Genomic DNA, 1,151,000 nt, shown 5'->3' with positions numbered 1-1,151,000 from the left:
ATGGAAAGGTAGAGAGATTGATATATTGGCCAGCCGATGTATTGGTGAGGCCGATATTTGCGTTTTTGCTGGTATCGGCCGATACTTGTATTTTAGTTTTTTAAACGGTTACCAAAGATTTATTTACTTCATATAGCAGCACCTCTAACGCTTACTGTTGTTGTTAAGTATGAGTTAAATTGGTTAAATTGAGATTTGTAACATTTGTTCCTTTAATCTTGTAAATGGAGATAGGAATAGCAGTACTGCCTCCAAATATCAGCTCAAAATAAATTGGCGACATGTATCGGCTAATGCTGATGCAAAAGAAATCGGTATCGGCCCTAAAAAAAAACAAAAACATATCGGTTGATTTATAATTTGGACACACAAACATTTTTACGACCTGTCTTTGTTGAAATTTTGATGGAAGTTTCAGTCTCCATTGTTGAAGGTGAAGCAGGGAGTAGAAAAAAAATTAACAAAAATTAACCCCAAGTACTATAAAAGAGCCTTAAACGCAATTAAATCAGTGCGAACCCTAGTGGATAAATTCAGAAAAGTTACCTTTACTTTATATTATTTTTTTTAAATGAATTTAATGTCTTTGTCAGACTGGACGAAACAGTTCTCGCCCCTTGTTTCAAGTATCAACACACAAGTGTTGAACATAAACTAAGTTTTTATTTAAGCTTACGAAGAAAATGCGCAAGTGAGCCTAAAAGTATTTAGTATTATTTGAATTTTAGAGGAAGAGGAACATGTAAAAGTGTAGAACTGCTAATTATAGTTCGTTCATGACCTTCAGGGGGAAAAAATCAGGTCAAGAACTTTTAAAAAGTTGGAAAAATTTAAGGAAAAATCTGATGAGACCATGTGAGAACGAACTTAAATAATGCTTTTGTAGAAACGTCTGTAGAGGGTAAAAGTAAAGGAGGGTGAATGAGACAAAACCGTGTTATGTAACAGTGTTGAATGGGAGTGGGGGGGGGGGGTCTGCCTTCTGAAACAAAGAGTCTCACATCCACGAAACAAGAAACCAGAGTTCACTCAACGACAAATAGGTGAAATTATTCAGTTTAATACTAAACCAAGCAAGATTTCAACAGCTGGTCATTCAAGCTAGCGGCGTAACAAGAAAAAAAAAAAAAAAAAAAAAACTCCAGAAAACAGTAAAACATTTTTCATCCTCTAACGAATTCAGACAAAAAGAGAGATTTTCTTTTTTTTTTTTTTTTTTTTTGTCCTTGCAGAAGCAACACAAAACACTGCACACAGCGTCTTATCACAGCAGAGATGCAGAAAACAAGGATATCTTTCGCACCAAGTCAAGTAGTCGCGGGCCCCTCTTTTTAATCCCCTTTTCAAAAAAATTCACAATGTCACAACTGAGACGCAGGTCGGTAACGAAAAAGACAAAAAAAAAAAAAACAAAAAAAAAATCCTTGAGAAAGAAAAGGGAAAGAAAAAAGTATTTTTAAGACACAGTACTACAAAGCTTTTTATAGAACTAAGATACACTTCACATCTTCTTAGAAAAATATTCATCTCAAACTCAAACCCAGAACAGGACTGGACGGGGGGGGAGGGGATTAATGTGCCACTTTGAGGAGGAAAGAAAAAACAAAAAAAACATGGATGCATGCAAACTTCAATATATTAAATCCACTGAGAAGCTCAGGTTCAGGTCGATGAACAGTGATTAAAGTCGGAGCTGTTGAAACGGTTTTATTCTGTGCAACGAGGAACAACGTGAACGCACAGCGGAGGGTCGACGGCGTTTGTACGCACACGAGTAGATCTGCGTTAATACAAACTTTAAAAACAGGGGAAAAAAAAAAAAGGAACTAAAGTTACGCGACTTTACAAACTTGTACTAACAACACACCCTTTTTATTCCCCCACATCGTTTCAGAGATGTCTTCATAATATCAAGGATCAATAAAAAATAAAGCACTGGTTATATTCGTTCGTCTGTGTGCACACAGTTGTTCTTGTGTATATAACGTCAGTCTATTGTGTTGCATTAGTGACACTCTGTGTGTGTGTGTGTGTGTGTGTGTGTGTGTGTGTGTGTGTGTGTGAGGACGATTCTTCTGAGGCTGGGTTTAATTCTGGGGCGGAGGAGGTGGGGGGGCGGGGGGCATGCCGAAGGGGGGCATGCCCGGGACTCCCATCCCCATCATGGTGACAAAGTTAGAGGGGTCCATGGGAGGGGGGGGCGGCGGCGGCGCGTACATCATGCCGGTGGAGCCGGGGGGCGGCGGGGGAGGCGGAGGGGGGGCGCCGGGGGGCAGCGGCGGCTGGACCCCCGGGGGGGGCGGCACCATGGACGGGGTGCCCATCGGCGGCGGCGGCTGGGCCCCGGAGGCGGCCGGCTGCTGGGGCTGTTGCCACGGCGGCAGGGTGCCGGTGCCGGGGCTGGAGGTGGTGGTGGTGTCTGCGGAGGAGGAGGAGGAGGAGGAGGAGGGGGGGGAGGGGGGGGGCGAGAGGGAAGGTTTAACTCTTTGATGTTGGGAAACTTTCAAAAACTTTATTCAAAAAAAAGTTGGTTAGTTCAGAAGACAAGAGGAACAGTTGTGCGTTCTTACTCTGTTGCCATGGCAGCGGCGTGCTGGTTGCCATGCTGCTGGTCGGAGGCGGGGGCGGGGCCTGCTGTTGCCACGGCGGCAGGGGCCCGGAAGGAGGCGGGGGCGGCTGGCTGCTGGGGGGAGGCGGGGGAGGCGGCATCATGCCCATCGGAGGCGGCAGCAAACCTGGAAAAATTTAAATAAAAAAAAAATAAAAAATTTAATTTCTGCTGTAATTAATCTAGAAATAAATAAATTATCAGACTCCGTGAACATCGGCTCTGTCTGCTCTCACCCATGGGGTGTCCGTGGGGCCCGGGGGCCTGGCTCATGGGGGGAGGAGGGGGCTGCATCCAGGGAGGGGGCATGCCGTTGGGGTTGGGGGGCATCGGGGGCCCCCCCATGCTGGGCATGGGCGGGGGGAAGCTGTGGGGGCCCCCGGGGCCGGCGCCGTGCATCCCGTGGTAGCTCCTGCTCTCGGTGGGGCCGGAGCTCATCCAGGGGGGCCGGTTCTGGGGAACAGGAGCCACCCGTTTAGAAACCGAACCACTGATACCACAGAATACGTTGCTCTCTATGTGTGACACCGTCTCTTACTCACCTGTGGCGGCTGGTTGTTGTTGGGGCCCGATGCTCGCGGCGCCCCCCCCTGGCTGCTGGAGTGTCCCCCCCCGGACGTGGGCACGGGGGCCTCGCCCAGCTCCGCCATGAGGGACAGGTACTCCTTGTCCATGCGGGCCTTGTCCTGGGCGGACTGGGGGGGTTCGCCCCCGGTCGCTCTGTGAGCAGCGAACGTGCTTCAGGAAAGAAGAGAAACGTTAAATTTAGACGAAGCTGCGTGAAAACGAACCAAAACGAACCAAACGAACCGTTCGGAGGCTCCAGCTTCGTGTTACCTGGTGTATTTGCAGTCGGAGGAGATGTGTCCGGCTCCACCACACTTGGTGCAGAGGGTGGTGTTGGTGATGCTGCGCGGCTCAGAGTTCTGCCAGGGACGAAGGATCCTGCAAACACAAACAAACGTTTCTTCTTCAGTGGTGCTTGAAGGTTAAATACTGGACTTAAGTAACTTACAGCAGCAGGAAGGATTTATACTGCGTTTCCAACATAAAAGCAGTATTTTTGAAGTGTTGACAAGGTAAAGTTGTTTCCATTTAAATGTTTCCACGATTTCCCATAATTCTCTTAAATCCACAACTTCACTTTGAGGAAGATGTATTTAAGATGCATCGTCTCTGGTGACGGGGAAACGTGAAAAAAAGTGTTTTCTTTTCCACTTTTGTGATAAACTTTTATATTGATACGTCTGAAAAAAACATTTAGATATTTAAGATATTTTTTTATTTTATTTATTTATTTTATTTTTTCCTTCTTTTTTAATTTTATTTATTATTATATTATTTTATTTTATTTTTTTTTTATTTTATTTATTATATTATTTATTTATTTGTTTATTTATTTATTTTTTCTTCTTTTTTAATTTTATTTATTATTATATTATTTTTTTTATTATTTATTTATTTCTTTTATTTTTTTCTTCTTTTTATTTTATTTATTATTATATTATTTATTTATTTTTTATTTTCTTCTTCTTTTTTTATTTTATTTATTATTATATTATTTTATTTTTTTAATTTTATTTATTATTATATTATTTATTTATTTGTTTATTTATTTTTCTTTTTTTCTTCTTTTTTAATTTTATTTATTATTATATTATTTATTAATTTATTTTTTTTTAATTTTATTTATTATTATATTATTTATTTTATTTATTTATTTTTTAATTTTATTTATTATTATATTATTTTTATTTTATTTTTTTTATTTCTTTGTGTAACTACTCCTCCCAAACACTAGTTGGCGCTGTGTCCTTTTTACAAGTCACTTTTTTTTTTAAACTTTATGGTCATTTTTTCCTTTTTTTCACCACAGATATAATGTTACAAAGCTCATATATTGACATAAAGCTCATATTTTTGCGTACAGACCTGTTGTCGTCCTCCCTCAGGGTCCCGTTTAGTCTGGCCAGCTCCCTCAGCTGCATCTTCCTCAGGTCGTTCTGGTCCTCGGGCGTCTCGATTCCTTGCTTGAGGATGTTGCGGATCTGTGGAGCGTTTAAAAAACGGCGTTAAAACCACCGGCGTACGTCCGTGACGCGCAGACGGAGGGAGGGAGGGAGGCGAGCTGGTCCTACCTGCTCCACGGCCTTCTTCACGTTCTCCATGGTGTTGGCCGTGACCAGAGCGTGAAGAGGCTCGTCCTCCCCCGGGAGCATCTGTCCGTCCTTGCGTCCGACCTTCCCCTCCTTCACGGAGCCTTTGCCCCGGATCATGATCTTGGCGCAGCACTCCTTCTCGATGTTCTTCAGCGTGTTGCCGCTGCACAGACACGAGCAATCACGCGTGAGACGACAGAGACGGCGAGAGGGGAAAAAAAAAAACACATTTCCTCCGTAAAAAAACGGAGACTCACCGTGGACCGATGAGAAGACCCACGAAGTTGATCTCAGGGTATTCGTCCTGGGGGATCATGACTTTGTCGTTCACTCTGGTGGCTGGAGGTCTGAGGGAAACGAGGCATCACAGCGTTTACACGAGTTTCACTTCATGTCGTCGTTAAACATTTACGTTTGGCTGCTGTTCTCGTTTTTTTAGAAACTTTGAGTTTTAGAGCAGCTACTGTCGTTCTAGTCGCGATAGGACGTCGTGTCCAGTTTGGACATTTGCTGCAGCCTCATGTTTAATGTGAAGGAAACTGAAACACTGCAACAATCACAGCTACTTTACATTTAAAGTTCCCTTCACGAGGGCAACAGACGACTGGATTCTCCTCAGGATAAAGAAATAAATAAATAACGTATATTTTCTATGTGTCTATTTTGACTGAGTCTCCTTTGTCTTCGTGTTAAAATGATGCAGAGAGAGAGAGCGGATTTAAATATATATTTGCAAATGTAAACGCGTGAACACGTAGACATGTAAATGACCTGCTGCCATGTAAATGAGTTTCCTTTCCTCTACAGGAAACGACTTCTGTTCTGATCTGGTGCCGTATGAAAATTTAAACTAAACATCAAATGGAGGCTGAAAACCTGTCTCAGCTTTCAGCTTCGTATAAATTTGCATATGAGCACATGATCCATCTACATGAAGTTCTGCTGCTGTTCAGCACATGAATGGACAGAGACCATTAAAGATGGCCGCCCTATTTTGTCCAAGAAGTGCTGCCAGTTCCTGCTGTGGTACAGGTGAAGTATTTAAATAGTAAAATGAAATGTAAAACTGTTGTGGGCGACACAATAAGAGAAGCATCTGTACATAGACTGTATATAAATATGGATAAAGCGTTCCCACTTCCTCCCATCGACTAAACTGACGCCATTTTCCCGTGGATACAGGAGACGCCATCTTGCAAATTTAGAGCCAGAGTCTGATCGACGTGGTCAGAGGGCGGAGTCTCATCATCTAAGCCCCGCCCACTCCCCCCCTCCAGACTCACTTATGTTTTCATTTAATTATACTACGCTCTGCTTTGCCTCCACCATCAATTATAAGGAGATGTTGGATTACACACTCTACATATTATTTATTTATTTTTTACAACCCTCACGGTACCACCACTTCACAGAGCAGTCGGCATGGCAACTGGCAGTCGCCGTGATGTCACATCCTGTTCCCACAGCATCGAATAACGAACTAAAACTAAACTTTTTGACTTGAACATGCATTAACATCATATTAACTACCCAAAATGAAAGAAACCACCCTTAAAATAAAAATATCCGATGTGCATTTTAGCATTTTTAGCATTCGCTAACATGGAGGAGGTGGAGCTGCAGCCTGCCACCAGGGGGAGCTCTACTCGCTTTCATGATGGCGTCCACATTCATACAGTCTGTGGATTCTACGGCCATTTAAAAAAAAAAACATGGCCGTTAGTGGAAGAGGAACAAACGTACTTGTAGTCCGCGGGCGGCTTGAAGTCGGGGTTGAGTCCGACCATCTCGGTGATGAGCGAGTGCCGCTCCTCCTCGATCTTCTTCCTGGTGCGATACTCGCGGGTGTTCAGCCTCTTGCCCTCGCTGTTGTAGATGGGCTCTGGGGACGGGGACCTGGGAGACGTAGACAAAAGACATGAAAGACATCATTGAAACCCCCCGTGGAAGTGGAGCTGTGGTCCTTTAAAAAAAACACATTGACATGTAAAAGGTTCCCTACGTCTGGCTAATCATTAATCATTCAGATGTTCAGACAGGAGGTTTGAATCAACGGGTTCTTAGCAAAAAAAAAAAAAAACAACCTTTTTTTTTTTGGAAATTTGGATTTAATCCGATAAGACTAAACTTGTGATGGGCAGTGCAAGAGCAAAAATAAATAATAATAAATAAAAAAAAAGGAAATTATGTAGCACGTCTGCACTGACAATATTCTAATATAATTCAGGGTAAAAAAAAAAAACAAAAAGAAAAAGAGGGGGAACCAAAGCTATATAGTGGCAATTAACCCAGTAAACTGGAGGGGTTTTATACCACAAAGGTAAAAAAACAAAAAAAAACAAATACATGGCCATGACTACACCTGCATACAGGATTTGTTGGCCTACAGGAAAAGGAAAGTCGGATGTAGGAAAAAAAGAAAACCAAGGTCAAATTCTGAACGTAAAGCAGAAAGCGCTGGCTTTGGGAGTTGCTTGGTGCTGACGTGGCGGAAGAGGAAGAGGTCCGTGCCTCCCCTTGGATGCTGAGAAACCTGCGCTGCCGCTGCGTTAAGGAGGCTCTGTGCTTGAAAAAGGGGGGGTTAGCGTTGACGTGGGGTAATTTGGGTTAGAGGAAAGGAGTTAAGATTAGACGTCCACCTTTTCCTACGCTCTCTCCCAATCAGAGAGACACACTTTTCTGTCCATGTGATGTGAAGAGTGAGAATAAAAATAAAAAATAAATAAAAATAAATAAAAAAAAAAACTCAAAACTTTTCCACCGGTGAAAACCTGAAACGCCTCCCGGAGCTGGTTTGTGTCACATTAGAGAGTTTTTTGGGAGCGATTTCTGGCTTCAACCCTTTTGGTTGCTGTGGAAACGTCTGATTATGATGAGCAGCTACACAATGAACTTCCTGCGGAAACAACCTCGCGGAGGCTACGTTGTGCGCTGGCCACTGGCTTTTATCCCTTTTTATTTCCCAGAACATCGTAATAATAAATGTGAGAGTCCAGAGTGGAAAAACTGGAACCTCTCTCTCTCTCTCTTTCCCTCCTGGGTGGAAAAATTTAACGTTACGGGAAGAAAAAAAAAGCCAGAGATGACCAGCGACAAATCACTTCTCCGGTTTTTTTTTTTTGCTTTGACGCCGGGCGACGCGCCAAGAGTTCATGTCATAAAGATGAAATAAAACAGTTAGAACCAGCACGTTGTTGTTTAAAAAAAAAAAAAAGAAAAAGAGCCAATTGAACTTTAACTTGGTTCTTTTAAATAGATTTGAAGTCGTCCTGTAACTGTGTGTGTGTGTGTGTGTGTTCAAATCTTCAAACCGTTTGTTCATTTGACACAAAACCTTCATGAGAGAAAAAAAAACTAGATCTGAGTCTAAAGCAACAATCAAAAAAATCAAATATATCTAATCTAAGAGAAAAGGCGGCTATAGAAACATTTTAAACCAACGCTATCCTCAGATTTTTGTAAATTTTTTGTGTTTTTTTTTTACCCAAGACTGAAACACGGTGTTTAATTACATCACATTAAAGCAGAAATCCTAAAAATCTGAAAGTGTTTTCACGACTTAAACCGGTTCAGCTCCTTAAACCGGATCCAGAAATCGTTAAAAAAAAAAACGTCGCCACATTTATTCACTGACCGTTTATTTGAACCGTAATTACAAACACTGTCTCGCCGTCTTGGGTAAAAGTGTCACGTGCACCGTAAAAAGAAGTCAGACACACACACCTAACATCACCACGTAAATATCTAATGTATCTTCACCTACTTAGAGAAACGAGCCGCTACCGATTAATTAAAAACATCCAGAGCACAAACGCTGGTGAGTAGGAAGGAGTCCTGCACAAAGATCAATTAATGCAGATCACTTCTCCTCCATCAGCCTCAATATAAACTATAAATATATATAAATATATCTAGACTAACTCTACTCGGCCTAATATTTGTGCTAATCAACACACACATTATGTAAAAGCAACATTTTGTCTTCCAAAAAAACAAAAACAAAAAAACAAAACAAAAAAAAAAAAAGTCAAGAAGGTAGAGAAAGTGTTACTGTTCGAGGGTTTAATCTTTTTCCGACCTGTCCTCAGGGTTAACAGGGATTCCCAGGTCTCCTGTACGCAGTTTACGAGTCAGGTCTTCGATCTGCAGTTGGACTGGAAGAATTCAGGTTAGGAAAAAGAAAAACAAGGATGGAGAGAAATGTGGTTACCACAGCAACATCAGAGAGACAACGCTCTGCATCATTAGAGCGCGGCCTCGTTCATTTACTCAGGTTAAAAGACACAAGAAAAACACGGCGAGTCTGTTCAAATAAACAGGAACAAAAAAAGGGGGGAGATAAAGTAAACACCCGACACTTTTTATGTTTTTTTTTTTATGTAAACATCAAAAGGCACAAAATTAACCCAGTAAAAAAAATATCGTCTAACGCTCGTTTACATTAGCAGAGACGAGACTGAGCTTCTGGTTAAAACATGGCGACGTGTGAGTAAACGACGACACCGTCATGAACAAATCTATTCATACTCTTAAGGACACATTGGGTTAAATAATAATAATAATAATAATAATAATAATAATGATATAAAAAGTCACTGAGTTGTCGTTCTGTAGCTTTAACACTGAGACAAATCTCACATTTACGTGGAAATGAGGAGGAACATGAATAAATCAGTCATTCCATGCGCAGTATGAAACTGTAATGACTCCCCCTCCCTCCCTCCCTCCTTCCCTCCTCCCCCCCTCCATCCTCCCCCCCTCCCTCCCTCCCATCATCACACCGGCCCCTGAAACATTTACTGAGATGAATTCAGGGGCTCAAAGCAAAACTCTTTGTCTTTTTTTTTTGTTTTTTTAGGGGGGAATCTGGTGAATGAGCAGAGGAAGCAAATACATGTGTGACAAGGGGGGGGAGGCACAGATGAATGTTTACATACCAAGGAAGGACACCATTACCAACGAGTGATGTTAGTTAGTGAGGGAGGGAGGACGAGGTGTCGGTGCTACGCTGCTGCTCGAAAGGCGTCGGCTGCTTTTCGTTACGATCTGAGCTGTAAAAACTTTTTAGCTTCTCTTTGCCGTCGAAGCAGCACGTGGGTCAAATACAAACAGAGCAAACTGCAGCAGCGTCAGGACATTATGAGTAAACACGGCGTCATGCACAGGTACAGTAATCGATGATGTGTTGGGAGTCAGGCAGGACACGTGAGCAGTGACCGAGCGGCTAAACAGCGACGTGTGTTATGTGTTTGTTTACTTGTTTGTGTAGCGGCCACTCTTGCTAATGGTGCTAATGGTGCTAATGGTGCTAACGGTCCAGACTACAGTCGTCACCTTTATCAACACTTTCAACATAGAACAACTCATGAGCATCGTTCATCGTCGGCGGCGGCTTCGTCTCAACAGTTGGAGCGAGAAAAAACAAAAAATCAAGCGTCCAATTTATTTATTTATTTTTCCTCCAATGAGGCGTTTTTTTTTAAAAGTTATTAGTGAAGAAGTAACGGAGGCTCCAACTGTTGTGAATCCAGCAGAACAGGAGGACAACATGAAATACTGGTGTGAGACCGTGTGGGAGAACTAGAACCTCACACAGACAAACTAGAAGAGAAACAGCTTTTTCCACAGTCTCCCCTTTTATTTTGTTTTGTTGTTGTTTGTTTGAATGAGTAGAAGAGTGAACATTTACCTATATAAGCTCTCTCCTGGTCGCGGGTCAGGCCCGGCGGGATGACGGTGGGCATTCCCGGGATCACCGTCTTCTGGTCCGGAGTCTCGCTGCTCCAGCGGCTTTTCTTCCTCTGCTTCTTCTGACTGAAATCTAACAAAGAAATAAAAAAATAATAATGTGCTACGTCGTCTACTGACGAGACGTCACCTCGACCCACATATAAACTCAGTTAACCTGTTGTGTGCTTCATGTTTCAGAGTCGAGTAGCAGAAAAAGAGAAAACACAACATACTACATATAATACAAGTTCTTGGTAATACTTGTAGTATAGTAATAATATAGTATAACGCTTAGAAACTATATAAAGCCACTTAAACATGTCTCTTTCCAACTTCTCCACAGTATTTGTGGGTATTTTTATTTAATGAGCCGTTTAAATTGTCAACAAACAAGTGTAAATAACAGGAAATAATAATTTTTTAGGTTTAAATTCCTGAGGTTCAACATTAATATTATGCAGGTAACAGGAGGATTAAAGGTGTTTTTTATTATTAATGTGCAGATAAACTACAGGGACCAAGTCATTTCCCTTGTGGATGATTAATCTTTTTAACTGAGTCTGATTGTTCCTGGACGTGGAGTTTGACTCCACGCTACGTTGTAAATACTCAATAAATAAATAAATTTAAAAAAAAAATAACGTGACGCAGCAACTTAACGTGACGAGTGTGTTTTTTTTTAATCCAACTTCTGCTTCGATGTTTGTTTACGTGTAAAAAAAAACTTAAAAACATCCATTTTCCTAAACACGGGCTCAAGTCTCCATTTTGTACACGGCCCTGATGCTGGTATCGGCCCTTTATTAACACGTTTGAACCACAGACACCAGCATCAGCCCGATACTTATCAGCCATATAAACCGTTTTATTGCTTTTATTATTGATATTTTATCTTTTATTCTCTTTACATGTCACATAAACACTGACTCAATAGATAAATGCTCTGACACTTATGGGTTATTTCTTTAAAAAGTCCAGCATTACACTATTGTACTAAAATTATTACTATTATTGTGAAAGTATAATTATGTTATTGAGCTAAATATAATGTAATATATATATATATACGTATATTACTATACTTAGAGATTACTATACCACACTATACTATTATTATCATCACAATACACCGATTTCTTTTCATCTTCTCCCATCTTTGTTTGCCTGCATGTTATGTATTTATTTTTATTATTTAGTGTCTGTTTATTGTTGTTTTTGTCATTTAAACACATAACGTTGCTAACGTTTCCCTCCAGACTAAACATTCACACACACAACACACACACACAATCACTTTATATGTTGTTTAAGGTCCTGCACCAACTATTTGCCTCTGTCCAGGAAGTGCTTTGGTTGTTTATCTTTAATCAGTAAACAATAAAAACGGAAAATAGCTTTAGCTAGCGACGTTAGCTTTGGCTAGCGGCGTTAGCCTCGGCTAGCGGCGTTAGCCTCGGCTAGCGCATGTCCCCTCCGCTGCCGTTGAGGCTTTAGCTGACGCTCCGTTTACTTACCTTGCTTCACCATTCCTGCCCCCGCGCCTGGTTGTTGCTGCTGCTGCTGCTGCTGCTGGGGCGAAAAACTCGCACCGACCGGGTTGAATTGGTGCGGCTGCGGAAACGGCGCGCTGGGAATCGCGGGCTGGAAACCCTGCAGGGACGGGAAGGATCCGGGAGGCACCGGAGTCGGCATCAGCCCGTTCCCAGGGGCGCCAGGCCCGGCGTCAAATCCCCGTTTAGCGCCAATGCTGGGGTGCAACTTCCCTAAAGGAGTCGCGTTCGCTCCCGTAGCCATTTTCGGTTCGCTGAAATGGCCTAGTCCGTGTAAAAATCTGCGCCAACTCGAGGCTAAATTGGTTTAAACGTCAACAAAGTACTCCCGCGGCGCCTCTCACACGACACTTCTATCAAAATGGCGCCCAACGGAAAATCACAAAGGTTGATCCTGGGGACTCGGGATGGGTCCCCGCAGTACGACGCGTTCCTATTGGCTGAGACAATTCCACGGCTATATTCATTCTGACATCTGATTGGCTCTCGACACAGCCGTTCCGTCATGGTTATGGATCTTTTTTTTTCCTTTAAAACTTTATTAAACATATCACACATACACGTATCGTTAGACTTTTAGCATAACTACCTGGGTCATATTTGATCGTTTTCGGAAAACAAGAAAAAAACAAACACCGATTTTGTTACAGTAAATAAAAAATAATAATAATAAAAAAAAAACATTTAGGCAAGTATGATATTAAGCTAACGATAAATACGTTGTCTAAATACTGCACAAAACAGAGGTACAAGTAAATTAGGAGAATGTTTACATTTAATAAACTTAAAAACTAAGTTAAATTCCTAAAGAAAAATAAGTTGTTGACTTATTATTACAAAATTAATAAAAACTGCCAGTATTCTTGTTTTTCTTTTCCGAAAACGTTCAAATAGGACGAAGGCAATTATGCTATTAGGCTAACGACACATGTTTATATATATAGACTATATATACTTTGACTAAATCTTGCAATTACGTTTTTTTTTTTTTTGAGAAAACGTGTATGTTCACACTAATTATTAGTTTTAGTTTATAAAAAAACAATCATATGTCAAACATTGATCCCTCACAAACTCTCTTACTACACATATTGCATTTTTTTTGTTTTTTTACACATAACACCATCTAAAATGATCCATATTTCTCCATATTTTCCATATAAATATATGTGGGGAAGTGAGTGAACCCTTGTTTCCAGAATCTGCTGCAGAACCGGTTCAGTTGTGAGATGTTGGTGGTTTTCATCTACAACGTTTCTATTAAGGTCAGAACTTTGACTTGTTCCTAAAAATTCATCTGGTTCTTCTTTAAACGTTCTTTAAGAACCACTGATGTTCATGGACTCACTGTCTTCATCCATGACCCAGTTTCCTTCCTCCCTTCCTTCTTTCCTCCATTTCTTCCTCTCTTCCTTCCTTCCTTCCTTCCTTCTCTTTCTCCTCCTTCCTTCTCTTCTTCCATCCCTCCTTCCTCCTTCGTCCTTCCTTCCATCTTCTCCTTCCTTCCTTCTTTCTTCCTTCCTATCCTCCTCCTTCCATCTTTCTTCTTCCTTCTCTTCTTCCTCTTTCCTCTCTTCTTCCTTCCTTCCTTCTCTTCCTTCCTTCTCTCTTCCTCTCTTCCTCCCTTCCTTCCTTCCTCTTTCCTTCCTTCCTACCATCCTTCCTTCCTTCCATCTTTCTTTCCTTCCTTCCTTCTTTCATTCCTCTCTTCCTTCCTTCCTCCTTCCTTCCTCCCTCTTTTCCTTCCTTCCTTCCATCTTTCTTTCCTTCCTTCTTTCATTCCTTCCTTCTTTCATTCCTCTCTTCCTTCCTTCCTTCCTTCCTTCCTTCCTTCCTTCCTTCCTCTTTTCCTTCCTTCATACCATCCTTCCTTCCTTCCATCTTTCTTTCCTTCCTTCCTTCCTTCCTTCCTTCCTTCCTCTTTTCCTTCCTTCCTCCCATCCTTCCTTCCTTCCATCTTTCTTTCCTTCCTTCTTTCATTCCTCCCTTCTTTCATTCCTTCCCCCTTCCTTCCTTCTTTCATTCCTCTCTCTCTTCCTTCCTCTCTCTCTTCCTTCCTTCCTTCCTTCCTCCCTCTTTTCCTTCCTTCCTACCATCCTTCCTTCTTTCATACCTCCCTTCCTTACTCTCTTCCTCTTTTCCTTCCTTCCTTCCTCTTTCCTTCCTTCCTACCATCCTTCCTTCCTTCCATCTTTCTTTCCTTCCTTCCTTCTTTCATTCCTCTCTTCCTTCCTTCCTCCCTCTTTTCCTTCCTTCCTTCCATCTTTCTTTCCTTCCTTCTTTCATTCCTTCCTTCTTTCATTCCTCTCTTCCTTCCTTCCTTCCTTCCTTCCTTCCTTCTTCTTCTCTACACTTCTTCTTCACTTTCCTCCTCTTCTTCCTTCTTCCTCTTTTTCCTCTTCCTCCTCTCCTCTCATCTTTCTTTCTCTTTTCTTCCTCCTTTTTCATTCTCCCTCCTTCTTTTCTCTCTCTTCCTCTTTCTCTTCCTCCTCTTCCTCCCTTCTCTCTCCACTCTTTCAACCCCTTCTCTCTTCTCTTCTTCTTCCTCGTTCTCCATTCTCATTGATCATTCCTGTATATTTTTAGGTTCATTCATTCATTGTCTCATTTGTCACATGAATGCAGCAACAGACTCAGACCAGGACTCTAGCGCCCCCATGTTTCATGGAGGGATGAGGTTCTGATGCTGGAACATTTAAACCAAACTATCTGTTCACTGAACATCGTCCCAATAGTCTCTCGGTTTGTCCACAAGACGTTTTAAAAGCCAAGATGAGGGACGTCTTTATTGATTACAAGATTTAATTTAGACTTTTTATTAACTTTTACTTTCTTTTGTATCTGAAACAGTGTCGGTTTGTTTCCCTGTTGGTTTGGGACGTCTTTGTCTCCTTTTAGGATTTGTTCATTCATTTTTATGCAAAAACACTTCAGCACAACTACACAAATAAGCATTTTATTATTATTTTTATCCTATATAATACTCTTCTTCTGAATGGGGCAGAAACTGACTCCAATTTATTATTATTATTTTTTCTACAATTCCCCCAAATTCAATAATATTCATTCAATGCAAATTTCTTTTTATATTCTACTTTTCTAGTCAAATGAAGTGAGATCAGTATAAGATGCTACAACACAAACCAAGTCTGACTGTAACTTAAACTGAAAATCAAAGTCCAGACGTAAAGAGGCCGTTCAGGTTATTTTATTATGAAATGACAACATGATTAAGATGTGAAGGGTCATATTAGTCACAGCACTATGTCGCCTAAGTAATGCGTTTACTAACAACAGCAACGAAAATGATCACAACGCACCTTTATTTAAAAAAAAGAAAGAAAAAGAAAAGAAAAAGAAGAAGAAGAAAAAGTAAGTTCTTAAACTTTTGGTACAAGAGGATGAAGAAGAACTCACACTTGTTTTTTTTTTTTGTTTTACTGTCGGTATATTTATGCAGTAACGATGTGAAACTCCCACTAACGCAAATACACTAAAATAAAAAGCACAAGTTTTAATACAAGATACTGCTGAATATAATCCAAAGTTTTAATCAACGTAAGACTCACCTTTAAAACATGCACCATGCACAAAATTTCAACGCGTTCAGAGAACATTTATGTACTTTAGAGCAGAGCAGAGTCCTGACGGCGGCGGCGGCGTGACGTCCGAGCTCGGCGAAACGTCGGCGGTGACGGGTGCAGTCACTGAGTGTCCTCGTGTCCTGTGATAATGACCTGGAATGATATCTGAGTTGCTGGATGATTTGACGAACCCGCCCACGCGCGCGCGCGCACACACACACGCGCGTTACTTACACTGAGGCCGTGACTCGGGGCCCCGGAGAGAAACAGCAATGAGACACACTGGTGTTTTAAACTTCAGTGATTCCGATGGCACTTCGGCTACGTCCTACCTGCTAAACGGGGGAGGGAAAAGGGGGGGAGGGGGGTCAGCTGTGAAGGGGGGGGGGGGGGTTAGTATGTAAACCGTGGGCGCTCGGCGCCGGCTTCCCGCGTGTGGTCAAAGGTCGAGCTCCTTGGGAGGGCGGTGCCCGGGGAGAGGCGCGAGCGCTCGTATGCGTATCCATCCGCCTCGGCGGCGGCGGCGGCGGCGGCGACCCTCCGGATCGGGCTCCGGTCGCGTGCGTAGTATGAGGAGACGGGGGCCGGCGGCGGGGGGAGGGGGGGGCACTCGTATGGGTCGAGGCCCGACGGGGGCAGCCGCTCCCTCATTACCGGCGTGGAGGAGGACGTGGACGGGGCGGGCACGGGGACGCCGCGACGCTCCTCGAAATAACTGCCCCCGTACGAATTGGCCCTGTACTTCTCGTAGTAGTCCACGACCCCGTACGGATCCCGCTGGTCGTACGGCGACCGTCGCACCGGGTAGGCGGGCACGGCGCCGTAGAGCGAGCCGTTGCCCCTGTACGCGGCGGCGGCAGCGGCGGCGGCGGCGGCGTCGCTGCCGTACATCCGAGCCATGCTATGATCGGCGACGGCGCCGACGCCGTAGCCCGGGTGCGGCGCGTACCTCATCGCGCCCTCGTAGCCCGCGACTCTTCTGTACCCCGCCGCCGCCGCCGCCATACCGCCGCCGCCGCCGCCGCCGGGGGGAGGGTGGGGGGCGGCGCCCCGGGGGAAATCGGGCACGGGAGCGTAGCCCGCGCCGTAATCCGGTTCGCCGCTGAAGTCCGGATGATAAGCCCGGCTGCGGCCGCGCTCACCAAATCTCGAGGCATCGTATCCATCGAACTTAGGCTCTGAGCCGTTTCTGTGGAAGCCGTTCTGGTCTAGGGGGCACTCTTTGGACCAGTGGCCCTCCTGCCCGCAACGATAACAACCCGACCGGTCTCCCATTCCCGGCGCAGTGCGCAGGCGGCTAGTCGAAAGCTTCACGCTCATCAGTTTGCCTTGAAACAGAAAAGACTCAATGAGGACTCAGCGCCTGCATTCGTGTTTTCCTTTCTACTAAATCAGATCATTTTTTTTTTTTTTTTTATTTTTGACATTTTTCCTGCGTCAAGACACAGGGCATCAACTCGAGAGTCACAAGCATTGAAGCAGTTAAAGCTGAAATCCGTAACTTTGCGCGTGTTTTTATTTTATTTATTTTTTTTTTTTTGCTGATTTTCTGCCAGAGTTTTGCGACTGCGCAGAAACAGAATTGAGCTGCCGACGCAGATTTCGTGCAGAGACCGAATAATTCGGAGCAGAACCACATGCACCGACTTTTTTTTTCCAGCTAGATTTCTAAAAAAAAAATAAAAGTCTTATAACTACTCCCAAACAAGACCCGCCCGCCTGCGTCCACCACACAAACACACATTACGGATACCAGCTTTAAAACCATCCACCTCCCTCGTCCTCCTCTTTCTTCTTCCTCCTGCTCTTTTTTTTTTTACTCACCTGCTCCGCGCGTCGCTCACAAACAGAATTAAACATCATCTTGTTTTTTTTTTTTTAGCATTAAAATACCCACGAAGCCCAGCCCGTGAGTTCACCTTTGAAAGCCGTGTTGTCTAAATGATTAATGGCCTCCATGGCGTCCTCCATTCGCTCCATGTGAACGAAAGCATAGTTTTTTACGATGTCGCACTCCAACACGGCGCCGAACTCCTCGAACCGGGCCCTCAGCTCCTGGTTGGTGCAGGCGATGTTGCCGACGTGCAGCTTGGTGGAGCCGCGGGACTTGCCGCGGCTCAGCTCCACGTTCATGGGCTGCCCGTTCAGCTCGTACTGGTGCAGGTTGCGGATGGCCTCCTCCGCCTCCGCCTTGTCGTCCATGTGCACGAAGCCGAAGTTCTTGACGATGGAGCACTCGGCGATCTTGCCGTACTGCGAGAAGAGCGAGCGCAGCTCGTCCGACGTCGTGTCCGGCGACAGGTTCCCGATGAATATCTTCACCATCGTGCAGCTGCAGCGTCACTGTGGGGGGGGGGGGGGGAAACGAGACGGAGGCGGGTTTACGTCGCGGCTCTGGTGAAGTTAAAGTAAACGATAACAGATGATGCTGCTCTACAGGCTCATTTCAAGCTGCTCCAGGACCTAAACACTGTCGCCCACATACGCAGTCTACTCCGGTTCGAGCTATTTCTGCTTTCCTTTCTACTTCCTGTTTCATTTTTCAGCAGCGGCGACTGAAACTTTCGCGCCTATTTGCAGCTGAACACGGGCTCATGAAGACGTTTGCGTCTTAGAAAATGAAATGAAATGAAACCACTGCACTGCCGGACTCTTCTGCACACACACACACTTTAAACTTAGGGGGCCAAACATGGGGGTCGTGGCCCAAAACCGGTGCACCAGAGGGTTCAATCCGGCCCCAGGAAAGAATTTGTAAAGGAAGAATAGAAGGAAAAGATGAAGGGGGGTGTTACTTTAGACTTGTTTTAATCTACATGCATGAATTTACTTACTTCCCTTCTGGTTAGATGCTAAATTACACCTCGTTTCTCTGTAGCTGTACACGTGTAATGACAATAAAGTTTCATTTAACTTTATCCAAAACTCAAAAACACTCAACTCAAACAGAAACAAAGCTTTATAAGATCTGGATCAAACGGACTGAGTGTGTAAAAAACAATCAGACCTGAGTTAATCTGAGTTAATGTGACTCAACCAGAGCTCAACCTACTATTTACATTTATGACATTATTTCCATTATATGAGGCGATGGCGGAAGGACAGTATGAACATTATCACATTAACTGTTTGCATTCATCCCTCTTTATGTTCACGAATGATTAAGACTGTAATAAACGTGTGTGATTGGAAAATAAATAAATAAAATAAAAAACGGGACCTATTCATTCATCTCGCGTGAGATCTTCATTCAGTGACAACGTGCATCTCGCGGCTATTGTTGTTAGCTCGAAGCTAACTCAGAGCTAACGGTCGCCTAAAAAACAAACAAACAAAGACAGCACACTTATTAAACCCCACTTATAAACCGCACGTATCTAAATAAACGTCGCTATCTGTATTTATTTGGTTTTAGTCGGTAACTGTTATGTAACCTCCTCTTTCCTGACGCTCTCAGGTTCTGGCCTTTACCGCACAACTTACACCCGCGGAGCTTCAACGTTAGCTCGTTTAATTAATACATATCATAGATACTAACTACTTTACTCGTTATATGCTACGTTTCGTTACCGAACAAGACCTTATTTGGCCAAACGTCTAATTTGATGAAACTCATACCTTTTAAAAGCGTCAATCTGCGCCTCGATCCACCGAGAACAAAATGGCGACTAGCTCCACTTCTTCTGTGATTTTTTTTTTTGTAGTTTAGATCGTGTTGGCCCGTAGATGCTGGACACTGGATGGTTCTTCTTCTTCTGCGATGGTTAATGGCGGCCACAGTGTCTCATTAGCGCCACCTCTAGGTCTCCATGGTTAGTTAAACACTTTATGGTTTATTCAATAATAATATAAAATATATATTTTCTTCATTGTTTTATACGTATATATTTATTCCAATTGGTTTATTTATTTCTATTTCATTTATTTTGCTCGAGCCTTTTTTTTTTCTGAATCTGAATAATATTATAGTTTATATTTTAAGCTTGTAGTTTGGAGGATGAGACAGTTTTGTAAGCCTATATAAAATAAAATAAAATAAAAAAATATTTAAAAAGTTTTTAAATAATCTGGCGTATAGTAAAGTATATTTTTAAACAATATGTATAGAATTACTATGCATTTATTTTTCCAGTTCTAAATTAAATACAATACTCCTGGCTATATCTATTTATCTTTGCATTACTTCATTTTTCTTGTGTTCTCTTTTTTATTTTCCATTAAGTGTAATATCCATATAATTATAATATATTCATATGTTCAAGCTCCCCCACTTCAAACTTTTAACTTTTTTATTTAACTACTATTAGTTGTAGTTACTTATTTAATATCAGTCTTATACAGTTTTTATCTCTAACCTTATTCTATTCTGTATGTTTTGCTCTGTAACACCTACATTTCCTTAATAAAGTCTTATCCACTACAGAATCCCAAGGAATAATTCATGAATAATAATTAATAATAATTTATATGACTAACTCAGTCATGTGGACTGTGGTTCTGATTCCTCTCACACAACTTAATTCACTAAATAAATAAATAAATAATTGCTTCATCAAAAATAACATCGGCTTTATTAAAAATCATACACTTTTCAGATTTTTTTTTTAAATGTACGGTGCTGGTGTGTGTGTGTATATATATATATATGTGTGTGTGTTGTTTTTTTGTACAGCTAGTATGAAAAATACAAACTTCAAATCGACCTATATGCAAAACAAACAAGGCACCTTCAACAAAACAAAAGCGCCTCATGACCTGAGTCCTGCCTCACATTCGTGTATCTGCCCCCTCCCAGGACCGACGTTAAACACATGATCGTTATTATCTGCTGCTACAAAGCTCAGGAAAGTGGGACTTTTATGTGGATGTTGACTCGTGAAGGGTTAAAGAATATATTAGTTCATATTTCAGCTTATTGTGAGATTCACCTTCTAATGCAGTAAGGTTTGGTTTCAGCTACACAGAATATTCTTGGATGCAAATGGTGAACCTTTTCTCTTCTTCTTGTTTTTTGTTGTGTGATTTCTCCAGATGTGCAGCTTGTTTGAGAAAACAAACCCAGACGCAGCTTTTATAGCTTCAGTTATAAAACAGTGCAGTGGTTCAGCTGCGGAGAAGCGAGATCAGATTTTGCTACGAGCCGAGTTAACCCCATTAAAAAAATAATATATATATATATATAAAATAAGGTAAATGTTCTTACATTGCAGAAATAAGAACAGAAGAAGCCAAACAATTAACAGATTTTCAACAATTAGCTTCAAAGAAATTGGTAAGTAAACAAAGACGAGGCTAAAAAGTGATAAAAGAAAAGAAAACCCTGCGGAGGAAGTTAGAAAGTTGTTGTTTTTCTACACCATGAATGTTTAAACGGGGCATCCTTTCCCAAAACTCGCTGTGTGAACACGAAGGAAGGACGATTCGTCGGCAGGAAAAGTGGCTTCTCTCGTGGGGGCGACTGGAAGACGCCTCAAAATTTTCACATTTCTGGTTCTCACCCTTGGGAGAAATTACGGAAAAGGAAACGTCCTGCAGTTCACAAACAGACCTGGAAAAAAGAAAAGAGCAAAGTCCTTTCAGAAACGGGTATTTATTGTCTCAGTAAAACATTCAAAATGAAGCACAACTAGCTAGCAACAGTAACTATGGGAGGGAGGGGCTAGCAACAGTAACTATGGGAGGGAGGGGCTAGCAACAGTAACTATGGGAGGGAGGGGCTAACAACAGTAATAAAGGGAGGGGCTAGCAACAGTAACTAAGGGAGGGAGGGGCTGGCAACAGTAATGGAGGGAGGGAGGGGCTGGTAACAGTAACTAAGGGAGGGAGGGGCTAGCAACAGTAATTGAGAGAAGGGCTAGCAACAGTAACTATGGGGGAGGGGTTAGGAGCAGTAAATAAGGGAGGGAGGGGCTAGCAACAGCAACTAAGGGAGGGAGGGACTACCAACAGTAACTATGGGGGAGGGGCTAGCAACAGTAACTATGGGGGAGGGGCTAGCAACAGTAACTAAGGGAGGGAGGGGCTAGCAACAGTAATAACGGAAGGAACGGGCTAGCAACAGTAACTGGGATGAGGGAGGAGCTAGCAACAGTAACTGGGGCAGGGGAGGAGCTAGCAACAGTAACTAAGGGAGGGAGGGGCTAGCAACAGTAACTGGGGTAGGGGAGGAGCTAGCAACAGTAACTAAAGGAGGGAGGAGCTAGCAACAGTAACTAAGGGAGGGAGGGGTTAGCAACAGTAACTGATGGTGGGTGGGGCAAGCAACAGTAACTAAGGGAGGGAGGGGCTAGCAACAGTAATAACGGAAGGAACGGGCTAGCAACAGTAACTGGGATGAGGGAGGAGCTAGCAACAGTAACTGGGGCAGGGGAGGAGCTAGCAACAGTAACTAAGGGAGGGAGGGGCTAGCAACAGTAACTGGGGTAGGGGAGGAGCTAGCAACAGTAACTAAAGGAGGGAGGGGCTAGCAACAGTAATAACGGAAGGAACGGGCTAGCAACAGTAACTGGGATGAGGGAGGAGCTAGCAACAGTAACTGGGGCAGGGGAGGAGCTAGCAACAATAACTAAGGGAGGGAGGGGCTAGCAACAGTAACTGGGGTAGGGGAGGAGCTAGCAACAGTAACTAAAGGAGGGAGGGGCTAGCAACAGTAACTGATGGTGGGTGGGGCTAGCAACAGTAACTAAAAGAGGGAGGGGCTAGCAACAGTCACTAACGGAGGGAGGGGCTAGCAGCAGTAACTGGGGGCGGGGGGAGCTAGCAACAGTACCCGAGGGGGGAGGGGCTAACAACAGTTACTAAGGGAGAAAGGGAATAGCAACAGTAACTAAGGGAGGGAGCGAATAGCAACAGTAACTAAGAGGGGCGGGGCTTTTTCAAAAGGTCAATTGGAACTAGGCTCTGCACTAAATTAATGTTTTTGTTTTGATAGTTGTCGTTCTGTTGTGTGTTTTGGGTAATTGTTTACTGCAGTGTTAAGATAATCGGACTCCTGGAAGAACAGCTATGAAATGAAAAGCTTCAATGAGCTGTAGTTCTGATCTAGTGCGTTGCTCACCTCTGCGCCGCGGCCTCAGTAGGGGGCGTAGCGCGGCGCGTAGTGATCCTTGGGCCGTGCGACGCCGTAGGAGCCTCTGGAGGCCGACACCGGCGACAGGCGCGTTCGCTCGTAGCTGTGGCTCGATGAAGAGACCGGCACCCGTCTGGAAGGGCTGCGCTCCCGGGCGTAGTACGCGGCGGCGGCGGCGGCCGATGGCGGCATAGGCGGCTGCTGGCGGTCGTACGGATCCATTTTGGCCGAGAGCTGCGGGAGGGAAGAAGGGGGAGGCGGGGGAGGGGGGATGTAGGACATGCGGCGGTCCTCGAAGTAGCTCGAGCCGTAGGGGCGAGCCCTGAATTTGTCATAGTAGTCGACGCTGCTATAGAGGCGGTCGTACGGCGACGACGCGCCGTAGGCGCCCGCCGCCCTGGAGGGGTCGGAGCCGTAGCCGCTAACCCTATGAGGGGGCGGGGGCAGGTGGGGGAGCGGCGGCGGAGGCAACCCACCGACGTAACTACCCCGACTATACGCGGAGCCGCCCATGTAATCAGCCGCCGGAGGCGACGCCATCCCGTAGCTGCCCCGGCCGTAGCCCGGGGGCCCGTGTGGGGGGGCGCGACCGCCGCCAACGCCACCACCAACACCGCCGCCGCCGCTGCCGCTGCGACCTCTCATGCCATCGCCGCGGTTACCGTCGCGACTGACCGGACAGTCTTTCGACCAGTGGCCGTGTTTCCCGCAGACAAAGCAGCCGGTATGATCTCCCATTCCCGGGGCGGTGCGGAGACGGCTGGTGGACAGCTGTACGTTCATCAGCTTGCCTTGTGAGGAGAGAGAAGACACGCATGAGACCCGGCGGGGTTTTTTTTTTTCCAAATAACCGAAAAGGCTCTTACCGACTATCAAACACCTTATTAAGCGCCAAGGCATTCCCAAAAAACTTATCATTCCCAGTCCACTCGGTCACTTCCCATTCTCTCTACGCGGAGCTACATCAACTAGACGACTAAGGTCAAGACAACGGCCCGAGAGGTCACCTTTGAAGGCGGAGTTGTCCAGCTTACTGATGGCCTCCATGGCGTCCTCCATTCGCTCCATGTGAATAAAGGCGTAGTCCTTGACGATGTCGCACTCCACCACGGGGCCGAACTCCTCGAACTTGGCCCGCAGGAGGTCGCTGGTGACGCCCTCGCCGAGGTTCCTCACGTGCAGCTTGGTGGAGGACTTGGGCCTCCCTTTGCTGATCTCCACGTTCATGCGCCAGCCGTGCAGCTGGTGCTGGTTGAGGTTCTGGATGGCCTCCTCGGCCTCCGCCATGCTGCTCATGTGCACGAAGCCGTAGTTCTTGACGATGTCGCACTCCGTGACCTTGCCGTGCTTCTCGAAGAGCTCCCGCAGCTCCTCGGCCGTGGTGTTGCAGGCCAGGTTGCCGATGAATATTTTCACCATGGTGAAGCCCCCGTTACGCCCTGGAAGACGTCGGGAAAACAAATAAAATGTGAGAAATGTGCCAGTTAGGGGTTAGGGTTATGGTTAGGGTTAGGGTTAGGGTTAGGGGTTATGGTTAGGGGTTGGGGTTAGGGGTTAGGGGTTAGGGGTTGGGGTTGGGGTTAGGGGTTAGGGTTAGGGTTAGGGGGGTTAGGTGGGGGGATCATAATACAAATTTGTGTTTTTCTTTACAGGTTTTTTCTGGAAGGCGTAGGTATGTTGCACCAATCATTAATTTCCCCCAAAAAAACAATAATAAAAATCATAAAGGCCTTAAAAGGGATGCATACCCCGTTGCAACGTTTCGACTGGTTCTTTGTCTTCATCAGGCAGGTGTATGCATCGAACGAATTAAGTGAGACTGAACTTTCCTTTTTAAAACCCCCCCATGTGTCCGTTGCTAATTCCGTCTCTAATTTTCCCATTGTACTCAGTCCCTTCCTTTCGTCTGTTCCTCTACCCTTTCCGTTATCGTACTGTTTGTCTTCCCTGTTTCTGTTTCTTTACTTTAAATGACTGTGCCTCCTTGTGGGCAATTAGGGTACAGCTCAAACAGCGGATGGGGTTAGGGTTAGGGAATTTGGTTGGGGTTAGGGCTGTAGTAGGGGATGGTTAGGGTTAGGGTTATGGAATTGGTAAGGGGTATTAGGGTTAGGGTTGAAGCCAATAGTTAGGGTTAGGGTTAGGAATTTGGATTTGGGTTAGGGAATCAAAATAGTCCGAATTGGAATGGGGTTCCAGTCCAGCACATGATTAGGAGTGGGTACTGATACCCGGTACCACAATGGTGCCATTAGCTCTATTGCTAACGCTAAACGTCACGTCAGTTTTTCAACTGCATGGATGGAAGTGAACCTTCAAAATGTCAAAAGTTACATCAGATAAAAATCAGATAAAACCTCAACGATACCCATCCCAATAATGTCCGTTATATTTTTCTGGGGAAAGAAGCTGCTCAACACAACACACCAATGTTATACATGTGTAATCAGCTATGGAGTTAAATAAATGTTGCCGCTATTCCAAGAAAGGAATGAAGACGTCCGAGTATGTGCTTAAATCTGGGTTTATGTTGCTAAATCCTCAACATCACCATGTCTGACGACCAGTCACTTTATCTACTTGGATGGCAGCAACTTATAAAAGTAAATTTGTAACCAACCTCAACGAAAGGTGCTACAGTTAGCTTATTGGCCAAAGAGCAGTTCATGCTTTTACAGTCTGCAAAGGTCGACTCACGCGAGAGGACGCTTGTTTTGATGAAAGGCAACTTTATTCTCACCTTTGTAACTCTATAACCCCGGGAACAAGCCCTGGGTACGTGCTGTTATATGAACCTTAGCACACATTAAGACCAGTCACTCACTATCATGTCTAACTGAACTAGCTAGCTTCTACGTCAAATATCTACTGCGAATATCCCGCATATAATAACGCCTTTCACCAAAATGCTGCAAAGAAAGGAGAGCATGTGGCAGGCCTCATTAAAGCTAGCTTGTTTCCACTTTAGCATTTCATGTAAATTCAGTAGCTCAGGAGGATCTGAAATACAAACATTTGTACGATTCGTGTTCGCCAAAATTTCTACAGAACTTTTTAGTTGCCATGGTTGAAAGCGAAGTAGCAAACAGAAACAAAAATTAACCAACTAGCCAAAAAAAAAAGAAAAAAAAAGACACAGCGCCTACTAGTGTTTGGATGGCTTAAGTATAACTTACTCACAATGACGTGGGCTACGTAAGTTACGGCGTCTACATTCCTTAGTTTTCTAAAAACTAACAACCTTTTGTCATAATTTTGTTTCTATAGAGTTAAATTACTACTTCTAAAAAAAAATATGGAAACCCGAACATACATAAACATTAACTACGTGAAATGACAGAAACTATTCTTAAAAAAATAATATGTAACGTGTTTTCTACTGTATTAGTTTTAGGCTCTAGTCCCGCCCACTGACATAAAAGGGGTGGAGCTTATAACCTATACCGCAGCCAGTCACCAGAGGGAGCTCTACTAGTTTAGCTTCATTTTAGAGGATCTTGTTTGTTTTGTTTTTTTTATTAAGTCTATTATTTAGACTGTGAACTCACAAACATTACACGTAGATATGCGACGTGTCAACAAACCCGGCGCATCACGAACGGGCGCGTGTCCGCGTTCAAAGTGCACACGAGAACACGCACGACAAATCCACAAACAGGCCTCAGCTGCACCGTAATAAAAGTCTAATAAGCGCACATTATATCAGCGACGCGACCACAGAGCACATCTAATAGGACTCATGCTGTATGTTTATAGTTCATCCACGCTGAATAAATGCGTAACTTAGAAGTTAAGGAAGCTATGCGAGCTTAGCTTAGCCACTAACACACTTCAGTGGGTCAATCAGCTCATATTCGCAAGGAAAAAAACAACTTAACAAGGACAAAAAGCTTCACCGACCCCTTTAAAACGTGTAGTTATCTCGTATCATAGTCGAAATGAAGCAACTCACCGATAAAGGGATGTAGGCCTCAAGAGAAATGAATGAAAAGTGAAATGGCGCTGTTTCTGTTCTTCTTCTTCGTCGTGTTCTAGTGATGCCTCGGTCGATGCCGAAATGTCGATACCTCCGATACCAGCGCGCTAAAATTGATTCGCAAATCAAAATATCGATATTTTGTGATACTTCAGGTACTCAGGAAATAGGAACAGTGGAAGTTAATTTAATGAGTGAGTTGTGGCAACACAATAAACCTTGTGATCACATCGGTTTAAACCACATCACAGAATAGGAGACATTTTAAAATTAAGATGCAAATTTTCATTTTTATAGTTCTCATTAATTAAACAATAATTTATTATAATAGTCCTATTATTTCATTATTCTTTGTGGTAATGTTTGAAACACCCTATGTCTGTTTTTCTGTTGTTGTATTAGCTCGGCTATAAATGAATACCTCGATATACGTGCGAGTTTTAAATAAATTACACTGATTTCTTATATTCTTTATGAAGTTATGGTTTGAAATACACCACTTTCTTTTATTTATTTTAGATTTTCCAGACACATTATTTGCACAAAGTGTTTGTATCGGATCTGTATCGCCGATACCAGCCTGAAGTCTACTTAGTATCGGATCGGAAAGTTTAGTCAGTGGTATCGAACATCACTTTCATCTTCTTCTTCTTCTTCTTCTTGTTTTACGGTGGTTTTCATCCGTCTCTTCAGTGCATTACCTCCACCCTTTGTTGCGGAACTTTAGCACTGATAATAATTTCAGCTGCGGCTCCTAAATTAAAAAACTTAACTCTTAACAGTCCTAATAATTCACCATCTCCCTAAATCCTGTGATAAATTCCTTTAGATCAGATCTATTCAATAACAAATTCATTTGTAATTTTGAGATCAAGAGATATCGCCGTGTCAGACCAATACAGATCCACGTGATGAAAAATACGATCTTTTTCATTCATAAATTGAAGGATTATCTCATCTTTTAAATTTGTTAACATGATAAATGGATGCCAAAAAGTGTATGAAAACACGATAACAGAGCTGTAACTGAACAGAACTAGGTTTTTAAATCAGAATCAGTCAAAGATTTCAAATAAAACTTAGATAAATAGATTTAATCAGTGTTTTTCACACCTCTGCACGTTTTTATTAAAATACTGTGTCACAGACAACAAACACAACTTTTTTTTTTTGTTTGTATATCATGTTTATTTGATTTTCCAATGCCACAAAATATAACAATTTAATTCTAATTCCCATTTCTCCTTAATTTCCAAGGTGTCCGCTGTTAAAAAAAGATCGCAGGGATTGATACACTTTTAATACTATTTTCATATCATTCTTTTCTAAGAGAGAGCTAATTAATATTAGTGTATTAAGAGGGACAATAAAGCTTGAATCAAAGAGATTAGTTGGGAAGAACAATTTGACGTACTCGGGGGATTTATTTATCGTGACTGTAAAAGATTTAATGGGATCCACGATTAATTGTTTTTGACCTTTAGTAACATTTGTCAGGTGAATTATTTTTATTAGAGGTCTGTGATGACTCTGGATCTACAGTGGAAATCAGCCACTGTTTGTAATTCTTTGAAGGAGTCCCACAGGGAACTGTCCTGGATCCACTTCTCTTTTTTTTTACCATCTTCACTGCAAACTCCAGATGTCGCCCAACTCGGGCAGAAAGTACAAAGAGCGGATCTGCGTCTCAAATTCTTTCAACCACGGAGGTATTGCATGAAAAATAAAGTTCTCAAAGTCCTATTTGCCCCACATGCCCCGCCCACATCCAGCCGACTGACAGCTGTCCATCACACCAGGTCGCCTCCTTCATTCACGCCCACATATTAAAGGTCCATTCCCACTGATGTGATTATTTTACTCCACCTGATCCCTCAGTTCCACTCCAGGATGGACTGCGGCACGTACGGTAAGACGCACTCCTCCATCTCATTCATTTAAACTAAATTCTATAATAAACATCGTACGCGACAGAAGGTCGTGTTAAAATGCTAAACTCTAATTTACTCCTTTTACATTTATAAGCGGCTTATTGAGCCTAATAGGTTAATGTTTATAACTCAATTTAATGTCATAGATAAGAAGTATAAATTCTGTTTTTGGGGATTTGTAAGTGATCGACAAACTTATAAGTGTTTATATGTTTAAAAATAACAAAGAAAAGGCACAAACTAGAGAAAACACACATGATTACGATACCATATAATAACTTACTTGGCGACCTCACAGAGGATGCAGAGAGAGGGAACACTACCTGTATATACGATGATATATTGTTTATAGAATAAAGGGGGAAAGCATTTTTTTTTTTGTGATACTTTTGAAGAAATTGAAAAGTGCTAAAAAGAAATGTGAAATTGTGTCATAAATCCTCTGTGACTGTCTCCATAGAGTTTAATGTTTGCATTATTTAACTAACTATAGCTCATAGTCGTATCCAGTCAGTCATCATGGCTCCATTAAAACTGTTTAGCATGAACATGTACATGTTTATATTTTTCTAAAGCTGGGAAACTCCTTTAAACTATTCACACACATTTTAATAACGTGAACTGTGCACAAATTTATACCACAATGAAGTCACACCAGCAAATCCTTCACATCATTGAATATATTGACTCAATATTAACATGTATTGTCAGTTGTGCACCAATTAAACCGGTGGATTCAAAAATAACATGTAAAGTGTTTAGAGTTGCGTGATAATGGATAAATGTACATGAAATTATCTGAAATAGAGTTTTTTTGTTTTTTATTTGGCCTTCATATAATCAGGGGGTTTATTTTACGAGGGATAAATGTATAAATACAGGCAGAAAATAGTAAAGAATACAAGTATAGAAGTAGAATGTATAAAACATATATATAAAATACACAATATGAACATAGATAGAGTTAAGTTTTACAGTCATATAAAAGTGTATATATTGTTTTATCATAAGGATATGAAGATATGTGGTAATATAAAGATACTGTTTATTAGAAATAAATAATATAAGTATATAATGATGAATATATATATATATATATATAAATACATGTTTTTGTATGCAAACTTGCAAGTGACTAATCTAACTTGGTTTCTAACTTAGTTATTTTATTAAATCAAGTAATCAGTTGACTCTATTGATGCCATGTTTTCCTCCATTCGGTTTAAAACAAGACTTTTTAAAGGAGTAGTCAGTAATCTGATTACTTTTTCAATGTAACTGTGGCGACACTATTCAGGGACACTAAGCTTTGGAGTTATGAGGCTGTATTTATTCCACATCTCAAGCTTAAAAGAGAAGATAAATGTGCAGGAATCATCATAAAGGATGAATTTATGAATAAAATCAAACCAGTGACTAACGTCGACCTCTGACAGTAACACACAGCGTTGAGTAAGAGATCAACGGTTTCCTGTGATGCACCATAATTTTCCGAGGTTTGGAAGACAGAGTGTAAATGTTTGGTTGCAGCCGGTAACACCAGTGATTCTTCCTCGTGTCCCAGAGCTCGATAACCTGGAGGTTCCTCCTCTCACGCCGACCAGTAAGGAGGTGCTGAGCCAGGCGGTGAAGGCCAGCTTCTCCGGCTTCGTCCAGGAGAGAATCAACCAACACTTCCCACAGGGTGCGACCTCCATCACAGGAAAAAAACAGCTTACTGTTTGCATGTGTACACACAGATAGATTTCTACACACACACATATATATATATATGTTTGTACATGTGTCTAGATCCGACCCTGTGGTCTGAGTGGGAGGTGAACCACTGGCTGGACTGGTGTCAGGCGGAGTTCGGTTTCCACTGCCTGGCCTCGGACCTGAGGGGGCTGAGGGGCTGTGAGCTGTGCGGCCTGGACCGGGAGTCTTTCCTGGGCCTCGTCTCCGACTGCACGGCCGGGGAGATCCTGTGGGAGCACCTGGACACGATGAGGAGAGGTAACGCTGGTTCCTGATGCGGCCACTAGGGGCCGCGAGTGAGACCCGAGAGGTCCGGGAAATGTATTCAACATCTGTAAAGACCTGCTTTCAAATGGCCTTGTTGGTTTTTTTTTTTAAAAAAGGTTTCATTTATTTTCCTGTTAAATGGTTAATGTCCACTAATGAACCGATCAACCACAACATTATGACCACCAACATGTGAAGTAAATAACATTTAAATAACCATCTTGTGACCATTCAGAGTCCTTTCTGGGAAACTTTTGGACCTGGCATTCGTTCATTCATTCATGTGGATGTTGCTTAGACATTTAACACCCACCTAGACCAGATAAGACCAGACCAGGTACCCCCCAACCCCATAGCTATGCAGCAGGATGCAGCCTGACACAGACATAGACACAAAAAAGCTTCAGGAACACGAAGAAAAAACGTGAAGAACAGAACAGGGTAATCCAAAAAAGCGTTGAATAAGGTCAGCTGGACTTGTAGAATTTCTTGAAGACGTTTCGCCACTCATCCGAGTAGCTTCTTCAGTTGAAGAATGAGGATGAGTGGCGAAACGTCTTCAAGAAATTCTACAGGTCCAGCTGACCTTATTCATCGCTTTTTTGGATTACCATGACCTGGATGACTGAGAACCTTCACAGACAACAGAACAAGCTGTTGACCTGGCCTCCAAATTCACTAGATCCCAAACTGATCAAGTATCTGTGGGATGATCCTCCATAGAGGCCCCTCCCCTAAAAGCCGACAGCATCCTGTTACCAGACACCACCCCCTCAGAAGACCCATGTCCAAGTCAAAACTAAAAAATAAGTCAAGACCTACGCAGTATTAGGATGGTGGTCATAATGTTATGGCAGATACATGCAAATAACAGGTAAAAAACTGCTCTTGATTCCACAGAGAATGAGATCGACTTCATTTCTTCAATGCCCTCCTACTGCCAGCTCCCAGTCGTCAAAGGTAACAACGAAAAGAATTTCCTTCAGGAACGATCACGAGTCGTCATTTCACTGACTTTGACTTTTTGTTCTCTGTCAGAAAACTACCCGACGTACACTCAGGACCACTCGGACTCAGACGGACGTGACGTCCGCTATCATCCCACCGAGAGCCCCGACCTCCACCCTCTGGACACGGTGCAGCATCACAGCTACTACCTGGTCAAAGCAGAAGATCCCAACGGGAACGTCCTGCTGCAGGAGAGAGGAGGTGACACCAAAACCTTCAGAGAATCTTTAGTCTGGATCTGAACCTGATCTGAACTCTGTGGGTCATTTATATCCACAGAAATAAGAATAAGAGTAATAATATTCCTTTTTAATCAGTTTTAATTGCTGCTATGTGTTCAGAATCTGAAAAGTTCTCTAAGCTATTTGATAAAGACTGAATCTGTCAGAACCTCCTCCTTGAGCTCATCACCCCCGGTTTCTCTTGCCTCCTTCCCCCAGAGACGGACTCGGAGATGGAGGCCCGTCACAGCGACGACCCCCTGTCGTGGACCACCCCGGTCCAGGACACGGAGCCGGTGATAGAGGAGAGCATGTCTGAAGAGGCCTTCACTGTACCGCAGCAACACAAGAGCTTCAAAGAGTACGTGGGAGACAGGACGGATCTGGTCAGAGCTGTGATACCGGCCGCCATCCTCGCCGGCTACACAGGTGAGTAGAGGTGGAAGAAGAGGGGGTAAAGGGTTGTAAGGTTTGAGATGCATCCATAACACAGATCCTGTTGTGTCTAAACAGGTAGCGGTCCCATCCAGCTGTGGCAGTTTCTGCTGGAGCTTCTGACCGACCGAAGCTGTCAGTCGTATATCAGCTGGACGGGAGACGGGTGGGAGTTCAAGCTCACGGACCCCGACGAGGTTAGGTCGATATTTCTGGCACAGGCTTTGAAACATGGAAACATTAGCAGCTCCTCCTGGTTTAGTGTGATGAGTTTGTCACGGTGATGCAAGTTTAAGCCTAAAGCTTGTTGCATACTCCACAAGAAGTTCTGGACAGGTCACTATAGGGAAGTCCTCATAGGCCCCTCCCACTTCCAGCTTAGCATTGTGGGAAATATACAGGTGGTAGCCTGAGCTGACAGGTAGCGGAGAGTTGGGTGGGCGGGTCTCAAGTACCACATTGCTTAAGCTCCGCCCCATTACCACTCCCATGCCCATATTTGGAGTATCCGAGTTTGGGCTCATCCAACATGGCAACCACGGGCTCCGCCGATTTCACCCACAACAAAGGAAGTGGAGTCGCACACCAAACGTATCATTGGCGATCACTGGTGTTAGAATAACAGTAACTCATACTACTTTGCGATATTGACAAAATTCAAGCGTGTCTGAAGACACTGGAAAACCTTCGTGACATCTCAAGGGTGTAACTAACTTGTTTTTTTACCAACAAATTCCTCCAAACAACTCTTCCTGGATCTCTCCGCAGCGGTGTGTCATCATTACCATAACGGCAGCATTTTATTTTATTAAATATCGATAGTATCGATACCAGGGCCAGTATCGGTATTTGGTCGATACTCAAGCGATGAGATTGATACTTTCTCTTCCGTACGTCCAGTAAATCGCTCGTAGCTCACTGCCTTGCAGGAGCTTCTCTACATCACTACCTGTAGTAAAAATGTATTGGTATCGTTATTGGTATCGGCGATAGTAGCCCTGTATTTACTTGGTATCGGATCGATACCAAATTTCCCATTTTGCCCACCCCTACCAGAAAGCTACTTTGAATTTTGTCCATCGATGAGTTTCGATAATTCAAGTACCGCAAGCTTTACTTTTTTTATATAGATATATAAATATATACATTGGGGGATGTTTAGGTCTCAAGGGGTTAAATGACAAAATTGCAGCCATGGCTGACATTTCGAGGTCTTCTTTGTTGGGGTGCAAAAACAGAAGAAGAAAAAGGGTAACTTGTCTGAGTTCAAGACTCTTCTGAAAAATTCTGCATTAACCCCTCCCACTTCCTATTTCTGGCCAATCACAGAACAGTAACCAGACTTGTCAAGAACAAGCTGCAAGAACAAAATTCCGACATAGATTTCTCTTTTCTTGTGAAGTATGTACCAGCTTTAATCCAGAGTAACCACATCCTACAAATAACATGTCAGAATCAATCTAGGTTTTTCTCTGAACGTACGTTTGTGTCCGTTTTCAGGTCGCTCTGCTGTGGGGTCGCAGGAAGAACAAGCCCAAAATGAACTACGAGAAGCTGAGTCGCGGTCTCCGCTACTACTACGACAAGAACATCATCCGCAAGACGGCCGGCAAGCGCTACGTCTACCGCTTCGTCTGCAACCTGCAAGGCCTGCTGGGATACGAGCCCGGGGAGCTGCACGCCATGTTGGACGTCGGCAACAAGCGATAGTGAAAAGGAAAAAAAACAGCCGTTTCCACAACTCCTGTTTATTTAAAAGAGGTCGGCAGATGAAATGTAGCACTTTCTTCTTTTTTTTGTGTGTGTGTCTGAATTATTAAAACCATAGACTGTATATAAATATGGACAACGTGTCGGAGCCAGAGTCTGATCGGCACAGTCCGAGGGCGGAGCCATGATATCGATGCCCCGCCCACCCTTCCTCCAGACTCACTTATGTTTTCGTCTAGTTAATACTACTACTCCACCAGCTCTACCTCCACCGGTTACAAGGAAATGTTGGATTATAAACTGTACTTATTCTTTAATTTTTTTTTTTTTTTTACAATGCTTTACTGAGTGGGTTTCCATGGCAACTGGTAGTCGCTATCATGTCACATTGTGTTTCTATAGCATCCAAAAAACAAACTAAAACCAAAAAATGAAAGAATTTTTGAAAAGAATTATTGGACGTGTATTTAATTGGCATTTTAGTCCGTCTATGGTTAGTACGGAAGCCCAAAGTGGCCATGCATTCACATATTATTCATTTCTGTTTACCCATGATAATGAGTTAATTTTCTCTTTTATTTATTTATTTATTTATTTTGTTTATCTCGTTATCTTGAGAAAACGGAAAAACATAATATGCGTATGAATGGCCACTTCAGGCTTCCATACTTCCCTAAACTTGGTCCAAACTAAAACACTAGCAACACACATCATATATTTTTTTTATAATCTGTATAATCTGTTTTATTCATTTATTTTTTATTTATCTCGTTACTTTAAGAAAAACCGAGCAAATTAACTTGTTATTACGGGAAAATGAAAAAAAAAAAAAAAAGTAATATGTGAATGCATGGCTGCTTCGGGCTTCCGTACAAACCATAAACATGTCAAATAATTTTTTTCAAGGATGGTTTCTGTCATTTTAGGAACGAAATATCATAGACTTAGACTTTAATGATCCCTGAGGGAAATTACTTTGTCACCGTAGCTTCATTTCATATAAAACTAAACACAAGAAAGATAAAATAAAACTTCACAGAATTAGCATCATGAACAAATATAGAAAAATATTTGGCAAAACAGTGTCTAAGGTTATTTGGTCAGTTGCATAGCAACAGCGGCATTCAAGTCAATGGTCGTGGCATCGTGTCTCCTTGTCTTTGTCCACTGAGTCAACAGAGTGTGTCCACCCACAGAGTCTGAAAAAAAAAAAAAAAAATGCATGTTCAAGTTTCATTTGTTTGGTTTTGGTTCGTTTTTGGACGCTATAGAAACAGGACGTGACATGATAGCGACTATTGTGATAACAACTTAATTTCCTCTGCAGATAATGAGCGTTATCTCGGGTAATTAATTCGTTATCATGGGAAAATGGAAGAAAATAACACATGTGAATTCATGGCTGCTTAGTGATGCCGTAGAAAAACAGGCAGCAAAGTCACTTTAGTAGTAGCAGTATCTGATGTGCCACAGGAATTTATGAACAGTTTTATCCATAAGGTTTATAACTGAGTTTTTATTAAAAGAATCCATTGAGAAAACCAGCGTGTTTTATTTCACATACTTCAACGTATAATTAAATTTCTCACTCTGTGGAAATAATCCACTAGTGATGGAGCCAATAATACAGTGACATGTCAGTAATACAGTGAAACTACTACTGTGATACATCTGAAAAGACGTCATCTAACTCTGACAGAGGAAACGTCCAAATCCTAGACTTTCATCACGTAATAATAATAAAAAAAGTTTCTGCTCTGCTGATTCTACAAAGATCCACTCAATAAATCCCTGATTGTCTAATACATGCAACAAATACCTACAAGTAAAAGCAGGAAAGTGAGAGAAGAATCTGTAAAAAGTGGAACCAGGTTTGACAGAAATGGTTTAAAAACAGGAGATTTGAGTTTTTCTGGCTCAGTAAAGGAGAATTTTACCGTCAGTTCATGTCTAATAATATCATGTTCATCCTCAGACTGACAGCGTGAACACAAGAATCTGTTGTTTGTGACGAGAAGCGGCTCAGTGCTGATGTGATTTTATCCGTCAGAGATCAGGGGACAGATCCAGAGCCGGTGTGAGAGGATTATTTCCACCACTTACCCTCCTGAGGCCACTAATGGAAGAGGCAGAGAAACAGACAGTGGGTCCGTCTTTGTCTGAGATGAGTTTATTCCCAAGTCCCAAGACCTCGGAGCACGACATTAACCTGGTTATTTATACCCTGAGAGCTGTGAGCAACAAAACTGAATCATGGAAAAGGATCTAAAAACACTCCACTCGGTTTGACTTCGAATTCTGCTCTGAGTGTGAAGAGAATAACTTATCGGCTAAATTTGTGGGGAAAATTTCTCTTTAAATGTTTTATGGCTCACATGTATTAGGACAAACCACATTATTATTATTATTATTATTATTTTAGATATTAGACAGACTTTATTCATCCAGATGGGAAATTGCTTGGTCACAGGAGCTTAGTTACAAAAAAAAGTGAAAAAGGAGTAAAAGGAGCTAAAAGCAAAAATAAATGAATTAATAAAACACATTACATAAAACATTAACATGAAATGCAAAATTGAACATAATCAGAAAAAATAAACGTCAACAAAATAAAATAAAAAAATAATATAAATGAAAATATTTCCATATGTACAAATGTACAAAAATTGAAACAGAAGTAAAAGCACGCTATGTACAGGGAAAGAAATAATAAAATAAAAAATAGTATAAATAAAAATATACATATGAAGAAATCTACAAAAAAATTGAAACAGAAGAAATTATACACTAACTACATGGAATAAAAATAATCAAATAAAAATAAAATAATAAATAATAATAATAAAATAAATATTATATATAATAAAGATTTGCATGTGTACAAATCTACAAAAAAAATGTAGAAACAGAAATAAAAGTACACTATTGAGATGGGAAAAATTATTAAAATAAATAAAAGTAAAATATCTATAAATAAATATATACAGGCTTTGCATATGAAGAAATTTACAAAAAAAAATTAAACAAAGTAAATGTACATTATCTTCATGGGAAAAATAAAAATAGCATAAATAAAATATACAAGATTTGCATATGTACAAATTTACAAAAATCTGAAATAAATAGAACTAAAAATACATTATCTACAATGGGAAGATAAAGATGTGAGTAAACTGACCAAAATGTCACGTCACGTTTTCAGGACTTATTTTTGAGGTAAAAGTTATTTGGGCAAAAAAAAAAAACAAAGTCAAAGTCAAAATAATTGACTTATTAAACTGAGACTTGAATTAAACCGAGACTGGAATTAAACTGTGTGCATTAAACCAGGAGTTATTCTCAGAAACGAATCGCCTGCTGGACCCAGAATTAGAACAATAATAAATGAACAGACAAGGACCGCGGCCTCTGGATTTCTCTGCAGGAGCTCACGCTGCAGACTTCGCTTCACATGCATCGAGGTGAAAAGCAGAGAAAACGTCTGACTGAGCAACACTGGATGCATCAATTAGGTTCCATTAGTCCAGCCGCCACCAGCTGCTCTCTGTTAAAACGCCCCCTGATACACGAAGCCTCACTCCTCCACATGACTCATTTTACGTGGTTAGTTTCCCTGTGTGAGGGATATTATTTGGCCCCTTTGTCTGTGGTCAGCAGCGTGTCACATATTCACGACGGGGGGGTTGTTGAAAGAGGACCGACTGTTGCTCCACATCCAAACCAGCAATCTGCGAGTCATACCTCAAAAAAAAAAACATTGGTCCTCCAGAGGGACCAGTCTGAATACAAAATAAATAAATAAAAAAGACTTCAACTGCAGGTTTTTTAATAAAAGTAGCTGCTATTCTTGATTTATCCACTGCTTTAGTCAGAGTTGTGGACATAACGCAACACACAGACCCAGAATTAAACAGCAGGTGGCAGCAAAGTGCAGGAATTTTCTTTATAAAATTCAAGTTGTTAATAAAATGTTTTTGTGAAAAAGCTTTTCATCATTTACCTAAAGTGAAACACCTTTGAAATAGATTCAATAATAAGAAGAATAACAAGAAATATAAACCACATGTGTGTGCAATCAGCAGCTATACTTTTTAAAGTGAAAGTGTAAACGCTCAAGTACAGTTCCTTGAGGGACTCCACTGTTACTTATTACTTATTTGAGGTAAAATTGCTGTGAAGATACTTAAAAATAAAATAAAGTAAAAATAATAAAATTCCAAATAAATTAAAATAAGAATGTGGAAAAATACAGTAAAATGCACCATTGAAAACCACTAGAAAAAAATAAAAATAGCTGAAGAAAGCTAAAAAATAAAATAAAATAATAACAATGTGGTGAAATAGAATAAAATTCACTCTCGAGAAGCACCAGTAAAAAGAAAAATAGGTGGAGATAGTTTAAAAATAATACAATTAAAAAATCACTAAATAAAAATGGAGCAAGATAGAATAAAATAAAATAGTGTAAGGAAAAACTGGACAAAATTTGCATGTGAACAAATCTGCAAGAAATAGAGACAGAAGTTAATATATATTATATACACAGGTAAATAATGTGCAATAATGTGCATTTACATTAATATTTATAACATGGAGTCTAAGACTTTTCTGTAAATAACCATGAATTAATTGTGCAAAATATAGAAATGGATTATTCAGCTGCAAAAACAATAAAGAAACAAACATAGAGAGAAATTAATCATCATTTATGATTCATTATTCTAACACCTGAACATCCTAAAATAAATATAATAAAATATAAATATTTAGACTAGACTCCATTATTATGACCCTAATATCTGTGTAATATTAAAAGACGAACACTGTGATGCATCATCAGTGGATCATAAAACCCAGAGGAATAAATCTTTAGTCATAACACTGACTCTTTTTTCAGTTTCACAATTTACCACCAAGGAGTTATTAACACCTTCCGCCTCCTCCCCTCAGATCTTCATACATGTGCACTTAGGGAATAAACAGCGGTGGTCTGCAGCACGTTGTCACCGTATTCATCTCATTTATATTCAAGTTGTTCGCCTGATTGGAGCCCGTTCATGCTTCGTTGGCTGCGGAGCCCTTTAAAAAAAAACCAATGCACATGTTAATGGTCGTTCCTGCTTCGTCACGGTGTCACAGATACGCACCAGGACCCACGTTCAACGCTGATCACAAAAAAAAAAATCTTTCTGTAAATTTTATAAAGCTGGTGGAGAAATTTAACACGTGAAATGTGTAAAACACAAGTTGTTGTGAAAAAACATCTGGTTGTCGCCATTATGTAACATCCCGTTTCTATGGCGTCAAATGACGAACTAAAACGAACCTTATCAAAAATAAATAAATACTAAAAACGAACAAATGACACTTTATCATGTATCAACATTACATTAACTACATAAAACGACTGAAATTCGGGTTGAGCGTATCGAACTAAATATCGATGATCGAATCGAATCGATACCATGACAAGTATCGGTATCGATTCGATACTAGCGTGATAAGATCGAAACTTTTATTTCACGCCAGTGCAGTTTCTCTCCGAGTCTGTGTGCGGCAGGAGCTTCGTCAACCCCACCTGTGGTAAAAGGTGGATACGGACGGAGTTTGATACTCAAATTGTAGGATCACAGCAGCATCACACAACTGGTACCGATGTTGTTACTGAAATGCGGAAGAGAAGATAATTACACAGGATGCAGACCCACTTCTTTGGTGGAAAATGAATGAGCCAACATTTCCCGCAATTTTTATGTTTATTATTATATTGTTGCTTTTGTTTACTTATTTTGCTCAACTGACTGATACTGATTACATTGTCATATTTATATTTTTGTAACGTTGTTCCTTTTTCTTTTGTCTTCTTATTTCTTGTTTTGCACTAATGACTTTAATTCCTAAAACAATTGTGTGCAGTAAAAGGGGAATTGTTTTATTTCTAAGAACTATTTTTTTATTTATTTTTTCAGTGGCCCTAATCCTCTTCCATAGAAATGGGTTATTCGCCTAAAATATTTGTTCTGTGTTTTCTCATAATCATAAACAACGAACTAAAGGCCAAAATTACTCAACAAAAACAAAAGAAGTATCGGTATCTGCGATACCCGCCCTGTATTCACTTGGTATCCGATCGATACCAAAATTCCCAGTATCGCCTACACATGTAACTGAAGCCATCCTCGAAAATATTATTTGACGTGTATTTTAGTTTGTAAAAGCAAAACAAAACCTTTGAATAAGTAAAATTTTGTGTAACAGTAACGACACAACCAACAAAGACAGAAGTTGTCAATAAACCGTGTTTATTAACATGGAGGAATATCACTTGTCTGCTTTACGTCTGTCAGAGGAGTATGAAGGCCTGTTTTGTTTTTAATGTTTTTTAATTTCGAGCAGAGAGGAATGTGTTACGTTGTGTGTCATTGTGACTTCTGTTTTTCCCACTGTTCGGGTGTGAGCGTCTTCTGTTCAAAAGCGTGGATCTCTTTCAGCTCCTCGGCCAGACACGTGTTCACCATCCTGATGCAAGACACAGTGGAAGATGTCAGGGTTTTAATTAGTTCACATGTTTAAAATAAAAGCAGACGTTACACATTAGAAGGTATTTGAGTGAAGGGTTTTGTGCACAGATCACTTTGCATGCATGTATTTTCTATTATGTGTGTGTTATACCTGTGTCTCTGCAACAACGGTTTGCCCTCAAACTGCGTCGACACCACCAGGACTTTGAAGCTGGCGGCACATCTGTTGGGTGAGGTATCCTCCACATCCTGGAACGCACGAAAAGAGGAAAACAAAAGATACAAAAGACTTTTAATTCCAGCTAAATACAAGTGCCAGTACATAAGGTACACCAGTGAAAACAAATGCCTTCTAACTAACTAAATGTCAGCTCCATACAGGCTACAGCATCCAGCATTACTGTTAAAATGACTGAGAGAGCTGCTGATTTAACTGTGTTTTCATTTTGCAGGCTGTAATTTGAAGCGCAACCAAACTCCATGCAAAAATCGTTCAATTTAGTGGTGCTGAATGTAAACTAGGGGTTTATGAATGCCTTATGCCCGGAACCCGTCTAACTACTAATTCTTTATAAAACGTCCACGTTATATTCTGCTGCAATTGCATTTGAGTAGATGAGCAACTAAATGGAAAGGCTTTGAACTGCGTGCCTCTACTCTCTGCTGCACACATACAGAACAAACAGTAACCAGGAAACGGAAACCCACCACGTGCACTGCCGGGAGCTCCTTAATTAGTTTATTTCGGATGTGATCAGCTGTTATTGCCATTTTCTGTGGGAATAAAACAAATACAGAAACACTGTCACGTTAGTAAATCAGTAGTTACACTGGGTCTATCAGTCTAAGCAGCACGATATCGGTGTAAGTTTATAGTTTCAGTGTCTCTTAAACGGCTCAGTTGTTAAACATATTTTTGAATTATATTATTATTATTATTATTAATATTTACCGAAAGATGTTTGTTGGATCACAATTTCTCCGATCTTAGTCACGTCGCAAACCACACTACGGGTGCCGGTAAGGAGAGTCGCAGGCGTCACAATTGATGGATGAACTAGCCAATTAAAAAGCAGCAGCGAAAGCCTTGACCAATCAAAAGCGTTTATTTTGTAACGTAGGCGGGATATATTTTTTAAAGGAACGAATCATAATATTAGGGGTCCGTAGAGAACCCCGAAGTAAATGTTTAACATAATTACAATAGAAAATTAATAGATATTTCTTAATTTATCTATTAGATATTTTAATTGTATATATTATTTTTATGTACGATGTGAGACATCAAATAGATAGACGTAGAGTTTTTTTTCGAAAATATTTGAACAGGCATATTCGTGTGCTACTACCACGGCACTGTTTACATGCCCGTTACAAACTTAGCATGTTAGCTAACTAATTGAAGATGTCTGAAGAGTCCTCATTTGTGAGAATATTACAAAAGTAATATTGCCATAAAAATGACAGTATTGTCATCGTTTTACTGTATATTTTGCGTAGAACTTTACAGGATAATTTTCTAATAAATCAGCCAACGGTTTTGTTGTTTCCCTTTAACGCCGGTTGTTTTTAAACAATTATGCGTCTTCCTCGTTTACAATGGTCGTGGAAGTAGAGAGTTTCTTCGGTGTGTACATGTTGTACTGCACCAATCCCAAATTCAAAGGCCGCATCTACATCGGCTTCACCGTCAACCCGGAGCGGCGGATCGGACAACACAACGCCGGGCGGCACCGAGGGGGAGCGAAGAGGACGAGTGGGAGAGGACCGTGGTATGACGGTCCATGCATCATCACCACAGCTGTGTTTTTATCTAGTTTGTAGTATCAAACGAGGTCTGCTACACGATGTGCATTCTGTATACTAATACATATTCGTCCTTTTTCACCCCCAGGGACATGGTCCTCATTATACACGGGTTTCCCAGTGATATTGCTGCTTTGAGGGTACGTATCCAGGATATTTAAAATGTTCTCTAACCAAAATACTACCAAGCATCAGCCCAGTGCTTTGTTGATGTTTTTTTTATATAAAGAATTAGTTGTTAGAGTAATTCGGGGCATAGGTAAATCAAAAAAAAGCCCCAGGTTACATTCAGCATCACTAAATTGGATGTTTTTTAAATGGATTTTGGTTACGCTTCAAGCCACAGTTTAATGATCCACAAGGGAACTGGACTGCCTGGTCATAGTAGTAAAAAGTTGTTATATCTGGATAGACTGAGGAATAAAAGAAGTTCTGTAGCGTTCAAATGAGCTCCTCTGCCCCTCTAATAATGTTTGGTGTAGTGGATGGGATGGATTATCCATAATGGAGAATTCAATTAAAAGGTTTCCAATTAGTTGCTCATCTACTCAAATGCAATTGCAGCAGAATATAATTGGGACGTTTTATAAAGAACTGGTAGTGTGACGGATTCAGGGTATAAGTCATTCACAACCCCCCAGTTTACGTTCAGCACCACTAAATTGAACGATTTTTGAATGGACTTTGGTTACGCTTCAGACTTCGCAGTTAAACCAGCAGCTCTCTTAGAGCTAAGTTTTAGTGCAGCACTGTTGTGTGTGTGTTTATGCACTGTGTATAACAGCATAATAACCTCTAAACAACGACAACTCCATATGTTTCCCTTTGCTTTTGTGCATCAACATGAAAAACTTTTTACAAAATTTTTTGAAATTCCTTTGCAAAAAATTTTGCAGATTGGACCACGGGCCTTATATTTGACGCCTATGGATTAATAGCTAGTCAAAGCAACCTAAAACTAGTCTACAGAGAGGGAATGAATAAAAAACATGAGGGTTGATTATGTTCCAATGCAGAATTACCCAGTATTCAGACCTCTCTCTGTCCATTTATGACAATATTACAGTAAAAAATGAGAAAAGACCAGTGAGAACTTCTGAGTTTTTAGTTCTGTGGATAAAATTTTATTGGGCTTGTTATAGTAATAGAATTATAAAACAGTTATTGATGCCTAAAACAAAGTAAACACAGAAATTCATCACTCTGGTTTGTTTACATGTGTGAGGCTGAATCACACACTTAGCAAAAATGTCCCACGCAGCTGGTTTGTATAGTTTACGTCGATATCCAAGTATAAACAGAAATTCTAACGTCATCCTGCTGTTTCCCTGTCAAGTTCGAGTGGGCGTGGCAGCACCCCCACTCGTCCAGGCGTCTGTCCCACGTCCCCCGGAGGACCAGGAAGGAGTCCAGCCTGCAGTTCCACTGGCGCGTGGTCTCCAACATGCTGCGGGTGGCGCCGTGGAGTCGGCTGCCGCTCACGGCCCGCTGGCTCAAACAAGAGTACAGGATGGACTTTGAGCCCGGCCTGCAGCCTCCCCTGCACATCCCCATCGCCTTCGGCAGCGTGAGGGCCAAGAAGAAGCAGCTCCCCCTGCAGCCTCCAGGGGAGGACGAGGAGACGTCCTGGTGTTTCCTCTGTAAGGGACTGGTCAAGGTAGAGTCCCTTTGGACATTAAGCAAATATATTATTGGAATGCACCTCTTTATATCAAAGAACCAGTGTGGAGGTCTATGTTTCATATTTCCTTCTGTTGATTTGTCTGAATCATAGACTGTATATAAATATGGACACATCCCGTCTTCCTTGCGTTTGTTAAACTGACTACTACGCTCTGCTCTACCTCCACCAATTACAAGGAAACGTTGGATTATATGCTGAACTTGTTTTTTAAATTTCTTTTTACAGCTCTCACAGTCTCACTGGACTGCTTTATGGCAGCTGTTATGACACATCCTGTTTCTTTAACGCCAAAAAAAAAAGCTAAAAACAAAACTTATACAAAAAAATATGCTTGAACATGCTTCAACATTATATTAACTGCCTAAAACCACATAAACCATCTTTGAAAAAAAGTTATTTGACGTGTATTTTAGTCCCGCCCACTAACATGGAGGAGGTGGAGCTTATGACAGCCTCCAGCCACCAGGGGGAGCTCTGCTTGCTTTGACTTCATTTTAGAGAAGCAGTTCCACCAGCCAACAATCTGTGATCTGAACTAAAGTCAATCTAACCTCTGCTGTGACTCTGAGAGGCTCTCACAGCATTTGTACATTGTTTTTGTTTGCTTTTTTAAAAAAAAAAATAAAGTCGGATCCGATGGAGTGGAGATAAGTTCTGTCTTTAGTTAGTATTTTGCATTATAGAAACAGGATGTGACTTAATCAGTTAGATGTTTTTATTTAATCTCTTTATCACATTACTTGTGTAAAAGTAATCTGAATTTTCATTGTTAGGTTTATTTTAGTGTTTTAGTCCCGTCCACTAACATGGAGGGGGTGGAGCTTATGACCTATACTGCAGCCTCCAGCCACCAGGGGGAGCTCTACGTGCTTTGGCTTCATGTCCATATTTATATAGTCTATGGTTTGAGCACGCAGCAGCAAAAGGATGTATGACACAGTCGTCAATTTCTTATTTTTTATTTTCCAACCGTACAACTCAACCTGTACACACACACACATGTATATATATATATATATATATATATATATATATATATATATATATATATATATATAATATATTATATATACATGTATTTGTGCTCCTCAGGTGTCAGATAAGCTCAGCTGTTTCCACCCGTCCTGTGGGATGAGCAGTCACGTCACCTGCCTCGCCAGGCGTTTCCTGAAGTCGGAGCCGTCCCATTTGCTGCCGGTGGAGGGCGAGTGTCCGTCCTGTCGTCGCTCGGTGCTGTGGGGAAGCCTCGTCCGCTACAAACATGGCTGCTTTGGAGATCTGGAGGAGACTGCGCCGTCTGCGTCCCAGGTTAGTGTGTTTTCCATCGTTTTTCGTTCTTCGTTTAAGTCTTGGATTTAACCCATAATGGTCTCAAAAAGGTATTAAAAGGGTCTTAAATTTAACCTGTAATGGTCTTAAAAATGTCTTAAATTCAACTCATAATGGTTTTAAAAGATCTTAAAATTAACCCCATAGTGGGCTTAAAAGGTCTTAAAAAGGTCTTAAATTTAACTCATAATTGTCTTAAAAGGACTAAAAAAGGTTTTAAATTTAACCCACAATGGTCTTAAAAAAGGACTTAAATTAAACTGATAATCGTTTTAAAAGGTCTTAAATTCAACCCATAATGGGCTTAAAAGGACTTAAAAAGGTTTTAAATTTAAGCCATAATGGTCTTAAAAGGACTAAAAAAGGTTTTAAATTCAACTCATAATCGTTTTAAAAGATCTTAAATTTAACCCATAATGGTCTTAAAAAGGTTTTTAATTTAACTCATAATGGTCTTAAAAAGTACTTCAATTTAACCCACAATGATCTTAAAAAGGTCTTAAAAAAGGTTTTATATTTAACCCATAATGATCTTAAAAAGTTCTTAAATTTAACCCATAATGGTCTTAAAAAGGTTTTTAATTTAACCCATAACGGTCTTAAAAAGGTTTTTAATTTAACCCATAATGGTCTTAAAAAGGTTTTAAATTTAACCCATATGGTCTTGAAGCGTTTTACATTTCACTTGTTCAAAGTTGCAGAAACCCTGAAGCTTCTCTTAAACCCATTTATGACCTGATACCAGAAGCTGAATGTAGTTGCTGCTTGACTGACTCGTGTCTGATCTTCCACAGAGCCACTGGACAGATGAACTGCAGATATAAAGACATGAAGACGTCAAAGATCAAGTTCCTTTTTTAATGAACTACATTTTCAAAGCAATGAAAAGGAAAAGGAAAAGGAAGAGTACCCAACATCTCACATCATTTTTATCACGTCATCATGAATGGTGTCTCTTAATGTGTATTTATATATATGTTTGTAATGTATTAAATTATTTGATGAATTGTGACGAATAAGATGTTCTGCCCTGTTTTCTCATGATTTTCATTTACGGAACATACAAGTTTTACAGTAAGCTTTTCGTAAACTTACTGATATAGTAAATTTGTGGGTGCGTTTTCATGTCTTTTTTAAGTCTGTACACACTTTTGTGATGTAAAAATAAATATAACCCTGAAAATTCACATTTTTGCACAAGTGATGTAGTAAAGTGACCTATTGAAGACCTATGAGTTAATGAAAACAGAGTGGGTCTGGAGGAAGTGTGGGCGGGGCATCGATATCGTGGCTCCGCCCTCAGGCCGTACTGATCAGACTGTGGCTCCAAAGTCAGCCACCAGGGGGCAGAAGTGGGGACATGGCGTCCATATTTATGTCCAGGTCATGGTTCAGATCAATGTGCTCCACAAAAATAAAATAAACTGAACTAAAAGCTCTTGGCAACACACTAGAGGTGAACAGATTTATTATTGAGAAGGAAATAAAAAAGAAAAAACAGTATACAAATAGTGTTTATCAATGTTTTATTATCCAAACTTTTTAGTGACAGTAACAAAGAAACAATGAAGGATTAGTAACAGCTTTTGACTTTCTTTTTCTCATATGGTTTTCGTACGTACAAAAGGCAAATGTAAAAACCTTTCATTTATTAGTGTGCGCTAGCTAATCCCAACTTCTGGCTCAGTGTGGGTAGTTTAAAAGGATTGTTATATGTCATATTGTTATATATAATATAATACTGTCTTTCTGCGCAGTGCTGCCACCTGTGGTTTGATTTGTGTTATGTCCGCAACTTTCACTAAAACGTATCAACCCTTGGTGGACAAATTATGGCTATAGCTTTTAGGCAAAAATCTAAGCTAATTGTTCACTCTTCTTCTTCCTCTTCTTCCTCATGGTATCTAATAAAGTAGTTATGTTGTAGACAACATTCGACAAGGATTAGACCTGAGAATGTTTCCTTGATCTTTGCTAATATGGTTGAAGGATTAAAGCTTAAGTTATGTATAGACAGTTAGTACCTCACTTTTTTTGTGTGTGCTGTAGCGGATTAGCTGAAAAAAACAAACAAACAAAAAAAAACAACAACTGGTATTAGTGAGTATAAGGGTATATCTGACGGTGATCACTTCCATTCTAATTATGCAATTTTTGGATTATGGTGTTTTCATTAGTACCACCAGGATTTGCCTCGTCTCGCTGATTATTTTGATATGGTTTTGATCCCGATTCGACGACATGCAATATATTATCATCCACCTGGTGGCGCCTAAATTGAAATTTGGAATCTTCGAATTTTTGAAAAATGTTCGAAGTGTTAAAGTATGTACAAATTCACATTTAATTAGGGGTCTCTTGCTCTTAAAGAACGCCCACAAAGGGCCCTGACATATTTTGATTCCAACTTTAAAATTGGTCAAAATTTTTCAGTGTCCAAGTACGAGACTCAAAAAAATGTCATCCAAAATTTGTACCACTCAACTCCAAATGACCTGAAACATGGATGACTTTTCATTAGTGTTTTTACCCGCAGCACTTTGTTCCAGCTTCCAAATTGACCCATGTGTCAATGTATGGGACCTCATTAATTGGCAGGAGCATTTTGGAAATGCTTATTTTAACTCATGTTCGTTGACACTTTGCAGCAGAACGAGCTGTAAAGAGAGGCATGGCCCTACGTCACAGAATTAGTTAGCGAACATTAGACGTGAGCCTGGTTTAGTTTAATTTTACTCCTGAGACAACAATAATAATGAAATGAAGCAGGTGTAACTGGGGTTGACACAGTAAAGCACAGCAATAAGATAAAAGTCAACCCTAACCCCTAATCTAACCCTAAAAAGCTCAGTAGATACTAGAGAGTGTTATGGGTTCACCCTCTTTCACATTACATGTAGTAATTATTGGATCCATTGATAAAACAAACAAAAGGCAGATTGATTAATGCAGGTTTAACTTCGTAACCTTCGCTCGCAGAGGTTCATCATTCTTCTGTGCCGGACTGTTGGGGAGGGGGGGTCTGTATCATGATCACTGGCTGGAGGGGGGACAGAAGACAAGGAAAAGGACCAAGGTTGACCAAAGAGTAGTTGAACGATCAAATAGAAACAAGTGTCAAACTCTGGTAGGTTTGGACTTTTCTGAAGGACCTCTTCACTACGGTAGTGGAGAAGAGTCTGATGAAGAGAAGACCTGGACCTGATCCTAGACCTGATCCCGAAGCATGACCTGAAACCCTGATCGTGGACCTAGACGTGGACCTAGACAAAGACCTGACCTGGACGTGGACCTGGACCTGAACTTGATCCTAAATCTGACCCTGATCCTGAACCCAGATATAGACCTAAACCTGGATGTTTACCTGATCCTGGACCTAGACGTGGACCTAGACAAAGACATAGACCTGGACCTTTAACTGAAACTTGAACTGATCCTGGACCTAATCCAGGACCTGGACCTGGACATGGACCTGGACCAGGACCAGTAGAGTAGGTATTTATCCTGATCCTGATACTGAACCTAGACCCTACCGTAATCCTGGACCTGGACTTGGACCCGATCTTATACCTGGCCCTGGCCCTGAAAACTCTTCCTGACCCGAAACTTGATCCTAAACCTCTCCCCCCCTCAGGACATCTGGATCTGGATCTGGATCTGGATCCACTCACCACGTTAGGAGCTGGCCCACAACAGTTGATGACTTTGCAGCAGTAGGAAGCCAGAGTGATGGAGAGGGCCAGCAGGGTGACCTGGACCAGCATCCCCCCGGCATGAAAGTGGGACTGGGTGGCCTGTAAGTCAGAGAAGACTTTGAACCAAATATGTTAAAATACCCTAAAAGATTAAAAACAACAACAACGAACAAAAGTAATATTACTGAAGTGTGGTGCTTAAAGAATACTTCAATTTCAAAGAGTTGGTCACTCGCCTGAACCTCTTCGCAGATCCTCCGGTAATACTCGGTGTTGTTGCCAGTCTCGTAGTGCCAGCAGTAGTAGTACATGTCCCCCATTTTAACCACAGTGAAGGCAAAGTTGATGATAGAGGCGCCGCTCGCCAAGATCTCCATCCCCAAGCAGGCCCTGAGCTGAGACCAAGAACAGGGAGAAGACGTTTAACGGGACACAAATGGTGGACCTGGACCAGGACCAGGTCCAGGTGCTGGACTTAGACTTGGGGAGGACGATGTTATGATTTGACCCTGAAATGAAGATATTAGAGGCTCCAGTGGGTTTCACTTCTTCTTCTCTGTTCCTTTGTCTATTTTTCCATAACTACTTTCCTCCAAAGCCCCGCCCACTTCCTCCTACCTGTCCTCCTGTCCCACGTTGTCCTGTCCCCATCCTCCTGTCTCCCATCCTCTCCTGTCTTAGAGTCCCCCTGTCCTTCTGCACCCCCAATCTTCTTGTCCCTCTGTCCTCCTGTCCCCCATCTTCCTGTCCCTCTGTCCCCCTGCAACTATCTTTCACCGTCCTTTCGTCCTCCCTATCTTCCTACTGCCCCCTTGTCTTCCAGTCCCCCATCTTCCAGTCCCTCTGTCCTCCTGTCCCTTTGTCCTACTACATATTTTCCTTCCTTTTCCCTTTTTTGTAAAGTACAATATAATACAGCAGAATCTGGTACACGTGGACACTATTAACGTGGACAAGTCCATTCAGCCTTAGGCAGCCCTATGTTGGACGTCACAGAGGAAGTGGTCTCAGTTCTTTTGTGTTTTCCAGTAGTGCAACGTCAGCAATGTCTGAACTCAAGTCTCTAACAAAGCCTTTGTTTGTCTGACAGTGAAGATTTAAAAGGGGAAATGAAAATTTACTTGAGAAACGCTGCAAAACTGGACAAACAAAATCTACAAATTAGTTTCATATACCGAAAACACCGTTATACAAATATGCGTTAGCTTCCGGCTAACATCAATGGCAAAATTAATGTATATGCTAATGCTAATATTCGCTAACATCAGCGCTCAAAAGAGGAGATAATAAAACAGAAACTGACACGTGGTGTTAAACTTCGGGGCCATAATAACCTTGTTCTTTACTGATAAACCGAGCGTCGTCCAGCGGATCAAGACACTTGAGGAAGTTTACAAAGTGACTGTAACCTGTAGATCAAGGACCCCAAAGAGTAGATACTGAGTAAGATATTTATCTGTTGGAGGCCGCTACTCCTAAATGAATGTAGAGGAAACACTGAGTAGGTATTTATCTCAGTCACACTGGTTTAATTTTTGGCTAAAAAGTTACTGAATCGATTTCAAGTCACTGAATTGTTTCGTTCTAAATGAACTAAAACTGCCTTGAATCGTATCGGCAACGATGAATCGTGAATCGAATCGAATCGTTGTTAAAACGAATCGTTACACCCCCCACTCACCGTATTCCCCAGAGTTGGATAAGTGAGAAAAGGCGTTTTTAAATCTGTTCAGACATTGTCCTAATCCAGCAGTGCAGCTGTTAGGTTTAGCTTAGCATTGATGCTGTAATATAGTGTTGCCAATTAGCCAGAGGATCCTTAAACGGATCAAACACTAGATAAAACGCTACGCTAGCAAGACAAAACTGTATATCAAAAGCGTTAGCTTTAGCTTAGCATAGATGCTGTGACAGTGTTGCCAATAAGCCAGTCGTTCACAAAAGTGATAAATAAACTTTTCACACCTGAAAACCAGTCACACCAATGTGTTGACGGAAGTTGGGGGTTTTCAGGTGCTGCGTAGTGTCTCATAGTCCCAAGTCTAGGGACAATCTGTTCGTATTAATTGCACTGACATTTGTACTCTTGAGTTTATTTATCACTTTTGCAAACAACTGGCTAATTGGTAACTCTACATTACAGCGCCTATGCTAAGCTAAAGCTAACACTTGCACTGCTGGATTAGGGCTGTCAAGTAGGATGGGTGTTGGGGTGAGGACCCAGATGCAGGACTAATGATGAGACAGGGAGTTCCAAGGAAAAGGGGTATTTAATAATTGACAAACAAAAGGCGCTGCAAGCAAGGCAGGAAAATCCCAAAATCAAAAGAATCATGAATCATGGTATGGTAGCATGGAACAAGACGTGGAAACATGGCATGGAGACATTAAACAACACGACAAGGAACAAAGGGAAAGCAGGGCTATATGTACACAAGAGGGCTCAGGGCTAACAAGACACAGGTGAAACACATGATGACAATCAACACAGGTGAAACCAATGAACAATCAAGGGACAAATAAGGAACACAGACAGGAACACCAGAACTTAACAAAATAAAACAGGAAACACAACATGACATGGACAGACATGACAAAACCACAAGGAAACATGACCGACAGGAAACGAAGAAACTTGGCAAAATAAAACAATGTCTGGACACATTTGAAAAACGCTTTTTCTCACTTATCCAACTTTGGGGAATATGTTGAGTGACTAAATTTAACATGGGTGTGGTGTTTGCCTTTAAGAAGTTTACTAATCGAATACGTCACAGGGTCGACTGGATCCCTCTGAACATCCTGAGAAATGTACCAGGATGAAATGGAAAGAGTTCTTGCGCCCAGTATAAATCCCGTATTGATTATGGTTTTGAACTGAAACCGAGTAGTGGTCCCACTAAGAGTCGCTGTCTTTTACTGTATCCGTGTTTCACCATCTATGTTCACTGTCTTTATATTTGATAGACATATCTTTCACTACCTGACTAAAACGATCTACTTTCTAGCCTTCACCATCCGCCTTTCGCTAGCTCGTTCTTCTCCCTTTCACTGTCTATGGGAATCGCCATGCCAACCAACTCCATGACGTCAGAGGCCACAGTACCTATGCTAACAGAAACATTGTATTTTCTCTTAATATGCTAACATTTGAGCGTAACTACGTCTATAAAATGCGGTTTACTTGACTGAGGGCTTCATATTCCCTTTAAATGGCCTCCACTTTCAAAGGCAGTGATTTTAGCAATTTTATGCCAAACTCATACTTTATGTTACATAAAGAGACAAAATAAACTTTATATACTTTGGTCACTTTGGCAAATAATGTTGATATCATTGCCCTTTCAGGTGCCTTAACCTTTGGCCACATTGGCTCTGGAGGAAGACCTGATTGCTCCCGTTGGCATGCCATTGATGTGTCAGAAAAGGTAGAAGCAGAAAATGTTTTTTGATCAGCCCAGCATGAAGTCCTTGGTGGTTCAGCTAGACCTGGACGGTAATAGTTTGCAGTGCTTACAAGTCTACCATCCTTCAACATCCAATACATCTTCCGAACTAGGCCTTGATCATAGATCGTCTACAAGGGGATGGGGGATGTTTGATGCCTGCAGCCAGTGATAGATCCAGCTGCTTTCAAGAAGGCTCTGCAATCCTACACCATACATCTGTGAAGGTTCTCAAGTCACCCTGGTCACAATATGTCCAAATTCATTGGAGAAAGAGGACAGGGTCAAACAGTCTCCTCCAACAACAGGTTAGTATCTAGTCATTAAGGTTATGACAGGTAGCACCAAACTTTCTACTCATCCCTTAAAACTGAAGAAGTTACTTGGGTGAAAAAGTCCAGTTGGATATACCACACCATACAGCTTCCACGCCTTCAGGAGTCAGTGACCTTTCTAATCACACGGTGACCCACTTACCAGACAGCCAGAAAACAGACAGTATCTCCATTGTGACATCACACTCCCGTCTCCAATTATTGTTAACAAGGCCTCAATACTCTAATAAGGTTTAAACTAATAAGGTTGTGTGTTCACCTGCTGTGTCTAGAAGGGAACGCGGATTAACCAGCGGCAGTATCACCATCTGGCCAAACCAGAAACTGAACTCTGAATTGAGACACGGCCACAGAAAACTTATACCTGAAAAATATTCAGCTACTACTCAGACTAAAATATTATTTGATTTGATAAGATGTTGAGCTCATTGTCTTTCAAAATGTGCATCCCTATCCCGGTCATTGGATTGAACAAGGGGGCGTTTGCAGATTTAATCAAAACTCGAAGGCTGTCACAAGTAGGGCTGGGTATTGATACCCGACATCTGTTAGGTATCGACCGAAACAACCCAGTACTGAGTAGTATCAAAACTGCACCTGTCAAATAAGTACTTCAGTCTGTAGTTTTTGTACCAAGATTTAGAAAAAAAAAAAAAAAGACAGCTTTTAATATTCATTGTTTAGTAAATCGTTTTCGGCATGTTATAGTAGGCAGCTGTGTGTGCTAATGCTAATGCTAACTTGCTCGCTAATTTTTTATCGTATTACCCAGAATAAGATGAGGAGGTTCATGGTTGTGATGGTGGAAATTACACAGCCCAAATAATACTTTGTTGTACAGGTTTGTTGTTTGTATAATTGTCAATAATTTGAGCAAATTCAAAATATATTTGTGTAAAAATATATTTTGAATGGGGAGGAGTGCTCTCTATTCACATGATTGATATTGAATGAAGTGAAAAAAGAATCAGATGAAGTACTCAATTGGTATTGTTTTAAGGGTTGGTATCGGTACTGGTATTGGGAAAAAAAGGGTCAGTAAGTTAACTAAGATGTTAAATAAGTCTCATCTACGTACTTTAACTGTTTTGTGCTACATGAAGTTATAGCCTTCTGACTTTTTACGAAACATATTGAAACCATGCTCCCAGACGGCACTAGGGACGCAAAGCTTTACACGAGTTATACACGAATATCAGAATTTCCAAGAATTTTAATCCGTCGTCATGTATGGCTAGAGTTAATCAGAAAGGCCTTTGTTCAACAATGTTCATTGTTGTTTATCCATGAGTTCAGATAAGAGTTCTACAATAGCTTTTTAGTAATAGATTAGCATTTAGCAAACTAAAATCGTCCATAACCGTCCTGGAATTAATCCTTCTTGTCCATATGTCCAAATGCAAAGCAAACAATTCAAGGTGCAATGGTTTAGGATTCATGTTAATGTGCATTTAAAGAAATTTAACTTTGTGAGGAAAATTTACAAAATATATACATAAAAAATGTCCAATCAACCAAAGATATTTTTTTTCTAATTTGAATTAATAAGCTAGTTTAATAAATGTACACACAGAGTGTGTAATAGATTGTAAAAGTAGTTCCTGGAATGAATCCTTCTTGTGTTTAAGTCCAAATACAAAGTAAACCATTGAAGCTGCAAGCTAACAAGCTATCGTTTAAGATCGTTTAAGATTTGTCATGTTTGTACTTGTAAAGAATTGTGTATACTTAGTTCACTTAACTTATTTTGTCTAAAGACAAAATATAAAATAGCCGACAAATTACTTGTCGTTAGTTGCAGTTTGGCTAAAAGTAATAATTAAAAATTGAGAAAAATGCTGAGACATTTCCTCGACTGATGCTAGGAGCTATAAACGTGGTCCGTGTTAGCTTTAGCTTAATTATTTCTGTCTCGTCTGTCGTCTCGTCTGACTTACCGTTGATAGATGGAGGTTCTGCGCTGATATCGCCACGGCCCCGGCTATTAGCACCTGCAACGGGAACAAAGCCGTGCAATCAAAATAAACTCGATATCTGCCTCCTTACTATAGTAACACTATAGTAACAAGTCTAACATCTGAGTTCTCTGCATGCTCACCAACAGAGACAATATAAAGTAAGGTATGTCCAATGCTATGTGGCCCAGGCCTTTAGTCTGCAGCACAACGGCACCGGTGATGTTGTACAGACTCAGGCAGATCTGGGTGATCTGAAACAAACACAGGCAGAGACGATGACCCGGGTTAAGGCCATAGACCAAAGGAAAAGCAGAGATGTGAGACACACTTATTTCATACCCCCAGAGCTTTGGGCTCCGCCTCCAGGAACTTCTCTTTCCTGTGGGCGTTTTTCTGGAAGGTGACGGCGACCAGAGGACTCTGAGCCAGACTGGCGCCTACTTCTTCCACGACTGCTCCTTCGTCTGAAACCAGAAGTACGTTTAGTGGGTTTAGCAGCGGGTGAGAGGACGGATGCACGTCCAACAATGACGCCTCAGTTACGTTTAAGTTACTTGTGTATTTATGTCCATTTTATGCTTGTACTCTTGAACGTAGTGGAATTAAAAGCATTGCACTTTTAATTCCACTACGTTCACTTTACAGCACATACATTAGCAAATAGGTCTTCAACAGGGGGTCCGCGACCCCTAGGGGGTCTGCAGAGGAACTCGAGAGGGGTCACAAAACCTTTGGTTGATTGGACATTTTCAACATTAAACTATCCATCATCCCTTTAATAAGATATGTTAATGTGTACGTAAAGAAATTTAAATTTGTGGGGGAAATAAACTATACCATAGATTTTGCGACCCCTTCCTGCAGTACCTCCGGGACCCTCTAGGGGCCACGTGCCCCCTGTTGGAGACTATGCACTAAAAAAATTTGAAGCTAGTTTAGTTTTTTCTAATTTGAATTAATGAGGTTCTTTAATAAATGTAAATTTTGATCGAGGTAATGAACAACGTAAACTTTTCCGAAATATCCGTTGAAAGACTTTCAAAAAATAAAACACAAGTTAAAGTGTTTTACATGTTGTTGCTGCTGTGGATCATTAGAAATGTGTCCAAAAAATAAGGCAACGGCTATTTCTGATAACGGAGTGCAGTATTTTATAAAACATTTAGAAGTTCAGTTTTGGGCCTCAGTGTTGTGTCATGTCCACAACTCTTTACTTAAAGCGTGTGAAATCTAGGAACAGGAGTTATTCCCTTTTAGAACTAAAGTTAATGTTTTCAATGCATGTTTTATTTATTTATTTTTTGTTTTGTTTTTTGCAAATTCACCCCACGACAGGGCAGACTGGACACTCTGGTGGGCCACTTTTGGCCCACGGGCCTTATGTTTGGCACCTGTGCGTTAGAAGCTATCTCACTTTAAATATTTAGCCACTGGTGTATCAGTAACTACAGAACCATATGATCTGAAGAAGTTCTTACTGCACAAAGAGGCAAAGAGGGCTTTTAACCTTTTATCATTTCAGCATGTTTTCATAAAAACAAAAAAACTCATGACCAAAGTAAAACTGAATTCTGCTCATGAATGTTTTGGAGCTCGTGCATGGTCTCGGTCTCTTTTTAAAGCCCAAAACTCTGAAGTTTCTACCACAAAAGTCAGAATCACGCCAAGTGGTTTAGTTCTTGAGGAATCAAAGTTGGAACACAGTAAAATAAATAAATGAAGTTGTTGGGTTCGTCTGGTTTTCTTTGTTTGTTTTGAAAAACAAACATTTATATATGTTTTGGTTGAATATATGCAACATATCGCATGCAACATTTACCCAAATGCGGCTCCGGAGCTGTGATTGGTTCATAAAGAAGCTGCAGAGGAAAGTGAAAGAGCTTTTACCCGCATCCTGACTGTATGAAACTCACACGCTTTCACCTAAAACTCATTTTGTGTGGGAATTAAAAACAGAATCTGTAAAGTTTTCAAAGCGGAAGTAAGATTGGGCCACCGAGTAGGACAACATCTGTATTTCATCACCCACGAGCAAACAGCGCGGAGCTTCCTCTCGTTTTTTTTTTTTTTTTTTTTCCTCCAACCGACAACTATGAAACTGCGAATTCACGAAACAAAACGTATTTATTTGTGTTTTTACCTTCCATCATGACACGACGTCTCTCTCTTACTCCTTTTTATTTTGTTGTTGTTTGTTTGTCGTGTTGCTCCCAGGCTGCAGATGGGAAAGTGTGCGCAGTGTTGGGTGTAGCTCAGGTCCAGTTCCGCCTCCACTGGTCCGTCAGTGCAACACGACTCCTCTCAGACCCAGGATCAGCTGATTAAAGAGGGGCCACCAGATTGGCTCAGTAGAGCTGGACTTCTGCTTTCAGGCTGCATGGACACTGGCAATAACACTGTAGTTACTGAGACATAATATAGCGCAGGGTAAGTATTTATGGAGCACCAACTCTGCCATAATTAAAAATAAATAAATAAAAAAAAAATGAATGCTATTTATTTATTTATTTATTTATCCATTCATTTATTAATTAATTATTCAATTATGACACAGTTAATTCACAGTAGTATTTATGGAGCACCAACTATGCCATAATTAAAAATAAGTAAATAAAAAAAATGAATGCTATTTATTTATTTATTTAATTATTAATTAATTATTGAATTATGACACAGTTAATCCACAGTAGTATTTATGGAGCACCAACTATGCCATAATTACAGACATATGCCATAAATAATTAAAGAAATACCCAAATATATGATATAAATGCTACTGATTTATTTATTCATTCATTTATTCATTTTTAATTATGGCAGTCCACGCCATAATTAAAAATAAATAAATACATACACAAAAACACCTACAGATATATGCCATGAATAAATAAATGAATAAAAATAAATCACTTCATGCCTAAATATATATATATATATATATTTATGTCATAAATGCTATTTATTCTGGTCATCACTGATGGACCAATGAACTCTAAAAGAAAATGTCAGGACATGAGTCCATGAGATGAATGAGAGGAGAGAGATTGGAGGAGGGAAGGAAGGAAGGAAGGAAGGAAGGAAGGAAGGAAGGAAGGAAGGAAAAATAAGATTGGATGTGACTTGTGAGGCAGCAAATAAACACAGCAGATAGAAACACAATCATCTTTATTGGGACGAAACGTTAACAACAGGCAAAAGGGCTCACACGGTTAATTGTACATTTTAGCTCCTCCTCCTCCTCCTCCTCCTCCTCCTCCGCTGACTTCCATACTCAGCAGCGCCACCCGATGGAGGACAGTGTGAAGTGCAGTCACGAGCAGCATGCATGGCCTGCTCCTTCATCATCTCGGAGTCTAAATCCAGGGGTGTCAAACATGAAGCCCGGGGGCCAAAACCCGGCCTCAATAAAAGTGCTGTTCCTACTGTGTCCACTAGGGGTCAGCCTGTGTTTCAGAAGAGTCGAGGACATAAAATGAAACCCGGAAGTAAACCACAGGTGGCATGAATCGCACTTATTTTAAGGATCCAAGGCTGTAAACTAAAAATGAGTTTGACACCCCTGGTATAACAGCGTGGCGCTGACTCCGCCCACAAGCACACAGAGTAATATTAAAGCTAACGTACATCCCTATTTAACATGCAACAAGGGTCAGTTCCCACAAATAACAACAATGATCATTTTCTCCTCTGACGAGGGAGTCAGATTTCTGCTTCCGCCTCCGTACAGCAATATAGTTTAGCCCTTAAATATCAGGCACGTTTAAAAAGTTTCTTCTGAAAATAACGTGATCAGATGACATAAGAGGAACGGGGGAAACTTTATTGTGGTAAAAAAGAAAAAAAAAAAAAGGAGAAGCAGAAGTTACCTGAGCACAAACAGAAAAGAAAGTGCCACCTGCACGGCTGCGAGAAGAGGGGAAGGGGAACACGGGAATCACGTAGGTTTGCAATTAACTGACCCTGTGACATAAACGCTTCGTGTTAATTTGCGGGCGAGTGCATCCAGCGTTAACGTCGCGGACAAAAGCTACTTCCTGCAGACTAGTTCCACTTAGCAGCGGTCGTAATTAGTAACTGGTAACTTAGAAACTCGTACACTGACGCGGACGTGAGCATCAGCTGATTAGGATCCTGCCACGTGAAGGAAATCTTTTATCCGACACTGACAGTTGCGCATGATTAAACAACTGATTCTTGCGGAAAATAAACGGTGGCGTCTTAACTTTGGTCCAGAGACAGCTGCTCTCAGCTCAGCATGAAACCTTTAAAGAAACTCGAAAAAGAGCAAATGTTCTGCAAAAATGTGGACAAAAGGCATCTAGTTTAAACCAGGGGTCCAGACCATGTGTCCTATATGAAACTCAGTCTAATGCTATTTATAAATACACATTATTATTATTATCATTTTGCATTGAATATTAAGCTTTCCCTTATCCTTTTACTAAAAAATGTTGGATTCATGTTTATTTAAAGAATTTTTAATTTGTTGGGGGAGACTTTTTTAAAAAAAAATATATATATATATATATATATTAAAAAAAATGCCTAATCAACAAAAAATTTTGCGACCCTACTGCAGTGCCCCCGTTGAAAACCTACGGTTTAAAAAATCAGAAATCAGTGCAAATAATGATCCCTTATACACATTTGTCTGATTTTCCCTTTTTGTTCTGATTAATAATTCAAATACCTGCATATAGATCAGATAAATTCCCTTTTTAAAAAAAAAAAAAAAATTATAGAATAATGAAAAAAAATCTGAATATACACGGCTGACTATTAATAACACAGACCACCTCGTAAAAATTTGAAAAAGGGCGAAAGACTATGATGTTGTTCCTCAAAAATGACACCACAAAACTAAAACAATCAAACCAATTCTCGTCAGTATTTCTCTCTTCAGATGTCAGTTTGGTTCAGATTTAGTGTCCGGATAGAGAAATGCTTTTCCACATCGATGAGGAATACGAGGGTGTTACAACTTCTGTGTATTTGTACCAAAGGCATGGAAATAACTTCATGCCTGCATTAAATTCGTTTTTCTTACATATTCCTGCTGTAACGTTTATATTATTTCCCTTTTTTTTCAGTTTCGGTATTTTTCAGTTTTGGTATTAAATTCAGTCTGTCTAGAAGATACTAAATAAGAGTTGCGATTTTTAGATTTCTTAAGAGGAATAAATAGTTTGTGATGTAAAAGTTGTAATTTAAACTTTAAAACCTTGTGCAGATACCTCTGGATAAAAGAAAAAAAAAGATAACAGTAAAAATCTAGTAAACCAAAAAAAAAAAAAAAAGAAATAAAAAGACAGGAGAAGGTAGGTTTAGTGGAGGTGCCCTTTAGCCCACGCCTCACTGGCTGGATGACTTGTGGCCGACTCCTCACAGGCTCTGGTAGCCGTCGTTCCTCTTCTTACGGCCGAGCAGGTAAGCGACAATCACCACGATGATGAGCACCAGCAGCGTTATGCCCACGGCAATGGCCACACGGTAATTATCCTGGTCGGCTGGACAGTAGTCGGCTGGAGAAAAGATAAAAAAAACAAAACATACATGAATCAATTTGAAGGCCAGTTGAACCTCCAGAGACCCTTTGTCCTCATACGGGGACATTAAATTTTAGCTTTGTAGCAGCTTCTTATTCTGCTTCATTAAGACCCGTTGTCCTCATAAGTGGACGCTTCAGATTGCCACCTAGTGGTAGCAAAGGGCCAACACACTAGTCGGGTTAAGAACATGATAGCGGGCTGGGACAAAAGTGGACAAGGACCAAAAACGTATCAAAATTTATGATTAAAACTTGTTTATTTATACTTGTTAACGTTACTAGTCTGATATGACTCGTAAATTTAACTAATTATATCAATAGCAACGAACCACACGGCCACTAATTAGCAGATTTCATTGTTTGTGATTCCGTTTTTGTTCAGGATGTGTAATAAATACTTTTATAATTTGCTACACACTGGGAACTTTATTATTTCATATACTGAAATAAGCCCTGTGTCCACATATGAGGACATTGTTTTTTTTCTCAAAAAACTACTTCTTGTTCAAAGATGATTCTTAGTTTTTATACTTCTTACGTCCCAGTGATTTCAAATACCTTGGAGAAATTAAAAAAGTAAAGCAAACTAAAGCTCAGGCCTCAGGAGGTTAAGACACTGCAGGACATAGATATAGTAACCTACCTACGTACGTAACATACGTTGGTGTGAGTCATTTCTACATGTTCATTTTGCAACAACTCCTCCCAAACACTAGTGGGCGCTGTGTCTTTTTTGCCAGACGGGTTCATTTTTGTTTCTACTTCCTGCTTCACTTTCAACAACAGCGACTGAAACTTTGACCAAAATGTCCTCGAGGACGAGTCGTACGAATGTTTAAACCTCCCCCATTAACGTTTCCTTCATGTGGTCCATCTTTACTGATAAGAAACCTCGTATCTGGTGCTGCCAGACAACGTCACGTAGTCGTTAGAGATGGTGACGTCACATTTTACAAGTGGTTTGACAACAAGAGGAAGTGGAAGAGAGGTTAGCAGCTTTAGCGGTTAGCGGTTGTTATCGAAGCAGAGCGACTTGGTTTGGTTTTGTCCTTTTATCCTTTGTATAAATTGGTAAAAGCTGTATTATTATTTAATGTTTTTCAGGATAAAGCTTCTTAAATCTTTTCTCGCCTACTATACGAATGAAAGGGTTGAACATTTGGTCGTTTTATTACTTTATTTATTTATAATAAATAATGTGCTGTCATCGTATTTTCTGCCTTTCGTGGAAAATTCAAAATTATATATAAAAAACTTTATCGAGCTATGTCTTCCAAACTTATTGGGATAAATAAAAGAAACCTGTGTTGTCTAACCGAGCTGAACATAGCCAAACGATCTGCTACTACTAAATGGACCAATCACAGCTCTTGTGCTCTGCATTGCCTTGGCGCGTAGTACATTTACGTCATTTCTTATAGGTGGTTTATACTTCTGCATTAAATAGCCATAGCTGACGTCCACCTCCCCAGAAATGTGGTATTTGCTTTAGTATTTCCGGCTGCTTCTCCATCGACACAATAATAAGGAGTCGGTAACTGAGGAGGTTTGGAGATACAGACAAAATTTGACCTGTATTTCAGTGAAAGTTTCCGTCACTGTTGTGGAAAGTGAAGCAGGAAGTAGAGACAAAAATTTAACCCAACTAGTAATAAAAAAAAGATACAGCGCCCACTAGTGTTTGGGAGGAGTTGTTGCAGAGTGAACCAGACTGACGAGGTACAAGTAGAAATGAGCCTTCAAGTACAAGTTTCCGCTACTACTACTACTACTACTATAATTACCAAAACAGATTTTCCTTCTTCTTTCCTTCTTCAGGGGCATATAGATTAGACAGATAAATTAATAAAATGTCTACGACCAACACAGGATTGTAGAATGTGCCCTAGTCTGTTAAAGTTCACTGTGAGGCCATGTCGCTTCCCCGCAGCCGCTGTGGTTTCGTTTCATGCTGCTGTCAGTTGAGAAACCTAAAAAATGTCAAGTTTTTCACAATTGACTTCCTGTTTTGAGGCCACGAGGGGAGACCCGCATGATGTTAGGAAGGCGGTCAAAATGTTTGGCCTGTTTAAAACTCTGAAAGGCCCCAAAAAAAAGAAAAAAAAAAAAAAGAAAAGAAAAACTACACGGACCACTACTAAAGCTTCTGCGCTCGCAGTCGATACTAAAATTAACCAAACGAATCCGTTTTTCAGTGCAGATCATTGTGCAGCTTTGATTCATTGTTGTATTTTGTGCAACCTAATGGAAACATATCATGAGGGACAGGCAGCGGCTGCAGTCACACTGTGGTTAAACCTGTTTTTCCTGCGAGATGCTGTAAGTGATAAACGTTTGCTGTGCAACAGTTCACAGCAACCACAACAGATTATAAACCATTAATAATGGCCGTTGATGCAATATGCAAAACTAATACTTTAGCCTGAATGTGACACAGCTTTCATTAATACTACAATGCTGCACCGTTACATTAGTCATTGTCATAAAGTGTCTGCAGGGCAACCAGTCAGATCAGACATCTGTTTTTTTGTTTTTTGTGTTTTCCGTTGTTCCGTTGTTTTTCACACTGTGGTAGATCACACTTGATTTCGTGATTGACACTTACGAGGACCAAACTCGGCGCTCTTGGTCACGTTGAAAGCCTGCATCCTATCTTTGCTGACGTCCAGGTACAGCCCTTTCCCCATGTACAGCGACTCCGCCTTGCAGGAGTAGGAGTGTCCAACCTTGGTGGTGAACAGATGCAGCGACTTGTTGCTGGCGCTGTACTGTTGGTTACCTGCAACACAACACAAAGCTCGTCAGGACGGCGCCGTAAAACAAAGTCAACGAAGTTGAACGTGGATAAACTCGTTCGACTGCGTTTCTGCTGAAAGTAGGTTGATGCCAGCTACAGTAACTCAACAGGTTGTGTTTAAATGTAACTGGGCAGACAAGGAGGCTGTTGACCTTATTATTTTTTTTTTTTCCTTTTTAAGTCTGTGTTAATATTTGCCAGCTTGCACAACACCCACCCAGCAGTACTGGAATATCTGTGCACATGTGATGACCCAATTAGATGAGGGCTAAAGTTTAACCAATAAAACGACAGAAAAGTCTGGAAACAAACATCTGACTTACTTCCTTTGGTGAAGGAGTAGGAGAGGTTGAAAGCCAGCGTGTCGACATAGACGGAGTTGTCTGTGACGTTCTGGGGAAGAGTAAGAAAACAACAGCTTTAACATTTCTCTGGGTGGCAAAGGGGCGAGGGTTAGATTGAACCACTTTCTTCTGATTTCATTAATAAAAGTCATTACAGGATTCAAACAACACATTATTTTTTAACTATGTGCCAACTTTGATTAGTCAAGAACAAAACCACTTAGAGTGATTCTGGCTTGTGTGATAGAAACTTCACGGTCTTGACTTTGAATAGAGACCAAGATCATGCATGAGCTCCGAAATGTTCATGAACAGCATTCAGTTTACTTTGGGAATGTCCTGAATAGGCGTTTTTCTGTTTTTTTTGCAAAAAGCCTGCAACGATAACAGGTTAAGGGAGGTACATGCAGCTTTTTGGGTGTCAATCAGCACAGATGGCCTCTGTGGCATTTAAAGTGCAGTACGAGGTGGAAAAGTTGAAACGCAGCCGAAGTTCAAACACTTATCACTGTTTTGTTACTGGCCTATAAATTCGCCTCATAAATCCTGGGTTTACCTTTTATAATAAAACAAATAGGCTATAACTGCTGTTTGGCATTCACTTGAAAAAATAAACGAAGCTTGGAAGCCTGCGTTTTATGTAGGGATGAAATGTCTGGTGAGCTCATAAACTGTATATAAATATGGACAACGTGTCCCCACTTCCTTGTATTGGCCCAACTGACGCTATTTTCCCGGGGCGACGCCACTAAAATACATGTGAAGTCATTTTTGTGACTTTGGAGCCACAAAAATGTGTTTTTTTGTATTTTCCCTGTGTGTACATATATATATATATATATACATATATATATATACATATATATATATATATATACACACATATATATATACATATATATATACACATATATATATACACACATATATATATACATATATATATATATATATATGTATATAGAATGTCTAATCAACCAAAGATTTTGCGACCCCCCTGCAGTACCTCCGCGGACCCTTTAGACTTTTGCAGTCGTCATATGTTGCATTTTTATAAAAATTTTGCATTTGACTTAAATTACACAAAATTTTTTGGTCCATAATGCGCTAATTTTTTTATTGCGTGGAGGATAAGTTGGTGTCGACACCGTTAGGAACTGATCATGCTCCAGGAAATCAGTCAGAAGTCTTGGGCGTGGCTTTATGTGGCAATGGACTGAAAAGTAACAGCAGCGCATGTCATCCCGAGGACCGCAGAGTTGAGTTGACTTACGTCCAAAAAAGCTCAGATTGGTCAGAGGATTATCCTTTCGCATGCAGGTATTTAAAACGGTGCGTCGCCCGATAACATAACATGCTTCACTTTCTCAGAAGGGAAAACGAAAGAACAACCTCAACGAGAGTCTGCGCTGAGTAATCAAAGCTGGGTGGGGGGTGGGGAGGCAGCAGCTAGTCTAGACATGACAACAGACTCTTTCTAAAGTGTAAAACTAAACCTCCACAAGAGCGGAGGCTAAAACGCCGCCTTGTCGTTTCATGTGGAGACTCAAAAGCATTGATTTGCTTAATCTGCAAAGCTACAAAGCAATTTTCAGATATCTTTTGTCCAGATAGAATCTTAAACCATAGTAGGCACAAGCTTCAAATAGTCCGTTTTTGTGATAAAACACTTAGATACGATGTAATGAGCTAAAATGTAGCCAAACCAGGTGCAACCATGGTCAAACCTTCTGTTTCGTATGTTACCACGCAGGGCTAATAGGAATCTCCAGGATATATCTGAGACAAAACCAAAACCAAACGAAACTGGAAATTTGAAAAGGGTTTCAAGAAAACCAGCCAAGTTGTCTTTGTTGTGGAAATATGACACCGGTGAGGTTTAGGTTCGGAAAAACTCACACCATGGCACTTCTGGCCTTTGCACACTCATTTGGCTTAGCACCAAAAACCGCCGTATGAATCACAGAGGCTTCGAGTCACATGCTCTCAGAGCTGACTCATTGGACACACTTCCCCTATTTTTCTTCCCTTCTTCGCAAGTTGAGATGAGCTGTTAGACCAAGACTTCCAGATACAGACAAGTCCCAGAAGGAAAAATGAAACGTACCTTGTTAAATGAGAAGGTGATCGCGCCTTCGGTGAAGGAAAGAGTGAGGACGGCACTGGTTCCCTGGCAGCTTCCACTCGCTCGGGTCTTGCTCGGCTGAATAATGAAGGTCCCGTTTTCCTGTTGGACAATCAGAGACCAAAAAAAAAAAAGTTGTGTGAGGTACCGTGGCAAGAAATGGCATTTCCCTGTCACATGCAATTACCAGTTGTCCCATGACTTCTACTTGGAGATGACAAACATTCAACTTTCAACATTTACCAAAACGAGGAACTCCTACCTTTCCGTTCTTCAGTCGTATCTGCAACGCCATCTCAGCCATCACGCACACCTTCCCAGTTTCATTCACAAAGTATTTTCCCGTAGTCAGGTTGGTGGGGGGAGTAGGACCGGGAGGAGGTGGCGTCACGGTGGTCGTGTTGTGAGGGGCCACGGTGGTGGTCGTGTTGTGAGGGGCCACGGTGGTCGCGTTGTGAGGGGCCACGGTGGTGGTCGCGTTGTGAGGGGCCGGTGGTGGTCGTGTTGTGAGGGGCCGGGGTGGTCGTGTTGTGAGGGGCCGGGGTGGTCGTGTTGTGAGGGGCCGGGGTTGTGCTTTTGATGGTGGTGGAGGGTGCAGTTGGGGTAAACTCTTGTGCCGGGGAAACCGTCCCAGGAGGTTTGGAGTCCTTTTGCACATTTGCAGCCGAAACCAGCGCTTCAGGGAAAAATACGGAGAAAAGAAATTAGTTTCAGCGTTCCTACGCACCACTTCCTGTTTTAAGTATCTTCTACTGGAAGCTTAAAGGGACAAACCACCCCTATGTGAAATTTAGTCACCTATCGTACTCCCCAGAGTTGGATACGTGAAAAACAAAGCATTTTTAAATCGGTCCAGACATTGTCCCAATTTGACCTAGGGCACAGCTGTTAGCTTTAGCTTAGCACAGACGCTGTAATGTGGAGTTGCCAATTAGCCAGTCGTTCGCAAATGTGATAAAAAAACTCAGGAACTTTCCTGAAAACCAGCTGAAAGCACCTGAAAACAATTCACCAGTCACGCTGGTGTGTTGACGGAAGTTGAGGGTTTTCAGGTGCAGCGTCAAAAGGAGGAATTAGGAAAATCCTTGAGTTTTTTTCATCACTTTTGCAAACCACTGGCTAATTAGCAACTCTACATTACAGCACCCATGCTAAGCTAAAGCTAAACTGCTGCACTGCTGGATTAGGACCCCAACTCTGGGGAACACGGTGAGTGACTAGCCGTAGCTAACCTTTGGCTAACGTACAGAGCAGAATAACAAGTACAAGTCATATGAGGAGCAAAGCAAGCGATGGAAAGATAGAACTGGAATTTTTTTAGCCCACATCACCCATCCCTAGTCGCCGCTGTGTCTTTTGGGTAAATTTTTGTTTCTACTTCCTGCTTCACTTTCAACAATAACAACTGAGACTTTCACTGAAATTTCGCCAAAGAAGCAGCTGGAAAACACTAAAGCTAGGAGACGCTACAAGCAAGTGGACCAATCACAGCTCTTGAGGTTCTGGTTACATATCTGGGAACGTGCTACGGCGTTAGCATCATAGCAAATAGCAAATTAGCACGAAAGTCTAAACCACCTATTTATAAGTCGAAACTTAATTAGTAACTTTACGGTTGTTGAAGTCACAACGTAGGACGATTGTTGGCTTAAACAGCCGAGGGGTAAACAAACGATCACCTTCTTATGGCGCAATATTAGCTAGCTAGTGTCTAGCTCTCAAATACAGAGAGAGTAACACATCCATGCACCCACTGGATGGTTGTACAACCAATCAGAGTAGTGTTACTGTAATAAATCCACGGCACTTAGATCAGTGTATAGCTACTTCATACTGTTACTCTTGATGTGATTGTCCAGGGAGAATAATGATTTCCCACCTCAGATGGGCTAGCTTCCAGGCTACGCAAACATAGCTGATGACATAACTGTCAAAGTCCACAACATATTTATGGCATTTGTGGCAATTTGTCTTTTAGGCCACAGCTTCGCTTCGATTAGATTCAGACGTTATTGTCATTGTGTATTGTAGCAAGAAGTGAAACATGAACCCAATAGTAGGAAACATGCGCTGACTATTTGTATTAAGTATTTTACAACAATAGTACATATGTAAAATAAAATATGGTATACTAATATATATAAATATATATGTGCAGTATGTACTATTGTTATACTCACACATATATGCACATAAATACATATATACGGTACATAACCACATAAATGAACACTAATATACAACCTACATAGACATAAATATATACATACTAATACTATCTGGTGGCCTGGGACATTCAGGCATTGCTACACAATTGTTATGCAACTTGTGAAGGTTTTTAGTATCTGAGGTCACGATATGTCCAAAAATTGTGCAAAGCAAGTTGGTCTTGTTAAGTTTCTTAAAGATGGGATTTTAGATACACTTTTTAAAAAATATATTTCATATATACTTATTTATGTTTTATATACATTTTGTGTCTTTTATTCATAATCTATATATTTTAATGTACACCTTTGGATATTTTATATACATTTGGTATATGCTTTACATACTTATTTATGTTTTACATATACTTTGTATATTTGTGTATGACTTCTGGATATTTTATATATATTTTGTATATACTTTTTATATGTTTTGCATATACTTTTGTATGTTTTTGTATGCATTTTGCATCGTTTATGTATACTTTGTATACTTGTATGTATACATTTAGATATTTTATATATATTCAGTATGTTTTTCGGTACACCTTGGATATTTTATAAACATTTAGTATGTTTTCTACGTACGTTTCTCGTATTTTCGACCTTTTTTGCTGACTGTAACTCTTCCTGTCTCTGAGTAATGATGCGGTGCCTACAGCGGAGCCGAAGAAGCTACTTTTATTTATTTATTTTTGCATTATCATTACTGTTATTTCTTCGTAGTTGTATTTCATTTCAATCTGCGCATGAAACAAAAACAACAACACTAAAAAAAAAAAAAAAAAAAAATCCAGCAGCCGTCATCTGTCAGCAGACATGTGACTGAGACCTGTAAGGAAGGACTGCGGAAATTTCTGTTCCCCAAACAATCCAGGAAGTCACAAGTCTTCAATAAAAATGGCCTCATTTATTGCTCCAATAAATAAAACTTTAGCATTAACCCGGTTATAACAATCTCTCAGCATTAAATCATCAAGAACAGTTTCGCTGCTATATTAAGTAACACGACCCCGTGATGTTACCCAACACACACATACACAAATATACACATATACACATATAATATGTAAATCTTTGTTATCTCTGAAGTAATTGCATGGAAACGCCTCAGTTCTGCCCACGTTTGACAGTCGGCTCGAAATAAAAACACGCGTCTCACCTGCGACCGCGCAGCAGGTTACAAAGGTGAAAAGTCCGAGTCTCTGCATGGTGACAATCACTTTCTTCTTGTTCTTCTTCTTCTTCTTCTTCTTCTTGTTCTTCTGCCTCCTGACACAGAGAACCTGTCACCAGCTGAAGTTACTCTGCGCTACGCTGCGTCTCCGCTCATAAACGCGTTGGTCAAGTCTCTGCAGCTGCAACGCGACCGGAAGTCGTCGGAAGGGCGTCTGCGTTAGAAAAATACGTGGATAAATAAAAGCATGTGTTTGTTATTAGAAAATATGTTAAACAAAAAATGTATTTATATGTATGAAGGAAAAAAAGAAGCTTTGTTTTATTATAAGGAAACAGCGTTTAAGGGATTCGGCATTAATCCAGGTTTCCTGCATATTTTTGGTTCAAGAAATTTTAATTTAAATATTTATATATATATATATATAGAAAAGCCTTATTGCCACCGAAATTTTAATTTATTTTATTTTATTTATTTATTTTTTTTACAAATTCTTTCACGTTATTTAATTCAACTAATAAATAAATATTTAAAATTGGGTCAAGGTGAGGAGCTGCGATGCTGGATGGGTTAAATGCAGAACGGGAGTTTCCCTATGAGGGAACAATAAAGATAAATAAATATATCTATATAAATATAGATTAATATAACTTAAAGACTTTTTAAACCATAAAGTTTTAATTAAACTCATAGTTTCACTTCAAATGTAGACTTTTTTTTTTTTAGATAAGTTAATAATTAGTGTAATAATGGTCACGTTTCACATTAAATAGAGCGGAACACGTTTATTTCAGCTTAAATTCGTTGTTTTATTTATTAGGTTTTTAGTTTATTATTCATTTATTTACATGTGAGCCGCGTGCTTTTATTTTGAAACACCAAGTGGCAGCAGCACGAAACGAAACTAAAGTGAGAGAAGAGAAGGGCGCGGCCTGAAACTGAACCTTACAAACCTTTAATGGACGCGGACTAGAAACCCTCACTGGACTTTTAATAATGTGATTCGCTTCCTGTGTGAAGCTGTTGTTGTGTCCGTCTGATCTGCAGCATCTGTTCCTGGAGGAAAGAGGGAAAAAACCACGTGTGTTTCAGTCACTGTGTGAGTTGTGTTTGTGTCACGGTTCCAGTAACAGAAGAAAACTTAACCTTTGATCGTTCACAAGGGAAACTCCTCAGTCTCAGTGGGTCAGTGGCACATAAACAAAAACACGGCAGATAATGTCAATAAAATGAACTAACATCTGTTAAACTAGACTAATACTGGTAGAAGAGAAAAATGAGCATATGAACAAATGTACCAGAAAAGTCCACAGCATCACTGACATTGTCCCTCCAGTCCGGCCTGTTTTTAATGTGGACCCGGGTCCTTTTAGTGGTTCACTGCCTCCACCTCCAGGTCCTGGACGGTGGTGACGGCTCCTTAGTCATTCACACGTTCACACATCTCTAACATCTCTAACACAACCACATACACAAACTGGCACTCACCAGTAATAATGTATATATCTATATCTATATCTATATCTATATCTATATATATATATATATATATATATTAACAAATGTAAGTGTATGTATAAACCTCCCATGTTAAAGAGAGTGTACATGTTAACTGAGCCTTGATAATATATAAAATATCCCAAAACATACTCAAAAGTATATATAAAAATACACAAGTGTGTATAAAATATATGAAAATATATAAAGAAACTGCCAATATATATATGAAAACTATACAAGTATATATAAAATATCCCAAAAATATAACAAAGAAGAAATATATATATATAAAGAATATACACATATATAAAATATTCCAAAAATATAAATATAAAAAATATATATATATATAGAAAGAATATACACATATATAAAATATTCCAAAAATATATATATAAAAAAAAATATATATAGAAAGAATATACACATATATAAAATATTTAAAAGTATATCTAAGTATGTATAAGTATATATAAAATATCCAAAAATATATAGAGAAAATCCCAATATATATATATGACAAATATACAGTCACATATAAAATATTCAAAACTATATGAAACTATTCAGAAGTATGAATAAAAAATACAAGTATGTCTGAAATATTCAAAAGTATAAAAATATACAAGTATAGAAAATCCTAATATATATACGAAAAATATACAAACACATATAAAATATTAAAAAAATATATTTAAAAAATCTCCCAATGTATATATAAAAATATAGAAACATATTCAGAAGCATTAAAAAATAATAATAATGTGCGTATAAATGTGTGTTTATATCATGACTTCTGTGTGTGCAGCTCATACATTCATGTGGTGAATCTGCATCTTTACTCCTGACATGTTGTTTCTTTGCCATTTTCAGTCAAATGTTGAATTATAATCGTTCTCTTATTCAGGCCTAAATATATAAACACACACAGACACATAAACACACAGACACATAGACACAAAGACACACAGACACGTATACGACACAGAAAGAGGAAATGAGCTCCTGAGCAGGTGTTTGACGGTAACGTCGTTTCATTGCTCTGTTTGTTTTCACAGTCGGCTTCAGTTTGGCTGAGTTCACAGGTGAAACACCACGAGTCTGGTTCAACCTTCATCCAGTGTCTCTCAACACACCTGGTTCACATGAATGTGTCGTCATCAGGCTCCTGCGTTTGAATCAGGTGTGTTGGAGGCGAACATGGAAAACTTGCACTAATTAGACACAAACTTTTAATGACAATTCATTGAAAGGTGAAGCAGGAGACGGGACGGACGGAGACGAGACGAGCGTTGCTATGGACGATGATCTCAGCTCCATTTACCCCCGAAAACACTCCTGATGTTTTATTAATGTGGTTTTACTGCCATCGCTTTTCAGAAACCTGCCACGTCACCATCCCTCCCTCACACCAGATAGATAGATAGATAGATAGATAGATAGATAGATAGATAGATAGATAGATAGAATAAGAAACTAATAAACTGTTGAAGTTATTGTCTAAGTAACAGTGTTGTAGTACTTTAAACAGGTTTATTGTACACAATATTTATACATTTTGTATACAATTCCACATATATGTGACATACGTATATATATATATGTCACATATATTGTTTTTATATACCTTCTATATTTTATTTTATTTATTTTTTACATTTTATATATAATTTTGTATCTTTTATACAAACTTTGCATATTTTTATATATTGTTTTTTTATGTTTTCTATACATTTTGCACATTTTTTATACTTTTATACTAATTTTTTATATAACTTTGTATATATTGATACGTCATTTTGTGTAATTTGTATATTTCTACTTAACATTTTTACATGAAATTGATTATTTTAATATGTATTTTTATTATTTTTATTATTTATTTATATATACTTTGCACATCTTTTAAACTTTGTGTATATATAAATATATAATTAATATTTTATAAATACTTTTTTATGTTTTGATAAAATATTTTGTACTATTAGTATATTTATATTTAATCTTTGTATATTTATATATACTTTGTTTTTATAAAATATTAATTGTGTATAAACACAAAGCATAAATAGAACTAATATTTTATGAATACTTAATCATTTTTTATATACTTTTGTTTATTTTGACACATCATTTTGTATAATTCTGTCTATCAACATATCTGTCTCCTTTTGTCTTTTCCATTGGTTTAATTTCCCGGGAAAACGCTACGACAGCGACGCCCCCCGTCGTCCAATCCCGGAAGCGCCGGACCCGGGTGGCCCCGCCCCATGCCGCCCTTCACGGTGACGCCACACGCCACCGGAAACAGCAGGATACCATAAAAGGAAAATACTCCCGCATGCGCACTGGGCCCAGTTTTGTTTGAAGTGAACTGCTACTGCTGCTGCTTCTGGCCGGAGCCGCTCGGAGCTGCTCCTACAAAAGCTGCAAAGTGTCCAAAGCGTCAGATTTTAGCGACGTATTCTTCTCTCTCAGCGCCTCTATGCATCGCGGAGACGATGTTGGGCCACCACTACCCAAACAACGACAAGTCGCAGCAACTCGTCAACTATGTGGAGGATTATCTGGAATGTGTGGAGTCGCTGCCTTTGGATATACAAAGAAATGTTTCCCTGCTTCGGGAAATTGATGCAAAGTATCAAGGTACTGTGTTTTAACGCTTCTTCCGTTTAATTATCTATTAATTTATTCATCTGTGGGGAAGAGGAATTAGCAAAAAACACTGACGTTTGTCCAGCCCCTTGTACAGAAATGGTGGAGCCTTGTGTTCCCATTTTACAAGAAGAAGAAGAAGCAGAAAAAAAAAAAAAAAAGCCAGTAGCTCTTGTTCCTTCCTACTTCGATAAACACTAATGTGACTGTGCGATATGTGGCCGGTCACACGACTCTTCTCTTCTCTAATAAACCCGTCCTCCACTTAGCATAGCCCCGGATACGTTCCGCGTCCTGGTTCCGTCCTGTTGTGCGGACGCCTCCAAACTCCCTTAGAGAATCGTCCGATTTAACGCTTCTTCCTCTCCACAAACGCGCGTGTAAACGTTACAAACCCAAACTCGGTGCAGTGTGAATGATCCGAGTCCGGTGGTGAATTCGGCGTAAGTATAATTCAAATATCGCGGCTAGGTGTGGGTAAAACCCCAACTTTTGTTAGTAGGTGCACACTACCGCCCACCCCAGTGTTTTTTTTTTCTCCTCTCTCGCTGAGGATTAGTGTGAGAATCATTAACAAACAAGGGTTATGCGTTAAATGAGAAACGCATTAAGCCTCAGTAACATGGAATACGCTTGGTACTAGTGCTGATGCATGTGTGAACCTCTTGGTTCATGGTAAACATGCAGCGTCGCCTGTTTAGCTGTTGCAGGAATCTGCACAGGAGGAGAAGTGCACCGAAACCAGGATATACAAAAATATATACATGTTGTTTGTGAGATATTTAGCTCGGGGGTCCGTTGTTGATACGGCTGGGACCAGGGATGAGGGAAGGCAAGGCTGCAGAGACTGTTTGTTAACGAAACCCCTACACTTATAGGCACAGAAAATAAATAAATAAATAAATGCAAATAAAGCAAGTCTTCATTGTTGCTTCGTGTAGAAGTCCACCATCCGCAGCTGAGGGTTGAGACGCTGCCTGCCGACCCCTCTCTGCTCCATCGAGTGTGAACTGCAGAGCCAGATATCCCCTCTCTTGTAGGCAACCCCCTCTCACCATAGGACTGGCGTCATCTCCTGTAGGCAGGAATGTACTGCGGCCCAGCCTCCTCCTCCTCCTCCTCCTCCACTTCCACTCCTGACAACTCCAGTTTCACTTCAGCAGGATCTCAGTCAAGCAGCCTTGCACATACAGCTCATGCATTTATTTATTTTTTTATTTTATTTTATGCTTTTACATCAGCATTGGCCGATACGTGCTGCCGGTTTTTCCGATCCGATATTTTTGAGCCGATACGGTTTTTTTTTTCTCTCCCGTCATTTACATGATAAAAATTGCACAATGATAACAAATGTTGCAAGTATAAGTTGAACCGAAAACATAAACATTTTTTTTTTTTTTATGGATACGCGCAGTCTGTTAGTGGGGGAGGGGCGATGTATGGGCTGCATGGTCCGCAGCGACCATCAGCGAACGGACTTGCGTGTTGGCCGATACTGATACATCAGTTGATTTCTAGTCCAAGCCCCACCTGCAACCCGTGACCATCAACGGGGAGTGGGTAGAGGTGCTTCAGACCTAGAAGAACCTGGGTCCGCATCTAGATCACAAACTGGACTGATCGGCTAACATGGACTCAGTTTACAAAAAAAATGTTCTACCAGACTGTCGTCGCCAGTGGTGACCTGGGGATGAACCTCACGACTGGACAAACTGATACAGAAGGAAGGTGGACTCTGTGGTAGGGACAGAACTGGAGTCCCCGACATCAGTAGTAGATGGAAGGACTTCCGGTCCTTGCTGAACAATGTCCACCACCTTCTACACAAATCCATAGTCGGACAGAGAAGCTGACAGGTTGAGGAGGACGTTTGTCTGTCAGGACATAGGACGGTGAAACTGTGCTACTGGACACTGAAGTATCTGTCTGTATATTAAAACAGCCGGTAGTGACCATACTAGAGATCGACCAATACAGATTTTTTGGGGACTGGTATTAGTATCAGCCGATACTGAGGGGGGGTAAGCAGCTACGTATCGGCCGATACCAGTAAAAAACGCACATATCGGCCCCATATATCAGTCGATCTCTAGCCCATACATTTACATTGGTAAATGGATATAAAAGAAATTTGTGCAGGAACTATTAATGCACTACTGGTCCAAAGTTTTAGAACAGCACCAGGATCCTCTGTTATAGTTGGTCAGGGCTTCAACCTACAGCAAGATAATGACCCAAACCTTTAGCTACACCAGAACTACCTGAGGATAAAAACAAGATGGAAAGCTTGAAAACATGGAGTGGACCATGGCCCAGTCTCTAGACTTTAACCCAATGGAGCTGGTTTGTGATGATGAACTGGAAAGCTCCCTACAAATGCCACACATTTCTGTGAACTTCTGCAACAAAATTGAGAAAAACTCTCTGGAAAATATTTGATTTCCGTTTCAGAAAGAAAGAATTCCAACTCTTTGTCCGAAACTGTGCCTTCACTCACTAACCCCTATTCCCTATGTAGGGTGCTACCTTATATTGAACTCGATCCCAACACCGCACCAGACCATTGGATGGTCACTACTTTTCACAATGCTTTATGGGAAATTTTGAGACCCCTACGTAGGGCTTAGGATTTAATCACTAAGGTTTGGGCACACCTACCTACACAATGGCCTAACCCCTATATGGAGCCCTATATAGGGGTTAGGGGTTACATTTCAGAGTAAAATGAGACATTGAACTGCATACATTTCAATAAAACAAAGGAGTGTTTTTGACCGGTAGTGCTTATCTGTGTATTCTGCTCCTTTTCAGAGGTGCTAAAGGAGGTGGATGAAGTGTTTGAGAAGTACAAAGGCGAGCAGGATGCGGCCCAGAGGAAGCGCCTCCAGATCCAGCTGCAGAGGGCGCTCATCCTCAGCCAGGAGCTGGGCGACGAGAAGATCCACGTGGTGACCCAGATGACGGAGCTGGTGGAGAACCGCTCCCGGCAGATGGACTCCCACTCCCTGTGCCTGCAGGAGCCCAGCGAGGCCGAGCGCCTCCCCCCGGAGCGCCGCTCCAGCGTCCACCAGGAGCTCCCGGCGCCCGAGCGCGCCTCCACCCGGCGGCCGCGGCGCCAGCGCAACAGCGAGAGCCGCGACTCCAGCCACGCGTCCGCCAACGGCTCCCTGGTGGACGACGCCGTGGAGGAGCTGTCCCTGCCGCCGCCCCGGGAGAAGAAGTCGAAGTCGGCGAAGAAGAAGAAGCGCAAGGCCAAGCAGGAGCGGGACGCCTCGCCCGTCGACTTCGCCATCGACCCCAACGAGCCCACCTACTGCCTCTGCGAGCAGGTGTCCTACGGCGAGATGATCGGCTGCGACAACGACCAGTGCCCCATCGAGTGGTTCCACTTCTCCTGCGTGGGGCTCACCTACAAGCCCAAGGGCAAGTGGTACTGCCCCAAGTGTCGAGGAGACAACGAAAAGACCATGGACAAAAGCCTAGACAAGAACAGAAAAGAGCGCCGGTCCAGGTAGTGACCCTGGTCGGACTCGGGACTGGTCAGTGGTAGTTGATACGAGTACTTGTGATATTGTAAGAGCACAATCGAACACCATTAGCAGCAGCAGCAGCGCTTATTATTAATCAAGAATGAGTTGTGATTGAGCGTGTGCTGGTGGTTCCCACTGGTTCTAACTGTACCTCAGTCTGTCGGGAGTCCAGCTGCTCTAAAGGATCATCATCAGCCTGAAGCTGCCATTTCTTTTTCCTTCTTTCTTTCTTTCTTTTTTTTGTGAGACTTTTATTTGGACGTTTAACAGAAGAAAAAAAAAACAATGAAAGCATCTTTTTGTTTACTGTCTTTTTATCAATCACGGTCGTCAATTTCTTTTTTTTTTTTTTTTTTTAAATTTCAGTTTTACTTTATTGTACTAAACTCTTTAGTAAAAATCGGTGTCTCTCTTTCTACGATAATGGCTCATAGAGAATAACTCACACATGTAATATGTTTACAAGAAGATGAATGTTGACGGGACACTGGAAGAGGACGTCATGTTTGTGTTTTCACTGGTTCACTATTGTGTACATTTCTTTCTTTTTTTTATATATATATAAATATATATATGGATTAAAACTAATTATAGCCATTCATCCACCATTGAAGTGTCCTTTGGGGGTAAAAGCTGCATTTTCTAGCTAATTTCCTGAATTTTTTTATATTGTCTTTTAAGAGTCACCCTAAAAAGGTGTTTTAAAGCGAACTCCCTGGTGTCTAGAGACCCACAGTCTGAGAAAAGCCTGTCCCGCTCCTTTCTTCCCTTATTCCAATCAGATGCGTGTCTGAACGAGCTAAACGAGTTTGAAATCTGCTGTGGCGTTAAGTCCTGCCCCCCCCCCCCCCCCCCCCCCCCCCCCCAATCTTAAATCCAAAATAAACCACCAGCTAGAAGTCGTTCAACCGCCAAGACACCGGAGCAAAGAAAAACAGTTGTCACTCAAAACTTTATTTAAACAGTAAAGGTGCTACAATGCTAGCGTTGATAGCGTTAGCATTAGCATGGAAACGTGCCAAGTCAGGTAACGTCTAGTCCCTCAGTTTCTATTTGGACCAAAATGTTAGCAAATTATGTAGATTATGTGGCCCACACTGATCAGCCATAACATTATGACCCCCTTCTTCTCCCTACATGGACGTGGACCTTCTGAGAGGCTCCTGAATGGGTCCTATGTGTTGAGGGGAGGGGTCTCTAAGGTGGATCATCCCAAAGATACTGCTGCTATCAGGGAGTGTCACTGCTATGGAAGTTGCTACACAACAACAACGGCAGCGTCTAAGGGCTCACGTTGGGCGGAGGACGAGGGCGTGTACAAACAAACAGTCACTTTATGGTGATGTTGCACCACGTTTAAGTCGTACGTCAATGTGATGACACATGTTATTGCTATTTTACTGTGATGATGAGTTGATATTAGTAGAATAATCCAACACTAGTTGTAAACAGGCGTTAGCTCTGTCTGCTGATGTGGAAATCTGGGGACGTTTACAGCTTCAAGATTTAACGGTTTAAGTTAAGATTTACGGTTTAATTTATTTCGACATATTCATATTTAAACATATTTAAACTACTATGTCTGTAATGTCAATAGCAGCACGACCAGATACCGTAATAATTATAGTATGTGTGCATCATTTTTTCCCCCTCGTTCATAAAAAGCTAAAGTTGGGGATAATTCTGGGGACAACTTCAGCCGGGGGACAGGTCACCCAAAAGGGGCACTGTCCCTAAAAAAACAAAAACAAAAACGAACAAATTTTGGTGCAAGTCTTCTCTTGTAGTTACGGTAATTCAAATGCCACATGCTTTAACGTATCACCAGCGATGCGTTCAGGCTCTAAAGGGTTTAGAAGCGCCATAGTGAAAATGGTCCGGCCTGAAACAGTGTCTCGCTGCGTAGTGTCCCAAACGTGGTGTGTAATCAAGTACACCAGTATGTCGCTGTATTTAAAATGAAAAATGTTTCAGCATGTGACTGCACATCCACATGAATCAGCACTAGATCAGTACCAGGTTCAAACATTTCCACTGCTGACAATGAATTGACACAAGATGGTCATAATGTTATGGCTGATAGGTGTAGTTTAGATACTGAACAAGCTAAAGACATAAAACCCTATTAGAGACGCTATCACTAGACCTGGGCGTCTCCGTCTTCGTCCTCGCTGCTGCTGGACTCTCCAAACAGGTCCTCGGAGACGTTGTCCGTCCCGGACGTCGTGGACCCAACGGTGATGAGGGCCGGGCCGTGGCTGAGGCCGAGCAGGACGGGTCCCTCGCGTCCACCGAGCAGCTCAGAGCAGCGGACGTGCGCGTCCAGGGAGACCACGGAGAGGACGCTGCAGGCGTCCAGGTCCCAGAGGCTGATCTGACCCCGGCCATTAGAACAACCTGAGGACAGACACGGGCTCAGTCTAACGCCTGGAGTCTCCGCAACGTCTTCATGACGAGGTCCCACCTGACAGCAGGAAGGCTCTGGCTCCGCCCTCCGTCACGTGGACTTGAGAGGACACGTCCAGACTCAGCGTCCCGTAGCCGACGATGCAGATGCAGGTTGTGTTGAAAGGCTCCCACAGCTTCAGGCTTCAGGAGCAAACACAGGGAATGAACCCGAGGTAACAGTGGTAACTACTGCAGATGTTTTTACGATGTTCACCTGTTCCCCCCGACGACCCCGAAGACGACTCTGTCTGCGTCCTCCGTCACGTCCACGCAACAAAGTCCAGCCTCGTCCCTCAGCCTCCGCACAACCTGCCAGCAGATACACACACACACACACACACACACACACACACAAAAACAATAAGACTCAATAACAACAAACCACGGACAGAACAAAGGATAAAAGACAGAATGAAAGAGGAAAGAGGGAAGAAGTTAGAAAGATGGAACGAATGAATGATGGAGAAAAATGGATGGCGAATGAAGAAAAGGGAAGAAAGAAAAGAAGAAGAAGAAAGAAATGGAGGAACGAAGATTGAATGAAATGAGCGATTAAAAAAGAAAGAATTGTGGAAAGAATTAAAGAAAGAAAGAAAATGAAAGATAGAAAGAATGGATGGAAAAATGAAAGAATGGTGGATAAGGGAAAGAAAGAAAGAAAGAAAGAAAGAAAAGAAAGAAAGAAAATGAAAGGAAAAGAAAGAAGGATAAGGAAAGAAATGAAAAATGAAGGGATAAGAATGAAAAGAAAGAAAGAAGAATTGGAGAAGAATTAAAGAAACAAAGAAGAGAAATGGAAGTTAGAAAGAAACAAAGAATGGAAAGAATGATGAAAAAGAAGAAGGTATGGAAAGAACTGAGGAAAAGAAGAGAAAGAAAAGAAGAAGAAAGAAGAGAAGAAGGAAAGAATGATGGAAAAATAATGAATGATGGAAAAGAAAGAAAAAAGAAAGACACAGAGAAGATGGAAAATAATAATATGAAATAAAATAATGAAATCAGTTATATAGACATATATACTATGTTTATAATATAATCAGTTTATAGACATTATACTATGTTTATATTATATTTATATTATATTTACACTATATTTATACTGTATTTATATTTATACTGTGTGGCCCAGACTGAGGCCCAGGTAATAGTCCCGTCCCACCGTCCCTCCTCTCAGGTCCCACAGTGTGACCCAGGACGTCCTCTGGTCCTGGTCGTAGCTGCTCAGCACCAGGTGTCCACCGCTGTGGGTCAGAGCTGCAGGACGGAGGTCCAGCAGGGACGTCCCGTCCTCCAGGACGTGGACGTGTTCGCGGGACGCCAGGCTGAAGACGTGGAGGTGGTGGGCGAAGTAGGAGCAGACTACGACCTGGAACACAAGCAGAGCCAGAGGTCAACGCCGTGAACGTCCAGGACCAAGAAACGATGAAGGAGTTTCATCATCTCACCTGATGGTCTCCACTCAGAAGATACTGGTCTATAGAGTTAAACTCCTCTCTGGCCACACTCGCCTCCTCCTCCTCCTTCTCCTCCTCATCCTCCTTCTCCTCCTCCTCCTCCTCCTCCTCCTTCCTCCTCGTCTTTTTAGCAGAACTACTCTCAGCACGAACCTCCCACGGCATCACTGACACAATGATGAAGAACAAAGACAGAAACAATGAATGAAGAAAGAAATAAAGAAAATTAAGATAGACAGACAGATACAGAATGAATGAATGAATGAATGAATGAATAAATATAGAGAAACCTGTAAAATGAGCCTTTTTCAACAACAACAAATAAACTGAGGACCTTTAACTAATTAATAAGAACTAAACTGAGGACCTTTAATTAATAAGAACTAAACTGAGGACCTTTAATTAATTAATCAGAACTAAATTGAGGACCTTTAATTAATAAGAACGAAACTGAGGACCTTTAATTAACTAATTAGAACTAAACTGAGGACCTTTAACTAATTAGAACTAAACTGAGGACCTTTAATTAATTAGAACTAAACTGAGGACCTTTAACTAATTAATAAAAACTAAACTGAGGACCTTTAACTCATTAATAAGAACTCAACTGAGGACCTTTAATTAATAAGAACTAAACTGAGGACCTTTAACTAATAAGAACTAAACTGAGGACCTTTAATTAACTAATTAGAACTAAACTGAGGACCTTTAACTAATTAATTAGAACTAAACTGAGGACCTTTAATTAATAAGAACTAAACTGAGGACCTTTAATTAATTTAAACTAAACTGAGGACCTTTAATTAATTAATAAGAACTAAACTGAGGACCTTTAACTCATTAATAAGAACTAAACTGAGGACCTTTAACTAATTATTAGGAACTAAACTGAGGACCTTTAATTAATATGAACTAAACTGAGGACCTTTAATTAATTAATAGGAACTAAACTGAGGACCTTTAATTAATAAGAACTAAACTGAGGACCTTTAACTCATTAATAAGAACTAAACTGAGGACCTTTAACTAACTAATAAGAACTAAACTGAGGACCTTTAACTAACTAATTAGAACTAAACTGAGGACCTTTAATTAATAAAAACTAAACTGAGGACCTTTAATTAATTAATAAGAACTAAACTGAGGACCTTTAATTAATTAATAAGAACTAAACTGAGGACCTTTAACTAACTAATTAGAACTAAACTGAGGACCTTTAATTAATAAAAACTAAACTGAGGACCTTTAATTAATTAATAAGAACTAAACTGAGGACCTTTAACTCATTAATATGAACTAACTTGAGTTTCATATCGGTCTAAAAGTCTCCACGGGAACATGTTTAGAAACAGGAGTGTAAAGAAGAGGCCGTCACATGTTGTCAGGTCCTGGACGGGGCTCCTGCTCCTCCTCCTGCTCCTCCTCCTGCTCCTCCTCCTGCTCCTCCTCCTCTCTCTGGGGGGCGGCTTGATCTCATGTCTGATGGAGCCGGAGTCCAGATTCCACAGGATCAGACCATCTCTGCAACGGACCAAGTTCCACTGAGACGTTCTTCTGGGAGTGTGTTTGTTAAGGTCAGTGTGAAAACATCAAGGTAACCATGGTAACATGTCACCTGTTTCAGTTCACAAACTCTTCTACAATGTCGCTACAGTTTGAATAAATGTAAAGAAAAAATCACGCACAAAGTACTTCTAAACAATACTAATCTATTGTATATGCTATGCTATGCTATGCTATAGTATTCTATGTTATCCTATGTTGTGCCAAGTCGCATAGGAGAACAGTGTGTATGTTATCTGCAGCCTATTCTATTCTATTCTATTCTATCCTATGCTATTCTATGCTATGCTATGCTATGCTATCTTATGCTATGCTATGCTGTACTATTTTATTCTATTCTATTCTATGCTATGCTATTTTGTGCTATGCTATGCTATCCTATATTATGCCATCACTTAACACAGATAGCATAAGAGTGCATCCAGCTCTGTTATCTACAACCCAAGCTAAGCTATGCTTTTTTTCAGCATTCTATTCTATTCTATTCTATTCTATTCTATTCTATTCTATTCTATTCTATTCTATTCTATTCTATTCTATACTTAGCTATTCTATTCTATTCTATACTTAGCTATGTTAAGCTATTCAATTCAGTGCTATGCTATGCCATTCTATTCAAATCAATGCTATGCAATGCTATTACTTAACTCAGATAGTATAGTAGTGTGCCCAGCTATGCTATACTATGCTATGCTATGCTGTTTGTGTTATTGTATTCTACTTTATTCTGTACTTAGCTATGCTAAGATATTCGATTCAATGCTGTGCTGTGCCACGCCATTCTATTCAAATCAGTGCTAAGCTATGCTATGCTATGCTAACTCAGATAGTATAGCAGTATTGTATCATAGTAGTACCGTTCTATTCTAGTCTAATCTATTACTTATTACTTCTTTATTTTAAGAGGGTAAAGTGATAAAATCTGTCCAAAACTGTAAGTTCAGTATCAAATTAGCTTAACACTAGTTTAAGTCCTGGTTTAAACTTATTATACTATATATGTCGTATGCTCTAAAGATTCCTTGTGGCATGATTTACCATGTTTCCTATTTGGTCATCATATCACTTTAGGGGTTCGACCTGAGTGGTTCAAGGTTCTAGTCTTGAAATCCATCAGACCCCCTGAAAATCTACGCCAAGCGCCCCAATAGGTAAAGCTTCACCTGTCCTCCGACAGACCCAGAAGAGTCCGTCCGTCCTCCAGGAGACGGTATTCATGCTGTAGACAGGGCACGACTGCAATCCCTGTCCGTCTTCCCACATAGCTCCGCTTGATCAGATCGTACACCAGCAGAGTCTGGGGCAAAAACAACAGGCATAGTTAAATTTCAATCCTGTGCTTTGAAGAGAACAGATTAATCAGAAAACAAAAAAAATGTCTCACCTGGAACCGATAACCGACCGTGCCGCTGTTGTTGCTTCTGTCTGTGAGGATGTAAAGTTTGAAGCCGTGGGCGAGCGCTACGTCGGTGCTGCTGTAGAGGCCGTGCTCCACTCTGACCGGCCGGTGGAGGAAGCGACGTCTGGCCAGGTTCCACACGAACACCGTCCCAGGTCTGACGGAGAGGCACACGGCGTACCTGCCACCAGAGGGCGCCATCACTACATAAATATCCACCATAGGGGACCTCTTCCCCTCAGTTTGCCACAGAGTAGCGCACTGGGGGGAAGAATATTAATTAGAGCATGGGGCAAAGCTATATTTATGGAGCCAACATACACACAATAAAACCAGACTACTAGAGAATTAGAAATTATAGAAATATATGCTCCACTGAGTACTCTTAATATTGCAGATTCTAAGTTATAAAAGTCAAACAAGATCAGCAAAGTTGGACATTGTGAGGACAGGTCGCCCCACCCTGGAGCTAGCTAGCCTGACTCAGGGTTCCCATGTCTGTTAAAAGGGAGGTAGATGTGAGTCTCATCTGCGTAAAAATGGATTTAAAAAAGACACCATGCATATCACCCAGTAGGCCAACAAAAGCCAAACTTTATCAAAATCACTGACTTACTTCTGAATATTTTCCCATTAATCTTATTAAATTATTTCATATTCCTTCTTAGCCAAGCTAGCGGTTCATGTTCATCTGTTGTGAGCTGCACAACCAAATCATCCCCGCTAACGTTTTGACAGCTACTTGTTGAACCCACGTTGGTGGAAACCAGAAAGGCTATGGATTTGATTGCAGGTCTTCTTAGAAAGACATTTTACGGCATTGATCTATGAAGGAAAAGATGGATATTGTGAGGAAAGGCAGCCCAAGCCCAGAGCTAGCTAGCCTGACCAAGCTGGGGTAAAGGGTAAAACAAGTCGGCAACTATGATGGGAACTCATTGTTTCTGAAGTTCTGGTGAGTAAAATCTATGATATTTACATTGTTTATGTATATGTTTTGCCATTTTATTGGGCCGAAATTGTAGCTTCTGCTGGATTTGATGTATGTGCTGTGGGGTGCAGTGAGTCAGAGGAGACATTTTGAATTGTTTCTTGCTTTAGTAATGACATCAATCCCACTATATGAGATTCTATAACAGGCATCATAATAATGATGATCAGCTCTGTTATCTGCAACCCATGCTATGCTATGCTATGCTATGCTATGCTACTCTTTGGTATTCTATTCTATTTTATTCTATACTTAGCTACGCTAAGCTGTTCAATTCAATGCTATGCTATGCTATTACTTAACTCAGATGGCATGGTAGTGTATTCAGCTCATGTATCTGCAACCTATGCTATGCTATTGTTTGGTATTCTATTCTATTCTATTCTATTCTATTCTATTCTGTTCTATTCTATACTTGGTTATGCTAAGCTATTCTTTTCAATGCCATGCTATGCTATGCTATACCCTATGCTATGCTTGGCAATTGTTCACTATTCTATTCTGTTTTATTCTGTACTCAGCTATGCTAAGGTATCTATTCAATGCTATGCTATGCTATTACTTAGTTCAGTTGCATAGTAGGGTTTCCAGCTCTGTTATCTGCAATCTATGCTATGCTATTCTATGCTATGCTATGCTATGCTATTTTTGGTATTCAATTCAATTCTATTCTATTCTATTTTATTCTATACTTAGCTATGCTAAGCTATTCTATTCAATGACATGCTATGCTATGCTGTACCCTATTCTCTTCTATGAGATGAACGATAAGATGTGATCTTAGTCACTTCCCATCACAATGTTCACTCTGTAAGATAAGGCAGCTAAACCCTGTCTAATCTAATCTCTAACACATACATCTGTACATACCGTGGAGATTTCCCCACTGGTACGATCTCCCGTGTGCCGTCACGTCTGGGTTTATGTGTGTTATAGGTGAGAGACGGGTCGCTGATGCAGGAGGAAAGATCCCAGAGGTGGAGGTACTTCTCTCCGCTACTGATTCCCAGGCAGAAGCGCAGATCAAAACACAGCCCTGAAGCAGAAGGACATTTTAAAGGCTGCATTAATTCCTCAAAAGTAGACCGATGTGACAGGTGGATGTGTGATTGGGACCTTTTTAGACTGGCTACTGTAGTAGGAAAATTAATTGATTGATAGGTGTCAAACTCATTTTAGTTTAGGGGCCACATACAACGTAGTTTTAGAGCAAAGAAGTTAAATTACAGAAATGTTTACATTTAATGAAGTATACTTTTACAGAAACATTTGATGTACAATGCCCCCTAGTGGACGAAATAAGAATAGCAGTTAGTTTTATTGAGAAACTAATTAAGTTAATGTCTTCTGTGTAATTTTCACACTTCAACAGATTGGACCCTCTGGTTGGACGGTTTTGGCTAACGGGCCGTAATGGGTCGTTTACGTGGTCCGCTTGGTAGCAGCATGTTTCCACTTTAGTATTTCTATCTGCTTTTGAATTGTTTTTTTTGGATCAATAAAGATGGAGGAGGTTTGGAGACATAAACAGTTGCGCGACTTTGGTGAAATTTCTGGAAAAGTTTCGGTCGAAATTGTTGAAAGTGAATCAGGAAGTAGGAACAAAAATTAACCAGCGCCAACTAGTGCTTGGGTGGTGTTATTACAGAGTGAGCCAGACTGATGAGGTACAAGTATAAATGTCTCACACCGGCGTGTAGGCTACATATAAGAGCCTTAAATTTGACACCACTGCTCTAAATGCTCACACCACCTTGTAGCTCATAACCTAGAAAGCTAATGCTAATGCTAGCGACTTACACTAAACACAAACACACAGTCTATTCCTTACAAACTTTGCTGTTGTGTTTTTGGTTTTCCTCCAAACTATCAACTAGATGCCAGAACAACCTTGAGTGAGCACCGCGGGGAAGCGAGCGAGGTGCTTGTGGTCCTCGGTCTCCAGGTTCCAGGTGACCAGCTCGGTGAGGCCGGTGTGAAGGGAGGAGCAGAAGGCAACGGCGTGAGAGCCTTCGCGGTTGACGGTAACCCAGGTGATGGAGTCCTGACCGCAGCCCAGTACGGAGCGCAGGTACGCGAAGGTGGAGGCGCTGAAGAGCTCGATGTGGATGATTCCACCGCCTCCTTTGTGCGGGTATCTGGAACGAGGTATACACATACACGGATCAGCCACAACATTATGACCACTGACAAGAGAAGTAAATAACGTTTTAAACCATTGGTCTTCAACAGGGGGTCTGCGATCCCTAGAGGGTCCAGGGAGGTACTTCAGGGGGTTTTGCTAAATCTTTGGTTGATTAGCCATTTTTTATATATATATTTCAATTTTCCCCCACAAATTTACACATCAACATGAATCCAAAATGTTTTAGTAAAGGTACAGGGGATATTTAATGCATAATGATGATAATAATAATAATATATATTTATAAATATATAACCTACTTAATCTCTCCTTGGGTCCTTGGCCTTCTTTTAAACCATCTTGTGACAATTCAGTGTTCTCCTGGGAGACTTTTGGACCTGGCATTTATTCATGTTGATGTTACTTAGACATGTAGCCCCCACCTAGACCAGACCAGACCCCCCCACCCCATAGCAATGACCCTCCTTGATGGTTTGCAGCAGACATCCCCAGCAGAATGCACATAAAAACACTTTAGGAACAAGGAAGAATAGCACGAGGTGTTGACCTGACCTCCAAATTCACTAGAACTGATCAAGTATCTGTGGGATGATCCACCATAGAGACCCCTCCCCTCAACCCATAGGACCCAAAGACCCCCACTAACAACATTCAGGACACCTTCAGAAGATCCATGTCCATTCTCTGATGAGTCACAACTGTTTTGGAGGCACAAGGGAAGGTGGTCGAATGTTTTTAAATCCAAGAAGCCCGTAGCCTACAGTGTAATTGAGGTGTTACCTGCAGAAGAGCAGCAGGTAATCTTCAGTCATCTCCACAGCTTGGATGGAGGCCGCATCGCGCTGTGCAGACAGGACAGACAGCACAGCGCCCCCCCTGGCGCCGAATACTGCCGCCTCGCCACCAGACCTCAAAAGAAAAGAGAAGAAGAAATCTGATTTAAAAGTGATTCAACTGTGCAGATAGTCTCCATCATCCTGGACCTGTGCTGTCTTCTATTACCAGCAAACACCGCTGACCTAGTTTTCTGAGTATCTGACACCTCCCTGTCAGGTGTTTCTTTGACGCTAATTACTCTCAGGGCGTCCACGCCGCTGCTTTTAATTCAATCTCAAACGGGCAGTAAGAGAATACAGAAAATAGCTCCCATTATCCTGCCGTAATTCCAGCGCTAATCGTCTTGAGTGTCACTCATTACTTGTTGATGCGACAGGAGCATGGGCAGCGTTACGCCGGTGAGACACGGCAGTGGTGACCTGTCTCAATAATTCACAGTCGCTGGCCACGCTGTGTAGAAACCACGGAGGCTTGTAAACAGAAGGTGCGTGTGATATTATTTAAGAACGAGGACACTTGTGACTCGTGCATAATGGATGCGAGGCCGGTGAGGTCACTCAGGATTTCACATTGTACGACCTAAACCGGCCTCTGATGGAGATTCTAGTAACTGGGGATGAGGAGGGGGTGGGGGTGTTGTTCCAGTGTCCACTGTCTCCTCATGTAATCCCAGACCAACTACATGACATTGCGATCAGGATGCCATTAAGGATTCTGGCTGCATGTTTGGGCTCGTTGAATCTGAAACCAGTCACACATCCAGTTCGTGGGGCTTTGTGATGAATTAGAATCTGAAAAAAAGAACCTGCCTAACGTGTCAAATTTCAAATTTAATATTATCACAATGTATCCTTAAAACCTTAGGGTCCTATACATTGAGGGGAGGGGTCTTTGGGTGCTATGGGTTGAGGGGAGGGGCCTTTGGGTCGTATGAGTTGAGGGGAGTGGCCTTTGGGTCCTATGGGTTGAGGGGAGGTGCCTTTGGGTCGTATGAGTTGAGGGGAGTGGCCTTTGGGTCCTATGGGTTGAGGGGAGGGGCCTTTGGGTCATATGAGTTGAGGGGAGTGGCCTTTGGGTCCTTTGGGTTGATGGGAGGGGCCTTTGGGTCCTATATGTTGAAGGGAGGGGTCTTTTTTGGTCCTACGGGTTGAGGGGAGGGGCCTTTGGGTCGTATGAGTTGAGGGGAGGGGCCTTTGGGTCCTATATGTTGAAGGGAGGGGTCTTTTTTGGTCCTACGGGTTGAGGGGAGGGGCCTTTGGGTCCTATATGTTGAGGGGAGGGGTCTTTTTTGGTCCTATAGGTTGAGGGGAGGGGTCTTTTTGGGTCCCATGGGTTGAGGGGAGGGGCCTTTGGGTCCCATATGTTGAGGGGAGGGGCCTTTGGGTCCTATATGTTGAGGGGAGGGGTCTTTTTGGGTCGTATGAGTTGAGGGGAGGGGTCTTTATAGGTCCCATGGGCTGTTACATGCTCAACAAGAAGCAAGAAATTGGTTCTCATTTCTAGGGCAGTCCTCGTTTGGGAGTTTGACTAGCCAGGATGAACGTTTTTCTTGTGTGGCGTCCAGCAACTATTCTGTGATTGGTCAGAAAGTGGCTGTGGTTAATTCTGAAAAGTGGAATGCTAGCTGCTAGTGAAAATGCTCTGTGAGCTACCAGATGCTGATATTCACAGTGTGACAATCTCTCCTGGGTTGAGATCTTCATACTGTGTGTGGCTGCATCTCCTGTATCTCCCATAATGCTTAGGATATATTCTGCAGTGGGAGGGGCCTATGAGAAACCATTTTTTTTGGTTATATGGGGTGGGGACGACTAGTCTGGTGTAGGTGGGTGCTACATCCACGTGAATGAATCTCAGGTTCAAATGTTTCCCAGCAGAACACTGAATTGTCAAAAGATGGTTTAAATGATATTTACTTCTCCTGTCAGTGGAGAAGCTGATCAGTGTATATCCCAGCCATATTAGTGACTTTAACCTGGGTTTAAACTGATGCTGTCTGACCTGTAGGCAAACAGGACGTAGTCTCTGATGGAGCAGCTGGACAGCAGAATGGAGCGGTCTTCGTGGACGGCCTCAGGTTCCATGGAAACGTTAACACTGTGCAGCAGAGAGCAGGAGGTGTCCAGGTCAAAAACCTAGCAAACACGACAAAGATGCATATTCAGTAGTTGCAACCTATTTTTTTCCAAAAATGTAAAAGAAAACTTCTACAGTTCTAAAGCGAGTATTTAGTCGTTAACAGACACTAATATTGTGAGTTTCTGATGGGTAACTCCTCCACCTTTAATAGGTGGTTCTCAACCTTACTGGGGTCCAGGACCTACGCTGAGGAACCCCATCAGGGTTCTTAGATATCTGTGCTTATCATCTTCTTCTTTGTTTGTTTGTAGCATTAGCTTAATTTCGAGTGCTAACCTGAACAATGCAATTTAACACCTTCCTGCAGATGTTTCACAATAAGAGCATTACTAAGAAATGAATGGTGTATACCCACTGAAACAGTAGGGGCCTCATAATTTGAAACGGATGCATATTGTGTTAACTTTGTATTAACAGCGCCATGCAGTAACTTTGAACAACAACAGGGAGCTAGATCTCTTAATAGAACACAGTAAATTGCTCTTGGAAACAGATGTAATTAGAGTAAAAAAAATCCTGTCATATGATCTTTTTTCAAAGGATATTTTATTTTCCTGGACCCCTTTGCAATTACACCACCAATTATTCCACTTGGGATCCATAGACTCCCAGCTGAAAATCATTGCTTTAGCAGTATATTATATATTTATTATGTATACAACCTTGACTCGATGACTTCCATCGTAGAAGACGACCAGGAGTTGTCCTTCACAGGTTGTAGTGACAATAGGAACGTCCACGGAGTCGTTCTCTGAATACACAACTCGTCCAGATTCCCTCTCTCTCACCTGAAACACAGACACAAATCACGCTCTTTCACGCTAAGGTATTATGTCTCATTTTTCCCATAAAACAAACCTACGCCTACTTATATGTTGCTCAGAGAGGTCAGATTAGGAGTGAAATAAAATGAATCCAACCTGTAGACTCTGTCTCTGGCGGACTATGAGCATCCTGTCGTCCAGACCGAGGGTGAGGTAGTCTCCCACAATCCCCCCTTCTGCATTTAGGCTCATGATTATACGCCTCTGCTCCAGATCCCAGAACCTCAAACATCCATTTGCTTCACTGGTGACAGCCAAGGTACCTCTTTGGCCCCCTCCCAGAGCAGTCACATTGGTCAAGTGACCTAGTCAACAATAATAAATGTTTCATTATTTAGGTATAGGACATGCTTCCAGTAACTAACTAACTAGTGTGTGTATTCAGTACACGTGGGGATGGGTCACCTGCGAGAAGGGTGTGTTGGGGCCTTACTACTGGGGATAGTAAGCATGTGGAGGAGGGTAGCAACACCGGGAGGGACGACTGGGTACACTGAGCCAGAAGATCGTGCAGGTAGCTAAACTTTCGTGGGTCACCTGTGTCAGACACACGGCTTGTTAAAGAAGCAGATAATTATAGATCAAGTCATGTCTTGTTATAATATGTTCTGTTATGGTTATATTATTTAATGTCACATCTATAGACTGTATATAAATATGGACAATGTGCCCCCATTTTCTTGGCTGTACTGACAGTATTTTCACAGGGATATGGGCGGTACCGTCTTGTGACTTTGGAGCCAGAGTCTGATCAGTAGGGTCCAAAGGTGGAGTCATGTGCCATGATATCGATGCCCCGCCCACACTTCCTCCAGATTCACTCAGGTTTTAATTAAATTAATACTCTGTTCCACCTCCATTCTACCTCCGCCAGTTACAAGAAAATGTTTAATTATACCCTGAACTCTCATGGTCCCATGGGACCACTTTACAGACCTGTTGGCATGGTTTTGGTTCAGCGCAAGTCCCACCCACTAACATGGAGGGGGTGGAGCTTATGACCTATACTGCAGCCTCCAGCCACCAGGGGGAGCTCTATTTGCTTTGGTTTCACTTTTGAGGAGCAGTTCTGCCGTCCATATTTATACCATATACGGTCACGTCAGTATCATTTGATGTCATGTTACTACGTTATAATATGTTGTTTCAATTTACGTTAAGTCATGCTATGGAATTGTAATTTCGTAAGCGGAGAAAAAAATTATGAAAGAGAAGAAAAAAGGTTCTTGGTAGAACATCTAACAGACAAAGACCCAAAACAGACATCAGCTTGTCTTTTTGTACACTTTTTGTTTTTGTTCGGTCCTTCTCAAAGCGATTTCGATGCAGACTCTGTCAATACCTTTAGCAACTGGCCGGTCCTCAATAATCATTTGCCCCAGTCGACCCATGAGCTGGGAGGCCAGCTGGCAGGGGTCCTGTTGCAGCACTTGCTGGGACATTTCCAGAGCACCTGACAGAATCTCCACATCCACCAGTACCCTAGGAAGAGAAGGTACATTTGATAACGACGGACACGGCAGGTGAAGGCTCATAGCATGAACTGGCGCAACAGAGAGAACAAAGAACTACCTGATGGGTGTATGCAGTACAAGATAACACCTACTTTTCTGATAGCACGGCTTTCTTTAGGTCCTCCTTTATGTCCAGGACAGACAGACCCCAGGCTTTATGTAGCAGGAACTCGTAGTTAAAAACACAATCAGACAGGAAGGGCAGGATTTGGCCAGAGCGGACCAGGTGGTAGGGCAACCCATGGAGCTTCCTCAGATTGAACCTGAAACTTTTAGACGTACCTTCCCCTTCCCCTTTCTCATTCAATGTCCACGCAAGTGGCTGAAATATGTGTGCATGTTGTGATTTGTCACGGTAGTAGTCAGCGTAGTCGGCGTGCAGCGCCATCCGAGAGTCGTCCCTTTGTAAATAGTAATTCATGCACACGTGGCTCAGTTTAGAGTGTGTCCAGCGGTACACCCACGTCCCATCTGTCCTAACCTCGGTGAGGTGGTGACCTAGGTTAAGTTTCAGTCGAGCCCACAAGACGTAAGGCACCCTGGAGTGGCTAGAGAATGGATGAGAAGAGATCACTTCCTCGAGCACCTTCCCATCTTTGGCCAGGAGGTCCAGTAACTCCTGATGGTGGAGACAAACATGGACTGAACAAGTCTTTGAAACATAATTGCCCCTGTACCTAAAAGACTGATACCCTACTATGTATTGACTTGAAGTACCAATACTCCAAATATTATACTCACTACAAAAGAATGTAATTAGGGCTTGCTCAGGGAACTGTAGCTTTACCCACCTCTTCAGTGACACCCCAACGTGAAATGGATATCAGAGATGCAGCTCGTCTCACCAGATGTTTCCCCAGTTCTCTCTCCAGGCGAGCGAGCAGACTAAGGTATAGGTCCTCCAGGCTGGGAGGAAGACTCTGGAAGGAGTAGGACGTCCACAAGAGGCTCTCGGAATAAGCGGCTTCCAGGTAGAGAGGACAGGGACAAGAGATGCAAGCCTGGAACAGCGCCTGCCACTGAGGTTCCTGCAGATGCCGCCGGTCTGCCTTCAGCTTGGCCTTCAATGCTCTTTTGATGTCATCAGGGGTGAGAGGAGGTATGGACAGGAGCGTACAATGGGCTGATTGCTGGGGGAATGTAAGAGAAGAAGTTGTAATCAAATGCAATGTAGTGCAAGAAATATTGGCATATTTATAGGTCTAGGTTTTAGCATATTTATAATTCCATAGGACATTTTAGGGTATTAACTCCCTTTATAACTGCTTGCACTCTGCACAGGTAGTCCTGCCATTTGAGGCATCTGTTTATCGGTTCAACTCTATTGACCTGCAGAACTTGAGCACACGGGGAGTCAGTAGTTGTGGAAAGAATGAGATGGACATTTGGAGGTAGCGGTGTTGAGATCCAAGAGAGGTCAGGCCCATGTTCCTCAGACAGCTCATCTAATCCATCTAAAATGACCACTAGAGGCTTCTCTGCTGGCACAAGCTCCAACAGAGAGTAAAACTCATTGACCAGTTGAGGGAGGCCCTGAAACAGAAAAAACAACCATTTAAATCTCAACAGTACAAATTGTCCAAATACCTGTCAGTCAGGCGAGATGTTACAAAGTCTTGTTTTTTTTGTTTTTTTTATGAGGCACCTCTGACAGTTGTGTGTGAGGACAGTAGATTTCAACCAGCTGAACACAAAGGCTCTGCAGGACCAGACGGATGTTCCTACTCTCTCCCGTGAAGCCAATAAAGTGCAACAACACATTCGCAGCGCTGAATCAATGAGACCAAACAAAATAAATGTGTTTCATACATTACTACCTCTATTTAATTTATCTCAAAGCTACATGCTTTGAGCATCTCACCCAGGCAGCCAGGACGGTGCTAGCTGAGCTACTGCAGCCATGGTGGTGCTCTTCCCTGAGCCTGGTGGTCCCAACAGGAGGGTTGGTCTGGCTCTTGGCTGCTCCACTGCTCTTCGTACATCAGCTAAGAACGGCTGCCTCAAAGTATAGTTTTTCTCCCTGACAAAAGAAGAGAAACTTGAGCTGGAACTTTGGAGATACACTATAGAAGGAACTGCATTTACACTCAATACCAGACTGTTCGAACAATTTCCAATAGACTTTGTATTCACAATATGCCAGTCAAATTAAACAAATTCCATCAAAAACGTTTTAATGCTGCCATTCTGCACATAGTTTCTGATTCAGTTTTCGAAACTACTTGAAGCTGAAGCTGATTTAAAGTCACTGTACTCTATGCACACCAGATAATAAAGGCGATGATACTCACAGGTGGAGCCCATAGTTAACATGACGCTGTATCTCCTCCTGTATCTGTGCTCTGGCTTCGATTCTCCTCACCACATCATAGGGCCCTGGAGTATTGGGGATCTTCATCAAGCTGGGGAGGTAAAGGTGCACACAAAAATCTCTTAGTCGTCAATGAAACACAGAGATATTTGTTCACTTACTACTTCTACACTATGTGTCAATGCAGTACTTTTTGAAGGAGTTGATGACAGTCCGCTGGAAATGGGAGGAGATGCGCTCAGTATAGAAACGGTGGGACCGATTGTGTTTGGGGTTCAGGCCTTTCCGTCCCCAGCTCACGTTACGCTCATAGATGTTGGTGTGACGCAGCTTGTTGGTGCAGACACAAAAATTAAAGGAATAAACTTTAGTGGAAAACCATGGAGTAACAAACAAACACCTCACCGTGGGAGAGAATACTCTTTCTGCCAGTTTGCAGGCTAGATAACTAGAAATCAGTAGCCTTTTGAACAGCTTAAAATGTTATCAGGAACAAACACTCCATAGTGCAATGTATGTACTAATATGGAAACTACCTTTTTATGGAGACGGTCAACAAAACACTTGTGCGCTTTGCTGAGTACTGGATCAAGTCGCGCTTGTCCCTTCAGGAGGTCGACGTATCGAGCTGCGTGTTGGTTCTTCATGTTGTAATGAAGATCTGGGATCACTCTTTTGTAACAGTGGCAGTGCTCCTCTGGCGGTACAGACTGCAGAGCTGTCTCCACCTCCCAGTCAAGAACTAGGCATTAAAAAAAATAGTCATTTTGTTCCAAATCTACTGTTATAAACTTAAGTTCAAAAGCTGCCTTAAATACATGAGTTAACTCAACTTTAAACATGTCCCTGGCAGCAGAGCGAGCAAGTGAGTGGCTGTGGCTAAAGAGGAAACATGCTAGCTGAGGAGCATGCTAAAGGTAAGACTAGCTGAGTAGTCTTAGTCTTCTTGGTTGCTAGTTGCTAGCTAGTAGCTGACTGCTAGCCTGCTGATGGTTTGTTCAGTTGGACTCGACTTCTAAATGTGTTTCATCTGGGATTTTGGCACAAGGCATTGTAACATCCTTTCCTGTATAATAATGAATAATGTGTGATAAACTGAGTTAACTCAACTTTGAGAGATCCAGTTACCATTTTAAAACTCATATTCAAGTCAAGTTAGGTGGACACATTGATATTTAAATTTCATTGAACTGGATTAAGCCCTTAAGTTGGAATACCAAGAACCCGTTAAATTAAGCTGAAAAATTCTTAACTTGTTATGTTGATTTAAATGATAGAAACAAGCAAGAAACTTATTGAACTGGGGCCTTCATGTCTGTGAAGGTTCTTAGTTCTCCAGATCATGCCATATCCAAAAATGTGACAGAAAGGAAACTGGACTTTCTTGAAGAGTTCCTTGAAGACATTTTACCGCTCATCCGAGTAGCTTCTTCAGTTCTAAGGGTAGCTGAGGTTTAAATAAGGACATCTGTGGGTGTTGCCCATCAGAAATTTCCTTGACTATTTTATGTTAATGACCAGATATTTGCCTCCAGGTCTTTAGAAGCGAAGAAGCTACTTAGATTAAACGTTTTCAATAAACTCCACAAGTTGTTCCTAAAGCATCTGACTGAGTTTCCAGACCTTACCTGTCCTGAGTAACAGTGATGCCTCCTCTTGACCAAGTGCCTCAACAGCACTGCATTGCAGAACTCGCCACAACCTTTGGCAGGTGGTGCTCCAGTCCTTCCTGGCTTTCTTCTGGCCCTCCTTGTCCATGTTTGACATGTTAGGATAATGGGTACTGTAAATGGCAGCAAGACATACCAGGAAGGGGTTGTTAAAGTCATCTTCTGCAGACAGTGAACCCTTGTTATAGATGAGGTATTACTGGTCCTGGGAAATGTCAGAACAACAGAAAACTAAAATGTTGAACAGCAAGTTTTTCACCTGATGGGAAGTAGCCCATAGACAGGAGGAGAGAAGTTCTCATCCAACTTATACCACAACCGCAGTAGAGTTAAGTCTTTGTCCAAATCTTCTTGGTTCTTCACACCAAGTGGGCCAGGGTCATCTTCTTCTTCATCAGAAAATGAGCTGCGAGAGCTCTGGCTCAGCATTTCTGAACCTGTGGCGTTTTCTCCAATATTCAGATAATTCCCATAAATGGATTCTTGGACAAAACTGTTGGAGTCCCTGTGAGTAGTAGTGATGCTGGACCGTGAGCCTGAGGCAGAAAACTCTTCCTGAGGTTTCATCTTGGACATCTGTTCTCCTCTGTGTCTCTCCAGTGCTCTCACTATAGCCTCGAAAGCTTCTCTGGTGATAGTTGAGGGAAGACTCTGAACCTCATACTTCTGTCCTACAAACAACTGACCAACAGACCAGGACAACGAGGCATTATTTATCTCTTGAACTAGAGTATCTCCATGCTTCTTTTGCTAGGAGATCAATGAATTACTGTGCTCTCTTATGGTAAATCTCTTACAATAAAGTTTGGACCTGGAGTTTTCTGACACAGCTGGAGATTCTCCACATGCAGCTTTACAGTGTCGTGGCGTTCGGAAGCAGGATTTCCAACACCTGCCCGTAGGTCAACCATCCTGAAGTCGTAGCCACGCTGCTTACAGTACAGATACAGTCTGGGATAAATTTCCTCCACGAGTGCACTTCTCTCTGCAGTTGTGTCTGAATCACACACATACATACAAAACCAATGTTATACAGATGAGTTTCTGCCGCAATGTCAGTGGCAAGAATTGTTGCTGCTCATGATGTTGAAATCTTGCACCGAGCGCCTATCCTCTAATTTCTTCTCACGTATTACTCATGCATTTGTGCACTACTACTATATGGCATGATAATAGCTGCTAAAGCAATGTGTTAGCATTGGCAATTTCCATTTATTTATTTCTGATTTTTCATCAGAGAATGGACATGGACCTTCTGAGGGTCTAATGAATGTTGTTCATGGGGGTCTTTGGGTCCTATTCAGTCGGTTGTTTTTGTACCAAGATCTAGAAAAAAAAATGTATTACATTTATTTTTAAGAAAATTGTTTTTGGCATCTTGTAGTAGGCAGTTGTGTGTGGTAACGCTAACTTGCTCGCTAATTTCTACCTAATTAACAAGTAAAACATGTGGATGACTCACTGGTCAGTGGCTACATTCTCCATGTTTGATGAGGTTAGAAAATATTGGTCCATGGTTGTGATGTCGACAATTACACAGCCCAAATAATACTTATAATATTTGTTGTACAGGTTTGTGTAGTTATTAAAGAAAGTTTTCAGTAGTTTGAAGACTTTCAAAATGCATTTGGGCAACAATCTTTTAAATAGGGAGGAGTGGTGAAATTTAAACAACTGATTTCTTTCTATTCACATGATTAATATCGAATGTAGTACTCAATTGGTATCGGTATAATTTTAAGGTTACTGGTATCGGTACTGGTATCGGTACTGGCATCAAAATGTTTTAAATGACACCCAGCCCTAATTACTCCTGTCTGACACAAAGAAAACTCAAAGTTACATCTCACAGATACTTGATCAGTTTGGGATCTAGTGAATTTGGAGGCCAGATCAACACCTTGTGCTGCTCTTCTAGTTTTTTTAGTTGTTCCTGAACAGTTTTTGTGCTTGTGTCAGGCTACATCCTACTGCCATCAAGAAGTGTCATTGCTATGGAGTGGGGGTGTCTGGTCTCGTCTAGGTGGGTGCTACATGTCTAAATAACATCCCAATGAATGAATACCAGGTCCAAAAGTTTGTTTCCCAGCACAACACTGAACTGTCACAAGATGGTTTAAATGTTATTTTCTTACTCCTGTCAGTGGTCATAATGTTGTGGCTGACTGGTGTAACTCATATTCAGGTCAGACTTAAAGTGAAATTTAGATGATTTTTTCCCCCAGTGTTATTATAACTACTATGTCATGTTTGTTGATTCCTACCTTTATATCCACCACAAACGTAGATCATGAACCTTTTCTCTTCTAGTCCAGTACGAAGTTTGTCCTCGTTGTTGAATCCTAAATATGCATTAGAGGTTTTGTTGACGTGTCTCTCGTCCACCTCATTGCTCCTCAGTAACTTTGACGAGGACTCCTTCCTAGTTCCACGCTCACATGACTCCACCAAGGCCTTGTCAGACTTAACCTGTCGCCCACAGTAACAACATTAAGTCTGGGAGGTCAGTTGAGTTAAGCTTATTCTATAAAACAATAATAAAATAAACATACCTTGAAAAAGTCAACTTTGCCTGGTAAGAAAACATCATCTTGTCCACGAGGAAGAATTTTGGGCTTATTTTGTTTGAGTTGTGGTTGACACACGGGATAATCCAGCTGCAGAAATTGATAGATTGTTTAACTCATGAATAAATCGAAGAACTTCTGGGTCGTGCCTTGAGAGTGGTTTACCCTGAGGTGATTTCTGGTTCTGGATCCGTCTGTCGGTTTGTTGCTATGTCCCTTTGTCCTCTACAAAACAAGTCAATCATGTGTATTAATGGCACTTTTTATGAAGAGCTCGTCAGGTAGTTAATTAAACTGGTCTTGTTATCAGAGCACTGGATGATTATCGAAGGAGGATTCGTTTGTTAATAGTTGTTTAGATTAATTTATAGACAACTCTTCCGGTGCTTTTGTTTTTCCTCTTTTCAGACAATTTAATGAGTGAATGAGTGGATTCAGATTGTAAATATCACCTGACACTGTGAAGTGAGGCCGCTGGTTATCGCTGGGAGTATCAGAGTCTCTTTAGTTTGCTGCGAAACGAAATCAAAGGAAAACAGTTATTCGGTTTAGTGTCATAGCTTCCAGCTTTTACGCGTTTACATGGATTGATGGTTCTCTACACTTTCAGTCTCCAGACTTGAGTTACGGTTCGAGACAAATTAGACAATATACGTTTGTATTGTCGTTCTTTTTTTTAATTCTCTATAGCTTCCGACTATAAAAAACAGTTATTTGCTCCATTTTGTCAAATTTCTTTCATTAATGCTGATGAAACTGAACACTTACTTTCTTCTTTGCGGGTAAAAGCCCGTTTTGGTAGAAGCTCCACATCTCTGTCACCAGCTCGTCCCGACCTGAGCCATCCGTGCGTAAAGAGCGCAGGAGAAACGCACAACCCCCAACGCAGAATTTCAAAATAAAACACTTGGTCAACTAAATACACCAGTTAACAGTACTTAGTCACTATAAATTGGGTGCCAAGGCTTTTGTTTAAGTTCTCTGTGCCGTAGAATAAAAAATAAATAAATAAATAAAATAAATAATTAAACGCGTACACTTGATACAAACGGAAACATCGAGCTTAGGTCACTCCAGCTGGTCTTTACCGCCAGCAAGTAAACGTCACTATTTTTATTTATTTATTTGACTGGGAACATCTGTACACGTTCCTCTGAATACATGAGTCCCAGAGTAATGACAAATCCTGGACCAGACTGTATTTAAGTGGCCATTTGTCCCTTTATATCATTGAAATACTTACAAATTCTAAATGTCAACCCTCACAGAGCAAACACACAGAGTGTTATTGAACTGTATTGAAAAAATGGTGGTTCTTAAATCAAGTCTAATTTGTGTGGTACGGTTTCCTATTTTTTAATGCTTTTATTTTCATGCTTAGTCTCGTTCCATTGAGCGAAGTGACAGAAGTCAGATTCCTCGTATGTGCACACATGCTCGGACAATAAGGCTGATCCTGAAAAGTTCCTATGGTTCTAACAAGAACCAGCACCAGCTGAAGAACCTCTTTATTTGGGGAATGGTTCTTTGCATACTTTATGTAGTTCTTTAGTATTTGTATCTATATTGTACATAAAGAAATTCCAGTATCACTTTCTATGATGGTTGTATTTATAAAACCCCATGAATGCAAATTTTGTGAAATTTAGGTAGAAAAACAAGACACTTCTTCTTGTTCATGGTATATGAGCCCTGGTATATCCAGTCGATGGAAGGACCTTGTAGACCAGTTTTAGGTCATTTCAGTTCTGATAAATGTAGTTAAATAAAAGATGAGTTGGTCACACAATCCTGTAGCACTGACATCATAACATGATCCACTGCAGTTTTCATTCATAAAGGAAAAAGCCATAAATGAGAGTGGAACGTTTTAATTTAGTTTCTTTGACGTCGTTGCTTTTGCTCAACTTGAAATTTCATCTGCTTCAAATTGATGAACAGACACTGTCACACAAGCAGTAGATCAAATTTAGTTTTATTTGTTTATATATATATATATATATATATATATATAAAAAAGAAATTCAGCTTCTTTTTTATTATTACTAAGTCGTAGGGAAACATTTACCAGAATAAGAAATCGATGAAAGGAGTAACATTTGGTGGGCTATTAAAAACGTTCTCTGTGTTCACAAAGTCGCCTGGTGCCTGAACGTAACAGCAGGACGATGCTACTGCTTCGGGTAAAGGCTCCGGCGACAGGTGGTGGGGGGGGGCTGAAAACGTGGCAGTAAGTTCACCCGGAGCAAACTCCTGGGAAGAGTCGGCGCTGACTGGAGGAACAGAATCCAGTTCCCTTCCTTCCTCCGGCTGCAGCGCACAAACACCACAAACAATAAAATAAAAGATAGCGAGGGGCTGTGATGAAACTCCCAGCTGTAAAACATAAAAATAAATCACAGTAGAGCTGCGTCCACCGTCACCCCCCCCCACACACACACCACAACCACCTATGTCAGATGTAACATGTAGATGAAGTTGAAGCAGGTCCTAGTTGTCGTCTTTTCCTCCCGTTTTACTCAGCTGCAGCATGAAAACACACAAAAACATAAAACAAAAGAAACAGTAAGATGCAGAAAGGCCCAATTATATTTGCTTTTAATGTTTATTTAGTGTTTTTTCACTTACGTGCTGGAGGTTTTGGTGAAGAAGCGACGCCAGGGAAGAGAAAACGAGATAGAAAGTCAGCAAAAACAATGCAAAGTGCGCCATCTAGTGGAGAAAGGCTGGAATGCACCTACCTTGATAACGTCCACCCAGTTCCAGCCTCTTGGTAGATCTCCTTTGTGATCTGGAAGCAGAAATATTTGATCTTTAAAAAGTCATCTTTAAATATATTTTTAGTTTTATAACTTGGTCTATTTTCAGCCTGATTCCCTCCATAAAGTCTGACCAGAATGTCTCTGAAGACCAACTATAGTGGCAAATACTATTTATTTACTATGACGGGCAATACATGAGTCTACGAGTACATAGACTCCTGTATATAAAGATGGATGCTCCTCTAAAGTGAAGCCAAAGTGAGTAGAGCTCCCCCTGGTGGCTGGAGGCTGCAGCATACGTCACAAGCTCCACCTCCTCCATGTCAGGGGGAGGGACACTGAGCATTTAGGAGCCTAAAACTAATACAAAACAAAAATACTAACACATTTCAAATTATTTTTCCCCCCCAGGGGATGGTTTCGGTCCTTTTATGTAGTTAATATAAGTGTTTAAGTGTCAATTACTTGGATGAGTTTCGTTTTAGTTTGTTATTTGACGCCACAGCAACAGGATGTGACATAACAGCGAGCACCGGTTGCCCTGGTGACCGCTCTGTAAAGCAGCTGTATAGTCAGGGGAAGCGTCAACATCGTGGCTCCGCCCCTCGGAGCCAGTCGGGACGTGGTGTCCATATTTATATACAGTCTATGCTCCACACCAGACTGAGAGCGCTTTTCGCTTTCTTTAGATTATCGCCTTGTAACCAGGGATTGTTTTGAGATTTTACAGACTGGACGCGGTTTTTAACCGAGGCACCTGTTCTGTTGACGATCCTCCTCTTCTGGGCTTTGGTCAGCTGCTCCTTCTTCTCCTTCTTCTTCCCCGTCGAGGCCGGAGCCGTCGCGTCGCTGCTCGACGTCAGCGTCTGCAACAACAAGTATTCAAATGGTGTTCGCTTCAAGACTTCTCTGAATATTTAGCGCACAGGAGCATTTCCGTACTCACCACAGCGGTCACTACTGGTTTGTGGTTCTCCATCAGCGCCTCCTGGTTCTCCTTCGCCCACTCGAACAGGGTGTACATCATGGCTTCGCCCAGGCTGGCCTCCACCTGCTCGTCCAGCTTAGACAGGATCAGCTGCTTGGTGTCCGCGGAGCTGTCGTTGAAATAAAAGTCAAAGTAAATAGATGCCAAACTGTCTCTGTGAACTGTACGACTGGCGGGACTAGAGACGTCGGAGCCCTGTCCAGCCCGGTCCCGTGCACTCACATCCTGTTGTTGAAGAAGGCATCTAGGGAGATCTGAGGGGCCGTCTCAGGGTACGTCTCTGGCCATGTGACGTCCATGATAAATGCTTTGGTGTCCTCGAGGTCTCCCACCTGTTTCACACCGTGCAAATAGAAGGTGAGACCACAAACGGACTAAACGTCGCGGCTGGTGGAGTTTTAAAAGTATACTCGCAGACTCACCCTAAACTGGAAGGAGACCGGACTGATTTCCTTGAAACATTCATCCCCCTCGTAGATGGAGCGAAGCGCCTCCAGCTCCATCTGTGGTTTAAAGAGTCCAGCGACAACAGGTGTAGTCAGGTAAGAAGAGGTCCATTACATAAACAGCACTATATATAAACAGAGCCTGTCCTGTACCAGTCCGTTCATTTTGACCCAATTCAAAGCTTCTACAGGATAGAGATGATGTTTCATTTCATTCGGCTTATATAAAAATCCTAAAGGATTCAGCTCAATTTAGACTTTCACTTGCTAATGTCACTAGCTATCACATGCTAATGAATAACATCGACTTTAATCGATATAATGTTGATGTTTAATGGATAACACATACGCCGAAATGATTAATAGACTTTCTGAATTAACAAAACATGTTCCCCTGCCGCTCATGTTTTACAAATTTCTTTTTGTAACTAAAAAACTATAACTTCGAAAATTTCTGAATGGAGTTTGGCGTGACATTTTCTTCCTCAAGGAGCGATAACGGTCAGCTAAATACACTTGACACCAAGTACTGACTGCGGCGTTGGGCAAAATGAGCTGCTACACGCCGAATAAAAGCACAAACAGATTGTGGTTTAAGTCGCAGGAGGTTCTTCAAATGTCAACAGAGGCTAAATGCTAGCAGCCACGCTAGAGTCAAGCGGTTAGCAGTTAGCAGCAGTTAGCCTGCCAGGCTCATCATCGTTCATTCCTACCTCTTGATCCTCGTTGGCTGTCATGTTCTTCCGTCTGTTTCTGTGTTGTACTGTCTCCGAGTAGAGATCCAAAGTCGACACGTTTACACACTCAACAGCCCATTTTCTGTCATTAAAACTATGTTAATGATGCCATAACTTCTCCTGCCTGGAGTCGCGACCATGATAGTGTACGCATGCGCAGTTGTGTGGGCACCGTGGGTGAACTTTGACCCGTGAATAGTGGACGTGATTATTTCTTATTTTATTGAACCCCTTAGAAAGATAACTTTTAATAATAACTATTTTAATAATACATATTAGAATTTTTAATTTTTATTTGTTTTATTTATTTTATTGGATTACTCCCCTAAAATATAACACTTTAATATTACATATGCGTATTAGAAATATCAGTATATTTATGTTTTTATTTGTCTTATTTATTTTATTAGACTACTCCCCTAAATATGTAACGTTTTAATATTACCTATGCTTATAAGAGATATTAGAATATTTTTTTTATATGAACATTTTTTTTATATATATAATATTATATATTACAATATAAAATTGATTCTATAAAATTTCAGAATATCTGGAATATAATTTTCTTTTTTTATTTTATTCAGAAAGGGAAATAAAAGCAGTGATGCAATAAATTAAGTAAATTAAGATTGGTTTATTGGTACGTGGCTATAATAATAACAATTTTCGCACAAAATTCTGAAAGAAATTCTAAATAAATAAATAAAAAATGAACATATGTGATGGTGTTTTATTTGAACATGTCTAGATAATAAAAATATATCAAATTTCATAGCGATACAACTATAAGTCATTTTCATGCACATGGTGGTTATAAATACTATGCAGTGGTTTTGCAAAAAGTGCCAATTATACATAAAAAAAAAAAAGTGGATGGAGTTGTTAAATTGTTATTGGTATTTTGTCCTGAATAGGTCACAGTTTGAGAGTCATTTTACAAATATCGGTAGCATCCCTTACAGGTGAACACTTTTGTTGTTGGTTGCTTCAGAAAGTGTCCAGACCTCCTTTAATGTTACATAATAATCTTTGTATTTGACTGAATTCACCTTTCCATCAGTTTTGACCAGTCTGCTGCTGATGAGCTGCCCCACAGCATGATGCTACCACCTCCATGCTTCCAGTATTAACCCAGGAATGAGCAGCCAGGGAACAGCAGGAACCAATGCTTAGAATATGTCCAAATAATTTAGCTTCTATCTTATCATGACAGTATCTCAAAGATATTTATAGCAAAATTTAAAATAAAATAAAATATGCACAAAAGGTGAAGGGGCCTGACTACGTTCCAGAGAGAGGACATATTGTATGCAGATGCAGTTCTATTAATAAGCGAGGCCAAAATAAAGAACAAACAAACAAAAAAAAGTAATGATTGTCTTTATCTTCGGGACAACTTCCAAACATTCAGTTTTCTCGAAGTGCTTTCAAATCGCGAGGCGTCTAAAAATAGACACGTGCCTTATAAATACAGCAGAAAGCATCTGAGACGATTGAAGAGATCAGACGGGGGTGGATCAGAGAGATAAAACGTGGGCAGGTATTTGATCTGCTGCAAGTGAAGCTGAAGCCAGAACGAGAAAGTGAAATTGCACCACCGAGCAAATCTGTTTAATCCCTAATCTGTTTCTTCAAAAACCGACTCCATCTATAGTCTGAGTCGTCAGAGTGTCTCTGAAGACCAACGCCGCTAACTAATGCTATTTATTTATGGTCGGGCTCACAGGCAATTACACAGTAGCACGCCTGGGATTCAGGGGTCATGTTGAGGCACTTTACAGACGGCATCGGCACATTCACAAATTTCTGATTCTAGACCTTTAAATTCTCCAGATAGATTAATCCACTAAAGTGTTTCACATTAACCAAGTTGTCTTTAGCATTTCAAATAAGGAACTAAATCAATAAATATAGTATTTAACACCATTGGACACCCTCAGAAGGCTAAATGTCCATTTGAGACATTATCACCTTTCATCATATTTTATGGTAAGGGTCCTCAGAGACCTTCAGATAGATTAAGTAGAGACCCCCTACTTATTATACATGTTCTATATTGAACTCCCCTATCCCTTCACTAAAATATGTTGGATGCATGTAAATGTGTATGTAAAGAAATTTAAATTTGTGGGGGAGAATTTTAAAAACTATATGGATAAAGAAAACGTCTAATCAACCAAAGATTTTGCCAGACCCATCGTGACGTCAACCACTGGATTCTGAACGTTCAAAATGAAGCCCGAAGTGGGCGGTGCCTGCGGTCGCCATGTTGGATGAGCTTTACTCCGCCCACACGCGGACACTCCAAATATGGGCATGGGCGGGTCGTTCTCGGGCTTTGAGATCCGCCCACTCAACGCTTCACTACCTGTTAGCTCAGGCTACCATCGGTCACTCAAAGCGGAATTTTATGCAGAATTTTAAACAGTAATAAAAAATAAATGAATGAGATAGAAAAAAAAAGCACCCCCAGTACAATTGCCATGAATAGTGAAATACACTTTTTAGACTTAAATTGCTTTTTTGTACCAGGCTGTAAACATGTTTAATAATGCTGTGAAGTTGAGCTTTTTAACATGAGGGTCTATGGGGACTTGCTGCCTTTTGGAGCCTCTAGTGGCCACTTGATGAACTGCAGTTTTTTCCAATTCTGGAGGTGATTCAATCCGCTTGTTTGATTTGACTGAGTTTTATAGCAGAAACAGCGCCACACATAGACCAGGGATATGTACTACTACAGCCTGTGAACGTGGCTTATATGGCTTGCACCAGCGTAGGCTAGCTACGTAGGCTACGGCGTCCATGTCTCGCAGTACGTTCAAGGAGCCTTAATTCTTTGCACTGAATGGGCTGCACTTAGTTCCCATGTTACAGTGACAATAACGAGATTCTGTTTTATTCTAGGGGGTCAGACGATGCACCTGAAAGAATGAACCTTCAACAGAACGACCTCAAACTGAGAAATGACGTTAGAGAGCAGCTAGTTACACACACTCTGATCACTCTGATGACGAATACAGGTGAAATTAGAGCTGAAATTAAAGCTGTAAAAGCACCAGCAGTGCGCCGGGTGTAAAGGAGGGAAAGAAGTGATCGTTTCCACTGTGGGGCTGAAAGTGACACATGGTGTTTGAGTGGTGATTATGTTGATCCTCTGAGTTATTCCTCTCAGGTGATGAAGCTGTCGCGGTGGAGGAGGAGGAGGAGGAGGATCAAAAGGGATGGAGAGAAGTCATAGAGAAGGGTTTGGACGAACTGAAGGGAGAAGTGTATGTGGTTAAGTAAACCTGGAAAACTGAACATTCTTCTCATTTCTTTTTCTTTTTATTGTCCATATTATCTTATTATTTATAATTATTTCTACTGCTCTAGTGTGACTTTGCTTTCTGTCTCTCCCCCTGTGACTTTTTTTTTAGTAGTTCATGTTGTCACAAGATGGTTTAAATGCTATTTACTTCTCCTGTCGGTGGTCATAATGTAGTGGCGGATAAAGCAGAAGCACACAGATGTGTGGGTAGTAAACGAGAAGAGAAACAGCGCTGAAAAAAATTAATATGAGGAAGAAACGCGGCTGTTTAATGTTGGTGCACGATGAGCTGATGGGCCCAGACGCTCCTTTGTACCCGCTGCCATCGTCACTTTATTTACAACTTTTGTCACTTTGTTCTCGTGTAGCGGTTATTTTGTCGTCTCTGTCCTATTTAATGTCTTTCTGCTGCCTCCTCTCTCTGTTCTATTTAATTTCTCTTTGGTCTCTAGTTTTCTTGACTTGGGATCAATGAAGTATTATCTTATCTTATCTTATCTTATCTTATCTTATCTTATCTTATCTTATCTTATCTTAGCTTAGCTTAGCTTAGCTTAGCTTATCTTGTTAGCGATGAGCATCAAGTAGGGGTGGGTGATACTGGTAATCTGGGTATCGAGCCGATACCAAGTAAATACCGGGCTAGTATCGCCACTTTGTAACTTTGCCTTCAGTTAGTTGATTATTGACACAGGACAAATATTTTAGGCAAATGAGCCTGTTTCTATTACAATATAAATTAATTTAACAGTATAAAAATTAAACAATTCTCCTTGTTCTACACAGTCCTAGAAAAAAATGGCATCCGTGCAAAACAGGAAAAAGGAACAATGTCAAAAATATAAATATAATAATGTAAACAACACAACAACAGTGGAATGTAAATTCTGTACAGATCTCTTCACAGTTTATAAACAGTGTGACATTTTTTGAGGGGCGGGGCTTAGCTGGAGGCAAAACATCTCAAACACCATAGCATGTAAACGGCAGTTAGCATATTTTAATGGACTGTTTTGTTAAGGATAACGCATATTTTAGAGACTATGCTTGTTGATGATTGGCCATTAATGAGCCTATAGAAAACTGACTGTAACAAAAGTATCGATCTCATCACGCTAGTATCGATCCGATCCGATACTAGCCTTGGTATCGGTACTTTCGATACTTAGATCGACACGCCCGGGCCTAGCATCAAGTCAAAACTTTCCAGCCTTTATCCACAAAACAACAGGACTCACATAGGCCAGAAATATAGTATGTGGTGTATAGTTCTTCCTGGAACCAGAGTATATGTAGAAATGTCCAGTTTAAGATCTAATTTACGAAGTATTTTAGTCATTCTTTCAAAGTCAGGAAGAAATTCTCCCCATTTATTGGTAAATTATCTGACTGCAAATAATAATCCTAACAATCTAGACACACAGTAGGATTTTCAAGGATAATATAAAGTGAAGAAATCCTTTAAAGAGGCTTCAAAATATCTTGTTTTGCATCTAGGATGCGCTCATGTGCTTTCAATGTCATCATATGATGGGGTCAAAGTCACACATTAATGTTAAAAAAGATATTTCGAGGAGGAAAGACCCCCTGCACCAAATTTCTGTCTGGATTTCTGTGCAAATGAACTCTGATATAAACACAAATGTTTTCCTTTCCCTGGAGACATGGTTTCAGGATGTGACTTGACTCTGAGTGTAAATGCATTGTAGCAGCATCCTCTGCTCACAGGAACCGAACCTCCAGTCGACACTAGAGGGCACCGAGAGCCCGGCTCACATCCCTGACCTGGGTTTAAACTCTCCATCCTCCGATGGAAGGATTAATGTCCTAATGTGACTCCAGAGCAGGCGCCAAATGTTTCAGTAACTCGTTGTCTACGGATCATTTCTGAGCAGAAACACGTCCCCGGAGCGGAGCAGCCTCTCAGATGTGAATATTCGGCGGGTTCGCCCTTGTCTTTGAGACGGTAAAATCAAACATTAAGGGGAGTGTAGGTAGGTAACAAATGAAGCACTAAAAACATGTTAACCTGAGCTTCAGGGAACGATAATAGTGACGGGTGGATTTCAGAGTTTGGTGACATTTTAAACGCTGAACGATTTATTGATTTTTAAGCTTTGCCATTCTCCATCTTGCCTCAGGTTTTCTCTGCATCTTGATTACTGCCCAGAAAAAAATGGAAACAATTCAACTTTAAAAAAAAAAAAAAAAGGAGCTCAATACGGCCTAATGTGAAACTAATCAAATTATACAGCACTGCTTTAAGCAAAACCTGATTGAAACTATCATTGTTATTATTAATGGGATCTGAAGTTACAAATGGGTGCATTTTGTGCAATGAGCCCTACACTGATCAGCCACAACATTATGACCACTAACTGGAGAAATAAGTGTTATGTGCTAGTGGATTATAGATTTTTTTCTTGTAAATTCTGTAGCTCACAGGGGCACAACTACCCCAATGTTTACAAGTTTAAATCACATCTGAATGACATGAACTTTGCAAAGTCAAACCACATATAAAAAAACATGAAGTTTTAACTTTAAATGGTTTCCGTATTTAAATGATATCAGTTGGACGCTGTATCTGATCAGACTTATCAGATACAACAGTGAAACACATTTAAATTCAAGCGAATCCCTCCCAGGTTCTATAATTTATCTGTTTCATGATTAACCATCTAGTTTAAAAAGGTAATGTTTTATTTACTGTATATCTTATGTAAATTAGACTGTGTTGGGCCGTATGTTGTAGAGGAAATGCAAAATGTGATTTCTTTCTTGAGGGGGCGGGGCTTCTGAATGTAACTAATGAAGTCACTTTTAACTTTTAACAGGTAATTAGTGAAGAGTAAAGATTCCTTTTTTGAAGATAAGTGTGGCAACACCGTTTCTCAGTAAAGCTCTTAGCGTTAGCATCATTTATTTAGCTACATTTATCATAACTGAAACTAACTGAAACTGAGGCTAATCCACGTTAACACATAAGGGGGTCCTCTAGTACAAAGCTGTTGGAGCTGTGTTGTATTAAGTACCAAAGGTCATACTTTAGTATCAGTATAATTTCTTGGTGTTGAAATCAGGTCCATATAAATATCAGAAGAACTGATTTCTAGCCACATGTTAATATTTGTGGACCATTTGTTATTTGGTTGTTAGTATGGATCATTGTTGAGTTTGCCCCTCAGTGGGCGGGGCCACAGTGACGTCAATGTGTACTCTCTGTTGAAGAAAAAAAAAATTCTGCACGAAAAAAAAAAACAGCACTGACATTAATTCAGGTTTGTGTTCAAAGAGCCATGTTTAGATTTTGCTGCTAACTTTTTTTTTTTTTGGTAAAACTTTCTAACTGTGTCACCAAAAACAGATGCTAGTTGAAGTGGAGAATGCAGCCCCCCCCCCCCACACACACACACACACCCCACCCCACCCCACAAAAACACATAAACAATGTGCTAAAAGACTAAAAGATGCAAAAAAAAAAAAGAAAAATCCCAGAGTAACAGAGCGTAAAGCTGAGTTTGCAGTAATTCCCTCCACGTCCTCCATCGTTCTCTGAGCGAATGGTTTAAGTGAAACTTTTGAATTATGACATTAACCGTCTCTGTTTGTGACGCGTTCTCGTTCTAATGAAGCAGAGCCGTGGTAAACATGGATCTACGTATGATGCTGTCACGCTGCATCTTTCAGGGCTCCATTCTCCGTCTCTGATACCTCGGATCTGGCCGAGGACCCCCCCCCCCCCCAGCTAGGCCCAGATCGATTGCTTCGCTCAGACCAATTCAGCCTCCGCGAGCCTGAGTGCCTCGCTTTACTCCTCAGTATTAACATTTACATGAGAGAAGATGCGCGCCGAGCTTTAATGTCGATTTCATTCACAGCGGATCCGCTGGAAAAGGTAATTGAAGAGAAAGCCGTGTTTTATATTTTATTTTCCTGGAGCAGACAGTGAGAGCGACTCCATCCTCTCCATACTAATGGGTTTCACCATCACAGCCGATGAAGGAGCACATTTTCATAATAGAAACCGTCCTGCTGGAACAAGTGTTTTACTGCACAAAGTACAAGCATGTGTACTTTTCAATTTACTGTACTGCTTGACAGCCAAGAAGAGGCGACACATATACGCCCCGCGGGACAAAATCGGGCCCAGATCGTCCAATCTGGTCCGATGGAGGAATTTATTGAGGATGAAAGACTTAGAAGTTTATTTTTTTCCCATTTTCCTGTGATAACGAGTTCATTTCCTCTGTTTCCTCAAGATAACAAGCTATTTATCCCGTTAACTTCTCGAGATCATCATACGTGACCTGTCATTCTGACCCATGGATGCCCTCAGCGCTAACAATGCAGTAAAATAATAACCTGACGTAACTGGTCTACTGTAAGGTGAGCAGTTTATTTTGTGCTTCAGCGTTTGCTAGATAACGATTAAGTTTCTGGAGATCTCAGGATAAAAACAGAGGAAATGAATGAACTCATTGTCACAGGAAAACGTTTGAAATAATACGTATGAATGCGTGGCCCCTTAGGGCTTCCGTATTTAAGACGTAAAGCAATTTGTCAATAAAAGTGACTGATGTCCCTGATTTGTCCACTAGGGGTCGCACTGTTTTAATAGTAGTGGACACGTCATGACTCTGAGACCCAGAACTGAAAAGCAGGTGTCAGCAATGTGAAGAAATTGCACTTAATTTTCCTAAAATAGTTCGGGATAGTTAATTTAATGCAAACATTTTCATAACGATCTTCTTCGAAGTCAATAACTCTAGTGTCCAGGCTTCATTGTGCTTCTTACCGAGTTTGCATTCACTCACAAAAAACCCTCGACTTAATTTGTGAAAGAATTCGAGGTAAGGAGGGATGAAGAGATGCCACTTTATTAGGTACACCTGTTCAATTGCTTGTTAACACAAGTAGCTAATCAGCCAATCACATTGCTGCAGTTTAATGTGTTTAGTCATGTAGAGGTGATTATCATCATCAAAGAAGATGATTTAATGACTTTCAGGACCTGATGATCTACTGGGATTCTCCAGGGTTTACAGAGGATGGCGTGTTACACCTGAGCCACCACTGTCTTCCTCCTTCAAGTGTGTGCTCCCTGCTCCCTGCGACAGTTCGTCTTTGTCTGATGTCAAGCGTCGCAGCATTTGTATTCAGTTTGACTTTTTGTGCCTTTTTGACTTTTTGACCGGATTTTAGGATTAAGTCTGTGCCCTGTCTGCCTTCCCTACCTGCCGCCTGGGTACCAATGACCTCCAACTTTCACCGGATCCCAAACCGATCAAGCATCTTCTGTGGGGCCCACGTCCATTCTCTGATGAGTGAGGTGGTCGTAATGTTACGCCCGATCGTTGTTCACGGGTGTTGAATGCAAATACGGGAGGAGGACTCCTTCATCGTCTCACAATGTCCGACCCGTCTCCGTGGCAGCAGGCTTTTGACTCCACCTTGAAGTGCGACCAGTTCAAAAACACCAGTCTCACTCTGGTTCCTTTCAAACAAGCCATTTCATCTGAAGCACACTTCTGCCCGGGCCTCTCGCTGATTTGCAAGTCTGCTCGCAGGAGAAGAGAAATGCTGCAGCACACGTGGGTAAAGTGGGGAATTAAAAAAAAAGTGAAGTATGAGGCCGCTCGAAAGGTAATGCGTCGTATTTCTGGGTTGAAATCGGGGCAATTAAAATGTTGAAATATGCACTTAAATTCGGTAAACTCTTCAATCGCGGCTGGTTATGTGTTCAGAAGGCAGCGAGCGTTTTTGATTCCCGCGCTGCTCGGCCTTGTTAGCTTCTCTTGAGCCGTTTTCTTCAAAGCGAATCAAAGTCACAGTTGATAAATACATCGGGCCCATCTGTTTGAGATATTTTTGGAGATTTGTCAGCTGGCTTTGTTCCACCGCGGCCTCGTACGGCGGCAATGAGACGTTTTCATCTTCTCAGAGCCCAGTCCTCCAATACACAATGACCCCCCCCCCCCCCCCCCCCCCGCCACAAAAACAGAGTATGAAATGCAATTATTGTACAGCAGGAGCAGAACACAAGGCCGTTATCATCTCCTCACTGTTCTTAATTAACTTATTCACTTTGCTAAAAGATTTCGGGCCTATAGGGCAAATTCTAAATTGGCTGAGGGAGGCATGCTTCCTCTCGAGATGTGATAATTCAAATAAACACATCTCTCACCAGGATACCTCGGAATAACTCGGCATATCTGCGCTCTGCAGCGGCGGAGGGAAGAGTGTTCGCCGCCGAGCTTTGTTCTTGTGTTTTAGCTGAGGAGGGGTAAACTTTAGGCAGACTTTCTGTCATGTGGGGATCCAGCTAAGCCCTGATTGATAAAACTGGGCCTGTGTTGTGAGAAGTGTGTCACGCTCCCCTGACAGGTCTGTTAATAACATTAGCGGAGAGGAAGGAAACGTTTGACTCTATCTTCCGCGTACAGGGTGTCACTCTTCGGAGCTAATACACAGAACAGCTGAAACCATATGGCACGTATGAATAAGTGATCTGGAGAGGAGCGAGCGGCGGCTGCCGAGTGCGTTCCCGCTAACACCGTAGAGTTTGTGGTTTGGAGCTGGCACCTCTGTGTTGAGTCTGCCGCTTACATCTAATGTTGGTGTGTTTTCTTTCTGCTGACAACGACTGCTCAGAAAAAAATGCTTGTTAACAACTTTGTTCTAACCCTCATTTTGCAGTGAAACTGGAACAATTTGTCTTGTGATGTCAATTTGCAGAGACGCTGAATACTGGAAGCAGTAGGAAGGGGTTAGCCTGATAAAAATATACACCAACAAACATCAACCTGAATTTATTTTTTTTTTTTGGTAAAACCAGGTTGGTTTTTAAAGTTAGGCCGTCAACTTTCCTTTTTAAAAAGGCTTATAGTCGGAGTTGGCTCAGGGGACACTGACACTTAAGTTAAATCAAAGTCAGATCAAAATATCGATACTACCGATACCACGTGTATATGCTTAAAATCGATTCTCGAATCAAAAAATCGATACTTTTGTTACCAGGTGTATATCCTTAAAATTGATTCTTGAATCAAAATATCGCTACTTTTGATACCAGGTCTTTATGCTATAAAATAGATTCTCAAATGAAAATTTCAGTACTTCTGATACCAGGTCTATCTGTTCTAAAATCGATCCTTGAATCAAAATATCGATACTTCTGATATCAGGTCTATATGCTCTAAAACTGATCCTCGAATCAAAATATCGTTTCTACCGATACCAGGTGTATATGCTTAAAATCGATTCTTAAATCAAAATATCGATATTTCCGATACCAGGTCTTTAAAGTTGATTCTCAAATCAGAATTTCAGTACTTTTGATACCAGGTCTTCATGCTATAAAATAGATTCTCGAATGAACATTTTGATACTTCCGATACCAGGTCTTTATGCTTTAAAATCAATTCTGGAATCAAAATATCGATTCTTTTGATACCAGATCTTTATGCTCTAAAATCGATCCTCGCATATAAACTATCGATATTTTGACTTGAGAAGTATCGATATGTCAGTATCGATCCACATGTCATTAGTCTGTGGTTGTTGGATCAGTCACAACGTTTCCCAGCAGCAAAGAAAAATCTGGTTTTAAAAAGGGAAAGAGAGAAGGGAGTGAGAGGAGAGACAGCTCGTCCCTTCTTGGTCTCCTGTTTGCCACAAACAAGATGCAGCTGCTTCAAACCATTTTTGGAGAAGTCTGCATCGCTTGACTCATATTTTGTACGCTGCCTGTGACTGTTGCTGGTGGAGCGAGAGTTTCCACTGAGCTAAAACTGATAAGAGAAATAGCTGAGGTCCACAGCGTCCCAGGACAGACTTTGTCATGTTGTCCATTGAAATATGTGCAGTTTTTAAAAAAATCTACTGTTTTTGTTATTTTAAGAGGATTATCTTAATTTATTTTGAGTTTATTTGACTTTCTTTAATGTTGAGAGAGTTTTATTTTTTATGATGGGGGTCCCAGTGTGATTTTTCTTTCCATGGGACCCAGAATCCACGGCTGCGGCCCTGGGTGGGAGTAAAACCTCAGCTGCTGTAGCGCCTTAGCTCTAATTGCTCTCTAATGCAAACAGAAGCCGAAATCATCCCGCCGCCGCCACGAATTTGTGCGTTTTATGTCGGACGTTGTCGCTGTCGCCAGCCCCCGAGGGATCTCATGTGTTTGTGCGCCTTGAAATGCTCGAGTTTTCCTAAGCACCCCCCCTTATTTCCTCTTCCTCCTCTCGCTCCAGCTAACTGCCAAATGAGCATGAATGGAGTTCAGCGGGACTTCCTGATAAACAGCTTGAGGATTCCCACTGAAACAGATGCAGCTTATCGGCTATTTAACAAGCCGGCTCAAATCAGCGCTTTCTGCAAAGACGGCGTGTCTGTTCACACAACAGGCCTCCTGACAGCTTCATATTCTTCCCTAATGTGGCACTTCTTTGCAAAACTGGCTGCTCTCCATCCACCCAGAAGCTTTTTGACAAACACGAGAACGCACACAAACAGCCGCCCCCTGTTTTTTCTCGGGGCACTTTCCTTCCAGTTGTTTCTTTTTCACTCTGCAGACTGCTCCTGTAATATTCTGTCTGATGAAAAGTTTTTACAATTTCCTTTTGCGCCGTGTACTTTTAAAGAGCAAACTGTTCCGCTATATCACTTTCAAGTCGAAAGAAATGATGTGGGGGGTAAAAAAAACAAAAAAGGAAAACGCACATATCCTGCATATAACACAAGTTATAGTTTCATTTGAAGATTTAGATTTTTTATTTTTTTTGGGCAAATATTCGTAGACAAAGATGTGCTGTGGCTACAGTATCTCCCTGAACACGTTGCCACGGTGACACAGCCTTCATGTACATCAAATGCCAAATGTTAAGATCATCATTATTATTATTTTTTAAATGCATTAACTCATTAACCACTTGAGACGGAACGTACCAATCGACAACCACCCAGTTTCTTTTATAAGAAACGTAGCACAGCATCAGTGAGTACAAATTAAAGGCGCCATGAATGCTAATTAGCCTGAGGGAGAAAATAGCTACGATGTGACACCTGATGTTTTTTAAGGAAAATAAATTCAATTTTGTTGCATTGCTGCGATCTACAGTTTAGTTTTCGGAGTCAGTCAGTATGTTGACATGCACAAGCTCGATCGAGCTGTGGTCACAATTTAACTTTCTGAATTGTGTCCTCGTGCCATGTCCTTGAACATGTCCTCCTCCTATACACTAGGTGGCGATACGTGTCTTTTCAGCAGGATAAAACCACGTTAATGCGTCTGTTTTCCGGTTGACCTATTGCGTCACATAATAAACAACAGTCGTCCGTGCGTCAGAACAACATTTAAACCAACAACCAGACGGATACTAGCTTAGCTTTTTTAATCTTGTACGTAATGTGTGTGCTACTTGTATTGCAGATAAGGTGGCGCTATCCCTCAGGTGGTTCATCTACTGGCTCTGTTTATTTTCTTCTTCTTCTTCTGTGACCGGGAAAATCAGTTTCCAATCTCATTATCTTGGTGTCGGATAAAAGAGAACTATTAGTCGGATTAATGTGTTTACATGCACTTAAGTTGTCCAGTTAAAGTCAGATTAAGGCTATAATCCATTTTTTTGTTTGTTTGTTTGTTTTGTTTTTTACATGTAGACGTACTGAGTGTTGTGCCACATTTGCAACTCTTAGACTTAGACTAAAGGCCTCACGTTCCCCATGAGGGCAGACGTCACTGCCGACCCAAACCTCCTTCTCCGCTCCTCCACCTCCACCTCCACCTCCACCTCCACCTCCAGCCTGGCATCCCAGCACCACTTAAGCATGATTTATGACTCTACAGTACTAGACAGCGTAATTACGTTGGTGCGAGTCATTTATAATTGTGCGCTCGACAGTCTGGCTCGCTCTGTAACAACATCACCCAAACACTAGTTGTCGCCTTAACCTTTTTAGCAGTCAAGTTAATTATTGTTTCTACTTCCTGTTTCACTTTAACAACTGTTACTGCATTAAATTGATGCAGAAGCATAAACCAGGCATTAGTAAAATAAGTCATTGCTCTAGTCGAAAAATAAGGAATGTGCAGCTACTTTGTTTTATGATAAATTATAGGAATTGTTCATGTTTTTCTTGCATTTGGCAAAATCATCCCATGGGCCATATTGGACCTTTTGGCTTGGACGTATATGTTTGACTCGCCTGCTGTATATTGTCCAATACTGGGGAATAGGACAATATTTTGTTAGTCAGTGAACAGTTGGACATAGTTAGGAAAAAAAAAAAAAAAGGAATCAGCCAATGGTGCATTTACATCTTAAAAAAATTTGATTCATACTTGTGTGCACACAACTTGATAAAAGCCGACAGGCCTCAAACTCCTCACAGTGGGGGTTATTTTTAGTCATTTACCTCTCACCTCCTGATCAACTGGAAGCCAAGTGAAGCAGATATGACAGGAGTGGGACTCGCTGCCTCCTTTCGTGCACCCTTGATATTAACATTTGAAAAGCAGTAGAGGAGATCTTTTCATGCACCACCGGTCCCGACCCCCCCCCTAGAGCGATCAATTACATGAGCCACACGGCATTACGGTCAGCCGCTGAGATCGACCAAGAAACAAGCAGGGAATCACCTGAAGAAAGCGGGCGACAATGAAAAGACGGCTTCGCTTTGAGCCAACGAGGACATGGCCTGCAGAATAAAGAGGTGACTGTTTAACTAAGCAATTAGAGCATCTGCTGTGCTCCAGTGTGCCTGAGCAAAACCGCCTAGCATGACTAAGCAGCAAATTTAGCCTGATCTTTTTTTTTGCACTTTATTAAGTTGTATTCACCCAGAGATTTATGCAAATCTAAACGGCGACCCAAACAAGGCCATTAAAAGAACAAGCTGTAAACCAGATTACTTTTCGGCCTTGATGTACCTAAACAGTGGTCTGAGCGTCTTCGTTCCCGATCAATACCCAAGTGTGATCTCCCTGCGGCGCACTTTGACTGAAACGAAATGCAGAAATTAGCTTTTTTGGAAAGGCTGCTCTGATAACTGCATCCTAACACTGTATTAGAGCTGCTGAAAATCGTCCATAGTGGATCTGTGATCCAGCCCCCCTCTGTCATATGATCTGGTCTCCAAAACAGTCTAGGATGTGCATGGCAACGACTCCTGACTACTCACTGATCACAATAACAACATGGATGCCTTCTAGAAGACAAGTGAGGGGGACAGTAGGTTGTTGCAACAAACTAAGCCCTACACCCAGACTTAGCCCCAGCCCTAGCCCTAATGCTAACTCTAACCGTAGCCCTATCCCTAGCCATAGTCATAGCCGTAGAAATAGCCATAACCGTAGCCCTAGCCCTGACCCTAGCCCTAGCTGTAGGCCTAGCCCTAACCTTAAGTGTGTAGAAATGCTTCACTAAAGATGAAGCCCGTACTACCGTGACATGTCAGTCCTGAAATACAACTAAAGTTCAACTGCAAAGCATCTGAAAAGACGTCCGCTAACGCTAGCAGATGAATGTTTCCAACCCTCTGGACAGGAGTCAGTAACAACTTCACCAAATGAGAGAGAATGAAGCTGCACATCAACTATTTAATAAAGTTATTAGATGTTTAGCTTTAGTACACGGAGAAGGCTGCAGAGAAATAACTTGTTATGCAATCCCACTTTCCAACATAAAGTAGAAGAGTGTTTCTAAACCTTTGTTGAGCACATATTTTACAGCAGAAAAGTCCCACAGCTTAACACGGAAATATAAAATGTCACAAAAAGAATAAATGATGAAATAATGATCATCTATGTGTGTTTTGTTTAGAGGTGGTGTTTAAGATTTCTTGGAACCGTGGCTCTGTTAGACATCTTTTCCCCACCAAGCGTAATAGAATCAGCTTGGTCGGTTCCCCGGTAAAAGTAAATCCAAAGGAAAGAGAACTTTCATTGTATTGTCTTGAGCTCATCTTTTTTTTTTTTACATTCTGACCACTCTTCATCTTGGTTAGAACTTTCTCCAGCACTCAGTTCGGCTTGAGTATTTTTCTGTCTCACATTGACTGTTTATACTATGGACGTCACCCATTGGATTCTGAACATCGAAAATGAAGCCCAAAGTGGGCGGAGCCTGCAGTCGCCATGTTGGATGAGCTTTACACACTTAGATCTTCCAAATGCAGAATTTTAAACCTTAATAAAAAATAAATAAATAAAAATAAACGAATGAGTTAGAAAGAATTGTTGTCATTAATAGTGAAATAAAACAAAATCATTTTTTGTACCAGGCTGTAAACATGTTTAATAATGCTGTAAAGTTGGGCTTTTTAACATGGGGGTCTATGGGGATTTGCTCCATTTTGGAGCCTCAAGTGACCACTTGATGAACTGTAGTTTTTTGCACTTCATTGTTCAGACCTGGAGGTTCCCGCCTGCCGTCTTACTCCAAAGAAGCATCATGACGTATTGTGTTGTTGGAATCACAGCAGATAGACAGACAGGTTTATGATCTCTATTCTGCCATCTAGTGGATGAGGATTTAATTGTTCTGCCTGTCACTATACGTCGCTGGGATAGTTGGACCAGGACTAATTATTTGCAGTAAATACATAATCATTTTTCCTGCGGCACAGTACTTTTAAATGTTATTAATGGTGCTGAGTTGCTGCCTATTTTTATACAGGCTGTACATATCTGCACCTCACAGTAAGTAACACATGAGCTGTCTGATCTCAGCATGTACATACTCACGTCAAAAATATATAGATTTAATTGTTGCAATGCATCACTTTGTGCTTGGTTTTTGTTAGTGACGTCATCAGAGATGGTTGTGTAATCTGAGCTCGTGCAACCCCCCCCCGTATTTGGAGCTGTTGTAATTTTCCTTCAGTCACCGCGTATCAAATAAAATGTCTTTACTTGCTTTGACAAATTCAGACAATCCTTCGTACGTTACCTGCAGAAAACGCTTAGATGTCAGCTCAATGGAGCTTTTGTCATTTTTTATTTATTTATTTATTTATCTTTAAACCTTGAAGGAATTCAAATAGGACCGGATAATGCACAAGTGCAAATTTTGCTTGCACACCTCCCACCAGACGCTCTTCATCGCCCTGCAGTTACCAGTGCGCCCCTTTTCCAAAAAGCTCATTTCTTCGTATCGTCTGAGTCGGAGCAAAAAACAAGCTCTTTAGAATGAATCATGTAAAATAAGTTTGCTGCAGGGAGATCACACACTCGTCTCCTTTTACACTTATATGGTGTGCGACTCCTCGTTTCCTCTCAAATCTTTACAGTTCTGAGCCAGAGGCGGAAGAATATTAGAGATGTATTGAATGTGCTTTTTGTCTTTGGTAAAAAAATAAAAACTAAATGTGTAGCTTATTGTTTAAAGAGAGAAACAACCGCAGCCTGTGTGAGTAGATCCCGGAAGCTTTATGAACCTTATCTTCCCCCTTGACACGGCGCTTCTTGTCTCCGGGAGCAGTGTGAATGGGATGATGGATTTCAGACTGTCTGGGTTTAAGCTTTTTGACCTTTCAATGCGCCAAGTGGCCGTCACAATATCCCCCCAAACAGAGCCGAGCACCAGCACGACTGGAGCGATGCCCCGCGCTCTCCCACCGGCGCCGTGCGAACCAAAGTGGTCGAGTTAGCGGACCAGACATTTTTCCAGATGAGGTGAAATAAATCCGTCTTATCCAGCAAAACCCCCCCCCCCACCCACCCCCTCGTCTTCCTGCCAGCTAAAGTCTAAATCCTTGCCATAATTCCAAAGTCAAAGAGAAGAGTGAGCGTGAAGCCGGCACGCTGCTGTAGCGGGGAGGGCGGCTGGAGGGGATGGATAGACAATGGCTCTGGGCTTCATCCAGGCCTGCCAGCACTCCTCACATTATGGAGTAAGCAGCTTGCCAGCACATGATCTGAGTCCTCTGGAGGGGACAGATAGCTTTTTTTTTTTTTTTTTAACTCGACCAGGCTGTGGATGTCATTTTTTGTTGTTGTTGTTGTTGTTGTTCAGGGGCCAGATACAGCAGAGCAGAGGGCGAAGCACTCAATAAGCTCCTCAGACGGTTTGATTTCCCAGGAAGCTGAGAGATGGAAGGAGGAACAAAAAAATAAAAAAAAAGAGGACGGAAGAAAGAAAGATAATTCACCACAATTATTTTTTTCTTCTTTTTATTGATTGGAGACCAGCATTTCACAAGTATCGATACAAAATACAGAGTTACACAACAGCTGTTTTCTACCCTTTGGAAAAAGAACATCCCTTCCTTTCCAAACCGATACAGAGTGAAATTCAGGCCGATATCCGTGATACCGATCTATTACCGATACTTTGTGTAAATCCACCCTAATGTTTCTGGTAAAACCTAGAAAAAGTAGCGTATTTAAAATGATATTTTCATAAAGAATACAAGAGTAATTTATTTTTGTTTGTCTTAAACTATGAAGTATATTTAGGTAGAGGCCTCATTTACTATAAAGCCGAGCTGATGCAGGTGTTTCACAACGTTTGTTGTGCTGCCACAACTCAACAGTTTAGTTACTTTCCACTGTGTTCCTACATCACCTCCAATGACTTAAGTATCAAAAGTATCGACATTTTGATTTGATAATCTATTTTAAAGCATAAATTCCTGATATCGGAATTATCGACATTTCAGTATATACAACTCTGCTTGGCTTCACTTTTCAGGAGCAGTTTATCTTAATACAGAATATGGGACAAGCCTGAAGACTATTGGGAAATTACCCCTTAGAGATATGTAAATATCTGGACTAATGAAAATCCAAAGTTTTGAGTATTTTTTGTGCAGAAATGCAGAAATTCTGGCGCTGTGTGTTTATATATATATATATATATATATATATATACATATACACATGCATGTATGTATGTCCTGGAAGTTAGTATGCACACAGTATAATAATATTCTGCACACACGTTGTTGCCTTCTTCACATCAGATGCCATATTGTGGTAATGAGCCCCATGCTAATGTTCCGGGACCGTGCACATGCACAGGCTGTTGTTTTCCAGCACAAAAACCAAAAGAGGGACTCTGCCATTGGCCAAATTTTGATCAGCGCCTAGTTCTTCAATAAATTCCCTCCATCCAGTAACTTAATATTCAGCTTCATCTTTTGGTCATGAGCAAATGCTAACCAAATTGAAAACGGAGCTGCAAGAGGTGCCCCGAGATGAATTATTCATTGTGTCTCATTTTCATAACTTTATGCAAATTGATAAGCAATAATTCATACGCTTTATGACAGAGGGAGGCAGCACTGTGTTTCTGACACCGCAGCACTCACATTATCCCATCGCTGCCTCCAAACCAAACAACACAAACACGCAACCGAGGCAGAGCCGGGATCTCGCAGTGTATTCGAATGCGCGAAACATTTGCATATTTAGAAATTAAGATTAAGGCTCCGGGTGGTTTCTGTGTATCAAGCCGCAAATTAAGAGCTTGAAGTGGCAATTTGGCTGTTTTGAAAGATGAATCTGGTATTTTTTTTATTTTTTTTGTGTCTCTTTGCTATGTGTAACGCGACGCTACCTGGTAACCTCACTCTGATGAAAATTCGGAAGCTGCACGTGACCTGCTGAGGTCGGCTGCTGTTTGTTTCCGTCATGGGCTATTTTAACATTAGCGTGCAGTAATCACATTACTTTGGAGTAGAATTTATTTGAAGTGGATAAAAATAGAGTTGTACCTCATCGCTCTGCACTCACTGAATCACCGATAACATCTTCCAACTGTGGTCATGTGGGTTCAGTTTGCTTTGACTAGCCTTGAAACATGTTCTCACAAGGTTTATGAAAAGCTGCCTTCCGGGAGTCTAGCCTCGTAGACACACACCAGTCAGGCGTAACATTATGACCACCTTCCTAATACTGTGTAGGTCTCTCTTGTTGCCACCAAAACAGTTGTGACTCATCAGAGAATGGACATGGACCTTCTGAGGGTTGTGTCTGGTAACACAACATTGTTAGTTGCAGGGGTCTTTGGGTCCTATGGGCTGAGGGAAGGAGTCTCTATGGTGCATCATCCAACATAAACTCGACCAGGTTGGGATCTGGTCAATTTGGAGGCCAGGTCAACACCTCGTTCTGTTTTTAATTGTTTTATATTATTTATTTATTTATTTTGGAGGTGTTCCTAAGCTGTTTTTGTGTGTTTCATTGCTATGGGTGTGGGGGTTCTGGTGTGGTGAGTACTACATGTCTAAATAACATCCACATGAATGAATGAACGTCAGGTCCAAAAGTTTCCCAGCAGAACAAGGCTTTAATTTTATTTACTTCTCCTCTCAGTGGTCATAATGTTGTGGCTGATCCGTGTTTATACACTGCTGACCTGTCTGCAGTAAGTATATACGCTTCAAATTTAAACAGATGTACATTTTAGATCATAGGTCTTCAACAGGGGGTCCGTGGAGGCAGTGGGGGTCGCAAAATCTTTGGTTGATTAGACATTTTTTATATATTTTCTTCAATTTCTTCCACAAATTTAAATTTCTTTAAAAACACATTAATATAAATACAACATATTTTCGTAAAAGGATAAGGGGGTTATCTTAATACTGAATGCAAAATGCTAATAATGATGTATAATTATAAATAGGCAGAGTTTACTATAGAACACATCCCTATTTAATCTCTCCATCAGTTTTTTGGTCATTGGCCTGAAAGATGTTGAAGACGCCTTCTTTAGAATATACCTGATCAGTTGTGAGGCGTATTTTACTTCAGATTTAGCCTATAACATTCATGCTAAGCTAACAGCTGTTGAATTAAAAATAAATGTGCTCTATCAGTGCTACATTCAGAAAATGCCCACATTATGAACTTTCAGGCTTCAAGTAGTTAGGCAACTTTAAGTCAGATTTAATTTATTCATCACGGATTCTTTGGGGGCATTATTTCGCATCTGAATTTGAAGGCAGCTCACAAGTTAAAGTATCACTGCTCTCAGATCCATTCCTTGTTTTCTGAAGCACCGCTCTGTGTCAAGTCGAAGGCAGCCAGAGAGCGACCAGACGGAGGATAATTCCCACTTCAGAATAAAAGTCTCAGTGCAACGCTCATAATTATCTAGGGTCACACTTCACTTTAACCGCTATGAATAAAAGTGAAAACTCTATTTTCTTTAGTGGATACTAAAGCCTGTTAATGCTGCTCGTGGCATTTAGATCTCAACAGTGTGTCTGGTTGCAGCTGTGCCAGACTACAGCTACAGTAGTGACAGCAGAAAGCTTGACAGCTGCAGCTCTGGGGCCCAGACAGGTGTTTCCTTTCTTTAGCTTCAGGAGTGAGGTTACAAAATTAAAAGCGCTTTTAATTCATATTCCTGTTACATGAGAACTTCATACCTGAAGACATAAAGAATGATCTCGCATGCCTCAGTATTCATTCATTCATTTTCTGTAAACACTTGTCCTCTGGAGGGTCACAGGGGGGGACGGAGACTGTACCAACTGCCAGTGGGGCGGGGGGGTACATCCTGGCTCAGGACTAACACATAGAGACAGACAAAACCCTCAGGAACCATGACACAACTAAGATTTATCTTAAATCGGTGGCTTGTCTGGCACTTTTCAAAGCGTGCAGCGACAGGAGGTGATCTACTCACGGACCAAGATGAATCTTCATTTCATTTCCTGACTGAAAGGGAGAAAAAAGGTTTCCTGTCAACCTCTGCACGCAAAAAAATAGATGACTGTCAGGCCTCGGTGCAGAATGATTCAAACTGGTGTAGATTGGGACTTGAACTGGTTTGTGTCTGGATTTAACCTGGTTTCTATCTGGATTCACACTTGTTTCTATCTGGATTTACACTGGGTTCAAACCAGATTCAAATTCATTTCTGTCTGGATTTAAAAACTGGTTTCATCTGGATTTAAACTAGTTTCCGTCTAGATTTAAACTAGTTTCCGTCTAGATTTAAACTGGTTCCAGTCTAGATTTAAACTTGTTTCTTTCTGGATTTAAACTGGGTTCAAACTAGATTTAAACTAGTTTCAGTCTGGATTTAAACTGGTTCCAGTCTAGATTTAAACTTGCTTCTTTCTGGATTTAAACTGGGTTCAAACTAGATTTAAACTTGTTTCTGTCTAGATGTAAACCGGTTTCAGTCTTGATTTGAACCAGTTTCAGTCTTGATTTGAACCAGTTTCAGTCTATAATTGAATTAGTTCCAGTTCCGATTTAAACTGGGTTCAAACTAGATTTAAACTTGTATCAGTTTGGATTTAAACTCGATATATAAACCGGAGTTAAACTTGTTTCAATCTGAATCTGAAGTAGTTCTGTCTGGAGTTAAACTGGGTTCATACCAGATTTAAACTTGTTTCTATTTGTATTTAAACTGGTTTCAGGACTAACACAGAGAGACAGGGAACCATCAACCACTACCACTTACAGCCAATTTAGAATCACCAGTGAACCTAGTGTGAACCCACACTAACCACCACACCAGTTGTGCCGCTGAACTAAAAGCAAAAAACCAAAACCAGATTTTAACCTTTTTTTAGTAAAATATGGTTTTAAATATAAACACAACAAAGCCAAAACAGAGAAATGACTTAAAGGTTCTGCATGACACAAGGAAAACTGATCAGTGATGAAAAGAATGAATCCAGACAATGTGGTCATAGTTACTGTTAAGTAACAGAGAGTAGCAGAAAACTGTGTGAATGAATACGGGTCGATACAAAGACATTACTAAGCCTCTGGAAACGTGGGTCTGCAGCAGCTACACGGTTAAATTTAGGTCTACGGTAAGTTTGTGGTAAAAACCGTGGTTCATTGGGGTCAGCAGCAGGTTTATGATAAACCCGGGTTAAAATGATACGCTGCAGGCTTAGGGTAAACCTCAGGCTCAGTCTTAGTATGAGAGGTGAGAATTACGCCACAGACGAACAGAAATAATTATATCGTGCATTTCCTGCTGCTGCAGCTGCTGCAGCTGCTGCTGGAGGATTTGATTAGTTAAACAGTTTAGAAGTGGAAGAACATTACTGCTGTTCTTATGTGGAATTAGAAGAGTTAAGACACTTAAAAAAAAACAGGGCATCATATCAATTTAAGCTAAAAGCTCAGAAAATGTTACACAGCTAAGGTTTATCTGGCTGTTGGATACACGGTGGCTTGTCTGGCACTTTTCAAAGCGTGCAGCGACAGGAGGTGATCTACTCACGGCCCGAGATGAATCTTCATTTCATTTCCTGACTGAAAGGAAGAAAAAAGGTTACCTGTCAACCTCTGCACGCAAAAAAAAAAAAAAAAATAGATGACTGTCAGGCCTCGGTGCAGACGTATACGTAAACACGTAGCTCCTTAGCATTCGTGACGACGACCGTGATCTTGAAATGTGTTTGACAGAGTCGCTGACAGTGGAGGAGCAAACGTGTCATTCATGGACGAAGAATGGTAAACGTAAAGTTTTAACCAACACTGACTGACTAAACCATCCTGATTAAGACTATTTACTGTAAAGACAGACAGGACTTCACCTGTCTCATACCTTTCTCTGCTTCTGAAACATAATTAGCTCCAAAGCAAAATGGACGTAACGAAATAATTACATCTTAAACACAGAGGTGCAGAGTCAAGTTGATGTCAACTGTTCATGGAATCTCAAGTTTAGACTCGTGAAGCTGTTGCTACGGCATAGATGCATCAATCTATGTAAACCTACATTAGCCCAGCCTACGCCAGTGTGAGACATTTATGCTTGTGCGCTCCGCCTGTCACAACACCATGCAAACACTAGTGGGCGCTGTCTTTTTTTTCTTTGCCAGTGGGGTTCATATTTGTTTCCACTTCCTGCTGCACTTTCAACAGGCGACCGAAACCTTCGCCCAGTTCTCGCCGAGCGCGAGTCGTACAAATGCGTGTACCTTTTGAACCTCCTCGGTTGACCTTTCCTCCGTGTGTTCCATCTTTATTGATTGATTTGAACATTGCGGAGATGGAGAAGCGACCGCAAATACTAAAGAGGAAACATGCGACTGCCAAGAGGACCAATCGAAGCTCTTGTGATCTGCGTCACCACTGGGGAGGTGCAAACTGATGCAGAAATCCAAAATGCCTAATACACCAATCAGGCATATCATCATGGCCGCCTTCCTAGTATTGTGTAGGTCTTTCTTGCGCCTCCAAACCTGTTCAGAGAATGGACATGGGTCTTCTGAGGGTGTCCTATGGTGTCTGGAAACAGGAAGTTGTAAATGCGGGGGGTCTTTCGGTCCTTTGAATTGACGAGAGGGGTCTCTATGGTGGTATCTTCCACAGATAATTGATCAGTTTGGGATCTAGTGAATTTGGAGGCCAGGTCAACACCTTGAGATGTTTTTTTGAGTTGTTCCTAAAGCGTAGCTGTGTGTGTGTCAGGTTGCATCAAGGAGCGTCATTGCATTTGGGTGCCTGGTCTGGTCTAAGTGGGCATGTCTGTGTAACATCCACACCAATTAATGTCAGGTCCGAGCGTCGCGGCTCATCGGCGCGTCTTCCTCCTCTCTCACAGTGAGCTGTGTTTTATTGTGATGGGTCATACAGGAAGTGTTGCACGTCGCTGCGTCTCGGTTGACGGTGTGAGGAGCCAGAGAGGGAGGCAGAGGCGAACAACGGCGAGGAAAGGGGAAGACGGCCGGCGGCACCGAGGGTCACAGGGATGTACAGTAAACACAGGCAGAAAAATGCCCAAATATCAACGGCAAGATGTGGACACTGGCTCGTTTTCCTCGCTCTTCTGTTGCTGAACGGCACCCTGGAAAGAGCCCTCGGAGACACCGGGCAACAAGGTAAAGAAAAGAGCGGATGCTGCAAAAACTTCTTCCAGCATCTATCTACCAGTTGCGCATTGATCCTCAGCGAAAGAAAACGCGCACGGGTGGGTTTAAAGTGTGTCGGCCAACGCCGGGGGAGTCCAGGTGGAGCGAGGCGCGTTTTGCTGGGACACGACTCAAAACTTTTCCCGAATAAATCACGTTAGGCGAAGAAGGCGCCTGCGTGCGCCAAACTCCATTTAAAAACATGCTCGTTTTAATGCTGCGCGTCCTGACGAGGCAAAGGCGCAAGTCTCGCATAAACTACAAGGTATTTTCCGGATAGCGTGAACCCATGCATCAATCTGCTATGATTTGCAGCTGAAAAACATCTCTCCTTTTTTGTCATCTTTCCCAATAACATTTGGTTGTTCCCCACTGCTGCGCCCTCCTCCAATATACGGGGCATATAAGGTTAAACCGCTCTTAAACTCGAGCTTGACGAGTTATGACTTTGGTGCCGAAATCAGCGGGAGACGTGGTTTGTTTTAGAAATAGAAAGTCGTGCGTTTGTCTGCGGTTTCTGTTTTAACTGCGCGTAAATACGCGGTAAATTGCAAGAATCCCGAAGCGACTCCGGAGCCAAGCGCGTATCCGAGGCAAAAGAAGAAAGATTGAATTACAGAAGTCTGAGCACTTTTATTTTTGTGTGTGTGTGTGACAAGAAACGTTTGCAATCAGCTCCTGGTTTGAAGACTTCAATGTCTTCTAGTGTTGATGTTCTGGGTCTGGTTTCTCAACCGAACCAACGAATCAGACCCTGTCCCCGTCTTTGTGTGTCCATAAAAGGCAGAGTTTAGAGAAATGCACCAGTACAGTAGAGGAGCTCAGATTCCAGTCCACATTATGTCACAGAAAGTCCCGTTTACTAGTCATTCTTCAGTGCTCGGGGTCTGATTCAGATTGCAAGTGGCGTGAAGTCTGCATCCAACAGTTTTCCTCTCTCAGAGAAAGGTCAAACTGGTGGGATCACGCTGTCCGGTCATGTGGAGTGAACTACCCCCAGGGCAAATAAAAAAACAACTCGTCAGACAATAACCTCCATTCAAACTAGATGCACCGAGTTAAAGTAGTTAGCGACCCCGTGTGAGTGAGTGTATATGGCTTCTGCATAAACATCAGCGTATGTTTGTGCGTTTTCCTTTTGCACAAAACATGTTTTGTTAAAGGAAAACAGCAAGAACCCAGAACCAGAACCGAGGTGGTCCGGTATGGAAGAGACAGTGGAACGAAACCAGTCTGAAGGTTCATCGTTTAGACCTGAGATCAAAGTGAAATCATAACATGAGACAAAGAAAGAAGAAAATCTGCTTTCAATGAACATTTTGGGCTAAATTTAGACTTAGTCTTGATTTAGGTCAGACTGGATTTGAATCTTGTGAAAGTCGGGATTTAAACAGGTAGAAGTCTGGAGTTGAACTGGTTTCAAACTGGATTTAAACTGGTCTAAATTGGGACTTGAACTGGTTTGTGTCTGGATTTAAAATGGTTTCAGTCTGGATTTGAACTAGTTTCAGTATGGATTTAAACTGGGTTCAAACTAGATTTAAACTAATTTTTGTCTTGATTTAAACTGGTTTCAGTCTCAATTAAAACTTGATTCAGTCTGGATTTAAACTCATTTTTGTTGTTGTTTGAAACTTGATTTAATCTTGTTTTTTGTCTGGATTTAAACTTGGTTGAGTCGGGATTTGAACTAATTTCAAACTAGATTGTTTTTGTCTGTTTTTGTCTCGGTTTGAACTGGTTTCAGTCTGGATTTGAATGCTGCTCTACCTTTCCTCCCCTATTTGCCCCAACCACTCTACCCTCCTCCTCCTCTTTATTTTATATATCATATTACTTCTGTTACTCCATTACTTTGTGCCGTCGTCTGCATCGTGGTGTCAACCATTAATGCGCCAGTTAATTGGCCACAGATCCAGCGAAAAACAAAACAAAGAACTCTCTAAATAGAACAGTGATAATTGGCTGTTGCTCAGTTCTAACCGGCTGCTTTAAAAAAGAAAAAAGAAAAATATTCTCTAAAATAAACAAGGCAGACATCAAGAATGTGACGATCGCATGCCATTAAAATTGGGAGCTAATTTGCAGCAGTCAGCAGAACGGTCGGACGCGTTTCTCCATCTGCCGTCAGCACTTTGTTAATTTACATCCACTGATGCGCTCAAGAACAGACTCTTAATCATCATATAACTAAAACAAACTTTTTATTTCATCATTTAAAGCACCTAAGGCATAATCAGTAACATCCAGTTCATTTTACAGTAAAAAAAAAAAAAAACCCGACAGCACACATATATCATGTGATGCATTTGTAACAATTTTGGTTAGTGTACAGATAAATTAAATGAATGATTGTACTGAGTTTGCAACTCTTCTCTCTCACTTTCCACACATCCTGTCTGTACTCCCCCAATCAAACAAGATTAACACTGGTCTAATTCCTGATGTGAACTGGTTTCAATCTGGATTTGACTCTGGCTTCAAATCTACAGTGAAAAAGAAGAATAAAACAAAGAAAGTCCTTCAGAAAAAATCATTTCAGATGGTGTTTAAACCTGTTTCAGTCTGGATTTTAATCAGGCGTCAGTCTGGATTCGAAACAGGTTTCAAACCGGATTTAAACTAGTCAAATTCTGGATTTGGACTGGTTTCAGTCTGGATTTGGATTTAGTTTAAAAACAACAGTGAAAAAGAAGAACAAAACAAAGAAAATCCTCTCAAAAATCATCTCAGACTGGGTTTAAACCTGCTTCAGTCTGGATTTTAATCTGGTTTCAAACTGGATTGAAACATGTGGCATACAACCTATTTAGCAACTTATTTTTATATGTTGTCAAGCAAATCTAGTGACATTTTGGAAAAGACTATTGCTGGAAGGAGCGTATGCAGCACTGCCCACTGAGCTTTAGGACTCAGTCCATCTTAACCTAATGTCACAACCTTTAATGTAGAGGTGACTGATCAGGGTTGAGTTGCTTGTTCCCTTTTGAATCTGGTTTCCTCTCAGCAGAACACCCAGAGCGGTGTGGATTTAAGTGTCTGATGACGACTGCTGAGCTGAGTTTGCAGCTCTAATCTCTCAGATTCCACGCATCCTGTCTGTGCTCCCCCTATCAAACCTGGCGAGCAAAAAAATGCTTACAAGGTTCCCCCCATATGAAGCGATTTATTTTTTTACTTTTTGGAAAAAACCCGTCCCTGGTTTTTAGGGGAAACAGACTCTGCAACACTGCCCAGCAAGGCTGGAGGTCTACTCCGTTCAGATGCAGCAGTACTTTCAATCCTTTGTGTGACACAGTTATTCACTGATTGTGGTGATATTGTCAGACAACTTCGCAAGAATTTAGTGGCAGCAGCAGCTTGGAAACATGGAAACAGCCTTTTTTTAAAGAATTTGGCCGTGTTGAAATACAGTTTATGTAGGCAGAGAGTAGGAGAGAAACCAGCAGATGTGAATGGCTGACAGCAGCAGACACTAGGCAGAAGGCAAATATAACGCTGTAGCGTAACGAATATGCTAAGTGGCGTATAACACTTCTGCAGCATGCAGAGAGTCGTGCGTTAGGAAGGAAACCCAGTCTTTGCATTTTATTTTCATCACAGTCCATGTTAATAAAAGTGTGTGTGCGTGTTTGACGCCTCATATGTGGGCCTTGATTTAACGCTGATTATCTAGTCAGAAAATGCATAGCTATATATATATATCGTTTACCCCTATATAGCATAAAAATACAAAGGCTGCTGAAGTACTGCAACGTCCCTGTGTCAAGAAAATATCCTTTTTTGAGGTGAGCGGCTGAAATGAAAATGTATTAAAGGTCATTTTAACATACCATTGTGTAAAAGCAGCAAATAACAGGGTATAACTTTCTACATCGTCTTTGTATTTAGTGCATTTAGCTTGTATGTCAAAAACACACTCAGCCAAGCCTGTCGAGGGGATGGAGGAACAATATGTACCAGGAGTCCTGTTACTCGTGTCAGGCTGCGTCCTGCTGGGGATGGCTGCTGCCATCAAGGAGTGTCACTGCTACGGGGTGGGGGTGTCTGGCCTGGTCTAGGTGAATGAATACCAGGTCCAAAAGCTTCCCAGCATGAAAACTAGGTTTTATCGAGATGTTCAATGGTATTTACTTCTCCTGTCTGTGGTCATAATGTTGTGGCGGACCGGTGTATGCCTCAGTTTAGTTTAATTCTGGTGCCTTTTTACAGATGAGAGGATTTTTAATTTCTGCAAATGATCTGTTGTGGTGACATGTCCTCATATAAGGATTTTAGTGTTGGTTTCTAGTTTTTTTTTTTAATTAAGCGATTAAACTCTTCATTGATTTTTCTAGTAATCCACTGATTCGTTTCTGAGTAATCCATCAATCAGACACAGCTCACTGTAGCAGTAAAATCCCGACGCCGTTGTCTCGTTTTGCGGTCGGGAGGCTTGTGGACCTTCAGTGTTTCAGCTGATGTTCCCCGTCGAGGTGGTTGTGCATAGAGTGTGTGTTGCATTTATGCAAAGTGTGCATCTTATCGGGTTTTTAAGGTTTAAAGTTTATCGAATTTTCCAGAGATGCTGGGAGAGCTCAGAAATAGAAACTCTACGACCCTAAGAATCCTAGCTTGACATCATGTCGCCATGATCATTGTGACATCATACTATTATGATGACTATTGTTATGATGTTATGATATTGTTGAGGAGGCTGAAAAGGGTTGAGTTTCATGTTCCCCTATTGAATTGCGTTAGCATTTCCGGCTTCTTCTCCGTCTCCGCAATTTTAAACTTGATTGTTTTGGATTAATAAGGAACTGAAACTGTAACTAAGGAGATTTGGTGTGATAGAGTCACCTTTGTTGAAAGTGAAGCAGGAAGTAGAAACAAAAATCAACCAAAATGACAAAAAAGACGACTAGTGTTTTGGTGGCGTTGTTACAGAGCGAGACAGACTGACGAGTGCACAAGTTTTACCTCCCAAGACCCTGTGTCCTCATATGGGGACATTACGTTTTAGGATTGTTGCAGCTCATTCTGCTTCATTTAGACCTGTTGTCCTCATAAGGAGACACATTTAAGGGCGCTGGGATTTCATCATTTCCAATTTTGCTCTGCCATTAAAATAAACAGTTTTATATTTTGGTTTTGCACATCGGGGACTTAAATTCTTATATACAGTGAAATAATCCCTGTGTTCACATCTTTTTCAAAAACTGCTTCTAGTTCAAAGATGATGCTTATTATTTTTAATAGTTCCTAGGTCCTACTAATCCCAAATACTTAAAGATCTTAATCTTATCTTAAAGAAATTAAGATGCTTTCCAAACAAACGCTTGGATCTCAGGAGGATAAATGTCTGAGACTACGTGTGAAGGTTGCTGCGTCTAGATCGCACGTACTCTAAAAGCGCCTTTACACTAAAACAACCTCTTGCAGAATCTTTATATCTCCCGGTTATCTAGACCAACGCTGAAAGCATGCAGTCATATCAGCAGCTTGTCATTTATATTCAAGCGCTATTATGACTCCAAGCATATGGCAGATTAACCGCGCTGACACCGTACCTACTGTCATCTGCAGTCACCGCTCAGGTTAATGTGACTCCGCATAATTCGTCACTCTGTAGCACAAAAGATTGTGTCTTTACGTCTTGCGGTTTCCCGTCATCAGAAAACTCCTCATGCACCCTTCCTCATGGCTCTCCTTGTCAGTTTATTCTCTCTCTTAACCTCAGACATGTCATCAAAAGTTTACCCCCCTCCCCTCCCCTCCCATTCTCCCAAACTCCTCAAGCACTTTTGCTCTGCTGGGATTCAGATGTATTCGTGCTCAGCAGTTTTTCACCGACAGTATCTGCGCGCAACATGGCCCATTTACCAGGCAGCGAGCGCAGGCTGCCCGGCCCAGTCTGGGCTCCACATGCTATATATCTGTACGGGATAACTGAGAGCCCTTGAAAGCGCGGGCCGTCATTTCCTGGACGCTGGGGCAGGCAGTCGACAGAAATATTGTGGCCCGACCTCTAAACAGACAAACTTTCATTAGCGTTCCACGTCGTGCTCAGCTCACCTTATCGCACCACCTCATTTCCCCGACTGCGAGCGTCAGGTTGGCAGCGACTGCGAGGTTGCACCCTTGAAGAATATTTAGTTTGAAACCTAACAAGATTGCGTGGTAGTCATTTGGAACAGCCACAGGGGTAAAGGTCCTCTCTGGTCTGCTGTGTGGGCTTCTCTTTAGTCATTTCTCATTTTCCAAGTGTTATGTTTATATCTTGTGCAGTGTGTATAGGTGAAGGGGTTTCCAGGGAGCACAGTGTTCCCGAGAGTCGCCCTGGTTACTGTCAAATGTGCTCAGTCTAAGATTATAACTTTGAATCTCCTTTTGTGATGAACTACGACATTAGCCCCTTTTACCCAAAAGATAACTGGGCTTCTCTCAACCAAGTATTAGCTGCCTTTTGGGAATATCTGTACTTCAGAATTTTATATTGGGATGTCCCCATCATGTTTATGTGACCCCTGATCCCCTTTTAATATTCATATCGGCCGATATGAATCACAGTTTTGACGCTGGGAAGGGGAAGAACACGCTACAAGGGTGTGGTTTTGGTTTATGGCAATTCTAAAATGAGCAAGTGCAAAAGATTGGGCTTGGCTCAATTGTTTTTAAATTTTAAAAACAGCCCTGATACTGATCAGGACATCCGTAATTTTACACCAAAATTTACTATCTGTACTATCTATTTTTTTTAAGAGTGGCTTAATGCTGAGGGGAAAACAAGCATACACTTTTATCAACACTGACCAGTGATATTCAGTTATGAAAGTGTCTCAATTAGCAGCGCCCTAACCCCAACCCTAACCCTAATCCCAACCTTAATCCCAACCATAACCCTCCAACCCTGACCCCAACCCTAACCCTGAAATTGCACACATCCTCTTTGAGGTTACAAGTATCCGAAGTATCAGAAGACACAGAACTGAGGTCACATCTGTAACTTCTACCTGAAGCTGTGAAAACCTTCCAAAAACTTTTTTCACATTTCACATTTTCAATGTGATCAAATTATGGGACAACATCTGGGCATGACATTGGGTACTGATCTGTTGATAATAAAATATTATCTGAATTCCTATTGAAATTATGAATTGAAAGCTTTTTGAGCTGGAATTACACGTTGGACAGTTTGCTTTTATGAGTTTAAGATGAATTCCCTAAAGTTTCTTGAATAGAACGAAGAAAACAGGCTCATTTGCACATCAGGCGTAAACTCGCCCCTGAGCAGAGTGCATCCCCCTGAAGCTTCAGCGATCAGATCCCTCCCTCGTGCAGACATGAATGGTCCGATTATATATCCTCCCTGACGAAAGGCAGCCAGGACGAGACACACACTTGTGATGTAGCTCAGCTCAGAAGAATGTTGCGTGTATCCACATGCTGTGTCGTCACATGTGTCAGACGCTAATCTGCTAATTCCAGCCCTGGAAAGGCCTTTCCTTCCGTAGAGAGAGACAGTTGACAGGTGTTCTTGGGTAGAAATTTAGTCTCAGTGGAACTGCACAGTAAAAACCATGGTTTATTTGTTGTTTTCTCAATGCTGCTGCAGTTATATATGATAATAATAGACAGTTGGGCTGCAACAAACAAGTGTTTGTTCAATCGATGAATCTGTCACTTATTTTTTTGATTGGTTGACTAATCTATTGATTACTTTTTTAAATGAATGATTGTGGTACTGAAATGTAACTGATACTTTTCCTAATATATGTTAATGATGTTTAAACATGACATCTATGAATTTTAAACTTTCACCAAATGATGCTATTCCTTGAATATGTTTGGCCTTCAGTGACTCGACGTGTTGATTGTAATTGAAAATGCACCTGCATCTTATGTTGTTTAGGTGGTGGTTATATGACCAATTCGTTTGAAGTTCATCTTGATCAAAGTGAAGTTTCACGTGACAAGAATTTAAAAGTTACAGCTCATTCAAACATGTACAAAGAGCAATCATAGTTTATTTGAAGTTTCAGAAATATTGGTTCTGTCTAACCCCCTAACCCTAACCCTAACTCATAACGACACAACAATGATTCCCAGGCTCTGGCCATCAAGTAAAAATCTGCCTAAATTCAACTTACTGTTCAAAATATTCGTGCCTCAGCTGCAGTTGGGAGATGCTCAAATATCAGTGTGCAACCAGTTCATCTTCTTTTTCAAGGTTTGAACTACTAGTCACTCTACTCTACTGGATAAAAGTATTAACGATGAAAATCATCATTCAAGCGACTGGGTCTGGATTTCCTCACTTCAGGATTTAAGAAGCCGGCGCCATTGATTGCAGCCGTATTAGAGATTAGAGAACAGGGCTGCAACTGATTTCAAAGGATTTATTTTATCAATTCGGTAGTCCAATACTCCAAGGTACTATTATGGAAAACTGAGAAAAATCTGTAAGTCCTCACATTTTAAAAGTTATGTTTAGGTGTGTGTGTCAACAATATACATACAATACAACAGTTCAGTTAGGCCAGAGTATGTATGTTGAGGAGAATACTCAACAAACTCAGAGACTTGCATTCAGTTTTGAGTCCTCAAGACGATTCGACTCAACGACTGAGGCCAAGACCTTATTGACTGAGAGAAAATGATTCTCCTACGTGTTTGCAGATATATTCTTTGCAGTTTCTTAACAAAATTGTGCACGTTGGCTGTTATGTTCCCAGTTGAAGGGAAACCATTATTATTTTACAACACAAATGAAGAGTTTGCCGCTGTCGCTGTGTTGTGATCAAGTTGCCCAAAAGCTGCAGCTTTTAGGTACAGGCAAGAATAATTTGCGGCGTATCATTGCCATTTCGTCCCGTGCATGCGATCTGAAGGCGACTCTCGTTCTCCCAGGTGTGACGAACAATCATCGGCAGTGAGACAGGAAACCTCTTTCCCCTTCGAGAGCACTCTGGCTGATATGTCCCACCACTTCATTCTTGTGAAAAAGGCTAGGAAAGAAGAGAGACAGAGAGCGAAGGAGGGAGGAAGGAAACTCCTTCACTGAGCGCCTCATTAAGACTGGAACGAGCTCAGGAATACTTGAACCGAGAGATAGCGATAAAGAGCGAGGTGAAAAGATGAAGTCTGTGGGGATTTGTGGATGCAGGAAAAGTAAGAGTGAGCAGTTTATCGTGGGATTCGGTTGCTGAGGCACTCCAGCACCAAGGTGGAGAGCTTTATTTCATCACTGCTTGGTCCAGCCAGCTGAATCTCTGTCACACTGCCCTTTGGGATTAAAAGCAACAACAACAAAAAAAACAAGTAGTGTTGTTCTGTTTGGTTGAAATAAGCCATGCACTTGTTATTTTGCTGCATTTGTGCATTTGTTACGTTGGCTCGGGTTGAAATCCTTGTTCCCTTGTGTCCCTACACAACTCGTAGGTCCTGAGCTTCTCCTGGCTGGGAATAGCTCATGGGAGAGGCTCGTGACTTAAAAGTGGCAGTTTTTATGAGAAGCAGCGATGTTAACCAGACATTTAGATGCAAACACAACCACTTGTTCATTTCTCTTGACATCTTTACGTCTATGGGCGGGTGACACACGCGCCTCGAGGCATCATGTTTCTTAAGCTGTCCGTCCATTCGCCTGTGAAATCTCAGGAATGCATTGAAAGATTAATTCGTCACAGATGTCCCCTTGGATTCAAGAATGCTCAGATTAGGTTACTGTGACTTTGCAAAATGTGTTGTGACCTGTAACTCTACCCTAGAGTCCAAAATACACAACGCAGTACCATTGTGATGACATTTTACCTCCAACAGAACAAAGGTCAGCTTCGCTGTGACATCATAGTTTTCTGAAATTCACTTTTGTTAAATTCTTTGCCTATGTGAGTCTGGACCGACTGCAGCAACTCTGGTTGGTGCGGACATGCAGCCACGAGGCAGTCATACCTGCTGCTCCCCAAGAGACAAGAGACAAAAATCTCATCCTGGTGAGCCTTGGCCAAGTTTGTTATACATCAGCTTTGCTTTTCCTCACATTTGTTTAGCAAGTAGGTTATGGAGCGGAAATGGGAGAGGCTTTAAGATTTTTATCTTCTGACAAAAATAAAGAAGATTACATGATCTGCTAAACAAGCTTCACCACTGTTGAAGGGGATGTTACTCCCAAGTAGATCAAAAAAATACAAATTTGTGTAATTTTGCCAATACCTCTAGTTTTTAAAATAGCTATATTGGTGGATACCTGCCCAGTTGATCCAATAATATCCAAGAAACTGGCAGTCAGAGAGTCAGCCCTGCTTCTTGTGTTGCTTGTTGGACGATATTTTAAGGCATGCTGATTATATTACGAATTTACGGTTCCTCAAGCAAACCTTCCTGTTGAATGGCTGTACTATCCTATGGGTCGAGGGCAAATCTATGAAATCTAAGTTACATATCTGTTCTTAAAACACTGAATACAGAATCGGTGAATATGCATTGCATAAGGTTATGAAAGGCTGGGACAGTTGCAGATTGGACAGGGCGTGGAAGTAAGGCGACTGGTTCTTGGTGCGACTGTTTTCATTACGCTAGTGCTTTGGTTCACGTTTCAGAAGACGGAGATTGCGAAAATGAGACCTTACTTTTTGAGGGACTTATCTTTTATTAATGAGGCTACAGGCTGCGTTCGGAGTAAGTGTCCTCAATGCCCATCGAGATGGAAGCGACGACATCGGCGTACACCACCGCCAGCGTCTGGTGCTTCATGTTTGTGCTGCTGGAGACGTGAATACATCTAGAAAAGTCTCTCAGTGTTCAGTCTCGGTTTCAGAATAACCACTCCCCATCTCTGCATCAGACTTTATATTTCCACACTGCCATCCCTCAAACTTTAAAACACGATCCTGACTTTCACAAGAAGTCCCCGAAGTGTGTTAGGAAAAGAGCATTATCTATTCACATTCAAACTGGATTGCAGGGAAATCGTAGACAGTACCATCTCAGTTCTCTCTGGCTCCACACCTGGGCATTAACCCCAGGGGAAAGAACAAGGAGGGGCTTCCAGCTCTGGCTATGCGTGATATGAAGCACTAAAGCAAACAGGTCAGAGGTGTCATTACCAGCAGGCTGTTGTCTGAGTCGGCAGAAGCATAGATGGCAATAGGGCAAACAGAGGTGGGTTTGAGTCTGATAACGTAAAGAGGAGATGATTAGCCCCCTCCGTTGAAGTTCCCCACTTCATCCTTTCTTTCTCTTCCCCCCTCCCGTCAGAGCCCTCTCGACTCCCTTTTATAAAAATGAATCCACACAGTCATTTCTCAAGACGATAAAGTATTTGCCGTGTATTATGCCTCCTTTCTCTGCCTAACCCCTCTCCCTCTCTCTCCCTCTCTCTCTCTATCTATCTTTTAGCCGCTGGAGTAGCTGACAGATATGGATCATGCCTCTCATTGTTTTTCCTCCCCCCCAGCTCCCGCAGTGATAGCTTGCCGGGCAAGTGCCGGGCGTAAGCGCAAATCCTCCAGCTTTGTCTCTTGATGTATGCTGAGAATCCCTCAGGGTCTACAGAGGGAAGGGAGTCAATATAAATGTATAAAAACCCAAAGGAGATGAATGTGAGTGGTGTGTAGAAAGTACGGAGAAGGACGGAGTGTCGGACGGAGTGAGTCCTTAATGACGAAGAAGTGCAGATTGTTTGGACACAATGAATTGCAGCACTTGAACAATAGTGATGCTGACCAGCCACAACATCCTATGACCAACTTCCTGTGTTGGTCTCTGTTGTGCCTACAAAACAGTTGTGACTCATCAGAGAATGGATGTGGGACTTCTGAGGGTGTCCTGTGGTGTCGGGTGACACAGCTTGATCAGTTTGGGATCTAGTAAATTTGGAGGCCAGGTCAACACCTTGCGCTGTTCTTCATGTTTTTTCTTTTTAGTTGTTCCTAAGGTGTTTTTATGTGTGTGTCTGTGTCAGGCTGCATCCTGCTAGGGATGGCTGCTGACATCAAGGAGTGTCATTGCTATGGGGTGGGGGTGCCTGATCTGGTCTAGGTAGGTGGTAGGAATGCCAGGTCCAAACGTTTCCCAGCAGAACATTGCATAGTCACAAGATGGTCAGTGTTACTTTTCCTGTCCGTTGTTTTAAAGTTGCGGCTGATAGATGTGTATACTGTACTCATACATTAGTGGGGCTGTAGAAACAGGAGTTTTGCTTCCACTATTGGATGGATTGCTGTGACATTTTGTAAGGTTTAGGGACTTGACATAATAGGAGTTGGACTCCTGTGAGACCAGCCTCGAGGACAAAACACTGTTTTTGAATGACTAAGTTTGTGACTGGAGAGCAAATTGGATAAAGTGGCTCAACCTCACCTCCAGTGAACGGACAATGAACCCCCGATATTACAGGGTTAGATCAACCAGAGTGTATAAGATACCTAGCCTTGGTGGATTTTATTTGTGAAGCTTGTGAAATACCTTTTTCTGAGTTGTTTTTTTTTGACTGCCATTTTCAAAGACAGAAGCTGATATGTGGAAACCTTGGACAATAACACCGAGACTCTAAGTCGATTCATGTGTTCCAGACATGCTCGATGACAGAACACCCGTCCAGACTGCAGCATCTGCTTTGTCATTTCATGCTTTCCAGAATTTAACATTTACAGTCAGTCGTTCAGTCATCCACTAAAAAGACGGCAGGAAGTCCTTCCCTCTGGGATCTGGCTTATGTCTCCTTCCCAGACGTATGCACACCGTTTATGGTAATTTAGTTAATAATTTTTTTATTTTTTTTTTTAAATCCTAGCTCTGCAGGGAAACACCTCTGCTACGGGGAAACGCTACACGAGACCAAACCTCATTTGGATGACACAGTTCCAAGCACAGTTAATTTATTTGTCCCTTGCAGCACGCAGAACCATTAGCCTGCAGCTATAACGGGACTGTATTTAGCGTATTGAGGCCTTTTGAAATGTAAATGACTTCCACCTAATTTTGTTTTTCTAATCTTTGTTTACTGTTAAGCTTCCAACTCAACATGAAAAAAGAGCCTGGATGCAAACGATTTTGTGCTTAAGCGTCTTGAAATTAGGGACAATTACACAGAGCCTTGTTTATTTTATAGAATAAACAGCACACACAGCACTAGCCTGAAAAAAACAAAAAAACAAACAAAAACAAAAAAAGGTCTTGGTTTTTCTTCCTGGAAGTTTTACGTGTCGTCGTTAAAGATGAGCTCTCAGTAGTCGTACATTTCTTAGACGTCCTGGTCATGCAGCAACATTGACCATCTTGTGACAATTCAGCGTCCTGCTGGGAAACTTTTAGACCTGGCATTCATTCATGTGGATGTTACTTAGACATGTAGCACCTACCTAAACCAGACCAGACACCCCGACACAGGCACACACACATAAAAAGTTTTTAGGGTTTAGGAACAACTCAGAAAATCGTGAAGAACATCACAAGGTGTTGACCTGGCCTGTGGGATGATCCACCATAGAGGCCCCTCCCCTCAGCTCATAGGACCCAAAAACCGCCCACTAACAATATCCCGTTTTCAGACACCTCAGGACGCAACTAAGTAGGCCCACGTCTGTTCTCTGATGTGTCACAACTGGTTTGGAGACCTAAGGGAGACCTATACAATATTAGCTAGGTGGTCATAATGTTATGTCTAATCAGTGAGTGTATTCACTTCAGTGGATCCTTCTTTTAGAACTCAACCTTTAATACTCATCAGCGAGAAAGTCTGGTTTAGTGGCTTATTTTCTGCTCGCACAGAACAGACACAGCTCTGCAGGATATTGCTTCAAATTATTGGGCTTCCATTGAATTTGAATCATTTCATTACCGTTTTGTGTCTGAGCCTGGTTCTCTGGCACAGAAACCGTGAAAGCATCATGATCTGACCTTGAAACCGATGCTTTGCATTTGCCAAGCATTCGCTGCAGCCCACTAATCCAAGAGGATTTCTACAAACTAGTGATGAAAGCAAAAATTAAACTAAAAAGTAGGCCAGTGGAGCTGCCCCCTCAGAGCCATCTCTCTCAGAGCCATCAGTGTAACAGCCCTAACCTCTGCTCTTGTTTTTTGAATAGCTTTCCCCTTTTGAGCCATAGAAATAAATCTAAAACGCAGTTATATATATATATATAAAAAAATCAAACAAGTAGAAAATAAGTTACACATCCAGCAGGATTTGATTGTTGATAGTAAATATTAAGACCGACTCATAACAGTACAACAGGTTCTTCAATGTCACCATTTTCACTTTACAATGAATTCCTGAAACTAGAAGCTGCAACATATTGAGTTAGGTTTTTCTTTATTCATACAAGCTTTCTACTGTCGCTGCTATTATCTTCTTGTCAAAATACTGAATTTGACTTGTTGTTTTGATAAAAATCTCGTCCAGTCAGACAAGTTTTAACATAGTATGTATTTGATTGGCTTTTCTTCTGCTGAAGTGAAACTGAGGTGGAGAGTGACACCAAACCATCGCACTCCTTCCAGAGATGACGGAAAAATAATGACTTTGACCTTAACTCGCGTCTCAATTTATGTTTAGAACAGGTTTTAAATAGCGAAGAGATTCTTCTAATTGGTGGCTCTCCCACCGTTAAGGCTGTTAGACACTCAGCGAGGAGTGAGAACGTTGTTTTGTCCTCGCAGCTTCTTCTCGACACGTCAACCGGGCAGAATTTCTTTCTCTGCATCGCAGTGTCCGGCAACTGTCCTGTGATTGGTTGAAGCTGGAAGTGAGCGCGATTAATGCGTACAAGCAGAAACGCTAGCGTCCTCTCTGTGAGCTGCCAGATGTTAATATTCACAGTGTGACTGTTAATCTCTCTGAAAATTGAAAGAAAAGTGTCTGTTCATCTCCCACATCTCCTGCAATGTTTAGCTTCATTTAGCTTAGCATCTGCCGCAGTGGGAGGGCCTTATGAGGACTTCCCCGGAGTTCGGCACTTGACCTTCTTGTCGCATGTAAATGACCTGGCCAAAACGAACTTTGTCCTTGTTCTCGCAGTCCTCCCATGTATGTAACGAGATTTAGAAGTTCCCTAACGCGAGTCCATCCATCCAGCCATCCGGTTTGTCAGAGCAGTCCATTTTTGTCAGCGTCTTGAGATTTAAACTTGCTTCGGAGCACTGCTCCTTCTCCTTTTTGAAATGTGCATTTTAAATCCAGCAAAGTGGGCTGCCGTGCTTAGGGAGCTTTGAGAGGCTAAGCGTCACCTCTTCACCTCTTTTCAATTGTAAGAGTTTCAGTTTCTGGAGCTACCAACTTGCAGAGGAGTAGTAAAAAAAAAAATATAAATTGATTTTTCACCAGACCCGGTGTCGGCCGTTTTAGAGGACGTGCCGAACTGCCCTCTCTCAAACATCGTCCAACTCGTCATTCTTCTTCGCCCTGTGATAGGTTGTTGGGGTCTGAAAGCTGTGAAACTTTGAAGACACTCTGCAGCACAAACAGCCGTGGGGGAAAAAAAAAGAAGTATCCGTCAGTGCTAACAGAGCTGTAATAGGTGACATGTTGCAGAGGAGGCTGAGGACCAAGGCATGAAAGGAAGCATTTGCCACAGAGAGCTCTATCTCTGGTTCTGATCCGACCGCGGATGGATGCCTGGAGGTTGACGCTGCATCCATCCATCCATCCATCCATCCATCCATCCATCCATCCATCGGCTTACCCAGAACACATATATACCACATATCTCACACGCTGTCACCCAACGATTTTGTAACTGAAAAGCAAGACTCGAGACTCCGCGGAGGAGCTCTTACCAGGACAAGTGAAGCAGAGAACAGCGGTGATTTGTTGACTCCGAGGTTGGGTATCGCATCTGCCTGGTGTTTATTAAGCGGCCCAAAGCCTCGTCGGGCTGCGCTTCGATCATTCAGGGGGAACGGCGTGATGGAGAGCCTCATCCCCTCCAACCTCTAATGCCTCTGCTGAAGCTATTAGCCGGCCTTAATGTTTTCTGCTGAGAGGATGCCATAATGACAGAGACTCCAGACTAATGTGTCATTTGTTGATTTTGGCAGCGAGTTAATATTGAATACAGATGTTTTCACATCGAAAAAAACAACAAAAAAAACACATTCTCCTGGCCGTATTTTGAAAAGTTGGGCTAAGGATCGAGGTTGAAATGTTTAAAACATCTAAAAGCTTGGAAAATGTACATGATGTAGTAAACACATGGACTCTTTCACTGTAGGTCAACAGTCAGCACTGTAATAACCAGCAACTTGTGCAGCATTTGAACAAAGCTTCATTTTCCGAGCCTTGGATCGATACCATGTGTGTGCCATTAGAGTAGTTTTATAAGCTCAGAGGGAGCGCTGCGATAATCATCATTCTCCATATAAATCGAATGGAATGAGCGGGGGCTCGGGAAAGGACTGCATTGTGCGAGAAGTGCACCAATGTTACATTTCAGCCGGATTGTGAATTGCTGTGGTTTGCTTTGAGAAACTCTTGATTGGAGGGAGTAACGTGCACAACTGAAGTGTTTACACGGTAGAAGCAGCACGAGTTCAGGTTTAGTTTTTTAAGTGGCTGACCTCTGGTGACGTCACTGATAAAAACACAGCGGAACGCTGTACTGAAATCTGTGGAGAGCTCTTTGCAGCCCTTTAACGCCGCCATACAATGGAGAGCCTTTTTCCGTCGTAATAAAAATCTTTTTGTCACCTGCGTTACCCACAATGCAACTCAGCCTCACAAAAGTCTGGTTAGAGATTTCTTTGTGTTATGGTAATGGCTGAAGTTCTGATGGGTAGTGCCATTTTACAGAGCTACTATCACCTTTTTTTTCCCCAGTTTTAGTCAATGGGCAAAAACTATTTTTCTGTGCGGACCATTTTCTACGTCTCTCTGAATCTGACAAGCACATCCACTTAACTCTGCGATCGGCTTTTTTTTTTTTTGTGGTTTTAATATGAGCAATTAACTGTAATAGTTTTTTTTTTATTTTCTGAAAATGTGTTTCCTTTCGCACTTGAAATATAGTACTATGTTAGTTGGTGGGTTGTCAGCTTATACATTAGCGTTTCCCAGACTTCAAGGTGACACCTTCTTATCTACTTATGTGAACAGTTTACCTCTGCAAGCAGTCGTGTTCAGGTTGCAGTAACACAAGCACAGACAAGCAACACATCTTCTCTTGGGAGAAGACAAGACATTGCCGTATAATGTTATGCCGACGGAAAAATATTCAAATGAAGATGTAGAAGGAAATGTAATGAATGAGCAGGCGGCAGGTGCAGGCTAATCTCCCTAAGTCGACACCTTCTGTAGTCGCTTTATGATAAAAACCCTTCCAGGTTTTGTTTTGCTTTGCAAGTTGAAGGATTATTGTGAAGCAGTGCCAGGACTTGTTTAGTTTGCGTCAACAGTAGCAATGCCGCCTGCTGAATTCTCTGGAGATCCGTGAGCTCACAGGATGTCATCTTGCCAGACTTCAAGCTGCTCTTGTGAGCCTACGGAGTCACGGACCAATCGGCATCCTGAGAGGGAGCTACCGGCGGCGGTGGTTGTGACTTTCAAAGAATCATCTCTCAAAGAGTCATCGATATGTTAAAGACGTAGCGAGCTCCGCCGGCTTGCTTGCTTTGAAGCCCCCTGCAGCTTATTGGTTTTAGGCATTGATGGACAGATGGTTTGTTTCAATCTGAGCGTGGCATCGTAGGTTACAGTAAAACACTAGAGGTGAGACAATCCAGACCTACACCACAGCAACCACAGGCGTCCCTCTTTCCTCCCATTCCTCTCTGCTCCAGTCAGTATTTTTGCTTTCTCCCTTTTCTGAAGTGTTCTCAAATGTCACAGAAATGTCCCCTCCTCCCTTCGCTGTCTGCGGCAGTTCCAGCGCTGGTGACATTTTATGGATTCCTTTCAGTGTTATCAGCGATTAATGGTGACCTTTGCTTGGGAGGGGGCTAAATATTTGATCTGCACCAACTGGAAGAAACAAAACTATCACCGTTACGTTTTCAAAAGTCAAATTCGCCTCACGAGGCTTTTGTGTTTTGCATTGTATTGTAGCAATTACAGTGACATACCATTCCCTTTACTGCTACTTTTTTGGGGGGGTCTTTTAAAGCTATGTTTGTGGACCATACTTGGGGCTGCACGGACATGTCAACTAGTCTGTTTGTCGACTTTAAGCGTCTGATCGCATGCCAATAACAACAAAGACATGAAGACGACCACTGGGTTAGTTGATAGACGAATCCCATTTTCTACCACATATTTTCTCCTAAACTTCATCTTTTTCAATAGCGACCAAAGCAACTAACGCATCCGGTGACGTAGGGAGTGACGATCATATACTCTCTCTTTAACGAAGGACTAATGGAATTTCTTGCCTTAACACATTACTACGTTGGTGTCACAGTAATGTTTGCGTACGGCATTACAGAGTTAAACACAGAGAGAACACTAGTCCATCCATCTCAGTCCAGGAAATCTGTGCGGTGCACTCACGAACCCATCAAACACTCTGACGAAACTGAACCGCCCAAGGATAGGAAGCCCAAGCTTTCCCTTTGTTCGTTTGAGTTACCAGCCTCTAAGAAGACACTGATTTAAAGCAACTCCCAGCCCTGCAAGCCTATACCAAGCAAAGTATGACGGCGTAATCCCGTTAAATAGGATTTAGCTGAACATTGCAAGTGATATGTGGTCTGGATGTGAATCATTAGCCCTTGAACACCTAAAACTCATAATGTTTACCTGGACTTTTGCCATGGAACTTTAAAAATCTGGTGTTTTTTTGTAAAAGTGTAATAACCTGACACTATTGGCCGTAAAGTGCAACGTCTCATCTTATAGAAACCATTGGAATTTTGCCGATAGGTCAAACGTAATTGACCTGATTACGGTAATCCAAGGAGCGCTTGTGCAAAAGTTCTGCCGGGGGACACATTTAGGTTTTAAAGGACGAATGAGGTGTCTTTTAAAAATCCGTGCGACACTAGGGCCACAGTCTAATTATAAATAGAAAAACCACGGCCCGACAACCATTCCCGTTATCTCCAGGTGCATCTCCCCATCAGTGTCATCCGGAGAGGAGATTGCGTCCCTGTTTTCGTGCAGGGCTCCTCATTAGATGCTTGGGTCGAGTTTTATATGACAGAATATGGTATTAAAACATAACGCACGTCCAGGGAGGTGTAATTAAGATATATAATGCATGTGTTTCTTGTGGTGAGTGGTTAATAATCATGTTTGTATTCCCAGGCCAGTTATTGATCGTCTTCCCTTGAGAAAGCAAACCCAGACAATTTGTTCTTCTCATTTCCCAGAGGTTTCTTTATCGGCTGCTGATTTAAAAACCCTCTCCGTTATTCATTTGCTAAACATGGAAAAAGACGTCACTACTAGTCCTTGTCTCGTTGTCTTCTCTTGTGGTTGGCCAACTTTTGTGTTTGTGTGTGTGTGTGTGTGTGTGTGTGTGTGCTTGATTCATTGCTTGACACCCCGCACACCGAGTTCTTTCTAAGTCCATTACACTCCAGCTCTATATTGCACCTTGTTCTGTCTTCCAGATAGTATCAGCTAAATGTTCCCTGCAGTTGAAATGAAATGTCTGAAAGCGCCACTGTCTGCTCGGCTCAGTTTTTCTCTGCTAAAACACCACGGCGCTATCTGTGATAGAACGCGTATCCAGCGTTGCCCGACGCGAATGAATCACTCTCTTTCAAATTCGATGTCCAAAGAGCTGTTTTTGTCAATTTGAAGCGAGCTCATGATTCACACGAGCTAATCTGGCCATCCAATAGAGGATGGTGGAAATGGGAGCCATTATTCTACAGAACTGCACTGGTGCATCAAATCAAATCAGCCCAGTAAGATAAATGCTGAAATAGATTTGAGGGGGGAAAAAAAAAAATAGTTTTCCAATGACTATGCCATTACTTATTTTCCGAGTTTAATTAGCTTTTATGAAGATGGTGCTGGCTCTATCAGCAGGGGCCAGATTTTTTCTTTTCTTTTTACAAAGTAGAGGGAGATTATCTCCTACAAAAAGAAACCTGAACTTCTTCCAGATTTATCAGAAAAATAACGATGATGGCATTTCAGTTGTTGAGATGAATGATTTGCAGTTTCTGTCGTAGCCTTTGTTTTGTCTTATTCGCCTTTGCATAATTGGTGTCAGAGCGCCTCATTCACTTGGTCAGAAGAGGAAAATGATGATGATGAAATAAATTAGAATATTTGTCCATTGGTCTGTGCTATGTCTGTAATTTCTTTGTAATTAAGTAATTTGGATCATTTTTATAGTCAAAATCGCAGAATTTGAAAATTTCCTGTTAAAACTTGAGGTGAAGTTCAGTTTGTCGCCGTTTCTGGGTAATTTTTTTTTAAACTGGGCTGGTCTCGTGCCATTGGCTATTTCTCTGTTTGTCACTAATATAATCTTAGATAGACAGGATAAAGATGAATGTAAGAACTACTCCTCAAAAGTGAAGCCAAAGCAAGTAGAGTTCCCCCTGGTGGCTGGAGGCTGCAGTGCAGGTCATACACTCTGTCAAATATTTTTTTTTAAAGCGTAGTTTTGGTCATTTTAGGTAGTAAGTATAATGTGGATGCATACTAAAGTGTCAAATTTTTTGTTGGTTTCATTTTAGTTAGTTATAAAAATATGATGTAACCACCAGTTTCCATGCCAACCACTTCATAGAGCAGTCCGGTGGCCAATGAGAGGAAGTGAAGAGGAAGATGTCAAGAACTGTCGAAGCTTAGTTTTAAATTCAAATATTTGTTTCTCTATGTGTGAAACGAATTCTCATTTGAGATGTGAAACATAAGCACTTAGCGTGAAAGCAGCTAATCGGACGGTAAATTGAAGCTGTTTCCATTTGGCTCATATTTGTACATCTGACACTGAAAGAGACCAAACCACACGGCGCATCACAGGCAAAGGCTGCCCAATCACACGCCTTTTTGAACAAGGTTTCTCCTTCGCCGCTCACAATATCAAGACGCAGGGAACACCCTTTCATAGTGGCGGTGGTCCGTCTAATGACACAGTAATTACAAAAACAAGAAATAGTTGTCTGATTCACCTCATCAGTCAGCAATCTGATGTGGATGAATCGGGCTGATTGCGCTATCGTAATTACTGGATGATTTCTAAACAGCTGCCCTGATTCTAAAATACACGGTGTGGCGTGTTATTATCGCTGTTGCTTCTACCTGTGAATTGATACACCAAATATTGCAAAAAGTAATGAAAATGTAATATTGCCTCCACAGTAAAACACTGCGTATTCCTCCTGGAATTGCTGTTTTATCCAAACAGCAACCATTAAATGCCACGGAACTGAGAATTAATGGGTTTTGTCAGAGTGTAGTTCACAGTGCACTTTCATCTTCTTCTTTTTTTTCCCCTTTCTTCTCAATGACACAATAAGCTGTCTCCCATCACATTAATCTCCTTCCTGCTTTGTGTACCCCAGGGCATCGCAGGGGAAGGACAGTGACGGCGCAGTGGCTTTCTCAAGGCCGGATCAAGAGGGACGCTGAGACCACCGCACAGGTCAGATGCCTCATCAACCCTTCACTGACCTTCTCTGACTCTAACACGACTAGAAATTACATTGGTTCAGACTCTAAAATCATCCTGTTTTCCTAAGAGTCTGTCCTCTTTATTGGTGTATCTTTTCTGTAACCCTAGAACCTCAACGGTGGCTTCCTTCCTCTGAAAGATCTAAACCAGGATTTAAATTATGACTTCTCTTCTCTGGCCTTGGTAGCTTGAATATTTAATCACTGAGGGCAACCTCTGCTAAATCATATATATTTTTTTGTCTCGTTTCAAGGGCATCTGTTCTTCTATACTTGTGTTCTCTGGGGACGCTCGGCTCAGTTCTGTGATTATCGATGTGCAGTCATTTTCGACCCCACTCTCATTTTCAGCCCATGGACGTCCTTCATCCTGCAATAGCCCTTTCGCAGTGGTGTGCACATGGTTGCACATACAGTATACTGGTTCATACCCAATACCAGTATATTGTTTTATATATATATATACTGACATACCATTGCATTTGATTGCCCAGCATTCACAAGGCCGCACCATGAGATACTGTTTCAGACTGGACCATTTTCAGTGTAGCGCTTCTTAACATACAGTGCGACTGCAAAAGCATGGTGAGGCGTGGTGAAGATGGAAAGCTCCAAAAATTAATTGACAGAACAAAAAGATAATGAAGACACAGAAGAACTTGTGCCAAAAAAGTGCGATGTTGGTTTTGTGTTGAGTTTTGCTCGTTTAAAAAAAAAAAAACTTCTTTGCAAGTGTTGTCGGGCTAAAATTTGCTACTAGCTACTAGACCTTAGTCAGTCTACTGAATTTATTCCTCTCTCAAAAAAAGCATTATGATATACCGTGATACCGAAAAAATACCGCAATGTACATACACACAGGCGGGAGGACGAGAAAAACGATGCACAGTGAAGTAGTTCTTCAGCAGAATTCAGCAGCAGTCGAAAAAGCGGCATATTCCAAAAACAATGAACGACGTAACATTCACAACAGAAGTTTGTAAAACGCTCCATCAGGTGGGGGTGAATATGTCGTGTAGCTGCTTTTACGCGACATGTTCGTGCGGTCATGGTACTGTTTGCTTTGTAGACAGAGAAACATGATGATATTTATCTGTTTATTTTACATTTGATTGCTTTTACTATTGCAAGTACTGAGCATTTCTTCACTTTAAGTAGGTAGTTGTGTAACAGGACGAACGCCTTTTGAAACTGTTGTGTTCCCATAAAGGAATATTTAAATTATATTGAAGGTTTTTTTCTGAATTTGTGTTCATTCACAGATGACGGGCTGACTACTGTTATTAAATGTAATTTTTTGCGCCTGTTGCTGTACCTGCACCTGACACATATTGTCCAGTATTTCCAGCATCTGTGACATCAATCAGTGACATCAAGACTCATGTCTGTCTTCAAAAACAAAGAGAACAGTATCCCTTTGGTGCCTACACGCGAATTATATAACGACTACGGGCTGCAGGGATTCAGATTTTTTTAAAGTCGACTAGTCTCAGATGGAATCGCTATCAGAGCGTAATTGCTCTGTGATTTCTAAACAGCTGCCCTGATGCTAAAATACATGGTGTGATATGTTATTATCACTGTTGGTTCTCCCTGTGCATTGATAAGCCAAATATAATGAAGTATGGGCTTCATCTTTAGTGAAATATTCCCACAGACTTGATGAACCACTGCTTGTTTGCTCCAACGACCCACTGGACTCCTCACATGTCTTCTAGGAGGCGTCCATGTTGTTATTTTCAATGACTAGTTGATATGATGCTTAAAGAGCGATGTCGACAAACTGACTGGTCAATACAAGTGTTAATAACCACTGGCTGAAATTAGTATGACAATTAGAATCAGCTTTATTTGGCCAGGGTTAGGGTTATGATTATTGCTAGGGTTAGGGTTATGGTCAAGGCCAGGGCTAGGGTTATGGTCAGGGTTAGGGTTAAGATTAGGACTAGGGTTAGGGTTAGGCTTAAGTAATGGAGATAAGTACCTGTGCATATACAAGGAATTTGACCCCTGTGATTTTGCTCTTTTGTACAAAACTCCAAACTTAAACGTAAAACTGAAAGCATGAAAATATAAAACTGTACAGCATACTTTAGACTTAAGTAAATAACATAGAGTTAATGATCATCTGCATGATCTCACACTCTGGGACAGAGCAATATCTCGTGGGACAAAAGTGTCTTTGTGATTGCGGATGGTTTTGATGTACAGTGCTCTGTAACGAAGGCCTGATGGGAGGAGTCTAAACAGATTGTGTCTGGGGTGTGATGGGTCTGTGGACCTTGGACCTGTACAGGTCTTGGATGGAGGAAAGGTCAGTACCGGTAATCTTCTTTACAGATCTGATTGTTCTGCAGTCTGTCCCTGTCGTGCCAGATCCAAAGCCAGATCGTCACAGTCCATCACCGATGTAGTCAGGATACATTTTAACAAATCACATTGCATTGGGAACAATCATGCATGTGTACTTTATACGAAGCACGTGTGCTGATGAGTAACTGTGCTCGAACAGGTTACGTTCTCGGCTGAGCCACTGACAACTTGTTATGTCAGTGAAATGTGTTAGCGCTGACATGGAGTTGGCTGGCCGTGCCCGGCTAAGCATGGAAACGTGGCTCGGTGCCTTGCTGTACAGATGTCCCTGCTTGGCTGACGCTGTTGCCTTGGCAGGAAAGGAGATGTGAGGGGAAAAGAGAGATCGTAGCCAAAGCTTGAAGCTCGACACCCTGGAGCTGCCATTAGTCTTAAGCCGGCCCTCTCTTCAGCGACAATACAAGAAATGAAACTCATTCAGGGATTTTTTTTTTGGCTTTCATTCGAAAATGAACAAAGGCCAAGAGAGAGGCTTCAGCTGACAGAGCAGTGGCTTAAAATACAATTTAATGTAGCTGATTATGTAATAATAGTTAAGAATTAGTAGTTTAATTTTTCCCACAGTTCAAGGCTTGGACTGAAAAACAGGATGAGTGCTTCTTCATGATTTTTAGTTGCTCTTTATACATTTGTTTTTACTCAACTATGATGCATAATAAGCGTTTTCACAGACTAAATTTTATTTTATTTTTGGTTTATCTACTAAGTTATGAATTCCATACTAAAGTATGTTTAATTAACAGTTATCAAGTCAAAACGAGGAATCCTTTCTGTTCCGTTAACATCTCGTCTGCTTTTTAATTCTACATCATAATTGCTGGCCTCACACACGGGAAGCACCATGAAATGACTAGAGCTGTGGGCAGAAGCTGAAACTTGAAAGCGTCTGATTATAGCGGCACGTCGGGGCTCTTTGTAAGTTCACCGTGCCGTCGATGATTTGCCGACAGTTGAGGACCATCTTCCCAGAAGGGCACTGTGTAATTGACGGTGATCACCAGAGGCGTCTGACTGCCTCTTGTGCATCTTAATGCTTATGATAATAGGAAAGTGGTGTCCCGCTGAGGTACATAAACTACGCAGAATGATTCCGACCCACACATCAGTCTGCATCTACCAGAGTCCTCGTGCTAACCGGCGCGCTGACGCCCACGTATCGATGCGTTTTTTGGCCAAGGTTAGTGTTCGGGGAGAAGAAGAGGTACAGGGAAGATTAGTGGGATTAGAAAAGCAATGAGAAAGCACGGTGGGGGATTAAAGGTGGATGGTCGCACAATTCTTGGATTGGAAAAGATTTTTGCTTGGCTCAACATCACAACACACCCGCATCATGTTTTACCTTCTGACCCTCCTCTCTGTTTGAAAAGATGGTCTTATCGTCTTGGAAGTTTGTTTTAATGCACTGTATAATTAAGGCAAGGTAATAGCAGATTTTGCTTTATTAATTCATAGGTTTCATAGCTCACTGTAAGACTCTGCCTTTCCTTATGGGTTTTGAAGGTTTGGCTCTCCACCACACACAAGAACAAAAAAAGGGAGCAGGAGAATGACATTCAAACCCCTTCCTGCTTCCACTCCTTTTCACACCTGGCCAGTTGCTGCATAAAGTAGGTTTGCAGGTTAAGTGATTTGTCAAACATTCCTCAGGGCGTGCTTTGACTGACGTTAACACAGCATGACGAATAGCACCCCCACCCCTCATTTGAACCTGCCTTGAGCTAGTTTGGTTGCAGCGTAAAGGGTCATAGGGACTCGGGCGTGTCTGGTGATCAAATCCATCTCAGCTTTTGATGCAATTCTGCTTTCTATTCATTGAGGAGCCAATGGAGCTCCAGGCGTGCATGCATAACGTTAACCCGAAGAGTCAAAAATATGCAATATATTGGGATTTATTACCTGAAATTGTTGACCTGGAAAATCAATAAAGACCAAATTAGACAGTGGCATTGCTGTGGATCATCATGGAGGTTTTAGAGGCTGGTTGTCAGTTTGTTGACTTCACTGCTTCAACCCTCATGTTTTCTTCATTTGGACATATTTTTGCCCTTCATTTTGACTGTGTTAGTGCATATGGCACAATTTTGTCTAACATAGTCTATATCTACATAAATTTTGAAATTCAAAAAGTGAATTCTAAGGTCAACAAAACACTGGAAAAAAAATAATGTACCACCCTCTTGTAACCTTAGCCTTAAAATAGCCTGCTAAGCTCAGTAAAAAACAAATGAATTAGCAAACATTTTAGTTGTAGGCCGTATCACGAGGAAATAGCTGATCTTAGTGTTGAACACAAAAAAGACAAATTTGTCAATTTTTCTCATCAATAAAACTCTAATATTGCAGGATGAATGATGGCTGGGAAATCAAAAAATGTAGTTATAATGGAAGTCGATGGGACAAGAGGGTAGTAAATTTTAAATCTGATGCTTCATAAAAACTCATAATACAATCAGGTCAATATTTTAGATAATCTTGGTCTTACCCAAGACTGACTTAAAACAAATGCCGCAGCCTCCCAACATTAGTTTTATGGAAAATAGCTAATTTTTCAAAAAAAAATCGTAAAAAGCAACAGTGACTTCAACTAATCAAAGTGGCATTTAAAGGGTTAAAATCCTCAAAATTATTAAATTTTTAGTAGTTTGTAAAGTGCTGAAGTGGTTTAAGAGGTTTATGCAGAAAAAATTATCAATCAGTTGAGATTTGAGGAAGTTGAGGAAAGTGGAGGTCCAAAGTCTCTGAACTTCACCAGAATAGAGAGAAGTGGGCTGAACATCAACTGTTTGATAAAGTCATTTGTGCTTTAGACTTCAGAGATATTCCGCATTTTTGGTTGGTGATTTTGGTGCTGAGGTGCTGCCTGTTTTTATACAGGCTATACATATCTGCAGCTCACAGCACGTAGCACACTAGCTGTCTGTTCTCAGTGTCTGTATTCAGGTCAAGAACATAGATTTATTACTTTCTACTGGGTTTCTATTAGTGACGCTGTCAGAGACTAGTCGGTGTCCACTTGACTTTCATCAACGTTCATCATCAACATGCATCCCTACGCCTACGCAGAAATCCGTTTTAGTATAATAACCATGTCCTCATCTAAAGTCCCTGACCGTGCGGCGCTGAAGTGTCATAGATCAAGGACAATTTGACAGATATAGGAGAGCGAACCCCACATTTCTGGGACAGGGTTGATCTTGGTTAAGTGCATGTCCATAAAGAAATGCGGCAAAAAGGGTTATGACAAAGTAATGAGGACGGCATCTGTCTTGAACTCACCCACTTCTTCCACACTTCTCACCTTCTTTTGTTCTTTCATGCGTCACAGGATGCAGCGGATGAGGTTTCATCTATCACCATTTGTTTCTGTAGCTTTAGACTTTGTCTCATGTCCTTCAATTATTCGTCTGGGGAGTTCAAAGTCTTGCCGTGGCCCCTTCCCCTTCTTTTTTTTATATTATTTATTTATTTTTTGTTATCTTCCAGTCCTCTCAGAGGTCTGCATCTCTGCTTTCTGTCTGCCTAGTGATTAGATTATCTCTCACCTCGCGAGCGCCCCGGAGATGGAGATGACATTCACCCGGGCCAGATTAAGGAGTGCACGCGTGGATCCCAGCCCGGTGCTGCCGCACTGTGCAGAGGGGGGAGTGTACAGTAGTCTTCACGCATAGGCGCATTAGCATTCAGGTCACACAGTCACCGTGATGATACTCATTGGAATTCAGCTGTCATCGTTTTTCAGAAGCTGCTCTATGAAAATCAACAAATTTAAAAAAAAACAAAAAACTAATAAATGCAATGTGTCCTTTCAATCAATTGGAGCTAAAGTCTTCCATTAGGCAACTGGATTAGCAAAGATCTATCCGCGGTTGAAATATTTCACCGCGGATTATTTCGTATTTTACCCGCGTGGCCTGAGCACAAACAAGGCAGATTGACAAACTGAATGTGTGCAGTCAAACTACCCCGAAGAGTTCGTACTGCCTTAAACTGCCAGGAGTTATTACTTCATAGCTTTAAAAGAAAGAAACTAATTGCTGCTATTGACGGCGACTAAAAAAAAAAAAAAAAAAAAACTCTTTCTTTGACTTTTGTTGTGAAACTCTCGCCTTTCGAGTTGGTTGCTTCAAGGATACTTTGAGCTGTCAAACGGAGCCAAATGGATTTTCTAAGACCTCGGAGCACAGGCACGCTGAGAGTCCCAAGGCCACTTAAAGAGCAAAGTATCAGAGGAGATGGCAGATTTTCGGTGGGGAGCTTTGACGCATGTGTTAGGACTTCCAACCTTTATGTATTGAAGAACGCCAGCCGCCGTGCGCGCATTTATTACAGCTTCACATTCTGACACGGGAAAAGGAATGTGATTTGAATGTTTAGGTTTCAGTGTGGAGGATTCAGTGGCTTCTGTTAGCGAGGTTGCGGCTCGTAACCAAATAGGAGGACCTAGGATTGCTGCTACTTCAACGTAGACACTTCACTTAACGCTCTGGGTCACATAGAAACAGAGTGGGAGATCTTAATATGGCGACGTGAAGGCCTTATTTAAAGATTGTCGGTACATACAAGTGTAATCAAAAACTGTTTCTATGAAAATAAAAGAAAAGAAGATGTAAGGATGAAGGATGCCAATGTAGAGGATCGGATACAATGCATGGAAACTAAAATTAATGCTGCTGTCAAAGTGTTATATAGTGAGGAAATGAGTTATTTCACCTTGACTCATAACATCGCATGCCATTCTGTGGTGTGTTCGGGTTGAACGAGTCCACTGCTGAGGGTACTCCACATGTGGAGTGGATGGGAAGGAAGTTGTCCAGGTTGGTCTTCGCTTTTGCTGACGTCCTACTGGACTCTTTGACCCTATGACCCTCAGCTTTGTCGGGAGATGTTGAAGGCCTCCTCGTAAAACAGAGTTGACTCTGGCCCTTCCTGTAGAGTCTTTTTGTTGTAAACCCCCCCAGCATACACCGATCATCCATAACATTATGACCTAACGTTGTGTAGGTCTTCCGCATCCAAAACCGTTGTGACTCATCGTAAGTGGACTAGTGGAAGTTTGGGATCTAGTGAATGTAGAGGCCAGGTCAACACCTTGTGCTGCTCTTCGTGTTTTTTGAGTTGTTCCTGAAGCATTTTTGTGTGTTTGTTGGGGATTGGTGCTGCAAACCATCAAGGAGTGTCATTGCTATGGGGTGGGGAGGTGCCTGGTGCTGCATGTCTAAGTAACGTCAACACAAATGAACGCCAGGTCCAAACGTTTCCCAGCAGAACACTGAGTTGTCACAACGCCATTGGCGTAACTCAGGTCTCCTGCCGGTGGTTTTAATGTTGTGGCTGATCGATGTATTCCCCTCGTTCTCTCCTGGGAGGGGCCCTTCATGATGTACAACATGTGCAAGCAGAAATATCTCAGCTAATTTCCTGTCCAAGCCTCCACAGTTTCTTGTACTCTATGTGATGCGTAAGAACTGAGATCAAATGCATTAGTGTGGTGTTTGCATGCCTACCATATTGAACTGCCCCCCTCTCTCCCCTCCCCGAGTTCATAAAAGGGTTCATCCCAGCTGCAGTGTAGCGTAAACAGTTGCAGATCTCTGTTAGATGTTGTTTTACTTCAGGGCTGCTACCCTACATTTAGACCTGAGTGGACAGATGGTCACTGCTGCTGCCACCGGCCAGAGATGTCAGTGAGGGTAAAAGCTGAGGTGAGAGGAAGTTTTGTCCTAAATAACTCAAAGGACAAAAGAAAAAAAAAGGGGAACAGAAAAGCAGGCTAACATCAGGACATAGAGGGACGAAGGCTCATGACAGGTTTGCTTGACAGGAGCGCTGCTCATCACGTTGTCCCGCTGACGGGAAGGAGCCACCCTACAGCCTGTTCATTGTTGCCAAGTTCGCCCTTTTCCCTCTTCCTTTGTGTACATCTGGCATGTGTGTGCTCCCCTGCTTTTGTGCTTCGTGTCTGCGTGTGTGTGTGTGTGCGTGTTGAGCAAAGTCAGCATTAAGCCGCTATGTTCCTGCCAAGCCCACCTTCCCACTGCTGTTATGCCATATTTTAGATTTTAGCTGAGACGGGTGTTTTTGAATTGATGCTTGTGATTCTGATATTGGGTAATAATTCAGAACATGTTTGCTTTCTTTTATTGTGGTCAGATTGGACAATTCTAGAAGCAACAAGCAGTAAAAATGAGGTGAAAACATATGTTTTTAGTAGTATTTGCATGTGTTACGGCGTTGAGCTTCCTTGGGGACGTCTCATACAATAAGCCAGGGGTGTCACACATACGGCCCTGAATTTGCAAAGGATGAGCATAAGGAGAAGATGGATGAGGAGGAGGAAGACGAGGTCTACACTGAAGACATTAATGGCAATTTTTCAATAAAAGTACCTGCTATTCCTAATTTAACCACTAGGACTGGAATTGTTTTTGTCACAGACTGTTTCTGTGTGAAATTGACGCAAATCTCAAGAGCTGTGATTGGTTCACTTGGTAGCAACGTGTTTCCAGCTGCTTCTCCAACAAGTTTTTTAGAAGATTGTTTTGGATCAATGAAGATGGAACACATTGCGGAAAAGTCAACTGACCGGCAAAAAAGACGCAGCGCCGACTAGTGTTTGGGAGGAGTCATTTGCATCAACGTCTGTGGCTTCTACGTCCTGTGGAGCTATAAAAATAACACAATAACACAACACTGAGACTCAGAACTAAAGTGTAGATGGCAGCTGAAAGCTGAAATTGGACTTCTCAAAAAAAAAAAATGCAGATTGTCCAGAATACGTTTTGTAAAATGACATTTTCACAATGTGCTCGAATCATCGTTTGAGTTTTTGGTCGTTACTTACGGCATATTATGCTGTGAAGCTACCGGTCCGAGTCACTCGAGATCAAATTTGTGTCTGTGAACTAAAATGAATTTGACGTCCCTGCAGATTCTCTCGAGCTGTCTGTCTGCATGGGAAAGCATCTTCTAGTCTCTCCACAGATGTTCAGGGACTTCTGTACTTTGGTTGGATCACTCCAAGTCAGCAATTTGTCCTGATCCCCTCCAGTCTGTGCCGTATTGCTGCGTTGGAAGGTGAACCTTCACCTTCACTACGGTCGTCCTCCCATTAGTTCGGAAGTAGTTCCGTGCTTCACCGTTGAGCTGTGTTCGGTGTTTGTTAGACATAGCTCTCTGAGTTCTACCCAAATAGTTTTTTTCTAATTTCATTTTGAACTCATACTTAACCATTTAACACCCAGGAAAATGTCCATCTGGACGTTAGTTTTACTCATTTTGACAAAGAAAAAGTCAGAAAATGTCCTCTGAGCCAAGTGCTTTTGCCTATTTTCCGAAATACTCAGAACTTTGAACATCTGGCAGTTATTTATAATTTACTGCCTGTTGTAAGAGTGTATTAACCTTCCAGGAGGAGAGGCGCAAATGAAATGACCGTAGTGACACCGTACTGGCTGTAAAGTGCAACGTCAGGTTTTTTCTGAAACCGTGACGTAATTATGGTAATAGCTAAGTGCACTTGTCAAAACTTGTAGCATTTCCTGCGCTTAATAAAATGTAGATTGATGGATAAAAAGACACTTTTATCAAAGTTAGAGTTAAATATCTATGCTTTCTGAATCATTTGTGTCTTATGAAATTTTAACTCTGTTGTGGTGCTAAAGCCGTCCCACACCTGCCACCTCCCCCAGACGTTCAGGTATTTTTTACCTCAGGTGTTAATTGAATCAAGTTCTTTTCATACACTACGCAGCTTATACCTGTCTTATGTTCTTTCTGTTCTGTTTTCTATCATTACCAGATGAAATAGTTATTTTATTAAGAAAGTACTAAAGACGCATAACACAGTTTTCCAAAGATTTGTTAGTTAAGATGCTAGCAGTCATTATTAAATATTGCAATCAGCTCTTCCAGCTTAGAAATAAGTGCATGTAACAGGAAACGATAGTCAGGGACACTGGGACACGTCAAGTCACAGTAAGAATTGAGTCCAGTTGTGTTTCTGATTGTATAATGGCAGCTTTACTTTTTGTCTCAGTATATTGATGAGTGATTTAACCCAAAATATACAGTGGTGGAAAATGCATTTGACTCTTGTGTTGACTTGGATTGGTGAAATATTGCATTAAGAATCACTCTTAGGTCTTCAAGCGCAATTTCTCTTGGTTCAGTCGCAGACGAACTACTAAATTAATCATAAAACAGTCATTAAAAACTTAAAATTGATGGTTTCCATAAAAATACATAAGACCTTTTGAGTATTGGGTCATTTTAGTACCAGTGATCCACTAACGAAGGCCATGCTTTTTATCAGAAGACACATTTTTTCTCCTGCTGTGCTTCATGTTTACGTAAAGCCAGTACATTTGAAAGTTCTTCAGAGACAGAAATGGCTAAAACAAGGAACTTAACACAGGAAACACGCCTGAAGATACAGATTCTCAGCCAGGAAGGGCGCAGCTGCCGCCAGATCGCCAGGAAGTGCAGATGCAGTCCTTCAGCAGTTGGATCCACTCTGTAGAAATACGAGACGAACCAACAGCTTGGACGACAAACCAAGATCTGGGCCTCCAAGGGTTTCTTCAGCAAGAAATGTCTGCATCCGGATCCACATGTGCAGAGAAAACCCCCAAATGACATCACATGAGCTCCATCACCAAACTGCTGCCCTAGCTACAGTACATCCTTTTCTTGAAAATGTGTGCAGATTATTTGGAACTGCTTTAATCAACTACAGCACCTCTGCAGAAATTCCTGCTTCTGTCCATACGTTTAATTAGAAGACGAAATTTCAAAAGACAAAAACTGCTGCACAGTCACCACTGTGAGGACAACCAGGTGCTGCTGTGCATTTGTAGTTTGTAGAGGTAACTGGGTACAAAGGGTAGCTTTCATCACTTTCTGACCCACTCTTCCTCCCTCCCTGCCTGTCCAAGGTCAGGCTGCAGGGTGAGGAATATGAAAGCACTAGCATGTGTTTGTCCATCGAGTGTGGAAGTGTGTTTGCTTCTCTTCCCCCCCTCCACCAATCTGGACATTGTTCCGCTCTTTGCCTCTTCTGAAATCCAAACAAAACCCGACACAGCCATTTCTGCACGTTAATCCTGAGCTGTCAGTCTTAGTTTGAAACATCTCGCAGCACAGTGATGTAGGTTGCGTGGAAGAGCACTGGAAAGTATTCAGGGGGAGGAATTTCATATGTTGTAAAAAGTGCCGCATTTCAAAGCAAAGGATTGTGTTATACAAATCGGAATTCATTTACCTCTCGTGTCTGTGGCAGCGCACTGTTTGATTTTTCAGTGGCTTAACGTTTTGAATAACCTTGGACAGCAATTGAGGAGAAGGAGGAATTTTCAAAGGCGGACAGCAACTCCTCACTGCACAATTTGATAGAAATGATTCTCGCTTCTGGTTGAATAAGTGCAGATAATTGATTACTATCTGTTCATGCTATATCAGTGTATCCAGTATTGCTTGAAAAAATGTCAAGATTGTATTGGCGTGTTTTTATAAAAGCTGGTGTGGCGAATTTCAGTAGCAGACTGGTTTAAACATATATTTATTTGATATTGAATGTTTAAAAGGCACGCTGAGGGTGCGCTGAGCAACACATATCAACATAGTATTGACTTGGGGGAGGGAGGACATGAAGGGGATGTCTCTGATTTACACTGGGAGCTTGGGCACACAAATGCTCCAAAGTCTTCAGGGTTTTTCTTTCCATTTCTAGTGCAGAGCCACTATTAAGAAACCAAGTTGAGAATAAGATCTTTCAACATGATAATGTCTTTACACTCCAGCTGGCTGTGTTCCCATTATTCCATAAAAGCTGCATTGGTCAGTGTCTTTAAATGTGGCAAAGGAAACTGCAAAAAAAAAGTCTGCAACTGTCTGGACAGTGACAGTGAATTATAGAGCTACCTAGCATGTTTAGCTCTCTTGTACACTTCTGCCCCAAAGTAGCAAAACCTGGTTTGTGGTCTGGAAATAATAATTATGAAATTAACTTTAGTCCCAGCTACCGTAGGTTACAATAACAATACTAATTGTCTCTTTTTTTTTTTTTTTACAAAACCCGGCCTGAAATCTGGCCTCAGGCCGCAGAGCGAGCACTAAGGCAATGGTGGCAACATGCTAAACAGTAGTAGCACCCAGATGCATGAGTGGTGAGAAAGAAAGAATTAGAGGATAGGTACTCGGTACGAGACAGGAGAAATTAGAGGATGGGTGCTCAGTGCATGATTGGAAGTACCCTAGCAGTCTAGGTCTATAGCAGCTAAGGGATTGTTTAATGCTAACTGAAACAGACCGGTCTATAAGATTTGTTAAAAAGGAACGTCTTTAGTCTAACCTTAGTTAAATTGGGAGTCTACGTCCCGAATCCGATCTGGGAGCTGGTTCCATATAGACTCTACCTCTAATTTTACTTTTTGAAACTTGGTACCAAGCTTTGAAAGTGACGGGATCTATTGAGATGACAAAATACTAGGAGGTCCTTGGAGGCGCCAACCAGAAGTGCCTCGTTGCATTTGACAGTAGAAATAGTAGAAAGAGCAAACTAGATGAGAATAGCGACATCCGCCAAACAAATCAGAAATACTCATCAAAATGTCCTTCAGAAGAAGAGTCTATTTAAAAGTTGAGTGTGCCGCAACCAAACAAACTTCAACTGAACATCAAAAGGAAACTACATAACAATGCTCTGCACGTTCTTTGATAGACAGCAGATCAAAATGCAAATCCAGTGTAGCAGTGAGCTCTTTGCATGAAAGATGTAAATGAGATGACGAAGATTCTACCGATTATCACTTTCTCGTGCCGCTTTGTTGTTATTTCCTGAACACGGTGGGATTTCGTAGGCTATAATGGACATTTTCTCTGAACAAGTTTCAAGTCTGAAATTTGTATGGAACAGACACGAATGCATAAAACGAGCTGAAATGGAGTTGACCCCCAGCACGTCTGGTCGCCAACTGCTGGAGGCGCAGCTGTGCTGAAACTCTTTGCTTTCCTGGCTGATTGACAATGAGATGTTAAGCACTTTTGGAGCTGCTCATCTCCAGCGTGCATCTGCTTCCTTCCCCACATGACTATCGTTGAGCAATAAACTGGCAGACCACCTCCACTAAACCTCCATCTGGACACAGACACATGACACCGGCGGCCCAGATGCACAAATTACTCTGTGTTATTAAAACTGACAGTTTACTTTTCAACTTAATCTCTTTTTTTTCCTTTAGAATCACAATCAGATTGTTTTTTTTATTACACTCTACAATGGAAAATGTTTCTAGTTGGGCAGCCTAACCAGCACTAGCAAGTAGTTTAATGGGCTGTGTGACGTGTATGATTTGTCTGTTGGATGCTGATACAAGAGGAGGTATTGTTCTGAAAGTTGTATCACAGGAAAGAACTGGGATTTATTCCATGAGGTTGTTTTTGAAGGTTCTCATTCATCCAGGTTGTGGTAGATCATGAAACAAAGGCAACAGGGCTTGTACTTGGACGTAGAAGTCTCTGAACTGGGTAACTGGACCGAGATGTAATCTGTCGTCAGTTTTTAACACTGCCTTAACATTCAACCCTAAAAACTTTCACACCTTCAGACTTGAGTCTCTGGCGAATAATGGGTCATTAGAGCACCATTCATCGGGGAAGGAAAACAAGACAATGATGGTGGGCAACACCCAGAGATTTTCCTATTCAAACAGCAACTCCTCCCAGGCAGTTAGGGCTGATGTCTCCAAAGAACCCAACAGGTCCATTTGCCCTCGTGTCAGATGATGAATACCCGCAGCAGATTTCACAGAAATATATTCCATCAGCAGGAAGTGGCAGAGCCTTTTCTAAAAGCATGGTTGTGAAGAGGAATTGACAATATCTATAATGTTTTGAAACAAGTGCACCCACTTTACAAGAAAACGAGCAAGGCTAGGACCCTTTTTTTTTTTGCTCAAGGACCTTTTTGTGGGTTCAGTAGAATGTGGCGACATGAGTGCAAGCATGGAGACGCTTTTCAAAAGTGTGCATGATTAACCCACTTATGATTTGCAGGTATCGAGTCCGGATTCTGTCCAAATGCAGAGAAGATTTTAATGGACCCTTTCATGACATAGTGAAAGCCTTTGCTCAGTCTGCTCAGTAATTATTAGATGGTTAATATCTTTCTCGAGGCCAAAACGTTGGCAAGATGTAACACTGGCTCTTTTGTGTAATCTTAAATGGGTACAGAGACGACTATAATTTATAGTTTGTGGGAAGATGAACGCGGGCCACTGTCCTTGGGCTGAATAAAGACTCATCCATCTGCACCGTACTCATCAGTAAATGTGACAGCAGCAGATGCATTTATTTTTACATTGTCATCCTAGACCACACATTTGTCACCGGTTGTTTATCAGATTGACTAAAAATGAAATATTGTTGGCATACAAGAGATTTAATTCATTCCCATCACCCAGTGGTGTAATTATGAGTTGTACAACTGCACAGCTGTTTTCTTGCAGGCATCCAGTTGCAGCTGTTATTTCAGAAACCAAAAGTCCTTCCCTTACGTTTTTTTTTTTTTTTAAACTGAACAAAAAACACTGAGATCACTCTGGCTAAAACCCTGGTCGCTCCTCGTAGTGCTTGTTGATGTTGCTGGAGGTCAGTGCTCATGGGTTGGATTCTCAGAAGAGTTTTTGCACAATGGATATAAAATTCTCATAACTAGATCCAGGTCTCAAGCTACCAGACAAATATTTTCACAATGCTCTAATATAATGCTTGTGAAATGAGTTCTGTCATGCAAAATAGAACATCTGGTGTGATATAATCAAACTATTATGTTACTCCCTGCTGTTGTAGAGTCATGTGAAATCCTCACTTAAATTTCCAAGACTGTATTTCATCAAAATCCTTATTAGCTTGTTTACCGGCTTCACAAAATGATCTTAAATAAAGAAATTAATAGATTGATCACAATTTATAAAATTAAAGATGATGAAAGCTATAATTGAGGGCCGTTAAAACATTTTTAATTAAAATGTTCTCACCATATTGATAAAGTAATAACTTTCTCAGTCTCACATATAAGATAATATTTCCAGCTTCTGAGCTATAATCCTTATTTTTGTCCTTTTTTTTCTGATATTTTGTGGACATGACCACATATTAGTTCTTCAAATATAATCTGCATATTAATGGATAAAATCTTAAATGAAAAAAAGTATAGATTTGATTTATTTTCATCTTCCAAAAGATGAGGAAGTGCCCCAGTAATAGTGATTATGGAGTTCCTCAAGGATCAATCCTTGGGCCTCTCTCTCTTTCTCAGTTCTCAGTCTATTTTGCATTTTGTGGTTCTTGGTGGTGCAGCAGAATTATGGACAGGACTCCTGTCAAATCTGCAAGGTGAGCACACAGTAGCATTCAGCTCCATGGTGCTTACATGACATGTTGGACTATATCCCTGTTACTCCCCTTTCACCCACTTATAGGACATCTACAATGAGAAGTTCTAAAACAGCAGAAATTTTTAACTTGTTATGTTTTTTTGTTTGTTTTTTTTTTTTTCCTGAAACTTACTCAGCATTTCAAGCTGTTGCTTGTGTTTTACTTGTAGCTAAATATATAACATATCTAAAAACCCCTTTAAGCTCATACTGTAAATGTAGCTTTTAAAAGCAATCACAGCCACTTGTTTTTCAAATCAAATCTTGTTGTACTTGATGCCACCTGAAAGTATTTCCTGTAGTATATACTGTGTATGGAAAGGTAAGGGAAAGAGAGACATTAAACAGATGTACTGCTGCGGCATAAGAGAGCGTGGATGGATCCATCGGGAGTCTTGTTTTGATCGCAGCAGGGTCGGCTTTCTGAACGCCGTGGAGGAAAAGTCTACAGCTGTGCTGCTCCAATAGGAGGCTCCTTTGATCAGACTCTCTTTAGAATACAGAGACATCTTTCGACAATGAGCAGGGAGGTGTCAGTCTGCCGGGGGTTTAGGGATATTTCAAGGAGCACAAATGGGATATGACTTGTTTTCAAAAGAGATTTTTAGTTTGGATAGTGAACAGTGTTTTTTTTTTTTTTTGAAAGCAGACGCCACCACGTACAGTACGTACACAACCGTGACTCCATACGTAGAGAATGGTGCCACAATGCACCAGGCGACTCATTAGCAGCCACTTTAGACTTTTTTGTAAACTCCCTTCATGATAGACTATGCCATTATTTAGTCAGGTTACACATAACTTCAATACTTCTACCCAACTTTGACCACAGTGCTATTGGGATGAACTTTACTCCTCATGAGTAACCCTAGGGTTGATAGGGTACGCCTAACAAAAAAACACATTTCCATTTGGAGGCCTCATCTGGAACCTAAGAACACTCTAGCCCAGTCCAAGAAGATGATAATAGACCCAACCCTAGCCATAATGAGAATGAGCAGCCAGGTCATTTTCGACCAACAGGGAACCAATCTGGTTCTTGTTCCCAAGCAAAGTTTAGGAAATTTAACATTTGGCTGCTGAAATAGTTTGTTAGGCTTCTTCTTCTTTGGGTAGGACAGAGATTTCCCAGGACATGAAGGTAACAAAGTTCAACCGAAGAGACTTCTCTCATATCCATTTTCCAAGATGTTGAACCAGAATTTCTTTTTCCTGCTTCCAAAAAAAATCTCCTCTCCATCCACTTTTATATTTGGAAATACATTTGGAGCGCACATTGAGCCTTGCAGAAACTGAATTTGCAGATATCCCGCGCTGGCTCAGGCCTGATAATCCTGTCATGCCGCATTTGGACTCAGTTAACATTGACAAGGCCCTGGTTTTCTTCCAGTCCCCCAGCAAGGACCGGAAACAGTGATCAGCCCTTAACATATGTAAGAAAAGAAAAAAAGGATTGAGACTCTTTTAGGATGTTAACAGTTTATGCCCAGAAATGATGATTTACTACCGCGGCAGACAGACCAGAGTTACGTCTTAACTCGAGCCATATTGTTGGACTGTGTGTGAATGTGTAGTCCCCAAAGGTCTTTTCTGCGATAGACAATAAACTCCCATTGGTGTTGTGTGGCTGGTGGAGGAAAAAAGAAAAGGTAAGACAGGACTAGGAGGCCTCTCTTTCCACAGACTGGATTACATGAAGACTGATTCGGTAATGGTGCTTTCATTTGCATTCCCTTACGACAGTGTTTCTGTGTCGACTCTGGTTTGTTCGAGAGCGAATTTACGCTTAAATTGTCTAATGTTGCAGAATAAGCGCGTGTTTAAGAGAACAGTAACAGATCAGTAAGTGTGTGTGTTTAAAGCGAAGCGCGTCAACCGGTGAAATGAGGTGAGGAGAGAGATGGAACCGACACATTTGGCTCAGAGTCTGTGAGAAAAAACGAATAGTGCTGTGTTTCATTTTTTAATTTTTTTTTGGGGGGGGGGTTGTCAAAGTCTGAGTCAGCGCCTAAAAATTGGATGGCGGTGGATTCTTCTTCTTCTTGCTTAGAGATGAGGAAGGGTTAGAAGTCGCTGGGTTTAGGTCCCCCGATGGCCCAAACTTTTTCTCATGACGTGGGTTTAATTTGTTTTTGTCAATATTTTAGACTGTTAAGGTGGAATTTTACCCCAGAATAATGAATGTCTAGAAGTGATGTGTGGGATTACCAGTTGAGAGACAGCTCCATGTTTATCCAAGTCGACTCACAGTTAGTTTATCGATTACATCTTTGTGTTATCCCTCTCATGTGGCCGCGCAGCTTTTTCTGCAGTAATTTATTATGTGCATTTTCATTATGTTTTGAGACTTTGATATTTGCTGGGGATCCAGAGTAAATGGATGTCAGCAGACTGCACCGGCAGTGTGCGCCTGTCTACGTCCGCTGTGAATGCGGCCCAACATCAAGTGCGACGACTCGTCCGCCGATATTAAATTCAGACTTTGTTCTCAGTTTGCAACCGGGAATATTGAAATAGGCCGTCCAAGATGCTTAGCGGAGATACACTGAGTTCAGAAAAACAAGCAAACAAAGGGGAAAGAGAAGATGGTGTAAGACTGCAGCCGAAGCAGCGCAACAACTACAGGCAAATATCAGCCACCTGCAAGAACACACAAACTACTCTTTCATGGAGCATTCCTCCTAGGGTTAGGGTTGTACTTTTCAGAATTTCATGTTCTTTTGTGAAACCAGAAATGAAAACTGGGGAAAAACAACTTAGGGAAAAGAAAACTTATATTAGACTTCTTTCTACTAATAAGAGGAGCAGGAAGTAGTAGTCGTAGTACATCTGGAACATCTCTACACCGCCCTCACAGCCATAAATCAACCTGGTGCTGCTTCATATTCAGAAGAAAAATGCTTTGAGACAAATTTATGGACACGTCTTGCGTCATAAAGTGTTAATTACACCTGGATGTTGTTCCAAAGTCATGTCCATGCTCCGTTTTGATCAAAGTTTCATCTCCTTCTTCGAGGTTCCGGTTAAAGACGAAAGGTAGATTGTCGGTAGGTAGATTTTTCTCCCCTATTCAATTGAAAATCCCATAAACTATTGAGGCTAAAACCAAACTTGAAATACCTTAAAGTCCATGGACGCTAAAGTTTTAAGATGCTCACCTCCTGTGACCTGTGTCTCTCCTGGTAGTAATGTTGGTATTTACAAGCCTTGAGTGTCTGGACATAAATGCATCGTATGGGGCTCATTCTCTTTTATTTTCAATTACCTACAGTTCCCTAATTGCTTCCACATTTATGGATGGTTTACAACTGTACCTGCGGACTTTGCGTCGTTTCCGACACTTGTACAAAACAAATCCCCCTCCCACTGTTTTGCAAGATGAAGCCCCCCCTCCTCCCGAGCAGCCTAATGCCGGCCTGTGATTAATGCCCTGCCGCTGACTAAGGTAGGCTTGTAAATACTTGGTCGGCAATAAAACAACACAACTGTATTCTGGAGTGGGAGAGACAACCTTTCCCACAGCTCCTAATGTGTCTTCAGGGGATGGGGGGGGGAACACAGGGCTGCAATCAAAAGCTAAATTACCGCAAACAAACTCTGACTCAGTTCAGCCAGATGACAAATATGCTCAACATAAGGTTGGCTTACGCCCCGAGGAGCGCAAAACATGCTGTTTTAGTGTTTTTAATTTAATTGTGGGGAGATAGTTGGTTGTACGCTGCCCTGGAGCCAGTGAATAAATTAATAAGCAGTGGCGCCAGTGGAGTGTGTCTTTGGTTCAAAGCTGGTCGTACTTGACTTGATGCAAGGAAGGAACGATATGATCATTTTAAACACGTCTTTCGCCAAATTGTAATCGGATCCGGTTATTTTTGTTAGTCAGATGTGTGTTACCGCTAATTGATGGACACGTTTAAGGATTTAAGGAGGTTAGCTTGTGGCTAACGAGGGCGTCGTCTCATGATGCAACATTAGCTTTAACAGAATGTGCAACACCAGTTAACCCGAGGTGAACCTGGTATCTGGAGAACCACACACACACACATACATCCTACCGCCGCTGGTATAGAGAAGTGGGTAGTTATTTTGTGGCATCAGCATTTTAGAGGTATACACTGTTTTTGTTTATTTCTGCACTAACAATGTCCTGTGACTTCCGGTTGAGACACTCCCAATGCCTGGGTGCTAACAAAAAGCCTCTTGGTTAAATTAACAGTGCAAGACGTACGTACTAGATGTGCGATCAGCTAAGTTATAAAAATATAAAAAATTCATGCCGCATGCTGCACTCGTTTTAGTTCGCCTTGTGCAGCGTCGGATCAATAGAAAGAGGATCAACTGGGTAATAAAGTTTTTTTTTTTTTAAAAGCCAAAGGTCCAACCGTGCTCCACGTCATCAAAACATAAAGAGTGACTTCCAATGAAGCTGGCGAGCTCTCTCTAAATGCTCTGATTTAATAGAATATCTTATAAAACATTAAGCAGTTTAAATTTAATTTTGGAAACATTGCTCGCATGAATGTTTAAATGGATCTCACTCCCTGCGTCCGTACCTTCATTCCGTAGTGGCCGTAAAACAGTCACCCGCCCCCTTCCTTTCTCAGCTTGATCCCAGTTGAAGAGATTAGACCAGAACAAAGAAACCATCACAGAAACTGAAATCAATTTTTGAAAGTCCCAGAGGAGTCATCAAAACCAATTCAGTCCACGGGAGCATTGAGAAGAACATGATTCTGATCAAAGATGGCAAAAGCTCATTCAAAAAACCTACAACCTACGACAGTTTGGTTTTATCAGTTACTATGGTAACGCAGCTAGAACATGAAGACGTAAACAGTGCTAATGTAATATTAGTTAGTGGGTAAAGCCAGTGGGGACATGATTAGCGTCGTTGTGTGCTAATTAGCGCCGCTTCGCTCTGTTGTCGTCAACCATGTCCCAGCTGAAGGTTAATGAGGTGTTACATATTTAAGAGCCGCTACGATTAGCCACAACACATCGCTACATCCAAGTGACTTGAGAAATGGTTTTGACGACTCTATCGTCAATTCTGCTTTTCACTCATTCACCTACTGTTTCAAGGATATTGTTTTGCACATATCAAAAAAAAAAAAAAAAAGTTATCATAGCATGTTTGTCTTTAACGGTTATCGTAATGGACTCTGAAGTTGGTCCTAGCTTCAATCCTTGCACGTTTCCAATTGATGATTGTTTTGGACCAATGAAGATGGAAGACGTTGAGGAAAGGTTAACTGAGGAAGTTCAGAGACATAGACATTCGTACGACTTTATGACTCCTCAGCGAAATTTAGGCAAAAAGTGAAGCAGGAAGTAGAAAAAAGTGGGAATATCAAACCCATTCCTCACTGCTTCCTTGTAATTAGTTTGGATCTAGGACTAGGGCTTTCAGATTAACGTAACCACACAAAGTGGCCGGGTGGATCTCAACGGTACAACAGACAAACATTCATCTCTTATAGTGTTCACAAAGATAGAGATTGTCATGCGATTAGCTGGCTTCCCACAGCTAAGAATAACATCATGAAGACGACCATAACCGAACCCACATTCCTGTCGCACAGAACTAGGAAAAGGCCTTTTTTTATGAGGCCAAACACCTAGTCCGTGTCCCGTTTCCCCTCCAGTATATCGTCAAGAGGAGGATAATAATAACCTGAACAGAAACACTGTCTTTGTGGTTGAAAATAACACAGTAAGACGAACAAAATGCCTCGTTGGTCTTTCTTTGAATTAATGATCAACTTGTAGCTAGAATTAGGAATTAGAGTGTGAGAGTTCAAGTGAGGGATTAAGAGTTAATACCGAGTCTGGGGACGCCATGTTCACTTATTTATATCGAGTTGTTTTTCGACTTGGATGAAATGCAGAATGCAATGGAAGAAGGAAGTTTAAACAAAAATGAACCCAAGTGGCAAAAAAGACACAGCACCGACCAGTGGTTGGGTGGTGGTTTTACAGAGCGAAGTATAAATGGCTGCGACCGGTGTAGGCTACGTACGTAAGTTGAAACAAAGTAGAAACAAATGGACAATCCTAATGATCTGAGCAACAGTTGTGTCGGCCTTTATCATCTTAAAACCAGTTGTAAAATGAACACCAGTGTTTATACGTCTAGTCTAGTGCGATGCAAACAGAGGCTCCTAATAACTAATATCACATTTGTAGTGTTCAAGCAGCAGTGTAAATCTATTTGTTATATTATCAGAAAAAGCTTATTTTTATTAACCCTTCCAGAGGGTCAGAGCATTACAAGCTGTGATTAAATGGTTGTTATTACATTATCCATAGCTGCAGGCGCCCTCCTCTCCATGCTGCACCCCCTTCCTCACGCCTCTCCCTAAACTCTGGAGGTCTGTTTCGGGGATTAGTGGCTTTTTGGGAGCTCAGCGCTTGCAGCAAGGTAACAAATCACCATGCAATGTGTGGGGAACACACAGAGGACATGTTTTAATTTGTCACCTCACCAGCTCTCTCCGCCCGCCGTCAGCGCAGGGAGCAGCCAAAGCCACTTTGGGAGAATCTTCCTTTACTCTCTGTTCCATTTCACAGGCTTTTATGTTATAATCCACCGTCGGCTTCACTCATACATCTGATCTGGGCTCAGGGTTCAGGACTGTGTGTGGAAATCTGTGTGTGGTCTTTCTCGTGCATCTTTTTGTCAAAATGGCCAAATGTCTTCGTGAGTATGAGAAGATGGGGGGAAAAAAAGAAGAAAAAGTGAGAATATTTAGCCTGATCCTCGCTGCTTCGTCATAATTAGTTTGGGATTAGGTCTAGGGTTTTCAGATTAACGTTAGACTCAGGATATGGTGTAGGGGTTAAGTCTTGTCCTGAAGTAGCAGGAATTAGAGAGTGTGAGAGTTCAAGTGAGGGATCAAGAGTTAATACCATTGATTTTAGAGTCTGGAGACGCCATGTTCATTTATATCAAGTTGTTTTTCTATTTAGTTGCACTTTTATTTATCTATTCAAAGAGTTTAACTACCAACACACATGTAGTTATGGGTCACAATGGTGGTGTCATCGGTCCCTAGCTATGTAGCAGACAACAGGATGTCGTCCGTGTCCGTCATGTTTTAATAATGGAAGGCCTCCGAGTAGGGTGTGCAGGAGGCAGGACATGAAGTGCATCCAAAAAAATAAACAGCAGCTGGATTTCATTCTTCCAACGCCCAGCTGGACATTTCATCCAAATAGCATGTAGGAACATTCGGGCACAAGGTGTTGACCTGGCCTCCCAAAGAGGTCACAGCTATTTTGGAGGCACAAGGGAAACACCAGCACAATATTAGGAAGACTTCCAGATACTGAGCTGTAGCTGGATGAAGGTCTTTTGATTCTGTTCTCTTTGCCCATCGAGTGGTTCTCAAGTGATCCATTATTGGGAAGAACTTCAACACAAAATAATTCCCACCAGTCTATGCATAGGCTCCAGAGCGAAGGACGGTCTTCAAGAAACCCCACAGTTTTTGGTTGGTTGTACCTTGATCTGGATGACTGAGAAACATCATAGAGATGATGTACATCTGCATGCACTAGACTTAGCCCTAGGTAGCTGCTAGGTACATGCGTTCCTCCGATTAACAACGAGAGAAGACGTGTGTGTGCATTGATCTACTTGATGGTAGTGATTGATTTTCAACATTAAATGGAATGCTTCTCCATGAGTAACGACAACTTCATCAGTCAATAAATCCTTCCGTTTGATATGTTTTGTTTGTTTTATAGTCGGCACCAAAAAAGAGAAAGCTGAGTCTCAGCTTCTTTCATCCAAACAGCAACAACAGATCTCTGCAGCAGCAGGACCCTGCGGCCTGACATGAGTCTGACTGTGTCACTTTATTTCAGAGGAGGGATGCTACATAACTATATGCTGTGGAGAAAAAGAAACAGAGAATACTGGAAACTTTATTTTTTTTCTTAACTTAGTTTCAATTCAAAACAAAGTCCCAGTAGTCGGAAAAAACAAATATTGGAATTGTGAATCACCCATGACATTGTAAAAAGTCGGGGTTGTATTATTTTTGTGGTCCCACTGCTTAAATATGTGTCACTGTGTTAGAAAGCTGCGCAGCTTTCTCTTTGGCTTGACTTTGACCTATTTTTAGTTGTTATCGCTGAAGGACGACTAATTTAATTTCTTCCACCTACTGAGAAAAGTCGGAACTTGGAGAGTGAAGTGTCAGCTTCAAACTCCCTGCACTGTTTGATTTGTTTCATAAATCCTCTTAAATACCAATGAGTCACAAAACAAATATTGAATTATCAGCCCTATTCGCACATGACTAGATTTACCTGGTGACTTCTAGTCATTTCTGACAATGGTGGGTGTCCTCTGTGAACTACCTCAGTAGCCTAGGCAACATGGCTGCCAATCCAGCCTCTCCAACCACAACCAGTCATACACCAGTAGTTCACACTAGGAGGAAGGTGGGTTAAGTGTCTTGCCCAAGGACACAACAGACAGACTAGGGCGTAATCGAACTGCCAACCTTTCGGTTATTGGGCGTCCGCTCTAACTCCTGAGCTACACCGCTGCCCTATATCGCGAATCAGCATCCCTGTGATTGCCTCTGGCTCTTGGCCCCTGATGGGATCAATCAAATCAAAGTTTGGACAGATGTTAGGATGCAGAGTGGAGATGTTGCCGACCCATTCACCCGTTTAGACGGATTAAATCATTCAATCAAGCATTGATGGGTTCATCAGGAGAGGTAGGGCTGGTTTAAATGCTGCCAGGTCTGTTCGTAATTTCTACCCCGGGATCATTTTATTTGTTTCTAAAAAATATATTTTTTCATTACGAGTTAGAATGTGCAAAGTAACTAAACCTGTTCCAGAAACATTAATTAAAACCACCACTAAAGGAATTAATCAAACTCCTAACAAAAGCAAGAACAACAAAAAATAAAGAGTAAAGGGTGTTTTACGCATTTGTTATCGCAGCCCTTGTTCAGAAATGTTACATAACCTACTCTCTCGCCAGAAGCTGAGAGTAGTTTGTTCTTGGACCTAGGTCTCCAAAAAGAACATGGCGTCATTTTGTTTTCGCAGCTTGTTCTCAACACATCAACCAAGCAGAACTTTTTTTTTGTTGTGTGGTGTCCGCTTTCTATTCTGTGATTGGTCAGAAATTGGAAACTGGGCGTGGTTAATGCAGAAAAGCAGAAGTGCTAGCGTGAACTCCCAGATGCTATTATTCTGTCCTGGGTAGAGATCTTCATACTGTGTGTGTGGGTGCATGATTCTTATTAAAAAATAATAAGAGAATCTTCCACATCTCCCACAATGCTTAGCTTAGCGTGCTTTCGTGGGATGGCCTTATAAAGACTTATGAGGACTCTCCCGGAGTTTGACACCTTTCTCATAAAATATAAAGGACAGCATGCACTTTTCCCCCCCAAATCTGTTCTTTCTCCTAGGGCTGCGAGAACAAGCTTAACATGTCGTCATGGTTCTTACAAATATACCAGAGCCAACGAACACGCTCACACAAGGTTGTGACTCATCCCTTTTATCCGTCGTGTTAACACAGTCAAGCCTTTTTGACACATCCACGGCCCGAGCGCTGCAGCCAAACACCGATTAGACTTTGTCTCATTTAGCTGCTCATCAGAGGCCAGGCCTCTATGTATGAGTGTGTGTGTGTTTGTGTTGCTGGGTGCTCGTGTGTTGCCGAATTAGCCCACAACACCTGCTTCCATTACAGGCCAATTAGACTCTACATCACCGTTAAGCATTTCACTTGGATCTCTCTTTCCCCGTATTCCACGTAGCTTTGAAAGGGCTCTTCTTTGTTTACAACGCTTCACTCTGCGTATTTCTCTGGAATTCTTGTACTTTTCAACGTCCCTCCTTAACGTCTGTCTTCCTCGCCTCCCTCTCGACCCGCCGCCGTTGGATTCGTCGGTGTCTCCGGGTGGCCGCTTTGAAAACGGGGAACCTGCAGCAAATTGGCGTAATGCGTCAAACGGAAGCGTGCCGTATGATTTAATGGACGGAACAGAAAATGGAGGGGTTTCTGAAGACAATTCTGCCTTCAACCGGTGGTCCAGACGTTGTGTCTGTCTGTTCATAATGAGTAGGTACGTTTAGTACTGACAAAACAAGACTTGGGTGGAATTGTATTTCTGTATTTCCGGAGTGAACAAAATACAAATCTTTAGTGAAAGGATGTCAGAATAGTTTTTTCTTTATTTTTAAAACCAATTTTTGTAAAATTACTTACTTACTTACTTGTAAAACTTTTTTGCATTTTTTTTGCATAGATTGTGCAGGACAATCTGCTGCTGACACACAAACTCTTCCTTTGAAAAATTTAAACTTTAAAAACTCTATAACTAAGAGCATTTAGGAATGTTTTGAGGCTAAACCGACTGGTCATCCTTATTATTTTTGGATGTGGGCCAGTCGTTATGACGACCACGTCCGCCGGATCAAGCCGTTCATTCATCGTTCACCCACTCACAGTACGATCTCTACTTGGGAGAGATCAGTGGTCACTAGAGTGGACGCTAGCATTTCCACTTCACTGCATTGACCACACCCACTTCACATTTTTTAACCATTCACAGAATAGAGAAACCTCATGAGAAAGGGTTAGGGTTAATGCTCGGTTGATGCGCCGAGAACAAGCTGCACAAACAAAATGACGCCATGTTGTTCTTCCAGCCCGAGGTCCAAGAACAAACTACTCTCAGCTTCTGGAGACGGCTATGTAACATTTCCGAATGAGGGCTGCGACAACCTCCTTCAAAGGACAAATGACGACAACGTTGTCTCTGCAGACTGGGCTTCAAGAGAAACTCAAGTGCTGAACTCCGGGGAAGGCCTTTTAGGGCCCTCCCACTTTCCCATTCACCCGCACGCATTATGAAGATCTGAGTGGACGCTTTTCCGCATTAGCCACACCCATTTCCAATTTCCGTCCAATCACAGACTAGTACCCAGGCACCACATGAGAACAAGCTGCGAGAACAAAATGAGGTTGTGACGTTTTTTCAACCCAACGCTAGGTCCAAGAACAAACTTCTCGCTTCTGGCGGAGTTTGTAACGCTTCCATTTCTTAAATATGTCCACAGCTGTATTTATTGAATCCCTACATTAATGGTAAATGTATTTATAAAGCACTCTGAGCACTTTACAGTGACAGTGAAACATCTACCCATTAGCCATCCATTAGTTATTTTTGGGGGGGGTGTTGTTCCTTCGTTGGAGATAGTCAGGAATTTGTTGGTGGGGGTTTTGACATGAAGCAAAGGACGAGGCTATCGCCTTAATTTATGGAGCGGGAGATGAGCCTCTACAAAACATCTTTTTGAGTCCCATCAGGGGCCGTTGGGTTGCCATGACTCACCAATCCTGTGCGTCACTGCCTCCTTTCCACTTCAGGCAACTAAGAAAAAAAAATGTATCTGTTTAATATGTTATTAATCAGTTCTGCGTGCCCCTGTGAGGAAAGAGGTCGACGTTCGCAGTGAACGGCAGCGCAGGGCCTCCGAAGGCTCGCCGTGCTTCAAAAGCTCCAGACAAAGAAAACTGAAAACCTCCCCAAAAAAACATCCACTCCCTTCTTTCTTTCCGTACGAGCCGAGGGACTCCCTTCCAGTCATGCAGCCGCTGACAAAGCGCACTTCTCCAATCAGGAACCTCTCCGCATGCTCCCTTCCCGTCCGCGCTCGTCTATTATTGGCGCGACCTCAGCCGAGCGGTGGGATGGATGTACCCATTCTGCCCAGACTCGGCCCCCCCAGGGTACATCCATGGGCAAACATACCCATTTCCTCAGCTCATATGCTGTCGCTGCTTGCTTCTCTAGACAAAAAACAGCTGCGGAATATGTTTTCTTACCAATCCAGAGCAGCGGGACGAAGGAAAAAATGTGCTGTTTTTAAAAAACTAAAATAAAAATTTTTGCCTCGTATCTAGGCGGCGGTTTGCGGAGCCTTTCTTTCGTCCACCGGCTCGATAAGTGTACGTCGAGCATTTTCTCAAGTGTCTCGCTCAAGAGTGTCCTTTCTGTAGAGGGGGGAATGATAGTGATTTAAGACTCCCCACCTCCCCCTCTTCCTCCCCCATCTCCTGCAAACACACATCGCTGGCAGAAGCATTAAAACCCCAACCAACTACTCACAGCTGCACTCAAGAGCACCGCTTCTCTCTTTCTCTTTCTATTTTTTTTTGTTGTTTTTGTTCCTTCTTTCTTTTCAAATCACTGTAATCTCATAGCCAAACCACACTGGTGTTTTTTCTATTTATTTATTTATTTTTTTATCATCCTCTCAGGAGGTGGGGGTGGTGGGTTGGGGGCGGGAATGAGGAAGAAGAAGAGGAGAAAAGAAGAAGGAAGGAAAACACCAATCGCACATCGCTGACCTAAATGTGGCTCTCATTAAGATGGCCTGCACATGAGAGGAGCAGAAGTAGCAGCCAAGAAATGTCCTCTTACCCTCTTTTTCTTTTTACACCCTCCCTCCCTTCTTCTTCTTCTTCGTCTTCTGCCTCTACTTCTTCTTTTTCTCTCTCTTGACTCATGCACGTCTAAGTTTCTTCCCCTAAGTTCACTCTTTGTCCTCATCCCCTTTTTCTCTTTTCGTTAAGGTCTCCGGTTTCTCCCCCTCCTCCCCTTCCTCTCTCTCTCTCTCCTTTCTGTTTTTCTCTCGTTTCTCTTATTTCTCGGCTGAAGAGGCCCACTGTTTATGTATAACAGTTACAACAGGGAGAGGTTTTGGCTCTGGAACGAGAGAAAAAATATAAAATTAATAAATAAGAATTCCTCCGGAGCTGCAGCTGAAGATTGCTATACATCATGTTCTTTTTCTTTCTTTTTTTTGCGATTGTTTCTTTTTACCATTTTACCTCCTGCCTAATGTGACGTTCACCAGCCCAGCGGTGGAATGTAATTTACCGTTAACGGGAATGTTACAGTCGCCTGACCTAGTTTTTTTTTTTTTTTTTTTTTTTTTTCAGCCTCCGTAACAGAAAATCTATACAAAACAAGAGTAAAATAATGAAAGCGGCGACAGTGTGGTCCCCCGCCTCTCAGAGCCCAAATAATAAAGAAAGCCAGACGAGCGGAGGCAAATAAATAAAAAAAAAAAAAAAAGGGCCATTTCAAGCTGGGCTTGAAGTCTCATAAGGTCCTGGCAGACAGAGAATATCCAAACAGGCTATTAACGTTGGAGAATGATGCATGCAGCCTGCAGACACACAAAACCACAAAAACACGGATTTCTTTTGTCCGTCTGTCACACAGTGTAAAGTAAATAATGACTTCATGGACATCATCCAGAACATTATAACCACCGCCGTGAGAAGTGAATAACTTTTAAACCATCTTGTGACGACACAGTGTTCTGCCGGCAAACTTTAAAACCTGTCGATTTGCTTAGACATGTAGCACCAACCTGGACCAGACCTGCCCCCCCAACCCATAGCAATGACACTCTTTCATGCAGCCTGACACAGACACACAAAAACACTTTAGCAACGACTAAAAAGCAACATGAAGGACAGTGTAAGGTGTTGACCCACAGAGATCTGCACAGTCCGCCCAACTCATAGGACCTAAAGCCCCCACTAGCAACCCAAAAGGCATTTGAATGTGTGCAACTGGACTTGTAGAAATCCTTGAAGACGTTTCATCACTAATCCGAGTAGCTTCTTTAGTTCTTCAAGACACTGGGCAGGAAGTTGAGTTTTAAAAAGGGAAACTCCAGAAACTGGTGCCGCTAATATCCATTAACGGCTGGGTTCTTACCTGTCATTAGGGAGGGGGGGTCTGTGTGCCTAAGCTACTTACCCCATGAATGGAGCTCTAACGAAGCCATTATCAGTGGGAGCCTCCAGTGTCGAGGTGTGACTGGTGTTAACTAACAACATTGTGTTACCAGATCCATGTTTATTGTCCAATGAGTCGCAGCTGTTTTGGACGCACAAAGGAGACCTGCACAATATTAGGTCATAATGTTATGGCTGATCGGTGGATATGGATAGCACTTGCATGTAGACATAATATGGCAGTGTTTGCAAGCTCTCTTGATTCAGTCTTAATTATTGATTATTAACGTATCGTACCAAAGACGACGTCCAGCTGACGATTATTTTAATTATCACCTCATCTTTAAGTAATTCTCTCTTAATTTAATTGATTCATTATTCTGCAGTGAAACATCTTGTCAGAAATCCCCACCAAGCTTCATGGGCTCTAAGAGATGGCTTTGGGGGGAAAATCTAAACTACAGTTATTCAGTTTATTTTAACAGAAGACTAAACTCCCATTTGGACGGGATTAACATTCCAGGCGGAAATGGGAGATAAACTATTCCCTGTCGTCCTCTGTAATTAAATTTTACTCCACCAGACAGGATTTCAAACTTCACAGAATTACCGGAAATAATCAGTAATAGACGTGGATATTCAACATGACAAACCGGAACAGAAAGCGCAAAAAATGGGAACGCACGTCCATAAATCCAGTAAGAAATTCCAGAGAGGAGAAAGAAAAGGCTTCAAAACAGAACCGCACATATGTGGGTGCTTCACGAACAGGAGCCAGACACTTTTTAATGACACGAGCTGGATTTAAACAAATCTCATCTCACTCTGACAACATAAGAGCACATTAATGAGTTTACTGGGTTTAGTTGGTTTAGCTCTGTTCTCTAATTTCACACAAAAGTCAAGTAGGATTTGTCTTCTGTTGGCCGTGAATGTTTGTCCAAGTCTTCAGTCCGCACCATTTAATAGCTGCCGACAGACAAACACACACAGATTGCAATCCATGGAGTATTTTCTAATGACACTTGACAAATTGATTAATTAACTGTCCATTTCTGCAGCTGTCAACATTAATCCGCTTAAATCTGAACGCACAACCGTGGAAGCATGATAAAGCAGATCAAATTCTCAAGTCATTTTATAAAGCTCGTCAGCTGCACTGAAACAGGAAACCATTAGCTGTGTTGATTATCGTCCCCGTTCACTGGCATCCATCAGTTTGTGGCAGACATAGGCCTAGTTACATTAGTTATAAACGGAGGGAGGTAAAGTGGCCTAAAACAAGCAAGAGTTGTGTTGCTTCTAAATAATATTACTCAAGTAGAAGTAAAAAGTAGTCATCCAAAGGTAACTCAAGTAATGCACGATGTATTCACCGAAATGTAGCTACGTGTCGCAGCGACGCACACGTCAAGAGCTGTGATTGGTTCGCCTGTTCGACAAAATTTCAACAAAAGTTTCAGTCGCCGTTGTTGAAAGTGAAACTCGACTGGCGAAAAAACACAGCACCGACTAGTGTTTGGGTGGTGTTGTTACAGAGCATAGGCTTCGTACGTAGGTTACGTTTGATGTTTATGTCCCACATGGATATAAACTGAGTAAAAACGTATTTATTGAGTAACTGTTTCATCAAAATGTCTGATTTATACTTTAAAAATTACATAATCAGACAGACAGAAATATAAAACAATGTGCAAATTATGCTATTTCCAAATAATACAATGAAATAAACAAGTTAAAATAAATAATATCTCGTCTTGACAAAATAACAAATTAAGAATTAAGAACAAATTTCCAAATCTCACCTTTGGCTGCCAGGTGACCACATCTGATTGGTGAATACAGTCAGTACATTGACATGCATGTGGAAAAAAACCCTGTTGCTTATTGCCTGTATCCGACTTTAACTGGACAACTTATCTGACTAAGACTCCTTGATAATGCTATTGGAAATTTTGCGCGATTAAAAAAGCTGAACTATTATAAATCTTGTTGTTGTTTGAAATGCCGGTCTGACACATGAGCGACTCCAGTTGTTTATTGGAGGAGGAGGACATAGGTAGATGCACTGGCTCCATCTAGTAACGAATTGAGTGTGGTCCAATATCACGGAGTGACTTCCATCTATTAATTATGTTTTTATCTACTTTGTTTTTTTAAATTTGAATTTTTTATGTTGCTGTGAAGCACTTTGCAATCATTATTATTATTATTATTATCATTATTTAAAATTACAAGTGATAATTAAAGAGAAATTGCAGAGCTACTCTGTGCTTGTTTTTTTGAGTGTCACTAATCCAGCTCCGACGGCCGAACGGATCTCTATAAACCCAGGCCTATGTGTTTGTGTGTTTGTCGCGTGTCTTAACCGAAGCACTGAGTTCATTTCTATCCTCCTCCCGATCTTCAAAGTGTCTCTCACCCGTGTTGGCGAACCTGATGCTTGTTGGAGGGTATAATTGCCGACCAGTGCCTATTGGATGTCAAGTCCAATTAGTGAGCTGAGGGATGTGTTTACCGGACATGTGAACATGTTACAAAGTGACCGGGATGGAGCTGGAGATGGACTACCTCCTCGCCCCCCAGTAGCAATCTGCGAGCCGTATTCCTCGCCTCTACATGCCACAGTGTCAGCACCTGGGAATTTAAGCCTGCCAGTCTCTGATAAGGGCTCAGCCGACTCCTTAACTACGCCAATGCCCATTACCTCACACTAGATCTAATCCCCGAGGGGCTCCAGCTTCCCTCTGAATCCATCTATGCAGCCCTCGGCGACTCATTTAGAAATGAAAGTGGAAAGGCTCACCTGTGAACTGAGGCTGGAGGGACAGCAGGTGGAAGGAACAGATGGATAACCATACCAAAATTTTGGAGAACTTATTCAGTGTATTTTTCTATGCTTTCTTGCGGCATTCTTTCATGTCTTTCATCTCTTTTTTCCAACATTCAGAAACTCTATTTCTGTCTTTGCAAATCGCAAAGAGTATACAAATTTCATCTGGCAACTCATGCCTTGAGACCGTGACATCCTGGAGGTCATCTCTGTATTATAAACCCCCGGATAGACATCAAGAAAACTGTCAAAAAAAAAAAAGACGTCTCTCTCTCTCTCTCTCTCTGCTCTCTCTGCTTCTTCAATTTTTGCCGACCATATCAGTTTTGACACTTCGTGTGCCACTTGATCTTGAAAAATATGACAGTATAATTTCAGTGCTTGTTGTGAAAAACCCATTAGAGGCCTCAAGTATCCACGGCATACACCAATCAGGCATAACATTACGACCTCTTTCCTAATATTGTGTAGGTCTTCCTTGATCCTCCAAAACAGTTGTGACTCATCAGAAAATGGACATGGACCTTGTGAGGGTGTCCTGGGGCCTTTGGGTCCTGTGGGTTGAGAGGAGGACCCTCTGTGGATCATCCCACAGATACTTTGGGGATCTAGTAAATGTGGAGGCCAGGTCATCCTGCTGGGGATGGCTGCTGCCATCAAGGGGTGTCATTGCTATGGGGTGGGGGTGTCTTGTCCGGTCTAGGTCGGTGCTACATGTCTAAGTAACATCCACACGAAGGAATACCAGGTTCAAAAGTTTCCCAGTAGAACACTGAATTGTCAGAAGTTGGTCATAATGTTATTAACTTGCCCCGTCAGTGGTCATAATGTTGTGCCTGATCAGTGTATATTTCCAATAAAACTGCCATGTAAACCTCCTTGGACTTGGCCAACCCTGAAAGTTATTTGGCCTCTTATAAGTTATATCTGAGTATAAAGTGTTAAGGTTTAAAGCAAATGGCGATCCAGCTTCATATTTCCATCCTTGCTTTTCCCTGAGCTTCCTCGGCCCTCGCTTCATTCCAGTGTGTATTTCTCTTTGTGTTCTGATGTGGTATACCGTTGCCCGGGTGCATGATTGATCTGTAAATTGTTCAAGGCAAAAGTCTTGGCGCCAGAGATATTTTTCTATTAGACTGAATGTTGAAGGCTCTGTCAGTTGATTACGTCGGCTTTACCTAACAGGACCTTTATTTTCCTTTAAACGCCTTTAGAGGAGTATGGTTTGGAGTGACCTGGTCAGGGTGAGTATTAGACTGAAGGTAAACACAGGAGCTTTTCAGAAAAGGTAAAAATATTAATGTTAAGTACCGTGACAGACAATCAGCACATTTAAACTAAAGAGGTATTACACATTGTCTGTTTGCGGGACTTCTGGGACATGTCCCGGGTTCTAAAACACAGTCGCATGTACCGTATGTCTGTGAAGGTTCGCCTTCATATCATGGACTTGTAGAGTATCTAGAAGATGTTTACATCCAAGCAGCTTCTTCAGTTCTAAAGGACTAGTGAGAGTTTAAGTGGGAACATCTGTGGGAGTTATCCAAGAAGTTTGACCCCTGTACACCTCTTTAGACTGGAGCCTCTGGCTGGAGGACAGACTCGAGGACTGTCTTCTTCAGTGACAGGTAAGTATCTAGACAGAGACTAGTGTCTGATGGGTTACACCCACAGATGATCCCACTTAAACCCCAACTCCTCCACCAGTCCTTCAGAACCTTCAGAAAACTCAAGTTGCCCATGTTTCGGTGTGTTCTTGGATATGATGTGCAGTACATTTAGATTAATTTAGATGACTGATTGGAAGTAACTCCTTGGTTATTTGGTGTTTGGACTTTTGCTCTTAATTGGGAGCATTTGTTGCTGCTTTCGTTGTGGGATTGTTTTCTCTCAACCATTAGCGATACAACCACAGGTTTTCATTTTCCTTGGATTCCAATGGATTTGATTTCTAGGGTGTGATGTAGGGGTTATTTGTCCGTCTTCGGTTTTAGACAAATGATGGCATAATTGGGAAGCTTTTGTTGCCACTTCATAACAAGCGGCGGCGGAAACACGGCATCACAAATGTTGCGAAATAATTATACGTTTTCATTGAGAATAATTAAACTGGAAAAAGCACAGTGGTCGTCAGTGGCCTCAAAATTGAGCGAAAATCACTGCATCCTTTATGAGAGAGAGGATTTCTAGTCCTTTTTGTGTGACACAAATACCCAACTGTGTGATCACAATAACATGCATTTCTTAATTCTCTACTTAGATGCCGCTGAAAGCAATTAATCACGGTCATTAGTGTGCGTTGTCGTTACCCATATGCGATATTCTATGTTCTGAATTTCATGGTGTGGGTCTGGATTCTGTGATGTTTGCGTTTAGTCTGGATAGCACGCAGCATGAGGTGGCATCAGAGCCAAGAGATCCTGACAAACATCAACAGCCTCCCGAACGAGCTGGAATCAGAGCAAACCTCGCTGTTGACTCATAATGGAAGCAGATAGCTGATGGCTGTTTGTTGGCTTCTGAAGTGGAAATGTGTTTTGTTTTTTTTGTTTGTTTGTTTGTTTGAAGGAGCACAGTCACAGCTTTTTAAACATAACATCACAGGCGTATGTGTTTAACGCAAAAGCGACACATACTGTATTCATACCGTTGTCGTTTAAATGCCATGAAATAAATTAATTTCTGCAAATGTTCCTAAGTAGAATCCATTGCATGTAAAATACAACTGCAATTTCATTCATTTTCAGTTCAGGTACTGACATTCTGTCGACTACCAAACCTTACAATAATAAGCTAAACGTAAACCTTTAATATTAGGGATATTTTACTAACAAACCCAGTTCCCACGAAGAAAAAAAACAGTTTTCAACTGTTATTTTTCAGTTTAATTACTATTTTTTCAACTGTTCTATCAACTATTTTGAGATTGTCAATGAATCCTGTAACAGAAATCTTAAACTACTGTGTTGGGAAATGTGTTGTTTACCATATTTTACCTACAGCCAATTAAGAGCCATTAATGAACCTATCACGCATGTATATGAAATGTGACAGACAGAGGGGGAACATGCAAACTCTGCAGAAGTAGTCCCGTGTTGGAACCCAGAACCTGCTGGGAACACCAGCTGCACACTGCCACCTTCAGCTTATCATTATTTATCTGCTAAAGGCTGTTCATACCCACTTAGAGCATGGCTGTTTGTGAATGCACTTGAAAACAGCATTGTCATAGTATCCAGTAGCCCCGGTACTAGAGGTACTGACCACCAACCAAAAATAGGACAAAACTCACTGCAATAATCCAAATACAGATGCTGCTGTCTCGTTTGGAGGAAGGTAAACATTGCATTTCATGGCATAGGTACGCCGACCGCCCAGACCCTAACGCTGTAGCCTGACATGCCCACACTGGCTCACACTGGCATAAGCTACGTAAGTAGGTAATTTTGCATATTAAGCTTGGACCCACATGCCCACCTATGACCAAATTAGAATCCAGAACCATCCTGCTGTGAGTGCTAGGGTTAGGGTTAGGCTTTGTTAAGTGCCTTTAAATGCATTTAATGTGTTATTTGGAATGTCTACATAGTAGCACCCCTATTTTCTTTTAAAGCTGCACAGTTCCCAGTCTGACTCAGTGCTAAGACTCTCCTTTAGCTCATCTGATCTCCGATAAACTCATGGCTTTCTGTGCCTGTCTGCTGTGGACTGCAGTCGGGTTTTTAGACTCTACTTGCTCCTGGTGCAAACAACACAATGACACTGAGACTCGTACCAAAGCTCTGCAAAGACCGAGCTGATAATTCTCCGCACGCTCCCTGAACTACAAGTAACTGCTGATATTGTCACCTGCATTATTAATTGACACGCTGCTATTGTGATGTATCGTGCTTGGTAGACCCTCAGATTTCTTTCATCGTGCAAATTGAAGTGGTTTGGCTGAATAAGGCAAATTAACCTAAAAAAAAAAAAAAAAAAATCTGTGTTTTTTGGAGAGTGTAATCAGCAGTTGGCTCGTAGAGGCTGAAGGTTTTCTGCCACTACTTAAGTTACTTTGAAAAGGCATAAGACGAGAGGTTTAGATCCACACAGAAATTGCTTCAAATGTGTGAGAATGTTTTGTAGTTGTTACACAATCCACAGACAGAAAAGTGGAAGTGACGGCAGTCTGTTGAAATACCGATACCTTCCTCCTATTGCTTTCCTGGCCTGGCAGATCATTGGAAGCTGTCGACACCCCACTTAAGCTCAATGGGGGATTGAAGGGAACAGTAATAAGTACCTCGCTCTGTCCCATCCATCTCCTCACCTCCACCTCCCCGCTCTCCCTTTCCCCGCCTCCTAGAACAAGAACGAGATTTAATTTTAGCAGCTTTGACGCAGGTTTGACACGGATTAATTATAGTGGCTCACGTGTCATTAAGTCCGCACGTCACAAGAGGACGTGGTTATTCGGGACGCCCCTTTATTCTGCAACGACTCGGCCTCCGCTACCCCCACCTCCCCCGCCACTTAAAAGTCTCTCGCACGTCTTCCCCCGGCCTCGGTATCGGCCCGTCCTCCTCCGCCCCCTCGCTCAGAAAGCTCTCTCGGGTCTCAGACGTGATTGCCTCTTCCCGTAAAGCTCCATCCACTCGCACCTTTTCCTGGCCCTTCTCCACGCTTCTTGACAGATTGGGAGAAATTGCATCCAAGTCATCTGTAGCTCCTTCAACAATTTTATGGCCTAGTTTCACTCAGATAAGAAAACAGTCAAAAAAAAGGAAGGAAGGAACGAGTGAATGGTCCACAGACAGTCAGTCAGTCAGTCAGTCAGTCAGTCAATTCTGTGGAAGTGTCCATCCTGGGAGAGAGTTTATTACTATTATTTAGTTTTTGAGTTTGATTAAACCATTACTTTTTGTAGTAGCTTATTTGAGGGGTCAGGATTGAGGTAAAGTCAAGGACTGGGTTTAGAATCTTGTTGTTTTCACGAATCAAGAAAGTTACAGGGAAACCTAAAGAATTGCTTCAGTGCTTTTATTCTGGGGTTTACACCAGTCAACTGTTTCCAAGCGAGACAAATGTTGCCCTTCTCGCCCTCACACCTCTGCATCTGCAAATACAACACCGTCAAACGCCACTGCCCCTCCATCCGGTTTCAGCTGACACTTCAAGCCCCCTATCAGCATGGTGAATCAACCAACGTCTCGGTGGATGCTTGCATGTGGTTTGGGGCGGTCAGGGGTCATTGGTCTGTGCTACTAATATAATTTCTGTGACATTATGACCATTTTCATAGTCAAATTTTTGTTTATTCATTCATTCATTTTCTGCAGCCGTTGGAGCCTATTCCAGCTGTTAGTGGCCGAGAGTCGGAGTACACCCTGCACAGGTCACCAGTTCATTGCAGTGCTAACATAGAGATAAATAACCTGTGGCCACTTTAGAATCACCAGTTAACCTTACAAGCCTATCTCTTTGGTCGGGGGGAGGAAGCCGGAATATCCAGAAAGAAACCACACAGACACAGGGAGATCGTGCAAAGTCCACTGTGGAAAAATGTGGAGATTTAAACCCAGAACCTTCCCGCTTTGAGTGATCAGTGCTAACCACCACGAAACTGGGTTAAACTTTCCTCAGTGTAGTCCATTTTAATTGACGCAAAACAATCAATGGCACGGATATTGCAGAGAAACAGATGGAAATACTAAGACAAGTCACTACCAAATGGGTCAGTCATAGCTTTAGTGTTTAAACTAAGGTTTCACTAAGCTGTATTACCAACTTTCCTGGACTTCCATATTGTTCATATTGTTCGTTGTTCGTACAAACATGCCCGTCACATTATCACATGCCTTAACTTTACATAGGTTTGGTGATGTATTTGTTGTATGAGATTTAAACATATCTAGTCTTTTTCCACATTAAAGCTCGAGATGAGGCAGCCAGTACTCCTGCCTCATGGAAGAGGGCGCTACTGAGCCACGGGCTCACGCTTGGTCCGCCTTTGTTCCTCTTCTTCTAAGATGAGTGAAGGGCCACGGCCGTGGCCTGTTTGCTTTTAGTTTTCCTCTGCCAGATATGTTAGATTGTACATCTAAGCTTAAAAAATAATTTCAGTCAGAACAGGAAGCGGTGAATAATTGAAGAGCTTTAGTTCAACAGTCTGTATTAAAAATGGATCACATCATCAAACAACTATTTCTTTTAGCCTGGAATATGTTTCATATTTTTTATGTTATGTTGCACACTGGGTACTCTCACTGGTGTTGAATGAGCTTGAATTGTGGAATGCTCTCTCGTTCTCTCTCTGAACCTATTTAATGTTCATCCTTGGTCAAATATGTACCTCATCAATATGTGAGCAAAAAATATCTCATTTGGGATACGCAACATAACCAGTTGGCGTGGAAGCAGCCGACTGAGCGGTGAATTTATGCTACTCCATTCAGTTTATAAATCTGACTCACCACCCACAGACCTAACTGCACATCCCCGAACAGCTTATGTCCCGTTGGTTGTCACCTCAGTCGCATCACCTCCGGTTGTGATTACTTCAGTTTGGTACTCACCCACTCCATGATACCTTGTTGTCATCGCTTCCTGTGTGTATGCCCCTTTAAGTGCAGTTTATGCCTCTGCTAGACTAGATGCTGAAACCTACGTCTGTAGCCCACTCCAGTGCGAACCATTTATACTTAGTCTGGCACACTCTGTAAAAAAGCTACCCAAACGATAGTCGTTGCTCTGTCTTTTTTTGCCAGTAGGGTTAAATTTTTGTTTCTACTTCCTGCTTCACATTTTACAAATGCTTGTACCTTCGAACCTCCTCGGTCAACCTCGTCATCCATCTTTGTTGATCCAGAACAATCTGTTTGAAAATTGTGGCGATGGACAAGCATCCATACAGATATGACTTCAAGGTCTGTGGCCTTCATCATCCTCTCCAGACTCTGTCCAGGGAAAGCCCTGAGAAGGGGAAGGACACCTTTAAAGACACCTCCTTATCCAATTCATGGCCCTAACCTATGCATTTAACCTATGGACATATCTATATACTTGAGCTCGCATTAGTCTGGCTTGTCTGTAAAAACACCACCTAAGCACTGGTGGGCGCTGTGTCCTCTTTGTCAAGCTTAAATTTTCATGCTGAAGACAAGTCATACAAAATGTTTGTCTCTTCAAACCTCCTCAGTTGATCTTTCTTGAATGTGGTCCATTTTAATTGATCCAAAACAATCAATGGTGCGAATATTGCGAAGAAGAAGATGGAAAATACTAAAGCGGTGACACGTCACTACCAAAAGGACCAATCATAGCTTTAGCCTTTAAACTAAGGTTTCACTAATCTGGATAAACTAACTCCCTGTATTACCAACTTCCATATTACCTCTGTTCGTAGAACCATGCCCAACGGAAACAGTCTTTAAACAAGAAAGAACTGTTATGTTGAACCAAACCGTCATTATCCAAGGTGTTGTGGTGCAAAACTGCAGCTTTAAAGTGTGTGTTTGTGTCATTAAAATGAGCACACGCTGACTGACGCCCAGCGAGTGTCGTGCAGCACATTGTAATCCATGAGATTATCCTTCATAAAGTGAAGTTATTGTCACTGTGGCAACCTGCGGGCACATGAAAGGCCCCGGAGAGTGTGCGCATCGTCGCGTCATTGTATGTTTACTGTTCCCAACCCTGTATAATAACCGCTGCCTCTCAGGAGGAAGAGGAGATTGTCAGGGCCCTCTCCCCGTATTCTTAGCATGTAGATTAGACACGCTTTGATCCGTCTAATAAGCCCTCCTCTGGCACGGTGTGTGTTAGCGCCGCTTCACTAGAGCACACACAGAGGGCTTCGGCTCTATCTGATTCGCAGATGCCGCCTTCTTCGCCTCTCTCCTCGCGTCTTTTCTCAGACAGGCATTACTGGCACGACTGAGTTCGACAACTGTCCTCCTCTTATCCGGCGCCGCTTCTTTCGGCTTCATCGTTTTTCCTCTTCCTGTTGTTTCTCACCATCGATTTGTCTCTTCCTGTTTCTTTGTTGTCTCGTCTTCTGTTGTCTTCTTGCTGTCAGTTAGCGTCTCTCCAGATGCGCCTTTCCATCAAGTCAGCATCTACAGCAAGACTTTTCTTAATCCTTATCCTCAGACTATCCACTCTGTTCAGCGGCAACATTCATCTGCGTTCATCCTCTCTCTCACGCTAGGAGGATGTGGCGTGTTAAATAAAAAGAAAATTCCCACTGACTGACTCTGAAACATGATCTCCCATGTCACTGCATACTTCATTCAGCTTTAAGTTCTACATTTATTTGCTCTTAAAGCCAGCGGGGGTGCAGAATGGAGATTAAAGCCGTGCGTCTGTGACCTCCAGGAATCGACAGTCACGGCCCAAATCACTCAGAGCGCAAACACCGGTGGCTGCTGTGAAAGATTGACAAATGCAGCTGTGAGGATTTGGAAGCCGTTTGATCAGTAAATGTGCAGCCGCCCCAACAACAAACCCCGGTTAGCGGAGCCTCCGAACCAATCACGGTGAAGAGCGGAAACCTGCGATGTCGGCCCCGGAGATGTGAGGAAGACAAATATTTGGAAGCCGGCCAGGTCAGCGCCATCACGTCGCAGCAAGAAGGTTCTTGGCTCTTTCTGCGCGGTGTTTGCCTTTTCACTTCACCTGTGTGGCCATTTCACAGCGGGACATCGTTTCAGAGCGGATTTGGGGAAAGTTACAAATGCTACGAGTTTCATAAATCAGAAGGAGAAACTGTGAGAGTCCAACAAGTTATTTAAATAGTGCCAAGGATGTTGAAGCTTTGATGATTTAATTGGCCAACAGGGTGTTGGTTCTTCATATTCACCACCTTCCTAATATTGCGTAGGTCTCCCTTGTGCCTCAACCGCAGTAGAGACTCATCAGAGAATGGATATGGGTCTTCTGAGGGTGTCCCGTCGTGTCTGGAAACAGGATGCTTGGTCTGGAGTGAGGGTTGGTTCTACGGGCCAAGATGTCGTACTTTAGTGGTCATTCCTGATACAACTTTTGTGGTTTCTGAGATGGAACAGTAACACTACATCATATGATATGATGGTTTCTTCTCGACCCACTTTGATGTTCCTTTACCGACGAAATCCCTAGCGTTTTCAGTGTGTTGAGGAGTATTGCCCACCAATGAAGATAGGATGGTTGCCAGGTGCTTTGCAAAGGGAAAGAGGACAGGGACAAATAGTCACGTAAGTATGTAGCTGTTAATGGGCACTAGTCGTGCCAGTCGTTGACCATTGAGGAACAAGTCAAGCAAGTTCCTGTTGACAGATGTTCTCATTTAAACCTCAACTTCCCTCAAAGTCCCTTAGAACTGAAGAAGCTTCTTCACGCACGAAACATCTTCTCTAAACACTCTGCAAGTTCAGTTGCCTTTTTTTAGACTGATTCTGGTTTGGTTTCGTCTCATGCCGTGCATCCTGGAAATGTACTAGTTTAGGTTGACAGGGCGTTCATTCACATCTCAATGCAGTGGTTTATAGAAGTGTTATAAATGGCCACACTCCGCCAGCTGCAATGGACCAAAGTGCCACATCATTCAGATGTGACTAGAAACTTTCAGGCTATGGATACACTTCAGAAACTACTCTCCTCCAAATGAGCATTATTGTTCCCTGGTGTTTTCGGTGTCTGTGTAATTGCATTAAAACAAAGACTAATCACGCCGAAGGACACGCTGACTCTACCAAACCCAATCAATATTGTGTAAATATTGTTAAAGCAGACACTGGTAGATGATCAGAATGAGGCTTTGTTCGAAGGACACCGAGTGACACCTTTAAAGACACCTCCTAATCCAATTCAGGCCTTTTTTTTTTTTTTTTTTTTTTTGCATTTCACGCTTCCCTAACTTCCTCTTGCTTTATGTAAATTCTCACTCCTCTCCGCCGCTGAGCCCTGTCACCGGTGCACTCCTTGTCCCCGTTTTCACACTTCCCTATCTCCACCCGGAGTGACCCTGCTGTGACCAATCGCGGTCTTTCAGCTGCAGCTTGGGGAAGTTGCACAACAGAACAGCTGAAAATGAAGCCAGAGAGGAGGATATGGACTGAGCGTGTGTGGGTCCGAGCTAGGAATCCTGTCCGGATTGCTTTGTCGCTCAGAAATGTGAGATGGATGTGGGAAGACCTGGGGATGGAGTGGATGATCTCTCAATTAATCCCATATTGAGGTTAAATTGTCACATAGGAAATAACTTCTCTGTGCTCGGAGGGGTGACTTATTTTTTTTTCAATGACATTGCATTATAGTATATAGTTGTTTTTTATGTTTTTTCACCTTATTTCACCTTGCTGTTTTGGCTTTTTCTTCCCACTACACTAACAGTCGGGCCTCATTCATCACAGCGTGCGCAGGAGAACTCACTAAATCAGCACTTAAGAACAGCCCGTACAAACAATGAAGCCTGGTATTAAATATGCATGGCCACAAGGGTGCAAGATGAACAAGGATAAATCACACCTGTTCAGCATCAATCTTTGCACTGTTTTCTATTTTTCACCGCTCGTGCCTTCTAGAATATTAGGGCACAGCAAACTCGCGTTCATATTTTTCCGCCTGCATTATAGAGGAACTGACCATGTGATGCTAAAGATACGTTGGACCTTATGGAGTCATCCAGCGTGGCTGTAGTTTTTCTGTGCTGGTTCATGCATAAATGCACTGATTTGCATGAAGAAAGGTGCACTACAGACGTCCCCTTAGCAGAACTAGTTGCCCTCAATGCAGCGTGACAGTAATGTTCATTAAAATGCTAAACAGGGCTGAGACAAAGCAAAATGTTTTGACTCGAGTGGACACTTCACTATCGTTCTTGGAATCAGTGAGAAAAACAACATGATACACAGATCAGGCATAACATTATGACCGCCTTCCTAACACTGTGCAGGCCTCCAAAACAGTAGTGACTCATCAGCGAATGGACATGGACCTTCTGAGGGGGTCCTGTGGTGTCTAGTGGGGTTTTTTGAGTTGCTCCTAAAGGGCTTCAGGGAGCGTCATTGCTATGAGGTGGGAGTGTCTGGTCTAGGTGGGTGCTACATGTCTAAGTAAGATTACAAGGCTTCCCAGCAGAACATGAAACAGAATGAAAACACTGGACTGTCCAGTGTAGAGGACCTTTTTTGAAACAGTTATCAGTGTCCTCTAGTGATGCAAGACTCCTGCTATGCAAGAGTACTTCCACAAAACCCACAAAGAGGGTGATGCATCAAAAACCCTTAGCCAAGCGTCATCACTTTCCCAATCACAAGAAGACATGTATGAGTCCTTTCAGATAGAGTAATGAACTTTCTGGTTGTGCAATTGCAGTCCAACAAACATCTGAATTATTTTGAAACCTCTGTCTCTAGAAGTCCAATTAGAAACCAAGGCTGTTCTCTCAGAGCTCCCGGCATCGTTTAACACTTCATCATTTAGAAACCGTTCCTCTGCTAGTGCTGGAAGATCAGCAAGCACGCAGTCACTTCACATCGTTGCGACACAGGCCCATTTTTTTTCCCCCCACAGAAAGACAAGTGTAACGATTTCACGGTGCTTGTAAAACGTTTATGGCGTTTCATACTCTTGTCAGTCGTGGTGCAGGAGTCTCTCTTAAAGCAGAGCCTGAGTCTGCAGAGCCTAACTCTACCTTTTCCTGGGCGTATCTTTTTTTTTTTTTCGTCTTTGTTAATTTCATTGCCAACTGTTCTTATTGCACAATTTATTGTACATAGACACCAAAGCTTTTTTGGAACTAAGTCTTTCTTGCAAATGGGATTTCACAACTTTTTCTGGATCTGCATCATTGTACAGCGCCATTACACATTGCTTATCAGAGTTTATGAAATTAATATATTTTAACGCTACATTGGTCATTATAATCAATCCAATGATGATTTCTTCAGATTTACAGATTTCATTCAGTTCCTCACTAGTTACCACTAGGTTTCAGCTTTGGGAATAAGTGATATGAATGGAAAATCATTTTGCAGATGTTCAGGATTAACCACATGGGAAGCACATATAATTTTATTGTGTAAGTTTGGCAAATTACCCAATGTTTGGCATCGCAACAATCTTTTATTTTACTCTCTGGGACTGTAGTTGTTAAAATGAAATGAAGTGTCTTTCAAAAATGCTGCAGGTGCACTTAAAGCGAAGTATTTCTGAATCTGGATCTGATCTAGTGTCTCTTCTTACCCCAACAGGAAGAGCACCCAACCGAAGGGGAGATAGTGCTCTCGTCCAATGACCTCCAACTGGTGCTACAAGTGGAACGTAATAAGTAAGTTGACCTCGGTGTTCCTTACCTTTTATCCTCTTCTCCACCTGGATACATAGGATTAAATAGCAGGTGGAATCAAAAAGTCACAAACATTTCTTCTTCATTCACCACTGTCCTGGCTTTTTGAAATTTGTACATAAGCTCTCCAGATGGGTTTTGAGCCCTTATTTTTACAAAGAATGTGGTCTACTGATGGAAATGCAAAGCTCTGTGAAACACTGCTGCTAAAAATAATGTTCCTGGAACATTAGACATGTTATTTTTAACAGAAGTGTCCATTTTCAGCAGTTAATGGACACTTGGCTGCACAGTTCTGGTTCAGTCATTCCAAATTATGGACACTTCTAAGGTCAGATAATTTTCCACAAGCCTTCACTCAGCTTCCTTAGTAACACTTGAGACTTTGACTTATACCCGGAACCATCATTCCCATCCAGTGAGGTTCTAATGCAAAGGAAATGTCCCAAAAGGAAGCTAGAAACCCAATGTTGTGCAAGAATAGCTATCTATCTGTCAATGTTATAGCACTGAAATCATTATCAGTAATTCTGCAAACAATAATGGGTGGTGTGCACTTTATGTTGCAGTCCGAAATATCAAAAATGGCATGTACATTTATTGCTTTTGTGTCAAACTGTGTGTCAAAGCGAGGCAGCCAAGTCTACTTTTTGCATTTTAGCAGGTCAAACATCCACATCATGTGTGTAGTCCTGTACCCTGCTGCCAATTACAATCAAGCAATCACGTAAACCTGGTCTAATTGACAGTAATGGGCATCCATGAAAGTGTTGTCATGGTTTCAGACAATATCATTTAGAAATTTTGATAATTCCCACAAGCGAGATAATACAACGCGCTCCTAAATCCCAGCTTTAGACTTATTTGCTGCTTTGTGACGGGAAAAGGAGAATTTGTAAGCGGCACAGCTCGGGGCACAAAGAGAAGCGAGGCTAATCAGAGGGAGTCGGGTGTGCTCCACGGAGGGCATGCAGAACAGGGTTTGAGGCCAGCCGAGGTTAAGATCCCCCCCTGTGATAACATCAGTGGGAGCTGAGCCTGGTGCATGCTCATCAGCCGGGAACGTGCAGAGACTCTTTACGTGGACCACTTGGCATGCTCGTAATAAAGCTCAGGGGTGGAGGGAACATGTCTCAACACCACGTCTCTAATCACCAGAGCAATGGTTCCCGGACTAACGGATTCTCATTAGAAAATGTCTGTGAAGACTCTCAGTCATCCAGGTCATGGCATACCCAAAAACACTACAGAGATAAAAAAAAGGCAGCTGGACTTGTAGGATTTCTTGAAGACGTTTCAGGGTAGTGTAAAGGTGCGGTGGAGGAGTTGGGGTTTTATCTAAGAACATCTGTAGGTGTTACCAATCAGGAACTCACATGACTAGTGTCTGTTAACGATCACGTATTTACCTGTTCTTAAGGAGAAGGAGAAGAGTGTTTGACCCTGTCGTCTTTCTCCAATGGATGGCGCCACAACAACCCATTATCAGTCAAAGGCTCCAGGCTCCTGACTAAGAGTTTGACCTTATTGTCGTCAAACGGGAGTCCAATCCGGCGCTGGTCCCTTGTCAGTTGTAGTGGTTCATGTGTTCATTCTGAGTTGCGTTATAGCCTGTTACCATCGTACAGTCTGCATACAATAGACTTGATGGCAGTTTATTAAACATACTTTGCAAAACAGGCTCTTATTCTCCTGGCGTTATGCAAGCCAATAACACCCTTTCACTGCTGTTTCCTGCAGCTTGAAGTAGTAACTTCAGAATGAGAAAAGAACGCTTACATGATGATCAAACAGGCTTCTCGTTAAGGCTTTAATTGCAACATTATGACCACCTCCCTAATCTTGTGCAGGTCTCCATTGTGACTCATCAGAGAACGGATATGGGCCTTCTGAGGGGGTCATGAATGTTCTTAGTGGGGGGGCCTTCAGGTCCAGTGGGTTGAAGGGAGGGGCCCCTGTGAATTATGCCACAGACACCTGATTAGATTTTAATTAGATTTTTTTAATGGGATCCCTATTAGCTGATATGTTACATAGCAACTATTCTTCCTGGGGTCCCCTAAAAATATATAAAACACAATAACACAAAGAGACCTATAACGATAAGCTAGGGGTGTCATTGCTAAGGGGTGGGGGTGTCTGCTGTGGTCCAGGTGGATGGTATATATCTAAAAGGCAGCTTAGACCGCTTCGGGACAAAATGGAGTAACCTACGTATGTAGCCTACGCCAGTGCGAGCTATTTTTTACTTTGGCACTCATCAGATGGTAGTCGATGCTTTGTCTTTTGTGTCAGTCGGCTTAATTTTTGTTTCGACTTCCTGCTTCACCTTCAGCAATGCAACTGAAACGTTCGCCCAAATTTTGCCGAAGACGAACCACCTCGATGTGTCTTTATTGGTCCAAAGCAACCAAAACTAGTAAAGCTTCTACCAAATAGACCAATCACAGCTGTTGTGCTCTTTCTGGGGAGGTGAACGTCAAGCTACAGCGTTGGGATATATATGCCGAAGTGAAAAGTGTGCATTAGTAACATGCACATGAATGAAAAGTGCGAAAAGTTTGTACATTGTATTGTCGCAAGTTTGGTCAATGTTATTTAATGCCAGAGGTCACAATGTTGTGGCATTATGTTAGATTAGATTAGAAGTTATTGTTTAGATGTGTGGGACGTACTTAAACAGCTCGGTATGACAGTATTGAAATAGATGTTATTTTCCAAATTAGACGTTTTCAGGATAGTACACATCCCTCACAGCACTCAGTGGAATGGGTGTTTGTGGCAACAAATGGGATGTCATTGTGGCTGTAAAGTGCTTGGAGTACCGGTAGGCTAACCCGTCCAGACGTGAACGTGGCGTTAGAAAAGTGGCGGTTAGCTTGATGAAAAGGAGGCCCCGCGTGAGTGCTATCCGTCGAGCGAATGCAAAACGGTTCGGTGAGTGGCACGACGAGCCACGTTTCGGGCACCGTCATGGATGAGTAGGGTTTTAGCTGCTTGGCGAAGAGATTGACGAGTCGAGGAAAGAGGAGACAAATGGAGGAAGTGACACAGGCGGTTAAGCAGACTGGCAGGAAAACAAGAAGAGCAGAGGGTGGCGTACACCAGGCAGACAGGCAGGCAGGGATGAATGAGATGGAAATGAGCGTGGAGAGATGACTGGCGATACAACAGAGTCACAGCGAGTCACACAGGACAATGAGCTGGCGGAGTCCGTGTTTATTTTAAACCCGCCATTGGAGCCCCAGTGAAGCGCATGTGTTTGGTCTGGACCGGCGAATGTAGGTCAGTGAAACAAGGGCACAGTCTGGGGGGAAGCGGTTTCTCTGACTGGAGGAGGAGGAGGAGGAGGAGTTAACTGGTGGCGTAACTGGAAACTGATTTATTTTATCCACCGGGCCTCGTCCACTGGGACGGGAGGGGAACGCAGCCAGGGAGCGGCGCCATGTTTGGAGGATAAGATCATTAGTTGTGCTCCGTTCAAAAGAAGGAGAACATATTTAAATGTGGCATCACGAGACGTGTCTCATTAAATGATAACGGTATCTCCCCATCACCACTAAACGTCTTGTTTGGGAAAGATATCCCGGGCCCTGTTATCGTACCAGACATCTTATTGTAAATATGGCATCTCTCAACGTCTCATTATGAAGAATGTTGCATCATATGGCACAAACATGTTAACACAATGATAAAAACTTAGATAATCCATAATAATATAGGATGCATGTATATAGATATATGTCATAGTGATTAAAGTGTCATGTTCTTTTTAATATTCTCTGCATGTTTTATATATTTTGCACAATTTCTCGTTTCTTACAAAGTTAAATCAAGACAAAAATTCCTTGAATGTGAGCAAACGTAGCAATAAATACGATTCCGATTCATGCGCACATGCAATTAGAGTAGTTCCTAATGCTCAATTAAACTTTTATTTCATTGAGCACCTAAAGGCACCGCCTGCCCACGTTGCGCTTTTTTGACCTTTGTCTTTGTCTGTTTCTAAAGACAAAATCTTTAGGCATCACTCAAAAACGCACGACTGACCTTTTCACGCTCCTGTATGTTGGACCTGTGTTTTCTTTTATTGGGTCTAACAATGTTGTCAGACATCCCGAGGGTCAAATACCTCAGGCAGTCGACTAAAAACAAACCAGCAGTCATGACAACCACCGTGACTCACTGACAATTCCTCCTCGCGTTATCTGTCAGTTTCGGATGCCAGCGCGGGGCCCTGTCCAGTCTTGCGTCAGCCGGCATTCCAGGACCCACCACCCGCTCACAGAGATAGGCATCTCCACTCTCATGCTCAGTCTATTCCGGGATCTGTGTGTGTAGGTCAACGCCAACCCCCCCCCCCCCCCCCCCCCCCCCCACCCCGTGAGCTTTCTCAGCTCATTCTCATTCCACCCCTTACTCTGTCTCACACTCTCCTTCTCCTCCTAGTCTTGTTTTGTGAAGGAATCTTCGGTTGGTAAGGCATGGTCTCAAGCTTCATACACACTCCGTGAGACTAACCCTAACCCTAATGTGACGTCATTTTGTTCTTCCACGTTTGGGAGTTCTTGCAGCTTGTTCTCGACACATCGACCGGGCAGAACTTTTTTCTCGAGTGGTGCCCAGTTACTATTCTGTGATGTGGCCGTGGTTAATCCAGAAGGCGTTGAATAAAGGCAACTGGACTTGTAGAGTTTCTTGAAGACGTTTTATCCAAGTAGCCTCTTCAGTTCTGAGAGACTAGTGAAAAAGTTGAGGTTTAAATAGGAAAACTCTGCCACCAGGAACTTGCTTGACCTGAAACTGGTGCCACTAGTCTCTCAGATGGATTGGATTACCATGACCTGGACGACTGAGAACCTTCACAGACATGTTGCCGTGATTAATGAGGAAAAGTCTAAATGCTGGCAGTCACTCTGTGAGCTCCCAGATGCAAAAAAAAAATCAAGCTTAAAGCTCGTTGCCTACTCAAGGTTGTTCTCACTCCTAGGGTTGTGAGAACAAGAACATCAAGAGTTCGTCATGGCCAGGTCATTTTTACATACTTACAATTACATACTGATCTCCAAGGAAGTCCTCATAGGCTAAGCATTGTGGGAGATGTGGGATTCTTATTATTTTCGGATGTCCGTCAGTTGTTTTTTGACGACCGGTCCCTACCGAGGAGAGTTTAGTGGGTCACACTCTTTTTCTTATTAACTAGTCCAAGTTTGGACCAATCACAGAAAGTTCTGCCTGGTCGATGTGTCGAGAACAAGCTGCAAGAACAAAATGACGTCATTGTCTTTGTTCTCACAGCCTTAGGATCGAGAACAAATTTCTCACTTCTGGCTCAGAGCGTAACGAGCTTTAGTCTAACCAGCCACAGGTCTATGTTTTATAATATAACAGGATTTTTTTAAGTGTCAATATGAGCATCCCTGCTAACTTCCTGAATCGATTTGATTCCATTTTAATTCTATTTATTCAGATATATTGCAGTTTTGCTTAGTAAAAGCTGTGATTGGGTCCATAGATTTGTGGTATTTCCACATATACTTTACCTCTAGTCGACTCATCTTGCACATGGCTTTGATTTTTGTCGTTTCAAACTGGGTAAATCCAAACTGCTGCTGTGCACCACCTGTCAGACCTGCAGGAAGCTGGTCTGAGCTGGATCTTCTGTCAGAAAGTCTTCATCCCGAGAGATTAAAATAAAATAAAACATTTTAGTGCAACCCCTCCTGGAACTCATTCAGACTCCACCGCAGCGGCTGCAGTTATAAAAAAAAATACTGCTTTAATATCAGAGCCTAATGACCTGGGTGATTTGCAGCTATATTGAAATCAGCCAGCGCTGCTGCACACACACACTTTATTAGATGTTTAGTATTTGGATGTCGTTCGTCGTTTCCTTTCATCCATTTTGTCCCCCACCCCTCCGCTTATGTAGATATCAGCTACACATGCCCACACAGGACTAGATTCACATTCAGAATACGCGTTTGATCCTAAAGGGAAATTGTGTTGGTTGCATTCGCTCCTATGAAGTGACAGTTTGCAAGGATATAGAGTAAAACACAAATGTTATACATATATATAAAAAAAAGTAAGATGCCAATGTAGATAAAATGAAATAACAAATGTAAGATGCCAGTGTAGACACAAAAAATTGAAATAAAATAAAAGTAGATGAACTGGAATGAAACAAAATAAAGCATAATAATGAATAAACCAGATTTATTCATTATTACAGCAATATTTTTACTGATACTTTAGTCACTATGACATGTATAAAATATGTAATATGCTGATGCAGACACAAAAAATAAAATAAAAAAATATGAGGTGCCAGTTGCATGGATAATACTAGATAAACCAGATGTGTTCATGATTCATGACAGTGCAGATGTCCCAGTATTGAGTGTTAATAAAGTAACAGAGTATGTAGACTATAGGCCGGGAGGAGTGTGTTAATGTAAGGCGGTGGTTTTGTGCGTGGCTCTCTGCTAATGTTTTACATATAGGGCTTCATGGGGGTGGATAAGTGTCTGTGCATGTGTCATGAAAGACTTTGATATTCGTCCCCGAGTCACAATTAATCCAAGAGCTTTTATAAGTGGCATGCGAGACGCAGTAATACGTGGAAATCACAGACTCCCTCCGTCTCCTGTCAGGCTCTCGAAGCTCAGAATAATTTTCCCCGACAATAGCTGTTTGACAGATTTCTTTTTTCTACCTGCTTCATTTTCGCTAGTAAACACCCTGAGAGACGCTATGAACTTCTCAGGCGCCGTAGATTAGTCTCATTTTGTGACAGAGACTTGTGGTAGAGGAACTAAAGTACAGTTTATATCTCTGTTGGGCAATCGACGGCACATCTTACGTACATATTTTACACCGGTGCAGTCAACTAGGGTTATATAAGAAAAAACATACATAGAAAAGCTTTCATAAAAGTTCAGTGGAAACACTTTGCTTCACTTTTCCCCATCACCAGCGTCGCCAGAGATGACTCAGGTCATGTAACCAGTTAATTTAAAGTCCATCCATCTCAAAGTGAAGTTTCAAAGAATTCAAGAGATTTATGGGATATCACGAGACAAGACTTTACGAGAGTTACAGCTCATTTGCTTTTGAATGGAAACATGTACAAATTGCAATTGCAGTTTATCGAAATTTCAGAAATATCGCTTTTATTTTGCGAAAAACTGCAATCGAAACACAGCTACTGACGAGTAAAACTTTTGCCGAAATTCGCTGAGGACCAGTCCAACAGATTTTTGCATCTCTGAACTTTCTCAGTTAACTTTTCCTCGATGTGGTCCGTCTTTACTGATCTCAAACAATCAGGAGATGAAGAAGCAGCCAGAAATACTAAAGAGGAAACATGCCACTACAAAGCGAACCAGCCTCAGCTCTTGGGGTCTTTGTCGTCGTGATATATAGCTATAGTGTCGGCGTAGGGTGTGGGCTGTCACCGTAGCTACAGCGTCAACTTGACAATGAAGTATAAACCATTCATAAAAAAGCAGCAACATAAAGACTGCAAACAACCAACAATTGAACCTTTCTCTGCTGAGTCCTGCCTCTCCTTGGGTCGTGGACGCTCCAGCCCGTCCACGACCCTCTAGAGCAGGGTTGTCAAACTTATTTGAGTTCGGGGGTCACCTTCAGCCCTGATTGGATCTCAAGTGGGACCAGACCACTAACATAATGGCATAATGACCTAGAAATGACGACAGCTCAAAATGTCTCACGTCTACAGTTTAGCTCTGGCCCTCAGTGTTGTTGTTACATCCTCAACTCTGACAAACCATTGACGCCAAATTTATACCTTTATACCCAGATTGGAACCCTCTGGGGGGTCGTATTCTGCCCCCATAGTCAACAACTCCTATCAGCTTGTAACGCATATGTACAGTTAATATAACAAAAGACAAAATACCGTCTTTTAAGCTCCTTTTAAACATCTGACATCAAGCTGCTTCTAGAAATTGCTGCCAAACAAAAGTCCATTGTAACTTGTGTGGAATGACCATTCATTTTCTTCTTCTCATTATTATTATTATTATTACAAGTCCAAAGTAACACCTGCTCAATGCTTGATTTATTACAACCAGAAGCAGCAATTACACTCAGGAAGTAATCACTGAAGGAATGAAAAGAGAGAGCACCAATTTTGCTCCACACATAATTATTGTCAAGAAAGCAAGTGAAATGTTTTCCCTCAAGAATCAGATTAGAAAATCGTTAAAATCGCCAATCGGTGTCCAACCCTCGGTATCCAGCTATGTAGCTGGAAAATGATTTGACCGACAGTCGTATGTATACCATGGTGTGTGCTGCATTCACCCATAAATATGCATTTCATGGAAAGCCTTTCTCTGAAGAAAGTCGGCTCCTCGTGGAGCAGGACGTTTTACTCGAACTGGTGCAGTTTCTGAAGGAATGTCACCGGTGATACTTTGTACGTGGTTGCGTATCTGTGTTTGGGCAGGGCTTTAACAAGCGGGATAAAAATCCCAGCAAACATGTGCATTATTAAAGACGTGGCAGCGATGGGGGGTAATCATCCTACAGTGTGTTAAATATTAATTGCATCTGAACCTATTTGTCCATATCATTCAATTAGTTTGGTCCTCTGCAGCTTTATGTCCTCGCCTCAGTATATTGTAGACCGCATTAAATTTTAATTGCAGATTTTCTTTTGAGGGTTCCTAGATGAAGTGTAAGCTCCCTTTATATTAATGAAAGCCTTGATTACACTGCCACATTGAGATGATAGGTAATGAAATGGGCAATATGCGCCGTCTATTGTGCGTAATGACGAGGCGAACCCTTGCAAATGTGTCTAGCTGAGCTAAACGTGTCACCGTACTCCAGGCGGCAGACCTGACAAGGTGTTAATTAGGACCGGAGTCCTCCGAGAGGCTGACTTCACAAAGATAAGTTCAGACGGAGCGGCACTTTTTAAGCACTCTCCTGGCAACGGCTTCTATTATCCCACGTCCTCTATCGATTCCTCCCCGGGAACTCGTTTTGTTTGAACTTAGCAAAAAGCCCCGCGACGTCTCCATTTTACTACTGATTAAAATCAATAATGAGCTTTGTTCTGTTAATCTGCTCTAATCCAACTTGGGATGTCAGCTCAGATGATGACTGGCAGTTCTGAGACCAGCCAAGCCCGCCTCGATTTTTTTTTTTTTTTTTTTGTGCGACGGAAAATCCCAACGCACCACGATTTGGAGCTGCGTCAACTTGGTGGGATGAAGGGATGAAGGGGGTGGAGGGGGGGAGGTATGAGTCAGTACCAGCAAATAAACTGTCCTTCAAAGGCTGTGTGGAGTGTGGGAAAGACAAAGACACCACAGAGGAGCTAAAGAGGCTCACAGGAAACAGAATAAACCTTCAGTGAAAGTTTGTCTTGGAGGTCAGGGAGGGTAAGGAGTGCAGCAGAGAACAGGTGGGTTCTTGCCAGCTCTGTATACTCTGCAGACTGTGTAGTGTTTCCTGTTTGGCATGTGTAGAGGAAGTTCTGCTAGAGCAGCTGTGCAGCCTTGAAACTTTATATATTTACTCCACATTTCTGCCTGTACGCTCACACACACACACACACACACACACGCTGACATCTGATGTGTGCTGCCTGCTCTCCATTGTGTTCATATCCCCAAAGACGGCGTAGCCTCATCTGTCAAAGCGTGACCTTCTGAAACTGACTGTCTGAGACAGACCACAACCGAGGCTCAGTCCTGCTGGGCTTTGTTGCCATCACTGGTTTCCTTTCATGCCTTAAATACAGGATGACTGATGGCCAGCACGAATCCGATGTCGCACACCTTCCACGGGTCCTCACGGAGCAAAATCGCATCTTTCAAAACAACCGTCTCATTCCGATGTGTTTTTTTTTTCTTCTAAAACTTTTGAAAAGTTTGTGTTACAATAAAACAATTTGAACCTTTACATCATAGGTCATAACCTATGATGGGGTCGCAAAATCTTTGGTTGATTAAATTTTCAAAATCTTTTTTTAAATTTCCCCCCACAAATTTAAATTTCGTTAAATACACATTAACTTAAATCCAACATATTTTAGTAAAGGGATAAATGGAGTCAGAAGACGCCCTTCACTCATTCAGCGACACAACCTTAACCTGTTTCACATGGAGCGCCACACTAGCCGAGACCTGTCAATCTAAGCATTCTGTAGGGCATAAAAAATAATAATAATAATTTATATTTATAAATAGCACTAGGCCAAGTTTAATACAGAACCCATGTAATAGGTCGGGATGGAAACTTAATCTCTCCAGCAGTTTCGAGTCCTTGGCCTGAAAAACGTTGAAGACCTCTGCTCTGCTCTCCACCATCTTACATTTCTTTTGTGCATCTTCAGTGTTTCCCCTGACATTATATCAAGGGCGGCGCCTCCTCTTTCTAATGGCTCCATCCAAATGCGCGAAACATCGAAAAATTTGCCGTGTCAACCCACTGAAAACCAGACAAACAGACAAAAAATTTAGGATGACCTGAGAAGAAATGTTCAAATGTTAAGTTCAGTGTACAGGTCAACAGTTCAAACGAACAATTTCCTTGAAGGATCAATAAAAGATTCTGATTTATCTTCTAAATTTATCACATTCATGTTATTGGTTTGTGGTGTGCCAGTAAACTTCAACTTTCTAGCTAACGGCTACAATGAAAAGTTCTCTGTGTATTGCTGAAAGCTGAGCCACACTTTCTGCTTTGGCGACGTCCACGTCTGGCATTTCCTACAAGGAATTTCAACACAGAACTTAGTTAATAGATTTGGGGGAAAAATAGAAGAAATAATGCGGAGAGTTCAGCTGGCAGGCTGCTGGCCTTACTTTCCCATGTAATTATGTTCGAGTCCGTCCAGTTGAGATCATTTCTTCTGGGCTAATTTGAAACGATTCTGCCAAATGCTACAGGCTCCAAGACAGACGGGGAACAGAAAATGGAAGGAAAAGTCTCATTGTGTTACATTCTTTGTGGCAAGTAGCTCTAGACTAAAGCCAGAGTGCCAGATTATAGCGCTATTTTCGTGTGTGTGGATCTCAGGATGGCATTGACAGTTGGTGAACCACTTTGGCCCAAACTGAAGTACCGTAGACTAAAAGCTGTCGGACGGATTGAAAATTTGCACAGACATTGTCAGCTGTGGCTCAGTAGATAGAGCCAGTTGTCCATGAACCAGAGGGACAGACACTCAGTCTTGAGTTGATCCCGCTGGTGTATGAATGTGTCTGTGTGAATGAATGGGTAGATTTTTCATTCAGTGCGTTTACTTGCACAGCTTAATTGAGCTATGCTCCAAATTCAGCTTTCAGAATGTGGTCCTTAATAATTGACGGGGGCGTGTCTTCCTCCTCCTCCACACTAGGTGGCGATATGTGTCTTTCCAGTGGGTTAATACGGCCTCCATTTCTGGTTGACCGATTATGTCAAATGGTAAACAACTGGAGTCGTTCAAATAACAAAAAGATGGATAATAGTACAGCTTTTTTAATTTCGTAAAGTCTTTGTTTTGGGGTCATGCGCTAGCACAGTGATTGCGGAGCATGTGAACATGTCTAGTTAAACTCCAGTTAAGTCGTTTACATGCCAGGGAAAATCGATTTCCAATCACATTATCTTGGTGTTTGCATGCGCTTATGTTGTCAGTTTAGGGCAATAATTTTTTTTTTTTTTTTAACATGCATGCGAGCATACTCAGTGTGACTGTAAAGTGCTGTAGTTATGGCTACATATACCTACAAACTCACAGAGCACTGATGGCTCCTGACGAAATGCAGTTTCCATTACTATTGGTTATGTAATTTGATTTAATTTTTAGATTATTCCCACACACATGAATCACTGCTAGTTCACTGCAGCAACCCACTGGGCTCATCACCTGTCTTCTATGAGGTGTCTTTTCTCCTCCAGGATGAACTAAAATCCCCCATTCTGTCCTAGAGTCCAACTTTTACTAAGCTACATGCTGAACCTCCACACAGCCCCCACCCAGCGATTTATTATGTTCATAACCAAACCATGCATTTGGCCAGTTTTTCATTAAAACTAAAAAAAAAGACTCATGTGGAAGTCAGCTGTGATGATTGTACTCTGAGCCTTTGTGAACAGCCATCACAGGCTTTGTTTTCAACCGAAGCCATTAACCTTGCTCAGGGAGCTGACAGCGAACCTCACAGACGGGTTGATGGGCCATGAGCAAGCATCGGAGCCAATTAGAGCCGGTGTGACAAACACAGAGGTTCCCGGTTGTCCCGGCCAAATATCACAACGTGTTGACAGGTTGAGGTTAACTGTGAAGTGAGCCTGTCAGGTCACCGCTGCTGCCTGTTTCCACCGCGCTACGCTCAGCACACTCCTGCAGTTCAGCCACTAACAGCTCCACAACTGCAAGGTCAAAGTGAGCAAACCTTGACTCTGTTTTGAAACACTGCAGGAAAATCTGCTTTTTAATTTCCACCTAATCAAAACTGGTAATTATACGCATCAGGCAAAACATTATGACCAGATCCAGATACTTGATCAGTTTGGGAGCTAGTGAATTTGGAGGCCAGGTCAATGCCTTGTGCTGTTCTTCATGTTTGTTTGTTTTTAAATTGTTCCTAAACCGTTCTTCTGGGGATGTCTGGTGCCATCAAAGAGTGTCATTACTATGGGGTGGAGGTATCTAGTCTGGTTTAGGTAGGTTCCAGATCCCAGCAGAACATTGGATTGTCACAATATGGTTAAAATGGTGGTGCCGGTTGTCATAATGTCATGCTAGATGGGTGTATAACACGCTGATTAACACAGATCGTACCGAACTTGAAATTCCTAAAAGAAACGTAATAAAAGTAGTGAAACGTACAAGGTGACCCTTTCACTGAATGTGCCACACCTTCTTCAAGTGCGGCAGAAAATGGCTGCAACGTAGCCTGGACACCTCTGAGGTGGCGAAGGGCAAGAGAAAAGCTAGGTACATAACAACATTCCTGCTTCGTCGAGACAATAAATCTCCTTCTTTGAGCCATTCAGACACGGTACAAGGAAGGGCCACTGTAGGCACAATGTGTGACATTTAGCAGACGAGATTAGGCGTCGTGGGGACGTCCAGGTATTTACCCATGCCTCATGACAGAATGAACTGTCAATAAGCTGCTGTCATTCCAGTTGGGGTGATGGGATGATCGCGGTGAGCTCTGTTAAATGTGTTTTCGGAAAAAAGACAGAAGATAATCGAACCCATCATTGCTGTCGTCTTTCTGGTCCCAAAACCCACACAAAGCCACAATCTCTGACATATTATCCCTTTAAAAAGTTTAGTTTGAATCAGATTACAACCAGCACTGATCCACATTACCTTGGTATTTATTGCCTACACTCGTTTTAGTGACCTCGGTTGAGTTTGTCACTAGCAGCGTTACCTTTTTTTTTTTTCCATTATGTGCGCGTCATAAAAGCGCGGATTAGCGAAGCTTTAATAAACAGCAGCAGTGTGTCGAAGCGGTTAAGAATCCTTTTAGCTCCCCCTCCACCTCCATGCCTTTCCTCTTATATAACGTTCTTGTATCAGTCACGTGTCGTTCATTGAGTTAGGATATCTGCTGTAGTGTGTAATTGCAGCCCCTCATCGGCCCCCAGATGCTAGCTGTGTCTTTTTTTTTCCGGATGTCTCCTGGAGGACCAGGAAGGGACTCATAATTGCATTAACTGCAGCTTTGCAATTGATTTTTCCCTCCATTTTTTTTTTTTTTTCTCCTTCCCGAGCCCATTAACTCGGCTCAACTCCACCTTAAGGCCGTGCAAACTGTAATTATGATTAAAGTACTTATGGCTGTAGTACACTGCACAATAAAAGGGTTAGCGGTGGTTTTTTGTAGAGCTGTGGAAAACCTGAAACCTGGCTGCTGCCATGTCTTTGTTTCCTTATCGCCGCTGCTCCCGCTTCCAGCAGCCCTCAGCGCTTCCTCCCGATGTGATGAATGTCTCCTCTCTGCCCCTCGCGCGTTTGTGTCTTTGAAGCTCGGCGCAATCCTCCTCAATTCAGCAATGCACAGATCTTCAATTACACCTTCCGCCTTTTCTCTCTCAGCCTCGTTAAGCGCGGAGCCACTTTTCTCCCGATAAGAGTGTTTTGCATACCGCTCCTTTCATGCACCTGCAGCCGTACACATTTTATGGGTGGCCTTAATTTAATTTAGGTCGCTGTGGGTGTGGCTTGGGTTGCTAGAACTCATTGTGATGGGATTACGTGAGCCGACCGGGTTGTTCTGGGGCCGGTTCTGTGTTTGCGTTTTTCCGTTCATTGCTTCTCGTAAACAGGAGCGGAGCAAACAGAGGGCAGCTGTTCACCTCGCCACATGTTGCAGATGTTTCTCAGCCCATTGCAATGCCGCTGGGACTACGTATGCGGTCTTGTGGCCGGTAACAAGTAAAGACAGAAGGACTTCTTTGTGGACGTGGTCATCAGGGTTAAGCTACTTAAAGAGGATGTGAAGCAAACGCTGATATAGTCTACGTGCACATATTTTGAAGAAAAGCAGCTTTTTAAATGAAAAAAAAAACGTCGTCGGGTGTGTTAGTTGCTTTGGTCGCTGTTGAAGAAGACGCAGTTTAGGAGAAAATATATATAACTATTAATATAACTATTAATTAGACCTTATAAAAGTCATGTGGACATCCAGGAGCAATGCAGAACATGCCTCCTCTAATTGGTTTTGTAATCTTCTCCTCTCTCCCAGTCATTTTCTATGTATATGTAGTTGAGCCAACAGCACAACAGCAATGGAGCCGCCCTGTGTTTTAACGTTAAATGGCAGGATTTTGAAACTCCTTTCACCATCGGTGTAAAAACTTAAATAATCTTTTTAGTGTGAGAGACCTTCTTTAAATTGTCAGAACTGCATTTAATTTTTTATGTCCTCTTTAAGTGTGGGTATGATGGTTAAATAGGAGGAAGGGTTGGGGACAGAATGACAAAAAGTCATGTCTGCAATATTTTTTGCCCAGGTAAATTTTTTGAACTCAGTTTTTCGGTGCAGCCTTTGCCGTTTTTTTGTATCTTGATTGTGTGGTATTGAATAACACCAAACATCCGCATTGCGTGATGTAAAACTTTCCGTCGGACTGACATTTTCTAGGGTAAGGTTCTTGGCAGCTTTGATGCTAGCCAATCAGAACAAGAAGAAGAAGAAGTAGTCGTCTTCTTCTTTTTCTTTTTTTGGCAGCAACCACTGATATACTTTTAGGAGAATGAAGCTAGCTAGCTAGCTGGTTGTTCTCGGGTGTCACTAATCCAGGAGTGGGCTTGAAAGTTTGTTCTGTCTTTGCTTTGGTCAGAAGAAGCAAACACAACCAGATGCGGTCGGTCCATCACACAAAAACACACTGATTTGGTATTAGTGACATGTTTGAGATAGCTAATCACAATGTTTTGGTAAAAGACTTGAACATATTGTTGGGATTGAATCATAGTTGCCAGATTTATTTATTTTTTTTAAATGGCAGCAATGATTCAATCACATTTACAAACTCATGGAGTTGCACAGGATTCTACGATGGGACCAAACACATATTTCCCTTGACAATATTATTAGGAAACACTGCATGCATTTTCATTGCTATGGAGTCCTCTAGCCTGTCCTCAAAAGTGGAATTGGTAGTGGGTACAGAGTGACTGAGAACATATGAGAAAAAGAGATGGGTAGTGTAAGGGTGCAACCTGGGTGCAGTTCTGGTGACCTGAAAAAAACCCTGGTCAGCTTTCTGGTTTCTAAGCCATAATTACGCTCTTACCCTAAATAATCCCAATTCCGGTGGATTCAGTTGTTCGTTCCAAAATCGAAGTCAACGTTACAGGTGGCAGATTATAAAACTGTCTGATGACTGTTTCTGGGTACCATGTTAGAAAATGCTCATCATTTGCCAGAAAAGGGCCAAGCACGGTTGTGAATCATGACATCCTAAAATAAAACCACAGACCATGATGTATGGCTCACTGTTCCCCAAACTTTAGGAGAACAGAGAGGCTCTAAGTGAAGTGATTACCAACAAAAATGTCAAATTCAAAGAATCTGCTTGAGCGGCTCTTCTCGTAAGCCACCAAAGTGAAAAATTGTCCCGCAAGTAAAAAGAGAAGTGGTAAAGAATGCCTAAATAAGAAATAAATGACTCAGACGTCAAAGGAAATACATTAATCTGTTTAAAACATGCAAAGAAGTGAGCAGCATGTACGTGATTTGCTGGACTGCTACAAAGATAGTTTTAAAGCCTGCTTACGTTCTGTGGATACTCAACGAAAAAAAAGAAGGCAAAAAAAGTATAAATACTTAACACCACACCAGAAAACTGACAAAGGTAATATAATAAAAACAAGTCTGTTCTTCAGCCTGTTCAGACACAGCAAAACAATGAACAGAATGTGAACTAATGTTGTAGTGGAGGTTCAAAGCCCAGATGCCATTAGATCCACACGTAATCCATATCCCTCTATTGATTGACTTGGCAGCAACAACTCACGGCGGCTCCATGCTGGGTACCAAGAAACAAATGTCCTCTTCTGAGAGTTAATGCCTGACAGCGCCTGGATTTCCAGAAGATATTTTTGTTTGAACAATATTCAAAGCCACACAAATATAATGTACACTATATTTTACATTGAACATATCCATTAAACATGGGGCTCACAAATACAACCAATGAATTTTGAAAGTGTACAAAGAGATGAAGAAATTTGCAATTTTTCAAACGCTCAACTACTGTTCCTGATTTGTCCACTAGGAGATGCACTATTTTTACTAAGATGTCAGATTGTTCGTTTTTGCACGTTTTTCTTAAAGTGTAGTCCATTAAATATGAATATTTCCATAATGTACTTGTACTTCATTGCACTAAAACAAAGTAAAGCATCTGGAATTATCACTATTTGTAGGTTTATTATGCTATTATCTTACTTGTTCGGCCCACTTGAGATCAAACTGTAGTTGTAGTTTGATACCCCTGGTCTAGTATTTAAATTTTATTTTGGTATCTTCTATTAGCGGTATTAAACTACGTATTCTATCATTCCTAAGTTGAATATCACAGCTTCGTAACAGCAGACCAAAGAGTAGCTAAGTAAACTAAGATCCAACCTGCCAACAGTGTCTTATGGCAGGAAGTTGATCTGAAGTTGGTCCGTTGGGAACTGAATAGGCTTCTTTTGGGAAACATCTGCAACCAATCAAGGTATTTTTGATGTTTTTTGTCTGTATCGGTTGGCTATGCCAGGCTAGAGGAGGAAAACACCAGAGAGTTCTATGCATTTGGATAAAATCGGCGATGATGTAAGCGCCTGTGAGGTGTTCTTGTTTTGGAGCTTTCCAGCTTATCGAATGGAAGAACATTTATTTATTTGAGTCCAAGTTCACATCTTTGTCATTATCCCTCCTAACATTCATGGCCTGAGTGCTGTACACCACCACGAGAACATATAAATTGGACTAAATTATGCTGAAACTAATAGCTAATATGTCGGTGCTACCAGAATCTTGCCGAGGCGCTCCAGGGTGAGCGAGGTTTAATAACGTGCTGTCTGATGGGTCCACCTAATGGGCCTGAAAATTTGTTTTGGGTTATAATAAAAAATATATATGTGTACTTTTTAGAAAATATCCGTACCTCTAAATCCATCTGAAAAACCCATTGGTGTGTCTCTCCCTTTTCAGCAGCCCCTAGGGCCCAAACAATGAACACAGTCGGAGAAGACTAACTGTTCTCCCCACCGCTGTAATCTGCAGCTCCAAAGCGCACCCATAAAATCCTGTCAGCCGTCATCATGACTTAAAGTGTTCTGAAACCGCGGCAGCACTGAAGGACGGGATCGCTTCGGAAGTGGGTGAGGAAGAAACCCTCAACTGAAAGTGAGACGTTGAAATGAATAAAATGCGCGACTGCATTCGTCCTGAAGCTTCCATGTCACTTAAAGGCTTCAGGTGGCTATACAGCCAGCCGGACCAGTTTTATGACGGGTTTTTGTCATGGCTCTGAAAGAGACAACAATGGAACGCACATTGTCGCAACCAGTTTGCCTCAAATACATTGTTTTCTTATGGTTATTGATTGAGAGTAACATGTTGGGGTCGATTACTAACTGTCAAGTAACTATGTGGAGTTCCATAGCTGCATTAAAAGGTTTAATAACAGTCCATGACCTTGCAGAAAACACTAAGGGTGTTGTCCTAAGGTTTGTTTGGTGGTCAATGACACGTGTAGATAGAAACGTATAATTCTTTGAGAGTTCTTGCTAGCCTGTTTTATACCGGGGTAGCATGTGTATTTGGTTCCAGTCGTCCATGGCTTAGGTACCTTTAGCTTCTAGTCCCCAAATTGCTCCCCAGGTTCTACCCAAGTGGCAGCCCACTGCCCCCGAACGTACGTACCGTGTGAACGAATGGGTCAAATTTGGCATCAACAAGGGAATAATTCTACTCTGTTCATTTGGACCTTCAAGGTCCCTCACAGACCGAGCCCCATCGATCTTATGCTTTCAGTATTTCCTTAAGTGTCTTAGATTCATTGCCAGCTTTTGGGTGGACGGTCGTGGTGCCCAAAGGATGAATGGAAAGGACTCATCCGAATTTACCAAAGCACCAGATCAAAGGTTTAATATCATCAAACGTCTTCGTGTTAGGGGGTGTCCAAGTTCCGATTTTTCGACAGTTCTGTGATTAAAGTGAAGCCGACACAGACGTCACTGATAAAAACAGTAATGAAATGAAAGTAATGAAATCTATATTCTTGACCTGAATACATACGCTGAGAACAGACGGCTCATTTGCTACATACTGTGAGCTGCAGATATGTATAGCCTGTATAAAAACAGGTAGCACTATCAGTAGCATTTAATAGTACTCCACGGCATGTTTTTAGATGGGATAGTGTAGCCGGGGTATTTCTCTGAAGCCTTCCATGTGAACTGCAGCTGAAGGTCTAATAACGTTGACAGATTGTTGATGTGCAGCCTCTCTGCGAGCGTTAGCGGATGCCTTTTCAGATAAGTGTGCATTGCACTTTTGCCGTGTTTCAGTACAGTTTATACTTCATGTGTGTGCATGCAGTCTCACTACATCCTTCCAATGAGTTTCTTGAGTGTTATTTGTCATATTTTTTTCATCGATTATATAATTGCATTCCATCTTGCTGGAGTATGTAACCCACGCTGGCCTGCTTTTTACAAAAATTTTACAAATTTTTAAAATTTTAAAAATGAATGACCCTGAAGAGACATTGGTTTACAGTGACTGAATTTCAATCTGTAAAAGGTCAGATTCACAAAAACACATCACAAATCATTTTAAAATTTGTTCTGATTTAACGTTGGATTTATTTGTCACTCTGAAATCAACAGCTCTCTCAACACCTCCCCTGTATCAGCAGGTGTTTTCCCGATGGTGGCAGCTCTAGATGTGTGTCAGTCATCTCTGCAGGGTTTGCGGTGAACCTCATCCTTGCACAGATATGGTTACACCTAAACCAGACTTGACGGACGGATGTTGTGTTTCAGAGAAGTGAGAAACGAGATCGCGCTCCGAGTCAGAGGATATTTTAGATGTTCTTGTAACACAATCAGGTGAAATATATCGATGCTTCCTGCAACTCAAGCATCTCTACAAATATGAAAGACAACAGGAACTTAATAGCGGATCCTGTTTATGACTAGAAAAGGGGAACAACGGCTTTCGGGTTTCAGTTCTCGCTTCCTTTAGAACGTCTTATAGGCAGATGGAGAGGAAACTTCAGTTAGACCCCCCCGATAGGCAAATCATATCTTAGCCAAGAAATAACTGAAAAGTAACATAACATCCAAACATGGACATGGACACTGAGACAGTTTTTGGTAGTTTAGCTGTTTAACAATTCAAGTTGCCGTTTAACAGTAAATATGACTTTCATGTGCAGACTCTTTCAGACTTTAAATCAGGGGGGGTCATTTTAGTTCAGTCTTTAGTAAGTTGAGCCAAATTTAGTCTCAAGGGGGCCGGACTAGTATCATTAAAGCATGATAACCTATAAATAACTCTAAGTTTTTGAAGTCTTATATGTAATTTTTGCACAGATTCAGGTCATGGCCCAGATCGGACCCTGTGACGGTCCAGTTTTGACCCATGAATTAGTTCCATTCATCTGATATGTAGCCCCCCTTTTTCCAGGGGACCAGAGATAACTGGACAGGGCGCGGTGACGGGGATCAGATCTGATTGTAGGTGCAGTCCCTTGTCCTCTGGATAATATCTTAACCCTGATGTTCTGCTTGGGGTTAGAAGAAAGAAAGTTGAGATGGCACATTTGGATCTGTCCCATTTGAACTCTACAAATCAATTTTAAAGAGACAAAAGTTCCCCTTTGGTTCCTAAAAGCCTGTGTTAATTTACTTTGAATAATTCGTTCAATATATATATTTTTATGGAGTTCGCAGCGAACTATGAGTTCACTGAACCTGAGACTTTAATATGTTTAATTAAAGGAGCGTTGAGGTTACACTGAGATTTGCCATTGTTACTCATTTATTATTCAAAGTGAAAAACCTGAAGCTGGTAAAAAAATATATATATATATTTCAGGAGGCTAATAATGTCAGTTCATCTGGTTTTACTTCATCGTGGTTGTGATTGGTTTGAGTACTGATAAAATTGGCAATTGTGACTTAGAACAAACTTCTCCATTTTTACTATTTATTGTTGCACCGATCAGGCATATCATTATGACCGCAGATTTGCACCTTTTAAAAAACAGCCCAATGCTCAACGTCCTACAACCCACGACGTGAGAATAAATCGAAAAAAGGAAAAAGGCATCATTATTTATCTGAATGCACCTTATTCCTTATCACTCATTGTTGATACTCAAGGTTTTCACCCGACGGTGGTGATAATGAATGGTCCCTGCTGGCAGTGATCTCCGTTGTCAGGCGTGAGTGTCTCAGGTGCATTTATCGGCGAACCACAAAACACAGCCTGATCCCCGGGATATCACCATGGATACTATCAACCCAGCCTTCTCCGCGCTTTAAATCCATTCTTTTGTGGCGCTATAAAGAGCATCGCCGCGCAGACACAGAGATAAGAAGTTCTCTGCCTCTGTGAGTCTGTGGCCAAAGGAGGAAAAAGTCGTCTTCCCTCCAGGACGAAGCTTAAAGCTTGAGGAGTGTTTCCTCACAGTTAGCTAGCTGCTAGCTAACTAGCTAGAGTAGACTGCGTGACTGTGTTGTTGTCAACTCAGTAGAAAGCTTCGTTTGTGAACAGCTACACCCTTGGCACTTACTTTATTTAATATTCGGCGTGTGATAGCTCCATTCTGCTAGCTCACTAAAATAATGAAGAGTGTATTTCAATGGAGCCATTCACTGGTGTATAAGTCGCAGCAGCCCTAAGGCATGTCTGCTGAATAAGACCTCCTCACACAGTGCAATGTGCTTCTGGCGTGTTCGTCATTTCCATGTGATTCGTTTATTTTTGACAGCTCTAACACCGGTTACGTGATAAGATTCCTCTTCATATCAGATTTGGAAGCAGACAGAGTTGAGGTTTGTGACGTTGACGACACCGTTGCCATATTTGTGGCCTTCCACGCGTCCTACGCACCGAGCAAACACCCATGGAAAAAAATTTTTTAATAGTGACTTCTGTTTTGTTTTTAGCTTTAATACATTGACTGTTCCGTCCCCGAGAAGGTTCAGGTTGTACTTGAAGTACTCGCATTTAGACAGGAAGTCCTAGAGCAATCGACGAGTTCAACCAGTCGATGAGACACTGTATGGAGCAAGCGGTTCATACTGAATACCGGTATTTTTTTTTGTTTTTTTTTTGTATTTGTTGTTTCTGTATTTGATTAGACAGCGTTGGGAACATTGCACCGTGGGACACTGTTTCAGACAGGACCATTTTCAACATAGCGCTTCTAAACACGCATAGTGCGACTGTGTCACTGTGGTTGTTTGGGTTTTTTTAGGGTGACCAGAGGTCCATGATTTCTGGGGACAGTCCCTGTTTTGGATGACCTGTCCCCTGGCTAAAGCTGTCCCCAAAAATGTCCCCAATTTTAGCTTCTTATGAATGAGAGGGGGAAAAAAAATAAAAATGTTGCGCGTAGACTACAGTTATTACAGTAGCCGGTCGCGCTGCTATTGTCTTTACAGACATAGCAGTTTAAATATGTTTAAATATGAATAAATATGTCAAAATAAATGAAACCATAATTGTCCCTGTTTCTTCATATCATCTTAATAACATTTGATTCTTTTTTTAATATCCAATCTGTAAATTTCCACATCAGCAGTCAGTGCTAACACGGGACCATGCAAAAATGTTTCACTACCACTGTAGGATTATTCTACATTATTTACTCATCATCACAGTAAAATAGTCCATCCTTAGTCAACCGTTACGGTTAAAGTTAAACGACATGTACAGAAAGCGCACAATCCCAACACCAAAATCACACACGGGGTGTGGGGTACCTGGTCTGGTCTGGTCTGGTCTGGTTTGATCTGGTCTAGGTGGGGGCTACATGTTTAAGTAACAAGGTTCAAAAGTTTCTCAGCAGAACATTGAAGTGTCACAAGATGGTTATTTATGTTATTTACTTCTCCTTTCAGTGGTCATAATGTTGTGGCTGATCGGTGTATGTTTGAGGGTTACTTTACCAACCGTGGCCTCGAATCTCCATTAGCAGCCAACTGTCAGCTACAAAGTGATTGGTGACGTCTTGGTGGATGTGTCTGGAAATTGAAACGCTCCAACGATTACGTTGAGAATTATCGGCAGTGAGAAAGATACCGGTCGATACCGGTCGATACTGGTCGATCTATTGATTTTCACTACTACTATTTTATATCAGTGTCATAATAATGATCCTGATTTCCAGCTCGTTCTCAGAGGATAGCAGCAGAGATCCTGTTTAACCGAGACATGGGTGCTTTGCTAGTCAGAAAATCATGAGTACACACACACACACACACACACACACACACACACACACACACACACACACACGACTCTGTCCAGCTGTTTATCCTCTCGGCCTGCTCATTAGAGCAAATTATGTCAGCACACCAAAGCCAGTCAGCCTGTCTGCTTCCTTTTTTTTTTTCTGCAATGAAAAGAGCCCATTACTTTTATTCTTGGAAGCAGAACAGTGGTTTGACCCCAGCTACACTGTGTGGCTTTGCAAGTGATGCTCCGAGGAGAGAAGAGAGAAAGAGGGAGAGGAAGGGAAAAAAAATGAAGAAAAAAAGAAAGAAACTTAGTGTGTTTGTGTAATTATTTAGTATCAGGACTGCTGATGAGTCGTATCGCGTCCGCTGGCACTTTTTTAATGAGTATTCGTGGCAGGCGATAGTTCTCGGTGCACTATGTGGCAGAGCTCGTCCTCACGGAGGAAGGGGTTCGGATAAAACTTGAAACTACTGAAGCCTCGGCCCATTGGAGCTGCTTTGCACCATATTACCGGGAGATGTAAAGTTCTGGCTCATGATTTAGAAAACCTAACTCGCACGGCCCTTTTCCCCCGAACACATCACTCAAAAACATTCCTGCTCCGTTTTTTACTCCTAAGGCTGAATCGTTTCACTAAACAAGTCGTCCTTGCGGCGCAGCAACAGTGTCCTCCTCAGTTTACAGTGATTGAAAGCGTCAGGATGCTTCAGACTAAGCTGCTGTCAGGCTGTCGCTCGTTCGTTCCAAGCACTCTTTCTGACAATGCGATAATCAAGGCCCATGTTCTGCAGCCAAGACATGTGAAAAAAAAAAAAAAAAAGTGGGCAGTTTTCATACGTTTCTAAAGTTCTCTTATGTGTCACGTTTGTGTACAAGCAGACTCAGAAGATCTCGGCATGTGCTTTCACCCCCGTCTGAACCACTCCATTCGTTGCGCCGTCACTTCACACATGAAATGTTCTCCAGAACCAACCTTCCTGCCTTATTAGGGGGTTAGAAAGTCAAGTCAACACAGACCAATCTCCGATGACGTGTCTAATAAAAACACAGTAGTTAATAATGCTTTGCAACAAGGACGTCTACGTTCTGGGCCTGAATACATAAGCTGAGAAACATAGACTGTACATAAATATGGATGATGCATTCCCACTTCTTTAAATTAGCCTTAACTGATGCTGTTTTCTCGGGGATACGGGTGGCGCCACCTTGCAACTTTGGTGCCAGAATGCGATGAGCACGGTCCGAGGGTGGAGCCACGATATCGATGCCCCGCCCACTCTTCCTCCAGACTCACTGCTGTTGTTGTTTATTTAATACTGCGCTTTACTATACCTCCACCAGTTGCAAGGAAATGTTGGATTATACACTGTACTTATTTTTTAATTTTTCCTACTCTAACGTTCAGTAAGGGTGGCTGGCATGGCAACTAGTAGTCACCGTGATGTCACATCCTGTTTCGATAGCGTCACATAACCAACTAAAACTCATCAGAAAAAAACGACACTTGAGCCATATATATACATATACTTATATAATAAAAGCTAAGTTACATAAGAGTCCCATGCGCTAACATGCAGGGGGTGGAGCTTATGACCTACGCTGCAGCCTCCAGCCACCAGGGGGAGCTCTGCTTGCTTTAGCTTCACTTTTCAATAGGGTATGTGGCCTGTAATGGAGATTTAGCGCTTTCTTTTCAAATTTCATTAAACACTTCATGAATTTATGAAGGTGTAATGAAAGTAACCGCGAATATCTTGGAGGTTTTTGTGTCATTAAGAGTCGTCAATCAAAATCACTTGAATTCTGAACCATGAACTTTTTTAGCAACTATCTGTATTAGTGTAGACTATGTATATTAGTGTAGTGCAACACAATTGCGCATATCAGAATTTGAAGGTAGAACGCAATAAACCACTCTCACATGAAGAATACCTCCCAGTAATTGGGTCAGTACCGACACACTGATTGATTCTCTGTTGTACTGCGTTCAATCTGAAGGTCATTTTGTTATATACAGTACTGCGATCGCTGTAGGTGAGCGCTTCGTCCCGCCGAGTTTCCAGTGTTCTGCAGCGGAGTTAATCACGGTCTTTGCCGGGTTTTTTAATTAAGCCCTGGGAGATATTTGGCTGTGATCTTTGCCTGTACGCCGAGCCTGACAGCATGAAAGACGGTGACCTGCTATGAAAAGGAATCAACTCTTTCTCGCCTCTCGGTCTCGATGAAAACGCTGTGTAAATACCGCCGCCGAGTGAGACGGAGTTAAACGCACAGACCGTCTGTGCGGCAGTTTCAATCGCATTAACTCCAGGGCACTGCCACGTAAGACAGTCTTTTTATATAGCAGAGCAAATTGTCTGCAGTAAAAGGGGCGAGAAAGCTGGATTATGTTCCATTACGACCCCTACAACACACACCACCCCTCCTTCAATGAATAATACAATAGGGCCCCTGGGACCAAATGGAGATTGGACTCATCTTTTCATGTAGCTACTCCTTCCATTTGTCCATTTTTTTTCCCCGGGGTTGTGCGTCTCCTACCTGGTCAGTAATTCAGCCGCACACTCTCTCAGCCTGAATGAGGCCGGACGTCCTCGTGCTGCCACTGATCCATGCGTCCGCGGCAGCGACGCGTCCGTCCAGCGGCATCTTTGGCATTTGACAACTGACTCATTTGTTCTCAGACGTGACAAATGTCACCTTTTTTTTCCCCCTACTCGCTGCTTCAGGCCCAAATGGAGCCGTCGCATTTTTCCGTCGTGCGATGACCTTTGAGGAGCAATAATTTATTTTCTGCGTCTTTAGCAGTGCCGTGTTTTCCCCAGAGCAACGCGTGGATGAAAGTTGATGGCGGCCGATAGGAATTTGCATAAGATAAGTTGGGGAGCAGATGAATCACATTTGATAAAATCACAATAAAGGCATCCGGATGTGTTTTTTTTTTTTTTTTTTTTCTTTTTTATCTGCCTTTGTTATCATCAACCAACTCAATCAGCATGAAAGACTTCGGTCCTGCTGATCCAACATTCAATTTAAAGGAGATTATGGTTTTTGCAATCAGGCCCGGCAATGTCAGGGAGTGATACACGGGTTGTCAGCAAGCATATGAGGACGCTCTGAATATCTTTTAAAGCTTTGTCTGACTTTGCACTTTCTTCAAAGGCGATTCAGTAGTCAAGTGTAGTTTGAGATGGAACCGGGCTCACACATCAGGCAATTACTGTCATTACTCTGAGCTTGAATGGCTGTGGTGAAGGAGCTTACTTACCAGTCTCTGTCAGACATATTTATGGAGATTGCGTGTTTTGCGGCACTCGAGAGCTAAAATTCCTAAGCCGGAGGCACGCTGCAGAAGATTTTCAATCATGTAATCCATCAGGACAATTCACTGCGCACAAAGAGCCATCAAGGCAAGAAAAAATAATGAGTCTCACATTTGTGTTTCTAATCTATCTTTTCAGACGACTTGTAGCGTTTCAGAGTGCCTTCACCTCCGGCTGCGCCAACATCTCTGATTGCTAGTAAATTTAAAGTAAAAGCGAAAACTACTTGACATATATGGAATTCTGTTGTAAAACCTCCTGGTTGTTCTTTCTTTGCATTTCAACGTGTTCCAGTAATTTAATATTATACTTTTTATAATGTTGGGAACATTACGGCTCATTTAGGCGACACAGACGCGTTAAACCTACGTACGTAGCCTACGCCGGTGCGAATCATTTATATTCTGTAACAACTCCTCCCAAACACTAGTCGGGGCTGTGTCTTTTTTCCTGCCGACTTTGATTGTTTTAGTCTAGTTTAAGTCAATGAAAAGTCATTGCATTTTTCTCAACTTTCAATTATTACATTTAGTCAAACTGTAAATAACAACAGTAATTTTGGCAGCTGTAATATACGCCTTCTTTAGAACAATTTAATTAAGCTTATTTATGTAGCAGGAATTTGAATCCAGGTTTACACGCTGTTTCCGCTTTGCACTCTTAAGCAGTTTTTCATATCCCTTTCCAGAGTTGGATTTCAGCCTGTCTTTGCTAAATCATAAGGGTGGATCAGACATTTCTAATAGATAAAAGAGGTGGCATAGCTTAAATAAAAAATACAAAACCCCTTTTCTTTGGCTGATGTGAAAAATGAAGCAGCATTTATTTTCTGAAACTTTAACTTACAGCACAATGAACGCAGCGGTTCAAAAGCAGTACGATGGCTGAATGCGTTCCTGAGATAACTTATCTGTCAGTGCGTTCCAGAGGACAGTGCTGTTATGGTAATACCAGTACAAACATCATGAGGCAAAATAACATTTCCAGTCTAAAAATAAATGGCAGGCTTTCAGCTTGAATGGTTCACTGCATTACGTTCTGTTTGGAGGATTCAGTCAATTTTTGACCAGTTTAATTTGCTAATCCATCGTAGACGCTACTGTACACAAAAAAAGTCAGAAGGCAGTATCTTTACGTTGTGCAAAACAACAACTTTCAAAGTAGGTGAGATTTCCTACTTCATAGTTAACTTACCGTGATGGAGGCTGCATAAATATCAGGCTCCTTTAACCCTTGTACCCTCCTTCAGCATTTTGATGCAATCAAACCAATATTACTGTTAATCTTTGACATATTCAAGACTTCAATTACCACCAAAAAATAATGAAATGCTTCAACTCATTAGACTGGCATTTAAAGGGTTACAATCCTGAAAATTATTGAAGAGATTTAAGAGATTTATGAACAAAAAGTAGGAAAACAACAATGATGTATGAGGGGACGTAAAGGGAATAAGGGAATAAATGCTGTACTCTTTCCCTCCTCATCTGCAGCTACATGGATCGTGGAAACTTTTGGTACCATTAACTTTCACTTATCCAATCCATAGACACAGACGTGTGTTTTTAACCTGCTGTTGCTGATGCCTAAATTCCACCAGGATTGTCAAACCTTATCTAATCACCTGCCATCTTTTTGTCCCCTCTTCTCTTTCCTTTCCCAGCGAGCTTTTGAGTCCAGACTTTACAGAGACCTACTACACAGAAGACGGCCAACCGGTGACTGTGGCCAATCGCAGTTACACTGTAAGTTTAATTCCTTATTCCTAAGCTAGACCTTTGAAGCACTGCATCACATTCACCGCACAAACTCTTCCAAAACAGTCTTGTACTCTGATCTACCCCGTCTTCAGCTTAGTTCAGTTGTTTTTATTTGGCAACAAATAATTACGTATGTCATCATGGAAAATGTGCAGCAAGGACTAAGCCCTGGCCGTACACACTGATATCGATACCAAGACTGGTATCGATATCGGATCGATACTAGCGTGATGAGATCGATATTTTTTTACCGTTTCTCTGCTGTTATTGAAATGTGTCGCAAAAGAAGATAAATATATAATAAGCATAATCAACTAACTAATGGCAAAATTACACTTATTTAATGATCATGACCTTTCAAGTATCGGCGGTATCGGTGATACCAGCCCTGTATTTACTTGATATCGGATCAATACCAAAATTCCCAGTACTGCTCACCCCTAGTGTGCAGAGCTTGTCAGGTGAGGGGAAAGTTAGGGAAGTAATCTGCTATCATTTAAAACATAACACGTTTACAGTCAGTTTTCAGTCCTTATGGGGCCCCCTACTGGCCCCAGGCCTCCTAACCAGCTGCCCTGCTCTTCTCTGGACAAGCTGCACCTATGCACAAAATTTGTGACTGTTAGTAGCCATTGCAACATCCCAGTAGGTGTCTGTCTTGCATTTTTATTTATTTATTTTGTGCAATGAGAGCTATCTATGTTAACTAGAAAAATAGGCTACAGACCTAAATAACTGTGCGTGACAAAATCTCCCCAATGACTAACAGTTGTTCTCTGTGCTCTGCTGTTGGCCACGCTCATTACAGTGACATGCCACTAAAGTTGAACAAGTGTCTCACTTTAAATTAAGTAAATAAACACATTTTCATATCCAAACCAGATAAAGAGATGTACAGACACCCTGGAGGCGTATTTTGTTATTTTTTTAGCTGCTTAACTAAAGCGTGTGTTGTGAAGCTACACACACACACACACACACACTCGGCCCATTAAGTGTAGATGTTGTAACACTAATGATGTGTGTCGCGAAAACATGGCCACCTCTCTGCCACCTATTCCAAACTTATTGCTCATTAACAACCTCTTACAGGGCTGTGTGTGCGCCTCCAGTAAACAGCGTCTTGCATCCAATATGTTTACGGGCGAGTTTCACTGCTAATATATGCCAATCAGCCACAATATTATGACCACTGACAGGTGAAATTAAATAACACTGACCATCTTGTGACAATTAAGTGTCTTACTGGGAAACTTTTGGACCTGGCGTTCATTGTTCTGGCTGTTACTTAGACACTTAGCACCCACCTACACCAAAAGAGGCACCACCACCTCATAGCAATGACTGACACTCTCCAGAACAATGGGAACGGCAAAAAAGGTTTAGGAACAGCTCAAAAAAACATGAAGAACAGCACAAGGTTGGACCCTTTGGTCCAATTTGGCCTCCAAATTCACTAGATCCCAAACTGATGCCTCTGTTTGCTTAAGGATTACACATTTAAATGCATAACCTGTGATAACTTGTGTATGGATTTTTCCCCCTTCTTTTATTTGGTTAATTAGCCCTGTGTTGTTTCATTTTTCACAGTCATATTGATTGATGCGTGTTCTGGTGCGGTACCCCAGTTAAGATAAACTTAACAGGGGTAAAACTACAGTACCCTGATAGCAGTAAAGCATTTAATAGGCTTCTATGTTCACTGCTTTTCCTTGTGGGTGTATTTCATCCACGGACATATCCGTCACTGGCCTTGGATCTGTATTGACCCTGTTGCACAACAGTGGACAGCTCTGCACTAGGTGGCCATAAAAGAGCGACAGTAAATCTTGATTAAAAACATGTTTTCTCAAAGCATTTCAATTTCCTGAGGAAAAATAACAACCCAACTCAGTGCACTTCCTACCAACAGAGCAGCATTTTCTCACTAGTTGGGCTTCAAATCGCACCAACTGCTCATTGCCATTCCTCACTTTTATTATGAACTCATGTTAATATTCTAAACGGAGAAAGAAACAACAGCTTTGTAATTGCCTGTTTGATCTTTCATCAGCGAAGCCACAATCCTCTTGATGCGGAGTCAACCGAAGTAACCTGATTTCATCTTTAAAGACACGAGCTATCGGGATCTTTGCAGATGTATTACAGCTCGAGACGTTTTGATGATCAGAGGTGCTTTGACGGCCCTGATTGGACTCTTTGATCAGGTTTCGCCTCTTAAGTGCTGCATCTTAGCCACCACGTCGCTCTTTTGTCCTCGCAAGAGTTTTCGCCGCGCTGCCGCACGACCCATTGTGCGTTCATAAGCTTCCGTAAATGATTAGGAATTAATCGGACAAATGCAACTTGATTCACTTTAAGTTCAACTTTAGAGCTGCTGCACAAACTGCATAATTATGAGGGTACTGTAAGTGGATTCATTCACTCTTTATATCTCTAGATAGTGCATATAAATCTATATTTTTGGGCTAAATGTTACCCAAAGAGACATGGTTTTGATTAATTAAAATGGAGAAAATCGTGAATTAATGATAAACCTTAAAAGGAAGCATGACAGAGAAGCCATTGAGACTATTGGCTGTCATTGACACTGTAACCTACATATGTAGCCTACACTGGTGCAAGCCATTTATACTTGTGCGCTCGTCAGTTTAGCTCACTCTGCAACAACGACACCACCACCCTAACACTAGTTGGCGCTGTGTCTGTTTTTCCAGTTAATTTTTTCCACTTCCTGCTTCATTTGCTTCAACAATAGTGACTTGAACTTTGCCCAAAATTTGCGTCCTACAAATGTTTGTATCTCTGAACATCCTCAGGTAACCTTTCCCCGATGTGTTCCGTCTTTGATAATCCAAAACAAGCAACTCGAAAATTGCGGAGATGGAGAAGCAGCCAGAAATACTAAAGAGGAAACACACTACTACCTTACATTTCTGGGAAGGCTGTCGCCGTAACTACGGTGTCCAGTTGAAAGCAGACTTCTAAACCGCCTATCAGAGAGACTGCATATATTTATGCCCTTGCAGAATGTTTTATCGAAAAATCTCTGAAGTTGTTCACGGCCAGTCATCAGGGTTGTACATTTCAACATCGATTGTGAGCTATCACACCTGGGATTGCAGATGTTTACCATGTCTCTGCATAGAACAGCGGTTGCCCAGTCGGTTCCCATGGAACCGGAGTACTCTTCGGTGGGGGAGCGTCGGCGTGGAGAGCTCTCTCTGACATTTGATTGGTGTGTTGGCTCTGACAGAGCACTCACAAGGGCTGCTGCTGTTCAAATGAAAGAGCTCATTTCACGCTCTGATGAGCTGACAGAGAATTTTGACTACGCAGGAATCGACATGTGGGCATAATTTGGAAGCTGGTGGTGGTAAATCCTCTATCAGCTTTAACAGTGGGTGATTAGGCCCATGGGCAGCGTTGCTTTTAGAAATCATAAAAGGTGTGATGCCTTTGTACTTGAAAGATTGGCTTGAAAGTGTTAATTTTTTGGTCTTTTCCACTTGTTTTTTAAACTTTTTGTAAAAGTTGGAGCAGTGTACCACAGTGAACAGGACAAGGGAGTCATTCTAACAGCTTATTTTAATTTAAGGGTCAGGTCTAGGGTAAATCAGTATAAAGCAGTGACTATTAACATGTATTTTCATATTCTGAAATCCCCAGTGACTTGAGAGGAAACAGCCCCTGTCACAATGTGCAATCAATGGTTGAAATGCTAACAAAATGCCTCTAATTAACTAATAACATCAGATTTCACTCTGAAGAACTGGTTCTTTGCCCTGTTTATACCGGCTACCTGCGTTTTAGTTTAGTTTACACAGCTTTCTGACTTTCACACAAGTTAAATACCATCAGCATGCTTTAGCTTAACTCACAGAAATGTCATAGCCTAGAGTCGACATTTGGATGGTTTACTTAAGGGTGATAAAATGCTTGCTACACACGAAGCCGGCAGCCTGTCAGGGTCCCACAGTTTTCTCATTCTTCTTCTTGATACCTTATGTCTTATTGCCTGTATCCAATTTTCTACCCATAAAGGCTCAGTTCTTTGTTTTTGACAGCTTCTAAAAACTTAGTTCTGGCTTCTTTACCTCTTGGTAGTGCATCTTAACCAGAGATGGTATATAAATATATGGATGGCAGAACTGCTCCTTAAGCTAAAACAAGTAGAGCTCCCCCTGGTGGCTGGAGACTGCAGTATAGGGCATAAGCTCCACCCCCTCCATGTTAGTGGATGGGCACTAAAATACACGTCAAATAAATATTTTTTTCATGAATGATTCCTGTCATTTTAGGTAGATACTATAATGTTGATGCATGTTTCACTTTTTTGGGATAAGTTTCGGTTTCAGGATGTGACATTATACTAGTTGACATCATAGTTTCAGTTTGGCTAATGCAAGGAAGTGGCGACATGTTATCTATATTTATATACAGACTAGGATCTCACGACACAACAGAACTTGCAGTGTATAGAACAGCTTTACTGGACTCTGGGAACATCAAGAAACACACTGCAAAGGACATTCTAAGGCTTTTGCTTTTTTGTTTTACCTTCTTGTTTGGATCTGTGTAAGTGTATCCCTTCTTGTAGCCCTTCTCATCACCTACGATTTTGTCTTTGTTCAAGTTTTTAAGTTCAGCCATATGTCAGTGTCTTCCATCTCCATGCTTCATTTTGTAGGTTACTTTCTTCCTCATTGAGGTGTTGTATGGTGACGGCCATCAATGCAAAATAGCACATCCTCCCGAAATGACCCACTCTTCAGGGATCCATTATTCCACGATTACTTTCAAAAGAGGGGGAAAAAAAAAATAAAGCATAAGGGACAGAGTTTCTAAGAGGTGTCAACATTGAAAAGTCCCACATTGACTCGAATCTCTGAACACAGAAGAAGCGATCCATCCAGTCCTGTTTCCGAGATATTTTAATGAAAAACGACACCACATGTCTTCTTTATTTATTTAACAGACATAGAAGCTATTAAGCCCAGCGTTCGAGGTGGTAATGTCAATTTTATTGGGAAAAAAAAAGATAGACAAGCTTTTTGGGTTTTCTCTTTTCAAAGCTTATTTCCAGGGGGTATGAATAGAACTTTTCTATTAATGGGTTTTTATAATTCTTATAATTCTTTTGCAAGGTAGTTTTATATTATTTAGATGACATAGGTTTTCTATGTTATTTATATGATGTGTTTGATATTTTTTATATAGCTTTTATTCTGTTACATATTTTATGTCCGACAAAGTTGTGTCATTTACTTCAAGTGCTGTTTGAGTCCTGAACTTCCAGTTTCTTTTCCTCCTGCATGCACCTTGGAATTTGAAGCGTACGTGGGACTTAAAGAGTTGAGATTGGGAGATTAAAAATGGTTTACGTTATTTACACTGGAGAGGGGGAAAGTCCTGGATGGTTTGAGGTTGAGCTTATTTATACGGATTGGAATATAATGTGCACAATCATAATACAATGCACAGTACAACAGATTAGACATTTTGATATAATTTATGTTTCCTTGGCCACTCGGTTGAACAGCCTCCACTTGGCCACCTGGTTGAAAAGCTGCTTACAGTTCTACTTCATTCCAACACTCTAATTGACAAACATCTAATTAAAACCATTAAAGGCTGGGACTGGAGACATATACATGCATGACATGACACATGCAAGGTACCATCACGTACATAAGAGCTAGACAGTGCGTCGCTGGCCGTGACATTCATTCACGTTAGTGAATGAGTAGCTCTTCCAACTCTGGTTTGATGAGTAGTGAAATAAGGACTGGGTGCTTTCATGTGTCCTGCAGACTAACAGAAGAAAGTTTAATAAACTTACACAACATGTGCACTGCAAAGATGAGGCAGAATACATCTGACAAAAGAGCAGTCCGACTGAAGTAGGTCCAGTCCAAGAAAACGTGTAAAACACCAAAAGAAGAAAGTCCTTTGAAAAGCCAAATAGGAAAAAAAAACAAACACATATAGAGAGAGACACAAAACGAAGTAAGAATCACAGGGAACAGCTTGAAAGTACAAAATGACAAAGGACAAAATGAGACATAGGACTACATATTTACACACGGGCAGGGAGGAGCACACAAGGAGAAACCAATCACACAAACAAACACAGACCAGGAAAGGCCAGGGAAAATATGAACAAATAAAAATAAATTACAACAGGAAATAATACAAGGACACAGGATGTTTAAAACTCAAATCTCACAAGGAAACAGAACAGAACAGGTTCAAAAACATCACTCTGTCTTCCCAGCTTTCAGGGCTTATATCCCTACATTTTAGATATAACATTATGACCACCCTCCTAATATTGTGTAGGTTTCTCCTGTGCCTCTGTGACTCCTCAGAGAATGAACATGGGCTTTCTGAGAGGGTCCTGTATTGTTAGTGGGAGTCTTTGGGTCCTACAGGTGGAGGGGAGGAGTCTTTGTGGATCATTCCACAGATACCAGAGGAAATTTGGAGATTTTTGGAGGTTTTTGTGTCAGGTTGCATGGGGGTGGGGGTGCTTTTTATTGTTATTTTATCTTATTTGCATTTTTCTCTGTCACTTTATGAGAGCATCCGTAATCAAACTATTTTCTTGACAGATCTACAAAGTGAGTCTGAATCTGAATCTGAATTTTACACACATCCACATCACTGGGCGACCGGCCCCTTTTTTTTTTTTCTTGTGATAAATCTATTTCAAAACCTCATCAAGATGTTCCAGTGGTTGGGCTCTAACCTGTGAGGAGCTTTGCGTCGCTTTATCGATTTGTCATGGGCCTTGTTCAGATAGCGTGGGCAGTGCTTTGCGGTTGTTGTCACGAGACAGGACATGGTTTACGGACACTTAGCTCCGGCCAGCCGATCCATCAGCCTTGCTCCAGGCCCGCTCCAGAGTCCACATAAACATTATCATAAAAGCTCTCGGACCGATGAAATATGAAGTATTGATTCCAGCTCTTTTTCTCTCTTTCAGGATCACTGCTTCTACCACGGCCATGTCAGAGGACATCCAGATTCCTGGGTGGCTCTCAGCACATGCTCAGGAGTCAGGTACAGTCAGAAACTCTTCTACTGTCATGTGTGTCATGTTCAAGCTGTAATATTAACGGAACATATGAAAACCTTTGGCAATCTTAAGAGAAATGGGAACCACTCAGAGTTTTCTGTGGATGCAGCCAGGAAACAGTTGTTCTGCTTGCCCTGATCTTCTCTCATATACCCTGTGGCATTGGCGGCTGTGGCTGCCTCGACTCTTTCCTGTGCAAACAGACCTTAACAAACCCTCAGCATAAAACCGCCTTTTCTCCACAGTAGGAGAAACACCATCCTGTGAGCTTTGAGAATTTTAGATCACATTCAGATATGTACTTTTAACATTTTTAATGTTCTCGCCCCCCCACCTCCGTCACTTTTGCTCCTTGAATTTTTACTTTGTTTTGTTCAGAGCAAAAATACCCAGAATGAGCTGACGGGAGGATTTATTGCTTGTCCGTGTTTTACATGATGGTGAATCACATATTTTGGGTTTTGGTAGATTGTCGGTATGATTATTAATGTTGATGATTTTAGGTCGATGTGTTTCTGGTTAGACCAACATCATCATCGGCAGATTTATCAATATATAAACATATGTTAAATGGAATTGTTTTTTTCTGGTTTTGTTAGGCAGAATCAGGTATTTCTCAATTATTAGTATTTAATATTTAGACTGATCAGCCACAACATTATGACAGGAGAAGTTAATAACGCCGACCACCTTGTAACAATTTAATGTTCAGCTGTTTTTGGACCTGGCATTCATTCACGTGGATGTTACTTAGACATGTAGCACCCACCTAGACTAAACCAGACTAAACCAAGGTGTTGACCTGGCCTTCAAATTCACTAGATCCCAAACTGATCAAGTATCTGTCAATAGAGGCCCCTCCCCTCAACCCATAAGACCCAAAGACCACCCACTAACAACCTCCTGTTACCAGACACCACAGGACCCCCCCAGAAGGTCCATGTCCATTCTCTGATGAATCACATCTGTTTTGGAGGCTCAAATGAGACCTACACAATATTAGGAAGGTGGTCATAATGTTATGCCTGCTCGGTGCATATTGACGTGTCAGATTCCAGGGATTAGTCCAGGACACCAAGAATCGTGCCCGTGAGCATTTTTGGGCAATCCATTTGAACTTTCAATTCCCTCAACCGCTCAGGGTCAGGGCGCTGACCTTAACATATTGATCCCGTTCGTTAAATTCTAATAATGTGATCATAGCCATCTGGTCAAATGCTGCAGGCATCCGCAATTGATTAAATAGACTGACTAGATGAAGCAGATACTGGCTCAGCCATTAAAAGCTCCATTGTGTATGTTTTAATAATGTAGGTTTGTTGCCTCACCTGGCTCACTTGAATCAGAAAGTCTCACTGCAGAGCCTTTATGGCTACCACTATGCTAAACTCTGCCCCTACTCATGGATGCTACGAATTCATCATCCTCCCTCTTGAGATTTTCACCACAACGACACGTTTGATCGTCTTTGGGGATCCAGGCAGCAGTTTTAAAATTCTTGAATTTTCACAGCCTCAGACGGATTTTAATATGGAACACTTTAATATGGAACGCTGAAGGCTCAGGTTGAAGCTTTCTCCTGGCAAAGATGCTGCATGTCCCCAGGATACATGTCCCCAAAAAAAATAGATATATATTCATGAATGTGATGTGATCCAGCAAAAGAGACATCGAGTTACAGCTCAGTGTGGCCTTAATAAAATTAATTCATAAAGCTTGTTCAAAGCCAAGCAAGGAAAAAAAATAATAATATTGGGGGAAGTTTCGCATGACATTGTAAGAATCTCTTCATATTTTCCTGTCTGATAGAGGTGGGCTCAGTGCTGACACATCCGTCGGCACTCCCTGGTCCCTCTGTCCTGATCTGGGAAGGTAGCCAGATGCCGCTTGTTGACAGCAGCTTTGATGGGAACAGAGCAGACATGGGGGAGAATAGAGATCCGTGAGCCAGCAGAATGTAAATGGCCTTTTAAACATCCAGTCATCCACAGGGCTGCCCGAACGTAAACTCACCCGCACACGTTTGTTTCTTGGCTAAGGTCCATGTTCAGACCCAGAGACCTGGGCAATCCGATCACATAAAAGATGCCGTGAACGCACTCAGGACACCCAATCTGTGACCACATTTGGGGGCGGTCTGGGTCGCATGTGTCCGGATGTGGCGCCTTCCTTCGGTAATGTGAACGCAGTGTGTCTTAGGTCCCATTAAACACCACCTCAGGGTTCTTCTGAGTCAGCAGAGTTTGGGCTCACTCAGTTTGAAAAAAAAAAACAAAAAAACAAACACTAATACAAATGATCGTCTTAAGAAGAAAAAAGAAAAAAGCACCATAAGTAATGTTTTTTCATTAGCAATGAGAGCCTTTTAAAATATTCTGTGCTTGTAGCTATTAACCAAATCATAAATAAATCTAATCAGGAATTAATAAATGAAAGCAAGGCCGATGTCTTTATTTGCCTTTACTACTGGAGATAAACGTTTGCATTGCAGTTTTTTATAGCTCAACGTCAAGACGGACATTGATGAATAATAATGCTTGACGCGTGAAGCCAAAATCATGACGCACACACATGAAACAGCCCTGTTCTTGGTTCTGAAACAGCGGTAGAAGTCCGAACATTCAAACTACTGCACCTCAGATTATGTCAGTGTTTATTTGCATACAGAGCATGAAGCTGAGGTCAGGTCAAGGGTCTTGAGATGCATGTTAATGCCTGGTCTGAACACGCGTAGCTAAAGCTGGTCACTTGCCGTTGAATAGCCCAGATTGGACCTTAATGCAAGGTCTGAACAGCCCCTTGAACCCGAACCCTATTAACGATGCCCACACTTCCTCCAGACTCATTCGCTTTTTGGTTTAATTAATACTACGCTGTGCTCTAGCGAGACCAGAGACCAGATTATCAGATCAAATTAAGGACAAACCTGATTTCAACCCTGGGAAAATACACAATATACACATATGACTTTTTGGTACTTTATACAACACAGCTCCAACAGCTTTGTACTAGAGCACCCCCTTATTTGGAAAATTGTAGTTTTTTTTTTTTTTTTTTCAGTTTAGTTTTCGGTCATTTCAGTTATGATAAATGTAGCTAAATAAAGACGCTAACCCTAAGAACTTAACTGAGAAGTAAACCATACAATACGTAACTTAAGATATGACTTCTGTAAAAAAATACAGAGTAAATTAATATTGGCACAAAATGTGAACCACGACACCTCATTTCTGTGCCCGGATTCCAGTTGTTTCATGGTAAAGCTGCAAACCAAACCATTAGCTTCCCTTTTCTTTGGTTTCACACAAAGTGTAACTTCTATTCTTGGAGGCAGACCATTAACGCCCTGAACATAAAAATTATAACAAATCTATTGTGAAAGGATGAAAGATGTGGTGTGGGGCAGTGACATTTGTTCTTCCAGAGGAATGAAAGCAGGGGTCACTTCGAGCGCTCTGACATCCATAACCGTTTTCTCTGCCAGGCAACGGCGCTGTCATAAACTATGAATCAATGGCATATTTCACAAAGCTGCAGCACGGCTCCACTGTCCATACGCTCTGCTTTTGCTGTGAGGTCACAATTACTGCCCTGACAATGTCCTGGATTTTAACAAAGAGCTGCGGAACTGACGATGTTTCCTGATTTAATTCCCGGCGTATGCACGGGAAAACGTGCGCAAGCATAAAAAGCTTTAAAAACCTGACGAGACTGATTGTTCTGCAGCTCCATATGAAATGCCCTTCTAATTTTGTTGATGCGTTTCGTGGCTTCACTTTGGAATGAGCACCCCGCACAACCATTCACTCCTAGCCGGGAAATGAGGATTATGGGAACAAAAAGTCTAATCGTTTAACGAAAAAAGGGGATGGGAATAATAACGTTTAAGATCTGCCCTGACCCGAGTCCCGAGTTCATTTTTGCTGCGCCCCACAGCTCCAGTCACGTTGTCCCTGTCGGCAGCTTTCATCCCATAATGAGGTGTTTTGTATTGACTCAGGATGAATAACGTGATTTCAGGGGAAATTGTTACACAGCCTTGGACACATAATTACTTAGGGAACCTACTGTATTTTCTGAAAAGCTCCGGCTCTGGACTCAGCTGTGCCCATGTGGTCAGGCAGTGTGGATGAACACAATTGTCAGTCTTTCACACAAAAACAAATTGATTCCCTTTGTGCCCATTGTGTCTGTTGTGAAGCGAATAGCAACTCAAATGTTCACTGGCAAGGTGAAATAGTTTTCAGTCAGGCTTCAAATGCAGATTGAAGAGCACAGCCCACGTGAGTGATTATTTTTCAAGGTCGGTGCAGCAATTCAAGAAGTTCTCAGAACTCTTTTTACCTTTATGGTGACACTAAAATACAAATGAATGTATAACTGCTTCATGGCACTGTAAAGTTTCCTCAACATTTTCAAATTGATAAAAGACTTAAAATAGTCTTTAATATGCTGCTGTGGGTATACACACATCAGCCATATCATTATGACCACCTCCCTTGATGTTGTGTAGGTCTCCCTTGTGCCTCCAGATCATCAGAGAATGGACACGGGTCTTCTGTGGGTGTCCTGTGGTTTCTGGAAACAGGATGTGGGGGTCTTTGGGTCCTATGGGTGGAGGGGAGGGGCCTCTGTGGACCAGACTTGCTCCACAGATTATCAGTTTGGGATGTAATGAATTTGGAAGCCAGGTCAACAGGTCAAAATCTTGTGCCTTACCCATTTTTGTGGCTGCTGCCATCAAGGAGTGTCATTTCTATGGGGTACCTTGGGGTACCTTAATGTAATTTACCTCTCCTGTCAGTGGTCTTAATGTTGTGGCTGATCAGTTTACATATGATGTTATTCCAGATTCTACTACTGGGTGCAAAAATTATTAGTATTCTTTTAGCTTTAGTTTAAGACCCAAGTTCCAGTTCGTAGTAATTTCTACTGTATGTACTCCTATGGATATTTGAAGTTACATCTTTAAAGTTGCATGTTCTTCAATAACAGTGGAATATAAAGTACTACTCAATGTTTTATGCATTTCTCTAACCTTTTTTTTTTTTCTCTTTAAGACCCCAGCAACACTTCTCTCATTCTTCGTTTCTCTTTCACACAGGGGTCTGATATCCTTGAATTCTAGTGACACCTTCTACCTGGAACCAATAAGCAATGTGAATCCCGTCCTCCACTCTCTGTTGAGTGCCGAGGAGCTGCCAATTAAAGGTGGAGACTGTGGCCACGGCCATCACACCACACGCTCAGACCACATCATCTCCAACCTGCTCAGACCGTTTCATTCCAGGGTGAGTCAAAAAAACGGTCTTTCTTCAGAAACTAAATATGTCAATTAAAATGGGTTGTTTAAATAAACTATAATCCATCACCCAATACTGAAATACTTTATAAGGTTGGTTGGGATTTGCCAGAGTGGAATTTGATGAGGTAGTCACTGTACTACCTACAGTACATGGTGGTCAGCATTCCTTCAGCATTGATTACATGGAGGCCAAGCAATGAACTCCTATGGATGGGGTCAACAACAAAACATATTTTAGCCACCAAAAACAAAGCCACCAAAAAAGTCAGTTTTATTACGCTATATTTTGACCATTATTACATCTTTACATTTGCCGTCAAAGAAGGCTGCCGGACAAGGAAATGAAGATAATAAAATGAAGACTGCATATTAAAAAAATATATGCAGATAATTTCACTTGCTTTTAGTACCTTTACCCTCAGATTTAGTGTTTTTATCTTATTTTTAGACCCCCTCTTTTTTGCATTGTATTTAGTCACATGTTTTTGGTTCGCCTTTTATGTCCTTGACGATAGCTAATCACCGTTAAAACAGGAGAAAGAGCAGAGAGGAGATTTACATTTGGAGAGACCGTGTTGCATTAATCAATGCATCCAGTGGGACATGAATAAAATTATTTGCATCAGTTCCCCAACAGAAGATATAGTTTTGTCTTGTGTAAAAGGCCTGTACATACCTTTATGGGTTAATATCAGAACTGGAAATGAAGAGTTGGACATTATCGGCATATTGGACAATATCGTCAAAAAAGCCAATATCGAGCATCCCTGGTTGGTTATATATAATGCTGTCTGTAATTATGTTTCAGTCAAGGTATTGTCACATCTGACACCTGAACCAATTGGTGTGATTTGGGTAGATTATATTGAACGAAAAAAAAAACTAGTGAAACCTGCCTAACTGTGCCTTCAGGGGGCTGTTAAGACATTTATTATTCAGTGCTTTCAGTGAAGAGGTTTTCCGCCTCATGCTTTAAAACGATTTAATATATTTGAGTCTTTTGAAACAAGATACCAAAGATGTATTTTTCATTTTTTATTTTCTGAGTCATGTCCCAATTCCCTTTAGAGCAAACCTAAGTCAAGTCTTAAATCTCAGTGGGAAAGTTCAAGTCTCAATGAATACGACTCAAGGATGTTCCTATAGCCTTGAGAGATTTACCGTATCCGTGGTCATATTTCACTGTCTGATGATGCTACGCCTGCCCAAGAGAGCCAGGCAAGACAGCAGACCTTGACAGACAGACATCTATTAAATTTTCTAACCGGAAATGTCCTAACGAGAGATAAGCAAATGAGCAGTTCAAGTGAACACAAGAGATCAAATGTGAATAGTGCACACAATGAGTCAGCTTCCTGTGCCTTTATAGGCTGAAGTATTAAATTAGTCTAATTTGCTCATCTGCCGTTATCGATGACAAAAGGACTCCTCAGTGGGCTCTTCGGCCTTCATCATTTGAACTGCTGGGAAATCTATTTCCAGACTGCCTTTCTAGTCCCTCTCAGCTTTCATTCCCTCCCCCTGTTTCTTCATCTTTCTCCTTCTTCGACCACACCCTGTTGGCTCTCCTGGTCGCTCCGTAGCCAAACATTAATCCTGAGGTTTTATGCAGAAATGCCCACCTAGGGTCCCGAGGCCTTTGCCACTATTGGCAAGTGAGTATGTGTGTGTTGAACTCCGCATGCTGCAATCACAGCCCGACAGATTCTCTCCCAGTGAGTGCGTAGTATTGGTGTTAAGTCCAGAATGAGTCGTGGCAACAGCAATTCCCCTAGTGCACATAAATCAATGACTTCTAATTACAGCAGAGGCTTTTCCTAATGGTTGTAATCTTGTATAAGGAGCGTGGAAACTTCTATAGGCTATTTATTATATTGAGAGTATATGCAACTTTTTTTTTTTTTTTTTTTTAATTGCTTACACAAATAGCTCCAGGCTGTTTAAGTGAATGACCACTTACATCTCAAAGTGCGAAAATAACCCAAAATATGAGTAACTGAATGAGTTATACAACACAAATTGAAAGCGGCACTGTAGAAAGAAACGTGGGACCACACTGTGCAAGCCTGTATTCATATAGTGCCATTTGGTTCTCAAAGTGCTTCAATGACTCGTTTACCCATTCATTCCCACTCTACCCACTGGGAGCCGCTGGGGGTTCAGTGTCTTGCTTAAGGCAACATGTGGTCAATGTATCGTTGACCGGATCTGAATAGTCCTTCAAGGAGATAGTTTTGTTGGTCTCACGAATGCTTTTGGGTTGAATGAGTCTACTGCTGAGGGTTCTCCTCTAAACAGAAGACAAGTTTGGTTAGGAAATAATTTTAGACCTGTGACGGTGATGAAACGAGCGAAAAGGGGAGTAAAGTTGACAACTTTGAGCATCTGGAAAAGCCAATGAATTATAATTATTATTTTACAGTTTACAGTACAAAGCTTTTCTTTCTGATGTAAATTCATCTTTATTCATCATGTTTTAAGGCAGTATAAGGTAGTCTGGAAGGCCACTGTTCGAAGGTGTCCTGTTTCGCCTCTGTGGATCAGATTTCTATCCTAAAACATTAAAAGAAGGCAACTAGACTTGTATTCCTAGTAGATTCTGAACTGAAGAAGCTACCTGGATAACTGAGAACCATCACAGACACACAGATCAGATTTATTCCAACATAACGTTCGGAGATGCTCCGACCCAGATGTTCCGTCATAACCCTTCAGTCCTGTATGCCTTGCAATTTTCAAACTGGGTGCCCTGTTGACAATTATTTTCTCATCTTCCTTTTAATTCCAGGTGAAAAGGAATGCCTGGGGTACAACTAAGTACATGGAGCTGTACATTGTGGCCGACAGCACCTTGGTAAGATGACTTCTCTTTTTTCCCGCCTAACACAATTCACTCCACAGCAGAATGTTCCCGTGCGCGTTCAACCGCCGCATTTGTCCGCTGATGTCAGGCGGCCATCAAATGATGCACCGTAATGGAAACAGGGTCCGCATCTTAAACAATTATCTCGTTCGGTCTAATGGGGCACTTTCCCACTGACAGTTATGAGCTGACGCAATAGTCGCAGCGAGACAAAGGCGCGTGGAGATGAGCCAGAAGGATTAGGGCTGCCTAATGAGGGAGCAGGCCCATGTGGAGTCTAAAGGTGGAAGGGCTTTTAAATGGACAATACGCACCAGTGATGAGATGCTATGTCTTAATAAAAGTGTAGCTTGCCGTATCAGTGCTATGGTAACAGGACACGTTGACAAAAATGAAGAGCGTGGCCTTCCTCTTGTGTAATTTGTATAATTATAATAATTGCCTGCTGTAGGAACGGTAAAGCAGGACGAGTTGTATTGTTTTACGGGTCAGTACTTTCTGCAGGGAGCTTTAGAATGGACTGCTTCTATCGCTTCATTTATTTTCCTGACTGTCGACCTCATTCGTGCCTCTGATATCCCCATATCTTCAACGTCCCACAGTTTAAACGGCAGAATAAGGACTACGAAAAGACCAAGGCGAGGATAATGGAAATTGCCAATTATGTGGATAAGGTAAGGCTGATGGGTTTCTCCTGCTGCCATTCTCCAGAAAACAAACAGCTCCATTCCGCATGCTACGTACCTAGCTGTAAGTCATTTATCATCTGGGTCATCCATCACTAATCTACTTGGAGGTCTATTATCGTTTGTATTCCAAATACTACATCATCAGTGATTGAAACGTGTACACAAATATCTAGCGCCATATAGAGCCTTTTCAGGATTTAATCAATTCTGTCCTTCAACAACCTTTCGGGAGGAGATTGGGAAGAAATGGTGTGGTGTGACCAGACTGTATTATAAGAGTTTTTGTGTGTGTGTGTGTGTGTGTGTGTGTGTGTGTGTGTGTGTGTGTCTACAATCAGTTCTACAGGGCTCTGAACATCCGTGTGCCTCTGATTGGTCTGGAGGTTTGGACCGACAGAGATCAGTGCATCATCACCGAGGAGCCGAACGCCACCCTCTGGTCCTTCCTCCAGTGGAGGCAGAAGCTGAAATCACGCAAGAAACATGACAACGCTCAGCTGCTCACGTAAGATACTCACAACTAATCCCTAAGATGCACCGGCAGTGCAGCGAAAGAGGACATGAAAAGTTAGAGTTTACCCTTCACTGGAGTCAGTCTGGTTATTTTAGACATCATAGACCGAGCTGTACAGGGAAAATAAAGCATGGTTACAGATAAATGACTGATTAGGCCATTTGGATATGACCTGGTGTACACACTACGCATCCTGAGTTGGATAGACTATATGTGCATCTCAGGGCAAGCTCCTGTTGTAGAGGAATTCATTGAATGGTCAGATCTAGATGATGCCATGTCATACTCATAAGATTTTTTTTAACATGCTACATTTGCAACTTTTGCAAGGCTTCACCTGAAGTTTCAGTAGTAAATGCAACTGATCAAGACAATTCACTTGCACATGTCAAACAAGGCTAAAAGAAGGGCTTTACTTGAAGACGTTTTACCCGATGAATCTTCTTAGATGTACATTTTCACATGCGTCTCCAAACAACCTGACCCGACAGCTTCACTGTGCTCTGTGGAGGTTCCTTGTATGTAAAGAAAGTTCCATTTACGTCCATTAAAACACACTGTGTGCAAAGTGGCTGTGAATGACAGCTGGGATAGGCTCCAGCTTCCCAACAACTCTCCAGAGGACGAGCAGCTACAGACAGTGAATGAATGAATACCTACCAAAAATGTATGACATGCACTCCAAGTCATAAATAAATAAACCAGGGATGGTCAGCATCTGGAAGTGACAAATCAAAACTGTGCTAAACTGTGGCTAAAATAAAACAAATTATAAGCACACCTTGACCGGGATGTTAATAAGACACACATTGTCACAAGCAGCAAACTCAACAGAGTAAAGACAAAAGCTCTTCTGGATAAAAACGGCCCCATAAAGGGAGAGCGTTGGGTCCTTTGCTGCAGAGGGGAAGAACTCGCTGGAGTACGTAGCCTCAGCAATCAATAGTTAACAGCTGATCTTTTCACTATAAACTGTTCAGACTAGAGATTTGACTGCATTTCGGCAAGATTTACAGACAGGCGCATCCACAGGCAGCCCTGTGCTGCTGGAGGTGCTACAGACCCGTGCAGCCCATACATTGCCCCTCCCCTACTAACTATGCATAAGAGCGTTAAATATTCTATGAGTTCAATAAATGTTTACGTTTTGGTGAAATTGAGACTTGTAACATTTCTTATCTTCGTGTCATTTGTATCATGTAAATGGAGAGAGAAAAAGCAATATCGGCTCCAAACATTGACAAAAAAATTGGTATTGCCCCTAAAAAATTCATATCGGTCAATCTCTAGTTCAGACTTAAGGCTCTTTTAAGGTACAGCAGGACCTGGACCCCATAACCTGGCCATTTATACTTGTGCGCTTATTAGTCTGGCTCCCTCTGTAAAGTTGGATTAATTTTTGTTTCTATTTCCTGCTTCACTTTCGATAACGGCGACTTGCAGAACACGAGTCATACAAATGTATTTCCGAACCTCCTCAGTTGACCTTTCCTCCATGTGCTCCATCTTTATTCATCCAAAACAATCAGTTTGACAATTGCGTAGATGGTGAAGCAGCTGCAAATACTGAAGCAGGCACATGCTACTACCAAGTGGACCAATCACAGCTCTTGCGGTTACATTTCCTGTTAGTTAGCACCGTAGCTTCTGTGTCAATTTAACGTATAAATCTAAACCACCACCTATTAGACTGAACTCACTTTCTGCGGAACCTTCTTTTCTCGCTGTATTGATCCACTTGTCTTCCCACTGAATAGTCACCTCAGTGGGAGCTAATCAGTTAAATTAGCTCCTTTAGTTCTTGTTGGCAGTGAAAACCTGGAGACGTTAATAGTTGAGCATTGTGCCTCAGCTAATGCAGTAGCTGATTAATTCCACATCTTCCCACAGTCGCCCCCCATCTCCTGATGACGAGGCCACAGTTTCCGGCTTTGGGTCTCGGATCATTTCATATTTCTGTTAGCGTATAAACCGACGAATGATTAGTTAACCAGGGGTTTTGTTAAGCAAAAGATTTCAGGTGATCGTAATTGGGCCCAACAACACAACTCAGCATGAAAAAGAAGAAGTAGCAGCAGCACACACATACAGAGAGAGCTCATCCTCGTCCCTAAGCAGTAAATTGCTGGCCCCACGTGTTCTGTAATTAGCTTCTACCACAGGGCTGGTTTTGTTTTGATTCATCAGACAGGGCTTGGTTGTTATTTTTTATTTTTTTATTTTTTTTGAATTGCTAAGTGACAACTGCCAGGAGACCACATGGTGGATTGAGGTTCCTTGCACGCCCACTCCCACATCTGACAGGCTTATCGTGTCTGCCAGTGTGCAGTCCTGTTGCATCTGCAATCAGTCGGGGCCCGCTGTGGAGCCCTGTGAGTGAACAGGGTGGACATTAAGGTTAAGGGATTTTTCCTTGTGTGTCTCTGTGTGTATCTGTGTGTGTGTCTCTGTGTGTGTGTGATAGTGGTGTGATTTTCAAGGGGACAACTATTGGGATGGCACCGCTGGAGGGGATGTGCAGCCTGGAAAACTCTGGAGGCATCAACGTGGTACGTGGGAATAAATTCAATATAATGTCATATGGATATGATACACCGACCGATCAGCCACAATATTATGACCAATAACAGGTGAAGTGAATTCATTGTGACAATTCATTGTTCTGCTGGGAAACTTTTGGACCTGGAATTTATTCATGTGGATGTTACTTAGACATGTAGCACCCACCTAGACCAGACCAGACCAGACCAGTCCAGACCAGACCAGACCAGACCAGACCAGACGCCCCCACCCCATAACAATGACCCTCCTGACACAGGCATACACACAAAAATTGTTTAGGAACAACTAAACAACAAAAAAACATGACGAACAACACAAGGTTTTTTAACCTGGCCTCCGAATTCACTAGATCCCAAACTGATCAAGTATCTGTGCGACGATCCACCAACCCATAGGACCCAAAGACCCCCCATTAACAACATCCTGTTACCAGACACCACAGGACTCATTCTCTGGTGGGTCACAGCTGTTTTACAGGCACCGAGACCTACACAATATTAGGAAGGTGGTCCTAATGTTATGCCTGATCGATGTAATATATTACGGACCAAATAAAACTGGTTATAATAACTGCAGCGTCACTTTAGCATGTTAACTTATTTAAAATATCACTACAGATACTAAAGTGTCACTTTCCCCTAGACTAGACTAAAACATGTTGATTAAAATGAAACGCCAAAAAATTTAAAACATTTGAACTAAAACTAAAAGAAAATGTTTTCTTTTTTCATTTAACAAATAATAGATAAAAAGATAATGATGATTTGTAACTCAGAGAGTCCACTACTCAACAGCAAAAAGAAAAAGTAAAAGCAAGGATTTAGTTTTGCGGCTAAGATGGTTCAGCACAACGTAAAAAAAAAAAAAAGCTATTTTCCAAACATCTTGTTTTTAAATCATATCACATTGAACATGGGGCTGTTGGTCTCAGGAAAAAAATAAATCCCTTACCCCGATGTTGCATCCATCTCTGTGCTGAATGCGCAGAAGGAGAATGACGCTAATTGTCTCGCTCTCGGCAAGAAGGCAGATGTTCACATTTCTCAGACTACTCTTTCAGGGCTACATTGCAAAGCTTTTGTCTTCCTCTTCCACGCAGTGACAGTAATTACATAAACACTGTCACCTCATGTAATAATCCATTCATCGCCTTCTTCTAAAGAGCTAAAGTTTTTTCTTCCAGAGAGAGACGGTAATGGCAAATTCACGGAAACCATGGTTACATTTGTAACTTTGTTGCTCTACCGTACCGCTAGAAATGGAAAACACAATTATCTAAAGACACACAGAGCTACAGTATATGAAGTAAATCTGCAGGAGGCCTACTGGAAGGTCTCTGCTGCAGCACAGGTCGGTATTTTATGGAGTTTCCAGCCTGCATTCGGCTTCTTCAACTGTACGCCTCCCTACAAACAGCGGACTGAGCGGCCAGAGAGATCGATAGCTTTCCCAAGCTTGATTAGCTTCTAATAGGCTCCCAGCTGTCTTTTGGGTTGAGGTGGCTTGTAGAATCCAAATGTCCTGCGGCTGACGAGCTCAGACCCCAGCAGTTCACCTCACTCCAGTTACCTCTGTGGCTGAGCCCTCAGAATAATAAATATGAAGGATCCGAACAGGTTTTAAGAAAAATCCCTGTTTTATACAGTCTGCATAATTCAGAAGCAGAGACTGAATGACAGCTTTCAGCAGATCAAAGCTGAGCTAAGAAAAAAAAAAAGTAGAAGGAAAAAAAAAACATGTCGCTGCTGCATGTATTTACGCAGCTTTATCTTTCTGAATTTGACTCTTTTACCTTCGGAACTGGGACAGTGTAGCTGCTTCTTACTTCTGGGATTTAGCTCCTCGTCTAAACACTTCAAACGTACTCTGTGTTCTGATTACGCACCGTGTAGCATGTTTGAATCAGTCCTTTCTTTAAACGTTCAGCTCAACAGGACAGGGTTTTTTTAGACGTACCCAATTTTCCTTTCTTTCTTTTTTTTTACTGATACAGACAAGTGGTACAATATGTGCTGCTGTCGGGTTTTTTTTTTTTTTTGGTGTGTCCAGTGAAGTGAAGTGGTTTTATTTTCCTCCACTTGGATTGATTTCGGACCTTTGGGTTCACATTAATATCGGATAAATCGTTTTCACTGAGAAGCTATCTGTATTTTGTTTTGTTGTTGGTTACTGAAATAACCCTAGTTCACCGATTTTTTAACCTCAGCTATCTGCAAACATCTGTCCAGTTATTTCCAATTCATATTACATAAAGACTGATTTTTCTGCTATTTAACTGTATGTGGAGGATTTGTAAATTTGTTAACTTGTATTTATATGATGTTTTTCTACCTATTGGTTCTCAAAGCACTTAACACACAAGTGCACTCAAATTCAAGGGACTGGGAGCAACTCTGGGTTCAGTGTCTTTCTCAAGGACTGTTTCGGCACGAGGTCCGTGAACCACTCAGCCTTTGGTTCATGGACAACCCACTACTGAGTCACAACTGCCCCTAGGAGTTTTTCTTATGCTGTTGTTTAGACAACAGATGTTTTAAAGTGTCTAAGTAGTTTGTTTGCTGTAGACGTGTGGCCTTGTATAATATGAAAAGCATGTAATAGCTCAGAACAGGCTGCGTTTTATTACCTAAAAGTTGTTGTCGCTCGTATCTGAATCTGACCTACACTTTTCCTCTGTTTCACCCCTGAAGGACCACTCAGAGCTGTCCATTGGCGCCGCCGCCACCATGGCCCACGAGATCGGCCACAACTTCGGCATGAGCCACGATCACGACGGCTGCTGCGTGGAGGCCACCCCCGAGCAGGGGGGCTGTGTGATGGCTGCTGCCACTGGGTGAGCCCCGGGCGTTGCATCAGGCTGCGATCACTCAAGAGGCTGTCTCTAAGAGCTTGACACATAAATAACAATTCCATCACCTAAAAAGGGGGCGAAAACAAATCACGTATTAATGTGGCGCCTCAACAAATCATCTAGTCACTTGAGATTTTTTGATTTGTCACATGTAAGAACTGTCTTATTTTAGGCATCAATATTTCAAATCAAACAGTTTTGACTGAAATGTTATTTCCCATGATACCCGACGAGTATGAAGGCAAACAAATCCCTGTAGAGACGGCACTTCTATGTTGCCCTACAATACCTCAAAGCTCCACATGGAAGCACAAAGAGCTACTGTTAGGAAAGCAAGGGAAGAAAAGAATAGATATGCAGCCAAAACTGCTTTAAATATACTCATCAGCCACAACATTATGACCAGGAGTTTCTGCTGGGAAACTTTTGGATCTGCAATTCAATTCCTTGATGGTTTACAGCAGTTATCACCAGCAGGATGCAGCCTGACATAAACACACACACAAAAACACTTAAAGAACAACTTAAAAAAACATGAGGAACATCAACAATGTGTTGATCTGGCCTCCAAATTCACTAGATCCCAAACTGCTCAAGTATCTGTCACAACTGTTTTGGAGGCACAAGGGAAACCAACACAAAAGTAGGAAGGTGGTCATAATATTATGGCAGCTCAGATTTTGGGTGACAGTAGTATATAACCCAAAAATATCCAACAACAAGCTGCACATCCTTAAAAAATAACTCTTAAAGTTGGTCACCAAACAGCTCTCCTGTATGTTTTATATATGCCTGTGTTTTATGCCTTTTCCAGGCACCCATTCCCTCGAGTCTTCAGTCGCTGCAGCAAACGTGACCTTGACAATTACTTCCAGAAGGGAGGGGGCATGTGTCTCTTCAACATGCCCAACATGAAGGACCTGGTCGGGGGCAAGAAGTGTGGCAATGGCTTCGTGGAGGACGGAGAAGAGTGCGACTGCGGAGAGCCTGATGTGAGCAAATTTGTTCATTTTTTTCCTCATTTCTTGTGTCGTTTCAGATCCTCAAACATGTTCTTCTGCAGTCGGCTTGCAGAGTCTTCAGATATGTCAGCTGATTTTCACAGTGTACTAAAGTGAAAAAAAATAAAAAGGAGAGCATATGTCTACTGACAGAACAGACGGATTAGCAGATGCACCAGTGATGTTGTCATGGAAATATAGATATTCAAATTTTGGGTCCTATGATCAGAGTATTCTCTTTTTATGGCACGTAACACTTTAAAATATATTTCCCTCTAAAAGTATTAGCAAGTCTAGTGAGTATTAGTGTTAGTAGGTCATCTATGCAGACTAACGTCAAGTCGGTTGTTGATGATGGTAAGAGGTGTCAAACCCTTTCTTTGGGGGGCCACATACAGACCAATTTAACTTATAAATAACAACTGATTTTTCTCTTTGTTTTAACGCAAAGAAGAACATTATGACAATGTTTAAATTTAAGGATCTACCCTTTTACAAAACATGCTATTTATGAATGTAAAACTTTTAAAGAAAAACAAGTGCAATTTTGTCTCATTTCTATGTTCCCCCCTTTCAAGGACAGGTAAGTACCAGCCATTATGGTAATTAGTGACCCCAGTTTCTGGTCAAGCAAGTTTCTTGGTGGGTGTTACCCACAGAGTTTATTCCTATTTAAACCTCAATTTCCCACTAGTTTATCAGAACTGAAGAAGCTACTCGGATGAGTGGCCAAACGTCTTCAAGAAATTCTACAAGTCCAGGTGACCTTATTCAACGTGTTTTTGGATCTCATTTCTATGGTTAAGGATTATATAGTCCGTGAGAAATGAGCGTACCTAGGGTTAGGGTTAGGGTCGGGGTTAGAACAAAATTACGTCATTTAGTTCTCGCAGCTTGTTCTCGACACAACCACCGGGCAAACCTTTTTTTCTCTCATGCGGTGTCTGGTTCTGTTCTGTGGTTGGTCATAAATTGGAAGAGGGCGTGGTTAATACACAAAGTGGAAATGCTAGCATCCACTGTGTTAGCTCCCAGATGCTAATATTCGCAGTGTGCCCGCTAATCTCTCCTGGGTAGAGATCTTCATACTGTGTGTGGATGCATGATGAATGAACGGAGTGGTCGGACGGACACGATCCCAGATCGGAGAATAATGCGACAATCTCCCACAATGCTTAGCGCGTGTGACGTATAATTGCAGTGGGAGGGGCTTTCTCGTGAACTTGAGTTCCTCGCCAAGTATAAATGACCTGACCAGAAGGAACTTTTTTCATGTTCACGCTTCTTGTGGAGTATGTATCAAGCTTTATTCTCCGTGTTGCGCTACGTCCGCAATTATTCTGAAAACAGTGCCACCTAGTGGACATGTTAGGAATAGCAGATACTGTTATTGAGAAATCGCTATGTAGCAGATTGATGCTGTGGGCCAGATTGGACCAAACGACACTTCAGTTTTGGCCAGTAAAATTGACACCCATGGTTTAGAGTTATTAAAGGGATTTTAGGTTATAGTATGCATTCGATTTGACACTTTGGTGAACAAAAAACACAAATCTGTTTTACCAGGGTAACTAATTACAAAGCGCCGCCCAAAAAGCACACACACACACACCGTTCAGACACTTGTGAGTAACGGTTGTGAGGTGACAGGAGCCTGACAGCCGTGACTGACGTGTCACAATTTCATCAGAAGTCGGCAGCGACAAAAAAGAAAATAAATAAATAAAAAACCAGAGAGATGTGACTTTGCTGCTGCTCATGTCACACACAGTTTACACAAAGACAACATCTCCGTTGCCATGGTGCCCTGAGCAGAGGCACGGTTACGCTCAAAACAAATGTGGGAGTTGACTCAAAGCAAGAGAGAGGGTGAAAAAAAAAAAAGAAAAAAGCTAATTATACCAGCAGGAGAGAACGGGGCCGGGATTATGGGCGAGCATAACAACAACAACAGCAGCAGCAACTCGTTTGTAGTGTGATGTTCGTTTGACTGAGCTAGTGTTTTTCTACACTATTATACACTGTCATTCCAAAACTGAAATGTCTTATTCTCTTCCAGCGTACACCCCACTTTTTTAGAAACGTTACCGTAGATAGATCCACCCCCCATTTCGTTTACAATCTGGAACTCAACGCCCATATGTTTGTCAAGGTGAGACAATTAGGCGTAACTCTGTAGCTCGTCTCATTTGCAAACCTCTGAACAGGTGGTCTTGTCAGCAGCCTGAGCATCGGCTGTCAGCTCCACTCCGAGTGGGAGTCACCATAAACAAACCTCCACGTCTGCGAACGCCGCTGCCGTCAGCCACCAATTTACTGCCTCTGTTTCAATTTGCTGTGCTGCTCGAACCAAAGGAGGTTTACTTGACCTCTGACTTCACTCAGCGCAAACACTTCAGCCCGACTTCAGGAAACCTTGACCAGACGCAAAGAGAAGGAATGATGGAGCCACAAAAAACTAACTACATCCCAGAAGTGACATCTGAAATAGATAAATTATACAGCAAACAGTGATCATTGATAAAGGAGTAGGATTAGGACCATGAAACAAATTTATTTTTTTCAAATGGCAGAATTTTTCAGAATAAAGAGAAAAAAGTTAAGTTTCTGAGACTAAAGTCAGAATTTCAACCTTTAAAATCTGAGTATAAATTCAGAAATCCAAGAATAAAGTCAGGAGTCAGAGCAAGTCTTAAGAATTCTGCGATTAAAGAATTTCGAATAGAGTCAGAATTTGTAGATTGAAGTCAGAATTAGAAGATTTAGAATTTGAGAATAAAGTCAGAATTTCAAGATTTATGTCTGAGAATAAATTCAGAATTTCAAGATTAAAGTCAAAATTCAAAAAAAACAAAACAATAGCTTTCGTGACAACTTGATAAATTCATTGACCTCAGGTTTTCTGTACAAAATCTTGATACGTGAAGTATCAAAGAACCAGTATTTGAAGCCATAAATGACACATTTTATATTTCTGTTCGATGCTAAACAATAATCTGTAACATCACCAGACATGAGCTTTATCATTATTATTATTATTACATGAACAATCTGTTCATGTAATGTTTTAACATTTAAAACACCTGACTCCAGTGATCAGCCTTTGACACACAACATAAAGACGTTCAAGATAATGTATTAATCTTTCATGCTATGAATCGCATTTGCTTTATATTATTAATGACCCACAACATTTAAAACTGCTGAATCGAGAGCTTCTCAGCAGGAAATCCTTAATGACCGTTAATGAGTTTACCTTATTAATGATCCAATCCAAACACTGCTCTTACACAGAGCGGTTTCTGACTACTGCGATATGTAAAGCATGATTAAAGCCATTTATTAACATGAATATAGTCATTAATAGCAACCACAAACCCTTTGTAAAGTGAACTAGTTAGTGTCATCTGATGGATACAGAGCTGTACAGGTTTAGGGGTGAGCTAATGTGAACTGGGGTAATTCGGTAAATTTGTCGTGTTTCTGTCGCTGTGTTTTTTTTTTTAGGAATGCACAAACGACTGCTGCAACGCCAATAATTGCACGTTGAAGGAGGAGGCTCAGTGCGCCCATGGAGTGTGCTGTGAAGGCTGCAAAGTAAGAGACGCACACACAGACACACACATGTGCAGGGAGCGCGGCGTAGGAGGAAGCTCACCTCGTTTCTGTATCATTAGTTCACTGTCAGTCAGCGTGGCAGCCGTGTTGACATACTGTACACACAGCGCCCGCCGGCTTCCATCACAGCCGCGTCTCATCTCTCTCCGCTCTCGTCTCACCGTTCAAACGCTGCCATTTTTTATTGCAGCACGCAGGACTGGGAAGACAAAGTCTACTAACAGTCACTTTAAAAAGGACTGCGGAGAGCAATGGCTTAGGCAACGTCTCTGGGACAAGAGCAAATTCATAAATAGAAACTGTTTTTTTTTTATCATTATTCTTTAGCTGGAATTTGTGCTTTAACGAAAGCGGAGGAAATGACAAATAGCTCCAAGTTCCTGACATTTTTGCCGCAGAACTGTTGAGCTTCTCCTAGAAATCTGCACAACTGTCCAAACGTACAACCAGGAGACAGACGCCACTCACAGGAGACGTCCTCACATTGTGACAGACATGGACATGTTTGTGCAAAAGAGTGTGAAATTAAAAATGTACCGAGCTCATCCGAACTCCTGGAGTTCTGCGATAAAAGCATGGATGGATGGATGGATGGATGGATGGATGGATGGATGGTTAAGGTGGAATTCTGAGATTAAAGTTGGAATTTCAAGATATAAAATCTGAGAATAAAGTCAGAATTACGAGAATAAAGAAAGAATTCGTAGAATAATTTTGGAATTCAGTGAAAAAAGAATGAATTCAGAGATTAAAGTCAGAATTTCAAGAATAAAGTTATAATTTCGAGAATAATATCAGAAATCAGAGAAAAAAAGAATTCAGATTGAAGTTAAAAATTTGTGAAAGTTTCAAAATTTAAAATGAAGAATGAAGATAATGTCAGAATTTCAAGATTTAAAATCTGAGAATAAATTCAGAATTCTGAGAATTAAGAAAGAATTCCGAGGATAATGTTGGAATTCAGTTAAAAGATAATGAATTCATTATTAGATTTAAATTCGAATTTTGAGAATAACGTCAGAATTCAGAGGAAAAAAAATTCTGAATAAAGTCAGAATTTCAAGATTTAAAATCTGAGAATAAAGTGAGAATTTTGAGGATAAAAAAAGAATTCCAAGAATAATGTCGGAATTCATAGAAAAAGTAAGAATTCAGAGATTGAAGTCAGAATTTCAAAATTTAAAATCCGAGAATAAAATCGGAATTCGTAGAAAAAAGAAGGAATTCAGAATAAACTCAAAATTTTGAGGAAAAAAGTCAGAAGTCTGAGAATAAAGCCAAAATTTCAATAATTATCTCTTCAAACACTGCCTCTTTATGCTCAGTGTTAAATGCGTAGCCCAGTGGTCAAACCTGCAAACCCAAATCTAACAGAGCTGTTATTGACACACTTTCCTCCCAGTCTGTCTTTAAATTTTAATATGATTTTACAATTATATTAAATATGAGGCCCTCAGTTCCTGCAGATAGAAGATGAAACCTGCCCCAGACGTTCTTGTGCTTCCATTAGGTTACAATCATTAATCATCAGTTAAGTTAAGGAGTGAGATATTTACATGTGGGACATATAAATCCACATAAAGCCAGTGTTTCTCTGTGCCTTGTCCTCCCTGACCCCCTGCTCCTTCTCTGTCCGTGTCCAGTTGAAACAGGCGGGTACCATGTGCCGGGGGCCGGCTGGGGCGTGCGACCTGCCCGAGTACTGCACCGGGGCATCTCCTTACTGCCCCGCCAACGTCTACCTGCTGGACGGCTCGTCCTGCCAGTACGGACTGGCCTACTGCTACAACGGCATGTGCCTCACCCACGAACAGCAGTGCCTGCAGCTCTGGGGCTACGGTAATGGACTAAAATATATATATATATATATATATATATATATATATACGCCTCCTCACTTAATGGCACAAAGACACCCAATGCCCTCGGACCTGATCTAAGTCTTTGTTTATGCACATTTATACAGAGCAGGGATTTAAAAGGGGAGCGGTTCAGATTCGACGGCAGATACGCTTTCCCCGTACGCCACAGTTGATTAATACAATGAATAATAAGAGCTGAAGCCATTTCTTCTTTTTTTTTTCTTTCAAACAAACACCAATCAAAGTGTTTTTCTCCTCCTCTACCCTCTCAGATGTGACAGCTGCATTCACCAGTGTGACAGCGTTCGCGCAGCAGCACAATAGATCAGAAGAGAACATGTTGACTTTTAATCGGATATTTAATGCGCATCATCTTGTTTTATTGTTCTCTCTTTTCTATCTTTTTTCTCTATTTGAGTCTTTAGTGCTGCGCCGGAAAAATAGAGAAAATATTAGAGTATAAAAATACATTGTCATTGTCAACCGAAAGCCACTACATTATGACCACTGAGAAGGGAAGTAAATAACGTTGACCATCTGCTGAGACACTTTCAGACCTTAGACATATAGAAATTATGTTACATACTGTTTCTATAGTGTCAAATAATGAACTAAAAAGGAAAATTTACACTTGAGTAGGTATCAGTATTATATTAACTACTTAAAATGACATTAATTAATACTACTACTCTGCTCTGCCTCCACCAGTTACAAAGAAATGTTGGATTATACACTCACGGTTTCTCGGGATTGGTTGGCATGGCAACTGGTAGTCCTGATTACATCGCATCCTGTTTCAATGAAGTAAAAACTTAAATGATAATGATCTATCTAATGAGAGAAACCATCTTGAAAAAAAAAATAGATAAAATTTTACTTGTTCTTAGTTTGTCCCAAGTCCTGACCGCTAATATGGAGGGGGTGGAGCTTATTGCCTGTACTGCAGCCTCCAATCACCAGGGGGAGCTCTTCTTGCTTTGGCTTCACTTTTGAGGAGCAGTGCCGTCCATATATACGAAGTGTATGAGTCTGACACAGGCGCACACACACAGAAAGGGTTTAGGATTGACTTGGGAGAAGGTTTTTGTGGAGCACAGTTATTTCCCAGCGGAGACGTTCCAGACAAATCTTTCGTCACCAAAACATTCTGGTCTTTGGTCTAGCGATTAGGGCTCCTAACGAGAAACAGTGAAGTCACATATCAACAGTTGCAAATCTGTAGAGCCACGCACTCACTCTCCTCACCCACCACCTCCAGGATTGTAGCTTTGACGCCGCACATTATCTCTCAAAATGTCTCCCTGACCTTCCCTGCAGCAGACGTGAGCTGTTGGCATTTGTTGTCGGCAAAGTGCAGAGTGTATAACACCGTCCTCTAACGGGGTACGCTCTGTTTCCAGGAGCTCGACCGGCCCACGACGCCTGTTTTGAGGATGTCAACGCAGCGGGGAACGCTTTCGGGAACTGTGGCAAAGATGAGCACGGCACCTACATGAAGTGTGAGAAGAGGTGAGAGAGGCTTAGGACACATGATAACAACACGAGTTATCAAGCAGGAGCTACACCAGAAAGGATAATTAGACTAAAACCATTCACATTCTTTTTGTATTTCTGTCACAACTGAATAATTCTGTTAGATAATTGCTACAACTAGTTTAATCAAGTCGATGTGATATTAAATCTCTTGTTCTGATACTTTGTGTTAACTAATTATGGGGGGGGGGATATGCAGGATTGTTTTAAGCACACCCACGATGGACAGCCAGTGAATCGTGTGGTTTTTATTGTATTTGTTGAAGCTGACAAAAGGGAATTGGTTTAAAGTTGAAAGATTCTGACACTCATCTCAAATCTCATTATTTTCTTTACTGGTGTTACGACCCCCGCGCACAACAAGCTCTCACAGAGGAGAATAAAACAAATTGCATTAAAAACTTGGATATGAGCCAGGCAACAGAAGTGAACCTGCCGTGCCGGTCGAAAATAACCAAAACAAGGCATTCATGGGCACCGCAGAAAAGTCCGAAAACACCACAAATCAACATGTGAAGCCACAACAGAAAGCTCACAGCTGCTGTTACAGTGGCTGGAAGCAGGAAATGAGAGAGCTTGTCAAAGCTTCCTCTGTATGGGATTAAGTTGGTTGAGCTTCTCCTGAGGGAAAGAACACAAGACACCAGGAGCTATATACACAAAAAAAAGAAATGAAATGAAATGAGCACTTTTTGCTGAGAGTATAGTCAGTTAAACTTCTGGGATCCGGTCTATTCAGCAGCAGAAGGCGTTGGTAATCAGTTTAATTAGCATCGGGTGCTCTAGAGAGGCAACAATGAGACCAGAGGAATGGGTTTACAGGTGGAGGATCATGAATACTTGACAGTTTTTGGCTTGAGGGTAACTATTGGCATCATGAGGAGAAACCTGGACCCTACAGAAGGTAAACAGGAAGTCCAACTAGTCCAGGATGGAACATGACATCAACAGGTGCCTTCTCTAGAAAAGGGTCAAGTCTTAAGAGCGTGGAGGAGATTCCAGGAGACAGGGTGGTAGTCTAGGAGATCTAGACAGTAGAAGGTCTGCAACCCATCAGCAGTACCGATATCTGCAGGATTAGGACTGGCAGAGTCTTCCAGCTTGACCTCCAGCAGGACACTGGTGTGAATGTCCAAAAAATTGGACGCCATGCGCCCTCCAGGACCCCTTACAAGGGTTTAGTACCATTTGTGATTCCAGATGCCTTAGGAATTCATCCCATCTCATCTTTCTTACCATTTAATCCTGCACTAGGGTTGCGGTGGTTGCTGGAGTCTGTCCCAGCTGGCATCGGGCGAGAGTTGGGTTCCAACCTGGACAAGTCGCCAGCCTATCGCAGGGGCCATAGGAATTATTTGTTTTAAACTTTTCAAACCAAATACTAACCTAAAACACCTGTTTCATAGAAATAAAGCATTGTTTCATTTTACACAGAGTAATTTCATTCAAATTACATTTTGTCTTCACAACATTTATCACTTTCAAGTTCTAGATCTTGAAGCTTCTGGCACAGTCGAAATGAATCGGTTCATTTTCAAACTATATTAAAGCATACTTAACTTCTCCAGCTTTAACACAATTTATTGCCCTTTATTCAAATTATTGGCAGAAAACTGAACATTCATCACCCTTTCATGGGGAATAAAAATCTTCAGTTTTGTCTCCAACACTCTGGGTTCTTTGTAATGAGATGTTGTTTTAGCTTGGCTAGCTTCATGCGCTAGCCCCGAAGGCACACAACTCATTTTAGTCTTCCCTCGCTCTTCTCATAAAAACTCGTGATAACTGACGTCATATTTTCTCAGTTTAGCTGATGCTTGTGGGCTTAGCATCAATTGAAGTGGACGTACTGAAATATCTGTACACTGTCGCAAGCAAGAAATGCTAAGCAGCGAGAAAAGCGACAGCTACAGGAGAGTGATGCCTGACAGATTTACATTTAATGAAACAGCATAACTTTAAGAATTTATTACAACTTATTTTGCGAACTCCAAAGCTATGGCTCAGAGAAATGTTGCTCTACTGAACTGTTGCTCTACCGAACTGTTGCTCTACCGGACCCTATGATCACTGTCTGTCACCGTGGAGCTTGATTAGCATTCGCCTGGACTCTTATCCGCAGACTTTCCATCGTGCCTCCACCTGAATTAAAGACTCTTTCATTCGTCTGTTTAACATTTGCCAACTGACACTCTACAGAAATAGCACTCAATAGTGCTGTTAAAACACAGGAAACTATACAGAGAAACACAGGAAGTAGATGTGGTCTGTGATGCAGTTCCAGAATATTCTACTGTCCCCAAATGACCAAAAATAACGATTTCAGCTTTTAAGGAGATCATCTGAGAGTCATGTAGTCGTCAAAGTTTTGACGAACCGCCGCACTTCTGCCAGAGCTAATAAATGGAGCCGGACTAGCGCCCTAGATATGTAAATGAGTTGCCTTTGAAAAGATTAAAGCCTCGTATTAACATGCTTGCATTTGTTTTTGTCCAGTGACGCCAAGTGTGGTAAGATCCAGTGCCACAGTGCTGCAAAGAAACCTAAAGGCACCAACGCCGTGTCCATTGACACCACCATAAGGACGGGCGGCATAGAGGTGAAGTGCCGCGGCACCTATGTCTACAGCACCCAGGACGGCCAGGGCGACCTGCCCGACCCAGGCCTCGTCATGACGGGCACCAAGTGCGGAGAAGGAAAGGTTAGTCAAAGGTTGATTAGTGGGGTTACTGTGATGTATTAATGAGCTGTGACATCAGTAAGGGTTTCTATGTTAATACCAGCTCTCAAACTCAAAGGGACTTTGACGGTGCCGTGAAATATCATAACTGTTCTCGCAGACAACACTCTTCTGTAAGAGACTCAGAACATAGACTGTATATAAAGATGGATGGTGGAACTGCTCCTCAAAAGTGAAGCCAAAGCAAGTAGAGCTCCCCCTGATGGCTGGAGGCCGCAGTATGGGTCATTAAAAAAAATAAGGATGGCTTCTGTCATTTCAGTTAGTTAATATAATGTTGATGTATGTTCAAGTATAAATTTTTTGGCTAAGTTTCATTTTAGTTAGTTATTTGATGCTATAGAAACAGGATGTGACATTATGCCGACTACCAGTTGCCATGTCAAGTGCTCTGTAAATAGCAGCTAAAAAATAAGAAAAGTTAAAACTGATGGAGGCAGAGGAGAGTATAGTATTAATTAAGCAACAACGTGAGTGGGTCTGGAGGAAGTGTGGGCGGAGCATCGATATCGTGGCTCCGCCCTAAGACTCTGGCTCTGAAGTCCCAAGATGACGCTGCCTGTATCCCCAGGAAAATAGTGTCAGTTTGGCCAATGCAAGGAAGTCGGGACACGTCGTTCATATTTATATACAGTCTATACCAGGTGGCGACAGTGCAAGACACTGTTTATGTTCACTTCTGTTCAATGGGGCCCCATACAGACCAATCTGGGGGCCGAACTAGTAACATAACAACCTGTAACAGAAGTACAAGTCCATTATGAAAATGTTTGCAATCAATGAACGTTTACAAAACATTTCATGGAAAGTTTCTTAAGGATAAAAGTGTAATGTCTGCACATTACACACTGCACACCATCTGCTGCGACACCGATTTAACCTGGCCACTTACATCCTCAGTGAAGGCAGCAAAATATGAAATCAGATCTTTTCTTCTGTGGCTCTTGAACCTTTTCTCCAAATGCAAGAGCTGTATATCTAAAGACAGTAATCGTTTGTTGGTGCTCCCACTGTTATTAGTCGCCCATATTATCCTGCTGAATAAATGATCAGGGTTTTATAACAGCCTGTTACAAAACTAAATGTCACTGGGAGCTGGGAAATCAGCGTTCTGTGTCAGGTACTCATTTAAGGCACCTCCCCTGGCTCTCAGATTCAGAGTGGAATAAAAACTTCAGAGCAAGCACACCCACGGGCACAAAAAACACACAAAAATCATACAAAATAACAGCTGAATTATGCATGCGCAATGCATGCGTATGAAAATCCACATGCACGGAGCGACATCCGCGCTCCCTTCCATTCCACCGGCAATTTCAGTTTTTCTGTACGTCTATATTGCCTTTCCCTCTGCGCCGCGTTCCAGCCACTTTTCATTTTCATTCCTATTGTGCGGAGCGCTCTTAAAGGAAAAGATGGTGCCGCGTGAGAAATAAATTACAAAATAGGCGGCGGAGGGTATTGTCTACCGCCCAGGAAGACGAATCTTGAGTCATCGTTTTGAATGGGCGGTAAATGCGCACGTAGCACAAAGCATCTGCTCCTGTCACACAGGAACAGATTAAGCTCGGCTTCACTGATCAACCCGTTAGCAACGGGTGAAGCACAGAGGATGGAGCGCTAATACCAGGACTAGCATGAAGAAGACAGAAAGAAGCTTGAAGAAAAGTACTGGCTACTTCAGGTTGAAGGCTTGTACTTTAGTTGTGCACACACTGATCAGCCAAAACAACCACTGCCAGGAGCAGTAAATAACATTGACCGTCGTGTGACAATTCAATGTTCTGCTGGAAAAAGGTTTAGAAACAAGGTGTTGACTTGGCCTCCAGATTCAGTAGATCTCAAACTCATCAAAGTGTCTGTGGGATGATCCACCATAGAGGCCCCCTCCCCTCAACCCCCAGGTCCCAAAGACCCCCACAAACAACATCCTGTCACAAGGCACAAGGGCGACCTACACGGTCATAATGTTATGGCTGATCGGTGTGTATTAAAGCTAACACATGAACAGTTAAGTCGCTGTCATTGAACCATTGTTCTGGTTGCTTCGTTCAGTGTAGATTTTCTTCTCTACAAACCCGCTCGCTGCAGCTCTGACCTTTTCCCGGATACTTCGTCACTTTTGTTGACCACTGGAAACTTTTGTTGAGCTGAAATGCCGTTCTCTGTTGTTCTGTCACGCTGAGCTTTGTTACTCCTAAAAAGAAAAAAGAAAAATTCTCAGCATTTCACTCACACCCCGACTCCCGTTGGAGCTCCTCATCTCTTCTCCGTCTGATCCCTCCCCACGCTCACCTCTCACCGTCATGTCAGAGAAAGAGACGAGGAGAGGCCGGCTGATCACTTCCACCAATATCCTGAATTATTGAGGATGTAACGACGCACTCATCTCACAGTTTGACACAATTCCCGATACTGGGTTAAGATTTTTTAACAGAAATGAGCTTGCAGACAAATTATAGCTGGAAAAGATTCCTTTAATTATTTATCAGACAAACTAAACTAAACTAAACTATGCAATTAATGCATATTTAAAAAAACAAAAAAACATATATTTAGATATATAAAAACTACAAATTATATTTTCTCTTTAACAAATTTAAGAGAATCCCTTTATATTTTTTACTGAGGTTGCGCAAAATGTGCAATAGCAAAAAATAACTGAATGAACAATACAAAGAAACAAAATCTCTTCAAATAAACAAGCTAAGTCCTGCAGGTTTACCACCTAGTTTGGGATTTTTTTGTTTGTTTGTTTGTTTGTTTGTTTTGGAAGATCAGCAGCTTTTGTCTGAAAACTTGACAGTGATGTACAACACTGAATAAGTGAACTCAAAACTAGATTACGCCCTCTACTGTTTAAAAAGGACATCACGATTCATTTTCCATCAGCTGATTTGAATCTTCGCCCACTTGTATCGATTTTTAACTGTCTCCCTATGAACTATTATAATGAAAGTGCTGTTATAACAAAAACACTGGCAAATTGATGTTGCCCATGTTTTTTTCAGAATTCAAATTTTTTTTCCCTCAGAATTCTGGATTTTTTCTTAGAATTATGATTTTAATCTCAGAATTATGACTTTATTTCTCAGAATTCTGACTGGCTGCTACATATATATATATATGAATTAGTGGCTAAAATTCTGACTTTAAAAATAAGAATTCTGACATTAATCTGATTATTGTTATCATTATCATCATAACTGTAGAGAACAAGACGAGAGTAACTGATTGAATAAGTGAAAACAGAAAAAGAATAAATAACCTTCATTTAACCAGGAAATAATCCCATTGACAATCAGTATCCCTTTTGTGAGGGGGTCCTGGCCAAGACAGCAGCATAATGGGTCAATATATAGTACACAATAGGAAAAAACAACAACAAAACATAATAAACAGTTAAAACAGCAAAACACATCACTACATATTGATCACCAGCTGCGTTCACCATGTCCATTCAAATGGGCCTTAATCATAGCTTTTAGCTTTAAATTCTGCCGTACTAGAAGGTTTGATGTAAATCTGTAATTTACACCAGGACACGCATGCAAACACTTCAAAGGCACTTTCACCAAACACAGTCCACGCGTGACGAACGGCGTTCATTATCTGTCCATTGATGCCAAAGGCTCCAGCTTCTGGACGTGACTTTGGGAATCAAAAGAGTACGTAAATAAGGAGGCAAATCACACAGGGTGGAAACTGTAGCAGTGTTCTAATTAAAGATTGCGCAGAGAAGACCAACCAACACTCTCATATGAGCTGCAGTGATGAGAACGAAAACCAGAATATTACTTTAAAGACTCAGATTCAGCATGTTGTCCAGAAACGAGCTCCATATTTTCAGGGCTGCCGTTTAAGCCGGTGCAGCACTCGATGTTCGGCGTGCGACGCACCGTAGAGACAATGCGTTTTCGTCTTAATGAGCAGCTCAGACGTTACTACGAGGCGCGTGAACAGCCAGCGGTTGATTCCAGAAGTTGATACTCGACGCCGTTTTCCCCCGATCTCCTCAGGCAGCGAGATTGTTCCAGAGCCGGAGGACGCCAACACAAGTCCGATCAAAGTGTGCACATCGCTTGTGAGCATGCGTTGTAATCTTAACCACAGTATGTGATCTTTGTGCTTGTGTTGCCACAGGTGTGCAGAGAGCGCAGATGCCAAAACGCCTCTTTTACTGAGCTGGAGACTTGCATCGCACGCTGCCACAGCCATGGGGTATGTGCACACACGCACACACACAATCACACGCATTCACATGGACACACTGAGTTATGAAACACACTCAACTCACTTTGCTGCCGGGCACAGCTCCCTAATCTTATTGTCACACTGTGTCCTTGGGCTAAGGTAGCGCTTTGCAGGCCTGTCACCAAGCCTGTCGTAAAAAAAAAGGAAGGAAAATAGATGGTGGGAATACAACAGCAAGTGAAGTGATGAACTATTTATTGGAGCAGTACAAGCAAGCCGGAGGCAGATAAGGAGGAATCATGCATCGTTTATGAGCCAGTTACTCAGCTTTGGAGTGGAGTGTTTGGAGGATTAGACATTTGTTACTTTAAGAGGCGGAAGGGGTTGATTACTTGTTATAAAATTTGGGTTGGACGGTCTGAATCAGAGAATAAATGGACCTAACTTGCTGAGGGGAGGAATGCTTCACAAGCAATTCACCAAACATAAAAAAAATTGTGATTTTTTTTCAGATCCTGAGACTATAGAAAGAAAGAAAGAAAGAAAGAATCCCAAAAATGTTAAAAGAATTGGCTGCAACAAATGTATATATGGATTAGTTGCGTTAACCGTGGTGTAGCCACACTTACGTCAGGATACGACTTTGGTAACACGTCGTTTGCACAAAATAAGATCAGAGCCATTTTTTTTGCAAACCAATTAAAAAAAACTCACGAATCACGTGTCCACTACCGCTAGCTCATTGGCTAACTAGTTTCTGCAGCTCAGCGAAGGTAGTGCAGGTAGATCTCGTGTCATTGAAAAAACGCTTTAGATGCGAGGCTTTCTTTCATCTGTTGCACCTACAGAGCAAACAGCAATTCATCTTCTTCTTTTTCTTTTATTGCAACATGCCCTCAGTTCAGCGGCACACACCCACAGCCGAGCACAACATCAACAACAACTCAAGATTAGCGTCTTTCTAAAGGGACACGGCTATTTTTCTAACGATGCTGTGCAACCGTTTTTCTTCTTAGAGTAACAAAAACAAAGATGGATAGAGCTTTTAACACTGGAGCGACAATTAATATGACTTACAGTAGGGTGAATATATATATATATGTTTTATCCCTTTGAAAATATCAAAGGAAAAGTAGCCAGCAACCTAAAATAGCGTGGGCACCCCTGCTTTAGATATTACAGCTGACTATCTATCTATCTGTGCTCTGCATCTCTGCATCAATGAATAGTCAGCAACAACCTCCAGGGCTAAAATAAATAAATAAATAAATAAATGCTAATGCAGAAGTGTCTAAAGAAAAAACAGTCCCTCAAATGGCCACCTTAGGCTGTCTCTGAAAGAGGCGATCCCTGTAGACTAGTTAAAATGCCCAACTGTACAGCAGAAATAAACATGTTTACGACCTGATACAAAAATAAAGGGTTTGCCTCTGCAGCAAAATCTGCGATTCATCACAAATGAAGATGTATAAAAATATGTGGTATAAAACTGCATGTGAATGACCTGTTTCATTACACCAAAGCTTACAGTTATGCATAATTAGGCATTGCTTAGTGGGAAACATCATTTTGACCCAAGTAACTCAGCAGCAAACCTGTGATTAATGTAAATATCACACCGGACTATTATTTTGATCTTTGTTCTTGAAAGTAGTTCCCAGAAATATGAGAACAGAGATTTATTTCATCTTTTGTGTGTATAGTTCAAGTGGAAGGTACAGTTCTGGAAGGTACAGTGTACAGCAGTGTAGTGCAATATGGCAGTTGTCATTAATGTTGCACTGGTATGGTTTTTTGATAGCTTAGGGGCTTCATACTGGAGCTGCTGACATGCTGGCAGCTGATATTTTTTGTCGTCAGTGTATAATATTTCCAAAGCCACACGAAAATGAAACCTGTGTTGCTGTTTGTGCCCTTTTAGAAGTCAGTGTTTCAGTGTTCAGCTCTGTTCCCTTGCTTCTTTCTTTAGTTTTTTCACATACAAGTGAGTCTCACAAATGGAAACTATTGTGGTTGTGTTACAGCTAAATGCATAACTTTTGTCATTAGATTCTCATTTGAATTGTTTACTGGATAGAGTTACACTTAACTTTTGCTATCTCAGGTCATATATAACAACCGGCAAGTTTTTTTTTTTCACCAATCACTTTTTGGATATCCTTCAAAAATGCACATGGTTTATTGACTTGCTACCCACAGTCGCAGCCAAGCGTTGCTTCTACTTCCACAAATGAGTCGTTAGCAGATCCGAAACACACAACTCCAGACCAGAGACACTCGGGAGGAAATTGGCGAAGAGGCAAAGAGGGGAGGGGATGGAAAGAGAGATGAAGAAGGAGACACACATGCTGCAAACGTGCTATTATAGTAACACATAAATGTTAACACACGAGTAGTAAGAGAGAGGAAATTAGATATAAAGTAGAGGATAGGTGCTCAGTATGTGAGAGGAAAGTAGAGGATAGGTTCTCAGTTCGAGAGAATAAAGTAGAGGATAGGTGATCAGTATGAGAGAGGAAAGTAGAGGATAGGTGATCAGTATGAGAGAGGAAAGTAGAGGATAGGTGCTCAGTGCAGGAGAAGAAAGTAGGGCATAGGTGCTCAGTATGAGAGAGGAAAGTAGAGGATAGGTTCTCAGTTCGAGAGAATAAAGTAGAGGATAGGTGCTCAGTGTGAGAGAAGAAAGTAGAGGATAGGTGCTCAGTTCGAGAGAAGAAAGTAGAGGATAGGTGCTGAGTTCGAGAGAAGGAAGTAGAGGATAGGTGCTCACGTTTTCTCTGGGTAATATTAAAAAGCTTGCAAGCTTCAACTGAATAATTTTGCCAGTGACTGGTATTTCACAGGGTATCAACAGCTTAAGTGTTGGTAAGTGTGGTGTTAAGTATAAAAACAATAATAATTATATACATCAACTAAAAATATACTGTGAGACTGTGAGACTAACGTCAAAAAGCCAGGATCCATTTAAAAATGTGAGTTTTATTTAAGAGCAGACTCATACATACAGTGTGTGTCTAACATATGTCTCCCTAGCATGGCCTAGTTTAGGTTCTGAAGTGCTCAGAGGCTCATTTTGACCCTGAGCTTTTGAAGCAAACCCAGCCTCTGCTGAAATTTCACACCTCTGATGTCTCCACTCCGCAGTCTCTGTTAACCCCATGTACTGTATAAAGAATGAGCTGAACGCTCGCCAAGCATTGTTATTTGATAAGGATTCCGAATATCATAAACAAGTCGAATAACTCCGAAGATATCTTATCCTCCTTTAATGCCCTCTTCACTTTGTTGTTTTATGCGGTTGGTGCCCTTTCTCTACCCCCTTTTAAGATGATAAAAGAAACAGCTGTGAGTCAGGATTATTCTAAATAGATAGTTCTGTCTGCTGCCTCCCACCTTAAGGCCTCCTCTTGGTGGTGTTTTTTTTGTTTTTTTTTTAATTTAGCATTATTGTTTGTTTTGTTGATCTTCAGGTTTTTGGTGTCTTCATGCATATAAACAGGACTAATGTGCAGAGGGTGGGGGGTACCACTCACTTTTTGGACCACTGCTGGCTTTTGAGAAACTTGCACTGAGATTTTGATTAAAGAAGCGCAAAACATTTTAGAAGTGGTGGAGGCTTAACAGGCTGAAGGATATGGCATTTTGATTTCATGCAGATTTACCCTTCTTATCTTGATATTGCAATCCCTAAATATACTCTGAAGAACAACACGATAAGCAACAATAGGCCACGCAGAATCTGAAAGAAAAGGAGTGATAAAATTCAGCACAACTGGGCGCCCTTCATGACGGCCGAGTGCTAATGGAGTAAATAGGTATGTTAATCACTGATAGGATAATTAGATCTAAGTGTAATTGGAGCATGGCGGCATTTTCTCATTTATTTAGCGGTGGTGAATTAGTTGTCGGCTACGAGATGTCTGGAGATATTAATCAATTTGTTTTGTTTTTTTCTCCACAAGTTTAAGACAAGTCTACAAAAACTCTTAGAGGTAATTTATTGCCAAATGTAGTGATGTTGGTGGGGGTATGGCTCTGGTATGAGTCTCAGAGGTGGCTGATTACTGGTCGTTATCCACTGATCTGTTTTGGGCGTAATGACTTCAGTTATTATTCTCAGAGCAGAGACGGCATGAAACAGAATGATCCACCACACACAAAAAAATAAATAAACAGCATGTGTCAGGCTCTGTCCGTAATTTTGTAATGGTGAATGAGTCTAAATTGTGTGATATTCACGGGCCTCTGACGCTGTTGCTATGTGAATCACAGCGGTAGTGAATTAACAAATAAAAAATCTTTCCCAGTTTGAGACAAAACACAACAACATTCACGCACAAATGTGTCAGAATTTAGATGGTTTAGAAGTAATCATGGATGGGATGTAATTAGTGGTGCACAATTTTAAGCTTGATGGCTTGAGTGTTTCTTGGTACGTTGCACCTTGAGAGTGAGTTTATGTGCGCATCAAAAAACCTTATTTTTGTCATTTATTTCTAAATCATTTCAGTTTCATACTTCATGCATCGTTTTCTGTGAGAAAAAAAGAGACTTTTATTTACGCAACAAGTGAGTGGTGCCTAAAGTAATGTCTTACACTGTTTTTGATTTGATTTGATCTGGGGCATACTCAAAGACCATTCATTCATTTTGTTGTTTGGATAATTTTAATTAAGACTTGTTGCATTTTATAAATAGAGCCAAAGTCAACGACATCTGCTGCAAAGTGATGCTGTCTAAAATCAATGAGTGTTACAGCTAAAAGAGATGTGTCATGGTAATATTGCCTCATTTTCTGATAATTAAGCTGTGATGGTGTTATTAGCCTACTTTAATACTTGTCACTCTACTTGCTCTTACAACCGTAACCATAACCTTCCATAAAGTCCTAGTAGCATGTAAGCACTTAGCGAGACTCATACATACAGATTAAAGTGGCTGGAATGGTGAGAAATTAATACAGGTGTGCATACAGAGCATTTGAAACCTTGACACTGTAATAGCTATGCAGGGATGTGGATAACCAGGATCCTGAGAGAAAACTGAGACGCTAACGTGCGTTTCCTAGTGCGTCGTCCTTAAACATTCACGTCAAGGATTCCCTTGAAGGATTAATTAAGTATTCTGATTCTGGCTCTGGGAGTGTGAGCATCAGCTCCCATGAAGCACAATATGATGTTGACTAGGATCAAGGGCATGTTAAAGACCCACAATGAGAGCTGGTTATTAAACAGCTCTCAGAGTTGTAGTTAGTTATTAGAGGCAACCATCACATCCGTATCCTGCATCTGTATATCATAACAGTTGCTAATGTAACTAAGAGAAAATGACCCAAGTTTTCCCGCTTTGTGAAGTTGACTGAAGGGGTTACTCTTATTATTTTGACTGTAGCCTCATGTTGCATTTATGGTGCAAATGGTCATATCAGTAGTGACCGGTGGAAGTTGAAAGGGTGTTGTTGTTGGTCCGTTGTTCATATTAATTAGTTGTTCGTCAAGGTTATGACCTGATTACCCCACTAGGGGGCCCTGTGGCCGAAATGAGATGTGAAGATGAGCTGTGAGGTCGTCTGTGTACTTCTGCACGGCCGTCTTTCTGAGGACCATGTTGAGTTTTACACTAATTACGTTTTTTCAAAGTGAGGACATTTTGCCTGGTCCTCACTTCTCACAAAGATAGTTACACAAACGTGTGTTTGTGTGTGTGTTTGTGTTCTAGTATGGCTATCTTTCTGAGGACCAGTTTCAGTTTTACACCACCAGAGTAAGGACACGTCTGCAAAGTGAGGACATTTTGGCCGGTCCTCACTGTTTGAAGGTTAAGACTTGGTTTTAGGGTAAAAGTTACCATTTGGTTATGGTTATGATAACATTAAGGCACTTAGGGTAGAAGGCTAGGGAATGTATTATGTCAATGAATGTCCTTTCAAAGATAGTGATACAGCCTTGTGTGTTTTCCCTTTAAGAACTAGATGCATTGAGCGCCCACTGCAGCCTGCACATGACAGCTTCATTATACTGTAACTTGCCTTGAGCCAGTGAAATAAGTCAGTGTTCCTATATTGCCTTAATGTACACCCCAGGTTCGGTGTGTTTCTATTTTTTTCCCTCTTAACACATTTAATCAAATTAGGAACTATCTGCCATAACATGAACCTGGACCCCACGGGCCACCTTGATGACTCAGGGGCCTCAGTTACATATTTTCTTTAGAAATAAATTTAACCCTGGCGCAAGTTATTACCTCTGCACACAGATAATGGGAACACCTTTGCAAATGGGATGTGTCATTTATTATATTGTCGGCGTGCTGCAGTCTGTTCTATTTATATGGTGAATGTCTAAAGGTAAAAATGATCCCACTGAGAAAACAAATCCCATTAAATGCATGTAGTAAACAAGGCATTAGTGCTTTTAATTTGACAGGTACACCTCCAGGCACAACGCAAGATTATGAAGAGACCGAACAGCACATCACATTAACAAGTTGTCGATGTGTGTGTGTGTTTGTGTGTAGGTGTGTAACAGCAATGGGAACTGTCACTGTAATCGTGGCTGGGCACCACCCTTCTGTGAGAAACCAGGACTCGGTGGCAGCGTGGACAGTGGACCTGTCCAGTACAACAGTGAGTACATCCACTCACATCCATGCACTTCACATAACATTACAGTACGATGACCTTTTACTTACTTACACTTCCTAGAGTCTGACCTTATGCTTAACATAAACCACCAAGCCATTTATTCACATCTGGATCATAGACTGCACATAACTATGGACAACGCATCTCAACGCTATTTTCTCTGGGATACCGGGCGCACCATCTTGCGAGTTTGGAACCAGAGTCTGATCTTTACGGCCCAAGGGTCAATGACCCGACCACACTTCCTCCAGACTCACTCATGTCTTCGTTTAATTAATACTACGCTGTGCTCCACCTCCACCTTATACAACCAAATTACGCTCTTAACGGGAGTGCTTTACGGAGCAGTTGCCATGGCAACTTGCAGTCTTCACCATGTTTTGTCCTGTTTCTATAGAGTCGCATAACGAACTAAAATGAACCTCATCAGAAAAAGTTTGTTTTAGTTCGGCCCATCCACTAACATAGAGGGGGCGGAGCTTATGGCCTATACTGCAGCCTCCGGCCACCAGGGGGAGCTCTACTTGCTTCGGCTTCACTTTTGAGGAGCTGTTCCGCCATCCATCTTTATACTCTCTATGATCTGGATCAGGAGGGGGAAAATATGGAGGGAAACTAAGTTGAATGGATATGATATGATTAAAAAAAATAAATATATATTTAAAAATAAATAATTGATTTAAAAACAAAAGTGGTTTCAGGGTTCACGGCCTTTTTTGCCTTCTGAGTTTAACCCAAAACAAGAACAAGTATCACTCTGAGCCCAAATCTCAGCTCTAAAATGTAATAATTTATGTTATGGAGACTTTTATCCGCCAATAGTGAGTCCCCACAGTGTGTGTCAATAGATTTGTCTCCACGCAGCCAGTGTGACTGTCCCATTTAAGCCTGATCGGCTGGCAACGTGCCGGCCGCTAGAGCCAGCAGCATTTCTGTCATCCCTGCCAACCGGCTACGCTCTATTTGGAAAGTGCGTTGTTGCCACCAGGAAGGAGGGATTCCAGAAAAAAGAGATGAGAATGGAGATGCCACGGCAGTGACATATGAGCACACTTTCTTCCCTGTACGTGAATAATTAACGGGACATGATGAGAATGGCAATGTGAGAAAAGTAGAATACAAATTGTTAGTCAATCCGTTCCCGGTCTGTTACGATGATAGTGAAGAGGTTTTCAAAGGAACTGATTTTTTGACTCGTAGTAGTAGAGGTTTCACATAAAAAACACAAACGTCAATTTAACATACGTATTATAAGTAGTATTATACTGTTTTTCCAAAGAGGATGTGAGTAATTGTCCCCTATGATGGGACCCCTACAATGGCGCTTATCTAAATTGCCCTTAGGTTGGTCCTCACATACTTTAATAGAAACCCTGCTACCTCTAGGCCGATCGCACCCCTCAAATTTGATGCTAAAAAGAAAGAAGCCTCGGGAAGAGCAACAGGGGAGTCCGGGTCAGAGAGACAAATTTACAATATGGACAAATAACTTCCAGGACCTTTCACAGAAGAGGCTCTAGTGGCCTGATTACACCTAATAATACTGTCAATTCATTCTCCACGTAACTAGGCACCAAACTTGTCTCACGGCATCGAGTGCACCTGTTAACACGTTGTGTGTCTGTATGTGTGTCTCCACAGGTCAAGTGGGTCTGGTGGTGGGGTTGTTGTTTGCCTTCCTGGTGCTGCTGCCTGCGGTGCTGCTCGTCTTCTACTGCTACAGGATAAAGACCTCCTACTATCACAAGTGGCTGTCCCAGAGAGAGAAGAACAAGATCAACAAGTAATGATGCATCTGTCTAGATCCATTTCTTTCTTCTTAGACAACACACAGACACACACACACACACACTGGTAGTAGCAGTAGTTGTAGTAGTAGAGGGATTACTGTACAGTAGCACAGAACAAAAAGGGAAATCATAAGTTTATAATGTTTTCATACAGTTAAAATGAGAGGTGGCTAAGTATAAGGGAAACCCTGCAACACAATTTTTTCCAAAAATGCAAAAAAGTATCTGTTTGCTGGTAAAAAGTAATTATAATAGTAAAAAGATGTTCAGGGCGTCTAGTAAGTTCCCGTCTGTTCTTAACCCGAGACCTGAGCTTTTATTTGGTATGTGTTTTTAATTTCTCCAAGGTAATTTGGGATCAGTAGGACCTAAGACATATAAAAACTATGCATCAACTTTGTATAGGAAGTAGTATTTTTTGAATTTTTTTTTTTTTTTTTTAAAAGTCACCAATGTGAGCTGTGTAAAGACAGAACAATGTCCATTGTTGCTCCGTGAAACAGCCTCATAGAATAATGAGAGTTGTAAAATATAATTAAATAGATCAGTACAGTGTATAATGCAACATTTGTTTGTAACTGGTGGAGGTAGAGCAGAGGTCACTGGAGTCTGGAGGAAGTGTGGATGGGTCATCCATATTTATATACAGTCTATGCTCCAAACCCATAGAGGTTTTTTTATTATTATTACAACATAATTAAAAATGAATCACAGAATAAAACAAAAAAAGAAAAGTGTTTGCACAGTTTGGCCTTCAAAGTACAACAAGCTGTCTCAGCCTTAGAGTTTGTGCAGTAGATCATATGATTTAACAGTGAACATTATTTGCCGGTCAGCTGCTTGTCAACAGTTAGCTGCTTCGATACACAAAGCGTGTACTGTTCACAACATACAACAAAAATCCCCCACGTAGCCCGTCTTCGCCGCTTGATTCCTATTCCAGGCCTCACCGTACGTTTTTTAAAGAAATACGCAGCGGAGCGTTCACAGACCCATGACGGCACACGAAAAGTGGAAGAAAGAGGATATGAAGCATTCGGTGGAATAAAATAGTTCGGGAAATGAGAAAAAGGAGGAAAGTAAATGGTCAAATTGAGGGAAGCGATCCCTGCAGATCAACACATACGCTGGAACTTCCCGTGTCTTTGGAAGCATATTCTTGTGCAGCTCGACTCCCCCTCCCTCCGTCAGGGCCCAACAAAAGCCATGTCCTCATGAACCCCTTTCCTTTATGAGCTCTGCTTTGTTCCTCTCTCGCGGGGCTAGCTTTGTCGCTGGTTGTATTAGTGCTTTTGAACGTACTCGAGTCTTTTTACAGTGATTTACAGAACAGAAATGTGCCTGGACGTCATCCAGCTCCGTGGCAGCCTTTTAAAAGAGCTGACCTCTTCCAAATGAAGACGGAGCGAAAGGCTAAGTACAAGTGATATCGGGCCTCAGCAGGATTTTATGGTAACTGCTGCTAAAGGGAAACAGAGGGGAAACAACAGGATGAATGGCTGGTGATAGGGAAAATTGAGCCGCTTCAAAGAATGAGAGCCTGGACGGCACTGAATGAAAACCTCTGCTTTTTTTTATTTTTTTTTTTTTTTAAGGTTTTGTTCAGCAGCCAATAGTTTGGGTTCATTTACAGTTCAGCATTGGCACCGTGCGTGGTTCCAGCTGATTATGGGCCTCTCTAAGCAAATATACATTTACTATGCTGGAAAACGTCTAATCAGCTAAGAGCCTCCAGTATAGACTGTACTTCCCCCAAGTTATCAGTTATCTAAAGCTTAATTCAATCCAAAGCAACAGCGCTGCAGTAAATCCTTCCTCCGCGGGGAAGCTGCTGCTACAGAGACTCACTGATCAGGCATAACATTATGACCAATGTTGTGTAGGTCTCCATTGTGCCTCCAAACCAGTTGTGACTCATCAGAGAATGGACATGGACCTTCTGAGGTGGTGTCTGGTAACAGGATGTTGTTAGGGTCATTATGTTGGATCATCCCACAGGTTTGGGATCTAGTGAATCTGGAGGCCAGGTCTTGTGCTGCTCTTCATCTTTTGTTTAGTTGTTCCTTAAGCGGAGTCATTGCTATGGGGTGGAGGTGTCTGGTCTGGTCTAGGTGGGAGGTGCTAATATACTAATCTTAGAACTAACATGAAGGAGAAAGAAACGCTTGAAAATAGCCAAGAACACTTCAGTTTAAAGGTTTGTATCGTGGTTTGTTGGGAAGTTTAGCGATTATGCATGCACCGATCAAGCAGAACATTATGACCACTGACAGCAGAAGTAAATAACATTTGAACCATCTTGAGACAATTCATTGTTCTGCTGGGAAACTTTTAGACCTGACATTCATTCATGTAGATGTTGCTTAGACATGTAGCACCCACCTAGACCAGACCAGACACCCCCACCCCATAACAATGACTGTCGTCTAACCCTACGCAGCAGGATGCAGAAACCTGAACCAAACCAAGCATGTGGTAAATGTAAAACACGTGTTCCTCTTGGTTCTGACTCAGATGGAACCACTAATAGAGACATCTTGACCGTCTTGGGTCGTTCAGTGCTCACATCACCAGAGCCCATTAATGGCACAGCAACTAATTCCTGTTCATCTGCAGCCTCGGGTGCATCTTGATTTGCAGAGTCGATATCAAATGAATTACTGCCTTAAACCCGGAGCCCAGGTGACAATAAGCTAATAAAAGCAGACAGCAGTGTTCTTCTTCACTGTGTCTGTATTTAGTCATTGGACGCTAACCTGCACCCTTGTACTGAACCTTTTGACTCATTCTCAGGAATAAAATAAAAAAATCTATCCTTTAAAAACAATGAACTATTTATTATACAATAATGTTTTACTCAGAGTATCTCATTTACTAAAGAGCCGCTGAGGGACTCATCCCCTCCTTGGAAAACCTCATCAGAAAACATCTCTCCAGACTCCAGACAGGCTGAAACACTTGGTTTATCCTTCACCTCCACATTTCCTCTCACGCCATGCTGGAAGATAAACCTTTTGTTGACTTCTCCTCTGTCCCTCTCCCCTCCTGCGGCCATAAAATCAATGCCCAGATTGAGAGGAGTGATGGAGCAGGACAGTCTCCAGGCGTCATGGCTTCGGCTTATTATCTGTCTGTCCTCATTTCTCTGCTCAGGACGGAGGCATCTGCGGATAAGGGCAAGAACGGGCACCTGAATCCTGCCTTTCACCTGAAGGTGGTCGGACCAATCAACAAAGCTAGTGGCCTCAAGGGGGTGAGTGGAGTGTTTGCCTGTCGTGGTACTGAATGGACAAAAAGGGAAGAGAGGGAGCAAATAGGAGTGAGGAGATGATTTCTTTTATTATTTATTTATTTTATTTTCCTCTCACTACGGTTCAGTTAATAACAGGCTGTCCATGAAGTTGACCTTCACATTAAATGGGTTCATTTTACAGCAGCTTGTTATATTATAGTGCGACCACTTACAGTACGTCCCCTCTCCACAGTTTACTGCGCCTTAAGTACAACTTCATCATGCTGTTATTCCCTTGTTTTTCATGACATTTATTTAATTGGAAAGGTTAGGAAGTCGGGGTTAAAGTACATTTGTCACTGGTAAGTGGAGAAACAAGAAAGAAAGAAAGAAAGAAAGAAGGGTGATTGGATTTATGTACTGTGTTATCTTTTATGCACAGGATTTTCATGAATGTTTGTAAATTGATTTATAAATGAATTAACAATCACCTCCACGATACGATACGATGCCAAACGATATGATACGATACGACATGACAGGACACAATAGGAGCAAATGCGATATAACAGGACACAGTATGGTACGACAAGCCCACAATACGTTACGACAGGACACAATACAATTTGATATGAGAGGACATGATACAATATGATACAATACAATATGACAGGACACGATACAGTACGATAGGATACGTCAGGACACGATTATCCTTTATCTTTGCCACAAAGTGGGTAAGTTTACAGCATTGAAGCAGAGCACAGTTTAAAGGACAGTGCACATAGGAGATAGTAAACATTGAACAAGTACAGAATTAAATACAATAGAAGTTGTACCTATGGATATTGTACACAAAAGAGTTTAAGATTTGTAAATACAAGTTATTGCACAGATAATAGACATCTTCATCTAAATACCTATCAGAGAACCCTTTTTTTTTTTTTTAGAGCAAACTTGAGCAAAGATTCTCATCTTTAGTGTCCTTGGGTCGTCAGGACCAACACATACATAAGATCTGGTGTCATCTGCATAGCAACAAAAATCCATCCTGTGTTTATAGATAACGCACCAAACACAGACAGATTAGAAACACCAAATACTTAATGGATTATTAAATACTATTACCCAAAAGTAATTAATAAAACATAAAGGAATTTAAACAGTTGAATCTAGAGATCCAGTAGATCCTCTTTGAAGATCCAACTGCGAGAAAATGAAACGGAAAACTTTCTCTTCATAGACTAAATATCTTTGACGTATGTTTATCGTCTTTACTCTCATCGCAGCTTCCTCACACCAGCAAAGAGGTCCTGCCTCTCAGACCGGGCCCAGTGACAAATGGCACCCAGCCAGTCAACATTGTTAGACCTCTGAGACCCGCTTCGTCTCCCAAGGCTGGTCCCCGGGATATCAAGGTGGTACGACCGCCTCTGCCAGCTGGCAAGCCACCGGCAGCACCACACAAGTCCCCCCCGACCCCACAGAGGCTCACTCCACCCAAGAAACCTCTGCCCCTAAACCCGACGAGATCTCCACTGGTAAGGCATTATCTGCCCTTTGAAACCGATACCGTAGAATATTTAACCTCTCGCCTACAGGTGGTACGCAGGCCAGAAGAGACTTGACTAATGTGAAGCAACGTCTTGGCGGGAATCCACAAAGGAAACCTATAATTACCTCCTTTCAAACTGAGATTTGATGATGTTCAGAGTGGGGAGACTGATGACTGTGCTGCTCAATAGCCATCTCCATTAAGTGGCTAGCATCTCAATATAAATCACAACTCCTGTCTTATTCTAATATCTTCGTTCATTAATTTTGGTAACATCTGCTGCCAGGCTGCTGGTCTCAATCCCCGTTTCCTTGACCCCAATGCCTGATGGCTTCATTAAAACAGAGCTCGAGCTCTCACAGAGTTTCATCTCAAAGCTTTCCAGCGTTTCTGACGTTGGTGCAAACATTTTTCCGTAAAATTTGCAAAATCAGTCCCACAGTTCTTCTTCCATTCCCAGATCATGAGATTCTTGGAGATCTTGCCTTAGAATTGTCACTGTTTTTTGCAGTTTACTTTAGTGAAGAAGTACTTTACTTCAGTACACATGTAGCTCATTGTGTATAATCTCAATAGTGTCAGAGCTCAGCACAGCTAAATGCGAGGGTGTGTTAAAAAAAAACACAAGACATTTGTATGGCTTTCTGTGTAGGAGTATGTTGAATTAAATGAAATAAAACAAAAAAAGTAAAATTAATTAAATTCAAATAAAACACAATACAGTACACCATATATATATATACAATACAAGTAAATGTGAAATGCCTTTAAATAAGATCAGATGTTTAATGTATTTTTTATTGCTTGTTTTTTGTTGATTCTTTTAAGAAAACTAAAGCAGTTTAAGAGACAAACTGGATCTTGATCAGTCTGGTCTGGGGTTCTCCAGGATGTTCACAGATTTAGTGTTTGGCACCGCGTTTTTAACGCCCAGTCTGATCTCCGTCTTGTAGTTGGTGTCAGATCGGCGGCCCGGACCATCAGCCTTCCCGCCTCAGAGGCCCCTCCCCCTCAGCCCGGCGAGAGCAGCCTGTCTCGGGGCGAGTCCGGCTCGGACCCCGGTCTCCAAACCTTCTGCGGGCCTGCTGGTCATGATGCCCCCGGCAGTAGGGCCCAAACCTGTGGGCAAAGTCACAGCCATCCCCCCTCTCAGAGCTTTCAGGTGAGGAAACACACAGCGCTGACCTGCGCTGATCCTTTGTGCATGGACACATTTTTTGTTCTTTTAGCTGTTCATCAAAACATATTACAGTTATATAGTGAATTTGGGCTGGAAGTATTCACATTCAAATTGGAGAAGAGTCAAACAAAACAAATGCCCCAAAAGTAATCGGACACGTGGCTCAAAAATGGTTTTACTGAAAGATATAAGATATTCTTTCACTTGATAAAAGGAGTTGTTGAGCTCTCAGTACGTATGAAAGATGATTATGGATGATCCCAGAGAATGGACATGGACCTTTTGAGGGTGTCCTGTGGTGTCTAGCAACAAACTGCTGTTAGTGGGGAGTCTTTGGGTCCTTTCTTTATCTGGAGTTGTCCAGCAGTTTACAATAGCTTTGCGTTAATTTAAGCGGGAGCCGGCTGTAATAGTTTGTGTAGTATCTGTGTGTGCGTGGTAACGGCCATCTTCATCACTTAGAAATGAAAACTGGGAGTTGTTGAGATCGTTGATATTTGTTGCAAGAGGCAATCCGGTCCTTTTTCTGGAGTTAGCATAATTGAACCGTTGCCATTACTGCTGCTTCCTTACGAAGTGTCAGGGGACAAAACTAAACAGAACCTTTTTAATCCATCCATTTTTCACGTTGTCTACATTTAAACCAGAACTACTTAGGGTTACCAACCCTAACCCTAAGGTGACTAACCTTAGGGTTAAAACAACCCTAAGGTTAGGGTGACTAACCCTAAGTCTTGACCTCTGCAAACTCAATTCCTGTTGTTTTTGTTTGTTTGTTTTTTTAAACTGCAGTGGAAAGTTCACATGCTAAACAGCCTTAATGTTGTTTCTACTTTTTGTTGTCTCATTTTTGTCTTGATTGTTTTCATTTAAATGGATCTTCTGGTCTTAACTGAGTCATCATCCTCTCCTCCACCCACTCAGGGCCACTTCTTATTCTTTACAGTCTGCGTGCACAGCATGTATAAACCACATAAGAGTGTTTTCTGTCATTAAGTTGATCTTGGCTATATCGTACCCGTACTTAATAAGATCTAAAATACATTTAAAAACAAAACGTCATCAAGCAACCATTGTTTGAAAGGATTACTGGAACTATAACCCTGTTTGAAAGTTTTTTTTTTTTTTTTATGAAGCAACAATAAAAGCAGCAGGGATCATGTGTATCTGAGAGATATACTGCCTCACGATGTTCCATTTTCATTCCACGCTATTTTCTGCTCCGATCACATAAACGCTCCGAGTTTAAAAAAAAAAAAGAAACGCACAATCAATCGCCTCGGTTCTTCATCACCAATCAATTTTCATTTTCCTTTCACGTAAGCGACAGTCTAGAGGCTCGTCGTCATTTTCCTCAGATGCAGAGTCATCTTTGTTCCGTGCAGTTCATCTGAGAAAACGTAGTAAAAGTCAGGTGGGGGGGTGGAAACCCTCGAGGTGATTATTCTAAAGGTTTTACGGTTCCTCTACTCTTGCAATCTAGCAGATGGATCAAAACGTCTCCGCTCCCGGTTCTCACGCATCAGACCTTACGCTCAACAGCTGCTGGTGTACGTTCAGAGCTGTGACAAGGGAGAAGCCTCTAACAGACTTTACAGATCCCCTTCAAGAAAAAAAAAATATCCTTGTGTTCAGAAATGAAATAGAAATTCACGCATTTAAAGTAGTACAACAAGCAGTAGGAGTACAACAGCTGTTAGTTTGTGCGGATAATGCTCTGCTCTTATGGTGGCGACTACATTCCTACATGATTTACTCTCAGTAGATTGTTTTGGAGGCACAAGGGAGACATACACAATATTAGGAAGGTGGTCACAATGTTATGGCTGATCAGTGTGGAATGCCTTCCTTCCATTATTGCATTTGTTGAACCTCATGCTAGAATATCTTCTTTGTTCCCCTCCTCCTCCTCCTCCTCCTCCTCCTGCAGACCGGTACCAGGTGCCAAACCAAACACAGCCTCGCCTCCACCACGAAAATGACCCCCCTTCACCCCCACCTCTCCCCCCTCCATCCTCCCGAGGAGGCAGCGACTGGCGGCCAATTTGCACTAAAGAGACTCTGGCTGGAGAACCACGGGGCAGCCGCTCGTACCAGAGCAGGACGAACACAAAGTTCAAAACCAGAGACGCAGATAAAAAAACAAACGAGACTCGGACAAGTTCAGACTTCAGAAATAAACCTTACCCCACTTCTCTCCCTTCAATTTTGACTCACCTCCTCGTCCTCCTCCTCCTCCTCCTCCCAGCGTGCCAACATTAACCACGACGACGCGGTTTTGCACGGAGGCCTTGCAGACTGAGACAAGTGTTATCGCTGGGGGACGGTCACATTTGCCAAAATCTTAATTTGTTTTTTTAAGAATTATTATTATTATTTTTTTTGTTTTTATTTTTGTTTTTTAATCTGTTAATGCTGTCTGTGTATAAAAAAAAAATGCATTTTTGTAATGACTGGTATTTTGTTTACAATTTGTTTCACGTCATGTTTTTATGATTTGTGTTATGTGCCAAAGAAGTCTCTTCACAGCCGGGGTGTGTCCGGGCCGCTTGAAAAGAGCCACCTCCTTCACGTCTTTAGGTTTTTTTTTATAATTTATTCTGATAAATGAGGAATGTCTAAAAGTACAAAAACTAGAGCTACAGATGCAGGAGAGGGTGGAAGGGAGGGGAGGGGGGAGTCAGCCACGCAGCAGCTTCTCATCGACACTGTTTACACGGTGGAGGACTTGACGGACGCTTCGGGCTTGCAGGACACACCCCGGTCGCTCATGTTGATTTGAATGTCTTTTACTGTGCGCTATGACTTTTGAATGGGTACATAAAATATTTTTACAAAATTAACATCACGTTTCATTCATTTTGGGGTTGTGATAATGTGAGGACAGTCACTGGGTGAGTCTGGACTAGGATGTAATATTAGTAGCTGGGGTGTAATAGACTGTAAATAAAGATAGATGGCGGAACTGCTCCTCAAAAGTGACGCCAAAGCAAGTAGAGCTCCCCCTGGTGGCTGGAGGCTGCAGTATAGGTCATAAGCTCCACCTCCTCCATGTTAGTGGGTGGAGTTGGGCCAAACTCTCTCATTTTAGGTAATTAATATAATGATGCATCTTCAAATGTAATTTTTCAATATAAGTTTAATTTTAATTTGTTATTTAATGCCATGGTAACGGGATGTGACATAACGGCAGCCTCCAGTTGCCGTACCAATCCTAAAGTGGTCCCAAAGGACAGTGAGAGTTGTTAATTATTATTATTATTTTTTATTTTTAAATGTATAGTGTAAAATCCAACATTTCCTTGTAACCGGTGGAACAAAAACCAGAAGAAGGAGGAAGTGTGGGCGTGGCATCGATAATATAGCCTGCATGTGGCTCCACTCTCGGACCGAACTGATCAGACTGGGCTCCAAAGTTGCTAGATGGTCTGTATTATTGGTAAAGTAGGATCAGTTTGTCCAATCCAAGGAAGTGGAGACACGTTGTCCATATTTATATACAGTCTATGGGTGAAGCCAACAATTCAGAGTTTGTTTGCCAAGACAAGAAGTGGTGCTGCCGACTGTCTCCACTTCTGGAACACGCAGGAACAAAAAGGACTCCTGAAGAACAGCTTTAAAATGTAACGGCCATCACCACCCTGATATAAGCCTAGAAAAACTTTCAACCGCTATATGAACATTCAGCCCGCATACAGTTTTATTTATATGGCATCAATAACAATACAAATTGTCTCAAGACACAAATCCCAGTGTGAAACCTGGCCTGATGTGGAGGGACACATCTGCTTGAGGTCGGCCAGGTAGAGACAGAAAAGGAGTCAGAAGAGAGCAGCAGGAAGGAGATAAAACATACATGTCATAGATCCATCCATCTGAAAAAATCGAACCTGTAGAATGTGAAACAAATACGAGATACAGCTGATGGTTTTAATCAGTTTTGGAAGCTCTTATCGGATGGTTCATGCCTTCTGTCATTATTGATCATTTTTACTACTTCCCTGAAAAGTCAGGAAAAGAAATCACATGTCCGCTCATTGGTTGTTACTGGAGAATTATTAGCTGCATTTCCGTTACATTTTTTTGCACCTTTGCACATGTTTCCATTGAAAGGTGTTTAGCGAGTGAGCTGTAACTCTCGTAAAGTCTCGTCTAGTGATATCCTATAATTCTCTTAAATTCTCATCACGCGGGACTTCACTTTGAAGACGGACTTCATACGACCTGGTCACATGACCTCATGCGTCGTCATCGGTGATGCCGGTGACGGGAAATGCAAAATGTGTTTCCGTTGCACTTTTGCGATAAACTTTTGTATCGATACATCTGAAAAACCACCTCATAAGTAAAATTTTTTGACATTTGTTGTGATGTGTTTCCATTACTAGTTTTTTATTGCGATATTTAGGTTTTGTGCGTAAAAGTGAGTAATGGAAGTGCAGCGATAGTAGGTTTGAGTGCAGCTCATGTTTCCGTGCTCAGTGTTTGTTTGCTTGCACTGATTCACACTTATTCTGTCCCACAGCTGTGTCATGATGATCTTATAGTTCGTGACCTATGAGTTGGTGTGAAGGCTTTGCATAGTGGGTAGTCTCCACTCTTACCTGCTCTTAATGGATTCCTCTCCGTTGGAAATGAGGTGTCTGCGAGAGGCAGCCCTCCTCTCCCCGGAGACTAATGCATTTGGAGGGTCCACGGTTCGAGTGGAACGCCAGCGGACAGCGAAGGAGGAATGGCCTCGTGGGGAGATATATTGATGTCGACGTTTTCCCAGCCCATTACCGGGGAGCCCAGCGCCCAAACAAACCCGTGGGGTGGATTCTGCAGCAGACGGCAGACGTGATCTAAATGAAAAGGGCTGAGCTTTTCCAGGACCACTGTCTATAAATCAAATTCTGCACAGACAGGGCCTGAGGGGAGATGTATAAATACACCAATGACTTCCCTCAGGCTGGCCTTCAGTTGATGAGCCAAGTGAAGTGACGGAATTATAAAAACAGAAGTCGGCCACGTTCACGGCCATGGTGGGTCTTGACTTGATTGTGAGCTAGCCACTGTTCTTTTAGCATCTTCAGGCTAGATTAATGGGTAAACTACTCAATACAAAGTAATTGCTTCTGGAGATGTCAGGACTAGCACAACAGGCAAGAAAGCGCCGTCTAATAATTTTACCCAAATTAGCATGAAAGCTAATGTATGCAAACGTGACACAACCTCAGTGGGTTTGGTCAGTTTATCAAAAACCACTCAGGTCTTCGGGTCAGCATACATGACAGCAGCATGCAATGTTTTGAAATGATTGAAACCAGGGATTTAGCCTGGAGGCCAAAACCAGACCACCAGAGGTTCTTATCGGTCCAATTTGCAAAGTGTGAAAAATTAACTACATTTATTTAATTTTTTTTGAGAAAACTACCTACTATTCCTAATTTGTCCACTGTTTTTTTAGTAAGAGTACCAGATGCAACACAACATCCGCTATTTCCATATTTAGCCCCAAAATCTCCATAGATTAGTATCAGTCATATTTAGTCAACCTCCTCCTCCTTATTCAAGTTTTTCATGTGAGACATTTTCAATTAATGGAATAGTCTGCATCTAGTTAACACAGAGATATTTAATGTCTATATCCACTGACTCTCACACGTGTTTCTGTAATTACTGTGTATCATGTATGGATTCCAAATTACATTGGTAGTCCCTAAACGGAACATGCCGCAAGCTAGAGTCTTCATATCTATTGGAAATTTTGAAATTTCATCTCAACTTCTGTAACTTGATGAGTGAACTGGTGATAAGTTACTCATGTCCCATGGTAACTTGTTTCCAGAATCACCCAGAACTGACAAACCATAATAATACTGGTTATTGTTAGGACCTTTCTTACAACCACTGTAAGTGCTCACTTGAAAAGAGTGGGGGAGGCAACAGGGTACTCTACTGGTTGCAAACTTATGCACCACCGGTGGATGCCACTATTGCCTTCATACTGTACCTTAAATACAACCAAAGATACCAATAAATCTTTTTCTATTTACATACTTACATACTAAGTGACAGAGCTGCTAACCCTAACTCTAAGGGAAAGATTTGGGATGCTGGTCCGTGCTCAACTAACTGGTAAAATCAAATGTCCTGATGCTTCCCCTCGCTGCCCAAAATGAGCTTTGTGTTCAGAAACAAACTTCCTTCCATTCCCTAATAGTAAACAACCACGTAATGTGATGCAGGGTCCTTACAACAGGTTCTGAGACTCCCAGGCGTCACCCTACTTTGCAAGGCGGTGCTCAATTGGAAAATAATTTATGTGAAGCGAGATCGTATTGAAACAGAGGAAGAGCTGTCACATCTCTGATTGATTCGGCTTCCACATGAGCTGCACGCATCTCTGCAGACTGAAAGGAAACCCTGTATACTGCAGCAAGGAAAATGACACCGATCTCCTGGGAAGCATGTTCCGTAAGTTAACCGTGATGAAACAAGAATTTTGTTCGCCTGTCTGCCACTGATCATCCTGCTCCTCCAGTCATTTGTTTGGTGTGAATTTCATTAGAGTTGAGCCTTGTTCCGGCTCGATTGGAGCCGGAGGGAAGAGACGGCTGTATGATTAATTATGTCCAGAAGCTGAATGGAGTCACTCAAGCAGCTGCCACGGGGAGAAAAGTCAGCATTTCCCAGAGATGGAGAATATCAGGTTCAAATACAAATTTCTTAAACAGAGATTTCCCTCAACTGCCAAACAGGAGGAAAATCAACTCTCGGGTTTGTCAAGAACCAGATCAGAGCATTGCTGCGCTCTGCTGATAGACTAAAACTGAATGAAGGGAAAGAACACTCCCTTCATTCACACAGATTCAATCATGGACGCTTGTTTCTCATTTACCGCTCCTCTTGTCTAGAACTCCCTCCCTGACCGTCTGAGGAATACTCAAACTCTGGATGTTTTTTTTAAGAAAAGGCCTAAAGACGTTGGTTTTCACTCAGGCCTTTCCAAAATGTTCCTAATCTCCACAGTGAATTTATTCAAGTCGACAGATTGGACAGTTTTACAGTGGAAACAATTTTTCAATGACAATCACTCATGTCCAATTTCTCAGGCAGCTGATGATGGAAATATTTTAAACTTTGGCTTGACTCTACAATTAATCAGGAGTTGGCTTTGGCCCCAGCAACTTTAAATTTATTGATTTATCGAATGAGGATAAATCCAAAATGAAAATGTTTCTAGGCGCACACTTTACATGTATCTTTATTAAAGCTGTAGTCTGCTACAATGCTAATAGCACTGTCATGAATGAAGCTTCATCTGTTAAAGGCAATAATTTAGTCAACATCATGTCGACTAGTCACAGATCACATGACAATAACCACATGGACGCGTCCTGGAAGACATGGGAGGACTCCAGTGGGTCCTTGCAGCAAACTAACCCTAACCCCAACCCTAATACTTAACCCTAACCCTAGGGCCTAACCCTAAGTGTGTGGAAATACTCCACTAAAGATGACGCCCATACCACCATGACATGTCAGTCCTAGAATACAACTAAAGCACAACTGCAATGCATCTGAAAAGACAACACATCAACAGTTTAAGTCATTAAAACACTCGCTTATGGAGTACTAATAGAACTGAGTTGGACCCTTTTTGTATACAGACTATACATATCTGCAGCTCTCAGTCTGTAGCACATGAGTTGTCTGTTCTCGGCATGTATTGAGGTCAAGAATATAGATTTGATTACTTTCTACTGGGTTTTTTATCAGTGACCTCCTTAGGGACTGGTTGGTGTCGACTTTAAAGAACCTGAAGTTGTGCAACCCCTACTGAGCTCCAAATGAAATATCAAAACAGACTGGACATTTCATTTAAGTCAGGCTTTTTATGGTTCTGTCTGGGTTCTCAGATGATGTTGGTTGGAATTTACAATATAACAACAATATTATAGCACTTTACCTGTGCATCATAGCCTAAGGTTGTCCTAGAAATGCTGTGACTGATGTCATTAAATACCACTCGATTGTAACAACAGATGAAATCTGGAAGGAGGTCTGTCCCAGGCTAGAACAATATTTGAGTGGTGAACCTGTACAGCTTCTGTTCTTGGTGCTCAGGCTGGCAGGAGACACAGTAGGAGATATAAATGTTTGTAATTATGCTTCCGGGAGTCTTCACACCTCGGACTTCAGAGTCATGACCCCAGAAAACCATTTTGGTCCACCTTGTTGTAGATATATCCTTTGAGGAAATCTTTTACAGGGTGGTTACCCTCCATCATTGCGGTTCATTGATTGTTTATTGATTGGTCACCGCAGCTGATCTGGTGGGACTGCAGGAGACAGCCGAAACAACTTTTTACTGCACGGATGAATAATGTTGCCTTCTCCTCTGTGCTATAAAGCTATAAAAAACTGACCTAAGGGGATAGAAATAACAGCAACTGCTCAAAACTAACATTATATTGAGGAATGAACTCTCAAGAATTCGTTTTTTTCTTTCTCGATTGTTTCTTTTCTTGTGCTCCTCAGCTCATTCATGAAAAGACTCAGAATCAGAGTGGAATTACGTTGCTCCAGTTGCTATTATTCCTCTTTTATTTATTTATTTTTTTTAACTAGGGCTCAATCTACCACTGGACAGTCACACGTGGGTGCATACCTAGGCCAATATTAAATAAAAGCATGAACAAATATCAGAGGACATGAAAAGGGGTCAAAGGGGGATTGGATGAAAGGGGGTGACGTTTTTTTTTTTTTTTTGAAGCATTAACATTTGCATAATGGCAATGTCGAAGGTTGAACCACAGTAGTGTCCGTGACCAAGTCATTACTGTTTGAAGTCGCTAACACTAAAAACTGCTAGCAGAGAAGACTCCAAAGAGGAAAACATACTGAAAAGTATGAAAGAACTTCCTGTGACGTGCTTGCAGCATAGTTGCAGCATATTATAGATGAGAGTGACAACAACAGTATTTTGACGCTAAAACATAAAATATATATTCGCGAAACATGAGATCCTCGCCTGGTCAAAGGAGACAAGACAAACCGGATCCCACGCAAGGAAAAGAGGATAATAATCACCCGAGCTCAACTATCAAAAAGAAGGCTAGCAGCAACATGCGTCAGTCCGATGTTTCACTATAGAGGGTATGCATTGACATCACTGCCACCCCTGAGTGGCAAAAACATGGTGAAATGTAGCTGCAAATACAGAGAGACCGGGAAAAATGTGGATTATCAGATCAAATTAAGAATAATTGGTTAATGATCCATACGAACTAGCATGTATTTGGAAAAGTGGATTAGCCCCAGTTTCAGTTAGTTTACATTAATTTTAGTTCATTTCAGTTAATTCAGATTCATTCAGATAAAAGTAGCTAAATAAAAAATGCTAATGCTAAGAGCTTTACTGAGAAGTGATGTTGGTCATACAATACTGTAGCATCAGACCAGACGTTAAAAGGATGATGAGCAGTGATCACATATATTGAGTTTATTGTTTTATTGTTATTTATTGTTGGAACTGAAATACTTACTGTCGACATCCACAAACTTATCTGACAGCCTCCAGAACATAACTCAAGAAGTAACTTAAGGTATGACTTATATACATAAATTAATATTACCTGACACTAAATGTGAACCGCAACATCAGGTTTCTGTGTCTGGATTCAAGTTGTTTCTTCATAATGCAGCGATCCATTTACTTCTCTTTTCTTTGTCAGATATCTGTAAAAATATATCTCTGACTGCTTTTTAGATCTGTCAATTCAGCCAATCGCGCAACAGCTCTTCCCCATTTTTTTTTTTTAAATTAATTTTACAATTTAGTTGCTGTGAAAGTCTATGACTCAAACTAACGCTGCTTATCTCAATGTTCAACTGTAACTTTTGGACACTCAGTGGCCGTAACCATGGAGACTATAAACTATAGCAGTTGAGAAAACTCAGAAAGGAAAATCAAGACGGACATAACGACACTAAATTGGCCCTTGGTCATGTTGAACAAAGTGTTTCAGACGTAAAGGACCAACTGATGAAACACAAAGAGGGAATGGGAAGATTTGAGGAGAGAATTTGTGCAGCCGAGGATGCAAAGATGCACAACCTGCCGCCCTGTGATATAGACCTCTTGGCAAAATGTGACGAACCTCCAGAACAGATTGAGAAGAAACAATAAAAAACATGAAAGAAGAGAAAACGTACATGGCAGTGCTGTTGTTTGCATGTTAAGAAATCAATGTCACATTAACTGTAGGAAACAAGCAAATCAAAAATACCCATAAAGAGGCGGTAACACACCTTTAAATAGAACCTTTACGGCCTCTTTGGACAAACCAAATCTACTGTTTACCTTGCCCGTCTCTTCCTTCTGTTTGCGGCCGTGATCAATCAAAAGTAGAAACTTCCCGTCTGAAGTGAGTTTTCTCATTAACGGGCCGGCAGCTTTTCATCCCAGCCAAACACTACGGCGGCGGGAATTCATTCATTCGCCATCACAAGAAAATGAGCCGCAGCCTAGAACCGTGAGCTCTCCAAAGAGATGAAAAGATCAAACTCAGACACAGAGAGAGACACATTTTTGTTTTCAGAAATGTTTCAACTGTTCTGTCACATTCTCACATTGGGCTCAACAATCAGACTCTATGTCGCGTTTGTTGTCTTAGTTTATCACAGTTTTGAGTTTCTCTGGCTAATTTAATGCGTTTTAATGAGTTTTAAGCTGTAGAATGAGAGGCGTTTATTTAATCTTAAACGCCTGCAAGGCTTCTTTTTTTTATCCTCTGAGCTCTGTCGGTTCTTCAAAAAGTGCGCTTCATCAAACTGTCTCAGAATTTCTCTGAGATGCAGACACAACTTGATTGCGAGGAGCAGCTGTATGTCTGCCTCAGTGTACTCCCCACTGAAATGTAGACATGAAGTTGAAAGACACAATAACGAAAGAAAGAGCACTGACCCTTTTTCTCATTTAACTGGAGAAACTCTGATATTTTTATTTAAAATTGAAGACGAGAGATACAAGATTACGAGGAGTTGGATCAGTGCAATGAATGTGCACAGAAGAAGTTCTTAAATTGTAATTCAAGAGGTGCAACACACCGATATGTAATATTAGACTGACTAATGCAAACCCTAACCCTAAACCCAGGCCTAGCACTAACCCTAACCCTATCAATAACCCTAACCCTAACCCTAGCCCTAGCCCTAGCCCTAGCCCTAGAAATAGCCCTAGCCCTGAATAAACAAACACCAAAGCATTACCAAAGGGAGTTGAGTTTTGAGTCATTTTTATGTGTTTAAGCTGCACTGTATCTCCAAACATAAATGAAATAGCGTTACCTTTAAAAACACCCACCGCTAACTAATGTCTCTCTGCTATTTCATATTTCCTCTCGTTGTACTTGACTGTCCCACATGGCTGCCCACTCACCAGGGTCCATCGGCTGCATAAGTACACTAATCAAGCCAGTAATCAGAGGAGCACCTTCACCTATTGGCCCATTCACAATAGCTGATATAGAACCTTTGTGAAAGTTCGGGGGGGAAAAAAACTCCTGCACACCTCGAATGAATCGACCCGTGGTTGAGTAACCATCAAGCTATGCTCAGTTTTCTCACCTGCCGGTCTTGATATAACCTGAACTTTATTCTCACATGCATTGGTGGATTTACTATGTTCTCATATGACTCTTTTAAGTAAATCTACATCGTAGTGAAAGTGGGAAATATTAACCCCTCTTAAATCACTGAAACACATGTTCACTTTATTTGCTGTATTCTTATTATGTGTGTATATATATATACATATGTATGTATTAGATACTGACCAACAAAGACCACGCGTATTGTCTTTTAGATGAGCATAGCACTGAGGGAACCTACAGAGACACACATGGAATTGGGATGGTTCCCATGCACAAGCCATAAGTCTCAGACTAGATAAGAGGACTTGATTAACTGCTAGTAACACTGGTGACACTGTTAAACTTACGTACAATTAATTCTGCGTAAAAGCCAGAGACCCATCTCCCTTCCAGTGATAAAACCACAGAAGACACTCTTAGTTTCTCAGTAGAATCTACAGTATCTCTATACTGAAAGAAGACTTAAATTATCCACAAAAGTGTCTTCCTTACATTTTCTTTAAAAAGGTGCTTCACACAAGACAAGAAGTGTAAGTAAGTGTAATGTTCTTAAATTGCCTACGGTCTTAACCTACTATTGCACATTTTCCAGTGCTGGCAGAAGATGTTATCACTCAATTAGGAAGCTCCTTGTGCATAAAAGACAAACTTTGGTTCCATTGTGAGTCTATTGCACCACCTTTTTTCAGACCTTCCAGTCATTTTCACCCTCTGTCATTCGTGCATCGCCCTGGTCCAGGGGGCGATAGCTGCAGGAATCTCCCCTCTGACAGAGTATGTGCAACGGAACCATGAGAGTTCAGAGGATCTCTGTTACCGGCTGATTATAACACTCTACTCCCTAGACGACCCGTGTGGCTGTCTCAGCAAGTTCATCTCCAGCTCGGCGCCACGCAGGGTCCCAGGTGGCCTTCAAGGTTCAGTGCAGCAGCTATAGTGCTCTCTGTTATTAGGGCTTTCATCGGCTGTATATTTGCACTGAAGCGCTGCGGCTCTTGTTCATTCAGAGGAGATAAGACGGGGTCCTTGCATTATTCAGGCCTTTCTCCTTGTTCCTTCCTTCTGTCTAAGGATACACTGAGTACTGTATTTACTTAACAATGACAAACGGGACTCCTCTAGTGGAACACAAATACTTGAGATTAGATAGAGAATTTAACTCTCTAACAGACAAAACTGGCATTTTAATGCTGAAAAGACAAATAAATCAGATTAATCTCCTGGGACCCGGTGTCCTCATATGGGGACATAATGTTTCAGGTTTGTTGCAGCTTATTCTGCTTCACGTGGACACTTTTATCTGCCATGTACTGGTAGCGAAGAGTCAATACACTTGTTTATTTATGTTTGTATGTATGTATTTTGTTTATTAACATTTCTAGGTTGATATCACATGAAAATTTATTTTGCTTTCTGCTTTTAATTAAACAGTTTGATGTTTTGGTTCACGTCTGTCACTTAAATTGAAATATACATTGAAATAATCCCTACTTCCATTTCAAAGATGATGCTTATTTTTTAAACTTCTTAGGCCCTAGTAGTCACAAATATACCTAAAGATCTTAATCTGACCTTAAAGAAGTTCCAAACAAATGCTTGGGTTAGCCACATTACTAAATTAGCAAGTGCCAAACTACGGAAGCCCAAAGCGGTTATTCATTCATATATATTATTTCCTCCATTTTCCCGTGATAACTAGTTCATTTCCTCTGTTTTCCAAAGGTATTTATCTCAGGAAAATGAAGTTAAGGTTTCTTTCCAGAGACTTAAGTTATCTAGCAAACTTACACCTTACATTAAGCCTGTTACATTATTGTTATTACTACATTATTACCTACATTAGTGTTAAGGCTATCCATCCATCAGCATAGCAGGGCACATATGATAACTCTCTAAAATCAAATATATCGAGATTTCGAGAAAACAAACCTTGTTTTATGGAGATAATGAGATAAATGACTTGAGATTTCAAGAAAACGGAGGAAATAATATGTATGAATGCTTGACCACTTTGGGCTTCCGTACACGACAAAGCTTTATTCATCGTTCTATTCATCGTTTTATTAAAACAAATCACCACACTAAAATAAATTATTGCATTTAACTCACACAGCCAAACCAAATCAAATTTAAGAAAAATACTTTAAAAAACGTCGCTTTTGCCGGTCCCAAGCCGGGATAAAAGAGAACCCTTGAAAATACAATTAACAAATAATCAAGAATCAAAAAAAGCTAGTTAATTTGGTGTTCTAATTATTTACGCTTCTAAACACATGTGGTGCAGCTGTGTCGCTGTGAGACGTGGTGAAGATGGAAAGGTCTTAAAAATTAAGACATGGAAGAACTTAAGCCAATAAAGGTGGCGTATCGGTTGTTTGGGTTTTAAAAAATCCGACGTCAAATAAATTAAAAACACGTTTTTGTCAGTGTTGTTGCGCTAAAGCTGCAGTGCTAACATGTGGCCATGCAAACCTTTTACTACTAGTGTGGGATTATTCTACAATATTTACTCATCATCACAGTAAAATAGTCCATCGTCATCCATCAATTTACTGCATGAATTCCTCTCAACTGATTATGCTTGAAACAAAAATATCGTGATATACATTTTGGGTCGTACCGCGCAGCCCGACTTTGCAGTAATGCTGAGGACAAACCGCTCATGTGCTCCACACTGTGAGCTGCAGATATGTGGAGCCTGGATAGGAACAGGCGGTGGAGTGGGTTGTTCAGTCGGTGGCATACGGGCTGACCTGTAATCCCGAACAAAACCCGGTCCCTTTGCAGGTTTCGGCCCGAAGAGTTAGTTGCTATGGTAACTGAACTGAAAGTGAGCTTTGCTAAAAGTCTGAAAGGCAGCTTTAACCCTTCTGTGAGTCGATGACGTGACAATCAGGAGAAACATTGGGAGCAGACATCGGAAACTCCAGCGTCTTTGGTTTAATCCAGCGCAGGCAAAGACACAACACTGGCTTTATAACGGCAAACGAGTCAACCCCAAGGAAGAAGGCTACGATGATTACCTGAATTTCTGCAGTCTGAGCCGGAGTCGGAGCCAAGTTGATGCAAACCTCTCTGCTATAATTGCAACAGTGATGTTTTCATTTCTCCCTGATAGATCCTAGCGAACGTTTACCAGAGGAGAGAAATCTCCCAGAGAGGTGGAATAAAAAGACCAGAGCAGAGAGTCTTCCGCCCTACAAGATGTGGATCTGTGGAGTTTTTGTTTTTGCTTTGTTTTTTACCGGGGATTTAAAAGACACTTTAATTTTTTTGTTATTTTTTGATAATAAGCTTAAATGGCGCTTTACCTTGGGTTCATTAGCTTTCTCCATAAATCAACTTCTTTCTTTCCTTTTTTTAAAAAAAAAATTGTATTTTTTTTTTTATTTTTATTTTTTAGTAATGGCAGTGAGTAGCTGCAGATGAAGCAATTGTTTGGCCTCGATGTAGAAGTGACCGTGACAGCTGGAATCCAACAATCAGAAAAAGGAGCAATTGCTTCACGTCTCTTTGCAGAATTAGAAAAAAAAAAAAAAAAATCAGAAAAGCGGTGTGCATTTTATTATACATGTCATGCGTTATTATTTCACAAATTGTAGGCATTTTGTGAGACAATTATTTTTGTTTTGACTTTACATAATTAAAATAAAACTGAGTTCTTGAGAGAATAACGTTTGTACTTCTAATAGGGATTAATGCTAAAGCTTCTATTAAAGATTCATCAGATCAGTATCTGTATAATGTGAAAATGGTGAGTGGTGATAAATCTACAAGAACTGACAGCTACAGCTCAGCCCCTTTGGCTTTTCTTTTTTTTTTTAACTTCATTATTATGATTTTCTACAAACCGGCTCTGATTCTTATCCCAGCTTCGGCAATGAATGCGTAAAATAGAAGAAGACAGTGGAGGTTTTGCTCCTCATTTCGGAGCAGATCACCATCGTATGAGGAGGAGGAGGCCTGACTTCGGGCCTACCACCTTCACCCTCCCACGGGTGATTCGCGGACTCCCCTGTGTATAAAGTGATGAGCCGCAGGCAGACAAAGAAATCCATTACTAACCCGGTGATATATACAAAAAGAAATGAGTCACAGGCAATGAGTCACTGCCAGTGTTGAGAAAACTTTCTAGGACATAAAGCAGATAAGAGGGAAACAAGGTTGAGTGAACCAGAAGTCACCGGCTATTTCTGATGAGATTTGTAATTAAGGTGGTTGAAAGCACTGTACCGTCCCTGCATTAGGAGGCTCTGATCAGCCTTATTTTTTATTTCTCCTACAGGTTGAATCCAATCGAATTTACATATGAATGACATTACTTTCCATATCAGTGTTTCCTGACTGCTAAACCTTACAGAGAGACTCAACATTTCTCCATTTCGATCCGTTTTCCCACAAACTTTGAATCCCATCCTGTACAGAGGAGTCAGCCGAATGTAATCCACTGTTCTACTCGTCTAACGCCTTGATCTGCAGCCCCGAGGCAGGCAGACACCCACCGGTACGCCGCGTTCACGGTGTGACTAACGCAGACAGCCTTTCAGCGTTTGACCTAGAAAAGCAGACGACGAGCTCTTCACCCGACGAGAGGTGTGGACGTCGCCCGTCAGATCAAGGTGAGGAGTGCTGGGCGGCTGGAAGCTTTCGGATCAGACGGAAAAATTGACCCAGATTTACGCTGACCATCTTGTCACAATTCAATGTTCTGCTGGGAAACTTTTGGTATTCGTTCATTCATTCATTCATGTGGATGTTACATAGACATGTGGTACCCTCCTAAACCAGACCAGACCAGAGCAGTAGGTTGTGACCAATTACCTGTATCTGCCTATATGGGTATGTCTCACCTCTCTTTGCCCATTCGGTTCAGTTTTCAAACCTCCTGACCCTCTTTGTTCTTTTTTCTCCTCTCTCATTGCAGAAACCGGGGTGACACGGAGCTGAAGCTTCCAGAGATAAGTCCACACCCTGAATCTCTCTCCCTGTGTTTACATGGAGCCAAGTCTTCTATTTAGAATCGGTTTAGAAGCCCAAACCGAATGAAAAGGCTCCATATAAACAGCCAGGGATGGCTACTGGTATAAATGGGCTAACACAAAAAATATTTTTAAAATAATTTTTACAGCCACATTTGCAATCTCAACACAAGAGGACACACAGTTTAATAATTTTAAGTTTTTTTAAAAAAAACATTAAAAATACACTTGCTATTAACACATCATACTTATCATTAATTTTAAATATTTTATTCCGTTCATTTTATTTTGGGTTTCTTGGGTTTATTATTATCATTAAGACGGCGAGAGTAAATAAGAAAAGGATTAGAAACTACACTGTAAAACAAAAAAACCTAAAAGCAAAGCGTTAAAGCAGAGATTATAAAAGGGAAGGGCTCAGACGGCATCTCTCTCCATCCGTTCTTGCATTTCAGATTTTCACCCTTACTTTGTTACTTTGATTAATTTTTTTTGGAGAAATTTAAGTTAGGTTACAAAAAAGCAAAGCAGACAAACTAAAAATAAATTTAAAAAAAATGTCTAATCAACCAAAGATTTTCCAACCCCCAACTGCAGAACCTCCGCGGATCCCTAGGGGAAGACCTATGCCCTAAACTATACACCTAGATCTTTTTTTTTTTTTGCTCTTCTCCCCTGTGTCCACCATCCATGTCCACCATTTTCAATGTCTCATGTTGTAAGTCACATGTGTACAGTCAAGAGGAAACAAATCTCCCTTCTGGGACAAATAAAGTCTGATGTGTGGGAAAGTGCAGGTAATCCAAACAGAGGTCAAAAGGAGGTAATCCCAAGTAAAGCACTTCAGCAAATGTGATCCAGAAATCCAACAAAAAAACAAAAGTCTCGTTTCAAGGTTTTACCTGCAGGAAGGAGTTGATACATGCACTACAGCAAGAACAGAATCGATTGACGATAGTGAGGTTGCATTCATTATTATACAGGAGGTCCTGCCCTGGACACGGTTACACAGAGACGCCTTGTCGGATTTGAACCAGTCACAACAAAGGAGCTGCAGATTGGCTGCATCTGAGCCTTATCTGTGGGACCTTTCCCCGACGAGACAACATCTTTTTCAAGAGTTTGACCTTCCAGTGAGAAGGGAAACGACTAGAGACCGGGAGGAACACGAGCATGGAATCACGAGAAGAAAACAACACAATCAGAGCATCCAGGGAACTGGAGGACGAAGGAAGGGAAAGGCAGAAGTAACTGTCACTGCATGTCCTCTGGAGGCCTCCAGTCTGTCTCAGGGCTAAGAAAACTGCTCACACTCACACCTACGACCAATTTAGAATCACCAGTGAACCTAACGAGCACGTCTTTGGACGGTGGGAGGAAGTACCTGGAGAGAACCAACGCATCGGAAGGTAAATTTGCATGGACTCAGCACAGCCAAGTGTCCCAGGATGCATTTGGCAGATGTCTTTTATGCTGATCATCCTATGTCTTCTTCTTCTCCAGAGTCGGTTCTTCAGACTCAAACCCGTCAAGAGATTCTCGTACTTGGTATTGTTGAACATCCCGGGTCTCTTGGCTGTGGTTACACTTTCTCTAAATCCCTTTTAGTATAATGGATTATCCTGAAGAACATCTGGGCCTCAGGGGTCCACATTCAGCTCCGAGGTTAAAAGCATCCTTCTCCATGGTTCAGAGACGTGGAGAATGACATCCACCCACAGCTGTCTGGGGAGGCGCATCGTCAGAATCAGGTGGCCGGACAAAATCGGCAATGTGGAGATCTGGAGACGGACGCGAGGATGGATTGAACACGCCTCGCGTAATCAGGCAGCTACCATCACACGCTGCAGGCCCTGACTTGGAGCCCCCAGCCCAGAAACAGCTGAGGCGGAGATGAATACCGTATTTCCTCTAATAGCAGCCGGGGCCTTTATTTGCTCAGCCGCCCAGAACCATTACTGGAGGCAGGCTTTTACTAGACGGAGGCCTTTATTTCTAATTCCCTTTGTTTCATAACGGTATATTTGCTCAACGTTTACACGCAACAGCAGCCGGGCAGGATCAATAAACGCTTAAGCACAAGTGGTCAGAGCAGAATAAATGACGCCACTGAATCAGTTTGAACTCTCAAAAACAAGCAAGGTCCATTTATTGGGCAAATTGGCAAGACTTAAATGGTCATACAGACCAGAGGGTTGGTCAACTTATTCCTCTGCTGTATTTTTCTCCATATGTTTCAAAAAACCTTCTCCTTGAAGTTCGCATCAAGTTTTAGTCTTTGCATCCCACTGCCAAAGCTCTCTGTTGTTTTAACAGTGTTACGTTGAAAATCTGGGTTCATGATACTTCTATAATTTGCTGACTACAAGCGAACAAGCCCTGTATTTGAGACTGGCCTTTATTTGTTTGTGTAAACTACGCCCCCCAACCATTCGTTATAAGAGACCCGGCGATTCATTGAATACCGGATACTATTAGAGGAATCACGGTAGATATGGTAGCAGCTGGAGAGATGTGGAGAAGAAAAAGCTGGATGGAGAAGAGTCATCTGTGGCCTAAGCTCCACTGGGAGCTTCCTATTGATTGCTTACACTGTAAAACCAGTGGTGGTCACATCTGTTGCATGCTGACATGTGACAGATGTGAAGCCTTGTTGCTTTGCCCACAGTCATACGATACCGCGTTTAGATCAGCCCAGGGAAACAGCAGACGAGGCAGGGCAGGGGATCCGCCGCCGGCTGATATCTATCCATGATGGAGCGTGGAGGTTCATACCCATCTCCAATTACATCTTATAAATGTCAGGCCGCCTCTTCAGTAGCTGCTTCGGTTAGCTGCAGGCCTCACAGGACGTCCACTTGGACGTGAGAGGAATCGGCCCGGCGCCATTTCCATGCACGAGTGCAAGCATTCATTAAGTGTGTGTCTTATCAGCAGACGTTCCTCCGAGGCGGAGTGTGTGAGAGAGCAATTAAGATGATAGTCAATTAGGCCACGCTGCTAATTGACTCGTGATTAAAGCCGGAGCTGATTAATAAAGGGAAGACAGAAACTATTTTTCTCGGCCTCTAAAGGGAGGCGGTGTGATATCAGGGCCGTGTTTGCTGATGTATAGGAGTACACAGAGGAACAGCTGGGCCCTTGTTTCAATCTGGCTAGCTAAGCATCTAGCGGCGTTCGAGTGCAGCCATGAAACCACCTTTATTTATTTACCTTTCTTCTCAACTCTAGGTTCAACTGAGGTAAGCAAGGTTTTTAGAGCCCTGCAGCCCAGACCGACCATGATACACTGAGTCTGAGGCCTCAATAGACGTGGTGGCTATTAACAGTACTCAGACATAGTGGAAGAAAGAGAAACAACAAACAAAAAATATGATACATATACATTATTATTATCATTTTGCATTTAATACTAAGCTATTAGTACTAGGCAAATAATACACAGGTACTCATATATATATATATCCAATATTGCAGGTTCTGGATTTCATGGGGACCGGGTGTAATATGTGGCCTCCTGGTTGGCTCAGAAGCAAAAGGGGCGGGGCCTACTGTGTACAGGAAGCTTAGATTGACAGGTGGCGCTCTGTATGAAACTGTGCTGAATGAGTGAAAGGCTCAACTGAAATATGTCAGATTCATGCTAATGTGTATTTAAAAAACGATTTCAATTTATTTATATAAAAATGTCTAATCAACCAAAAATTTTGTGACGCCCTGTTGCTCTACAGCCTAACCATCACCCCTGGAGTCTATCTGCCAAACTATTAACCTTTCACATTCACGTTTCCTCAGTAAATGTCCGTTCTTCACCTTCTTGATCTCACCATGATCTCAGCCATTGGGAATTAATGCACGTTTTGTATATCGTTAGCTTAATAGCATGACAGCCTAAGTCATATTTGAGCGTTTTGAGAAAACAACAAAAAATGGCATTTTTTTTTTCGATATTGTAACATTCAGTCAAAAATTACTGACTGAATAAATGATGCTATTAGGCTAATGTTATGTACTGTAAATGTATAATAAATATCAGGGGTGATCTATGTGAGAAAACTTTCCATGGTGCAAATTTGTAACGTAGCATCTTGCAAAGTAGGTTTTACACATTCAGTTCTGTGCACAATTCTCCGGATAACACAGATGACATCTTCAACACCTTTAAAAAATATAGTCCCTCTATAGAAAATATTTCTCTGCAGATTCTCACCGTGAATCCCAGATTGCATGAAAAAAAAAAAGTACAACAAAAAGCTCAGGTTGTGTGTATCTGCTGCTACAGATCTGTTTACTCCTGTCGGATGAAGTCGGAGGTGAAAACAGTTTTTCTAACCAAACCGCCTTGGATTGGAGTGCTTCACACAGTTAATTAAACCTGTGACTGGAAGCGCCACCGCTTCACAACACCATGTTCACTTCAGCAGACTGTCTGTTTAGGACGTTTTGTTACACCTCGGCGACACGCGTTCAAGGCATGAAACACGTTTTCCTCCAAAATAAACCTGTCACAATCCCACCATGTCCACTAACCTGCCTTTTTCCTCTTTACTTTCATATATCACATATTTACAGTGATGTTTCTATCTCCTGTTGTGGTTATTTTATCTGTCCTTCTATTTATAGCCATGTCTGAAATGTCACTTTAGCAAAGAAAAATCACAAATCTGCACATATAAATGCAGAAACCGCAAGCATACTTCAGCTAATGGATTCATTTTTCTTCATTGTGCAAACCTGCCTGACTACAATTACATAAAAATTGCAATTAACCTCCAAACAGTCGGATCAGATGGACCCGACGACACTGAAAGTCACTCAGGAGCCCGGAGGTGACTATGAACCAGGCTTAAACGTGTTGTAACTTTAAATGAGTTCATCTCTTTACTCGATATTTATGTTGTGCCGTTGCAAACTTTATTACGACACGTGGAAAAAAAGACGCAACAAGGCTTTGAGTCATGTACAGATTTAATTAAACCGTGTAATTGATGTCTTGATGATGGACACAGTGTGGCTGTGGAAAGGGAATGTAATAAACCGGTCGAATATGAAGCGTGGTAGAAAAAATAAGGAAACACTGATTCGTCTTCGGTGTGGAGCTAGGACTGCGTTGAGCCGGCAGACTCGGGCGTTTCCTGCTTCGGCTGGGGCCGAAGCTGGGGGCCGTCGGCCTGGTCCACCAGCGTTTGGACGGTCTGGGCCAGCCGGCTCAGGCCCTCGTCCTCCATGATGAGCTGAGGGGAACACAGGGAATCCTGGGGGAGGACGGGGGGGAAGAGAGGTGGGTGAGCACATGCGAAGAAGAACAATGCAAACACATCATGCACCAGTCGCTTTTCAAGATCCACCACCCAAAATCTCCAAAACAATCAACATGCCCACTAAAAACAAAATTAACAAAGATGTCAGACGTAAAAATCCACTGATCTGATTAAGAATTTAATCATCAGAAACTCTGATAACGGGCTCCATTAGTACTTTTCAGTTACAAAATCACCTTGCATGCAGAGGTACTCCAGGAGGGGGCATCACAAAATCTTTGGTTGATTAGACATTTTTCATGAATATTTTTCTACTAAATTTTCCCCCAGAAATTTCTTTAAATGCACATTAACATGAATCCAATATATAGAATTTAGGTTAGCTGTGTTTGTTTAGAGGTGAACTACAGCCTGTTTAATATAACAGATGTTCTTCTGATGTGAGGAGTGTAAAGAGTTAACAGGTTTGCCACAAAGGCCGTCTGTAGCAAAGCATGTCATTTCAATCTCATATACAGCGGGCGGCCACCAGAAGCATCCGCGACACCCTGACAAATGTTGGAGCATTTATTGCCTCCAGGCCTGGAATGAAAACCCATTAAGTCAGACTTACTTCCACCTTCCTTTGGAGCAAGGAGCCGGATCAAAATAAAAAACAACCACGTACACGCTTGCATTGTGAAACAGAAGAAGCCGACGTCTCTGATCTGACTTTTATTAAAGTGTCTCTTTTTTTAAACTCCTACAACTTTGTGCATCGGTTACCCACAGACAGAAGGATGAGCTACTGTGGCTCGAGAGGCAGTGGGTTTACAAGCTTGTATTGCTTAATATCGTGAAATAGAGGCAGCGTAAGGTAATGAATTTAGTTTAACTCTGAGCTAAAAAAAAAAAAAAGTATTTTGGTAAACTATCTTTTTGATGGATTTATGACGTCAGTTTTGGCCAATGGACATCTAACTTTGCACAAACACTGAGAATTGGACTTAAAGTGATACTGAAGACGTCTTTAACCCAGGAGTTAATCTGTGAAATGAAAAATTAGTTTTACAGATGATGAATTTATCTCTGAGGGAGGTTAATGTAACCGAGATTTTATGCAGATGTTTTAACATGTTTGGATCCTGTGTTCGTGTTAAACGAGGGCATAGCAACACTGAAGTTGTTGCAAAGCAAAAACACCCATTAACAAAGAAAACCATTAGCATTCAACGCGCTAACATGTGCTTGTTTCATATATGGTTTTAAATATGTCAACGGTGGTTTATTGCATCACGAAAATGTTTAGATTGCCATGATTAGGGTTGGAGTAAAGCGGATGCCGTGGTTTTTTGTATGACCTCAGTAGCTAAGTTAGCTAAGTAAGTAGCTATGTTTTCCTTTAATCTCTTAAACATTTACCAAACAGTTTTCTGTGTCGTCAATAACTAGTATTTTTTAACCCCGTCTTTTCAATTTGACGCCAATAAACCAGTGTTAACATTTTTAAAGCCACATATCAACTGACCACGTGTTAGCATGTTGACTGCTAATGGTTTTCCTTGCTAATGGGTGGGTTTTTCTTTCCATCAACTTCAGTGTCACCATGTCCCTGCTTAACACAAATACAGGATCCAAAAAGGAAAACTTAGCTACGAAACCCATAAAGAAAAGCACGGTCTCCGCTCTACTCGAATGCTAATCATGGCTATCTACCCTATACTGGTGTTTCAAGTCATTTCAATTGTGAAAGAGTGGCCAATAATGTATCTACTGGAATTATAAGATAAACATATTTCTGATGATTAAATCTTAAAATCTTTAGATATGTTTTGTTGTATGATTTTTTTGAAAAAGCCTTTAATGCAGCTCGCCATCATGATTTTTCTTTGCTGCTATGATCTTACGTGATAAGCTGACTCCTGAACACACTTAAAATGTGTACAAACTAAAAGCCGCTTTCACAGCGAGCGAAAAACCCGCGTCGACCCGCGCCGTGTTCTATATTTAACTTGACCTAGTGCTATTTATAAATATACATTATTATCATTATTTTGTATTCAGTATTAAGCTATTCAAATAATATGCAGGTTCAAACATTAATTTTATTATTTCTCTTTTTATTATTTCAAACCTGACATAAACATACTTTTCGTGTGTATTTAAAGAAATTTAAATTTGTGGGGGAAGATTTAACAAATTGTCCTTTCAGACAAACATTTTTTGAACCTGAAATTTCTTAAGACAAACAAGGTTAATTTCTGCACAGCGCTGCCCCCTGCTGTTTACTTCTTGTGTTACGCATGCAACTCTTAATTAATAAAGTGCGACGCTTAGTGGCCAAGTTAGGAATCTCAGCTCTAGACTCTGGACGAGGTTAAATAAGGTGTTGGCAGTTCCAAATGAGCCCATTTTGTATTTTATGGAGGCTTCAAGCTGTGTTTACATCAACTTCAGTCACGATCATTGATTACCAGGTGGACTCGGAGCTTCCCAGAGCCTCAGTGCCGTGCGCGTTCACCGTGTACAAACCTAGAGGCAGACTTCTTCCTTCTCTCCGACCTTGGCTCAGTTGCACTCACCTGCTCCACCGCGGGCCCAGCTGGAATTTATGACGTTAACCTGCTGTTCGGAGAGCACACGGGAGCTTTTAAAGCACAGGGCAGGAAGAGAGGATTCACATCAGGGTATCTGCACCGGCCGCCCATTCGTCCACCTCGTTGCGCGTGATTGAACGTGGCGGGGAACTGACTTTTAAGACCAAATCCAAAAGAGGTGTTATTCTACATTTTGCTCACTGTCCAAAACTCTATCTGTGGTATTAAGAAGCAGACGTGGGGAACAAAAATACTAAAGCCCCATCCTGTATTTTTTTTTTTTTTTTAAATCAGTGCTCGGGTTGGGCGTATCGATATCAATATCGGTAGTATCGATACCAAGGTTAGTATCGATACCGGATTGATACTAGTGTGATGAGACCGTTACGTTTTAAATGTTATAATGTTGTGGGTGATCGGTGTATGGTGCATAAATTATAAAATCAATAGAAAATATAGGCTAACACCAGAAACGACCCAACAACAAGTGAGCCGTCTCCATGACAACAAAGCCAGTTCCACGATCCACGTTCAATACACTTGATTAAGCTTAATTTTTTTTTTTTTTAAAGTTATAAGGTAGAATTTGGGTCGAGGCAGTTGCAGATACCCAGAGCATGGTTATAATCTCTTGGCTGATTTAAGCAAAAAGCGCAAAAAAACGAAAACAAAATAAACAACAAAAAACAAAAAAAGCAACGCAAGCGGACAAACAGCACATGGTCAAAGTTTCCTTTTTAATAATTTCTTTACAGCTGGAAAAAAAAACCAACAACAACAAAACTGTCACATATAGATTCGTATAAACTCAAAAAAGACTCTCAATAATAATAATTAATAATAATAATAAAGGGGTATTATATAAATATAAAATATAACAGTATTTCTGTCCCGATAACGTAATTTTTTTTTTAAGAATATAGCTCGGTCTAAGCCAGTGAACGCATGTATTAGCTCGTGTGTCGCTTATCCAGTTTCTTTTATAAAATATACATTTGAATTTGAAACAGTATAAATCCCATCTTAACAGCAGGCTAGTAAAAAAAAAACAAAAACAAAAAAACTAAATATTTATTTATGCAGATGTTGGGACACAGAAACTGACGGTGGACGGTAAAAAAACAGTGTGCTATACGTCTTGTCTAAACGCACAATCTGGTGCCCAAAAGTGTTTAAATTAAATAAATAAAAATTTGTATTAAGAAATAATTATGAATACAGCAAGTGAAACACAAATAATTTGCGTTGCTGTTGTAGGGCAGGGGTTTCGTTTTAATTCGTACGGCCCCATTCTGGAGAAAAAGAACAAGAACGTCATGAAAATGTTACATTTAATTAATTGTACTTTTCCAAAACATTTTATGAACATCCTCAAAGAAAAGTTTTTGGCTCATTGCTGCCACCTGCAGTTTGGTTGTGGGTCTTAGTGTTGACGTTGTCTTGGCAACATTTACTAAAACTTACCCTAGTGGACAAATTAGGTATAGCATTTACTTTTATTGAAGAATTGTAGCTGGACGTCTTCTGTGTAGTTATTTGCTAATTCATCCCATTTCAGGCCAGTTTTTGGCCCACGGGCCGTATGTTTGACAGCCCCTTTTTATCACTTCCAGGAACTTATTATTTTCTATAATGTCACATTTTAAGTCGAAGATCTCTACCAGATTTAGCCACTTAATTTAAAGCTTCGCATGAAAAAAAATAAATAAAAATTTGAGGGTAAAATCATTTACCAAATTGAGACTTAACACTTGTTTTAAAATAACTGTTTTTGCTAATTATTGGAGCGAAGCAAAAGAACAAAAAAAAAAAAAAAAACATATTTTAGGAGATTAAATCCAAAAATTTCCCATTCCCAATTTCCCAATCCCAACATTTTTTAGTTTTTAATTTTCTGGTGGCCTGGATCTCCCGAATCTAACAGGTGAAGTCAGGGAGGGGATGTAAACTTTTAATTGAATATTGATTATTTAATTAAGTTGTGATTTAGCAACACTGATTTCACAAAAGCTTTTATGAGGCTCTAAAAAAAAAATAATAATAAAAATATCTGTTTGACCCAAATTAGTGTTAATAACATTTAACATAAAAAACCCAGAACAGAGTGCAAAATAAATATTAAAAAAAAAAAAAAAAAAACTAAAAATAAAAGCAATAATTTAATAAATTGTTTACATTTATACAAACATGAACGTGGTCAGGGCGGACCATTGACAACAACACCAAAAAAATTAAAAAAATAAAGAAAAAGAAAAGAGAGAAATCTCCTGGAGGAGATTCGTACCGTCTCTTTAAGGAACTGATGCAGCGACACCGCCCCCTGCTGTTCCCACTGAGCAACAACACACATAAAAAACAAAGTGGTCTCCAGCCAGTTGTTCAGTAACAGGCACTGTTTCAAGCTGTGTCCAACTCTGTGGTGTGACAAACTGCACCACTTTACATCCAGCTTCCTTCCACATTTAATGAACTTGCATTTATCTCATGGCTTTAAAAAATAAAATAAAATAAATCACATTCACAGTTCAGTCCTGGGGGGTTTCTCAAACAGATTCTCAGTACAAAAAGGGTCCGTCTACTTCTCTCAGAGGCACAGTTAGTGTCAGTGGTTGAGTGGGCGGAGCTAAAGAACCACAGCCTCTAAGGAACTCATCCACGTGAGCAAAGTGACCGACGTCCTAAGATTTACGCGAAGAATAAGAAGAAATCAAATGAGCTTTTTTGCACCGGTTTAGCTTATTGTTCTGGTTTTTACAGCCCCTCGACTTTAATGTTCTGTTCGCTCTAAGTGCTTCAACTTCAGGAGCAGGAAAGTGTTTTAGTGTAAAAGTTCCCCGCTCTGCATAAAACAGAACTCTCACCAAGTAGAAGGAACTTTTAGTTTTTTTTTTATTTATGTAGAAGTCGACGATCTAATATCCATAATCTCTCTGGGACTTTGGCAAACAAACATGCATCTTTTTTTCTGGAGGAACTTTGAACCCTAAATTCAAGTTCCTGGAGAATAGTTCCTGCAACATTTGGTGGTAGAAAAAGAAAATGTAATGTAGCTAAGGGGAGTTAGAAGCGTCCAGCTTTAGTCTGTAACAGAGATTCAACAGAGGACGTGGTTCCAGGAACTCTCACTGAGGAGCGGGAACTTTTAATGTATCTGTCAGCAGCCTAAGGTTATGATCTCTCTAGGACTTTGGCTCTACTGGGCGATATCACACATGCATCCTATTCTGGAGGAACTTTGAACCCTAAGTGTAAGTTCCTGTAATAAAGTTCCTGCAACATTTGCAGGTGGAAGAGCAAATGTAATGTAGCAAACAAGTAGAGTTATTAGTGTCTATGTTCACACAAAGAATGAAGCTTTAGTTTGTAACTGAGCTTCAACAGAACACATGGTTCCCGTAGTTCCACCACAGGAACTCTCACTGAGCAGCAGGAACTTTTTCACACACACACATATATATATATATATATATATATATACACATGTCAGCCACCTAATTTTATATCTCTGGGACTTTGTCTCTACTGTGAAATCGGGAGCTTCAACCCTAAACCTTTGCTCCTGGAAATAGTTCCTGCAGCTTTTGGTGGTGGAAAAGCAAATATAATGTAGCAAAAAGACTTAAGCGCCGCGCGCCGCCACGTTTGTGTCCATGTACGCAGAAAGTATGAAGCCTCAGTCTGTAACAGACATTCAACAGAGGACGTGGTTCCCTCGTTCCACCCGTTCACACCTCAACCAATGAGAGACTTTCTGCCTCTGAGCTGCTCTGCTTCGTGGCCGAGGACTCTTCTCCAAACATTTGTATTAGCGAAGGCTAAACTAGGCTAAGGCATTTCACCGTCTGCTCCATCTGCTCTCATCCCGTCCGTCGCTGCAGTGCTTCCCCTGTCGCTATAAACCACCAAATGAAGCGCTGTGGCTTCGCTGTGCTCTCTGTAGTGTGTTATTTAAAAAAAACAAACAAAAAAAAAAACTCTCGAGTCTGTAAAGTACGTTTGCGGCGGCGCTTTAAGTGAGCAGGTAGCAGTAGAGGACGTAGAGCAGCGCCATGGCTGCAGAGTAGAAGAGCAGGAAGTCTGTGGACAGCAGCGAGGAGAAGGAGGACGAGGACGAGGACGACGAAGAAACGGGCGAGGAGTGACGGTCCTCCGCCGTCTCCCCCCCGTCCACGTTTGCCTGCAGCAGGGCCGTCACACAACGCAGCACAGCGGGCAGCTTACACAGAAGCACATCAGAGCACGCACACACTTCAGTCTGCACAAACACACACACACACACACACACACACGGGAGGAAAATACAAGTAGTTAAATTGTTAAAACTAGGACGTAAAAGTAAGACGCAAACATGAAGTGCAGGAAGCAGAGTTAGGGTTGGACTGGCCGGGGGGGGAATTTGTGTCAGTCCAACTCTAACAAGGACGCATGTAGCAACACAACTCAGCTGACAGCACGCGTCCAAGTTCAACATTTCTTTTTGTTTGTTGTCTTGTTTGTCGAATGTGTAAAAGCTCATCCGGGAGTCGTAAAAAAAAAGGAAAAAGGCGGGAGAAGAGTCGTGAGAGGCGGGTTTTTTACCTCGGGGATGCCAAGCTTGCGACAGGCGGTGAGGAAGTTTTCCACGTTGAGTCGACACTTTGCTGAACTCAGTTTTGGCTGAAAAACATTTTAGAACATTTTAGATGCAGAATCAATCCCCCTGTTCAGTAATTACGTCAACTTTCCTGTAATTTAATGCTTTATTTGTTTGTTTCTCGTTGTGCGATTCTGTTTTCTATGGTTTTATTTATCTCCGTGTTTAGAATCTTCTTTTTTAAGGTTTAAAGTCGACAGCACCTTTCGAAATATATTTACCGTCATATTTAAAGTACTTTATTTGCATAACTGCTAATGCTGCAGATCATTCTTGCACTGACTGTGGTTTCATGCAGCATTAATAATACTGTGTGTTGTACTGTGTGTTGTACTGTACTCTGCATGCTGCCAAAATAACCGACGACTATTTGTAATCACCATATCTGCTTTTATACATAGACAATCGACTGCTGTATATTTTAGTCCATGTATTCGTTCTGTGTTCACTTGTTGTGTACCTGAATGACTAGAGAGTCTAAAGTGCAGTTTCTCCTGTTTCTGTTGAGCTTTTAAGGAGGAAACTATGTAAGAAATGTCCTGGAGGTGAGAAGAGAAGGTGAAGATGGAGGAGAATTCATGTAGCTTGAGTTAAAAGTTAAAACTTCGGTCCAGACCATAGACTGTATATAAATATGGACGGTGGAACAACTCCTCTAAAGTGGAGCCAAAGTAAGTAGAGCTCCCCCTGGTGGCTGGAGGCTGCAGTGTAGGTCATAAGCTCCACCCCCTTTATGTTAGTGGGCAGGAGATGGGAGTTAAGAGATGTAAAAAAAAAAAACAATTAAATAAGTAAGTACAGTCCATAATTCAACATTTCTTTGTAAATGGTGGAAGTAGAGAAGAACGGAAACGTGGAACTCTCACAGGAACTCTCACTTAGGAGCAGGAACTTTTTTATATATATTTAAATATACGGATCAGTGGCCGCCTGATTTGAATAATTTCTCTCAGAGTTTGGCTCTACTGGGCGTAATCAAACATTTATCCTGTTCTGGAGGAACTTTCAACCTGAAAAACTAAGTTCCTGGAAAATAGTTCCTGCAACTTTTGCTGCAAGTACAGTTAGAAGTGTCCATGTTCACACAAAGTATGAAGCTTTAGTCTGTAACAGAGCTTCAACAGAGGACAGGGGTTCCCTTGTTCCACCACAGGAACTCTCACTGAGGAGCAGGAACTTTTTCATATACAACATGTCAGCCGCCTAATTTATGATCCCTCTGGGACTTTGGCTCCGTTGGGGGATATAAAAGATACATCCTGTTCTGGAGGAACTTTGAGCCCTAAAGTCCCTGGAACTTTTGGTTGTGGAAAAGCAAATGTAATGCAGCAAACAAGAGCCAATGAGAGAAAGTGGAGACATGTGCTCCATATTTATATACAGTCTATGGTTCGAGCCTTTTATCTGACAGAATTAATCTTTAAGAAGTTAAAAGATAAAAGATAAAACCTCAAAACACAACCACTCAAGCAACACCTCAACCCACATCCACCAGGAAAACCAGACTTTTAAATTCCATCGAGCTCGCATCAAAAAAGAGCTTAATACCTGCAGCCTGAACAACAGACGCCGATGTGTGGAAACAAATAACCCTTCTCGGACAAATAAAGTCTAAAGTCTATTTATGAATCACAGTATTTAAATTCAGCTTAAATCTAAATAAGGCAGCATTAAACAGTCATTAAATTATTTATTATAATAAATTACCGTAAGCAGAACTCATTATATTAAATATATTATTATATTCTGTGGCTTCACTCCGCACAACAACCTTCAATCCAATCATGTCCAATCTAATGTAGTTGGCTTATTAGCTAAATTTGAAGCTTAGAGCATTAGCCTGAAGCAGATTTATGTCATAAACAAATGACAGGGACACCACCAGCAGCCTTCTGTGTACATGACATTCATTTACAGATAAAAAAAAAAGAAAATGGGACAGGGCTGGGACACTCACCACTGCTGGGGAGGGAATGTGGATGATTGACACGGAGCGAGGTCTGATTTGATTGACCAGCTGGCAGAGGACGGTGCCGTTGGACAAGGCCTCGCCCAGGTCCTCTGGGAGGTTGATTTTCAGCCGGGCCTCCAGAGTCTGAGGAGACGAGACAATATGTCAACATGGATTGTTAAATGTGATATTTAAGAGAAAGTGCGATGGGTTTCTGATCAGATATCTTGGACTTTTACTGAGAAAACCGTTGTATTTATAGTATAATGTGTCTTTATGGTGTGTGTTTGTACCTTGCGTAGCTGCATGATGTCCGGTCTCTCCTCTTTGGGCGAACGCAGCGTCATGCGGGACTCACTTCGGCCAGACTCCCCGAGACTGAAGACGGCTGCTGCCGAAGGAGAAGAAGAAGAAGAAGATGAAGAAAAATGTGTTGAATCCCACTGAGGGAAATGAACTAAGAGTGCGTCGTGTTGACGGAGAGTACCTGTGGGTTTGACGTTGCTGCGGGAGGACGTGCGAAACAGGAAACTGTTTGGTTTCTGAGCCTGACCGGGAGGAGGGGACGTCTTCGGAGAGGACGGGACGTCTGATGAAAACATCCACAAAGTAATTTATGTCACGGGACAAGAAGGAGACACCACTTGATCTCTGAACTCTGAACTCTTAAATCCAGGTCAACTGATCTTATTCTGTGTCTAACCTGACACCTCAAACCTGGGCCCCTGGTAGTCACATGACTCCATTATATGAATGGGAATGGATAAGGATGAATCTGATCAAATACAGTAAAAATGTCAAATATCACTAGTTTTCTTATAAATGAAACACTAACATTACATAATGTATGTTTTTATAGTGGAATCGCAGCCAGATTAAGAAATGTAGTTATAATGGAAGTCAATGGGGCAAAAAATACTAACGCAATCAAATCAATTGTATTGCTAAGCTTTGACATATCTAAGACTCTAATCACCACTCATACACCTACAGTTTATGGAAAATTGTTCAGTTTTTGTCTTTTTTTGTAAAAACCTTTTTTCAGACTTAAATTTAAAGGGTTAAAATCCTGAAAATTATTGAACTGTTGTCAAGTTTAAGTAAAAAAGTATTTAAAAAAATGGTAGTTTCTTTAAACGTGCATATTTTTTCCACAATGGTGTCCAGAGGGTGCAACATTTTAAATCTGTCACTATCTTTTATGAAAAAATAATGAATACGTTTTTGTCATTTTGTTTTTGTAAAAAACATTAAAAGTTCGTATTTTCAGACTGGAATTTAAAGGGTTAAAATCCTGAAAATTATTGAAATTGTGGTAGTTTTGAGCAGGTCTGAAGTTGTTGAAGTGATTTATGGAAAGAAAGCAGAAAAAATTATTGATGTATAAGGATTTTATGGCAGTTTTTTTTTGCATGCATACATTTTTGCCGCAAAGGTGTCCAGTGGACCAAAAATTTTAAATCTGCCACTGCAGTCAAATCAATTTAAGTCTCTAATTACCATCAAAGTACCATTCATCTACTGTTTATTTTATGGTAAATAGTTTAGTTTTTGTCTCTATTTGTCAAAAAAAACAAAACATTTACAACTTTGTATTTTCAGGCTGGAATTTAAAGGGGTAAACCCCTGAAAATTATTGAAATTGTGTTAGTTTTGAGCAGGTCTGAAGTTGTTTAAGTGTATATTTTATTGATATTTTTTTGATTTTAGGGTTTTTATGGCAGATGAAACCAAAGGAAAAAAAACAAAGAAGAGTCTTTAGTTTGAGTCTGACTGTCTGACAGTTCCTATGCAACAGATGATCACACACTAAACACAGCTGTGTCTGGGACCGTTTCCAGGGCCTGTACCTGTTCTGCTGCTGGATCGGTGTAGATACGTTGGATGAGACACTGCGGTCATCTGGTCGGCGCTCTACCACAGAGAAAATAGTTATAACTCATAACACACGATCAGACCGTGCACAGAACTATCTGTGAAGTCAGGAGGGAGGGGACTCACTGCACATCTGTGCCGCAGACCGGACTGGGCGTTGTTGTTTTCTGGCGACCCGCCACTAGGGGGAGACAGACACCACAGTTAATTCACTGAAGGAACGAGCACAACTTCAAAGCAGCTTTAGTTGATGTCTGATTCCACAAGGACTGAGAAAATGAAAGAAAAACTTAAAGCTTTAAAACAGAAAATGCATTTCTTGCTGCTGATCTGCTGGGTGGTGGTGGAGGGGGGGTGTCTGCTGTTCAGAAAGCCCTACTTACCAGGAGCTACTTCCTGTCTGTGGTGCCGTGGCCACATGACTTCCTGTTTTGGTGGATGACTTCAGCAAACTGCAAAATTACGAGTTTTGACATGGGAGAGCGTATAATTAGATATAGACAGTCAGGGAGTGGCCCCCCTCCCTGACAGACAGCGGATCCATAGCTGGTGAAACACATGACCAGGCGCTGTGCTCCGGTGATTGGAGGAAACACAGTCACATTCAAGGTGTTTATTGTCACGTTCCGGGTTCAGTTTGTGAAAGATGGCATCAAATTATTATTATTCTTATTATTTTTAAAAACTGCGGAGCCTACCTGGCCTTCTCCCTCTGCTGCTGAAGCCGTTCCCTCTCCTGCCAGATGAGCAAGGTGCCGGGCCTCCTCCGCTCCTCCAGGGTCGGGCTGGAGGGGGACACGGGAGACGACGAGGTGGACGAGGGGGGACCCAGCTCCACGTGGAGGCTGGTTCTGGGAAAAAGAAAGAGAATATGACTTTGCTCTGTGTTTAATATTTACACGGGACATCTATTGTAATGAAACGGTGTCTGGCGACAGGATGTTGTTAGCAGGGGGGGTGGCCTTGGGTCCTTGGGAGGCCAGGTCAACACCTTGTGCTGTTCTTCATGTTTTTTCCAGTTGTTCCTAAAGTGTCCTGCTGGGGGGCTGCTGTCATCAAGGAGTGTCATAGCTATGGGGTGGGGGTGTCTGGTCTGGTCTAGGTGGGGGCTACATGTCTAAGTAACATGAATGAATGCCAGGTCCAAAAGTTTCCCAGCAGAACATTATGGTCAGTGGTCATAATGTTGTGGCTGATCACTGTATTTATTCTCTTTTACTTATTTTAACTCAGTCTTTTATTTTTATTTTTTAAGCTCATTTACTGAAGTCTGCACAGATTTCTTTACAGATACTTCAGCTGGATTTAAGCCAAAATGAGAATAACTCTCAATCCGATGTGATTTGAAAGACGCTTCAAGCTCATAAAACCGTCAACGGACGAGTTTCCGCTCAGAAAACTTTGCATTGAGGTTCCATTTTAAGGCTCCCTTCTATTTTTGGAAACTCCCAGAGGAAGCGTTCGCGGGGCCAAGATGTGGAACATCCGTTTGCCGGAGCTGCAAACTGTGCTGGACCCTTCCTCGGTCCCAGGGAGCAGCAGACTGGACGTCCAGACGCTGAATCTGAATCATGTGCAGTATATGAGGTTTAATGAGGCGCTGGGAACCGAAAAGGATGGAAAGTAACGCAGCTAATGACGCTCCCAAAGATTAAGGACAATGGGGGTAATGTATGAGGCTGCTTTGTTGCACCAGAGGCAGATGAGATCTGCAGATGGGGGAATATATGGAGGGAATTATTAAATTATTCATCTTGGAATACGATTCAGACCAAAGAAATTAATCATAAAATTATACAAAGAAGAGGAAAGTTTTAAGGGCAACATATATAAAAGAAAAAAGGAAGAGCATTGGAAGACAGTGAGGTACGAGATGTTGGGTAAAATAAGGACAATCGTTTTCATGTTTGTTTGGGAAGCGTCTCTTCTCTCTTATACCTTATTGGCAGGAGCTAAAGAAGAGCATGGAAACAATTCTGAAAGTACAACTTCTGTTTACATTAGAAGTTTTATTTAAGAGAAGCGGGAGGCGCCAAGGTCAGGAGAGAAATCCATGTTTCAAATAACGCTGGTGGCCTTGGAGGAAACGTCTCAAAGCCGACGAACCAAACGCTCAATATTCATAGAATGGAGAAGCTGACATTCTCCATTAGACTAAAAACAGGTACTTTAAAAGAATTACTGGGAAAACTGGGTTGATTTTGTTGACTCCGTTGAGAGGTGATGTAGATTATTATAGTTTGTGCGCTTTATTTGATGTGCCAGGGAAAGGGCTAGGGTCAAGGCTAGAGCTAAGGCTAGGGCTAGGGTTAGGGCTAAGGCTAGGGTCAAGGCTAGGGCTAGGGTTAGGGCTAAGGCTAGGGTTAGGGTTAGGGCTAAGTCTAGGGTTAGGGCTAGGGCTACGGTTAGGGCTAAGGCTAGGGTTAGGGTTAGGGTTAGGGTTAGGGATAGGGCTAGGGTCAAGGCTAGGGCTAGGGCTAGGGTCAAGGCTAGGGCTAAGGCTAGGGCTAGGGCTAGGGTCAAGGTTAGGGTTAGGGCTAGGGCTAGGGCTAGGGTTAGGGCTAGGGTCAAGGTTAGGGTTAGGGATAGGGCTAGGGTCAAGGCTAGGGCTAGGGTCAAGGCTAGGGCTAGGGTCAAGGTTAGGGTTAGGGCTAGGGCTAAGGCTAAGGCTAAGGCTAAGGCTAGGGTTAGGGCTAGGGACTCTGCAAGAGAGGTGAGAGGCACTGTAGCCGTTTCAGACACAAAGATGCCGGGTCACGGGTATGTTCCACATTTTATATGTTTATGGAATTAATAAAAAAAGTTAATGTATATATATATATATATAAAGAAACAGACAGAAGATTAAAAAAAATACTGGAGCCTTGTAGCTAAAGCTGCAGTAACATATTGTCTGTATTTTCAGCCTCTTGTCCATTAGCTTCTATTAAGACACAGCGCCACAACGTAATAAAACATAAAGCTAAGGAGAGTCGGCGAGACGAAACTTTCCCGAGATGTCGGCGCCAGCCTGCATGAAGTTCACCGAAGGCCAGTTAGTGACTGAGTAATGAGAAGTGGCGTCTATTGACATTTCCCAGCTCGTCAAACAAGACCTTGAAATAAAAACAAGGAAGGAAGAGGGCGAGAAAAAGTGATAAAACCTCGACTGTATGTGTACATTTTAAGAGACTGAGCACACAGATTTGAAGCGGGAACCCTGAATGAAGAGTGGAAGAACCCTGACAGAGACTGATGTACAACCATCCGCCATAAGAATATGACCACCAGCAGGGAAACTGAATTGACCATCGTGTGACAGTTCAATGTTCTGCTGGGAAACGTTTGGACCTGGTATTCATTGGTGTGGATGTTATTTAGAAATGTAGCACCCTAGACCAGACCCCCACCCCATTATGGAAGCAGCCATCCTCCTAACACTAACCCCAAAAAAACATATGAAAAACAGCACATGGTGTTGACTTGGCCTCCAAAAACTGATCAGGTGTCTGTGGGATGGTCCACTGAGGTCCCTCTAATCAACCCACAGGACCCCCTCAGGAAGCCCAGGTCCATTCTCTGATGAGTCACAACTGTTTTAAAGAATCATTTTTTAATGATTTACTGGCAAAACTCTCAGAGGTGCAGAAAACTGAGACCAGATTTGTTTGATGCATCTGGTTCTTTGTTCCCTCCACCGACCAGAGCCGATGAATAAATTCACCTTCTGCTCCTTTGAACCTCTGATTTTATTAGAAACAGTCACATGTATCTGTGCCTTTTTCCAATTTTAGGCTAAGACTTGCCAGCCACCGACTCTGTACCAACAAAACAGTTGTGAGTTTTAAATGAATGTCTTTAGTTTGATGCTTTAAACTGAATCACTGGTTTGCACTTTTGCTCCATTGTGCACACAAATAAATATTCTTCTTTTGAACCAGTAATTACCTGCAGGTTGCTGAGTCCTGGGTTTGGGATGGTGACGTTTTCCCCTTCTGCTCCTGATAAACAACGGAAAAGAACAGTCAATAATAAGTTGCCTGGTTTAAGATGTATGATAGTGATATCAGCGTGATTGCTACTGGTACCAGAGAAGAGGCCGTGAAAGGAGGCGTGGGTGGATCTGTCCTGATCTCCTCCTCTTCCTCCCCCGTCACACTGCTGTCCATGTCAAAGTCCACCTGCTCAGCTCCTCCGTTCACTGCAAAGGCAACGCAAGCAGAACCTCGCTCAAACACTGCAGGACACGTCTCGGCCTTTTAACTGCACTATGGGTGTTACACATTCCAGATAAGCTTTATAACACACGCCTGGTTTGAATACGCACCCTGAGTGATTTGATTACAACTATCCACCTTTAGGAAGTTGAACAGACTGTGCACGAGTCCCAAACCAACATAGGCTTTTATTCTGTATTCAAATGAACACTAGGGACGTCCCCATCGGTATCAGGGAAACAAACTGTTGTGTAACAGTAGTGCAAACTGAAAATGATGCCGTCTTGTATGTCTGGACCTCCTGAGACCCTCATGTTGGGACGTTAAGTTCTAGGTTTATGGCACAAAGTACAAAACCTCAACAAATTCTATGGTTGAAACTTGTTTATTTGTGCTTATTTATTTTTCTGGATCGATATGACCTACAGATTTAACAAATTCTATCAATGGAAACGAGCTTCAACGTTAGTTAACATCGCTAATTATCAGGTACTCGTTGGAATTTCATTGTTTGCAATTTTCACATTGGTGACTTTATTACATTATATAGTGAAATAATCCCAGTGTCCACATATGAGGACATTATTTTTTTCCCCTTAAAAACTACTTCCTGTTCAAAGATGATGCTTTGTTTTTAACCGTCTTGGCTCCTACTGATCACAAATACCTTAAAATAATTAATAATTATTGGTAAACAAAAGCTCTTGTTTTTTTAACTCAATTTGTCCAATGAATTATCACTGATGTCATCTGATCTACATATATACAACTTGCATTTTAAGCTGCATTTAAAATTCCTCAGGGGACTATGTAGAATATTGCAATATATCGCAATATCATAATATCGCAGTAACATATCGTATCGTGACTCAAGTATCGTGATATGTATCGTATCGTGAAGTCCTTTTGCTAATATCCACCCCTAGCCATGATCATTACAGCATCGTTACATTACGATGATCGACTTCTGTAACCCTTGCTCTCTGGTTTATGACACAGACAAGACAAGGGATTTATAATTTCTAAACCCCTCGAATGTATAAGCACTTATGCCATAAACCAGATAGTTGGTGATGTCCAGGGAAGAAGTTGGAGGCAGCTACAGCTGTTTGCCCTCAGGTCGAACCAACTCGGCCAAATACCTGACCCTGCCATCTTTGGCTCGTTTTCCTTCTGTTTTTCCATTTTCCATCTACAGATGGACATGGAAATGATCTGTATCAGGCTTCAGCCAAGTCTGATTATTTTTGTAGTTTTTTAGTGTCGGGCTGCCATAAACCAAAACCACATCCCTGTAAACGTCAAAACATCTTATTCTTCTTTTCCTAGTGTCAAAGCTGCCAAAAATCCAAGTAGAAGAAGAAGAAGAACTAAAATCATGTGACTAAACTTGTGTGCTGTGTGGACAAACTTCAGTCTGGAAGATGTTTGTGAATGATGCAGGCGGTGGTACATTAATCAGTACCAGCACCTTGATTCAACAGCTACAAACAAAACAGAAAACTGAATACGTCAAATACACTCAGGCAATCTTCCTGGAAAATCTCCCGGAGAGGGTTAGGGTTAGTGAGATCAGAAGCTACCCTCTCCACGCTACATTAACTTCGACAGAAATATTTTGTAAGTAAGACCAGAAAAGCCTTTACGAATCTCCAAGGGAATGAATATTAAAAGATCTTGTATAAACACCACCATCGTTTGGGGCACAGAAAAATAATATGCAAACAGCTGCTGTCAGAATAAAAGATCTCTAGCTGCGTACTATTGTTTCAAAACCACAAACATCTCTGTTTGCCGTGGGTGCGTCCTGATAGGGTGACCTCATACAAACTGTGGACCATAATAAGCTGTAAAATATCTCTCTTAGCATCTGCGGCCATGAAAGCTAAAAATATATAATACTTCATATTAATAAACTCAGCTACTTAACATACTTCTTCATGAACACGTTGCTAATTTACCACATGCTAATACATTTACCATACATATATTCAGCAAATGTTCTTGTTATCAATGAGCCAGGCATCATTCAAGTTTTTTTTCCAGCCATGACGCCCTCAAATGGCTCTAATTACACATCATAGACACATCAACTTACAGCAGGTGTGCGCTTGTTCGCCTTTTCCAGCTTTGTACACCTCCTCCTCCTCCTCCAGGTTCCTGTGGTCTTTGCTGAGCTCAGCGATGCGGAGGGAGCGCTCGGAGAAGTCGTCTGCTGACTGAACACACGACACCAACATGCCGTCATTGATCTGCAGTCAATCGTTAACACTCCTACAGCCGTGGGTGCGGTGGACGTTGGCCTCGGTTTATGTTACGAAGTAAGACGTGTTTTCAGGCCGTCAGATTTTTTTGCATCATTTGCAAGTTTTATATTATGCACATCTGCTATATATGAAGTTATTAAAGCTCAGGGACTAGACCACACCCCATATAATTTGATTTCCAGCGCTTACCTATAAACATGTGTCCTAACTAGAGATCGACTGATATATCGGGCCGATATTTGCCCTTTTTTACTGGTATCAGCACCAGCCGATACATGGCTGCATTCACTGATACATTATGAGTTCAATAAATGTTTATGTTTAAATTGAGATTTGTAACATTTAATTGTCTATCGACAAATTTCGTCCCCTTCATCTCTTCCCTTCAAGCCGATTTCATCCCATCGACCAAACACTTTTCAACCCATCCTATTCAACCCTTTTCATCCCACCTCATTCGTTTCCCCTAAACCCCCTTTCATCCTATCCCTTCCTTTCCTTTCCCTCCACCCCGGGAACCTTTTTCAACCTTTTTCATCCCATTCCCTTCCACCCCATTTTATGGCACCTCATTTCATCCCTTCTACCCCTTTCATCTCTTTCCATCTCATCCTCTTGACCCCTTTTCATCCCGCCTCATTCGTTTCCCCTAAACCCCCTTTCATCCTATCCCTTCAACCTTTTTCATCCCATCCACGCCTTTTCATGGCACTCTTTTCATTTCATCCATTTGATTCTTTTCACCCCATCCCCTTGGCGCCTTTCATCTCTTTCCATCCCATCTCCTTCGACCCTTTGCATCCCACCTCATTCCATCCCCTTGACCCCTTTTCATCCCATCCCCGTCAACCCCTTTTTATGGCACCTCATTCCATCCCTTCAACCTTTTTCAACCCATCCCCTTGACCCCTTTCATCTCTTTCCATCCCATCCTCTTGACACCTTTTCATCCCACCTCATTCCATCCCCTCAACCCCCTTTTCAACCCATTCCTTGACCCCTTTCATTTGATGCCCTTCGACCCTTCTCACCCCTCCAACCATTTCTCTCATAACCCGTCTACGAATAAACTTATTTGCTTCAATGAAGCCGAGGTCTTTAGAAAATGAGTGCCCGGTAGTTTTACCTCGTTTCCAGACCACCGTTTGCTGCCACTGTCCACACTGTTGAAGCCAGAGTCCAAGCCCCCAAACTGGCCGGCAAACAGCTCCTGGTCTGACAGGCTGCAGGGGAAATATGTAGAGCATCCATTAGGACAAGCTAAACACACACATACATAACATACACACACACACACCAGTCCTGTGTGCTGGTCATTAGTCTAAAGGGCAGTGACTCGTGTTTTTCTTCTGAACTCCAGCTCAGTGTTACTTCCCCCACACGAGACTCAGGGCTACATCATCAGCCGTTCCCTTATCTCCGTCCTTGGTGGAAGGGGCCGCTCACGAGGCAGCCAGAGGGAAGTCCATTCAAGTTTATAAATATTTGATCAACCCTGCTTCCGTTTAGTTATAGTAGCCTTTCACTGTCATCAATTATCGGACCTTCGCTCATTTATCCTGTGAACTCACATTCTTCCTATTTTGGTGTGAGGCTGAATTTCAACAAGCTTAGGGTGTAGTTTCGAAAATCTATAAATAGAAGTGGTAAAAAATATTTCCTTTGGACCTGCCTATTTCTCAGTAACAGTGCCTTCTCTCTGAAATCATATTCTCTGACTCGTCACTTCAATTATGCATATTTAAATACACATTTAAACATTCTACCTCACTATACTTGATTTTTTTAGCCTTTTTACTAGTCATCTATCCATACTGTGTGAAGACCTAGAGGCAGGGTGTGGTTAGCCTAGCTTAGCATAAAGACTGGAAGCAGGAGGAACTACTATTCTGGCTCTCTTCAAATGTAGATCCAAATGTAGATGCTTCTCTACATATGGCCAGCAGGCCTGTGATGCATCTCCTGCCACATTTATGAAGATTGCCAAACCAGTTCTGGAGAGCACAGTTTTTGGTTTTGGTTTCTAAGCTAAATAAAAACATGTTTGCAAGTTTGCTCGTTCCTTCGTCACTTCCTGCTTTCCTCACCAGCTGTTGAATCCGGTGGGCCTCAGGTGTTTCTCCAGCTCCTCCTGGCTCCTCTTGCAGGCCTCCATGTTGAGGTACTTGAAAATGTGATATTTGCCCTTGGAGCAGATCTGCGCCGGCGGCATTTGCAGCGGGTTGTTGTCCAGCGAGATGGTCTGCAGGTGCCGGAGGTGGCGGTAGCACAGGGGCACGTGGGAAATCCGGTTGCAGGACACGTCGAGCCGAACGAGGGGAAGCTCGGATATTTCTGAAGGGGTAGCAGAACAGTGCAGCTTTAAATCTGTGAAGCGAAACCATTTCAACTAACGCGAGAGCTACTCTGATAAGTTAGAGGCTTTTAGGTTGTTTGCATGTTTGAAGGCCCAGTTTCAAACCAGTGACCCTACAGTTCCATATCTGCAAACCAAAAACCAGGCAAAAAAAAATCACTTCCAGGTCAGATGATACCAATAAATCTAATTTCTGTTTAAGAGCTTTTCGCTGGAAAGAGTAGAGCTTATATAAACTTATAGGGAAGTAGAAAGGGCTTGTAATCTCTCTGCTCTTATAATCATTTTCATTTCCTCCTAACGAGGTCAGAATCGAGGCTCTAACGAAGTACGATCCATTAGACATGCAGGAAGTCAGAAGCAGTTCAATACTTGTACATGTTAAACGATCAATAGCGCACATTAATGATGCAAACGGCCTCAGAGTGAGTGTCTCTCTTGGACGCTCCGAAGGGAAAGTTACAGGCTTTTAAAAAAAAAACTACTACGCCATCATCTTAATTAGCCACACAGCTGATAAACTGGACACAATAACCTCAGTCAGCCTGAACTAATATCTTAATGGATTCACATGAGCCGAGATGCGTCACACGGGTTGAAGGGTCAAAGATCAGGAAACCGTGTCTGCACCTTCAGGCAAAGTGGTGAGCTGGTTCCTCCTCAGGTTTAGGTCCCTCAGACTCTCCAGCTGACCGAGCTCCGCTGGCAAATGCTGCAGCTCGTTGCAGCTCACGTCCTGAGAGAGAGAAAGCAATTAAAAAAAACATTAAAATAAAGGCAACTAGACTTAAAGACATTTTGTCCAAGAGGATTCTTCAACTCTAAAGAACCTCTACACCGATTACGCAGAGTGTAGGAGTGCATTTCCCATTACCAGCTGTCGGAGGTGAGTGAGGGAGTATATGGAGGGGGGCAGTGTAGTCAGCTTGTTGTTGCTGACGACGAGCACCCGCAGGAGGGGAAGCTGAAACACCGACGGGGGTAAACTGGACAGGAGATTACGACTGCGGAGCAAACGAGAAGAAAAGGGAATGAGCGAACTCTTGCAGATGTCATTCAGTCGACCCATCTGAGGCACCCTTCGGTTTGGTTTACCTGAGGTTGAGGTAGGTGAGAGCCTGGAGGTTGCCCAGGCTGGAGGACAGCGAACGCATCCCATTGTGGTACAGGCTCAGCGTCTCCAGGGAGATGAACTGGCAGAGCTCCTCCGGCAGCTCACACAGGCGGTTCTTGGACAGATCTGAAAGCGAAGGACACGAAAACAAACATTAAACCGGTCCATCACACCCACATTAAGTTGACACAAGGAAGTGACGGGCAAACAATGCTGAGGTTGTACAGACTAATATTGGGATAATGGTGCGTAGACACCGTGACTAAGCCGGCGTGAGACATTTATACTTGTGCACTCGACAGTGCAAAGACGAGTCCTACGAATATTTGCACCTTCGAACGTCTGGAAATACTAAACACGCTACTACCAAGTGGACCAATCACAGCTCTTGCGGCGTGCGTTGCCGTGACACGTAGTTACATTTCTGAGAAGGTGCATGTCAGGTTGTGGCGTCTGAAGCCCCAAACTGGAACTGGTTATGCCCCAAAAAAAGATCTACCAAGCTTTACGTGGTGCGCCTCGTTAGACTCTGGACTTTTTTTTGGTTATTCTAACAATAGCAAGTTCAGAAAACATCCTGTGTGTAAGTACTTTTGCCCATTTGTTTCCAGAAACACCTCAGACGTTCGTTAACTGGCAGTTATTACCATCGTTTCGTTGTTCGTTCTGTCTGATCAAGAACAAACTGCAGTGAAGAAGGTAAGATACTTGGAACACATCATCAGAGATGAGGTGGCTTATAATGATGCTTTTAGGATAAACTTCCAAGCTGCACTTTGCATGCAGTGCTGAGGACTTTTTAGTTTTTTTATCTGACTCGGGTAACAAAGTCATCCAGATCTTGGTCGAGCCAACACTGAGTAATACCAGATACTTTTCTTGGTTCTGGAAACACTGCAGAATTTTTTTTTTGCATGTGTTTTAGCTTGTTTTCTTTTGGATTTTGTGTTTTATGGACCATACTGGTCTGGAATAAAGCTAAAGTAAATCCACTGAGAGTGTAATAAGCTTCCAGGAAGAGAGGCACAAGTGAAATTACTGTAATGTTTTTCAAATGCACAAACAAAGATTACGGTAATTATAGTAAAATTCACTTTCGGTTTTAAAGGGGGAACAACGACCCAAATGCAGAGGTGGACGTATCCTTTTCTCTCCTGACTGAAACATAACTGATCCCAAAGAAGAAGTTGATATAAAGTTAACATTTCCAAACTAAGACCAAAGAATTTAGTTTGGAAGGAAAAGCTAGGGAATAAACAAGATATATATATATAAAAAGAATGGTTGAAGTGAAAGCAGCTGAGGAGCCCTGACAGTTTAGTCCCATGAACAGTTAAAAAGCAAAATCCTACAATTCCCACGATGCCACTCAGTAGTATCCTCTGTCACCGTTCTCTGGCCTGTATTCTTTGTAATGCTGTAATTGCTTTCTGTCATAATTGGAGTCTCTAAACCAACGCTGAGATAACAGCCCCCAGGCGACATCAATCAACTCCGTACTCGCATTCTCGTGCCATCTGACAACATCCCCCAACAAATTCCAAAACCACCAAAGCCTAAAATTAACTCACCGGCTCTGAGCACAAGAAAAAACCCACGCTTGGACAGAAAGTTGGCGAGGCCGGTTCCCCGTTCACTTCTGACCAAACTGGGCGAGCGCATCCAAAAATAGCCGCTATTGGCAGCTTCCTGCTCTCTGTTTTCCAGAGTTACTGAATGTGGGCCATTCTCATCCACCTTGAAAGCGTCAATTCTCAGCTCCAGCTACATGTTAAAATGGACACTGACAAATATTTCTATCACTTCGTATGATTAGTCGGTGAAATGGCATCGATCAGACCGTATGTTTCTTTAAGTTATAGACATTTTTCTCAGGATAACGGGGAAATTTCCTCATTGTGAAATGACAATACAACATCTGCCAAGACATTATGACCCAATGTTGTGTAGGTCACTGTTGTGACTCATCAGAGAGTGGACATGGGGGGCCTGAATGTTGTTAGTGGGGGGCTTTTGGGTCCTATAGGTTGAGGGGAGGGGTCTCTATGGTGGATCAACCCACAGATACTTGATCAGTTTGGGATCTAGTGAATTTGGAGACCAGGTCAACACCTTGAGCTGTTCTTCCATGTTCCTTAAGTGTTTTTTATGCATCCTACTAGGGATGTCTGCTGCAAACCATCAAGGGGTGTCATTAATATGAGGTGGGGGTGTCTGGTCTGGTCTAGGTAGATGGTACATGTCTAAGTAACATCCGCAGCAAAGAATGAATGCCAGGTCCGAAAGATTCCCAGCAGAACATTGGCGTTTACTTCCCTGGTGGTCATAATGTTGTGGCTGATCGGTGTACACCTGATGTTTTAATGACATCTTGGTTATAGTAACTAGGAAGTTAGTGTCCATCTAAACACAAACGTCATGTCCCAACGGCGTCGCTTCCCTCCCAATCTGCACCGTTTGGCTTTTTGAGCCTCTTTCATTTTCTCTCGTCCACAGATATATAGATATTGTTGAAACGTTTAATCTACGAACGGGATCAAAAGAAAGTGAGAAAACGCAGCAGAACGCAGCAGAACGACGCAGCACGGAGCTGAGGCGATCATCCAAAAGGCATCATTAGCACCGTGAGCGTTCACTGGCAGCAGGAAGAGACAGACGCTCGTCAATGGCAGACAGCCCAATGGCTCTTTATTGATTGCTGTTGGAAGCAAACCCCCCCCCCCGACAATTCTTTGTTGGCTTCACGAGGGGAGGGGGTTATATTTAGGAATCTCAAGGAAATGTGAGGAAAAAAAGCTATAAATCTGGTCATTAAGCAGTTAAAATAAAATGTTTAAAAATGGAATATTCCACTGTTTAAATATTTACTGTATCACTAGATTTATGTTATTTTTTATATTATTAGTTCTTCTTTCTGTCTTTATATCACTTTGATTTAGAAACATACTTAAGATTTTTTTTTTCTAATATAAATTCTTAAACATTTTAATGAATAAAATACAACTAAAGAGTCTGACAACGGATACATGCTTTCCTCTGTCTTTCATTAGAGAATAATATAAGAAACTGGAATTAGTGTTTGATTATTAAGAATATTTATTAGTATAAAAAAAAAAGCCCTGTGGTGTGATGTGTTTTGTGTTTCCTCTCATGTGGAAACTGGGATATTCTACAGTAGCAGAGAAGCCTCGTCTCTCCTCGTCTTCACTGTCCCATGGCTGGAGGGGAGATGTCTGAACAATAGGTGGGGGTGGGAATACTAGTTTATGTGTGTGTGTGTGTGTGTGTGTGTGTGTGTGTGTGTGTGTGTGTGTGTGTGTGTGTGTGTGTGTGTGTGTGTGTGTGCTGGTTGAATGGTCGGACGCTCTGGGGGATGGAGAGGTTGTGTAGTCTTTGTAATATCCAAACAGTGGGAGCTAAACTGGAATTGATGGTTTTCAAATTTTTAATTTCATTACTGAAGAAATAAAAGGAAATTGCTTTAATTGAAGTTGTGCTTCAAAGTAGTAAATTTTAAATCTGATGCAACACAAAAGATAATAATGTCATCAAGTCAATATTTGTTATTATCTTGGTCATATTCAAGACTGATTTGAAAAGAAAAAATGTCCCTAACTCCTCAACATTTATGGAAAATTAAAAAAAATTGTATTTTTTTTTATACATAAAAAAATCTTCAAAATGGTTGAATTTTTTTGGTAGTTGTGTAAAGTGCTGAAGTGGCTTAAGAGATTTATGCAAAAAAAAAAAAAAAAATATATATATATATATATATTAAATATATATATATATAATATATATATATAAAATAAATATATATATATATATAATATTAATATTTATATATAAATTATATAATATATAAAATATATTATAATATATATCGGTAAAGTTTTATAGCAGTTTTTTGGGAGTGGACATTTTTGTCCGTAGCCTCCTAAGACCCTGCGTCCTCATATGGGGACATGAAGTTTTAGGTTTTATTATATTCATTTAAACCCGTTGTCCTCATTCGTGGACGCTTTAGTCTGCCATCTAGTGGTAGCAAAGGTTAAAACTTCTCATTTACGCTTATTAACGTTTCTAGTTTTAATACGATTCACAAACTTAACAAATTTTATAAATAGCAACGAGCTACAACGTGGCTAATTAGCAAGTACTCGTTTGAGGACATTGGGACTTCATTATACACAATTTGGTGTTTGCTCAGGTATTAAAATAAACAGTTTTTTTATATATTTTACATATTGGTGACATTATTATAATATAAATAATGAAATAACCCCAGTGTCCACATATGAGGACATTTGTTTTTCTCAAAAACGACTACTTCCTGTTCAAAAATAATAAGATAATATCTGATCCCAAATTAAAAATACATAGCAAATAAAAGCTCGGCTTTTAGGAGGTTAATGACTCCAATCAGTGTCCTGTCGACCTATTAGAATTTTTTAATTTCAAACTTTGAGTAAAGAGAGACTTTGTTGCAAAAAAATGAAAAATGTGCCTTATAAACTTAAATGACGGCCAGATGAAGAGAAACAAATCGCCCAAATGGACTAAAATGTCTTAAATGATGGATGAGGGTTAAGCAGGATTATTGCACCAGTCTATATTTGGTCTTATTAGTCAGAAAACATTAAACGGTCCCTATCAGCTTTCCAGGAGTCGTCGGTGCCCAAACAATCTGGTAACTGTTGTGATAAACATACTCTGACTCAACGTCAGATTCATGGGGAAAGCATGTGCTGTGGAATGAGAGCCGCTCTGCCACGGTGGACACAGCGGGACGTTGGCATTAAACGGACGTGGTCGGCAGCCAACTCGGCCAGCTCAACGAGGCTCAGTGAAAAAAGAAAAAAAAAGGAGGAGGAGGAGCAACGTGTCACAGTGACAAGAACCGAAACCTTTCAGTTGAAGCGGTGACTCATAGTGGACCAGCTGAAACTTTGCATTTTGTTTGCAGATTCTCCAGATACAGGTGAGGCCGTCCACGCCCGGGGTTAAAATTAAAAGCGTCCCGGCTGATCACTCCTGACATCTGGAGCATGACTCATAGAGACAAAGGTAGTTCTGAGATAAACCACAATTATCCTTTAAAACGTGGATTGGCCTGATTGTCCAGCTGAGTAAATAATGTCTTTACTGACGAGTAAAGACGCTTGTAAAACAACGCTGATATAATCATAGACTGGATGTAAACTAGTGCTGGCGACACGGACCAGAACTCATATCCTGATATATTTAGGTTTAATATCGATTTATTAGTGAGATAAATGTTCAAAGTCAAAGCCAAATACGATACAGTAGTATTACTGGAAATGGTTATTTAAAAGAAGAGTTGCAAAGACATAAATACAATAAATAATAGCTTATTTTGATCTACATACGTACATACTGTGTGCTTGTGCGGATAAGATGCGCGCTATTCCTCGTAACTTATCCAGAAGGATTACACTTAAACAAGCATCAACATTATATTAACCTAAAATGACACAAATCACCCTTAAAAAAACAAAAAACTGACATATATTTTTTAGTTTGTCCCAAGTCCCGCCCACTAACTTGGATCTTAAAACCTACACTGCAGCATAAATGCAACTTTCTTAGTTTTACATTTAACTTTTTGTTACATATGAATTAGTTAAGTGTATTTTTCTAATTGTTATATAATTTTTTTGTTTATTTTTTTGTGTTTTTGTGGTTATAATATTATCAATGTCTCGTGAAAACTACAAAATTTAAAATACATACATACATTGAACAAAATTTTATAAAAAATTTGGGGTGCGTAAGCTTAATGAAAAGAAAATATGTACAGACTAGTTTCATGCCACTGCAACACCTGCAACCCGACAAACAACTAACATAACAACTGCATCATTTCATTTAAATTAGAATTTAAAAAAATATATCTTTTTTTTTGTCCTACAGTGGGGAAATTGCAGAATTAAAGTTCAATTTGTTGAATTTGAGAAAATATTTCAAAGTTCCTACACACACACACGCACACACACACACACACTTCAGTACTGAGTCAACACAAACTTTACACAAATTAACACAGTAAGTCTATGAGCTGCACTTAAAACCACCACAAGTCGTCTTCTAACAGGATTAATCCACAGCAGCCACGTTAGGATCTCGGCTGCTGACCTGGATTGACCCCTGTTTAGTTGCCACGGTGACCACGTAGATTTTGTGGAAAGCTTAAAAACGAGGTCAGCTAACATTAGCCTGGAGAGACGAGCTCAGCTGAAACGTGTCATGAACATTTACCAGTTTAAATTTTTTTTGTTTTTTTTAAATTAAAAAAGGTCATAGAAAGTCCCTGCAAACCGCCTCGACTCCGCCCGTCCTGCACCGTTGTCTCGTTCTCCAGCTGTTATTGGCTGCGTGTTGATTTAGCCTTTATTTAAGCTATGACAGCGTTGACTCAGCTTCAGCTCAGGTCAGTTTCAGTTCATTCAGGCCGAATCCACGCGTTTACTCTCTGTGACAGCTAATAGAAAACACCTGCTATGAAATCACACATTGTGCAACGTGCTCCCCAAAGTTTTAACCCATAAAACACTTCGACAGCAGCTTCCACAAAAAATGCTACAATGTAACACAAACATAACACAAACACATACGTTAGCAGAAAATCACTTAGTCTCTTAACCAAAGACGTGTCCACTTCTTTCCAGATCAACCACATCACAGTTTCAGCAGCAGGTCTGTTCAGCTCTGTTTTCGATTATTAATAGAAGCAACAATTTATAGAAGCAAAGATTTAACTCAACAAACTACACTGTTTATGATTAAAGACTAGTATGAATAGAAATCCTGTGAATGAACCTTGGTTTAGTTTAATCAGAATAAAAAGATGAGTAGGAAAGTCCCAGGAGATTGGTTTTGGGGCGGAACCAGACATTTATAAAATATTCAGACGGTTATTGGGTTTCATCCAGGCCTGATGTTTTCTAGTACTTTAGCGTCAAAGCTGCCAAAAATCAAAAGTCATGTGACTAAACGTGACACCACCAACCTGATTCAAGCTACGAGCTGCTTTAGCTTTGGCTGATTTATTGGACCTGCTGCAGCTGCATGTCGCACACGTGTCGTTGGACAATACGAGTGAGATAAGATTCAGTTTATTTAAGATCCTGACGTCGGATGCTGAACATTAAAAGATCGGATCAAAAGGGGCTTTTCCGCAGATGAACCTGAAACATAAACTCACTACGTCGGCTTGCAGTGAGTCAAGTGTTGCATCCCGAACCCTCAGAAGCCTCTTAAAAGGAGGAGGGCACGGCGTGTTTACTGGAACAATGGCAGCAGATCATAATCCAGGACAGTGTCAGAGGATTTTCAAAGGATCAAATGAAAGAGGAGGATTTTCCAGCCAGGACTCAGCTCCAGGTCTAATTAGAGTTCGTGACGGAGGAGAATCTGCTTTGGCCTCTTACATCACTGCCGACCTGTTGACCTGGAGAAGCTGCCGCTCTTATAAACTCCAGAGCAAGAAAAGCCTAATCAAAAAAAAAAAAAACAACAAAGGCTTTGCAGACCGCAGTCTTCTTGTGTTACGGTCTATGTTGCATAACCCGGGGCCTCGGCGAGGCACGGCTCAGCACGCTGACATAATCAGCCAAGTCTTTGCTCCGCCGGTCCAAGTTCTCACTTCATTTTACAGCAGACCAGGCCAGGAGCGGCCATCTGGCAAATTTCTCAGCTGGCGGACATGACTTTTTGGGGCCAACGCAACTGCCCAGGCCGGTGCGTTGGACTGAGCAGATGGGATTGTGTTTCTCTCGGTTGACACGGGGTCGGGGTTGGATCCCATCTTTTTAAGCGGTACCCCCTCCGTGCCCGCTGGCTTCATTGACCTGGATGCCAACGCATGCAGCGTGAATAAAGAGACAAATGATGAACGGATGTTCCCAAAGTGGGAACGAACGCAACCGCAAACGAGCTGTAAAGACGGGTCGCGATATCATACGGCTGAGAAATATCGGAGAAATAAAAAGAAAATGTAGAAAAGAAATCGAGCGGAACTGACGTAACAAAACCAGAGACAGAGGAAAAAGATAAGAGGCAGGATGAACCGAGGTGGAGCTGATATATCCAACTATCAAGCACATTGGTAGATCAAGAAGATCTTTGCCTTCTATGTGGACGTGGTTTAACTCTACACCTCAACGATCCAATCTCAATTAGCTCATTCCCCAATGATTTTAAATGCGATAACCTGAAGCCTAAAGGCTAAAGGCGACCTGTGACCGGCAGAAATTCCTCGCCTTTGTTCGCCGCTTCAACAATAAAGCCCGTTTTGTCCGTCCCCTGCGTTTTCCTGTCTTGTCACGCTCGTCTCAGAAAGACCGTCAGAAATAAAGGGGATATCGCGTTTCTCAACGCCCACTGTTTTGTTGTCGCTGGGGAGAAAGTCGGTATTTTTCCATGAAAGAAAAAAGAGGTTAAAGGAAAACTTAAAGTAAATGCACCAACAACATCAGCAGCCTGTAACTGTGCCGAACGTCAACCAGCCACCAAACTTCAGCCCTCGGCTCGTCACCCAGATGGACGAAGGAGTGCGACCCAGGGGGGCCGTCCTAGCGCACAGAGGCGTCCTTGTGCTCGGCTCGTATCACGTTCTGAAGGAGGAAGGTGAGGTTCGTTTCAAGGTGCAGAGGGAGGAGCAGCCTGAATGGGCAGATCAAACGCCGGAGGGGCATCACGAAACAGAGATGAGGAGCTGGGAGACGACAGAGGAATAAGACAAAGGGGCCGACGTGAGCTTCGCAACAAAACCCCGGAGCGGAGTGACTCAACTAAAAAGTGGACTGACTCCACGGGGCTGAAGGAGCTGCTGGGAAAGACGTGTCTTTGCAAACACAGAAATCACTGACTCACAGGGTTACGACTATTAACACCTGGAACACTTTGAAAATGATGGGATCAGCGTAAGGCCTCAGCCGTAATCTACGGCCTTCGTCGCCCTTTGTGTGATCGGTGGTTGGCTAGACGGACAAAAACCCAAGTAGAAGAAGAAGAATCAAAACGTGACCAAACATGTCAGACATGTGGAAATTTTTTCCTCAGGAAAACGAATTCGGAAAGAAATTTGTAAATTATGCAAAAGGGAGGTTTGGTTGGGGGGTAGTTGATTGGTTGGTAGGTCAGTAGGTACTTTTTACATAGATGTATAGTACAATGTACAGGCACTCAAACACCACTCACACTATGTAACAGGAAAACACAACAAACCATACGCACAATATTTACAAGGATTATAAAAATAAGAGAATTGAAATAAGAGGATGCAAAAGGGACATCGTTACTCAATACTACCAACTTGATTCTCCACCAAAAACAACAACAAAACAAGACATAATAATCAAAAGGACACAAGTTTCCAGACACTACTGCAGTAGAGAGCACTGGTTTTCTGGAGCCAAGCTACAAGCTACCATGTCCTAGCTACATTAGCTATGAAGAGCCTGATGTATCAGACACAGTTACAGTAAGGTGTCCAGGAGAATACAGGTTTATAATCCTCCAGGGGAGGACATTTAGATGGAATCTGGACTTGCATTGGCCGATACTGAATATTAAAAGATCGGTATCACATTGGTGCACCCTTACGTCCAACAGCTTCCTCCTGCAACTTCCTGCGCTCCTCGGCTGCACTGCTGCATTCTGGGAATGGATGTTGATAATCATCTACAGTGCAGCTGTTCCATTCCTCAACAAGTACATGTTAGTCCAGCCCAGGCCTCTTAGAAAGTATCACATCTTGCAGAGCAGCATCCACTTCTGCCAAGTATAGCATTTTTTATATATTTTTATTATTTTTGTACCTGCCAGTCGCACCATACCCTCCCGTTCTTATCTAAAATGCCAGAAAAGGATGCAAGTCCAACTCTGACAATGTTTGGGTTTATAACGCAACGTTGCCAGTGACAACACAGCTCTGTGCTGTAAGACAGGATGTGGCTGCGCTGATTCCGGTTACAGTCTCAGTTATAGCGAGCAGATGAGCAGCACTTGCAGAGGCCACGAACCGAGCGCTCTGTTAGCGCTGGGGAGACGCTTTCTTGGTTGACTATGAAGAGGAGAGAAACTAAACTACATTAACCTAAACTAAAGGTTGTCTAGCTGCATGATGCAAGTGTGCTTTGGGTTAGCATTCAAATCTGGGCAATGCATTTGGGATATTCATTCAGAAAAAGGTAGTCCTTGCTTATTTACATCATTCATATGATATCCAGATTTGTTTTTCATTTCTTTCTACAGTTACAGTTGATATTTACATTTAATCTTGCCAACATTTGGCAAAAAAAGGACCAAGCGTCCCTTATGTGACCCTAACCCTAACCTAAACCTCCAAGGCACCGAGAGTTATTCGATCCCTGATGGTGCATCCCAAGGGCTATGGGAAAAAAAAAAAAAAATTCATACAAAAAGCTAGGGATGTCAAGTTTTCTTGCTAGTTTTGACAGTGAGATGCAGTTTTGGTTTATGGGAGACCTTAAATAAAGAACCAGGAAAGATCAGACTGGGCTGAAGACTGATACCGACCTAATCCGATCATTTCACAAACGCCCTGAAGTCGATCAGGACGTCCCAACTAAAACTGGTTTATGACGAGTGTTCACACGATCAGTGATGATGATCTGTTTGTACACGCTCCGTGATGTGAACGAGACATTCAGGACTTTTTTCTGGATCTATATAATAATTGCCCAGTGCGATGAATGAGTGACAGAACTTGGCTGGTTGTCATGTCCGCTGTCACAAACCAAAACCCAAGTGACTCAGCTCGACAGCATGACACAACATGTAAATGAGACTCGCCTTGACGCCTGATGAATCTGCACTACACTCTTTGCACAAACTGTTTTCATACTGCCTGTGGTTATGCCTTAGGATCCCTGTTGACATGTTTTACTTGTGATTACTCTAGTTTTGTCTAGTTACCTACAGAGGCAGTTTGAATGTGGGACGAAAAGAGACTAATAAGGGACGTTTAATCTACTTACATCAGGTCAAGTGCTTTAAGACGGGGGTGTTGGACACTTCCTTAGAGATTAATTTCCTGTCGACTAGTCACACTGTTTTTCTGATACATATTGTACTTGGCAAATCAAGTCGGACCTGATTCACATGCCCTCCTCCTCCTCCTCTTCCTACGACGCCTCCTCCCCTCCCACCATCGTTCACCCTTGCTTCTTTTCAACCACCTCTTCCCAGGCTGCGAGCTTTGCTTTAGCTCTGTATGCAAAGCCCACTGTCGTCATGCAAAAGGTTACAGCTCTGAGAGCACACCAAGTCCTGAATCCAGAACCCACACAACAACAACAACAACTACTACTACATGGCTAGAAATTAACAGCAACCTGGTCATTTAGGAATCAGAGCAATGAAATCTACACTGTGGTAAATATAGTTTTACTGTTTTTCATTTTCAAATTGCAATGAATGCAGACATTTCGAAACATCTCCAGCTCTGAGTGCAACAGATTAGAAATGCCAAACAGATGAAGCAGATGGCAGAAGTGTAAAATTGTTCCAAGCTCCATGGCAACGGTATGCATACTGCAAGAGTGTCAAAGACACTAATACCACAGAGAAAAACTACACTGAGTATGGCATCTCAGTATGTGCTATCCAACTATAAGGCCGACTGATTACAGGCACAAAACTGACACATTAGTTTAGGTAAGAATCTGAATTTTATTTCTAATTAGTTTCACTGTTTTGACCTTTATGAAAACCCGTCTGTCCCCTTAATGTCAAAGATTTACTGTGCAAGAAAACCCGAGGCATGTTAGACGTCCCAAACAGTGACTACATATCGAGATAAACAACATAATAAAAGATCTGCAACGAGAACTAAACTCATTAGACGCAGCGGACTTTCACCACCGTCTGTCGACACAGTCGTCGTTAGAGAAGTCATGTGCAACCTTCTGTCCTTGGGAAACTTCTTTTAGACACGACGTTCAGTGCGACCAAGGTGACAGTACGGAATAATAATCAGCTGCTACCACCTCACCAAGTGTCAAGCAGACATGTTAAGTCACGCGACGTCAGTTTATCTTCTTCGTCGACATATTGACGCTACCCAACTACCATCAAAACAGAAGAGGACGAAGAGGTTTTGACACTACAGGGACGTGGTTTTGGTTCACAGCAGACCTAAAATAATTAACTACGAAAGATCAGGCTTGGCTGAAGCTCGATGTCGATCCGATAAGATCACAGGATACTGATCAGGGCATCCCCGGTCCCCACACGATCAATGACACTTTTACTACAACAAGCGCTGCATTCATCTGTGATGCAAGTTCTCGTCTTTAACTTCATTAAAAACGTCTGTTTGGTCTCTTCATTCCAGGAAAAAAAAAGCTCTGAAATCCAAAAACTGTTATATCCCAAGTGCACATGTGTACACAGCAGTGAGTCGTGCCATTTCAGCCCCTCTGAGGCCCCATGCCTCCTCTATCATCTGGATGCTAAACACTGTGGGAGTAAATGGATCAGCGGGGTTACATAAGACGGTCCCTCGGCTTTCATTATTCACCAGGCGGTCCACTCCACACCATTAGATTATTTACACACGCTCTTACAGTGTTACACGGTGTTTGCGGGACAAACACAAAGCGAGGCGAAGGCAAAGAGACTGGGGCCCATTAACTAATGGCAGCCCGCTGAGCCCGGAGGAGCCGAGCGCCGCAACACGACAAACAACGGAAATAAAGGAAGCACAGGCCGCCGCGAACAACACCCAAGCGCTGGGTTCAAATTCAGCCTGAAAACGTCGGTGTGGGTCAGCTGTCACTCAGCCGCTCCGTTCGTCCGTGCTACGAATTGTCAGAAAAAAAGTTTGAGTGAAGAAAATCGAACTTTAGTTTCATAAATGCTTCGCTTTACGAGCAATACATCACAACGTTACGAATAGGGGTGGGAAACAACATCAATATGGCAATATATTGCGATACTTTGCACTTGTATTTTAAGCTGTGTTTAAAATTTCTCAATATATCACAATATCGCAATAATGTATCGTATCGTGACTCAAGTATTGCGATACGTATCGTGAAGTCCTTGCCAATACCCACCCCTAGTTACCAACGTCCCATAGACTGTAAATAAGATGGACATCACAACAGCCCCTCAAAAGTGAAGCCAGAGCGAGTAGAGCTCCCCCTGGTGGCTGAGCGCAGTAAGGTACTAGCCCCACCCCCTCCATGTTAGCCCTAAAACTAAAACACTAAAGTAGGCGTTTTTTAAGGATGTTTCCGTCATGTTTCTGGATCTTGTCGCTATAGAAACAGGATGCGACGCTCAGTGAAGCAGAGTAGGAACACGTACATAAAGTGTATAAGGCAACATTTCTTCAAAAAAGCGCAGTATTAATCAAACTAAAGTTAGTCCAGAGGAAGTGTAGGAGGCTGCTCGATAAGCTCCATGTGTGTCTAAATTAACCCGACTCTCGCTTCCAGACATGCCGGTAAAACGACCAAAACAACCTTGAACGCAACCATGAAAAATGTGGGAGTTCTTAAAACAGAGGCCCAATAAGATGTACACTTCCACAGCTGCACAACCTTTGTACAGATCAGCATCTCAACAGGGCTTTCTAACCTTGAAACGAGACGATAGTACCGGTATGTCGGCTATTACACTGAGTTTTGTCTAATTCCTGTTTGGGTTTGGTGGTCACAGCGTAGGAGTCACGACAATAAAAGATCTATATCTATATCTATATCTATATATATATATCTATATCTATATCTATATCTATATATATATATATATCTATATCTATATATATATATATATATATATATATATATATATATGCCAATCTGTTTAACACTCAAGCATCCTTCTAATTTACCTCCCTCTAGTTACCTTAGCGGACAAAAATGTACGTTTTTTTTGTTTGTTTTTTGTGCATAAATCTCTTAAACCACTTCAGCACTTTACGAAAAATCAACAAAATTAGTTTTATGGAAAAAATGTTCATTCTTTTCATAAAAACAACCATGACTTCAAGTAATCAAACTGGCATTTAAAGGGTTAAAATTCCTCAAAATGATTGAACTTTTGGTCGTTTTGTCAAGTGTTGAAGTGGTTTAAGAAATTTATGCAGAATTTTTAATTAAGTTTTTTTGAACATGGACGTTTTTGTACAGTAAAGTTACAAGAAGGTGGTAAATCTTTTTGACAGTGGCCTGTTGACCTATTAGAAATATTTCTTTTAAATTTCAAAACTTTTGTAGTGATAGACTTTGTTACAAGAAATGTGCCATATGCACTAACACAGTCGAAATGGCGCCAAATGAAGAGGAAAATTTTGCCCAAACGGACAAAAATGTCTCTAAGGTTACCTCAGGTTACCTAAAAAAAAAAAAGAAAATAATAATACTACTACTACAGACCACCACACAGCTCACTGCTTCATCTGTTTAGCGGTGTTATTTATAAAAACCCCAGCTGATCGCTGGTTACACAGGAAGGACCTTTGTGTGTTTTCACTGATGCTCAGTTGCCTGACAACGAGCGACGGGCCCTCCAGACTCCAGCACCTTAGAAACGACGGCTATGGCAACGATGGAGCCGACGAAGTTCAGACGCTTCACAAACAAACACGGGAGCCCAGGACCCCAGCACCACCACGTATGGTGTTTGTCGGCAGACGGGCAGCGTCCGTCCTACAGCCGCCTGATTTGTTTCTGGAGCCTTGTCTCTGGTTACCGCCCCTGGGACCGGGGAGGGATTCCCCCTCCCCACCAGCTGCTGCGCTCGGAGAGAGAAAACACACCAGCAGGTTTCAGGCAGACGGGGGCGAGGGAGGGACACGTGTAACTACGAATACAGTAAAATAAAAAGGCCTTGTTTAGTTCGGATTCTTTATATATATATATATGTATACACCGATCAGCCACAACATTAAAACCACCAACAGGAGAAGTGAGTAACATTATGACCATGTTGTGACTATTCACTGTTCTGCTGGGAAACTTTTGGACCTGGTATTCATTTGTGTGGATGTTACTTAAGACATGTAGCCCCCACCTAGACCAGACCAGACCAGACCAGACCCCCCCATAGCAATGACACTCCTTGATGGCTTAGAAACACCTAAAACAAAAAAAAAGATGAAAACCAGCACAAAGTGTTGGGGTGCGATGCACTGGAACGAACCTGATCCACGGAGGCCCCTCCCCTCAACACATAGGACCCAAAGCTCCCCCCCCATCTCCCCACTTCACACTAACAACATCCTGTTTCCAGACACCCCAGGACCCCCCCCCCCCCTCCCCAGAAGGCCCATGACCAATCTCTGATGAGTCACAGCTGTTCTGGGAGACACGGTATTAGGGAGGCGGTCATAATGTTACGGCTGATAGGCTTCTCTGCAGATGTTGCACCACCACGTCCCATATTTACCAGTTCATGAAACACTCCTTTCATTTCTCCCCATGAGCATCTTTTTCTTTTTTTTGGAGCGAGCTCACGGAAACTGATCCGCTTTATTTTTTGGTGACATTTACCGTAACAAAAAAATACGGGTAGAGGGGGTTTGTCCGGGGGCGCTGGCGCTGGACGGCGGCGTGGAAACAAGCTGGCCGACAGAACAAGTGTGAGGCAATCAAGAGTGAGCGCGCACTCGGAAGAGGACAAAGCAGAAGTGAAGAGACTGTTGCGAACAGGCAGAGCCCACATCCGCAGCACAGAGGAAACAAACCGCGGAGGGGTGACGCTCACAAGGCAGCGACACGCATGCACGGCCTCGTTTAATGACGCACAACAGATGTAAACAACCAGCGGAGAAAGAGGCGACCTCCATATGCCGAGCTCAAAACTACTGTACGGCAGCGTGACTTTCCAGTTTCAGGCAGATTAAGGCTCAAACCCGGGGTCGTTTGTTTAAAGGCGCTTTCAAAGTGTGTGTCACAAGACGATGACACTGCGGAACTTTGGTTAAGATGAAGTAATGGTCAGATACGATCCTTTCAAAACATGTGAACAGGAAGCCTCCCACGTATTTTCTCTCCAAACATTACAAATCATTCAAATATTCGAAAGATGAAAAGATGGAAAACAAGGGCGAGACTTGATAAGGTTCCGCGTTGATCAAACGTACCCGAGTGGTATTTGAACACAGCACCAATGTGTTGATATGTCGTTGGACGGGTTTGTTCGAGCATCTTCTCCGTCTTCCTCGCGCGGCGTGTTTGCATTACCCCCCTGAGGAGGACGTGATTGAGAACGAGTTTCGTGACATTAATTCAGAGGAAGGCGTCGAGTACATTAAGAACTACCTGGAACTGGCATGTGCTCGTGTGAAACGAAAGGGTTCATTTTTGTGTGTCAAAAGATAGAAAAGCAATGCCGATCTTTCTCCAGATGGACAAAACGTCCTCCCTTGGAGATGCATAACGACTCTTCCTGTCTTACTTGTGTTCTCCTACATCACAATGCATCATGCAAATGTATTAACTCCGAGTAATAAGGCTGTGAAAGCAGCAAGTAGTGAGGAAGAAGCTACGACAGTAGAAATGTTCTGGTCACCAAAGACCATAAACTCCCTAGATTTTTGTCTCAACCCTCGGAAACATCTCCAGGAAACTATTCACTTCTGTCAAACCTTCATTCGTTTAGTGTTTGGTGTCGTTTCAGGGCTGCGTTTGCCTGCGGGTACTCGGTGTGATCCGAATCAAGTCGGTAGCACCGACTGACGAACGCCTACTACCACCTACACCAAAAATCCACAATAGCACAATTTACAAATTTCTAACTGACTGACTTGAACATCCACCGTAAGTCACCAATGGACAAAATTTAAAGCGTGGCTGAACACTGGGAAGTTGCACTTTCTGGAAATAAATAAGTGGCCATTACGGTAATTATGACGCAAGACCGGGAAGATGCAGGAAGAGCGAGTTGTTTGGAGGAATTTGTTGGTAAAAACAAAGTTAGGTTGAGATGTCACGAAGGTCTTCCAGACAAAAGCACAACTTCCTATTGAATTTTGTCCACAGCGCCAACTACTATGAGTTCCGGTAATTCAAATACCACATATTTTAACGGGTCGTCTGCGATTCATTCAGGCTTTAAAGGGTAAATCTCCAAGAGTTTTTGAAGGCAGCAGACGGGTTCAGCCATGCGATTTAAGTTCCTCTTCTTCTTTCTTTGGTTAATGCTAGAGATTAAAACAGAAGACGTAGTTTAGACTCTACAGACGCAAAGTTTTGGCTAATGGCCGACCTACAATTGGACGGGTCCAGTCATCTCCCATACAAATACCTGACATTCCTAAGTATGGCCCAAAATGGTAAAATGGCACGACAACAACTACATAATCAAAACAGGATCGAATGACTTTTCAGATGGTATTCTGAGATAGCTTAACCTTATTAAGTCCCAAAGAGGGAGGAAGGAGGAAGTTGTGTATTATCTCCCAGCTATCTGTCTGAATCTGCTGCAGGTGCTCTGGTAATGACGTTCCTGGCCGACAGCTCGGCCCCCGGGGGCGTTTTTGCGAGGCTATTCCGGGAGTTGTCAAAAAAAAAATGTGCCGGCCGCATTCGGTGCCACGTTTCCGTTTTTTTTGCTCGTTCCTACCACGACATCCCGGTAAACTGTGTGTTGTTGTTGACGGGAACGAGACGAAGAGATCGACGGCACGGTCTGCGACAAATATTTAGGCGAAGCAGAACACTAGAGGGGTTGTTGCTTCCTCGCATCAAAGGGAAAGAAAGCCACAACAAACTGGCCTCTTCCAGGTATTTGTGCCTGAAAAGCTGCTCAATGGTGTCAGGATGTTGTAACAGCCCAAACTAAGCATGACCAAAGACAGACTGAAAATGTGTGGAACTGAAGCCCTAGGAATCAAATAGCACAATTTACAAAAAGTTATTAAGAGTTCATTGAAAGCTACAGGAACATGAGGATTTATCCTCCCCCTTATGCACATGCTCACCCCTCCTTCCTCCCTCCATTCATTCATTATTTCTGCAGGCAGCTGCTGGGCTTCTCTGTTGTGGTATGGAGTGCTGCCTGTCCAGATCCCCCTCCTGTTCCCAACAACGAGCCCTTGTCTCCCCCGAGGTCATACAAGACTGGAGAGCTGTTTATTAACTCTGTGGCCCACGCAACAGCATTTCCGTCGCTCCTGGTCCTGGACAAACTGCATTTGTCGCGTCTTTTCTTTTAATAAAGTCAGAAGCTGATATATATATCAGGTTTATTGCTCAGAGGGAGGCTTTAATATTGAGGATCTGATATGTTTATTTGCCGAGCGCTCACTTGCTTTGAAGCACGAGGAAATTGAAATTAGGAACTTAATCTAAAGGTTATAGGCAGGAAGGTCTGGAGAAACAAATGATAGTGAATCTTCTCCAAAAGTTCAATTAGACGTGTCAGTAATTGATTGTTTTTTGTTATAAGATAAGGTTATTAACACAACTATGAACCAAAAGCTGCTATCTTGAAGTTCGTCTTCACAATTAGAATCAGAATCGTCTTTGGATTTAATTTCTAACTTGTGTGTTAAAATATTTTATATCCCACTGACAGTTGCTGAGACCAACTAACCTACACACACTTTACAAGCCTTCAACTATCTGGTTGTCAGGACAAAATAACCTGATCTACAATATATAATCTGCTTCATTTCAGACTGCAATAGCTTCGCCTTGTACCCATTGGTTTAATCGGACATTTCAGCAGAAAGAATACCTGTACACCGACATAGAATACCTGTCCATGTCAACTGACCCTCCCAAACAGCCACTTTCCACCCTCTAAACGATCGTATAAGTGGCTCCATAACCCCAGAACCTCACGTCCTGTTTAAAGAAACGCAGGGTGTCATTCTTTAATTACTGTCATTTGCAGACATGACGACTTCAGTGCCTGTTTTTTCCCACCAGACTCGTGGATAATGCATGTCCTCTACAGTAGACTAGACACAAGTAATGTTGTGTATGTCTAGTCCCTAGGTCACCACTTCACTGTGCTAGGGATCAATCAAGGTTTTTTGCCCAGTGTTGGCAGATCTTTGGACATTCATGAAGGTTTTCCTGATCTTACAGTGTCTAAGTTAATGTAACAAGGAGATTTCCTTGTACCTTGTCTCCAGAAACCTGTGTTCTCTGCTCTACTAGAGAAATGTGTTGGTCTAAGTCCTTATTTCTCTCTGGAACATTGTTCTCTTTGACTTTACCTCAATAAACGTTTCCTTTAAAGGCCTGAGTGGAATTTGTTTTCTTCTTTGTTTGCTTCGGTGTTGAATCAAGGTGGTAGTATTGATTCTTACACACAGCAGAAACGTTCAGTCACATGAATTCAGTTCCTCTTCTTCCACTTTTGGGAGCTTTGACATGAGCCAACAAAGAGGAAGAAGGGGGACGTGGTTTTGGGTTAAGCCACACCTAAAATAAATAACTACAAAGTTTGGACATTTAGACTATTTTACTTTACCAAGATATTACAAAGTGAACGTTATGGACTTAAGAGTGCACACTCAGCTTTGATTCTTGTGGGTCATTCATTTCCAAACTGTTATTTAATATGTAAGTGAGTGTTTTCTAAGGAATTATAGGTAATAGTTCACCTGAACCGAAATCTGTTTCACTTCCTAATGTGGATGATCTTTCGTTGTGCATCACGAAGACGATAAAAGATCAAGAGTTCATCTTGACTCGACCGCTTCGACGTCCACCTAAAGCAAACTGAAAGCGATGAAAGCTGTTTGCCCCCGGTGTGTGAGCCCTGCACGCTCATCAAACACCACCCTGCAACAACACACAGGCCTGTGGGTCTACGAGGTGAACACAGCGCACAATAGCTGGGCTTTGTTCCCTTCCAGCGCTCTCAGCTACCGGGAAACACTCTGGAGGAGGAAAGCCAAGTCTCTGCCTTTGTGTGTGAGTGTGTGAACCTTTGACCTTCCTGAGGGAAGCTTGGGGGGGGGGGACGGGTGGAGGGGGGAGACGGGTGGGGAGGTGGAGTGATGTTAGGATAAACACTGGTGGGCCTCCACACAGTCCCATCCTATTCCCGTTCAGCCATCGCTAGCTGTAAAGACGCCACAGCTACGCCTATTTCTACAACCGGCTGACGACAATTTAAGAAAAGTAATGCATGTATACACCAATCTGCCATAACATTATGACCAGCCCAAAAACAGACTCATCAGAGAATGGACATGGGTCCTGTGTGATGTGGTTAGTGGAGGGTCTCTGTGTCCTGTGGGTTGATGGAGGGGTCTCTATGGTGGATCATCCCACTGACACTCGATCTGGTCTAGGTGGGGGCTACATGTCTAAGTAACATCCACACCAATGAATATCAGGTCTGAAAGTTTCCCAGCAGGACACTGAACTGTCAGAAGTTGCTTCAAATGTTCTTTACTTGTCCTGTGGGTGGTCTTAATGTTGTGGCTGATGGGTGTACATGATTTGGGACGTCACGTACATCACACAAACCATACGTCTGTCTATAGTTTCAGCACAAACTGCTGCAACTGCACAATTTTTTTCTTCGGCGACTTCAACTATTTGGCAACTTGTGTCACCTAACTCCTGCAAGTACGAACATGATGCAAGGCTCCTTATCCCCACCCTCCCCCCCCCAGTCCTCCAGCTCTGCATGACTAACACCACTCTGCTGAAATTTGAGCAAACAGAAATAAATTCCCTCTCAAATCCGTTTTTTTTCCAAAATACTTCATCGTGATTTTGCAGGAAGATGTTATCTGCGCTTGTAAGGAGCTTGTTAAATATGATTGTAAAGCACACGAGTCTGCGTACGTATCGAATCCAACCCCGTCCAGACTCTACCTGACAAACACCATGACATGTCTGGTGAATCAGCGCCGACCGTCTCCGCCCGCTCAGACTCGCACACACCGAGAAACTGACAAGGCTCCTGCAGGAGGATTCTCTGTTGATATAGCGTCTGTGGGAGTGGGAATAACTACCAGGTATGTCAGTGAAACTCACAGCACACATTACCCCCTTCAAATACAGCCTAGGTGCTGCTAAAAACCTGTGTTCAAGACTTGAGTGTCCACAATTGTCCCTATAGAAGAGCACGACCCTGCAATTAAGAGCTGAATCAATAACGAATGAGTCACCGGGAGCCGGCATGAATGACGAGGCTTGTCGAGGTGGACGCGAAGCCAAGGACGGATAAAATGTCCTTAAAAAGTCTAAAGTACGACAACTCCCCCAGTCGAGTATTTGTACCATGTTGCATATGCAGATGTATCTGTTGAGAGAAGCGCATGTTTCCTCTTAGTATTTGCGCCTCCGATTACCGTATTTCCTCGAATAAAGCCGCAGTCTGTTCTGAGCAGGCGTCGTCTGCGAAGGGGAACTGCACCGGTTTATAAAAATAGGAGCTTATCGTCGTCATAGAGGTCAAAACCGCAGCAAACATCAAACCTTGAACACACCAAGTTAATCCTGCTGACTAAGTAAAAAAAAATAAAAAATCAAAAACAGAAGCACACATGAACAGCCAGGGTTTGGGAGTCTACTGTCGTAGAAGGTAGTATCTTAAAAAGTATATCAGTGGGTCAATTAAACTTCTTACACTCGGTTACAAATCCTCTTTAATACAAATCTTTCTTGTAATCTAAATCTAAATCTCTAAAGTCGGGGGGTTGCTCACAATAAATAACATCTTACGCTACTAAAACACGCCCGTCTCCAGGAAACTTTCCTATTCTTTTCAGGGCAGTGTTCAGAGTGAGTCGTTGTTTCAGTGCAGTCCGGTAAAGACTAGGGATGGGAACCATAGCGGCACCAGTGCTGATGCTTACGGTAGTAACCAGGCCCGAAAAGCCCCCTTAGCTCTACTGCTAAAGCTACACGTCAGTTTTTCACCTGCATGGATAGAAGTGAACCTTCAAAAGGACACCTTCACCTGAAAACATGCAGACTGGGCCACCTAACCCTAACATAGCATAGGCACCGTTTTTGGACAAATTTGTATGTTTTCCATGTCCTCAGCACCGGCAGCGTCCCTACCGCAGACATCATTTTGGGTTCATCTTCTTTTTCTTTGGTTTACGGCAGATTTGATGGAAAGACAACATTTTGACACTACAAGAACGTGGTTTAGGGTCAAGGCAGATGTTACGTAAATAAAAAAAAGATCAGACTTGGCTGAAGGCCGAGACTGATTTAAAAATGTCTGGGACGATACCAATCAACATGCCTCCACCGAGAACCCAGGTGATATCACCATGCCGTCACCATCATGATGGTAATCTGTTAGTCATGGTGAACCGGAGCCGCTGCGTAACCTCCAAACCCATCGCCACTTTCATCTAGCGCCCGACTCTCGCCAGCTGAACCTCGGCGTGGCCGGACACATCCTAATGAAGCGGTATTACCATAGGTATGGGATATATTCATCACTTCCAAAGCCATTAGGGGTCGGGTTGCCGCGCTGGCAGGTGCCTGGGTGTGCGTTTATGTGTGCTCAAGGTCTTGCCGTCCCACGGGGTCCAGACCTGGGTTGTTATGAGCAGATGGTCATAATTACCAAAGCACAGAAAGAAGCAGCAGCAGTAGCAGCACAGCACTGGGGAGGAGGAGGAAGGGGGGGGCTGCTTTAAATCGCTGCATGGCCAGATTGATTTCAGCAACCTGGAAGGGGTAATCCTCTTTCCAGCATAGGCCAGGCCGAGGTAGTTCCCTTTAATCCACGCCCGTCAATCCACGTTTACTTACAGCTAAGTTTTACTCTCCGATGCCGTTACGGTGAAATCTACGAATGTCCTGATTGGATCAGATGAGCCAGATGACACATGGTCAGCAAGAAAAACCTGGTGAATGTGACTCACGATTTAAAGGAGAAAATATTTTAAGGCTGGTTTCTGTAAAGCGTCTTGAGACGATTTGTATTGTTATTGGCGCTATGTAAATAAATTTGAATTGAAGTGAATTAAAAATACTGTGAAAAACACACAAGGACAAAAAACTCTCTTTTCCTTTGACAGAAGCGCATTTAGAGAATCAATTAAGAGGCTAAAACTGCACCTAATAAGAAAAAACTAAACAGAAACCATGCAACATATTCACCTCTATGCTGCATGCTAACAGCAAAGCTAACGCACTGCACTTGTTAAAGACAGAAATCAGATCTATTAGAGGTGCAGTTTGTGGGATATACGGAAAGAAAAAGCAGATGTTGATGGTTTAAAGGAAGAATCTTAATTTTTTAACCAATTTTCTTAAGTTGTTGTAGACAAAATGATGAATATACACACACACACAATCACACACACATATATAAATATATATATATTTGCAGAAGTCTTGCGCAATGTGGCCAGGTTTAAGGAAGGATGTGCCTTCGCTTCCTTGTTACCCACAGTTTAGGCCTAATTCATAATAATTTATAGTGCTGTGCTGAACTACGTACGTAGCCTGCGTTGGCCTGAGTCGTCGTAAGTCTGGCTCGCTCTGCAACAACTCCACCCAAACACTAGTTGGCGCTGCCTCTTTTTTTTTTTTTTTTGCAAGTTGGGTTCATTTTTGTTTATACTTCCTGCTTCACTCTCAACAATGGTAGCTTTCGCCAAAATTTCGCGTAACACGACTTATACAAATATCTGTATCTCCTCAGTTAACCTCAGCAATTCTTTATTGATCCATCAAAACAATCAATCCGAAAACCGCGGAGACGGACAAGCAGCTGGAAATGCTAAAGCGGAAGCGCGCTACTACCAAGCGGACCAATCACAGCGCATCTCGTCTTCATAAATTGCGGGTTAGGCTTCTGCAAAAAGTGTTAACGCAGATACTAGGACAACTAGGGAAGGTTAACTGCGGCGGTTCGGGGATACACACATTTGTACGACTTGTGTTTTGGAGGAATTTGGGCAAAGTTTTAGCCAAAGTTAGTAGCCATTGATGAAAGTGAAGCAGAAATTAAACCGACAGGGAAAAAAAAGACACAGCGCCGACTAGCGCGTTACGTGTTATTGCAATGCTTGCACCATATCTATACAGCTGTACTTTTTATAGTCTTTATTCTATTGTTTTCATATTTGATCACTGCTTAAGTCCACAATCTCCCTTTGTTCTTACATAATGACAATAAAGGTTTCTTGGTTCTTGATAAAGAATGGCACCGGCTACGTAGGCTACGTACGTAGGTCTAGGTCCCGCAGTACTATAAAAGAGCCTTTAGAGATGCAGTTAGGTGGGTGGGATATACAGAAAGATAAAGTAAGATGCTGAAGGTTTAAGGGAGGAACCTTCATTTTTTTTTTTTTTTATTTTAAGTTGCTGTAGAGAAGATATATTTATTCGGAGCCGTCTGGCGCAACGCGGTCGGGTTTTTGAGGAAGGATGTGCCGTCGCTTCCCCGTTAGAAGAAAAGAAGCAGGTGGCGATAAAACAAAAGGCGATTCTCTCCGTCTCCCGTGATAATAGCAGCAGGAGCTGGGTTCATGCTCGGGTAAGTTAAGGAGGAGGAGGAGGAGGAGGAGAAGGAGGAGGTAATAAATGGCGAAAAAGCAAACCGACCTGCGTGCGTAATGTCGGACAGGTCGTAGTTCCTCGCGCTCCGGGGGAACTCCTTCAGTTTTCGGTTGGACAAGTTGAGAGCCCCGCTCGCGGCAGCCTCCTCGAGCGCCTTCTCCACGCTCCGGCTGGCCGCTACGGTGGCCGGTAGCTGGGCTCCATCCCCAGCAGCCATCAAACGCACAGGTCCTCCTTCCTCTACTACTTTATATGCTGTTTAATTTTGTTGTTTCTCCCTATAAAGCTCCACTTTCATGCCGCCCTCCGCCTCCGAATGATAAACTCCAAAGCGCGCGTTGCTCCTCTCGTGAACTTCTTCTTCTTCTTCTTCAAAAAAGAAAAAGAAGCAAAAAAGTTGGGAGGTGAAATCCGCTCACGGAGGACGTCGTGAGTTTGAAGCGTCTCTCCGGCTCCTTTCACACACACAACGGGGACCGTCGGCTTCTCTCCTCCCTCCTCATCACCTCCTCCTCCTCCTCCTCCTCCTCCTCCAGTAGATAGAGAGCGGCGCGGCCTGTCAATCTACCAGGAAGTCGCGTGAAGTTGGAGAAAATGCGCGGGAACTTTACGGAAATGAACGCGATGTTCTTTCAAAATTAAAGCAGCTAAAAAATAATAATTAATAAAAACGTGGCACATACTCGGGACCATAGCAGTGCACTGTACATAACTGTATATACGGAATACAGAGCATATATAATATAGTAGTAACATAAATAATAACGTTTCATTTATTTATTTTGATATTGAATTATTTTATTCTTCTGTTAGTACTCGTATATATTCATGATTATGTACGGTACCTGTAAAGCATCTGTGTCCATCCTGTTTATGCTAATTACGGTATTTTCAGACCACCACAATTTGCCCGTTTAACCCTTATTACCGTTATTTTTATTTGTTTTAAACAATATTTTAAAAAACTTTGGTTACAACCATTTAAATGACAACTAATGCAAAACAGTCAAGATGGACTTAAAGACAATATGTTTGTGGACATAACTCAAAAGCAATGTACGCGGTTGTACTAATCAAAAAACTTAAACAAAACAAAGACGGGGTGTACTATAGACTTTTATCATCCACATGGGGAATTGCTTGGTCACAGTAGCTCAGTTGTTTATAAAAAAACACGCTTGAGAACCACAAGTAAAAATAAAAATACAATAATAATAATACACACACTTAAGAATAATTGTTTTTGTTTTTGTTGCTTTATTGTGATGGTAAAAACCGGAAGCGGAGCTGCCTGTTTATTTTTTGTCTCTTTTTTCCTCACTTCTCGGAAGGGCGCAGTCAGCGCGAGGAGGTCTGGGCGTGGCCTCAGTATGAGTGCTCTTTGGGGGCGGGGCTTGTGGCTGCCTGCACATTGAAGGAAGATTAGCTTAAATTTTGGGGGGTTTCTGGGGTGGGAGAGGAACAAAGTTGTATTGTGGTGATGTTGTTGTTGTTGTTTTGTTAATCTTTACTCATCGCGTGCAGCTTTTGTGTAAAAACAGAAACACTGTCCAATCAGAAAGCTGCGTGCATGAAGAAGACACACATGATCCAATTATACTCCCACTTGCAGGAAATCTTATATAATTTTATTTACTTATTTTTTTTGTCTTGCTGTCTGAGAATCCACTTTTATTTACCCCACGGTGGGGATGTGAGTGCAGATGCAGCGTCAGCAGCAGGGCAGCATTGTTCTCCTCATGCCTCCCGTGAGGTTTATAAACCCTTATTCTTATTCTTCCAGGAACAGACGACTCCCCCTCCTACACACACAAACACAATTATGTTTCCATCCCTTCACGGGACGAAGACAAAAAAAAACTGGCATCAACGCAAAGACGAATTTTTATCCTTTTCCTTTTGTCCTTTGCCTTTAATCTCTTTTATAATTAATAACTTATGTTTTGGGGACATTTTGACCCAAAAAAGTCAAGACTCCACAATCTGCCCAAAACAGCTTTATGAATAATGCAGATACACATGCACACGTATGTACGTGCACACGCACTTTTACATCGCAAAAAAAAAACAAAAATTAAATAATTCATTGCACTTGAATTTTTGCTTTTTTAAGACACTGACGTCAGGTCGAGTCCCCCACGATGCCACTGTGTCAACGCTTTAAGAGCAATGCTAGCGCAATCGCACGTGCACATGCTTCTACGTCCATTAGCATACCCTCCACCCTCCACCCTTCCTCCCCCCCTCCCTCTCTGGGATCCCATTGGACCATCTGTCAAAGTCCTGTCAGACTAGACGTCCAGCTGAGACCAGGGCCATATAGTGTCTATGTGGTGGGGGGTGGGGGGGGGTAACTTTCACTATGCTGTTGTGAAATCCATTACCAGTCACTGTTAACTCATTCTGTCCACTGTAGTTCAACGAGATTATAATGAAACCATAAAAACCTCCCCCACCCGTGCGTTGTGGTGTTGCTTAGTCGGCTGTTCTCAGATTTCCTTTGTTTTCCTTCGTACGGGAGTAAAAAAATCTACAGATGAAACGATAAAATTTTATGTGTTTTATGTCTGTGATAAATGCTGTTGGATCATTTGGCAACTTAATAATTAAAATATCCATTAGGGCAACATTGAAGACGTTAGGTTTTACAGTAGATATCTTCTCCCTGTGCAGGTTAGTGGTGTTAAGAGCTGTATGTCATCAAACACTAAGCCTAAGAAAGTTTCTTTCCACAGTGTCTTTATATTGGCTAATTCACGGCACGTCATAAATCCAGAAGTCGCCATGTTGGAGGCGCTGGGCAATGTAAACAAAGCACACGGACTGAAATAAATGTTGAATTATTGCCGTGTTTTTGGCTGCACCAAACAAAAAAACTGTCCAAGAAACATTTGGACATGTATGGACTCCCAAAAGTTATCAAAGGAAAGGAGGTGCTCGCTGTTAGCGAAATTAAACCAGGACGTACGAGGCCGAATTAGTCTTTGTCAGGTACTTGAAATGTTGATAGCACGCTTTAAGCATCTTGTCAATCAGATCATGTGACAATGACGCCTCCTAGAAGACAGGTGAGGACCCCAGCGTTAGCAAACGAGCAGTAGTTCATTAAAGATGAAGCTCACACTATCGTACAACTAAAGTACAACTGCAATGAACACTCATCTGAAAAGGCTTCAGCTAATGCTAATTAGCTCATTTAAGGTACTGCGGGATCCTTGACGCCATAACCTACGTACGTAGCCTTCGCCGAGTCATTTAGTACGTGTGAACTTTTTGTTTCTAGCTACTTCCTGCTTCACTTTCCATTTCCTAGTGGTGGTATTCAGTGAAATTTCAGACACGAGTCACACAATTATCCTCTACCTCCTCAGATTAACCTGATTCTTTATTGATCCAACAAAACGATCAATCCAAAAATTGCGGAGATGAAGAAGCAGCTGGAAATACCAAAGAGGAAACACACTAGTACCAAGTGGACCAATCACAGCTCTTGTGTGTTGTGTCGCTGCAGCGCATTGTTACATTTCTTACATTTCTACATTTTCTAGCCTCTGCTGAAGCCCTGCAAAGGTTTATGTGTTGATATGGTATAAAAGTACCACTAATGGTGCTGAGGTGCTGCCTGTTTTTATACAGGCTATACACATCTGCAACTCACAGTGCAGCACGTGAGCTGTCTGTTCTCAGCAAGAAGAATATAAATTTATTACTTTCTACTGGGTTTTTATTGGAGACGTCATCAGAGACGACCTTCACCTTCCTGACTTCAATGCACCATTTACAGAGAACAACAAGTTTTTGTCCAGGTTCACACTCAAGATCAAGTTCAGTCCTTTGCTGTGATTGTATTCACCTTAGAAATGCACAAAACCCAAATACAGCAGTTAAAAACTGGGGATGGAAACACCTACGTCTGTTTTTTCAGACATGTTGATATATAAATGTTTATTGCAAAAGTGCAATGGAAACACTTTTCTCCATCACTGGAGATGATGCAGGGGGTCATGTGATCAGTTCATTTGAAGTCCTCAAAGTGAAGTGATGAGAATTATGAGATATCGTGAGACGTTACAGCTCATTCGCAAAACACCTTTCAATGGAAACACATACAAAGCAGAAATTAATGACTGTTATCTTGAGAATAAAAGTCCCCCGCCCCCTCGCAGTTGATTTTGATAGATGTTTTTGATATAACACTTATTAGTCATAGACAAAAAGTCAAAAACCGCAGAAGGATTTTAAATTTAGAGGCTTTACAGCTTCAGCCTTTTAGCTTTACATGTATCTTTTGTTGCTCAAACAGCCCAACTTTCCAAATGTGTCCATCACCTAATTTAATACGAACACACAAGGCCAGACAAAAGAAGAGAAAGGCATAAACATCAGCTTCTCGCTAATGAGCGTGAATATTCATGCTCATCACTGACCCACATGTTCCTGGGATGATGTCACCAATGTCCCACGTCGGTGGGTAGGAATTCATATCCACTCACATTCAGAGCAATAAATGAGTTTACTGTTCATGTTCTGTGCCGATTGTCACCTAATGGGGTTTTATTAATATGGGACCAGTGACCCAGTAATCTGGTTTCCAGTTAAACAATTCTGCAGAGTTTTCCCACCAAGCATTTTTTTTCACCCCTTCTTGTTTCTATTTATGTCCCAGCAGACACAATGACATCACAGCTTCTCACGCTCTTTGTGCATCTCTTCTTCCTCTGAGCTCTCCCATATCTTCACCTCCCATCCTCTTGGCTTCTTGTTTTGTTTTTTTTTTCTCCCCATGTGGTTTCCGGAAACATGTTCTAAATCCATTTGTCTCTCAAGTGCAGACAAAGACAATGTTTAACAATTTGTCTCTCAGCTTGAGGAGCTGAAGCTTCATAAACTGCACTGTGCACTTTTCTTTAGTCAGAGTCAGAATCAAGGCATTTGACTCCAGCATCTTTGCTCATTGAAACAAATCAAAGCACTTAAATGAGATACAACATAAATTACAGATTCAAAATAGAGAATTTAGAGAAAAAAATGAAGCAAATATATACAATGGGCTTGAACAGTAAGTTTATACAATTAATATATACAATTAATTTGTTGAAATCAAAAATGAATATCTCAAGCTGGACATCAAAATGGCCTCGTTGTTGTTTGTTTGTTTGCTTTTTCACTGCAATTTCACTTTCATTCTTAATACACTGTCATCAATCTCATAGACCAGTATGTTAAAAACAAAAGGTTCAGTTCAGTGACAAGTGAAAAATTTAAAATGTTACTCATCTTCATTATCTTCATTATCATCATTATTATTATTATTATTATTATTATTATTAATAATAATAATAATAGTAGTAGTAGTAGTATATGCAGGGACAGCCTTGCAGAAACTTATAGACATTAATTAAAACAGGACCCAGAACAGAGCCCTGTTGAACGCCACATAAAGTTTTTAAATATGTAGCCTTAAACTTTTATTTTCTTTAAAAAATAAAAAAATAGCAAATAAAATGTGCTCTAGAAGGAAACTTTAAAGGAAACTTAGCTGCAGTAAGATTTAATTGTCTAGTGGGATAAGGAGAAAGTTTTCATTAATGTATTGACCCAGGTGCTAATATGTTGAGACAATAATGCCGAACATGTTCAGTGACAAGTGAAAAATGTAAAATTGTTATTCACCTTTATCATCATTATTATTAGGTGTAGTATATCATTTAATTAAGTAACTAAGTAAGCAGAGACAGCCCTGGAGAAGCATGCACAGAGTAATTAAAACAGGACCCAGAACAGAGCCCTGTTGAACGCCACATAAAGTTTTTTAAATATGTAGCCTTAAACTCTTTCTTCTTCAAAGTTTCTACTTTATATGTAATTTAGAAACACTGTCTCCTACAATAAGAAGAAATTGTGCTCTGGAAGGAAATTTTTGAGGGAAAAATAATTTAATCATCTAGCAGCATAAGGAGAAAATGTTCATTAGTGTGTTGGCCAAGATGGTACATTTTCCACCACAAAATACACTTTGACCTGATTATGTTAAGTCTGTGACCCACTTGAGTTAAGAAACTGACCTCAGTGATTTGAGTCTAAACTCTTTTTCTAACGTTGATTAGCATGTTTTTGTTACCTAAACTAACCCGGGTTGGAGTCTGAATGCAGACGTGACCCAACCACCTCCTGCCGTCATAAATAAATACATGTGGTGCATGATCCTGACAATTCAGAGACAACGTTTTTGTTTGAAGTTGCACCCAAATGTACACAACTGAAACGGGACCCAGAACAGAACCCTGTTGAACCCCATGTATATATAGCACATTCATAATTTAATGTAAACTAAGTCGTCATTACACCAATGCTTTTTGTATTTCGCTCATTGTGTTATTTCTGTAACAGGTGAGACACTTCTGCTTCTTGTTTCCTGTGGTTCACGTCCAAAATTAAACTTTCAACCAACGAGTTCTGTGGAAGATTCTCACTTGTGAGTGAGTGAGTGAGTAAGTGAGAGAGTGAGAGAGTGAATAACCTTAAGAAAAGAAAGTGTTGAAAACTAACAGATGGAGTGATTGGCAAACATTCAGAAATAGAGCTCAGCACCCACAGAGGCACCGACTCTCCTTTTTGAAGGGGGGTAGATTTGAGGATGAATGAATGAGGCAGAGGTCGGGGGGGGGGGGGGGGTGACTGAGTGACTGACTGTTGAAAGGAGAGCATGCCTGAGAATGAATGGTATGTGATTTAGACGTGACCAGCCCACCACCAGCTGTGTGTGTTGTTTCAAACACACACACACATAGAAACAGATTGTCTTATCAAACCCTCGCACACTCTGACTGCAGCCTGTTACACATTAACTCTGCAGTAAAGCAGGGTGAAAAATGAAGACAGAAACCTCTTTCTTTGCCAGTCAGTGTTTCTCCAAGACCTCCAACCTCTGCAGTCTCTCTACAGTGTTATGCACCTCCCCAAAGTGTACAGGTCACAAAATCAACCCGGCTAACTTTAACTAAGGTTAGACGACCTTTAGTGTTACAATTAACGTTAACAAAAAGACGTTAAGAAACATAATTGGCCTTTGATTAGAAACTAGTCAAAGTCCAGTGCTTTGTTGATTCATCCATCCACCCCGACCTCCTCTCTGTATCTAAATTCATGGCTCCGTATCAACTAAGTCAATTGCTGCATTTCCATCCCCCCTAGAAATGTGCAAAACCTAAATATCACGGTAAAAACTGGTGATGGAAACGTCTACATTTCAGAAAAACCTCTCAAATATCTAAAGATAAAACATTTTTATGCTCTCGTGAGGTGTTTTTTTTTTTTTGCATTTCCCCATCACCGGCCTCGATGGAGATGACGCAGGAGTTCGTGTGGCCAGTTCATCGGAAGTCCACCTTCCTCAAAGTGAAGTCGAGAATTATGGCGTCTCATGAGATAAGACTTTACAAAAGTCACAGCTCATTTGTAAAAACAAACGAACAAAAAAACTTTCAGTGAAAACACATACAAAGAGCAACTACGCCTTATGAAAATTTCAGTAATATCTCTTTCGTTTTGTGAAAAACTGTAATGAGAACACAGCTGAAGACCTCAACAACTACAGGACCGGTTCTCAGTTTTGGGGGGGTCCTGGACCCTCTGCATATTTGTTGATCTACCCTGAGGAACCTCGCAGTAACGCGAATATATTGGATTTATGACACAAACTTCATGTACATGAATATTAAACATAAAACTGCTGAGACATGGTATTCGATGGACAAATGTATGTGTCTTTGCTAGCTAGCGCTTGTAAAGTTTAGCTAGCTCACGCTGCGTCTGGAGTCGTCTCCTTTGCCTTTTGAACAACCCTCTTTAAATAATTTTAAATCTACATGGTTTAGAAGTCAAGAGCACAAACATCGGGTGTTATGGTAACATTTCTTTGACCTAGCCATTTTCTCCATCAGGATAAAAACAACGCCAGCGCAACCTTGTTTGAAACGTACAAAGATATTTCTGGATTTGAGACCACGGCGGAGTACGTTAGACCCTAGTGGGCCGACATAGTATTAACATCATACGGTAAAACAGTGGTTCTCAACCTCAGATGTACGTAAATAAAGATCACAGTCACATATAGTAAAATAATCATGTTTCTATAAATGTCACATGATCTTTTTTTTTACCTCCTGAGACCCGGCGTCCTCATATGGGGACATTAGGTTTGTTGCAGTTTATTCTGCTTCATTTAGACCTGTTGACCTTTTATCTGCCATGTGCTGGTAGTGGACGGTCAATACACTTGTTTATTCGTGCTTATTAACTTTACTAGTTTGATATGACATGAAAATTTAACAAATTCGCAGGGACTCGTTCGAGGACGTTGGGATTTCATTGCTTCCAATTCTGCTTTTGCATTAAAATATTTTTGGTTTTACACATTGGTGACTTAAAGTGTGCTATGCAGTGAATTAATCCTTGTGTCCACACAATTTCTTGCTTATTTTTTTTATATTTCCTATAGGTCCTACTAATCCCAAGTACCAAAGTTGAGAAACACTGAACTAGAGAAGTGCATCATTTGGAGCAAGTCATGCAAACAGCAATAACCTGCTTTTATTTATCTATTTGAATTAATCTGGACTCTATAATTTAGCCGGACCCTGTAGAGTGATCACACCCAGCTTCAGCTTCGTCCTGTCCCCTGGACTCGGTGGAGCAGGTGGGTGAGAGGAGGATGTTGACCAAACTGCAAAACATCCTGAATCCTCCCCTTTCAGGACCTTAGGTGGCTCCTGCACCCGATGACTGCTGCACCCACGGCTCAGCGGCGAGACTCATTTAACATCAGCGTTTCTTAACAATGCGGCTGAGTTTCCTCCACAGCCAAAGGACACAGTTATCCTCAGGACAATGCATCTTTTTATATCTTTATCTGTGCATTACTTCATCCTGTGTGTTTGCTCTCATTCTCTAAAGTGCATGACACATATATCTCAGGTACTTTCACAACTTTCTCAGACTAATATCAATTTTTTTTTTCAGTTTTTCTTTCATTTTCTCACGGGCATAAATATAGTCTCATCTTATCTTGGACATCAGTCAGTTAACACCTTCACCAAACATCCTGCAGTAACAGAGAGAAGGAGGCTGCGCATCTAACACATTCATTTCCCTACGGGGTCAATTAAAGTCTCATCTCGTCTTATTAATGGATCAGTGGGAACAAGAATGGAACCGTTAAAAATCTGAGATCATTACACCTCTTGCACCAAAGTTTGTTCCTCATTAGCACAAGTAAGACAAAAGACATATTAAGTTAACACTTTTATCTTAAACAGGAGAGTAATTCAAGGTCATGTGCAGAGTGAGCGGCTGCATTTTGATTTATGAGCATCCACTGCCATCATGTGGTCACGGTGCAGAGCGACAAACAAAGAGCGAGCGGTTATAAAATTGTTGCAATAGGCAGAAACGTCTTTCCTGCTCGTCCTTAGTCAAGCGTTCAGTTTAATGAATGAATGAATGAATGAATGAATGAATCATAAATCCATAAAAGCCTCCGGGTTTTATGGATAAGACGTGAACAAGAAGAGTAAATATAAAAGTGTAAGTGGTTTACAGCACATGAAACTGACTCTCCCTGCAGACTGGACATGACAAAGTCAGTTTGGAGTGAAGGAAATGCCACAAAAAAACAACAACAACAAACAAAATAACAGCAACTCTCAGTCCCAACAGCAGCAGCAATAACACGACAGTGTTAATTTTTAATTTAGAAGTTACATTTTTATGTACATCTTTGCATTTTAAATAAGGAATATCAAATACAACATATTTCTGTCGCGGTTTATGTAATAATACACGGGAGATTATAAAAACAAACAAACAAATAATAATATTATTCTAACTTACATTTAACATATTCATTTTGCCTGCCGTAACTACTAGTATGTTTTTCGTTTTAAAATGAAAAATCTATGTGTCAAACAACTGCTAAAAATCATACCTTTTTTATTTATTTATTTTTATTATGAAAGGACAATGGAAACCGTCTGGCTAAGCGCCTTAACTACATTACCCACAAGCACTTTGCACGGAAATTCAACACTTTTCCCGCAAAGAGGGGGTTCTTCTCGTTCATTGGTCGAACGCCAGGCTCGAAAAAACACAAGACGAAGTGTGATTGGCCAGTGCGCGTCCCGGGGTTACCCGGATGAAGCTCGGCCTTATAAAAGGGACAATTGTAGGCGGGGAGACTGTAGTTCAAACAACAGTCGTTAGTCGGTGGTCGGACCGTCGAATTTTTATTTGTACGGAAATTGTCGGAAATTATTTGTACATTTTAAATATGGTGAGTGTTAGCGGTCGTACCGGCTGCGCACATCGGGACGGAGCGCTCGTGTGTAGCGAGTCGCTGTGCGTTCACGTTACGAGAGGCACCAACGTTGCAGACTAACCGTTAGTTAGCCGTTAGCTCGCGTGCTAACGCAGCGCTGCGGCTAACGCGGCTAACAGCGATAGCATGGCTAGATAATGCTAAAAAAGGGGCGGTAAATTTCCCCCCTCAACCGCTCCGCATCCAGTTAATATTTCAACGGCGTTACGCCGAGTCGGCGGCTCGGAACTCATCCTATAATATATATTATATATTTTTTTTTGTTTGTGTTTTTTCAGGCTGGTGGTAAAGCTGGGAAAGACTCCGGGAAGACCAAGACCAAGGCTATTTCACGCTCCCAGCGAGCGGGACTGCAGGTTCGTTCGCCCCCGGAATCCATTCATTTGCTAGAGGAGCCTTTTTTGTTTGTTTGTGTGTGTGTGTCCGTCCTCCCCCCACACTCACCCTCCGATTTCCGCGCGTTTCTCGCCGCAGTTCCCCGTGGGTCGTATCCACAGACACCTCAAGTCCAGAACCACCAGCCACGGCAGAGTGGGGGCCACTGCAGCGGTGTACAGCGCGGCTATCCTGGAGTACCTCACCGCCGAGGTATGAACCCCCACATCCACCCCCCCCCCCTCCTCAACACCTCTTATTTATATCACGTATTTATTCATGCACGGACCTGAAACGCGACTTCTTCCGTCATCGCAGGTGCTGGAGTTGGCAGGAAATGCGTCCAAGGACCTTAAGGTGAAGCGTATCACTCCGCGCCACTTGCAGCTGGCGATCAGAGGAGACGAGGAGCTGGATTCGCTCATCAAGGCCACTATTGCTGGCGGAGGTAAGATCTGCAATGTGGAAGTGGACGTGTTTAAGGTTAAATCACTCCCACGTATCCATAAAGCATCCACGAGTCCAGTGCATAGATTATATATAGAGGTTTGTGCATGTTACACCAGGACTCACCCATTATTTCTTTATATTTTTCCCTCCCTCAGGTGTGATTCCTCACATCCACAAGTCTCTGATCGGGAAGAAGGGGCAGCAGAAAACCGTATAACGCCGAGCGCCCCGGGAAAAAGTCGTGCCATCTCAGGACGAAGTCTGCATCATCATCATCATGTGGTTTAAATGTCTTTAGGTTTAGAAAAAAACACCTTTTAGGAGTTATTTTTATGGTTGAGCTTGCATTTACTCACCTGGGGGTATTTTTTAAAAGTGGCTTCAGAGAAGCTCATTTTTTTTTTTTTGGTTTTTTTTTGCCTCGTTTTTTTTTGTTTTTCTTTTATTGTTCCGGTGCTGCAGTTTGTGTTGAAACTTGCTTTTGTGGCGTTCCCATGTTTAAAAAGGAAAAAAAAAAAGTGGTGTTTTAATAAAGCTCTCTCGCAGTTTCTTTCAGTTCCTGCTTGTTCATGGGCTTTTTTTTTTTTTTTTTTTTTGTTGTCGTCGTCACTAGAGTTAATAGCTGTTCTCCTCCAGTGTGGATGGTGTTCGTGTAGTTTTGTTGACTGACGCCCCCCTAACACCACCACCACCTCCTCCTCCTCCTATACGAGACAAAGTCACGATCACATTATCTGCAAACATCCGCTCCAGTCGTGTGTAGTTGCATGTTTGAACTAATCGGTTTTGCCGCTGGACTGACGTGAGCTGGGAAACAGCCTGTAGTCGTTTATTTTATTATTTTTTTTTTATTCCTGAAATAAAGACTGGACTGGCACAGTCAACACGTTGCATGTTGTGGTGTTTGCAGATGGTGGGGCCGCACATCATGAGTTCATGTTTTCCCTTCAGCTATTTAAAAAAAATATATATGTACAGTCATGGAAAAAAAATAAAGTGGGTGTTTGAAAGGAAATATTTTCCAAAAAAAAGACTGGAAATTTTTCTAAAACCAAATTGTGTGAATTAAATTCTTTGCAGGGTTAAGAAGTGAAGTCACTGACTGATCTAAAGGCAATTAATATGGTGTACACTTATCAGCCACAACATTATGACCACTGACGGGAGACGTTGGTAACATTGAGCATCTTGTAACAGTTCATTGTTCTGCTGGGAAACTTTCGGACCTGGCGTTCGTTCATTCATTCGTGTGGATGTTACTCAGACATGTAGCACCCACCCAGACCAGACCTGACCAGACCAGACCAGACACCCCCCCACCTCCACCCCATAGCAATGATGACCGTTCAGGAACAAGTGAAAAAACATGAAAAACCGTGTTGACCTGGCCTCAAAATTCACTAGATCCCAAACTGATCAAGTATCTGTGGGATGATCCAACATAGACAACAACATTGTGTAGCCACACACCCAGGGTATCCAGGGGGTCTTAAAAACTATTACAAGTTGATCATTCATTCATTCATTCATTAAGACACTTAAAAACGTCATCACGACTTCATGAGGTCTTGGAATTTGAAGGTATTTTTGACGTAAATTTTGAGTTTGAGTCTAAAAACTTTTTTTTTTTTAAAGTGCATGAATCTATTTTATTAAAAAACAAAGATGAACCAGTAAAACAGAAACTGAACTACTATGGGTGCATTTGTTAATTTTCTCTGAGAGCGGCAGAAATTCAGAGGCACAAACGACGATTTAGTCTATTTGCACTCTGAGCTGAGGATGCCATCATCTTCCTGCTCAGCTGTGTCTACGCCCGTCTGGACTAGACGGCGAGAACTGCAAGAGTCATGTTCTTTGACTTCTCCAGGACTTTCAACACCATCCGTCCGGCTCTTCTGGGTGAGGACATGCAGGTTGTGTCTTGGATTGTTGACTACCTGACTGGCAGACATGTTGGACAGGCTGGTCAGCAACACTGGGGCCTCACAGGGGACTGTCCTCTGTCCTCTGTCGTCTCTTCACCCTCTACACCACAGACTTCAACCACTGCACAGAGACCTGTCATCTCCGTAAGTTTTCTGATGACTCTGCAGTGGTTGGATGAATCAGCGATGGTGACGAGGTGGAGCACAGGGCTGTCGTGGACGACTTCGTCACATGGTGCGAGCAGAAACATCTACAGCTCAATGTGACAAAGACGAAGGACCTGGTGGTGGACCTGAGGAGGACCAAGGTGCCGGAGACCCGTCTCCATCCAAGGCGTCAAAGTGGATCCTGACACCTACACAGAAAGTCGCCTCTATGTAATGAAAATAATTTCCCCCTGGGATCAATGAAGTAAATCTGATTCTGATTCTGTTTTATGACAGTGGTCTATTGTTTTTACCGTAAACTAAATCTGTTAAGTTAGAATTCAAAGTGGTGGTGAGGTATTAAGAAATGCTGAGATATACCCAGACACCACCTCCCTCAGAAGGACCACGTCCGGTTTGGAGGCACCTACACAACATTGAGGAAGGTGGTCATAATGTTATGCCTGGTCGGTGTATAAATACAGTTCAAACGAGATTAATTAATTCCAAGGTTATGAGTAATCATTCTTGATTTTCACCAAGAGGAAGACATAAGGGAATCATTAAATAACCTAAACCTAAATGATCAGATCTCCACTAGATGGCGCTAACCCACCACCATAACTCTCCTTCTGCACCAAGTCAAGACATGGACTCATCAAACATGAGGCCAGTCTTTGAGAATTAATGGAGCAACTATGACAACATACTGACAGTAGCAATCGACAACTTGAAGAAACCTGAAGAATTTGAGATTTAAAAAAAAAAATCCAAGAATCACAAACAAGTCCTGGTGAAAGGTTTCCACACAACTCAACACACACATCTCCACCAAATAAATCTAGGTCTTCCCAGGTGGAAACAAACCTTAATGTTGGGGTTTGAAATGACCTCCAGCTCACGCTCAGTTTGACTTTATTACGTAGGGTGGAGGGAAATGAGACCATGAATATTAGGTTTCCATTTGACACGGACATTTAGCACAAACAGAAAAAATGAATGTCTGCTCATGATTAAGACTTAACACATTCTGCACACTTGAATTTTGGGATTCAATCCATGGAAAGTGTGAACTAGCATCTAGAGTTAACCGTCAACACATTTTCTATGTGTCCTGACTAGGTCTCGTTTAGACTAGTCCCTGATCCAGTGTTGCCAGACGTACAGTTATTAATTATCCTATTTGTACGATAACTATCTTATTTGTACGATAATATCACCCTCTACGATCAAAAACTCCAAAAATCCCACAATGTACGACAATTAGCAAACACAAACAGTGCTTTTTTAAAGGTAAAACTGCATTAAAAGCTATACTATATGGTCTGTAGTAATGTTTTACTGTAGCGGTAAATGGTCCTGAGCAACGTTAAATCGGGTTTGTACGATATTATTCCTCAAAATGCGATAAATTTAAGCTTTTAGTACGATAATTTGTCATTTCCCCTCTAGCAACACTGTGCTGATCACGTGACAATAACAATATGGAGACCTCCTACACGACAGGTGAGGTATATAGTCTGGTCAAGGATGTAGATTTCATTACTTTCCACTTCATCACATAACAGTCGACTTGAAAAAATCTGAACTCCTACGAAGCCCCAGTGCCAACTTTTGCACCCTAAGACACTCGGAGACTCGTCCTGAAGACGCTCCGGTGTTGTCGCGTGTGCTTCCTTTGCACAGTTCTCTTCCAGGACCTCATATCCTACCAGTTCTCTCTAGCCTGCTGCTGCCACCGCCATGCTTCACTGTAGAGATGGTGGCAACGATGCTGTGCTAAGCGTGGTGGCTAGTTGAGCTAATGGTGCTAACCATTTGTACTCAGAAGTGGGAATTTCCGTGTTCCAAGTTTTTAGATTTTCTACTCAGAATCCTCACTATCACTGAGTTGAGTTTCCAAGATGGCCGCCTCGTGTGTAAACAGTCATTAGAAGCTCCTGTAATATTCCGTTTATTAGCACTTCTGATTAGGTTTTGTTGTATTAAATCTGTCGTACAGGCAATATTTTTCCACATACATACGTTTCAAGTGTAATTTAAGTTTTTCATGTGGCAACTACAAGCTAACAATGGCTAAAAACAATGGCCTAGTGAAACCAAAACAATGGCAAACACCATTGTGTTAAACTGTGATTAATATTGTATTTTTTATTTTTTTTTACATTTACATTGAACAATTAAAACCTTTGAATATTTTTATAAATTTCTGCCTCATGCGGTCTTGTAGATTTCATCACTGCAGATAAATGTAGTGAAAAACTTAAATACCCTAAATTTAGTTTAACATTATAGCAATTTTCTATTGTTGTTTTTTTAACAAAACATACTGAATACTGAACACACCAAGTTTCCACCAAGTTATATTGGAACAAGGCAAGAACTTTTATGGACGCGGCCATCTTGTTTTCTGACTTCTGTAACAGGAAGTAGATAACTCAGGTGTGATGTAACTCTCAGCTCCGACTTTAAGACCTCCGAGGTAAATGAGCTGCCAGTGACCTGCTTTCTGCACATTTCTCAATTCGCCCACAGTTCTCATTTTGCTAAACATTTGCCTTGACTTGATTCTGACTGTTAGGAAGGAGTTCCCCAAGGCCCAGAGCAGACGTACTGTGGTCACGATAAGTCTCTGTAATTCTCGGTCGAAAACAAAACGAGGGGGAAATCACAGATCCCTTGTGGAACATGAACGTCTTTTCACCCTTTGTGACGGTGAAATCAGATGTGACATTCGAAAAATAATGAAGGAAACTCTTCGGTGTGACACAATCTTGGCTTGCACGCAGCAACAGAGCTGGTCTCGCTGGCTTGTCCGGTCTAATCAAACACCCAGGAGAGACTGAGGTCTCTAACCGGACAAATGAGACCCAACGTTACCTGGGTGCACTGCCCATTCTTCTCCAGTGATGAGGAAATAATCAGAGGAATAATTATTGAAATGATCGTAATGGCCGTATTTAAGCATGAAAAGGTCCCTGTGATCAACTTTACCTACATCTTTAGCGAACAGCTAAAGCTATAGATGTGATTAGTTAAAGACTGGTTATGATTTCAAACAAAACACAACACATTCACAACACATTGGAAGTCCCCCTAAAATATCTTCAAAATCTTTTACATTGTTTGCAATTGTTTGCAATAAATTCAATATAAAATGGAGACAATATGAGTTTAAATAAATAATTATATGTGATCACTTAACCACCTGAGACCTGAGCTTTCAATTGGTCTGCATTTTTAATTTCTCTATGGTATTTGGGATCAGTAGAACCTAAGATGTATACAAACTAAGCATCATCCTCCAACAGGAAGTAATAGTTTGTGAAAAAGAAATGATGTCCTCATATGTGGTCGCTGGGATTATTTAATTATTTATATTATAACTTAACTAAAGCAGCACCGTAATTTCAACCAAGGGCGGCAACACCACCAACATGATGAAGCATTTGTCGACATCAGAGCTAGTGAGGATCCAGTGACCAGTTTACTATCTGTTTACTTCCACAAGCTCTTATCAATAAAATTGCGAACACCTATTTTTTCGAAACCAAAAATTCACAGGAGGAATTGATAAGCAGAATCGATAATGGCATCGGTATCAATAAAATCTAATCAATTCCCATCTCTATACAGGATCAAGCCGGCAAGATGCAAGATGCAAGATGAGGTCACTTCTGCAAAATGACAGCATGTGAACTGTTGAGTCGTTATTTAAAATTTGTGGTTCAGGAGTTTCAGTTTCATTGGGGTGTCTGGTCTAATCGTACCTAATGTGGATGCGTTTGTCTAGAAAGCTTCATCTTATGGTTGATTGATTGAATGGTAAATGGTCTTGTATTTATGTAGCGCCTTTCTACCCATTGGTACTTCACAACTCTGCCCAAGCATTCACACACCAGACGCTTTGGGTTGGGGTCTTGCACCGAACCAATAACCATCTGGTTCGTAGAAAGACTCTTGCAACCCCTTCCTCAACTTAGGAATTTTAAACCAGATGACTTTTGAAATAAAATATTTTGGTTGCGAATCAGGTGTGATTTCCCTCAGATGTACTCAGGTCAGAATAAGAAATGTATGCGCAGACCCAACCCCAACCCCAACCCCAACCCCAACCCTAACCCTAACGCTAACCCTAACCTAACCCTAACCCTAAGTCAAACACGAAACTGACGTGAAACTTTGACAAGGCACAAAGTGCATGTTATAGGCTGTAGAAAAAAAAAGTACTTTAAGTCCAGCTGCATGGTTTTCAAATTGTATCATTTTGATGTAGAATCTGAGAGTTTGCAGAATTATGCAAAAACCATCTGGCATCAGTCAGCAGATTCCCTTTTCTTTTACATTTCTGACCGTATCAGTGCTATAAAGCCGTGCTAGCAGCCATGTTTACAGTCAAGCAGAGGTCTTCTTCACAGACGGTCAATTCTGCATCTGACTCGTGATGACATGCTGTTATGAGTTCTGTAAAACCCAATGAATGCCGAATCCGTCCAGCGAGGCCAGATGTGCTAATGGCTTCCAGAGAGCACCGGGGAGGGAACGTCCAGCCTGAAGGTAGGTAGGTGAGCGCCGCCGCTGCTGCTTCACTTCCTGCACTTTAATTAGAACCAAATGAAAAGAGCCTTCCCCTCTCAGCAAACCCCCCCTCAGCCTCCCCCGTCCTCCCTCCCTCCTTCCCCCTCCTCAGTCTACTCTTAATTGACTTAATGGTTGAGTGGTGCCCTGCCTGGCTGGATGTGGTGGTGGTGGCGGAGGTGGCGGGGGTGGGTCTCATTAGCACTTCGCTTTTCACCAGGCCCACAAAACAAATCATCAATAGCCCAGCGGACATACGCGCTTGTTAAAGACTCCAGAGGTTAATTGTGGATCAGCTTGAGCATCACAGTTTGAAGTTCACTGCCTGCTTTCTTTCCCCTTTTTGACTTTTGAAAAGGCTTTTTGTTGATCGAGATCCTGACCCAGAACCTGAAACTGAGGTCTGAAAGGGGTGAAAGGGTGAAGAGTGAGTTCAATTTGGATAATTATTTGACAAAATGTTACTTGGAAGAAACAATTAACCTTCCTATTGTCCTCCAGGTCAAATTTGACCGATCTCGAATCACATAATTTGATGTAAATTTGTGGTTCACTGCCCATGGATTTGGAAAAGCGTACAATGCATAGTAATTAGTTAACTAAAAATGCGTGGTACATCACATTTTTGGGCTTCATAAATAGTCCGAGGTGCATAGAGAATTGTAGGAAGGTCAAGACTCCAGAAGCAGTTAGCAGTAATATATGGAACAACTTTGTCAGACCTATGAGTTTTGGGTTGTGGCCTTCATCAGGGTCATCAACAAACACAACGCAAGGAGTACTTCAAACAATGCATAAAGAAAAACTAATGGCAACAACCAATCGTATACATGTACACCCGCATCTAAAACTCCTTTGAAAGGGTTGTTGTGGCATTTCTTCCTGGGGCTAATGAACCTTCATGCAGCCCCGGAGATTTAGTCGCTAGGCTCGAGTGCAGTGTGAAATGCGCCCTGGGCCGTCTCGCCGGATTACCCCATGACGTTGACGTACCTGCCGGTCGGGTTCTGTCATTGTGTAGAGCTGCTCACTCCACTCAGATCTCAAAACAAAGCAAAATTTTGGTCCACTCCCGTAAGATCAGTCTTACAGGAAGTTTTGCTTTTGTCTGAAAAACCTTTGTGACATCTCAAGGGTATAACTAACTTGGTTTTTACCAAACTACTCTCTCTTCCTGGGACTCCTGGCCTTGCGTTGCCCCCCTACCTGCAGCTTTTTATTTTGTTTTTTAAGATTTTGTCCATCGGTGAGTTACGGTAATTCAAATACCACAAGTTTAGGGTTGGCGACCTGTCCAGGTTGTACCCCGCCTCTCGCCCAATGACAGCTGGGATAGGCTCCAGTAACCCCCGCGACCCTAGTGAGGATTAAGTGGTAGTAGGAGATGATATGAGATGAGAAGCAGTAGCCAACATCTAGGACACCTGCAAGGTGGGCTTGATCTAGATTTACTATACTATATTTACCCCTAAAGCCAAAAAGATTTAACACCGGAAACATTCAAGACAGACAACCTAAAGACGTTTCAACCAAGTAGTTTCTTCAGTTCTAAAGGACTGGTGAGGGGTTGGAGTTTAAATGGGAACCTCTGTAGGCCCATCACAAACTTGCTTGACTAGTGTCTGTTAACGTCCAGATACGTACTTACCTGTCGTACTGGGAGCAATCCAATTTAGCTACTTGGATGAGTGGCGAAACGTCTTCAAGAATCTTCACAGCCAAAGACATCCTCCACGGTGGCCTGCTCCTGCAGGAAACCTTCAGAGAACCACACATGAACACATTCAAACGAGGACACGACATAAGGGACAGCGTTGTCGAGATGCAAAAGTTCCAGCTGCAACCTCATCACTTGTTTGAAACTGCACATTTAAAATGAATATCCATGCATTTAATTATCTATTACTTTCATCCATTTGACCGTTATTTCTTTCACAGGTGGGAAAAAAAAGAGTCAATAGCTGCGTTTCCATTACAGTTAAAATAAAAAGCAATATTTCTGAAATTGCATTGAGAGATGTTTTGCGAATGACCTGTAACTCCTGTAAAGTCTCGCCTCGTGATATCCCATAATTCCCTTAAATTTTCATCACGCGAGACTTCACTTTGAAGAAAATGGACTTTAAATGAACATGGCTTGGCTTGGTCATTCAGTTTTCATTCACCCAAACTGGGTGGCATTGGCTATCCCTTTGTACGGCCGACAGGTCCTCAACCCCCCCTCCAAAAAAAGCCAATAATGTCAGATGGTGGACAATTACTAGAAATACTAACCAATATCTTCCGAGCTTTATTCCATCCGAACCAAATAACTGTTTTCTTATGAATAATACCTTAATGTGTTAGCCCAAGTCATGGCTCACACACATAGAACAACCTTGGTCTTGATTCTGAAACAGCAGTACACATCCATTAGAGACGGTAGCTGCATGCTCGCTACACAGCAGATATAAAACCAAGTTTGACGACACAGTTAACAGCGAAAATGTGGTTCCCCTCCCGTTTTTTTCTTTTTTTCCTCCTTCTTCCTTGTTCAAGTTCACACCCGGGTCGGTGGCAGGTGGTTCAGAGCGTCTGAATAGGCCGCGGTCCAGACGCCTCTCCCTCCTCAGCCATCACACATGGCTAACTTATCAGAACAGACACAATGAAAGCGGCAGCGACACTCACAACTGCGCCTGTAATCTCTGTCAGGGATGAGACTTTGATTCACAGACGTCTTTCAGCACATTTGTCCACATTTCTTCTTTTTTTTTTTTTTTTGGCTCAGTTTTTCTTCCTTTCCTGTTGGGTTCTGTGGCTGCTTGGCATTGTCTACATATATATATGTGTATGTGTGTGTGTGTTGCTTCATGCAGACGGGGTGGGCTGGCAGGGGTCACGGTTCACCGGCCCGCCTAGATCCATCAAGAGGAACAAAGCAGGGGGAGAAGGAGCAGTGCCAAGCCCCCTGAAATCAAAGACCAGGTTTGGGATTGGGATTCGCTCCAAAAGGCTGGACCCATTTTGGTGGTGTAGGGGGTCTCGGGAAGCCAGGAGGAGGAGGAGGAGGTGGGGGAGTTAAAATATAATCAAATCCACAACAGAGTCCGTGGACTGGGCCGACGACTGAGGGGAACTGGCTCCAGCCCCTGCGTGCAGAGCATCCCCCCTTTGAAGTCTACTTGCTTTTGTCCTTTACATAACTTGATCTGATTTTTTGAAAGGCTAATTTGTATGCATTTTGTGAGCAGGAGGGAGGCCAGAACCGCCCGCCACCCAGAATTCCTCGGGGGAGCTGACAGGAAGGTCAACACGATGGGCCGCTGGGAGGAAAGGGGGAAACGAGGGATGAGGGGTGGAGTGGTGGGGGGGGAGACACAAGCAAGCCAAATGCATACGATAAGTGTCTTTGAATTATTGCAGCTCTGTGCAAATTTGACGACAATGGCCGAGTGGTCAGGGGGGGCTGAAATCCCTTCGCAAATAAGAGCTGGACGCTTTGGTGGTCTTCATCTTGCTGTCAACTTCTCCACTGGAAGAGGCAGAAATGAGCTGCAGAGGCGAGACCTCAAAGAAGCTGATTTACATACGACGAACCCTGCCGTTTCAAATTCATACCTGATTTGAATGTTCCTCAAGTCATTGTCCACGCGGCAGACGCGCCTGATCTGAATTAAACTGGAAAAGCGAATGAAAACACATGTTTGCTCCTAAAGAATCCGCCTTAGACCTCTTAGAGTTTATTCAAGGAAAGGCAAACTATAATAGTTGGAAACCAGATCTGTCCTCCAGTTGTGTCCCAGATGGGAGCGTTACTGTCCATTTGTGCGATTTTAAAATGTATAGAGTGACAGGTTTCAATCACAAAAACTGACGATTTAAAGGGTCATGGTTGACACTGACCTCTCGGTAGCTCCCCAGACTCATCCTTTGAATCTCCATCCCGTTGAATGGCCGATGGTTTTAGTCATGTCAGGTGGTGGACAATTAGTAGGAATAATTTCAGAATAATAAGGGCAAAACCTCAAACTTTAGTGCATCTGAACAGAATAATTGCTGAACTTCTTTGCCCAAGAAAGTCATGACTCACACACATGGGACAGCGTTGTTCTTGGTTCTGAAACAACAGTAGAGATCAATCTGAGACAGCAGCTGTAGAAATATTATTCTACTGGGACTCAAATGATGTCGGAATTTATTTTACGTACGGAGCCCAAAACTGAGACTGAATCTGAAGACTAATTTGCTGAAGCCAGGTGTGAACACAGGTCGTAAAAGCTGGTCACTTGCGACAGGGTTGCTCGGATCATCCTGCAACAAACTGGCTATCTGAAGGCTAACGGTAACGCCATGTGGTTCACTGGTGGTGGGGGTCAGCCCACTAGGGTCTAACTTACTCTGTGGTCTCAAATCCGGAAATATTATTGTACGCTTCAATCAACGTTGCTTGCGTTGTTTTTTTCCTGACAGAGAAAATGGCTAGGTCAACTCACGTAGCATGTGAAGCACTAAAGAAAAGTTACCATAACACCACTTTTTAAAACCCTGTGTTTGTACTTTTGATTTCTAAACCATGGAGATTTAATTGATTTAAAGAAAGCTGTAGGAAATGACTACAGATGCAACATGAGCTAGCTTAACTTTGCAAGCGCTATCTAGCAAAGTTAGATTGAAAGCCAACTGTTAAACAAATTAGATTTATTCAATCTTACGTACATTAGTCCATTACATACCACGTCTCAGCAGTTTTGTGGGTATCGACCCCTTCATGGCCTACGGCACGGTCCACTGAAATATGCTAACTGCTGTTTACAGGCTATAGTGTTTGAGATGTTTTGCCTCCAGTTAAGCCCCTCCTCTCAAAAAACATCACACTGTTTAACTGTGAAGGGGTCTACTGTAAATCCAATATCCGCGTTATTACGGTAATTTAAAGACAGACTGATAATAAATGTATGCTCTTATTTTATGTGTCATATACTGCATAGATAGTTTTTAGTAGTTGGGATAGCATCATAAGACAGTAGAATACCCCACAAAAAAACAAAAAAAAAGATTGTTTCTTATGAAATTTTGGTTTGGTTTGGACTTGAAATGTAAAGATGCAGTGACTAGAGGTAAACCAGAGTACACCTTTTTCTACTGGATCTTGCTAACTCACAATGCTTCTTTTAGTACCCCTACACCCTGACCCCACTGGGACTGGACGCCTCTGATCTCTAAAGAGAAATTTCAACACCTCCACTTAAAGCCGACAGCTGGAGCTCACGGTCTCTGATGAACTTCTAGGTGTTTAAGACACACGGTCTAGAATTTGGCAACTAAATACAACATCGTGGGTCATTTTTTCAGATAGTAACGTCTCAAGGCGATGCATGCGTCCATCACGTCGCCCTGGCAACTACACCTGCTCCTGGGCAAATGACTCGAAGCGTAGAAGGCGTTCTTTGGTCTGAGGCGGCACACGGAGGCGAGACGAGGGAGGAAGGGGAGACTTTTCATCAACCTTGAGCTTTAATGACTTCCTCGAGGTGCTTTTTGACTGCCGTCCAGAGGCTCGGCGGGGGTGATGGGTGGAGGGTGTTGGGGGGGGGGTGGTCTTTCTCCACAGCCTTGGCCTCGTGCCAGGGTGACAATCAACGTCTCTGTGTCTCTTCTGTGGGAGATTATTTCGAAGGTCTCCCCCCTTTTTATTGGAGGAAATGGTATTTGGAAGCTCAAACAGGATGTCCTGCTGGTTTGCCTGGACTCTGAACCATACCCCCGCCCCCTCCCCACCCCCAACCCCTTCACCCTCCCCACAGCCACTGGCTCCATTATTCCCCTATACCACCCCCTAACCCACCCCCTTCCTCTTCCTCGGCTCCATTCTCTGAGGGAAATAGCTTAAATTAATCCTGGAATCTAAGCAGCCACTTTTTGCTTTTCTTGTCTCCGTTTTGGAATGGGAGTGAAATCATCCACATACTTTTCCGGCTTGCGCTAATGCCTTCAGTAGGTCCGCAGGAGACGTTGCCATTTAAACAAATTATTACAGTATGGCGGCATTAATGGCGCAATTAGTTGCACTATCCTGGGACACAATGCAGCTACAAGTTATAGAGCAGAGGTCTCCCTTCGTGCTGTATGGACCGGCTAAAACACCAGTTCAGAGTCAGCAAAATGGACCTTTTCAAACCTGAAAAATACTTCCTGAACAGCATAAAGGTTGTAAAACCAGAAAGTGATCAGAGTTCACTATTCTCCAAATGGAGAGGAGGAAAATCCCCCAATATAATCGGACACAGCCAGTAAGATTAGTACGGATTTAAAAGTGTTCACACCTTGAATGGAGATACTTTCAGACATTCTATGTAAACTACAAGACTTTAAAGCAAGTCTGTGCAAGCCTTGTTAGACATGCGCCCCTTGGATTACCGCAATTACTTCATGAGTTTGCACAAATGCTAAAATTCAGCCAATATGGTGAAATTACCAGGGATGGGTGCTGGCAAGGACTTGATACGAAACGTATAACGATACCATACGTATCGCGATACTTGAGCCACCAGGGGGAGCTCTACTTGTTTTGGCTTAACTTTTGAGGAGCTGCCATGACGTCCGTCTTTTTTTACAGCCTGGGAACTAGGGGTGGGTACTGGCAAGGACTTCACGACACGATACGTATCGCGATACATTAGTCGCGATACGGTACATTATTGTGATATATTGCAATATTCCACATAGTTCACTAAGAAATTTTAAGTGCAGCTTAAAATACAAGTTGTTTATATGTACATCAGATGACAGTGATAATTCATTGGACAAATTGGAGTCATTCAAAATCGACTGTATCGGAGGAAAATCGTGATATATTGCCATATCGATATTTATTCCAACTCATAGCCAGTACAGTAATTTCCCTTGTGCCTCTCCTCCCCAGAAAGGTTATTACACTCTTATAACATGCAATGAATTGTCAACGTGAACGTTTTGAGAAAACTCTCTGCTGTATGCTGCAGTGGGAGGTCTACGAAGACTTGAATGGATTTGGCACTTGAGTTTGTCGTGAAGTAGAAATTACCAGAATGAATTTTTTTCTTATTTTCGCAGCCCTAGGAAGAACAGAACAAGAAAAAATTCCTCACTTCCCGATGAGTTATAACGAGCTTAACGTCGTAGCCTCATGTGCACCTACCCATATATGTTTCTGTTTTAGTATTTTCGGCTCATTCTCCATCTCCTCAATTTTCTAATTGATTGTTTTGAAATGTTAACTAAGGAGGTTCGGAAATACAAACATTCGTACGACTCAGCGAAATTTCTGCAAAAGATTCAGGCGGCATTGTTGAAAGTGAAGCAGGAAGTAGAAACAAAAATTAACCCGACTGGCAAAATAAGACACCAACTTGTGTTTGGGTGGAGTTGTTACGGGGTGAGACAGACTAACAAGAGAACATTAATCTTTTTTTTGTTTGTTTGTTTTTGTACTTACACATTCCTGGAATTGTCTCTGTGTGTCAAGATATTTTGGAGTTTGGGGGTAAATGAGCAAAAGCAACTTTTTCACAGGACATTTTCTGACCCTTTTAGAGTCGGATTTAGCAAAAAAAAAAAAAAAAAAAAAAAAAAAAAAGTCCATAGGGGCGGCATTATCGAAGTTGGCCCGGGGCGCTAAACAGGCAAAGAGCCGCCTCCGACACGACTACTAAAAGAAAGGACGGGTGCACCGAAATAGACGGGAACAGCACATATTTGCACGGCGTCTAAATATAGGAGAAGCTCCTCCACGCAGGCATTACTCTAACATTTATCCTCCAGTCAGTCAGCATGCAAGCAGGAACAGGTTGTTCCAGCGCAGGGCCTGGCAAGATGCATGACATGGAGGTTTGATGAAAGCATGCAAGATTCTTCCTAAAAAAAAAACAAAAAAAACACACAAAACCCAAACACCCACAATAAATGGGGGAACTGGACAACTTCCAAGTTTTCTTTCTATCAGACCACCCACCGAGTGAAAAAGAACATACACGGCTCAGTTTTTTGAGGACGGAGAGCAACAACTATTTGACTCCTGAATCCAACAATTTATCCAAATGCCGACTTCACGACCTTTTAAACTGCAGCAGGTTTAAATTATGATGGAAACGTTTCATTTCTTTTTTTTTTTATTCTATACGTGGAGCACGTACAGCAGCAGCAGCAGCACCGTGTGTTTTCGATTAGGCAGCAGTTATTTCTGCACTCGGGTTTCATTTCACTTGGACAGCTGGAGACGTGTCAGTAAATAATGTGTTATTTTAAAGTGTCAATGTTTATCAGAGACAGAACTGGACCAGAGAAGAAAGGAGCTCTGATTTAACATCACACACTGTGAGGATTTAGTGTCTGAAAAAGGGGGTTTTGTTAAGTTTTATGGTCTAATATCTTTAAAAAACTACAAGATTAGAAATGGAAAGAAAAATGTGGTGCTAGCATCAGTACACGTTTAACACCTAGCGGTTTAGCTAGCAACATAACAATCTGTCCCTGTAGATTCATTTACGAAGTTGTTTAAAATGCAAATTTTTCATCATAACACTGTTTTTTTTTTTTTTTTTTTTTTGGTAAATCTGTTATGACCCTGTTTGGTTTCTTTGTGGAGTTTCTTGTCTTGTTTTGTTTTACTTCCCACGTTTCCCCTCTTCAAACGTTACTTCTTGTGGCTCCGCCCTCATTCGTCTCGCCTGTGTTTTGTTCCGTCTTTGGTTCAGTCCGTCATGATTCCTGTTTTTTTTTTTTTTATATTTTACCTGCCTATCCGGCAGCACTTTTTCTTTTTATTTAAGTCACTTCCTGTTTCCCGTTCCTGCCTTTAGGTCCAACCCAACAATCACTTCCTGAACAGAAGTCTCCACTTCTACTGAGACCAGGTGTCAATCATCAAAATACACACCACTCTATTGTGGCATTAGTCAAAAACAAACTAAAAACTCAAAAGTCTTCATCATATAAACTGATAAGAAACTGTATTTGGGGAAAAAAAATATTAAAAGTGTACTATAATTTTACACTTTAACAAATGACTTCTAACCTGGAGAGGGCGGGGTTAAATAGCTATACCATAACTAACCACCAGGGGGTGACCAAATTTAGTTTATTACCTCCAATAGTGGCTGATATTCGTTTACTAGCTGGGGGCGCAGTTTATACGAACAAATAAAGGCTGGGTCAAAGAAAAAATAACGGTATATTTCGGTGATTGCGGATGCGCTAGCGTGTGATAATATCTCATCCCATTATAGATGTAGTAACACACAGGTACCACAGGGGGCAGTAGCTACATTTGACACACGAATCCAGACGCTTTAGCAGCATGGTGCAAAGCTAACGTGAACTTCAAGGAGAAAGTGAGAAATGCTTTTTCCCCTCTGGTACGCTGCGGCCATTTAAGGTTTTTTCATTGTGTGTACGACACAATTTTTAAGAAATTTCAGGTTGTTCATAAAATGTTTCTTTAAAAAAAAAAAAAAAAGACTGTATCCTTGAGATAAAATTGGTGGAAATCAGAAAAGGAAAAAATAGAGTAGAGAGGTAAAAACAGGGGTCAACACATTATTAATATTAAATTAACGCTTGTGAAAACACATGTGGCTTTAACACTAGATCAGGAAAACGTATAGAATAAATAAAGAGTTCATCCACCAGCAGCTCGTCTGTACGTCATACAGAAGATTTATTCAATGTCCTCAAAATTACACAAGAAACCATAAGACAAAGCAGAGGGTAAGAAAAACCCTTTTTAAAAGGTAATTTGGAATTTGACTGGTAAATATGTCCCTCTGTGACAAATCTAACCAGGCTCCTCCTCCTCCTCCTCCTCCTACGATTGGAAAATTAATGCTTTGATCAAACTCCCACAAAATAAATAAAAGTTTTTCTTTTTACACCCCTACCCGAGCCCTTTTATTCACTTTTTGCCCCCAACACGTCCTCACGCAGCCTCTCTGTGGTTTCTGAAATGATTACGACAGATTCTTCTTCTTCACTGGAAAAACAATCATTCCTCTTTTAGTTATATTCAGTAGACAAACAAGATCCTGGAACAAATGAATCCGTTAACTTTTGGCAGAGTATGAGCTCCACACGAGAGAAAGCTTCATTCACTCAGCTGCAGCACATTGATCCTGAATTAAATGCATTAATTCACTTATTTATTTTTCTCATGAGATTTTTTTTTTTTTTTTTTAATTCAGTGAAGTCCAGCAGCCGCAAATTACTGAAATAAAATAAAAAGAAATTGGGAATGACAGGACTTCTGACCAATAGGAATCTTCTAACAGCTGCTTCTTTAAAAGTGAAATGTGTGTGTGAAGGAGTTGATTTAAAACTTAACTTAAAAATTTGCAGAAAACGACGAATCAGCAACGGTTTAGTTTCAAATTCAACCACTAGGGGGAGCCAAAGTGTGAGAATTGTGCAATTTTCCAGCAAGGTCGCACAAAAAAACAAACAAAAAAATCGATAAAAATAATAAAAATGAAAAAATAAGACTGGCTCCTATAATTATAATTACGTAAAGTCCTTGAGCGATTTCTGTCCGGCAATGTGGGGGCGTGACTGAGCGGCAGCTCCTCAGGACCAGGAAAATTCATTTTTTTAATTTCTTTTTTAAAAAAATTTTGAATCGACATGGAGCTGATTTGAATATCTGAATTTCCACGAACACTCACACAGCGTGGGAGTGTCTCTGCTCGGCTGCAGAAAGCTTTTTATTTTCTTTCTTTCTTTCTTTTTCTTTTTTGGTGAGAAGGAATCGTTGAGTTTTTTCGTTCCCACTGAACCGACTCCGCCTTTGATTCCCGTCCTCCTCAGTGTCAAAAAGCCGTCACACGGATGTGAAGTGCTTCAACAAAGTCTCATTTTCTCTTTTACTACTTCAAACACACACACACACGCACACACACACACACACACACACACACACACACACACCTGCAAATTAAATTCAATAAATAAGACTTACAATGTTGTAAGGCAATGTTGACCATGCATTTGTCACAACGAACAACAAATCCAGAAACGTACATGGTAACAAAATGCACATTCATTAAGAGCAACACAGTCGCTGCTCTTCACTAGTTTTTTTTTTTTAGTTTTTTTTTTTCTTCTTAAATCAAGTTTTCAAGGCTTTCCGGGTGACGTCCTGATCCACAGGGCTCATCCCTATGACACCTGGCACTGGTTTCTGCAGCGGGGACGACCCGGCCCACAGACCTCAGGAGGCTGGACGCGCGGCGTCTGGACCCGGACGCAGCGAAGGCGTTTTTGAATCGCATCCAGAGTCGGGGATTTAATTCAAGAAAAAGTGAGAGCGGAGGCAGAGATCCAGCAGCCAGCTGCTCAGTGCTTCAGGACAGACCAGAGGTTTCCAGGTAACTCTGGAGCTTCCTGACTGTGCTTCTGTCCAAGGAGCAAAGGTCGAAGTCAAAAGTAGTGTTTGTTATGTGAAAATGTCCAGTTTCTTCAATGAGGTTTACAATCTGGAAGACACAGGACAAGACAAAGAGTTAGCACCACTGACCACTAGGGGGCGTACAGACGGGTCGACTATAGTAGGGGTGGGAAAAAATATCAATATGATACTTTTTCTTCTAATACAATATCGATTTTAAACGTGTTAATATCGATTTTAAAACAAGAAAGTCACATTTTGAGCTGAACGACTTCCACACCAAAACCTTTTTCAATAAAATAATAATGAATCATTTGAATTATTCTTGTTGTTTTGACTCAATTTGTCCAATGAATTATCACTGATGTCATCTGATGTACATATATACAACTAAGCTGCATTTAAAATTTCTCAGTGAACGATACAGAATATTGCAATACATCATAATATCGCGATAATGTATCGTGACTCAAGTATTGCGATACGTATTGTGAAGTCCTTGCCAACACCCACCCCTGGTTCTGATACTCTGCCTTAATGAGTAAATAGTAGTAACTAGACTGAAAACCAACACAGATCTGTGTGCTTCATTTTGGGGCCACTGAAATATAGCCCTCATAGCTCTATTGCTAACGCTACACGTCAGTTTTTCATCTGCATGGATGTAAGTGAACTTTCAAAGCCAGTTTGGAATTTCATTGAACATCTGAAAACTAGCATTTTTTCAGAAGCGTAGCGTCTTTGATAGCCTGCTAGACCCCATGCCACAGTTTTCTTTATATTGATTCATTTATTTTTCATAAAAAGGCAGCGTTTTTGGACAAAGTTTGTATGTTTTCATTCTTTAATTGCTCCAGCACCAGTTTGGCACCAGTATCCGATAAAACTTTAACGACTACTCGACTATACTCTGATCATGTGAAAACAACAACATGGACGCCTCCTTCAAATTCACAAATATTTTTATTCTTGGGGTCAATTTGAATCCAGCAGTTTAAACCTCCAAAAAATGATTACAGGTGAAAAAAAATCCCTGAGTACGCGTTTGAGGTATTTTGTTTGTTGGCTAACTACATAGCTCATTAAATAAAACAAGAAAGAGACTTGGAACACCAAGCAGCACCTGAAAACCCCCCAAAACCCATCAACACACCGACATGACTTGTTTTCAGGTGCTGCGTGGTGTCTTTGCTAGAATATAGTCTCCAAATTAGGAAAATTCATGATTTTATTTATCACTTTTGTGGACAACTGGCTAATTGGCAACTCTACATCACAGTGACTATGCTAAGCTAAGGCTAACAGCTGCTTTGCCGGGTTAGGACAATGTCTGGACAGATTTAAAAACGCATTTTTTATTTATTTTATTGTTTTTTATTGCATTCTGTCCCTCTTCTTTTCTTTTAATATCTACAACACAGACATTTCAAAACTCAAGATTAGGTCGTTTTTCTTCTTGCTCCGTCCGATTTGACCTTTTCATTTCATTTTACGTTTTGTTCCGGTGTCTAAAGTCGACCATCTGCTTCAGAGCTGCGTTCGCGAGTCAATCTGTGGCAACTCAGGCCGCGGCTTAATCACTTCCATCTCTAGTAAGAGGAAGTGGAGCCACCGGGTGAACTCGGCTAGATTAGCTTGATTACTGTGAGAGTAAGAGCTGGGCGCGGGCGACGCCGTTAGGATGGGATTTCGTCTTTCCCTCGGAGAGGGTTTTCGTTGAGGGGAAGCGAGACAGAAGTTGGCAGCGAGCGGCGGGAAGATCCATTAATGGTGTCACATGATAGGCCTCGGGAATATAAGCAAGAAACGGAGGGAGGTTAACCAAATAATTCATTGCTTCCAGATGAAGCCACAGATTAGAGAGGATCTGTGACAGATCACAGCTTCTTTCCTAATCTAACACTACAGACTTCTAGTGCCGACATCAGTGAAAACTGTGGGAACCCACCAAGGACATATCTTCTTATGTATCTTCTTATATCCCACCCCCTCTCATCTACAGCAGGTCCAGTTTGATCCCGAGCTACATTCAGAGTTTTCTTACTGGCAGTATAATTTGATCCGTCTACATCGAAGAACACAGTCTGTACATTATACTCCCAGAAGGAAATCCCACAACAACGTAAAACTTTACTAGCGGCTCATGGAAAGATCATTTCAGCTCATGTCATCCTCTACTACTCATGTATTCGCTCTGTTACACTAGTGTCCACGCACATACGTAGATTTGTTTTGCACTCACACGAACACAAAACCCACAGACATGTGAACGTATGAGCTGGTTTTTGTATATATATATATATATATATATATATTAAAAGGTCAATAAAATACGTAAAAGTAAATATGCAAAATGAATTTCCTGATCACCTCGTAGTTAGGATGTAATAGTAATGTATCTCATCTACATAACTCAATGTCTATAGGCTACCTCTACACTGTCTAAGTTTAACAGCAATAAATAAATAAATGAAAATGTATCACACCCTTTAATAAAACCATTCAAAACCACCATATTCAAAATCTAGACCAGTGAGATTCATGTTTGAATGTGAGGTGAACTTTCTGATAATACTCTAGAAAGTAGTGATCGATACTCAAATATCGATACTTCTGATACCAGATCTTTATCTAATCAATTCTCAAATCAAAATGTCGATACTTTGGATACTTCCGTCATTGGAGGTAATGTAGGAACACGTAACAAACAACTAACGAACAAGATGTCTGCAAAAAAAAGTTCAGTCATACCAGTGTCTCTACTCAGGGAATCTCGATTCGATACCGATATCGGCCCAATTATCCGTCCGTTATCTGTTGCTGACCGTTGTTCTCTGTTTGAGTGACATCACTTGATTCAGCCTTTTCTAACATTCCACACTACAAAATAAGTAATAAATGCATGTATGATATCGTATCAGATCGATATCGGCCAATACTCAAGGCTGCAAGATTGGTATCGGTAGCTGTATCGCGACACCTCTAGACTCTACTGCAAAAAAAGACTCATACAGGTGCTGGCCAGTAAATTAGAATATCATCAAAAAGTTGAATTATTTCAGTAATTCCATTCAAAAGGTGAAATTTGTACATTATATTCATGCAATGCACACAGACCGATGTATTTCCAATATTTATTTCTTTTAATTTTGATATTTATAAGTGACAACTAATGAAAACTCCAAATTTGGCATCTCAAAAAATTAGAATATTGAAAAGGCCAATGAAAAAAATGTTTTTTTTAGAAATGTTGGCCAACTGAAAAGAATGAACATGAAAAGCATGCGCATGTATAGCACTCAATACTTAGTCGGGGCTCCTTTTGCCTCAATCACTGCATTAATGCGGCGTGGCATGGACTCGATCAGTCTGTGGCACTGCTCAGGTGTTATGAGAGCCCAGGTTGCTCTGATAGTCGTCTTCAGCTCCTCTGCATTGTTGGGTCTAGCGCATTGCATCTTCCGCTTCACAATACCCCATAGATTTTCTATGGGGTTAAGGTCAGGCGAGTTTGCTGGCCAATCAAGGACAGGGATACCATGGTCCTTGAACCAGGTACTGGTGGTTTTGGCACTGTGTGCAGGTGCCAAGTCCTGTTGAAAAGTGAAATCTGCATCTCCATAAAGTTGGTCAGCAGCAGGAAGCATGAAGTGCTCTAAAACTTCCTGGTAGACAGCTGCATTGACCTTGGACCTCAGGAAACAGAGTGGGCCAACACCGGCAGATGACATGGCACCCCACACCATCACTGACGGTGGAAACTTTACACTGGACCTCATGCAACGTGGATTCTGTGCTTCTCCGCTCTTCCTCCAGACTCTGGGTCCTTGATTTCCAAAGGAAATGCAAAATTTGCTTTCATCAGAAAACATAACTTTGGACCACTCAGCAGCAGTCCAGTCCTTTTTATCCTTGGCCCAGGCGAGACGCTTCTTACGCTGTTTCTTGTTCAAGAGTGGCTTGACACACGGAATGCGACAGCTGAATCCCATGTCTTTCATGCGTCTCTTCGTGGTGGTTCTTGAAGCACTGACTCCAGCTGCAGTCCACTCTTTGTGGATCTCCCCCACATTTTTGAATGGGTTTGTCGTCACAATTCTCTGCAGGGTGCGGTTATCCCTAGAGCTTGTACACTTTTTTCTACTACATTTTTTCCGTCCCTTCGCCTGTCTGTTAATGTGCTTGGACACAGAGCTCTGCGAACAGCCAGCTTCTTTAGCAATCAACTTTTGTGTCTTGCCCTCCTTGTACAAGGTGTCAATGGTCGTCTTTTGGACAACTGTTAAGTCAGAAGTCTTCCCCATGATTGTGGAGCCTTCAGAACAAGACTGAGGAACCTTTTAAAGGCCTTTGCAGGCGTTTTGAGTTAATCAGCTGATTAGTGTGGCACCAGGTGTCTTCTATATTGAGCCTTTTCAGAATATTCTAATTTTCTGAGATACTGAATTTGGTGTTTTCATTAGCTGTCAGTTGTAATAATAAAAATGAAAATGAATAAACACTTGAAATATATCACTATGTGTGGAAGGAAAGTGTACAGTATACAAGTTTCACCTTTTGAATGGAATTACTGAAATAATTCAACTTTTTGATGATATTCTAATTTACTGGCCAGCACCTGTAGATGCAAGAATCATATTAAAACTTACTATTTTCAGGATGATTTGAACTCTCTGGAGATGTAGATGTACAGATGCCCCGATTAAGTCCCCCCCCACCCCCCCTCGATCCGATACAGATTCATGTGAATATTCAGTATCAGCTGATCCAATTACTGATCTGATCTTCTATGAACAAAATGTCCTCCCCTTGGAGATCACGAGGGCACCGTGCACCTGGATTCAGTCCAATAAGTATTTCTCTCAAAGCTAATGTAGCGTAGCTCCAGGAAACCAGTGTCCTCTACTCAAATACAAATGCTCTGGTCGTCTTTGTAATATTTATTATTCTTTGTTTGAAATGCAGCGTTTTTTTTTTTTTTTGGCAGCTTAAGAGGACAAAGACATTTTGAAAGCTGATACACATCACATAAAAATATCGATACCGATCCCTCACTATAAGAATATACGTTGCATCGGTGGACGAGAAGGTGTGAGAACAAGGACCAGTTTCATTGGCCGTGTCTGATGTTAAACGTTAGCGAAGCTGAAGCTAGTCTCAGTTTCACCAGAAACAGAGAGCAACTTATTCCCTCTGGACCTGCATCTAACAACAGAAACCTTCACTGAGGAGCAGACTGTAGTACAGCTACTGGAAAGGTTAAATCCACCAAGTAGCACAAACACATCAGCACGTTCACACTAATCATTTGGCAGCTGCTAGTGATTAAATATCCACACACGTACATTTCTGGGTCTGGAGTTTGACTTTTTAAGGTTAAATTTAAGATCTAGATGAATTACTTTCAAAATAAAATGTATTTTCATTCAACTATGAACTCAGGACATCCCTGGGGTGGGCTCCACTAATGAGGAACAGAAACATAATAGGCCGGAGCCAGAAGGGGTCATACCGCAAATGGGCCGGTAATAAATGGACGTAAGGAATTTAAGAATGGGCTACATGTGATTTAAGACTTTCTAAGACTTAAACTGGGACTTTTTTAAGAAGCCCTGTGGCTGGTTGGTGTAGCTCACCTGTTGCAGTATGTGACCTTCTCTTAGTGTCATCAGTCTTTTGTGCAGCTCCACAAGCTCATCAAGGTAAGCCTGGAAAACACGCAGAAACAACGTGAGCTTCACAACGTAGCCATTATGAACGGTGACAATGTGTCAAACTTAGCTAAGAGTCACTGTTTATCCCTCAGGCATCTCTTTAATGTACCACCCTCTTATAACCTTAGCGGAGAAAAAAAACATCCATGTCTAATAACTGCTATAAAAACTTAACAGATTAAAATTAATTTCTTATTTTTTTGCATAAATCTCTTAAACCGCTTGAAAAAAATAAATAAATACTCCATTTTGAGGATTTTAACCCTTTCATGCCAGTTTGATTACTTGAAATCAGTGGTTTTACGAAAAAAAAAATTACTAGCCTCTTGTGACCTTAGCTATGTATAAAATGTTTGTTATTTGTTTATGTTTTTTTTGGTAAAAATTTCCAATTTTTTGTAGAGATAGACACAAAAAAATTAAGCCATATACACTAACACAGCCAAATAAACCTAACTATAAATAAAGTCAAATGGACAAAAATATTCGTGAGATTTAAGCGGTTAATAGTGTTTCGTGAGGACATGGCCACCAGGGGGATCTGTCATGGCATCCATTTTTTATACACTCTATGCACTTTATTTAGTATTAGTTTAGCTAGTTTAATTAGCTTATAGTTTTATGCCAAGTGCAAACCCTTAGTTCGATCGCTGTGTGAAAAGATGTAATATCTACGTACAAGAGTGTTGAGGGTAAACAATTAGCTAATGCTAACTGTTTAAGTGTTTTAGACCGGTAATGACATTTAACGTTATTCACAACCCAACTAAAGTATGTTATCCTATAATCCTATCCTATTAAACTTACCATTGCGTCAAAATAATAATAAAAAAAAAAAACGTCCAACTTTTGGATCCTACACAACCTGTGAGCGTTTTCTTAACCAGGCTCTGTTCTGTGCTCTTCTTGTGTGTGGTGCTGTTTGTGGGTGCGTATGTGTACATGAACTCGTAGGACGTTATGCGTGTTTGTACATGTACACAGTTTTATATAGAGGGCATTCATGCGATGTCACAGTTAGAGGAAGTCTCCGTGGTTACGGCCACTGAGTGGCAGAAAGCGACAGTTGCACATGGAGATTAGCAGCATTAGCTTGAATCACTGGCTTTTATTAATAATCTCCAACAAAGAACAGAGAAGTAAATGGATCGCTGCATTAGGAGAAACAACTGGAAATCAGGAACAGAAACCCGGTGTTGTGGTTCACATTTAGTGTCAGGTAATATTCATTTATGCTGTATTTTTTTGATAGAGTCTGCTTGTGATCACTCCTCGTCATCCTTTTAACGCTACAGTATTATATGGCTAACGTTACTTTTCAGTAAAGCTCTTAGCGTTAGCATCTTTTATTTAGCTACATTTATCATAACTGAAATGAACTAAAACTAACTGAAACTGAGGCTAATCCACTTTAACACATAAGGTGGTACTCTAGTACAAAGCTGTTGGAGCTGTGTTGTATAAAGTAAAGGTCATAGTGTAGTATCAGTGTAGTATTTCCTGGTGTTGAAATCAGGTCCATATAAATATCAGGAGAACTGATTTCTGGCCACATGTTAATGTTCGTGGATCATTTGTTATTTGGTTGTTAGTGGATCATTGTTGAGTCCAACTGTCCTCAATGTGATCTGATAATCCACATGTTTTTGCCACTCAGGGGGCGTGGCCACGGGTGGTCTTTAGTATCGTAGTAATGTCTGTATACTGGTTTATATTGGTTTTAAGTATCGTAGTAATGTCTGTATACTGGTTTCTATTGGTTTTAAGTATCGTAGTAATGTCTGTATACTGGTTTCTATTGGTCTTTAGTATCGTAGTAATGTCTGTATACTGGTTTATATTGGTCTTTTGTATTGTACTGTGTTGTTTGTTCTTCTTGTCTGGGGACTTGCGGATGAAGTTTAGCATGCAATGCTAACTCTGGCATATTTACAGTACATCATGAACGTACTGTCCCAACAAAATATACCAATAAATTTAGAGGAAAACTAAATAAAGCATCAGTGACTGGAATATTTAAACATTTGTTATTGCATATATTTCATTTAGGACATTTTCTTTGGAAATAACAGAAAAAAAGGCAGCAGTCTTATTCACCTTGTCACAATCTGTGTTTTTGTTCTTGTCCTGCTTGCTCTGCTTGGTGGGACTCTTCACTTCCAGTATCTGACAAGGAGGCAGAGTAAACACAATCACACACCTGGGCTCCGGTGTGGAACATTAAATTACACAGACACAACACATGATGTACACATGAAGTACCTGGTTATTAGTAGTCTTTAATAAGGGCGGGGCCTCGTTCCGGGGCGGGGGTGAGGGGGAGGAGCTGTCACTCTCGCTGCCGTCACTTAAACTGACCCTGTGTTGGTGGGAACAGGAGAAAACGGGAAAAGAATAAACACCAGGAGGCTTCTAACCACGTCACTGTGGTCAAGCACCAAACCGGCCTCTGTGTGGAACCCAAACCTGCGCTGGTGGTGCGTGAGATGCGTGTGCGCCGGTCGCTCTGCGTCCGAGTCCATGTCGTTGTCGTCGTCGTCCTCTGAATCGCCGTCGTTGTCGTCCGAGTGCAGATCCTGCATCACCGACTGCAGCGGGCCCAGCACTGAGGGGAGGGACGCAACACAGACAGGAACGCATTTCACAGGTTAGGAAAACACAAGGAGCTGCAACTGAGCGATGGTTAACGAATGCAGGAGACAGCAGGGCCATGCCGTGAGGTGGAGCGATGGGGAGCTGGTCCAGTGGATGAACTCTAGTGGCACTTCCTCACACCTGTCTCTTTAAGCCCCGCCCCCCATCTCAACCCGAGGAACCCAACCTGACTGGCAAATTTAAACGGAGGGCTACAAAAACCAACAGAGATCCATCAGTTTTACAGCTTTAAACGAACTGAACAAACATGTTTTATAGGTTGTGTAGTGCTGTCAAACTGGAGTTTTTAACCCTCTGGAGTCCAGAGTAGAATCAGTCATTTGATATATTTATGTTTCATTTTAAAAACTTTTCACCTCGTTTTGACAAACTGTATCAACACATTGGACCTAAAACCACAATAAAACCATCAAATCCCAGTAGGAAAAAAGTTACATTTTCATGTGTGAAAACCACAAATGTGTTTAACGAACCATTTTTATAACTTAGTGTTAAACTAAACTGTAAATTTCAAAAACTTATGAACAAATTTTGCAAAAAAACAAGTTATTTATAACTATTTACATTAAAATGCAGGACTGACACATCATTTCCTGATTGGTTGATGGGATGCATTTTTTTTATTTTATTTTGAGCTGGTGATCTCTCCTCACTAGCGTTTCGCTTTTCACCGTTTCTCCAAAATGACAGAAATATTCAGGAAAAAGTGTGATGTAAATTATTTCTCATAAGTCTAGTTTTACTTATCAACATGTTTAGAAAGTTGTATATAGTGTGAACTTAGCACTTTCTACAAACATTTAAGTGGAGACTCAGTGACGCTGCGTCTTGATGCTACGTCGTCTTAAAATGGACGTGTGATTTGGACACTAGTGATGTGCAGATCGATACTGAAATACCGATACTTTTGATATCAGATCTTTATGCTCTAAAATCGATTCTCAAATCAAAATATTGATACTTTCGATACGTCAGTTGTTTGAAGTAATGTAGGAACACAGTGGAAAGTAACTAAACCACTGAGTTGTAGCAACACAACAAACCCTGTGAAACACAAACTCAGGTTAAACCACAACACAGAATATGACACATTTATGACGAGGACAGAATTAAGATGGAAGGTTTCATTTTATAGTAGTTATTAATAGTTAAACAATAATTTATTTTAATGGTCTTAGCTCGGCGATATAGTAAATGAGGCCACTACCTCAATATACTTCAGAGTTTAAAGTAAGTAAATAAATAAATTACTCTGATGTCTTGTATTCTTTATGAAACTATGATTTGAAGTACTTTTTTTTAGGTTTACGAGACACATTAGGGTGCATTTACACAACGTATCGGATTGGTATCGCCGATATCAGCCTGAATTTTATTCAGTATCGGATTGGAAAGGAAATCGGTGGTATCAAACATCAGACTCCAGAGGGTTAAATAATCATTTTCCATTTTGGTGCAACAGTAGAATATTACTGCACAATTTCAGGGCGACAATGGAACTCCAAGAACCCAGACGTAGACACCATGAGAACATGATGTGCACATGTTGCTGTGATAAGCAGTGGTGGAGCCCTGGAGGTGTTACGTGGAGGCATCACATCCGTGATCTCAGACGACAAGCATGAACGTACTTTCATGCAAGTGTGAAAAATCAAGCGGGAAATCATTCTCTCCATGCAGATGTGACTGGGCTGACCACAGCTGGACTGTTACCTGTGTGGGTGGTGGCCGGTATAGCCACCCTTTTCCTGATGATGAAGTCCACCACTACATCCAGAGAAACAAATTACAAACACACAAGCACAGGTCATCCTCCAGGAAAGATTCATCCTGAACGCTGGACCAAACAGTACATCCAGCGCCCGTCTCTTCTCCTATGAGGCCACGGCTGACTTGGAAATATTTCTTAAAAATGGCAGGACTGGACTTAATGTTCATCTTTGCGTACTCTTAAATAAAACAAGGTTAAATACCTGTTTGGGTGCTACCTTATACAGATGATAGCTGAGTGTATTCGAGTGTGTTCCGGGTAAATTACCTTGTCGCTTGTGGTGTGTGGGAGCAAAGCCTGAACTGGAGCTGGAGCTGGCTGGACTGGGCTGTTCAGACTGGAAGAAATGAAACAATAAGAAAGAAAGGAGCCGTTACACAGGGCAAACAGCCACAACATTAAAACCACCGACAGGAGAACCTGGCATTCACTGATGTGGATGTTACTTAGACATGTAGCACCCACTCAGACCAGACCAGACCCCCGCCCCCCCTATAGTAATGACACTCCTTGTTGGCAGCAGGATGAAGCCTGACACACTCAGTGTGTTTACATGCACAGCTTAATCAAGCTATGCTCAAAATTTGACTTCATGACTGTGGTCTCGACCCAGTTTACATGCAACGGAGAAAATCCAATGACTCCTCCTTCACACTAGGTGGCAATGTGTGTCTTTTCAGTGGGTTAATACACTTAAACTAACTGTAACCGAGGCTAATCCTCTTTTCCAAATCCATGCTAGTTCATATGGATCATCGTCGAGTCTAATTGTCCTTAATTTGATCTGATAATCCACATTTTTCACATATTTACCGATACATTTCACCATGTTTTTGCCACTCAGGGGGCGTGGCCACGGGCTGTAGTGACGTCACGTGCATACCCTCAACACATGGCGGTTGTTTTAGTTGGATAAGGAGAGCTCCCCTTAAGCTGTCCAGTTAAAGTCGGACTAAGGCAACATGCATGCAAATGGTTTAGGAACAGGTCAAAGAAAACATGAAGAACAGCACAAGGTGTTGACCTGGACTCCAAATCCACTAGATCCAGAGGATAATGTTACGCCTGATCCGCCACATTAATTAAGAGGAATTCAATCTACAAAGATTTAACTAACGACACTCAATAACTTGCTGCCTGCCAAACTCCATGATGAGTCATAGAGCTGTAGAACTGAAGAGAAATGGTAATTTTTGTCCCATCTTCAGTCTTTATGGCATCAGACAAACTGTGGACGTAGAGATGAAAGCAGACAGGGAGCATGGACTCAAGAACAGCATTATTAAAGTGTGGGGATCCACCTCTACAGCTGGTTGGTTGTTCCAGGTGGACGGACGGTGAAAGACGACACAGTCTATGATTTCCAGACGTGGGACGACGTCTCACCAGCCAACCAGCAGCCAGAGACCATAAACTGGCCCTAAAGTGTAAGTGGCAGCTTCTAACGAGTCTCGAGGTGACACATTAGTCCGTGTTTGTGCTTTGAAGTCGCCGCCGTGTGTCGGGGACCTAATCCCACATCCATTCATCTCACGGCTTCATGTGAAAACAAGGCTCAGGTCCACGAGGAGCTTCGACAGGGACCCAGCAGTTAATGGAAGTTAGTGGCACCACATTCTGGTTCTAACAGAAACAAGTCCAGCTGCCTTTCTTTAAACGCCTTGTGGATATAAACCATGAGCTGGATGACTGACTACCGGCCCGTCGGCTGATTCTCCAGTCCCCCTTCACATTCTCGTTGGGTTTGAGTGGTTCTTTATAATTTGAAACTTGAGAAACTCAGGTTTACACTAAAAGGCCTGGTGACATCATTCCATGTCACTTGGGGATTTATTTATTTATTTTTTTGGAAATATATCTATTTTATAGACTTTTCTATTGAGCTGGTTATTAATGTGGGTAATTGTTTATTTAAATAATATTTAGTATTTTTTAATTTTTGCTTATTTTGTGTTTTATCTATTTAATTTAATTTTGTTTACTTGAATAGTCCATTTCTTTTTCTTATTTTATTCATTTATTTAATTTTTTTTTACTTGACTGGTCCATTTCTTTTTCTTATTTTATTTATTTATTTAATTTTTTTTACTTGACTGGTCCATTTCTTTTTCTTATTTTATTTATTTATTTAATTTTTTTTACTTGAATGGTCCATTTCTTTTTCTTGTTTTATTTATTCATTTATTTTTTGTCTATTTCTTTCTTTTTATTTATTTACTTTTAACTTAAATTGTCCATTTCTTTTTCGTGTTTTATTTATTCATTTATTTTTTGTCCATTTCTTTCTTTTTATTTATTTACTTTTTACTTGAATTGTGTATGTTTTTTTCTTATTTTATTCATTTGCTTAATCTATTTTTTTTTCTTTTTCTTGTTTTGGTTTTGAGTGACTGGCCTTGTAGTGGGTGGTTAGTGGCTGGTTGTCATATCTGTCCTGTCTCTTGTCTGTCCATAATGGTAAAAAGGTTCTATAAATAAAGCAGGAATAAATAAATAATTAATTTTTTTTTGGCGTTATTCTCCTTTTTTAATCGACACTTTCCTCTCCTGCTCCCACTGCCTGAACACATGTCTCCTTATGAGAAACGTCCTACACCCAGAATCTATACTCTGCTACAGACAAACAGTATCTTTAAAAAATTCATATATCATCCATTTTTGGGGGAATTTTTAGCTCCAAGTGCTCCACAAATGTTTCAACTCCACATTCCTGACTTGTGTACATGTTCCACAGTCTGTGTTCACTCCTCTATTTACTTCTGAGACAGTGTGTGTGACTGAAATGAAGACAAATTCTGAATAAAGCCAAACAATTTCATATAAAAACTGATTAAGTGTACCGATTGGGTAAACATCTTCCTGGCCTTAGTCACAGATTGCTAACAGTGGAGATGGTTCGCACTAAAAAGGTTCATAGGGTTGAAACTCGACTGAACAATAACTAAGCAACAATGACACTAACAAACAGGGAGGAACAGAGAGGGCTCGTTTACAAGTCTGTAAACATCAGTGTTATCTTGTGTGCTGAGGTGGTGGTGGTATTACTGGACAGTAAGTACACGGGAAAGCCTGAAAACTTAGAACCCGAACCCAAATAAATAAGGAGGAAGCTGTAAGTGCAACTTCAAAAGTCACCAGCAGGGACAAAAATTAACACCATTTTAAGTTTAGCAGGTAGATTTTACAAAATATTCACATGGGTAAATCTGGGTGTTTCGAGACCAGTCTGGACCATAGACTGTATATAAATATGGATCATGCGTCTCCACTTCCTCTCATCAGCCAAACTGATGATATTTTCCCAGGGATACGGACGACGGCATCTTGCAACTTTAGAGGCTAGTTTTAAAAAAAATGTTTTTTTTACAACTCTCACGGTCCCACGGACATGTCCATGTTTCATGGAGCGGTTGGCATGGCAACTGGTGGTCGGCATTATGTCACATCCTGTTTCTATGGCATCAAATAATGAACTAAAACGTAACTTGACCATATATTAACTACCTAGAATGACAGAAAAACTTATTATTTGACTTTTTTATTTTAGTTTTAGGCCCAGGTCCCACCCACTAACATGGGGGTGGAGCTTATGACTTATACTGCAGCCTCCAGCCACCAGGGGGAGCTCTACTTGCTTTGGCTTCACTTTAGAGGAGCGGTTCCGTCGTCCATATCTATAATATCTATGACGTGTACATGTGTGTGATGATACACACATATGATACCATGAGCAGTTAATCCAATTTACAAAAGTTTGGAGACAGGTTCTCATTCAATTCAATACGAAGGTGTCTCTAAACTTTTAAAAAACTGTATTTCTGACACAACTTCACCTAAACCCAAGGTGATTGGAGTAGAAAAGGACAAACAAAGAAATCCTGGTGGCCTTCATCAGGGTCGGGTCAAATACCACCACATGTGCCCACCATTACTTCCTGAAACTACGTCTATAGCAAGAACCAGCTTCCCTTCTCTAAAGGCCTTCCCCCGAAACAAGAAGATGTGATCTGTAGATGCGTCACTGCGGTAGCCTAAAAAGGGATTTAAAATAGACGTGGGTCTCCGTGTGCAAACCCAAATAAATAAGAGTCGGCCGCTGCTGCAAACCACAGCTGCCCGAGAAGACAAAGTGGTGAGAAGCGACTTCTAGAAGAAATATGAGAGAAAAAGAGAGGAGCGAGGACAAAGGGCTTCAATGGTTGTCACCTCCTGCCAACAAACAACACACAGCTGGTCTGTTGGTTTATGGCCCAGCTTCTTCAGACCGTCATAAATCTTACCACCACTCCTTTTTAGGGCTTTTGTCCCGCTTTACTCCAGGCCACCAAAGCAGCTCTCTTCAAAGACAATAAATAGTCTTTAGTCAAGAGTTTGCTGGCATCAATCTGGCTTCTTCTCGGCTCGTTTCTTGGCTCAGTTTGGACGGCGGAGAAAAAAAAGAGAAATGCCAGCGAGCTAACTAAGTGCCATTTGGTCTTCTTGTTCGGTTCAGCGGGGGCTGTCCAAACAAAATGATTTTAATGTCAATAAGCGCTGCCTTTCAGACACTGTACATTAATTCAGACAAAGGCAACTCGTTTAATTCAATGTTGTCGTTTCCAGCTCAATGTCGCTGTTGTTGCTGTTGCAGTTAACGGCGCGCTAAGATTCGTTTGGCCTTTCCAGGAAGTTAGGGGTAGATTTAAAACTCCTCTGGCACATTTACAGTAATTGTTGTTTGACGCATATTTAAAAAGCTGGTTGTTTTTCGTCGTTTGAACCAATCTGGAATATTTTAAGCACATGCATTAAAAATGATGCAAGAAATTCACAAATTCACATTTGCAAATACAGACATCATGACTACTATCACAATATGTTTTCTTAATATTGTCTTAATATGGATTTTAAAGGAAGAAGATAAATGTTTTGGGCCGATCATGAACAACTTCCACACCACCAACACTTTTTCTGTACAAGTGCAATAAACTGCAAATATGTCGTTTGGATTAATCTTGTTTTTTTGACTCAATTTGTCCTATGAATTATCACTGATGTCATCTGATCTACATATATACAACTTGTATTTTAAGCTGCATTTAAAATTTCTCAGTGAACTATGTAGAATATTGCAATATATCATAATATCGCAATAACGTATCGTATCGTGACAAGTATCGTGATACGTATCGTTAAGTCATTGATAACTGGGTTAAAGATTAAAAGAAAGTACTTGGTATTTTCTAGTTTTGTTGTTGCTTTAAAAACTGTTGTGCCAAACAAATAATCAAGTTACGTTTAGTTCCATACGTAGGAATCGACTTATTTTTATAAATTAAAGTCGCAAGGTTTAACTTAACTAACTTCAAACATTCCTCTAATGTGTTCAGGGGAAATATGTTATTCCTCAATTATTACACTTTGCAGTAAGAATGGATCACTTTTATTTTTTTTCCCCCTTAATCAGCATCAAGACAAAAAGAAATTCACTTTACTTGAATTCCTTTTTGCATTAATTAAGTTTTGACCATTTATTTTTATTTCACTTCCAGGAAACAAGTGTGTACAGATTATTAAAGATGAATTTTAATCAATCCAACCTGAGAAACTCCGCTTTTTAAAAGTTTTATTACGTCACAGGGCTTGGTTTTAAATAAATTTGGTTTATTACCAAAATTTTTGCGTTAATATTATTAACGATAGTTATTACTGTCATCTGATGTACATATTTACAACTTCATGTATTTTAAACTGCATTTAAAATTTCTCAGTGAACTATGTAGAATAATGCAATATATCGCAATATCATAATATCGCAATAAAGTATCGTATCGTGACTGAAGCATCGCGATATGTAGCACGAACGACCGCCCAAACCAAGGATTAAAAGAAAGCACTCATTTTATTCTTGTTTTTTTTGTTGCTTTAAAAACTATTGTGAAAGACAAATGATCTAATTTAGTTCCATGTGCAGGAACTGGCTTATTTTTATGCATTAAAGTCATACAGTTTAGTTTAGTAAGTTTATTTTTATTTCACCTCCAGGAAACTAGTGTGTACAGATTATTAAAGATGAATTTGAATCAATTCAACCTGAGAAACTTTGCTCTTTAAAAGTTTTATTACTTCACAGGGCTCTGTTTTAACTAAATTTGGTTTATTACCAACATTTTGCACTAATATTATCAACGATACCATCACAGTTTAGCTCTGCATTCTTGCACGAGCAGAATAAAGCGCCTAAAACCCTTCGATGCCGACCCATCTACGGTTCCCGCCTCGCGTCAACTCCGCAACTTGAACAAATGTTTGCGAGTGACAAATCGCTCAGGCCGTGCCCACATCCAGCGCGCTCAAAAAACAAGGTTCCCATGCTAACGCGGCCAGCCTGCTTTCCCTTCATGTCATCACCTACTCCACATTTCCTCCTCTCTCGCGTTTCTGGCCCCAGCGCTCAGTGGAAAACGCCGACATCAAACAAGTGGTCACATGAGAAATGAGAGCCGTGCTCTGTGTCGGCCCGGCGCTCGGCCACCGGGGTTGCCGGCCTGGGGAGAATCAAACACCTGGCATTTGTCACCCCACATCCCTTTTACAACAAACCCCACCACCCCGTGGAGCCGAGTTCTCCCTGTATGGGAAAATAAAATAAAAACACGACTTCTGCTAGTGCCAAGCAATAATTCCCCTACAGAGAAGCACACATACATCAAAAACCTATGCTTTACGCACACAAAAAAGAAATAAAATAAATGAGGATAGAATTGAAAACTCCATTGCATAAAAGAAAAGTGCTCAAAGCTGAGGGATTTAGACCTTCCTTCCACAAACGCTCAGCCCTTTCTTCTCCTTTCAAAAGCTAAAAAGGATTAAAGGGAAACTCAATGCTATTCAAGGCCTTGTCTCCCCTTTCTCCTCAGGTGTTGTAAAACCATAAATCTTTTCTTGTCTACTATTTGGCTTTGAAACAGCCCTTCTTTATGGGGAGGTTCTCCGCCAAATGTGCGTGGACCGGGCAACCCAGTCAAACGTCAGCGCGATCATGAAAAGGGCCACTGTAGATGGGTTCTCCTAATCCTGGTGCTGAGCTGGAGGTACAGCACGCCTCCGTTAATCAATTATCCACAACGCTGACACATATGAAGTGGATCTAAACCATATCCAGTTTACTCTGCTTCCTTTCTACCGGGAGGAATGTAAAACGAACTCCCACCAGGTTTATTGGCGTCCCGTCCACCCTTTTCTTCAATTGCGCCCCTCCCAAAAAAAAAAAAAAAAGGACCCAGCCCCCTTCAGCCCACCAGACCGGCATTAAAGAAGATTCCTTCCCTGCTGCTTCTTTTCATTTTATGGAACAACCGACCACCAACAATTCTCAGAAGAACCGGATACCTTTCCACCAGCCGCACATCTTCAGACCTTTATTCCAGAAACGTGGCGTGAACACTCACTAATTCAGACCAACCAGGTGGACTGATACAATGGTCCAAATGATTCATGATGGAAACAAAAGGAACACGGGTCCTTAGAACGGATCCCAGACAAGTCCACTTGAGCTTTTAAAGTGTAAGGAGAACAGAATTAATTGGTAAACCTGATGTTCTGATGTCAAATATCCGTGGGATTTGTAAATCACTGCTTCATTTATATAATCAGGGCCTAAAGTAAGTCCTTGTTAACCAATGAATTTAACCAATTTAGTCTCAATTTATACAAAAACAGCTGTAGCTCATATTCTCGCGCTAAATTGCAAAATTTACATCCTAACATTTAATATTAGTTATTAGTATTATTTTTAAGCCCTTTGTTTGTAGTTAGGACACATTCTCTTAGCTTCATAAATTTACTCCCACAACACTGACTTCAATGAAAAAAGAACAGACTAGATGATGCTTTCACGAAAACTCAGAATTTCTATATTCCTAATCAGAAATTTCACACTTCCAATATCCGATATCATAGCATCAGGTTATTTCAGAGGAGAAAAAATAAGTTATTATTGTCACCGTTTGTTGAACATTAAAATATGTGCAGCAGATGTTTATTTCTTATTTTGGAAGCAGTAACTTCTGAGTTTGACGACTCAGAGCTCATTTTTTCCCCCTCAAGTTGTCTTGAATGCAGCATCAGCTGCAGCTGGATCTCAACCAAGCTTTCCTACACCCACCCCCAGCCTACTCCTGATTGGCTGCTGATGTTGGTTTGGGGAGGGAAAGCTGAATGTTCTAAATGTTCTAAATCTAAATGAAACGCCAGAGATCTGAAACTGTGCTGGAATACCGGACAAAGATTATGGCATTCAATCATTTTAAGATTAACACAACATTAACGTAAAGGCTAAACAACACAGGAGCATAAAGCTACACCAGCGGGAAGTTTCGGTTCAGTTCTAGGACGACCTTCTCCACACCAACTGACATCAAGAGGATAAGTAATTTTTTGCAGATAGAGATCAAGATTTTCCCGTCGCATGATGTCAAACGGCTGATTGATAATAAACACTCCTCATACAGGACAGTAGTGTCGACGCACCCAAAATGAATATTAGTCCCGAGGAACTCATTTACCATCTACAATGTGGACAGTGTTGGATGAAGGAGGTTAGAAATACTCTAATACTAGATGCGGAAGTCAAAATAAAAAGTTGCAGCACAGACTCAAAGTGATGCAGGAGGTTTAAATCCCTGGAAACGTCAAGAAACGCAGAAAGAACAAGGCTGAATTTAAGACGTTCTGATAAGAAGTGTGGAGATAAATATTTTGGAAAAGCCCTCATAAAAGAAGCTCCTTCGAAATGTTCCTGCTGACTCTTTGAACTTGATTGAAAGCTAAACATTGAAGCCTAAATGTGCTGTACTTACATCTGACTTTGCGGACTGATCCTCCATGTCCGAGTCATTGGGGTCCACCAGCGCCTGAAAGGGCGCCGGCGCCTTCCTGCGCTCCGCCTCGTCCCCGTCCCTGTCCGCTCGTAATTTACTCGTCCGCACGTGCGATCTGTCCTTCAAGATTTTATTATTATCCAAATGCTGAGCGTCTGAACCCGACAGCTGCTTCCCCGGAGTATCCACAAATCCCTTTTTGCGTTTTTTGGTCACGTGATCGTCACTTTCGTGGGAGGACAGGCGCTTGTGTAACCCCGGCCCGAGGGTCATGCCCTCGGTCCGATGCTCCTTGGACAAGGACTTGGGCTCCTTGAAGCCAGTCTTAGGATTGTTATCTCTAAGTGGTTGGTTCTCTTTGGGTTTCCTGGAAGGTTCTTTGGGAGCTTTGCTGGGTTCCCAGCCTGAGTCTCTGAAGGCACTTTTGGGCTCTTTTGGTGGCTTGTCTTTGTGGTCCTTGGAGGGTTTGTGGAGTTTGGAGAAGCTGCTGCTGTTGGTGCTGGTGGTTGTGGCTGTAGTGAGTAGGGTAGTTCCGCTTCCTCTGGAGCCATCCTGTGGATTTAAATCGACAAATTAATAAGATCCGTCCCCAAAAAGGATGAATTTCTAGATAAGTGACGGTCAAACATATCATCACAGAAGCTTTAGGGCAGTAAGCTGTATAGAATAATGTTGGTGGCCTGGTGGTTAGAGAAGGTTTGTTGGGACTATAAGTTCACTAGAGTCACTCTCTGGACCAGCAGGATGGGCGTTAAGATTGTTACACGCCCTGAAAAGAAAAATTTGTTCTCATACCCAGGGCTGTGAAAATGGTTCGTTCCATTTACTTCAGACCTGAATTATCGGCGTTCCAGTACAAAAGTGGGAAAACTAGATGGTCGTGTCCAAGGAAGTGTTCAATAATTACATTTTTTGAGTGCAGAGTGAAATTAAAGTTTTTTTTTTTTTAAAAAGTTCTTGATATTATTACTATAATGTTAATCTAAATTTAGGCTATTTAAGTTACACAAAGTGTAAATGGAACAGATAACTTGAACCAACTTATGAGTTTTTTTTACTAGATTTATTTATAGTGATGACACCACACAAGACAGAAATTTAGAAAAAATATTCAAAAATTTTAATTGCTTAATGTAAATGTAGAAAATATACACTATATACATTAAAATCACAGTTTGCCACGATGGTGTTCGGCTCTGTTTTGGTTTTACCAAACTATTGTTTTTAGCCATTTTTAGCTTGCAGTTCCCATATAACACATGAAAAACTTATTTCAACGTATGTATGTGGAAAAATCCTGTGTGTACGACTGATTCAGTGCAACAAAAACTAATTAGATGTGCTAATAAACGGAATATTACAGGAACTTCTAATTAATGTTACGGGGCGGCCATCTTGGTAACTAAACTCGGAGGTTAATGAGGATTTTACAACTTTCTGAGTAGAAAATCCAACTTCGGGGGGCGTTCGGTTGAAAATTTCAACTCGGAAATTCCGACTTTTGAGTACAAATGGAACACATTTGTGAGCTTGTTCTTGTTACATCATCTGGCCAGAACTTCTTTTCCTCGCGTGGTGTCCGACGACTATTGAAGTGGATGCGGTTAAAGCAGGAAATGCTAGCGTCCTACTCTGTGAGCTGCCAGATGCTAATATTAGCAGCGTGACCGTACGTTGGGTTTGGGTACATGTGTCTGTGAGTGTAAAAGTGATTTGAGGACCAATAGGTAGAAAGGTGCTATATAAAAATAAGACCATTCATTATTTACTGCTAATCTCTCATACTGTGTGAGTGTAGCTGAATGAAGATTTTTAGTTGTCAAAACGAAAGGCCAATAACAACAAAAGTGCCAATCCTTGGCATGTGACGTATTCTGGAGTGGAAATTCCCCCATGAGGATTTCCCAACAAATATATATGAAGGTTTAGGTGGGCGTGGTGCCTCAGCGCTGCACACGGACTGTGCCAGGTGTGCTCACTACTGTTTACTGTGCCCAACAACTATGAATCATTTTCAGGACACTTTTTAATGTTGGTTGGCATCTACGCTTCCTCCGTGTTCAAACTCTACTTTCCAACAAGAACAGAGCTCCTGTGATTACGCTCCTGTTTTGACTTTAGACTTCCACGCAGAACACACAGTCCCGAACAACAAAGTGAGCAAAAAACCAGGCCGCTGGAAGATTAATCCTCTGTCTTTTACACAAGAGAAAACATGCATGCCACCCTGCAGTTTGGCATTACCGTTTGTGAAAGGAGGTCTACTCTTGAAAGAAAATCAAAAGGGTCTTCTTAGTCCCCATCTATGGGCTTAAAGAGCAAACTCGGGACTTCTTTTGAGGCGTGCTGCTCAGCGGTGTGAAGGGGCCTTTTCAAACAGCCACACATGCGCAACCTTAAAAGTGGAGTGAAGGGCAACGTGGAGAAAGGAGGAAATGCATTCGTTCTAACGACAGGGGCCATTTGTCCCCGGGTCTCACCTCCAACCCCCTTGTCAATATTTCACCAATGCAGTAAACCCATTAAAGCAGTCTAGACGACGGGGTGTGTTACAACTCTGCCCAACCACCTCTAAAACCTTTCATTTTGTCTATCTGATGGTGACCCCGGGGGGGCCTCGGGATATAAAACTGCTGGCTCATTCTAAACTTCAGCATGCTCCTCCACAGCAATAAACCCATTTCCCTCCCGGGGCAGCCCAGCACTAAAACCTTTAGTGCTCACGAAGGGACGCTCAGTGCCTCTTGGGCGTCAACACTGAAGAGATCATTAAAGTGGAGTTTTTAACATTTCAGCACCGTGGCGCTGGCAGGTTAGCAGGTGACCCGGGTTAATGGAAATCTACGAAGGGCCAATTACAACAGTAAATATATACAACTGGATCATTAGCTTCAGTTTGTCTTGGTGTGCAGGTTACTAGTAAGATACCTCTAAAGGGTCGAAGCAGGAGTGCAACCCAATTACTTTGCTATGTATTCAGGGTTTCTTGTTAAATGTAAGAACTTCACAGTGAAACCATTTTAATTCCATATAAAGTCACATTTAATACTCAACCATGAACACTCACCATCCCATCCATTTTTTTCTGCTACATATAATTAATTCACTCAGTTAATTTGTCCTGCAATTGGACAACCACTCGACAAAAGATGGATTAGCTAGTACAATTTATTTATGTCGCTCAGGCATAACATTATGACCACTAATCCTAATAATGTGTAGGTCTCCCTTGTTGCCTCCAAAACAGTAGTGACTCATCAGATAATGGACATAGGCCTTCTGCATCCTGCTGCCATCAAGGAGTGTCATTGCTTTGAGGTGCGGGGTGAAAAAAACAATACATATATATTTTTTACTAGTAAGATTTACAAACAGATGCAGCCCATACATCATAGCAGAGCATGTGTAGCTGGATGCTGGAAAATGCTTGTACTCGTAGGTGCATATCTATTTACTTTATCACTCAGCACCAACACATTACAGTCCTAACTTTTGCTATAATATCGGGTCAGAAAAATCGGTATCGGCCCTAAAAAAATCCATATCAGTCTATTTCTAATGCTCAATGTTATTTACTTCTCCTGGTCATTATGTTGTGGCTGACCGGTGCATATCGTAAGCTATAGCGTTCTAGACAAAAGAATTTCCTCCTTCATAAAAAAAACAAAACACTGTCATTCAAAAACATTTTAGTCTGCGAGGGGCAAAATTTAAAATTTCAGTAAATTAAATAAACCAAATATAAGTTTTAACTTAATAGTAACACTGTGATGGAAGAGAGGGGGAGAAAAAGAAAGAGAGGGTGTGACCTCCTGCTCCAGAAGTAATTCATCACACACAGCGTGTTTAGACTGGGAACTGTTTCCATGTGAAATGGGCCTCTCCTAACGTGGCTTTTAAATGACACCATTTAAAAAGACACTAAAAATAACACGTTAATGGAAACAACGTGCTCAGTTTATCGATAACGCATTTTGAAATTTGAGCTCCCCGAGACAAGTTAATACATAAAAATAAATAAATAAATGATAAAAAAAACAAAAAAACACGCTGGATGAAAATGCAGCTCGTCTATGAGTCAGTGGAGCATGTGCATACAGCTCAACAGCAACAGCAGCAGCCAAGATAGAGTTTGCTTAAGCCAAAATTGGATCACTTTGAAATCCGGGGAGTTTAAATATATTGGACATCTCTGAACCTGCTAAATGTGTGTGTGTGTGTGTGTGTGTGTGGAGGCTTATGGTGTGGAGACTTTGAAAAGTTTGAGAGTCGGGTGTAGCAGAAGGAGGAAGCCGAGTGGAAGGCTGTTTAGCTCCAGGCGTTACCTAGGAACAACACTGACCTTTGATCCGTGGAAGCTTTTGCTCTTCTTTGGGTCGGAGAAGGAGGACGTCAGCGAGCTGTTTGGAAGCGTGGGCAGCTTGAGGTGCTGGCCGAAAAGTGAGGTTGAGCCCTCCTGCATTACCATCACCTGCCGGGGATGAACGCAAAAACAATCAGTGTTCTCATATCCTCACGGTTAAATTAGACCTTTTATGTCAAGGACGGCTCAGGGCAGAAGAAGAAGAAGAAGAAAAGCCACAGGTAAACAGCTTAATCTGCCTCTTACTGCCGGAGTATCTTGCATTACAAGGCTTACGAATATGCAAGTACAGACAATACAGCCACCGAGGTTTGTCTATGGCGGAGAGCCGGGGTTTATGTTTGTAAATCTCCCAAATAATAAAAGAGAAAACTGGTGTCACGACTCAAGTTTGAAGTAATTTTTAGCCAGGTGTGCAAAAAAATTCGGTAAACTAAAGGCTTATTTAGGATACCAGGGGACATACAGTATGTTTACATGCATGTGAAAAAAAACAAATTATTGCCTTAATCCGACTTTAACTGGACAACTTAAGCGCACGTAAACTTCATTACTCTAACTAGAGTTCTCATTATCTGATTATGTATCAGACAACGTATAATCCCGGCAAAAAAAAAACATCCCAGAAAGCCAGTTTCAGAAGAAGAAGGTTAACGGAGCCGGTAGAAGAACCACCTGAAGGATAGCACCATCGCATCTGCACCAGAAGTAGTGCACACATTACGTATGAGATTAAAAAAAGCTAAACTATTATCCATCTGGTTGTTGTTTGAAATGCTGGTCTGTGACATGAACGACTCTTGTTTATTATAGGTCGTAACGGGTCAACCGGAAAGGGGGGCATATTAACGTAGTATTAACCTGCTGACAAAACACATATCGCCACCTAGTGTGGAGGAGGAGGACATGTTACTGTCAGTTACTCAGTTATTTTTTTTTTGCTTCACTTCAAACAATGGAGACTGAAACTTTCACTGAGATTTCACCAAAGATGAGTCGTACACATGTTTGCATCTCCTAAGTAAACCTTTCCACCATGTGTTCCATCTTTATTGATACAACACAATCAATCAGAAAATTGCAGAGATGAAGAAGCAGCTGGAAATACTGAGGAGGAAACGTGCTACTACCAAGCTACGTTTCTGGGGAGGTGATCGTCAGGCTACAGTGTCAATTTAATGCACAAATCTGAGAAGAATGCTTTGAAAAATGAGGCGTTTATAGTATATTTTCAATGAATAACAAAATGCAGTGACCATCCATCCAAAACAGCATCAATGATTTTAGGTAGAACTTGCACACTGGATTTGAAAGAACTCAGGTGATAAAAGAATAAAATTCTGCACCTCAGTTCCTATGTTTTTGTGAATAGCTGAGTTTCTTGGGCTTATTTCCATGTCGGCTTTTTTGGCTGCAGCTCTTCTTCTATCCTGAGTCACACTGGTTTCCCACCAGTTCTGAGCTGATTGCACCGCTGGACATCTTCAGATATCAAAGGGAAATTAAGCGGAACGCTGTGTCTACGATTCTGAATAAAACCTCTGACTTTGTGCAAGTGCACCGAGAAGAACTGATGCTGGTTTAAAGGCAAAGGCTACTTTCTTCTTTGTAATTACTTCATTCTTGAAAGCATTCTTTATTATTTATAGAATTTCCGCCTAAAGTCCCGTATGTGTCATCAGAAAAACCATTCACGAATCTCCCAAAGTCTGCTGCAAATCTTACTTTTGATTCTTCTGAACTTCTCTTGTGAGGATCCCGTTGCTGCGGAAGACAGTGAAAGAAACGAATAATTAAAACACAAATATATTTAGCTCAGGCAACTCAGTAAAATATACGGTGCAATGTATTCTGTTCTGTTCATTGACGAGTTTCCTGGGCGAATGGGACTTTCGACATGTTCTATGTCACCACTTGGGCGCTTTTTGAAGCCGAGAGGATTGGAGGGGGGAGGGGGGCAAAATAAATAGAGAGCACTTAGCTCCAGTCATAAAACCTCAGGACTACAGAGGTCCTCTGGACGGAGGCCAGCCGAAACTGAGGAAAGGTGAACAGATTATCAGAACTGTTCAGAACAGCTACACTGTGCAAAACACAATTTAAACTGCACTATAGTGGAGAATAATTATTATTAGATGTATTAGACTACAATGCACAACCAAATAGAAATCTTGTAACCTTTGAGAGAGAAGGCCAGATTTCACATGCTGCTAGGTATTCGTTAGCCCTACCCCTCCGGCCTTCAGCAGCTTCCTGCGAAACTCCTCCGTCGGGTTGTTGAAGGTGAGCTTCTCACAGCGGAGATGATTGACAGGCGGGTGACCCTCCAGGTGGAGGAACAGGTCGTAATCAAAGCGGACTTTCTTCGGTTCTTCCTGCGGGAACGTGTGGTGAATAAAACACACATGTATACACACACACACAAAAAAAGAAATAGTAGCATTTTATACCAAAGGTTTAGTGGTGAGACTCAGACTGAACCACTGACATTTATAAACAAACCAGGAGACTACTGAGACAACGTTCAGTGGACAGATAGTTTGATTTAAATGTTCCAGCATCAGAACCTCATCCCTCCGTGAAACATGGGGGCGCTAGAGTCCTGGTCTGGGTCTGTTCTGCTGCATCTGGTCATTAATGATGGACCAATGAATGAATGAACTCTACCAGTGAACTCTAAAAGAAAATGACAGGACATGAGTCCATGATATGAATGATGAATGAGAGGAAGGAAGGAAGGAAGGAAGGAAGAGAGAGAGAAAGGGAGGAATGGAGGAATGAAAGAAGGAAGGAAGAGAGGACGGAGAGAAGGTAGAGAGGAAAGAGGGAAAGAAGGAAAGATGGTAGGAAGGAAGGAAGGAAGGAAGAGTGGAAGAAAGGGAGGAATGGAGGAATGAAAGAAGGAAGGAAGAGAGGAAGGAGGGAAGGAAGGAGGGAAGGAAGGAAGGAAGGAAGGAAAGATGGTATGAAGGAAGGAAGGAGGGAAAGAAGGAAGGAAAGAAGGAAGGAGGGAGGGACGGAAGGAAGGAAGGAAGGAACTAACGAAGGAACACATGAGGTAAGGAAGGAAGGAAACGTGGAATGAAAGCTGGAAGGAAGGAGTGAAGTGAAGAGGTTCTAGAGAAGAACAGCAGCTCATACAGAAACTCACAGACGTGGACATGATTCATTTGGTTGAAAAGTTTTTTCTGTTTCAGTTCTATGAGCGGGTTCTTTCTGATCTAACAGCTGTTGTGTCTAAGATCTGATCTGTGATCACATCTGGAGGTCATCTGGGTCACAACTGTCTCCGTTGCCCTGGTAGCACGTTAAAGACTCGTCCTACGATTAGACTGTCAAAACGAAACACCATGAAGACGTGAAGCCTCAGTGAACCAGCTCAACGTACCTTGTTCTTGAAGTAAACTTCAATGGGCAGAATGAAGCCTGCGTATCCAGACTCCTCCACTTTATATGGCGGGTCCTTGCACACTGAAAGGAAAGGAAAGGGAAGTTAACGATGAGGATGAGCGTCAGATAAGAGCTTTTAATTCATTGGTTCCTGCATAAAATGCAGAGCAGCAGTCTGTAGAGGACTGGCTGCTCTGATAAACACTTTTATCACAAATTCACAGGTAACAGGGTGAATTAAAACTTCACTGAACGTACTGAACACGCTGCTCTGCTCTCATGACATTCTTGTTGAAGCATTTCTTTGCAATGCATCTTAATTTCTTTGAGATAAGATTAATATCTTTGGGTATTTGGGTTTAGACGGACCTAAGAAGTAGAAAAAAACCTTTGAACTGGAAGTAGATTTTGAAATAAATTATGTGAACACACTGTATTCATTAATACACAGGATGTTACAATCCCTTGTGCCGCGATCTGAGGCAAAACACATTTAGAAGCCTAGTCCAACTGAAAAGTCAGAAGGCTAGCAGTCAGCTAGAAGCTAGCAACCAACAATACACCAGCTAACTAGCCCAGCCAACAGCAGCAGGTAAGAAGTGATGGGACATGAAACTGCACTTCAACCAACACTTCTCCCTCTCTGCCTAAGAGCGAGAGTAAAACATAAATATAAAACGGTTTAAGCAGAACTGGAAACGATGAAATCCCAACGTCCTCAAACGTGTACATGTGAATTTGTTAAATTTTCATGTCGTATCAAACTAGAAAAGTTAATACGAATAAATAAACAAGTTTATTGACCCTTCACTACCAGTGCATGGCAGACAAAAGTGTCTCCTTATAATCTGCTACAAACCTAAACATAATGTCCCCATATGAGGAAGGTGGGTCTCAGGAGATGGTCTGTTCAGATGCATCCTTACAAATAGGGCAAGAAGTTCAAGACTTCCCCACCTTAACCTCCCCCACCCCCCACCCCACCCCACGGGACTTAAGAGACAAACAAAGCCGACTAGAGCTCAGGTGTTCGTCCTCGGAGGCGTGTTTGTGGGACTCCGTCCCCGTGGACTTGTCAGGGACAGACACTAATTAAGTCGAGTGTGAGCGTTTACTGGAGGATAGAGACACAAGGGTGAGTGTGAAAATACAGTGAACGACGTGGCTGATAATGGATTAATGGAGAATATTCACCTGACGCCACATTTAAGAGCTGCACTTCACTGCTGCTCCACGGATTTCACATCACTACTTTGACACCAAGTTTGGCATTTTGTAAGAGGCATCCTGGAGTTTTTTGGAGTCTTAAGTGACCATATTTGGATGACGGGCAAATCCTCGGCGTCCAGACCAATCTACCCAAAAATCTCTCTTTTAAAGGTTCCTACTTTATTTTGGAATTATTCATAAAAAGTACAAAGAGAACACTGATACACACTGAACACTGATTTAGACAACAACTTCATATTATTGGACTCATTTAGTATTAAATGTGCAAAGCTTATGATATTATGTAGTGAACCTCTGCAGAGGCTTCACCTATTACAATGGTTCCCAACCTGGGGGGCAGATCTGAGCTCACCATCAGTTTTCACCTGTTTCACCAGGTTTTAACTGGTTGCAAGGTTGAGAACCACTGAACTATAACTGCTCCATGTTCCATATACTGTCTATAGTAGTACTACCCTAACCCTAGCTTCCCTATAGCACAAGTCTATGCTTTCAGTAAATATGGTGCGTCAAACCTGTGAAAATCAGACAACCTGTCCCTCATGCCCCTGAAAAGTTGTAACTCTAGGAGAAACACCGGTAGTGAATGAGAAATAAAAGTTAAGATTTCTCTCTTGTGTCTCAGGTGACTGCAGAACGTACGAGTAGATCGTGATGTATGATTTATTTTAGATATTTTTTTTACAGTAACTATCACTGTTCATTGATTAATGGCTATATCAAGGAGCGGAAACCACCACTAATTTCAATATATACATTTTTCAAACCAAAGTCACTCGTGAAAACACAATTACTCATCGTTCACCTTGATACAAAAACAATGAAGACATTATTTACACCTGGAGAATACCATGCAGTTTAAGGTAACTCAAAAGCTTTTCTGGTCCAGTATCCATTTCTGAAATTGTACTGCACTGGTGCAGAGCCAAGAATGGGAATAAAAGAAAACCACAAGATAAATGTGTCACGGCTTTCTGAAGAACACAGCCGACAACAAAGCTTACAGTGATGAAGGAGACCTCTGGAGCACCTTGAGTCATCCACAGCCTTGGCATCAGTCTAGTCATTACAGCGCTCTCCCGTTTCATTCTGAAGCTCCGACCCTTCACTGAGGACCAGTGATTGATGGCTCGGCTGACTACGCTGAGGTCGACCTCACCGCTGGGGCCAAGCCACCCAAAACCCAATACCAGTAAGCAAATATTATGGGTTGGAGTTAATTGTGCAAGAGGGTCAGGTTCAATTACAGCCGGCTAAAAGGACCCATTCACAGAGGCACCTTTACGTAAACCGGGGGTGGAGATGAGCAGAACCAGCTTCAACTGGACGGAAAAAAAACCTACACTGAAGTGCATAAACTCTCCGGAGGCATTAATACACGTACATATACACACTACCGGTTAAATGCTTTACAACAATCCAATATATTTCTTTCTTTTTTTTATTGAAGTGTATGAAGTTTAATGTCTCACTTTACTCTGAAATGAAAGCAAAGAATAATTAAGCGGAGGAGGAGTTTGTTTTTATCCTTAGGTAGTTCTTTTATAGCTTGGACTAAGTTCTGTGTCATTATCTTGCTGTAGGATGAAGCCCTGACCAACTAAACCAGAGGATACTACGTGTATATATATATTCTTTTCATACATAAATTGGTTAAAATTATGTGAATTTTAGGTGTAAAATACAATACAAGTAGAGGGCGACAGGGCTTTTTAACACAACAACACTAATTCAAATAGATATATTTTTGCCCTAATCCATTACTGATCTCTGAATATTGACCATTTGCTGATCCAAGTCTTACTCCAGTCTGAAAATAAACTCCCTCCCTTGGAGATTCATAAAGGCTTTTCTGATCTGACTCGTTCTCTTAACTCAGATCACGTGTGCACCGTGCAGCTGTATTAAGTCCAAAAAAAAGGTCTGTCAAAGCTAAAAAACTTGTGTTTTCCCTTGTTTTTTTGCCTAAGTGTACCACTCAGCATATTTCTTTTTTTTTTTTTGGTTGCGACTCAAGCCCGTACTATTGAATGACTATTACCTATCAAATGACCACCATTTCATCAAACAGCCACACTGCACAATTTACAAATTTCTGTCTATTTTCCAGAATAAAGTTCTTCCACAGAGCAGCCATGCTTCGTCACGTGATTTTTGGCAATTTTTACACTTTGGTTTTTGATCATTTAAAAAAAATAAATAAATAATGCCTGGATCGGCCATGATACCAATCTACCGATTGGGCATCCCTTCTAGAGATCGACTGATATGGAAGTTTTTAGGGCCGATACTGGCATCAGCCTTGGTCGATACATGCTGTTGACTTTTCTGAATTTGGAGCCGATACCTTTTCTCCCTCCATTCACATGATAAAAATTCTAACTAATGTTAGCCGGCAGACTTCTACTTAACAACACGGGCTGATACCGATACCAATAATAATAAAAAAAAAAACATCTCTAATCGCCAACATAGAAAACAGATATAACAAATACTGGTGACAAGTTTCATGGAGAAAGGATGAAATACACCAATGCTGATGTATCTGTGCTCGGTCAACGGGTCGACACTGGGACAAAAACGGCATCATAGGCACAACTGTTCTGGGGGACGAAATATCCAACTAAATACCTTAATGACTGGTTGGTTAACTTAGCAGTAAATATGCCTGAAACGTATTTTCCTAGCACCAACGGTTTGTTAGTTGTAACTCCTCATTTGTGAGGAAATGAGTCCGGTGTTTCCACCAGTTTGAGGTTTTCTACTTTCAGCTTCCAACTGTTGATTAAATAACACAGTATTCATTCTGGACACTGGCTTATGAGACATAATGAAAATAATGACAACATAACGACTAAATGACTAACTGTGAAGGAGCAGCGCAGCATCTCGGGCCGTGGTTGAGTGGTTCAGGTTGAAAAGTTTACCGTCGTCTGAAGGAGCGTCTGAGAGGCAGAGATGCACAATGCGAGCGCTGACCTGTAACGGAAAACCTGCCAGCGGTCACAGAAGCTCCCAACGAGGGACAGGCCCACGTCGTTTATTAACGTCTTCTTGGGTTTAAGCTGATGTGCCAATCACAGAACAATGCCAGTCACTATGTATTTGCGCTTTCTTCACAGACTGCTTTGTAATGAGGCCGGGCTAGACGACGGGCCCGACTGTAAAACAAAAGACGGGAAATAAGAAATTCTTTAGCGGAGGCTTGTGCCACAAACATGAACTCGTCCCGTTGATCTTCGATTAATTTCTCTTTTCAAGCCCAAAGCATTCTCCACGACAACTGCATTTTTTTTTTTTAATGCGAGTCGATTCAGAAACAGATTGAGCCGCCACCAAGTAATGAGAGTGAGCAACACTGGCCTGACAGCACTGTAAACCAATTATTTCATAATTAAGACAATTACAACCAAAAAAAAAACGGTTTGCCCGACTTTTAGATTTAAACATCCCAAAAACAAACCATTACACATGGTTTGTGTGACATGAGTTATCTGGGGATTAGCAGCTAAGAGAGTCTCTGGTTGACTGGTTGAACGAGCAGACCATTAACGCTAAAGTTGTTTTTTCCTCCACAATCCTACAGGAACTCTCCTGACCCGAGCAACCTCACACTAATCAGCTAACAGCAAGACCCCCCCCCGAACCCAAACGGAGGTCAAGATTAATCTGACAAGATGAGACACTATAATGAGAGAAACATCCGAGTTTGTGTTGTACGCCGGCTGGCGACTGGTCTGGGCCAGTTTAAGGTCAGATAAGGGTCAGGAGAACGGCGTGAAATTCTTAATGCGAGGTCTCAGATTGGATCTGGGCTAATCCGATGGAAAGGTAGGTGTGAACAGCTCCAAGGATGCATTGAGAACACGTTTGAAAGATCACATTTGGAGGTGGTCTGAAGAGTTTTGCCTCATTCGTTCAGAAAAAGAACAATGATCACCGGAAAAGGAAAATGCACCCTAAGTAGTCTTCTGGGGGAGTCGTGGGCCTGACTTAAGGAAACATCGGTGAAGGGAGGAGCCCAATAGGAAATCCCAATGATGTGCCGCATACTGCCTGCTGCTGTTGGCTAGGCTACTTAGCTGGTGTCTTCTCGTTGGTTGCTAGCTGGTAGCTGACTGCTAGCCTGATGGTCGGTTTTCATTTGGACCGGGCTTATAAATGTGTTTTGCCTGGGACCTTGGTACAAGGGATGGTTACATCTTATTCTGTGTAATAATAATAATAAAAAAAGTCTTTGTAGCTGTTAATTAACAGCAAATAATGAATACATCTAACCAAGAATTAACCAATTAAAGTATTAGTAGTAGAGTATACAAGTGTGATGCTGTCAATTATTGAAGCCGTCATGTTGCTGTATAAGCATCCATGTGGAGTTACATTTCCTTCATCACAGATGTCTTTATTTAACTCTATTATTGCCGATTATGGTGCACATAGAAGCTTCCAGGATCTAAGGTACGGGTGCAAACACAAAACAGCGCTGTTGTTGGTTCTGAAACCGACAACAGAAGAGATCCATTAGAGACAGTAGCTGTCAAAACATTCTCCTGCATCCCAGATGATGCCTGTGTTTATTTTCATACAGAGCACGAAGCTGAGATTTCTAAAACCAGGTGCTAAACGTTGGTCGCTTTTGACGGTTTTGCCCAGATCGGATCCTAACGCGAGGCCTGAACAGGCCCTTAGTTCTCACCATGTGAAGGCGTAAACACCATATGCACATAATAGACTAAAAACCACACCCACCTCATGGAAACACAAACACAGATGTAGAGGGGGACGGAAGCATAGCCGAGGTTCTACTTATAACAGGTCCCACACTGACACTACACACAGTGGGACGAGGTGCTCTCACCACATGACTTCTTTTTTTTGCCTCCCGTGAGAACCCTTTTGTACGTGGTGTACTCTCTGAGGTTTGACACTCGTCAGCTCAGGGGGATTTCTGAAATCTGATATCTTATTTTTGTGGCATACCTGTGACCAACTAATATCGCTGCTCAATTACACACTAGACAAATCAATGTACGTCTTTAATATGAACCATAAGGGATCGTTACAGCTATGTCTATACGTGATTTTTTTTCCCCACCCTTGCATTTTGCTCCCTTCTCCATATTGGTGGACGATAAAAAATGTCTGATGTCCTGATACCACTTCGCTCCTTCAATATGAGCAGTTTGGACAAAACATCCAACACATCATGAGAGATCCCTGATGCCAGCAACACAAACACTGGGGAGGCAGGGGAAAATGCCCTCAGATAATCCACAATCTGTAAACCAGCGGGACTGCTGTCGATGACAAAACGTTTCTATGGACCCCAAGAAATGCTGGAGACTCAGAGGCATCACCACATCACAGAAAACGCACGACCACAACTTGTAGCAGGACATTTCACCAGCGGTCGAGCTAGTGACAGAGTGACTGATGGAAAAAGACAAGAGGGTGACTCAATGCCAGCGCCATTTGTAAAAGGACCTACGAGAGAAGACTGCTGAGGAGACCCAGGCTTCAGAGAAATATTATTAAATGCTATTGAGTGGTGCAGCCTGTTTTTATCCAGGTTATCGGTATCTTCAGCTCACAGTAGGTGGCGTACGTAATCAGGTCAAGAACATAGATTCCATGACTTTCTACTGTGTCTTTATTAGTGATGTCATCAGAGACGAGTCCGTGTCAAGAAATCTGAACTTGTTTGACCCCTAGCCTGAAACCTGTATCTGTTTTAGATTCATCCGCATGTTCTCACCAGCGGTTGCTGAAAGCCAGGGCTCCCCCGTGCTACCCAAACCCTGCGTGTTCAGAAATGCCGTTTCCTAGCACAGCTGGGCTAAATCTGCTAGCCGTTTGACAACTGCTCTCAGATCATTAGGTGGGGGTGGGGGTTATGGCACCATTAAAATCAAAAGGGGTCACCTAATCAGGAAGTCCTGCCAATTTTTTTAAGATATCCTGCTCTGCAAAGCCGATACTCAGGCCAGACATAGCGAAGCTACAGGCTCCGTCCATTAATCATCCATGGAGGAGCATTGCGGTACTGGATAACACACATGGCGACTGCCTGTTAGTTACTGCCGCCTGCCTGCCTGCCTGGGATTTATTGCATCCGAGTATAAATTTTAGGTCCGATTGGAAACGTCAAGGATCTCAAACACAGGGCAACCCCTTCTGTTAATGAATGAGTAGTTGCAAACATACAAAATAACAATGCCAGAAAAAGTCTGACAAACGACCTCCACCTCAGTCACTCTGATTTACTCAACTGTTGGAAATCTAACCACTAAAACAATCGGTTTCCCCAATCAGGATTTATTAATTCCGCTGGGTTAGGGTTAGTGTTTGGAGCTGCAGTAAATAATACACAAAAAGTTTTACGTCAGGGCCGAGTGAGAAAGCAGTGAAGGAGCTGCCAACAGACAGCCCATATAAACCGTGCTTTAATAAACCACTTCCTCCAGCCCTCCTTTCATTGGCTGAGCTGAGAAGAGCAGGCATTTACAGCTCAGTTCCTGTTATTTGGTGGTGGCTGCCCCCGTCTATCAGCGCCTCCTCCCCCCCTTCCCCATCCTTTCATGCCACCACCACCACCACCACCAGCAGACAGCCTGCAGCTCTCATAGCTCTTGATTTCTTTGTGTTACACCTACGTGAGTAGGTATTATTTCTGAGGAATCGTAAAACAATTACTGGCAAATTCCTGAAGCTCTTTGATTTCTGCCAGACACTGGAAGAGAAGGGGGGAGGGCAAGGACGGGGGGGTTCACACATCTTATCGAATTTCACAACAGTTTGATTTTCCTGGAGAGATGCTGGAGAAAGGTCTTGGGCAGCGCTGACTAAAACGACTAAAACACCAATGTGTAGCCGTGACACGACAGTAGCCGGTGATTTTTACTGCTGCTGCTTTAAATCCATACTTCAAACTCTAGAAGCTCATCTGTCGTCATCACCGGTGTCAACTCATGGATTTTTTGCGTCACCATTGACATGCACACATTTTTGGTTTTAGCGCACATGTACAACCAGGACACGCACCTTGGTGAACTCACACAAGCTGGCAACTATGAATGTGGATTTCTGCCTATTTTTAATAAATGTAAGACTTCACTCTCCATACTGGACGCTTTGTTCTTGCTTCCATTGACGTCACTGTTTGGCTGTTTTGGGTGGTTTCAGGCCATTTATTGTTTCAGTAGCTCAGGTAAACTTGTGACAAAGATGAGATCACCCTGTTACGTAGGGACATTGTAGCTTCCTGAATTAATCATCTGTCTTTTAACTCTTGTCTCTCTCTCATGTCGCTACAAAAAAAAAAACCTTCCCTGTCTCACCCTGTAAGAAACCTTCTTAAAAAAGGTCGGCACCGTGTCTAACTCGTGACTCAGCGTTAAGTCATAAACGTCAGTGGATGTCCCAATCAAATCGGTAGTCTTCCATAAACCAAAAACACACAGCGTCACAGCTTATTCCTTTTCATCATCAAGGCGCCAATAAAACAAAGTAGAAGAAGACGACGACTTCTTTGTTTGCTTTAACGGCCGCTGCCCAAAACCAAAGTAGAAGAAGAAGAAGAACCAGTATCATGAAGTCACACAGGCAGAATGTGTAAACTGTCCAGTGTGGATGTTTGGTGGGGTGGTAGTAAATCGATTCAACGGCGACAAACAAAACATAAATCTTAAAAAGCTGAGTCCACTCAGGAAAAAGCTGCACCAACGCTGAACACCGCGTTTAAAAGGCGAGTTAGACCGGAGCATGTTTTCTGGAGCCAAGGTTAGGGACGGGCATTGATAAGATTTAATTGATACCATCATTGATCCGATTCCCTTATCAACTCCTCCTGTGAGTTTTTGGTTTAGAAAAGGAAGGCGTTGGTGGTTTCGTGTAAACAAGCGATAACAGCTTGTGTAAGACAACAAATTGGAAACTGGATCCTCACTAGCTCGGCTCTGCTGAGACTTAGCAATAGCTGCAATTGTTGACTGTAGATTGTCCAACACGTGGCTCTCTCAGTATTTAAACTCTCAAACGTGATGGTGGTCTTGGTGCTCCATCCGTCTGCAGTCGTATCATCCAACTCCTCGATTGCCGTCCCTAGCTAAGGTCGTTTTCTAACAGCTCTATTTATTGGACTTAAAGCAGCTGGATGGTGCACATGTGATCCAGGAGAATAAGTGAGGTAAGAAAAGCTTTTATGAATCTCAAGACAAGGAAATTTTGTTGATGTAAGATCGGTCGATACTGAATATAAAACGGTCGGTATCTGATCGGGACATCCTACCTTGTTGGAAAGTCGACCTTTTCAGAATGGTGGCCAAGAAAATCTTAAATGATTTAAAAAACCTCACAATGATTATGGAGAGTATATCATAGGTGAAGCAGGTGAACGGTTGGATCTTGAAGGTTTAACACGACAAATGAAAACTACAACTAGAAAGACCTTGAAATTGTGCAATTGAAACTGCAAACAGAAGACTGGAAGATGTGCATGAACTTGCAGACGCGCTACAAGTGCAACCATGCATGTTTTATTCTGGTGTATTTCAACACGACAATTTAAAAACCGTAATCACCTGTAGGACAGTCGACTGCTCACCTACCTTGGTTATTACAGCCTCAGACAATAAGTACAGCAGCATGTTACCCCTCCCGCCCGTGAGATTATCAATCCTTCAAACTCTGACTGATGACATTAGCAAGGCGGCAGCAAAGAGACGAGGAGGAATGTGCTGCAGCTTCTGAGCCATATTTCAGCCCAAGGATCTGTATCTCGTGTACAGGTCACTGCAGTGACTTGACTTATGTGGTATGTGCACACAAGCCACAAATTAAGCTCGAGCGGGAGGATGAGGGGAGTTAAAAGATTTCATGCGGGCGTACCGCGGAGCCTGGGAGATGGCCAGAGGCTAACATGTTGGGCCAATCATTTAGGAATCAATCTGTGGGTAGGTCTGTGTGCGTACGCGATGAGGGGGGGCTTACACCGCCGCCAATCTGGCCGAGAGAACACAAGAGTCCTGTCCTTAAGGAAAGGAGACACTCGGCATGGCTTCAGTTTGTCATTTTTCCATCTTCGAGGCATGTCTTTTTCATTAAAGAAATGCAGACTAGAATTTAGATATTGTAAATCAGCGATAAAAGGTCCAATGAGCCCGGCTTTGTGTACATCAACCAGCGCGATCGGGGAGAATAGTTTCCAGGACGAAGACGGACATGTGAGTTAAATGCGAGGATAACGTTTCTACTAAAAGACGAGACCAAAACCACAAATCTTGCAATAAATAACCTTCTGGGCGAAAGGGACGGGCGGGGGGGGGGGGGGGGGGGGGTCCTGGGTTAACCATGAGGGACACATAAACATTGTAAAGACAATAATTTTTTATGGGCTCACATAAACACATCACAGCCAATCATAAATATGACGAGGTGCAGAGATGCTGGTGTTGAACACATGTGCCTGAGCTCAGTCTTCGGACCGAACCGGAAAAGAGACGGTACCTGGTTTGAGTGGAGCGCCTCCTGCGTCGTGTCCGTCCTGCACCATTGACGCCTACAACGAAGTGACGCTCATCAGAAGGGACGAACTGATCTAGACTCCAATGTATCGTATTTATTTACTTCACTGTCTGCTAAAGTAGCATCAAAACGTACTCGTTAGCTAGCGTCAAAGCTGCCACGATTCGAAGAAGAAGAAGCAAAATCTGGAAATTGTGCAAAGTGGATGTTTGGTGGTGGTGGTAGAACGAGATCAACGTTCAATACGACCGACGTGATTCAATCAAGAGAGGAGAGAAGTGCACACACTGAACGCTGCCTTTAGAATTAACGAGACAATAAAATATTACAGAAAGCGGTGCAGAGTTTATGGCGCTGGATGACCAGCCTCTTTCTGGAGCCGAGGTACGAGCTACCCTCGCTGTTGACACAAATATTTATGGGACTTTACCGAGAGTCTCCTGTGATTCTCTCTCATCTGCTGGGTTTCTAGCCTGCACACCATTACAACTCCATTAGAAATATGTTAGACAAGCATGGGCCAAGATCACAGGAGTGAAATTTAGGGACTTGTCCAGCTTTTTCAACAAACCCACATTTTATCTTCTCCTGGTCGTCCAGTCTGTGAGACAAGTCTTTTATTCCCGCTGCCATTCGTCTTTTATATTCTTTAGACTCTTGTGTTCCTTGGCATTTTACTTCCTCTGTTCTGCTTCTTACTTTTTTTTTATTCCTCTTTTATCTGTTCTTATCTGTACTTGTGTATTATAGTATGTACGCTGTCCAAACTAATGGCCCTGGTGGGATTAATAAACTTGTCTGAACCTGAGTCTGAATCCAAGTAAGATAAGAAAAAACTGTTTATGAATCTCCAGGGGAGGACATTTGGTTTATTTAAGACTGAAGCAGGACTGAGATCGACCTCTACCGAGTATTAAAAGATCATTACCGGCAAAAAATAAAAATAAAAAAAACTCCAACAAAGAGAGAGGAGGATCAGACTAAATCCTGGTTCATGCTCCTTCCACAGGTTTTTACACAGAGGCTGCACCACAAATAAAAATAAAACAAAAGCATTTCTACTTGCTAACTGCGCTAACATGCTAATGGACGGCCAGTCTGCTGTGTCAAGTTCCTCCAGGAACTTAACTTGGGGAATAGACGGCACGTCAGGTGCTACCAAAATATCGCAATAAATAAATAGTAATGAAACGCCTACATTTCTAATAACCTCCCAGAAATATCTAAAACACTTTTACTCTCTCATGAGGTTTCTGTTGACACTGGCGTCAATGGAGATGACGCTGGAGGTCATGTGACCAGTTCATTTGAAGTCCATCTTCCTCAAAGTGAAGTCTGACGAGACGAGAATTTAAGAGAATTATGGGATATCATGAGACACCTTTAAACGGAACCACGTACGAAGAGCAGTCGTACGAAATATCGCTTTAATTTTGCAAAAAACTCCAACAGAAAACACTTTTTCCGCAATTCCCCATCACCAGCGTCAACGGAGATGATGCAGGAGGTCACGTGACCAGACAATTCGAGGTCCGTGCGAAGTCTCGCTTGATGACAATTTATAATTTATGGGATATCGCGAGACAAACATCTTTCAATGGAAACTCATACAAAATCAAAATTTCAGACATATCGCTTTTATTTTGCGAAGAATTGTCATGGAAGCGCAGCTAATGTGGTCGGGACACATCACCTCTTCCTAAATAAATGTTTTTCCTGACTGATGGAGCCGTAATATAACAGCTCACATGTTAGGATGAACTGGCTGTTGAACAGTCGGGTCAACACCGTCTTTGAAGCACATCTTTTTTTTTTTCCTGCTATAACAAAGCCTCAAAAAAAATAAAATAAAAAAAATAGATAAAAGAACCTCATGTGCATCTTTCCTGCGCTGCATCGGCCCATTTCTTCCCCATTACGCCGTCTCACATCTCTCCATAAAAAGTGACAAAAATCCTCTGAAACGCCACAAACACCTTTGAAGAGATGCCATCTCCAGAGCAGATTAAATGGCAGCCCCCCCGGCTCCAAATGAGGTGCTTAAGCAGCGTGAGCCGCCGCCGCTGCCGCTGCCTACTGCCAAAACAGACCCCCCCCCCCACCCACCCAGCCACCCACACCCCCCCTCCACTGGTTCCAAAGAGCTTCTTTACCTCCATTTGTTCAAACGGCTTTGCCATTTGGCTGTCTCCATGGCGACGCCTCAACGCCGGCCCGTTAACCGCACGACAATAATGAAGCGCGGTGGCAGCTTTACCGACTGATTCGTCATTAATCTTAATGTGTGTCTGGCAGCTTCGCCACAGACCCACAACAAATCACTCAAAAAAAAAAAAAAAAAAAAAAAAAGAGAAAGAAAGAAAGCGTGGGAGGAAGTTTGCTCACCGGCTCTTTATCGCTTCTCATCCCTGACTTTGCTTTCTATTTATATCTCTTATTTTACCTTCTGTAAACCTACAACACACACACACACACACACACACACACACACACAGATTCAGGTTTGAGATACCAGGACACGGCGTCGTATTCAAAACAGGATTAAACGTTTCACTTTCTTATCTGGAAAACAAAAAGCTCTGCGGTTCTGACAAAGCAGGTGAAACGGGGAGAAGTAAAAACGATATTCCAGTCCATTTAGTCTCAGATGGGCTCCATCCTCCTCCTCCTCCTCCTCCTCCTCCTCCACCACCGTCCCACTCCTCCTCTCCTCGTGCTAAATATCCAGTTTCCAAGGCTACACAGTGTGGAACCAATCGTAGCTGCTATTTTCCTACTACTGATGCTCCGCAGAATATTCCTGCCGCCTAAAAAAAAAACACAAGTTAAAATGAGAAACGGGAGCTCTCGCTTCATCCTGACGCGTTTACTCTGAGCGTACGATGCGTTTAAATGTCTCCGGTGTGAAGGAACTGTACGACTACATCGTGTCCTCTGACCACCGCACTAAACAATGTGCTCATTAAAGGACACAATCAACAGAGAACAGGGAAAAACACAACACAGCCGCCAGGTAGTTGTGCAGCACTCGCTCCAAACAATTATGTTTCACAGAAGCAGCAGAAAATGGTCTAAATTTAGCTGCTGATAATCGATAGCTGCTTTTATTTTGCTTAACGCACCGAGGAACATCGGTTAATCTGCTGCACACCGATCAGGCATAACATTATGACCACCTTCCTTCTGGATGTCCTGGATGTTGTTAGTGTTGATCTAGTGAAGTTAAAGGCTTGGTGAGTTGTTTTTTGTGTGTGTGTGTGTGTGTGCGAGGCTGCATCCTGCTGCTGCAAACCATCAAGGGGTGTCACTGCTATTGGGGGGGGGTCTGGTCTGGTCTGGTCTGGTCTGGTGCCACATGTCTAAACAACAACCAAAAGTTTCCCAGCAGAACTCTGAATTGTCAGAAGATGTAATTAACGCCTCCCGTTGGTGGTCATAATGTTGTGGCTGATCAGTGTTCACAAGTAGAAAAACTAAAAATCTAAAATTATTATAATTATGTTGTTTTATTCTCTAGCCTTAACAGTAAGATCAGAACATGCAAAGATGCACCTGAACCTCTCATTCTAATCAGGTCAAATCCTGAGTCACTATCAACAAATAAAACCTTCACTTGAGACTGAGCTATAATTTGTCACCAGGTCCCTTAAACCACTTGAGCAGCACAGGACGGGTCTGAAGGCTGGTTTGGTGGCGTGAGACTTATTGAAGGTTAAGTTTTCTCCTCATTTATCGAGGCCCAGAGAAGCAGGACGGAGTGAAGCTCTGAAGGTTCGACATCAGCTGAGCAGGAGTCGGGTTTGTAGGAGCTCAGACTCGAGTCCATCGTCTCTGAGGCGGCTGTTCATCATCAGCCCTGAGACGTCCTCAGACTAAAGCCTCAATTAAGGCGATAACTTATTGTACACAATTGCAAGAGCCGCGATTTACGTTGGGGTGCAATACTCCTCCGAGCCACAGGAGGGCAGCAACACGGTGTTCGCACTGGAGTAATTTGAAGACCAGTTATATTCTATATTCTGCATTCAATATTAAACTATCCAAATAATGTAGGGTGGCCATGCAACTACTGGAAACACACATGGGGGGGAAAAAGCATAATAAATTGTGATTGGCTCAGCAGCGATAGGGGCGGGGCCTAATGTGTACAGGAGGCTTAGATTGACAGGTCTAATGCTGATTGTGCCTCCATTCATCCCTTTACTAAAATATGTCAGATTCACATTAATGTGTAACTAAAGAAATTTAAAGAAAAATGTATAAAAAATGTCCAATCAACCAAAGATCGGTTGCAGACCTATGACTTAACGTATCGTCAGTCTGGCTCGCTCCGTAACAACTCCACCCAAACACCCTTTTTTTCCCCTTGCCCTCATTCGAGTTAATTTTCGCTTTCCAAGTCCTGCTTCACTTTTCAAAAAATTTTGCTGAAATTTCGCTAAAACACGAGTCGCACAAATGTTCGTTCCCTCTGAATCTCCTCAGTTAAACTTTTGCTCCACGTGTTCCATCTTTAACGATACAAAACGAGCAGAAACGAGCACCACCAAGCGAACCAATCACAGCGCAGGGTCTGGGCTGTTGCCATAGCAACGGCATTGAATTAGTATAAACCGCGTTTTACAGGTGAACGATAACGATGAAGCTCACCTCTGTTCTAGGGACGTTCTTTAATATACAACCGTTGTCGGGGGTAAATATGGGGACATGTTAACCAGTTTTACTACTAGTGTGGGATTATTCTACTAATATTAACTCATCGTCACAGTAAAATAGTCCATCCTCAGTCAATCTACTGCATTAATCAACCAGTAGAAGATGTTAACACCTAATTATGCAGGAAAAAATACCACGGTGTTTCATAGTGATGTGGAAATAAACCCATGAGAGCAGAATCCTGGTCTGAAAGCTACTTAAAGACCCAGTTCTGAGGTTCTTAACTCATGAAGAAAGAGATAAAACAAGTCAACATGACACAGTCGTGCTTTGAACTTGACTTCTGGGCTGCAGGTGTTGAGAGACGCCGCTGAACAGCCGTTAACTTTTTTTATCTGGAAGATGTCGATAACTTACTTTGCATTAGAGAAAAAAAAAAAAAAAAAAAGAGAATGAGAAGCAGAAGGACCAACAGCTGCCTCTGTGATGTTATCACATCTCAACTAGGGAGCTTCCCTCGGCCCACAGCTCCACCTTTACACCTAAAAACCACCAATTAATAGAAGCCAGGATGCAGAATTTATCTACATTTGTTTGCAGATTCGTGGATTTACATCGTTCTGAGACGAAGCAACGAACGGAGAAGATGCCGTCACGTCTCCAAACGCCCGAATCCAATGCAACTTAAAGCTGCTCCACATGCACAACCCCACGCAGCTCCTCCGTAAAACACAGAAAACACATCACGTGGGAGGTTTTAAACCAAACACAGAGACAGAGACAGGACACTAAACGCATCCTGCTTCATCACTTTCATCTCCAGCGTTTCTGTTCCTCAGGTTCAGGTTCCATCACGGCACCACAACGTCTTTTAATTGTCGCGTTTCTGAGACGATAACCTGGAGCCTCCATGCACATAATCTTTTAGCTCTTCTAGCTTCTCCGTTTTTTAGACAAATTAAAGGATTAATCTTATAAAATCATTGTTATTTCATCTGTTTCTGGCTTAAACTGTGTGTTAATATCACATTAAGTGACATTATCACATTTAAAACGGTGCTAATTTGCTCTAGAGGACAATGTGAAAGGTCCGACGTGCAGATGTGTATTTGCTGCTGCTGCTTTTCTTTTTTTTTGCTCATTCTTTAAATTCCACCAGTCGCCAAAATAACCTGCGATCGTCGTTCCTCGTTCATGCAACACGACGCAGACGCCCGCCGGTGCCTTCGCGACGCCCCATTAACCCGGCGCCGCTGCCGCTAAACGGGGGGAAACAGCTCGGCGTCGCGTTCACGTGCAAACGCGGGATCCACGCCGTCGCAGAAGCTCGCGGGGTTTCAAGAGAAGACCAAGCTCCCGGGCGTCCGTCACCGAACTTTGGATTGACGCCTCAATTGACCGTTTACCACGTCGTTGGCGACAAATACTGTAAAAATAATCATTTTCTGTTGTGTTGTTGCCAAATCTGAAACGGGTCCAGGTTGAAATGTGGCCCCGTTGTGTCATTTTGGAGGCAAATATTACTGAAAGTCCTTGTTTTTTCCAGCTGAACTTCCAGGGGTTTCTAGGGTTAAAGGCAGAGAGGCCGGGAACCACGCTGAGTAGCTCCACGCCGGCTTTTCTCGTCGTTTAATTTCGCCAGATTCGCGCGTCGCCTCCTCCGGTTGCAGCGGACCATTAAATTGCAATGCATTTTCCTCCGTGTTTGCAAGAGAGCAATTACACACCTGCTTTAAGGCAACAGATGCAAAAACAAACGAGTGCCCCCCCCCCTCCCCGGAAAAGCCGACAGCTCTCAGCACGAGACAGCAGCAGCTAAACTAAACAAAAGACCCCCCCACACAAAAAAAAAAAGATTTTATTTTTATCATTTACCTCTTTTTGGTTTGGGGAAGCTGTCGTGCAGGTGGAAAACCACCTTCTCCACGAAGTGCTGGATGTTGCTGTGCTCCGGTCCTCGGACAAACACCATCCAGTCGTGGGTGAAGCCTTCCACCGTGGGTTTCTTCCTGACCTGGGCGCGATGACCGAGTTCCAGTTTCACCTGAACGGCGCCCTGTTTGCACGGACAAAAAGCATTTAGGCCTAGAAATGTATTATTCTTCTTCTCCTCTTTCCTCCCAGTAAACCACCCTCGTGCAGAAGTCCATTCAAAAACCTTAACATTTAACAATGAAACGCAAATGACAACCAATAACTTTTTTTTTTGTCTCCTTCTAACTTCATACAAGTTAAAATTATCATTTTTAAAAAAATCTTTTTCTCCCCCCTCCCTCACTGAGGCTCTCATGCAGAACTCCATTCAAAAATCTTTGAATTAAGAGTGAAAACCTGCACACCTGGCCGCCTCCCTCAACCATAACTCTTCTTTCTAACAGAGCTAAATAAAACATTTGTCTTCTTCTAACACGACCCAGTAGAAGAGACGATTGTTCACACTTCCCATTTTTCTTTTTTTAACCAACCACCCCCCAAATAAACCTCCATCCTACCCAGAGAACATAGTGCAGAAGTCCATTCAAAAGTCTTAACATTTAACAATGAAAACTAAAGCAGGTAAATAAATCATTTTTGCCTTTTGCTAACATGTTAAAACGACTGTTCAAAGTTTCACCCTTTTTTTAATAAATAAATAAATAAATAAATGAAACTATCACCCCCACCCACCCTCAATAACCCCCCCTTTCCTACGCGGAGCTCCTCATGCAGAAGTCCATTCAAAAATCTTAGCATTTAAGAATGAAAACACACCTGGTACAATCCCTCAATCATGGCTCTTCCTCCAAAACTAATGCAGGTAAATTCTCAACAACCAACTCTTGCGCTTATAAAAGTTGCCTTCTTCTTATAATTGCACACACGTAAAAATAAAATAAAAGGGCAGTGACTTTCTTTCTTTCATTTTTTTTTTTTTAGGAAGTTTTTCTCTTTTTTAAAAAAAAAAAAAAAGTCTACGTGCTAAGTTACTTTCACTCCCTGCGTTTTTCCTTTTTTTTTTTTTTTAAATTGAAGAACCGCAATTGACGCATTAGCAATAATATATATATATAAAAAATAATAAAATAAATAAAACGCGTTTATCGGTGACTAATAAACGTTTAAACTCCCCGTGTCCCTGAGTGGAAATGTTGCATTCAGGCTCCGGCGACTGAGTCGTGCGGCTTGAAAATCCTCGTTAAAAAAAAAAAAAAAAAAAAAAAAAAAAAAAACACCGACTCCTCACAAAACAGCAAAATGCCCAAATACATCCTCCATTATCAGACCGGACCTGCACGGTGCATCTACCCGAGCGGGCTACTCACCGAGTTGGCCATCCTGGGGGCCCCGCGTCACTGTTAGTTCATGGAAAATGAGTTTTAGACGAGATTAGGGCTGAGTACAGTTTGCCTGTTACAGCGGACATGGTCTCTCCAGGGGCTGAAGTCAGACTCAAGACTTTCAAAGGCTCGCCGGCTGTCAATCACCCGCGCTCACCCGGACACGTTCCGGTTTGGCTTTTCACAATAAAACTCCGTGCAGAAAACTCGCGATGTTGGTGCCTCCATCCCCAGAGTTAATTACAACATATGTTAATATGCGAAATTACACGAAATTATTTAACTCTACCGTCCTTCATCCTAATTGGCATCGTTCTGTACAACACTAGCCTGAGTCGACAATAACCTACAACCTAGCTTAGCCTAGCCTAGGCTAGGCTTGGTTTTTATTTATTTATTTATTTGTTGCACTGTAAAAATCTGCTTGTAATTGTGGTTTTGTTGACTGGCAGCCTCTCCACAATAAGTGGTTATAAGATGAAATGAGATAAATGTGCTTTTGTGCGCTGTCTTATTTTTACACAAAGCTCTACCACACTGTATTGTGCAATGCATCTTTTAGTCTTAGCAAATATTACCAATTTTAGCGGGAACTGCTTCTCAAAAGTGAAGTCAAAGCAAGTAGAGCTCCCCCTGGTGGCTGGAGGCTGCAGTGTAAGACATAAACTCCACCTAATCTATGTAAGTGGATGGAACCAAACTACAACATGAAAATACACGTCTATTTTTCCTTATTATTCCTTTTTTTCAAGGATGATTTCTGTCATTTTAGGTAGTTCACATAACGTTGATAATCCCAGACTCTGTCTCCTTTTTGAGACCCAGTGCATATAATAATAAAAAAATAATAAATAATTTTCTCCCATCGTCCAACAACATGCTCGTTAGGTCCATTGGTGATTCTAAACTGGCCTTGTCTCTCCGTGTTAGTTTTGTGATAGACTGGTGACCTGTCCCACCCAATGACAGCTCCAGTTATCTCCACCCCGACCATGAACCCCCCAAAGTCAGAAATAAACCCGGCATGTTGAAACAATCATCTCAGGATTGATATTTTAAATGTATATATTTGTATATTTGCATTGACAACAATACAAATTGTCTCAAGATGAATAGACACAAATATGTGTTTGCCTTCACAAAATTCTACACGACTTTGACGTTTGTAGCTTCCACCAACATTTTAGTATTAAGGAAATTTGAGCCCTTGAAATGTGTAGTTTTCTGAGCTTGATTATTGATATTATTTACCGCTCAAATTTTGTAAAAGAAGTCGTTTTAAAGAGGTTGTTCATCCTGAACAACTATGATTTTGTATTGTAACTTTCGAACTGATTAATAATCTATAATTCTCTAAACTTCAGTCTTTTATTTGGAAAGTAAAACCTTCCCGTTTCCGTTACTTTTCCGCCTCGTTTCTTTGACGGCTTCGCGGGCCAGAGCGCATGCGCCGCCTAGGTTGTACCCAGGAGCCGCAGAGAGAGCACGAGATGCGAAGAGCCAATGAGCGGACAGCAAATACGCTGACGTCCAATCAGGTGGCCGCTCGGCTTTCTGTTATAATGTTGCCTTCACGTCCCAGGGGGAAAATCCGTAATAAAGCCCGTTTGGACCTGGGAGTTCATGTGCAACGTTTACAGCCGCTGACGCTTAAAATTGTGATTGTGACAGCGCTGCTAACCTCGATTTAAACATTTACACACACACACCGAGACGAAAACAGACAAATAATCACACAACGAAGCCTTTCTAATGATTCTGCTCTTACTTTATCTTACTCTGCACCTGTGGTTGCATCAGAGGGACCTCTGGGGATTTTGAGTAAACGTGGCTCAGAAAATGACACGAACACGGTCATTTGAGTGGTGGCACATTCCACAGTCCGTGTAATAAATGCGTCCACTCAGCTGCAATTACTAAAAAAATAAAACAAATCAATCGAGCTGAATTTTTTTGTGTATATCTGTCTTTTTTTTTTTGTAGCCAGACTGAAAACTTCCGATAGAGAAGAAGAAAAAAAATGAAAGTAAATACTATTTAAATCAATCTCTCGTCATATATTTGTATCCTTAAACATATAATCATTGCCAAAATCGTAAAAGAAAGAAAAATCTGATCACATATAATTTATCATTATTATTTATTTATGTATCTGCTTCAACTGGACGAACATAACTAAACACAAACTGTAAATAATGACAAAATCCGTTTTAATATAAACTCTCGTTGACTTCAATTAAAAATAAAAGTCTTAAAAAATGAGTAAAATTATTATCTGGGCTCTTAACACTGACTTGAAGGCGTGTGAGTCTACATGTGGTTAAATATACGTCACCACACTTTTCTTTACCGTCTTATTAATCGAATAATGACACGTCAAATTTGTGCGACGCACCGGGTCGATTGGCAGTTTTGGTCCTCGGCACTCGCCGTACTTGCATGCGCGTTTGCAGGAATCTGGGAGAGGGAGGTAAAGTTTGTCCGGCAACATGTACAACTTGTATTTCGTCTTAACTTGATGCTTATATCTCCACCAGCCAGCCAGGAATACATCTGCGTGTTTCGCACAACGACAGCTAACTAGTGTTAGCATTAGCTTGTGACTATGACTCCAGTGTAGCCATCATTTCCAGCCTGTTCAGCCCAAAGCTTACTTGATTTAATGGTGGATGTTAGATGTGCATATTAAGGATGGGTGTTACTTTCGTCTACTTCTGCATGCTCTAGAGTAATATTTAATTGTTGCTTTAGTGTTTTTATTCCTTCTTTTGTGTGATGAGAGCGCAATCAGTTAGCTTCAGAACATCGGCCAGCTTAAGGGAGTTCACTGTGCAAAATCCCTACTGAAAACTAGACAATTCTACGTTCACTTAGTTATTAGAAAAATATCTTCGTGCATAAAACGCAACTAAATTTATTTTCTAGCAAAGACGGAATCCCTCTTTAATTCGGCGTCAATTTGAATCTAACTAGACAATGTTTTATATGGTAAAACTTAATGACGTAATCTTGCTCCAAAATAAAGCACCGTGGGGATGAGCAGCAGCAGCACCTGCTTCTTATTGTTCAATATTCAAGAGTGATTTACCGGCTAAAGCAGTGCATATATATATGTACACACACACACACACAGTGTATATATAGGGCAAAAAGTTTGTTGTTGGGTTGTTACACATGGTAGCTTTAGCATTAAGCTGAGGTGCATGAAGCTAACATCACATAACATTGTTGGTTTAAGAATTTTTGCATAGGCATAAAAAAGCATTGCTAGTTTAGACATGTTTTATCATCACAAACGTTCAGCAACAGATTATATATAAAAGAAATGGACGCCATGACAGCATCTCTAAAGCGAAGTCAAAGCAAGTAGAGCTCCCCCTGGTGTCTGGCTGCAGTATAGGTATAGTTAATGTAATGTTGATGAATGTTCAAGTGTCAATTTTGTGGATGAGTTTCGCTTTAGTTAATTATTTGGTGCTACAGAAACAGGATGTGACGTCGTGAAGATTGACAGTTGCCACTGACAACAGGACCGTGAATAGTAGGAATAAATAATAAAAATGAAACATACGAAAACACAGTATCTATTGCTTTACTATGTTAACTCGGCCCTGGGGGAATACCTATGGGTATTTTTTACTATTTGATAACATTTAAAACCAAACAATCTATATAATATTACATATATGTAGTAAAAACAAAAAACACTACCAGTCAAAAGTTTGGACACATTTTGTCATTGAATTGAATGAGAAGATGTGTCCAATGGAATAATGCAGCAGGGCCATTTTTGTGCGATCTAACCCAGCCATCAGTTGGCATAAATAACAGAACAGCAGCCTTTTTGACGACTGTTGGCCACTACTGTGCAGAAAGTCGCCGCTGTTCTTTTCTTAGAAGTTGTTGTGCTGTATATCGCTATTCAACAAAGTGTGAGACCGTCACATCTGGGACTCCTCAAGGTCCTGTTCAAGGCCCTTTAAATAAATGAATGAATGTGATGCAAACGTCAGGGAACATTGCCTCACTTTAAAATTCTTTAAAATACTAAAATAATCTAGTAGTGAAGACAGTTTTGCCTTGAACACACCGTGTGGGTTTTCCCCGTAAACGGACTCGGGCTGTTGTTAGTGCAGTACTGCCACAAACTGTCCACAAATGAGAGTTGGTATCGTAACGTTTTAAAGCTACTTTATGTATGAGGTTAAGTTGTAAAAATATTGCCACAAATGGTAACAAAAAATCAAAATGTGCGTTTTGTCTCTTTAATAATTCAAATTTCAATGAGGATGTCATTTTCAGTCTTTTTCAGTTACAATATTGTACTAAAATGATCTAAATGTCAAACCATCAATCTGAAACGTAAAACTGCAACTTGAAAAATAAAACTCAGGAATAATTTACATTTTCTTTTTCTTGATAAATGATTTAAACAAATCAGTAATTGACTTTTTCAAACCTAAATTTCTATTGATAGACTAAATTCTTGATAGAATCCATAACCCGCAGTGTAAATTACCCCATATTCATATGAGGCTATGATGATACATGACTTTGTAAAATAATAGATACTTAAGCTTTAAGTATAAATCATATTACTTGGTAATAACTTGGTATTTCATAATAATATATCCTCATTATACCAATTCTAAAGACTTTGGTACATTTTTAAACATTGTTAGTTTCATTAACATTTAATGTCTTGGTTATAGATCTCCCAGAGTATATAGATGTATAGGAATATCTCGTTCTGTTGACATACACATTAGAGTAAAACTGCGAAACACAGATAAGCCGCGTACTGAGAGACAGAAACCAGATAAAAAAGCAGCAATTGCTCGACAAACCAGTTCTGTTTTAATTGGCAGTGCACTACTATTTTAGCAGTAAACTAGGACTTGCGATGAAAAATGGCGATTTATTCATCAAAGCGGGCTCCAAGCGTGCCGGCTCTATTTAGACCAGATGTGTCACGTGTCATGTGAGACATCTGTCCGGGCTCCGTGGTGATCTCAGGTCCTCCAGCTCGGCCGTGAAAAGGAAAAGGTGTCCGTTAAACCACCTGAAAAGGCCACCGAAAATCCCACGTGGTCGTCCGGCATTAGCGAGCACCAAAGCCTCAGTGGTGTCATTTCTAAAGCACTGTTGGCTCAACACTACTCACGCATTGTCCTCACTTGTATTGCTACTGCAGACCTAGCACTACGGGCCAGCCTATATTGTTTTGGCTGTAAGGTAAATATGCTGTAGAAACAGCTGGAACTGTTCAGTGTTTTTAGTGTATGAACTTTAAAATAAATATATAAATAAATTGGTAGAAATAAGGAATCAGGTACTTCTATACGATAGGAATCACCTAAAATGTCAAAAAACGTACTCATCAAACCGTTCACTCATTTTAAAGCAGAAGTATGTGAAATATAAACGCAGTGTCGTCTGTAAATGTATGTAAATGAGCAGTGACCGAACACTTGGCTGAGTTTAGAGCCGGTGTGACGAGTGTTAGCAGGTGCCGCTGACTTACCTGTTTATGTGGCCATGAAGCTGAATGGCAGTGGGAGTCAGTGGAGAGTGTTGCAGTAGCAGGGTGGTGGACAGAACGGCAAAGCAGGCTGGCTTATCAGTTAGATAACAGGAGGAGGAGGAGGTGTGGGGAGGGGGGGTTGGGGGGGGGGCATTGTTTGGGGAGGGGGTAGTGGTGGGGTTAGGCTCGTATTCCCTGTGTTTCTAGTATCCCATACACCAGTGTGTTGGGTTACAGATGGTGTTTAATCAGAAGAAACAGAAGGAAAATGGTTGAATAAATTAGTCTGTAGTGATGTTTTACTTCCTAAATATAAAGCTACAGTAAGTTTTATTCATCGTCTCTAAATAGATTATAAATTAATGTACATGCAGTATAATAACAAAAGCCCTTTTGTCTTGGTGAATCTCTTAAATGATTAATTGATTCAGAAAATAGTTCCATTAAAGACGTTTTCAGTGCAAAAACGTATGAAAGAGGGTTAAAATGTTTAATGGCGATTAATCGTATGATATTCTACATTTAATGCATCTTAACGCAAATTGATCAACATTTTAAAATATTTGTTTTCAATGTTCCTTGAGTTAAACTATAAAACTATTCTATTTTTGAAGTTTGTATTATTCTTATAAACATTTCATCTGCTTTGAAAGCTCCCTAGCTCTCAATTAATCATTTCAACGATTAATCAAGTACCAGAAGAGTTGTTAATAAAAGGTTTTTCACTTTTAACCACTAATGGAGCTGTAGATTATGTATAAATGCACAAGTTGTAAAAATGTTTATAAACTAAGGCTGCGATTAATCACGATTAATCGCATGACATCCATATTTAATTCATGTTAACGCAAATTAATAGTGTATTATTATTGTTAAATATTGATAAATATAATAAATGTTTGTTTAAATGTTTTAATTTGATATCTTTGAAGTTTGTTTTACTCTTATCAGCATCTCATCTGCTTTGAAAGCTCCCTAGCTCTCGATTAATCACTTAAACGATTAATCGATTATCAGAATAGTTGTCAGTTGAAGGTGTTTAGTTTTTAATCACTAGTGGTGCTATGGAGCCAATTTGTTTCTGTATCTGAAGTACCTATTAACGCACCAAGTGCTTATGTATAAAAGAGGGCTGTCTATAGATGAAAACATTTAACGGTGATTAATCATATGATTTTAATACTTTTTAATAGTATTTTAATGTATTATAAGAGTCACTTCTTCCACGTGGTTGATTTAATCTCTATTACAGTATATTGTTAATAATTTCCAAAAGTACTAATGCTAATAATTTGACTCTTCAAGGTAAATTATTAGCATTTTCTGCGGGCTGTTTGGAAAATTATTTAGTTTGCAATGGAATAATCCCTTTTATGGTTATTTTTTCTGATTCAGTGCCAGTTTACAGAGGATTTATCCATAGATTTGAGTTTAAAGTATATATAATTCATTCTAAATTTGTGTGTATTATTATTTTTGCTATTTAAACTAATTAATAGCCAGAACCTTTCTCCTCATTGTCATGTTGCATATAATTACTGCTATGGCAGCGTGGTCGTAGATGGGCTAGGGTTTGGTTGCATTGACTTTTTGTTTTTGCTCATGCACCATATGAAGTTTGGTAAAGATGATTTGAAACTCAGTTGTTGTAAAGTAAAGACGAGAAGAAGAAGACATTAAGCGGCTAATCGTGGGTTTTCTGGAGAGCAGCTGTGGGGCATACTGTCAGGCCTGATGAGACAACCTGAGATGGGCCACTTGTCTGCTTAGCAGCCTGCACCTTGGACGGTGTACTGTTGACTTGTGAATAATTCACGCAAAATTATGTCATGGCTGCGGGCCAATAATTTGACGACACATGGCTAAGATCGGCTTTCAAAGGGCCCGTCCCTGGATGCCTCCAAGCAGTGCTTCTCCCTGGAATCTTTGGTCCATCAGTAGCCGCGAAGCAACAGGTGGCTGGGCCTTTGTTTCCGAGGCTGACTTCACTTCCCACTGATATGCGATATAGTTGGGTTAAATAGGAGGGCGTCGCCATTTCTTTGTCAGCAAAATGTTGAATTCTTCGTCGTGAAAGGGGTAAAACTATAATACATGAGGTGCTGGTTCTAATGGAGACTCCTGCTGCTGCTGCTGCTTTCAGGTATGACCTGCAGACATAATGGAGGCTTTGAAGACACGGTTTGATTTCCCCAGCCCCGTCATACAAGCCCAGGTAAGCTACTCTTTCTGACTCTGCTGGTTGAATTGACTTCCACCCAAATGGGGCAATGTAGTTCTTCTTTTGTCCTATTGGGGCAGGTATCACAAAGATGCACCTTAGATTGGCGGCGCCAAAGATAAGGGCCGTAGGATGTATTTGCAAAGTTTGAAAATCACAGAGAAGACATTAATTGCAATTGCAATGTCGATAAAAGTAGCTGCTATTCCTAATTTGTCCACTAGGGGTTGTGACGGTTTAGTTTTTGCTGCGTTTCCATTTCCTCTAGAAATGTGCAAAACTTAAATATCGCAGTGGGAAAAAAAGGAATGAAAACGAATTCAAAAAACCTCTCAGATATCTAAAGCTTAAAGATGTTTACGCTCTCGTGAGGTGGTTTTTCAGACGTGTCGACATAAAAGTTTATCGCAAAAGTGCAATGAATTTTTTTTCTCGCATTTTCACGCAGCGGGTCATGTGACCACTTCGTTTGAAGTCCGTCTTCCTCAAGGTGACGAGAACTTAAGAGAGTTATGGGATAATACCAGACAAGACTTTACGAGAGTAAAAGCTCTTCAGTGGAAACACTTCATAATAAGCTGTTTTTGTTAAAGGACTTTCTTAATGTACTAATGTACTTCTGTGAATTGATACATAAGGAAACATCTGGAGTTGTCATTAATAACAAGTTATTGCACTGTTACGATGGTGCTGCTTCTATATTTTTTATAAAACTGTCATTTTCTTTATGGATTTTCTCACTATCTTGCCACCTTCAGACTCCCCTGTACCTGGTCTCTTCAATAGACCCTGCCCTCCGTGAAAGGGCAGAAGTCTTTACAACCACTCGTTGAAGTGGTACTCTCTTGTCAAAAAGACCTGCTCAGGTCTGCTTTTTGTGTTTCAGGCGGTGAGAAATCTTGTCGCTGCTGTGCTGACAGAAAAAGGGTCAAATGGGAAAATCACTCAGTCCTCCACTCAGGTTAGGTCCTTCAACCTTGGTATTTCTTTTCAGGAATCATTCCCTGTTTTTGTCAACATGTTTGAGTTGAGGCTGGACGGTATGACTAAAACTGTATATCACAGTATTTGTTTGTTGTTGTTTTCATGTATAATCACAACATTTTCTACTGGTTGAGAGACATACTAATGCACTAGATTGACTAAGGATGGACTATTTTACTGTGATGATGAGTAAATATTGTAGAATAATGAAAGATTTAAACGTTATCAAGATGAAATGAAGAAACAGGGACACTTACAGCTTCATTTATTTTGTCATATTTATTCATATTTAAACTGCTACGTCTGTAACTTTAATAGCAGAGCGACCAGCTACCGTAATAACTGTAGTCTGTGCACAAAATTTTTTTCACATTCATAAAAAGCAGAAATTGGGGACATTTCTGGACACAGTTCTAACCCTTGGGACAGATCATCCAAAATGGGGACTGTCCCCAGAAATCGGGGACGCCTGGTCACCCTAAAAATAAACCCCAAACAACCAATACGTCACCTTTTTTTGGCTTCCCATTCTGACGCTTAATTTTTTTGGACCTTTCCATCTTCACCACACCTGACTGTGATGCAGTCGCACCAAGCGCTACCTTGAAAATGGTCCAGTGTTCGGCATGAACCGTTATACCGCCCAGCCCTAGGTTTGAGTGCGACTTAACGGAGTAAAGGCCATAAAAACTTGTGTGTTTGTCGTGTATCAGAGTCCGGCGTTGGAGGCTTTGTGGCAGCAGTGCTGCGGCGACTGCGCCCCGGTGCGTTCAGCCTGCTGTGACGCCATGGTGCTGTTGGTGGACCAGGGCCACGCCGACCTGCAGTACATCCTCAATGGCGTCCTCAACCTTCTGCCATCAGCCAAGTACGTGATACACAGCTACCGTACGCCAGCAGCCTTACGGCAAAGACAACTCAGTTTCTGGGGTTGGCTTTACCAATGCTAATGCTAATGCTAGCCTGTTTCGTTTTCTCTTGAACTGTGAACAGAAACGTCCAGGGCCTCATGAAAGTCGTTGGACGCCTGCTGCAGATGCAGGCCGACCAGAGAGACGGAGAGACGCATTTCACCTGTCCTTACTCCATCAGGTTTGTGTAAAATGTGGTCGATATGTAGCGGCATTAGAAGGTGACTGACGCTAACTGGGAGCAGTAAAGGTTTTTAGTAGGTTTCCAGTAAAACCCAGAACGTGATTATGTTTGATCAAAAATCACTCAACCCGCGAGTGCCCGAGTCCCAAGCCGATCTTAAATAAACTGAAAGTCCTCCCCCGGAGATTCATAAAGACTTTTATTCATCTTAATTATCCTCCTCCATCACATGCTACTGTATAAGGTACAGTAAATATTTCTGTCAAAGCGAGAGGCTAGCTTGGACCTTGGCTCTAGAAAACCTGTGTTCCCTACTCCAGAAATGGACCAGTCTAACCCATAGCCCTCTCTCTAATAGTTTCATTGTCTCCAGGAAACTTTTCTCTTCTTTTAAACTTGGCGTTCAGTGTCTCCATAAGGGAGTAAATCCCCATAGACCCCCATGTTAAAAATCCCAACTTTACAGGATTACTATACATGTTTACAGCCTGGTACAAAAAACGATTTTGGTTTATTTCACTACTCATGACAGCTGTACTCATTCATATTATTTATGTTTTTTTTTTAATGTGGGCGGAGTAAAGCTCATCCAACATGGCGACCGCGGGCCCCGCCCACTTTGGGCTTCATTTTCGAGGTTCAGAATCCAATGGGTTTGTCCATAGTATAAACAGTCAATGGTTTGGTCACATGATGTTGGTTTCTCTTCTTCTTCTTCTTCTTGTTCTTTTTTTGTTTTTTTTGACTGCCAAAAACCACAAGATGAAGAAGATGTGTTGACGCCACAGGGATGTGGTTTTGGTTTTTGGCCAAACCCAGAACATGAACTTCAAAACATCAGGCTTGGCTGAAACCAGATACCGATCTGATCTTTTTGAAAACACCTCAATCGAGACATCCCCAGTACTCGCTGTGGTTTTGTTGGTATTCGTAGTTTTCATTACTTACCGACACAGGTACTACTACCAGAAACTTGGGCACTTTCCTGCGGCTCAGGTCTGTCTGGTTCCTTGGATGTCTCCGAGCAGACATAGTGAAGAGGTGTTGTACCCTTGCCTCAGCCTGGACAAAACCCCCTCCTCCTCCTTGTCCTCCTTTTTCCTCCACCTCCTTCTTCCCCTCTACCAGCCTTAGATCGGCACCTCTGCCAAGATCCTGGGGCCCCCTTAATCAGTTACAGCGGGTGATAAAAAAAAAAAAAAGACTGAGCTTCTTTGTGTTTTTTTTCTTTTTCCTTCATGTTTTCCTTCATCCACTTGCTCAACATTTTTACCTCAATAACCTTTTCCCTCTTACCCCTTCTTCTTCTTCTTCTTCTTCTTCTTCATCTTCTTCCTCTTTCTTTCTTTCTTCCTTTCAGTTCTTCCTCTTATTGTCTTTTTTTCCCCCCGCTCTCATTCCGTCTTCATCCCTGTCTCTTCTGTCTGTGCCTGTCTGGCGGCCTGAACCTCCCCGGTGGGAAGATGAATGCGTCGGGGGCAGCAGGGCGGCGCCGTTGGCCTGGCAGTCTGAGCCGCCATTGGTCGCCGGGCCTGGCACCGCTGGGTAACTGTAAATGCTGCGGGATTAATGGAGGATGCACACTGGTGGCCATTGTTGACCGTCTGCTCGTCGCGGCCCCGCGCAATCTGCCACCGAGACTCCGAGCCACTTCGGCCCCCAGCAGGATCGGGGGGAGGTTTCGGGGGGCTCCGTCCACGCCGCCGTCGCCTCATTTCTCATGTGCCGTTAGTCCGGCTGTAGCGGCGGCGTTTGCTCTGACTGTCGCCTGTGGGCACACACTCAAATGTCTTTCTGTCTGTTCAGGTAAAATCAAATGGTGAATCTGTACAGACACGCGTGAAAATAAATATCCTGCTCGATGAGGACTGATGGAAGCAATCGTGACGTTAGCCTGCAGCCCCATCGTGCAACGTTTTACATGGAATTTATATTTTGGTTTGCTTTTCGACAATGTACAGCTCATAATTGAACATAGGTCCAACAACACAAAAAAAAGGACAGTAAATCCCTTCCAACCCCACCACCCCCTTTTCCACCAAATACCAGACTTGGTGTTAACAACATAAAATACAGAGTTCATAATACAAAATTCACATACCAGACATAAAGAGCGCAGAGAAGGCCAAATATTATAAAATATTCTAGCAGACCCCCTGGATGTGTTTCTGATCTTCTCCAACTTGATATGGTTCATGATTTCCCTAATCCAGTGGCTATATGTTGGAGATGTTGGTTCTTTCCATTCCAATAATATTAGTCTCCTAGCTAGGACAGAGCAGAAAGCCAACGCAGTTCAAGATGGGAGCCTGTCTGGGCTACACCGAAAAGCCTTATGAAAGTAGATGGAGCAAGTCCTTTCCCAAAAATCCTTTGAGAAATGTCCAGAACTATTTTGGTTTCCTTGCAAGAGATCTGTGTCGCTGGTTTGAAGCGTGCAATATTTTGGTTTTTCATTGTCTTTAAATGGTGCAATGATGTCAACACTTTCCCAGTAAGAGTGGGTATTGGCAACGATTTCCCAAAACGATACGTATCACGATACTTGAGCCATGATACGATACATTATTGCGATATTATGATATTGCGATATTATTCATAGTTCACTGAGAAGTTTTATATACGTACATCAGATGACAGTGATAATAATTCATTGGACAAAAAAACAATATTAATCCAAATGATCCATTTCCAATTTATTGCACTTGTACAGAGAATGTGGTGGAGGAGGTGTGGAAGTCGTTCACAATTGACTCAAAACATGACTTTTTCTTTTAAAATTGACATTAAGCCATTCAAAACTAATATTTTATCAGAAGAAAAAGTATCGTGATATATTGCCACATCGATATTTTTTTCCCACTCCTGTTTACCAGTAGCATTTATTTTATTTTGGGTTTTATTAGACCATTGCATTGGCCTCTTACCTTTTTCTGTTTTTATGCCATTTGTCCAGATTGCGACTTTATAGGAGCAACCGCAACGAAACAGTTTCTTTGAAGGATCAATAAACCATTTTGATTCTGAATCAAGACAGCGACGTCACAATAGCCTGACCGAAATTGGCCTTTGGACTTCACTCCACACTTGAATTAAATACTAAAGGGTTCCTTTTGCAGGTGCAAAATAAACCCCTCAGTGCTCTCTGGTGGTTAAACTGTGCCGGTGTTTTGACGTGGTTTGGCATATCCCTAACATAATGTACAGTAGTTAGAGTCAACTGGTAAACCAAAAAGTTACAGAAGTTTGTGTTTTTGGCATCAGACATCTCAAACCACTCTACTTTTTTTTGTTTTTTCCCTTTAACGAGATTTGACCAATGTGATAACGGGAACAAGGAAAAGACGTACAGTAAATTAAATGTAATCTGTGATAAGCAGTTGGTGTGAAAAATGACTGGTGTCCTGCAAAGTAGATATTCTAATCTGTGGTTCCTGAACATTAAATCTTTCTTATTCAGCTGTACGGACATGGTGCAGTTCTACCGGATGCCGTACTCGTATGTATAAATCTAACTGCTGCTTGCTCTCTGAGCCATAATGGCCTTTTTTTATGAGCTTCTGGCCAGAGTCCCACGGATGATGAGGTTGTAACTTTGGCAAACAGCCTTCTATTTACAGTTTGCCGTGGACGACAAACACATCCACCCGGCTACTTCCAAATTCTGCAGTGTTGTCATTTTCTGAAGTGCACGACTTTGCTTTTTTTAGTGTCCTACTTCTTCTTTTTTTTTTTTTTTTTTTTTATTGATTAGCTTAGTTGCTTCCCGCTTGCTACACCCAGCACAGCAAACGGCAAAAACAACCCAGTTTTTTTTTTTTTTTTTAATAGACGGCAAACCTTTCTGGCACTTGACGGCTTTAGATGCTTGATTTAGTTTATTAATCTGTGGAGAAGGTTGGTGTCAAGCCAACAATCTTGCTTTCTTCTCCGTAGTACTTTTATTTACCCAAGTTCTGGTTGTGAATTTGAAGATATTCTGATGGTATGCAGGCTAGAATTCCTCCAGTGCACCACTTTCCACAAACAGAAAGTCATTGCCTTTGAGAATTAGGACTTTGGACGGATAAATCTAGCAATAAATCTTCTATATTTTCAATTAGTTGTGCAGTTGAACCCAAATCTCACATTTTTGTGAGATTCGTGAAGCCTGTAGACAACAAAAGCAAGCTGAGCTTTGCAACGGATGGATGTTACCTGGCCCATTTATCTGGCGGCACTCTGATTTAACAGAGAACTTGAAGTCTATCTGAAAAGGAGGAAGGTTTTCTCTTTTTGTTTCGGCGCTGAAAAGTGGGGGAGTGCTTGTATAGGCTGATGGATGGGAGCTGTGTTGGTAGCTGAGCGTCTGGAGACAGCCAGAGGGAACCTGAGGAGAAGGGGGGGGAGACAGAGATGATCGGACAGATTACGCCATGCCAAGACTGGCTGGAAAGAGCAGGAACAAGGGGTGGGGGTGGTGGTCTATGTCTGGCTTATGCTGCAGGGCTATCGCAGGCACAGACATGCTCAGTCAGAGGACTTCCTTCCTTCACTTGGATACACGATGATGGATTGAACGCATTGGTTAAGTGGACCTGATAGCGAAGTTGACCCTCTACACACACACACACTGACATACTCACAACAACCCTGTTGTGTTAACCTCTGACCGTCTGTGGCCTGGACGCTAAACAACACACAGAATAGACTTCACCTTGGATTTGACCCCAACGTTTTTGTCTGGGCTTCATGGGTTTGGACAGAATAATGAAGGAGTCTGTGTTCACAGGATGGAACAGGTTGAGCAGAGGACAGGGACACCGCAAGATCCTGCTGTTAACAACTGCCAGCTTATCTCCTTTTAATTTTGTTCCTATACTAATGGACTAGCTAAACCAAAGGTGAAAAAGAGCTATTCTCTGTTTCCCAAGGCAACAGTCCTCGGTTATTTCAGTGAAAACGTTTATTATTACTTGTTAGTTCACACTACAAAGACTTTTTTGTTCCTGGAAATCATCTGGAGAAAAGAGGGTGTAATCTGCAGCAAGTTGCCTCAGTGGGTCGGTGGAGTTGGTTGATGTCGATTGATGTTGGTTGGAGTTACTTGAAGTTATTTGCTGTCAGTTGAAGTTAGTTGATGTTGGTTGGTGTAGATTTGTGCTGGTTGAAGTCAGTTGGTGTTGGTTGATGTTGGTTGGTGTTGGTTGGTGTCGGTTGATGTTGGTCAGAGTAGGTTGGTGTCGGTTGATGTCGGTTTGTGTTAGTTGATGTTGATTTTTGTTGGATGGAGTTGGTTGATGTCAGTTGGTGTAGATTTGTGCTGGTTGAAGTCGGTTGATGTCGGTTGATATCGGTTGGTGTCAGTTCGTGTTGGTTGGTGTCGGTTGGTGTCGGTTGATGTCAGTTAGAGTTGGTCGATGTCACGTAGAGTTGGTTGACGTCGATTTTTGTTGGATGGAGTTGGTTGATGTCAGTTGGTGTAGATTTGTGATGGTTATGTTACTGAGTACTTGTACTTTTATTTCTAAATTGTTTAAACATGCAGGAGGTGTGAAGGGATATTCAATTACATTTAAGTGCAATACTATTTTATATTTTATACTATGTTTTGCAGGAGTAGCCCTCATCCTTACATCACGGCCCTGGAGAACCGAGCGGATTGCTGGCCAGCTCTTCTGCTGGAGGTCGACGATTTTATTCGTCAAGCTGTTGAAAGGCAAGCACTGACCATTCAATCACTCGGACATTTTCCGTATGAAAAAGCACCCCAAGCCCAAACCTTTTTATTGCCTGAATCCGAGGTGTAGCAGGAAACATCTTAATACCCGTTAACGTCCATATCCACCGCAGGAACAAAGCAGCTTACATCACCATGCTGGCGCCCTTCCTGAGATACCTGTACTGTGAACCTCAGAGGCAGCCCCAGCATGCCCTCCTCCGACACAGTCTCCTCAGGGTGCTGCTTCCCATGCAGCCAAAAAACAAGGACCAGGAGAAGACCTCACCGGTGTGTGACAGCCTGCTGCTCTGCCTCTGTCAGCTGGTTCCACATATGCAGGTGACACCCTGGCGTAACATTATGACCACCTTCCTGAAGGTGTCCTTCTGGTGCAACAGGATGTCTGAGAGGAGATCCAGTCTAAAATAATTCTTCCCATCTTTAACTACAGGTGGACAGCGTGGAGGCGGTGCTTGAGCTTTGCGGATTTGTGGACACTCTTCTTCAAGGTCTTGTCGTGGCCTCCGGGGACCGCTGGAGGCCCGAGAGAGCCGGCCTTCTTCTACAGCTGCTGTGCGCCTGTCAGCAGTGCCTCAAATTAAACGGAGACTGCCGACCCCTCCTCAGCTTAATGCAGCGCCTCCTGACCTCCTGCCAACCGGTGACCCAACACTGTTTCTAATCCAATAAGATTTTTTTTTTTATTCTCATAATCACCTCATAATCAACTCATCAGAACGTGTCGACACAGCATTGCCTCTAAAGCTGGTGTGTGTTTTGTAGGAGGTGCCACTGGAGGAGCTGATGATGGGTGTGGCCCTGCTCCTGCTGGAAGCTCCTCCAGCTCAGCAAACCAGCCTGCTCAGTCTTGGTAAAAAATCACCTACCCAGCACGCAAACTTGTGAAGTGGTTGTTTTAAGACCTTGTTTTGTTGTGTTGCTTACAGAGCTAAGAAGTCGCCTTTTCCCCCTTTTGCTGCAAGCCAAGTTAAACAGCTGCATTTAGTTTAAACTTTTTCAAGTGGAATCTATCCAACTCGCCTATTCCTGTCAAATTTTCTATTCCGTTCAATGCAATTTTAATTGTATTGCCTGAGTAACAATACAAATTGTCTCAGGATGCTTCACAAAACCTGGCCTGGCTCCCAGAGACCAAGCACTAAGGCAACAGTGGCAAGGAAAACCTCCCCGAGCTCATATGATGGGACCCGTGTCCTTGAGGCCGGTAGAGTAGGAAAAAGGGAACAAAAGATAGATGGAGAGAGGGACACACAACTAATAACACGCAAATAACACACACATGCATGAGTAGGTAGAGAAAAAAAATATGAGAAGAGATTAGAGGATATGAGCTTGGTGCCAGAGAAAAGAAAGCAGAGGAATGGTTCATTCACAATTCAGACACATTGTACAAAAAAAGATTTAAAACATTAATAATAAAGGGGACAAAGTTGAGCTTTATGTATTTCATGGACGACTATCAATAGAAACTCAAAAGCATCACATGCAACAAAAATTGTCTCAGGGTGCTTTACAAAACCCAGGTTGAGACCCTCCAACGCAAGAACTAAGGTGACGGTTAGGGTCAGGGTTAGAAAAAAAGCAGAGGACAGGTGTTCGGTGCATAACTGGGATGGTTCAGTGTCATTTTGTACAACATACATTTAGAAACATTAATAGAGAAAATAAAATAGAGGAAAAGTTAAGCATTATGCATTTCATGGTCACAATCTGCCCATTGCCGTCAGAAACTCGGACGCTTTTAAATTTGGTCGAGAACAGATCGAAACTTCGGCTCGATCAGTCCAACATCTGCACATTGTTTACATCAGAATTATCTCGTTCTGAAGGCTTTGGAAGCCCAAGGAAATGGTGTTAGAGTTAGAGTTAGCCACCTTAACAAAAGACACCATGGTGATCTGTGTGTAGTCAACAGTTTTCTTGACACCCTTTTCAAATGAAATATGAGAAATTTTAGTCCTGGTTTATTTGCTGACGCTTATGTACACTAGTGTTTTCTGCAAACTCAGCACACCGGCTTTCTAACAGAATCACATCGACAAAAGGAAAAAGTCTTCTAAGAGTGGCGCGGTAAATGACTTGCTATAAAAATAATGCTGAATGGTGTCGGGTTTTGTAGGAGCATTTTTTAGCACAATTAAAGGGGTAATAACATGTTTTTTTCTTCTTCGGACGTCCTCCGAAATGATTTGTTCAATGAAGACATTTAGTGGGAAGCCTCAGTGATAGTTATTTGAATGCAGCTGTAAACAGCAGCTAGGTACTGGATACTTAATTTTCCTGCAGTAGCATTTTGTCCCAACCACTTAGCCTCTCTTTTTTCCTTCTTGCATATATTTCTCGGAGTGAGCATTTGCTTAAAGTTGGAGGAAGGAGTTGGAATTTGCAATGTTTGCACATTTAGACATTTAGAAGTCCACAACAAACTACAAAACCAACCAACAGGCAAGCAGTCCGCTACCAGCTAGCAACCAACTTGAAGACACCAACTAACTAGCCTAGCTTTGTTGAATTAGGCCCACAACACCTCAACAAGGCTTAACAGTGATTCATCCCCATCCAACCCTGTGAATTTCAACCACCAAGAAATTAGCTCAGCCCTTTTTATATTCATTAAATTGTGTCGGATGGGTGTCTGAGCTATAGTTCTCCCTAGGAACTGAAGGAGAGGGATGAGGATACAGACCCTGGTTTGGGTTGGGGGTGAGGCTGGGGGAATTCATTCATTCATTCACACACTGACGGAAATTCGGAAATTCGCGCCTACGGCCTCTCCGACCACCACCAAACATCACTCAATCATCAATCATACACCAGTGGATCACAACGGACGGACTAGCTCCTGGGCTACTGCCGACCCTGGTCTGAAGATTCTGTCTGCTTTACTTTCTCTCTGTTTAACAGCACTGAGTTTAGCACCGGAACAAGCGGAGTCGTCGCCCTGGTTGAGTCCGGTCCTGGTCCTTCCTGTGCTGCAGCTCCTCTCCTGCTCCGGCCTCACCGAGCCGCTGGCCGACCAGAGGACGCACAACCAGAACCACGGCCTGGCGCACAGCCTGCTGCGCGGCATCAGCAGGCCGACAGATAAACCCCGGCAGGTAAACCTGCTCGAATTTAACCTCTAACGCCTGCTTTTGGAGGCAATGATTAACCTGATTTTAACATGCTCGCTAATAACAGGGAAGAGGCCAGTGTGCGCATTGGCATGCGCGATCACCATTGTTTATTCAACTGCGGAGAAAGACAGGAGCAAGAATGTCTTTGCATAATCAAAATATATTTGATAAGAAGGTGTATTTGCATATAGCAGTGACTGTTACTATGATATCACTGACTTATCTACCGCTGACTAACAGACACACTGTGGCCACAGACGAGAGCTACAGGTGCTGAACATGGAAGCTGTTTCTAGCTTTTCTAGCTTAACATGCTGCCAGATAACGGACTGCAACGTGCCAGTAGGCAACGGTCCTTTATTCCCGAATGCTGCCACTCCTGGCTGGTTTTCGTATATTTGTTTTATTTTACGTTAAATCATTTTATTTTACAGTAAAGAATGTGTGAAGTTTTCTGTCACATTTCAGCTGATTAAAAGTGCATTTATTTAGATTTCTCACAAAACTCTTATATTTAAATATCAAGATTTTGGCTCAACCCTTTCACATTCAGTAGATTAAAATAATCGTGATTAATCGCATAATTTCCATTGTTGACGTTTATAAATGTAAATTAAAATCATCTGTTTTATATATGCATACACTGAAGGGATAACTTTCATTACTCTTCCTATCAGTATCTCAGAAAGCTTAGTTCATAACTCGTACATGCACTTAGTTATTTTCCAGAGGATTATCTGGCCAAATGCGTATTTCTGAATCCATTTCTTTTCGTTTGTTTCTTCTTCTGCTTATTTGGGGTCAATCCAGGCCGTATGACTGCCCTCTACAGGGTAAAATTATTTCCTACAACCCCACTTTAGGTTCTGCTTCGTTCCAGATTTCATTCAATTATGAATAATGTGAGGTAATAATAAAATAATTGACAGCCATTGAATTATTCATTGCTTTTGAAGCCTTTTAAATGATTTAAAATGCAGCCTCAGTCTTCCATTAGGCAGTAGGTAAGAGGTTTATGTCTTTTGAGGTCTCACCTGTCTCTTACCTTCTTATTGCCATTGTTATACGTTATAAGCGTGTAACTGTGTTAGCATGAAGTAAAACTACTGTTTTTTGATTCTGTTCTTCATCTGTTCCCTCAGTCTGGCTCGACGCTTTCGCTTCCTCTCACGTCCTGGTACAGCGAGCTCAGCGTGGCGTTGTCCGTTCTGCGTAAGGCAGTCGCCGACCCGGCGGCGGCCGCCGACTGGCTTCAGGTGGTCACCTCGGCCCTGACGTCCGGTCAGCGCCTGCCGTCCTCGCTCAGCCTCATCGTGACCCACCTCATCGTCACTGGCCGGGAAGACGTCTGCCGGCTGGCTTTGAAAGCCAGCCAGGCCATAGCCGCCGCCGACCCGTCTCAGGTACAGTAGACGATCTCAGCCATAACATTATGACCACCTTCCTCATATTGTGTAGGTCTCCCTTGTGCCTCTGACACAGCTGTGACTCGTCAGAGAATGGACATGGGTCTTCTGAGGGGAGGGTGGGGCCTCTATGGATCATACCACAGATACTTAAGTGAAATTGGGGCCAGGTCAACACATTGTGCTGTTCTTCATTTTTGTTTTGTTTTTTAAATTGCTCCTACAGCGTTTTATTGCTGTGTCAGGCTGCATCCTGCAGGGGGGTGGCTGCTGCCGTGGGGTGGGGGGTGTCTGGTCTGGTCTAGGTGGGTGCTACATGTCCAAGTGACAACCACACAAATGCCAGGTCCAAACGTTTCACAGCAGAACTTTGAGTTACCACAAGACAGTCAACGTTATTTACTTCTCCTGTTGGTGGTCATAATGTTGTGGCTGATCGGTGTATGTTCGGGGTTCCGACCTAAAATAAATATGCATGTATCGCCTCTTGGAGAAACTGGTAGCGGTGGAACTTGAACCCATGCATTATGGAAGGTGAAACGATCCAGTGCAGCCACAGACCTTATAAATAGTCCACGGTGCTTTATTCAAAAGGGTTAAAAAAAAAAAAAAAAACCTCCCTGAATCTGCAGTTGCATAAAAACAAATGGACAGACTTCCCGCTGGCGCTCTGGGACTATAAATGGAGTCGTTAGCTGCAGAAGATGATGTGAAATATCACCAGGCGTTATGGGCTCCTCATTACTCCGGCTCCTGCGACGCCTCGGAGGAGCTCCTAATTGCTCCCAGCGTGCGGCTCGTGCCCGTGCGTCGCTAGGAGGTTGCTGGCGTATTCACCTTGAAGCAGCTCTTTGTCGCGGGAGACGAGCGGCGGCGGCGAAGCTGACCTCTGTGCGCAGATGCAAATGAAATGATTCATGGGAACAGTGTGCACGTATCGATCTGGACGTGATGTTTGGGGACATCCACAGACGTTTTCCCCCCTCACCCTCGCCCCTCCCCTTTTCCCCCCAGACCGTGCAGGTGAAGTGGTTGCTAAGCGACGGCCAAGGTGCAGGGCAGCAGTAAGTGCTTTATGGTAATTAAAGGCTGTTCTGCCGCGGAGCTGTTGTGTGTCCCAAGGACTCTGACTAGTTCTTATTTTTAACCTCGACACTGGAGGGAACAATGGAGCGCTCACCTGACATTGTGCTCCGTTCCGCTCCGTAACTTTAATCCGTGAGGCTTTAACGGTGTGTGAGGGCAGAGGTGTGCTCGGATGTCCGCTACCGTTGGTCGGACTGAGGAGGAGGAGGAGGAGGACGACGAGGAGGAGGAGGAAGAGGGCCAGCCTCTAACCTGAAGTGGTAATCCGTCTGTCTTGATGCTGTTAACACAGCTGCTCTGGTTTGTGCAAACACACGGGTCAGTCGGTCCATCACATGACAACCGTCTGCCCTCAAAACCTCGTTGGCAGCTTTTTAAAAGGGGGAAAATAAAGAGAATAAACCCCAGTGTTTGTGTGCTAGCACTTGTACTGGTGGACGGAGGAGGTTAAGAAGACGTTTTATTTCAAAAATATCATGAAACGAGGAGCAGGTAACTGAGGAGACGGTCTGATCACACACCGGCTTTTAATCGGTCTGGGGGGTCTGGCCAGGTACGCCTCGAGGTGCACTAAGCTCCGCCCACCACCACCGAAAAGAAAAAAAAACCCACAGTACGAGCACAAGCAAACAAAGAGAATTCACAAACGAGGCCCTGATGGCACCAGAGGGCCGTCACGCTATCGAGATCACATTAGAGAGATACCATCTCCGACCACATCAGGAGGCGCTCTGGGGAGATCTGCCTCATCGTCCAAAAAGGAAAAAGCACTGTATGTGATTCATTATCATTATTATTAATAATAAACCCTTATATATGCAGGAAAATCTCATTGAGCTACTGATGCGTGCGTTTGTTTTTTTACTTTGTGACTCTTGCAAATCTTCTCGACCCTAAAACGAAGCCCTTTTTCTTTTCTTTTGGTGGCATTTATTCAGCAATGTTCTGGTAACACCAATGTTCACCTAAAGGTAAATTGAGGAAAATGGTTCAGATCAGTAAAAGCTAAATCTGATCATGCAGTAAATACATCCTAAAATATACATTGCTCACAGCTGTTGTTTAAGAAATGAACTGTGAACAGAAACTAGAAGTTTCTTCCAACATTATGTTGACATGTTAATATCATAGTAACAGTCACTGAACTGCCTCATGTGCCCACAGGTTCCTTCCCTCATCCCAGTTCTGTTGTTCAAACTGGCCAAGGAGAAGAATCCGGGCCTGGCCCACGCTGTCCTCAGCTCCCTGCCGAACCTCGGGACTCACAAGGTACCGAAAACACCGTAAATACCTTCTGTATTTGTGTTAAAATGGACTGAACGTAGCTTAAAACCTGCCTCGGCTCTGACCACACCACGCGCTTTCACATTCCAGCTCTGTGTCCCCATGGTTCTGCCGACTCTCCACATGTTGGCCAGCGCCCCCAAGCTGAGGGCGGTGGCGATGCGCCTCATGACTGCTCTCTGGAAGAAGCAGGTCTGTAACACAAATACATCAGTATCATCGTCATAACTGTCTTATTTCATTGTTTACAGGGTTTCCACAGAGTCTTAAAAAGTCTAAAAATTTGATAATGCCAAATTTAAGGCCTTAAGAAGTCTTAAATAGGAGCATGTTTTTCATTGTAGGTCTTAAATTACACTTAGTCAAGCCTTTATTTCCTGTTCCCAGCCTGCTATGTTTAACCCTAGGGTTAAGATTTGAACCCTAACCCTAGTGTTAGGGTTAAGGTTTGAGGTTAGGGTTAGGGTTACCTGAATGACAATACATTTTGTTGGTCTTAAATTTAATCCATAATTGTCTTAAAAAGAAGTTCAAACTTGCACAAACACTGAATCTGTCCTCTTCTTTGTTTCTGTAAGGACCGAGTCTACCCGGAGCTGCAGCGTCTGCTGGGGCCACAGGACGTCCGGGTGGTGATGGGGAGGGACGCCCAGTGGGAGCAGATCCTGGCCCGAGCCGCCTGCCTCAGGGACGTCTGCAGAGAGAGGTCAGCTCGCACCTAAACTACTATTTACCACGACTTTCTTTACTCAGTGCCGTAAGCAACAGGTACCGGGTACCCATCTCTAGGACCGGTATTAAATCTGGTGTCCTGTGTGTAAAAACTCACGTTTGACTCTTCTTTATAGGTCGAAGGCATTTTACAGGAAATTTAAAATACATTTAGTATCTCTAAATTATATATCTTTTTCTAAATAGTGGCTGAATATATCGAGACAAAGCATTGATGAGTTTCTACATGAACGTCTCACTGCCCAAAACACAAGCCACTGATCCGGTTAAATATAATACTTAAGTCATGATACGTTATTGCGATATTATGATATTGCAATATTCTACATACTTCACTGTGAAATTTTAAATACAGTTTAAAATATGCATTATACATATAGGTACATCAGATGCAAATAAATGCAAGTATTCTCCTAATTTACTTCTTCTTCTTCTTTGCACTAAAACTAATGGAAAAATTCTGTTATGTTGCTGGTCCCACTCTACTTGAGATCTAATTGTTTGAATGTGGGCCCAGAACTAAAAGAACTCTGACCCCCCCGGGTTAAGAGAAGTACGTCCAGCTTGCTTTTGTTTGCGTTTTAGGCCGTACCAGCATGGAGGTGACATGTTGGCCGCCATTACACTCACGCTGAAGCAGTGCAACAAACCGGACTTGGCGACGCCGGCAGCTCTCGCCCTTCAAGGGCTTCAGGACCTGTGCCGAGCGGAGGTACGGAAACCTGCACAAAACTTCATATCCCACGCTAACTGAGCTATGTGGGTGGTGGAAAAGACTAAAACCCAGAATGTTTAGTCAATGTTTCCTTTCGAGTTTAACCCAGCCCAGTTGTGGAGACACAGTCATGGTCAGAAATAAAGCCACAAGCCCAGATCTTCAGCCCGATACTAGCTTTTTTTTCCCCTGTTTCTCTCTCATTTTCCTTGGGTTGTTCCTTTCCACTTTCTTTGGGGTTTTCTTTTCAGAAAGAAAAAAAATGCAGTGAAAATTGGCCAAGTGGTTATATCGTTGCTTTACTCAATTATTCTGATGCAAAAAGGACTGTAATCTGGAATCTAGTTGACATTATTCAAGTTATTAATATTATTAACTCAGTTTCTTTTCTTTTTTTTCACAGGTTGTGGACATTATCTCAACGTGGAGAAGTCTCGGGCCCGAGCTGAGCTGCGACTCCCGTCCACTGATGGTTAAAGCCGTGGCCGAACTTCTGGCTCTGGTTCCTCAGCTCACAGTCAAATCGGAAGAGTATGAGGTGCCTGATATGACTCACTTGAAACCTTCCTGTGCACCAGGAACAAACAGGAATAGCTATTGCCAAGTATAACTATGATAAGCAGATTTGAAAATAATCCTTATCTCTGTTCTTTTCCACCAGAAACTCAAAGAGGAGGTCGTCAGCTTTCTGTGGAATTATGCTGTTAGCAAGGTCTGTACACTGAGCATATCTGGCGTTTGTGTTTATGCACCTTCCACCACCATTCTGCCTGACTGAGAAATGTAATATATGTTATAAAATCATATCGTGTAGTATTTGATTGCACGATTAAAGCTGAGAACACTCTATAAAATTTGTTTGAGAGATGAGTTCCAGTTGGGCAATAATCCGCGGGGATAGTTGGCACAAAAAAATCAGTTCGCAGTACATCAAACGTGGCCGAAATGTTTGAGGTGAAGCTTGACATGATCTGGTCGAGATAACTGACCCCATTAACACATGCTGCCAACAACCAATGAAAAAGAGAAGGTGGGGACTCGGGATTAACGTCAGAAAACCTTGAGAAGTAGCGAGAACATCAAAACAATCATGGCAAACAGTGAGAGAGTGGTGACCAAAGAGAAACCTGGACCACAGAAAAGGAGAAGAACGATCTCCTTTCTGATCCGATACAGAGTAAAATTCAGGCTGGTATCGGCGATACCAATCAGATATCGGTACTTTGTGTAAATATGCCCTAATGTGTCTGGTAAACTTAAAAAAAGTATTTCAAATCATAGCTTCATAAAGAAAACAAGACACCTGAGTAATTCATTTATTTATTTTATATCGGGGTAGTGGCCTCATTTACTATGTAGCCGAGGTCACTTTTAACAACCGAATGTGTCCAACAAAATTAGTGCTGTCAAAGGATTAAAAGCTTTAATCTAAATAATCACAGGGTTGCTGTGGATTAATTGATGAATCGCGATTAAATATCATGATTTTTTAATCTAGAAAACAGACTCAAGAAAGACGGGAATATATCTGCACTTAATGCGCTTATTAAACAACTTTCAACAGTTTCAACAAAACAACTTGAAACTACTTTACTTTTTCCCTTTTTTTAAACCAACATTTCTCCACATTAACATGTTCATCCTCTTTCAGCAGTTACTAAGACAAACTAACTTGTCGACATTGTCCAATTGTGTCAATCAGTTTGTCCGAGGCAGGTTTTCTTATGTTCCATGAGGATGGTTTGTCTCAAGCTGGACGATGCATTAGCCCAAGTGCTAGCAGAATGCTAGCAGAATCCCAGAGGAACTTTTTGATATTTTAAGCTGGAAGTGCTTTGATTAAAAGAAAACTCCTTCCTGCCGAGTGTGATGATACTTTATGTCGGTCAACTGTTCCGTCTTGGATTTTTTGTCCTGAAATGTCCCATGGAGAGGACCAACGTGCAGTTTAGCATCTTCCATCTTTATGGGTTGGTTCTGCTGCCTCTCACTACCGGGTCAACTCCACATTTGTTCATGGTGACGGTAACTCTACTTGGACAAACTGAGAGACGTCCAGAGTCGTCCTGCTTCAGATGGTTTCATTGCCTTTAAATTTTTAATCAGATTAATCCCGATGATGGATTAATACGAGTGTTAATTTTGACAGCCCTAAACAAAATATAACCAAGTTAAACAGAAGGCAGCCTAATGATAGCTCAACAATAACGTAAAATACTTAAAGCTGCACTCATCCCCAAAGTGCTGTTCAAAAATTAAGTCGAAATCCTCTGTGAATGTGCTGATATTTCAAGTACGTCTGAAAGAAACGAAAAGGCTGACTGTGTGTCTGTGTTGTGACAGGATCCAGAGGTAGCCAGCTGTGGCTACAAGGCTTTGGCCGAATTTCCAGTGGTGGTCCACATTATAACTCATCTTCCCGAGGCAGTAAGCATCCAACTCCGCTCTAGTAACTCTGTAACTTTACAATCTGCTCTGAACAGCCTTCACCTCCTTGTGCTATTAAACTGTTGATGTTGTTTTTATTCAGTTGTAAAGTAACGAAGAAGCTTCTGCTTTTTAGAAGTCATTTTTCATGCTCTGTTTGGCCTCTAGGCCCGACCAGTTATAAAACTCCCTGAAAATGAGGAGGACGATGAACAGACTAACGAGAACGAGGATGAGGAGAAGGATCTCTCCATCCCAGGCTCATCTTATATAAAATTGATGACTCTCACCTCCACTCCTATCCTTCCAGGTAATTCATGCAGTATTTTTTCCTGTATCGGTTCAAGGGTAAAGTTAGCCGGCCTTAGTGTACGTGAAGTTTTCAGGAAGGCCGGGTAGGTAGGCCTGGTCAAACACAATCTGTAGTGTTTTCTTAACATTGTATTTGTCCCTGTTGCAGCCTTTGAGCGATTCCTGACATCGCTGGTGAAGCAGGAGATGAGCCAGATGCCACGGGGAGTGTACTTCTCTGCTCTGAGGGGCGGTGGCTTGCGATCGGACCAGGGCAAAACGGTTGCGGGGATCCCCTCATTCATGCTGAAGACCTACGAGAAAAACAAGCAGCCCGGACTGAAGCCTGGATTAGCCGGTGATTAAACGTTTAGACCGTCTGTTAACGTATCTCTAGAGGTGTCGAGCCATGCAGGTAGTTTGGATTTTATTTGACCAGGATTTGAGAAACCCACCAGGCCAACGAAAACCTAGGTGTCGCTTGATAAAATTGCACTTAAACCCACTCAGTTACAATATGAGTTAAGTAACAATATACTGTTCAGCCTTGTTGAGGTGTCGTGGGCCTACCTTAATGAAACATCGGTGAAGGGAGGTGCCCACTTGAAAACCCCACTGATGTTTGGTCTACTGTTGTTGGTTTGGCTAGTTAGCTGGTGTCTCCTAGTGTTTTACTTTCGTGTGTAGTTGCATGTCCCATCACTTCTTACCCGCTGCTATTGGCTAGGCTAGTTAGCTGGTGCCTTCTTGTTGGTTGCTAGTTGTTAGCTGACTGCTAGCGTGCTGGTCAGTTTTCCAGTTGGACTGTGTTTTGTGTAATAATGAATAGCTACAAACCCCGTTCAGACCATCCAATAACATCCGATCTGCGTAAACCTGACCAATTTAATAAAGTACCTGTGTTCACACGTGGCATTAACATGTGTGCATGCATCTTAAAATCCAATTCCTTTTCAATGCTCAGTATGCAAAGAAACATCATTTGGATAGTGTTTGTGCGCCATGACTTGGGGACATGATTATTATTTTGGAACAAGCTGTAAAGTTTTCTCTCGCTCACTGAAAGCACCCATGTTATTTAGGGTCATTTAAGATCAGATGCCATAACCTACGTACATAGCCTACGCCGGTGTTAGTCATTTATACCCAAACACTAGTTGGCGCTGTGTCTTTTTTTTACCAATCGGGTTCATTTTTGGAAGTGTTTCCACTTCCTTCTTCACTTTCAACTATGCTGACTGAAACTTACACCGAAATTTCATCAAAGACGAGTCGTACAAATGTTGGTATCTCTGAACCTCGGTCTTTGACCTCAAATCTTGATCCCAAAAAAAAATATCAATCCTATGGAGAAGCAGCTGGAATTACTAAAGAGGAAACATGCTACAACCAAGTGGACCAATCACAGCTCTTGATTGACGTGTACTTAAATTTCTGAGGAGGTCCACGTCAGGCTACTACGTCAAATTCACACAGATGATGCTAGCTATTTTAGCAGTAACCTAGAACAGCAGCTTAACCTAGAACCCTGAAGGCATCGGCTCCGTAATTTCATTTTTTGTTTGAAGCAGTGACAAAATCACTGGAATAAAAAGTGTGGAAGGTGGCTCGATAAAGTAGGTGTCCAAAAAACCAGGCATGTTCCAGTTTACAGTGGCGTTGAGTTTGCAGATGTTCTTCTTCAGTACAACTCACCCAATTGGCTGTGTGTCCTAGCTGGACTCCTGCTGTGCTACGAGCTTCCTGTGCAGACGGACCGCGACGGAAAGCCGATCGACCGCTTCCTATTCAGCCGAAGCCGCAGCTACCAGCAGACACTGACAGCCCTCATCCATGAGGTATGTCTCAGCCCGCTGTTCTCTCTCATCCCACTCTGGCGTAGATCCCTGTAAAAAAAAAAACGAAGAAGAAAAAAGCATCTTTGTGCTTTATTTTGCTCTGTAGGTGAACATTCAGCCCTCAGAGTGGCACCGTGCGCTCCTCCTGCCTCAGGCCTGGAGGGGTTTCATGAGTCGGGCTTTCTACGCCGTCCTGCAGGTTTGTTCCATTCACCGATGAATTATTAGAAGAGCTGAAGAAGTGTCAATGAGCTCCAATATAGACATACATACATGAATCAATCAATCAAATGTATTTTATTTGAACATAAAATAAAATAAGAAAACAAACAAATGACAATCACAAGACAACAACACAAAGTAAAACAGCAACAGAACTTAAGGAAAAAAACAAAGCATATTGAATACCATCCCCTCACCTATGTTAATTCTGTATATACTATAATAGGTTATAAAATAGTTATATATATACACAGTATATGTATATATATATATATATATATATATATATACACAGTATATGTATATGACATATAATAATGTGTAGTATATAAATATAGCACACACATAACTACACATATACATATAATTACGATGAGACATTAAAGAACCAAAAAATCATTCATAAACAATAACAGCACTTACTATAGATGTCATGAAGTCATAGTCTAACAAGAAAATGAGAATTTTATATTTTGTGGATTTTTTTTCTAGTGTCGTCGGTGCGCATGTTGTTTACTTTGCGTTTAATGTGTGTTCAGGGCCGACGTGCCGACTTGGAAGTGCAGCAGAAACGAGGCAAAGAGGACCCACAAGAGCTGCAGTACAAGCAGCACTGTGCCTGGATGTGGTGAGAGTCACTGACACAGTATGGACGCTTGACTACAGCTGATCAGGATTCAGAATGAACAGAATAGAAACACTCAAACATACACAGACATCAGTATTACATAGGAGCAAAGTAACTGCAGCAGTGAGAACAGTGCAATGAAAGACTGGTAATATATATAAGACTGAATTAACATGCATCTATGTGCAACAAAAAAAAGCTGTCTGAGTAGTGGTGGTTCCAAACTATACATTTAACCAGGCATTTTTATGAAAAGGGAACATTAAACTGTGCTGATAAAACCCATATACATTTTGTATTAGATTCAGATTTATTTATCCCAATAGGGCGATTCATTTGCAGCTTTTCCACATGCATCCCATACACAGTCAGTCAATCCAATAAACAAACAAGCAAGTGAAGGAAACAATAAGCGCACAGGCACATAATAAAAATCGATCATAAAAACCAGGGCTCCTTAGGATAAATAAAATCAGCTGTAAAAGTCCAATAAATGACTAAATAACTAAATATAATAAGTAAATAGATAAATAGAATAAATGCATAGATAAAACCATTAAAATTTCAACTAAAATGAGTGGCGTCCATTAGTCCAACAGAAGACTTAACGGACGTGCAGCAAACATAACAGGAGCCTCGTCACCAACAAAAGCTTCCTCATGATTTTAGATGTTTCCCTTCAGATTTTCAGACATTTTTTTAAAACTAAAAAATTACTGAAAACGAAGAATATACACTAACTTTACATTTATTTTGGTTGTCATAAGAAGATATTGATCAAAAATCTGGCTGGTTGCAAGCATAGACAGTATAAATGTGGAGCCGAAGCAAGTAGAGCTCCCCCTGGTGGTTGGATGCTGCCGTATAGGTCATAAGCTCCACCTCCTTCATGTTAGTGGACGGGACTTGGGCTAAATTACATTAAAATACACATCAAATATGTTTTTTCAAAGATGGTTTCTGTCATTTCAGGTATTTAATATAATGCTGATGCATGTTCAAGTGTAATCCCGTACCACGGAGTTGAGACAAACAATTAAAGTAATAAATACACAATGTGGATAATCCAACATTTTCTTAACTGGTAACTGTTGGAGGTTAAGACTTTGAATATCTCCACAAAATATGAGCACTTGTTGCTTGTAGCTACACAGGCAGGAGGCCACTGATTCTCTGTAGGTTTCTTTTCTTTTCTTTATTCCTGATGGTTTTCTTCTCCTGCCTCAGGGCCAGAGATCAGCTGGCAGACGTCATCAAAACTGCTACGAAGTGAGTCCCGTTGCTTGTGATCGCTGCATTTTAGATTCGCGGGAAACAAAACTGTTGAGAAGCAGCACGCCTCACCACTGCTGCTTGCTTCTGTGTCTCGTCTTCAGGGACAGTCCTGTCGTTCAGGGGAACTCCATTTTGGCTCTGAGCGGCCTGGCTGCCGTCCTCGCCAAGTATGAGAGCAGCCTCCCTGCCGATAGCAACGGCAGCCTCGGGGTAAGACGAACCTCCTAATCTTCATACCGCTACTCTGTTTAGTCTTAAATGTGACTGACTGTCCTGTCGCCGTAGGCTGGACCCGAGTTTGTGCCCACTGCCAGCTGGTTGGCCATGGTGCTTGACACGCTCCTCAGTATCATCAGCAGCAGCTACAAGGCAGGAGGACAGGTTTTCCCGTGGTTCCTGCATGTAAGTTTCATCTACCTGCAACTGCAGTGACCATTGTGACAATTAAATGGGAAACCGCTGGGAAACGTTTGGACCTGGCATTCGTGTCGATGTTACTTAGACATGTAGCACCCACCTAGACCAGACCAGACACCCCCACCCCATAGTAATGACACTCCTTTTCTGCAAGTCTATGAGCTACCTCCCACTCCCGTAGAGTTGTAAGGATGGCACCATGCACTCAGGCAATAGAACGCTCCATCAAAACCGTTTCAAGAAAGGCGTTGGCCAACTGCTGCCAGGTCAAGGAAAGTGGTTGGTTGCCATTTTGGAGCCAACATTGTTTTGGCAACATTGAGTCCAGCCCATAGATTACGTCTCAGGGACAGATCTAGAGTTAAGTAGTAAGTTTCCATTACAGTTTTTTGCAAAATAAAGGCGATATTTCAGGCATTTCAGAAAGTACTGTTGTGCTTTGTAAGTGCTTCCATTGAAAGGTGTGTTTCCATTACCAGATTTTTATTGCTATAATTAGGTTTTGTGGATTTATGAATCTAGGGGGAATGGGAACTCAGCCAGGGGTGAGAATGGGACCCTAACTCCCAGTGTGTCACCTAAAGTAAGACATACTTCTTCCCAGAATTCGGCCAAGCAATGAGACTCCTCGATGGCACCAGCCCCCTCGTGCGGGATAAAACCTGACAAACGCTTTAAGAACAACTCAAAAAAACATTAAGAACATCACAAGGTGCTGACCTGGCCTCCAAATTCACTAGATCCCAAACTGATCAAGTATCTGGGAGATGATCCACCATAGAGAACCCTCCAATCAACTCATAGAAACCAAAGACCTTCACTAACAACCTTCTGGTACCAGACACCAGAAGGTCCATGTCCATTCTCTGATGAGTCACAACTGTTGTCAAGGGAGACCTACACAATATTAGGCCGGTCTATGTCTTGATGCACGTTGCCTAGTATGGACAGAACAAATCGCAAACACCTTCCTCCCCCTCCTCCTCACCCTTAGCGCTCCTACTCGGGTGAGAACACCGCCAGTGCCATAGCTCGCTCCTGCGCCAGCCTGGCCCTGTCGCTGCTGGTCCCCGTGCTGGTGGTGTGGCAGAGGGACGGCCTCGTCCAGGTCCTGGCAGCGTTGCAGGCCGGTCTGCCGGGCTCCCCCACCGCCGACGACTCCCAGGCCATCCAGTTCCACTCGGGCCTGGCCCTGGGCATGGTGCTGTCCAGTCTGCACCAGCAACGCCTCAGGTACACCATCCGTCCAGGACGACTGTGCTGATTCAAACGCTCGTCGCTGACCCGTCTTTCTCTGTTATCCAGTGACGTCTCGGCTCAGAAGGACAACGACCTTCTCTTCAGCTCTCTGGATGCTCTGGAAAAATGCGCCTTCAACACCAACCTGGAATACAAGTCAGGATATATTTTAATATATATGCAGTAGAGAAGTGGGCACGTAGTAGGTTTATATTGTTCAGTATCTGGTTCATAATTCATTAGTTGCGAAGAGGAAATGTTCTTTTTGACATTCTGTGCAACAAGCCTTTCCTGTGTTTAGCTTCCTTTGTTTCGTTTTTTGCTTATTGTGCCTGGGGCCCGTGTGACAGCTCCGTCTACCAACCCTATAAAATGTGCCGTCCAAACTTTTAACAGAGGTTTATTCTTCCTTCTTCCTTCCTGTCCTCAGTACTGGCTGTATGTTGGGTCTGGGTCTGGTTCTGTCGGCCCTCTGCAATAGCGGACAGACGGACCGACATGTCCGCGTCAGCCAAACCCTCGACAAACTTCTGGCCAACCTGCAGAACAGCAGCGGGCAGGGACGTATGCTGCAGGAGGTACAGCAACCCCCCCTACTACTCAACTAAGGAAAAAAAAATTCAAACTGTTTCTTAAGTTTAACGTCCGCCTGTGCAGGTCTTGGCGTACTCTGTGGCATGCGTGGGCGTCTCGGCATTCAATGGGGGCCTTATTGACGCTGCCAAGGCTGAGGAGGTCATGAACACCCTGCGTACCCTGACCGAGGAGAGCCAGCAGGTCAGCAATGAGAGCCTAAGTAGCTGCTTCCCACTATTTTTTGACGGGGCAGCTGTTTGGTTGGTGTTGGATTGTCAAGAAATACTTCCCCGGATATGTCGCAAATGTCTTCGGCCTGGTTTCAATGTGGTTCTAGTTCTTGTTTCTATCTGAGAAGTGTCTGAAGTATCCCCCCCTGCCATGTTTCCAGACCCCAGGCTTCTCCCTGGCTTTGGGCTTGGCAGTTCACGGCCTGTCGGTGTCCGGGCACGGCAAAGCAGAAGACATCCACCCTCGTCTTCTGGCTGCTTGGATCAAGATTTTACTGGCTGAGGTACAACAAATGTCACCCCATTTCTCTCTTTATCTTTACAAATAAGAGTGTTATGAGTGATTTGAGACTTGTCTTGTCCTCACGTTGCAGGGTTGTCCCACTATGCAGCGACTGGCCGCAGTGAACGGCCTGGTGGCTTTAGTCGGATCAGAGAGTTACCTCATTCAGGTAAGAGGTTCAGCCACGTGCTCGGTTTAATCTAGCCGTGCGCTGCCACTGATGATCTTCTCTGACGTTGGGCTTGTGTTCAGGTAGACAGGAAGCTGGGAAATAATCCGGTGCCAAGGCCTTTTAAATCCATTATGGATTTAAGTGAAAGCTAAAAGGGGAGAACATTGTCTCTCTCACAAACTTTACAGTCAAAACTACCAAACCTTTGTGGAGCTGTGTGCATCTTTCGGACCATTGGGTAATGGGGTCGACCTTCTTTCGGTTGAGGTGCCTTGAGCAAAGCGCCTCCTTCTACACTTTGCATCTGAGTTCTCAGAGATCTAATTTTTTGGCTCTTTGGTTTTCAGCAAAGTATATGAACAGATCTCCTTCTTCACAGTCGAATGTCCCAAAGCTGCTTTATTTAACCCTTTTAAGACCTAAACATCCTCCTGTGGTTAAAGAAAAAAAAAAAGCTCCAAAAAGTATTTGAATTACCACAACTCACCAATGCACAAAAAGTGTGATCAGAGTGTGGCTGAACACCGGGAAGTTGTGCTTTCTGGAATAAAAAGCAGCCATTACGATAATGATGTCGCCCCGCTGCTGTTGGCTGCTGGAAGTTCATTATTCCCTTGAGATGTCATGAAGGGCACAGTTTCCGAGTGTTCAGCCACACTCTGAGTGTGGGTTTTGTCAACGGCGCAAACCACTGTGAATTATGGTAATTCAAAAACCGCGAGCTTTAACGGATCGCCGATGAGGATTAAACCTGTGTTTTGAAAACAAACTGTGAGTTTAGCTGTTAATTAGTAGGATATTCCCAACAAAGAAGATCTTAATAACTAGTTAATGTCCAGTAGCTCCATCGCATAGAAACAGATATGAAAGATCATCAAGTCATACAGTAGTGACACCACCACAGTCCAGTCGTTTCCTCACAGGGGGGCGTTGTAGAGTCGTATGGCCTTCGATACAAACGGCCTCCTCAGCCTGTCACTGAATGAGCAGCTCTGTCTGATTATGGTATTGTTCAGAGGATGGTTGACAATGTTCATGATGGACCAGAGTTTCTTCAAAGTCCACTCCAGCTCCAGGGACTCCAGTTCTGTCCCTACCACAGAATCCACCTTCTGTATCAGTTTGTCCAGTCGTGAGGTGTCCTCCTTCTTCTTACACCACATCGTAGAAGAGGACATGTTGGTTGAACATGTCCAGCAGATATTAAATGACCTTAGCCTCCACAGCGTCGTATTCACCTACACGTTGAAACTACATGACCCTGCCCTGTTTTTAATTCTTGTTAACGTCTGTGAACCCATTGTTAACCCCTCTGTTCTTCACTCATGTGGGGTCTTATTATTCAGACAGGAGTTTCTCCAGTTTGTCCAGCTAGGCCAAGTGTTCCTCATTTGCATCAACCTCTTAGCTGTGGAGTTCCCCATGGATCTATCTTGGGCCCCAGTTATTTATTTATTTATTTTTTCATACTGACCTTGGGGTCCTTTTTTTTTTTTTTTTTAGAAATAAACTTTAACTTGATTCCATAAAAATGGAGAACTCAACACTGAGACCCAAAACTAAAGAGCCGATGACAACAATAAGCAAACTTTTATAAATATTACAAATAATTGTTCATTAAATGGTTTTTGTAAAATCAAATATAAACAGTTTCCTGATTTACACATAATTTACTATATAGGTGGGAGCCATAGTTAAAAATTCTTTCTTTGATAGTACAGTTTGATTTTCTCTGCAGCTGAAGAGCGAGTTGGAGCTCTCGTCCCTGCAGCAGAGCAGACTGAATGAGGTCATCCGGGCAATCACCCAGGTAGAACTTAACGTTGTTCCTCCTAACAGTATCGTCTTAGCAGTCTAACCTATCTGCGCCTCTGGAGAATGTGTAATCAATTGTTGCCTTTTTTTTTTCTTTGTATTTACAGTTTACTTATTTTTTTTTTATTGGTTGAACTATGTTTTTGTTGTCACTTGCAGATCATCACATTCTCAGGAGCCATCGGTTTGCAGTCCAACAGCGCCTGTTTGATCGGCCATTTGCATTTGGCCAACGTGTCCACCAGCCACAGTCACACAGCAGGTAACATGGATGTATGTAGGGGCTTCGTGTCCTGACACTGGCCAGATTTTGCATTAACATGAGGGGTCGTATTTTAGTACCATTTTAATCTTAAGTGCTGAGAATGTTTGGAATTTAGACTAGTTTGTCAAGTCTAAGAATCACTCCTACTCCTCCAAATATTAAGAGACCTCCGAATGTGTCCTAAGTGGTCCTAACCCTGGTGATTTAGGGCCATCACAACAATCAGTTAGAATTTTTATGGAAACACCTTGTCATGAGTTTCATTGATTTCCCAACTACACCATGAGTAATTCAACAGAAACAAACTGCATTTATACAAATAGCTGCTTCCCTGGAATAGTCTGTGCAATCGGCGGCACATGTATTAGGATTATTGCTCCAAGTGTGGATGTAAACAGGAAAAGGTACCATAATATCAACACACAAGTGGTTTTTGATGCAGACCACAACATCTTGGATGTGGCAGCTAAGTGGCCTGAGAGACCTAAAAATACAATCAGGAAAAGTTACACTGGAAATAAAATAGTACAATTAATTTAGAAAGAAAGAGTTAAATTAACATTAAGAATTAACAGCAAACATTTATTCGTGATTTATTGGCAGTGCATATATTTTGTATACTGTTGTGGATCGTCAAAATATATATATTTCACTGTTTCTCCTCTTCACACTGTCCCCTCTTTCTCTCAGTTCCTCAGGATTTCAGTTACCTCTCAGAGAAAAGTGTCATCAGATCCATCGCTGACTTCATCGCAGAGGCTGGAAAGAAAGGTCTGTAGTGTCCACTAGGGCTGGGCTTATCGATAGTATCGATACCATGCCTAGTATCGGATTGATGCTAGCGTGATGAGAGCGATAATTAATGGAAACAGGTTTATTTACCTAAAATATTTGTACTGTGTTTTATCCTAGTCAGTGAAGTAAAGGCAAAAGTTATTCAACAATCATGACATCATTTCAAGAAAGAGTATCGGTATCGGCGATACTGGCCCTATATTTACTTGGTATTGGATCCAAAATTCCACAAGTGTTTACAACTAAAAACAAAAATCACATTTTATGACTCTTTTCATAAAATCCAGCCCAACATCTTCTCTCCTCATGGACCCAGGTCCTGAGTTCTCCCATCCAGCTCTGGTTAAGACGGCCCTGGCGCCCTTAGCATCGGTCGGAGCCAGTTTCCAGTATCCCCCCATCAACTGGAGCGCTGTCCTGTCTCCTCTGATGAGGCTGAGCTTTGGTAAACCTTCTCACATGTTTGGCTCTGCTAGTCCTTGGATACAAAGTGACAGAGAGTGCAGTGTTCAGTCTGTTTATTTCCATCTTTGACAGGAGAGGATGTACAGCATCAGTGTGTGACGCTAGCAGCTTCTCAAGCTCAGTCCTCCCAGAGTGCTTCTCTGTTTCTGGGCTCCTGGCTTTCACCTCCACTTGTCCACAGTCTAAGTGTAAGTTCTTCTTGAGTTCTATGTATGTGAGTAAAACAATTAACTGATAAGTTAAAGAATAAATAAATCAGATTATACGGGTGGGTATTGGCAAGGACCTCACGATACGATACGATACGTATCGCGATACTTGAGTCACGAGATGATACATTATTGCGATATTATGATATTGCAACATTCTACATAGTTCACTGAGAAGTATTAAATGCAGCTTAAAATACAAGTTGTATATATGTACATCAGATGATGTAGTGATAATTCATTGGACAAATTTAGTCATAAAACAAGATTAATCCAAATGATCCATTTCCAATTTATTGCACTTGTACAGAAAAAGTGGTGGTGAAGGTGTGGAAATTGTTCATAATCGGCCCAAACATGACTTTATCTCTTTCTTTTAAAATCGATATCAAGACATTCAAAACCGATATTGTATCGGACAAAAAAGTATCACGATATATCGCCATATCCATATTTTTTCCCACTCTATCAGATTATATATAAGAAAAGGTAGAAGAAAGACATAGATGTCTTTGAATATTCTCATCCTCCTCCTCCAGTACCAGACCAGGGCCTTTCTGTATGAGAACCTGGGCTCGTGGATGAAGCACGTGGCCGAGGACAAGCTCCAGGTCTACATCGAGAGTCTGGGTTTGCAGCAGTTCCAGGAGGACGTCCGGTCCCAGCGCCTGCCCCTGTGCTGCTCTCTACTCCAGGGCCTCGCTCAAGCCATGGCCCTCCCAAACCCCCCCAACAACTGCTGGACCATCCTGTGCTCCATCACCGAGAAGATCTTCGCCCTCCTGCCCAATCAAATCCAGGTGCAGTAGGAACTGTTTTCAGATTTAAGCTATTTTACTCTCAGAGTGAAAGTTAAATAGCTTTAATTGACATTTAAAGTGCGCACGCTGTTTACACACAACTGATGCTATTTGCAGTTCACACACTGGAATTATTGATGGTGTTTCATCTTCTGCTGACATGTCAACAGCGCTCAACCTTATCAACTTTCAGAGATTACATTTAAGACAGCGGATTTTCTTAAAGTTTGGCACAGATGAAACGATAGAGTTGGTTTTCAGGCCAAACCATCCAAGCTCTATATCAGCTTTCTTCACTCTGCCCTGTGACATTTTCTACACTATAAACTACTTTAATCCAGAAAACCTTTGTTTTATAATATCAGAACAAAAGCATATTTCTGCTGTGATACATTCATAACACTAAGATGAGGTAAGACTCTTAGGACAAGATAAAAGATAGGATAACTCTTAGGATAAGATATAGCATAGGTTAACTCTTGGGGTAAAATCTAAATTTAATAAGATAATAGACAGCATTGAAATTACATAAAAGATATACTACAGTAAAAGATAGGATTACTCTTAGGATAGGATACAACAGATACAGATAAGACTTTATCAATTATCAATATTTTTTGTTAAAGCATCAGTGTCAAGTTGAATATAAATATATATATAAGCTAAGAGCATGAAACTGTATGAATAAAGAGTGAATATATTAAAAGTACAAAAAATATTGACAGACTATATCGTGTTTTAAGCAATTACAGTTCGGTGAAAAATCAACCGAAGTTAAATAAAAGATTTTAAGTGTCGGAGGCTGAATATACATATTCATTAACATCGTTAACAATGACTCCTGACATCAGATATGATACAGATGCGAATTTAAAGAAGGTCACTCCACTGAGCTGTGATCTTCAGCTCTTGATAAAGTTTTGTCATTTTTGTCGTAGAACGATGAAGTGGATTTGTACGTGGGTGTCACCAAGTGTCTGTCCGAGATGTCGGATACGGAGATCGACAGGATCACCCGAGTCTCAGAGGTACGTCGTTTTAAAATGGATGCAAAATCCCCCAAAAAATAAATATAAAATAGATTAGACAAAATAAATAAATAAATAAAAACCACTTTGCTCCCTATTGTTCAGGATCAGATGGAAAAGACCTGCTTCATCCTGGCTTACCTGACCTCTCGGGGAAGAGTTCCCCTCCTGGGGCTCAACGATGTAATCGCAGGGGTGCTCCGGGGTTGGCCGAGCCGCAGAGTGGGCTGGTTCCTCCTGCAAACATTTTACCAGTGTCGCCTGGCTGTGAGCGCCAACACAGGTCAGACCAGAAACCACTTCAGAGCTGCTTCAAAATACCTGCCTTAAAAAGAGAAATGCCTCCCCGTGGGGAAATTCTTCTTCACTCTCCTTATCAAAAAACAACTTAAGTGGTTTTCTCTTTGCTTCAGGTGTTTCCAAACGAATGGAGTGGCTCCTGGAGCTGATGGGGCATGTCCGAAACGTCGCCTACGGTGCAACCTCTGTCGCCTGCGGAGACGTCAAGCTGGTATGTTTCTAAACGGATCTGGAAATCTGCGGTATGGTGCTCCTCCACCCGTCAAAGGGTTGTTGTCACATGCCGCAGATAACTCAGCATATGTCGAGAGCCACGTGCTTTAGGATGTAGGTGAAAGTTGAAGCGACAGCTAAACATGCTTACTCCCCCAAATTGCCAAAAATTGTTGTTCATTTGCAACTTAAGGTAAAGAGTCTGGGCGTCATCCTCGAGACTACTCGGTACACTTACTTTCAGCTTGGTCCATTCCAAGCACAAGATACCACTGTCATTCTCGTCATATCACATCACATTCACATCACAGATCAACTGCTGTACATCTGCTCTTATTGGTCCAACCTCCATAAGTCTCCAGAAACTTCCAACTGGTCCAAAATGCTGCAGCTCGCCGCACTAAGGCTCTTTTAAGGTGCTGTTGTAACCACCAAAAATATATATACATAGGTTACAAGCCTTAATGGTTCCGTACGTAGGTTACGTACGTAGCTTACAAGCCTGAATTGTTACGCACTACGTACATAGGTTACAAGCCTTAAATGGTTACATACGTAGTAGGTTACAAGCGTTAATCGTTATGTACGTAGGTTACGTAAGTAGTTTACTAGTCTTAACGGTTCCGTACGTAGGTTACAAGCATTAAATGTTACACACTACGTATGAAGGTTACAAGCCTAAATGGTTACGTACGTAGGTTACAAGCATTATTTGTTACTGCTATGTATGTAGGTTACAAGTCTTAACGGTTCCGAATGTAGCTAACAAGCCTTAATGGTTACGTACGTAGGTTACGTATGTAGCTAACAAGCCTTAATGGTTACATACATAGGTTACGTATGAAGGTTACAAGCCTTAATGGTTACATACGTAGGTTACAAACCTTAAATGGTTACATACGTACGTAGTAGGTTACAAGCCTTAATAATTATGTATGTAGGTTACGTACGTAAGTTACACGTCGTAACGGTTCTGTACGTAGCTTACAAGCCTTAAATGGATACATATGTAGTAGGTTATAAGCCTTAATCGTTATGTACGTAGGTTACGTAAGTAGTTTACAAGTCTTAACGGTTCCATACGTAGGTTACAAGCATTAATTGTTACACACTACGTATGTAGGTTGCAAGCCTTAAATGGTTATGTACGTAGGTTACGTACGTAGATTACAAGCCTTACTGGTTTAGTATATAGGCTACATACGTAGCCTCAGCCTGTGTGAATCATTTATATTTGTGTAGACACAATTTACGTTCATCATTATTTGATATCATCCATCTTGGATGAAGAATACACATGCTTTGTTACAATGTTGCTCTGGACCACAGGGTCACATCCTCACGTGAGTTTAGGAAGTCAGGTAACTCGGTGATGTCTGTATGCCAGACCTGGAGCCTCCTGGCCTTTTACTTTAATGGAGACTTAAAGAGCCATTTACGTATGAACCCAAGTAGATTGTTCCAGTGCGTCTCACAGATTCTGGATCACTTTGGGGTCTAGTGACTTTGCAGGCCAGGTCAACATCTTGTGTTGTTTTTCACATTAAGTGTTTTAAAGTGAATCAGTACATCTCACAGGCAAACAAGAAAGTTCTTGCATCACATTTATTCCTCAGAAGTCCATCATATTGACTAATACTGTTGTGTGGTTTTGTCCCTCTCCTACCAAGCTCCGGCTCCTCAGTCTAAATATTTTTTTAACCTACCCTATTGTATTACTTTGTTGTTCTGAGCTAATTCCTTTTTTCTTTTTTTTTTTCTCTTAAGGCCACAGATTTCCTGTTCCAGCTTTTCGCCGCCGCCGTTGTTTCCTGGGGCGACCACGTCATGCCCCTCCTCTTGGGCATCAGAGCCCAGTGGTTCCCATGGCAACCAGACCCCAAACCCGCCGGCCTGCAGATGCACGGCCTGTACGGCGAGGAGCGGCTCGCCGACCTCGCCCTGCCTCACTGCATGCTGGGAATGTCCCACAGTCTGCCCCTGCTTCTGGACAAGGAGCCCTGGAGCAGCCAGACGCACAAGGTTTGTGTTTCCGCTCGCACCGTTCGGTGTCATAGACTCATCACCTTCATAGTTGTGTTCCTCTGATGAGTCAGAGTTCTAGTTTGAGTTAGTCTTGATGACGTTGTGTTTCTCAGTTCATAGACTGGCTTTTCAGCATCACAGAAGGACCTGAACAGAATCTGTCAACCACGACCATCAGCACGGCAAAAGGTAAACAACACATCATTCCAATGTTAAAGAGAACATGAAGCACTAAACGTAGTTCTTATCATTTAAAGAAGGTCTCTCAAAACACAATATTTAAATTTTGACGCTGATGGCACAAGGGATTTCAAAATGCAAAGCCACTTAAGTTTGAAGTCAATTTATGAAGCTACATATACACTGAAAATGACTGGGAGAGAGGAGCAGATTACAGCTGTTGCTGGTTGACCATGTGCACTATTTTATTTGGTTAATTCACATTCAGATTTATTTATTTTTGTCCCCATCAAGTTTTTTTTTTTTTTTTTTGCCCACCTATCCCATATCGATCTTTTAATGTTAAGTATCGGTCGAGTCCCAATACGATCTCAGATCAACAAAATGTTTTCCCCTGGCGATTCCTAAAGGCTCATTTTCTATTGCAAACTACCACACGACAGACATGTTCAGTCATTTCATTTATTAATTAAATGAATTTGGACAATGCACATTAATCAACATTGGTGCATTAACATCAGTGTAAATGTGCCCAACTTGGCACAAATGCTAAATTCCAGCTGTGGTCCCAAGGCAGGTACTTACAGAAGACTTTAAAACTTCACAACTACGTATCATAAAATAGACAATTACAAAAACAGACACAGGCAGACAATGCCAAAACAAACAATATTACAACAAGACAACGTGAGCCAACCACCATTAAAGCATAAGACATTTTGACGCACGCCTCAGAGTAGCAGGTCTTTGTTTTTTCTGAACGAACGAGGAAAAATGCAAACAGAGGACGTCACATTTGGTGTTCTACCGCTAAAGGAATGTGTTCTGAGTGATCCAGTCTCCAATCTTGTGATCAGATTATCTCAGGACGCAAGTTAATACCACATCTGGACAAACTGTGCTGCACAAATCCTGATGAGATCGACTTTCTCTACGATCAGTTAAGGCTGCAGTGTCTCTTCAGGCAAAGAGCAGCTTTTTGCTTTTATACAGATGTTTCTGAGACTTAGTTCAAATTTTAAAAAAAAGAAAGAAAAAATGGATGTTGTGGTTTCATAAAAAGACATTACATTTGTGTCCTACAATAAGAAAGACTCGTAAATTTGAAAAGAAACGAATGATTAGGAACGTACAGTAGATAGATCCAGTTTAAACTAAATGTAATCACTTTTTTTTTTTTTTTTAGCTGAAGCAGTTACATAAATTACAGGAATGATGACCAACAATAAACGTTTTAATCGTAGATTCAGTGCTAACCACCACCGTTCAACCGCACCAACAGTATTCACTCTGTTGACATGTCATCCTGGAATCTGGTTGTCTCCACACAGACCGATGAAGACTGCACCGCTTACAAGATGTGACTGTGTTTACAGAAATCGACTGAGGAGCCGAATGCATTAATCCTGTTTGTTAGAGCTCCAGGCTGCATGCGTACACAATGAAATCCAGAGCGTAAAACGCAGCTGTAGAAAAACATAGCTCCAACAACACACAGACACAGACGGGATAGTCAGAATTAGTCATTTCTGCAGAAACGGGAACGTTGAGATGTTTTCACGTGACGGACCGACGGTCTTTTTTGTTGTTGTTGTTGTTGTTTCAGCTGCCCTGTTGGCTCTGAAGGGCTCGGCCGAGTTCAAGAAGAAAGCCGTGTGGACCCGAGCTTACGGCTGGTAGCCCGGAGGAGTCTACCGCAAGAACAACAACCACATGCCACAACCGTAGTAACACAACGGCCAACGCTTTACCGCACCAAAGACTTCCTCAGACCTACGTTCGGTCGTACGTGAGAATCCAAGAACAAACAATTCAAAATGCAACGGGACGTATATGAACCATGGTAGACCTTTGTGGAGCTTCTCTTAAATAATCATGTAGCATTTGTCGCCAAACCACCTGCATTGAAACAAAAATAAAAGACTGTATTTCTTTTCTCCTTCTTGTACTTTTTCTGGAAAGGCTGCGAAAGCCTTCGCTTCATTTCCTCTTCGTCTTCTTGCTCCATTTGCCCAGGTGGTGTTTTCTCTCCTTCAGCAGCTGCCAGACTGTAACGGAAGCTCCTGGAAAGACAATTTAAAAAAAAAAAAAAAAGAGGAAACAAACTTTACATTCATAATTTTTGATGGTGGAGTTAAATGTTACAGCTAAGTCGTAATTAAAGCAAAGTCGTTTTGAAATGAGCCGAGACCGAAAAGATGAGCATTGAGAAACTGATGGGGAACCACACAAACAGCCTCATGAAGTCGTCAGCTGGAGCTTTTCCAAGCATCTGGAAATAGTTTGCACACGTTCTGAGCGCCGGTGCCTTTTAGTTGTATTGACTGACCTTCATGTCTTAAAGTGGTTTACACTGTACGTGCCAGTGGAACCACCGCCAGTATTCTACACCGATCTGACATAACATTATGACCTGTGGCCTCCAAAATGGCCGTGACTCATCAGAGAATGGACATGGACCTTCTGAGGGTTGAGGGGAGGGTAAGACACTTGATACTTGGTTGGGATCTAGTGAACTTGGAGGCCAGGTCTCGTGCTGTTGTTGTTCTGTTGGGGGTTCGCGGTCTGGTCTAGGTGGGTGGTGCCTCCATATTTCCAGTAATGGAGGAACATGCTACGACTTAACCATTTCAGTCCATCTGAGTCATCTTACCGAGGGCAAGAACGGGCAGGTAGAGCATCAGGACCAGGGGGAGGTTGATTTGTGCCGGCGCCGCTGAGGAGTTGTTGGAGGAAGGTGTTGGCTCGATGTAGGGCAGGGCCTGGTAGATGGTCACAACTGAAGAAGACACAGAAACAGTTAATAGTCCTTAGTGCAACATCTTGTACCAAATCTTGTACCAATGTGTTAGGCTTTTTATTTATGTTTTACTTATTAAAAAGTTGAAGTTTTAATGGGCCTGCGTTGACTTGTTATCTGAGTGCCTCGCCTGTGTTTCCGCTGATACTCCTACTTTTGTCTTGCGGCGAACGCACACTAGACTGGAAAACACTTTCTTCACAACACTTCCTGAAATGTTATCATCACCTCCTTTGCTTCTCTGCTTTGCCAACTAGTTTCCTGTGCGCTCCCACCACTTCCCTTACACAACAGCGGCGCTCAACGCGTTGGCGCAAAGTCAAGCTTTTGCTGTGAGACCTTAATGGGGTTTTCACACGTAGACGAGGTCAACAAAGATCTGGTCACCTTCAGTTGCGACCGACACGACGTACAGGGGGATCCAGAGTGTGTAGCGGGTCCACAGCATGGCGACGGAGGGTTTATCCAAAACGCACAGCAGCTCATGAGGATACCTGTCAGAACATAAGATACGATGAGATACGCCTTGATTCATCCCAACCTGAAGAAATTCTCATTGTTAACAGCAGCAGCAGAGACATATGTGTGGACTAAAGAATACAAGTATAAAAAATATTGAAAATATGAAAATATATATTACCAACAAACAAGGCAGCATTGAAATGAGACAAGTAAAAAAAAAAGACAGAAAAATGCGTATGCTTTCATATATATCATCACAGCATCCATCAAAATGGCAACAAAGGTTTTATTATACACAATTAAACCACGTTATAAATTAAAGTACTGATGGTTCATGGTGCTTTTTGGGTGCAGAATTTCCCTATTAGGTTCAGAGCTATGGATTTTCTAAATGAATTCGAGAGGGACATTATATGCTTAAAAAGTCCTTACACATACCACTAAACCTGTGGTCTTTGCATGACTGTCGTGTGTATGGCTGTCTTTGTGAGGACATGTATTGTCACTTTCAGAAAAAGCAAAAAGTTTAAGACAGTTATGGTTTTGTTATTGAAGTTGGAAAATAATATACTTTTTGAAGCATTGGTCCTTCATGACACTTGATGAACCTTTAGCCAGTGGAAAGTGCAGAGAATAAAATGTAGCTGATAAATTCTATTTTATTTATACAGCATCAAAAATAACAATTGAAGTTGCCTCGAGAGCAAGAAAAAAATGTGCAAAAGTGGCAATGGAAAAAATTCCCTTATAACAGGAAGAAACCTTGAACAGCTCATATTGGCCTCAAGCCCGTCTGCTCGAGAGGAGGGGAAGAAAGCAGCAGATGCAACAAACAAATTACTTCATATGTCCATCTGGATGAAGCATACAAGCAGCATGTTGGATGATAGTATGTCGGTGGGCGTAATACTTGACTGTACGGTATCGTTATCATCAGGTGATACCGGCAGAAAGGCGTAAATAGTGGAGGAGTTTCACCATGAATCAGCCAGGATTCACAGTAGCATAACGTAGGGGATGGTTCATGTTCTAAAACTCTAGGAGACCACAAGTTCTGTCGGGATCGTATGTGATACTGTGAAATCTTTAAGATCAGACCGAGCTTGGGTTTTACAGCCCTTGTAAGGAGAAGAATCTTATAATCTCTCCTAGCAACGCTGTTGTTTCTAGTGTTGGTTGTTTTTGGTGTTTTAGGAATAAAATTTAAATGAAAAGTTATAGTTATGAGCTAACTAAGAACTTTGTGGTTTTAAAACCTTGTTGTTTACTGTGATCTGCACAGCCCAAAAAAAAAAAAATGGAAAAACTGTGAACTTTGCATAAAGAGTCTGACTTCACCCACACCTGAAGGCACCTCCTTCTACTTGCCCCAGCATGAGCTTTATAGCATCTTTTAGCTCGGCGTCTAGTTGTCTGGGCCTTTGTTAGTAGCTGCGTTTTCCATTACAGCTTTTCGCAAAGTAAAAGCGATATTTCTGAAATTGTGCATTGTGCGTGTTTCCATTGAAAGGCGTCTCACGATATCCCTTAATTCTCTTAAATTCTCATCACATGAGACTTCAATTTGAGTTAGATGAACTTCAAATTTCTAGGGGGAATGAAAACACAGCAGCTGAGTGACGGACAAATAGAGTGTGAATATTGGACTGCAAAGAGCTTGGTCCTGGTGGATTTTAAATGTATAGGAAGCCTTCAAACCCCAGAATCCTCATACATGTATGTGGTATCTGACAAAGTATCTGGTATGTGACAATGTGTCCTCTGGCAAACATCAGTGCATTCAGTAATGATGCTACGAAGAAAATGAAAATAATTCCTGTGGCATCTGTACTTGTTTTCGTACCGTAAAAGGTCCAGAACGTTCCAGAAGAAGAACAACGCGCACACAACCGGTTTACTCTGGATCTCCTCCAGCATGATGACCACGATCAGGAGAGCGTTCTTCTCCATAACCTCGGTGGGAAAAGAAAAAAAAAAGAAAGGCAGGATGAGAAAATGTTTTGAACGTTCCTCATGATTAATAACCAAATTCCTTTTTCCGTGAGCTGTGATTCACACTTGGATGAAGCGAGGGAGGAGCCGGGCTTTCTCAATCCCGTCTGCGATGTGGAACAGCTCCAGGATGGAGAACAGCTGGCAGAGGATCATCACCAAGCCCACGGAGTAAAACGTGTCGGCTAAAGCATCTGCAGAGTCAAAAGAAAAAAACAGATTTTTAAGCATAACAGGTATTCCTTTTATTCACGCTTATTCTTTTTCGCTTTCATCTCCGACCTCACCTTGGCCAAATGTGAGAAACCTGGCGATGGTGTTAGCCAGGATCCATGTGTGACCACAGAACTGAAACAGGTTGTACGAGAAAATGTAGGCGAGTCTGAAGCTGAGCCTGCGAGAGGACAAATAGATTGTGTTACGGTGATGGGCTCTGGTTGTTGATTGACATAATGCGGGTACGGCCAACTGGCACACTTACACATGTGGGATGATCCTGCTCATGACAAATCAAAAACATCTTTTTTTTTTAATTTTAGAGCAGCTGTTTTGGTCTCATCTGGTCTTATTTGGTCTTAAAATCTTCCAGATCCCTTTGAGATCAACAGGTAGTGTGGCTTCAGATCTGATATACCCACCCCGTCACTGAAATTTAAATGACTTGGTGGGTAAGTGATGGACTATGAAAACTAAGAAAACATTCATCCCAGAACTAGTGACGTGTTGATTCATACTGAAATATCGATACTGCCGATACCAAATCTTTATGCTTGATTCTCAAATCAAAATGTCGATGCTTTTGATACTTCAGTCATTCGAAGTAATGTATAACAATAACAGGAATACGGTGGAGTTATGACAGAAGAGGAGAGCACAGTGTAAAAATTAAGATGCAAGTTTTCATTTGTATGGTTAAACAATAATTTATTTTAAAGGTCGCATTATGTATCTTTTTTTTACACCATTTTCACATATTTTGTATGATTTGAAATACACTAGTTCTTTTAGATTTTCCAGACACATTTTGTACATTTGCATAACGTATCGATATTGGATCGGTATCGCCGATACCAGCCTGAATTTTTACTTGGTATCAGATTTTAAAGGAAATCAGTGGTATCAAACATCATTTCCAAGAACAAGTGGTGGAGAAAGTCCTTCAGTCCCGTATTTACTCTCTCATAGCAAATAATACTAACCTGGACCCGCCCCTACATTCAGTCTAGAGATGCAAGTTTATGGCTCTTAAGAGGTAAAAACTTATCTCCCAAATAAATTTGTCGTGACCTATCTGACCTTTATTGTTTTTGAAATATGTTTTCTAGATACATGTTTCATTTATCGCGTTGGAAAGCTGCGACTCGTTCGTTCAGAAAGAGCCGTTCAACAGATTCGACTCGTCTGCGAACGTCTCAACTCTGTGAAGCGGCTTTCAAACCGGGGGGGACGCCCCCTGCAAACCACTACAGTTAGGAAAAAAGCTACCTTCGTAGTAATAAATTAATAGCTAAATAAACAACAAAAATGATCATAGTGCAGTAACTTATGAAAGATATTTCTGGCTAAAGCGCTGCAGCTCCTGTCCACAACTACTGAGGCCAGTGTATGAACACTGTTAATAAAAAAAATATCACAAAAACTATACATGTTTATACATCATAGTGGCACTAACAGGCCAGAACTCACTTTTGTGTCCACATTTATGTATCATAGTCAGTTTTCACAGATCCCTGACTTAATCCACCACGTAGATGAGAATTTCATAACAGAAGTTTATTGAATCTCTGTGTTTTCAGTGGTTTTCTGAGCTCGTCTTGAACATTAACGGATGCGACTTGACAAGCACAAACGACAATATTTGTCGGATGCGTCTGAAAGTCTGAACCTCCTGACAGGTTGAGTAAAACTCTGTGCGCACCCAGTTGTTCTCTCTCTCGACCCTCCACCCAGAAAATACGGAACATTCCTCTAGCGGGAAGAAGCCCTGTTTAAACGCGCTGGCTTTTAAGAAAACGCTCACTTACATTGTCCTTCTTATCTCGGCTTGTTTCGCTTCACGCACTCAGGAGTCGCTGATCATAATCCTTGCCGGGGTTTGGGGACAATCATGCTTCCAGTTGTAGTTATTAAAGGCTCCGTGCAGGAGTTTCTCTCGTTGTAAACCGACACTGCTCTTCACTCTTGCTTCATCCTCCTTCTCTCACACACACACACACACACAAAAAAATGCTGCAATGTCAGTATTTTGTAGCGCTTCCTCGGGGGCTGATAGAGCCGCAGTTGAGAAGTGAAGTTGAGTAGGAAGTGAGAGAAATTCCTTGACGTCAAGCGGCTCCAGCCTCCCCACCCCTGAAAGAAAGCGGTGAGATGAGCGTCTGCCAAGAAACAGGCTGCAAAGAAAAGAAAGGAAGGAAGGAAGAAAGGAAGGAAGAAAGAAAGAGGAATAACAGTGAGAGGAATAGCAGAGCGTGTGGAATGTCAGGATTAGCTGCAGGAGTCACTCAAACACATCCGTGTGCAGCCTTTCTTCTTTTCATTTAGTGCAAATGAGTCGTGAAATGTAGTTCATTCATTCATTAGTTTGTTTGTTTCGGGAGCGGCGTTCAGTGCACTGTCCTCCGGATATGCACCACCCTCATGAAGACACCGGCCTGTTCTTATTTCTGCCACCAGGTGTCTCAGGTCTCTCCGTTCCCACTGTGCAGCTTAACTGGTGGATTTTCTTTCTGTGTTCCACAAACACCTGATAACTACTAACATATATATATATTCACACACTAGCTTGGTAAAATATATAAAGGGAAACCCCCTTTGTGAGTTTAGCTGTGTTAATGGACAGGGCTGTTTCAAGACACTTTGGGGCCCCGGGCAAGAGGCACCTTGGAGCCCCCAAGCCCCCCCCCCCCATCAATATGACTTAAGCAGTTATGCTCCGTTATATAAGGTATTTTTTTCAGTAGTAGTGGTATTTTTTTACAAAAGTAATGCAATTACTGTGATGCATTACTTTGCATTACTTTTTCCTGTAACTAGGTAATGTAAGGGTTTATAAAAAAAGAAATCATTATAATTTCTCACTCAGTACAAATGCCAGTAGCGCACGTTACCATGGATTTTAAACCCAAAATAAATTAAATTAATTGAGTTTTATACAAATTTGAGATTAGAACAGGAGAAAAAACAACTGAGCATATGTCAACTGCTGTAATGAAATACCTTCCACTTCAAAGACATATCATTATAATGTAACTAATTACTTTGAAATTACAGTAACAAGTAATAAGTAATGCATTACGTTTTGAAATAACCGTGTCAGGTTGTATTGTCTTGTATCATATTTAGCCGCATGGTGACGTGTTGCATGGTGGCGTGTCGTATCAAGTTGTATAGTATTGTTTAGTATCATGTTGTGTCATATTATATTGTATCGTGTAACAATTCGTTTTAACAACGATTCGATTCGAATCACGATTCGTGGTTGCCGATACGATTCAAGGACGATTTTGGTTCGTTTAGAACGATACGATCCAAAACGATTCACTGACTTGAAATCGATTCAGTAACTTTTTAGCCACAAATTAAACCAGTGTGACTGAAATAAACACCTACTCAGCAGTGACAGTTCTAGATCAAAATCACCAAAATTATCTGTTTTTGCATAAAATAAAACTTTTATCTGCACAGTGACTTTTTTAATCTAAGCATTTAGCTACATGCAGAGTTCTTTATCACAGCATGAGACTTAAATGTACAATCACACTCATTTATCTAAATCACACTCATCATCTCACTCTTTTCTATCTCACGGATTTTATTATTGTAGTGAACAACAGTAAAACATGAATTTGTGACGTTATTTTGTACTGAATCGTTTTCCAATCTTCTCCTCTTTGCAGTCGTCCATGCAGGACTGCGGCTGTTCGTTTTCACATCCAAAGCTCCAAACTGCTGGTCTTCCAGAAGCAGGTGAGACTGTGTGTGTCGCACTTCAAAGAGTCCGTGTAGAAACGCTCCGACGCGTTAGTTCCGATCTTCAGCCTGAGTATCACGGCCACTTCATCGTCAGACTGAATCGGGTAAGGTTTAACGCCTTTATAATTAAAAGTGCTAAAAAAAAAACACATCAATATAAAGTCAGACGTGCTTAAATCCAATGTGTTATTTCCCAGTATCGATACAATCGATTGATTACCTTTTAAAACCATATTAGATCGATGTATGTCGTCCCGAAAGCCGAGCACAGATTAATGTAGTTGGATCGTAGGAAAATAAATCGATTCATCGCTGTAGGGGTTGAATCATTACACCCCTAATATTGTGTTAGTATCGTATTGCAACGTATCATATCTTATCACGGTCTATCGTATTGTGGTGTATTGTATCGTATCGTATCGTATCATATCCTGGCGTATCATATTATATCGTATCGTGTCATATCTTGGTGTATCGTATCGTATTATATCGTATCGTATCATATTATATCGTATCATATCCTGGTGTATCGTATCGTATTATATCGTATCGTATTATATCGTATCATATGATATCCTGGTGTATCGTATTGTGGTGTATTGTATCGTATTATATCGTATCATATCCTGGTGTATTGTATCATGTCGTATCGTGTCATATCCTGGTGTATTGTATCGTATTATATCAAATCGTATCGTATCGTATCATATTGTGGTGTATGTATCAAATCACATGGTGTGGCCTGAAGTATTGTATTGTACAGTATCATGTTGTGTCACCGTATCACGTCGTATCGTCTTATTAGTATCGTGTCTTAGTAGATTATTATATTCTAGGTCCTCTAACCTTTAAACTACGTATTTATTTTAACCCCAGCTATGTCGTATCGTATGATACAGGCTAGCAACCACCAACCTTAGCAACCACAGCCCGGGGGGGGGGGGTTTCAGGATATAAACGAGCACATCTAACATTTTATTATCGCTGTCCCCGCTCCGTGCTGATCAAAGTTCAGTGACAGATGGAAAACACTTTAGTCTGGTTATAAGGTGTCAGGACCTCAGCTAGTTGTTAGCGCTATCATATCAGCCCCGTGATTACAGCTCATTTTCTGTATCAAATGGTGTCCTGGACTCAACAACCCCTGCGTCCGAGTCCACGCTGTATGAAGTGACCTTTCTGCCACAGCCATTGCTGCAGACTCGATATTTAAAAAGGTTTGCAGCGGAAACATGCACGGGTACGGTACCTTAGCAGGCTAGTCACATTGTCTACTTTAAGTTTTTAAAGGTAGACTTGGATAGATTAATCTTTCAACCACATTTCACGGTATTCATCTTCTGTTGAGGTTTGCAGATGTGGAGATGGATCATTTACCGATCCATGCTCCAAGTCCAAGTCCAAGTCCAAGTCCGACCTAAATGAATGGTTAGGGCTAGGACATTACAGAACAGGGAAACAGGTCAAATATAAATATATAAAAATAAATAAATGAAATAAGTAGAAGATCCAAAGGCCAGAAGAACTTTCGCAGAACAACCATGGTTCAAGCAAACAACGCTAACCATTAGTTTGAATCGTTGTGTTGTGAAGTCAGCTGGATGTCTTCGTGAAAAAAGCTAGTGAACGAACCTCAATTTAAGACTTCATCTCAAACCTTTATATGTCTAACTCACATGTTCTTATTCTAAAATCAGCGTTTTACAAACACAAAATAGCCTTGCTGGCATTTAGTAGTTAGCCTAAAAAAAAGTGTTTGTAGCCACATGCTAATATCACAATGGCAGTTCTAAGATGCTATAATTGCCAATGGACATCACAACACGTCCTACAATGGAACTCGAGGGCTGTTGTTAAACGGAGGATTTAGCATCTCCAAAATGCAACTTGTGAAATTCCAACCGTTTTACTGGCTATTGAACTGAAATTAGGAATAAATGTGATGACAGCACTCTCAAATCACCCGTGTCGTTTTCACCGACCCTGACAAAGATCTTAAAGGAGGGAGGGGGAAACAAATCAGCAGAGTGGCCCTTTAAATACTTTAAATAAATCTTTATGAGCCTCTATTAGCCACTGAAGAAGACATCTCTCTGAGCCAGGAGATATTTCTTGACTTCTCTGAGCTTGGAAATCTTTATTAGATACCTGAGCCATGCTCTAATGATATGCATTAATTTTCATGTTGGGTGGTGTTATAGAGATGCACTATACACTATGACAGCAGTTGTACTAATTACAGTAGCAGTGCGTCGTCCTCGTTAGCCACTTGTGTCGCCTTCTTAATCCTTTTTGACTAATGGCCCGACATGATTGACCGAGTGCTGTTTTAATGTGGACTCCAGAAGTAACCGTATCTCCTCAAGACCTGCAGTCACCAGGCTGTCCCACTAAAATAGTGCGCTAAATATATCTTGTTTGTGCGGCTGGGCTTACAGTATTTCAGCTCCAGTCAACATTTGGAGCAACTAGTGACATTCTTGTACTCACCAGACTCGCAGATGAACTGGGGATGAATTGGTTTGGGGGTGAAGCCCCTTACGAGATTTGGGTCTAGAACTCTTACATACTTATTAGCCAGAATTAAAATACATTTTCAGGTAGAAATGTTGTGTTTAGAAAGATACCCAGAAAAACAAACACTTACTTACTGTATTATATCATATTAGTATCGTGTCGTATTGTATTATATCGTATTGTATTGTATTATATCGTATTAGTATCGTATCGTATTAGTATTGTATTGTGTCGTATTGTATTATATCATATTGGTATCGTATGGTATCGTATTAGTATTGTATCGTATCGTATTGTATTACATCGTATTGGTATCGTATCATATTAGTATTGTATCATGTTGTATTGCATTATATCGTATTAGTATCGTGTCATATTAGAATGGTATCGTATTAGTATTGTATCCTGTCGTATTGTATTACATCATATTGGTATCGTATCATATTAGTATCGTATCGTATTAGTATTGTATCGTATTGTATTATATCGTATTGGTATCGTATCGTATTAGTATTGTATCGTATCGTATTAGTATCGTATCGTATTAGTATTGTATCGTGTCGTATTGTATTATATCGTATTGGTATCGTATCGTATTAGTATTGTATCGTGTCGTATTGTATTATATCATATATTGGTATCGTATCGTATTAGCATTAGTATTGTATCGTGTCGTATTGTATTATATCATATATTGGTATCGTATCGTATTAGTATTGTATCGTATCGTATTAGTATTGTATCGTGTCGTATTGTATTATATCATATACAGTATTGGTATCGTATCGTATCGTATCGCATTAGTATTGTATCGTGTCGTATTGTATTATATCGTATACAGTATTGGTATCGTATCGTATCGTATCGCATTAGTATTGTATCGTATTGTATTAGTATTGTATCGTGTCGTATTGTATTATATCGTATGGGTATCGTATCGTATTAGTATCGTATCGTATTAGTATTGTATCGTGTCGTATTGTATTATATCATATACAGTATTGGTATCGTATCGTATCGTATCGCATTAGTATTGTATCGTGTCGTATTGTATTATATCGTATTGGTATCGTATCGTTTTAGTATTGTATTATATCATATTGGTATCGTATCGTATTAGTATTGTATCGTGTCGTATTGCTTTATATTGTATTAGTATCCTGTCATATTGTATTGTATCATATCGTATTAGCATCGCATCGTGTTCTATTGTATTATATCACATCAGTATCGTATCGTGTCATGTCGTATTGTATCATATCATTAGTATTGTATCAGTATAATGTCGTATTGTATTATATCGTATTAGTATTGTATCGTGTGGTATTGTACTACATCATTAGTATCCTATTGGTATCGTATTTGAAGGGTACGTTTACCCAAAAAATCATACATCTAATGATCTTGATGGCATAATTCAAACTCTTACCCTTGGCTACCATACATAGACCAACTGGCCATAACATTATGACCACTTACAGTAGTAGCAACTAACATTGACCATCTTGTGACAGTGTTCTGTTAGGAAACTTCTGGATTTCCTAACATTAAAAACTTTCCATAAAAATACATAGAAAGAAATTGTGAGTATCGGGTCATTTTGGTACCAGTGATCCGCTAATGAAGACAAAATTTTGGTTTCTGTGCTTCGTGTCGATACAAAACCAACACATTTGAAAGTTCTTCACAGACAAAAATGACTAAAACAAGGAGCTTAACACAGGAAACAATCAGTTTTGTTCAGTTTTGAACACATTGTCTGTTATTTGTTGACTCTGATACCGAAAATGTTGAGAACAGACATATTGAAACTGTCAAAAATGTAGTTTTGTTATATAAATAACAACACTGTGACACTAGAGGACCCCCTGAAGACCAATGTCCATTCTCTGATGAGTCACAACTGTTTCAGAAACACAAGGGAGACCTACACAATATTAGGAAGGTGGTCATAATGTTATGCCTGATCAGTGTATAACCTCACAGGTGTCTTGATTTACTCATTATTTGATAATTAACACCAGTAAGACACTCGGGTTCATTATGCAGCGTATCAGAGGCTCAGCTAAACCTCATCGTTCGCCGAACATAGTGCGACAGTTGGCCGACAACGTTTGACGACATATGGTGTATACAGTTTGATGGATTCACCCATGCTCTGCACAGTAGCAGGCCTTTGGCAGCCATTTCCAAAATGGCTCCTAAAATAAATTGGTTTCTAGTTTCTTTGCAAGGAAATATTTATTTAATATATTTTTTTTTATGCAAATTTTTCTTTGATTGGTTAAAAACTTGAAACGTCATCTTAAAATACGCATTCGTTTACTTGTGTGTTAGTGCAAAAAATGCTCATTTATTTAAATGTAATGATTATTCTAAGTACTGTTGTCTTTTTTAGATGCAGTTTTAATGGAGCTTGTTGTATATTGTGTAGAGCAGTCCGGATGCTACATGAATCCTTTGCAGAAGTCCAGATTTGACATCTCTTAGCGCTGCGTGTTTTACTCGCGGGGCCGCGGTCGAGCCGTGGGTGGGAAACGTGGATCCAGTGTTTGACACAAGTAGAGCAGAGTTTCACCCAGTTAAGCTCAGGGTCATCTCTGCTTTCCTGCTCAGCCTCTACTGTGTTACACTGTTGGCGCTGTGGGGGGGTAGAGGGGGAGATTTTGTTGCCTCCCAACAGCCCGACATCGAAAACCTCCTCAGAGATTGGTGGTGAGTTCAGGATCCCTGCCAGCCGACCATCACCAAGCCCAGTTATTCATTCTAATTACAGTAGAGTCTGACTCAGGCTGCACCGGTGACACATGCATATATATATTTATATGTGTGTGTATTTATATACATGTAAATGTATATATGTATATGTATATGTATGTGTATATGTATATGTATATATACAGGCTGCTGGTTTTAAGTATTTACACTATTATTTTACATTTCTGCATAAAAATTATTCAAAACATCAACAGATTTTCTCAAAAGTCCTGAAAATGGACAAAGACAAAACCAAGTCAAACAAATGAAACGACATTAATAATATCCTTCCTTCCTTCCTTCCTTCCTTCCTTATTTCCTTCCTTCCTTCCTTCCTTCCTTATTTCCGTCCATATTTCCTTCCCTCCTTTTTTCCTTCTTTCCTTCTATATTTCCTTCCTTCCTTCCTTCCTTCCTTCCTTCCTTCCATCTTGCCTTCCTTCCTTCCTTCCTTCCTTCCTTCCTTCTTCCTTCCTTCCTCCTTTGCTTCCATCTTGCATTCCTTCCTGTCTTCCTTCCTTCCATATTTCCTTCCTTCCTTCCATCTTGCATTCCTTCCTTCCTTTCTTCCTTCCTTCCTTCCATCTTGCATTCCTTCCTTCCTTCGATATTTCCTTCCTTCCTTCCTTCCTTCCTTCCTTCCTTCCTTCCTTCCTTCCTTCCTCCTCATGTTATGGATCACGTGTCCTCTGTGAAAGGCCACCGGTGGGACTCATGGACACAGTTTAACCCCCACGCTGTCAGTCACAGACGGTGTTTGTCCTGTTCTGGACCGGACGCTGCTTTAACTCAGGTGTTTATCCGCCGAACGTCCTTTACGCGTGTGGTCACAAACTCAGCACACATCCTCTGCGGCGCTCCGCACATTTTGTCACGACGCTTGTGTGCTCTCTCTCTCTCTCTCTCTCTCTCTCTCTGTATTTTTAAAAGTCAGGCAGTGACCTGTTTGTTGTGTCCGTCAGGCTTAAAACTAAAAGTTTAAATATTATAGATGCAGACATGGAAAGAACCAGAGCTGGAGTCATTTCCTGGTTTAGAAATGACCAAACACTGACGGACTGGTTCTGATTTAAACGCCTTCAGAATTAAAGAAAAGTCATTATCAGGTGTATATGTGGACGGAATGTGGTGTCAGATGATTTACTAATATTAGCTACATGAGCAAATCTGCCCAGTTGCCACCCAGACTTAATAACGAAGCAACAAATGAGATAATTGCTGTTTTTTAGTCAAACTCGTGAAACTTTTTCTCGTGAACAGCAGCTGAAGTCTGTGCGTAATGAAATATGAGACCAGATTCAATAACCTTAAAAAAACATCTGCTTTGTCTTCAACTTCATCCTGCACGACTGGCATTGGTCCGCGAGCCCTCAGCTGAGAATCCCGTGTCCTAGACAGTAGTTAGTAATGTCTCTGCTCCTTTTTAGATGCTGGACTTGAGGCTTCGTGCGCCCGTGCGCTGGAATGTCTGGAGCGCTTCGGTGTCACCGGAGTCTGTGTGACCGGACCCCGCTTTGCTTTGCGCGCAGCACCATCTCAGCCCGGGACGCGGCGGAATCCTGGGGGGCTCCATCTCTGTCGCTTCTCTTCTTCTGCCAGGCGCTAAACGTGAGATAAAACCCGCCGCTTCGGCCATGAAGAACGAGCGAAGCTGCGTGGAGACGTCGGGGACGCGCCGGCGAGACGCACAACAAGACAAGCGAGACCGAGGCGTTGATTTGGAGCTAGTGGATGAGGGCACGGCAGGGACAAAACTGGATAAGGACTCTGACTTTGGTGGGGGGGATGAAGTATCGGGACTTATCGGCATCTGTGGCGAGGGGGCTTTGCGCGCAACGGAGACAAACCATGAGCTGGCGACAAAAGCCGAGACTGAAACTGAAAAGAATAAAGACAAAGGTGGAGAGGATGTGACGGCGGGTCCCTCTGGTCCATCCTCGCCATCACCTGCCCCCTGTTCGCACGCGGAACCGGGACAAAGCCTGCGCGTAATGGAGCGGCGGCCAGCTGTGTCCAAAGCGGAGAACGACAAAAAGACACGCGAGGAGCTGCACACCTCTGATAATCACCTGAGCGGGAAAACCGAGTCGGGGGAGGAGGAGGAAGAGGAGGAAGAGGAGGAGGACGACGGTGTGAGCTCTGTGCTTTCTGACGACTGCGTCCCGTGCGCACTGGAGGACGAGTCCCACTACATCACCACGCACGAGATCCAGCTCTCGGAGCTGTCCGACAGCGAGGGGGACTACGACCTCGGGGTGGGCTCCTCCGCCGGCTGGGAGGTGGAGGACGGCGGCCGGGCGTACGCGTTCGTCGACTACGCTTCTTTCGACGGTGATGGAGCCGCGGGGGAGAGGGGGGGCTCAGCAGCAGTCAGCACTCTGCTTGAAAGTGATCCGCGCGACGCGGCCAAGTTCGCCAGCTCAGATGAGAGCGTGTCAAAGTCCCAGGAGGAGCGGCGGCTGCTGCAGCAGGAGGAACAGGAGCAGCAGCGCAGTGGCAACAGCGCCGGACAGATCCACCTGTCAATCAGAGCCACCTCTCGAGCTATAAATGACCCCAGCAACATCCAAGAACGGGGAAATATTCTTTATCATGCCAGGCGCTCCGGGGACGCGAGCCGCTATGTGTTGAGGGGAGTGGATGGGAAGGCGGAGGCGCTGCGTGACGGGGCGAGTTGTGTCATAGCCGCGCCCGGGCGCTTGCATTTTGGCGGCATATTGAGAGGGAAAGAGGTCACCGGGTACTCCAGCGGCACGTCCAGCGCTGTCAGCGAGCTGGACGACGCTGACAAGGAGGTGCGCAACCTGACAGCCGGAGCCTTCAGGAGCCTGGCTTATCCTTACTTTGATGCCATCAATTTCAGCACCTCCAGCGAGTCCTCGGCATCCGAGCACGGGCTGGGCATAAACAGGTGGTCCACGTTTGTCGACCTGAAATATGGCAACGTGAACATGTCACGGGGACTGGACAAAAGTGTGGCGTCCCATAAAAACCCATTTGAAATAGCAAAAAACACAGACAATAGAGGATATAAGGGCGCCGCGCTGGCCAGCATCAAGCCGCCCACCAGCAGGATCTTCACCTTGAATGGCGACCCCCACAGCGAGGCGACAAAGAGGATAGAGCTGATGGGGAAATTTGGCCAGGGACACGGCGGCGTGATAAGGCTCACGGAGACTCTGAATTTTCGTTGCAATGTCAAATCGGGAATGTCTGCGGGAGAAAGGCGCACTAACTTTGCACAAAACGCTGCGGGATCACGTTCCACGGATGAAGTTACCGACACTTTGCAAAGCGGCCAGAGGAGAGAGGCCAGCAAGCCTCCCTGCAAAACCATGGAGGACACTCACAAGAAGGCGATATTCGCCTCGAGCCTGATCAAAAACGTGATTTCTAAGAAGATGCAGTTCGAGCAGGAGCGCAAGATGGAGAGGGGGGAGATAAGCGAGCCGCACCGCGCGCCTTCCCCGTGCTTCGCGCACCAGGAGGGCGACGGGCACAGGGGGAAGGGGAGCAGGGAGCTGCACAGACAGAGCTCCAGGTTCTCGGAATGCAGCTCCGACTACACCGTCATGTGCGTGGACGAGCTGGGGGACATAGTGGACAGCGGCTCATGTGATACCAGGAGCGACTCCCGGAGACGAGACGCAGCCGCACCAGAAACTAATTTGGAGCCGGCGAATGAAGCTGGAATCGATACTAAAAAAGGCGCATTGGAAGCTTCCAAAAGCACGCTGCTTCGCAGCCAAAATAGCGCGTTCAGATGCTGGAAGGACGAGGAGCTAGAGTTTCAAAAGGATCATAAAAACGATAAAACACCAGAGGACAAGCTGCCTCCGGCTTATGACAAAGAGGGCGAGGGGGATCAGTGCTCGGCGGGCAGCGGCAGACCCACGAAAATGTCTCATTTGTTTGTACCAAGTATCCAACTGCTGCCGAGTGACGGAGAAGTTGGACAGCAGCTGCGGAGCGCGAATTATTCTCAATGCGGAGGTGGAGGTGGAGGTGGGATAAAGCTGCGCTCCGACAACACTCTGTACGTCGCAGACTCCGGGAGAGTGGCTACATCTAAATCTCCGGAAATTAAAATAAATCTAAGGAGCATCAGAGACAATAAAACGGAGCCTTTCGGCGTCTCCAAGCTGCGCGCTCCTAATATAGGCTGTAACGCGGCCAGCCTCATCAGAACGGATGACTTCAAATGTCAAGCGCTGGCTGCTGCTTTGAAGGGTGAGTCCTCGGATAAAGTGCCGCATTTCATGGTTAGGGACATTAGAGATAATAAGGGGAAGCTGCAGACGCCCATTCACCAGGTGAGAGACGTGCGTAAGCTGGTTAAAAGCTCCTATCACTTCGTCTCTCTGGATAACGTCGAAAACAAATCTAACTTTGCTTCTGTTGACAACTACCAAGAGCACAAGAAGCAAATGTCCAGTAGAAATAACAATTCAGTGTCTCCTATAGTTATAAAATGTCAGTCTGTGAACACTAATAGTCATGGAAAACAGTCTGGAAATTATGAGGTGAATAAACGGGAGCCCTTCGACGCAGACAGGCTGTCTCCAGAGGGCGCTAAAAGTGCTCCGCCGCAAAGAAGGTCAACCGTAGGCCCCTCAAATAGCTGCTCAGATGGAAGCATTGGCTTGAGAATTGAAAGCAGAGCGGGTTCAGTGAGGCAGGAAAAGGCGTCAGACGCTGCAGACAAGAAGCCGGAGTCGAAGATGGCGAACCAGGTGGCGCTGCAGAAACTCCAGGCCGCTGTGAAAACCATGGAGCAGCTGTACGTGTTTGAAAAAAACGAATGGAAGCGGAAGAACGAGCCCCAGCCCCTGACGGACAGCCACGTGCTGTCGCTGATAGCCAGCGAGGAGCACGGAGGCCTGGAGGAGGAGGGAGCTCGAGGGTCCAGCGTGGACAAGGTCGGCAGGAGAGACTCGTATCCCAACATGGATAAGACTCCACCGGCGCTACCGGCATCCCCCAATTATGACGGCCTACTGAGGCGCGACGACAAAGACCTGCTCAAGACCCTTCAGTCGTTCAGCAGCTACGATGACCGGCTAGGAGCGAAGTCGCTGCAAGGAACGGGAAGCAAAAACATGTTCAGCCTAAGCTCCAGCGTCAAGTCCTTCACAACCTCAAAGACTCCCCAAACGAACACCGTCACGCAAACGCCTTTCAGCGCCAAAACCTTCGTCCCTAAGTCGCCAAAACTGCCCGTGACGCTGAAAACCAATCAGACGAGGCTGGGCGGAAACGAAGGGGCTGAATCGAAGGAGGCGGACAGGTTTGCGCAGGAGTACTCGAGCTCGTCAGCCGACAGTGAGAACTACCTAACCATTCCTGTCAAGTCTCACCCCGCCAACGGCAAACAACAGCCATCAGCTGAGAAGACGTCTGTGTATACGTACCAGTCAAACCCGACCACTCCGCCGGGATTCACGGGAGCCGTTGGTCAAGAAGACCACAACCAAACCCCTAACTGCTCCAGCTTCATGATGGAAACCCAGTCACCAGAAATCCCTCCCGCTACCATCTACCACTCCTTGCCTGTGGGCATGTCCGCCAACCAGCCACAGCTCTACTGCTTTTCCCCTGCAATCACCCCGGCCCCCACGCTGGACCCCTTCCAGGCCACCCAACGAAAGATGCTCCTGGATCCCACAACTGGAAGCTACTATCTGGTGGATACTCCAGTGCAGCCGGCCACCAAGCGCCTCTTCGATCCAGAAACGGGTCAATACGTGGACGTGCCCATGCCTCAGCCCCCCATGACGCCCGTTCCCATGCCAATGTCGCCTCTAGCCCTCAGCCCCGGCGCCTACGGTCACACCTACATGATCTACCCGGGCTTCATGCCGGCGCCTTCGGTGATTCCCGCCCGCGCGCTGGTGCAGTCCCAGATGTCGATGCAGTCGGAGCCGGAGAGCGCGGAGAAGGTGTCGTCGCAGCCGTCGGAGGGCTTGTACATGGAGAGTCCCTACTACATGGCCACCGGAAAGACTCCGCAGATGGCGGCGGCGGCGGCTACCGGGGCTCAACAGCAGGCCGCCGCCAACAGGCCGCTGCCGCCACAAGGGTTCATGAGCATGAAGCAGCCAGTCATCAGCATCACCTCCCAGCAAGGGCCCAGGATCATCGCCCCGCCCTCGTTCGACGGGACCACCATGAGCTTCGTGGTGGAGCACAGATGAACGGGGGCTCTCCTGGAAAAGGTGAGCAGCTGTGACGTTTGACTACACCTGAGTGAATCGTGATGACGTCGCACCGTTACTGTCTGGTGATTTATTCTTGGTGAAATGTAGAAATTTTAAAAGCCAGAACAGGAATCCTAGAACATTATTGGATAGTTTAACATCAACCTTTGGTATTTGTTCACATTATTTATTCATTGTTCCACAAGACGCTTCTATCGGACCTCAGATATTGAAGGTTCTTGTTTGCACCAAGTTAAATGTTAACATTTTGCACGGACTGGTTTGTATACTACATAGAAGAGACACAGCGTGGTTATATCTCCTTTATATTTTCTGTACTTTGAGACATTTTCTGCCTTTAATAACCATAGACTGAATCTACAGTGACATGGAACAAATACAAATTGGAAAGTAGCCCAAATACAGACATGTGGAAACAGATTATCCTTCTTCTTCCTGAACTTTTGCCTCAGCTTCATGCATCTTAATCCAAAACTGCTCCATCATATCTCAATAATTAATCATAACTGTTTATCCAAGAGCGAATTTGTGTGAAACTATAGTATAGAGAAACTTAATAATGGTGCTTTAGTTTGCACTTTAAATGTTATTTGGTACTATGGCTGTTCAACTCCAAATGTTTAACTAAAATGAGACGTGAAAACAAAATGGAAAAAAGTTGCAAAGACAAATTGACCAAACCAGAAAGAGAAACTTCTCATGGTAAAGTTGGTTTCCTGAGTCTCAGATGTACAGTTGGATTATTTTACAATTCCAGTTTTAATATTAATATTGCTCCAGTTGCGTTCTAATGTCATTTTATGTAAAGTTAACGTGTTAAAAATGTAATCACTTTAAAAGTATTGTGAATTAAATATGAATAGATACAGAACAAGTGTGTACGTTTCAAATCCAGAACTTTCTGAAGTGAAAGTAAAACTCGTTCTTTCTGCATATTCTGCAGGTCATTCTGATCCTATTCCAACAGTCATTACCCCAGAAAGTCCTTTAATCAAAATGTGCATCATATGAAGCTAAACAACAGTAAAACATGATGCAAAAAAATAAAAAGAATTTGAACAGTCATTAGCAAAACTAACAAACGCTGATTTAAGACCGACCCAGAAATTCGAACTATGAATAAATATGTTCCAAAATTTAAAATTAAAGCTGCAGGATGTCTATTTATTTATCTTATTTACTTATTCTGGGCACTCTGCAAATCCAATAGAGCTGTAGTCTGCACATGTATATGTATCGATTAGAAACTATTATTTAACGTGCACAAATACAGGAAGAAACACGATGTGACGATGAAGTTTTCATCTCGACACCACAGACGCCACCACTCACAGCCTGACTTGTGAATTCCTGCATGGTGATATATAGGAGGATTACACTGATCTAAGGTTTTTGGTTGGCACTGCGTTTGGATGTGCGTGCCTGCAGGGCCGGAGCGTACGGTCAGGCGGTGTGGTGGCGTTTGTTATGCGTGCACAAGGAAGAGCCTCAGCTGCTCCCGGGCATCAAGCCGCTGGCTGTCAGGTCAGAGTTGCAGCAGGGTCAGTCTGCTTTTTATAGGACCCGTCATTTAAAGACGGAGAGGGTGAGAAGCCAGGTTCACATGGCCTCCGATCAGCAATTACATAAACACAACACGCTGCATAGCAGCAGAAAGCCCCAGCTGCACGGTGGGTGAACTTTTGGAGTTCCCCTTCTCATTTGAGAATGACACCCACATACTGACGAGCTCAGTTATGTTCGTAGAGTAAACAGAGGTTGGAGAAACTGGGTTTTGAGTGGAAGGTTCTGAGTTGAAATCCTACAGTGCCGACTTGTGAAAGTGCTTCTGCTTGGTTTGGTGATACCTTGAATGGCAAACACACATATGTATGGAAGTATATTAATGTCAGAATAAAGTGGAGGCAAGATCTGAGACTCTAAGATGGGTTTATTATTGTTTAGCTAATTAGAAGGTGGTTGTTCATTATTTAGTTGACATTTTAGACATCGCTAGTCATTTTTCTATTAGTAAGTGACTGTTTCCATGATAAATAATTATGGATTTTGCAAAGACATGCTAATGAACATAAAAATCATTTGTTTTTTTTTTGTTTTTTACTTTAGTAAAAATGTTTGCAAGATACCTCATGGACTTCAAAAGTCCCTCAATTATCTATTGACCGTATGTTATTTTGGTTTCTGTCATGGGACAACTAACAGCCCTGTGCAGAATAACACTGTGAGCTGTTTTTAAAAGGCAAACTTCTGTGTTAAACTACAGGTATTAAAGGTATCGGGGTATCGTTTTAGGAGGCTCGTTTGTTTTAAAAGATTAGTATCGGGTATTGATGAAGCTGCCGGATGTCAGACTGCAAGAACGGATTTATACGTAGACGCCGTAACCTACGTACTAGTGGTGTGCAAAGCGTCCAGTATTTGTATTTGTATTTGAATAAAACTGTAAAGGCTTTGAGTACCAATAGGTAGAAAACTGCTATATAAAATCAAGACCATTTACCGTTTACTATTTACCAGCAGAGTCTGAATTAGCATGCTAACAAATGAATGCTAACATGAGAGAACCGGACTGCAGACGTCTTAATGTAATGGAATAATTTCCCGCTCAAACTCTGATTCCCAAAAGTTATTTGCTGCCTCCAGTTAAAGTAAAAAGAAAAATCAGTTTGACAAAAATAATGATGTAGTTAAGTCGTGTTTGGTCCAGTCAGAGCCTCCTCCTCCTCCTGACGTCACTCAGTCCAGGCAGACGCACAAATATTCGCTGAAGTTGCATGATCAAAGGCAGCTTTTTAAAACTATTTGTTCAGAATAAGTGTTTTTTTTTTTTCAAAAAAATACTGTTATTTGTGCCTTTCTGAATACTGTATTCAGGTTTGGCTCCACTTCTACTACGCTCTGTGCTGGTGTGAGTCATTTATACTTCACTCTGTAACAACACCTCCCAAACACTAGTCAGCGCTGTTTCTTTTTATTTACCAGACGAGTTAACTTTTGTTTCTACTTCCTGCTTCGCTTTCAACAATGACGAAACTTTTGCCAAAATTTTGCAATTTCAAAGACGACTCGTACGAATGCTTGTATCTCCAAACCTCCTCAGTTAACTTTTCCTCCACGTGTTCCATCTTTATTGATCCAGAACAATCAGTTAGAAAACTGCAGAGATGGAGAAGCAGCTGGTGTCGCTGACTTCGATATGTTCAGCCTGCGTTCGACTCCTTTCGGCTCGGACTGCGAGATCAGTTCGTGGTTAGACAACACAAGTTTAATTTCTGTTTGGAAAAGATGGTTCGATAAAGTTTATTTATAATTTTTAATTTTCCACAAAAGGCAATGACAGCACATTATTCATTTAAAACAAATAAAGTAATAAAATGACTAAATAATTCGAGTTCAATCCATTCATTCGTATAGTAGGTGCAAAAGGATTTAGGAAGTTTTATCCCTAAAAACATTAAATAATAATACAGCTTTATCCCTCAGACAGTTCTTCTACCGACTCTGTTAACCTTCTTCTTCTTCTGCAACCGTCTTTCTCGGATGTTTTTGTTCTGGGGTTGTGGAGCATTCGCACACACATGCGTTATCTTGTCGTAGTCTGATTAAACCGTAAACATGTTGGAGAAAAAACGTCTCCAGTTGAATTATCTGGGCGTCTTAATCTGATAGGAGAACACTTTAAGTCGGAGTAACGTGTTTACATTCACTTAAGTTGTCCAGTTAAAGTCGGATTAAGGCAATAATTCGTTTTTATTTTTTTCATGTGCATGTAAACGTACTGTACGATAACTTCTTATCATTCCAAATGTGTTGGTTGAATCCCATAATGACTTTTATTCATGAAATCAGAAGAAAATGACATATTGCATCATGCAGCACTGACTGAAACACAACTCGTGTACAGAGTTCTGATTGGTTCCCATATATGATATATAGGAGTAATCTTAGCCTATGAGTTAAATACTTCTGACTTTGCCTTTATATACCACACTAAAAAAATGTTTATGCACTTTTGGTGTCTTCTTTTCACTGTAGGTGTGGGACCATGTGTGTGTTTGTTTGTTTTTTTCCATTGCGCATTTGTGCATTGCGCTCTCATTATTCACAGCTATTGTTCGTCGCTGACACACAATGAGGTCGGCAATGAGAGACGGATAACGGCGTTCAAACTTAGTGAGTGACTAAGAGCGAATTCAAGAGAGGACACGACTCAAGATTAAAATCACGGCATCTGACATCTGCCTGCTGCCATCAAGGAGTGTCACTGGGGGGGGGGGGTCTAAGTAACGTCCACACAAATGAAAACCAGGTCCAGAAGGTTCCCAGCAGAACTCTGAACTGACACCAGATGGTTTAAATGTTATGAACTCATCCCGGCTGTGGTCATAATGTTGTGGCTGATCGGTGTGTCCTGCCGCCACATTCCCGCCTCCTGACACGAGTCACGTTTCACACCGGTCGCAAATCACCCACTACACAACTCGTAGACTGAGCACGACACACATGTTGTTTTATTATGGAGGAAACGTGCCCCCCCCCCCACCCACACACACACACACACAGGGTCAGATATAGACCACAGAGTTGAACACATCTCTTAGGCCGGATTAACCTTTAAATTGCTCTGGGAATCCACTGACATTTAAGTCCCGCCAGGTTTTCTCCTGTGTTTTATCTGCTGATGTTTTATTTGTGTTTTGTCTCCTCAACAGGGCTCAACACCGACGTGATGCTGCTCTGCTCTTCAGTTTTTATTTATTTATCACGGGCAGTTTTGCCCCTTTTTTTTTTTTTATTTCTCGAATTTGTACAAGTACGTATTTGCACTGTTGCTACACTGTAAAAACAAAATGCATAAAAAAAGAAGTAAAAAAACGGAGGATTTTATGCGTAGATCTAGATGTTGGACCTTTATGCTCAAAAAAACAGATAAATCAGGTTTTAATTATGATTTTTTTTTTTTTGTGAATTTGTAATGTATTTTTATAGGATAACGTTATATTGGTGCCTGCAGATGATTCAGAAATGAACAAAATGATCTCTTACCATCATAATATATAAGTGAATGTTTGATTTCCTGTGTGTGTTGACTTTAATGTTTAATTCTTTGTCATAATTACTTAAATAATTAATTAATTCATAAACAAAATTCATACTATATAATATGTACGGTCAACCTGCAGACGACCTAGAAATCTCTCTTGTCCTGCACATGCCATACAGCATTAGAATTTTATGTTTTTTTTTAGTTTATTCATAATTTTCCTGTTCACACTAAATTCAACTGGCCAGTGTTTCTTTTTGAGCTTTTCACTGCAATATAAAATAAATAATAATTTACATATGAAAAATATGGATGGAAAATAAAGCAAATATGATTTTAAAGATGCCATCCAATGTAAAAGAAAAAAGAGAAAAAAAAACATTTGTTTCTCCATTAACTATATGTAAAACATAGATTAACCCTTAGTGAAGCTGCGCAAAAATATTATTTGCTGAATTTGACAAAAATTAAATAAAATTAATAGAAATGACTGGATCAGAATTTTACTCAAAAACAAAAATCATAATAATAATAAAACTGTTCTGTCGCCATGAAACCGGCTCGACTCCCTACATAAAATATTTGTGGTGGGCGGTTGAAGTCTGAAAACAAAGATCTGCTCGGCCAATCAAATAATTTGGGGCGGGGCTTAGCGCTGTGATGGACAGAAGAGTAACAACAATGCAGCCCTACGTAAACCTCTTGAATTTATTGGCAGCAAAATGGTTGGAGTCGGACTTTGACTCACATGACTCATGACTCACATTCTCCTAAGAATTTTAATTTTTTTGTTTTTTTGTTTATTTTACAAAAGCAGGTTGGAAAAAAAAGCTAGTGTTGCTGCCACATGCTACGTGGCTACAGCAGACGAGGCAAAGAGAGGAAGACTGACATACCACTTTAATCCTGTTTGACGTTCACTTCTATTTGTGTCGATGTTTTTAAGACACAGTGTTGACTTCTGAGTTGTTGTTTTTGTACATAGGCTCACGGGCCGTGGATCTGCTGGACAGTCCACCGATGGTTCTTTTAAGTCTTTGCTTTTGTCACAGGTGCATTAATTTAAACACTGTTTGCAACAGATTAAGAAACGTCTCAATAAAGGGTCAGTTTACTTGAACGGGAAAATAAAACTCCTTCAACGACACCTGTTGTGTCCCCAGAGTATGTGTACGTTTAAATGACAGCCTACTGAGAGAAAAGGAGGAGCTCAGGTCACGTGAATGATAGATGGGTTGACAAAACACTACATGGTAAAGCTGGGATGTCACTTTTTGTTTATCATTAAAAAAGAAAAAGAAAAATTTTGTTTGGTCAAAACCAAGATCCTTCTATGCGTAAATACTGAAATCAAGGAAAACTCATTTTAGTTACATACAGTCCATTATGATAACACAACAGCATGATAGCCTGCTCCACATGCCTAATAGACAACTCCAGATGTTTATTGTATAAAAAAATATTTTATAAAATTATTTTATAAAATATTTTATATAAATATTTTATAAACAACTTGAAATTTCTTAATTTTGAAAAAAATAATGGCTCATTGCTGCCACCTACTGTTTAGTTCTGGGTCTCAGTTTTTTTGTTACGTCCACAATTTTACAGAAACAAAATTGCGTCCTCTAGTGGACAAAATAGGAATTTTATTTAAAAGCAGCAAAAAAAATGCACTTATTGTTTCCGACGTAATTTTCACAGTGCGGCCAGATTGGAACCACTAGGGAGCCAGTTATTGGTCCACGGGCCTTATGTTTGGCACTCCTGCCCTCAGTCTTTTCCCAATCATAAAAGTTTTATTTTTGTTTCAATCTGTATCATTTCTCTTGTTGACTCTGACCCTTTTCCTGGTATATAGTTCATTGTTTGTTTTCTAATGGGTGAACTGACTCTTTATGGACAATTAATTCTAGTTCAAATGGAAGAAACCTGTTTTTGTGTAATTTTTTTTCTTTTTTTTGTTCCACCACAGGAGCACCTGATGCTTTTGATGCTTTTCACTGAGTGATTCCTCTTCTTCTGGGTCTTACTTGGAGATTTAAGGGGCGGGGAGGGCGGGGGGCATCATCAGAAACCTCTGCAGGGAGTTTTCTGGAAAATACAGTGAACGTAAAAGAAAGTAGATTTGTCATGAAGGGAAAAAGGTTGTTGGAGACTTGACACGTGAAGCGTTGAGGGCGCAGAGGATGGACTCTGGGTTTAAAGAGAAATTAAGTGATGAAGTGAAACGTGTTTTTTTTGTTTTTGTTTTTTTCTAGGTTTTTCACTTTGACGTGTCTTGCTGATGTACAGTGTCGAGAGTCTTGAATACCGCAGGATGCTACACCAGGTGCTGCTGTTGAATATGTTTGTTTGCAATGTGAAAACTCAATAAACACAAACTCCTTTTGCAAACCCGTCTCATCATTCATTACTTGAAAGTAAGTACAGGGCTAGTATCGCCCATACCAATACTTTGTACTTCAAATGCCATGAATGATTTAGTCATTTTGCCTTTAGTTAGTTAGTTTCCCCTTTTACTGCGCACAAGAAAAAAAGTCATTAGTGCAAAATAAGAAAAAGGAACAATGTAACAAAAATATAACAAAGTAAACAACACAATATGGCCATATCCACCTTTTACCACAGGTGAGGATGGAGACAGACTTGGAGAGAAGTTGGACTCGCATGAACTCTGAGTAAAGAAGAGAAAATGTAGCAAAGTATCGACCTAATCACGCGACTATCGATACTGGCGTCGGTATCGATTCCATCGATATTTAAATCGATACTCCCAGCCACGATACAGGCCGAAAACCGCCAGTCATATGCTGTTCAGATCGATACTGAAATGTCGACTCTTCTGATACCAGATCTTTATGCTATGAATATTTGGAGAATACTTGGGGTGATGTATATCATTAATATGTTGTGGCAACACAACAAACCTTGTGAAACACAAACTCGGGTAAAACCATTGCATCCACAGAGGAGGACAGAAGAGGAGAGCACAGTGTATATTAAGATGCAAGTTTTCATTTTATAGTGGTTTTTAATTGTAGCAGGCGTGGTCCTATCCTGGCTACCACTGCATTTCATTCATGTTTTCCATTGTCTGTTTCAAATCCCACCCAGCATTGACGGCATATAAGCGGGCAGAAAGGTGGCTTAGCACGGATGATGTTGGAATGTGTCCTAAATAAGCAGGCAGTGTTAAAGGCTTCTGTGTTGGCTGTGCTCCCACACGGTAGCTCGGTTAGGAGCGTGTGGAAGTGGATGCATGCGGGGTTGTGTTGCGGAGCTCTGACTGCACATTTACATCTGAATCCTGATGTGTTTGCATCACATTAGAGCCCTATTCATATCCAATCAGCGCATGCAGCTAACACTTTCACTAGTGACGTCTTTTTAAATAGATTTTTTATTTGGTACATTTATACCTGATATCCAATGGTGACATATTTGACAAATAAACAGTAGAGGGGAATATATTTACTTACGAAGCTCAGCTCTGTCAAATGTGACATTAATTCACGATAATTAATGATGTGCGAATCGATACGGAAATATCGATAGTTCTGATACCAGGTCTTTATGCTCCAAAATCGATTCGCAAGTCAAAAATATTGATACTTTCGATACTTCGGTCATTAGAGGTAATGTAGAAACACGGTGGAAAGTAACTAAACTATTGAGTTGTGGCAACACAACTAACTGCAAGTTTTCATTTTCATAGTAGTTGTTAATAGTTAAACAGTCATTTGTTTTAATGGTGTCACTATTTTACTTATTGTTTGTGCGTTTGAAGCAGCATTTTCACATATTTTGTATGTTTGTGTCTCTGTTTAGTTTTTTTCTGTTGTTGTATTAGCTCAGCTATATAGTACATTATGCCACTACCTCAATAAACTTCAGAGTTTGAAATAAATGAATATTTTTTTTTCTTGTATTCTTTCTTTTTTTTTAGGTTTACCAGATACATTAGGGTGTATTTACACAAAGTATCGGTATCGGATCGGTATCGCCGATACCAGTCTGAATTTTACACGGATCGGATAGGAAATCGGTGGTATCGAACATAGGACCCGGAAACTACCTAAACTAGATGTATTCCAAAGTGAGGTAAGATAAATACATTGGAAAATACAGCACAATTTATACATATAGCCTATTAATTTATATGTACGTTTGCTAATTAGAAATGTACTTTACAGTTGGTAAAAGATGGTTATCGAAAAGGAATATGTCTTCACCTACTTTAAGTGTAATGACAATGTACAATATCTTTATTTTAGTTGTAAAATTATATGAAGTCAGCACCTTCACTCAAGTCGTTCCTGAATTGAATCCTTGAATTTAAATTATATTTAATAACACAACACTAAGTACAACAACAATGAGTATATATTCGAATATTATCTATTATTACATTATTTAATTAATTACTTTATTTTTTTCGGATTTTATTCAATATTTTAATTTTATTTTAATTTCATTTTTAACCTTGTCTGTGAGCTGCTGCCTTCAAGCGCTCTTCACTATTTCCGTTGTTTCGGATTTCCTTTACCTTAATAAGCAGTTTTGTCTAATGAGGTGCGTCGTGAAAGAACATTTTAGGGAGATAATATCTTCTGTTAAGTTAAGTGAATCCAAATAATAATAATAATAATAACAATAACAATAACAATGCAACGCGGTGTAGGCATATTTTGACTCAGCAGATTAAGTTCGTCGCGTTTCTTCTTCTCCTCTTTGCCCTTAAACGCATCTGGCGCTCCTAAATGACGTCACGCATGCGCCAAAATATAACATGTGAAATTGTGTGGCCGGTTCGAGTGGAGCCGTTTCTCAACTGTTCGAGTTACTACCTCAGTTTGTCTGTGTGCCTGTGGTGTGATACCTGAGCGACGAGGAATTGGTTTAACGCGAATTCTTGAAGAGGAAGTTTTATTTATTCTTTTTTTTTTAATTGGCTAATGCCGCTAATTAGCTTCCAGCTAAGAGCGACCATCAAGCTCTCACATCCTCACATATGGCAGAGGACGGCGTGAAAAGCGAGTCACCGGTCCAGCAGGGCACGGAAAGCGGAGGACAGAGGACCGAGAGCGGAGGACAGAGGACCGGGGGCGATGATGGAGAAGCTGCGGCAGAAAACCAAACTCTGTCCAAAAGGCAAAGGAAGAAACTTCTGAAGCAGCAGAAGTGGGAAGAAGAGAGGGAGCTGCGAAAGTGAGTGCGCAGATTTAAAGCTGTGTCAGGGGTGTCATCAGAGGCCTGATGAGTGTTTATTTGTCATCGTTAAATATAGCATCGCAGTGTTATTTCTAAAGGTGGCCCCGGTGGTCACCCCAGTCACGCCAAACTCCATTCAAATATCTGTCATTTTAAGGTTTTCTTGCTTTTGGTCTGTTCCAGCAAAATAACAGCCAAATAACACAATCAAATTATGTCATATTATCAAATTATAAACTTTCGGACCTGGCATTCATTCATGTGGATGTTACTTAGACATGTAGCACCCACTTAGACCAGACCAGACACCCCCACCCCATAGCAGTGACACTGCTTGATGGCAGCATGACACAGGAACACACACAAAAACAATATCGATATGGCAACATCACAATACTTTTTCGTCTGATACAAAATTAACTTGGAATGTCGATTTTAAATGAAAAAGGTATGTTTTGAGCTGATCGACTTCTGCGCCACCACCACTGTTTCTTTACAAGTGCAATAAATTGCAAATGGATCATTTGGATTCATCTTGTTTTTTTGTCTCAATCTGTTAAAAAGAATTATCACTGATGTCATCTGATGTACATATTTACAACTTCACATATTTTAAACTGCATGTGTAATTTCTCAGTGAACTATGTAGCATATTGCTAATAACATCACTCACTAATATCGCAATAATGTATCGTATCGTGACTCAAGTATCGTGATACGTATCGTATCGTGAAGTCCTTGCTAATCCCCAACCCCTAACAAAAACATTTTAGGAACAACTCTAAAAATCATGAAGAACAGCACATGGTGCTGACCTGGCCTCCAAATTTATTAGATCCCAAACTGATCAAGTATCTGTGGGATGATCCACCATAGAGACCCCTCCCCTCAAACCATAGGACCTGGTTATAATTAGGAGGGTGGTCATAATGTTATGCCTGATTGGTGTGTAAGGCATGCTTAAATGACTTGTTGACGCGTTGGAAGAACTCTAACCAGTCCTGAAGTGATCCAGCTCCCAAGTATAAAATATTGACCGTGGCTTTCCTCAGTAACCGTCTTGTTTTTGGCTGCAGGCAGAGACGAAAGGAGAGGAAGCAGCAGCGTCGGCTCCAGAGGCTGAACCACCAGGACGAGGAGGGAGGAGACCACCAAGGCGCCAGGAAACGTCTGCGGCGGGAGGTGACGCCCAGCTCTCTGAGGCTGGTGTTGGACTGCAGCTTCGACAGCCTCATGCTCATGAAGGTAAAGGGTTCAGGGAGCCGGTGCCGAGGAGCTCTGTGTTTTCCGTGAGTCCACGCTAGAATAGACTTATCTCACGATCTTGCCGCTTCTTCAGGATGTCAGCAAGCTTCACAAACAGATCCAGCGGTGCTACGCTGAGAACCGACGAGCCTTACACCCGGTGCAGGTCAGCGTCTAGTACATTTACACCAACAAATTAACTAAATATTTTAAAGACCAGTATTGGCCCGATAACCATATGTTTAACCTTTTGTTTTACTTCTTCTCCAGTTGTATCTAACCAGCCTTGGAGGACAGCTGAAACAGAGCATGGATGAAAAGGACAAAGGATGGGTAAACTGGAAGGTGAGGAGCCGGATTTAAGTAAAATAAGTGTTTAGTCACGTTCTTTAATGTCCAACTTTTGTTTATGCCTCATCCTATAAGTCGACTGTGGCCTGGTATCACTGTACAGTCTGTGTGTTGTATCTTGCGCGCAGGACATTACCATTAAAACAGAGCACTACAGTGAAGTTATGGCCAAGGAGGAGCTGGTCTACCTGACCTCAGACTCGCCCAATGTGCTGGAGGAGCTGGACCCAAAGAAGGCCTACATCATAGGAGGCCTGGTGGACCACAACCACCACAAGGTCTGTATGTCCGCCTGTCTTCTGTCAGTTGCTGTAGTATTCATTAAGTCGTTTAACACGGCTGCGTTTGGTTTGCAGGGAATCACCTTTGAGAAGGCGAAGGAGCTGGGGATCGAGCACGCCCAGCTTCCTCTGAGCAGCTTCGTCAAAATGAACAGTCGGAAGGTTCTGGCTGTCAACCACGGTGAGGACAAACATCAGAATCAGCCTGTTAACATTTCAGTATTTCAGTGGCAGTAAACGAAAGGAAAGGGAACAAGAAACTGAGATTGGATTTATTGACCGACTATAGGCAGCTAGCTTAGCATTAGCGGCCCCCTTCTCTCTGCAGAAGTCTCACTCTTCGTGTTGAAGCAGCCGTCACAAAACTTAAGATCCACTGCACGTAATTGTAGGCAACATTTTCAGGAAAGCTAAGAAGAAAAAAAAAGGAGCTGAGCTGTAAAGCAAAGCTTTTGATTTACCGGTCAGTCTTCGTTCCAGCCCTCATCTATGGCCACAAACTGTGGGTAGTGACCCAAAAAATGTCTGTGGAGGTTCTCAGTCATCCAGGTCATGGTCGTTTTAAAAGGCGTTGAAAAAGGCAACTGGACTTGGAGAGTTTTGAGAAGACGTTTCATTGAAGAGACTTGTGGGAAGTTGATGTTTAAAAAGGGGAAGCTGTGGGTAAAACCCATCAGAAACTTGCTTGACTTGGTTACGTAAGAACCAGAAACTGCCAGTTGGGTTAATCTTAGTTTCTACTTCCTGCTTCATGTTCAACAATGGCGACTGAAACTTTTGCTGAAATTTCGCCAAAACATACAAATGTTTCTGCCTCCGAACTCCCTCAGTTAACCTTTCCCTCGTGTGTCCATCTTTATTGATCCAAAACAATCAGTTCAAAAATTGTGGCGTTGGAGAAGCAGCAGGAAATACTAAAGGGGAAACACTCTGCTACCAAGTGGACCAATCATCAGTTCGGGGCTGGGGTCTGTGTTGTTGCTGTAGTTTCTGCGTCAACTTGACGTCAAAGTCTAAACCGAGTATTACAAGTGACTGAAATGTTGACATGAACATGGTTCAGGGCATCTTATTAATGCTCCCATGGACACCTCCCTTTGGAAGCCAAAGCCCCAGGGCAGACGTAGAACTCGCTGGAGGGGTTATATATCTCATCTAATTTTAAAGAGTAGCTTGTGCTTGTTGCTTTGTTATTATTGTTATCATTTTCCTACTTATTCATTATTTATTATTTAAATACTTATATTTGCACGTGCATAAGATCACTGCTGGGATTAGTCAGCTGATTATCGACAATTGAGAGTTGAGTGTTGTAAGTTGTAAGTCTAATAGATGACCGTCTTTAATGATTGTTTTATTATGATGGGCGCTATAAACTGAATTGCCCACATGGGATAAATAAAGTTTTCTGAACCTAAAGTGGCCTTGGAAGACCTCAGGATTCCCAGGGAAGAACTGGAATGTGTTGCTGGGGAAAAGGTCGTCTGGAGTTCCTCGCTTAGCCTGTTGACACTGATACCTGACTTTAGACAAGTGGACGGAAAATTAATGAATTTCAGCAAAAAAAAAAAAAATCTGGGCATCCCTATTAAGAAGGAACTTATCACGTTCGATTGGCAACACCACTGTCCTGCCACAGTTTACACAGCATAGTAACAGACTCCTTCATGACCTACGTCACTGTGGCGTCACATCGTTAGCTGGAGGCAAAACAGAGGGAAACTGGAGGCGAACAATGTCAACGATGCAAATGTCGTCTTGCTGAATTTTTGGTGCCAAAACCGAAAAATCAAAAACACTAACTTGAAGTTTTATCAAGTCAAATTAAATTTTGTTAGAATAAATTGTGACTGAAATTACATTAAGTTAATCATTATTTGGTTGCTAAGGCTAACCGTTAAGTAACTCAACATTAGTTGTGTGTTTCAGGGGTGTCCAAGTAGAAGTTGTATTTACTACGTTACCCTCCACAGTTGTTCCACTTCCTTCTTATAATATCTTTGTTGGAGACGCTTCACTTGATAAAGACAGACCAGACTTCGTCCCCTCTGTGTCCTTTGGTCAAATTGTCCATCCAGTGAGTGAGAGTGTGGGGGTCCGTGAATATTGTCCCATCAGTCAGAGTCAACTCTTTATAATAACACTCACGGCCTCGGACACTGAGTGCATTAGTATATTCTCTAAAATGCGTGTTTTCGTCGTCTATTCTTACCACAACAGTCCGTTGAAATATGCTAACCACCGTTTACAGGCTATAATGTTTGAGATGTTTTGCCTCCAGCTAAGCCCCGCCCCTCAGAAAACATTGCACTGACCAACTGTGAAGGGGTCTATATAAAACAGTTTCTTTTAGTTATTTGGGGGATTTTAATGTTATTTCTTGTGTTTTTAAATTCTGTGTGAATATGTTAGTCCACGACGTGCCTTTGTTTCGCCTTTTGTGGGGTTTTGAAAGCGTTTGCCTCTCCTGCAGTGTTTGAGATCATCCTGGCGTATCTGGAGAAGGGCAGCTGGCAGGAGGCCTTCTTCACCGTCCTGCCTCAGAGGAAAGGAGCAGTGGCCGTCAAGAAGGGTAAAGAGGAGGAGGAGGACGAGGAGGAGGAGGAAGACTCTGATTCTGACTCGGACCCCGACACAACAGAACAAACGGAGAAAAGCTGAAAGCTCACAACAAACGGACACCTTCCAAAACTGATGCTTTGAGAATGAAGAATGGAGGAAGAAGAAAATTTTAACATTTGTTTATGTCAATTCTCTGTTCAAGACTTCAAGAGATTCTGTTTTTGACATTTTCATTCATCTGATTTTTTTTTTTTTTTTTTTTTTTTACCAGATATTTATTAAAAGGATTTTACTTTGCTTATTTTATGGCTACTTAGTTTAACCGCCGATATAATTTTATGACATTTGTTTGAAAATTTATACAAATTCAAGGATTTTTTGTTTTGTTTTTGGAAGGTGAAACTGTGCCAAATGGACCCATTTAAAAGAAAAGATTTCAAACGTATAAAGGCAACATTTGTTTGTTCTTGGATCCGTGTGCAGTTACTCAGAGTATTTTTGCAGTATGAAGAAGAATTAAGGAGTTTCTTATAAACTAGAGAGGATATACCAGTCAGCCACAACATTATGACCACTGACAGGAGAAGGAAATATTGAACATCTCATGACAATTCAGACAATACAGACAAAGAGACACCACAGGAGGACACCCCGTCCATTCTCTGATGAGTCACGACAGTTTTGGAAGCGCAAGGGAAACTAACACAATAAAATAATAATAATGTGGAAATAATAATTTAAAAAAAAAAACAATAAATTTAGAAATATAAAGAGAAATAAAATAATAAATGTAGAAATATAAAGGAAAATAAATAAAACTAAAAGGTTCCTGTGAATTACAGATTTTTGTGTCACAAAATTAATTTGTAATATATTTATATATATTAAAGTTGACATCTTTGTTGTGTTATTTTTTCACACGTTTATTTATTTATTTATTTATTTACTTCCTGGTCACTTCCGTCAACTAAGCCCGCGAACGGTGGTATCCATGGTAACAAGGTAAGACGACGCCAGGCCTCACTAGAGTACGCTGCATTCCGCTGGAGCCGTAGCTACCTGGTTATTTTTTTGTATTTTTTTTTTATCACATTTTCAATCACAGGGAGATTAAAATGTCTCGAAAAGCGCTGAAAGTGGTGGTGGAATTAAAGTTTAGAGCGGTAAGAAATGTTTGACCCTAAACTGCTCTAAATTACGTTGGTTTATTGGTGGTTAAAAAACAAACGTTAGCACCAGCCTGCAGCGCAATTAAGCTCGTTTTAATATTTTCTTACCTCCTGGTTAATATAAGCGTTTTCTGGTGTCTGACTTACTCTGGTTTATGAAACATTAGAGGATACTCTACAATTCGGCATAAACATAATGTCTGTTTATTTAAGATTTAAACGTTAAATTTGCTAAGAGTCTTTTTTTCCTATGCAGCATTTCTGATCCTCTTTGTTGTTGTTGTTGCATCTTTTAGACATTTACTTTTTTGAACTAAACACGACGATTAAAACAACATTAAACAGTAAAATAATGCAGTATAGTGGCCAAATGGGACTTAATAAATATACTTGTGTGCAGGGGTGTTTGAAAACATTCTGGGGGCCCCAGGCAAGAGGCCCCTTAAACCCCCCCCAGAGCATTTAACTTAGCATTTTTACATTAAGCTAGTCCAGGTACATAATGTGCTCGTGGGCCGGGGGCAGTGTGGTCTAAAATGTGTGTAAATTGCAATAATAAACACATAATAAATGAAATAATATTTGCTCCAGGTGTCTTGTCCTGGAGTTCACCTCCCAGCCAAAGACGACGTCTACCTGAGCATGTGCTTCATGGGCCAGTGCCGCCAGTCTGAGTGTCTCCCGGCCGTCTTCCCACTGCTGTTTCACGAGAAGATGACTTTTGAAAAGGCAGGTCTCTGTTCTCATGTTCTGTGAGATGTACCGCACATTAAGCTACAGTCAGCCATGTGTGTGTTGTGGTAGATTTTCAGACGTGCCGTCGACCCCGGAGACATCGCTGTGATGCTGGAGTGTGAGCAAAGCTTGGTTCAGTTGTTCGTAGTTGCACATTCTTCTATAATACAGCTTTTTTTTTTTTTTTTAATGCCCGTCTCTTCTCCACAGATGAGACAGTCAGAGTCGAACTGGTGCAGCTGATTCCTCCAGGTGACGTTATGTACATGTACTTGTACACTTGTGTCCAAATATCTCAGATTTTGATTTGAAGTGTCCATAGAAGGTGTATCCCATTCTAACTATGTACCTGTGCAGTACATCCCATGAAACCCAGTATAGCGTCTTTCATCCATAAATACATGGAGGTGTGTGTGTTTCTGCAGCGGGGGAAACTCTCGCCTGCTTCGAGGAAGACGCTCGAAGCTTCTTATTCCCGGAGCCCAAGCTGGTTCCTTCTTTCTCCGGAGTGGACCGAGAGGTTCTGATGATCCGAGCGTCTCACTTTCCAGTAGGTCCAACCCCGTCCACATGCTCCTGTTAAAAATCTGCACAGCCTCTTCACACAACTACCACTTTATTCTTCTTCTTTTTTTCTTTTTCTCTCTAGGGTATCGCTCCAAGATTGGAGTTTTCCACCACAACCACCATTACCGAGTGTCCGCCTGATGCACAGATCAAGGTTTACCCCAACGAGCCCATGGTAAAGGTTATGTAATGTGATTAAAAAAGAATGTGTGGAGATGAGTAATGAATTGGTACATTCAGTGCATCGTGAATTAGTTATTAGTGGCTCTTATTTTTAATGTATCCATGGATATACATGCATGACCGCATTCACAACACTGTGAAAGACATTTTATATTATATATATATTATATATTATCTGTAAATTTAATGATTTCTTCATAAAAAAAATCCACTTTGCATTTAGATTATTGAAAATATTTAAATTTTCGTGTTTTTTTTGTTTGTTTTTTTCAAAAAAGAAATTGATGTCATCACAAACGCAGACAAATAAAGGTTTAAGAGTCAGAAGTGACTATTTTTAGATACCTTTATATATATAAAAACCTATAGCCCCCCATCAAGGAGTTTCTTGGACTTTAACCAATTAATAGTTCATTCAGACCCTGGTCTCTGGTTTGGAAATGGACTGAGCACCTCCACAGATCCATAGGCCCTAGAAAAACCAATCCTGCAGTAGGAACATTCAGACCAGACTGTATCTTTGCCTCAGCCTGTCACAGCCCCTGCTTTTTATACGTATTTATCTACGTGGCCAGAAAAGGCTTCTCGTGTTCTTACATTTATCTTTGAGTCTCTTGCTCTCCTGCTTCCAGAGGCCGGTAATGAGGAGGAACAGCCGGCGGCCCAGGAGACCCAGGACGGCGTCGCCTCAGAAGAAACGGCCTCAAACCGCCCGGAGGAGGCGAAGCTCCAGGGCGGACAGAGAGGAGACGCACAGTGACCCCAGGTCCCAGTCCCTGTCCCCGCTCAGGTCTGGAAACACCCGGCGTTTGGCCCACGGCCGCCTGGGCTCTGCAGCCGTCTCCCAGCCTGTGAGCAACACAACACATCCTCGCTCCTCAGTATTAACATCAGGTTTCCAGCCTGCAGGGGGCACTAAAGAGCTGTTAGACGCTCTCGGACATCTGCACATACCAGTGACTTCCACACAACTCTTTGGGTAGATTCCCCTACAAACAAGGAGTATAAATATTAAAAAGAAACAGACAAAAATAAGACGACAAACAGTAATATTAATAAGTGTTAGAAGTAGGAGATGATGCTAAGGGTTCACAGAGTTCAGCTCTGTGGCTCTGTGGATTTTTAAATCCCTGCAGCGTCTGAAGATGCAGTATGCAGCAGGGAAATGTACTGTAAGAATATGTTTTGCAGACAAAGCAACGTTAGGAATAATCAAAAATAGTGGATCAGGAGAAGATATATGACGCAGTTTACCGGATGCAGGTGAGTTGATAACCTGGGAAGATAAAGGGCTCTTTTCAGGTTTCCTGAATTCACGACTGTGCTCCAGAAACTCATCTCAATGCGCCATCTTGAAGGATGACAAAATGTCTGAAATTCTTAACGAGGAGAGAGGAGGCCTCCAGACGGTTCTTCAAATTAGGATATTAGGATATTAGAAGTAAATATATAAGTGATGGACCTGTAGGCCAAAACCAACCCAACAGAGGGTCCCACGGCGTGAATTTAAAGTGTGAAAATAACATATAAACTAACCATGTTTCCTAATTTGTCAACTGTTTTAGTCATAACACAACACCTAGAACTAACTACAGCAGATCTGTTCTTAAGAAATTTAAGGTAGTGGGAAATTTTGATAAAGATGAGTGCTTCTTTCCACTAAAACCAAGGGAAACATCTGCAGTTGTCATTATTTCTGGGTTTTTATACTGATCTGAAGCCCCTGTTCTTACCCCCTCTACTCACATCTCAGTGGGAGCGATCCAAGCCCAAAGAGAGGAGTCAGTTATGTACAAACTGAGAATAAACTGGACATTCATTCATTCATCTGGAGTCTATTCCAGCTGTTATTGGGTGACAGGCTGGGTAGACCTTGGACATGTCTCCAGTCTCTCTTTAAGGCTAATCCAGAGAGTCAGACAACCAACGACCAATTTAGATTCTCCACTGACCCTTACGAGCATGTGTTTGGACGGTGGGAAGAACCTGTGAGTCCTGTGAGGCATCACCACTAACCACCAAACCACTGTGCTGTCCTACATTGGACACCAATGGACATTAGCCATCCTGATTGTGTGATACCATTTGTGTCACGTTGAATGGCGAGCCAATCCAATAGCGGTTCCACCAACTTCAGAAACACTTTTCATTGTCATGGTTCCATGAATGGTTTCCTCATGGTAAAATGAACCAGTGTGTTGTGTAACACTTACAGGAATGACATGTACGTCCTGCAGCTGTTTGCTCACCGTGACCTCATTCTTACTGTGTGTAGATGTCGTCTTCGTGGCCCGGAGTCAGTCGCTCTGCAGCGTTTACCAACTCCTCTTCACCTTTGACCAGGTCTTTCTCCACAGGTAAAAAATAAAATCCTCATTGCCAGATTATGTTGATTACACAATTTACAACCACTTAAATGAGCATAACAACTTGTGAAATCATTATATAGTATAGTATCAGTATAAAATAGTATCATTATACAGCTCTGTTGACATGACCCAGTTGACTGTCACGGTGCAAACTTACCTATAATTACTCGTCATACTCTTTTACAGTCAGCAATCAGTCACCAAGCAATTGCAAACATTTATTTATTTTTATTCATTTTACTGTTTTAGTGAGATATTCTCCAACCGCCCGAAGAAAATCGTTATCCACTGGTTTGGTAGGAACTATTTATTCTCTTCTTTTACTTATTGGGGGGGGGAATTGTGGGGGTTTTATTGGATGTGATTTTTTTGTTCAATACAAAACTGATGGCCATGTGTTAGGATACGTTAGCTTAGCATAAAGACTGAAATCAGAAAAACAGCTAGCCTTGCTCTGTCCAAACCTTAAAGGCTCTTTTAGGTTTTAGGTTAGCTGCCGTAACCTACTTACGTAGGCTACGCTGATATGAGCCATTTGTACTTTATACTCCTCAGTCTGGTTCACTCTGCAACAACTCCACCCAAACACAGGCTGGCACTGTGTCTTTTTTTTGCCAGACGGGTTAATTTTTGTTTCTACTTCCTGCTTCACTTTCAACAATGGCGATGGAAACTTTTGCCGAAATTTCACCGAAGACGAGTCATGAGACAAATATTTGAACCTCCTCAGTCAACCTTTCCTCCATGTGTTTCATCTTTACTGATCCAAAATAATCAATGAGAAAGAGAAGAGCAGGAAGCAGCAGGAAATACAAAAGTGGAAACACATTACTACTGAGCAGACCAATCACAGGTTTTGTGGTCCGTTACATTTCTGAGGAGGTGTATGTCAATTTCGGCACGGTCTGCGAGATCGGTTCATGGTTAGACAACACAAGTTTAATTTAGTTTTCACAAGATGTTTGGAAGAGATAGGTCGATAGAATTTTTTTTTATTTATAATTTGTAATTTTCCACGAACAATCACTAACCACTAAAACTGCTAACTTCTATTCCACTTCTTCCTGTTTCCATCCAATCAATTTTAAAACGCAACGTCAACATTCCCCTGCTGAAACATCCCCCTCCAACTCAACTGAAAAACCAACCAGCAGGCTAGCAGTCAGCTACCAGGTAGCAACCAACAAGAAGACACCAGCTAACTAGCCTAGCCAACAGCAGTTGGAAGTATGTGGCACATCATTGGGGTTTTCAAGTGGGCACCTCCCTTCACCGATGTTTTGTCAAGTTAGGCCCACGACACCTCAAGAAGGATTAACAGCGAGTTCTGGTGTCCTGGAGTCACCCCCCTCCACAACCGTGTGACTAGCTTAGCCCTACCGCTAACTACTAAAACCACTCAAGTAGCCTAGGACTAGGAAGCTAAAGTTTTGACAAAACCAAAAACCATCACAGACATTAAGGAGAAAGTTGCATATGCGCTGATAAAGCAGCTGTTTAAAGACGTCTTTCTGTTTCTATCGACAGGCTGTGAGTACACCTGACGACAACTCAAGCTCTTCAGAAACATACGACGGCCATTACGGTCCCGATCCTTCAACGCCATGTTCGTCTTACCGCAAACACGCTGGACGCAGCAGGTCCTTTTGTTTTCATTTTTTTTTTTTTGAGGAGTTAGGCCTCTTTAAAAAATGAAAGGTCACATATATCGAAGTTGGTCTGACTGTTGATTGGATTGTTTGTCCAGCTCTTACGGAGAATGGGAAGAGATCCACGAGCGCGTTCGGGGACTCCTCACGACACCAAAAGCTGTTCGCCGACTCGTCTGCGTAAGTCATAGTTAGACATTAGAACAACCTGTTAAGAATTGGGGCCACTTCTGTTGACCGCTTTGTAATCTCTGCTGGTTTAACCATGGCCAGGTTTATTGCATGTCAACAAACCCCATCTTCACCTTTGACCAGATCTTTCTCCACAGGTGGACATCCTCGTTATCCACCGTTTACAACCACAGAACAACTTGTAAATTTTAGAGATATCATTATAGAGCTCTGTTAACGTGACCCAGTTGGGTGTCACAAGGTGGCAGGTGGACTTATAAATGCTCACCATATTATAACCTGCACTTCTCAAGAAGATTAAAAGGAGCACTATGAAAACTCCTCAGATCTGGATGGGAAATGTCCTGGGTATCTGTGGTACGATTCAATGTGTTACAAGTGGGTGTGTTTTTGAGTAAATCACCTTGAATACCTTCACTCTGTCTCTGGAAAGAACATCCGCTACTTTTAAATAAAACACGCAGTAGACCTTTTGCAATGTTTGCTTTGAGAACATGCCAAAAAAATTGTGAGCGCTGGAGTTCTGGTGTGGAACTTCAGCAATTTTTGTAAAAGCCTGTTTGACCTCTTGGGGTTTCTGCACCAATGCCATTCATCAAACTATTGATAGCAATGATAATACTGTGCAGAAACTGACTCAGAAGTTAAACTTAAACCTAAGCAGGCACGGTGATTTGAAGTTTTTGCCTCTAGCCAGTTTACTGAATTTTAAAATTCTGCAAGAACATTAAATTGGAATCGATTAAGAAAAAAACAATTACTTACCAAATCATATTCAGGTTTTTAGTACCATTAACCAAAAAAGGACCTTTAATTCATCAAAATCATAGCTTACACCCAGACTACTAGTCTAGGCTTCTATGCAAATAAGTGTTTCACCTACTTTGGTCGCTTTTGACGTTTATTTTAAGAGATGTTTTATATTAAATCAGGTCTAATGTCACAGAGGACACACATTGTTGTGTTGTATTTCAGGGGGCCACAGTCTCTGAGGTAGATGAGGTTTTAGCCCGTAGGTCCATCCCTCCAGGTCCACCTTGAGGACTTGGCCAGGACCTAGAGAGGTGAGTTGGACCCACTCTGTTCTGCAGTGAGTTTCTTTGTTAACTTTGAAAAGTTTCACATTGTACATCAACTTTTTGGCTCTTTTTTAGGGAAAGAAACCTTCACATCGCCAATGAAGTCTTCCGTCTTTGCTGATGAGTGTGTGTGTGCGTGTTAATGACTGGAAAATAATGTGTTTCATATTCAAATAAACCCATCAGAGCTGAAACTCAGGCAGCAGCACGAGTTTAACGTCGTACGATTTTATCCCGTTAATTTATCAAGCTGACATTGTCGAGTCCTCAGGCAAATCACCTGAAGGCCGTTAAAAGCAAATTGTCTCCATGGCGATGCAGCTCCGCGTGAACCCGACGCCATATATCTGAGATATAGCTGCCCGCCATGACTGCCAGGCACTAAATACCAGACACTATCGGGAACATTGTGATCTATTGCAGAATGGCTGCTGAGACAGATTTCTATTTCGGTGTAGCGCATACCGGATACGAAGCTAAATGAAACGTCACCGCCTCCTCCCACTGGACAAAAGTGAAGAAATGTTGGCGCTGGAAATTTGGTATCGGGGTCTCGACACCTGAACCGAGAAGCCAATTGCAGCACAAATCATAGTTTCAAGTAGAGCGTATCCGCATCAAGCGTGTTGTGTGGTGTGGGATCAGTGATATGTTTCGGGTCCATATCTCGGACAGTGCTAATCCATCTCCTCTTCGATAAAACCGTCCTGCAGTGCTGCCCAAGAGAAAATTCGGAAATTTTAAGCCCCATCCTTTCCCCCAGTTCACTACATCCACTCAGCGACCTAATACATCATTAATTGTTTAATCTCTATGCAGATGACACAGGTATTTTCTTGCTAGCAACACGATGTGAAGTACTATTTAGTGCTATTGATGGTTCTGAGGGCTCATATACAAGATTCGTTTTGCTCAAGCTCACACGTAAACTTAGGGAGTCTCTGAGGAAGTAGCAACAAGCTGACTGAGACGGGATAGAATGGAAAGTAACTGTTTACTTAGTAGAAAAAGAATTGCCGCTTGAGATCAGTTTTAACCCGACCTTGAATAGAGTTATTTTCCTGCAGGCTGAGGTGGTGGATGACGTGAAGGGAGATCAGGAGACATCATGAGACAGCGGAGCAGGTTGATACAAAGACGAGAGATAATATTGAGGAGGTTAGCCAGGAAAGGGAGGGTGTTTTCTTCCCAAGTTGAGATGTCCGTAGAGCTGAATGGAGGAGCTGATTGGAGGAAGACAGTGGCAATGGGCTGGGACCAGCTCGTCCATCAACGATGGGAGAGTTCAGTCTCAACCACGGCTCCTCCCCGCTGATAGATCTACAAAATCTAAGGTACTGAGTATGTGAGTATGAGCAAAGAGGAATCCTTGTACGAGTATTATTTTCGATGCTTTTAATCAACGCCTTGTGAGAAATAGAAATAGATCCTAGTTTGAACAAACAAACACACTGACGCCTGTTTTTATACAGGCTATACATATACAGGTTTTACATATCAGTATGTAGCACGAGCTGTCTGTTCACAGTGTATGTATTCAGGCCAAGAATATAGAGTCCATATGTTGCAAAGCATTACTATCCACTGGGTTTTTAATAATGACGCCATCACAGATTAGTCACATAATCACATAACAGAAAACAAACAAAAGCCATGCAACCCCTACCAAGTCTAAAGCTAAAAGCTAACTGGACATGTTGAGTTTTCTTGAAGATGATCCACTCCTCCTCTAACTGCTTCTTGTTCTTCTTTGGTGCCCACTTGGAACTCACGACCAAGGTCCGTTAACAATGTCCAATTATCCCTCTACTAAAATATGTAGGTTTCGTGTTAATGTGTATTTAAAGAAATTTAAGTTTCCGTTGAAGACCGATGATCTAGAGGATTTGTTAAGTTTAACCTGGGTGGGGTCTTTGACTCCTGCAGTGAATAGTCAAGTCACAAAATAAAAATGAAAAAGGAGAGAGAGCGATACAAAGAATGAGCAACTTTCTTTTATTTGCTTGCTTACACATAATAATGTAGTACATGTTGGTTCACATACTGTAGGTACTTGAGTACAGAGCAGGGTCAGCCGGCGCCGGTATAGTGTGCTTTTGAAATGTGGAATACAACCTGATTTGGGAGGGGTTTATCGTCATGTTGTTTCTGATTTATATAGAAATAATAATAATAATAGTAAAACTGGCTTCTTATTTCACCTATGGCCCAAGTATGGCAGTGTAGGCGATCGCTTATGAATGGACTCTCAAGTTTTAACTGAACCAGATGTACGTTAAAATGCATATGTAGTGATGTGAACTCTGTAAACACTCTGGAACATTTTGATTACTGTGACATAGGCACTGACCCTAATTATACGAAAGGAATGAACATAAAGTGGCATTTGCAGTTTGTAGTTTTTTAGTACTGACACTAGTAGCCGGTGGTTTGGGAGCATACATGATCAGAACCAAACGCAAGTAAACCTGTATGAGGTGTAACCGTCACTGTCTAACTAGGGAGGAATACCCATGTTTGAATGGAATGCATTGTACAGAGAGGTTGTGCTGTAAAATAGCCTGGCAAACGACCAAGCAGGCTCAGCCATGAGCTGGGTTTCCATCCAAACGTCGCACAACTCAACGGCCATGATGTGAAAATAACAGTGCTTTGTTTCAGTGAATTGGGATTTATTTAATAATCTCTCCAGTGGCTATTTAATTAAAATCACATGTTGTTGTTTTTTTTTAAATATACAGTAGATCTGCAGGACCTCTAGTTGTAAACTACGTCCATTAGCATGTGGTGGCTAAGGTTAGCTGCGAGCATAAACAGTAACAGTTCAGCCAGGGAGCATTAACATACTGCAAGTGCAGGCATTTATGGCAATTACATCCAAGCAAGTATTTCAATAACAAAATGACTACATCCAAAAATCCAGTGACTACATTAAGAATACTTGATCTTTCCTCCATTAATGCCAAACGTGTTCCTAAGAGCAGCAACACGTTATTACTTTCATTGTCAAATGACCTGCATCATCATTTTAATCTGTTTAACTGTTATAACAACTAAAATATTTGCCCATATTGTCAAACCAACAGGTTATAGCTAAGCAATCCTAACTTTTTTATATTGTGATATATGACTTAAATCCTTTAGCCCATTCCAAAAACAAAATTTTTGTGTCCCTTCCTTCAATCTTTTTTTGGAATTTCTATTCTATTTCTTGCTGCCAGTCACACACCAGCTTCAGCTCCGATTCCATTTGTGGATAACAATCGCACCTGTTGCCACAATTGCCAGCGCTCACTTTAGGCTAGTGAGAAGCTAAGTAGGCATCTAGGCTTCAAGTATACAAAAGAAAAAGAAGCACAGAAGAAATACAAAAAGAATTTACTTTGGCGTCTTGCTGGTTAGTTTTTGCAATGGTTTGATAATTGGTTGCGTTCCCATGCTGAGCGTTTGTAAATACATGCATGTGTTCCTTTTTTTTTTTTAATTTTTTTTTTTATCTCCTGTCTTGCTGAGTGGTAGCCCGGAATACTTGTAATACTTCTGCACACAATTGGATAGTCCTGCAACCAATATATAGCATAATCAGTTCCCAACAGCGACCCCAGGTTAACTTTCTGTTGCATAAAAATGAACAGTCGGGAGAAGTTGGGTTGGTTTCGAGGCTAGCCTAAGCCTACGCTGATCAACTTCATTTCAAAGTCAGTGTCTAGTCATTATGACTACGATTGGTAATGTCGACAAAAGATACAGCTTAGACAGTCCATGTCAAGTTAAATACTGCACAAAGGGCAAGTCAGGGAATAGTTTGTTTTAATTTAGCTTTTTAAATAAATTATATGTTTCACAAAACAGTCGGTTAAACGGCGGCGTGGTACAGGTTTATAGTCTTAATTTTAAGCTTAAATGCCAAAAAGCTGCCTCTAACTACAAAAGCACATCGATCTAAGCTGAGTGCGATCAAATTAATTCCAAATCTGACAACTGAGCTGGGTCTGAGACTTTTTTGTTTTTTTGCTTTCTTTTCTTCATGCTAAGCTAACAGCTACGTGGCCGTAGCTCTGAATGTAATGTACAAAAATGAGAAGCATCTATTTTCTTGTCATAAACTTATATCTTTGCACCAAAAAGGTATTTCCCAATTAGTCAAACCATTCCTTTAAAAAACTGACCAACAGTTTTTTTGTTTTTCTAACCGGCACAATGAACGCTGAGCTGACAATGGATTAAGAGCATTTGAACATGGTCTTGGACCAGAGTGAAAGTATGCTAATAAAACTGTAATAAGGAAATTCCAAAGACATGGCTGATTATAAACACATAAAACAGCTGACAGTTAAAATGGCCTTGGTACAGTAGGTACATTTTGGGATATATATATGTATATTATACTGTTAGTTTCCTCCACACTGTGCAATCACAGACACATCATATAATTATTGTATTTCTGCGATGCATTAATAAATGCCAGTGATTTGGTTCTAAAAATGTCCTCAGATTTCACAGTGTTCATTGACTTAATAAACATACATATTAGTATCCAGTCTCTGCGTAGTCCCCATCGAAAATGAGTCTGCAGCCAAAGATCTTGACGTTTCTTTAACATATTGCTTCATGCAACTTGCCGAAAAAAAAACAACAACAACAAAAAAAAAAACTCTTCATATGTTTGGCACAGTTTAAATATACAGATAGATATACAAGCAGTGCATTATGGGACGCAGACATTCAACAAAGGCTACCCAAAAAGGACATTTTTTTGAGCGTCGTCTAGTTAAACTGATTTGCAGAATATGCACACTCGCTTCAGATACACCCAAAATGAGCATCCTCATGCACACAGGCGCACACACACACACATACAAGCACACAGCTCTTGTTTTGAGTGAACACACTCTTATTCGATAGGTAACCACTATAGGTAAACTTGGCACAATTTGAGTGTAACAAGGAAGCACTTTAATCTAGTGGTGTTGTAAATGTCCAACGTGAAGGGTGATCATCTCGGATAAGCTTTATTGGGGCTGCTTCTGTGGCTGATGTCTGAGCTTGGATGGGGCTGGTTGGATAGTTTTTTATTCTCTCTCTCACTGTGGTGCTGATACGCACACACAATGAAAGGTTTTTCCGACTTTACATCCATAGCAGTGTGGCACTTTCTCTCCTCCTCTGAGCCAGCCAGAGGCTAAAACTGGGAGGTTTCCGTGAAGGAGATGGCGTCGGTCTTGTCGACGGTGAAGCCCCCGTTGACGTACGATTTCTTCTCGCACTCTTCGTCGTCCAGCGTGGCCTCCAGGGCGAAAGGGTTGGCGACATCCACGTCGGAGGTCAGGTCCATTCTCTCCAGCTCCCTCTTGGACAGCTTCTGAACGATGCCGGCGCCGTAAGCATCGCCGAGGACGTTGATCATAGTGCGGAAGCGATCCCTGAAACCCAACATTCGTAGTAAATGTAAATGATTTCCTCTCATGCAAGTAGCACATTTTCACAAATGCAGAGAGTGGCAAACTCACAGCAGCCAATCTACAGCGACTATCAGAGTGACATCACTTGCCGGCAACCCAACAGCTGTTAAGACTATCACCATGGTGACAAGTCCAGCGTTTGGGACTCCGGCTGCTCCGATACTGGCAACTGTAGCTGTTATACTGAAAGAAAAGGACACAATGACACAAATGCCGCATTCTTCTTGGCATGCAATCACAATATCTCGTAAGGTGTGGTCACGTACGATGATGCGTGCAGTCTGAGCCGCAGACAAGTTTCAGTAAAGTTTTATAGCGTCCGGAAGCAATTAAGTACCTGATAGTGACAATCTGGCCCACGTCCAGAGCATAGTCATTAAGCTGCGCGATGAAGATGGCGGCCACCGCCTCGTACAGCGCCGTGCCGTCCATGTTGATGGTGGCACCCACCGGGAGGACGAAGCGGGTGATCCTCTTGTCGATGCGATTGTTCTCCTCGGCACATCGGAAGGTGACGGGCAGGGTGGCAGAGCTGGATGACATAAGGGCACTAGTTGCTAAACTCAGTAATAGCAGTCTGTTTTTTAGTGGTTTTGGCTGAAAAGTACTTTGTTCTGTGCCTGGGTATTACCTTGTGGTAATATTACCTTTTAGAAATTCTGTTCTGATGCATGGTCTGCATCTACCTGCATATGTTACAGTTTCTGCCTCTTTTGTGTGTAATTGTTCAATCGGAATAAACTTTATCGCCAAGTATGTTTGTACATACAATGAATTTGCCTTGGGCACCAAAACACCGTAGCTACCATCGTCTCCGCCATCTTGAATGTAAATATGTGTTCATTAATACACAGGATAAGATGTTACATTCCCTTGTGCCAAGATCCAAGGTAAAACACATTTAGAAGCCCAGTCCAACTGAAACTGACCAGCAGGCTAGCAGTCAGCTATAAACTAGCAATCAACAAGAAGGCACCAGCTAACTAGCCTAGCCAGCAGCAGTAGGCAGCATGCGGCACATCATTGGGGCTTTCAAGTGGGCACCTCCCTTCACCATTTCGTGAAGTTAGACCCACGACACCTCAAAAAGGCTGAACAGTGAGTCACCCCATTAGCTTAGCCCTTTTTACTGTTGATGGTAATTTGACTTTACAGACTCTATGAGGTTACTGACCTGGAGGAGATCATGAGTGCCGTTACCAGGGCCTGAGCCATTCCCAGCGTGAATGTGTACGGGTTCTTCCTCACAATTATGAAGTAGATCAGTGGCAGACAGATGGTGGAGTGGATAGCTAGACTGAAAAAAAAAAAAAAAAAAAACAGGCATACAGTTTCTGTAGAACATTTATTTGCAGGGAAGTACTTTACTTTAATAAGTTTAACTCTAATCCCAAAGATATACATATACATAGGGTGAGATGATGGATAACCCATTAGCTAACTTAAACTTTTAAAACAGAATGTGCAAACTCACTTTGGATTACTGTAATTACTTAATGATTTATGCTTTTGGAAAAAATCCAACGGTTTCTGAAAGCTGAGACGTTGTGCTTTACAGTCAATAAGAGGGCGTTATGATAATTTCACTAACCCTAACCCTAATTCCACTTGCACCTCTCCTGGAAGGTTACTACACACTAATAACTTGCAGTAAATTGTATTTATATTTTTTAAAATGGGCAAAAGCACTTACTCACAGGACATTTTCTGACCCTTTCATGGTCAAAAGAAGGAAAAAAAGGCTTGAAACGTTAAAGGATTAATATGGTCAGTGCTTGAACATTTGACTTTTGAACCTAAGTTACAGTATAATCAAGCGCCATTAACACATACCATTTTCTATTTCATTATGGGGCGTGTTTCAGTCAAAACAGAGAAACAAAAACACTTCTTACTACATCAATGTTACTCTTCCGTCCCATCATCACAAATAAATCTAATTATATATGATATAAAATGGGCCTTACTCAGTCCTTTTCATGGCAAATTACACTTTAAATTAAAATCGCAGGTGTATTATAGCATGAATAATACCAGCTTCACAGGAATGTCTACTGTAGGACTGTATTCCAATTTTGAGGTGGTATTAATCTTAACTTGCCAGAACGCTGTTTTTAAACCAGGCACATCAGCAGAGAATTGTGTTAACCTTGACGTTGGTATTGTGCATCAGGAGCATTGCCAGAAAGTGTGAACACTGTGTGAAAAAAGCCTGATGTCATTAGAGGAACCGCTCAGAACCTTGGACTCACCCTCTGACCTAACAGGAGGGGATTTACAGTACAGTCTTTAATGGTGTCACTTAGATTTAGAGGCATGAGCGAAGCTTTCATTACTGCATCTGCAGGTTGAGCAGTTTTAAATGTCCTTGGCCCTTATCAGTGCCCATACACAGCTCGGCTTTAACTGTATCACTGGAGGGAGGAATCGGCCCAAATGTCAACCATAAATTCCCGTGTCTGGTGTGGGCGGATACAAAGTAATGGGGCGGCTTACCCACTCAGCACCGTCACCATATAAAGACCCATCTTCTTGAAGATCTCCCAGTCTTCCACCTCAATGATTTTTGCAGCAATGAGGAACAGGATCCCCACTGGCATGTAGCTGGGAAAAACGTAAAGTTTGAGTTGGACGACAGCTGAAATAATAGGGTGATCAGCGACTGAACCATTTTATAGTCAAAATGTGAATAGATTTGTGGATATTCTTCGTTTTATAAAATAAGTAACTGGATTTTTGAGCTTGAAGCTTGTTGCAAATAGTCAGTTTGACCATTCTTTGTATAGTGTATGCATGTTGGATTAAGAGTAGATACAGGGATACAACAAGTACAAGAAAGCCTTTCCTGTCAGTTCATATGCAAGTTTGTTGTGTTTCAGAAAGGACATAGGGATAAACAGATCTCAAACAAATGGTAAAGGCTAGGATCTAGTCCCATGCTGGAGTGTGGGAGTGTGTTCATCATTCCATCGTGCATGTTTCACTTTGCCCATGGCTGCAAACATACCACATAATTATCTGGACCAGTCTCATAGTTGCTTCATTAAGGGCGTCAAAGAACTCCAGGAGGATGCGGCCCTTCTCTCCCATTTTCCCGATGACGAGGCCAAAGGCAACACAGAACACGATAAGCCCCAGTACGTTGACTCCGCTCGAATATGAGCCGATGATTTTATAGTCCTTGGTGATGTTCTGCCAGGAGACAAAAACAAAGAGTCGATTCATCCGGCGAACCAAGACCAGGCCAGGAAGTCGCTTTCACGACCGCATTAGCGGACTCTAAAAGACCCATTGATGAGCTGTGCAAACGTTATCTATGGGATTACAAGCTCGCTGACCCGTGGCTACTTAAGGTTTGTTACTGGGTCTGCCGTTGCATTTAGATCGGATGCAGGTTGCCAGGTGCAGAAACATGAAACTAATGTGGAGCAGATGAAGCCACAAGGACGCCCTGTTGTCATGTAAAGATGAAAACCCCACCTGGAGGTTTCTGACAGAGCACACTGGTGGTCTCTGTTGCAAGTTTAAAGCAACTTTACAAGTTTTTTAAAAAAAAAAGACATCGATAGCGTTAAGGTACAAAATAATGTGTGCACCTACCTCCACTGCTGCCATGATGGTAGTGGAGAGAGGTGGGATTGTTGTGGTGGTGTTAGTGTTGACTACAACCTTCGGAGGCTCCAGCTCTTTGCGCTTGGTCTTGTACTAGAGTGAAATCGCACAACTTCAGAATTGCACACGCTGCGTACATGAAAATGTGCAGGAAGTGAATACGTAAAGTCTCTCACCTGCTGAAAACAAGCTTGCACCAGGTTTTCCGGAAACATGTTTCTGTTGATGAGAAAGACAATACAGGGGGTGAATGGGAGATGACTGAGGTGCACCATAGTCCTGTGATGACAACTAAACCAACCGCTGTAAATCAAATTCAAGTGGTCACTATCTTTTAGTTTGGCAATTTGTAGTTGACTTCCGTTTCTTGTTGTTGTTCCATGCAGGCTCTTTTAATTCATCTCCCCAATATTCATGTTCCTGATATTCATCTGGCGAGAGGTTCACCTGATCAGGTCCAGGAGCGTGTCCACCGTGGTAACGTTGGGCGTGGTCCCAGCTCTGTCAATGTGTTCTGCCGTCTGAGACACTCCGGGTTTGATAGCCATGACCAAAATAATTCCTGCAGAGAATGACAACCCTTCAATCACCAACCCCCTTTTTTTTGCGCACATCTTTTGACTGACTTACGAATGTTAAAGCAGCTAAAATAAACAACAGGATGTTAGTACCAACTCACCAAGGATGACGGCAATGATGGTTGTTGAGAAGTAATAAACAACGGCTCGCAGACCGATCTTTCCCGACACCTCAGAGTCCAGGGCTGCAACGCCTGTTGACAAAAAGCACAAAGACTGTATATACTGTATGTGTTGTATATCTGTATCTGAAACGTTTGTTTCTATCGTGCATCATAAGACAAGGCTGCAGATTTGACTCCCCACAAAGTTTTTGAGGCAGAAACCTGATATGGAGTTGCTCAGTTGGGAACTGCGTACTCACTACTGAGCGTGGACTATCAGCTATGTTTGGGTACTCGACTTGTAACCATCGATATGCCAAATAGTGCCCTAAAATGGTGCAACATCTGGAGGTTCCCGGGATTAAGGGCAACGAGATGTAACACACGAACCCACACTTATTTTGTGGCGGGAAGTTGGTCTGGAGTTGCTCAGTTGGGAACTGATTACGCTCCAACAATCAAATCGTTTGGAATCGGCTTGGACCAAAGAGTAAGAGTGATGTAGTCATACATGTCATCTGACGGCAGTGAAGCTGAATTAGTTTACAACAAAATTACTCCAATTGGCGGTAGGACTATCTAGTTGCGTGTCTCTTTTGTCAGCTGAAACACGCCTCGTAATGAAATCCAATTGGCGAGTTGTTAGACTCACATGAGTGTGACTTTCCTAGAATAGGAAAGGTCTTGATTTTACAGCTTTGGTTCATTGCTTGGTTTACAGGAAGGGTAATTTAAGGTTTTTAAGGCTGCAGTAGAAAAAATTTTATTTCTGGCACAACTTCACTTATCACCAAGGTGCAACGATTGACTGCAGTGAATGAAGGCTCAGGGTTTGAACCAGCTGGCTGGCTGCGGCCTTTCTGTTTCCATGTTCTCCCTGTGATAGACCGGAGTACCTGCTTCTCATCCAGTGAGGCCTGGGATTGGTTTTGTACTACTGTCAACAATCTAAACCTGGTACCTAATATTATATTAATTACAGTTGCCACGAGCCAAAAGTAATTGTAGACAGATGGGGAAAATCTCGAGGGAAATGCAGGTGGGAAAAACAAATCGTAGTAGTTTCCAACAGCCAGCTCAGGAGCTATTATCATGGACAAACAACGGAAAAAAAAATGCCAGATGGAAACGTTGTCTATAATAATAAAAAAAAACTAATAAGGATTTATGAATTCTGCTCAGTTGGTTTTACTGAGGGTAAATCACCGTTTTACAGAAGCTGTGAAATGTTCCATGTTACCGTTCTTGATTTTGTACTGATGAGCCGATAGACTTGGCCACTTCCTCATCTTGTTCCATTTCAGCAGGGAGCGGTGCAGTATCATTTATCTTGATCTTACCTGACAGTAGAGTTAAACTTTGCATAGTCTGGCATTGCATCTCTTTAGAGGAGGACATTTGTTTTATCTTTATTTTGTTTTGACGTACACTGGTGATGCTTAACCTGTGTTATGGTTAGTTTTAAGGTTAGGGGGTAAGGGTACAGTGTTGTTATGATAGACTGTATAGAGACTGTCCATACTCATTCCTGTTTTTGTTTAATTAACACTACACTGTGTTCTACCTGCACCAGTTAGAAAGACATGTTGGATTGTACATTGTTCTTATATTTTTTTTCCTATCTCTCACAGTCCCATGGGATAGCTTTATGGAGCGGTTGGCGTGGCAACTGTTGCCATAACTAACTAAAACAGAACTTGACATGAACATGAACATGAATCAACATTACATTAACTACCTAAAACATCCAAAATCATCTTTGAAAAAAAGTATGCGTATTTTAGTGTTTCAGTTTGGCCCAAGTCCCATCGACTAACATGGAGGAGGTGGAGTTTATGACCTATACTGAAGCCTCCAGCCACCAGGGGGGGCTCTACTTGTTTTGGCTTCACTTTTGGAAACACTGCAGATAAGGAAACCAAAACTCCACGAGCAGTCTAGTTTTTGAAAATTACACAATAATCGAAACTGCCAGGGAATGATAAGTCACAAGCGAGGACCACTCCCAAAGAGACGAGTCAGATAAGGAATGGTTGAAATGCTGTAATGAGGACAGCCTTGATGATCGGTGTGTCTGCAGAGAGCAGCTACCATATGGCCACTGTTTACTGACATAACCAGCTCTGTTCTGCATAAAAAGATGTGCTGTATACCCCGGGGGAATGCTCGTCAATGTAAATGGTACACTTTTAAAACGTATCAGCAGTATTTGTAGTGATATTTGACCAGTGGTGCAAATCCATGAACATTTTGTTGATTTTACTGACTGAATGGTGCAGACCCAAATGTCACAAGGCACGATGAGGCACAAGGAAGCATCACGGTCTTTTGTACATTTACCTGTTATCATGCTCGAAATGATGAGAGGAAGGATGACCAGCTTCAGCATCCGCATCAGGATCTCCCCCGGGAAGCCGAAGTACTGCTTGTGGAGGTTGGAGAGGGACGCGTACTCTCGGACCACGACCCCCAAACTGATCCCTGAAACACGAGGAGAAAGAGTTTAGCATGAGGCGAAATTTAAATTGCTCTAATATCGCCAAAACGAATTCAGAGTTCGAGCTGCGGGTGAAAACATTCGCTCTCATATCAAGTCGGTGCCGTTAGGTCATGTGGAATTCATGAGGCACGGTTAATACTTCACACCGCGCTTTCTTTATCGTCCGGCCGTAAACGCCACATATGTGCACTCAGCGATTTTCCGTGGTGCACTCTTCCAAATGTGTTATCACAAAATAACAGACCTGGGAAATAAAACTGGAGCCGAATAACCTGTGTGGACACCTGGGACTTATCGTGTTTCTCACTCAGACTCACTCAGTCTTTCAGGGTTTAGCCGGTTGAAAATGACGAGCTAATCTGAACCCCTGCGTAACCAGTGCCTGCCAGTAACGTTGGTGCCATCTCCAAATGTTTTGCTGATTAACATTTGGATCATACTTGTCATCACCTTTACCCATTAACTCACACACCAACTCCCAGCAGACGAGAAGCACCTTGAACGAATTACGAGAAAATCAGTTACACGGAATGAGAGCCAAAAGAAACAACAAGCAACGGTTGTAACTTCTCTCTGCGTTTTTATGTCTCTTCGTTAAAATGTTGCTTCTCTTTGCAGTTTTTACTTCTGTTTGTGGCCCTTTTTTATATCTCGTATTGCATCTCTGTTGACGTTTCCACTCTCTTTGTCGACTATGTAGTTCTAACTTTGCTAATACGAACTCATAAGTGGAGTAACTACAGGGTCAAAGGGTCTTACCTCCCCAGGACATACACTACCAGTCAAGGCTAAATGGTAAATGGTCTTCTGTTTATATAGCACCTTTCTACCTGCACTCATGTAACTTTACAGTTAACAGTGGCTATTCGTGTTTACACATTAACACAATAAACCAATTCCAAGAAATGACAGCCCAGGTCTTTTAAACTCAAGAAATTATTAAATTATTTATAAAGATGGACAATGCTTTATCGTCAACCGTCAAACCGTAAAAGCTTCCACACCCTTCCATTCATAGCACTAATCCTGACAATACACTTGAAACATGTGAGTAATATAAAAGACAATTAGCGTTTATACCAGACTATAAACATGCTAGCCCTGCCTAGACTGGAGACCTTTCCAGCTCTTGCCCAATGACAGCTGGGATGGGCTCCAGCAACCCCTGCAACACCCCAGAGGACAGGCAGTTAAAGAAAATGAAAAGATGAATTAATGTAAACTTGTTTATTTTTGCTGTGGATTGACTTTTTGAAGCCAAGCCTCTAGTGCTCATTCTTGGAACTGCAGTTTTTTGGTACTTTAGGTGCGAGCTAAAGGGTTATTTAAAAGTAATCAGTGATTAGCAAAAACAAATCATTGGCCTAGTAGCATGATTGATTAATTCATATTTTAATCATACTTGAACGTTTTTGGAAATCACGAAAAAACATTTTTATCGAGCATTGTTGGTATTTTTGTTGATATTGGAAGAATGACTTGCTATTAGGCTAATGAAATGCTTTGAGCTTGGTTAGCTGAAAGGTTAGCTAAAACTATAGTTTGGTAAAATAATGAATTAAAAAGCTACATTTAACAAGAACTAATCTTAATGGATTGCATTTTTATCCAGATAAATTTAATACATTATTAAGTTGTGTAAAGTTTAGCATTTTGTTTTTTAACTAAAATAAACAGTTCAAATAATAGCTAGCTAAAGGGTTTGTCAAAAGTAGTGAGTGGTTAGCAAAATAAATGCTAAAATGACTAGCCAAAGGCAGTTAGCTAGACTACTGGTTCGCTAGCCAAACTTAATAACGAGTTAAAGAGCAAAATGGTAAACTAAAATTGAATTGAAAATAAAATTAGTAATCAATATTACATTACAGTTACATCCTACGCTCATCTTACATTTTAAATCACAGATAATCAATCTGAAGCTGCACCTCTCTTTGCTAGCGTAGCCACTGCTAATGCAGCGTATACATACGCTCATTGGTCATTTAAAACCTCAGTAACTGTATGACTGCGGACATCGTAAAGAATCACACTGTCGTTTTACAACATCAACATCCTCTCTACAATGTGACGATAATTTTAAAAACAGTGACCAAGAACAAAAAAGTCCCAACATGTATTTCGAGGGAGGTGTGTTGAGTGTGAGGCAATCGAGGTAAACAAAGGACAGACTTGCATGACGAGACGAGACGCTCTGTACCAGGAAGTAATCCATTAACAAATATGTAATATTCTCTAGAGTCAATGGAGAATTTCTTAAAAAAACAAACACCTCAAAGATTTACAAAGGCGATTATTTCAGATTTGCAGAGCTCCATTTTCCACATATTGTATATTGTAGATTGTCTGCCCATGAACTGGAATTCACACCCCAGAAAAAAGGTCATCACATGTTTAGCTTCTTTTGCCACCACAGTAAACCGGTTATAGCTGCTTATATCTTATATGGCAACTTTAAATTGTGACAATTTGCCAGAAATATGAAAAAATACCACAAGACTCATGGTGGTCTTATTAGATTCTGAACTCATCCTCTAAACAGGAATAAGACGAAGAATAATAACGGGAAGATCCATTATTATATTCCATGCTGCGCAGACATAAAGCTCACAGTATATCATCCAAAATAATTAGATTTTTGGTGAATTTGAGGACATAGAGACAGAAAAAATGTAATTTGGTCCCTACTGACATCCTCTGCAAATAATATAATTTTAAAACTGAAAAAGGACACATTAGTGGAAAGGTATGTATAAAATATTCAAATGAGCCAAAACCTGTTGACTCCAGCTCTGCACCGAAACACGCAGACCTGAGCCCGACATCCATCGTCTCGTCTCACTCTCTGAACAACATATATGAAATCGGGGGTTGATGTTCAGAGATCTGATATTCATCCTAAGTCATGAATCAAAACTCAAGAGCCAGGCAGAAGTTAAGCTGTTGTTGCATGCGCCACGTCAAAAAACCCCGACATCATCCGTCAGCTTCTGCCTTTGAAATATGCTTGAGATCACGCTGACCAGATATTTCTTGTTAATGCAAAATCCTGAGCCTTAAACCTGGAAGTTAAACTTTAACGCGTTAGCGAGACAGGAATCCGACAATGTTTTATCAGCTTCCTTACACATGCTCTGTCGCAAAATAGAAAGAAAGATAAGATAAGAGTGGTTTTATTTACACACACACATATATATATATATATATTTATTTATATGCTGTGCACTGCAGCCACACACAGACCAACATCAGCTGTCACTTCAGTCTGGTCACGTTTGACTGAGACACCTCCAGACGCAGGACGACAGAGGCTGTGTCTCTTGATTCTCACACTCTGACACCAAATGAATCAAGTCCACATTCGTCTTAACACACATTTGACACATAACGTATGAGCTGATGAGCCAAGAGAGCTCGTGATGACGACCCATTTATTCAACACTGACAGCAGCAGAAACCCAAGGGTGACTGGGTAAAAAAATATATATATATATTTAAAGAAATAAATAAAAGATGAATATTTACAGCAGTGAAGGGCTAAAATGGCATCAGTGAAGGCGGCTGCGTGCATACATGCATGCACACGCCGGCAGACATTAAGGAGCTTGCACGTACCGAGCAGCACCGACACAATCGTGGCAATCAGGAGCCAGTTCCTCCTCAGCAAGCCTTTGAAATGCACGCCTCGTCGCTCTTTGTTGCCCATCATGTCCATGGCTGTTGCTGCTGCTGCTGCTGCTGGAAAAACAAAAAATTTATAAAAAAAAAAAAAAAAAGGGAGGGGGAAGAGGAATAACAATGGCTCCTGCTCGGACACAAAAGCGGGTGTCCTGCGGTCTGGATTTCAGAGACAGCGTTGCTACAGAGAAGGATGCAGCCGTCAGACACTGCTGATGGCAACCGTCGGTGTGAGGGAGGGAGGGAGTGTGTGTGTGTGTGTGTTTCAGTGTGTGTGTGTGTGATAGTGGGGAGAATTGAGAAGGGGAGGGTGAGACTTTGCTTCCTCCTCCTTCCACCTCCCTCCCTCCCCCACCCCACATGTAGCCTACAAGGTGGTTCTGACATTTTCACCTTTTTCAAGCCTGACTCCAGCTGGTGTGTCACAAACATATGGAACAGGAAATGCATGGATGTGTAATAATTAAAGATGCCCAGTTAGCACTTGTTCCAACGGGGGGATTCATTTATTTATTTATTTATGTATTTATTCATTCGCAGTTTCCTAACGATGTGTGCAGAGACTAGCGCCACTGATTTGAAAATAAAAGTCTAAATATTCAGCTGTAGAGATAAGTACATTATTTAAATAGTTATTACGAATTAACAAATGCACTGTATATTATACGGACTACATGCTACATGGTTAGCTAAAATAAACTAAATTGAAGGCTAAGGTTAGCTACAATTAAAATAGTTCGGTAAAGTAGTGGCTTAAATAGCTACATCTAATAAATTGTCATTTTAACGGCTTAAATTGGTGCTATTTTCCTATTTTGAGCTAAAGTTAATACTTGAAATAACGGCGAGCTAAAGGGTTATTTAAAAGTAATCAGTACTTATCAAAATCCAAATCGTTAGCCTAATAGCGTAGTTGCGAGAAGAAAATACACAATTTTTATCTAGCATAATTTTATTGATACTGAAACAATGACTTAGGCAATAATGCTATTAGGCTAACAAAACGCTTAAATTACTAGCTCAAAGCAGTTAGCTACTGTACTGGTTAGCTCAAAGGTTAGCTAAAACTGAAATATAGTTTGATAAAATAATGGATTAAATAGCCACATTTAACAAGCACTAATTTTAATAAATTACACTTTTTTGTCCAGATAAATCCAATACACTACTTCTAACGTCTAATGTTTAGTGTTTTTTAGATAAAGGAAAGAAATAGTTTGAATAATAGCTAGCTAAGTAGTCAGCGGTTAGCATAAAATAAATTCCTAAGATGACTAGAAAAAAGCAGTTAAAAAAACGAGTTGAATAGCAAAACGGCAAACTAAATAATAAAATGAAATCAGTAAAGTAGTCCAAAGGAAATAGACAAAATAATAGCTAGCTAACGGGTTTCCTTAAAAAGAAGTCACTGATTAGCATAATGGCTAAAATGACTGGCTAAACATAATAAGTTGTTTAGCTAAACAGTTGTCTATCTATTTATATATGTTTTAGCGAAAAGAAGTTTTAGTGAAGAACAAGTCAGTTAGAGAATGTTTACATTTAATAAACTATCTTTTTTAAAAAAAAAAATAAAAGAAGAAAGAAAAAGTAAGTGCAATTTGGTCACGTTGCTGTCTGCTGTTTAGTCCTGGCTCTCAGGAAATTAAAAAATCGCAGTCTCCTATGTAATTTTCACACTTTTGTAAATACATGTTGCAAAATAACGACGATGCGTTTTATTAAAATGAGTCAGTTTAATGATTTTAAATCACAATGTCTTCATTTGGCCAAACGTACATGTGATTTTTTTTCATGGGGCCTAAAATTCCTGACGGTGGCTGTGAGGCAATTTATTTTTATTTTTTTTTGTCATGATGTTTCAATGTCTGAATGTGAATCACATTATTGTTGAAATGTGCCATATAAATGCCTAAAATTTGCCAACTTTGAGGTCTCTGCAACATTCATTTCCACTCAGTAGCGCTCTGCTGCCACCTATCGGCCACGCCTCGCTGCATTTAAAAAAAAAAGGGCGTTTTATTTTGAAGGCTGTGAGCGGAAGTCCTGCTTTCCACTTCCCCCACAACCTCCCGGGTAGCTTGACGGCGGCGTGTCAGCGGTCTTGTACATGGTCTTGTAGGGGTGGGTGGGAGCTCCGGCAGCCTCGCAGCCCGCAGGTCTGCAGCCAGTGTTGAATGTGAGAGGAAGTCGGATGTGTTGACTCGGCTGTCCCCGTAGCACAGGCCGCTGCACCGCAGCATCGACCCCGAGGACCGAGGACCCGACTACCCGAGAGCGGCCTGGTGGCTCCGGCTGCTCCTGAACCGGCTACATAATCACCTGAGCTCTGAAGGAGGTTTTTTAGGAGAAGAGGCGGCGGCAGCAGCAGCGGTAGTAGCAGCAGTAGCAGCAGCAGCAGCGGGGCCTCCGGCTAGCACCACCCCGGCTTTCTGAGCTCGACATCCCGGTTTCATTTTTGTATTTTTCCGGAGCGACATCCTGCCGAGATGGGTGAGTAGTAGACAGCTAGCTCAGCGAGTTAGCGACCGAGCCTCGACATTTAGTTGATGCGTGAAATTATCATCATGATGATGATGATGATGATGATGATGATTATGGATGCACATTTAATTGCATTAGTGCCACTTGGGGCAGCGAGTGTGGGGTTGTGCGTTTGTGGGGTTGTGCGTTTGTGCGGTTGTGTTATGCTCAGCAGTCATATGAAAAGCAGACTGTGGCTAAATGTGCGTGGGTGCGTCTCGCTGCTCGGTTCTCGGGTGGGGTAGCCTCCCTGACTCTCCATCCACTCCTGCCTGCTCCAGATTATTATTTATTTATTTATTTATGTATGTATTTATTGCCTTTTAGCAAATGTTCTCTGCAAAATGCCCACCCCAGCTCCTCCCTGGAATTTGAAATTTGAATATTGAAATTGCACGAGAGTCTGGGGTTTGTTTAAATGGATGTGCATCCCCCCCCCCCAACATGTCCTCAGCTGTTATGCAATAGGATCCAGCAGCCCCACTTCGTCTTGCTGTTCATCACGCTGCGCTACTCTGCAATGTTTCTGTGCACAGGCCTCCTCCTCCTTCTCCTCCTCCTTCTCCTCCTCCTTCTCCTTCTCCTCCGCCGCCACCGGCATCTTCTGCAAGAAATCTTGACCACAAAAAGTGTGAATCCACGTTTGAGGAGGAAGAGGCATCCTCTGCAACAAATACATAAAAATGCATCCAGGGATGAAGGGATGCAGGGATGCGGGGATGACTGTGTGGGTTGTGGAGCAACAACCAGGTCACCGCAACATCTTATGCAATTTTTTCCTCATTTGGGATTGTAGGAATAAAGCTGGACTGGAACTGTCAGCATTCATATAATATAAGTGTTCCTCCCCGTGGGGAATGGTTGTGAGAAAGAAATGTGTCAGCCTCAAGAGTAATTACTGTGCGTTCTAGGTGGAAACTGACAGGGCAGCCCCCCTCGTCAGGGCCGAGTGAATCGAGAGCAGGGCTGCGAGCCAAAAAATCCGAGCAGTGTAGCATCAGAAATAACGCAGATGTTGTGTTTTTTTTTTAAGCGGCCTGTTTCTTAGGCGCTCGTTTGGGGTTAGGTGATGAAACCGGGCGGTTAATAAATCTACAGAGATTTACGCGTCTCCGTGTGGGATGAAGGTTGCTTGGAAAGAGTACGGTTTGATGTATCGTGATGTGACGGATGCGCACCGGTCACAATTAAGAGATTCAGTTTCTGTGGTTGAAGCCTCCGGCGGCGCAGCTGCATTGATGACTTGGCAGAGCTCGTAATGGATGGAAGAAGAAGAAGAAGAAGACGAAGAGGTACACGGCGAAATCAAAGGTTCTTGGTACTTTTGGCCGCTCGGTGGCTTCATGTCACATCGGGGTCCATCCAGGCTTTCTGTATCTGATACGTCTTTTGTAGTTTGCTTTAAGTCTACCCTAGACCAGAAACACGTCCTTGTAGCCTTGAAACATCTTCTTCAGGCAAAAGTCAAAGTAGAAGAAGAAGAGGAACCAAGATCACGTGACTAAACATTGGCTGTGTGGAAGAACTTTATTCCTGGAAGGCGAGGCGGTTGTACGTGATCGTCATCCAAAGACCAAACAACAATGTTTAAAAGAAGAGAAAAGTTTCCTTGGGACGATGTTAAATAGAGGGTCGAAAGTTAGAACAAGCTTATTTCTGGAGTAGAGAACAAGGTTCCCAGGTATGAGGGACCCTCTTCACGCTACCTACTACCGATTATCCTCACTAGGGTCGTCATCGGGTGAGAGGCAGGGTACACCATGGACAGGTCACCAGTCTATCGCAGGGCCGACACATAGACAAACAACCACTCACACCTAGGTTCAATTTAGAGACCAATCAACCTAACGGGGAGGAATGCTAATAGGCGGTTTAAAAGTCCAGACCCCTACGTAGACCCCAACGCCGTAGCTGAGGTTGACCTCCCCAGAAATGTCGCTACGCACCACGGCGACGCACAAGAGCTGTGATTGGTCCACTTGGTAGCAGCGTGTTTCCCCTTTAGTATTTCTAGACTGCTTCTCCATCTTTGCAATTTTCCGATTGATTGTTTTGGATCAACAAAGATGGAACACGTTTAGGAAAGGTTAAAGGTTGGCCGAGGAGGTTGGAAGGTACAAGCATTTGTGCGACTCGACTTCGGTGAAAGTTTCCGTCGCCGTTGTTGACAGTGAAGCAGAAAGTAGAAATAAAAATGAACCCGACTGGCAAAAGAAAGACACAGATTGACGAGAGCACACGTATAATTGACTCTCACGGGCGTAAGCTACGTAGGTTACGGAGTCTGTGTCCCGCAGTATCTCAAAGGAGCCTTAACTTGCATCAGAGCTCCATGTATGTGCATTTATAATGAATCGTACAGGAAAACCACATCTCACATAGTTTGTGTCATTAAATCAGTCTGTAAAAAAGCACAAGATGTTGCCCTGTTCCAAATCAAACCTCCTCCAGGTTCATGGTCTATTTTTCTTTAGGAGCAGCACATGATGTCTGAAACTCTCACGTGACGCCACCATGAAAATCAACCGGCGAAACACGAGACGCAGTTATCTTCTCACTTTCAGAACAAACGTCCATTCAGCGCCGATGAAGATGTTAATGTGATAATTGCATTGACTGTCGAGACGTGGTGGTGGTGACGAAACGTTTCTACTTTTACAGAGAACCTGAGTGAAGCCCTGGAGAAGCTGAAGCTAGCGTCTACAGACAGCGCCACCGACAGCGTGGAGAGCTGCCTGGACTGTCTGCTCAAAGCACTCGCCAACAACAGTAAGTGTGGAGGATCAGAACTGAACCTCGTCATCTTCTTCTTTGCCTACCCCTGACCCACGGTGCAGAGCCAGCATTGTGCCGTTTTCCCACATGACTCAGTATCTAAATAACAGCTTGAATTGTACAGTACACATTACTTAAAAATGAGTCTGCCCCTCTCTGCCACAAAGCACATTTTTGGACAGCGTGGCAGTGTTTGCCAGACAGCTGACTAATGATAATGGGTATGAGCAATCCGCTCTTATCTTACTGTACGGCAAGCCTGCTCTTTGAGTCATCGCCGATGCAAAAGCTTAAGAACCAGGACCAGAGGCTGCCATGGATCAATACCAGGGAGGGAACGATGGCCGATACTGATTACAAGGCCTGAGATGGTCAGTGTGTACTGTATGTAGTGATGGGTACCGATACTCTGTACCATAATGCAGGACAGTGGGTTTATTGGTATTCTTGGTAAAACTACTGCACGATTTTCACATTTATGGCAATGCTACAAGCATTATTCACTGTTCTTTAGCATTTTAGGTAAAATAATTAATAACTGACTTGTCTGTTAATTAAAATGATCGCTAGTTGTGTCACCTACTCTAGTCACGTAGCTAGGTCTGTTGAGTTTTCACGCTACATGTGAGGTGCATGGATGGAACCGAACCTTCAAAATGGTCAAAACATTGGCTGGACTTCACATCAAAAGATGCAACAAGTGCTCAAAGGCGATACTGTGCTTCTGACAATGCATCTGACAATGCATAGAATGTTTTTAAAAGCAGAGAGTCGTTTCCTTCTGGTTTTGACCAACTCTCTTTAAATAATTCAAAATCTCCATAGTGTAAAAAAAATCAAGAGCACAAACATCTGGTTTTCATAAAGTGGCAGTAACGCCACATACAGCACAATTTGATCCGAAGTGGGGCCAAACCAGTAACAATACAGCACAATAACCTGTAAATAAAGACGACTTGAGATGTTTCCATTTGTTTTTCTATGCTAAGAAGTACGTAATAGAAATGTTAACATTAAATGAACCATCGTTTTAACGAAAAACATTTTATGAACAACTGAATTTTTTAAAATGTCGGTTCATTTCTGCCATCTACAGTTTAGTTCTGGGTCTGCACGTTGTGTTTCATCCACAACTCTTACTAAAACAGAGCGGCCTCTAGTGGACAAATTACGAATGGGTGCAAATTTTTATTGAAAAATTGAAAAGTTTTTTCCAAACTCATCCCGTCTGCCAGATTGGACCCCATCCCATGGATTACTCTAGAGTTCGGGCATTGGACAAAAGGCGGGGTACAACCATTCCACTCCACCAAAGGGGCTAGCGCAGAGACGCTAACACTCAATCCTACACTGACAGCCGATTTATGATCATGAATTAAGCTAAGTGGTGCAGTACATCCTTGATGGTGGGTGGAGGCTTGGTAGAAGTTGAGGTCGTGTAGCGCTCGGCTCGTATGGGCCATGATTTACTTGGCATCTCGGGCTTCACGAGCTTTTGGATCACAATACTTCCAAATAATAAGTATCCCATTTCACGAATCCCAAATAAATCTTGACTGGCACCTCATTGATGAGCGGCAACCCCCCCTTCAACAAAGACCCCTCCAGTCCCACGAATGTCTCTGGTGATCTGATGTTAAGACACCATTCGCAGTAACATGATTGACATTCATTGTATATGTTTTGTTTTTTTTCCCTCCTGCAGACACTGAGGCCAGTATGAAGATCCAAGAGATGGGCATTCTCCCCTTACTCCCCACCCTGCTGAACCCCCAGTCTTCCTGCACCCCGAAAGTAGCCAACATCATCGCAGAGGTGGCCAAAAATGGTGAGCTTCACTTCCCCTGCTCAACAACCATGCCCACAGCTTCTCTTTGAGTGACCCTAACCCTAAGTACTTTGCCCTAGGGATTAGTAAAGTCATTCTGATTCTAAAAGGCTAGTTTTTGCATAGCTCCTTGACTTTTCAGAGCCATAGACGGTGCAGGTTATTGCATAGGGGCTCCCATTTTCCATCATTTCTGTGTGAGCACAAGAGCTTTTTAAAATGGGTAAAAAAAAAAAAAAGACGAAGCAGACGAGAAAAGAGCTTGGGGCAAGAAAAGGTTAGGATAATGAACGGGCTCTTAGAAGCTCTCAAGACCGCAGCTAATGATCACTCCCCAGCAGTTTGCCAAGCTTGGCAACAACCCGCTGGCATTTATCTGTCACCGCTTCCGGATATGCCTGCAATCAGCCAAGAGGCTGCTGCGTTAACGACAACTCCCTTTCTGTCTGACAGCGTGGCTGGATTACTTAAAGAAGCATAAGTTTTAAAGTTGAAATAAATAAACAAATAAAGCGGTCAGCATGAAGCAGGGTTGGGTTCGATGTAAATGAGACGAGTATATTCACACATCTTGGACCACGCTGTGCTTCTGTTTAGAGTTCATGCGGAGTCCCTGCGTGGAAGCCGGCCTCATCCCTCCTCTAATTCAGCTGCTCAACTCCACCGACCAGGAGGTTTTGCTGCAGACCGGCCGGGCTCTGGGCAACATCTGTTACGACAGCCGTAAGTATACGTTTTTTCCTTAAGGGAAAAGAACCCGTCCGCGAGAGCCAAAAGAAGTCGAGAAATAAAACTGATGCTGCTTTGGTTTGACAGTAGTTGTGTTCCAACCACAAAGGGGTTTGTTTGAGGTCTAATGAAGAAAAATCTTGTTTAAATCTTGTCCTTATCAAAATGTATAAATACATAGTGATTATTATTATTATTTACATTACAACACAAACCAACAACCCATCTCACTCTTGTAGACACTGAAGGCTGAAAAATTTTTTCCTTCTCAAAAAAATCTCTTTACTGCTACTTTAAATGATGAATATCCAACGGTAAATAGAGAAATATGTGAATTTTATTTACTTTTGTTTTACAGACTAAAGTTTTATAATACACTGGTCAGCCATAACATTAAAACCACTGACAAGAGAAGTGAATGACATTTAAACCATCTTGTGGCAATTCAATATTCTGCTGGGAGACTTTCAGTCCTGGCATTCATTCATTCATTCATTCATTCATTCATTCATTCATTCATTCATGTGGATGTTACTTGGACATGTAGCATCCACCTAGACCAGACCAGACACCCCACCACCTCATAGCAATGACACACAAACAAAAATGCTTTAGGAACACCTCAAAAAAAAAAACATGAAGAACATCACAAGGTGTTGACCTGGCCTCCAAATTCACTGGATCCCACAAAGTACTTGTGGGATGATCCTTCCCCACAATATGCGGTCACCAGACACCCCCAGAAGGTCCATGTCCATTCTCTCATGAGTTATTTGGAGGCACAAGAGAGGTCTACACAATATTAATGTATGTTAAATACCTAATAATCTATATTACCCAAATGTGCAGTATGTCCTTGTCTACCTTTTTTTTTTTTCAATGGATTCTGAACACCACAGTGAACTAGTGAAGAGTCAGAAGTAGAGATGAGGTGCTGTGGGGCCGTCTATGTTCTGGATTATGTGATGAGTTCGTTTTGACGGGGCCAGGGAATATGTGGCCGTCTGGACATTTAGAGCCGCACCTGGTAACGAAACTATGACGCGTTTCTTTAATTAACCAATGGATTACTGTTTATGTGACAACAATCTCGACTGTCAGAAAATGCTTCAGGAAGAGCTTTTCAAATGTTTGCTCCAAGAAATTTAATTACCGAGTGCGCCAGTGGGGTATTTGAGTGTCGACCCCCGGGACGATCGGCAGAGTTTAAGCCCGATTTCGCAGCCGGATTTAGAGGCTTTAATCGCAGCTGTCAGTTCTGCTGCATGGTTTCTCATCTCGTTGAAGAGCCGGGTATCTGTGGAATCTGGTGAGATGTGACATTTGTTGGAGTGGAAGGCGGAGGGGGGGACGGCAGCGGCGTCGTCGTCGGTAAGCTGGCATGGTTTTATGATCAACGCCCTGGGAGAGTGTGGAGAAACAGCTGCTACCGCTACCTTAAAAAAAAACACACACACACTTGGGATAGGTTAGCCATCAGCGGCAGTGGCTCCGGTGTCAGGTTCATTAGTGTCCCACATTTGAAATCTTTGATCATGAGTTCTCAGTGTGTCCATTTTATAACCCTTTAGTTCTAAGTGTTTGTGTTCAGACCCATTATCATCTAAAAAACGCCTCATATCATAGCCCCCTTCCCACTGCTTCTCACCACCTTCCTAATCCCTCTATAAGACATACTTTAATTTTCCCATCACTTCTGTAACACCAACATGAAGTGGTCCACATTGGTGGACAATGGACAATGTGACAGCTCAAGAAAAAAGTCAAAGACATGTGGAGCTCCCCCTGGTGGCTGGCTGCACCATAGGTCATATAAGCTCCACCCCCTCCATGTTAGTGGACGGGACTTGAGCCCAAAGCTAGAATCAAATAAATATTTTTCAAGGACAGTTTCGGCCATTTTAGGTAGTTAAGATACAAGTATCTATTCTTAGAAGTATTTGTTATTTGACGCTATAGAAACAGGGTGTAGCATCATGATGATTGCCAGCTGAAATTGAAGCGGTTCCACAAATATTAGTTTGTTACTGGGCCGTACTGCGACATTATCCCTGGGATACTAATGCAGTTTGACAAGTGGGAGGAACTGGAGACACATTGTCCATATTTTCTGCGGTCTAAAGGCTGCACACACAAAACTGATAAGACATAGTTCTAAGAATTGTGTGTTTTGATTCAGATAAGTGATCATTTGACTGTCCTTTTTGGGATTGTGAATGATGGTTTTGTTTTTACTGTGCTAAAGGAACTTAACAACCAGTGCCCCTGGTTGGTGTTATGTTATTACATTTTGAAAGTTTGTGTACTGCTTTGGGTTATAGGTATATGGCTTTAATTCACAATGTAAACACTGACATTTTGTGTGTCAGTCTGTTCCCCACACTGTAGATTAATTTGTCTGAAGAAGTGTGTAATCTGTGGCCACATCAAGCTGTGAACAAATTCAGTACTCAAACAAGATGTCTCACGACATCACAAGGGAGAAGGAGAAAGGAACATACAGCTATTAACATGTTAGCACACTCAGCACGAGAGAAGAAATTAGAGGATAGTTGCAAGAAAGAAGAAAGTAGAGGATAGGTGCTCGGTGCATCATCCCCCAGCAGCCCAGGCCTACAGCATCTTAACTAACGCCAAACAAGATGACTCACGGCATCACAAGGGAGATGGAGAAAGGAATATACTGCTATTAACATGCTAGCCCATTTAGTAGGAGAGAGAAAATTAGAGAGTAGGTAGGAGAAAGAAGAAAGTAGAGGACAGGTGCTCGGTGCATTATCCTTCAGCAGCCCAGGCCTATAGCATCTTAACTAACGCAGGATTTTCTGACCAGGATCGACCCGCCCTGAAGGAATTTCACTCTGGCCTCCCTGGAAACATCATCATTACACATTTAAGTGCGCCGGAACACTGTGAGGCAAACAATGGACAGTATGGATGTCAGCAAGTTCAATGTTAGCGTTGTTGTTTCGTGCATTGCAGTTTTGTCCTTTTTATGGTATACAGACAGACTCTGGAAAATCTCAGACACCTGCCATGATCGGTAAAAAAATGGGTGTGCCATATCGCTTTAGCTGCATATAAACACAGTCATGCATGCGCAGTTCACCCCAGGATAGACATATATACGTACATATGACATAGACATATATACGTATATATGTCTATAGGATTTCCAGAGGATGACTAGGACTAGATCGTTCTCCAGAAGATCAAGATTGATCTTATTGGTGTGGACCAAAACCTTGCTCTGTTTTGAGTGATCTCAGCGAGCAGCTCTCACAGCCCTGGAGCTTGACAGTCTGACAGACTGCACAGTGACGAAATCACCACAGGTACATCAGCGTCGTCGGGTAATTAAGGGGGACATTTGACCCAGGTAGAAATGCCGCGGCAGCCCTTTCACACTGCTGAAGAGACCTGGGACGACCTGGGTCAAGGTGGGATTTTCACGCAGTGTGAAAGGGGCTTAAGGGATTCCCTATCTATAAGCTTCCAGTATAAGCTCCACATAACGGAAACTGCAAAGCAATATCATACACGTGTCATTGCTGTGCTGCTGAGAGTTGAGGCATTGCATGCTGTCATGAGCCAGTGAATGTAGTGGATGTGTTGATATTGAGAAGACTGACTAATATGCTTCTCCTGGCAGCGGTCCTGCCAGACAAAGGCCTCCCACAGAGACAATTGCCAATATGTGCATTTGTTGTCTCTTTCGAGAAACAAAGAAATGAAACCACAACAGGACAAGGAAAGTAATTTCTCATGACTACTAAAGACATGCTGTACTGGTCTTCAAAGGGCGACACCATGGAAATGGACACCTCATTCGAACATTGGCTTCTTTTAGGTTTTAAAGTTTGGTGTTCTTTTAATTTTGAAGTTTTATTTAATATTTTTCTTGGCTATAGCAAGTGTGTTGTTGGTGTGTTTGCAGGAAACCCCAAATTGTATAAGAAAAGGAAAGAATTATGGCAACCATGAGATAAATCATACTCCAGGTTCCAATAGCTGCATCATATACAGTCATAGCTGTCAAAATTCTTTCCTTACTCATTTTTGTTCAGCCTTGTAACGGGTTACAGCCTTGGGCTGTGTTCAGACCTGGTATTAACATGAGTGATCACATCACAACCTTTAAGTATCTGTGTCCACACTTGCCTTTTAAAATGGGTCGCAATCCATATTCATGTATGCCAACAAACACCAACATCATTTGAGGCGCGGTAGCACCAACAGCCCTGTTTGTTGTTGTGTGGTTGGACCCCCCCCCCAAGCATTGGGATACGCTACAAAATGTCAAACGTATTGGGAAGCCTTTCTCATTCACGGTTTTGGTTGTGTAATTGTTTATCTCTGCCTTGACGTTATGTATTTTTGAGCCCCCAGCAAAGCTTTATATCTGGAAACCCACTCCACATGGCCGCTTTGCATAAATCAACATGAACAGTCTGCAGATTTACCACATGGAATTACACACAGTCTACTCACATTCAATAATTACATGTGGTAATCCTTGTGTATTAGATAGTTGCAGCCACGGGGACAAACGATAAAGTTTTCCATACTAATGAGCAGACAACGCCTACGGTGCTTTTGGCTTTTTTTGGCATTAAATAAAAATGTTGGTTTTGTGTTTTTTGTTTTTAATGAATAAATTAGGCAAAACTATGTTGATGTTTCTTGTTGAATAGGCAGTCTGTCAGCGTGGCCGACGCTGCCAGCCACAACATTAAAACCACCAACAGGGGAAGTAAATAAGATTAACAATTTAATGTTCTGCTGGGAAACTTTTGGACCTGGCATTAATTCGTGCGGATGTTACTTAGAAATTTACCTGACCAGACACCAACGCCCCATAGCAACAACTCAAAAATAACATGAAGAACAACTCCAGGTGTTCAAATTCACTAGATGACTAAGATCAAGTATCTGTGGGATGATCCAGATCCAACAACATTGTGTTTCCAGACACCACAGGACACCCTCAGAAGGTCCATGTCCATTCTCTGGTAAGAACTGTTTTGAGGCACAAGGGAGACCTACAATATTAGGAAGGTGGTCACAATGTTGTGCCTGATCTGTGTATGTTAACACCAGGTCTGAACAGGGCAACAGTTTGCATTGATTTGTATGTATTCTACTGCTCATTGCTCTCATATGTATTTATCAGGTTGTGTTTTTGTTTTTTTTGCTTCTTCTTTTTTTTTAATTTGCTTTGTGGTTGATTTGTGTTCCGGCCTCTTTGTTTTGCAGATGAGGGCAGGAGTGCAGTTGACCTGGCAGGAGGGGCTCAGATAGTAGCTGAACACATTAAATCCCTCTCCCAAAATACTGAGCCGGAAAATGAGAAGCTCTTGACTGTCTTTTGTGGCATGCTGATGAACTATAGCAATGATAATGGTAATGACCATCCTTCCCCGAGAACCATTGTTAACTCATCTCAACTAATCCGCGGATGTTCTCTCCGTCTTGCACAGACAGTAAAGAGTCTGAACTGAACCAGAATATTCTTTCATTCCCTGGTTCGGACTTTTCTCCTGTGATTTCTACCATGCTCTCATGCTTTTCCAACTTCCCACTCTGAGATAATCTGCCAGCTTTCTAAAATCTAGCTTTCATCCTATCAGAACCTCCCTCCCAACACTTACCATTTCAGTTCACATTGATTATAGACTCAGTAAGTAGAGCATAGTCATTACCTTTGACTACTTCTTGTTCCTTCAACCACGCTAATGGCATGGCCTAAGAGAGTGTCAATCTCTTGGTTGGCCACTTTGGTTTCCACTGAAACGTCTTTAATTGTTTTGGATAAAACGTCACATTTTGCTCCCCTGCACATTTCAACATTCAGTAGGTCCACATTCCCTCTCCTAATGGCTTTTGGTGATTATCTGCCATTTTCTTTAGAGCTACCGCAGGGCAGACATTTTTGGTTTTGAGTAACCCCTTAATATTGTAAATGTACTGCCATTGGATGGATTGGTGCAAAAATTCTCCCCTGTTAGTCAAAGTAGTAATAACTCTATCTCCAACTTTTAATCTTACTAAATCATTGAATCAGAAATTTTGTTTTACATTTTTGTTTTTTTCAAAGCCATGAACATTACCTTCATCCTCATCCTTTACTTTGTGTTTAGTGCTTCTAGGCAGTTGTTCACATGTTAACATACTAATCCCCGATGGCCACAAGAGTAAAAATTATAATATACTGCTCAAAATAATAGAAGGAACACTTGAAAATATGTATCTATACTGATATGGACGGGGTAAAGTGTTATAAAGACAGAAATGAAAACTATCGACCTACAGAGGGCTGAATTCAAAGATACCCCGAAAATCAAAGTGATCTAGTGTCCTAGGTCATCTCATCCCAGATCTGGACCAGGGCATCTTTGAGCCCCTGGACAGTCTGAGGTGCAACCTGGCCCGATGTTGGATGGACTGAAAAATTTTGTCGTGTTTTTTTTTTTTTTTTACTATTGGATTTAGGCCATGCTAGTGTGGGGGCCAGTCAGTGGTGTCAGTTCCTTCAGCCTCCCAGGACTCCCTGCATACTCTTGCCACATGAGGACGGGCATTGTCCACCCTTAAAAGCACAGGGCGCCAGTGGTAGACCTGCTAATTCTGGTGTTACATAGCAGTGCCAGTCGAACTCTACGGAGACGTTGGGCCCTAAGGCTACCGTCATGAAGTCTTTTTCCAATTGTTTGGTCAGAGACATTCACACCAGTGCTGTAGGTCTGGTAGTGTTCGTCCCATTCCTTCTTGCACAAAAGAGCGGATGTTTATGGTTTGGAGACCTTCTACTGGAGTGCCTCCCTGACCTCTAGAATCTCCTCCATGCTCTTGAGACTATACTGGGAGACACAGCAAAACCTTGTGGTATTGGAACATATTGATGTTTGCAGCCTCTGTAGGGTCCAGGTATCGCCCCATGCTACCAGTAGTGACCCCGACCTTTAGCCAAATGTAAAACCATTCCTGTTTTGGGTTTTGTCTCATCGTTGTCCCTACATTTCACCTGAAATGGATTGACAACCCCCTCTGCCACTTAACTGCCCAGATCAATATCCCAGAGGTTCAACATGCTAAAGTGCTGATTAAAAAGTGTTCCTTTAGACTTTTGGGCAGTGTATTATACATATGAATATATCAACTTTGGTAGTGCAAGAAGCACCAAGATATGCCCAAAACACCGTTGGGCTGACACTATGTGCTCTTTAATAGAGCTGTTAGTATATTACATTTAGTTTATGGGTTGAAGAAATAGATATCATATGTTAGCTATTAACCGTACCATGTTTTGCTAGCTAGCTGCCTTTCCCTCTCCTTCCCAACTTGATGCTAAGCTTGACTGACCCCGTTCTGACTCCTGCTCTGCACTTGTTGAGGTCGCAGGACTGTGAAGCTGTGCGATTACTTGTGTGAAAGTAAATTTATCCAGCAGTCTGGTGGTAAGTAAGCAGGACTGGGTTTTCTTAAGGCTTGTTGAGAGCAGCGAGTATGTGATGTGGCAGGCTTAGAGCTCCTGCAAAGGTTGGTCTGTTGGTGGCTCTGGGTGGTTGGTTGGGTGGTTTGAGGTTATGGCTTAATGGTGGAGGTTTTTGGGGTTACACTAAAAGAATGGATGAATTTTCGGGGCTTTCTGCAGCTTTCGGCTTCTAACTTGACAATTTGATTTGATTTGCACCGAATCAACCGAAACTACGTCGTCTTAAGTAGGAACAAAATACAGTAATCTGCCACAACATTATGACTGCTGACAGGAGAAGTAAATAACATCGACCATCTTGTGACGATTCAGTGTTCTGCTAGGAAAGTTTTGGACCTGGCATTCATTCATTCATTCATTCATTCATTCATTCATTCATTCGTGTGGATGTTACTTAGACATGTAGCACCCACCTAGACCAGACCAGGCACCCTTCACTCTATGACAATGACACACAAACAAAAACGCTTTAGGAACAACTCAAAAAAACATTAAGAACAGTACTCCAAATTCACTAGATCCCAAACTGATCATGTATTTATGGGATGATCCACCACAGAGACACTAACAACATCCTGTTGCCAGACAACACAGGACACCCTCAGAAGGCACATGTCCATTCTCTGATGAGTCACAGTTGGTATGACTACTCATTATTGTATCATCATAATTCATTATTCTGACTTATTAATCTGATTAATGGTTTCTTTTACTGGTAGCGTTTCTCAGAATCCCTAATGCTTCCTCCTCTGTTTTTGTGCTCTAATCAAGTAATCAAGTTCGTCTGTGTAACCCAATAGTATACACAACGACAACACAACAGGCCTGACACAGTAGAGAAAGAACAGGCGTTTTCATGCTTCAGTTCCATTAAGTGTCCCAGTTGGAAAGGAAGTAACCATGAAGCAATCCAGTCGGTTCCAAGCACAAAAACCTCTTACAGTGCAGGTTCATTTTTCCATTTACATCGGTTTGCGGTTCCACTTGTTGCAGAGAAAAACCACAAGTTGATCGTTTTCCTTCTTCCTTCCGCTCTGCTCATCCATTCGCTCATGATTCTTCACATCTGGTTGACTCTAAAATACAAATATCATCCAGGCGCTTCTAACTCCACCACTTCTTCCTTTCACAGTTTCTGGAATCTCAGTTTGCTTTGGCTGTTTTTAACAACATCACATGTACTGCTGTCGTAGAGAATTTCCTTGACACAAGTTATTATTGGGTGACTTCACTGTGAGTTAAAGTTATACATTGTGTACAGTGTTTGCAGATTGTGTTGCAGAAGTTGATGGTAAAAATACCTAAAATAGACTGTGTCCCCCCATTATTCTAAGTTTTACTGAGCCTTGTTTTCACTCTTGAATGAAATGTTAAGTCTCTAACATACTGAGCTTCTTATTAAAAGGTAAAATGCTTTTGGATTGTTAAAATCAGATCCGTGCGAATGGCTTAGGACTGTTTTGGGATAGCGTGTCCACGACATCATGCACATGTACGTCTCTTGACCTCCACAGAACTTACTTGACCTACGTTCGGAGCAACATATCGACCGCCTGTCGTTCTCCTGTCTTTCATTATCTGCAGATTCCTTACAAGCGCAGCTGATCAATATGGGTGTGATTCCCACTCTGGTGAAGCTGCTAGGCGTCCACTCTCACAACACAGCCCTGACAGAAATGTGTCTAATTGCCTTCGGGAATTTGGCCGAGCTTGGTGAGTACACTCTAGCCAGGCCGACAGAAGAAGATTCCATGTCCATGAGTGTTTTAGGATTAGTGAAAAAAATCTTTCATACAAATGTAGCACAATTGTTAACCACATTTGTTCCTGATAGGATGGAAGCTGAAATTGCATTCTGTTGCACATATTTGCATTTTGTCTTACATTAGAAGTGTCTCTTGCCTTACGCCCTTAAGAGAGTGAAGACTACATTAGAGAACTGGGACAACGCAGATTAAATGTTTAGACTTCGATACCACTCAGAAAAGTGGTGCTTCAGTGCAGCATTTCTGACGCATGCGATCACACCTCTTGTGTTTACAGAGTCCAGCAAAGAGCAGTTCGCCTCCACTAACATTGCTGAGGAGCTGGTGCGTCTTTTCCAGAAGCAGACGGAGCACGAGAAGAAGGAAATGATATTTGAAGTTCTTGCTCCGCTTGCAGAAAATGGTAAAAAAAAAATTGATTATCCACACATTTTATTATTATTATTATTATTTTGCTTATTGGTAAAGCCATATCTATTCCACTGAAAATCTAGGGGTTGTACAGACTAGTGGACTAGTCAGTTTGTCGGCGTCAGCATTTAAGCGCCGTGTCGATTAGTCGCTGATCACTTGACATTAGCTGTTTTAGCTTGTTGTTTTGCAAAATAAACTGTGCTTTGTACGTGTTTCCATCGGAAGGTGTTTCGCGAATGAGCTGTAACTTTTGTCAAGTCTCGCCTTGCAATATCCCATAATTCTGGACTTCAAATGACCACATCACACCTGATCACATGACCACCTGCGTCATCCCCAGTTACAGCGGTGATGGGAAAATGCGATATAAAGTGTTTCCATTGCACTTTTGTGCTAAACTTCTGTATCGATACGTCTTAGCAATATTAAAGAGTTTTTTTTTTTGTTTTTTTGTTTTTTTTTAATGTGGGCGTTTCCATTACCATTTATTTTATTGCGATATTTAGGCAAAAAACAACGTGGGTGCCGCTAGAAGACAGGTGAGGAAGCCCATACTACTGTGACATGTCAGTCCAGAAATACAAAAAAAGAACTACTGCAATGCGTTTGAAAAGACGTCGTCTAATGCTAATGCTAATGCTAGCAGAGGAAGTGGAGCACTAATAAATTGATGGTGCTGAGCTGCTGCCTGTTTTTATACAGGCTATACATATCTGCAGCTCACAGTATGTAGCGCATGAACTGTCTGTTCTCAGTGTGTGTATCCAGGTCTAGAGTATAGATTTATTGCTTTCCACTGTTTTATTGGTGACGTCATCAGAGACCAGTCGGCGTCGACTTGACTTTCACCACATGACAGGCGACCTTAAAAAGTCACTCTACCCCCACTGCCTACTGTACAGTGATTTATCCCCCTCAGCGAGAGTCATGCTTTCCAGGCAAGCTGCTAACTGTACAGTCATGGCAGACGTCTCCTGCATCTGCTCAGCTGCTCTTTTTCAAACGCTCCGGCAGCACCGAGCGTCTCTTCCTGACCTTTTGTTATCACCGTTCCAGGCGCTCTGAGTGCTCCCACACAGTCTCCAGGACAACATCCTACTTACCTCCAATCTGGAGAAACCTCTCTCTGAGACTCTCCCTTCCTTTCATGTGTCGTACGCTGCATTAGATTTCTACTGGAACAGCGACTCTGTGAATAATTTAAGAGTACTTTTTTGATGCAAATGTGTTAACGTAACATGACTTTGTAGATTTTGCAGTAATTGCTTTCATCAGCTAATCTGATGATTCTTTTTGGTCTGTAACATTTCATTAATTAAAAATGTTCCCTTTGCGAGTTTCCATATTCCAGAGTAACAGGGAACGCCCAATCGGTATCAGGGTCGATCCAGGCATTTTACAAATGATCAGATTGGTATCTGGGTTCAGCCAAGGCTAATCTTTTAATTTACGTTAAAATTTATGGTCCACCAAAAACTAAAACCATGTCCTTGTAGCTCAGAAACATCATCTTTGACTTTTACTCTTCTTGTACGTCTTCGTCTTCTTCTGCATCTTAGACTTCTTCTATATCTTCGACTTCTTCTTCTTTTTCTACATCTTCAACTTTTTCTTCTTTGACTTCTTCTACATCTTCTGCAACTTCTTCAAATTCTTCTTGGACTTCAACATTGATTTCTTCTCCATCTACTGAGCATCTTTGTCCTTTTCTTTGACTTCTTTTACTTCTTTTACATCTTCATCTTCTTCTATTCTTTCTATTTCTTCTACATCTTTGACTTTTTCTTCTTTGAGTTCTTCTACTCCATCTGCAACTTCTTCGACTTCAACATCGACTTCTTCTTCATCTCTTGAACATCTTCGACCTTTTCTTCTTTGACTTCTTTTACATCTTCATCTTCTACTTCTTCTTCTACATCTTTGACTTCTTCTTCTTCTGACGGAGGCTTGTTCTTCCCATTACCCTCAGGTAAACGTTGCTTTATGTCACATGTGTAATTTCAGTGGTTACAGTGAGATATTAAAGGTATTAGAAGACTACACCAACTCCTTTGGAGCAGTGAAGTGTTTTCTTTTTATATCTTATATAGTTTAATGGCGAACGTTCATGTGGGAACCTGAAGATTGTGTTTAACTGACCTAAAGTTCCACTCATTCTGCACCACATTTTTTGCTGTTGACTCCCAGTCCACTGAAGACAAGTGTTCCTCCTCCTCCTCCTCCTCCTCCTCTTAGATGCGATAAAGCTGCAGCTGGTGGAGGCCGGCCTGGTGGAGTGTCTCCTGGACGTGGTGGCTCAGACTGTGGACGGAGAGCGGGAGGAGGACATCGCTCAGCTCAAGACTGCGTCCGACCTCATGGTTCTGCTGCTGCTGGGAGGTAAACACCAGGGTTTGATGCAAACTTTAGATCAGGCCTCCTGGTGACTGATTTAACCGGAGGATCTTGCAACAAAAAGACTGACATTTCACCTACACACATACTGTGTATGATCATAAATAGCAAGTCAATCTTTATGTAGATTTTATTGCTGGAGAATAATCTGACAGTTTAAAAAGGTGCCTGCATGTCCATACTGTTGCAGCCATAGACTGTATATAAATATGGACTAAACACGTCTCCGCTTCCTTGCATTGGCCAAACTGATCCTGTTTTCCCAGGGGTACAGGGCGGTGCCATCTTGTGACTTTGGCGTCAGAGTCTGATTAGTACGGTCTGAGGGTAGAGCCACGATACAGTTGCCCCTCCCGCACTTCCTCCAGACTGATGTGTTTTTTAATTACAAGGAAATGTACGTTTATCTACAGTTTATCTATTCCTCCTCTGTTTAGATGAGTCCATGCAGAAGCTGTTTGAGGGAGGAAAGGGCAGTGTCTTCCAGAGGGTTCTGTCCTGGGTACCATCTCACAACCACCAGCTCCAGCTGGCAGGAGCTCTGGCTATCGCTAACTTTGCTCGCAATGGTAAGCTCCATGTCACATTTAAGTCCCAGGATACCGTAGAGGAAAAAAATAGCTATCTAAGTGTCTTAGATAGTTTTACAGTTAGGGGTGGGAAAAATATCGATATGGCAATATATCGCGATATTTTTTCTTTCGATACAATATCGATTTTGAATGTCTTAATATTGATTTTAAAAGAAAAAGAAAAAGTCATGTTTTGGGCCAAACTTGAACGACTTCCACACCTTCTCCACCACCACTTTGCCTGTACAAGTGCAATAAATTGGAAATGGATCATTTGGATTAATCTTGTTTTTTGACTCGATTTGTCCAACGAATTATCACTGATGTCATCTGTCAAACATATATACAACTTTACATATTTCAAGCTGCATTTGAAATTTCTCAGAGAACTATGTAGAATATTGCAACATATCGCAAATCATAATATCGCAATCATGTATCGTATCGTGACTCTAGTATCGTGATACGTATCGTATTGTATTGTGAAGTCCTTGCCAATACCCTCCCTTAGTTAGAATACAGTTCAGTTCAGGTTTTATTTTAGCTCTTACACTGGTCCACTTTGTCCCAAACCTCCTAACGTTTGTCCACTGATCTACACCTGAACATAAGTGACTAAAACTCAGTTCACTGCGTCACTTAGCCCGAAAGCATCTTAAAGTTTTCATCCTGCAAATAATTAAGTGTCTTTTTTGCTAGTACATTGACTATATGGCTCCGGAAAAGGAGAAAAGCTTCAGTGGTTCCAGGGAAAGCAGCCGTCATGTTCTAATAAGGGAGTGTTATCATTCTTTTACTCAGTTTGTAGGAATCTGCAGCGTGTCGTGCAAAATCTTATTTACTGAGTTTATCTCGTGACATTTGTGACAATAAATTCAGAATTCTACAAGATAACAATCCTGATTCTTGCATGAATAATGTGACAGTTATTACTCTGCACCCGACGCTGCTCAGCCTCCCCGGGAATCTCAGGTTTCCTTTTTCTTTTCTTTTTTTTTTTTTTAACCTGCATTTGTTCTGCTGTGTGCGTAGATGGGAACTGCATCCACATGGTGGACACTGGAATTGTGCAGAAGCTCCTGGAGCTGCTGGATCGACACGTTGACGAAGGAAACGTCACCGTTCAACACGCGGCACTGAGCGCGCTGAGGAACCTGGCTATACCTGGTGAGTGGCTGCATTAGACGCATGTAGACGCAGAGGAACTCAACAGTCCGTCAATATTAAGGCTACAAATACTTACTAAGCGTAAAATCTTTAGCAGGCTTTAGTTTTGTTTTCAGTGGGGGGCACATAGAGTCCAGTTTGATCCCAAGTTGAACCAGTAACATAATAGCATATTCACAATTAAAAAATTTAGAAAAACATCAAATATTTTCTTTTGTTTTGGTGCAAAGACGTAGTTTTGAAAGTGTTTACATTTAATAAACTATGTTTTTAAAAAGATTTTATGAATAATGTCACATTTCTTACAAAAAAATGCAATTTCAGCACATTTCTGACCCCTAGTGGTAGGAGTGGGAATAGAAAGTCATTCTATTAAAACTTAAACTTAATAATTTTAATAATAATTTTCGCACTTTGCAATTTCATCCCGCGGGGCCAGATTGGATCCTCTCACGGTCTGTTTTTGGTCCCCGGGCCACATGTTTAACAACCCTGGTGTAAATCCACTCTGCTGTTTCCTTTCTCTCTAGTGGTAAACAAATCCAAGATGCTGTCAGCTGGTGTGGCGGATGTGGTGTTGAAATTTTTGCAGTCAGAGATGCCTCCGGTCCAGTTTAAACTCCTGGGGACGTTACGTATGCTCATCGATACACAAGGTATCAGCCTCTGACAAACTGAGAATATTTGATGCGCTTTACATTTTATGCACAATATTTAATTGCCTTGATTCATATCATCTCAAGTTAATTTGGTCTGAGTTTGCAAGACAGATTCTTATCAGCACAGAGAATTAGAGGCTCAGCTCTGAGTCACATAAGTACAGTAGCAGCAGAATAAACGACAGCGATGTTTTCTTTCCCTGCTGTGTGCGTCGGTTCAGCCGAGGCCGCCGACCAGCTAGGAACCAACGGGAAACTGGTGGAGAGGCTGGTGGAGTGGTGCGAAGCCAAAGATCACGCAGGTGTGATGGGGGAGTCCAACAGGCTTCTGTCGGCCCTCATTCGACACAGCAAGTCTAAGGTCAGACTCCACACTTTGTCCTTAAAAAAAAAAGTTGGACAACGTCTTTAGACTGTGAGCCAGGGCTGGACCACGTATCGCGATTTTTTTAGATTTATCGATATATTTTGTCACTAGATGTAAGTGTGATTTATTTTATTTAAATATCATTTTTATTTAATATACAACAGAAATGTATTTTTATAGCTTTCTTTCACATAAATGTGTAAGTGTCTGCTCACGTTTGTGGCTTTTGCTTTGGGAAAACATATCAAGACATTTATCGTAAATCGCATTAAAATATCTATCTTTGTATATATAATGCATATTATCTTATAGTTAAAATATTGAGATATATATCACATATGTACCTAAAATCTAGAGATATGAGTTTTTTCGTTTTTGTCCAGCCTACTTTGAGCATATACGACTACTTTGAGCGATTATATGAATCTGTCTCTACAAATAGATTTTGACTGCACTAAGGTATTAACATGTCAGGATTGATTTGCCAGAGTTTTATTGTATTTTTTTTATTGTATTTTTTTGTTATAATTATCATAATTTTTTTAATTTCAGGAAGTGGTCAGGACCGTTATCCAGGGAGGAGGAGTCAAGCATTTAGTTACCATGGCAACCAGTGAGCATATGATCATGCAGAACGAAGCGCTGGTGGCTTTGGGCCTCATAGCAGGGCTGGATTTAGGTAAGATTTGTAAAAAAAAATTACAAGGTTGTTACTGTTCCTTTGAGTCTTATGTTTGGATATTTCTTTTAGCTTTTTAGATATTATTTGTATTGACATACTTGTATTTCTGAAGTAAAAGGTTTTGAATGTTTCCCAGTTTTTGCACAAGTGCACTTTGGATCATAGTGTGCACCGTCTGAAAAATTCTTCTGAGATATATCAAAGCAAAAAAAAGGTGGATAATGGAAAGCAAAGCCAAACTGTCTGACTGTAGAGAACTGTTGCAGTACGTGTTGAGAAATGGAAGCAGATTGTGTTTCAGCTTTTTATTTCTTTCTTTATTTACCTCGTCCCCAAAATAAATCCGACAGTCTGCGCAGTGACACGCTCTCTGAGACTTGTTTTCTTTCTGGATTCTCAGTTGCAGCCGAGAAGGACTTTGTGGGATCCAGCCTGGTGTCGGTGCTTCACAAGCTGCTGTCGGATGAGAGGAGTGCACCGGAGATCAAGTACAACTCCATGATCCTCATCTGTGCAGTCATGGGCTCAGGTGAGGCTCACTGCAACTCTTTAAATCAAACATATGCGCCACATTATGCAGAGAGCTGCACCGGTGCTTTGAATCCTACAGACAGATGTCTGTGAGATTAAATAAAGTGTCATCAGTAAACTGTTGAATTTTAGTCTAACTTTGCGTTGCCTGGAACGTGTAAAACTATTTCTAATTTGTTATGAGACCCCCCCCCACACCCCGCCTCACCCCCATTCACGTTAGTCTATTTCTGGTACATACTGCACCTATGGTAGTATCGGCAAATCATTTTTTTTCTATCAAATTAAAACTATAGTCGACGTCAAACAAAAAGCAGGAGAGAGTTTCAAACTCCAATTTCGACCTATTTTTTGTATTTTTACTTATCTCCTTTTTTGTTACAGTAATTTTAAAAAAACAAATGTATCATTCATTTTTTCAAAACCAAGCCAAAACTTAAAAAATTAATAATGACTTGTTTTCTCAATATTCGTTCCCAAAACCAAAATGAAAAAATGGATAACAACTCATTTTTACCTGTGCCTGTGGTTTTGACTAGGGATTAATTATCATTAAAGTTATTGCTGACATTTTTCTGCTATTTCCGTTAGACCGTTATCCGTTTTTGCATTTTCAGAAAGGAATATTGAGGGGAAAAAAAGTCATTATTCGTTTTTTATTTTAAAAAACAAATGATACACGGATTGAAAACATCACTTGATCGATAGACCAACAAAAAATAATTGTGTCATCAATCTGTCAAATAACAAGGAGAATAACAGGGGAGCCAGAACAGAGCCCTGTGGGACACCAGAAGTCTCCAGTAGAGAATTGAGGCTTCTGTCGGTTGGATGAAACTGAAAACCTACCTCATGCTCTTCTCTTTTCTCAGAGCCTCTCCACAAAGAAGTCCAGAGCCTGGCGTTCATCGACGTGGTGTCCAAGTTACGGGCTCACGAAAACAAGACGGTGTCACACCAGGCGTCACTCACAGAGCAGCGACTAACTGCCCAGAGCTAAATGACTGTGTCCGACTCCCCCCTCCCCCCGCCCAAACCCGACCACCCTAATGCCTGCCTGACCACCTAATCACCCCCCAGTGACACCTCATGACCCCCCCTCCCCCCAGTGCCCCATCGTCATGTGCCAAGGTACCATGTCACGTTAACTGCCAGCCAGACGTACAGCCATGTCTCTGTCCCCCGACTCTCCAAACCCACCCCACCTCCACTAGGGTTAGACTGATGTGCTTTACACTCAAAATACAAAAAAATAAAAAATCATTAAGTGTTTTATTTTAAACGGTAACTGTCTATGAGAATTAAATACTTGTTAAGGTGAAAAAGCCTCTGAACGAAACAGTTTTTTGTTTGTTTTTTGTTTTTTAAACTACGGGACTCTAAAACTCTCCCCTGAAAGCCATAATAATGAGATACATGTACGGTGGGTCAGCTTCATTTCAGGCCGTTGAATTGATTCGCACATCACATCGCATGCTAGTGTCCTCCTTCTTTTTTTTTTGTTTTTGTTGTTTTTTTTTGGATACACCAGTCTAACCCTATGTCGTCCCACCTCTACTTGTGCATGCATCTCCTGCTACAAGTAGCTCCGCGACAGGAGCTGAGGCGCCATAGACAGCCTAACGCAATAGATTTAAAGAGACGACACTCTTTTATGACCATAGCTGTGACACCATCCGCCGGTAACCCACCAGTGAAAATGTGCACAAAAGAACAAGACAAAAAAAAAGAAAAAAAAACCTGTCGTGAACTATCTTTTTCTTTTTTTTTTCTTTTTGAAAGAGAAGCAGCCATCTATGGTGTTCCCAGTCGTGTCCCATGTAGCTCGAGTATAAATTGACTAGAAACTGTGCATGTTTTAGTCCCGTTGAAGGTGTGCCAGTGTTCATTTTACCTCTAACCACCCCTCCTCCTCCTCCTCCTCTACTACTGTCTTGTACTCTCCATTTTTTTTATTTTTTTCGTTCTTTAGGACTTCTACAGATTTTACGGTCGTCCATTCGCACCCACCCCTCCCCCCAATCTTGATCTTAAAGCTGTACGATTAAGAAGAGGCTACGCACATTTCCACCCCTCCCCCCCCTTACACACTGCGGAAATATAAGAAACAGCGAAGAATGGAGCAGAAAGGAGTCGAGTTCAGTCCAAATTTACAGCGCGAGAACTGAAATGGTAGATCGGAGGAGTGCCTTTCCTCGTGGAAATAATATAACGTAGAGAACTTCCCTTAACCGCGTCACGCTACATATCACGGTCTTGCGTTGCTTGTTTTTCCCCCCAGAAGTGTCAAACTTTTACAATGCAAATGTCCTCGACGCAAACCCGACAGGCTTTAGCCCAAAATAAGTGATTCCGAACTCCCGATTTAGAAAAACTCTTGTGCCACGTGAAATCAAAGGTGGCACAAGCATGTAGAGACTATAGCTCGGACTAAATCATGGTTTGTGTTTGACACATAGCCAATTTTTTTTTTTTTTTGTAGTACTCTGGATAGAATTTAAGAAAATATTAATAGAAATATACAGTTTTATATTTTTAGATAGGAGGGAAAATAGCGAAGTGAGCTATTACGAAGAGCAGCCGAGAACAAAATTAAAAATTTAGAGAAACACGATAGCAGAGTCCCGAAGAATTTCAATACAGGCGGCGGGGTTAAGTGAGAAAATCAGGGGGTGAATAGAATAAAGTGAATGCAAAAACGCCCCCCACCCCCCTCCACCTCAAACCACCACCACTCCCCTTCCAGTGGACCGGTTTCTCTTTACCTACAACGGTTTGGTTTCTCCCCGTCGAAGGGATTTCTGCCAACATGCCACAGTGAGTTTCCTGGTCTGGGCCCATGCTATGTTGTTGTTTTTTTTTCTTTTGTTTGTTTTTTTTAAAGGTATGAATGGTTATTTATCAGATTTCTGCTCTTCTAGAGACAGGCGCCAGTGGAAACGTATCCATTGTAATTGCGTACAAATATTATAAACATAAATAAATGTTGTAAATGTCATGAGTTGTACATTTGGAGGATTGTAACACAGCAGATAATTAAAAGATGATAGCTGGAGATGGTTCATGTCTTTTTTTTGTCCTTCTCTTGACACATTAACCTAGAAATAACGACAACTCCAGTGTTTTTCCATTTGTTTTAGTGCAAAGAAGAAACTACATTGAAGTCGGCTTCCGATTCGGTACTTTAAGGGGAAAGTCAAGGGGAAGTTAACTGACTTGCAGTGCGACTGTTTGTCCACTGATGGTTTTTTTGTGAAACCTCTCAAAACATTTGAGACATTTTAGGTGAGACATTAACTTCTGACACCCACTATTGTATTTGTCAAACTTTTATTTTATTTGTGAAAATGCTAAAGGGGAGATTAGACCTCACGATGTATCTAGACTATTTTAAATCTGTACCTAGATTAATCGCGATTAATCTCGATTAATCTTGAGTAATCACAGACCCTGGAGATCCATTATAACGCAGTCTCGTAGTGAAACTTTTATTCTGTTTGTAAAAATGCAATACATGGGTGTGTGAATACAGTCTTACTTAAGTCATACAGTTTTGTGAAATGTGCCTTTATTGCATTTTCACTAATGGATTAAGAAAAATAAGTAGAATTTGGGCTAATTATTTGTCTGCTGAGTCACATGTTTTGTTCTGTCCACTTCTCTTTCTAAAACTAATTAGCAATAATTAGCAATGTCCTATGTAATATTCACACTTTACAAATTCATGTCCCGTCCCAGATTAGACCCTCTGGTGGACCTCTTTTGGCTCGCAGGCTGTATGTTTGACACCTGTGGAGGTAAATTAACTTTTATATTCCATTTTCTTTTCCCCCGGTCGACAGACTGCTTGTATCGGCGGCGACAGACACCACAGGCGTCCAGGGACAGACGATGTGTGGGAGGTGCAATACATAAACACATGAGCCAAGAAGAAAAGGAAAAAAAAAACACAGTCTAACACGCTCGGTGTTTTTGTCTGCTTTATTAATTAATTTGACTTGATATTAAAATCAGGCCAATTTTTTCTTCTTTTAACAGGACATGAGACAGGAAGATGAGAAGAGGTAGTTACAGTACAATGCTCGTGGGACAATCGGTGAACGCTAGTGGGGACGGGTGGTAGTGGACGAGTGAGCGGTCTTTACGGCGTGACCCTCGTTAGAAAAACATTTTACATCCTCCAAACCTCCAAAAGCAAATCTGCTTCGGCAATGCTGAACGTTTTCAGTGTCGGAAAACCAAATTAATAAATATTTAGTATAAAACAAAAAAACAGTGTTGGTACCTTTTAAAGTAGCTTAATATTTCTCAAAAACAACACTTTACTGCAAATGCAGGCTCAGTTCAGATCATCACTTTAAATCAAAACAGTAAAAACGTTTTTATCTTGTGGTCTCAGATTTCAGCTTCTCGTTCATTGCGTTGATCAGATCTGTGTCAAAATCTGCTTAAGTGCATGAATGCTGTAGTAAAGAAAATGTGAAAAAAAAAACAATGTCTTAAAAATCCTCTAATGATGCTCTAATACTCATGGTTCTAATATTAGCTTCCTGGCTGTAGTAGTAAAAGTAATAATAATAATAATACTAATAATGTAAAGTGTGGTGCATCCACAGACTTTAAAGTTGCGTGTCTTTAATGTCTCTGGAAACGCCACCGTGACCCTGGATGACTGAGAACCTTCACAGACAGACGTCAGAGGGATGAACGGCTATAAACGTTAGCGTAGCCTCAAACACACTTTATATACAACGGGAGATAAAAGGCGACTGGAAAACTTTACGGTGACAACGTGGTGTGAACGGGACGGAGAATGAACCCTGGTTATTCTTCAGTGGGGCGTCGTACCAGGCAACGAATTCAAAAGTACAACACTCGCTGATCAGCCACAACATTATGACCACCGATGGAAGAAGTTACTGACGTTTAAACCATCTTGTGACAGTTCAGTGTTCTGCTGGGAAACATTTGGACCTGGCATTCGTTAGGATGTTAAGGCTCAGTGGAGGTGACATAGACGCTGTAATCTATGTACGTAGCCTCGTAAGTCTGGCTCACTCTACAACAACTCCACAAAGTCTTTTTTTTTTTGACAGTCGGTTAATATTTGTATCTACTTCCTGCTTCACTTTCAACAACGGCAAATTTGAAACTTTCGTAGAAGCCGAGTCGTACGAATGTTTGTACCTTGGAACCTCCTCCGCTAACCTTTCCTCCACGTGTTCCATCTTTATTAATCCATGACAATGAATTTGACAATTGGTGAAGATGGAGAAGCAGGTGGAGATACTAAAGAGGAAATGCGCTACTACCAAGTGGACCAAACACAGCTCTTGAAGACTAGTTACCGGGAAAGGGGCAATGGGCCAACATGGTCAAGGTGTTGACCTGTCCTCCAAATTCACTAGATCCCAAACTGATCAAGTATCCGTAGGAACCCACAGGACCCAAAGACCCTCTGCTAACAACCCTCAGAAGTCCCACGTCCATTCCCTGATGAGTCCCGTCTGTTGTGGAGTCACATAGGAGACCGTGACAACATTAGGAAGGTGGTCATGATGTCATGCCTGATCAGTGCATCACTAATCTAGAAGGAAACCTTTTCTACGCTGAGTAGGTGTAGGTAGTACACCTCGCTAGTTGCTCACAGGTTTTGCCGCAATTTAGAAAACCTCCTGCCGCAACCTTCTACTACCTTCAGATGTATTTGTCTGTATATTTGCAGGGACATTGTTTCTAGTCTAGTAGCGTTGACAGGACAGTTTGAACCTGAGGGGTAAAGAAATCAACTACTGGTCGTCCAAACCGTGGTACTACTACTACTACTACTATTACTATACTCCTCCATTTAATTAATTCAACTAAACATCCACTGAAGACGACCGGGACCGTGGTAAATTCATGGTTAGTGCAACAACAGCTGTGTTCAGGTTCCTAGAGACTACTTGAATCATGTAGTGCAAGTTTCTTTGCGACGCCTTCGTACAGTGCGTCAGTTAAAAAAAAAAAAAATTAAAAATGCCTCGGCTTCTCGTAGGCACAGATTCGCAGTCCTCTACGATGTGTTTAGTTTAGTGACGGGTCATGAGTTTCCACTAGTGAAAAATACAGATCTAATATCAAAAGGTTTATCAAAACTCCTACTCCCTACACGACAAAACCGCATGTAGGGCACGTCAAACCATCCTTTTCTCCTTTTTTTCCCTTACAGTAGTCACGCACAGTGTATGTATATATGTATACATATATATGTGTGTGTGTATATATATATACAGAGCTGTTTAACACATTAGTGCCTTGCTAAAAGGTGCTGGTTCAGTGAGGGAAATGGTGCAAGTGACAGGTTCTTCCAAACGCTCCCCGATGGCGAGTTCAAGGATGGAGCTGAAGACAAAACAAAAACACAATGAATATCCACAATTTTAGTCCGTGATTCCGCACTTTTCATCTCTAAATTGTATTTTTATTACCTGTTAGAATGGAAACGCTGCCTCGGCTTTAGGTAAAGAAGCTGGAAAAGAGATGGAAAGAGAGTTTATTAAAACATAACACACGAGTTAAATCAGAAACAAGGATCCAAGACTCCTGGGTTTTAGGAGGCAGATAACGGAGGAGGGAGTGGAGGGTTAGCTAGGGCCTGAGAGAGAAGACCGTACGAGAATTTCAAGAGAGAACTGGACTGAGTGGAAAAGACACAAAGGCTACAAAGAAAGGATTGTTCAGACTCCAGGGCTGATTATGCAGATCAGTAGGAGGATCACTGGCATGCGAGGACTTTGTCATTTTTACACTAACACGTTTTAAGCTTGTTACAAGCTCCACAGGAAGTGAGCAATTGGTTAGGTCTGGTCATTCCCGAGAAACTCAAGTGGCTGAGTCCTCATACGGTCCGCCCACTGCAGTATACACGCAAGGCATTGTGGGAGATGCAGGAGATAGGCCAGAACTTTTCTTATTATTGGCGGATGTCGGCCAGTCATTGTGACGGCCGTGTCCGTTGGGTCACGCCTGGGATCTGTACTTGGGAGAGATTAGCGGTCACACTGTGAATATTAGCACCTGGACGCTAATGGAGTGGCCACATTAACCACGCCCAATCCCAATTTCCAACCAATCACAGAAAAAGATTCTGTCCAGTTGATGTGTCGAGAATAAATGCGTCGCTTCTCGTGGAGCATGTGACATCCTTTATCCTCATATGGACTAAAACAAATGACTTTTCTCTGTGGGAGGATGCAAGAAAAGAAAACGGGGAATTTTTTTGTGAACACACCTGACTCAGTTCTATTTCTTCAACACACATTATCTCAACATGTGCTTTCTACTTGAGCACTACTTTGGTTTGCATTTGTTTTGGATTTTGTGTTGAAGTCATCAGTTTTAGTTGAACATATTTTATATTTTTCATACATCTGCATTTAAACTTGATAGCAAGGTTTCTAACCTACTCCCCAACAGACTAGTTCCCAACATGGGTAGTATTGGCCCATTCACAGGCCCATTGGTAGTAGTAACATCTGGAGGCCAGATTTTATTTTTTAACCTCGTATGTGGAGTCTGAACAGTTTAGTGTTTAATTATAAATAATTAATTCATCTATGAAACTTCAGTTCAGAAAATCAGTTCACTGATCAGAGCGGCAATCTCCAAGATCTCCTTTCCATTTTTTTTTTACTAAACTTATGTGAATAGGCACTGATTTTAAGTGTGTGGCATCAGTTGGATGTTTAAATATTAGCTTTACATACTCCCCAAAAGCAGAAAGATGGAGGATAGAATAAGCGTCACTAACCACACCACTTGTAATTTTAACTGAGTTACTGCCATTGGTCCGGGTTGGATTATTGTCACTTATGTCTCAGGTCCTGTTTGCACAGGACTAGTTTTATCTGGGGACGCTGGTAATTTTGAATATTTGCTGAGGTCGTGTGGGATCCTGATCTCATGTGAATCGGCCATGTCTGTAATTTCTAAAATACAAGTTACCCACGTTACAGTGACAAACTAAGTCAAAGTCTGGAAGGATGTTAGGGTGTAAAGTTGAGATTTTGCGGAAAAAAAAAAAAACACCAGGAAAATGAAATGGTGGTGTACGATGAGATGGAAATATATTTAGATATGTTGGATTTTATTATGTCAAGAACTGACGCGTTCATCACATCAGTAACGACATAAACACTGACTTAAAGATTGAAAGTGAGGAGGTGTAAATGTCCTTGTGACAGGTGGTGGAGCGAAGTGGGAAGTAGCAGAGCCACCAGAACCATAGCTAGTAAATGGAGAATTCAGAGGGAGGTTCATTTTTTCTCACATTACGTCCCCATGTAAAACTAATCCTGTGCGTTTAGTTCATTTATTTAAATGAAAATCTTTGAGATTGCCGTTTAAACATCATTAAATAGGGACAACAGCACACAACACTCGTAGGGTTAGCATGACAACCCCAAACGCACCACACAGCACACAGGGACGGCAACGCTCAACACAAAACACAAAAAGAGCGAATGGATCCATCACACCCACCAGCAAACAAACACACACATGCAGCATGTGTGCGCCTCTCATGAGTAGTAAGCCGACGCTTTCTTGCTGGAGTGTGGTGGTGGGAGTCGGCGCATGAAGAGAGGGGGGGGCACCCTGATGAAGCATGAAGGAGGAGGAGGAATGAGGCGTGATTTGTGATGGAGAGCTCAAACAACCCAAACTAAGATTTGAATTGACACTGATAAGAAAGCTGGTGATGGAAAGTCTGTCGTCTTTATCTCTGCTTCAAAGTTCAAAGGAGATTCACTGGGGCCTTGGATTGTTTTTTTTTTTTTGTCCATTCATCTATTTTGTCTCATCCCATTTTGACTGGACTTATGGTAACAAGACACCAATCAAACCAATTGACAAACGTACGTAGTAGTAACAGGCGGATCAGGCTTCTACGTCAGTTTGACATTGTAGCTACGGCAACAGTGCAGAGCTTAGCGCTGTAGTTGACCTACACCTCCCCCGAAATGTAACTACCGTATTGGCCTGAATATAAGACGACGCCCCTTTTCAAGACTACGTACGTGGCATTCACTGACATTCTGTGACACTGTATTTTCTTGCTGCTTCACTCTACACAGTTAATTACCTTAATTATCTTTACACTGCCATCATAACTTCTTATGTTCTCTGGTGTTTGCTAACTTTGCTGGCTTTGAGGTCATCTGTGATCTTAATCCCGTGTGAATCATTCGTGTCCATGATTTGTAAAGTAAAAATAACACCATACTTCTCCTAACAGAGGTCCTCTAATCTGGCGTGAATTGCGATTTATGGGTGAGTTTTTACTTTCTACGAAACTTTAGACTGATTTACAGCTTTTTTTTCTGCGTCTTGTCGCTTAAGAAGTATGAAGGAGACACAACGCCAACTAGTGTTTGGGTGGTGTTGTTACAGAGTAAGCCAGACTGATGAAGTAGAAATGGCTCACACCAATGTAGGCTACGTACGTAGGTTACTGTGTACCACAGAACCTTGACCCTTTAAGATCTAAACATTAAAAAAAAAGCCTGTGGTATCTGAATTACCGTAATTGACCAACAGACAAAATTCAAAGTGTGGCTGAACACTGGAAACAAAAAGCTGCCAGAGAGTTTTTTGGAGGAATTTGTTGATAAAAATGAAGTTAGTTAGACCCTCGAGATGTCATGAAAGTCTTCAACACAAAAGCACAACTTCCCAGCATTCAGAAACACTGTGAGTTTTGTCAATAAAAACAAAACACTGTGAGTAAAGGTAATTCAAATACCACGTGAATTAACAGATTCATTCTATTTAACTGGTGAGCACAGGATGTACATCCCAGTTCACCCTGAAAAACGTACGTTGGCAACCAAGCCAAGAATGGGAACTGGACTCTGGATTTCTGGTTTTAGCCTGTGTTAGTTCGTCCTAATTGTTGCCTTGCGACATCCCAACTAAAGAACCAACAACTCACCACCCCAAATAAGTCAAAGTTGGCAGCTGCTGGGTTAGATTCCTGTTTCCTATATGATGAACCTGGCATCACACACTGTGAAAGACATGAAGCTAAAATAATTGAATGACCTGTGCAGCATTTATGGATCCTGTCCATACATGTTCAATGGATGATCTTAAGCAAAATAGATGAATGGACTTTGACTACTTTAGAGCCCAGTAGTATTTCTCAGTAGTTTTGTTTGTCCTTTCTCAAACAGACTGCAGACTTTTAATGCATAACGTAAAATGACATAAAGACACGGATGCAAAAGAAAAGATGAAAAGTGCTGCGTGCATGAGGATGAATGAGTTCCTGGAGTGAAGCAGTGGAGGTTTTCTCACCAGCTCGCCCTCACGGCTTCGATGTCACTCACTAAGTTCTGGGCCAAACAAATTCCAAAAATCTGTAGACAAAAAAAAAAAAAACGACACACGTTGGAAACCAGAAGAATCAACTGGTTCGTATTTTGTTTCAGTGAGTAGCAGAGCGATGGAGCTGACCTGCAGCAGAGCTACTCCGATGAAGATCCCGGCCACTAAGGTGAGGTTGTCTTGCAGCCACTTCTCAAACTGCGGCACACAGCCTTTCACGTTGATGTGATCCTTCTGCTCCGCGTCCTGTGCAAACATCACTTTAGGTTAGTCTTTAAAAAACAGTGGAAAACTTAGAAAACGACTGAATGAACATTTGTTACTCACGGGTTTAGCTCGGACGTCGTATCCACACTGGGTGTTGATCACATCCTCCTAGAGACACAGTGAGGAAACCTGTTTAGGAAGGGAGCTGCTACGCTAAAGGTTTAGCCATGCTAGCATGCTAGCAACGCTTTAACCTCCTGAGACCCTGCGTCCCCATATGAGGACATTAAGTTTTTGTTCAGGGTTTTGAAATAAACTGTTATATTTTGTTACATATTGGTGACTTTATTATAATACAAATAATGAATAATCCCAGTGTCCACATATGAGGACTAGGGTTGGGGAAAAAATATCGATATCGCAATATATCGCGTTTCGATACACCAATTTTGAACGTCTTCATATCGATTTTAAAAGAAAAATTAAGGTTTTGAACAACTTCTGCGCCTCCACTCTGCAAGGTGTTGCTGTAGCGCCACCTTGTGGAGCGGCGTTCTCTGCATTGGTGAGCGAGGCAGTTGAAGAAGCGTGTTGCAATATCATAATGTATCGTATCATAACTCGTGATACGTATCGTGAAGTCTTAACCAATACCCACTCCTAACGAGGACATAGTTCTTTTTTCCAAAAACTACCACTTCCTGTTCACAGATGATGCTTAGTTTTTATACTTCTTAGGGCCTACTGATCCCAAATACCTTGGAAAAATTTAAAATGTTTAGCAAATAAAACAGCTCGGGTCTCGGGAGGTTAAGGTTCACAGGGGAAATGTGTTAACGTTGTGTGTCCTATGTGTCAGCTGTGAGTGCCGGGGTTTCGTACCGCTGGGTCCTTGGTGCAGCAGGAGAAGGGAACGCCACATTTCTCCCGGCTGGGATTTCCATCAGTGCAGTTAAAGTAGATGTTCAGGTTCCAGTCGTCCGCTCCAAACGCACCACAGCATTCCCACTGCAGCCAGGGGAGAAACGTTGGTTGATTAGATACTTTTTAGTAACGGAATAAATGGAGGCAGAAGGACACATGACACATGACTCCGCCCCTATTGGTGCTGAGCCAATCACAAGGCCACATATTACACACTGACTCTACTTAATCTCTCCATCAGTCCTTGGCCTGAAAGAAGTTGAAGACGCCTGCTCTAAACTTCTAGATCCTTGGGTCGAACTCATTTTAGCTCTGGGGCCACATTCAGTCCAGTTTGATCCCAAGGAGACCAGAGTAATACCACAACAGCACATTAACCTATAAATAGCTTTGTTTTAGTGCAAAGAAGAACAATACATTTAATGAACAAGTTTCTGTGTAAGTCTGGGTGTTATGTCCATAACTCCTGTGAAACCAAAGAACAGCAGTTACTGTTTCTGGTTTCAGTTAATGAAATGAAGCAATGATGAAATTTGAAAAAATAAATGTATAGAAATATAACAGAGGGTATGAACATGATGTCACAGCTGGATGAAGTCTCCATGGTTACGGCCACTGAGTGGCAGAAAGTGATAGTTGAACATGAAGATTAGCAGCATTAGCTTGAATCATAGACTTTAACAGCATCTAAACTGTAAAATTATTTTAAAAAAGGTGAAGAGCTGTTGTGTGATTGACTGAACCAACAGATTTAAAATCAGTCAGAGATATATTTTATATTTTTACAGATATCTGCCAAAGAAAAGAGAAGTAAATGTATCACTGTCTGATCTCAGTCTGAGTCTAATAATAAACGGAGAAGATCTTATTTTTCTAATTTCCTCATGGGAAGTTAGTCCCAACACATGTCACATCTGGCTTCGTTTTAATCAGTACATAAATATTACATGTGGACCATCAGAAATCTAATGGTGCTATTCAGTTTCAGCACATCCCGAGGTCCAAGTTCAACATTTATACACTAAAAGAGTAGTAGATGTGGCTGAAAGCTTTGGGAAAAGCTGGAAAAAGGAGGAGGTGGAAGTGACGGCCGTCTCCTGCTCACATATTCCTGAGTGAAGTCAATAAGGTTCTGCAGGTCGATGTCGTCCCGATACGCCCGGATGTTGTTGTTGATGAACAGGTTGAGCTGGTCTTTAATCCAGTCCTTGAAGACGAACGCCAGCACCCCCGTCGTCAGCTCCAGGAAGAAGATGATTCCCAGAAACACGGAGAACTGCAGCGAAGAAAAACAAACACTTGAAAAACATCCGTGAATTCTCCGCGCTGCTGAGCCGATCTCATCGTGGGACGTACAAACTTGAGCAGGAACGTGTTTTCCCTCAGCGCCCCGATGCATCCGGCGAAGCCCAGGATGAACATGACCCCGCCCACCACCATGAAGAGCCAGACCGGGTCCAGACCCCCCAGATCCGTGATGGACGAGATGTTGGACAGAACCCCCTGGAGAGGACGGACAAATGCATTCAGTAAGGTTGGTATTACTTGGTTTTATGACTAATAGTAGCTGAGTGGACTCACCTTCTCACTCCATGCCCACAGTCCGATGCCCACTAAGGCCATGCCCAGCAGCTGGAAACAGACACATCTCGTTAAACTTCCATTCTCTCATCAATAAGAACATAATTGTTGCAGTTCTAGTTGGAGGGCACCAAGTTTCATCCTGTATCCAAACCAAATATCGGCTAGAAAAAAAACTTTTCAACTTGTCATAAGTAGTTTCTCAACACCGTTAACTAGGAATCAAATTTTTTCTCTCTCGATCCTATCGTTTAATATTCATTGTCGGCCGTTTCGAGTCCACATCCAATCATAAATGAGCAAAAAATGTCGTCCCCTGGAGATTTATTAAGGCTTTTCTTATCGCTAGCTTATCGTAGCTTGTACTTTGGCTCCAGTAAACCTGTGTTCTCTACTTCAGAAATGGGCTAACCCTCTCACTAATATTACGTAATAACATAATAAGTGTTTTGTGTGTTTGTCATCTGGCAATCGTCATCATCACGATGTCACATCCTGTTTCTGCTGCATCAAATAACCTCAAAAAAAAAAAAAAAATTCAATATGCACCAGCAATATAACATGGAGGGAGGTGGAGCTTATGACCTGTACTGCAGCCTCCAACCACCAGGGGGAGCTCTACTTAAGAAGAGCTCATGTTTTTTTTATACATTCTAAGTTGAGCGTATAAGACACCATATTTCTGTTCAGGTTTTCATCGATGAATTAAGACTAATGTATTTATACATGTTATACAATCGTGATGTCACATCCTGTTTCTCGGGCGTCAAATAACCACAAAAAAAAGAAAAATCTCGAAAAAGATCCCACCCACTAACATGGAGGGGGCGGAGCTCATGCCCTGTACTGCAGCCTCCAGCCACCAGGGGGAGCTCTACTTGCCTTGGCTTCACTTTTAAGTTGTCATTTGTCCACTTTGTATACAATCTCAGTTTTATAAATTTTCACTGAAGAATTATGACTAATATATTTATACATATATTTATTTTTCTTTTTAAATATGGACAAAAACGAGAGTGACATCACTTCTTTTTAATGCATATTTCATCAGGGCAGCTGACAATCATCATCATGATGATGTCACATCCTGTTTCTCTGGCGTCAAATAACCACAAAAAAATCAAAAAATCTCAAAAAAGATCCCACCCACTAACATGAAGGGGGTGGAGCTTATGACTTTTACTGCAGCCTCCAGCCACCAGGGGGCGCTCTACTTGCTGTGAGCGTACAGAACATCGTGTTGTTTTTAATTGTTCATTAAAAGCCTGAAAAGTCGAATGTCATAATGTATAAACACACATTTTTAATGAGGACAAAAGCTAATTATTATGTGTGTTGCACTTGTAGACGAACCGAACCGGTGAACCTCAAAAGTACCGAGGTACACGCGTTAATCGGCATCACTTTTCAATGCAACAGAAGGAAATGGCTGCACACTTTTAGTTGTGTTGTGCTGTGCGTTGTGTGTGTGTGTTGTGTGTTATGGATGGATGTCAGCTGAGTTGTCAGTTCCCTGCAAAAAGCCGATTAGCTGCTGTTGCACTGAGCTGCAGCTTTTATCGCTGGCATGATAACACGGTCACAATTACACTGGTGGGAGCTGAAAGATAACGGGCCTGACAGGGAATGCGTGGGGTGTAATAATAATAATAAATTACCCAGAACAGGATGTTGAATCCAAAAATGAAGTATTTGATGCAGCAGCTGACTTCGTGCCCTTTGTAGTGATTCCCCGACATTGTTCGAGCATCGTCGGCGTCCCGGTGCGTGGAGAAAACACGGGCCTGGTCCACAGGCTTTGTGCGGGGCTGCGGGAGGGAACAGGTTCAAACGCTCCGGGGACGCATTTTTATTTTCGGCTTCAAAGTCGCCTCTGCGCCATGACGACGGCAGGACGAGAGACGGGCGCACTCCTCCCGCTCACTTCTTCTCCCGAACCAGGAAAGAAAAAAAGGAAAAAAGCCGCAAACCGCAAAATATTTTTTGGGAAAAAAGGAAAAAGAAACGAGCCTCCGCTTTTTTTTTCTCTCCTGCTGCAAATAGCGGTTTCGAGGAGGCGGTGACGCTGATGGCGGTGGAGGTCGTCGCTGATTGGTTGGGGAGAGATTTGAGTGGCACCCACCTCGACCAATCACATCAGGCGAGAGCTGAAGCACTTCCGGTGTTGTTTTCCATAGTAACAGTACTGGGAAAAAAACAGCGACACCGTTTCCAAGGATTATTTAACACGCTTTAGGAGTTTCTTTCTTTTTCTTTTTTAAATGTATATCGAACATTTTAATACACTTGTTGCGCAAATTTAAATATATAGGAAATTTTTCTTATTATTAAAAAAAATGATAACTTTTTGGTTAGCTACTTAATGGTTGCAATATGTGTATATTTTTTCTACCTTAACATATTTACTTTTATATCGTTTGTATTATCTTACCCTATACTATTTTTTTTTGTTTTTTATTTGTTTTTTATTTCTTTTTTTAATTTTTATTTTTTTTTTTTTGTATTATTTTAATATTGTATTTTATATAAAGTCCTGTCTCATCTCCTCTCATCTGTTATCCGTATAAACAAATCTGCCTGTTGGTGAAAATTAGTTCTGTGTTTAATAAGAAGTCCACACACTGCAGTAACCACACATTAAAACACTAAGCACGCTACATGAATTCTTCTCGAATAGACCAAATTAAACACACACAAACAAATGTGATTACAATATTTTACACACTATAATACTGAAATACACATGAAAGGTGAAACATCCCAGAGTAATATATATATATATAAAACAATATTTCATAGTTAATACATAGTTTACTTGCAAAAATATGTGGTCGTGATCCCTGCTGGGCCCTGATGATTTGTCTTTAAAGGGGACAAATGTGAGGAAATTAAGGAATTAAAATGGTCCCATGACTTATGAACTGTACATTTTATGTCATATTTAAACTGCTCATCGATTACGTTTAGCTACTGTTTGTGTTAAAGTTTTCTCTCATGCACAACTTAAATGCAAATAAACCTTCATATCGTCTGCATATCTAGACACCTTCAAAGTACCTTGAGAAGTTTTTCTTAAAACACCTCATATCAGAGGTTGACGACACCGAACGTATTAGACTAGGTTTAATAAAAAAAGAGTCAGATCTGAAGAGGGTGTGCCTGGTAAAGCACCAGCAAGGGTTCACTCAGAGAGCCTCTGTTCAGACAGTACAGGCTCTGTGTCAGCACTTCATGGAGGACCAGGCTCCCACTCTCGTCGGTGTATCGCAGCTGGAAACCCACCACGTCCAGAGGCTTCGCGGCCAGAACGGCCGACACGTCGAACACGTCATAGCCGGACGAGGGCCGCTGGTCCAAGGTCAGCTGTCTCTCCTCGAGAGCAGGGCTTTCGCTGAGAGTTCCCCGTGAAGCAGTGACGCTGTGGAGGGCGACGGTCACGCTGAGTGGATCGGGGTGGAGGGTCTTTCTGAACAGAACCAGCTCTGCTCCCAGCATGGAGGGGTTCACGCTGCTGACGTTGAACCAGATCCAGCCCTGGGGAGCGTGAGGTGGACCTGGAATGATCCAAAGAATGAAAGGCACCAGTCAGGCATAACATTATGACTACCTTCCTAATATCGTGTAGGTCTCCAGAATAGTTGTGATCTGAGGATGGACATGGACCTTCTAAAGGTGTCCTGTGATGTTGTTAGTGGCGGGGAGGGGGCGGTCTTTGGGGAGACCTCTATGGTGGATCATCCCACAGATACTTGATTAGTTTAAGATCTAGTGAATCTGGAAGAAAGGTCAACACCTTGTGCTGTTCTTCATGTTTTGTTTTGTTTTTAGTTGTTCCTAATCCATTTGTGTGTGTGATATTGCTATAGGGTGGGGGGTGTCTGGTCTAAGTAACATCCACATGAATCAATATCAGGTCCAAAAGTTTCCTAACAGAACAATGAACTGTCACAAGATGGTTTTAATGTTATTCACTTCTCCTGTTGGTGGTCATAATGTTGTGGCTGATCTGTGTAAGTACTTTATTTTTCATGACTCCAATTGTAAAAGTGCAGCTGACATGGTTGGACATGTGTAAAACTTATGGCTCTTATGTCCAATGTTTTGTAAACCCGTCCATCCACCCCAACCTCCTCTTACACTCCATAACAAAGTCACGTGACTTCCTCCTGTTGCCAAGGCTACGAAAGGTCACGCCAGAGTAAGACATTCAGTCATTTCTGATTATACACTGATGGTTCTCTGTAAAGTTGATCTAAAACAGTTAGTTGAGTTTAATTCCAATTCTTTACCGTCAACGCTCCGGAAACTCTGGACCAGCGTCCCGTCCGATCTCCCGAGGTCCTCCGCCTCTAGTGAGTCCAGATGCTGGTAGATTCTCCTCATGTAAGGATGCGGTTTGGCCTGGTGGTTCGCTGACACTTTTTTGATGTGTAGCATTTCCAAAATAGCTTTGTTGAGCTCCTGGTCGTCCTCTGCGTCTCGACGTTCGTCCATCAGCAGGAAGCCCGTGACGGAGCAGACCAGGAGGAAAACCAGTGTTACGTCCAAAGAGCCCAAACGCTGCCCTCTGTGGACCATTCTGAGTGGGAATTTACTCTGTTTTCAGCTCTGATTTGATGCTGTAATTCTTTTCTTTTCCACTGCTGCTGCTGCCGAAGCCTCCACCTGCCAGGCCAGCGTAACGGCTTGTGCTGAGAAACAGAAATTCAAGAACCCCAGGTGCTGTCAGGACTTAGTGGAGCGGTTCACGTCTGAAGCTGAGGAATGTTACTTCTCTTTGACAAACACCTCCGCCGAGGAGCGTAATGAGCCACAGTGCTGCCCACTCCAGAACAAGCAAACACTGTGAGTTGAATCAAACGTTACGCACAAACGGCTGCAGCTCCAGGGTCAGAATAATGCGTTCACACTCAGGAATGACAAGAAAAAAGTGTCAGTCTTTCAATATGCAAGCGTGTAATGACAATAAATAGTAAGATGTCAACATTTTTAAATGATTTTGTAAATTATTTTTGCACTTGCAAAACAAAATTTACACGAAAGTAACATTAAAACGGTGCTATCAACTTAATCATTGGAGCATAATTTTACATGAAAAAAACAGCTGAGTGCCCTGGAAAACCATAAAATAGAATAAGTATGAACTCAATTACTCAAATATTTATTTTATTTTATTTTATACTTATACATTAATAGGATGATAGAATAATGTCTCTCTTTATCTGACTTTGACTTTAAATAACAGAATATATAAAAGCCCCCAGCAGGGGGCGTTGAGGCACTTCTGCTCAGCTCAGTTCAATAGCGTTGAGACCTTTGCATCCACAAAGGTGTCAACCTTAACATATCCATAAAAACAGCATCTAACAGCCACAACATTATGACCACTAATGGGAGAAGTAAATTTGACCGTCTTTTGGACCTGGCATTCATTCATGTGGATGTTACTTAGACATGTACCACCAACCTAGACCAAAAAAAAAAAAAGTATGTGTGGGATGATCCACCATTGAGGCCCCTCCCCTCAACTCACAGGACCCAAGGACCCCCCCACTAACAAAACATTCAGGACACCCTCAGAAGATCCATGTGCCTTCTCTGGGGAGTCACAACTGTTCTGGAGACCTAAACAATATTAGGAAGGCGGTCATAATGTTATGCCTGATTGGTGTACATCATTTATATGATAGATTTTTGAGGTGTCCTGTGAAAAGTCAAAGTTTGTATTTACTATAATCTATCGTAGAATGCTCTAGCTGTTTCCTTACATTAGCCCACGTTCAGCCTTTTATTCTGTCCACTTCTTTTCAGTAATGACAAACCACGAGACACTTTGGACTCAACTTTGACCTCGGACTTCTTTGTCTTTAGTTTTTTTTTTTTTTTTCCCTGCTCAGATCAGTGATCCCACAGCACAACACGGGGAGGAAGTCGTCCTCCCCTTTTCTCTTCTTATCTCACCCTCTCAGGGGTGGAGTTTTTTTAGTGTGAAGTAAACCAGATTCTTTCAATGAGGCATTTGTGTGTTGAATGCAGAGAGGAGTGCACACAGCAGGTAGAGTAGAAGAAGAAGAAGAAGAAGCGCCAGATGTTCAGGTAAGGACATGTTTGAATGTGTGTGCTGGTCTTTGCTGGGGATTCTTTTGTCCTGGTACTCGGTATCATGTTTGCTTGTATGTCGCCTTCTTCCCTCTTCCCTCATTATTTTTTACATGTATTTATATGTGCACCGTGTACAGCTACCCCCTCATTGAATATACCTGCATCTTCTGTGTAAAGTCTTTCCTCTTATACTCTGGTTCCAGGCATTAACACGACCATTATTAGCACTGGTGCATTTCAACTCTTCTTGGCACAAACCTTCTCTTCTGCTGTAACATGAGCGTCCACCTCTGCAGCAGTCAGGGATTACAGTTTTTGGGAGCTTTTTAACTCTATTCTCTATGCTTCGTTGTGTGTTTTTTGTTTTTTTTTTCAACCAAAAGCCTCCCCCAGCCCCTTCCCGATGGCTCATCTTTCTTTTGAAACTGCTGCCTGCTAAGGACCCTGTCATTACTAAGATTAGAAGATGCTGTGAATGGATGAAACAGGCAGTGCCAGCTGTGGAGGAAAGAGGCAGTTGTTACGTGACACATCACGACACCTCCTCTCTGTGATGTGTTTTGTGCCAATTGTTTGGTAGCTTTGGAAAAGACGGAAGGGAAAGTGTTTGTTGTGACCTTTTAGGAGTTCCATAGCAGGAGGTATTTGGGGGAAGTGTGACCTGTGGTGGAGCCGGGCGGTGTCAGCAGAGATGGCACTTTTTTGAGAGTCAATCCGAATGTGTGGTGTAATGTAGCAAAATCACAGCAAACTGCAAATGTGTAGGTGATGGACGATAACTATCAGATCTTTCAAGCCGGAGCTCACAATCTAGAGTCACTGGTCATGTGATAATAACAACATGGACGCCACCTAGAAGATAGGTAATTCTGATTGCTAACTCGAACCCCTAACGCTAAACGTAATCCATAACCGTAGATGCTAACCTAAATGATAACCCTAAATCATAACCCTAAACCCTAACCCTAGGTCCTAACCCTAAGAGTGTGGATATACTTCACTAAAGATGAAGCCAATACTACCGTGACATGTCAGTCCTGGAATACAACTAAAGTGCTACTGCAATGCATCTGAAAAGACGTCCGCTAACACTAGCAGAGAAATGGTCCAAATCCTCTGGACAGGAGTCAGTTAACAACTTAACTAAACGAGAGAGAAGGAAGCTGCACATCAACTGTTTGTTAAAGTAATTAAACCTGTAGCTGAAGTACACGGAGTACAGCTTGGACACACCTTCTCATTCAATTCAATGACAAAGTGTGTCCAGAGTTTTGACTGGTATTGTGCATGTATTCAGTTTGAGAATATAGATTTCATTACTTTCTACTGGGTTTTTATGAGTGACGTCATCAGAGACTAGTCGTTTCGACTTTCATCACACAGCGGTCGACTTTAACAGATCTGAAGTCGTGCAACCCCTCGATTATATAGAGATGAACAGACCTTTTATTCCAAACCAGATGTTATTATGCAGTTAGGTTCCTTCAGGAGGAGTTATGTAACTTTACACTGACAGTTACACCATTAGCAACGAGGCTAGCAGGCTGCTGCTTGTAAGCTAACCTAATGGACTTCTGAGTTGTCTAACTGGCTAACACTAGCTGTGTTTCCTTTACAGTTTTTCGCAAAATAAAGGCAATATTGCAGGAATTTCGAGTTTCTATTGAGAGGGGTTTTGCAAATGAGCTGCAACTCTCATAAAGTCTCACGATATCCCATATTTTTCTTAAATTCTCTCAGGAAGTAAAATTGTCGACTTCACTTTGAGGAAGACTTCAAATAAAGTGGTCACATGACCCCCTGCGTCATTTCTGATGAGGACGGTGACTGAAAGAGAGTCTGAAAACCACCTCATGAGAGTGAAAAAATGTTTTAGCTTTAGATATTTCAGAGGTTTTTAGAAATGTAGTGTTTTATTTTGATGTAATGTTGCAGTGATTTGCGTTAATGTTAATAGAGGGCCTGTTGCAAGTTGAATTTTCATGTCATCTGACTGAAGAATACCAGCTGAAACTATTTAATCTGGCGCTGGATTTCCTAAAATTATTTATGTGAAGAGGTTGTGGATCAACTGTGGAGAGAGTTGTGTTATTATATATCGTCCTACACAGTGTTGCGTTAAGATTAGGGAGTGCATGTTGCACTGCCGTGGGTTTACCATGGGAATGTAAATGTAGTCTGTCATTAGACGCTGAGCAGATGCTGAGCCTCCTCCTGAATGACATGTCAGTGAAGAAAACAACTCATTCCTGACATGTGAGGTTAATTCAAGGTGAGGTTGGTGGTCTGTACTTATCTTTACTTTACTCCACAGCTCCCAACGTGACAGGAAATAGTGACGGCTTAACTAGATGCATCTCGCTGATATACTGCATAGCATCTGTAACAGGAGGCCCTGCCAAAACAGGAAAAGGGGTCAACTGCAAGCAGGGACGGGACCCTCAGAGTGATCCAGGCGGCTTAACATTAGGACCTTTCCCAGCACTCCCCAAACTCATCTTCTGCCTCCCACATCAGCCAGTGGGCCATCTCAGTTACTTGGAGTAAATATCAGCAACATGAAGTAATCGATCTGATACAATGCAGGATTGAGTGTTATCTCCGAAAATGTGATCTACTCTTTGTCTATCCTGGATTGAAGTTGGACTTTGGTTTGATCTACATCTCACACATAGCAGTGATGCTGGATGATAAGCTCCAGTCCATCCTGAAGATGTTGAATAGGGTAAGGGTCAGGGCTTTGTCTGGGCAAGTTCCTCCACACCACACACAGTGCGTTTACATGCAGAGCTTTAATCGAGCTATGCTCAAAATTCGACTTTCTGACTACAGTCCTTGTCCCGTTTTCCATGCAGTGGAGAAAATCGAATAACTGACAGGAACATGTCCTCCTCCTTCACACTAGGTGGCGATATGTGTCTTTTCGGGGGGTTATTATGGCTCCTATTCTGGTTGAGCTATTATGTCATATAATAAACCACTGGGGTCGTTCACATGCATTTCAAACAACAACAACAACATAGATAATAGTTGAGCTTTTTTAATCTTGTACATAATGGGTGTGCTACTTATGGTGCAGGTCAGATGATGCTATTCCTCAGATGGTTCTTCTACCGGCTCTGTTTACCTTTCTTGGATACAGCAGCAGTTGTGGAGCATGCCCACACGCGTTGTCTAGTTAAAGTCCGATTAAGCGTATACATGCCGGAGAAAATCAATGTCAAATCGCATTATCTCAGTGTCCAAATCAGAAAAGGAGAACTCCGATTTTAGTCAGAGTAACATGTTTACATGCGCTTAAATTGTCCAGTTAAAGTCAGATTAAGGCAATTATTTCATATATTTCACGTGCATGTAAACTTGCTTGCTGGGGTCGTGGTATAACCAAATCTATATCTAAAACTCATCGAAATAGCTTCTTCAGTTCACCAACTGACTCCAAGAAACTATGGTGTGGAGGAACTTGCCGAGACAAAACCCTGACCCTAACACTATCCAACATCTGTGAGATGAACAGGGACCCAACATCTATGTGGTGTGTGAGACATGTGACATATAACATCCAATTCCATACCAGGCATCGTCATATTGCAACAGGCAAAAGACACTGAATGCGAATCAGAAAATCCCAGAGGGGCTATTAGGAGGGTTGAATGCATTCATTGCATGTCATATTGTGATTTTAAACTGACACAAAACACTAACCTAAATGATCCTTAGACAACTCTTAGACTGCTCAAAACCACAAAAACTAGAATGGAAAGAGTCAAAAAGGGCAACAACTGTACCCATGTTGTGCATGCAAGTCAATCCAATTAGCAATGCATAGATTTGTATCCAAAGAAAAACAAAGCAATTGGGATTTTCTTCAAGATTGGCTTTTAATGAGGCGTTAGAGTATCATTCACTAGGAAAAAATATACAATCTAAACAGAATACTCCAATTGCAGGTGAGTACCAGGTTGTTTCAGAGACTATCAGTGTGAGTTTTCAGCAACAACCACAGATATCCTGATAAAAACCCAAACTCCCCACCGGTCACTGAAGGAGCTACTTGGATTATAGTTAAACATCCGTCTTTATTTATTTATTTATTGTTTTGGGATCATATCATGACCTGGACGACTAGGAACCTTCACAGATGCAGAAACAATTTTATGAAACTGGAACAACCCTCATTACACAGAGGGTTTGCAGTCAGCTCCATTCACACCTTGACCCTGGTAAAAAACTAACAAATCACCTGATGGCTGGGTTAACGACGCCATTTCTCTTGTCATAGGTGAGGTAAAAGACTTCAGTGACCCCAAACAACTTCACAACAGGTTGAAAAGCCTGGTCCTCCCAGGGGTATGTTTTGAGCTGGAGAGCAAATCCTGTTTCTTTGCTTACTTCATCTTCAATCATCATAGACATGACATGCTGCCGTTGCAGTGTCTACAGGGGTTCCATCATTGTCACTGATACGGACCAATGTCATCCATCTCTGGGGGGCCCCTTACAGCTCAGGGCCCCAGGCAATTGCCTGTCTGCTTTCAACAGCATAATGTCACCATCACCATTGTGAATAATGACCTGTCAGAGAAGCTGTTTTCCTGAATTTCTGTCTTTTATTCCACTTGGATTTCTCTTTTATTTCACCTATTGTCCATATTTTATAGTTTATGTGCTGTTTACGTTGGTTTGGTTAACGCAAACTTGCATGCATACAAATGCATACATTTAGTTCAGTCTCAACACGGTTGTCATGTCTCTAATTCATACACAGTATTGTACAGGGATGGACATGGCGACTAGGAGTTGCACGACTTTGATTTCTGTAAAGTCGACCGATCAACCACTGAGTTGTGGACTACTGTCTTGAAGCACTGAGTTTGGTATTTGGCTTTTTTGGAGGCCCCAAAGTTGGATAAAAGGGAGGAGCTAGGGGCGGATCGAATGGAGAACCTGAAAACTCCCAATGAAACTCCCAATAAATCAAAGCTCTTAATGTTGACCATTAAGAGCTTCTTAAAGTGATCGTTTGTTAAGGTTATTAAAATAAACTGATGTATTGTTCACTTTTTAAGGGCGTTCATCATCATTTCTGGGTTTGGAAACAGCTTTATACCAACCAATAGTATCCAACTGATTGTACAGCACAAATACTGATATATAGGTCAAACTAACTGCAGTCAGGGAATATATACCTCCAAAATATACCTTTTTAGCGAAACATGTTACCCTCAAACTCAGCAACATAACGAAAACCAAAGTAATTTTCCGAGAAGACACTTGACCATTGAACATGTTCATGACAGAGCCTGAGTTGGAGGTGGTCTCTGACCATTTGAAATCCTTTTTTTTGACACGCAGCTCCTTGAACGGGATCTTCTCTGCTCCCTAAGAACACAAGCATTGTTCACGGGAACAGGCTATAACATGTTCCCCAATGCACACGTTGATAATAAGGTGCTTTCTGTGTGAGGTCTGGAGTAGGTGTCCCAGGCGAGCGTTGAAGGAATGTAGCCGGATGACATAAGAAGCTTGTTTTCAGATACAAAACAGCTCCCCCACACATCCTCAGAGGGATCCTCAGTGAGATAAGACAACTTTATTAATACCTGAGGAGAAAGGAGCTGCTATGACTCAGCCATAGTTTGTATTAAAAAATATTTTACAGCCAGGGTTTATGGGAAAGCTGTCCCCCTGCTGCTCTAAATAATTATAGCCAGTTTACTATAGTGTTAGGCATAAGTCTATATAAATGTCAGAGGTCACTGACAAACATTGTGTCATTATATGAACGTTTAGCCTCGGGGAAAGGCCAACATTTGTTCATAATGAACACATTTCCTGGCAGGCTGAGCACAGAATAAACCACAGTCTACAGATAGAGGTCTGGAACAAGCCTGGAGCTTTTACTGAAAAAAGAGTTTATTACTTTTCTGTCTTATAATAAGAAAAACAACATTTATGTTTCCAGGTGCAATAAACCACCAGTGTTGGTCTATCCCTGTGTGAGGGCGTGTGTGTTTATACTAGTGCTTATTCATGCTTCTGCATGTAGACCAAGCAGTCTGTGTTTTTGTGGTATTACCCGCTTCTTTGTCGTGAAACTGCGAAGTTAGGTCCCTACTACGTTATGCGTTGATTATTTGGAAGATGGTTTAACCCTAACCCTTGTACCTCCAAAATAGTTTTATATAGTTCTTCTGAGGGTGTCCTGTGGAGTGGAGGTCTTCAAAGGGAGGGGCCTCTGTGGATCATCCCACAGATACTTGATCACTTTGAGATCTAGTGAATTTGGACCTCAGGACAACACCTTGTGCTGTTCTTCATGTTATGTGATTTGTTCCTAAACTGTTAAGCTGCTGCCATCAAGGAGTGCCATTGCTATGGGGTGTGGGGGGTGTCTGGTCTGGTTTAAGTGGGTGCTACACGTCTAAGTAAAATCCACACCAATGAATGCCAGGTCTGAAAGTTTCTCAGCAGAACACTGAATTGTCACAAGATCGGCAACGTTACTTACTTCTCCTATCAGTGGTCATAATGATGTGGCTGATCAGTGTAAATACAGTAGTATCTACCTCAGTTGGTTAAATACCTTGTATCAAATGCTTATTATTATTTTTGAGTTACCGCTCCCTAGAAGATTTTATTGTCGAAGTGCAACCTCTTCTTGTAGCAAAGACTCTGCTCTTTTGTTTGAACTGCTTCTGTGATGTTTTTCTTTAATTTCCTTTGTGCACTTTGTTATATGCTGCAGAGATCTAGGATAGAACGTTGTAGGGTTAGGGTGAGGTAGGATAGGGTTGTAGGATAGAAGGACTAATATCTTTTTAATTTCCTCCACAGCTCCTGATTGATCCTGGGATAAGATCCCAGCCACATGCTGCAGAATCATTATGCAACCAGAGGAAAGTATAGCTTCTTCTCAAGAAAGGCAAACTTTAGCTCACTAAATTCCCAAACGAGAGGGTGTTTCTGAAACCAGTCCATATAGACTCTGCAGGACATTGGCTTGTGACCGACGGCAATGGGTTCGCGTCGTCAAACTCTGGCCTGGACGTTCCTCCCAGTGCTTCTACTGGGAATGGCTTCTTCCTCTCTTGTGAAAGTCAACAAAGGTTTAAAGGTGAAGCGGGGTCAGTCGGCCTACCTTCAGGAGGGTGACCTGCAGTTCCATATTCCCCACCAGAAGGACGCCTGCAAGGTGGAGGTGGTGTTGAACGAGCCCATAACTCAACGAGTGGGAAAGCTCATGCCTGAGGTAATGGAAAAAAAAAACCTTAATGCACAAGTACAGCAACGGTGTACGGTTTAAACGCACACATTTCACTTGCATGACGGCTAACATGAAGGAAACCACCTAATATATCACTGGAGTTGTGGTAATAATGACAAGAGCTCTACGATGGGTTGTAACTCATTTATTTTTCAGCGTCCTAATAGGCTTCTGTCCATTTTGTGATATACTTTTTTCTTTAATTCATACAGTGAGATAAAGTACAAGACTGTCAAGTGGCGTAAATCTACAGCCCTACAACGTCATTTCAGTAATGCTGTGTTGTCAGTTATGCATGTAATTCCTTAATTTTTATATGGTAGCTCTCTAAGATTTTCGGGAAAGAGAAGTCGGCTCCATACCTGTCCCTTTGTTGTGCAGGTAGACCGGCTGTCTCCTCTCTAATAACTCTGTGCTGACAGATACAGTCAAACCACAGAGTGTCCCAAAGCAGCTCTTTGCTGTTGAGAAAAGTTTAGGCTGAAACTTTAAACTGTCCCTTTGCAACAGTATTAAAGGCATCGCCTCACTATATTTGAGTGAATAAGTATAAGTTATACTTTTACTTTAACTTAGTTTGATATTCTAACATTCCCCATATCTAACCACCAAGCTCTTATTGAGACAGAGACTTTTGGTAAGAGTCACTATATTTGAATACTTGCTATACCTCATATGTAATTTTGAGACCTTTTGGGGGTTGGGATTAATTTATTTTTGGCAACTTTACCCCAAATACTAAAATTATGTTGTTGTACAAACATGTTGAAAATTACAATGATCATCCCACAGTCTAGTGAATTTGGAGGCCAGGTCAGGCTGTATCTTGCTGGGAAGAGTGTCATTGCTATGGGGTGGGGTGTCTGGTCTGGTCCATCCATCCATCCACACCAATGAATGCCAGGTCCAAAAGTTTTCCAGTAGAACACTGAATTGTCATGAGATGGTCAATGTTATATACTTCTCCTTTCAGTTGGCATAATGTTATGCCTGATCAGTTAATGAAGACATTATTAATTATCGTTATCGATAAACTGGCAAATCTACAAATATCCTAAATTTTACATCTGGCCAGGTTGTTTCCTCACGTTCAGGATCCAGATGTTTGAAATATGTTTGTGATACAGATTTGTGTGTTTATTTTCTTTAGGTGTTTGACTGCCATTACCTGGCTGATGAGGTGAAGTACGTCCACAACGGCTGTCCATTGTTAAAGGAGGACACCGTCAAGCTTCGCTTATACAGGTACAACACCAGAAGAAGTCAGATATTAATTTTATTCTTTGTCTTCAGTGGAACTAACATCACATTTATGCATAATACTTCATGCTAAAACTGAATTGTTTTGTGATTTGGGCCAGGTTCACAGAGACAGAGACGCACATGGAGGTGTTTTCTCTTCACGTGGACATCATGGAACCAGAATGCAGTATCATCAAGCTGGGGCCCAAGTTCCTTGAGGTTCATGAGTTCTACAGCCTCTCCGATCCTGTCGATGGCAACGTGGTGTCCTTCCACTATGAAAGGAGGTCTACCCTGGAATGCAGTGTTCACCTAAGTAGCCATGACTCCCACCTGCCAGCCCATGGACAGCTGGTCACCGGAGAGCCGGAGAAAGCCACCAAGAGAGGAGACGAGCCAGAGAGCTTCATTCCCCTGCGTCAACAGCTGGGTAATTTATGAAACTGGTTCTAAATTCTGATTCCTGAGCCTACTCAAGAGTATACTAAGTAGGCTCAAGCTATTTTTTTTACAATCTGAGGTTGCACTCACCTCAGTCTCAGATGTTGTAGCCCATCAACCTCAAGGTTTGAAGTGCTGTAGATGTGCACAGTTGTAAATGGTGGTTATCTGGTGGTCGCTTTCACCTTTCCGTCACCTCCAACCATTGTGGTCATCCTCTACCCACAGTGAACTCTTTGCTGTTTGTTCTGCTTTCAAGGTGCAGTTCAGCTGAGATTTGTTCATATTTATAGGATAGCTAGAGTATGTTTCACTATTCATAGTACTAGATCAAGTTTTGCTACATTAAAACGTAATGATTGATTGGTTTGATTTTCAAACTCTGCCAACCTTCATTTTAGGGTAAATGATAAACATGAGTCTTGATGCAAGGACAAATGTCCAAGGATTTTTTTTGCCAGAACTAATAACTGGTTAACACAGACCCATGGACCAATGAAAACAACTCTGTGGTTGGGAGGTTTATAGCTTGAAAGCAGACTCCAAAGGCTTTGAAAATGAAAATGAGTAAGAGAAAATTTGGGGTATTTGAAATTGTGTCACATAATATTACATATTTATACATAATTTACAGTAATCCAAAAATTGGAAAGTGGACTTTAACTTAACAATTTCAGCCACAACAAGATGTCATTTATAAGTCACAGTCAAGTGTATTAATATGGTTGTTTCATTATTCAGATAATAAAGCCAGAGCGATGTGTAAATCTGAGGATTGTCTGAAGGGTCTGAAACTAGTGAAGTTCACCAAGATTTCCTGTGATGACTTCCTGATGATGGGGCTACGGTATCAGCACATACAGCCTCCATCTCCAGACATAGACTACATCGCAATCAGACTGGACCTCAAGGACATTAGAAGTGGCAGCATATATAAGGTAAGTAGCTCAGTCTTATATTTTATCTTTTAAGTAAAACTACTTCCTTTGTCAACCCATGTTTTATCGGCATACGTTTGTTACAATCTTAGTTTGGTACTAAGACATTTTTTTATACCTTGTAGTCCGAACAGGCCTGGATCCCAGTTCGGATCATTGGTGCCATGCCCAACCAGCCTCCTAAACCATCCTTCATGTCTATGTTTATCCTGGAAGTAGACCAGTTCATCCTAACACCCATGTCCACTGCTACGTTGGATGCCGAAGATGAGGAAACTCCTAAGCACCTTTTGGTTTTTAACATCACTAAACCTCCAGTGGATGGGTTCATCACGCACTTGTCCGACCACACACGCCCAATCTCCTCTTTTACGTGGTTTGATCTCAATGACATGCTCATTGGGTATCAACCTCCGAACTCCTCGCAAACCCAACGTAGGAATTACGAGGTAGGTCGTCCCTTTATTATAATACATTCTGTGTTGTCATAGGCATCTTAAAGACCGTATTTTTCTTTACAGGTCGAGTTTGAGGTTCACGATTTTTTCTTTGAGAAGAGCCCGTCAATGACTGTTCACATGTCAGTAAGGAATGCTGACACAAATGCACCCAGAGTCTCCTGGAACATGGGTATGTTAACAAAGTCCTATTAAAGAGGCAATTTAGTTTGTTATATATTCATTTGATGAATACCCTGATTACCCAGGGTACCCATTGCTGGGTAAATCTCACAGATGTTCCTATTTAAACCCCATATCCTCGACCAGTCCTTTAGAAACTGAAGACTTGGGTTAAATATCTTAAAGAAATTCTACAAATCCAGTTGCCTTCCTTTAACATTTTTGGATATGATTGATACATAACTTTAGCCTAGTCGTTTTCTAAGAACATTCTGTCTTGTAGGTCTCAGCCTGTTAGAGGGTCAGTCTCGTCCGATAACATGGGAGCAGTTCCAGATAGTGGACAACGACAATTTGAACGCTGTTCGTCTCATCACGGTGGATGGCCTTCAGCATGGACGGCTGACTGTCAGAGGTACTGCGGCAAAACTGTATACAGTCACGTATAGACTTGATTCTATATGGTTTCATCTGCCTTTTGAGGGTATAGCAAATTGTGTTTTAGCTTTTAGCGGTCAGCGCCACTAAGGACTGGAATCAGTGGTAGTAGAAAAAATCTATCAATTGCATAAAATAGATGTCTATCACTAGCATCCTCAAGCTCTAGAAAAACTTGGCTTAAAATAAAAGAGGAAAATCTCTGATGATTGTAAATTGTTATTGCTCTGGACCAAGAAATCCTTTTTGGCCCTTTATTGGCTAATTAGTACACTTGGTAGTACAGTTGGATTCTGCTACCTTGGAGGAATGCTCGGCTAGCTATTTCACCTTCTTTCCAGAATTAAAGCAAATTCATCATCCTGTTGCTTGAGTTAGTTACATGTTTTGTATACTGAGGACAATTTATCTTATTATATACAATAAAACATAAAATCTCATAATCTCTTCTTCTAACACTGCTTATCCTAACTAGGGTCGCAAGGTGCTGGAGCCTATCCCAGTAAACATACAGTAATATATGTTTTTATATTCGTTTGTTTGATGGCAACTTCAGGTGGAAAAGGCTTCATGTTCACAGTCAAAGACATCAAAGAGGGCGTGGTTCGCTATCACCACGACGACAGTGACTCCACCAAGGACTTCATCATCTTTCGCATCACCGACGGCCGCCATCAGACCCGACACAAGTTCCCCATTAAGGTCCTTCCTAAGGACGACAGCCCTCCTTTCCTCATCACCAACATGCTGCTGGAGGTCTCTGAGGGCCACATGACTCTGTTGAGGGGCTCCACCCTCCAGGCCTCAGACATGGACTCCAGCGACGATTACATCCTCTATAACATTACCCGCCCCCCACAGGCAGGAGAGGTCATGAAGATCCCAGGACCAGGGCTCACAGGTCAGTAGTAGCTGGATGCAGCACCGGGACCTGAAATTCAGTCCTTTTGGTGAAACACTCCACAATGAATATATTACACCTAGATAAGCATCTCTTTATATTTTATCCATGTCATTTGTTGGTCTTAATCCAGGTTATCCTGTCAGCCACTTTCTGCAGAAGGACCTGTCTCAGTCGATCGTCTTCTATCGACACCTTGGGAACGAGGTGTTCGATGATTCCTTTGAGGTGGTGCTGTCGGATTTCCATGATCCCCCAAACCTCTCAGAGCCACAAGTGGGTAGTAGTAGTAGTAACCAACTTCTGAAATACTTTACATTTTTGAGCTTTATGCAGTTTCTCAGGCAATGTAACGGTGTCTTCAGGTGGTGATGGTGCACATAGAACCAGTTCCAGACCAACCACCTAAAGAGGTTCCCGGGTCCAGTCGGTGTCTTGTGATCAAAGAAACTGAAGTGGTTCATATAACGCGGCAGCAGCTTCACTTTGTAGATCAGGAGTCGCCAGACAGCGAGCTGACATACACCGTTACCACTCCGCCTTTCTATACCAGTCCTCACAGGTTACTACACATTTGCCTTCGAAAATCACCCTGTGGGAAAACATTCGGTTTGAACTACGCCTTGTTTTTTTCTAATGGGCAGGAGTCCAGATGCAGGGAGGTTGTTCCTTGTCGACAGCATACCTAAATTCACCAAGGACTCCAATGCACCAGTGCTGAGGCTCTTCACACAAGTAAATGTTTTTTTCTTGTTTTTTTTTTTTTTTTTTTTTTTTTTTTTTTACTATACACCGATCAGCCACAATATCATGACCACTGACAGGAGAAGTGAATAACATTGACCATCTTGAAACTTTTTGTTTCCAGCATGCCGTGAACTTCATGAAAGTAGCCTACATGCCTCCAATCATGGACATCGGTCCGTACCCCCAGCATATCCAGTTTGTTCTCTCTGTTACCAACCACCTGGGTAAAACTATCACCGGGATCTGCTTTAACGTCACTGTGGTACCAGTGGACAACCAACCACCACAGGTACAAATAAAAACATCCTAATTCTTATCTTGTTTCTTAATAGTGGAAATGTAGAAAAAGTGTGGGTGCGTTGTGTTTCAGGTTATCACAAACCCATTGTCTGTAGATGAAGGAGGGGAGTGCTGGCTCGGCCCTGAACACTTACTGGTGTCGGATGTAGATTCTGGTGAAGACGCCATTCGGGTGGAGCTTCAGGGAGAACCACAGCACGGTGCTCTGCAGCTGGGTGGCCAACATCTAAAACCAGGCCAAACCTTTACCCTGCAAGATCTGAAAAGCCTTAAAGTTAGGTCAGACATCCAGCATCAGTCATTTCAAAATTAATTTTTGACATTTGACACATTAAGAGAGAGAAAATAAAAGAGGACCCAGAATGAAACCTTGAAGGACTCCACATTTAAAACGAATAAAAACAAATAAATGGTCCAGCAAATCGAAACAGATATTTCCCTAAATTGGTCCCTAAGTGTTTTGTTACTGCCTAATTTCACTGTATAAATTTTGTCACCACTTTTATACATTTATTTGTTCATGCAGGTATAATCATGACAGCTCAGAAACCACAGAGGACCACATTGAATTCATTGCAACCGATGGCACCAATGCGTTCAATTTTGTCCTGCACGTGAAGGTAATTACTGTCATTTGAGGAAATCTACTGAATCAGCAGTAGCCAACGAGCTGCATTCTGCTGATAATTTACCATTTTCCAGTTTGGAGCCTACAAGTCACAAAAGACATAGTAATGATGTAAATTTTTTCATAACTGGAGGCTTCTGCCCTGACTTCCTTTTTATTTCCAGGTAACACTTATCAACGATGAAGTCCCAGTAGTGGTAGCTGATCTGAAACCAGTTCTGAGCTGTGCAGAGGGACAGGAAATAGTCATCACAGCAGAGTACATCTACGCTACTGATGCAGACAGCGACAATGGCAGCCTGGTCTTCTTGATTGCCCGGCAGCCGTATCATGGCGTGGTGCTGCGAAGTGGTGTTGTGGTTGACCGCTTCGTCCAGGCAGACATCACCGCAGGGATCATCACCTACAAACACACAGGTTAGATACCAGAGGAGGTAGTTCGAGGACAACCTTGCAGCTAGCCTTTATTCTAAGCTTGGCTAACCAAATCCTGGCTCCAACTTTTTTGTGCTGATATTTAGATTCTCATAAAGAAATTAAGAGTATTTTCCACACTGTTAATCAATGACACGTACACCAAATTCCTCACAAATTCCTCACAATCACTTAGTATAATATGTGCAAAATGCCAGCGCTAATACACCAACCAGATATAAAAAAATGACCACCTTCCTAATATTGTGTAGGTCTAACTTCTCCATCCAAAACAGCAGTTTTTTGAGTTGTTCCTATTGCTATGGGGTCAGGATGCCTGGTCTGATCTAGGTTTAAAAATGCTTTCTGTGATTGCTTTCCTAGGATTGGAGATTGGACTGTCCCCTCGCCATGACACCATCACCTTTGTCATTTCCGATGGGGACACAGAGACCTCGGCTTTATGCTGCGGTGGAGGGAACCCCATCAGGACCAGAGGCACGGCTCAGCTTCCCGTGTACGACCTCCAGATCACGGTGTTTCCTGTCGACAGCCAAGCCCCTTCACTAGCTACAGGTGGGCAATTTCTAATTCAGCTACCTTTTTAGGACAATAACTAATGTACATAGGGTGCAGGTCCTCTTGTCTAAAGAAGCCTAGAAACCAAGAATAGGCTCGAGAACTTAATAAGACACCAATATATGCAATAAACTGGTCATTTAAAGGGATTTCAAAGGAATTATTTATCCTATTCTCATGTGCAGGGGACATCTTCATGGTGGATGAAGGTGGGACTGCCCCAATTACTACGTCTCATCTGAAAGCCTCTGACGTGGACACAGTCCTGGATGAGCTGGTGGTCAATCTGATTTCTCCACCCCAGTTTGGCTACATTGAAAATGTCCTTCCCAGTCCTGGCTTTGAGAAAAGCAACACAGGCATCAGCATAGGTATTCACCACAATGTACATTATTGTACTGTACATTAAGCCACCAATAAAAAAAAAGTAAATATCTTCTCACATGTGCGTTTTCTGCAGCTTCTTTTTCATACAACAACATCATTGAGGGTCACATTAACTACGTGCAGTCCAGACACCAAAGGATGGAGCCCACAGCCGACCAGTTCATGCTCTGTGTGTCAGACGGTAAACACAGCTCTGCCCACGTCCCCTTCTACATCATCATCAACCCGACAAACGACGAGGTTCCAGAGTTTGTGGCTCGCAACATCACAGTAAGTCTCGCAACATTCCCCTCTGACTTTGTGCAAGTATGCGACCGTATGTTCACTCACTTCCCTGTGTGATGAGGTACAAGAAGGAGACATGAAGCAGCTGGACCTGTCGGTGTTGCACGCGATAGACTTGGACATCCCCAAGAACAGCCTGATTTTCAGCATTGTCAGACCTCCTCAGCACGGCAGCATCGTCAACCACATCAGTGGGAAGCCAGTCGGCAGGAGACGTGAAGCCGGTCTTCAATCCCCTGTGGTTGATTTCACCATGACAGATCTTACAAATGGTACTTTTCCCATGTCAGTATTAAAGCAGTGATGTTATCGGCTTTTACCATCAGCAACTTTAAGAAATTTACACCGATCAGATGCAACATTATGACTCATAAGAAAATGGACATGGGCTTTCTGAGGGTGTCCTCTGGTGTCAGGCAACAGGATGTTTTTAGTGGGGGGCCTTTGGGTTGAGGGGAGGGGTCTCAATGGTGGATCGTGTCACAAATACTTGATCAGTTTGGGATCCTGAGAGGCCAGGTCAATACCTTGTGTTTTTCTTCATGTTTTTTGAGTTGTTCCTAAACCGTTTTTGTTCTTGTGTCAAGTTGCATCCTGTTGCCATCAAGGAGTGTCATTGCTGTGGGGAGGGGGTGCCTGGTCTGGTCTAGGTTTGTGCTACATGTCTGCCAGATCCAACAGTTTGCCAGAAGAACATTGAATTGTCACAGCATAGTCAATATTATTTACTTAATCTACAATGTCAGTGGTTGTAATGTTATGGCTGATTGGTGTATATTTACATGCTTCTTATAAACTAATCAGTGTATTAAGATTGACAGTCTAGTTTAGTACATAGGCCAGAACAGTGCAAGAGAAATTTGTGGCTTTAAAATGAAATGTCCACCTAACGTCCCATTTCATTTCCATTCTTCAGGAAGTCATTTCGACTCAAAGTGACTCAAGTCTCTCTAAATCTCACTCATTAACGCCCTGCAATATTTCTAACATTGACTTACAGCATCTTACAGTCCGACCCTTCTCATCTGTTGCTGTGATATCAGCAACTGAAGAGTACAACAGCGATATTGTACTGTAGTATCCTAAGAGCTTGTAATGAGCTTGTAGTACATCCACCAATAAGTCAAATGAATTACTATCATCTGTATCCCACAGGTATGGATCTGATGTACATGCATGATGACTCTGAGAGCATGGAGGACAGTTTTACCATCAAGCTGACTGATGGCAGACACCAGCTCCACAGACAGGTGATGGTCAAGGTGCTGCCAGTGAATGACGAGGAGCCTCGTGTCATCAGGTCAGGCGAATGCCATCATTTCATTGTTTGTTTTTCTTGTTAAGTATCTTAACAAGTATCTTTTGTCTGATCAAGTATCTTTTTCTTGTTAAGTCATCACAAAATCTGGAAAAGAAATTTAAAGGTAAACCTTGAGTCAATGGTGTGCCCTCCAGGAACCTTGGACTACAGGTGGAGCCGGGGGAAACCAGGCTTATATCCAGCGTTACGCTATTTGCAGAGGACAACGACAGCCCCTCTTCAGATGTCTTGTATATCTTTGAGAGTGTCCCGACCCAGGGACTTCTTCAGCTTAAGGTTTGTGCAGAGCCATAAAGTTTTGAATACATACATACCTTTCATATTGTAGTATAACCCCTCTCCAAATCCTCCATTTGAACCCAATAAACTGTCGTTTTCTGACACATTGTACAAAATATTTTCATTCATTCATGACAGTATGCCTCAAAACCATTTGTGTCCAACAGTCAAGTAACACCACCCTCTGGTGGCTGTAGTGATGATGGCAGGGGTAAAGAATGATGACACTGGGTTGGATGAATGGGTCAACACAGCATGGGATGTCCTTTAAAGTGACAGTTAGCATTGTTGCTTTTAACCATGACTGCTTCCTAACCCTTAAGCACAACTTTAACCCCTTTAAAAAACAAATGTGCCCCCGAAACATACTTTGGATTACAATAATTATGTCACAGTTTGTGGAAAAATTCTGTTTCTGAAAGCATATTGCATTTTACCGCCAATACGGTGGCATTATGGTAATTTTAGTTGCACCTCGCCTCCTGGAAGGTTATCACACTCTTATAGCATGCAGTAAATTGTAAATAACTGCCTGATATTAAAGGTTGCAGGTGGCCTGGAAAGCAAAATGGGCTAAAAACACTTGTTTACAGGACATTTAAAAAAAAAAAAAAAAAAAAAACATCCAGATGTTAGATCTTAAAGCATTTCGTTGCCTTAAGATTCCTTTATGACTTAAACAAGTCCCACTAACTCCAACTAATCCCGTCTCAGGAACGTCACTACTGGGTGACTCTGACAGCCGGGGAAAACTGCACCCAGGAGATGGTGGACATGAACCTTCTACGTTACATGCACACAGGCGTCCACCCGGCTAAAATGCAGGATTTCTTCGTCTTCCACCTGCTTGATGGAAAGAATCAATCACCTCCACAGCACTTCCAGATTTCTGTGAAGGATCTAGAAAAAGGTAGGAAATCCTTGAATTTTTTGATGAAACTGTCTATTTATTAGGAGTCAAAACTTTGTGACCACTCCGATAAAGGGATTGATTATTAGTAGGTGTGTCGAGGTTTGAGAAATATTTGAGGATAGGCAAAGGATCGGTGCAAGCCACATTGACATTGGCCAAACTGGCCAAACTTCTTGAAAGTGGCACAAAGGACCCATAGGACAGGACATGGCTGATCATAATGTTATGACTATTCTGTGTATGCTCGTGAAATCCTAAATATAACCTAATATTTAATTATTTAATTGTGCTTTCAGGAAACATTGCCATTTTCGTGAAACCTGTGAACGTCAGCCGAGGCGACCGCGTCATTCTCACCACAGATGTTCTTCTGGCCACGGACGGCACCGATAAGCCAGAGGAGCTTTTGTACGTCGTCACCCACCCACCGGCTCACGGACACATAGAGTACATCAAGCATCCCGGACTGGTCATCTCCACCTTCAGCCAGATGGACATAGCAGCGAACCTCGTCGCTTACGTGCACGACAACCAAGCCAGCGCGTCCACGGAAACCTTTCAGTGAGTCTTTGCTTTTTTTTTTGTCAATGCATGTTTACAGCAGTGCAATGTTTGTGCATTGTTCACATTCCTGTCATGAAACATTAAGATAAACCCTAAGCCCAACCCTAAAAGGCGGTTTAGACGCAAACTCTAACACCGTAGCCTGACGTACACCTCCCCAGCAATGTTCGCCTAACCCTAACTCTAACCCTTGGCAATAGCGTGTTTCTGCTACTACTACTATTTCTGTCTTTTTGTCCATCTTGGTAATTTTCCAATTGAGTGTTTTGGATCAATAAAGATGTAACACATCGAGGAAAGGTTAATTGAGGAGGTTTGGAAATACGAAGATCTGTACGACTTGTGTTTGGTGAAATTCCTGTTTGGGGAAAGTTTTAAATCAGTTCACATCAGAAAGTATCACATCAGGTCAGACAATACCCTAATACCCAGTCTGTTGCATATTTTCACAGGTTTGTTGTGAGCAATGGCAAAATGAGCAGAAATGGGAGTTTTGAGGTCGGGGTGGAAATGGTGGACCGTGTCCTGCCGTCTCTGTCCTCCAACAAGGGGCTCACTGTCCCACAAGGTTCTTCCATGATCCTGGGCCCCGACTGTCTGTCCATGTCTGACCCCGACACCCCACCCGGTGCCCTGACCTTTGTCCTCCTGCAGCCCCCACAGTACGGCAAACTGGTCGTAGCCAGTACCGCACTGACCGCCGGTTCAAACTTCACTCAGAGAGATTTGAAGGAGCTAGCAGTGGCGTACAAACACGATGGGGGACCATCACAGATCGACCGATTCGCCTTTACGGCCTCTGACAGTACTAATCGAGGCTTCCTGTTGGATGGGCGTCTGCACACGGAGCCTGTGTTCTTTACTATTCAGGTAGGCGATAAAAGAGATGTACATCATCATCATTCCCCTGTCTCTTTTCCAAAAGAAGCTAATTTAACAAGATTAAGCAATTATCAAATAGTAACCTTTTAATTTCCATTATTAATACACAGTGGAGTAGGGGAATTTAAGTGACTTTTGCTAAATTATACCAGAGAGAGCAGAGGTTCCTGCTTTTTAAATGTTGTTATCCAGAGATATAAAGATGGTTGTTTTGCTACTATCAGATGGTTTTCGTTTTTGTTTTTTTAAACTTGAGATAAAAAGATCTTACCTCAAAGAAGATCGGCCATTGCTAATCCAAGACAACAACTTGCGATCTTTAACTGACAAATATTTTGTACATTTTATGGAGAAATTACAGTTAAAGCGAGCTAGCCAGGAGTCGAACCTAGAATCTTCTGATCCGTAGTCAGACGCGTTATCCATTGCGCCACTAGCCCTTGTAAATAACTTATTTTTTTGTCTTTTTTTTTTAGTGTAACACTGTGGAAGTCTTCAGTGTTGTCCCATTTTTCTCTGCAAAGTGAAGTCCTGCACCTCTATGGTTTCAGGGCACGCAGGGCTATAGGCTGATGTAACTCAATTATGTCTCCATGCAGTGTAAGAAAACTATAAAAAGCTATAAATCCCTCAAAAAAAATAAATTTCTCTTCTCTGCCTTCTTTTTTTTAAAAAAAATTGAAAAAATCAAGGAATTAGTGTATTTATTTATTTTGGTGCAGTCAGACCGTGAGCAATACTTGTTGCTTTTGCCACACGACTATTTTTCATAGAAAAGCTCTAGCGAGCTAGCCAGGAGTCAAACCTGGAATCTTCTGATCCGTAGTCCGACGCGTTATCCATTGCACCACTAGCCCTTGTAACTGACTTTTTTGTCTTTTTTGTTTTTTTTTGTGTGTGTGTGTGTGTGTATGTTTGTTTTAATTGATTTTGTCCTGCAAATCTTAAACAGAAAATATGTGGGGAAAAAAAGAAGGGATGTAACTGTGGATATTTCTCTTTTCTAGCCTCAGATGTTTCCTCGTAGAAGCTTTTTAACTGTCCGTGTACCAGGCCACATGAGAAACCACTTTCTTTAACATAATGCTCGTGGTAACCAAGCCTGTCTTCAATTTCAGATCAAGCCTTTGGATAAGTCGCCTCCGGAGGTCGTGAAGCTGCTCCCACTCTGGAAGGCAGAGCTTTTAGCCGACGGCCGGTTTGGTATTTTTCTGTCTTCTCGTGAGCTGAAGGCCCGGGACGGCGACAGTAGGGACGAAGAACTGATATTCTGCATCGTTCGTCCACCTTACTTTGGGTACCTGGAGAACATCACTACAGGTGGGGTGAAGAGTTTTGTTAAAGTCTTTGCTGCAGTTTTACGTCAAAAAAAAAACAAAAAAAACGTTGGTCTTTGCAGGTAGATTTGCGCCTCAGCGCTTCCCTCAGGTAGAGCTGAACAAAAGAACCATCGTCTATGTCATCAATCCGGACAAGGAGACTCTCTCAGACAGCCTGGAGTTCAGAGTGTCTGATCCTCTGGGCAACACAGGGCCCTCTCACATGTGAGGAAAAAAGGAATAATACACTGTTTTTATTTTGTGGCTTCCCCCAGGCTTGACCTGCTTGTCTTTGCAGGCTTGAGTTCAGGTGGTCCAGTGTGGAGTTGTCTCAGCCCGAGTACTCTGCGTGCGAGGAGCAGGGAGCTATCGGGCTGGACGTCATCCGAAAGGGGAACTTGGCAGAGTCGTCGTATATCACCTTAAAGGTCAGCAAGTGTTTTTGTTGCTGAAACTGATGAGCTGTGACTCAGACTGTGGACATCTGAGGAGTTCGGTTTCTCAACGTGTGCCCTGTGACATGTTTCTGTGCAGGTAAAGGAGGCGACGGCAGCCGCGGGAAAAGATTTCATCCTAAACCCTTCGTCACTCATTCAGTTTGATCCAGGTAGGTTTTTATTATTAGAGGAGAGCTGGCATGATACTGCATTCTTCATGGAAGTGAATCAGTTGGGATTTGTGCTACTGCAGCGTATTTAGTGTAAAAGTTACAAATAATAAAATATAATAGCCATTGTACAATCTCTTAAGGAATATGAATGACTTGTGCTTTAGCAGCATTAGAGTCTAAGAAGATAGCCTTGATAATTTTTTTTAGGCCATGCAATTTCCCTAATACAAAAAAAGCAATTTGATAGTACACAAAGCCCTAAGCGGCCATGCATTCACATATTATTATTTTTTTTTCCATTTCCTCGCCATCTCTAGTTATTTATCTTGTTATCTCATAACAAAGAGAGATCTCAATATATTTAATAGACCCTTTTCATGTGACATCAGATGACTTCCAGTTTGGGCCGAGGTGTCCCGACTTCCGCTATCTCAGTGAGCGGTGTTCTCAAATTTGAAATGGAATTCACACAGTGCCTCCCCCAGCTACTCCCAAAATTCCTTTTGGGAAACATGCACAGACTGCACAAAAACTGTCCCCCACTCCAGCCTTTCATATTCAGTCTATTGGTTAAGCTGCTGCTTGTTAGCCTGCAGCTTAGCATGCCTAGCTTAGCGTTACGTTCCCACACCAAAGCAGCCACATAACGACAATGATCGCCAACAATTAGAATGAAGATGAAGTTAAATATGACTTGTGAAACATTATAGTCTCAATCTTACCTTAGAGTTTCGTTGAGCGCTGTCTTATGTTTCCCGCATATACAGTTTTAGACTCAAACTGAAGTGATACTCTGCTTCGCCCCAAACCAGAAGTTGTCTGACATCACTGTGTTGGTCCTTGATTGATTCTAGGAGTGTCAAAGCGGAGCTGGCAAACTGAGATCGTCCAAGATCACCTCGAGGAGGCTGAGGAGACGTTTGAAGTGCTGCTGGTGTCACCTGTAGGCGCTGTAATTGGCAGCATTAGCAAGGCTCAACTCACCATCAGGGACTCAGGAAGAGGTAACAAAAAAAAAAATGTAGTGATGTGTTTTTCCCACAAAAATGGCTGTTTTATCCAAAGAGATGAAACTCAAATCCACCACAGGTCAGTGCAGGTTAAACCAGGATCAGAGGGCTCCTGTGCTTGGAGGAAAAGAGATCCGGTCTGACACGTACCCCCAACATGGCTCCATCCAGCTCGAGAAACTTCCCCTCGGCACAGAATCCGTCATCTGGACACGTGGAGACGGCATCCCCGTGCCGGATTCAAGCCTCCCAAAAAAGAAACTCAGAGTCGTGGGCAATCCAAAATCAGTGAGTGTCAACCAAGCATTTGATTTCATCTTTAGTCTCTTCCATTTTAACTCTGCCTTGCACCATTTTTCTTTTTTTTTTTTGCGTTTCAGATTGCGCCATCATCGGTTTTCCATAATGGGACAGACTTAGTTTACACCGTAAGTAGCAGCAGATGACAACAGGATGATATTTTCTAAGTTCAAAAAAAGTCTTAACTTCTAATATCTCTTCAACTCCAGTATCATGGCATTATGCAAATGCAAGTAGAAGATGAGACCTCCCCCTCCAGAAAGGGCAGAAAGGCAAACATCCAGGTGGTCAGCAGGGGGGCGCTGCAGCAGATGTCAGCGATGGAAGCTAAATCCAGACCGGATCCTCCAAGAAAGCATGCAAGGCCTCTGAAAACTGGACCGGCGAAAGGATATGTAAGTATTAAAAACCCTTAACTGCAAATCAGAGGAGATAAATTCTTACATTTGAGCTCCCATGTGATTCCCTTATTTCACAAATTAGGCATTTTGTTCAAATCCTGGTTGGAAAGGTGGTTGGTCTTATTTTACTAGCCAGTAGCAAATGATAGTCTTTACTTTAACTATCATTGTTTTATTTTCATCTCCCAGGCTCCACCAGATAACTCCACCCCCAAGCCCTGTCTTCCAGAACTGATGGGATTCCTTCACTTCAACCAAACCGCCAATCAGCTCTATCACTGCAACGGTGTCTCCTGGAAACCTTGGGCCCCAACAGATCAGGTATCACTTTTTTTTCCCATCTGCAATTAAAAAGTCGGCAATATTTCCAAGTGACCGAATTTGATTTTCGTTCGGTTTCCTGCACCTGAGAAGATTGTTTGCTTGTTACAAAACTAATTTAGATTTATAAATTAAATTTTAAAGCAGAGTTATGGATTTCAAGGGAGCAATCATGGAGATATACACATTTTGTAATCAGTGGGCACAGTGTTACCTTAAATGATTATCTTCATGTCCAATTAGTTATTGTTCACCCACAAATGTCTCCTTGAAACACAGATGGTGAGCGCTCAGACGTGTCCTCAGGGCTGGACCTTTCACGGCGGCCATTGTTACATCCTCAGCGCTGAGCGTAAGGTCACGTGGAGCACAGCCAACAGGGCCTGCAGGGAAAGGTACAGCTCTACATGTTTTATTATTTTACAAACACTGATTATGGTAAAACAAAAGGCTTGGCTTAGAGAGACATTGTGAGGCATTCATGGCATTCGCATAATCTCATTTATGCTACATAATTCTTCTTCATAAATCCTTTAAAAGGCAAACACAAGCTTCTCTTTATTGTTTTTTCTTTCTTTTCGATGTCAGATACAAAGGAACCCTCGCGAGTGTACTCTCTAAAGTCGACATGGACTGGCTGTGGGACTTCAGTGGGAGAAAACCATTCTGGATAGGTGGGTATAAAGATTATTTGTCACTTGAAATGTTGTGGTGTATTATCTTGAATATTAGACACAAATAATGAGTGACCTTTAACTCACTGGAACCTTTTATACATCATACAATTAGCTTTTACTGAATAACTGAAAGCTTTATGTTTGATACGGTATTTTAAATGTTGTCGTAATGTTTTGCTTCATGGGATTTTACAGCATAATGTCAGTTTCCTTTATCACTTTAAGAAAAGAGGTCTCAAACATACGGCCCGTGGTCCAAAACCAGCCACCCAGATGGTCCTATCTGGCCCGTGGGATGAATCTAAAAAGTGCAAAAACTGCTGCAAAATAACTGCTAATTTTCAAGAAAATTGTCTTAATTTGGGGGTCCTCAAAAATATGAAAAAAGTAAAAAAGTAGATCAAATTCGGCTGTATATGGCCTCCAAATTAAAAATTTTGAGTTTGGTGTTTGACACCCATGATGTAAAAGTATTGCAATCCTGGTCTCTCATTCTAGCTCTGCTGCCACCGACACCACAGTTTAGCAGGATGTTTACTGTCTATACATTTTACTGTACCATAACCCTTTATGGGGCAAGGAACCATATGTGGTAACATCATCACATTTTTAAATTGCATCCCTGTTCCTCTCAGTGAGGTTTAAAAGCATTTGGTTTTCATTCAGCCAATCAAAGTAGATCAAGGAAACGTTCTCAGGTCAAATCCTTGTCAAATCTGGTCCACTTGGTCCACCTCTGCATGAACTCTGAGCAGAACTGATCTATTAGGAACCATGAAGAAGTGTCCTAATGTTGTCTAACGTGATAATGTTGACAAGGGCCTGAATCAGCTCTTATATGTTCAAATGCTCTAAATATATGTTTACATTTGCTTACAACTTAAGGGTAAAGAAAATTTCTAAATTTCACAAAAGTAAAATGGTTTTCTGACGTCTTACAATAAAACTCAACATTTTTTAGGCCAAGGATCCCAAAACTGATGGAGAGATTAAGTAGGGACCCCCTACCTACTATATGTGCACATTAAACTCGGCCTAGTGCTATTTATAAATATATATTTTTTCACTTAATATTAAACTATCCCTTATCCCTTTACTAAAATATGTTGGATTCATGTTAATGTATATTTAAAGAAATTTAAATTTGTGAGGGAAAATTCTAAAAATATACAAAAAAATGTCTAATCAACTAAAGAAATTACGACCCCCTGTTGAAGACTTATGTTCTAATGCTCAAAATACATGTTTACGTAACAAATTTTCTAATATTCTCCATGAGAATTTTAGGGTTAGGAAAAATTTTGAAAAAATTCCCAAAAGTAAAACAGTTTTCTGACGTCCTACAATAACACTAATATGTGTATATATATATATATATATATATATATATATATATATATATATATATATATATACAATATATATAAATGCTTTTATATAAAAACATGAAAACATGTAGACGGTGGAGCCTTGTGTGTCTCCAAATCTTCACAATTAAGGATCATTCATATTGTCTTTTCTTGAAAATGAAATGACTAATCATTCTCTTACTCCACCAGGCCTGAATGACAGGGAGGGTCGAGGACGCTGGGAGTGGGCGGGCGGCGAGCCGGTCGGCTACACCAACTGGAGGAAGGCGCCCCCTCGGTCCAAAATCAAGGGAGGCAAGAAGTGCGTGCTGGTGTGGAGGAGGGCGAAGTGGCAAATCAGGGACTGCAAGACGAGCAGGGGCCATCGGTTTGTGTGCTCGGTGTGAAAACAAGAGGAAGGAGTGTTTTTTAAAATGGATGACGCTCCAAGAGGAGATAGTGGGAAGTTGTGCTGGAAATGTTTGTGGTGCTTGTTTAAGCTGCATTTATTCAAATTAACCACTGAAAGTAATGTTCCATATGTATTTAGTGTCTTAGAGGCCCAGATTCGACCACATTAAGGGAACTTGGATGAACGGGGTTTGACAACTGAGCCAAACACAAATGAAATGATGCTCCTACACATTCAAATGACACTTTGTTTTAATGTATATTGTGCTTACACTGTAAATATTCCTGGATTAATTTATGTTAAATCAAAGATACCATATAGGAAAAGTCACTGTAAATGAGGCTTCGATGGGAGGAATGCACAAACAGCGCCCCAGGGCAGAACCCAACCATGTTTTTTGACTTCTGTTACAATAAAAATAAAAGTCACTCTCATCGTTTCTTCAAAGATGAATAAACTGGAGGGTGAATCGGGTGCCGGCTGCGTTTATTCCCTTCGCAAACATGCTTATTGGCCGTGTAAACAGGGAAAAACAACATGAAAACAAGCTCACATTACAGAGTTAATGTCATTCAGGAGACTGGGATGAGCAAAACAACATTCTTTCACCCGTTTTGAGAACTCAACGCTGCACAGAGGGTTGTTCAGATGTAGGCCAGTGGGTCCTGTGAACCACAAGGCTGAGCGGTAGATGTGATTATCCCCATCATGTGATCTACAGCCGAGGCTATGAAAGAGGACCTTTCATTTGAGTTGAGACCAGTTCTCAGAGGATCCTCAGCAGCTCGGTGAGTCCCGCTAAAAGCTCAGCTCCTATGCATGCGCATTAAGACTATGTATATCTGAAACCGCGTTTCGCTAAATGTAGAGGGTGAATTTGAAATATTCGTGGATTTTTGCTGTACAGCCTGGAGCCAGCTTTATGTTCGGCCTCAGTCGTTCACATGTAAAGTTCAGGACTTAGCTAAAATTTTCACAGTAGCATTAGTTTTACTAAACTAGTTCCTACTTGCACTTAGAGTCTCCAGGACCCACATTTTACCGAGTACGGTGAAAACAACCATAACGTCACAACTGAGAACAACTGTTATTTGCAGAATTTAAAGTGGAGCTATTCAATTACCGGCCCACGGGCCACATGTGGCCCAGAACCAAACCCAGACTGGCCCAGCTTGTGACCTGAACTGAACTGATGCAACGTGTTTCACAAGATTTCAGTGTTTTAGCCGGGGAAAGCAAATTCTGCAGCCGAGCCACAGTCTACACATAATGTAGCACATAGTCGAAGTGCCAAAATACTGAGTCAACTACTTCCTTATTTCATTAAGTTCAAACAGCAAACCGTGCTTAATTTAATTAAGCCCTCAGGCCTTAGGGACATTTTTGTCCATTTGGGCAAACGTTTCCTCTTCATCTGGTTGTGTTGGCTGCATATGGCACAAAAAAGTCTATCTCTACACAGATTGTGAAATTAAAAAATAAAATAATTCTAACAGGTCAACAGAACACAGAAAAAATTACTACCCTCTTGTAACCTCAGAGGACAAAAATGTCAAAAAACTGCTATAGAAACTGATTTTTTACTGCATAAATCTCTTAAACCACTTCAGCACTTCACAAAACTACCAAAAATTCCATCATTTTGAGGATTTTTACCCTTTAAATGCCAGTTTGATTACTTAAAGTCACAGTTTTTTTTTTTTGTTTGTTTGTTTTTTTTTTGTTTAGGGAAAAAAAGTTATTATCCATAAAACCAATGTCAGGAGGCTGGGGTTTATTGTTATATTATTGTGCATTTGTGTAGCATCAGATTTACAACTTACTTACCTCTTATGACCTTAGTTGACAAAAACAAAAACGTCCATGTCCAAAAACCGCTATCAAACTTAACTGATTAATATGTTTTTGAGATTTTTAAAACTACCAAATTCAATCATTTTGAGGATTTTAATCTTTTAAGTCCCTGTTAAAACTGGAACATTCATCTGTATTGATTTAAAATGTCAGGCTATATTTCTTGATTTTAACATTTGGCCCAATTCAGCTTATATTTGAAGAGTTAGATGGGTTTATATTATTTCACCACCACTGCTGAAAGAAATGGATCATTTGCTAAGTGTCCAGGCATGTGAGCTGTACAAATTGAGCATATTCACATGCATAACATTAGCATCACATTAAGACAGAAGGAATTAATTTGTCATTGTAATACTTTTTTTTTTTTTTTTTTTATGAATCATGTGCTGTCATCGTATTTTTTGCATTTTGTGCAAAATTAAAAATTATAAATAAAAACTTTATTGAGCAATCTCTTCCAAACATAAATTAAACTTGTGTTGTCTAACCATGAACTGGACCTGCAGGCCGAATGGAGCTGAAGGTATAGTTGACGTCATGTAGAGGCGTCGGATACTCCCCAAACCGATAGATCTGGAAGCCCGAGCAGATGTGGAGAGATAAAACAACAACAACAAAAAAAAAAATTAAAAAAAAAGGGCTTATTCAAGGTACCTCCCCCACCAAATAAACAAATAATAATAATAATAATAATAATAATAAAAAGGTATGTGCCTTATAACTCAAATAATTAGTGTAAAAATGCAGGTAAAAGGAAAGAATATGTGTAAAAGGAGGCTGTTATGAGTCGTGATGTATTAGAAAGGATTTCAGACTGAACTTTAAATGAATTAATGATGTTTTCACTGAATTATAATATGAATTCCAAAGTAACGCAGTATCCCAGTATTTTCAGTCAATGCCCTCACACTTTTGGAAGAATAGGAAAACATTAATCCAAAAGTTTGCTGTAACATGTAGACTCATATTTATTATATGTTATAAGTCTGTAGAATTAAATGTGTCATTTTCTAATGAGCTGCTCCGCTTAAAAATCCTTAAAACATCATGGCTTTGTTGACTTTTTCATTTTTCTTTAAGGTCTGATCATGGTGTAGTCATCTGACTTCTAATCTTCGTCACTAAGAGGAACAGAAGGTTTTTTTTATTTATTTATTTATTTTGTGGTCATGGATCATCACAGCTCAGGGCAACACCTCAGTCCACCAGGCCACCCGTCAGGATTTCAGTGGCTCTCCTTTGCTTATCAAGGCCTGACAGAAATCCCCTACGAAGCCATATTATCCCAGACGGACACGCTGGAGGTGCTGGACCTCAGTTACAATCTGCTGGACGAGTATCCTTTACTTAAAAATAATAAATGAATGGTGTCTTGCTGTTGTTGAAATCTTGTACAGGCAAAAAGGTTAACAGTTAATTAAGGATAATTTGCACTTGTATTCAAAAAATTTAAACAAAATTCTAAATTGATGAATTATTTTTACATGTTTTTTTTTTTTTTTAAACAAATATTTTAACTTGATAAATTATTTGTGTGAAGTCTTTCTATAAACGTACTGTCGAAGGAGGATTTTTTTTCCTCTCCTTCAGCCCAGGATCTTTTTACCTTTTGGAGGATAGTCCAGCTATGCACAAATCATGCGACAATTTCTCACGTTTAGGTTATGTATTTGGTACAAAGAGAATAAATATTGATTCAGCGCTGAGACTTTTTCCTAAATCCACCTTAAAGGTTGGACGGAGCAGGCCCCCAACAAAGCGTACACAGTGGCCTTGTTCTAACTAGGCTCCACCCATGACAAAAGGGAAAAGATGAAAAGAAATCAAAATTTCTACCATAATATATTCATGTCAAGAGACAAACTTTGTTTTTAATTGTTATTATCACAGACTTAATTACGCTAAAATTACATTTGTTTTTTTTAGCGCAATGTGTATGAGACACCTATGCATAATTCCAGTGCAATAGTTTACTAATCTTGTGCAAATAGAGCAAAGTTATAGTGCAATTGTTATAACATTTTACACTCCTGTACAGTAAGGGTTTGTACAATCTACTACAGCAAAAACTCTGCAATATCTTACACTTCGGACCATGTGCGACAACAGCTGTATTCCCGGTACCATGCATTTTTACGCAAACTACCTCCTGGTGTGTAACGACCAACACCTGATATCTCGATAATTATACTGTTGTACGTATGTGTGACTAATATGTATCAAACATTGTACTCCACCATCATCCACAGACCGGTGAGTATGTCGAGCCCTAGCAGTCGTAGCATTTCCAGCTTGTTCTCCTTCATCCAATCCTTATCGGAACCCGGCTCTGCTGGGACGACTGGAGAAGCTCAGCACCCTGATCCTGGACTGCAACAACTACACGTCCCACGTCAAGTTCCCCTACATGCCGAGCGTCACCGCGCTGTGCATCAACAAGAACAAGGTCTACAACCTGCCCGTGTTCGTGGAGGAGGTCCGACGAAAGTTCCCCAGCATCAAGTGAGCCTAGGTTTGCTCTTCTTTCCTGCAGGGGGCGCCAGGGTTAGCGCATGACGTAGAACGCGTTTTTAATTCCCGCCCCTTTCATGCTTCTCTCATCCTTTCGACTGCAGGATCCTAAGCATGATGAACAACGAGGCAGCGCCGAGCTACTTCAATGGAGGAAGTCTGACACAATATATAGACTATAGGTGAGCATCAAAGTCCTTTAATATGTTTACTGCAGGTGTAGCAGACATTATAGACACATGTTGTTTAGATGTGCATGCTTTTTGAGATTTTAACCTTTATTTTTTTGTGAAACCAAAACCAGCATCTCCACACATGATTCTTTTCATATTTTTATTTATTTATTTATTTTGGAAGAAAGTTGTATGGGATCAGGGCAGTACAGAAAATATACTGTATGTATAGAGAAAAAACACATGTACTTCCAATATTTAAAGCATAGGTCTCCAACAGGAGGTCTGCAGAGGTCTACTAGTCTAGGTGGGTGCTACATATCTGAGTAAGATCCACACGAATGAATGCCAGGTCCAAAAGTTTCCCAGCAGAACACTGAATTATCACAAGATGGATTAAACGTTATTGACTTCAACTGTCAGTGGTCATAATGTTGTGGCAGATTGGTGTATAAACTATATACACAGTTTATGTTGTTTATAAAGTAGTCCAGGCCTCTTCTGCAGCATCTACATCCTTTCACCGTTTTTTTATCCTTTTCCTTGAATAATGGCGCCACCTTCTGGCTCGTTGGTGCAAAAGCACACAAGTTGCATCAGTTGCATCAAAATGTGGTTTCGTGGTTGGAGGAAACTTTTTACAACACTTATATTAAACTTAAACTTGAGAATTTCACAGACTTGTTAAATAAGCACAACCTGACACAGCTTCTTCTTCTTCTTCTTCTGCAACTTTCTGCAGAACTTGCTTTTCTGCTTTCCGTTGCACTGCGCAGGCTTCATGGCCTCACCACCACCGAGCGGTCCTCCTCGCCCGTGTTTGTTTAAACTGTTTAAACTCACGAGACGCTTTGTCGCCGCTTTTGTCGTCCCAGACAGTACGTGATCAGCCAGATCCCGGGTCTGGAGATCCTGGATGACACGGAGGTCCTGGAGAAGGAGAGGGCGCAGGCCAGAAAAACCTACAGGCTGCAGCGCAGCGCACACAGCAGCAGGAAGAGAAAGGAGGACGCCTCCAGGAAACACTCGCACATACAGAAAAAGTCTAGTAGCATATATCGTACTGCGTCGCCTTAAAGCAGTTTGAGAGTTTGAGGGCCACATACATTTGATCTCAAAGGGGTTGGAACAGTAACACAAAACATAATAAACTCATAAATAACCTTTTTCCATTTGTTTTAGAACCAAAAAGAGCAAATAAATTGTGTTTATTACACTTAATAAAATATCCTTTCAAGAAAATGACTTTTCTTGAGAAAGATTTGTGCAATTTGTAGGAATACAAGTTATTTTCATTGAAAATTTTAAAGGGATACGCCACCCCTATGTGCAATTTACTCACCGTATTTCCCGTTGGATAGGTGAGAAAAAGGCGTTTTTAAATCGGTCCAGACATCGTCCTAATCCAGCAGTGCAGGTGTTAGCTTTAGCTTAGCATAGGCGCTGTAATGTAGAGTAGTCAATTAGTCAGTCATTCGCAAAATTGACAAATAAACTCAAGAATTTGTTGCATCAACATTTGCACTCGATGTGAATGTGCAGGTCACAAGAGCTAATTTGGAAAAGTCAACACACTCTTACAGCGGCTATGCTAAGCTAAAGCTAACAGCTTTAAAAACGCTTCTCACTTATCCAGCTCTGGGGAATTTGCTGAAGTTTCACATAGAGGTGGTGTATCCCTTTAAGTAATTTTTACACTTTGCAAATTTATGCTGCGGCCCAGATTAGACCCTCAGATGGGCCACTTTTGGACCCGCAGGCCCTATGTTTAAAACCTGTGCATTAAAGCCACCACTTCTATGCAACGCTGGAGACATTATACAGATTATACAGAATTATATATATATATATACAAACAAACAAATGCATCCTGTGCTCTGCCTCTGCTTGTGACGACATCACATTATCTGTTTGTGTCTGATAATATATATATGTGCATGTGTATGTGTGTGTGTGTGTGTGTGTGTGTGTGTGTGTGTGTGTGTGTGTGTGTGTGTGGTATGAATCATATTAAAGATAAAACTCATTTAGATGTCCGGTGCATTATTTTCCGGTTCAGTGAGCATGAAAAGACATGAATATAATAATTTCAAGACAACTATTGGGAAGATTTTTTTAGATCTTGTACGGATGTGTTACGTCTATGAACATACACCGATCAGGCATAAGATTATGACCACCTTCTTAATATTGTGCCCCCTCTGCATGTGCTTGTGGTTGTGATACTACCAGGGAAGGTTTTGTGTTTTGCTCTAATGGGCAACTCCATGTTTGATAGATGCTTTTCTGTGCTGCGTTGGTTTTTGAATGTGCACTACTGTGTGTCCTCTGCTTGACCTGCATTGTATTTGCATTTCACTTCTAGGATGTAATTTATCGCTTGTCTGGGGACTGCTACTTTATAGTTATTGTTTTTGGATATATACCATGATCTGAATCTTCACAGACTACGACAAGAAAGCTGCTTCAGATCAACACTCATTAGGCACGAACAAAAATAACAGTCTATTTATTATACAGTAATCAGGCATAACATTATGACCACCTTCCTAAACAGCTGTGACTCATTAGAGAACGGACATGGGTCCTCTGAGGGCGTCCTGTGGTGTCTGGTAGCAGGATGTTGTTAGTAGCGGGGGTCTTTTTGATCCTATGGGTTGGGAGAAGGGCCTCTATGTTGGATCATCCCACAGATACTTGATCAGTTTGGGTTCTAGTCAATTTGGAGGCCAGGTCAACAATACGTGCTGCTCTTCATGTTCCTAAACTGCTTTTGTGTGTGGGGTGGGGGTGTCTGGTCTGGTCTGGTCTGGTCTAGGTGGGGGCCACATGACTAAGTAACATCCACATGAATGAATGCCAGGTCCAAAAGTTTCCCAGCAGAACATTGAATTGTCACAAGGTGGTTTTAAATGTAATTTACTTCTCCTGTCAGTGGTCATAATGTTGTGGCTGATCGGGTTCGACTCCTTGATGCTCCTGTTTCTGCTTTTCTCTCCAAACTGTCACTAAAGGCCAAACTGGTTTGTTGTGGACTTAACCAAATGGCATTGAGTTGTCACTTAGCAACCTGGCTCTAGGACCGGCCCGTTCCACTCATTGTTTATCGGCTGATTCACGTCTTATTTTCACTGTCTCGAAGGACATTTATACCCACAAGTCCTGTACATATTTGGAGTTTCACTTCCTGTTCTGAGCTAAAATGGTAATATTATACTAGCTGACATGACACTAATTATGTCCCCACCGCTTTGAGGCCGGAGCAGACCGGCTGATTCGGTTTACTTTACGGGAAGCGTAGCTTAGCTTAGCTTCGCTTCGCTGCGAAGAAACTGCTTCAAGATGAGAACTGCACCACAAGTAACCACAGCAGCCGGGTGGGTGAGCCAAGAGAGCTCACAGAAGCTCTATCTCTCTCTATCTTCCTTGTGAAACGTTAGCAGTTTCCACTCATTGTTTCCTTCCTGTTGACTCATGACAACTCCTCACCACCCTCCGCCCAAACTTTCATTTTCTTCTGTTTTCATATCACCTCTACGCTTTATCTTATCTCAGTTCCTTCCTCTGCTGGTGCGTGACTCCCTTCTATGCTCCGCTTTGGTACTGGGTGTTCTTTCATTGGCCCCCCTTCCTCCCTCCCTTCTTCTGTTTTTAAAAGCTGGGTCTCTAAACAGCTCCCTGTGAAAGACTCTGAGGAACTAGTGTGGCCAAAAGTTGGTGTTTCAGTGTTTGAATGGACCACAAGGCCTCATCCGAGAGACGTCAGACAGTCAGACACGTGTTACAGCTTCATGACACTGACGACGTCTCTTATGACATCAAATAAAATGGGACTAAAACATCAATGTGTAACCCCAAATTACTATTATAAGTCCTGACACAGCTAAAAGATGCTAACGGTCTGTCGGTGACTCCCACAGCCTTCCCTTGCATCAAGAAACCAGCCCAGTTTGTTGGGTGCATACCAACACTCCATATCGGTCTAATTACAGGAACTTCCCCCTCCACAATAGAAAAAAAAAAAAAAAAACACAACAATAACATGTCAACATGTCATAAATCAGTATCTTTTATTGTCTTTGTTTACTACGTTGGTGGCGTGAGAGAGAGAAATGTCTCAACAGGGACAAAATAAAAAAGATAAATGAGACACTTCAGCTTCAACAAATAACTAAAAAATAAAAACAACATATGAAGAACAGCACAAGGTGTTGACCTGGCCTCCAAATTCACGTATCAATCTAAATATCGATAGTATCGATACCAAGGGTAGTATCGATAGTATTGATACCAAGGCCCCGTATCGATATCGGATTGATACTAGCGCGATGGAATCGATACTTTTGTTCCAGTTTCTCTAAATTCAAAATGACAAAGTTATTCAATGATCATGACATTCCAAGTTAGAAGTATCAGTATCGACGGCGATACTAGCCCTGGTATTGGATCGATATATAAATTCCCAGTATTGCCCACACCTACCTCCCGCCACTAACCTGTTCTCAGACACCCCAGGACCCCTCAGAAGACCCATGTCCATTCTCTGGTGAGTCACACCTGGTTTGGACACACAAGGTAGACTACACAATATTAGAAAGGTGGTCATAATGTTTTGGCTGAGCGGTGTAAACTCATGTTCTCATGACTGTGCAGGAATGCTCCTAGATTATAAGGTGTGACTGATGCATGTGCATCCTCGTTATTGCCTCATTCTCTGTTACCTTTGAGTTTTTTTTTTTTTGTTTCTCTCCTATAAAGATAAGAGTTCATTCTTTTCACGGGCGTGGAATATAAAATTCTGACCTCTCTGCCAAACAACATGAGCCGTCAGGCAACAGCTGAGTTGCAACGTGCCTTTTTTTACGCAATGAAATATAACTTTATTGCTCCTAAAAGAAAGAAAGAAAGAAAGAAAGAAAGGAGGAGAGAAAACGACTGTTAGAGTATCCAGACATTCCTGGTGTAGCCAAAGAGTCGCTGAGGGCGTTTTAAACATTTTCTGCATAACTTCCTTCCACATAATAGATCCCAGTTAGATCTGAATGTAATGAAGACCATAACCATGTTCTAGTGAGTATAACGTTTCCATGGATACAGTGGTCCTTGGACTGTTATAACGTGTTAGAAATGTGCCTTCGTCTTTTGTGTTAGCGGGTCAAAATGAACCCATGGCTCAAAAAAAAAACAATGTTTATCATCCACATATCTAAATATCTAACCGTTAGCGCTGTGTTAAATGTTATTTATTCGGCCAAAAGGCTAAAGTTGATGAGTTATTAATAGTAACTGTTGGGTCTTGTGTTTGTTGTTGCTATGTGCTTAAAAAAATAATAACAATAAATAAATTCTTAGTCTTTTTCAGCTGTTTGTGACGTTTCTGTGCGGATCTCTGGGGGCTGAGCCTCCCTGTCCTTAAAACCTAGTGACGCCCCTGCTATGATCCATAGGCGCGCACCAACGTTACTGGCAGGTTTACGCAACACATGTCACTTTCTTTTCTTTTTTGTAGAGATTTTCAGAATTTACCAACATAGTAAAAGGAAAAATGCACTTTTAAAACATTTTGACATGATGTAAGGGTTAAAGTCCGTTCTCTTTTATGTGCATGTTATCACAATGAGCAGCTGAAGGCGCGGCTCCATAACTCTTACATCTTCCAGCCTTAATTAAAAAGGCATGCTGGGGCTCACTCCCTCTCTCTGAAGCCTGGCCTGCTTCTTATTCCTCAAGGGCTTGGAAAGAGAGTCCTGCCTCCCGCACCCCACCCTGCCTGAATAGCTGCCTCAGAGACTTCCTGGCCATCTGGCCACCGCAGCCATGGCTGGAGGGTGTAGAGGGTGGAGAGGGAGGGCGGTGGGGCTGATACCTCTGCTGCAGGTTTAGTCATGTTTAAAAGGAGAAGCTCTGCAATCTCATTATACACTGTTTCTATTATATTCTATTTTTATTATTAAGTACCTTTTGCTCGTTACTTTAAGAAACATCAGACCAGAAATATGAAAGGATAGATAGATAGATAGATAGATAGATAGATAGATAGATAGATAGATAGATAGATAGATAGATAGATAGATAGAAATTAAAGAAAGAAAGAAAGAAAGAAAGAAAGAAAGAAAGAAAGAAAGAAAGAAAGAAGATTAATTAATTGATTGGTTTATTGATCGATCGATTAATCAGGTCTTGTAATAAACGCTAATTCCACACAGCGGCTCTTCTGACATAATTTAATCAAGTTGTGTCCCACACTGTCTGAAAGGAGAGGGGGGTAGTAGAGGGGTGGAGGGGAAGGGTTGTGGTGGTGGGGGGGCCTCAGAGTAACAGGATTATTACCCAACGAGACGGACTGTGCATTTAAAGCAGATACGGAGACCGGAGCAAAGCTTTTTCTCTCTCTCTCTGTCTGGGTTCATCCTTGTTCTCTCTGTGTTTTGTCGCGTCGACGTCTACGAGCCGCACTGACACCAGGAAGGAGCGAAAAAGACGCAGACAGTTAGAAGCTTTTAATTAGTTCAGCTGCCTCGAGGCACGCGGAGAGCGAGAACGAGGCCGGAAACGGGGCTGAAGCGCCTTCAACATAAAGCTCTCAAGGCTCGACTAGAGGCACCGTGTAACTAAAACTATATGAATGAAATAATGTAGAAATCCACACGGATTTAACAGATAACTCCATGTTATTCATGTTAATGGACACTTTGCATCTCACTATCATCTATATTCCATTTGTTCATATGCTAATTTTGCACATTTTCTTTGGTTACACAATTTTTATTTTACTTAATTTTACTATATTTTATTTTATTTTAATCTTATTTTATTTGATCTTATTTTTACTTGTGGTTCTCCTGAGTTTTTTCATTTTTCTTTTTATTGTTATTTATTTATTTATTCATTTATTATGTCCAAGCAATTTTCTTTGTGGTTGTTTTAAATCTAAGTGTAAGTCTAAGGGTGCCAGAATGAGAAATAATAACAATATTTACACATTAATACAGTGAATAGACTGTTTTAATCCTGTATTATACAACTATACTAGCATATGTTGTGTATATACAACATATTACAGGGGAATCATCAATTTTATTTATTTATTTTTTTTTAATTAGAAAAAAATTCAAAGTAATTAATTTACAGGAAAACCTGTAAAAAAGAAAAGAAAAAAAAGTAAATAAATGAAACAAATTCTAATATACAGTCAATATTTTGCTGGTTTTCTCAATCCTGGTCGTCACCTTGTGAAGAACGGATTTGCGTGGAGTTTATGTTCTTATGTTCAATTACTCAGAGAAATAAAAAAGGTTAAATAAAAGTTAAAGCTACTTTATATCTGATCATATTATTAATATACTTTAAACAACCTGTATGCACAGAATTATAGTTCCTACTTACGCTCTCCTTACATTTAACGCAGAAATCCGTCTGTATAACATGTTCATAGTACCTCAATAAATCATTGTGTATTTGTATATTGTACTGTACATAGGTTTTACATCTGTAAACATTGTTTATATGCTATAAAAACAACCTTTACTATACCACTACTATTTATGGTGCATACATTTCTGGTGAGATGCTGAACCTCTACATGTTTAATGACAATAAAGTTGAATCTAATATTTTGTTTGTTAATCTGCCTCAGTCCATGACATAAAAAATTAAACTTAATAATAATTCATGGCATAGATATAGATCGTATGAAGTATATCACTAAGCCAAAGCTCGAGTATTGTATTTGCTTTTATTCTGAAAGTCCTAACAGGAACCTCTCTTTTACAGTGAGGATACCTTGTGCCTGTCAAATAGTGTCCCGTCCTTCTCACCGCTTCGCCGGCTGCCTTCAGCCAAACGGTGCACTGCGCTCTCGTCCGCGTCCAAGCCTTTAAACTGCGACAAAAAGGCGCTGTTAACTCGCAATCAAATTGCTTTATTTTATTTTATCTATTTACAAAAATGACCTTGAGGACTAATCGCAGCGGATCTTTTTCTCCTCTCCGGCCGCCTGCTTTGCAGCGGAATGGGAGCTGAATGAACTGGATACGGGAACAGGATACGGGACCTGCAACAACAGGAGGGAACAGGAGCCTGATATAATCCTAATGGCCAGCATGACCTACATACCACGGAGCTCAGCGGACGCATCTCAGCTGCACGGATACTGTTCAACCTTGTACCGCTGCAATAAGTGACCTTCATTTGTGTTTGTTGCTGCTGCTGCTCAACTATGCATGACAACACATCATCCGTGCAGCCTAAGTCCTATGCATTTCTAGTTGAGTCTACCGCTGACCTTTGAATAGTAGCCTTGGGTCAAAGAGGAAATGGAAAGCAAATATTAACCAAGAAAGTGGTCTGGAGTCGGTCATTCTGCTCTTTGGATTAGCCCAGGAGGTCTGCAGTCTGTGGAAGGTAGGATCAAAGGTCTGAAAGGAGCTAGGGCAGATGCCTAGATGCCTTAAGCACTCATAGTTCACTCATTGGCTCCTGCCAAGCAATAAAAACAAAGTGCTTCATAAAGAAACTCAAGCTAAAGCTTTTAGCCGAGTGACCTGTCTCCATTATGATTCTGAACTGCGGCCAGGCGTTGCCTCTTCTGAGGTACACGGATGTACCGCCCCGGGTCACCGAAAACTTCATCCTAACCGGCTACCGCTTCCCAAACTACAGCTTGAAGGAATGTCTAATGTCAGCTTTCAGGCCTACCAACGAAACGGGAAACTTCTGGACACATTTCCTTCCAGTTTTCATTTTCTTTTACTATTTCGTGGAGGTGTTCGGTTGGGAAGGCGCCCCCAACGGCGATGCTCCGTTCTTCTACCCGCTGTGGAACTACTTCATCGGGGTGTTCTGTCTGCTGATGGCTAGCAGCATGGCCCACCTGCTGAACTCGATGTCTCTGGTCGTGAGAGAAGTTTGCTTCTTTGTGGATTACGGCACCATCAGCGCCTACACAGTTGGGTCCTCGTTGGCGTACTACTACTACATCCATCCTCGGGCGGGGATAGTGGACACAGGAGGCCGCAAGAGCTCCCAACCTGCGGCGTCATCATCCTATGCAATCCCAGAGTTCTCAGCGTTCTTCGACACCTTCTACATCCCGTCCGCTTGCGTTGTGGCCATCATTTGCGTCTTATCGTGCTGCAACACTCGCCAAAGGTGGAGGCGGCATCGGTACATCATCCGGACCTTGGTTTTCCTTCTCCCGTTCCTCGTCTCCTCCACGCCGGTCTTCTACCGCCTCCTCACCAGATCGCCTTATTCTGCCGCCTCCTCGTCCTTCGATGCTTCCTCCTCCATGCCCAGCTTCTTCTACCGCCACTGCCTCTGGCTGGTGGTGTCGGCCGTCTTCAACATCAGCAAGCTGCCCGAGCGCCTGGCCCCGGGTCGGTTCGACATCTGGGGCCACAGCCACCAGTGGTTCCACTGCTGCACGTTTTTGTCGATCCTCGACGAGCTGCACATGATCAAGGCCGAGGTGAGGGCCATCCTGCTCAGCCCGAACCTGATACTGCCCCCCGCCACCCTCGCCGACCTACCTGGGCCGACCGCCATTTCCACCTACGGGGTGATGCTCCTCCTCCAGACCACCATTGTCTCAATCATCATGTGGTTCTCCTGGCACGCCAACTGCATCTACGGACCCCAGAGGGACCAGCTAGAAAAGGAACACCCCAGGAAACACCTGAAATGCCACTAATCGCGGCGGCATTCGCCATCTCGACTGTGAAGGAAGATTTGCACATGCACATAGAGCCATCGCACAAGAAAACAATACCCCACTCCAACTCCAACCCCCCTTTTTTGTGAGTCCAGTCAAGCTTTCATAAAGGGAAACTGGGGACAGCAGGAGACGAAAAGGATTACCTTCTGAGTTCACTGCAGGGTGGCTGCTGTCTGCTTGAGTGGATATTAAAAGTCCTTGCCAGTTCTTTCCCCAGAGCTGCTCCAGCATGTTCCAACAGGATGTCTGAGCGGTGGTGGGGATAATAACTACCTCTCGGGACTCTACACTCAAGTACAAATTGTTGCTACCTTGGAGAACTCATGTAATGTTTTAATCATGTGGCTTTGAAGTCAGTGGGGCCATTTACATAAGTTTCTGGTGAGCTGTCAGGTCCTTTTGTTTTTGTCTGTTACACTTCCCCTTCCCCCGACCTAGGACAATAACTCTGGACTGTTGAAGCCATTGTTTCGTGCTGAATTTAACCACTTCTTTTCCCCCGACCTTTGTTAACTGTACCATCTCTTCCTCTGACTTACACAAGTCTCACTTCCTCTCTGTGTCTCAGCAAGTGAGCCTTGCAGGAGGAAGTGCAGAAATAGCCGAGGGCTCGTATCGGTCCTCCGTTTAAGCACTTTGAAGGGGCAGTTTGAAATCGCTCCTGTTGCTCAAAAGCCATGCTCCCATTCAAATCTTAAAGGACAACTACCACAAACAAACAAACAAACAAACAAACAAACAAAAAAAGCGAAAGACAATGTCTTGCTGACAATTTTTCCTAGAACACTGGGACTACTTAGATGTTAAAAGTGTGTTAGCGATGCAGGGGCGACATCTCCTGTTTGCATGGATGCACATTCCTGTCTTTTGTTTTTAATGTTTTGCACAAACAAACAAACAAACTTCAATAGAGCTCGCGCATTAAGACCCCGCTTTGTGAATGTGGATGAAACGAGGACGACAAAGCCGGAGGGGGGGGGGGCTGCTGTTTTCACGTCATGTGATGATCAGCAACCCCTCAGACTAAAAGCCATAGTTTGGAAACAGTGTTGATCAAAAATGACGTGACTGTGCGTCTTTATCTTCAGTGACTTCCTGCATAGATTTGCACTCGATAAAATATTGTTATTATATTCAAGTCATAAAGCATGTTTTAAAATTCTTATACGATCCCGACAAAATGATTAGTTTTAATCATGAAAACGCAATCCCTTGCTATTTTAATTGCTTAATTTTCTACCAATCATTTAAGATAAACAAAAAGAAAGAACAGTTGTTGTTTTGCAGCCTCATAAAAAGACAGGAAATGATACAAACAAACTAGCTGTCATAGAAAATTGCTAACTTAATAGTTGGCTATGTAGGCTGAATGCTAACCTTACTGAAGAAGCTAGCGTTTATTAATTTGCCTGCTCTGAATTGCAAAAGAAGAAATTATTCTTGCTTCCTTCTTCTTTTTTAAACATTCTGATCCCGGGACCCGCAACCCTGAATAACCCTGTTTTTGTTGCTCAGTGCTTCAAATTCAGACCAAGCCTTTCCACATGTGTTTAGTAACTAGCTTTTTCTAATATTCATTTATGTTGTTGTATACATACTTACTGTATGTGAATGATGGGCATTATGTGAGCCACAGAATTCATGGATGCAAAGAAGTCCTGCTGGCATTTTCTATTTTGTTGTCACGTTTAGCTGCTTGTTCTGGACTTTTCCGTAAATTTTGCACAAAATGTAACTTGAGTTGAACAACTTGGATTTCCATGGACGAAACGTCAACATGTAGAATTGTTGTTGTTGTTGTTGTTGTTGTTGTTGTGGACCACAACTGTCAGCGTTGTGTGCAGTTTATGCTTCTGCGTCAATTTGATGGCGTAGCTATGCGTAGTCATGGCGACAGTCTAAATCAAAAATTCCAGAGCTGGAGAATCTCCCAGCTGCTTCTCCAGCTCATGATTTTTTTTTAATTGGCTGTTTTGTATCAACAAAGATGGAACACATCAACGAAAGGTTAACTGAGGAAGTTCGGAGATGCAAACATTTCTACGACTCATCGAATGCAAAATGTTTGCGAAAGTTTCAGTCACCATTGTTGAAAGTGAAGCAGGAAGTAGAACGACAAATTAATCTGACTGGCAAAAAAGACACAGACCGTAGGCTACGTACGTAGGTTACGCCACTTACGTCCTGCGGAGGCATAAACTGTGCTTTAGAATGAAAACAAACTGGGAGAATGTGTGTTTTCTCTGTCGTGTTTGTCGGTTTTGTTGTCTTTCTCAGTTTTAAATAGAGGGTATGCACTGACGCCTGGGGCCACGCCCCCCTGAGTGTCAAAAACATGGTGAAATGCATCAGTAAATACAGTGAGAAAAATGTGGATCATCAGATAAAATGAAGGACTTGACAATGATCCATACGAACTAGTTTGGATTTGGAAAAATGGATCAGCTAGTTTCAGTTAGTTTTAGGTCATTTCAGTTACGATAAATGTAGCTACATCAAAGATGCTAACGCTATTGATCTGCACTGAGCAGTAATGTTAGCCATACAATATTGTAGCATCTGACCATAACTACGCCAAAACAACAACATCCACAAATTTATCTGACAGCCCTTCATCAACAAATACAGGGCAGTGATACATTTACTTCTTCTACTTTTCGCAGATACATGTAAAAATATAACTCTGACTCAAATCTGTGGTTCAGTCAATCACACAACAGCTCTTCACTTTTTACAATTTAGATGCTATTAAAGTCTATGATTCAAGCTAATGCTGCTAATCTCCATGTTCATCTGTAACTTTTTGCCGCTCAGTGGCCGTAACCACGGAGACTTCAGCCAGCTGTGACGTCACGTTCACACCCTCTATTGCAAACTCTTTTTATGTGAAATGTGTGTCGACAACACGATGCCGTCCGATCGGAGAAACCATGTGCACTTTTTGCCGCGTTCACTTGCACAACAGAGAGAGTTATTAGAGATGGAGGCTGAGCTGGTTTTGTACGTGTGCGAACACTGGAACTAGTACAGACGGACCGTATTGTGCGAGGCTGCGATAATCATGCTGTTTATGGTGCAAAAATGTTCCTTTAAGGCTCACTCCTGTAGTACTGTACTGATTCCGACACATTTCAGGTTTAAGTAGCGCTGTCTAATGAACGGGGCATCAGGTATCAGACGTTAAAGTCCGAAGTCGTCGAAATGAAGCAGACTTGAATCTATTAATGTTAAAGCAGTGTTCAGAATGTGAATGTGACTCTACAGACTACTGTATCTTACCCAGCGTAGTACTCAGGGGGACTGAAGAAAGACACGTGTTTAATTATGAATTACTAGAGGAGGAGGAGGATCCTGGTAGTCTGTGAATCCTCCCTGTTATTTTATGTAACTAATTTATCAAATAGCACCCATAATATGTTTGATTTGACTTTTACTGAATAAATTACTCAGAGAACCATTGTGATTGTGGCTGTTCATTCATTTCGCTCTGCAGAGGTTTGTCGTAATAGGTATAAATAAAAAATGTGGATGCTCTAAAGCGTTAGCAACACTGCATTTGGGGAGTTTTTTCTTTGTTTATGCAATTATGCACCATCAATTCCTGGGCATTAGTTTTTGCATATGAATATACCATCATATTTCTTTTTAGAATATGCCTGAGAAAAAAAATCATTCCCAGCTGCCTCATCCTTTCATTGTGCATTAGTGCATGTGCGGATCGATACTGAAATATCGATACCAGGCTATATAGTAAATGAGGCCACTAACTCAATATACTTCAGAGTTTAAAATAAATAAATTACTCTGATGTTTTGTGTTCTTTATGAAGCTATGATTTGAAATACACTACTTTTTTTTTTTTTTTTTTTAGGTTTACCAGACACATTAGAGCGTATTCACACAAAGTATTAGTATCGTATTAGTATGCCGATACCAGCTTGAATTTTACTCAGTATCGGATCAGAAAGGAAATCGATGGTATCGAACATCATTATTGGGCATTTCCTCATATAAGTTTCCTATTATTATAAGTCATGTGGTTTTCAGTAGCATTTACTAATACTCTACAGCGCGTTGTAAGATGTGATTTATAAATATATAGACCCCTTCCTGGCCTGAGTCACCGTGACATCACGGCGTTACCCGGAGGCAAAACAGAGGGAAGCTGGAGGCGAACGCTGTCACTGTTAACCAGCAAAAACGAAGTTCTATCACATATCACTCAACAACTCTCAGACTTAATAATAATATCTGGACAGACAGACTGCTCTACCTTCAAAATAAATGGATGACGGTGCTAATTTTCTAAGATGTTTGCACCCATAACGAAATGTTTAAGTTAAACTGGGCATCGCTTTTGCCTTTGAGTTGTCTTTGATGATACGATGAGAGCAAACATCCAAATATCGACCAGCTCCACTAGTGTAAAGTCCAACCACGCAACAAGTCTCACAACTCAGGCTTTTATGCTGCAACTAAAGAGACGTGAGGTGAGTTTAGCTACAGATTTGACTAATTCAAATGAGTTTCCCTGTGTTCATTTGAATGTCCAGAGCTTCCTCAATTCAGCCTAGTGCTGAATAGTGTTGTTGTTTTTGTGTAGGTGATCTGGACCTTCACATCAAACTCCCCCAATCCACCCCCCCAGTCACTTTTAGAGGCTGTGGAGGAAACGTACAAGCAAGAAGACATGATTCAACGCACACAGAAGCTTCCGATCCACTCCACCTGACGCATAACAAAACTTACACCAACATTATGACCGACAAGAGACTTTTGGACTTGGCTTTCCATGTTTTACCTCGGAGGCCGGAGCTGGGAATGACGTCACATCCAAGTTATCGGCGTTCCAGTTACAGAAGTCGGAAAACAAGATGGCCGCCTCCATGAACGCTCTTACCTTGTCCCAATGGAACTTAAACTAACTAAACTACATTTAGTTTGTTTTTTTGTTTTCTGTTCTGTAAAACTCTGTCTTTCTTTGATTAGTACCAAGCTCAGGTTTGAAGGGACATGTGTCCTCTGAGAGTCTCTTACATTTGGGAACATTTGGACTCGATCAGGGCTGTCAAACTCGTTTCAGTTCATGGGGCCACATTCAGCCCAGTTTGATGTCAAGTGGGACAGGACAAGTGACACAACAGAATGATAACTTATAAATATCAACAAGTCGTTTCCCATTGCAATTTCTGCTCTTTGCTGCCACCTGCTGTTGAGTTGTGGGTCCCAGCGCCACAAAATTAAAAATAGCAGTTACTTCTACTTTTGCAAGTCATCCCTGTGGCGTTCCACTTCAGATCAGATCATCATGAATGTACCAAACTGATAAGGCGAAGCAGGGAAATATAAGTTGTGTGGCCCACCCACATTTGATCTGATGAAAAAACAGAGAAGCAAACCTCCTGCTAAAACGCTGCGTATCTCCTTAGTTACTTAAATATTTAATAATGTCACCTAAGTTAGACTTCATTGATCCACTAGGGATTGTATGAATAGCTCAGTTATACATAAAAAACAACAATCTTGAATAACACTTGCAAAAAATATCACAGATTAGCGTATGTACAAATCTGCAAGACACAGAAATACAAGTAAATATAAACCACAAACTTAGACTTTAATCATCTACAAGGGAAAATGCTTGGTCACAGTAGTAAGTAAAAAGATAAAATAAAATTTAAAAAAAGTTAAAATAAATTAAAACATAAATAAAAATGTAGTAAAATAAAGAAAGTTGAAATAAAATAAAAATTAAATATAGGTAAAAGTCTAATAAAATAAAATCAAAATAAAATAGAAAATGAAATATAGGTAAAAATTAAATAACAAGGTTTAAATAAAATATAATATTATATTATAAGTAAGAAAATCTACAAAATTAGCATGTTACATTGGAATAATGGGATTAATGATACGGATAATATGGATTTATTTATTTATTTTTTGCTTGTTAATTCAATGTAAATTCCTTATGTGACTCACGTGCTCTAAGAAATTCAGGTCTCAGCGGGAAGTGATAAAGACACCTGTCGATATGTACAAATGCAAGTCTTGTACTTTTTGTTTTTGCTTATACCATTATATTCTATCGTACTTTACTGTATTTATTTCATTATTTTTATTTTTAAATTTTGACACCTTGCACCTATTCGAGCTACTGTCACAAAGAAATTTCCCCTTGGGGACGAATAAAGTCACCAAGTAAAGTGAATTTATTTCTGCAGCTGCATGCACCAAATGGCTTTAAGAGTTTAATTTTTGAGGGTTTTTTTTTTAGCTCAGCTGATTTTTTTATTATTGTTATATTAACAATGGATGCATCACTTCTGCTTATTAACAAAACATCCACCTTTTAGCAGTGAACACTGGCTCAGTTCATCTAACGTGACTGAACAGACTCTAGTCACCGTCTAGTGGCGGAAAAGAGGAAGTGGAAGACACATGAGAGACGTACACCAAACTCTTCTGATGTTTCACCCTCAGCCCCGCTGCCTATTTAAGGAACTAAAAGGCTTTCAGGAGCTATTTTTAAGGCTGCTATTCGTCACATTCATCACAAAAACACATTCCAACAGAGAGCGCTGCCAAAGACGCAGCTAAAAATACACAAAAAGAACTGAAAGAACGACAGGGAAAACGGTTCCAAAAATCACCTTTTATTCTGTTAATGGACGAGTTCGACAAAAACACGGTTCAGTTAATCAATCTCTATAATCACCATGATCACCGTCTCCGAGCAAAGACAAAATTAAGGCAGTCAATGAAGCACGACGTGGACGAGAGGCAGGTTCGACGAGGAGGCGCGGGAATGTCACGAGAACAAACAGGCATCGCTTTGAATTAAATATTCAGACGAGCATAAATTAAAAAACAAACAAACAAAAAAAAAATATGGCAGAAATCAGGTGTACTGAAAAATGCTAACTGTTTTATTCCAGTCTCCACGTTTCACACTGATTTATGGCTTCAACACCAAAATAACCATTTCCTTCAACACAATCCTGAGGAAAACGACCTCACAGTCAGACTTAACATGATGCAGTTCACCCTTCAACACCCTCTGCTCCGTCCTTAGATGCTGACGTGGACACGAGCTGCTGTCAACACGAATTAATTATCAATCTCAACATAGTTTCCATAGAATCACTGTTTTACCTCAACGTGGGGCTCATGTTTCTGTATCTGCAGCTGTGTCTGACGACTATGACGGCTACTGTGAATAATCTGACGACTGTGTTATGCATTGCCAGTTTCTCAAAGGTTTGAAACAAAGACAGTATAAAGATGGACGGAGGAACAGCTCCTTTAAGAGTGAAGACCATAGACTGTATATAAATATGGACTACATGTTTCCCAGTTCCTCACATTGGTAAAACCGGCGCCATTTTCCCGGAGATACGGGCGACGCCATGTTGCGAGTTTGGAGCCAGAGTCTCATCAGTACGGTGTGAGGGCGGAGTTACATTATCGACGCCCCGCCCACACTTCCTACTACACTCTGCTCTACCTCCCCCAGATATAAGGAAATGTTGCACACTGAACTTATTTTAATTGTTCATAATAGACAAAATGTAAATATGGAGGCGTAATTGTCTCTCAAAAATGAAGCCAAAGCAAGTAGAGCTCCCCCTGGCGGTTGGAGGCTGCAGCATAGGTCATAAGCTCCACCCCCTCCGTGTTAGGACTTGGTCCTAAAATTAAACAGTTATGCACCACAGTTATACGGAAATGTCAAATTATACACTGAACTTATGTGGAATGTTTATTCCTTTTTTTTACAACATGGCAACTGGTGGTCGTCATTATGTCACTTGCTGTTTCTATAGTGTCAAATATCTAAAGCTTAATATATATCCAGAAAATACACAACGTGAACATACATCAAAACTGAGATAACAGGAACCATTCTTGTAACAAAATTATTTGCCGTGTATTTTAGTGTTTTCATTTTTAGCCCATCTCCCATCGACTAACATGGAAGAGGTGGAACTTATATGAGCTACACTGCAGTCTCTAACCACCGGGGGGAGCTGTACATGATTTGGCTTCACATACAAGGAAGGAGAGATGCATTGTCCATATTTATATAGAGAAACCAGCCCTATTTTATCTACGTTAACCAGCTTCTTCTTCTTCTTCTTCTGCGGCTTTATATGGTGCAATACTGACATCTGTAGACCAGTACGTTAACAACAGCTGGAATGCATCGTCACCTGTGCCCTCATTTGCCAACGTAAGTCCCAGGAAACTGTATTAGTGCAGACACAAATCTTAAAAGGAAAGTATTGCCATCTCTGAATGCTTGAGTTAGGACTTAGCTACTGTTGTGAGGATGAAATACTGGAGGACCTCTGGCTAAGGTGAACCAAAAATGTTTTACCTCTCATCTACAATTACACAATGTCACTATTGTGTGTACAGTTGATTTAAAACAGGACTAGTAGCAGCATTCTCAACAATGAGAATATTGTTATAAATGTAGTGGCTGTCAATGGCTTTTGAGATACATACAAAAATAAATGGGAAATTACCGGATTATTAGAGAGGCTGCTGTCCAGTCAGCCGCTACACGAAATCTCTACAGGTAAATTAATTAGTTTTCAGACATCTTGCGGATCATGTAGTTGAGGATTCCTCCGTGGTGGAAGTACGCCAGCTCCACGTCCGTGTCGAATCTCATACGCACTTGGAACGTCTTCCCCGTGTCGAGCTGCAAGGGGCGGGAAAATTCCACAATTCAAACTCTTAACTCCTCGTTTCGCCCTTAACCCGCTATGGGGGCAAGGAACTATATTTGGTAACTTCAGCACATTTTAAGCTGCGTCTCGTTTCCTCAGCCAATCATCAACCAAGACATGGAAGGAAACATTCTCAGGTCTAATCAGGGTCTAATGTGGTCTTCAAGGTCCACATCTACATGAACTCTAAGCGGAGCAGATACTCGGTATCGTGGTATCGAAACTGCACCTGTCAAATGGGATCTTCAATCGATTCTTTTTGTGCCCAGATAATAAAAAACAAAAACAAAACTTGTTTCTGTGGTTTAGTTTAGTCCACCACCACAACAACAGTAGTTTGTTTGGCAGTAAAGCAGCTTTTGGTGGCTGTACTACACACCTGCTGGTACTAGTAAATGCATAAAATGCTGCAAGATTATTTTGGGGAAAACGCGGAATACGAGCAACCTGATAAAGCAACTTAATCAAACATGGAGGAAACTTGAGTGTGTTTACAAGTCTCGTCTTCTCAACGTGACGCGGTGCAACTGTCGATAACTTCATGTAATATAAAAATGGCTACTAGGCTGTCTGTATTCATCCTTTGTGTGTTAAAACATTTACTGTTAAGCAACTCGTTTCCTTCATGTTGTAATTGGCAGCTTTGTGTGCTAACGCTAACTTGCTTGCTAAGTTTTACCTAATTATGAATTATAAGATGAGGAGGACTGTCTGTGTTTGATGAGGTGCTTCATCATGTTGGAGAATGTTGGTTCATGGTTGTGATTTTGAAAATTACACAACCCAAATGATACTTTTGTTGTACTGGTTTGTTGTAAAGTTATTCAATAAAATTTTCAGTAATTTGAGCCCTTTCAAAATGTATTTGTGTAAAAATCTTCTGAATGGGGAGGAGTGGTGACATTTAAACTAATTATTGTTTTTTGAAGTAAAAATTGTACTCAATTGGTATTGATATTGTTTTAAGGGTACCGGTATCGGTACTGGTATCGATACCTAGCCATAATAACTGATTAATTAAGAACCATGAAGAGGTGTCCTAATGTGATAACGTTTACTTAAAGTACTTGAATCAGCTCTTAGGTTCTCTTTGTCTAATATATGGCAACTTCATTGATCTTGATTTTCTCATTTTCACAAAAGTAAAACGAGTAGTGGCCTATAAAAGGTGAACGTACCGTGATGTCGACCGTCATCCTGGGCGTGAGCTGCTCGGGGATGATGACGGTGTAGCGCTCTCGGCCCGTCAGCCCCAGACTGTCGGCGGTGTCGCCCGGCAGATACTCCAGAGGAATCACCCCCATCCCGACCAGGTTGCTCCGGTGGATCCGCTCGTAACTCTCTGCTAGAACGGCTTTAATACCCTACGAGAAACGGAGCAGACTCCATTCAGTGATAAACACCTGTGGAATTGAAAGCCGCTGTGTGGACCTTGAGTTATAAAAGGGACTGATGGGAAGTGAGGCTCACCAGTAGAAAGGGACCCTTCGCTGCCCAGTCTCTGGAGCTCCCTGAGCCGTACTCCTTCCCCGCCAAAACCAGCAGCGGGACATTGGCCTGCCGGTACCTCTCTGCAGCATCGAACACGTCCAGCTAGAGAACAAAGAGTGAGACATGAAGGGGTTAGACCACAGAAAAATACCCGATACTGGGCTGTATTGCAAAAGCAGCACCTTTGCCACAGAACCAAACATCCTCTGACGACAGCTTCTTAACAGTGAATATACATCGATGAGGCATTACATTATGTCCACCTTCCTAATATTGTCTAGGTCTCCCTTGTGTCTCCAGAACAGTCATCAGAGAATGGACATGGACCTTCTGAAGGTGTCCTGTGGCGTCTGGTAGCAGAATGTTGTTAGTGGAGGCCTTTGGGTGCTATGGGTTGAGGGATCTAGTGAATTTGGAGGCCAGGTCAACACCTTGTGATGTTCTTCATGTTTTTTTGAGTTGTTGCTAAACCATTGGTCACGCTGCATCCTGCTGAGGATGGTTGCTGCCATCAAGGAGACTCATTACTATGAGGTCTAGGTGGGTGCTATGTCTAAGAAACATCCAGGTCCAAAAGTTTCCCAACACATGATGTTCAACCTCTCCTGTCATTGGTCTTAATGTTGTGGCTGATCGGGGTATAAGCTGGTACAACTGGTTGACAGAACATCACCTCAGGACCACGAAAACTTATTTCCCTGAACTGCATTTCCCCCGTTGTGATCTTCTCTTGTCTAAAGGTTAATCTTAAAAGTCGCTGAAGCTCTAAAACGTTCTTTCTAAACGAAGTCTGACCGTTTCACCGGACGGCAGGTGGATGGTCTGCGGCGCCTGCTTGTTGAGGAACTTGTTGAAGAGGCGGATGTTGGCGAACGTCCCTCTGGCCATGATGGCGTCGTTCCCTCGTCGAGAGCCGTACGAGTTGTAGTCCCGGGGGGTCAAACTATAAAAACACAAGCAGGAAGCTCAGAGAGATTTCACGAAAGGCTTAACCGCTCAATAACCGGGACGTCTCTAGTTTTCAGCACCAGAAGTGGACACTTGATGGGGTGGACATTAGGGCCTCATGCTCCACCATTAGCATAAATCAATAAGTTCAGTTTGCTGCCCTTTAGTATGACTTGGCTCATAGCGACACTGACTTTGAAGTAGCTCACCCTTTGTTTGTGAGGTATCGAGCTGCAGGGCTGTTCCTGGCGATGTTCCCTGCAGGAGAAATGTGGTCCGTGGTGACCGAGTCTCCCAGATTCAGCAGCACGTAGGCGTCGTGTATGGACGCGGGAGGCTGCAGCGTCATGGTCTGGATGAAGACAAGATGATTGATGTTATCGCAATAACACCACGGTGTTGCTAAAACGATTTCCGTTCACAAAAGTGATACCAGCAGCACCTGAAAAACAGTCATGGTGGCATGTTGGCGGACGTTGGGTGTTTTCAGGTGCTGCGTAGCGTCTTTGTGCACATACAAACCCTTCGTGTTAATTCCATTGACATTAGTACTTGATGCGAATGAACAGGTCACAAGAAGTAATTAGGAAAACTCTAGAGTTAATTTATCACTTTTGTTAACGCTACATTACAGCGCCTATGCTAAGCTAACGCTTACAGCCACACTAATGGATTAGGACAATGTCTGGACGGACTTAAAAACGCCTTTTCTCACTTGTCCAACTATAGGGAAAACGGTGAGAGGTGAGACAAAGAGGTGACATATCCCTCTCAGTAAAACATAATCTGGATTAACACCAGACCCAGCAAATGCGTTTATCATTATTGCCAGAAAGGCTAAATTTATCGGGTTAAAGTTTTTAGCCCATATCGCCCATCCCCACTGTGGTCTGATAATTTAAAAAGTGTTCATTACCAAACAACGTTTGATTATGTTTAATCAAACAATCCTGCTTATATTCCTATTCTGTAAAATTAGATTTTTATGCGCCTTATGAATGCTTTTTTTGATATATATTATAATGTGAGCATATTTACCAAACCATCAAAGAACGGAGGTGACTTGATGTAGGTTGAGTCCGAGTCCCAGGTGTAAAGCTTCTCAGAGGGAGCCACCAGAGCGTTCCAGCGTTCGTTCACTTTCTGCAGCGACGAACCAAAAAGAGACGGAAAGAAGAGGAACTTCAATCTTCTGAACATCTACTGTCCACCCAACGAGCTGACGCTTACGCTACCTCGATCTTCTCATAGACCTCTTTGAACATTGAGGGAATGACGAACTGTGTCTCGACGGCCTGGATCTCCTCTCGCGTGGGCCAGATGTCCCTCAGGAAGATCTCTCTACCTTCTGAGTTGACGCCTTTGGTGGAGAGAGCGGGAAGACGACGTCAGTTAAAAACACAAAAATCCCTAAACATGGATCAGCTACAAATTCTGCAAATTCTACAGGCGGTTGTTTCTCTCACAGTGAAACACCACAACCACCTTACATAGAGTGAGATACATGACGTAAGATATGTAAGGGACACTAGTGTTAATTATGATCAGCCACAACATTATGACCACAGATAGAAGAAGTAACTGACATCGACCATCTTGGGAACGATGTTATATATGTCCCAGAAGTCTGGAAACAAGATGGCCACGTCCATGAAAGCCCTTAATTTGTCCAAATATAACTTAGTGGAAACTCAGTTTTTACATTTTTTGAGTGCAGATCTTGCTATTAAGGAATATTATTACTATAGTGTTAAACTAGCGCGACATGAGCTTGTAGTTCCCATATAACACATGAAAAACTTAAATTACACTGTAGCAGCATTTCAATGTATGCAAGTGGTAAAATACTGTCTGTACGACTGATTTAGTGCAACAAAAACTAATCAGATGTGCTAATAGAACATTACAGGAGCTTCTAATCATTGTTTACACGTGGAGCGGCCATCTTGGAAACTTAACTCAGGGGTAGTGAGGATTCTACGACTTTCTGAGTAGAAAAACGACTTCCGGTTCAAAACTTTTGACTCAGAACTCGGAAAGTCCAACTTACGAGAACAAATGGAACGCACCATTAGATGTGTAGCACCCACCTAGACCAGACTAGACCAGACCAGACCAGAACAGGCCCCCCCACCCCATAGTAGCAATGATACTCCATAATGGCAGCAGACATCCCCAGCATATGACACACAAAAACGGTTTAGGAACAACTCGGAAAAACATGAAGAATGGGACAAGGTGTTGACCTGGCTCCTAATTCCCTCAAGTATCTGTAGTAGTATCTGTTGTAGTTAATCCAAAAAAAAAAAAAAAAAAAAAAAACCACCCCACTCACCTACGGGCTCGTTCTCAAAGTCTATCCTCACGGTGCCGGCTATCGCGTAGGCAATGACCAGTGGTGGAGAAGCCAGGTAGTTGGCTCTGGTGTTGGGGTGAACCCGACCTTCAAAGTTCCTGTTCCCTGACAGGATACCAGCAGCAACCAGGTCCCCCTGAGGAACAAACCGACGGTAAACAAACAGAGTACAACAGATGACACTGTATGTGTCCCTGGGTTAGTAGCAGCCATGGGTTAGCATCCATGGGTTAGTAGCAACCCTTTCTTGATGTTTCACCTAGCCAGGGAAACATCAAGAAAGGGTTTCTGGAAGACGTTTCACCATTCATCAGAGTAGATGTTCCTATTTAAACCCAAACTCCTCCACCAGTATTTCACAACTGAAGACGAAATTTGGGCATTTTCAAGAAACTCTGTTGTATATATTTTGTGTTTCTGAATACTGAGAATCTTCACAGATGACAAGAAAGTTACTAGAGATCAACACTCATGAGACACAAACAAAAATAACAATCCATTTATTATATAGCAATCAGGCATAACATTACGACCACCTTCCTAATATTGTGTATGTCTCCTTTGTGTCTCCAAAACCGCTGTGACTCATTAGAGAATGGACATGGACCTTCTGAGGGTGTCCTGTGGTGTCTGGCAACAAGTGGGGGACCTTTTGGGTCCTATGGGTTGAGGGGAGGAGTCTCAATGGTGGATCATCCCACGGATACCTGATTAATTTGGAATCTAGTGAATGTGGAGGCCAGGCTGTCAAGGAGTGACATTGCTATGGGGTGGAGGTGTCTGGTCTGGACTAGGTGGGGGCTACATGTCTAAGTAACATCCACACGAATGAATGAATGAATATCAGGTCCAAAAGTCTCCCAGCAGAACATTGAATTGTCACAACATGCTCGATGTCATTTACTTCCCCTGCGGTCATAATGTTATGATTGGTACCTTGGTTATGGCTTCCACCACCGGCTCTGGGAGCGGCCCACTGTTCCCGATGCACGTCATGCAACCGTAGCCAACAACATCAAATCTAGAAGGGGAGACCAGAGGTATTAATCACACTGAAGCAGGGCCGCTGGATTCGTCTGCAGGGATCGTGAAAACAACAATTTGAGCCACTCACCCCAGCTGGGAGAGGTACTCCATAACGCCGCTCTCTTTTAAGTAGTAGGTGACCACGCCGCTGCCGGGCGACAGGCTCGTCTTTATGTACGGCTTCACACCCAAACCCAGCTCTATTGCTTTCTTTGCAAGGAGTCCTGAAAAAGAAATGAAGAGTTTCTCGTTCAGTCGCAGCAGATAAACAGACACCAAATCCAACGTTATAATCCATTATAACAAGTACAGCCACCTGCTCCGAGCATGACAGACGGGTTGCTGGTGTTGGTGCAGCTGGTGATGGCGGCGATGACCACTGAGCCGTGGCTTAGCGTGTATTCATTTCCACTGAACTGGAAGGGGACGGTGGTGTTGTGGCGCTCGGGGGCCACCTGGAAACCTTTGAATCCTTGCTGTGGACGTCATGTAAAAAACTATATTAACGCACTGTAGCAGAGCAGATAAAATAACTAGAACTAACTTAGAGACACTAGTGACAGACAAAGGTTTGTGGAAGCTATTTGTGTTGTTCACTAATACCATTTTTTTTTCTTGACTTTTTAGACCATGGAGATTTACTATTTATTTACTCCAGACGTAACGTGAACTAGGCTAATTTTATAAGAGCTAGCTAGAAAAGTTATAGGGGTTTAGTCTTCTGCGTTTAGTTGATGCAGACCCTACGTAGACTTTACATCCACCTCCCCAGAAATATAACTACACCTCACCACCTTGGTGAGACTTCTTGTATCAGGCCGATATAATCTGATACTGTTTTTTTTTGCTGATATCGGACCGATATCCGATACCAATATTGGATCAAGAAACCCCCATTTATTTGATGCTGGTTTGATGTGCAGATTTAGAGATTTTAGTGAGGATGTGGTGTAAAAATAAGGGCAAACCAGAACCCACCTTTTGTCCCAGGCAGGTTTCAAAGTCGCTTTTCATGTCAGATACAGGGATTCTGTCCTGAGGTCTTTTGGGACCACTGCAACAAGGAAGCACAGTGCTAAGATCCAACTGTTCAACCTGAAGAGACAGAGACGAGTGGTGAGTAACCGGTGATGATACACTGAGAAGACTCTGAGATGAGCCAGAGGCTCACCTGAGTGAAATCTGGATCCTGAGAGGTGTCATTGTAGTCCCTGAACATGCCCACTGCCTTAAGGTAATTCGTGATGTAGGCCAGCTTTTCTGGTTCTCGCCCTGAAACCGTGACAAAAAGGAGACGCGATAAAGTTCGACTGTGGCGGCTCTAAAGGACGGACGTAGAGATGGACACTCACCGGTCTGCTGGAGGTACTGAATGCTGACGTCGTCCACGGGGAAGAAAGCCGCCGTGGCCCCGTACTCTGGACACATGTTGGCGATGGTGGCCCGGTCGGCGATGGACAGCTGAGCCACACCGGGGCCAAAGAACTCCACAAACTTCCCTACGACGCCCACTTGACGTAGGTGCTGGCGGTACAAGGGGGGTATGGAGAGGTGTGGTGTAGGTAACACTGAATAAAACCAGCAACGCTTGTGTTTTAAAAGCTGCATGAAAACAGTTTGGACCAACCTTAGTGACGGTGAGGACGATATCAGTGGAGGTGATGAACTTGTTTGGGGTCCCAAACAGCTGGTATCCCACCACCTGAGGCAACACCATGCTTATCGGCTGACCCAGCATGACAGCCTCCGCTTCAATGCCGCCCACGCCTGATGGTTGGAGGACAACTTCATTTAGGATCACGCAACAGTTCAAGTTATTTCTTTGAACGTGGGGTTAGGGTTAGGGCTGGACAAGCGAATGAAGACCAAAACTTCTAAGTTACTCAAGTCTGCTGTAAACTATGTGATATGTGCCCAACCCTGGAGACCCCTCCCCTCTACCTGTAAGACCCAAAGTCACCCCAAATAACAACATCCTCTTTCCCAGACACCACAGGACACCCTCAGAAGGTCCATGTCCATTCTCTGATGATTCACAACTATTTTGGAGGCACAAGAAACACCTACACAATATTTGAAAGGTGGTCATAATGTTATTCCTGATTGGTGCATAATGTGAAGCAATATATTTTGATCAATGTTAGTCCAATAATGACTCTCGATTTAACTTGGTTTAGTCTCCACCCACCCAGGAAAGCATAACTGGCTCCGAAGCCAAACCTTAAGCTAATCGCTAACTGACTCTAAGTAATAGATGAAGTACAATTGACTTTTTGACAAACATGAAAATAAAAATGAGGTTTAGGGTAGAAGATATAAACATTAAGAATGTATATTTCTTTCTCCAGACTGAGTTATCTAGTCTTTAAAAGTCTAAAAAAGTTCAGTGTTAAATGCATACAGTATCGTTTTACCCCAGCCCAGGACGCCCAGGCCGTCAATCATGGTTGTGTGGGAGTCAGTTCCCACCAAACTGTCAGGGTAGAAAAACCCCTCATACTTAAATACCACCCGGGCCAAGTACTCCAGGTTGACCTGGTGAACGATTCCTGAACCTGGAGGAATGATCCGCATGTTCCTGAAGACTTTAGAGCCCCACTGGGAATAAAAAGAGAAGAGAGGTCATATTTACGCACCAATGTGGACCCAACACAGTTAAAACCTAGTGGGCATAAACATGATTATATACCTTTAAAAACTGAAATCTTTCTTTGTTGCGCTCAAACTCCAGGTCCTGGTTTTTCTCCAGGCTATCAGACCTACAGGAAAATAAAAAATAAGGAGCAAGTATTAGTGCACACCAACGCATCATCTACAGCAGGGGTATCAAGTTTGTCCACTAGGGGCTGCACTGTTTCAGTAAGAGTCAGAGTTGTGTATTAGAGAGAGTCTGTCCAACTAGGGAATGGATTGTCTGAGCTGTCCCTCTATGCTGATTGGTGATACTGATTAACAGAGAATGAAGCTGGATTAAAAGCTAAAATATGCTACAGTGCTCATACTACAGCCTCTTTATACTTTTTCTGAGTAATGTCAAACTTCTAACGGTGATGGATGAACACGGAGACTGAGGAGAAGGTAAACACAGCTCCATGACTGATGAGGTGATTGGGCTACAAAGCATTTTACAGCTCATTTAAGTATTTAAGGTAAGTAGACGCTGGGATATTTAAGTGAGGGCCTTTTACATATTGACACATGTTAGCTATAACATTTATAGGCCCGTTAATGGTGAAAATAAGACATTTATTTCAACATAGCACATCCACCCCATAGGGGGGTTACCCAAAAAGATCATTTCTTGAATGTAAACATTTTCATCATTTTTGTAACTCTGCTTAAGATCAAACTGGGCTGTATGTGGCCCCTGAGCTAAAATGAGTTTGACAGCTCTGACCTATAACCTGATTGGGTGCTACGCTAGAACGACTCTGATGATTGTGGCCTTACTTCCTGTTAAAGTCCACTTGGATGGAATGGTCAATGACGAGGTCAACGGGGCAAACCGGGTTTATCTTTTCAGGGTCGCCGCCAAGTTTCATTACGGCATCGCGCATGGCTGCGAAATCCACCACGGCAGGGACACCACTGGAAGAAGATCATTTAGCACGGATTAATACCACCTTATTTGATGAATAATACAAGTTAAAGTTTGAAATGGTTTCCGATTCTCAGACTTTAGGATAAAACATTTAATTGTGAGATAATGTTTGAATCAAAGTCAATGGTTCAAGTTATTATTTTTATGTAGCGTTAAGTCATCAGGATAAATTTACAACCCAGAAATAATAAATAGGATAAATTTTTAAAAATAAACTGAAGAATTATCAGTTATAGTCTTCTGCGGTGCCAGTTTCATCCGTTCTTAATAAATACATATATGTGACATTCTAACGCGAAGAAACCGTCCGGACGTACGTGAAGTCTTGGAGGATGACACGCGCCGGCCTGAACGGCACCTCCACGGTCTGCGTCTGGGTCTGCTTCCAGTCCAGGATGCTCTCCACATCCGAGCGCTTCACCAGGAATTCGTCGCAGTTCCTGACGGCCGACTCCAGGAGGACCCGGATGGAGAAGGGGAGCCGGTCTGAGGAGGAGATGGACAGTGAGCGACTCTCTCAGGACAGACGGAGTCATAATGAGTTTCATAATGAGTCGAAGGGTTTTACGCCACCATATCTGGGATCTCCGAGCTTGGACAGATTGAAAAACTGCTGCGTCGGGTCGTTGGAGTCCAGAGGCTCAACTATGTGTTGAAAAGGATTCACAGGGGCCGACATCCTCCTCTGTGGCTCAGTACAAAGTACTAGAAGAAGAAATAGGAACAATATGAGCCTGTTGGAAACACTGTGAAATAATGACATAGAAACTACGATCTAGAGATTTAGTCTGTGACTAAAGGCTCCTGTGGGTGCTGAGAGACATTTTACTGTATTTAACTTTATTGGTTTATTGTGACGTGGTCATTCCTCATTAATCAACTGTACAAAGTGCCAGTAAATACGGCAGCTTTAGCTAATTAAGCTCATTTTCAGGGCATCCTCAAAGTGAAACGCAACCCAAGATATTATCAACACAGGTTAAAAAGAGGAAAGAAAACAATAAAGAATATTTTTAACCCTTGAGAATCGACATGTTAAAGCTCGCGGTTTTGAATTGCTTAACTCACAAGGGTTTGCGCTACTGACGAACCTGAAAGAGGAAGTTGTGCTTCTAAAACCAACTGGATTTTTACCAACAACAAATTCCTCCAAAAAACAGTGATGTGCAGATCGATACTGAAATATTGATACTTCCGATACCAGGTCTTCATGCTCTAAAATCGATTCTCAAATCAAAACGTCGATACTTTCGATACTTCAGTCGTTTGAGGTAATGTAGGAACACAGTGGAAAGTGACTAAACCACTGAGTTGTAGCAACACAACAAACCTTGTGAAACACAAACTCAGGCTGAACCACAACATAGAATATGAGGCTTTTATGATGAGGACAGAGTTAAGATGGAAGGTTTCATTTTATAGTAGTTCTTAATAGTTAAACAATAATTTAGTTTAATGGTCTTATTCTGTTACTTATTCCTTTTTTTAGTGTATTTTAGTACATATTCTGTATGATTGTGTCTCTGTTTGGTTTTTCTGTTGTTGTATTAGCTCGTATATAGTAAATGAGGCCACTACCTCAACGTACTTCAGAGTTTAAAGTAAATAAATAAATTACTCTGATGTCTTGTTTTCTTTATGAAGCTATGATTTGAGATACACTTCTTTCTTTTTTTATGTTCACCAGACACATTAGAGTGTATTTACACAAAGTATCGGATCGGTATCGCCAACACCAGCCTGAATTTTACTCGGTATCGGATCAGAAAGAACATCAGCACTAAACATGTGTCTCCTCCTGAGTCTCCCTGGTCTTTCTTCACCCCCCTCCCCTCCACTCTCTATCTGTCGCCACAATCTGTGTAAAAACACGATAGCGGGTATTTCAGTGGACTCGTTCTACAGCTGGTCACGGGACAAAAGAGAACAAAGTACAAAACGTGGTCAAATTTTATGGCTGATTACGAACGCTTATTAACTTCTCTGGTTTAATACGACACGGAAATTTAACAAAACCTCATAAATAACAAGCTGCAACGTCTTGTTTTTGCACGGCAATGTCCAGATACTGAAATAAATAGTTTGATAAGACTTTCTGTCGATTAAAACTATGAAAGACAAAAATGACTAATAAGCTTTTTCTTCTGAAGACTAAGACTAAATGAGACTCTGGTGCTAAGAGGGTTAATAACTGGTCCACAGCCTTTTCACAGTGTACAAATGGATTAACTTGAATTGCAGTGCGTGCATGCTGGAGGGGGGGTGGGTCAGTGAACTTTTAACCCGTGCCTTACAAACCTTACACAACTCAACGTCCCCGAGCAATCTGACGAAATCTGAAGCTAAACGAACCACAGGCCCCTGAGACTCACAGGGCGAGCTCAGGCGATCTGTCCCGGCCTGCATGTGATTTCCTTGAGAGCAGCGTTATCCGTGTGAAAGGTGACAGAGCAGCTCGACCGGGCCTGCACATCCTGAACGGCCACATAGCTGCCCGCTGAGCCGCAACGACACGGTGCAACGCCTCCAACCGCACCAACCAGGTGCAAAAGTCCAAAACGCGACCCTGACATTAGGGCTGAAGGGGAACCTGCCACTGACAATACTGTCTCAGGTTATAATTACCTCTGTGGGACTGAGTGTCAGATCTACAACAAGTTGAATCTGAATGTTAACTTTTGTAGTTTGCTTAAGTAACTTCTCCCAGTTTAATATCTAAACTTTTCTAATCTGCTTTTTTGCAGATTTTTTTTTATTGTCTTGCAATTAATCACCAACTTCAGCAGTTTTAATTACCACCGCTCTATACACACAGCATGTATTTATACTTTTAATTTTCTTTATTTTTTGCAATAAATTCATGTTGTGAATGCTCATGTTTTTTGGTTTATCTTCTTATCAACTACTGTGACCAGGACGTTTCCCATATGTGGCATAAATAAACAACGTCTTACAGCTTATTTTAAACTGGAGAACATTTGATCGATTTTTGTAAATTTGTTCAGAATGATACTTCTTTGCATATGTTGCTTGAACCATTTTCTATTTTATTTTACTAGTTAATACTTGTATTTTATTCGTACTTTATCTTTTTTGCTTGTGTTTTTAAGAGCAATAAGCTACTGTGACCAAGCAGTTTTCTAATCTTACTAAATATTATTTTCTCTTCTTTAATTCTGCTCATATTCTAATCTTAACATATACATTTTAATGTGGTATTTTATTCCCGAGTCTTCTAACCAACCTCATCCTCCTCTTCATTCATATTTCCCAGCCCTGCCACTTGGCCTACGTTGTTAGCATTAGCTTCCTCGTCAAACATGTACACAAAGCGCAGGACGTCCGGCTCAGTAAAAAAAAAAAAAAAACACTAACGCGCAGGTCGAGGACACGGTTTAACGGGACGTTTGACCAAATGTCTTCGGAGGTGATGTACTCACTCGTGGTGTGCAGCGGAGGGGATCCAGCAGAAAGCGGGACGGTGAGTCTCCTCCACGGTGTCTGACAGGCAGCTAATCTCAAAGTCCTTGTTTGTTCCGCCACCAGTGGCAACACTTCACACTTCCGGGTACAGTTTCAGAATAAAAGCAACCTCCTAAATAGTAGGGGAAAAAAAACATTTACTATAACTACTGACTCGACAGATTAATTAAGCAATTAAAAATATAATAATATGCACATACGTTTTAATCTCGTGGACCACTCGCGTTATGTTTCCGGCTTCGGGAAGGGAAAGGTAGATGTATGATCGGACAATGACCGTTTGTGTTGTTTGGCTCCTTTGTCTTCTCTTTGAATTATATTTATTAATCGGCGAATTAAAGAGTGTAATAATAATAACATCCACAAACATATTGATGTCTTTTATAAAAGCCACTTGCTATCTTTAAACGGGGAGATGACATCCAGCTGGGTTACGCCAACTGCATAGGCATGGCCGTAAGGGGCGTGGCTAGTAGTCAAATACTGATGACGCCATAATGGCGTCATCAAAAAGTTTTTAGATAGGACCCGGTTCTAGACAGACTTTAATGATCCATCCAGGATCCATTTCCCAAGTACCTTCTTATTGATCCTTAACCGGGATCAGAGGCTAGGGATCAAATCCAGTATTGGAATCTAAGGCTAAGGATCACATTCAGGATTCTAGGACTAGGGATCACATTCAGGATTCTAGGACTAGGGATCAAATCCAGTATTGGAATCTAAGGCTAAGGATCACATTCAGGATTCTAGGACTAGGGATCACATTCAGGATTCTAGGACTAGGGATCAAATCCAGGATTCTAGGACTAGAGATCAAATCGGATATTATTCTTAGGCTAGGCCTCAAATTGGATAGGAGGATAAGGCTAGGGTTAGGGATAGGACATAATCAAGGACAGGATAATAGGGCTAGGATTAAGATGAAGGATCGAATGTAGGATAGGTCCCTGGGGATGGATGGATGGACGGATAGATAGATAGATAGATAGATGTCCATTGACATTCAAACTAAGTCATATTTGATCGTTAGTCTTCATTTGTGATTTTTTTTATCCCAGTGTAGATGTTTTGGACCAAACAATCATCCAGATGAAAGCGCAGAATAACTAATATATAGATTTTCACATAACATGGAGTTTTGAACATGTTCTAGTTATAATTTTTTTGCGTCTCTTTCCCTATCGGTTCCTCTTTTATTTTGACAGCTCGTTTTACTTCTGTGCGTTGACCGCTTCCTGTTTCAATCTGAAAAGTCCTTTACCCCTGTGTCTGTAAGTACTGCTACATCAGAGTGTAGCCTGTTACACAGGTCCATGGATGTAAGGTTGTATGTCTAATGTTGCAGTAGCAGCAACTAGCAACTACTCCACAGTCACATGGTTCTGAATATAGTCATGTCTATTGTGTAACACGATAGACAGTGACACTCACCTTTGAATGTATGTGGTACAGGACAGAGTTGAGGACAGGAGTGTTGGATGCACAGGTAGGACGTAAGAAGTACACAGTGGTGGGTGTGGTCCAAGCCACTATACTATAGACTCCTTCATGGCGTCCTTGGTGTCCTTTTTTGGTGAAATTGTCCATCCAGTGAGTGAGAGTGTAGGGGTCAGTGAAAACACTCATGGCCTTGGAGAGTGAGTTTATTGGTATATTCTCTAAAATATTCATTTTCCTTGTCCATTCTTGCCAAAACAGTCCATTGAAATATGCTAACTGGCGTTTACAAGCTATAGTGTTTGAGATGTGTTGCATCCGGTTAAGCCCCGCCCCTCAAAAAACGTCACATTATTTACAAACTGTGTAGGGGTCTATTGAAAATTCAAACAAGCCAGTCAGAATAAAGCAGCACTACCTGCCATTGGAGATAAGACTTTTCCCCATGGGTTTATTTAAACAAAAATAGACATTTACGAACTCTAAATGGTCCTTACAATATAAAAAAACAGGCCTACACATTAAAGATGAAACAGGGACTGAGCCACATAGTATCCAGAAATCTGTATCTCTACAGCACCTTCCACATGATGCTACCACTGTCCCTTACTCCAGTATGTGCGGCTGGAAGTTGGAAAGCATACTCACCACATACCAGATGTGATTGATGATCTCTAACCTTGTATCAGGAATGCTGTCTGACACTATCTTGAACTGTTTTATTTTAGCGATGGCCCTCTGTACGTGGACCCCGTGCTTCACCGGCTCATCTCCAGCCGTCGTTCGCGTCTCGGACCTCGAAAACGGCGCCGGGTTCAACCGCAGCCCGAGTTCCCGCATCTCTTCCTCTACGGAAAAGCCTTCACCGGCCATCACGCCATCGCCTCTCTGCAGGTAGCCGGTTTCTATGAGCTTCTCCAGCAGCGGGAGGATGCCGCACTGTCGGACTACCTCCTCGTCGGACGTGGACCCTGCGAAGAGGGCGGATGAAAAAAGCACAGCGCCACGGGGGTCGCAGACAACTAGAGATTTTAGGGAGTTTGTGCTTTGGTCCAGTGACGTTGGCCTTTCCGCTTTCAGCTCCGTGCAGACGAATATCGCGAATGTGGACGGGTGGTCTGCTTTGTGGGTTTTCGGCATGTTCTGCGCAATGACGTCTCGGTGAGGCCAAATCGGTAATTCACCCAATACGTCAAACATATAACGGATACAGGAGTTGAAAATGTCACTCGCTGTTTGCATGTTTATGTTAAACCGAAAGGCTAGACTCTTCAGGTCTTCGTTGTTGCGGAGTTTCATTAAAACAAACAGCAACTGGCTACGGAGCGGCATCTCGGCAACCTGCCAATCACTGCACTTGTAGTTTAGGAGCACGTTGGTTTGAGTGTTGCGTGGATCATTTGGGAAGCCGAATATTTTGCACAGCTGGTTGAATTGTTCATACGTGAACCCAGTACTGTATCCCATCATGTCAGGGATTTGGCTGCTTTCCAGTAGTTCAGGTGTTAGCGTTCTCTTTTTGAGAGTGCTAATTTGTGCTTTCAGCCTTTCTATTTCAGTTTCTTTTAAAGACAATTTCAGCTTCATGTTGTCTTTTTCTTCTTCTAATCTCTTCTCCTTTTCAGTGCTCTGCTCCTCCTCGGGCTCCGTTTTCAGCTGGGATCCAGGAAGTGGAGGTGGCTTGGGACTCTCTGTGAAGCAATAATGTTTGACTGTTAATGGTTTATCGGTTAACTTTGTTGCGAGCCAACCAGACGACCCGCCCAAGTTTGCTCTGCCATCCCAGTCGCCATATTGGTAGGAAAGTGTACTTCTATACTGACTATTCGGTCGGAGCAACTAACTAAACAACCTGAGGCTGTTGGGCCCCAGGATGCCAGAATGATCGGGGACAAAGTGGAAGTTGTTTTATAGGATTCCCAAAGATATAGATATAGATGATGGAGGGAAGAGGGACTGTTGGGCTTTTAGAGATTAAATGCCCTTCTAAGAAGAGCTTCACAGAGTGTACCATGCCCAACAATATCAAATCACGGGGCAGCTTGGTCTCACAGGTGTGTCATGGTCTAGAAAGAATACACTTTGATGTTGCAAAGTGGGAACAGATGAAGCAAGATTGGTGTATTTTTCTTTGACTACTATGTTAAATACCAGTGGTTCTATTCTTACATACAGGGATTCTTGTTTTATTCTCATGTGTCTGGCACTGCTGTAAGTTTGTTTTGGCCTCTGAACAGAGAATGAATGCGCCAGTAAAGGAACTACTGGTGTAACGATTCATCTACTACATCGATGTATCGATTAATATTCTTAAATCCATCTGTGGTCGGCAAGTTCCTGGCGACATATATCAATGTAACATCGTTTTAAAAGGTAATCCATCGGTTTTATTGATACTAGGAGATAACACACTGGATTTAAGCACAGCAGATTTTATATGTTTTAGTTTTTTAGCACTTTAAATGATAAAGATGTTAAACGTTACTCGATTCAGGCTAATGTTTTGGTTTGTTTTGACATTGTCTACCTGTATTTGGTTCTGTAATTGTCTACTGCATGATTGTTGTTTTGAAGTCTTCTATGTCGGGCTCACTTACGCTGATTGATAATGAATCAATGTTGATTAATGTGGATTGTCCCAATTAAATAAACTAATAATAACATCATGCTATCATGCCAATATATTCTATAATTCAACACAACTCAGAGGTAATAGGACTGGGCAGGATATTCCACTCCCGCCTGATAAGCTATTATTAATCTGAAAGGTTCCCATCACTCACCTCTGTCAACAACAAGCTGTTGAGTCTCTTCCGCATCGTCAGTGCTGGAGGTGGGGGATTCCTGCACACGTAAGCTGCGTCTGTACACGTCGTTTACACGTGATTAAATACCTAGCTTCTGTTACATTGTGCGTCACCTTGTTCTATTTGCAATAACATTAACGTCAGGCTAAATGACACGTGCTAACGGGTTGAATACTTCAGATCAAATATTACTGGCGTGTAACGTAGGCCTACCGTTGCTTGCTTGTCTTTCGACAGCCTCCAGGCTGGTTCGGCGCTAGTACAGCACGTGCAGGGTTCGGATGCTCGGGAGTAGGCTTTCCATTTACAAAATGCTACATCAAAAACAGAAACAACGTGAGTTTTAACCGTCTGTTGAGACGCTATGTTCAACTTTGATGTAAGTTAGCGAGAGCATTGAGACCTAAAGCCTAAAGCAACAGCTAAAGTTAGCTAGCTAACGTGAACTCACTAGCTAACTAGCTAGCTAACGTTAAGTTAAATACCGTTAGTTAAGCACTAATATTTCCCAATAGTAACCGTAACGTCGATATACGGGTTTGTATTTTTCAGCGTCTTGCTCATTTTGCCTCACATAGCTCGACGTTAGCTAGCTAGCTAGCTATCGCTGTGGCTTTAGCCCATTCTAGCCTTACCTTGGAGCAGATGTATGTGTGCTTGTTTATTTTCTGGACGTTTAGCTGGGAGTGGGGTCTCCCGCACTGCTCGATCCACTTGAGGCAACGCTCATATTGTGTCTTCGGCTTCGGGAAGGGAAAGAACACGACCTCCCCGGCCAAACTGTTGGGGTATCTAGTGTCTGACTTACATAGGCCGTGGGCACACCGCTTCACCATTTTGCTTGTCGGAGGTCGGCAGCTAGACGGACCTTGTTTACATAGTAACGGTTGCTAGGATGTGTGATTGAACAATGGCCGTTTGTCCGTTGTTTGCTCCTTTGTCTTCACTTCGATTTTTTTGTTTTTTATGAATCAGCAGTTTAAAAAGTATAATAATAATACACACATACGTCTTAATCTCTTTCATAAAAGCTACTTGCCATCTTTAAATGGAGAGATGACATATTGAAGCTGGTGGGTGACGCTAACGCGCGTGGCCGCGACCGTAAGGGGCGTGGCTAGTTCTCAAATAGTGATGGCATCTACATGACGTCATCAAGTTAGGTGGCTGGCTGGCTGGCTGGCTGGCTGGCTGGCTAGATAGATAGATAGATAGATAGATAGATAGATAGATTTTATTTTTTCACATATTTTTGATACCGTCATGATACCGAGTTTTGATCGTGTTTTAGTCAGTACATGCCTGGACTTTATTGGGATTCTGTGGCAGAACTGTTGCATTGGATCACGTCAGCTCTACGTCACTCTGTTTGACTTCCCATGCATTGTTAGGCTAAAAGATTGTTGATCAGCCTCAGTAATCCCAGTCAGACCATCCTTCTTATATGCAAATACCATCTGTGGGCACTGAGCATCCATGTTATTTTATCAAAATACTTTTGTTCCATTAAGCCAGATTTCATTCATCGCATTTAATTTGGCTGGACTCCAGACTATCCCTGCTTCATTCTTATTTTCCAGCATTGTTCACGTCACAATATGTCACTACATATAAAATATATATAAGTAAAATTTGCTAGTTTCCCGCAGATTCAAACCTAGATCACGTAATATTTTTACTCTCACAGTGGCGCCCTCAGTCTTACGATCCTGACGCAAGGGCTACAACATGAAATGGAGGCAGAGTTACAAAAAAGAAATGGTTTGGTTCCAAAAATGGCATGAAAACACATGTGAAAACGAGGCCTGGTGATCATCAACAACGCAGTTTATTCACATGTCCTCAGGCGTGATAGGTTACAGTGATTAAATCCATTTGCTGATGATCTTTGAACATAAGTCAAATGTTTTTTTTTTTAAAAGAAACCCTTCTATCTGTTCACCATAACCTGAGGCAAACACTCTGGTTCGCAGCCGGAAATTAGGGCAGAGGCTGAGAGTTTGGCTGACAATGGGAGCCAGGCAACGAGAGGTCCGGGGAGCTAATAGGGGATGCAGATGATGGAGATGGACCGGAGAAGAGGGGCTGAGTCATCCGTGGGCTGTGAGGCAGTGCAGCTGGAAAGGCTCTGCCTGCTCTGGTTTCCAGCAAACACCTGTTTCCACTCCAGAAATGACAGGCGCACCAGAGATGCGAGCTTCAGAAGCAGCGGGTGGAACTAAAACCAACGTGTAGATTGGTGGCGTGTTTATGCATCATGGTTGGGATTTGTCTAATGCCTTTAAATAGGGACAAAAATGGTTTCACTTTGCTTATTTTATACACTCAAGTCAACTCATACATGTGATTTTTCTATTGCACCACATGCATTGATAGGTCATGGATACAAACAGAGACCGGGAAGAAAGTTAACATGACTCCGAATGCTGCAAAAGACATGATTTTTTCTGAAAGAATCTGTGAATCTGGAGCAGTTCAGTCCAAGTGATTTTGTTGTTGGGAGATTGTTTTATATGACCAGATATTTTGAGGCCTGAAGTTAACGCATTTCAGTATTTATTTCATAATTCAGCCCTTTTTATATACTCTACATACACCAGGACTGTGTAATTGCAACATCTATGAGCCTCAATTACTACAATGGCGTTGCCAGAATATTTGCATGCATCTGTTGTCACTATTTTCCCTTTGTAAACTGTAGTTAGTGTATGTTTGTTATTGAAAGCCCTGCTGCTGTTCTGGAAACGGGCACTAGATGGTGCTGCTGCTGCAGCTGCTACTGGTACTGCTCAACATAAGCCGCTCCAGAGCTGCAGATTTTAAACCTTTGTGATTTGAGCACATTGATGCTGCTGTCTGTTGGTGGAGGAGAACAAAAGAGATGAGTCCTGTCTATTAAAAATATCCAAAATCGGGCGTAGTTCCGCGGTGACCCGACCTCTTTTGCATCAACCTCGCTGCAGAGGAGATGACTCATAGCGACTCCACGTGACTCCTCAGGCACGAATCAGGCGGAATCGGCTTTTCATCCTGATTTAGAAAAGTAAAGACAACATGACAACATGCAATACAACCATTTCAGGAAACGTAAAAAAAAAAAAAAATCGTTGTTTTTTCCGCCTTTTTTGGGAAGAGAGTGCTGACAAAGTCAATATAAAATGGTCAGAACAAGAGTTTAAATAAATTATGTATAATCACTTCAGTGTATTCATAAATCTGTCCATTTCTCTTCACTTCACAGTGAGCGAGCCCCTTCAGTGCGTCCTTATCTAATCCATTCCACTAATTATTTTTAATTTAACTCAAGTAATTAACATTTTTTCAGAGCTTGACCATTTTAGTCACATATGTAAAGTCTGTGCAAAATGTCTGAAAGCAAACAATTTTTCTGTTGTGAGTGCCTCTGTGTTTATCAGTTATTAATCGAGGGTATGCATTGACGTCACTGCCGCCAGTGGCCACGCCCAAACCCATCGTGACGTCACTGACTGGATTATGAATGGCGGATACTCCAAATATGGACGTGTGGGATCGTGTCGGTCGTTGAGACCCGCCCACCCAACCCAAACCTTGTTAGAAAAAATAAACGAATGAGTTAGAAGTTATGGTTAGTTATGGTTTTGTTTTTTCTTTGGCAGATATCTGTAATAATGTAACTTTTCAAATCTGTTGGTTCAGTCACCCGTACAACAGCTCTTTACCTTTTTTTTAAAAAAAAATTAATTTTACAATATAGATGCTATTAAATCCTCTGATTCAAGCTAATGCTGCTAATCTCCATGTTCAAATGTCACTTTTTGGCTGTGACATCACGTGCACACCCTCTATAGTTACTGTTGGAACTTGTTGCAATGTGTTCAAAAACAGACTGAAATAATAACAAGAGATAAATTCTCAGCCTTTGTTAGCTGTTAGCTCACATCCTGTTCACCTCCTGTGGGGCTGAGCCTCCCCTCTCCTTAAAAACCTAGTGACGCCCCTGGTGTGGAATCAAACCAGGTGTCCTCTGCTTCAATGTCAAAGCCTCTGAGTGAGTGACAGCCCAGCCTGCTCTTAAGACATTATTTTTCCATTCAGCTCTGCAGCCTCGACTACCAAAGTAGTCCGTGGAAACACAGGTCGCTGTAGACACTTAGAAACATACAGTAGACAAATATGCGTGACTTCAAGACGTGTATCTGACATACCTTACTCTTGGTAACTCAACCAGGCCTATGTGCATATAATGATTTTAACCCCTTTCACTGGCATTGTAACCACACGGTTGACCTTTTTTTGTAGTAGTAGTATTAGTAGGAGACCATAAAATGCAATAAAATTTATCATGTTGTTCCCATTTTGTAACCACATTACTAAATTATTCAGTATTTACGTTGTATGAATCTGTACAATCATGTGAACATTTTAATAATATGTCAAAATACTCAGTTTGCAGTTCATGCGATTAATTAAAAATGACTGATATTTAATCGCGATTAATCGCATTTTTTTAGTGTGGAAGTCAGAGGGTTAAAACTAAAATCTGGTAACAAAAGGCTACCATCTGATCCCTGCAGTGCATTAGCAGATCAGAAGGAGATAGCTGTGCAGGCTGGGATATCTCAGACCTCACGCTAAGCACTATTTAGCACTCTTCTCACAGAAGCCCCTCAACCTCAACCCAAAGCCCCCATTAGGGTCCCCAGACACCACAGGACACCTTGAGAAGGCCAATGTCCATTCTCTGATGAGTCACAGCTGTTTTGGAGGCGCAGGGGAGACCTAGACAATATTAGGAAGGTGGTCATAATCTTATGCCTGAATGGTGTATAATGTAGAATAAGTAATAAATATGAATAGTTTTAATGTATTGCCCTGTTTATCACACAAAGGGCGTGTACACTGATGTATTAGACCGTCTCCAGTGTCCTCGGGTCGTATATTCTCGTCTGAATGTAGTAAAGCGCTGATACAATTAAACACGGCAACCACCCCGTGTTCTTCCTTGAGGCCATTCTAGACCTTCTCCACTAACGCTGGGGATTATCACCCAGCTGTGATATCTTCTGACATGTTAACTGAGTCATTCCAGCCTAATGCAAAAAAAAACATACAAACAAACAAACAAAAACCCGCCCCTCCCTGTCTTCTCTTAGCCCCGAGCATGCACTCATAACCCCACCCATGGCTCAGCGGCATGAGACCGTCGGCTTGTCCAGAACCGGCCTCGATGCCGTCCATCTTTCTCTGATGGTTTAACGAGGTTTGCAGCCTGTCTGTCCCCTGGTTCCTGATCCACACGGACGTCACGACGTCATCCGTCTTTGTTTCATTTCCCAAAGACTGCTTGTCCACCGGGCCACTGATTCAATCACAGCCATCGCTCACTGTCAGTGAGGGTGTGGCTTGGCTGTGCAGATGTAGGAACCTGCTTGAAAGTCAGATGTACTTATGCTTTTATGATTTGGGTTAAACGTAGTTAGGGTCCCCTTATATTAAGGGGATAGAGAGGCCGACCACTATTTGAACTCATAAGCTGTATATAAATTGTGGGTTTGGAGCAGAGTGGATGGATTATACACTGTACATATTATTTATTTATTTCTTACAACTCTCACGGTCCCACATGACCCGGCTTTATGGAGTGTTATGGCCATTATGTCACATCCTGTCACTATAAACTCAAATAACTGAAGTAAAATGAAACCAAAAATTGAAACATGATTATGCATCACTGTTGTATGAACTACCTAAAATGACAGAAATCTACGGAAGCCCTAAGCGGCCATTTGTTCACATATTGTTTCCTTCGTTTTCTTGTGATAACGAGTTAATTATCTCGTTATCTCGGGAAAACAAGTTCCGTTTTCTCAAGAAAGCTCAAGGAATTATCTCATTATCCGTTTTCTCGAGCTTTCAATATATTTAATTCAAAAACAATAATGTTGTACTCACGATAATAATACCATAATATAATAGGCCTACTGTAAGGTGAGCCATTTGTTTGGAGCTTTAATGTTTGCTAGATAATAGTTAAGTTTCTGGAGAAAAAAAAGCTTTATTTTCCAGAAATAACTTGTTATCTTGGGAAAACAGAGGAAATAATATATATGAATGCATGGCCGCTGAGGGCTTCCGTAGGAGCCATCCTTGAAAATAAAATGATTTGAGTATATTTTAGTGTTTTAGTTCAGCCTAAGCCCCGCCCACTAACATGGAGGAGGTGGAGCTTATGACCTATACTGCAGCCTCCAGCCACCAGGGGGAGCTCTACTTGCTTTGGCTTCACTTTTTAGTAGCAGTTCCACAGTTCATATTTATACAGTGTATGGTTTGGATCAAAGTTAGGATCCTTTTAGCTGAAGCTACACGAATTCACCAAGTCTGAAATCTTCCACTAGCATAAAAGAGGCGGAGCTTATGACCCATAGTGCAGCCTCCAGCCACCAGGGGGAGCTGTACTTGCTTTGGTTTCACTTTAGAGGAGCTGTCGTGGCGTCCATATTTATTTGCAGTCCGTGCTTGAACCACTGAAACATTCCTGGCGTCAGTTTGCAGCTTTTTGTGGGATATTTTTACTTTTGAATATATTGTTAAAACTTTAAAAAGGGAAGGAGCCAGTGTCACCTGGAGATGTGTGAAGCTTTTAGACTGATAGTAGATAGCTGCTCCAAAAAATGGACACATAATAATAATGAGACAAGAGCAAGACCTCCAGACTGAAGAAGAGAAGCAAAGTAAAGGTTTGTCACTGGATTTTTTCTGTTTTTGCAATGATTATTGCACAGTTTTGACAAATTTTACATTTTTGACACGTAGTTTTCTCTTTGTAGCCGTTTTAAACTTCAAACCCAGTAGCTTTGTGTCTCTTTAGTTTTCATATATGTCTTTGTAGTTGATAATTTAATTGTAGTTGTAGTTGGCCAGTTAGACACTTTGGACCTGTGGACCAGGGTCCAGTGGACTCTTGCAGCAAATCCACACATAACATGTTATAATTCACCAACTGCTTCTTTATGTGTCTCTTATTTAAAAGAGTGCAATGAAAACAGTTCTTGTATTTTCGCAGATCTTTACAGCATCCATTTGTGGTAGTTTTGCATTGATTTCTTGCGGCCGTTTGTAATTTAGTCTGCGTTTGCACTCTATAGCTGCGTTGCGTCTCTTCTTAGGCCTCGTGTGTCTTTTAAAATCTTCACAGTTGCTTTATGTCCCTGGACCGTCCATATAACCTCCAGCTGGAATCATTTCTAACCCGAGGGCCTTGCAGAAATCCCCTTCTCTTCTGCGTCTCTCATGAGGTCACCTCTGAGGCTGTGGGTGTCACTGCCTTTTAATCGGTTAAACCAATCGGCTTGAACCAGCTGGGGAACCTCCTTTCAATTCACCATCACCCCCCACTGTGACAAATCTGACGGATTCAGGGTTCCCTCGTTCCCAACCCCCAATTAGACATGTTGCCTCCCCCCACCGTCCCCTGCTTGGGGACAACATGCAGGTGTAGACACAGTATATCCTGAGTGGCAGACGTGCCATGTCAAGAAACGAGTGACAGTGTCAGTAGCTGTGCAAATGCCCCCCTCTCGGTTTCTCCTTTCTTGGCTCGACTGAATTGTTGCAGCGAAAGTCGCGCAAACACTCATTATTTTTGATATATTGTGCACATGCACGGCGGCCTATAGAGAAGACGCGTGCGTGCACAGTCCGATCGCAGCTGCAGAAGAAAGAGATGTCACGCAAAATGAGCCGCTGTTTAGGGCTGTGTCAGATGCAGAGAGGCTGAAATGAGTGAATGAGAGACCCGGGGAAAACGTCACCATCTGCCTGGACCGGACTACCGGACAGCGAGCATACGAGCACCGGCCGGAGGGAGGAGGAGGAGGAGGAGGAGGAGGAGAAGGAGGAGGAGGAGTAGGAGGGGACAGTGGCTGCACTGTGTAACCGGACAGAGAGTCACTGTGCTCCTGTCGGGGAAACCACCGGCCCCGGTCCTCGGTCCTCTCGTTGCGCGGCTGAACGCTGCAGGAGGACACCGGCGGAAAGTGAGTGACTGACCGGAGGAGGAGGAGGAGGAGGAGGCGGAGGAGGAGGGAGGAAACATGGCTTCATCTCCCGTCCCCCCAGCATCTCTAGAAGGAGGGACACCTTCACCCACGGGGAACGATGAACCCGCGACCACCCGACAGGTACAGTGCCCACCCTCTTCTTTTTTTTTCTTTGCACGACCCCGATAACTGTCATTCACGCGGACGGAGTTAACGCCAAACTCCGTTAGAAAACACGTCAATTTAAGACTCCTCCGAGGATTCTGCAAACACACGCACTCATGAGCTCTTTAATAGTTGTTCTCTGACTCAGCAGAAACTACTCTTTAACTCGGCATGCATCCCACACTTTAACTCTCGCTTGTAACACAGATTTTAAACACGCCTTTTCAAGTAAGCGCTTTACGCACATGCGAAGTTAATTTTTTTACTGGAAAGGGGTCATTCTGAGTTAATTGAGTATCAGCCGAATTGGGCAAAAACACCCAAAGGTACACGCAGGAACCCGAGTCACCTTGGCACTTATGTAAATATTCGCGTGACGCGAAGGAAGGCGTTAACGTGACAGGTTTTCAGCGGAGTCCGGCGTGACGCACGGTCGCGGCGGACACGCTTGAGTCGTGTGCGTCCATGGCGGTGTCACCGGAGCGAAGGGGCTCGGCTCGTCCCGTGAAGAGGCAGCAGCAGCAGCAGCAGGCTGTGGCAGGGCAGGGTGGGCGTCTCCCCTGAGGGACACTTGTGTCTTAATCACTCCCGGAAAACTCAAATCATGTTTTCATGGCTTCTGATTAGAGATGTGCGATACCACTGTTTTTCTTTTCGTTCCGACACCAAGTAATATCAACTTTTAGATGTCTGCCTGTGCATATGAAAATGATGAACATTTGTTAATGAAATCATGAAAAAGACGTTTTATACTTTCGTATAAGAATTAAACAAGCTTCTGTTTAATCAGAGCTATTAAAGACGGAATGTGGACAGGGCTGTTCCAAGACAATGTGGGGGCCCAGGCAAAAGGCACCCCGCAGCCCCCCCTACCCCGTTTATGCTGTTTAATGTAGCATTTACACTAGAAAATTCACGGAAATATATGATATGTTACTTTTAAATAAAAAATAGTCACGGTTTGGATGGAATAATGGTATTGTTGTTGATTTCATCGGTGTTAGCAACAATGTTGACAAATGCATTACTTATAGGAGAAGTTAACACTATTATTGGGAGTACTAATTTATTGCAGGCACAGTGTTCTCAAAGCTGGTGTCATCATTTTATAATACACCTCTTCAGTTCAAACAAATGTCTCAAATAGAGTTTTAAAGCTTCAAGCTGGTTCACTGTCTAACTAGCGTTAGCTGTTGTTGTGCATTGAACTTTTTTCTGATGCTTGTTGGTACTGGGACAAAGTGACAGGTGGAAATGGCTACTTTTATTGTAACACAAGTCTTTTTGCGTGTCCTGAGAGGTAGGGTCACCTCATTTTGCAGCAGCTAGCCGCTAGTAGGGGACCCCATTATGGAGAATTGACGTTGTTGCAGCGTCTATCGGGGTTCCATCACTGTCATTGATATGGACCAGTATGAGCCATCTCTGGGGGCCTCCTTCCAGCTTGGGGCCCTAGGCATTTGCCTGCCTGTTCATATCAACTGAAAATCTCAGTGAATCAGATTAAAAAGAATCTTTCTCAAGCAAAAATGAAACTTTTGACTTTCACATAATTCTTTTTGGACCAGGTTAGAACTTGACAGAACTTGGTCAAATTATATAGTCTCTATCACTTCCCATTCATATGTTTTTGTTAAGAAACAACAGCGTGTTGACATGATCGATATGTATATTACAGTGTCACAAAAGGTGTAATCGATTCTTTAATCGATTCGGAAGTATCGATATTTCTGGATTCCTACTTTTGATCCGGTTTATGCCCGACCGATGATGGTGTCTATGTGTTTCTCAGATGTTGTGTTTCTCACTTCCTGTGCGCTGTTCCACTGAGCAGCTCACCACTCATCCAGGGCTTACGCATCCACCTTTTGTATTATTCCCGAAATCTAGTGCAGATCTAAGTGAAAGATAAATGAAGTGCTCTTCATCAGTCTGCAGGCCAACAGGCACCGTGCTCGTGAGATTTGCCAGACATGTGCTTCCGTCGGACAGAGATGAAACCGAGAGAGAGAGAGAGCTCATATTCGCGCTGCTTGTTGTCTTTCCGAATGCTGAACGTGTTTAGCGCTGATGCCTTCGCGACAGGTGTGCGAAGCGGCGTCGGCGTCACGAGGTCCTAATGTGTACACGTGGCAGGCGTGACAGGAATGCAAAGTGAGCGCCAAATTGCGACGCTCACACCAGCCGCTCTGGAACCCCGGTGCAGAGCGGTGCTGAAAAAGGATCTGAAGCTGCAGGATTCAAAATAAATTCACCAGCAATTTCCAGGTTTAACAAACCCTCTGTGGTGATGACAGCGACTACACACAGCCTGTTTGTCGTGCGTGTGTTAAGACCTTGAATCTGTTTGGGAAATATAGAATTAGGGACGTGTTTACAGTCTTTAATCTGTTGTGTAATCACGTAGGTCTCACCTATGCCCTTTCATAGGATTATGAACCCTGGCTCATAACATTGCAGATGACATTTGCTGCCAGTGGCAACTAGCTGTGGTCAACCATGTATGTATTTGGTTGGAGCCGAATTCACTTTGGACCGATCACTAACGTCTGGGGCTAATAAAAAAAAAAAAAAAATACTGAAGCAAGCAAATGCCAGTTGTCACAGTGTCTTGAAGGAACCCTCTGAGGCCGTTAGCATCCCGTCATGTAGCAATGTGACGAGGAAACAACTGGTCTGATTCAGACCGGTCCAGTTTGTTGACTTCTCTGCTGTAACGTGACGCTTTAAACATCATGTCAACGAGTCATTTTATTGCAGACAAATGCAGCTCCGCTGCTCTGGGATGACGCGTAAGGCCGAGCTGTCGCTGTTACTGTCCTGTCCAGCTTTGCACAGAGCATGCCCAAGCTAATTTGATTTATTACTATGCCAGGACGTAATCAGTTCCCAATGGAGTGGTTCCAGATCAACATTCTCCAGAAAAGTCATTGGGCAGAGGAAGTTAGGCTTAAGGCTGGTGGCTTTACAATTCTGTTAGATCAGTTAAAGTAACCTAGTAATTATATTGACACATCAATAATAATAAATATTTTGTTTTAGTCCAATTTAATTCCAATTTCAATTCCATTGCTAATACCAATACCAGTTTACATCGGTATTGCACTTTCACTCTCAATGCCAATCCCAATTCCTATCCAAACTCAGTTCCAACCCTAATAGAAGGTATGTGTTGACGTCACTACAACCTGTGGCCACGCCCCCTTGAGTGGCAAGAACATGGTGAAATGTATCAGTAAACACAGCGAGACCTGGGAAAAATGTGGATTATCAGACCAAATTAAGGACAATTGGACTCAACAATGATCCATATGAACTAGTGTGGATTTGCAAAAGTGGATTAGCCTCAGTTTCAGTTAGTTTAAGTTCATATATGATAAATGTAGCTAAATAAAAGATGCTAACACCAAGAGCTTTATTGAGAAGTACAATACTGTAGCATTAAAAGGTGATCACATATATTCATTTTATTGTTTTATTGTTATTTATTGTTGGAACTGAAATAGTTACTGTCGGCCATAACTACGACATAACAACAACATCTCAATTGTGTGTCAATCTCAATTCCAGTTCTCACCAATAAATTGTACATAAACCAGCCCAGAGCAAGCGCTAAGCTGACAGTAAACAAAAACTACCCTATAACAGGAAGAAACCATCTAATCACTGTACACACAGGAGTGCAAGACATAGCTGATGCATGTTACTTGAGAGATTGACAATCCAAGTAAGAGCTGCAGTTAAAAGTGAAATACAAAACAGAGAGCTTTTGTAAACTTAAGATTTGATCTGGTGTGTTTGCTCAAAAACACTTTGACTTGTTGCCGTTGTAGCGGCTGCTTCTTCACATTGCTGCTTTTAATAATCGCCATGGTCTCGTACCTTTGATTTGAACCACCCGTGGGAGGAGTCCGTCCGTTCTTTATTATTAAAAGGTCTTGTTTTCAGTGTCTACTTTTCTTGTTTTTGCAGAATACAGACTGAAATTACTTGTCTCTGACTCCCTTGTTTCTCCAGCTGATGTCTTCCCATTTGTGTTTGACTCACCGACTTGGATCACGCTGGTCACAGTTATCAGAATGCACAAATTTGACTGGCTGAGTATTTACAATGTATGGCAGTGTTTGCATGGATGGTATGTTATGGAAAAGATAATATGCGTGTCATCACCTTTTTACGGATCCCAACCACTACTATGTGGATATGTGGATGTTATGTTACCTTTTTGTCAAAAGTGTCCTCAGTTACATTATTTTCCTGTCCCTTGTCTGAGCTGCATTAGATCTATATATCGAGTTAAAATTTCCAAAGCTCACCATTATCACGAGCCTAGACTTTGCTGTGAGGTTAATCGATACAGGCTGTATAAAGACGGACGATGGAACTGATCCCTTTAAAGGTGAAGCCAAAGCAAGTAGGGCTCCCCCTGGTGGATTGAGGCTGCAGTGCAGTTCAAAAGCTCCACCCCCACCTTGTTAGTCGGCCACACCAAAACACTAAAATACACTTTAAATAAATTATTTTCAAGGATGGTTTCTATAATTTCAGGTTGTTAATACAAAGATGATGCAAGTGTTTTCAGCTTTGATATAGTTTAGTTTATTTGAGTCTATAGAAACAGGATGTGACATTGTGATGATTATAAGTTGCCATGCCAACTTCTCCATGAAGCAGTCCCATAGCACCGTGAGAATTGGAAAAAATAAATAAGTACAGTGTATAATGCAACATTTTTTTTTTTTTGCAGCTGGTGGAGGTAGAGCAGAGCATAGTATTAATTAACAAAAACACAAGTGAGTCTGGAGGAAGTGCGGTCGGTTCATCGATGGTCGCTCAGACTCTGGCTCCAAAGTTGCAAGATAAACGCCCCGTCTGATCAGTTTGGCCAGTGCAAAGAAGTGGAGATGCGTTGTCCATATTTATTTACTGGTGTGAAGCTGTTTGGGAGGTCAGAGTTTGCTTAAAGCACTTTAACCATAATGTGATTTGAAAGTATGGTCTCAAAGGTCTGCTTATGCCATCAGAAAATTCTGAAGAATACTACAGCCAGAAGCCAGGAGCTTTAAATCTCACAAATCTCCCAGGATACTCATGACTTCCTCAAGGCATCACTGCCCTTTTTTTTTTTTTACCCTTGGCCTCACATTAGAAGCTTCAACTATAAAAATAGATGAGTTCCTGTTTGCGGCCTCTGCAACCTTGAGGATATTCATCTCCAGGTGCGTGAAAGTGATTAACAGTGTAAACAGGCGAGTCAGGGAAGAGATGACGGACTGGATGGTTGTGTGTGGGGAGGGGGTGAGGATGCAGTTTGCCACCAGGTTTGCTCCTGTTGAGGAGGACATCTGCTGCCTGTTTTCATTTTTTTCTTATTTCTGTCTCAACCAAGGTCAGATTGTGACGAAAATATGAAGAAATCCAGCTCAGTGTTACGAGTATGATTGTCTTAGACATGGCAATAAAACAGAGGGACATAGAGAGGAAGAACAGCAATGCAGGGCTTTGGTAGTGATCAATTAAGGGGCGTTGATTTGATAGTCACTAAGGTGGCACATTAGGCTTCTTTCAGTTTCCGTCCTTTTCAGCTCAGTCTGTAATAAGAATTGACGGGGAGGGATATTGATTTAGGGCTTGAATTTAAGACGTTTGCTGGTTTAAACCTCGGGAGAGGTTTTAATGTGAAGTGAAAAGGGAGGGAATGGACATGTAGCAAGCAATCTGGTCCTCATGTTCATAGTTCTGACCATCACTCCTATTGATAATCAAAACATTGTTCTCGCAAAAGTAACATCTGGAAAACCGGGAGCATTGCGAAACTAGGCGAGACGCGAGCACACGCGAGGATGACGTGTGGTTGTAAACAAAGGGGGGGTTTAGGCCAGGCTAGTTTGTGACTTTTGGCTTTGAGCAAATCACTGACACATTTATTTTATTTAACATGTGAAAACTCAAGCTGTAGCCCTTGAAGCTCCAGAGTCAATACAAAAACAACATGTGAAGCTGCTTTCAGTTCATTTGTTTGTTATTAATAGTAGTTTGGGGCCTCGGGCCATGAATTCAGTGCTGCTGTCTTCATTATGACTTGTTGTGTAAAGTGCCAAAAGATGTCGAACTAACATTTCAATTAATAAATACCTGATATTAGTATATCAGGTAGATAGTTAGATTTTAGTTGGTTTGACTAACTTCCATGAAGGCCATCTTGGGTTAGGTTCTAGGTCTAAACTGCCATATTCAGTGTCTTTCCACTCTTTCATTGATGTGTTGAACACTGCTGCTGAGAATCACCCCTACAGCCTGATGCTGCCACCACCATGTTCAGCCTTAGGAGTACTTTTAGTAGATTGGGAGGATCCCGGTGCTTATAAAACATAGGGGTCAGAGTTTTGCCAAAGTAGTTTGACTCATCAGATCTGTGAGAAAATCTTAGATCGACTTTTAACCATTTCAACATATGGAAGACTCATTGCCCCGTTAAGTCACCTGGAATGATGGAAGCTAGCAAGGACGGTAAATGTCAATGGTTTTTACATTGTGACCACCTTCCTTATATTGTGTAGGTCTCCCTCGTGCCTCCAAAACAGCTGTGACTCCTGTGGTGTCTGGTAACAGAATGTTGTTAGTGGGGTCTTTGGGTCCTATGGGTTGAGGCCTCTATGGACAGATACTTGATCAGTTTGGGATCTAGTGAAGTTGGAGGCCAAGTCAACATCTTGCACTGGCTGTTGGCATCAAGGAGTGTTATTGCTATGGGGTGGGGCTGTCTGGTCTGGTCTAGGTGGGTGCTACATTTCCTAATAACATCCACACCAATGAATGAATGCCAGGTCCAACGTTTCCCAGCAGAACATTGAATTATCACAAGATGGTCAATGTTTTTTTTTTTTTTACCTCTCCTGCCATAATGTTTTGCCTGATTTGTCTATGTATAAGTACATATTGATACTCAAAGCACTTCCCAGTTACAATGACACATCTACTTGTTTGTTTACACTCCAGTGGAAAGCAGTGGGAGCAACTCAGGATTCAGTATCTTGCTCAAGAACACTTCGTCATGAGGCCCATGCACCAGGGATCGAAATGCTAGCCCTCTGGTTCATGTACAACAGGTTCTACCTAATCAGCTTAACCCTAACCCTAACCCTAAGGACAGAAGTAAATATTATAAAGTAACACCCGGTGTAAAACAAAAAACCCCACAAAGATGACACGTTTGTTTGCAGATCATCATATGATGTCAAATTGTCCATCAAACGCATCCTATTAAAGCTGTGCAGCATACCTACGTATACATGCCCCCGGTGTGCAGGGGAAGTTGACATTGCGGTTGCCAGGAAGAGTAGCAGGGTCACACTCATGTTAAAGTGCCCGAGGATAAATAGTTTCCTCCCTCCTCCCTTTGCGTCACAGCGCCCAGCGTTAGCTTCTCTGTCTGCCTCCACCTTGTTGCAGGACGTGACTAAGCATTTTCTATAGCAGAGCAGATTCTTAAGAGTACGTGATGGTCCCACTTACAGCTTCGCAATCTTGCAGATGTGTCGTTTGAAGCATTTCGACGACAGTCTGGAGTCCTCAACTAAAACTGCTAGTCTAGTGACTGACTTTCATGAGGCTAGTCAGCAGTTACCAGAATACTTTTACAGCTCAGATATGTACAAATGATTCATTTTCTTGAATAAATACATGCACAGGTATTATATTTTTTTGGATTCGTTTGATTTTCTGCTACATGCGCTGCTCATTTGAGTCATTTTCTGGCCTTTATCTGTGATTACTCAGGCATCAGAGGTCAGCGTTGTGTTGTTTATGGCCGCGGTGCATCTGAGGGAGGAGGGAGGAGTTGTTGGCAGTCTGGCAGGTATCGTACCACCCAGATGTGTGGCTCAGCTGGCAGCAGGCAGATGGACCGAGCTGTGTCATGCTGGTGTTCAGTAAATCCAAAAACTGTCGATCTGCCCAGTGAGACTGCGCTCACATATCTTGAGTAACTCTCATTTTGGTTATCATTGTCTCATTGAATTATAGTTTCTGCCCTCCTTTCGTCTTCGCTCCGCTTTGATCTCTCAGTCTCGGCTCGTCCACGGAGTCCTTTCATTAGCCAGCGCTATGTCCCCGTCTCATTCCCTTCTCCCCTGTCACTTTATCCTCACAAATCCCATTACATGCTCGCCCCTCCGGACACATCAGCAGATGACAAACCAACCATGATCCGCGATGGAGGTGGAGGTGGGGGGGTGGGCTGAGAGCAGTGGTAGATTTTAGCCGGGATGGACCCATTTCTTATGCGCCTGCTGTTGTGTCACATTCTTCTTTTAATGGAGATGAGGTCAAGTTATTATGTGCAACATGGCTGCACTTCTAGAATACAAATGGGAGTTACCCGAGGGCGCACGCAAACTCGGATACGACTCAGGTTTTGGCTTCACCGTGTCTGTTTACAAGATGTAGAAGAACTTGGGGCCACAACTGAAGGGAACAACAAGATCATAGGCTAGCTAGGTGAGGTTGACACACTTTGGTTTGTCATTTAGGTAGATAGAGTATCAACAATCAACTGTGGGTCATTTTTAGCCACTTTTGGGCAGCTTGACCAGCCAAATCATAGCTGAGGCTGATTGGAGTACAACTGCATTTCAATTTTTTTCAGACTTATGGTCTTGAAATACTTTTGCCGCTGCAGGAAAAAGCACAGTTTTTTTGACCACTGATCAATTTTGAAATTTTTTGCTATTTTCCTATATTAACTAGGTGTTCATTTCACTACACTTACTCCTAAATTCACAAAAAATCACCTTTCTACTGTGAGACTCGTCTCTACCCTGGTATATGAGGAACTGTTGTGAAGCTCTTTTCTGTTGCAGAAGTCTGTCGAGTCCACATATGGTCATATCCTTTGTATTGGTAACCAATCATGAAAGTAGAAAGGCAGAGTCTTGATTGGATTTGGTTTTGTACATAGTGGTTTCCAATAAAAATGATTTTTCATATATCATTCAGAGCCTGATTTATAGAACATTTTTCTCCTAAAAACATGGCAGAAATGGATTTTTTTTGGATTGTTTACCATTATTTATGATTTATGGAGTGATAAAAAGAGATATCCAAAGTTCCCTCTGTAAATACTTGGAAATCTAATACGTTAACAAAGTGAAACAAGAATTTTAAGCCTCACTTTATCGACTATTCAGATTTCTGTTCTGGAAATGCATGCAAATTGGTGCAAATTTAAGTAGATAACACCTAATTTACATATTTAAATATAAATTCACAGAAAACTTGTAATACAAAAATGATTGTATTTATGCAACTAATCCTCTGGAGAAGTTTAAAATTTTACCCTGTTCACCTGTAGTGTCTCACCTTAAGCTTTGGGACTTGGTTTATGCTTCTGCGTCAATTTGACGCTACAGATGCAGCCCAGACCCTAATTACTAATCACAGCGAGACAAACCCTACTAACTACTGTTATGTAGCATGTTTAAACTGGGTGTAAACCCACAATGCACACATTTGCCCTTGATTTTCGGCGTTCCCCTCACAGTTCAGGAGATTGGAGTCAATCTGTGTCTTAGTGAAGGTGCCTCAACCCTACAAGTGTTTTGAAATGTGACTACTCTACCTCTCCTGCTTAGTCGCTGACTGACCCACTGTCCGGCCTGAATCAGAAGGCGCTGTGTGCTCTGGTGTGGGCTCATAGAGACTATTTAGACAGCCCTGCAGGCGCTGGGCTGTGGGCATGTGTCACATTGGTGGCATGCCTTCGCTGGGTTTCCTGGGTTGGTGTATAAAGTGTGACTCTTTGGGTGTCGAATGAGGACAAGCTGGACATGTGAAGTGCAGAGCCGTGCTCCACATTGACAGAGTCAAGTGCGAAGTCGAGGCTCTTGCTTTAATTATGTTGTGGGGATTTGTGAATTTGTAGTGGCATGTCTCTGTAGGGACATTTTTTCTGGGCCAGGGTTCAAACCTGTAGAGACTTGCTTTTAGATTAAAGGCTACTATAAACCGAAGGTTAGGGTTGTTGGGGTAAAGGGTTAGGGTTAGGCACGTAGTTCAGGCTTAGGGACTAGGGAACACATTAAATCAGAGTGAGTCTTCACAAACATAGAAACACAAGTTTGTGTGTGTGTGTGAGCAGTCTGAATAGCACTCTGTGCATCCAAGAATGGTCAACTGCCTCCACAGGACAAAGCCGGCACTTGTGTTCATCACAGAAGGTGGATTTTAGCTGTTCGTTTCCCAAAAAAACCCACAATTGGCCATTTGATCAGATCAGATTTTTGACTTCTTCCAGGAACTTCTGGTAAAGAGAAAATCCCACAGGGACTCTGTAATGCTGATGGGACGCTTTTTGCGAGGACTTGTCTGCTGCCGGTTTTTGGACTAGAAATGTCAATTTCGGACAGGGATAGGTGCTGGAGGATTGGTTCGCCTACAAAGTGTAAAGCTGCAATCTGTATAGGTGTAAACAGTGGAATGACTGTGTATGGACCCATGGGGATTTCTGTTATTGTGTTTCCCATTGGTCCAGACTTATGGGAACACCCTTGTACACTATAGGCAATGAAACAATTCTGGACACTGGCCTTTATTCCTGTTCTGTGCCAGTTTTCTGTCTATGAACAACATGTTCAGGTTGATCAAACATCTGGGCTTTGAGTAGAAAACATTTACGTATATGCACTATGAAGAGAAGCTGCCTCTGCACGGTTGCGTAGCACTGTGTGCACTCAGGTAAACTGTTTGGTTATATAATTATAACCAGCAGACTAGCAGAGTTGTCTGGCTACTGTGCGCCAGTGTGTACCCGACACAAACACGTATCAGGTAGTCTGGAAGCCAGAACAACTTGTGGAGGAAGTTTGGTCTTTTGTCGGGAACTGATTCGTTTTGTTGGTGAGTTCTGATCAGACCACCATCTTGAGTCCGTGTCAGTTCGGTTGATTTTCTCACACATGAACCAACTTTCTGGCTTCGAAGCGAAGCGACGACCTCGGTGTGAAAACACCCTAAAGCAAAGAAGTGAGAGGAAATTTGTTAAAAATCACAATGATACTCGGGTCCACTGCGTAGGAGCCCTCCAACCAGCGGCTGCTTTAACCAACACCATTAACCACTAACATCCAGAGATGTGCCACGGGACCTAATGGAGGGATTATGACTCTTCCCATGCTGATGTGTAATAGGGTTTTGATTGATTTGGTGTTGAGGTCACTGTAACATTAACACAGAGAAAGTAGCTGACTACTTGCATTAGTGAATACTGTAAATCACAGTTATGCATTAGTGTCCGTCCCGCCTTCTCTTAAAAGAAAATGGACGTTATATTAAGTACCAAAAAGGAGATGAACCTTTTGAAATTATTTGACATCTACTCATGACCTATACTGCAGCCAGCCACCAGGAGGAGCTCCACATATTTTGTCTTCCACTTAGCAGCGATGTCATGGCGTCCATTTTATTTTTTGTTTTTAGAATCTATGGTGCAAAAGAAAGAGCGAAAAATTCAATTAATTGTCTCACAAGAGCTTAATGATTAATCTGAAGCGTTCTCTCGCAGTAACTAAGCACAAGCTGACACTAAATTAACAATTTTAAAGAGCTCCACTGGTTTTGCTGAATGAGTTCCCAGAGGTTAAATCACCCAACACAATCAATCTCCTTCATACACGATAAAGAGGGCTATTTAAAAAGAGCCGCATCTAAATTAAGGCTGTTTTATCATCTGACCTGCAGCTATCTGGGAGGTCAGTGGAAGTAGCCTCCACTCTGCTTCCTTTATCAGATTCATGGGCTCAGGAAACAGCACACACACACACACAAGTGATAAGTTAGCTGTATTTGAACACACATCTGCCTTCAGATTTTCCTCCTGTATGATTCATTCTTCATTAGTGCGATTAGTAAAACATTACCTGCTCGAGCTGCCCCCTCCTCTCCTGCTCTGTGCCGTCCTGAAGGGAGGTTGAGAAGACCTCGAGGTGAAGGTTGTTATGGTCCATCAGATCAGAGCGCAATACTTCGGGGTACGCCACCCTGCACACAGGAGGAGATCAATAGCACTCCCTGACAAATGTCTATGAACCTACAAGGTGCTGCATTAGTCTTCAGTTGCTTTATTACCCATGTGTGTGCTGGCTGTGCTTTAGAGTACATGAGCCACTAAAACAGTTGTGTGTGTGAGTGCGTGTTTTGAGGTTGTCATGCATTCCCCATAAATATTGTTTCACTTTTTAAAAGATTCAAAGGATAAAGAGGAACTTTAACGGCTTGTGAAAATGAAAGTCTGTTTAATTTGAGCTTTTTGTCTGTTAAATTACAGATTTATTGATATTTGACAATAAAGGGATTTCTTGTTGGCTCCTTTGAAAGTGCAATGACTAAATGTCAGTCTACGAATCTTAATTCCTTCACTTGGAAAGTGTAACAGTATGTTAAGCCCCTTTCATACTGCTTGAAAATCCTGCGTTGTCCCGGGTCGGTGCGGGTCTTTTTGGCGTTATGAAAGTGTTGACCCAGCATTTCTTCCCAGATCAAATGATCCTGTAATAAATCCGACTCGGGTTGATAGTGGTTTGGCTCGACTGGCCTGTAGTGTGATACGCATCTCCCACCGTCCCGCTAAAATTACCCGATGACGTAGATGTACCTGCCTGTTGGGTTCTTTCATTGTAGAAGCTCCAGGGGTGCGAGAGCTGCTCACTCAGATCACAAATCAGAGCAAAGTTTTGGTCCGCTCCCATAAGATTAGTCTCCCTGGCAAACCAGGCATGCAGCTCTCACCGCGGGAGGTCAGACCCGAAAACCCACCAAGGCGAGTCGATCCTGGTCAGAAAACCCCGCGGCAGTGCGGTATTTTCAGTGAAAGCGGTATTATTTTGCAGTTTTTCATCTTAGCAATGCCTCTATCTGTGTGGACTGACCTAACGTTAAAGACCATTTAATCCTCTTTCTGACATGCCAATGCATTACATGTTTTATGTTAAATCGTGCTTGAACTTGGACCGAAATCGATTATCCTTGGTTGCTTTGACCGACAACACTTGAGGGTGGGGGACTGCTCCGGCTGTCGCAGCTTCATTTAATAAAATGGCTCAGATTTGGCCCTTTTGCCTCTGGGCGCTCTAATCCCGCCATGGAATATTTTGAGCAGAAATTAGATTAGCGTTTTAGATAGCACAAGGCAAGGCTTAGGCTCGGCGCTTGTGTGGCACAGCTCTGATGCAGATGAGTCACACTCAGGCACTCAGTTGTTGACACTTGGAGGCCGAATGCTTAAAATGTTAACAAGATGAATCACGTTAACATTTTGGGGGGATTAATCGAACCGGCTGTTCCAGATCATTCGTTCCACCTGAAAAAAAAAAAAAAACGTTCTGCACCAATCAGCCATGTGCTTTTTATCCTCAAAGCCCAGGAGTGGTTTAAGTGTAATATGAAATAATCACCAAGGATTATTTCACATCATTGGTGACGGTAAAATTAAGCGTTTTTATTGTATTAGCTTGTGTTATGGTCCAACATTTTGGAGAGCACGTAGAGTTAAACGCAGAGTTAGCCTGCAGTAAACACACTAGGGGCTTTATGACTTCTTTTCATCAGAGAGCATTTCACAATTTTTGCCATTTGCCTCATTTCTTTCCGATATCAAAGTGTTTTTGCTGGAAAACCAATCGCATGCAAAAAATGCAAAATGCATTTTTCCCCCTAGTGAAACCACACTTGAAACAAAATAACAAAACCAACAGGAAATGAACCCAGGCCCTTAATCTGCTCCGGGAACACTTTTTGGCACATCCATTAACGTGAAATTGTAATTTCAAACGATCTTCAGAACATCCCCAGGTTGTGTTGGTTCTACTTGATCAGTGCTTTGTCATTTCGCATAGCTGCAGGTAGCTAGCTAGCTAGCATGCATAAAAGAAGACACAGCTAATGGATCTGTGCTCATTCTTTGTGCTCAACCTTACACCTGACTATGTATCTAAACATTAAACCATAGACTAATAAGCCACAACATTATGACCACTGACAGCAGAAGTGAATGGCATTGAACATCTTGTGACAATTCAGTGGTCTGCTGGGAAACTTTGGACTTGGCATTCATTCATGTGGATGTTACTCAGACATGTAGCACCCAGCTAAACCAGACCAGACACCCCCACCCCATAGTAATGGCACTCCTTCATGGCAGCAGCCAGTACGAGATGTTGACCTGGCCTCCAAATTCACTAGATCCCAAACTGATCAGGCCCCCCTTTAGAAGGCCCATGTCCATTACCTGATGAGTCACTGCTGCCTTGGAGGCACAAGGGAGACCTGCACAATACTAGGAAGGTGGTCATAATGTTATGCCAGATCTTTGCTTTCAGTCTGTGCTGACATTCATTCTAGAAGCTACAACTCTAAATCCGCCATGTTTCTCCTACAGTTTTTTTCATATTTCCTTATGTTTATTCTTACAAAACATCTCTTATCCCACATCCCATCTGCTCTCCCTCTTACTCTGTCTCCTTCCTCCCCTCATGCTGATTTAAAGTAGTGTTCCTGGAGGCCTTATCATGTTGCTCCCTGTTGCCACCCTTTATAATCCCGTTAAATCATCTCCGTGCTCGTCTGGTCCTTCATGTTTTCTGTGGAGTCTGTGGTCTTGTGGGTGCAGCTGTTTTGAGAATGCGGTCCGACTGACGTAATGATTTGGACGTCTCTCTACAAAAACCTAATTGGCTCCCAGTACACTTTACTCTGGAAGTGGCTGTGCATGGACGTGTGCGCGTAAATGTACTTGTACAGCTATCTTTCAGAGAATCTGTTTTATATCATCAGACTGAGGACATTTGTGTAAAGTGAGGACATTTTGGCCGGTCCTCATTTTTTTTAGCCTCACTTTTTGGCTGTTTTGAAGGTTAAAGGTTAGGCATTTAGCTGAGGTGGTAAGGGTTAGGGAATGCATTATGCCAATGAGTGCCCTCACAAAGATGGCCATATAAACATGTGTGTGTGTGTGTGTGGCTGGGGACATAGTGCATGCATGGTTACATGAATAAATTTAAAGTCTTAATTTGAAAGTTAAATATAAATGATAAATGTGTCCAATGTGTACCTTTATTCATGCATGTAATTACTATATGCTAAAAGATAGTCCTTATGTAATTATTAATGGAAACATCTTAAGATTAGAGTTTTTTTTCTTAGCATAATAGTGTTTGTTCTCCCCAGAGCGTGCATACCAGCTGTGCAGATGTTAGCTTTAGCTGCACAGCTGTGCATTGGTCGCATGCTTGTTTAAGGCATCAAATGAATCAGTATTAATTCACACCTGGTTCCATGTTCCTGATTCCTGATACTTTAAGGTGTTAAAATGACCCGGCACGCCAAGCTAACGGGCGCCCGTCTTTTATCTGAGGGTATGCGGCTCTGTTTTTTGGAGGTACTCATTGGAGCCATAGACTGTATGAAGATGGACGGCAAAACTTCTCCTCAAAAGTGAGGCCAAAGCAAGTTAGCTGATGTCAGTTGTCAGAGTTTTTAGTTATAAAGTTGAAAATTTGAATTTCATGTTAAAAAGTCGAAGAAGTGAATGTTGATGCTGAGCTGAAATTACGGTAGGTAACGATGAGTAATGCTAACAAAAGGGTTAATGTTGGCTAAGCTTCATGCTGTATTTATGTCATGATGAATTGATTTAATATTATGGAACAATTATGAATTGATGATAGATTTCTGACTGATTACTGGAGATTCAATTAGGTAAGAATAGATGTCCTGGTATGAGACCTCTGGTCACTGAGTGGGGTTGTTCACCCACTTCTTTGTTGGTAGGCCATATGGACTATGTAATGTCGCCGTTTGTCACTCGGGAACGACATTATTTATGTGTCTGTCTGACTAATGGTAGCCATTTCACCTGCTTTCCAGCCAAGAAATGCTAACAACACCAAATAAACACTGACTATGTGGAGGGTTTTGTATTTAACACCAGTGGTTTATTTTCACCCGAATGGGGGCGTGGCCTAATTTGCTACAGTCATGTATTAATTAAACGAAAACTCAAGTGAGTCTGGAGGATGTGTGGTTGGGTCGTACTGATCAGACCCTGGCTCCAATGTGTCAGTTTGGCCAATGGAAGGAAGTGGAGATGTGTCGTACATATTTATATACAGTCTATGTTCTTCATGAAAACGTACCTTAAATATGTCAACCTGAAATTAACACATTTTTTCTTCGTCCGGTGGTTGTAAAGCGCAGGTGTTCTGGCTTCCTCAACATGTCGTGAAGGCAGGAGGCTCTATAATCCATTCATCTCCCCTCACTGAGCCCTGTGTGTGTAATTCACATGCTTCCTTACCTGTGTGAGTCCGGCTTTATGAGTCAAATGCTTTGCAACATGTGAGCAATTCTGACTGCACACAACACCGTGTTTTAATCCTGCCTCGCTCTAAATAATGACACGATGGAATTGTGGGCTCCTCGGGATTGTGTGAGGAATTTGTCATTTTTGTTTTCCGGATACTTTGCATACTTGTTAACAGATTTCCATGACACATATCATTTTCAGGCCTGATCTTTGGACCTGGCCTTGAGTTTGGACGCCTGCCCAGAATGACAGATTGTTGAATTAAATTGCCAAATGTTGTCAGTTCATACGATTTTTTTTGGCATTTCAGTACCGGGGAGAGACCTTGCCTTGATTTGTTTGAGTGTGAAGACATTACATAAAAAGTATATAAAAAAAATGAGGTTCTCAGAAAGCAGGAAATGAGAACCATGTGTCGTCTTTTTCTCACTGTGCCGTCTCATGCCTGACATTTCTTTGGTCTTACTCTTTGTTGCCATTCCCAGTCAGATTGTTTGAACGGGTAGAGACTCAGTGTGCTGAGGATAAACTCACAACTTGTCACTGGGTTTCAAACAGGCTGCGTCTCAGCTTTTCTTCAAAGAGTGAGTCACAAAGTGTCACTTTAAGGAGCATATCGTTAGCCTAGCAGCATAGTTATGAGTCATATTTGTATGTTTTTGGAAAAACAGAACTTTTAGCAAACACATTGGTATTTTTTTTAGGATTTCTGTGTCTACTACCCATGGAACCAGAGAAATTACAACAGAAAGTTAATTTTGAAAGAAACAAAATAAACGATTACTAGTTCTTATGTATCAGCCACAACATTATGACCACTGACAGGAGACGTAAATACCATCGACCATCTGGTGACAATTGAATGTTCTTCTGGTATTCATTCACGTGGATGTTATTCAGACACGTAGCACCCATCGAGACCAGACCAGGCACTTCCCACCCCAGCAGGATGCAGCCAGGACACAGACAAACACACACAAAATGCTTTAGGAACAACCTCAAAAAGCATCACAATCACTAAACCCCAAACTGATCAAGTATCTCTGGGATGGTCCACCATAGAAATCCATAGGACCCAAAGACCCCCACTAATAACATTGTGGAGAAGGTCCATGTCCATTCTCTGATGAACCACAACTCTTTTGGAGGCACAAATACATAATATTAGGAAGGTGGTCATAATGTTATGCCTGACCGGTGTGCATTCTGTTTAGTTCTCTCTGAGAGTTGGTGATAATTCTCTGTGGGTTCATCGCCACTGGATACACTTTGATTTGTGCGTAGCCTTCACAAATCCCAGAGGGGAGAGCCCAGCGAGATTCATTATAACACGAGTTTGGGAATTTACATCGGTTTCAGCCAAGAGCCACACAATGGCCCAGATTAATGGCAGATATGTCCATATTCTGTGAAGTATTACAAGCGTCTCTCATTACATTCACATGATCAGCATGTACTAGAGTGCAGGATACTAAGAACTCTACAGGATTTACAAGCTTTGCCTCATTGTAGACTGGGAAAAGTTTGCAGACCCTGCAGAAGGTGATCATCGTTTGATAGTAAGTAAGAGGTACACAGCGTAAAGAACACCGGGGATCTTTTCGGATGAGAAAGCATAATTTTTAATGCATACACATTTGCATGCAAGAATCCACTGATTTATATTCAGTGTGTGTGGATGAAAGAACAAACTGTGTTGCTGGTGTTTAGACTGCAGGTGTGTTCCTGTCTGACCTTAGCGAGCTTAGCACAAACAGTGCTCCATTGTTTGGGTGCGATGCTGCATGAGGAGACAGAGCTTTAGGTCTTACAGTCATTGAACCAGTCTGCCCTCAGCCAGACACAACCCCATCCACAGAGCAAAGCTACGCTACGACTGTGCTAATCGACTCGTGCGTGTCCGTGTCTTGACTGCACAATCTTTGAGTAAGGTTTTTCAAGAAAAAACACAGCTCTAGTTTGTTCCAGTCCAGTTTTCTGTCAAAGATTCCCACTGTCACAGAGCTATCCCCGCGACTTTTTAAAACATCTGTATTATGTATCCACCTCCGATTTTTGCCCATTTCTGTGCTATCCGTTGCTAAAAGCTAACATTTACAGCTACTGAGAACGTGGAAATGTAGCGCTACCGGCAGAGCTTCCGCTATGAATCATGGGTAACATTCAGAATTCAGGAAAAAGGCAGATACTTCTGAGTTTAACATAAATAAATGTAATAAATAAGTATTCTTTATGAAGCAATGGTTTGAAATACACTACTTGGTTAGTATAAGTATTGGATCGGTATCGCCGATACCAGCCTGAATTTCAGCCAGTATTGGATCAGACAGGAAATCAGTGGTATGGATCATCACTAACGCCAATGGGACAGAAAACACCTCCCCAGAAGGCTAGCTAGGGACTGATTACACCTAGTCTTGATATATTCCTGTGAGTGTCACAATTAACTCTTAAATCTGGCTGCTGGTACCTAAAGCTAGCTAGTGTCCAGCTGTGGGTCAGTCAGGTTTCGGTTTAGCTTAGTAGAAAGTGTCACAGGTTTACAAAGTGACGGCATTCCAGCTGAAACAAGTTACAGATCCTCTGTCATTGAAGGACCTCTAAAGTCCCTGCTATCAATAGTCTCCACTACCCGACTATGAAGTTGGCCAGACTGATTTATAATGCATTGCATTTATAATGCATAATTTATAAGAACAGCTTGGCCTCATAGCTTATCAGCACATCAGTTGGCTCTTGTCGTTTGGTCAATGCATGCATGTATTTTAAGAGACAGTAAGATTCATTCATGTTCATCTACCACTGCACACATGAGGAAACTTTATTTGGAATTTGGGAATTTAAGGTCAGATGCAAAGTGAGATAAAAACGTACAGGAGAGCTGACGCTGACCAAAGATCGTTTCAGCTCCAGAAACATTTAGTAGCCAGTCGTACTGTGTATTATGCACACACGACCAACTTCATTCACTCTGAGAGCTGTTTTGGTATTTTCCATGCGGTTCTGTTTTTCCAAGATCTCCAGGCCTGTCAAGATGGAAATAATGATGCGGCAAACGAGTTGCTGGTGAGGTGTTGCAACAGTGGTCCGGTTTTTGAAAGTCGCTAAAGCGCCAGAGCGGGCAGGCGAGGAGCGTGGAAGGCAGGCGTGGAATGTTACCACATTTACCACTGACGTCAGACACAAAGACAGACAGATAGGCTACCTCTGTTTTCTTCCCCAAGTTATTTTTTTTACTGCCATTATAAATACCTTACAAATTCTGTGCCTGTGTGTGTATATATATATATATATATATATATAGTATGTGTGTGTGTTAAAGCTGTTCCTGTCATGGTAGCTCCAGAAATGAGTGGAAACACAAGTCACAAGTCGTCCAGCAGCAGGTGGCTCATAAAACATATATCCATGCTTGGTTTTAGCCAATCTAGGTTAATTTCTCAGAATAAAATGCCAAAAATATAGTGATTCCAGTTATTTTCTATGCTGCCAAGGATGCTGAGGGTCGCCATCTCTTTGGTTTTCTCCACGTTAAGAAGCAGGTGATTCCTTCCAGCTCACAAATCTGTCCACCAGTCCTTTACACTCCTCCCTGTCCCGTCCACCGCTTATACATCTTACAACTGCAGAGTCATCAGAAAATATTCTGGATGTGACACGACTCTGACACATGCCACACAAATTCTTGTGGCACTGAAGGAAAGAGGTGAATGTGTGTTTAAAATTTAACAGAAACAAAAAGCACGTAATAGCTGTTGAGGTGTTTCTGTCTGAGCCAAACTAAGGTGCGACGTTGTCGTCTTTTTTATTCTACATTATGAAGCCTGCATGCGTTGTGTTATTTTACACGGAGGTCATGTTGTGTACCTTCTGTCGCTCCTTTCCTTCTTCATCCCTGATCTTCATCTGTCAGATAAATTGTGCGTTATATCTCCTCATCCAGCGTTTTTATTTTTAGTCTCCCGTCGCTTCCGTGATGACTAAAGCAGCGGTAGCGCCGCAGCCTGTCTGCCCGTGCAGCCCGACGCCTCATCACATCAGACGCAGACCGACAGAGAAGCTACTTTCACCCACTTTTTCCTCTTATGTTATTCATTTTTACACCACGAAAAAGTGAGTGCGGTGGGAAGCTGAAGGGAAGGATGAGAGTTTGGTGCTATGGGCTGTACTCAAGCTGAGAGACTTTGCTTACATCCACAGTTTCTGCAATTTTATTAATAGCCTGAAGTCAAGCATAACATTATGACCACCTTCCTTTTACTGTGTAGGTCTCCTTTGTAGGTCTCCAAAACCATCATCAGAGAATAGACATTGGTCTTCTCAAGGGGGGCTTTGGGTCCTATGGATTGGGGAGAGGGATCTCTATGGCGGATCATCCCACAGATACTTGATCAGTTTAGGATTTAGGGTGCACTCACACTAGGACCAGTTGTTTTGTACCCTCACAATACCCCGAACCAAGGGTGCCGAAGCATGGCTTCCTGCAACACATACCTCACCACACTGGTATACAACCTCATAAAGTGACTGTTGTTTGTAGGCGGCTACAGCAGCGCCAAAAACTGTTGCCAAATGCCACCCCAATGGTCGCTTGCTTTGTACGTCACGCGTCTTGTACTTAACAGCGCTTGTGCCAGGTGGTTACCATACCTAAGCACATCTCTTGTAATTGTACCATACCAGGGAAAGTGGACTGTACCCAAGCACGGCACATTTACACTCCCACTAGCCATAGAATCCGGACTTTAGGGGCTTGGGTATGGCATGATTACCTAGTGTGGGTGCACCCTTTGTGAATTTAGAAGCCAGGTTAACACCTTGTTGACCTTTGTTTCTTAAATTGTTCCTAAACTGTTTCGCTGCTGCCATCAAGGAGTGTCATTGCTGTGGGGTGGGGGTTATCTGATCTGGTTTAGGTTTAGTTGGGGACTACATGTCTAAGTAACGTCCACATGAATGGATGAATGAATGAATGCCAGGTCCAAACGTTTCCCAGCAGAACACTGAATTGCCACAAGACAGTTTAAATGTTATTAACTCCTCCTGTCAGTGGTCATAATGTTGTGGCTGATCGGTGTACATAGCTTTTAAAGCTCCCCTGAGTCTTGTATCGTGGTTCTACAGCAGCTTCTACACACAGATCAATGTGAAGGATCATTTTGACGTTGCCCTAAAGATCTCTTGAAACGACCTCATTCATCAGCTCCCTCCCTTCCTTCCTCCACACTCATTACACGTCGATGTAAAGAAAGGAAACTAATACCAAAGTAACTGGGAGAGTCGCTGCTTAAAGACACCTCAAATGTTTCTCATTTGCACTGATGTGGTATCGACTGGGGAGGACGGTTGTAGGACGACAGCTTTGCTCCTTTGCTTTTTATACCCGCCTGAGACATCTTGTCCCTAGAGGAAGGTGTCCTTGTTTTTGCCTTTATAATGTAGAAAAAAAAGAAGAATCTATAAATACACACAGCATGTGGTGACAGATTCTTGTTTTTCTTTGTGGTTTGCAGCAGGTGAGATGTCGTTCACTGACCGCCTGTCACTGTCGCATAGATGACTGACTTCATGGATTAGTTCCAGTCGTCACACTGGTCACAGTGCTTTTCTTAAATGAAGGAAGTGGCACTTTCACAGTATGTACTGCAGTAGGAGTCACAAGGAGGAGGAGGAGGAGGTTGGGGTGGTTGATGGGTCTACAAAGTGCTTACTTACACCAACTGCAGTCACAAAAGTCCTTAAAAGCTTCTGGCCTAATTTCTTGGCTGCTAGACCCGGATGCTTTGTTGTTTGAATGAGTTGGACCGCTCTCAGCAGGTTCCCTCCCGCAACTATTCAGAACAGGAACATCCAGGAATAAAAACAGCAGCCCTCCTCTTTTCTTTTCTTTTGTTTTAGCTGTCCTAGCTTTTCTTTATTGCACATCCATCAGCTCGTTTTCTCCTGTCTTCCTTCCTCTATTTTTAGCTGTCCACACATTTTCTGTCTTATTAAGTGATTATAAAGCATTCGGACTGAGCTCGATCCTTCGCTCACCGACTCTCTTGACACGATAGAGAAAGTGGACGCCATGACATCCCCCTCCAAAGTGGAGCTCTCCCTGGTGGCTGGCTGCTTATATATAGGTCATCAGCCACACCCCCCTCCATGTCATTGGATTGGACTTGGCCCAAACCAAAACACTGAAGTAGGCATCAAAGGAATACCGTTCAAAGGTGGCTTCTGTTACTTAGCTATTTGTCGCTCTGAAAACAGGACGTGAAGTCATGATGATTGACAGTTGCCACTGGTAACTGCTTCAGGATGCGGTGCTGGAGGACCATGAAAGTAGGAGAAAAAATAAATAAATAAACCACCCGGACCCTCGCTCCAAACTTGCAAGATTGCACAGCCCACATGTTCAGGATATTGGCGTCTAGTGTGGCCAGTTGGAGGAAGTGGAGTTGTGTCGTCCATATTTATATACAGTCTATGGCCTGGCAAGACGGGCAAGTTGTGCAGCATGTACAAAGACAGAGGGAGTATACTTATGAGTTTAAGAAGTAATTAATTAAGGCTAGAAAAAGAGGGGTTTTTGATATGATGCCACTTTCGATACCTTGGTTTCGATACCGGTTCCAGAATGATTTTTTTGAACAAGAACAAAAAATACCAGAGCCAGAGAGTTACATAAAGCAGTTACCAGGTGGTGCTTCTCTTGTTTTCACCGCATCACAGTACAGCAAGTGTTAATTTTCCATCTGTTTCTTGACTTCTTTAATTTCAGTAGTGTGGACAACATTTATTTTTTTTAGTAGTATTATAGAATATGCTTTATATGCTTTTTATTGTTTTGTTTGTGTTAAATGCAACGTGTAGAAATCCCTTCACTTTGTCTCCTGCCTTGCAACTTTATTAAGCTAGGCTACTAGCTGTGCTACTAGCATCCATGGCTAAGCTTCCCTCCAACTCCAAGATCCTCAACTTTAGATCTTGACATACATGTAAGAAAAATGATTATCGGCTCACAATGGCTAAGATTTACTTTCTTGGATATCGGAATTTGGCACCGAAGGATAATTTATTTTTTGATATTCGAGCATAATAATGGTTTGTTTCATCACTTTAGTAATATTAGGGATCAGTCATAACAACTGAACTGAAATGTAATTTAAAGTAGAAATACCACTTTTTAAAATGTGTTTTATTTCAGTGAAAGGCCTCATTTTAAACATTGTTTAAATAAAATTATGTATGTTTCACCTGCAAACGTGTGCTTAACTACAATACCTACAATATTTACTTGGTTGGTTTCAAAGATAGAAAAAAAAAGACAAGTCATTTGACATTTAACTCCTGGCATTTAAAAAATAATTCAGTTCCTCTTTCCGTTCTTTATCCACTGAAGGAGACACTTGATTCACAGAGTCCCCTGTAAAAAGCCTTTTTAGATTCAAATAACAAGGCAGCATGTGAAGGACCCAAGAAAAGGGACAGCTCCGTCCATCTGCTTTCAGATTTAACTTTCCAAAGGAGCTTGATTCTCTCTTCACCACAGCCAGACTAAATAACTTTTTGTTTTTTTTGTTACCCTTTCTTCCAAACAAGTGGCTCTGAATAGCCGTAGCAGAACTCCATCCATCCACGTCGCGGAGGCAAAAGCAGAGAAAGACAATGGAGGCACGGAGTCTGCAAAAGAGACGCTGTGACCTCTGATCCGTGCGTCGATGCTGCCACCGCTGCCTCTTGTCTGAGTGCCTGGAGTGACTCAAAGCGAAACAGAAAATTGGAAGTGGTGTTTTTGGAGAAGGGTGTGGGCAAAAATTGATGCAACCGAGTCCATGTTTACTTCATTTTACTTTTTTTTAATACCACGTAACGGCATAGATAAAATCTACATTTTAAAATTACGTTAAATTCAGATGAAAGATAAACGGGCAGAAGGAAAAAATTTTAAAAATGCTAATTTAATGATGCCGAGTGACTATCACCTATGCGTTTGTTATCACGTGAGTTTTGTTGTGTTGCTGCTGTGTGTTTGTGTAATACAAGGTAGGCGTTGGGGGTGGGCCATAATGGGAAATTTGGTATGGATCCAATACCAAGTAATTACAGGGACAGTATAGTTATGATACCGATATCAATACCGATACCAATACCGATACTTTTACTTCAAATTTTAGAATCAACGAATAACTACGTAAATTTGCCATTAGTTAGTTAGTTATGATTATGATAAAACACATCAAAATAGTAATTTACTGGACGTATACAAGAAAAACTTTAAGGAAAGTATCGATCTCATCACATTAGTATTGATCTGATACCGATACTAGGATATTAGCGTTTGGTCAAAAACATTTGTACCTTCTCAAAAAGTTTTGATTTGACTTTCTTGTCACATGTCCCAGGAACAGGTAGACAGAATTTCATGTTCCTAGCTCCATTATTTATTTATTTATTTATTTATTTATTTTAAGGAGCCATTCATTAACTTTAATGAGAAGTATTTTTTTTTTACATCTTGTGGAATTGACTCGATGTTGGTGATGGTGTTATTAATCATAATGTTATTGTTCTAGGGTCAATTAGCACTAAATGCCCTCTTGAAACAGTTTTGATAACCAGTAGCAAAAAGTTAAGAACAGAGGGAGACTTTAAAATGAGATAAAAAAATTAATAAATTTAATTTAATTAAAACACACTCAAGTGGCAGCGCTATGAACTGATGTCAGTCCACAGTTTGTATTTTGTGCAGCTATACACTGACATCGAGTCAGTTTCCTCAACAGATAAAGAGCGCTGCAATATCGGATACATTAAATGATGGTCATACAAGTCTGTATGGAAAACTGAGATACTGAGCTAATACAGAAAATAAATAAATAAATAAAAACCCTGGTAAACTCAATTTTAGTGTCCTATAATCAAGTAAAGGACTCAATCGGATGACTTCCTTGATCTGGGCAGTTATCACGTTTCCCTCTGTATCGTCTAATTCTTTCCTCCAGTATCATTATTTCATTTAAAACCTCTCTACTTCTGCGCTCGTTGGATTTTCTGAAAGCAGATTATTGGATTCTCCAGTACTATTGCACATGTTCTCAAGTAAAAGGGCATTATACTCTATATTGGTTACCCTTTTGCACGAGGCGCCATTGTCTGTGTGCCTCATCTGACGGTCACTCTTAGGGTCTTATGCTACATTAATTTGCATGTTCTTACGGACCTTGAGCTGTTTGTATACAATTTTTATTATTATACTGTTTAGCGCAAGAGCCAATGGAAACACTTTTTCTTGAATGTGCAGAGAACTAATAATAATCAGTAAAATGGATGGCAGATTTCCTCGACTTTTAAATTAATTAATCAGTTATTTTCCTAAGTAGGTAATATCAAACGAGCCTTTTATTAACCTCCTGAAACATGAACTTTTGTTTGCTATGCATTTTTAAATTATCCAAGGTATTTCGGATCAGTAGGACCTTATATGTATAAAAACTAAGCATCATCTTTCAACAGGAAGTAGTAGTTTTTTTTAAAAAAAACAAAACAAACAAACAAAAAAAAACTATGTCCTCATATGTGGACACTGGTTTCATTTCATTATTTATATTATAATAAAGTCACCAATGTGTGACAAAATATAAAACCCTTTATTCTAATACCTGAACATGGCTGAGCAAAGATAGAATTGCGAACAATGAAGTCCCAACGTCCTTAAACGAGTACTTGCTAATTAGTGAGGTTGTAGCTCATTGCTATTGATAAAATTTGTTACATTTGCAGGTCGTATCAAACTAGAAATATTAATTAGCATAGCATTAGCTTTGATAAGATACTGTTGAGTATAACTAACTAATGACTCCTGGCAATTGCAATTAGAAAAGCTCCTTAGAGTTAAGACAGAGTGTAATGTCAGTGGAAACCTACAGAATGTAAAGAGAACACGGCAGGTGCTACATTGGAAATGTCTCTATTATTATGTTAAGGCTTAAAAACATCTATAGGCACTGAAGAAGACTAATCAGCCACATAGTAATGATACTTCTTGATGGCAGCACTAACAACCTTCAGGACCCCCTCAGAAGGCCCATGTCCATTATCTGATGAATCACTACAAGGTAGACCTACATAGTATTAGAAAGGTGGTCATAATGTTATGCATGATCGGTGTATTCACCACATTTAATATGATGACCGTCATATGATGATAAATATACATGTGTCCTGCAGATTAAAAGACTTTAAATCTAGTCTACAAACCTGATTTATAGTTACATTTGGTTGGAGTTTGGCACCAAACCCGCGCCCCCTCTTGATGGACTGTGACGTGACTCAGCAGCCAGAGGAGGATTGATGGAGAAAAAAAGATGACTCGACTCATAGTGGAATGAACCTAGCTTGTTTACTCTCTGCTGGTGGAGTCTAATATACAGATCTGTTGCACACTCACTTTAATGACGATGCACTGTTTATGTTCTTTTTTTGTTTTTTTCCTGTTCCTCTTTGAGTGATCTAGTCTTTTCAACGCTCATCTTGTCCACATCTCTACTTTAAGCCGACCATTTACACCAATAAGACGTGTCAATACCAGGTCTGAACAGGTCCTCAGTGACATTTGTTTTGCTACAGGGACTCGCCCTTTATTCCTGTTTTTTACAAAATGTGCATGGATTTATTATTATGTCCACTTTAGTGAAACCACAGAATGTGAAAACTCATCATTTCGCCTACTTTAAAGGAATCTTCTTAGGATCTGTCATTAACATCTGTGAGTGATCGGATCACAGCCTACAAGGCGACTTTTGGAGGTGGGCTTTCATTATCTGGCAGCACCCGGGGGAGTGGTTTGAGGACATGGGGATTGGGATGCAAACCTCTAACCCTACGGTCCCAAATCTGCTTCTCTAACCACTAGACCACAGCCCCCCTAGCGTAAAACCACAGCCTTACTGTATATACTGTATTATATCTTCTTCCTCCTCATGATTCCTCCAAGCATAGCGTTGCATTGTGTCCTATGATGCAGAAATACGCTGCTAGGAACAGTATAGAGGAATCAGTTATCATGCATTGTAAAAAAGTAGTACTGTCTTATCACTTTCTTGTGGTGTCCCGCAGGAGTCAGTTCTGGGGCTCCTTTTTTTTTATTATTGACATTATATCTGATAAAAACGTATTCACAGATGATATTTCAACTGTGAAACTGATTTTCAACTTCTTCAAACCCAGTGAGGTTTATATGTAATAAGGTTCCAGCTCTTTGTTTATAGTAAGCCTGATGCTATACAGACTTGGATATTGCTCATTTAACCAAGGTCAGAAGCAGTTTCGGATTAAGAAGGAAAAGGACAAAACACAATTAATACTTCTACACATTTTGAAAGACAGTAATATCAAAAAGCTTCTTGCATTTATTTTAAAGAACGTGACACTGTTCGTTGAAATGATCAATAAATAATGAACACGCACACACACACATATGTCCTGCTGAGTGAGTGTGCATTGTGTGTACTTTGTTCCCTATGAGTAAATCTGCATTAAATATTCATTAAGTTGCCCAAAGGGAGCCATCATATGTTTGCAGATGTGTACGTCATAATAAATATCCATAATTAATATCATATTAAATACTGTTGTGAGGTAATAAAAGCAAGGGCTCCACCATAACTCCATACTGCACTATTTATCACTATATTTATTTCTACTGTTAAAACCTTGAGCTGGAGTCATTACTACAGAGATGACCCTTGACTTCTCTCTAGCCTCTCTCTGCCCTCGCACTCATCTCAAGGTTTCATAAATAATTCACAATGTGCCGTTAAAATTGAAGCTGTCAGAAGTAATGTATATGCAGTTAGAGAGATCACGTTTGTGTAAAACCTGTGGACGCCATGACAGCTCCTCTAAAGTGAAGCCAAAGCAATGCGGAGCTCCCCCTGGTGGCCGGAGGCTGCAGCATAGGTCATATAAGCTCCACCCCCTCCATGTTAGAAGTACACGTCAAACAACTTTTTTTTTTTAAAGATGGTTTTTGTCATTTTAGCTAATTAATATCTGATGCTGTAGAAATAGGATGTGACATCATGATGATAGACAGTTGCCATTGACAACTGCTCATCAGCAGTGTAGACATCATTCTGTTTTAGGGTATCACGCTGCGTTACACTTTCCAAAAGCATATTAACACTTGAAAAATGTGAAAAATTACTACTACTCGCTGTAAATGTCAGTGGGTCGTACTAATAGGTCGAAAAACTCTGCTGTACAAAAACGACCGGACTGTTTACCACCAGTCCCTGTCAAAGGTTTACCTGAACATTCATTAGTACACAGAATAACATGTTACCAGGCAAAACACATCTAGAAGCCCAGTCCAACTCAAAGCTGACCAGTATGCTAGCAGTCATCTACCAGCTAACTAGCCTAGCCAACGGCAGTACGCAGTATGCGGGACATCATAGGGGTTTTCAGGTGGACACCTCCCTTCACCCCTTCACCGATGTGTCGTTAAGTTAGGCCCATGACTTCATATTTATAACTACGTCGGGTGTAGCCAATGGTTTAGCAAAGCCTTGGCTACTGCTATAGTTAGCTGCTAACTCACTATAGTCCCAGGCGAGGACTGTTCCCTCCTGTCAGCTGTCTTTCCCTGGTCACTAGCCCGAGGCTGGCTTTAGCATTTGATGAAATGAAACATTGTGATTAGGCTCCACAGCAGGAGAGGTGAATGTATTGTGCTTTAATTACCAGATGTCTCAGAAGGCTTTTAGTCTTCAGTGTTATAGCATTTCTGAAATTAATGTCAACGCGAGGAGCAGCCTAGTCCATTTTTCAAACATTCCTACAGCAATCATCAATCATGCACACTCTCATCAAGCCGGGGGACGTGGCTGCTAAAAAACCCAGTGAGTTTCTCGATATTTAGTACAACCTTAGGAGAGGAAACTCACACACATCAAACACAACTTATCAACACAAGTACGGTGTATTCATGTACAGTGCAGGGGTACAGAATCAGTCATCCTCAACACATCAACAGGGTGGTCGACCAGTCTGCCGCCAATATATTTTAAAAGAGGGGGCCAGATCTCGTAAAAGGCCTCCATTTTGGATCTAAGCCAATAAATCAATAATATTCCAAACAATAGCCTTATCCCAGCGAGCTATTGGACCACCTTCCTAAAATTGTGTTGGCCTCTTCTGTTTATGGTGTCTGGTAACAGGATGTTGTTAGTGGGGTCTTTGGGTCCTGTGAGTCGAGGTGAGGGGTCTCTATGGTGGATCATCCCACAGATACTTGATCAGTTTGGGATCCAGTGAATTTGAGTTTTTTCTGAAGTGTTTTTGTGTTTAGGTGGGTGCTACATGTCTAAGTAACATCCACACGAGGACGTTGCATTGTCAGAAGATGGTCAGTGTTATTTACTTGTGGGTTTAATGTTATGGCTGTAACATTGTGTACATTACACAAGAATTTGGAAATATTTAGTTGGATTTCGTGGTTACTGAGTGTTGTTGAGGAGGCCTTGGGGAGGAAACCGCTCCACCTGTCTGGTGTTGTGAGTTTTCATGGACCTGTATCGCCTCCCAGAGGGCGGGAGGTCAAACAGGTGGTAAGAAGAGTCCTTCACGATGGTTTTCCTCCAGGGATTCCCAGAAATTTAAAGTTGTGAACCCTTTCCACACAGTCTCCATCAATAGGGACAGTTGGGGGGTCACCTCTACACTTACAGGAGTCCAGAATGAGACTTTGGGTCCTTATTAAATTTACTAGTTGCAGTATTTGAGTTTTAATCTCAGTCTGGGTCATGTTTACCCTGAGTAGTAAACTGACTTTTACAGGAACATCATCTCCTCGGCTCGTCAGTCAGAGGTAGTTTTACACTCTGAACCAAGCACCTGTTCAGGAGTTGGGTTTATCAGTGTCACGGTACCGGCCGATGTCAGTCACACTCCTCTCACCGCTCCACAACAGATCTGATTTCAACGGCACAACTTTTTATTTATGGACGACTGCCAAATGAGGCTATTTTTGTCCCTCCTCCTCCTCCCCCTCCTTTTTATTTCTTTTACCCTTTCGTTGTCGTTGCATTTCAACATGTTAGTGCATCATGTGAGCTGCTGGCCAAGAATAAATGACAATAGGTGTGAGAGCGGCGGAGAAGGTCATCAGAGGAGGAGGGCACCGACATAACCTTTCAGAATGTGAACACCGCCCTCTAGTGGACCAATGTCAGACGAACATTCCTGTTTCCTGATCATTAATGATAAACTGTATATCTAAGAGAAGACTATCACTTTACAATGTGATTTGAGTTAAAGTAAATGCTCTTTAAAAGGTTTGTACTCACTTAAGGATATTTTCCTGTGTAATGACGTCGATCCTCCACAAGGTGGCACCATTCACCTACTAAAATTGGGAAGTGAAAACCAATGGTTATGTCAAATGTAGGATAAAAAATGCAACGTCATTATAATTTTAATAAGTTTTAGTCTATAGTGATAAAGAATAATTGTTTAAAATGCATCTTTTACTTTTTAAATGACAAAAACGATTTACATAATTAAAAACAAGGACAAATGTCCCAAAAATTCAACAAGCTGAATCACTTTTTGCATGCGTTTGCTAATGCTTTAGTCCCCACAGTCTCCACAGACAGCATTACACCTAAGGGCAGCTCCTGTTAATGAAGAGGCTCAGAGAAAGACTTATAACGGTTCATATTATATTTAAACTGAGCAGATATTTAGATGTTTCATTGTTTTCTGTGGCCTCAGATGAAGGGAAATTACCTGCAGCAAGGAAGGATTTGTTATTCTCTAGACACTAAATAAAATTAATAACATTTTTTCTTCTTCTTCTTCGGCTTCATAAAACTAGGCCAGAGTCAGACTCGTTTCCTCGTGTCTGGGGAAGGAGGTGGGCGGGGTGGATGGATGGGTAAATGCGGGGTAAGATAAATGGGCGTGGTACATGAAATCTATTTAAAATGGTAATCTGGAGGCAGGGGGATGTTGTTCATTTTTTATAAGGGTCAATGGGTGAATGCTTTTAGCTCAGCCTTACAAGAATGCATTTAAAGACGTTACTACAACGATCTCTGTGATGCTCGTGGATTCACATCCAGTGTGACCGCGTCTTAAATCATGAATCATGATCAGGTCCGTGGCCCCGCCCTGCCTTTGTCGTCTCCCCCTCATCTTCATCGGTATTTTCCTCTCCGCCGCTGCCCTCTCTGACCCTCCTCCCGTTGCCCTGACAACAGACAGGCAGCTAGCGCGAGGGTTTCCTTGGAGACGGGGCAGATGAGGGTTCCCTGCCTCCTCCTCGGCTCATGGCAGCGGCGGCACCTGTGGACGCGGACTCGGATGTTTACGAGGTGATTGGGTCCGAACAGGAGCCGCCGCCCTCCTCCATCGTGTGCGTGACCTGTGTCTGCATGGCATGACTGCAGACGTGAACGTGAGGCGGAGCAGAGGAGCTGTGTTTCATGAGAATTTGTCGTTGTCTCGAGCCGAAGCGGTGATCTTGACCCGTGCCGGCCTCTTGACGGCACAGCTCCGGCTCTCGCGCCCTTACTTGAAGCAGTCTCCTCAGGAAATTGCTGGCTTTCATTAGACTCTGTATTAAATTTAGCACAGCATCACCACCTCCTCCGACTCCCAGCCAGAAAACAGGTGCTTCTCCTTACACGTTTGCCCCCTGACAGGTAATTATTATTGCACAAGGGGGATTTGGAAAAGGGTGGCGCTGCCTTCAGGGAATACCTTCTTGTTTTTTTTTTGTTTTTTTCCTCTTTTGTCCTTTTTTTTTCTTCTCCTCTGCTGCTTTCTGCTTTGCTTATTTCTCCCCCTCCTCCTCTTTACGTCGGGGGCCTGTTTCATCTCCAGCATTGAGAAAAGCAGCAGCCACCACTGTGCCGTCGGAGGCATCTACGCGGTTGCTATGGTTATTCACTTAGATACAATTACTATAGCAACGCGGTTGCTGAGGGCCGGGGAGGAAGCGGCTCAGTGGGGAGTCCAGGTGGAGACACACATGCTGTAAAGACACACAGCTCAGCTTCACAGGCGCGGAGACATTTCCAGTGCACGTATCATTTTATTTTATGAAAATGGTTGTCACCGGATCTGCTTAGAAACTTTTGGACCTGGCATTCATTCATTCATTTATGTGGATGTTACTTAGACATGTAGCCCCCACCTACACCAGACCAGAAAACGTCTCTACTCTTAAGAACCATGTCACAGCTTTGTAAAGAAAGACATCCAGCGGATAGCCCGGGTCGAAGCTTAGCATAACTGCAAATATCAGCCTTAACCACTGTCCAAACAGGAGAGGCACCTTAATGATGTGCAAGCGCTGCTGAAATATTGCATGAAATCACGGTTGTGTGTTTGTGGAGGACAATCCCTCTGCAAACTGAACACGCTACAAGCAGCTTTGGGTTCTTAACAAAACTCATCAGCTGAGACACAGGTGGACAGAAAGGTTGACGTGGTTCTTCTTCTAGAGCGCAGACTTCCTTGAGGTAGTTGTTGTTGTTGGTTGATGCGTTGGTTTTGTCTTTGATGCACAGGTTCAGTGGGCATGTATCCTATTTAGAAGTTGATCACCTGTGAGCCCAATTATTAGCAGGACTGTTAAGCTCCGGCGCCAGACTGTCGGAGGTATCAACGTTTTCACCAAACTCTCAGGAGGAAATAAAACACGTGCAAATATGGAACTTTTTCCTACAAAAGAATCATTCTAGTTTTTCGGTTTGAGGAAATTTCAGTCTCGTGTTTCACGGTTTTATGAGCGAGACTTTAGAACAAACAATCAAAACCGTGAAGGGTATCTCTATGCAGGGCTGGTTCAAGACAATCTGGGGGCCCTGGGCAAGAGGCACTTTGTCGCTAAAAAAACACAAAGCAACCAAAAAACTAAAATTTAATTTTAAGAACATAACAAATTTGGCTTGTATTATTTAAATATCAAGTAACAACAGTAATATCTTCAGTTTTTACACTTTGTTCTTATTTAGACATTTGCTTACAAAACTTGCGACCATGTTGTTGTTTTATGATGCTTGGTGTCCCATGTGGCATTAGCTACTTTTAATGTAACACATATTCATATTTACCACTGCCTGTTTTTTTTTTTCTTCTTGGTAGTTTCGCATCATTTTGGCCGGTGTAGGCAGAGAACCATCAGGGAGACTACCAGCATGTCATTGTTGCAGTGTAGTGTCTAAAGGGGTTTCAAGTCGTGTTGTCGATTACCCGAATGTCAGCAGTCCCCAGGAGGCCGTCTGTAACCACTAACAAGTAGCAGCACTAGAAGGGGCCCCATTAGGGAGGATTCCCACCGCGTTGTCATTGCAGCGTTTATCAGCGTTCCCTCATTGTCATTGATATGGTCCAATATCAGCCGCGTCCGACTCTTAATTGGCCCTGGGCAATCGCCTCTTTTGCCTGTCCGCTTCGTGACGACCCTGTCTCTATGATGTGCCTTCTTCAAATTCTCACGGTTGGATCGACGAGCGACCGATCCCACCCTGCGTCATCCGGCAGAGTCGGAGGCTGGGTCTGATGTAGACTACGTAACATCCCAATCAATCGCTTCATCGTTGCTGTTTTTAGCCACCGTCCCGTCCAGCTCATCAGCAGCCGTCGATAGCCTCATTAGACCCTGCAGCTGGTTGCTCCCTGTCTCGTCCACTTAGCCTGGGAGTGTGTGATGTGGGAATGTACAGTATACTGTACACGACTAGAGCATGCTAGAGCATCCCCTTCTCTCTTCTTCATCTTTTTCTGACCGGCCCCAAGCAGATGGGTGCCCCCCATATGAGCTGGCTTCTGCTCCACGTTTCTTCCTGTGATGAGGCAGTTTTTACCCCGATGCCAACACCTTAGTGCTAGTTCTCACCTAACTAGAGTTTAAATGAGGTTACTGACCGTTTTTTTTTTTTTTTTTTTTTTTTTTCCAGAGGAATGCTAAAGATGGTTGTCAAAGCAACATTTCGGGCAACTGTGCGACCAGGCTTGCACCTCCCCAGAGGCTTGAGCCACTTTGATATGCAAATGTAACCATGCCCACATGTGCACGGTGACAAAATGAACATGTTAATACTTAGCAGCTAATCTTTACTGTCGCCACCGCCTTAGTTTTTAATGTAAAGGTCGCACGAGGCTGACGTTTTCTGCAACCAAACCAAATTTCCAGACTGACTGACACCTCATATTTGCATTAACAATTAAAAATGGCATTAAAAACCCAGTATGTGTGCTGTGTCATTGTAGTGTGACTCGGTGATCTGCGCCCTGTATTGAAGTCAACGCTAGCTGCTGAGTTTTCCCTTTAACTTTTATTTGTAAATGTAAAAAAAAGAAAACTTAACTTGGCTGTAAGGAGTGACAGAGGCCACAGAATAATTAGTGGAGAATTAGACTACCTCATAATGGACAGTGTGGTTGGAGGGAAATGGAGTTACAGCTGTTTATCGTGGAGATGGAACTCTACACGATATTAGTGCAAACCTTAGTACGGGCTGCCGTCCGTTTAATTTCACCCTCCTCTTCATACCCTCCATCCACCCTTCTCCAACCTCCCCGCCCTCTCATAAAATATTCAGAGAGCCTGGCGCTAGGCCAGATGCCCCCCACCCACCCACCACCACACTCTGCCAGGCAGGCAGCCAGCTGACAGGGCACGTGGCTCTCTGAGGGGTTCAAAGGGCGGCGGTACAAAGAGCAGGTTTGGCTTTAAAATGCAGAACAGGGAGAGACGTTCATGGTGTTAGTTTGCATGCGCCGATCAGGCATAACATTATGACCACCTTCCTAATATCGTCTCCTTAGTGCCTCCAAAGCAGTTGTGAATCATGTGTTTTTTGGTGGAGGCCTATGGGTTGAGGGAAGGGGTCTCTATGATCAGTTTGGGATCTAGTGAATTTGGAGGACAGGTCAACACCTTGAACTGACTGCCGCCATCAAGGAGTGTCATTGCTGTAGGGTGGGGGGTGTCTGGTCTGGTCTAGGTGGGTGCATGAATGAATGCCAGGTCCAGACGTTTCCCAGTCAAACACGTAATGGTAAAATGGTCTTTACTACTCCTCTCAGTGGTTTTCCCATGCCACACAATAAGCGTTAACAACACTGCTTCCCATCTTTGTACTATTCATTCATGGTGGAATTAAATCAGCAGAATTGCCTGATATAAATTCCAGACAGACCCAGTATTATCTGGGCTCTTGAGGATTTGAGGCCCAGGGGCATGTCCCCCTCTTGCTCTTCAGGTAATCCACACTTGTGCATAATCACGGCCTTTCCTGCAACGCCTAATCCCCCCCCCACCCCCACCCCCTTAGAATACTCCTGTTAAAACCAAAAGCTTTGACAGTGTATGGGGAGATGGACTGAAACATCACTTTATCCACTCTGACATGGTTTTTCTTTTCTGATAGATCGTCTTTGTCTTCGACCTGAGCTGTATCTGTATTTCATTTCCTCTCTCGCCAGCCCTTCGGTGCAGATTTGTCTCTGAACTCTTGTTAAACTGTGACAGACACGTCCACAGTGGCATCCCTCAAAGTCACTTCTTAAGACGGTCGCTGCTAAATCACTCTGATTGCACTGGGAGGCCTTTATATGTGTGTGTGTGTGTGTGTGTGTGTGTGTGGGATGTGAGGCATTCACTGGCAGCGTGGAATGCGTAGAGTTCCCTTTGTCCTGGTGTGTAAGGGATCACACAGCCGGGCATCGTAATGGAAGTGGTGTCAGGCCAGGTCAATGTCACTGAGGCCTGTGTGTGTGTTTTCAGAGTTGGTCTGGAAAACAGTTTGAAAAGACTTCTTCTTCTTCTTCAGGTCATAAAGTGAAAGATCTCCGTTCCTCTCTTTGTGTTTTGATTTATTAGGGGGTGAACACAGAATCCCCTTGTTCAGGCTTTGGTGCTGTTCTCATGGAGATGCACACAGGCATCAAGAGACTCCAGCTGACACGGCGCTTACTTGGTTAAGCTCATTCTCAGTTTCAGTCCGACTATTAACCACTTAATGTGAGCGTGCGGTGATTATTCCAGTATTATTCACCGTTTACGTAACGCTTGTTCACTGTCTCCCCACTGTTTCGCATAAAACTATACATACACTGGTCCACCATAACATTAAAACCACTGGCAGGAAAAGTAAATAACATTTAAACCATTTTGTGACAATTAAATGTTCTGCTGGGAAACTTTTGGACCTGGCATCCATTGGTGTGGATGTTACTTAGACATGTGGCACCCACTTAGAAAAGACCAGGGACCCCTACCCCCATAGCAATGACCCCTGTACCCCAGTAGGATGTAGCCTGATACACACACAAAAACATTTTAGGAACAAACATGAAGAACAGCACAAGGCGTTGGCCTGACCTCCCAATCAACTAGATCCCAAACTGATCAAGTATCTGTGGGATAATCCACCATGGAGCCCCCTCCCTTCAACCCAGAGGTACCCAAAGACCCCCCATTAACAACATCCACAGGAACACCCTCAGAAGAACCATGTCCATTCTCTGATGAAAGGTTTGGGTTTTGTGCAAGTCTGTCTTCAGTATATCTAAGTATATCTAAACCGTGGTCCTGTTGGGTGAACATTGAACACTGATCTTTGGTTGCTGTGTAGTTAATGGATGAAGTTTCTTCAACAATACAATATGTTTCCTGTCTTTGCATCTTCTTTTCTTTCCTTTTTTTTTCAGCTATACGCTGCCACTCCACTGTAAAGGACATTCAGCCTTCAGGCGTTCAGCTCGCTATTGTTCGGCGCTGTATCGAATCTCATTGCTGTCAAAAATGAAAAGGTGGGAAAGCCATTTATGGATATAGTGACAGGAGCAACTGCAGAGGAAAGTAATACAACACTAGTGCAGCTTTTAAAAAAGCGATTGGACGCTCGGGTTTCTCCCGAGTTTGACCCTCGCAGTTTTGTTCTAAACGGTGGAAAATGTTTTTTTCTTTTTTTTCGTTGGCAAACGTCAGCCGTGGACGAGTGTAGCTGCTGATAGCGTCTCATTAGAAAATAATTGCGTCGCTTGCACAAACACATTGCCGTTGTTAAATTTTAATGACGCTGTGTTTGCAGTAAAAACCTATTAGGGATTTCTGCACCGTTCAACAAATTGCACATAAATGTCCGAGCCGTGAGAGCGTAGTGTATGTAGTCTGTGATATAACCCGATGTCATGGCTTTTTGTAGGTTTTTCTTGTGGTTTTAGGTGGTTGATTTCTGCTGTGAACGCAGTATTAAGAGAAACACATCTTCTCCACCTTCATGGCGATTGCTCTGAAACTGTCTTCTTCTGCATGTAGGATTGAAAATAAATGTATTTTCGTTTTGAGTGCTGACCTCCGGGGTAGTTCTTCCGCAGTGAATAAATGCCTGCTTGAGTACTTTTCCTCCTTGTGCAATATTTTCCCAGTTACATCACCGTTCGATCGAGTGGTCTCACAGATAAAGAGTTCATTGTCTATGTGACAAAGCAAGCAATGGACTGCACAAGCTTGCGGTAGCATCCGCTAACTCCTACTCTTTTGACAACATGAGGACAGACTACAGTCTAAAATGTCTGGAAAATGTTGCGTGGTTGCGGATTTATGTGACGTATCTTTTCGTACCACCAACACCAGTGTCCACCGAGTATGACTGTAAGGCCGTCTGGACGTTTGGTTTGGTTTGGTTAGTGTAATTTAGAATCATTTTGACCTGATTTTACATTCTTATCCCCTTAACCTGAAGTCATCATCTTCTGCTCAGCCATTCCACTGTTTCTGGTTTCAGGATACATGGCAGAAGGCTTAGAAAGTTTGCCTAAATCTGAAGTTAGATATGAACCACAATCGCTGAGTTTACGAGATTGTGAAATATTAGTAAAAGTGCATTTTTAAAGTAGTTTACCGTGTGATGGAATGCGACTGTATAGAGCTACAGACCCCAGGAAGACGTAAATGTGATGTCTGGCGTGGAGACGTGCAACAGATGGCATTGGACTAATAAGGGAGTGTAATTAACATAGCTGTTGGTGTTCGATCCTAATGTTGCTCTTCCTAGCTCGTTTGGTCTCTGCCCTGCTCTGCTTTGGTCTGCTCTGGTTTGGTCAGGGAGGTTGATTAGATTTAATCTGACACATGAACACAGACGCATCACAGTTTAGGCCCCACCTCTTCCCAATTCTGGTTCTGTTGCCGCCTTTGGAAAAGATAAAGGCACAAGGGGCTGCAAGGCTACAGATTTTTGCAGCGGTGACATCTATATTCTTGATCTGAATACATGTGCCGAGAACAGACAACTGTGAGCTGCAGATATGTATAGTGAAAAAACAGTCTGTAACTCATTTAATAGTACTCTCTGAGACCTTCTCTGTATTCTGCAGCTATAGATGTAATGTCTTGGTGTGCAGCCTTCTTCTCTCTGTTTGGTGTTTGGTGAAGTTGTTAACTGACGACTGGGAAGAGGATTTGGATCATTCCTTTGCTAGTGTTAGCAGATGCATTTTGAGATGCATTGCAGTAGTACTTTTGTTTCATTTCAGGACTGACATGTCACGGTAGTATGGGCTTCATCTATAATGAAGTATTTCCACTTACTAAGGACTAGGGTTAGGGTTAGTGCTTAGGGTTAGTGCCGAGGGTTAGAGTTAGTACTAGTTTGCTGCTACGATCCACTGGACTCCGCGCCTGTCTTCTAGGAGTTGTCTGTGTTGTTATTGTCATGTGACCGGTTGCTAGTAAACATGATGCTTAAAGGGTGAAGTCAACAAACTGGACTGGTCGACCAGTCTGTACAACCCCTAGGAGATAGAAGGTAGTAACACTATTGAAAAATAATTGTTTTGTTCAAACCAGAAACATAAAAAATTTAAAGCTATTACAACATTTCTTAATAAATTTTGTAGAATATTTTTTTTTATCAACCGTAGTAGGTTAGTCACGTAATCTGATCTAAATCTACCTGTGCTCTGTAGATTATTTTTCTTTTTTATTGTGTCGATGTAGAAAATTTGGCCTGAAGCTGGAAATGGAAAAAAGATCAAAAGGTCGTTACCATCATTATGAGTCATGAATATCCACAAGGGCTTGTTCAAAATACACACAGGCAATCACACTAACCCTAACCCTAGGTCCCTTAATTTAAATTCTCTTTGTTCATTAAAGCCAAAGGGGTGAATGAGCATACACAGTTATTCTAATTGTAAACCGATACTTGTCTTGTGTTGTATGAATAGACCCTGCTGCCTGGTGCCAAATGACCACGTGCTGTACACCTCTTCACCAACAGCTGAGCTCCTTTATAGCCTGACTGTCAGCGAGGACATACTGTACGATCCTTAGGGTCACCTTAGCTCACATTCACACACATCAGGTCAGGAACCAACACAACTACAACTGAACTTGTTATTCCAGTCGTCCTTGGCCACCTGAGAGGCTGTTTCCACTGCCTGCTTTAAGCGTTGTTGATGGTTGAGACTTGGTGGCAGCTTTGGTGTTCGAATGCCACAAACATATTTGTGTGCATAAGAACGCTAAGATACATGTGTTGGATGTGGATGTTGTTAGTTGTCTACATATTTTGGGAGGACCTCCTCAGTCGGGCTTGATGTTTTGAATTCTGAACCCAACATTTTCATGAAGTTCCTGTAGTGGGAAAAAAAGCTAAAGGTCCATTTTTCATCACCGTTAATGGGATGCTGCTCCAACCTGCTGTGACGGGGAACCCATAGCCAGGGGCCATCATTAAGATACAGACAATCAATGATTTTTTCAAAAGGAAACTCATAAAGCTGTGGGTGGAGGGGGTACGCACACATGGATTTAAAACCTAGCCCAACCCGGGCCCTCAGACAACAAAGACTGACAAGACGGAGTGGATTTGCTGAGTGTGTCTGGGTGTGTAATCCTCACTGGTTGGAAGTTTATCGACTCAATCTATAGAACGGGAATCTGCTGCATATAATTTTGTGTTTACACTGTTGGTCGGAGCTGAAATGATTCGTGACAGAGAAAATTTATGTTATTTATCAGAAAAATACAACAGATCCTTAATGTGCATTTTGGCAAATACACAAATGTTTTCCTTATTTCTCTGTTAAACAGATTTAAGTTGGATGTGTTTGGTTTTGGGTTTTGGTCTGACAAAACTATTTTATATGAAGACGTGGACTTTTTCACAATTTTCTAGATTAATCAGATCTTTCAATGATTTATATTTCCTGTTTTGACGTATTCACACCAAAGGTGCAATAATTTCTCAGGCAAATTCAACTCAACTGCAGACTAGACTTGTGTCTTTTTTTGTGTCTGTGTTTTTTTGTCTTTTTTCAGTTTATTTTTTTAGTTTTCATCAGGTGAGGTGATCAGCTGTGATGCGCCTGTGTGAACATCTCACGCTACAGCTACTGTAGCTGAAATGATCCCAACAGTTATTTTAGACACAATGATTCAGTTCAGTTCAGTTCCCCAAACCATGACATCTCAGGGCAACTAACATGGAAAATATAGTGTCACAGAACGAAAGATTAGGACTGAATCCTGAATCGTTTTCTGAATTGTTTTCTTGATGAGCTTGGATATCTTGAGGGCAGAGCTCCCTCGCGTCAAACGGGGGCCAGTCGAGGTGGCTCAGCCAATCTGTTGCCTCCTGGGTGCATTCCCATGGCGGTTTACCAGGCTCGGACACCTCAGGGTAGAATACAGTCAGAATTCCTCGTGGTGAATTAGATTGTGTTGCTAAGGCCATCGCCGTGGCGACCTGACTTACCGTCGTACTCCAAAGGACTCATTTGCCATTGCACAGTGATACAGTAGACCTCCAGTTTTGTCCAGGGTTTGAACTTCACCACAAGTTGTTAGAAATCTCAGTCACCTCAACATTAGTGACGTGGAAAAGCTTTGTTGAGGTTTTTTATTCTTTTTCCGACACACAACACCTGCATATCTAATGACATGGAGGGACCCCCTCCCTGCTATATGTGCTATATATATTAAACTCAGCCTAGTGAAAATTATATAATTATAAATATACATTATTATTATCATTCTGCATTCAATATTAAGCTATTAAAATAATACACAGGATCAAATATTATTATTTTTTTATTTATTTCTAGTCCCTGCCTCCATTTATCCCTTCACTAAAATATGTTGGATTCATTTTAATGTGCAATTAAAGAATTTTAAATTTGTGGGGGAAAATTTAAGAAAAAAAATATATAATCAGTCAAAGATTTTGTGAACCTTTATCGATTCATTTTCTGATTATTATTTTTCATTCAGAATACACCTACAATCGTCTTAGCTTATATGGCAGCAAGGAGCACAGAGTGCAACACATTAGTCGGCATACACCGATCTGCCACAACATTATGACCGTCGGGAGAAGTCGATAACATTTAAACCGTGTTGTGACAACTCAGTGTTCTGCTGGGAAAGTTTTGGTCCATTCACGTGGATGTTACTGTGATGCAATGACGGCACCACGTAATTCATTTCTTTATTATGACCTAGTAGTTTTCTCACCTACACACATTTGTCCCTTCATTCATGTTTTTCTTTCTTCTTCGTCTGTTGCTTTTATGCTTCAAGTTGCAGTGTTATTATTAGTTATTATTTTTTTCTCTTCCTCATTTTAATTTCAATTTCATGATTCATAAAGAAAAGCAGAAGCCAGACACACACGCACACACACGCACACACACACACACACACACACACACACACACACACACACATGCACGTGTGACAACTATTTTGGTTTCGCCATCGAGGTCTCCACATAAACACTGGTGGCAGCTGCTGCCATAGCAACACCATTGCGCTCCCTCCCCCCTTTTCTCCTCCCTCTCACCCGACCACTCCCCCCCTCCACCCCTCCACCCTCTCTCTCTCTCTCTCTCTCTCCTCCGCCTGGCTTGGCGCTACACTCAGCCAGAGTGTGAGGACCAGAGAGGAGAGAGGAGGTCAGCTCGCTCCGTCTCCCCGAGAGTAAAAAACAGAAAGACAGGCAGCAGGAACAAGGAGGAAGAAAGAAAGAAAGGAAAGACAGAAAGAAAGAAAGAAGAGGTGGAATAAACCAGCGTTTTTTAATTTTTTGTTGTTTTGTCGGGGGTTGGGGTCGGGAGTTTGGGGGGGGGAGTGCACAGAATGAGTGAGGACAACCACTCCCACTACAGGCTGGACCCCAGCGATCGCCTCAACGGGCTGGGCCAGAGGAGGAAGAGACCCAAGAAGGTAAATGAATGGATGGAGAGACACATGGTGGAGGGAGTGGGGGGTGAGACGCCCCCCATCCCTCCCTCCCTGCCTCCCTCCCTCCCCAGCAGGAGAGCAGGAGGCGGATGAGAGGGGTAGCGGAGGATGAGTGAGTGGAGGATGAGTGTTTCTTCCACTAATTGGCCAGAGAGTGCTGTTGTGTTGTGGAGTTGTGTTTAATCTCTTCTCATAGAGACTCAGTTTCTCCATCTCCTCCTGTGGAGTGAAGCGTTTCCCAGTGGGAGCCTTCGATCCCTGCTGATTCAACCTTTTTTTTTTTTTTTTTTGGGATTAAAGCTCTTCTCATATCAGTTCAGCCCTTTCACACCCCTCCCCTCTGTTTCTCCATCTCCGTCCTTCTCCAGCGTATCATTACTGTTGTTATTGTTGTTGTGCGCACACCTCTAGGGTAGTGAGTAGTAGGCGGAGGCTCCTCTCACATGCTGTCAGGGTGGGTCCCCACTCCACTCCACTCCACTCCACTCCACTCCACTCCACTCCACTTCGCTCTGCTCCGCTCTTTGTTGTGGATTTCAGCGCTCGCAGATATCAGCTGTCATTTTTTTTTGTTGTTGTTGTTGTTGTTGTTTTCCCATCAGCCTCGTTACAAAAAAAAAAGGTGTTTGTGTCACAACTGTCACGGGGCTTTTGTTGGTTATTCTCTTTATGTTTTTCTTTTATTTTTTTTCCTGCACACGCCCGTCACCCTCCGGTCCGTCCAGCATGTCAGCATCTGATGACGGCACAGACTGTTGCGCTCGTGCATCCGGAGAAATGCAGGAATATTGTGAATTTAATAGAATATATTTGTTTACAGTGTATTTTCTATATTTATTAGTATGTATGAGCTAAGTCAGGGCTTTATCTAACAGTTGTTTACCGTAATTCATCTTATAGGATTTGTGAATGGTAAAAAAAAAGAAAAAAAACGATAAAAATATGTTAAAAAATGGCCACAGTTTGACACAAACCGAAGGCGAAACTGCAAAAGATGTTCAATTTAGCATCGCATGAAAGCGTAGGTGGATTCTTTTTCCCCCCATTGTCTCAGCTCGGCTATGATTATATAAGCAGGCGGACCAGTGAATCATGCCACTTTTGGTAAGATGAATTTCTCTGGAAAAAAAAAAGTTAAGTTTCCTTTTTGAAAATAAAATATTTGTCCAGGTAAAAAATGGGAAACAAACATTAATTTTCAGAATACATGCACACTGTGACAGCGTGGCTGTGTAACGCTCCTCAAAATGTCTTTTTTATTTGTCAAATGTCGTTTCAAATCAACAGCTTGTCGTCTGCGCTTAAATGTCAACCTGTGACGCCCCCTCATTCACGGCAAACTGCCAAAGTAAAGTGACTCTTTTTTTGAAGTCTTGCAACAGTACAGTTTGTTTGTCGTCCACCTGTGTGAGTGACTTCTGATGTGTGCGGGTAGTTTAGTTGACTTTTAGACTTCATCAGCCTTTTTACCTTTTTGCTAAACCAGTTAAACGATAGTTGTCTTTTTAGCATTTATGGCGCACAACGATAAAGTAACCATCATTCATCATCTGCATATAAAAGTAGGGCTGGGTGATATAGTGGTTCATATGGTTTTAGTTATTAGTTATAGTATTTATTTATAATATACCTGACTACACAGTGGATCTCTGCACCCTGAGACACTGTTTCAGACCGGACCAGTTTCAATGTAACATTTCTAAACATGAAGCGACTGTGTCACTGTCGGAAAAATGAAGCAGCAGAACGAGAAGACTTGTGCCAAAAAAATAAAAGTGCCGCGTCAGTTGTTTTGTTTTGTTTTTTTTTTAGGGTGAAGAGACGTCCCCGATTCCTGGGGACAGTCCCCGTTTTGGATGACCTGTCCCCCGGTTAAATCTGTCCCAGAAAATGTCCCCAATTTTAGCTTTTTATGAATGAGGGAAAAAAAATGTTGCATGCAGACTACAATCATTTGGTAGCCAGTCATGCTATTGACATTACAGACATAGCAGTTTAAGTCAAAGACAGTTTTATGTCAAAATGAAGTTGTAATTGTTGCTGTTTCTTCATTTCATCTTGATAATTTTCATTGTTATTTATTTATTTATTTTGTACATGTCTCCGGATTATCAGTCAGTGCTAACATGGGACCATGCAAACCTGTTTTACTACCAGTGTGGGATTAATCTACAATATTAACTCATCATCACAGTCAAATAGTCCATCCTTAGTCAATCTACTGCATTAATTCTTCTCTCAACCAGCAGAAAATTTGGGAACACGTGATTATGCATGAAAAAAATTATAAAATACCGTAATGTACTGTGATACTGTCAACATTTTGAAAAATACCGTGATATAAGTTCTTGGTCGTAGCGTCCAGCCCTACATGAAAGTCAAGCGTTTTTCCCTATAGTGGAATAATTATTTATGTGTGATTTTCAAGTTTATCAAAAAGATTAAGTGTTTGTCTTTGACCAAAAAAGTGATTAACCTCAATGTTGCTATGTCGCCATTGAAGCCTAGTTCTTAATTTTCCTGAACCGTGTCCTTAAATGTGCAAAACTGGAAAATTTTGCAATATAATGGCTCTTTCCACTACTCCACCAGAAAATATTGTGATTAGTTCCTTATCCCGAACACCAAACATAACTTCGTGTGGACAAACACTTGGATAATGATCACTTACCCCGCTAATCCGCAGACAAAATAACACAACAATGCAGCAATTAGCATGCAGACGCTCCTCCATTCATTGCAAAGAATGCCTGCTTCCTGAGGGCGTGTCTGCTTCTCTAATTGGCCGAGGAACAGCGGAGAGGTGCCAGGAATGAGTGTGGCCTTAAACTAATCAGATTTTAGTGATAATACGTAGAGGTTGTCTAATATTTACAAATGATTAATAAGATTTTGCATTACAAGTCAAACATTCTTAATATTTATTAAAACACTGTGAAAACTCCTTATTAAACTCCTTAAATAAAAATAAAATATTAAAAATCCCGCATTCCCAAGAGACTGAACCCTCTGTGACAAAAGCAGCTGTCACTTCGATAAACATCCAAAAGAAGTCACGTTAACGTTAATTAGCGAAGGAACAAATTTGTTGAAGTCCTACTGAGCAGATGATGAGGTCGGATGCAGTTAAGGCTGTTACATACTTGCAGCTTGTTCTCGACACATTTATCAGGGAGAATTTTTTTCTTTTTCCTTCTTCAGTCACTATTCTGTGATTGGTCAGAAATTGGAAGTGGGCGTGGTTAATGTGGAAAAAACGGAAATGCTAGCGTCCACTCTGTGAGCTCCAAGATGCTATATGCTGTGTGTGGGTCAAAACAACTGGATGTCATCTGAAAATAAATAGTAAAGCTGGAGTTCGGAACTTGATTTTCTCGTGAAGTACAAATGACCTGGTCAGAGAAAATTTTATTTTTCTCATTAAGGCTGCACGATTATGGCAAATTATTATTTGGATCAATATTGTAATCGTGAGTATTAATCGCGATAATTAATCGCACTTATTAATCATGATTATTCGTTCATTAGGGACAACATCTGCTTTTTTATTGCACTTCTTTTAAAGAAACAATATGTGAACAGTTTTCAGTCCAAAATGAAATTTTAAATAAGAATAATTGCTTAATAATATAAAAAATGCCCCAAAATAAAAAATTTACCTAGGAATAAATGTGCTATTACACAGAAAAAAGCTATAACATTAGCTTCAGTCCACTGAGTGGCTTGAGGCTTGAGGCAATGTGCGTTTACTTGTTATTTACTTAATGAAGCCTTAATCATACGTTCGCCCCCTGGTGGTTGGCTGACTACTGGTTGAGAAAGTGTTTGATTAGATATGAAGCAGTTGCCCGAATTTTAAATGTAAATATCGCCGATAAACAGGTTCTTTTAATCGTGGCTGTCAAAACTGTGATTACGATCAATTGTGCAGCCCTAGTTCTCGCTCACCTCCAGAAAACAAGAACAAATTTCTTGCTTGTCACGGACTACGCACTACTACTACTCTGATTTACCCCAGAGCCCCAGATTTTGTGCAGGGGAGGAGCTGGGTGTGGATGGATGGGTGCTGCAAAACACCAGACTTTAAACATTTCAGCTGAACTCTTCAAACTTAGCACGTAGTTGAGCCCAACCAAGTCGTTACTGTGCCTAAACCCGAACAAACCTTCGCAATGTGCTAATTTATTGTCACTTTTTTTTTTTTTTTTTTTTTTTTTTTTACCATTTATCAACTGCATATCTCCTCCTGTTTGTTCTAAACCAACCAGTGTGTAGATGGAGGACTTATTGCCCTTCTACTGCGGTACTGCCGCGCCACATGTAATAAATCAAGCTGACACATTGCTCAGAAGTTTTTTTTTTTTTTTTTGCTGAACATAGAAATGTTGGAGCTCAGAAGCGGTGGCCCATTGTGACAAACCAGAGGGAGCAGTGATAACAAATCCTACATGACAAAAACAACTATACGCACTATTCTGCACCGTTTTATTATTATTATTATTTTTTTGTCCAAACTGAGTGAGCTCAAGAGAAAGTGAAAACACAGACTAAGGCAGGTATGGCCGTCAATGTCTTTAACGCTGAATCTACAAAAGGAAATTGTCAGTGGCAATGCATTTGGCAGCGAGGGAGCAATCGAAATCAATGGATGAATTATTGATATGCCTCTCCCACCCCCCCATGCTTAGATAGGCACCCTGGAACGAACACAAGCACAAGTACGCACCCGGATGGTGACCCATGGGAGCTGATCTTTGCTGTGTGCAGGGCGATTGACACGAGTGATGTGAAAACATCTAATACACTGCACTCTTGGCTTTTTCACAAAAGCCATAAATCTTCCTCTTCCTCTTCCTCGGTTAACCCCCCCCCCACTTATTCAAAGACTAGTCCGAAACACGACCCTACTGTAAGTGTGTTTGCTCACTGTGTGACTTTCTTTCTGATGAGCGCAGCAAAGTTTCAGGTTCTGACTGTACTGCAGAACAGTTCGGAAGAGACGCATCAGTGTTTTGTTTCCGCAGACGAAAAGTTTGATGATTTATTTATTTTTTTTTCAATAGCTCAGCTGTTTCGGTACTGGAAAAAAAAAACATGCACAGTCATATTCCACAAATCATTCATCCATTTCATTGGTCTTTAAGCTGAGCTGCAGCTTTCTACATTAAACTGACTTGACCTTTCATTGTTGCTGTAGCCATAGTCGATCAATACGTCAATCTGGTACCGTATAAATAATGATCTTTATACCTGGAATGAGGGTTGGGTCGATTTTCATTGCTAATGCAAACTGAGGCATTGTGTCCACAAAGTTTTGCACGACATGGCCAGTGCGGACATGTGCATGCCATGACAGGGATACTTGTTATTTTAGTGGATTGTGAGCAGATGTGGGGGATGCAACATTAACCCTTTTCATGTATCCTTTAAGTTTTTCTCATGATCATTAGATTTTGAGAGGTTGTTATGAAACATTGCGTAGGTTTGAGGTTGAGTTTTAGAGTTAAAGAGTTGAAGGAACTTAAACACTAGTGCTACGTTCATGCTAGCAGCGAGAGCGACAAGCTACAACACAGTTTCTAATGGAAGTCAGCGATAGTGAGCGACAACCTGAGACGACTCCTCTGACACAATGGTGAATCAACCAATTATAACCAGTCAATGGCATCACCAAGTAATTGAGTGATACTCCAACAGGGATGCTGTGGGACAATTTGTAGCTTTTGTCAGTCACAGTGCGAACGGTAGGATTAGGAACGCCTCAGTGTGTGGCAAGAACGTAGGACCCGAGACAGACGGCCCGAAAAGGCTGGATGGAAAACAGTGAATCGTAAAAATATGGAACAAAAGGCCCTGCGCAGGTAAGCAGGCTACATCCAAAAACGCAAGGCAAGGAAATGCAAAGACCCTTTTAGGGTATAGTATAGCATGTATAGAGAAGCTGAATCTTTGTCTAGGACTGGAGAAACATAATCGAAGGGAGTTCCATTTCCAGATAAGGGCCCCATTGAGCGAGAACTGTCTCAAGCTTGATCCAACAGTGATCTTTTGGGGGTTGGGCAAGCCTCCCGTTGAACAAGATCAGCCTCCAAACTAGCAAGGTGGCAAAAGCCAAATCTTGCAGTTTTGCCATGGGAAGGTTTGTTTCAGGAGGGGTGCTAAAAATGGGTGATAATGGATTTGGGAATAGATTTGATTGTCAAATCATCAATTTAGCGCAAGACCAAAACATATGTTGCAAGCGTTGTTAACAAAGCATAATTTGTGGCTAGCTTAGCATTTGTGTAGTGTTTTTTGTGAAGGATTTTGCATTGAATTAATGGACATTTAGACAGAGAGTGAAGTGGCATATTCTTGTTCTCAGTTTTACCTGTACGGAGCATTCGCAAATTAATTTTCATTGCTGGAACTAATCTTATATAATCCGTCAAGTTTTCTCTCGGTGTCCCTTCACATTGGACCAGCTCAGCTCTCACATGATGGTCTATAAATGGCATCCATGACTCACAGCTGATCAGCTAACTGATTAAAGCCAATTTCCCGTGCTGCTTCTATCCACAGACTATCCACCCACCAGAATGGGCACATTTTAAAGTCCCGTTCTCACAACAAAGGCCACAACTGAAAACCACAGACGTTCTTTGTCCCTCGAGGATGAATACATATGGTTTTGGCGCTTCCGAATCAAACAAACTTTTCTTATTTGCCCAAAGGATGGTTTAGTCAGCTGAGTTTGGATGCCAAGATTATTTTGTGTGTTTCCTGAATCACAGAATAAATCATACACATTGCCATTGCAGGCCACAGGTTGTACAGTGCAACCAGATTTAGTTTAAACAGGAAAAACAGCATTTAAAAGAAAAAAGAAATGGTTGTAAAAAAAAAAAGAAAAATATAATTAAATCTCAGAATATTGTGGGTATGACTCCCACCCACTGTGGGTGAGGACTTCATGATACGATACGTATCACGATACGATATGTATCACGATACAATACATTACTGCGATATTATGATATTGCGATGTATTGCAATATTCTACATAGTTCACTGAGAAATTTTAATTGCAGCTTAAAATACATGTTGTATATACACGTACATCAGATGACATCAGTGATAATTCCTTGGACAAATTGAGTAAGAAACCAGATTAATCCAAATGATTAGTTTCTAATTTATTGCACTTGTACAGAAAAATGGTGGTGGAGGATGTGTGGAAGTTGTTCATGATGTGCTCAAAACACAACTTTTTCTTTTTCTTTTAAAATCGATATTAAGACATTCAAAATCGATATTGTATTGGAGGAAAAAAATATCGTGATATATTGCTATATCGATATATTTTCCCATTCCTAGTCTATGGTCTCACTCATGTATGTAGTGTGCAGAGTAATGTCCATAACCTATGTCTTCTACCGGCAAAGCAAAATATGTTTTTCGTTCGATCGTCAATTTAAGGTAGAAACATCTTTGAGCTGGAGCAGCGGTTCATGACTTGTTGCTATGTAGTCTGGCTATTTTCAAAGAAAAAAGATGTTAATAAATGAGGAGACCGTGGTCCCTGCCGGAGGAGAAATAGAAAGTCGATTCTAATCGGAGGATTGCTATTGACTGGCTCGACACAATTACTGGTTCACGTCTCTGCTGCCTGGTTTGGTTTGTCTGGAAATAACTCTGAAGGATAACGAGGAAGCACCACAGTGAGTCCAGCTGATCCACTGACTCTTCGCGATGTGACGCCGCCCGACTGGAGACAAATGAATCACAAACTACAAATCCTAGAATGCTCTTTGTATTTTTTTCCCCAGCATCTTAAGGCTTTCCGCAAATATAACGCTGAGGCAAGCGTTAAAAGAGAGAATTAGGATTAAGTCTAGACTACAGTCAGGATTGAGATTAAGCGCGAGGATGCGTGTGAGTGTGTTTGAACTGTAGTATTGCGAATAATTCCCAACAGACCCACGTCCTGCATCATCAGCTGTTTTTAACAACTGAAGTATTGTTTCAGCTTCTGTGTGTAGCCATGAAAAAGGTTTGATGAGTTTGACCTCACGTTGACCAGAGGCGTATTTCTCAAATCAGCTGTTTTCTGTGGGTAACATAAGTCCAATGGAAATCATGAGTGGTCTGTCTATGAGGAAGCATCCTTATTATTTCTTAGTAGACTTGCTGTTTTGTTGACTGTGAGTGTCTGACCCTCGTGTGTGGCTTCTTTTTTTTTTTTTCTTCTTGGATGGCAAACGGCAACACAGATGGTCTGTGAGGATGACACCCAGACGTTGCCATAGTGACTGAGAGCCTTTGCCGCCAAAAAGAAAAACATCTGAGACGACATCTCAGACTTTGGCAACATATTCTCTGACTGCCAGCTTTGGTTTTTGTCCACTAAGTGATAATGTGGGCCATTTTGCCCCACATCTGACAACAGACAACAGTATAAATAAAGTAGTGCTTTACACCGATCAGGCATAACATTATGACCACCTTCCTAATCTCGTGTAGGTCTACCTTGTTTCTCTAAAACAGTTCTGAATCATCAGAGAACGGACATGGGTCTTCTGAGGGGGTCATATGGTGTCTGGTAACAGAATGTTGTTAGTGGGGGGGTGCCTTTGGGTCCTATGGGTTGAGGGGAGGGGTCTCCATGGTGGATCATCCCACAAATACTTGATGAGTTTGGGATCTAGTGAATTTAGAAGCTGTGCTGTTCTTTATGTTTTTCAAGTTGTTCCTGAACTGTCTTTGTGGCAGGTGGGTGCTACATGTCTATGTAACATCCACACAAATGAATGCCAGGTCCAGACGTTTCCCAGCAGAACATTGAATTATCAATGTTATTTACTTCTCCTGTCAGTGGTCATGATGTTGTGGCTGATATGTATGAAAACTGAAATGAGCAAGTCTCTGATTCAAGTAAATAATATCAACTGAATGTATTCTGCTTGATTTTTATTAAGAACAAGCGGATTCAAATAATTCCAAGCGTCTTGTTGTTCTCTTCTGTTTCGACATAATGGCGACAGGAAGCGATGCAGATGAATAGAAAACATCAGAGTAAAAAAAAAAAAGGTGGGGGCTGAAGGAGAGAAGACGGGCTTAATGAGCGTTTAATCCCAGTATGGTGCCACGGCTGATGGTGCATCAGGCGCTAGCTTCAAGCGGTCTCCCTCTGCTCGGACTCCTGGTGCCATAACAGATGAATAATACTGAGCGAAGTGGAGGCAGTCGTGGTCTTGTAGGGTTTCCTACGTGAAGCGCTTCACTCGTCCTCCACTTACTGTAAATGAGACAACAATGGAGCGTGAAAATCACGAGCTGAAAACTCGATTAGCTGATGAAAGCAGATACCAAATGCATGGCAATTAAACCTGGTGTTTTATATCAGAGCTGAGCTCTGTTCTTTAACATGTTCCATTGTCTTCCGCTTTTCTGGGTCCAGGTGGTGGGAACATCAGCAGGTCCAGACAGACCCCTCCCCGGCCACTCCTTTAACATTTTCTTGTGATGAAATCAAAACAATATGTGGGTCTTGAAATCCATGCAGTGGTGTAACGCTTAGTATAAATCCCAGATTTTACAGCTCTAAATAAAATGGACTTTAGGAGCTGGTGGACACTTCCACACCTGCTTGTCAAAGGGGGATGATACTATTCCTGGAGTGAAATGTCAAACTTCCAGGTGATACAGCCCCAGGAACATGTTGAGAAATCTCAATCTTGACCAAGCTAGATGGATTCGACCATTCAGATTGTCAGTCAGCGTCCATCAGAGCTGCATTAGCCCTGTAGTGATGTTTAGTGACAGGTTTGACTGTGAGTTGTAGGCTGGACTGGGAGTGCTCTGTCTAACACCAAGAAGCCGTCTCCCACCTCATTTATGGACGGCCAGGGATTATTTATTGATGAGAGGATCTATCCATTAGTAATGCTTGGGGACTTGAGGGTAGTGGCGCGTGGATCAATGGAGCTTCTCTGGTTCAGTTGCTGCAAGGTGTCACGGTCTCAGTTAGAGGTCGAACTGATGAGGGCCAACGTGATGCAGAGACGGATTTGTGGGGTTTCACTTTCACTTTTTGGAGAAGTTCATTTAGATCCCAGTGTAGACCATGAAGTTATCCAAAAACATGTTTGAAAAGGATTAACTAAAGGAGCTACTTGGATGAGTGGCAAAACGTCACGTCCAATTGTCTTTTTAAACACTTTTTTGGGGCTATACCTTGACCTGGATGACTGGGAACATTCACAGACCCATAGGTTCTTAAAATACTTTACAGTTCTACACATTCACACAGCATTGTCGAACACGCAAGCAACTGGATTCAGTGTCTTACTCATGGATACTTTGGCATTTGGCCCATGTACCAGAAATTGAACTGCTAACCCTCTGGCTCGTGGACAACCGACTCTAAATCCATTTACCTTTTTTAAAACATAAGCCACAAAAGTCCTATATTGGGACAAAATCATGATTTCAGTTGTCCTCCTAAAGGTTGGGTTGCTGCTTATTTGTAAATTTACAAGCAGTTTTTCTTCTTTCCACATGCTTCTCATCCTCTCATGCCTTCGAAGATCCCTGGTTTTCTCCAGTTTGTTTCAGTTTCTGTTCCCCTTTGGCTTGTTACCATGGCACCTGTGGCCTATATCCTGCCTTCAGACACACAGAGACACACTTTCTTGAACGCATCAAAAGATAAGAAGACGCATAAGACACTGCTCCTTCGCCTGCCAGTAGGCTTCATCGACATAAGGGTTCTCCAAATTGGTGCATCTTCCAGTGCTTTACCCGTTTTTTAGCATTTTAACAGATAGCATCAAGCTGAGCTGAATCTATCTTAACAAGCTGGAGATAATAGGGTATCATGTTACGAGGTCGTAATGATTGTGATGAGGATTATGGGAATGAGGATAGTCAGAACGTTGACAAAATGGAGGAAATCAGAGCCGCAATAAAGCATTCAACCTTAAGTGCAGTGATGGGAGTAACACATTGATGAGGCCCGGCTATTAGCTACAGAAAGCAAATGGAAGGCAATATTGCTCCCCTGTGCTTTGTCCACCTCCCTCACCCGTAAACGGGAGTGAAACTTAACCCGGTGAGATTGGAGACAATGATTAGCTGTGATCAACGCGCATTCAAGCGCGCAGGCTGACGCTGTAACACTAGACCCACGCTTGTTTTCTTTGTCTTTTATCCACGTCCTGAATCAAGATTAGGAAAAGCGTAGGCTTGGTTTAAGAAGGCGAGTGATCAAAGATTGAAGGGATAATTCCAGCTTCATGGGAAAGAGTCTCATTTAAAACAGTCTTTCCTGTCTTTTTCTGGAAAACCCCATCTTGGGAAGGAGAGGTGGGGTACATAGTGAGTAGAACTGTGTCTTCAAAGATCTTCAAAACCTTAAGATCCTACTGAGCTTTGTAGGTACAGTAAGACAGGTTCATGGGTTTCTACACTTCCGATAAAAGATAAAAGTCCCAAGAAACTGAAGACAACAGCCAGCAGAGAAACATATTAAAGTAAAAATCTGTCCCTTGAATGTGACTTCATTAAGATTTGAGAAGACTTTGACCAACGACTACAACCTGGAAACAACAGTCTCTCAAAATGCCTTCACCTACGAGTCTAAAACATCAAAGAGCAATACCTGAGGATAAACATTCACCCTCTTAACCCCTTTTGGGCAAAACAGAAGCATGAATGCGAAGAGTGTTTGTTGTAGGTTTTGACAAGGACGATTTCTGTGAAGAAAAAGCTGACTGGTGGTTCCTTGTCAGAAGGTGGCAATATCTGCTGTAAACGGTAAATTAAAAATATCCTTTTTGGACAAAAATGCTTGTCGAATTGCTGGAATCATTGATCATAACTTATCAAAATGGAGTTTTCATAGTAGTATGTGATTGGTATTAAAATATGGAATATGCACTTCTGAGAATATTACGTCTTTCAAACGTTACCTAATCCTAAATTAAGGACAAAGTGTAGCTGTTAATTCTGAGGTTACCCTGATGTGCCAGTTTCCACGGTCACATTTGAATTGTGTGGGAGTAGTTGCTCTACTTTCGATTTCCTGAGTGTGCGCATCGTTTATAGGCGCCTGTAGAAAGCATTATTTTAATGTAGAGATAATTTATTTTCCCAGATTGAACTGGAGATATATTGAGGCATCCGGGAGCCGCTTTTTTCTTCTTCTACTGATGGCTTTGTGTTTGTCCAGACCTTATCGTCTGAGTAACACTATTTGGACAAAGAACTCATTACAGGAAAGGTTACAGCCGAAAGTGTGCGCGCGTTGGGCTAGGTCTGAAACCGGAGGAAAGGATTTCAAGGAACAACTTGCTAGAACTGGCCTTGATCCAGCTTGATTAGAAAACATACTCGGTAACCTTTGCCTTCCATAGTGAAGACAGGTGTATGTCTGGGTGTGTTTAATAATCCCCCGATCCTGCCTACTCACATTATCCCGCGTCATGTTGTGGAAGCAGAGGATATTTGATTAGATTTGCAGCATTAACGTATGTCCTTCCAGTGAAATATCAAGGCCATGACTTAATGTGAAGCCAAGAGTGGAATACGAGCTGAATTTCCCTGTCAGTCTTTCTAAGCACCCTCTTCCAACCACTTCATCTTCATCTGCTTTTTAAGGCCTGACAGAAAGAGCTGTCGGTCTTGACTGAATCCTTTGTGTAGATTATGAAGATGTTGTTGTTGAACCGACTGAAGGTTTTTCGTTCAGGGTTTTTACGGATTCCAAGGCTACACAGCAAAAAGGGAGGGTCTAAAAACAAGATAAAAACACTAAATCTGAGGGTAAAGGTACTAAAAACAAGTGAAATAATCTTGCTGCATGGACAGATAATTTCACTTGACAAGATTTCTTAAATCGAGATTGTTAAATCTAGAAATAAGCAAGTTAAACAGTTGAGATAAGAAATTAACTCCTAAAACAAGACAAATTATCTTACAAGTTTTTTTTTGTGTCTTGGGAAGAACCAAATAATTTGCAGAGCTTTGGAGTCAACTGCAGGCTTAACCAAGCCTTTTACATGAAGAATTAACACAAAAGAAAGACCACATGGAAATTGGTTCTGTCCAAGCCAAGCAGGGAATGCAATGTAGTCTGCTTTCAGTCATTCTTAAGGCTAGGTCGTGATTGGTGATGTTTGAGACCTTGGATGAATAGCGAATGTTTGATACTAAGGGATGGAGGTCATTTTTGGTCACCTCCTGAGTCTATGGTTGATCTTGTTTTGTGGAGAAGATGCAAGGTGCTAATGCAACCTCACTAAATGGTACAATCAAGTACAAGTTCCAAGTGAGGGCCATATACGATTACACATTTAGAATTTGCTATGGACTGTCTATGCTAACCCTAACCCCAACCCTAACCCTGCTGTAGATGATCTTGATGGTCGTGATAGGTTTTTGTTTGGTTTCAAGTGACACATCTGGCACATAAACCTCATTTCTCTTAGGAGAACCTTTAAGTCATTTGACCTCCTCTCCTGAGACTATACCCCACACTGCATTCAGACGAACATGAATTAAATTAAGTGATGTCCATACAGCTTTTACCGCTGTCCTAACCAACTGGGCTTAAATGGTTTGACATTAATGAGGCCTGTCAGATCCAATGCAGCCAATGAGAATAATTTCCCTGAATGCCTCGGTCTACACATATGGCAGGCCTCTGACTTGCCATCTGTCAGGGGAAATGCTCAACTATCTCATTTCTTGTGAGGGAAGTTTGGACGGAAGACAGAGGGTTGTGTTGTTTCAGAAAGTGGGATGCTTCCAGGGTGTTCTTGTTAGTCTTTGCCAAAGCTTTTTATTTTACTGGGTTTACAGCTGTCATCATGAGGTCTGAATGGAACTACTTTTACCAAACTGCAGTGTTCTTTCCTGGTAATCCAGAATGGATCCAGATTCATGCCCTTTTTTGATAGTTTCAAGGCTGGATTGTAGCGTTCATCTGAATGGTTCAGCCAACATTTGAAAAACAGCCAGAAAGAAATGTGAGTGAGTGTATAATTTGCAGTTGAGGGGTGGTCTTTCAAGTGGTCCTGTAGGTTTCAAGTCACAAAAACCCTTGAATCAGTGCACACAGGCATTGAGAACAAACTCTTACCCAGTGGCCCTCTGCTCTAGGACTATGTGATGTAACCACTCAAGCCAAATCAGCCTCTGACTGTGCTCGCGGGTGCTTGTTTTTGACCTCTGCCTTACTACAGACTGCAGGCATGGAGACCACACACACATCCCCCCACCACCACCCAGCTTCAAAAGACTTTCATTTAGTAGCTCTGACCTCTGCAGCAGATCGCCTCCCCCTGGTTTCCTGATTGAAGATCGACCTTTCTGTGAAGACTGAAGGGTTATCTGGGGATTTGTTGAAAATTGCTGTGGTTTTCGAATTTTTTTATTTATTTTTTTATTCTGGCTGCTTTTCCGCCCGGCTGCCCTGATGGAAAGACAGCCAGAGGCCTTTAAAGGGTCTTTCAGATTTGTTCTGTTTTGATTGTATCCAGGTCCCAGTTGCATACTTTTTATTCCTATTTTCTACTGTTATTTGTCTTGTTTTGAGCTGAATCACACACCTCTGGCTTTTCCTGTTTGGTAGCTGTGTGTTGGCTGTCGGCTGGGTTCTGCTTATGTGCCCGTCTGTGTCTACTTTCCCGCTGAAGCCGGCGCCTGCTATGTTCAAAGGCCTTGCTTCGTTGGCCTGGGGCTCAGAGTCTCAGGTGCAGAAACAAACAGAAGTTGTTAGAGTGGAAGCATGCTTACCCTCCCAAGTTCAAACTGAATTCTATGTTTTTAACTAATCTGTATTTGTGAAACCCCCTGATATGACTCCTTAAGAGATTCTGAAAGCTTTAAGATACTTTACTTGTAGAAAAAGGCAAACCTTTTGCAAACTGCAGAAGCAAGACATCTGAGGGTCCCTTGTCGTATCTGGGACCATGTCGCTGGCAGCAGATCTATTAGGTAAGGGCTCGGGAACTACTTTTACTTTTATGAACAGGTCTAAATGATCTACTGAGATGAGTCGGTTACATTGTCCAGAAAGTAGCTGCTGGTTGCCAGCTTCTAGTAGACTCCCACTCTTTTTTATACCCCATCTTTCATCGATAACTGAGCTCGGTTGAGTATTGGGGAGATCTTGGACTGGCCGCCCGTCAATCTGCAGTTGTATTGTACGTGAACACAGATTTGATGAAAATATCTAGAAAAAGACCCAGTGAGGCAACTGAAAATAGGTGACGTGCTGGTAAAAGATTGTCCCAGGATTGGCTGGAACATTTGTGACTTAAACATGTTTTTCTATTCATTCTTTGGCCTAGCCTTTCCTCCCCTTAATCTTTTCATTAATCCCTCAGCCTCACCCTGACACACCCAGCCCAGCACATCTCCATCTCCCATTTCTTTTTTTTTTCTGCACCCCGCTTTACACTTTCCCCTCTTCCCTCCCACCGCCCCACGTACTCCATCTGTGTGTTTAAAGGCATGAAACCGTGGCGCCTTAATGACAGTCGAGCCCACAGTGGTTGGGCTAATCCAGTTAGCTCTGCTCTGCAGCAGGATCCATTCACTGCACCAACGTCGGCTTTTGTTTCCGTTAATCCCATTGGCAAAGGCCTCGCCACACATTGCATGCGCACGGAAACCTGCGCAGATGCACTTCATTATTATTGTCCTCCTTCAGGTACAGATGAACAGTTGCACACAGAGCGAGAGACAGGACTTCCTGTTAAATCTGCTGCCGTTGGAGTAAAACTTGGATGCTCCCTCCGTGGATTAGGAACGCTTGGGCGACCTCTCTGGCTGCATAACGCGATAAAGCGGTGGTGTGACTGGGGGTGAATTACGTTAAAAGAAACGCGACATGTGTTTGGGTTTTCTTATCGTGTTCCGACACACCGCATCAGTCAGCCATCGGTGAATGTTAAAGGTATCCACGGCGTTTTTTTCCGTGGCAGATTAAGCCTCGCCTCGTCAATCATCGCGCGCAGTCTGGAGACAAGGTTTCCCATTGTTTGGACTTAATACAGGACTTGGTTGGAGCACTGTGAGAATGGAGAGATTCTTATTATTATTACCCATGACTATGACGTCTTAATCTGATTTTCGTTTGGTAATTTGCTATCAAGAGCGGTTTAAAGGCCTGTGTTCAGTTCATAGTCTCCCATGGAGTCTTCAAGTCTCTCTTTTGACCTGAAATTTGGTCTTTGGTGTCAAACAATTCAGTGTCGCGTTGGGAAACTTTCACACCTGGAACCCACTACCCCATAGCAATGGCACTCCTTGATGGCACCAGCGAAACAGTTTAGGAAAAACTCAAAAGACATGAAACACAGCGCAGCAAGGTGTTGACCTGGCCTCCAAATTCAAACTGATCAAGTATCTGTGGGTTAATCCATCGTAGAGACTCCTCTCCTCAACCCATAGGCCCCAAAGGCCCCCACTACAGTTGCAAATGTTTTGGAGGCACAAGGGAGCCCTCCACAAAATTAGGAAGGTGGTCATAATGTTATGGCTGTTTGGTGTATAGTTAAGGTCTTGACATAGTCTTGCAAGAATTGCAAAAACCCAATCAAAAACTACTAAATGAACTGGTTATTTGTGACAGAATGTGCAGATTTAACGCTGGTTCCTTCAGCTGATCAGTAGAACTTGTAGATGATGAACCAGAATTCTTGTTAGCGACTGTGTGTGTGTGTGTGTCATGTTGTTGGGCGTCCACATTCCTGAGACTGTGCGTGTCGCCGGGTTAGATTCAGAGGAAGTGCCTGTTAGGATGAATCGCAGCCCATTTTTAAATGACAAGGCCCGTCATAGATGCGAGAGGAGCACTGGAGACGTGACAGCTCTCCGAGCAGCCAGAGCGAGACGCAGCGAAAAGGCCAGCCTATTCATCGGCGCAGAAAGATCGCCTTGTTACGCAAGGCCTCTCCGATGCACCTCGCCTCCTTCCGCCACGCTCCTTTTTTTCGCTTCCCAGAAGTGACAGAGGAGAAAGAACAGACAAGGCGACGCTGCGGTCTGTTTCTTGGAGATTTTCTGTTGATGTTTTGGTCGGGATCGGAGTTCGGAGGAAGGAATTAGATTACGCTTTAAGCAAATACAATAGAGAGGTCGGAGGGGAGCAGCTCTGGTGTGGCGTCTGCTCCACAGCTGGAGGTTACAGACAGTCCAATAGGTCAGAACGAGGTGGTCGATTGCAGGCGCGTCTTGTTTTCCACATTAAATGCCCAATTTATATTCTAGCCTCTTCAATGACTTGTCATTATCTGTGTCACACTAGGGGGAGTTTGAACTTCCAATCCAATTGACTCTTTCAAAATTAGACTCCACGTTTGTTAGACTTCGATTTAGACGGACTTTATTGCTCCACAAAGGAAATTGCTTGGTTACACATAAACTTGGTCGCACATAAAATTGAAAAATGCTACTAAAAATAAAAATTGATGTAAGACAGTTAAAAATATAATAAAAATTAATTAAATAAATAAAAAATAAATAGTTGAGTAAATAAACTTAAATAAAATAAAATAAATATAGTAGTACAAGCAACAACAACAAAAATATACACAAGATGTGTACAAATCGACAAGAAAAGTAAATATTCACTATATGTACAGGAAGGATTTTACATCACTGTTCCTTTGGTTCAGTGTATCTGTGATTAATTTATCCTGAAAAAGACTAAGTCGCTACCTGTTCTATACTCAGTGGATTTATTTCTGTTTTCCATTATCCTCTTGAGTGAACAATAATAAATGGGAAGGTTACCGAACATAATTGAATGTCTATGGTGTGATGCGTCTGCTCTATCCAGAAACCAAAGCAGCCAATCCAGTCACACAAAGATCTCCTGACCTCTTCAGCACAAGGTTCAGTCACTCAAAGCAGGAACGCTCTTAATCATGCAGAAATTTAAACCTTAATGAAAAATAAACAAATGAGTTAGAAAAAAATTCACCCCCCGTACAGTTGTAATGAATAGTGAAATAAACTATTGAGACCAAAACCATTTTTTGTACCAGGCTGTAAACATGTTTAATAATGCTGTAAAGTTGGGCTTTTTAACATGGGGGTCTATGGGGATTTGCTCCCTTTCGGAGCCTCTAGTGGCCACTCGATGAACTGCAGTTTTTTGCACTTGAGACCCAGAGGTTTCCATTTGGTTCCAGCGTGTCACCACCGTCAAATCAGATCTTTAATTTTCATTTCAGGAGCTGAGGCTCCTTGATAGTCTATGTAACAACTAAACAGTACAAAAACAAATTGAAGAAAACATCAAGAGCCAAGATTCCAGACCACTTTATTGATCCCCACAGGGAAATTGTTTTGTCCAAAAGTCTCAGGATAACAAAGAACATACATACGTGAACCAGACATAGACGTAGGAATAAGAGTCAAAATAAAATAAAATAGAATAAAATAAACCTAAAAAATAGAAAAAGAATGAGGTAGTAAGTAAGAATTACAAAATCCTATTTACCTGGAATATACAGAGTAACAGCTAATGATCTACATGGACTTCCTCCCCATCGGAGCACAGAGCAGATTCTTGTTACGTGTGTCTTTTCAAATATAAAGCAGATACAGTGCGTTTCAAATTTGCATTTTATTGCTGGTTGCGCTAACGGAGGTGAACGTACAGAGACAGCTGATTACTGCACCCCCCCCCTCCCTCCCCCATAAATCAAAGCTGTACGTCAACAAGGTGCAGTAACGGGGAACTTCTAATCAAACCGTCCCGCGACGGCGCAGTAATTCACAGACGGCTGGCAGGTAATAGGCAGTGGGGGTTGAATTCAGAACTAATTTCGCTGGTTGTTATCCTGTGTGTGTGTTTTTTTCCACTGTCTCTGTGCAGTCACCTCTGACCCCTTCATCGTATCGATCCCTGGATATTTACCTTGACTTGACACAGCCCTTCCACCCCCCCACACGCCTTCAGTGTGACCGGCTCCACTGGACGTGGCAGGAAAACGGAAAACAAAAAAATAAAACGTGTTTCTGGAGACATGCTGATCTAAAACCTAAACGCACCGTATGGATGGAGAATGCGTTCACGTGAAGGGGAATGAGCCTCCCCCCCTCTAGCAGCCCTGCCCCCAGCTCTAGCATCCCAAAGCTGCTTGAATAATCACTATCCCACCCCCCCTCTTAGCCCCTTCCCCACCTTCCCAGCCTCCCCTGTTCGCCCCCATCCATTATTCAACACCCTATGGAGGATGTGATGTGTATGTACATGTATATATTTATATATGTGTGCATAAATGTACCTATGTATGTTTCATTTGTTGTCTATTTTTATCCGGGTTTGTGTGATGTTGCGTTCGTCTGCTCTGATGTAGCTGTAGCAGGTTGATGGGGCCAAATGTCAAACACCCTGTGAGGCTCATGTAGATATTTGTAGATTTGCTGCTCTGTCGTTACGGGTTTACCCCCTTTATTTTTTTTTTGTGCATAAGGTCCTACAGGACAATAACAATAACAAAATCTGGACAAATGTCAGCTCTGGCGACACCTGCTGGTAGAAACCGATTACTACAGGGGTCCTATGGCAGTCACTGAGGGAGCAAGGAGGCACGGAGTCTCTGGAGGGATGAGATTTGAGGTGCTATTTAACAGTTTTATGGGATAAAAGGCGGAACATTGTTCATGCGACAAAGGCGATTGACTAAATGTTTACAGTTTGCAGCCGTTTCATTGTGTTTTCATTCCCAGGAGCTCACAGACACAAAGAGAAAATGCACCGATGTGATTCATGGTACATTTAACACGGCCATCATTACATTAGGTCTTCAACTGATAAGAAACACAGAGAGGATGCAATGATCTGTAACTGGAAAAAACAAAAACAAAAAGCATGATGATGATTGAAATAGATGTTGCTATTCTTAGACGTGGGTCAGAAATGTAAAGCCACCCAACATTACATTACAGACCTCATCACACAGGGCTCAGAGTTTCCATGTTCCATCGTAGCTTTAGGAATGAATGAACCTGTTTGTAGTGGAAAATATAAATTTATTCATTTAGCATTAATAACTAAATATACCACTTTTTGTATGGATGGATCGGAATAACACATATTTCCTAATGTTCTTTGGTTCTTGGGTTATTCATACCTTTACCCAATTCAGTGTGTGTGCTTCGTAATCACTCAGACCATCAGTCTTAAAATAAACAGCAGCTGTGAGCTTAGCATGTTGTTTGCACACACACAAATAAAAAAAAATAAAAAAATGATGGATGAGACTGTGGAGGTAGCCAGATGTTCTTAGGAAGGGGATTTACCGTCTGGAAGATATTTACCCGTCTACAGGCAAGATCCGTTTATCTGCAGGTCGATGCTGCTGTTATAGCATTTCTATGTATGTATGTTTTGTTTTTGCCCAGATTGGCTCCTATAAGTCTGTGGGAGGTAAAAATGCTGCCAGTGAATTGAGCTTATTTATTGGTTTTTCAGCTAAAGCTAATTCATATGAATCTGACCTGAGCTACTTCAACGCGCCTTCTTTCCAAATCCTCCTACTCCTTTGGTTTTGGCTAATCGTCGGGTTTAGCTTCACACCAGACGACGAGTGACTTCTGTGGCTTCAGTTCCTTCCGTTTTCTGAGTTTTGCTCATTTGCTTTGGCGCTTGTATTTCTACCTGAAGGCCACGCCTTCCAGCTAAAGGAAAACCGAAATCTTGACTAGAAATTGACCTATTTGATTGAACTGGCCCTTTTAGCTGCATCCTCAAGACACTTTAGACCCACTTTTGAGGCTCTATGAATAACAAATCTTTTTTCTTTTTTTCATCGATGCCTGTAAAGATCATTGCATCATATCTGGGCCACTGTTTAATAAACTCTGGAGGGACCACTGCGGGACTGAATGACACCAAGGCTGCGTCAGCGTAACCTCAGATGCATGGTGTATGATGCAACAAACCTCATAAACCCTGTAAATCCCCTGGTGCGCCAGGATTGTGATTTTTGATTAACAGGTTGGCTCAGTGCTAATCTGCTCCTCAGATATGGACGACAATGCAGCCTCCACCCAGCGCTTACAGGCATCTGAAACCTTCCAGCGGACTGGAGCAGCTCCAGTGGTTGTTTTACAGGGTGATAAAACCGAGAGAGCATGTCCAACAGCATCTACTGACATTTTGAAACACAATAATCGTAATCTAGTATGAGTAGTTCATTGTGTTTGTAATATACAATCTTGGCGTAGAGCAATGGGATTGAAAAGTTACAGAGAATCTATTTTCTGCCAAATGAACTGTTCCTTTTTTTACCTAAAAGATTAGTTATTTGTGACCACAGACTGTTAACTTCTTGCACAGCTGCATCAGTTTCCTCTTGACTTCAGTTCTCTCTCTCTTAAATGTAGCTCGATATCTAAAGGACTATGTAAGGGGATGACTTCTGAGAACCTGTCTGTTTCCAAAACCGATAACAAAGTGTTCACGAATACATTTGTACACCAGCGTGACAAGGAGGTTGACCGCTTGAGGTCGGCAAAAGCTGGACATTTAAGAGTTAAGTTAATTTTTAAAGGCCTAAGGACAGTAAACCAGTCTGAACCAGACGTTCGTCAGTGTCTGGTCCAAATATTTGTACGTGGACTCATTGCAAAGACTGTGGCACACCTAATCACAACCCTAAACCTAAACCTAACCCTCTTCATACTTTTAGTGTGAGTTAATCATTCAAAAAAAAGGGTTAAATAATTAACATGGAGCCCTAGGACTGGCTAGGAAGCTAGGGAGAGATGCTAACCTTACAGTTGGGTGGCTCACCAGTGCATCCATTCTGAACTACCAGTCAAGAGTTTGGACACCTGTAACCCCTAATCTAACCCTAGCCATAGCCATAGCCATAGCCATAACCATAGCATAGCCATAGCCCTAACCCTAGCCATAGCCATAGCCATAGCCCTAACCCTAGCCATAGCCATAACTGTAACCCTAACCCTAGTCCGAACTCGTTATTGTGAAAATATTTCCATATGAGAAAATCTAAATGAGATGGAGATGGAAAACACTCTTTACTTGGGCGTTGGTTTGCTTTCACCACATCCTAAAACTGCCATCAAAGATGCGACTGTTGGCAACCTTGGACATAAACCTAGTGTCCACTGAGAAACCTAGTGTCCGTCCTTGAGTAGGAAGTTACAAAGCACTTGTTAGCGCATGCAAGAGATGATTAGCGGTCACACTGCTAGTATTAGCATCTGGGAGCTCACAGAGAGCGGCCACTAGCATTTCCCGCTTTTCCGCATTAACCACGACCAGACAACAACAACACAAGAAAAAGGTGATGAGTCGAGAATTCCCAACCAACAACGCAGTATGTAAGAGCCTTGCTACCGTTGAAAGCGGCACGTTTACACAAGCACACTTTGGATTACCGTAATTACATCATGGTTTCTGAAAGTTGAGACGTTGCACTTTACAGCCAATATAGTGTCATTACGGTAGTTTTGCTGGAGTCTCTCCCAGATGGTTATTACACTTATGAAATGAAGGAAAGTGTGAGTAAGTGCTGGGTGTTAGAAGTTGCAGGTATTCTGGAGGAAGAAATTGGTCAAAAGCACTTACTAACGCGACATTTTCTGACACTTACGAAAAAAAAAGTCCAGTAATAAAGGTATTTTCAACTTCCTGAGCAGCGAAACGCAACTGATAACGATCCAACCTGTAACTCAGGGTAGTGGGAGTGTGTGAGTGACAATGCAGCAGGTTGTGTTGTGGTAGTGGCTTGTCCACCCTTCATTGTCCCTTTATCGTCACATTCTGATTCTAGGTCAGTAGAAAAGACTCCTCTATTTTTGTCCACGTAATCCCTCCTAAGAATGCACACACCCCTTTGCCGTGCGTGCATCCGTGCGTCGTCTGCAGCGTGTTAATACCTCCCGCACGTTACGCACTAATCCACTCTGCAAGACCGTCCTGCCCGGGTCTCATCCCCCAACACGACCGTACGCTGCGCACACGTCCACCTTGGCCCGGACAGTCGTACACACTTTGGATATATTTTGTCCCTAGGGGTGTTTTGGCACCCATGAGCACAGGGATGGTGGTTGGAGCAACAGGCCAGGTAAGCGCTGGCTGACGGGTTTATTTACAGCTCTGTGCGCTTGTTACGCTGTCGACATCTAAACTGAAGTCGTCAGTGCAAAATTTAACTGAATTTGATCCTAACATACAGAGATTTATCAAACAACAGTAAAGAACAGACTAGATGGTATTTGGGACAATATTTAGACTTGTTTGGAGCCGATTCTGCTTTGAAAAATACGCGACGTAACACTTTGTGAAGGTATTTTGCAATTGTCCAAAAAATGTCCAAAAAGTCCAAAAATTGGTTGACAGCAAATCCCAAATTCAGCCTGATTTGTTGTGAAATTGGATGTGAGGGAAAAGAAAGAAAAATCTGCAAATTTTTCACAGAATCTTCACATAAAGTGAGAAATATAAATTGATCATAACATTGTTTGCAAAAACAATAAAAATAACACATAAAAAGCACCTCTTGAAAACCCCCCAGTAAAAATAAAAATAAATAATAAATGAATAAAATAAAAAATTAAATAAAATAAAATATGACTGCAAAAATAAAATAATAAAAATAAATAATAAATGAATCAAATAAAATAAAATGAAAGAAAATATGAATGCAAAAATAAAATAATAAAAAAATAAATGTAATAATAAAATAAATAAAATTAAAAGTGTAACAAAAAACAAGATTTGCATATATTCAAGAAACAGACAGAAGTCAATATAAACTACATACATAGGAAGGATGAATCATTTTGTACAGCTGGATTGAGTATGGTGAATGTAACAATATTTAATAGTAGTGTACTATTAATACTATTATTACTATTAGAATTGATTTTAAATCAGCCTTAGATGTAATATTATACATTTAGACACAAACACTTAGTGTAGATACCTGTTCTTTCTCTCCATCATACTGCTCTTTATTTGGTCACGACAAGGCTTTTCCTGAGGTTTCCTGTCGTTTTGTGAGGAGGAGGTCGTCTCCCTGTGGTAATTAAACACTCTCAGTCTGGAGTGTTTTAACTGCTCGCTGTGGTTCTTCTCCTCCTCCTCCTCCTCTCTGTTTCAGAGGGAAACCACCCATTTCTCCCTGGGTTTGTAGCCCCCTAATCGCCTCATAACTGAGATTACATGCTCCGTCTTTTCACCCCGGATTAGAATCTGAGACTCATTAGCCAGACAAAAGGCTATAAAGCCAGTTAAGCGGGTCTTTGCATCAGTGTGCAGCACTTGACTTAAAGTTGGGTTCGTGTAGAAGCAGATGAATGGGAGAGGAGGACCTCAAAAGTTTTTTTTTGTTTTTTTAAGTTTCTGATAATATAATGATGTTCATTCATGGCCGGATGCGGTTTAGTAACTCATCAGTAGTCACTGTTTTCTTCTATGGTGGATCATCCCACAGATACTGAATCAGTTTGAGATCTGGTGAATTTAGAGGCCAGGTCGACATCTTGTTCTGATCTTCATGTTTTACAATTTGAACTGCATCCTGCTAGTGTCATCGTTGGGGGGTGGGGGGGGTGGGGGGGGGGTAGGGTCTGGTCTGGTCTAGGTGGGTGCTACATGTCTATGCAACATCTGCGTTAATGAATAAATGAATGAATGAATGAATGAATGCTGGGTCCTAATGTTCCCCAGCAGAACTGTGTCGTCATTAGATGGTTTAAATTTACTTCTACTGTCAGTGGTTTTAATGTTGTGGCTGATTGGTCTGCACACCTTTACACGCCTGCTATTCTCAGTAATTTGCTTCCGAATATTAAAACTGCGCAACTATGGAAAGTTTGACAACAATAGAGGAAACACATCTCTCAAACTTGACCCGATGCCTCTTCACTGACCCTACGTCCTGCTTCTAAACCAGTGTAGAACCAGGGGCCTGTCCTCAGACACATCATCTGTGTGTGTGTGTGTGTGTGTGTGTGTGTGTGTGTGTGTGTGTGTTAGAAAAGAAACTGGGGCATGTTGAAGACGTGTGTGTGCGTGAAATGAATAATGTGCCAAACAGCAGCAGCAGCAGCAGCAGCGAGTGGAGCCATGAACGGTGTCATCACGGCCTCAGGGTGGATTCTGGGATGGCTCATTTGGCTCCGCCGGTGGGGTGAGGGTGGATGGGTCTGATGAATCGACCATCCTCTTCGTGCTCTCTGTGTCTCTTTTGTCTCCACTATCAGAGGTGACACCTGACATAATGGCAGTGAGGACTTTCACAACACACCACCTTTTTTTTTTTCCATCTGAGCTCATTAGGGGAGAAAACACGGCGCTAATGAAGCCCAAGGGACGCACACACACACACACACACACACACACACACGCTCTGCCCCCCCGCCGGGCAACGCCCCACACCCTTGTCGCTAGGCAACAGCTCGACGCTCGATGGCAGCTGCGTTGCTGCGAGGAAGCGAAGGCAGCGCTTGGTCTGAAATCAGCTGTTTTTGGTGAACAAGCACGTGGATCCGTGTTTATCTTATTACGTGTTAAGAACATTATATATATATATATATAATATATAATAATATATATTATGATATAATATATATATATCATATTATATATTATATACATATAGTATATATATATATACATATATTATATATATATATACATATATATATATATATATACATATATATATATATATATACATATATAATATATATATATACATATATATATATATATAATATATAATATATATTTATATATATATATATATATATATATATATATATATGTGTATATATATATATATATATATAAAACGGGCAGATGAATGTGTCTGTCCAGCAGCAAGCAGCTGATTTCCATCATAAAATGACTTGTCGTCCTCAGGGTAACACACTTTACATTCTGCTTATTTTCCACAGGGATTGAGTCGTAAACTTTGGGTTGGACCGTAAACCACATAGTCTGTATCTGGAGAACATGCGTCTTTTATAACTATTGAGAACTACTACAAAAAGAAACCTTGCATCTTCTCCCCTTCATCGTGTTCTGAGTTTGTGTTTCTCAAGGTTTGTTGTGTTGCCATGACTCAATAGTTTAGTTACTTTCCACTGTGATACTACGTCACCTCCAAAGACTGAAGTATCAAAAGTATCGATATTTTGATTTGAGAATCGATTTTAGAGCATAAGGACCTGGTATTGGAAGTATCGATATTTCAGTATCGTTCAGTAGTTTTCTGTTGTTTTACACTTTAATCATTAAAGCAGCACCTTATTCTGATGGTGTGTGTGGACTCGTATCCATGTTTTCTATTGTTGTTTAGTCTCATAGTAGCTGCTCTTCAAAGTTTCCAGTTTCCAAATTTGTTCCACGCTTCGGTTAATTTTTGATGAACCTTTTTAAACAGTACAATATTTGTATTTTCTTCTACCGACATTAGTGAAATTTGATGAATGAAATTTCATTCTGTTTGTCGGCCTGTTTATTCTGCCTGAGCTGCTCATATGGAGCATTTTCATTCGGTTTAGGCTTCGATACCGATTGTATTTGGCTCAGTGTAAACCAAGATACTGACAGCTCTGATATAAACACATATAGAACATAGCTCATGCAAATAAATGTAAAAAGTAACACAGTATTGGCCCGTATATAACTATGGAATCAAGAAAAGCAGATTTGAAACTCAGCGCGGTGTCTCTTCTTAGCCAGTCTCCTGCCAAACGCAATTCCATTTTCAGCAACTTCTGACTTATTTTATAGTTATTACGTTTCACTTTACGCCTTCATGTAATTTAGTTGAATAGAAATTTACCTCCACACAGTTGTCCTGAATAGAGATATTAGCGATGGGGACATGGAGATGGTATTAGTGACCCTTTGAGGAACTGAGGGACTATTTCTTTAAACCTGGTGTTGCCTTCACTTGCCCGCCCCAGAAATCGTCCATTAATTGGTTATTATTTGATCATCATATCCCGCCCTTTTCTATCTCTGCTTGCACGTCTGCAGTAATGTGTATTTTCAAGGCGTTCCCTGTGATCCCGGTAACTTTTCTTTATGAAAGGTTTCATCAGGTCGTGATTTTGTGATGCGAGTACTTTTCAGATTACCGTAATTATCAGAAAAAAACAACCTCTGAAAGTCGAGACGTTGCGCTTTGCAGCCGATGTGGTGTCATTACGGTAATTTCACTTGCACCTCTCCACCACCTCCCAAAAGGTCATTAAACTCAAGACAAAGAAAGGAGATTTTATGACCTTTTCATAGTCAAATCCTCAGTGGAAAATGCAAAAAAAATGTGATATGTAATCGTGAAGCCAGTGAATACATCATCATAATCATCATCAACAACGCAAAAGGAGACTTATCCTGTTATAAAACCAATAAAATATTAAGTGATACCACGTCGGTTGCGTTTAGAGCTGTGACACACTGACACAATTTGGGACGTTGCTCCAGTGTTTAAGCGTCTGAATTGAGGATGAGCTGCGCACAACCCCCCCTAGCATGGCCTCCACCGTGCTGCCGTGTCAGAGGTGAAGGACTGATCGATGCATCTCTCAGGAAAGAGACACAGAGGACACACAAACTCCTCCATGTGGGACATATGTTCGGGATCACTTTAAAAAAACAGAGACACGAGTTCATCCTGATGACGATGAACACGTTAGTGGCGGCTCGTGTCGGCCCGGAGAGGCCGAGGCCCTGCTGGTTTCAGAGGCGCCGCCTCGTCTGCGCCGCGCCCGAGAGACCCCGTCCAAGAGGACACCTCAGGGGACACCTCAGGGGACACCTCAGGGGACACTCAGGGGACGTTTGTCACAGACCGCGCGGCGTCTGTTTGTCTGGGCCGTGAGGAGGAGTAAACACAATCATTAGGAACGCACTGAGCATGCTCAGTACATCCCAAACCGACCAGGTCTCATCCTGAAGCCTCCAGGTGTTTTCTGTTTGTCCGTTGTGTAGCTCTGTGTCATCTTCATGTGTGTTAGGGAGGGACTAGAAATGTCTGTGCAGGTCTGTGCTTAAATCCTAAATCACCTCTGAGGCTGGAGTTTATTCACACGTGTCAAAGTTCACGTGGGGATGAAGAATCAGAAATGATGAAACATCAGGGTTGTGTCTTTATTCACTGCTTCCACATCTTATCATTGATCCCTGTGTGTATGTGGTGTATATTTACTTTATTCATATTTATTTCAGATTAGTTCATATGCAAATCTTCCAGATTTTTTTTGCTTACACTACTGCATTTTGTTTATTTCATCATTATTATAAATTTTATTTAATTTGAATTTTATTATTTTGAACTAAATTGCATTTATTTAATTACATTTTAATTTTAATTATTATTTTAATGAAATTTTAATTTCATGTTCAGTTTTGCAAATTCACTTAAATAAAGTAAAAAAAAGTTTTTTTTTTACTGGTGTTTTTTCTTATTTGCTATGTTATTTTTTATTTGCATTTTAATTTTAATCTGTGTTGTGTGGCTGTCTCGGGACTGCGGCTGAAAATTTGCATTTATGCTGATGACTAACGCATCGATGTTGATTAATGTGCATTGTCCCACTTCAATAAAAATTAAATTAAATTAAATTAAATATCTTACACCTAGTTTTCTTTTCACTAGTGCCTTTCTCCCCTTATTTTCCATGTGCTACTGGTCAATAAAGTCCATCTAAGTCCAAGTAAATCATTACAGCGTTTTCTTAATGGTTTCCATTAGACTTGTTCCTAATAACAGCTGATGTTAAACTAAACCTTCTCTTTCTTTTCTTCCAGGTAAGTTAAATGGACGGGGGACAGGGGGGAGATGCTCAGACCACACGTCCTCGTTAAAGACACAGCTGATCTGGGCGAGTTCATCTCCAGCTGAGTAGCTAAACGTCTGTGTGTGTCTGTGTGTGTTTGTGTGTTTGTTTGTCTGAGCTGTTTGAGCCTAAAACCTGCTGCAGAACCTCCTAGAATCTCTGCGCTCGCTTGCTCATTCTCTCAAATGACCTCCTGACACGGTGACACGTTCTCTCCTCCTCTGAACCAATTACCTGAGCTAACGGCGCCTTAGCCTCGTGCACCCAGAGGTCACGGCTCCGTCAGGGCGGCGGGTCGCTGGGACGGGGAGGGGGTGGTGTATGTGTGTGAGGATTCGTAGCAAGGTGGGAGCAGCTGGACGTCCTCTAATCACGCTGAGACCCTCAGCAGATTATGAGTATGATGCAAAAGCTTCTTCTCCCCCATCGCTCACTGTTGGCGACGATCTGGGTGAGATTAGCGAGCGGGCGCCAGGTCACCTCATCGTCACCACCGGATATGAGTCTGTTTAATTTCACAGTTTATTTTCTGTGTCTTAAAAAGTAATGAGATACACCGATCAGCCATAACATTATGACCACCTTCCCTCGAGCCTCCAAAACAGCTGTGAGTCATCGGAGACTAAAGGGAGACACAGATGATATTAAAGTAAATACATTTAAATACATGTCCAAAAGCTCCACAGCAGGACATTTAATTGTCACGATGGTTAATCGTCTGGATTTATTTGAGTTTCCCTAGAAGACGTTTTCATGTCTCATCTCAAGTTCTTAACATCTACAAGGGAGCAGTAAAATAGTTTAGTTTAATTCAGGATCCTTTAAACGTGTGAAACTGTTTAAAGCTTCTTAAATAACAGGCCCAGACATCCTGAACATACATCAGCATATAAACACACATGTAAGAGATGATCCCAGAGATGATCCCAGGATCCTGGTTCCATTTGATTAGTTGGTGCAGACGATAAACAGTAACAGACGAGAGGAGCATTGTTGGTGGTTTCTTGAAGATGGAGATGAAATGTGTAATTTTTCATTTCTCATCATTCCAGATCTGTGATCCTGCTCCAGCCTCCGTTTTTCCCCAGTGGTTTTGTTTTTGTTCCTGGTGGGATAAGTTGGCATAGGGAGGAATATTGGAATGGAGATTATATAGTTTATGGTTTATATTATGGTACATTATACAAGCGTTCTGCAGGTAGTTGTATTCAGCAAACACTCAGAAGAGCATTTTTAGTAGCAGACCCCAAGATGGTGTTTCTAGCTTTGGTTAATGAGTTGGAAATGTGTTGCACCATGTGGTGGTGATTTAATTCATTCTTTTCTATCTGTTTTTGCAGTTTCTGTTTATACTTACACTGCTTTGACTGTATTCGCTTCACCTTCTGTCTTCTTTCACTATATATATATATATTTTTTAATTGCAATACCGGCACCGACCATTAGGTGTCGCCATGGTACCAAAAACAAAAAAATGGGGTGAGGCCTTTGTAAAGATGAACACTGCAGTCGATGACTTCATCCAGAGGGTTAAGAGAGGACTTCACACATGACGGGGGGGTCGTGTTGGTTACACGGGTTCCAGTGGTGGCGTGAGCTTCTGTCAGAGAGCGGCTGCTCGTCCTTCCTGGAGGACGTCTGGACTGAGACCCCGGAGATAAATAATGTCACGGGATAAATGAATTACAACAGGGCGACTCCTCTGTAAATCTTCATGAACCGTGATCAGGGCAGTTCGTGCTGGATGCTTCATTTCTTGCTGCTCTCTGCTCATAAAGCCTGAGCTCGGCCGTCACTTCAGCACCACGGACAGAGACTGTGATGGTTTCACACCAGGTCGTGTTGCTTCTCTAACAGTATAAATATCTGTGACACCTGCTGCCTTTTAGGTGGATTTCTGCCGGTTCTTCAAACCTGCATCCTTTTAAAATTTCCATTTTTTTTGTGCGGTTTTGCCCTTTTTTTTTTTTTGTCCAGGAAAGATAATTGTAAAAACACGCTCAGGAATTAACAGACTAGTGTGTTTTTATGTGTCTGTGTTTTTCTCTGGAGCTGTGAAACATCCTAGACTGTACCACTCTCAGACCCGTTAACGGGGAGGTTGATTCCGGTCGTAGCTTTAAGTTCCGCCTCCTCTGACGTCAGAGAAGGTGGTACCATCCGCGGTCTCTTCTCCAAAGGACAGGCCGCTGATGCTTCCGGCGTCCTGTGTCCCCTCCTGCATACTGTATCCTCTAACTCCTCCCCCTCTCATAATCCCTCCCCCCCTCTAGAGCCCGATGAGGCTTCCCAGATTCCCGTAGAAACTATCTCTGCAGCCTGGGCAGCCGGTGTGGGTGGGAGGGGGGAGGTGGGGGCGGAGCTTTCCTCCAGCCCCGCGTCTCCATTGGTCCCCTCGCTTACCTCTTGTGGTCGTGAACGAGGGGGGGCCGCCCCTCCTCCTCCTCCTCCTCTCCCTCCATCCTCGCCTCAGATGCAGTTATCCAGGCAGCGACAGACGTTCACACTCTGCACGGGTGACGAGAGCTGCCGGGTTTAAAGGGCCGAGCCTTCGCACCTCCACCTGCGCCCGTCCGCTTGTGAGGAGGATTTGTCCTCGGGCGAGGGGACAGTCACCTGACGAGGTCTTCTCCTTTCTGTCCATGGCTGTCCTCGCCTTCTGAGAGGGGGACTTTTGACGGCGACCTCTTTAGTTTCCCGCTGTTGTGGGGAGAAGTGAGAGGAGGCTGCAGACATGGCTCACGCCGCGGCTCACATTAAGAAGGCCAGGTCCGAGATGGACCAGCCTCCGGACCTGAAGGCTCTGGAGAAAGCCAAAGAGAGGAGGAGGCGATCCCGGGAGCGAGCCGAACGCAAGCGCAAGGTACCGGGTGCTCTAGACCCGCTCGTCCATCCGTCAGCAGTCGGTCCATCCATCCAGACACCCCTGCACCTCATCAAGTCTCATCTCATGTTTATGGAAATGCACTTTCCCAGAGTCCGCTGTCGAGGGGCTGCAGAGGAGGAGTTCACCTCGACCGTTTCCCATCTCCACCATCAGCATCACCTCGTAGTCTAAAGCATGATCATCAGGAGCTGAGAGACGTGTTAGAAAACTAGACAGGAAACAGGAACGTACAAGACATTTGACAGTTTTTTCCCCCATTTAGAAACTCTAACGACTGCTCCATCTCTGCTGCTGCTGCCAGTGCTTGTCACCACCTCATCTTCACTCATCATCATCATCATCATCATCATCATCCCGCCTTCCTGTCGTGCCTGCCATATAGTATAACCACAAACAAGTCATCGATCACTCTCAGCCTTCTCCCCGGCTCCATCCCAGCTCCTGTGTCGTCACCATCCGAACACACTCAAACCAAAATTCCTTCAACTACTGTACTTCTCCCTCCTCCTCTGTCTGTACATGTACCTGCACAGATCAGTCTCTGGTGCATCACTACGCTGCGCGGTGTTTGCTCAAGGATGGTGTCTGCCTTATCTCTGGCAAACACGAAAATGCTCTGGCTGTTCTTCGTTTTGTTATTTCTTTTATTGGTAAAGATGCACCAGTGAGATACGCTGTTTGCTCGTGGGCTGTGAGTCTAACAGGCTGTGTTAGGGAGCGTGTCTGTGCAGCTGATTCTGCAGGATTACTGGACTGGACGCTATGTTAGCAGCACAGGACTTGTGCTTGAACTTGTGGTATTTAAAAAAATTAATGATAAAAAACAAAAGACTGAGGTAAATAACCATCTTGTGACATTCAGTGTTCTGCTGGGAAACTTTTGGACCTGGCATTCATTAGTGTGGATGTTACTTCTTAGACATGAAGCCCCCACCTAGACCAGACCAGGTACCCCGACCCCATAGCAATAACACTCCTTGATCGCAGCAGCTAAACAGTTTAGGGAAAACTCAAAAGACATGAAACATGACACAGCAAGGTGTTGACCTGGCCTCCAAATTCACTAGACCCCAAACTGATCAAGTATCTGTGCGATGATCCACCATAGAGACCCCTCTCCCCAACCAGTAGGACCCAAAGACCCCCCCCATTAACAACATCCTGTTTCCAGACACCACAGGACACCCTGTCCATGTCCATTCTCTGATGAGTTAGAGCTGTTTTGGAGGCACAGGGGAGACCTACACTATATTAAGTAGGTGGTCATAATGTTATGCCGCCTTCCTTTTGATCCAGGTCAGCCAACATTATAAACAGTGAGTGAATGACTTGAGGAGCTGGGAGACAAACTAACACTTGGTTAATGGACAATACTTCCAAATATCATCTTATAATACGTCAAACAGTTTAATCCTTATTGACACCAGCGATGTCTAAATCACTGTGTAATAAAAGTACATAACTATGATGCTGTCCCAACTAGGAAAAACTATTTATACATGACAGGAAACGTCTGCACAGGAAGTTAATGCACGTGGGTTGTATCAAATTTATAGTAAGCGGATTGACTTTCATAATAACTTTGCTAGCTGGCGTTTATAAAGTTAAGCTAGTTCAAGTCACGTCTGGAGACGTTTCCTTTGGGTTTGTAGATCTCCCTGGTTTAAAAAGTCTAGAGCACCAAGAAAATAAGGTTTTAAAAAGTTTCGGTAACGTTACCACAAATAGCTTCACGTGCTACGTGAGAGCCGGACTGAAGAAACTGGCCTGTCCCTGTTCATCTTTTCTTTCCTAGTGATTCACTTGGCATCAAAATAACATCTTTCAAAGCTGCAGGTTGGTTGTGACCTTTGTTCCTGTCTGGATGAAGAGCATCTGTGTTGTTTTGGTTTTTTCTCTCTGCTGTTATTACAGACTGAAACGCATGGGAGATTATCACATGGGATTACTGACGTGTCCTCTTCCGTCTCCCGTTTTATCTCAACACAAACACGCGCCTATGAGTGATTAATAGATTCAATTTGGTGGATTGCCCATAAAATTGCCCCCAAGAGATGGAGGGGTGGGGGGGTGACATTTACATCACAACCCCACTCCTGTCACAGCGTAGTTTTATTGCCTGCAGGTCCAGTCCTCCAGGAAAACAATTAACCCTGTGTAAATGGTACTTAGTGGCTGTCAGAGGGGTTGGCCTGGACACCTCTTGGCCGAAGCATGTTGTTATGAAATACCAAGGACGCAATATTGGATTTCCTCTTAGATACGTCGACATAGAAGCCCAAATTTGCACCGCTTACATAATGAAGATGAGGAAATACGTTTTTTTTTCTTCATAAAAACTGTGAAAAAGCTCATTTTTGTGTGTCACATTTGTGTGACAGCAAAGGACGATGCTAGTTTGGAAATGTGGCTAAATCTGCAATAGTATTTGGATAGAAACGTAAAGGGATATGCCACCCCTACGTGAAACTTAGTTACTCACCGTATTCCCCGGAGTTGGATAAGTAAGAAAAAGCGTTTTTAAATCGGTCCAGGCATTCTCCTAATCCGGCAGTGCAGCTGTTAGCTTTAGCTTAGCATAGGAGCTGTAATGCAGTGTTGCCTGAAAACCAGAAAATCAGGTGCTGCGTGGTGCCTTCGCGTCTGACAGCAGTGTTTCACAAGTCTATATCTGCCCCAGGCCAGAATTATACCTACAGAAATAAATACAAGATGAAATGCAGAGCACTGATTCCAAGGAAAATCTTAGTGGCCTTGGACAGAACACGGCAGGAAAACATGCCATTTTCTATTCACCTTCCAGCATTTAATAGTCGCACCATTTGGAGCATAGCTCCCTGTAGGGCTAGCAGTGCCTTTAGTGAGTTAATAAGCATCCACGGTGAGTGAGATTCTTAAAATTAGTTATTAGTTATCTTGTGCAAATGTGTAACGGCGTCTCGAGGGCGGGGATTCATTTGGCTCCCACTGGCAGCCTCGCGTCACGATATATATCGAGATGAAACCCCCTTGTTGTTTTTACTGGAAGTCAACAAGATACAGCAGATGTTGCAGGTTGTCTCCGAGGACATTAAAGAGTAAAATCAAAATAGACACGCAGAGAACAGACAATGAGGGCTGGGATACTTTCTTGGTTGGCGTTTGGTGGTTGATGTTTGTTTAAGCTGATCACATCGTAGATCTGATCTATCTATGGACCTTTTTCTGGACCATTTTTTTCACTGGGGAAAATGGTCCTGAGATGACTGTATTTATTGGGAGCTAATATAGACAATGTTCACTCAATAACATCATAACAGATATTAAAGGTGCTCGAGGCTCGGAAGAACACATGAAAAATAGCCTATTGACCATTTAAAAAGGAAAACCACAGAGTGCTTTCAATTCTTATAAAGTCAAATTCAATGTTTTCCTATGACAGGTCATGTATGCACTCGCATTTAGCCCAACATTTCCCCCAAAACGTTGTTTTAAAGGTGTATATATAAACAGTTTCCTGCACTAGGGGACGTTTATTAATTAAACATCCGCTGAAATGCTTTCGCCGACTTTTACTGTAGATGTCACCGTCAACAGCAGCGTTCCGTGTTCTGCCCTTGGTTCAAACTTGTGGTGGCGGTTCCTGCTCGGGCGACGAGAACTGACCAATTAGATACGATACAATACGATATGCGATACGTGATACGATACGCGATACAATACGTGATTCGTGATACGTGATACGATATGCGATACGATACGATACGATACGACCTTTACACTTATTACCTCTGTTTGTAGGGACTATTCTTTGGGAAATTTGACTTAAGTGGAATCAAGTAAATTCAGCCTTGGGCACACAAATTGACTGAGCTTGATTCAGTGAACAGATTCTCCACAGAGGTCCTGACCTGGCGAACAACTCATACGACCACAGCGTGAAACAGCTGATACTCTGCTCTCTGATACGCTACATTAGAGGGATTTTTCTGGATTCTGTCATTGCACACTGCACATACTTATATTGTTTCCCCCTCTTTTTTTTTTTTACAACTGCTCTCATCAGATATCTTCTTATTATCTAACAGACATAAAATGGTCTACGCTTCATGCATTCATCCTGACCCTAAGCTGGATTTACGGTACATTCAGCCTTCCTGTTGCTATGGTTTCAGAGCTTTGGACAACTCTCCCTGTACATGCAGGACTTCTCAATGTCATATAGTCGGAGTATCTAGATGAGTGAGCTGGTTAAATCTGCTTTGTACTTGCTCAAGCACTGCAGTGCAACCCAAAGTACACCCATCTCCTCTGCAGACACAAGTGTTTGCCTTCTTTTTATGCTACAAGATTGTTATCTCATCCTCTCGTTCCCCGTCACGGAGTATACCTTCGCCCTCTCACTTCTTTTCTTCCTTTTTCTTTTTAACTCTGCCGACCAGTACTCCTGCAGTAAAGGAGGATGCGGCTTAGAGCTCAGAGATGCGCATTCAGCTTTTATCTCTCCGGAAGCAAAGCAAATGTATCGGAGTGTCTCAGTTATGCCCGCGTAAAGGTTAGACGGTCAATTTCACCCACCTTTAGTACAGTCGTCATACTGACAGCAGCTCCTAACAACAGCCTGTGAAAACTGCAGTCTGTTCAGTTTCTCAGTTCGCTACAGTCAAGTATTTTAACGGTAGAGTTTCAATTGTTCTGATGCGAGTAGCTGTTTTTAGTTGCTAGGGTTAGCAAACTTCTGATGAGATTATTGCTACCTGTCTAACTGCTACAGTGTCCTGACCTTTTTCTTTTTTTGTTGAGAACAGGGAAGAATAAGTGAACATGATTTACTCACTCAGTGGTGATGTCTTTCCAGAAACTCTAGATGAGCTTTGAAAATGAGGGGAAAGTCACCAGTGAGTCACCATCCCGTAACAGTGGCTGCTCTTCACTTATTACATCATTCTACTGTAAAAGTAACACATCGCATTATTTTTAACCAACCTACAGACCCTTCGCCTCGAGAAATGTATTGATTTCAGCTTAGGTAAACATGATGGTGTGAACGCCGTTTCTTTCTGTAAGTACCGACACAATAATGGATTTAATGATCAAAATAATGGGTTTTAAATTAACCCTAACACACAAATACCTTTTGAAGTATAAGTTAGTGTATGAGGAATGACTTAGACATGGATAGACTTTATTGATACACAAGTCACGGAAGCTCATCTGCAGGTATTTGTTGTATCTAAGTTACACATTCAGATCTTTGAACATCGATAATATCAACTGAGAAGACAAGTCCAAACGAGACAATGAGTAAATACTTTCATGCTCAGCCTTGTACGTGCAGAGAATGACCAACCGTCGCAGCCAGAGGCAGTTGCCATGACTACGCTGCCAGCTGTTCGGTTGAGAAACTTATCTTACAAACTTATTTGGTTCTCACATTTCATCCTTAATTACTCGATCTACTCGCCCAGAGGAGTTGTTATGAAGCTCGAGCCAGAGCTTAATTGAAATGAATTGAACGATTACATAAGCACCCCCACCCACCTCCCAACCCTTAATCACCCCCTCCCCGTTTCATTCTGTTCTCTGGTCCTTTCTTCTTGTTTCTGTCTCTATCTCTGATATATAGCATTAGACTGATGGTGTAATGCTAATCCGCTGTAGGGGGCCCCCGGTGCGATGGTAATCCATTTGCCATTTTCTCTCTCCACAGTTGTTTTTATGGCCATTTGTTTTTGACATTGTGCATTTGCATCTTTCCTTTTAAAAGGTATTAGTTGTTTAGTAAATGGACTTCAGCTGGAACACTAGCATTTTATGCTTTTATGCTTGGTGTGCAGGTTGATGGTGCAGGGCATCACACTGCACATGTGACTTTGACTCTGTGGATTAGTGAGAAAACCCGTGGGTTGATCTTTTGTAGTGTTGAGCATCCCACTGATGGCTGAACAACTTTGTAGGAATCTAATTACTTCACGATGTGTGTGTGTGTATGGATCGTAACTTTAAACTTTGTGTCAAGATGAATGAATCCTTACAACCACCTGATTCAGATGAAGAATGATTGAATGGTGCCCTTTTGGCAACTCAGTGGCCTCCTGAAATGTGTCCCAATGGCTCAGTTAAGGTACTATGGGACAAACAGTTGATGGCCTAGCCTACGTACGAAGGCTACGCCAGTGTCAGTCATTTATGCCGTGTGCTCTTCAGTCCGTCACCCAAATGCGAGTTGGGGCGAAATTTCGCCAAAGACGAGTTTTTATCTCCTCACTCAACCTTTCCTCCATGTGTTACATCTTTATTGATCCAAAACAATCAATTCCAAAATTGTGGAGATGGAGAAGCAGACAGAAATATGTGTTGATGACGTAGTCATGTTTCTGGGGTGGCGCACATTGGACTTTGATGTCAAATTGATGTAGAGGCCTATCGCCTTAACTCTTTGTTATGAAGTTTCTCAGTCATCCAGGTTATGGTTTGCCCAAAAAACAAAGTGGAAACCAGAAATTTAGGGATTCTTGAAGACATTTGACAGATTTCTTCTGGCTGAGAGTCTGTAATGACCAGATTCTTAGCTGTAATTCTTAGCTGGAGGAGTTTGTAATTTGATCCTCTTATCTTTCACCAATGAATGCACACCAACAACTCATCACAGGCCAGAGACTCTAGTCTCAAGGTATAAAAAGGGGGCAGATGTTCTTCTACTGAGAAGTCCTCACCAAATCCAGTTCCATCCCTACTCCGAATCCATGAAATAAATTGTTCTTCGTAGTCGTTCTCATTTTGGTCTCCACCCAGAGCATTACATTATTTAGCTGCCATACTGGTGAAGTCACTTCTGCCTGTTTTTTTTTATGTCTAATCTCAAGCCACAGCTGGAAGCTGATGCAATTTAGGAGAAAATGTTTGTGCAGAGATGTTAATCTCCGCCTCTACCACCCCCTCTCACGTCCTCTGCGTGTCTATCTATGGATCTTCTGATCCGTTGGATTATTTGACTGTATGTTTCTATACTCTATGACCCTGTTCACTGAGCGTACTCTACGTCAGATATCACAGTAATCTTAACATATACTAATGGTTTGTGCAGGCGATGCAGCTTCAACCAAAAAATCAAAACCCCCAAAAACCTGAAAGTACTTTCTCAGGATTTAATTTAACAAGGAAGGTTTCCTGTTGGTTTGGTGGCAGGAAAACCTCGTCCCTTAAGCCACACACCCACATGCACGTTGGTTATGCACTACTGTTTGATGCTGAACTGGGATAGGCAAAATCCTGGATTAGAGCATTTATAATCTGGTTGCTGTGGCACTGTGGGACTCTGCAGCTCAGCAGAGTTACCAATCCTATCGCCATGGCAACCGAGAGAGGGAGAATCCACTACAGAGAATAGCAACAGGGCCGACCCTAGATGTGCAGAGAGACAGACCAGTTAGTAGCTCTGCATCGCTCTTTTATTGCTGTCATTTCAGTCTTCCCCCGATGATAGCAATTTTAACTTATTTGTGAATCAGCTTAATGTCATAGGCCGTCTGGATGTTTGTAAGATCTGCACACAGATCAGGATTCATCAGCCTTTGACAGAATCGTGATGTTATCCAAATGTCGATGGTAGTTTCCCTACAGTGCGGCAGATGATAGCGAGGCTTAGTTATGCAAGGGGTAAAGACCACCAAAAGGAGCTTAGACTGAGACTGAACTCCTGGAAGTAAAAAAAAAAAAGCTATCTGTTGGGGCGCATTTTAGCAGAAGACTAGATTTAGCTACTTTAGCTCTTACAACGGACTACTCTCATTTTTTTTCCCAAAGCCCCACATATAATCCCACCTCATATGCAAAAAACATGTTTTCTGTTTCCAAATAGCAGTTTTATTTTTGCACATTTTGAGATGTTTGTTGGTGATACGTGGAAAGGTTGAATGTAGGAGTAATGGAGAACAAACTATTTTGTCTCGGCTAAATGAGTTTATCGCTTATACATGCCATTCCACTGTGTATTTAGGATGCCTTTCTAAGACTCTGGGAGTGAAACCACACAAGAATTATCTCTCTAAGCAAATAGCAAATAGGGTTTCCCTTGGTAACAGTCCTGTGCTGGTGAAACATTAGCAAATGTTATGGAAGATTATGTCACGTAGGTATTTAAAAGTCATGTTTATGACTCCAAATGATTTTAAACCAAATGTTCTTTTAGCGCTGTTTTGGTCTCCACCAGTTCAGACTTTTTAGCTACTTAATGCTCCGCTACGATTGTCCGCTATGTCTGTCTTCTGTCTGCTGCTGAGGGTGGTGTCAGGAGGGTTTATCAAGTCTTTTACATAGAAAAGCGATGCCTGCAGGAAACGATGTTACCGGACGTGGTGACAGCTTTGCCGTGAGAGTATGTGCGATTCAAACATGCAGTAGCCACGGGACTCACTTTAAATGTGATCAAACAGTGCAACTTTAATCATAGAAAGTCCCAGAAGATAAATAGAATTTGTGCGCCCTGACGTCGGTGATGCTGGATGGAATATTGCAAAGGGGAAAGGAGTGAGGAGGTGGAGAGTAGTAGAGCAGGTGGTGATAATTTAAATTCACTGTCACGACTGACAACTCCAACCCAAACTCCAGTTCAGTGCGAGGTGTGATATTAGTGTTACTACCTGGAGACTGTGTGTGTATCCGTGTGGTTTCCCTTGTATCTATTCTCTTCTATCTCTTTCTACCTTATCTGCCTTTTCCTTCTGCAGAGCTGTTCTCCTTTACGTCTCTCAAACAGGTCTGTGGGCGTCTGGCCTCCTATTTTAGGCAGGTTCAACATCCCTCTGCACGCCAGTAGAATCTCTCTCATATTTTATTTATTTTTTTGTAAGATGCCATGCTAAGGTCGCAAGGGTTATGATGAGACTTTAGCTACACCATTTTCTGTACCTACAACTGTGTATTTTCTCCTTGCCTTTCAACTTAGCAATGTACCATTCACTGAATAGTTTAACTCCTTATGTTTCACTGTGCAATTAAATCAAAGTAATCACAGTAAACTCTAAGTACTAACCCTAAACCCTAACCCTAAGTCATAACCCTAAATTGTAACCCTAAGTACTAACCCTAAGTCACAACCCAAAGTCATAACCCTAAGTACTAACCCTAAGTCACAAGCCTAAATCATAGCCCTAACCCTAAGTCATAGCCCTAAGTCAAAACCCCAACCCTAATGCTGTCCCCCAATAATCTTAGTCTTAACCCTTTACAGTAAAACCTGAAGAATGTCCTTGGTACAGACTAACCTTTCTTACATTTTTCACCTGAATTAATCTGTCAATAAACTTATGGGAATGAGATACAATGGACATTTATGAAGAATTTAAACATTCATATCATAAAAACCTGCATCATATCCCGTTCACTAATTTCTTCTCTCTGCTGTTGACTGTCAAATAACAACTCCCCCAAATGATTATAGTTAACTGTTCATACAGTGGCTGTACCCCAGTCTTGGAAATTTGTTCCTTCTGTGCTCCTCATATCATGTCTCTAACTGAAGGTAGTTTTGTGCCGATGTTATTTTTAAGATAAGATGTGATAAAAATTGTATGATACACTTAGAGAAACTGGGCCAGCATCACAAGAAATAATACTAATAGGATACAGCAAAAAGGAAGACAAATAATACACAAACAGCATTGTTGAGATACAATATGGCAGAGAAAGGCGTGAGGATAAGTCATGTATGAGGTGACTGTGACATGTAGAGTGTGCGTACCTGAATTTGGTACAAGACGAAGAGTGTCTGAGGTGACTCAGCTGTTCCTTCAGACAGATGGTTTTACAGAGGCTACACGACTGTGTCTAGTGCTTAAATCTACAACATTTGGCCCAGTACAATCAGGCATCAACCAGTCAGTTAATGCAGCACCTGGTTATACCAAACCCAGTCTGGTTCAGTTTGACTTTTGTCAAATCTTTTTCACTGAGTCCAAAAGTGAGCGTTTTGTGCACACAAAAGAATTCAAATTAATTTATTATTGTCACTCTCCATGTTAGAACATGTTAGATTGGTTCAAACAGTTAGTATTGAGTTGTTACAAATGTTGTACAAGTTTTACTAAGTTGTTCTAGCTAATTCAATGTAGCTAAGTCAATGTAAGGAAAAACATACAACTTCAGTCACATCTCATTATGTGGTGTCTATCCATGTACTTTTCTGACATTTTTTTTGTTACTGAAGTCTGACCAATGAGGACAGAAACTCCTGCGAGGAGAATTAAATACTTGGAATTTGTTCTTGATTGTTGTGAAAACTAAAAATTTGACCGAGAAAAGCTAACAACCAATAAGATGCTTCAAGTATCCTTGAAATTATAACTGTTAGGGTGCTATGCCAGAATACTATTGACACAATTCAATGAGCAGTTTTACTGTTATTAATAACACACTTAAAGACTCACTGTTGACCTGCCGTCTCAATATGCTAATAACTGTGACTATACAGTTTAAAGAGGTTTAATCTTGATTAACCGTAAACGAACCAATAAAGACATCAGTTTTGAAAAAGAAAAACTGTACACTTTTGAAGTTTGCTATGCAAAATAATGTTCCTGCTCTTTTAAACATCTGTGAATCATCACTGTCTTTTTGGAAATAAAGAGACATCCATGCATCCGTCATCTCTCAGTGATACTAAGGTTTAACACAGAAGAAGCCATTTCACTTTGAAGCAAATGGAAAAGTAAACCTTTTCTAAATCTGTGTTTCCATAGCAACGTTTCCCTCCAACTTCTATAATTCATGTCTTCTTTTAATAGCAGTTGTGTTGTAGCGTAGCCAGTTTTGTGCGGCCAGACTCTATCTAACCAAGACTTGGTGTACTTACGTGTTTGATGCTGATTAATACATATATCCACATGTTTGATACAGTGTGTTAAACGGTAAATCCCAGATTTGTGTTTGTCTGGATAACTGACTGCACCCCCTGCTGCGTTACATTACTCTGCTACATGGAGAACACATCCTGTTGATCAGTTCGTATTGGAGCTCACGTAAGCAGCGGTTGGTGCTTTTATTTTAGTTTTGGCACAATCTTTTCTTCTGATGGGTAATATTATTCATTTATGATCTATATTAAAGAAAGATGTCTTCTTGTTAATATACATGATACCACCTACATTAACACATGGACCATCACAGTACAAACCTGTCAGACTAAAACATCTCTCCTTCCTTTTTCCCTTTACAGTAAATCCCTTCCTTTATACTGTAGACTCACACACACATTACATTTCCCCCCACAGTAGTAACATAAAGCAGCACAAGTGGCTTTACCCGACGTCCTTCCTCCCTCCCGTAGCCAACGGGCCATATGGCCGATGGCAGATTAAAAGCGTTCGTCGTCTGCGCCTCCCCTGCCCGGTGGATTACCAAGCAACAGTGTGACAAAAAAGTGTGTGTGCATGTGTTTGCATCATGAGGTTAGGGTTAACCCTAGGGTTGGGGTGTGAGGTCTACCCTTATCCATTTAAAGGACATATATGAACTTCTTTTTCAAGTCCAGGTTTGACCTCATACCTTAATCCTAACTATTATTACAACCTAATTGTACTGTTTTCCCTCACAACAAGTCTTAACCCTCAAACAGCCAAACGGCACATGCACACTCTTACCCTGGATCTCATCTACTGGCTGACCTAATTGGATGAGAGTGTTGGCAGGTGATGGCTCTTTGCTGGGGCGATTGGAAGTGACACTAACTAAATTACAGCCGGGAGAAGGTTAATGAAACTAAAAAGGCCTGATTGGTGGTAGAGCGGTGTGATGAGCGGAAACCTGAAAGTGGTCACTTGCAAAACTTTGACCGTGCTAGCATTTAATGCTAACTGCAAGCGTGTCCTTCATTGTGGATACATGACTATCAGAAGTTCCCTATCTGTTGCTTCGTTTCACAGTGCTCAGCAGTGGAGAAACAGTGTGCTAAAACGACGGCAAAAGATTCAACCAACCTGGACAAAAGCCGACAAAGGTTTTGCGCTGGAAAGTAGTTTTGGAGTCACTCTACCGGAAACTAATCAGGCTCAAGCAATGATCTCTCAGGCCAGTCAAACTATTTGGCTGCATTTTATATGGTAATGGCGAGAAGAGTAGTACATCTAGGCCCTATGGAGCTGAGAGTTTAGAGTTGTAAAACTAAACAAGTGTTATTATTGTTTTCTGGTATTGGTTGAAATGCTACCCATAATTAAATCCAAATGTTGTGTTGGTGTCTACATCAGGTGATGGTCGACTAGATACACAACCGTAGTCATTAGCTGCCATTCATTTTAATAACAGGAAGTATGTTATGAAGCTTTACAAGGATACAAGTTGACATGTCAGAACCATGGGTTTTCTTGCTTCTTTAATGATCTTAAACTGATCAACGCAACATTATATTTACAGTGATTAGGGATGAATTAAATGATGTTCACTTAATGTTTAATACGCCTTCCCCTGTTTATTATTTCTTTGTTTCTCCATGTATACCACATTCAGTATTTCACTGAATGCCCTGTACATGTAAAAACATTCCACACTGCATACAAGGTTATGTTACCATGTTAAACTCAGCTGTGACCTCCACGTGTTACATGGATGTGTCCCTGCCACTTAACACCTGCCCAACTGCGGTTCAGAAGGCCTGATATTTTCATAAGAGAAGCAGGTCATTCCTCTCACTTTACATCTGCAGCAGAGAATGTGACCCCAACATGGTACACCAGTTAACCAGTGAACTGGCCTTGGTCATGTGTTTGTTATTTATAATCTGATCAAAGTTGTTTTTGGCTAGTTGCTCAGGTTCCAGTTCTCAGGTCATCCCTCACTTTCTGAGAACATTTCATACCTCTACACATACTTAACTAAAGATACAAAATTACAAACCATGTATCAAGTAAGTTACTGTTAATAGAGCCCTATGGCTTTGGACTAATAATCACATCTTTTAAAATGTAAGAACGCTGTAAAATCATTGATGAAATAAGCTTCAATTTACCATATTTGTAGTGACACCACCAGTTTATCATGTAGTATGACTGGACTGAAAACTAGTAATTGCATGGTGGTTTATACAGATTAAGCATATGACATTTGGCATATTTTCAGATTAATTGTGTTCCATGTGGCGTTCCACAGGGTACCATACTTGGTCCACTCAAGTTTTTTTTGCTTAGAACTGGAGTGGAGAGTAGGATTTTTAAAATTTGAATGTGTGAGTGAATGTTTGAACCCTAAATTATAAAAAAGAAATATGCAAAACAATACCTGAAGTTTGTCTGGAGAGTAGTCAGAGTAGTCAACATATTTTTCCAATTTAAAAAATAATCTGAACTTGGATAAACTCTCTTAGCCAATTTCTGCATCCATCAAATTATACAATAATCATCTGCCTAACTATGAGAAAGATTAGGAAGATGGGAAGAAGCAGTATTTGCAATGACTCAGTGAGGCCACGCTTCGGTTTAAGGAAAACCACATTTTTACTGGCCTTTAATTCCTGGAAAACCATCTTCAGGCCCCAGACAGTCCTGTCTTTTGTTTTATGAGGCACAGAGTAAAATGATTTATTCTGTGCTTTGGGATGTGGAAATTTAACTGCATAGCCCAAGAATTCAACAAGTACATGTTAGCTTTCAGAACTCTTTGTAATGGACTGGTGAAATTCTTGTCACGTAGACCATAATGGTTCCTAGAGCATCTACAGAGCTTGTGATCATGTGCTTGCTTACTCACTTCATGTTCATTCATTCATAGAAAACTCCAAAGCTGCTTTCTCATGTGGTCTCTGCGGGCTCTGGACAAAGACGAATCTTTCCCCCTACGCTAACATATTCAGTGAATGAGAACTGTTTGGGTGAGACTTCAACAGTGAGGTTATTGTGACCTACAAGAGCGTAAAGAGAATGGGGGCATTTACCTCCCTGATGTCACACACAAGGACACGCACATGCGCACCGATAACAAAATACATAAAACATACTGTACATCTGAGTGTTGATAAGACAGACATGGATACGTAGTGAACCTGAAGTCTGAAGCTTTTATGCCATTAATTCTGCACGGCCGGTCAGTTGCCATGAAAACGTCTGTGCAACTTTAATTTGCATTCAGTGTGGGAGAATCAATACAGCCCTGCTCTGGGCTACAGTCTGACACAAATCTGCATTAGCAAAATACCACGCCTGTTTCCATTAAACAAACGTTGACTTGAGGGTTGCTGACCATAATGCCAAAGAACAGTGACTAAACTATTGCAGAAAGTCAGTCACCAGAAGGGGTCAGTTAATTTGATGATCGCCAGTACTCATGCTTTAGTTTTCATATTTAATTAGTCTGTAACTGATGTGTGGTGGCATTACCCAAAGATGTCCGTGTCAGATAGTCCCAAGCATTGTCTTATTTGAACAGATTCTGTTTGTGTGGATGTTGACTGGACTGAAGTAGACAAGAGAAGTTCAGAAGAAGGTCTTAGTTTGCAGTGTGGGTGAATGTATTTAGGAAAAGGTCACATAGAGGCCGGTTACAGGAGCTACTCAACACCACTAACACTAGGGAACAACATATCGACAGTGTTACCTACCAGTGTGCTTGTATATGTTCAGGGTATATACTTGAACACTTTCATTCTGGTATTAGACAATGAAGTTGCCCTACTTGAAAAACAATAATGAGCATTGGGGACAGGAAGCAATAGTTAAAGAATTTGCAGTGCACCTCGTGCATAAAAGTTAATGCTGCAACTTGAACCCCTCAAAGATGTCACAACCAAACCTTCTCTCATCGAGTAAGACGACTGTCACCACTGTAAAGATGGTGAAGAGAAAGACATGGTAAAGGACTGATCTTCTTGGTGAAACCCTCTGAAGGGTGACAGTGTTTTGTTTGTTTTTAGGTTTCTCGGACGCAGTCTGTGTTGAATGTTCTGGTCTGTGAAAGTTCAATGCGAGTCTTTCATATTCCATTTCAATGGATTTGCAGTAAATGTGCCTTATTTGACCCACATTGTGTTGGTGTAGTCCATACTTGGTGTGTCTATGATGTCTCCTCCCTCTTGCTAGTTTGGCATGCCGCCCTGTCCTGACCACCCTCTCTCGCCTCTCTCTCTCTCTCTACATGCATAGCTAGGCTGGTGGGTGTAAAAATAGCTGGGTGGGGAGAGGGGGGAAGGTTATTAGTCAATGGTCAGAGTGTTGGAATTAGCAGTGAAGACGAGCTAACTGCTGGCAGTAGTCACAGGACTTGAGTCCAGTCAAGTGCTGCAACAGGGACCGGAGTTCCACTGAGGCCAAATACGAGTGACGTTTGGCCAAGACCGAGGGGGTTGCTCCTCCTGGATGGTAGCCTGTAAGGTTTTTAGGGGGAGGGGAGGGGAAGCAAGAGCAGGGATTATTAGAGTGATTAAATCCACTCACTAAGATTCCTTTACATTCTCATGGGACTGACTTGAATACCTTGCACCATGGGCAATGCAGCCATGTGTAAGGTGTGCAGCTCGGACAAGGGCCTCAGGGCGGTTGGGAGCCTGTCTAACCTGGACCAGAATGCTTTGCCTGACTTCTACTGCATGGAGCATTTTCCTGTGCAGCCTCCTCTGATGCTGGTAAGATCTCACACTGGCAGGTGCAGCAAAGGCAGGACAACTTCAGGCAGCCGTGACGCTTTTTTTGGAGTATTTTAGGAAATCTGCTCACAGATGAAAGGGTTTTGTGAGTAAAGTTTTTGAATCTCTTGGATGTCAGCTCCCACTTTTGAACATTGAGTTATTTTTATTTTGGTCACCGACAAGATTGTTTGCAGAGCTGCTCAGCATGCCTGCTGCTCCCTGATGAAAACATTTATCAGCCTTTATACCGATTTGTACCTTGCAATTACCGAGGTAATTTGGAGTTGGAGTGTAAATGTGTGTGTAGGGATGGGGTGGGGTATTTTCCCCTCTACTCTCTCTTGAAAGGGCAGTGTGACATTTTTGTTCTTAAAGTACCCTCGCACGGGAGCATGTGGACTCTTGTGGCTAATTTGAAAAGCAATCTATTGCATTTAGCAGCATGGTGCTGCTGGGAATACAATCAAATAAATAAATATATACATTTAAACAAAAAAATAAATAAATCTGCCGTTTAGTCTGGACCCAGTTTTAACGTGTGTCTTTTCCTAGAGCAACATTTAAAGAAATGTGTCAGTGGTGGATTTTGTGTCTAAATTAGGCAGTTGCAGTTGATGACCTTCCGTATGTGTTGCTAAAACTTCGACAAACTGAAAAGGCTATGAACATCGATACGTGTAGTTGTAGTGAAGATGTTTGAATGGTATCCACTTTCTTCTGCCAGTTTGGAAAAAAATTTCTATGTAATTACAAGTAGCAAAACCCCAAAATACAACACAAAACAGGTGAAAATTAGATCAAAACGTAGCATTTCTATTAGGCCAAAAGGTCAGGGTTAGTCCAGAAGTCAGATAGCGTTAAAGCACAAGCACAGACCAAACAAGATGAGGATTACTACAAGCCTGTGACAAAGTGCACAAAGTCAGCGTGGAGAGTGAATTGGTGGTATGAGTGATAAGGTCTAGGATTGGAGAAGTGGATGTAGGTGAACAGAGAGGCAGCAGGGAAGTTAAAGGGCATTTATCAGAATGTGTTCTTGTGAAATGTCATCAGACTCTCTACTGCTCCAGTTCAAAGCACATAGTCTGGCCAGTTTCAGTCCAGACACCGGGATGTGTTCTTGCACCACCTGTTTTTACCAAGGAAGCATCTGGTGGTAACTTGTGTGGACACGATACAACTGGGTATCCTAGGTAGATATCATGGTTTTTAGTCTATACTTCAATCCTGTTAAGTCTGACCCAGTGTTGCTGTTTTTGTTTTTTCATTGTAACATTTTCTGTGGGGAAAGCAAGGGAGATTGAAATCTAGAAAAAAAAACTTTACTATAGCTCAAATTAGTAATGGGCACCTTCATAATATGTTTAGAAAAGGCCTGGGTGCAGCTCCTCATCCAGAACTGCTGCCAATGCATTCCACGTCTCCTCCAAGCCATCCCGACAATAGACCAAACGAGACCACCATTACTGAACTTAGCTCCAGGGTCTGAAGAAGGCAGAAACTCATTTCGTCACAGGCCCGGGAGTTCCTTGAGCCGTGGGTGCTGAGTGCCCCACTGATCTTGGGAGGAGGTATATATTATAGTGTTGACCAGCTCTTTACCGTGTTGATCATCGTCTGGTCACTTCACTGTTACCAGGGTGAGTGGCTGGTGTAGCAGCCAGATGGGCCGCTCTATACTAGCAGTCTGAGCCACTGGACCCCCATGCATAGTGGGGACAGAGTCCAGTGGTCAGGGTGGAAGGTGCAGTGCGCCTTCTAGCTACACTTGTTCAGGTTGCCTGTTCACTTGCCCCCTTTTTCAAAGCAGACATTTGGACATGTCATGGTAAGGAAAGTAGTCCAGATTGGACAAACCAAATCACAGCTCAGAAGGGGTCTTTTGAATTCTGGTCTTTTGCATCACTAAATGACCTGTTACTGTATTTTGCACTGCGATTTGGAAGAAAAACTTTCTGAAGACATTCCATCCTGTTTTTGGACATGCGTGTCTTGACCTGTAACCCCCCCCCCCAGCACTAATATACCACAGTCATGTGCAGCTTCAAAGCGCCGGTTATATCCTCCTGCTTGCAAGGAAGGACTAGAATTAGAATTACTTTCTACTGCTTGCATATATACGTACGTTTATGGTGTATACGTACCCTGTTAAGTGCGGTGGTATACAGTTAAAGTTGTCTAAACCAACAATTTATGCAGTCCTATCTAAATTTAGCCAAACTCATCATGCACAAATAGGTCCATGGGGAAAGCTCTGATTAAACGGAACCAAGCCTGGGTGCTTTTGAATTTGTCTTCCGGGGTAGTGTGTTACTGCGTACAGGTGAGCAGTTGAGTTCCTGACCATAATAGTAATGAGGGAAAGTACATCCGGATGTAGTGTAGTATGAAAGCATAATGAATTTGAACAAGTTATAGTTATGCTGTGCGCATTATATCCCTCATATTGTTTCCTGCATTGATGGAAGTGTGGCGGTAATCTCGAGACTGAGAGACCACATTCATTAGCTGATGTGCTCTGCAGCCCAAACGAGCTTTTAATATCAGAGGCAGCACCGATGGGCAAGCAGTTGCTAGTAAACAGAGATACTGTTATTCCACCCAGACAGCTCTGAATAGATTATGCTCATTCCCCATGATAGATAGGTATGCATTCACCTTCCAAAACACTAGGTACGCTTGTGAAAACAAATGCATGTGATGCACCAGTAGTTTTATCTTACTTTGTGCATATCGCAGTCGTCATCGTCATGAACTTTCTGCCAGCACTTCATCACTTCCATCAAACTGAGTGACAAGCTCTTTATAACCAGGAGTCACGAAAGAATTTCCGTAGGATGCAGACTGCCACAGTCCTCCTTTTCTCTCCGAGTGTTTCTATTCAACAGCCTCGGTTGTCTGAGGTCCTGTTGGTCTAAGCGTCGCCATGGCAACCGGCCAGTCGCAGAAAGATGATTAGGGCGAGCTCTTGTATAATGTGACTCTGCGGCTCTGAGGGGAACGGGAGGATGTTGTCAGAGCTCGATCGCGGCCGTAGCTGCTTTGCGCAGCGCTGCTAGGAAACAATGTGGACTCTGTCAGAAACACTCAGTCATGTATCTATTAGAAACGCCCAAGAGCTCATATAATTATAGGATTATGGGAACAACCGCTACTGCAACCTGCCAGCATAAACAGCATACAGTACTGTTGTACGTAACTAGCTCAGTAGCCATTAAGAAACACACACTCACAAAAAAAATACTTTATTGGGTTTATTTGCGAGTTCTTATAAGATTCCAGTTTATGTCTCACATAATTTAACAGATGTGATTGGCTTAAGTGATAAAAATGTGATTTCTTTCAGGGTTGCTTGTCATCGAGAGGGTTTTTAGGAATCTAAGTGACAGCGATGTGCTGAAGGTTTATGTTGTTCATGTTTTGTAAAAGAATAATTATCATAATGTTCTTGTATTTCTTTGTACTAAGCTGTGGTTGTTGTTATTGCTGTTATGCTACTTGCCTACTTGTATGTGGCCCCTGAACTAAAATGAGTTTGACACACCTACTCTAGAGGGTAGTACTAGTAGTTAATATTACAATGGCTGTGGCTCAATAGTTAGAAAGGGTCGTCCACCAACCAGAGGTTTATCAGTCTGATCCCCAGTACATGGACCACGTGCCACGGGGTCCTTGATCAAATGCTGTGTGAATCAATGAGTAGATGTGCCACTGTGACTCTGAATGTTTTCGAAAAAGTAAAATAAGTGCAAGACCATTTACCATTCCTGATAAAATAGCTATTAACTACCATACACAGGTCATTTTTGCGAGCTCAATCCAGGGACCAGTGTAGATGATTTTCAAATATTCCTGCTTACAGCTGGTCTGGCCACCTCAAAACAGCTTAACGTCTCTGCAAGTCGACTTTAGCAGTGTATTACAGTGAGCTGAAAGCAATGGCTGTCCATATTATACAACTTAGCACTTTCAGTGTGTGTAAATTGCAGTCTGAAACATGCAGAACCATCGTTTCGGTCCTTTCAGGTGATTGTGTTGGTGTCGCTGAGTGATGCAGTGCAGTTCTCTGCAGCATTCAGACAGCAGCTGACTCCAGGTCAGCTGGAAACACCAGCCCAGGTTATTTGTATGAGTGAGAAGTATGCATCAGTAGTGGTGCTGCGTCAGTGCCTGTTTTATCACAAGTGCTGCATGCTCTTTCTGAACTCTGAAACAGATATTGAAAGCAGGGTGACACAGAATTTGACGGGGGAAAAAATGTCTGTAAATGAAGATTTATGCAAACTTTGACCTTGATAGCCTGCAGAGAACATCCTCTTAGCCTGAAAGCAAACAGAGCAAGATAAGCGTCAGCTCTGGTGTGGTGCCACATTATTCTTTTCGTTTGACCCCTGACCTCCCAGTAGAGCGAGTAATGCAGCTTGAATGCAGTAAAAATAAGCATCACACGGTGTTTTTCCACAGGATGAGCAGAGAGTGTGGAGCTTTGAACAAGCTGCAAGCGAGCCAGGATTTAGCTCTAGTGAAGGCACCCAGAGGAAAATGCTGAATCATTCTGCCTCCACACTGTCCTGGTCTGTTTCCAACTGCAGTCCACTCAGCATCCAAGAACAAACAGGGGGCATATCCTTCCCAGCCAGGGACATACATATTGTCTCACATTAAGGAAAAGCTAAATTTCGAATAACAAGTATACAATTACTGCAAATAATGATTCACAGTGATATTTTACTCTGTGGTGATTTAGACCATTAGCAAACCATTAATTATTTACTTGTATGTAAAACATGTAAGAAATAATGAAGGCCATTTTCACCACTGAACAAAGGAAAAGAAAATCTGTTTAAATACTCACACAATTACTTAGATGTAATAAACAAATGTTTAGGCCAAATTCCTGCTCATGAAGAAAGGTCATCAAGACAAGTTAAACTATACTTAAAGCCAGAAGAGATGTTAAGAATTTGCCATATGGTCAGTATGTTCAGATGTGAGTGTTGGAATTTAGCAGAACGTTTACCTGAGACAGGAATGGGATTGCTTTGAGAGGAAGGCTAGAGAAAATGGTGTTGAGTAATGTAAGCTTTGGTTGATAATTGTGTTTAATTTTTTTTTTACAATATTGAAGTGAAATATAACATATAACAGATCTTGTTTATGGTGGTGGAAGATCCATTCAGATGCATATAAACAGAATAGCAGAGGTCCCAGGATGGGTCCTTGTGGTGCATCACTTGGCTAAACCTCCTTTTTTTTCTGTTCTTTTTTTCCCCAGTCGGACAGTAACACCAGTTTCCTGCGAGCGGCAAGGGCAGGAAACATCGACAAAGTTTTGGAATACCTGAAAGGGGGTGTCGACATCAGCACCTGCAATCAGGTAAGATATGGATATTCATGTATCACTCATATAACACACACGTACTCACATATACAGCGCATATAGACTGTACCCCAACATACCTATGCTACATAATGCACTCTTTAAATTTTGCCTTTTAAATGAAACCAAATAAGAGATAATAATAACAATAGACAAAACGAGGAATTGGTAAATAACTTATCCATTTACCATCCAGCTGCAAAATGCACTTTAAGTTAACAGTGTAAATATGATATGTATTGAAAAAAATAAGGCCATTTGGAGGAAGGAAAACAAATTGAAAACAATTTATTATCAACTACATGCTGTATATTTACATGTCCAGAAGACACAAAGCAACATTTAGAGTCTTATCTTTCTTCACTTGAGTCTAGAACTTTAGTATTCATTCATTTTTGCCAGTTTCTGTCTCTGTAGTTTGAAAGTGGACCCTTCTCATGGACCAAATTTAGCATTCATTCATGCTCCTTTTTGTGTCCACCTAACTGACTAAATGCCAGTGCTGTCTTTACTTGTGTTTGGTTTCCATCAACTCTTGTGGAAAGCTGCTGTTGCTAAATGCACCGCCGAGAAGGCAGTGTAGAGGTTTATTATGGCTAAACTGTCTAATTGCGGATTTAATTGTTTGCGCCAACTTAAGTCGCAGTCACAGTTAGTTTCATTGTTGTTGTTCCATGTGCATTAGCCCCCATCCTTTTTGTGCTCTTATTATATAATGATGCCTCTGCATTCCCATCAGGAGGAGGATTATGTTTGATCAGTGACAGTTTCTTTTTTTAGACCATGTCATTATCTAGTCTCCTCTAAGGCCATTAGCATTCCAGCCAAGGGGGCGGTGAAACCTGATAGGGTGCAAACAGTCCCGTCCAGGCAACAATCATAATGAGCAGCCCCAGTAAACAAAGGTCACATGGAAATGGAAATCTAGGAAGTGGGGTTGGCTCCATGGAGGCTAATCAGCTAATGTGGTAGAAACGTTGGTGGCACCAACCACTTTGCCCTTTGAAGATATTTTGATCTCCAGTGTTTCTCTGATTTTGTGGGTCAAGTACATTTTTTGGGAAAGTTTTGAAAAGTTGGCAGAGAAAATGCTACTCAGGTGTGAGAATGCATTGGATTAAACATCACTAAAAGGAGTGTCAGTCTCTCCAAACTGATAGATAGCATGTTCACATGATAATGTCTTTTTGGGGATAGTAGTAATACAGTATCAGTTTTGTTCTAGAGATTGATGTGTGGCATCTGTCTTTAGGTTTTAGTTGACTGTGCCACTGGACTCAAGACTGTGCAGTCAAATTTGTTTGAAAAGGTTAATATGCTACTGTTTATATACTGGTACTATCGACCTGTTATGTAAAAAAGATTTCCTCATCAAACAGGCACCCCTCCTGAAAGTTTAATTTACTCTGATCGATCATTACAATGGCCTGAGCAGGAGGTACATGAGTATTTGAGAAGACATTTCACAGGACTCAAAATTAATTTGTTTCCCATGAAATAACAAGCGGAGAATTCAATTAAGAACAGGAGAAGAAATATCAAATAAAACCACTCCATTGGCAGGCGCAGAAGAAAAAAAAATGCAATGCATACAAACCTGCTGGACCCCAGAGGTCCCATTTTTGAAAAGGTAAATTACTACCACTACGTTATTTGTTGGATTTAATTTGAAGGCAGTCACCAAACATTGAATTAGGATAGCGTTTAATACTTCCCACGCCGAAGTGGAAGCTCAGATTCCAAATAAAAAGTGGCAGCTCTGGTCCAATTTAGAGCGTATGGGAACAGAATGAAGTGAAATAAAAATAAAACTGCACAAGGAACAACGGGGGGCAACGAAACGAAAGCTGACACAGTCATCAAACAGGGATGACTAAAAACGAGTCAGACGCCCTCTACCATGTCTAGAAATCTAACAAATGCACTGCCGGGGACATGAATTTACCTAAATACACAGATGGATGATGTGCAAAACAAATGTGTTTCATATCTTTGGATGAATGTTCATGTCCAAAAATTGCCACATTCATAAATCACATTTTAGCATTTAACACAACGTTACATAGTTTAAATGGGTTAATGATATATTTCACTCATATTTCACTGTTAGTTTCCTTTGAGATTTGTGTGAATGTGCAAAGACATATCATTTTGATAAAAACATCCGTCAGAACTTACAGCTACACAGGTCGACACCCTCAGGATCTTAATGACTCCATTACTACGATGGAGTGCTGGCACTGGTTTGAGCTGTTGCTCGTAAATGAGTTTTCACACACAAAGGACTTCCCCGTTTTACTCCTCGTAATGATACTATAAATTCAAAGTAGCAGTTTCCAAGCAGTTATTTCTTAAGCTTTTCTATGAATCCAGCACAGCAGAGTGTGAGCTCCTTTTGTGCAGTGCCATCAAAACGTATTCCTCCCCCTCCTGGTTTATTCTGTTTTTGTGTGTAATATACAAAATTGTGTCAGATCTTAAAACAAAAGACAACGCAATATGAAAAGCAACTGGGCCTGTGTGAAAAGACTCCACAGTGCATTGAAAATTGGTTGAAGGGCTGTAGTCAGAAAGTTGAATTTTGAGCATAGCCCAATTAAGCTCTGCATGTAAACGCACTGACTGAAGCCTGATTTCCACTACAGCTCTGTTCAACCACTAAAGCACACCTTTCTCAGAAGCTTGCAGGGGGCTAAATGGTTTCTCCAGTAGCACACGGTACCATAATAACAAAAGTAATTCTACAAAAGATGTAGAAGGATGTGATTGAAATGCATCAGCCTGGGAAAGGTTATATACCTAGGGCTGCATAGCAACTTGGAGCTTTAGCAAATGAACCAGAACACCACAGCATACAGTACCTTTACAACCCTCAGACCTTTTGGAAAGATGTTCTATGGATTAATGAATAGAAACTTTAACTTTTAGGGAGACAGGATCCCATTACAGAACATCCAGTTACCAATCAACTGACCTACAAGCTGGGTGACAGGCTACGGCAGCGACCTCCAAAAATAAGAGTTTGTCCACTTTTGACCATCTCAAAAGCAATAAAAATTCAAGTTTTGGAAGTTCAAGCCCACGGAGATGCTGTGGTTTTACCTAAAAAAAAAAGAGACATTAAATGTCAAGACCAGGCTAGGGCTCAGGACGCAGATGCAAAGGTTAGGTTCCTACACTCAGGATGCAACTGAAAGCTTTGGTAAAGACAAGTTAGCTCGTTACACCGTTAAAATGGTGAAACATTATCCTAATTTTCATATTAACAATCAATCAATCAGTACATATAATGTTATGGGGTGCTTCTCAACCCCCCCCCCCCCCGAGGTGCCAGGGTGAGCTATTTTTATTCATGCCCTGTGCAGAATATATTATTCCGCATCATAATAATTGACTAATGGGCATCAGTGTTTTACTTCTCTGCGATGCTGATTACAGCTCCACAACACACTGCGCTGATGAGCTGGTATTTACTCTGAATATTACTGATCTGCTCCCCTGAGACGACCCCGGCACGGCTAAATTAGATTTTCACCGCATCGCATTTGCGCTGCATTGAAATTGCCGGTGCAATAGATCTAATGGATAATTGGGAGCAGTCTGCAAACTGACTGTGTTCTTGTGGGCTGACAGATTGAGGTGGCAGGTATTATGGATGGGGGCGTGGGCGGACAGGGTGCGGAGCATGATAAAGGGGTTGGTGGTTTGCTGGAGGTGAACGGAGAACACCGTCGGTGGGTAAACATAGATGAAAAAGTCCCTGTGGGGTGTTATGGGAGGCTACATGTTGTATAACAATAACATCTTATTCTCACTGTTATGAGATAAAGAGACATTTTAAGATGTAAATTTGTAGACATAGAATGAGGGCAATTAAAAAGTTGGAAATATTGAAAGATGGAAAGATTATGTTCTTTAAACCTGTGACCTTTCCCATCTAACATCCTCAATCTGTCACTGTCCTTCGGGACCAGTGTCATAAATGTCGTTCCTGCTGCTGATACCTAGCACAGCTGAAAAATAGCTGTTTGGTCTTTTATGGGAATCCAGTGACAGATGCTACTTCAAAGAGTCTTTGATGCTTGTGCTGAAGAATTGTGTTTACTGAAAACCAGGGAGGGTTGGATTTTGTAGTTATATTGTCGTGTGTGTGTATATATATATATATATATATATATATATCAGATATTAAACAGGGTATATACATGTATATATATGTGTGTGTGTGTGTGTGTGTGTGTGTGTGTGTGTAAATATATATATATATACATATATATACCCTGTTTAATATCTGAACACAAAGCTACAGAAATAGCAATTGGAACAATTTCCGTGAAAATCTTTCACCACTCACCTAACAGGCTTCTTCAGCTCTGACCGTTGGGTAGTTCAGGTATCTGTGCTTGGTGGTCACAACTAACAACCAAATATTGACCTGAAATTAGAACGAAATCTTCACATTAGCCCTGAAGCATAATGTATATGATCAGAAACTCTTCACACTCAAAGTGTGAATGGAGGTGAAACTCTGCCAGGAGTCGCTTAGAATAGTAAAATCTTTGTTTAGTGACTTTAATGAGTGACTAAGATGGTTGTGGTAAACACACAATGGTTAAGGCATATTTGTCAAGGTTAGAAAGCATGTTATCCACTGTAGTGTGCCTCCAAAAACACTACTTAAGACTTAAGCTAAAACATCTTTCCAGAACTAAATACATAAAGTGTTTTACTGCCAAGCAGAAGTACACATAGAAAGTCTTGTTGTTTTAGTTTGGATTCAGCAGCTGTACCAAGATAGTGACTACATGATGGGTGACGTGAGGCTGTGTTGGGAAGACAGGTTCATAACCATGTCAACTGATCCTAAACAGCAGGATTTCAGGAAACTGAAAAAAGGTGTTCCACTGTGCTACTGAACTGCCTGCTGCTAGCTGCAGAATACCTCTGATACAATACAAACCCAAGCTCAGTCAGATCATTCAAGGACCGGCATTCGCTCTCAAGGTGTCCTCAGAGGAGTCCAGGAGGACATTCAGCCTAAGGGGGCCGGGTAGTAGCAATGTGGGCAATCCCCCTATGTTATGACAGAGATAGGTTAAAGAGACAGGGGAGTACATGCAGCAAGTGGTATGGCTTTCTGGAATTCAACCAGCAGTCTAAGTCTATGTGCCCATGTAATGTGTACATTAAGCAGTGGGCCTAGGAACCTGGTTCATCTAAAAAGCATTGCCTAGCAAATAGCAGAAGCTTTTGTGGATGTTAGAGTCTCTCACAAACGTTAAAATCGTTGGTGTTTTCATTTTGGATTCTGCAGTCAGGCATTCTGAAAACCCAACTTCCTTCGCCCACAACAGGTTTGTGGTGCAATGTTGGTCTGGTGTCACTCCACTAGGAACTTTTTATTGGGCCAATCAAATATTGGAATGGACATAAGAGCAAAATCAACATGGTCATGGAATTTGTTTACAGCAAAGCGACTCTGCTCAGTTGTAAGACCGTCCAATGGCGTGCTTTCTCTGTATCAGTTGAAACATGCTCCCGTAATCAAATCCCAGCGGTGTGTGCCCGAACTGTACACTGCATTCTTGCAAAAGATGGTTGGAAAAGCACTTGCTGACTCTACGATAAACCCCCAACAACGAGGTCTGTGTGGCAATGTCCCACCTTCCAGGCATATTCTCTCACTTGTATGTTGAGTCATCTCTCAGTTGCGCCACTCACCTCCTCCCTGGAGCACATGACACTCTATTAATAGAGGTAATAAGTGATTTATACTTAACTTGAGCCCACCATGTGTGAGAAGTCAAGTAGAAAGCATTTCTTTCAGTATTATGTCATTAGTATGTATTAAATACACAAAATCCCTGAAGAAATTTTCAAAACTTCTGGATATTTTAATTATTTTAGACTGAATCCACTGTATTATCTTCTAGTTTGCAATCACAGATCCAAGCCCGTAATATCAGTTGTAGTTTGAACACCTTCAAATGGGAAACAACAAGCACACAGAGGCACTCACAACTATTTATAACCTGATAGCCCAGACTGGCCTTGCTCCACAGCATAACATGGCACAAGATCTAACCCAACAACTTTGATAGCCAGCTTTGAATTTCAGTCCAACCCCCCCTCTGCATGTAAGACTGAAGAAGAGCCGTCCACATGCTCAAAATATGGAGACAGACAAAGACAGACAGGTTCCGTTAGCCGTTGATGCGGAGGAGGAGGTAATCCATCCTCTTTCCATTTTTTGGGGATTTGTCTTCGCATATTGCTGTTCTGGAGTTCTGGCACTCCAGGCCTGACGTTTCCTCCTCCATCCTTTTCCCCCCTCAGAATGGTCTTAATGCACTGCACCTGGCGGCCAAGGAGGGCCACGTGGATCTGGTCCAGGAGTTGCTGGAGAGAGGCGCGGCGGTTGATTCGGCCACAAAGGTAAGACAACTCGCCGTCCAGCAGCCGCGCTCTTCATGTCCCTTCTTAAATGATAACGGAAGCTATAGATAGAGAAATTTCTAGTGCAGGTTGCACTGCTCACCTGATGGCTTCAATGCATATTTGCTAGTAACTATGTATTCAACGGTGTAAAAGTGTACTTACTTGCATTTGACTGAAATGCAACAGAAAGGAATGCAGAACGTCCTTTATTATATATCAAAATCAGTAATATCAATACAGTAAAATTGCAACTGAATTCCACCCCCAGTGATATTTGTGACAGTATGTCTACATGCGTCTTCAACAAGCCTTGACCTACAGCTCTGTGACTGCTGAACTTATCTCTAACACTCGCTACTGAAACCTTACACCTCGGACCAGGTCCTTTTAGTCCCTGAAGCCAAGACCCCACTCAACGCACAGTTGTACTTTTCATGCAATCATGCAGTGCGTCGGCTGTTAGCATTGTAGAAAATTCCATAACAGATCTTTACGACAAGAATGCAGCTTGACCTCCCCCTTTTTGAGAGTGTCGGGTTTACGATCATTAATTGAGGAAAACAAGCTTGTAAAGAAAGTGGAGCCCTCGGGGAAAAGTGACAAGTCAAGAGAAGTGGTAAACAGTCACGCAATTCCAGCTCCTGCAATTAGAGAAGGTTTGTGCTCGTTACCGAGCCGGTTTCTAGAAGTCTCACTGGTGTCCATCCAAACTGTGACTGCGTGCTTGGCAGTAGTCGCTAAAACACAGGGGTATAATGTGTGGGCCATGTTTGGTTTGGTTTTTAAGTTAGAATAGTTCTTTCTAATATTCACAGGGCAACTATTTCAGGCACGTTCAGTGCTTATATTTGTCTGAAAGAAGTCTGGAATACATTGGATGCCCTCATGAGAATTTACTAAAGAAAAAGGATTCACAAGTACTGTTACAACGCAATGACGTTGGATCACCTTGTCATTTTTAATCCACATTTTGTGTTTTTTATCCATCCAGAAAGGAAACACAGCTCTTCACATATCGTCCCTGGCTGGTCAGGTGGAAGTGGTGAAAATCCTGGTCAAACGAGGAGCCGACATCAACGCACAGTCTCAGGCAAGTCTCCACAGCCCAAGTTGTTCATACTCAGCAAAACCTCCTTATTGCTCAGCGTTAGCATCATATTAAACACGCGTGGCTTTACCTTTGGCTGTGTCTGGTAGGTAGGCCAAATACAGAAGATGCAATCAACCGTTGAGTGGTAATCCGTTGCGTTGGTTTGTGCGTTGTAGAATGGATTCACGCCACTGTACATGGCAGCCCAGGAGAATCACCTGGACGTGGTTCGGTACTTGCTCGAGAATGGAGGCAACCAGAGCACCGCTACTGAGGTGAGAGGAGCGTCAATATGTGCTGACACCTGTCAGTGAGAGAAAGGTAGAGGGTTTATAAAGTGCAACTGGATAAGACTATACATCCATACAGCCACCCTGGTGGCTTCTTGTACCACTGCTTTAAGCTAATGCTAATGGCAGTGTTGCAATGCGCTCTTAATGGTTTTGCAGGTATCTGGTCATTAATTACAGAATTGGGCAAATTATACTGGATTTTCCGTTCTTTCATTCAATCTTGAAGATCCCAAAAACACATGACAAAAAGAACAAAGCATCTCAAATAGCGTCTCAAATGTCATCTTGGGCCTTTAATTTGACTCATGCATGACGTTTCTTGATGGTATCATCACACTGATCAAAGACGCAAATGACAACAATCACCATCATCTGTTTTTAACGTCTTGAAGTTGCAGCGCATCAGACTCGGTAGTTCTAATTCCGTCGTATTGTACAATGACAAACAACCTCCCTGCTATTTCCCGTTGTCCCTCTCCAGGATGGCTTCACCCCTCTGGCCATCGCCCTCCAGCAGGGACACAACCAGGTGGTTTCTATCTTGTTGGAGAACGACACCAAAGGCAAGGTCCGCCTGCCCGCCTTGCACATCGCCGCCCGCAAGGACGACACGAAATCGGCCGCCCTGCTCCTCCAGAACGACCACAACGCTGATGTCCAGTCGAAGGTATGGCCGTAGTGCGGTTTGACTCGCGAGCGCTGGCATGTGTGGTCATCGACGTAATGTAATGCTTCGAGTCTGTACTAATGTTTCCATACTGTGGTTACGATGAACTAATAGAAGGAGTTATTCAGGTAGCCCGTGGCTCATTTGGCTTAAATAGCATCCGGTCACACCTGAAGTACAGAATATGGATCCAAACACTCTGGTTCTGATAAGACTCTTTGAGACCTTGTTTGCATCTGCTATTAAAATGTGATTTGTATCTGGACAAGATGTCCCCGGTCATTATCATAATCACAAGGTTTCACTTTTTCCTTTGTCGTTATGCAAAATGGAAGAGTAGGTGGAAGTAGGTTGGTGTGGAAACGACATTACTGCGGGTGATGATGGCGTTTGTGACAGGCTTTCCGTACCAACAGCGTTGAATTTCTCCAAACCCACTCCAGTGACGTTCATAAGGAGCATATGTAGTGAAATGTATTTAAACACTTCATAAGTTCCCGCCAATAATAGTTGTATCTCTACTCACAGTGGCAGTGGGGTTGTCCTCAGTTCAAATGTTGCCATGCTGTGCCATTAGGATCTAGATAGAACACCAGGATCAGGGGAGTTTGGTGCATTTATTACTACAGCTGCCACAATTGTTTAATGACAGTGTGTACGTAGCTCTTTTTTGACCAGTTAGACTCCAGATCAGTTACTGAACATTGTTTTTTTCAACATCAACGTTTTTTTTATTTCTAGTGGGACATTGGTAATAATTAATCCTAAAGAGGATGTCAGGGTCAGTAGTTGGGGATACCCCTACCATTCTCCTACTAACCGTCCAAAAGTACATAAACCGATCAGGCATAACATTATGACCACTGATGTTTTAAGTAATTAACACATCTTGTGACAATTCAGTGTTCTGCTGTGAAATTTTTAGACCTGGTATTCATTCAGGTGGATGTTACTCAGACATGTAGCCCCCACGTAAACCAGACCAGACACCCCCGACCCATAGTAGCAATGACACTCCTTGATAGCAGCAGGATGCAGAAACCTCGGCCTTTGCAAGTAGATTTGGTTCTGGTCGCCTCTGGTGACTCTTGAATTTGGGGTCATTGTTGTTATTATTTCCTTTATCTAGATGAAATATTCAGATACAAATCACAGCAGGGGTAAACGGAGTCAGAGTTTAGATTTACCTTACGACAGGCGACCACCGACATCCCTACCTACCTTTGTAACGTATTGTGTCTCCATCAGTCTGTCTATACGTTTTCTTCCTCTCTCTCACCTAGTGTCTGTGTGCCTGCCACGTCACGCCTCTTCCTGCCACTAACTGCTTCTCTCCCTCTTTTTGTCCCCCCTCCTCTGTCTCTCTTTAAATGCTCGCACACTTTCCTCCCCCACCCGACAAAAACCCCTCCTACCCCGCTGCACTGGTGTCTAAGTGTAGCACTGTCCACTGCATGGAGTGTGCCACTGTCTGCAGGTTGTATGGTGACTCTTAGGCTGCATGCAAAAAGTGTGTGTTTGGGGGAAAGGGGAGGTGGTGGGATGTAGGGGTTTCAGTTAAATACCAATTAATAATCACATGTCGATAATAAAACACTGATTCATCGTTAAGACTCGTCCTCTGATATTTGCTTTACGTGACGTGGCTAGAGTGAAGCTGATTACCTCCAAGTGTCAAAAACCGCTTTATATTTCAACGATGCACCAATTATGTTGTTACACAACCAAACACGGTGGCGTCTGGTGTTTGCGTGCATTTACTAAAGTGCTTCTGCTGCTGGGTGGCAGCCATGCTATGTACAATATGACTCATAAGGAAGGCCCAAAGGAGAACGCTATAAACTGCAGCATGCACGATCACACTACTACCCACACAGACGCATATGTCGGTGTGCGTCGCTAGCACTGAATGCACTGGGAAAAACAGTCTGGTGACAGTCTGCTAAATGTACAGCCAACTCAGAGTTAACCTGGACAGTTGTGGCCTTTAAGCGCAGCGGTGACTTATTTCAGCTCAGCGTTTTCCCTCGTTGACTGTGATCTCTGACTGCGGCAACACCACTAACAGAAGTCCAGAAGCTTTGTGAACCAACTGCTGTGTTCTCAGCCATAACTCAGAACTACAGTGTTAGCGTTACTGTCAAAACTCCTGACGTGGGGATATTATTACAAGCGTCACTTTACTGGCTTTCCCTCCGCGACTTCAAACATCCTAATACGACCTCTGAAATGTTAAAGTGTTGCCGCTGGGGTTGGGCGGTACGACCAAAAATGTATATCACGGTATAATCACATGTTCACGACATTTTCTACTGGTTGAGAGAGGAATTAATTCTGTAGATTAACTAAGGATGGACTATTTTACTGTGATGATGAGTAAATATTGTAGAATAATCCCACACTAGTAGTAAAACAGGTTTGTGTGGCCCCGTGTTAGCACTGACTGATGATCCGGAGACATTTACAGCTCGGAGATAAAAAATAAATTAAATGTTATCAAGATGAAATGAAGAAACAAGGGACGATTACAATTTAATTTCTTTTGGCGTATTTATTCATAGTTAAACTGTAATGTCTGTAATGTCAATAGCAGCGCAGCCGGCTACCGTAATAGTTGTAGTCTCATTCATAAAAAGCTAGGGACAGCTATAGCTGGGGGACAGGTCATCCAAAACGGAGACGTCTGGTGACCCTAAAAGAAAAACAGCAACCGACACGACACCTTTTTATCTCGTCTTCTTGTTCTGCCACTTAATTTTCCGAACATTTCCATCTTCACCACGCCTCGCAGGGACGTAGTCGCACCATGCATGTTTAGAAGCGTTACATTGAAAATGATCTGGTCTGAAACTGTGTCTCACAACGCTGCTTTCTAAACGCTGTGTAACCAAATACACCGGTATACCGATATATTAAACATTTATATCGTAACGAAAGAAAATACCGATATTCCGTATGAACCGGTAAACCGCTCAGCCCTAGTTGCCACTATACAGCTTAAAACAAACAAATTCAAACATGTTCAACATAGCATGAGTAAAACTTAACTTTTTAAGAATGTACACTGCAAGAACTTATGTGTTTTTGGTGAAACTACTGGACGATTTTCACATTTATTGCAATGTTGGAAGCTTTACTCATTATTCTTTAGCATTTTACATCAAAATAATTAATATTAACTGATATTAACTGTCAATTTATAGTCATTAGTTGAGTCACCCGTGTGAACTTCACCAAAACATCAAGAAAAAGTTACCCACTCTAGCCACGTCGCTTGCTCGGTTTAGTTTTTTTTTTTTTTTTTTTTGAATGCACAGCTGCCTCCGAGCAGCTACGTTACGGTGATGTGTCCGACGAGCCTAACTGAACTGATGTTTCCCTCCCTCATTCCTCCCGCAACAGATGATGGTCAATAGGACTACTGAGGTACACACATGCTCCTTCAACTCTCCACAGATTCACTGTACAGCCCCATCCCATCTGTCGTTTCTCTTTCCTTTCCACGACTTTTATTCCTTTCCTTTCCACGCCACCGCATGGTGTAGACAAAAAAAAAAACAACAAAAAAAAATTACCCATTTCACGTTTCTCGTCACGGTTGGTTTTGGTGTTGCGTAAGAAGAGGCCACCATGCACGGCTGACAGGAATGGCCGAGCTTCTGCTACGTGTCCTGCACTCAGGCACTGCACAGTGTGCTTATCTATCACTATTGCCTTTTTCTTTTTCTTTTTTTCCCCCATACTCAACCTACATGCATTTTCTTTTTTCCTTTTTTAAGTTAATATTAATTTTGTCACCAACTATGAAAAAGCCCCTTCAGTTATTTTTTGTTTTTCATCCGTAACCCTGAGCACATTTAGAAATAGATCCCAAACAGTATAATGACTGAGATGTGTTGATTATTGATTTATTTTAAAAAGCATTTTTCTCTTGCATTGTGTTGAGTTGATGAGTATTGTGCTGGTCCATTTTCGGTAAAGCTATTAATGTGTGCTGTCTATTAAGTCTGTGCGGTAATTTTGTCTATTTTTTCTTTTTTGTCATGTTGCATGATTTTATTTTGTATTTTTATTTTTAGATGCACTATGAACTACCTATTATTTATATTATAGTATTTTAAAGTATTGCGTACATGCTGACTGGTGATTGATGACATGACAGTACATAGCTAGTTATGTATGGAAGTCCAGAGCTGTCCAAAAAAAAAAAAAAAAAAGGGATCTTTTAATGAAATTTGAATTTTATTATTTTATTATTGGAAATGATTGAAATCTGTTGAATTATCAATGTACAAGAATGCTGCCACATTAAAAGCAAATGGTTGGTTTCTGGCCAGTTGCATGTGATATATGGATATAGCATCCATTAGCTATGTGGTATTAGACACTTTTAATACAATAATAACATGCACGTGAGTTTAATTATTGTCTTTTCAAGTCAAAAATATAACTTTATCATATAAATTGTACATTATCTGCCACTTTTAACAATTATATATATTTTTAATACTCATTCAAGTCGATACGTTTTTTTTTCTATGGAGTGAATACATCTTATAATATGTAGTTCCCCATAATGAGCACAAAAATTTGTCATTTTGGTTAAAACTTGGCCCCTCTGGTGTTCCATACATAAAAGCTCTGAGATAAAGTGTGTAAAATGCATGTTTTATTTAGAACATATTCAAGTTACTGGCATATATCTTTTACTCTTTTACTACTACCAACAATGCTAACCAATAATAGCATGATAAGAAGACAATATAAAGCTTTTTTCTTAAAAAAAAAAAGTATTAACCTTTTGGCCAAAGACTTGTTAGTGAAGAGCATGTTGCATCCATGCTAACTTAATTTGCACCATTCTAAGCTTTTGACTGTGTAAAGTTTTGAAAACCATCACGTTAGTCACTGTAATCTTCACGCTTTTGTAAACAACTTTCTCACATTAAATCGGACCAACACTTACAGAATGGCAAGGTAAGGCAAGAATTTCACAACTACTCCAATCTGCTCTGCAATCTCTAACTCTTTCTCATATACTTCTCATTGCTAACTCTAAGCCTCTATGACGTATAGTTAACCATAGTGCACTTTGGTGTTGATGGGAAAACGTTACCTTTGTTATGAGTTTGACTATAATTTGGGTTAATTTTCGTGTAGACGATATTGTTTGTCCATAGTAACGTCAGTCTGTGTGTACTGTACGTCTACGTTTTCTTGCTTTTACTCTTTTTTTCCCTCTCATTTCAGAGAGGTATTTGGAGTCGGTTAACTATTTTAGATGGACAACTTGCATGAAAGTGATGTGTGAATTTCAGGGGTTATGGGTATAGACTTTTTTATTTATTTTTATTTTTTTTAATTGTAGGGGATTTTGTTAAGTAACGTTTTTCATCGCCTTTGATTTTTTTCAGTTTGTTCTTGTTCACTGATGCTTGGTGCGAGTGCTGCATGCTGGGAAGACAAAACATCACGAGTCATTGGGTAAAAGTTGAAGGACTTAAAGGCAAAGCTAAGATCTGACCCCTGTCCCTTCTCTGTTTGTCTGTGTCTTTCAGAGCGGATTCACCCCGTTGCATATCGCTGCCCACTATGGAAACGTCAACGTGGCCACACTTCTGCTGAACCGAGGGGCAGCAGTTGACTTCACAGCGAGGGTATGAGACCACACTATTGGAAACAGATATGAGCATGTTACAAGTGTGTTTCAGACTTCATGTTGAAATTATAGTAGGTGCATAAAAGAGTTTCAGAGCTCCACGTCCTTTAATACAAATTTAAATTCCAAAATGTATAATTCTCAATGTGTACCAAGGATACTCAAGCAGGTTGGCTTGAGAGATTCACGGTGGGTTAAGGTTAGGGGGTTAGGGTTAGGGTTAGGATTAGGGTTAGGGTTAGGATTAGTGTGTGGCAACTCAAGACGATGTATATTGACAGCAGCTTCAAGTCATGTGGTGGAGAAATGCCATTTTAGTCTGAGTGGAAGTGTGAAACAGCAGGAGTACACGGCTGCAGGGCAGGTCTGATTGCCAATAAACAACCCAAGGCATTGTTGGCTCGACTTTTTGTACCTGTATGTGCTTAAAGGTCGGTGAGTGTTTTGCATCTTTGACTTTCTTTCAGGAAGACGAGTTTCTGTCAGTTAACAATGGCCATCGTGGACCCCCATCTTATCCTAACTTAAACCAAGTGTTTTTGGTTCTTAGTAAGCTCTCTGTAACTACTACCGTAAGTTCTCTTGACAGGACATGCTAGCATGTTGCTTGCAATTCGACACCTTCTCCTCTTGGCCCTGTGATCTGATTGTTTTATTGGGTTGCCAAATGAGGATCCACATGGGCAAGTTCTCAGTGACGTGCAATGCCTTGTCTTTGGTTCTCTGTTCCAATCCAGAGTTAGTGGGTTTGGACCTAATGTAACCCTGATCAACTAGACTTGTTTTCAACCTCATCCAAGGTTTAGACAGGATACAAGTTTCATATATAAGTGCTATTTGAACACAAATACAAACAAAAACAAACTTTCTGGGGACCTACTGCATGTAAGTCGCAGCATATTAAAAGGTTCTGAAGGACTCTTGAAAATAAACATACTTGCATAATGCTTACCCTATGGCCAAGAAGATGATGATGGTTGTTTCAGTGGTTTTTATGAAGTGCTTGTGCACTGCTGTCACACTGGTGAAGATTTTTTTCCTCCTCTTTGTTATTTTGATACCAGTCAGCCGTTGCTAATGTACTTCTAAGTACCAAAGTCAGCAGATTGTAAAGTTCCCTGTCCTTGTCCACCCGTCCCTCTCCTATTATTATCCGCTCAGCCCTGTCACTGTATGTGGGCTCCATGATCTGCAAGCATTGCGTCACACAAAACCCTCTCCAGGCGGGGCCGTCATCTTTTAACGGATCGAGAAGACACAACCGTTTGAGAACCTTTGAAAAAGCCAGACTTAGACTGTTGGACACTTTTGTGCCTGGCCAAATACCATACCCACAGCTCAGCCGTCCAAAAATGATGACTCTCATTGCCTGTCAGACCTTTTCAAATCTAAATTGTGCCCTTTCATTGAAGATTATCCAGAAAACAATGTCAGGTGTCCTATTTTTAACTCACTGAACTAATTGGATAAAAATAACTCCTTGTTCACTCAGATATATGGAGACTCTTGAGCTTTTCTGGCAGCCAAAATGTTTCAATCCTATATACTTATGTATTTGTACAATAATTTATCAGAATGAGCCTCCCCATATGTATTTCTGCATCACTTTGAAAAGTTTTAAAAGCTGCTATAAAATATGAATAAAAATGTACTTACATTGCGTGTGCACTACTCTAATTTTCACCCCGTCTTTGTGTTAGCTTATTAGCTTTTAATAGGCCACATGTGATTTATTTTAAACTGTGGATGTTTGTGCCTAAGCAAGTAAGACAAATCCATAATCTGTGTTTCTGTCCAACCTGCAGAATGGGATCACCCCCCTGCATGTGGCCTCTAAGCGCGGCAACACTAACATGGTTCGCTTGTTGCTGGACCGTGGCTCTCAGATTGACGCCAAAACAAGGGTGAGTATCGCAAAAAAACACAGGGAAACACAGAACCGTGTTGACCTGGTTCATGATGCAATTTGTATTTGAACCACGGGATGATAAAATAGCCCCTATTCCCTCCTCTTCCCTCCTCTTCACTTGTTCAGAACAATTTCTCCACGATTACACACTCGCTGTTTCTGGTGAAACACTCTCAGGTCAAATATTTCATCCACAGCAGCAGCAAAAAAAAAAAAAAGCCCCGCTGATGGTCATGTCCATTAGCTGATAACAGATGTGAACTGTCGTTGGTTTAATTGCAGCCAGTAGTTCACTGGATTATAGTCGGCATCACAGTGGATATCCTGACCTCTGCTCTGTTATTCGGTCGTGTGCCAGCTAGCAGGACGCTAACCTTTATTAGCTATTGATTCTGATTCTCACGTTAAATTGACACTCGGGTAAAATGCATTTCTCCATAAGAGCACTGACGTCATTTAATTAAGACCACCACTGTAATTTGGCATCTGGCTAAGTCAGGGTTAGCGTGTGATGAATGTCTTATAATAATAGAGTTTCTATGTGTTCTGTAGGATGGTCTGACTCCCCTACACTGTGCAGCTCGGAGTGGACACGATACAGCTGTGGAGCTGCTGCTGGAGCGAGGAGCTCCTCTCTTGGCCAGGACCAAGGTTTGTCACATGTTTTATGGTTAGGTGTTTGGACACTTGACGGATTTTAATCCTGTGCAACATGCCACAGTGGACACTGGATCTTAAATGTACCCCATTTCTTCTACTTTCCATTGCAACCTCCATGTCAGTGTTCTGCAACATTGACCTGCAGACACTCAAAGCCCCTGACTATTCCTTCACAGTGAATATATGACTCTAGATAATTGCCAGATCCGGAACAGCAATCAGCTCATAGGACAGAAAATACAGTGTAATTTGAAGCCGACATTAATCTGAAGTTGGCAAAGGGCAGAGAACTGCTCTCCCAGCACTGCATGATTTATTTTTATAGAGATGCACCCATCCAGACTGGGTAGCTGCCCAGCGCCGGAGCATTTCTTGTTGGCAGGAGTTGATAAATGGACTAAAGACGCTGCTGCTTTTAAAAGTAGCAGGACTGGAAATGTTCCCTTCTCACTCTACTGTGACACTACTCAGTCGAATGAACGAAACAGGATGCAAATAACGGTTATGCAGGTTATGATATATCCAAAAAACAAGCTGAAATTAGCGCAAATGGACTTGTAGATGTCTTGAAGATGTTTCGCCAATCATCCAAGTAGCTTTTTCAGTTCTACTCCCCACCAGTTGTTTACAACTAGAAGATGAAGCTACTTGGATGAAATGTCTTCAAGAAAAAAGTTCAGATTCCCTTGTTTCAGCTTGTTGTTTTTGTAGGATATAACATACAAATGAGCCAACTTTGGAGTTCTTGAAAAGCATAACTTCATTGAGAGGTAGACTGGCAGTTTCAAGCCTTATCACCACGGGATTCAGATCACACTATTACAAATTACTAGAGGTCTCCAGGTAAAACCAGTCACCTGCAAATAGGGCTTTAGTGCATAGGGTCTTGCTAAATATGTCAAACATCCGACCCCAATAGAAGCAAAGTTTTAAAGATACCTTAGTCAAAACCTTTGGTCACTTGGTTGTGGTTGATGTGGCAAACCTAAAGCTAAGAAAGTAGCCAACTATTCAGCCCTCTTTTAAACTCATATATAGCCGGTGCAGTGCAAAGTAAGATGAAAGGACGTTCCTCCAGGACCATAGAGCTGCACAAAGACATAGGACTAAGTACAACACAAGGGACTGAGCATGAAGTGCGTGTGTGCAGACAATCCAAAACAGTACGAACAGTGCAAACGGTGCAGATAGTGCAGACAACAGTGCCAACAGTGCAAGAACGAGAGACAGTGCTAAGACAAACAAAGCAAAATTAGCTAAGAAATATTTCGTGCAGCTTCTATGCAGCTTCTACTGCGAGAGACAGGATATTTGGGGGACGGTAAGTCTAAAGCAAAGTTTAATAGTTGATCAGACATACTCAGTTAAGTCATTGTCCTTATGAATGTCTTGATTAGTGCCGCATTGAGAAGCACACATGAGTTTTCTGTCAGTCATCATATACATCCTGATCTAAGCTAGTTTGTCTCCCTCAAACTAAAAGGGCCTTGTTTTGCTTTCACTTTCAGAACGGGCTGTCTCCTCTCCACATGGCGGCGCAGGGCGACCACGTCGAATGCGTCAAACACCTCTTACAACACAAGGCTCCCGTCGACGATGTCACTCTAGACTACCTGACAGCGCTACACGTGGCAGCTCACTGCGGTCACTACAGGGTCACCAAGCTCCTGCTGGACAAGAGGGCAAACCCCAACGCCAGGGCACTGGTACGACACAAAGAGACTGTTTAGGAACCAACATATGGGTCTAATAATCATTAAATGAACTGAAGGTCTTTAATATCACTTGTGCACCATATTTTTTCCACAGAATGGCTTCACTCCTCTGCACATAGCCTGTAAGAAGAACAGGGTGAAGGTGATGGAGCTGCTGGTCAAGTATGGAGCCTCCATCCAGGCCATTACAGAGGTGAGTCTTTTCTTAACAGCGACTAAGACTTAAGACTCATTTAAGGTACCACAGTACATAGATGGCATAATCCATGTATGAATCCTACGCTGGTGCGAGACATTTATAGTAGATTCTGGGCTGTTGCCATAGCTACGGTATCAAATTGACGTAGAAGCTTAAACCAGCTACTACTACTACTGTTGCCAACATACATATTTAATACCAGCATGTTCATATTATGTCACTACTCAAGTAATCTGAAGATATTCGGTGTACTTGAAGATACGTTTTTCCAAATGTAACTTTTCGCCAGGATGCTACAAAGACTTTCAGCTAAATTGTCAAGATGCTAACGTTTATGTGGTGTTGTTGAACAATAGCCACTACAGGTCTACAGGTCACTGTTCTTGGATAAAGTTTTGTGTAATAGTTAACAGGAGCTGTTTAAGTGTTCGTGTTCATTCACAAGTTAATGTTTCTTTCTTAAAAGCTAGAGTTTAACCAGGAAGTCGTGTCTTTTTCCGACATTTACTTTAGGAAAAATGTGTACATTAATAAAATATATAAAAGGTACAAAATAAAATATACAAAGGTAAGAATGTGTGCAAGTTACCTAATAAAGTTGTCATATTATTAAAGCATCTTCTTGAACTGACTGCTGCACTTTTAGAATACCACACTATACTACTACAATACCATGCAATGCCATTGTATTGCATGCGCCCAAGCCTTTAACTTACATTCTGTCCATGTGTCTCTACCTCCTCCTCCTCTGTGCAGTCTGGTCTGACTCCCATCCACGTAGCAGCCTTCATGGGTCACCTGAACATCGTCCTGCTCCTGCTGCAGAACGGAGCCTCGCCGGATGTCAGCAATATCGTGAGTGACGGGAAACGGATGCTGCATTCGCCATTAACAGTGTTGCTATACATTGTGTGTGTGTGTTGAGTTTAAGCATGTTAATGCTTTGTGAACAGCGTGGGGAAACTGCGTTACACATGGCAGCCAGGGCGGGTCAGGTGGAGGTGGTCCGATGTCTGCTGAGGAACGGAGCGATTGTGGACGCTCGGGCGCGGGTGAGAACGCTGTCATTTGTCCTGTTATTCCTCCTCACTTTTCTGACAACTTCGTAGTTTGAGCCGTCTGTTGTTCGTTCGCCTGCTTCAGGAGGACCAGACTCCGCTTCACATCGCGTCCCGTCTGGGAAAAACTGAGATCGTACAGCTGCTGCTGCAGCACATGGCCCACCCCGACGCTGCCACCACCAACGGCTACACCCCGCTTCACATCTCCGCCAGGGAGGGGCAGGTGGAGACAGCCTCAGTCCTGCTGGAGGCTGGAGCTTCGCACTCGCTGGCAACCAAGGTGAGTACAGGAGCTGATTGCTGTAAATGTTCTACACCTGATAGGTCTTTAGATTCCGCCTCCGCCTCCACCCGCTCACTCAAACGAGCCAGACAATAGCTACAGGTACAAGGCTTTAACATTAAGTTACCAAAGAAACACAATGGCACAGGGCTGCTCCCACCCAGACAATAGCCTCTTCACACTATATAAGCGCTACAGAGCAATCAAAGCTCGCACCTTTCAGACTCATGAACTGCTTCTATCCAGAGTCAATCAGTGAGCTAAATGCTTGCGAGCCTGGACGGCGCAATCTATGTCGTGAATATCAGGTATTAACAGGACAAGCTTCAAAAAAAGCTCAATCCTATATTTCTTACAGTGCCGCAATTGCAACATACTTACTCTGTAAGTCTCTCGGTCTCCAAACCACATTCTGGAAATGATGCCCAGGTGCATAAATCCACATTTGAACAGTCGTCAATTGTAGATTTATTTGGAAACCCAGCCTGTCTTAAATATCAGACGTGTCGCGATCGTGGTACCGGAGCGTTAGATAAAGAGGTCACGGTGTTACTGTATCTGCAGGCCTCTGTCTGGTTGACCCACTTCTGATGAATGATTGATGAGGCCGTAAAGCTGCTGCAGTTTCATCTGAATAGTGAACGCTCTCTAAGCGACTCCACATAATCACTGTTTACCTGACCTGGGGGGAGGGAGGACGGCGCTATCAAGATCTTCAGTCTGCACCCAGCCCAGGACAGACTAGCCCCTCTGGTTTGTGCAATATGATAAGAAGGGGGCGAGACAAAGCATTTTTGTGATGCAGCCTTCATCACGGTTCGTTGCTTCTGAAGCTTCTCTCCTTCCCTTGATGAGTCTCTCGCTGGCTTTTCTCCGGGGAGAAAGGGTGTGGCCGTCGCCACAGAAACCGAACCAGGGAAATTTGTCACGCCGTGGCGCGGGTGTAGCACCATCCATGTTTATAATAATCAATTCTTACTGTGCTCACAGTAAGGTTGTTTTCCACGCTCCGTCGTTCTCCTCCTCAGAGTTATTTTTGTCTTTTCTTCAACTATTACATCAGATGAATCCAGGCATTGACAAACAAAGGACTGCTCCCTCAATGGACAGGGCTTGGTCATAAACACATGGATCATGTGGTTTATGTCAGACCCTACCTCGGTATTTTAAAACGGTTAAAGTGCGCCCTCTGCTGGCCTCTATGCGAAATAGGAGTTTAAATTGCTTGGAATTGCATCAGCATGTCAGGAAGATGTTCTTTTTGTAATTGTTTTTATGACTTTTACAAAAAGATACTTGTAATGCATCCATGATATCAAAGAGACTTTTCATTTTGAGTCAAAATGAAGGCTATAGTTTAGAGCTTTAAACATCTTATGTGCATTTTCTTGAGAGAAAAAAGCCATAAATATTTAGAATAACTAGAAAAGCAAGCACAACCTAGCAGCAAGTTAGCTTTTTACACCCACAACATACTTAAAAACTAAAAATCAGACTGAGATTGTTGAAATCTAAATCTATAGTCTAGAAAGAAAGTTTGTCTGGGTTTGTCCCAGTGCTGCCTCACTTGGCTTCAGACTGCTGTGGATCTGGTCAAGCTGCCGTTTGATAACATTTTGTAGTGTATTTAATGTAGCTGTTCAGTACAGATGGACAAGACAACATGTTTAATTTGTAGATGCTTCGTCCAGTGTCCTTTGGATTCCCTAGAACTGAGAGCATCATAGGGATGTATTTCTGGAAGGCCTATAACAAAGTTTGAATAATCAGAGAAAAATGCATGACGTGCAGGTCTTAGTTGCTAGTTGCATGCACTTCTTTCCCCTTGTAAGCTGTTTTCTGGCCTACTCCTTTAAGTCATAATCTGCGTACCAACCTCTCCACACTGTAAAGGGCTTTAAAAACAATCCTTCAAAATGTCGGTGTCCCTCAAGGAGGACTATCAGTGCCACTTACTATTTGTTCTTTCACCTTTTAAGCCTCAAATCATCCATGTTTGTTGCATGAACTGGTTATGGGCAGGCCAACCTACTGGGTTTAGAAAATTAAAACTATCGTACGTTTGGACAGGTCAGGTCAAAGGACAAAGCAGCTTCTCCACTGAGTTATAAATAATTTACAGTATCATCGCATGCATTATTTATCTTTCTCCTCTCTTGAACTCTATCTGTCTCTTTTCTCTCTTAAACACACTGGAGGGTGCAGGTGCCATGTCCCAGCTGGCCGACATGCTGTTGCAGAGGATCAAAAGGATTTTAGGGACACGCCACTGCCTTTCTGAGATCATTCACTAGCGTCTACGCTACAGGCTATACACCTAAAAACCAAGCCGCCTCTCTAGGCAAATACATTAAGCCAGACATGTCTGCAGATATATTATGATTGTAGTATTGGTGTTCGGCGTAAGCAGTTAGTCTGCTCCCACCTACAACACGTAATTCAAGGTCGGGCATCTTAAAATAGCGCTACCGCGAAGCCTAGTGTGATTATAAATCTCCGCCTGGATAAAGTCAGTCAGCTGCATAAAATGGCAAGGTGCAATCGCTGATTGCTTTAATACATCTTATAAGCTTGTGACTCTGTTAAAAGCTCAGTTAAAGGACACTTTTTTCCACTGCAAACAGTTTGACATGTCTCGGAGGGACAGGCACAGGTGCTACTAGTATTATTCATGGTGGTTGAATTCCATTTAGCGGCTCTAGTTTCAGGCTAGTATTGGCTCAGCCTAGTTCACTGTTACTCTGCCATGGCAGTCATGACTTTTTCCCTACAATGTCCGAAAAGCTTTTCAGAAAGGCACCTGGACTTCATCCAAGTAGCTTCTTCAGTTCTAAGGGTTTGGTGGGAAGTTGAGGTTTAAATAGAAACATCTGTGAGTGGAGCCCATCACAAACTCGCGTGCTTAGGATTTTTGGATATAACATGACCTTGATAATAAAGAACCTTCATAGATTATTTCCTACAATGACAAATGTTGGGCTAAAATACACTACTGCAACTGAATAACGATGGAATACCACCTTGACGGTTACAGATGTACGATTTGTCCAGGACTAACTAACTAAAGCAGAAAATAGTCACCCCCAGTTTATAAGAAAATGCTGGAGCATGCCCACATTGCCAACTCTACCAGTACATTAACCGACTTCCCGAAGTCAGTATTGAAGAAATGTTCGAAAAAAAATTGTTGCGTTGGAAATTAATCATATTCTATTATTGGTCTAGTTTAATCATGAAAACAGATTAAACTGCTTTTTGTTCATGCCATAAAATACTACATTTCTAAAAAATGAAATGTGAATGAAGCTAAATTTTAAATCCGTATGTCTTTCTTTAGATTTTGAGTGTCTTCTCAGTGTCTTCTCTTTTGTCGTTTTCTCAACAGAAGGGTTTCACTCCCCTCCATGTGGCCTCTAAGTACGGAAGCCTGGATGTAGCCAAGCTCCTGCTGCAGCGTCGTGCTCCTCCTGATTCTGCTGGGAAGGTATGCATCTAAAAAAAAAAAATTTTTGTTTTTTGTTTTTTGTTTTTTTTAATGCTGTAAATTTAAATTCACGTAGTATTTTGATGGTTTTCTGTATTGAGGTTAAGTTGACTGCAGCAGCGCTGGTAAGCCTAGGTTTGGATAACACCGATTTATCCCAAAAAACTAAACAAATGCCTTCCCAGCGACCCTACCAGCTTTTGAAGTCTTATTATAACAATAATTCTCTTATAAATCCCTTCACAAAGTTAACACTTCTCATTAACTTTGTGTGTGCTGTTGTTACTGCTTTGGTGCTGCACTAACTGTTTAATCCACGTCCACTCACCATCCGTCCCCTTCCAGAACGGCCTCACCCCGCTCCATGTCGCAGCACACTATGATAACCAGAAGGTGGCGCTCTTGCTTTTGGATAAAGGGGCGTCGCCTCACACCATGGCCAAGGTGAGAGTCTGCAATGAACAGAGGAAGGGCTTAGGGTTCACACATGAGGATTGACGTATGATATGGCACAGACGACACTGGCACATCTGGGAATCTTGGTTTGTTAAATGGCTCCACCCCTTTTTGGAGGGAAAACAAAGAACACATAGACGGGTAAAAAGCATAAAACTTGGGGACATTCGCCTCCAGGGAGCTGTGTATGAGGTCATAAATCAAGCATCACAAGTGGCAGCCCACTGCTTGTGTAAATGGATGGATGGGTCAATTGCAGAGACAGAATTTACCCACAAGGTCACGTTTGAAACGTCTGCGCACTTGAAACTCACATGTCTAGAGTTCATTATATCAGATACTCACTCAGTTTTTCAGGTTAACACGGGTGTTGTCCTGTTTTTTTGAGTTGTACTCCAATGGTCCATTAATGGTCGAGAAACTTCAGACTGAAGGTGTGAACCGAAATGTAACCTCTCCATTAGTTTTTTACAATTAAACACAGATAGAGTCCAGTTGCCTGATGGATAATCTTCACACACAAACTAAATATGAAATCTCCAAAATGAAAATTATCTTAAAAGGTAACTGGAGAGTTTTGAGAAGATGTTTCACCATTCATCCGTAGCTTCTTCACAATCCACACAGTTAAACCAGTTTTTAAATGACCAACAGATACAATACCATGCTACTTGCACACGCATGTTATACCGTATACTTACTTCTCCATGTCCACCCAGGTCCCTTCAGTATTTTAGCATCAAGCTACTGTAATAACTCCACCACCATATGCCGATAAACCTGGAAAGCCATTACATTAGTTTGCTCTTTTTTGCCTTATTGTCAAAATTCCCATTGCAAGGAGAAAGGTCTAAGGTTTAACTTTAGAAAAAAGAATCGAGGTGGTGATGATGATGAAACTCACTCACTATAAATCTGCCAAGAAAATATGGTTTGAATCAGACAGGTAGGACAGGTGTTGCCCAGTTGTTGTTTTGTTGGCGAGCTGAAGTGATTTAAGAGGTCAGTGACTTTTGGTTTGTGCTGTCGGTTCTGTAATAGACATTTTTATTCTTGCTCAAGTTTTATAAAACATTTGGCCACTCTAGCTTCAGACTAGAGGAGACAGTGCCTTTTGTTGTCTCAGTTGCAGATGAATCCACATTTGATTCTCTTGTGACAGGACAATGAATGTGGCACTGAGTCACGATAAACTACAGTGTGTGTTTTCATGGTAATGGGGCATCATGTCAGCCAGTGCAACTGTAGAATGTCGTCAGCAGTTTTAGAGACAGAAATAGAGGAAGATATCCGACTGTCTTGGACACACAGAGCTTGTTATTTGGGATAAAGTCACTGTTGGCTCGATTTGTTGGCACTGAAAACAATACTAGCCAGCCTTCATATTTAAATGTTAGTCAGAAGTCTACCACAACATGCGATGCAAGCTGACTTCCAGCAGTAACACCGCTGTCCTTCCCCGCGTGTGAAACAGAACGGCTACACTCCCCTGCACATTGCGGCTAAGAAGAACCAGATGGAAATCGCCACGGTGCTGCTGCAGTACGGAGCAGAGACCAACATCCTGACCAAGCAGGGCGTCACTCCGCTCCATCTGGCCTCGCAGGAGGGTCACGCAGACATGGCCGCCCTTCTGATCACCAAGGGAGCCCAGGTCAACGTTCCCACCAAGGTACCGTATGAATGTCCTTTAACCATACGTAGCTATGCAGAGTAGGTTAGATAAGTTTCTCCAGGTTGAACACAAGGATTCAGAACATCCCAAAGTCTAAATATCTTTCATATTTAAATATTGTCAAAATAACAGGAGCTCAGGAGGTAGAGTGGTCGTCCAATAACCGAAAGGATTCTGTCAATTGTGTCCTTGAGCAAGACACTTAACCCACCTTGCTCCCAGTGTGACCTCCACTGGTGTATGAAGTGAGTGATGTTGTTGGTGGTCAGAGAGGCTGTAGGTGCAGATTGACAACCACGTTTCCATCAGTTTGCCACAGACTACTGAAGTAGTTTACCACCATCCGAGTGTGACTGTGTAAGTGGATGAATAATACATTCAATTGTAAGTGCTTTGAGCATCTAATGATAAAGCTCTATGTAAAAACCAACGCATTACTATAAAAAAATGCAATCTTAAGCGAACATGCATTTTTCTCTACGGTCTCATACTAGCTTCATTACTGTCCTGTGTGTGGTTCTCATGCAGAGTGGCCTGACTGCCCTCCATCTGGCAGCCCAGGAGGACAAAGTGGCTGTTGCCGAGATCCTAGCCAAGAACGGAGCCAACCTCGACCAACAGACCAAAGTATGACAATATTTTCATTCTCTCCGTACAGCTGATACCTAGTTCTATCCAGATATGCTTAATTCATCATTTTCCATAACAATATGTCGACAGTGTGGTATTTTTGTGTCATTTATGACTGAAGGAGTAAAACTGATTTGTTGTTGTTATTGTTTCACAGTTGGGCTACACCCCGCTAATTGTAGCATGTCACTACGGCAATGCCAAGATGGTCAATTTCCTGCTTCAGAACAAAGCTAGCGTCAACGCCAAAACCAAGGTACCGGAGCTTGTCAAGCTACAGCAGCTTCATGAGCAATTTATCACTCAGTACTCATCATCTTTCTAGATTAACTGTCACTTTTTTGTGTTAATTTTTTTCTGAACTGTTAACATGGTCAGTTTTACACACGTAATGTCTTAATATTTGAAGTTGTGTTAATGATTCAGCTTGACATTTTAATGTTGCCGTTTCCTCTCCAGAATGGATACACTCCCCTTCACCAAGCAGCCCAGCAGGGAAACACACACATCATTAATGTGCTCCTGCAGTACGGTGCCAAACCCAATGCAATCACTGTGGTGCGTAAACACACATTCGTGCACACAACCACACAAACATGCAGGGTAGGTGCAGCTACGCAAATGTTCTCTATTTCTTGTCCAGAATGGTAACACTGCGCTGGGCATTGCTCGGCGGCTGGGCTACATCTCCGTGGTGGACACGCTGAGGGTCGTCACTGAGGAGATCATTACGACCACGACGGTAAGTCAAACCCACCCAAAACATTTAGTAAACAGATACTTTTTAGGGCCACGCTACCTTGAATTCTACTTACTACTGACTCATTTATTTTCTGCCTGTAGTTCTTTATCCATTTTGTTGTATTAATCTAAGAGAAAAATTGAAAGAAAGCACTTCATTGTCTTGTGTACCAATGCTTAGATTTACATTCGGAGCTAAGTGCTTGATGTGGGCTACATTTAATGGCATCCTTTTCCTCTGTGCTGTCAGACCGTGACAGAGAAACACAAGCTGAACGTGCCAGAGACCATGACGGAAGTATTGGATGTATCTGATGAAGAGGGTGAGTCATGCTGCATGGTGGAGCGTGTCAACCCACATTCTAGCTCTCAAATGAGAACATCTCCCCCGTGGTACCTCAACCTCATGTTCAGTTAGATTTACTACATTGACTTTTTGTCTCACGACAAATCCCTTTCTTATTTATTTGCTCTGCCCAGAAGAGCTTATTAGTCAGTGTTTACACCCACTGTGCGCAACTAGTAACTCAGTTCATCAGCTAAAGAGCCAGATTCTTTTCTGTCGAGACCAAACATCTAAAAGAAGATGTAATATTAGACCAACATCCATCAGGCCGAGGTCACGGTTCAGATTTTCTATGAGGTAGTGAGTGACTTCGCTCTTCACCTACAGCATGGAAAACCATCGATGATGACGAAATGTCAGATGACCTGATGGACGAGGAAGGTATTCAGCATGGTGCAGACGTGTGAGGGCTTGGTGTGCATTGATTGTAGCAGGAGAGAGTTGCTGTGCATGACGAATGAGCCCGTAGCTATGGCCGTTTGGTGAGAAGTTACCTTACCAAAGGTTTCATGGTGTTAAGTAAGAAAGAGAGAGTCTGTATATTTGAAGGTGGAATAGTTCAGGACGAGCCCATTAGATGACTCAAGGAAGTACAGACTAATCCCACTTGAGGCAGGCTCAGCTGTACTAGCTTCATCAGGAGGCCTTAGAAATACAAGATTCATCCAATGTTATAGCCAAGAGGTTTTACGATAACTTTCAAGTACAACAGTGACCTACGAAGAGGAGCGGGTTAAGAAGAAGACATGATAAGGGAGTGAATTGTGTTTCTTATATCTTCTTACGGTCTTCCCTCTCCAGGTAGCCAGTATACTCTTGGCACCAGAACCTCTCTGTCTGACTACAGTATGTCTCTCAGTTGTTCTGCTGGCCCTATAGCATAATGCTTTCTGCCACACCTGGGCCAAATACAGTCAAAGAGTATAACTGCAGCTCCAGTATTCACCCTAGTAGCTTGCAGCTTCACTCTCCCCGTGCTGCTTTGCCATTGTTTTCATAAAAGTTTGTGACAGTGTCTTTAAATTTATAGAAGTATTGGGCTTTTTTTTTTTTTTTTGCTACGTTCTGTAAATAATTTTCTAGAGTCTAGAGTTTCCATACCATCTGTCTAAGTCTAACATTACTTTACTGGTGGTTAGCTTGGTTTAAGCTAATGAAAATTGGGAAAAATCTGATCTGTTTTTTTTTTTTGAATGACATCCAGTACTAAAACCAACTTGCTTAATTTATATCCGCCGAGCATATTGCCTTAAATAGCCATACTCACCACATCGGCACTAATCAGATGCGCTATACAGTTCAGATTGTAAACTTAACTCCTAACTCAAAGTCTGACATTAACACCCGAGTGTCTGCTATGATACTTTCTGTTTTTGTTTTGAATCTTCTGTGAATCTGAGAGTCTTCTTGTGTACACTACATCACATACGTTTTGGACCAGGTCATCCCGCCGCCAACACACCCCTGCTGTGAAGTCGCAGTGACAGCGGTAGAGCTTTGTCACTACGTTGCAGATAACTCCAGAGAAATGCTGCAGTAACATGCATTTGTTAGATATTAGTCGGTAGATGTAGAGAAGGAAAGATGGTGAGCTGATGTTTTGTACCGTCAATTAAAAAAAATATGAAGAAATTCTGTTGCATTCAAGAGCGCAAAGCTAAATGTTGCCAGTTTGTGAGTATGCATGTGATGACGTTGCTGGAAGCTGGAAGGTTTCTTTAGAAAGGAAAGAAAAACTGACTTGACCGACAAAGCAATGTCCTTCATATATATATATATATTAATAAAGATGGAGGTAAAATGATTATTTTGTCAAAATACTTGAATCTTGACCTTGGAAACTATAGTTACCTGAAGAGTGTTAGCATGAAAAGTTTCTTAGCAGCTGTTTCACTCATATGTCATGGTCATATTTTCATTTTTCTTCAGATACTTTTTGAGTACCAGAGTTGTTTAAAATGGATTTAAAGTTGACTCTGTACATTGGAAACTTTACTTGAAAGTCTAAAGCTTTAGAACAGCTACTAAATGAACCTTTTGATCAAACCGTTGTTGACTTATTCTAAGTATATTTGAGTTAGTATCCACAGGAAGCAAGAACACACAGTATGTAAACGCATATCCATCATTCAGAGACCACCTTAGTCACATTCTCGAAAATTTCGAAAAGTGCCTTCCTTCAAAATTTCACCTCCATCCTTCCTGCTCTTCCTCTCTCCTAAGGCGATGACACAATGACAGGCGATGGAGGGGAATATCTGAGGCCCGAGGACCTCAGGGAGCTGGGAGATGACTCCCTGCCAGGACAGTATCTGGACGGAATGAATTACCTCCGCTTCAGCCTGGAGGGCGGACGCACTGACAGGTACACCATCTCCTAATGAGCTACTTATTGGATGGCTTCATGTGGAAGTGAAAACTCTTTCTCTGTTCTGAAATAACATGTAACCAGTTATAATTTCTGTGTTTACGATACCTCTGTTTTAACCCTTACCTGTCTTATGAGTGACATTTTTTTATGGATGGTTGTTCTAATGTTACCATAAATCAGAAAACTAACAGCTTGTTTTTTGTATATGTGTGTGTTTCCGTGTATTTTGCAACCTCTCCTCTTCATATTTCATCGTTGGTCTCCCTTGTCATGACTCCATAGTCGAATGCAAAGGTATGTGCTGACTCTGGCCAGACATCTGGGCTTTTTAAAAATCCTCAGCACTACTGAAATAACCAGTTTAACTGACTTTCCTAGGGCTGGGTATTCAGCTCTTTTAAAGTCTAACCCTAACCCTTTTTTCTATCTAATATGGCTTCAGGGATTGAAATCTTGGTCACTTATACATGTGACGTGTGTCTGCTTCTCCATCTCCACAATTTCCCAATTGATTGTTTTGGATCAATAAAGATGCAACACATCGAGGAAAGGTTATCTGAAAAGATTTGGCGATAAAAAAAAACATTTGTAGGACTCCTCTTCTGCAAAATATCGACAAAACTTGGGACAAGTTTCAGTCGCCATTGTTTAAAGTGAAGCAGGAAGTAGAAACACATCCAACTGAAAAAAAAAAAAAAACAAACATAGCACTGACTAGTGTTTGGGTGGAGTTTTTACAGAGTGAGCCAGACTGACAAGCTCACAAGTATCAATGGCTCATACCCACGTAGGTTACGTACGTAGGTTATGGCGTCCACATCCCGCAGTACCTTAAATGAGCCTTTAGTCGACTCACTGGGACAGATTACAAAATAGTGGATGCACTAAACAGGAAACGGATATTTATTTATACCTGTACATGAGTAATTATAATGAATATAAGGAATCTCTGCCTGTTCCGTGGCTAAATGCAGCCTCAGCCTTAACCCTCTAAAAAGAGCAAAACCCAGCCCTAAACTACTACATTTAAATACATTAACTTCCCCTATGTGTCATTCATTCATGTCACAAGCTCCAAGGTGAGAAATTTAAAGAGTATGTTTACAGTTATAAAGTTTACAAACCAGAGCTCATCAATTTCCATTGGAATCTTTTACTGTCATAAACTCTGCTTGTTTCACTTTTTTTTTTTTTCAGTTCAGACAGGTCCTTCACCCCCACCCACCACGGCTACTACTCCCCTAAACATGAAGGCATGATGGACGAGATGCTCACCTGTCACCAGGTACAGTGCAGGGCCACAGTGATCTCTGTTGGATTAGATGATGTATTCTGTGGACAAAAAATGCTAATGGGAGATCTTGATTTTAGTCAGACTTTACAGTCAGTGTTATGTATTACAGGTTAACCAGTAAATTATATAATTGGGTATGAGATCATTTGGTGAGGTTGGATTTCACTCATAAATGTAAACATTTTTATTTAGCTTTGGTTGGATGTTATGTGAGAATATTGTTGGTTTGTTTTCTCCAAATCTGAGGTCGTTTGCTTGCTTCCAGGTTTCCACCCTCACCAGAGAGAACGAGAGGGATTCGTACCGGCTGAGTTGGGGCACAGACAACCTGGACAACGTGGCTTTATCCTCCAGCCCCATCCACTCCGGGTAGGTGCAGACACTCTGAAGGGAAATAACGCAAACTGCTTGAATAGTCTCATTATTATCACAAACGCTTCACACTTAGAACCAATTTACAAGGATCCTGATAATTTTTAGTATGTTGTACCGTTAAAGTCTTATATCTGCATCTCCTAGTGTAAATATTTTCCTCATTTATCACTTTTTACAACCCCAAAACGTTGAGCAACTTGACAAATTTTACACATGTCCTCTGGCCGCTGGCGAATATGCCCTTCATATGAGAAGATTTCAACATTTGGTGAAACCACTTTATTTGCTTTCTTTCTGAGATTAACATGAATGAATCAGGCACCCACGTGATCACTGAAGGCAGAATAAAGCAACCTCTGTATTTGATTGGCTGATGCACCCGGCCAGTTTCTCAGTGCATCCAGATGCAGGAGTGTTGCTGTTGTATTGTTGTTGTATGGCTGTAATTTTCAAAAATCTTAAATTAGACAAGTTGAATGTGCAGCCACTCTGAACAAACATCAGTATGTGACTGTATCAGGGGTATCACTGTTTGTAGATATGATATTAAACCATAGATTGTACAGAGGTGGACGATGGGACAGCTCCTCTAAAGTGAAGCCAAAGCAAGTGGAGCTCGCCCTGGTGGTTGGAGGCTGCAGTATAGATCATAAGCTAAAAGAAAAGAAGTAGAAAGACTATCGCTGTAAAGAGAGTTATACATGTCCTCATGTCGCATCACAGAAGTAACAAATTCCATTTACTTTGCCTTTTTCTACATTTCTGTTTCTATATTGTCTCAGACTTGCTCTCTCGGTTCTCTCTCTCTTTTTTCTTGACTTTTGACTCCTCACCGTCTGACGCGGTTGTTGTTTCTAGCCGTTCCTCTCCGTGCCCCGATCATGGAGACCACAGCAGGTGACCCTCTGCACCTTGGTTAAATTTATCCTCCCGCTCATCTTTTCATCGTTCTCTTGTGCCCCCCACTCACGGTGTGCTCTCCTGGATGGAGAGGTGTACACGGCACTACTGTCCTTGACGGACGCCGCCTCGCATGCTTTTGCTCCATCCTCCCTCGGGCCCACAACAAAGCCATTTCAATTTGACCCGAATACGTAATTTCCGCGGGGACAGGTCATGTGACCTTGCCTGGGTGAAGGAAAACTGTAAATTGTGGATATCTGGGCAAAAGGAGGCGGCGAAAGTTGAGGACGTGTCTGCTGATTTCATACAGTGTCTTGTGAATTGCGCATTTTCACTAACATGCCCACTATGATACCTTTGAGGATTTAAGTACAAAATAAGTGTTAACATGGACTGTTTTTGTGATTTCTGGTTGTGTTGCCGAGTTCAATAACCATGTGTCCTTACGTCTCTTCTCGTGTGAGTTTTAATAAAAACCTTCCTCTTCGTGTATTGAAGCCGAGGCGAGGCTGCACCGGATTTAGTTAAATTCACCTCATTTCACCTCGTCACATCCTGTCACTCTTTCATAGTGATGTGTGATCCACATGCACATTGGTCACTTTGCATGGGGAGTGAGGATAAACAGCTGTGCGTATGAGGTTGAAGATGTGTTGTCCATTCAGTGTTGAGAAAACAGACACCAGAATAAGTCCAACGTTGACCTATTTATACACCGGTCAGCCACAACATTGTGAGAAGTAAGTAACACTGACCATCTTGTCTTAATTCAGTGTTCTGCTGGGAAATTTTGGGGCCTGGTATTCACCCATATAGACCAGACCAGGCGCCCCCACCCCATAGTGGCCTCCAAATTCACTACATCCCAAACTAATGAAGTATCTTTGGGATGATCCACCATAGAGGACCCTCCCCTTAATCCATAGGTCCACACAAATATGTAAAACCTAAGAACTACTAGTTCTTTATTTGTTTTTTGACCTATGTTGGGAAACAGTCAAGTAGCTTCGGTGTCTTCGTTCTCATCGCTCAGTGGGCCTCGGCAATACGTGTTTTGTAACTTGTGCCGCCGTCTCCACGTCCCACCCTCAGCTTCCTGGTCAGCTTCATGGTGGACGCCAGGGGCGGAGCCATGCGCGGTTGCCGGCACAACGGCCTCCGCATCATCATCCCGCCCAGGAAGTGCAGCGCGCCGACGCGGGTGACCTGCCGACTGGTCAAGAGGCACCGCTTGGCCACCATGCCCCCTATGGTTGAGGGCGAGGGCCTGGCCAGCAGACTCATCGAGGTGGGGCCCTCTGGAGCCCAGTTCCTTGGGTAAGGCTGCGAGAACCAACGGTGAAAGGAAGGAAATGAATAAGTAGCTTCAGAAGCAGTAGATGTAAATATAGAGATATTGGCTTTATATACACTATTATCATTTTTATTATCATTTCTGTATTTGCATGATTTTATCTTGGAAATGTTAAATTTATAATTTTAAATTAAAACCATGATTTAAAAGGTGTTAATATTTGTTAAAGATGCATCTCTAATCTAATAGAGATGATTATAAGAGACAGACAGGGAGAAGAGGTAACCCTCTCTCTAATGCCAGTCCATTGACGTTGCTTTTAAACGAGACAGCTTACAACTCGCTGCCCCCCCTTTTTTTATTTTTTATTTCAGTTTAATTTCTGCCCCCGCACCAGCCTCTGCCTTACTAAAACTGTTTCCAGATCTGCTCTCGCTTTCTCCCAGCGCCAGGGATTTGCCAGTCTTTGCTCTTCAGCATGCCCTGTTTCTTTCATGAAAGCTGGAGTCTAACTCTTTTTAACCTTTCTCCCTAACCCTAAATGAAACAGCTTTTCTGATTAACTCACACCTGCAGTGTATCGCACCATGATTGGTTTGATATGTGGCCTCGAAATCTACCATTTTCTGGTCATGTAAACAGGGACTGTGGTGTTTTTCCACTACACACTGTATGAGTTCTGGCCTTATGTCACTCATGAAAAAAAAATTATTAATCTATCATCCATCCACCTGTATGATGGAAATAATGCTTGAATGTGAATAATATATCCAGTAATGCATGTAACACAAAAGTTTAGAGACACCTTCTCATTGAATTGAATAAGAAGTTGTCTCCAAACTTTTGACTAATCATGTATATTCAAATTAATAGTAATAGAAATACATAATGATACAATATATGACCTAAAATGCATTTGCAAATAGAATTTTTATATTTCTGATATATATATATATTTTCCAGATATGAATTGATAACTTGTTAATATTAGAGAATTTTTACATATTAAAAAAAAAAGCATTGCAAATCACATTCTAGTTACTTTTAAATAAAAACAACAGCCTGCTGTACTGTGAAAAAGAAGCAGGAAGATTTAACTTTTCACAATGATGCGTTTTTTTAATAACAAATGTGCAGTTATTTCACAAATATGTCTGGGCGTATGATGTATTTTGTATGTGTCTATACACATGATTATTTATTTCACAATTTTGTATCAATTAATGAATTGGGTTTTGCACACGTTTGAACAAACAAAAAAAAGAGGCACGTCAGTTATTTCTATTTTACACCAAGTCAAAAGAAAATTGTGTGTGCTCTTTCTTCCTCACTGCTGCTTATGGACGCTTGGTTGATCACACAGTAAACTTCACCTACCCACTGCCCCTCCCCCTCTTAATGAGGGAGAGAGTTTGGTTAGCAGAATCCTCCAGCTTGGCCCGCCGGGGACAAAATTCCTTGGGTACGATGGAATAAAATCTACGGTTTTACATATTAAACAATCCATGGATGCCCTCGTCAGTATTTTGCCTCTCCGAACCATTCCACTCCATGTTTTTATTGTGTTGTCATGCTTGCACTATCCCCCCGTATCTCACGTCATCTGTACTTATGACCCGCTAGAAGTGGTTTTTCTCCTCTTTGACCCTTCTTACTGCTTTGCCTTTTCCCTTTCTGTGTCGACGTCTTCATGCTTCCTGTCTACCTACTGAATATGTGCTATGTTTCTGTGAAATTTAAATGGTTGTGTGGCCTGTGTTCACCAGATATTTTCCCAAATCGTTGGTGCAACTAGTTCTAAATCAAAAATGGGAATCAAGCTCAGATTCCTGACAAGTATACTAGCTCTTAACCATTTTTAAAAGTTGATTGCAAATCATAAACTCTACATCTATTTTTTTTGTACCAACTGAACCAAAATTAGCAACAACTGTGTAATCATATTTAACAAACTCTAAAAGACTATTCTGCTGTGGACCAATCAAAATGTGAATGAAGTCTTTAAAGTGAAGTTTTTCTTTTTAAAAAAGCTGAGAACAACTGTTATTGTCTGCTGTCAGGCCAAAGAACCCTCTAAATGTCACATGAAAGTACCAGTCGTTGTGTTTGTCAGCATGCGTCTTGTAGATATGTGTTGTAGCTAGCCTGGCGTTGTGCACACCTGGTAAGTACAACATGTAAATTGAACAATAAACTGGACAACAATACACAATCATGATGATTTGCTATAGTTTACAAAAATACCAAAAATGACATTTACAACTGGACAAAGAAGTAATCTTTTAAAATACTTCTTCTCTCTACTTTCCACTAGTATTAAGACTCATGGGGTTAAATGCTTTTGCTTGTAGTTTGCTGTATTCAGATTGCAATTTTACATGAATGATCAAAGTCAATAGCTAGCCATAACCCTAGCCCTAGCCCCAATCCTCGTGATAAAACTGTATAGATATGAAGTAAATAGCTTAATTAGAACATTACTGCATGACACACTTAGAGACGTTTGATTGGCTGAGGAAGACAGATTATTTAGCATGCCCAAAATTGGTCTTGTAGCAGAAAACAAGGAAACCTGTTTTTTTTTGCCACTGATTCTGAGATTAATTGCAACTAAAATGTATGTTTATAAACAATGCAAACAACATAAAATGCAACAAAAAACAAAACTGTTAGGTGTCAGGTGGAACCATAGATAAACGTATGATGGAAAAACAAGGATTGCTGTGATTATGTCCTAACAAATATTTAAAGGGAATGGAAACACATAAGACATGAAAATATAAAGTTCATCCCGTATACTCCCTTTGGCCAAGAAAAAGAAAATAAAGGTACCAATAGTGGTAGTTGTGACATAATGCCCAAACAGTATATTTCCACTTCTTGACTCACACTAACTGCCCTCTACCCTTCCAGTCCCGTGATCGTGGAGATCCCCCACTTTGCCGCCCTACGAGGGAAGGAACGAGAGCTGGTGATCCTCAGAAGCGAGACAGGCGAGAGCTGGAAGGAGCACCACTGTGAACACACCCAGGAGGAACTCAACCAGATACTCAACGGCATGGACGAGGGTCAGTTACTGAAAAACAAACAATAAAACAAAACATCCTAACACAGCTGGCCCTGATGCATGACCCTATCTGCCCCTTTCTCCAGAGCTGGATACGCCTGAGGAACTGGAGAGGAAACGCATTTGCCGCATCATTACCAGAGATTTCCCCCAATATTTTGCGGTTGTGTCACGCGTCAAGCAAGATAGTCATCTGATTGGTCCTGAAGGAGGCATTTTAAGTAGCACGGTTGTGCCGCAAGTACAGGCAGTGTTTCCCGAGGGAGCTCTCACTAAGAGGATCAGGGTCGGACTGCAGGTAACTTACTTTTATAAATGCATTTTAGCTGTTTGGTTGTGTTTCTCTTGTCATAGCATACTGTAAGAGATTGTGGTGATCTCATAGATTGTTTTGTGCTTGAACATTTATCTTTGTGAAGGTTTAGATGGTCATCGCTGTTTCACACCAAACTCATTGTACTCTACAGGTGTCCAGAATGTGTATGAAACTACCTCTGCTGTTGATCTTCATTTAGAAAAACTGGTCTTAACTCAAGCAAGAATTCCCTGAACTAAAGTTGTGCTCTACTTTTGCAGGCCCAACCAGTGAATATAGACGTGGTGAGGAAGATGCTAGGGAACAAAGCCACCTTCAGCCCCATTGTCACCCTGGAGCCCCGCCGAAGAAAGTTTCATAAACCCATCACCATGACCATCCCTGTACCCAAGAGCAACTCTGACCCAGGCCTCAACGGTTTTGCCGGGGACACGCCCACCTTACGACTACTCTGTAGCATCACCGGTTAGAGGACACTCACAAATACTCAGAGAAATCTGTGCAAACCTTACTCTTAATCTGCACGCTTATTTTCTAAAATTTTACAATTTCAACATGTGTGCAGGTGGAACAACGCCAGCCCAGTGGGAGGATATAACAGGGACCACTCCGTTAACATTCATCAATGACTGTGTCTCCTTTACTACGAATGTTTCTGCCAGGTAAAAGAGCCAACTGGGGCACATTTAATGTTTTTTTTCACTAAGTGACTCAGATGCAGCAGCAATAAAATGCCTAACTCCTCTTTTTGATTTTTTTTACCCTTCCCATATCCAGGTTCTGGCTCATAGACTGTCGACAAGTCCAGGAGTCCGTCAACTTCTCCACTCAGGTCTACCGAGAGATCATCTGTGTCCCTTACATGGCCAAGTTTGTAATATTTGCCAAGACACACGACCCCATAGAGGCCCGCCTGCGCTGCTTCTGCATGACTGACGACAAGATTGACAAAACTCTGGAACAGCAGGAAAATTTCACGGAGGTGGCCCGCAGCCGAGACGTAGAGGTGAGAATGAGTGGAGTAGGAAATGTCACACCAAACTGACGCCATGATGGCAGCCCACTGTTAAAGGCTACCTAAGGATGGAGTTATTGTGTGTGCCCGTAGCCTACATCACTTTTAAAAAGAATCACCTTGAGAAAGAAAGGATTTGGATGAAGGCTCCAGTCCTCAAATGGCACACTTAGTTTCTTACGTCAGGGTCTTATATAGCAGACGAATATCCAAACTTTTTAATGCACAGTGGTTGGTTAATGGGTTTTGGAGAATGAAGTAGATTTGTTTTTTAACACGACTGCATACAAGAACAAAAGTGGGACCAGGGGGGAGCCTTGTGGAACACCACATATAAGGACTAGTCAGCTGTAGTCAACTCAATACTTATTAGAATTTGAGTCTCGTAACGACATTTGGTGATGCTATGAAACTATTTAGACTCTGTACCCATCCGCTTGTTACTCTTCTCAGGTCCTGGAAGGAAAACCTATCTATGCAGACTGCTTCGGAAACCTTGTCCCCCTCACCAAAAGTGGCCAGCATCATCTCTTCAGCTTCTTTGCCTTTAAGGAGAACAGACTAGCACTCTTTATCAAAGTGAGTGCCGGTCATTTCACACGAGTATTAGAGTTTGTTTTTTTCCTGATGACCAGCTCACTAATGGTGAATTGACTGGCTTTCTTTTCTGTTCTTTTAGATCCGAGACAACACTCAGGAGCCATGTGGCCGGCTGTCGTTTATGAAAGAACCCAGGAATTACAGGTCACTTACGCAAAATGCCATATGCAACCTCAACATCACGCTCCCATCTTACTGTAAGGTAAGGTCGCGACACAAAGTTGACATAAGCACTGTACTTAAATATCTGCTTGCTTGTACACTGGACCATGCTGCAATTCTGTTTCCTCTTTCCCTCTAATATGCATACTAATCTTCCACATGTCAGTAACTGTGTTATTAGAAATGATTTTTATATTCTTAAATACCAAGTAGCAAATTATACCAACGATAAAAATTGAAATATTTGCTGTCTGGTGTTTCTTCTTTACTGCTGAAATTACTCACTCTGTATACCAAGTTTTAAGTTGTACTAGTCATTTGTACTACTTTGTAACACTGTGCCAAAGCGTCAAGATATCCACAACCTTTTCCTAGTGCAATGTTAAACATCATAAACACTTTGACTTTCCCCAGAGTTGCACTGACTGGTTTTTGTCTTTGTCGCTATGGTAACCATACATTTTCCCATCGTCTTTTTTGCCCCCTCTAATGTCGCTGTCGTCTCTATTTGTTTGTGCATCTCTCTGCTTCTTGCTGCCTCTTGCTCCCAAAAAGGAGTCCGATTCCGACCAAGAACAAGAGGATGAGGTAAAAGCAGCCGCTGCCCCCGCTCCCCGATCTATCCTGCCCACTGTCTGACCGCAAACAAGTTCATTCTGTAGATGTCATTTGTTTGCCTTTTGTAGATTACATTGGGATTTGTCATTCTGCTTTCCTTTGTGTCTTTTGTGTTCTTTTCCTGACTCAGCCCTTAGTTTAGTCATCCCGGACTGTTGATCCACACTTACTGATATATTTTCCCTGTTTTCTTTTCTAGATCGGCAGAACACAAGAGAAATGTAAGACATTTTTTGCCTATTTAACCAAAATATTTGCTGCTACTTTAATTATTATTGCATGCCTTTATTAATCAAGCTTATATTACTAGCACTGATGTTGTAGTACTGATTATGTATTTTAACAGTATGCAGGGGAATAACCAGGCTAACACACCCGCACCATTCACACCATTTGCATCTTACTCAAGTCCTTCAGTCCTCACATGTTTTGTCACACAAACTAAAAGACTTTACCTGCACCTCCCCATGTCAATGTTCTGTTCCTCCTGAGGCTTAACTTCATTTTCACTTTCACTTTTCTTTCTGATTTTACACCTATATCTTTCACCTTTATAATTTGAGACTGGACATATGGAGAAAGAGTTAAACACTGCCACCGACGTATGTACATATACAATTAAACTCCTTCACATTATACTGTGCTGATATTCATGTGATGGCCTCTAAACTCCGAAACATTCTGTTGGTGTCATTTGGTTGTGCTTGTGCCCATTATTGGCTTCAAATAAACACACTTATGTGAAGGTGGCCGGTGCGATGCAACCAGATGCCACTTGTGCCTGCATTTTCACCTCCACAGGCAACGAACATTTTGTGGTACGCAATGAGACCTCTTCAGAATCTCATGCCTGAATTCTTTGAGATATACTGTACAAATGTGTAAAGGCAAGTACAAATGATTGAAATACACATCAAATTTAACTTTCATTGAAATTATGCCAGACTTTGTGTTGATGAAGACATTCACAACTGAAGGAAGGAGTGAAGCTTTTTAAATGATATGGGGGATAGCTTCCTTTCTCTTCATAATAACGTGTTCACCCTGCTGTGGCCCTACATTTTGTGCCATGTTTTTTCCAGCCTTGTGGTGGTGTGTCTGGTGCAGTTTCAGCAGCATAGACTGTCAATCCCACGTGCGCTTGAGCTCCAAGTTCCTGGCACTGGGTGCTGGTGATTGTACAAGCAACCGGCACCAGGAAGTTAGAGGCCATAACATTAGTATTACACCAGCTACAGTGTTTAGTGTCGCGGTAAAGCAAAATATAGTCCACCTCCTCACCCACTCTGAATCCTTCCCCTCCTTCCTTCCTTATCCCATTAAAGTAGGAGTCCATAAACATTCATATTTAAATTTGTTATACCTGAAACATAGTGTAAAGACTATGTATGGATAATTCCATGTGTTTTCAGGAAAAATAATCAAAATAATCAAAATACTCACGTACAGTATGGTTAATGCTAAGACTTATAGCCACTATATATCATGGGATAAATTAAAGAATCTTATAATTCACCACATTGCTGAATTGGAGCAGCTTTTGATTAAGAGCACTTTTCTTTGGAAAACAAAATTAATCAGAACACTTTCTTTATCTTTTTCCATTCGCTTCTATCCAAGACCTTTTCTTTTGCCTTTGCTCTTCCTCCTTTTCTTTGCATGGAAATAACTTGCCGTACATAAATGTGTGTGTATGTGTGTTTGTGTGTATTTTTCTGTGTATTGTCTTGTTAATGGGAGTTCATTTGTTGTTTTGAACAGCACCATTGCTTGTAGTTCTTTCCACTGTTCATTTGTATTATGTTTTTCCTTTTAGTTGTATTTTAAAATGTGTAGCTACACAAAGCCAACAGCCGAAAACAAATTTAGTAGTGTTCTATAAAAAAAAAATTATACGCTTTGTGTTAGAATTAAAAGCATGGCAAGTCATCACATGTTCTTTAAGTTATCACTGGCTTTCTTTGATAAATGCTTTTAGCATTCTCAGTTGTTTTCAAGCCATTTGTCATACATCTGAGCAATCTTGAGGTGTCTGTTTCTTTCTTATCGTTTCTTCTCTTTTCCATTGTACTTGTTGGTTTTGGTTTCTTGGTTACCGGGTTGCATTTATTAGATGGTACAGTAGTTTATATATTTTAGTTTTGCTCTAGTTTTTGTCTTGTGAGTGTGGGCGCGAGTGTTAAGCAAGTTATTTCCTGCTCATATCCTTTCCCATTGGTATTATTTAGCATTTGCTTTACCACAGTTCCCCAGAGACATATGAAAGTATAAGCCCAATTCCTCTGATACCCTGATGTAGAACCCGTTGTGAATTTGTGTCCTATGATCCCTGCATTGTGCTCCAATCTTGTCCTGACCACATTCTCCAATGTCTGTCTCCTTTCATTTGAATTTTTAATTTTCTTTACTCCTTACTTGTTCTTCCATATGGAAGATGAAGAGACGGAGACATCAGTCCTGAAATCAGAGCTGATTCGAGAACCAGATCTTCTCTCCGACGTGTCAGAGATGAAACAAGATTTGATCAAAATGACCGCTATCTTGACTGCAGACTCGACAGATAAATCCCCTTCCTTAGGAGGGTGTGGCCTAGAAAAGGGGACTGAGGAGGTTTCTGGAGAACCTTTAGAAATAATGGAGAAAGACTTAGAAAAGGTCAAAGAGGACTTAGAGAAAGTCGGTGAGATACTGAGGAGTGGGACATATGAGGGGGAGGCTGCAGAGGAGGCAGCAAAGGCAGCTAGACTGGCCGAGGAGTGGGTTCTGGTCTCAGACAGTGAGATAGAAGAGGCCAAAAAGATGGCAGCCTTAGAAATTCAAGAGCCTGTCTTACGTGAAAGTAGATCTAACAGAGGGGCTCCCAGACCTAAAGCCATAAAGGACAGCGGTGATCTTAAGGAATACCTCCTGGATGCGCCAGTAAGCTCCAAAGTAAAAGGAAAAAAAGAGCCAGTTGTCCAAGAAAGATTCACCGATGTTGTGCTACGTAAAAGTGCAAAACCAACCACTCCAACCAAAGTGCATGACAAAACCGCCACTGGTGACGTTAAGAAGCCTGTCAGAAGAAAGGGGAAAGAACAGGGGCAGACTGAGGAATCAACTGATACAGGGGCTCTTCTAAATGTGCCTGCACCACCTGGCCCAGCATCACCTGTATCCCCTGTGATTGAAGAAACACCCATTGGGTCAATCAAAGACAAAGTCAAAGCCTTACAACAGAAAGTGGAGGCAGAGCAAAAGAGCAAAAAGGTCACTGGAAGCAAGCCTTCTCATTTGCCTGTTATGAGCAAACCCTCTGCAAAAGCCAAAGAAAGCCCTAAAACAAAACAGGGCCCCCCTAAATCACCTAGAGCTGAATCTGAAAAACTTGAGGAGACTATGTCAGTTAAAGAGCTGATGCAAGCGTTCCAAACAGGGCAGGACCCCTCAAAGAGAAAGTCTGGGCTATTTGAGTTCAAAACATCCTCTACTACAAAATCGGAGAAAACCACAAAATCTGAAACCATCCAATCAAAGTCCACGACCAAAGCAATAACCTCACATGTCTCTCAAGAGCGAGAGGTATCCTTGGATGCCAAACCTCGCAAGAAACAGACCACTCCCCAAGACAAAATAAAAGAAACCAAGCCAGTGGTTGCTGCCCAGTCGGAGCTAACTGAAACTGTAGACTTTGGAAATGGTGGCCTTGATGATAGCTCTGACAGCTTAAAACATGAAGGTGTGGCAGACTCACTAAGTGCCAGTTCGGGAGATGGAACCCCTCATTTGAGCTCTGAGGACAGTTACAAACATGAGGGTCTAGCCACTCCAGGCACAAGCCCTGAAAGTCTGTCTCTTTCTCCAAAAACTGGACAACAGAGCTCTACAGCTTTGGAACCAACTTCTACAACAGTCAAAAAAGAAAGTAAAGACAAAGAGAAGTCTGGAGACTCTGCTGTAGGGACCACTGGTGACCAACTGTCTACAGAGTTGACCCTCCCTGTCTCCTCCAGCGAAGCTGCTGATGACCAGACTACAAGTGAGTCTATATCTGTTAGGAGGAGTGAGTCTAAGCCATCTAAACCTCAGAAGCTTTCAAAGACAATTTCAGAGACAATAGAAAGTTTTCTTAGTGATGACGAGAGCCCTGATTGTCAGCTAGCATTGTCTTTAGTTGGTTCTCCAGCCTTAATATCTTCCTCTCAGCATCAGAAAAGCTTAGATCTGCCTTTAAAACAAGACTCAGATGCTCTCAGTCCATTAGGTGACGACTCCTTGACAATAAGCCACAGAGACTCTTTAGAGGGTAGCCCTCTCATGGAAGAAAATTCCTCCCATAAGTCCCCAGACTCCATCGAACCCAGCCCAACCAAGGAATCACCCCCGCATGACTCCTTAGAGAGCAGCCCCGTAGAGCAAAAAAGCCACCCATTCCTCAAATCAACACTAGGTCCACCTAGTAAATCCTCTAGCCATCCAGAGCCATCCAAACCTGCAGAATTCCCCCAAGATCCTTTGCGCGGTAGGCTGCTTCGAGACCATGAGACTAGTGCTGATGATGACAGTTGCGAGCAGACATCTCAGATGACAAGCTCCGGTAAGAGTCCCCTCTCCCCTGATACTCCTAGTTCTGAAGAGGTAAGTTATGAGGTAAACCCCAAACCCCCTGACCATGCATTCCTCTCAGTTCCGTCCAAACCGGCTGTCATCCCTGAAGATCCAGAAGAAGAGGAGACAGCAGACAGCTATGAAGCTAAAAGAAAAATCACTCCAGAGGATGAGATGTTTAAGATGGCAGCCAAAATAAAAACCTTTGATGAAATGGAACAAGATGAAAAAGACAAAAAGAAGTCTAGAAAAGATTTGTTTCCCTCAGCAGATGGAAAAATAGGGGATGGCAGCTGTGACACATTAGAGCCCACAAGTGAGAACCTTGCGCAGAGTGAATGTGGGTTCAGTAGACCCACAGAGGATTCAAAGTTAGCTCTTTTTGTTGATCCCCATATTAAAGTACAACCTCCCTCTCCTTTTTCAGCAGGTTTGCATGATGGACCCAACAGCAAAGAGGTCAAGGACACAACAGCAGCCAGTGTTACTTCAGAGGGACCTCACTCTGTCTCAGACCAGCATCAATCAAATTCCAAACTGAAAACTGCACAGGAAGAAACACTCGTTTCCTCTGCAAAAACTGATAAAGACAGTAGTGCCAAAAAGGCATCGGCATCATACACTGAAAACAGGACCGATGAGCAAAAGGAGGAAAGCTTAAGGAAGTCAAAGGAAAATGAAGGAGACAAGAAGAGTGTTCAGGAGTTAGATGTCAGCAGGCTACAGGCTGGCATGCTAAAAACAAGTGGCAACGTAACAGATGAAGTAAAGGGAGATCAACATGCAGTAGCACCAGAGGCTGGCCTCTGTGCCCCAGCCACCACAGGTCAAACAAGGGACACGTTCAAACCAGAGGTCTGTATCTATGATGATACAGAAGAAGATGATGAGGGACTGGAACCTCCCAGAACTGAGTCAAAAGGTGTCACTGCAAGAGCGGACCCAGACCCGTGGTCTGCCATGCGAGAGGATGATGCCACTTTTGCAGCTCGTGTGAAAGAGGAGGAACAGAAGATACTGAATCTAGTGGTCGACCGTCAGCCTCTGCAAGCAACTCCAGACACCACACCTGGTAGAACACCAACAGAAGATAGCACTCCTACCAGTGAACCCAACCCTTTCCTATTCCAAGAAGGGAAGCTCTTTGAGATGACCCGAAGTGGTGCAATTGACATGACTAAAAGAAGCTATGAGGAAGAAGGGGGTGGTTTTGCTTTTTTCCAGATAGGTGAACAGCCTTTAGAGGAACCTGTTTTAGAGGAAGCCAGGGAAGAAGGTAGGGAATCAGTAGCAGAATCTGATGTTGGCCTCAATCTAACACTAGAGGTTAAGACTGAAGAGGATGAGAAATCAAAAGAGACACCTGATTCTCAGATTCAGTCACCCCCTGAAGGTGATCAGCCAAGTTCTAAAGCTGACGCCTCAAAATCTAAAATCCCTAAAATGGGTATTTCAGCTTCAGCTAAACCTACAAAAAAAGACCAAACATCCCCTGAGCTTTCAGAAACTAAAACAGACAAAAATGAAGAATCCTTAGATGTAGACACAAGTTCCTCTGACCAAATGATAACAAATGTACAGACAGCAGAAACTACTGTGACTAGATCGGTTTACTCAGAGCAGGGACAGGAGTCCTCTGATTCCTCCCCAGAGGAGCCACAGTCTGTGCTAGAAGCCCCCAAAGCACCAGGCAAGCCCAAACAAACGGCGCCAAATAGTGTTAAAAAGACTCCAGTCAAAGCAGCTAAGTCTACACCTCAAGGTCGGGGTAAATCTACAGTTCCTTCTCCATCTCATGCAACTTCCTCTTCAACCACTCTTAAAAAAGAGTCCTCCTTCACTTCTGAATCTAAATCTAGAATTCCCGTCAAGGCTAGCGCTGTCAAGCCAGATTCCACTGTCAAACGTCCCGACTCAACCCAAGACAAAAAGCTTAAGGTCCCCGTAAAAAAGGATTTAAGGAGAAAATCTGAGACAGACGCAGGTCCCTCTGTGGATTTCAAAACCAAGACACCATCTTCCAAAGCCAAGAGCTTCTGTGAGGGGGAATCTACCAGGTCACCAGCTAAAAAAGAACAGGGTCGTCCCTTGAGTGCTGAGTCAGCAAAATCTAAAGCCTTCCAGTCCAGATTGCCAGTCCGGGGCAAAAGTGGTCAGTCTTCTCATTCAACAACGCCCACTAAAGAGAAAAATGAGCCGCTCAAACAGTCCCTTGAATTCTTTGAAGAGATAAGTGATGAAGCAGCAAAACTTGTGGCAAGGTTGGCGGAGGCAGAGACAGAAAAAGAGCAAGAGGCTGCAGCTGCCATCTCAGATGATGAGAGCAGTATCATTGATCCATCAGTCATAGAAAGAGAATCTTTCCCAGAGATGCAGTTCCGTCCCTCAGGAGACGTCTTTCCCATTAGACCGTTGTGGGACGACCCTGTTGAGACACAGATGCAGCGAATCCCAGATGATAAAGTCCAAAGTCAAGGTATCCCCCCAGTTTAAGGGGCTATTCTCTATCTCTTGTGCCTCATTAGTACACTAGCTGTGACGGTGCTGCCTCTCTGTCTCTTGTAGTTATGTCCCGTTGTAGTTGAAAAGCCCTTGTTGCTGTGTTGCTTGAGTTGTGTTTGTGTTTGTAATGACGTCTCTCTTTCCTTCTATGTGTGCTAAAGATCTCAAGATTGACTTAAAGGCTTTATGGAACTTCTGAAAACAACTTTAAATTCTTTTAAGATGAATATGTAAACAATTGTCTAAAGAATCACATGTAAAATCATTGAGCTGAAATGTTCTTGAGTTAGTACGTATCACAACTACTTCATAGACGTGTTGTACCATGTTATAGGTTACAAATTGGTAACTAATTCTAAATAATATTATCAAAATGTTCAATAGTACGATAACAAGAAAGCCAGTGAAGACTATTTCCTGAAAACATTTGTGACTGTGATTTAATTTGGTATAAATTGCGGCGCGGACCGCTCACGGCTGTCTGGTGGTATTTGCAGTAGATCCACAGGATGAAGCAGAGAAAAAAGAGCAACGGTTGGCCATTATAGCCGACCACCTGGGCTTCAGCTGGACGGGTGAGTCACACGTAATGTCAAGCCATCAAGCTATCAAACTGTACTAATATTTGGCAGGCTCTCAAGAGACACCAGACATTTCTAAATGTGTCTGCAGTACTACATCTTCTTTATGCCCACAGAGTTAGCACGGGAACTGGACTTCAGTGAGGAGAGGATCAACCTAATAAGAATTGAAAACCCCAACTCACTGCAAGACCAAAGCCATGCTCTTCTGAACCTTTGGGCAGAGAGGGAGGGAAAGCATGCCACAGGTCAGTGATACGTACCAACAGTACATAGTACTAATTTGTCAGAAAAGTTCAAAATAGAAGTTGTCTAAAGTTAAACTTTTGATTTCTTATTTCAACAGAAGCAACCCTTATTAAGAGGCTGACCAAGATCAACCGAATGGACATTGTTCACATTATTGAAACCAAGATAATGAAGTGCATTGAAGAGGAGACATCATCACACACCTATGCAGAAATTGAGCGGACCATAGCACTGGACCATAGTGAAGGTGCTTACGCCAGTGTTAACTTAAAGCAGACAATTTGACTGTTTATATTATATTTAGTCATGTGTAATAACCTGTCCTGCCCCATGTGCCCGGTCAGGTTTCTCTGCCCTTCATGAGGACTTTGACAGCCCTAGGCCAGGAAGACGCTCAGAGGCTGCACGTAGGAGCCCAGGCTCAGGACAAGAGGTACCCATGGTATCTGCAGAGGATTTGTCGTCCAGTTTGTCATCGCTTCACGAGCCGATAGGGATGGACTCAACAGCAACAGGCCTTCTCAGGAATGCCCAGAAAGAGAAACTGCAGAGGGAGATGGAAACAACACAGTAAGTTATCCCAGATTTTTAATTAGGGTGCAAGATGGATGTTCCGAAACTGAGTGTACGCCATGTTGGGTGTTTTTTTTTTTGTTAGGGTGTGAACCAAGCAATGGTACTATTTCCCACAAAACAGAACTCACTTGCAATCACCCCTCATAGTGGTTTGTTTGCAATGTGAATACACATTACCCACAGGCCTATATCACATACTATCTACAATTTAAGCTTATGGTTATGTTACTAAGCAGTTTATTAGATTGCATCCAACTTTCCTGCAAAATTATGAGTAATAATAAAACTGTTTGCAAAGGTGTAAAGCTTGGGGTAGGTCAGGACTTAAAACCACCCTTAAACCTCACCTACATTACCTTTGTAGGTAATGGTAATGGGGATTTAACCCTGTCACTTGCTTAAAACACAAGCAAATATCCAAGAAGAAAATGAGTAAAAAAGAGAACAAAGGAGTATTTCTGGGGTTTCTTCAGAGAACTTTATTTTTCCTTTACAAATTTGAAAATCACATTGACTCATTTGGTTAACTTTTGACTGAATATCAAAATGTTATTTCTTTCAGCCCGTCGCAAAGAATATATGAGGAAGTGACAGACTCGGTACACACGGGCAGTTTTAAACAAGTAAGTCCTTTCTTCACGCTGTACCGCACCTCCCCCTACAATCTCAGATCCCATGTGATAGACCCTGTGTATAAAGGTGGACCGAAGCTTACCCCACCTACCCACCCCTCTGCCTGTGAACCATGTGATGACGAGGGGGCTGCTGAATGTGAAGGGGCAGAGGGGGGAGAGGAGTGGAGCTTAGAGTGTCTACAAACCACCCATTCCGGAAGCAGCCCTCATTATTTATCCCCATTGTCTTGGAGAGAAGAGTCCAATCGCTCTCGAACAGGTGTATGCGAAAGTCGACCATTGTCTATGACTGATTTTGGAGATAGCTTGACTGAGTGTGAACAAGCTGAGAAAGATTTCAAGGAACTATCTATGGAGTTTACAGAACCCAATGAGGGAAAAACAAGCTTTTCACAACAACTTACTGGTGAACATATTGTTTCTGAGCCCCCCTCCGGTCCTGTCAGTGTGACAACACTCAAACATACAGCCACAAGACACACGGATGAAGTATCACGTCGACTCTACAAAGTCCTGTATGGATATGATGTTGAGCTCATGGATTCAGATAGTGAGAATGTGTCTGTATTGCCTCTGTCCAAGTCCACTGATGATGAAATTCATGGAGACAAGAAAGTTGAGGGTCAGGGAGTTGGAGACATGAAGGCTAATGAAGATGTGTTGATCTCTACACTTGAGACTGATGTTTACCAGACTTCAGTTTCAGGTGATCTTGATTTCAAATCAATTCTCGGTACAGATCAAACTCAAAATACAACCACTCAGGTATATGAAATTCAGAGTTCAGTGGTTCAAAAGACAAAACGGGCTTCAGGTTCATTAATTCAGGATTCACATGTCTCAACCTTTGAAAAAGTAGATGTTTATTCTGTAGATGATGCTATGTTGACTGTACATGCAGAGTACAATGAAAGTAAGACGCTGTTGTTCAGACTGAATGCGCCTGAAGATGAGAATGTGGTTTCTGTAGAATCTAGTACTGAATGTGAAGCACCTGGACATGTAGCGTGTTCAAATGAATCAATACCTGAAATCATTTGGGTCCAAAGCTCATCTCATGATAGATCATCTTCACCTGAATTTGCCGCCGACACAGCAGTATTACTGACAGACAGTAGGGCCTCGTCACCTGAATCAGTGCGGTCAATGAATGAGCTGACTTTCCTTGCGCCTGATTCTCCTGTGCCGCAGTTTAGGCCTTTGTCCCCCCTCCCACCCACTGTTTTACCATGGGAACCTGATGATGCTGGACAGGCATTAGTAACTGCACTGAAGGTCACTCCTCTGCTGTTATCATCAGAAGCAGAGGAAAGGCCATTAACACCAATGATATCAAATAAAATGCCATTTGGAAGACCCTTATCCCAGTGTAGTGATAATAGTGGTGAGGGATCCATCTCACCTCAGTCTTTAACTTTTGACATAGAAAACAGAGCCTTGTCCCCCGAGTCGGTCATATTAGAAAACGTGCACTGGCTTTTTACATCTTCAGACCATGACTTTACAGATTTACATGAGTTGAGGACATCATCTCCCGAATCCATAGGATCCACGACTGCACGTTGTTGGCCAGAATTTCAGCATCCTGCTGATGAACCTTTTACAGCTAATGAATTTAAATCATTTTCACCTGAGTCATTGTCATCAGATACAGATTTAACAATGGCACTTATATCAGGGCCTCTTGAAGATCGACCCTCATCGCCACAATCTGTCGCATCTGTAGATGAATATAAACCACTGTCACCTGATTCACCTATACCTGAATTTGCGCACAACTGGCCTGACTCATCTGCTGTAACAGTAGGAGAGAGATCCAGTTCGCCGGAGTCAGTATGCTCAAATGTAGAATATGGCACTATGTCTCTGGTATTGCTCAGCCACGAAGACAGAGCTTCATCACCTGCTTCAGTGGCGTCTGCAGATGCAATTGAATCTGCTGAATTTGCACAGACAGTTTGTGATTCCAGCTTTGCTGATCATACAATAATATCACTTGATACAACAAAGGACAAAGCACCAACACTGATGGAATTAGTACCAGAGTGTGATGATGACTGGGTAATTATTTCTCTGTCTGATATTGAGGAAAGTCCACCATCTCCAGAATCAGTGCTCGACTATAGACCAGCGACAGTTGAACAGACACAAACTACAGCTATTGTTGAAGAAGCGCTTGAAAAATTTGAAACAACACATGAAAGTATTGACATAGAGAAGTCTAAAACAGAAGAAAAAGAATTGACCAGTATGTCATCAAAATCTATCAGAGAATATACTATGAAACATGATGAGATACTGTCATTAGTACCTAATCCACAACATGTTGTCACATCAACACCAACAGCTGAGGTATCGTCAGGTGATGAAATTACAGAGAAATTAGCTCATGGATTCCCAAATGCAGGGAAATCAAAGGAGGACGTGGACAATCCTGTAAGAGAGAAAACTAAGTCTGTTAGAAAGAAAAAATCTAAGAAAATAACTGGGACTGATGAACCTGCACAGGATGTTACAAAATATCAAACAGAATCAATTGACTGTGGAGTTAATACAAATGACGAGACACAAGCGTCTGATCAGACTTTGCCAATGGAAACTGCATATGAGGAATCAAAATTATCATTGGCATTTTCCACAGATGTGACCAAAGGTCAGCAAGTATGCGAAGAGTCTTCAGCCCTTGTGCCCCAGCATCACGTATCTTTATCTGAAACAGATCGTTCAGTGCCAGTCTACAGTTTGTCTTATGACGGTGAACTTTGGAAGCTCATCTCTCAAATCCGCGATCCACAATATGTAGGAGAAACTTTCATGAGTAAAATAGGAACATTTCAGTTTAGTGGAACAAGGACAGAATCTTATCATGCAAATTCAGATGAGACAGATGAAGATATATCTAATGTTTTGCAATCAGAAGGTGATTCTGGATCAGAATATAGACCCATGTCACCAGAATCACTGATGCTGCTGGACTCATTTAGACCTGATTCCTCTCACTCAGGCAAATCTGTAGATAGTCGGTGTGCTTTAACACCAGATTCCCCTGTTCCTCACTTTGTTGCCTCTTTCTCTGGACCCTCTCAAGTTTATCACAGATCAGTTTCAAATGAATCAATATTATCAGATCTGGAGATGGAGACAGATCTAAATAGCCCACTTCTTTCTGACATCAGACGATCATCTCCTGATTCTGTTTTATCTTTGAACATGTACAGGCCACTTTCACCTGAGTCACCTGTTGAGGATTTTGGACACATTTTGTCCGATTTTTCTGTTGTAACCATTCTGGAACGATCTTCATCAACTGTTTCCCTTTGCTCAGATATAGAATATGGTGCTGTGTCTCTGTCAGTGTGCTCTGAAATGAGACCATCATCACCTGATTCAGTAGTTTCTGGAGGTGACGGCAGAGGCGATTCACCAATACCCGAATTCCAGACAGGGCTTGCCGAATCAGTTTCCATTATTGCTCATAGATCATCATCTCCTGAGTCATTTATTTCAGATGTTGAATATGCAGAATCAAGTGGCGACATTGGTATTTCTGAGCAGAGACCTGACTCACCAGAAGCACAAGTATCTGACACTGCAGAGATAGTGGTAGGTCATAGAGGTCAAACTCTCAAGGCAATCAGGGTGCCAGTCTATAGACTTGTTTACGATGCTGAACTTTGGAAGCTCATTTCACAAATACAGGATCCTCCCTATGTAGGAGAGACCTTTTACAGCAAAACGGGGGTTTTTGAGTATGCTGGAACAAGAATTGAGTATGTTCTGGAAGAGAGGGAGACAGGGGATGATGTGAAGTTGGACATTGGAGATTCATGCACTCCCGAGGGGGAAGAGAGACCAGTGTCGCCTCTTTCTGATTCAGAACACAGGCCCCTATCCCCAAATGAAATTACATCACTAAGTTCTCTAAGGCCTTGTTCACCAGAGTCTTTGCAAGACTTGTGTCTAGATTCCCCAGTTCCCCAATTTTCCACTGACTTTGTAAACAGTTCACACCCGCGGCCATATTCACCAGAATCAGCAATGTCAGATCAAGAATCAGAGAGTTTCATGCTGACAATTTTCAGTGAAAGCAGAACTTCATCACCCCGTTCAGTGGTATCTGTTGACAGAGACAATGAATTGTCAATTGATTCACCCGTACCAGATTTCAGACCTTCAGTACCTGAATCAGTTACAGCTGTCTTTGGGTACAGGTCTTCCTCACCAGAATCAGTGATTTCAGATATTGATTATGGACTATCAACTTCAGAGGCTGTCGCAGACCAGAGAGCATATATAGCTAAATCAGTTGTACTCATGCATGAACACAGTCAGTCAGCAGCAGGTGCAGCATCTAGAGAACACCAACTGATACGCCAGCTCTATGACCCTCATTACTTAGGAGACGCTTCTGCAGAGATAAGTACAGAATATGTTCCAATTGATTCAGGTGCAGAAGACACATTTGGGCCAAATTCAGCTGTGGCAGGATATAGACCTCTCTCAAGTGAGGCTCTGAAGTCACTGAGTATGCTGCGGTCTTATTCTCAGGGGACAGAAAACTCTATGGATGAGAATAGATCTTTATCTCCAGATTCACCAATTCCTCAATTTTCAGTTTCACTTCTTGAATATCCAATGGAACCTCGTAGTCCAACATCTTCTGAACCTGCATCCGATATAGAACTTGAGCAGTGTGATGATTTTGTTTTGGAGTGGAGGGCTTCATCTCCTGAATCTCTGTGTGAACATAAGTCTCTCTCTGCTGACTCACCAGTTCCTGACTTTGGGACTGAACTGCATTACTGTTTTAACGTAGGTGTTGGATCTAGAGCGTCCTCACCTCGATCAAGTTCCTCAGATCTTGAAGATTCATCAGGGTTCATTCCTGCTGAGTCATGGATTCAAGACAGGCCAGGTTCTCCAGACTCCGTCTCATCAAAAATTGACATGAGGCTACATTCGCCAGAATCAGTGATGGATTACAGGCCCATGTCACCCCAGTCACTGATGTTAACAGAAATAAGAACACCCTGTCCTGGTTCAACAACATCTACTAACGAGTTTAAGGTGCTATCTCCAGACTCTCCTCTACCAGAGTTTAGCCTGAATATAGAACCAGCTGTATTAGTTTCAGGGAGCAGGTCATCATCACCTATGTCAGACATTGAATTAGAGGTTTTGGACACATCATGTATTGAGATGAACGAGAGACCTTTCACACCCGATTCTGAGATTGAGTCCAGGATACCTGATTCACCCATACCCGAATTCACGCAGCTGATGCTCCCAAATGTTTTAACTGCAGAATGGAGATCTACCTCACCAGAGTCAGTTTGTATTTCTGATATTGAATATGAAGATGGTTTACTTGCAGTAGTATCAGATGAGCACCGACCTCAGTCACCTTATTCGATAGCTTCCACAGATGAACACCTGGCCCTGCCACCGGATTCCCCTGTTCCTCAATTCACAGCAAGAGAAGTGGAACGTTTCCCAACATTTGTTCGGTTTAGGTCAGCATTGCCTGAATCAGGTACATCAGATGTTGAATATGCACCTTTGGTTAATTCCCCATTTGAATTTGAAGATCGACTGGATACTCCAGAGTCACTAGAAACAGGAGCTGAAGATGGATCTTTGTCAAATTTCAGATCATCCTCTCCTGTATCAACTGGCTCTCTAAACGAGTTCAGAGCTCTTTCAGCCGACTCTCTTATTCCAGATTTTGGACAGGTGCTACAGGAGTCCGTAAACCCATACATGGAGGATCGATCCTCTTCACCAGAGTCAGCCTCCTCTGATTTAGAAGTGGAAATTAAATGTTGGAGTGCATTGCTTGAGGAGAGACCTTCATCTCCAGACTCTGTAGCATCACCCAGTAAATACACAAGACTCTCACCCGATTCTCCCATACCTGAGTACAGCACGGCTTTGCAAGTTCCATGTTATGAGGCCAGTGGCTACAGGTCATCATCACCTGAATCTGAATCAGATACAGAATTTGTTCCATTGATTTCTCAGCTGTTTGAAATCCAAGACAGACCCGATTCTCCGCAATCAGTGTTAGAATATGAACATCTGTCTCCAGACTCCCCAGTACCCCAGTACACACATGCTGAACCTTGCACCTTGACACTAAGATGTAGATCTTCCTCACCTGGGTCACAATATTCAGACGAAGATCTGGAGACTGATTTGTATATCCCCTGGACTGTTGAGGACAGACATGAATCTCCTGATTCAACTTCCTCCCAAGGTCGACCTCTTTCACCAGACTCACCAATTCCTCAGTTCACACAGGCACTACATGAGCCCTCCATATCACATATAAACTCAAGGTCGTCTTCACCTGAATCAGAAGTTTCAGAAATAGAATATGCTCCTTTGATTTCAGAGATGTTTGAATTTGAGGACAGAGCAGAATCTCCCCAATCAGGGGCGTCTGACTCTGATCTTAGATATTTGTCTTGTGACTCTCCAATACCTCAGTACACTGTGATTGCATCTACTACTACTGTAGGAGTAAGGTACAGATCCACATCACCAGAATCAGCCTATTCAGATAATGATTTAGAAACAAATATGTGTATCCCCTTGCTTTTCGAGGAAAGACCAGCATCCCCTGGTTCAGTTGCATCCAATGATGAGTCTAGATGTCTTTCCCCAGACTCACCTATTCCTCAGTTTACACAGGCACTATACAAGTCCTCCTTATCACTTGTGAACTCAAGGTCGTCTTCGTCTGAATCACTGCTGTCGGATTTGGAATTTGAATCACTTTGGCCAATGGTTGCAGAGGGCCGCCCTTCATCTCCTGAATCCTTAAAATCTCAATGTGGACACAGAAGACTTTCTCTTGACTCACCTGTACCTGACTTCAGACAGGCTTTATCAGAGATATATCCTGATTTTAATGTGGACAGGCCATTCACGCCTGAATCAGAAGTTTCAGAAATAGAATATGTTCCTTTGATTTCAGAGATGTTTGAATTTGAGTACAGAGCAGAATCACCCCAATCAGGGGCATCTGACTCTGATCTTAGATGTTTGTCTTGTGACTCTCCAATACCTCAGTACACTATGATTACATCTACTACTACTGTAGGAGTAAGGTACAGATCCACATCACCAGAATCAGCTTATTCAGATGATGATTTAGAAACAGATTTGTGTATCCCCTTGCTTTTCAAGGAAAGACCAGCATCCCCTGGTTCAGTTGCATCCAATGATGAGTCTAGATGTCTTTCCCCAGACTCACCTATTCCTCAATTTTCACAGGCGCTATACAAGTCCTCCATATCACTTGTGAACTCAAGGTCGTCTTCGTCTGAATCACTGCTATCAGATTTGGAATTTGAATCACTTTGGCCAGTGGATGCAGAGGGCCGCCCATCATCTCCTGAATCCTTAAAATCTCAATGTGGACACAGAAGACTTTCTCTTGACTCACCTGTACCTGACTTCAGACAGGCTTTATCGGAGATATATCTTGATTTTAATGCGGACAGGCCATTCACACCTGAATCAGAAGTTTCAGAAACAGAATATGCTCCTTTGATTTCAGAGATGTTTGAATTTGAGGACAGAGCAGAATCTCCCCAATCAGGGGCATCTGACTCTGATCTTAAACGTTTGTCTTGTGACTCTCCAATACCTCAGTACACTATGATTGCATCTACTACTGTAGGAGTAAGGTACAGATCCACATCACCAGAATCAGCCTATTCAGATAATGATTTAGAAACAGATTTGTGTATGCCATGGCTTTTTGAGGTAAGACCAGCATCTCCTGGTTCAGTTGCGTCCGGTGGTAAGTTTAGACCTCTTTCTCCAGACTCACCTATTCCTCAGTTTACAAGACATGATTGCATTATATCTCACATAAACTTAAGATCCACATCACCTGAGTCTTTGTGTTCAGATTTGGAAACGGACCATCCTTTCCCAACATTGTTGGAAAGCCGACCTTCTTCTCCTGAATCCCTAACATCAGTCAGATTGTCACCAGATTCACCCATACCTTACTTTGTGCAGCCGCTGTTTGAAATACCTGAAACTAGTTTTGGACATAGGTCAACATCTCCAGAGTCAACATGTTCAGATGTTGAATACATTGTTATAGGCTTAGGATCACTCATTTATAACAACAGAGCCTCATCACCTGAGTCAGGAGGATCTGGTGATGAATACCAAGGTCTGTCACCAGACTCGCCTATACCCGAGTACAGACCAGCAGTGCCTGAACGTGTTATTATAAATGAAGGGTATCGGTCATCCTCACCTGAGTCCATTGAATCAGATGTTGAGTTTGCTTTGAGTGGGGTTTTGATGTCCTTGTGTTTTGGTGTTGAGGATAGACCAGATTCTCCTGAATCAGCAGAATCTGAAATACAAGAGAGATCACTCTCAGTTGAGTCTATTCCTGAATACAAACCCATGTCACCCTCAGCATTGATGGCACTTAGAAACATTGGTTCAGTATCACCAGAATCTACTAAATCGCTTGATGAACACGCAAGGTTGTCTCCAGAGTCACCTCTTCCTTGTTTTACACAAAATGTTCCTGACACTGCAACAGCAGAAATTCATAGTGGGAGTTCATCCCCTCAATCAATATTATCAGATACAGAGTGTGATTTGACATATTCTGCTCAATTTGACATGAGAGTCAGTGATGAGAGAACACAGTCACCTCAGTCAGAGAGCTTGTATGATGAATGTAAGAACCTGTCCTCTGAATCCCCAATACCAGATTTTACAGGGACATTTGTGGAAAATGTCATAAATGTAAGAAACATGTCGCCAGTTGAGTTTTCAGATACTGATGATTTATCACAAACTTCAGCTTCATTTTGTGCAGAAGAGAGAGCATCCTCACCAGAATCTATTGAACCAGATGTGGACAAAATATTGACATTGACTTCCCCATCTGACGATTCAGCCATCATGGTAGCTGAGTACAGTCTCACATACGATGCTGAGATGTGGAAACTGATTTCTCAAATACGCGATCCTCAATATGCCGGAGAAACCTTCAACAGCAAAACTGGTTTCATGCAGTTTCTTGGCAGCAAAGTAGAATATGAGAGGAGCATACCAGGGGATGTACAGGTTCACCAAGTAGAGGATAAAAATGATCAAGGTGCTACTGCGGAACAGCCACATTTAGAAGTAGAAGTGACACATCAGTTGACTACAACCGACACAAATGTGACTGGCTTTGGTTTAGTTTGCACTTCAAATGCACATGTCAAATCTGACATAGCTATTTCAGAGTCACTTCCACCTATGATTGAAAACACGTCAGGTGCAGTTGCGTACAGACAGACAAAGTACACATTTGAATGTCCTAGGCATGATGCTCAAACTGAATCTGAGGCTGGTACTCTGATATCTGTATCTGACACAGAGTCTGATGATCTCTGCTATTCATCAGAGTCTTCGATAGACTACAGACCCATGTCCCCTAATTCAGTCATGTTCGTAGAAACAAGAGCATCATCACCAGAATCTGTAAAATCTGTCAATGAGTTTAGATCACTCTCACCAGATTCCCCTATACCAATGTTTACGGTGAAGTTGCCAGAAATCGTAGAGTTCTTGAGATCAATATCATCTTCACCTGAGAGAGACAGACGAGTTTCATGTGAGTCGTTGCCTGAATACAGACCTATGTCATTTGAATCTGCCATGTACATGGTTGACAGAAGAGCATCAACTCCAGAATCAATGCCTGAGTTCAATGAGAACCGGTCACTGTCTCCAGACTCTCCCATCCCTCAGTTTTCAATACCGCTGGAGGAATTCTTCACTACAAATGGGTCATCATCCCCTGAGTCGCTGGGGTCAGACTCAGAGTGGGAGCTTGTGGTTACGTCATCGAGAGTGGATGATACTAACAGACCATCCTCACCTGAATCCATATCATCTGTCAATGAGTTCAGACGACTATTGCCTGACTCACCAGTACCTGTGTTTATGAGAATATTGTCCTCATATTTTATGGATGATACCGCCAATGATAGATCATCTTCACCAGACTCTTTGTCATCCGACTCTAAGTTTGTAGCGTTGCCTATTGATTGTTGGATTGATGATAGCCCGAGACCGATGAGCCCCGAAAGTATTGAATCAGATGAAGAATTATGCTTTAGCTGTGAGTGTAGTGAGAGTTTAGTCTCTACCTCAGAACATTTGAGTCATGTGGAATTGTCCTTACGGCGCAATGAGTCTTGTGAGAGGAAGTCTGATGAGGAACAGTTTAGTCCTGGCTGGCAACTCACGAGAGAATCGCAATCAGATATTTCTTCATATGAAGAGTGGATAGAGCATGGATTAGAGGCTGGACGTTTCTCAACTGTACAAACCACTGTCTGTGAGGAAAGCTTCGGAGAAGACTTGTCACCGGTTAAAGATGTTAAAAGAAAGGAAGAGAAGACCAAGACAGCCTCTCAACGGGTAAGACTGAGAGCATGACAATCCAGCAAAGACTTGCTTGGTTTGGACAAACTAGTAACACGCTGCTTGAACAAGTAACACGCAACTCTGTGTGGAACAAAAGGACATGTCTTGATGAACTAATTACAAACTGGAGCGCTGGAATGTGTCTGGGAACTATCAGGAAAGTTAGAACACTCTTTAAAATATTACTAATCAGTCCTGTTCAGGTGTGATTGAACATCTGAATCTAGGATGCATTTATAGTTGCACGTTTTGGCTACACAAATTGTAAACAGTTTGAACTTAACAAAGTATACGTTAGAGGGAAAAAAAAATACCCTTAACTGCACAACAATGCTAACCCAATGCAATGTGCACACCAACTTCTCTGATGATTGATTTATAGATAACTCACTCAGATCATGTTGACATTTCACTTACAGGATCCTCTAGAGACAACACTGGAAACGCAGATTCAGACAGAGTACAAGATGCAAGGCAATCTGTTGTGTTCTACAACAGCGACACAAGATGCGAGTAATATAGGCGCTCGGTTAAGCGACGGTAAGCCGATGACAACCGTCGCCCTACAGCTACCTGATCAGAACTTGTACACGACCCATAGAACCGTCACTCCAGTTCTCCCTACATATGAGAAGACTTCTTGTGCCAAGTCAGACACGTCTCACAGGCACTCACAGTGGGAGTTGTCCCCAAAAGAGGCCCAAACTAGTGAACTTTTTTCACCCATGTCAACTGAGTTTTTGGTGCCACCAGATTACGAGGACGTATTTTCAGGATATCAAACCCTGAGAGTTTCTGAATGTAGCCAAGCCACCTTGGAAGATTTAAGTCCAGTGTCTTCAGTGTTCAGCGACACAGCTCAAGTCACGGTCCAATCTACCACTGAGAGAGAATCTGAAACTGCGGAAGACCTTGAGTTTTCTCCAGACTTTAACAGAGTCCTCTCAGAATTTGAGAAAACAGCCTCAGAATTTGAATCGCCAAAGGTTCCACTGAAGGAACGGGGTAAAGGCTCCGCATCTCCGCAACACTCGGATTCAGATGTGGAATTTTTCGACTGTAGACAAGCTTTGTCTGACTTTTCCGAACCGGAAGACGTGAAACTGGAACGGGACATTGCGTATCACATCTGCGAGCCCCCATCCCCAATACATGGAGGTACCCCTGACATTGGATTCCTGAAAGGAACCCATCAGTACACTGCTCACCCTTTCCTCCAGGTAGAAGATTACAAGCGCTTCTCCTCCGGCAGTGAAAGTCTCGGAGAATTTGCTTATGATTCAGAGGCTTCACGGGAGATTCAAGCAGAGGGTCTCACCACATGTGAGGAGCTTCCTTCCAGAGATCAGGCAGGGTATTATGATGATGACGACTTCCTGGGAAGGGTAAGCTGTTGAGCATGAGCGCAGTGCTGCACTGGCTAGAGTCTTACCCGGATTGGGGCTGGTTTGTTGTGGTGTTGCATTTGACAGACTCCGGACATTAAAAAACACAGTTTGCACTTTATGGACTAAATGAATCTGATGAGTGCTTTGTTGTGCATGAGTGCCTAAACTCATAACTGAAAAAGTGTGGACACCAGGTTGTGTGACATATTAGCAGTCCCTCAATTTGATGTGTTGGGCACATTTATAAGCTGCTGTGTAGAATTCTCTAACAATTTGTTCACGTCTAGATCCAGATCTGTTTGCACCTTTGGGTTTTGGCTTCTTGTTGTTCCCATCAGTGTGCGAAATATCCTTCAATCTTCAGAGCGTACTTAGCAACAAACAAGTAGCGCTTTTAGACCTCTCTTTAGACTTCTAAACCTCTTTTAGTTATGACTTTGTTCTTAGAAATATGGATAATAAACTACAGGTGTAGTGCAACCACAGATTTTTGAACAAGTATTTACTACCTTACTACATTTGCTGAAATGTAAAAATCTCTAGTGCATGCGAACATTTCCAGCACCAAATATGTCATCTTCTCACTCACATGTTGGTATGCTTCTCCTCAGCCATCATTTTAATGTGAAAAATAATTTACTGAACAGTAAAAAAGTTCTTGCTGACAGCAGAGCTCAGTGAAAAGAAGTGGGTTACCCCACTGACAAGGTGCTTGCAGCTCTTTATGTATATTTACATATTTCTTCTATTTCTAGATATTTTAAATCTCCCCTTCAAGATCCCAATATTTCGCACACTGCTTCTGATCCTTGCACGTCTGTTTCAGTTGGATATATATAATTTTTTTGCATCACCATGCTTTCTCTTCATCTCACATCACTACTGTGTTCAGCCATACTATTTTAGTTTTCACTCCTCTCTCATTCCATTTGTCTGTGAAAGATTATTCTTATTCGGGCAAACACAAAAAGTGAGGTTAAGAGAAAAGGAAATGATCAAATCAGCCGCTACCGCCTCTGCTGCCTGCACTGGTCTGAGACTGTGATATATTGACCCACGCTGGTTTGTGCTGTCTCCCAGGAGATAGCAGAGGAGCTAGGGATGCTGTCCTCTGATAGCTCAGAGGAGGAGGTGCTGACCACCAGGGTGGTCCGACGCAGAGTAATCATTCAGGTAAACAGGCATGATGCAGCTGTGCAGCCATCGTGCAGTGGCGAGTAGAGTTTCACCGCTCATCTGTTTTGTTTTTTCACGCAGGATTCCATTTTCAGCTTAATACTACGACACATTTTAATCTTACTGCAAGTCGTGGCACAAACTTTTGTTGTTGTTGGAGTAATATCTACTAGAATAGGAGCTGTAATCCACCTTTTTGTTTGGTTTGTTTGAGATGTGGTTAAAGCCACAGAGTGTGGATCTCCTTGGCGATAAAACTGGTGAACATACACTTTTCAGAATGATTTAAAGGAGACACACGGGGCCTTAAAATAAAATAAAAAAGTAGTAGATTTGTAGGTGTTGATTTTTGAGCAATGCTGATGTGAAATGTTGCTTCACATTTTCTTTTTTTAATCTAATCATCATGTGCTCCTAATTTTCTTCAAGGTGATAAATGATGGCGCGTGTTTTGTGGTTCGTTTTGCAGGCCGACTCCCTGCCGGACATCCCAGCCCAGACAGTCACAGAAGAGAAGTACATGGACGAGCACGGCAACATGGTAACCAAGAAGGTGAGAAGCATTCCGAGTGTCACACCTAAACTCTCGGCACTACTCTTCGAGGTCCGTGATGACAAACCGTCATGCTGCCACCGGTTTTAAAGGAATGTTCTCGTCTCGCCTCCCCCCCAAACAGATCATGCGGAAGGTGATTCGAAAATACGTATCTGCGGATGGCACGGAGACTCAGGAAGTGACCATCGAGGGCTCCCACCAGGAGACGGTGCAGATAGAGGAGGGGGACACTGTCTCCAGAGTGGTGAGGAGGACTGTGCTTCGCAGTGACGGAGATCAGAAAGAGGTTGGTGTCTCAGCAGGAGGAACTTTAATTTTGGAACTAAACGTCTTGGCTAGTGATTGCACAGTCAGGTGATGGTTAGCACTGATGCCTCACAGAAACAAGGTGTAGGTTCTGGGTGGAGTTTGCGTGTTCTTCCTGTGTCTGTATGGGTTTTCTCCGGGTACTCCAGCTGCTTTCCACCTCCAGAGACATGCTCGCTAGGTTCATTGGTGATTTTAAATTGACCCTAGGTGTGACTGTGAGTGTGAATGGTTGTTTGTCTTTGTCTTAGCCCTGTGATAGACTGGAGACCTGTCCAGAGTGTACCCTACCTCTCACCTGATGACAGCTGGAATAGGCTCCAGCTAAAGCCCTCTAGGTGCCATGCGGTTGTAGATGATTAGAATACCCAATAGCTAAGCTAATTAGCTAGAATTAGACTTTCGTGTTAGTCTTATTCTTTGTACTGTTTGGGTGCAAGAAAGTTCTATCGCGGCATTCCAAGTAATGGCTGATTTCTGGACCTTTTGCTCGTTCTGTGTCTTTAGCTGACCTTCTCAGAGCCCATGGCCCTGGGCGCTGCCACGCCGTCCGAGTTCGAGGTGGAGCCGGTGCAGGGCCGAAAGGTCAGCAAGGTGGTGAAGACGACGGTGGTGAGAGGAGAGAGGATGGAGAAGCAGACAGGAGACCCCTCCCTGGCTGCAGATCTCCCCTCAGCCAGAGAGGACTTTGAGAAGGTCGGTGTGTCCAGAGTAGCAACAAATACCCTGTTCCAATTCCCATCACTTGTCTGTAGCTGCAGCTGAGCCTTCACTGAGGGGTCAATACTGACGGGTTTGTCAGGTATCCTTCTGATTTCTCATTTCCCCCTCCAGGCTTTGAGTTATGCTGGAGGCTTTGGCAAAGTGCTCCCGCCTCAAGTAGTAGAGAAAGAGATTGTACAGGAGGACGGTTCTGTGGTTAAAAGGTTGGCCTGCATGGGAGTGTGAAGAAATGGCACACATGTACACACACGTTAGCCGAGGCCGAAGGCATGGTGTGATTTCACTCTCCTAACCTCAAGGCAACAGTCAATGCACACTCACTGCGAATTAGATTTAATAAAACTGAGGTATTTTCACAGTTTTGGCCGTTTCTTACTCGTTTTATTATTTTGATATTTCATTAGATGTGGGTTGCAAGAATGCTAGTTGACACAGTCCTACCAGGGAACTTTAGAAGCTGTTAAAGAGAAGTTTTCTATCATATAACTTTCAAATGCTTCTGATGAAACAAGGTTGGTTTGTGCCATCGAAAAAATCCCAACAGTTTCCGAAAGTGGAGACATATGCCTTTATGTTCAATGTGGCGTCATTTCCTGGAAGGTTTTTACACTCTGATAACATGCAGTACATCTTAAATAACTGCAAGATATTGAAATTTCTAGGTTTTCTAGGCAAAAAAAATACTTTTTAATAAAAAATAATGCAAAAAAAAAAGATAAAAGGTAGATATTCTGAGGCTTAGATGTTAAAGGGCTAATGCAGATGCAGTGTCATTATCGATACGCCCACTAGGGGAGTTGTGACCATGAAAACATTTAAGATGAATTAAAAAAAAACAAATAGAAAGATATTTGCATGATGTCTGTTGTGCAGCTTAAACACGATTTATCTACTGAATTTCAGTGAATAAATCAGATAAATACAACCAACGTTAAAATGCTTGGTTTGACCACAACGATGCATGGCCACGTAGCGGAGGGCCACTGTGGAGGTCTGCTGCTGCAGGTGTTGAAATGAAAGCGCCATGCTCCTATATTATGCAGTGCACGGAATGTAGGACTAAACCAGAATATCACACTGCATTTGTATTTGAATCTTTTTGCCTTGTGTGTCTTGTGGAAGACTTTGAAATGAAATGAAAATAGCTTTATTGTATTTCATTTGTATTATACTTCCATAGACTCATGCCAGGTGTCCATATTTGTAGTTCTGTGTAATTCTGCTGAATTCCTCCTATTAAGCGGTTTGTTTTGGTTTCTGCTCCTTCAGAAGCCAGATGCGTAAGTCGCGGACCCAGAAGAGGACCGTGGTGAGGGACGCCCAGGGGAAGCACGTGCACCTGGAGCGTCTGGACGACACCCCGGACGCCCTGCAGCCCGACGCCCTGCAGCAGCACCTGCACCGACTGCTCCAACGCTACTGCCAGGACGACCAGGAAGAAGGGGAGGTGGAGGAGGAGGAGGAGGAGGAGGAGGAAGGAGATGAGGAGGAGGAGGAGGAGGAGGAGAGTTTTGACTGAGCAGCTGCTTCCACTGATCCCCTCTCTACATCTTCCACTGAACCAGATCAAATTGCTCCACGTCTCGTCCTCCAGAGTCTTTTTTGTTCCTTCTTTGGTTTGTGTGGAATAACGGAACAGTATTTTTGTGCTTTAACTCTTTTCCTTTGCTCTGATTGTGACCAAAGATAGCGCCTTCCATTGTTCGATTTTTGTCCGTTTTTTTTTTTTTTTTTTTTTTAAGCCTCCGTCTGCTGTGGTGCGATCGAGGCACGACGTCCGGCATGGGTCGGATCAGAGCGGAAAGGGAAAGGGGAGGGGGGAGGGTAGGAGGGGGGCAACAATCTGGGACTATTTCCCCCCTCGCGCACTGGCCTCTTCTTGAAGAGCTCTTGTAAACATTTGTACATAGAGGAGATGAAAAGAAAAAAAAAATCTTGTGCTTGGACCGGAAAAAAAAAAAACAAAACAACAAAAAGCAGAAAAAATTCAAAGCATTTAATACATTAGCCCACCTAGACCTGCTGTACATGCACCGACTCAGCTGGAGAATGGAAGAGATTAATGTTCCCACAGGACGAGGGGATGTGTTGTGTTGTTTCATCGCAAACTCTCGACACAGCCGAACCACAGCCTGCTGACCCGTTTACAAGAGGCTGTGCGGTCACACCTTCTGTCTTCCCATGATGCATCTGAAGCCTTTTAGTTGTTTGTGTGTGTGTGTGTGTCCCTCTAACCATCACATTTCATCTTGCGTGTACATACTGAGAGAGAAGCTGATGTGTTCTGATGCAGACCGCGCACTTAACCACCTCAAACCTGCGGCAACACTCGCGTATCCTTCCTCCGTTAAGCCTTGTAAAGGAGAGGTCTGGCTCTGCTACTCTCTTCTGTCAACAATTCATCTAAAAGGAACCAAAACCAGCTCCATGTTATTTCTATATAATTTCTTTTGTCTTTTCATGCCACCGTCCCCTGGTCCAACTCATTTTAGTTTTGGGGTGGAGGGGTCATTCATTTGTAACATAACGCAACAATAACCTATAAGTAACGACAACTACAGACATTTTCCATTTGTTTTAGAGCAAAGAAGAAGAACGAGTCAATTAGATGAACATTTACATTTTATTAACTATCCTTAAAAAAAAAGGAAATTTATTAAGAAAAATAAGCGTAAATTGAGTAAATTTGTGCTGTGGCCAGGATTAGACCCTCTGGCGGGCCGCTTTTGGCCTATGGACCTTATGTTTGACACCTCTGTTTCAGGTGGTTCTTTAAATCTATTAAACCTCCGGTTGCCGTCCAAGTCAAATGTGACCCATCGCTTTTTCTTAAATCGAGGTGTAATAAATTAAAGGATACAACAGGAACCAGTGGATGGTAAGTTAATATATAGTGTTTTTCTATGTGAGGCCTTCTCATGTTTTTTTCTTTTGTTTGTTTTTTTGTTTTTCTGATTGTTTTTTGCTGGTTTTGGTGTTCTCCTGATATTTGTTGACACGTAAGGAAAGTAACCCCACCAGACTTTTCCCTTTTAGTGTTTTTTTTTCTTTTGTTCCCTGTAGCTTTGCATTTAACGCCGATGTCCATTTGAACTTTCTCTTGTAATTATCAAAGGATTGAAATCCGAGCAGAGGCCAACAACTCCCCCTTCAGACTGCACTTGTCCGTCGCATCCTTATTTATTTATTGCCGTCTGTGTGTGTGCGCGTGTGTGTGTGCGTGTGTGTTTGAATGTGATCTAAAGGTGAATAAAAAAATCAAGTGATCTATTTTTTTTTTTTTTCCAAATCGTAGACGGACGTTTCGTTACGTTCATCCACCTTTCAGACTCTTCATGTGTGTACTCCTCACGTTGCCATTGACTTTTTGAGTGTGATTCACCGGGAGAATAATGATAAAAAAAAAATAAAAATAAAAAAACAAGAAACAGAGAGCGACAATTTGATAAGTGAGCATCTTGTTTCCATGGTGATGACAATGTTATACATATTAACAGTGCAAATATCTAACGCGGGCATGTCTGACTTTATCAAATTGTTCCTTTAAAAAAAATGAAATAAAAACTTAACCTGAAACGCTAACAAGGCATAGCAGCTGCAGTGTGTACATGGCAGAACAATAAAAACTGTACATGTGTCAAACGGGAGGTGATGTCGTTCTTTTCTTTCCAACGGAGTCTCTCGTTCGTAAAGACAGGGGGGTGGACGGCTGCAGGAGTCACTGGAACATCTGGAGTTCGAGTTTACGCAACGCAAAGCTGGTTGGGACTGGCAAAGAGTTTTTCCTTATTAGTTACAACTGGCAGTTATTGTGTCTTAAGTGCGTTAGTGATGTCCGATAACACTGATTTCCTTTCCGATCCGATACTGAGTAAAATTCAGTCTGGTATCGGCGATACTGACTCGATACCGATACTTTACGTAAGTAGTAAGTACAACCTAAAGTGCTTGGAAAACCTTAAAAAAAAAAAAAAATTAGCAAGATATCAGAGAAATCTATTTATTTATTTTAGACTCTCATTTCAGTTCATTTTTGTTTCTACGGCCTGCTTCACTTGCAACGACGGCGACTGAAACTTTAGCCAAAATTTCACCGATGACGACTCATACACGTCGTTGTCAAATCTAAGATGGAGAAGCAGACAGAAATACTAAAGCAGAAACACGTTACAACCAAGTGGACCAATCACAGCCCTTGCAGTCTACCTTGCCTCAATGTGTAATTACATTTCTGTGGAGGTGGACAACAAATTGACCCATACGTTTTTCCCCCCATAAAGATTTGGTAGCGGTCTAGGTCAAGAATATTATACTTTTTTAGGACATTACAATAATTAAGTTGACGCGGTTTCCTGGCCGAAACTCCCTTCTTAACTTTTACTGTACTTTCATTTGCGTGTGTACAGGTTGTAAAACTGTAATTTATGTGCAAAAATACCGTGGTATGCATCTACACTTTAGCTGTTTTGGGGGTAACAAATGCCCTTATACGACGAAGTTTGATAGATTGAATTTAATGGTGTTCGCTTGATTTTTTTTTTAACACGTTAGACCGCTCCAAGATACTTAAACTGTTATACAACATCGCCCTCTGCTGACTGATGAGAGAAAAAACATGCAAACAGTCTCTTTTAGTGTTAAGGTGCAAACAAGATTGATTTAGCCTGTGAGATACAGGAGCCAGTGGAACTGCTGATAATTTTGCAGCAGCTTCTTTTTTTTTTTTTTTTTTTTGGCAAGGGTATATAGTACTGTATCATCAGCATAAAGATTAACATTTGGGCAAACTTATGGTAGGTCATTTACATTTACATAACAGAATTGGTTCGAAAAAACTGAGACAAAACCGAGACCCAGAACTAAACAGTAGATGGCAGCAACGTGCAGAATTTAAACAATTTCAGGTTGTTTATAGAACTTTTTTTTGTGCAAGTATATTTTATTAAATGTAAACGTTTTCACAATGTACTTGTATTTCTTTGGGAATAAGGTATTTATGGGTTATTATGTTGTATGTTACTAGTCCACATAGATGTCACCTACCTGCAGTGGCCCCACCTCTATAAATGTGTTTTTTTTTTCTTTGTTTTGTTTTTTTAAATAAGGCAGAGTCAAGCACTACCAAGATGGCGACTGTCAGAGGCGCCACACTGGACTTCAAAAAACTTGTAGGAACCTAAGTGGTTTTCATCTTTATGCAGTCACATCCAAATTTCTTCAGTAGACCATAACAAACTTTCTGACTCATCCAGGTTCACACGTTTTAAAATAGGCCATTCTAAAAGTCTTTAAATCAAAGCAGGGCACTATCTGGTGGAGGCTAACTGGTTTTCTCATGATAATATAAACAGCTGCAAGGAAAGAAACGAAAAAACAAACATGTGGTCATTTGGCATGAATCACACAATTTATTTGAGATTTCTTAAAACATACATTGGGCTTGTCCCTTGTCTTGGTAACATCAAATACCGGCTTCGTCCCCCCATCAGGAAGTTTGATGCATTTTTACAAAGATAAGAAGAAAGTGTGTCACGTGATGGATATGAGATAATACACCACAGAAGAAGAAATCCTCATCCTTCTCTCTCAATATTTAAGTTTATAATTATCCCCCACCACACGCAGTTTTACAAAACCCTAACCTGTTATTTTATTGTTTTTTTTTTTGTTTTTCTTTTTTAATCTACTAACCTACAACTGCCCTCTTTACCTTAAACCTGACAGTGACACTAGAATAATAAAAAGTGTGTGAAATGAGAACTGGAGCTGTGACTTACTGCTAACTATCAGTCCCGTGTGTAAGAGTGAAAATATTCTTTGTGATTCTACTCGTCCAGTGTTAAACGTGGCGCTAGACACAGTGAAGTAAAGCCAGGAACCACCGGTAAAAAAAAAAAAAAAAAACTAAACACAAAAGGCTCTCAAAGGAAATAATGAGATGCGGAGGGACAAGCATCAATATCACGATATATAAAACGTAAACAGAACAAACAGAACTGATAAAATTCACATAATTGGCTCCTTATCGTATGAAAATATGATCCCACTGTTTTAAATGCTTTACATTCTATCATCACCTGCCTACATCATTAAGAGGTTTCCTCAGGTCCAAACACGCCCAAACAAAAACACTTCCCTTTTAAACACGTAGTTAGTTTAGCTCCTAGTAAACCGACGCCACCCGGCTTGTGGATGCTGCTAGAAAGGTCAAGCAAATAGTTTTTACATCGATTACCAAAAAGCTACACGGTCACCAAAAAAAACAAACAAAAAAAAAACAAAGCTGTGTCTAAGCTTCGACGTGTGCCAGTTTTCTGAAAAGATACACGAGTTAAAAAGCGATGATAGAGAGATAAGTCGAGAACGTCACGATAGCTCGATAATGTGTCACTACATGACGGTTCAAAATGAATCCAGTGGCTCCGGTGAAAGCCACGTCTATTTAAAATATACCCATCTAATAATAATAATAATAATAAAAAAAATAGTAGAGTAATAAAACATGCTGCGGATGGAGGTTTCCTGAAATAAACACCACACTCTCACTAAAAAAAAAAAAAAAAAAAAAAAATAAATTTTTTTCCTTGTCATAGTTGACGATAATCTTCAGTCCAGCAGCGACAATATGTAAACAACACACTGAGAGGGTGGAGCTCTAGCAAATGAGGGCGGGGTTGGCTTAGTTTTTTTTTTTTCCTTTTTTTTTGATGGACGTGTGGTAGGCGGGGTCTGGTGAGCTGACTGCTGTAGGCTGTAGGGTGTTTGTCACAGATGGTCTTCATCTCAACTGCAACACAAAACACACATATTCACAGATTAGCTTCACTTTTATTCCATTTTTATTTATTTATTTTTTAATTTTATCTTTGCCGACTCAACTGGATACGACGCTACGGCTACATCCTGTTTCAGACGTGGATTACGCTAAGAGCTGTCAATTGATGGGTTTCCATTCCCCCTTGAAATGCGCAAAACCTAAATATCACAATCACAAACGTCTACATTTCTAAAAACTTTTAAATATCTAAAGCTAAAACACTTTTACGCTCTCATGAGGTGGTTTTTCCAAACACTTCGGTATAAAAGTTTGTTGCAAAAGAGCAATGGAAACACTTTTTTCGCAAGAATTAATTAAGAGAATTATGGGATATCGCAGACTTTACGGGAGTTACAGCTCATTCACAAAACACCTTTCAATGGAAACAAGTAAAACACGCAATTGTGCTTTATCGAAATTTCCTAAATATTTAGAGAAAAACTGCAAAATCATTCTGGTTCCATGGAAGGTGACTTTAATTTCACCAGATTTAATTAAATTTAACCATAGACAGTATAAATATGGACGGACGAACTGCTCCCTTTAAAAGTGAAGCCAAAGTAACTAGAGCTCCTCTGGTGGCTGGAGGCTGGAAATACAGGCCATAAGCTCCACCTCCTCCATGTTAGTGCATGGGACTTAAACACTAAAATACACGTCAAATAAATTCATTCAAGGATGGTTTCTGTCATTTTAGGTAGATAATTTAACCTCCTGAGACCCGAGTGTTTGTTTGCGATGCATTTTTTAATTTCTCTTTCTATTTGGGATCAGTAGGACCTAAGATGCAAAAAAACTAAGCATCATCTATGAACAGGAAGTCGTTTTTGAAAAATAAACAATGTCCTCGTTTGTGGACACGGGGATTATTTCCCTGTATGACACAATAAAGTCGCCAATATGTAACAAAACCTAAAACTGTTTATTTTAATACATGAACATGGCTCAGCAAAGACAGAATTGCAAACACTGAAATTCCAGCGTCCTTAAACGAGTATTTGCTCATTAGCAACGTCGCAGCTCATAGCTATTGACAGAATTGGGTAAATCTGTGTGTCATATGAAACTAGAAAAGTTAATAAGCTTAAATAATGCAGAATGACAAGCTTAATGTCCCCATATGAGGACACAGGATCTCAGGAGGATAATACTGATGGATGTAATGTTGATTTTTTGTTTTGTCTAGTCATTTGATGCTGTTGAAACAGGATGCAATATAAAGGCGATCACCATGATGGGACGTGTTATTGTTGTCCATATTTATATACAGTCTATGTCCCATATATCCCACAGACTTTGAACTACACTACAGGTTCCTTCTCTATGTTATGTCTATGTTATGTCATTTGGTCATTTAAAAAAAAAAAAAAAAAAAAAAGATCTGATATTGTTTTATTCCGCATGTATGACCAGAACAGTACTGGCAGTGGGTGTGTCCGCGGTGACGTCCTTACTTGGTGGGCACGGTGGGCGAGCCGGAGCGATGGAAATGGATGTTCTGCCATTTGCTGTCGCGGCGGTGCCAGATACGGGTCTCCTCCGACTGCATGGTGCGAGGCATGCCATTGCCGTCGATGTACTGCGTGAGGCGGATGTAGGCGATGCAGGCGGCCTCGTCCCCGATCAGGTGGACGTGGGGGTTGAGCAGGATGGTGTGGATGGGCTGCTTCCCCTTAGACAGAGCTGCATGGGGGTGGGGCAGAAGTCAAAGGATTACAGCCCTTCTGCTAGACTGAGGAGCTTAATTCATCAGCACATCTCTACTAAACACTGATACGGGCCGTGTCTCAATCAAACTGTTCAGCCATAACATTATGACCTTCTCATTCATTCAATCAGAAGATGTGTCCAATCCTTTGACCAGTAGTGTGTATTTAAAGGCTTTTTTTTTTTTTTTTTAAATTTTGACCTTTATGCTGTGACATAATATGTAATTATCTTACAAAATATACCATATCTTTAGTGAAAGAATGCCCCTATCATACTTAAAGGCCATAACATTATGACCTCCCTTGTGCCTCCAAAGAAGTTGTAACTCATCAGAGAATAATGGACATGGGCCTTCTGGAGGTCTCCTGTGGATCTTATTAGTGGGGGTCCTTGCGTCCTATAAGTTTAGGGGAGGGGCCTCTATGGTTGATCATCCCATAGATACTCGATCAGTTTGGGATCTAGTGAATTTGGAGGCCAGGTCAACACCTTGAGCTGTTCCTCATGTTTTTTTTTGAGTTGTGCCTAAACTATTTTATTGGCTGCTGCCATCAAGGAGTGTCATTGCTATGGGGTGGTAGTGTCTGCTATGCTCTGGTCTAAGTGGGTGCTACATGTCTAAGCAACATCCACATGAATGAATGCCAGGTGCAAAAACAAGACGGTCATTGTCATTTACTTCACATGTCAGTGGTTTTAATGTAACGCCTGATCAGTGTTGAATGGTTTTTGGAGTTTAATATTGAACACATATAGTAGGTAGGGGGTCTTTACTTTATCTCCCCATCAGTTTGGGGGCTCTCAGCCTGAAAAACATTGAGATAATATATGCTTCAGCGTTAAAGAACAGGAACTTGTTACCGTTGTCAAAGTAGAAGCGGTGAAAGTCCGTGCCCTCCACCAAGTTTCCCAATGCCTCGGGCTCAAAGGACGTGAGGCCGGGGTCACATATCTTCCTGAAAGAGCGAAGCAGGCAGCCAGGTTAGACGCGTCTAAATGATGAAAAGCAACTAAATAGACAGTTAAAGAGGTCAGACTGACGTGTAAGCCTCAAAGTCTCCGTTGTTGATGGCCTCGATCAGCTGCTCCGTCACCTTGATGATCTCCTGCTTACGAGCTGAGAGGCAGAGGGAGAAACAGACGCGTTACTTCACACCTGGACTCGCCAGCCTCCGGATACCGAACAGAGCCACAGGTTGATGGTTTAAAAAAACAAAAAAATAAAAAATGGGCCGACGCGGAACACGAGAACAACGTCACAACATCGGGATGTTCACATAGTTTCCATAACCACAGACGGAGCGTGACGTGAAGATGACACACACGAGGGGAAGAGGAGGTTGGCCGGCGTGGGCCGACATCAAAATTACCTTTCATGCTAAGGAGGTAGGCTAGGAAACAACGAACGGAAAGAATAAGTGTTGTGGCGTTAATGCTGCGCCGACACACAGTTACACAACATGGTGAAATCAAGAGGTGGCAAAGTTTGTACAAACACACACAGATGCCACCAATACTGTAGAGCTGTAGATGTTACCTGCAGCAGCTTCAGATCCACTGGAGTTTTGAGCTAACTGAACACTCACAGTCTGCTGTGCGCTGAGCCCCTCCAGAGCAAGACACGCCAGAATAAAACTAACAGCTGAAAGGCGAAGCATGTTCCCTGCCCGGCGTCCCCGTCTGTGACTGAACCTACGAGCTGCAGCTTCGGCAGATGAACTCACACAGGAGCAGAGCGGAGGCAGCAGGAGCAAACCAGTCTGCAGAAAGCAACGTCCATCTGTTGCACTCACGGTCGACTTTACTGTGCAAATACACTCAACGCCGAGTACAGGGACTGTCCAGATGGGTTCAGAGACACAGAGGACACAGGGAACTGACAGCAATGGTGAAAACGTAGGCCTCCACTCATTCTCAGAGTGCAAACAAATGACAGTGACGCTCATTGAATGTTATTTAAGTTATTTCTGACATGTTTCGTTAGTTTCTCTACAACTTGCTTTTCAGCACCAGATTAAAAACGTTTTAATCTTTTAATAATGTCTTTTCTTTAAAAAAAAAAAAAAGAAGTATCAAATTCATCTGAAATACTTGGTTCAAATTTATTATATTTGTATTAGGAAATTATCAAACAGCTTATGGAGACTAGAGCTTCTGCTCTTTAAAGATTAAAATTAGTAATCCTGGGCGGTTCATACTGAATACCATTTATTTTTTCGTTATGATTTGAATTTTTAATATACCGTCATATGTCGTATTTGATTACCCAGCGTTCGTACATTTTGAATGTAGCGCTTCGAAACGCACATGGTCCGATTGCGTCACTGTGAGACTGTGGTCAAGACGGATAAACGAAGTGGCAGAACGAGAGAGGACTCTTGCCAAAAAAAAAGGCGCCTTATCGGTTGCTTGGGTTGTTTTAGGGTGACCCTGGTTCCTGGAGACAGCCCCCGTCTTAGCCCGGCTATAGCTGTCCCTGAAAATGTCCTCAAGTTTAGCTTTTCATGAATGAGGAAAGAAAAATGTTGCGCGCAGACTACGGTTATTACGGTGGCTGGTCGTGCTGCCATTGACATCACAGACATCGCAATTTAGATATGTTTAATATGAACTGATATGTCAAAATAAATGAAACTGTAATTGTCCATGTTTCTTCATTTTATCTGGATAACATTTAATTCTTTCTTTATGTTTTATCTTTATCTTTTCTTATATGTCCCGGGGCCATGCAAAACTGCTTTTATATTATTGTGGGATTATTGTACAATATTTACTCATCATCGCAGTAACATAGTCCATCCTTAGTAAATCTACTGCATTAATTCCTCTCTCAACCAGTAGAAAATGTTGTGAACACATGATTATGCATGAAAATAAATACCGTAATATATCGTGATACCGTCAGAATTTGGAAAAATACCGTTTTCCGGTCATACCGCCCAGCCCTAAAAATGAGTTCTTACCGCAAGTGGTCTAGAAAAAACAAATGACACTTAATGGAGAAAGAGGGCTCTTGTATGGTCTACACATATTTTTTTTTTCTTCCATACAAAATGTACAGAATTAAAGAGCACACCACCCAAAAGAGAGACATGACAATCAGCTCACAGGACAAAACACTTGAAACTGTGTGTATGAGGATTCATGGGGGTTTTAATGTGTCATTACAGATCTTCACCAGTGGGTGGAGCTATCACACAGCACATTTAGGTCCACAACCACCATTCTGTGTCTTCAACTATCTTTAACTATTTATTATTAAAAATGGAAAAGCTGTACACTGAACCTCAAAGTTTGTTTCATAGCAACGACAACAAGATGTGTTGTCTCGCATACAAAGACCCAAATTACCTGTTCTCTGGTTTCAAGTCTCATTCACAAAAAAACATTTCCAAATAATGTGTTGCAGAATTTTCAGTCCTACTGCGGTTAGAAATCAGTACATCAAAGTGCAAACCGCCATGTCGCTTAGTCGACCCACAACTATTCAGTTAAAAACTGCTGTTATTTGACTCTTTCTCGTGTATTTCTTTCTACACTCGGATGCTGTGAAATGGGAGCACGAAGCCTTCTTCCTACAGAGCTCTGAGCGTTTACACTGGACTTACACTGGGAGTCGGTGGGGCCCAGAGTGGGTGTGTGATGGGTGCTGCAGTGGCATGTGGTGGGATGGTCGGAGAAAAAGACCAGAGAGGCGGATGTGAAGAAGAGGAGCAGGTAGGCAACCACCAGTGCCCACAGGATGTACTGGCAACACTCCTCGCCACTGGGCCAAACACTCGGAGAGTACCAGCAGAAAGAGGAGAAGGAGGAGGAGGAGGTGGAGGAAGTGGAGGGTGAGGGCGAGGGGGGAGGGCTGGGAGGCCGCTGAGAGGAGGAGGATTGGTTTAAGTGCTTCAGGTGGTAGATAGGGAGGCTGGGGCGGGGGGAGCGTGCTGACATAGATGTAGAAAAGGAAAACATGAAAGGAAGAATTTGTGAAAAGCATGCAGGAAATGACAGTAAGCTGGTGGTTAAACACCTCCATCACAAATGAAGCTGAATTAGTTGCTTTAGGGAGACGGTTTTACTGCATTCACTCTAGTTAAAGTCTATATATCCGATGGCGTGAGCTCTGTTTTGGTCTCCATCGAGTCATTACTTGCTAGTGCTGCCGCTGGCAGAGAGGGAACAGTAGCTGAGAGCAGTGATTCTGAACCACCAGACTCCCGGCGGCTGCAGAGTAGGCGATAATTCTCCGTAAGGGCCATCATTATTACTGACAATTTTCACATTACACACAGTCATCTGATTCATTAGAGCCGCCCGGATGAGCTACAAGTCATTATGTCAACCTTTCATCACCGGATCATCCAGCGCCGAGGAGGGAACATGCATGCAGGGCATCAGTCCTAGCTTTCACTTTGTGGTTGTGGGCCGACTGGGGGCTACGACTCCAAAAGGAGGGAGGGATGATGTGAGTGAATGAGCAGCATGAATGAACTGATGAGGAGGACACTGTCATAAGTGGGGCAGTGTAAAGCAGTTTCTCAATATGGTCACTGGAGCATACCCCAGCCGCGTATTACAATGGAGGCCATTTATAAAGGGCCGCGGCGTGCCCCGTCTAACGGGCCCGCGTACGTGCATGGAAGCAGACACGAAAGCTCAGATCTCGACACAAAATGGACAGGCGGAACAGAATTTCTTTCCCTTGTCTGTTTTTGTTTCCTAAACTCTGTGGCTGTGATATGTTACTACTAAACTGTGACTATGTACAGTATTGATGATGTAATTTGAACACAATTAAGTCTGTTTGTTAAAAACTAAGTTTGTGTCTTGACATAAATATATTTTTTGAATTCGTCTACATTTTAGATTTTTAGCTATATGCAATAAATCATCTTATGAAGACCCACAACACCCCTTTTTTGTCGTTGTATTTACTCTGCTCCAACTTCAACCTGGTGCAAGGAATTCTGGGTAAATCTCACCAACCAACCAGCTCCACAAAAAAAAAAGAATTTAATGTTAGTGATATAGTTGGTTAAATACTGCAGTTTTTCAGATCTTTAAGGTTTTATATTGTTGTAGAAATGAATTAAAGTAAAATAATTGGAGACTCTTGATGTAATTTGGAATTAAAAACAGCAAGTGGCTTCAAAAGAATTTTTTGTGAAACTAATGTTAGCAAGTTGTTTTAAAATACTTGATTCAAATTCAATTTCAAGCTAACGTTTGCAAATGACTATAATTTAAAATAAGCAGTGATGTTTGTTTTTTCCTCTACGTAATGCTAGCTTACGAAGCTAACACCAGTTAGCCATTAGCTAACACTGTAAGCAAAGGGTTTTAGCTGCACACAGATAAAAACACAGTGCTCCATCTACTTAAAAAAAGGCAACTTTTTGCATCATTTCATCCTGTAGATCAAACAAGAGTAGTCACAACATTAATTTTGTAAGTAAAGTCAATTTACTTTTGCAGAATATCTGACCAGTCCAGAAACCTGGACGCGCATTTGCCCCATCCGTTTTATGGAGGACGCAACTGGAGGTACCTTGCCAGGTATACTAGAATGGTTTCACGGATGTCATTAATTACTCTGCTGAACCAATTCACGAATGGCTTTGCTGCATCAATCCATACTTCAGAAAATAACTTGTCAGGTCTGAATGTGAGTGTGGAAGCCCATCACTTCAAGGTTTTTCAAGGTTCAGAATCCAGTGGGTGACAGCACGATGGGTTTGTCCATATGTATAATGGACAAACCATAATACACCATAATACAGCCCATACATTGCTCCTCTCCCTTTAGCAGCGTATGCGCACCTGAAAGCTGGAAAATGTTTGTGCTCTACCTCTTTTTACTTGTAACATTTGTTATCAACATGTAATTTTGATCATGTAAATGTTGGGAGAAAAAGCAGAATCAGCTCCAAATATCAGCCAAGAAAAATCAACAGCTGCCAAAGTACTGTATCAGTTCAAATAACATCTGACCAGTCCAAAAACCCAGACGCGTGTTATATTGAGTTTGCATCTGGAGGTAACTTGTGTGGACATGGGACCGCCCGGTATCCTAGAATGGTTTCATCAATGTTAGTTGCTCTGCTGCAGCAATTCAAAAATGATTTTGCTGCATCAATCCATACTTCGGAAAATAACTTATCAGGTCTGAACCACCAAGCAAACTAGTCTGAATACGGGTACGTGGTACTGACTAAAACAAGAAACCCTTGTTATTATCGTTGGTGTACCCAAAGAGCAAAGAGTGCCGAGGATAGAGCCTGAAAAACAATCTTTAATTCTTCTGAATGGGGTGTTTTCTTGGCGAGGTGAAATATCGATATCTTAATACCAATTATCAATTCACATAATGATCCGTATAATGTGATTAGAGGACGATTAGAGTCCACAGATGGCCTATTAACTCAATCATGTACACTGTACAGTACTGGGGCAGAAATCACATCCAAAATGAAAATACATGGCCTGAGAAAAATAAAACTTAAAGACGAGAATACAACAGAATCATGCAACAAAAACATTCTTGGGGAAAAAAAACAACGAAAGTTGTCGAATGAACCCAGAAAGAAAAAACTTGAAAATGTGATGATACTTGAACATTAGGTAGAAAACAGTGTGTCCTGACATCAGAAAGCCAGTTTGAGCTTGAACCTGCCTACCTCTCACGTCCTCGTCCTCGATGGTAGTGTTGGCACTCTCACTGGACTCCTGTATAAACAAACAACAACATACAAATGAATTCCTGTTAGTAGGACACGCACAAACGAAGACAGACACCTCAGTTCCACTGGGTACCGTATCCAAAGCAGCTCGTTTTTATTATCATCTATATGAGCACCAACAGTCTCAGAGCTACCAGGCACATGGTTGGAGGCAATAGATGATGGAGTCTGTTTTCACACATTAGACCCGTAATTTTATCTATTTAACAAACAGCTGCACAGCTTCACGCTCTGTTCACGTACGATACAAGCGTCTGCACACACTCTCACTACGCACAACATACAACGACATACTGCACGCTAGGCTACGAGCTCCATCAAATCACTGCACAAAGCAAAAAGTACGAACATGCATGAGTTGTCACGTCATCGTATGGATTATACATGAAGATGTAGATCCATGTGTCGGAAACAGCAAACCACCTAGACCAGGGCTCTTCAACGTTTTTCAGGCCAAGGACCCCAAACCGATGGAGAGACTAAGTAGGGACCCACTACCTCCTATACTGTATGTGTTCTATATTAAAGTCAGCCTAGTGCTATTTATAAATATATATTATTTTTACATTTAATATTAAGCTATTCACCTGGGGACTGAATAGGCTCTCGGCCAATTGCGGGGAACGTGACAAGAGTCAGCGTGTAATGTGCGGCCTCATGATTGGCTCGGCAGCGATAGGGGCGGGACCTGCTGTGTACAGGAAGCTTAGATTGACAGGTCTAGTGTGGCGCCCCATGTGAGAAGGTACGCTTTTTCACTGAATGAGCGAAGCGCTGACTGAAAGCTAACGTCTTCTGCCTCCATTTATCCCTTTACGTATATGTGTATTTAAAGAAATTTAAATTTGTGGGGAAAATTAAATATATATACATATATTTATACACACACATATATACAGTATATATATATATATATAAAATGTCTAATCAACCCCCCTGTAGTACCTCCACGGACCCCCTGTTGAAGACCTATGACCTAGACACCTGTGGATGGACTCGGGTCTGACCTCTGACTTGCTGTTTGAGCTGTTGTAATTTGCGAAAAAACAAAAAAGGATTTGGCTTGGAACAGCACGGAATCGAATTTGTTCCAGCGGCATGCACAATCCCTTTTGTCACACGACTGCAAAAATGATGTAGTGATGTATTTAAACGTACACAGTACACGTTAATTTTTGAAGAAATAACACGTGCATGCAACAGTTTCTAACATGCAATATGTAACAGGTTCCGTTGACCCTCGATTTCTCACACACAAACAACATCATCATCATCATCATCAGAAGCAACACTGAGGCTCTACTCTAAACGGCGCACACGTCAGCAGCAACACTACAGCTCCAGACCAGCATGTGAGCTGTGTACCTTGTTTCCATCAGCTGGGTTGTGGATAACAGTGGTCTGAGGTTCCTGATTTGAGAGGGCCGACAGTAGGATGACAGTGAGTTAGGGAGTAAAAGAGAAGTGACAGAGAAGTATTTAGGAACAAAGATGAAAGCACAAAGACAAGGGAGAGTGGGAAATGGGCATATTCACTATTTGGGGAAAGCGAGTCTTTACTAAAAATAGAGACACTACGGCATACTGACGCACTGTAACACACATGTTATGGGATGATGTGGCAATGGAAGCTTGGAAAATCCGTCTGTACGTCATGGGAAGTGTCTTATTAATCACAGATGAGCAGGTTTTATTCTGACGACGACAACAAACACAGACACCACAGGAAATGATCTGCAAACACACTCCTTATGTGCCTTTCTTGACAAAAAGCCGTAGGACACAGAGCTAAAAACACTCAGGGAAAGGGTTACACAGAATGCAGGAGTTTGACCAAGTGTTCACGACTTCACAGATATCAAACATACACTGATATAAAAAAAAAAAAAAAAAAAATCAATAAATAATAATAAAAAATAAAAAAATCCAAAAGGTAACAGAAGAAAATAGTCAGGGTGCATGTCCCACTACATGTACTGTACATTAATTATAAGCAACGTCAAAATTATTTGCTGTACTCTGGTGCTCTATCAAAGACAGGGAAACACGTTGAGCTATTTCCCAGTGAACTCTACCTCAGTGACTGCACTTTTCTGAAAGAATATAGTGTATATTTACTTCTATTTCTAGGAAATTTGCACTTTTTTTAATTCATTCTTTTAAATTTATTTTTAAAAAATTATTTTAATTAATTCTTTTAGTTTAATTTTATTTCAAATTTATTTTAAAAATAAAATAAAATAAAATTTAAATAAGTTTTTATTTTATTTTATTATTTTTTTTACTAGTGGCTTTCAAGAGTGTTTTTTAAGCATCTATTGATCTATTGTGACTTAAAAAATTCGCTGGTGGATCAATAAAGTCTATCTAAGAGAAACATGGTCCCTACTTTACCTAAACATGTACCGAGTGAACTGTTGTGGATTCCGTTTCTAGTTGCACCAATCTACTAGTTAAAGCCTCTGATAAGCTTTTTCACCATTAACTTCTCATAAATGTAGCAATTCCTGTAACAGTTTCTCTGTTAAATCTCCCATGTTCTAGCACTTTTTTTATGGTTTCAGCTAAGAGCACCTAATTCCTGTACACTCCTCGTTTGAGCCTCTTACAAAAAGCTCATCTCAGCGTCTTCAGCTTAGCACAAAAATGAGCTGCCGCCTCCGCCTATAAACCTTCTCTCAAATCGTCTTTTCCTTTCATGGTTACCTGCATGAAAACAGCCCTAAACAGATAACAGAAATATTACATATATTGCCATCTTTCTACTTCTACAGAAGAGTATTAGCGCCACCCATGAGAAAAAAAAATGAGGTATATTTTTTTTTCCATGGGCAGTGTTTTTGTTTGACGGAGTTCTGGCTGCCTGCGACTTCCTGGATCACAGTGAATCCATCTTTCTCGAAATTTTACTTTCTCTCGAAATGTTACTTTTTCTCGAAATGTTACTTTTTCTCGAAATTTCTCCTTTTTCCCAACATTTTGACTTTTTTCTTGAAATATTGACTTTTTCCTCAACATTTTGACTTTTTTCTCAAAATTGTATTTCGACTGTTTTCTTGACATTTCAACTATTTTCTCATCATTTCAACTTTTTTCTCAAAATTGAATTTCAACTTCTTTCTTGAAATTTTGACTTTTTTCTCAAAATTTCGACTATTTTCTCAAAATTTCGACTTTTTTCTGGAAGTTGTATTTCGACTTTTTCTCAAAATTTTGACTTTTTTCTCAAAATTGTATTCCGACTTTTTTCTTGAAATTTCAACAATTTTCAACAAATTACATGATGAAAAAAAATCTACTTCTTCTCATGTATCTCTTCTGTTCTCTCTTTTACAGAGATGACTAGTAATGGGTTGCTACGAGTCATAGTGTTAGCAGTTCCATCCATGGTACATGAGCACATGCCAAAGCATCCTTTAGTAGGACACTGAGTTGCCCCACGTGCCATTGCGACTGCAATGTGCTTTGAGTAAATGTCATTGGTACTTCACAGTAGTGAAGTAGTACAGATTTGTTTTACACCTCTGACATGAGAGACAGTCTTCTGGAGCTCCTCCACCTTGAGACTTCTAATAATGTCGATGAAATAACAAACCAGCGTTGTCTCCAGTTTGGCTGACAGCAAAACATGTGACATCAGTGTATTAGCCACAGTTGGTATGTAATGACCCTAATGCCATTACAGCCATCATCAACAACAAAGGAGAATGTAGCCCATGTACAGCAATGCGGCAATGCAATAAAACAATCCTAGAAGGTGGTTGTGGACATCTAATGTCACACAACCAGTAAAGATGCATGTTTAAGCTTGATAAGAACATATCACCATCAACAATGAGGTGGCATGGAGTTCAACAAGGTTGTGTGTTCAGGACAGATGGAAGTATGGTACAATTGCATGTATAGTTAGAGAGACGGACAGTCATGCAAACACAGGCAGCAAGGCAGGCAGACAGTGTACCAGAGAAGGAGTGGGGACAGGCTCTTTGGGGCTGGTGACCACATTGGCCTTGTTGTTGATCTGGAGGGACAGAGTGAACAAACAGGTAGACACACGAGACAAGGGCAGAAGTGACAAGACTTAGTGTCCGAACGGTCGCTCTTCAAGCAGCCGCTGTGAAGGGAAGAGTGGAACATTGTGTGTGTGCTCAAGGGTTGCTGTCAGGCGTCAAACAAGTGTCACAAGTTTGAAACCGGATAAAATAAAACTGACTGTTTCTACTATAGACTGTGTATAAATATGGACATGTTGCCATTTCCTTGCATTGGGCAAACTTCTGCTATTTTCCCAGGGATACAGGAGCCTATACTGCAGCCTCCAGGCACCGGGGGGGCTCTACTTGCTTTGGCTTCACACTTTTGAGGAGCTGTTCCACCGTCCATATTTATACAGCTAATTCCTAGCTAAACCATGCTAGAACCATAAAGTGGTCTCTGGTTTCTATTCTGTCGTGTTCTCCTGCCTGCTACACCTGAGTCTTAGAAGGAGATTTTACTCCACATGATATTGATTATTACATATGTTTTCTGCAAAAACCCAAGGCAGAAAGTTGAGAGGAACCTACAAAAGTCATATTTGTGTTTAAAATGTGAGGGATTTACAGACTTTTCATTACTAACAAACACATAAAATGGCAAACGGGGCAAATAGCATGTATTCAATTTGTACCTTTTATAATTATTATAACCAGTTTTATTTGGGCAAGAACACCTTAATGTGCACCGACAACAAGAAAACCTTGATAAGGACGTAATCATAGAGTTGTTCCGTGTGAAGTTCACACACCGTGAAAAAACAGGATAAAAATAACTCATCATTAACAACGGAATGTCCAGTAACAGTTTTCCACAAAGCAGGAAAAAGGAAATGAATCAGAGTCCTGGCCAGCTGCCCGTCACAAGGACCTGCTACCAGTCTGCCGGGATGGAAAAGTACATCGGCATAGCTGTAGTAACACACTCAGAATCTAAGGGTCAAGGAGAAGGGTCACATCTTAATGATTTCCATTAGGAACTAGGTGGGAAAAAAAAGGTTTTAATAATCTTCTCTATGTCTACCATTCGTCCTAGGCTGGGGACACACTATATGACAGTGCATTGATTCGTAGTGATGGGGGATTAATTAGAAGTTAATCAGATGGAAACCAAGCTAGTCAACTAACCTGACCTGCTGTCATTAGTTCAAGACGTTCATCATACGGCAATCAGGCATAACATTATGACCACCCTTCCTAATATTGTGTATGTAGCCTCCAAAACAGTTGTGAGTCATCAGAGAATGGGCCTTCTGAGGGTGTCCTATGGTGTCCGGTAACAGGATGTTGTTAGTGGGGGGCTCCTTGGGTCCTATTGGTTGAGGGGAGGGACCTCTATGGTTCCCCACAGATCCCACAGATACTTGATCTAGTGAATCTGGAGGCCAGGTCAACACCTTGTGGTGTTCTTCATGTTTTTTTTTGAGCTGTTCCTGATGGATGGTGCTATCAAGAAGTGACATTGCTATGGGGTGGAAGGTGCCTGGTCTGGTCTAGATGGGTGCTACATGTTTAAGTAACATCCACACCAATGAATGCCAGGTCCAAAGCTTACCCAGCTTCTTCTTCTTCTACTGCTTCCATCAGTGGTCATAATGTTGTGGCTGATTGGTGAATTTTCTTTCATGTATGTATAATCTCTTTGAAATGGGCCTAAAACGTCAGCCAGGGTAATCAAGCATCACACCGCTGAGGATGCAGCGGGTACCCTGGGGCTCAGGCTACACCACCACACCATCCCAGTGTGGGGTTATTTCACCGTTCAGTCATGCAGTGTCTCCCCAGGAATTTAAATACAACTAGGTTTCTATGGCTGACTACCAACTGCAGATGTCAGTCTGGGTAACAAGCAGCAGCAGCAGCAGCAGCAGCAGCAGCGTGCTCAGGCCTACCCTCAAGGGCTCTGTACCATCCGTCTTCCTTCTCTGCGTTGCAACACAACAAGAGAAACTGAATCTACATCTGAATAACACAATCTGAAACGCTCTCTCGCCTCATTCTCTCTCAGTTTCTCATTCACATTCAGTCAGCATAATCTTTTCCAGTGCATTTGCTCCCCCCTTCCCTCGGAGAATGTCACGTTATTATTAACATCATATTAGTGATTTGTTGGCGACAAGGGTAGTCACCATGAGAAGGAGTAATTACCGTGATTGAAGACAGAGAGAAAAAGAAAGAGGAATGCCACAAGCAGGAAGTAATCAAGAAAGAAGAAGAAGAAGAAGAAGCACACTAGTCATCCAGACAGATTAAAAGGGAAGTGCCTCGGAACTAAAGTTACAATAAAATACATTTGTAGGAGAAACAGGCAAAAATGAGTCGGCGTCATTTAGAAAGTTGCTGATATCGAAAGGAATGCTGGGAACTCTACACAGCTTTTCAGCTTCTTTTAGTCAATTGTTTTGTATTTAAAGGCTTATTTGCAGGATAATCCCTCTCAATAACCACGGTCTTAGCAGCTATCTGGGAAAAAAGAAAAATCCACTATAGAGCAGGGGATTTCTACAAGACCTTCATTCATCTCTGGTTCTGCAACATTGTACTCACACTCACACAAACAGTACGATTCATGTGCACTATTATTTATAGTTTAAATACATTTCCCCACATTGAAGTCAGAAATCTATCTTTTATTTTTTAATATTTAAATAAAAAGGCATACCATAAAAAATATGTTACCATAATGTTAAAATTATTCATTTAAATGACTAAAGTAGTGCATTGCCCATCTGGCATCAATAGACAGTTATTAATAACAAGCTAACGGAGGCAAAACCGTTGACTGATTGTTATATTTACTAAAAGGAGAGAAAATGTAATGAAATATTTTCACAACCGTCTAAACTTGAGTGAATTCATGTAATTTATCTTGAGAAACCATATAATTGCTTCCAGAAAACGCATGTTGCTGCTGCTAAGCTAACTGCCATTCCCCTCAGTAGTGTCAGGGAGGTGGCAGCGGTGAATATCAGAGGATGACATTCTACTAGGACTTAAAACTAAAAACCCACAGGGAGATATGGCTAAAGCTTGTTACACACTCAGCGAGAAATTTGTTCTCGTTCATGTGAACGTCAAGGGTCGAACTCCAGGGAAGTCCTCATAGGCCCCTCCCACTGCAGCATAGAAGACAGCAATCTTACGTCACTGATAAGGCCACGCCCCCTCGTTGTGTATCATTCTTCGGACAATTCAAAAGGTAAACTGAGATTTTCTATGAAATGACAAAGATGACACTGACAGTGGATATGTGTACATGTGTCAAACGGACTATATGGACATATGGCCCCTATTTTTCTAAGTTTTTCTACGTAACATCGCCGATTCTCGCTTGGCAACGACATTACGACATTATTTACGTGTCTGCCTGATTAACGTTAGCCATTTCACCCATCTTCCAGCCGACAAATGCTAACAACGCAAAATAAATGCCGGCTACGAGGGGATTTGTATTTACCGCCAGTGGTTTGTTTTCATCCAAAAAGGGGCGTGGCCTTGGTTGCTACCATCATCTATACACCACAAGTGCAGTTGTTTGAGCTGCTGCTAGCATTTCCCATTTCCAATAATAGTAACCAGGCACCCCACAGGAAAAAAGTTCTGTCTGGTCAATGTGCCGAGAGCAAACTAGGAGAGCTCTCAAACAAGGGCTGAAAGAACGAATACGTGACAGCCTTAAGAATTATCATTAATTTTTATAATTTAGATGAATTATCTAAAGAAAAAAAAATAAATGACTGTGTTGAAAGGAGAGAAAGAAAGTCTGGCTCATCAAAACCCTAAAAAAAGGCTGAAATTGAATCCCAGAGCTAGAAGCAGCATTTATATATAGCTTATACACACTCTTTCTGGTTGTGTCAATGGAGAACTTTCATCTCATGACAACTGAGTGGAGAACAACAGTGAAGTGAAGCTCATCTCCCACCAGTTACTCATTATTTAATCATCAGTTATTAGTTTCCAACCTTAGCTCAGTCCTCCTCCTTATTTCACACACACCGACAAAGCAGAGGAGGAACGATACGGTGGGAGGGGGGTGATATCTGTCGAAACCACTCAGAAAAGCTAATCCCCTCCCAAGCTCTATTCGCATTTAAAGACCAAAACGTGAACATGAAACCGAGGATTCTGTGAGACCTGCACGGCCCCGGTCTGTAAAACGACCAGTGAATTGCATTTTTATTCAGGAGCAGAAGCTGGAAAAGTGAGGACGGGGAGGGAAGTTGTACTTACTTTGACACCATCTGGTTTTTTGTTCAGCAGGCTCTTGGCTGCTGTAGAGAAAAAAGGATAACAATGCACGGAAATCAGTGGCGAGCACAGAACGCAAACACTCACGCATGCACACAAACACACAAGGTCTTCTCAAGGCTGGCCAATTACTAGCATTAGTGGCTAGCATTGGAAGCAGAAGAGAAAAATGCAAATTACTTCGGCAGGAGAAATAAAACTTGGTGAATCATTAGTCTGGAACATGCATTTAGATTGTTGTGATAAAACTAGAGGAGATGGAGTCAGGGCAGCAGTGCTGCTCCTTAGCTATTCCTCGCTTTTCTCTGCCCACTTAAGTATCTTTTATCTCAAACAATCCACAGACAGAACCACTTCTGATTTATTACGAGTTAGCTGGAGTTACGTGAGCGGAGATTCTTTTTCTTTAGAACTTATCGGTCTAACTTTCAGTTAGCATGCAAGGACAGTCTGAGAGATGGATGATCGGTAGAGGGAGGGAGAACTGAACGGAGGGGGGTGGGAGGTGGGGGGGTTTGGGGGCTTTGAGGTTTATTTGCAGGAGGGATTATCAAACCATAAGACATGTGCATGTTTAGTAATCGATAGAGGCTTTGCAGTGACATCAGAGATCTCTTGGCGGCCATATCAGGAGGCATTTAAAAGGCGACAGTGTAATATCCAGCAGGGGCGTCACAATGTTTTACAGGCAGGGGGGGCTCAGGCCCCAGTCTGCTTTTAAACACATTGCAACAACAAACACCAACAACAGTGACCATTAATAACATAGAGGCATGACTTTCACTTGTTCTGAAGTCTCTGGTTGCATTTTCAAGCTCTGAAAAATATTACTTTCCTTTAATTAAATATTAATGAGTGGAACTGGATTGGATAACGACGCACTATTTAAAAGCATATTCTGACCATTGAATTTGTCGTCACTTTTTTTTGCCAAAAATAAATAGATAAATAAAATAACACAAAGTTAGCCATAGCATAGGCCTAACAGGTCTTAGATAGCAGTGTTCAGTATTTAGCCATAGCTATGATTCAAACTAGCTTGAAGCCAAATTTATAGGCACGCTAGCTAACTAAGGCTAACACAAAAAATACAATTAATTGCGATTAAATAGCATTCATTTTTAATCTATATTAATATTGTGCAATATTGTATTTTGACACATCATTATTAAAATGTTCACACTATTATACAGATTCAGACAATATAAATCCTGAAGCTGTTTGATGTTTATTTTTATCTGTTCATAAGCGCTACAGCTCAAAAATTATAATATTATAATAATTAGAATAATGATTATAATTATAATAATTATAATATATATATTTGTAGATATGTTATTATGTGATAGATTTAGATATTTGTGTACTATATTTATATATACATATATTTGTATATATAATGTGTAAATTTGTGTATCTTACAAATTGAATGACTAGCAATGGTTAGAAAATGGCTACAAAATGAGATATTATATATATAGTATTATAGTATTTTATTGTCTACTACTACAAAAAAAGATGAACCGTGCAGTTAATAATATTTATCACAAATGTGTGTTTTGCTGGATATTTTGAGGCGTCACATTCCAGTTAGCGTTAATCAAGAAATTAGATATTTATCACATTAGATGTTGTTATTATTATATTGAGATCATTTCCTTGTGCAGTTCGCACAAAAACAACACAGAGTCTCTAAAATCCCCAGTTCCCAATCTGATCAAGCCTCAGTGAAGAATAGAGCCCCGCTCCACAGCAGGGGATTTCAGTGATGTGGTCGACTAGTCTGCTGGCACAGTAAACACGGAACAAAGTGTTTGTTTCCCCTCCGATTTGGCCACCAAGGGGATACCCTGTGTGGGCTGAAAGCTCTATGCCGGTGCTTGGACAGACATGACGCGCCTCAGAGCCAAACCAGGCGCTGTGGTTTAGTGATAGCTACGTGAGGGGGGCTCTTACCTTACACGCGAGTTACCACACAAGAGGAGGAAGGAAGAAAAACAAAAGTAAACACTAGGGCTATAAATATATATATATATCAATATATATTGATTCGACACTGTCAGGCTAGAGACGGCAAAAACTAAACTTAAGGAAATGAGAGATGGTGAGCTACGCTGTCATTTGTCATAAAGAAACACAATCAATACTGTTTAGAGTGAGGTTTGCCCTTTAGAGGGACCTTTAAATGGGACCGTATCGATCCGTATGGACGTTCAGAAGGAGGGACAGGTGGAGCTAAATGGGATCTAAAGGCCAGAGAGTAGCGTCTTAAACAATAACCGGACACGTAATAAAAGACTGGAGGGCGACATCAATAGTGATATTTCAAGCGCCACTGTCAGTACTTCAGGGAGACCCGGAAAGAAATGTGGCAATCAGCCGGCAGCCTTCAGGGAAGCTGGTTCAGTCCTACCTGAGAAGTTGCGAGTGGCGAGCATAGTAGTCAGGATAGCACCCTGGAGAGAGAGAAACAAACTTCTATATTTACACAGGCTAATAGACAGGTTAATGATTCAGTGTTCTGCTCTCCAGGGCAGGATGGGGTACATTTGTGTAGCGTTACGTAAAGAAACACTCACCTTGAGTTTCCTTCTAGCGTTGAACTTCTTGAGGCACTCCACGGTCTCCTGCCTGTGCATCATGGACGCCACAGTGGAGCGTTGCTGTGAACACGGACCAGACACTTGGTAAGGAGAAGGTGGCCAAGTGGCAGACGTGCAAGTGGGTTAGTGCGACACCTACGCAGATCCAGGGGTGTTTGAGTGCGTCCGTGGCCGTGACTCTCTTGGATGGGTTGATGGTCAGCATCTTGTTGATCAGGTCTTTGGCATCTGGGGTCACTGTGTCCCACTCTGGAGAAGGGAACTGTTGGAGGAACGAAATCACGGGAACTATTTACAGTGTCCTACAGTGTACAGAAATCATTCCCTATAAACAACTGCATTAAATTAGATTAATGCTCATTATAAATGCAAGTAAATGCAGTTATTTTGACTAAACGTAGACTGAAACAAAGGTACGATGTAATGCAGGATCTCCACCACTGTTTCAGAACCAAGAACAGTGCTGGTTTTAGTGTGTGCTTTATGACTATGGCTTCACCCTGACGTTAGCTTCCATGTCTGTTATAATCTCTGATAATAAAGGAAAATAAGGACATTGGTGATTAGGAAATACACTCGACTCTGAGCAGCTCCTTATAAATCAGCACCACCACATTATTAATTAACCACATGTTGACTTTATACTTTATCTAATCAGAATCACGCTTGTTCACTCATATTAAATACTTCTATTTGTTATTCCTTGATTTGATTTATTTATTATTTAACTAACGGCTACAACGTAGATTACTAATGTACAGATTAGAGATCCACTGATATATCGGGCCAATATTTGCGTTTTTTTTTACTGGTATCAGCACTGGCCAATATGTATAGTATAAATCATTGCAGTTTATCAAGTGGCCACTAGAGGCTGGTACCAAATGGGCAAAACCCCTTAAATCCCCAAATTAAAAAGCCTAACTTTACAGCATTATTAAACATGTTTACAGCCTGTCCATATTTGGAGTATCTGAGTATGGACGCCCACTTTGGGTTTCATTTTCAAGATTCAAAATCTAATGGGTGACCACATGATGGGTTTGTCCATAGTACATACAGTCAATGCTGCAGACCCGTGCAGCCCATACATTGCCCCTCTCACACTAGCAGCGTATGTGCAACTGGAAGCTGGAAGTCTTTACTTGTAACATTTGTTATTAACATGTCATTTTTTTATCATGTAAATGTTGGGAGAAAAAGCAGTATCAGCTCCAAGTATCGGCTCAGAAAAATCAACAGCACATCAGCCAAGGCTGAAAAAATCGGTATCAGCCCTGAAAAACCTGTATCAGCCAATCTCTAGTACAGATATCACTTACGGTACATTTTTCTTACCAGGTGATCATTTCTAACAGCGGTTGTGTTTTTTTTTTTTCTGAAAGAATGAGGCAAAACTACACCGACACAGGAGCAGCCCTGCTGAGAAGGAGGTCTTTAATGTGAGTAAGGAAGTGTTGTGTGTTCACGACCGAAGGAATGTGGTCTAAAGCGATCCAGACCACCTCCAAATGTGGTTGTAGATATCAGACATCTCCCAAATGTGTCCTGGGTGTGTTCACACCTGCACTCTAGCACTCTATTCCCCAGGACGGACGCTATGTGAGGTCTAAAAGAAGCCCAAGACCAAAACATTCATAGTGCACTGTTCTTTCAGAGCAGACAATCCACTTTTCAAAGATTTGACCCACGCAGTTACAAGCTTTAATATTTGTGGAGGTTTTTAAGTTTGGGATTTTGGCGTAGCATATCAGTACCGATCTATCTTACCCTAGTTTTAGCTTCTTAATATGTGGTCACTTTGTGACTAAATAATAAAAAAATATGGTCTATGGCTTAATGAAAATGTATTATTTTATATTTGTTTTAACAAAAAGAGAGGGAACATCTGGAAAACTCACGTCATACGCCCCAGCTTTAATCTGCTGGTAGAGTCTGTGCTGGTCCTCGTCCCAGAAAGGAGGATATCCCACCAGGAGGATGTAGAGGATCACACCTACACACATCAACACACATAGAGGTTGGTTAAAATTAATCTAGGAAGACTTCTCCAAATATTTTTAAAATCACAGTTAATTTTTCACAAAATTTCCAGAACCTCAGCAAGAAAATGCAAATAAATACCGGTTTCTATACACTGTGGGACTTTTTGCATCGCGCTGAACAAGCTTTTTTAATCTAGATCTAAAACAGATAAAATTCAAAACTCCAAACCTCGGGTCGTGTCAAAGACAGAAGAGCAACATGAATAAAACAAGACACAGAGCAGTACGTGTAAGTTGTTTTATGTGTTACCTCTGGGAAAATTTCATTTAATATTTAATTTGATATTTTAGTATCCGCTCCAGTTCATGTACGCTATCTTTTAGTTATTTGTTTTTCTTTAACTGCAAACCTTTCCAGTTTTGTCAAGGTAAAATTTTTCATTCCCAGTAACTTTTTTAAAAAAAAAAAACTTTTTTAACTTTTTTTTTGTTAAAAATTGCAAATGCCAACATTAAACATGTGACATTATGACTTAATTATTAACAGCTTCTCAAAAGTGAAGCCAAAGCAAGTAGAGCTCCCCCTTTTGGCTGGAGGCTGCAGTCATAAGCTCGACCCCCTCAATGTTAGCGGATGGGACTGAACTAAACCACTAAGGTACACATCAAATAATTTTTTCAAGGATGGTTTCTGTCATTTTAGGTAGTTAACATAATGTTGATGCATGTTCAAGTGTTGATTTTTTGGATAAGTTTCGCTTTAGCTAGTTATCTGACACTATAGAAACAGGATGTGACGTAATGGCGACCACCTGTTGCCATGCCAACCGATTTGCAGCGTTGTAAAAAGGAAAATATAAGTTCAGTGTATAATCCAACATTTCTTTGTAACTGGTTGACATAGACCAGAGCGTAGTGTCAATTAAACGAAAAAGCCAGTGAGTCTGGAGGATGTGTGGGCGGGGCATTGATATTGGGGCTCCGCCCTTGGGCCGTCTGCAAGGAAGTGAAGACAGGTCATCCATATTTATATACAGTCTATGCTTTGCACCAGCAGTGGTGGACTCGTGTCCTAAACACAGAACAGTGTGATAGCAGACACAGTGTAAGTGCTTGTGTGTGGCCAGGAGGACTGGTTTTGATTGGCTGGCCAAACGCCAGGAAAACATGAAAGCCTCTCTATCTGACGATGAGACGGTCTGACCGCAAACGAAACACCCCGGCTTATGGTTGCTGTGGACACAGTGAGTCAGCACAGGTGTGTTTAAAGGAGCACGAGTGTGTGTTTTCAACAGTGAGTGTGTCTGACATATCGAGCCCAGGTGGCCTGGCCCATCAGAAGTGTGTGTAATGAGCACATCAGCAATGATTAATTCAAGAGGTTGGCCGTCTGTGCTCCTCTGTGGCGCAGCAGTAGTAGCAGATAAAGGCCTGAATGAAATGGTAGCAAACTAACAACTGGATCTGAATTAAAAATAACAGCAGCCAGGTGAGAGGACTGTTTCTGGTAACAAAGAAAATGGAAAATGTGGGATATGGCAATTATCTTGTTAAAAGAAACAAGAAGAAAGTTTCCCAGCAAAACGGTGACCATCACAGGATGGTCATGATGTTATTTACTTCTCTGGTCATAATCTTGTGGCTGATCGGTGTATTTCTCCATCCACAGCTGTCTTAGTTTCATGAATTCACCACATCAGAACTTCCACGTGAGATTTTATGTGTCAAATCTGAAATTCTGGGAATTTTCAGACAGGTTTCTACCAAACCCTTATTTATTCTCATGGTGAGAAGGAAACCTTACCACAGGCCCACATGTCCACAGGCTTGCCATAGGGCTCTTTCCTCAGCACCTCTGGAGACAGGTACCCCGGTGTTCCAGCGAAGCCTGAAAAACACACAAGCATTAAAAAAAAAAAAAAACTAAAACAGCAAAAGCTCCTGTGTGTAGAAATCCATCAAAAGCTCATCAGGACGGCTTCCTAAAAAGCCAGACGTTTCACAGGAGCTGAGGAAAAATGGTCCCGTAAATGGAGGTTTATGAGGTGAGAGAAAGAAAAAAACACCAGAGCGCCGTTTAGCTTGTGACCAGTAACGAGCAGCCTAATTTTAAAACTACCTCAAAAGCCCTGAGGGCAGTGAGACACAGTAGAAGTGGTAGTAAAGTCAAAAGACAAAGTGGACCGGTTCCAGACGGAGGAGGCGGCACCGGGGGAATAGGCTAATTATCTGAGCTCTACAGGGGATAGTGACAGAGAACAGGCCTGATATCTGTTCAATTCAAGAGCTGAGACAAGAGCCGACAGCAGTGGCACACCTCGTCCCCTCAGACAGGTACAGCGTCCCCTCAGACAGGGACAGGGCTCTGATGAGACACTGGCACAGTTGTAGGATCTCCATTTGATTTAGATGTGTAAAGAAATAAAATTCTGCTTTTTTTCCTGCATAAGTCTCTTAAACCACTTCAGCCCTTTACACAGCAACCAACAATTAAATCATTTTGAGGATATTAACCCTTTAAATTTACTTTAAATTTAATTTTTATAGGAAAAAACTCAAAACATTAGTTGTTTCCATAAAACTGATGTTAAGAAGCTGGGGAATTTTTTTTCAAATCAGTCTTGAGTATGGCCAAGATGTAAAAGAATTGCGATAAAAACATAAAAGATTCATGTTATTTTCATAAATCTCTTAAACTACTTCAGTACTTTACAAAACTACCATCAATTAAATTATTTTGTAGATTTTAATCCTTTAAATGCCAGTTTAATTACTTAAAAGGGGGGGGTTAGGGGGGGACTGTTCTTATTTTCAGTTTTTGCAACAACAATTGATTGTTGCAAAGACTGTCTTTAAATTGTTAAACATTTTTCATGAACACATTCACAAATGTTCATTGTAAAAGGAATCATCTTCATATGCACAAGTATCGATATTGGGATGATATTAGCCTTGGTATTACTTGGTACCGGATCAAAATTAAAAATAGTGGTATCGCACATCCCAGATTATCTTGAAACAATAGTGCGTAAGTCAAAGTACTGGATACAATGATACAGTAAGTGAACAGTCTTTAGAGCGGGGTCTTAAAAAATATATATATATTTTTTCTTCATCTTCAAGATCTGATATGGATTCATAAAATCCCTGGGTTGGTTTTTAAAAACTCATTTCCTGCTCCTCTACCTGCAGTCTCCCGGTATTGGTTTAGATCATTTTCTTCTGGCCGGTTAAATGGAACCAAGCATGTCTGAAAGAGCAGGTTTCTAACAGCAAACAACGGGGAAACCAGCTTATGTTGCTCCAGGAAGAGACGAGTCATGAACTGGGTTGGGACATCCTGGAACTAGCGAACCTCAGCGAATCCAACTCATGCAACTCAGGCCTTAAAAATTCTGCTGTTAATGTGTTTTTGAAACATTTATAACGAGATCTAAAAAGGTTGGCAGGAATAATGTTTTCATGAATAAAAATACACCCTCAAACAGAGCGACCTGGGACTGTTACACGTTACAAGGGCATCGGAGGATAATATATTTCAGATGAATGAATATTCAAAACACACAAAGAGAGGAGTACTCACCGAACCATGCCTGCTGGTCTCCCTGCACTTCGATGGCCAGACCAAAATCTGCTAGTTTAACAGCCGCTCCCTTCAGCTTGCTGGCTAAGAGCAGGTTCTCAGGCTTGGAGGGTTAAAGGAACACAGAAAGAAAACGTTCAATCTCTCAGATTAACACCAATTTAGAAATAACAATAAAAATGGCTGAAGTACAGGCTGAAATTGTTTGGTTACTGGCAGCTAAAAGGCTTTTACAACTAGAGGGCGGGTTATTACGGTGCGCAGTAACACTGAGGACTGGCGTTAGTGTGTTTGAGCGTTCAGCAGGTCAGGCTAATGGCTAGAGAGCTAGAGGCCAGCGGTCGCAGCTCAGCAGTCCGACAGATAACGTGTTGAGCCCCGGCTACGTTCAGGTTCAGTCAGGGTGGATGGTGGCGGGCTGCACTCGAACGGGCCGTGCACACCATTCGAGGTGACTCATGCCAAAGGCCAGGAAACGTTCAGAGAGGATGAATAATGCATTTGCTGACATTTTCAAAGCAGTTTCCTTGATGAAGTCAAGAAGGAGAATAGTCAAACAGACTGAGCCGAACAATAAACAATAACAACATTAACAAAAGGAGGAGGCCGCTGTTGATCATGAGGGGCCACAGTTTATTCCAGTGACTCCTGATCATGGCAGCATTAGTGTGCCGTGAGAGATCGTCACAGAGTTTTTCTCCCTGTGTCTGCATGGGTTTTGTCCGGGTACTCCGGTTTCCTCCCACCTCCTAAAACACATGGCTGTTAGGTTAACTGGTGACTCTAAGGTGGACCCTAGGTGTGACTGGTTGTTTGTCTCTGTGGTGGACCCCCACGACCCTAGTGAGGATAAGCTGTAGTAGAAGATGAGATGATAAGTCTTCCTTCGTCCATGCCAGTGACGTATAGTGACAGGCAGAGCAATTAAATGCTCTGCCACTAGATGGCAGAAGGTAGATAATTAACCTGTCTATCTACCTGTCAGAATAAGTCATGACGCTTCCTTGGAGTGAGACGGCGGTGATAGAGATGGATAAATACTGGAAAAGAAACCCGAAGTGGGTCCTGGAGAAAGTTCTGACCCAGATGAAAGTCCTTGTATGAAAGCAAGAAAAGCTCAAGACAATACGGTGAAGGTTCTCTTTCCTATGGATTTACTTTTACCGGGGGACCAACCGAGCCAAGTGTACCACTGCATGGCATGGATGGAAGAGGTGTGCTAAGCTTTTGCGCGGTCAAACATGCGTGGGTGGTTCATTCGAGCTTCGGCGCCTTACGGGACAACTGCCCCTAGTGTCCTAGTATAAGTGCACCCTACAGTACCATGGTTCCAAGCAAACTTAAAAGCCATCTCCAAACCAAATGCTCGTAGATGATTGTAAAGTATGCATCAACTACCTAAAATGCAGAAACCATCCTTGAAAAAAATTATTTATTTGTTATCCACTAAAAGAGAGATCTAAACTCCATCCACCAGGGGGAGCTCCACTTGTGTTCCATCTTTATACAGCCTATGGCATGTACACACAGTCCCAGAATGAATGAATGAACGTATGGCTCATCATGCACCGCCTACACCTCGTCCACTCAAACATTTTTTAATACTGCTCATGCTCTTCATGCATGCCATTCACTGAAATCAATCAGCTGATATTCATTTGTCAAGACTACTTGAGTACGTTATGTATATGTTCATGAGAATTCTCACAGTCATGCAGCTCAGGAGGTCATGCCGCTGGTAAAGGACGAGCAGGAGGTAAGGCGAAACGAAGGAAGAGCTGGGTTAAATGTGTCCTTTATTAATATGCAGTCATTGCTAATGCTATCTAAAAGATAAAAACACAGTGGCCCCAAACACAGTCCTGGGAAACAACCATGTACCCTGGTGGGAAGCGAAAGAGGAAGATAAAGGAAAAGGATATAGGGGGCAGTGTAAGTTTTGACTTGGATTACATCAGGTATCTTGATGCTAACCATCCTGACAAGTATCAATATTCACTACCACCAAACCAAAAGGCCAGATTGTGGATTCCACATCTATGCATCTGCACAGAACAGTTGTATTAAGTTGTATCCACAACCAAGTTTTTATGCACAGGTGAAGTACACAGCATGCGTTCAAGACTACACTTGACTACTGAAATTTGGTCCTGGAACCCCCAGACTGGGTTGTATGCTCGGTTTGGATCATTTCTCAATTGTCGACAGCAGCATTGGGGTTCGTCTTTGACTGCTCTCTGTTTTCCAGGATGATCCCTGATGACCACACTGTTGGCTTGTTCACAGCCACTTCTTTGCAGCAACAAAGCTCTTATTTCTTGCCCAGCTGGACCATTGTCAGAGTTGAGAAGTGGGAGGAATGATTTCAGGTTGACCCAGGCAGTGTGTGACTATTATGTGACTCACAGCTACGCTCCCAATTTTAACATCAAAGCTTTTTTTTTTCTGGACTGTGTCAGAAAAAAAAAATACTTCTTTTATTTAAAAATCAGATTAAAAATAACTTTCAATTCCATTTACAAGAAAGTTAACTACTGAGGAAACTGGTAGACAGTCACGGTCTGTTTTAGATTAACTCAGTAACTATGAAACACTTTGAATTTACACAGGCTGTTGGGAAATTGTTGCGTTCAGAACGATACGTTAAGAGGTCAGACTTCCAGGTGAAATGTGCTTTCATTTCTGGGAAAAGCTGAAAGCTGTACGATTCTAGTGTTTCCGTGTTAGGCAATAAAGAGGAACTGAAAGTTTAAAAAAAGAAAGTGAAATTAAATGAATGAGCCCCTGTTTTACAAAAATGGGTAGTAATATCACAATAAAACAGGGTGGTAATAAGACTGTTGGGCCTTTATGGACACTCGGATCCCTGTTATCTGTTAATGGATTGTTTCTTTGTTTTATTTCTCATGAATGAATTCAAATGGCTTTCAATTTCAAACCAGTGTGGCTTTTTGGCCTTGCTGAGGTTGACTTGAGGTTTCGTCGGCCTCATGCATGCAAACACCACCAAACATACAGGGCTGATACCCAGAAAGATTTCAGTGACGCTGCCCAGCTGTTGTGTCAACATAAAGTACACAACACCAACATATACCTCTGCAGCTTTCTGCATTTGTGCACAAAGTACAGTTCATATCAGCCTGATCTGGATCCATGCTGCTAGTGTGTTGTAGCTGTAATCGGATTCTGTCTAATACACTCAGCCCTAAACTAGATAAACTAGATAGAATTACTGGTCTGCTAAAGCAGCCTCGGGGGTTCTGCTCTGGTCTGAAGGACCACTACTGTTATTGATACAGTACAAACACTCACAGCCAAGATTTCACACACACAACTGAGACTAAAGTGAAAGGGCAAATAAAAACAGTGTCTTAAGCCTTATTTGGACTAGTTTTACTCACAGACTCTATGAATATGGACGACGTCTCACTATTCCCTTGCACTGGCTAAACTGACGCTATACGGAATAAAGGCTGTACGCTATACGGAAGAAGTCATGATGTCAGATCCTGTTTCTATACTGTCAAATAATTACCTATAACTGTAAAACTGATGCTTAAACATCAGCAGCATTATATTAACTCCATCGAACAAAAAAAAACATCCCTGAAAAAAGGTGAAGCATGTGAAGCATGCTGCAGCCTCCAGACACCAGGGGGAGCTCTACCGGCTTTGACTTAACTTTTCAATGTATTTGTCTTGTAAATGAGTTTCCTGTGTAAAAGTTGTCTGTTAAAACAAAAAAACGACACAGATGTAACACTTTACTGCACGCTACTGGGGGAACAACAAATGCTATTTGCATCTCTGGAGAAAGTTATGTGAAATCTGAACATCAACTGCTGTTACATAACTCAGCATCTGTTGAGATTGAAGGTTGGAAAAATGACAAAAAATAAAACAAAAATGAATAAACATTAGGGGTTGTGAAGTTATGCTGCAAGAAAAGAATTTACAGTCACTGGAAGAAAGCAGAAATGAAACCATTTGTAAAGTTGGCGTTGCAACTGGACAGCTCCAATTTCATGGTACACCCGCCTCCAGTGAGAAAAGGATGGTCTGACATCGACCTATATGGGAGCGTCTCATCTCTGCTTAAATGCTGGACGCTACTGGAAATGAAAATGGTGAGAAGATGGACAGGACCATAGGCTTCAAGTTGCTTTTTGGGGTCACGTAAGCCTAACCCTAGTGCTAACCATTAACCCTAACCCTAACTATAGCCCTAGCCATAAACCCTAACCAGTTTTGACAGGGAGGAAGACCGTGTGGATACTCTGATTCATTCTAAGGGGAAAAGGGCTCTATGTGCTGTGCACATCCTTGACATCAGCATGCAATAAATCCACGTAAACCCTTTAAAGGCAGCTGCATGTCTCCCTTCATGGACTCTCAACCAAAACCATTATCTGGAGAAACAAAATCACACAAACACACACAACATGGCTGCTTTCCATAGTGCGTCTGCTCTGCAGCGGGCCTATTTGTTTTGGTTGTATTTGTTTGTCTTTGTGTTCCTGCACTGAGCCGTGGCAGCTGCCTGGCAACAGCCAATGGGAGCGCGCGGAGAGGGGCGGCCGGCAGATGCAAAATGCGAGCTTATTATTGCCCAAGGTAAACCAAACCTCAGACACACCTGGTTCATTTGATTGGCAAATTAGAGCTCTGGGATCAAACCCGCAGTGAAGGGGGGGATGGACAAAAACAGCATTAGAGATGGGGAATAAAAAGAAAAAAGAAAAAAAAAATGACCGCTGTGGGTGTAACGCTTGCTAATGTCCAAACTACAAAATTATTTAACAGTGTTGAGGCACTTGAATGGACTCATAGAGAGTGGTTATAAATAACCTCAAAAGGCAAAACAGGTTTATGACCCGAAACGGAAAGATAAAATAATATTTATTGCAGGAAAAAGGCACAATTTAAATAAATTATTGCACTAAATGACCTGTAGAGTGGCAAAAGTCTTTAAATGCAGCCATTTGTTCCTACATTATCATCGAAGAAAAAAATGGAATCAGGCCGAGCCGTGAATAAAAAGAATTATAGCGTAGTTCTCGGTGTACAGTTTGTATTGTTTTATATATTTATTCCTTAAAAGTGTCTTGTTCTTGCACGTCATGCTGCTCACATGTTCTGAATCTGAATGGGAGAGTCACAACCGTTCCCAAGAGTAGCCACGGGGCCGGCGTCTTATTTTCAGGCCAATTAACATATTTCTGTAGTCTTTGTCAGGGCAGTCGCCTGAAACATGACACCGCAGGAGTTGGAAGGCGCCAGGAATGTATGTAAGACAAGTTTAAAACAAGCCCAGGCTGAGTAGAGTTGTATATCCATGTGAAAAAGAAGGAAACCAACAGCGGGTGTGTGAGAAGCCATGGGACAAATAGTCTTTTCAGGCTGTGCATCTACTTACCTTGAGGTCGCGGTGGACCACGCCCATCTGGTGGCAGTGGAGCACGGCCTCTAGGATCTGCTGAATGCAATGACTGCATGCAAACACCAGGGGGCCATGGGTTAGTGACAAGCTACTGCACGCTATCAGTGGCTGTGAGCTCGCTTTGACACTCAGGGAGTAGCTGGACGTGATGGTGGATAGAGAAAGAACAGAGGATCCAGACTAGCCGGCCCAGATGCCATAAAAGGTCCATTTATTACAGTTTATTAACTGTTTCTGTGACAGGCTCAGAGATGGGGGGTGGGCAAAAAGAAAAGCAACAACAACATCAACTGTTGCTGTAGTTTTGTCTTTGGCCTCTATCCACAAACACACACGGTCCATTCACGTTCCCCGAGTCTCAAAGCAGAGGTGGTGTTAGACCCTGGCCAAGTGGAGGCAGGACCCTGGGGGAGGGAGGAGGGAGGCGCAGGAGGTGAAGGAAGGTGGTTCAAATAGGGGCGTCGCTCCCTCTTTCCAGGTATAAAGTGTTTGCAGCACATGATTACAAAGAGAAATTTACTTATTGATCTTTAAATTACGTTAGAAACCCGCTCTGAACCTCCTGAGACCCTGTGTCCTCATATGGGGACATCTAAGTTTTAGGTTTTATTGCAGCTTATCAGAATCAGAACCAGCTTTATTGGCCAGGTATGTGAACACATACAAGGAGTATTCTGCTTCATTTAAACCAGTTGTCCTCGTTAGTGGACACTGTAGTCTGCCATCTAGTGGTAGCAAAGGGTCAACACGCTATTCGGTAAAAACATGATAGTTTGATAGTTTGATGTGACTTGCAAATTTAACAAATTTCATCAATAGCAACGAGCTACAATCTCACTCATTAGCAAGTTAGCAAGGACGTTGGGACATAGTTCGCAATTCTGGATTTAGATAAATAATGAAATAATCCCAGTGTCCACATATGAGGACATTGTTTTCTTTTCAAAAACTACTACTTCCTGTTGAAAGATGATGCTTAGTTTTCATACGTCTTAGGTCCTACTGATCCCAAATACCTTGGAGAAATTAAAAATGCATAGCGAACAAAAGCTCAGGTCTCAGGAAGTTAAGATGGTTACATACTTTGCGAGAAGCAAGAATTTGAAGTTTTGGTCAAATAATTTATACACACAGTATGATCACCTCTACCGAGGCGAGATGAGCGGTCACACTGCTAATATTAGCATCCGGGAGCATTTCTGCTAGCCGTATTAACCACACCCGCCTCCCAAACAAGGGCTGCAAGAACAGATTTCATTCTTCTCGTGGAGTATGCAGCTTTAAGGTTTCTCTCTTGCCTGGCTCTAGGTAAATAATTAAGCTGCGATTCCAATCAAACTTTTGTCTTTACTGTTTACTCATCCACAGATGACTGGTATAAAATGGATTTGCTGCTTTGCATCAACGCCACCTCAGCACAAATACATTTTGGACATCTGTTAACTGAAAACCATTCCAGGTGACAGCATCATGACGGCTGATCAGATGCTGCCCACGTTATGCAAAACTAACACCAAGACAAGCTGGGAGGAATTAAGAATGTGAAATAGATTGAGTTTTTTTTTTACTAAATATTCTTCACAACTTATTAGAAACTGGAAGGTTTTGGACAGGACAAGGCAGCTGATTTGCAGAAGTGGTTTCATTATGAAAATAGGTTTGTAGAGTCTGGCAAGTGTCGGGGCCAAAATTAATTCCTTAAATAGTTCCTCAAATTAAAGGAACTTTGGGTAAAAAAAGAAAAAAAACCTGATATAAATATATATTTTGGACAGAAACCGCATTTCGATTGGGGAAGTCACACAGGTCTAAACTGATCGACGTGAAACATGTCACGGTTTTAAAAGAGAATCCAAATCCCCAGTTACATGTTCTCTTTTGAAAGCGGTGTCATATTAAACTGTTTTACAAAACTAGGCCAGCTTTAGTGTCACAATGTGGGATTCCAGTGGCGATCAACTTTATCCTTCCTCCTCTGCTCCCTCCTCCCTCAGGTCTCAGCCTCTCAGAGGGTGGGGGGGGGGAGGCTGTGTCAAAGCATGGTTTTCAGACAGATGCTACATGCGCTTTGTGCCCTGGCAAACAGGAGAGGCAGGCCACGATGAGTTCTACCAGCCCCAGCCAACCTCGCCTCCAGCTGACCTGCCCTCGTCCCCCCCACCACAGTGTGTCCTCCTGCAGCAGGTGGACCTTGAAAACTCCTGTAGGGGAGCGGCGGCATGTGAGGGTGACTGGCGGTGTGGATTCGGAGGTTAGAGAGGTGAGAGGTTAATTGGTCAACTGGTCAGGCAGTGGAGGAAGAGGAGGAGGAGGAGGAGGAGCGGGGCAAGATGCCGCAGGTGGGCGGGCCTGTATCTTTTAACCGTTGGCTGCAGTCACTTACTAACCTTTAGGTCCCTGTGCACTATGCCATTTATGTGGCAATGATTTACACTTTCTAGAATCTGCTGTATGCAGTGACTGTGGAGGAGAGAGACACCAGGCCAGAAGCAAAAAGGAGAGGAAGAACAGGTAAATGTCAGGAAAACAAAAAGGACCAAGAACAGGGAGACAGAACTCACCAAACACGTAAAAACAACATTTGATTGACAAAAGGAAAAGTCTTGAAGAAACAGTTCAGCCTTCTGGGAAACGCAAGGATTTGCTTTTGTGACTAGAGTGACATTGTATCATCTTCACATCTTTGTGCTGAACACTCAAGTCTGTGTTGAGCTTGAACTGAAATGTAAAAATGTCAAACTGTGGTTGCCTCATTGCAACCAATAGACCCGTTCACAAACAATGTGATGTATTTTGAGGGGCGGGGCTTATCTGGAGGCAAAACATCTCAAACACTATAGCTTGGAAACAGCGGTTAGCATATTTCAATGGATTGTTTTGGCAAGAATGGACGAGGAAAACACATATTTTAGAGAATATAGCTGAGACCGTGAGTGTTATTTTAAAAAGTTGACTCTAACTGATGGGACTACATTCACAGACCCCTACACTCTCACTCACTGGATGGACAATTTGACCATAGGAGGACACAGAGGACATGAAGTCTGGTCTGTCTTTATCAAGTGAAGCCTCTCCAACAAAGATATTACAAGAAGTAAGTGGAACCACTGTGGAGGGTAACGTAGTAAAGGCTTGGACACCACTGAAACATGTTGTGTCAGCTAGCGGTTAGCATTAGCATTAACACGTAACAAGAATCCACCAAATAATGATTAACTTAACGTAATTTCAGTCACAATTTAGCTTTTCCCATAACGTTATCCAGACTGAAACTGATGATGCATTAACATATTAATCTTATCTGATATGAAGTGTGTACCGATAAGGGGTCTTTTCCATGACATACAGTTACTGTCTTCTACCCACTAACATGGAGGAGGTGGAGCTTATGACCTGTACTGCAGCCTCCAGACACCAGGGGGAGCTCTACTGGCTTTAGGCTTCAATTTAGAGGAGCAGTTCTGTCGTTCATCTTTATACTATCCAAGAGTCCAACACATAACTAAAACCATTGTCATCATTTCCACAATTCCATCCAAGACAAAACTTTTTTTTTTAAATGCTAGACGTGTTGGCAAGTAATTTTTTTTTTTTTTTTTTTTTTTTTAACTTATGCGGCCCACGTCCATGCTTAAAACATGAGGTCAATGAGGATTTTCCAGTGAAAGCTGAACTGTTCCTTCAAATTGTTCAACAAAATACAAAGGACACATGCATGTTCCTTTCACGTAAAAAGATACTTTCAGGTGTCTCCTTTTTCTCCCCATATCAGTAAAATCCACAACAAAACAGAACCCAGAGCTGATGTGTGTTATCTGCTAAGGTTATGACTCTTTTAGTCAATGTTAAATTGACCTCGACCGGAAATGTTTCCATTTCCATTTGAAATGACTGGACTGGATGACCCCTTAAAAGCATCAGGGTTCTTTTTGAGTGGATTTTTTATTTTTTTTAATGATCAGAAGAAGCTGAAATTAAGAACAGTGAGTCCAAAGGACAAAAAGCACAACAGGATATGTACACAGGAGAGAGTCGGAGCATAAAAGGCATATAAAAGGTCGAGGAGAACAAATAATATTTATTCTGCTCTGCTACATCCACTTTAGACATAATTACATGTAATGATGTAATATATACCTGTGGTATATTTCAGATTAGTCCAACATTAACATTAATCTTGTTGTTTGTTATTGTGGTTATGTACTTTAATATGCCTTTAATGCCAAAGGAGACTAAATCAAACATAAATTTAGGAAAATGTTGTGCATCATTGTAGGATTTGTGCAACTGACCTGGCATCGGCTTCGCTGTAGTACTCCCTGGCAACAATGTCCTCAAACAGCTCACCACCCGTGACTCTGGACGGGGAAAGACAAAAACAAATTGAGAAAGAGAAAAAAAAAAAAACTGGCAAAAACATCTGGAGGAGGGTGTTTTGTTTTTCGGGGCATGTGGGAAAAGAGAATGACGTTCTCCTTTGTGTCTAAACGTTGAAATGATTCCACTAACACATTACAGCAGATAGAGTCATACGCTACACGGACGCCGTTTACTCAGCTAGGAGGCATTTCCATTTTTTTCCATGAGTCCAATCCAGGAAGATTCTCCAAGTAACACAGATGGGATTATCTATAATGCAATGGAGGGGCAGTAATAATTAAGCACCCCTCGTGGTGAAGAGCGTGTGCAGCAGATATCAATCCCAGTGAAGACAGTAAACTAGAGCGTTACTGTTTAATATTCAGTACAAATCACTGCAACACTTACAACTCGACATGAGGAGCATTACACAACCTGTGAAAAATGCCATGTAAAGACCTTCCAAAGCCTGAGAGAATAACCCTGATTACCTCATAGCAATGTCAATAGAGTAATTTCAGCTTTAAAAGCAACAAGAGAAGCTTTGTTTCACACTAGCAGCTTGATGGGGTCCTATAGTTCGAGGGGAGGGGCCTGATTTTGGAGGCCAGGTCAACACCTTGTACTGTTTGCTTTTTAAAGTTGTTCCTAAACCGGTGTATATGTGTGAGTCTGTGTGGGAACGGCTGCTGCCATCAACGAGGGTCATTGTATATGGTGGGGGGCGCCTGGTCCGGTCTAGGTGGGGGCTCTACTTGCTTTGGTTCCACCGTCCATATTTAGAGAGGCCGTTCCTGCTTTTCTGCATTAACTAAGCCCTCTGCCAATCACCACCTGCTTCTATAGCATCAAAGAGCCAACTGAAACTACACTTATCCAGAATAATCACAGCATAGAGCTCCGGGTGTCACATGACATTTTTGCTGATGCTGCCATATTGGCAGGAAAATCTGAGGAAAATGAACTGCGCCAGCGCTGATTTCATTTCAATGCACTTTAAACAGATAGAAAATGACCAGTACGAGGGAAAACTCAACAGATTAAATATCACAGACTCTTATCATTCCCCAGGTTTGCTTTTTTTTAAGCATTAAAACAGCCGGGGGTGACAATGTTCCTGACCCGTAGCATCCGGATGTATAGAAATACCTCATTAACTTTCCTTCGTCGTACTCCGGAGTCACTGAAAGCATCCAGGTACAAATGGACGCAGTCAGGCTTCGTGATGCACATCCAGTTTGGGAGTTTAAAGTCGACTAAAAACAGCGTCTCTTCATCACAATGTAACAAGCGTTTCATTGTGTTAATCCACATCTGGCGTCTTGCCGGATCTTTGGGAATCCTATAAAACGTTTTCCACTTTTCTTGTCCTCGACTACTCTGGCATCCTCAGTCACAACAGCCCCAGGTTCATTAGTTAGTTGATCGTTAGTTGGCAACCGAATGGTTATTAGAGAAGAGCATTTTTCTGCCAATATGTCGTAGGACTAATAGGGTTAGGGGTTAGGGTTAGAGGTTAGGGTTAGGGGTTTTTGGCAAAAAGTTCTTGCACGATAGTCCTTTGATCTTGTTCTTCTTTGTAGACTATGGGTAACTATGGGTAGAATATTTATGAATGGTTTCAAGATATATACCTACCTAATTGAATGGTCACTTTAACTGATGGGTCACCATCTTTGGTTCACGCTTTAACTCTCTGACCATTTTTCGAGTCAGAACTGGAGCCACCACCACAACAAGCTTTAAAGGTGCTCTTCAGGAAACCCAAGGGTGACGCCAGAGAGGGTTCTGCCAGCCAGTAGTACTAACTGCCCCTGTTAAGTCAATGCTCACATGTGGAGTGACTTTCGTTGCCCTATAAAGTGCAGAAGTGGGGCAGTAGGACACTTTCTCTGAGACATGGAGAATTACTTGAAGGCGAAACCTTTCCGCAGCCTGTGGAAAACATTACTACTGCGAGTCTCCGGGAGTTTCCTTATTTAATTTTCATTTACCTGTCAAAGGGCCTGCAGAGTCGCAGCATTGTCGCTGGCACGCATTGACTGAGCGGCTGGAATAAAATGTAACGTAACCTTCTATGACAGACTTGTTTCCCACTCGATCCGTTTTCAACTTCGTTCAGAAAGAGTCGAATTTAAGTCAAGGACACAGTCAATGTGCTCTACCAGAGTTATTATGTCTCCTCCTTGTAGGCAGGCTTTCCATTAAAGGGGAAAAGGGAGCCTCAGCGGAATCAAAACGGCGATGTTTAAAACAAATTTGACGGCGTTTCCTTTCTAGGTGCCAGCTCAGACTGCAAACAACAGACGGCAGTACACTGAAGAGGGAAGAGGGATGAAGGAGATGGTAACTTATGGAGAGGGAAAGAGTTATGGGGTAGTTGGTTCACAGTGAAGAAAGGATATTGACTGCTTTATTAACAAACTGGGAAATTTGACAGCTGACTTCAGAAAGAGCGTCTAATGAAATCAATAAAGATTCTTTTTACAGCGTCCTTTGGGGGGGATAGGAATCCAATAAATGGATATTTGAGCATTTCCAGCTCTGGCTTTCTACCGGCATGTCTTTGCATGATTTGCAGCCCATTATGTGATCAATCAATTAAGCTCCTTTCCGGAACAGGCTTTTAGCTCCTTCCAGATTTGCAGCAAATTCAAAAACCAAAACAATAGCAGTTGGATTACACTCCTTTTAGGTCCCTCCTCCGTGCATCCATGCGTCCGAGCCTAAATCTGATCCCAACAACGATCTGGTGTCAGGGTGATGAGGCAGGAAGCAGAGCCAGCTCTGCAAATGAGCCCGAGGCTTTGATGTGCAGGAGATGCGTTTGCATATGTTCGCCTCAGGTTTTGTAACTTTGACCATGAATAACACGGGCTTCTGATATTATAACGGCCTGTAAATGAGAGAAAGTTGAGTTCATGCTTAAGGCATGCAGTCCCACGCTTCATATTCCACAAAATGAAGCATCTAGATCATTTAATGCTTCATGAGAAGAGACCAGAGCGAGGAGGAAAAGAGGCGTCAAACTCTGTTGACGCTGGGAGCATCTTCTACATGACACTTGCAAAATGATCGCCATACATTGCCTTTCTCGCATCTGCAAACCCATTTCATGCCCACCGTGTTGTAAAGTATGAAAATATTCAGTTACCTAGCACAGTATGCGATACTGTCCATTTTTTACGTGAACCACTTTCTTCAGTTTGAGCAAACCTGCATACTTGCGCTCACTTCAACCACTTATGTGTGTTTTAATGCAAAATCAACGTCAAAAGCGACTTGTGAATTTCATTTTTTTGAAAGCTTTAAAGCGATTGCATACAATCTGCTTTGTGATGTCAGCAGGTCCTTTATCTGCGCGACGTTGATTGAGGTGCCTTTTCCACTGCATTCCTACATCTGTCTCTTATCCTTAGCTACAGCTACATCTTTGTTGATTCAGCAGCGCTCCACAGAGAATATGCAACAGCAGAATGAAAAGGTACCAGGGGCTCGAGGGAGAGGAGGTTCTACGCTAGTTTTTGAGCGGTGTTCTTCAATGGGGGGCATACAAAGGTCTCCCTGGGTGTCTTCAGAACAGCTGGGACTCATCAGAGAATGGGTATGGGCCTTCTGAGGGTGCCCTGAATGTTGTTAGTGGGGGTCTTTCAGTCCTATAGGTTGAGGGGAGGGGTCGCTATGGTGGATCATCCCACTGATACTTGATCAGTTTGGGATCTAGTGAATTTGGAGGCCAGGTCATCAATTTGTGATGTTCTTCATGCTTTTTGAGTTCTTCCCAAAGTGTTCGGCTGCTGCCATCAACAAGTGTCATTGCTATGGAGTGGGGGGTATCTGGTCTACCTAACATCCGCACGAATAAATGCCAGGTCCAAAAGTTTCTCAGCAAAGCACTGAATTGTCACAAGATGGTTTAAATGGTTTAAATTTAAAAGATGGTTTAAAGCTAGCTAGCTAGCTAGATATATAGCTAGATAGATAGAGTCGGGGCTGTCTGGTCTGGTATAGGTGGGGGCTACATGCCTCAGTAACATCCACCTGAGTGAATGCCAGGTCCAAAAGTTTCCCAGCAGAACACTGAATTGTCACAAGATGGTTTAAATGTTATTTACTTCACCTGTCAGTGGTCATAATGTTACTATGACAACTACTCTACGACTGGTACCTCTTGATTTTACACCCATACCCAAACTTTAAAATAACTGTAAGCTATGTTCAGCTTTAATTGCCATAAAACCTGCCATAAACTGAGCTAATTATCACAAATGTAAAATCAGACCATGTTTGATGGAATTTTCTGGAACTCCTCCTTAATTAGCAGTCTCTAATGAAGAGGCAGCAGATGGCTTTACAGCACATATGGATGAATAGATCCATCTGAGTTAGCCAGAGTTGTTTCTCATTTACGCGGCGCCGCGGTGTGTAAATGACTCTGTGTATCTCATCTCAGTGCATATGATACGTGTGAATGATCAGATCAGGAGAAGGAGGCGACCGCGCCGCAGCTGATCTCCCATGATGCCTCAACCGCAAGACATCTGATTGGCAGCTGTCGCGCTTCTACCTCTCCTGGAGTGTGATGTGAGCGTGATCTGCAGGCGGATTTACACTGAGCGATAAATAAATACATGAATAAATAAAGAAATAAATGCGCTCTGCACTTACAAGTCAAAGACCAGATAGTGGAAACCTTCCTCTGATATGCTGTCATGGAGACGCACTGTGAGGGAGACAGAAAAAGAGACATTAGTTGCAACACACTGGCAGTAGTGGGTAACCATTTAAAACTTGATAATTCATTTAAAAATTTATGTGTCGCATTCTTCTTACTACCTCACAATATAGCAATACACCTTGGTCAGGGGTAAGGCTGGGCAGTACATTGGGTCATACCGGTATTTTTTCCGTTTCAGAACCTGTCCCCCGTTTAAAGCTGTCCCTGATTTTAGCTTTTTATGAATGACAAAAAAAATTGTTGACGTGTAATGCTGTCTTCTCTTAGTGGACATCAACGGGGTATTTTTAGAGGGTTTGTCGCCATTTGATATAGTTCACGTCAATTTTGAGGCAAATGAAATCAATCAAACGACTCACGGGAGAAAAGTAAACCTTAAGCAAACTTAGCAACGTCACATCACATTGACTGTAATCAGACAAAAAGGGAATGTAATGGTTTTACTGGTAAAGAAAAGAAAAATGGCTACCGATTTTTCCATTTTCCTTCATTAATGGTTTCACTGTTACTGTTACATGCAATGAAGAGCAACCAGGTAGACTGAGTGTGCTCTGGGGATGGTACTTGCTTTTATAAGGTACATGTATTATTCATAGAGTTTAAAAAACAAGCTAGTTGTTAATTAGCGGTTATGTAGCACTAGCATCATAACATTAGCATTATTAATTCAAAGAACCCTTGTTGAGAGCTACTGGATGTTGACACAATGCTCAACTTTGTCTGGACAGAGTATTCATCCTTGGTTTCTCATCTTTAAACTAGACTTTCAGGACGAACCACATACAGTACATGTATTTCCCAACACATTATTTATTTATGAAAACGTCTGTTCTCCGTGTGTAGTATACCATTATCCTTCAAGCAAAAGCTAAATGCCTGGTGTTGATTTTTAGGGTTTGATGAGGAACCTCTGGAGGTGGTGTCCATCTGAAGCTTACGTGGCTCGGGTCTGTTTACAACCAGATACTCACTTGTTGACATATCTCCATTAATAGTAACCCAAAGACCCTTTACTGGCAACAAACAAAGTCGTCAAAGGGGGGGAGGTCGAATCATTTTGGGACCAGATGTTTTAAGACTGTGTTCTACGTGACTGATAAACTGTGTCCCAGTCTTCAGAGAGGGGGGTTTTCCACTTGCACAAAATAACTACTTATCTCACGGCCACAGGCAAATGCAGTTCCCTAAACAAAACCACAAATATGACTGTGAGTATATTTTAGAAAGAATTTTCATAATAACCAGTGAAGATAAATTTATTACGTTTATTCAGTGGTTGTGTGCACAACTGTTAAACAGTAAGATGATTGGTAACCGTCTTAGAGGATACAGAGCGTACGGGACGAGTGGAATTCACTTTCTACGAGCTCTAACGGCGCTGACTGACACACGACAATAAATTATTAACAATATTCACTCGTCGTTCTGTTTCCAGCTGTGGACGAACACACACAACATGTTGTAATATTAAAGTCTCCGTCCCCTATGGAGGTTTTATTTTACCTTGTACATTCTGCTTTGACCTACATTAAATAAATACTTCAGAATCTGTTCATCCATTTGAACTGACGCTAAATATAATATATGTAAATATAAAGAAAAATATCTGCCGTAACATTATGACCACCTAACTAATATAGTGTAGGTCTCCCTTGTGCCTCCAAAACAGTCGTCATCAGAGAATGGACATGGACTTTCTGAGGGTGTCCTGAATGTTGTTAGTGGGGGTCTTTGGGTCCTATAGATGAGGGGAGGGGTCTCTTTGGGTGGATCATCCCACAGATACTTGATCTGTTTGGGATCTAGTGAATATGGAGGCCAGATCAACACCTTGTGTTCTTCATGCTTTTTGAGTTTTTCCTAAAGTGTTCAGATGCTGCCATCAAGGAGTGTCATTGCTGTGGGGGTGGAGGTGTCTAGTCTGGTCTAGGTGGGTGCTACATGTCTAAGTAACATCCACACAATAAACGCCAGGATCAAACGTTTCCCAGCAAAGCACTGAATTGTCACAAGATGACTTAAAATGACTAAATTTAAAAGATGGTTTAAAGCCAGCTAGCTAGATAGATAGTGAGATAGATAGGGTGGGGGGTGTCTGACCTGGTCTAGGTGGGGGCTACATGCCTAAGTAACATCAACCTGAATGAATACCAGGTCCAAAAGTTTCCCAGCAGAACACTGGATTGTCACAGGATGGTTTAAATGTCATTTACTTCTCCTGTCAGTGGTTTTAATGTTGTGGCTGATTGGTGTATAAATATCTCTGATTTGTTTTGAATGGTCTCAGCCTAACTAGCCTATGCACCAATCCAATCACACGCTGTTGTGGACTTTATACTGCAGCATACCCAGACGAGCCCACACATCCAGCCAAGAAGAAGAACAAGGAGCCCTGCAACAGATGGCGGATCCTCCATATCGCCCTGATCTCGACAAGGCGACATGGGAGGAGAGGCTGGGATTTACGGGAAGAGACGGACAAACAGCCAAACACTCCACATTTCAAGCTCCACCATGCATCAAGCTACCGACCAGATAAGCACAACAAAAACACACACACACACACAAGTATTTTCCCTTCCCTTCATTTTGCATGAAGTCAAATGAAACACAAAAACTATCCGCGGCCTGGAGCAAATTTGTATCACGAGCAGATCAAAATGCAACTTATTGCCACCCATAACTGTCTCATGTGAGGTAATGAGCGCCATAAATTCTACCACCGATTACGCTCTAACAACGTCTAATGAGCTCCACTTCCAGCGAATCGTTATCACAATCACCGTGGTTACTTATGCTCCTGCACAGGAATCGGTCGGCAGATGTTGGGACTGCACATCACTCTCCCGCTGCTCTATTTTTAGCACCGGTGCTCCTCTGAATGAGCAGGCAGGGAGGCTGTCTCATTCGCTTTGTTGAACCGGTAGAGGAAAAAGGCTGCGCGGAGGGAAGGGCTCCGCCACTGGCCGAGGTTTCACCGACCCAATTAGCATCACTGCCTTATGGGTATGAAATGACACGGCGTGAAATGACAAAGAGGGCCACGAAGTGACACAGTGGCTCACACCGAGTTCCCGAGTACCTGCTGCTACGACGTTAGTTCAGGGGTTACGGGAGGTTGGCGGTTCTAGTCTCATTTGCATATTTTATTCTGAGCGAGGCAGCTTTCGGCTGGCGCTGTTTTATAGAAACGCATTGGAAGTTAAAAATGTTATGAACGGAAATAAAAAGGCTTGAGCTGCAGGTTGAGAAAATTCATTTGGCTGATGCTAATCTGTGAGCTGGGGTTATTTTTACCAGCGGTTACCTTAGAAATGTCGGAAGCCAAATCATATCGGATTGAACCGGGGATTCAGAAGGGATTTATTTATGTTCGCTAACAGGATTCAAAGCTAATTTTATCCATAGTAAGATGCTATCAAAACCTAACTGCAGACCAACTTTTCCTTTTGTGTAGCCTCAATTAAAACAAGGCTATAAATTGATTCAGGCTGTATGTTTTGACCTGCTTCCGTTTGGGTTCTTACCAGCTCAGCGGGGATATACGCCATTCATGTGGTAGTTCTAATATCTTACCCTGAATAGAATTGACTCAGTAGGAATGAGACTGATTAGACTTTAGATGGGCGTGACTGAGAAATAATTTGCTCCGGGAAATACGTTCCAATTTCAGCACTCAAGAAAGGTTAAAGACAGGCAGGCCTGAGTGGAGATGACAGTGGAAAAAAGAGAAAGATGGAGATAGAGCTCCCCGTGGGGATTCTCTGATGTTTCCGTTAGCTCATCTGCCGATTGACATCGGAGAGCTCTATCGGTGCGACGACCTTAAAGGAGTGAAGGCTTTCCCGGAGCTGGATGTGGCGTGAATGGAATAGCAATGAGACAGGTGATAGCTTCTTCTCGACAGTCGCTATGTGACAGGGGACAGAGAAAGCTGTCCAAAACCAGATGGTGGACAATGCCAGCATCAGTGCTTCGGTATTTCGGTGGTATCTGGAGGTATTAACGGGTATATCCACAAGGAGGTGTATTAAATCATCCCTGGATGGAAACAGAATAGGTTCCCTGTGAATGTTCTCGGTCGCCAGCTCCAACTATAAAGCCTCCTTTTTGTCTCACTGTGTTCAAAACGAAGAAAATCTTGCTTCCAAACATAATAATTTCCATTTCTATTTCTAAATCTGCTCATCATTGTTGTGAGAACAGAAAACTCAGGTGTACGAACGGGGGCTGAGGGGGAGAGGGCTCAGCAAACGGTCAATTACCGAGATCTACTGTAGCGGCATGGCAACGATGCTAAAAATAGATCCAACGGAGGAGTCTTTGGAAAAGTTTCTCCTGATTTTATAATTTTTAAAATCTTGTATTAAAGGAAAAGTGCAAGAAATGTGAGATATCTAGAGTCTGATCAATGCACCTATAAGCTGACAGGGTTATAACTAATACATGGGTTCTGGGGTGTTTGCGGTGAAGTCAACGGTAGGAACCACTGTAAGTGGTTCAAGGCCCAAATATCTTTAATTGAACGTACACTTATTTGCATTTCTGTTATACCAGACCCCATGTGAATCTATGAAAGGAGACTTATTACAAACTACTTATTCAAGCTGTCTCTTCTAAAAACGAAAGTGCCATGTTGGAGTTGAGTAAAGCCTCAGGGATAACAGGCCCTGAAACCCAAAGCTCTGCCAAATAACGCTCTCCTAACTAAACCCTCCTTCTGCATGTCTTAGTTTGTCAATTTCAGACAATCGAACAATAGACCAGCGTAACAAATAACCCCCTATCAACCATTCATTTGAGGCTGCCAGCTACACCCGCCAACCCCCACCCACCCCCTGGCTTTCAGTCTCACTAGAACATCGAGCCTTTAGAACCGAGGGGTTTGGACCAACAAAATAAGTGCTAGGTGTCAACGTGTGGTGAAGTTGTTGCTGAAATGGTAATTACAGATGCTTGGCCTCAGCGGCTCACAGGGTAAGAGGGAAGTGTGGATAAGCATTGCACCAACCACAGTGTTGGTTATGCTGGTTGCCAATATGACTGGATTCACATTGTGGGTATTGACCAACCAATACTCAAAAGGAAGGCAGGAAATGCTGGGGTTGCAGAAGAATTGGTGACACGGCAGTGATTATGGTTAGATTATCTATTACTAATTATTTAAAGTAAATGAGGTTTTCACTTTGTGTTTTTTGTCTCATACCAATTACACCATCGAGCAGTCCTTAATAGTGTGTACTGCCAGCTTTAGACCTCAATCTAAATAACAATTCCACTTCCCAGTGTCGGACCCTTTGCATCTTGGCGCCGGCTTTCCACTAGAACCAGTTTCTATATGAAAACCCTGCTATTAAAGGAAGGAAATAACTGCACATTTTCACAAAACCGTTGCAGGCAGACGTTCAATCCTGAAAGGTGAAAGAAATATCGCTGTGACAAATGTAAAACGCTGTCGTCTCATCGCGGGCGGCCGGCGCAGTGTGAAGGGAGTGTGAATGTTGCACTGTCAATTTAAGTAGTTTAAAAAATGCTTGTGTACAAACCACCTAATCTGTCAAAAGTGTGTGTGTGTGGGGGGGGGGGGGAGGGGGGGGGGAACTATTGAGCAAGTCCAAATATGACTCCTCAAGTTACCAGTTTCAACCCATCTTAATCTTGTTGTGTATGATTTAGGGATTTATAAATACCACTAGCTTTATGTGACACTTTGGTGTGTCTGGCAACAAATACTGATTAGTGGCTTAGGTTAGGGTCTGGTGAATTTGTTCCTTGTGTTGGTACATGTCTAAGTAACTCGCACACAAATGAATGCCAGGTCCAAACGTTTCCCAGCAGAACGGTGAATTGTCACGAGACCTAGAGCAGAAGGAGACCATAAATAAGTTGAGATCATTACTTACCAATGTTGGGATGCTTGAGCAGGCGGCAGATCCTGGCCTCTCGCTCCAGCTTCTGGTGATCTGTGTGGAAAAAAAAAAAAAAAGAAAGACCCATCTGTCAGGTTCATCTGATAAAACCTCCTGAAATACTTCAATCCCCTCCACAGAGCCTCCACAAATTAGACAGGGCCAACGTCTCCCTCCTGCTGGGCACCGTCGAGCAGTAAAAACAGAAGTCATTACCGAGTACTGGAGCCAGGAGATGAATTCATGGAAATCTTTGGCACGTCTCCAGTCTGACTGTTAATAATCCTAACCCAAACCTGTCTGGTGAGGTTGCAGTGCAAGGCAGTTCTTTTCTCTTGTTTTTCTCTTGTGTAGAACCATTTTCACTACAAGCGAAGAGGTTTGATTGAGCTGGAAGTTCATTTTCCTGGGACATAGTCAGGTACGCGACATCAAAGCCAGTAAGCGGTTTGTATTAATTGAACAAAGCTTATACTGTGACAAAAAGGAAAATTGATAGAGCTAGAGCTTTTTATTAGCCACAGAAAGACCCTCAACAGGGTAGCTGGTATACACAACTGAAAGTGGCTGCCAGACATGACTAATCATTGTTGACTGATCCCTGCGGCAGAGGTTAAAACATGAATAATTCATATTCTGGAGGAACCAGGTGTAAAAGTAAAAAACAAACACCGACAGTCAAATCAACTAAAGCTGAACAGAGAATTACGGTAGACTAACAGATGCTAATTCTGTAATATGACAAAACCAAAACGCAGAGTCACAACACCCTATCAGTCAATCTGTTCACTATACGTGAGGCACTGAAATATTAACGGCTGGACGACACGTTTCCTGCTCTTCTGACAGCTCTTCTGTCAAGGCATGTTTTGGAGGTAGAATGTTTGCTGTTAGTGACTGAGTAGGTGGTGGAGTACGTGGAACCATAGCGGAGGGGTGGGGGAGATCTTTATTATTGTAGGAACCATTGTGTCGAACAAATTTCTCGGAATTGACAAGGCTGAAGAACTCACATGACAACAGATCAGTTTCATGGAACTCCATGTCAGTTCCACAGACTTCAGTAGAGTTTATGCCTCAGTGGGAACTAGACGCCATAATCTACACACTAGTCAGCGCTGTGTCTTTTTTGTCACTAGGGTTAATTTTTGTTTCTACTTCCTGCTTCACTTTCAACAATGGCGACTGAAAGGTTCACCGAAATTTCACCAAAGACGACCCATATAAATGTTTTTACCTCTGAACCTCCTCGGCTAACCTTTCCTCGATGTGTCCAACCTTTATTGATCCAAAACAATCAACTCAGAAATTGTGGAGATGGAGAAACTGACGGAAAAACTGAAGCAGAAACACACTACTGCCAATCACAGCTCTTGCGGTCTGCGTCATTGCGACAGATAGTGACATTTCTGAGAAGGTGCACGTCAGGTTACGGCATTGGGGTCTGCATAGGGTCAATAAACAACCTATTAGGAGTCCCACTTAAAAGCCATTTCTGCATAAAAACATCTCAAAACATCAGGATTTTCCCAGAATCCAAATTAAACAAATGTTTAATATTAGGCTTTGGTATTTGTCTATACTGGAAATTACCCAAAATGTCTATGACGCGCAAAAGTGCACTTCTAGGATTACTAGCTTGTCTTTACACTGGTTGAACAATGACAATGATACAAATAAGCATTTTATTTTATTCCAATTATTTGACATTTTCTATAATCTAATCTATAATCTTGGAGATTTGCTTCCCAAAACATTTTAACAATGCTAACCCCAACCCTAACCCAACGATAACGGCTGGCTAAATAGTGCTTGGTTGGACATCACGGCCCACTGAGATGGTGCGCTGCTGCCTCACATGTTTACTTCATACAGCATATACTGAGGCCTTTCATTCTGTTTAACCCCCGTTCAGGAGCTGACTCACTGTGGACAGGGCCTTGCTAGTCCCGAAGTGAAGTACGTACACGTTAACATCCACTTCTGGAACTTTGCTCTTATGTGAAGAGCACTCGCATGCTGAAGAGTTTTCATGACAGTTTTGATGGACTGCAAACACTGAATCATTTTTTTTTCTACTGCCACAGAAATTGGATTCTGATTCAGTGGAAAGGCGAAGAAGGCCATCCTTGAGAGTACTTTGAGAGGTCAGCTGGTCAAGAGCGCTTCCGTTCCGTCATTTCTAGTAAGAGTATTTCTAAAATAAGGGGGGTTTCGAGTCTTATGGATATTTCATAGCGGGGACTTCCAAATTTCACCTCCATAACAGATATGTATGCAACTCAAAATGAAAGCCTTAGGGATGGTTTTCACTAAATATTTGGCTTCAAAGCCTTTAAGAGGCATTAGCACATTTGATGTAACCTATCATGACATCTTTCATAGAAAATATTCACATAGATGATTCATCATTTACAACTGAATGCGATAGATTGGCCCAATTATCAAAAAAAATCTGTTATCTGAATCGGCAGAGACAATAGCAAGGAGGAGACAATGGTTTACTAAACTGGTGAGCAGCTCGCAACGTTTACGAGGCCCCGCTGGGGTCATCTCTAATTCAGCTGATTTGCTATTCAAATGAAGAGGCTTTGAGGATGTTGGATTAATGGAGACAAAGATACCCAAAAGACTGATGAATATTTAATCAACAGCTCTTGTAAAAGTATGTTTTATTCATCGCCGCGGATCATTAGCGGACTTGACACAGCCGTCTAAAAGAAGTTGGTTCTGTGTCTACTGGAGACGGAGGTAAGGCGCGAGGTTGAGGGTGCAGGGTGTAGCAAAGTGCTACCATTAAAGACTGGTGTTACACGAATGAGGAGGGAAAGCTGATCATTCATCACTACTCCCATTCCACTGCATCATCAGCCCTTTCGCAACACTGTTAATGCAGCTTCTAAAAGCATCCATAGCATCAGTGTCATAAAGTATTTAGTTTTAAATTATACCAACTCTGTGAGCATTTAAGTTCGGCCTTAGCAATGCAGTGCTCCAATGCATCAGCCAGGGGGAGCTGTACAAATGAAGAGTGCAGGATAGTTCAAGAAAGAGACAAGCCAGAAGGACAGAGGGAGTTTTTGTTTATGGGTACTTGTGTGGTTGGGTAGGTGGGTGGATGCAGCTTTACAGAGCGTCACTTCACTTCTGGATTTATTTATTATTGTTTGTTTCTTTGGAACTGTATCTGTTGAAATGGGCGTGGCTCCACTGTATATAACCATCAGGCTACAGCCAGATTCTGCTTTGTGAATTCAAAATATTTAGTTGCCTCGAATTGCAAACCCTTTCTACAAGCATGTCATCCTAACCAGACCAATATAACCATGACGAATGTTTACTCCACTCCCTTTTCTCCATGTCACCCTTTTTTCGTCTGCTACGTAATCTGTGATATAACGGGATTTACAGGACGCCTTCCATCAACGTCTCCAGCCTTGGTGCAACCTCTGGGAGCTGGTCCTTTTCGTAACATGCTTCTCTATCCCTGTTTGGTATAAACCTTCTAAGCATTACATTACATTTGGATGCACACACACGGTTTATACCCCGTTTTATCCAGTCTCTGTGCTCAGATATCAAGTACAAACTGACAAGCCTAGACCACCACATCTTTCCACTTCACCATAGTGCAACAGACATCGAGCTCGATGCTCCCACCAGCTCCTCGGAGTGTCTCAATCATGAATTCAAGTGGTGTGACTTCACTCTGGAGGTGGCCCATTTAAAAAAACCCAGATGAGCTCCTGACCACCGTTGTCGGGCTGAAGGAAAACCAGGGCAGCAGCTATTTTCAAAGCAACCGGCTACTTCCACAGCACCGATAAGCAGCACATCTGGTTTCTCGTCCAGCGCCTGCAGGTCCTATTACTTAAATAAATAAATATAAATCCCTCAATGTGCCCACACAAGGTTTCTTCCTTCACAGTTTTATATGCGGTTGAAGCCAGTGACCTTTAACAGCTAGTAGTACATAAAAAAGTGATATGCCATTCCTCACAATTTTCGCCTGCTGCTATTAAAAGGTGAGTAATGGAGTTTGGTGCCAAGAGACCGAGAGAATGACTGATACAAAATGAAAGGAAAACAGGGGGATAGAAAACACCTCTGCTGCTTCACACTGCCTACACACAGATATTTAACACCAACTTTGCTCCTTCCCCTAGGCAACATCTCTCCTCTCATTTCCTGGCTCTTACCTTTGAATACACACTCCAGGTGAAACAGCGTGTTCAGAAAAAAAGACCCAACAGGAATGCAGAAAAAAAAGAAAGTGTGACAAAAAGTACTGAGTAGGTACTGATCATACATCTTTACCAAGAAGTCCCAAATGTCAGCCTAGGGATGCCTCAGGGAGACGTCCTCGGACCTTTATTTTTTCATATTTAATAACCTTAGGTTTCGTCATTAACTGATGCCATATTCCCTTTTATAACAGACAGTAGCTCATACATCCTCAACATATGCAGTTGCTATAATATTAATAGCTGAAATAATTGGTTAATGGGCTTTTTAAATAAACTAAATATCTTACGGTTTCCAACTCCTGAAATAAAACCTTCTATAAATCAAATCAATAACCAAAAAATAAAGAGTACAAAATTCATAAAATCAGATGATAATACTTTTATTTATATTATTACTATTATTTCTTGTTCTCACCTGGCAAATGTAGTACCAGTTTACAAAAATGCAGGATTGTATTTGATATGTGAAACTCAAATATAAACGGTGAATGGAGCAGCTTACCACATCGTGTTGGAACGCTTCATGCAAACATGCATGTGGATACAGTTAGATCTTTAAATACACAATCCATCCACTCTATTTGTCAAGTAACTGAACATGTGAATATTTTTTTTTACCTACAATATAACTAAAGATTATGAAGCTGGAGTTCAAATTTGTTTTACTTGAATGTCTTCACAAATCAGTTAATCCACTATTTGAGGGTATTTGTTTAAGGATGATTGAGGGTGGTTCCAAATAGAAAAGAATGAAGCACGCTACATTTCCACATAAAGGATGCGTTAAACAAACATCTCCAGAACATGTTGCCTGATGTACAGCATGAGAGCAGTATTTCAAGTCTTGCGGCATAAGCAGGAAATAATGGAAGTTGATTCACTTTGAGAGAAATGAAGAAAGATGATATAGGTTTCACTGGGTACTGAACTCCAGGAAGGCATTCTTTAGAAATCATTTTAAATTGTATCAGTTTTCTTCAACCAAGGCCAACACACATTTATAGCACAGGGGTTTATGAATAAGATAATAACTTGAGGGATGTAAACAAGCTTTTCAATAACAATTTGGCAGTAGTTATCATTCAGCCCCACAGAGAGGGAGCGGGTCTGTCTCACGGGTCGCTTCTTATGCCAAAATTGACAATCATCATTAGCAGTCGAGATAATGACGCCGTCATTCACCGATGGAGCTGCAGATGGTGTACAGTAGGTGTAATGAGAGGCGTTGCAACAAGAGGGCTCTGTCAACATGCAATTTGCTCTGGCTATCTAGGATTCTCCATTCGTACATGAGTCTTCCTGTTTGTGTCGTGGAGTGGGAGAGATGGAGTCAAGCTGAGGTCAAAAGGAAAGAGAACGTACTTATCAGACGCTACGACTGTGTGCTCATCTCGTGTACTGACAGTGTGAGTGACATAGGGCTGTGTTTCCAGCTCAGTACCACTCTGCTGACCCTCAGTGAAGACCTCTGAATCATCTGCCGGGTTTGTGTAATACTTACTTGTTCAGGTGGTACGCCCGGCTGCTAGTGTCAGAAAATGTGGATGTTTGAGTTTACCAGTTAGACACATTTGAGTCAGAATAGCAGATGGCTTTTTATAAATGTGTATTCACACCGTGTGCAAACACCAATGACTGCCGAACTGCAGTGAAGCCCTAGGACAACCAATCCTACAGACATACTGTACGTTACAGCCTACACATCCAATTTCATTGCTGACATTTCCTGAAGTGAAAGCCACTAGTTTTAGGGATGTAGAGACTTGGAGGAAGGTACGCTTTGAACGTCTCTCTTAAGGTCTCTTATACACAAGTGAAGGCAATGCTAACCACGACTCTAACGACCCTTGCAGCCATTTGGATGATTTACAAAGTCAAGGCTGCACAATCTGGCAAAAGAAAGGGATGCAAACAGAAGGAGGCATGATAGGAGATGCCTTGTTCTATCTAGAGTGGCTGATTTTTCAGTACATTTGCTTCAGGATGTGGTTTGGATGAGGCACGGCATAGCATATTATGAAAGCAAGGTCTCAGCTTGTCCATGTTACGATGATACACGTCGTCTTTGCCTTCTACCCTCTAGATTATTCACCAATGAGGCTCTAGATCCTCATCCATCCATGCCTCCTGTTTATGATCATTGCCATCTGGATGTCCTCATGGATATCCAGGCATTTTATAAATGATTAGATCGGTATCGGGCTTCAGTCATTTGTAGTTATCTATTTTATGTCACAAACCAAAAACACATCCTCGTATTTTCGAAATATCCAGCTGCTCTTCGTCGGTCAAAGCTCCAAAAAAATCTAAGTAAATCTGAAATCATGTGACTAAACATGTCTGCTGTGTGGAAGAAGTTTACTCTGGAAAATGAAGTCAGAAGGACAGTAAATTTGTAAAGTATGCAATGTGGATGTTTGGCAAGGCAAGGGACCATCTCAGTTTGTCGAGTACTCTCAGGCAAAGGTTGCACCGAAACAACTAAACCAGCACATTTCTGTAGAACACAGTACACAGTCGCACAGTGCACATGTAATCTAGAGAATAAGTACTTCAATAAAAGCCTTTCATGAATCTCCAGGGAAGGACATTTTGTTGATTTCAGATCAGATTGGGACTCGGATCGGTCGATACTCAATATTAAAAGGTCAGTATTGGATCAGGGATGCAATAAAGCTTGATCTTGGACAGCTTGGACATCCCTAGAATTCATATCCTATTCTGCTTCTCTACTCTGGTGTAGCCATACCCTATAGTACAACAATGCACTATTTCACACTCCCAGAAATACAGTAACTGTGGCTCCATCTAAACCCAATCCTTGTGGCTCAGTTTGAGCCGCAGAGGAGATTCTACCCAGAGCCTGGACTTGAGCCACTGCGTCATCTCAGAGACCACAGAATCAGACAGCTGGTGTCGCCAGCCGTGGTGGCACATGCAGGAAAAAAAAGGTAATGCAGTAAGACATAAGATAAGATGTTGGTTAAAAAAAAAAAAAAAAATTAAAAAAAGTTCAAACAGCCATAAAATCAGAATGACAACTCTGAGAGAAAGTTGTCAGGGTGGAGATGATGGTAAATGTTAGCACTGGTAAAGGCAAAAACACTCAACCAAAAAAAAAAAAAAAAGCAGACGTGCGTGTGTGGCTGATGTGATGTGCAAGAGGCTGAAAATAACTCATGCCTGAAGACCACAGCTCACAGTGTACACGCAACTACACACGGAGAGATGAAACTGATGCCGCCATGGGCAAGAACAAAGAGCAGGTGTGACTAAAATCCCGAGTATGTGCTTGGATTGAGAAGGAAGTCAAGAGGGAAATGGAAAAGGGTGATGGATAGCAAAAGAAAAAAAAAGTAGTTAAAATAGTAGATACAGCACAGTAAAATTAGAAATAGTAAGAATTTGTTTGGTTTGGGAGTCTTTTATTTTAACTGGACGTATTTGTTTTCTTAGTAAAATGGGTTAAAGTTCTATATATATCTATGAGAATCTAAGAGAAAAGAGCAGGGGCACTACACTGTGTGGACTGTGAAAACAAAATGTAAATAACTACAGCCTTATAGCAAGTCTGTGCAGCTGCCACTACGTCACACAGAGCATTGAGCTAAATGTTAACATGCTCACAAAGACAAAGGCCACTAATCAAATACCAAGTAAGCTAATTTCAGCTGTGCACATTCGGTAGTTCAGATTCGACAAGTTTGATTTAGAAGTACAAGCTCTGCAGAAATGGACGACCCAAAACAAAGACAGTCATTCTGTAATTTGAAACAATAGCATACAGCAACAGTAACACCTAATTTGCCTAATTGCCTGCGTCCTCAAGAAAGGGGCGGGGCAAGAACATATCCAGGTGTTTAAACCGCACTTGGTCAGATGCTTACTTTAAATTAGGAACACCATGTGTTGCAAATATTGCTGAGGAGCTGATAACACAAAATACAGCAGAGTGAAGTGAAGCTAAAGCAAGCAGAGCTCCCCCTGGTGGCTGGAGGTTGCAGTATAGGTCATAAGTTCCGCCTCCTCCAAAAAACTAAAATTCATGTCAAATAATTAATATGACGTTGATGCATGTTGAAGGATCAATTGTTTGGATAAGTTTCGTTTTAGCTATTTGATGCTATAGAAACAGGACGTGACACAATGGTCACCGCCAGTTGCCATGCCAACTGCTCCGTAAAGCAGTCCTGTGGGACTGTGAGAGTTGTCAAGATAAAAAGCCTACATTTTCTTGTAACGGGTGGAGGTAGAGCAGAGCGTAGTCCCACTCTGGGACCGTACTCATCAGACTCTGGTTCTGAAGGTGGCGCCGCCCGATTCCAAGGAAAATAGCATCAGTTTTGGCCAGTGCTTGGAAGTGGAGACACGTTGGCAGATGAATCAAATTTATTATCTGCGACTCTTTTAGGTTTCTTTATACCATATCACAGGTAGAGTTGAAGGAGCTCAACTCCCAAAAAGATAGAAAACAGGGAAAGTCATGCAACCGATTTGAATTACGGTAATTTAACGGTATTTTTTCCTCTCTTTACGCTCACAATGCGATCAGCAGCCACGCTGATTCCTGCCTTTTCTAGTCAGTCAGGTGTTAGGAGTCCATGCAGCTTTGACCCCAAGCACACTTTCTATTCATGCTTTGGTAGGAGGCGATGTGACAAGTGAGTGTGCAGGCAGGCAGGCGGTCCCGCCGGGGGACACCACTGTCAGCGTGGGGCCACCTATCACCACCAGTCAGACACTTGGACGCCGTCAAGAGGAGTCGGTGCGACATTCATCATAATCCCACATCTGACAGACGTCACGCACTCATTTCTGCTTCCACGACCGAGACTACGCTTCAGATGAAAAAAAAAAAGCACTCGGTAACAACTGAAAGAATGATTAAGCACCCAGATTAAGACTGGCGGAAGAGATCCATCCGAGGCGATTTATGGGCAGTGTGTTCAATTTGACAGGTCAGAAAAACAGTTGTGCGCGCCCTGGATGCTTGGTGGCCTTTTATGTTCCTTGAAACCGGGGCTTTAGCGCTAACAGCCAGATTGCACTTACGACATGTGTGCTGACGGCTTAGGCTGTTCATGTGATGAAGCTGATGTAGTGTAAACAGGAAGAGGACAGGCCCAGCTGTTTGAGAGAGAGGAGAGGAGAGGGGGAGGCTGGACGTAGCAGCTGGGTTTCTCTAACAGTTTTTTTTTTTTTCCCAGGGGCAGTGAACTGCACAGCGATATCTGCTCTTTGTCAGTTGTGCAGTATTTGTGAACTAGTCAGATTACAGCCTTAAAATACAGCTAATGGCGATATTATCAATAAGTCACATGTTATCATGACTTTTCCCAGGCAGAACTTAGATCTATATAAACCATAACCACAGCCCTACGTGCATGATGTGGATGAATGAAAATGAAGCATGCCTAGCAATTACGCCGACACCTTAGAGTGTAATTACTGAGCAAATGTGTGCAGTTACAAAATGCCTGTCTGAGCTCAGCCCTGAAACTGCACCCCGGGAGGCGGTGGAGGAAAGCCAAGGCTGGTTAGTGTTAAAGCCGCCAGCTTTAAATTGAAGTCAACAGTAACTTTATCGTAGTGTCAAAATAATTCAGACTGAGCTCAATAAACACCCCGTGAGAATACCTGTGTAAGCTATTATTAGTGCTGTCGAACGCTAATGCGTTAACGGCACCCGGCGGGGACCAGCGGCCCGTGACTGCCAAAAAACCTCCCAGAAGAAGAAGAAGAGGAAGAAAGCAGGGGCAAACAAATGAGCAGAAATGTAGAAGGAAATGGGTCCTTTTAACCGCTGAAGTTCAGGCTCAAAGTGAGTGCAGCCCTCCCTCCTCCACCGACAAGGGTCGACCACAAGTCTAAAGCTTCAAACTCTTACCAAGGAGAGCTAAACATGCTGCCGGTTTGTTCTGGAGGATATTCCGGACAAGATACAGCCCAATCAGGCATAACATTAGGACCAACGACCTAATATTGTGTAGGTCTCCCTTGTGGCTGTGGTGTCTGGGGAAACCCCAGCGATACTTGATCAGTTTGGGATCTAGTGAAGGCGAGGTCAACACCTTTTGCATGCTATGGGGCAGGTGCCCCATGTGCTGTGTGATCTTAATGTTGTGGCTGATTGGTGTATCTGTGCACTCTGCAGACGCTCAGACCTGCACACTTCGCCGTGCTCTGCCCTCGAGAGAAAGTCAACCCCGGGGCGGGCCGACTGAAACGAAGTGTCAAACTGCTTCGACACCTCAGGAGTCTTTCACCTCAGGCCGGCTTCGCGGGCCCCGTCTCAGTCGTCTATGCGCGGCACACTCCGCCGCTCTCTGGGAGCTGTGATGTGGCACGTGAAGGAAGTGGATGTCGAGTTCGGTGCGGAGCGGCGTCACGTGTGATTTCGGGTCGAGCGTGAGTAACGGTCGCTGCTAAACAACGCGGGGGGGGCGGGGGGAGACTGAGCTCCAGCTGACACTTGGGTGGACTGCTGGGATATTTATAGGACTATTGTGAGCAGCAGCGGCTTTTTTTAACAGACATGCCTCCTAAAAGAGAAGATGGGAAACTATTATTCAAGGCCAATGCAATATTAGCTTTAGAGCCAATAACTGGCAGTTTTGTATTGATCTCATTTCCTTTCCCATTGATATTCACTTTAAGATTGTTTTTCATGACAGTAACGTTTGATTTCCTCTACCTGTCTCACTGCAGAAATTTCCTAAAACATTTATTGTTGTCAGCTGTGTTGTCATTTATTGTTAGTTTATAGTTATCAGCCAATGTGTTCATGGGTTAGTGACGTAGCACCAGGATTTCCCTGAAGCTTCTGAGCCTGGCTGCACCTCCTTTTCCAACTAAAGTCGTGTTTTTGCACCGTTGGCCATCGTTTTTGACTGATTTACCTTTATTATATGAATGTGATTATTTCACAGCCAAAGAGTGAACCGCTTCCTCAGACAGGAAAACAACCGTCCTGCAGCGTTCCCCTTGGGTTTCCTGGCGTCTCTCAACAAGGTCAGAGACTGTTGTTCTTTTGTTGCATGTCCTCTGCCTTACTGTTTCGGAATGGAAGTCATCCTCGTCCTTTACATTAACGTCACAAGACTGGGTTATGGGGACACGATAACCAGCTCTAACTGAACGTTTGGGGGTGTGGTTTGGGGCATCTGGAAAGACCGCTTGGAATTCCCTGCTCAGCCGAAGGTTAAAGACCAGAGACAAGCATGTACGTCGCCATTAGCAGCAGTGTGTCACGTCGGGACACGGCTGTCAGTGACAAGAATAGCGGAGCTTCACCTCAAGAGTGCCTTCATCGTTTGTTTCCATCCTGGACGCTCACAGCATCGATTCTCTCGTTTATCCCGTGAGAGGAAGGCTGCAGCAGCTTAATGACTCGATTGATCCCGCGGACAAGAAATCTTAACAAGTGACCAACAACCACCCAGGTTAATGCCGATGAGTGCGAGTGGCTTAGGACTGACATGAAGAGATGCTTTTTATTCCAGCTTCTCAGTAGAAAGGAACTCAATAGTGGATCTGCACTATGAGACCAAAGACAAACAGGTTGATTTAAGTTAAATGCTGGTATCCAGATTGACTGGATCTACACTTTATTTTCTTACAAAGTGCCTGTAAAGACTGAGAAAGGAAACTGATAATGACATAATCCAAAACAAACTATATTAAATGAGACCAGGTCAGGGTTCTTATATGCGCTGTAACATAGATACTACTACAGCAACACACCTCAGTATAGTGTCGAACGTGCCCCCCACTTTTTTTGTAAATGTTATTTTTCCCTCCAAAATGAACAGATGGCACTGTCTATAAAAAAAAAAAAACGTTTACAGACACCACTAGCTGAAGCCTGTCTAACTCTTTTTTCTGTAGATTACATTTATTTAACAAAGACAGTTCTTCATCTGATAGTTTAGTCTCTGAGGCGCCCTTTAAACTTTGTGCTTGTTTTGTGTGATTGGATTCTCTCTCACCTTTATTTAGACCCTATCTTAATTAGAGTTAAATGTACTAAACTCAAAAAAATGTCAAAAATATATATATGCATGAATTTACAGAAAAAAAAAAAAAATACAAACCAAACCATTTACAAGCCCTTCCAACCAGGTTAATTATTTCAGACACTAATCTAAAAAGTATTTTTCTCCCTAATATAACCATAAATAAATTCTGCTCTACCTCCACTGTTTTTATTTAAAAAAAAATAAAAATTAAAACTCCCACGGCCCCACAGGACTGCTTTATGGAGCGGTGGGCATGGCAACTGGTAGTCAACGTTATGTAACACAATGACACATAATAACTAAAACGAAACTTATCCAAAAATATTGACAGTTGCACATGCATCAACATTAAATTAACTACCTAAAATGACAAAATGGTATCAGAATGGATAAAAACTTAATTTGACATGTACTTTAGTGCTTTAGTTCAGCCCAAGTCCCACCCACTAACATGGAGGAGGCGGTGCTTATGACCTTTACTGCACCCTCCAGCCACCAGGGGGAGCTCTACTTGCTTTGGCTTCACTTTTGAAGCCAAATTATACTGTATGTGGTCTAAAGATCCCTTAACTGCTTCATGGCGTAAAAATTAAATGAAAAAATTCTTCCTCTCGTATAAATGGAGGTGAATCTTTTTCTCTCAACGGCAAAAAAAATCTATAAATGTGACAGATGTGAAAGGAATGAAAATCCAGGTATGACAGCTAAAGGGGTAAGAGGGCAGATGTAAAGAACGAAGGGAGAGTTTGGGGTGAGTGTGTTTAGCTTGTGGAGAAGAAGTGCGTCTTGCGCACTGAATTGAAACTGAATAAAAAGTCAAGGATATAACCACACAAAGAGACCAGGCTGGATGAAGCGTCAGGAGCCAGCAAGGAGAGCGCTGAAGTTCTCAGGTTTATTTTCTACGCTGCCATTCAAAATAGAAATAGAAAGAAGTGGAGGGAAGCCTGCTCAGTGGCGCGCGTTCCACCTATACATGTTTACAGTACATTTCCATCCATCGTGTGAAATATTTATAGAGAGTGTTCTCGCTTTGTTGTTCCTGAAACAAACTCCCTGTTCGCTGCTGTTTCTTCTTTACACTTCTTCGCTTCCCGCTCTCGAGGGAGCGGAGATGGAGGGGCGGAACAAGCCGAAAGCCGGTGAAGCAGCGCTGCAAGACAGTCTGTCATTTTTTAATTCTTTTTTTTTCTTTCCCTGTCCAAAGAACGGATATCTACATCTGCCGTTCTGCTCGGCTGCCATTTTTTCCGTCTGCCTGTCAATCCACGAGTTGGGTGAGAGTCGGGAAAAGATGCAGGCCTCGGAAAATCCTCTCGTCAGTGGGTGTACATATATGTTAACCGATACCACTGGTTGTTGGGAGCAGGGAGCTCATAGTGATATTTCAAATGCAACCAGCGATACTTGACGATATCACTGATGTTCAACAGGAAGTCCAAACCAAGAGGCTGACGTTGTATCAGCTAGGGACAACTCAGATTCTTCAACGCAATTTTATACATTAAATGTGTGCACAATAATGGTGAGTCCAAAGTGAACATAGGGCTAGGGCTTCACCACCTCATACCAAGGACTATGACTGACAGTCAGTTTCATTGTCTTCTTATCTGAAAATAGCTCATCAAAGACTCTCTAGCATAAATGCTAATGGTTAGTAGAGCAAAGGTGATTTCCAGATCACTTGCAGGTTGTAAACAGTTTAAGAGCATATAACCTCAGTTGGCAGTTCATAAGGTGCACCAGTGAAATCGATAAAACACGTCATGACTAAATCCCGATTTATGACCGGTCTAATGTTCAGTTGCTGGTGAAACGGTGCGAGATGGGTGGTAACTAAATGGAGGACATGTTATTGTCAAAGCATGTGCTGGAGTGGTAGAAAGAAAATATATATATAAAAAAAAATGATCTGAACTAATAAACTGACTGAGTGCACTGTACATTAGCATTCATCTTTTGCTGATAAATATTATCTGTACCATTAGTCTGAATTTATTTATCTGCATTTTCATTCATTTTCTGTTCAGCACAAGCCACTGAAGTGAAATCCCGTTCTGCACCATCTATGCTAATTCACAGCATGTTTCCTAATTAGGAAATTGCATATAGTCCAACTTTGGTTTTGAGTGATGTTAGAATAAAGTGTTCGTAATTTTTTTATTCATTCATAGATTTCACTTTGATTTGTTTTGTAGCCCACTGTATGAAACCTTTTTGGGGCTAAAAAGAGCCTTTGAACCATCAAAATGAAGTCCAGTGCTGTGGGTTTCTTTTTAAGTCAAACTGTAGAAGTTATTCTGCGCAAATGTGAACCATCCTGAGCCTTCTATTTCAGTTCAAAGGCATGGCCACAATTTAAATTCATGAAGTCTGTGGCTAAATCATTTTAATTCACTGCGGATGCATCGAATGAATTTCTCCAAAAAAATAAAATAAATAAAAAGTCCTAAATGTATGCAAGAGCATTTACAGTGGAATGTCATCTGCATAGATGTAGATGTTAATGTAACAGTGGCTGTAATGATGGCAAAAATACAGCCAAACCACTTGCATATATGTGTGTGTGTGTGTGTGTGTGTGTGTGTGTGTGTGTGTGTGTGTGTGTGTAAAGAGAGCATAATAATTCCATTTTTCTGTGCTTGGCTGCCTTTTGCACATGTGAGAAATGTGTCAAAGAACACAGAGCTTCGGTTTATAGTAAGAGCTATTTTTAGCCGTCTCCCTCCCCCTCAGCTGCTCATGCAAATTTCTCTAGATAATGCCAGACTCATTCAAATAGGAACGTGTACCATAAACAACACGGCACGTTGGTGAATGAGACTCCCAAAAAAAAAAAAAAAACAAAAACATAAAATACTCGATTGAAGATTGAAGGGGGAGGTGAAGGACTCTCGTATAGGTAAGGGTAAAAAGGTGGAGGGCGTGTAATGTCTGGAAAGCAATTATAGAAATAGAGAGGGTGAAAGACTCTCGATTATCATTAAGGGTCTGGATCTGCCGAGATCAAGCGTGTGGAGCTCAAACAAATACTAACAGGAGGCTGGGCTGAGGCCAAGGCAGGAGAACCGGAGGCAAAGGGGAAAGAAAGAAGAAAGATTTTACACAAATACCAGCCTGTCACCTACCTACAATTTCATTTTAAGGGGTAAATCGACGCAAAACTCAAACACTGAATTTTTCCACATAGTGCTTCTTCTGTCAAAAGAACCTGCTGTACTGGTGGACATATTTGCAGCAGAAGACTGATTCACTGGCTACCAGTCTGCAGTTTTGTGCTGCGACGGTGGAAATCCCTCTCTCATTCCTGTCAGAGTGCCCGGTGATAGAGTCTGACCCTTAAATCCTTCCTTCTAATCTGGGAGATAGAAAAAAAGCTCTAAAGAGATAATGCTGAAAGGAGAACAATTCCACAAACGCTGCTCCCCTGACACCTGAAGTGCAAAGAGGTGCCCAACACTGACACTAAAGAAAAAAGTGTAGTAAGAGAATGGACACATATCAGCAAGGCTGTGTTCACACACTTATCACCTAGAGACACATCTCTCTCCCTAGGATTCTTGGGGTTTCTCGTCATTAGTTTTCTTGGCAAATGGTATTTACTCAGACTCACAGTCAAGAAATCTCAGCTTTGGTTTCCAGCGTTTCCTCTTAATGTCACCAGTTTAATGTGTTTGAGTGACGGTAGAGGGAGTGTTTGCACGTCTTTCCAAAGCTGATATGATAATGGAGGGTTTTCACGGTGCATCACCCAACCGGAAGTCGCCATGTTGGAGGCACTCGGCGAGGTAAACAAAGCGCATGGACCAAAGTTTGATGGTGGAAAATGATGAATTATTTGGGTGTATTTGGATGCACTAATGGGGAAAATCATCAGGAATGTTACACACTGACAAAAGTTATTAAAAATTAGAGAACGATGCCAAAGGTTATCAGGCGAATGGAGGCGTGTGTGGCTAGCGAAGCTAAACCAGGATCTACAAGGATCTTACAGAATGGCTCTAAGATGGACATGGCCTATGTTGGTGACTGACCTGGCTCAGTCACAGACCTTTCATCACAGTTACGGTAACCGATAAGCTTGTGCATTTAAGCTCATCATCTCGTTGCAGAAACATGGCTCAGCCGGTCAGATGCGTACTTAGCCAGATACATTGTGTGTGCACACTATTTAAACTAATGCGGGCGCTATCATCCCAAAAGCAGCACACATGGCTCGGCTTCCTCCATGTTTCATGATAACAAGTTTCCTTATCATAGTAGCACGGAATATAGGGGATAAATATCAATATGGTAATATATCAGGATATTTTTTTTTTCTTCTGATACAGTATTGATAATAAAGGAAAAGTCATGTTTTGGGCCTATCATGAATGACTTCAGCACCTCCACCACCATTTTTTCAATAAATTGGAAATGGATCATTTGGATTAATCATGTTTTTTTGGCTCAATTTGTCCAATGAATTATCAGTGATGTCATCTGATGTACATACGTATCATTTAGTGAAGTCCTTGCCAATACCCACCTCTACAATATAAATAAAGAATTTGACAATATCATAACAAAAATATGCAAAAAACACTCATAATATATAGAGAAAACAACTATAAAATGTTTTGGACAAGACGGTGAGGTAACAGTGGTTTATGGAAAAATAAAAATAAAGCAGTGCAAACAAAGCAGGTTTATTAGTGTTGTTTATAGAGTTTCATCATGTCTTTAAACTTTGCTCCAGATTATGACTCGTCTTTGTTTCTTTTGGCAAATTCCAGTCTAGACTTGAAAGCTTGTTCCTGCTAAGAGTTTTGCATTTCGTAGCATAGCTTTGATATTTCAAACAACAACAAAAGTTTAAAGAGTTGCCAGACTGAGGAGACGCTGGATATGATCTTCAAACAGATGTGCATGCACATGGGAGCGCACAGCGTTCTGCTATTTCACAAGCCCTGAAGCTCACGAATGCATAAGTGAGATGTCCAGGTTCATATTTCAGCTTATCGCCAGCATCTTTAACAGCATGCCCACACCAGTGCGTATCTGGTGGTTTTTAAAGCAGAGCTATTTTTGGTGTGAACGCGGCGTAACACCAGACACAGGACACAATCAGTGTGTGGCCAAACCCGCTACAGATGGGGCTGAGATGCTCCAAAATGTGGCGGACCTGAAATGATTGGTAGACACAGAAACACCGGAAGAATCTATTAAATCTATTAAGCCTTTGTCTACGGGGAGCGTTTTCACCTCCCAACAACTCACATTTTTTAAAAACCAAATGAAATGACAAACGATAATGAAACTGTCTACATTTGTCACTATGGCAACTTGAACACTCAGCGACAATTACCCGAATCAAGACTGAACCTCTGCAAGACTGTACCTGTTTCCACGTAAACACCCAGAAGCCCTGAAAAAATTCAGACAACTGGGCGTGACAGCACATTCCAGTGTATTTTCAGAGAACTCTTAAAGCAAGCATGCTTTTGGTGTACACAAGCAAACAGAGGCATAAGAGGCGAAGTAGTCGGCATTAGTGCAGCAACCAGACAGGGTTTAACGGATTAAGGTTACCACCGAAAGCCCAGAGAGAGGCAGAGTTTGCCCTCTAGAATGTTTACCAATCATTTTCATATTTCCCATGTGTAATAATTTCATACTATTCAAACTTACAATGATCAGCCAGAACATTAAAACCACCCAGAGGAGAAGGGAATAACATTAAAACCATCTTGTGACAATTCAGCGTTCTTCTGTGAAACTTTTGGACCTGTTATTTATTCGTGTGGATGTTCCTTAGACATGTAGCACCCACCTAGACCAGACCAGACACCCCCCCACCTCACAGCAATGACACTCCTTGATGGCAGCTACCGTCCCCAGCACAAACCATTTACAACTCAAACAACATGATGAACAACGCAAGGTGTCGACCTGGCCTCCAAATTCACTAGATCCCAAACTGATGAAGTATCTATGGGATGATCCACCACAGAGACCCCTCCCCTCAACCCACAGGACCCAAAGGCTATTTCTATTATCTTGGCAACACCTTCTTATCAGTGGTCATCGTAAACTGCACGTTATAATATTCATGAAGGGGGATTTAGTGCAGGAATGTTATACTAGAATGCATCTGTTTTCACTAGGGTTCCTAATGAAGTGGCAAATACATATCCACATATCGTCACTGTTGAATATAGGGGCTTTGCTGTGCGAACATATGGCAGCCCATGACTTGTCTGTCAAACCCCAGGCACATATGGCTCTGAGAACATCCCCCGCTGGCGACCTTTATTTACCTCCACCCACACATTCTCACATCTCTCGCTTTCATCCGTTCTCTCCATCTTTATCTGGCCCTTTTTATTTTTTCAGTCATTTGAAGCTTTCACAGCTGAAGTGTTTTTTCCCCCGTTTCACAGCATCTCCTCTCTCGTCATCACCTTAACACTGAACAACATGTTTTATTTCGCCATAGGAAAAAGAAAAGAATTACGAAGCACCCGGCGATACGTACGGGAAGCAGTATGATCTACATGACCCATTTGACATGTACTCTCTCTTTTCTTTTTTTAAATTACGTCTCGTCGGGGAATAGTGTTAATGTCTACAACTGTTAAATCAGGGTAATAAAGCCTTTAGGCTGGGACAGTCTGATCCAGTTGAGATACCGACAGGTTCCCAACTGTCACGTGTATCCAATGCAATTTCTTCCTATTCAGTATGTTAAGAACAGACTAGTGGTACCTCGTCAGGTCAACATCTGAGGTCACGGAGATCCAACGTCAAGCTGGAAGATTTCATGAGAGATTTGAGTTTGTGAAAAAGGGGGACAAACACACAGAAACGCAAATTTAATGAAAACATGTTTGAGGCTCTGGGAAAACAAATTCCGGACAAGTTTGATATTGTTTCAAAGTTTGAGTTTGACACATTTTTAGTCTCAAAAAGAGCACATGTCTGGGAAAAAGAGGACATCTGGTCACCCTAATAAAACACCCAGAAGAATATTTGTAATAAGTCCTCCCCCCTTGTCCTTGCTGACAAATGAGTAGCCTCTAAAATTCACAGGACACCATTTCTTCAAGATGCCTTCACCGGCTGTGTTTCCATTCCCCCTAGAAATAAGCAAAACCCAAATATCGCAATAAAAACTGGTGATGGAAACATTTTGCAAAAACCTCTCACATATCTAAAGCTAAGACGTGTTTGCGCTCTCATGAGGTGGTTTTTCAAACATATCGATATGAAAGTGCAATGGAAACACTTTTTTCACATTTCCTCCATCACTGGCTTCACTTGAAGCTGGTGATGCTGACGTGTTTTGCTCATTCGCAAAACACGTTTCAAATTTCAGCAATATCGCTTTTATTTAGGGAAAGACTGTAATGTCTTTGAAACGACTGAAACGCAGCTAATGGCAAGAAGCTAAAGCTCAAATCCACATCGACAAACTGAGAAGCTCCAAAGGTGTTCGTAGATTTATACATCGAGCGGATCTGAGTTGTGATCAAATCTATTCTTTTGCCTCCGTTTTGGGCTCCACCATCCTCTTTAGAAAAACTTTAGTGTCTTTAGCTCCCAAATTGTCCACATATTAAACAGTCAGTGACCAACTCTTTCTAGTGACCTGGATTGTCAGAATGCAGCAAAATGTTAACGCTGTGACCTAAACAAAAAAATAAATAAACTTGCTAAAAGAGAAGCCCTTCGCACAAACTGCTTGAACCACAGTCGGTATTAAAAATAACGATCATCACTAAAACAACAAACAAACAAAAAAACAAGATATTTTGCTGAAGCTGAATTCAAATCTTTCTCATATTGAACTCTTTGAGCCATTGAAATGTTTTTTTTCCTCTGATCACTAGAAACCTGCAGCTCCAAATAATATCTACAAAATAATCCCTCAAAGATTAACTGTTCTGTTTTTTTTGTGATGCTAATTAAACTGTCCTTGGAAAGAAAAAAAACTCTGAAACTGCAAATCGCTACAGCAAAAATATTGCAGCAATTAAAAGCAAATTGCACTTCTTGCTGCTACTTCTGTGGTTTCTGGCCTAGTCACCAACAGCGATCATGTGTTTCACAGATGTTCCACGGCTAATTGCAGTGATTTCGTCAAGTCTAGGTGACAGTCAAGTGCTCCTAAGCTTAGCTTCTTCATCTCCGCCGTAACATTCCTCACCTGAAGCAATTTGAAGGGATTTACGCTAATTAGCAAGTTATAAATAGGCAAAAGCGTGCAGCACAGACAGGGTTTATAAATTGTTCATGATTATGCAGATTTCTAACTTCTTCTAGACAGCCGGAAAAATGAAGTTCAAGGGCAGCACGTTCAGATATTTCAACTGAACGTCTTTCCCCAAAATAAGTGTCCTGGGTAACTGGGTGTGAGCTGCCATATTTTTCCACACTCTCGCTCACCGGCTTCAGGAGTTGTACCTCATACGTGAGTCACCGTTGGCACGGAAAGCGGTTTGTTTTATGAGTCAACTTTTGGCTCAGGCTCCCTTCTGCAGCACAGAATGGGGGCTCTGTTACACGTTTTCATTTGGTTTAACCCATGTTTAACATGTCCAAATTGTCTGAGGCTTACAAGTCATTACAGAGTTATTAAAAAGGCAAGTTGTGTCTGGAGTTTTCTTACAAAAAAAAAAAAGATAATAAAAAAATCTATTCACAACAATAAATTATAATTAAGCTGTCAAAGAGAAAAATACAGTCAGAAAGATTAAATTAATGGCAGTGTCTTTCACGAAGGAGTGGCTATTATAGGATTTCCTGAAACAATTTGATTCCCATGGTCCTGATTCCATTCACTTTTGCAGAGTTATGAAAACTACTGTTTATTTGACCTTTAGTTGGCGCGTCCTGCAATATGCCTTTGCTTTTTGTGCAGTTCTTCTCTGTCGTCATACTTTTTAAATCCAAAATGCTGCCACACTTCAGCTCTCAGGGATGACGGTGATCTGGCCTGTATTTGCATACATTTTAAAAATCAGATGTTGGAAGTTTTAAACGAAGTACTCCTTGGCTTCTTCCTTCCAAGGGTGGTCATGCTTGACGCAGGCTGTAAAGGACACACAGCGGGAAACGTGGCCCGTTGCCAAAGTTACATTAGCGCAGCACTCTAATCTGATTGATTCCATGAGATTAAAGAGGAAAGTGATCACACTATCTGCCTCAGGGACAGTGGACCGGTGTATCACGGCCATAAATACGGGGAATGTCCTGCAACATTTAGCATTATTTTTCAGATATTTTTGACACAGACAGTCAGGTCAGGCTGGCTGAGCTGTGATTTCACCATCGTAAACTCACTTTATTGATTCTGGGGCTCACAAGAACCACAAGATTGAGGTCTGTTATCACGTAATACTGAGGTGAAATTCTAACCCTTGTGGAAAATATACCTGGTTACTGGCCAAGCTTACAATGGTGTACATCCATCTTCTTTTTGTACAAGTGGATGGAAAAATCTAAAGGCCTGCAGATGACCTTTAATGATAGCAGAGTGTTTGAAATGTAATATAAATCCTCAGTGAGACTACTATTTCCTTCTCCGAACACCCAGCTGTCATTGGTCCAAAACCACTCTCGCCCCGCGGGGCTTTTTTAGACAGATGTATGCCTACAAGAGAAAACAAAGGCGGGAGAGGCCATAATCCATAGGGGCTGAGAGCGTGGAGGAGGTGTGCGAGTTTCTGGCTGCAATACAGTGGCGGTAGCACGAGACTGGGATTATAAATCCTGGATTACACATGCGAGCGCACAAAAACACAAATCCACCCTTGGATTTGGCTCAGTCTCTGCTTTCAGGCACTTTACCCCGAAACATCCCGTGTGAACAGGCTCAGCAGATCCTCATTTCATATAGTTGTCAGGTCGTACATGACGACAGCTTTTGTTTAGACTGGCACGCTGCAACGTAGTCAAACAGGTTGCTTTAAACTGAGGTGCAGAGTTGCTTGTGGTGCCAACACAGGACATAGGCAATACAGGCGTTTAGCTAGGGTGCAACCTGCTAGAAGGGCTGGATGCAAGCTTTAAAAAACATACTTTGACATACTTCAACAGTGAAAAGAAGAAGATATCGTCATCATGAATAGGTCATCCAGGCCCTCAGGTGCGGCTTTCAGAAAGTGGAGAAAAGAGTTGGCGAGAACAGGAGGGGCACCAAACAACAAACGATTTCGTCCCTAGGGTTAGGGTTAGCATTTAAGTCTTCAAATGCTGACACTTCAGTATTAAGTATTAGAAACTATGATTATCATTAGTCTGTCTTTGAACTGTTGACTTTAGCGACGGTCTCCCTGCTGAAATAATGAGCGGCCTTCACATCTATGCAAACACGCTAAACATTACTGGAAGAGAACGGGAAATGTGGTATCATTTCAGCCCCCCCGTCCAGACTGCTTCATTTCTGTCGAATGAGGGAGGAGATACGTGGCAGCGTCTCCATGCTTGCCTACTGTTAGAGAGACAAGTATCTTTTAATGGACTTATTCAACTCGTCTCAGCCTACGACTCCCTCCACAAACGACTCTTTTGTCTCATTTGTTTAACAGGGTGTCACCTCCGGCGCCAATTTGCATTTCATGAACGTCGACTTTGACACAAACTTCTGGAGAACAAAACTCTCGGAACCATGCACGAGAACATGGACCCACACACACACAAGCATGTTTATTCCTCTCCTGTAGCTCACTGAGTCAATTTATAGACGTGAGTCACCGTCGAGTGGAGGCGTTTAATCTCAACAGTGGTGTGACACAGCCTCAATTATCTTTTGCTGCAGCCGCCCAGATTGGTCCCCCGACTCAAATTGCGTGGAGAGACAGAAACTAAAGAAAACGCAATTACAAGAATTAGTATATTTTTGAATTATACGTTTCAGCCGTTAGCTCATCTTGAGGTAAAAAGTATGCAACGTTTGAGCTTTGGGTGGTTTCCTGATAAAGTATTAATTAATTGAATAATAAGCAAATCCAGAGTATATCGTAGTCCTTGCTATGCTTCCATACGGTTATAGTACTAGCATGAGAAAGATTAAAGACAGAAAGTTGGAGTACTGGATCCTATATTACCCAAAATCCTGATGATTTCCCCCCCCCCAACTCTTTTTTCCTTTTACAATTACCGACTCATTTCCTGAATTACTAGACTTTATAAAAGAAAGTTTTTATTCCAAGTGAGGTTCACCCCACGTTGACTGTACGTGATGTTGCCATGACTGCATTAACACGCAGCTTCAGTTCTTTATTAAAACTTTGAAGTTCAGAATAGTATCGAAGCCTAAGGTGTTTAATTTGAGCATGCGCTGCTGCTCTTTCTTCTTCCTCTACTCCTCATAGTTGTTTTTATTTTATATATTGCATGTTGGGGGGCACAGTGGCTCTGTGGTTAGCACCGATGCCTTCCAGCGAGACCTAGTGAGGATAAACGGTAGAAGAAGATGAGATGAGATCAGAGATGTGTTGTAAGCCATAGTGATAGCTAACTGGCTAACGTCGAGCTAGCAAGACTATATGAGCAAGACGCTCATATCTTCATATACAAAAAACTGTATATCGAAGCTACGGTTACTATTTGCAAATATTAGTACTCATGCCCAACTAACGTTAGTTAACTTAATGTTAGCTAGCTAGCGAGTTCACGTTAGCTAGCTAACTTTAGCTGTTGGGTCTCTAACGTTATGTTTCGTCAGTTTACATCAAAGCTGAACATCGTGTCCCAACAGGCCATTTAAACGTTTTTTTGTTTTCATCTTTCATGCAGCATTTCATATAGCATTTTGTGAACAGCTAGCCTGAGGCTAGTGACTATACATGTACATGTAGTCTATCATGTACATTCCTGTCCTTGTACTGCTACTACAAAGGAATTGTGAGTCTCCTCTAGGTTTAACATTTGAAATAATATAAATAATGACATTAAAACTTTTGACCACTTTCTTTAATAACTACATAACACGATATTTGTACTTTTACTTTCAGTACTTGAGTAGTAAATATTAAAATAAACTACTTGCAAATATTAAGTACAGAAAATGTTGAATATTTTAGCATATTCACTTAAGTGTGGTGCTTAAAGAACAATTCAACTTCTACTCAAGTCACTTTTTTGATAGAGTATTTGTACTTTTACTCAAGTCTTGGTCTCTACTACTTTATACATGACTAGATGAGATATTGCATGCGTTCACCATTTGAACTCTTCTACTGGAAAGCATTAGGAAAATGTGTATTTTCTCGATTTCTAATCTAGTCTCGTCAACAACCCGTGCATCTCTTCATATTTGAAGGGAGGAAGCGCTGGAAAATAAAATCCGGCATAAATGATGAGGATGAATAATTTGAACAAACATAATCAGAGAATGGCAATCTAATGAGGGAAAGTAAACCCCTGTGGCCGGGAGCGAGCTCTGTGATCAAACAAGATTAGGATCAGACCTGATGCGCATTGGACAACAAAGACTTTCTTGGGACTTAGATGTTAGCCTTCAACTAAAATTAAATTTCCCTCAAAGAGAGAAGACTTCAATTTTAAAATTGAAGCACAAAAAAAAAAAAATGGAGATAGATAGAAAGATAAAAAGACTAGTCGGGGGTTAATGATGTTTTTATGTTTTTTGCTGAGTGCATTGAAGCAAAGGGGGTTCCAGGTTAAAAGGCCACAGAGACTGTGTGGAAATATGGAGACAGCGAAAGAGAAAGGTTAGAGTGTGAAATTGCAGTGCATTTGGCAGCGAAGCAGTGGCGTCAGCCAAGAAAAAATGATCAATGAGTGGGAGAGAGTTAAAGTCAAGCTGCACTGATCGTGCTGTGCAGAAGGGAATCGTTATCCATGTGTGGTCCAGAAAAAAACCCCAACGACCTGAGCCAGACAGATGTTCCTGACCTAAAACTAAACTAAAACAACACCTTATTCAGACCATTATTAAATCACATCAGTGTCTTCTCTCTGTTGAGGTAGAAATGCCAGCTGGACACCACTTGGCTCCAGAGTAAACAGTCGAAGCATTTCTTTTAAAAGCTATTGAAAGCTATTCGCGATGCCCAAAGGACCATTTATAACTACTGTGCCGTTCTTCTGACATGTTGTTGGGTTCAATATCTTAGTGACTGTCATATTATTCCACGTTTGCATTCTACCACTGACAAACAAATGGGATGAAGCATGAGCTGTCAAATATGTCAAACAGGCTAACGGACACTTTTACTTAACAGAGTGAAAAGTGTGAACTGTGCAAAAAAGACTTAATGAACTAAGAATATGACCAACTCCAGAACCGTCCTTCTTCATCACCACACGCTGTTAGCTGTCTCGTGATAACGTGTATGTTGAAACATTTATTGGTCAACAAATTCCTTCAGAAGATTCATTGACTTGAGAATCAGCTACCCATTAATGGAGGTGCATATTTGACATATTTCAAACTTCTGCTTTACTGTATGCTTTTTTTAGAGCATGTTATACTTATGTCGTTCGGTGGTTGTGAAGGGAACCTGTTGCTGTGGGAATGGGAACACTCTGAAGGATCTCTTTAAAGCTTCTTTTGGTGCTGCTGGTGTGCTGCCAATTTCAGGCCAGATAAAACTTGAGGTCAACACTTCTAACCTGACAATGCTTTGACTTTGTTTTTCAGCGTGGGCTGATCAGGAACTCTATTAATATTGAATGGCTCAGTCTATATATGGTATGGCAGCAATATAGTCAGTTATATTTAAGCAATATTTGCCGTGTAAGCCATCTCTATAAGCTCTTATTCAACCATTCTGAATGTGGCACGGTTTTAAAGCAACCTAATCCCTCTTTCATCCCACCTTATGTCTCTTTTCACTACAGCAGACATTGGCTCCAAGCTTCCAGTTTTTGTTGTGCATTGGCTTTGGAAGAAAAAAAAAATGATTGTGGCTGGACTGTTTCATTGGAGATCAATGGGAATCTCCCCGAGCAGATGGTCACTGAGCTCAGTGTTTCTGAACTGGACAGAGAAATGTCAGACCTCGAACGTAGCTCCAGTAATATTCAGGGATGCCTTTGAGTCTCCTAATGTGCAGGAACACAAAATGAAATCTCTGGAAGCTTGAACCCAACTTTACGCATGATCCTGTGTCCGAGCAGACTCGGATATTCAGCAGAGGTTCTGGTAGGCGGTTTTGGCTTGTGCATCACTCTGTTACCATGACACGCCGACAGGCCGAACCCTACGTAGACTCTAATGCAGTAGCCTGGCTTGCGGATCCCCAGAAACGCAACTACGTATCACGGTGCTGCAGACCGCAAGGGTTGTGACTGATGCGCTCGGTAGTAGTACAATACTGCTTTAGTATTTTCAGCTGCTCCTCGATCTCCTCCTCGAAACGGTGGTCAGGTGAAATTTCGACCACAGTTTCAGTTGTTGAAAGTAAAGCTGGTAAGGGCTCACACCAGCATAGGCTACGTATGTAGGTTACCTTAAGTACATCCCGCAGTACCCTAATAAGCCTTAAGACTTAAGATTGGTGCAGAGTTGGGTCATTATCAGAGATTATATGAAGTGACAGGCCAACTAACCAAATTATACACCATTTAAATGTTAGCTTTAAATGCAGCTGGACAGTAGCAAAGATTAAGAATGTTAATGAACGCATAAATCAGCTCTGGTGATGATTTCATCCACTGGGCATGAGGAAGAGACAAACATATTGAAGGGAGAGAAGGCGAGGAAGGAGAGAGACAAAACAAAATTTTTGCCAAGAGTTTCTGCGGAGGGATCAACGCCTTTTCGCATGGTTCTGGCAGCTTTTCACCTCTGCTGTTGGTGCACAATATATGCGTGGGTTAGCCAAGCATTAGGGAAGCCCCATCACTTGCACAGCCCAGATACTAACGCTCTGAGACAAGAGACTGCTTCAACAGCCTCCGTTAGTGACGTAGCAGGTGTTAATTACTGTGCATAAAATCCCTGGGGGGTATTTTATCACTATATGGTCATCATTAAGATAAAAGCTCTGCGGACGTTATTAACCGTCACTAGGTACTTAACAAGGCCCTTTAATGATCTAAATCAAAATCACACTATTAAAAGCAGCCCTTTGCATTTAACACCTTTTAGTAGCTTTCATTATGCTGGTATGTTAGGGTTTTACTGTGTTGATAAGATGACAATCACGCAAAAAGTCCTAACAGAAATACCCAGTGAAAGGATGCGATCAATTCACAAGGGCCAGTGAAGCAACACAGTCTGTGAGAATTCAGTTTCAGTTCACTTTTACAGTAATTTACAGCAAAGTAAAGATCTTAGGATATTACAGAGAGAACCCCGTCATGTTCCCTTGGAGGAAGAACTTAGAAACTTCAGCTAGATCCAGAAATTATGTGCCCAAGGTAACAGTTCAATGCAGTAGCTGACATGTTCATGAAAACCTAAAATGCCCACTTGACAACTAAATCGACGACTGGAATAATCTCCAACAAATCTCTTCTTTAAGGCTGCGTTTAAAAACCACTGTGCCCAACATAGCTGGCAGGTTAAAAATGCTCGGTGAAAATTAGTTTCTGTGGATAACGACAACTTGGTTGCGTTCAAAGAAGGACTCACGTGGGCTTCTTAGCACTGTAGAACAGGGTGCACGCACAGGCCAACTCATTTTACAAATGCGCACTAAAAAACTGCTTTGGTTACCGGCTGTGTTTGGCTGGACAACGTGAACACATCAAATAGAAAGCAGGTTGTGCAACTGCTTAACAAGAACAGGGTTGAGGACGTGAAACTGAGTATGTACATGGAGCAGAAAAACAAGTATTTGACTTTTCGGGTACTTGCACAGTTGGCATGCTTGTTCCTTTGTGGATATTGGAAGATGAAATCTGAGCGGTCCTTACTTTGCCAACTCCCTAAGCCTCCTTGATGAGGAATACCTGCACTGATATGTGTGTAAATACAATCCTAACCATACCCTTCCTTAGGATTTTACACCTCACTGATCAAAGTGAAAACCACTTCACTGCATCATCTCTTGATGATTGAGAGGCAGAACGTAAGTTGCCTTAAAGAAGAGCCTAGGATGCCCCCCACCGTTTTTTCACACTGTGCTATGATCCGTCTAAAGTCCTTTTTTGATGTTTTGTGGCTTCTCACAGCTTGAACCCACTAAAATGTGAAACTTTCCTGCACATACAACATGTGTTCCTCTATGTTCATCTTCTTTTTTTTTTTGGTACTGATGAGAAGATTTCCTGGGCTTATCCTGCAGCCGGAAGAAAACTCCCATCGTCTACACACTTGTAGAGCATTCGTAACACGAATACATTATCCACATCAAATCATCTGTTTTGAAGAAGCTGTATGCGAAGTGTTCTGGGACCACACGTCCCACAGGCCATTAACACATTCGCACTCCGCCCATCTCTCCTCAGAAAACCAGTCATGAACAAGAGGTCAGTGACGTGAAGAATGGTGACGTCCCTCTTCGCATTCATAGCAAGTACAAAGAGGACAGAGATGACAAAAATAAATATGTATATCTATATAAGGAAGAAGAAACGGGGGTTGCATTTCCAGATATCCTCAAAGCTTTCGATGGATGGAGAGGGACAAACCTTTGTCCACTCCCAGAGCCAACGTAGTGGTTTATTAAGACGGAGTAGAGCACCACTGGAGGATGCCGTCTCCAGACTGCAGCGCCCAGTCTCTTTCTGACAGACAAAGAAGCCCTAATTAAAGCATGCAGCCTGTCCCTCAAGTGGCTGGCCTACATGGCTAAATGAGATTTAGAATGAAGCACAGGGGGAATACTCCAGTTTATCCCTAGGTTTCAAAGAGATGGGGCGACAGTACCTGAGAGGATGACACGAAGCTGGACAGATTCTCAAGCTTACCCGATTTATCTATGACAGATGACAATAAAAAAGAAAAGCCGAAGCTCTTCTGGTTTGACTTTTTCAACCCAAAAGAGCTAAAACACTATTTTAAAGCAGATTACCATGAATTCAAACAAGCTCGCATCCCTACCGCTTCACGTTGATTGGCAAAATGCCCCAGTGCATGCTGCATGCTGCAGAACCACATCATGTCAAAGAAAAGCTCCACCTCCCCTGAACCCGGAGACTTGCAGAGCAGATGGCGATAAAACCCAGGTGGACCTGAACCTCCACTGAGGATGGGCTTCACTTCCTGCAGAACCCATGGTCACTGAACAACTCAAGCATACAAGACGGCGAAATGGCAGCTGATCCAGAAGCAAGGCTTTTAATTCCAGGAGACATTAAAATCCTTTGGTCATTAGAATACGAGTTGGAATATCAGTGGTTAAAAAGCATTGGTTGAAATCCCCCTCGCAGACAAGCAGAGAGACATCTGAGTAAAACCTTTACCACGTCACATCAAACGGATCAAGCTCAGGTGGTGGAGGCCTTTGAAGGTTTTCCAAGATGTCCAATAGATTTGTTACGGGTCGTCTCAAAACATGCTGATGGGATTATATATATATATATATATATATATTCAATATATTTATAAAATACTATAGTATATAAGATATATAGATATTAGATTTGATACATATACATATATAAGATAGATAATGGATTATATTAGTACAGAATACATATTAGCATAGTATATATATCAAAAGCTCCCTTGGAGCCTCAAAGATGACCTGGAGGTCCAGACAGCAGAGCGGGTCTTGACTACCTTGGCCGTCACCATACACCCATATGCAGAAATGATGGCAGAACATTAGCAGTTTAAGTCAAGCCATGTCACAGATTTGTGACATCTAGTCTGGAAGTTAGTTCCTTCTGGAAATCTTTTTTTTTTTTTTGCCTCGGTTGACAGTGATGCCCTGTCCTAAAGGTCCCAGACAACCTTTGTCGCAATGCCAGTGGTGTTCCTACAAACTTGATTAGCATTCTGCTTTTCTTTTTTTCCTCACTGCAAAATATTAATACTACTATTACTACTCATTAATTACTTGCAAGTTGTTGGACTATGGTCTACAATGAGATCACAGGCATTGCTCCGTTGCTCCCTTTGGTATTTTATTTGATCTAGTGGTGTAGTGTGTGATGGGTTTAATGCTAATTCTCATCTGTCTAGAGGGTTTTATTTGGTACATATAATACAATAACACCACCAGTTTCACCCATAATCATCCTAAAGGCCCTTTTTGAGTTTTATATTTACAACTCCTTAACCTAAATATATTCCATTCCCAACTGTACAATAAATTCCAATAAATCACATTATCACAGCTGTTGCATCAGCTGAACAAAATGTGGCCATTTTATACATCAAGTATGAACAAATTCTGTCAGCTACTCCAGTTCAAAAACATCATTATCAGTTGTGAACCATCCGCTGCTCTGAAGTAGATTTAAACAGGAAGAAAGGTAAGAAAGCCTTTTATGTTGTTTTCATTTTTTTCATCTCATCAGGTTGACCCAAAGAAACAAACAAAGGCTTGACTTCAGACTGAGGCACTAATCCACAGAAATCCATTCAGGGTTATTATTCCATGAGGGAACAGACGACGCGGCTTAGAAGTATCGGCGAGGTGCCTCCTGTGGGCTTTGATTGAGTGGCTGATAGGAGATAAATCAGCTTAGCACCCACCAATATCTTTCATCAGTCGGCGGCATCTGCTGGCCGCCAAACGAGCGTTGGAACGGGAAGAACTGCATCCCGAAACACTTTCAAATTACACGACAGCTCAATTGTAGCTGCTGCAAAACTGAGCTGAACTCTTGTTTGTTCGCAGCATGCCATGCAATGGATGCAATTCTTCTGCTTCATACATATTTAACGCTCTGGATTTTCCCCCCGACTTGTTGTCCTCCATTCCTTCATTTCCCCACTCATCATTATTTTACATCTCCAGCTTGAACGCAGTTAGTCAGAGCTGAAGTGGAAATAACACTAATTACATTTTTAAAAAAAGATAGGGAGTCTGTAATGATAAGCCTTCCCGGTTGATTGATGGGGAAATTAGGCAGGCAGAGATGAAAATACCTTTTGCCACGGACTGGGGAGTCCTCAGCTCCCGCTGACAGTTGCTCTATTACACGGTGGTCTGATTTCTGTTTTTCATGCGCCCTCGTGTCGGCCTAATGAGATATTTTTAGCCCCGTTGCGAGCAGCTGTGCATCGGTTACAAGATGAGGGAGTCTGGGATGAATTATCACAAATAGAGACACATATACACGCTACGACATTAGGTCGCATTAGTCTTTCTAGTGGTGCTTCCCCTCGAAATCAAGGAGACGCTGTCAGAGCTCCAAAGCCTTTTGTCTCTACTGAGTCAATCACAGGGGAAGGGGGGGCGGGGGGGTTAAACACACCGAGGCTTCCTGCTCATGTAAAAATCAATTCCGATTTACAAAGCCTTTGTGAAGTGGATGAAAAAAAAAAAGGGAAAGAAGATAAAACAATACTGCCTGTTTCCCCTGTGAAACACTGTCAGAGCAGACACAGGAAACCAGAGATTGTTCTTTGAAATTGTTGGAATTCTTAGTAGGGGTGGAATCACACCCCAGATATGAACGCTGACAGCTTTGCTTCTGAGCTACATAGAGTTATGTCATCGGCAACAGAAAACCGTTTCCGTCTCTGGAGGAGATGTCCGATATTATTCGGTAACGCACTTAGATCTGAAACAAGTAACATTTTATTTATTAAAGCATACGATTATTTGCTATATTCTTGAGCTCTGGAGCGTTGGGAAACATCATCATGAACATCAGAAGTTAAAAACACTGACCATCTTTTGACAATACAACGTTCTACTGGGAACTTTTGGACCTGGTATTCATTCGTTGGTGTGGATACCACTTAGTCATGTAGCACCACCTAGACCAGAACAGAACCCCCGACCCCATAGTAAAGACACTCTTCCAAACTGATCAACGGGGTCCAAAGACCCCCACTAAAAACTTCCTACTGCCAGACACCCCAGGACCCCCTCAGAAGGTCCATGTCCATTCTCTTATGAGTCACACTTGTTTTGGAGGCACAAGGGTAGACCTACACAACGTGACTGCATTTATTTAGCAACAATGCAAACGCGATAGAGACCTTCACTCAGGAGCGACTAGAACCAGAGAATGCTTGGAATTCAGGCTCTGGCTTAGGGTCGAGTTGGCAAACAACTCTGCCCCGCTGCTTTTAAAACCTGATCTATTCCAAATGGATGAGCGACACTCTCATTCCAGGGATTCCCTACTGAGCCAATGACTCCACAACGACGCTAAATATGAAGCGCAATCAGCTTACGGTCTTTGACAAAGGCAATCAGCGTCAGCGGAAGCACTTGAGGCCGACCGTCTGAGCGGAGTGACGGCGACGCAGGGACGTTCTCTCGGGGGTTACGCTCGCGTCCCAGGGGCCTCTAATGGGCCGGCCGAGACCTGAGGGATGAGCTCCGGATACAATGGCGAGACACTCAAATACCATTTGAGCCGTGCACACTGCGAGTCGAGTCTCTTTTTCCTCTCTTTTTAAAAACACACCACTCTCTTGATACATTTCTTTCATGCCCGGTCTTAGCAGGGAACTGTGTAAATGGCTTGTTGAGCCCCTGACATTAGGCGTTAAGCCACTCGCTGGCACTGCACACACACCTCAGATGAACCACTTTATTTAGGCCCTCTGTGAATGTGTGTGTGTGTGTATATATATGTGTAAGTGTGTGTGTGTTGTAGGGGATTTAGGCAGCGCTCACCCCGTCTGGATATAAACCACAGGGTTGAGGGGTCGGGTCATCACCCCTGTTGCCGAATTTACAGCCGACATAAAAAGCAGTTGTCTGCGGTATGCTGCGCCACGGTTTGTGTGTATTTGTGTGAATGAGATTTAAGAAGAGCCAGCAGCTCACTGCTGTTAGATGACATCAAAAATAAACAAATAAATAAATAAAGAGGCTGTTCAGTCAAATAATATAATTGTCCAGCTAAGTGCATCTTAGCTGAGATAATGGCAAAAACACTGACAGCATCGCGCGCTCGCACAATTAACAGCGCAAAGACTGCAATATACTTCCAACGCCTATATTACCCACCGACTATATTTAGCTCTCCATCTCTTTTGTTTCCATGGGAATAGAGAGTTCACTGCGAGAGGCTGGGGCCATCGGGTATTTTCCAGAGGTAAAAAAAAAAAAAAAACAACAAAAAACACAAGACAGAATGGCTCCTAAACCGGAGTTAGCTTTTCCACAGCTTGGTGGGTTTGTCAAGTGATCATTTCCACTCCGCCGAGTCCAAGCATCACTAGGTTTGTGTTTAACCACTGCCCTAGATTTCTCTTCATGCGAGCCCCGTACCGTCAGTGAGGACGGGCTTTCAGCACGGTACGTCTCCACTACATTTCACTTAACGTCTTCAGGATTGCCCCAGTGTCAGGGCTTTTATTTTGAAAGGAAGGGTTATGAATAAGAAGTGCCGAAGTATAAAAATGAATTGAGGCACAAAGCTACGGTGGTTTGTGGGGATTTTGTCTTTAATTTATGACAAAAGATTTTTCAAAAGAATGTGAGTGGATTTTAATTCCACAATGAGCTCACCCCCTTATTTGCATTGCTTGTGGTGAGAGTACAAAGCACATAGAAATTAGCTGGCAGTGATTACGACTAGACAATGTTTCAAAACGTTTAATTAATGCTGCCACTACAATAGTTCTGAGTGCATCAGTGTTTAAATTTGTCTTTGCACAACTTGCCTCACATAAACCACGATTAAATATTGTCTAAATTACAATATAATCTAAAAATACCATCAAAACATAAATTAATAATTAAGTTCTGCAGCTTATACACTGATCAGTAAAACTGATCTTTACTGATTCATGGGCCCAAACTAGATTTTTACTTCATTTCAAACATCACTGATCATTAGCTTATTAGCTTTCCAAGCTAAGGAAGTAAGGAACAGGGTTTGCATGACAAAGCTGTATTGTACTTACTATCATGATCTGGTACTGCCAATTTGAAACCTAAACCTAAGACCTGTGTTGTTGTAGTTGTTGTTTTCTGTATTTCTTTGTTATTTACCATTAGCTTGTAGCGCTAATGAAACAAATTAGCTAAACTACACCAAGAATCCAAACTGCCACAACCTCTGACAGTGATGACAGGCGGTTTTATGCCTCTATAGTCATGGCAACAGCCCAAACACTAGGGAAACCCTAAAGACGAAGCCTGACGTGGAACTCTCCAGAAATATTACCACATGTCGCAGGGTCACAGACTTCAAGACCTGTGATTGGTCCGCTTGGTGGTAGCATGTTTCTGCTTTACTATTTCTGGCTGCATCTCCATCTCCGTAATTTTCAAATTGATTGTTTTAAACCAAAAACGATGGAACACATCGAGGGAAGGTCAACTTTGGCAAAATTTCAGCAAGATTTTGGTGAAAGTTTCAGTCATCGTATTTGAAAGTGAAGAAGGAAGTAGAGACATAAATGAATGGCATGAAAGACACAGCGCCGCCTTACATTTGGGTGATGCTGTCACAGAGTGAGGCAGACTGACAAGCTCACAAGTGTTAATGACTCGCACTGTTGAAGGCGACGTTCACAGGTTACGCCGTCTAGGTCTCACCATAAAATGGGCCCTTAGTCAGTGTTCCAATAAAGAACTCAGCAACTTAAGAGGTTCGTCTTGATTTGTATCATGAGTGAACACCCTTCAACAAAGCAGACATTCTTAGAAACATAAGCACAACTCATAATTTCCATGTTCACAGATCCAAAGATCCATGTGGTGATAATTTCACGATGGCATTAGTTGCCTCGGTGACTTTCTCCTTTACACACAAACTGGAAAAGTGCGGTATCCAGCTGGACCACTTCCTGATTCCTGTGGATGGATGGGGTAACTCTGCACTGCGCTCATACTTTAATATGTTCTGTCAGGATCCAAGAGAACCGAATCATTGTGCAAATGCATTCTCCTCCTACTATAACTCAATTTAAAGACAGAGCTGGTGTGTTCAGATCCGAAACACAGATTCATTTGAATGCTGTGCGCAACGATACATCTTCAACAGAAGTATCCTCGCTGTCAAAGCAGAAGAACTTGCACAACAGATGCTCGCCACAGATGTGGTTATGACTGAGCATACTTTCTGAAAGCACAGATCGCAGAGATAAATTCTGCCAGAAAGCCTTCTCGCAGTACGCTGCAGTCATGTCAATATTTCTTGGAAGGGTCACTCAGAAGAGAGCACTGCTGCCGACGTGAAGCCAAGGAGGTGGAGCTGCCTGTTCAGGACTTCTCATCACGCAGCAGTGGCGGTGGCGGCGGCGGACTTGGCCGTGAGTCCGGGGTTTCCCCTCACTGAACATGACCTCCAGTTCAGCCTGCCTGCGTCAATATCCATCAGCCGCCCCAACAATGAGGTACTGTATCTGCCTGAGGCTGCCTGAAGCGAGGAAGTGGCGTCTTCCCTCGATCTCTCCTGAACTCCGATACTGTCATTACGAAACGGCAAAAAGTGTGTTTGTGTTGAGTTAAACCATGCTAACCAGGCTGAGGCGAGTCCTTTTACCTAGTGGGGGCTGCGTTTAAAATGAAGATAATGGCCACTTGAAGTAACCACAGTGGGGAAAGGTGAAAACAACATTGAGAAACACCGGAAGGTTTTTTTTGACGGTTTTGACGACAGTGTCTTTATCTAGGTTTTTGGCTTTGAGTGGGAGGGGTTTAGGGGTTTGTTTCTCACCTCATTATATAATTTTCTATATATAAGAGTTAAAATTAACAAGAGCCACCCCTGCCCCCTTTGAGGAGGGAGCAGGGGTGGCTCTTGGGGGTGTAGGGGGTGTCCCTTAACCATTTTATACCTACATATCCAGCACCTCCATACTTGAATTACCGTAACTCACCAATGGACAAAATTCAAAGCATGGCTGAACACTGGGAAGTTGCGCTTTCTGTAATAAAAAGCTGCCATTACGGTAATGATGACGCACCGCTGCTGTCAGACTGGACGCTACAAGTATTTAAAGAATCTGAAGATAATTCTGGCTTATCCCAAGTTGGATTTTATTCAACTACTTGACCAACATTATCACGATGATGTTTCGAGCCCATCTTTGGTATCAAAAGTGAAACTCATTGTTATTGTTGCATTAATTAGCATGACTCAGCCAAGTAGACTGTCTCTGTAGCTCCGAAAGCTCCGTCTTCTTCTCAACACCTGATCTGGTCAGATTCAGAAGTGGAATTTTCCAACTTGCATATCAAATGCGTTTTTAAAGCGGATCAGTGTGATTCGAACACACATTTGGTTGGTTGGCTAAAGCTGTTATTTCAGCGTGGTCCATCATCAATCCACTGGGACAAGAATCTAAATCCTTCATTGGGTCGTCCTTAGAGCTAAGATCAGAAACAGGGCCCGGCTAGCAAAACGCTCTCTAATCTGTTCAAAACTGACTATTTAAAATACAAAATGAATGTGGTGAAGAGCTGTTGAGGTTTGAGAGACCCGTTGCCTTCGCTACAACTAAACTAAGCAGTGCAAGAACAGATTGGACAGATCTAGATGTAAAACTGAAAGTAAGCATACTAAAACATGATAACTAAAGCTATTTTAGTAAGTCAAAGGTTGAAACATGATCTGTGATCTATGATGGATGCTGTCAACATGCTGAGCAAAGTTTAGCTAACCGTCACCATTTAACTAAAAGCTGTTAATTTGGCAAATAACATCTACGGCCAAAACTATCAAAGTCAGATCCAAGTCATGATAACCTCTACTTGTACTTCTGAGTGAAGTGAAAAATTAAATGCCAAAAATAGCAATGTGCAAATTAGATTTTTTTTTCTTTTCTTTTTCTTTTTTCCCCCATGAAAGGTTGGCTTTCACCTTGGACGAACGCCAGAGATTTACAATCACACTCACTCGTCCGTTCCATTTCACTCTCATTTTCTCCTTCAGGTGAGCGAGGCCCGGCCTCGGCGAAGGCATTCGGCCAAAGCAATCTAAGTATGGAATCAATCATGGGCTCCGTTCTATAAACATCTGCCCTCCTCATAGCTCATACCTCGCGCTCTCCCTGCGACTCTGGCCGTACAGTGGCCGTACTCAGGCCTGGCGAACCACACGTTTCCTCATTCGGATAAAAAAAAGAATTGTGTCTCATTGTGTCTTTTGTGTATTTTTTTGATTTTCCCTGATGCAGCTGTTAAAAGCTGTGAGGAAATCCCCTGCGTCCCTCACGAGACCCCACATCAAAACGGCCGCCCCCTCGACGTCCATTCCTCTGCTCCCTGCACTGAAACTCCACGACAGAAGAACGAGCTAAAGCTGAAAGGTCACTGGGAGGAGAGTGCAGTTTAGTTTTTTTGTTGTTTTTTTTTTTTTCTTAATTCAGCCACCACGCTGCCTTCGCTGGCATGCGTCTCGATGTGAAACACCTCGACGTGAGTCATGCACGGCTCATCCGAAAGTCAGAGGCTGCGGCTGATATCACAGAATGAGTCACAAAGAAGGAGCCGTTCAATTCTGGTGCCACTTTGATGGGGGAGGAAAAATAAATAAATGAATAAATAAATAAGACAGGAAAAAGGAAAGTGAATTTCACGCGGGAGGAAAAGGAGAGCCGTGTGCCCCCCCCCAATCACCCCATCACCACGGCTACAGCAGACGAGACGAAGCGAGACATGGCAGGGGGCGTGAGAAACCGCGTACAGTCAGAACTAAAGAGGAAGTTGGTTTTGAGGGGTGACGAGGCTAAAAGGAAAAAAGAAAAGAAAAAGGGGAACCATTTCACGCACAGAGACCTGCTGCAGCCTCTGCCACGCAGCCGACTACATTTCAGCAGATCAACTCACCCCTGGCAGACAGCTTCTTGGTGTTGATGATTTTGGCGGCATACTCCTGCCCCGTGGAAATCTTCATGCACCGCCTCACCACAGAGAATGCCCCTCTGAGACACACAAAGAGTTAGAGATTAGTCACGGCGTGGCAAAGAAAAAAAATATATAACTGTCAAGCACAAATTTAGATTTCGGCTGCCTCTTGGTCACTATTCTGAAGAGCAGGACATCCTATTAATGCAGCTGGGTCGTTCAGTGTTGACCTCGGTGAAAGCGGCGGAAGAAATCTCAACTTGAGTTGAACTTCCTGTGCAAAAACTGTAGGCGTTCGGTAGGAGCACGGTCCTAACGTCACTGCTTACTGTGCATTATTTGTATTTCAGTGCTCACATTCGTCAGCTTATTGCACATGTTACTTTAACCGCACTCAAGTGTTTCTGTCCTGTAAAGAAGCTTGGCACAGACGGCTGTAGTTGTTGGGTTCAGACTAACAGGGCGATTTTCTTTCCCACAACCAGGGGAGAAATCAGGTTCAGTCCAGATTATTTATTTTCTCATCCATCGCTTCTTGCTCGTACCTTAGCAGGACCTTACGTCCTTTAGCAAAGCGGCGAGCGTAATGCCATCTTCAGAGGGAACTTGTAAATCTGTGGTTACGACACGGGAAGTTCTGTACATAAAGTGGTGACATTAGGTTGTAGCTCGTGAGTAGAGTGCAGCTCGGGCAAACACTGGCATTTAGAAACCACAGAGGCTAACAGTCACAGCAAGCTAACAACCGAGTAACCTAATGCATCAGGGCATGACGAAAAGAAACCGCTTCAGGTTCCTTGTGTCATTTTTTTTTTGTTTGTTTATTTTTGCATCACAATTCAAGAACTCCTTCCCGTACGTGAAATCCCCCACCTGAAAGCTGCTGCAGTTTCACGGTCGGGTGGCGAAAAGCAACAACAGGAATCAGCAGCGCGTGAACCGCTGTGCGTTCACTATGTGGAGCACTCGCTGTGGCAACACGTCTCTGAAGGTCCCGCGCACCAACACAAGGGGTTTCACTTTGCTTATATCCCTATTCAGAGCGACGAACCATCAGTCTTTGAGACGGGACTTGCATCCATATGAAATGAAAATTCCAAGAGCACTACGGCAAAATAATGGACTTCATGCATTTCTTTATTTTCCGTTAAGTCTCCTCGGTGCTAATCCGAGATTTCGGGACATTTAAGTTTTTGCAATTTGAGCCCACGCAGCCAACGTTCACCACACTGTGTCTGCGCTAGGTTTTCAGGCGTCCACCTCACAGATGCGTCAGACAGAACAGATTTACAGAACCGCTTTTAAACCAGTCTAGCGGTCTACGCAGACGCCGCAAAGGCTCCTGTTTTACTCGCACCCCGCTTCCGTAAAAGCAGATTTTTATGGCTCAAATACACATATTTTTTTTCCCCTCACACATAGTCAACGTGTGCTGGGCTGCTTCCAAATGAGGTGTGACTTGAAGCTCACGGCTGTGCCCGAACGCCTGGTGTGATTGAATACGATAATAAAAAAGCAATAGTAATGCCTGGTTATGAGTCAGAAAGCTAAAGTAAATAAGGGCAGTGAAGCTAGTGTACATACAAGCAGAACTCTTAGAGGTGGAAGTGGCCTCAGAGACAAGTGAAAACGCTCCAAAAAGCCATGAAGAAACAATGCATTCTGGGATAAAAGGCTGCCCCGAGTCCACACTGGTTACCTACACGTGCATCTGGGAAACATCTGGACCCATCTTGGTCACATGTGCACTTTGAATTGGAACGGTATTTGGGCAACGACCTCAGGAAAGAGCAGGAAAGAGCAGGAAAGTGCAGACAGGAATGTCCACCGAGAAACACCAGTACATTTAACCGTAAACGCTGCCATTAGCTGGGAGGCTAAGAAGTTAGGAGGAGCTCCAAGCCGAGTGTCTAAATTTCTGACGGATAGTCAGCCGGAGCCAAACTCTTATTAATCTTATCAGAATATAAATCTGGTAACACACCGCTGAGATTTTATTACGGGGCGTGTTCCGGCTGATAACGCAGCAAAACAAATAGCCCTCCAACCATTTCGCCGGAAACGAATCCCGCTCCACGGAGCTCAGATTGCTGGTGCCACTTTGTAAAGAAGACAGAGGCGCTCCGTTTGACTTTCGGTGGGCCGCGTGACGCCATCAAACCGTTTCATAGCAGCCAGATGTGGTGACTATGGCGGCCGGCTGCTGCAGGATGATTTCAGTGCCTCGCCGTCGTCGCCTTTGTGTGACAGGCTACACTGGTGTAAGCAATCTGTGCGGTTAAATTACGTAACAAAATATCTGTTTTGGGTGGTTTTTGAACAGATTTGGGGCAGGAAACCATCAGCTGTATCTGGTAACACGGGGCAGCAGCCAGTTCCAAACGGTGACAAACTTTCGGCGTCAAAAGAACAAGGCCAGATTGGAACCTCTGGTGGGTTGGTTTTGGCCTGCGGGCCGTATGTTTGGCACCTCAACGTTAGGCCTTCATAATGCACCGATCAGCCACAACATTATGACCACTGACAGGAGAACAGTGACCATGGAAACAGGAAACAACCCAGTACTGAGTAGTATTGAAACTGCACCTCTCAAATGAAACTGCAATTGGCTCTTTTTGTTTCCAGATCTAAAAAAAAAAAAGAAAACTTCTGTGGTTTAGCTTGCAGCCAGTCACTGTGTGATTGGTCCGCCAACGCAAAAACAGTAGTTTCTTTGGTGGTAAAGTGGCTTTTTTTGCTGTTCTTTTGTGATTTTTGTGATTTGGCTGTTCAGGGTTCTGAGACGCCACCAAAACGCATCAAAATATGGCCGTACGACACAACGGCTTGTACTAGTAAATGAATAAAATGCAGCAAAATTATTTCGGGGAACACAAGCGACCTGATAAAGCACCTCATCAAAATATGCATAGAAAACTTGACAACTCCGCTGCGTTTACAAGTCTCATCTTCTTAACGAGACAAAGCCTTCGATAACTTTGCGTAATATATAAATGGCCACTAAGATGGCTAGTCATCCTTTGTGTGTTAATTTTCGCTAATTTTTACCAACTTTATCAACTATAGAGCTCCGGGAGCTGACATCACTCTGCCCCGTTAATCACAACGACGCCATATTGGCTAACTCACTCATTAACTTGGGATTGTTGTGTTGCCCAGGATGCCAGAATAGTGAGGAACAAGCGAAGTGGAAGTCGTTTTACAAGATTCCCAAAGATCCAACAAGACGCAGTGCAGAGGTGGATTAATGTAGTAAAACGAGAAAACGTAGCGGTGAGACCCCCCAAGAAACGGGTTTGGCTTGTGTAGCGACCACTTATGACAAAGAGACGCCGTTTTTAGCCAACAAACTCCCAAACTGGATGTGCATCATGAAGCCTGACTGGGTCCATTTGGACCCCTCAAAACTCTTGAATGCCGTCAGTGACTCCAGAGTAGGACGAAGGAAAGTTAATGAAGTACTTCTAGATGCTACAGGTCAGAAACATCGTCCCCGTTGACGGTTTTAATGCTTAAAAAAAGCTCGACCTGGGGAGTCTGTGAAATGTAAGCTGTTGAGTTTTGCCTCGTACTGGTCATTTTGTATCAGTTTAAAGTGTGGCTTGAAATCAGCGCTGGTGTTGATCAATTTCCTCAGATTTTTTTTTCTGCCAATATGGAGGCGTCAACAATAAAAGTCACTGGAGCTCTAGAAGACGTGGAGGACTGACTGTCAGCTGGATTTTCCGTGTTTGATGAGATGCTTCATGATGTTAGAGAATACCAGTTCACGATTAATACTGAATGAAGTAAAAAAAGAACTGAATTGGTATCGGTATTGTTTTAAGGGTACTGGTATCAAAAAATTTTGAAATGATACCTGATACCAGAGTGAACAATGCTCCAACCCATCTACCTCGTACGTTCTCAAACCATCATGTATAATCATCATCAGCTATATCTTGTATCCATATCATCATCAGACTGTACATGTCTGCTTCAGTCAGACGTATGTATCTATGCCAGATGGATGTTTGTCTCGTTTCTCCTCCTGTTCTCCCTCTTCTCTGTTTCTGCCCGGCTGGCCTCAGGCAGATGGGTCCCTCCATATGAGCTGGGATCTGGTCAAGGTTTCCTCCTGTTAAAAGGAGCCGTCGCCTTCAGGCTTTGTGTGGAGGTTTCATTCCACATTTCGCAAAGCGTCTTGAAACAATTTGCATTGTTACTGTATTGCTGGGAGATTTGTGGACCTGGCATTCATTCATTTATTCATTTATTCATGTGGATGTTACTTAGACATGTTACTTAGACGCGAGGCACAGCCACATATGATCTGTCCATCTTTGTGTTTTTATTTTATAATATATTATTGTGTTATGGTGGTTAGCACTGATGACTGGAAAAGAACAGCAGGAATGTCCCAGGTCTGAGTCTGTGCCTGCAGCCGTTCAATGAGGATTTAAATAAAGCCATTTATAAACAATTGATATAGTGTAATCCCAACAGTAATCCCCCTTTTACACTATATACACATGATATGGCAATTAATTCATTCAAGCAACAAGAAAATCCAGTTGGGAGCCAAAGGAACCGGCTCTCTAAGCAGAACCAGATTCCCATCACTACAGGGGTTGGCCTGGCCTCCAAATATACTAGACCCCAAACTGATCAGCCACAACATTAAAACCCACTGAAGAAGGACATGGCATTAAACCAACCTTCATGTGGATGTTACTTAGACATGTAGCACCCACCTTAGACCAGTCCAGGCAGACCCCCCACCCCATAGCAAGTACAATGACCTGGCCTCCAGTTCCACTAGATCCCAAACTGATCAAGTATCTGTGGCATGATCCACAGACTTCCCTCCACTCAAAGGCCCACAGGACACAGTCAGAAGACCCATGTACATTCTCTGATAACTATTGGTAGACCTACAGAATATTAGGAAGGTGCAGAGGCGTCACTAAGTTTTGAGGACAGGGGAGGTTTAGCAAAAGTAGCGTGTGAGCACCTGGACTAGATTCATTGATTCGTCATTGGGCGAGAGGCAGGGTCCACCCTGGACAGGTCTCCAGTCCATCGCAGGACTAACACAGAGACAAACAACCATTGACGCTCACACCTAGGGTCAATTTAGAGTCGCCAATCAGTCTAATGGTGGGAGGAACCCAGAGCCATCCTAAATAAATAAATAAATACATTAAAGGGAGGCTTAAGAATTTTTTAGGGAGGCTTTAGTCAACCCACCCCCCCTCAATGAAAGGGGCTGCAGCCCCCTCCTAAAACAGCCTTAACTACGCCAGTGGGAAGGTGGTCATAATGTTTTGCCTGACGCTAAGTGCTTTACCCGTAAATGTGAACCCAATGTGGTGGGAGGGGACCACCGACAGAACACGGAGGAGTTTCTGGAGGATTTCTGAAGAAGCGCCCTGGGTTCAGATGGGCGGTAACTTCTGCGAACACGGGAGAAACCAAACTGAAAAAAAACACGCCGAGCTCCCCGAGATAATGAAAGTTACTCCGCTTCCACGATGCGCGCTTCATTTCACGCACAGCCGCTGATAAACCACCCAGCTCCGGATTTCTGCGCGTTTAAGATGGAGCGCTTTTTATTTATTTATTTATTTATTTATTTAAAAAAAAAAAAAAACTCTGACAAATTCTCACGAGCCACGTCCATATTCGGTTTGCTTTCCAATGCTTTCCACTAGTAATTTTTAAAACTTTTTCTTTTTTCCAACAGGTTCACCTGGCGTTACAGCAAAAAGGAAGTGAGTGAGGGGGGGCAACAATGTTCAATTCATAAACTTAAGACGCATGGCGGCATAGAAAATATATTTAGGCTTAAAAAAAGTGAGTTCAGGATATTTCCGTTTGTGTTATTCAATTTATAACAGGTGTCCAGGTAAATTGAAGGATTTCTGAATGGGATTCTGAACGGGATTTTGCGTGACGCAAGCGCAGGCTGCGCCCATCAAGGTATGAGCAGGTAGGCGGAGGGCAGCGACGGAAGCAGCCTCGAATAAATCAGTCAGAATAAATAAATAAATAAATCAATCAAATGAAAAGGGAACTTACTTCCCCAGCTCCTCGTACAGCTGGTACTCGTCGGTGAACCTGGTGCAGGTTGTTGAAGCCATGTCAAGGTGAGCGAAGGAGGAAAACTGAAGCAGCCTTTTAATCACTCCGCGCAAATCCTTTCACCTCTCTGCAAGCGAACAAGTGCCACTTGTCGACTTTATGGGAGCGAGGGGGAAAAAATAAAAAAATTTAAAAAATAAATAAAAGCAAAGTTAGTTTTTTTGAAAATTGAGTCCTGGAGGAGGTGAAAAATAAAATAAAATAAAAATAAAAAAAATTAAGCCTGCGCTTCTCCCGGCTCCAGTTCGCAGACCCTGGTTAGTCCTGGACTTGACAGGGACGTCGCGACCTGCTGTTGTGTTTGTCTCCGCACTGACACTTGGATTTGTTGCCCCGCGGTCAAGTCAGACTCCACGTGCAACGTTGCACATCCGGCTGCGAGGTTTCAAAATAAAACGCTTGTCGGCACATCCGCTTGTTTTGTCTCCTCGATAATTAATTATACAAAATGACGAATAAAGTTTCTGCCCATTTTACAAACAAAACGAACAATTACTTGTATGATTTAATATGCACTTTGTAATGCTAACTGTTCATCTTAATGTGATGCTTTAATTCTTCTCAAGCAGGTCCTACTAAACTAAATAAATAGAACATAAATTAGGTATACAATGCATGGTTGGAGGATAAATATGACAGAACCTGGTCACAGCTCATACCTCATATTAAGAACCTGCCTTGTTTTGATAAATTAATTAATTAATTTTTATTTACATATTTTTATTTTATTTTTTATTTTTCTAGTCTTCTCAATGCCTATACTTTCACTGATGTGCCGTTTTTCTTTTTCTTTTTTTTTTCTCTTATGCCAGAGGTCAACATTAGTAAGAAATGCTTAACCTGTGAAGTCAGTTGTTGATATGGGAAAATGTTAAATAAACTTGTGAGAAACAAAATAATAATAAATAAATAGAACACATATGTATATATTTTAAATAGTAATAATATATTAAAATAATTAATACTGTACTTTTTAATCATTTACATTTAAATGGTTAAAGGTATAATATCTAATTATACTTTATGATTGCCGGATATTGCTTAAAATTTTGTTTTATTTTGGCGGTTACATGACGTCACATCCGACAAGTTGTCGAAACGCGGTGGCGGGGTCTAGTTTGACGAAGCTGAATTTCTTGTCAGCGCTTCCTCGTTGGAAATGCTGCGCAGCGGCTCCACCTAGAGGCAGCGAGGGCTCTGTTTCCCGAAAAGAAAAAGAAGCTGACTGTAGTGTGTGGTTTGTTTTGGCTGACTTTAGAGAGTTTGAAAAATCTTGCCAAATCAACCAAAAAATAAATAAATGAATAAAATAAAAATACAGTCTGGATTGTTTTCTTCTTTCGTTTGCGGGTGGAAAATTAACCCTGCTTTGTTTGCATAACTTCATTACCCAGGCATCAAGTAAAATATATAAAGGGAGTGCGTCCAAGAAAAACCTCAGCTCTCTTGTTGGAAAATTGTAATATCTCCAGTGAGGATATTTCTCAATATTTACTTTTAGTTTGGGGAAAGATTGCCGGTTTTCCCCCAGCACACTTTTTTTTTTTAACCACTTCCCTGTAATTCCTGCCAGATTAGTAACCATACAACGTCAGGAGGCCTCGGATTGGGCGACCAAAGGGTCAGTATGTTTTAGTTGACTCTGCAGTTTATACAGAGATGGGAGCTTTACACAAAAACAGACAAAAGTTTAGTTCCTGTTGTTTGTTTTTTCAGAGAACTTTCAAGGAATTCAGGATAATGTCAGCAGTGGCAGTGTACGTGAAGACATTTCGAAAGCAGCACAGATGTCCTTTAACCTGCTTTTCTTTATCCAGTTTAATCAAATAAACTTATTTTCACACTTGAGAAGACTCTGAGATTTAGGTCTGGACGTAGCGCGTACTACTGTCAGACAAATAGAGTAAATGGAATAAAATACTGGAGTACGGTCAGCACCTCCGTCTCCATCCGTTTGAGTACTGATTCCAAGCTTTGACCTACATCCTGAGAATCTCAAAAGGAGTCCTTGAAGGCAACACACAAGCTCCTGGGGACACATTATTATACTGGGTCAGTCATTAGCGGGGAAGCTAATGGCTAATCAAAGTAATTAGGTCGCCGTATTCCTGACACTAGCATTCAGTTGGATGGCACTGGGCAAAATAAACATCTTAGAAAAGAAAACCTCCCAATTGGAAACTGGTATATAATGATGTATATAATAAGTGGTGTGATCACTTTACAGGCCTGCAGGTTAATGGATGTGCATTAATCCTCACTTATCCTGTAATCTGGTCTAATCCGCTGCTTGTAAAACAGACCTATTGACTGCTTCCTGAGGAGGATCCACTGTGATGGATTGAATGTGGTCAGAATTATTGATAGCGCAGGGAGCTGCAGAGTGAAGTTGTTATCTGCACACTGTTACAGTTTTAGTGAAGATCGGATGGATGGCTGCTGGAGGAAATAAATAAATAAGAAAAAGAAGAGAAAGAAAAAAATCTCCAAGCTGTCTGGATCCATCTGCATCAGCACCATCACCATGACGATGAGTTATTATTAGAGGGAAGAGCAGTAGTGACTCTGTAGTGGGGCTTTCTCTCCTGCTGTCTGCTGCCCTCTAGTGGTGAGATGCCGCCTCTGGTCATCTGGTTTGATGCTTTCAAAGTTTATTAAGTGTGAGAAGAACTGAATAACTACGATAAAAATTAAAAGTATAAACGAACCCAGACCCCGTCCTGCTGGGACGGTTAGCTCAACCAAAAACACATAATAACCGTAATAAATCTGAAATAGCAGCAAAACGATCAGGTGCATGACTCTGGTTTCTATAGCGATGACACTCCTTTATGTCAGCAGCCATAAGATAAGATGAATCAGCACAATGTGTCTTTACCTGGCATTACAGCTCAAAGCAAAAAGATGTCGCCGTTCTCCCAGTTTATGCTCCATGTGGCAGATGATGTAATACGGGAAAAAGCACCCCCAGCTTCTTGTACACTGGGTGTTAGTGATGTTCGATACCAGCAACTTCCTTTCCGATCTGATACTGAGTAAACTTCAGGTTGGTATCGGCGATACCCATCGGATATCGATACTTTGTGTAAATACACCCTCAAGTGTCTGGTACTAACTAAAAAAACAAACAAAAGTAGTGTATTTCAAATCATAGCTTCATAAAGAATACAAAACATCAGAGTATTTTATTTATTTATTTTAAACTGGCCTCATTTACTGTATAGCTAAGACAATACGACAACAGAAAAAAACAAACATATATCAATTATTTTTAGGGGGTTGATTCATTTTGGGTGAAAAGTTTATTTACACTTTTTTCAGATTTTCTCTTGAAGAGAATTTTTTAGGGGTAGGGAGGGGAACCTTTTTTTTTTTTTCATGGGGCCCCAAATTTCCTGGAGCCGCCCCTGGTCCTGGTTCTCATTGTTGTGTTCTGTCCACTTCTCTTTCTAAAACAGTGGACAAATTAGGAGCCTTCTGTGTAATTCTATGTCATTTTCGCACTCAGCCCAGGGCCGTTTTTGGCCCGCGGGTCGTACGTTTGACACCAGCCCAGTAGAGTGACACTTATAATAATCTCACCCTCCTTCAACCCTCCTCGGAGCACAAGTGGTCACACGTTACTCGGTGTGATTAGATCCCCTGCCCCATGAGAGTTTACGAGGACAGATTTATACTATTAACACGCAGCGGCAGGACTTTTCTCACTTAGTGTTGGCGTGAGTCGCAGACAGCATGTGCAGTTCAAATGAAGAGACGGTCCAACGTTTCCATCTGCTTTCGAGAGGTTCAACAGGAAGACCCCGGAGGCCAAAGGAGCGCAGGCTTTTAGTGCTGCTGTAAAAATCCTCTCGCAAACTTATGTAACACATGGCTACAGTTTTTTGACGGCCTTATATATATACGATTTATCTTTTTGTCCCACAGTAAAATGAGCGCATTCACAGTGGATCCAGATATTTACTCGTTCTCTTTAACAGGTTTTGAGATGATGAATATCGAGCATGTGCAGATCAAATCAGAACATATAGCCGTGGCTTAGTTTTGATTTTTTATAGTTGAGGTTTTTAGTTTTTTTTGCACAATAATCTGCCTCACTGTCTACATTTTTAAATCACAACAATTACATTATACCCATTTTTAGCATTTCTAACTCTCATTCCACACTGAATTTCCTTATATTTCTATTTTCCTGTATTTATCTTATTTTTGCATATTCTTTCAAATTTGATTTTTTTATTATTATTGTTTTTTTGTATATATTCTTGTCTAATTGCATGCTACTGTGACTATGGAACACCACTGAAAACCAAAGTGTCACATTTCAGATAAAAACCTGCAGAACCGTGTCTGAACTAATTCTGACTTGAACCATATTGTGTTTTTATCACAATCCTCTATCATTTCTTTCCTTTTCATCTTATTTCATTCAACCCCCTCTAGATCAACAGCACCAATTTTCTATAGGATTAAAGTCTGAGAACATTTCAAGGGGTTTGTTTCCATCGGGACCTTGTCATACTGGGAGGTTGAATGAACTTCACTACACATCGACAAGTATGGGATTTGAACCTATGCGTGCAGAGCACAATGGATTAGCAGTCCATCGCCTTAACCACTCGGCCAAAAATGGGGCAAAAGGGACTGCTGGCGAGGGGGCAAGAAGGAAAAAAGAGGAAGGGGAGGGGGGAAAGGGGGGAAAAGAAAAGGAGAAAAAAGGAGGAAAACGTACACTATGGCAAATTTTCTCTACTCTCTTATGTCCTTGAAATTGTTTACAGAAACTTCTGTAATTATTGCAAGTTTTATCATCACTTTAATTTTCATGTCTCTTGTGGGATTTGAACCTACGCTGTAGCAACATCCCAATGTACCGCAGCGCGTTGGACATTCCTAAAGCCCCCTGTAGGTGGCAGCAAAACAATTATTAACGGTGTATAAATGTAAATGTGAATAACTTTCCCGTCATGTTTTGGTAAACTCTAGCTTTCAAAAATCTTTGGTTGAGACAGAGTGTCAGGTTTTGTTAATAAATGTAAAATGATTCTGGCAATTAATCTGGCTTAAATAAAATTAAATAAAAATGTGAAGGCTGTTCTTGGCTCAAGTAAATATATTAAACTTTATTGTAACATTTTAACAATATTATAACACACAGTACGAGAAAACAAAGTAAGACAAGAAACCATCTGCAAACAGACAAACAGACAAATTTTCCCAAAGTAACACACAAACTGAAAAGAATACCAGCATTCACTAGTGTTTGTGCCGCAGCTGGTAGCAATGCAACAATAACAACTATTATATAACTGTTATAAAGTGTCCTTCCACTGATCAAGGGTCAGTCCTGAGGCTGGACAGTACCACCGCCCCTTCAGCTGGGTATGTCCAGTCCTTTTATTTTTTTCCTGGCCACACTCCTTGCAGGTGTAGTGGTAGTGTTCCTTTGCCAGCCTTTTCCGTGGTGGTTCGCCACTAGCCACTAGCTGCTCATCTTCCTGGGCAGCTTTATGAATTCTCCAGGCACGTTGCCTTGGCTGAGGTGGAAGGCACTCTTGCTGGTGAGGAGTTTGCTGGTGAGAAGGGGCTTGCTGGTAAGGGGGAGCTTGCTGGTAAGGAGGAGCTTGCTGGAATGGAGGACTTTGCTGGTAAAGGGCTTGCTGGTAAGGGGCTTGCTGGTAAGGGGTTTGCTGATAAGGGGCTTGCTGGTAAGGAGGAGCTTGCTGGAATGGAGTCTGCTGGAACTGAGGAGCTTGCTGATACGAAGGACCTGGCCCAAATTGTGGAGGGAATGGGGGAGGTGGAAATGGCGGATAAAGAAACACCTGCCTGTTTGCTGTCAGAGTGCGCTGGCGGGGGAAAGCTTCCCCCTCACGGTTTTCAGGCTCCTCAAATGACATCACCTCATGTTCTTGCTGCACAGGGGCAGCCGGAAGTGCTTTCACTGCAGGGAGGGACTCCTTGGCCAGGTACAGCTGTTTGGGGAGTACAGTGCCTTGCAACAGCATGTCCCTGTCCTTCCTCTTATCCCTCTTAAGCAGCCTACAAGGCAAACATTCATTCATTATTTTATACATGTGAGCCTATCCCCCTAAGGTTATTACATATTTTCTAAGAAGCATGCAGGTGGAGGTTTTTCTTGAGGTTAAATCTTTATATACTGTCTCGGCTGTATGGGAAAGGTAAACAAAATAACACGCACCATGAAGAGACAGTGGTGTTGTTGACCGGCACCAGAACCAAGTCGGTCTGGTCCAGGACAACCCTGCTGTCCTCCAGCAGCTGTCTGATGTGGCTGTAGATGCTCACAATGGACTGAGGGATGGGCATGGTTTTTCCCTTTGTGTCCTTCGGCCTGTTGCGTCCTTGCTCAAACTCTTTGAAAAGTCTGAGGCAAACACACTCACTGACCCTGTGTACTGCAGGGTCTTGGGCTGCTTGGCCATGAGTCATGTATAGTCTGTGGGAGAGAAAGATGATATGATCTGGACTGTGAACAAGGATGTAAAGTCATGAAGAACCAGGTGACAATGTCAACAGGGATTGCAATTAAATAATTTGCACTTAATAAATACTTTTCACAATGATGAGTGCTGTCTCTTATTCAATGACTTGTATTGAACCAAAATGATAGCAAATTGTGGTTAAGCACCTCTCTGCTGCCTGCTGTCCAGGAGCAGAGCCACTCGGCTTCCTGGGTGCTCTCCATGGTCCTCGTGATGTGTGTCCTTTCTTCTCAGCCTTCTGGGTGTACCTAAACAGTGAAAGAGATATCCATATGCTTCATTCGTTCCATAGAATGTTTGTTTAATTATGGTGTACAAAATAATTACTATTTCATACCTTGAAGGCACCTTGTCCATGGCATGGAGAGCTGTGTACAGCTGGATTATGTCCGTCTCCTCCTTCGCTGACAAGGCAGTGATGGTGCGGTTCAAGCCAACTAGGTAGGCTGCCAGGGCATCAACTGCCTCCCATCCCGCAACGCCTCTTGAGTCACATTGGCTGGTCTGAAAAGTGATAATGTTAAAATGTAACCAGGTTTACTACAGTTAAATATTACGTTTTTGAGTAGGGTGTTACAGAAAGTGTTACTGACCTCTGTGACGAGGGGTCCAGGTTCAGTGTCACCTTCCAACAACACCTGGTCTTCCACAGCACATGGAGGATCGGGATCACCAGCCCCAAGCTCAGCTGACCGGCACAGAGCAGTGTCAGGCACACCCACATCCCAGGGATCACCAGCCTCAACATCACCTGGCATGTACACTGTGGCATCTGGCTCATCCTCTTCTTCCTCAAGCACCTGAAAGGGGATTTCAGGCATCTGCTCTGGAGCAAGCAGGTCACCTCTGTTGGTCTGGGCCAAAAGATACTCCACAGCAATGCGCTCCCCTGTAACCAGTATAAATACAAAGATAAAGAAAGGACATACATACACACATCCATCTCCTACGTGTATAGCACAATCTTTGCACCAAAGAAAATGCATGTCCTCTGAGTAGGGGGGTGCCAAAGAAAAAGAGGAGGCGGATGTAATACTCTAGTGTACCAGTGTTGCTCTAAGATCTCTCTTACCAGTAGGTTTCCTGGGTGGGGTGAACTCCGGAACCAGAGCACGACCAAGGACCCGCTGGCTGATGTTGTTGAGGTGAGACATTAACCGGACATCAAAGGTTCTGAGGGTTGAGGCCCCCTCCACAGCTACTGCCTCCTTGGCCCGGCCCATGTTCCACCTTGATACTCCCTCCAGCATGTACATCTGCATATGTACTGCATTGCACCGCCAGCCTAAGAAACAAAATACTCTGTTCAGTCAACCATTACTGTAAAGTGAATACATATGAATACCTGTGTGGTAATTGTGTTATTTTGAATAATTACAACACATTATCTGTCATAACATAAAACAGAACATTAAAAACGCATACAATACAGTGTGTCTTGATGCGAATGTACCTGGAATGAAAGCACACTGGTGCCTGTGAAAACTCTCCAGGGAGGAGGACCCCCTAGCACACCTGAGGATGTCAAGCTCTTTGCCGCCCTTCTGGAGAGTCCCCACCTTTGTGTACAATGCAACACCTGCAGGGTCTTGGAGGCACTCCAGGTGCTTCTGTTGCACCTCCCAAACATGGCGCATGCTGTCTTGGTTGACTAGATGCAGCCCTGTGGTGTCCGTCAGCTCCCACATTGATTCCAGCAGCCCCGAAATCATGCCCCGCATCTCTTCCACTCCACGCGTCTTCCTCCTGCAGTGCCTCTTCAGCTCCCCTGGGCTGACGGTGGCCATGAGCTGTTCCTCAGTGGGAGCTTGTCCACCGTGGCTGCTCTTCCACTCTGCCCTCTTGGCCTCCTTCAGGCGTTGCACATCCTCCTGGTCCCATTCAAAGATACAGGAGGAAAGCTTGGCGCAAAAGGTGCCATACAGAGGGTGGTGTTCTGTGGTGAGGCCGCAGTTAAAGCGCCGCATGAAGTGGAAGCTGTCCAAGCGCACTGCAGACTTCCATGGGTGAAAGAGTTTTAGCACTGAAGACACACCTGTGAAAAACAACCATGGATAACACAAGTGTGTGGTTACACCTTGATTAAGTAAACGTGTGTGTCTGTGCGTCTCACACAGTTTTTCAAACGTATATTTGATAAAGAATTTTAGCAGTTTTACCCACCTGACTGGCTGCAGCAGTCCCGGTCGACATAGATGACCTCAGGTTCAGCTTGGCCTGCATTCTGGTAACGAGTGACGATGCCTTGACACAACTCCTCCAACCCTGCACCTTCACCCGTCGTCAGAACAGAGTTCAGGACCTGGCCAAACTCATTCCCGATGTTCGTCATCCATGAAGCACTGTCTCCGATCCCGCCAGCCAGCTTCTTGGTGATCTATAAAACAAACACTACTTTCAAACTGAAGCCATTGCCCCACTAAGAAGTAAAGCCATTTCTATTTTGTTGTAATTATACATGATCTATTTTCGATATGTTTTTTACTGTTGAAACCCTAACCTTCTTGGTCGAATCCATTTTGAGAACTCTACCATAGGTAGAGGTGACCACTCCCTTCATCTCATCCAGATGGCTGAGGATGTCGTTGGAGTGGACTGTCTCAAACCACTGGGCAAGTGGAAGGGGCCTGAAGGGTGGTGGAGGGCTACAGACAGCGGCTGAGGGGACGAAGGTAGCCATCTTCATATGGCGCTCACAGTCGGAGAGGTAGCGGATGGTCTGGCGTGCCCACTCCTCGCTGTGGGCTTCCTCTACGGCAGACTGGAGGTAGGAGGAACTGTTACCACTGGTCCTCGGTTTCAGGAAAGTCATACATTTCCTGTCCAGAGCCAGCTGTGTTGTGAGGACAGCAGGGAACAGGCTCCTGTGTGCCACATCCAGCTGGGAGAGCATATTCTGGCTCCATGGGCAGACCGGCAGAGAGCACTTGCTGCAACGTGGATAGTCCCCTCCCACTAGGTAGTAGCGGCTATCCACATCAATCACCTCTCTAACCTTCCTGTAGATCCCGGAGCTGTTCATTCTCCGGGAACACTGTGGGCATTTGAGTGGAATGCCCCACATCCTCATCGGTGCCCAGATGAACATTCTCTGTCGGTAGTACCACCCAGGCTCAGGAGGAGATGGTCTGGACTCCAGCGGTGGGTGAAACCAACATGCTTTGATCCTCCGCTTCAGCTGGCCTGTAGGCTCATACAAGCACTTAGCAATCCACACCTGGTCTGCTTCCTGGATTACTTTACGGAACTGGTCAGGAAGAAAACCTTTCCAATTAACCGTCGCAGGTGTAAATGTAAGTGGAGCTGCAGAGTGGTGCGGCATCACTGGCATGGCAGAGCCACTTGAGGGAGGGAGCAGAGAGGGCCTTGACTTTGGTGGAAGTGGTGTTGGCTTTTGGGGTGACAGTGCTGGTTTCAGCGGCGATGGCAAGACTGATGCTGAATTGTGAGCCAGTTGGATGTGCTGCAAAAGACCAACGGTGCCCTGAGCCTTGGCCCCACAGGTGTCACATGTCTCTTCTGTATGATAGTCAGACAGGTGCTCAGAGAATTTTTCTCCTTCCACTACCTCGTTGCATTTGTAGCACTGGACTCCCTGTCCTGCCACTGATGGTCCTGCCTCTGTGTCCCCTTTCCCTGCCTCTGTGTTGTCTCCGTCTCCCCCTGCCTCTGTGTCTCCTCTCCTTGTCTCTGTGCCTCCTTTTCCTACCTCTGCGGAGACTTGGACTTGCCCTGTCTCTGTCTCAACTTCTCCTGCCTCACTGGAGCCAGCGCCTGATGACAGATCTGCTGGCTGAGGGGAGAGGGTACAATAAGAGGGCCATGCTACAAGCAACTAAGAATCCTACACTACTAGTTTTCTCCAGAATTGTGCAGAAATATATTGTTCAGTAAATAAATCCACATGCTACAGTGACTCATCATGACTTAGTAAATAATTTCACCTACTTTATGGAACCCACAGGAACACTGAAGCCTTCTCCCAAACAGATCCTTTGTATGGCTCTGCAGGGGGCAAGCATCGATGTTCTCCAGGGCCTTCTTCCATTTCTTGGCCCCTGGCCGTTTGCCAGTCGTGAAACGGTATTGGCCCTGGGCATATTTTATACAGATGTCCCTCCAGTAGCTGTCCGGTTTTCCTGTCTTTGTCATCTGCAAATATTAAATATAAATATATGTAAATATATAAATATAATAATAATATATATAAAATAGGTTCATGTGAAGCTAGGCTATGTGTACGTACAGACAGACAGGGGAAATTATACATGTATGTAGTTTGTTTGTAGGTAGGTAGATATGTTTTGCATTACCGTTTTATTATTGTTGAAGCACTTTGTAAATGTGTGTACATAGATATAATAAATAATAATACAATAATAATGTGAAACACATAAAGATAAATAAGTATAATAAAATCGAAATTGAGATAGAGCTAGGCTTTATAACAACTAATTGAACGGAATGCTATAAAAGCACTAGGTACTGGTGTTAAATAATGGTCAGTAACGGTCAGCATGTGACGTCATCTAGTGTGTGACGTCAGTTTATTTTCTCATCCACAAAAGACCTCACCTAACCAAATTCAGAGCAAAAAAATAACTAGTTTCACATAAGGTAACCAAATGACACATTATCATGGCCAACTCATGTTTTTTGGTTTTGTCTCCGAAAAATCTCAGATATTACGGTATTTATCGTTACGTCATACCAAACAAACAAACAAGCCGGTACAAAAAAAAAAAAATAAAATAAAATAAAATCTTTCTTATGGGTGAATTAACAACAACGCAATGGCCGTAAAACGAGAGAATAGAACACAAAGAAGTTTTGAGTTCCGCCGGGCCGATGTCCGTCGAGGTGTCCATTATCTGAAATGAATGGACACCTCGACGACGACGACGACGACGACGACAGTGGTCGTAAAATAAGATAACGTTAATACAACACCAACAGAGAAGTTTTGAGTATATAACCGCATATAAGCATACGTAATAACGACATTGCTGAATCAGCGACATGGGTCGGTAAACTACATTACATGAATTACGACATAAACAATAAGATAGAATAAAATGAACACTAGTTTCATTCATTTGTACTTACTTTAGGTTACCTGTTGGACGACAGCGGTCTCTTCTGAAGTGAATTAAATTCAACGCCGGTAACTTTCCGCAAAGCTTTTCCTGTTGCTGGGCGGGCGCAACGGGAGACATCCAATCAGCGACGGGATTCCCCATAGCAACGCTATTCATCAATCAAAGTGCGGTGCGAAAAAACGCTAACTCCTGATTGGATGCTTTACCCCGGTGACTGACAGCTGGCTGGGCTCTTTGCCCCGGTTGTTAGGACGTGTTAGGACTTTGTTCGGACTTGTTCGGACTTGGTTAGGACCTTGTTAGGAACTGTTCGGACTTGGTTCGGACCTGTTCGGACCTTGTTAGGATGTGTTAGGACTTCGAAAGCAGGCCGATCGCTGCAGGGTACGGCCACCTCGTCCCCTACCAGCTGTAAAAGAAGCAAAATTCCTTCTCTAAAAGGTCATCAGAAAGTGGGGTTGCCAAGCCATGGAGGTCTGCCCTGTTGGTCCAGAGGGCAATGCAGAGCTCAAAACTTGTAATACCTATTAAATCCTGATGGGGGCACAAGAGACCGAAATCACATTCTTTTCTCTATGTGGGGAATATTTTTTAATGACACACACTCTTCAGGACATACTAATGTAAAACGCCTTCCACATTCTTCCAGTAGAAAACAAAAGGAAAGTTGATCCCGAGGTGGCAGATGGGGAACTTCAAAGTGTTGCAGGTGAGACGCATCCAGTCAATTTTTAGTCTTCTACTTTACTGGCAGTGAAGAAGAAGAAGAAGAAGAAGAAGGCGGCCCGTGGAAGTGAACAGCTGAGCTGAGCAGTCTGACGAGGCGATGCCTCCTCCCTTATCCTGTCTGACCTAACCGCACCTACAGTGAGGATCATTTGTTGGAGGGTTCCCATGTCATTTCCTCTCCTTTTCCTCTGGTAGTCTCTTTTATGTTCTGTGCTGTTTTTGTTTTTTTTTTATTAGTCTTCTCTGACCTTTTTTCCTATCACACGCTCCGCTCAGTTCAGTTAGATGTTTCCAGTTAGAGCCTTTCCCATCGATCAAATCCATGTTCCCTTTACAAGACCCGGGGTTTTAAGCAGGATGAAGAGGAGGTGAAGGTCCAGCTGGGGTACATCAGCTGCAACTGCATCTGACAGGACTCTCACCCCAGATGGACGCAGGAGGGGGGACAGGCTTCATTTCTTACCTCTCTGAGCTTTCCTGCTTTCCTTCAGCTCATGCTGAGAGGATAATTCAGACAGACAGCTAAGCAGATTCAGTCTGAATGTGGCAGCCTTTCTTTTCTCAGAGGACAACTACCTCTATCATTGCAGCCTTGAGTTTGTCAGCGATTGTTTTCACCTTGCCTGAACCGGCCCTCCAGAATTTCCAATCTGGCCAGAGGGATGAAATTGCAAAGCACGAAACCACAAATTTTTCAATAAAAGTAACTCATTCATTGATTTATTCATTCATTTATTAGTTTTCCACAACCTCTTTGAGCTTTAGCTATTGACCGTATGCACATGACATCATTCGCGCAAAATATGGACGTCACGTTGACGCTGGAAGAACAGTGGACGTCAAATTTAAAACAAACATGCGCATTATAGCTCAGGACATGTACAGTGGCAGCACACAATTTTTCAAAATGTTTAGTAAGGATAAGAATGATAATTTATTAATAATTTATTAAAAAGTGAACAGTTTTTTGTTGTTTTTGTATGAGAGAGAAAAGTTATTTATTGGTTACTATCCTGTTAAGTTTCTGGTCCGACCCACTTGAGATCAAATTGGACTGTATGTGGCCCCTGAACTAAAATGAGTTTGACCCATACATATATGTAACATGTTTATTCATAGTCAAAGTTAAAAAACTTTTTCGTCCTTTTCAACCAAAATCAGCTACTGTGCAGCAGGTGGAGAGGGACTTCGACGATCCAAAGGCTTGTCCCATGTATCCCAAAGGTGTATTTGAAGGTTTAGCATCCAACATGCAGGATAAAAGTGATGACATATCCACAGAGTTATGCAGAAAAAAAAAACATATCGTTTGACTGAATTAATTAAATCAAAGAGAAGTAGAGTTAAACAGCGTGTTTGGATGTTTAATACGACGCAGACCACTCAGCATGTAGTCCATGAGCTCATGTTGCCATTCTCGAGCTAATTGCGTAAACATTAATCAAACGGGAATGTGACCGTAAGTGTTTGTGTAACGCGGCCGGGATGAGATGGACATTACATCAGCGGCCAATCAGTAAAGTGTTTAATACGGCTATTTTGTCTCTGGTTAATGTTGCCTTTGCACTTTCCACCTTTTAATTTTAAATTCTGGGGAATGAGGAGTTATGTACAAGACAGAGTGAACTGCGTATGTCGGGGCAACTCACACAAAACCCCCTTTTCTTCTTCTTCTTCTTTTCTGAATATCATTTTACCATGTGTCCATGAAAAAGCTGGTGTTTTTGTCTCAACAGCTGGTAAAGTTCTATCCAGCCGGTGACCACAATATGGGGCGTTTGCTTTAGCTGGACGTGTCTAATTGTATTGCTAAACAATTTACAGATTTAACCAGGTGACAATATGTGAAATGTGTAGTTTGTTGCTTCTCTCAAATGGCCAGAAAGTAATTTGAATCATATGTTGTACTATTGAACGGTATTTTATTTAATATAATTACACATTGGACTACTTTCAAACAGGTTTTATACAGGAAACAACGCACAATAATACTAATGATAACAGAAACTGGGATGTTGGAAATAATAATCAGCAAGGAGCAGACCAGGCGCAATGAAAAAGACATTCCATGCACCAGTCTGATTTTGGTTTTATAGTTACACCCAGTCTTTATTTAACATTTAACAGGGTGTGTGCCGCACGTCTGTGCTTTGCAGAAGTTAACTTACAGAACAAAACATGGAAAGAAACGGGTCCTCTTGCAGCAGCAGATCAAACTGATAGTTACAACTTATGAGGAACGCTAACATTATCTCCGGTGTAGGGGGAGGCGGTGATATATTGATGTTTCTTTGTGCAACAAAGAAAAAGTCTTGTCCTCCGGAGGTTTGCTGGATCAGCTGGAGCCTATCCCAGTTGTCATTGGGCAAGAGGTAGGGTACACCCTGCACAGGTCTCCAGTCTATTGCAGGGCTAACACTTGCTGTGTTTCTGTTCCCCCTAGAAACATGCAAAACCACAACAAAAAATATCGCAATAAAAAAACTGGTAAGGGAAACGCCTACATTTCAGAAAAAAAATTAAATAAATAAAAATCATATATCGTTTAAACATTTTTACGCTCTCATGAGGTCGTTTTTCAGACATATCGATATAAAAGTGCATCGTAAAAGTGCAGTGGAAACACTTTCTCCGCAATTCCCCGTCACACAATGGGTCATTTGAAGTCCATTTCCTCAAAGTGAAGTCTCACGTGACGAGAATTTAAGAGAATTATGGGATATCACGAGACAAGACTTTACGAGACTTACAGCTCATTTGCAAAACACTTTTCAGAGAAAACATGTACAGAATTAAAATTTCAGAAATATCGCTTTTATTTTGCGAAAAAGTGTAATCGAAACAAACTAATAGAGAGACAGACAACAATTTACATTCAGACCAATCAACCTAACAAGCACTTCTTTGGACGGTGGGAGGAAGCACCTACATCTCCGGCACAGTCGACATAGACCCAGGTGTTACTTGCAACACAACTGGTGCACCAAAATAAAATATATAAAACTTCTATGGTTAGGCTTAGGGCTAGGCTTAGGCTTAGGCTTAGGCTTAGGTTTAGGCTTAGGCTTAGAGAGGAAAGCAAACAGTGGATAACGACAGGAAACGGGAAATAAGAAGAGAGTAGTCGCACGTTCCGGGTGATTAATGAAAGAATGACAGAAGAATTATTAAGATATTAAGGGAGTGGTCTGGGAGGAAACGCAAAATGAGGTCATGTGTCATGTAAAGTTGGATAAAGCAAGAGTGTCAGAGCTTCTACCAAAGTCCAAGAGATGTTCCAGTTGTGCATGAGGGAAATTGCTCATTTACAGGAAATCCCTATGACTGGAAAGAGACTAGCAGGCAAGAGAGACTGTCCATCAAGCTAAGTCACTGTTCCCTCTGATCTCACACACTCGAAATCTTCTCACGGGCTTCTATAAATGTCAGATATGCTCTAACTCAGATACGAATTACTCGGTGTATGCACTATGCTTAGCGCAGGACTTTTCCTTTTTCGTCATCTCGACTGTTTTGGCACATTCTGTAAACTTTCTAAATCCTTAATGGGACTACTTACGACGCCGCACATGCCAGCAGCTGCTTCATACGGTCATACAACCACTTGGTTGTACAATCCAATCCACAATACCTCTTCAGAATGGAATGTCGCACTTTCGCCAAGCGGCGTAATGCTCTGAGGGGGGTTACATTGCAAATGTCAAATGTGTTTTGGCATTTTGGGTGGCGCTGGCGATGCATTTCTGTCTTAATTCTGATTCTTTAGGACAACAGCTGCTTGATATTTGTCTTGTTTTTCATCACTTGACTTTGGGAGAGATACTTTAAGAGCCCAGGCCTAGCTGAGTCATGGCGTTTCACATGTAGCTCTTGGCACCGAAAGGCGGTCAGCTCTTTTCCAGCTGGCCGAGTGTAATTCGACTAATTTGCACCTCGACCATGAGAGAACCTAAACTATACGTATCATGCGGTGCCACGGCTGAAGGAAAAACCAGCACAAAAAAAAAGCACACTTCAGCCTGATCAAAGCTTTTTCTTGAGTGGACATCCATCAGGTTTATTTTCTCATATCACTCCCAATGAGCCCTAATGGGATCCTTGATGTGAGGCGGCACGGGCAGGGGAACTTGATGTATTGCTTTACAGCTTGGTTTCAAGGGAGAAAAAAAAAATCCCTGCTATTCCCCATAAGAGGGATGCTAATGCCCATAACTGAAAGCAAATGTGAATTCCCAGAGAATCCGGGGTTTAAGTGTTCCTATGGCCCACGGGAGGGGAAGTTAAGTCCAATGAAATGAAGAATCTGAGCTGTATCTCATAATTCTAGAGAGGGCATCATCCATGATTTATGGACAAGAATAAAACTAAGGTTAGCCAGGTCAGTTCTGTTCCTGTGAGTACAATCTAGCCCACGGGGACACAAATCAAAGTCAAGGAGCTGAAGAAAACTCGACGGACCTCACCTGCTTCACATTTACAGAGGTTACGGGCTGCAAGAACCACCTTCATGTTAGCTTAGGCTGTGAACACAAATGCTGCCGTGAACGTTGAGTGATCTGAGGTCATACCTTGGCATTGAGCAAAGTGCAGAGGCAGCAGGAGGATCTAAGTGGGTGGGAAGGATGTGCAATGCGGCCTGGAAGCCTTTCCATGGGGAAGCCCCTCTCCCATTTGAAGTTTTCTCAACAATTTCGATGACTCAGATTGTATCAGAGCCACATGTAAAGCAACACCAAATATTATGATCCAGGGTAGGGCACATTTGGAAGCAATTTAGGTGTAATTGAAATAGCTAATTGTCCTGTAAAAGCACAACAAACGGTCTACTAGCCAAACCCATGAGCAGGTCAAGTAGGTTAATATTTTGAGCTTGTTAGTTTGGGTTTGTGTGTTGCTTTAAGGATTGTGTTTGATGTCTACTCCACGGGAATATTTCCATTTCTCCTTTTTCCATGATCACAGCCTCTTCTACAATACAATGACTGGTTAGAGGTTAATTTTGCCAGATGAGAAATATAGAAATATTGTACTGTCTCTTTATAATTATCGTATTTTGGCCCAACCTGTCTAAACAACTTGAAAAAGGACAGAGCATTTCAAATCAAAGCCATTATATTTGCATATACAGAAGAGTTAGGGCCACCCACGAGAAAAAAAAAATTAGAGGAGGTAGATTTTTTTTCATCATTTCATCACTTTGAGAAAAAAGTTGAAATTTCGATAAAAGTCAAAATTTCATAAAGTAGACCTTCAAACCGGTAAATCAATATTTTTCTTGGAATTTTGACTTCATTCTCGAAATTGTATTTTGACTTTTTTCTCAAAGTGCATGATGAAAAGAAAAATCAACCTCCTCTATTTTTGTTCTTATGGGTGGCCCTGATACTCTTCTTTATGCACGTAACTGCAATAAGAATAAAAAAGAAAAAACACGGATTCTTGGCCATTTCAATGAAACAACTGCTTTATTCATCGTCAGTAAACTGCCAATTGTATTTTATATCACATAGGCCCAGAAACTATCATATAAATACGATGATTATCGTATATCTGGCAACACTGGATGAGGAGCACCATTTTTAGACACTGCGAGAAAGGAATTAGGTCTTTATCACCAGCAGATTTACAGTATTTTCCATGAATCAATGTATTTAGTGGCAGCGTGTCAGTTTTAAATATGAAAGTGATCGTAAAGCCTTTACAGTTACAAGAGTACCTCTTGTCATCAGTATAAAAAGAAAAGTCTTCCTATAATAAAAAGCAAACCAGACAAAGGTTGAAAGATTGCAGGAGACAAAGAGCTTTGTGTCTGGGGCACTTTTATTTTGTCAGTGTGTCTTACATTCAGGTTGGCCTGGTGCCAGACCAGACATCATGTAAAAGAGGGAACAAAAACTATTATTCTAAAGTTCAGACAGCCTGCGCTTATAAAAACAAAGTCCATCAACTCAGGTGTCACATAAATTCTACATCTGTTTCCCCCCGATACCGTGGCATTGCAATCGACAACATAATAGAACTATGTCTTACTTAATTTCTCTGTCACCAGAGTTTATGGCAACTGTCAAGGAACAATTATTCTCTACTCTACAAGAAACATGAATCTATTATCGACGTAAAAGTGACATGAGTTCAAACATGCAACAGAACCTAAAAAAATAAACATTCTTTGTATGCCCCCAGCATTGATATGAGGTCTTAGTTGTGTCTGAGCATGACAGTAGTGTTTGAACAAGTGATTTTTTCCTTAGTCCTAAAAGGTCCACTTTTCTCATACAGTATTGGAGATAAGTTAAAACTACCTGGAGCTCAAACATCTGAAAAGACATCCCGGAAGCAGGATGCGTCAGTCCCTGAGAAAAACCAACTGAAGGAAGTCTGTAACAAATGTGTCTAGCTACTCAGTTACCCTCCGTTTCATTTTTTTGTTCATTGATTTCTTTTTCCATCTTCTTTTGCCAAGATGGTTGGTGAACAAGTTATGATACCTCTCGTCCTCCTCCTGTTCGTCCTTATCCTCTTTGTACCAGGGTCCCCACACGCCCCCATTGTACTGAGGGTTGGACCGCAAGTCTATCGCCGGGTAGCGTACCGGCACAGCAGTCTTGTTGTACTGCGCTAGGCGCATCAGCATCTTCTTGACTATATGTGGAAAACGCTGGGACAAGTCCACTCTCTCGTAAGGATCAGCCGTGATATTGAACAGCCAGATGGACTTACCCCGGTCCCAGCGGACACGCTCGTTGTGCCAGCGATTGGTTAGCCGCTGGTTGGAGAAGGTCTGCGGGGGCACCCAGTCACTGAAGCCGGGCACACCGGTCAAGAGCTTCCAGTGGCCCACTCGGAGAGCAGCTTGGATTGCCGTGTTCCATAAGCCATACCCGGCCTTCCATGAACCATTCTTGGCTTTGATGTAAATTGGGTCAATGTTGTGAAGAATGTCCTGGCGAGGTGAAGGGCGGCCTTCGCTGATAGCCTCCCAAACATCATACCCATCCAGATTTAGATCTTCGTCCAGAGTTCCCTCTCCTAAGGTCACCAGTGTTGGGTACCAGTCAGTAATGTGGACCAAAGATCGACATTTTGTCCCTTTATTCACCAATAGGGGACTATGAACAAACCCCACCGCCCTGATGCCCCCCTCCCAGTAGGTGGCCTTGCTCCCCCTCAAGGGCCAGTTGCTCCCTCCGTTATATGGCTGGCCTCCATTGTCTGAGGAGTACACTATGACTGTGTTGTCATAATAACCGTAGCGCTTTAGAGCTACCGTGAGGTTGTGGATTGCTTCATCTAGGCAGGAAACCATGGCGGCATATTTACGCCGGTGCAGGTTCGGTATGCCCTTATAGCGCTCGAGGTAGCGGGCAGGGACCTGAAGCGGGGAATGAACTGCCTGGTAAGCTAAGTAGAGAAACAGGGGTTGTCTGTGAGGGTCGTGATTGGCTAAAATGCTGATAGCCTTTCGGGTAAACATCACAGTAGAGTAGAGCCCGCGGTCCTGTTCCCAAGCCGCCTCCTCCCCTTCATACAGATCATAGCCACACATACCGGGCCCTTCACATTTATAGTGACTGTAGTAATCCCCACTTCCCAGCAAGGATCCGAAGAAGGTGTCAAAGCCACGCTGGGTCGGAAGGCAGCCACGTTTGTAGAAGCCCAGGTGCCACTTCCCCACCATGTGGGTGGAGTAGCCGGCTTGCTTGAGCTTCTGGGGTAGGGTGACGTTGTCCAGGGGGAGGCAGTTAGGTTGAGTGGCTCGGATGATGGAATGCTGAAGGCCTGTATGAATCTGATACCTGTAAAAGAAAAGACATGACAGTTGTAAGTCTGAAGAGAAAGAGGAAAAAGGAGAGCAGATAGGAAAAACCTGGTGGATTAAAGTAGTGTTTTTGTTAAAAAGCCGAGGTAGTGAAAATGACATAACCTTATGCAGAAAATTTGCTGAAAAGCCTGCCTCAGTAGTGATTGCCCAAGCTGTCAGAAGTTGCATAACCAGTCCACAAACTGAGCCAGGTAGGACACTCTCTGCTGCACGAATGTACTACTACTACTACTACAACTACTACTACTGCTACTACTACTACTACTACTACTACTACAGCAACTACTACTGGTGTTGCTACTGCACAGTCTAATGTTTCAATAACATAATCTAAGCACTAAATATGCTGCCAAGAGAGTATTTGTACTATAAATGACACACTAATACCTTATTCAGTGCAGGTCTAATTACAGTGGATCCAGTCCAAAGCAAACACATCTGAGGCGACAGAGGAGTGCTTATGAGCTGGCGAAAACTGTTTAACAGAACATCGTGCCGTCAAGCAGTGGCGGTGAGAGAAACAGGATGGGTAACGGAGAGAGCGACTAAAAACAGAAGACCTGTCACTCAAGACTCGACAGGAAACAAAGTTGTGACAAAGCTATGGCAGTTACAGAAAACTAAGAAAGAAGTATTAAATGAAGTGCAGAAGAGGGACTTCTGATAGGAAGTGAAAATGTAAACATGTGTCTTTGGCACAAAACGGCCATATTACATTCATCATCTGCAGACATTTAACAGAATGTCTGAGTCAGAAGGAACACTCTCCACCCAGTGGAGTTTCAAGACTCTCCCAATCCCAAACCACCACAATGTCAGTTACCGAGCGATTAAAAACGTCACCAAGGATGAAAGACATTTCGGAACAAAAGTGACGTAAGAGCTTTCTTAATAAACCCAACAAAGGCAAGTTAAACAGTGCTGTTACTGTATTACCACACCGATCTGGCATAACATTACGACCACCTTCCTAATATTGTGTAGGTCTCACTTGTGCCTCCAAAACAGTTGTGACTCAACACAGAATAGACATGGGCCTTCTGAGGGCATCCTGTGTTGTCCAGCAACAGATGTTGGTAGTGGGGGGCCTTAAGGTCCTAAGGGTTGAGGGGAGGGGCCTCTGTGGATCATCCCACAGATACTTCAAGGAATTTAGAGGCTAGGTCAACACCTTGCATCCTGACAATATGTCATTTCCATGGGGTGGGGGTGCCTTGTCTGGTCTCGGTGTCCAAGTAATGTCAGGTCCAAAAGTTTCCCAGCAGAACATTTAATTGTCACAAGATGGTTCAATGTTATTCACTTCTCCTGTCAGTGGTTTTAATGTTGTGGCTGATCAGTGTATACTGTATACAGAATATCTGAAATAAATGGGTCGACTAAACTATGATAACATTTAATTTGACTGCATCCTGAGCCAGACTGGAGATCAACTACTGCACTTCTCATATTCAGCAAGAAACATAATCTCGGTAGTGTGTCCAGATCTTTTATGCTTGTTTATTGGTTTGGTTTTAGCGGCTTGGTTTATTTTATCTGAGACCTGACCAGAAAACAAATTTTTTGAAAAATAACCTAGTTTGCTTTCTTTCTTTCTAAGAGTTCTCTGAGAATGTGGTTTTCTAATTACATATTTTCGTGCTTTCTGTGATTCATCAGCCAGGGTTTGCGTTTATAACATTTTGGTTAATTTAGTTTAAGGTTTTAAATGTTCAGCTCTATTTTTGACCGAGGACTCTTCTCGGTTCCTTTTTTGGTCTATCTGGGGAATTATTTGAACAGCATCCAAATATTTATGCATTGCACATTTTGAAAGGATATACAACCCCAGTCTAGTTCCTTTTTTTAAGCAATCAGTTAAAAGCTGTAAGTGGTGGTATTTAGTGGTCTGACTTTAAAGCAGTCAAGCCAACTTTGTCATTACTGATAAGGGTTTTTGGCCCATAAAAAGGCAGCTCAGCTGGAACTTTGGAAAAAGCTCTTGGAATACAAAGCACAAAAAGCTCTGACTTCATCTCGGTCTGACTCCCTGCGTCTGCTTCGAGTAAAAAGCAAGACACCCGAGACCCAGGGAGCTGACACACCCAGACGCTTCTTCACCTTCTTCCCCCTTCTGAACTTCTCCCTCTCTCTGTTGAGGTTAGGGGGTGTGCAGTCAAACTGTCACCGGGGAGAAGGAGTGAAAATGAGTGTTTGGTTTAGGTTTTCAGTGAGAGGGACTCGGTTGGAGGAGAACCAGAAGGTGGTCAGGCTCGGCGGAACCTCAACCTCCCCGTGGACAAGACGAAAGTCCTTGTGGGTTTACACCACCATGTGTGGGGGTCGTGTTTCAAACAAAACAATAAACCCATTGATTTATAGTTCAAATCCTACACTCAATAAAACATGAACCAGACAGGAACATTAACATGCAGTACACCCGTCTACAGCGTCCAATCCCCTTACGCCACCAGGTTGTAACAGAGACATTTTATAAGGGTTTTTATTTCAGTTTGTTCAAATTAACTGTGGTATAAGAATATCTGTGATAAAATAATACCTGTGCGAGTGTACGCTGATCAGGCATAACATTATGACCACCTTCCCAATATCAGGTCTCCCTTGTGCCTCCAAAACAGTTGTGACTCATCAGAGAGTGGACATGGGCCTTCTGAGGGTGGTGCCCTGTGGTGTCTGGTGTCTGACAGCATGTTGTTAGTGGCGGGCCTTTGGGTCCTGTGGCTTGAATGGAGGCCCCTCTGTGGATCAGTTTGGGATCTAGTGAATTTGGAGGCCAGGTCAACACCTTGTGGTGTTCTTCATGTTTTTTGAGTTGTTCCTAAATCGTTTTGTGTGGCTGCATCCTGCCGGGGATGACTTCTGCCATCCAGGGGTGTCATTGCTATGGGGTGGGGGTTGCCTGGTCTGGTGGAGGTAGGTGGGTGGAACATGTCTAAGTAACACTAACATGAATACCAGATTCAAAAGTCTCCCAGCAGAACACTGCAATGTCACAAGATGGTCAGTGTTATTTACTACTCCTGTCAGTGGTCATAATGTTATGGTTGATCGGTGTAGATCACCCACACTTTGGCTCAGCCCATTGCATCATTGCAGTTTTACAACCCTAACCCTAACTCTAGTTTTACATGGAAATCAGTGTAGCAATACACTTCTAATAGAAACATATGTGCTTGGCCAGAAATGTGTCTGTGGATGACTGTCGACAAGTCAGGACTCAAGCAGAATTTGTAGTATATGGAACAACTATAATAGACCGATGCGTTTCGGCTCGTGGCCTTCACCGCCGTCATCCAGTCGTTCCATATACTACAAGAGCAGCTGGAGTCTTGACCTCTCTGCATTGTCCATACACCTTGGAAGCAGGTGAAGAAATGCATTTTATTTCCTACAGCTCTGCAGAAGACTGATAAAGCAGGTTGTTTGATGGTAAGAATGCAATCCAAATGCTTGCAAAGTCTTACCATAGTGACACCAGTGATGACACAAACAGTAGTGACCAGACTGAAAAGCAACGCAAATTTGGGTGCATCATTTCAGTGCCACCGAATTCTTATTCAATTGCTATCACATCAGTTTTTCAACTGCGTGGATGGTAGTAAACCTAAATGCCTGAGGGGAAACGGTCAAAAGTTTGTACAGAAGGTTGTACTTCATCACAATCAGCGGCAAGTATCGGCCAAGGTGATGTAAAAAAAATCTCTATTCAGAAGTCTGGCTCCTGTATCGTTTGAAACCTTAACGATACCCATCCCTAGTGAGGTCATGGTAGTTTTACATATCCGCCATATTTATTATTAGGTTTAATATTCACAGGCTGGATGGCAGGCAGTTTCTGCGTCTAACACAGTAATTTATTTCATCCAACAGCCGATGTACTGACACAACAGATGTTATGGATTTTGTTCGTGTCTATATGAATTTGTCTGACAGCTCACCCCTCACCAATTTCCTCACGGAAACCCTGACCCACACTATCCCCAGAGTGTTTCAAAGTCAGCTGTAGTCGGTTGGAGACGCTATGAACGTGTGTCCGGGAGCTTTTGTTGCCTGTAGAAAATTACAGCGTATGTGCTGCACTGTGCTTCGCTAAAACAAATCTGGGTTTGATGCGTTCAAAACATTTGGAAATCAAGTTAGGAAACAGTACTGTTTACAACATGGGCAAGCTGATTCCCACAGATCCAAATCTGGTTCCCAGGACCTTCAATATGTTTAACGCCACAGTGCAATTCTGAATATGATACCTCTATTCATCGCAAGTCATTGAGGTCAGGTCATTGAATTCAACATGGGACCACAGTGAGTCTAATGGAAGCCAAGACAGTCTTGGTTTCAAATGGCAATGGGAAGAATTTTTAGTAACTTGGTGGTCCGGGCAGGGGGACCTCTGATTATTAACTAAACCATGTTGTGTGGTATAAAGAAGGCATTGTTAGTCATTAGGCACTACAGTGTTAAGTAGAAAACTGAGTAATGGATTGGAGTGAATGGCGTAAGTAAAGCCAACATGTGTTTGTGGGTAAGACAACGACATCAACAACAAGATGTTCACAAAGCCTGGCATGGGAGTGTGTTTCAAGAAAAAAACTTGTTTACTCCATCCACCCATTGTTAGAAAAAAAATGCACATAATATGTAATTTACTCCGTAAAGAGAGAGGACTTGTAAAACCCTGTAAAAATCTAGCCAGTGTTTCCACAAGATAAATACATGATGAATTTAGCCCTGTTATTTGCCCGTAAACGTCTAAGAAATGACTTTCTGGATGTGCTATGCTCCATTATCTTCCATTTATAGGAGGGATAATTTCTCTGCTTCTAGCCCTCACTTCATTTCCTTTTATTTGACAAGGAGGTTTTGCGTCAGTGCCAAGAAAGCAATGGGAATGAAACGAGCTCTGTGAATCTTTAAAGGAAAAAAAAAGTAATGAGCAAGCATGGAAAACACATATACACATGCGTGTGCGCACATTTATTAAGACATGCACAGCATGCGTGTGTGTGTGATACAGTCACTTTATGAGACCATACCATTGCTCACACACCTCCTGCACGTTTGATGGTGTTCACATACCAAGAGGTTACAGCCGTGTAATGGGAATGTCATGCTAAGTGCGGCCTGTGATCCCTCCACAAATCAGTCAAACTAGCCTGAGGTCTAAGGAAAATGCTACAGGGTGTAGAACAAAGATTTTCAAAGCGTCCCTGTGTTGTGTCTCTTTGACATGTGAAGGGGCTGACAGGAGAACTAGAACTTGACTTTGCAAGTTTTGGGGCACCTAAAGGACACTTCAAGCTCTTTTGTATTTATGAGACCTTAAAATAATTACTGCACTTAACTATTGGCCTCTGGAGACATTCCCTCCTCCTAATGTCCAATGTGACTGATTTATAAGTTCTTTTAAAACCAAGCAGGGCATGAATGGGCAACCACAGCACAAAGGTCAAAGTTTCAGGGCCGGATATCTCTGCATCTTTTATTTAGCATGGAGCGAAGCCATGCACCGACAGGAAATTTCTTATAGGTAGCTCATTTCTGAATCTTATCATATGCTAAACGCTGCTCCCGAACTGAAACGCAGATTTGTGGTCTTAAATGCTGCTATAATCACAATATCTCTCTGGTTTACTTACACAGCCACTGAGCCACAAAGCCAACAAATCACACAAGCCATTAAACCCGAATCATAGAGTGTAGGCAAATCGCCTGAGTCCCACAAGACAAGTACGTTGGCCACCGCTCCAGCCACTGACGTTGTGGAGGTTCCCAGGCAAACCTGCCGGCCAGCCGGCTCAGGCCTACTAAGTTGTTTCTGCTCCACGTCTTCTTCACATATGGTTCAAATAAGTAGCCTCAACCCGACGCTCTGCATTTAATCAAAGTCAGCCGTGAAATAGCCCGTCTTATTTCCCTCCTCCTATTCGGCAGCCTCTTCATTTACCTTCCTTGCTATCCCTGTAGTCTTACTTGTTCCTTGGCCTCTCCGCTCTTAGGTTAGGGAGATTTCCAAGATGCAACAAGTACATTCTCTCATGTCGGCATCGGCAGCGCAAATATCCTCTTGCTCCTCGAGTTAGGGGTTAGGGTTCCAGAGTGAAGGAGGGAAGTGAAGCAATGACAGGTCACTGAGACGACAAGAAAAGGGTGACTGAGAGGCAGTGATGAGTTCAAGATGAGTGTGGATGGAGAGAGCGGTAGTGGCATAAACAGTCCTAGCAGTTGAAGTGGATTGAAAAGCAGAGGTCTGTGATATAAATGAGCTGTGTTCAGGGATGTCAGAAGAGTCTTTTGGAGTACAGCTGCTCTAGCTGCTAGAAGTCTGCTCCTCATTGCCTCTGGGCCCCTGGGCCCCGGAGGGCATTATTCATGTTTTGTTTGTTGATGGATTATAGCAGCATACAAGAAATATATATCCTATTCACCATTTTCTTACTTGTAAAACCAGTTAGAAATTGTTGGCATTACACCAAAAGTCCTTCTGGATTCGGGGACCAAAACAAGAGCTGAAATGTTTGTTTATGACGTGTGCGACATGCCAGAGAGTCCACATGCTGGATTTGCCTCGACAGGTAACTTGACATCGCTTGCAAGCCCTGGAACATTCAATCTTTCACGCTTCAGAAGCGTGTTCACTAAATTACAAAGGACCTCCATCATCCCAAACGAGTTTCAGAACTATTGGCTTCACCTTGTTCTGCTAACGTTTCTCAAACAAACCTAACACTTCTTAATTTTAGGTGCTGCCGGGAGGGATCCATGAGAGAGAGTGATGGGGATGAAGAGCCCAGCTCTTAACTTGAAAGGCGGCTCCACCTTTAAGCCTCTAATCTCATCAGTGCAGCTTAAAGAAAACCAGAGAGGTTGGAATTTTTCTGATGCCATGGGTTTCCTGGGGGCGGACAGTGTGGACAGCTGTTGCACCAACAGCTGTGCACAACTCCATCTATATATCTGCCAGGTCTTTTTGTCTTCGCCTTCTTGGTTTTCATAATCTCATGTCATGCTGAACAAAGTCTTACTACAGTCTAAATCCTGTCCAATATGTCTTGCTGCTACTTCCAAGGCTGTGGAGCCAGAGCTAGAATACAGTTGTCTATAGCAACTGGTCACTTTATTTTCTATACACCAATCAGTACAATCATGATGAGCGTTTACATTTTGTGCATCTCATGGGAATGGTGTAGGGAATTTGGTTCTTGAAGCTGGCATGCTGGTTGTGTGAGGTATGAGCAGGTGGAAAGAGCTTACTGACAAGGGCCAAATTATTATGCATGACTTGGTTGCAGCTTTTCAAAACCTGCAAGGCTCCCCTTGAGCACTGGCAAGGACCTGCTGATAATGGTATGCGTAAGGACAAGCATCTTCTACAAGTTATTGAAATGCTACTTCTTAACAAGGAAGCTTGCAACAGGTTTCAGTGTTGTAACGCTAGCCCCTTCCTTTCCTTTGCCAATGCCAGTAGTGTCAGAAAGAGAAGTGAACTAGAGTCAACATCAAATCAGATCCAAGCTATTGCAATCCATCCCTAGTCAGGACCCCCAAAGAGAAAATAAATCTAAGGGGAGCAAAAGATTGCTTAACAAGTAGTGTGTCAATATTCTCCTAAAAAGCCTTTAAAAACATTCCCTCAACTAGAAAAGAAAATAGAACATCACTCTTCAGCTGATCTGCTGTAAATAACGTTATTGAGAACCTTCGTCCAATGTGACCAATGGTTCACAAGTAACCAAATCCTGTTCTACTCTGTCAGACATTTAAGGTTTTAGCCAGATTTTGCCAGATCATTGCAAGAGCAGCCACTCCCTTATCCTACACACAACTGCTGAACCAAATCCTCAGGAGTCACACAAGACCTAATCTCTCTGAGAAACACTGATGACCTGCTTCTAAACTGATTCATTCGGTGATTTCCGAATGCAAAGATCCAACCCCATGATATTTCTTGGGAAAAGCCGGTGCGAGAGGTGAATATAAGATTCTTTGAGGGTTTCTTGTATTCTGTTTCTCATTATGAAGAGTTGGTGCGACAACCTTCCTTCTTCAGTCACTTTCACGTATCCTAGCTATCAAGGCCAGTGTCATTTATAGTTGAGGAGTAGATTTTACTTGCTAGAAAAAGGCTTTTAATGACTGTAAGTCATGAACGCGTTGTAAACACAGATACAGGATACTGTAACATCAGACATACTAGAATGTGGATCAGTCACACCAGTAGAAAACACTGGCTTACCGGAGCTTTTTCCCTGACACCTTGTTTTCATTCCACTTTGCATGTGTTGTGTTACAGCTGAGGTAGTTTTAGGGCACTAATCTAATCTGTCTTTCTGGGATTCTGGGTTTGAATCAATGCAGATTTGTGGTGTTGCCCCACAGAAATATTCTTGTTTAAATAATCCTAGCATTACCCAGAGACAACAGGCCTGAGGAGGCTGTTAAGAAAGAAAAGAGAAAACCTGTCGCTCTGGGTGACAGCTGAGCAAAACAGAAAAAGTGGAGCATTGCAAAGCTCCTCGGCAAGCACAGAAAAGCCAATAAAATCATAATAAAATCTGATTAGATGCAGTGAGCATGCCGTCGAGTTCAGATGCAGGTGGTTACCACAGTAACCAGTCTAAACAGCATCTAAAAGTGTAATCGGGCTCTTGTTTTGCATTCAGTCCCGCACACAGTCTGATATTTGTTTCGACATGTTGGTGCGAGTGCCAGGAAAAAAAGCTTTGAAATAACTTTGTTGAAGCTTTAGTGAGCGTCCAGCTGACAAAGACAGCTGATGTTAACACGCGGACGGATCGCACGCCTTCACTCAAACCCGACCGCAAACACCAGCGCTCATCTGCAGCCGTCCGTCAAGGCCCCACAGCCTGGAAACTTAATTGAATCTACACCTACACTTCCACGTGCATGTCAGCCGACGTTGGGGCTCCGCTCAGAGAGATGGGAGCAGCTTTAAGAGGCCCAAGCAACCGAGAGGTGGCTGCACTTTTCTCATTATTTTCTCGGACGCCTGCCAGAAAAACAGCGGTGCCCAGCAAGCCTCGTCTTTTTTTGTTTTTTTCCTTTTGCTAAGGAGTGGAACAGATGGTGGAGCTGAGGCGGGAGCCCCGCAGAGCTGCATGTACAAAGAGGGGAAACAATTGATGTGAAACATTCTATAAGGAATCCACAAAGCCCACGCTGCTGCACAAGTTAACCCTCTATTATGTCTTTAAAGATTTACGCTCTGCTCCCTCGGAGGTTGCTAAGGCAAATCCGCTGGTCAGAAAATGTCTTAACTGAAAGCCCACTAACAAGGTATTTCTAAGACCTGACACTGTGAAAACATGCAAAGATAAGCACGTCTTGACATTAGAAAAGGCGTCTTTTGTATGATGTCTGAGCAGATTTATGGACGTCTATGCAAAACATGCATCTGGAATAATCAGAGCTTGCTGAATCTAAAATATATCTGTCAGTTTCTTGTGAGCTCAGCTTTGAGTTATTACTCCAAAACTGCAGCTGTTGACGCCTACAAAACCTTAACTGACTCCCATTCAAACAGTAACAGCTAACACAGGCCTTTATTATGGATGCACCAACTTTTTTCAATATCAAAAGCCACAAAACCACATACCACATAACCTAACCTCGTTGTTGGGCTCAATGTAAGCGCCAATGCTTCATCCTTAACATTACACTTCCAACGATATCTCCGATCAGATGTTGGGGCTGTGGCGGTGGCAACGTTTGAGAATAAAAACGAAACATTTATGCCCGTAACAGACAAGGTGGCCCTTAATTATTAGAATGACTGTCAGTGTGCTAACATTACATTGATGTAAAGTGGTACTGGGTGTGGCTCTATCGGAACGTAAAAACTAATCAGACCAGGAGCTGTATTGGCATCGGTGCGTCCCGAGGCATTATGGTCTTAATCAGTAACCTGGTGGGCATTTAGGAAGTGAGATGTGAAGAGCAAACATTGGCTGTAATTCTGGTCTTCAAAACATTTAAAAAGTGTTGCTATGGATTAAAGTCTGCAGGTGCCCACAATGCAGCACGATCACATTCGCTGGAAAAATGTTAGGAAAAGGGAAAACTTACTACAGGTTTGAAAAGGTGAAGGGAAACACACTTCTGCTAACCAGTCTCCCTGGGGACACCTTTCTTAGATGATATCCAAAAAGAAAGAGAACCGGACTCATAGAGTATCCCGAAGACGTTTTGCCACTCATCCAAGTAACTTCTTCAGACTGGTGTCATTGACAGAGTTTCTGACGGGCAGCATCAGCACCACGGATGCTCCTATTTAAAACCCAACTCCTTCAGAACTGAAGACTTGGATGAAACGTCTTCAACAAACTCTACAAGTCCATGACCTGGATGATTGAGAACCTCAACAGACATACTCGTTTTGATAACTACGTTGTTATTGTAATTCACAAAGCGAAAAAGCTTAGTTACATAAGCTGTACTTCAACTTTAAAGGGGCTTCTCTTTAGGCTCCACAGAAAAGATCACTTGAACCATTTGGCTGCAGAAATGCAAGCGGGTATGAATGCCCTGCATATATTTCATGATATAACATGTTTATGGGTATATGTGTGTACATTTATGTATATATGCATGTATGTATGCATATGTATCTGTGAGTATACTGACTGTCCATGCTGCATATACCGATCTATATATTAGTGTTAATATTGTTGCAAAATACTTATACAGCTGTATCCTGTTCCCTGTTATTGAGCTTATTTTGCACTTGTTGCTATTTGCACTTCTTGGTTAGACAGCAAACTGCATTTAGTCGTGTATGTACCTGCACTACCTGTATTGACTCTCTATACATGTTCATCCTTTTGGATGTTGGTGCTCTTATCTTCACATCGTCCACTTGACAGACGTTATTTACCTCATCATTCAGTCCCACTTTGTTTTAATGAGGATTACTTTGGGGGGTGAGTGCATCTAAACCCTAAACAAACGCGTTTAGTTTGCGTGAATCCAACTGAATTAACTTCCTTGCGACGCTTTCTGTGAATCGCTTCTGAAAATAAAAAGATTTAGACTTCGCCGTCTTTGCACCAAGCCTTTGAATGCATCATGCACATTTTCCTGGCTGCCCCTTGGAATGGAGTGCAGAAATATGTAGAGGGCTTAATAACCGTCTCTCTGACAATAAGGAACACAACATATATCTGGAATGAGCGTCTGCACCGTTCCAGCTGATTACAGAGTCGTCTGGGTTTTATTTCCATTTCGACTGCAGCCTGACAGAAACGTGGCAGACCACTAGGAACCCTTTTAAATATCTTTTTTTTTCTTTTTCTTTTTAACTCCATATATGAGGGCTTCTTGAGGGCCAGACTAGTGCCCCCCTAATGCACGTTACCTGCCGGTCATGAGTTGGCTCCTGGACGGGCTGCACAGCGGCTGCACGTAGTAATTCTCCAGCTTGACTCCCTGCGCTGCCAGCCGGTCCAGTGCCGGGGTTTTGATCTCGGAGCCGTGATACCCGACGTCCCGGAACCCCTGGTCGTCCACCAGGATGAAAACGATGTGGGGCTGGGAGCTCGTCTTGCCGAACTCGTTCCCTCTGTTGCGCTGCGCGGCGTTCCAGTTTTCCCACGACATCTGAACGCTCCACGTCTTGGAGACGATGAAGCCGAGGAACAAGCTCACCGGGACCCACAGGATAAACATGATTCAGGCAGATCCGGAGCCAGCGGAGGGGTTACTGGTGGAGGTCCGTGTGGCGCTGTGCGTGTTGCACATGTTCAGGGAGAACAGCAACACTTGGAAATCGGGTGCGCATCGTGTTCAGTCTTTTTCTTTCCCCTCTTGCAACCGCACAGTCCTCTCTGACAGGAGGGGAAGACAAAAAAAAAAAGAAGTTAGGACGCAGTCTGTGAATCCACTTGGAGACGAAGTAGCTGCATCTCCCCCAGCTGCTGGTGGATGTTTAAGGTACGCAGTGTGTCAGCGATCATTCCTCCGGCTGCGCGGGTTTCTGAGTTCCCAGAGCTCCGACGCGCCGCGAAGCAGCTGGTGAGGCCACTTCACAGCTGATGTTCATCCTGTCACACGGCTTCCAAAAGAGAGAGCGCTCCTCCGAGGACTGGATCCAATCACTGGATGGTGTGTTCAGGAGGAGGCAGTTCCATGTGCGCTTTATCATGCTGCGTTCACAAGCTGCCCCCCTCCTCCTCCCCTCCCTCCATCTCCACCCCTACCCGGCTTAACTCCTGGTTTTAGTGGGAGTAGTAAGCTGCAGGCTGCAGATGTCTAAATTAAAAAAAAAAAAAAAAAAAAAAAGGAAGGGGGAGGGGGGTTTATTGGCTGCCATAATTATAATATTTCCATTAAAATGTGTTATGTTTGCTTGTCTTGCATGTTTGAGAGTGATGACTGTGTTTCTGGGAAGAACTGCAGTGTTTTGGCACTTCTATATGCATTCGTACCCATTAGCATCCTTACACAGAGACAGGGGGATTTACAGTCAGACAAAAGTGGTTGAAAATCCAAATAAAAGTACAGTGAAGTTGGATATATAAGGTTTATATAAAATATATGGGATATACAATGTGCTGGAATATATATAATGCAATAACGTTAATGCAATAACATGTTATTGTGTGCAATAAATCGGTTTAAAGATGGTATTTGAGTGTATGAATGGCACTATACAAGAGAACATACACCGATCAGCCACGACATTAAAACCACTGACGGGATAAGTAAATAACATGTTGACGATCTTGTGTAGTGATGTTCGATACCACCGATTTCCTTTCCGATCCGATACTGTGGCAGGTATCGGCGATACCGATCCGATACCGATCCTTTGTGTAAATACGTTCTAATGCGTCTGGTAAACCTAAAAACAAGTAATGTATTTCAAATCATAGCTTCATAAAGAATACAAGACATCAGCGTAATTTATTTATTTTAAACTCTGAAGTATATTGAGGTAGAGGCCTCATTTAATATATAGCCAAGCTTATACAACAACAAGGCTGTTTCAAACAAACAATAAAATAAGAAGTAAAATAATAAGAACATTAAAATAAATGATTGTTTATCTATTAAGAACGAAACCTGCATCTTAATTCTGACTCTGTTCCCTCCTCTTCTGTCCACTTCGTCATAAATGTCTCGTATTCTGTGTTGTGGTTTAACCTGAGTTTGTGTTTCACAAGGTGTGTTGTGTTGCCACAACTCAATAGTTGAGTTACTTTCCACTGTGTTCCCACATCACCTCCAATGACTGAAGTATCGAAAGTATCGATATTTTTGATTTGAGAATCAATTTTAGGGCATAACGATCTGGTATTGGAAGTATCAACACTTCACTAATCTTGTTACAATTCAGTGCTGGGAAAGTTTTGGACCTGGCATTCATTGGTATGGATGTTACTTAGTCATATACTACCCAACTAGACCAGACCAGAAAACCCCACCCCATAGCAATGACACTCAGGCACACAAAAGAGCACAAGGTGTTGACCTGGCCTCCAAATTCACTAGATACCAAACTGATCAACTATCTGTAGGATGATCCACCAGCATCCTGTTTCCAGACACCACAGGACACCCTCAGAAGGCCTATGTCCATTTTCTAATGAGTCTGTTTTGGAGGCACAATGGCACAAGGTGGTCATAATGTTATGCCTGATCGGTGTGTGTTGCATTAATGCAGCAGAATTCACCATATAGCTGCCTTCTCATTTATGTATCTTTCTGTTTCGGTTACCAACTTTTACTATCCAACAAAGAGGGCAGAAATGTTGGCTTCATCAAGACCTGTTGAGACAACCGTGTCAAACGCACATCGAATTGATGCGCCCATGCTATTTCCACAGTCGCTATATCGTGAACCAAGTTTATGACATCATCCAGCATCTCCTCGAGGCAGCAACTCCAGCTGCTGATTTCTCCATCAGCAGGTCTTCACTAATCATGAACCGTTGCACCGTGTCAGATTGACACATTAGATCACAGACGGTGCCAGCTGGATCTCACGACTACCGTCTTTCAACATGACTGGCGGTTGGTCCTTGGCGGATAGAGAAATTTGTTTTTCTTTTCTGGATTTACACTCGAGAAACCGGGCATGTGATTTATGTGCTGGCCCTGGAGAAGAGGAACATAAATTACAAAAACAGAGCAGGAGAGATACATTTCACATCCTTACGCGGGGGATGAGGGATGAATGAAACTATGGTTGTAAGGACAACCAATATGCGAGGCTTTGGGACAGATACTCCACACTTGTCAAAAGAAGAGAGTGAACAAAGAGGGAAACAGAACACAAGTTAGCATGATTCAAAAGGTCAGTTTAGCATATTGTGGAAGTTATTTAGGGTAAAACACATGATAGTTCTCTTTATCACTGTGTGAAATGGTAGCTTTGTGTTTGCAACTGGACTCGAAACTCTTCCAAGTAGCTTAGACACATCTGTGGGTGAAACTCATCAAAACTGAATCTGAAAATTCTGCAATATAAGGCATGGCCTAAACATCCACCCACAGATAAAAACCAGCTTGTGGTATTTGAATTACCATAACTCACCAATGTGACTTCAGTGTGGCTAAACACGGCATTTGCGGTAATGATGACGCACCACTGCTGATGGCTGCAGTTTGGGGGGCGATGCAAGTCTGGAGAGCCCCAGGAAGTGAGAGTTGTTCAGAGTTTGGAAGTTGGTTATACTTTTGAGATGTCACAGGTCTTCCAGACAAAAGCACAACTTCCCAGTGTTCAGCCACACTTTGAGTTTTGTCAAGAGCGCTAACCATTGTGAGTTACAGTAATTCAAAAACCACGTGATTTAACAGATCGCCGGTGATTCATTAAGCTCCGCGGGACTAGACGCCATAACCTACGTACATAGCCTACACCGGTGCAAGACATTTATACTTATATGTCGGCGCTGTGTCTTCTTTGGAGAAGCAGCCGAAAATACTAATGTCTCTATTATCTCAACTGTCTATTATCTGTCCAGTCTAGATGGCAGACTGCAGACAATAAAAGATATCACTCATATTGTAGCAATGATAAGTTTTTAACATGCACTTAAAGTAGTAGTACATATCTGTGCAGTAGTTTCTACTTGGTTTTGTCTCCTATGTTGGTAGATTCTCTAGGTCACGATGGATCTAATAAAAAAGACAATGCTTAAACAATTGAAGGTGGACTCAAACAAGTCCAGTTTTAGCTTAGTTTTTAGATTAAACCTGTTCCTCTGTCATGTTAAACCTGAATCTGTCGTCCTGACCACATTGATGTCATCAATAGGAAATAGTCTCTGGTCATCAACTGTGCAATGGATAAATCAATTCAGGGGAAAACTTTTTGAGGATATATTCTCTCAGAAAAGAAACAGAAGTACGTCCTGGCAGAGTACCTCCATTAAAGCTCCAGAAAGGAGGAAATTTAGCAGGTTTGTGTGCGGCCTGTGTGTAAATACGGAAAAATCTTAAAGGTTAAATTTAGCCCCAAATGTAGAGCAGCCATGAACGGACCGAAGTGTTTCGAAATTCCTCACTTTATCTCATTCAAGGTGTTTGCTGACGCAGATGCAGCTTCTACCTGGTTATGATCTATCACTGCCCGTATTAGGCTGCGATATAAAGGGACCTGCTGTGAGCTACTGAATCGGGCGGGAGGTGTCTGGGGGCGAGGAGTGCTGCTGTGAAAGACCCTCACATGCTGTAACTCTGATGGCATGCATGCACAGCGCATGCACAAACACACCCGGCAACCCAGCGGTATGAAGACACGAATACATTTTCTGGTTAGAAAACAAAGTTGACGGATTGTTGCGTCCAGAGCAAACAGCGTGCACGAGAGAGTGTCTCCAGCATGTCTGCGCAGGTCACTAGAACGGGCTCCAGTTTATGAATCATTACAGCGAACGGTGGAATAAAATGCAATCATTTCCTCCTCCTTCTCTCACGGAGTAATTGAGTTCACCAAATGAAAACTCAGCACTGTAGGAGAGGTACAATTCCTTAGTCATGCTATCACAAAGGGGCGGATATCACTCCGGAATTATTTGGCCCACTCCGAGCTGTGACCACAGACTTTCTGACTTCCTGAAGGAGCTGGATGAGCTCATTTAGGCATTAAGGCACCACTCATTGCCACTCATCGCTGTGGCGCAGCACCACAAGGAGCCAGGCGTGGATTACGTGCAAGTGAGTATCAACGGAAGCCTGGCCCCCGCCTTTGTGGTATTTTTTTGGATGGTTGCGTAAAACAGCGGGTAGGTGCCCACGTAGGGAGCTGCCAACCCCACACCCCTACCCACGCTCGACACACACAAAGACTATAAGCTGACACTGCCCTGCTTACGGTGCATACCTGAGAGTTATCCACCAGGCTCAGTATTTGTAAAGTATATAGGTTGGTTTGGGGGGGGGGCTTAGCTATAGTTTAATTAAATTCCAGAGAAAAGAAATTAGTTATGCTACGTGAAACTGTGTCTGGGTAATGGAGACAACTCTGTGCCTACGTGCCTAGGACTTTTTTTCACATCTGGGTGGGATTTTGCAAGGTATTTGTGGGATTAAAGTATTCCTATCCCCCGGATGAGGTATACCCAGCTTGGTGGAACTGACATTTTGTTTTGTTGTTGTTGCGGATCATAGTTTCCACTACAAAGATCTAGCATCCATCCAATATTTTGGGCTCAAACTACACTTTCCTCCATGGCTGTGCATTACTGCGGGGGGTAAACCAGCATGGTACTACTCATATCAGTTTGTCACAATTCTAATCATACTCACAAATCTAGTTGGTTTTGCCAACAGGATGTTGTTAATGCGGGTCTTTGGGTGCTATGGGTTGGATCTATGGTGGATCATCCCACAGATACTTGATCTGTTTGGGCTCTAGTGAATTTGGAAGCCAGGTCGACACCTTGTATTGCTTTTCATGTTTTAAGTTGTTTCATATCTGCCTCAGCAAGTCGGCGTTTCAGTGCACTCCTTAAACCAGTGCAGTCAAATGACCCCAGAGCCAGTGCCGATGTGTTGACATGGAGATTATAGATCACCCACATGACCTGCAGCACTCTCGCCGGCTACATTATTGTGTCAGACATTCCGGAGTAAGATGAGAGGGGCACAGATAGATCCTACATAGCTGTAGTACAGTACCTGGTGCCTCAGACTAGATAACCCTCGATTATCTGATAGAAGGGGAATGTCAGCTATGCTGATGCCTTAGTCTTGGGTTTTAGCCCATTCAAAGCCATGTAAGGCATTGTTACTCACCGTTCCAGGAATATCTACCTGCACTTTGTCCGTCTGTCTCTCCAGGACCTCCATCTTTTAAACCATGTATAATCTAACCAAAACCATTTGCTTAAAGGAATTTGTTGCAGCACCACCCAGCGTGGAATGATGCTACATTCAAAAGAAGCAAAAAAAGAAAGAAACAAACAAACAAAAAAAAGATGGACTGTGGGGTTAGCTTTAACAGTCAGGGTTATATTCAAATTCAGATTCAAAACAACTTAATTCATCCCTTAAAGGGCAATTCCATTTGGCTGCTCGCACACCACCTAATGCTCACGACACAAAACACATAATAAAACAAAGAAGGAAAGAAATAAAAGGTTGGCATCTGGGTACAATCTGCTATCTCCAATAATAGTTTACATACAAATTTGAAAAAAAAAAAAAAAATCCATAAAAAGTACACAGCACCTAGTAATGGTTGCTCTTAGAAGGAAGCTGGACATAGCAACGGCTTGAAGGCAACAATAAGAATTAATTTGCTAAAGGATGGACAGTCTTAATCCTCACAAACCGTTTGTTCATTCAGTGTTTTAAGATCCTTGACTGATCATCTACTTAGCAAAGAGGATAGAAGAAGTGATTAAAGTGGTTCTTCACTGATGCTCCCCGTAATAAAACCACATTGTTTTCTGACCTGGATCATTTGTTCGTGTTGAAGACTTTAGGATTGTCTGAAATTATGTGGGCTATGGGAAGATAAGAGGCAATAAAAGAAGTGACACAGATTTGGAAGTTGCAGGCCACCTTCCGATTTGGGGTACAGGTTTATTATGTCAGATGAAGCAGAAGTCTCACAATCTACGTTTAAAGGCGGCATAGGCCCTTAACTACCGCAATACGAAAGTTACGTCTTTATCCCTAGCAAACAGATGGACGCCATATATTCATGTTCTCATTGAATTTTCAAGCTACGTTTATGTAATATTCACCTCTGAAGCCATCAAGACTTTGGGACTTGCCTTTTTATATTGATTTAATTACTTCATGTACTACTTGACGGCAGGGCTACCCAGTCCTCTGGTTAGTTGGTTAGTCAAAGTTGTGCTACCTCATGAGTTAAGAAATACAGAGGCCTTCAGAGGTATGCTGCAAGACAAGACTGCCAATTTAATTTAATTCATTTCTGTGAATTAATATGGAGACACTGACTGCGTGGACATGCTTGTTGTCTGGATTCTGCCACAGCTCGTCTTGATGAAATCCCCTTCTACAATTATGCAGCATTTGGGATTTGGGATAAATGTTATTTCTTTTCGGTAACACACCTGAAACTACAGCATAACTGGCTTCTCATAAAGCATTTGTGGTCTCAGACATTCCTATGACTGTTAATGCAACAATTTTAATGGAAAATCTCTCTTTAGACAAGGGATGTCAGATGGTTTAAATTGTGTTTCCTGCAGAAATGTAATATCCTATTTGAGATGTTGCAGCTGTATCATCCAAACATTTTAATGGCTATGTTCATCCCTTTGGTATTCCAGGAAACCAGATGTACTTTCAGTGCATGCTATCTTGAAGAACTGTTTGATATGAGACACAACTCATTGTTGAGTCATTAAAGCACCGCATTTCCACAGCCGTGTTTCACCATTTGCATGAGGTCCTGCTGCTGAAAAGCTTCAAATAGCCCGCGGCAAACATGTCTACTGATCAACTCTGTTTGATAAGTCTGTCAAGAACGCATCATTCCAGGCTTTTGTGTATATGCTTATTTGCAATCAGTGATTTTGCCCCGATGTTTGTTTTGGATGACAAAAGATTTTTCCTGGCACTTTTCCTTTGCGGTTCAAGTTCATGCAATCTTTTTCTGTTTATACGCCCATGCTCTTTGACACTGTAGTTGCCAGAGTGACCTGCAGAACCTTTCATGACATTTTCAGGTTCTTGGAGAGGGTAAAATAGCCTAAAAGACAAATTTGCCTTCATTTGAAATGTACATCTCTTGCGGAATTCTTCGCCAAACCTGTGGACATCTAAAACATTTAATTTCTACAGACTTTAGAGAGCCCTTTAGATCTTGGTATGATGACACTAACCAAGTAACCAACTAACTATAACCTGGTTTGCTGTAGATTAATAATTTCAAGGTGCCACGGCAAAGAGAAAACTGAGTCCGTTCTCACTCAGAAACACATCCAGTCGAGCAGACCATCTGGAAACAACTTACACCGATCTAGTGAGTCAACCGATCCCCCCCGCCACCATCAACTGAAGGCAATGTGATCTTTTGACCTTTAAGCAGATCCACTCCAAATAAAATGTCTGGTGGGTGTTAAAAGTTGTAATGAGCAGCAGGCGCTCCCAACAAAGAGCGATTAGGAAAAACAACAGCAAAGCCCTCCACAGCAAATTAGCAGGCAGCTCCGGCTCCTGGGTTTTTATGGGCCTGACTGGGCAGAAACATGCCCAGGTTTTCGCTAACATTTCATGTCTACCAGCAATTTCATTTGAACAATAACTTACAGCGTTTTAGACAAAGGAGAGCATTGTTACGGATCACATTACGGATTTCATTACAGATGTCAGCATGATTTTGTTTTTTATTAACTGAATACAGTAGGCTAACGCCGTTGGGTCGGAGGCTGAAACTAGATGTGGATGGTTGGTTGTAACGCGATCTTAAAATGATATACCCTTGATTATCTCTGTTGCATCCACAACCCTAACCTCCTGCCGACTGCTTTGTCTGCATGTCAGACATGCCCCAGCAGAGAAAGCACACGAAGCGGAGAGAATAGACCCTGTTTGTTCCTGTTTGGCTGAGTTGGAGCACGCTGATCTTTCCAGATAGAATCACTGTCTGTTTGACTTTGATTATTCTGCTGAGGTGAAGGAGAACAAACATTCTCGCTTGTCACCACATAGTGGATGCTTGGGAAAAAAAAAAAAAAAAAAACAAGGTTTGGAGCAGGTTCAGTACATGCAGACACTGTTTAAAGGTGTAAGGGGCGTCGTTGTTAATAAAAATTCACCTTGACTTCTTTTCTCTTGTAAAAAGACAAAGTACTTAGTGAGCACAGGATGGTATTTTCCCCTTTTCTCTCTCTCTCTTTTTTATAATTCAGGAATGGTGTAGCACGAGTTGCAGTGTCAAAGAACCCCAATATGCTCTAAAAATATCACCACTTATTTTGGCAATTATTAACAATTTGCAATTGGATAAATAAGTAACTTTAAATCAAGGTGTACCATGTAAATTCCTTGTGCACTTGCGGAAACTACTGATATTCATTCAATATTGTTATGTCTCTTAAATATATTGGGAGCTGGAATCAGTGTTTTGCTACAGCCAAAGAAAGGGTAGAATAATATCAACAAGTCAAATTCCATTTTAGGGTCCCTCCCGGTGCAAGTAACCTTGATGAATTCAAATCAGTGCAATCAGAAGCGAGACAAAAGCAGATCCCTCGACTCCCCCGAGCAGCCGAGCCTCTGCGAAAACTGGAATTGAAATTCCAAACCACAGAAGACAGCCATGAGGACAGCCTCCTTGATGGTTGCCTTGACACCTTGAGCGAGTGCAGATGAGTGGGGAGATAAGGATAAAGTGTTGAGAAAAGTTAAATCTCCAGACAAACCGGTCGCCCCTCGGGTAGAGATTGTTGAGGGAAAGGTATGCATGCTAAGTGGACACTCGCAGATTTTCAGATACAACACAGCTGGAGCGGGAGAAGACCTGCAACACGGGGCACTGAGGCCAAGGGCAAAGGCAGACGAAACCAACTGTGGAGCAGATGGAGCATTTTAAAATGAATACCTGAGGTTCATCCAAACATGGGATGTTACAAGACCATGAGGCAGGTGTCTGGGTTTTTTTTTTTTTGTTTTTTGCCCTGTGTAGAAGTCATGAGGGGAGAGTTCAAGACTCAACTACCTGGTTTTATCCATTCAGGTTTTGAGATCACTATTTAGTTTTAAAGATAACCTTTTGCAAAGTGTTTTACAGCACCCTTCATGCACGCAGCACTAGCATTGCTAGTGTGTAGTAGGGATTTTAGCCAGCATAGCTCCAGTACTTCTGAAGCCAGTTCAGCTCTGGGTGTCTCTGGCCTTAGCCTGCAAACCTGAAGCTTACCCACCTATCATACCCTGCATTCTGTCTATCCTGGTCTCCTCACCAGTTCATTGTGTTTATGGTAACTCATCCTTCCTGCCAGACCCGACCCTGACCCAGCTCAGCATCACTCCCCCAATGAACTCAGCCCTTTTCTTATGTGCCTACACCTTAAACCACATCGAAAATAGCGGATTGACACAGGATTTTCAGACCCGGGTCGACCCACTTTGGTGTGAGAGCTGCATACCTGTTTTTTTCCTCCCTCTCATACGTCATTGCATCGACAACATTGTTGATCCACAATTAAGTGCACTGGAACACTGCAAGGTAAAGCAAAGTAAACGCTCCTGCTCATCTTGTCGCTTATCAGGAGTTTTTTTTTTGTTTGTTTTTTATTTTTTTAACGCTTTCAGTTTGTTGATGACCTGCCTATTTCAAAAAGCTGGTAATATTTGAATAAATCACTGTGTCCCGCACAGTGCCAAATATCTTCCGGCAAATCTCTTCTTCTCCTCAGATGCAGAGTTTGGATCTCACAGTCTTCCCAGTGCGCTGCCGTGGTCAATGAAAAAAGTCACACATCCATTCCATGATCAGTGCAATTTCCCCAAGAGCTAATTCACCCATGTTCTTCCGTTAACGATCGTGTACCAACACAATTGATTTGTTTGATTGAAAAAAATTAACAAAAATCTCTGTCCTTCAGAGATGGGTCTCTGGGAAACCAACAGGAAGACTTATTTTATGGTAGTAGACAAAACTTTGCTCTGTTTTTAGCTCAAAACCACAGCAGGTGCATCAACACGTCATGGTGTAAATTAGCAGGTCGTTGCAGGATATGTGTTCACACTGAAACGGAGCCAATAAAATCCCAGTTGATTTCCAGGTCATTTGACCCAGGTCGAAATGCTGGGTTGACCCTTTCACTAAGGGTCTGCCACAACCAACTGCTGCCAACAGTCCACCTCAGTCTCATCATCATTATCTGCCAAGATTAAAATAAATATCACTTGAATTGGGTTCATTTTGCTCCTTCTTGTAACATATTTTAAAGAACTTGGACACACAGATCTCTCAAAAGCCTGTGGTTAGCTAATTAGAAGTGAGTTACACTCTTGTATTATTTGCATCCACCAAACCTCTGGCTTAAATGTGAATAAATATGATATGGGTAGAAGAAGAGGATGCAGGAGGGGATAGACCACAAGATACAGAGCTTTTAGAAGGAGAAGTCAACAGGAGTCTGATTCAAGGACCGACCAAAAATATAACCTTTGACCCCAATATGTCTGGCCAGACATTCACACAGAATAGTCCTCTTGTGTCGAAGAAAAACACAGGTGAGCTAACAGTAGAACCAAACACCTTTCTCATAGCTACATTATGTCATGACCAAGCAGCTGCAACCCAACACCACAGACATTTGAACTGAGATGACTGGATAATGAATAGGTTAGTGCCTCGGCCAGGTAAATCACTTCCACGGACGCAATGTAATATCTATTAGTGTTAGCTTCTGTTATTATTCCACCGTGGTTTCTGCTGGCCCACGTGCTCAGCTGGCCCCCAGTGTAGCGCTCGGCTAGCGTAGCCCGCTGCCTAATGTGTTATTCAGCTGGCTCAGGTGACTGTATCAACAAGACCTGTTTTTGCTTGGCACACTTTCAGTTAGCGCAACTCCTGCTTCCCCCTAAACAGGTCCCCCCCATCACACTGGAAAGCCATCTGAGAGAGACCCAGAGTCAGGCGCTCAAGTGTACCTTGGTGGATATCTAACGTCCGTGGGGTATTATGAAATTTTAGCATCCACCAGAAGAATAAAATCATGACATAAATTTACAGATTAAGTTCTCTCTCGAGGCTTAACTGATGATTCTGGCATCAGGTCGGTGTTTTTCTTTGGTGTAAAGCCACATTCCAGTGCCCTCTGCAGAACATTTTACTACCCTCTTTATATTGAAATAACAAATTTAACATGATACGAAGCTACTGCTAAAGGACAAAATTAAAGCAAGATGCTATAGTTCAATTCTGAGGATGGGGAACGTGCTGTAGCTCCATGAGGGTCTGGAGGTCCAGTTGAATGTGCAGGACAGGCACGTTCTCTTCTGTCATAATTCTGTTTGCAGTTACTTAACTAAAGCTTAATACTAATACCAACTTAATATTAGCTTAATGGAGCTATTCTCAAAATTCAATTTTCTGAATGTGGTTCTTGTCCCAGTTTACATGCAACAGAGAAAATCGAATAACTTACAGGAACATGTCCTCCTCCTCCTGTGTCTTTTCAGTTGGTTAATATGGCGCCCTTACATCAAACAATAAACAAGACTCGTCACCATGTAGGGGTTGTTGACGCCGCATTTTATAATTGGTTGGACACCAGGAAGAAGCAGAAGAGAAGTTAGCACTTTTAGCAGTTGTTATTGAAGCAGAGCAAATTAGCAGTTTTGTTTTGTCCCTTTATTCTTTGAATAAATTGATAAAACCTGTATTTTTATTTAATCTTTTTCAGGATAAAACTTCTTAAAACTTCTTAAATCTTTTTGCGCCTGCTATACAAATGAATTTACTGAACTCCAATTATTTTGTCATTGTATCAGTTGTTTTTTTTTATGAATAATGTGCTGTCTTTGTATTTTTTTGTGGAAAACTAAAAAATAATAAATAAATGAAAAACTTTATCGACCTACCTCTTCCAAACAAACTGTGAAAAATAAATTAAACTTGTGTTGTCTAACCACGAACTGACCTCGCAGTCCGAGCCGAATGTAGCCAAACATACAGGTTGAACAAATAGTTGACGTTATATAGTTCAGCTATTTTTAAATCTCGTTATTTAATGTGCGTGATAAGATGCCGCTATCCCTCAGATGGTTCTTCTACCGGCTCTGTTTTTTTTCTTGGATGTTTTTGCCAGCACAGCACACATTGTCCAGTTAAACCCTGATTAAGGTGTATACATGCTGGAGAAAATCAACTTATGATCGCATCATTATGGTGTGTGTGTTTACATGCACTTAAGTTGTCTAGTTAAAGTCAGATTAACCACTCCATCGTGTGTCCCACCCTAGATCATCATTAAAAGCTACTCACCACTGGTGTGCAAGGAGACCCCTTCACAGCTACTTTTTTCCCCTTTTCACCTACAGCCAACATGCTGATTAGTACAGCCAACGTATCTCTTTATTCCAGACACTGATGCATGCTGTTGCTATAAGCTAATCAGCACTGTTCACTTTGTCTGTCATAAGTCATAATGTTTTGGCACATTTGTGTAACGTACCATGTCGATTTTATTTATCACACCCGCGGCCCTTTTCTCGTTCCAACTGGTCGCTGTTTGCCAGGGTTTTGCATCCCAAGCTGAGTTGCTTGTTTGGCTTCTTCTGCACACTCGCTTCATGCACTCATTCAGAATTCTCCACTGTGCACAAAACGGAGACGCAAGAGAGACAGAACCATAAAAAGCAAAGAGTAAATAACGCAAGCTCAGCAACAACAGCAACAACAACAACAACAAAAGAAAAATTATTGAAAGCATTCTTAGGAAGTGACGAACGTTCACAGAGCTACAAACGTGTGAATGATTGCGTGTGCGTGGGGATGACACGAGGAAAGGCGAGCCGAGGGGGATGATCAGAAAAACCTCCGCGACATCTGCTTTCGTCACCCTTTAACCTCCCCCGCTGAGGAACAATCCGCCCTCTGTCTCGGCCGCTAATCCCGCTCCTTCTCCAGATACACACCCACAAGGCATCGCAGTGCATTCTCACCAACACATTGATCTTATTTACTGGGTGGAGCAGCAGTGAGGAGTAAGGGATGATCTGAAGCCAGCACGCAGCACTTGGCGCTTCCAAACGGCGTTAACCGCATATGTGAACTACGAGACTTGCAGAAGCAAAGGTGTGTTGCATCAAACCTATTGTATTTGCAAAATACAAGATTCAAATTCTTTCCAGTCAAGTGAGGTTACTCCCACTCTGTCCTCGAGAAAAGTTTCTATTAACTACACCCCCCAGATATGCCCCAAAAGCACAAAAGCAGAGGCACATCAGAGTTGGTTTGTGTAAATGCTGTTACCACATAGTAAATTTTTATCATTCCTGTGGCGCAGCGTGAAGTGGCTTAGCTGTACAGCTCTAACGTGATGCATGACTGGGAATGGTGCTTTGAGGCTGTCATCCAGTGTCACTCTCGTTGAGGGTGTTGAGATGTGGTATTTTTTTTCAAAGCTCCTCAGTTTTCAATCCTTTATTTCGGTTACGGCTCGTCTTTTAACTTCTGAATTGTAAAAGTCAACCTGCATCACCGTCGGTTAAACGAATCGTGTTTTTCCAGGCCTTACAATACAAGTAACACAAGTAGCTACATGTGTTTTGCAGTTTCCATCGTTAACTCCACGCCGTTGACCTCCACACACTTCCTGTTAGTGAACCAGAGTTCCCTCCGAGGGTCAAAGGTTCCACCCCTGGACACATGTTGATCAGTTCTCCTGGTGCGTTTGCACACATTCTTTTTTCATCTCCTCATAGAGTTCGTGCAGGTTCCCCAGCAGCCAGCGAGCCTCAACATAAACCTGGTCCTACAGGGATCAAGGTGCAAATGGAAAACAAGGTAGAAGTCAATAGCGACAATTAGCTTCACCCAAGAGTCAGTGAAAATGGATAAACGTAGAGGTTGATGTATTATTTAGATTTTCTTTACAGTTTTGTCTAAATGGAATCACAGTTTCTCCAGAGACTTTGTAATAATTTGACCTAAACACACTAAATTGTTGAAATGCCCCATTAATCGGCTGCTATATGGAATAAACTGCGCAAAGTTATGTTGCTACTAGCAATCTTGTAACTAAAACATTTACTTAACCTCCTTAGATCCAAGCACTTGTTTGGAATGCATCTTAATTGCGTCACGATAAGATTAAGATCTTTAGGTATTTGGGATTGGTAGGAGTATAAAAAGTATATTAAAAAAAAATAACCATCATCTTTGAACTGGAAGTAGTTTTTTGAAAGAAATTATGTGAACACAAATTATTTCAGTGCATATTACGTTTTAAAACACTAGGTTTTAGGCTGTTTTTTGAAAAGCGTCTGGAGACAGTTTGCATTGTTATTCACGCTATATAAATAAAACTGAATTCAATTCAATTCAATTTAATTCAGTTTGTACCAAAGTATCAAACTGGAAACAATGAAATCCCAACGTCCTCAAACGAGAACTTGTTAATTTGTTAAATTCGCATGTCATATACATAAATAATGTTAATACACATGAATAACCAAGTGCAATGACCCTTTGCTAACAAGACAAAAGTTGGCCACAAATCTAAAATGTAATGTCCTCATATGAGGACATCGGGTCTGAGGAGGTTAAAAAAAATAACATTTGTCAACCATTTCTGTTTAAACACTACAGGGAGGCACATCATGAGATAACGTTTCTATGCTCATAGATCAGCATCTACTGCTACAAAACAGTGCAAACTACAGTGAGATGGAGAACCACTTGGCTGTTGGAGCCTTCGGAGAGCAGACGTACATGAGGGCCTTAAATGTAGCAATAATAAAGTAGTCTTACTCTTCAGCCTCCCTTCAGTTAACTGTTTGTGTAACCTGTCCAGACACAAACAGCAAACAAATGAATTTGTGATGAGCTGGTGGACATTAAGGGCATTAGGTGTGGAACAGGACCTAGGGTCTAAATTTAATTCCTGGACATTTAAGGAACTTTCAAGATTGGGTTGGTCGGTTCTGAATGTTGCTTGGTCAACTAGGCTAGGTGTTTTTCCCTGCAAAATTATAGTTTTTGGTTGACTATGACTCGTTTGAACTAGATATTACAGCTAATCGACAGACAAGTCATGGCAATGGGTCTTTTCCCACTGCTTGAAGTTTGGGCAGCCACAATGTACCAGAAATGTTCACCGGAACAGCCCCCTACTTGTCTCTTTCAGCCTTTCTGTTGTTGACAGCTTCGACTACTGAGAGTTACAAGTTCAACCAATCAAAGCCAAGTCCCGCACAGGAGTGTTACAGGGAAAAAATATCCCATGTTATGATCTACCCTATAACAGCCTCTGAGTTTTTGTTAGTGGAAAAAGCCCTATTGTGTGGGACACGGCAGTTGGAACTTCAAGGCTCATTGGACTTTGGGCCTGTTTTGGAAACACAATTCACAATGTACTGGACCAACTTGTACCCCTGGGAAATTTCCGCCCCAATATCTAAAGCACTCCGCGATGACAGTGGCCTGTCCCAACAACACAATGCGCAACAATACGCCAGGCTCAGGGGACAAAGAGCCCAAGGCATTCATCTGGCCTCCAAAATCCTGAGATCCTAATTTGATCTGCAGGATGCACCGGAAAAAGTCCAATCGAGAGTGAGGACACACCCAGCAACGCAGACGACCTAAAGGATTTGCTGCCAACGTCCGGATGCCAGACTCCACAGGATATTGGAGGTCCCGAGTCCATGCCCCAGTGGCTCTGAGCTGTTTTGGCAGCACAAGATGGGCTTACACAATAGTAGGCATGTGGTTTTAATGTGGTAGCTGAGCTGTAGTTATGTATCTCATAACTGTTACGGCATATTGTCTTCGTCAAGTAGAACATCACCTCATCTGACACTAAAAGCTGCGTTCAGCGATGCGTGTACACAAAGGCTGGGATGTTTTGCAAGTGTGGGCTAACCCACAAAGCCATTTGATGACATGTAACACATCTCATCCTACCACTAATCACAGATTGGAGTCTATGGTGGAATGTGTTATAGCAATTAGCATAAACTCAGTTAAATTGTGGCAGTAAAAATGGTCTCTCTATGTATTCTTCAGGCAGGATGTCAATCTTTACGATTCTTTAAGCATCACATCGACTAGTCAGTGATCATGTTCATATAAACAACATAAACGCCTCCAAGAACATCATTAGACCTTTAGATGGAGAACATGAAGAAGACTTACAGCATGTAACACATGAGTTGTGTGTTCTCAGCGTATGTATCCAGGTGAAGAACGTAGGTTTCATTGTTGCAAAGTGTTGATTTCTACTGTGTTCTATTGTGTTGACTCAACTTTCATCCCATAACTATGGTGGTCCTGAAGGTCAAAACACAACGACATTTCAGAAAACACAACGACATTTCAGAAAACACAATGACATTTCAGAAAACATTCCACAAAACACAATGACCTTTTACAAAACACAACGCCATTACAGAAAACACAACGACATTACAGAAAACACAACGACATTACAGAAGACACAACATTCCACACAATACAACATTTTCCAAAATGCAACGGCATTTCAGAAAACACAACAACATCACAGAAAACGGCATCACAAAAATGTTTTCTGAAATGCTGTTGTGTTTTCTGAAATGTCGTGTTTTCGGTAATGTCGCTGTGCTTTCTGAGATGTCATTGTGATTTGTAAAATGGCATGTTTTCTGAAATGTCGAGTTTTCTGTAATATCGTTGCATTATCTTTAATATCGTTTTGTTTTGTTAAACGCCATTGTGTTTTCTGTCTTGTCGTAGTGTTTTCTGTAATGCCGTTACATTTTGACCTTCAGGGCCACCGTACATAACAGTTGACTTTAACAAATCTGCAGTCATCAACACACGTACGGCTTCTAGAAACGTTATCAGCGAGTCATTCGCTGGCAGTCGGGGCAGACCAGACTAGCCTGGTGAATCTCACTGCTGCTGGACCATAGAGATCGTGGAGTTCCCTTGGGACGCATCCATTTTCACTGCCTCCCACCTCCTCCACTCGTGCCAGCGCTGCACAGAGACTCTGTTGTTGTACCGCACCAAAACAAGTCTTCCAGACTTCAGAGGTGCAGAGTGACAAAAACACAGAAAGTTGCATATGAGCATGCACTCCAAAAATCAGTCTGCTGTTATACGTTATTCATACTACGCGACTTGTAAAGGTAAAGTCACATGTTATAAAGTGGTCCGACTGGTAGTTTACATTAGTTGCTGACTTCATGCATTTCACTTTAATGTAATATAAATGTCACTTTTGGTAACAATGGCTGCCATTTAGCAAAAGTTTCTGTTTACCTTAGGAAAAAATTAGAACGGAAAATTAAAAAGGGGTTCGATCACATCAGTTGCTTACAGCAGCGTGCTCTGTTACTAATATATCACTGGGGCAGCAAATGTTCAAACAAGCATTATCATGACGCCAGTAAACTTTAAACAAATACCAAAGTCCAGTCTGGGAAAGGGAAAGGGATTTGTCACGGCGCTAAGTTTAAATCATGTATTGGAAAGAAAAAGAACAGATAATACGGTTAAACAGAACATTTTGACTGGCCGGAATTTGTTATTAATAAAAAAAACAAAAAAACAAAAACAAAAAATACGGTTAAACAGACGTAGAGGTTCAGAATATTAATGTAGAAAAGAATAATAAAAAAAAACATTGACAGAAAAAACACTGAATGAAAAAGTGTCTCCATCCACTGGTACTTGATATGAAAAATTAAAAAATAGACTTTTCACTTATGTGGAAATTTGTCCACAGTTGTTAATATAACTACGCTTTTGCATGTATGTATGAAAACGAATATATTATCAAGAGAGATATTCACCAATTTTATCAGATTATCCTAAAAAATAAAGCTGAATTTCAGAGATATGATTTTTCTGAAGACCTCATTATGAATGAAGCATTTTGATGTTTAGCTTTCTACGGAAGTCCTAAGCGGCCATGCTTTCACATATAATTTTTTCTCCATTTTCCCATGGTAACGAGTTCATTTCCTCAGTTTCCAGTTTCCATTTTCCTCTAAATCTTGAGTTATTTATCAAATTTTCTCCAGATAGAAAACAAAGTTTTGTTTTCTCAAGATCTTATCTAATTTTAGAGAGTTCCATCATACTGAGTGATGGATGCCCTTAACACTATGATGTAGTAAAATAATAAAGTAAGGTGACCCTTTTGTTTAGTGCTGTAATGTTTGCTACATAGCAGTTAGGTTCCTGTAGATCTTGAGAAAACATAACTTTGTTTTCCCGAGATAAAGAACTCGAGGTCTCTACCAAACGAGCTCCGGTTTCTCGAGATAATGAGTTATTTACCTCGTTACTGCGAGAAAACAGAGCACGTTTTATGGACATAATGAGATAATTAACTTGAGATTTCGAGAAAACAGAGGAAATTAACTCATTATCGTGGGAAAATGATAAAATAACATAATATGTATAAATGCTGTTTCAGCACAGAACTCTTAAAAACCTGTTAACATCTTCATAGTGCTGCCAAACTTTGGTTATTAAGTTATTCAACCATGGAAATTTACTCTTAAAGTTTTGAGTAGATATGATTGTTCAGTCAAAATTTCAAAACCTTTGTCCTCCAGTTGTTTTTTTTTGCTATAAGGAGAACTAACCCAATAAACTTACCGCTGCTTTTAGATTGGGGCTGACAGCACCGCCGTGGTCATGGATATATTTACACATACTTTCATTACTTTGCGTGTTAGCCAGTAGAATAAAGTCTGCGCTGTATGAAAACATGTGGCATGTGTTCATGTGTGCATCTGTTTGTAATCCTGCGTAAAAAAAAAAAAAAAAAAAAAGTGGGTTAAAGTTTTGTTTTTAATTAAAAAAGTATCTGTAATCCTCTCTATTTCACACTTTTAGCATTTTCGGAACACAGCTGTATGTGTTTTTTGCTGTTGTTGTTGTTGTGAATTAACTAAATAAGTGGGTCAGCCTCACGGTGCGGTGGTGTGGATGACTGATACGTCTACGGTTGATGGTGCAGGGTAGTGGGGGTAATTACACCTCCCTCCTCCCCTCTCCTCTTTTTAATAACGTCCAAAACCTGAGCTCGCACAAAGGAAGCCCAGAGTGGACCTGTGGAGCTATTTTTAGCCACCCGGCGCATGCTGTTCCACGTTGGGGATGTGTATGTATGGATATGTATGGATGTGTTGTGTGTGTGTGTGCCGGCCTGGTCGCTCTGACACAAATAAATGAGCAGTGTTCCAACACTGACTTTCTTTCACCATACATGAACCGTGCTGAAAAGAGCTTTTTCAGCGCTGCTAACTTTCTAGCACTGGACACACAACTCTGCAATGATAACATGGCTCCGTGTGTGCATGTGCCTCAGATTATGATGGACCTATGGATATGTGGTAGAGACGTCTGTGGTAGACACACACTGGGGGTAAACACCCTCTCGGTTGCCATACATTTATATAAACTTTATCTCAACTTAGATTGAGACCAGTAGTATATTAGCTTAGTTTTTAAAACATAAATTGAATGTCTTCTAAGTGTTTTTATTGGTGGTTTATTTTCCAAGAATACATGTCTGAATATGAGAAACATGTAAGAAGAATCTCCCAAATAATACGTAATGTAATTACAGTCATAATTTAGTCTAACTCCTAATGTTATCCAGGCAGAAACTGATGATGCATTACATATTAATTAACTCCAATCCTTTCTTTTAATCATGTTCAACCAAAGTTGTCTACGACTGTCAGCTGCTGGTATGTTTCAATACTTCAAATTAGTATCCCATCAGTCAGTCAACTTTTTAAACTAACACTCACGGTCTTAAAGAGTGAGCGTATTTGTATATTGTCTAAAATATGGGTTCTTGCCAAGACAGTCCGCTGAAGCATGCTAACCTGCATTTACAGGCTGGAGTGTTTTGCCTCCAGCTAAGCCCCGCCCCTCAAAAAACATCACAGTGTGTAAACAGGAGTCTATGCTAGCAGCAAACGGGGCTTCCACCGAAAGTCATGTCTGTTGCTGCGTTTACTGATTGTAAAACGCTACATGTGACTCCATTAAAACGGAGACAAAGTCATAGCTGAGGCTCAGATGGCCCTAATGGTCTATGACAGTTGGTGTTTCAGCTCTTCCTTACGCGGCTAATGCTAAAAGCCTGTGTTAACCCAGACGTTGTGCAATATGCCCAAGGATAAAACTATTCAAAAACAAGAGGCCAGCATCAGCATTGATTTACCTATAGTGGTGCTCTAATGCCTCGTGTAATGACAGTGGACAGACTAGTCCATTAAAACGAGCTTTACGTATCCGCCAAATGGCATCTATCACCATCTTAAATGCTCCGTTTCTTTCAGAGCATGACTTCACTGGTTGCTGTTAAGGGCCGCACAAGGCCGTCTGAAGCTCTGCCACATAAACATCACTCCATGTTCCACCACAGCAACTGTTAAATAATGTCAGCGCAGCTAGAGGGGCAGTAATCCACATGCAGGCAGCGTGGCTAAACAGAGCCAGCTGAGTCTGTTCCTGTGCCCTCGCGGTTGCGTCAGCGCTCCGGGGACGGAAGAAGGACAGATGTGCCAGGAGAGCCCGAAAAACTCCACGCTCTCCTGCTTTCTTTCCAAAGCCCCCCTCCCCCTCCTCTCCTCCACCCCTCGAAAACTTCCCAACTTCCCTGGTCCAGTCCGTGCTTCCTCTGGTTTGTCCATCCGTGCCCTCAGAGCTCAACAGATGTCTTTGTCATGAAACGTTTATCACGGTCGTTAACGCAGCGGCGGGGGGGACGTATAAATCAGTTTCGCTAGGCCCCCGGAGAAAAATGTGCAGATGACAAGCAGGGGTGTTGGAAAGGATGCTTGATTTGAATATAAAGCAAGAGAAAAACAAAAAAAACGCAGATATATGTAGATATCGAGAGTAGATATCACCGTATTGCAGCTGAAGTCGCCATGGCCCTTCATAATACACAGTGGAAACTCTTAGAGAGTGTAAAAACATTTCACTGCTGCTGGCTGAAGATTTTACTGAAGTTTATGCAAGTTTTAATCAAGCGGAAAGAGGAATAATAATAAAAAAAAATTCAGTTTGCACCCAAATAAGTGCCTCTTTTTATGGAAAAATAAGCTCCGTTGCCATGCTGTGGGAGAAGCATGGTGTCAAATGTTGGTCGGACCAGAGAGCTGTCGCTTCAGTATCATCTACCTTCTTCATTACCAGGGAGGAGGAAGTGTTCTGACACCGTTTAATATCCAGGCGGTGCGTTTGGGTTTCGTAATCCATCTGGATGTTCCTGACGAGTCCACACACACACAAAGTGTAGCAAACTGACTGGCAAAAACATGGTGAAATGTATCAGTATCAGATCAAATTAAGGACAACTGGACTCGACAATGATCCGTACGAACTAGTATGGATTTGGAAAAGAGGATCAGCCTCAGTTTCAGTTAGTTTCAGTTAGTTTTAGTTAATTTCAGTTATAATAAATGTAGCTAAATAAAAGATGCTAACGCTAAGATCTGCACTGAGAAGTAACGTTAGCGACACAATACTGTAGCGTCCACCATAACCATAACCATAACCATAACTATGCCAAAACTACAACATTCACAAACTTATCTGACAGCCGTCCAGAACATTTAATAAAGTAATATTACAGTTTAGATGCTGTTAAAGCCTTTGATTCAAACTAATGCTGCTAATCTCAATGTTCAACTGTCACTTTTTGTCACTCAGTGGCCGTAACCATGGAGACTTCACTTGCTGTGATGACACATGCGTACATTCTATAGCGACCATTCCAGTTCCAAGCTTTCCTACGCAGATAATGTCAAGGTTTAGTATAAAATGTGCCAGAAAAGGTGAACAGAAAAAATCTTTGAGGAAATCGTTCAGGGCTCCGGCACCACAAACCTGACCCTGGTTCCACCAAGTCCCGGAGACTGGTGCATGGCTTGTTCATGGATGACCTGCAGGAAAACACAACCCCTCCTGCACAGATACTGCACTCAATGACTAACACCAGATATACATCAAATAGAAGCTTTTGTTTGCTCTAATTGTCCACGGCTTTAAAAGTGCTCTTAGGATTGTCTGAAAGGTTCGGAATTACCCAACACTGCGAAGTTTCCGAAAGCGTTGTCACCATTTGAGACATGTGAATACTTTCATCGCCATTACATAGCTTTCAAGAGACTCTCCAGGGTTTTGTACATTCATACTTAAAGGTACAAGAAGGAAGAGTGAACTGCTACTTTCAGATGTGGTCTGTAAGAGATAAATGCAAGCATGCAACTTACTCTAACGCTCACCCTTCTGAATACCCAACCTCTCACCAAATCTGCACCAATCCGCCATAACATTATGACAGTTGAGACTCATCAGTGAATGGACATGGAGAGTGTCCTGTGGTGTCTGGAAACAGTATGTTGTCAGTGAATTTTATTTAAGATCTAGTGAATTTAATGCTGTTCATGTGTTTTTAGTTGTTCCTAAAGCTTTTTTTGTGTGCGTGTCATTACTATAGGGTGGGGATTGTCTGGTCTGGTCTAGGTGGTTGCTACAAGTCTAAGTAACATCCATATGAATGAATGCCAAGTCCTAAAGTTTCCCAACAGTATATTGCATTGTCTCACTTCTCCTGTCATCTGGTCATAATGTTATGCCTGATCATAAATCTAATCCTGAAAGCCAAATATTCTGTCATCCTCTCTTGTCCTTGTTCGGTTGTCTTTTTTTAAAAAAAATAAAACAAAATGTTCGACAGGATCCCATAACTAGTTTCCTAATAAAGTTAAAAACTTGTAAAAGCTCCTCAGACATTATTTCATCCTTCAGTCTTTTGCTTGGACGAGTGCACAGGCCGAATACACCTTGACTAGCCGACAGCTGTCCAATCAATCTGCACGTACTCCTCTTTCCGTTGCCAAAGGAGCAGAGCAGAGCAGAGCAGGCGGGCAGGAAAGTTGAGGTCAAGAGTTGGTGACTGAGGATGAGTTTGTTCTGGGAAGCTTGCGGTGGAAGGATTGTGTTGCAGGTTGAAGGAAGGAAAATGTGGGGGAGAACGGGCAGAAGGGTAAATGCTGAACGGACGACATATGAACACCTTCGGTCTGCAGGTGAAAAAGCAAATGGTTACAGATGAATCTCAAGTGAAGCTCCAACTTGTGTGAAGGGTGAGAGACGCACAACTGAATAAAGTTGTCTCAGTTGTCGTAAAGTATCAACCATAGACTGTATGTAAACATGGACAACGCTTCCTTGATTTTGGTCAAACTGATGCTATTCTCTCCGGATAAGAGCAGCGCCATCAGTATATTTCACTAATTTATGACATTTTAAACAAAAATAATCAAGCCTGAATAATTTGCATGTGGATTAATAATGAAGACACTTGGAGATTTGACCCTTGTGTAACATCTGGAATATCACATCCAAAGGTTGTTTTATTTCCTTGTCGGCATGGACTGCAGATCACGGGCATTCTCATCGTAGTTGTTGGTGCTAAACACAAACTGTATCCAATAAACTTTTCAGTTTCTTTGAATTGTTGTGGCAGCGAATAACGGCACAAGTTGAACCTGAGCTCATTTGCGCTACGTTCAGCTAGCTTTTGATGGTTTTGATTAGCTGTGTGAGCAGAACCGGAAACATGAAACCGGCAAACGGAAGTAGAATTCTGTCATGGCAGCTCCCATAGGCTTGTGGATGAATATATAGGAATGTACCCTTCTGCCCTTTCTCCCCCACATTTTCCTTCCTCTTTGACAATACCAGCAGCTTTCCTAGAGACCAGTTTTGAAGCTGAAGCCCCCAAACCGTGAAGTTCTTGTGTCTTGACTTTATCTGAAATGTTCTTGTAAATGTCCTCTCGATTCCTCTTGGTCAAAATGTAGAGCTGTGTAAAACATTATCCAAACCATCAGAAATGGGGCAGAAACAATATCACGGAGGCTTCTTTGGTAAGTTCCCTCGTTGCTGGCTTCATCTTGGTAGCGCCTGACTCGACTTATCTTCCCGAAACTGGGAAACAGGTGGAGGATGGGGGAGGTAGTGAGGCAGGTTTGGTTTAGAAATAGGCGGCCAGTGACCCATACACTCACCTTTAACTCAAGGCAGACGACCTCTGAACTATATAAGACTTTGAACTTTAAAAATATAATTTTAAACTATTGACGCTACTGTTTATGACACAATGAGCTTTAGCGGACCAAAGACTGCGTTGTACCTAACCATTTTAACATGGAGGTCTTTGGGGAATGATTGGGTTTCGGAATCGTTAAAATTGTTGTTTTCACCCATACAAATCCACAGCAGCTGACTTCATTCGTCTTCAAAATGTTAGGTTTACGGTTGTCTGTCTCTCCTTGTTAGGGACAGCTGGGACAGGCTCCAGCCCTTCTGCGACCCTCCAGAGGGGAATGAATGAATGAATAACTGGTTGCAGTTATTCCTCATCTGTGAATCTGATTTTGCATTTCTTTACTGTCTCTTTAACATTTAAATTTGCCTTGTTTAGACTTCTGTTGGTAGCTCACATCACTCAGCAGTCATGGCAGTAAACATACCACCGCTAAGCTTCATCTGAAACACGGCGCTTCTCATATTTAATGGCGCATACAGTGCAGCTTTACGACCACGTCGCTGTTTTGTAGAAAGCAATGAAACCCGCTCCGTCCCTCGGCGGTGAGCGTTGTGTTTGTTAATTTTTTACGGCCTCCAGACGTTTCTGAACCCTAACACTCCTTGGAGGGATGTGTACATGCGTAGGAGGAGGAGCCATCGTATGTGGATGTATTGCAGGTGGCCTGACAACGACTGAGTAACGTGCTCTCATCTCACCCACCCTCAATTAGACCTTGTTTACTCTGGGGGGCTATCTGTCCGAGGCTGAGGCCAGCATGTTTAGATAGTATCTAATGGGGCTGCAAGCTTTTGTATAAACTCACTTGTAAAAAGGAAGGAACTCTGTGTATTTATGAGACAAAAACAACTGGGGGCTTTACGGGGAAATGCTTTTTAGAGGTTCAAAGTGAGATGCTCAGATACTGAGGGGTTGAGCTTTGCTCCGGTGAAGGAGTTAATTCAAGGCTGTAGATGGCCAGAAATTAATCCCAAATACAGTTTGCCTGAGTACAGTATGCTAGCATTTGGTTTGTTCATCCTCCGGAATGCAGTAATATGTGCGTGCCTGCGTGTGAACGACATGTGAAAAGTCATTTGCAGAGCTCCAGCTGTTGCAGATGAACCGCCAGGGAAGGCGAGGCGCGGGGCCAGGCCGACTGCTGCACGCCCTTCGCCGTCCTTTCCAAGTGGGACAAAACTCGGCACCTACAGGACAGGAATGCGCGGCGAACGCCTCCTTACACTGCGCGGAGTCGGCACTTCATCACATTCTGCGCCGCGGATGTTTGATAAGCAATGAGCAAGCGCGTGGCACCCTCGACGAATGTTCCGGGAGAGTCGAACCAGATGTGCACACGGAGCAAACGTCTGGCTGTAAAAAACTACACAAGTCTTCACACACGATGGCTAGGAAAGTGTTCAGAGAGGGAGCTTCGTGATCAACGACTAAAGTCAGTCGGTGTCGTCAACTTACTTATTGCCCTGGAGTTCACCTCGCGGGCAGCGTACAGGTTGAGCCTCCTTCTGATTGATGGAGCTGGTTGGATTACACCTTACCAGTAAAGATCTGCAGGCCAGCTGTAAGAGTAAACCGTGACCTCCCCACTGTGGGATAAATAAATAAAGGATAATCTTAACAAAACTATAAATTGATCTCTTGTTTCAGCCAGAAACTGTGTAAAAGGTCTGGATGTAGGGTTAGAGCTAGGGTTAGAGTTCGGGCTGGAAATTTTAAGAGTGAAATAAAACAAAATACGCTTTAGGAAATGGGGGTTTCTCACTCAGATCCACTTCTTGCTACTCGCTCTTGTCCAAATATGGTTAAAAAAAACAAGTTGGCGACTTCTCATAATGCCACAATCTTCAAAAATGCTGCCCACAAGCAATGGATGACATCGAAAAACATGACTTTTATGTCATAAATTGGGGCCGTCATCATATCTGGCCTCCGTCTGGCTTTCCTGAAAACCCAGTCTCTGTTGGTTCGGTGGGTCACGCCAGATTCCTCAGTTCTCCCGGGAAGCCCGCCTTGAGGTTTGATCCCATTTTCTAAGCGGAGAACCAGCGAGGGATATTTCATAACGCCAGCGCCCACGGTGTCTGTTTATGAAGCATAATTGTGGTGCTGTGGTCTTTCAACATAAAACCACGGAGCAGTTAGCGGAGAGCGCAGGTCTGTCATATCGACACCAGTTGGGTTTCACGCCGCAAAACTGGGCTCCACTCTGCGCCGAAATTAGTTAGAGGGTTTACAATTACAACTTTCTGTAAACTCATTAGATTACTATTTGCATGTCTGTACATTTACAGCCTGTATGTGCGACTAATTACTGTAATTACAGAGTCTATAATTTAAAGCAGGCGTTTGTGTTGATTGCTCATTCTGTCACATCTGACTGCAGCAGATTTAATTCATTTCATTAAAAGTGTCAGATGGCACCAAGCCCACAGTTACACATTTGCTGGTTCCTTGCCATCGGTTGGAGTCCGTGGCCTTTGGTTTTGTGGATGCATCCCACAACATTCCCACCGTGGGACCCTTTTTGGTGGCTTTGCAGCTGAGTCTGCATGTTGAACCCGGGCAGCAACCACTGTTTCTGACTGATGAAGCTCATGTGGGAGTGCAAAAAGTTGCAGTTCATCGAGTGGCCACTTGAGGCTCCAAAATGGAGCAAATCCCCAAGGCCTCCATGTTAAAAAGCCCAAATTTACAGCATTATTAAACGTGTTTACAGCCAGGTACATAAAAACATTTTGGTCTCAATAGTTTATTTCACTATTCATGACAACTGCGGAGTGATTATATTTTAATTTTTTATTAAGGTTAAGGTTATTAAGGTAGCCTAAGCTAACAGGTAGCAGAGAGATGGGTGGGCGGGTCTCAACATCCAGGCTACTTTAGCTCCGCTCCAACACGACCCCACCGACGCCCATATTTGGAGTATCCCAGTGTAATAAAGCTCATCCAACATGGCGACCGCGGGCTCCGCCCACTTTGGGCTTCATTTTCGAGGTTCGGAATCCAGTGGGCGACGTCACACTCACAGTCAATGGCTGAATCATCCAGAGAAACATTTAGTCAGTGTAGAGGTTAATCTTCAGGAAACGAGGCCAGAGAAGACTCAGGCTTTCTCTAGAGGAGTTTCTTCCGTAGAAACTACACCGCAACAGTCACATTAAGAGGTGAACAATTGAGTTAATTGCTTATAGCAAGTATACGGCTTTGTGTAAACCCAGTTTACCTCCAAAGAACTGTTGATTTTAGCTTGAAAATGTCCTATATACACCAGAAAGTCATTCCTCTGGGCTGAGCTTTACATTATCCCACACCCCTTTTTTATAGCTTTGTAAACCATCTATTGTCAAAATCTACTGGTGTCAGGCACCAGCAGCCGCCTTCACGACAGTATGTTTATGCATGTTTACATTCCCCGAGTCTTACCTCACTCTAGATACAATTATGTTTAGATCTTTCCTCAGCTGCTTTTTTTTTTTTTTTTTTTTAAATGGCAAAATGGGTTTTTCTAGTTAAACCTTCTTAATCAGGCATGAGCTGTTTCTTTGTAGTACAGTGCACACATTAATGCAAAATGTGCAAAAAAACGCAAATAAATCACGAATGTGAAATGCAAATTTGCTTAAAAGGAATTATCATCCAAAAAGGCAGACTGAAGAATGCGCAGATGTGCACATAAGTGACAAATGTGCAACGTGTAGTGAATGTGGACGGTTCACAGATGTGCAAAAGGATAACACCTTCTCGCAGCGTGATGTGTCGTGTCCACGGGGAGGATTGAGTGTCAGTGGGAGTCTGGGGGCCCTGACGATGAGGCCAGCTGCAGTCAGTAAGAAACTGTTCTTCATGGGTCGCAGCCTTTTCCTCTCAAAGGTTTCAAAAGGTTTATGGCCTTGCGGTTGGAGCTAAACATCTTTCCTTCTAACCTCAGGGTCCTGGAGGGGTGCAGGTCCTGGATGGATGGATGGATGGATGGATGAATGGATGGATGTCAGATTGTCAGACAGCAGCAGTTGGCACCCTTTGCAGCAGCAGGGGTGATACAAGATGGTAAAGGCAAATCAGGAGGTTGAAGTCCTTAATAGGACTGAAGTTTGGCAGCGTGAGCCAAGTAGCAACTTGTATGGATCGGGGCAAAGTACATGTTGTTTCTTTAGCAATTTTATTTTATTGTTTGACATATTTAGGCTTTTATTGTGTTTTGTGATGTGCATGCAAGGACTATTGCAGGGGACCACCAGATAGAGGGCTAGGGGGCCTCAAAGGTCATGCAGCCTCTGCTCCAAAGCCTCTGAGGTGGGTTAAATTGTTGGAAAGTAAGGTAAATAATGTAAAATAAAATAAAATAAAATAAATTAAAAACCTACATATACATATATAAAAAAGATCAAAATGTGCACGAATACTGAATCCATAACAAGCGCAAAGGATAATTCCGCCCTCTAGTGTCGCAAAATGTCAAACGCAGCTCCACACGTCATCACCTCTGCGACCGATCCCTTCGCGCATGCGCACACCGGCGCAGCTGACCGATTTCAAACTGAACGGCGGGTAGTTGGAGCTCACGGAGAGAAACACAACAGAGGCCCATTGTCGAGAATTTGACCCCAAAAAGTGTTACGAAAATGACCAGCACTTTGAAAGGAATTACCCTGAAAGGAAGCGCTGAGCTCGTGGCCGAATTCTTCTGTAAGTATTTACGTTTCGTTTTTTTTTTTCCTTTTTGTTGCCCCCTTTGTGAACTCGACGCGCTGTGCTAACATGCTAATGCTCGGCCTCGGTGCACACGAGATGACAAGCAAGTGGTCCGTTGAAATAAAATGTGGCGATGAGGGCCCTTTAAAGGGTTTAAACTAAACATTTTATAACAGAAAAAAACGTCTTTCATACTCTTTTAGTAAAAAAAATAATACTTTTGAGCGAGAACGTGTTCGCAGTTGAGTGCACCGCCCACTACGAACTGCGCATGCGCAAAGAAAACTGGAGTAAGAGTTACACAGTTTAAATGATGTATTATTTTTTATGTTATTTGTGTACTTTAATGCTAAGAATGCCAGCTGTGTTTTGCAGGCTAATATTTTGCACATGTATTGTGTTATAATTGAGTGTTGAGCTGTATAGTTGTGTCTTGTAAATCTTAGTAATTCTTCTTACTCGTTTCTAATGTTTTCCATCTTTTTCCTCCTCAGCTTTCGGTATCAACAGCATCCTGTACCAGCGCGGCATCTATCCGCCGGAGACGTTCACCAGAGTCACCCACTACGACATGAGCCTCCAGCTCACCACCGACCCCAAGCTGAAGAACTACCTGACCAACGTGGTGTCTCAGCTCAAAGGTAAACGTCCCCCGGAGGACGCGGCGGTGGGAATGGGACGCGTTACGTCTCTTTACGAGGCCGTCTGAGACGACTGGGCTCCAGTTTGAGATGGTTACCTTTGTTTCGAAGTCTGGAGATGAACTAATCTAGAGTTTCTTCCCCTGGTGCCAGAACAATAACCGATTAATGGGTTTCTTACACTTCATTTATTGTATCAATCTTGTTTGCAGTTGTGTTTTTCATTCATAAACGCTAATTAATACCAGGCCCTCAAAAAAATCTGATGACTTTCTGCTGGTCCACAGGTGTCAAACATAAAACCAGAGGGTCTAATGTGGAATACAACATGTCATTTTTTTTATTTTTTAATGAAAATAACCTCTTAATTCGTCCGCTGTTTTAGAAAGAGGAAGTTGACACAACAAAACACTGAGACTAATCTGTACTTTTTTGCTACCGTAATGATTGTAGTCTGCGCGCAAACATTCTTTTCACACCCTCATATAAAAACAAAAAAAGACATAAAATTTTTTGCCCGGAAGCTCACAGTAAAATCCTAACAGGACTGTGTAATCAAATACACTAGTATATAAAAAAAAACAATACCTGTACTCTGCATGAACCATCCAGCCCCAGTTTGTTAAATGTAACTATTCTCCTATTTTACTTGTTCCTCTTTGCACTAAAACAAATGGTTTTACATTATGTTGTTATGTTACTGGTCCGGGCCAAAGACAAACTGTGGATCTTATGTTACTACTTCACTGCAGATTATGAAACCTGAGTCCATATTATTCATCTGGTACTAAACGGTGACACTAGACGGTTTGATGCAGTTTAGTGTTTTTTCACCGTGGCCTGTTTGTTTCAGTGTTTCACCGTCAGGTTTTCTGTTTATATGTAAACGTCGTATAATGTGTAATGACGTCGTGTTTGGGCCCGTTCACACTTTTCACCGTCCGTTTGCCGTCTGCGTTGCAGAGTGGCTGTTTGAGTGCACGGTGCAGAAGCTGGTGCTGGTGATCACGTGTCTGGAAACCAACGAGGTGCTGGAGAGGTGGCAGTTTGACATCGAGTGCGACAAGTCGGCCAAGGAGAGCAGGTACACAACCTCCACCTGGGAACACAAAAAAACCTGTGTTCAGGAGCGAGCGGGGACACAGAACCTGTGTCTGGTCCACACAGTTACACCTGAACCCAGAGCAGAGTTACACACAAAGTATGAAAAAGGCAGAAATAAAAGTCCACAGCTGACGGATAACAAATGACAGAGTTTACACACAGTCTGAAAAAGTCTGAAGTTTGATCATCACACTACAGGTGAAAGGGTCAAATGTTTAACTCCAGTTGATCACTTACGTAAATACAATCAGTTTTTTGTATAAATGTCTGTGTTTTCTGTGAATTTATATTTAAATATGCAGATTATGAGTTACCTACTTAAATATGCACTAATTTACATATGTTTCCATAACAGAAATCTGAATAATCGATAAACTGAGGTTCAAAAGATTTCCAGGTATTTACAGAGGGAATTTAAGAGATCTGCTTTTATCACTAAATCACACAATACTGTCGCGTTGTTTCCAGGAGTAGAGCGTCTCCTCTGTAAATACCTGCAGGATGTATCTAGGAATAAATGTGTAAAGTTTGGTTTGTGTAAGTGATGCTGAAGTGATACTTTAAAGTCATAAAATCATGTGTGTTTTTATTGGAAACCACTATGAACCAAAACCAAATCCACTCAAATCCTTCAGATCATACCAACATATATAATATGAAAATATCAGATTCAACTTTCAATAAGTTCGTTCAGTTGTAAAACATGAATGATGAGTCATTGTTGATCGTCTCCTTTTATCAAAGATAATTTACGACTGGATGAACTCAGATGAGTCTGAATTCTCCTTCATGTGTCGTCTCTTTGACTTTTCTTACTAATTTGAGCTGTAATTTTCTTCTTCTATCAGACTTCACAGCGTTTTTAAACGTCCACCTCAGATAAACACAGACTAGAGGCAGAATATCCACTTTTGATCAAATCACATTGTCAGAAATCAACACCAACCAATGAGAGCGAGAGTTTAGCTTCAGATCGACTTTTCTACTTTCATGATTGGCTGACAACACGAAGGATACGACCATATTTGGACTCGACAGACGTCTGCAGGAGAAACTTCACAACGGTTCCTCATGTTTCAGTGGAGAAAGACGACGTTTAGAGAGTTTAGGAGGAAATTAGAGGCTCAACACAGACACAGTGTAGTGAAATAAACACCTAATAAACACTATTTTAAATCTAGTCTGACAGAAGAAACCTTAATGCAACAAAATAGCAAAAATCTAAATTGATTGGTGGGTGTCTCATCTTAAAACGTCTTAAATATGAACACATCTTAAATTACATGTAGTCAAGTCTTAAATCCATTTATTGCTGCTTCATTTGCTGTAAGATTTAACCCACAAAGGTCTTAAAAAGCTGCAGAACCTGCAGGAACCTTGTACCAGCAGGTGGCAGTAGAGCTACAGACGGTTGTAGAACTGTGAATGGTTGTTTAGAAGGAAAAGTGTTTGTGTTGCCAGAGTCGTGACCATAGCATCAGACTCCTGAGCTCCTCTGTTATTTATACCCGGTGCAGCAGAATATATCTGACTGGTTTCTTCCTCCTCCTCGTGTTTCCCAGCGCTCCCAGGGAAAAGTCCATTAAGACCATTCAGGACGAGATCCGCTCCGTCATCAGACAGATAACGGCCACAGTCACGTTCCTGCCTCTGCTGGAGACGCCATGTGAGTTATTAGTGTTTCTCTTTAAAAAACAACAACGAGCTCCTGCTCTGGATCAGGGGCTCATCACTTTAACCTCCTCCTCCTCCTCTTCCTCCTCTTCCTCCTCCACCTCGACCTTCTCCTCCTCCTCCTCCTCTCTCCTCCTCTTCCTCCTCTCTCCTCTCTCCTCTCTCCTCCTCCTCTTCCTCCTCTCTCCTCTCTCCTCCCTCCTCCTCCTCCTCTCCTCCTCTCTCCTCTTCCTCCACCTCCTCCTCTCTCCTCCTCCTCCTCTCTCCTCCTCCTCCTCCTCTTCCTCTTCCTCCACCTCCTCCTCTCTCCTCCTCCTCTCTCTCCTCCTCCTCCTCCTCTCTCCTCCTCCTCCTCCCCTCCTCTCTCTCCTCCTCCTCCTCTTCCTCCTCTCTCCCTCCTCCTCCTCTCTCCTCTCCTCCTCTCCTCCTCCTCCTCCTCTTCCTCCTCCTCCTCCTCTCTCCTCCTCCTCCTCCTCCTCTTCCTCCTCCTCCTCCTCTTCCTCCTCCTCCTCCACCTCCTCCTCTTCCTCCTCCTCCTCCTCCTTTTCCTCCTCCTCCTCCTCTCTCCTCCTCTTCCTCCTCCTCCTTTCCTGCCCTCCTCTCCCTCCTCCTCCACCCCTCCACCTCCTCCCTCTCCCTCCTCCTCCTCTCCCCCCTCCTCCTCTTCCTCCTCTCTCCTCCTCCTCCACCACCTCCACCTCCTCTTCCACCTCCTCTTCCTCCTCCTCCTCTTCCACCTCGTCCTCCTCTCTCCTCCTCCCCCTCCCCCTCGTCCTCCTCGTCCTCCTCTTTCCTCCTCTCTCCTCCTCCCCCCCTCCCCCTCCTCCTCCACGTCCTCCTCCTCCCCCTCGTCGTCGTCCTCCTCCTCCTCCTCCTCCTCTCTCCTCGTCCTCCTCCTCCTCCTCCTCTCTCCTCCTCCTCCTCCTCAGGTGCGTTTGACCTCCTGATCTACACGGACAAAGACCTGGTCGTCCCGGACAAGTGGGAGGAGTCTGGGCCTCAGATCATCGACCAGTCGGAGGAGGTTCGCCTCCGCTCCTTCACCACCTCCATCCACAAGGTGAACAGCATGGTGGCCTACAAGAGGACCGACTCCGCCTGAACCAGCTGCATATAGACCCCCCTCCCTCAACCCCCCCCGTACATAAACTAGTAGGTTTTACATGGCTCTGTCTGACCTCACAGTCTTCGCCTTCGTTTTTTCCCTTTTCACGGCCTTCGCGTCGTCTCATTTGTTTATCTGGGATGGATGTGAAGACGAGCTGCTCTACACCTGGTGTAAATATTTCTCATATTTCTCAGTGTTTGTCTTTAGTGCTTTCGCTTTCTTTTCAAAATGTCAACCTCTGTTTTAGAAGATAGTGGTTTATATGTTCAACCTTTTTTTAAAAAAGAAAACAACTCATAAATGCCTCCTTTTGTTTGTTTTATTCCTGTTGTGATTTTACTGCTTTTTAACCAGAAGGTGGCAGCGCAGGACAAAGCTCAGGCAGGACGAAATAATAGAAGAATAATGAGGAGACATTGAAAATGAGTGTAATTCTTTAATGGGACAAACCAGTTATTTACTCACAGTTTTCAGCGGAACCTTATCGGTTACTTTACTTTATTTCTATAACAACACTGTGAGGATGATGAACGTTTAGATGAAGCTCGCGTGTGTTTCAGTCCTGGAGACTTATTCAAAACACAAAACAACAAACTGAGCATCGACAAAACTGCTTCAGTGAAGACGAGCTGGTTTCTGTGTCTGTAGTGAAGCTTCCATCTAAACCAGGAGGCTTCAACGTTTTCAGACCAAGGACCTTAAACCTACATTCTAGTATCAAACTAGTGCTATTTATAAATATACATTATTATTATTAACATTGTGCATTTAATATTAAGTTATTAAAATATTCATTTATCCCTTTACTGAAATAAGTTGGGTTCATGTTAATGTATTTAAAGACATTTTAATTCGTGGGGGGAAATTAAATATTTTTTTATATATAAAAAATTGTCTAATTAATCAAAGATTTTGTGACACCCCTGTTTAAGACCTATGGTTTGGGGGCAGGGGTGTCAAACACAAGGCCCGTGGTCCTTCACAGGGTCCAGTCTGACACAATGGATGAATTTGCAAAAAATTACACTGAAGATATCAGCTGAACATTTTTCATAAAATAAGAAATTCGCGGTTGTTCATTACAGGAGTTATTTACCAGGTGATAAGAGCTTTTGTGTTACTGGTGTTACTTCAGATCAGATTGAGTTGTGTTTGGCCCCTGAACTAAACTGAGTTTAACGCCCCTGGTTTAGGGTGTTACACTATTCTGCCTTTAATAAATCTTTCATCAGACATTGACTGATTTTAAGTCATAATTCTGCCAACTCCAGACTAACGCTGGGTAATTTCAGTGTTTCTGAAGTAATGAAGCATTAACATAAATAGTTCCCAGTAGTAATGTGCACACGTCTCCCACTCTCTACCGAGAAGCGACAGCTCCTCCTAGTTCCATTCGGTTGATTCGTATTTATTTATTATTTATTTATTTCACGAGGCAAAACCACTTGTTGTCGTTTCTCTCAGGTTTTCATCTTGTACGTTTGGGAACTTTAAGAACAAAAAGAGATCAAACGCCTGCATCCACTCACCTTTTATTTAGTCCAAGGTCACAAACACAGTTTCTACGTGAACGCAACCCTTCTTAGGTTCTTGTGTATCGGATACATGTTGACAGGGACTTTGGTGGTTACACACTGTGGTGCCGCGTAGAGGTGACCTTTAAAAGTGACTGTTTGTTGTTGTTGTTGTGTACCACCAGCGTTAATGAGGACACATTACAGGATGTCCCAGGGGAAGGTTAATAAGTTGTTTTGGTTGTGTGTCGGTGCGTTTTTGCGCCGGGAGTCTAGAATTTAAATAACGTGTCCAGCATACACTGATCAGGCATAACATTATGACCACTGACGGGAGAAGTAAACGACATTTAAACCACCTTGAGACGATTCAGTGTCCTGCTGGAGGACATTTGGACCTGGCGTTCATTGGTGTGGATGATACTTAGACATGTAGCACCCACCTAGACCAGACCAGACACCCCCACCCCATAGCAACGACATGTTGACATACAAAAACACAAGGTGTTGACCCGTGAGATCCCCTTCTCTACACAATCAAAAATTAAAGCAAAAGTTCACGCAATTGGAGGTGGTACTCGCTGAAGTGTACCCGGGGAGTCCTGTGATCCAGACATTACCCCCTATGTCCGTTCGTCCGTCTGAATGGGTGAATGGTCCAGCGTCTTCTCGAGTTTTGCATCCAAACATATGTCACACACACTTTGATTTACGGCACTTCCTTAATGATTCTTAAGAGATAAGAGGCAGAAACTCAAACAAAAGTCTCTGAAAAGACTGTGGGATGATCCACAGAGGCCCCTCCTTTCAACCCATAGGATCCAAAGCCCCCACCCGCCCACCACCACCACCACAAACTAACATCCTGTTACCAGACACCACACAACACCCTCAGAAGACCCATGTCCATTCTCTGATGAGTCACAACTGTTTTGGAGACCGACACAAAATTAGGAGGTCATAATGTTAGGAGGTCATAATCCAGTCTGACACAATGGATGAATTTGCAAAAAATTACACTGAAGATATCAGCTGAACATTTTTCATAAAATAAGAAATTTGCGGTTGTTCATTACAGGAGTTATTTACCAGGTAATAAGAGCTTTTGTGTTACTGGTGTTACTTCAGATCAGATTGAGTTGTGTTTGGCCCCTGAACTAAACTGAGTTTAACGCCCCTGGTTTAGGGTGTTACACTATTCTGCCTTTAATAAATCTTTCATCAGACATTGACTGATTTTAAGTCATAACTCTGCCAACTCCAGACTAACGCTGGGTAATTTCAGTGTTTCTGAAGTAATGAAGCATTAACATAAATAGTTCCCAGTAGTAATGTGCACACGTCTCCCACTCTCTACCGAGAAGCGACAGCTCCTCCTAGTTCCATTCGGTTGATTCGTATTTATTTATTATTTATTTATTTCACGAGGCAAAACCACTTGTTGTCGTTTCTCTCAGGTTTTCATCTTGTACGTTTGGGAACTTTAAGAACAAAAAGAGATCAAACGCCTGCATCCACTCACCTTTTATTTAGTCCAAGGTCACAAACACAGTTTCTACGTGAACGCAACCCTTCTTAGGTTCTTGTGTATCGGATACATGTTGACAGGGACTTTGGTGGTTACACACTGTGGTGCCGCGTAGAGGTGACCTTTAAAAGTGACTGTTTGTTGTTGTTGTTGTGTACCACCAGCGTTAATGAGGACACATTACAGGATGTCCCAGGGGAAGGTTAATAAGTTGTTTTGGTTGTGTGTCGGTGCGTTTTTGCGCCGGGAGTCTAGAATTTAAATAACGTGTCCAGCATACACTGATCAGGCATAACATTATGACCACTGACGGGAGAAGTAAACGACATTTAAACCACCTTGAGACGATTCAGTGTCCTGCTGGAGGACATTTGGACCTGGCGTTCATTGGTGTGGATGATACTTAGACATGTAGCACCCACCTAGACCAGACCAACACCCCCACCCCATAGCAACGACATGTTGACATACAAAAACACAAGGTGTTGACCCGTGAGATCCCCTTCTCTACACAATCAAAAATTAAAGCAAAAGTTCACGCAATTGGAGGTGGTACTCGCTGAAGTGTACCCGGGGAGTCCTGTGATCCAGACATTACCCCCTATGTCCGTTCGTCCGTCTGAATGGGTGAATGGTCCAGCGTCTTCTCGAGTTTTGCATCCAAACATATGTCACACACACTTTGATTTACGGCACTTCCTTAATGATTCTTAAGAGATAAGAGGCAGAAACTCAAACAAAAGTCTCTGAAAAGACTGTGGGATGATCCACAGAGGCCCCTCCTTTCAACCCATAGGATCCAAAGCCCCCACCCGCCCACCACCACCACCACAAACTAACATCCTGTTACCAGACACCACACAACACCCTCAGAAGACCCATGTCCATTCTCTGATGAGTCACAACTGTTTTGGAGACCGACACAAAATTAGGAGGTCATAATGTTATGGCTGTTTGGTGTACATGCCATTATTAATTTTCTTCACAATTTAATCTGGTGAGGCGTCCGGAAATGAAACCTTTACCTTTTCAAGTCAGACGTACTGAAGTAGAAACTACCGGAGCTACATTACACAAATCAAACCACAACACTACGTCGTCAGTCCGTCCACGATTAAACCGAAGCATTTACTCTGTCGCTCTGTGAAACCAGCCACCAGTCGAAGGAGAGGCATTAATGGATGCGGAGAGATGTTGGTAAATGAAAATATTTTTTTCTTTTAATTGTGAATTGGTCCTATTTTATCACAACAAGGCAGTGGAAACATCTAGACCCATTTCCCCACGTTTGAAACTGCAGGTCTAGTCTTTGGCTCTTTTTACATTGTGAGAAAGAAGGAAAAAAAAATAATAATAATAATAATAATCCTCTAATTTCCAGATAACACATTACAGTACATTTCCAGATGTCCTCTAAAAGAGTTGTTCCTAACAAAATGTCCTGCAAAACAAAAAATAAGAAGAAGAAGAAGCAGAGCTTGGAAGTATGAAAACTACATTTCCTATATAAAGAATCGTGTGCTCTTGACAAGGATGACCTTACAATATAGAAACTCTAATAAATATATAAAACAAAAAATAAATATGCAATAGTTAAGACAATGAGTGAAATGTATGAAAGCCTCAAACCCATGAAGGCCGTGTGCCCGTGAACAAAGACATTTAACAAGCTTATTATCAGATTATTAGGTTACAGTTATATAGTAAGTACAATATCTTGATCCCACAGGAATGGTGCTGATCTCTACGTCTAACCATTCAGTGTTGCCCTAACGTCCACTACCCGTGACAGATAACGTGGGTGAGACTCCAACATGAAAGCCACTCTGTGCAAAAATAAAAATGTCTATGGTAATAAATATAGCTTAGTGCTGACTCTGTTACTACCTCTGGCGAGTGACAGGAAAGAGCGGTGGCGACGGGAAGACGGGTCTCGCAAAATCTGACGAAGCGAGCATGACCTCGGAAACAAGGATTTCATAACACAACGCGTCCTTCCTTCCTTCTCGGTACGTTGAGCTAACGACTCGGATTAAGGCTTTATATTCGTCAATTTAGCTGTGTTTCTGTCGTGATATGTACGTGGGGAAAACGGCGAACTTGCTACATCAAAGTCTATCAAGGCTATGGATTTTTCGTAAAGGGGGCAGCCAGGCTACCACCTACGTCCGGACTGAGCTATCTCGAGGTCTATGCCATGAAATGTGTGTGGTTTCCAGAGGACGAACCCCAATGCCTCACAGTTGCTGCGTTTCCATTCCCCCTAGGAAAGCATAAAACCTAAATGTCGCAATAAAAAAACGGTAATGGAAACACCTACATGTCGAAAAACCTCTCAAATATGTAAAGCTAAAACATTTTTACGTATCGATATAAAAGTTTATCGCAAACGTACGATGGAAACACTGGATATGACGCGGGGGGGTCATGTAACCAGTTCATTTGAAGCCCATCTTCCTCAAAGTGAAGTCTGTCTGAGACAAGACGAGAATTTAAGAGAATTATGGGACGTCGCGACTCAAGTCTTTACAAGAGTTACCGAATTTCGATGTGATGGAAACGCAGCAAGTGATGCCTTTCGGTTTTCTGAGCTAAACAATAAGACATACACTTTGTCTTACTGTTGTGCTGCAGACATTAACATAGCGAAACGTTTAGCTCAATTTGAACATGGCTGCATTTTCAGATCTGAACGAACCCCTTGTCTTATTTATAAGACAAACCCATGTGACCTCCTTGTGGGACTTAAACCTGCTCTCAGCTGAAGTCAGTTATATCTGTCCTTTCACTTTTCAGACCACCACAGTCTTCTTTTTTTTTTTTTTGTGGTTCTCTGGGACACTTTCAGTGCACACACACACACACACACAACGTGTTATTTGTCCGTTTTGAAGGTATCATGCCAAGTTCATGAAATTTTGTGAAAACTGACTAAACAAGTGAGAAGCGAAAGGGCTTTGTGTTGGTCGAAAGCCGAACTGGGCGTTGGGTTCAGACCAAGCCGTTGACCGGCCCCTTCTCGCACTCCTCGGCCAAGCGCTTCCAATGCTGCCGGTTTATTTGACATCCTTCCAGCAACGGTGAGCAATACTCCGACATGCCAGCCAAGGTCTGCAACAGCAACAAAGAGATTTCAGTGAGAGGGAAATATTGCAACCAGTGACTTTTCCAGCTCTTCATCAAGGGCACTGGTTAAAAAGAGGGACATAAACCACAGTGGAAGCATTACCTCATATAACTGTATACAGATGGCATCTATGAAGGACACCTGCATGCTGGGTATTTTATCTCTTTTCTCCCGATTCATCAGGTCCTAAAGTCAAACAAATGAGAAACACAATGTGACACGAGGACAAAATTAATGGTTCCAGCTCTCAACAGACGCAAATCCAAGAGAAACCCCAGACTATGCCACATCCTACAGGGTCTTTCCAGCCTCAGATTGGGCCTTTGAAGGTTGGTTACGCACGACAGTGAAGATTAAACGTTTGTCCTCGTATACACTCTAAGAAGACAAAATGCCCAGGCATGTTGGTTTGGTTGCCATTGAGATGGTGGAGCTCTTTGAGGGCTGGAGATACTGACAACTTTTCCAAAAAATACCAGACGCTGTCATGAGTTAACATTTATGGCGCATATTGTTTGCCATACCAGCAGTTTTAAACCACAGCATGCACATTTAGTGAGCTCATGATTGCCCTGATGAGGGCTCTTGTGTTATATATATATTGTGTTATATATAACTATGTGGAGATGCTGGATTTATAGGGGTCTAATACAGCTTGATGGCTGAACTCTGCATGATGAAGTCCAGTCCCACGTCTTATTAGAGAGGTCACGGCGTTAAGATTTCTGTGCTTTGGTTTAGCAGTGACCAATGCTGTGATTCTTCCAGAAATAGTTTTAGGTTATGTAGAGCTTTCAGAGGTAGAACACATATAAACCAAGATAAGTTTATGGAAATTATCTATGGAAATGAGCAAATACCTGAATTTAGAGTCGTAAAAAAACCCAAAGTTTATCTACAATCCATGCAATACACTTTTAAATCAACAGCCACAGAGTCATACGAGTACACAAAAGGATACAGTTGAATATCAGCAAATCTCTTGAATGAGTGGCAGCGTCATTAGCACATTAAGATTACAAACTAGAGGACCCAAAACAGATCCCTGTGGCACACCGCAGCTTATGTTATAAAGAAGACGGCTTCTTGTGCGTCCCGTGTTGTAAAACCAGGAGTGTTACAAAGTACTCACGATAGGCTCAATGTTCAGCTCTCGCCTCTCCTTATCGCCCTGTTCGAAGAACTCCGTGGCCACCAGCTCAGCAATCTGCATCGGAAGGAAGAGAGGCCAATGAGTTGAAATCGCAAACCAAACGCAGACAGAGTTTCAAATTCAAGAAAAACAAAAACGACAAAAAGAAGACCCCAGGACAGCACCGATTTATTTCAAAGTAATCTTTTACAATTTCCGGATTTGGACCTGACTCTGACTCTCGGGGTGGGGTGTATTTTCATCTGAGCCGTGCGGATCACATGGCTCGATTTAACTTTATAATTAAGCTTGGGGAGCTCTGGCACATTTCCACTCGTTTGGATTTCAGCAGAGGCGTGTTAATGAACATCCTTGCAGGTTGAATCTTTGAGGAATGTCTGGAAATGCCACACTCAGCTGTGTCAAAATTGAATATTTATAACAAGATTGGCTGAGAATATACAGAGGGCACATGTGGCAGCTGGATGAAAAAGAAAGAAATCAGAAAAACAAACACAAGGGAAGAGCAAAAAGAGGTAAGAACGCAAAAAGAGACTGGATAAGTTCATGGTCTCTGTCTGCTTGCGGTAGGTAAATGAGATTCGACTGCAGCCCCAGGCTCCAATCAGCATCTCTGTGTACATGTGTGTGATGAAGCCATCTGAAGGCCTTGATTAAGTCAGTAATCAAGACCCAGTAGAGTGGAGCTGCAGGGAGAGGCAGCCAGAGAGAGCTTATTATAGCTGACGAAAACCAACAGTACGCATGAGGCATAATTTAACTGCTGAGGCTAAGTGACTTTGTCTTTATTTACTTAATCCCACACGGGCCAGAACAACAAAGTTCTTATTACACAGCAGAGCCAGTTAGCTCCAAGTCAGGGAAAACTGCAGTATGGTCATTACACTTCCAACAACAGCAACAAAGATCTACCCCTGAATTCTTACGAAAGTATTTCAAAATGTTGGTTTTGGAGGACGGTGGCGAACGTTTCATATACAGAGCTGCTTAAAGTTTGTTTTTTGTTTTTTAAAATTTGACTTAAAACATCAGCGGATTCTTACCCAAGTCCCGAATGTAGACCAAGAGAAACTCAATCAAACAAATGAAACTATACTTGTGTATTTTGGTTAAAATTGGCCAATATTACATAACAGAGAATTTCAAAAGTTAGTGCATCTGGTCTATATGTTCATTCTGAAGTGTTTCAAATCGGTGTAACGGGACTAAAGTGTCGTTCTGTGCCCTGTCTGTTTAAAACAGATTTGTCACGGTCTGATTTTCGACGGGGATGGGACGAACAAAGGAGCTTTCTGAGAAGACGCTCAGTCTACTGTCAAGATCCTCGGATGTTTTGAGAAAATTCTACAAAAATTGGAAAAGTGCTGTTTGGGTTACATCTGGGTTACACTGTAATTTTGTTGTAGTAATAGTCCCACGTTGTCAGAAATCAGCTAGTACTTTTGTGAATAAAATACAACTATGGGACAGAGATTACAGCCAAAATTACGTGTTTACGGGGGTTAGGGTCTGTTTAGGGTCTGGGTTTAGGACCAAACTGACACAGAACAATTCAACCGTGCATGTTCTTTAATCCGGTAAATTGTATTCATATAGTTTCTTCTCTATCTATTGGCACATTAAGTGCTTTACAGTTACACATCTACATATTCGTTCACACATTCACACGCACCCGGAGCAGCTTGGGGTTCATTGTCCTGCTCAAGGACGCTTCCACATGCGGTTCACCGTGAATTGAAGAGCATTCTTTCAATGCATTTTTAAAAAGATATATATTATATTATCTATTATAGAGTCCAGAGTGGTGTTGCAGATACCGACAGCCCTGCAGCTTCAATCATCCTCGTTCATTGACTCTCCTGACAATAAAAAAACGTGGAAGGGGAATCATCTTTGTTTTTGTTGTGGAAAATGAGTAACACAATTTGCTAATGACTAGCCAGCAATTGTTCCATAGTGGCGTTGCCGATACTGGCAGCTTTGTTTGGAGAAAACCCTGACATCAGTTTCTCCCAGTTGAGGCATCCTGTCAAGCTAGTTGCCTATAGTTGACTATAGCCAAAAGTACGTCTTTGCAGAAGACACGAAGCCAAAGGGACACCATTTGTTAATGAGGAGCCAGCAATTGTTTATGTACGTGAGAATAAATTTTCCGCCCCGAGTGTTATTTCAGACGTGTCGTCTGAGGACAAGGGGCCACAGCTGCTTTAATTAATGAGCACCCGCGTTCATGCACATGCAGAATGCGTGCCCGTCTGAAGCTCCCTCCTACAAGCGCCTGGGATTTCTAATGAGGAGCAGACTAACGAAGGTCAGCGGGGAGATGAATCAGCGAGGGAGGGGGGGCATCGCAGCTCTCACGTGGGGGAGGACCAACAAACGCAACAAGAAATAAGGTGAGTGAGAAAGAAGGAGGGAGTTTGGGAAGAAATGGAGTGAGAAATTGGGGAATAAAAGATGAAAGAGGGACTGCTGTGTTTTTTCTACTATTTGTAAACTTTATTTCCTCAGACTGTACGAAATGTGCCGCTATGACGTCGGATGTTACAGGGACTGATTCTGACCCACGTATGTAGCCTACGACGGTGGGAGCCATTTATACTTGTCAATCTGTCTCCTCTGTAACAGCACCTCCCAAGCACTAGTCGGCGATGTGTCATTTTTTTTTTTTTGTTTCAATGTCCTGCTTCACTTTTAACAATGGAGACTGAAACTTTCGTCACAATTTTGCCGATGACGAGTTATAAAAGTCATCGGTTTGAAAATCGTGGAGACGGAGAAACAGATGGAAACACTCAAGTGGAAACAAGCTACTTCCAAGCGGACCAATCACAGCTCATACAGTCTGCATCGTTGTGATGCATAGTTACATTTATGGGGAGGTGCCAGGCTACGGGATTAGGAACTGTGCAGTCTGGCTAGCTCAGTCGGTAGCGCGTGAGATCTAACAGGTGGTTTTCAAATTGATTGTTTTGGATCGATAAAAGAGGTCTGACGGTAAAAGCATTGGTATGACTCTGCGAAGTTTGGTTGAAATTTTGGCAAAAGTTTCAGTTGCCATTGTTTAATGTGAAGCAGGAAGTAGACACAAAGACTGGCAAAATAGACACAGCCCGACTAGCATTTGGGTGGTGTCGTTACAGGGCAAGCTGGGAAGTAACCTACAGCATTTATGTTTCCAACTTTATGTTTGTGACGGTGCTGCATCAGATATTGACCCTTGTTGGGTAGCTAGGTCCACAACACTGTTGTGTTGCCACTACGATGAGTAAAAAAGGATAACGGACTGTAATCTGGACTGTATGTTTGGTGCGCAGGGTTGATGCACACTCTCCACCTCTTCTTCCTCTTGTTTTGACTGAGTTCTGTAGCAGAAACAGCGCCACTCATAGGCCTGGAGTCTGTATTACAGCCTTTCTACAACTAGATGCAAAGTCTGACAAAGATTGTTTTGGTACGTGTGGACGTAACCTTAGGGTTGTAGGTTCAAGGCCCAGGTTGGGGTGGGGTAGGTTTTGGGGAGGAGTTGTTGTATAGTTAGCAACTTAGGACCAAAGGTTCACAGGTTTGCCTTCTCTCCATCCGTGGCTTACGTGCCTCAAGCAAACACCTCAATTTGCTCCCTGGGACCAACACAAGTAACCTACTTCTCTGAGTGTACACATCTATTTATTTATAGCGATGGCTATAAATGTACAGTATATAAGTGTCTCATAGACCCACTTAATTCTTACCCCTTAAACTGACCAGATTTTCCCTTCTCATTTGCCTATTTTAGAAAGATGGAAGCTCGTCTGTCTGGAAAGAAGCTAACTGGTCATAAATCACTTTACTAATGACTACTCAGCCACTACAGTAGTAAAGGGCTGCTTACACACTGATGCAATCAGTCACTATGAAGGAACTTCTGATTTTGACTTTAACTTTAGCTGACAATATTTCCCTATTAACTTAAGCATGAGTTTAAATACTTTTATATTGTGGTAGTTTCACTTTTATTTGAGTAAATAATTTTCAACCACCGTATGTTCCCTACATGAGCCCAGTGACTGACAGTAATCTCAGAATATTGTTCCACTGAGTCTAATTAAAGGTATTATACTGGTACTGCCACTGATTGCCTCACTGTTGGAAGCTATTTTAATGGTACATGAGGATGAATGGCATTCTATGTCGTATAGGGAAGGAGGAAAACAAGTTGTTATAGCCTCTACAGGGACCAACTAGCTATAAAAGCCAGAGGTAAGGGTAGAGCTAGGGAGCTGTATGATAGGGAAGGACAGAAATGCATCGCAACCGACACAGACGGATAAAGATTTTACCCTTTTTTGGACAGGCCAAGGCTTGGTGATGGCCGAGATGTCGCACGCAGTCATCAGCATTGACCTGAAAGATGGGGGAGACACAGTGATTCATGTTAATCTCAACAGACTCGGCTGATATGGATGCGATTCCCATGTGTGGTGCTAGAAAGTTAAATTAGTTTGACGTCAAAAGTAATTTTCCTAGGATAGCATAGCTCCCAGGGTACAGTCTTAAGTTTCCGTCATCCCCTGAAAGGATCTGTGCTTACCTGTGTTATTTCAGAGAGTGAGAGGACATCAGTCTCATGTAATGTGTGTGAAGTGTGAAGATGAGGCCAGGACATGAGTGGCCTTGGTTTGGCACCAATCTGTAGAGATCTCACCCATATTTTTCTCCTATTTCACCACGGCTCTCTGGAACTTAGGTGTGATTCTTGAAACGTTGGCGCAATCTAGCTAACTGACAGGAATAATCGTACTCAAGGATAGGTCACCAACGGAGGGTAAAAACTAAAGCACTCTAATAAATCTGTCCTGCAGTATAAATCTGTCCCGCAGTAAGCCTTAGTTTTATGAAGGTTATGTTCATTAATACACAGGACGAGATGTTACAATCCCGTGTGCCATGATCGGAGGCAAAACTCATTTAGAAGCCCAGTCCAATCTGGAAAGACCAACCAGCAGACCAGCTGTCAGCTACTAACTAGCCTAGCCTAGCCTAGCCTAGCTAGCAGCAGTAGGTAATAGAGGTGATGGGACATGCGACTACACTTCAGCCAACACTTATGAAGGTATTGAGCATTTCTTTCAAATAACCAAGGTGATTGGGCTTTCATTTTGGAGGCCGTGTTTTGCGGTACTGCCACAAACCGACGGCACATTTTTATTATTTTGGCAACCCCTTTTTAACCCCAGTGTGGTAGCCAAAAATGGGGTCCTTAGAGTTTAATTCAATCCAGTTTAACAGACAAACAACGTCCTCCATCCGGTTGAATTGCTACCTTTTGGACCTGGCATTGGTATGGATGTTACTTAGACATGTGGCACCCACCTAGACCAGACCAGGCACCCCCACCCCGCACCCCCCAGCAATGACACTCGTTGATGGCAGCAGCCAGTCAAAGCTGGTCTCCAGTAGCTGACACGCTGTAACACGACGGCCCGAGTGTGTTAGAGATCCATTACTCACCTCAGTAAGTCTCTGTGATGTTCGTCCTCCCAGACAAACTGGCTGTTCTTGGTGAGCTCAAAGAACTCCCCTCGCCTCCTGACAACACACAGACACACAGTGACCCAGTGGGTAATTATCCTCATATGTAACCCACTTAGCCCCCTAGCCACCCACCGTCTAGACGAAAAGAGAGATGAGATAAGAGCTTAAATCACTGAGGAAGATGAATGGAAAAAAGTGAGACGAGTGAAAGAAAGAACAAAGTGTGGATACCTGCTATTACACTGAAAAACATTTTTCTACACGGGGTCCACAGTGTTTGGCAGGAAGGCACATCCAAGTTGTATAAATGTGCGAGATTGCAAATGTGCAGCAGCTCCATGTTACCCAACAACGTGCGTTGGGTAACATACAGTGGTACGTAAATATTCTTGCACCCTCCAGAATTTTCTACATTTCAGCTTAAAAATGACTCAAACCTTCAGCTGATTATCAACACAAGTCCCGAGAGTAGACAAAGACAACCCAATCAAACAAATAAACCAGAGATATTATGCTTGCTGGTTTGAATGGTTGTTTGTCTCCTTGTGTTAGCCATGTGGTCGAAAATGAGTGAATGTGTTGTTTGATTGCTTAGTCTTCTCTCAGGACTTGAGAAATGCAAAACTAAGCGGCACCGTGCGTGGTCTGGACAAGCCGTAAAATCCCTGCTGCACCAGAAGTGCAATGAAAACACTTTTGAATGCTCGCGGCTCCGGTCAAAACACTGGACCATTCTCCCTCTCCCTCCTCTCTAACCCTCCACGCGCACACTTCCATCTGGGCTTGACGTCTGGTACCTACTTCATGTACAGGGCGAGGTCGGTGGCCAGAATAGCCCTCTCTATCATCTTCAGAGTGGCCCTGTACTCGTCCAGGGAGAGGCCGCTCAGGATCTGGTTTCCCTGGAGAGAAACGGAAAGAGAGGAAAGTACAGGAATAGCTCCGCATGCTGCGTCTTTGATTTACACTTCTGCCGAGTTGATAGAGTGCATGTAAATTTGCCTGTGGTTGTGTTTACACAGGATGAGATAGCAACCCTCTGAGGAGTAGATACTACAGATACTGCAAGGGACAGACCACCGAGGTGTTGCCATGGCAACACTTGGCTGCAAAGTAAATAAATGCTACAAGTAAATGTAGTTCTTGAGCGTTTACGTGCATGCATGTTTGCCGATCATTCTGCGTCCTTTCCACCTGGAGTGCAGCCCGGAGAGTGCCTGCGCATTAATGCTCATCGGACTGTGCGCATACAAGCTTAGCAACAACACATGCGTGTCTTTTTTTGTGTGTGTGTGTGTGTGTCCGGCAGAAGCGGGGTTAAGTGGTGCGGTGGAGTCTGGAGTGTATTTAGAGTTTGTTTTGAGGCCATATAAAGATCAGAGGAGGCTGCAATTCATTGTATTTTATTGGGCCATCAGAAAGTTCTGCGATAGGCGAGCAGCTGGAAAATGAGCAGAATAGGCGTAATAAATAAGACTGAGGGATCCAGGAAACGGCAGAAAGCGGGCAACAGCATTAAGGCCCTTCAAATGATGCTATCAAGCGTTATGAAGAGAGTCATGGCAACCTCGAGTAGAAATGATTTGAACTGTGACCCAGTTTAAAGGTGAAGTTTTGAAGAGCTCTCATCCTGGGATGAGATTTTTTGTGAAATATGACGACACTAATTATGTGAAGGAATACACTGTGGGTCCTTTGTTACAAGTCACTGAAGGTTGGGTTCATCCATTTATAAAGTTACAAGACGTTTCGGTCAGGTGTTTAAATATTAGTCTCTACTTGGAAGTGAATGGAATTTCGTTTGTGGTTCACAGAATGTGCAGAGCAACACTGGAACTGTTTATTTATTTTTTCTGGAACTACTTCCCAGAATTAGCCCCACTAAAAGAGATGCTGGTGTGTTTGGTGGATTGTTCTGAGTAAAGGTTTTCCTCAAATACAAAGAAAGTCAAGCGCATCAGTGGATTTGGAAGGTTGGTGGCGTCTTGCCTTCATACTGCATACAACCAACCTTTAACAAAGCGCGACCGAGTGCTCAAGCATCATCTGCTCAAAAATTCAAAAAGTCTAAGCTATTAACATTCAAAAGGTCAAGGAAAGGCAACTGCATTGGTGGGGCTTAAAGGCCTCATACTGCCTGCCTCCATTGAAAACGACTTGTAGATTATTGCTTGCATTCCTGGTCTAGTGTGAACGCGGCATCATTTGTGGAGTAGTTGTTTGAAAAGCAGCTTTAGGACTGTAAGGTCACAGGTTTAAATCCCAGCCATGTCCAGGGCTGAGGCATCTTGATCAAGCTCCCTAGGTAATCATTTCAATAAAATTCTAATTATTACTGATATACCAATCATGGAATGGACATGGGCCTTCGAGGGCGTCCTGTGGTGTCTGGTAACAGGATGTTGTTAGTGGGGGACTTTAGGTACTATGGGTTGAGGGGAGGGGCCTCTGTGGAGGATCACCCCACAAATACTTGATCAGTTTGGGATTTAGTGAATTTGGAGGTCAGGTCAACACCTTGTTCTGTTCTTTATGTTTTTTTGAGATGTTCCTAAACCATTTGTCAGGTTGCATCCTGCTGCCCTCAAGGAGAGTTATTGCTATGGGGTGGGGGTGCCTGGTCTGGTCCGGTCTAGGAGGGTCCTAGATATCTAAGTAACGAATGCAGTTCCCAGGAAACTTGAATTGTCTCAAGATGGTCAATGTCAGGCTAGGTCTAAAGTATCCCTGTAAGGGGTATCGTCTTGGTTCTGAACAAACCTAGGGGAAATGAGTCTAGATTAGCCGTCACGTTGTGGTTCCCAGGGCTTAGACGGCTTCAGTGGGGATAAACATTGTGCTTTTGACAGTACACATAAAAATGTATTCCTTTATGTGCTCAGTGTTTTTATTGGATTATGGGCATGCTATTACATTACCAGCTTTTATTACTTTTTTTTTTATTACATTATGGGAAGTTATTCAATTATCGGTTTCTACTGTGATCTTTTGGCAACGCTGGAAGAAATTTAGTCTTCCGCAACAGAAAAAAGCATAACCACCCAGCGAATTAGAGCTGGGCACATAAATGGGCAGGATGTGGGCAGCTAAATCTCGCTACGGTCGGGCACAATGTGGTGTCTTGTAAACTCCGCAAACTCCTTTTGAAAGGCAGACATTTCTGAGGCTGGCAGGGAGCCACGCAGGGGCGCCACGAGAGGACGGAGACGGAGCCTCTTGACTGAGCCCGCCTAGAGCTCAGCTGCCGAGCACGGGATCTGTGACAGATGTGAAAATGCCAACTAATGCCACGTTTTGCATAACTGGCATAGAAGTTCAGATCCGGGTTTGAGGGGATGACCTGCAGAACGCCTTCGTTCCCTCCGTCTTCCTGCTGCTACACTTGTGTCAGTCATAACAGTGGCAGCTTTTACTTTGCATGTGACAGCGTCTGCACTGCAAATATTCAGATATGCGCATATCTTTGTATTGATGCATTCCAATTCCATTTTTAGGGACTCAGATGCGTAAAAATAGTGAAAAAGGTCTGTGTGCAGTCATAATAGTTGCAGAGTGAATCAAGTCCTGGAACCTGGAACTATGTAAGCAGAGGCCGCCGAAGACCTCTGACATACACTTGCATGTTTATACAGCAAAATCACAGCAACACTGATAAACACCTCAGACTGTATAAACTAGCTTGTTACCACTCTCGATGAACACATCTGGACAGGTTTTTTAGATCTGGAGTTTGTCACTGAAATTAATCGCTGGTCAAAACACACAAACATGGGCGCCCTGCTGCATCTCCAGATTACATCCCATCAATGTCCAATAAGACTGTGCAAGTACAGACGCAGGCATTGCCCATGTTGACCATAAGTGATTTATATACACTGATCGGACATAAGATTACGACCACCCACAAGAGGAGTAAATAACATTGACAACCTTGTGACAATTCAGTGTTCTGCTGGGAAACTTTTGGACCTGGCAACCATTTGTGTGGATGTTACTTAGACACGTACCACCCGCTTAGACCAGACCGTAGCAATGACACCCCTTGATGGCCATCCTCAGCAGGATGCAGCTTGACACAGGCACACACACAAAAATGGTTTAGGACCCACGAATATTCCCTAGATCCCAAGTATCAGCGTGTGTTCCTTACTCTAACCTTAAAAATACTGGCCTGTAGATTCTTAGCAAATTTAAACCATTTATATAGAATGGGCTCTAAAGATGAAACATATTGTCACATGTTATATTAAGAGGAGTTCAGAGGGGATAGCAAGGTATGGGGAAAACCAAAACAACAACAACAGCCAGCCACTGTCATCTGTCCACTCATGATACCTGCTGGTCGTTGGACAACGTAAGCTACCATTTATGCCTAATGTTTCTTCTAATTAGGTAGTTGCTAAGTATAGGGTTGGTGCAGAGAGAAGGAGGCCTCCTACGCTTGTGTGAGCCAGAGAGTGAGAGACCTACAGGGCTGTTGAGGATCATGAGGCACTGGTCGAAGTGGTGATGCTCCATGGTGGAGTGGCAGTACAGCTGGGCCAGTGGGTGGTCACTCCTGGAAGGACACACACAGGGTGAATAGAGCGCTCCCACGCACCCTACCATCCATACACCTGCAGTATGAGACTCTCCTGCTGCACCTCTGTATGTAGGAGTTGTTGACTCCTCTGTGGTCCAGGTCGTGGCAGAGCGTTGCAATCATCAGAGCCAACACCTCCAGATCGTTCAGATTTTTCTGTCGGGAGACGGACGGGTAGATTAGAAAAAAGGAATATATCTGCACCGTGACAGCTAGTGAACAGATCCCAATCTGCAGCCGCAGTCGAACCAAATTAAATAGCTGGGCACATGCATTGTTGTTGTAACTCTCGACACATTGTTGGCATGGTGGGTGCTCATTACGGAGCTTGGAGCGGAGTGCGGGGCTGTTTGTGCACATGACACAACAGCTTTCATATCACATTGGCGAGTGGTGCTCCGGGAACATAGCTGACGTCGATGTGTTCAGGTATTTGGTTGCGTGTCATGCAGAAGTAATTGTTTTGTATCATGGAAACCATGAGTGCTCACGGTGTTCCAAACCATTTTTTGCTCTCGGCAGCGTAGGCGATTGTTAACATTTTATCCATTCAGCTCATTTAGTGTGAATCATTTTCAGAAACACAGCATCACTTAGCTTTATTTATAATCTGTTTGTTGACTTGGTTGCATCCATATTTGGTTGCTCGCGTTCATTCCCGGGGTTTGGGGTCAGATTTATTCTTATGTCTGACCTCTGAAGTGTGCTTTGATCCTCTGTCAACGAATGATTGGTAATAAATTCTTTGTTAAGATGGATTTATGAGTCATAAGTTTCATTCTTCACAGTGCAATGCTACTAACTGAAGCCTATTGCTCCTTCCATGTTACATGGTAACCACTTCCTTGCATTTTTCAAACTGACACTATTTTCTTATGAGTTTAGAGCCAAAGTCTGATCAGTACAGTCTCAGAGTGGAGATGCAATATCAACGACCATCGCCACACTTACTCCAGACTCACTTACGTTTTCATTTAATTAATACTATGCTCTGATCTACCTCCACCAGTTACAAGGAAACGTTGGATTATACACTGTACACTTTTATTTTTACAACCCTCACAGTCCCACGGATCCTCTTTACTGAGCGGCTGGGATGGCAATTGGTAGTCGCCATTATGTCACATCCTGTTTCTTTAGCACCAAATACGAAACGTTATTACTAATGACCAAAACCATCCTTTGTTTTAGCTCGGCGAATAAAACCCACCCCAATCTTATGACCTATACTGCAACCACCACCAGGGGGAGCTCTACTTGCTCTTGCTTCATTTTTGAGAAACAATTCCGCTGCCCATCTTTATCCAGTCTATGATTCATTCACACAAGTGCACACACCAGAACCAACCTTTGGCAAATGGTCCATGCACCAGGGATTGAACCGCTAACACTCAGGTCCTTCTACAACCCACTCTACCTCAGGAAATCATTTTGGAATTCATTTTCGGTAAAACTAGTGGATTTTGTGGCTGTTGCTGTTTTGTAGCTCTGATCAATGACACTCTGTATATGAATAAAAAAGAGAAGAAGCATCATTCATGGCTGCTCTTACCTGTAAGCGTCCTGACTTGAGGAGGGCAAACATGCACTGTGATGTGTTGAAGGCGTGTCTCCAGTTGTGATAGGCCACGCTCTTCCTGTAGTTCTTCTTAACGCTCAGAATCCACTGACATAAACTCTACATGAGAGAGAACAAGGAACAAAAAGAAGATGAACTCAACCCCTTTAAGTCACTTGTGTGGAAATGGAGACAAATTAGCTTTGTGCTCCAAAAGAACCCCCACCCCAACTGGGAAGTGTGTAGGCGTTAGCTGGTAATCACTTTGTGGTCATTTGATGTTTATGCTCTGTGTAGTTCAGTTTGACCAAAGTTGGACTTTTTAATCTTTTCTGTTCCTTCAGGGTTTTAGACTTTCTCTGTTGTCAGGAAGTGTTAGCTGCCCTTCCTGTATGTCAGTGTGTATATATATCCCTGCCTCTTCCTTTGTCAGTTTGTCTGAATTTTTGCCTGTTTTACTTGTTCTTGCGTGAGTCTTCTTCTTGTATTATTTAGATAGCTACGCTTCTCTCAGCAGCTCTTTCATCCTTCATTGAAAGTTTCATTAAACTCAACATCCTTATTTAATCTAGCCTTGCTCCATTTTGTGCATCCTGCATTTGGGTCCTACCTCTGCACTACACATTGCAACAGGAGCCCTTCTCTATGACAGAGCTCGAAGATGACATGCATAATGTAGCTATTGCCTTAAAAGCTGCTCATACATGGGTCTATTTTCAGTACAGATAATTTCAGTAGGTTTTGCCACTATGAGTGTCATCTTTCATGTTCTAGTGTAGCCAATTGATCCTTATTAATACACAAATATTCATCGGAGCAACAGCTCTAAGATGACCCTAACACTAGGGCTTAGGGTCATCTTAAAAATAAGAATCTGATTCCTCCTGGAGAATGCAGCTTTCTCTTGCTGATATAATGCACATGTAACTGTTGTGCTGATTGGCTTTTTGGTGTGACATTAACACCTGCGCCTGCAGCAACCGGGAAGTTGTCACTGGCGGGGACGTAATTACAATCATCAATGCGGCAAACGGTAGCCCGACGACTAAAAGCCTGCATTACTGGAGCGACAAATCTACACTATTAATGTTGAGTGTGGTGAAGGAGTACAAAACCCTTAAATAACCTAAGTGCAGTCACATTTCCACATTTGTTTTTAGCTATACAATACCAGCTGTGCAAAGGAAAAGCAAATTTGTTGTGCAGAGGGACTCTACTGTCAAGACGTTTGACATTTCTGAGAGTGAAGACCTCAACACCCTGCCAGCAAATCTCTGCTCTCTGCTTTGTTAGCCTGTTGCTTCACAGCGAGTGAAAGTAATTCAATCTCAGGCATCACAAGAACCCCGAACCATTATTCAGGTAATCACATTACAGCTCATTTTCTCGATAGGGATCATTATAATTTGATCTCAGATTAGAATGAATGAGCATGCGACATTAAATATCTCAGAAGTAATTAAATAATAACATCTGTTGTGCGGTACACCTCCCAGGGCGCGATGCTCTAGGGTGGCCAGTGTGTCAGCTCTCGGTGTGAATGTCAAACTGACAGCCTGCGCTGCTGGAGGGCCCTGATTTCCTCCAATCAAAGCTCCTCTTTGTGAGGCCTCTCTCCGCAGGCACTCCGGAGGTCAGCCGCAGACGCACAAGGACCTCTTCACGAGGAGGGCGCTCCGAGGAGCCGAGCCAAACCCGCCGAGCGAGCGCCCGATGCTGGCGCCGGGTGGGAGCCAGGCGAGGAGAGCGCTGGGGTCTGACAGGCGGCGGTAATGGAGGGAAGAGTGTGTGAGTGATTTTTGGAGGGGAAGTGTTTTAGGTGCACGGCGCTGCTGTGTGTATGTGTGTGGTCTCTGAGTTAAGGATGCAGGCAAACACACAAATATTAACTCAGATGTAAATGCATTCACTCATCAACCGACACACTCACGTTCTAATGGTCTAATGCTGCTGACGAGAAGCAGGTTGTTTTCTTCAATTTATAATGCAGGAAGCTGCTCTTCCCTTCGAGCAAAAGCGTTGTCAGTTTGTTGTCTGTAGTGTCTGTTTCCTTGTCATGAAAATAAAAGGTGGTATGGTAGTCACCTATTTTTACTACTTCATGGGGGTTTTGTGACATTTTATGATTCAATTAAGTTTGTTTTTCATGTATACTGGTGTACGTCGATCGACATATTGGGCACCCCTTGTTTTAAAAAAAAAAGACAAATAGACGTTTACATGTTGCAATTTTCTTTTTTACACGCCCTTTTCAAAGCTTCCTTTCAAAGTGACAAATGTTGTAATCACACATATCCTCCTTGATTCAGTCTTCCTTCAGCCTTGGTTCCACATATAACCACCAATTCCACCTTACAAAAGAGGCCTTACAAAAGAGAATAATGAAATGAACCACAGGTCTCCAAAACTGGGTAATGAATCAAGCGAACACTCAAAGTTCACGACTGTTTCAACTGCGCAACGGCAGAAGAATTTCAAATAGAAGTTTTTCTAAAACTGTAGTTACGTTTCTATTCCCATTCACTTGGATGAGGGCTTAGTTGTGGTGGCCCAAATTGACAAACTAATACATTGATAAACTAATACTGATAAGATTTCCAATATTTCCCGTGTCCTTTGATACTATAGATACCAAACAACCAAACCCTAAACTACTAACTGTGCCTGTGGGAGGGTCCTCCGAGATAAGTCTTGCAGTGGTTGTTGTTCTACTTCTCTGCACCCAAGAACTGTGGTGTGCCACAAGGCTATATCCTGGGTCCTGTGTTGTTTGTCTTGCATACAGTTTTTCCTGGGACACAAGGAGTTTTAAACATGATATTAAAAATATAATTAAAAATGCTTTAAATTGCTTAGAGTATCCACAACTTATTTTCTAATAAAACATGCTCTAGTTGAGCCTTTTGCTCTTCTGTCAATCCTTAATCATAAAACCTGTTCACCGGTGTTTGATTCACACCTGCATTTTAAACAAAATAAAATCCCTCAGGTTGTTGAATGCAAAACAAAACTGATGTGTGCTACTGCTGCAGTTTCTTTAGCTTCTTGTGCTCCTTTTCTCTCAATTTTTTTTGAAAATATATGTACATTTTGAATGCATTTTCATGTTTTTTCCATTTGGCTTGTTAGATCATTGGACCATACTTAAGTGAAAATTGTGACTTTCTCTTCTTGCTGAGTGCTATCACAGCTCACTTTTTCTTTCTCAGGTCCTGATGATAGCCTGCCAGGTCCTCCTGAAATTGCTCCAGAGGCCAGAGCCTTCCACAAAAAAAGTGTTTTTATTATTACTATTATTATTATTTCTCTCTCATTGGAAGTAAGAGCTGTGCGAACAATAGATACCTTTTAAATTCCCCATGGCCATGCTTTTGAGTTACAGCTCATTATATTCATTGTCTCGGCGCAGAATGCAAAGATAATGAACAACTGTCTCGTATTTGTAAAGGCAGCTTGCTGTGGACCAAAGTACACAGGCGGAGAGACAAGAGGCAGGATGTAATTTACTTGCATAACGGTCCAGATCAATTCTCACCGTGTACTTCATCTGGAAGTTCTGGACCAGGTTGAGGTCGACAAACATGCGAATGGTAGCCAGCGTGGTTTCGGTGTCCGATAAGTCGAAGTCACTGAAGCTGAAATCCAAAAGACGCAGCGACTGGGCTGACGGAACTGTGGTCACCTTGAAACACACAACAGAAAATATTAGAGAATGCTAGAAGGCTGCAGATTCAGTGGCCTGCACATTAATACAGTTTAGACTGATAGTAAATGCACTGTAATCACTTCCCAGATTCTTAATCTTAATTTATTTTCCTGCTACATTTACATAACGAACTTTAACTACACAGTTATGAGGGTTTTTTGTGCTATAATGTGACGCACATCCTGCATGCTGAGACCTCTTGGGTGGAACGTAACCGAAAAATCAAGCCAGTGTCCTAGATACCAGAGTGACACATCCTCCTTTGAGCACCCAAGGGAGGCTACTTAATCAGGCTATGCTGTTAGTTCAACCACTTCATCATAAGGAGAGGAGAAAAGAACGGGACCTTTAACCACAGTCATGAAGTGTCACTGGTAAGGCTGGGGGTGGGCCAGGCTGCACTGATTGGTTCCTATTTGGAGGGTTGCCAGTTCAGTTCAAATGGTACAATGAACTACTGAACAAAATCATAAAACAGTCTGCCTGCTCTGAGGTTTCCTTTAATTCTTTTAGTAGCTTTTTGTATGAAACCAGAGGTTAATTTGTTGAAGGCAGTTTTTAAATGTTTGCATTTTTGGGTTACTTCACTTACACCAGTGTAGGTAGGGCCCACTAAGACCACTGTCCTTAAAGGTGGAGGTTGGGCTCCCAGCACCAGTTATAAAGTGAGTCACAGTTTATAAGCCTACACATTCAGTACATCAGCTAAATGAAATATCAAGAAGGAACGTTGCCTGAAATTAAATTCAGTGATTTGGAACTGCTGCGACTATAAATGATCTGAACCAACCTGGCACACCAGAGTTGGTCTGGGGTTTGGAAGAAGCACGTCATATACACATGAAAGAAATTAAATACACTGGACCACATACATGTTTAGGGTAAATTACAAGATTCAAACCTCATCTAAATCAGTGCTGGAAAAGACGTACTTAACCTTTTTTTTACGTAATATGCTTAAAGTACGAAAATGAAAAGTACTCCTTCTTCAGACTGGTCAAATTCACAAGTGTATAGGCTATTTATAATCCTGGATTAATCATTAATGCATTCACGTATCACTTTAATGTTGCACCAGTAAACTGTAGTAATGTGCGGATCGATACTCAAATATCGATACTCCCGATACCAGATCTTTATGCTCTAAAATCGATTCTCAAATCAAAATATTGATACTATTGTATTGTATTGTATTCGGAAAGAAAAACAGTGGTATCGAACATCACTAGTAAACTGGTAATCATTGCTATTTTACAGACACTACTAGTCAAAAGTTTGAATTGAAAGAAAGTGAAACGTTTTACTGGTAGTGTACATCTAGATAAATCTAGATCTATATATTCTATATTCTATCGAACCAGTGATGTCACTGGTTGTTGAATTTTGCTTGAGATTAACTTGAGAAACAAGTACCCGTATATCAAATGTGGATGCCTCATGACATCCCAGTCTGCTCTTCAAGGTTATTAAATGCTACTTCAACGCATTTCATGCTATACTGGACGAAAATTTGTACTTTGTGTGCATTTAGGTTTGTGAGGAAATCTCCCATGTAGAGCTGCTACACTGGCTCGTTCTTGCTGATGCTGATGCGGTGTTGTGTTACATTACTGCTTCTCATCTGCAAAGCCCACTTCCTCTGACCCTGAGGGATGGCATCTGCCTGTGTTTTGGATAGGCCGTGTGTGTGTGGGAGCGTGTCAGTGTGTATTGTTAAATGAATAAATTTGGATTTACCGCGGTTACCTGGAGTTCCCGCGATTCTTCCTCCGCTGCGGAGGCGTGATAAGACAAGACCTGGAAAACACACACACAACAGAGGGATGGTTATTGATCACTACTGATAACAGCATTATTCATTATAACATAGGCCAAGATCCGAGGCAAAACACATTTAGAAGCCCAGTCCAACTGAAAATCGACCAGCAGGCTAGCAGTCAGCTACCAGCTAGCAACCAACAAGAAGACACCAGCTAAGTAGCCTAGCCAACAGCAGTAGGCAGTATGTGGCCTGTCATTGGGGTTTTCAAGTGGGCACCTCCCTTCACCTATGTTTCCTTAAGTTAGGCCCACAACACCTCAAGAAGGCTTAACAGTGAGTGAACCTGCTCCTTGCTGCCACCGCACAACCCCATGACTTTCAACCACCTAGAAATTAGCTTAGCCCTTTTTAGTGCTATTCAGTAAATTGTGTCGGAAGGGGTGGGATGAGGATACAGACCTTGGTTCGAGTAGGTAGGGGATGGGGATTGAGGATACAGGACTGGACCATGACCCGCACACTCAAACACAAAATTTATCTACCAGAAGGTTATGCTCTGTTCGCTCTGCACTACTGTTGTGTTTCAACTTTGCGCAAACATGGTGTATTTTTGGGGAATTTCTAAATACAAAAAGGATGCTTTTTCAACCTTTTGTAACAAGCCGTTTAACAAAGCTCTTAACCTGCAGCACATTGTGTGTATTCTAGACAGTGGTCCAGACCAGTTTTGTGCCCTGAGCAAAGCGAAGGAGGAAGTGATCGTCAGCTGTGGCTGAGAGGAGGCGTCGCCCTGAAGCTCACACCCTGAAGCTGACAGCTCCAGGGTGTCAGGGTGTGCGTATGTGTGTGTGGCTGAGAGGCCTGAGTGGAAAGTGTCACCGTGGATGGCGAGTGTGTTTGTGTGTGTGTAGGTTTGGTTATAACGAATTGGGGCTTTTCAGTCTGTGTCACACAGAGGACGAAGGCAGGAAACTGTCAAGAAGCGGCACGAAGACTCCTTCTGCCTCGCCTCATCACTGTCACTCATGCGCCTACAAATAACTCTATCGCACACCACGCTTGTGTGTGTTTTTACAATCACCCCAATGGCAGTCTCACACACTGTTCAGAGCTGGTATTGAGTGATCTGATCACAACTGGCCAGCTGAAATTAGACTCTTACTCTTGCTATTTATGTCAGGAACCAAGCTGGGCTCTTGATACCGTACTCTTCATCTTAGGTTTGGTGACACCGCCAAACGTCTTCTTAATACTCTACAATAGTCTCACATGCATGACCGTCCATATGCATGCAGTACATGCACGTAAAGGGCTGACCTCCAGAGTGACCTCCTGCTTGGCCATGGCTCTCTCCACCGTTTCGTACATCTGGGTGTTCTGGATACCGAGGCCGCAGAAGATGGCGAACGCCTCCAGGAACTGCTCGTCGTTTCTGTTGAAGGCCTTCACGCTGCCGGAACCTTCATCCATTTTGTTGACCAGCTGACACACACCTACCACGGACACACACAGAACACACACTCCGATAAAAGGCTTCAGAACATGGTAGATGCCGAGGTTTAGTAAAACATGTCTTTATACATGAAATTGGAACAGTGTGTGCTCGTGAAGAGGAGGCAAGGACATGGGATAATACGGTGCGTCAGAAGACCGCCGACAAAGACCAGGAACTTGGAAGGGCAAGCTGACCCTGAAATTTGTCTGTTATTTCTCTTGCACTTACCTGGGACTAGTCTTGTCAATGCACTATTTCATTATTTCAGTTAGATTCTATTTCCCCTTTTTTTAAAAAATGTGAATTTTTGTGTTTTTCATTCATGTCATTGCTTATGAGGGAGGAACAAATTAGAAAGCACAATGGATACATTCTCAAATTGTAAAGACAAAGAACATGAAGGTCAATGTGAAAAGCTGCTTGTCTAGCTGCTACCCCACAGTTCCCCACATATATTCTCATATGAACTCCAACTCCACCAAACCACTCGAACCTTCAAACTGAAGACACTACTTGGGTGAAAATCTTCAAGAAACTCTACCAGTGCAGTTGCCTTTCCGTAACAGTTCTGGATTGACCATGGCCCAGATGACTGAGAACCTTCACAGACCTCTAAGGCTACTAATGCATTCATGAAGTAAAACACAAGCTGCTCCTTATGAATCTGTTAGAGGCGAAAGCAGAAAATTTCATTGTAACAAACTAAGCCGACGCTTTTGATCTTCCTCATTAGCATTACTTAAACATGGAAGGAGAGGCTGCGAGGACCTGTTTTGTTTGATCACAGATGGGGCATCCACGATCATTAGTCATCTTCACTGCCAACTAACGGAGCTGCTATCGGCTAATTATGCTCCTGATAACTGCTGTGACGGATGGAGGACCATAGTAGGCAGGTAATGTTATGCTGGTTCATTGTGTTTTCAGTCTTACATTTATGATTGTTGAAGCCCCCAGTGCTACTTCTAGCTGATTTGGACATTTATACTGACTAACCCTAACCCTAAGAGCAATAGTCTACCGCTAATTACACTTGCCTTGCTGTTGTCTCTCTGTTTGGTCTCTCTGTTTGGCAAACTCTAACAAAGAAGAAGAAGAGAAAGATCCTACCTATGACTTTGTCCTTCTTGCCGTTCCTGATGGGGGTGCAGAGTAAACTTTTGATCTGGTTGCTGGCGTGATCTGGGTTTTCACTCTGTCAGGGAACAGGAGGAAACATTACTCACCCTGGGAGAGGCAACAAATTGGTAAAAGAAATGAGAAAGAAGGGAGAACAGACCGTCCAGGGAAAGCGCTGGTCCTTGGTCACGTCGCCGATGTTGAGAGGCTGCATGGTGTTCTTAACATACTGAGCGTACATGTAGTTAATCTGACTGATGTCGTGGTCCCTGACAAGAAACACACACACAACAACGGAAAGAGCTTTAGAATGAATCGTGTATATGGAGAGGTCAAGTGAGTTAACCTCTTAGAGGCTGCTGGACAGTGTTTGTTCCACATTGCAGCTCAAAATGCAATCTAAATGCAATGCAAACAGCTAAAGTATATATATTAAAGTGCATATAGAAGATACCCTCGTGTCATGGCTGGGACATCCACACCATCTGACTGTTCCTGAATGTGCAGTGTTCACCTTTGCCCATGCATCACTTCGTTGACCTCATTAACTCTCCACTGTAGCTAGCTCCATTCAAAAAGGTTTGTTCAAAAATATGTCTACCAGCACAAGGGCACACACCTAAAAACAGCAAGCATTTCTTGTATTGAGGGAATTAAGTATATACAGTTGCTAAGGCTTGCCACCATGTTCCTGGAGACCAGTTGGATTTGTCAAGGCTGTCAGGACTCTAAAAACGAATTAGATATATTTTAGTGCACTTTAGAGGTGTTGATAGGCTTTTTTTAAAAAAAAATAAATATTTATTTATTTTTTTAACTCTGACAGATCTTCAGAGAAAGGTTTTTATTATTTGGTCACTTTAAGCAAATTTTTTATTTAAATTGGCCTTTTAAGAAATTTAACAAAACATTTTCTTTTGTTGTTCTGCTAGCTGCAGAATACAATGGAGTATTTCTTACAGAATGAGACATATAAATCTATGTTTTTCCATTTTCAGACCAAATCATAGCTAAAACGACAGCAAACACGGAAATGAATTAGATGGACACAACTAGTGCTCTGCTGAAAGCATAAACAGGCAAATGTTTCACAACTGTGGCGGCTTACATGGCTGTTAAGGACCGAATTGAAATTGCCAACCACATGCCAGCAAAAAGAAACATGTCAGTGAATGTGAGAGGAATTCTGTAGAGGGGGTTACTAGGTTGCCTGGAGCCAATCCCAGCTGGCAGCAGACAAGAAAGGTGACCAGTCCACCTCAGGGCCACTGAACAAACTTTCACTCTGACAGCCAAACTTTCTGAAAGGCCCCAGAACCTTCGTCCTGTGAGGCGACCCTGCCAAGCATCACTTGCCCCAGATACACAAGTCAGGCACGACATTATGACCACCTTCCTAATATTGTACAGGTCTCCCTTGTATCCAAAACAGATGTGAATTCTCAGAGAATGGACATGGGCCTTCTGAGGGTGCCCTGTTGTGTCTGGCAACAGGATGATGGGGAGTCTAACCCTATGGGTTGAGGGGAGGATCATCCCACAGACACTTGATCAGTTTGGGATCTCTGAGATTTGGAGGCCATTTTTAACACCCACATACGAAGGTCCAAAAGTTTCCAAGCACAGCACTGGATTGTCACAAGATTAAATGTTATTCACTTTTCCTGTCAGTGGTCATAACGATGTAACTGATCGGTGTAATCGTTCTAAGCCTTTATTTTAAAATCTCTCTTAATGATGTGTCAAGAAAGCAACATTCTGAGCGTCACTACGATTGATTTTGAACATTCCTTCACAAAACTTTGCTCCGATACTCTCCTGTGTTTTAGAGGAGCAACCTTCAGCTCCAGGCTAACAGCACCGAATAATAACACGTCGGCTGGTCATTGAGAGAAGCGCACGTCGGGAGCTGCACCTGAGTCCACCGAGTTCTGGCTCGGGCCCGTAAGCTCAAGCCGTCAGTCACGTCTGTCAGCGCTTAATAAGTCTGTTTGTTATCTTTACTCGCTCCAAGTCCAACCACAGAGTCAGCTATAATTCTGCATGATAGATGATGGAAAATGGATATGTAAACATAACATGGGGTTAAAGTAAAAGCCAGTGGATTTTGGCCGTAGACCTGCGGTGAGATGGTATGTGTGTGTGAGTGTGGGAGAGAATACGAGAGTGCGTCAGTAGATGACAGAAAAGACGTTAAATAGAAAACATGTGTTAGAGAGAGGAGAAAAAAGCCACGGCAGATAAGCAATGGTGAAATGTAACTGAGTAAATGGCGTCCGCCACTGCTTTCATCTGCTTGCTTAATTGTCAGTAATTTTGTTAAATGCTCCTTTATACATGCACTCAACCGCATTTCAGAGGAAAATATTCTCACTTGCGCACTTTATTGGATATTTTTAGACACTAAATTACTTTCCAGAGTCAGATTTTCAATATAAAACATATGAGCAGCTGATAAAATATGATGCGATGCAGTTCAGTGGCTGCTGGTTAATGGAGAGCAGCAAAAAAAAAAAAAAAAATCTACTTTTCCATTTGCTAAGAAACAAGTGGAAAAGAAAACGTGCATCTATTGTACGTGCATCAACAACCAAATGGTTGCGTCTGCTTTCTAAATACTCCAGATTTTCTAGAGGCTGCAGCTCTCTGTATTCTGAAAAAAAAAAAAAATCCCACTTTTATCGATTTATTGTTCATTTATTTGTATACTGATGTGATTGGACAGTTTTGGATGCCAATGTTGAGGGTTAGGGCTAGGGTTGAGGGTTAGGATCAAGGCCTAGGGTTAGGGTTAGGGTTAAAGCATTTTCCTGTGTCATCCTGCTTGGGATGGCTGCTACCATCAAAAAGTGTCATTGCTACGGGGTGGGGGCGCCTGGTCTGGTCCAGGTGGGTGTTACATGTTTAGGTAACATCCACACAAATGAATGCCTGGTATGAACGTTCCCTGACAGAACACTGAATTGTCACAAGATGCTAACGTCATTTAACTCACCTGTCATAATGTTATGGCTGATCGGTATATCATAGTAATGAGTAAGAATAATTTGCACTAACTTTCATCTCACTCTTGTAGTTTTGCCCCAATGAGTTTGTCAGAGTACAACATCCTCCTAAATCTACTTGCGTAAAAGCTCAGCATATTCCTGTTAGCGAGTATGCCAGTGTGTGTATGTGAGTGTTATGTTATGCTTTCCAACATCGAAACCATGCCAGGAGTTTCACATTGGATAACTTAGGCTTCGGGCTAATTACAACAATGTGTTCTGTCCAGACCGACCCCAGCTCAGACATACATGCACATACATAAACACGCTTCAGATGACCGCACTCCACAGTACGCGCATTTATTCTCGAGTTTTTTTTAATTGCCCAAAAACTCCACATTTCCCCCCCCTCTCCGACCCCGCTCTGTGATTGACTCAAATGAGGCCACAGAATAGCTAGCAGCAAACCGCTAAAGAACCGTGACGGCGCAGCTCTGGTTTTCAATTCAGTGGCACAATCAAAGCGCATATCCAGAGAAACTTAATTGCCCCACTTTGTCGACTTCAAGTGCTCCGCCTGCCAGTCCTGCGAGCCGGATCGACGTGGGTTCGGCTCGGCTGCGCTTTCTGCCTCGCCCCGACAGATGCTGCATCGTTACTGAGCCTCAGTCCGGGGTTAATGTCACTATAAAAAGCCTCCTGCGGTTCTAGCCGGTCAAAGCTAACATCCTGCAGGGGCCCTCCCCTCCAACGTTGGCCCAGTTGGAGATGCCCAGTTCTGCAGAGTCGCAGCTCTCTCGGAGGAAATACAGCACATGCATATAGCAGCATTTAAAGGGAGTTATTAGATTATTAGAAAGTGCGTTGAGAGCAGCTGGCTCTAAAGAGAGAAAAAAAACAGACCCTATGGAAGACAGGACAAGACAAGACATCTGGTTTGTGTCTGGTTTGTGCACAATCCTGTCATTTCCCTTTCGTTTATTTGCACACAAATGTGGAGTACATCCACTCACGAGGTCTAAAATGTTCAGACCCAAGAATAAGTTGATGGATCTGCTTTTTGAAAACTCCCTGCTTCTGACAGGTCCATTTGTTTTGCCAATGTGAAAGGGTCACAAACCAGGCTTTCCATCAGATTTTATTGACTTCATGTCCTGTTTGCTGTATCTCTGCCAGCAGCAGGTATTAGTCTGGAAATAAGTCAATAAAACCTGGTAGAAGAAAAAAAAATAGGCCCTTTCCTCAGTCCAGTGAATATCAAACCCAAACTGTGAGCATTCTCTGGCTTTGGATGTTCATTTAGGTTAAATTCAGCCAGAATCCACACATACACAAGACAGAACCTGAAAGCCCTGATCAAGCAGTACATATGATATGACAACTCTTTTCTGTTTTCAGTTTTACAATTATTCATGTATTCTTTATTGAATATACAAGAAAAGCTTGTGTAGTGTAGAACATCACACTGCTAAACCCACACAACTCCAGGTTGGATGTCTGTGTTGTTTCCCTTAGCTCTCATGTATTCTCTAATAAAGGGAAAACAAGCAGATATTTCAGCCACTGCATTTCTTTTAATTCCCTTCCCAAAACTCCTCTCTTGAACCCTCAACCAAATATTATTGCTGCCTATGTCACCTTTAACCCTTCACAACCGAACGTATCTCAGACGATCCATTAAAACTCGCGCTTTGTGAATTACCGTAACTCACAGTGGTTTGCGCTATTGACGAAATTCAATTGTGGTTGAACACTGAGAAGTTGTGCTTTTGTGACATCTGAAGGGTCTAACTAACTTAATTTTTACCAACAAATTCCTCCAAACAACTCTCTCTTCCTGGGTCTCCCCGATCTTGCGTCACCCCCCCCAACCTGCAGCCGACAGCAGCGGTGCATCATCATTACCGTAATGGCCAGAAAGCGCAACATCCCGGCGTTTGAATTTTGTCCATTGGTGAGTTACGGTAATTCAAATAAAGCTTTTTGTTTAATCTGCAGGCAGATGTTGAGGTCTTTAAGGGTTAAGTGTAGTGTACTCTTCTGCCGGGGGGTTGATGCAAAAGGCGGCGTTGTGTCTTTTTTTTTCTTATTGCTTGTCAGGTTAATTTGTCTGGTCGTTTCTACTTCCTGCTTCACTTTCAACAATGGTGACTGAAGCTTTGGCTGAAATTTCGCAGAATACGAGTCGTACAAACGTTTGTATCCAAAACAACCAACTTGAAAACTGCGGAGATGGAGGAGCACCCGGAAATAGTAAATCTCTTACTCTTAGTTGTAAACTAATTCAACCCAGTGATGCTCAGATGACTGATTGTGTCAGCCACCACCCGAACAATTCGATTGGCCCAGCAGATCTTTGCTGGAGCATAATCAGTTCCCAACAGAGTGGTTCCAGACCAACTTCATGCACACAAATGGCTAGGAAGGTGGTCTGGCTCCTAGGCTACGAGTATGTTATCAACAATTTCAGATACAACTGGGGATTTTATAAAACTCTAGCATGTATCTTGTGTCTTATTTCAAGTGGACCACAGTGACCGATTCAAAATGGACTAAAAGACTCAACACATAACAAAGACGCTTAAATGAACACATGCAATACACACATAACAGCACACACAAACAGACTTACACACACAATCCAATTCTGTTGCTTGGGCTGAGATTAAGATTGAATTTTAGAAGCTGCATAGCAACTGTGGAGGAAAGGCCACCCTAGAGACCAACAGGCCTGTGGAGGAGGGAGGGAGAGGGATTTCTATCTGATTGAATCTCAAATCAGATTAGAGTTCATTCACTCCTCCCGGCCTGAGCGCGACTCGACGTCAGGAGGGATCTGTGGCTGTGGCCTCGTTCAAGGCTTTGCTTCTCATCCTGAGGATCTACTCACTCGGACTGCAAATCACGGTTGTCTGGTTGTCTGATGGGCTGCTCTGTTTCTAAATCTGTTGCTAAATCTCTTTCTGAATGAATCCTTTTAAAAGGAGTTGAAAGCTACGGGAACAAAGCCAGTTTTGTCTGTGTCGTTAAAAATTCATGACTTTCTGTAAGTAATTGGTCTTTGTTTGTTGATTTTATCGTACTGTATGTGCACATTTCACAGTTTTAACCTAATGCAATACATGATTATTGTTTATACAACTTGTATATAATTTCTCTTGTCTTACATTATTCTATTTTTTTTTTCTGTTGCACTGTTGTTTCCTGCCAGTGTAACATCTTAACTACCCCACAGGGATAAATCAAGTCTAAATCAAATCCTGGCTTGTCTCGTCTTGGCTTGGCATAGCTTAGCTTAGTTTAGCATACTTAATTTGTTTTACGGTACAATATCTGCAACTGAACCCTAAAATCATGGCTATGTATTGCCAATTCAAATAATTTCATTAATGCCGGAAAGATTGTTGAATTGCTGACTTTCAGTCTTTCGCTCTCTAAAGCCAACTGGCTGGGCCATGACTCCCTATGACATTTGTTCCATATAAATGGTTTTGATTGATGAATTCTTGTCTAAATATTAAACTCACAAAATATTCTTATGTCTCTGATGAGCTGCCTTGCTTAAGGTTGAGAAGGTCTGCTATCACGGAAATGGGCAAGGTGGGATCAGTTACAGGAGTAAAAATAAAGGTGGGCATTTTCTGGGAGAATTCCTAAAAACTACCATGATTACTTGCATTAAACATATGAAGACACACTGGCAAAGAATCCTGTTAAGCTATGGCCAAATACGGCCAAACTACGTGATCTTCGGGAGGGAGGTGGTATGACTGGTCAGAATGTCTGTACCGGAAAGTCACAAAACTCTCTGATGCTTCCAAATAATTAGGCTGAAAGGTTGGAAGCAGGGCGGGGTTGGACGCTATTTGACTGCCTCATTAGGGCTTTATCTGAAGCATACTAAAAGCCATGTCCTGGATTGGAAAAGTACAACAGCTAAAATATCTATCAGCAAGCATACTCGGTCCAAAATTCCTTGCTGGGTCTACTTTTGGGCATTTTACCTTGCATTACACAATTCATAGTGGTACCGTTAAACAAGTTATGTTCTATTTGGCTACTTGAGTCCTTTTGTTAGTGGAGCATTTAATTTAAAGAAGACAGGGTTGACAAACACATAAAATATGAGTGTCTTCTGGTTGTTTTGTCAGACAAAAAGAGTATTTCTTGTAATACACGGACCTTACAGCACATCTCCATCCACTGCAGCTTAAATGCTTCCCCACATATGCAACTAATAGAGCTGTCACATGTAATAACAGTGCATGCTGACCTAAAAACAACTGTCTGTTCGTGACGGACGACTGCTGGAAATGTCTCGGACTGCCTCCAAGACAGTAAAAAGCCTGAATCCATCACGATTAACAGGTTGTGATTGAGGAGCTGTCGTCTCAACTCTAAAGACGGCGCATCGAGCCAAAAGAGCCCAGCTAATGAGAACAAGAGCTTTGTGCCGAAGGCCTGCGATTGAATGTCTGGGAGTTGGCAGGTGAGGGAGGCAGATTACCTAAAAAAAGATCCAGAGGCAAACTTATACAAACGTACTGGACTGAGGTACTCTCAGTCATTTTTTTTACGTTTGAATTAAAAGTGACTTAATGGTAACAATAAGACTTTCATTATTGCCAAAACACTGCCTACATTAATGCAACTTACATCACCCCTATTTCTTTTTGATAATGAATATGTGGGCAAATGCCAGTTACTCATACGCCATCTGAAAGTCTTTTGAGGGAGAAGGAAAGGGTAGTTTGCAAATCCAAGAACATATTAGCCGCAATAACCGGTGGAAACAGCTGGGTTACGGCTCTGCTGGACTTCTGATTTAATAATAGGCTTCAACTGGGGTTGATCCTCTTACCTTTTGGGGGCATCAAGAACTTCAGCGAGCTCCTCGTATTCCATGTAAAAGACACTGGAGAAGGAGTTCTGCAAAGAGAGTAAAGGTTGGTTTATCATATGGTCATATGGAAAACTGAGCGACTTGATGGGGCAGCATTTGGGATCAAGAGTATATTTAAGGACTTGGTTCTGTCTAGTTTTTCCGTGCTTTGCTGTAGGTTCACCCTGTGTGTTTCCTAGCCATATCATCTTCCGCATTCCTACCAATTAAGCCATTACAATTAAACCCAATGTCCAAATACCCCAAATTAAGCAGCAGTACTGCGTACACAGCCTAAAACACATCTCCAGTCACGAACAAAGGGGACATTGATCTATTATCCATCAAGGCTTGCCAGAAGGAGAGTTTATTTCGACATTCCAGCACTCCCATTGCCTTCTCCCCCCATATAGGGACTTGTTTTCTCTCAACCTGCACTCCCCACCCCTCTCAAAGGATAATTTTTCCATTTTTAAGAGGTGAGGACAGGATGTTAAAGATGGACGACGCTTCTTCGTTTTGGAAACATTGGCCCCCTGCTATTGCGTGCAGACACAAGCGCCTTCACTCTGTTGCATTAGTTTGTTGTGATCTATCTAGGTGAAGGTAATAAAGCTGTTTTAAACAAAAAAAAGAAAAAAAAGAAAGAAAGAAAGAAAAAAGAACCCAGCAATGTTATGACATTTATTGGGTTCTCTAGCAAGGGGGATGGTTTATAACAGGATGACGTGAGATAAGAGATTTTGTGTGTGTGGAATACACCCAGGATAAATCAAGTCTGTCTTCTTATACTCTTTGGAGGCATCAGTCAAAGCTTTACATGTCCAGAAAGGTATTTGTTGGAAGTTATAGAGGAGAGTGTACAGAATTTAAACTGTTTTGTCATGTTATCTTATTTTGTCAGTCCAGAACACAACCCCCTTTGGGAGATATGCATTGGAGAAGCAAAAACAGTGGCCCCAGAGTGGGGGAGAACCATTGGGGGTGGAGAGCGCAGTAAAATGAGGCTTGCTTGAGCATACCATGAAGTGGATTGTGAGAAAGGTCCCTGCTAAATGTACAGCAGAGGATGAGTCTCCGTCAACTCAAAGCACAATTTCCAAAGCAAAGAAGAGAAAACATGACAAGGCTTATATCACCCTAGGTTTCAGTAGTCACACAGTGTGTCTAAAAATATTAGCATCTCATAGTTTGAAACCAAACAAGTCAAGACAGCACACCCTAAGCATAAGGACAAGCCAGTTGATTACTTCACATATAAAGGTGCTAATAGCATTGCTTAATTAAAAATTTCCTTCCACAAATTCCTTTCAATCACTGGCTATCCAGTTCTTGTGTGCTTGGGCCCAACAGGCTAACATCTGTCTCTCATTGATCTGGGGCTTCCTGACAGCTTTGTAGGACCTTAAGCCATGATCTAAAAGTTGACCACGTACAGCGTGGGTGCAACAATGGACACCAGTTTGGCTTAACCACTTCTGTTGGAGCTCCTATGATGTCATTCGGTGGTTTTCTCTGCACATGTGGATCTAGATGCGGTCATTTCTTGCTGAAGAAACACTTGGAGGACCAGATCTTGGTTTGTCTTCCAAGCTGTTGATTTGTCCGTATTTCTGCAGAGTGAATCCAACTGCTGAAGGACTACATCTGCACTTCCTGGCGAGCTGGTGGCAGCTGTACCCTTACTGGTAGAGAATCTGTATCTTCAGGTGTGTTTTCTGCACTAGTTTCCTTATTTGAGCCATTTTTGTCTCTGAAGAACTTTCAAATGTACTGGCTTTATATAGACACGAAGCACAACAAAAGAAAAATGTGTCTTAATAAAAAGTACGGCCACAATCATGGTTAAATAGATGACCAAATCCTTGAGAGGCCATCCCCATTTACCTTGACTTGAAAGCCAATGTGCTCGATGTCTTAGTGTAGCACTCCTTTAGATTGCACGCCTCTCAGATTCATAGAAAAGAAGGAGTAGGAATTGCTGACGGTGCTTGGTCTGAACTGAATTTATCTCACTTAAAGTCTTCACTCTATACTATACATGCTGCTGGCGCCTTTAAAAGATTGCATCCTAGAGATGTTTTGCTGTTGTTAGGATTTATCTATCATTACTACATCTTCCCAGACCTGCAAGCATGGCCTTAAGCCTTCAGTCCGAACAGCTTTCACTTCCTGAAACTCATCCAAATCACCAACACAAGGGCTTCCCTATATACAAGAAATATGAATAATCAGACAGTCAAAGCTCTGTTTTTTTTTTTTGTTTTTTTTTTTTGGGTGGGGTGACATGATGACCTATTTTCTCATAAAGTTAGGAGAACTTGTTGAGGAAAGTAAGGACCTGAGAATAGAAAACAGCACGTGGTTGGTACAACATGTCCACACACTGTAATATGTTTCAGGAGACCCCGGGCCAGTTCCGGGTTTATTTCTATTGGGGAGAGTTAAACAACACGGATGAAAAAAAAAACCTCAGAGTGGTGAGTCAGATGTCAAACCCTATCACGTTTCATACACTCAAACAAACACCCACGTCCACGCATGCACTCCATAACAAAAGGCAGCACTCTCAGGCAAAGGCAGGCATCACATGCTAGCAAAATGCACACTGTGGTGCGCACATGCATGAATGCATAACATTACATCACATAACATTACACAAATGTTCATGCCCAAGTAAAATACTAACAAGGAACTGATTTAGATGTACATATGCAAACACGTCGTACAGACCAATCACATATTGATACACACATATGTGTGCACACACCACCAAAGAGGTGCCACACACTGCAGTAAAATGTAGTGAGCCAATGCAGGCCAACGTCTTAAAAATATCTTGTATTATTGTTGGGACAGTCAGTGTCAAAACCAGTGCTGCCATTTTACTAGACTTCCTACAGGAAAGCCCCCTTCCTAGAGGGAAAGGTTGTGTTAAAAACCACAGGCCCGTGGGTCCCACTTGAGAAACTACAGACACGTAACGCTGACACCTGTATACAGAGGGCCGTCTGGCGAGATAAGGCCAGTAAAAGTCCCTAATCTCAGAGTAAATGTTTGGTAAGGAAAGAGAGAAGGGAGAAAAGAGAAAAGACGGGAGGGTATAAAAGACATGGAGACAGCTGGTCTGGCAACCCTGAGGTCATGAGAGGGACACACACACACTCAGACAGACAGAGGCTTAAATCTATGCAGCTTAGCGCATGCATGGAACAAATCAGTGACTAATATTGTAAAAGGTCAGTTGAAATGGTCTGGAGGAAAGTCCATCTCAGATAGAGAATTGAATATGTTAAAACCACTTCACCCAAAATCGTCTTAAACGGATGCACCACCCCTCTGAGGGATTTAGTCACTCACCGTATTCCCCCGAGTTGGATAAGTGGGAAAAGGCATTTTTAAATCGGTCCAGGCATTGTCTTAATCTGGCAGGGCAGCTGTTAGCTTTAGCATAGCATAGGCGTTGTAATGTAGAGACTTGGGACAAGTCTATATCTGCCCTAGGCAATCCCTTCATGCTGAGTACATTGGAATTTGTACTCGATGTCACTGTACAGATCACAAGAAGTAATTAGGAAAATTCTTGAGTTAATCACTTTTGCGAACGACTGGATATTTGGCAACTTTCCATTACCTATGCTAAGATAAAGCTAACAGCTATGCAGTTATGCACTAATGCGCTGCCAGATTAGGACAATGCCTGGACCGCCTTTCCACACTTATCCAACTATGGAGAATACGGCAAGAGACTAAATTTCACATAGTTTCCCTTTAAGATGATTTGGGTAACTGGAAGTGGCTTTAACATATTTAATTCTCTTTGTGAGATGCACTTTCCTCCAAACCAGGTTGCCCATTTTGCCTTTGTTTCCAATATAGTGAACTCTGCAGCCACACTAACAACTCTTGCCAACATGATATTTTTTTTAGCCAATGCAATCTTAGATTAGCATTGGCATGTTAACATTTCAGAAGTTTGCTTCAAATACGTTTCTAGTGTTAAGCTTTTACATAGCCTGGAAACATGATCAAGTTCCTTGCCCACTTTTTTTATTTTGGAAAGTTGGTCTGAGACTGCTCCAATTGGAAGTTATTGCACTCTGGCAAATATCTGCCAGGCCGATCTTTTGGACAGGCTTTCCATAGGGATGGGAAGACTAACAAAAGTGCAGTCACAGTTTGAGGAACAAGCTGTTATCACATCTGCTGATAATAGATATTTATAGGGAAATAACTCGATGGCAGGCATTTGTTGAGGATCGCATAAAGTCATATATTTTTATTGTTTTGCTTGGTTATAGGACTATCCAAATTGTTGCAGAGATATACTTTTTTTCTATGCATCAGTTGATCCACAATGAAATGGAGTATAACCAGACTCATATTCCGATAAGATCTTCTGGAAAGAACCCAATTTGACATCAGTTCTCATTTAAAATCATCTCAACTGGAGTAACAGGGTTTTCATAAATACCAGGGAAAGTTAAACACCAGTGTCTTGTAACCCTACATAAATCACTTCAGCAGCATAGCATCCCAAGCTGCAGTTAACCTAGACCTAAACACAGATATTAAATGGTGAATTGGCTATGTAGTTGGTACTTAACAAGATCAATATTTACAATAAATTGACATTCAGTACAGTCTGCAACACTGACATCATATCACTGATCTCTTGTTGTTGGGGTTTTTAGCGAGGTCTGAAGCGGCTGGGTTCGGATCTGTGAGCCAAGGGCAATGATGTAGGTATGTGCTGGAAAACACTTAAAATGACAGGGAACTAAGACATCCTGCAGGTTTAACCCTCTATGGTACGCATTATGATGCCAGTTAGGAAAAAAATGTTTGGAGTGTTTCTTTGTCTTAAAATAGACTAAATAAACATAATCTAAAGAATTTTTTAAATTTTTTTATTTTTTGGAAGTTTTTGGGCTTTGTTGCCTGTAGGCAACATTGTACCATAACGGTAAAAAATGAAAGAGACTTTTTGTTCAATTTGAACATCATTTATGTCCTAAACATGTATAAAATATTTAAAAGCATCAACAGGTTACAATATATACCATTGTAAATTTGAAAACATTAGAAAAGGAACTCTTTTGAAGGGTTTGTTGTCTGAACGATGGCTGTAGGCAACATTGTACTCTTGTGGAACAACAAATTGAAATGAATGTTTTGAAGAGTCAAAGCATAATACTTTAAAGAAAGTATTCAAACAAAGATCATAACCATTAGAAGTGCGATTTCTACCCTCTTCTTCTTCAAAGAGGCTAGAATGAGGCTGAATTCATTCTGTAAATGGAGGCAAATATGTATAAGCAATTAAGGCAGCCAAAGTTCAGTACAATAGTAGACTGTGGTCTACAGAGTACAGTAATAGCCTGAACCTACTGCAGCCAACATCAAATTTATCTTTGTTAAATTGTACAAATCAAAATAAAATGATGATGAATGGCATGCTTTTGAACATGATACCTAAACACACAATACTCACACAGTCTCATGCTGCCATCGTGATTCCATAATGGTTCACTGTTGCCTCAAGGCAACATATGCAATTTACCATTATGGTACATTGTTGCCTCAGGGCAACAGTTGCATTTTAACATGTTTCCATTATTTAATTAGCAAATAAATTGCATGGAACTATCAAAAATTAAAGTTTACTCATCTATTAGTGTGAATAGATTTTTTTCCAGATGGAAAAGGGCCAGGAAATTATGTTTTCAGACGATTTCTGTGGTGCAAAATGGCAAAGCTGTTTCCTTTGAATTAGTCTGCAAAAAAGGGTTCCAAGATGGTCTCCTGAAAGTCATGTGTCAAATTAAAGCATTGTGATTGGTTCCCTATGGTTTTCCCTCTTTTTTAAAGTATTCCATCATTCAAAGGGATGCATTGTGGAGATTTAGCAGATTGAAAATGGGTATGTTGCCTGAGGGCAACAACGTACCATAGAGGGTTAAAGAACGACAAAGGTAAACATTTAATTTCATCAACAGCAACATGTCATGGCCAATCCAGCGGCCACACATCAGCTGGTAAATGGACATTAACGGGCACTGGTTGACATTTTATGGCATTACAATAACAAACCATGCGCTAGGAGTAGTTATACCTTAACAGTCAAAACACCAGACCTGTCAGATCCATTATTTTTAGTTGGAAGACTCATAGTCCTGGGTAATAAACGTGTTGAAGTGTTAGTCAAACCATTTTCAGGAGTAGCTTGTTGCTACATTTAGGCCGGCAGTGTGTGAGTGTGAGTGCCGGACCCATTTTCTCAAGCAGATGAGACACATATACAAACGGGGCCTTAAGTAAACACTACACTCTGCGAAACGAGGTTCTTCAAAGGTTACTGGAGAGCCTGTATGACAGCTATGTGTTCCCACTACAAAATAACAGGCACCAGCATTAACACAAGGAGATCCTGCACAGCAGTAACAATAGTGGTGGGACATCTCTTGAGTGTTGCAATTAATGTAAATGTCATTTATACAAGCTGCATTGTTAAAAGGTAATTGTTGGACCCTTTTGGACCTTGATAAAAGATCAATACTCTCTTGTCCTCAAAAGCAATTAAGTATAAAGGATTTATATATATACACTCACTAACCATTTTATTACACTTTATTAGGTACACCTGTTCAATTACTTGTTAACACAAATAGTTAATCAACCAATCACGTGGCTGCAGTTCAATGCATTTAGGCCTGTAGATGTGATCAAGACAACTTGCCGGAGTTCAAACTGAGCAGAATGGGGAAGAAAGGGGATTTGAACGTGGTATGATTGTTGGTGTCAGACGGACTGGTATTTCAGAAACTGATGATCTACTGGGATTTTCACGCACAACCATCTCTTTGGTTTATAGAGAATGGTACGTAAAAGAATAAATATCCAGTGAGCGGCTGTTGTGTGGATGGAAATGCCTTGTTTATGTGAGAGGTCAGAGGAGAATGGGCAGACTGGTTGGAGATGATAGAAAGGCAACAGTAACTCAAATAACCACTGAATAACTCAATAACCAAATAACCAGTAACCACACTGGTTACTGGTTACTGGTACTCCTTGGGTTGAAAGCATCCCCAGGCATACTTTCTTAACACAAGTCTTTTCCTTACAAAACTGTTGTTATATTATAAAACAAATAGCTAGCATAAGTGTCTAATGGAACTGAACTAAATGATGGCAAAACTATATATATATAAAAAAAAATGCTAATAAACACCTGCTAAATTCAGTGGTATACAAATGACAGTATATCATATGCCATTATGTATACAATTACCATATATTATGTTAAATAAGCCCTGTTTTAAGGGATCTGTAATGCAGTTATATGTAACCAGCAGGCCGTACAATACCGTAACAGTTGATAATTGAGAACACGAAATAAATAAAATTGAAATTTTCTTTACAGCAACCAAACAGCTGCACAGCAAACAAATTAATATTTTCCATTAAAATAATGGTTGTCGAGACATATCTTGATCTGAAAAAGCCAGTGCCCAGACGTTTCCGTTTGCACGTCAAAATCGGAGCGCTCCTTAATGAGGCCGCTCTAACTGAGAGAGCCTTGTGGAACCCTCCATTTGCTGGGTGGACAGGCTCATTACACGTATAAATTAGCTCTGTCATTTTCTTCTCTCTAAAATCACCCCCAAAACACCGCTTTCCTTTCAAAGTACTGCTGTTTGCGGTCCAAAATTATGGCAGCGCTCTTAACTTGCTGTCGTCATCTTGACTGCCTTGCAATCCCACCCCGCTTACTCCATAAATACAGTGAGTTAGTAGAGAGACGCACAAGGGGAGGCTGAAAGTTTTGTGATTTCTGCTGTGATAAAGTATTCCTTGCCTTTAATTGAGGAAAGGTTTATTTTAAACTGACTGTGTTTAAAAGCCTTTTTTTTAGCAAGACAAAACAAAACTTAAATGTCCAACTACACCAAATGACGACTAAGGGAAGTTTGACCTTGTCCGGGTTGTCACCAACCCATAAGGTGTAGCAACTGCAGGTGAAGAGCTCTAGACATAGTTGGCACTTCAACCTTGAAGTGCTATATGGTCCAGAACCAGAAGTGGATCCACCCGGATCAAACAACTGATAGTAAGGAAGAGCTTTTAACTATCTTCCTTGGTAAATGAGAAAACTGAACCACTTGCTAAGGAAGGCTAAGAGATGAAGCTGTAGAAAGTTCCAAAAAACAACACTGAAGTTAGTCTTGAGAGTTGAACATGAGGAGTCATGTTCTCCCTGTGTCTGTATAGTTATTTTTCCCCAGATCTCCGGCCTCCTCCCACTTTGCAAAGATATGCTTGTCAGGTTAATTGTCGACTCTAAATTCGTGTAACGACGCTTGTCTGGCCACATATCGAGGGTGTAACCCGCCTCTCGCCCAGGGATAGATGGAATAGACTGAAGTCCTTAGAAACAAGCAGTAATAGATAATGAATGAATGGATAAAGCAAGTATTATGCACTGCTGGACTCAAAGTCGAGACAAAATAGGCACTAAAGTTCATGTGTAGCCTGAAATGGCTAAATGTGCACTTCAATCACTGGCAAAATGTGGAGAAATTGTTAATTAAATGTCAGTCTTCTTGCATGAAGAATGAATTTTACATACTGTAAACGAAGTAGCCACCATGCATATGCAGCTATTAGATTTCCATAGAAAAAAAAAATGTTCCAGTGCAAGCGACAGTAAAACTGCAGCTAGGGTAGTGGCATTTATTGATGCTGCAGCAACCAACGTAGTGAACAGCACAATGTTTTCTGTGATAATGTGTTGCCGTTCTAATGTGATTCTGCCTTGCACCGTGGACAAACAGAGCCCTGGAAACTAGCATCATTAACCCCGCAGCAACGAAGGCTAGTGACAGCCTTAAAACCCCCCCGATCTTTGGATCAAAATGTTGTCTGCTGAAGGTCAAATACAATTTTTTTCAACACTGCACCTGCTGAGATGTGGAAAATTTTGCACCCGAGCTCGTGTATCACTCTCACTCAGTGCATGACAGTTAATTTGTGGCTAGTGCCCCCACCGAATGTGATTTCTTGCTTTCTGTGCGAGTGTGCTTTTTTTTTTTTTTTTTTTTTTTTTGCAGCTGCTGGACGCCCCTGAGGAGGACAAGCCAAAACAAATGTAAATGCCCACAGAGGAGGCTGAACACTGGGCTGTGTGTGTGAGTCAGTAAAGTGAATACATATAGAATGTATTTACACTAAAACAGGACCAGCTACTGAGCCTTCTCCTCGGTACATTAAGCTCCTTGACATGCAGAATAGAGCGTCTGCATTTCCACTCGCTGTCAAGAGGCATTGGAGGTCCGTCTGACATAATTCATTATGTTCTGGAAAGCTGCTATTCATTTCTTTCTGTTAAACTTTTCAATCAGAAGCAAAACAACATTAACTTCCTTCAGATTTTACATAAATATACATGTGTAAAGCCCTGTTTTTGAATGAGCAGCTTATTAAATGCTCAGTATTCAAATGTTTCCAGTCTTAACTAAGGCTTTACTTAAAAAAATAATGTACATCAAAAACAATGAAAGTGGCAAAATTAGGTAAAATACATATTATACTTCGTTTTCCTAGTTTTATTTTGGTGATTGTATTAGGTGCGTTGTTCAGAGTATTTCAGTGTTGTCAGACTCAATTCTCATCAGGATATGAGTCTGGTTAAACACACTTTGGTTCTATTATGGGGCGTGCTTCCAAGTCAAACAAATTCAAAGTCAAACATTACCATGTTGGTATTTTCCCCATTAGCATGTTAGCATTTAGCTTACAGTCTACTCCTCGCATGTCAATAGCACCTTGGCCATTCAATATGTGTCCATTTCAGCCACAGGAGCGTCCACCTTTTTCCTGAATTCTGAATGTTACCCATGATTCATAGTGGAAGTCGGTTTTGGAAATTGGAAGTGGATTCATAATACGAATGTTTTAAAAAGTCGTGGTGATAGTTCTGTGACAGTTCCTCATCAGTCATTTCTCCTGGAATGGTTAGAAGACTTGAAGGTATGGCCGGATGTTGGCTACATTGTACAGTACAATATTTGCCTCTGAGATATAGTGGACTAAAATGTAAATAAATGCCAATATTAAATGTACACTAGGAGTGAACATGCACTCCTAATGTACAGGATATTTTAGTTTTAAAGCTGCAAATCATGCTAGCTAGGGCACGGGCATTCCCACTGTAGTTTAGTTTTGATTAGCTGTGTGAGCAGTAGCAGGACACCAGAAACATGGAACCGGCAAGGAGAAGTAGAATTCTGTCACGGCAACTCCCATAATCTTCTGAAGAAGCAGGTGGATAGTGTGTAGTTCATAGTAGGAAAGCTTGGAAATGTGCACCAAAGACCTACTGCTGTGTTATTGCCCTTGAATCTCTTGTTTAATCATTAGCCTCATTGTTTAACATAGGTGAATGTGTATTGCAACTAAAGTGAGTTTAAACTGAGCGTCTAAGGGGTTTAACATGATTAAATTTGTTTAAATGACATATCAAACACTTGCCACTGACACGGGAAAGGGTCAAATCAGTCAAACACCATGGGCTGGTGTTGTTAACCTGATCATGTGACCGCCCATTTGCAAGGCAAATCCTTCACATGAACTGAGCAAATGAGAAAGGCGCTATACGATGCTCCTCTGTTTGCTCTTGTGACAATCATTTACATGGCACGAAACAGAAGTGGTTGTATTTAGCATTGGCCTGAGCATTGTTTGGAAGTCATTCATCATGTGTCGTAAAGAAACTCATGAAGCCATTTGTATAATTTTAATTCAGAACAAACTCAGCCTGTCCTGCGCCGCTGGTGTCCTTATGCTGTCCTTAACTTATCATAAAAGCAGTTTGTGGTCTTTTGGCATGGACTTGTAGCACTAGATACATCAATGTGATCATGCTGTGTGTGCCTACCATTGAGTCCTCGTCCGCGATGAAGACGGTGCAAGCCTGGGCCTGCATGAAGGACAGGATCGTCCCTGCGATCTTCCTCAGTAACACCTCCAGACACTGCTGCTCCTCGAAGATCAGACTGGCCAGGTCCAGCAGCACCTGCAAACGCGCACACAAACACAAATCGTCTACACATCTGTGTCTGTGCTGACTGGCAGAAACACACTTCCACACCCACCTGATTGCGCCTGTTCTCCAGCTGCGACGTCTCGTACAGCTGCGCGTTGTGCAGCACGATGCCCGAGAAGGCCAAGTAGGCCGAGAAGTCCTGTTGAGGAGGAACAGAGCAACATTTGAGCACCACAAAAAAAAAGGCTGGAAATAAGACGACAGAGGGATGAAAGATGAATTGAGGAAATTGAGGAAGGACACGTAGAGGTAGAAAAAGATAGATTGAGGTAAAGGAAGGAAGTTTTATACGCAGCATATCTGAAGGATCCGGTCAGGACAGTTCACAGTATAGTTCCGTTAACACATGTCAGTCAGTTCGTCCAGGTCTTAACCTTAAGAAAGTAAAGTAGTATTAGACTTTACTAACTTTTTCATCCTGCTCAGTGAAGGCGCCGTTCTCCCCACATTTCTTGTTGATAGCTTGAGCCACTCCAACTACCTGTGATGGGCAAAAAAAAATACGCAGGAATCATTGAAAGTGGTCACCTTTAGCCAAAAGCTGTGGGCAAAGAACCAGTGAACGGCTTGTTTCAATCCACTGAAGTCATACGTACATCGATCAGGCATAACATTACGACCACCTTCCTAGAACTATGTAGGTCTACCTTGCGCCTCAGAACAGTTGTGACTCATCAGAGAATAGACATGGGCCATCGGAGGGGGTCCTGTGGTGTCTGGCAACAGAATTTTGTTAGTGGGGGGCCTTTGGGTCCTATAGGGTGAAGGGGACCTAGTGAATTTGGAGGCCAGGTCAATGCCTTGTGCTATTCTTTGAACAATTTTTGTCTGGTCTAGGTGGGTGCTACACGTCTAAGTAAGGTCCACATGAATGAATGCCAGGTCCAAATATCTTCCAACAGAACGCTGAATTGTCACAACATGCTCAGTGTTATTCACTTCTCCTGGCAGTGGTTTTGTGGCTGATGGGTGCGTATATAAGCAGGTGGTGAGGTTTGGTTTCATGTACAAATGCATTTGCATTTGTGGAACTTTTCCACCTCCGCCATAAGTCAAAAAGGTTTTTCATTATCCAGTGAGGTGGTTTTAAATATGAATTATTTATGAACAAATGGAATGTGCATAAAAATAAGTGGATTGAAAAGCAGGTAGTTTGTCGATCAGTCCAACAGATTGAAATATCTTAACAACAAGAAGACCGTGTACAGACATTCATGGCTCCCAAGATGATGAATCTAATTCCTACTGACTTTAAAGGTCCCCTAACTTGTTCTCTACAACCGCCATTAAGGTTCAGATATTTCTTTCTCCTTTAGAATCATTGTGTATCTACTAAAGTGGTTTATGACCAAACATCTGCAAATAACATCATTATCAGCTACAGCTGTATATTGTGTTGAATGCCATTGGGCAAATGTTAGAAAGCTAACATGCTTAACTAAACTAACTATACCAAATAAAGCCTAACAGACTCACAAAGCCGATTTTTCAAATTAAAAGTTATCATCAAGTGCAAATTTCACTTGGAGCAGCATCTTATCTGCAGCTGGAATGTGCAGGTCATACAATATTGCTTATAATGCACGAGTCATCTTTAGGTTCTTTAAAAGAAGTTAAGCCTGCCTGGTATTCAGGCAGAGATTAGTGGAAAACTAAGCAAGCTAAAATTTTATTGGGCTGCCATCGAACTTCTGTCCAGGCTACAGCTGGTCCAAGTAGGTTCTGTTCAGCTCTTGGTGGAAAACAAAGACATTCAAAGACTATAGTACACATTAGTACGGTATAGTAACCAGTAAAACGCTGTCAGAAGGCTTTGCTCAGTAGATCATCAGACCTGGAGACAGACAGTCTCAGGTTTTATAAGTTTCTAAAATGTTAGAGCCTTTGCTTAGGCTCTCAAAACTAGAGGTGACTCAGTATGTAGAGCGGGTTTTATATGAACTTGGACCACGTGTCAAGTGTCCCTGAGCGAGACTCTAAACCCCAGTACCCAGCACTGGTGTGTGAATGTGTGTGTGAATGAGAGGGTAGATGCGTCATTATGCGTTTGTCTCACCTCTTCTCTGTGGTTCTTGATTGGCAGACAAAGGATACTCTGGGTTTTGTAGCCTGTGATCAAGTCCACCTCTGCGTTGAACCTAGGGTCCTGTGGAAATGAAGAACATGCAAATATTTTTGGGATGGAAATTTGCTTCTTGTCAGTCACATATTGTCAGTGAGTGTCTTTTGTCCCTCTTATTGTTAGTGCATACCCATAGTTCCGGTTTTATGTGTCAAATTTTTTACTCCACCACACAAAAAAAGATTGAGTGAGATTTCTGAGGGTGTTGCTCAAAGTCATTGCGTGGCATTAGCAGCTAACTAGCATCTACCTACAATGGTAACCAAGGGGGACTACAAAGACTTGAAACTGAAAGTATTTATTTCCTCACTGTGTAGGATCTTTTCCTGGTAATTGTGCTGTTAAAAACCATTAGCACCTCTGTCCTACTCCGGTGGAGTTGGGGAAAAGACACTCCAGCTCCATTAGCGCCGTCCCACAGAAAGCTTGAGATGTAAAGCAGTCAGTTAAGAGGTACAGAAACTCTCAAGGCCTCATCCGTATTCAGACCCTCAACGACCAGCTCAACCACATACACTCACCACAACTAGAGGGTCCAATTTGCATTAGGCAGCTGCTATTCTGTACCACCTGAACTGTAATGAATTTTCTCTCCGTTGTTCACATACTATAACCAAGGGAACCGCTGACATACATTTGTACTTTATTTATGAAGGGCTACGAAATAACTTCACAAACCAGAGATTAAATCCACTGATAATTCGCTATACTTCCATTAATGTTGGCTTGGCAGCTTTGTTCATGCCTCTTCCTTTTTTCTAAAGTGCTTAATGAAAAGACTGATCTTCGCATACTGGTTTGTGTATTGTTGCGTGCAGGGCCGTTGCGAGAGGACAGGCAAACTAGGCAACTGCCTAGGGCCCTGGATGCTGGGTATCCCCCCTTCTAGTGGTTGCTTGCTGGTGGATAGAGGGGGGCTCCTAGAGACTGCTGACATGCGGTTGGTAATCAATGATACAACTTGAAACCCCCTTGGACACAGCAACAATGGGAGTCTCCCTGATGGGGACAGTATGAATGTGTGTTACACTCTAAAGTAGTTAATGCCACTTTGTCCCAGCCCCACCAAGCATCAGAAAAGTTTAGTGTTCAATGCACAACAACAGTCAACACTAGATAGACAGTGGACCAGCTTGAAGCTTTTGAACTCTTGAGACATCTGCTTAATTTGGGTGAAGAAGAGGTATATTACAAAACGATACCAGTTTTGTTGCTGATAGTTGTGTATGAAAAACACTGTGTCTGTAATAAATTAGTACTGCCAGTGACAATGTTTATTTCTCCTATTAGCAATGCATTTGTTGTTAACATTGTTGCTAACATTGATGAATCCAACATCAAGGTGCCTCTTGCCTGGGGCCCCCAGACTGTCTTGGTTGAGGGAGCTCACCATCTTGACAAGTTTCTTAGTTTTACTGTTGTCTTCTTTCCAAGGCACCCCTGGGGAGATGGTGATGCATGTATTCAGAGCTGAGAGAACAGGTGGTGGTGTTGGAAAATAATTTAAAGTTCAATTTATAGTGAAATGCACTTTGGTAAATAATGCTATTTGATCGTTTTTGATGATTTTGTGAGTAGGCAACTCTAGTTTCATTTTTGGTACTGCACTGGGCCAACGTAGAACGTATGCTCCATATCCAAATCTATATCGTAGTCTAGGCCATAGCTGAATGTGCACCACCCCAGAAATATAGCTACACATCACAGAAACTCAGACCACAACAACAGTAACTGCTCCTACGCACAATCTACTCAGGTATCTTTTCTCTTTGCTCTATTACATTTTAAACTGAGCTTTGGCGTAGTGGTTAGAGATGTAGCTTTGAGAGGGAAGGGTTCCCAGGTTTGAATCCCCCTACGTCCACGAGTAACAGCACAAGTGAAAGCCCAGCCACTGCTTAATTACAGAATTTCTACGGGCTGCTGATGCCAGGACCTTATACCGCTTGCGGTCGACCGTTGTTTTAATTTTTATCACATGACGTTTATGCTGTGTGATCATCGTGGGTGAAGGAAAACTCGGCTGGCCCGTATCTGATCTTCGCCTCAAGCCTCATTCCAGCTGCTTCTCATCCTCACATCCTTACATGAACACATGCAGCTGCCAGCATTATGCAATGCAAAATTCCCCTCATCTCCCTAAACGCGCCTCACATCACATATTTAATTTTGCTAGCGTCGGGTATCAGTCACGAAAAGGCCAACGCCTTTGACGGCTAAAGAGCAAGGAATAGCTTCTGAAGGCTCAATTAGGTACCGACCGGTGGATGGAGGCATGTTTTATTTAAAGGACTGTTCTCCTGTTCAACTCTTCCACCCACCAGCTGACCTTTAAACACTCAGCTTCTCTCCGTCCAGTCCCATTATCCTCTAGACTGTGTTTTGTGTGTGAATACAGCCGTGACTAAAGGAAGAGCACTCCAGTGATTTTCCAGTAACACTCTAAAGACAATGGATCTTTTATTGTATTATAAAAAGGCTCCTTTTTCTTATGTCACCACATGATTCCTGCACATACTACATTCCGGGGTTGTCAATAGCTTTATACTGTCTACTGCAGAGGCCTTTCAGGTATTCTGGTATTGGATGCCAGACACACAAAGTACAGAGTGATAACAATGGTATCTCTAAGAAAAAGCAACGCCTGCCCATCCTATCCCACTTTCATCTATCTGTCAAGCTCAAACAAAACAAGAAGAGATTTTTAAACTGCACTTTCGAGATGACAGCAGCACTTCATGTGTCCTAGTTTTAAAAACGTCACATGACCAACTAGCAAAGGTTAAAATAATGGCGCACATGCCCCAATAATCTTTCAGGCATCCTCCATGAGGTAACCCAGATATTCTGCACGCTTCTGCAACTTTGGGCCATTGAGCATTACAAGCTCAGCTAAGGAGGTGGAGAGCTGAGGCCACCAGCCGATTTCCCATGGAGTAGACAGATGGGACAAAATAAACTAATCACAGAGCCCGTCTAGACTTTCTAAATGTTAACGGGGCAATTGCATCAAAATCTTGAATATTGTGCGGAGATTTGTGGTGCTGAGAAAAAACGAACTGTTCATCATACACCTGCTCCATGTCAATGTTTCGTCATGCAGGGAAATGCAAAGTTGGACAGGTCACCCACCCCTTGTAATAGGTGCTTAGCTAGGAACTTGACAGTCACTAACACTGAAGAGGACATGCGATGAATTTGCATCCGACTGAGTCACAACACTACAGGGAAAGATGTTTAACTTGAAAAGACTTTGAGTCACTTGAACTGAATGAGCTCGCTTTTATTCCCGTTCTTCTTTTTATTCACATAGAAGGTCGGACGGTACATTTTCTCCCAAAGACTTTTAAAGAATTTTGATCTTTCAGGAACGCAATCTACACAACCGTCGCCCGTTTCGCCGTGACTAACTCTGGCACAGTCCAACGCAAGTCTAAGTACAGCGAACTACACTCCAGAGCGAGAAAGCTTTTAGCTGTCGAAGTTTACATACACAAGTTTATTCCAAGAAAATGTGGCCGGATCAACGGAAATCAAAGCAGAACTCTCTATAAATGATAGATAAGTCCTGTATTTCATTCCCACAAGATTGCCATTTGAATGCAGCACAGTGGAAGCATTGATAAGGTCACCACCCCCCGGAGCCTCTCTGTAGATTGCTTGGGCTGCAACCATTGCCAGACACATAGTTAGTCTAGCCCATGGAGGGATGTGCTACTATAAACAGACAGAGGGGGGTTGTTTCTCTCTGTGCTCCTGAAATGTGAATCTGAAGTGTAATCCTGAGCAGACCAATAGGAAGCTAAAGATCCAATCAGAGGGCCGGGGAGTACCTCAGATTACACAGCATATCACATTCCACAGTAGCACACACGCATACATGCACATGGTGTGCAGCATATACACAAAATATACGGATAGTTAACAATGTGCGGATACACACCAATACACAACAACAAAAACAATGCACCTCGTTGCCAAATACTAACACCCTCCCACACAAACTAAAGTGCATGCTCATCTGAAGAAAAGAACACACCCATACACTTAACATTTCATATTCAAGCATCCATTTGTTATGCAAATACAAAAGTGCAAAGATGCGCACACACTCGAAAACCCACTTGAACTCTCAAGTGTACTTACTTAATAGATGCGGACACACACACACCACGTCAACTGGAGATAGGTGGAAGAACCCTTCAACCACTCTGTCTCAGTCTGTGCCATCACCATCATCTTCGGGTTGGCAGGCAACCAGATGGCAGGGCTACGATGCTACAAGGCACTGTTCTTTAGAAATGTACTTCAATGGACATAATGAATCAGAATCTCTCATCTTTTTGGTTTTCGAATAAACTTATGCTGAGTCCCAGGTACACAAAGACAGTTTAAAGGCACTGTAACAAACCTGAGTAGAGGCACTTCTTTAAAACAATTTTCCAGCATATATGGTGAGATAAAGCTTCGTGAACCAAAGCTCTTTTCACAATTTAATGAATTTAAAATAAAATGTTGCTACATCTACAAACTAACACATTGATGATTAATGTGTTGCCAAAGGCTCACATTCAGGGCAGGTCATAGGTTATCCGCTAACGCTAACAGGGGAACGGTACAAATCCTTTGGACAGTAGTAAACTAAAAACTTCACCAAACGAGAGAAAGAGAAGGATTTCATTGTCAAAAGCTATTAGATCTTTAGCGACTACATTTTCCTCCATTATCTCTCACAACATGCTGTGAAGTACTATTAAATGCTATTAACAACATTGATTTATATAGGCTAAACATATCTGCAGCAGCATTGATAAGTGTGCGTTGTGTTGTATTAGTTAACATTGTTGCTGTTGCGTGTTTTTTTTTTGTCCTTGATGTCAGTGAATGCACCATGCGAGAAACAGGCGTCATGGTAGAGCTGAGAGTCGAGAGCTGCATGTTAGAATAGTCAGACTGACGGTGTTTATGGTGTTGATGCTTCCTTGGTGTGAGATGTCACAGTATGTATTAAGATCAAGAATATTTATTTATAGTGTCGCAAATGTAATAATTATGATAACAACCTTTATTTAACCAGGTTTGGGTTACAGATAAACTCATGTGGTCTCATGAAATGCACGGGTTACTCTGATGTAAACATAACCTCCAGGTGTTTGATGCACATCTACAACTATTGTACAGACTGACACAGCATGTGAATCAAAATGTACTCCCTGTAATCAAATCTTCATCTATTTTACCTCGTAGTGACCCTTTAGTAATGCATACGTCTAGGCGAACATAATGTCAGCCTCTGTTCCTCACACCTGCTACTATTCCTACATCACTGGTGCTTTTTGCTCCAAATAGGAAAACGGGAGGAAAAACAGTGATGTCACCCCTCTTGTTTCTAATATCACTTCTGTGTTTGGACCTGGGAACAGCTGCTGACACCTTGAAACAAGACAGAATAGCAGAACAGGACACGCTTGATGACAGAATTTCCTTCATCGGCTGATTTACACTGGAAAAGGTGGAACTGTGTAATTCCACGTACTATATTTCATGCGCTGAATACAAATACTGCTTCCACGCCGCAGCTCGTCGCTGAGGAATATATTTTAACATGAGATTCAATACAAACACATTTCATTAAGGCCACATGCTTGCTATCTTCTGCCCATACACACAACATTACACACACAAAAAACAACACAATGCATCGATACGCTCACGTGCACATATAGTAGTCAATCTATTTCCATCCCATCTCCCATGCTAAAATCTCACTCACATGTTACCAGAGGACCAGAGGACACAAATAAAAGCTGAGAAGTAGACGGAGGAGTTAAAGGTTACTGGTTCAATATACCGAGGTCAAGGTGCTGAAATTCAATCTGCAACTACACATTTACTATTCTATTCATGCAGAAAGCTGATGTATTAAATGATATTTTTTTTATCAATCAGGAAGCACCTAAGCGTTCAAAATAGAGACAAACTTTCATATTTTTGTTGAATTATCTATTTTTCTTGAACTGAAGATCGGTTCAGTCATTGATTTTAGGAGAAGAGGAACCTGATCGATGAGCAGGTCACTACGATGAAACGGTCAGGGGTTAAAATGTCACCAGATACTCTGCAGCTACAAACTTAAAGAGAGAAAGAAGGAGGTTGTTTGACGGATGAACCCTCTAGAGAAGCACTTTGACCCGTGTGCCCTTCTTTGGTTCCTCCCGTCTGTGCCTTGTCAGCAGAACAGAGTACAACACACTGCAAACCACCTCATTACAGGTTCCAGTAGTTAAATTTAGAAGTACTGCCTTAGTCAACTGGTTGAGGTAAACGTCCGCTGAATGTCATTTTTGAAGTGATCAGATTGGTGTCAGGCTTAAGCCAAGCCCAATCCTTTATAGTTCTTTAATTTAGGTCTGTTATAAACCAAAACCATGTCCCTGAAGTCTTAAAACGTCTTCTTCTTCTGTTTTAGTGGCGGTTGGCTAGCGTCAAACCTGCCAAAAAAACTAAGAAGTAGAGGACCCAAAATCAAGTGACTAAACACATCTGCTGTGTGGAAGCACTTCACTCTGGAAAATTGCAATTTGCACACTAAAAAGGTCAATCAAAATGTAATTTTAACATATGTAAACCTGTGATAATAACACTAAAAAAAAACAAAGTTTGTCTCTTGACATGAATATATTATGTTTTGAATTCATCTACATTTGTTCATAATACAAGTCATTTTGATTTTTCATTAACAAGCTATATGTAAGTGGCTCAACAAATCCTCTTATGAAGACCCCTACTATACACACTTTTACTCTGTATTTACTCTGCTCCAACTTAACCCTAATGAATTCTGGGTAAATCCCACCAACCAACCAGCTCCACAAAAAAGGAAACTGGAAAAAGTGGGAGACTGGACTTTAAGGTAAGAATTAAGTTAATGTTAGTGATATGTTTGGTTAATTACTGCAGTCTGTCAGATCTTTCAGGTTTTATATTGTTGTAGAAATTAATTAAAGCAAAATAACTGGAGACTGTTGATGTAATTTGGAATTAGCAACAGCAAGTGGCTTCAAAAGACTTTTCATGTGAAACTAATGTTAGCAAGTTGTTTTAAAATAGTTGCTAACGTTTGCAAATGACTGTAATGTAAAGTAAGCAGAGATGTGTTTTTTACTCTATGTAACATTAGCTTATGGAGCTAACACCGGTTAGCCATTAGCTAACACCGTAAGCAAAGGGTTTACTGTACACCGATAAAAACACGGTGCTCCATCTACTTAAAAAAACGTAAACCAACTTTTTGCATCATTTTATCCCAATCGATCAAACAGTTGGTACAAAATTAATTATGTAATTATTTGATTTGATGTACGGCATTGAATACTACCAACAATACGCCCAGAACAATCAAGAAAAGGCTGCACCAAAACAACAAACACTGAACGCTAGGTTTAAAAGAAGAGAAAAGTTTCTTTGAGGCAGTGTCAAGGAGACAAATATTAGACAGTGTTAAACAGGTTGTGGAGTTCATGGCACTGGATGACCTGCTCATGTCAGACGTACAGCACACAGGTTTTCTGGAGCCAAGGTAGAAGATACCCTCTTCTACATGAGCTTCCTATGCATTGGACCTTATACAGTTGCACTATGCACATGTAATCTCAGAGAAAGGAAGATAACAAAAGTCTTTATGACATTCCAGATTAGGAAATTCTGTTTATTTAAGACTTTAAGAAAAATAGTGCACAGTGATTTTGCAGAATATTACGTCAAAGTGAAGGATTTTATTCCTTTTTATGAAAAATGTTGTCATCTATGACGTATAATTTGTTGAATAAGGGAAGTTTAGACCTTTGACCCAAAATGTTACAGATGAACGACGCCAAAACTAAATGGTGCGAGATCCTCACCTCGTAAGCGTTCTTGATGTTGAGAGGTTGCCCCGTGGCGGCTACGTGCCCCACGATGCCTTTGTTCCACTCGAGTCGGATGCAGTTACTGGACGACTCCTCCAGTGTGGATCCCTCGGCCACGTCGAACAGCCGGCTGACCAAGAACTTCCTGTTGGAGCTGTCCTCGCCCACCTGGGCAGGAAGATGAAACGGCATGTTATATTACAGCGTTGATAGTGGCCATCGTAGATGAAAATGGACTGTTATTGTGAAAACACACAATCACCAGGCAAACGTAGAGGAACAATAACACTTATACCAATAGATTTACTGAAGGTATTACTAAACCAAGAGATTTTATGTGTTCTTTGAAGTGAAATTAAGGTTTTATATATGTAACACATACAATTAAAACTCTGCAGTCATGCTAACAGTGCTGTGCGACTATCCTGCACAGAAATACTTTGAGCTGGATGCAAATAATCAAGCTTCAGTATTATATATGACTAAATGATAACACACCCACTATGACCAATATTTGCTAGAGATCTGACCATAAAGCAATGGTTTTGGACAAACTGAAATGTTCACCTGATGAATACAGTGAGTTGGTAGAACATTTCCAGCGTTACTGAGGATTTTTCATCGATTACTCACAGTTAAAACGTCAGGTTTAGTCACCTTCAACCTACTATTTTGAATTGAAAACCGACACCCTATGCAGACTTTAAAATGTGGCTTTAAATTCGAATTAGACTCTAGTAGTTTGCACACTCTGCTTTACGTGTATCTAACATTTTAAGCATATTGCATGCTAAAAGAATGAAAGCTCCTGTCACAGATTGTTTTGATGTGTCTGTGTTGATCTTGCAACCAGATCTGTTAATTTGGTTTCACACCTCATCCTGGGAATGTGTTTAAAATATATGAATGGACAAAGGATATGTACAGAATAGAGGTTTCAGAATCAAATAATACATTTATAATACAATACAATTGACTAATAGAACTACCTCTTCCTTTCTAAGAACAAGATAGGACCATGTAGAGCTGGAGCTAGGAGCTAGTCAGCTTAACTTAGCAGGAAAAAATATTGCCTTCAAATAGGAACCCATATGAACCCAACTCTTGTGTGTCATCTATGACCTCATGAGTGGAAATGTTCTGAAAGCTCAGAGTTCAGGAATTGTCGCATTTCTATTTTTAGAAATAGTAGGGGTCAAGGAAGTTAGTTAATACTGTATATCATTAGCGTGATTCTATGTTAAGCTTGTTGCAAACTCCACAAGAAGCAAGAATTTTGCTCTTGTTCTCGAGGTGAGCAAAAACAAGACCAAAGTTCGTTCAGGTCAGGTCATTTATGCTTGATGAGAAACTCAAGTGCCGAATGCCAGGGAAGTCCTCATAGGGCCCTCCCGCTGCAGTATACATGACACACAAGGGACACTTTTCCTATCATTTTTCGGCTGTCGGCCAGTTGTTTTGACGTCCATGTCCGTCGGATCGTGCCGTTCACTCAGCATGCACCCACGCACAGAATTCTGATCTCTACCCAGGAGAGATTAGCGGTCACAGCGTCACTGTGGTGTCCACTTGGATACCAAGCATTTTGTATACACAACTTTTCCATGTTATATTAACAATCTCATGAGCTTAAGCTGTAGCCAATCCTAGTTTTGGTTTGTTTAGATTTCTTCTGAAGGAAAGAAACCAATACATTTGGTCTTATTTGTTACTAACTTGTGTTTTCTGTGTGGCTTTATATGCATATTTGTCCTGTTACTGGACTCACACAGTGAAATAGTCATCAGGGATTTACACTAATCGTCCTTCATGAAAGTGTAATAACATACTAAAGTACTGTATGTGTAGCGAATTCTTAGCACATTTGCAGGACACTTGATTTATTTGATGACACACACTTACATTTTCCCCCATAAGCTCTTCAATAAACAAATTCATTCACTATTTTGGGACTGATATTTATCTTACTGGTTTTTCTCACCATACAAGGACATTAAGTTTCATGGTGCTTGTGTTAAAGGGCATACTCGAACTAGTTATAGTGGTTAGAATGAAATGATGGCGTGAAGCACACCCCTTTCGAACCCTACCAGAAACAGTGAATAGCGGTCTGCGACGATCAGCTCATTGATGTGGAGGAAGATCTTGTGGCAGAGTGCTGTCACATCCAGATGACTGGACACGTCCTTCACCAGCTCCAGCAGCCGGGCGCAGCGGTCACCCCCGCTACCACCTCCATTACCACCTCCCCCGCTGACACCACCCTCACCCATCACAGAGCCCCGGAGAGGGACTGTTTCGCGGTCAGAGTCACTCAGAAACGTCAGAGAGCCCTCGGAATCTTTCACAACAATGGGCCTGAGCGGGCGGTCAAACTCCGAAGCCGAGATTTTGCGAGTCGGGGTGCCGGGGGCCGGGCTAGAGACTGTGGCAGGGGAGGGGCAACGGTTGTCCAGGAGGTTTAGGGTGGGTGGCAGGATGGTTAAGGCAGAAGTGGGGCAAGGGTCTGTGGTGGACTGGTGGGTTCGCTGCGGTGGAGGATTTTCTTTGGACGCCGATGGCTGGATGGTTTGGACGCGCTCAGAAAACCAGGCATTCACCATCTCCCTGTTGAAACAGACAGGGAAATGTATCAGAGTCTTTGATATAGTTATTCTGCATCTGTGCTAATGTGTACATAGTGTTTCAGAACTGTCAGGCATGACTGCACGGCTTGGCCCGGGCTACTAAATTATCTCTGAACCAGCAGCCTGGACTTTGGATGAGCCCAACCCAACCTTAACAGCAGATCCTTGTAACTTTTCTGTTAAGTTGTAAATCGGAGGCACCGCAAATCACATCCGGCAACACCGTGTGGTCAACGGTCACAGTCCCTCCTTGGGCCAATGGTACTCACCAGTCCTAATGGGAGTAGAGATGCTCTAACTTTGCTGTTTGGTCATAACTTTTCAGCTGTTGTCAAAGTCCATCAGGTCTTTACATCCACCCATTTCTCCTACACCCAACACACTGACTAACAGTTCAGTTAAGGTCTAATACACCCCACACCTTGACGTGCACTATTGTTACCACATAAACAGAATTATTCATTTGCATACTAACGCTCTTTCTATCTCTGTATTTAACCCGTCCATTTGTACACACAAGGAGCACATTTGCAGCCAACTGAATGCCAACCTGGTAGTAGTCCCTGGAATGCATTCCAGCCATGGGTTTGCTAACATCTAGTCCACAAGCTCCCCTTCTCCACACAGAGTATACATTGAAGGAATGAGTACAGACACCACACTGGTTGCCAGGTAGGGCACGACTGGAGCTGCATCTCTAATCAACCCCCCGACATCCCACAAGAATACACATTCTCATCTGCTCCTGTACCAAAACAGAGGCGCCCATCATCATTTGCCTACTGAATTCAGGCATCAAATAGAGGCAGAACAGGGGCACACTGGCACTATTATACACTTCATATAATATTGTTTTCTCAGTCAGCACATGGCCTTGACCAACTTTCGTGGTAATGACGCTCATGTAACTACATAACCAATATGAATAAACTGAATAGCTTTTTTCCTTGAATAAATCGCCAGTGGTAGTATGAATAGGGGCCCAAAAATGTTTAAACTATAAATTAGCATTTCAATTAAAAGACATGATACAGATCCATTGTCTGTTACGTTCATAATTCTGTCACAACACACAGATGGACTGCTTTGAATCCAGAACAAAGAGGCCCACGTGGTCCGATAGCTCATGATCGGAGCTCCCATCCATAACGTGATGATAGGTTTACCTGGAAATACAGAGATCATTGAGACACTTCAATCCAAATAAAATGACTCTCAGAAATTTTACCCAACCAACCAACTACTGGAACAGTCTCTTCTAGGAGATATGGCCTCAGAGGGGGTTTTATTGAGGTCAGGGTTGCAGAGCTGTCAAACCAAAGAGCACAAAACATGTTGGAGAGTCTAAGTAGACCGTATTTTAACACCAGACACACCAAAATGGCCACCGTTGTTCATAGTCTGTAGCATTCTATTTAGCTGCATTTCTTTCTTTCTTCTTTATTTATTTCTTCTTAAATCAGTAATACTGGACTTATTAGAGTGTTAACAAAAGTCTCGACTGTATTGCACAAAGAAAAGTTTTTATTACTCTTGAAGAATGTGTTGGACGATGTGGTTGAATCTAAATGAGCTTTGCTTGCTTGAGCTGAAGGTAAATGTACCTGCACGTCCCTCCACCACCTCCAAATCACGTCCTCGCTTAATATTTCTGCACAATCTGAAAAGGTTTTTACTAAATGATGACAGAAGCTAGTAAGGTAAAATCTATCTTTCAGCCTTTGAGCAGCAGATAACAAGCGGCTATAAAACAAGCTGAGTCCAAAAGAAATGTAAAATAAAAAAAGTGGGTATTTGAAAGAAAAGTTAAGGAATAGAAGATACAATCAGACTAGCACAGAATTAAACATACCGATAAGTCACAACATTAAAACCACTGACGGGAGAAGTGAATAACATTGACCATCTTGTGACAATGCAGCCTAGACCAGACCAGGCCACGCTCCCCACCACATAGCAATGACAAACCTTGATTGCAGCAGCCGTCCCCAACAGGATGCAGCCTGACACAGGCACACACACAAAATGGTTTAGGAACAACTACCAACATCCTGTTGCCAGACACCACAGGACAACCTCAGAAGGCCCATTCTCTGATAAGTCACAACCGTATTGAAGGAAAAGGGGAAACCTACACACATATTTAGAAGGTGGTCATAATGTTATGCCTGATGGGTGTAAACACTGATGGGAAACACCAGCGATAGAGGAAGCAAAAATATAACAATGATTATATTCTTAACAGCCATCATTACATTACACAATCCCAAGGCTATGTCTCAATCTGTTTTTTTATTTAGTGTGTGTGTGGGTCATGACTCCTTGTTGTGTCAAATGTGACTATTCAGCAAGTGGACCAAATATAATGTGAGTGCGTGTGTGTCAGACAGGGTGCGTGTTTGTGTGCGAACAATGAAATTTAATGCGATTATGGAGAACCTCTCTAATCAGCCAACACATTGTCTGATCGTGCCACCCACACACACTTCAAGTGTGCACTCTGTTTCACCTCGAGCTCTCAAACGGGACAAAGGTCACGCGACTCATTCGGTTTTCATTCCCGGGTTTAAAAGGGCTCTCTTCACCTGAGCGACAGGGCGGAATGGAGACGCACTGATTGTCTAGATGTGGCATCCCAAGGTCCGGATCCAGGGTGATACGACTTCTGACTGCAGCATGTCAGAGCCGGTAAGGTTGAGTCGTCCTTACGCCATCTCCCGTTGAGCTGCCGGCCTCCCCACAGGGTCGACCCTAATGCATCCAGAGGAGCTGTGGCTGAATCAATACCTCTCTTTAAGAAATGCCCCTCGACTAGAACGACGGAACGGCGGATGTGTGCAAACCCTCGTGCGCCAAACTTTCTTTCATGATGGGGTAAAGAGGCATACGTCTTCTTCTGACATGCTTTTGATGGAAATATTCCAAGATGTAATGGGATGTTTTGCAAACTACATGAAGCTATCATGTTGGTTTGAGTGGATAAATGGGTCTGAAGGGGTTTCTTACTAAAACAAATAAAGACCTAAAGTGTCTTGTCAAAGTGCTGCCAGGCTGACGAAATACCCAGATATGTCTTGAGTAGCTGCCAGTGCTTGGGAAAAGCCTGATTTGGAATTTGTATGTGCGTAACAAATTAAATGGCTAATTTGCCCCGAGCCACACTCTCCGAGGTCTGAGGCAGGCAACAGAAATAAAGTGCTTTCATTTACGGCAGGGGTGCCCTTAAGGAAGGCTCGTATAATTATCACCAAGGAGCCATTGAGCAGTAAGTACTCAGAATTAAACAGAATCACTGGTCTCAGTAAAAGTTAATGATTAAAAGGGTCCTGTGCAACTCTCTGGGAGCTGTTGCTGATTGGGAAGTGGATGCTGAAATGAAATCACGCTGAGCTGCCAGAGAGAGAGGGTGCACTGCAGCGGCTGTGACATCCGGAGCCCTGCAGGTAGACCTCCCTAGCCCTAACCCTAACCCTCGTCCGCCTCCACTTGGAGAAGAGGTTTACTGTTAGAGAGGACCAGTCCTATCTGAGTAGAGAGGTAAAGTAGTACCTATCATGCAAACAATCTAAAACTAACAAAGGGAATAGTGACTGGCAGCCTGGCTGCACAAATGACAAAAATGACTTTATCTGCAGAGAAATCCCGCAGGAAACTATTCTCCTACTCATCGGGCTGCACGCAAACTGACCCCTCCACCCGGTCCCAGCGTTACCTTGACGCCTTCCTGATAAAGTAGGAGTGGGTGAACTCCAAGTGGTCGTCCAGCCACGCTTCCATCCTCTCGCTTTCCGGAGAACAGCCGTCCTCCATGGCGCAAAAGGCGACGACGACAGCCGAGTCTCCCCACCGTGCGCTCCGGTTACCGTCTACATCTATGCGCGGGGAGGAGGGGGAGTGAGGAGGGGGCCCCGGTACCGAGTAACGTGTGCGGAGAAAGGAGAGGAAGGGAGAGGGTGAGGGAGAGAGAGAGAGAGAGAAAGAGAGAGGGAGAGAGCCCCTCGCAGACCGGTCGCTCGGTTAGGACGCGCGGATCATGAAGCGGTATCTGTGCGCTTCCTACTTGGTGAAGCGACTATTGGAGAGAGAAAGAGAGAGAGAGAGGGAGAGAGTGAGGGAGGGAGGGAGGGAGGGAGGGGGGGGGGGGGGGATAATGGAATACTGTTATTGTAATAGAAAAAATGCGTACCACGCTACCGCACAATTGGCACAATGCACGCAGTAGTGGAAAGTGCTGCCGTCCACATGCGAATATATTGATTTAAATTACTCGGCACTGCATATTAATACATTAGTATGGGCATTCAGTAGTTTTACAGCTGGAATTAATGTGGAATTTATCTCCATATAACAGATCTGGTGAAAAAAAAAAAAAAAAAAGCACCATGTACACCGATCAGCCACAACATTAAAACCACTGAGAGGAGAAGTTACTGACCACCTCGTGACAATTCAATGTTCTTCTGGCCTTTTGTACCTGGACATGTACCACCCAACTAGACCAGTCCAGACACCCCCACAATATCCAAAAGTGATCAAGTATCCGTGGGATGATCCCCAGAGGCCCCTCCCCTCAACCCATAGGATCCAAATCCCTGCTGACAATATTCTGTTTCCAGACACCACAGGACACCCCGAGAAGGCCCATGTCCAGTCACATCTGGCAACAAGGCAACAAGGGAGACCTACACAATATTAGGAAGGTGAATCACGATGACACTGGATTCTATATCACGATGGCGATGGCCAGATGCGGCATGAAATTGCCAGACTCGACTCTTATCGGAACGTGAGCGCGGCAGTCGTCTAGATTTCTTTATTTGGTGTCTCTCAACAGCTACAGAGAAGAAGAAAAAAACCCAGCTTTCCTCAGGAACGGTTAAAGCATTCTTGAATCCTTTCCCTGTCAATATTTTTTTATAACAATCTTATCAAGATTGTCGGCAGGCATTTTGTTGATAACATTTATAACAACGTCCCCGTTGCTCTCCTTTCTATCACCACATAAAGCCAAACAATTTGATGATTGGCTCTGCAGGTTTTTGGCGTATTTTGAGAATAACTGGTTCCCAAATCTTTGGTCTGGCTTCCACGCCAGGACAGAGGAGAGGCGGTCATACTCCTCATCTGAGCGCCATGGGGTCAAATTCGAAATGGCTCTGATTAGTTGTGCGACTATCCAGTTGCAAAGAGAAGTATTTTCTTTCTCTGAATTGGTTGAAATACGCCACATAATGAAAGCTGCCATGGCTATTAAATGTGGAGCATTGCATTGTGGGATTGTTGACAGGAAGCCACTTGTTTTGTTTGGGCGCTTCCTGTTTTATATCCAGATGCCTTCACTTCTTCCTCGTGGTTGCTGCCCCTGATTGTAAGCCCCGCCCCCATGTATTTCACCTGTATCTTGTTGTTCCTCTTGTGTTTAGCTCTTTGTGACCGTTTCTTGTGTTCTTATTTTGTCTTTTGAGCCCTCGTTTACCAGTTCCTTGTTTCATTCAGAAGTGATGCAAGATTTTTAGTTTGCATCAAGCTCACGCATTTTCCATCGTGACAGCACGTCTTTGTTACAGTTTCAGCAATGCCCTTTCGACCTCCACACCTACAGCATCTTAGATCTCAGATAACCCAATAGACCACTAGGACGCCACAGGATTTATTTATTTTAGAGCCCAATAACTGTGGCTCGGGACACGTTAGCTTTGGGATGTTGCTCCAGCAAATGGACACTAGACAAATGCAGAAGAATGTAATGCCTTAACAGGGATAAACAGATGTTTCACACAAAAGCTAAATAAACTCGTGCAGTGAGACACCGACCAAGTTTGCACCTGATGCTTATTTATCCAGACTTTTCCACTGAGATGCACACATTATTTCCAGGAAGTTATATTATATTAGTAGAAATTCTCACCTCTTCCAGGTTTGAGCAGGAGTCAAAAATTACAACACAGAAGGGACGATAATGGACGAAACTGACAGATATCTTCGCCGAGAGGAGATAGTTCATGAATCCCGCCTGCACACTTTAATTAAGATGTTAATTCAATTTCACAATAAACCTTAGCCGTGATTAACTTTTCAATTATCCCGAGAACCACATATCTGGGGATCTGGAGGGGGAGGGGGAGTGGGGGTCTCCGGATTTTATTGACAAAGTCTAATGGCTTTCAGATTCTGTGTCCTCCCCGCCTGGACACTTGGCCCCCCGCCGCCGGTGGTGGTGGTGGTGGTGTCACCTTACCAGCAGATGGTGGCTGGTCGTCCCGAGGGTAACACACCCCAAACCCCCTCAGAGCCTCCCACCACCCCCCTACAGCACAGGCAGCCAATTGGGGATGGGTTCTCTTGTCAGGCTAATGGTGCACTGGGCAAAGGGGGGCTTCTTTGCTTTGTGATTCTATAGTACCCACACATTTCCATGGACAACAGATATGAACAATTACCTTTAGGATTAAACGCTGTTAACGCTCTTATTGGACATGTGTCGTCATGCGGTTTCTTTAATGTGCCTCTTAGATGCGTAGAAACTCTTTGCAAGCACCATCCTATTTGTGCAAGCTTATAAAAGTATCAAGCACACCTTTTTCTAAGTTATAATATTCCACACCTTCCACATATCTGTGACCACCGCAACCTTTAGCAAGACACACATCCACAAAGAGAAATGCCTCAGGCTCTTTGACACCTGAACTTGTTGTTAATGTGTTCCAGAGCCGAGCTGGTCACAACTTGTCCGCACAACTCAGCTGTCTCTGCGCACCTCTTCCTCATCGCTGACCACAAAGAAAAATCACGATTAAAAAACTCAGAAGACAGCTGTCATAGCCGTTAGATGAATTTTACAACAGTGGACGTGGTAGACAGAAAATGTGCCAGCAGGTGCTGTGCAACAAAACAAGACAAAACACAATGCCTCATCTAAACGGAACCTCAGGTACAATTTTTCATTGTAATTCCCCACAACCGCCCCCGCCCCACGCTTCTCTTTGTCCATCCCCTGTGGTCGGATCAGAGCTGACATAATTGAAAGGCTGTCTCTGAGTAGGTGCGTTTGTGTGTTTGTGTGAGCTGAGACGTGTTGTCTTGATGCTTGTGAGCCGGAATGAAATGTTATTTTAAACCAGGTGTTCAGGGCTTTCCCCGCAGTGTTGGACAAAACAAAAAAATTTAAAAAACATAGGCTAGTGAGTTTATGGTGCGACAATAATTACCAATATATATATATATAATAGTTAAAGTAGTCTAACCTTAATAAGAAACAATAATACAATAAGAGTGAGTCTATAAATGTCCAAGAGCAACAAACACATCATTAATTATCACGATAACTAATCATTAACAACAAATTTCAGCTTTAGAATATCTAAGTATCACTTTCCTTTTCTCAACACTGAGATCTCAAGGCATAACCTACGCACGTAGCCTGCGATTTAAAATCCATTTAAAATTATGTGCTGTAAAAACGCCACCCAAGTGTTAGTCGCCCCTATGTCATTTTTTGCTTCACTTTCAACAATGGGAGCTGAAACTTTTGCCGACATTTCGTCATAGAGCAATGTCAGAAGACGAGTCGTGCAAATGTCAGTTAACCTTTCCACGGTGTGCTCCATCTCTACTGGTCTAAAACTATCATTAAGACAATCAATTAGAAAACTGCAGAGATGGAGAAGCAGTCGGAAATATTAAAGCGGAAACATGCTACTACCAAGCACATCAATCACAGCTCTCGCAGTCTACACTGGCGTAACATTTCTGGGGAGGTCCGCGTAGAGTGCATCTGTCGGAGGCATCAGTCATCCTGTTGGAATTAACTTCACCAGGTCTGTCTCTGAACAAACTGTTGCTCTCAGGGTCCTCAGTATGAGCTTAACATGGTGGTCAATTGACTGATCTGTGCAGCGTGAGCATAACAATGACACATTCTGGCTCTGGGATTCAAATATAGTTGAGTTAACTCATGGAAAATTGCGCAGCGCCTGTCACTTTATTACAGCTGGACATGGTGAAACTTTGAGACACCAACTGGCAGGCGGTGAAAACGTGGTTTCCAAGAGTGTGAGTACCCCTGACGTAAATGGACTTCGGAGAGTAATTGTTTGGATCACTGTGCGTTCTGCACCAAACAGAAAAGCAACAGTACACCCTTAAATGGAACCAGCGTCATGGCAGAACGGTGCTGAACTTTGACCAAATGACAAAATATGTTTCTAGTTCGTTTCGCCTCCGACCAGACGCCGCTTTCTTTCCCACGTAGTTTGTCAGCGCTTCATATGACACTGCTGTTTTTAAAGCTTTGTCTAGAAATAGGAATTCCCCTGGAATGGTTGCTGACAGAACTCACGGTCAGAAGTATGCAACAAGATCCAGGTCAATGATAAATTTGAACTATCCGATAAAGCCCAGTCTTACCGTCGTCATCGGGAAAACATTCCAGTTCATTTTGTTCCCCTGGGAGCGTGCGGAAAAGGTAAGAGATTTAAAAGGTCTAAAGGTGTCGCTTCCTCATTAAACGACACGCAGTAAAACCTCTGATGGATAACGCAAAGAGGTCACTGCTGTAAACCAGTCTGTCTGAGCTGCTATCAGATAACCTACAAGCAATTTCCACACACAGTCCCAGTGCAGAGCCACGCACACTATCAAATGCAAATGACTATGCACTGTACTTGCGCAGTATACAAATTCGGTTCATATCCGGTATTTGTTCCATTATGTGAATCCACCTAAAGGGTTTCTAATTCGAGTTTGTCAAACGTAGCCACCGTTAATGTGACAAACTACACCCGTGGTTACTCTGGTAGGGGCGCCTTTAATGTGCGTGACTTAATGCACCCAATATAAATAGACTAAGATCTGTTTAGTTAAACGCAGCAACAGCAAAAAGAACAAAGACAACAGAGAAGAGGTCCAAGATAAAGTCTGGGACCACGTTTGCCAAAGGAAATGCTCAGAAATACGTGTTAATGACGCCGAGTCAAAACTGAACGTTCAAGGCTCCGATGGAATGACTCCATCCGGACTGCAAGGAGGGGTGAAGAAGAAAAGGGAATGTCACAACTGACATGGATTGCGAAAGGAGAATTTGGATTTAGCCGTGAAACGGTGCAGTCCGCGCAGTACTTAGGAAGAAGCTAGCTTAAAGAATTCAACCAAAACAAAGACTTGACAGCTAGTCTTGGCTTTTCCAGAGACTAACAATCATTGAGTGCCTATGAGATCATACACAGACAGAAAAATAAAAATGCCAGCTTGTGTGGATGAAAGCTTTGTTGGATGAAAACACACCACAGCTATTATTATAGAACCTGACTGAGTCCGTGCCCAGCTAAGCGACGGCACACCGGATACTGACACACTCAAGCTAAGTTGTTAGGTGAAGTCACTGTGAGGTGTCCAACCAGACATGTGCCGTTCAATGTGTCATCACACGCTGTAAGATAAGAGAGTACTTTATTGATCCTCATTAGGGAAATTCAAACGATTGTCTTAGAGGATTATCATATGCTGTAACTATACTTTAACTCATCATCACATAAAATAAGGCACATGCACCATGTACATGCGTTACGTAACACAATCACGAGCGTCTGCAAGCATGCATGCATCCAAAGATGTATGATTCACAAATAATGTCTCTCGCACACATATTTGTGCGGCTGTCTTCTGTCTTTGTGAGGAAGCACTGAGCCCTCGTGCCAACGCTCACCCTTACATAATTCTAACCTTTTCCCTAAAACCACATCTTAAACCACAGAGAGCTCTCTGAAGTGGTGCGACAATGTGAGGACCGGCCAAAATGTCCTCACACTCTTGGTCCAAAATTTGACACAGGTCCTCATAAAGTTAGTTGCACTAGCACACACACACACACACACACAGGGAGCATGGTTAATCCGGTGGGCATATTTCTGCTCATTCTTTGCTGTGTCTGTAGACTTTGCCCTCGGGCTTTTCCGCCTGGAGCCGCTCAGTAAACAAGTTTGAAAGAAGGAAATAAAAATCTGACCGGGCTATCAGACATAACTTAACAAGACTTGACTCTCTGTCTGTCGCTGGGACTTGCCAAAAGAAACTTTTCTGATGTTTAAACAATATAAGTAAGAAAAATCTATACAGAAAACTAGCACTTCAGATTGAATCTGCAGCTAAAAGAGCCAAAAAAAACCTGACTGTCGCGCAGAACAATGAGCCACAACCTGACCCTGCCAAGGACACTAAGGCTCAAAAATCTTCAGTCGAGGAGATAAAAGCCTTCTTTTCAGCATCACCTCAGATCCTGAAAACAGGGCTGTTTGTTAGCAGAGCTATGTTTAATGGCTTCCCTCCATCCAGCAAATGTTTGAGGAAACACAGACGCATGTCTGCACAGTGTCAGCACAGAGCGGGGACAACAGGAATAAATCTCACAAGAAGAGAGCGAGAACACTGCTCCGCTTTTAGCACAGATTCACTAGTCGTGCTCAGAAATGACCGTGGTGCCCTGAGTAGTATATAAGTAAAGTGACAAATGGAAAGAAATTGATATAATCTGTTCTTATTCTTGTCGTGGAACTGTTGGGAGCTGAGCGCCACCGTAGTGTCTGGCTTGAACTAACGGGCATACTCTCTCAACAAACACCGCTTTCTCAGTGTGCAAACAGCAGCCTGGGAGAGTCTGAATATAGAAGATGAATGCAGGGGTCAGTGGCGATGCTCCCAGGCCTCACAGGAAAAACACATTTTCCTCGGCAGCTAAAACGAGACAAAAGAAAATCACCCCGTTTGAAGAGAAGTCGCTGTGACTGCTGTGACTCTCCTTCATCATCACTGTGATGTGACAGTGAAGGGCAAAAATAGATGACAAAGAAACAGGGGGATACAATGAATTCAGAAGTAACTTTCAATTGTAGAAGTGGAATAACTAACTGCTATGACTGGTCTTGATGTTCCTTACGATTTGACGGATATGGCTCATTTACTTGCTTTCCTATCCTAAATTGGCCGGGGCATCCTGAAAAAGGTTTCAGCCTCCGTAGACATTGGAGTCAGAGTTTTCCTGTATCCCTGAAAGCAGCCAGCTAACCAGGTCACAAGACACAACATAAGATGACTTTTGACTACTTTGGGAGGTGTATTTCCTCTTTTGTTTTCAATCTGGCAACAGCCCTGAGGATGGACTGGTCTGTCCACGAATTCCACAGAATTCAGAAACTAATGGTGACATTTTGCTGTGTGCAGCTAAACAGTGGTCAACGTAAGTAAGAGAAGACATTGAGCTGAATGCCAGGCATGTTGGGTTTCAGAAAGACAGTCATCGCTAAAGTGTTTTTTAGAACCTAAGAAGTATATATATCTATATATATATAGATATATATATATAATTATATATAAAATCACTTTTGAACTGGAAGTAGTTTTTGAAAAAATTATGTCGACTCAGATTATTTCACTGTATATTAGAAGTCAAGTCCCCAGTCTGTACCAAAATATAAAAAATGTTTATTTTAAAGCAAAATGCAGAATTGGAATCCCAATGTCCTCAAACGAGTACGTGTAAATTTGTTAATTTGCCAATTTTGTTAATTTTCTTTGTTTTTATCAAACTAGAAACGTTAATAAGCAGAAATAAACAAGTGTATTGACCCTTTGTTATCAGTACACGGTCTAAATAAAGCAGACAAACTTAAAACATAATGTCCCCATATGAGGACACCGGATCTCGGGAGGTTAAGGTGCCAAAACCAGAAAAAAAAAAAAGAAAAAAAAACTTGGAGCCTGGGATATGTGTATGTCCTTTCAAATGCCATACAAGTCATTGTGGACTGGGTCTTATTTGCCTGAACCAAAGGACCAAAGGATCACCAAAACATTTTGAAAAGCTATTCAATGCCCTTGGTCAAGGGTCCTTCCTACATCAAATGAAAGAACCAACACATACATCCAGATCCAGCTGTCAGGACAACCTTCAGAAGAAGTATTCACTGTTCCTGTAGTACATTTGATATTTATTCTCCGCATTTAACCCATCCATAGAATAATTTGGGGTGTAGGAGGATTCCAGAGTGATTCATAAAAGTGACCGTACCATCCTAGGTCTACTTCCCTAACCCCTAGACCTCAGCTGCTTCTAAAAGAAAAGATCAAGATAAAGAAGCTAGCTTCAGATGAGCTGGACAGAAGGGTGCGAGTAGATTAGGTCCACTGTAGGTGCAGCACATTTATCAGCATTTCTCGAATATTTGAAAGTCCAAAGATTCCATGAGTGGTGATACCAGCCTTTAGTTCAGAGTAGATAAATACCTCAAACCTGAGAACCACCAAGCGAGAGCTCTGTTTTATAAAAATTCCTGTAGCAACATGTTTTCCATTCACATAGCGAAGCCTTCAAGTGGCTGGAATAAATACAGAAAAGAGGAAAACCATACCCTGAGCGCTTGCTTAACCTCACCAAGTCATTTCTGTGCCTAAATTTAACATTTGCATTAATCACAACAGTGTCATCACACAACTTTTTAAACATTTCCAGTTACTGTTTATAATAAATGATCTGATGTGCAGGGACTTTAAGCGTCCGTCTTTCTCTGAGTCACAAATGGAACATCGTTCAGTGAACTTCGCAACCTTTTCCTCAGTCAGCAGAGCTTTGGAGTGATGCTGCGATCGCCTCTCCACCCCCATGGAAGATAAATGGTGGATGGCGATGACAGGCACCGGGGTGAAACATTATCATCCATCTGAGTGGCTTCTCAGGTTCGTGATGAGAGTTATTCAGATGAGCTCAGTGTCAAAGTTGAATTGATGAGAAGAGTTTTTCCATCTCGGCGGCCACATCGCCCCAAGTTCGCGACGCAACACTGTCGCGAGTCTCAGCGTTGGAATGAGTTACAGTAGATACATCTGCACTGGTGTAATTTCCTTGGAGATGGAGATGTCAGACGTCTGCTGGGGAGTGAGGAGTAACGCCAGACTCCTTTCGAGCGTTCAAGTATCAAAGAGAAATCCCCGGTTTCAAGCATATTTGTTTGAGGGAACAGCGCATTGCCAACGTCCTCTCTGGAAATTCAAACAAGGCAATAAAAAAAAAAAAAAAAAAAAAAAGATTAAATTCTACGCTCCATCTGGAAAGAAAGTTTGCGTCACCTTGAAAACGTTAAATGGCAATGAAGTGAGATCCCTGCTCGGGGAGCATACAGCACTTTTTATTTCTGCGGAATCAAGCAAAAGGGTCAATGTGTTCCCTGGAGCAAAAGGAGAGAACAAACAATTTTTGGTCATCTTGGTTTTGAGAAGGAGGGGAAGCTGGATTGGACGTGTCTTCCCTTGAGCTTGCACTACATTTTGAATGATTTTTATTGTTGAACCTCAAAGTTTTTGCAGCTTTTGATTCAGAAACAGTTCACCAGATTGCTGACCTTTATCCCCTTATATGGGACTCATTGAAAAACTTGGCAACTTAAAATTTCAACCCTAGTGTTATTGTAGGGCATAAGAAGAAGGGGTGGGCGATACTGGGAATCTTGTTATCGACCAAATAGTATTGCAGATACCGATATTTTTACTTGAAATACCAGCCGTTAGTTAGCTGATTATGTGTTTAATTAAATAATTCCCCTTTTACTACTATTGATATTTAATTTTCATGTAGTAAAACAAGATTAACGAATTCACCACATATGGTTCCTTGCCTTTAAGTGGAAAACAAACCTATTTAGAGCATTAGAACATAAGAGCTGATTGCGGCACTTGTCAACGTACACATTAGACGACGTTAGTCCACTTCTTCTTCGTGGTACCTAATAAATCAGTTACGCTCAGCGTTCATGCTGAGGTGGACCTTGTAGACCACATTAGACCCTGATTAGACCCTGATCAGGGACTGAATGAAAACCACATGCTTCTTAACCTCACGGAGGGACACAGGGACGCAATATGAAATGTGAATGAAGTTACCAGATATGGTTCTTGCTCCATAAAAGGTTAAGCATAGCATAGGGAAAATAATAATAATAATAATACATATCTACCACAAATATGCTGTCCTTCCTATCATGCGTCTCCCAAAAGACCTTGGCTCTCCGCTTCACGCTTGGGAATGCTCTCAGCTTCCCGTTCGTCTATCTGGCATAAAAGATGCTTGTCCTGATCTCAATTACTGTCCAGATTTATGGCGGTTTCCACAGTCATAATGGCCCCCATAACTCGTTCCCATCTGGAACACATCTATCAGTTTGCAAGGTAATGCATATAGATTTCCCCTCACATTTTACGGCATTGTTTGTCAATGACCTCATCCTGAACTCTGTGTTTTGTTAGGTAATTGCAGAGAGGAGCCGTTCACCTTTTCCTAATTTGGCAGGAGGATATTTGGTTGATGGTTTGTTTTCGGAGGGTAATGTAACAGCACAGTGGCGTAACGTTCTGGGACAAAGACACATAATTCATCTCGGCAGCTGCGGTTATTACAGTGAGCATACACTGGAGGTGCGCCACTGAGAGATGTCGGTACGCTACAGCTGTAGTTTTTAGAAACGTGCACTGACGTTTGCCCAGAAGAAGAATTGATTGCTTTGGCCTATAGCACTTAGAGGAACAGTTGGGTTCTGTAGCTATAACCAAATTTTCTTTTTATCTCTCCTCAAACTTTTCTCAATAGCATGCTGCTGTATGTACTCAGTCGTGATGTGAACAAATAAATCAGTTTAGACTAATCAGCCCAATTTTTAATATCTCCTAGCTTTGTGCAACAAATTGAATTCAGTTCAAAAGCCAAAAGCAAAAGGTATCTGCACGGAAATTTGATTTGCTTAGATAAAACGCTCTCGATCTCCAGGTCATATTTATGGCACTGTTGGCACTGAACACAATAAAAAGCTTACTAAATTGTACAGATCTGAATATGATTACAGCATCCTGTGAATCATTCTAATGACTCTAATAAATTCTGTTTAGTTGAACGTTTTCCAAGGAAATTGACGCTGTCTGCATTTTGCTCATTCAGCCCATCTACGTCTTACATCCACTGGTTTCATTCTTGGTGTCCAAGGTAGGGTGGGCACTCTGGGAGTGGTTGTGGATGAACTGTGGGGGCTCCATAGGCTAAAACAGGGCTAAGGTTCTCATTGCGGAATATGCTAAATGGGCAAAATAACAGTATATTTTGGCTTAGCTAGCAATCTGAGGCTAATGTTAATGCTAAAACTAGTACTTTCAAACAGACCAGGAAGTAAGTTTCAGACAGAGACCCACTGTAGCAGCTAAAGATGCTAACGTCAAGGTTAAAGCAGGACTTAGCGTCCCTACAAGCCTCCGACAACATCATAACTGCAGAGATCATTGTTCAACATTACTAGCTGTGAGTATAAACAGAAACACTGGAATGACAAAGTTGGTGCAACAATGTCATGTTTGTTGACGTCCCTTCGAGCTACACACAACACGCTGCAGTGAATCAAGTGAATCCATCATCTGGACCTGAGGTGACAATTATTGGATATGAAACCAACACGACTCATTACGTCACTGTACGGGTTATTTATTGTGGAAGACTAAAGCTCATTTGTCACATGTGACACTTGGGGTATTTTTGCTTCTTGAGAGACGTTTTAAATGCTGTGTGGTTTAGGTTTTTAACTGTCTCTCAGATGAAAGTACACAGATTTAAAGGAAATCACGGACTCAGCTGACCTGCTCTCATTCCACAGCTGTGGGGCACGAGCTGCAAACCTGCTGCCCTTTTTGTTTTCAGGTACAATGTCCACTGCAGTTCATTTAGGCGGGGGCATGAATGTGTAAGAAAACTCCTTCAGTCCGTCCATTGCATTGCTAGCATTGCTAACAAATCAAGTGGCAATACAAACAATCTCAACTCCAGATTAGAAATGGGCAATAACTTATTGTGCATGATATAATGGCAAATACAACCCCATCGATTTTGCATGCAACGTACTCTGCGCCCTCACAGCCACTTGCTGCCATAGCTCACGCATGGCTATGGCTAACGGCTAACGAGGCTCCTCAGCAATAACATGGAACTGGTTCAGATATCATAAGGTGGATGTGGAACAAACTTGCAAAAAAAAAAAAAAAAAAGGATAATGGCTAATGATAGCAACACAACAAATTTATTCCACCACCTGAAGCACAACCGCAAGCCGCAGTATGACCAGAGCCAGCAAATGAGTCGGGGGAAAGCGGTCACATCCTCCGGTAAATCATGGTGACCAGACGTCCCAGATTTCTGGGGACAGACCCTATTTTGGATGACCTGTCCCCCCGGCTAAAACTGTCCCCAAAAATGTCCCCGGAAAATGTTGCATATGGTAGCCGGCCGCGGCGCAGACATTAAGATAACATGATAAGCAAAGCCAGTGATGGAAAGAATAACTGGTCAGTATGATCTTAGAGCTCTAAAGACAGACAGATAGAGCAAAAAACATGGATTGGAATCATATGTTTAGAACAATTTTTATCATTATGGACAGAATGGCAAAATTTATCGCGCTAAATTTTTTAGCCCATATCGCCCATCCCTACTCAAGGCCCATTTACTCTGGCAAACACTCTTGTTCACCTGTGGACAGGCTGCAAGAATGTTTCAGTTACCTGGATGTGAGCATGTCCAGAATAACAAAATGAAGTATTTGCCACCAACATTAAATAAATCTCAGATTTTCTCACCATCTCATGGAAAAAAGACAGTAGATATCCCACGTCGGACTAAAAAGGTATAACCAAGATATCTATTTGTCACATTATCATAAGTATTTGTTTATGCGTGTGTGTCTGTGTGCGTGACCAAGCATGACCGTGGAAAAATCCCCCTGTGGAAACACTACGGGGGGAAAGAAAATCAGCGCTGAGCGGAAACACGCTCATTAAAGCTGTTTGTGTGTCTAAGTGCGATTCGCGCGAAGCCCCAGGGTTGTGCCCTCAGATGGTGTTTGTCATACATACTGCACACACACGTGCGGCCGTCTGTCCCATGATGCACCTGTGTCCACATGGGCCTGATCAGTACAAACCGTTCATCCATATGTTCCCTGGTCAATAATTACAGCACATGAGTCAAGTCAGGGGTGAACAGAGGCACCGTGCAGGTAGAAAGCATCAACCTGGATTCAAGTGAGAAGAGAAAGGCCGTTCAGTGATTAGTAAGGAAATTTCAATATAGAGTAAAATTCCTGAATTTGTCACCCCCAAGTGGGAGCAATCCAAGACTGTCATTTCTTTTAAAACATTACGCAGTTTTATACTCAGTTTACAAATACCATGGCCAAGTGACCCTCAGATTTAATCTGATCAAGCTAATGGATTGCTAATTTGGAAGCTAATTTGGAAGATTCTGCACCCCATCCGAAAATCTCCCTGTAAAGTGTAAGATAAGATAATCCTGCAATTAACATTTGCCTTTTTATTCATTCATTGTAACAGTGAACTTCCCTGACTTTTAAAAGTTTTCTGTGACCCTATTTAGTTTCCCTTGTGTTTCATGTTTTTGGTAAAGTTCTTCCTTGTTTCCTCGTTTCTTGTTTTGTTTCACTTCCTGTGCTTTTCCCACTTTGATTGGTGGACTGGTTTCTCGGCCTCTATGTACACTGTGTTCGCTAAGAGCAGACACAGTTGATTGCGGCACAGCAAGCTGGTGTGACTTTACGTGAGGGAGGGGAGGCAGACCTGACAGGATTCCTTTACTCTTTTACTGGACACTTTAATCTTGGGCCGATCACTCAGATTTCTGATAAAACTGTTATCTTTTAGATAGCTTCTCATTCATTCTAACTGAAGGTTGTTGATGTAACACAGTCTGACCGCTCCCTGCTCCATTTGTCTACTCTCTAACCTTGGTACAATCAAGTCTTGCTGCAGAATATTTCTGGTCAACTGGTCCATCCAGCGTCAGCAGTTCATAAAAGGCTTGTCCCTGGACACAAATTTCAAAACATCATGTATTTCAAATGACTGGTCCACTGTATACTGTATGTATGCATATGTGACTGGCTTCATTCTGGAGTCGGCCATTGTAAATGTCTCTGCGGCACTATGGAAACTATTTATGATCTTACACCCAGTGCCACGGGGCCATGTGCACGCTTATAGCCAAGTAGAACGCCTCGAGGTTGGACCCCAACAAATACAAATCATTACTCGTCTACTCATTGCCAACTTATGTTAAGCAAAATGAAACAGGTCCCACTCTACACTAAATTGCGGCAGTCATCACACTAGCTTTTAATGATCGCTCCATGTGGAATACACTTACTGAATCCCTTCCTCTCCAGCACGAGGTGGATTAAAAACGATCAGATGATCATTAGTTGCTTAGAAACGGCGGAAGAACTGTCTACTGGGTGACATGTACTCGTCTTCATTAGTGATATCTGAGAAACCTCTGAGCAATAACGACACAAAGTTGTACTGCCCAACATGATACACAGGACATATCTAATATAGATCTAATATATACTTTAAAAGTCCCACGAGTGGTCCGGAAAACATTTTGAGCCTTAACAGACATCTAGCAAGTTATGACGCCACCAGCCTGATTAGCAAAGAGACCACGCCCTTATTTATATACATGAGAAGAAATTAAAAGAGACCTAGCCTTGTTATTGTTATTATACACCTTATTTTCGGTATATGTCAAAATCACCTTGTGTAGGGATTACTGCAACAAAACATTTCCAGTTACTGCTGATGTGTTGTCTAGAGACGCTTGGGGGAATTTTAGCCCATTTCTCAGTACAGAACCACTTCAGTTTTGAGATGTTGGTGAGTTTCCTCAAAAGAACTGTTTGTTTCAGGTCCTTCAGAAGTTCTTTTATTTTATTTTATTTTATTTTTTTTATCATTGAGGTCTTTTCATGCACTTCCACGTTGGTTTCATTTTCCACCCTTGAGGACTTGGGATAGCTAAAATCTAGCTTACACCTGAAAATTAATACAATTTTTTACAATCTGTCAAATATCTTTTGTTTTTAAAATTAAATTTGAATAAAAATGTAAAAATTCCAATTTTCAAGAGCAGCAAAACTTTAAAAATATTAACTAATATGGATCACTGTGGAATGTGTATAAACGGTGACACTATCATCCAGTGCATGCAGGACAAACTTGAAAGGCAGTCCGCTGTTGATATTTAGGGAAGGTCAAAAAATATCTTTCTTGGCATACTAAGTCCTGAAACCATCAGATAATCCCTCCATTCCCTTTGAGGCGAACTGGACTTCAGTCTGTAAAGGACACACCTCGCTCAAGGCCACTAATGACAAACTAATATACTGTCTCAGATTCCTGATATTCTCATTGTTTGTTTAAGAATGTTCTCGCTTGTGGAATCAGCATGAAACTGAACTATAAAGACGACGGAGCCCAAATTTGTTCCTTTGCGCATTTTCTTCATTATTAGTCACAGTCCTTGCACATGAAGTATAGGTTAAGTGGCAAAAAGTGTCTTACAGTATTGTAAGCAGTAAATGATTCAAGAACAGTAAAACAGAAGATGCTAATTCTAAGGGTTAAATTCTGGTGTATTGCATTTCTAGCTAACTAATTTTACCCAAACTGCTACCATACAAGTCATAAATGTTATATTGAATTTTCCAATAGGACTGAATTGACAAATATCGAATACAGAAGGCCAAAGAAAATGTGCTTCATACCTTGCTGCAGAATTCTGCGAAAATAATGTGGTTGCCAGCATGTTAGCATAGAACCTACTACCACTTTGTAATCTCAGTTACAACTGATTACATGTTTCTTTGCTGCCCCCCAGTGGCCAAAAACATATATTTTGCAGCTTTAAAATACAAACGGATTAACAGAGTATTGGTTTAGTTTTTTGTTTGTTTGTTTGTTTTTTGTTATTTAAAAATCATCTATTAATCAAAAGTTGTTTTTAAGACGCTGCCTCGTTGAGAAAGCTCAGCGCATGACCACGAAGCACATAAGCCCTTGCAGATGGGTTTCTCTGGCATTTTATTAGATGAAAATATACACCCATGCACTCGATTCCCCTCGGTGGACTCCTGTGCTCCACGTCTGCTTGGCTAACTGGATTAGCCCCGGTGTGGCAGCTTGCTGATGAATAGCTAGCACTAGGTGTTAGGTAATGTGTTGCGAGAAAGCAGGTTCCGGGAATTCATCATAATCATCACCACCCGGGGAGGTCTGTTCTGGATGCTGACGCTCAGCTGGGTGGCACTCAGCGCGGCAGGGGTGGGCTGGCAGAAACAACACATGGGTTGTTTTCAAAGGACGCTTTCTGTTCCAAAACTAAATGACCTGCTATATGTCCCTGTACATTTTCTGCTGAGTCTCTGGTACTAGGCGCACATTTCTGAAGCAAAAACTGCATACAATTATTCAAAAATTTTGTATTTATAAAAGACAGTCAGATGACAATGCCCATAAAACATTCTCTCATAGCACACAGCCCTGTGCAGTGTCTCAGTAAACTATGAGAAGTCCGCACAAAAGAAGGGTCTTATCTAAGTGAAAAGTCGTCATTAATGCTACACTTTCCCTTATTTACAACTTGTCATTTTCATCACGGATGGTTGGTTGGAGGCTCAGAGCTTAATGCTGTTGTTGTTTGAAAACAGAAACAGGCTTTTGCAGCATCAGACTACAAAACCCTGGGATTTTGGAGGCTCTGGCCACTTGCCTACGTTGCTTGGTTGTTACGTTGGTATCATAGTCCGTGTATTCGTGATAATACTGGTAATGTGGCATCACATTACCAGGCATCACACTCACACTGCTGCAGCAGTTCCATGTGCCGTAGGAATGTTTAGCCAAAGGTGGCACAGCTGTGAGTTTGTCCTCAAACAAGGACACCACCAGTGCTGGGAGGCTCAGCTGGCTCCAGCACACATTATGGGTCTGCCACAGAGTCAATAAAGGGAAGCTAATGTGTGGCTGTAACTGAGTGATGGCCTAGTCAACACTGTTTATAATGTCTTGTTTGTGTGGTGAGCCAACTACTTAGTACACACAGGCATTGACACATGATAACGGGATGTGGTAGGTCCAGTCCAGCATTACTTTACTGTTCAAATATGAATTCAGATGATGCTACTGCAATGACGATTTTTCAAAAGCTCAGAACCAGGCTCTGAGTGACGAATAAATCGGAAACATTGGAGTCTTTTAGCTCATTGTTTTGGTTTAATTTAACATGAGGGTTCAGTTGTGTTTAATTGTTGCCATCAAGCATTTCCCCTCACCAGCAGAAGAGATATACCTCTAGCTACACACATCCAGGCTAGCCACTGTTCCACTTGCTTCAATAACTCAACAAAAACGCTTGATCTTGAGGGTTATTGTTGCCTTGGACATAGAGGGACAGGTTCCAGAGATACTAACCACTTGCTATCCCAAAAGTAACCCACGCCTCCAAAGAGACAGAAGCCTTAATCCAGCACCTCACAGCGTTCGGTCACACTACCGACCACAACTGGGTTCCTCTACAGTGACTGAAACCTGCTTGAGTTCTGCCAAGAGCCAAGATCAAATGTTTAAGGTATTGACCAACATCAATAGTATTAGTTTCATCTGGGCTTTACTAGGTCCTCTGGTCTAAAGTTGGTCTGGAGTTTCTCTTTTGGGAACTCATTATGCCCTGGGAGAGATCTGCCGAGCAGATCAAATCGTCTGCGTGGGTTTCTTGTGGAATAGGAAAAAAGAGTAACAGTGACACTATTCATACACATCATCCAAGCACCATGGAGTTTGTTGACAATAAAGTGGATCGAATTGGTTAGACTATCCGGTAGTGTGCAAGTCATTTTTCTATATTGGTTGACACATGGCACATAGTGAAATCCAAATAGAGCGTTACCAAGCTGGACATTAGGGCTAGGGCTAGGGCTAGGGCTAGGACACTGATTTTTTCATAATCCGAAGCAACTGATAGTATCATGAATAATTAATCTGAACATGACAGTTGCAGCATAAGACTGCACCAACGTATGTATCTCATATAAGGCCTTTGTTATCTGGTTGAACCTCTGAGCACATGTCTGGATCTCCCTTGTTATCAGTGATCTACAGCAGGTGGGACTGTAAATCCTCGTCCCCAGCTCCCAAGAGACAGCTCTGGCCACGGCCGTAATAAGCAATCAAATGATTCACCTTCCTCCCCTGGACCTGATTCTGTTTATTCTCTCCCATTCACAGATTTATTGAATCAATTTCCCAGCTCACATAAACGCAGAGGCGCAGACTGGCCGACGCTTCCCCTCTGCAGCGGAAACGCGTCCTAGATTCTACACAACCAAGCCAGCTGGTCAGACTCCGTCCTAGTATCACAGCTCCTGATACGTGCCATAGAGGACACGGTCTGCTTAGTGTAAGTCACGTTTCAGACAAGTGTTCCATCAAAGCTTTTTCAGGAGGTGTTGAAGTGTGAAGCAGAGGTGCGAAACTCAATATTTGCCCTCCTGAGTATTCATATCAAGACATGGGTGGAAAGCGGGACAGTCTAGCACGGTCTGTTACATTTACCAAATCTCAAGATAAGTCAAATGGAGCGTACAGCAGATTTACCCCATCTGTTCACTTCATTCCCGTCCTTCCTTCTCTTTCCCTGGACCCCAGTTTTTCTTCTGCATCTCATCTAATTGTTTGAGGTTTATTTTTAACCAAGTATGGCTTGGAATAGCTCACATCCTGAAATGGAAATTTGGGATGAACACAATGGGAACTTGGCTCAGACGCTGTCACCCCCACAGGGACTAAGTGACTCATGTAACCTCGACTGCAGCCACGCCAAAAGAAGATAGAAAAAAAAGGAGGGGAGCTGAGAGAAAGAAAAAGAGGAAATGTCAACCAAATAAGAAAAACACAGATTTATGTTAACACTTGTCCGTATCCAAACTTCACTGGCTGCCTGTAAATCTTTGATCTTACTTTTTTTTCTGCTTTCTTTTTTCATTATGCAATTGCCGTTCTCCGAGTGATGAAAAGCACATGGCCTTTTGCTTACATGTTCCCATTATAAAGTAATAACTTCCAAGCGGGGCCTGCAGACCTAATCCAAATCCAGCCGAAGAGCAGGGCCATTTATCAAACCGTTACACCCAACAGAGGTTTTCACCCCATGGAGATAGAGTGAATATATCCCTCTGTAAATACACATGACTATCTGCACTGTTTATATCCAATCAGGGGTCAGAAATGTAGCTGGCCCAAATCACAGTAGAAAACGATCAACGTATCTGTAATAAATGAATTCTTGAAATGTAAAACGTAGCTATTTATTAAAAAATTCTTGGTACAAGTTGTACAAATTAGTCGGCTAGACAGTTTGTCGGGTTCAAACCTGTGGCGTGATGCTTTAAGCATCACATGGACTAGCCACAAATAATGTGACAATAACAACATGGACACCTCGGAGAAGACAGGTGAGGAGTCCAGTGGGTCATTGCAGCAAACTAACCCCAACCCTAGCCCTAGCAGTAACCGTAACCCTAACCCTAAGTCCTGAAACACAACTAAACTACTACTGCAATTCATCTGAAAAGACATCCACTAACACTAGAGGAGGAACAATCCAAATCTTGTCAACAGGACAGTTGTCAGCAACTTCACCAAACATCCTGATATAAATATCAGACCTTTACCTGCAGTACACAGAAACGCCTTCAGGAAAAGAATACACCCAGCTACACTATCTCATCTTCCTCGGAGTACTATTAAATGTTATTGATGGTGCTGAGTTGCTGCCTGTTTTTATACAGGCTATACATATCTGCAGCACACAGTTGCTACATTTCCATTATCTCTAGAAGCAACGCGAAACACCTAAATATCATAATAAATAGCTGGTAATGGAAATGCCTACATTTCTAAAAACCTCTCAAATATTGCTATGTATATACTAATACTAAACATTTTTATACTCTCATGAGGTGGTTTTTCAGAGGTATCAATACAAAAGTTAATGGAAAGACTTTTTTTCCCGCATTTTCCCATCACCGAAATTGACACAGAGGGTCATGTGACCAGTTCATTTGAAGTCCATCTTCCTTAAAGTGAAGTCTCGCGTGACTAGGGTTTAAGAGAATTATGGGATATCGACATGAGAGACCGGACTTTACAAGAGTTCCAGCTCATTTGCAAAACACCTTTCAGTGGAAACACATACAAAGTGTACTTTATCAAAAATTGAAGATAAAAACATAATGGAAACGCAGCTACTATGAGCTGTCTGTTGTCAGCATATGTATTCAGGCCAAAGAATACAGATTTCATTGTTGCAAAGCATTACTTTCTGATGTGTTTCCATGCAGCCCTTACTTGGTACACGTTTAATAAAAGGTGCACAGACTGTTTTTCTATCACTGGCAGTAAAACAAGGTCAAATATTATTTCTAAAACTGTTACATATTCTAAAAAATGTCCTCAGCCAACAAAAATAAATAAATAGTGTATGGTTTCTCTGCAGCGTCTTACCGCGTAACACAACAGTGCTCCATTATTTTTACAATAACGATGACTGTGGTTGTTATACGTGCTGTGAAATCTATCAGAAAAATACAGGGAGTTCTTCAGCTCCCCTCAGCACTACTAACATTCGTCAATAACCGTTATAGTTTCAAGGCCCACAACTTTGTTTTCCAAGTTATCTAAGCCTTGCTTTCAGGCGTAAGAGTTTTCAGGAGTTGGCAGACGCAAACAAAACACGGAGTGAATGCTAATATTGTTCTGTCTTATCTGAATGTGCTAGGAATTTCCAAATTGCATTATTGAGGTTATGATAAATCTGTGCCGTTGTGACAAACCAAAGCTGGTGGCAGCTTGTGTGTTAGAGAAGCAGCTTCTGTGTGTAGAGAGATGTTTAAATACGAAGAAGGCATTTCCCCAAGTGGAATTGATAAAAGGCATTTAAAATAAACTGCTGTGAAAGTTTATTTGGGATATATATATATATATACACACACATATATATAATATATAATGTAATAATACACACACACACATATATATAATATAATAATATATAATGCAGCTGCATGTAGCAACATTCATCAAAAAGTAATTTGTTTTAGGTGATCCCTAATTTGGTGTTCTCAGAGCTTTGCCTAAAATAAAATCCCAGCTGAACTCCTAATGAGTAGCACCAGCTTCCAGCGGTTTAGCTGCAGAGACAGCTTCTGTGTTGCCTAATTCCACCCCTCCACCATGGCCGCATCATATGTACGGAGCTAACAACAAAAGTAGACGCTTCATTCCATCCGCAGGCCGGACCGTTTACAAAGAACTCAGCAGATAAACATCTGCGATCCATCTCTCGTGTGGTGAAAACAAAGCAAAACAGCCACTTGAGATATTTCCACCGTGATGCGACGGGCCAAATTTGCAGAATAAGAGAGGAGAGAGGGGAGAGGACAGATGCCTTATATAGTCAGAACAAACTCGAGCTCAGGTAGCCAGCGACTGGAGATGTTAACCTCTCTGAAGCTGATAAGCCAGCAGAAGTGATGACATGACTCAGAGGCTAAGAGGGAAAAAAATGTCAGGAATCCCGATCTCAGAGGGGGGAAAGCATGGCTGGTGTCTCTTTGGACTAAGCAGTGTAAGATGGAAAAAAACAAAACAAAATAGCAAAGAAGACGAAACCAATAGGCACAGGGGACGGATGATAGAGGACAGAAAAAGACAAAAAGTCAAACTGACCATTTCGCAAGCCAGACTCTCCACTTCCACTCAGCTGACCCAGCCAATCACAACAAAAAGGAGTGGGAGGAGGTTAAAGGTGAGGATTTCCCCCTCCAAACTCCGTCCCCAAGTTCCTGGACTCGGTTCAGATTCAGCCCACGAGTCCCACGACCTCGCTGGGACTGGTGCCGTGCGACGCAGGGCTGTGGGATCTGCGCCGAGAAGTGACGGCATGCGTTTATTTATGTTGGCCTCTGTGGGCGGCAGTGGTAACACATGAAAAATCATCCAAGGAGGAGGTGGGGGTTGGTGGTTGGGGCGGGGGTGTGGGTAGGCTGTCAGACTAGGAGAGTTGACACAGAGGCTGGCACTAATACTTTAATGAACCGGCGCTACTGGGGGATAAACAGCCGAGGACACGCGGATGAAAACAAGACTTTGTGCTTTTTGCCAATGCTTGACATTTCCCTGTGCTCTCAAGACTTTCCTTCCAGGGCAATGTAAAAGGAGTTGCACTCAGATTGTTCTGTTGTGTACTCAATTACAGCGACAACTTGACATATTGCTCAAACGACACGCAGCCTGGGTGCTCGTCTTCACCGCGGCCCACGAGTATCACACACAAACTATTCCTCCTCCCCGAAACAAGCACGACACTCTCCTTCCCCTCATCGCTTTACATCGTACTCACCCCATGCTGGTAGAAAAAGAAGTCCTTCCGCACGTGCACTGATGAGGTCCACCGCAGGGGGTATCCCTTTGCCGGCTTCTCCGCTCTCCTTCCTTTTCTTCCCCCTTACTTCTCTTTCTTGGGCTTTAGCGGTATCCTTTATTTGGAACTGAAAGGGAAAGCTATGCTAATAATAATGCAGAGAAGATGAGTGAGGGACGCAGAGATGGGATCATAATATTTGCTCCTAGTGTATCCCGCCAGGGACCCTACAAGCCTCCAGAGACTCTATCCCCTCCAGTCATCCCTCCTTTTCCCTCCCCTTCTCGTCCTCCTCCTCCTCTCCGAGCCCGGAGACTGTGCAGGCCTGCTGGGAGGCTGTCCGTGCTGGGACCCCCCTCTTCTCCCCACTCATTCCCATGACAGGATTCGGGATACTTGTGTGTCACTTGCTGTCCTTTTGCTGCTTTGGTGACAGATTAGTCCCGACCTAGGGATCGGTAGTCACTGCTCTCACCTCGCATCCCAAGTGGATGTCAGGCTCAAAATAGATGACTAGACTGAAAACAAGAAGTACTCTTGTGACTGACTGGCAGTGAGAAGATGGAAAGGAGACTGTTCATTAGGGAATAGTAATTTGAAGGTTTGCCAAAACTAACTAGGTACAGTACATTCAGTCTTTCTTAGACTTAGAGTTTAATGATCCTTAAGGGAAATTAACTGGTCAAAGTAGAAAGATGAGCTGTTATACAGCTGGTTAGAGTAGGGTATAAAAGAAGTTATGTAGTGTTCACTATGGGAGCGGAGCTAAATCAGTCTGTTGGAGAATGAACTCCTCTGCCCCACTAATGTTTAGTGTGGAATAAAGACAACTGGACTTGACGTTCCCTGAAGACGTTTCGCCACTCAACCAAGTAGCTTCTTTAGTTCTTTAGTGTAAATGGTGTTGAAGCTTCTGGGGGAAGTTTTCAGTTTATGACAATAGCTTCATTAGAGCACCATTCATAGGGTAAGTAGCCAAGGGACACAGTCCCCATCCTTAACGACAGGTAGCTACCCAGCCGTTAAGGCCATTAGTGGCACCAGTTTCTGGTCAGGCATGTTTCTGATGGGTTTACCCTCAGAGTTTTCCTATTTAAACCTCAACTTTTTCACTAGTCTCTCAGAACTAGAAGAAGCTACTTGGATGAGTGGCGAAATGTCTTCAAGAAACTCTACAAGTCCAGTTGCCTTTATTCACTGCCTTTATTCACTGCCTTTTGGATTATCAGGACCTGGACGACTGAGAACCTTCACAGACACAACGTTTAGTGTAGTGGATGAGATGGACTGTCCATAATAGACAGCAGTTTATCCAGTATCCTCCTGTCCCTCACTGAGACAAAGACAAATCACATACTCCACTAGGAGTGAGTAACTAATTTAGTCCCACTAGTATTCAGGTGTTTACCTCTTACACTGTGGCTTATTTTAGTCTTGTATATGCCTCATCTGGGCTAGAAATCACGAAATCTCTCATCAGTGCTTTGGCTTAGACACATCTCTGTGAAAGAGAAAACATCAATATGCCTTTAAGGTCAATGTGAAACATTTATTCAGTCACATCTGCAAAGTATTCCACTACAATAGAGCAGTTTATAATCCAAAAGAATAAATAAAAGTTGATGTGCCAACGTCCTTAAGCAATGATAGCTTCCTCCACCAAGAAACTTTGCCCAAATTACTCTCTACCTTGCAAATGATTCTACATTTTTTTTTTTTTTTTTTTTTTTACCAAGAAACCACACATTTGAAACTCTTGTGCAACCATGCCTTTCTACAGATGATGCTCAATCGTACCTTCCAGTGGTGATCTAGGCTGTTTTAAGTCCTTTCTGAATTTAAATCTTGGCTACCTAAAAGCGATATTCATTTGGCATGGCAATATTATATCAATATACTGACAGCAAGTATTTATTATATACATTTCAAGTATTGAAGTCCTCCGTCCACTAGCTGGTGCTGCTGCACTGTTTGCATTTGTTCCATTGGACTTCACTTGCTCATGCAACAGGATTTCAGGGCCGGTCACTGTGTCTGTCTGCTTGATTAAAACACTTTATATTATGGATAAAACAGTTGTTGGCAAGTTGATTTTAATTTCAATTAAATTTGTTTTCGAGATACTGGTTTAGTTGGCTCCCGTCCATATCTCTGATCTTCTGCATCGAGTCTATGTGATTGCTTTGGCCTTTTGAATTTAGTTGACTGGACATTACTCTTCGTAGGAAAATCTTTGAGGGTTATTAAAACATTTTCCATGTAAGACCTTTCCCACACAATGGTCTCTTCCCATGAAATTAATGATTTTACTTCAAAGTCATTTGTTTGTTGAATGTTCAGTACAAATAAACTGCGCTTATCTTATGGTTTCTGCATCGGTTGATGGGAAATTTTCCACAGGCCTCGAAAATGAGTCAAAACACTGGGGACATACAACTGGATCTGAGAGCGAGGCAACTGTAAGAAGTCCATTGGTTATATAAGTTACATAAAAGGTGAAAAAAGTAAAAATTTTGTTAAACTTCTCTCTCAAAATGTTTATAAATTCTACTGTTACATACATTTATCATATTCCATTCTCATAATAAACTTTGATTTCAGGACAAAGGAAGAAAATCCATTTTTAATCCAAAGGGTTCTGGAAAATTTGGCAAAAGAATACATTTTATTTGTGACCTTACAGTAGAAATATAGATTGTTGTCGTCAAAAGACAGAGTTAGATTCTTTTCTTTAACCGACCTGAGGCCTGATTGTGTCAATGTTTAACTATGATTCATTACAAAGTTATGTAAAATGCAACAAAACATTCAGACTCTACACTGTAAAATGTCATAACCTGATAAATGACTAAACAAGGTTTTGTGTCAGTTCTTATGTTCACAACTTGTTACGTGAATTAAGTCGACCAAAAATAACAGGAAATTCAAAGTTGTTCTTTTATCACGGTAGTTGTCATAACTAATGTTTTTTTTTTTTTTTTTTTTTTTACAGTGCTTTCTCTTTTCTTAAGGTTCAGAGAGGAGCATGAATGAAACAGCTGATGCCGAGCTGCTAATGGAGTGACTTCAGTGTATTATACAGAATGAAAAAGGGGCCCTACACACTGAACGTTGCAGAGAATTTATAGTACAGAAAACGTTTTCTTCCTCATTTTAAAGCTGCTATAATCTGTATTTCTAGTATTTCTAGTCAAGCTAGTTTTTAGCTCGACTGCACAATGACACCCAGGTCTGCCTTCTGCTGTTGTAGGTTTAAAAGTGTGTTTTCAGAGTGTGATCAGGTCTTAATCTTTTTTTTCAGCAATTGTATACGATCAGGTATAACATCATGACCACCTTGTAACATTCTCTCGGTCTCTCTTGTGCTCCCAAAGCAGTTGTGACTTCATCAGGGAATGAACATGGGCCGTCTGAGGGTTTTCGGTGGTGTCTGGTAACAGTATTTTGTTAGTGGGGGAACTTTGGGTCCTAGGGGTTGAGGGGAAGGGCTTTGATCAGTTTGGGATCTAGTGAATTTTGAGGTCAGTAGGCATGATTGCTGCCATCAAGGTGTGTCTTTGCTATGGGGTGGGGGTGTCTGGTCTGGTCTAGGTGACTTCCATATGACTGAATGCCAGGTCCAAAGAAGTACTCCCAGAAGTACTCGGATGGCCAATGTTTTTTTTGTTTTTGTTCTTTTTACTTGTCCTTGTCCAGTGGTTTTAATGTTGTGGCTGATATCACTGATCTCTCATGCAATCTACTGTCCCTTTCAAGTGTGTACATGTGTGCGTCTGTGCAGCAGGTGTGTGTGTCACCACCTGCTGTGATGGGCGGGAGCGTTCAGTCTTTGTTGTCAGTAGATTAAAGTAGCTGAATAAAACCCCCTTTTTGCTTCAAAGGGTCAGTGGAGGTTCAGACAGGATGGGAGTAGAACCGACAACCGCCGCTTTGGGCTCGGATCCTTTCAGCTCGGCTTTTCCACGCAATGAATAAAACACCTGGCGTCTTTGACACGTCCTCTGTAGTAACCTGTGTTGAATCGTGCCGGGCAATGAAAGACGGCGCTAGTCAGAGCCTTCGTCATTCGTTCACAGAGGAGCCCATCAGTGAGAGATATGTTCAGCTCTGAAAACCAATATGCATGAAAAGAAGGCTCCCTTTTCATCATATCACCATTCATGAACATTTCCGCTACTCTAGTCTGCCCATTGGAATGAATTGTAGACCACCTGATCAGTTTAACTCACCAGAGGCTAGCTGTGTTGTGCAGATTGGATTTCCACACATCAAACCCATCTGGTTTCTTTCTGTGAATGAGTAATACATACTATTGCCACCTGCTGGTCTGGAGTCATATTCCTTCATGGTCATGTGCAGAACCTGTAGCTACTTGGCCGCTGGCTGTAGTCTTTGTGGTGTGACCAGGTACAACTGTTTGGGTCAGATACATGGGGCAACACAGTCGGCCTCTGTTGACCTACTGGAGGAAACACAAACAAACCAGGAAATTAAGTTTGTTGTATAAAACCATATTCTCTACTTTTATGTTGTAACTTTCCCGAAAAATGGTACCTTCACACAGTCATTCATTATCTATCGCCGCTTGTCCTACAAGGTCATTAGGGAGTTGGAACCCATATCCAGGGTACACCCTGGACAGGTGACCAGACTATCGCTGGGCTAACACACAACATGCATCAACAGTTAACCTAGCAAGCTTGCCTTTGGACGGTGGGAAAAAGTCGGAGTACCTGGAGAAAACCCGAGCAGGCATAGAACAAAGATGCAAACGTGCAGACAGAAAGAGCCCAATCCAGAACCTTCCAAAATACAATGCAGATGATCTCTGTGTTTACCCGGCGTTATCCATGAAGGGATTTGGTGTGCTCGAGGAAGCTCGGCCAGTCCAAACACCGAGGTTTACTCAGAGATACGAAGCCCAGTGTAAGTCTGCGTGTCCTTAACTGGACCTTCCTAGGGTGAACTATCTCACGGGCCCTGAAGTGGACCAACCACTCTGAGAGAGAAGGCCCAACAGAGGTTGTATTTCCTGCTCTGAAGAACTAAGTACTCGCAGAGGGTGTGACCATCCTCACAATAACTCTTTATTAATTGTCTGTACGTACTGTTAATTGTATATATCTGCTACTGGCCTTTTTCTTTCTCTAAATTATTTTATAATGGGAGTCTAATTTATGTTGTACAGTTTGCTGTTTTTTACGCTTTTATTTTTTACGCTTATTTAAGTGTTTTGTCTGACTAAAGCTGATTCTGATTCTGATTCTGGTGTTGATGGACGGAGAGAGAAGGTCACTGGAGAACAGTGGCCAGTTGATCATCTCGAGATTAGATTAATATTAATAGGTGTGGGACTATGGAGGGAAACATACTGGCATGTATAATAATAATAGTTCCTGAAATAGGTTTTTATCTGAAATAGCCCAACTATACATAACAAGATATCTCAGCAGCGCTTTCTAATATTGAGTACAAAAGTCCCTTTGATAAGATCGAAAGGAACCGTTTATAAACATCTGGATTCACAAACTCAAACTTCTCAAACTATCTCTTCAAGGCTTTAATTCTTTTCCAAAAAGATGTTTGTTTTTGTTCCCCATTCTGTGAACATAATGAGAACCAAAAAGTCGGGCACTAGACCAAAGATAGACATCACAAGGTCGGCTAATTTTTATGACACTTGCTGTATTTGATTTTGCCAATTCTGTTACGTGAGAAACGTATTGAGCAAATTAACAATATTTAAAGTATTACAGTGTTTTTTTTTTAATTCCCCCCACAAATTTAAATTCCTTTAAATACACATTAACATGAATGCAATATGTTTTAGTAAAGTGATAAATGAAGGTAGAGGGCGTTACATTTTAATTTCTCAATAACTTCCTTGACTTTCTTGACTTATCAAGTAAATCCAGTCAGTGAATAATGCCACTACATTACAGAGCTGTAATTGGTTTAATTGTGTAGGAACAAACAGGGTACAGATTTTTAGAGTGCAGTATGCAACCCACCCTTCTGTTTGGCTCTTTTCTGTCTCAGTGAACACCATCCCTGCCCTGACGTGCTCTTATGCTCTTATAGCTGCATTATTACCTTCCACTTTGGTCTTGTTTTGATGTGTGAATATATAAATGTGCCGGCACACAGGTAAAAACGCTCCATTCTTCCACATTTTATCGTATATCTAATTAGTTTTTTCCCCTTCTCTGTTTTCCATCTCATTTCCATTTCATAAAGACAAGGCTGCCGGATTAAAAAAACAAAAAAATCCTTCTCTGCCTGCTTAGCATTTGAATCACACATCAGTGTTCAGCTTCTTGAAGCGCTCTGCTGGCCTTTAGCCCCCTCCTGCTTGGATTTCCTGTCTTTGTTTCCTTCTCGATTCCTTATTTTTCATCTCTGCTGGTTTTCTACTTTTTTTTTGCCATCTTACATTTCCATTCATTTCTTTGTGTAGTTTAGGATTTGCATGATTTCCCAGGGGCTCGATCCTGCTCTGAGTAGACATCTCTAAGTAGCTCCATAGGTTCCCTGCAGAATTTGCTGTCAAAGCTGCATAAAGTTTTTTTTGTTTTGTTTTTGGCCACCAGGGGTCAGCAGAAGACGCTGAAAACACACCAAACATACGATCGAGTTATTATTTAAGTCACTGTGCTCAACATGATACTGATTTTACGGTGTGGCTTTTACACATCCATATAGCATTATCATTAAAAACACCAATAATACTTGACACAACTGCTAATCATTCCTGACCAAGGACGGTTCACCTTCTTTTCCTTAAATAAAAAAAAAAAAAAAAAAAAAAAAAAATGCTTTGTGTAACTCTCTTTCTTTTATTAGCATTACAAACAAATAATGCACAAAACATGCAACTAATCCATTATTTTTATTTGTCTGATTTTAAACATTTTTAAACCGCTCATATTTGTTTAACACATAGGTCTTCAACAGGGCGTCCACGACCCCTAGAGGGACCGTAGCGGTACTGCAGGGGGGGTTGCAAAATCTTTGGTTGTTTAGGTTTTTTTATGTATACATTAATTTCCCCCCACAAATGTATAATTCTTTATTAACTCGAATCCAACATATTTTATGCCTATTCCGTCCCCAGGTGAAATCCTGGTGCACGCTGCAATATTAGCAGTAGAGAAGCTAACAGTGCAGCTAGCTCCCATCAGCCAAATACTGAGGCCAAAATGGATCGCTTTGTTTTATTTTCTTCCTAGGCCAAGTTTAATATAGAACACATGTAGTAGGAAGGGGGTCCCTACTTAATCTCTCATCAGTTTGGGGGTCCTTGGCCTGAAAAACGTTGATTTCCCCTGGTTCAGTGAAACAGAGTTAGAATGCAGCCTGGTACATAAAAACATTTTGGCTGTACAGCTAATTTCGCCATTATCAGCAAGTGGAGGTTTCACAAGCATCCCCAGCAGCTTCGCCTAGTCTCACAAAATAAATAAATAAATAAAAAATAGTTTGACCGAAAAGACTAAAAAAAAAAAAAAAAAAAAAAAAAAAGTTTACCAGTGTGGCCGCTTTTGTGCTTTGGTTTAGAGAGCTCCTTTATGAGTTACTGTACGCTAGTGCACTGAGTAAAAGCAGGGAGGTGCATGGCTTAGCTTTTCTGGTCTTTGCTAAAGAAGTGACATAAATTCCCCGGGAAAAACAGCAAGGTAAGAAGTTACCCACCGTTTGGAGTCTCTCTGCCAACTACGTCTGGTGCATTTCTATAGTACTCAACACTTTTCTAAACAAAATGGGACACCGTGTCTAATTACACTGATAAGATGGACAGACCGACTCTCATTTAGCTTCGACATGAACTTGTAATCCTGGAACTCACAGCTATGTGATATCGTCTCATTTTAATGAATAAACAACATTTTTTAATGTAGAAATGTTGAAAATTCTGATCCATTGTGCTGCAACGTTTGTGTCACGCTGCAACAATACCCACAGGCCGATCTCCAGAAAAATCATCACGAGTTTATGCCGTCGTCAAAATGAAAGTATAAAATTAGTCGGCGCGTGTATCCACAGCCAGGGGAGGGGGAGTGTTCCTGTGTCTGGTTGCTTTCACCGTTCATGCCGGGTAAACATCGCTGAAAGCAGCAGTGTGCGACTCAGGACGAATCCCCCCCTCCCCAATCATCACCACAAACATATACTGTACAGTGCACGACTCCGGCAGGATGTGCTCTTATACACTACCCATCTATCTCGTTTATAAGACACCGACTGTTCAGCTGGAAGCGATCACGCACAGTATGTACTTGTGAGACTTAAAGAAATGTGATGTCTACTGCAAATCACTTATGTCCCCAGTGTTCATGTGATGTAAGGGATACTGAGATACCGAGCAGTGTAAACCTAAACTACACTGCCATCAGGTGGCGGGAGCTGGCTCATGTCTTGCAGGTCAGGCTCCAGGATGTCAAACTCATGAGCCTTGAAGACGTTTTAGATTAAAAACACAAAAAGAAGAGAAAGAATCTCTCAGAATTCAGTCTTTATATTTCTTTTTCATTGTTCTACAGTACAACATTTTCAACAAAAGCCACTATAGAAATATCCATTATAGATTGCACATATGAAAAGCTAAGGTCACACGGACTGAGCAGCCAACTTCTTTGCTCTGCGAGCTGCGCCCGACTTCCTCTTAGCTTTCGGCTTGGATAGAGGACGACGGGATCCTTTTAGTCCTCCGCTCTTGGCTTTTGGCAGACGACTAGATGAGCAAAAACAAAAACAGAGAGCATGTCATGACGTGCAAATATTAAAACGCTATTGGCAAAGCGAATGAGTGGAAAGTCTCAACCTTAGCCGAGGGGAGAGTGGGTTTCTGGCTCACCTGCTGATCCGGTGTGTGTCTTTTAGAGGGCAGGCTTTGCGCTTGTGCTGCAGGCTGCCACAGTTAAAGCAGCCCTCCTTCCCATCTCCACATGGGTGGTCGGGGAGGGCACAGCGGCCACAGGACTGGCAGTGTTTCCAGGCTTAACGGAAGACATCGAAACCAATTCACGTCATGATGTAAACACTTTTATTAATCTCAAAAATGCATGTTGTTATTGCGCCTAAATTCACGTACATGGTTTCACGCATTTCTCACACGTCGAGCAGTGCTTCCATTCACGGCCATCCTGCAGCCACCAAGAGAAACATACAAGTTGTTATATGTGTTGGAAGTTTAATTTCATATTTAGAGTGTGTGGAATGTAATGTGATGTTCAGTCGTTTGTACCTTGGATGGGCAGAGGTTGCATTTAGAACAGTGTTTGTTCAGGGACCAGACGTATCTCTCACATTTGGAGCAAAACCTATCACGAGTAAGGGTAAATATGTGAGGTTAGAAATAAAATTTTGTACATGGCACAATTTTGGTTTGATTTATTTAATGTTAAGTCTGCAACCGGGGTTGTATTTACTTCTGTTTTACTTTACAAAGCAATTTATTATGTTGCTTTCCGTTGTATTAGCTGCACCGGTTATTAAGTGTCAACTAGAGATTGACCAATAAGGATTTTTTTTAGGGCTGATACCGATTTTTCTTCTTTAACAGCAGCCTAGGCTCATGGCCGATACTTGCTGCCGATTTTTCTGAGACGTTTTTTGAAGCCGATACTGTTTTTTCTTCCAACATTTACATGACAAAATTAAACAATGATAACAAATGTTACTAGTACCAATTTAAGCAAAAACATAAACATTTATTGAACTCAGAGAATATTTAATGCTCTTACGCATACAAAATAAACAGTGATAGGAGGTAGAGCATAAGCATTTTCCAGGTTCCAGCTGCATGCACTCTGCTAGAGGGGGAGGGGCAATGTATGGGCTGCATGGCGTAGCCCATTGGATTCTGAACCTTGAAAATGAAGCAGTGGATGGAGCCTGTGGTCGCCATGTCACATTACGATACTCCATATCGATAAGTTAATGCATGATACTCTAAAGGGTGAACCTACTAGCACGCTGTGGCTGTTAGCACTTGAGGTGCACAAACCACTTTTCCTATGGCTGGACCAATATATCTGTCTCTGTGCAATCCTAAGCAATACATATTTGTACTTAAAGTCAAATGTCTTTTGCATATTTTGTATAAAAACTCTTGACAGTTTTTTTTTTTTTTTATCACAGGATCACATTTCTGCACTCAAACTGATTGACAATGAAATCTAGTGAGTGTGTTGGTACCTGTAGCCTTCCTCTTTTGGCAGGATGACATCTCTGGCTGAAATATTGGTGAAGAGTCTGACGGGAGACTGCTTCCTGCCCGTCTTCCCATGTTTATACAGAGGGTGGTTGTCATAGTCCACCTGGTTGGAAACAAAGTTAAATATTGTCAAATGTGCAGTGGAACCTGCAGAAGCACAATCTGGACTCGTTTTCTAGTCTAATCAAAGATAACAGGGAAGTCAGGTTGTGTGAGTCACAAGGTGTCCCAAATGAGGTCTATATACGTTACTCACTACTGAAGTCTAGTGACTATAATTGAAGAAATTATTTGAAACTCATGAGAACCACTACTGATATTTTTTTTCCTCTGGAACAAAACCTTTGTCTTGAAGTTGATGAATTTTAATAATCGACATTAAAGTTGCACCAAATAAGATGAATCGGTGCTGTTACAACTGCATGTGAAAAGCCAAAAACCTAAATTAGCTTAAATTTGACTGTGCTGTTGGTACCTGGTAGTCCAGCATGACGAACGAGGGGAGACACTCCAGGATGCGAGGCTCAAAAAAGTATGGAAAGATCCACATCATGGGCATCTCAACGTTACTGCTGTCTGCAGGAACACATGTACAGTATGTTAGCATCAAACACTGAACTTTCTCTTTTAGGGAACAGTCAGGTTTACAATTTATTTCAAGGTCTTATCATTTACGTCTTGTGCTACTGTGCTAATCACTTTTCATATTGGTAGTTACCTTGGCAACGCTAAGAATTTGGCTTGGGTTTCTATGGAGGGTACTGCATGTTATTGGTTGGTTCATTTGGGGAGATTCATACATTGTACACTTCATTCCTTCTACCAAGCAGGGGTCAAAACAATTAGCCGCAATAGTAAGCTGATGAAAACAGCTGAGACTGCCATTTTTCCTCAGGGGTTGGTGGAGACCAAAAATGGAACTAAAAGATTTTTGGACATACCAAATTTAACTGCTGGAAATAAACACCACTCCAAATCAATGGGAATGTGCTCGACATTAGTCAGTCATTTAACTAGGACAATGACCCTAACCCCAGCTGTCAAGTACGCAAACCATGTCAGTTTTATGTGTACAGCTTTTGTCCAAATAATCATAGAACTTTAACTTTTTCACATTGCCCTCCACTGTGTTATCACTGCTACAAAAATATTGGTTTTGGATCTTTACTAGATAAAGCATGAGATAGAAGTGTCATTGTCGGGGTAAAAAAATACAAAATCTGAAAGCTCCACAGTGACGCTGACCAGAACTCTGCTGCTTCCTCCATGTCTGTGATATCACAGAGAAACTGTTGGCCAGAGGCTTCACCAGGCCGCCGAACGGAGGGTCAGCCACCATCACCACCTTCTCCCCATCAGACTCTTGGAGGAAGGCCTCCAGGACTGCACTGGACGCCTGACAAGACACAAAGGTCTGTCACATATAGAAGAAAGTGGAAAGCTTTATTATTCAAAGTGGGAAGCTTTACTCTTACCGCCCCTCCAAAGAAATGATGGTTGAACATGTTGTAATGACAAAACTCATCCTGGCTGTAGAACTGGGCGTATCTGGAACACAAAGAAATAATATAATTACATTTTTTTTTAATGGCCCCAAACTCAAAAACCAGGAGCAAGTTTGAACTTATCTAATGTGCGTATGCACCAAGTTAGCAAACAAAGCCGTCCTTAAGGTTGCGTGTACAGATTATGATAAGGTGTAAGAGTCTGTGCTGCAGGCTGAAGCTTGTAACGCAGGAACACACCCTCCTAACACTTCAAGCCTTCACATTCTTTACAGGAACAAACAGTAGAGACACTGTGCAGACAGCTCAGGTAAGAACTGCTTTAAAACATATTTAACCATAATCATAGAATATAATTTAGTCTGCATTTGACTATGCAATATTGGTATACTACTTTTAGATCACACAGGGTGGTCTACAGGTTATTAGGCAGCAAACAAGGAAATGTTTGACTACAGGAAAAGCATTGTATTTTGCACATGTATATGTTCAACACACTCGGGAAACATATTTATTTGCATAGATTTGTATATGTATATAAGTATGAAGGCCGTGTCCTGCATGGAGCTCTTGTGAAAAACATGACATGAAAAGTTTTTACAAACGTCCTGTACTGTAGTTTACTTTGCAAACACAGCAAAAGACGAAACACGGAAAAAGCGCAAGATCATGACAAAATATCTAAGTACAAGTCTGACATATGGTTGTTGTTTTGGTGAGTCCTCAGAAATGGCAGAAAAGGAATTGCAGTCTGTTGGTAATGGCCAGTCAACAATGGTTCCGTCAGTGCAAAGTGATCTCGGGGCGCCCTCTGCAGGTATCCACAGTCTACTGCATGATGGGGCGAGCTTCACTTCACTGGAGTCCAATGGTGACAACGTTGTTCAGCCCTTCCCACGTTCGCCGAAACTACAGAGGAAGCAGGGAAAAGTTGCCCGGCCTTCTCAGGTAGGAGACATCCCATGTGAAAGGACGTAGTCACAAATTAATCGTTGTTCAAAGTACTGTATGCATGTATGCAAAGACCCACAATGTTTTCAAGATGTGCACCGGAAAACAGTCCGAGGATACTTGCGTCTTTGATATATTTAGCACTTAAACTGGTTTTGTCCAAACAATGGATGTATTCATTTCATGTGAGGGTGCCCACAAACATGCCAAAACTGAGGCACAGCAGTACTGAGGAACGGGCTAAAACTCCTCCAAGTCACTGTCGATGACTGATCAGAACTTACCGGAAATGTTAGTTAGTTATTGCTGCCCAAGAGGGTTCACACCAGGTACTAAAAATAAGGGTCACGAGTCAATGACTGAAGTTTAAATTAAACAACGGTTTTAGATCACTGTTTAAGGAAAGAAAATCCCTTTTCTAACCAAGCTCTGATCTCCTCTGCGGTGACGTTGTGAATGTCCTGATCTCTTCAGGAGCAGTTGACCAGACGCATGGAGGAGCTGGAGGTCGAGAGATCCAAAACTGAGGCACACATCCAGTCTCTGAAGAAGCGAAAAGCTGACCTCACTGTAAGTTTGGAACCAGGGTTTCTGCTGAATCCGACAACCGTCAAATGCCCATGTATTTGCAGAATGTGGTCACTTAATGGCCTAAATGGTCATTTCGTCGCTGCCTTGGACTGTGAAAGATGGAAATCAGTGCAAAAAAAAAAAAAAGGTGCATAATATGGCCTGACTCCAACTGAACTGCTCCATATAGGTTAATTACTGACCACGCTGAATACTCAAGTTGGCAGACCATTGAGTTAGCAAACACAGCAGCAGCTGATATACTTAGACATTTGCATTTTATTAGTACAATAATCGAGCCTATGCAGAATTTAGTGCAACCAGCACTTAACAGCGGTTATTAAACGGACATAAACCATCAACTAGGCAGACCGCAAATAGGCTGATGACATGTAAACTCCTTTACAACATCTGCCCTCTCGGTCTCCACGTTCCTCTATTGAAGAAAACCACAGAGATGATGAAGCAGCAGGTTCGAGAGCGCTTCGAGAACATGCGGCGCGCCCTGAAGCAGGATGAGCAGGTGGTCCTGGACTCTCTGGAGCTGGACCTGAGACAGACAAGGGGCAGGCTGGACCAGGTCCTGAAGAGCTGGAAACAACACCAGGACCAGGTCGCCAAGAGCATCTGCAGCACCCAGCGCGCCCTGAGTACAAGCGCCGAGCGGGAGAAAGACGGGAAGGTCTGACTCGCATGTTGACCAATACCATGATTTAAAAATCCCCTAACTGAAAGAATTTTACTGTTGTTTTAACCCGTATTTCTGCTTGTGTCTCATATCAAGGGCGACTCTGGCTGCGTGAGGTAAAACGCCACCCATTCAGGTGACACATCTTTAGCTCTAATTCACATTTCTCTGCCTCATTTTACTCTGTGCGATCACTCTTACAGTCCTAAGAAGCCAGATGCCTCCGAAATGGAAATCAGGCTGAACGCAGAGAGATTTGAAAAGCTTCTCAAAACACTCTCCTTCATCTCCAAAACCCTGAAGGCCCAGCTACAGAGGAAGACTCTGCTGTTAGGTACTTAGACCACTAGTTCTACCTGATACTGAACTTATTTTCAGCAGCAATGTTAGGGTAGTTTCTGCATTTGAGGACCGTGTTCCACATGCATCAATGCCACCTAAACCAACTGGTACATGTGGCAGCATGAGAAGACCACTGATACTGAAAGACTCTGGGACAAGCTTGAGAGTTTATACTTGGCATCCAAATCTCGGATTCAATTCTGATAAGTCTGTGCCAGACTAACTCATTCCTTCCTATTCATTTCAGACTCATCCCCCATCGTGATTGACAGGCAGACTTGCCATAACCAGATCACAGTGACCTCAGAGGGGTGGGGCATGTCCTTCTCCAGCTCCAGCCATTCCACTCCAGAGCATCCTCTCCAGTTTGACAAAGTGTGCTGTGCCCTGGGCTCCTCTCCCATCAGAGCAGGTCAAAGCTACTGGGAAGTGGACGTCCGTTGCTGCTCTGCCTGGGCTGTGGGCGTAACCTACGCCAGCCTGGATAGAAAGGGCCGGGACAAGGGCGCCAAGCTGGGACGCAATCGAAACTCGTGGTGCGTGGAGCTTCAGAACGGGAACCTGTCCGCCTGGCACAACGACCGCCATGTGGCGTGTCACGGGGTCGGACGGACTTCTGTCAGGAAAGTGGGGGTGTGGGTGAATTACGACAAGGGACAGCTAACGTTTTACGACATAGACACCATGGTTGTCCTGCAGAGGTTCTCAGCCGCCGTGACGCCGGTGTTCGACAGAGCTCACCACCAGTTCACCGAGCCCCTGTACCCCGCCGTACGCTTCCTGAAACCACCGGAGAACCAGGTCTGGCCGAACCACCTGGAGTTCTGTCACCTGAATTCCCTGCGACGCTGAAGCGGTGATCCAGAGACAGCAATGTGGACTTTCTGGCACTTTCTGCATAGTCTCCCGTTAAACCAACAGCAGTCCATGTACAGTAGTGTGCAATGTTATTTTGAACTGTAGATGCTTAGATTGTGATTCATCACTCACTCCCGATTGGCGACAAATTGTGAAACATGACTTCAAGTCCAGGAATCCAGGCCCAGTAGCACAAGTAGTCCTGCAACAGGTGCTGGGCTTAAAAATAGATTTCCGATTCAAATTAATCTTAGTTTGGAAGATCCATTAAAAAAAATCCTCATATCAATTTCATCCTCGTTCTCACAAGAAAGATTTCGCATGAAGAATTGTTCAAGACCGCACAAGAAGATTAGTCCACATACGAGAGAGATCAAACTCTGATCTCCATCAGGAAGTTGGTTGAAAGCTGTATGGATTAAAAAAGTATGACGACAGAAAAGTGCTGCACGAAGGCCGAGCCATATGTAAGATAGGAAACTAGAGGGCAAACATTGTGCATTGTAATACCACAAATCTCGGATAAAAAATCAAATCAAATTGGGGCTTTGTGACGTACCTGAAGTCGATGTCTAGCAGCAGGCTCTTCATTGGTTTATGTTTGGGCTCCAGGTTTCGCAGCTTGATCAGCTCCTGCAGTCTGAAACAAACAACATTTGATCTTGATGAAAATGCGAATAATAACCCGCTTAAGATATGTCAGTCAGTCTCTGAGATTTGATCAATGGAAATATTTTGCTTGTATTTTATTGTATTTTACCCTGAAATTAGAAACGTCTACTTTCTCTGAAATGTTAATGTTGCTATGAAGACCTTTAAGACACTTCCGTCCTGTTTTAGATCTGTTTTATAAGAAAATGGCTTCTCTCTTTCTAACTAAATTCAGGAGAGTGGGCGTGACAGTCAGACAGCAGCATTTAATGGACATGAAAAAATACTGAAAAATACTCTCAGGTTTGAATAGATATGTTCTGGGGAGAACTTCACGTACTAAGTCTGGTGAAACTACTGTGAAACATGGCGGTGGCAACATCATGATATCAGGGGGATTCTGAGTAGCACGGACGGGGAGACAAGTAAGAACCAGGTGACAACCCCCGGGTCTGAGCGACGAAGCTCATGCAAAAGTGCAAAAAACTGCAGTTCATCAAGTGGCCACTTGAGTCTGTCTCCAAAAGGGACCAAATCCCCATAGACCCCCATGTTAAAAAGCCCAACTTTGCAGCATCATTAAACATGTTTACAGCCTGGTACATGATTTTAGTCTCAACAGCTTATTTCACTATTCATGACAACTGTACAGGGGTGACTTTTTTTCTAACTCACTTGTTTACTTTTTATTAAAGTTTAGAATTCTGCATAATTAAGGGCGTTTCGGTTTGAGTGACAGGTAGCAGAGAGTTGGGTGGGCGGGTCTAAACGCCCAGGTTGCTTTAGCTCCGCCCCAACACGACCCCCATGTCCATACTTGGAGTATTGGATGTATCCGCCGGAATAAAGCTCATCTAACATGGCAAAAGCAGGCTCCGCCCACTTCGGGCTTAATCATTGAGGTTCATAATCCAATGGGTGACGTCACAATGTGTTCGCCACTTTCCGCTGGATAATTTCATGTCTACACAATATCCCGGTGTTGTGTTCCACAAACACAGCAGACAACAGGAGATTGCTCGTGTCAGACACATGCATACTATCAGAAATATCCAGCTCTTTGTGGCTGTTAAAAAGTGCAACGCATCCTTTGAATTTTACAGACATGTACCTGCTCTGCACATAGTTTCAGCTGGACATCGTACAGACTTTGTAGTAGGAAACTACTTGTAGGATAATGTCAGTTTAAAAGGGAAATGTGCTCTCTGAAATTCAACCTCACAACATAAAGAGCGGAAAAGGAGACGAGGTCTGAATACTTTCTTTCATCAAAGACTGAAGTTGTCGTGATGCATTTTCCCAGTCACGGGCGGCATTAGCTTCTGTGTTTTCCTAGCATGTGTTGGATGTAAAAGGGTGCAGTGGAACCCAGGGATGAACAGTTCCGGAGAGGATTTGTCAAACATCATTTGCATCATTCGCAGGCAAATCAGAAACGATCCACATAAAGACTCCTTTCACGTGGCTCGCGAATGCTGAAACCGAGACAGGAAGCCTCTCACCTGGGAGTTCCCACGCAGAGCACCTTCATGTAGCCCAGAGCGGCCAGGGTGTCGAGGAGGAAGTGCGAGCTGCGGTCGGTGAACAGGTACTGGGCGTTGCTCTTCTTGTTGGCCAGCGGACGCAGCACCGCGCTGGGCCTCCTCAGCTGAGCGGCGGTGACGGCTGCCGCCCTGTGGGCCGAGTGGTCGGCGAGCTCTCCGGGCAGCAGCAGAATCTGGCAGTCCTGACAGAACTTCTTCTCATGGAGAGGGAGGGAGGCGAACTTTCGGAACCTGGGGAACGATTGAGGAGACGTGCTGGGAGTTCATGAGCTTGTAACGATGCAAACCTGGCATATATTTTGTGTGGTTTGTCGGTAAATTGAAACAGGCAGACTCCTCACCTGTTACAGTACTCCTTCTGGCTGAAAGGAGGCCTCTTCGAGCGGTTCTCTGCCTCCCTGGCCGACAGCCTGACCTCCGACACCTTTGAGGGAATGAGAACGGTCATCTGGATCAGCCACACGTAAGACAGCTTGTTAAAAGACAAAGACACAGGTCCAGAGAGCGCACCTTTTCATCGGCCCACTGGAAGAAGTTGCAGTCTTTTCTGTCTCGACAGGCCGAGCAGGCATAAAACCTCCTGCCTGTCTCTCCTCCTTTGGACACCTTTTCAAACAGCAGGGTTGGACCTGATAAAGAACACAGCGCAATGTGACCACCCTCGGTTCTTACATGTCTTTAAAAGGTGAGCCAAACTCGAAAACATTTGTGTATTAGTCACACGTGTCACACGCTGTACATGGTCTTAAACATGTGTTAATGTACCTATCTATATGCCGAATTTGTCCAGATATCAAACTTACTCACGTGATGTCATTTACACTTGTGTTCAATCTGAGTTAATAAATACAACAGCCAAGCAACTCTAAAACAAGGTATTTCCTAACGCGGTTTGGTTGTACAGACTTACCATGCGGACAACATGGCGCCGTTTTACCGTCCTGGGGAAGAATAACTTCTATTCCGAGACTTTCCTCGTGTTCCTCGGTTATATCCATGTTGTGAAGATTCAACTGTTAAGCGGGTTTACTTTAAAACTTGTAAACGCGAGGGAGATTCAGTCTGTCAGGGCGAAGGAAGCTGCCATGCCGTTTCTATCAGTCGCACCAAATTGACGTCACGATTGTTATGTCGCACTATTATGTGTTTTGTCACAAAGCAAAACAAAAAGCCTCGATATGTTGTATCTTATTATCGTGTCATTCAGAAACGAAAACGTTTTAAAAAATATATATACAATACAATAAATTGAAGTGCAGCTATTAATATTAATAATTGTATTTTATTTTATTGAATTATTTTTTTTATTCAGCTAATTTATTTTATTAGCATTTTAACGCATCAGTTTCGCACAATAATATTTGTATTTGATATATTTGTAAATATTTGTATTTGCTAAGTTAAAAATATTTGTATTTGATATAAATGGTTCAGGGGTTTGCGTTTTGTTTTTGTAATACAAAAGTGAATTTTTTATTTATAATAAAATTGTACTTAGAATAACATTTGCATTATAACATACACTATTTTATTGAAAATATCATAAAAATATTTATAATAAAATAATAATTTAATTTAATTGAATGCATCTACTATTCAAAAATTTGTTTGTGCGCATAACCACAACCCACCTCTCTTTGTGAAGAATGTGATGGGAAGGTTCAGCCCTAACCTCTTGGCGTGCTCCTCTGTAATTATGAAAATCCATATTATAATTCAAATTGTGGACAAGCTTACTGTGTACTGAGCGGATTAGAAGGCAGCTCATGTGCAAACACATCCACAGAGGCCTAACACATCAGTTGTGTCTTTGGCAAAGACCAAACATTGTTTACATTGAGAACAGGACTACAGTTCCCCTGCATCCCGCTCCACCAGCGCCTGAGGACTGTTCAGGAACGGTCTGGATGCTGAGAGCACAACAATGCGCCCACTGTTACCCAACACGAGGCAGGAAGTCAGGCACGTGGTCCTTCAAAGTATAAGCATAGAGGGACACGAGAAAAGCAATATTTCTTTCTTCGTATAACTTGTTTTTTAATATCATGCATTACATTTTAACCCAAATAAGTTATCTTGAAAGCATCTTATTACACTCTATGATTGTCTGGTTTGGGAACTGTTCAGTGGCTGAAAATGCAGCCAGTCCAGATGCTGCCTGGGCCTGTTACATTGTAAAAGACATCACACATCCTTTCTTGTTCACGCAAAGCCAGACACAAGGACAGTTTCTACTCAACACACTGTAAAAAGGATAAGTTAAAGTAATAAAAGATCAATATCAACAAATAAAGAAATAAGAATAAGTAAATAAAATATAAAATTGATAAAGTATAAAAAAAACTCAGTATGATATAAGAATATTAAAAATATAATTAAATAAAATGCAGAATAAAAATGTAGAATAAAATACAGAAATACTCAAAATTAAGATTTTATTTTATTTATTAAAAATAATAATAAAAAACAAATGAAATGGGAGCAAACTGTAAAATAGAATGAAATAAGTGTAAGACTATGACATAAAATCCAGATTAAAGAGATGCGTTGAGGAACAACTACAAGACAGAAGCCAGAGGATCTGAGAGGTAACGAAAACATATCTGAGATATAATCTGGTGCAAGTCCATGGAATCGCTCTAAAAACTAATAAAATAACTTTAAAGTCAACATGAAAACTAACAGGCAGCCACTGTAAGGATCTTACAAGGTTTAAAAACATACAACAAAGCAATACAAGGGACTAAGCATAAAGCGTGTGCAAACAATACCAAAGAGTAGGAAAATAGTGCCTAATGTGCAAAACAATACAACACAATACAACATGGAAGGTACACAACACATGGAAAAGACAAAACACACACACACACACACACACACACACACACACACACACACACACACATACACACATCGCACCGCTAAAATACTTTTTTTTATCATTAAATTGACATTTTACTTTTGTAGTTTTCAGAAAGAAAATCAGAAAAAAAATAAAATTTAAAATAGAAATTGGCATTTTTTTTTTGATATTGTAGCAGTAAATTAAAAAATATAACGCTATTAGACCAATTGACGACCATCAATACGACGCTTATTTTGAAAGGCACAACCGGAAATGTCCTTCTCCCTCTCCTCCCCAGCTTGACCCTGGTCTCCTCCTCCTCCTCCTCCTCCTCCTCCTCCGCGGTGCGCCCACACCCAACCTGCGCCGTCCGCTGAGCGGAGAGAGTCAGCGGCAGCTCTGCGGTGTGTGAGTGTCTGCGTGCGTGTTTGTGCGGGGCCGTCGTCCCACTGCGCTCCGATCTGCACCAGAGACAACGCTGCGCCTCCCGTGGAAACCCCCTCCCCCCTCCCCATCCCTTACCTACCTACCTACCTACCTACCTACAACCCCCTCAGTCCCCCTCCATTCATTCTGCTGGCGTGTGCGCTCTGCGGCTGCTGGCATCTTCCACGCACTGTGGATGGTGGATAGCGGCTCATTTGCTGTGCATCATCCGACTGGAGAAGGCGTCTGACTGGCACCATGAGCAGCACTGGTAGGACCATTCTGTTGAACGGCACACTGGTTTTACTGTGCAGACAGCTACTGATGATCAATAGTCTTTGTACCAGCTGCAGTGATGTCCTCTGCATGTTCTTATAGGAATCCCTATTAGATCCTGTGTAGCTGCATTGATCATTGTTTTTTTTTTTTTTTTTTTTTTTTTTTGTTATGCATTTGTTCCATTTCTTGTAGCATCACTGTTGAAACGTCCTTATAAATGAGTCCCACTGCTCTGCTAGCAAAGGCTCACCAGGGTGGACCCGCACAGAGGATGCTCAAGGTCCGACACTGAGACACAGCTTCGTCAAATTTGTCATGTGGGCTAATCAGACGTGAGGCAGAGATGCCCATCGTGTGGCCCGTGTGGATTAAGCAGACACGGCTGTTTGTCTACAGCAGGCCCGGGCTCCTAGAGGGGCTGCTGCCACAGCTGGCTTAGTCCCCCCCCCCCCCCCCCCCCCCCCCCCCCCCCCCCCACCCCTTACCCTCCCTCCCCCCGAGGAGGACTCAGCTAATCTTACAGAGGGTGGCTGATCTTCGTTTGAAGCGCTGCAGCATCTGAGAGCTGAAGTTTCGCAACTTCTGAACAGCAAAAAACAGAGATTTATGAGTCAACTCTGCCACGGAATAACATATTTGAGCTCCGTGATCCCCGAGTGTTGAGGTTACGTGAGCTAGGGACCACGTCAGGGTCTTGATATGGTTTGTAAAAAGCCCCTACGTAGCAGCCGTCCCTGCACAGCTCAACCAGCCAATTTATTTTATTTTTTTTGCTAGCAGTCCTTTTTCTCCCTTGTGCCACCGAAACAGTTGTGACTCATCAGAGAATGGACATGGGCCTTCTGAGGGGGAGTCCTGTGGTGTCTGGGAACAGGTTGTTGTTAGTGGTCGGTTTGGGTTCCAGTGAATTTGGATGCCAGGTCAACACCTTGTGCTGTTTTGAGTTGTTCCTAAAGCCTGCGTCAGGCTGCATCCTGCTAGTGGGTGGCTGCTACCATCAAGGAGTGTCACTGCTGTGGGGCGGGGGGTGTCTGGTCTAGGTCTAGGTCTAGGTCTAGGTCTAGGTCTAGGCGGATGATACATGTCTAAGTAACATCCACATGAATGACTGCCTGGTCCGAAAGTTTCCCAGTAGAACATTTAATCGTCACAAGATGCTCAGTGTAATTTATTTTACTTGTCATACCGGTCATAATGTTACATCTGAAGGTTCCCTCAGCTCCCTAATATATTTATTGATGCTGTTTAGTTCTAGCTCTAACCTATAATGATGGATCTTTAAGGTGATCCATGCAGAACTGTAGATCATTTGTAAGGGCCGAGGTTGAACTTAATCATGGGGCTAGCACTTCCCTACAGAAAGCTTTAAAGTCTGGGCCCGCTAATGAGAGTGCTGCAGTGTGTCTGAGAGTCGACAAATTCATTAGCACGCCGCTGCGAACTCCAAGAGAAAGAGGCAAGCGAGAGGCATCGTTTGACTCGGTCTCTTCGGGACGGCTTTTAAAAGTCCGACCTTCTATCTGTTGAAGAATGTCGACTGGACGCGCGAATGGAAGAAAAAGTCCATTTCAGGTGTCCACCTTTGTCTGCACGTGTCGACCAGTTTGCTTCCGTTAGTGACATGTTGTGTTTCAATACATTTATTGAACAAGGACTGAACGTTGAAGACACTTTGGCGTCGGTCTCCTTAGAGGGAGCGAGTTTCTGGACAACCATTACATTAAATTATACAGCAGTGCTTCAGAGTATGGGGTTTGTGGCTCTTGAAGGAACATTGGCAGTATGTTCTGGTGGTTGATCATCTTGTTGGATCTTTTGTGAATGTTTAGAAGTTCAGTTTGGAAGTGGCGACTGAACTTCACCCAGTCCCATGACCTCATTCTGTCCAAATCTTTTCCCAATCCTATCTTGGTTCTGTACCAGTCTTTTTACAATCCCTTCCAATTTCTGTCCCAAATCTTGTCTTATAAGCATCCCAATCTGGTCCCAACTCTGCCCCCATTGTGTATTAACTGTTTCCCATTCTTATCCTAATCCGGTTTCGTGTTGTGTCCCGATAAGGTCCCAGTGCTGTTTTCCATTTCTGTTCTGATCCTGTTCCAATTTTTTACTTATCCAGGTTGTGTTGTGTCCCATTCTGGTCCCAGTCCTGTCCCCATCACGTTCTGATTGTTTCCCAATTCTATTCTGATCCTGTTCCAATCATTTACAGATCCTGTCCCAATCTTTTACTGATCCCATTCGTGTTGCGTCCCAATACGGTCCTGACGCTGACCCTTTTACGTCTTGATTTTTTGCCCAATTCTACCCTGACGCTGTTCCAGTCGATTACCAATCCTGTTTGTCTTGTGTCCAGATTCTGTTCCAGTTCCTGTCCCTCATCATGTTTTGATTGTCTACCAGTTCAATTCTGATCCTGTCCCAATCCTGATTTGATTTTGTCCCAATTTTGTCCCTGATCTTGTCTCAGCCTTGGTTGATTCCTGGTACAACTTTCATTAACAGTCTTTTGCTCTGGGTCTTTCCCAACCATGTCCCAGGCTTGTTTTCAATGCTGTTCCACATCCTGATAGTTTCCAAATCATATTTCTATGACGTTCCAGTCTGGGCTCATTCTAGTCTTTTTTTCGAGGTTCTATAATTTTATAATTTCTTTGTATACAGCCATGGAACATAACTCTTTCTATTATTTTATGTTGAAGTCCCTTAACTGTGAGCTCCTAATGCAGCTCTGATACGAGTTTCCTGACTTTATTTTGCTATCAGTTATTCTCATATCGCTCTTCTTGTCTTGTCATACAGAATCTGTGTGAAACCACAGGGTTGTGGGATGAAGTCAGAGCTCTCACTTCAGATTATTTTATCCACAAAATTGTTCAGAAAACAAGAAAACAAAGAAGTGAGGGAGGAGAGGTCTGCATTTAAAGCCAACTCAGTTTAGTCCTTTGTTTGGTGACACTTGAATGTGACATTGTTTACCGAGTAAATCCAGAGGAGTGGCGCGCTTGAATTTAAATAAACCTCTCGGGGAACAGGCTTTGCGTGATGACCACACCCTGAGTGACACAGCTGTCGGCATTCCAGAAAATTGGAACCATGTACAACTGAATTGTTTGATGATCATTATCTGTGCATGGGCAAAAAGTTCGAGTTAGATCAAAGTATTTGCGGCCTTGTGTTTTGCTCATATGTATCTCCTTGGCTGAGCAGCCCTGAGCCCCTTCACCACAGGGAATAATTATCGGTGACTGATATTGATGGACGAGCGGAGAATCTCCTGCTAATTCCAGCTCAGATTACTGCCACAGGTCACACGAGGAGAGATCGGGTCAATACTGCGTCTCTCGCTGTTTTCTGCCTGTTTCTGTGCATTTGGAGTTCATGGTGAGAACCTGCTGACTCTTCGCCTGACCCGGCTCTTCAGGGGCTGGAGAGCTGGGATCAATACAGCCTGCATTCGGTCTATCTGCACGGCTCCGTGGCTTTGGAAAACATCCAAAGATATGATGAAAATTGATCAGATAAAACACGTCATCGTTGCAATTTCTCAGTCTGTGATTTTAGCGTTATTAGCCTCAGCTATAACTTCACACCGTCTCCATGTTACTGAGCTGAGCCCATAGATAGTTTACTGAACTTGTAAAAGTCCACTTCACTTGAACAGCATCTTGTCCCATGTCCTTATTTTTACTATAAAAAGATGAGAAAATGACCTGCGATAAAGTACTTTTACCCAATTTTTTTTCAATGTAATCTGGAACTTTTAATTTATTTACACTAAACTGCATGTCACAAGAGTGTACTAAACTTTGGAAGAGACGCAATGAAAGTAACCGTAGTGATGCAACGTCTCAGCTTTTTGAAAATGTTGGAATTTTTCCAATTGCCTAATCCACAATTTACGGCGTGCTTGCACAAAGGCGCTCCCACCGACACTTTTAAAGGGTTAGTAGTATGTTTAATGGCATGCTTACACACCGCGTGTCACCACGTCTTTAGAATAACTTTATTTTTTATATACTCACTTCAGCTGTGAGTATGTATTAGCCAGGTCATGACATATTACAAGTAGATTACCGCAATTTTGTTAAAAAATTGGATAGAAAAATATCAGATTCCAATCCCGATGGCCGAAATGAAAACACTTACCACAAATTTTTTCCCAATTTGTGGTTTTCATGCAGTAGCTGTTTTGTGTTGGGCCTTTTTCTTGGTGAACAGCCAAGCTTCAGTTACTGTAGGGTGTTTTCTGCAGAATCGGTGTCACTGTGAATTTGGTACCATTGAGTCTGTAACAAGACCAGACACTGTAAGCCTCTGCAGATGGATGAATTGTAATAGGTGCAAATTGGTCATTTTCGATTTATTTGTTATTTCGTATTTTTGAACCCTGCACAAATGCACGTTAAGTGCCTCCGTGTGATTCCGAGCCTTTGTGCTAAGCTATGCTAACCACATACCGAACCATTACATTGATTTACATGCATAATTTTATGTTTGGAAGGAAAATAAACAACAGTTGCTCGAGTCAACTATGCTGAGGCTGTTGCCCACCCAACTCTTGCTATATGTTAGCGTTTGAAATTCTTCAACCCAGCTGTGAACCCGGAGCTCCTGGTTAAGCACTAGTTAGTGAACACACCCTCAGGCACATTCACAGGTGAGAGTACCTTTTGGTCACTGCAAAAACTACACTAACGCTGGCTGTCTCTGCCTTTGTGCAGATAAATGATGTGTGTCACAAGCCAGACGGTGCAACAGTTTGTGTGCTTTATCAGGAGAGACAATGCTTGTTTACATCTGGGCAGTTTTGTGCCAGGAGACAATGAGGAAAAGGGAAGACGCTAGTGCATTTGTATTTCAGCTTGGTAATACATTGAGACAATGCTTTCAAATATATACTGCATTACTGTATATATATTTGTGGTTGTTGAATATTGATTATCAGTGATAACCCACAGAAATGTAAACCAGGGCTGTAACTAATGTCGAACTACTTACATAATCCTAATCACTTCATTTCAACATAATTGCGTTTTCAACAAAACAACAGTCAAGTCAAGACAATCTCATTTAGTGGGGTAAAAATATCAGACTAATTTTTCAGTAATTCAACCTTTTATGTAATATTTATTTGCCGCAGCCACTGTTTCCGAACTTTTCACCCTAGGGTTGGGTTAAAATTTTAGAGTGGGTACAAGATGCACAAACTCTTGCAGACTGAGCTTGTGTCACAGAGAAAGTGTTTTCAACTTGTCCTAATACTAAGATTTCCAATTTATCATCGTAAAACGACCATACAATGACCATAAAGCGAAACCAAACCAAGTAGTGACTGGAGGCTGCAGTATAGGTCATAAGCTCCACCTCCTCCTTGTTAGTGGATGGGACTTGTGCAAAGCTAAAACACTAAAGTACACATCAAAAATATGTTTTTTCAAGGATGGTTTTTGTCATTTTAGGTAACCAAGTAACACCTGCACACGTGTGTCATGTGTAGTTTTGTTAACTAGTCTGTAGACCAAGCTAGCACCAACACCTACAGGTTTAACACTTAAATGTTTATGCTTGGAAAGCACACTTTGGTGCAAGTGACTCAAGTACAGCAAATTATCTTGTACTTCAGCTCCAACTCCAGCTTTTATGTATGTGCATTTCCTTTGCTTTCGAGCAACGTAGGCTGATTTGCTTATTACCAAATCAGGCAGACTGGGCCGTGGCTATATATGTGTTTATATTTATATCTGCATTTCCCTGCAAAACATGTTTCCTGTTGCGATCACAGAGAGTTGTACCAGTAAAAACAGAACACTACTAGTAGTATGTAAAGCTGCATGAACTATAGGTTGCAAATTAAACTCAATTTGTCCCACTAAACCTTTAAAGCGTGACAGTTGGCCAGTATACAAAATGTCAGGACTTTGATACTGTAGCAAGTTCTTCTCTGTATTGGTGGAAACACTCCCATAATGAATTCCAAATGCTGTGTCACCAGAAGGATTCATTCATTGAGGCTATGCCAAGCTATGTTTCTGTCACTGTTTTGGTCATTTTGTCTCTGCTTGTTACCGCAGTGGTGACCCTGCACTGCTGAATAAAATAACGGTGGACACAACTGGTGGGCAGATCCAGAGTGGACACCACAGCTTTTCTCACTGGGATAAATACTGGCTGAGCTCCCCGGTGCTAAGCCCCTGCACTGGGTCCGCAGACAAACACACACAAAGTGGTTATTAAGCCTGCAATGTGGTGTGGGCTTGTGACATTTCCCTGCAGCCTGCTGGTTTATAGGGCCTTTGGTGAAGGCAAATGAATGGCATGTTGTTTATCCTGCGTGACTCCTCTGGCTGAAAAGTTTGGTCGCACGACGCTGATATTTTTCAACGACAGCCCTCTTCCTTGGGATGCCCTGCTGTCTGTCGAGCAAATGTCAATGAACAAACAGTGCAGACTTCCCAAGAACTGCTCATCCAAGCCGTCCAATGAGCCACAGCCAGTGAGCAGTGACAACGTGCAATATTTACTCAAATAGTTTAGGTCCTTTTTCAAACGTAGCCGACTGCAGCTGGACTGGAGGAATATGGGGTTTGAATAGTTGTCAACATGCTGTCGGTGCCCCCTGAGGACAAAAAGGTCACCAGGAATGAAGACATACTCTGAGGAAAGTGTAAAAGAAGACAACTTCTTGGAGGAAATTGACGGACGGCTTCACATTTGGCACCACGCTTGGGTCACACCAACTTGCCAAGTATGGAGTAGTTCAGGAGCGCGGTTATGGAAACTTTCAGTTCATTTTGCATTCAGACCGTCATTGGACTAGCTTTTAGGGTTACCCTGATTTTCAAATTATTTGAGAACATCACGTCTTCTCAATGCTGCGTAAATAAAGCCGAGGTGTGACATTTTATAGCGAAGGCAAGCAGCCCCCTCTTCCTCGGGCTCTTCCTCAAAGACCTGCGGTATCCACTCAGTCATACCTTATTTATACCACACGACTCAAGAATGCAGCACGGAGCGACTTATTAATTGAGTCCTCTTTGTTGAACATGCTGAGCGTGTGACATTTAGGTGTGAGTGGTGAGGCGTCAAGTTCAGCCGTGCATTGCATCCCGTGTTTAAGCGACCGTAGTATGTCGGGTAAATAATCTCAGCAGAGGAGGTAAATGAGATGACACTGGGAAGAAAAGTGGCCTTAACAGAAAGAAATTTGAACGGTCTGACATCTGGCATGTCACTGGTTCGATGTGTTAGTAGCATTTATTCACTCTAAATGGCCGTGTGGATATTCGCTCCTTGTGCAGAATTGGAAATAACTCCAAACAATCGGTCACGCTGTGGTTACTTGTGTTGCGTGTAGGAGCATCTGTATTCCTTACATTTCTCCACCCAGTCATTCAGGTCTGTCCTTTAATTTTTTGCTTTTAGTTGTAAGAGTCTGAGTGTCCCATTATGCTCTTTCATTGCAGTGAGCATGATAGGACCTGGAAACCTTTAAAATCCTCACACATACCCTGGAACAAATGCCTTGTTCCATTTTCAGAGATCCTAATATGACGCCATTATAAATAACCGACAGCGCTTCCTTTACCAGTAGATCAAATGAAATCTATCCTCACGCTCAAGCGGCGCATATCGAACGTGGCTGACAAAACTGAGTCCTCGAAGGGTTTGATCTGCAAGATGCCAAAGCTTTATAGCTGTTTAGCCGCACTCTCAGCTGCAATCCGTCAAAACATTACATGGAAACGGAAAACTTCTTCCTGGGACTGGAGTCAATGGTAGAAATCATTTCTAGTGTTCCACATGGATCCGGGTGCCCACAGGCGATGCAAGGCAGCTTAGAAAGCATTTCCCACCGTCACAGATCCTCAGACGATGTTTCTCGATATGGACTTTCTTGGACGTGCCCAGCAGGTATCCTAGTGGAACCCTTGGGTAGATCAAATGCAGAACCGCCTCGACTGAGTCGTTTCAGTGTGAAGGAGTTGCTGTTCCTCACACTGTAGCGTGAGCCTTGGCACTATTTCAAGGAAACTCGTTTTTATCCTTATTATCCTCAGTTAAGTACTTTTCCTCTCGGCAGTCTGCTGCTCCCACTGCAGGCTTCATGTCAGTCCATGCCAAGCCCTCGCCTCGTTTTCCCCTCACTTGTCACAAGATGGTGACATGCCTGAGTTTCTTTTTGTTTGGAGCTTGTCTGGAAATATGGAAATTGTGATGCTTTTAAGTTTACCTCAGCAGATGAGGATTAGACAAGCTCCATTCCCAACTCCCAAACTTGAAAAGTGTTGGGTGAAGGCAGGAATCATTGAAAAAGGCCCTTTTGGTAGGATGCATGATGATTAGATCATTGAGTCATGAAGCAAAGCACTCCCATTTCGGACCTAAAATACAGGAGATGTTTTGCTTTGCTAACTTTCATGGAATTCTCTACTCGAGGATGGGTGTCTCCACAGAGGAGATTTTCTACAATGCAATCTGTATAATTCAAGAATAAACCATGGAATTACAAGTCTGCTAGCGAACAAGCAGCCACAACATAAAAACCACAAACAGGAGAAGTAAGTAACATAATGTTCTCCTTTTGAACCTGGCATTCGTGTGGATGTTACTTAGACATGTAGTACCCACCTAGACCAGACCGGACAGGGCCAGCCACCCAATAACATAAAGAACAGCACAAAGTGTTGACCTGGCCTCCAAGTTCTCTAGATTCCAAACTGATCAAGCATCTGTGGTATGGAGGCCCACAGAGGCCACTGTCCTCAACCCACAGGACCCAAAGACCCTGCACTAACAACATCCTGTTACCAGACACCCTCAGAAGGCCCATGTCCATTCTCTGATGAGTCACAAGTGTTTTGGAGGCACAAGGGACATAATGTTATGGCTCATCGATGTAAAGGACACCAATGGTCATTTTCCAGCCAGAAAATCAGACATGCAAACAAAACGCAGTCCATTATAGTAGGAACGCTCAGCTTCCTAGCATGTAGCCACTCCATTCCTCGGCTACAGCAGTTTGCTAGCTAACTGTGCAACTCCTCATTATGCCACATCTTTTTTTTTTTTTTGAGAAATCCCCAGATTCGATCAATACGACGATCAATACAAAGTGGACAACCTTGGGCGTCCTTTCCAACCTTTGAAATGTGACACATATTCATGATGCCACCACCACCAATTCAGAGGGGCTCCTGCCAAGTTCCTGTTAGCCTGAAGCAAAACATTCTAAATCAGAGAGTAAATTTTATTGCTGATGCTAAGTTACACACAGTAGCGCTAGGCGGCCTATCAACTTCAACCTTTTGGAAAGCACGTCGTGTAACTGAGAAAGCGTGGCACGCTCTGTGACCTTCTAGAAACAGAACAGGGAACTGAGGTTAATAGAAAATCTCGACCCACAATGTGGTGACTGTTTCTTTCTTTTAATAGATTTCTCTCAGATACATACTGTAAAAACGTATTCCGCTGCAGCTCTTTGGGCTATTTCGGTATCAAAGGACATGCAGTTTGTGATTTAAGTCCCTACAATGAGTCAACAGTTTTAGTTTGACAAACATATGCCTACCGGAGCTATTTGTGGGCACTGTTAAGAGTAAGCGGGACGTGTTGTCCTTTGTGTTTTTCCAGTGCATCATAAGAATGCGTGCGGCCACACCGAGAGCTAGCTCCGCGCTTTAGACCTGGATCGCATTACTGCTATGTAGGGAGAAGGAAGAGAGGCACAAAAGATCAATGAGCGTCAGTGAATTATTCATCGGTTCACTTTCTCCTGAGTGGGTGTGTGTGTGTGTGTTTGTGTGTTGTGTTGTGATTGATTGTTGGTGGAGACTGTAATGCTGTCTGCGGCTGACCAGTGTGACTCACGCTGCCGTGGCCTCGTATACTGTAGTACAATATGGCATGCACTTGTGCCGATTGAAAGAAAGCTTCAAACACATCAAAGAAAGAAGAAAGGAGTCGTCCTTTCTTCGCTTTTCTTTTGTCTTTTTCACTGCCTCGTATTCTTTTTTTCATGGCTTATATTTCCTCTCATTTGCTTAGTCTTTCATTCTTTTTCTTTTCTTTTCTTTTCTTTTCTTTTCTTTTCTTCTGTTCACTGCCTCTCATATTCTTTTCTCATATCTCACATTTCCTTGGTCTATCAGAACGTCCTTTCCTTTCCTTTCCTTTCCTTTCCTTTCCTTTCCTTTCCTTTCTTTTGGGTTCCTGTTCTTCACTGCCCCTCATATTCTTTTCTCATATTTCCCATTTCCTCTCATTTCCTTGGTCTCTCAGAGTTGTTCCTTTCCTTTCCTTTCCTTTCCTTTCCTTTCCTTTCCTTTCCTTTCCTTTCCTTTCCTTTCCTTTCCTTTGTGTTCCTTTCCTTCCCTGCCTCTCATATTCTTTACTCACATCTCCTATCCCCTCTCATTTCTTTGGTCTCTCAGAGTTGCTCCTTTCCTCTCCTCTCATTTCCTTTACTTTGTTTCCCTGTCTTTCCCTTTCATTTCCTTCCCTGTGCCTCTATTCTATTTCCCTCCACTCCTCCCCTGTGAAAGAACCAATTAACCAGAATTACATTGTGTGCCATGCCTGTCTTAAGGAGTTTCAAAGTAGGACCCTAAATGTGGGTCAGCCCAGTGGTTTTGTGTCTGGTGTTAACTCCTTTGCGTTGGACCGGAGTAAAGTGCTGTGGAGAAAGAAATTTGCTTCGTGTGGCGCCTCCCTGGGATCACTAATCCTGAACATCAGCTTTGACGTGTTTCTCCCTTTCTTTGGTCTGGAGCTGCTCTTTGTGTGTGTCCAGTATAGGCTCTGTACTCACAGAGAGGATCAACATTTGAATTTACTCATTTAGATGTTGTGTGTACACTGCAGGCTTAATTACATGCTGTTGAACTTCGGGGGGTGTGTGTGCATGTGTTCCGTATAATCACGGTTAAGTCAGCACACATGTGTGCATGTCAAACGACGCATATTTTCCATTAGAGAACAAGAAAAAGGAGAATATTTTTTTGGGACTTTATTTAAAATAAGTCCTGGTGATCAGCCAACTTAATTTAAGTGACTCTTTAGCTTAACTGCATTGGACACTGAGGGATGTTTCTATATACTGGCTGAAATTTGACTCATAATTTACAGATTTGGAGTAATGAATCTGTGCCCCTTTAAGACCTAACAGATAAGAAAAGCTTTCGGTATTTTGATGGATAAAATTCAAAGTGTGGCTGAACACTGAGGAGTTGCACATCCTGGAAAAAGAAGCTGCCATTATGGTAATGATGATGCACTGCAATTCTGTCAGTAGTGCTAACCATTGTGAGTTATGGTAATTCAAACCTTTAGCTTGAGCTTTAGCTCGTGGCTGGTGACATGTTTGGTTCTACAATGCAATATTTCACTGATTATGTGTGCTACTTTTTTCTGTTAAAGATCGTTTAAGGTCCTGCGGCGCTAAATGCCGTAACCTACCTACGTAGCTTAAGCTGGCAAACGCCATTTGTACTTGTGCGCTCGTCAGACTGGCTCGCGCTATAAAAACACCATCCAAACACTATTTCTAGCTGTGTTTTTTTTTCTACCAGTTAGGTCAATTTTTGTTCCTACTGCTTCTCTTTCATCATGCCTTTGAACCGAATGGATTGGCTGCGATCCATTGTTAAAGTACAGGGTATTTGAATTTTGAATTTTACCCACTGGTGGGTTGCGGTAATTCAAATACCACAAGTTTATTTATTTATTTTTTTATCCATGGGCGGATGTTAGATGTCACAAGGGTTAATGGCAACTGAAATTTTTGCCGAAACCTTTGCCAAAATTTCGACATACAAATGTATCTCTGAAAGTCCTCAGTTAACCTTTCCTTGATGTGTTCCACCTTTATTGATCCAAAACAAAAAAAACTGCAGAGATGGAGAAGCAGCCGGATATGGTGGAAACCACCAATTAGCCTTAGCTATAGCGTCAGATTGACGAAGAGGCCAATACTGCCTATTTCAAAGACTGCGTTTAATTGCATGCAAGTCCGATGACCGTAACGTTAAATAATTTCACTTATTTCTGAACTTTTTTTTGTGGCATTATTATACAAAGCGGTCATGTTAGACCACAGCAGGAAGTTTGGTTTCATTCAATAGTAGCGGCGCATTCTGCTTTTTTTTCCCGTCAGTGTGAAGCTTGAATGGATTTTAAAACTTCCTATTCAGATTTTTTCACACTGAAATCTGGTCAGGTCAAAGTCCATGATGCGTTTCAGCACGCAACTCATAATGCAGCTGTTCTACTCTGTTCTCATTTACAGTAGCTCAACACAGGTCAACAAATGTTCTTGTTCCCGCCCTTGTTCGGCCCTCTTTCACATGTTGCCGTTGGTTACAGCCTCATTTTCGCTTCCAGTGAAAAGCTGGAGTGTTCTGGGGTTTAGATACATAAACCGAAGGGTGTTCCCCTCTGGTTTTCATGCAGTAAAACACTCAGGCGCACCACAGCAGGGCTTCCAGTTTATAGCAATTACTGAATTGCATATTTCACGTCAAGATTGGGGGGGTACATTTGCAGCAACAGAACTAAATAAGTCTGATGTACAACCTCCACTTAGAACACATCCATCCATACGCCCACTTACACACTGCAGAACCACTCTGGGTTCTCCTGACATCCCTTTGGTATCACTACATTTGTCCTATTCATTCACTTTAACATCTCTAAACTAGAAACGAAATAATGACTCTTGGATTTCATCTTTTGGCTTTGCCAACTGGAATGATGAGCTAAAGTTCTCAAGGTGCACAGTGGATATTTGATTTCCCATCTCTGACTGCCCTGTCAGTCCCTATCTTTTGCCAGTCCCTCAACCTTATTCAGTAATTAGCATTAGCTCCTTATTCATCTACAGCGTTGGCTGTGGGTGCAGCATCAACCGCATACACCCGGGAACCAGTGTATCCCCTCTCCCCTCTCTAACGTAAGCTCATTTTGACTCGGATGTTTTATGGCCAGGAGTTGGACCTTGGATTGGGGTCAATGGTGCATTGCAGAGGCACGCACACATACAAAGCAGAGCGAGACTCTGTCATACCGCCATTACTCCTTGTAGTAATATGGTCATCTGAGCCTTTGAAGTGAGGCTTTGGATCACAGTTTGCTTTAGTGCTTGGGGGGCTCTAAGGCATTAATCAGACTTATAATGACCCCAGGCTTTGCTGTTACAGTTATAACAATACAGGGTATGATATGTGACACAAGTCGAGTTAATATTACCTCACTGCTAAAAACATTACCATCTCTTGACAATCTCTACCAACTATTTATAACGAACATAAAAGATAAGCTAGGATAAGATAATCCTTTATTTACCACACAGTAGGGGAAACTCGCAGCAGCACACAGTTTAAGGACAAAACATGTTGTATGCTGTCTTATTGCGCATGGTGTTGAGGTTTGTGTTGTGATTGCCCATGTATTATTTCAGTATGTGTGTGTGGTCTACTGGAATCAGTCTGTGTTGACACTGTTTCACAACACTCACCACCTCCACTGACTCAAGGGGGCAACCCAGAACAGAGCTGGCCTCCTTAAGCAGCCTGTTCAGTCTCTTTTTGTCCTCCGCTGATGTGCTCCCGTTCCAGCAACTCCACTTTATCACACAGAGGTGTCAAACGTACGGTCGTGGGCCAAGGCCGTGCCGCCATTTAGGTCTACTCTGGTCTGCGGATTGAATTTTCAAAGTGTAACGACTGCATAGAAGATAGTAACTGTAAATTGTTCAATAAAAGTAACTGCTATTTCTCGTTTTTCTGCTCGGGGTTGACAGCCCTGCTGTAAAAAAATTGCTGATGCCACCACATTAGTTCTCTCTCTGCTCTCCAAAGGACCTAAGTCTTCTCTGACCTTTCTTTTAAAGTGCATATAAGCCATAGCAATAGTACTAGTTCAGTATTTTTGTCCTTCTCTTAATGAATATCCTCAAACTGCCGACCGTGGGTGATTCAGAAACAGGTTAGCATAATTGACTGAGCAGGAGTACACCCAAATGAAAGGGGTTCTTATTCATTATTACACAGGACGAGATGTTACAATCCCTTGTGCCATGATCTGAGGCAAAACTCCTTTAGAAGCCCAGTCCAACTGGAGAACCGACCAGCAGACAAGCGGTCACCTACTAACTAGCCTAGCCAGCAGCAGTAGGTAATAGAGATGACGGGATATGCGACTACACTTCAACCAAACATCTCTCCCTTCTGCCAGTATCAGAAATAAGATACTACCAGACACCAGCTACATAGCCTAGTCCACAGCAGGAGGTGATGAGTGGTGGTGGGACATGCGACTACACTTCAACCAATACTGCTCTCTTCTGCTAGGATCAGAAATAGAACACGACCAGACACCAGCTAATTAGCCTAGCCACGGAAGTAAAACACTGGAAAGCACCAGCTAATTAGCCTAGCCACCTGCAGTAGGTAAGAAATTACTACTTACTACATAAGGTGTTCAGTTGACCCACTCTAAGATGAAGGGGCACAATAAATTGATCTTACCAACACTGAATGTACTAAATAGACTATCAGTATGCTTAGTGGTGTGATTAATAGTGTGAATTTCACCTCGTCTCCAGTCGAGAAGAACCCCCATTCACCATTTATCTGAGAGACAGAATTGCTAAGGCTAAAATAACTGGAAAAGATGGACTTTTTGTCCAGCTATATGACCAACTGCTGCCTTTTCAGAACAGGGGTGACACTCGTGGACATCAGGTGGATGTTGGTTCGAATGGCTTCGCAACTGGAAACATGAAATACTGAGAGAAGGATCAGAAGCATCCTTCCAGCTGGCCCACCCCTGGAGGAAAGGCATTCCCCTCCCTCTTTGTGTCTCTGTCTGTCTCTGCCAGTCCTTCACTGTCCCTCCAGAGAGAGTGAATGCAGCACGTAAGGGGCAACAGATTGGGCTGACACAAGAATGCTGCAGCGTGCACAAATCTGTCCGAAGCTTCACAAAGTACCGCGCGTGGAGTAAAGAGGAAGGGAAGGGGCAATTTCAGCATTTGTTTTCGGTCGGATGCCAGACATGTTTCTCTAAAGGACAATGACGAAGTTTTGCAGGATTATTACAAAGCAGTCGTAAGGGGGAAAGCAGCTGAGTCATTTGAGTCGGTGTTAGCCAGTGCCTGCATAAATTCTTGCGACAAAAGCCCAAAATGTCAGTTTTATTATCACATTTGGCAATTTCCAAATAAATATCCTCGTAAATATCATCACGGGTGTGTAAATCATGCTGTGGCTTGTTATTCTTTTGCCTAAGCTGGAAGCGGCAGCTCTCTGCTTTGGTCCCACTTTTGGATTCGTTGCAGACGCCACTTGGCACCTCTGGTGCTGGATGATTTGCAATGCAGATCCTGTGTCGTTTTCCCTCTCTGACTCAAATAAACAAGCGGTTCCGGCTGCTGAGTCACATGGAACAGTCCGCCATGTGTGCTGTTTACCCCCCCTCCGAAGCTTCCTACCATTTACTGAGCACTTCCTGTGGTTGATGCTCAGGCTGATGATCCTTCACAGATTTCGACGTCAAGGAAAGAAAGAAGGGAAGAATAGGCAGTGTGTGAGAAACAAGGGGGGAGTGCTGTGTGGAGAGATGAAACGAGGCCATGCTCAATGCTCAGTCCCTCTGGCGTATGTCTCGGCTGACAGTCAGCTCAGCTTTACACTCCTCTGCCGCATCCTGTCTGTTATTTTTGGTAGTTTTTAATAACCTCCTCTATGGGCTCCTGCTAGTCTGAGTTGGCAGCGTAGCCACCATTCACCTGCCATGTCATTGTTTTGAGTGTAGCTCATGCTGTGCCTGTCCTCTAGCCAACAAGGCTCAAGTGACGTCCTTCTAAAAAATATCCCAACCTGAGATAGTTTAATCAGGAAGATAACGGGACTATGAACCTAAAGATGTTGCAGAGTGTGTCCTTGCAAACTTTGGCTACTAAGTACATGAAATTATAGCTAATGACTATGGGAATGCTATTAGTCTTGCAGGAATTTACTACATAAGTCAAACCCTAACCAGCTTACTGAGCTGAAAAGTAAAAGGACGTAAACAACGTAGCCGGGATCAGTCCTCTGGGGACCATAACAGGACGTCCTTGTATTTAACTCCACACAGCAATCAATGCAGCAATGCTCAAGCCATTTCACTCACAGCCGCAGATGTCGTAGCAGCATCGAGGGGAAGTGTGGATCAACAAAGTCTTTAGGGTACATCCCAGTGTTGCAATTCAAAATCTGTGCCAGTTCATCATGTAAATAGTATATCTTTGCCTAGGTAAAGCTAGTAAGATTCATCCTACAAGACCCATAAATATCCATGCCAAATTTCCCGTTAGCCCATTGAGTTTGATGTTTCACTGGACTTGTCATGGTTTCCAACAAAGTCATGGTAATTTATCCCTTAAGGAACATGCGTATCTGTAAAAACATTTCAGAGCAATCCATCAAAGAGCTGTTGAAGTATTGTACCAATTCAGGGGCCAAGCAACTATCCATCCATAGAAACTCAGTGCTAGAATATCAAAAAAGTAAATAATATCCAGGATGGTCCACCTTAGGAACAGCTAGCTTTTCATCGTGGCAGAACATCCCTCATCAGGTCGTCTGGTTCAGTCATGTTCTGAATGCCTGGCTCCCTGCCTAATGAGTCTGCCTGATACTTCACCATTGTGGAAACGGCCATTGTTTCATTTGGAGGCCAGAACATGGAGAAGGTCCAAGATCATTACCACTGCCCCAAGGTGACCCTACACCAGATGAATGAAGAATGACCTCATTGTTTCTCTGCACTGTACATACACCGTTCAGTCACAGCATGGACCCCATCCTCTGTAGGCTTTGGCCATAAAAATAGTTTGAGAGCAGTGGAAAACGCGCATTTAGTGTTTGAAGTCACGCTATATAATATACAGTGTTATGTGTAAAAGATATTGGTGTTATCTCTGAGAATAAAGAGGTCACTTCATCACCGCTACAGCGAGGGCTCCCTAAGGCCGCGTGTTGCTGCTCCCTGGATATTGATTAGATATACTCTCCGATCAATAGAGAGGACCAAAGCTAGTCTCAAAATAGCAACAAACGCGCAGCAGCTCAATATGAGGTCATCTTGAACATTAATCTGATATCTGGATGAGTTTCAGTAGTGCTGCAGCTGTAGTGCAGAATGTTGTTAGTGGTGGACCTTTGGGACCTATGGGTTGATGAGAGGGGCCTTGATGGTGGATCGTCCGACAGATACTTGATCAGTTTTGGATCTAGTGAATTTGGAGAAGAGGCCAACACCTTGAGCTGTTCTTTTTTCTTTTGTTTTGTTTTTTGTTAAAGTTTTTTTTTTCTTTTTTTGTGCAACCTGTTGGGAATGGCTGCTCCCATCAAGGGGTGGCATTGCTGTTGGGTGGGGATGCCTGGTCTGGTCCAGGTGGGTGCTACATGTCTGAGTAACATTGTCTCAAAATTTTCAATTTACTTCTCCTGCCATTGGTTTTAATGTTAAGCCTGTTCAGTATAAGTTGTTTTTTGATAAAAGCAAAATGGAACAAAAGGGTTCAATATGGTGGATTCCAATGTTCACCCATTGCGGACAGATCGGAATTTCATCAATTGCTGGTATTGTCTAATGAACCTTCTTCTTCTGCAGTGGTTTAAAGATGAAAAACAGAGAAATAGCGCCATCAGCTGCTTGTCTTGATAAAGCTTGGTTGCACTATCTTTCAAAGGTAGCTACTAGCTTTGTTTTCCTGCAATTTAGTCCAGATCGGGAACCTTGGCTGAGCTCGTTTCGTCGGTGCAACCTGAAACCCTAAACAATCACATTTAAAGAGGCCAAAAGGTGAACTAGTTTAGCGAGCTGCAGAATTTGTGATGATTCAGTATTGGGTTGGTCTCAGCAACTGTCAAACTCTCAGACAACACGGATCTAGCTGCCAATTCAGAAGCTAATCCTGCTTCCGTTAGCTGTAATGATTAATACAAATTTAACAAGCGCATATTTTGGAGTAGCACCCTATATTTCTTAAAGTTAAATTGACATTATGAGTCATGGAAATGAGACATTTTAACATTGTTGTGTAGTGCAGATGTAACCGGTGGGACACTGAAAATTAAGTTCCCAAGCCTGAGTAACATCTACTGTCGGGGTTCCCAACAAACAACACCAGTTTAGTACTGACTGATCTGTCAAAGTTGAGTTTGCTGCGGACCGGGAAGCCTGGGACACACCCAGTGACAGATTAGCCTACCAGGAAGAGGTGTCGTTCTCTTTGAGCTCCACATGCTTCTATTTTTAACAGATAGCTGCAATAACTCAGAGAGGTGGGAGTGAGAGAGAGAGAGCGAGAGAGAGAGAGAGAGAGAGAGAGAGAGAGAGAGAGACATAGGGAGTCATATGACCTGCAGCTCATTCCAGAGATAGTGACGGACAGAGCGCTCACTCTCTGCTCCCATCTATTATTACGCCAGAGCTGCAGAGCGTGCAGAGGATGTGTCACAACACTGTCAGAGGACTCTGAGAAGATTTCTGGGATATCGTCTGTAATTGTTATCAGCGCAGGACATAACGGCATATATACGTTTTGGGGGAAACGGCTGAGTGACAATGCCAGAGGAGAAAGGTAATACTGACCTTTAATGCCTTTAACAGCCTTTAATAAGGTCTATCTGGTGTGCTTACCTGTCAGGGAAGGAGAGAGTTGATAGCTCATTCTTAATAATCACTCACTGTCCTGACTTACCTCTCATGTCTTAGAGAGTAGATATTGAATACTATTTAATATTTAAAGCCACAGCCAGGCAGTAGGAAAGCTCCCACAATGTCAAATGTGTTGTGCTTGAGAAGGTTTCTGTCTAAGTTGTACTTTACCTTCAGCTGTTATGTAATCACCGGCCCCAAGCTTAGGGCTCTGTCTGTCCGAATGGCAACAACGAGCCCGTGGTAGCACAGCTGAATGCTTATTTTGCAGGTTGATATGGTACCCGCCTGCAACATCCCTGGCAACAACACTGTTGTCTTGGTCCCCTGCCCGCATCTCTAGCCCTGGGACCTCAGCCATTTGGGCTGCATACAAAGGGGCAAGGCCTAGTTGCTAAGAGGAAATCACTGTGATATTCCTATAGTTCTTCCCACTGTCTCTTCGGTATTGCATAACAAGGTGACCCTTTAAGGGATTTATCCTCTTCCAGTTGCACCCGCTGGAAAAAGACTACTAATGTTACCCTTTTATCTTAATGACGACATGACTGAAATTTGACCAAACAAATGCAAGTAATTACGTCAAATAAGGCTAATATTACTGATGTTACTAATGTCAGCAAATGTATATATTTACCATTGAGTTAAATAATGAATTATGGACCCTTATCTTGGAAATTAAGCGAGAGAAACAGTTACATTGCGTAGCATTACGGAAGCTAGAGGCTGCTTTGGCTATACATTGCTAGCTGCTTGAGTTTTCACAGTTTCGCCATCTTATGTTATTATTTTGTTGAGTCTTACATTTAATTTTGCACCCCGGTCATGTTTTTGGGGAGCCTTTACCGCGAAAAACAAACAAACAAACAAAACACATAGCGATAAAGAAGCAACTCAGACTAAAGTATGCTAAATGTACGTATGCTAGCAATTGTTGTGTGAGTTTCCGCAAGTAAATAGGTTCAAACTCCTTGAAACTTAGAATGTCTGAAATAACAAAATAAAATGAAATGAAAAAAAGTAGGAAATAGGTATGTACTTCACAGATGCTATAGGTGGTTAGCATTGCAGTAGCTTCAAAACTTGCTATCTTAAAATGGGCTCCTGTTTACCACATTCATGAGTAAACTCCATCTGAACAGCGCCCCCTTGTGACATTTTCAATGTCGTAAATGGACATTTTGGGTAAGGTCGGAGTTAACGAGTCGTCCACAACAAGCCGTTCAAAGGCAGCGTCTGGCTGTCTACTACTTATTAGCTTGTAACTTTAAGCTAATTTTTTTGTCTTCGTTGTTTGCTTTTTTTACCTGCTGGTTTGGCAGCATTTTTAAATCTATTAGAAAACCAAGTAGTATCCACGCCTGCCACGAAAATAAATACGAAGAAGAAATGTGGGAAAACTACAATAAAACACACCAACAGCGGTGCGGGTTGGACTTGAGTAAACTTTCCACCGCTGAACCAAACCCAGATGGCTGTTAAAAAGAAGCCTCGCCGTTGGTGCTCATAAACACACCATAAATATTTCCTCTGCACTGTCTTGTTTTCAGCCGCCTAGTTAAAGCAGATGTGAAGGGTTTGTCCGTTTGTTGCTTTCAAAACACTGGGCCACAGCTGTGTTTCGCATAGAGCTAGGAGGCGCGTACGCTGCAAATCACAATATGACGAAGCTTGTCATGTTCGGTGGCAAGGGCCGAGGCGACACACCCTCGCGCACACACAGGCCACGTGCCGCTGCACACAAACATGCACATCCTGTGAAGACGCACTGTGGAGGGACACGTGCTGAAAGCTGCAGTTTATTCTAATTGAATGCAAACTGAACGTGCTGCTCTGCATGCACGCGCACATACACAGGTATCTAAGCTAGACGCACCAGTCAATAGTACATAGAGACCACTTTAGACTGGTGTCTCGGTCCCAGCCAAGGTCAGTGTATCCTGGGCGTGTGATGTAACCGTTGGCCGGTCGTCAGCAGTCACAACGACGCCTGTCACTATTCCAGAGCTCCCAGTAAACAAACCGTGTTTACTAGCACGACTCATGTTGACTGTTTAGTGTTAAATGATGAAAATGTAATTTACAAAAGTCATATAAGGTTGGACAGTTCTTCGCCATCAACCCTACCCTTCATGAAGACTAAAACTAAACATGTCTTAGTTTCATAATGCTTTCCAAGCCCTTTGGTTCACACAGAAGATGTAAATCAAACAAGGGCAAAGTTCATACTAATCTCTAAGCAATGTATATTTTGCAAAGTGCATTTGTTAGGGACTATTTTCAGGGATGTAGGAAGGAATATTCCGGGTGTGGTACACTGACATGTGGGCCCTGTGCCACAGACTCGCCGTTATTTGGATTTCACACACATTAGTAGTTAGTACGATACGCTCAGTGTTGATTTTATGGCTTGTCATAGAATTTAAGACTTCAAAGATGGATTTGTGCTCTCACCTAGCCAGATTGCGTTCTACTTTATCTGTCTGAGAACAGTCCCAAAGCAATTTATAGAATAAAGTCTCAAAGAAAAGCTATTTTGAGATCATCAGCTTTCACGTTTTGTCGTGTTTCCTTGTCATGGAATGAAGATGTTGTGCCAGGAGGGATCAGTGAAAACTAATTGGATATTAGCTGATGAACGGGGGCCGGTGTCGAAAGATGTAGCTAGCGTTAGGGTTAGGGTTACACAAATACAACATCGACATATTCTCATCTGTGTTGTGTTTCTCTCCACCTCACAAACAAACATTTATCCACTTTTTGTTCTGCTTTTGGTCTCCACCAACTCCTGAGACCAGCTAAACCCTGCTAAATATTGCACTGTGTTAGCCAGCTAGTTGCTAACTTTATCGGATTGTCTGTCATTGTCTAGCGCTGAGAACTCCACATACAGTTAGTTTAATTGGTTACGCCACCATTATGTGAAATTTATAAGTGAGAAAAAAACTTTTTTAAATTCGGTCCAGGCATTATCCTAATCCAGTGGCGCAGCTGTTAGCTTTAGCGTAGCATATTTGCTGTCATGTAGCCAGTTGTTCGCAAAAGTGATAAATAAACTCAAGAATTTTCCCCAAACTTCCATCAACAGACCGTAATTAGGAAAATTCTTGAGTTAATTTATCACTTTTACTGGCTAATTGGCAACACTACATTACAGCCACTGTGCTAAGCTAAAGCTAACAGCTGCACTGCCGGATTAGGACAATGCCTGGACCGATTTAAAAACACTTTTTCTCACTTATCCAACTCTGGGGAATACAGTGAGTGACTATATTTTACATAGGGGTGGTGTATGTGTCACTAGGGGTGACTTCATAATATACCTCTATGCATTAGGGTTTACAGTAGAGTACTGTCCTGTGGATGTTAATAACGTGGTGTGCGTTTGAGTCCATCGCTGCTCTACTGCCCTCTCTATCCCTTAGGTGCTAGACCTGCCTGGCATATGCCAGTGTTTTTGCACCAGCTCCACTTAAACCGCTGACACAGAGCGTTCTACAGAGAGCCTCTCTCTTCATGAGTCATGCTGTTCCTCTCTGGGCTGGAACAAATGGCCTGCAAAACACATGCAGCTCCAATCCCTTGCTTTTTTTTTCTTTTTTTTTTAACGTTGTCCTTTTCGTTGCTCCCCGGTCGCCCATCTTTGTCATGAGCAGTTATTAGATAGCCGAGCATCCTTCACACAGTGTGCGAATTCTTTATGCACATGCACTGTGGCACACTGAGCTGCTCAGCTGATACTCTGCTGCGTCACACTGTGTTCATCCCATACGTACCCTGCTGTTATTCAGCATTTTCACAGTGAAAGGCTGAAAATGAGTAGCTGTTTTTATTTAAAGTTTGAATTCTCTTATCTCCATTGAATGACGTAGACTACTACTTTTTTTTTTTTATTCTCGTCCTCTGATATCACTGCTGATGTTAAGGCAAATCCGTGATAACACATAGATAGCCTAGTAACAGCATTGTAGCCATATGAGCGCTGTGGAGTTGAATTTGCTGTTTGGCTGTAGGACGATCCAAGAGGTATGCAGAGGTATTTTTATCTCTGTATCAGTTGAAGTATGCCCCATAATGAATTGCAAAAGGTCTAAAGTGTCATATTTTCATAGGAACTATGAAACTTACACTTACTGTGGTCTGAAAAGGTTCATTAGGAACATTATTTTTGTCAGTTGTTGCTTCCTCTAACCAATGAGCAAAGCTTTTCTGTTCCAGCCCTGTTAGGATATCTGTGACGACATTCATGCTGTGACCTGTTCAAAGGGAACTGCTCCAAGAGCACTCGAGTTCGAGGTGCTTGAGGGTCTGTGCAGGACAAGTCAAGTTAAATAGAGACCACTGGGGCATTTCTATATGGAGTTGACTTTGTGCACAGACCTATACAGTCATGTTGTCCAAAATATCACTTAGTGTGGACATTGTGCATGCATATGCATGCAGAACTGGATCCTATTTCAATTTTTTGACGTTGTTGTGTTGTTCTGAGGCAAATATATGGAAACGTTCCAGTGGAACCAGCTGCAGTGCAGTGACACGTGGGATCATATTTGTAGACTGTGTGTCCCTCACGTGGAACAAGCATTCACTTAAGTCTTCCGTCAAAGGAATGGCAGGAATCATATGTTTTCACACAAGGGCTGTATTCACTAAAAAGCATACTATTTTCGTGCTTCCTTTTGCATGACTATTGAGAATACTTTTTTTTTCTGGCCGCTGTTCTGGTTATTTTTATTTGAAATAGCAGTACTGGGTAGTGGTAGCTTCCTGCACATTTGTGTTTATATGACCTGCCCTCGTCTCTATAAGGACAGAACCAACTGGTGTCATCTGCCAGAGAGTTCAGAGGTCAGCTTTCTGTAGTGTTCGACCCCAAGGTCCAAGATCAAATGCTGCAGAGATCAGGTTGTAGGCATAACGGCACAGGTGGTCTAAATGTGTTTACACTGATGTGAGTTAATTGTACTGGGTTGCTCTCCACAGTTTTACCAATGGGGTTGGATTCTCTAAACGTGACCTATAGGAGGTCTTCATGTCTTTCTCTTGGCTTCTAGCGGGATGAGATAATGGAAGGTTTTCTGTCAGGAAGACGGACAGGAAACTCCTAAGCAGTGAAGTAATGGCTAAACCACGGTACGACTATAGGTGTCAGGCAGGTCCTTAAACCCTCTTCATATGTTCTTAATCATACTATCTAGGCGCAAGACCTTAGCAGGATGTGAACATGGCCAGTAAAAGTGTTTGAAGTCCTACTACGTCTTGTTTAATAGCTCTTTAAAATGTTGCACATTCTCAGTGGCCTGGGTTTCAAGGCTGAAATCGTTAGTGTATACGCTTAGCACATTTAGTTCATTTACTGGAGACTAAGTTGAACTGAAAGAACTTTAACCGGATTAATGAGATTTAATGAAATGTACTGTTTCATTCATTCCTTTTCAAGAGGCAAGATTGAATTTAGATATTAGAATAGACACAAAGTCACTGGACAGCAATTTCCCATTGTATTGTCCATACAAACAAGTTTATAGTTTATATTTCATTTTATGGCAATATATTGTAATCTGGTGGGTTAAAGGTAGCATTTGGTTATATTTCTTCATCATCTAAGCTAACCAGAAAACTCTCAAACACAGCTTGGTATTATTCTCATTCTACGAAAATATCTATACATTTTATTATTACTATATGTTTACATTTAAAGTGAAAGTCCTCAAGGTCAACAGCCCAACCATAAAATACTCCTGCGAGCATTTTGCGAGCATCCCCTTCTCGCCCCTGCCCACCCCTGCCGCCTTTGCAGATGGTTCACACCAGGAATGCTGCAGGGCACCATGGGATCCCCTTGAGCTGAGGGAACACTCTATTTTTAGGAGGTGCTTGAGCATGGCCTCTTGAAAAAGCATCAGAGATATGGCTTCATGTGTGTTCCACGCTATGCAGTGGCCCATATTAACTTATAATGTATATATCTCAGGAGCTTTTACCACTAAAAGATGTTGCAGGAAGCTGCAACATCACAGGAAGCTGTTTTTGTCAAACGATTTTTCTCTATGGCGCAACTTCCAAAGAGCGAAGCTTTACCGTGGAGTTGATTCGCTACATGCCTATATTTGGGTAGCTGTGTGGTTTAGGCGTGCAGGTGGCGAGCTGCAAACCTCCGTCAACGGTCAAGCTTCCAGTGGTGTGGCTGTATTCGGCACACAGACATGCAGTGTTGCATTGCTCAGATAGCTGCCCGCCTGGCTGCGACCTTTGGGACAACGGCATCAGTAGTGGCCGTCAGCCAGAGCCGACACCGGGGAGGCTGATTGATGATGTGGACAACTGGCCCTCCAGAGGAGACAGGGTGCTGGCAGGAGTAGGACGAAGGAGAGAAGCCGGGAGGAGTCTGTGCTGCTGCGCTCACAGTCACTCTCTGTCTTCCGTCATTGAAAGGAAACTCATTACTCTTACGTCAGCTGCGCCTAAATGATTGATTTCCCCATTCTACTTCTGCTCCTTTCTCCTTAACATTTCTGAAACAGAAATGAGTTTTGTTATATTGGAGAGGGCTTTTTTGGACCAGTCTTTTCTCAACGACTACTTTTGTTGGCTTAAAATTATGTTAATCGGCATGATTTAAGCGCATTTAAGTGGGGGTAACTGTTGAACTAGGGTTATACAGATGGGAAGCCATGAAAAGTTATGTCTGTGAAGGTTCTCAGTCATCCAGGTCATGGTATATCCAAAAATGTTAAAGAAAGGTAACTGGACTTTCTTGAAGAAGTTTCACCACTCATCCAAGTAACTTTTTCAGTCATGTACCGGAAAAAGATCAAGTCATTTTGAAATATGTAAAACAAACATTATCTTGACAAGAACAAGTGCACTGAATGCCAGTGATTTGACGAGTGGACCACTCAGTCATTTTGTCATCTAACTGTGGCAAATATAGACAACTAGCTGCTCAGTGCTCCCAGTGACAGATTTTTGGATCCTTATCAAAGCCCACTACAACTGTCTCGGCCACCCTTAGGCTGAATGTCTGGAAAAAAAAACTTGCTGGATTTTATATCTGGCCTGAGAAATCATCTCCTGTCTCTTCCCCCCTCCCAACTCCGCCCACCTCTTCTATTTGCTGTTTGAAAAGGAAGTAATGACACTGGATACCCCCCAACAGGTGCAAGCGTTCTGCAATGCATGCCAGGTCAGATCAGGAAGCAGGACCCCTCCTGACTTCCCTGCGACTACCAATCCCGGCTATCCAGCCTCCTCCCTCCCAACCATTTCCCACTTTTGGACTGCTGTCTTTTCCAGATGGTTGCAATCAGAGCGGCCATAGACTTTTTTTTTCTTTTTTACGAGAACTTTCCCCGCCTAAATTCCTCTCTTTATTGGTTAGTGTGCCCACATGTACACTCCTTAGGTATGACTGACAGTACAGTCCAGGCATGATTGGTTGAAAGCGCTTTTCTCAGGGCTTCTCCCGCATTCGGTTTGGAAGCCAGCGCAGTTTCTTCAAATCACAGATCAGGCTGTAATCTAGATGTATGGCCTGAATGAAAGCAGCTGTTTGGTTTTGAGCATCATCCAAAGAAAACTCCATTCCTTTCCCTTTATTTTGATTATATTTGCTGACCACAACAGTTTGCAGAATCACCATGGTGTATATTTTCGCGTTTTATTTGAGTGAAAACCTGATTTGTGCATATATTTTTAAGAATTCCAAGGGGGTTTGTGTGTGTGTGTGGGGGGGTGTGCTGTGTTTGACTTGGACACACGCAGACAAACGCCGCAAACTGAAAAATGGTTTTGTTTCTCACCGTAGGAGAGTGGCCCTTGTAAAAGTTGCAGAAGAATTTGTTGCTGTTGGTATGTGGAGCCGTCGTATTAACTCTTCTGTCACGTATGCTCTCGCAAAGCTGGCTGTGAATGGATAGTAACTTATTTATTTGTAGGTGACTGGAAAGAAAAGGCCCCCTGAAACAAAACTAATTTTACCTGCAAGCAAACTGCGCCTAAAGATGTGATCTGTTAAAGCATAGGTGTCAGTTACATTCAAGAAACATCAATTAAATAAGCATTCTGAAAAAAACGGTGAGATCTAAAGTTTCTAGGCGACTGTTACTGACTTTCAAGTAATTTGCACATCCGGAATTCCTTACATTACAGCTGAACGGCTTTGCCAAGTTTTAATTTATTATTCCTAAGCTTCATATACCTTTGCTTAACTCCTGGGAACAGGAGGAAACAGCTAGTATGGTAGCTGTAGTGGCACTAGTGACAGCTAGTATCAGAGAATGGACTTGGGCCTTCTGAGGGTGTCGTGTGGTTTCTGGTAACAGATCATCATCATCTGTGGATCATCCCAAAGATACTTGATCAGTTTTGGATCTAGTGAATTTGGAGGCCAGGTCAAGAACATTGTGCTGTTCTTCACGTGTCATTGCTATGGGGTGGTGGTGCCCGGTCTGGTCTAGGTGGATGCTACATGTAGCATCCACATGAATCTCAGGTCCAAAAGTTTCCAAACAGAACATTGAATTGTCACAAGATGTTCAATGTTATTTTCTTCCCCTGCCAGCGGTAATATGGTTGTGGCTTATCTGTGTAGTGACTTCATATAAATTGAAACACTGCGCCAATAAAACACCTAATAAACATTCAATGAAAAATGAAAGTATAATGTCGACCAGAAAGTTGATCTTGGTTAGGTTCCAAAAAAGCAGCTCGGTTTTTGGCTCCCACCTGCTATCTCTGCGCTTCCTTTTCTCTTTGTATCTTTGCTCGAAATCAGTTCATTTGATGAAGTCTCCTTTCCAAGCCTAATTATTCGTCACCATGGAGGCCCAGATGAAACCGGTCTGACGACACAAATGTTTCCCGAGTACACAAAGGGCCTTTTATTCATCGGATGCCCCGGCCTGTACAGAGAGGCAGATCAGTATGCGGCCTATTCTGGTAGGATTATGATGAAAAGGGAAAAGGGCGAGGTGTTATGGTTGACGCTGTTAGGATGGAGCTGTCATGTTCTTACAGCTCCATCCTACTGCATTGTTGCAGAAGCCTTCAGGGATGGTGTTCTGCACGGTTATGTGGTTTTCATTGCTGGTGTTGACATACTTTTTCTTGGCGCGGTCTCTTCTTGCTGGGTGAGACAAAGAAGAGTAACTGCTTGGACGGCCGATGGGAACTCGTCAGAGTTATGATGTTCGCCCAGTGCCAGTTTTACGAGAACTTTTTACTACAGTATGTCTGGGGCATTTGTGTTTCTGTTGACTCGTCTCCCTCACAGGGACATGCAGTGGTTTTACAGTTTAGACTGGGTTTAAGGGCTGGGATAAGTTGGGCTAATGCAGGTTTTTTGGATGAAATTAGTGGAAACAACCATCAGTCAATCAAATGTCAATCATCTTAATGCATATGTATCCACAATTGCATGGCCGCTATAATCTACACCTATGTAGATTATAGCGGCCATGCAATTGTGGTTGCTATTAACCAGATCCAACTAAAACACTTTCAGTTCAATGAGTAAAAACTCAAAGATGTATCTGTTTTACAAATGGACATGGATATCCATGTTTCAAAGTGTTACCTACGTTAATCACTTAAGACGTGGGTCCAACCTGGAATCTGCTACGGCATCTTTTTCTTTTTTTTTTGCAAATGTCATTAACTTATCAAGAGGCTGTGGTCTAGTGCTTAGAGGAGCAGCTTTGGGACTACGAGGTCAATAGTTCAATCCACATTAGCCTTGCATGGCTGCCCACTGATCCAACTGTCGTGACTTGGATGGGTGAGATTCAGAGAACAAATTCCTTGTATGTGTGTCCATACTGTATATACAAAACAAATAAGGCTGATTTGGTTTGATTTACATGCAAACAAGGTTCACTACCCAACTCATTTTTACAATCCGATGCTGACAAAGTAGATAATATAATTTGAGGAATGAATGGTGGCTATAGTGGGCACTGTGCGGATGCAATCATGTATTAGGTTTATGTTCTACATGCATCCACCTTATGAGCCAAGATATGTAGCTGAGTTTATTCGGGGTCACCGTTTCACACTTGTAGTGTGTCACTCCTGAGCTGAGCAACCAGAGCTAGGGCGCCTTTTGTGTGAAATTGAGCCTATTCATACTCATGCCCAATCCATGTGGCGAAGAGAGTGTGTGCGGTCTGAATCAGTTATGAATCTCAAAGGAGCGAAGACAATGGTCCCAATAAAAGAAGAACCGCAAATATGTTCCATGTGTGTGCCTCAAACAAGCAAATATAAAGAATGCTCCTGATATCCTATTGTGACGTGACATCTGAAGTGACGACTTTGATATTTATGGATCAAAGCAATGTTTCATTTTGAAATGCGATGGTGCCGAAAGAGATTTATTTGTCTTTTAAAGGAAAAGCATGAGGTCTCAAGTGTGAAGAACCAAATGGGGACAAACATGCAGCGTATAGATAAAACGCTCACTGAAATAAAGCAGATCTTTTAGAATTACTGTAAATTTTATGCATTTCATGTTATTTCCTAAATATACCCAGTATCCCCCATTAAGCCATCTATTTTGCTCTTGAAATGAGACCTAAAATTGCCTCGTCTCTGTCTGTGTGTCCTGCAGTGTTTCAGCAGCAGGCTGTCCACAGCCCTCTGGAGCAGCAGAAGCAGAAACAGAAGCAGGGCGGAGGAGGACCCATCCCCTGTCAGAACTGTGGAAAGCCCTGCAAAGGGGAGGCCCTTCGCGTTCAGAACAAACACTTCCACATCAAGTGTTTCGTCTGCAAAGGTATGCAGCCGTCGGTTCTCACCTTCACCTTATACAAACCACACACCCTCTGTTTATCCGAGACGGACTCTGAATTGTGAGAGATACCTTAAGGAAACGACTGAAACGACTGAGTTTTGCATTTTTAAGACAAACGACACTGGATATCCTACTATAGTATCGTTGCATATTGTATCACATCCCATGTCATGACATGTTGTATCATTCCATATTGTATTATGGTGTAGTGTATTGTGTCATATTGTGCCATGTTATGTATCGTATCGTATCGTTTTGTGTCGTATCATTTTCTTTCATGTTGTATCGTATCGTATCGTTTTGTATCATATCATATCGTTTTTTTTTTTTATCGTATCATATCGTATCGTATCGTATTGTATTGTATTGTATCGTTTTGTATCGTATTTTATCGTTATTTATCGTATCGTATCGTTTTGGATCGTACCTTATTGTATCGTGGTGTCCAATCCAATCCAACTTTATTCATGGTGTAGTGTTTGGTGTCATCTTGTGCCATGTTTTGTCATGTCCTGTCATGATGTGTCGTATCGCATCGCATCGCATCATATATCATATATCATATATCATATATCATATATCATATATTTACACTGAGCCTCAAATTTCATGATGCTGCAAATTTTATTCATTTAATACAATGGGCTACAATCAGCTCATTGTTTTATTTAAGTCATTACATAATTCCACTGCTGTTGCTGTTTCAGCTTTAAGGGGGATATTTACTTAGAAGCCAGTGGTGAAGGGTTGGTCATATCTAATCAGTTACAGGGATATCTGTGTGATTGTGGCTGGGTGTAAGAGCTCCTATGAATCCTTCTATGAATCTATGTTTCTGGGTGGACTGCTGCAGCTTGACATATGAGTATGTCCTATGTGAATGTGGGTGGGTGCGCTTGTGGGTGGGTGTGGGTGCTGGACTTTTTTTTCCTTTTGTGCATGTGACTGCGGGTGTGCGTGTGTGCACTCCTCCCTGTCCATGTTGTTGTTAACACACACTCCGGTTGCTAGGCAACCACTGGGGTCGCTGCAGTGTCGGCAGCTTCCTGGAGTTTATCGCCCCGAATGTTACACTGACCAGCAGACTCCCTGTCTGTGCCTGTATACCCCCTGCCCCATCTTTAACTCTGAACATGGGATGAAGTGGCATGCCGTGTGTGTTTTTGTGTGTGTCTATGTGTGTGTGCATTCTCATAATGCATTAGTGAGGATGAGTTGGCTACTATTAGTGATCGGCTCATTGAAGTCCGACCTTTACAGACAATTACAGCTTATTGCATCTTGGACTTTATATTTATTTATTTTTTTATAGCGTTTGCCGTAATTTTATTACATAATAATAATAATGTGTCCTCGCCAAGTTAACAGCGAACATCTGTGAGGCAGAAAATGAGACAATCCCCTGTTATAGACCCTGGTATAATAAACCTGTCGAATTCTTTTGAATGCATTTCTTTTTGCAAGCAGCCTACAAAGGATGTTGTGGCAGGCGGTTATGCACGCTGCTCATTTTTATTCATTTGATATTATTTAATAAGAAGTCAAATATGAACCAAACCACAGTGTTTTGCTTTAATATTGTATAACCCGAGTGAAATCCTCACATTTACAAATGGAAAGTCATTATTTAGCAGTTACTGGAGGTCATGATGAAAAGACAGAGGACACGTTTTCTTCCCTGGATTAAGTTATTTGGCGTACTTTTTTAAGGAGCTTAATTAGTAAGCGTGAGGAAGGGCGAAGTAAACGCCAGCCATTCCAGAGGCGGATAAATGGCATGTAGATAGAACAGACAGAGGAGCTGTGTAAGGGCTCTGCTCACCCCATACAAGTCACATAGTAAACACCTGCCATTTCTCATATCTAGAGCCAATTCCAAGTAATTTGTGCCATTAAGTCTGTTGAGTATTCGTACACTGTGAGGGTCAGGTGGGATCTTGGGTTGGGTTGTTTTGCTATTAAAATTTCCAGATGTGGACTGGCAGGGAATCTGAAACCCATGGATGGAAATAAAATAAATCATCGCAGGGTGAGTGGAGATCAGATTGCTGTATCTTCAACTCAAAACTGAACATGAAAGGAAAGAGAAGACATCCAACTCAGTATTAACAAACACTTTTCACAGTCATTGATCTCTCTTGGATGTCAGGGTTTTGTTTTAGCATTGTGAAGTATCGTTTCCCGGTAGCTTTTGAATCACAGATCATAACCACAAACTCCACTGAGGTCCACTTCACCTCTGACCAGCTGCACTGTATCAAATATATCAAAATTAACCTGGAAGAGAATCGCGACCCCTGACTTTATCGCGGTATTAGCATCAATTACACCCCCATTTGGGTGTAAGCCAGGTGGTGCAACAGTGCCACGTCTGTAGTGAGGAACCATCATCGCTCTGCTAGCTATGTGTAATTAACACCGAGCAGTAAGGAGGATAACATTGATATGGGTTGTGTGTCTGAGTGTTAGCCTTTTCAGCAATGGCATGGTATCAAGGTTGCTCAGGGCTGCTCATAGTAAACACAGCCTCAGTGTTTTTAGCAACGTGTACACGTAATCACCTAAGCAAACGTATTTATGACCATGTAAATGCCAATACAGCTAGACAACTCAAAGACACGATGAAATGATTAGCTCTGCACTGTGGGGCATGTCAAGATCTGGCAAACATTAGACCGTGAGTGAACAGTCACTGCTCATTGTCATTTTATTGGATTTATTGATGAAATATGCAATATGCTTTGAAAGATACTTGGTCAGGAATTGTTGAGGAAGGACAAACTATGATCCTGTGCCAAGATGTTGGTACTTTATTAATAATGGAGTACCTCAGGTATTATTACTGGGACCTATATCTTTTCGCGTTTCTCCTCAGCAGTATTACTCATTGAGGTCTTTTACCTTCAGTGCCAGACCACAGTATTTTATGGGATTATTTCACCCATTTTTACAACTCATACTGTTTTTCTTATAAAGCAAAGCACTTATTTTTATTTTTATTTATTTATTTTTTTTTAATGATAATGATATTTGTTATTATGTATGAGACGAAGTCTAATGTGCAGCAGCTCCATCTTCCAACTTACAGGACTTTACTGAACTGTTCCTAAGATCTAGGTGTCAAATACAACAGGACACCATCAGAGGGCTTGTGGTGTCTAGGCCTCAGTGGTTCCAGAAGTGGTCTGATGCCACATGATGGATCAGCAGAATATTAGACAGGGGTAGACACAAACTTTTTTCTCCCTGTTCTATATTTCATGAATTATACAATTCAGAAAGGACCTAAATCAACCCTTTAACTTCTGTTTATGGCCTGTACATATGGAATTGCTACGTTCTTGTAATGGCAGGACCTAAGTATGCAGAGCACGTAGACGACACTGCACTTTAGAGATTTTATTGATTCCCAGGGTTCTCAGGGGGTTTACAAGCACAAAGCACAAGCGTGTCTCTGACTGCAGTGGATGGTGAGCTGGGGAGTGGCCGGTGGATGAGATTGTGAGTGAGAGATTGAGTGGAAAGATCCTCCTGGTGAAGAGCTGTTGGCTGACACAGGGGAAATCAGGAAGTTAACGTCAGGAACGAGTGGAAGGAAAACTAGGGCTGTTCATCAACACTAACTACATGATCTGCGGACTTATATACTTGGTAGTTCGGACTTGAAGTTCATTTTTGAAGTTCGGACTCTGGAGGATAGAAGGCTCACTCTGCGAGCTTGCTTGATGGTGATGGCTGAAATGCATTCTGGGTACCCGGTTGTCCCAAGTCCTCACAAGTTACTTCCCATTGCGTCCTTGACCTCTGTGACGTAAATGGATCTCACACATTGACTCAAGGCCACCAGACAGCGGGAGACAGAAATTAAAAGTAGAGGAACCCAGGCTCCTGAAGTCCAACAGAAATGTTTGTATCATGCATATCCTAGTATCATAGTTTGTAAGGGCTCTATACATTGTGCACCATTAACTGATGATGGACTGTGTATAAGTAATAGGTGGTTTAGGTTTTTAGGTATATGGCGACAGCCCAAAACCTACAATGACCCTCCTCAGAAATGTCACGAGAGCTGTAATTGTTCGGCTTGGTAGTAGCATCTTTTTTGCTTTTCCATTCCCTGGAAACAGGAAACAAAGGCTGGACAGAAAAAATTTCAGCAGTCCGTGTAGTAGCTTCTGTGGACTTTTTATAAATATCCCGACGTCAACAGTTGTGATTTTGCATTTTTAGATGTCTTTATTCCTGCCGTTTTGTCACTGCCAACATGTGATGTGCTAAAAGAAAAAATAAATAAATAAATAATCCCTGCACGCTGCAGTTTTAAGCTTCAGGTCATTTGATGAGCACTAATTGCTGTTTTCCTGATAGTTCCTGTCAACATCAAGACTGAAGGAAGTGCGTTTTATTTAGGTACCAACTGTCTCCGTGTATCCTGTTATGTCTGCATCTCGGCGTCTTCAAGTTGACAGCGAGACACCGCCAATAGCGGACAGCTGTAGACGAAATGGCCTGGCAAAACAACTCAGACGCACTTTTATCCCTAATCTGCTTTGGCTCTCATGAAAGGCCATCACATCATGCAAGCAGCGTCTGAATACAGCAGGGAATACTCAACTCTGAAAATATGCAACCGCACCCTAATGTCAGCATTACGCCTGCATAGAAAAAAAACAAAAAACTGATGAAATTAGAGTGAGCTGGAATTTTTTATTTCCAGAAAGGCTTCTTTTACGGCGACTCATGCTGCTCCTTTGTCATTTACACACCACATTCACAACCCTTCAGGAACGCACACTCGCAGCAGTGGTATGTTTTATTGTGCCTTACTTGCATGCCCATAAAGCTAAAAACAGTTTTATTCATAAAGTGGGTGTAGTGTAGCAGAGCTTGCCAATGGCACATGTGCGTCATATATGAAAGAATATATATATATTATCATAAAAACCTGCTTCTTAAAGATACAGTTAAGCTCTGCCTTGAGACAGTAGCTTTTGAACTCTTCCAAAAAGGAAATAAATGAGGAATACTGTTCATTCCCGACCTTTGGAGAAAAAACAAATAGAGTCACATACTAGTTTTAGGGATTTAAATGGCATCTCAAAGTATTAATTCAACAAATGGAGCTGGTTTTGGTGCCAACACACCATACCTGGACCAGCTCCAGCATCGTTCTTAATGCTAAAAGTCCGTCAGAAGTCTCAGATCCATTAGCAAAGCCTCCAGATTAACCCTTAAATCCATGGTTATTTCTATAGTGTTACCTGCCAAACCAAAAACAATCAACACAGTAATCACTAATCACTAATCACTGTCATGTTCTCGTGGTTATTGCTCAAAGTGCACAGTGCTCTACTGTTTTGTTGTTGAACGGGCAGAGACGGATCAGGCATCTGCAGCATTTTTTGGATTTTTGTTTTTCAGCTGCAGCAGTTAGATCAGTATGCGAACCACGGTGTCACTTTCATACTCAGATCCTACTTTTAAATGATCTCATACGTGCAAAGATTTTTGCACCCTTCAGGATTTTCTACATTCCTGCATAAAAATGACTCAGAACATCAGTAGAAGTCCTGAAAGTAGAAGAAGAGAACCCAATAAAAGAGTCAAGGCAAATGTTTGAGTTGAATATGAAGAGAAACTGGGTCATGCAGCAGTTCTAACCCTAACCCTAACCCTAACTCTAACCCTAACCCTAAGAACAAGAACGGTTAAAGAAGAACAAAAGTCATGTTCTGGAACGGCCGAGTCAAAGTACTGAGCTTAATCCAGTAGAAATGCTGTGGAAGGCCCTAAAGCAAGCAGTTCATGTGAGGAAACCCACAAACTTCTCAGAACTGAAGTGGTTCTGTTCTGAGGAACAAGCTCAAATTCCCCCAAGATGCAGTTAGACGACGGACCAGCAGTTATCACAAATATTCAGTTGCCGTACAAAGAGGTCACACCAGATGCTGAAAACAAAGGTTCACATAGTTTTGCAACCCACAGATACGAAAGAATGATTCATTTGCTTGGATAAATAAATGCACACGTATATTGTTTTAGCCTCACTGGTTTGCTTGGTTTCTACTGATCTCCTTTTAGGACAGAAAAAAAGGGTCAAGTTTATGCAAAACCAGTACACATAGTCACACAGTTAAGGTGTCTTGCAGTTGCAACATTATTTTTATATTTCAGAATTGCTATAGTTAGATTTTTTTTTTAACAGTATTTCCCATAATGCAACAGGTTGATGCCTCTGGGGTTGACATTTGTTTTTATAAACTGACCAAATTGAGTCAATCTCCATAGACCCCCATTAGAAATGAAGGATGGTGCTGCTTTGAGTGACAGATGTGTACCTTTGTGTACTTAACTGTCATCTGTTCACCTGGGCTGAATTCGAATTCTACCACTTTGCCCCCAGAGTGGCAGAAAACCGAGCGTTTGGTTTACAGTAGTTGCTCCTGTATGTCTACATTTCTGCGTTGTTGTCCAAGTCCATGACCCATCGTCTGCCCAGGGCTACTGGGCCACCAAAGAAAATCAAAAAGATGGAAGTCCAATAACTTGCTCCAAAGCTTTTCATTATACCTCACAGTGTTTATTGGCAAACTGTTTAGTGTCAAACCCGAAGTTTAAAATTCCACTTTTAAGCCAAGATGGATGAAACAAATCCTCTGCAAAATCATGCAGGGAAAACCGAGCAAACTCCATCCACTGATTGGGTCTGTGTGATTCATCCAGAAGCCTCAGGACTAATTAGTAAGTCGATCTTGAGCTGCAATTGCTTCAAAGAGTGAACCGTGAAACCAAATAAATCTCGCCGTCTCCGTTTAAGTGAACGCATGCGAATGAAATGAACAAACAGCCGGCAAAGTCGGCGAAGAGCATGTTGCAACGGTTTTTCCCGCACGTTCTGTGAAATTACCCCTTTTCCACTCAGTGTATTTGGACAGGTTTATGGATTGCGTTGTTTTTGCGACCTACCCACAGTTTGCTTTTTCCTGGAAGTTAAATAGACACTGCCGGCCACATGTTGAGATCTCGATCGTCAGGCCGGTGTTGCTAAATAGCAGCTGGCTGCGATGTTCTCAGTGGGGTGTTGGCTATTGGATTGTCTCCTTCTTGGAAGCCGACTCACCCGGAGCAGAGCCGGGGGGGGGAGTGGGAGTGGGTGTGTTCGTCATTGGGTCGGGGAAGCTGACCTCACACATTCATGCGCGTGTGGATCCTGCTGGCAGGAGTTTGGAGTGTTTCTGTATTGTGGCGTTAATGAATTTTTTATCATTTTGGACATAATCAAGATTTGTGAGATTTCTAACATTTTGCTTAAGTCTATGAATTTCCCAGACGTGACTCATCAGTCGAGGTATTTTTTTTTTTTTGCACATACTGTAATATGCTATAAAGGCTCCTTTTGCCAGGTTGAGCTTCTATGGACCAATTACAGACAGACTTACTGATATAAAACCTTCCTAGGTAGGGCGTGTTGAATTTGCATAACACTTTGTGGAAGAGACCCAAGAGGAAATTACGCCTTTGTACAACCTTGGTCACGTTTATATAGTTTAGTTCATGATCTGGATTGGCAGTGATATGAATGTACTTTGAATTTTTACAACCAGCAGTTATAAAGATAGGAAATAGAATTAGCTCCGCCCTGAAAACAGGTAAATCCTGCCTACATATTGTTGCATCAGCACATATAATGATTAATAGAAGGGATACTGCTTACAGGCACTGGATTGAATTGCAGGGGTTTATGTATGTGTACAGGTATTGATGCTTATGTAAAGAATTGCACATTTTCATCACCTTGATCCATAACATTTTGGAAATGCATGGGACTTAACATCCTTCCTGTTATTTCTCTGCAAATCAGATTGCGTTAATAACCCTCTCAAGCTCTCAGTTGAACTCCGATAAATCAACCTAGTGTGTCGGGAAGGAGGACAATAGGCGAGCCTGCCTTTCATATATTGCCTCAGTGCATTAGATGCCTGTTTGCAATTTTAGGCAGCGCAGCTATGGATACATTTAACTCGCCAGAGACGTCAGCCTGGGATTCTTTCGCTTTCAAGCGTAAGTCCCATTAGCCAGTTAAATCAGTTCCGTCAGGCCGAAGACGGTGCAGTCAAGGTCAGGAAGAAAAATGAGTGAATGGCAGCTCCCCAGCCACAACCCCCCGGGCCAGCCCACCTCACACACAGTGATTGTGAGTCGTTGTAAAACACGAGCTGCAGCCAAGGTCGCCCTTTCACAGCAGAATGCACATAGCGCATGTATATTTAACCCTACACACACACACACACATGCTCATATATATATATATATATATGCTCACATATATCAAGAGTCGGTGCAACACGAGGCAGAGTCAAGGTCGCTCCTCTGCAACGACAAAGCACATGCTGTATATTTTATGACATCAATTCTTGTCAGTAAATGAGATCTCCGGGGGTGTAGTGTGATATAAAGACAAATCTCCTCAAGTCTTTCTCAGACACACACACAAACTGGACTGACTTCCGCGAATCGGTCCAAGTACTTCAGTCCCCCAGGTCAGGGCTGCTGATTCAGATTAGACCAAATTACATCTGTTTTACAAGACGTCCAAATTCAATTCATTTGCGCATCCTGTGTCCTCCGCTGCAGTGTACACGCACTAAGTGTGTAGGCTCAGTGTAATACTTTTCAGCCTGATGATGAGGCTTAGCTATTCACCAAACCCCCCCTCTTTTTTTTTTTTTTTTTTTTTTTTTTGTAAAGCTGTGGTCATATTGTGATGTTATTTAGATTTTCATTACCTAGCCTCTGAGGAAACAAGAGTCTTGTGACATTTGCGAGTAAACTGTTGAATCTTTCTGTCCTGGCTGCTTTCTGTGATGTTCACCAGCTTCTTTTGTTCCGTCTGCCAGACTTATTTCGGCTTCAGTGGATGACCACAATGACTGGAGGTACAAGGCTGAATCGGATCAAAACAACAAGACAAGAGAGAACTTATTTCTCTTTACAACTGAACCGTGCCGCAGAATTGGAGGGAAAATTCATAGTGGATTTTACACTGTTTAGGCATAACATCATGACCCCCTTACTGATATTGTGTAGGTCTCCCTTGTGCTTCCAAGCATCATCAGAGAATGGACATAGGCGAGGAGTGGAGGGGCCTTTGTGGATTGTCCCACAGATACTTGATCAGTTTGGGATCTTGGGAATTTGGAGGCCATGTGGATAGAGATGAATTTGGAATCCAACTGATGAGGATGGCTGCTGCCATCTAGGAGTGTCATTGCTATGGGGTTAATGTTTTAGATGGTTGCTACATGTCTAAGTAACATCCACACGAATGAGTACCAGGTCCAAAATATCCCAGAAGAACATTGAATTGTCACAAGATGGTCATAATGTTATTTACTTCTCCTAGCAGCGGTGCAGCTGATCAGCGCAAACCACAAATGACTCCTTTTAAAATAAAACCGTCATTCAAAATTAATTAGCCACATAGAAATTTGACTAATGCAGCTTTAAATGTCGATTAGTGCACCTTTAATTGAGAAACAAAACTAATCAAAAACTAAATAATGATACAGATCTCCATTCAGTACTAGCTTGCTTTCAGTACTTGTGGTTTGTCGTTAACATTTAAACGCCCAACACTAGTTTTATCCGTATTTCTTCTTCCAGATCTTTGAATCTGTTTGTGTTTGAGAAAAACAGATGCGTCGTATTTTATTTATAGGCCCCGACAGGAAAGCAGAATTGGTTGCACACCCATCCATTCAAGCATGCGACTTCCTCACTCATTCTACGTGCTGAATTCTAGGAAAGGCCAGACAACAGACGTTGTTCTGAGATCGTCCAGCGCTGAGGAAGCGGATTCAACAAATGCGCTGAATTCCTCCGAGAGCCTCTGAATACATTCGTGTTATGTAAGTGGCTTCGCGGTTGCCCGAGACGAGCCTTCAGAGATGGAAGTAATCAGTTTCCTGTAAAGTAATCTGCCTCCCAACCTTGGAAAGTGTAACCTTTATACCTACGTCACAACAGTAACCGTAGAAGAACTACTGTTTCGCGTCTTCTGACTCACATCTCCATGTTTTTGGGTTAATAATCTGCAAAAATGAGCATGCTTGTGTATTCACACTCGCCCTCCCTATCACCGCACACACAGTTCAAAAGGTCAAACCATCTTTTTGTGTGTTGGTGGGTTTTATCTTTCCGCGAGTCTTTATCTCCGACACATTCTGTTCCTGTTCTCCCTTAGCCGAGTCTCGGGACAAAATGAGTAATTAGCTGCACCATGATCTCACCAGAGGCTCAACTGCGGTCTGAACACAAACACCCTCCATTGTCATGGAGATGGAAGTGGTTTTGAAATGACGAAATTGCTGCTTGAACATGACACCGAAGTAGGGTTAGAGGCTCGTTCTGATACTTTTGTGTTTGCATCGAGTGTCCAGAGAATCTTATCCTGGTAAAGATGTGAGTAGCCAGTCTTCAAAGCAACACCTGATGAGTCTAGACTCTACTGTAAAGCAATGAAGTGTCATCTTGTACCGACGATACAGGGATTTTATGGCAGCCCAAGCCATAGACGTGCACCAACTGTGAGTCATGAATGGTAGTTTTACTTCCAAATCATTGGTGCCAAGAATAGCAATAGCTCCTAGACCCACAACACCAACACCTGAGTCGCAGGCAAGTCCTCCACATACACTGCTGTGTGCTTCCCACATTGCCCAGCATTGGGCCCTGTTAACTAACTGCATGTGTGGCTGCTTTGTAAATTTTGTCAGTCGTAACTTAACTCAAGTTCCCTGAGCAAGAATAGTGCAAGTTCGAAAAGTACAAAAATAGAACAGGAATACTACTTAAAAGATTGAAAAGTAAGGAACCAGTAAGGAAATAACTTCATTTCAGGACCTTTTAATCAATACTCTGTTAAGTCTTTTGCTTAATGTTTCCAAAAGAGCATATTTGAGAGAAACTTTTGTGATTAAACGCTTTTAAACCGCTTCCTTCCTTCGACCTCTCGCTGCCTTTTAACATGTGAAAGAGGGATTAGGGAATGATGGAGAAAGAAGATAAAAGCAATGAGAAAGGGATGAGAGGAAGTCAGCCTCGACAGTTTCCATTAGCAATGAGGGACAAGTCTGAAAGAACATCTTCTGCCTTGCTCTCCTTATGTAATGCACTCACACACATACTTTGTGATCTGCATTAGAGACTTGCAACTTTTACTCCTCTGCAGTATTTGATCCGTGCTGCTGCGTTGCAGATGAATCCACACATGATAAACTAGTTGCTATAATTTCCAGAAGCGTGCAATGCTTTCTGTTAGTACCATGAATGTGCTGCCAGTTGAAGACATATCGACTCAACTGCTGAGCAGCTTAAGCACATAAGTCATACAGCAGTAAGAAGAGGATCCTAAGTGCCAACTGGCAGCACAGGTATAAATATACAGGGATTGGGAGAAGAGCTGATTGGAAACAGCACTCAAGATTTTCAGTCTCTGAATTTCTTCCAGCTTGTTATGGCCCTTTTTGTGCAGCAAAGCTGGGTTTGCATTCCTTTGGGACGAGTAAGGGCTCAAGTCTATCAGGGTACGTCTTATATCAAGCCTCGAGGGATCACAAAACAAGACCAAGTCAAGTCTTAGGAGTATTGAAGCAAATTCGAGGTTCGTTAAGGGTAAAGTTTGACAGGGCAGGTCAACTGGAGTAGGTCATTACCAGGACTGATAATTCTGGGCATAAATCAAGTGCCAGGTCTCAAAGTCTCAAACTTCAAGTCTCGTGCTATTTACAGCAAATCTAAGTCATATTTCTGTTCAAATGAGGTAAGAAGTGTCTCAAATGAAATTTCAAGTCTGCGGGATTTTTCAGGGTAAGGAATTCCTGTCATTTCTGAAGTCAAGATTCAAATAAGAGGCAAAGTCTCAAGTCAAGTCCTTCAAAACAAGTTGCAAGCCTTTGAAGAAGTCTGGAAAACACATCTTTTATCATAGTAAGCCTTAAATCAACTCTTTTGGTACACTAACCATTCTGGTTTCAAATGCTTTTTGAGTTTGAGTGTATCCATCCATCCATCCATCCATCCATCCATCCATCCATCCATCCATCCATCCATCCATCGACCCAGCTTTCCCATCTACGGGTGTTTACTCCATCAGCCCTGAGCATTATCTCATCCTCGACAGGTTGCCAGACATCTGAACCGGATGTAAGGGAGTCGGTAGTGGCCGCTGGAAAGTATGTCATCCACTTCCTCGGACAGCATTCCCGATCTCATTGTTGTGTTTGTTTTATTGCCATGTCGCGCCTCCTGCAGCAGTTTGATAAAAAAGCGAAGCAGAGCAAACACTGGGGGGAAAAAAAAAAAGATAGTCTCACATGACTGTCAACATTTTTACAAGGGGGATAAAAGTGTGGGAGAGTCCGCTCGTTATGCAAGAGTGAGATGTTGTAGTTTCACTTTAGGGTGGAAAGAAGAAAAGAAACAAACAACTTGCAGGCATTGTTCTTCTACAACAGTGTTTTTCAGTCATTTGAATTCCTCTAATCCCTGTAGAAACAAGCATAATGTTATTTGTGCATTTGGGAGTTGTGCATTCATCACAACAGGAACGTACTTCCGCCATTAGGGTTAGGGGTAGAGTTAGGGTTAGGGAGCAGCACACGAGGCGAACTGATCAGTGAGACAACTCTGTTTTTGTGGTGCTGGTTGGTTTCTCACCAACACTAATTTAATGCACATTTCGTGCCGTTATCACTTAACACCTTCTCATTCTCACATTCCTGTAAGATGTATCCATGTAAAGACAACGTGTGATGTCTCGTACCTTCGCGCATAACGCTAATGTGTGCAAAAGGTCCAGCACCAACCAGCGCAAACGTCCCTCATTAATCTTTCCTGTTGTTCTTTCCACAAAGAAAGAATAGGGGGAAAGACAGGAGGGGTTTTGTTTTTGCTAAAGGAGTGGAAAAATAAAGCGAGGTTTCCCCTCAGGGTGTGGCTGCTCTGTGATGTCATGCGACTGCCAGGGTCACCGTGTGTAGTCCCTGCGAGTTCCTGTCGTGTTTTGTTAAAAGCCAGACACGTTGCTGTGTTTACACACACGCTAATAACACATCCATTGTGCTGTGGCGTTGTTGGCTGTTAAGGGTGGTTGAGGAAAACAGACGGACTTGTCAAACTGGAGCTCCTCTACCATGTTACCTTCAGATGAATGTTGTGCGTGGCGTGGTATAGGCAGACCAGGTTATCGGAGTGCGATTCTGGTAAAGCGCCCTTTAGATTTTGTTATGGGTCGTGTTTGTACTGATAAAAAGAAGAAATAGCTCTGGTCACATTCGGATTGTTCTACAACTGAACAGAGCTATTTCAACGCAATGGACTGAGATGACCTCCATGATTACGTCCCCATTAGTCGTCTGTCCATCACTGTATATAGTCCTCCAAGATCTTATATAATCAGTACACAACAGACCCCAGAGCTTTTCCACCACATGAAATTGACATCTGGGAAGTTGGTGATCTGGCTTCCAGGCTACATTGTGAACAAGGACAGATGTGAATTGAAAAGTAACTGTACAGAAAAAATGTTGTTTTGACATCGGAAAGATTCATTCGGACTATGTAGTGAACACACCGGGTTTCAGTTACCCCCGGCAGCTGCGGCCACCACGATTTGTGATGTATACAAATAATGCAGTTGACTGATGTATTCCACGTAAATCAATGTATTTACACGATGATTTTAACAGGATTTTCTTTTAAAAATGTAGTTTTTAGAGAGTGAAAAACAAAACAAAAGGACAACAGACATCAAAGCTATGCAATAACACATACGAGATTATCTCATAACATTGCAAACAGTGTGTTAGTTATAGGTTGTTTATAGTAATAACTTTTTTGATAACAGTGTTATTGCACATACTTGGCATTCTATCAGTCAGATGCACGCGATAGTCACCTGGAATACTTCCACCGTCCACGCATTCCTAACCTGCTCAGACTAAGTGGTTAGAAGTAAAAGTTTCCCTTCCACTTATTCACTGCACCGAAGCAATTCTTTGTCTCTGTCAGTTTATATGTCAATATTAGAAATCAACTAGACAAAGAAAAATGACTTCCCAATGAGACATGAAGATTGAAAATGTCTTCAAATGCAAAAACTGACCTTAGTGTAAATCAGTCCATCAGTTGAATGGGGAGTTTGCTGTGTACCAACACATACACTCGGCACAGGCTGATGTGGCCTCATAGACATGAGCATGGTCGAAAAGTAGCTATGTCCCAATGTGATTCCCGGCTAGCCAAACCTTAGCTGAGCCCTGTTATTTACATCCCTGATTTACACATCCAAAATCCAACATTTTCTAGAGTTACCTGGTAAGGGAGGCCCATTGCATTTCAGAATTCCCCCAAGCTTATGCGTAGAGCCTAAGGTTAATTCTGTCCCTCCAGTTGTGGATCTATTTGTGATTGAATTTGTAAATGTTTTATCAGGTGGAAAATTAGAACAAAGAAAACATTGCTCAAGGCTTACGAGGTTGAGAAAGCGATTAAGTTCTTCCACATAACATTGCCACTTGTTGATTAAATACCATCCCAGGTGACTTCTGAATGAAGCTGGATGAGATGTTGCCAGCAGTGTGCAAAACTCACTTCACTGCACAGTTGCATATGCTATTTCAGGTTTGATGTCTTCAGTGTTGCAATCTCATGAGCCAAACTAACTAAAATTACTTAGAAATCATGTGGTCACATAGAAAATACAGAACCAAGACAACAACAGGGATAACAAACTTGATGTTTGTCCTTGTGATATCTGTCACATGCATTTAGCTTGGAGTCATTTATGTTCCGCAGGATGTGTTAGTTGTCAGTGAACTTAATTATCAGTTAACCTAACATGCCTCTCTCCTCTTTTTCTTGGCCCATTCCTATGTCCATCGTACCACCCTCCCCTCCTTCCTCCCAGTCTGTGGCTGTGAACTGTCCCAGGGAGGCTTCTTTGTGCGGCAGGGGGATTACATCTGTACCCTGGACTACCAGCGGCTGTACGGGACTCGCTGCTTCAGCTGCCAGGATTTCATCGAGGGGGAGGTGGTGTCCGCCTTGGGCAAGACCTACCACCCTCGCTGCTTCGTGTGTGCCTCATGCAAGTAAGAAACAGGGTTGTGGGGAGAAGGATTGAACTCCTACAAATGCAGAATATTCATTTTACTGGCAAAAAACGCCATTAAATGCCTTAACAACATACCATGCTGTTTCAAGGCATCGCAATTTGTAATTTTGGACTGACACCTAGATTCTAGATATCTCATATCCAGTGTAGAATTATCAGAGATGTGTCATAACATTGTTGCAATCTATCAGAACAGACACTATCATAATCCCTTCAGATCATGGTTTGGGTGTTCGGAGGAAGAAAGTAAGCAAGGTTCTAGTTTAAGGTCTATTTTTTTCTTTGCACACAGTGTTACTTTAAGAATCAAAAGAAATTATGTATAATTTGGAACCTAAACTGTTAGAAAAATATATTCATTAATACAGAGGACGAGATGTTACGATCCCTTGTGCCATGATATGAGGCAAAACTCCTTTAGAAGCCTAGTCCAACTGGAAAACCGACCCGCAGACCAGCAGTCAGCTACTAACTAGCCTAGCCTAGCCAGGAGTAGGTAATAGAGATGATGGGACAAGCATCTATACTTTCTCTCCCTTCTGCGAATGTCAGAAATAAGATACTACCAGACACCAGCTACATAGCCTAGTCCACAACAACAGGTAATGAGAGGTCGTGGGACATGGGACTACACTCCAACCAACATCGCTCCCTTCTGCTAGGATCAGATCCAATGGTGGATTTTGCAACAAATCCACGGCAACTGACCTCCACTGGGCGCACACAGGCACTCCAGCCTCGCTGCTCAGCTTCTGATGCCATCTCCCTGTATCTAATTCTGTAGCGCTCATTAGCCTCCTCAACTCTGTCTTCCCACGGGACAGTTAATTCAACAAAGTATACGTTCCTTTCTATTTCGGACCACAACAGCAAGTCCGGTGTTTTGAGAGTCATGGCTATCTCTTGTGGAATGGTTAGCTGGCCATCTAAATCGGACCTCAGCTCCCTGGCTCCGCCCACACTTAGCTTCCCCACGCTGTGCCTGATTCTCGCTGGTCTGGCCTTATCTGCCTCCCGAACAAACAAAATATGCCTATTCTCCTTTCTAGCAGATGAGGAATTTGCTTCAATTGGTTTTTTCTCAATTGCAGCTGCTAAGCATTTCAGAACTTGGTTGTAACCCCTGGTTTAGGTTCTGGGGAGATGGCAACACATCATAAATAGCCCCTATCATAAATCTAATCCTACTAGCCTACTACAAGACATTTTGCTTGCTATGGACTTAATTACAGAGATGTGTTCATTTGTTTTTCTTTTGGTCAATACTTATGAACGAGCTGAATTTTCCCACCTTTAGTTCATCATCCACCTCTCGCAAATAACTTTTAGCCAAATTTGTTACATTTGACTGAACCGCGAAAAGCAGTACGAACGAACCTTCAACCGGTCTACGCAGAGCCTACGTAGTCGTGGGCTGTGCCGGTGAAAGCATTTACACCTGCACATTGGTGTGTTAGCATTGTTCTGTAAAAAAAAAAGAAAAAAAGAAAAAACACAATAGACAGCGTTGAGTTTCACTCTGCTCTGAGCACCCGAGTTAATAAATGTGAATGAACAATTACTTTCGTGGAAATGGAAGCAGAGCAGAATATAGAGAATATGCTGGAGTAGATGGTGTGTAGGAGGCTGAACAATGGAAGGAGCTTCCTATGCCCTTCTGGCCTTTGAGACAAGTGAACAAGGAAATGCATTTCAGACCTAGGTGACCTCTGCGTCACCATATTAGTTACAGTTTGGGGCTGGTAAACTAGGGTTTGGTCTAAAAGCTATGCCGAAAGTATGCAGCTGCTTAAGCGCAGGGCTGCTACTGTTATACCAAGATGTTCCCAGGCAAGTTGAGATTTGTAATCTCTGTAGCGTGTTGTGGATGCCCAGGAAACCTCCAGAGGAAGTTGCCCTTGAGGCATTTCGATCAGATGGCTGAACCACTTCAACTGGCTCCTTTCAACACAGAGCAGCAGCTACTCATGCCCTGAGCACCCTCTGGATGTCTCAGACAACAACCGTGGAGGAAACTCATTTCAGCCCACTTCTGTCTGTGAGTCTTCCAGTCACTACTCATGACTGGAAGTGAGGGATCAATTGAAAGCCTCACCTCCTCAACGACTGACAAGCATACTTGCATGCTATCTGAACATCTGCATTTAAACTCTTTAATACAATTATATGTTGTTTATGGCTATATTTAGATCAACAGCATTTTCACATTATGCTGTACCAGCCTATATTTGTTTTTTGTGGCCTACCCTTTTCTATTTAGTGTACATACAGAGGTCGCACAAGGTCTAAACTCTGTCGGAATCTGATTAACTGTACAGACGGCCAGGTAGTGTTTCAGCCAGAGACCTTTTGTCAGCTCTGGACATTTTACGGACAATCAGCAGCAGGACCGCCGTGGTGTCGCTGTCATTTACAAGCACATAAAGCGGAAGCATAACATATAAATATAGGAAAGCACATGAAGACACGTGTATGTGCACGCCGCGCGGCCGTCCTCACCTGTTTCAAACCATGCACATGCTTCTCCTGTGCAACGTGTGTGGTGCGTGTTGTTTCTCAGGCCTTGAAAGGTAATGGGAGCCTGTCTCATGCAGGAATTTTAAGTGTGCGGTCAGTCTGTGCGGCCACTTAGCCCATTCCCACAGATAGTGTTAAGTGTCTTTTGAACTGAGGCTGGCTTTTCTATGTGTGTGTGTTCCTTCTATCATACTTCGGTGATCACTATTCTGAACCTGAGATCAGAATGTTCCAGTGTGGCATTTGAGGTTTGCAATGTGATCTTATAACTCCTGTGCTTCTCTTATAACAAATAGCGCTTTTGTGGTGGAAACACACAGGCTTATTGTGAGCAATGTGAAAATAGGGCAAGGCGAGAGCAAATGTTGCTTGAGATGAGACATGAGAATCGGCTGTGTGTGTGTGTTTGAGTGTGTATGTCATAGTCACAAATGAACATCAATAATTCAGCATCACTGTCTGGGTTTCTTTGTGTGCCTTCGCTACTACACAATTCCCCTGCAACCCCAATAATATATGCAGAAATCTGCCACTACATGCACTTCATAGTAATTCACATATGCAGTCACGTCGAGATAGAAACACAAAAATACAATTTAAATGAGCTCAATTTGTTTAAAAATACCTAAAATTAGGTGATAGGTCATTCCATACTAAGCCATACAAACTAAATTTAAACTTTACAGCTGTTTATATATGTAATCTCAGCCTCTCCCAGTCTGTCTGGGTGTATTCCTCCCAGAGAAGCTGGCTGCGACGGTGACAGCAGCTTTAATATCACATTTCCGAGCAGTAGGAAGCAGCGCGTGGCAGCAAGTCGGAGCCCTCCTCTGCCAAGAAATCCTGATTCCATCTGTGCTTGACAGTGACAGCAGCCGTGTGAAAGCCGTTTGCTCAAACAGCCAGGAGACATTAACATTGTTTCATTGTGTTTTCAATGCCTCTCTAGCAGTGAAATAGCATTTGACTGTAAAGAAACTTTTGCGGGCGAGCGAAGCCAGCGTCAGCCCGCTTCTTCAGTGGCCTAAAACAGCCTCCTGCCTCCCTTGAAAATCACAAATCATGACAACATGACAACCGTGGGTCGCACAGCAGCACAGCAGTGAAGTCTGTCATGCTGTCAGTGGCGTCAGTTGAGTTCTCTAAAGGTGTTAGATATGGTTGGCGTAAGGGTAGTCAAAATCTTCCACGCCAAATTGGGAGAAGTGTTTCTGTATTTAGTCCGTTTTGTAAAGTGAAAGGAACAAAGTGAATCTGATGACACAAAACTGACTACACCAGAAAACTGTGTACAGACTAATGTTAAATAGGTGTAGGTCTCCAAATGTGAACTAGGGTGTCCCGCATGGTTCCATACTGGGGCCATGCATTTTTGGCACATTCACAAAGATGCTAACCTGGTGTAGCCAGACCTTAAGTTCTTGTCAGAATATTAATCAATTGGGATTTATTTAAGGGGCGTTTCAACCTTCTGGAGAGTCCCAGAACCAATTAGAGCCACAAAGTATGTGAGAATAGGCGATAAGGGCCTCATCGACAAATTGCTATTAACTGTTTGTCCTTTAAAGTTCTTTCACGGTCAATGTCTTTTGTAACAACAACAACAGACATGATAATGGACTCTAAACAGCTTACTTCTCCAAAGGCTGTTGTTTGCTTGGCCCCTTAGATCATTGTTGAAGCATAATCTGTTCCCAGCGGAGGGGTTGCAGCCCAACCAGCCTTCCCCAAAAAATTAGTAGGTGGGGAAGTTTGATGCCCAATTTAGTTGTTTCACACTATACAAATATTAACTTTTATATTCTGCACAGAAAGTGACTTTGGTCAGTTTTCATTCTCAGAAGACACCTTCTGCTTTGTACGTGTAACAATATTGAGGCAACTAGTATGTTTCAACCCGTGCATGCTTTTAATGAAAATTCAGGGGAAGGATATCCTCATAGTTAATATAATAACAGTTAAATAGATGAACAAAATAAATAAGAGAAATACAATTTGAACACTCCTCAATAAAAATTTTGGCAGCTTGCTCCTCGGTGGGTAGGGAATCTGGACTCCTGATCTCTGCATTCCCATAATTCCAGACTAGAAGCCCCACTCAAAACTTCTGACACCTAGGCCTTTTACTAAAATTGTCTCGTAATTGTTCCCTCATGATAAGACGAAGGCTTCTCCCTGGCAGCTGGTGGCATTGATACTTTGTGTTGGATTCATTCAGGAGTAGGAGGATTTTACTTGGCCTTCAGTGAAGCTCCCTAACGCCACTTTAAGCAGCTGCTTTTAATGGAGCATTAACGCCCTGTGATGGACTAAATCTAATGCAAGAGGAGCAGAAAAAGATATGTCTTATATACACAAACTGTTCGATACCAGACAGAGCTCTCGTCTGATGTTGCGTCTGTTTTCTGTTTGCTTGCAGACAGCCGTTCCCTGCTGGCGACCGAGTGACTTTTAATGGGAAGGAGTGTATCTGCCAAAAGTGTACCCAGCCTCTCCCTGCCAACAGCCCCGCACCCATACAGGCTGTCCACAGTGAGTTCTCTTTTCCTGTCTCGCCATATGAAAATATTAAATTTGTACCCTCTCAAATTGTGTTTCCCTCCCAAAAAAAAACAAAAAAAAACAAACAAACAACCTGTTTGATGTTCTATCCTTTTACTCAATTTTGTCTCCCTTTGCTCTGTGCAGACTGCTGTGGCTGTGGGAAGGAGTTTAAGAATGAACAGTCTCTTGTAGCACTGGACAAGCACTGGCACCTGGGCTGCTTCAAGTGTAAAGTCTGCAACAAGGTGCTCAATGCCGAGTACATCAGCAAGTACGTCGCCCTCTTTATCTCTCAGAAGTACATTGCTACAAACTAAATGTGTTCAGTTATCAGGACGTTTTGTGTTTTGTGTTTGTCACAAACCTCTTAACAAGTCATATTATCCTTAGGGTTAGGGTTAGTCCTAAGGATTCATGTATCAATAAATATGTCCACACTGTAATTGTGCAGTATCCTTTATTGAGGCAGTGAATCCCAAAAAGAGGTCATAAAAACCATAATAAATGAAAACAGTGTATGCGGGTGCCTGTTTTGGACGTGACTCTTTTGACTGAATTCTAAAATACAAACCAGGAAACCTTAAATTGTGAAAATGTATAAGGGTATATTGAGACGCCGCCACTCTCTCTGTCCTGTTGGTAGCTCCTCTAGGAAATACGATCATGAAAAATACCAAAATGCTAAAGGAAAATCCACATTTCCCTTTCATAATTGCTGAGCCTTATCTTTTTGCAGACATATCCATGTCTCTCCTTGCCAAGTATTAATGTTCTTCCTTGGCATGTTTAGTTATTTCCACCAGACAAAACATTCTTCATGGTCTGTTAATTAATGTGGAAATCATTTTATTCTTACTGTGACTCATTATTTCTTTTTAACTTTATTTTGCATGTATATGAACACTGTGTGATATTGTTCTAAAAAGTGCTTGTTTTACAGTATGTAAGGTAAATGTTTGGACCATAAGCTGAGTACAGCTAAGGAACACAGTGTCTGTAGATCTAGTTAATATTTTGTCAAAATGTCCTACTATCTTTTTTACTCTGTGAGCTACTACCCTTAAATTGCCATCCCCAGGCTTTTAATGTAATAATGCAATAAAACACTGGAATAAGGTTGAACCACCATAGTGAAGCATGAGGCCGTCTTCTGTGTGATGTGAATCTGATGGCCTGTGCCGTCTCTGATCGGATTTTGTCCTGTGTCGTCCCAACAGGGATGGGATCCCCTACTGCGAGATGGACTACCATGCCATGTTCGGCATCCAGTGTGAGAGCTGCAAGAAGTACATCACTGGGAAAGTCCTGGAGGTACAGCACTGATAACTTAACTTTCAGAAGATTGCTGTGTGGTAGATGCTAGCATGTAGCACATGGTTACATTTTGTCTGCTCTTGATGAATTATTAAGTGAAATATAGGAAGAGAAGGACATGAAGTAAATTAATAATAATAAATGCTTGGATTGGTGAGGGAACCGACCGTATGTTGGTATTTCAATTGCAATCTCTGTCAGCGGGAGGTGCTGTGATGTTTCCAAAATTTCATTTCAAAATGAACTGCACAACCATCCAATACCAAACTCAAAATGGTTGGCAAGATTTCATTTTTAGTCTTGGGCTGGGGCTCAAGGATCACCAATTCATATTCCGGGGACTGATAGGAAGAAATGTGCGAAGATGCAATGAATAAACAGCACTTTCCATTTGGTGCCCATGAGCACATAAGGTACCTAACCTCTTAACACCCTGACCAAGGCTCTGAGTGTTTTCACTACTCCATACGTATATGTGTGTGTGTGTGCCATTAGATTGGTTAAATGCAGTACAACAATCTTAAAAGCATATGGACAATGAAAAATCATCTTCTTTTGACTTAAAAGTCTATAAACTATAAAAATAGCTCTTTATTGGACACTTCGAGGAAGATATGAGACGGTCTGCCAGGAACTTGCTCATTATGTTCCATTTACTTTTTTATACATGTGGAGGGGCTGCCCGCAAATGCATAGTTTGTGTCAGACGTCTCAATGCTTCGTGTCAAACTCATCGGGATTTCTGGAAGAGATGGAACGTCATCGAGTGTGAGCTGCTTCTTGTTAACGGTTGGTCTGAGCAATCGTTAAGGGTTAGGGTTAGGGTTAGGCTTAGGGTTCGAATAAGATGAATAAGATTTTATATTACAACAAGGATGTTTTCCAGTTATGTAATAATTGAAAAAGTCATGTTTCTGTAAGGCAGGTCCTCAGTTCTGTGAAGTAAAATCCAAAATGCTAGTTAACTATTGTTGCTGTGTAGATAGTTGTTGGCATGACTGATCAACCTGTTTCTGTATTCGAATAAATTTGTTAAGAGTGAGGTGTAGGTTCAGGACTGTAAGGCTCTGGACGCTATTTGGAATCGACCACTGAGAACTTGCAAGGCTTGTGTGGAAAGGAGACTTTGTGTCGTATCATTAGCAGAAAAGATAAGCTGCTGCGTAAGAAAATATTTGTGTCTGTGAGATATCTATAAGAATAGTTTTCTCTCCAGTTGGCTCGTCCGGGACCTGACTGCGTGCCAGTGCAATACAGAATCACGGGTGTGCACCTTTAAAAGCCAACGGTTGTCTACCACTCAACAGATTTCAGGGTTGACCTCACTTCCCAAAGCGATTATTAAAAATTTATCAGACCTTGCCGTTGTTGATACAAGAGAAATGCTTCTGGCCTCTACCAGTCAGAGGAAATATGGGACACATACAATAAAATCACCTGCTGGCGAGAGGTTTTACTGTAATGCCATGTACTTAAGTTACCGTCTTCCATGTAATCTGTGGAGTTTTCTGCACGGGCATACTTTTGTTCCTTCACTTTAGCCTTTAAGGCAGCAATAAGACAAAATAATTATCATGGTAAAACTTCACCAAGTCGATGCCTAAGGGTATACCCAGGGGATAAAGGTCTCTTACCCTTGTTGTTCCATTACCTCCAAGTTTTTTTGGTCCTACTCAAATGTTACGACAACTTAATGAAATAAAACATCTAAAGATTGTTGATTTCTGAATAGATAACCATAAGCAGTGTAGATCGGGCAGGTTGGTGGGGTCAGGACCACAGATAAGAAATATGCTGAGCTAAGCAGATCAGAAAAACTCCACCCCAGCCCTCTAAGGGATGAGGGGGAAGAGATGAACTAATAATATTACTGCTGTATTTGTTGGCGGTAGAGCTGATTTCAATTTGTCTATATAACCTTCCTCCGCGTAATCTGTACAAACGCATCACGTTTTACTAGTACATGAGATGTAAAGTACTTGAGTAAACATCAAACCTGCGTCGCCTGGTTCAGGGTTGTTGGGTTAAGGACACCGTATATCAGCCTACCAACACACCCCCATGAACTGCCGCTACATGTGTACGCACGGTGTAGTTTTATGTGTTACTGCGTTGACATCATGATATTTCCCTGTGAGTATTACGCACGATTCCTTCTGTAGCCTGTTGCGGTTGGATGCGAGGGAGAGCAGCCAGCCGGGATGTGCTCTGTTGTTGTACCTGCTGCTTGACAGGCTCTTTTGCATTGGGCTAATGGCTTTGACGTCAGTCTCTCTGGTACCAGCCTGCCTCTGCAGACCTTGCCATCTGAGAATAACTGAGATTCCTTGTACAAAAGATGCTGCGGGTCTGGTGCAATCATCCCCATCCATCTTAGCACATTTGACACCGAAAAGCTGGTCGAGATCGTTCGTTTTTCTTGTTTGCCATGCTACACACAGCAGTTAACATGCTACACTGTAGAAGAACAAAATTACACGACCAGTCATAGAGAAGAAATTAGATCCAGTCGTCCCCCTGCAGCCAAGGCCTATTGCAGCTTACCTAAGGGATGGTTAAGACCAACCCTAACTATAAGCTTTGTCAAAGAGGAAAGTCTTAAGCCTGACCTTAAATGTAGAGACTGTGTCTGCCTCCCGAACCTAAACTGGGAGCTGGTTCCATAGAAGAGGAGCCTGATAGCTGAAGGCTCTACATCCCACTCTGCTTCATGAAACTCTAGGAACCACAAGTAGACCTGAACTTTAAGATTGGAGTTGTGATGATATTGTACAATGAGGTCTTTAAGATATGATGGAGCTAGGCTTTTAAGGGTCTCCTATGTAATGATTAGGATTTTAAAAGGGACATGTTGCAGTTACACTTCATCCTCCTCAAAAGTTTAAACGCGTCACGAGATACGAATGTGTTACCGTCAACGTCCCTAGGTCGTCCCTGCCGTTATGTCATGTGTATGTTGCACAGTACATGTGTGTGTGTGTGTACATGATCCGGTTCAGTCGGTGCGCCGCTTTGAGCAGTGTACACAGGGAGCGGCAACGCTGGGAAGGTAGAATCAAGAATGCCACTGACTGCAACTTACGTCCAGCTGGAGCAAAAAAGGCCTGACCCGTGGGGCTGCACGACTAGGCCACAAATCTGACACTTGGGTGAGATCATTTCATTTTTATCGGTATTCAGTCATGTGGGCATGTTAAAGGTGGCAGGTCATAAGCATAAAACAACATAAGTATAGGGAGGAAACTGGGGAATAGCATTCCCTGGCTGCTTACACAGGTTTTTATGTGGTCATGCGGCTTTCTTAAAATATATGACATACGCTATATTTAACGTTATGGGTGGCAGGGGTCACTTTTTAATACTCTTTTACTACCAGTGCAGCAAACTTCATTCTCTCCAGATTTTAGTTTATTGTTGATCAGGATGTTTACCCCTGTTAAGGCACCACATAGACAAATTTAATGGTTAAGCGTTGGTAAAACATGCATCCAGAGGCAACTGAGGTTCCTTGTACAAAGAATGCTACAAGTCCTGTACAATCCCCCATCCTTCTCAGCACCCCTGACGTTGAAAAGGTGGTCAAGATCACTCATTTTGCCACCAATGATCCTCTGCTTAGTTACTTTTCTCCTTTATGTCTGCCACACTAAAACTGCCAAAGCAAAACGTACAACAGAGTCAGTGAAAGACACGTGAACGTCTCAGCCTTGTTTCCCGTAAGATGATTCGATTTTCTACATATCAGGTTGAGGGCTGGCGTGACAATTGAACCTCCACCGAGATGTAAAAAGGATGTTAAAAGAATAAGACAGACTCTGTAAATAAGATTATAAAAGGTTGCTATGATAATATTATTTCATACGTACATGATGGTAAGGATTTCTGTCACTTCTGTTACTGTAATTTGGAAAATAGCGGTGCGTCGTGTTGTGTGTCTTGGGGCACGCGGGCCGTGTGATATATTGAATTAATTTGATTGCAGAGACGCATGTATGTGTTCACGATCTGACTTTTTGTAGTCATAAAAGTTTATTTCTAATTAACTAATTTAATTAGTTTGTTTTCCTGGCGACGTCCTGTGGGATGTGTGGGATTTCTGCCTTTAGTTGTTAGCAGCAGCAGCTGATGATGATAACGACGATGAAATAAGACCAGAGAAAATTAGTCAAATTACTTCAGGAAATTATTTTGTTTCGCTAAGTCTGATGTTCCGGTTCGATTTTTGCAAAACCACAGCTAAAAAGTAGCTGAGATTAGCTTTCCAGTCACATTCTGCGTGAAAAGAAAGAGAATTGAAATAGTAGGAATATCTGTACATATTTTGCGAGAGGTTTGTGAATACAAACCATAAAATGTCCACGCAACCTAAGGCTACAAGTTGTAAGCATTAGAAGAGGATGAGGGAGAGCGATTCACTGAGCTGGATGAGAGCGATGCCGGTAGAAATCCATGCGGTGGAATGTGGTTTTCAGTCAAGCAGCCTGTTGTTCTGCTGCGATGGAGAGAATGGACACAGGATACTCTCCTTGGGCGGAGAGAGGGATGAGAGGAAGACAGCTTTTAGACTCGGAAGCTCCCGCCGTTGACCTCAGAACAAGGCAGCAGCTTTACGGGGACAAACAACAATCCCCGTCTCTCTCTCATTTTCTCTCTTCCCCTTTCATCACATGACGGGCGCTCGCTGTCTCTCCTTTCATAAAGGTCTATCGGGTTGCGGCGTGGGCAGAGCGGCAGGAACACAAGGGGCGCAATCGGAGCATGTATCTGTGTTTCCCACTGTTTGTGTGCGGATGACATCATCCATATTTCTCTTTGTGTTGGGTTTTCAGGTGTGTGTACCTGGCTCTCTGGACTCACACAAAATCAGCCAGGCGGAACTAAAACCCTTCCGTATAAAGTTTGTGGGCTGTGACCATTTGGTTAAAGAGCAGGGTGTTGTGCTTGAGTTAGCATTTCCTCTGTTTTACCAAATACGTCTAAGATACGCCATGTCAAGGTTTATGGCTTTTACGAAATAGCCAAAGACAGATTAGGGATTTCCAGCAATATCCAATACATGCTAGGTGCAGACAGAAGAACAAGGAGGTTCTTAATGAGGCCTCTTGCAATGTTTTCAGCTTCGAGAACACGCTTAAAATACCTGTTGATGAACCAGTTATCATCATCCAAACATGTTGCCAAATGCACTATTCCTGCTCACATACATCAAATCCTCGCATTCTCAGAGACTCCCGCCGGTTGAGCAGTCTCACGTTTCATTGACTCAATGCTGACAAGAAAGGCTTTCTGAATTTTATCGGACTAAGCCAGAGAACCATATACCCAGTGCATCTATATGTTGGCGTGCCGCTGAGTGGCTGTGACTCGAGTTTGTTGTCCCCAACCATGGTTGTCCCCAACCATGGGCTTAGTGGTTTGATCCCTGGTACATGGACCAAGGTGTCCTGGAGTAACACTCTGAACCCAGAGTTGTGTGAAGGAATGGGTAGATGTATAGATAGCATTGTAAGGCCCTTTGAGTCAAACCTATGCATCACTGCATTTAAACCTGCTTGAAAAATACTTTCTCTTTATCTTGCTTGCACCTGCAATCTGGTGCGATCTAAACATACAATTACCGGGGCTAGCTGATTCCTACACAAACATGATGCACTCTAGGTCAAGTGAAACAATGCAACTGGTATGGGCCCATACATTTTATTTTTTTTTTTTATTGCAGAGCTAATGGCTACTTCCTGTCATTTTTGTCGGGCTTGCTCTGGTTAGCAGGAATAGGTGGAGTTAGTTAGGCGGCCTTTCAGCTTGTTTATGATTGCATTTCCAGCTGAGATCTGATCCCATCTGATCCCCGACCACGTCCTGGCTGATTCAGATGTGTTTCCATTTTCACATGTCCACTTTGCATTAATGGGCATTTTGCCTTATCAAGATACAGGTGTTAAAAGTTGCCTTCATGACTGCCAGTCTTCATATGTGTACTCTTTCACATGCCAGCACAGAGTTGCCATTTCCAGCCACCATACCTGGGGTTGAGCTGCACTTTGAAACGGTAACCGAAAGACCGAGCGTTCCAAATGCCGTGACATTTGGTGGAGATCAAACAGTCTGCACTGTGGGGATGCATCGAGTCGATAAGTGGAACTGGCAGCAGCGGAAAGGGTTCAATTGAAGAAATGTTTATTGTTGTTCAGCGAGTCATTTCTGTGCCTTTTTCCTTTTTTTTTTTTTTATTACTCTTCCAGGATGTCGGTCGGCCACATAGCCCGAGTAGATGCTGTGATGATCATTCCTTCGATTTACTGTAAGGTTTACTGCACCTTGCCATCGGTATCAATTGTGCTACTATTAGGACTGTTAGGAGGTTCACTTAAGTAATGAATGCCAGTATACTTTCGGAAAAAGAACTAAAAAGCCATAAAACAGTTGGATAGAGCAATGGACTATTAAACCGACACATCTAACAACTACAAAAAAGGAGTATAACAAGTTAATTATGCTCTCAATAGCTTAAATGGCCAGTTTGCACTGGGCTTAAAGTCTATTGTTCATAGCCTCGTTAGGCTGTTTGGCTCATGCTAATGCTACAAACCTATCTTGACCATAAGTTAAGCCACCATTTGAATCATGACATATTAGCATATTAGAATTTGGCAATGAGCAACGAACACAAAGGACTGCTCAGGCTGTTTAGTTTGCAGGAAATGTTAGACTAGCTACATGAAGAGGCAGGGAGTCATTAGTGTTATTATGGGTGACAATAATAGTATTAAATGATTTTGAGTAGATAGTTGATGAGATATTTCAGTCCTTTGACAAAAAAGACATGGCAAGAGTCCTGAAGAGTTGGGACATCCTTAGTCTCCTTGGGTTACCTCGAATGCACACTAGAATATCTTTGACGGTTGGTTTAATCCCAGGGTGTGTTCACCCTTAACAGGGTTAGGTTAAATCCAAACAAGTTCAGGTGCCTTGACAGTGCGGTGCATTTGAATTTGAGTGAACGTTGGCATAACACATTTGAGTGTTAACAGGAACCCTTTTGCCTTTAGACATGGTCAAATGACACTGCATACTGTATGCACTGGTTCTTTTATCTGAGGGTGTATCACAGGAAATGTACCGTAACCGTGTGAACTAGAGTAGAGTAGTAAACGGGTATGCTGCAGGTATTATTGTGTGCGCATGCAAAATCTATCACAGTCTTCTAAATTGCCTGACTGGTTTCTGCAATTGTGAGATGAGAGAATGGGCAGAGCAGAGAGTATAAAACAGAGAGCAAATGGTTGGAATGTGATAAAAAGAGAAGGAAAGGCTCGGCAGCTCTTTGAACCCTCGTCGACCCTCTATCCATGGCCTCATTATCTCCCTCCAAACTCTTCATGAGCCTCGGCCGCAAACCTCAACCCTGGCTCACGAGCTGCAGCCCTCTTCCCAAGTAAAACATCAAATCACCGGCGTTCAGGTTCCCCTGTCCCTCCTCTTCCCCGACTTATCGGTCCTGCAGGACACTGAATATGATAATTTTCCCCTCATGCAACCTCGGATTCCGACAAAGGAAGGATTTGATTGCGGTACTATCTCCTTTCCGGCTCTCTCATGCTTTCCATGTTTGAATTTCAATCCAGTTCCGGCCTTTTATCTCTTGGCCTCACTGTTCCTAAGTCAACTTCCTCTTTTCTCTCAATCTCTTTCTATTTATCTGTCCCAGTTCGGTTCAAATATGAGCTTTTGGCGTAGTGTTCACAATCCCCTGCCAATCCCAAGCATCTGACCTTGTTCTCTTTCTCTCAGTAAAATACTTGGACCTCACGTTTTCTTGCTCATTTTCGGTCCAGTACGTTTCTGTGCGAGGTTGCTTCATCTCTCCATCTGCTGTCCATTTGGTCCAGACCAGCACTGAGCAGGGTGTTATCCTAGAAACGTCCTGTTTTCTGGTATTGTTCGTTATTGGGATGACGTAGCAAAGTGGAAGGAGCTCAGAGAGGTTCTGTTTAATCAGGACGTAGTCACTGAAGCACGATGGGTTGCCTCTGGGAGGCGGGGACCCTGCACGCTGCTTCACAAGGCCAGGGAAAGCGTTTGTTCATAGCAATGACCATCCATCTTGAGTCGTTCAGTTGATTGTTGAGTGCGTAAATCAAATGTGTTCTAAAACAAGAAAAATGCCAAGAGTGAGGTAATTCTGCTCAACCCCCATGAGGGTGGGGGTGGTTTTATTGTTGTTTTCACAACAAAAAATTAGACAGAAAACTAGAAAATCACCAGTCTCCTCCAGGCTGATTGGAAGACGTGAACGTTTGTTGGGATTTAAATCCTAGAACCAGCGTAGAGTGACTATAAATCTTCTGTAATCTTCCTCTGATCTAAAACACCTTCCTCCGATTTGCCATTCAGACGGATGCTGAACCCACCCAGCTCTTTCCACAGCTACTCCCAATAACAGAGATTAAAGTGTTATTCCAACTTTCGCTTGATCTTAAACAGACCTGCAAGAAATCTTACGCAAACCGAACGCGCAGGAAAACCAGATCCCACTAGACCCCAGGACGAACGGAGACAGTTCCCATTAGAAGACGGAGAACACCGAAACAAGGCCAGGTCTGGGGACCGGACGCCTGAAGACCTCGAAATGCCACGACTCAAACGCAATATCATAGAGACATCCATCTTCACCAAGACAGCCTCCTCCCGTCACACAGTCCTATGCTTTTCTTGTCATACCCTGTGGGCAGCATATCATCCCCTGTAGGTTCTAAACGTCGCGACTCCGCGCTAAACACACAGCTCGTGATTAACAGCCGACAAGCGCAGGACCCCTCCGAAGATTTACTGGACGATTTGCGGCGACCCGTGAAGTCACCTTTTCAGAAAAAAAAGATTTACACACTCATCACTCTCACAAAATAGTTTCAAAAGAGGTCAAGTTGATCACGTTATCCTTTCGTACCGGTGTTACTCTCTCACCTTTCTGTGTCAATAGCAACTCCAGGCTGGTTCCACAACCCAATGGCTCCACCTTGTGTGTAAATGAGAAAACTTACTTTGACTGATGAACCAAAACATCTGACACATTGTTGCATGAATGGAATTTGAATAGTTGTTCTGAAAGGCGTTATCACTAAATTATTTTGTGTGGGATTATGGGAAATGTAGGTTGAAGTGTTCTTGGAGCTCAACCAAAGATATTTCCTTTAAATAATTCCTCATTAAATATTCTTAAGCCCCCCTTAATAATTTGGTGGTGTTTTTATTTACTTATTTATTTGTAAAAATAGTCTGATGAATTCAATATAAAATGGCCAGAATATGAGTTAAAATAAATAATTATATATAATCACTTAAATCTGTCCATTTCCCTTCATTCCATAGTGTCAGGTAGAGCGAGCCCCTTCAGTGCATCCTTATCCAATCCACTCCACTCATTAATATTCATTTAATTCAAGTAATTAAGTAATATTTTTCAGGTGGAAACTGTGTGACTTCAAACTATTGTTTGTGAGGGACAGTCACTGTTACTGTTGGAACTGAAGTGATAATGAAAATTAAATAAATTCTCAGTCTTTGTTAGCTGAGAATTTTGTGCTCACGTGCTACATCCCGTGCACCTCCTGGGGGCTGAGCCTCCCCTGTCCTTAAATCCTAGTGACGCCCCTGACCTCTATAGTTGTAGCTTTATGCAGATTGCAGATTGCAGATGATTTCCTGACAACGACATGATACCCGCTGCACACTTTTAACCAAATCTCACGTCTTTGTCCACAGGCCGGGGAGAAGCATTACCACCCCACGTGTGCCCGCTGCGTCCGCTGCGAGCAGATGTTTGCGGAGGGAGAAGAGATGTACCTGCAGGGTGAGGGCATTCTTCGCGTCTTGTGTTGTGGCCTCTCCTCCTCGCTCCTTCTTCATTTCTTTTCGGCTCGGCTCGGTGGCTGAATCATGCACCTGAGTCACACCGACCCGCTCACAGAGACGTTATTTATCGCTGCAGAGGCAGTAACTCAAGCTGCAGCTTTGCCTTTAGAGGCTAACTTGCAAACTTCTACTTGTTACATTAGGGTGAACTGAGTAAAATTCTGGCAACGCAACACATGAGGAGCCGAGTTATGCTTCTAATGCATGGTCCTGTTATTTTTATTATTGTATTATTTTTTCTCTTTTACGTGACATTTTCAGTTCAACATGTATTCTGTATTAGCTAATCCCACGATGAAAAGGCTAGATGGCCAGCGACTACAAGAGAAGAAGATAAAAAAGCTAATTGTGACCAAATGAGGAGGTTAAATTGTGACGCTGACCAATTATCTGTTGATGTCTGCCCCTAAGGGTCTTCTATCTGGCATCCACCGTGCAGACAAGCGGCCAAGCAGGAGGAGAAGAGTAAGGTGGGTGGAGAAGGAGCTACCTCATGGGTCTTCCATTATTTGTTGATATCCGAATGTTTCGCAGGTCTGTATTTAGCGGACCTCTGCACAGAGAGATGCAATGATAGTGGATAAAAACTGAACCGTCATATCATTACATGACATTTAAGTGGATCAGTTCAGCTGTTGCTCATTATTTCATCCTCAGGTTCATGCATTTTTGATGAGGCTAAAATCACTTGAGAGTGCGTAGACACTAGAAAATTAGCAAAATTATGTTTCTCTTTGGTTTCTTGACATTTTTTAATTGAAAATTTAAGAACTGTCGTGCTCTGATACAGAGCTCGACAGTTAAAAAAAGGGGTTTTAACGGAGCGAACGGATGTTTTGTTTGCATCAGCAGCCTTGCTGCTGCTGCTTCACGTCTGCGTTTCCTCCATCTCCCATCCTCATTCCCCGTAATCAACCCCCCTCCTTCCCCCCTCTCCTTCCCAGAAGCAGGTCCGGATACAGCTCAATGACGTCCCTGCTGAGCAGCAGGTTGGTGCTCCTGCAACCCCAGCCTTAAAAACCTCACTCAACTCCCCCTCCCTCTCCTTCCTTCCCTCCGTCCACCACGGCCATGTACTGCATGGGTTGATCATAGCTATTTGGCACTATAGTGCTTGTCATGGCGCAGCTACACCCACCGGATATTTTAAATGCACACATTTCAGGTTGTAAGACTGATGAGAGCGGTCAGTCTCTGACGATGCTCAGGATCAGTCTGTACATGCACACCAGCAAGCAGAGACGACTCCTAGAGGGTAACCTTCTCCCAGCTTGAACGGACGCACTATCTGAATGTCCTCAACAGGACTGTACTGTTTAAATGGGGGCGTGTCAAACATACGGCCCGTGGGCCTAAACCAACCTGCCAGAGGGTCCGGTCTGGCTCGAATTTACATGAATACACATGTGAGAGTGTACAGAATAAGAAAGAAGAAATGTGCCGGAGAGGTAAGAAGCACAGTTACAAGAAACAGACGTCCCAAACAGAGAGAGAGAGAGAAAGAAAGATAATATCTAAAACACTAAAGTTGATTGATTAAATACTTTTTCATTTGGACTTTGAAGATTACCAGTGCAGAGGACGCTTTAAGAGACGGTGGCAGATTGTTCCAAAGAGATGGTCCTCTGTACTGCAGTGAATGTTGAGCTAAGGAAGTCTTTAGACGTTCTAGTGGAGTAAGAGTGAATATCAGATCAAAAAAAGAAAAAGTTTTGAAAAACACTTGACAAATCATGAGTTAAATGAATAAATTCATACATAAATACACAAATTCGCTCTTTGTTGATGTACATAGATAAAAGTATAAAAGTTTGTATCTTCTGAATAAAGAAGCTGAGGGGGAGCATCTACTCACATGGCTAATCTTTCTCAGGAATCTTTATGTGAGTATAAAGACATAGGCATCAACTGCCTTTTCCCCCCCGGATTTTTTAGCTGCTATTCCTGATTTGTCCACTAGGGGCCACTCTTGTCTTGTTTTATTAAGTTGCAGACACAACACTGAGACTCAGAACTCAACAGCACATGGCAACGTTTCGCTGTAACTGCGCTATTTTTCTTCTCTGTATTTTCTGTAAAAGTGTTTCTGTAAAAGGTTAGTTCATTAAATATTTTAAAATGAGTTTGACACCTTCTGATTTAAGCTGCCCAACAAAAAAGGAGAAGGTTCCCACTCTCTTTCATGTCGTTTGCTTTTGTTTAACACTAACTGATTGGTGCTGAGCGTCCACACAAGGCACAGCTTCACTAATTGTGTGAGTTATCACAGTTCGCAGCTTTAACGGTATTAAAATGTCACCATGGCCACAAGTCAGTCAGAGGCGACTTGCACGTAGTAGAAGTCTGCATCATATTTAGGTAGCTGTGTGAAACCTGTTTGACAAATTAAACGACATTTAAACTTTATACACAGGCAGCTGTTCAAAAAAAATTAAATTGTATGTATTTAGCTTGTAGTCATTGGCTAAGCAGACTGGGGATTGGGAAATTGTGTATTCTTTTTTTTAACTGCTTCACAGACTGAGTAAAGTAAATAATCTTGAGTTGTAAAAAGAGATCCGAGTTGCTCCACATCTGTCGTGCGATTGTTGTGCTGTGGTGTTAAGTGGAAGGCACAAGCTCGAATTGATCCTCCGGTGTATTCAAACAATAACTGTGGGTGTGTGTGTGTGTGTTTTCCAGGTGACCCGGACTTCCTCCGAGAGCATCACTTCAGTGCCGGCCTCCAGTGCCTCAGGGTCCCCGAGCAGAGTCATCTATGTAAGACTGCATTACCCTTACCCTATCTCACCAGCAGGGGCAGCAACTGCTCATGTTTGGTGCCAGGGCTTTGGCTTGTCGGTTGGGTCAATATATAACTGAGAGACTTTTGAAGTCCATGGGATATACCTTGCATTGCAAGTAAAAAGAAAAATGTTTTTATTTTCTTTATGATCATGTCTTCACAAAATCATTTATTAATAATAAAAAATGACTAGATATCTTTAAAATGTCGTCTAAGTAAATAACAATAACCCACTAATTAGCTAAACAATATTAATAGTGTGTAAGTTGAGATAATTGTGACTAAAGATCGACATATCGGGCCGCTATTTGCGTTTTTTACTGGTATCAGTATCAGCCAAATTGTGATCAACTATTTTCCACTCATAAAGTCCCACATTCATATACTGACCTAGTTCATGCAAACGACAAGCGAAGATTATTTTATACTTTGTTGCTGAAAGGATTTGCCTGTTTGTTGTAGGCCAAACTAGGAGAGGAGACGCTGGACTACAAGGACCTGGCAGCCCTTCCAAAGACCAAGGCCATCTACAACATAGACCGCCCTGACATGCTGTCTTACTCCCCCTACGTCAGCTACCCGTCTGAGGAGAGGCACTACGGAGAGGTAGGCCTGCCTCTTAAACCTCTGGCACATGTCTGTCATTCCTCTCTGCAATTAACCAAGTCCATGTGCACAAATACAGTATTCGTATGTTGTTATTTTTTGGAGCAAAAACGATTTAGGGACAATTCAGAAAAACACGAAGAACTCCATAGAAACCCCTCCCCCCAACCCATAGGACCCAAAGGACCCCCTGCAAACAGCATCCTGTACCCAGACACCACAGGACACCCTCAGAAGGTCCATGTCCATTCTCTGAGGAGTCACAACTGTTTTGGAGGCACAAGAGATTCAATATTAAGACGTGGTCATAATGTTATGGCTGATTGGTAAATATAAGAATAACCACCTATTAAGAGAGACTGAAACACTCTCATTAACATCACCTGGAAAGAAGCTTCTAAGAGAGGATATTTGAAATGATTCTCTAAAATCTACAAATTTACCATTATTAACCATGTCTTTGGCTGTACTTAATTATAATTACCAGTTTTTCTAACAGACAGTCAGTGACTGCTTTATAAATCTGTTGTAAATATATAATTAAGCCATTAGCAGCTTATAAATACAGCCTATAAACCTCTGAAAGTTATAGTACCTCACTTTAAAACTGTTAATCAAATCATAAATGACTGAAATGATACTAAAAATGTACAGATGCATTTTGTGTTTTTCCATGTAATCTGTTGTCGCTTATCTCTCAGGTTTAAATGAAACGTCACAGTCCCGTCTTTTCATTTTTCGCTCTGCTGTCCCTCCACCATTATCATCACCCTCACGTTCACTCTTCTTTCTCGCATCCATTCATTTGCGGTGCGGTCACAGTCTCACCGCCCCGAGCATGTAGATCGAACCGCGTACCTTAGCTCCACTTCATTTGGCTCATCCGTTCACTCTCATGCTGAGCGATCACTCTCGCTGCTGGATGGTCAACTCATATATCCTGGCATTATGAGTTGGTCCTAATCATTGGCTTTCTCCTCCTCCTTCATTTGCAGTCCCCCCAGCTGCTTTCTCCTACTCCTACTGAGGTAACGTGATGCACCATGTCTCACTGTGCGAGCCATACACCTTTCTGCACTATGACATATCTTCCTGAGTCTGTGTTTGTGTGTGTTTTGTGCATATATGTGGGCATAAAGTTGTATTACTGTACTTTGGAAGTGAGAGCACCTTAGGGTTAATTTAGCTACTGCATTTCGTCATTTTAATTTGTCTTATTTGGTGTGTTTCACTGGTCATTTTGATTGTTGTTTGTCACCCAGTGGGCCCTGAGTGTCTTTTTATATTTTACTCTGACCCTAGGGTAAGGGACACAAGGTGGTTCAACTCAGAAGTCCACCCATAGAGAACCGGACAGTTTGGATAACTGCACACCTAGCAAAGTCCAAGAATTTTAAATCACTTCCTACTTCAAAAAGATATGATGTTGCACCCATGACAGCTTTGCCAGTAGTTGCCAGCCTCTCCTAAGGAGAAACATGTAAGGCCAGGTGCATACCCAGATCCCAGCAGTAGACCTGCTCGGTGCAGTGCTGTTACCACACAAGTACTTTATCACTGATCAGTCATCTGCCTGCGGTTGTGGTAGGCTTTACGCTGAGCTCAATAGTTTATGTTAAAACATTCAAATTCTTTCATATTTTCATTCCAGAAGAACTGTCCATTTGAAAACGATTGACTGTGGTCCTGATCGTTATCCGAAACCTCAGAGATGCTGTCTCAAACTCTGGGCAAATGTAACCAAATTTATTTGAATACCACAGACGAGCTAGTATGCAAATGCTTGTAAACCAACTCTTTAACTTGTCTGATCTGTCCATAGTGACAGAGCGCACGTGGTTCTTCTTCCAAGTATAGTAATAGCATTTTGTGCCATTGTTGTGCAGTTTTCATTGGAATACTTTGATGTTGTAAACCACAAAATTTACTAGACATATGAGACTCCTAAGTCCACATAGTTCATATATATAGCAGTGTATTTAAGGTAATTTTGTCCAGTCCATTTTTGTTCTCCATGTGTTGATCTGTGTTTTCAGCCATATTTTGTCTTGGACATAACAATAAGCACATTTCCCTTGATAGTGGTATTATCTTGACATTTTTCTTAGATCATTCGTGTGCCTTGTGCAACGTGATTGATCCGTCTCATTAAGAAACATATCACAGATGGAGTCTTGCCCACATTCCTGCCTGATATTGTAACTAAAGAGCAAGCAAGTAAAATATGCTTTATTTTGTTTGTGTATCCAGGGTGATGGGGAGAAGTCACCCCGTCAGCGGAGGCCCTCCAGCCCCAGCTCCAACAGCTCCCTGGGAGGCTACGGGCGCTACACGCCATCCCGCTCCCCGCAGAACTACAGCCGACCAGGTATCAGCCGCACCACATGACCCACCTATGATCCTGTTGTCAATTGAACCATTGTTGAATTCATGAAATGGTGAAAAGATAACATCACCCGCTAATTACATGGGTACTCTTTGTTGCTGACATTATGGTTTATGAGTAATGGGGTAGAAGAGCAACTGATTGTTGTACTATTCAGGAAAGAACATCTGCTGCGATTTACCTTAAAGCAGTCAGCCAAAAAGTAGACAAGCCTGGCGATAAATTGTATTCCCAACAAATGGTTGTTGGTTTGAAAATGGTACAACTTGCTTATCTTATCTATTGATAAGCAAATTATGAGCATTGAAATACTACAGTACAAGTACTATACTTATAAGTCTTTTTATGCTAGACCCTTGCTTGAACTTAGGCTTTTATGTCAAGTCAAGTCTTTTATGTCAAGTTCTGTATTAAACTATATCCTTGTTTACTTACAATACATGTACTACTTACTTACAACATAACTTAAAATTCCCCAGAATGTTACTGTATATCATTAAGATCAGTATTTAAGGGACTTCTGTGACCTTCCGTAAGGACCTAAAATGTATTTACATGTACCTGTCTCCTTCTTTACACAATTCCATTTGTAGAGGTACACTATAAAGACACTAAATACCCTCATTATCATGTCCAGTAACTAAACACCTCACCTGTGATCTTATTGGACATCCAGGACCAGAGGTATACCTTGGGGGTAGATACAACAGCCAAGCCCGTGACTCCAGTTCTCTAACTTTGCCCCCAACACTCACGGGTGGCATTAAGTACCCTTCTTCTCCCGGGGCCGGGGACGGGTCCTCCTCGCCTGGTCTCTATTCTGCCGGGGTCAAAGGGAGTGCCGTTGGTGGTGCTGGTGGTGTTGGTGGAAAGTACTCGCCTATACCAGCAGGTGGAAGTGCAGCCTTGTCTTTGCACCTAAACCCCACCACCTTGGCCATGCTGCAGCAGCACAACTACATCCCTTACTTCAGAGGTATCAAAGCGGGCTTGAAACCGAGACTTGGTCAGATGCAGAGAATGGACGAGTTGCCAGAATCATTGCTGCTTTCAACCCTGAGACAAAAGTTCAAAACTACTATATATTTGTAAGTTTCAGAGTTAGAGAAGAAGTATGGAAATCATTTTTAGACAACTATGATCCCAGAATCTCTTGAATAAATGCAGTTAGACGGGTTTCTGCGAAGCAGCAACGTACCAGTCCGCTCTGTATTTGACTAAAGTCAAAGGTCCGACAGAATGGAGTGCCGTGGAACGACCACTGAGTACGATGGCTTGGCATGGGCTGTGGTTAAGCACCAAATTAATCATGTGTTGGAAACTCTCACTCTGGGTCTTTGAGTTTACCGTAGACTCATGGGACTTAATGGGAAACAGAAAGCCTGTCCTTGTGTGCACTGCATTTTGGTCTATAACCAGCGTTTGATCACTCATCAAGGTTTGTTTTCATTGATTCTTGAGCTAAAGCCATGAAACCACTAATGCTGTTCACGATATCACACCTCCCTGAAATCAACATCACAAGCCAGTACTGTGCACATTCCCTTTGCACGATGTAACTTCTGCTAATAGGTTTGTCCAACCAGGTCCCTGTACTTCATCTTCTTCCCATTCCCTGATCTCCCTCACCCTTCAGGGTTCAAACAGGACCCCCTACCTGACCCTAAACCTAGGACATCCCTGCATCTCAGTTTACCTCCTCCTAACGGTAAAGATGACTGTAGTCTTTCTCTTTTCTGTGTTTCCCCTCCCCCTAGTGGAATGGTTAGCAGGTTTTGTGATGTTGTTGTCCGGTATCGTGGTGTCGTCAGGTTTCATGGGGTGCATCAAGGTACATTCCCAGGACCACTCAGTTTTGTCGTTCTGCTTGCCCTGTTCACTTGTGTCTGTGGACGTGGTTGTTGTTGGTGCATGGATTAACTTGATGTAGACCTGAGTGTTCACTTGGGACATTTAGCATTATCTCTCAGGGGGAAGGGCTGAGGGTCACTTCATTTTTGTGCTTGTCTGTTCAGGTTGGTGATTCAGTTGTTTGCCTGCCTTTGACCTCCAATATACCCTGTTATTCCTGAATGAACCCATTGTTATGTGTCAGCCTTAGACTCACCCTAACTCCCTTAGTGTTCATCTGTGTTTGATGACTAAATAATAGGAACATTACGGATGGTTGGCTGTGGGCATAATGCCAAGTAAGAACATATTGCCAAAGCAGCAAAAACATTCCTTATGAACAGCTTTCCAACCTAAGACATTGTCTAATAAACCAAGCAGATAAGGCCTCCTTCATCATTCTGCATATCATTTCGTATTTTAGGCATTTACAAATGATGTTATTAGTCAGTTTTACGACAGTAGAAAACACACTATGACAACAATACACTAAATTAGTTGCTCAATGAAGTGCTATTGCTAAGTAAACATAAAATATGTTGGGAAAGAATAAGTTTCACAGAGATAAAATGACTCTCATAGGTTGCATGACTCTGGATACTTTTTTTTCTATCTGTATCAGTTCCCACAAATGTGTTACGCCAGGCAAACAAATTTGCCTCCAAATAAACTGACTAACTAATTTGTACTGGTAGCTTGTATAAAACATGCATTATCAACTGTCAGCTAGTGATTATTTCCCTATTAAATCTACTTTTAGCAACATGGTCATGCTACAAGATCTTATCACTGGGACCCGCTAATTTCAATGTGTCCTGGGCTATAGTTTCTTCTACTATAAGCTGCAGTTTTAGGAGCAATGGTGGCAGTAGTGGATAAACAAATGAGCCAAATCATTACAGACAGCAAAAGTTCAAATTCCCAAGTGTCCCGTTAAGTTCTTGTGATACAGCGTTTAAACCTTTAGAGAACTTTTGCCTCAGAAACCATGCAGTTTTTGTACCGTGCTGAACCTTTAAAGTACAAATGCATTCTTCCAACATGCGCATGCTTAGGCTTCGAAATAGCGTGATTAAAAAGGAGGAGGTATTGAGGGAAGCGGCATGAGCTCCGACTCGAACATTCTGTGCAGAAAATCACGAACGCGCAGTCCAGGGTTTTGGTGGTTTTTCCATGACAGGGTGGAGAGCCTGAGAGGGAACTTCTCCGATGGGGTAGATGAAAGAGAGCAAGGGAGAATGGAGGAATCAAGCGGGCCGAGCTGTAATTTGAGGTCTGGCTGCCAGTTGCAGTAGCATGTAAGGCAGTGTGGCCCAGAACTGTTTGTCTTTTGGAGCAGGCTTATGTTTTAATAGGTTTCCTGATAGAAACTATTGTGGCATGAAGGCCTTCTATAAGCAACACTGAAGTTATTCAAGTTATTCAGGACATAACATTGCAAGGATGAATAATGCATGCTTGTGTTTTAATCCCCTTTGATTCATTGTTAATGATCCCGTGTTTTATATCTTGTTATTGCGTCACTGGTTTTTGACTGATGGATTTTGTAATCTTTGCAGATATAATAGAAATGCATCTCCTCCCAAACTCCCTTAGACTTCTACCTTACCTCCAGATGTTTGTATGGAGTATCTGACCTACATTCAGATCTGCACTAACAGTAGAGTGTGTTTTTTTGGTCGTGTGTGTGTGTGTATGATTGTAAAGGAGATCACTCAGACTTGCGCAGCACCGCTGTGCGCGTCCGTGATCTCATCCACTTGCATCCAGATCGCTGTCGACCATTCCTCTTTGAGGGGAGTAGAGTGTGTTCAATCAGCTAACACTCTCTCACATGTATATACACACACACACACACACACACACACACACACTCATGCGCGTGCGCTTTCAATCTCTTTCTGTTTCCTCAAAGCTCTGGATGTAGAGTGTTTATTACTTTTGGCATCAAGGGTGTCAGTGACTCCATCACCCAGCCTGCCTGTGACTTAACACAACGGGATGGACCCCACACGCATAACACACACATATCACACACATACATGCAGACAGGCAACAAAATCCATACAGTGTATGTTAAATCGTTGCATAAAAGAAATGTCCAAAACTCATAACACAGTCAGAGGTAAACAATACATTTTTCTAGCTGTGTGGTGTAGTGTTAGCAAAATTGTCCATATCCTTCAGTTAAACCACAGCTATGGTTTGCTTGCAAGAAACACACTATAGAGAGCATCATTTGATCTCAAAGCAAAGATCCTAAGAGCAGTTTTATAATTGGAATGAAGAGCTCTCAAGGACAGTAGAAGTTTTTATTTGACAGCTGTTTCCAAACGTATCTGGGTACTTTCCTAAACCAGCAGTCTTATAAACTGGTATACGACTCGAAAACTGTCTCGGTTTCAAGGACTCTGCAAATTCCACTGAATGACTTCAGTGGCTTTCATTAATGACTTCTGCAGCTCAAGTGCGGGGTACAAAGCTACTGTTAAGCAGTTTCCTCTTGCCCTGTGCAGAGTTGCAAGGGCTGAACCCTAATCCTGCTGTGGAGCAAATCTGTCTTGATGTGTCAGCCCTCTGACATTGGTAGGTCGAAGGGCTGACACTTAAAAACAGTCGGCCGTTCAATCACAATTACACATCAAACATAGAAAGGCCTCAGTTGCCAGTTGGACCAATTCGATTTTCGATATCCAGCCAGTGCTTGCTAAATGCTACAGTCACTGCGATTAGAATTTAAACCTTTGTTTGAACCTAGGACAGAAATGTGTTTTTGAACAGACAACCTGTTCAGACAGAGGGTTGGGGAAAAGGAATATAACTGGGAGATACGAATCAAGGGAAAGGGTGGCGCCTTTGCATTTTAGATGCTCAAATCGCTTACAAGTGAATGAATTATTCATTCGCTCACACAGTCACATCCTGGTGGTGGTAAACTAGCTCAGCAGTCACAGCTGCGCCTACAGTCTCTCCGACCACCCCCAAACATCACTCACTTCATACACCAGGGAGCTTACACATGAGGGCAAGGTTGGGTTAAGTGTCTTCCTCAAGGCCCTAACGGACAGATTAGTGATAGGGTGGAATCAAACTGCCAAACTTTCGGTTATTGGACGATGCTCCCCAGTATTTGAGAATCCCAGTGACGATCGGGACTATGTTACTGAGTACTTAGACACTGATATTTGGACTAGGGGAAATATCACTTGAACATTTATTTAGACTAGCATCCAAGAAGTCAATAGATAAAAATAAAACAAAATCAAACTGTTGCCAATTTACCCAAAATGGTTTCAGTGAACAATATACAGACACAATAAAAGGCTGGGTTATCAAGTCACTGCTCTAGGTATTATAATCACAGCTTCACATTAAAGCTTTATTAGTATGCTCACCATAACACTGCCTTTTTGCCCCCCAACGCCCTTTGTTTTCCCCCGAACCCTTTCCCGTTTGCCTTTCATATCCAATGCCCGCTTGTGTCCCCCCCACTGGAGGTAGTGAAAGTGGTCGGAGTACCCCCAGCTTATCCACCTATTCCGATGGCAAATCCCCCTCATCTACTTCTACATACGTGGCTGCTCCCCGGCATTTCCACGTACCAGGTAGGCCATAACCGCACCGCTCAGCTTCCAGCTCAGCTCAGGATTTTTTTTTTTTTGTGTTTATAATTTCTGTAGACTAGGCTCTCATAACTGATGTGGAGATGAATTACAAGGTAAGGTAAGTTGGTTACACCGTATTAAAAAAAAAGGCTAATCTAACACCTTATGTTAGAGTAACAAACCCAGTTTTAGTTTGGTTTCCTAAGCTGAAAAAATCTTGCTATTGTCTTTTGGTGGTTCGGTTCCTGTGACCACACATCATGGTCAGCCATTGCAAATGTCTGGGTGGTTTTATTGTAAGTTCTTTACAGGTATGTGAATGAATCCCTTTGAAAGCTATTGTTAGAAGTATTATATCTGTTCCGTAACTATTTATAAGTAGGGCACTTTTGTATTTTTATCCCCCACTTGTTTTCCAGGTCATTGTGCAATGGTCCGACTTCCACTTGTAAATGTTGCACACCGATCGGCCACAGCATTAAAACCACTGACAGGAGAAGCGAATAACATTGTGACAGTTCAGTGTTCTGCTGGGAGACTTCCTGACCTGCCCTTAATTCAAGTGGATGTACCATCCACCTAGATCAGACAGGACACCCCCTTCCCATAACAGTGGAAACACGGTTTAGGAACAACTCGAAAAAAAAAAACATGAAAATCAGCACTAGGTGTTGACCTGGCCTCCAAACTCACTAGATCCCAAACTGATCAAGTATCTGTGGGATGATCCAAGGAGGCCCCTCCCTTCAAGCCATAGGACTCAAAGTCCCCCACTAACAACAACCTGTTTCCAGCCACCACAGGACACCCTCAGAAGGTCCATGTCCATTCCACATTCCGAACTGTTTTGAAGGCACAAGAAAAACCTACGCAATATTAGGAAGGTGGTCATAGTGTTATGTCTGATCGGTGTGTAAATCCTACCATCAGTAAGACATTTAGCTAGTACACAATTAGTGATGATGTCAAGTTTTCTCATATCACTCGCAGTTAAACTTGACCAGGCCTCAAAGATGCACGCAACTCTTGATGAGACACTGCACATGATGTCATGAAACTAATACATTTGTTGGTTCATGAGGCCTTAGGTTTTCCATCTGTACTTGAAAGCCCGGACTTCTAGGTTTTGGATTGTCCTCCGAACATCTCCAGGACTGTTTCATTCCCTCCAGTGTTTGTTTATTTCAAAGCGGTCTCTATTCGCCACAGCGGCGACCTGTCACAGGACTGACAGGACCACTTAGGGTAAACTTGTCAGTGCATTCGGACTGGAGTGGATATTAAACGGCGCATCCTTCATAACGTTCTGCTCCTCAAAGAGGACGATCTGTTTGATCCGACATATTGTTCTCATTGACAATTACGCTGTCAGTCGCACAGAGAGGACAACTCTCTCATGTTGGAAGCGACTTAAGTGGAAAAGACTGCCATTGATTATCCACTTAATGGCTTTCGTAGTTGTTGTCCTTATTCCCTTTGTGTGGATATTGTTTCAGATGCTGGCAGGCACTGAAACAAGCCAGAGGAATGACCCACATGTGTTGTCTTACTGAGTCGTGTTTTAATGCGTGTCAGTTGTTGCTAAGCATCTCTGTCAGATGCCCATTCGCTGACACTATAATGGAATATATGAGCATACTGTCCCCATCATCCCCCAGAGCCTCTTCACTGGGGCTCTACATTTGATGTAACGAGACTTGAATTAGCCTTTCCTTCATTGTTATTCATTGAGGCCTTTCTCCTGAAAACTGCTAATACAACTAGACTGTTTGATGTCTGGGTATTTTTTTTCCAGTTGTGATTTCTGATATTATTCTTTGTGCCATTCAATTGTTTTGCATCAAATAACCCACCCCACCCCACCCCACCCCGTTCCAAAAAAAAAAACCAATGGAAAAAAAAAAAGAAATCTATTTTGAATATGTTGCATGAATGCAATTTTTGAAAAGTGCTGATTTTTCTGATGTGCTGTAATAAAAATGACAAATGTCTTGAATCAAGCTCTACTGCTCCCCCCCGTTTGTTTCTCACCCTCCAATAACTGCTAACTCATGCTTCTTTTTCTCCATTCTCTTCTCTTGATTTCTTTCTTTCTTTCTCTCTCTCCCATGTTGGCTTCTTCCATTCTCTCCCCTCTGCTCTGCTCCCATCTTCAGAGGCTCTGGTCAAAGATAATATCTATAGAAAACCCCCCATCTACAAACAGCATGGTACAGTCCACTTCCTCCTTAACACCTCCTTCTCTGGTCTGGTCTGGTCTGGGCACGATGTGTTGTTGCATGTCGCCTGTCAGTCATCTTGTTTATCCCAATTCTCCTCCCTTTTTCTTCTAAGGCCTGCACTTGTCTAGTAGGCTCTATGGATCTACATGCATAGTGCTGGTGTAAGAGCACTGCACCCATTCTAGGTTAGAAAATGTAATAGACAAGATCGAACATTTGGATGGTGGGCAATGTAATGACATATGAACCAAAGGCAAATAAAAAAAAAAAATAAAATAAAAAAATCCAAGGGTTTGGAAGGAAAGAAATCATGATGATACCTCCTATATGACCCTCCTCTGAGAACAGTCATCCTTCCCTGAAATAAAGCACAAATAAAGCTGCTGTTATAAGTCCGCCTAGCCAGTTTAACCAGGCTCTCTGGCCAAACTTTGCAATGCAAAGTTCTTTTGATCCGGGGAATACCTTAGTTGCGCCACTATAACATTCCAGGAAGGTTGGCTTAAGTGGTTATTCTTTGAGTTTGAAGCCTCGCCAGAGCTAAGCAACTTCTCAGTCAATCCAGTGTTGCTGGGAATGTAGGATTTAAAATGGTTTGCCCATTGCTTTATGTAATGAATTACAAGTTAAAGATATCATGTTGGAATCCAACATAATCCAACAGACAACTAAAAGGCCTTTTAGTTGGCTAAAGGTATTATAATAATTTAAGATGACTTCAAACATGTATTGAAGCGCCAGGAGTATGGGAGATAAACTATGTCGACAGTGAAGCCCCTCAGATGCCTCTAGGCTACTGGGATGACATGGTAATGGAAGGAAAGCATGGCAGACTGTCTGACAGGTAGACTGACACAATTCCAATGAATTTGAAGAACAAGACCTGAGACCATTTGGCTTGGAGGATGCAGGCAAATTGATCATTGGACAGGAATAGTGGCGTTAAAACTGAGAATGGAGTTATTTAGTCTGCTTGGGAAAGTAGGATCACCTTTTAATTGACTGTAGAGAAACAAAGACTCTATATGCATAAACAAACAGAAGAAGAAAACTGAACAGAAGAAGCTACTTGGGTTATTGGCGAAACGTTGTAAAGTTGTAAAGTCCATTGGCCTTTCTTTAAGACCGTTGGATATACCATGACCTAGTTGACTGAGAGCCTTCACAGACAAGCCTAAAGAGCCTACTAAGTTCTTGTTGGATTGCCAAACAGCATATGAATGCCTAAGAATGTATTTGTAGCTTAAATGTTTCTTTCTTTCTAACATTCCATCTCTTTTTGTGTTTGTATTTGAGGAGAGAGTTAAGGGCATTCCTCAATTCTGACAAGATGGAAGATACAACATAAGTCCGCAACATGTGGACACCAGCTTTTTTTTTTTTTTTTTTTAAAGTCAAAGAAAAAAGATGTTTAACATGCCTGGAAGTTCCAAACTGTAGCTAGTACTAGAGCAGCAGTTGTAGGTGCCTTAGATACCTGGAAGAAGTTCTTGATTTGGGTCTGGAGGTAACATCATTTACTTGACATTAACTTTAATGCACTCAATTTGGCACAGCGACATATTAATAGTCAATTTCCTTAATCCGATCTATTCAGGACTGCAGCTGATTGGGATCGGGTGTTATTTCGCTCAACAGGTTCATGCATGTCTGCACTCATCTCACCAGCTCATTTGTTGTTTTCAGTGGTGATGCCGTGACTGTGTGTACACTGTGACTGGTCGGGTACATGAATCACTTTGTATGGTGGCATTAGTGTTGTACTGATCACTGTTCTCCCCCTAATCGTTGTTTGTGTGTCCACTGTATGGTGTACGGTATTCACTCTAGTTAGCTGGTATATGTTGCATAATGTGGAAGGAATACACTCTGGGTTACTCGAAACGCATGAACACAGGAGTCCAAGGAGCTTTTATCACCTCGGCCTCACGAGAAACTAGCATCTTTATCAAACATGACAGGTAATTCAGCTGCATATGGCACAGCCCTACAGATTTATGAGCTTTGCTGTCGGCAGGTTAATTATACGCATGATGTTCAGTCACTGACAACGGGTGCTGTCTGCCAAAAAAAGTTAAATTACTGAAGTAATTTTTGACAAGACTACACCTGCTCTGTGAGAATTTGGTCCATTGGTCAAGCCTTGGGATATGTGATAAGCAAGTTGTAAAAGTTCTTTATATTCAGGCATACAAATTCACACAAATGACATTTTGACGCTATCATGGAGCTACTGTACGTCAGAAGCAACATCCTGGTCTGATGACCTCAAAACACATTTAACACTGCATTAGAGTATGCAATGAGCTATAATTGATAATATGGAAATAGCCAGGATGGCTAAATAACATCCAAGGTGGCATCACAACAATGGTACTTTAAGATGACCCATGTGTAAGGGACACATGGGCATGCCAAAAACAAAGTAACTTCAGCAAGTGCTTGAATAAGTCATATATAAGCCATTTTTATGGATTCAGTAGGTTTACTTATTGTAATACCACTCCTAAATTGTCGGTATTTTATCTCAAAGGTGTTGCTACATGAAGGGACCATCATTTGTCCAAAATAGATAGGATTAGGGTTAGGAGTGGACCAGTTTGTTGTTTCAATAGCTGACTTTCTTTCTCAGTTAACATGACTGTACATCACAATAAATCATTTTGTCTACTGGGTAACATGATTTTCCACAGTAATATTCATGGTCATCCTTCAAGAAGCATTGTGTCGGTAAAGGTGTTTCATGACATACGTGGGTGGGTTGGATCTGCAATCCTTCTTGGGACACCATGAATATCCTGTAACAGTTTTTATGGTTACGGACCTGTGGAGGCTCAGATATCTTGTTCAAGCGACCAACAGGTCAAATTCCCACAGTGCATAGTTTAACCCGTACAGTGTTGTCACAAATGCAAAAGTGGGTGCCATCCACTACAGCTCTCTGTAGGTGCTGTCTGCAGCTGATGATGTCAAGCCCTGGGGGTGATTTATTCAGTAGAGTTAATAGTGCAGTACAGTAGCACTGAGAGGCAGATGATCCAGCACATTAACTGTGACATCCTGTAACATCTGACTGTTTTACAGCTTCTAGAACATCCTGGCAGGATGGTGAGGATAGCAAGGTGGGTCAGTGTGTACAACATGTGTGCGTGTGTTTATCTGTCTCTCCATGTCTGTCTCTTTTCAAGTCATTATCTTAAGCAAATACTGTACATCCATTTACTAATGAACTAACTCATACTTTGCCATCATCCACCACCTCTTTCCACGTTTCTCTCCCTTTCTGTCTCCATCTGTCTTGTTCTCTCTGTAGAGGAGTAGTTGGATGATCTTGAAGAGCGAGATTGACGGTCACATGGGTCCAGAAGACCTGGACCCCAGCAAGTCGACCTGCAGTCTACCAACTGACACCTCTCAGCCACGTGAGTAACCATTCACAAGCCCGGGCAGTTGCATAGAAAAAATAATAGCTAATAGTGTCTAATATACTTTTGCCTCTCTATAGATTTTCCCTACAGTAAATCTGCATCTTTACCCGGCTATGGAAGGAACGGCATTTACAAGGTGAGGTTTTCTGTACCAGAGCATGATGATTATGTAGCTCACAAGGATATACTTCACACAATTCACAAGTGCAAAAGAGAAGTTAGACCCTAAGCCTTCCAAGTCTGCTTGATATAGACCAATTAGCCACAACATTAAAACCGCTGACACTAAATATTATTGACCATCTTGTGTTATCCAGTGTTCTGCTGGGAAACTTTTGGACCTGGCATTCTTTCATGTGGATGTTACTTACACATGTACCACCCACCTAGACCAGACCAGACCAGGCACGCCCCACCCCATAGTAGCAATGACACTCCTTGATGGCAGCAGCCATCCCCAGCAGGATGCAGCCTTTTACCCAGTTTCCAAATTCCAAATAGATCCAAAACTGATCAGGTATCTGTGGAATGATCCACAGAGGCCCCTCCACAAGGGAGACCTACACAATATTAGGGAGGTGGTCTTAATGTTATGCCTGATTGGTCTTACTGAAAGCCTTTGGCGCCTGAGACTTTTGACAAATTAATGGGATGCGCTTGTCATCAAACCAAGCATACCTAAAGCTTTTCTGGGATTGGCTTCTTAATTAACGATGGCTCTCTGAGGTGTTTTGAGGATCAAGCAGCGTTAGCCCCGTTGGTGCAGCTGCTGCACCTCCAAGCTCAGTCAGACACTAGTAAAACAGGCCTCCATCTTTACTATGCACAATTTTTTACTTTATCAAATCAACACTTCCCAGTACCACACGGCCTCGCACTCTACCAATTAACACAGGAAACCTCAGAGAAGCCTTTAGGACCATTTAAATGTTTTCTGACGTCTTAAAGTTCGACCTCCTCTGTGCTTTTCCCCCACAGTTATGGTATCAATTTACACAGGGGTCAGTCGGTGCCACTCACTCCCCCACAGGCAGGCCTTCGGTTTATTATGAGGACATTGGGGGTATTTAGTCTATCATGCTACGATGTGATATTGCTCCTCTCCCTGTGTGTTTGTCGAGGGATTGAGGACAGGCAGACAAAACAGAATGTAGAAGGAAATGAAAGTTCGGGACTGTTTTTACTTGCTGACATTACTGGTTAGTCTTGTTGATATGGTGGTTTTAGTGTGCCAGATGTAGAACGGAGGGAGAGTGTTGTTTTCTTTTTCTATTATAGTAAATATGAAGGGTTAGGGTTAGTGCTGTATGTAACATTATCCTTACAATATACACTGTCTCGCTGCAAGTATTTAGCTCACACAGAGACAGGCAGTTTTATATCTATCTAAGAATCTAAATGGATTTAAACTGCGCTGTTGCAACATGCAGGTAATACTGTAAATTACAGGGCTTTACTCTAAAGCCATACTGTGACACATAGTGGTGCAGCTAAATGATAAATGTGTCTAACATAAACCTCTATGGTCACTCATTGTACTACTTTATGGAACCTAGAGTTGGCTACTAGCAGTGAGCATTAAATCCAGTAATTGTAACGCCAGCTGTTGACTAGCACAGTGGTTCTTTTGGCTTCTTTATAAAGTAGAAGATTGCACGGTGGGTAGTAGACATTAGTATCCATGCTAGAGGCCTTCACATGTAAAAACATTTATGTCAGAACCAGGGCTGTCAAAGTTAATGGATTGAGTATTTGTCTTTGGCTACAAAAAATAGTTTTTTGATTTCAGGTTTCAGGCTTTTAGCAGTCAGACAAACAACGTTTTTGCTACAGTACTTCCATCTCTACTCATTCAGAATTTGGTTTTAGTCTTTTGAAACAAAATGATGCAAGCTCACCATCAGAATAATAGATCACCCTTACCACTGATCACCCTGAAGGAATGTGAGTAGCTCCCTTGCAAAACCTGAGACTGCGGATGATCCGTGGCTTTGATGAAGACCAGCAGTGTTCTTGGCAGCATGACGCAGGACATCCGAATGATGGTCTGTTCAATGTATGTGTTCTTGCAGGCTGCTGAGATGGTGGAGGATGAAGTGGATCCAGACTCCCAGAGCTGGGGAGGCATGAGAGGTGAGAGGTGTCTAGGTTTTTTTGATGGGTGCATCAGAAAAATCCATAATATATAATACATACAATACGCCCAGTGCAGTGCTGCAAATTACCTCATCCCATCTTATTTTTCTTGAAAATAAACTGATTATCCTTGGGGTTTGGCTTGTTAGTTGATGAAAAAAAATAGTTTGAATGAGTCATCTTGTGGTCTGTGGTGTTGGCTAAAACAGACCATAAAACAGATCAGATCAGGAAAACTGAGAAAAAAAACGGTAAAGGTTCTGGATTATGTTTTTCTGAATACTAATTCAGATAAAATGCTATTTCTATAATGCATCCATTTAAAATGCTCTAAGTTACACAGAGTCATTCAATACCATCCTGATTGGTTCAGTTCATATCTGTAAGGCTGATGGTGTGATGTTTTTACTGATCATGACCATGGCCGTGGAGTTCCCCAGGGATCGATTATCGTCCTCTACAGTTTCGTTCAAGCTCTATCGTCTTTCTCTGCACCATAGTTACTGAAGTCACAAAGTCTCTTATATTGAAATGATCTCAAGAATGTTATATTGTGTTTTTACAGAAAACACACGTTGCTTGCAGTCTTGCAACATTGACATTTGGATAACACCGGTGCTCATCATTTGGATTCAGTTTCATCCTTCCAAGCTGTGGATAGATGAACATAGATGGTTTCAGTGCACCAGTTTCCAACTCTATTGTTACAAATTCTCACCGGCTCAATGAAACACACACCTTGGCCTTCAGAAAATAACACTGGCCTTAAAGTAAGCCTTAAACTATAAAATGCATAAGGGGCCATATCGTCTTTCCTCTAAGTGTGGATCCAGGGTCAGTTTATAATCCCTGACTGCATTACATATACACTGTTACCAAGTGCACAAGCCCATCTGCTCTGGCAACAGTGTGGAGAGGTGATGTAATTTTTCCAGATGCAGAATTACTGGCTTGTGTTTACAAGTGCATGTGTGTACAGTCCTGGTGGTATCTGGGGAAGAGTGAGCTGAAATGATTCCAATCTCATAACAGTGTGTATGTGTGCAGAGCAATAGTGAATAATGCTCCCTGACGCCTTCGAAACTCAATATTTCTGAGGAGATTTGGGTCCATGAGGTGTAAACTAAATTATGCAAAGTAATTGTTCCACAAAATTAATTCTCCCCCTCTCTCTCTTTCTTTCTTTTCTTCCCCAGAGTACAAGGTAAGGGTTTGTTCACACTTTACAAATATATTTTAATATACTTGGCAGTTTTGCTTGGACGTTGAATTATAACTGTATTCCCTAATAAATGTGCCACAATGCGTACTTTGTGTGTGCCAGGTCTACCCTTACGAAATGCTGGCAGTGACGCATAGAGTTAAAGTGAAGCTTCCCAGAGACATAGATCGCACCAGACTGGAGGTGAGCTCGAGTCTTCCTCTTCCTGATCTGTCGCTTCACCCGTTCTGTCCGCAAGTCATTAACCATTTTGAGAAAATCTAAAATTGCAGCATCAGTTGAAGTCAGGATTTTGTGGTTTGGGTCGATCAGCAAGGTAACAAAGTCTGGTGGGATAAAAGTGTCAGCCAGAGCTTAGAAAAGCGCCATCTCCTATGATTTTTAAGGGTGGATAAACAGTTAGCGAGGTTTGCAATGTTTTCTGTCAGTCTGCTCACTTCTGACTGACCTGATGACTTAGGTTGAACTGTTGTCAAGTCCAGTGAAGTCAGGGATAAAACTAGGGCTGAGTTTAACAAATCCCCATGAAGCTTTCATTCAATACTGAGTTTAGCAAACAGAAAACATGATGGAAAATGTGGGGAAACTTAGTATATATTTCTGTAATGGGTTCATATTATTCAGACCCACTGAGTAATGGTCACTGAGGAGGCCAAAGTTCACAGAAGACGACATGTTGAAGAGTTATTTATGCACTGAGGTTGTTCTGGATCAAGTATACATGCATGTCAAATCCCAGAATTTACTTATCTTTGGGATTAGACATATGATATACTGTACAGTAAAAATATTATGTAGTTCAGAGTGGTCAGTGTGAGAGTTCCCTAAATATCATTAACTTTTAGAATAGGATGATATATATCAATTCACAAACGCACTGTAAGGCAGGATTACCAAGTGGGCGAAGTAGGCAACCGCCCATGGGCCCCAAGCATCCGAGGTTTACTTTACATGTTCTACTTCTGTCTACATAAAATGATTAATTGCTAATTTGTTGAAAATGTGTATATTTTAACTATGACAGCTCCTCCATTCTCCATTGCGAGGAGACTGTGAGGCTACAATTTACATCTGACAGTTATTTTCTCTAATAATCAACAGACTGTTCAGAGTATAAATTTCCAGCAAAACAGAGTGCTCTGTTTTGTCTGAGGACTTACAAATAATTTTTCTTGAAATCTGCAATGGGTGTAAACAGTTTTGAATTTAGATGGTCAAACAAAAGCTTGTACCTCCTCGTTCATTTGAAGCTCAAAGAGGTCCTTAGTTACAACATACACTGATAGCTTAGGCAATGGTGTTTTCCCAACTCTGTGGCAACGGTTTGGGCCTTTCTTGTTTCAACATGACAGTTCTCTTGTGCGTGAGCCAGCTCCCTAAAGAAATGCTTTCCAAGCTTCACGTAGGATAGAACTTCACTGGCCTGCACAGAGTTCTGTGCCCAAAACCATCCAACACCTTTGGGTGGTATCGCTTGACCCATAGTCGCCATCTGCAAGGCCTCATTAATGCTCTTGTGGTTGAAGTTAGATTTCTGAGTCTAATGGGTCGATCTAATTTAATTCGGGGATGTAATCTATCTATCTATCTAATGGAAAACCTGACAAGGAAAAAGTTAAAGATTGTTTAACCAGTACTTTAGTGCCCTACAATTAGTAAAATAAAGACAAACATGTTCACCATGTATTGTTAGAGTGACCACATACTTTTGTCTTCTGCATTGTAATCTTTTAGCTGAAGAAGTGAAGTTGACTCAATAAATTGAGGGGTTTTATTGAGAAATGTGAGTATAATTGGTGGTGGTGGAACTTTCTCTAGCCCTGGGTCGTAGCAAGTTTAACCACATGCACGTCCTACAATAAAAAAAAATAAAAAAAATCAGCATAATTGGACTTAATGTCCCGTAATAACTAATTTCCTGCAGCTGTTATTCTTACTCTATTCATTTACAGATTCTAGAACGTTCATTAACTTCTGCTCAGCTGAAAACAGGAAATGTATGCAGTTACTAAAGTAACCCATTTAAAAACTTCAAACTGTGGTTAGCCAGTTGTTAGAGGAGCAGTTTTTCCTCCAAAAACACCCTCTTTAAAATATTTCAACCTTCGGTAACCCTAACATGAGAACTCTCTGTGAGCCTTTGGGTTGTGGGAATAACGTCCCAAGAGGAGTCGAACCGTCGGGATACCGAGGTGTTACTGACGCAAGAGATCCCCTCTGCGGTTGGGAATACAAGTCTAGGGTCGTATTATCAATAGTGTGCATAATTGTGTGTCAGGGTGAAATATTCCAACGTCTGCCGATCCTTGACCCCAAACTGCTGTAGGTTTACCCGAACTAATCGGCAACTAGATCCCTACCAAAACTCCAACCCAGGGCCAAGGTGGCCGCACGTTTCCATGAGGCGATGAAGCGAAGCGTTCTTACTCGCATTTAAACACAGAAGTAAGACACTGTGGTTCATGCAAATCAACATATATCAACTGTCAAATAGGTTTTGACATCAGATAGTTTGTTGTATTTGGAGTGTAAGCGCGTTCAGTCCTTACTTTTATTTTTTTTATCATTTTAATGACCAAAGTTCACAAATATTTCGCATTCCAAAATTTTTTTTCTCCAGTGAACATTATGACCACTCAAAGATTAAGCAAATGAGTCCCATAAACTAAATTAGCTTAGTCTGACGGGTCAATTTGGTGCTCAACAACATCTCCATTTGCAAAGTATGAGTAGCACATTCAGCAGCTCTTGGGCCATCACAAAAAATAAGATATAACATTTAACTACGATAGAAATGGAGTTTTTGCATTAGTCCATCAAAAAGTCCCAAGTTCTCCATTTTGCAAGGTCCCATTTTTCATGTACACTGATCGGCCACAACATTATGACCACTGACATCTTGTGACAGTACAATCTGCTGGGAGACTTTTGGATGTGGGATTTGTGAGGATACTTAGACGTGTAGCACCAACCTTGACCAGACCAAGCATCCCATAACAATGATACTCCTTGATGGCAGCAGACATGCACAGCAGGATACAGCCTGACACAGGCACACACACACAATAAAAACACTTTAGGAACGACTCAAAAAACATGAAAAAAAGCACAAGGTTTTGACCTGGCCTCCAAGTTCACTAGATCCCAAATTGATTAAGTATCTGTGGAATGATCCCCTCAACTCATAGAACCAAAGGCCCCCACCAACAACATCCTGTTACCAGGACACTCCAGGACATCCTCTGAAGGCCCATGTCTGTTCTCTGATCAGTCACAATTGTTTTGGAGGCACAAGGGAGACCAACACATTATTAGGAAGGTGGTCATAATGTTACACTTGCTAGGTCAATGTTGATTCTAAAGTGAATAGTTGTGAGTCTTTCTGCAATAGACTTGGGCTTATGTGACCCTTGCTAACCCACTCCAAATCTCTTAAGGGTACTACCGGTTTAGTCCAGACATTTGGTGTTGTTTTTCATCAAAATTTAAACATATCTGCCTGAGAGTAAAACACTGCTCAACACTCCTGTTGGGTTGATATAGAAAGCAGCTTATTGGCTGCTTCACAGCAACAGTCTGCTTTTAATTTACTATCGCTAGCATCACAGAAACGCACCAGCTCTGTGCACAGAGCAGGAAACCTTTTACAATAAAGCAGCTTATGCTTTTGTTCTGGATCTAAATCAAATCCATGCATGTTTTTTGTTCCATGGTATATTTTTTGACATTTACAGAGGAGTTATTGTGGGTTGGCATCCCAAGCCAAGCTGGGCTTTGGATTTTGTTTGGAGGAACTTCTAAGGCCCAGAATTGAATTTAGTGCGTTAAACCTCAATACAGAAGGCAGTGCAGCGGCTACTTATGTGCCGAACACAAACATCTTAGGGTTTGAAGTCTTACGTGTGAGTCCAGACTGAGAGTGTGAAGCTGCTACTGATTTAGTGCACAACACAACTGGGTGAATAAGTAATTCTGGCCTGAAGGCAGTAATAATCCCTCTTCTTCAGGTAGGAGTATTTATTAATTGCACCAAAGAACCACATGGTTTAGTGGCTCAGTGCAACATGTGCTTGACGCCAAGTGTAAATTCAACAGGGCAGGGAGGATTTAGTGATATAGTGGATTTAGTTCCATGCTCTTCAAGTTCAGTGTTATTCTTTGAGAGATTGGGAAGGTGGAAATTTAAAGAAGGGATATTAGCTGTGTCACAAAATCCAATTTCCCTGCCCTCCTGGAGCAAACTAGGCTTTTGCACCTTTTTTGTCCACTTTGCCAAGAACAAATCATGTTGTTCAATATATTAATAATGTCTAAGGATTCTAAATTGGCTGTTGTTGCCACCCAGAGACGGGGATACACACGTCTCTGGGATAGGCTGGGATAGGCTCCAGCACCCCCACAACCCCGCAGAGGACAAGCTGTTACAGAAAATGAATGAGTGAATAATGTCTCAGTTAGATAGTTATTCTAAACTTTTGAGTTCACACTACCTGTCTCATGGGGTATTCACACTAGAGTCACCTTTGCAGTGTCACTCAAGTGCACCCTGATGTTACGAACTGGGTGTTTGGAGGGGTGTAGACTGTACGCATGACACGGCGAAAGGCAAAGCAAATGCACTGGATTGGTTGATGCATCACCATGCCAACGAAGAGACCCAAATATTCAGCTCAGCTTTCACGTTTTGTGTTTTTGTGTTTCATTGAAAATATGTAGTAGTTTGACGTTCTGTCTTTGCTAGTGCGAACACACCATTAGGCTACGCATTAAATAATGTTGTACGCTAGGTAGCCCAACGATAACCATATGCAATAGACCTTGATAACAGTACATGGTATTTATGGATGAATGTTTCTAACCAATTTTAATTGTGTAGTTTAGACAGTTAGCTGACTTGGCAACAGTTCATGCTATTGTATTATATCAGCAACTAGGTAGCTGGCTACCATACTGTCCTACTAAAACAATTGTATGGCTGTGTAAACATTTGAGTGTTGGTAGACGTTTGGACCAACCTGTTCTGGAGACTCTTTGAGGGCAACTACCCAATAGGTAGTTCCCACACTCCCCTGAGAACCATGTACCTTCAAGGGCATTTACACATGGAGCTCACCAAGAGCTGTTCCTCACACAGCTAAAGTTTTACCAGTGTATTTGTGTATTCGAACAGTCAACGTGCACTTAGGTCTAGACCAGTCACAACCAATACAGAAATTACTCAAGGGTTCTCTTGTGCTGCGTATGTACCTATCCTCAAGCTGGAGCTTAATTAAGCACAACTATAAAACAGTTCATTTAGTCCAAAAGTGCCTTTAGTTTGTCTAGTAAGATTTTTGCATTATATTTGCATCAAAACTCCAAAGGAAGGATAGACCTACTGTATGTTTAGCAGTATGCTGATCATCCCTCTGAAGCCCTGTGACCGCCCAAATCCTTACTAAAATATATGTTCTTTTTCCTTTAATTTGTGAAGCATATGAATGTTGTGTGACCCTGTTAGCACCACAGGTGTTCTCTTCAATAAGCATCCTTTTCTGCATTGTTTTTCTTTTTCCAGAGACACCTATCTCCCGAAGACTTCTATCGGGTTTTCGGCATGACCCTGGACCAGTTTGACCGCCTGGCGCTCTGGAAGAAGAACGACATGAAGAAGAAGGCGCGCCTTTTTTAGACAGAAATAAAAAACAAAATCGCCAAGCAACATCTCAACAAGCATCTGGAAGACAACAGAAAACAAAAACAGCCTATCAGAAACATCAATATATGCACCGCCATGATACCCCGACTTTCCACCCGTGAAACGCCATGCCGTCTGGCCCGTGAGGTCACGGAGAGCCGCTCCGTGCGCCGACATTTTCACAATGCTGAGGCAGCATCTATAGCTTTTCGTATGCCGTGTGGTGCGAATGTTTGACTGTAAACCTTTCAGGAGAGGATGAGGAGCTGCGTTTGCATGGCCTGTGTTGATGCTCCTCGTCTTCCAAGTGGTTTCTGCATCCAAAACCCCCCACCCGACCCTCCCTACCTATCACCACTGCACCAACGCTTTTGTACACCCTGACAAAATGAAAAAAAAAAACAAAAAAAACAACAGCTTTTTCTAATTCTAATTGTAGGCCTTTCTCCAAGTTCCTGTGATCCTGACAGGTTTACTGCTACTCTGTCAGTCCCGACCTATCTCGCTTTCTATCTTGTGTTTGTTTTCCTCTTTGGGAGAGTTTACGATCTTGTCTTTCTCTGTCCTGTCGCTCTGTCTTTTCCCTACGCCAAGTGACTGTTACATTGTACGCCCTTGCCATTACTGTAGGACAGTGAAGAGATTGCAGGCTTGTACACAATGAATGTTTGAGTGTGTCATGGCAAACAACTGGCATAGCTTTTATTTCAAAAACGCAACCGCCAAAAAGCAACTTATCATGTGCTTTTGTTTTTGATTTTCGCTGATGTTCTTTTCCAGATACGTTTGAATTCAACTCCCTATCTAACTAAATCCTTCAGTCAAATCAGAAACTGATAGGAGAGCAAAGAACCGGATAGCAGCCACGACACCGGAGAGAATCGCTGATAGGGCGAGAGGGGGAGGGCTGGAGTGCAGAAGGTTTTCAGGGTGTGCAAAGGTGTCAAACATGCAGTAACTTGCACTCACATCAATGGGAAAAAAAGTTATTTTTATAAGCTATTTTTGACTTCTGGAAAGCATCATTTCGCCAATCATGTGACGCAGCTGAGAGAAACCGCGATTTTGTTACGAAAATAAAACCTCTCGCCGACTTTGTTGTGCTTCACATACCTGCAGCAGCACTTAAGCATAACAACTGAGATCTTGCTTGATTTAAAAACAAAAGAAAAAACCCTCAATACTCTGTTATATCTTCTCAGATAGAGATTTAACTCGTTATATGTTTGTTGTTTGAAAGCATTGTTGCGTACAGTAAAAAGCTACACATTTAAGCTGAAGTCCACCAGCTTTGCTTGGTTTTTCCGGACCGTAAATTGATCAACCTGTCAACTAACATACCTTAAGATGTATGTGAACATATACTGGACATATACCAGATATATCTGTCTGTATACAAGCCATGGTGTATAACTCTTTAGGCATGCATGAGGATGGGAAAAATGGGGTTTGTCCGCTGACCTCATATTAGAAATGTATGAAAACATTATCATCAATGTGGTTTGAGTGATTGATTATTTTCTGGTCAAATGAAATCCCCGGGTCAGTTGCTTACATACGCTTGTGTTAGGTATATTTATTTAAATGCAATTTTGAGGAAGGGATTTTATTTTGAAACCTTAATGGGTGTCGTGTCAAACACGTCCCAGAGGAGAGCGCCGTGGAAGAGAAACATATCAAGCGTTGAGTTTAATCCGAGTGTCAAATCAAATGTTGCTCCTGTAAGTAACACACTAACTGTTGTCATAAAATCGTCATTGTCTTCTTTCTAATACTCATCTGCTATTAAAGTGCTTTATCCAAACTACAGAGTCACCACGGGCTGGAGTGCTTGAGTTTGTCAAATGAATGCTGCAAAAACCTTATCACTTGTGGACACATACTAGTAAAGTGTGTTAAGTTTGTATCTAATCAGATAGCTGGTCGCACTCTTTCTGAAGCTAGAAGAGTTGGTATTGTTGTCAACCAGCAGGTTACAGTCACATTTGCGCGGCCACTGCAATAGTAGCGTGAACTTGTGGTATAAGTACTACGTCATACAACACTGCAACATTAAAACCACCGACAGGAGGAGTAAATAACGAGAGTAAGAGTTAGGGTTAGGGGTTAGGACTAGGGTTAAGGTTAGGGGTTAGGGGTTAGGGTTAGGGTTACTTAGACATGTACCACCCTCTAGAGGCGGGGGATACTGGGAATTTTGGTATTTTTACTTGAAAATGATCATTATGATGATAATAATTTTGTAATTCTGCCTTAAATTAGTTTTTTATGGTTATGATAAAACACAGGACAAATATTTTAGGCAAATAAACTTGTTTTTATTAACTAATTACAATATATAACCTGACCTTGTTGACCTGGCCTCCAAATTCACTAATCCCACCAACCCATGGGACCCAAAGTTCCCCCACTAACAGGTCCATGTCCATTCTCTGATGAGTCCCTGCTTTGGAGGCACAAGGGAGACCTACACAATATTAGGAAGGTGGTCATAATATTATGCCTGATCAGTGTGTACAGCTAGGTAATGTAGTGCAGTGGAGCCCAACCACAGGGTTGGAGCTGACAGCGCTCTAATCCAGATTTCTTAGCCATATAAGATTATTTCTGATCCCTGACATTGGACATTTGAATAGTAAAAGTAAAAGCGTAGAACTGATTTCTGTCACTTTAGACCAAAATTCGCTTGTAGCAGTTTGATAAATGAGCGTCATACAGGTTGGGAGTCATTAAATGTGTCTGTCTGACTCAGTCCCAAGACGTTTGCTGTGTCAGCAGATATCTGTGGTACGTCTGTGGTGTTTCGCAGAGCATGTAAAGGCTCGTCGTGAGTCAGTGAATATGGGGAAAACCAAAATGTCTTGACTGCTCCCATTATCTTCACTCTACTAACCGACACCTATATTTTATAAGGCCGTGGATCCGGCTGAGCTCTTTGAGGATAAGCTGATGCAACATTTCGAGCATCATCGGGAAGATTATATCCGCCTGATTGGATGTGTTAAAAGTCTCCAGCTGCTTCCAGTTATGACGCAACTTTAAAGTATGATGCAACTTTCTCGTTTGCCTCATCGCATGTGGGGAACATTCACAAACGATATGGGCCCTGCATCCAAAAATCTCTCCTACGATCAACATAGTCCTCCAACCTGAAGACTATATAGATGCTAAAGTTGTCTTTCCAATACAATAACAGCACATGCTAAGATTTAAACCAAGCTTTTCATGTCTTGTATTGTTTTTTTTTCATGTGACAAAGCAGTAGTATGAGTATGAGACTTGGATATAAAGTCACAAAATCTTTGTTAGGAGGGAGGAGGTTGGGATGGATGGATGGGATTTACAAACAATGGCTAGAGCACAGAATTTTGTGTTTCCCATTTTAAAATAATATTTTTCTTAACATCAACCTTGTCATGCATATTGTATCCATCACACCAATGCTCCTCCAACATAACCCAATTCCCTAAGAATTCAATGTTTTACAGGCCATGATCCCCCAAATGTTTTATATTAAACTCAGCCTAGTGCTATTTATAAATATACACTATTATCGTCATTTTGCTTTTAATATTAAGCTATTCAAATGTTTTGTTTTTTTTTTAATTTATAACATGTGCAACAGTAGGGGTCCTTGCAACTGCTGTAAATGTAAACATACATAGGTACATGGCATTTCACCTGGGAACTAATAGACTCTTTAAATTTGTGGGGGAAAAGTAAAAAAAAATAAATAATGAAATATATACATATATATGTAACAAAAAAAAAAAAAAAAAAAAGTCTATTCCACCAAAGATTTTGCAAACTACGCCCTAAACCGACCCAAACCAAATGTGAAAAATACATGTACTACGTATATTTCCACTTGCTGGTAGGCAACGCTGCAGTAAAGGTTTGGTAAGGCTTAGGCACAAAAAAAAACTTGGCTGGTTTTAAGGGAAGAAAATATGGTTTCGGTTAAAAGAAGAACTTATTTTAAGGCTCAGTTTAAAACAAAAAACACACAACGGTCTTCTGTGTTTAGGTCAGATGTTTTGTCAACCCCTCCATCGACTCAGACCTCCTTCTTTTACAAACTTGGTTCATCTATACGTATAATTACGTCATCCATCTCCTGACATCGACTCCTGAGATCTCTTACCTCTAAAACCTAACTATGGTCTGTAATTGCTTGATGTGACTGAGTCTACGGGAGTTCTTCCTCAACACGATCGGTAGTCTCGAACTTCGAGCGAAAGCTGGCGTGTGTGTGACTGTAGCCACAGCGATGCCACAATACCGTCAGAGCAGAGGAGCGCAGCCAGAATGGACTGCACAAGTAGAGACCTTTCATCTCTTTAGGTAAACAGGCCTCTGACCCAGAGAAAATAACACCGAAGACTTTCACCCACGGCTCAGACGCACGCGGTGTAAGTTTCACATTGAGACAAAAATATTTATCCCCAACTCCGGATTTGTATTTTATCCTCGGCCGCCGAGAACGGAGCCAAGTTCTTCCTTGTTGGATAGCACATGGAAACTGAAAGTGTGCGCACACTGAAATGGATGAATTTTGCTGTAGAGGACTGAATGTACCATGTCATGTAATAAGTTTAATAAAAGTTTTTGTCAATGGTTACATGGTTTCTCTTGGCCTCGATTTTCATTCAAAAATTAAATTGTTTCCCATTCATATGCAAGAGTTGAAAAGTCTAATGGATGGCATTTGATAAAGG

At 42.1% G+C, this 1,151,000-nt stretch overlaps 39 protein-coding genes and 1 non-coding gene across 126 annotated transcripts; 17 read left to right on the top strand and 23 right to left on the bottom strand.

Annotated features, from left to right (window-relative positions):
• Positions 1 to 1,040: 1,040 nt before the first annotated feature.
• On the bottom strand, positions 1,041 to 12,434 carry sf1 (splicing factor 1). 2 transcript variants are annotated; one of them, XM_047589257.1, is made up of 12 exons: positions 12,012 to 12,434; positions 10,457 to 10,588; positions 8,846 to 8,921; positions 6,511 to 6,663; positions 5,025 to 5,114; positions 4,747 to 4,930; positions 4,541 to 4,656; positions 3,446 to 3,553; positions 3,151 to 3,346; positions 2,845 to 3,061; positions 2,571 to 2,735; positions 1,041 to 2,419 (listed from the first exon to the last, which is right to left on the bottom strand). In XM_047589257.1, the coding sequence occupies exons 1-12, from the start codon at positions 12,289 to 12,291 to the stop codon at positions 2,088 to 2,090; spliced, it is 2,049 nt and encodes a 682-aa protein (XP_047445213.1). In that variant the 5' UTR covers positions 12,292 to 12,434; the 3' UTR covers positions 1,041 to 2,087. The 2 variants fall into 2 exon arrangements, with proteins under 2 accessions (XP_047445213.1, XP_047445223.1); XM_047589267.1 differs by lacking the exon at positions 8,846 to 8,921 and having other exon boundaries at positions 12,012 to 12,220.
• A 2,805-nt stretch (positions 12,435 to 15,239) lies between these two features.
• LOC125010556 (RNA-binding protein 4.1-like) lies at positions 15,240 to 19,384 on the bottom strand. The gene is made up of 3 exons (XM_047589280.1): positions 19,250 to 19,384; positions 17,551 to 17,974; positions 15,240 to 16,959 (listed from the first exon to the last, which is right to left on the bottom strand). The coding sequence occupies exons 2-3, from the start codon at positions 17,954 to 17,956 to the stop codon at positions 16,025 to 16,027; spliced, it is 1,341 nt and encodes a 446-aa protein (XP_047445236.1). The 5' UTR covers positions 17,957 to 17,974; positions 19,250 to 19,384; the 3' UTR covers positions 15,240 to 16,024.
• A 799-nt stretch (positions 19,385 to 20,183) lies between these two features.
• On the bottom strand, positions 20,184 to 26,789 carry rbm4.2 (RNA binding motif protein 4.2). The gene is made up of 4 exons (XM_047571906.1): positions 26,653 to 26,789; positions 23,708 to 24,139; positions 22,689 to 23,491; positions 20,184 to 21,179 (listed from the first exon to the last, which is right to left on the bottom strand). Exons 2-3 carry the CDS (start codon positions 24,117 to 24,119, stop codon positions 22,704 to 22,706), a joined length of 1,200 nt encoding a protein of 399 aa, XP_047427862.1. The 5' UTR covers positions 24,120 to 24,139; positions 26,653 to 26,789; the 3' UTR covers positions 20,184 to 21,179; positions 22,689 to 22,703.
• Positions 26,790 to 28,318: 1,529 nt separating this feature from the next.
• On the top strand, positions 28,319 to 33,985 carry LOC125006905 (protein C-ets-1-like). The gene is made up of 8 exons (XM_047583453.1): positions 28,319 to 28,385; positions 30,172 to 30,291; positions 30,399 to 30,602; positions 31,512 to 31,571; positions 31,650 to 31,820; positions 32,060 to 32,269; positions 32,354 to 32,472; positions 33,776 to 33,985. Exons 1-8 carry the CDS (start codon positions 28,319 to 28,321, stop codon positions 33,983 to 33,985), a joined length of 1,161 nt encoding a protein of 386 aa, XP_047439409.1.
• Positions 33,986 to 40,273: 6,288 nt separating this feature from the next.
• Positions 40,274 to 41,563, bottom strand: zgc:112271 (uncharacterized protein LOC553698 homolog). The gene is made up of 4 exons (XM_047595036.1): positions 41,459 to 41,563; positions 41,215 to 41,280; positions 40,658 to 40,755; positions 40,274 to 40,504 (listed from the first exon to the last, which is right to left on the bottom strand). The coding sequence occupies exons 2-4, from the start codon at positions 41,275 to 41,277 to the stop codon at positions 40,405 to 40,407; spliced, it is 261 nt and encodes an 86-aa protein (XP_047450992.1). The 5' UTR covers positions 41,278 to 41,280; positions 41,459 to 41,563; the 3' UTR covers positions 40,274 to 40,404.
• A 251-nt stretch (positions 41,564 to 41,814) lies between these two features.
• slx1b (SLX1 homolog B, structure-specific endonuclease subunit) lies at positions 41,815 to 46,512 on the top strand. The gene is made up of 5 exons (XM_047595014.1): positions 41,815 to 42,278; positions 42,401 to 42,452; positions 43,649 to 43,969; positions 45,089 to 45,304; positions 46,120 to 46,512. The coding sequence occupies exons 1-5, from the start codon at positions 42,106 to 42,108 to the stop codon at positions 46,147 to 46,149; spliced, it is 792 nt and encodes a 263-aa protein (XP_047450970.1). The 5' UTR covers positions 41,815 to 42,105; the 3' UTR covers positions 46,150 to 46,512.
• A 322-nt stretch (positions 46,513 to 46,834) lies between these two features.
• LOC125014017 lies at positions 46,835 to 57,109 on the bottom strand. Its single transcript, XM_047595025.1, has 7 exons — positions 56,900 to 57,109; positions 55,099 to 55,223; positions 54,900 to 55,010; positions 54,739 to 54,792; positions 49,257 to 49,415; positions 48,997 to 49,119; positions 46,835 to 48,365 (listed from the first exon to the last, which is right to left on the bottom strand). The coding sequence occupies exons 1-7, from the start codon at positions 56,907 to 56,909 to the stop codon at positions 48,312 to 48,314; spliced, it is 636 nt and encodes a 211-aa protein (XP_047450981.1). The 5' UTR covers positions 56,910 to 57,109; the 3' UTR covers positions 46,835 to 48,311.
• A 798-nt stretch (positions 57,110 to 57,907) lies between these two features.
• Positions 57,908 to 69,139, bottom strand: cd68 (CD68 molecule). Its single transcript, XM_047601780.1, is given in 7 exon segments — positions 57,908 to 60,281; positions 62,913 to 63,086; positions 63,428 to 63,497; positions 65,556 to 65,675; positions 65,836 to 66,054; positions 66,056 to 66,249; positions 68,943 to 69,139. Coding segments are annotated over 7 exon segments (966 nt in total). The 5' UTR covers positions 68,992 to 69,139; the 3' UTR covers positions 57,908 to 60,141.
• Positions 69,140 to 72,663: 3,524 nt separating this feature from the next.
• ing2 (inhibitor of growth family, member 2) lies at positions 72,664 to 77,243 on the top strand. The gene is made up of 2 exons (XM_047606490.1): positions 72,664 to 73,103; positions 75,924 to 77,243. The coding sequence occupies exons 1-2, from the start codon at positions 72,959 to 72,961 to the stop codon at positions 76,625 to 76,627; spliced, it is 849 nt and encodes a 282-aa protein (XP_047462446.1). The 5' UTR covers positions 72,664 to 72,958; the 3' UTR covers positions 76,628 to 77,243.
• Positions 77,244 to 77,627: 384 nt separating this feature from the next.
• si:ch211-212k18.6 lies at positions 77,628 to 85,582 on the bottom strand. The gene is made up of 9 exons (XM_047583323.1): positions 85,368 to 85,582; positions 83,492 to 83,687; positions 83,271 to 83,404; positions 81,846 to 82,065; positions 80,536 to 80,628; positions 80,250 to 80,456; positions 79,305 to 79,399; positions 79,107 to 79,231; positions 77,628 to 79,039 (listed from the first exon to the last, which is right to left on the bottom strand). The coding sequence occupies exons 1-9, from the start codon at positions 85,562 to 85,564 to the stop codon at positions 78,783 to 78,785; spliced, it is 1,524 nt and encodes a 507-aa protein (XP_047439279.1). The 5' UTR covers positions 85,565 to 85,582; the 3' UTR covers positions 77,628 to 78,782.
• Positions 85,583 to 86,370: 788 nt separating this feature from the next.
• On the bottom strand, positions 86,371 to 93,149 carry LOC125006777. Its single transcript, XM_047583192.1, has 10 exons — positions 93,135 to 93,149; positions 92,803 to 93,087; positions 92,050 to 92,576; positions 91,786 to 91,925; positions 90,849 to 90,980; positions 90,540 to 90,748; positions 90,282 to 90,407; positions 89,482 to 89,615; positions 87,424 to 87,552; positions 86,371 to 86,635 (listed from the first exon to the last, which is right to left on the bottom strand). Exons 1-10 carry the CDS (start codon positions 93,147 to 93,149, stop codon positions 86,371 to 86,373), a joined length of 1,962 nt encoding a protein of 653 aa, XP_047439148.1.
• A 7,352-nt stretch (positions 93,150 to 100,501) lies between these two features.
• rwdd (RWD domain containing 4) lies at positions 100,502 to 103,613 on the bottom strand. Of its 2 annotated transcripts, XM_047595538.1 has the most exons (9): positions 103,415 to 103,613; positions 102,678 to 102,758; positions 102,478 to 102,587; positions 102,214 to 102,364; positions 102,025 to 102,133; positions 101,247 to 101,296; positions 101,134 to 101,136; positions 100,956 to 101,028; positions 100,502 to 100,815 (listed from the first exon to the last, which is right to left on the bottom strand). In XM_047595538.1, exons 1-8 carry the CDS (start codon positions 103,436 to 103,438, stop codon positions 100,996 to 100,998), a joined length of 561 nt encoding a protein of 186 aa, XP_047451494.1. In that variant the 5' UTR covers positions 103,439 to 103,613; the 3' UTR covers positions 100,502 to 100,815; positions 100,956 to 100,995. The 2 variants fall into 2 exon arrangements, with proteins under 2 accessions (XP_047451494.1, XP_047451485.1); XM_047595529.1 differs by having other exon boundaries at positions 100,502 to 101,028.
• Positions 103,614 to 127,328: 23,715 nt separating this feature from the next.
• adam19a (ADAM metallopeptidase domain 19a) lies at positions 127,329 to 275,995 on the top strand. The gene is made up of 23 exons (XM_047593599.1): positions 127,329 to 127,556; positions 149,031 to 149,110; positions 193,792 to 193,868; positions 221,843 to 221,924; positions 228,928 to 229,004; positions 234,125 to 234,311; positions 237,114 to 237,179; positions 237,791 to 237,862; positions 238,216 to 238,382; positions 240,856 to 240,940; positions 243,644 to 243,786; positions 244,619 to 244,796; positions 248,313 to 248,402; positions 250,067 to 250,262; positions 251,686 to 251,794; positions 254,315 to 254,519; positions 258,702 to 258,779; positions 265,269 to 265,377; positions 267,037 to 267,178; positions 270,339 to 270,438; positions 271,707 to 271,958; positions 272,926 to 273,134; positions 275,083 to 275,995. Exons 1-23 carry the CDS (start codon positions 127,427 to 127,429, stop codon positions 275,132 to 275,134), a joined length of 2,886 nt encoding a protein of 961 aa, XP_047449555.1. The 5' UTR covers positions 127,329 to 127,426; the 3' UTR covers positions 275,135 to 275,995.
• Positions 275,996 to 294,723: 18,728 nt separating this feature from the next.
• On the bottom strand, positions 294,724 to 341,016 carry lrch4 (leucine-rich repeats and calponin homology (CH) domain containing 4). 3 transcript variants are annotated; one of them, XM_047593344.1, is made up of 18 exons: positions 340,551 to 341,013; positions 315,984 to 316,128; positions 315,763 to 315,892; positions 315,519 to 315,624; positions 314,620 to 314,866; positions 313,659 to 313,755; positions 312,364 to 312,484; positions 310,137 to 310,249; positions 309,997 to 310,049; positions 306,768 to 306,920; positions 306,453 to 306,521; positions 306,196 to 306,250; positions 306,045 to 306,108; positions 304,682 to 304,783; positions 304,488 to 304,585; positions 304,201 to 304,338; positions 302,189 to 302,266; positions 294,724 to 295,028 (listed from the first exon to the last, which is right to left on the bottom strand). In XM_047593344.1, exons 1-18 carry the CDS (start codon positions 340,720 to 340,722, stop codon positions 294,873 to 294,875), a joined length of 2,097 nt encoding a protein of 698 aa, XP_047449300.1. In that variant the 5' UTR covers positions 340,723 to 341,013; the 3' UTR covers positions 294,724 to 294,872. The 3 variants fall into 3 exon arrangements, with proteins under 3 accessions (XP_047449300.1, XP_047449292.1, XP_047449282.1); XM_047593336.1 differs by lacking the exon at positions 294,724 to 295,028 and adding an exon at positions 298,329 to 301,865 and having other exon boundaries at positions 304,488 to 304,582; positions 340,551 to 341,016; XM_047593326.1 differs by lacking the exon at positions 294,724 to 295,028 and adding an exon at positions 298,329 to 301,865 and having other exon boundaries at positions 340,551 to 341,015.
• Positions 341,017 to 350,686: 9,670 nt separating this feature from the next.
• LOC125005836 (histone H2A.Z) lies at positions 350,687 to 352,260 on the top strand. Its single transcript, XM_047581841.1, has 5 exons — positions 350,687 to 350,835; positions 351,159 to 351,236; positions 351,355 to 351,468; positions 351,574 to 351,703; positions 351,861 to 352,260. Exons 1-5 carry the CDS (start codon positions 350,698 to 350,700, stop codon positions 351,920 to 351,922), a joined length of 522 nt encoding a protein of 173 aa, XP_047437797.1. The 5' UTR covers positions 350,687 to 350,697; the 3' UTR covers positions 351,923 to 352,260.
• Positions 352,261 to 368,010: 15,750 nt separating this feature from the next.
• On the bottom strand, positions 368,011 to 415,373 carry mllt3 (MLLT3 super elongation complex subunit). Of its 2 annotated transcripts, XM_047570166.1 has the most exons (14): positions 415,218 to 415,373; positions 413,791 to 413,971; positions 396,506 to 396,588; positions 395,349 to 395,492; positions 394,843 to 394,881; positions 393,097 to 393,225; positions 388,734 to 389,306; positions 380,161 to 380,230; positions 379,836 to 379,889; positions 377,934 to 378,072; positions 377,730 to 377,826; positions 377,565 to 377,633; positions 375,390 to 375,461; positions 368,011 to 369,841 (listed from the first exon to the last, which is right to left on the bottom strand). In XM_047570166.1, the coding sequence occupies exons 1-14, from the start codon at positions 415,227 to 415,229 to the stop codon at positions 369,710 to 369,712; spliced, it is 1,794 nt and encodes a 597-aa protein (XP_047426122.1). In that variant the 5' UTR covers positions 415,230 to 415,373; the 3' UTR covers positions 368,011 to 369,709. The 2 variants fall into 2 exon arrangements, with proteins under 2 accessions (XP_047426122.1, XP_047426131.1); XM_047570175.1 differs by lacking the exon at positions 379,836 to 379,889.
• A 2,254-nt stretch (positions 415,374 to 417,627) lies between these two features.
• Positions 417,628 to 458,747, top strand: focad (focadhesin). Its single transcript, XM_047570124.1, has 44 exons — positions 417,628 to 417,702; positions 422,900 to 422,971; positions 423,864 to 423,938; positions 424,675 to 424,829; positions 424,955 to 425,053; positions 430,653 to 430,754; positions 430,889 to 431,096; positions 431,209 to 431,418; positions 431,541 to 431,628; positions 433,683 to 433,876; positions 435,037 to 435,297; positions 437,551 to 437,655; positions 437,761 to 437,862; positions 438,249 to 438,376; positions 438,988 to 439,114; positions 439,521 to 439,655; positions 439,779 to 439,829; positions 441,461 to 441,544; positions 441,713 to 441,854; positions 442,005 to 442,193; positions 443,552 to 443,673; positions 443,780 to 443,872; positions 444,435 to 444,523; positions 445,751 to 445,792; positions 445,900 to 446,008; positions 446,084 to 446,200; positions 447,210 to 447,448; positions 447,521 to 447,610; positions 447,885 to 448,032; positions 448,112 to 448,231; positions 448,422 to 448,544; positions 448,635 to 448,712; positions 450,454 to 450,525; positions 450,690 to 450,792; positions 451,486 to 451,566; positions 451,907 to 452,035; positions 452,128 to 452,243; positions 452,804 to 453,064; positions 454,003 to 454,092; positions 454,198 to 454,375; positions 454,506 to 454,603; positions 456,373 to 456,627; positions 456,744 to 456,819; positions 458,417 to 458,747. The coding sequence occupies exons 2-44, from the start codon at positions 422,918 to 422,920 to the stop codon at positions 458,488 to 458,490; spliced, it is 5,412 nt and encodes a 1,803-aa protein (XP_047426080.1). The 5' UTR covers positions 417,628 to 417,702; positions 422,900 to 422,917; the 3' UTR covers positions 458,491 to 458,747.
• On the bottom strand, positions 457,259 to 464,446 carry hacd4 (3-hydroxyacyl-CoA dehydratase 4). The gene is made up of 7 exons (XM_047570183.1): positions 464,089 to 464,446; positions 462,352 to 462,458; positions 462,131 to 462,258; positions 461,916 to 462,025; positions 459,998 to 460,104; positions 459,464 to 459,589; positions 457,259 to 458,873 (listed from the first exon to the last, which is right to left on the bottom strand). Coding segments are annotated over exons 1-7 (663 nt in total). The 5' UTR covers positions 464,091 to 464,446; the 3' UTR covers positions 457,259 to 458,790.
• c1h4orf54 (chromosome 1 C4orf54 homolog) lies at positions 462,161 to 484,969 on the top strand. 3 transcript variants are annotated; one of them, XM_047570154.1, is made up of 4 exons: positions 462,161 to 462,300; positions 465,961 to 466,140; positions 472,738 to 477,525; positions 482,241 to 484,969. In XM_047570154.1, the coding sequence occupies exon 3, from the start codon at positions 472,945 to 472,947 to the stop codon at positions 477,502 to 477,504; it is 4,560 nt and encodes a 1,519-aa protein (XP_047426110.1). In that variant the 5' UTR covers positions 462,161 to 462,300; positions 465,961 to 466,140; positions 472,738 to 472,944; the 3' UTR covers positions 477,505 to 477,525; positions 482,241 to 484,969. The 3 variants fall into 3 exon arrangements, with proteins under 3 accessions (XP_047426110.1, XP_047426093.1, XP_047426102.1); XM_047570137.1 differs by lacking the exons at positions 462,161 to 462,300; positions 465,961 to 466,140 and having other exon boundaries at positions 472,464 to 477,525; positions 484,834 to 484,969; XM_047570146.1 differs by lacking the exons at positions 462,161 to 462,300; positions 465,961 to 466,140 and having other exon boundaries at positions 472,464 to 477,525.
• Positions 484,970 to 487,134: 2,165 nt separating this feature from the next.
• Positions 487,135 to 493,135, top strand: trmt10a (tRNA methyltransferase 10A). Its single transcript, XM_047577540.1, has 7 exons — positions 487,135 to 487,783; positions 488,863 to 489,031; positions 489,126 to 489,197; positions 489,302 to 489,376; positions 489,511 to 489,660; positions 489,739 to 489,844; positions 492,137 to 493,135. The coding sequence occupies exons 1-7, from the start codon at positions 487,587 to 487,589 to the stop codon at positions 492,322 to 492,324; spliced, it is 957 nt and encodes a 318-aa protein (XP_047433496.1). The 5' UTR covers positions 487,135 to 487,586; the 3' UTR covers positions 492,325 to 493,135.
• Positions 493,136 to 493,226: 91 nt separating this feature from the next.
• Positions 493,227 to 500,372, top strand: spata6l (spermatogenesis associated 6-like). The gene is made up of 11 exons (XM_047607375.1): positions 493,227 to 493,388; positions 493,986 to 494,381; positions 494,555 to 494,679; positions 494,779 to 494,871; positions 495,512 to 495,730; positions 497,155 to 497,236; positions 497,498 to 497,544; positions 498,776 to 498,888; positions 498,996 to 499,077; positions 500,065 to 500,153; positions 500,244 to 500,372. The coding sequence occupies exons 3-10, from the start codon at positions 494,656 to 494,658 to the stop codon at positions 500,128 to 500,130; spliced, it is 726 nt and encodes a 241-aa protein (XP_047463331.1). The 5' UTR covers positions 493,227 to 493,388; positions 493,986 to 494,381; positions 494,555 to 494,655; the 3' UTR covers positions 500,131 to 500,153; positions 500,244 to 500,372.
• Positions 500,373 to 502,142: 1,770 nt separating this feature from the next.
• On the bottom strand, positions 502,143 to 516,381 carry slc1a1 (solute carrier family 1 member 1). Its single transcript, XM_047607330.1, has 12 exons — positions 516,037 to 516,381; positions 512,265 to 512,405; positions 509,922 to 510,014; positions 509,690 to 509,804; positions 509,419 to 509,461; positions 509,231 to 509,335; positions 508,638 to 508,822; positions 508,127 to 508,234; positions 506,805 to 506,927; positions 505,968 to 506,162; positions 505,679 to 505,813; positions 502,143 to 505,591 (listed from the first exon to the last, which is right to left on the bottom strand). Exons 1-12 carry the CDS (start codon positions 516,134 to 516,136, stop codon positions 505,351 to 505,353), a joined length of 1,584 nt encoding a protein of 527 aa, XP_047463286.1. The 5' UTR covers positions 516,137 to 516,381; the 3' UTR covers positions 502,143 to 505,350.
• A 1,793-nt stretch (positions 516,382 to 518,174) lies between these two features.
• On the top strand, positions 518,175 to 543,056 carry rap1gds1 (RAP1, GTP-GDP dissociation stimulator 1). Of its 2 annotated transcripts, XM_047580002.1 has the most exons (15): positions 518,175 to 518,592; positions 521,284 to 521,391; positions 523,103 to 523,225; positions 523,823 to 523,948; positions 529,211 to 529,357; positions 533,034 to 533,162; positions 533,493 to 533,618; positions 535,865 to 536,008; positions 536,461 to 536,592; positions 537,628 to 537,762; positions 538,293 to 538,418; positions 538,643 to 538,782; positions 539,341 to 539,467; positions 539,871 to 539,999; positions 540,874 to 543,056. In XM_047580002.1, exons 1-15 carry the CDS (start codon positions 518,589 to 518,591, stop codon positions 540,999 to 541,001), a joined length of 1,824 nt encoding a protein of 607 aa, XP_047435958.1. In that variant the 5' UTR covers positions 518,175 to 518,588; the 3' UTR covers positions 541,002 to 543,056. The 2 variants fall into 2 exon arrangements, with proteins under 2 accessions (XP_047435958.1, XP_047435968.1); XM_047580012.1 differs by lacking the exon at positions 529,211 to 529,357.
• Positions 543,057 to 543,967: 911 nt separating this feature from the next.
• tspan5a (tetraspanin 5a) lies at positions 543,968 to 555,288 on the bottom strand. Of its 2 annotated transcripts, XR_007112414.1 has the most exons (11): positions 554,740 to 555,288; positions 553,082 to 553,132; positions 552,857 to 553,003; positions 552,606 to 552,776; positions 551,459 to 551,584; positions 550,697 to 550,744; positions 550,499 to 550,615; positions 550,340 to 550,401; positions 548,525 to 548,638; positions 546,472 to 546,512; positions 543,968 to 546,385 (listed from the first exon to the last, which is right to left on the bottom strand). XR_007112414.1 is itself a non-coding variant. In XM_047580027.1 (10 exons), the coding sequence occupies exons 1-9, from the start codon at positions 554,818 to 554,820 to the stop codon at positions 546,500 to 546,502; spliced, it is 816 nt and encodes a 271-aa protein (XP_047435983.1). In that variant the 5' UTR covers positions 554,821 to 555,278; the 3' UTR covers positions 543,968 to 546,385; positions 546,472 to 546,499. The 2 variants fall into 2 exon arrangements, 1 of the variants encoding a protein (XP_047435983.1); XM_047580027.1 differs by lacking the exon at positions 548,525 to 548,638 and having other exon boundaries at positions 554,740 to 555,278.
• A 630-nt stretch (positions 555,289 to 555,918) lies between these two features.
• Positions 555,919 to 557,777, bottom strand: LOC125005074. Its single transcript, XM_047580041.1, has 2 exons — positions 557,371 to 557,777; positions 555,919 to 556,635 (listed from the first exon to the last, which is right to left on the bottom strand). Exons 1-2 carry the CDS (start codon positions 557,657 to 557,659, stop codon positions 556,220 to 556,222), a joined length of 705 nt encoding a protein of 234 aa, XP_047435997.1. The 5' UTR covers positions 557,660 to 557,777; the 3' UTR covers positions 555,919 to 556,219.
• Positions 557,778 to 558,747: 970 nt separating this feature from the next.
• frem1a (Fras1 related extracellular matrix 1a) lies at positions 558,748 to 584,723 on the top strand. 2 transcript variants are annotated; one of them, XM_047569103.1, is made up of 37 exons: positions 558,748 to 559,177; positions 566,021 to 566,435; positions 567,601 to 567,695; positions 567,812 to 568,122; positions 568,875 to 569,071; positions 569,197 to 569,520; positions 569,593 to 569,701; positions 569,975 to 570,106; positions 570,686 to 571,030; positions 571,164 to 571,306; positions 571,396 to 571,592; positions 571,675 to 571,765; positions 571,899 to 572,066; positions 572,148 to 572,356; positions 572,604 to 572,697; positions 572,870 to 573,122; positions 573,504 to 573,695; positions 573,884 to 574,069; positions 574,159 to 574,355; positions 574,432 to 574,642; positions 575,526 to 575,670; positions 575,826 to 575,967; positions 576,847 to 576,880; positions 577,180 to 577,444; positions 577,900 to 578,317; positions 579,448 to 579,649; positions 579,729 to 579,873; positions 579,947 to 580,076; positions 580,183 to 580,255; positions 581,113 to 581,262; positions 581,348 to 581,556; positions 581,649 to 581,696; positions 581,778 to 581,963; positions 582,159 to 582,290; positions 582,570 to 582,685; positions 582,879 to 582,964; positions 584,527 to 584,723. In XM_047569103.1, exons 2-37 carry the CDS (start codon positions 566,202 to 566,204, stop codon positions 584,721 to 584,723), a joined length of 6,366 nt encoding a protein of 2,121 aa, XP_047425059.1. In that variant the 5' UTR covers positions 558,748 to 559,177; positions 566,021 to 566,201. The 2 variants fall into 2 exon arrangements, with proteins under 2 accessions (XP_047425059.1, XP_047425051.1); XM_047569095.1 differs by having other exon boundaries at positions 576,685 to 576,880.
• Positions 578,697 to 578,769, bottom strand: trnar-acg. Its single transcript has one exon. It is a non-coding gene; the product is annotated as a tRNA-Arg (tRNA).
• Positions 584,724 to 585,422: 699 nt separating the features above from the next.
• On the top strand, positions 585,423 to 591,281 carry LOC124996276 (leucine-rich repeat-containing protein 72). Its single transcript, XM_047569114.1, has 5 exons — positions 585,423 to 585,516; positions 587,666 to 587,921; positions 588,905 to 589,087; positions 589,201 to 589,278; positions 590,145 to 591,281. The coding sequence occupies exons 2-5, from the start codon at positions 587,755 to 587,757 to the stop codon at positions 590,344 to 590,346; spliced, it is 630 nt and encodes a 209-aa protein (XP_047425070.1). The 5' UTR covers positions 585,423 to 585,516; positions 587,666 to 587,754; the 3' UTR covers positions 590,347 to 591,281.
• A 5,642-nt stretch (positions 591,282 to 596,923) lies between these two features.
• paqr9 (progestin and adipoQ receptor family member 9) lies at positions 596,924 to 599,719 on the top strand. Its single transcript, XM_047580208.1, has one exon. It carries the CDS (start codon positions 597,824 to 597,826, stop codon positions 598,958 to 598,960), a length of 1,137 nt encoding a protein of 378 aa, XP_047436164.1. The 5' UTR covers positions 596,924 to 597,823; the 3' UTR covers positions 598,961 to 599,719.
• A 5,900-nt stretch (positions 599,720 to 605,619) lies between these two features.
• aco1 (aconitase 1, soluble) lies at positions 605,620 to 620,749 on the bottom strand. The gene is made up of 21 exons (XM_047596865.1): positions 620,585 to 620,749; positions 617,718 to 617,849; positions 617,462 to 617,630; positions 616,994 to 617,131; positions 616,233 to 616,302; positions 615,958 to 616,141; positions 615,171 to 615,310; positions 614,896 to 615,067; positions 614,715 to 614,815; positions 614,522 to 614,638; positions 613,860 to 614,019; positions 613,632 to 613,767; positions 613,454 to 613,538; positions 612,497 to 612,653; positions 611,397 to 611,521; positions 611,200 to 611,304; positions 610,371 to 610,513; positions 610,009 to 610,156; positions 609,193 to 609,315; positions 608,901 to 609,086; positions 605,620 to 607,694 (listed from the first exon to the last, which is right to left on the bottom strand). Exons 2-21 carry the CDS (start codon positions 617,821 to 617,823, stop codon positions 607,578 to 607,580), a joined length of 2,682 nt encoding a protein of 893 aa, XP_047452821.1. The 5' UTR covers positions 617,824 to 617,849; positions 620,585 to 620,749; the 3' UTR covers positions 605,620 to 607,577.
• A 1,742-nt stretch (positions 620,750 to 622,491) lies between these two features.
• On the bottom strand, positions 622,492 to 625,784 carry LOC125019909. The gene is made up of 4 exons (XM_047604967.1): positions 625,510 to 625,784; positions 625,088 to 625,188; positions 624,851 to 624,930; positions 622,492 to 623,758 (listed from the first exon to the last, which is right to left on the bottom strand). The coding sequence occupies exons 1-4, from the start codon at positions 625,708 to 625,710 to the stop codon at positions 622,674 to 622,676; spliced, it is 1,467 nt and encodes a 488-aa protein (XP_047460923.1). The 5' UTR covers positions 625,711 to 625,784; the 3' UTR covers positions 622,492 to 622,673.
• A 7,058-nt stretch (positions 625,785 to 632,842) lies between these two features.
• Positions 632,843 to 795,072, top strand: ank2b (ankyrin 2b, neuronal). Of its 33 annotated transcripts, none has more exons than XM_047601181.1 (53): positions 722,775 to 722,983; positions 728,262 to 728,363; positions 734,703 to 734,801; positions 735,796 to 735,894; positions 736,071 to 736,169; positions 736,669 to 736,854; positions 740,257 to 740,280; positions 741,823 to 741,831; positions 742,413 to 742,511; positions 744,319 to 744,417; positions 744,975 to 745,073; positions 746,591 to 746,788; positions 746,892 to 746,990; positions 747,753 to 747,851; positions 747,950 to 748,048; positions 748,140 to 748,337; positions 751,726 to 751,824; positions 752,170 to 752,268; positions 753,755 to 753,952; positions 754,484 to 754,582; positions 754,743 to 754,841; positions 755,045 to 755,143; positions 755,229 to 755,327; positions 755,577 to 755,649; positions 756,000 to 756,053; positions 757,896 to 758,037; positions 758,326 to 758,337; positions 759,241 to 759,328; positions 759,603 to 759,706; positions 760,571 to 760,609; positions 761,708 to 761,932; positions 763,273 to 763,371; positions 764,823 to 764,977; positions 765,063 to 765,274; positions 765,553 to 765,757; positions 765,858 to 765,954; positions 766,070 to 766,298; positions 766,761 to 766,886; positions 766,987 to 767,109; positions 767,625 to 767,657; positions 767,887 to 767,908; positions 770,122 to 772,263; positions 772,702 to 774,750; positions 775,274 to 775,351; positions 775,474 to 775,605; positions 775,704 to 775,853; positions 775,951 to 776,176; positions 776,745 to 776,805; positions 790,315 to 790,398; positions 790,523 to 790,687; positions 791,215 to 791,403; positions 791,542 to 791,633; positions 792,700 to 795,072. In XM_047601181.1, exons 1-53 carry the CDS (start codon positions 722,843 to 722,845, stop codon positions 792,947 to 792,949), a joined length of 10,197 nt encoding a protein of 3,398 aa, XP_047457137.1. In that variant the 5' UTR covers positions 722,775 to 722,842; the 3' UTR covers positions 792,950 to 795,072. The 33 variants fall into 33 exon arrangements, with proteins under 33 accessions (XP_047457046.1, XP_047457036.1, XP_047457098.1 ...); XM_047601152.1 differs by having other exon boundaries at positions 770,122 to 772,590; XM_047601199.1 differs by having other exon boundaries at positions 722,776 to 722,983; positions 770,122 to 771,705; positions 772,705 to 774,750.
• Positions 795,073 to 796,815: 1,743 nt separating this feature from the next.
• camk2d1 (calcium/calmodulin-dependent protein kinase (CaM kinase) II delta 1) lies at positions 796,816 to 888,151 on the bottom strand. 22 transcript variants are annotated; one of them, XM_047568154.1, is made up of 21 exons: positions 887,754 to 888,151; positions 881,676 to 881,770; positions 843,585 to 843,644; positions 837,612 to 837,666; positions 832,877 to 832,942; positions 830,972 to 831,044; positions 823,145 to 823,247; positions 821,366 to 821,449; positions 819,478 to 819,572; positions 817,716 to 817,838; positions 817,553 to 817,636; positions 817,387 to 817,429; positions 814,956 to 814,996; positions 810,650 to 810,709; positions 808,054 to 808,098; positions 806,626 to 806,674; positions 801,328 to 801,348; positions 800,999 to 801,074; positions 800,819 to 800,913; positions 799,702 to 799,930; positions 796,816 to 798,217 (listed from the first exon to the last, which is right to left on the bottom strand). In XM_047568154.1, the coding sequence occupies exons 1-21, from the start codon at positions 887,813 to 887,815 to the stop codon at positions 798,214 to 798,216; spliced, it is 1,563 nt and encodes a 520-aa protein (XP_047424110.1). In that variant the 5' UTR covers positions 887,816 to 888,151; the 3' UTR covers positions 796,816 to 798,213. The 22 variants fall into 22 exon arrangements, with proteins under 22 accessions (XP_047424110.1, XP_047424129.1, XP_047424106.1 ...); XM_047568173.1 differs by having other exon boundaries at positions 814,956 to 814,993; positions 887,754 to 888,150; XM_047568150.1 differs by lacking the exon at positions 830,972 to 831,044 and adding an exon at positions 828,561 to 828,633 and having other exon boundaries at positions 887,754 to 888,149.
• A 4,768-nt stretch (positions 888,152 to 892,919) lies between these two features.
• Positions 892,920 to 896,050, bottom strand: LOC125004110. The gene is made up of 7 exons (XM_047578497.1): positions 895,776 to 896,050; positions 895,395 to 895,607; positions 894,916 to 895,211; positions 894,660 to 894,826; positions 894,469 to 894,570; positions 894,019 to 894,276; positions 892,920 to 893,858 (listed from the first exon to the last, which is right to left on the bottom strand). Exons 1-7 carry the CDS (start codon positions 896,041 to 896,043, stop codon positions 893,129 to 893,131), a joined length of 2,034 nt encoding a protein of 677 aa, XP_047434453.1. The 5' UTR covers positions 896,044 to 896,050; the 3' UTR covers positions 892,920 to 893,128.
• Positions 896,051 to 905,592: 9,542 nt separating this feature from the next.
• On the bottom strand, positions 905,593 to 920,557 carry arsj (arylsulfatase family, member J). Its single transcript, XM_047578599.1, has 2 exons — positions 919,344 to 920,557; positions 905,593 to 907,946 (listed from the first exon to the last, which is right to left on the bottom strand). Exons 1-2 carry the CDS (start codon positions 919,652 to 919,654, stop codon positions 906,548 to 906,550), a joined length of 1,710 nt encoding a protein of 569 aa, XP_047434555.1. The 5' UTR covers positions 919,655 to 920,557; the 3' UTR covers positions 905,593 to 906,547.
• Positions 920,558 to 948,744: 28,187 nt separating this feature from the next.
• On the top strand, positions 948,745 to 953,756 carry mad2l1 (MAD2 mitotic arrest deficient-like 1 (yeast)). The gene is made up of 5 exons (XM_047600540.1): positions 948,745 to 948,918; positions 949,419 to 949,565; positions 950,529 to 950,649; positions 952,232 to 952,335; positions 953,273 to 953,756. The coding sequence occupies exons 1-5, from the start codon at positions 948,855 to 948,857 to the stop codon at positions 953,443 to 953,445; spliced, it is 609 nt and encodes a 202-aa protein (XP_047456496.1). The 5' UTR covers positions 948,745 to 948,854; the 3' UTR covers positions 953,446 to 953,756.
• Positions 953,757 to 957,691: 3,935 nt separating this feature from the next.
• On the bottom strand, positions 957,692 to 1,038,727 carry pde5ab (phosphodiesterase 5A, cGMP-specific, b). Of its 6 annotated transcripts, none has more exons than XM_047602453.1 (23): positions 1,038,468 to 1,038,727; positions 1,015,854 to 1,016,213; positions 1,011,605 to 1,012,121; positions 1,009,509 to 1,009,682; positions 1,001,542 to 1,001,631; positions 999,895 to 999,966; positions 999,535 to 999,624; positions 999,318 to 999,455; positions 988,361 to 988,428; positions 980,673 to 980,781; positions 980,504 to 980,588; positions 979,216 to 979,391; positions 977,883 to 977,933; positions 975,966 to 976,112; positions 972,425 to 972,550; positions 970,934 to 971,028; positions 970,761 to 970,848; positions 967,092 to 967,192; positions 966,267 to 966,344; positions 965,096 to 965,159; positions 960,753 to 960,827; positions 959,723 to 959,806; positions 957,692 to 959,604 (listed from the first exon to the last, which is right to left on the bottom strand). In XM_047602453.1, the coding sequence occupies exons 2-23, from the start codon at positions 1,015,949 to 1,015,951 to the stop codon at positions 959,485 to 959,487; spliced, it is 2,646 nt and encodes an 881-aa protein (XP_047458409.1). In that variant the 5' UTR covers positions 1,015,952 to 1,016,213; positions 1,038,468 to 1,038,727; the 3' UTR covers positions 957,692 to 959,484. The 6 variants fall into 6 exon arrangements, with proteins under 6 accessions (XP_047458409.1, XP_047458389.1, XP_047458399.1 ...); XM_047602433.1 differs by having other exon boundaries at positions 977,874 to 977,933; positions 1,038,468 to 1,038,726; XM_047602443.1 differs by lacking the exon at positions 1,038,468 to 1,038,727 and adding an exon at positions 1,037,795 to 1,037,978 and having other exon boundaries at positions 977,874 to 977,933.
• Positions 1,038,728 to 1,046,987: 8,260 nt separating this feature from the next.
• Positions 1,046,988 to 1,056,931, bottom strand: zcchc4 (zinc finger, CCHC domain containing 4). Its single transcript, XM_047572081.1, has 13 exons — positions 1,056,724 to 1,056,931; positions 1,056,324 to 1,056,442; positions 1,056,155 to 1,056,237; positions 1,055,772 to 1,056,044; positions 1,054,178 to 1,054,258; positions 1,050,180 to 1,050,252; positions 1,049,950 to 1,050,100; positions 1,049,180 to 1,049,280; positions 1,048,686 to 1,048,807; positions 1,047,733 to 1,047,808; positions 1,047,580 to 1,047,631; positions 1,047,343 to 1,047,484; positions 1,046,988 to 1,047,219 (listed from the first exon to the last, which is right to left on the bottom strand). The coding sequence occupies exons 1-13, from the start codon at positions 1,056,809 to 1,056,811 to the stop codon at positions 1,047,096 to 1,047,098; spliced, it is 1,485 nt and encodes a 494-aa protein (XP_047428037.1). The 5' UTR covers positions 1,056,812 to 1,056,931; the 3' UTR covers positions 1,046,988 to 1,047,095.
• Positions 1,050,260 to 1,053,886, top strand: si:dkey-219e21.4 (nuclear factor 7, brain). Of its 2 annotated transcripts, XM_047572100.1 has the most exons (7): positions 1,050,260 to 1,050,519; positions 1,050,937 to 1,051,157; positions 1,051,635 to 1,051,730; positions 1,052,176 to 1,052,412; positions 1,052,515 to 1,052,534; positions 1,052,622 to 1,052,752; positions 1,053,008 to 1,053,886. In XM_047572100.1, exons 2-7 carry the CDS (start codon positions 1,050,939 to 1,050,941, stop codon positions 1,053,610 to 1,053,612), a joined length of 1,308 nt encoding a protein of 435 aa, XP_047428056.1. In that variant the 5' UTR covers positions 1,050,260 to 1,050,519; positions 1,050,937 to 1,050,938; the 3' UTR covers positions 1,053,613 to 1,053,886. The 2 variants fall into 2 exon arrangements, with proteins under 2 accessions (XP_047428056.1, XP_047428048.1); XM_047572092.1 differs by lacking the exon at positions 1,050,260 to 1,050,519 and having other exon boundaries at positions 1,050,536 to 1,051,157.
• Positions 1,056,932 to 1,059,025: 2,094 nt separating the features above from the next.
• Positions 1,059,026 to 1,148,097, top strand: ablim2 (actin binding LIM protein family, member 2). Of its 18 annotated transcripts, none has more exons than XM_047570723.1 (24): positions 1,059,026 to 1,059,355; positions 1,088,681 to 1,088,845; positions 1,103,832 to 1,104,015; positions 1,108,975 to 1,109,087; positions 1,109,244 to 1,109,370; positions 1,110,317 to 1,110,410; positions 1,120,176 to 1,120,263; positions 1,120,737 to 1,120,795; positions 1,121,270 to 1,121,314; positions 1,123,008 to 1,123,085; positions 1,123,573 to 1,123,716; positions 1,124,712 to 1,124,744; positions 1,125,967 to 1,126,084; positions 1,126,779 to 1,127,078; positions 1,127,739 to 1,127,810; positions 1,131,490 to 1,131,597; positions 1,133,754 to 1,133,807; positions 1,136,904 to 1,136,941; positions 1,137,133 to 1,137,241; positions 1,137,325 to 1,137,383; positions 1,139,320 to 1,139,380; positions 1,140,580 to 1,140,587; positions 1,140,708 to 1,140,788; positions 1,146,163 to 1,148,097. In XM_047570723.1, exons 1-24 carry the CDS (start codon positions 1,059,343 to 1,059,345, stop codon positions 1,146,274 to 1,146,276), a joined length of 2,265 nt encoding a protein of 754 aa, XP_047426679.1. In that variant the 5' UTR covers positions 1,059,026 to 1,059,342; the 3' UTR covers positions 1,146,277 to 1,148,097. The 18 variants fall into 18 exon arrangements, with proteins under 18 accessions (XP_047426679.1, XP_047426738.1, XP_047426802.1 ...); XM_047570782.1 differs by lacking the exon at positions 1,059,026 to 1,059,355 and adding an exon at positions 1,077,763 to 1,077,994 and having other exon boundaries at positions 1,121,273 to 1,121,314; XM_047570638.1 differs by lacking the exon at positions 1,059,026 to 1,059,355 and adding an exon at positions 1,077,764 to 1,077,994.
• Positions 1,148,098 to 1,151,000: the final 2,903 nt, after the last annotated feature.

The sequence above is a fragment of the Mugil cephalus genome, chromosome 1 (assembly GCF_022458985.1).
Source record: "Mugil cephalus isolate CIBA_MC_2020 chromosome 1, CIBA_Mcephalus_1.1, whole genome shotgun sequence".
NCBI lineage: Eukaryota > Metazoa > Chordata > Actinopteri > Mugiliformes > Mugilidae > Mugil > Mugil cephalus.
This window is presented reverse-complemented; position numbering and strand designations above follow the sequence as displayed.

Excerpts from the sequence above, each read along its gene's own strand:
- sf1 (XM_047589257.1), bottom strand. The coding sequence starts at position 12,291 with ATGGCTACGGGAGCGAACGCGACTCCTTTAGGGAAGTTGCACCCCAGC. Across the intron at positions 4,931-5,024 it reads GGTCTTCTCATCGGTCCACG|CGGCAACACGCTGAAGAACA; the intron begins GTGAGTCTCCGT and ends GTGTCTGTGCAG. Across the intron at positions 3,347-3,445 it reads TCCGACTGCAAATACACCAG|CACGTTCGCTGCTCACAGAG; the intron begins GTAACACGAAGC and ends TCTTTCCTGAAG.
- LOC125010556 (XM_047589280.1), bottom strand. The coding sequence starts at position 17,956 with ATGGTGAAGATATTCATCGGGAACCTGTCGCCGGACACGACGTCGGAC. Across the intron at positions 16,960-17,550 it reads AGACAACACGGCTTTCAAAG|GCAAACTGATGAGCGTGAAG; the intron begins GTGAACTCACGG and ends TTCTGTTTCAAG.
- rbm4.2 (XM_047571906.1), bottom strand. The coding sequence starts at position 24,119 with ATGGTGAAAATATTCATCGGCAACCTGGCCTGCAACACCACGGCCGAG. Across the intron at positions 23,492-23,707 it reads GGACAACTCCGCCTTCAAAG|GCAAGCTGATGAACGTACAG; the intron begins GTGACCTCTCGG and ends TCTCCTCACAAG.
- LOC125006905 (XM_047583453.1), top strand. The coding sequence starts at position 28,319 with ATGTCGCCCAACTCGGGCAGAAAGTACAAAGAGCGGATCTGCGTCTCA. Across the intron at positions 28,386-30,171 it reads AAATTCTTTCAACCACGGAG|AGCTCGATAACCTGGAGGTT; the intron begins GTATTGCATGAA and ends CTCGTGTCCCAG. Across the intron at positions 31,821-32,059 it reads CCTGCTGCAGGAGAGAGGAG|AGACGGACTCGGAGATGGAG; the intron begins GTGACACCAAAA and ends TCCTTCCCCCAG.
- zgc:112271 (XM_047595036.1), bottom strand. The coding sequence starts at position 41,277 with ATGGCAATAACAGCTGATCACATCCGAAATAAACTAATTAAGGAGCTC. Across the intron at positions 40,756-41,214 it reads AGCTCCCGGCAGTGCACGTG|GATGTGGAGGATACCTCACC; the intron begins GTGGGTTTCCGT and ends CGTGCGTTCCAG. Across the intron at positions 40,505-40,657 it reads CCGTTGTTGCAGAGACACAG|GATGGTGAACACGTGTCTGG; the intron begins GTATAACACACA and ends GTCTTGCATCAG.
- slx1b (XM_047595014.1), top strand. The coding sequence starts at position 42,106 with ATGGTCGTGGAAGTAGAGAGTTTCTTCGGTGTGTACATGTTGTACTGC. Across the intron at positions 42,279-42,400 it reads ACGAGTGGGAGAGGACCGTG|GGACATGGTCCTCATTATAC; the intron begins GTATGACGGTCC and ends TTTCACCCCCAG. Across the intron at positions 42,453-43,648 it reads GTGATATTGCTGCTTTGAGG|TTCGAGTGGGCGTGGCAGCA; the intron begins GTACGTATCCAG and ends TTCCCTGTCAAG.
- LOC125014017 (XM_047595025.1), bottom strand. Across the intron at positions 54,793-54,899 it reads ACTTTATATTGTCTCTGTTG|GTGCTAATAGCCGGGGCCGT; the intron begins GTGAGCATGCAG and ends TTCCCGTTGCAG. Across the intron at positions 49,120-49,256 it reads GGATCTGCGAAGAGGTTCAG|GCCACCCAGTCCCACTTTCA; the intron begins GCGAGTGACCAA and ends TCTGACTTACAG.
- ing2 (XM_047606490.1), top strand. The coding sequence starts at position 72,959 with ATGTTGGGCCACCACTACCCAAACAACGACAAGTCGCAGCAACTCGTC. Across the intron at positions 73,104-75,923 it reads AATTGATGCAAAGTATCAAG|AGGTGCTAAAGGAGGTGGAT; the intron begins GTACTGTGTTTT and ends GCTCCTTTTCAG.
- si:ch211-212k18.6 (XM_047583323.1), bottom strand. The coding sequence starts at position 85,564 with ATGCAGCCTTTAAAATGTCCTTCTGCTTCAGGGCTGTGTTTTGATCTG. Across the intron at positions 83,688-85,367 it reads CCAGTGGGGAAATCTCCACG|GTACGCCGTGTGCCTCTCCG; the intron begins GTATGTACAGAT and ends CTCTGGTGGCAG. Across the intron at positions 79,232-79,304 it reads GGGGTCGTCGGGGGGAACAG|CCTGAAGCTGTGGGAGCCTT; the intron begins GTGAACATCGTA and ends TTGCTCCTGAAG.
- LOC125006777 (XM_047583192.1), bottom strand. Across the intron at positions 91,926-92,049 it reads AAAGCCGTGCTATCAGAAAA|GGTACTGGTGGATGTGGAGA; the intron begins GTAGGTGTTATC and ends TTCTCTTCCTAG. Across the intron at positions 90,981-91,785 it reads GGACCGGCCAGTTGCTAAAG|GTGACCCACGAAAGTTTAGC; the intron begins GTATTGACAGAG and ends TGTCTGACACAG.
- rwdd (XM_047595529.1), bottom strand. The coding sequence starts at position 103,438 with ATGACAGCCAACGAGGATCAAGAG. Across the intron at positions 102,588-102,677 it reads CGGTCTCCTTCCAGTTTAGG|GTGGGAGACCTCGAGGACAC; the intron begins GTGAGTCTGCGA and ends GGTGTGAAACAG. Across the intron at positions 101,297-102,024 it reads GAGGATCGTCAACAGAACAG|ATCACAAAGGAGATCTACCA; the intron begins GTGCCTCGGTTA and ends TTCTGCTTCCAG.
- adam19a (XM_047593599.1), top strand. The coding sequence starts at position 127,427 with ATGTACAGTAAACACAGGCAGAAAAATGCCCAAATATCAACGGCAAGA. Across the intron at positions 244,797-248,312 it reads GCGACTGCGGAGAGCCTGAT|GAATGCACAAACGACTGCTG; the intron begins GTGAGCAAATTT and ends TTTTTTTTTTAG. Across the intron at positions 273,135-275,082 it reads CCCCCTCTCAGAGCTTTCAG|ACCGGTACCAGGTGCCAAAC; the intron begins GTGAGGAAACAC and ends CTCCTCCTGCAG.
- lrch4 (XM_047593326.1), bottom strand. The coding sequence starts at position 340,722 with ATGGCTGCTGGGGATGGAGCCCAGCTACCGGCCACCGTAGCGGCCAGC. Across the intron at positions 312,485-313,658 it reads AACGGTGGTCTGGAAACGAG|TCAGCAGACGACTTCTCCGA; the intron begins GTAAAACTACCG and ends TCGTGTGTTCAG. Across the intron at positions 306,109-306,195 it reads GTCTGCGGCACAGATGTGCA|AGCGCCGACCAGATGACCGC; the intron begins GTGAGTCCCCTC and ends TCTCTGTGGTAG.
- LOC125005836 (XM_047581841.1), top strand. The coding sequence starts at position 350,698 with ATGAAGCTCGGCCTTATAAAAGGGACAATTGTAGGCGGGGAGACTGTA. Across the intron at positions 351,469-351,573 it reads TGGAGTACCTCACCGCCGAG|GTGCTGGAGTTGGCAGGAAA; the intron begins GTATGAACCCCC and ends CCGTCATCGCAG. Across the intron at positions 351,704-351,860 it reads GGCCACTATTGCTGGCGGAG|GTGTGATTCCTCACATCCAC; the intron begins GTAAGATCTGCA and ends TCCCTCCCTCAG.
- mllt3 (XM_047570166.1), bottom strand. Across the intron at positions 389,307-393,096 it reads AAAGCTTCCACGGATCAAAG|GATGGCTCCAGAGGAAGCGG; the intron begins GTCAGTGTTGTT and ends TTAAATCCACAG. Across the intron at positions 377,634-377,729 it reads TAAAGACTACTAATAACCAG|ATACTGGAAGTGAAGAGTCC; the intron begins GTACTTCATGTG and ends CCTCCTTGTCAG.
- focad (XM_047570124.1), top strand. The coding sequence starts at position 422,918 with ATGGAGGCTTTGAAGACACGGTTTGATTTCCCCAGCCCCGTCATACAA. Across the intron at positions 450,526-450,689 it reads TCATCCGGGCAATCACCCAG|ATCATCACATTCTCAGGAGC; the intron begins GTAGAACTTAAC and ends TGTCACTTGCAG. Across the intron at positions 450,793-451,485 it reads CAGCCACAGTCACACAGCAG|TTCCTCAGGATTTCAGTTAC; the intron begins GTAACATGGATG and ends TCTTTCTCTCAG.
- hacd4 (XM_047570183.1), bottom strand. Across the intron at positions 462,259-462,351 it reads GTTTCTCACATTTGGCCAAG|ATGCTTTAGCCGACACGTTT; the intron begins GTGAGGTCGGAG and ends TTGACTCTGCAG. Across the intron at positions 460,105-461,915 it reads AACGTTCTGGACCTTTTACG|GTATCCTCATGAGCTGCTGT; the intron begins GTACGAAAACAA and ends ATGTTCTGACAG.
- c1h4orf54 (XM_047570154.1), top strand. The coding sequence starts at position 472,945 with ATGAAGAACGAGCGAAGCTGCGTGGAGACGTCGGGGACGCGCCGGCGA.
- trmt10a (XM_047577540.1), top strand. The coding sequence starts at position 487,587 with ATGGCAGAGGACGGCGTGAAAAGCGAGTCACCGGTCCAGCAGGGCACG. Across the intron at positions 489,032-489,125 it reads ACAGCCTCATGCTCATGAAG|GATGTCAGCAAGCTTCACAA; the intron begins GTAAAGGGTTCA and ends CCGCTTCTTCAG. Across the intron at positions 489,845-492,136 it reads GGTTCTGGCTGTCAACCACG|TGTTTGAGATCATCCTGGCG; the intron begins GTGAGGACAAAC and ends CCTCTCCTGCAG.
- spata6l (XM_047607375.1), top strand. The coding sequence starts at position 494,656 with ATGATCCGAGCGTCTCACTTTCCA. Across the intron at positions 494,872-495,511 it reads TTTACCCCAACGAGCCCATG|AGGCCGGTAATGAGGAGGAA; the intron begins GTAAAGGTTATG and ends TCCTGCTTCCAG. Across the intron at positions 497,545-498,775 it reads AATCGTTATCCACTGGTTTG|GCTGTGAGTACACCTGACGA; the intron begins GTAGGAACTATT and ends TTCTATCGACAG.
- slc1a1 (XM_047607330.1), bottom strand. The coding sequence starts at position 516,136 with ATGGACATGATGGGCAACAAAGAGCGACGAGGCGTGCATTTCAAAGGC. Across the intron at positions 512,406-516,036 it reads GATTGTGTCGGTGCTGCTCG|GGATCAGTTTGGGGGTCGTG; the intron begins GTACGTGCAAGC and ends CTCGTGTTTCAG. Across the intron at positions 510,015-512,264 it reads CATTTCGAGCATGATAACAG|GCGTTGCAGCCCTGGACTCT; the intron begins GTAAATGTACAA and ends TTTTGTCAACAG.
- rap1gds1 (XM_047580002.1), top strand. Across the intron at positions 523,226-523,822 it reads CGCAGAGGTGGCCAAAAATG|AGTTCATGCGGAGTCCCTGC; the intron begins GTGAGCTTCACT and ends GCTTCTGTTTAG. Across the intron at positions 539,468-539,870 it reads CATAGCAGGGCTGGATTTAG|TTGCAGCCGAGAAGGACTTT; the intron begins GTAAGATTTGTA and ends CTGGATTCTCAG.
- tspan5a (XM_047580027.1), bottom strand. The coding sequence starts at position 554,820 with ATGTCGGGGAATCACTACAAAGGGCACGAAGTCAGCTGCTGCATCAAA. Across the intron at positions 551,585-552,605 it reads TTGACTTCACTCAGGAATAT|TGGGAATGCTGTGGTGCGTT; the intron begins GTGAGCAGGAGA and ends CCCTGGCTGCAG. Across the intron at positions 550,745-551,458 it reads GCTGCACCAAGGACCCAGCG|GAGGATGTGATCAACACCCA; the intron begins GTACGAAACCCC and ends CTGTGTCTCTAG.
- LOC125005074 (XM_047580041.1), bottom strand. The coding sequence starts at position 557,659 with ATGGTCCACAGAGGGCAGCGTTTGGGCTCTTTGGACGTAACACTGGTT. Across the intron at positions 556,636-557,370 it reads GAGTTTCCGGAGCGTTGACG|GTCCACCTCACGCTCCCCAG; the intron begins GTAAAGAATTGG and ends GGATCATTCCAG.
- frem1a (XM_047569095.1), top strand. The coding sequence starts at position 566,202 with ATGGGTTCGCGTCGTCAAACTCTGGCCTGGACGTTCCTCCCAGTGCTT. Across the intron at positions 568,123-568,874 it reads TCCCCTGCGTCAACAGCTGG|ATAATAAAGCCAGAGCGATG; the intron begins GTAATTTATGAA and ends TTCATTATTCAG. Across the intron at positions 577,445-577,899 it reads GCGTCCACGGAAACCTTTCA|GTTTGTTGTGAGCAATGGCA; the intron begins GTGAGTCTTTGC and ends ATATTTTCACAG.
- LOC124996276 (XM_047569114.1), top strand. The coding sequence starts at position 587,755 with ATGGATCATCACAGCTCAGGGCAACACCTCAGTCCACCAGGCCACCCG. Across the intron at positions 587,922-588,904 it reads AGTTACAATCTGCTGGACGA|GAACCCGGCTCTGCTGGGAC; the intron begins GTATCCTTTACT and ends CAATCCTTATCG. Across the intron at positions 589,279-590,144 it reads ACACAATATATAGACTATAG|ACAGTACGTGATCAGCCAGA; the intron begins GTGAGCATCAAA and ends TTGTCGTCCCAG.
- paqr9 (XM_047580208.1), top strand. The coding sequence starts at position 597,824 with ATGATTCTGAACTGCGGCCAGGCGTTGCCTCTTCTGAGGTACACGGAT.
- aco1 (XM_047596865.1), bottom strand. The coding sequence starts at position 617,823 with ATGTCGGCCCCTGTGAATCCTTTTCAACACATAGTTGAGCCTCTGGAC. Across the intron at positions 615,068-615,170 it reads TCGTCCTCACCGTCACTAAG|CACCTACGTCAAGTGGGCGT; the intron begins GTTGGTCCAAAC and ends TTGTACCGCCAG. Across the intron at positions 611,522-612,496 it reads CTTTGAGAACGAGCCCGTAG|GCGTCAACTCAGAAGGTAGA; the intron begins GTGAGTGGGGTG and ends TCTCCACCAAAG.
- LOC125019909 (XM_047604967.1), bottom strand. The coding sequence starts at position 625,710 with ATGGTGAAGCGGTGTGCCCACGGCCTATGTAAGTCAGACACTAGATAC. Across the intron at positions 625,189-625,509 it reads ACACATACATCTGCTCCAAG|CATTTTGTAAATGGAAAGCC; the intron begins GTAAGGCTAGAA and ends TTTTTGATGTAG. Across the intron at positions 624,931-625,087 it reads CGAAAGACAAGCAAGCAACG|ACGCAGCTTACGTGTGCAGG; the intron begins GTAGGCCTACGT and ends CGACGTGTACAG.
- ank2b (XM_047601013.1), top strand. The coding sequence starts at position 777,103 with ATGACTGATTTTGGAGATAGCTTGACTGAGTGTGAACAAGCTGAGAAA. Across the intron at positions 787,276-787,700 it reads CCAAGACAGCCTCTCAACGG|GATCCTCTAGAGACAACACT; the intron begins GTAAGACTGAGA and ends TTTCACTTACAG. Across the intron at positions 789,843-790,314 it reads GACGCAGAGTAATCATTCAG|GCCGACTCCCTGCCGGACAT; the intron begins GTAAACAGGCAT and ends TTCGTTTTGCAG.
- camk2d1 (XM_047568154.1), bottom strand. The coding sequence starts at position 887,815 with ATGGCTTCAACAACCTGCACCAGGTTCACCGACGAGTACCAGCTGTAC. Across the intron at positions 837,667-843,584 it reads GCTCAAGCATCCCAACATTG|TGCGTCTCCATGACAGCATA; the intron begins GTAAGTAATGAT and ends TCTCCCTCACAG. Across the intron at positions 801,075-801,327 it reads CTACCTCCTTAGCATGAAAG|CTCGTAAGCAGGAGATCATC; the intron begins GTAATTTTGATG and ends TCTGCCTCTCAG.
- LOC125004110 (XM_047578497.1), bottom strand. The coding sequence starts at position 896,043 with ATGCGGGGCATGATTTCGGGGCTGCTGGAATCAATGTGGGAGCTGACG. Across the intron at positions 894,277-894,468 it reads GGACAGCAGGCAGCAGAGAG|ACTATACATGACTCATGGCC; the intron begins GTGCTTAACCAC and ends TCTCTCCCACAG. Across the intron at positions 893,859-894,018 it reads AACACCACTGTCTCTTCATG|GCTGCTTAAGAGGGATAAGA; the intron begins GTGCGTGTTATT and ends TTTGCCTTGTAG.
- arsj (XM_047578599.1), bottom strand. The coding sequence starts at position 919,654 with ATGTTTATCCTGTGGGTCCCGGTGAGCTTGTTCCTCGGCTTCATCGTC. Across the intron at positions 907,947-919,343 it reads AGCCAACTCATGACCGGCAG|GTATCAGATTCATACAGGCC; the intron begins GTAACGTGCATT and ends TTTCTTTTACAG.
- mad2l1 (XM_047600540.1), top strand. The coding sequence starts at position 948,855 with ATGACCAGCACTTTGAAAGGAATTACCCTGAAAGGAAGCGCTGAGCTC. Across the intron at positions 949,566-950,528 it reads CGTGGTGTCTCAGCTCAAAG|AGTGGCTGTTTGAGTGCACG; the intron begins GTAAACGTCCCC and ends TCTGCGTTGCAG. Across the intron at positions 952,336-953,272 it reads GCCTCTGCTGGAGACGCCAT|GTGCGTTTGACCTCCTGATC; the intron begins GTGAGTTATTAG and ends CCTCCTCCTCAG.
- pde5ab (XM_047602433.1), bottom strand. The coding sequence starts at position 1,015,951 with ATGGAGGACGGCTGTTCTCCGGAAAGCGAGAGGATGGAAGCGTGGCTG. Across the intron at positions 1,012,122-1,015,853 it reads TTTATCAGGAAGGCGTCAAG|GGAGATGGTGAATGCCTGGT; the intron begins GTAACGCTGGGA and ends CTGTTTCAACAG. Across the intron at positions 979,392-980,503 it reads CAAGAAGGACAAAGTCATAG|GTGTGTGTCAGCTGGTCAAC; the intron begins GTAGGATCTTTC and ends TGTCCGTGGTAG.
- si:dkey-219e21.4 (XM_047572092.1), top strand. The coding sequence starts at position 1,050,879 with ATGACAAAATATCTAAGTACAAGTCTGACATATGGTTGTTGTTTTGGT. Across the intron at positions 1,051,731-1,052,175 it reads AGCGAAAAGCTGACCTCACT|AAAACCACAGAGATGATGAA; the intron begins GTAAGTTTGGAA and ends CCTCTATTGAAG. Across the intron at positions 1,052,753-1,053,007 it reads GAGGAAGACTCTGCTGTTAG|ACTCATCCCCCATCGTGATT; the intron begins GTACTTAGACCA and ends TATTCATTTCAG.
- zcchc4 (XM_047572081.1), bottom strand. The coding sequence starts at position 1,056,811 with ATGGATATAACCGAGGAACACGAGGAAAGTCTCGGAATAGAAGTTATT. Across the intron at positions 1,054,259-1,055,771 it reads CTCTGCGTGGGAACTCCCAG|ACTGCAGGAGCTGATCAAGC; the intron begins GTGAGAGGCTTC and ends TGTTTGTTTCAG. Across the intron at positions 1,048,808-1,049,179 it reads TCGTCATGCTGGACTACCAG|GTGGACTATGACAACCACCC; the intron begins GTACCAACAGCA and ends GTTTCCAACCAG.
- ablim2 (XM_047570638.1), top strand. Across the intron at positions 1,120,796-1,121,269 it reads AGCAGGAGGAGAAGAGTAAG|AAGCAGGTCCGGATACAGCT; the intron begins GTGGGTGGAGAA and ends TCTCCTTCCCAG. Across the intron at positions 1,136,942-1,137,132 it reads AGGATGGTGAGGATAGCAAG|AGGAGTAGTTGGATGATCTT; the intron begins GTGGGTCAGTGT and ends TTCTCTCTGTAG.